The sequence below is a fragment of the Lissotriton helveticus genome, chromosome 7, assembly GCF_964261635.1.
Source record: "Lissotriton helveticus chromosome 7, aLisHel1.1, whole genome shotgun sequence".
Classification (NCBI taxonomy): domain Eukaryota; kingdom Metazoa; phylum Chordata; class Amphibia; order Caudata; family Salamandridae; genus Lissotriton; species Lissotriton helveticus.
This window is the reverse complement of record NC_136068.1, coordinates 1,442,509,105-1,443,662,537: the sequence shown is the minus strand read 5'-3', so window position 1 is coordinate 1,443,662,537 and position 1,153,433 is coordinate 1,442,509,105. Positions and strand designations below refer to the sequence as shown.

The 1,153,433-nt window shown below is 45.7% G+C and overlaps 1 protein-coding gene across 5 annotated transcripts; it reads right to left on the bottom strand.

The window, feature by feature from the left end:
- Positions 1-185,477: 185,477 nt before the first annotated feature.
- On the bottom strand, positions 185,478-687,718 carry LOC144770344 (uncharacterized). Of its 5 annotated transcripts, XM_078654799.1 has the most exons (9): positions 687,099-687,345; positions 619,578-619,770; positions 610,925-611,051; positions 609,898-610,005; positions 522,943-523,056; positions 471,807-471,920; positions 398,773-398,880; positions 379,676-380,777; positions 220,244-222,091 (listed from the first exon to the last, which is right to left on the bottom strand). In XM_078654799.1, the coding sequence occupies exons 7-9, from the start codon at positions 398,833-398,835 to the stop codon at positions 221,568-221,570; spliced, it is 1,689 nt and encodes a 562-aa protein (XP_078510925.1). In that variant the 5' UTR covers positions 398,836-398,880; positions 471,807-471,920; positions 522,943-523,056; positions 609,898-610,005; positions 610,925-611,051; positions 619,578-619,770; positions 687,099-687,345; the 3' UTR covers positions 220,244-221,567. The 5 variants fall into 5 exon arrangements, with proteins under 5 accessions (XP_078510927.1, XP_078510926.1, XP_078510929.1 ...); XM_078654801.1 differs by lacking the exons at positions 220,244-222,091; positions 379,676-380,777; positions 687,099-687,345 and adding exons at positions 185,478-186,605; positions 687,604-687,718; XM_078654800.1 differs by lacking the exons at positions 220,244-222,091; positions 379,676-380,777 and adding an exon at positions 185,478-186,605 and having other exon boundaries at positions 687,099-687,338.
- Between the last annotated feature and the right edge of the window lie 465,715 nt (positions 687,719-1,153,433).

Sequence of the window (1,153,433 nt, the reverse complement as noted above, 5' to 3'; positions counted from 1 at the left end):
CCATTGCCATCTTGTGCTGAATAAAACCTGCACTTATGTATTAGAGCAGGATTCCTTAGGGTCGAGGCGACCCCCATAAAGCGTTCTCTCAGCCTTGTGGTGCGGTGCAGTGGGACAGCAGTGCTCGAGAGCCGGGTGGTGCAGTGCACGGTTTCCCCTGCTGGGAAAAGAGGGGCATAGTGCCCACACCGCCATTCACTCCCGCCCGCTTGAACATATACACAGTTCCTCCCCAATTAAACTCTGGAGACATATTTATGGGAAAGAACTGTTGCAGGTTTATTTCATACAACACACGTATGACGTTTTCAGGCAGGTCATCTTACAGGCGATCCAAAGCAGGCAGCCCCTCGCTGTCCCGCATGCCTAAGGAGCCATCTTGCACGGCGAGTCGATGCTCTGACGGTGCAGCACATTACCAACTTCGTTATACTCCCAACCCCCCCTGTCGGGGCGGAGCGGTGTGGCACACCCCCGGTCGGTTCAGGCCCCCCGACCGCCCGAAGGACTAACGGGGCGCCGTCGCGGTATCCCGGAACCTCCTTCGGCTCCTGGTCCTTGGCTCAGGCACCCTTACTGTGCCAGGCAGAGGTACCCTTACTGTAGCGATACAAAAGGGGATGATGGACGGAGCGTTTGTATAAATCAAACACTCACCCCCAGTCAACTGATCTGGGTTTAATCCATCACCATTCTTTAGTTCACTCAGCCACCCCAGTTCAGACATGGCAATATGCAAATCAGTCTGACCCTGTGCCTTATGGGAACAGTCCAGCCCGAACTGCCAAGCCATGTCTTCCCTCGACCGGAAACAAGCATCCTGGGACCGTTTTCGGATTCATAATCCTCATCAGCCAGGCTATCTTGAATCCAGTGGCCAAGTGAACAAGGGACTCACGTCTGAGCATACCCTGCCACACTTAGGGCGAACAAAGCGATACAAAAGGGGATGATGGACGGAGCGTTTGTATAAATCAAACACTCACCCCCAGTCAACTGATCTTGGTTTAATCCATCACCATTCTTTAGTTCACTCAGCCACCCCAGTTCAGACATGGCTATATGCAAATCAGTCTGACCCTGTGCCTTATGGGAACAGTCCAGCCCGAACTGCCAAGCCATGTCTTCCCTGGACCGGAAACAAGCATCCTGGGACCGGTTTCGGATTCATAATCCTCATCAGCCAGGCTATCTTGAATCCAGTGGCCAAGTGAACAAGGGACTCACGTCTGAGCATACCCTGCCACACTTAGGGCGAACAAAGCGATACAAAAGGGGATGATGGACGGAGCGTTTGTATAAATCAAACACTCACCCCCAGTCAACTGATCTGGGTTTAATCCATCACCATTCTTTAGTTCACTCAGCCACCCCAATTCAGACATGGCTATATGCAAATCAGTCTGACCCTGTGCCTTATGGGAACAGTCCAGCCCGAACTGCCAAGCCATGTCTTCCCTGGACCGGAAACAAGCATCCTGGGACCGGTTTCGGATTCATAATCCTCATCAGCCAGGCTATCTTGAATCCAGTGGCCAAGTGAACAAGGGACTCACGTCTGAGCATACCCTGCCACACTTAGGGCGAACAAAGCGATACAAAAGGGGATGATGGACGAAGCGTTTGTATAAATCAAACACTCAGCCCCAGTCAACTGATCTGGGTTTAATCCATCCCCATTCTTTAGTTCACTCAGCCACCCCAGTTCAGACATGGCTATATGCAAATCAGTCTGACCCTGTGCCTTATGGGAACAGTCCAGCCCGAACTGCCAAGCCATGTGTTCCCTGGACCGGAAACAAGCATCCTGGGACCGGTTTCGGATTCATAATCCTCATCAGCTAGGCTATCTTGAATCCAGTGGCCAAGTGAACAAGGGACTCACGTCTGAGCATACCCTGCCACACTTGGCACGAACAAAGCGATACAAAAGGGGATGATGGACGGAGCGTTTGTATAAATCAAACACTCACCCCAGTCAACTGATCTGGGTTTAATCCATCACCATTCTTTAGTTCACTCAGCCACTGGATTCAAGATAGCCTGGCTGATGAGGATTATGAATCCGAAACCGGTCCCAGGATGCTTGTTTCCGGTCCATGGAAGACATGGCTTGGCAGTTCGGGCTGTACTGTTCCCATGAGGCACAGGGTCAGACTGATTTGCATATAGCCATGTCTGAAATGGGGTGGCTGAGTGGGCTAAAGAATGGTGGTGGATTAAACCCAGATCAGTTGACTGGGGGTGAGTTTTTGATTTGCTCAAACGCTCCGTCCATCATCCCCTTTTGTTTCGCTTTGTTCGCCCTAAGTGTGGCAGGGTATGCTCAGACGTGAGTCCCTTGCTCACTTGGCCACTGGATTCAAGATAGCCTGGCTGATGAGGATTATGTATCCGAAACCGGTCCCAGGATGCTTGTTTCCGGTCCATGGAAGACATGGCTTGGCAGTTCGGGCTGTACTGTTCCCATGAGGCACAGGGTCAGACTGATTTGCATATAGCCATGCCTGAAATGGGGTGGCTGAGTGGGCTAAAGAATGGTGGTGGATTAAACCCAGATCAGTTGACTGGGGGTGAGTGTTTGATTTGCTCAAACGCTCCGTCCATCATCCCCTTTTGTTTCGCTTTGTTCGCCCTAAGTGTGGCAGGGTATGCTCAGACGTGAGTCCCTTGCTCACTTGGCCACTGGATTCAAGATAGCCTGGCTGATGAGGATTATGAATCCGAAACCGGTCCCAGGATGCTTGTTTCCGGTCCATGGAAGACATGGCTTGGCAGTTCGGGCTGTACTGTTCCCATGAGGCACAGGGTCAGACTGATTTGCATATAGCCATGTCTGAAATGGGGTGGCTGAGTGGGCTAAAGAATGGTGGTGGATTAAACCCAGATCCGTTGACTGGGGGTGAGTGTTTGATTTGCTCAAACGCTCCGTCCATCATCCCCTTTTGTTTCGCTTTGTTCGCCCTAAGTGTGGCAGGGTATGCTCAGACGTGAGTCCCTTGCTCACTTGGCCACTAGATTCAAGATAGCCTGGCTGATGAGGATTATGTATCCGAAACCGGTCCCAGGATGCTTGTTTCCGGTCCATGGAAGACATGGCTTGGCAGTTCGGGCTGTACTGTTCCCATGGGGCACAGGGTCAGACTGATTTGCATATAGCCATGTCTGAAATGGGGTGGCTGAGTGGGCTAAAGAATGGTGGTGGATTAAACCCAGATCAGTTGACTGGGGGTGAGTGTTTGATTTGCTCAAACGCTCCGTCCATCATCCCCTTTTGTTTCGCTTTGTTCGCCCTAAGTGTGGCAGGGTATGCTCAGACGTGAGTCCCTTGCTCACTTGGCCACTGGATTCAAGATAGCCTGCCTGATGAGGATTATGAATCCGAAACCGGTCCCAGGATGCTTGTTTCCGGTCCATGGAAGACATGGCTTGGCAGTTCGGGCTGTACTGTTCCCATGAGGCACAGGGTCAGACTGATTTGCATATAGCCATGTCTGAAATGGGGTGGCTGAGTGGGCTAAAGAATGGTGGTGGATTAAACCCAGATCAGTTGACTGGGGGTGAGTGTTTGATTTGCTCAAACGCTCCGTCCATCATCCCCTTTTGTTTCGCTTTGTTCGCCCTAAGTGTGGCAGGGTATGCTCAGACGTGAGTCCCTTGCTCACTTGGCCACTGGATTCAAGATAGCCTGGCTGATGAGGATTATGAATCCGAAACCGGTCCCAGGATGCTTGTTTCCGGTCCATGGAAGACATGGCTTGGCAGTTCGGGCTGTACTGTTCCCATGAGGCACAGGGTCAGACTGATTTGCATATAGCCATGTCTGAAATGGGGTGGCTGAGTGGGCTAAAGAATGGTGGTGGATTAAACCCAGATCAGTTGACTGGGGGTGAGTGTTTGATTTGCTCAAACGCTCCGTCCATCATCCCCTTTTGTTTCGCTTTGTTCGCCCTAAGTGTGGCAGGGTATGCTCAGACGTGAGTCCCTCGCTCACTTGGCCACTGGATTCAAGATAGCCTGGCTGATGAGGATTATGTATCCGAAACCGGTCCCAGGATGCTTGTTTCCGGTCCATGGAAGACATGGCTTGGCAGTTCGGGCTGTACTGTTCCCATGAGGCACAGGGTCAGACTGATTTGCATATAGCCATGTCTGAAATGGGGTGGCTGAGTGGGCTAAAGAATGGTGGTGGATTAAACCCAGATCAGTTGACTGAGGGTGAGTGTTTGATTTGCTCAAACGCTCCGTCCATCATCCCCTTTTGTTTCGCTTTGTTCGCCCTAAGTGTGGCAGGGTATGCTCAGACGTGAGTCCCTTGCTCACTTGCCCACTGGATTCAAGATAGCCTGGCTGATGAGGATTATGAATCCGAAACCGGTCCCAGGATGCTTGTTTCCGGTCCATGGAAGACATGGCTTGGCAGTTCGGGCTGTACTGTTCCCATGAGGCACAGGGTCAGACTGATTTGCATTGAGCCATGTCTGAAATGGGGTGGCTGAGTGGGCTAAAGAATGGTGGTGGATTAAACCCAGATCAGTTGACTGGGGGTGAGTGTTTTGATTTGCTCAAACGCTCCGTCCATCATCCCCTTTTGTTTCGCTTTGTTCGCCCTAAGTGTGGCAGGGTATGCTCAGACGTGAGTCCCTTGCTCACTTGGCCACTGGATTCAAGATAGCCTGGCTGATGAGGATTATGAATCCGAAACCGGTCCCAGGATGCTTGTTTCCGGTCCATGGAAGACATGGCTTGGCAGTTCGGGCTGTACTGTTCCCATGAGGCACAGGGTCAGACTGATTTGCATATAGCCATGTCTGAAATGGGGTGGCTGAGTGGGCTAAAGAATGGTGGTGGATTAAACCCAGATCAGTTGACTGGGGGTGAGTGTTTGATTTGCTCAAACGCTCCGTCCATCATCCCCTTTTGTTTCGCTTTGTTCGCCCTAAGTGTGGCAGGGTATGCTCAGACGTGAGTCCCTTGCTCACTTGGCCACTGGATTCAAGATAGCCTGGCTGATGAGGATTATGAATCCGAAACCGGTCCCAGGATGCTTGTTTCCGGTCCATGGAAGACATGGCTTGGCAGTTCGGGCTGTACTGTTCCCATGAGGCACAGGGTCAGACTGATTTGCATATAGCCATGTCTGAAATGGGGTGGCTGAGTGGGCTAAAGAATGGTGGTGGATTGAACCCAGATCAGTTGACTGGGGGTGAGTGTTTGATTTGCTCAAACGCTCCGTCCATCATCCCCTTTTGTTTCGCTTTGTTCGCCCTAAGTGTGGCAGGGTATGCTCAGACGTGAGTCCCTTGCTCACTTGGCCACTGGATTCAAGATAGCCTGGCTGATGAGGATTATGAATCCGAAACCGGTCCCAGGATGCTTGTTTCCGGTCCATGGAAGACATGGCTTGGCAGTTCGGGCTGTACTGTTCCCATGAGGCACAGGGTCAGACTGATTTGCATATAGCCATGTCTCAAATGGGGTGGCTGAGTGGGCTAAAGAATGGTGGTGGATTAAACCCAGATCAGTTGACTTGGGGTGAGTGTTTGATTTGCTCAAACGCTCCGTCCATCATCCACTTTTGTTTCGCTTTGTTCACCCTAAGTGTGGCAGGGTATGCTCAGACGTGAGTCCCTTGCTCACTTGGCCACTGGATTCAAGATAGCCTGGCTGATGAGGATTATGAATCCGAAACCGGTCCCAGGATGCTTGTTTCCGGTCCATGGAAGACATGGCTTGGCAGTTCGGGCTGTACTGTTCCCATGAGGCACAGGGTCAGACTGATTTTCATATAGCCATGTCTGAAATGGGGTGGCTGAGTGGGCTAAAGAATGGTGGTGGATTAAACCCAGATCAGTTGACTGGGGGTGAGTGTTTGATTTGCTCAAACGCTCCGTCCATCATCCCCTTTTGTTTCGCTTTGTACCCTTACTGTACCCTTCTGCCGCAGAGGTACCCTTACTGTACCCGTCTGCTTCCAGATCGCCCTGTATCTCCGCCTGCAACACAAAGAAAAATATTACAACATTCTATTACTTCGCGCCGCTGCTCAAGCTGCTTGGTCAGGGTTCAGGGTGGGAACAGCGCTTGAGCCGCGAGAAGACTGCGGATGAGAGAGGCCGAGCCTTGGACACCGCGGTAGATAAAGGGGGGGTTCGCCCCTCCCACATGTAGGCCCTCCCCTGGCGTGTGGATGGCAGACGCGGGGCGGGGCGCTCCACTAGTGCCGGCTGGAGTTATGCCGGATGGGACTAAGGCGCTGCCCCGTCCATGTTCCCCTGCGGGTCACGCGGTCAGCGGCATAGTGCACACACCGCCATTCACTCCCGCCCGCTTGAACATATACACAGTTCCTCCCCAATGAAACTCTGGAGACATATTTATGGGAAAGAACTGTTGCAGGTTTATTTCATACAACACACGTATGACGTTTTCAGGTGGGTCATCTTACAGGCGATCCAAAGCAGGCAGCCCCTCGCTGTCCCGCATGCCTAAGGAGCCATCTTGCACGGCGAGTCGATGCTCTGACGGTGCAGCACATTACCAACTTCGTTATACTCCCAACCCCCCCTGTCGGGGCGGAGCGGTGTGGCACACCCCCGGTCGGTTCAGGCCCCCCGACCGCCCGAAGGACTAACGGGGCGCCGTCGCGGTATCCCGGAACCTCCTTCGGCTCCTGGTCCTTGGCTCAGGCACCCTTACTGTGCCAGGCAGAGGTACCCTTACTGTAGCGATACAAAAGGGGATGATGGACGGAGCGTTTGTATAAATCAAACACTCACCCCCAGTCAACTGATCTGGGTTTAATCCATCACCATTCTTTAGTTCACTCAGCCACCCCAGTTCAGACATGGCTATATGCAAATCAGTCTGACCCTGTGCCTTATGGGAACAGTCCAGCCCGAACTGCCAAGCCATGTCTTCCCTCGACCGGAAACAAGCATCCTGGGACCGTTTTCGGATTCATAATCCTCATCAGCCAGGCTATCTTGAATCCAGTGGCCAAGTGAACAAGGGACTCACGTCTGAGCATACCCTGCCACACTTAGGGCGAACAAAGCGATACAAAAGGGGATGATGGACGGAGCGTTTGTATAAATCAAACACTCACCCCCAGTCAACTGATCTTGGTTTAATCCATCACCATTCTTTAGTTCACTCAGCCACCCCAGTTCAGACATGGCTATATGCAAATCAGTCTGACCCTGTGCCTTATGGGAACAGTCCAGCCCGAACTGCCAAGCCATGTCTTCCCTGGACCGGAAACAAGCATCCTGGGACCGGTTTCGGATTCATAATCCTCATCAGCCAGGCTATCTTGAATCCAGTGGCCAAGTGAACAAGGGACTCACGTCTGAGCATACCCTGCCACACTTAGGGCGAACAAAGCGATACAAAAGGGGATGATGGACGGAGCGTTTGTATAAATCAAACACTCACCCCCAGTCAACTGATCTGGGTTTAATCCATCACCATTCTTTAGTTCACTCAGCCACCCCAGTTCAGACATGGCTATATGCAAATCAGTCTGACCCTGTGCCTTATGGGAACAGTCCAGCCCGAACTGCCAAGCCATGTCTTCCCTCGACCGGAAACAAGCATCCTGGGACCGTTTCCGGATTCATAATCCTCATCAGCCAGGCTATCTTGAATCCAGTGGCCAAGTGAACAAGGGACTCACGTCTGAGCATACCCTGCCACACTTAGGGCGAACAAAGCGATACAAAAGGGGATGATGGACGGAGCGTTTGTATAAATCAAACACTCAGCCCCAGTCAACTGATCTGGGTTTAATCCATCCCCATTCTTTAGTTCACTCAGCCACCCCAGTTCAGACATGGCTATATGCAAATCAGTCTGACCCTGTGCCTTATGGGAACAGTCCAGCCCGAACTGCCAAGCCATGTGTTCCCTGGACCGGAAACAAGCATCCTGGGACCGGTTTCGGATTCATAATCCTCATCAGCTAGGCTATCTTGAATCCAGTGGCCAAGTGAACAAGGGACTCACGTCTGAGCATACCCTGCCACACTTAGGGCGAACAAAGCGATACAAAAGGGGATGATGGACGGAGCGTTTGTATAAATCAAACACTCACCCCAGTCAACTGATCTGGGTTTAATCCATCACCATTCTTTAGTTCACTCAGCCACTGGATTCAAGATAGCCTGGCTGATGAGGATTATGAATCCGAAACCGGTCCCAGGATGCTTGTTTCCGGTCCATGGAAGACATGGCTTGGCAGTTCGGGCTGTACTGTTCCCATGAGGCACAGGGTCAGACTGATTTGCATATAGCCATGTCTGAAATGGGGTGGCTGAGTGGGCTAAAGAATGGTGGTGGATTAAACCCAGATCAGTTGACTGGGGGTGAGTTTTTGATTTGCTCAAACGCTCCGTCCATCATCCCCTTTTGTTTCGCTTTGTTCGCCCTAAGTGTGGCAGGGTATGCTCAGACGTGAGTCCCTTGCTCACTTGGCCACTGGATTCAAGATAGCCTGGCTGATGAGGATTATGTATCCGAAACCGGTCCCAGGATGCTTGTTTCCGGTCCATGGAAGACATGGCTTGGCAGTTCGGGCTGTACTGTTCCCATGAGGCACAGGGTCAGACTGATTTGCATATAGCCATGCCTGAAATGGGGTGGCTGAGTGGGCTAAAGAATGGTGGTGGATTAAACCCAGATCAGTTGACTGGGGGTGAGTGTTTGATTTGCTCAAACGCTCCGTCCATCATCCCCTTTTGTTTCGCTTTGTTCGCCCTAAGTGTGGCAGGGTATGCTCAGACGTGAGTCCCTTGCTCACTTGGCCACTGGATTCAAGATAGCCTGGCTGATGAGGATTATGAATCCGAAACCGGTCCCAGGATGCTTGTTTCCGGTCCATGGAAGACATGGCTTGGCAGTTCGGGCTGTACTGTTCCCATGAGGCACAGGGTCAGACTGATTTGCATATAGCCATGTCTGAAATGGGGTGGCTGAGTGGGCTAAAGAATGGTGGTGGATTAAACCCAGATCCGTTGACTGGGGGTGAGTGTTTGATTTGCTCAAACGCTCCGTCCATCATCCCCTTTTGTTTCGCTTTGTTCGCCCTAAGTGTGGCAGGGTATGCTCAGACGTGAGTCCCTTGCTCACTTGGCCACTGGATTCAAGATAGCCTGGCTGATGAGGATTATGTATCCGAAACCGGTCCCAGGATGCTTGTTTCCGGTCCATGGAAGACATGGCTTGGCAGTTCGGGCTGTACTGTTCCCATGGGGCACAGGGTCAGACTGATTTGCATATAGCCATGTCTGAAATGGGGTGGCTGAGTGGGCTAAAGAATGGTGGTGGATTAAACCCAGATCAGTTGACTGGGGGTGAGTGTTTGATTTGCTCAAACGCTCCGTCCATCATCCCCTTTTGTTTCGCTTTGTTCGCCCTAAGTGTGGCAGGGTATGCTCAGACGTGAGTCCCTTGCTCACTTGGCCACTGGATTCAAGATAGCCTGCCTGATGAGGATTATGAATCCGAAACCGGTCCCAGGATGCTTGTTTCCGGTCCATGGAAGACATGGCTTGGCAGTTCGGGCTGTACTGTTCCCATGAGGCACAGGGTCAGACTGATTTGCATATAGCCATGTCTGAAATGGGGTGGCTGAGTGGGCTAAAGAATGGTGGTGGATTAAACCCAGATCAGTTGACTGGGGGTGAGTGTTTGATTTGCTCAAACGCTCCGTCCATCATCCCCTTTTGTTTCGCTTTGTTCGCCCTAAGTGTGGCAGGGTATGCTCAGACGTGAGTCCCTTGCTCACTTGGCCACTGGATTCAAGATAGCCTGGCTGATGAGGATTATGAATCCGAAACCGGTCCCAGGATGCTTGTTTCCGGTCCATGGAAGACATGGCTTGGCAGTTCGGGCTGTACTGTTCCCATGAGGCACAGGGTCAGACTGATTTGCATATAGCCATGTCTGAAATGGGGTGGCTGAGTGGGCTGAAGAATGGTGGTGGATTAAACCCAGATCAGTTGACTGGGGGTGAGTGTTTGATTTGCTCAAACGCTCCGTCCATCATCCCCTTTTGTTTCGCTTTGTTCGCCCTAAGTGTGGCAGGGTATGCTCAGACGTGAGTCCCTCGCTCACTTGGCCACTGGATTCAAGATAGCCTGGCTGATGAGGATTATGTATCCGAAACCGGTCCCAGGATGCTTGTTTCCGGTCCATGGAAGACATGGCTTGGCAGTTCGGGCTGTACTGTTCCCATGAGGCACAGGGTCAGACTGATTTGCATATAGCCATGTCTGAAATGGGGTGGCTGAGTGGGCTAAAGAATGGTGGTGGATTAAACCCAGATCAGTTGACTGAGGGTGAGTGTTTGATTTGCTCAAACGCTCCGTCCATCATCCCCTTTTGTTTCGCTTTGTTCGCCCTAAGTGTGGCAGGGTATGCTCAGACGTGAGTCCCTTGCTCACTTGCCCACTGGATTCAAGATAGCCTGGCTGATGAGGATTATGAATCCGAAACCGGTCCCAGGATGCTTGTTTCCGGTCCATGGAAGACATGGCTTGGCAGTTCGGGCTGTACTGTTCCCATGAGGCACAGGGTCAGACTGATTTGCATTGAGCCATGTCTGAAATGGGGTGGCTGAGTGGGCTAAAGAATGGTGGTGGATTAAACCCAGATCAGTTGACTGGGGGTGAGTGTTTTGATTTGCTCAAACGCTCCGTCCATCATCCCCTTTTGTTTCGCTTTGTTCGCCCTAAGTGTGGCAGGGTATGCTCAGACGTGAGTCCCTTGCTCACTTGGCCACTGGATTCAAGATAGCCTGGCTGATGAGGATTATGAATCCGAAACCGGTCCCAGGATGCTTGTTTCCGGTCCATGGAAGACATGGCTTGGCAGTTCGGGCTGTACTGTTCCCATGAGGCACAGGGTCAGACTGATTTGCATATAGCCATGTCTGAAATGGGGTGGCTGAGTGGGCTAAAGAATGGTGGTGGATTAAACCCAGATCAGTTGACTGGGGGTGAGTGTTTGATTTGCTCAAACGCTCCGTCCATCATCCCCTTTTGTTTCGCTTTGTTCGCCCTAAGTGTGGCAGGGTATGCTCAGACGTGAGTCCCTTGCTCACTTGGCCACTGGATTCAAGATAGCCTGGCTGATGAGGATTATGAATCCGAAACCGGTCCCAGGATGCTTGTTTCCGGTCCATGGAAGACATGGCTTGGCAGTTCGGGCTGTACTGTTCCCATGAGGCACAGGGTCAGACTGATTTGCATATAGCCATGTCTGAAATGGGGTGGCTGAGTGGGCTAAAGAATGGTGGTGGATTGAACCCAGATCAGTTGACTGGGGGTGAGTGTTTGATTTGCTCAAACGCTCCGTCCATCATCCCCTTTTGTTTCGCTTTGTTCGCCCTAAGTGTGGCAGGGTATGCTCAGACGTGAGTCCCTTGCTCACTTGGCCACTGGATTCAAGATAGCCTGGCTGATGAGGATTATGAATCCGAAACCGGTCCCAGGATGCTTGTTTCCGGTCCATGGAAGACATGGCTTGGCAGTTCGGGCTGTACTGTTCCCATGAGGCACAGGGTCAGACTGATTTGCATATAGCCATGTCTCAAATGGGGTGGCTGAGTGGGCTAAAGAATGGTGGTGGATTAAACCCAGATCAGTTGACTTGGGGTGAGTGTTTGATTTGCTCAAACGCTCCGTCCATCATCCACTTTTGTTTCGCTTTGTTCACCCTAAGTGTGGCAGGGTATGCTCAGACGTGAGTCCCTTGCTCACTTGGCCACTGGATTCAAGATAGCCTGGCTGATGAGGATTATGAATCCGAAACCGGTCCCAGGATGCTTGTTTCCGGTCCATGGAAGACATGGCTTGGCAGTTCGGGCTGTACTGTTCCCATGAGGCACAGGGTCAGACTGATTTTCATATAGCCATGTCTGAAATGGGGTGGCTGAGTGGGCTAAAGAATGGTGGTGGATTAAACCCAGATCAGTTGACTGGGGGTGAGTGTTTGATTTGCTCAAACGCTCCGTCCATCATCCCCTTTTGTTTCGCTTTGTACCCTTACTGTACCCTTCTGCCGCAGAGGTACCCTTACTGTACCCGTCTGCTTCCAGATCGCCCTGTATCTCCGCCTGCAACACAAAGAAAAATATTACAACATTCTATTACTTCGCGCCGCTGCTCAAGCTGCTTGGTCAGGGTTCAGGGTGGGAACAGCGCTTGAGCCGCGAGAAGACTGCGGATGAGAGAGGCCGAGCCTTGGACACCGCGGTAGATAAAGGGGGGGTTCGCCCCTCCCACATGTAGGCCCTCCCCTGGCGTGTGGATGGCAGACGCGGGGCGGGGCGCTCCACTAGTGCCGGCTGGAGTTATGCCGGATGGGACTAAGGCGCTGCCTCGTCCATGTTCCCCTGCGGGTCACGCGGTCAGCGGCATAGTGCACACACCGCCATTCACTCCCGCCCGCTTGAACATATACACAGTTCCTCCCCAATGAAACTCTGGAGACATATTTATGGGAAAGAACTGTTGCAGGTTTATTTCATACAACACATGTATGACGTTTTCAGGTGGGTCATCTTACAGGCGATCCAAAGCAGGCAGCCCCTCGCTGTCCCGCATGCCTAAGGAGCCATCTTGCACGGCGAGTCGATGCTCTGACGGTGCAGCACATTACCAACTTCGTTATACTCCCGCCCCACCCTGTCGGGGCGGAGCGATGTGGCACACCCCCGGTCGGTTCAGGCCCCCCGACCGCCCGAAGGACTAATGGGGCGCCGTCGCGGTTTCCCGGAACCATCTTCGGCTCCTGGTCCTTGGCTCAGGCACCCTTAATGTGCCAGGCAGAGGTACCCTTACTGTACCCTTCTGCCGCAGAGGTACCCTTACTGTACCCGTCTCCTTCCAGATCGCCCTGTAACTCCGCCACAGCTCTGGAGGAGGCTTCCGTCGATGACAGAGCCCCCCACCCACCTAGCTACTTCCCGTCGCTGTTTCGTAACTCTTGTACGTCCGGGAGGAATATGTCCACTCCCAATCTAGACCAGTGTACCCTGTCTTTGTCGTAGTACCCTTCAGTTTTCTCTTGTATTGGTACTTGCCTAGGCCTCTCTTCCCCTGAACTTCTGCATGGATCCGTTGACCATCCTGCGGGATATTCTACAGCTACTGGTGATCCAGCCCTGCGAGTGCCAACTTCAGACCGCAGGAACTCACCCGCTCCTAACCTTGCCCAGCGCTACCAAGGCCTCCTGCATGATACCCTTCAGTTCTTCTTGTAGGAGTGCATGTCTAAGGACACCAAGGCGTCTCCTTTCCATAAACTTCTTCATGGATCTGTTGATCCTCCTGCTGGACTGCTCTATCGCAACCGGCGATCACGCTCCCTCCAGACCCAGCAAGGGACAATTCTGACCAAAGCAGCTCAGTGGCTCCCACTTGTTGCTTACCGCCGTCAAATGGACTTCAGGTTACCCCCTTCTGTGCACGTGTCTTTTCTTGGGTCTCCCTTTAACTTAAAATCATAGCCTTCTCATGGTTTCTCTTCTTTCAAGATATCTTATCTAACATTATTCTGCAATAGCTTCCAAAGTTACTATGCAATGGCTCAAACCTGTACGTCCAGGAGGAATATACCGACTCCCAGTCTAGACGAGTGACCCTGTCTTTATCGTAGTACCCTTCAGTTTTCTCTTGTATTGGTACTTGCCTAATGAAACCCAGGCCTCTCCTCCCATGAACTTCTGCATGGATCTGAAGACCATCCTGCGGGAATGTTCTACTGCAACCGGTGATCTAGCCCTGCGAGGGACCCCCTCGGACCACAGGATCTCGCCCACTCCTAACCGGTTGCCAATCGCTACCAAGGCCTTCTGCATGATACCCTTCGGTTTTTCTTGTAGGAGTGCATGTCTAATGCCCCCCAGGCCTCTCTTTTCCATAAACTTCTGCATGGATCGGTCGTCCCTCCTGCGGGACTGCTCTATCGCAACCGGCGATCTCGCTCCCCTCCAGACCCAGCGGGGGACAGTTTCTGACCAAAGCAGCTCAGTAGCTCCCAACTTGTTGCTTACTGCCGTCAAATCCCTCTGTATGGCCTGAATCAGGGCCCTCCTCCCCAGTGTGACCAATTTGTTGCCACCCAGGTGGATGATGAGGATCTTGGGAGGACCATTCCTCCCCGCCAGGTATTGTTCTAGCTTGGACTTCGGGATCCCCCATTCTACGCGTGTGTCTTATCTTTTCGTGAGTCTCCCTCTAAATTAAAATCATTTCTTACTCTATGTCGCTTTCTGGCTCTTTTCCAGAAGTTATTTCTTTGCTTGCCTGAAGTCTGATTACTTAACACTATCTCACTCTGTAAACTGAAAGGAGGTTATTTCAAAATATCATATTTGTTCCCTTTCCTTGTTTTGCTTAATATGCAATAAGGTAGCTGTTTTCCCTCGGAAATGGGATACAGGGGATCGGCGAGTGACTATTTGCATGATTTATTCGATGCTAATGGACAACCAGTGATATTTGTCCCAGGAAGCAAATAGTGATGGGATTGTGAAAGTTATCCTGTAGTCAGAATCGTTTTCTTGCTGTGTGAGCACAGTAGCAGTAGTAATTATGACAATGGATGTCATGGCAATCAATGCAAGATCATTACTTGGAATAGTTAGAGCACAGTCTAGCAGAAAAATGTAACAGTCAAATTAGCGTTCCAGTTGCATGGTGTAAATATGCATAATTGCTAGAGGCCTTTCCAAGTTTGAAGCCGAATAGTTCCATCTAATCTGGATGGTGCCAGCAGAATTTTGGTAAGCACGAATATGGGAGAAAATAGACAAGTTTCTGGGGTCACTTGACAGAGATGTTAACGTGATGTGTTCACCTAGTGTGATGCCTCTGACAGCTCTAATTGGGTTCCTCGCATAGTTTTGCTGATACCGACTGGACATCTCGGGTTGTGTGTTGATCTAATCAATGTAATTACATATTGTCGTTCATTGCCATCCCCCTACACCCACACGGGATCTTTCTGCACAATTGGATGGTGTTATGTTTTCAGCCCATTGGTCCTTAAATTGGAATGCCATCAATTTGAGCTCACCCAGTAACCTCGAGCAATCACCCTGTTCATGACGTTTCGGATTTTCCAAAATAATGCAATATTGCTTTGAGAAGACAGATGGGGTAGTAGCATGCAAAGAGTAATTCCATCATAGAGCATATTCCTTCACGTTTGGATAAGGCATGACAGTTCAGTTAGAGAAGTGGCATTTTAGTCTAGTGAGGTAGCATATTAGGGTGGCAAGATTACGGGAAACAGTATTTTTTCCTTATCGATAACTTATTAAAGGCCATTCATGGAGTGAGTGTGCCAAACAACAAGATCGGTTATGGTAATCCTTAGGGTTGTGCGAACTCTACTCACATTGTGTGCATACTTTTACAGAAACAGCTGCACATCCAAGCATTATTCTTGGGAATGGAGCTACATTTTAATGTGACAAGGAGATGTTGTTAGTCAAATTAAATCAGGTGAAGAGGTTACTATAGCCTTCACCTTGCAAACTCTATCCCAACCTGAACTGAATGACTTTCCCTTGAGAGAGATGTCCTGGCCTGTGGTTTAGAGTGTTTATGTCCTGTGGAATAATCGTGAATTGCAATGTATAACATGCCTGGCTCCAACCAGTTGATACTCAAAGGTATATACACTCAGGGCAACTACACATCGGGCGGACGCGGTTCTTGCACCGTCCTGGATGAGGCTGTTTATTGGCATAATGGCCCAAGGGGTTGATTGTATACCCTTCGAGCTATGCAGTGATCCACATGTCACTAGTGACTTACACTTAGTGCCCGAGTTGAGTTTCGTGGATGGATTGCCCCTTCCCAAATATAACACACATGCATTTGCTCCTATTACCAATGTATTATATTCTAGACGACTTACAATAAGGTGTATTGGATGTTCATCACTTTTGTTACAAAGTAACCTGACTGATGATACCTCCGGCGCACACAGCCATCTGAGGTTTGTAAATTACCCACTGCTACATCAGGCCATACTTACCGCACTTAAATTCGGCAGAGGTGAAACATGGGGCACTCCCTAAAAACAAATCAAATTGTGATTATCATTGAATAGTAATATGTGTCATTATTACGTCTTGCCTGCAGCGTCCTGGTCAGGGACAATAGGCCCGCCATACTCATTTAACCGCTGCAATATTAGCTTAACTGGGTGCATTATCACAGAGTTATCTTGCTACTTTCATTGTTGCCTGAAAACCTTGGATAGAGAACGAACAATGCAGTACTTTTAAAATTAATCCACAGCCATAAACAAGCCCCCAGTGACACAAGCGGCACCCACTCTACAATGATGTCCCTAGCTCGAACATGACTCCTGTAGTATGTCGTCATGGACGCTGTTTCCAGTCCTGAGTTTTTTACCTCAAAATTATTCCTATAGGGTGTTCTAATCTAATTGATTCACAGAAACGATTCACAAATACTACAAAATACATTTGGTTCCCAGATGACCGTGCCGAGATGGAGTCACATGGCTACAGGAAAGGGCGGAGTAGCGGCATTTTAAGTGGAGTGCCCGCATCTAACTACCGATCAGTAAGCCCGACCACTACCCTACAACAATGGCAAGCTAAGGCACAGGTGTCAGGGCCAGACAAGGATGGAGCTTGGCGTTCGGTTCCCTAGCTTAAGGCTACGTGGAGCCCTACCCCTTTAATACTGTGTAAGGCATAATAAACTTTACCGAAACGTGTCTGTAGAAACACGAGAAAGCAATTTAACATACATGATCCACTGTGTAAGAGAGCTAAATGTAAATTCCCCTTTGTGGTCAGTCTCTTTGTTGGTCAGCGCTGTCCATTAAGTAATTTGGACTGCAGTTGGGCCAGGTACGCGGGGGCTAACCGACATGCTGGCAAGATTTGCAGTGTTGAGGAAAATGATATTTTGCCTGACCAAATATGTCCACTACATATACCCTATGTTACATGTCATGTGCATGTCACCCATGCATATTTCCCGTAGTGGCCTGAATCACTAGGCCTCTGCAAACATGTCCTGCAAGTCAAGTCATCAAGTCTCCCAAACGTTAAGCTAAAATGAAGGCCCATGTATTTGCATTTTGCATTGTGCTCTTTTAAATAAATATCGTACTGGTTGAGCCTGAAACCACTTTCTGAATTAATGTTTACATGACTCTTGGCATACTGAGCTGCAGTCACGTCAGCAAGAAGTCTGCCAAGACAGTATTATGAATAACAGTTATCCGTCTGCTGTACAGAGTGGCATCCCTGCCCGGTGAGGAAAAGTAAACAGACCCGTCCGATAGCCATTCTGTCTCCAATTAAGTAAATTACAGTGCTTGCACCCATAGAAAGCTCATGCAACGAATAAATATGCCCTCTCTGTCTTTTAGTGACGAACAACCTTTGCTTCTTTTGCTTGCTGACTCTAGATATCAGTTGTACTAGATGTGCTGGTCGCCTTGACATAAGAGATCTCTCTGCTAGGTTGAAAGTCAGCCTCCTCCCAGTTACACGTCAATTGCACGTCATGCTCAAATTGCACAATTAGGGCACAGTTCGAGCTGGTCATGCCAACTCCTCCTCTAAGTACCCACCCACCTATGACACACACCTATGACTCATCAAGTGTACACCCACATGTTCTTATCTCATGTTCTGTCTTGCTCTGCCTCGAGCTCCCTATGTACAAGGAGTAAAAAGTATATATATGATGTTTTGTTATTGAATGATTAGAAGACTCTTCCTGAACCTCGGAGGTGATGGGACATATTCTCCCTTTGACTCGAGTTATTGGAATAAAGCCCATTTTAACTCAGATACCACGGACTCTGCCTCTCACTTGATGCATGATACTTTGTTAATGCCTAGAAATTCTGCCAGGGTAATATTTTATTTACCACATAATTTGGCGCCCTTACAGGGACATATCCCTTTCCCCACTCGCCGGAGTTTTCGGTCTAGTCTTTGCCCCCTTCTACAGCCGTGACAGACTTCAAAGCGCACCAGCAGGACTTCCTGCCACTCCCTCAGGCCCACGGAGGAGGACGGACTGCGACCAGGCATCCATGTGAGGCGGTGAGGAACGCGGATCGTCTCAACCAGAGGCCCAGCCCGTGAGAGAGCAAGGTCCGAGGTATCCAGAGGTCCACCTGTTCCAAGGCGCAAGCGTAGTCAAGTCAAGTTTCCGAGGCCTTCAAGTTTCAAGTTCTGCTTTCCCGGTGAGTACCACTATGGGGAATGCATCAAGTTCAAGACGGGCTCATTTTAAATGAGAACGGTCAAGACGGACCCACGGTTAAACGTGGGCCCGGTAAAGACGTGTCTCATTTCTGAGACCGGTATGGTTGTTCTGTATTTTCAGTGCACAAACTGTTTTTCAAGTACATGTTTAACTCTCTGTATCAGTTTAGGTTGTATCTGTATCTGTTTCAGTGTTTAAATTGTTTAGTGTGAATGGTTGTTGATTGTTTCAGTCTATTTTTGTGTATTGTGTTTCCATTGTGTTGATTTCAAACATGCCACTGTTTTCAAAGTTACGTCAGATAGGGACCAGAAAGGGTATACTAGAATAGACAGTTAATATCCGGCCTAGAGACACACGTGGTCATTTTATGTATAATAAGCATGGGCTAGACGCCATTTGGAGAAAGAAGTCAAGACCCTCTCAGAAAGATGCCATTGAGTTATGGCGCAAAGAGTGACATAAGAGAACAGAGAAAGAATTCAATAAAGCAGAGAGAACTAAACAAGCCAAGAAATGCCGTTGTTAACTGGTATTTATCCCGTTCTGTCAGAAAAACTAGCTAAAGTGACCACCTCAGAAAGACCCAGTAGGTAGAGAACGCCACCACCTGTACCCTTTAGAGTATGTAAAATAAGTCGACAGCATCTGAAGAGTTCATTTCCTTGTATCTAGACGAGTCCCTTCTGAACTTCGAAAGTGCCTCGTGAGTAACTAGTTGGTTTATTTGTGAACAGCGCCTTGTGATTAAGACTTGTGAGTAGTATGTTGAATTTTCCTAAGTATAGCTCCTTGTAAATATGCCTTGTGAATAGCGTGTCATTTTTGTGACTTGTTGAGTTTCTTGTAAATATGGCTTGTGAATAGCGCCATGTAGTTATGGCTTGTGCAGAGCATGTTATCATCAGGTCCCTAGCCGTTACGTTAGGCAGGAGAGAGCTGGATCTCTTTCAAGTACTTGGAGAAAACGTTTTGAAGATGTGCGTATGTGTTGTGTGATAACGTGGAGAAATGAGTTCATGACTTTCCCATGTACTGCAGTCATTGGGGAATGATTGTGCTTCAGCTGCCAAAGAGTTAATATCTTGTACTGAGTAGGCAGTATTTGTTTTAACATGCTGATCAACAAGGTGTTGAGGGATTTTGGCGTTTTTTTGTGTTTGCGGGGGGGCGTGTTTTTGAGCGGAAATTCGTACCCGTTCCAGTGGAGGGATTTGGTTGCTTTTTGGTGAGGATTTAGGAAATAGCTTGGACTACTGTGATGCAAAATTTGAAAAGGATCTGAGCTGTGGAAGTGGTGGAAAAAGCATGTTTTGTGTGGAGGTGCGATTTGCCATGTTATCCAATGGGCGTATTTCTGAAATGTGAGATAAGGGTTTGCACAAAGAGTGCTTCAATGTTTTCACGGTTGGAAAGAAAATATGAAACAGACCCATTAGAGAATGTGCTTTAAATTAGTGTAATGCAACAGTGTTTTTTGTTTAAATAGGGATGTTTCTACAAAATATGAATTATTATTTTTCCCAATGCAAGCTGCCCTTTAGCGTGTGACAGTTATCCCACTCACTTAGGAAAGTGGCTATTTGTAAATTAATGAACGTGGCCCTTTTTGATAGCTACAATACACTACCATGTTAGTGCATTGCTAAGAGTCCCCTACATTAGTTTAGTTTGCATTCATTTAGTTTCAAGGCTCACCTATGTACTTTGACAGGCTGCTGATAGAATGGTGATATATTGCACGGTAAAAGCAGTGTTCATTAAACAAGACTTGGAAAATAGGTATGGCGTGATGACAGGCTGCTTCAATTGATATGTGCAGAGAACAGTCCCCACTAAAATTAGAAAAGATGGCCTTTTGAAAAAGTATGAATCTGGCCCTTTTAATAGGTAGAATAGAAAAGCTTGCACACTTACTTATGAAAATATTGGTTATGCAATGCAGAATTAAGGAGTTCGACATGTTATTTTCAAAAAAGTAAAATATGGTGTGTTTCCATGCCATGATTGTTTTGTTCTGTTTATTGTTTCCCTTGCAGCTAGTAGCAGTACAGAATTATTTAAAATGCTAGCATGTCACTCAGTTACAGAAAAATATATGTCTTTATTAATTTACTTTTTACCACGTTTTAAATTTTGCTTCAGTTAAAGTTAGAAAAGCTCTGGCCTTGGGGAACAGATATGTTTTGAAGTACAAGGAATGTGTTTTTTTGACCTTGAGACACAGTCCGTCCGAGATGGCCTGGTTCCCAGTAAATTATGTTTATGTAAAGGGAGGGCTTTTTCTCTCTTGGAGTGCCTGTCTTGTTGATATTGGCCATCCTCCAATTCCTTTCCGCGGACGATTATTGGCTGTTCTCCAGCTAAGTCAGGCTTCCTTCGCGAACAGAATAAAAATACTTGACGAGCCACGGAGACAATGTTTATGTAAAGGGGGGCCAAGTTGCTCCTCTGAAACGGTCAACATTGAGAGCTTCATTGACTTCAGATAAGTCACGCTTGCAAATGTATAAGTTTGTCCCTCAGTAGTGTAAACAGAATAATTGGCAGGAGTCTTGCTCTTGCAATGAGTTCAGCATCTGGCAGTCATTCAATTGTAGATCTCAGTGTAGCCCGGCTTGGAGTTGATTCAAAACTCCGAGCGCGAACATAATTCTAGAGGGAGGGGCTGTTTCTCACAGAGGCTCCAGCCTTCTGTCTATGACAAGAATACTTTGGTTTTATTCAAATACATTTAGAGAACATATTGTAGGTAGTATGGTCATACTGTTCCCAAGATCTAGAGTAGGATTTTTCTTTTTTTTTGTAAACTGCAGAGCTTTTGAATTGAAAATTCATTTTTCTTTATTTATTTATTTCTATGTCATTTATTTTTGCTAGATTGATGACAGTGAGCCCTAGCATTTACAGTCAGACACTAATGGAACGGCTGGACAGTGTTTACATGCCTACCAACACAGGACTGATACAGTGCATTAACGACATTCTAATTACAGCGAGATCAGTACCAGACTGTGACATTGCATCTCTGACAGTCTTACACTTTCTGTGAAAAGCAAGTGGTGTACAACACTTGCTTTCCAAGGAGGGTACACGTGGTTCCCTCTGTGAACCAGGTATACAGCTAACATAACCATTTATTGGCCTTACTTCTTACTGTAGGCAATGGATTCCCCAGTATGCATATCTAGCCACACCGCTCATACAGTTAACTACACAGAAGGCAGCCATTTTGACTGTTCTCCCTAGGACACAAGAACACTCCTTGGCATTTGAGGAATTAAAAAGACGTTTGACTGTAGCGAGACTGACAGGATATGAACTGACATTATTTCAACCACACATAGAGATCAGACGTTGTAATATTCTGAATCCTGCAACGCTTTTGCCCTCAAGTACAGTAAATGCATCACCACATGACTGTGTGGAAGTAATGAATAAACCAAGACAAGACCTGACAGATATTGCACTTCTAGACCCAGACCTGACACTCTATGTAGATGGATCATGCATGAGAACAAGTACAGGAGAATTAGTAGCAGCCTATGCTGTGACCACAGGAAATAGACACACTGTCTGCTCAAGCAGCAGAGCTCATTGCTCTGACACAAGCCTGCATAAGAGCAAAGCACTTGAAAGTAAACATTTATACAGACTCACAATATGCCTATGGCGTAGTTCATGATTTTGGAGAGAGTTTTTTTTTTTTTGACCTCCCATGGGACCATGATTCAGCACAGCCAGCTTATTCAGGCCCTGTTAGAGGCCATACATTTACCTACAGCCATTTCTATCCTGAAATGCAAAGCTCATACCAAAGTTACAGACACCAACAGACACGACAAGGACAGAGGTACCATTACTGATATAAAGTATGACAGTCAGGGATCCCACTCAAGATGTACTTGACATACAGACACATGCCACAACAGATGAGATAATGAATTGGACTGAACAAGGAGGGGTCCAGACTGACCAAGGTTGGATGACTAAGGGAAAAAGCACATGGTTTCTTTCAGATTCTATGATACAAATAATCATAAACACAACACATAGTCCCGCACACTTAGGAGAGAAGGCAATGATAGACAGCTTACAGAATATTTGGTTTAACAAGCACCTACGTGCAGCAGTGAAACAAAGTACAAACATGTATGATCTGTTGTCAGTTCAATCCAGGTAAAGGCATCCCGGTGGAACAAGGCGGATTTCATCCTCCTGACCACCCTTTGAAGTTCTCCTGACGGATTATATCCAAATGGACAGATGTAGAGGTTACAAATATGTCTTAGTAGTTATGTGTGCACTACCTAGATGGACAGAAGCATATCCAGTTCCAGGTTATACTGCTGTGACAACAGCCAGGCAATTAGTGCACAAGTTCTTCCCCAGATATTGCCCCGTGTCATCTATTCTGATAACAGTCAGCCATTTTCTTCTGAATTAATGAAACAAGTGTCACTTCTGTTAGGATAGAAGTTCCATTGTGTACGACACCCAGAAGCAGCAGGCCTTGTAGAAAGACATAATCAGACAATTAAGACAAAAGTTGCTGAGATCTGTACAGAAAAAGGCGTGGATTGGATGGTGGCCTTGCCGGTTGCCCTCTTTTACATGCGTATGGTAGCTCATTCCAGAACAGGCCTATCTCCTTATGGAGTATATATGTGGGGTACGCCTATGCCAAAGAAAATAACTGATGTTGACAGTAACATGCTGACAGATTACCTGGCTTCCTTGATTTCTGCACTACTCTCTTTTCATTCACAGGTTGCTGCCGCCTTCCCTGACAACACCCAGGTCAAGGAACATGCCATAGCACCAGGAGAATTTGGACTCCTCAGGATCTTTGATCGTTCAAGTCCCCTTGAGCCACGTTGGAAGACGCCGAAGTTGGTGGAAGGAAGTAAAAGCCGAACTCACCTTCATCACTATTTGGAACTTTGGAACTTTGGAACTTTGGAACTTTTAATAAAGAACACTGACCTTTGCTAGACAATACCCCTCAGCAAGAGTATAGGTCTAGATTAAGAACTAGCAAGTCAGACGTAGTTTAATTGTTTAAGCCCACCCGGTGGTGAATCGGTTAGACTCGATTCTGACATGTATAAGATCACATATGAGAATAGCAAGAAGAGAGATAAGAAGGAAAAGTACTGCAAGATATTACGCAGTAGATGTATAGTTACTTTGATCATCCTTTTCATTCTGTGCATTGCTATAATTGGTATCAGTTTATTGCTACATGTTTTCTTTCCCATTTCCTCACATATACAGTCTTCCAGTAACAGTACCATAGAGCATACATTTAGTGACCTGCCTCCCCATGAATTGTCATATCGACTTGCACTACGTAACAATACATTTATTCGAATGTTACACCATTCTCACCAGACCAGCAATGCGACTGATTGCTGGATATGTGGCCAACTGCCTCCTTATCAAGAAACGAAGGGAGTTTTGCCATTCTACCCTTTACCGTTCTCACACAATGGTTCATGTGGAGCATGGTTTGCTCTAATGACCTCAATAGATAGAAGGTACATAGCTTATCCAGGTGGCTGGATATATGGAAACCTGAATAAAGTAATGAATGAAGCATGCTTTCCAGACAAAGACGGATTCCCCCAAAGAAAGGGATCCGATTTAGAGAATGAAGAGTACGAACAGGGAAATGCATCTGTTAATTTTGTAATGTTAAATGTTCAGCCCAAGCAAAATACAGGTCCACCGTTTATATCAGTCCTGCCAGCAAAAGGTGATTTATGTGTTAGTAAGAAAGGCTCAGTACATATGGGACACAGCGAGTGTAACACTGTAGTAGAGTTTAATGATGAAGGACTTTCTTCTTTCAAAACATCACGCCATACCTATTTCATTTGTGATCAGACAGCCTACGTACATCTGCCCTTAGACTGGGGTGGGACTTGTTATATAGCATTCTTATTGCCACCCGTTTTTCTAGCCCCATCAAATTATCATAGAGATTCACGACTAGAACATGTTAGACAAAAGAGAGAGACAGATTCTGCAGGGATCGATCAGACTGAAACAGCTTGGGAGCAATATACAGATTTCAACAGAGGATTCTTTTTCTTCATAGGTCCCGTCCAAAACAGTAAACTGATACGCAGGTTAACAAGGACTCTTGAAACAGTTGTAAATGTAACTGCATCTGCCCTGGCGAACTTGACCCAGGAACAGTCTGCTATTAGACTTGTCGTTCTTCAAAACCGCCTCGTTCTAGACGTCATCTTGGCGGATAGAGGCGGAGCTTGTAGAGTCATCCGATCTAGTTGTTGCATTTTCATCCCAGATAATGCACCATCTGTGTACGAAGCAATAACAAGACTCCACAAAATTGCTAATGTCATACATCAAGACCCAGGCACATGGACTTGGTCCAGTTGGTTCTGGGGTGTAATATCTGCATGGGGATGGAAAGTTATGTCCTTCCTAGGAATGGCCCTACTTATGGTATTTGGTTGCTGTCTCTGTCTGCAGTGCGGCCCGGCGATTTGCGGCCTGTGTGCCACTGCCTGTGTTCCCCATCCACGTAAACAAAGAGTTAAAGATGAACAAATGATTCTGTATGATGAACTATACGGTCTCATGAATATAGATGTATCCTAAAGGGTTATGTAGGGGACAAGGAGGGAATGAGGAAAATGATATTTTGCCTGACCAAATATGTCCACTACATATACCCTATGTTACATGTCATGTGCATGTCACCCATGCATATTTCCCGTAGTGGCCTGAATCACTAGGCCTCTGCAAACATGTCCTGCAAGTCAAGTCATCAAGTCTCCCAAACGTTAAGCTAAAATGAAGGCCCATGTATTTGCATTTTGCATTGTGCTCTTTTAAATAAATATCTGTAAAGTACTGGTTGAGCCTGAAACCACTTTCTGAATTAATGTTTACATGACTCTTGGCATACTGAGCTGCAGTCACGTCAGCAAGAAGTCTGCCAAGACAGTATTATGAATAACAGTTATCCGTCTGCTGTACAGAGTGGCATCCCTGCCCGGTGAGGAAAAGTAAACAGACCCGTCCGATAGCCATTCTGTCTCCAATTAAGTAAATTACAGTGCTTGCACCCATAGAAAGCTCATGCAACGAATAAATATGCCCTCTCTGTCTTTTAGTGACGAACAACCTTTGCTTCTTTTGCTTGCTGACTCTAGATATCAGTTGTACTAGATGTGCTGGTCGCCTTGACATAAGAGATCTCTCTGCTAGGTTGAAAGTCAGCCTCCTCCCAGTTACACGTCAATTGCACGTCATGCTCAAATTGCACAATTAGGGCACAGTTCGAGCTGGTCATGCCAACTCCTCCTCTAAGTACCCACCCACCTATGACACCTACCTATCACACACCTATGACTCATCAAGTGTACACCCACATGTTCTTATCTCATTTTCTGTCTTGCTCTGCCTCGAGCTCCCTATGTACAAGGAGTAAAAAGTATATATATGATGTTTTGTTATTGAATGATTAGAAGACTCTTCCTGAACCTCAGAGGTGATGGAACATATTCTCCCTTTGACTCGAGTTATTGGAATAAAGCCCATTTTAACTCAGATACCACGGACTCTGCCTCTCACTTAATGCATGATACTTTGTTAATGCCTAGAAATTCTGCCAGGGTAATATTTTATTTACCACAGTGTGCTAAACACATTCCTGGCATCGGGACGTGGAGCCTGCCTGACCCCTGCTAATATCCCAGCTCGGGTGGGTGGGGGTGGTTGGCGAAGGGACTGCTTGAAATAATTTTGTAGAAGTTCATTCTAGTTGCTTTGAAGCTGAAGAAGCACGCAGCAGGGGCACGGCCGCCAAGGAAAGGCAGATCAAGCGTCTGACCTCATGAAAGCAGCTGAAAACAATGCTCCTCCCGTGAGGCACCGCGCCTGCGTGCGGGCCCCCCTTCAACAGAGTTGAGATGAGCAACACCCAGTGTTTATTAAGTACACATTTGATGATCGCTTAGTTTACAGGAAGCACCATATAACTTGATAAATTCAATAATGTGTACGTGGGACCATAGTGTTCTGAAAAGCTATGGTAGTGAGTGTGATGAGTGAAGGAACTAGTCTTAGCCAGGAGGGCGTCAGACCATGTTTACAGTCGGTGGAAACTGCACAAGATTCAGGGGGTACCATATACAGGAAAGCTACTCCGAGTACCTGGCTGTCATGGAAAGAGGACGCGAGGATGCAGCTCATCAGGTAGTGTACATAAAGGTCAACATGTTTCTTGCCACAGGTTATCATTATCGATCAGGGCAATTCATCAGAACCAAAAATGTAATCTACTGGTGATTGGGGAAGTCCGAGTGTGATATTTAGCCAAAGGTGCCCCATCACATGGATCAAATGCCCTCACAGTATATTGCATACCTGGAGATATCTAAGAACTGACCTGGAATGAAAAAGCAAAGCACATTTAAAAGTGAGTATTCAAATATCATACCCATTCTGGGAGCAGAAATGCATTAGGCAGGTTACAGGGAAAATTCATGCCAATAGCGGAATCACGCCTATCAGTGATTGTGTAAACTTGCATGAAAAACAAACATATAAAACACATAACTGCAGCCAGGCGGCACACAAATGAACTGATACAATTACCACAGATCCCACATAATGGCTCAAAATAAAGAGAAATACAGTTATCATTGGGCTTATCCAAATTTGACAAGCTACTGACCCCATAGGTTATGGCAGAAACCACGCTTGCTGCAGAATAAAAGTAAAACTGAGGGAGAAGAGTCATAACAGACCAACATCAGAAGTGCTGTGCAAGGAAACGAAAAGGAAAGATAATTGTGAAAATAATGCCAGAATACTCATGGTGTCTAGTGCACTCAATTAGCGGTAACCTACTCCTCTCTGCCACCCTGGTGGTACTGAGGTAGCAGGTGGGGCAATTTTTATACTGGAGGAATAAGATTTACAGGATTCTGGATTAAACGCCCAGTCATGGCTGGGAAGTTCACCCGAGGTGTGTGATCGGCGCAAACCATTGCCATCTTGTGCTGAATAAAACCTGCACTTATGTATTAGAGCAGGATTCCTTAGAGTCGAGCCGACCCCCATAAAGCGTTCTCTCAGCCTTGTGGTGCGGTGCAGTGGGACAGCAGTGCTCGAGAGCCGGGTGGTGCAGTGCACGGTTTCCCCTGCTGGGAAAAGAGGGGCATGGAGGGGGCCCTCCTACCATTCTCCGTGCCAGTCTAGAGCTCTCAGGACAGCGACCCGCCATTCTGCAGGGGATGCAGGGCTATTGTTACGCCACGGTCAACAATCCAGCCGTTATAAGTAACACTGGATGGTGGAGTTAAAGGTTGGACTTAGTCTGCCAGCAGGCTATCATAGGTGGTGGTCCATTCATTATAGGGTCCCTGCCATCAGTACCCCGGGGAAGTTTGCCCAATGTTAGGTGGGTTTCCTGATGCAGACTCCTGTCAGGATATACAACATCGGGCCCACTCATCGTTCAGTTTTGACAAAAGTGCATCCACTGCTCCTTCTCGTTTCCGTTTTAAAACATTAGACAAAGCGACAATGCAGTATTTCAGAAGCAGATGTAACTACAAAGAGCACATTTTGATAATACATTTTTATTTGTAGACAATAGCAATCTTAAGAGGCATTGCATAGCTTCATACACACTTTGACCCCAATTCCAACACAGTCTCTCTCTCTCTCTTAGTGAGTCAGTCTCTCTCTCTCCCAATCAGTCAGTCTCTCTCTCTCTGTCATTCAGTCTCTCTGTCAGTCAGTCTGTCAGTGTCAGTCAGTCAGTCAGTCAGTCTCTCTCTCTCGCGCTCTCTGTCACTCTGTCAGTCAGTCGGTCTCTCTCTCTCTGTCAGTCTCTATATCTCTCTCTTTCTGTCAGTCTGTCAGTCAATCAGTCAGTCACTCTCAGTCAGTCAGTCTCTCTCTCTGTCAGTTTCTCAGCCAGTCAGTCTCTCCGTCAGTCAGTATTCAGTCTCTGAGTCAGTCAGTCGCTACTCTCTCTCCACTCTATCTCTTTCTCTCCATTCTCTCCCTCAACTCTGTCTACTCTCTCTCCACTGTCTCTCCCTCCACTGTCTCTCTCTCCACTGTCTCTCCACTCTCTCACTCTCTCTACTCTCTCCCCACTCTCTCTCTCTCCACTCTCTCTCTCCACTCTCTCTCCACTGTCTCTCACTCTCTCTACTCTCTCTACTCTCTCTCCACTCTCTCTCCACTCTCTCTCTCTCCACTCTCTCTCCACTGTCTCTCACTCTCTCTACTCTCTCTCCACTCTGTAACCCAACTCATTAGTACTCATTTTATCTACACGAGGATATAAAGCTGAGTGAACATGAAGGGGATTCCAACCTTTGACAATGAGGTCAAACAGATCTCTGGAGTGGATGCATTCCAACTCATCGTTTTTGTGTTCACCAAGCAAACATTCCTCCCATCACTTTGTGTATGGTTTCTATAGAAAATTGCATCCAAATAAACAATCAATCAATCAATCAAGGCATTTATAGAGCGCACTACTCACCCAGAGGGAGTCTGAACCATCCAGGAGAGACTGCACATAACCCTCAAAGGTGAGTGTCAGTTTTGTGATAACCTACATAGCATACTTCATGAGTTTTAATGCAAGGGCAAATTGGGCGAATGTCCCAGACCCCCACCTTAAAAGAGGAAAGTGAACTGCTCTCTGCTTTATTTCTGTCTATCTTTGTATTTAAACATTTCTCTTCTCTGTCTCTCTAACTGTGTCTATCCTTGCCCTCGATCATCTCAAGTATTTTTGGGGGCAAGGCATCTTTCTTTTTATTTTTATAAACACTTTTTTAATTAGTTTTGGTTATTGGTAATAAGAATTGTAAACATTTTCGTCCTTAAATGGGTCAGCCATATTTGAACTTTATTTGAGTGACCCCTTTTCTGCAAGTTTGCTTGGCATCATGCAGGCTAGGCTTGAAATAGCAGAGAAAATGAGTAATACAATCCAAAGTTGTTCTTAACATGGGCGATTAAAATATGTATTTCCCAGGCCCCAAACATTTTTTAAATCACATTGAATTATGTGCCTGATAAAATCCACATATTTTAAACACAATGACCCTGTAAATGTGAACAAGGATGTCTGTCTATATAGTCACCAGCGAACAGTTCATAGATTCCAGCGGTCAAATTATACAGAAACAAAACTAAGCTAACACTGACTTTTAAGCATGTTATAATGGGGCCTATGTAAGAGTTTCTTTCCCTCTCTGCATTTAATGTTAACGGCAGAAAGATTTGTCTAGAGAGAACGCCACGACTCCCCTCACACTACTCTGTGTCTGTCACAGCATCGGCATACCATGTGCACCACTGTTCACCTCCTTTCACCCTCTCCCGCTCCTGGAATAAAAGACATCGATCAAGGGAAGGTCAGAGGTCAGGGGCCCTTCTGTACAAGAAAACACTTTTGAAGCTTAGCTTCAAGAAGAGGCGCCAATAAACAATTTACAGCCTGTCCCCCACCTGATTTGCTTCTGCATGCTTGTCATTAGTGTAAACACTCGACAACAATGGGAGAGGTAGGGAAAGTCGGAGACACTCTCTCAATCCCCAGTTAAATGCAAATAAACAAGAAAAGAGAGGTCAGATCAATCTCTGAAAACCACAAGAGATGGAGTCAAAACAAGGTTCACACACCCACTTTGGGTGGTAAAGAAAGCCCTCCCACACCGACCTAGTCAGTGTCATGCTTCATCATCGGGCCCCACCAAAGAGGCCGAGTGCCTCTTTGGTGTGCTGCGACGCCAGAAAGACTGCGGAGCTGGTTTGTGTGGGGAGGGCGTGCTATAAAATAAGGTGAAGATTTAATAGTGCCTTAGAAGGGTATCAAAAAATAATAAATTTTAATAAGTGATCCCTAAGGCACAGAACAAGGAGTATTTATGTGTCTGAATTTAGCTGCCAAGGTATAAGGGTTGGTTAAATTCAGAAAATACTAATATTAATCTCAGTCAACATGTTTCTGCCATATGGGTGGTTTTATTTACCAAGGCATTCGTCAGGACTAAACCCCGGCGGTATGGGCTCTCTAATCACCCACCCTAACCTGGGGACGTGAAAGTGAAAATTAAAAAGGTGAAAAAGTGCTTAAAAAAGGGAAGAGCGTGATGCTCATTCCAAAAATACTCCAAAATTTTTAGAGTGTTACAGCACTTTAAAATAGGGCGCTACTAGCACCATGGGTCTCGGGGTCCGGTATTGAGGCCACAGCTAGGTTGACGGCGGGTTGTGAGCGCTGAGGGCGATGTGCCAGGTTCGCTCCAACCCCCCTCCCGAGACCCATGGTGCTAGTAGCGCCCTATTTTAAGGTGCTGTAACACTCTAAAAATGTTGGAGTATTTTTGGAATGAGCATCACGCTCTTCCCTTTTTTAAGCACTTTTTCACCTTTTTAATTTTCACTTTCACGTCCCCAGGTTAGGGTGGGTGATTAGAGAGCCCATACCGCCGGGGTTTAGTCCTGACGAATGCCTTGGTAAATAAAACCACCCATATGGCAGAAACATGTTGACTGAGATTAATATTAGTATTTTCTGAATTTAACCAACCCTTATACCTTGGCAGCTAAATTCAGACACATAAATACTCCTTGTTCTGTGCCTTAGGGATCACTTATTAAAATTTATTATTTTTTGATACCCTTCTAAGGCACTATTAAATCTTCACCTTATTTTATAGCACGCCCTCCCCACACAAACCAGCTCCGCAGTCTTTCTGGCATCGCAGCACACCAAAGAGGCACTCGGCCTCTTTGGTGGGGCCCGATGATGAAGCATGACACTGACTAGGTCGGTGTGTGAGGGCTTTCTTTACCACCCAAAGTGGGTGTGTGAACCTTGTTTTGACTCCATCTCTTGTGGTTTTCAGAGATTGATCTGACCTCTCTTTTCTTGTTTATTTGCATTAGTGTAAACATCCATCTTTTAGTTTGACCCTTTCAAATGCACTATTTCATTAATGTGTCCCTCGCTCACTCAGGCTCAGCACCAGTACTACCGGTCCGGACCGGTACTCTTTCGCCCCCCCACTCACCCCCCCCCCCTCCACCCCCCTCCATCTCTCATCGACATCCAGGCTGGGGCTCTCCACTACAGCCCTTCGCCCAGCCCTGCCAGTGCCAGTGCTAAGACGAGGGATATTTCTATACCACCTGGCACCTGCCACCAATGACCAATGCTGCCTGCGCCCTGCCCTGAGGCTGAGTGCACCATTGCGGGCACTGACGGGCAGGGCAGCAGGCTTCCTTATCATTGATCCTCCGCTCCCGTCCGACAGACTCCGAGTCCTGAGCAGTGAGCAGGACACACACACAACGACATACTCGCTCACCTTAGGCCTGGCTGGCGGCCGGCGGCTGGCCTGCAGCTAAGGCGAGCGGGGCGTGCACACTGGGCAGCAGAAGACAGGGGGCGACTGACTGGGCGAGGGGCTAGCCACCAGACCAGGGGCTAGTAGTACTAGTGGTACTACTCTTTAGTACCACGGCGGCCGCACCCTTCTTCTGGTTCTTGCTTCTTTGTTCTTCTAAAGTCACGCGCTGCATGCACTACAATGTGAATGTGCATGACAAAGTTGGCACTATTAGTCACGAGGCGAGCACCGCCCCCACCCTAAAGACCGCGGCATCGCGGCGCGCAGACGCACATAGACAACTGCGCGCCGCCACGCCCACGCCCACGAGCACGGACGATTTCTTTTATTTTAAAGGATGTTGTTGTGAAGACAACGAGCCGTCCTGCCAGCGCAGTGCACGCGCGCCAACTATTTAATTAATTTAAAGGCTCGGGCAGGCCGGCAGGACGTGCGCACGCACAGCACCATATTTAAGAGTTAAAAAAAATAGAGGCATGTCATGCCATGTCACCGTCGGTGCGCGCACTGTTTGGCCTGGCTGTAGTGTAGAGTCCACACAGAAGTATATAAATTAATTAGGTTTATTAATAGTAAAAGCACAGGAGCAAGGTAGGGTACAACCTACACAGGACTTCTTCCCCAGCAACTGTCAATACAGAGACTGGAGAAGAATCTTGTGATAACAAAGAATGTTACAGGAGTACAATTCTAAGTAAAACATTAAAGGGCCAACACAACACATCTTGCTTCCTTATAAAACAAAAAAAACAATTCAATAACTAACAAAATCTTGTAGCCAAATAGGTTTAGAACAAACACGTTTTTTTCCCTAAGACAGTATTCTTAGAATAATTGGAATTTTTAACAATAGTGTTGTTAGAGTTTTGACTTGAAGAACAACCTTCATCTGCAATGTGAGTATTACAAACATTTTTGGTAGAAACTAAACTTCCTTTGTTAGCTACATCAGAAGTAGTTTTGTTGTCAATACAACCAGGAATATCAATATCATAAACAGATACATTTTCAATTTCTAAATTAGATTCATTGTTAATGTCATCAGAAATAACAACATTAGATGTACAAACAGGAGCAGAAACACTTTCAGAGAAGAGAAAACCACCATGATCCTCATTTTGAACAGTTTGAGAATCAGGAGTAACATTAGAAAATGTTTCTGAATTAAAGGAATCAGTACTGAGATATTTCTTCCCTTTGTAAATAGCGATTCTCTTTAAATTCCATACTTTTCCATCACTAAGAAGAACAGCATTTCGCAAGACTTTCTTTACCATTAAAGGTTTAGAAAACTGAGATTCACCTTTGCAAACTTTCCATGGTAATTTCACTTTAACCAACATGCCAGCTTCGACATTTATAGATCCAGAAGCATATTTATTGTCAAATTTTTTCTTATATTGGAGATGTTTTTCAATTATATTGTCTTTGATTTCACTCATGCAGATGTCTACACAATTCTTCCTATGTAACCAATCAGGAATGTATTTAGTCCTAGCGACACGACCCCTCATGATTTCAAAGGGTGATATCTTCAAAGCATCATGGATGTTGGTTCTGTAGGACCAAACAGCTTTGTGTACACAAACTTCCCAATCTTCTCTTTTTAACTTAGCAATTTGGATGGCATTTTTCAGAACTTTGTTAAACCTTTCACATAAACCATTACCACTAGGATTATACAGTGAAGTAGTCCTGTGAGTTATGCCTGTTCTATCAAAATAAGATTTAGTTAATTTAGACAAAAATTGAACACCATTATCACTAATAATTTGAGTGGGTAAACCTTCTTCCATAAAAACTTTATCAATAAATTCTAAGACAGTGGTTGAATCGACTTTGTCTACCACGGTAATGCAAGGCCATCTAGAGAAAATATCAATGATAGAAATTATAAATTTCTGACTGTCCCCAATGGGCCCCATAATATCCATTGCAACAGTATGTCAAGGACCATTGGGAACTATAGGTACACACATCTCAGGTTTTAAAGTGTTGAGAACTTTATCTGAATTTGAACAAACTATACAATCACGTACCATTCTTTCCGTCATGACATCAATACCAGGCCACCAGTACCATAGTTTAATATTTTGCTTGGTTTTAACAATTCCACAGTGATCCTTGTGGCATAATCTTAAAATGGAGTTTCTCAAAGATAAAGGAGGAATAGCTTTGTCACCACGATAAATGGTATTGTCCAAGACAGTGAGTTCATTCCTTACTTCCCAAAAAGGTTTAAGGTCGGAAGACAATTTACTTTTGTCTCGCCAACCTTCACGAATAGAAGAAACAACCAAGGTCAACAATTTGTCTTTCACATACTTTTCTATCCAAACTTTTTTATCAATACAAAAAGGATTTTCATCATGAATAAGGGTCACCTGAAAGGAATCCCATTCACTAACTGTACACTCTTGTAAGTCAGAGGGCATGCGTGAAAGGAAATCAGCAATAACATTGCTCTTTCCTGGAAAATATTCAATTTTAACTATGAAGTCTTGTAAACGCATAGTCATCCTAGCAATTCTAGCAGTGGCATTGTAAAGACCTTCAGTGGAAAGCAATTTGGTGAGAGGTTTATGATCAGTTCTAACTACACATCTTTTTCCCCATATAAAACTGCGAAAATGTTCTAATGACCAAACAACAGCGAGAGTTTCTTTTTGTATAACTGAGAATTTACTCTCAGGAACTGAAAGAGCTCTAGACGCAAAGGCTACTATGTGTTCTTTACCCATACTGTCAATCTGCGAAAGAACACCTCCCAAACCTTTATTGCTAGCATCCACTGTAATAACGGAATTAAGATCCACATCAAAAGGAGATAACACTGGAGCATTAATGATGTCGGATTTAATCATATTAAATTCATTCTCGCAAAGAGCAGACCATTCAAATTTGACTTTACTTTTCAAAAGTTGTCTGATGTTAAACACTTTACTAGAGAAACCTTTAACAAATTTAGAATAAAATTCAACCATTCCGAGGAATGATCGAACATCATCTTTACTAGTCGGGGAAGGTGCTTCTTTAATGGCATCAACTAGCTTGGGTTTAGTCGATACACCATCAGAACATAATACATGACCTAAATAAGTTACAGATTTCACCCCAAAATGACATTTGGAAAATTCAATAGTCAAACCTTTCTCTTCAAGAATAGTAAGAACTTCTTCAAGAATAGAATTGTGTTCAACCTCATCTTTTCCATAAATTAATATGTCATCTTGAAAAAATCTAATTTTGGGGTGTTTGCCAAAAAGTTGGTGCATAATACGTTGGAAAATGGCAGCAGCAGAAGCTAAGCCAAAAGGCATTCTCTTAAACTGAAAACACCCCATAGGCGTAATGAATGCTGTGAGATGTTTACTGTCATTGTCTAAAGAAATCTGATGGTAAGCAGCAGAAAGGTCTAAGGTTGAGAAAATGGTGGCATCTTTAATTCAAGACAGCATTTCAGAAATTTTGGGCAGTGGAAATTTATCGACTACAATATTCTCGTTCAAATGGCGAAGATCTACACATAGCCGAATTTTGCCATTAGAACGTCTCGCGATCACTACTGGAGAAATCCATTCAGAAGATTCTATTGCCTCAATTATGTCTTCTCCAACCAATTTCTCTAATTCTTTTTCAACATCGTTCCGAACTAAAATTGGAATATTTCTAGCTTTAAAAATTTTAGGTTTAGCATCACTCTTCAAGACAATGCGATGAGAAAATCCCTGAAAATTCCCAATTTTGCCACTAAAGACTGTGGGGAACTTTTTTAGCATGGAATCACCAATTTTCTCACCATCATTAATCACTAAAACTGGTTCAGTACTATTAGGATTGAGAATAATGTCTAAATCCCATTGATCCTTCCATCCTAGGACAGAAGGACCCCGTTTGGCCACATAGAGCTTCCCTACGGAATTTCTATCTTTAAATCTAAATTTTAAAGGTTTGAAACCAATGATTTCAATCTTTTCCCCCAAATATCCTTCAGGAGCGATGTCAGGAGGGTAGAAATCATTCCCTAAATGTTGTGCAAACTCAGAATTCCATACTTTTTCATTAACTATAGTATAGGGAGAACCAGAATCAGCATAAATATTAATTGTAATTCCACCAATTAACATGTTACAAATTGGTTTCTTGAGAACATTCCTTTTAAGGGAGTCATTAATATTGAAAATATACACTTTCTCAAGTGGTTTCTGAGTACACTCATCTTCCATAGAGCAATGTGTAACTTTTTTAATACATTCATCCTCAATAGAACAATGTAGGACTTTTCTAACAATATCCTCGTCATCACTAGAAGAAGAATTACAAATCACTTTAACTTTTTTATTCTTAGACCTATGACAGGCTCTAGAATAATGTCCAATTAGTCCACAATTGGAACATTTTTCTTTAATGGCCGGACATAATTTAAAATGAGCTAAATGTGAACTACTACCACATCTGAAGCATTTGAGCTTCTCAGAACTTTTGACCTCACTAGGTTTCGTTTTAACTTGGTATTTCTGTTTATAATTAGATTTGCTCTGAACTTTAGAAACAGTATGTTCGGAAATAATATTTGATTCATTAGAAACTTTATCATTAACTTTGATAGCTTTAGCACTACGGCCAGAAAGTTCAGCCTTTCTAACGATAGCTAAAACATCCTTAAGATCTGAATCGCCATTAATCCAAAGTCTATCTTGGATTGATGGGTCAGATGCATGCATCACTACCTGATGCCTTATAAATTGCTCTTGAAGGTGATCAAACTTACAGTCATCTGCTATCTTCTTCAGCTCAGATACATAAACATCTATAGTTTCACCAGGCTGCTGTTTCCTGCGGAAAAACTTATATCTGGTAATACCAATGCACACTTTAGGGGAGAAATGGTTATCAAAATCTTTCAAAATATCGTTAAAAACATTGGATTCTCCACCACCAGTACATTTTGACATTTCTTCATAGACTTTCAAACCACCAGCGCCAAGAGAATGTAAGAATAACTTCTTTTTCCTTTCAGGTTTCATTTTCCCTTCTTCGTCGATGGTATCAATAAAATTTAAAAAATAAGCTTTCCATTGAAGCCATTTCATGCAAGGTTCTGTGCCAGAAGGCCAAAAGGCTTGAGGTGATTGAATAGTAAAGTTTTGAGTAGCCATAGTTAAATATGAAATTACAGAAACAGTCAATGAAGATAACTGTAAAATGTCATAAATAGTCAAAGTAGGAATGAAAAAAATCTTACTGACTGTCACTGAAGAACTGGTATAGTAATAAATCCAAGGAAAATGAAGGAAAAAAAATTATGAAAGAGAATTATTGAATAAACATTAAACGCTGTTGAAATTAGCTTAAAAACAACATCGCCGATCGATATTTCTGAATGATGAGCGCCGAATCGTTAGCAGTGTTGTACTGTGTTGTCATGGAGATTCCTAAGATGGCTGCTGGCGTCTTTCGTCATTACGCGGCATGCGTGATGCGTCGTGAAGACCGTCGTGAGACCGCAGTGAAGGAGGAAGTCAGGAGTACGCGAGCGAGAAGGATTCAAGAACGCTCACTTCTAGCGAAGAATGGGGGCTCTCGAGGCATTGGAGGGTTCGAGAGTGAGGAGAAATGAAGGCGCTCGTTCCCAGCGAGGAATGAAGGCGCTCGCTCTCAACGGAGAATTAAGGTAACCGCCTCCCAAGTCACTGCAGTTTAAAAGATGCACCGATTAATCGCGGAGTTTTAAGGGACAGTTTAGACCCAGTACATTAAGGAAAATTAGAACAAATCTTCAAGTGGATGTACGGAGTAGGGGTCAATAAAAATTCTGTCTTTTACTCACACGATGTAGTGAAGAAATTCGTCCTTTATTACGACGGTGCTGTCAAAGCGGCAGGACAACAAAGCCAATTTAAAGATTAAACACGACGTTTCCTGATGAAAAGGTTGTAGAATTGGCAGTGAAGTTAGAGTAGAATTGATTTTCATAGAAAGTTTCCTTCTTTGTAAATAGGTGGATTTTCGAAAATCTTTCAAATTGTAATCATCAGGGTTCGGGGGTTTTCCTGGTGCTTCCTGGACCTCGTCGCCAAAATTGTAGTGTAGAGTCCACACAGAAGTATATAAATTAATTAGGTTTATTAATAGTAAAAGCACAGGAGCAAGGTAGGGTACAACCTGCACAGGACTTCTTCCCCAGCAACTGTCAATACAGAGACTGGAGAAGAATCCTGTGACAACAAAGAATGTTACAGGAGTACAATTCTAAGTAAAACATTAAAGGGCCAACACGACACTGGCTAACTGGCTTTCCGTGCTGCGTCTTAGTTCCTTACTGTGCTGAGAGTTAGGGGGCCCCTGCTGGAGCGTGGAGGCCCCCTGTGGGGGCCTGTGTTGTTAATACGCCCCTAATGTTTAAATACAGGCTGGCACCGTCCCTCCGTGGTGTGCTGGCTGGCTGGGGGCTGGCCTGCTTGCAGTCGTCTTCTGCCGAGACAAGAGACGTGAGGGGGCCCTTGGAGCGTGGGGGCCCTGGTTGTGGGGGGTCAGGGGGAGCGTGGGGGCCCTGGGTGTGGGGGGTGGGGGGAGGGGGAATTGGTGAGGCTGTGTTAATACGCCCCAGGCCAGTCAGAGTGTTTCATTTAACCCGCTACTGTCTGCTAGCCTAAGCCTTGCAATGCTGCCTTGCTTGCAGCCGTATTCTTCCTCTGCTAAAACTAGTGAGGCCAGGGGGGCACCCTGGCCTGCAGGCCCCCCCGCGGGGGCCTGTGTTACGCCCCTGAAACGATAGCCGGTCTTCTGGTAAGAGGTTGGAAATCCCTCAAAAGTGGGTGGCATTGACAAATAGGCTGCAAAACTGAACAAAAACTCTCATAGGAAGACGGAATGTTGACGAGCTTAAGTCATTAAGGGGCAGATGTATCAAGCCTTTTGGTAATCGCAAACGGTCTATTTGCATGTTTTGGCATGCATCAAAAATTTGCAAAATAAGAAATAGCAAAAATTTGCGATTTCTTATTTTGCCATAGCATTTAAGGAATCGCAGTTTTGCGATTCCTTAAATGCTATGTATGTAGCATTTTTGAATTGCGATTTTTGGTTAAGAAATCGCAAATTACCACCAACTTGTAGTTGATGGTAATTTGCGAAGTCTTTAAAAAATGCACAATTTGCCATTTTTGAAGGTGGCATGTGACGCACACACATGCCCATAAGGCATGTATGTGTGCCAAATGCACACACATGTACATTTCAGGGGTGCAGCAGGGTGTCTTTGAGACACCCCTGCACCCTTGAAATAATTCTCAAATTGCGATTAGCAAATTGCGAATTTGCAATTTGAGAATTACTTCACAATCATTCCTATGGGCCTCCTGGCCCATAGGAATGCATGGGAAATTATTCCTTATTTGCGAATTCGCAAAATGCGAATTCGCAAATAAGGAAGATTAAGGAATCGCTAAAAAATAGCGATTTTTTACATACATCCCATTTTGCGATTTCTAAATAGCGATTCCTTAAAAATCGCTATTTAGGAATCGCAAAATGGAATCTTGATACATCTGCCCCTCAGTCTTTAAACAGGCTAGCTGTATAACAGAAACACAGTCCATAAACTAGGTGTGGGCGACTGCAGGAAAATTAACAATCCATCTGGTGAAAAGAGAACATTAAACCAATTAACAGATGTGTTGGCCTGTTGTCTGTGGTATGAACATATTAAGGTTATATGCCAAGAAGGCGTTCCCTATGTAAGCTGGAGACAGGCCTAGTATCCATAGTGTTACTCATAGTATGTTCTGTAATCAAGGGAGCCTGAGAGGTCAGTTTTCCATCTCGCTCAAAGACATATGATCAATTAAAAACTAATTTCGTAGTTGTGTTCATGTATTTACATGGCTTTTTAGGAAAATATTGCCCATGTTTTTAGTGGAAACATGATATATTGTAAAATATGGTGATTCAACTAGAGATTTTCTCATAACAGAGGATACCTAATCCTCCTTTGTTAATACGGATGCTTAAAATGAATTATTGACATTGTTTTTATGGCATTTTATTGATGTGTAACTTTATTGTTTTTTAATTAAAGGCACAAACTTTTGCAATTAACAGGCTTCATTGAATGTTTGATAGAATGAATGAGTAGAGGTGACTAGATAGAATGTGTCGAGTTGATAATAGCCATAAGTGAGACAAAAGGGACTCTTTGTTGTGATTATATATTATCAATTAAGCCAGTTCTACGAGTGGCCAAACAAATGATCTAGTTTTGTGCCTTCTGGAACAGAGTCTGCTTGTTCATATGTGGGTGTTTTTCTAAAATGGTCCAATGCACAACATCAGGTGTATATGACTCACATAGTGAGTGCTCATCTTAGTGGTTAGGTCTTGCGCTGCAAAGGCAAAAAGAACTATAGCTACCGCTTTGGCTTTTCAGCCAAACACGTGCACGTGTTCCATTGCCTTCAATGGCAACGCGTGCACGTGAGGCGATTCACTAGTGGGAGCGAGCACCACCATATGGGACTTATTATTGCTCCCGCGAGTGAATTGCGCAGCCCCTCTCCTCCCCCTCCCACATCTCTGCTTCACGCACTGCCCTCCGTGCTGGCGGTCAGTGGAAGGCTCTCTTCTAGCATATTTATTGCTCTTCACAGCAAACCTGCCAGACCCCGCACTCATTCTCAGCGCTTCTCTGGGTCTTGGGATCACAACACACTCTCAGGAAGCAACTACTGCGCACAGCCCGAGCGCTCCTGAGAACTCTAAATGCGATCTGCCCACGGTGCTATGGCATCTGTTTGGCATCTACCATTCAGCCCTTTCCAGAGGGGGGGAGGAGAAACGCCTTGTGTGTGTTCTCTCTAACGAATCAGAGAGGTTCTACCGTGGTTTCTATTCCCCCCCTTCAGAGGGAAATAATGTACTGTATCAGACAATACCTTGTTAACGTTATTGCTGTCCGTAGCAGCAGGGCCGGTCCTAGGCCTTCTGAGGCCATGGGCGAAAGGGAAGATGCGAGACCCCCCTAATTGCATATTACCTCACAAGAAGTGACATCACAGAAAGAGACATCGCAGTACTATTGATCTTATTTGGCATCACTCAGCACCACCACAGCATCACTCAGCACCACCACATTATCACTCAGCACCACCACAGCACCACTCAGCACCACTCAGCACCACCACAGCATCACTCAGCACCACTACAGCATCCCTCAGAACCACCCCAGCACCACTCAGCACCACCACAGCACCACTCAGCACCACCACAGCATTACTCAGCACCACCACAGCATCACTCAGCACCACCACAGCACCACTCAGCACCACCACAGCATCACTCAGCACCACCACTGCACCACTCAGCACCACCACAGCACCACCACAGCATCACTCAGCGCCACCCCAGCATCACTCAGCGCCACCACAGCATCACTCAGCACCACCACAGCACCACTCAGCACCACCACAGCATCACTCAGTGCCACCCCAGCATCACTCAGCGCCACCACATTATTACTCAGCACCACCACAGCATCACTCTGGAACACTACAGAATCACTCTGGAACACCACAGCATCACTATGCGCTACCACTGCATCATTATGCGCCACACAGCATCACTCAGGGCCTCCACAGCATCACTCACGGCCTCCACAGCATCACTCACGGCCTCTACAGCATCACTCACGGCCTCCACAACATCACTCAGGGCCACCACAGCATCAATCAGGGGCACCACAACATCACTATGCTCTACCACAGCATCACTGAATGCCACAGCATCACTCGTTGCCACCACAACATCACTCCGCGCCATCACAGCATCAATCTGTGCAACCATTCAACAACAACTGGTTCAAATATGTTCTCTCAATGTTGCAAGCTTTATTACAAATGTCACAAAAAGTTGTTAATATTTCACTTCTGTTCTTGGATTTTCAAAAAATACACTGAACATAATCTTCACAAAAGTTATTTACAAAAGTTTAAGCTATTGCCATTATAAATTACAATCACTTTTATTTAAGAATTAATTAAAAAAATTAAAAGCCATTGTTATTTGTAATATCAATAAATCTAAGTCACGTAAATACAAAACATGTTGCATTACAAATGCTATAGGTGTCACATTTGCGAAAGTTATAACTATTGGCATTGTAAATGACAAAGCTATTAATTTAGCTATTTTCAAAACCAACACATAAATAAAAAAATTGTCATTTACAAGACCAATAGCTCAAACTTTCCTAATGCGAGACCTATTGCATTGCACGAATCCTCCTGAGGCGGAAGCCGGGAGTTCTTTTTTGTATTTTTAAAAATTTATGTCACATTAATTGCTGATTTTAAAAGCACTCACTTTGTTTTGGGACCTCAGGACTCTGTCCTCTAGCGCACCACACAGCCGAGTTAACGCTGGTCGCGGACCCTAGCAACCAAACATTTCCCGCCGCCATTGCCGGCGAGCCGCGAGGCCACGCCCACTCTGAGGCCACGCCCCCCGCCCTGCCCTGCTTAAAAACGCCGATCACAAGCGCCTGCAGTCAGAAGCACGAATCCTCCTGAGGCGGCAGCCGGGAGTTCTTTGTTGTATTTTTAAAAATGTATATGTCACATTAATTGCTGATTTTAAAAGCACTCACTTTGTTTTGGGTCCTCAGGACTCTGTCCGCTAGCGCACCGCACAGCCGAGTTAACGCTGGTCGCGGACCCTAGCAACCAAACATTTCCCGCCGCCATTGCCGGCGAGCCACGAGGCCACGCCCACTAAGAGGCCACGCCCCCCGCCCTGCCCTGCTTAAAAACGCCGATCACAAGCGCCTGCAGTTAGAAGCACGAATCCTCCTGAGGCGGAAGCCGGGAGTTCTTTGTTGTATTTTTAAAAATGTATATGTCACATTAAGTGCTGATTTTAAAAGCACTCACTTTGTTTTGGGACCTCAGGACTCTGTCCTCTAGCGCACCGCACAGCCGAGTTAACGCTGGTCGCGGACCCTAGCAACCAAACATTTCCCGCCGCCATTGCCGGCGAGCCGCGAGGCCACGCCCACTCTGAGGCCACGCCCCCCGTCCTGCCCTGCTTAAAAATGCCGATCACAAGCGCCTGCAGTTAGAAGCACGAATCCTCCTGAGGCGGAAGCCGGGAGTTTTTTGTTGTATTTTTAAAAATGTATATGTCACATTAATTGCTGATTTTAAAAGCACTCACTTTGTTTTGGGACCTCAGGACTCTGTCCTCTAGCGCACCGCACAGCCAAGTTAACGCTGGTCGCGAACCCTAGCAACCAAACATTTCCCGCCGCCATTGCCGGCGAGCCGCGAGGCCACGCCCACTCTGAGGCCACGCCCCCAGCCCTGCCCTGCTTAAAAACGCCGATCACAAGCGCCTGCAGTTAGAAGCACGAATCCTCCTGAGATGGCAGCCGGGAGTTCTTTGTTGTATTTTTAAAAATGTATATGTCACATTAATTGCTGATTTTAAAAGCACTCACTTTGTTTTGGGACCTCAGGACTCTGTCCTCTAGCGCACCGCACAGCCGAGTTAACGCTGGTCGCGGACCCTAGCAACCAAACATTTCCCGCCGCCATTGCCGGCGAGCCGCGAGGCCATGCCCACTCTGAGGCCACACCCCCCGCCCTGCCCTGCTTAAAAATGCCGATCACTAGCGCCTAGAAGCCTGAGACGGAAGCCGGGAGTTCTTTGTTGTATTTTTTAAAATGTATATGTCACATTAATTGCTGATTTTAAAAGCACTCACTTTGTTTTGGGACCTCAGGACTGTCCTCTAGCGCACCGCACAGCCAAGTTAACACTGGTCGCAGACCCTAGCAACCAAACATTTCCCGCCGCCATTGCCGGCGAGCCGCGAGGCCACGCCCACTCTGAGGCCACGCCCCCGCCCTGCCCTGCTTAAAAACGCCGATCACAAGCGCCTGCAGTTAGAAGCACGAATCCTCCTGAGGCGGCAGCCGGGAGTTCTTTGTTGTATTTTTAAAAATGTATATGTCACATTAATTGCTGATTTTAAATGCACTCACTTTGTTTTGGGACCTCAGGACTCTGTCCTCTAGCGCAACGCACAGCCGAGTTAACGCTGGTCGCGGACCCTAGCAACCAAACATTTCCCGCCGCCATTGCCGGCGAGCCGCGGGGCCACGCCCACTCTGAGGCCACGCCCCCCGCCCTGCCCTGCTTAAAAACGCTGATCACAAGCGCCTGCAGTTAGAAGCACGAATCCTCCTGAGGCGGAAGCCGGGAGTTCTTTGTTGTATTTTTAAAAATGTATATGTCACATTAATTGCTGATTTTAAAAGCACTCACTTTGTTTTGGGACCTCAGGACTCTGTCCTCTAGCGCACCGCACAGCCGAGTTAACGCTGGTCGCGGACCCTAGCAACCAAACATTTCCCGCCACCATTGCCGGCGAGCCGCGAGGCCACGCCCACTCTGAGGCCACGCCCCCGACCTGCCCTGCTTCAAAACGCCGATCACAAGCGCCTGCAGTTAGAAGCACGAATCCTCCTGAGGCGGCAGCCGGGAGTTCTTTGTTGTATGTTTAAAAAATGTATATGTCACATTAATTGCTGATTTTAAAAGCACTCACTTTGTTTTGGGACCTCAGGACTCTGTCCTCTAGCGCACCGCACAGCCGAGTTAACGCTGGTCGCGGACCCTAGCAACCAAACATTTCCCGCAAGCAAGCGTGGGTCTCTCCCATCATTAAAAAACCGACTCTCGATCCCTCCAAACTGGAGAACTTCAGACCCATTTCATTGCTCCCTTGGATATCCAAACTCGCAGAGGCCCACGTAAACATCACCCTGTCCAAACACATGGATCTAAACAACACCCTAGATCCATCTCAAAACGGTTTTAGGCCAGGCCACAGCACTGAGTCTGCCCTCCTAGCTACGTCAGAACATCTCCGGACGATACTTGATGCCGGCCAAAGTGCTGAGCTGATCCTATTGGATCTCAGCGCGGCCTTTGACACAGTATCCCATAACATTCTGCTGAATCGTCTGGCTACCGCAGGTATCGCGGACCGTGCTCTGGAATGGTTCCGTTCTTTTCTGGAGGACAGGTCTTTCCGGGTCTCGGCCCCTCCATTCCTCTCCCAGTCCCACTCCATCGGACAGGGAGTCCCTCAGGGCTCTGCACTCAGCCCATCCCTCTTTAACCTATATGTACAGCCGCTTGCGGCTGTAGCCAGAGAATGGGACCTCTCGCTGGTGTCATACGCTGATGACACACAGCTGGCTATCACTCTTACCGAGGGTCCCTCTATCTCTGCAGCAAGGTTCAGGGATGGGCTGGCTGCTGTAGCCCAATGGATGACAGATAATTGCCTGCAGCTTAATGCAGGCAAGACGGAGGTGCTGCTCCTCGGAAAGAACACCAGTCACTGGAACCAACACTGGTGGCCATCGTCACTGGGCACCATACCACCCCCCAAATCCTTGGTCAAGAATCTGGGCGTCTGGATGGACTCATCACTCAACTACCAGACCCACACAAAAAGAGTGGCGGCCACTTGTGTGGGCCTGATGAGGAGCCTCAATCCCATGCTCGGCTTCTTTGATCCCAAGGTCCGTCAAACGATCATTCAAGCCACAATTCTGTCCGCCTAGACTATGCTAACGTCTTACTCTTGGGTGCCAACAAAGCAGAGATAGCGCGTCTGCAATGCGTTCAGAACACCGCGGCAAGAACCTTGGTCGGACTTCCCCGCAGGTGCTCGGCCAAAGCTACAATCCGAAAACTGCATTGGCTACCTATCGAGTCCCGAATCCAGTTTAAAGCCCTCGTCATGATCTTTAAAATCCTTAAGACTGGATGCCCGGAACTTCTCCGGCCACTCCTTACACCTTATGTGCCACAGCGCAATCTGCGCTCACTAGGTCAACAACTACTGACGGTCCCTCTCACAAAATTGGCTCGCACTGGCGGACGCTCCTTTAGAGTGCTAGGAGCCAAACTTTGGAACGACTTGCCTATGAGCATTCGCTCACTGGAAAATCTGTCTGCCTTCCGGAGAGCCGTTAAAACCCACCTATTTCCTCCCATCTAGGTCCCTTGCCCTTACTTCTACCCCTCATGGAAGTTCTGTGGTTCTTTAGCGCCGGGACGCCCCTTTGCTGGGGCAGCTGTTTGCGCTCTACCAAATTTTAACATAACATAACATAACAAATGCTTGTTTAAAAGGTCCACTATACTTAAACGGCAAGGTACTGTTGCGTTCTACTAGTAACTGATTTTGCTTCAATTACTTTTTCACGTCTCTGCTTCCTGCCCAATAGCCACCGATAGCTACAATGTCCACATTACAAAGATGATAATAATTTTGTAGTCCAGTACAGGCTCATTGGAGGCATACATTGCCACCTTCACTGACTTTCCGAATGTATCACCAATATATGAATGAGTCCTGCTTAAAACTCACACTCTTTCTGCGCTTTCTGAAACAGACACCGAAGTCTACAAGGCCTAGGGAAGAGGGCCCCCACACCATGACCTTGCAGCTCGATCCAGTGCTATGAGGCCCTGGGGGAGGAGGGGAACTGGTGTGCTATTTGGGACCCCCGAAAGAGCAGGCAATGTAGAAAGAAGGTGGGAGGGGAGGAACAGGGAGGAAGGAGGGATGCAGGTTGGCAGCGCCATGCAGCCCAAGGGCAGACAAAGCAGATTATGCTCAAACATATTCTATGATGCCTCCGGAGTTGCGTATCTTCAGGCTTAACGGGCGAGGCCTAAATAGCCCTAATAAGCGGCGCTCCATTTTATCATATCTTAAAAATTCGGGGGCAGATATTTGCCTCTTACAGGAGACTCACCTTCTCCCCAAAGATTGGCACAGAATCCGGTCCAGAGTGTTCCCTCACCAATGTTTCCCTTCCACTCAGGACAAGAAAGCAGGGGTGGCTTTATTGGTGGCTAAACTCTTTACTGGGAAGGTGGGCGACAAGGTTGCAGACATCAAAGAGCGCCTGCTAGCCTACAAATTGTGGATAGGGGGATTACCGCTGGTAGTGTGGGCGATCTATGCTCCCAACACTGGCCAGGAGAAGGTTCTGAAAGCGACCCTGTCGGATGTCCTTGGGGCTCAGGAGCAACATGTACTTTTGAAGGCAATCTAAATTTAGTCATGGATACGTCAGCGGATAGTTCAAGCCACAGGTGCACACAGACCGGGGCAATCTTTTCAGACGGGCGATAGTGGTTGCAGAATCAGGGGCTCAACGATCTTGGGCGGGCGGCTCACCCCCACACTTCGCAATTCTCTTACTACTCTCACGCACACCACACCTCCTCTGCCGAGAATAAAGAGCATAGGTCTAAACGCGAGCAGCTCATAGCACAAGTTCTAGAACTAGAATGGGTGCACAGCAGAGCCGGGGCGCCATGGGTCTGGCGTCAATTGAAGGCAGTGCGCGCATAATTGGCGGGTCTCGACCTCGACAGGGCCAAGTATGCAGCACTTAGACTTAAGCACTTCTACTACATATCACTTTGGGGTACGAGGATAAAACCGACCTATATTGGGTGGCTACATAGGGTATTGTTCATCCTGGGTATGGAAAGCATACAGGCCTCACTAAGCCGCTCAATGGCAAGCTTTAATGAAATAAGCCTGCCACTGATTTCACTCTTGTCATCCGAAATAATGAAATCACATGCCCCAGGTACCTGAACCTTCTCCGCCTTACGAGCCCCGGCTCACTCACTTAGGGCTGCTGTCCTGCATTTAAGAGAGGGGCTCATATAGGGGTCCAGTTTGTAACTTTCCAGTTCGTGGTAGGGGGGTGGCCTTTTTCCTTCTTTCATTTTTTAGGGGTTGCGTTATATTTTCTCGTTCCATGGCATTATAGTTTTCAAAATGGAGCAGGGCTCTGAATTCATAGAGACATCGCAGATTTGCTAATAAACGGGTCCAACGGGGAGTGGTCAGGGGGCGCCTAATTAAGGCATGTCTAGGCTGAGCAGATGCTTAGCGCAGCCCTGACCAACGAACACATAGTGCGGACTCCTGAAACTGTATGTTATTAATTACGGAATGTCAATAAAAAAAAGTTAACCTAAAATGCATATAAAATGTCTTTTCAACGGATCCAAATTCCCTGCATACTTTTACAACGCATTTTTTTTAAATAACCCCCCCACACTACGCTAATTTCTACATCAATATACACCACCCTGCACAGCACATACTCCACAACACTACCCTAAACCCTCAAACATTACCCCGCACGACCCTCCTCCAATCCGGTCCCTACATGCAAACTCTACCCTGCACGACCCCCCAACACTACCCTAAACCCTAAAACACTACCCTACACTACATAAACAACACAACACTACCCTAAACCCTAAAACACTACCCCTGCACGACCCTCCCCATCCCCATTCCAGTCCCTACCCTCAAAACTACCTTGCATGACATCCCCAACACTAATCTAAACCCTAAAACACTACCCCCTGCACGACCTTGCCCCTACCCCCACTCCGGTCCCTTCACTGAAACACTACCCTACACGAGCCCCCGACACTACCCTTAAACCTAAAACACTACCCTACACTGCACATACACCACATACACCACAACACTACCCTAAACCCTAAAACACTACCCCCAGCATGACCCTGCCCCTACCCCCAGTCTGGTCCCTACCCTGAAACACTACCCTACACAACCCACCAACACTATCCTACACTACACAAACACCACAACACTACCCTAATTCCTAAAGCACTAACCCCTGCACAACCCTCCCCCTTTCCCCACTCCTTTCCCTGCACACAAACACTACCCTGCAAGACCCACAACACTACCCTAAACCCAAAAACACTACTCCTCAAACACAAACCCTTTAAAAATACACAGCCCCTCTTACCTCTCTCTCCTCGGTGCACGTTCCTTGTCCTCGGCTGCAAGCGTTCTCAATCAAAGGCGGTGAGGACAGCAGAAGTGCCCACAGAAACCCCAGCCAGCACACAGGAGATTCAGAGGCCGCCTCCGCCCCACTACCGTCATCGCTGCCATCTCATGTGCTCTGCCACATGGGCAGCGGTATTGGTTAATAGGCCAGAGGGGTCGCAACCCCAATTCCAGGCGCAGCCAACTGAACGCAAAGCCGGAACTGCTGTTGGGAGCACCCATGAGGTAGGGGGATGCTCGATGCTACGGCAAGGGCGAAATCGACCTGTGCCTGATCATACCGCATTGCTCTGCGCTGGCCCGCACAGAGCCCCTAACACGGCCTGCCCACAACAACTGACCCGACCCTGGCTTAGAGGCTCTTTCACTTATTGCCCGGGTGTCGCAGTACGGATCCGGTGCCGCTGTGGGGAGCCCTTTGTGCACAGGGTCGTGGATGAGTTGGCCACGCATTACAACGCTCAGGGCCGGTCCTAGGCCTTCTGAGGCCCCAGGCGAAAGGGAAGATGCGAGGCCCCCCTAATTGCATATTGCGTCACAAGAAGTGACATCAAAGAAAGCGACATCGCAGTACTATTGATCTTATTTGGCATCACTGAAGCTAACTAATGTGGATATCAGTAACATGGACAAAATGTAGAGGGGATTGAAAACAGGTGAGCTAGTATCAATTTATTATAAAAAGTAGATAAAATGAAATATTGCAATCAAACAAGGTTGAGAGAATGAACACAATGCTTGTTGCAAAATGCAGTGAGGTCACAAACTCCAAACCAGATCGCTTGTAACCACAAAAATGCTTTGAACATCTGGCCCTTGGCTCTTTTAGCTGACAAGTTAAAACTTTTTGGTTCTGCTGGTTTTAGTTTGAAAGTGAAAATTACATAGATTGGTCCAAAGATCGCCGACCTTGCACCAGGAAGCCCAGCACCTACAACAGTGGTTACTCAGGATCAGGCACGTTGCCCATTGGGCTCAAAGGGCTTCAGCATCTTTTTAATTGAGATTTTTCAAACAAAAAGTACAGGCACAGTATAGAAGAAAGAGGAGTAATCGCATAGTGGGGTATGAGGACTGTGAGACGGAACAGCATGCTTTGCTATCAAGTTGTAGAGTCAAGGTACCATCATGACGTAACATAACATAGTAACATTTAATCTTAGTATCCTAGGTCATAGGTGCTTGAGATGAGTAAAGAGCTGTAAGAGGACTGGCGAGTGTTGAAGCGCCGAGAACTCTAGAGGAGGCCACCTCACCTACCAGTAGTGAACAGCAATGTAGAGCAGACTTTTTGTGCAGTGGCGAGCGTTACTATTACGTAATCTAGAAGGGTGTGTAATATACCGACCTTGGAAAGATAAAAGTGTTAGCTTGTCTAGGCACGATTTACGTGTAGGAACCGCAGGTAAAAAACGATGTCAGGAGTGAGCATCTGATTTACTGACACATCTTGTCAGTAACGCATAAAGAGCATCTTCTGGTCTATGCCGTACTTCAGGACTAGAAGATAAAATGCGTTTTGAAGCAATATGGTTGAGATGTGATAGCATGGCCATCGAAATGATCACTGCAAGAAGTCACTCAGCACCACCATAGCACCACTCAGCACCACCACAGCATCACTCAGCACCACCACATTATCACTCAGCACAACCACATTATCACTCAGCACCACCACAGCATCACTCAGCACTACCACAGCACCACTCAGCACCACCACAGCACCACCACAGCACCACTCAGCACCACTCAGCCCCACCACAGCACCACTCAGCACCACCACATTATCACTCAGCACCACCACATTATCACTCAGCACCACCACAGCATCACTCAGCACCACCACAGCATCACTCATCACCACTCAGCACCACCTTAGCACCACCACAGCACCACCACAGCACCACTCAGCACCACCACAGCACCACCACAGCATCACTCAGCACCACCACAGCATCACTCAGCACCACCACATTATCACTCAGCGCCACCTCAGCACCACTCAGCACCACCACAGCACCACTCAGCACCACCACAGCATCACTCAGCACCACCACAGCACCACTCAGCACCACCACAGCACCACCACAGCCCCACCACAGCATCACTCAGCACCACCACAGCACCACTCAGCACCACCACAGCATTACTCAGCGCCACCCCAGCATCACTCAGCACCACCCCAGCATCACTCAGCACCACCACAGCACCACTCAGCATCACCACATCATCACTCAGCGCTACCCCAGCATCACTCAGCACCACCACATTCTCACTCACCACAACCACATTATCACTCAGGACCACCACAGCACCACTCAACACCACCACAGCATCACTCAGCACCACCACAGTATCACTCAGCACCACCACAGCACCACTCAGCACCACCACAGCACCACTCAGCACCACTCAGCACCACCACAGCACCACTCAGCACCACCACAGCACCACCACATCACTTAGCACCACCACATTATCACTCATCACCACCACAGCATCACTCAGCACCACCCCAGCATCACTCAGTGCCACCCCAGCATCACTCAGCACCACCACAGCACCACTCAGCATCACCACATCATCACTCAGTGCTACCCCAGCATCACTCAGCACCACCACATTATCACTCAGCACAACCACATTATCACTCAGCACCACCACAGCACCACTCAACACCACCACAGCATCACTCAGCACCACCACAGTATCACTCAGCACCACCACAGCACCACTCAGCATCACCACAGCACCACTCAGCACCACTCAGCACCACCACAGCACCACCACAGCACCACTCAGCACCACCACAGCACCATTCAGCGCCACCACAGCACCACTCAGCACCACCACAGCATCACTCAGCACCACCACAGCATCACTCAGCACCACCACAGCATCACTCTGGAACACTACAGCATCACTCTGGAACACCACAGCATCACTATGCGCTACCGCAGCATCATTATGAGCCACCACAGCATCACTCAGGGCCTCCACAGTATCACTCAGGGTCTCCACAGCATCACTCAGGGCCTCCACAGCATCACTCTGGAACACCACAGCATCACTATGCGGTACCACAGCATCATTATGCGCCACCACAGCATCACTCAGGGCCTCCACAGCATCACTCAGGGCCTCCACAGCATCACTCAGCGCCTCCACAGCATCACTCACCGCCTCCACAGCATCACTCACGGCCTCCACATCATCACTCACGGCCTCCACAGCATCACTCACGGCCTCCACAGCATCACTCAGGGCCACCACAGCATCACTCAGGGGCACCGCAACATCACTATGCGCTACCATAGCATCACTGAAAGCCACAGCATCACTCGTCCCCACCACAACATCACTCCACACCATCCCAGCATCCATCTGTGCAACCATTCAACAACAACTGGTTCAAATATGTTCTCTCAATGTTTCAAGCTTTATTACAAATGTCACAAAACGATGTTAATATTTCACTTCTGTTCTTGGATTTTCGGCACAATAAAATACACTGAACATAATCTTCACAAAAGTTATTTACAAAAGTTTAAGCTATTGCCATTATAAATTACAATCACTTTTATTTAAGTATTAATTCATTAAAAAAATTAAAAGCCATTGTTATTTATAATATCAATACATCTAAGTCACATAAATACAAAACATATTGCATTACAAATGCTATAGGTGTCACATTTGCGAAAGTTATAACTATTGGCATTGTAAATGACAAAGCTATTAATTTTGCTATTTTCAAAACCAACACATAAATAAAAAAATTGTAATTTACAAGACCAATAGGTCAAACTTTCCTAATGCGAGACCTATTGCATTGCAAATGCTTGTTTAAAAGGTCCACTATACTTAAACGGCAAGGTGCTGTTGCGTTCTTCTAGTAATTTATGAACGTGGTTTCCACTGCAACTGATTTTGCTTCACTTACTTTTTCACGTCTCTGCTTCCTGCCCAATAGCCACCATGGCTACAATGCCCACATTACAAAGATGATAACAATTTTGTATCACCAATATATTAATGAGTCCTGCTTAAAACTTACACTCTTTCTTCGCTTTCTGAAACAGACACTGGAGGCTACAAGGCCCAGGAAAGGGGGCCCCAACACCATGACCTTGCAACTCGATCCAATGCTATGAGGCCCTGGGAGGGGGGCCCCCCTCCCCTGGGCCTTCAAACCGTAACAAGGCACTTCCCAAGACACTGCCGAGAGCTCATCAGAGGGCAAAAAAAAAAACTCCGCTGAAGGGGTGTGCTTCAATTGTAGCTGTACCTTGCTTAGATGGCAACGAGAACATTAAATATATTTTCGTTTTGTATATAGTACTGCCCCCCTGTGTCAGATCAGTACAAGTCAAATATTGCTTCTGCATAAATGAATTGCGTTTAATTTATCGAGCTAGGAGTAATGTTATTACTAAACTTTAGCTGTTCAATTAAGATACGAGACTTCTCTACCAAGATTCGAAGTATAACAAAAGCCAGTTGATCTGGCTGCTCCCTCCTCCCCTCACCCACCTCCTCTTACCTGTGTCCGGCTGGTGCTCGAAAGAAACAAAGGGGCCTGTGTTGCCTGGATACAAGATGCACAAACAGGGCCTAGAATGGCCGGTACTTAACCTAGGCACTGCCCCGCCCCTGATATTGTGAGCCAACATAATTGCTGGCCTAGCTGTTGTGCAACCCCCTATATTCTGTTTGCACCTTCCCCCACCTGTAATGTGATCAGGTGAGGCAGGGGGCCTTGTAGTGAGCTGTGAAAGTGTAAGCTGAGCGCGAGGCCCTGGGCGGCTGCACACACTGCCCATGCCTAGCGCCGGCCCTGCGTAGCAGTATGGGAAATGCACGACGCGGTGAGACTGGTGCGGCCGCACTGGGCGCTGACCTGGGGCAGGGGCGCCAACAGCACTAAAGCCGGCCCTGGGGAAATGCTATTCTGAACCTGACCCTTCCATCTGTAGAGCCCTTTGAATGAAACTGTGTCCTGCATCCCTTTGCTACATGAGTCATATCCCGGACACTAACTGGTCCTTTGTAAGGAGTGAAGGCACTCGTGTTTTGCACGAAGGAGAGGGTCAGTGCTGGGGATTTCATTAAATATTGGTTATGGGGAATGTGGCTGCGGCGCACTCTCCCTTTACCCGCAGACATGATCAAGGGGAGGTTTTAGCATTAACGGTACATCTGCACTAACGGAACATCTGCACTGACAGTGAAGCTCCTTGTCTTGCTTAGTTTTAGCACCTCTAGGATGATGCATTTGAAACAGCACTGAATGAAGCACACATGGTGTCCACGCATGCGCAGCTTCTCCAGCATGTGCTTTTTACCGTACTAGGTGCAGGTCTTTAACTGTAAAACCTTTCATGCCAAGGTATTGGATTGTTAATGATCGCCAACACTTGCCTAAAGCTATTTTTTGAAACGCTGCTCACATGCTCCTCATTGTAGGATGTAAAACTCCCTCGTGAATGTGCTGCAGGATCTGAAAGAGGATGCAGCTAAATCTGCATAAACTGGTAATTTGTAATCCGTTTAGAACTTTTATACATTAGACTGCCTCTTAGGAACAGGATTGTGTCTTTTACAAGTCGATGGCAGAGACAAAAGCAGTCTTTAGACTAACTTCACAATCGAGGCATTCTATGCATAAATCTATATTTTTTGGTACCGGCGTCCATTTAAGATGGGTAAAATGTAAAATAAATGCATGAGTAAAACCAACATAATGTTATTCAATTCAGAACAGAAACCATTCCGTGTTCTCAGTTATTGCACTTACTTGCTGTCTGCTCTAAATTTTAAAGTCTGTAACTTTCTGACCAGTTCTGCTTGCTCTCAGCCATCGATCTGCTAATTACCCACATCCATTACTTTTTCCATACACAACCTGGCTCCTTCCCTGACACTTGCTGCATAGCCGCTCCCTTTCTGTCTCGCATTTACGCGCTGTTGAATGTGTAAAGTCATAAGAAGAATCGGGAGTTGCACTTTATGCAAAAAAAAACAACGCGTGGCCGTAGGGAAAATAAATCATTGGTAACTTGTCCTTAATCGTGACCATTTGCTTCTTTTCTCTATTTTGGCAAGTTTCGTTTTCTTAAGTTTGTGTAGCGCTTTTCACTGTCCAGTTGAGCACGATAAAAGGAATGCATTAGACACTTTGGCTTTTCAATAATTTAGCAACGTAAATGCACAATTACAGAACCACTCTTTGCAACAGAGATATTTCATACTAGGGCAGTCCGTCAGAGGGGCAAGTAAAGTTAGGCACAATCAATCACTTGTTTTGGCTATGTTTGGCATGCTTCGGACTATCTCTATCCAGCCACACACTCTTACATTTCACCTCTCAACTTTACATTTTTTAAAATTGATACACTGTATATTTCCTGAGAAGGACACCATTTTGCTACCGATTCAAGCTTGGGATTAAACAAAAACAAGAATTGGCATAGCCAATAGGTCGCGCCTTTGGTATCCTATAAGTGTTTAGTCATGCAGCCTATTATGCGTCAATTAGGACAAAAAATGTCCTTTAGGTCCATAATTCTCCACTAGAGTGGTTTAAAATATCGGGGTTGAACTACTTTTGAGATGGCTGGTTTACAAAATTGGCCAGTGCTTTAGTAGTAAGCACAGTACTTTAGAAAATTGTTCATATGAAACACAATCTGATGTACCAGTTAATAGCATTCTTCATTTCTCACATGTAAAGAACTAGACACCACTCGGACACAAAGATTTTTTGTGTAACTGGAGAAACTAGATCAATCAGAAAAAATGCCAAAACATACATTGACCATCATGGCACAGACTGATAATGAAATTCACTGTACAACTTCTATGCATATCAGAGATAATGCATGAAAAAAAAACACTTTAACAAGATAATGCAAAAACATTTGTTGGTGATGGCAATATGAAGAAACAAGCATTGGCATAGCCAATAGGTCTCGCTTATGAGACCTTATAAGGATTTAGTTATGCAGCACAATATCCTTGGTGCAATAACATCAACTGTTGCATGGCTACTAAGTTCCCAAAGGCAAGACCTATTGGCTATGCCAATGCTTGTTTTTTTGTGCACTGGATACCACTACGATGTTCCATTATACTCACTTTTACCGATCTAGCTGTCATTCCAATGTATTGATTGGTACATGGGCGTGTGATCATAAATATTAAGTTTTTGTGTTGCAGTTCACATGTGTCTTTTGTGTCCAAGTGGGGGTATGATCTAGGTATTTCTTTAGTAGTTTCAGTAAGATAACAGATGCCACATAAGCTGTCATGGGAGCAAACAATAAAGGGGGCGTTATTGTGGTCTGGTAGCCCAGCGTGGTCCGGTGTGGACAATCATGTCTTTGATGTTATTAGTGCATTTGAAAGCAAAATGCGGTATGGGAAATGTAAGTAAGCATGTCTGTAGAACAGATCAATTCAATTCAATTCAATTCATGAAGCTTTATTCGGTACATGATACATGACCATAAAAGCACACATTGAACAACAATCAAATTTACAAATTAAAGATAGAAAACATGATACTAAATAACAGTAAAACAGATATTAGTAGAGATACAGTCCATACGATTAAAAAAGCATATTCTTTCTAGCAAAAATACATTTGTTTAAAAAAGAGGCAGTATAAAAACAAATATCAGCAGAATTCATGTTACACAACAGGCTCATAGCCTGGTTAACTGTACATACACCATATTTCAAAAACATTGGTTTCAGATAGGCGATTCTAAAGTTCTTGTACAGTTTACAAAATAGTAAAAAGTGCATCGTGCTCTGTTTGGACACACCATCGCACAGGCATGGTCCTATTGGGTGTTTTTTAAGAATTGGTAGGGCCACTAAATGGTGTGCAACTCCAAACCTCAATCTTGTTCGCACAAACTTGTGGGATGGCCTAGTCACCATTGATAGGTAGGATGGTGGACCTTCCGAGACAATATATTTATTATAAAACTGTACCGTGGTCATAAAGCCTGCCGCTGACCACCGTTTCCTGGCTCTACTGGCCAAGAATTTACCTTTAAGTTACGCTTTAGGGATCAGGCATGCGGCTCTGGGATTAAGCACAACATTTAGGTTGAAAATTTCAGAGTAACAGTCAACAACATAATTTAACCAGGGAATTTTCTTGTAGTGAACCAGTGATAAACAGTCCTCAATAATTGTTCTGTTAAATGCCTTCTCCTCCTGAAGCCATATAGAGCGCCAGATCAGGAGTGGCCTTAAGGATAATAGATCACTTAGGTAATAAATATCCAATTCCCGGTGGATCAACACAGTTGAGGCAGTCTGGGGTAGACACAAAAGTTTTTTCAAGAAACAATTTTCCTCTGTTTGTAAGATTTGGGAGTATCTGTGACCCCACACACCTGCCCCATATAATGCTATTGTGGTACATCTTGCCTGGTAAATTTGAAGCATATCCTTCGTGCGCCTATCTCCAACTTTGCCCGCAAATCTGAAAACACCGTAGGCATTTTTTGCCATTTTATTTCCCACGTTGCTAAATTAATTGTCCCATTTTCTATCACTTGAGAAGGTAATGCCAAGATAACAACATTTTTCCACATGAAGCACTTTTTCATGTTCAATAAAAAAGGCATTAGGAGATTTCTTACTGGCCCCACAGGTCATGGTGTGAGTTTTCCCCTTGTTAATAGACAGTTTCCTGTCTTGGATAAACTTACAGAATCTGTCCATTAGGCGCTGTAGCCCTAGGGGAGTTCTTGAGAGCAAAACGGCGTCATCAGCATATAATAACACCGGAACGGAAACACCATTCATCTGGGGGGCATCGGCCTTTACGTTCTTTAAAATTACATCAACCTCATTAATAAATAATATAAAAAGAAGAGGGGCCAGGACGCAGCCCTGTCGAATTCCACGTTTCACACTGAATTTATGGGTACACTCTCCTTTAGTGCCATATCGCACACAGGTTTCAAGCTTTTCATACAACCTGGCTAAGAAGAAAATTATACCCTCCGGAGCTCCTAACTTTAACAAAGTTGGCCATAAAATAGCATGGTCGACCATATCAAAAGCACTGCTTAGGTCAGCAAAACAGAGGTATAACGAACCTGGTTTTGCTTCAGTGTATTTACTAATCATTAGATCTAAGTTTATACACTGGTCCATGGTACCCCTGCCCTACCTAAAGCCATACTGGCTGTCAGCCAAGATGTTCTCTTGCTCAACCCATTCTTCTAGTCTTATTAGCATTACTCTACTCATGATCTTAACAGAGGAGTCAAGAAGAGAAATAGGGCGATAGTTTTTTGCATCTGCCCTACTGCCCTTCTTGTGGATTGGGATGATTATAGATTCTCCCCAGGTTTTAGGGGGCTCATTACAGACTGCGGCATTAAATACAATAGTCAGGAGAGGGCTCCACAGCTCTGGGGCTGATTTGTAAACATCAATAGGGACCCCATCGGGTCCCTGGGCCTTCCCCCCCATACTAGCATGTATTACCTGGTCGACCTCTTGAACAGTGACGTGAAGTGGTAAAAGCGGCCAGCTAGTATGATTCAAATCATCACAGTTATCAGGGCTAAAAATTTTGGAGAAATGTATAACCCAGTCATCACTGGTTACGTTAGAGGATAACTCCGGTAAATGGTCTTCTTTAAGAAAGGGAGAGTTAACTGTAGCCCAAAAAAGAGTATTATTAGATGTTTCAGATGCTTGGTTCAAAGAATCCCAAGCCTCCTGCTGTAACTCACTCTTCCTACGCTTCAATGCTAACTTATACAAAAGTCGGGATTTGATCATTTGATCCGTGTCTCTAGGTCTTTTTGTAAGGGCACCTTTTAGTTCTGTTAGTAAGTTGGTGCATGCATGATCGAACCACCCTGGCCCATTACGATGCTGATCTCTACTAGGTCTGGTAAACCTAACATTAATTAATCTATTAATGTCATTAAAAGCAAATAAAACCTGTTCGGCGTTGGTAATATTATCAAATATAAGCGAAATGTCTGTCATGCAGTCCTTAACAATAGAGCTGGTTAAGTCTTTGGCTTTTTCTCCCTTCCATCTCATTCTTACACCGTTTGGTCTGTGAGGTTCAATATTAGTGATGATTCTGTCAGCTTCCTCAGTGCTTCCCTCCCACAATGTACATTCTAATATAATACAATTATGGTCACTTAATGAGGTGACTTCAATCCTAGGGGAGACACAGTAGGGGATAATATTGGTAGAAACTATCACATGATCAATAACTGAACTAGTAAAGCGGTTCTTGAATGTAGGGATGATTTGACCATTTTCATCTTTGGAGAAACCCAATATTTCTAGGTCGTAACAGCTCATACATTTATGCAGTGTTTCTCCATAAACATTATGTTTGAAGTGTAAGACATCTATACCAACATCATTTGTGACCCCACAGACTTTCTGGGTTGACAACTCACATAACGGGGTATTAAAATCGCCCACCCAAATGAAATCGAAGACAACGTTCATTTCTGTGCTTAGATTTTCCACCGCTCTAGCCAAGTTATTAACTACTACCGACCTGGAATTATCAAAAACATTATAGTAGTTCAACAACAAAATATTACGGCCCTGCTCATCAAGGAGCCAAAGAATTTGCGCGTGCACACCCGCAGTCATATATTTTTTTACTGTAATTTGCCGGTTGATGGAAACTAATGTTAAAAGACCACCTTTTGCTCTCCCTGACGCAGAAGCCTGCGCCTGTAAGTTATAAGACATAAACCCCGCATAGTTGATATCTTCCCTACACGAAGTTTCCTGGAAACAAAGAATATCATGGGAATTTATGAAACTTGCCCAACCCAGAGCATCACCTTCAGATTTTATGCCGGAGACATTCCAGCTGACGATGGTTATACCTTTGGAGCTTTTGGGACCCATCATGCCAATTTTCTCCATTGGTGCTGTTATAATTGGGCCATCTGCTAAACTTGTGTTTCTGTTTAAGGTCGCCCTGATTTCTTTTATATTAGAGTTGACCGGCAGGTTTGGTTCCAGGACTAACGATTTGTTGTTGGGGACTATATCCTCACAGTTAGTAGTCTCACCCATCTGGGGCCTCCCCAACCCAGGGAGTCAATCATTAGCGTCCAGGTTACTCAGAGCTTGATATCTATTTACTGTGGGGACATCAAGGACTGGATGATACATAGGTGTTAACGGCCTGGCTCTAAAATTATCTGGGGGTACCATGCTAAGATGGCTATAGAAATACCCAAGTGGGCGTGCGCATACGCTGTTCTCATCCTGTTTTAGAGAGGCAGCTCTTAGCAGAACGGTCGCGACGTGTTGAGGGTGTTTAAAATTTACAATAACACAGTCGCCTCTACACTTCTTCCAAGCATTACCTATCCAAGTTACCCTCCTCGTAGACAACATTTGGTCAAAATAAGCCGGTGGGAAACCGCACTGCTTATGCAACCAGGAGACTGTCTTGCTTTTAAGTGATACATTTGACTCGGATTGATGCCGATTCAGAGGGTTTTCTACTGGTGGTACATTGGTTAGGACCACTGTGTAAGGAACACAATCGGGGGGAGATTGATAGACCCTCTATATCTCGATTCAGACGAGCCCTTATTGTTCGCTGAAGCTAGTACTGTTACTGCCTGTTTTTCCTGGCAGACTGGTGGAACTTTAACAGGTATGGGGATTATCGGCATAGGCACAGCCAACCCTCCATGAGGTGGTTCTGCTGCTTCTTTGCTAACTTCAGGGCCCTTTTCCACTACCCTAGGCCTCTATGCCATTGCTATATGGGTATCTAGGAGACCACCTAATCTAGCCACTTCGGCAGTCATCAAGTCAAGTTTTGTGACCAGGGGTTTAATGATATTTTCGATCTTGGTATTGATGATGCTAGGTAAAAGATCGAATTGCTCAGTGTTCATTCTAACCGCTCCCTGCTTCTCCCTTGACTCTTCCCCGGCCATCGTATTTTTGGGGGGTGAATCAGCCTTTTTATTATCACGGGTACTACGAGTGCCCCCTCGTTTGGCTTGAGCTTTCCTACATGCCCTCTGTGCTCTCTCGACCGGCGAGCGCTGCACTGGCGAATCACAGGGCACATTCTCAGTATTCTCAGTAGGGTTCACTAGGTCAAGCTCTCTTATAAGTAGGGTTTCGAGGTTGTTTAATATACTACTATCATCGAGAGAGCTCGATTGGTTAATAGGCGGAATGGCCTGTGGGGGTGAAGTAACATGGGGAGTGTCACGGCCTAAGGATAAACGTCGCTCTTTATTAATCTTATGAACCACTTTCACCAGATAATTGTCAAGTGTAGCTCCCGCTAACGTGGTATTAACGGCTTTCTGTTTAGACATGATTCAACCTAACAACCGTACAGTCACAATTAAAATAACAGTAACAACAGCTACAATAAAAATGAATTAAGCTATCATGAATTGAACACACAATGGTTTTAAAATATTGGAGGCCTAATTACAGGCAGTACATACGGAATAGGTCTTATGTCCTCGCTTTGGGGGTTTAAATGACTGAGCCAAGGTCCGTGGCCCTGCCCTGCCACCTCCTGCCCCGGACGGCCACAGACGGCCCGTCCTTTGCCCGTGCTTCGCCCGGCGCGTCCCGCGATGCGGAGGAAGCCTGGTTCTATTTAGCGCCTCCGGGCGCGGAAGTGACTCAGTGAGGGGGCGGTAGGACAGGCCGGGGATTCTGGGATATGTAGTTATGTCCCCCCACTCGGCGGCCGTGCAAGGAAATTACAGCAACGGCGGCGGGGGGGAACAGAGACCCAGGCAGCAAGAGCTCACGGCGCGACCCCAGGCAGCAGCTTTCCGCCGGTATCCAGGTCCCACAAAGTCGAATTAAGGCTCCCGCTCACCAGAGGAAGCCTGGTTCTATTTAGCGCCTCCGGGCGCGGAAGTGACTCAGTGAGGGGGCGGGAGGACAAGCCGGGGATTCTGGGATATGTAGTTATGTCCCCCCACTCGGCGGCCGTGCAAGGAAATTACAGCAACGGCGGCGGGGGGGGGAACAGAGACCCAGGCAGCAAGCGCTCATGGCGCGACCCCAGGCAGCAGCTTTCCGCCGGTATCCAGGTCCCACAAAGTCGAATTAAGGCTCCCGCTCACCAGAGGAAGCCTGGTTCTATTTAGCGCCTCCGGGCGCGGAAGTGACTCAGGGAGGGGGCGGGAGGACAAGCCGGGGATTCTGGGATATGTAGTTATGTCCCCCCACTCGGCGGCCGTGCAAGGAAATTACAGCAACGGCGGCGGGGGGGGAACAGAGACCCAGGCAGCAAGCGCTCACGGCGCGACCCCAGGCAGCAGCTTTCCGCCGGTATCCAGGTCCCACAAAGTCGAATTAAGGCTCCCGCTCACCAGAGGAAGCCTGGTTCTATTTAGCGCCTCCGGGCGCGGAAGTGACTCAGTGAGGGGGCGGGAGGACAAGCCGGGGATTCTGGGATATGTAGTTATGTCCCCCCACTCGGCGGCCGTGCAAGGAAATTACAGCAACGGCGGCGGGGGGGAACAGAGACCCAGGCAGCAAGCGCTCACGGCGCGACCCCAGGCAGCAGCTTTCCGCCGGTATCCAGGTCCCACAAAGTCGAATTAAGGCTCAGAACAGATCAATTTTTCCATATGATTTTTTGTATTCTGTTTAAACGCAGTGACACAGGGAATGATGTTCTCCTGTGTACAGATATGGGGTTCCAATAAGGCTGCTTGATTTTTGTTCCTGGACCCCTTTCATGCCAAGTTGACAGAATGGAGTGGATAATGTCAGCCTTTCAAATTAGAAGTAAGTTGTTGTGCCTGCAGGTCATAATTTGTAGTAGTACTACAGTTGCAACAGAGTCGCAGGAATTTGCCGTAAGGTAAGTCGTCCCCCAGGGATTTGGGATGATGGCTATTATACTGAAGTACGCTGTACAATCGGTTATTTTCTAGGTGGTGGTGATCAGCTTACCTTTCATGATAGTAATGCATAGGCCAAGAAAGGCGAGACACCTGTGAGATCTGTTTATTGTGAATTTCAAGAAGGGGTTTAGAGTGTTGACTCAATGATAGAAGTTATTACATTCCTCAATGTCTCCATGCCCGAAGATCTATATGTTATTGATATACGACGCCGTAAGAGAATGTTGGTTGCGTAAGGGTTGTTATTACAAAAAATGTTCTGTGTTTCATGGCAAGTCATATACAGGCAAGCCAAGCTAGGTCCAAATATGCTTCCAATAGAGTGCCCTGGGTCTGATGGTATAATTGATCTCCAAATTGGAAATCATTTCTTGAGAACTAAAGTCGCACATTCAGTAATGAAGCTGATAGGTGTGGGAGATGACCAGTCTTTGGGCATTAGTGTATTCACTATCACCTCAGGGGTAACATCTTGCATCTTGCAGGATGTTTGTATAGAGAGCTCCTATGAAAGGGGTCACTAGGATGTCAATCTAACTCATGTTGTTCGAGTAGTTAATGAGATTTAAGACATCCCTCATGTCTTTTAGGAAGGAGGGTGTTATGGTGACAAGGAGTTGCAGGAAGTGGTTGCAGAGTTTTGATAATGGTTCCAGAAGGGAGCCTATGCCCGATAGAATGTTTCTGTCTGGTGGAGGGGTGATCCCCTTGTGTATTTTGGGGAGGATGTGAAATTATGGAATCCCGAGTTGGGTGTTAAGCAGGAATTCCGCCTCATTCTTACTCAGCCTGGATAGCCCCCGGGGTGATTAGTTGCACTATATAAATACTCTTTGATTGATTGTACACAATGTCCCATGCTTTGGCTGCCGTACATGAATCTAAACACAAAGGAGGGATTAGGAGCGCTTCTAGGTCCAGCATACAAGCTTCTTGAAAGGCCAGCTTTAGCATTTAGTTCATACATGTATGATGTAGCAGCTACCACTTAATCTGTCTATTTATTTTTAATGTGTTCTCTACTGAATATAAAACTACTTTTTCTAAAGAAAGTACCAAAATTTTTTATTACAGTATTACATTTCTCTACGCAAACAGTTCAACAAGAATAAAAAAGAAACTGCCACGGTAATCCCAAAGCTTGTTCCCAAAGACATCCAGCTTCCTGCTCTTAGAGTAGAGGTATGAACTTCCTTGGACCTGCTGTGGTTTGCGATTGCCGCAAGTACTTATACCAAAACACAAAAGTGTTTATATGTACGCATCAAATTTTTGATTGCAATCAATATGGTGTGTGTTGCCAGTATTCTTAGAGGTTTACTCAATTAAATCATACATTATACGATTGGGACACTTTACCATACAGCCATTTATTTTTTGTCAGTGTTTCCAATGCCTCTTCCTGAGGAATTTGGGTATAAAGGAAGACGATGTCCATTGTCACCAACAATTGCTTTGTGTCATCATATTCAACTGTAGCCAATTTATTTTAAAATGCTGTGGTGTCTTTCAAATGTGAAGGGATCTCTTGAACAAAAGGCTAATTGGTTTATTGAAGAAATAAGGTAGGCAGGCAGCACCGGTGGGTGCATTTTTTGCCTATTAAAGTGTTCTTTTGGCGGTATTCTAAAGTTGGCTATTGTTGTCTTTTTGTAGAATATTGTGGTCCTGAGGAGAACCCTGCAAAACCGCCGGGTTTGAAACGCGTCAACCGTTCTTGTCCCATGGCAAACAAATCGTGTACAGTTAATTGACTCAGTCTGTCATTGCAGACAACTGTTATTTCATTTGATCTTACCATTCTCAGAACGTATTGAAGTTCGTGCTGTTTGTTGTTGGGATTAAGAATTTTCATTACCAGTTTGCTGGTCAGGCAACAGTGAGCCTGACTTGCTCTGGTGTGCAGTATGAATTGTGTGAGAGTGTGTGATACGTAATTTCTTGGCCAAATTGTTTGGGGTATGTCTGCTGGTGTACATTGATTGGGTGTAGGTGTCCTGTAAAAAATGTTGTGTAATTAGTGTATATAGTTTGTTCATGTTGTATTATATTCAATACACATGCATAAAACATTTTGTGAGAAAGCAATTTTTAATTAATTGCGAAATAAACCAAGTAATAGTGGCTCGTAAGGTTGTTCAATAAATTGCGTTTTGAGTGTAGCTCAGTTTTAGCAATTGTTACGTTCTCTAGTTATATGGACTCAGCCTTACTGAGTCGAGTAAAGACCCTGTTTTGTTTTTTGGGGTTTCTTTAGTAAGGCATTGATCTTGGTGTGCTTACAGCTCTCCAGGAAGGTCGTGGACTCGAAGGAGATGTTGATGGCCTTACGGAGATTGGGTGCAAAGGTGGCGCTAGCTTTATTGAAGATGTGGTGTGGACATGGGTCTGAAGGAGAGCCGGAGTGAATGGTGTTCATGATGTTGATGGTGTCGTCGTCGTTTATGCCGGTCCAGGTGAGCAGGGGGTCGGTGTGGGCAGTGGCGGTGGGGTCTGAGGTGTCGGTGGTTGTCAGGGCGGTCAGGTTGTTAAAGCTGTTGTGGATGTCTGCGATCTTGCGATGGAAGAAGGTGGCGAGGAAGTCGTACAGGTCTTGCGATGGTGGGATGTTGTTGGTGTTGGAGCTGGGGTTGGAGAGTTCCTTCAGGATGTGGAAGAGCTCTTTGCTGTTGTGTGCATTGTTGTTGAGTGGTTCCTTGAAGGAGGCCCTTTTGGCGGATCTGATAAGGTGATGGTGTCTGCGGATGGCGTTCTTATGAGCTTTGTAGCTGTCAGGTGTCTGTTCGTGGTGTCATTTCTTCTCTAGTGTCCGGCAGGTTTGCTTGGAGGCCTGGAGGTCTGCGGTGAACCAGCTGGCTTTCTTGTTAGAGTGTCTGTTGGAGGGTTTCTTGATTGGGGCAAGAGTGTTGGCGCAGTTGTCGATCCAACGTCTGAGGTTGCGGGAGGCTGTGTCAGCGTCGGTGGGGTCGGCGGGTGGGCTTTGGGCGAGGGTGGTGTTTAGCTGGTCTTCGGTGATTTTGCTCCAGCAGCAGTGGGGGATCTGTTGTGCGCAGAGGTGCGTGGTGGGTTTCCGGAAGGTGAAGTGGATACAGCAGTGGTCGGTCCAGTGGAGTTCGGTGGTGTGGCTGATGGTGATGTGGGGGCTTGCGGAGAAGTTGGAATCAAGCGTGTGGCTGGCGGAGTGGGTGGGCGATGTGACGAGCTGTCTGAGTCCGAGGTTGGTGAGGTTGTCAATCAGGGTGGTGGAGTTGGTGTTGTTGTTGTTCTTGAGGTGGAAGTTCAGGTCTCCAAGGAGGATGTAGTCCTTGGAGGCAAGGGCTTGCGTGCTGACGAAGTCGGCAAAGGAGTCGCTGAACTGGGGCCAGGGTCCGGGGGTCTGTAGACGAGAGTTCCTCTGATGGTGGTGTTGGGATCGGTGTGGATCTGGAAGTGCAGGTGTTCGGCGGTGCAGAGTGTTTAGTCGGTGCTAGTCGAGACCTTGAGGGTGTTCTATTGGACGATGATGATTCCACCTCCTACTCCATTGGTGCGATCCCTGCGGATGACCTTGTAGCTGTGTGGGATGGCAATGGTGATGTCAGGTGCCGAGGAGATGTTCATCCAGGTCTCTGTCAGGAAGGCGACGTCCGGGGAGGAAGTGTCGAGCAGGTCCCAGAGTTCGACGGCGTGTTTGAGTACGGAGCAGTGTGTACAGTAGTATGCATCTGAGGTGGTTGCGTCCTGTCATGGTGGACCGTTTGGCAGCTCGCAGGCTGGTGAAGCTGCAGCTCCGGCAAGAGAAGGGTCCTTGGGTGTGCTTGGGGCAGCCAGGAAGCAGGTGTGCGGTCGTCCGGTGTTGAGAGCGTGGAGGGTGTTGGCGTTGTATCGGCGTTGGGACTCATGGTGGTCACGGGGGCCAGGGGGTCTGGCGCTGGGCGCAGTCCAGGCACAGACGAGCGCAGACGGGCTTGCCTTAGGCGCTCCTTCGGTGTGCCAGTGGCGCGCCCACTGCGCATGGCCACACAGTGGCCGCCATATAATGGGAGGGAGGAGCAGCTGGGAGGCATGGCGGCGAATGGGCGAGTAGGGGGCCGAGGCCGCAGGGGACGCAGCGGCGGGAGAAAACGGGCAAGGAGCAGGGCACAGAAGGCAAAGGCAGGGGCACAAGGCAAGTAAAAAGAAGGGACACCGAGGAAAAAAGGGCACAGGGGGCAAGAACAGGACAAAGTAAATACAACAGCGGTACAATCAGTAATTAACAGACAACACAACCGAGGCAGAGGGGCCTCAAACTTACAGCAGTGGCGATGGCAGAGAGCATGGGGGCGAGGGCACACAGGTGGTGCTGTGCGGCGTGGGGGAGCGACCTGCCTGTGAACTATCTATCTATTTATCTATCTATCTATCTATCTATCTATCTATCTATCTATCTATCTATCTATCTATCTATCTATCTATCTATCTATCTATCTATCTATCTATCTATCTATCTATCTATCCATCTATCTATCTATCTATCTATCTACTTGACTGCCTATCTAGATATATGCAACCTTCTCCATGCAAGCGATACTATCTACGCATGCAACCCTCTCTATCTAGGTACCCATCTATGCAACCATATCTATGTAGCTATCTAGCTATCTATCTATGCAACACTACCTATGCAATGCTTTCTATCCATCCATCTACTTATGCAAACTATTTATACAACCCTATATATATATATATATAAATGTTAAATGTTAAATGTTGTATACTTGTAAAGCGCACAGCTGCCCCAGCAAAGGGGCGTCCCGGCGCTGTATACCGCTGGGGAACCCGTCCTGGCTTTCCCTGTGGGATGGTCCCTACTGGGAATCCCCAAGGTGGAGCCAGGCACCCCCGGCGTTGGTGGGGCCGTTGTGGAGATTAGGCAAGCTAATGCCCAGAGTTGCCGAGTGGGACCCCAGGTTAGAGTAGGCACCGAGGCGAGAATTGTCGAGTCCGCTGACCCTGGTCCACGACCCTGCCACGTCGGGAATTGAACCCTGGTCCCGGGCCGACTTCTGCTACCGGATCTGCTGCCTCTAACCAGTGAGCCACACCACTCCCCATATATATATATATATATATATATATTACCTACTGGCGGTCGCCAGTAGGTATATATAGTTAGGATTTTTTCTCTATGGGTTTTTTGAAAATTCTATGTCTAATAACTTTGGCGTTTGTGGACGGAATTGGCTGAAATTTTCAGGAAAATGGCACATTTTGTTTCTGAGCAGCCCTTGAAAATTTGGGGGGGGTTCGTCAAGGGGGGGCCGAGAAAAAAGGGGGGTCCCAAAACGTGTTTTTAACATTGAGTTTTCCATAGGGCGGTTGGCCTCACTTTTAGCCCGAATGGCTGAATGGATTTGCACGAAACTTGGCAAAATTGTAGGGACTGGTAGCCCGATGTGCCTTTTGTAGGTCTCAATATATGTGCTCCAGTGGATTTTGAGAAATTAACGTTTAAAAAAAGATATATATCTGTAACAGCGGACCGGTTAGCGCTCTGGTTCGCGGACTTTTCGCGCAACGGAGCTTTGTGAAGCGAAGCTGATTGGTTCTCCGGCGTCTGTCAACATTCCAAACAGTCCGTAGCGGCCGCCATCTTGTCTCTCGGTAGGATCGAGAGACAAGAGGAGGTCAAAACAAAGGGGGAAATAACTATAAGGGGGCATAGTAGATCCTCGCTGACCCCCTAGGTTTGATGTGGAGGTTTTAAAAGGGCCCCGCGGGGCAAAAAAAAATAATAAAAATAATAATTGAACGGCTGAATGGATTTGCACGAAACTTGGCAAAATATTAGGGACTGGTAGCCCGATGTGCCTTTGCTAGGTCTCAATATATGTGCTCCAGTGGATTTTGAGAAATTAACGTTCAAAAAAAGATATATATCTGTAACAGCGCTCCGCTTCGCGTAACGGAGGTTTGCGAAGCTGATTGGTCATTCTGTCACTGGGCTATAGTTGGGCTACATCTGGCTGATATTTGGGCTACATTTGTTTTTTTGTGTGTCTGGCGGCCATCTTTGGGCTACATTGGGCTACATTGGGCTTCATTGGGCTACATTCGGCTAATTAGCAAATAGCTCATCGCAAACTAGGAATGGTAAAGAATCGCTATTTATTCCTTAAAGTTCGCTATTTAGGAAATGCAAATAACTTTGATGATACATATGGCGGTTCATCTCTAACAAGATAAGAAGCATAGGGATAGATTTATGATGACTGGCGCATCACCAGGGATGTGTTAGTCATTCTGTGCCGCTGTTCCGTCACCTATGGTGTGCTGCATTTACAATGCGGCGCATCACGGGGCAAAAACAGCACAGATGCGTGATGTATCTGTGCCGTAAAGGTGGCGCATTGCTGGAGTTGTATCGCAAGTGTGATGAAGCTCCAGCAAGGGTCGGGGGTGCCCCTGTCGCAGGGTTTCTGTTCTCACACAGAACTGTGGACAGAGGATTGGAACCTCGGCGAATTAGGGTGTCCCAAAACTCACGTTAGTAATCAAAAACTATTTAGCAAGCTAGGTACAGTGTCACATTGGATATAACAAACTCTCAATGTTTAGACAATCCAGAATATGAACTTATAGTACCTCAGGATACGTGGAACTCATGAACAGTCGGTCGTTATATATTTCTTAGAAACCAGAACATGGAGTTAAGAAGAACACATGTGTATTTGAAATGTTTATTTACTAATGCCGTCTTCTCAGGCGTAGTACCTTAGATAATAAAAGTACACATATTATCAGTAGCAAAATTACCAGCATAGTTACTAGTACATAAAAAGTGAATGGTGATAGTATGTTAACATGCTGTAAATGAATAAGAGTTAGCAACACTTATAAGCAGCCGCGGGCCGTGGAGGGAGTTACGGTGAGGCATGGAGGCGGGGAGGGGGAGAAGCAGGGTGGAGAATACAAGTACACATATTATCAGTAGCAAAATTACCAGCATAGTTACTAGTACATAAAAAGCGAATGGTGACAGTATGTTAACATGCTGTAAATGAATAAGAGTTAGCAACACTTATAAGCAGCCGCGGGCCGTGGAGGGAGTTACGGTGGGGCAGGGAGGCGGGGAGGGGGAGGGGCAAGGTAGAGAGGGCTCCACCCTGCTTCTCCCCCTCCCCGCCTCCCTGCCTCACCGTAACTCCCTCCACGGCCCGCGGCTGCTTATATCTCACCCTCCCTAATACACATATTATATTATTTGCTAAGAAGGTCTCTTTGTGTTGGTTTAGGGCGTGCCCATACTTTAGTGTCTTAGATTTGAAGGAATCACATCAGCATACACCAGCTCTCTCTTCATGTGAACCGCATCAACTGTTGTGTATGTGTGTTCGGCAAAGCAATATAAAACCCGCCTCATGCCCAGAATTGGCAGAAGTTGCACTTATGTTATGAGTATGAAGTCGTGGAGATCAGACCTCATAACAATTCTGTACCGTGTTGTTCTTGAAACTTTAGCACTCGCTGTACAGATATAGTTTAACAAGTAAAGCAGATAGTAGACCAATAACATATTATTCTCATGTAAACCACGATGAACTACTAGGTGGAAAGCTAAAGCAACAACTAAATGTCGTGTGCAGAAGTTGCAAAAAAGGAAAAATGGCGTTTAAACCGGTAATGAGCCCATGCTAACTTAACACGGTGTAAAGATATCCAGGACCTAGATGACACCTCCTCATGATCCGGAAACGAACTGAATAAGATAATAGAAGTGCCATCTCATGAGAGCAGATTGCAAGTTTATATGTGGACGGTCCGCAAGGTAAAGCATTAAAAACTAGGAAAATTCAATGCTAAAGAAAAATAAAACAGCCAAGTACTTTATCGAGTCTTAAGCCAATAGGCAAGGTAAATAATAAAAACTTGACAATTAAGTCAATGAATTGTCAATGAAATGCTAGTACTCAGCATATGAAACATGAAAAAGGTCTATGACATAACTGTGTATGCAAAATAAGCTGCAACAGCCTCCAACAGGAAGTCACCGTCTTCATCCGAAAACAGTTCAGCCATCCAATTTAAAAGCGGAAAAGAACATACGTGCTCTCCCAGCACCGGATCCTCTATCACCATCAGAGGACAGCTCGGTGGGTTTTCAAGAAAGCTGTGTTCCAAGAAAGACTGTGCTGCCGCCAGTAAATTCCAGGGACCAAGTAGTCCATGCATCAATGCCACAGCCATAATCCTTTCGCCAGGACAAATCAACTCGTGAGTAATGATAGGAGTCATCAGCTGATTAAAGTCGACGTCAGGAGAAACCGGTCCGCAGAGACACAAATCAATGGCCCAATCGAAATCACAGGTCAGGCAGTGAAATACAGGCTGGACACAGGTGAAGTAGGAGAACCGAAAAGATAATCCATATGCCGTGCTTAATATCGCCAACGGCATTGTGCCATAATATTCTAGCATGCGATTGCGGAACAGTGTCAGCAGCTGCAGGGTCGGAGGTTGCATAGGAGGGACATCCATATTTAAAAATGTGAAAAAGTACAAGAGCGTCCGCTGGTAATGCAAGTAAAAATGCAATCCACGAACCAGAGTGGAGAAAATGGAATGAAAGGGAGCAGGGATGACTCCAAAGATTTTCTCAAATGAAGTCACGAGACCACTGGTAACAACTTTAAAAAAGTGTGCCAGGGATTTTGTGGAGGATGCGTTAAAGATAGTCGGAAACATGTTGCTGAAATTGAAAGGCAAACCTGTGTACGGGTGTTCGCTATGTGAAGTACGAAAGTTTCACGGGCCGAACTCAAGGCCACCTCTCTCTGAGACAAAAGAGCTCTTATTCTTGTCATGCTGTTGAAACGTGTCCCAAGGTTGGTATTTGTGGCCAGATTGAAAACTCCCTATGTTCATGTGTGGGAGGAAATAGAACATTTCTGCAGCAAATAACCCGTTCACTTACTGTTACGATAAAAGGAATACTTTTAATTAACTCAGAACAATCTTCATTATTGAGCATCAAATAACTACCATTTTCCAACAACTTGAACGTGGGGATGATAGCAGGAACTGGCGTGCCTTGCATCACGCAAGCCATATTTGGTCGCTGTTTGTTGCATGAATCGTGTAACTGTATGTGCCTACACATTAGTGAATGATCTGGCGTCTCAGTGCATTCCTCTCCATTCAGATAAACTTCTTGATCATCTTTGAAACATCTGTATGTGTATGGAAGCGACCAGACCTCATGAACAAAAGCACTACCTAAAGGTTCATAAAGACCTATTGGTATATATTTCATACAATTTGAAAACTTATATAAAGCAAAAGGCAGCGTTATTAAACCGTCGATAAGGCATGTTGCCAAAAAACCCGCAATCCTCTGCTGATGATGTCACTGAGCATGTCATGAATGATGTAATATGTGACATCATCAGTAGTGGATTATGGGTAATAGTATCTCTAGTTTACTCCCCTATAGCTGTCTTTCTTTTAACATAAGTGTGTGTTTCCTTCCCTTATACTTACTGTTTTTGGTTCGCTTCCAGTTCGCGTACCAGCGAGCGAACTAGGAAGCGAACTAAGAGAAATAGAGGTTGGCACAGTTCCAAATATTGTACCAATTTTTTAATAACGGGGAGGTAGTTCTGAAAAGAACTTTTTTTTTTATTTTTCTGAACATTTTTTTACTGTAAGGTTCCCGATTCGCGAAGCGGGAACGAAGAAAAAAAAATATTTAAAAAAATAATTATTCATAAACATATAAAATATATTTTTGGATTTAAAGAAGAATAAATTTTACAGCTACAGATATTAGCTGTTAAAAAACCAATGAAATTCACTGAAAAAACCATAGGTTATAGACCATATATAGTTAGGAATTAGCATTTACAAAACCTTGAAAATTCACTGAAAAAACCATAGGTTATAGACCATATATAGTTAGGAATTAGCATTTACTAAACCTTATTTTACTCACACAAAACCATTGAAATTCCATATATAGTTAGTTGCACTAACTATATATCGCGCACCCGCAATCCACTGCTGATGATGTCACATATTACATCATTCATGACATGGTCAGTGACATCACTGATGACATCACTGATGACATCTCAAATGACATCACTGATGACATCATCTAGTGTCTGTGTGTTTTTGTAAAGTTTAAATACGTTTTACATATTGAAGAATGACTGGATGTATGGAAGACTGAGTGTGTGTGTGGCTGGCTGGGAGGTGTGTGACTCTGTGCATATCAATGTGTACTTGTATCAGTGATTGTATAAGAGAGTAAGTATGTGTTAGTATATGTGTGAAAAGTATGGTGTTCTGTGTTTAACTATAGATGAGGAAATCGAAGTGTGATTGATTCTTCACAGGACTGACTAGGTGTATGAGTGCATATGATAGTGTTCTAATAATAACTGACTGTATGTATGAGTAATTGTATGGGTGAATGAGTGAATGTGTGTGTAGACGTACGAATCAGTGAGTGCGTATGTAGTAACTGGTATTGGTGTGTCATGATGTCATCAGTGATGTCATTTGGGATGTCATCAGTGATGTCATTTCAGATGTCATTAGTGATGTCATCAGTGATGTCACTGAAGTATGGTGTTCTGTGTTTAACTGTATAGATGAAGAAATGGAAGTGTGATTGATTCTTTACAGGACTGACTTGGTGTGTGAGTAACTCCATGGATGAGTGGCAGTGTGTGACTGTCTGCATAGGTGTATGAGTGCATATGATAGTGTTGTAATAATAAGTGACTGTATGTATGAGTTATTGTATGGGTGAATGAGTGAATGTGTGTGTAGACGTAGGAATCAGTGAGTGCGTATGTAGTAACTGGTATTGGTGTGTCATGATGTCATCAGTGATGTCATTTGAGATGTCATCAGTGATGTCATCAGTGATGTCATTTGAGATGTCATCAGTGATGTCATCAGTGATGTCACTGACCATGTCATGAATGATGTAATATGTGACATCATCAGCAGTGGATTGCGGGTGCGCGATATATAGTTAGTGCAACTAACTATATATGGAATTTCAATGGTTTTGTGTGAGTAAAATAAGGTTTAGTAAATGCTAATTCCTAACTATATATGGTCTATAACCTATGGTTTTTTCAGTGAATTTTCAAGGTTTTGTAAATGCTAATTCCTAACTATATATGGTCTATAACCTATGGTTTTTTCAGTGAATATATATATATATATATGGGGAGTGGTGTGTCGCTCAAAGGTTGTCCACCTTTGAGTAGCACACGAGCAGCAGCTTGATTTATGTGTAGGTGAGGACGGGGATCTGCTTGTAGATGCCACTCCGTAATGGATCTGCCCGACGCGTTTCGAAGCTCCATATGCTTCTCTTCAGGGGCTTTAACGGAAGTGGTGTGCACAACCGCTAACCCACTTCTCCATTTTCCATATGACACACCCACCAATGGGAGGCTCAAATGAGACTGTGTATTATGGGAAGTGTGGTGCGAAAAGCACACAATCAAGTCCTGTATGGACCCCGCAAGTGGGCCCATCCTCAATCCCGTGTACGGCTGCTGTTTCACTTCCGTGACGCCCAAGGGATGACGGGGTGGTGCATACTCCGCGGCTGGACGGCCGCGTATAAATTGTCGCTCCAAGGTTGTCCACCTTTGAGTAGCACACGAGCAGCAGCTTGATTTATGTGTAGGTGAGGACGGGGATCCGCTTGTAGATGCCGCTCTGTTATGGATCTGCCCGACGCCTTTCGAAGCTTCATATGCTTCTCTTCAGGGGCTTTAACGGAAGCGCTGTGCACATATATATGTGTTTGCAAGACTTTCTCTATCTCTTTTCAATCCTTCCTATCTATTTGTTATAACGTTTTACAAAAAAGCATTTGCAAAAGCAAGAGTCTGCCAGCCAACATGAGATCAATTGGCTTTTTAGGACTGGTATTAGCCAAGCCTTTTAATTTTACTAAACTTAGCTGAATAACAAAGTACATTTTCAACCAGACTTCATCGATTACTCTGTTACTGTCAGTCACATATTTCTTCCACCAACTTCAGTATGCATTATGGGGCAATGGATCAGCCCACTTCAGCCACTGGTTGACTTCACTAATTTTCTCTCACAAGGAGCACACTCACACACAAAGTAAATTCCTTCGGTCCCTATGGTAATATGTGCTTTTTATGAGACCAAAACATTACTTTTGCTTTTAGCCAATTTTTGTGAAGAGCCTCCCCAACAATAAAGTGTTGTTAAAACGAGGACAGAAAAAAACAAGAATTGCCAAAGCCAAATGCAGCCAGCACCAGGACTATTGACTCTGCCACTGCTTTTGTCATGTTGGTTCTGAGAAGACTTGCCAATCTTCCTATTTCTTCACTGAATCCTCCCCAGTAGAAAATCAGTTCTCATCATGTTTTGGTAAATATTATTCCTCGAGAAGTGGAAAAGACCCAATGGATGCGAAGTCCTGAAGGCCACTCCAGGAGACAATCTCCTAGGGTGTGGTTGAGGTTAATAGGGAATGTCATGAGTGATTGTCTTTTTTTAGACACTGAAGAAGGAACATGTTAAAAGAAGCCTGTCACTGAAGGCACTGAAGGAACAGGTAACTAAGGCATTACAGTGTCCAGTAGCTCATTTGTTAATTTGACAGGTAAGAGTAGAAATAACTGAAGAGTTTTAAGTGGCGGTCATGCCACAACTTCCGACAGTTGGAGTAGTCTGAGGGATTCCAAAAGTAAGCATTTGTCATGTTTCACAATAACATTCATAAAGTTGTGAAAATAGTTCATATATGAAATCTGTTCAATAGTTGCTCCTGCCCTACAGATATGTTGAATTAAATCGACTCGTTAGGCAATATGAGATCAACATATACCTGAATACATTGTGTCTCCTTTTCTACTCCTGGAAAAGTGTCTGTAAGTTTTATCAAGGACAGCTATTACATGATCCTGGCATTTGGATAAATTACAGGCCCCAATGTTGAATCGATGATATTTCCCAAGGTTGAGTACAACTAACACAATTTTTAAATCAAATCAGAAGTGCTCCTAATACTGAGAACAACTCAATTCTAGATGTTAAGTAGTAGTCGAGGACCTTAAACTTCAAATCGGTCAACATCAGTGCTGTAATCATCACAGTCCCGATGGAGCAATGGGCTGTGAAACATGAGGATGGGAGCTTCAACTCAGTGACAAAAGACCCTTGAGTGTAAGTGTGTTATATAAATCTTCAATACCATAACAATGTAAAACACACAGTGAGAAAAAAAAGAATTAGGACCAAGAACAGTACGTCTCTGGTACTGTATTGTGTACATTTTCTTTAAAGAGAAGTGAGAACAGATGACACAATCCTCAGTTAAAACCTATAATCTGTAGAATCAGTCCCAGTACCAAAGTCTGCTGGTTCTCCTAGAGGATGAGAGTTGACCTACAAAGGACTTTATGAGAATCGATTATTTTTCTGTCTTTTTTCCATCTCCCTTTTTAGGTCTGGGCCTAGCGTCACACTGCGCAGCCGAGATTTTTATGTCAATAGTATTGGGGGCTTAAACCCGCCCCTCTTCTCCATTGGCTGGCCTCGTAAATGCTGGCCAGCCATTGGAGAAGAGGGGCGTCACTCCGTTTAAGCCCCATCTTTTTGGGACTCGGGGTGTGTTTTTTATGTTCTTTCTCTCTGTGACGTCTTCAGTCACTCAAACCTAAAAACACGCCCCCGAATCCCAAAATGACCGCGTGTTTCTCCGAGGCATTTCTGCCTCGCCTCAGAGAAACGTGGTCGTGATTCTCCCAATATGGTCGTCCTTCTTGCCCTTCCGTTGCAGCCAAGCTTTCTCATGTGTGTCGTGGGGGCCGTTTTCGGCACCAAAAATGGCTTCTCTCGAACTCGCCGTTTCTTGTTTACTCGTGATTGTTGTGCCATTTTCTATATATTTTTTTCTATTGTAGACCTTGAGTTTTCCATGCCTCTAAATACCGTGGAACATGCCCTTGGAGTCCTTGGAGCTTATTTTAGCCTTTCGGAATTTTGTCCACCATCGCGTGGTTCCGGCATCTCCTGTCTCGGTCACGTCTGCGGCAGGCACTCTCACCTCCGCACCCTCGCCCCTGCAGGCCGGGCCTCGCTGGAAGTGCCTCTACCATATTGCGACGCACACCCACTCGATCCTCACCGGTATGGCTTTCAGTGCGTGCGCTTCCATAGTTACGGGGATCGGATAGGGTCCCAGGCCTGGCTTTACGCCGAGGTAGGGCGGCTCGGTCGAGTGGGCCCCTGCTCACGGCTGGTCCAACAGGCGGGGGGCTCAAGGGCACAGCATGAGAGGTTTGCAGCTGGAGAATTAGTGTTGGGCTGAGGTTAAATGCTGTCTTTGGGCACCAGTTGTGTCCTTGGTCTGCGTTGGTGCCCCCGAGGACAGAAAGAAAGAGAAGGGGAGGCAAAGAGAGAAGGGAGAGGGCAGAGATAGGGCAATAGGAAGAGGAGGGAGAGGGCAGAGATGGGGCGAGAGAGCAGATATGGGGTGAGAGAGAAGGGAGAGAGCAGAGATGGGGTGAGAGAGAAGGGAGAGGGCAGAGATGGGGCGAGAGAGAAGGGAGAGAGCAGAGATGGGGCGAGAGAGAAGGCACCTTTCCCTTTGCGGCCGGAAGTGGTCTGCTTTTCTCTCGGGCTCAGGAAGGCTGCTGCTGACAGAGACGACTTGCTTTACCCCATTGCCGTGCTGATCAACGAGCTGCGGAATGAGGATGTGCAGGTAAATCTTCGGGGGGAAAAGAGAATGGTGGTCTGCCGAGGTTTAGGGGCATGGTAGAGGGCAGTGGCGTAACAAAAGCTTATGGGGCCCCCCTGCAAGGTGTGATGACAGGGCCCTGCTCAACTACATGCAATCTATGTCCCTCATCTATCACATTTGCAAGGACTTTCAGAACCGTTCAACATATAAACACTTTCAGCAGAACTATTCCCAGATTACACTCTCAATCTGCAGGCTGTGGATTGAGACTGTGATGTACCTCAAGTGAAAAAGGCCTATAGGCTGCACACATTAAATGGCATCGACCAGATGGGTAGGTATGTTACTGATACAAGAAAGAGAGGCATCTTCAATAAATTACTATTGTTCTTAGTGTATGCAATGCTTGTACTGGTAGAGAGGAAATTAGAATATCTAAAAATGATCTTTTATTTAAGTGAGAAAATGGCAGAGCCAGAAAACAAACAACTTTATACAAGAATGAAAATCATTCAATCAGGAAGCTTATGTAGTGCACACACAAAAAGCACCAAGCACTGAGTAATGACAAGCTCAATACTTTGTTTCAGGATTTGGGTACATGGTAACCAGAAACCGTAAGGCTTTTTATTAAATCATAATCACGTGTTTGAAGATGATGGTGCCTCTGTCTGAGGCAGCCAGTCTATCTAATACGCAAAAGTCTAAACCCTGGTTTAGTTTGTCCATTTATTACCAAAGACAGATGTGTAGAACAACAGAGAGAAGATGGAGGGAGAGAGAATTTGAGGAAAACAAGCTTGCTGTAGGAAGCATCTGCAGCTCCATTCGCAACAGGAAAAAGCTGTATTACACTACTACTATAATGGAAGCCATAACATTGAGCTGCTAGGGGGTTCAGTTACCTTACTCATCCATTAGGCCTCTTCCTGATGGCGTTGCCTTCACAGATTTTGGTACCCAACAGGGACTCTTGCATTTCAACACAAGATCATTATAATCCAGCACAAAATATGAATAATCTCTAGTCAGGAACTCAAAAGTTTTCTCCTTATTTCACTGGCTGAGGCACTGTTGAGTCCTTGCCCAGCAGCATGTTGTGTTATCTGTTCCTTATATGGCAAGGTGTGGTCTCAAAATAGATTAAAACAGCTATTGTGACTGTCCACATTAATAAAAGAAGGTCTTCCCATGGATTTTTGACCTTGTTCCTATTTGCCGGTCTCAGCCAAGTGTCTGTGGGAGTGGTACATGAAATGATACAGAAGCATGTTTGTACGTTTTACCTATTCAATGAATGTTAATTAGGATTTCAACTGGGGCATGGTACAGAGACAGTCATTTCTTTTGTGCTTGAACCTGTCCATGTGTCATATGATACAATAGATCACTGTGTTCTTCTGGAAAGGGAGAACTTTTCCCAATGGATTTGAGGTACAAAACTTGGCTGTATTCAGCTTTAGACTGGGTTTAGTGATTAAGATAAGTATCCCATGGTGAGGGAGCTTTGTTTTTGCGCTGCCACAAGATTCTGCAGTTTATCAATTGCTTTTTAATGGGTATAAACTTTCAACTGGACTAGACTAGACTTTCAGCACTAAATAGATGACAGACAAATAAGAGTTCATCTGGAGGAAGGTAGCTGCCAGGCTTTGTTCCCACATTCTGACTGGCTCACAGAGATTGTGGCCTCTTGGTGGCAACATTTAATCCTGGAATCATTACCTTCATCCAAGAGCCTTCATCAGCAACCACACAGAGCACAGAATTAGCTGTTGTTTTGCACATGCCTTCTTGTCAGTCAACGGAAGACAGCAAATGCCTTTAAGAAAACCCTGATCACTTGAGTATGCTTGAGTATCAGTACACTTAAAAAGGAGTTTAGCTCCAACTGTCAGTGTTCCACAGTGTTTAGTTGCAGTACAGAACCTCTCCAGCTCTTCTAAGCATCCCCAATTGTTCTTCTGCTCACCACTGCTCCACATTTTCTCCTTGCCTTCCCTTTAGTGTGTACTCTTCCACTCTTCTAGATTTCCTAGTATTTCAGTTCCAAATGGTCCTCTTTGCCTTTTAAGTGCCATTATGCTATTTTTCTACTTGCCTACTATATTCAGCCCGAGTCAGACAGATACCTTTATTACCAGGCATTTTCAGATCAGAATTTCAACAAACAGTGCATCAAAACAGGCTTCTGGTTTCTTTGCTATCACTGCCTAGTCTGCAGCTGGTCAACTCTACTGCTGATTAGCATTTCACTCCAGAACCATTAGTATTGGCAATTTCGAAGACCAATCTTGAAAGGCAGAAATTAGACTGCCATCATCCTGAGGCTTGGTGCTCCCTCTTGTAAGCTAGGCGGCATGCACCATTTTAGAGTGAGGGTGGTTGTATTCCATCCCCTCATGTCTGACAATAGAGAGAGAGAGTAAATAACAGCTTCTTGTGGGGATGAGAGTAAGTAAACCAGCTTTCAGTGGCAGAAAAATGGAAATTCCACAAAATGGAGGCGCTATTTCATCTTAATCTCTGTTTTCTTGGCGGGAGTTCCTTATGGCAGCATCATGAACCATCTCTACCGTTAAGATCCTAAATGTATATACTAACCATCAACTCTCTTTAGGTCCCAAAATTAGAACAGAAGTGAAAAGTTTAGTCCAGACTGGCCTGAAATTGTGTTCCGTTCTTGGGCTCAACGAATAGGGCTGCATTTATGAGGGTTAACATTTATTTTGTATGGTCTATGATAATGTCCTTCAAGACAAAATAATTGCTGGACAGACCAAGCTATGTGATTGATTTACAGAGTAAAGAAAGCAGATTATGCTGTGCTTTATGGAATTAAAGGTACTATATCCGGCCCATACAGCTACTTATTACAAAGGTGATTTGTGCTTTAAAAAGTCATTAGAAGATGCTGCCCCAGAAGACATTTGCGATATTCAGCTCCAATGAGACCTATCTCGCTGAGATACTGTAAAAGTCTTTCCAGTGGAGCCTTCTTTGCCATCTTTGTGGTTTCCCTATGTTACATATTGCCTTCGGAAAACTGGGCAACTGAGAAACTATTTAAAACCAGCCATTTCTAGAAAATGTATAGCTAAGGATGAGTTACTGCTCTACCGGGTAATGCTGTTCTTTGTACAGTGGCCACCACTCTACATACATGCACATTCTGCATAATAGAAAACCAGAATGTTAATCTATATTTGTAATAGGACATGCTCAGTTTTCGCCTTTGTATTGGACTCCTCTGCACGTTTCCCCTTCCTGTTGCTACTCTACCGATTTGTATCTTCTCCTACTAACATTCTCCCTCAAGTGGCCTTCTCTTTTTACTCTCTCCTTCGAATCTTCCCTGTCCTATGGTTTTCCACTCCCTATCTCTGTCTTTTGTCTCACCCTCTCTTCTATGCTTTTTTTGTCATCGCTCCTCCACTTGGTTGTTTGTCTTTTCTCCCTTCCATATTACTCGTCTCTGTGTCACCTGTTTTCTTCTCTCACCTCTCCCTCTCTTTCTCATGTCCCTTTATCATCACTGCTACCTTTTCCTATCAGTTAATTATTGATTATATATACATATGTCTCTTTATTAGCTCTTTCACTCTTGCTCAGCTATCTCTCACTCACATAACTATCATTTAATTACTTCTTTTCTACCTCTTCTCTATACCTGTCTCTTTATATTATGCCTGTCCCTTTATCAACTTGCTATCTCTTTCCCCCTCTGCTCTCTTTCTAACCTGTCTCTGTATCACCATGCTCTCTCCTATCTCCCCACCCTCTCTGTTCTTTCTCATCTGTACCTGTCTCCTAATGTACCCTAATCTCTCTCCCCACTGTCTTTTTGTCACCTGTCTCTTGATCATGTCCACCATCACTTCGCCCCTCCCTATCGCTCTCTGCTGCTGCCCCATTCCCACCTGCTGTTGCTTAATTTCCTCTTTTAGCTTGTCCCTTTCTCACCTCTCTTTCTCATACCTGTACGTCTCTTTCTCATCCCTCTCTTTTGTGACTACTAATGCTCTCTCAAGGCTATTGCTTTCTTGGCTGTCTCTTTATAGCCTCTCTCATCTGCCACCCTTTTTACTTCTCTCAGTTGACTTTCACCGGTCTTCATCTTGATCGAATAGCTGTCTCTCCCTATCTCTGTCTCTTCTACTCTTCAGTCCTATGTCACTCTCTTGAACACTCTCTCCAACAGCATCTCTGTCTCTTCTACTCTTCAGTCCTATGTCACTCTCTTGAACACTCTCTCCAACAGCGCTTGAATTAGGAGCTGTTGGAATCTGTGACGGAAGACGTACCGACCTTTGCACATCACGTTATTCGAATTCTTCTAAACCAGAATCGGAAGAAATCTTCTTCTTGCCCAGGTGGTTCTTAGCGCACTGATCCTCGTATAGCTGCCGCTCCTTAGGCCCGCCCTTAAGGTCCAACGTTGTTGTTCCTTGAAACGACCTGTGAATATCGTTTTAAAGATTCAAGAGACTTTGGAAGGTTTACCTTCATCTGATTAACCTGCAGAATTTGTGAGCTACGCCTCAGAAATCTTGAAAATCTGAACCGGCCTGGCCCCTCAGTGAAAACCACTATGGGGGTCAGTTTTTAGCCTTTCCCACCCCCCTTTGAACGGTGGTGACTACTACTTCTGTTGTGTATCTTCCCACCCCGTGGTACCTCTTCGCCCTGACGAAGGTGCGGCCTAATCCGGGCCTTACACCGAAACGCACGTTGGCGTATTTCCTGCTGATGGCAGATCTTCATCTGATCTAGATGACCTTATCCATTCTGTGTCTGCCTCACCTTGTGCTTTTGTCAGTGCAACATTGTCCATCTTGATTGCATCCTTAGGCATTGTTGTACCGTTTGTATGTGATGTATGAAAGGAATTTTGAATGAAAGATAGTGGAAAGGATATGAATGTGGACTGAGCTTTGAATTGAGATGTGTGTGTGGGACCCCTGTTTTCCTTGAAATTATTTGTTATATATGTAATGTCTTTTTTATCTAAACCAAAAAAAATTCTGAAATCTTTAGAAAACATTTCACTGACCAAATGGCTGACAAATAAGTCTTTATGTGTATTTGGCTCTAATACTCTTTGCTGACACCCAATTGTGAATTCTAGGATCCTCGTGTAGGACCTTTTATAGACTATAAGGGCAGGGTACTGTGTTTGATTCTTTTTTGCTGGTTTACCCCTCTGGCCTGCCCTTAATCAAAAAATCCCCGATTGGGAACCCCCTTCTATTTTGTTGCTATGTCATTCTCCATCCCACTCACCTGTCTTCCCCTCCCAGCCCTTCTCCCTCTCCCATGCCCCCGTCTGTGTGTCCTTTAAGCTGCCTCTTTCCCATATGCCTCTATATCTTTATCACTTCTCACACAAATCTCTCCTTCCATACCTCTTATCTGTGTTCAACTTATCTCCCTCCCAACAACTGGCTGTCTCTTTCTCAGCTGTCTTTCTTTCTTACTGTTCTGGATCTATCATTTCTCTCCCCTTCTCTCAATAACTGTCTCTCGCTTGTCTTCTATCTCTCTCACATCTGTCTCCTCCACACATTTATCCTCACTTGTCATTTATAACATGGCTGTCTTTTTACCAACTCCCATCGCACTCACCCTGTCTCTCTTTCTCTCTCTCAGCTATTACTTTCCTTCCCGCAGTCTCTTTTGTACCTTTTTAACTGGAGTCTCCTCTATCTCTCCCCATGGTGTTTCACCTGTCTATTACTCACACACCTGTCTTTTCTCTGTCTCTCTAACCTGTTCCTTTCTCACATGCTTGCTTCTTTATCACCCCTCCACTCTAATTCTCTGGCTGCTGTCTCGAGTCTATTTCTGCCTCACACCTGTCTCTTCTCTCATCTGCCTTTTTCTCACCTCTCCCACCGTTCCACCTCTCTCTGTAACCTGTTCTTTATTATCTCTCATTAATTTTTGCACTTCTCTCTCCCTCTTTCTCCCTCTTACCTGTGCCTTTTAAGTGCTTGCTTTTACTCTTTTGCCATTCTCCTTCCCTGAGTTGTCTTTCCCCTCTCTCCTCTCACCCTAGGCTCTCCTTCCTCACTTGCAGGATGGAGGCCTGTTTACCCCGGGGGCCCCCTCTGCCAACATCGTTTCGTTTTGCTAGTTGTTTACGTGTTTCACAGTGCTGGGATATTCCCCGTACAACAGGCTTCAGCGAGGCAGCAGCTGCTGTGTTTTTTCCTGAAGCCCTTGCAAGAAGGCTTCGGAAGAAGAGACAAGTGGATGGGGGCCCCCTCCAGAGCAAAGGTTCCCGAGGGCCCCCCGCACTGCGTGGCCTGCGGGGGCCTGTGTTACGCCCCTGGTAGAGGGTATGTCTATCTTGGTGGGGGAGAGGTGGTACCGGGAGCATAGACTGGACTCACCTAGGATACCTCAGTGGTTGGCCTTGGTGTGAGGGAATGAATGGGGTCCGGTGTCGGTGTCCATTAGCTCTGTGAAACCATAAAAAAGAAAATTGGGGTCCGTTTTTTTCTGTGCCTCTGTTCCCTGCTTGTAATCCGGTTTTTGTGCCCCTGTTCTCTGCTTGTGCCTCTGTTCCGTGCTTGTGCCTCTGTTCCAGGCTCGTGCCTCTGTTCCCTGCTTGTGATCCGGTTTTCATGCCTATGTTCCCTGCTTGTGATCCGGTTTTTGTGCCTCTGTTCCCTGCTTGTGCCTCTGTTCCCTGCTTGTGCCTCTGTTCCCTGCTTGTGATCCGGTTTTTGTGCCACTGTTCCCTGTTTGTGCCTCTGTTTCCTGCTTGTGCCTCTGTTCCATGCTTGTGCCTCTGTTCCCTGATTGTGCCTCTTTTTCATGCCTCTGTTCCCTGCTTGTGATCCAGTTTTTCGTTCCTCTGTTCCCTAGGGCGTTACTGGACAGAGAGCTGTGTGCGTGTGTGTGGCTCTGTGTGTGTGTGGCTCTGTGTGTGTGGGGATCTGTGAGTGGGGGGCTCTGTGTGTGTGTGGGGCTCTGTGTGTGTGTGTGTGTGGGGGGGCTCTGTGTGTGTGTGGGGGGGCTTTCTGTGTGTGTGTGTGTGGGGCTCTTTGTGGGTGGGTGCAAATGCAATAGGTCTCGCGTTTGCGAGAGATTAAACTATTGACATTGTAAATGACAATGCCATTTATTTATCTGTTTTCAAAACCAACACATAAATAAAAAGTTTGTCATTTACAATGCCAATCGCTCTAACTTTGGCAAAGGCAAGACCGTTGCATTGTAAATGCTTGTTCCTATAAAGTAATTATCATGCTGGGAGTGGCCAGAGATCCGCAGCACATGAGGATCTTACAAAAACAAATCTTAATATATATTTTGGATTGTTTGAGGAGGCCACTCTTGGCTCCGCTCCCAACCTGTCTAGAGGAAGATTCCTGAAAGCAGAAGAAAATAATCCTACGGGAAGACTTATACGTCGGAAAAGCAACCAGTGACTTGTCAGATAATAAAGTAGCAAAACACATAAGTTAATGATTGACAAAGATGCTCTGATAAAAAGGAAGCAGTAAACTCTGTAGTCAGCTTAAAGACATATGTAAAAATAGATCAAGGAATCCCTCACTTGTTGGAGGAGAAATAATTAAATATAGCCTCTGAGTGCAGAGTTTTGAATCCATCAATTGGCAGACTGAGAAATAAAAAGAAGCTTTAAAACATTGGTGGATGGCTGTAGTTTTGGATATTGTTTTACAGTTGTTCCTAATAACTCTATAGATGTATGTAACATGGGTTCCTAGCTTGACTGAGAATGCATGTCAATCTGTGAAATATGCACTTCAGGAGAAGTGGTTGGAGGTGTTGTAGTTGTGAGACAAGTGAGGTGTGTATGTGTGGGTGTACGCCTGTGCGTGTGTGTGTGCGTAACATGTTGCCGTGGATTTTGTGCACAGTGGCAATGGTTCTGTTTTTTTTTTTTATTAAAGGTTCATTGCAATAAACATCAGTAATACTTTGAAAGGTACAACATAGAGCATTAGAATCAAATCTGTACAAAAGACTACAAAAATACATGAGATATTCCAAAAAAATATACATTCTATTCATAATAATAATTTAGTAAACGTGGCTAGAATATTAAAAACTGTTATGAGAATTACATATAGATATAGTGATAAAAGGAGAGACTTTGATCAAGTACTATTTACATAGCATTTCTATCTTCCCTCCATTTCAGTATGGGCGCCCATATTCGTCTTCCCATCTCTCGTTTTTTAACTCCTTTAAACTCATACAGACAGGACTCAGATGCAGAGAAGTCTTGATAACCACATCTGAAAGGAGGGGGCGTTTTCATCTTTCCAATTTGCCGTGATCAAAATTCGCATAACTGCCACTGACAGGAAGACAAGGGCTTCCTCATCTTTTCCAAGACCCAGTTTTGAGTCATTACCAATCAGAACCAATGTCGGGGATAGGTCGATCTTATGACCTAGCAGCCCCTCCCAGAATTTGGAAATCTCCACTTTAAGAGGATCTAACCTCACACAAGAAACGAACATGTGATTTATATCGGCTTGGTGTGAGCCACATCTGGGGCAGCAGTCGTCCTGTCTAACACCCCACTCAAATAGTTTTGACGGGGTATAATACAGCTTAAATAATGTCTTAAAATGCTGAGCCCTTAGATTTGAAGATCGAAAGAGCTTTTTATTCAATTCTATGGATAGATCAATATCTACATCAGGGTTATTCAGCTTCACGGCCCAGCCACTCTCTGTTTTCTCCATGTCATCCTGAATCTCATTTATTAATAGATTATACAGTGTTTTAATCTTTCTACATCCTCTATCCAATACCTCCAGTACCGTAATATCACTTTTAGGCTTTAATTTAGGTCTAAGGCCACGCAGCTTTCGGGCTATTTGTTCATATAGGAGCCACTGAGTACTTGGGATGTTAAACAGCTTTTGCATGTCCTCAAACCCTCTGATCTTATCACCCTCCATTAAGTCTTCAACCCTTTTAATCCCCATTCTCTTTCATTCCTGGAGACTTCTATCTGACCTTAAATGTGGAAAGAGGCAAGAGTTGGCCAGGAGATGGTATGAGTTAAATTTAGGGACTTTGAAATGTTTCAAAATGGATTTCCACAAAGACCATGCCCCTAATAAAGTCTTAAGACGCACCTTTTTATAGAACCTACGCTCTACTTCGCGGAGTAAAAGTCCTGTAGCATTTTTCCCTAACAATAATTCATACAGTGGGGGAGGGCTTTGAGTCCCAAGATCGGAGTTCCCCTCAACAGAAATGGCATTAGTCTGGAGTAATGTATGCATTTGTATTAAGAAACACGACCAGTGGTACAGCCTAAGATTAGGAAGTGTCATTCCGCCTCTTTCCCTTGGTAATGACATCAGGTTGGTAGAGCGTCTGATCTTACCGTACTGCCATATGAATCTTATAAAGGCTGATTCCAATTTATTCATTATTTTATCTTCTACAAAAAGTGGTATCGCCCTAAATAAGTATAGGACTTTTGGAAACATTACCATCTTTAGAGCGTTTACTCTACCAACCAGAGAAAGAGGTAAAACGTCAAATCTTCTTAATTCTGCCTCTATGGTTTTAATTAAAGGGAGATAATTTTCTTCTACTATTTTTCCCACCGTTGCATTGATTTTTACCCCTAGATATACCGCGGAATCTACAAATCGGGTGTCTGACTTTACAATATTATTTGAGCATATTATTTGAGTCTTAGATTCATTTAAAAGGTATCCAGAACTTAGCCCAAACGTCTTTGCCATTTCAACCAAAATAGGTAAAGTCTGTTGGGGGTCCGTTGTAATTACGGCTAAATCATCAGCATAAGCTAACAGTTTGTTTGTAAAGCCATTACAGATCACCGGGGGAATATTTGGATTTTCTAGTATTTTCTGTATAAAGGGATCGATATATAGAGAGAACAGAATGGGGGAACAGGGACAGCCCTGTCGTGTCCCTCTCTTTATAGAGAATGTATCTGATTTTTCCCCCATAGCAATTACTCTCGCAGTCGGATTCATATACATTGCTCTAAGAGCCCTGATGACTTTTTCCCCAAATCCTCTCCCAGCCAATATCCCCCAAAGAAAGCCCCAATCCACACAATCAAACGCCTTCTCGGCATCCAGCAGGATCATGGCCAACTCCCCCCCCCCCGTGGCATTCTGAGCATCAAACAGACCTATAGCTCTACAGGTATGGTCGGTTGTCCCCCTACCCGGGACAAACCCATGCTGCCACGGGGAGACGAGGTCGCCAATAATCCTGCCTATTCGCCTAGCCCAGATCTTTGAATAGAGCTTAGTGTCGGCATTGATCAGGGATATCGGCCGATAAGAGCCTGGCTTCTCAGCTGGCTTACCTTTTTTGTGGAAGATTACAATATTCGTTTCCCTCCATGAATCGGGCACAACACCAGTATACAAAATACCATTAAATAGATCCACTAACATTGGGACAATCACATGCTCTAAGGTTTTATACATTTCCAGCGGTATCCCATCGGGGCCGGCGGCTTTACCAGAAGCTAGTTCTCTCAGGGCGGACAGCACTTCAATATAAGATATATCTTTGTCCAGGTCTGTTCTAGTTTCCTCCTTCAGACACGGACCGTTATCTGGGTAACTTTGGACTAACCTGTTCCCACCATTTCCCGCATCGTACAGTGCTTTATAGAAATTATTAAATACTTTTACAACATCCTTAGTTTCTGTGAATGTATTACCATTTTCAACAACACGTGCAATATGATTCTTTGATTTTTCCTGTCTTAGCCGAAGTGCGAGGACTCTACCCGCTTGCTCTTCCGTTTCATACCTCTTTACTCTAGACGATTGAAAATCCCTTACTGCCCTTTGTGTTACTTCCCTCTGTATATTAGCTTTAATAGTCAATAGAATATTATGGCTTTCCTTACCATCTCCTCCAGTGGAGATATCTGTGATATGTTGTAGTTCAGCGGTGGAGAGTTTACCCATGAGTTTCTCTACCCCCAACCTATCCTCCTTCCTGAGTCTTGAGGAACAGCTAATCGTCTCGCCTCTCAGAGCAGCTTTGAAAGCCTCCCAGACCCCATTTCGTGATGCACTATACCTATTAGCTGCAAAGTATTCTTCCGCCCACTTATTCATATGTTCAACAAACCTATTATCTGCTAACAATCGCCTTTCAAAAGACCATGAGGTTTTAGTTCTCTCGCCTCTTCCCACGTTGTATGTAAGTAATAGTGAATTGTGGTCAGAGATCACTCTTGGCAGTATGCTGATCTCAACCTTCTCTATTTCTGTATTGGATATCAGGATATAATCTAATTTTGAATATTTCTGCGCTGGGTATGAGAAATATGTATAACCAGGATTCTGGGGTTCTTTTGTTTGCCAAACATCTAACAGCCCGTGTGATCTAGTGAGAGCTTTGAGTGACCTAAAAACTCGAGGTTTTCGACCATTGTATGATGTATGATTACCCCAGTCTATGGAGATATTAAGATCACCTGTGACTACCAAGGGAGTGGACCAGCCGGCCAACTCTGTTTCTAAATAGTCAAAGATTTCAGGGTCATCATCATTTGACCCATATATTGTACAAATTGAGAAGCCTAGCTCCATTTCGACAATTGCCCATCTCCCATTACTATCCGTTCTAACTTTTTTGGTCTTGCCCAAGGTGGATTTTGCTAATATGGCGACTCCTCTGACCATTGACGATTGGCTTGAACAAGCGACTAACTCAAAGCCCCTTAAAAATAATAAGCTCCTCTTAGCCCACGGAATGTGGGTTTCCTGAAGGCATAAGATATCTATTCTATGGTATTTAACCAAGTATTGTAGTCGCTGTCTTTTTTTCCAATCATTTAGACCGGCCACATTCAGTGTACAAATTCTAATGTTCAACATCTATTTGGACACAGTTACCAACATTGAGGACCAAACCGAAAATTTCTCTTGACCTTGTTTGCTCATTTAGATTCATTTCCATATAGCAATGTTTCCTTTTTTCCCCCGTGGTTTTCACCCCCCCACACGCCCTCTCCTCTGCCCTCCTCCCTCCCAACAACCTCCCACCCATCTCCCGCCCCCCTCCTCCGTCCCTGACCCCCCCCGACACCCTCCACCCCCCAACTTCCCTGGTCTGTGAGGCGCTCAGAGCTAGCTGAGCGTGTGATGGAGTGCAGTGCTTAGATGAAAGTCTGCTATGATTTACCGACAATCGTGACAAAAAACAACAGCGCTCAAAATGCGTACTTATTAACATAACATAACACCAAAGCGTCTATCTGTGACAACCAAAACCTCCCAGCAAACAGCATACAGCACAGATACCCAACGGGACAACCAAATGTCTTGCAGATATAGAATCTGGAGTGGAGTATATTGTATCGTATTTCCTATTTCAGTCATAGTCACATTCTGCTATTAGTTTCTGACGGAGTCTAAGTACTCCTTAGCCTTAACTCAGAGGAAAAAAACACTGTTTTCCCCTCATTAATAACTTTAAGTTGCGCCGGGTTTATCAAAAATGCTTGCATCTTTTTGTCCTGGAAAGGTTTGATCATGTTCCTTAAGCGCCAGCGCCTTTCTACCGTCGTGTGGCAGAAGTCAGGTCTTACAAAGAATGAGAACCCCTCGCCATCGCGTTTGGTATTTGGTTTTGCCAACTCAGAGATCGCTTGTCGTAGATTAAAGTTTCCCAGGAATATCAAGATTGCCCTGGGTTTATCCTCTGTTTTCATTCCCCTTTTTACTCTGAAGGGGGTACGATGTGCTCTCTGTAGTTCTCTTGACCAGTCCCACTCCTTTAGCTCGGGGAAGGCCTGCTCGAGGAGTTTTAACATGAATAGCCTTATATCCGACCCCTCTGATCCCTCCGGAATCCCCAGGACCCTAAGGTTGTTTCTACGTAGCCTGTTTTCCATCGCCTCAAGCTTCCACTGTATATCGACAACCTGGGAACTCTGAGCGTTAACTTTCGCCACAGCAACCTCGACTTCTGCTTCTGTAGAGACAATCCTGTCCTCCAAATTTGAAACTCTATCTCCAGTATTAGAGCAGGCCTTGGACAATTTCCTGACGACTCCCCGCATTTTCCTCATAGCTGCCTGCGATTTGCGGCTTTCTTGTCGTGTTTCCTCTCTATGAGCTAGTATCTCTTGATGGATTGTCTCTAATAGAGATATCTGTGTTCTTTCACTGCTCGGACTGTACTGTGCAGTGCCCGATGCCGAGTTATCCCAGCTAAGTTCGCACCTTGGATCTTTCTGGCCCTTATTTAAATCTACTACAGTCTTCCTTGCTGTTGCGGGGTGCTCTAGTTCATGATCACTGTCTGAATCCCCCAGGGAGCTGCAGTCACCCTCCTCGTCCTCCTCCTCCTCCGACCACTCCAGACCATCAGAAGCGGAGAAAAAAGCCTCATTTTGTGCCATATCCGTACCATTTGCCCCTATCTCCCTGTCTGATGGCCCCTCCTCCTTATCATTAGCTGTCAGGTTTATGATCTGCGACTGTTCCTGTAGTGTAGTCAGTAAGGCTTCATTAGGCATTACTTGGTCCTTGCTGGTATTACAGTGGGCCCCCCCTTCCTTGATACTCTCGGGGGCCACAGCTTCGTTCACAACTCTTTCATCTCTCACTGATGTAGTGCTCTCACAGCTTATTGTTACAGTTACTTGCGATGCTTCCGGCATTTCTAGTGTAGCGTCAGTTTTTACCCCCGGTGAATCAAGGCCCCCACTTGCTGCTTCCTTACCAGTTTTTCTCAACATCTCCGCTATAGAAACAGCTGCTTGACGGGTCCGTGTACCTGGGTGCTTTTCCTTTGAGCATTCTCCCTCCGGCGTGTGATCTCCAGTCACCTTGCTTGCGCCGCCTTCACGAGGAAGATTCTTCTTTTTTGTTTTTGGGCCCGCATTGATTTTTGGAGCCATGCCTGTTAAGCCTGCTGCGTAAACTGTCCCGAGCCTTCGGCGTGAAAGCAGCCCTTCAGCCACGGGCTGCTTCAAACACTCCAGGCGTCTCAAGCCTCGCTTGGAACACGACTGGACTCTCCGAGTCGAGCTCCTCCCTCCCGGGAAGCCGCGGCGTCTCGCACCGACTGAGCTGTGAGAGCCGAGAGACAGAGCCAGCAGGGCGCTCGTCAGCTCGCGCAACACCTGGAAAGCCAAGCCGCGGCACGACAGTGCGGCTAGCATCCCCTCCAACACAAAACAGCAGCTCAACAAGTCCGCGATAGTCTTATCGGTAAGAGGCCGCTCGGAAATCCTGTTGCCTTGTTGCCATCTGGGGTCCGTTAGCGCTATTCAGTCAGCAGCTCCATCCCAGCACTGCTTCAGCTGCAGCTAGGCAGCCACCATCTTGCCTCCTCAGGAAATTGTCCTTCCGGGAGGAGTAACGTGGCAATGGTTCTGTCCGTGGCGCTTCTAGACATTCTTGTAACAGTGACAATACCCTAGCTGTGCCGCCAAAGAGTGCAGGTGGTGGGAAAGGTTGATTTAATAAAATTATTCAAGGGAAAGATGCCCCTCCCTCTTGGAATATTACCAACATTATAGTATTTGCCAAGAAGGGGAAATCGGTAGAGGACATAAGCTTGCATTGTCCTATATCACTGATTAATTCTGATGCTAACATCTTTTCTAAAATCCTTGCATCTCGGCTGGCTGCTATTATCCATCATTTAGTCTCGGAACAACAGCATGGTTTTGTTCCAGGTAGAGACACGGCATCCCATATTAATATAGCTATTGCTGCATTTGATGTCTCTGGTCAATTAAATCAGCATATTGGGATGCAGTTAAGCTTAACTGCCTTGCTTCCGCCCATTTCGCTGTTCGAAGGGATACACAGCAGAGTTGTCCGCTATCCCCATTATTGTTTGCTCTTTATATTGATCCTTTTATAAAGCACCTGCTGCAAAATGTTAGGCCAGTGTCTCTAAGTGATCTGGAATTAAAATTAACTGCGTATGCAGATGACATAGCTATTTTTTCAACTAGACAGGTAGATGCCATAGTCGAAATCACACAAGAGGCACAGCGTTTTGGCTCTTTTTCCAGCTGCAAATTAAATCTGAATAAAACCCAAATAATTTTTAACTTTCAACCTGAAACGCCTCCCCCAATATTAGGGATTACAACAACTGCAACATATTTGGGAGTCTGTCTCAGTAGCCGAGTCTATGACTGGTCTCTCTGAACTATGAGCCACTGCTTACTGTTATGGCAAAACTACGCAGTTGGCACCAACTTCCTCTTAGTATATAGGGAGGTGCAACATAGTGGAAATTAATATTCTCCCAAAATTCTTGTATTTATATCGCACAATCCCGCTAAGGGTTCCTTGGACGTTTTTTAAGCATCTAGATAGTGCCGTAGGTAGCTTTATATGGGGCTATAAACTTGATCTATCATTTACTGCGTTGATCAAGAAAGTAACTCAAGAATAAAGAATTATTGAAAGGAATCAAGCTTCATTGTCTATTGGACAGGATTCACAGTGTGTTTAACATTGGATTTCAATTTGAAAAAAGCAACTTGTTGTTGCAAATGTTGTGCTCCAGCTAGTTAGAAGGGGCTCTTCTCACAACCTTTTATATAGCATGTTAATTGGTGTTGAGGGACCAGACACCTTGTGTGGACGCACACAAGAGAACTAGAATAAGGATTCAGCCTGTTGATCTTTTAGCTTCGAGTGCGCGCAGGCAACCTTGCCGCATATATCTCAGCTTGGCCAGTTTTATGATAGACAAGGGTTTCGATCTTTTTCAGCCTTGAAAGACGTGTTTGGGCTGCTACAGAGTTCATTTTTTTTTATATTTGCAAGTAAGGGACTACCTTATATGGGGTCAGAGGATATTAGAGATGTTGAGTCCTTCTGAAGTACTATCTGTACTCTTTCAGACTTCAGGTCGAGGAACTATTGGTATAGTCTATCAGAAACTACTAGCAGCCACTAGCGATGATGGAATACATGTAGCAGCGAAATTAAGTTGAATTTTTGAAACCTATATAATACATGAGGAAATACAGGATTCACTGGAAACAATAGACGCAGCTGTAATATCTGTTCATTTGAAACTTCAACAACACAGGATTGTATTCATGCTGTATTATACTCATACGTTTATTTCCAAATAGGCTATGACTCAACCATCGGCTAAATCACTCTGTCCAAAATGCCAGAGGTATGCTGCAGACTTTCGTCATATGTTCGTCACTTGTCCAAGACTGAATATATTCTGGACGGTTGTAACTTATGTGCTTACAATACTGGTCGGCCATGATGTCCAGATCGCAGAGAGGGAAGTAGTACTAGGGGTAAACGAGACATGGGCAGTTATATGAGATTATTAGTTTCAATTAATATAGCTTGTGCTTGTTTATGTATAGCTCAAGTATGGATTCAAAATACGAGTCCAAGCATCAATGAATTTTGGGTTTTATTTAGACAAATATATGAAATGGAATTAGCACTAGCTAAACGCTAGAGGTCCGGGATCCTGGTTAAAATTTAAAAGGGTGTGGTCTAGACTCCTATGGGACTAATAATTTATTGTTCTTTTGGATTTTTGGATTAGTCTTTTTCTGACTTTCTTTCAAAAAATGTGTTATTAGTCCTGTTGATATTGTCTCTTCCCGGTAGGTTTGTGGTAATTGTATAAAGTCCCGATTTATGCTATTTCTTTATCTTTTGTGCTATGTATGCTCTACTTTTTGTTATCGTTTTTTTTTTCTTGTATCTTTTTTGTGTAATGTATTATGGCTCAGAAAAAAATAAAAAAAATAAAATAAAAAAAAGGTTTTTCTGATTGGCTGAATGGGTTTTCCACGGGCAATTACCGGGTCACCTGACCATCTCTGCTTCTTGTGTGTTGTTGATGCTATAGTGTAAGAGAAGATTGTCCACTGAGGTGTTACTCATGGCTGGGAAGGGGTTGGTTCCTGATTGACTGACACGATAATTTAAGTATTTTGTCAATTGGTTGGAATGGGATATCAAAGTGTTTTTGACTGAGTCTTATGAAATTTGTGCGGTTAGTGCACAGGTCTCATATCCCTCCTCCATTTCTTGGAGAAAGGTTCTGATAAGAGTAATTTATTTAACTGCTACATCTAAATTAAGTGAAAATTCAAAGAATCATAATAATTTACAACACATAAATGTTTGTAAAGGTATAAAAATATGGATCCCGAAAGCGAACCCTGCTGAGGGAACACAGTTGTAATATTAAAGAGGAAAAAAGAGGTTAAGAGATGGGTTAGAAACATGGGCAAGAGAACGTTTTTCTGTATGAAAGAGGGGGAACACAAATAGAAAGTGGAAAAAGGAGGACAATGGAAGAGTGTGAAAAAAACTAATTCTAAAATTAGGTGATTGTGAGAGTCTGACTGGGGGGGGGGGGGCTAAGAAGCAGTCTTCAGACTTAGTAGTGGTCTCTTTGCTGTTTTATTTCAAGAAGCTACAGCAGGGGTGTCATCTCAAAACAGTTTAAAGAAAAGAACGAGCTCCGCAATAGTTCCCAATCTTGCTTCTGGCTGAAGCTCCTGGTGAGGCTCCTGACGATACACAGCGGTCTCTGGGGTTCCGGATACTTCTCCGAGGGGACGGCTCAAAAAGGAAAGGAAAAACACCCTGCGTTACTGAGTGGTCTTGGGACTCTCTTTAGAAGGAGGAGGGATGGGGGCGTGAGGGGATCACCGGGGTTCCAACACCCATCGTCAACCACAACCATGAAACAGACGTGAAGTGCTAGGAAGGGAAGACCGACAGTAAACAGCCCCGTGACCCCCCTCACCCACCCCTAACCCGTACCACCCCGTGAAGAAAACAGACCCCTTAAACGGCCCCGTACCTTGTCCAGCCACACTTCTCCGGAAGCGTGGCAGGGCGGCTCGTGGTATCGGTGGCCTCCTGGCTTGTCGGAAGGTAGGGCCAGGTCTTCGTCCACAGCGGGGTCAGGCAATCCTTCGGCTAAAGCAACTCTCTCGTCTTCTGGTTCACCTCCGTCTCCGGCATTTGCGCATTCTTGTGAGCAGTGAGCTTCCTTATCCGCTCTCGGCACTTCTGATTGGTCCGATGGCTGATGTCGCTGCCGAGGACAAATCCTTTGATGACATCCAGGAAACGTTAAAGGGGCCGATAGGGTCCTGTGGACGGGGCGGAAACGAACAGGGATTAAGGTCCGCACCCCGTCCGTCCGTGTCAGCGACCCCCTGACAGTGATTTAGCGGGTTTATGGTTGCCCTCCCACCACAAAAAAAAACAACCGGGGAGAGATAGCATTAGACAGGGAATGTATAGGGGGAAAGCAGTAGAAAGAGAAAATGGAGATTCTGGGGATAACCTCACAAAACAAGCACTGGCAAAGCCAACAGGCAGGATGGAGGTTTAAAGAACATATGCGTATACCCCTGAAAAGCGGCAATTGCAGTTTTCCAAAGCACATTCAGTACGTTACCAGAGATCACTCTAGTCAGACACAAGTGTTTGCAGTACTTTAAGCCATTATTTGAGCCCCATATAGTTCTACCACCTTACCGTTAAACTTGTGATACCAGAGAACACAAGGGAGTGGAAGAGAGGGTGAAAATAAGGGCAAGGGGTGACCGTGTATGTATATATTTTTTCTGTGTGTACATCTGTTTCTGTATGTATCTGTGATTTTGTTTGCATATCAATGTAAGGGTGTCCATATGTATGTGTATGTGCATGTCTGTTGCCCTGCTTGTCAGTGTGCAGGTATGTATGTATGTGCGTTATCTTCAGCATGCAATAGATGTCAATACTACACCAATTATGGTGGGCGTTATATGGGCCACAGAAAAACGAAGACTTAAAGGGCATATTAGCAAGAACCTAGTTAAATTATCGCCATTTTAGCCGCAGGAAACTGCAGCTAAAATGGCGATAATGGGCTTGCTAATATGCGTTACAGAATTCCAATAGAAGTCCAGGTCAGATGTGCAGGACATCTAACCTGGGCTTCTATTGGAATTCTATAACGCATATCAGCAAGCCCATTATCGCCGTTTTGGCGGCAGGAAACTGCCGCTAAAACAGCGATAATTATAACGAGGTTCTTGCTAATATGCCCCTCAGTCTGCCCACGAATATATGATTTTTCAACTAATACAAGTTCCACGCATGGCATTACCACGCGAATTTTACATCGCAAGTGGCTTTACCACGCTGGAATTGACAACGAAGGATTGTACCACGGTAGGAACGTCTTACCTGCACGTCTTTCTCCTGCAGCCCCTTACTTCCATCTACCATGGAAACAAGCGTCAAAACACGTCTTCTAAAATAAATAAAGGACTGTTTTTTTTTACGTACACTGCACGTCTTTGAGGGAGGGTCATTCCTTTTTCTTCATCAATACCACAGAGCGTTTTTTTTTTTATCTAACTCGCTCGCTCGCTTGTTATTTTTTGGGGGGGAGACCCCCCCAGCCCCCCCAGCCCACGTCTTCTAAAATAAATAAAGGACTGTTTTTTTTTACGTACACTGCACGTCTTTGAGGGAGGGTCATTCCTTTTTCTTCATCAATACCACAGAGCGTTTTTTTTTTTATCTAACTCGCTCGCTCGCTTGTTATTTTTTGGGGGGGAGACCCCCCCAGCCCCCCCAGCCCCCTCCCAACCCTCCCCCAGCCCCCCCATCACGACTGGACGGAATACCACGTCTCCCCCCAAGCCACGCTGAACGTTTTTTCGTGGTCAAGACGGTCGTTGAAGGCTCCCTCGTTGAAGAGACGTTTGCGGGGTAAGTGGATCGTTTAAAACGTCAATCGTGGAAAAGACATCGTTGTAAATGATGTTTCCCGTTTTGGCGGCAGGAAACTGCCGCTAAAACAGCGATAATTATAACGAGGTTCTTGCTAATATGCCCCTCAGTCTGCCCACTAGGACCCATAATATTAACCATGCAGTAGGGGCCTTAATCTATTACATTGTGACCTCAACACACTACCCTATGACCAACATCTGGCTTATTTTCGGGTTTGAGTAACTCGAATACAAGTTCTGTTTTACTTCTACCAATATTTTGAAGAATGATAAGTCTCAGAACCCTTGAGTTCGGTTTTATTCTATTACTCCCGAATTAGCAACCAAGTCGTTTTCTAACAGAAATTTGGAAGAATCCGAAAGACATAAACTTGGTTAAAATAAGTATGCGAGTCTGGCCTACCGCCCCTTCAGACATGATGCTGGCCTGGAAGTGTTCAATTCCGACCTGTGAGCACAGCAGCCAGGCCTCGCAGACAAAATAATCATATTGAATGATCCATATAACTTTAAAGTGATGTGCCAGCCTTCAGAGAGAGAGAGAGTTATGTGAGAGATACCTGCCATGCTGCCTCTCATACTCTGCACGTGAGGCATGCTTCCTAATCAATATCCAAGGGAAACTTACATGCCTCTTATCATTCCCCTGCCTTGCTATGAATTCCAATCTTAGCAAGAAAAATGGTAACCTTGTACTTTTGTGGATAACAAAACATCTATTATTGAGGCGTATAAGCCATTTCCCCGCCCCAGCCCGCTGTGCCTCCGCACCTGATGCACCAGTAGTGCAAGAAGGCCCTAACTGCTGCTGCCTGTGCCAAAATCCGTTCTAATTGTGAGGGAAGCTATACCTGTTCATGCTCTGTACCCCTGGTCTGTATGAGAGAAGCTTTCACTGCTGCGAGAGTACAAACATGAAAAAAGTCTGACGTTCTCTTGGTTGGTGGCAGCGCTGCCTCTTGTTAATGTAATATTCAGTGTGCCTCAGCCACACCATGGAAAGGCTGATATTTCAGGATTTACCTACCTTGTTGCTTTGAAAGGTAAATGTTTTTGAAATGACAGATTAATGGTGGAGATTTGATGAATCAGGTGCGGGCAGACCTAAACACTGCTTCTCCGTTTCATGCACTGTGTGATCCTAGACAAGTTCCTGTTTCGCATAGTGCTCAGTTCCCTTATCTGTAACAATTTTTAGCATTTGGACACAGTGGGCACAGAGATATCTGACAGTTTATGAAAGATGGACAGTAGTACAGTCACAGGGTGTGAACCAGGTAAGTGGTGAGACTGGACTAATGAAAGGTTCTACACTGGTTTCTGCAGGCTCCCTGCTCTATAGCGCTGGTGGATCTGCTCTGCACCACTGCCTCTGCATGCCTGGTCATTCTTTTCTGTCTCAGTTGTCCACCCTCACTTTACCTCAGCTCTTCTATCTCAATATCCGACTCATATGCAACTCCTCCAGCGCCTCGGTTCTCCGTCTTATGATGAAGTGGGTCTTTGCCAAAAAGGAGGTGGCACCCATACTGCACCCTTTCTTCAGAAAACTGAACAGCTGCAGTGTGCAATGCAGTCCTGTACATTCTATCTTCATTCTGTGTCCCTTGGAATACCTTGATGTAAGGTAAAATGAAAAGGGGTCAGCCCTGAGGAGTGAGGACCTGATTGCAGTTCATATGAGAAGTATTGATGGGTGCCCTGAGGAAGTTTGAAATACATTTATCTGAAGGTGTTATTTAATCTGCCATTGCTCTGGAGCTGAGGCTGAAGACCAGTGTGGAAAGTAGGGTGAACCCACTGAAACTCGGTTTCAGCAGCTATCTCAGGACCGAATCTGGGAACGGGCTGACTTAGGAAAAAGTATCCCATCCTGCATATAAACAATCACCCCTGCAGCACTGGCACCCTTGCAAAATGGCAGCAGGGTGCCTGCACTGGTTCTAGGTAGCTTTTCTTGCGCCAGCGTTAGTGCAAACATAGGGGTGCGCTGTATTCTTGTGAATACGGCGGATCCTTGGTTTAAAAAATGTTGGAGCACGGCATTGCCAAATTTGGTGTAGCCCAGCGTTCCAACATTTCTTTGTAAATATGCCCCTTAGGGTTTGTGGATTGAGAGCTTTAGAAGTTGAAATCCTCCACAAGAGGCCAAATGTCTGTGTGCAGACTGACACCCAGCTGATCCGCCCAGGCTAGCAGAAGGCGATCTCAGGGTCTGCATTTCCTTGGTCTCCTCTTAAACTACTAGTCTACGGCGAGCCATTCTGTGCCAGTGGTACTTTTTTCAAAAGTCTGGCTTGACTGCTCAGCAGTCTGCACATCATATTCTTAGCAGTTCTTTAAAATATTCATAGAATGGGTTTTTACTCCACCCACTGGAGTAAGGAGTAGCATTCCCTCACCTTAAACTATAGGATTACTTGTGTATCTTTCCACCTTCCAGGAAGTACTTCCATTGGACTGGATTGTATGAGGAGCTATTTAATACACCGAGTCATCACACCCCATGAGTCAGTTACCCCCTGTATGCATGCCATCTAGAATGCCATCTTTGTTTGCTACTTTTTTCCTCTGCATTGGCAAGACCGATAGCGCACGTTTATTGCATGAACAGTATTGGTGCAACACATGTAAACAGCACTTGTGAATGACTCAAATTACAAGCATTGACATATTAAAAGCGCCCTATTAGCTTTGCCAATGCTTGCTCCGTGAAGTAGTTACCTGGCCTCTTAGGACCACATTGCGACTAATAACTCCAGTTTAATGCCGCCAGACCAACTAGTTCAAAAGGGGGTGGTGATGGACAGAGTATCTGAGTTAATCAGAACACTCCTACCCAGTCAACAGATCAGGGCTTGATCCATCACCGTTTTTTAGAACACTGCACCATCCCAGTTCAGAACCTGGCTATATGCAAATTAGTCTGTCCCTGGCCCAGTGCAACATGGGAACAGGGCAGACCAAACTACCAAGCCAATTCTTCACTGGAAAGGAAACAAGCTTCCGGGTCATGTTAAGTCGTGTCTGTTAGTGGGGAACAACTTCTGAAATGTTGTGTGAAAGTACCTAGTCATTAAGTCCTGGAGAAGCCGGGGCTGGTAGACCATCCTCTGCAGTACCATCTAACTGCAGGTAGAGGTCTGCTTTTGTGTGACATGTAGTTTTTTTTTTCAAGTTGGTCACCTTTGTTGCTTAACAAATAGTGACATATTGGACTTTTTATTTAGATTGCATCTCTGTTTAATGGTCTACATGTAATTCCGTCAGTGTTGAGAACATGCCTGTGTGATAATATGGATCTGGAAAGGCCATGTTCTTAAATGTTCGAGGACGTCTTTAATTCAGAACCCCTGATACATCTTCCCCTAACCCTCCCTCCTCATGCTCATTTTGATAATCAGGGTCTATGCAAGGCCTTGTGGGAGGGGCCCCCCCTCCCTAGTTTTAAAAGCAGCTTCTACGACTTCTTGCACCATGGTCTGGCAGTAAGCCATGGACCAGACTGATGCAGCAGGCTCTTCGAGGGGTGCAGGCTCCTCTACCACTAACAGAACAGAGGAGACCTTTCCTCTAGGAAGGAAGGGAAGAATGTGGTGCACATGTACACCACATTCCCACGCATGTATTCACAAACAACCATCTCATCTCGAGCACTTAACGTGAGATGCCTTTGTTCACAGGACAGTCACTGCCTGTGAAGGTTCATACACGATTGCCAAGCTGGCCTCTCCCAGGTGTGGAATGTTCTGGACCGCTGCCACAGGCGAACAACTCCTTCATAGGACCTTCTCTACACGGCATTTCTACAGAAAAAATTTGTATTTAATCTTTTCCAAGACATGTGATGCAAACTCACATGTTCCCAGTGTAGCGGTCTAGTGGTTAATTAGACCTGTGACCACAGCCCGGAAGGACCCCTGCACTATGTATCACTCTCTGGCCAGGCTTGGCCAGAGAGCTTAAGTAAATGAACGGGTGGCATACAGGACTTCCGGCTCACACGAGTGACGTAGTGTGTGGTCTTCAATTATTTGTCCTGCCAGCACAGCGAGTTGAGCCTGCCCCGGCCCAACTCTACACTGGCAACGAGGGTGGGGGGTCCAGAAACGTGGCCCGACCTCACCGATATCTTGGCAATAAGCTCCCAGCCCATCAGCCTGATGGAGCTCGGCAACCGCATCACACGTAACCCATCGCTGTTTGTGACCCACTGCGTGTGGTACCGCAGCGCTGTGAAGGTGAGGAGCCCTTCCACCAGTGTATGCCAGCCCATCCGTGTGTCTGACGCGGCCCGCAGCGCTGGTGCTCTGAGTTTTACTGGTAGAGCTCGCGCGTCTCAAGCACAGCACGGGTGTGTGGCCACGCCCCCTCTACAGCTTTGGCGCGCAAGGCACACTGCAGGTCCGTGTTCCCACCCCAGCAGGAGGCCACTGTCTCCCCTCCTCCTATATTGTCCCTGCAAACCTTAATGCCGTCCGTCTCAACACCAGTACCAGGGTGCTCCAGACTGGCCCTCCAGCTTTCACCCCATACTCCCGGAGTACTGCACGGAGGACCTGGAGAACTCCCCATAGGGTCACAAGCAGAGGGTAGGAGCGGTGCCACAGATGGCCATGCAGTGAGGAGGAGCAGTGCCTCAGACGGCCCACATCCTATCAGGGGCCATGTCCAACCCTGCAGCACCCGCATGTCAGCAGGCAGCTCCACAAGCAGTGGCCCCGGCGGCGCTACAGGTGGCTCCGCATTCTCAGATCAGCGTGCTACTCCCATTCAGTGAGCTGATCGACCTGCATCCCTCAGATGGACCGTCTGGATTGGCAGGTTGGACAACTATTTCATCACCACTAGGGAAACTGACGGGACGGTGAAGCGGTCTCTACTAATACACTTCGCAGGGGATGAGATATACAAACTGTTTGTGCATCTCCCTAACACAGGACCACCAACAGATTATGACATGGCAGTGAGGGCCCTGAATGGCCATTTTGACCCTCAGCTAAATCCTGTTTACGAATTTTTTAAGCTCAGACAAGCACGCCAAAGAGTGGGGGAATCGATGGATGCCTTCCACGCGAGACTGCGAGAATTGGCAAGTACGTGCATCGAAGATGACCAGGTCAAAGAGGTATGAGGGCATGTAATCCAAGGTTGCCGCAACTAAACCCTGCGGACCCTTAATTCTCAGGCAGCCACGCATATCACCGAAGGACATTCTGGTTCTGGCACGGTCACACAAACTATCGGAAGTTAGGGCGACAGCCATGGACGCCGCGGTGACCCAACAAGGGGAACAGCCAGCAACGGTGAAAACCAAGAAAGTAGAAACAATACGCATGCAGCAGAAAGGAGCCCGGGGCCGATGACCTCCCAGAAGCGCACGGAAGTCACAGTGCGAGTACTTAGGAAAAGAGGAGCACCCACCGGAGGAATGCCTGGCACGAGGCAAGGTATGCTCGAAATGTAACATCCCCAATCATTTCGCGAGTGTGTGTCGTGGAGGTATGAGGAACAGAGGAGCCCCTGGCCGAAGACCACCGTCGAAGGCAGTTAGACACTTGACACTAGAGGAACCGGAAACCCCGAAGGGAAACAGGCCGCCAACACAGCGCAGACAGTATCTCGAGGATTTGTCAACCGAAGAAGATGGAGAATGTTGCCTGATCTCAGTTGTCAATGACCTCAAGAGAAGACGACGACCCCAGCCAACATGCGCCATTGAGATCACCCGGTCCCCTGTAACAGCTCCCATTGACACAGGGGCATCTGTGAATGTCATGGGGTGCCAGCAATGCAAGCAGCTGAACCCGAGACCAGTGTTGTCGCTGTCCCAGGTGAAGATCTTCACGTAAGGGAGCCGAATACCACTACCTTTCAAAGGCAAGATGACAGTCCAGGTGAAGCCAGAAGACCACAAGGTCACCACGACGTTCCACGTGGTTGACCGGGAGGCAGATATTCTAGTAGGGAGCCACACTGCCAATGCCATGAGGACACTGCAGACTGAAGACATCCTTGAGCTCCTTGCCCAACTATTCAAAGGCCTAGGAAGTATAATGAGGCCACCCGTAAAGCTCCACATCGGCAAGGCAGAAGCACCCGTGGCACTACGGCATCGGCGAATACCTTTTCACCTACGACTGCTCGTAGAACAGGAATTGGACAAACTAGAGCAACAAGGTGTCATAGAGAAAGTAACCGGACCAACCCCATGGGTGTCACCAATGGTGATAGCGGAGAAACCAAAACAGCCAGGTACAATCCGGCTCTGCATTGATATGCGCATTCCCAACCAGGCGGGAGAGGCATCTCACACCCACTGTAGACATCCTGGCAGGAATGTCTGACAAAATATCGATAACACAAATATCGATATACAAAAATATCGGAACAAAAATATCGAAGTAAAAAATATAGGAATCCTATCCCTAACAAGGTAAGTACAAATATATCGAAAAAAATATATAGAATGACAAAAATATTGTTTTTTGTAAAATATTGTTTTTTTTTTATTAAATAAAAATCTAATATTAACAAAATAATACTTATAAATGTAATAAACATATTCATATTTAAAAATGTACTATAATATTTAAAATTAATACATAATGTAATACAAATTAATATTAATAAATATATAATACATAATATATTTTTCATTAATATTAACTCTAAATTAATTATTTACATAACTTATAAAAAAATAAAAATATAATAAATTACTAATACATTTATATACATAAAATAATCACATAAATAACAATTAATAACAACATAATACTAATAAAAAAGCTAAATACATTTTAGATAGTGTATGAGTAAAAATTACTATTCCCACTCCAGAGAGTGCAACAGTAGGGAAAGTGTTGGATAGCGTAGGGGTAACAATTACTATTCCAACTCCAGAGAGTGCAACAGTAGGGAAAGTGTTGGATAGCGTAGGGGTAACAATTACTATTCCCACTCCAGAGAGTGCAACAGTAGGGAAAGTGTTGGATAGCGTAGGGGTAACAATTACTATTCCCACTCCAGAGAGTGCAACAGTAGGAAAAGTGTTGGATAGCATAGGGGTAACAATTACTATTCCAACTCCAGAGAGTGCAACAGTAGGGAAAGTGTTGGATAGCGTAGGGGTAACAATTACTATTCCAACTCCAGAGAGGTCAACAGTAGGGAAAGTGTTGGATAGCGTAGGATTAAAAATTACTATTCCAACTCCAGAGAGTGTAACAGTAGGGAAAGTGTTGGATAGCGTAGGGGTAACAATTACTATTCCAACTCCAGAGAGTGCAACAGTAGGGAAAGTGTTGGATAGCGTAGGGGTAACAAATACTATTCCAACTCCAGAGAGTGCAACAGTAGGGAAAGTGTTGGATCGCGTAGGGGTAACAATTACTATTCCAACTCCAGAGAGTGCAACAGTAGGGAAAGTGTTGGATAGCGTTGGGGTAACAATTACTATTCCAACTCCAGAGAGTGCAACAGTAGGGAAAGTGTTGGATAGCGTAGGGGTAACAATTACTATTCCAACTCCAGAGAGTGCAACAGTAGGGAAAGTGTTGGATAGCGTAGGATTAAAAATTACAATCCCAACTCCAGAGAGTGCTACAGTAGGGAAAGTGTTGGATAGCGTAGGGGTAACAATTACTATTCCAACTCCAGAGAGTGCAACAGTAGGGAAAGTGTTGGATAGCGTAGGGGTAAAAATTACTATTCCAACTCCAGAGAGTGCAACAGTAGGGAAAGTGTTGGATAGCGTAGGGGTTGAAATAACATACTTATAAAAAATAATTCATTATTACTTAATTACATTAAAATTAGTTCCCACCATATTCCCCTATAAACACACAACCCACAACAGAACATATTTATCAATTAATGAATTATTTAAAACTAATTACCAATTAATTTTAATTATTTACCAATTAATAACAATTAATGTATGCTTCCTACTAATTAATAATGAATTCTACATATTTAAATTACTTCCCACCCTATTCCCCTATAAACCCATAACCCGCTACAGAACATATTTATCAATTAATCAATTAATTAAAATTAATTAAAAAGCATTCTCAATTAATTAATTAATAATTCCTACTAATTAATAATTAATTTAACATAATTAAAATACTTCCCACCCTATTCCCCTATAAACCCATAACCCGCTACAGAACATATTTATCAATTATGCAATTAATTATAATTATTTAAAAATTATTCTCAATTAATTAATTTATAATTCCTACTAATTAATAATTAATTTAACATAATTAAATTACTTCCCACCCTATTCCCCTATAAACCCACAACCCGCTACAGTACTAAAAGACAACATTTAATTAAATTACATTAAAAATAAATTATTAAACATAATAAATACAATATAATATACACAAAATGTATTTAAAAATCGATATTAGTAACATCGAAATTATTTACTTCGATATTACTGACATCGATATTTAAAACTTCGATATTACTAATATCGATATTAAGGGGTCGATTCCGATCCGGTAAAATCCCCGTCCGTACGAATCGTATCCGGAGCCGTTTCCGTACGACTCGTACGGACGCCGTACGACCGGACGATTCCGATCCCGATCGGCCGACCCGGACGCGATTCGTACGGTACACGTCGATTCGTACGGAAAAGCGCACGATCACCTACACACCGTACGGCGCGTACCCCCCATGATCGCAGGGGTACGCGCCGTACCCCTGTGATCATGCGGGGTACGTGCCGTACACCCAGCGTACATGGGGTACGTGCCGTACACCCACCGTACATGGGGTACGGTGCGTACCCCATGTACGCTGGGTGTACAGCACGTACCCCGCATGATCACAGGGGTACGGCGCGTAACCCTGCGATCATGGTGGGTACGTGCCGTACCCGGGGGGGGCGTTCCGTACCTGTTTCGGCGCGAACTCTGCGTTTACGACTGTTTTCGGCTCCCGTAGGAAAAGGGTCGTACGGCGCGTACCCGACACGAATCGTACTTGCTGGGTCGTAAAAACCAGCCGCGAACCGTAGTGATGTCGCGTACAGCCGGTTCCGAGTGAAATTCGTACGGAGATTGAGTCGTACGGAGTCCTGTATGACTCGTACGGAGTTTGGCACCTGGTACGGATCGTACTTCGTCATACGTACGGGACGTCTACGGGTACGATTCGTATGGGGAAAAAACTCTCCGTACGACGATTCGGAGCGCATTTTACCGGATCGGAATCGACCCCCAAGAGTGTCGATATTACTTACCTTCTATATTATGTCCCTTCGATATTTAAACTTCGATATAATTGTATATCGAAATTTAAAACTCGATATTTTGTCTGTGTACCTCCTGGCAGACCTAAACGGTTCCTGGTGGTTTTCCAAATTGGATCTTAATGTCGGCTACCACCAACTAAAGCTAGCCAAAGACAGTTGTTACATCACGACATTTTCTACTCATCTGAGACTCAGGCGTTATAAAAGGCTGAACTTTGGCATCTCCTCGGCGGTGGAGATCATTCGAAATGCAGTGAAGGAAGTGCTGCCAGGCCTCCAAGGAGTATTAAACGTCAGTGGCGACATCTTGATCCACTCCGCAACAATTGAGGAACATCATTGTCACCTGCGAGCCACTCTCCAGCGCCTTGCTTAGTATGGAGTAATCCTCCATAAGGACAAGTGCCAGTTCTTCAAGAGAACCATTGGCTTCTTTGCCTACGTCTTCAGCCAGGAAGGCATGAAGGTAGATCCCCAGAAATCTCAGTCGATCCAACATTCCCCAGCTGCTATGACCACATCCGAGGGACGAAGCTTCCTAGGTATGGCAACATGCTGCGGGCGGTTCATACCCGACCTTGCCACCCTCTCCGAACCCCTGCGGGCACTGGTAAAAGGATACCGTGCGGGCATGGAGCTAAAAGGAGGAAGATGCGTTTCGAAAAGTAAAGGCAGTGTTGCAAGAGAAGACGACCATGGCCTATTTCGATAACACCAAGCCAACTGAACTGATAGTTTACGCCAGCCCCGTCGGCCTGGGGGCACTGTTAACACAAGAAACAGAGCCAGGAAAGTGGGTCCCACTAGCCTCTGCGAGCAAGGCGCTCACACCCACCGAAACCAGGTATTCGCAGATTGAACGAGAAGCACTTGCCATCAAGTGGGCTTGCAACCATTTTTATCTCTACCTCAGTGGGCATCCCTTCCGAGTCGTGACGGACCACCAACCACTACTGTCACTATTCAAAGGTACCTCGTTACATCCACCACCCTGGATTGAACGCTGGGCCATACAGTTACAGCACTACCAACTTGATCTGGTGTACAGACCTGAACCAAGAACCCGGCAGACTTCCTCTCACAACACCCTTCAGGTCCAGGCGACAGCAACTTCGAACAGGTGCGACACACTGAAGACTACGTAAACATGATCACCCAGTGGGCCTGTCCAAAGGACCTCACCATCGAAGAGATCAAGAGACACACGAAGGTTGCCATTGATAATATACCTAGCCCTTTTTTCTGCTTGACTTTACATTGGCGTATAGCTGGATCACTGGCGGCCCTTTAGTACAATTTAGATATTGAGTATTGTTAGTCATGTAGAAAGAAGTGCATAGCAGACCCTTTTCTTTTTTCCTGAGGTTTTTGTTCTCCCACATAGATTGTTTTATAATGTACTTGTGGATATTAATTGTTTTTTTATGCAGTTGCCAGTTTTGGATGTACTTTTACGGGCAATTTAAGATCAAATACAGTTATTTCTGATTATGAATCAAAGGTGAAGTTGCTGGTTTCCATGTTGTCTCAAGAAGTCTCAGATGTTTTCTTTCTGCATATAATTTGTTGAGAACTGCATTTTAGTGGAACACATTCATTGATTAGGTTGCCCTTCCATGTGTTGTATTTATCTGCTGTGGAATTAAGGTCCCACATGATCAAAAGTGGAAAGAACACCCTGACACTTGTTAGCAAAGTTACCAATGTTTTTTTTATGTCCTAGAACAATGATTTTTAGGTCGAGCCAGGGCAGCGCATGAGCTGCTCTGTGAAGCACGCTGTATTCAGGTAGGGACTTGATGCTCCGTCCGTATCCTGCCCATCTTTTCAATTGGCTCCTGCTGCTGTCCTTTCTAAATCATTGCTTTTCACTCATGAATAGGCTTAGTAGTCCTTCCTTGGTACCGCCTTGTCTGCTTTTGTGACCTCCCATGGGGACTGGACTTTTTACTTGTGTTGTTACACAGTCTGCCGTATCTTGGCTGTGCAAAAAGAAGAACAATTGATGGACAGAATGCAGAACAATGTCATACATTCACCCCAGTAAAGAGATCTGGGCAAAAATCCATTGTTTTTTTGCTCCCCATGTCATTCCAGTATGAACCCATCCATATGCAAATCAGTCTTGACCCTGTGCCCAATGGAAACAGTCCAGCCCGAACTGCCAGGCCAGGTCCTCCCTGGACTGGAAACAAGCATCCTAGGACCGGTTTCGGGTTTTCAACCCTCATCAGCCAGGATAGCTTGACTTCCAGAGGCATGGAGAGCACAGGACCCATGTCTGGGCATACCCGTCCCACTCGGGGTGACAAGTGCAAAAAGAACAATTTGATGGACAGAATGCAGGACAATGTCATACAATCACCCCAGTACAGAGATCTAGGCCTAAATCCATCATTTTGTTGCTCCCCATGCCATTCCAGTTTGAACTCAGCCATATGCAAATCAATCTTGACCCTGTGCCCAATGGGAACAGTCCACCCCGAACTGCCAGGCCAGGGCCTCCCTGGACTGGAAACAAGCCTCCTAGGACCGGTTTCGGGTCCAGGAACAACCTGGCTTGGCTGTTTGTTCTGAACTGTTCCCATGAGGCACAGGGTCAAGACTGATTTTCATATGGCTGGGTCTAAACTGGGGTGGCATAGTGAGCAAAAGAACAATGGATTTTACCCAGATCTCTTGAGTGGGGGTGAATGTATGATTTATTCAGCATTCCGTCTATCATTTGTTTGCGTAGCACTTATCTTGGCTGTGAGCATTATTTTCTTGAATGATTTGCCGCTATTCCACCCACTACATGCTTTCCTACAAGCAGCACACCACCCGCTTTTATTTTCATTACTAATGGCGGCCGTGTTTCGTTATTTAGTTACTTTAGCAGCGCGGTCCACTTCAAGTATGGCGGCCGTGCTATGGAAGAAAACATTTTTTTTTCTTTTAGTGAAAGCCCCCATACCATGCTTTTACTTACATAGTGGCCGCGTCTCTTTCTTTAGACGCTGCTGCTGTATTCAGGTTACAGCGAGCCGCGTCTGAAGAAAGGGGTGTGCACGCCATTAAAGTGAAAGCACGTCATAAGGTGCTTTGCCAACAAACAAAAATTCTTTGTGAACAAATGTGTTTTCGGGGGGTAAAAGCGCCCCATGACGTGCTTTCACTTTAATGGTGGCCACCCCCCTTTCTTTAGATGCGGCTCTCTGTAACCTGCATACGGCAGCAGCGTCTAAAGAAAGGGGTGCAGCCACTATGAAAGTGGTCTTGCATTTGCGAGAGTTTGCGCTATTGGCATTTGAAATAACTGTGCCTTTTATATATGTGTGTTGATTTTAAAAACACATAAATAAAAGGCATTCAGCCAGATTCATCATTGTCCCGTTTTGCGAGTCCTTAATAGCGATTATTAAGGAATCGCTATTAAGGACTTGCAAAACGGGATTCATGTAGAAATCGCAAAATAAATTGCGATTCCTACAGCTTCCTTATTTGCGATTAGCAAATTGGTAATCGCAAATAAGGAATAATTCCCCATTCATTCCTATGGGCCCATAGGAATGAATGGGGAGTTATTCCTTATTTGCGATATGTTTAGTTCTGATATTGGATTTGTGCTCATTTGAGTAAATGGAACGATGAATGGTACCAACAAAAAACCGGAACATCCATGGAAAACTGCGCAGCTCCAGCTTATGCGAACATTTTTATGAGTAGATTTGAAGAGGATCATGTACTGACAGTACAACCATGGACTAATCATCTCAAAATGTTTGTGAGATTTATTGATGATATCTTTTTATTATGGCAAGGACCAAAGCAGATACTCGATCAGGAACTAAGCAAATTGAACAACATAGATTCACGTATTCAATTCACCTATGAAATTCAAACTGAATCAATAACTTTTTTGGACGTAAAAATCATCAAGACTCCCACAGGATTCCAAACTGATCTACATAGGAAAGCAACCGACAGAAACAACACGTTACATTACTCCAGTTTCCATCCACAACCACTCAAACAACATTTGCCATACAGTCAATTGATAAGGTCAAAACATATAGTTTCAGCTCCTAAAACATCGGATTCACAACAAAGTGATATGATAACAAGATTTCAGAAACGTGGTTACCCTAATCATGTTCTCGAGCAAGCACAGCAACGTTGTGCAAACAAGACACAAATCGAACTATTATCTACCTGTCAGAAAACAACCAAGGATGCCACAACCATTGTATCTAAGTTTTCCACTATGAGTAAAGCTTTCAAGAGTATTATCAAAAAACATTGGCAAATCCTTAGAGCAGAACAGGATTTTAACCATATCTTTGATACAGAACCTATCTTCGCATACACAAGAGCAAAAAATATTGGAGAACTAATAAAACATTCCGAACATAATCAAGCCACCATACAATTCAAAGGAACCTTACCTTGCTGGAATTGCAACCATTGCAACAGCGTGATAAAAGGAACGACCATCGACCACCCCACAAAATTAAAATCAGAGCAACAGCAACCTGTGATTCATCCAATTTGGTGTACATGTTGAAATGCCCTTGTGGAAAAATATACGTAGGACAGACTGAAAGAAAAATTAAAACTAGACTCAATGAGCACAAATCCAATATCAGAACTAAACATATCAAATCAACAGTGGCTCAACATTTCATTGAAGCCGGCCATAACGTTAGTCAAATAAGATTTTGTGTTCTTGAAAATGTCGCTAAAATGGAAGGAAAGGACAATCACAATTCTCTATTACAAAGAGAGAACTATTGGATTTCATTATTGTCAAGCATGAAACCACATGGCCTTAATGACCGTATGGAATACAACTGTTACCTATAAGAATTCCTGTCCTTTGCTCGTACTGTGGCGCTGTTTTAATGTTATTTTATGTCATTTAACATCAGGTCATCCCACATGTCTTAATTTCTTCTCCCTCTTTTTTCTAATTTACGATGTTTGAAATCGCAATTGTACACTTTGTAAGCTACACGCATTATGTTTGTTCGTATAACTTCATTGATTTAATTTGACATTTGATTTGAAGGTTGTTATCTTAGATATTTTCTCACACTATTATCTTAAGAACACTGCATGTACCCATTTATTACACACCATCGTTTATTTTCATGCCCCATGCTTAGTTACGCGTCTTAGCGACCGCATATATGGCCGCCTAATACACCTGGGTTAAATCAGCTTAACTTCCGATTCATTTATGGTCAGGCGACACGCCGAGAATTGCGGTAAGCCCCGCTTGTTAAATGCAAATCTTTTCTTGTACGTTTATGCATTTTAGTACTTTCTTCAAATATCTTTTAACAGCACGAGATTCAACCGCACGCTGTCATTTATTCAGTATTCACCCTTACTCACGGACCAGTTATGCAGATAATACCCGACATCTCACATGTTTACTAATGCACCGTTTGATTTTCGTTTTTGACCTTTATAATATCCGTTCAGTTTTCGGTTCAAACACAGGTATTACTCACTAAACCCACATTGTTTGGGACCATGGTTCACAGCCGGTGTTTTTAACTACACACACTTTTACATTTTTATCACTGTTTCCTCAACCTTGAGCGCTAATATAGACACTTCGTTTTTCTTTAGAAATATCCCCGGATGAAGGCATACTTTATGCCGAAATGCATTGGGAATTGCAAATTGGATATTGAAACATGAATGAACTATCATGTGTACTTTAAAAAAATCTTGTGAAAAAATAACGAGATTCTGAATAAAAACTAAAGACTATCAACTCAAACAAATGTTTTCATCTTTCATTTTAAACTGATAAACCTTCCATTCGAAGGCAGTCAACGGAGCCTGGGGGACATATCCCACGTTCATGGGAATGCAACCTATGTTGATTGACACCTCTCTGAGGCATCGTTATTTATGTGGGAGGGGCCTCGCAGGCCCTCCAAGCCCCGGGGACCACCACCTCCACAAAGCAATCTTTAATTACAGGCGGGGGTCAGTTGTGGACCCCTGGGCCCTTGGGACCGCCAACCCCTAGGGCGGGCTCCTGCAATGTCCCGGGGTGCCCACCCACAGGACATTGTGGTTTGCTATAGCACCCTGTCATAGCAAACACTGCTTTGCTTCTTGGAAACCTGCTCTCGCTTCCAAGAAGCAAAGCAGAATCCACGTGGCCGCTCTTCCCCATTAATATTTAAAAAAATTTAAATAAATGAGGCCATGCATCGGGAGATGGAGTCCCGGCCATAATCGCCCTCGGTAGGGGGGCCGCACAGGCCCCTTACCATTTTTCTTTTTTAAATGGGTCAGGCCCTGGGGGATGGGGTCCACAGGGCCCTCAAAATGTTAATAGAAGAGGGGCCACACAGCCCCCCTTCTAACAAAAAAAAGAAAAGCCAGCATCTCCCCGGAGGTCATGGCCCCTCTCTGTGCCACTGTGCAAACGCCTCCTGGCACGATCTAAGTTGGGAGATTAAGTCCCCTTGTATCCTGAGGGTCCTTGGGGGCCAACTAGCCCACCTAGCACCTCCAGTAAGCTCCACACAGTGGGATTGCGATATGTGGTCCGAGGCCATGCCCCTATTTACACCACTCTGCAAATGTGCCTCTTGGCACATTGCTGGTGGGGCGAAGAGGTCCTCTTCTGTCCTGAGGACTTCAGGAGTTAAGTAGACTTCATCCCGCAACCAGCAGTGCCCCAAGAGGCGTGTTTGCAGAGTTGTGTATAAAGGGAGTGTGTCCTCGGACCACTCTCAGTGATTCAGCTGTGTGGGGCTTACTGGAGGTACCTGGTGGGCTAGTGGGCCCCCAGGGACCCTCAGGAGGCAAGGGGACTTAATCTCCTAACCCAGAACGTTCCAGAAGGCATGTTTGCAGAGTGGTGGAGAAAGGCCTGTGTCCACCTGTCAGCTATCCCAATATCTGGGGCATACTGGAGGTATCAGGTAGGCTAGTTGGCCCCTAAAGACCCCCAGCAGTGAAGTGTATTTTAATCCCCATCCAAGAGCGCGCTGGGAAGCACGTTTGCAGAGTGGTGGAGAACAGGGGTATGGCCTGCAATGAGAACTTAGCAATGCTGTTGGGTGGGACTTACTGGAGGTAATAGGAGGGGTAGTCGGCCCCCAAGGTTGTTACCTCCAGTAAGTCGCAACAGTACTATTGGTAAGAAGTTTTCACGCCCCCTTTCTCCACTGCTCCGCAAACACGCCTCCTGGCACATTACGGGTTAGGGGATGAAGTCCACTTTGCTCCTGAGGGACTTTAGGGGCCAACAAGCCCTCCTGGTACCTCCTGTTAGTCCTACGCAGCGGAATTTCTGAGCACTGGTGAGAGACCCAGGCCACTTTCTCCACCTCTCTGCAAACGCGACTACTAGTTAAAGAAGCATTTGCAATGTAATAGGTTTCGCATTAGTGGGAGTTAGAGATATAGGCGTTGTAAATGTAAAAGTGGTTTACTAATGTTTCGTGGAGTGGATGTACGTTGTGTGTAGTGGAATTATGTGGTATGTTGTGCAGTGAAATTATGTGGATAGACTTTGATGTGGATATAAAGTATGTGGTATTTAGTGTATAAGAATTATGTGGAGTAAGATTATGTGCTACGCCGAGTAATTACGTGGTATGGTAGTCTGTGTCATGGAGTAGCAACCTCAGCTTCAGTCTTCCTCATTTCCTTAGAAGCTAAACTATAAACTCAATGAGACAAAAAAAAAAGAAGGAACCACTGAGGAGCACTTCTGGACCCAGTCAGAGGTATGAGCAGGGCCACTGGACCTATGCTACTGGCTGCACCGACTTTTGCACAATTATACATTTTCCGCATTTGCCACAGAAGCCATCATCTGCTGCATAATCTGTAGATTTAAACAAAAAAAAACTTGTTTCTAGCTCAAGCGGCTCACACTTTACAAAAAAATGCAGCAACAAGTGTTACAGCGTGGTGGAAGGCTGTTTGTAAACCTAGAATGGTCACCTGTTACTGATTGCTAAATTTGGGTATTACATTGGTACTAATAGTGTGCAAACCACATCTTTCTGCGCCTCTTTTGCCTCTTTCTGCATTTCTGTTGCTTCTGCACCTTTTTTTCTTTTTTTGATCTTCTTTTGCCTTGTTTTGCTCATCTCTTCTACTTTCTGTACTCCTCTTGCCTCTTTCTGCACCTCTCTTTCTTCTTTCTTCACCTCTCTTGCTTCTTTCTGCACCCCTGTCCCCTCTTTCTGCACCTTTCCTGTCTGTTTCTGCACCTCTTGTGCCTCTTTTTGCACTTCTCTTCCTTCTTCCTGCACCCCTCCTGCATCTTTATGTATCCTTCTTGCCTTTTTATGCACCTCTCCTACCTCTGTCTATATCCCTCTTGCCTTTTTTTGCACCTCTGTTGGTTCTTTCTGCACTGCTCTTGCTTCTTTCTGTATCTCTTTTGCAAATGTCTGCATCCCTCGTGCCTCTTTCCTCACCCTTCCTCCCTATTTCTCCACCTCTCTTGCTTCTTTCTGCAGTTCATATGCTTCTTTATGCACTGCTCTTGCTTCTTTCTGCACCTTTCTTGCAAATTTCTGTATCCCTCTTACCTATTTCTGCACCCCAATTTCCTCTTTCTGCACCTCTCTTGCCTGTTTATGCACCTCTCTTGCCTCTTTCAGTACCTCTGTTGTTTCTTTCTGCACTTCTCTTGCTTCTTTCTGCACCTCGCTTGCCTCTTTGTGTACCTCTCCTGCCTCTTTCTGCCTCTCTCTTGCCTCTGTCTGCAGTTCTAATCCCCCTTTTTGCACCTCATATGCTTCTTTCTGCAGTTTTCTTGCCTCTTTCTGTACCCCTCTTGCCTCTTTCTGCACCTCTGTTGGTTCTTTATGCACTGCTCTTGCTTCTTTTTGTACCCCTCTTGCTTCTTTCTGCACTTCTCGTGCTTCTTTCTACACCTCTCTTTCTTCTTTCTGCACCACTCTTGCCTCTTTCTGCACACACAGGGATTCTTTTAAACTAAACTGACCTCAGGCCCAGCTGTGCACTCTCTAAACTGCCATGCCCTATTATATGCTAGGGACTTAGAGGTAGTTTTAATTCCCCTGCCCTATTATGTACTAGGGCCTTACAGTGGAGCTCATGCCAATCATAGGTGTACCCCAACTCATAGTGTACCCTAGTGGTTGTAGATGTTTTCACTGAATTCTAAGTGTCTTTTAGCATAGCACTGGCTCCGGGCCTGGTTAGGCAGAGCCCAGGGTCAGTTACCACCAATAGCAGTCAGCAAAAAGTTGGGGGGTGCCCAGGGCACAAGATGATTTTGCAACAAGGCCTCTTTCTGCACCTCTGTTGGTTCTTTCTGCTTATTTCTTGCTTCTTTCTGCACCTTTCTTCCTCTTTCTGGATTCTGTTGCCTCTTTCTGCATTTCTCTTGCTTTGTTCTGTGCCTTTCTTCCTCTTCCTGCACATTTCCTACCTCTGTAGGCATAGTTAGAAATTAACATTTAAAAAACCTTAGAAATTCACTGAAAAAAAACATAGGTTTCAGGGACTTTATAGTTAGAAATTAGCATTCAAAAAACCTTTGAAATTCACTGAAAAAACCATAGGCTCCGGGTACATTATAGTTAGAAATTAGCATTTAAAAACCTTTGGAATTCACTGAAAAAAAACACAGGTTAGTTGAGCTAACTAAAACTCACGCCCCCGCAATGCACTGCTAATGACGTCACATATTACATCACTTATGACATGGTCAGTGACCTCACTGGGTTTTGGAGCAGTGATTCGATAAGTACACGGTGCTGACAAGGTGATTGGAAGAGTGCTCAGTGAGTGACAGGGGGAAAGCTGGTGTGCATAGGTACTGCTCTGGCGATTGTAGAAGTGAATGTATTAGTGCCTGGGACATTGCATGAGTACATGTGTACTTACAAATTTACCATAAACTCTCCTTGCAGCACTCTAATCATCCAGTTACTACCCATGCACTCATGCAATGGCCCAGGCACTAACTCATGCAGTGCTACAATCCCAAGAACACTATCTAAGCAGTTCAGCAATCCCCCTGTCCCTCCGTGTGCACTCTTCATGAAATGGCCTAGGCACTAATACATTCACTGCTACAATCCTCAGAGCAGAACCTATGCACTTCAGCATTCCCCTTGTCACTCCGTGAGCACTGTTTTAATCACCCTGTGAGCACCGTATACTTATCCAATCACTGTGCCAATACCCAAGCACTTATAAATTCACCATGTAGTAGCTTTGCAGCACTCTAATCATCCAGTCACTAACCATGTATTTATGCAATGACCCAGGCACTAACAGATGTAGTGCTACAATCCCCTAAGGACTACCTATGCAGGCAAGTAATCTGCCTGTCACTACCTATGCACTCCTCCAATTACCCAGCCAGCACAATGTACTTATCCAATCTGTCTGCCAAAACACAAGCACTTATAAATTCACCATGTACTCTCCTTCCAGTACTGTAATCATCCAGTCACTACCAATTTACTGATGCAATGGCCCAGGCACTAACACATACACTGCTGCAATCCCCTGAGCACTTCCCATGCAGACCTCTAACCACCTACACACTACTGATTCACTCCTCAAATTACCCAGGTAGTACCCATGCACTCCAGAAATCCCTGTCACTACCCATGCACTCCTCCAATCACCCAGCAAGCACTATGTACTTATCCAATCCCTCCACCAAAACCCAAGCAGTTATAAAATCACCATGCACTGTCCTTTCCTTGCAGGACTCTAATCATCCAGTCACTACCCATGCACTCATGCAATGACCCAGTCACTAATAGATGCACTGCTGCAATCACTTGAGGACTACCTATGTAGTCCAGTAATCTCCCTGGTACTACCTATGCAGACTTCCAATCACCCAGCCAGTCCTATGTCCTTATTGAATCACTGCGCCAAAACCCAAGCCCTTATACATTCACCATGCACTCTCCTCACATTACTCTAATCATCCAGTCACTACCCATGTAATCATGCAATGATCTAGGCACTAACTCATGCACTGCTACAATCCCTGTGTACTTCTCATACAGTCCTATAATCACCTACACACTTCTCATTCGTTCCTTCAATTCCCCGAGTAGTACCCATGCAGTCCAGCAATCACCCTGTCACTCCCCGTGCACTCCTCCAGTCACTCAGCCACTACTATGTAATAATCCAAACACTCTGCCAATAAGAAAGGACTTATAAATTCACTCAGGCACTCTCCTTGCAGTATTCTAATGTTTCAGTCAGTAGCTATGTAGTCATGGAATGATCCAGGCACTAATTGATCACTGCTACAATCCCCTATGCACTACTCATACAGTCCTCTAACCACATACACACTTCTTATTTGCACCTTCAATTCCACAGGTAGTACCCATGCAGTCCCGCAATCACAGTGTCACTCCCTGTGCTGTAGAAAATTGACAGCGATCATTGTTAGCATTTAGCTGAAGCCATCTTTTTTTGGCAGCCATTTTCTCTGCCATGTGCTCACCATGTGCTTTTTCCTTCTTCTCTGTCGTTTGCTCTGCTTAGAGGACTAGCTATACTTAGACTCTGCCACTCTGCACATGCACAGAGGAATCTGTAACTGTTCATACACATGCTTTAGTCTGTAACTGTCAGGTTGAGTTCACCGGAGTCAGCAGCTGCTAGCTCCTCCCTTACTTTTGACTATGCATTTCTGTATGACCATTTATGTATGTAACTCTTCTATCTGTGCTTGTACCGCCTTCTTTTGAGCCCCTGTGTGGGTATAAAAGACCCATGGTTCTTCTACTCCTTGTGCTACTTCATACACTGCCGAAGAGTGTTGTGTGAATGTAGTTCCACCTCGTGAGGTTTAATAAAACTCTTGATTTACATTTCAGTTTCCATGCCAACCTCTGTTTACTTGTCTGTGGACTTGCGTTCAGAGAAGGGTGAACCCCTAGCACTGGTAGGCCTGGCTGAGGCCCACCTCTACAGATTAGCGCCCAACCAAAGTGGGGCTCATCGGCGACTCGGATGCCCGAAGGAGTGGTCGAAACAAAGAATTGGAATCTCGCTGCGGACGATCAATGCCCGAGGAGATCCGTGTCTTGGCACCCACTGCATTTTTCCTCTCTTTCTGATCGGACCCTCCAATCGGTGCCGGTCCTCGACTGACATCTCTTCTGGTGTTCTCCTTGCAGAGACCATTTGGTCGATTCAGAACTTGGCAGTTGGAATCTGGAGACCTATGTATGGTAAGGTCGTTTGGTGCGACAATATAAATATGAAAAATGTAGTTGGCCAACATCTTAAATGTATGTAGATATATAAATTGCAATTTATATAGGCAGGTAATGAGGAGATATTTCTCTAATCTATTAAGTATATGTAACAGCACACTTTGCGTTAAGTGCCACTGCTGTATAATATTGTATATTTTACAATATTCTTGGGCATGCCTGTTTTAAGCACACTTCGTAGAATGTGTTGCTTCTGTAGCGGTACTGATGTAAGTATTGAGAGGACACAGTTATATATATATATATTTATATAGGACATGAGGGGACGCCTAATAGGGATATGTATTTTAAACTTGGTATTTCTTCTATAATGTACAGCATGTTATGGAATAAATATATTAGCAAGGATCCTGAGTTGTGCTGGCCTATGCATGGGTCATTTTGATCTTAAGAAGATTGTGTATATGGAGCAATGTATGTTTAACCGTAAGCGTCGACAAGACATGTTTGACTGTGTACGAATGTGGGAGAAAGAAGTACGTGAACAAATAAGAAGAGAGCAAGCTGTACTAGATAAGAAACAATGCCAAAGTATCCATGCAAAAGCACAGGAATTGAAAGAGAAAGAAATTAAGGAGATAACAGAAAGAAAGGATAGTGAGCGTTGTTTACAGGTAAATGGCCAATACCCTATCCAGCGCACCCTCTATGCTCTCCTTAATAAACCACAGGATGATTCCATTTTGCTAGACCATTCCCCGCCTCCATATACCTTTCCCTCTGCTCCTACTCGTGACTCTGATAATGATGATTCCCCTTCAGCTCAGGATAAGTTGCGAGAGACTCGATCTATGCTGACCGCTGAATGTGCGGCTGACCTTAGATCAGGTGCCCGTAGAGCTGTTCATAATGATATTTCTGCTTCTGATCTTATGGCTGACGTACAACAATGGCAGGACATGGAGCAGTTGTATTTTGCATAAATGTTTGCCACAGAAGTAATTGAACGGTTTAGGAAACATTCCACGGAGTTAGAGCCTTATGATATAGCAAGGAATTATAAGCAATTGTGTGACTGTCTTTTTCTCTTCCCTCAGGTGGCTGACCTAATTAGACGTGTGGTTAGACTGCGAGCTGATGTATTCCGTTTGCGAGAGGAGAAAAAAGCGGCTGCAGCAGCTGCACAAACATCTCAGACCACCGTGACGCAGGCTAGTGCTTCAGAGACAGATAAGAATGTTGTAGTTCATGGGAAACCTATGCGGAAAGCCGCACCTTTGTATGTTCCTTCTAAGGGTACGGGCACAGATGATGATACAAGTTCTGTGGATGCGAAGGGTTATTTCATTTATAATTGGGTTTATACTCCATGGAGTCGAGCAGATGTCATGGCTCTTAAAACTGCTTTGGCTAACCCGCACAAAAATCCGGCTGCTTTTTTATGAGGAAGTTGAAGGAGCTATTAGTTCTTGTACCATGACCGTATCTGATACCAACATGTTTTTAGGGCTTATTTTACCCCCTGATATGTGTAGAACTTTCCGTAGAGTCGATGACCATACAACTTTTGGGGCTGTTTGGAAGGAGCTGGAAAGGATTGATGCAGAAAGGGCACCAGTACAGAAGCCGCAACAGGAAATTGTAGACCTTCCCAAAGCTATACTAGTTAAATTGAAAACTATTATTCCCCCTAAAAAGATACATTGGACAGTGTTAGCATCCTGTAAGCAAAAGGTAGATGAATCAGTTTCAGATTTCTTTACACGTTTTGAGGACGCATTCCATGACTTTAGTGGCCAGTCATTGACAGATGACACAGGCAGGCATCTGTTTGTCGATAAATTTGTCACAAACATGTTGCCAGGAATAGCTAGTCGCCTAAAGGGCAGCAAGAGTTCATGGACTACATCTTCCCCAGTCTGTCTTTTGACTATGGCTCAGTATAATGAACAACAGGAATTAGAAGCTAAGGGAAATGAGGATGAGATGAATAAAGAGTTGAAAACAAAGGTTATGATTGCTCAGGTTTACGGTCCCTCTTATGGAAATAATAGTCGAGGCAGACGTGCAATGTATCATTCTGGTGCGCCCTCTTTTTCCCAAGCTACTCTGTCTATTCATCAGTGCACTTACTGCAGGGAGATCGGACATTGGGCTTATGAATGTCCTCGTTCGCGCCCTCCGCAGTACCAGCATGGCCGGGGACAAATGAGAGGTCGCCCAGGGACCTCAGGGCATAGGGGAGGTATGGATGATCGTTCTAGATTTGAGACTGTGGGGAATCCTTCAAATTCTTCGAGAACGTTTGATAGGCGTAATCAATATCAAATATCTGACTATTTGACTTCAGATTTGATGGACTCTGCTTATGCATAGGATTGCCTAGGATGGGGTAAGGAATCCGTTGACGTTCCAGTCGATCAGAAGGGTCCCTATGTCCAAGCACATGTTTTGGGTTCTACTGATCAGTTTCTGGTTGATACAGGAGCTACTCGTAGCGCCTTGTCTAAACAATTGGTTCCAAGGGCTCCCCTGTCTGGCTTAACCATTACATCGATAAGTTTCGATGGGACACCTTCCCTTAGCCCATTGTCAGAACCACTTGCATTCAATATTGATAAATTTATTGCTCCATGTTCATTTCTGCTTTCCCCTAACACAGCAGACAATATTGTGGGTCTTGATATGCTCAAGTATTTCAGGGTTACAATACGTTGTTCCCCAGAAGGTGTACGTGTTATTTTAATGATAACTATCCAGTTGTTGAGAAGTCCTGTCTTCTTAGAGAAGATATTGCATTGGCTTCTCTCCCTTATACTTTGTGGGCCACTTTGAACACTGATGTCGGGCAAATGGTTATTCCACCAGTGCATATTAGTGTCAAGGAGAGAGCTTCATTGCCACAATTGCCTCAATACAAAATTTCTTGAGAAGGTGAGGCACTCGTACGTATTGTTCATGACCTGATTGAAGTGGGGGTTGTGGAAGAAGTCCCTTATAATGTTTGCAATAGCCCTATTCTGCCTATTTTGAAGAAATACACTGATACTAAAATTTACAGGTTTATCATTGATTTACGTGAGGTTAACAAGATTGTAATACCATAATACCCGGTGGTTTCTGATATCACCACACTTCTTACTTTGGTTCCTCCAATGGCTACTACCTTCACCGTAATTGATTTGAAGAATGCCTTCTTTTCAATTCCTATTCATCTTGACAGCCGGTATTTGTTCGGCTTCCCTTTGAATAATTGATCCTATAGATTCTGTAGAGTTCCTCAGGGGTATACAGAGAGTCCTAATATGTATAGCCAAGCATTGAAAAAACAGCTTTATTCTTTCACTTTACCCACTGGGGTGGCTCTCATATAGTATGTGGATGACATTTTGTTGGCAGCTGATACGCCTGAACAGTGTGAAGAATGAAGACTGTCTTTTCTTTCATTCCTTGCATCTCACCATCACTAAGTTTCAAGGAAGAAATTGCAGTATTGTAGACCGAAGGTGATTTATTTGGGTCACCTTCTGTATAAGGAGGGACGTGCACTTACACCAGATGGCATTCAAGCTATTTTAGACACACCAGTGCCCCGTACTCAGAAAGATGTCCGTGCATTCATTGGTCTTACCTCTTTTTGTAGGCAATGGATTTTAGGCTTTTCACACATTGTTAAACCCTTGTTGCCTCTTCTGACTAAAGACACTCCAATGCCCCTTCCATGGACGACGGAATGCCAGAATGCTTTCCATCAATTGCGTCAAGCTCTTTGTTCTACACCACTATTAGGCACTCCAGATTACACTAAGATTTTTACACTCTATGTACACGAGAGAGATGGGTGTGCATTGTCAGTTTTAGTACAGACACACGGTGACAAGCAACGTCCTTGTGCATATTTCTCTGCTGTTCTTGTTCCTGTTGCCTGTGCCTTGTCTGGGTGCTTCCGTTCTGTTGCAGCGGCAGCTGTGTCTATACTTCAGAGTGAAGGGATAGTTTTGTCACATAGATTATTGGTGTTTTTACCCCATGCAGTTGATGCCCTTCTGAACCGAACCAAAACGCAGCACTTAACTAGTGCTTGTTTGACAGGATATGAATTGAAACTTTTGGCTCTCCATATCACCTTGAAAAGATATTCAACCCTGAAGCGAGCTACTTTGTTCCCATATCCAGCGACTCAGTCTCAGTCACAGGAGTCTCATGATTGTGTATTCCTTACTGAGGAACAGACAAAGGGTTGTGTCGATTTCTAAGACACGCCCCTCTCAAATGTTGATGGGGAATTGTAGGTTGATGGGTCTTGTTTGAAGTTACCAGATGGCATGACATCAGCTACATATGCGATTACAACACTTCAGACAGTAGTTTAGACAGCTCGAATCCCACAGAAGTCAGCTCAGGCAACTGAGTTAATAGCTTTGACACAAGCGTGTGAATTCAGTACTGACTTGTCTTTGAACATTTATACAGATAGCTGCTATGCTTTTGGAGTGGCTCATGATTTTGGGTTACTCTGGAAGGAAAGAGGCTTTCTTACATCCCATGGGATGCAAATAATGCATGGAGAATTGGTGCATAATCTTTTGACTGTCTTGATATAGTCAAAGAGGATAGCAATTGTTAAATGTAGTGCACAGAAGAAAGTGACTGATAAAATAGGACAAGGCAATGCCTTTGCAGATCACACAGCTCGTGAGACTGCAATGCAGCGAAGTACTACATCTATGTATGTAGTGAAGTCACAGGTCGATCAAGGGCATGATGTTAGGCAGGAAGTGCTAGACATGCAGAGATCTGCTTCCGCTGAAGAACTAGAGCAATGGTCTAAGGAAGGAACATTGGATGATGAGGGCTGCTGGAGGAATAAAGAGAGGACCAAGTGGAAACTGCTCACAGCCTATTTACAACCTCAGTTTCACATGGCACATGGGTCGGCACATGTTGGAGCTTCCTCAATAACAAAATTGCTTACGCAAGTTTGGGAGCATCCAGAGATTGCCGGTACAGCTAAAAAGACAGTACAGTCCTGCTTGACTTGTCTCCAGGATAATCCTGGTAAAGGGACACAAACTCCTACAGGAGGGTTTGCTATACCAACTACACCTTTTGAAGTCTTGCAAATAGATTATATTCAGCTTGAACGCTGCAATAATCTAAAACATGTCTTAGTAGTGGTTTGTGCCTTCAGTAAGGGGATAGAGGCATACCCTACAAAAGATAATACAGCTCTGACCACAGCAAAGGTGCTTCTGTAATAATTCTTCCCCAGATTCGGTGTTTGCAAACTTTTATGGAGTGATAAAGGACCCCATTTTGCTTGGCAAGTTGTTGAATATGTCCTGAAAGGATTAGGGATCAAGCAGAAGTTTCATGCAATCTTTCATCCAAAATCAGCAGGGTTAGTGTAGAGATATAATGCTACTTTAAAATTGAAGCTAGCAAAAATACAGGCTTCTACATCCTTGAAATGGCCTGATGCACTACCTTTGGCTTTGTTGTCCATCAGATCAGTGCCACACTCACGATCTGGTCTTACACCATATGAGGTGGTATTTGGAACACCTATGAATATTTTGGGGATTCCTAAGCCACGGCCCATACATGATGTACCATGTGTATTGATGAGTGACACAGTTGACTGACAGTTTGATTTCTATCCATCAACAGGTTCAAGAAGCTCTTCCTGACAGGTCCACAAGTGAGGCCCATGGACTCCGGGCCAGTGATTATGTGATGGTCAGAGTATTTCAGAGGTCGGGCAGCTTGGAGCCCAGGTGGCTAGGACCGGAGCAGGTGCTCCTAGCCACGAGAACTGCGGTTCAAGTGATGAACAGAAGGAACTGGGTGCACTCCACCCATTGCAGAAGAGTGCCATCTACCCTGGTGGAACCTGCTGCCCTGATCGACCATCGAGAGATTTTGGATACGGAGAAAGGCCAATTTGTTTCACCTGAAGAACCTGCGGAAGTCTTGCCGGATCACATGATCTCTGGTGTATCCCGATACCAACTGAGACCCCGGAAAGAACCTGCATTGTTGAAAAAGACTGGTTGAGCTACCGTCCTAGGTTTGTGAAAGGGAGCTGATGTGGCAAGGGGTGGGGGTCAGTCCTACATAGTAACACTCGTCTTGACCCTCAGTGAAGAAACCAATGGCTGCCCAGGACATTAGAGCTCCAACGATTATTTCAGCGATGAAGCGATCATGTCTGTGGGGAAATCAACTGCTGCAAAGATTTGCAACAAAAAGACTATATGCATTGCAGGATTTGTTGTCACTGTGGTTGCTATGGCAGTGATAATCTGGGTTATAGAGGAAGTGGCTCCTGCTCGGCGACTGCTGATTGCCACTACCCCAGTACCAGCGGAACACCATTACTTTACTCTTCCATACCATGAGCAAAAGCATAGACAATCTTATTTAAACAAAATGTTTATTCAGATGCTACACCATACCCACAATGCTACACTACTGACTGTTGGGTGTGTGGGATGATACCTGCTCACCAGAAGAAGGGAGGAACACCTTTCATTCCCCTTCCCTTCTGCCATAATGGTTCTTGTCAAGCCTCGTTTGCACTTCTAATCGCTTCTGAAAGAGCTAATATTACTAGTATGGCTGTAGGGGGAATAAACTATCATCTCAATAAAGTGTGTTATCCAGATGAAGATGGCAATCCACAGGCTGAAGGAACTAAATGGGAGTGGGAGGAGTACCGACCCGGAAATATTTCTACACCTTATGTTTTTCCAAATATGCGAACTACCAAGGGTAATGGAATGGACCATTTGTAATATCTGTTACTAGAGCCCGTGCAGACTTGTGTATAAGCAGTGTGGGGAGAATCCCAGTAGGAAGAAGCAAATGTACTCTAGTTTTGACCATTGAAGGAGTCAATAATAGTATTTTTATGTCTTCGCATAACACCTACTTTGTCTAGGGTAACAAGGGAAACTACCATTTACCTGTTGGATGGTCTGGAATCTGCTACGTCTCCTTTTTGTTACCACCTCTGCTTCTGGCACCTGCATTATATCATAAGGACTATCCATTGTTTAATGATATCACTAAGGGGGCCCTTCAAACATTGTTTTCTGCCCAATCTGCTGGTAAACTGCCTCACCTGTCCTCGTGGGACGCCACAAACGTGCTCCAATACCCTGGTGGGACTTCTTATCCCAGGGTGCACCGTTCCAATGCCCCAGCCAGAATGGAGACAGCTGCTGCAGGGGGAGGGGCTGACATCACGCTATAAAGCGCCGCCTTCCCCCACACAACGCGGGACGCACGCGGGAGGTGCCCGGGACAAGGGCGGTCTTAGGCCATCAGAGGCCAGAGGAGGCTGGGCTGCCTCACTTATGCATAATCCTTATCTTCGCTGGTGTGTGGTCTGTGTCGACAGGACTAGTTGTTCTTAACCGATATTATTTTGTGTAGTGGAGCTGACAATGGCCAAAAGAAAGTCACTTACGAGGAAAGGGGTGGCGGGCACGCTAGATGCTTTCTTGAATAGGGCAGAGTCAGTCCTAATGCATGAGATTGCCATAACAGAGCGTAGGCTTTCTTTAGAGATCCTGGTTACAGGGACATCAACTGCCTTGCATGTGCAGGAAGTAGACTCACCTACCCCCCCTGTTGTTATATCTCCCGCTCCTGACTGTCCAATATTGGTAGCCTCCCCTCAAGAATCTGCGTTTTTCAATAAAAAGGGTGCTAGACCTAAGGTCATCACCAGGGCCCAAAAAGCTAAAAGTTCACGCTCAGCCCAAATGAAACCTCTGGGCAAGAAAAGAAAATCAGTGAACAGTCTTGACCTCCCCGATAAAAGGCAGACCATGGGTACGGGTTATCCTTATCTCCCCGAGCCGCCCTCACCTCTACCGCCCCCGGAGCAAGCTTTTGCCCCAGAGACGGCGGGAGATGCCCGGGCCGCAGAGGGAAGCAAGGATTTCTGGCAAAAAATGGAAGACATAGTTAGGGTGGTTACGTCCCCCCTGATGGTGTCACTTGCTAATATGGAAAAAAGACTGCCCACATTGGAAAAACTGTGTACGCCCAACACCTCAGTAAATTCCCATCTGGGCTCATGCTCTCCCTCAGCATTAGCATTTGCTCCGATAGTCCCCTTAAGTACTACTGACCAGCATAGAGTCCCTGGGTTCCCACTATGTCCAGGTAATTCCTCTAATGCTATTGCTTCTTCGGCTACTAGTGGAAACCCTGTTGAGAATACTTCTCCGGGTGGGCTGGTGCCTTCAATTGGGAACTGCTATAATGGCCAGCAACAGGTGCCTTTGATCCCTGAACATGTTACATCTAATTTTAATCGCACCGCATTAAGTAAAGAACTAGACACTCAATCAAGGATGGCTCAAGTGCAACCGAGGGCAGATAGAGAGGGTCTTAATGCTCCAGACACATTCCATTTGCCATTATATATGTTGGACACGAGATTGAGTGTGGTATGATCGGTCTCTCAACTGTGGTTTTTACTGATGAATGAGAATCAGGCAATTGTGTGAATTTAGCACTACCCGAGATATTTCGGCTACCCCATGTAATATAGAAGAAGGGGAGTAATGTTTGCTAATGAAAGAGCAACAAACGAAATATTCTGAATAAGGGTAAATCGCTACATGTGCTTCTATAGTCTAGGTCTTGTTGCATTTGCTGTATACTGAGTGGAGGGCGACCTATTGACTAGCTTTTCCCTCTAAAGCTCCTTTTTTTCTGAACATTCCATTTGCCACCAGAAGCTAATCCATTATCTTTAGTCCTAGTAAATGTTCCCACATTACGTCAAGGGGAATTTGAGCACTGGTCAACCTTGCGTAATAGATCTCTTCATTTTCTATCTGGGAGGACGGGCCTGTCAAACGAGCTTTTTTCTAACTGTAAGATGGCCCGTAGGATAGACTGGGTGTGTGGTTCTGTAAAATCTTTTGAGGGGGACTGTGTTGTCCTCTCTTTTGCTTCACCTCTGCTGGCTCGTACAATCCTCAGTAGGGTGGCTTTTCTTCCAATAAAGTCGCAGGGGGTCAATATAGTATCTTTGGGTTTTTTCTACAGGCCAGACAGACCTCAACAACCATCTGTGAGGTTGCCTTATGGCCCTTTGCCACATTTTGGATATTCTATACCAGTTAGAAACTTTTACGAGCCACTTTGTAATCTAGATGCGGTTGACTGACTGTCTATCACCACCCCTATACAGTGAGATATTACGGTGGTCACTAGAAATAACCCATGCGTGGGACCCCCTGAGGGGCAAATTGACAGTTTGGAGCCACAACCTGAAGCATCCAATATAGCTTCTAATTGTCCACCAAGTCCAACTCATGGTAGATTAGTTACCATTTTGCCCAGGATAGAAGAGATACCTGTCAATGTTACAAATAATCCAGCTACCACAGGAGTGTTGCTTAGCTGTAGAAAAGAATTATCTGTACAAAAACCAATCGAGGAAGTACAGAGGCAGTGGTGATAGAATCACCCTCCTAGACGCTATACATAACCAATGAGATTCTATCAATGTGAGGAAAGTGGATATTTTATTTGTTTTTGTTAGCTATAAGGTGAAGACTTGGTGTCTAGAAACAGTGAGGAAAGCTCTCTTTGCGGATGGCAAAAGGAGAGCACTATGTGCTTTTAAAATACCCCTCACACACTATGAATCCCATAGTGTCATGCTTCATCATAGGGGTCTTCCCGTCCCTCTACGGGGCGGGGCGTGCTGCGACCTACGAACTACGCGGGAGCACTTGGTATTATGACGATAGGCTATGTGTGATGTGAGGACAGTGGTAAGTGATAGGGGAGTAGGGACCTATTTAAGTGTAATGGTAATAAAAAAAGAAACATTTTAAAATTAAAAATTCCCTGGCTAGTAGAAAAAAATGATTTATTGACTTCTCTGGCTGGGAACAGTAAAAAGGGGGTAGTAAAGTAGAACGAAATGCGTTATCTACTTGGTCGACATGGCATGTTTCGTAAGCAGACCCCTCCTGCTTACTCCTCAGGACCTCTAATGGTCCCTACTAATAATACCCAATTATAGATAAATGTAGTATGCCTAAAGTCCTAAACCTGGTAGCAAAAATAGGCTACTAAGTTATGCTTCTGGGCTTGAGTCGGCCCCCAGTGAAGCGCAAAAAAAGGTTGACCTGTTATGGTCCCTGTAAAGACAAAAGGGAGAAAAAATACAATTTGTAAAAAACACATAGAGGCTTTTCACATAGTGTTCATGACCTGCTTGTTTGCGTAGGTCACATTGTGGCATAGTATCCAAGCGGATGTGAAGTTTATATCTCTCATAGTCATACTGGACAGAGAAAGACCCTTGATGTATAATTCATCATACTCTTTGTACATGGGGTATGTTGGCCCTCTAAAATCTCACACAAAACAGTACACACACTTCAATACATTACACACACACATTCTACAGCGATCCCATGTTGTATGGGTCTGATCACAACAAAGGTTCTAAGTAGCGAATGGAAATACAATTATAGGAGACATAATGTTTGTTGGAAAATAGACAAAACACTGGTTCGTGTTCTGAAAAAACGAGCGAAAATCAATGCGTAAATGCATATGGCCTATACATACAGTTGTTTCACATGTTGCGTGCCCCATGAGCCTGCATCTTAGGGTTTTATGAGCCTGTTGGGACACAGGCCTGCCTGTTGCGAAGCATCTCTGTTCCCAGAGACATGCAACAGCAACAACGTTGTATATCTGATTACATGTCCCTGCGGTCTTGAGTATGTTGGCATGACCAGCAGGGCCATAAAAACGAGAATAGGAGAACACAAAAGTACTATTAAATGCCGCAGAGCAAGTACAAAACTAACGACACACTTTTTGGAAAATAACCACAAACCTGAAGATATCTCTTGTATGATAATTGAACAAGTGGCAAGAGAAGAACACCTCCTTGAGAAGGAATAAAGGTGGGTGTTCTGTCTGGACACCAATAATACTGGCCTTAATGACGAGATACCGTGGGGACAGCTGTGATAAACTAACTAGGCCTGCACCAGAGTGAGCTAACATCAATGAACCTACAATGAAGTGCAGTGGTGAAAACTCTGGTATTATTGATTCACTAACTTTGTTGATAGAACACCATTTGAAAAAAAAGCGGGCTTCAGAGGCAAGATGGCGTCCATGTGGGCGTGCGAGGGAGGAGCTCCTCTGACCCATGGCTTGGCTCACGGTTTTACCGACTCACCTGATGCAGCTGCGGCTGTACTCTGCTCGGTGTCTTCAGGAAAGCGTGGTGCTGGTGCTCGGAGAACGAAAAGATTGGCTGTCTGTTTCTTTTCCCCGCCGTGGAAAATGGTGAAGGCGTCTGTGATATCCGGATCGTTTGGGGGAACCCACGCTGCAGTTGGTGGCGTGGGCTCCAGGGAAACCAGCTTACTACAGAGCAAACCGGAGGTACTGGGACTGGCAGCTAAGAGGATTTTGGGATCATTAGCAGAGGATTTTGCTGGCTGCTGTGTGTGCCTCGGTTTGAGCTGGGAGTTGCACTGCAGAGGAGGCGTTAGCTGACCGCGAGGGGAAACTGGAACTTGAACTTGGAAAATCTGCTTAGTCTTGAATTATGGAGTAAGTGCGAGTCACAGCGCTATTACGGCCGGGGGCCTGGGGGCACTTAAAGGTTATTTGTACTGGGAGAGGCTAATTAATTACCAGCTGCATCCTTTCGTGATAAATGCTTGACAGACTACTTTCAAAAAAGGAAAAATAAACGGGTAAAGTACTGAGCAGCATGCTATTTTTTCATGATGACTTTAAGTATATACGAAGCCTCGAGCATAATACTATGAAGATAATTATCCAGGATGATACAGTGTAACTTTGAATACTGAGCTGTGGAATTGTTGCTAGTGACTGTTGGTGGCTACTGTTACAACTGTTGGTTAAAGGATGAAGGAAAAAGAAAAAGGATTCCACAGCAATGTAATTTCAGAAATTGGTGCTCTATTTAGCTTCTGGCACGATCGGCGCACTCTACTATGCCACCTAAATCTGCAAGGGGTGGTAAAACCAGACCTGTTGGGGAAGCAACAATTGGTACACGGGCTGCGCTTGCCGCTGCAAAATCTAAGGAAATGCAGGGAGCTCAGGGTGTACAGGATTCAGGACATGCTGCACGGTGCAAAGAGACTAATCCTAGGATACCTCAAATGTTTCAGTCTGTCATTGGGGGGAGGAAAGCGGTTGTGTCTGTCCATACATCTAATCTTGGCTCTAACCCTAATTCTACTACTAACCAAGAGGAAGCTTGTACCGGTAATGACCAGCATAATGAGCAGGATCTTACACTACAGGCAATGTCTTCTCCTGGGATACCTGTGACCGCTTTAATCTCCGATGAGATTGATGAAGGCGCTGATAAATTGAGTGCTAAGGAGGACGGCGAAAGTGCTGCAAGTGAGGGAGACGCATCGGAGCTACTAAGCAGTAAGGATGGGGAATTGTACTCACTGTCAGAGCAGTCGGAAGGGTCTGATATGGAAGATGAACTCTCATTGCCGTAGAACGATGATATTTTTAATTCTCCTAGCATAGATGGGCAACAGCATCAGAATATCTCTTCTGTGTCCATTTCTGTTCAAGTTTCTACGGTACGAAAGAAACAGGATAGAGGTGGCAGTGTAGGATCTGGCACTACTACTGAAGTCACTGAATCGGATTTATCCGTAGGAACATAGCTACTGGAGCGGCTAGATCTTTCCGATCATGCTGCGAGCGCGGCAGAAGCTGTGGGATCCAGCCAAACAACTGGTCCTGTATCATTGGAGGAGATATATAGGTCCATCGACCATCGGCTGGAGGCTTGTGCTGAACATCTTAAGACCCATACAGCTTGCAAGAAGTTGCAAAATACTGTTCGGCGCCTCGCTAAGACATGTAATGATTTCACTGACAGCATGGTAGAGGCGGAGGCCAGGATATCATCTCTGGAAGATCAGATGGTATCTCAAAAGACGGATGTAGCAGGTATCATGGCATATAGATCTGACGTCCAGGATAAGATCGACGAGGTGGAAAATCGACTTCGTCGGAATAACTTACGAATACTAGGGGTCCCTGAAGGACTTGAGGGGCAGGATACCCGGAAATTTGTAACTGAACTTTTTGAGGAAGCTTTTCCCGAGGTGATGGAATGGAGTTGGGCCCGAGAAATCCAACGGGCCCATAGATTTCCTTTCCGGGTGTGACCAGTAAGAAGTACACAAACAGGACCCCACCAACCAAGGGCAATTATGATATCGTTGAATAGTTTCTTGGCAAGACAGGTGCTCTATGATAAGGCCAGACCAGACTGGAAGAGAACTGGCAAGGGGGTACAGTTTTTTGTGAGGCCAGACTTTTGTCATTCCACCGTCGAGAAACGCTGGAAGCTTCGACAATTAATTAATCCATTTCAAGCAAAGGGGGCACAAGTATTTCTGTTACAGCCAGCAACTCTAAAAATTGTTTATAAGGGCCAGACTCGCTTTTTTTCATCAGAGGCTGAAGCAAAAGACTATCTACTTATACTGGCTTGATTGTTTTGCTTAATTCTTATTAATTTCTGTCTGGTCCCCCCCTTTTCTTCTTTTTTGTTTTCTTTTTCTCTACTATGTTTTATGGTTACGGACTTGAGCCGAGTCCCAAGGGGAGCCACTCACCGAACTTCACAAGGGTGCTATACCCTATTGCCTTAGTTATGGGGGGGTCTCTCAGGGGGGTTTGGTTTGTCGGGGTGAAGGGTGGGTAGGGGACACTAGTGGGCTGTGAGGAGCGGTGGGGGAACGGGGTTGGGGGATAAATGTAAAATGTCAGTTTTTAACAATTTTTTTCAGAATCGTAGACTTAATGTAGTTTCTTGGTTAATAGTAATTTACGATATGCAATTCTTAAGTTTTGATGGTGACTAGGTATTTACGAGTCTGCTCCTTTAATGTGTGAGGTCTTAATAATATTATGAAAAGAAAACGAGTGATTAATGAGTTGCGCCTTATCAATCCTGATGTTTTTTGTTTGCAGGAAACACATATTCCATGGTCTAATCACAAAATCCTAGCTTCAATGGGGTTTACGCTGCTAGCTGCTTCAAAACAAGCTACTATGAATAGAGGGGTTGCGATTTTGGGGGGTCGGGGGTTGTAGGAACCGGCAGGACGCGGGTGGATAACTTTGGGCAGTGAGCAATTACTGAGTGTATAATTGGAATGAACAAGTGTCGTGTATTTCTATAGGTTCTGAATCGATCCCCCTATTCCTGACCCTATTCTGGTTAAACTACCTAGCTAGTTAACTAACAGTCAGCCCATGAGGCAAGAAATCCCCCATGATGCAGATACCGTTATCTGACGCAGTCACACTACGGCACAGGAACGTGTTATCTGATTAGGTCATAACGCTTGAGATCTAATTAGACAAGCGACATTCCTCCAGCCCCTGATAAGGCATACGACGTTCTCATAACAAATCAAACCTATGACAACCTGGAAAATCCGTGCGGCCATTGTTTTGATTTCACAGAGAACTTTTGCAAAAGAATGTGCTAACATGCAAGTCGTATGACATCTTTATTGACGTACCTATGTCCATCCCTACGTCAATCTCGGCACCTTTAAGGTATAAATATTGCCGACCTTGCCCTATGCAAACACACGCGTGGTGACAAGACGGAGCAGCCATACTTGCCGAAGCCGAGAGCAGAAGCAGACCCCGCAGGCAGCAGCCCCGCCTTCCTGACGCGCTGAGAGACGCGCTGCTATCTCAAGCCGAGAGACCCAGCACCGGCGCTTCTGGGCAGCCCTCGCAGGCAGCCTGGAATATCGAGAGCAGAGAAAGAGATACCATTCCTCATTCATCCTAAATTCCAGGTACAGAACTGAATAACCCCTCCTAGAGAATTCTTTAGTTATTCACTTGGCAAAAACAAACTTAACTTAAACTGTAACTTTCTATTCCCGCCCACGCATTAGACTTAGGTCAGGTACACGGGGTAGGCGTATTTAGAAACACCAGTTGAGTACGTTTAGTCAAATGTATATGTGTATGTAAATATATTTTAATCATTTTAAACATCATATGGCTCAGAAACCATATCAATGTTTTTACAGTATTATTTTATACTATTGCTTCTAATGTATGCACTTTACTTAACTATAAGTATTGCAATAATAGCGATCCATTTCTCTTGTACGAGAAAAGAGACTGATCAATAAATAATATCTTTTATTGAACACGCCCGTCTCTTCCTTTTCTCTACATTCTGATGAGACTAAGAATGCACGTACTGACTGAGTAAAATAATTGCCTTGTGCTCACACGACTCTTGAGATTGACTCTTGATTAGGGGAGAGCAAAGTCGTCATGTTCTATGGTTGTCAGAAACTAAATCCCTTCTTGTCTAATCAGGGAAGTTAATCCTTCCTTGAACATTCGAGAAAGTTTCTAGCGAACTCTGAGCTTAGCTGGCAAACCCAAAAATTAAGTCTAGTTTCGACAGTAGTAGACCTAGTTAACGTCTGGCCTAGGCCTTTACTGCTGTAGGTACTATTCCAATGCGCAGAGCCTATTGGGAAAATAGGAGCTACACTACATGGCGCCCAACGTGTTTGGAAAGGGCGATAAAACTAACGTAAGACATTTAGAGTAACTCAGTCGTGCTTTCTCACTCAGACCCCTTTTCCCAAATACTCCAAAGACGTCTGGAGTGGGTGAAAGGTTATTATATCCTCCAAAACCTCGCAGGAGGGAACTCCTATGTATGGTTCTTGGTCTAGTCAACGTTGAAGGATAAAACAGTTCCAGAATATTGTGCATCTAATCTCTGTTTCCATAAGAAACCTGATCTGCAAACAAACATAATACCATCCTGTCTGTAAAATGGCAGAGAGTGATGATGAAAGAGAGGCAATTAGATTAGCTACTGAAATAGCAGATGCTGATGCTACCATGCAAACAGCAGACCCGGATATAATACTCATCCAGGTCGCCAAAAGGAGATCTATAACCTTAAAACTTATAGAAAATGGACTGACACCTAGAGGTGGCACAGTCATATTCGTAATTGAGGCACACGAATATCGGCAGACAGAGGTATACTATACATGGATACATTTTCCAGCAGCAAATGCTGTAACAAAGTACTTCCACTATTACAAAGTAGAGGAACCTCCTGAAACGTACACTCCTTTCGAGGAGGTGGAAGTACCACTCAAATTCCAAGAGCATTTGCTCTTATTTGATGGCGCCCTAAAACATAACAATCACATTACAAGGCTCGGTCCTTTAGGAAGACCAGGAGCAACGTGGCCGGTCCTAGCCGGATACACACCACATCCAGACATCGAAAGAATGCCTGCAGCAGAGCTGTTAATACAGCTAAAACAACTACTAAAAATTCACAGACAATTAGTTCAGTATGTAATGCGGACTTCAACAATTCAGCCAGCGATTAAACTACCACAGCTGACCCCTCACCAGGGGAACACAAATAAAATTACACCACAGAACATCCAATCCTGCCTAGGTAAAGTTCCAGCTAAACGGGAACAAATACCATTCTGGTTGGCACAGAAAATTACCCAAATAGAGGCGGTGTTTCCTGACACCACCCCATTAGAAAAACACAGGATTCTGACTATATGTCTCCCAATGGGAATCGCACCACACATTGAGGACTGTGACACTTGGGGTACAGTCTTTGCTTCCATCTATACAAAAACGCACGGTGTTCCATCCATTTCGGTGATACCAGATGTGCTAAAACAAATTCAAGATGAATACGGTCCAGAACCTGCTTTAACTCTTGGTATGAAATTACTGAAAGACTTCAAGCAGGTCTCGGCTATATTATTAGCCAACATAAAAGGTGAAGCAGCAAACGTGGCGATTCGCCAGAGGTTAAAAGAGACAGATATAGCAGACCAACCAGCTGAAATTGCCAGAATCATAGAAAAATCCTATGAAGAACTAGGCAGAGATAGTCTAGGTGGAATACCAGTAAAACCGCAACTGACTACAAGTCCAGAAAAAATGTTTTTTAATAATAATAATAATTCACCAAAAAAGAACTGGGATGGAAACAAACAATCCAATCCCAAAGAAAAGAAATTCCAGTCCAGAGGAAGGTCTCCGAGGCGAAGAGAGAAATCTCCAAACCTAAGACAGAGGTCACCGCAGAGTGACCCCTCTGGGAATAGATATAACCTTAGAAATAGGGATAATATTAAAAAACCTGATAGATATCAAGACATTGATACACGTCCCTCTCAATCTTTTCAGAATTCCTCGCAGAAATCGGAAAGAAGAGGACGATCAGAAGAGCACGCCAAGTCCAAAGACAAGGAACCTGCTCAACTGAAAAAGAAATTACAATTTCCAAAAAAGAAGGTAGCCAGTATCAAGGTAGTTAACAATGCCGAGAATACTGAGGACACAACTGAAAAACGGAGAGTGGGCTCAGACAATGCTAGACAGCGCAGCAGAGGTGAGCATAGCTCGCAAAGTCCTTATGAATCATCTGGAGACAGTGGACACGAATGAATACCTTCAAGTGGAAACTGCAGATACCAGAGTTAGCAAGCCCCACAAAATATACGAGATAACATTACGTATAGAGGGAGATAAGACTAGGAAAATAAGGGGACTATTTTGGGATAACCTCTCCAAGGGTTATGACATCCTTCTAGCTGAAAAAGACTGGCCACCAGAGTTTGTCAGGGAGTGCCCTCATGGCGAAGAAGTAATTATGCCTGCCTTCTCGAATCAAATCCCGATTCATAAAAAATATACACTTGCTAGAAAGTGGGCAGTGGCCTTAGCACCTGCTTTATATAAAAATCATGTAGGATGGGATGAGGATTCTCCTCCTCACAAAATCCAGTTAAAATCACAACCAACTGCACAAAGGCAGTACCCAATTAAGCAAGAAGCTAAAAAACAAGTAAATGAAATACTAGATCAGCTAGAATACCAGGGGGTGATTGAAACTTGCACCTCACAAATGAACAATCCTTTGTTTCCGGTCTCCAAACCAGACAATTCATATCGCCTAGTTTTGGATTACCGACACCTTAACACATGTTGCAAAACTTTTGCAGTGCAAAACTCACACAGTGCTGCACTAATGAATAACATAGTGCGCAAAAAATACAAAACAACCTTGGACATCTCCAACGGATTCTTTTGTCAAAACATAGCACCAGAGAGCAGATATTTAACAGCTTTCTCAGTTAAATGGCACTCAAAAACAATTCTGTCGGTTAGCCCAGGGGTACAAGAACAGCCCGGGGGTATTCTCAGCGAGAGTAACAGAATTACTACAACTATATGATGATGAAGCATTATCTTATGTCGATGACATTTACTTAACAGATGATGACTTGGAGACTCACTTGAAAAGAGTGAACACCATAATACTTGGTTTCGCTGCAGAGGGTTACAAATTCAACTTCAAAAAGTCCAGAATTGCCCATCTGACGGTCCTATTCTTAGGATATGAGCTATCAAGTGAAGGTAAAAGCCTGGCAGACAATTTCCTAGAGAAATGTGCCGTTATCCAAGCTCCTAAAACACTAAAAAACCTACAGTCAATTTTAGGCTTCCTAAATTTCGGAAGAACATACATTGCAAATTACGCAGAAAGGGTGAAACCCCTTTACGATCTAATTAAACCAGACTTTAAAAAATCCAGTTGGACTCAAACACACACAGAAATTTTGAGATCCTTACAAACAGACATGCTAATTAAGACAAAATTAGAAACCCGTGATAATACACGCAACCTTGTGATCCGAGTCATCCCAGGGAGATGCGGATTCACATACCTGACCTCTAATGAGGGAGAAAAGGTACCAATTGCATTCAAATCACACTTGTACACAAAAGCTGAACAGAGATTCAGCAACAAAGGAAAAATTGTTCAAGCAGTTCAAACCGCAATAGCTAGAGAAAAAGACATAGCTGACGGTAGACATATCACAGTCAGAACAGCTGAATCAGCCTTTGAGGCATTAACAACACCGTGTAATTTACCATCAACAACATTGGATCCAGAATGGATACAATGGGTGAATTCAATCACAACGGACAAAGTATACTACTACTTTGATCCAGAACTAGAAGAATTAAAAAATCTAAAATATGAAAAGACGTATCCTCTGCCAATCGACATTCTGCCTCTACGACATTACGCCTGTGTAATCTATACAGACGGACATGCTCAACCCTCCGTTTGGGGAGAACATGCATACAATCCCACATGTGAGATTACAAAAGAAGTGTGGCGCGGAGGTAAACTAAGACCTCTATTAACAAAATCACACTCAGTAGAAACTAATTCAGAACTACAAACTGAAATAATAGCTTTGAAAATGGCGCTAGATAATGCGGATCGCGAATTCCCGACACTTATAGTGTCAGATTCATATTTCTGCGTCAAAGCATATAACAAGGATTTGCAGACATGGATTCAGAACGGTTACAAAGATGACACAGATGCACCAATAAAGCAGAGACTGCTCTGGGAACAAGTAGCTCTTTTGAAAAAAGAACTACCAAAGACTCACGTGACACACTCACTGAGTCATCAGCGTGATGGCGTTCACGTTGTGGGGAATTCATTGGCTGAAGCAGCCGCAGCGGCAGCCACTAAACCGGCTCCCGTAGATCGAAAAAAGCGTACATTAAAATACATTGACGGTGAAACAATGCTGGCAGTGAAAACGTCATCAAAAGGCGACTGCTCAGCGTTACCGATCAATTATCCACTCAATTATACATACATAATCGATGCAAACTCCGTCCCTTTTGCTCGAATCCCTGGAGTGGGGGATAGAGTGATTCCAAACATGGACAGGAGAAACTTGTTAATCGCAGACGCACACATGGGCGAGGGTCTCAGACACCTTAAATTAAAAGATTCTCTGGAAGAATTAAAATCACGGTACTGGTGGCCAGGCATGAGCCTGCACTACACCATGTTTGTAAAAAACTGCCCAAACTGCAACAGAGATCCCAGTGGGGAGAGAAGCAGTTTAATACCTCGTCGTATCAAGGCAGATAATATTACCAACAAAAAGAATGGCTTGCGATTAACATACACAGGCTAGTTCCACTTATAATGTAGATCCACAGCACTCGGCTGACGTCCGGACTGTTATACAAGACTTGCGAGTCTAAATGGCATATACGCTAAGAGCATGCTACGTTCGACCATTTTTTTTCACTCAGGCAATCCAGCCTGGGGGGGGGAAAGAATGGCCAAATGAGCACAGCCCAGCGGGAATCTTCTCACTTCCTTCCTGAGGGTATGGGATGGTGTAAAGAAAAAACCAAGGCAGAAAGCAATCTATAATGGAAAGGACATTAGGTTCGGGAGCTGGGTGGGTCAAACATCTAATAAGTGTCCAACGTAGTCTAAATAACTTGCCAAGAAATTCTCTGAAGGGATTCAGTCCGTACGAATTATTATTCGGAACTAGGATGTTGATCTCTGACCTTGATAGTCAGACTTCAGTGGTAATAGAAAAAACCTTTGATGTCAAAGACCGTTTGGCTATTTTGCAGGACTTAAACAAAACAAGAAAAGACCTGAGCAACATACAGTTGAAACAACAGCCAACAACCACTGAAGAATCACCACCTGTCCCAGCAAGACCTGTCTGGATTCCAAAAGTCGGGGATCTAGTCAGGGAGAAGATCGCGGTAAAGAAGGAATTTGGGCCTTCTTACAGAAAAGCAGTTCCTGTCTTGTCTGTCAACGGGACAAGATCAGTTGTATTACCGCCACTTGCTGGAAAAAAGGAGAACCGAGTTGTATCCATCGACCTGGTAAAACCACAACATGTGGCCGATAACAAACGGTAGGCCAAGTGGACTCCCAATAAGTAGCAGAACACCAAGGTTTGCTACCAGTACAGAGGTCCTAACAAAGAGGCTCATCACATTCGAAACGCCTAAAGAAGAACAACAAGGACTATGCAACAATGCAATAGAACTCAGACCTCTGAAAACCCAAATAAAGACATTTAGCAGAGACACACCAATCTACAATGAAGTTCCAAGTGAAAATGCAAGAAACAAAAATCCTGAACCAATTGGAACAATTGACAGAACTGCATCTGGTTACTTCATCAACTTCGATGATTCCTCTGAAGGTTTCAGCGAACAAAAGACACAGCCATCATCAAAATCCTTTAAAGACAAAGCTAAGGAACTTTTGAAACAACTGAAAGAAACATATCTGGTTACTCCATGGATTGAATTTTGGGTGGGTTTTGGTGCATTTATCCTCATACTTTGGCTCATCATGGTATTTACCTTGGGACGCTTCATTGAGGGAAAATATGCTAAAATGGACACAGCAAGTCAGAACATCAACTTGGTCCTCAAACCACACACATCTTCACACGTCGAGAAACGAGAACTTTCTTCAGAACTTTCTTCAGCCAACTTCACAGCAATTCCAATACCTGGTGGGGTAGCCTGGGACAACACTGACTATGAAATTTATGGGCCGGTCGAGATCCTGAAATATCCACACCAAATCAAGATCTCCTTGAGTGACTTTGCAAAACCAAACTCATTTGCTGATGATTGGGACTTTGAAAGTATAAACAATATGATGTCTGACTTAGTAATGTCTGCTAAATTTACAAAACATGATTATTTGCAAGGTTCTACAAATTATGATAGTATGTATTGCTATAACCATTATGGTAACCATTTCTTGCATAAATCTGCACAACCTAGAAATGTTTTAAATTATAATCAATGGGAACATTGTGCTACACCTCCAAAAGGGAGCTCTAGAACCGTTTATGACAAATATTCATATTTTTCAGGTTTTAACATAACTAATGCTGAAACATTTTATTACAAATTGTCAAACAAGACAGGGATGAAAACCATGATAACCAACACGAAATTGATATATTCAGATTCATTCTTTGAAAAAATGAATACTTTTGGATTTGATTATTGGGACAAAAATGTTGATTTGAAAAGTGTTTGGGGTACAAAAGAATGGCAAGTACAGGGTATAGAAGCTTTGTTTAGAGCCTGCATGATCCCAGAACAAATGATATTTTTAAATGACACTGTTCAACAAACCACCTGTCTTGGCTTAGCCAAAATCAAAGATTTAAATAACCTGTCTATTCCAAAGCCAACAATGTTTAGCAATAACTCTGATACAGATGAAGAAATAGACATAAGCCATATACTTAACCAAAACAGAACACATCCTGATTGGAAACAATGGTTGATCTGGCCCACAGATACAAATAACTGTCAAGATAGATTCCTGAATAAAACACAGGGTTTCAAAATGACCAGGCCAGACCCTAGATATCCTCAAAGACATCACCCAGGGATAATAACAACCTACAGTGTGGGCAAATTATGCCTTCAATGGCTACAAACTTCCACACTGCCTGAAATTAAGCAACACCTAACTTTACTTACTGATGGTGCTGACTTGCGTGATTTCATACTGGGACCACGCAAACAGCGTCAAAAGCGTTTCATAGCAGCCTCTGTATATGCAGCATACAATGAGGCCTGGAAGGTTACTCAAATTGAAACAGCAGAGAGAATACGTGAAATTGATCGTATTAATTTGGAAAAATCACTTTCTGTAGTGGACAATGGGTTAATGACTCTGTCCTCCAGAATATTTTCATTGGACAGCATTGTGTCTTCAGCAATCGACATATTATCGCAAGACTTACTGTTATTACAACATGGTCAGTCGCAATTGCGCTCTATTGTACAGCTTGGCTGGACGTTACAAAATCTGCGTTCAGGCTATGTGCCTTGGCGTTTAATCAACACAACGTCACTATTCCAAATCTTTAACCTTACTGATAGACAAATCGGTATGGCGCAGAAGGGTGCTGATTATACAATCTTGAGCATTGAAAAACTAGAAAGATTACCAATGACAATGTCAGAACGACCTGTCAGTGAATGGATAATCCACGGAATCATAAATATTCCAATCTCAACCTTCAGGTTTCAATACTGCCAAAAATATATACAGGCTGGCATGTACGAGAAATTGGGAAAGGGGTACCTTAAAACAACTTGGAACCTGCCCTATTCACATGCATGTGTCAGTAACAAAGGACAGAAAGTGTTTCTTAGTGGCAACAATTGTGCTATGTCACTAAGCGGCACGCTTCTGTGTAACGGTATTAGTTTGCACGGAGCCTGTGAAGGGAATTCATACAACCTTTCATGTCACCAGCAAGGCGCACCTGCAACTGAAATAGAACCATTCTTTCAAAGACTCTATAATGGGAGTTACATTCTTATTGTAGACCGCAGATGTTGTAGTCTTATGCCCGGGACTCCTTATCTCGTCACCACGACGGCGAAGGTCAAGTGCTGTGGACGTTCTTTGTTCCCCAGCTCCTTACCAGACAGGGAGGCAAGGGCATGGCCCGGTTTGAAAATTACTTCTATTCGAATAGACACTTTAAGCAGAATGAAAACAGTGCTTCTTCAGACGCCTACAAGGCTCACGTCATCTAAAGAAACGTATGATCTACAAGTCGCAAGGACGACTGCAGAGATACATACATTATTATCAACTAATTCCCCCGTACATTTCGCGGAAATCCTGAGCGAAATCTTAAATATTTCTGATACCACTGGGGTCTCAAAGGTATTTAAGACAGTATTTTCGATGGCATTAACACCATTCAAAGCCATACTGGGTATTTTTCCAGATTTCGTCCATTCGATTTTTGGCGGACTTCCCCTGATCCTGGGACTAATTGCAGGAATCCTATTCCTAGTCCTTATTTTTCGTTATGGCAACCCATGTCACAGATCAAACTCTCGCGACAATGGAAGATACGATCCTAGCCATTGGATACCGGGACCGGATATCAAAAATCCTGGGACTCTCCCGGCTTAGAGACCTAAACATGACTTGGTTTCTATCATTTCGACCAATGTGGCAAAGGTGTGTTTTACCTGTACTAAGGTGTCTGCTATGCGGAGAAGAATGCGTGTTAGACACCTGTCTGATGCTACAATCGGATGCGCCGGTGGATGCAGATACACTGTTGGTTCCTACCAAGGTTCACGCACTGTGCTGCCCTCAAAGGCTGCCAATTCTGATGACGGCATTCCTGGAATCTTCACCACTACGATTGAAGAGTAGTGAAGTTCAAGATGAAAGCAGCATCGAACAGGTACGACCTTCTGTCAGCAATGCAAATCAGAATGTCAATGGAGACAATCATGCGCACGAATGCATGGTTACCCCTATTTCCAACTTAGTGGAACTTTCCCATGAAGCTGTTGACAGTTTTTTCGAAAGCCTGAATGATATGATGTTCTCTCCGGAACAGAAATAGAGACTTTTGAGTAAACTCGCACACGGCGTTCCCTGAATTCGGCCTTCAACCTTTAAAAATAAAGTCACATGAACAATTACAATCCAGTTCACGGACAGCAACTTTTTTCAGCAAGCCCTTAAAATATTTTTCTATATATTTTTTCCCCGGGACACTGATCTTCTGCTTAAAGTAAGAAACTATTCCTAGAGAACTAAGATTTCTATTTTTAGATACTTTATATAGACTTTAGCTGCCCGCTGGTAGGTTCACAAATATTTTATTATGTGATGAAATGGTCTCGACCTTCCTTTCTGTATAGCTATATTAAGAGCCATTTCATGTGTATTTCTCATATACCAAAAAGCAATAATGCATTACAATGCGTGTTTACTTTTGCATTTAATTCATAGCTTAAGTGCATACAATATATATGACTGCAATTTTTCAGTATATTTGAAAATTTCGAAATGCATTTATGTATTTTGGGGTGGTAAGGTATACACTATACTCTATAGTATGTTGTACTATGTTATACTATGCATAGATTAGTAGATATGACCATAGTTAGCGTGGAGTGGGTGTCGTGTATTTCTATAGGTTCTGAATCGATCCCCCTATTCCTGACCCTATTCTGGTTAAACTACCTAGCTAGTTAACTAACAGTCAGCCCATGAGGCAAGAAATCCCCCATGATGCAGATACCGTTATCTGACGCAGTCACACTACGGCACAGGAACGTGTTATCTGATTAGGTCATAACGCTTGAGATCTAATTAGACAAGCGACATTCCTCCAGCCCCTGATAAGGCATACGACGTTCTCATAACAAATCAAACCTATGACAACCTGGAAAATCCGTGCGGCCATTGTTTTGATTTCACAGAGAACTTTTGCAAAAGAATGTGCTAACGAGCAAGTCGTATGACATCTTTATTGACGTACCTATGTCCATCCTTACGTCAATCTCGGCACCTTTAAGGTATAAATATTGCCGACCTTGCCCTATGCAAACACACGCGTGGTGACAAGACGGAGCAGCCATACTTGCCGAAGCCGAGAGCAGAAGCAGACCCCGCAGGCAGCAGCCCCGCCTTCCTGACGCGCTGAGAGACGCGCTGCTATCTCAAGCCGAGAGACCCAGCACTGGCGCTTCTGGGCAGCCCTCGCAGGCAGCCTGGAATATCGAGAGCAGAGAAAGAGATACCATTCCTCATTCATCCTAAATTCCAGGTACAGAACTGAATAACCCCTCCTAGAGAATTCTTTAGTTATTCACTTGGCAAAAACAAACTTAACTTAAACTGTAACTTTCTATTCCCGCCCACGCATTAGACTTAGGTCAGGTACACGGGGTAGGCGTATTTAGAAACACCAGTTGAGTACGTTTATTCAAATGTATATGTGTATGTAAATATATTTTAATCATTTTAAACATCATATGGCTCAGAAACCATATCAATGTTTTTACAGTATTATTTTATACTATTGCTTCTAATGTATGCACTTTACTTAACTATAAGTATTGCAATAATATCGATCCATTTCTCTTGTACGAGAAAAGAGACTGATCAATAAATAACATCTTTTATTGAACACGCCCGTCTCTTCCTTTTCTCTACATTCTGATGAGACTAAGAATGCACGTACTGACTGAGTAAAATAATTGCCTTGTGCTCACACGACTCTTGAGATTGACTCTTGATTAGGGGAGAGCAAAGTTGTCATGTTCTATGGTTGTCAGAAACTAAATCCCTTCTTGTCTAATCAGGGAAGTTAATCCTTCCTTGAACATTCGAGAAAGTTTCTAGCGAACTCTGAGCTTAGCTGGCAAACCCAAAAATTAAGTCTAGTTTCGACAGTAGTAGACCTAGTTAACGTCTGGCCTAGGCCTTTACTGCTGTAGGTACTATTCCAATGCGCAGAGCCTATTGGGAAAATAGGAGCTACACTACACAAGATTACAATATGCACAGTGTATGGTTCTAATCTTGATGAGGCTGAAATGTTTGAATTTTTAAATGTAGAATTGGCACAGTGGGCGACCCCTTTGATAATACTTGGGGATTTCAATATACATGGTGATAATAAAACTTGGAATCTTGATTCTCAGAACTATAAAGGTCGCAAACCAAAGGTATACAGGGCTCTACGGCAGCTACTACTGCAACATGGGTTGGTTGACGGGTGGGCTATTTTACAACCGGGCAATCCGGGATATACTTTTTTTTCTTCTCCCCATGCTAAACTAGTAAGATTAGATTACATGTTTCTTCCCCGACTTCTCACCGTAGGTGCTAACATGCAAGTAATGCCGCGAATAACTTCTGATCACAGCCCAGTGGTATTAGACTTGACATGCTGTAATATGGTGCGGGAAGCCCGCGCATTTACTTTCAATAAAAAATTAATTTATGATCAACAGTTTATAGATCATATTAAGGCATGGGCTAAGCAGTATTTAGAATTGAATCGCGGCTCCGCTTCTCAAATTATGGTTTGGGACTCGTTTAAGGCGGGACTTCGAGGGGAAATATGTAGTTATGGTTGGGCCAAACAAAGAAAACAAAAAGCCTTGATAAAAGGCCTTATTGAGGAACTTAGAAAGGCAGAATGTGAGCTTACTGCTAGAATACGCTCTAACTCTGATTCCCGTGTAGTACAAACTAAGGTTGCTAGTTGTAAGGCTAGGATAAATGGGATATGGAGTCAGGATATTGCTGCTCAACATCAGGCGTATAAAAATGAAAGATATGAATATGGGGAGGCTACGGGCAGATGCTTAGCACAAAGGATGCGGGGTAGACAAGCGGCGCAGCGTATTGAGGCATTAGAAAATGCAAGCGGGGATATGGTGGAAACTATGGAGGAAATTTTTGAGGTTTTCCTTAGTTATTATCAAGAACTTTATACTCAAGATGTGGTCTCTGAGGAATCAATTGTGGCTTACCTTCAGGGTTTCGATTTTCGTAAACTAGGGTCTCTTGAGAGGGGGAAATTGGAAGCTCCAATCTCTATGTTGGAATTACAGTTATGTTATGTTATGTTACTATTTGTTTTGTAGAGCGCTCAGCTGCTCCAAAGAGCGTCCCGGCACTAAAGATCATCACACCAAAATACCAGCAACTAACATAACGGCATAACGGCACCAAGATTAACCATAACAGCAATTACAGGGCAAAAAGATGAGTTTTAAGTCCCTTCCTAAAAACAGAGAGATCGGTACACGTCCTCAACCTCAGAGGCAGTGTGTTCCAGAGACGGGGTGCAAGGTAACTAAAGGAACGGCCTCCACAGCGAGCACGCTTCACTGTTGGGACGATAGCCTTGGCCTGGGCCGCAGATCTCAGAGGTCTAGATGGAAGATAGAAATGGACCCTTCTCTGCAGATATTCCGCGCCGAAATTGTGAAGCGCCCTAAAAGCTGTGATTAAGGTCTTGAAAAAGATGCGCTTACGAATCGGCAGCCAATGCAGAGAGACAAGGAGATTGCTGGCCCTGGCTCTTCTAGTTAGACCAAAGATTGCCCTGGCTGCAGAATTTTAGCAGTCAGCAATGGATGAGTTGGCACTTGGGAAAGCAGCCGGTCCGGATAAACTCCCTCTGGAGGTATATCGGGTACTATTTGAAATTATTAAAGAGGATATGCTTAGTATTTTTATAACCGCTCAAGGTGGAAACCCCCCGGTTTCATGGGATGATGCTAACATAGTAATTTTTAAAAGAAGGATAAGCCCCCTAGTTCTCCCGGGTCATATAGGCCTATATCTTTAATTAATGCTGATGCGAAAATCTATTCTAAAATATTGGCAACCCGACTTTTACTAGTTGTCCCTTTACTTGTATCTCGGCAGCAACATGGGTTTCTCCCAGGCAGAAGCACGATCAATCATCTTCACAGGGTTATATCTGCTATAGATTTTGCAACTACGTTACAAAAGGATATTGGAATTATTTTGCTTGATGCTGAAAAAGCATTTGACCGTGTTACATGGGCTTTTTTATGGGGTATAATGCACAGGATGGGGTTTGGACCTGACTTTATGCAGGCAATACGCACTATGTATAAGAGCCCTTGAGCTAAAATATGTACTATGGGACTTGAATCTTTGTCTGTACATATAACTAGGGGAACACGACAGGGATGTCCGTGCTCCCCTTTGCTCTTTGCTATTTATATAGAACCATTATTGCAGGTATTGGAGTCTACCATTTGTATTCAATCATTGTTAGTTGGCGAGCACAATATACGCGTTTTAGCCTATGCTGACGACATCGCAGTTGTGACATCTGATCCCGCGTCTGCGTTAAGAGAGGTAGGAAGTTTAACGCAAAGATTTGGACAGTTTGCCGGATACAAGTTAAATACTTCTAAAACGCAAGTCGTGTGTACGACTGGATTGTGTCCTGGCGAACCCCCTATACACCGGAGGCTAAGTATCTGGGGATTAAAATAAGAATGTCAGTTCAGGAAATAATAGAAGTGAACTGGTCGGATATTGTAGGATCGGTTAAAATACAATTAGAAAAAGTAGAATGTCTTCATTTGTCAATGGTAGGGCGTCGGAATGTGTTGAAAATGTGCATTCTTCCTAAGGTACTTCACTATTACCGGACAGTCCCTTTAGAGCTTACACGGCCTCAAATATCGCAACTTCAGTCTGTTACTGATAGGTTTATCTAGGGCTGGAAAAAAGCACGCTGGGCATCAAAATATGTGGTGCTTCCATTATCCTGGGGAGGGGGGGCATTCCTAATTTTCTGTTATATTATTTAGCTTGTCTTATTCAAAATTCAAAGTATATGCTAATAGGGGGGGGGGCGTTCTATCGTTTGAAGTTCCTGATATTTACCAGATGCTTGTAGGAGATTCGGCCCGCTTAGCTTTACTGAAATTTTTTGAGCCAAGTTATTACAAACGTACTAGATTTAAAATTATGATTGCAGCATATAAGGGGTGGAAAATGCTATGTAAAATCCTGGCCATAAAACGGAGAAATGTTCATACACCACTGGATTCTACGGAATTATTCCCGGGGATTTTTTCGGATTCAAAGATGAAAGACTGGCGAAATACTGGGATTTGCTGCTTGGGAGATAAATATAAGGATGGTGTATTGATGGCTTTTTCACATCTAATGGCAACATATACAATAATCAAGAACGATTTTTTCAAATATTTACAGCTATGTGATTTTCTACATAAACATGCTAGGTTACAGGTTATCTCGTGTAATGAGTTTACTGTAGCTATATACAAAAACGCAAAGATAGGGACGTTATATGAAATATTACTCTCTAAGCAACGAGACGATCTAGATATCCAAGATTCCAAATGGCAGGGGTGGTTAGATAACTCTGGTTTTACAGTACAAACTTCGATTGATTTAGCAAATGAAGTAATTTTGTCTGCAAACCTGCGTACACAACACTACAAAACGCTTTTTAATCTATATCATGCACCAGTTAAAATGATGAAGTGGGGCAATAAATATGACAGCAAATGTTTTAGATGTCAAATGGAAGAAGTGGATATTGTTCATATCTTTTTTGATTGTAATGTATTAAATCCGCTTTTTCTAAGTATTGAACGATTTTTGCTAGAAACAACTAAGGTGCCCTGTGTAATAGGTCGGCAAATGTTGCTCTTTGGGGTTTGCGGTGAGTTAGAATCTACGCAGAACAATCACGCTAATCGTTATTTTATTTTTATGGCTATGGCGGTGGCTAGACTGTGTATAGCCACAATGTGGTTGAAGCTAGAGGCACCAGCATATGAAATGTGGAGAGCTAAATTCTATAATCTATTTTATTTTGAATATAATTTGTATCATTTAAAGTCAGTGAAAAAGAAAAAATTAGGACTGAAAATTTGGCATCCTATGCTTCAACATCTAGACGTCTCGTTGCAATGATATTATTATCATGCCGTAATGACCTATCTGGTAGTTATAATCTCAAGTGTATGTTATGAATCAATCCCTATGTCTGTCTATTTTGTTGTTTTGCCTATTTTTCATGTTATTAACTGATCAATTAAAAAAAAAAAAAAGAAAGAAAAAAAGCGGAGTCTTTAATCTGCCGCGAGTCATTTAGCAACCTGGAAGCGCTCCGACCACAGCGTCTCTATGGCAGCAGGACAATCCTATACCAACAGAGAACACACCCCTTTTCTCTCCGAGTGACCTGCCATGTCCCGTGGTTCCAGTGCCCTATGGTAGATAACCTCTGGGGACGTCCGGCAAAGATCGACATCGCTGCCATAGTAAAATACCCACAGAGACTAGTATAACAATTTAATTTAATTTAATTTATTGCTGGTATTTAGCTGCTAACCTCGCAGCGACAACAACGATAGAGGAAAGACTCTATGACCGGGTCTCTCTTTTTCCACCACCGAGTGTGCCGCAGTGAGCGGCCATCTTTTGTTAGCGTTCTAGTTTTTCATCAACAGTACGAGCGGGGGAGGATGACACAGCGCTTGTCCCGCATTTACATTTCCGGCATAAATAGATGGTGCCTGACATCGCTCCCAGATCCCACGGAGCTGCTGAAGGGTAGGATTAATGCTGATTATCAGAAGCGGTCACGTAAGTTAGACCTAGATCATGGGTCGTTAAAAATATCTGGTCAAACGCCATGAATGGGTCACACTCGAGCACAAGCATCTCGAGTGACTCTGTCGTGTTTTGTTTGTTTTTCCACAGTATACCGCCGATTAAAACCCTAAGATGCAGGCTCATGGGGCACGCAACATGTGAAACAACTGTATGTTTGGCCATATGCATTTACGCATTGTTTTTCGCTCGTTTTTTCAGAAAACAAACCAGTGTTTTGTCTATTTTCCAACAAACCTTATGTCTCCTATAATTGTATTTCCATTCGCTACTTGGAACCTTTGTTGTGATCAGACCCATACAACATGGGATCACTGTAGAATGTGTGTGTGTAATGTATTGAGGTGTGTGTACTGTTTTGTGTGAGATTTTGGAGGGCCAACATACCCCATGTACAAAGAGTATGATGAATTATACATCAAGGGTCTTTCTCTGTCCAGTATGACTATGAGAGATATAAACTTCACATCCGCATGGATACTATGCCACAATGTGACCTACGCAAACAAGCAGGTCATGAACACTATGTGAAAAGCCTCTCTTTATGTGTTTTTTACAAATTTTATTTTTTCTCCCTTTTGTCTTTACAGGGACCATAACAGGTCAACCTTTTTTTGCGCTTCACAGGGGGCCGACTCAAGCCCAGAAGCATAATTTAGTAGCCTATTTTTGCTACCAGGTTTAGGACTTTAGGCATACTACATTTATCTATAATTGAGTATTATTAGTAGGGACCATTAGAGGTCCTGAGGAGTAAGCAGGAGGGGTCTGCTTACGAAACATGCCATGTCGACCAAGTAGATAACGCATTTCGTTCTACTTTACTACCCCCTTTTTACTGTTCCCAGCCAGAGAAGTCAATAAATCATTTTTTTCTACTAGCCAGGGAATTTTTAATTTTTAATTTTTTCTTTTTTTATCACCATTACACTTAAATAGGTCCCTACCCCCCTATCACTTACCACTGTCCTCACATCACACATAGCCTATCGTCATAATATCAAGTGCTCCCGCGTAGTTCGTAAGTCGCACCACGCCCCGCCCCGTAGAGGGACGGCAAGACCCCTATGATGAAGCAAGACACTATGGGATTCATAGTGTGTGAGGGGTATTTTAAAGCACATATTGCTCTCCTTTTGCCATCCGCAAAGAGAGCTTTCCTCACTGTTTCTAGACACCAAGTCTTCATCTTATAGCTAACAAAAACAAATAAAATATCCACTTTCCTCACATTGATAGAATCTCATTGGTTATGAAAAGAATTATCTGACATTAACATCATTTCTTGGAATATTGCTGGGCTTCGTGAAAAGGCTACAAACCCAGTATGGTTCGATCTCAAGTCGGCTCGATGGTTTCATCCTGCTCCTTCCAACTTCGTAAGATCCGCAAAATTAGTCACCTACTCCCCCCTGCTGCTCTAATCCAAGTGATTGTTTCCCTAGTGCTCTCCCGTTTGGACTTCTCCAATTCCCTCTACCACGGCCTTCCCAAAACACTTCTCCACCGCCTACAGGCAGTCCAAAATCAAGCAGCTCGCCTCATTCACAAATCTCCTAAATGGCAATCAGCCAAACTACTGCTGAACAAATTACACTGGCTGCCTATAGAGCAGAGAGTGGCCTTCAAGGTGGGTTGCCTCACGTTCAGAGCACTTCATGGCACCAGCCCCGCCTTCATAACCTCACTCATCCACCCTTATCGCCCCACTCGCGATTTACGCTTGTCCCATCTTCAAAAGCTTGTCGTGCCCAAAATAAGAACCAATAAATTCGGTGGACGAAGGTTCGCTTTCTTGGCCCCAAAATTCTGGAACCCCCTCCCTATGGCCATTAAATCCAGTAGCTCCCTCCTTCTTTTTAGGAAACAGCTCAAAACTCTCCTCTTCCCCCCACCCTGCTAATCCTTGTAAACCTCCTCAGTCTGCTCCCCCTCTGTCCTACAGCGCCAGGAAACTCATGGTGTCAGTGCGCTCTATAAATGTCACTTAATAATAATAATAATAATATATAGAAAAAATAGACATCATCTGCCTTCAGGAAACATGGGCGTTGGAACCTGTTCATATCCAGGGTTACTCGACTTTTAATACTCCAGCCGTAAGAGGTCTAGGAGGTCGGCCCAAGGGAGGATTGTGTACGTATGTATCTAACTCATTACGTCTGGACAAGATTACAATTAAAGGGGGGATTGTTACCATCAAATTGTTCAATTCTCAGTAAAAAGCACAAAAAGAATTCTTGTGGTAAACTTTTATAATAACGTTCCTGCAGAGAATCTGGGGGCTGAGTTATCTTGTATTCCAGAGACACTGGATGCTATTTGTACCCTGACTACTTTAGACTCTACTATCTTATGGCTGGAGGATTTTAACCATGCATTATGTAGACCATTGAGTTCAAAAATCTGTGGGTACCCGATGGATCAGGGAGTCTCTAATGTCATTTTACACATTCTAAGCTGGGCGACCACCTTAATGACTTGATGTCTCATTATGATTTGGGTTTCGCCAATGATTTAGTTCCTTCTCCTGTTCCATGTCCGCTACCTTTAATGGAAGAGGCTTATCCTCCATTATAGATTTCATTTTGGTTTCACTTACATTTGCCGCTAGTCTGCTATCTTTTGATATAGGGACTGTGGTCTTGAGCGATCATTACCCGCTTCGCCTTAAATTTCACCTGCAAGCTTTTGGTCCCGTGAGGAATAAAACTGTCAAGAGTATGGCGGTCCCAATGGAATTAAATAGAACCAATGGATATGCTATTCGTTGGTCGAATGTTGAACCCGAGGTATTGACCAAGCGACTAATTACTACCCACAAAACTGCTTTTGACACTTGCCTCAGTGAGTTCTCCTTTCTGGAAGAAATCGGCTCCTCCTTTAATGAGATAACTAATGAGGTTAAAAATCTATTGTCCGTCCAACGTGGTTCTCCCCCTAAAACATCTGGTTGGTTTGATAGCGCTTGTACTAAAGCATATTCCAGTCTTAAACTGGAACTTCATAAACAACCTAGAGTACAACGGGAGGTAAAGAGGGCAAGAGCCACTTACAGAAAAGCAATAGCAGATAGAAATAGATCACTGAGGGAAGAAGCGCTTCTGAAACATCCTAAGAACTCCACCCATGATAGGGGAAGGGATACCTACTATTGAATTGGCCATACCAGAAAAGGACTGGATAACCCATTACTCTGAGTATCCACTTCCGCAACCCCCGTCCACATACAAGGGCAACCTTCATGTTACTCTGGATGAAACTATGTTAGCCCTTGAGCGTAGTAAGGGGGGCAAGGCCCCTGGTCCCGATGGTGTTCCAGTTGATCTGTTTAAGTCAAATGTAATGTTATGGGCCCCTCTTTTAACACAGCTGATTAATGCCAGTGATGGCTCCACCTTCCCTAAGACTTGGTCTGAATCAACCATCGTGCCAATCTTCAAGAAGGGAGATCGTCAAGATCCTGTTTGCTACAGACCAATCTCCCTTCTTGACTCTATGGTAAAGGTGGTTGGCCGAGTCATTCTCCAACGGTTAAAGGACTGGGCAACTGAATCTAATGTTTTATCTGACCTGCAGTATGGGTTCTGGGAGGGCCTGGGTACCCTCGAACAAAGCCTTAACCTGGCCATGTTTGTCGGGAAGTACACGCAAGCCAAAAATTGGGAACTATATTTAGTTTTTGTTGACTTGACTGCAGCTTTTGATTCTGTTGTCCACGTGAGGCTATGGGAGACCCTCGTCGACCTGGGGGTGGTTCATGGCCTTATCGCTTTCCTGCAAGGTTTTTATGAGAGAGCTTCAGCTAGTGTCAGATTTGGGACAAAGGGGCAATGCACGTTGGGATTTCCTGTTAGAAGAAGGGTGCGCCATGGTTGTGTGCTGGCCCCCTTTCTTTTTAACTTACATATAAATGGTATGGCGATGCACTTCTTAAGGGGGGATCAGACTTTACGCAAGTCGGTGGGAGAGGAATTTCTGCACTCCTCTACGCCGATGACGCGGTCATCATAGCGCACACAGGTAATGGCCTACAAAAAGCCTTGACAAGTTTTAGTGCTTTTATGGGTGACCTGGGTTTAAAAATAAACCTCTCCAAGACCTTCACAATGAACTGTGTATCTGGGTCCCGGGGCACTACTGGCCGAGACATTTTTCTGAAGGAAAGTAAGATAGCTAATACAAGGACCTTCTCATATCTTGGTGTCCTTTTTAGCTACAACGATACTTGGAACCAAGCAATCGCCCTGAAAAAATTGTCCTTTAAAAAGATCCATTAGTGCCTTGACTACCTTTACCAAAAGAATAGGGAGGAAACCACCCATGGAGCTTATACATATAACAAGGCTCAGTGTGTATCGGATGGGGTATATGGGGCTGGGGTTTGGGGCATCTCTAATCTCGCTTCCCTGCAAACAGTTGAAAATTCTCTTTCTTCGTTTTATCCTCGGTGTTCCACCTGGTACGTCTTCTTTTGTTTGCCATGAGCAGTTGGGTCTCTTATTAATCATGGATCTTATTAAACTCGAGCCCATACTCTTTTGGCACAGGATTTGGTCTAGTGAACAGACCCAATTAAATCGCGATATCCTGTATGATTGTATGAACCTAGATGGAGCATTGAAAATTCCTTGGCTCAGGTATATTGTCCAGTTTGCCAAAGATCTTGGTCATCCTGAGTATTATTTAAAACCGAACTCAATGACCCAAATGTCAAGAAAATCCCTGAAGAAAGATTGTTTCGATTTACTGGGATCTGCGAGATTAGCGGTTGAAGCTCCAAAGCCCACAGTGATCTACCATCAGCTATGGCTTACATCCTTTGATATGGAACCTTACTTAAATTTTGTCTCTAAAGACCATGACAGAATGTCATTAATGAGATTCCGGTTAGGAATAGTCCACAGAATTTTGACTATCCCGCTAATGAATGGCTGGTCAAGAGAACACCCTCGGTGTATGTGTGACTCTACATCAGATCAGTCTACCATTCATTTATTTTTCTTTTGTAAATTTTTTTATGAAATATGGAAATTCTGGATAATTCCTATTCTAAGCTCCTTTGGCCTAAGACTATGCCATCCAGCTCTCGTGCGATTGCAATTTTTAGAGAATGAATTTGTGGCTTGGAGGGTTTCTAGCTTTTTGAAGAAAGCTGTGTGGCTGAGGAAAAGTATGTCCTTTGATCCCTGATGGGCTTTTCTCCTTTTAAACTTTTTTTTATATAAATATTTTAAAATGTACAGTTTTAATATTTTCATGAGATCTACATTTTTATACTGTGATTTATCTTTTTTATAGATTTTGAAGTTTGCTTTTATGATTATATGTATATGATCGAATAAAGCTCGATTTGATTGATTGATAACACTAAGAACAGATACAAGAGGACAATAAGTAATGATGAGGTGGACCAGACTGACACTGCACTACAGCAATGTGTTGACTATGGACTATTCTTCTTTGCTGGTGCTGCCTTAAACAGTAGACAGATCAGACGTTTGACTCATGTAGTGGAAGCTGTGACCAAACAGACAGCTATGGCACTTGGGAACATTACAGAGGAACTGCAAATTGCAAGGGATGTGGCACTCCAAAACTATATGGTCCTAGATGTAGTCTTACCTGACCGAGGTGTTGCATGCCATATCATTGGAGCTAGCTGCTGCATCTATATACCTGACAATGCCCCCTCAGTTTTTGATGCAATCTCTAAATTACATAAGATTGCTGCTGAAATCCACCCGGTACTGGCACATGGACTTTTGTCCGCTGGTTTTGGGGGTAAATTGTAACTTGGGGTTAGAAAGTAGTTACTAACTTATGTATATTATTCTCTGTTCTACTGACATGTTGCCTATGTATACAATGTGGGTCAATGCTTTGCTCTGCTTGTATTACTGCCTGTACTCCTGCAAAACAAAATGTTGCACAAATGAATGCCCTGAAAATATTAGAAAAATGAATTAATAATTTAATGCAAATTGATATACAAGATGTATACAAGGACCATCCTAGATCATAAATGTCTTCAGCTAATGCTTAAAGGGTCGGCTGTAGAAAATTGACAGCGATCAGTGTTAGCATTTAGCTGAAGCCATCTTGTTTTCGACAGGCTTTTTGTCTGCCATGTGCTCACCATGTGCGTTCTCCTTCTTCTCTGTCGTTTACCCTTGTGCTCTGCTTAGAGGACTAGCTATACTTGCACATGCGCAGAGTAATCTGTAACTGTTCATACACATGCTTTAGTTTGTACCTGTCAGGTTGATTTCACCGGAGTCAGCAGCTGCTAGCTCCTCCCTTACTGTTGACTGTGCATTTCTGTATGACCATTTATGCATGTAACTCTCCTATGTGTGCTTGTACCGCCTTCTTTTGAGCCCCTGTGTGGGTATAAAAGACCTATGTTTCTTCTACCCCTTTTGCTGCTTAATTCATACACTGCCAAAGGGTGTTGTGTGAATGTAGTTCGACCTCATCAGGTTTAATTAAAATTTTGATTTACATTTCAGTTTCAGTGCCAACTTCTATTTACTTGTCTGAGGACTTGCGTGCAGAGAAGGGCAAACCACTAGCACTGGTAGGCCTGGCTGAGGCCCACATCTACAGTGTACTCCTCCAGTTACCCAGCGACTACCATGTACTAATCCAAACAACTATAACACCTATAGTGGTCAAAGACCGACAGGGGGATTGCTGGAGTGCATAGGTAGACCTCCGGGTATTGTAGCACTACATCTATTAGTGCCTGGGTCCTTCCATAAGTACATGGTTAGTGACTGGAGTGGGGCCGAGACAGAAATGTTGCTGTGCAGCGCGGTGCAGACTCAAAGACAGAGAGCTGAGTGGAGCAGGGCGAGGCGGGGGTAGTGTGAGCTACAAGCTCCGAGCCCCGAGCCCAGAGCCCCTCTGCCCTGAGCGCTGAACCCCAGGCATTGATTGTACAAAGCATTGATTGATTGTACAAAGTCCTGAGGTCTTGAGCCCTCGGAGCCACAGGAGCCCCGAGCCAGAGAGCAGTTAGAGGGTGAAAAGTCAAAGGGCTGAATGGCTGAAGGGGTGCCGATGAGGAGCTGAAGTGTGTCTTGTCAGCGCTTTAGAACTCACATGTCCGACCTTTTACACACCAGTACACACCGGGGAGGACGCCTTACTGGCCTGTGCAGAGGTGTGCAGAGGTGAGCAATGGGAGTAACCTGGTGAGTGCCACAAGAGCTATAAGGGCACCTATGATCTGAAGCAAGGTAGTGTGGAATTGGCGGCCAGCTTGCGTGTACAAGCTGGTACAAGCGTGTGCAAGAGGTTTGTGGAGCAGCTGGTGTTCTCTGTGGACGGTAGGTACTCGTCCTGTGGCTGCTTCTTGTTGGGAGTGCAATAGCACACCCAGAGTATCTAGGGGAGCCTCAGAGCTGCATAAACACCTTTATTGGAATTTACCTTGTGAATCTTTATATAATGTATATACTTGCCCTTGGACTGCTTCCTCTATATCAACGCACATATTGTGGCTCATAAGAAAATTTGCATTTACTAGCAGATAAAGTAAGGCATGCACTAGAAATGCGCTCAGGTAAAGATAAAACTCTGGGTAATCCAAAAAAACATATTCGAAAAAATCAAGCACCTAAAGTGCTAAAAAAGGCTAAAGCTAAAGCTCAAATTAAGGGGGTGAATCAGATGCTAATCTCACCAATAGCTAGGATGTTTGAAAGATCCACAAAAATCCCACAGAAATCTGACTTTATGAGAGATCCAACAACCGCACTCATGTCAATGCAATCAGAACCAGGATCAAAAAGTTTACAGACCCCAATCAAGCCAACAAACGAGTCGAAAGAGAACGTAGCTTTACTTGATGAAGTTGATGTAGATTGGGTTTCGGATAAGGTTAAAGATCAGCAAGCAAAAGATCATGAGGACAAAGAAAAGGGCGCACAGAGGATATGGACTTATTACAGCTAGTACATCCCTTGTATCGAATATTCTCATAAGAAATGGAATGTAGAGTGTCGGATAACAATAGGATGGAAGTAACGACAAAGGAATGTAATCAAATTGAAACCATCAAGAATGTATACAATGGAGGAGTTCCGTTATCCACTAGAAGTTAAAATTGACATTAGGAAAAAAAATGAGGATGTAGTTAACGAACAGGCACTGACTACTAAAGCACTATACCGAAAGGACAATGAGAAGGAAAAAATTGACCATATATCAGGAAACCAACAATAAGGCTCTACTGGAATAACTAACTCTGTATATGGGCCAACTGTGCAAATAAATCCTGGCGGAGAAAATATCACAGTATAAAGCTATGAAAACCGAGAACAATTAGAACAGGCCACTTCAAATAAATTAAAGATATCAGTTATTACAAATAAAACTCTAGGAAGCAATGACCAACCTGTACTTGCAAATGAATGTACCATTAATAATACCAGTGTGCCAATGCCAAAATATGTATCAGCATTTGCAGATAAAGAAAGCTGACATTATGATATCAATATCTCATCATGTTCTAAGGAAACAAACATGGACAAAAAAAACTAAAAACAAGACAATCAAGATGTAGGCTCCATATGGGATATATTCTATCAAACATCAGTATTAACCCTTGAAGCTTTATCAGTACAATCTAACAAAATGGACACTCAAATTGACGTACTAGGAGTTATGGCAAACGCAGTTGCCGGAATTGAGAATAAACTGGCCGAATTGAATAATCTCATAATTAAAGCCCAAATGGAAGCAGCGTCAAGTTATATCGAGTGTACATGTGCTCCCATAATTAACAAATTGGTAACTATTCCAGAGGTTGTGACTACAATCTTAGAGAACGTCAAAGATATTGTCTGCATAAGAAAAAAGGATTATTGAAAGGAGGACGGACAACATCCTAATAAAAGGGTATCTGTTCTAGCAGAAAAACAGGAGCAACTGGTAAAAATTGAAACCGAGGACCTTATTATACCAAGCACGGCAATAATACAGAATTCAAATCAAGACATAAACAAGACAAAAGGTAACAAAATACTGTTGGACTCACCACAAGATTTGAATAAAGAAGGAGCAAATGATGAGGACTCAGTAGCCTTCGAAATAACAAAAAGGCAGAGAAAAAAATTACGTAAAGCAAGAAAAAAGGCAAAAAAGGAAAGTACGCTACAAATAGATATCAAATTGGATACATCCAAAAAAGAAAGAGCAGGAATAACAGATACCAAATTGAATTAATTGCCTAACACAATTAAAGTAGGAGGAAAACTAAGGAAAAAATCATTAGAAAACCAAGACGGTAATGTCAGTGGGATGAAATCTACAAAAGCTACAAAAATTAGTTATGGAAAAGAAAGATATTATGATATTTTTGCTAAACCTGTGAATTCTTGTGGCGAACAAAACCTGGTCAGGTTAAATATAAGTACACCAGCTGAAAGTTCCAACCAAATGCCTTGTGCCCCTGAATCCGAATTAAATAGGGCCCATGAAGAAGACGTAAAACACAAAATCAATGGAAACGGTTGTGTAATAAAAGAGTTCACTTCTTGCGATATCCGAAGTGAACAAACAAAAATTATGACCCAAGAAATGAGGCCCCGGAATATACCGGAAACTAGAACTACAGTGCATATTCAGAATGATGCACAACATTATATAGGTCCATTGGTCCAGAAGTTAATAGATCAAGACCAAAATACCTCACCAAGGCTAGTTAGGAATACAAACCAAAAATATGATAATCCGGCTAGGAACGAATTGGGGGCTGACAGAACAAAGATTCATTCTTGGAAAGTAAAAGAAATGATAGAGGAAACGACGTACATAAAAACCCGAGATAATCTAGGAAACGACGTACATAAAAACCCGAGATAATCTAGTGATTGAAAAAGTGGCCAGAACAGGCACATTACCTATGAAGAATATGGAAGAACTCAGGACAAAAAAAGTGAAACAAGGCTCCCAAAAAATAAGTTCGCTCAAATTATCTTTAAACCACTCTACAAATCAAGAGGAACACATGATATCTTAAACTGAGGAAATATCCTTTGGCTAATGGAACCAATAACAACACTAGAAAAGGTAACATCTGAAGATATTGAATGTGTAGGTTTTTTGCCTAATCCTGAAGGAAGACATCCACTAACGTTGGTAACAGTGGCCACTGTGTCTATAGCGGACGTACACCCAGATTCATGAAGGTGCCATTCTGCGATTAGCAATTTGCGAGAAATAGCGATTCGCATTTTGAAATGCGCAGAATGGCATTCATGTAGAAATGCGATGGAAAAAAGCGAATTACAATCGGTCGCAATTGCCGATTGCGATTTTGCCACAATCGCTTAAATTTCGCATAATCGGCATTTTTCCATGTAGAAATTGCGATCTCGAAATTAGCGAAATCGCATTTTGCGATCTCGCTAACTGCGAGATCGCAAAAATGGGAAGTCGCATTTCAAGCTCACTGATGACATCACAACCAGGAAGTAGGCTTTCCCCACCCACAAACAGAACACAGAGCCAGAGAGTGGAAGCAGGATTCTGAAGAGCTCCAAACCTTTGACTGTGCAGCACCCCAGCAGGACACAAATCCTCAACATGTCCCAGGATGCAGCAGGGAGCAGTGGGCAGGAGAGGAAGAGAAAACTCAAGTTCTCAGAACTTGAACTCGAGTATTTGATTGAGGGGGTCACCAAGGACCATGCACGCCTCTTCGGCAAAGACTCCCGGAGGGTGCCAGAGGCAGACAAGTGCAGGATCTGGCAGCGCATCCGCGCTAAAGTAAATTTGGTCGGGGTGACCCAGTGGTCAATTGATGACCTCAAAAAGCGCTGGTACGACCTGAGAGGTCGTTCAAAGGAGCGTATTGCCGAGAGGCTTGGGGAGCGACTGGCCACCGGTGGAGGGGAACCTGTAGCCACACCAAACACTCCATTGGAGGACCTCATAGAGGACACCATCGCACCAGAAGCCTGCGTGGGGGTAATCCAGCTGGACTCGTCCCGACCTAGCCAACAATCAGAAGGTAAGTGCCATGCGACTGCGACCATGTCCCCCAACAATGCCCATGACTCCTGAGCTAGCAATATGACATCCCCAACAATGCAGGCCAAACACACCTGAAATGCCCCATTGCATTGTGGTAGTTGTAGTGAAATCATATATCCCCAGTTAGCTGAACACAGCCAGACCTGTCAAATCAAAGTAAATCCAAAAGCCAGTCAGGGTAAGCAAGCCTGCATGCATGTATCAACATCACTTGTGCAAGATACATAACATTATTCATGCACCCTTTTACATTACAGATGCTATAGCAAGGCCCTGCACATCGCCGAGACCCAGGAGGACACTGAGGGTGAGGGCCAGTCCAACCAACGATCCGGTCCATCACAGCCACCTGCAGTGCTTCCACCACCACCACCACCCCGGAGCCACAGGTGTCCAGCCAACACCCCAACAGACACCCACAGCAGTGGTACAGGCCCCACCACCAGCGCCTAGGAGGCAGACGAGGCGCACAGCTGGAGCAAGAACACACACCAGAGCACTGAGGCGCCAGCAGCGTCAGGCCTCAGCAGGCACGGGCAGGGCACTCCTACTCCCTGATCCTGGCCTGGCCATTGAACGCCGCATGCTGGCGGTGCACCGTACCCAGATATCGCCCAGATGACCGCTGCTGTCAGAGAGAACAGCCAGCTGCTGGTAGCCCAGCAGGACATGACCCGCCGCTGCCACCGCCAACTACTGGCCCGCCTGTCGGCCTACACCAGGTCGAACCAAATTGTTGGTAATGCAACGTCACAGCTGGCACGCAGGTCACTTGCCATGCAGGGCCAGATGGTACAGTGTTGCCAGGATGTGGCCAGGTCACTAGATCTGCTAACAGCAGCAGTGCTCGGCAGCCAGCCCACTGCCCATGGAGAACCAGGGGGGCCTGACAATGTGAGCGAGGTAGCGTCAACAAACAGCAGTGCATCCTTGCCGCCTGTGCCTGTACGTCGCCGCAGCAGCAGGCCGACAGCATCAACTCGGGCCAACACCATCCCTCAGGACCCAGATAGTTGACTTGGTGCGTCTCGTCGCAACCGACAGTGAGAACTTAGACACCCTCGGGGTGGCCATGCAGGACACCCCTGCAAGCCCTCTACCCCAGCATGGGGAGGTATGAAGAAATACTCTCTTCATGTGACACCAAAATAACAAAAGGCCAATTTATTGTGCATTAACAATAAAGATTTATGGTCTGACTTTAATCAAACTCATGTCATTATTACATTTGTCATGCATGAGTGCAGTGTTTTGTGAGGGAATGGGTGCACTAGAACCAGTTAATAGTGATGTGGTTGCGGCGCCTGTGTCCTTCAGCAGGATTTTCTCCGCATGCATGACACACATGTGGAGGTGGGCGGGTGTCCCCTTCCAACTCACTGCCAGATATCTCCACTGGTATCCTGCGCTTGGTAGCAATGTTGTGGAGTATTGCACACACTGCCACGATGCGGCAGCAGACCTCAGGTGTGTATTTGATGGCCCCACCAGTCTTGTGCAGTATGCAGAAACGGCTCTTCAATAGGCCAAATGTCCTCTCAATGCAATTTCTTGTGCGTATGTGTGCAGCATTGTAACGCCGTTGCTGTGGTGTGGCAGGGTTGAGGTATGGGGTGAGGAGGTACTCACGTAGACCGTAGGTGCTGTCACCTGAAGGTAAGAAGCACAGGGTGAGTGCCTGTTCTGCGCAGATACATGATCACAGTGTACTATTTGGGTGCATGTGTACTTACCTAGTAGGTGTCCTTCGCCAAAGTCTCCCCTGGCCAGTCGTGTGTGCATGCCGCTGTGCCGGAAGATGAAGGAGTCATGTGTGCTCCACGGATATTGTGCCACTATGTCCGTGATGATAGTCTTGGCGTTGCACACCATCTGGATATTGAGGGAGTGGTAGGACTTGCGGTTGCGGTACATGTATTCCGTTTGTGCTGGTGGGCAGATGTGGATGTGGGTACAGTCAATGCATCCAATTACATGTGGGAATTGTGCAATGTTGTAGAATTTCAGCTTGGTGTCATGCAGGTCCTGTTGGGTGGTGGGGAAGGAGATGTAGTGGTGTAGCCGGGTCAGCATTGCATCCAGGAAACTCCTTAGGCAGCGGGACATGGTGGGCTGGGATATCTCCCCTGCAACAGCGACTATCCCCTGGAAGCTTCCGGAGGCCAGTGGGTGCAGGCTGCACAATACCTGCACATAAGTGGGCACGGCATTGGTCCTCCTTGTTGGGTGCTGCATCAGGGGGTCTAGATCCCGGATCAGCTTAATGATCATTGCCCCATTCAGGCGGTACTTAGAGTAAATTTGCTCATCAGTTTGGCCCAGAAGGGTGACCCGCTGGCGGAATATTCGCTCCTGGATCCTGCGTCTGTTCTGTGCTGCTCGCTGTAGCCTTCGCCGCCTGACCACCATGTAGAGTCCTGGCATTGTGAGAGTCGTCATGCTCCAGCTGCGTCCCCTTATGTGTGTTTGGTGAGAGCTGCACCTGTTGGTAGTTTGGTAAAGTTTTTTTTTTTTGTTTTTCCTTAATGGTTACCACCTGGTTTGGGTTCTCCTTAAATAGCTCCTCGCAAATTGCGATTTTTTGGGATTTTCGCTATTTGCGATTTTTCTTGAATAGCGATAGCGATTAATTTGCGATTTCGCAAATTGTTTCGCAGAATCCATGGTATCTCGCATATTCCGATTCGCTAATGGGCTTCTTCCAGGATTCTGCAAATTTATTTGCGAACTCGTAATTTTTCTTTAGCGAATTCGCAATTATAGAATTTTCACTATCAAGAATTCCTTTTCTTCAAATTGCGCTCGCATTTGCGAATTCGCAGCCATTGCGAGCGTAATTTGGCTTCATGAATCTATCTGTTAATCTTGAAAGAGCATTACATCTTTCAAAATTGGGGGCTACTAATCAGCCAACTGATTCCAAAGGTCTATCCAACACCTTTCTTAAACAAAGGAAGCCAGACAAAAAAACTCACAGCCTGAAAAAATCAACTGTCTTTAACCCCCCTTGGCAAAACAAATCTTGAAGATAAAAAATGGTCTAATATATTAAAGGGAGAAAACAGAAATGGAGTAAATAAAAAATGGATCATGACAGCATTACATCGTAATAAAGAACATTGACACATTTCATCACAGGCAGTATTACAAGAACAGAATATGGTCACTTCTATAATAAGGATTTGCTCATGGAACATAAATGGGATTTGTAAAAAATGTATTGATGCCCAAATACAAGCATTATCAAATCACAGTCAAGTAGTACTATTGCAGGAAACATGGGCAATGGATCAATTTATGTTAAAACAGTATAAGGGATATTTTGAACCTGCAATCAAATACCAAAAATGTGGTCGTCTTTGTGGTGGCCTAGCAATATTCGTACTGATTGATCTAAAAGCAAAACATGAGCGAATACGGACGAATAATTCTAATCTTCTTGCGGTAAAGCTACGATATAAATCTTGCAAAAGTAGGAAATACAAAACCCTAATTCTAATCAACATATATATATATCCTAAACAGACCTCCAGGAAAGAGATGTGTGCCACTCTTAATAATTTACCTTTGGAGCAAATCTTGGAAGAGCCCATGGCTGATTATATTGTAACAGGTGATTAAAATATAAACTTGTTAATATCCTTTGTGCGGGATGACTTTGTTCAGTCCCCTTTGTGCGGGATGACTTTGTTCAGTCCCAAAATCAATGAGAAATCCCGGAACCAACAATGGAACCTAGAACAACTAAAAAACAAAATAGAATGGGGGGAAATGTTGTAATGGATATGGAAGCGCTGCGACTCCGAATATTAAACAGTAGATTCCCAACGGACAGTCCACCTGCTTGCTCATTTCATTCACAAAATGGTAATTCACGCATTGAATATACAATGACATCATTGTGTACCTTCAACAAAGTGATTTCCTACCGCTTGAATAAAGTCCTGGATAGCGACCATAGCCAACAAATTACTGAGATAAAGCTATCCTGTCCAAAAACTCAAAAGTATTTGACAATGCAAGGCTAGACCTGCACCATTAATTATAGGAAACTTATATGGAAACCAAATATTGCGGATGTTATTATGGAAAAAGCGAAAAGTCTAGTTAAAGATTGTTTTAAAGAAACAATGATCAGAACAGTAATGGAGCAATGGAAATAATTCACACAGAAAATAGTGAGTTATAATGAAAACACCTCATGTGTACAAAGAAAAAAAGCGGCCCAGACTGAAACAAGAGAATCTAACATCTATCTCCTGTATACTGTAAGAAAAATTAGACGTACGCGCAATAGACTTAGGAAACAGTTAATCAAGTTTCCGTTCAAAGAGGAAATACGGGTATTATTAAAAAATGCTAATTACAATCTGAGGAAACTAATTTGGAATGAAAAAAATAAAGCCAGACAAGAACTGTGGACAAAAATCTTTCACGCAAGTACTTTAACAAATTCAAGGGAGTGCTGGAGATTAACGGTCTAGCTAGACCAACTACATCTGCTGTTGGATCTGTCTTATCTGAAGAAGAATGGGTTACGTTTCTCATAAAACATCTAAATTCAGAAACTTCAGCATATATTCAATGTAAACATCAGAAAAAGAAGATAAAAGTTGACCTGGAATGCGATTGTGAAATTTATATAACCAAATCTCAAGTCGCCAAGCTGATAAAGAAACAGAAGGATGGGGCCCCTGGTCCCAATGGTATTCCGTTTGCGCTATACAAGGAAGCACCAGATTTTTGGTCTACCTGCCTAACTGATGTCTTTAATGAAGTGGTTCGGAGTGGATTAATCCTGAAATCATGGAGAGGCTCGCTAATAACACCTATCTTTAAGAAAGGAAATTGGCAAACGTCAGAAAACTATCGGCTAATTACCCTTCAAGATACAGATGCAAAATTGTTTGCTGGGATTCTACTAGTGATTTTAACTGATAGGGCAAAGGAGAACCAGGTATTGCCCCCAAACCAAAAAAGGCTTTATTAAAGAACTTGGAACATCTACAAATATACTAATATTATCTGTATTAATTGACAAGGCAGCTTTAGCAAAACAACCCTTATACCTTTGTTTCGTGGATTTTAAATCTGCTTTTGATTGTGTTGACAGGCAACTTTTGTGGGCTAAACTTAAAAAACAAGGAATTCCGGATACTTTGTTAAAAATGATTAAGCTTCTGCACTCCGAAACCTGGGTCAGGGTGAGGATTGGTGATGGACCCACATTAACCAATGAAATTCCCACATCGAGCGGTCTTAAACAAGGGTACGTTTTAGCCCCCTTACTTTTTAATTTATTCTTTGCTGATCTCTCTACTACTCTAAATGAAATTAATGCACATCCTCCAAGGTTAGCATATAAACAGATATCCAACTTGTTGTATGCAGATGATGTTATACTCTTAAGTCATACCAAAATTGGAATGTAACGATTAATTGACGGCATTTTTAATTATTCAAAGGCAAATGGTATGGTAAGAAATGAAGTTAAGACCAAAGTAATGGATATTACAAAAAATGTGCGACTTAAATAGAAACATAAATGGTTTTTGGATGACAAAGAATTGGAACAAGTTTTTTTCTATAAATAACTTGGTGTTATTTTTAATGATAATGGAAACTTCCTACCACAAAAACTGGATATCACAAGGAAAGCAAATACCCTTGTTGTGGCATTTTGGACTATTAAGAAAGCCAAAGGTGATCTTTCTTATCACCCTTTTTTAAAAATAATCGCTGCAAAACTACTCCGTACTTTAACATATGGTAGCGAGGCAATTCATGGGAAAGATGGCGAGATCATTAATAGTGCGGTCGCTAATACTTACAGACTCTTATTCTCCCTCCCAAAGAATGCCTCATAAGCTCAGGTGAGGTTGGAATTTGGGCTAAATAATCAACTATATGCAAAGAAAGGGCAAATACTTAAAGTATGGAATAGAATAAAAAATGATCAAGATAACCAAATGTCTCGTTTATTGTGGCAGGTACCTAAAAATAACAGAAATGTACATGTCTGGTCCTATCTAAATACAGCGATAAAAGAAATTGGTATAACATCGATTTCGAACACCGCAATCGCACAGGATAGCTTAAAAAAAACAATAAATGAACTTACCAACCACCTTTCCTTGATAAAGGATAAAGATATGTTTGTAAAAAGAAATCATGCATGGCCAATCGTAAATGGATTTAAGGGAAAAAAGGTGCAAAAATATATGGAAACATCATGGTCCAAGAAAAATAAACACATCTTTATCAACGCTCGATTTGGTTGTTTGCCAGGATTATGTCACTTACTACCAAGGAAGAGAACAGAAGAAGATAAACTATGCAAGCTTTGTTAATCAGGACAAGAAAACATTATACATTTACTATGTCTTTGCCCGGGCTTGGAAAGTGAAAGAAAATGTACCCTTAAGAGACTGCTTAATAAACGTGGTGTAAGGACATGTAGGCAAGCCCTGATAGCATGCTTAAACTCTGAAGCCTTAATAATGTGCTGTAGAAAAAAAGTTGGAGGTTTTTACTTGATTTTTTACTAATGGATTGAGCTACCATGTATGATATATAATCACGTTTTTGGATATAATCCTGAATGATTGATTGTTTTTAATAACTTAACGTATGATATATAATCACGTTTTTGGATATAATTCTGAATGATTCATTGTTTTATAATTTTTAACCTTGTTGACATTTTAGCAGTTTTTTTTAAAGATTTTAATTAATCAAACAAAAATAAATAAACTTGAAACTTGCTGACCTGATTGGACCCAACAAGCCTTGGCAACAGCAACCCACGCAGGAAGAGAAAAGATGCTTCAGTGCGGACCAGCAAGGTCTGAGGGACTCACCAAGTGGTAGAGTGTGAGGGCACTTCTGGAGCAATCAAGGAAACCCAATGAAAGTCAAAGTTGCCTTCTCAGGGACATACCAGGGATCGCAAAGGTACCTCGAGCGAAAACACAAAGGGCCGGCTCACTGAACACTCGTGGAGTGTAGGCCAGCATTCTTCGGTGGAAAAGGTGCTCGGGGTGTGGGCTACAAGTAACCCAATTCATAGCCTCAAGGAACATCAAGAAGCTAATGCGCTTGCAAATGTGCACGGTGTCCAGGGTTTCCAGTTCCACGGTACCCATAAAGGCTACGGGTCTCAGCTTTGCTGGGGACTCAGGTCGGCATCGGGGAAGTCTGGAAATCCACCTCCTGTGTTGCAAATACGTCGGAGTCCGGTGGGAGCTTCTGAGATGCAAACCGGTAAGATGCATCTTTGGTGCTTGTCAAGCAGGGGAGTAACTTATTTACTCCAAGGGAGATTCTTCAGTCATCTAGTTGTGTAGATCATCGAAGGTCCTGGATTTCTTTAGCAGAGTTTCGTCCAGGTGTAATCTAAAGTCCTGTAGTCAGGAGTTCCTTTCTTATATCCAAGGAAGGGGTTGGACATACTCTGGGGACCCACCTATGTGGCTACACCCATTTCCTTTGTCCAGTTTCACGCCAGATTAGGGGCTGGCAGCCCCTGCAACTGGTTTGAACTGGGCTATGCACAGGGACACCAAATGTGCCCCAAGTGCAGACTTCAAAGCACTCTTGGAGTGCACCCACCCCGCCCCAATACACTAAAGCTTGTCTGGGAGGTGATGACAATTCCCTGTGACAGGAAACATATTGTCCAGGCCTCTCGTTCCAGAGTTTCATCCAGCAGCAGGAGGCCAGACTCGTGTCTGTGGCATCCATTTTGTGATGCCAGGGTTCTTTTAAACTGGTACCACGTGTACCGGTGTGGACATATCTCTCCCTCTAGAAGGGTGGAATTATACCCCTGCCGTTTGACACCACTTTGGAATCATACCCCCCACCAGTCCTGGCGGAAGGGGTATAATTTCACCATGTTTCTGTGCAGCCATTCCAAAGTTAGTATTCACCGCAAGGTTATAATGCACTTAAGAGTATATGGTCTGGCTGCATCACTGAACAGCCCCAGAGAATAGGTTCCAAAGGCTGCAGAGGGGCCCTGCTCATGCATGGGCACCCTCTCACACAAAATCGAGCATCATGCCTTCAGGATTGATAAGGCCTGCCATAGGGGTGACTGATAGGTTTATATGTGTAGTGATTTATGGTAGATATAGGTAAGCTATATCTACATATGGGGTGCATGCACCACCTTACCCAGAATGCAGTAGCAGCCGAAGGTGTCATTTTGGAAGGCTTCCAAGGGGTGGCATAATACATGCTGCAGCCCCTGGTAGGCCTCTGGGGTACCTATTCCCTTGGTACCTAGGGTACCACATACTAGGGACTTATAAGAATACCCTAGTAACCAAACTGGAGTGCACCTAAATTACTTGGAATCATTTTAGAGAGGAAGCAGCTAGGCTAGGGTCCTGGATAGCAGGGCCCAGCCAGATTCAAGTAAAAAAACAGTGAAACATCAGCAAAAAGAGGGGATAACCATACAAAGCAGACCCTATCCTCCTACACAACCACCCCAAAGGTAGGGACATTAAACTAACCTTGACCAATTGAGTCTTCATGTTCTAAGTGGAAATACCTGGAAAGTCCATCTGCATTGGCATGGTTACTCCCAGGTCTATGTTCCACTGTATAGTCCATCCCCTGTAAGGAAATAGTCCACCTCAAATGTTTGGGTTTTCCACTCTTCATCTGTTTTAGCCACAAGAGGGGCTTATGGTCTGTCTGAACAGTGAAGTGAGTGCCAAACAAGTATGGCCTCAACTTCTTCAGAGCCCAAACCACAGCAAAAGCCTCCCTCTCAATAGCTGACCCATGTTTCTCTCTGGGAGTCAGCCTTCTGCTAATAAAAGCTACTGGCTGGTCCGGACCTTCATCATTCAATTGTGATAACACAACCCCTACCCCCCACTCAGATGCATCTGTTTGGACAATTAATTCTTTGGAGTAGTTAGGACTTTGCAGAATGGGAGCAGTGCACATGGCCTGCTTCAGGTCATCAAATGACCTTTGACAGCTGCCTTCCACTGAACTTTCTTAGGCATTCTATTGGAAGGTAAGTCATTCAGGGGTGTCACATTTGCAAATGCATTAGCTTCTCGACGTTCCTCGAGGCTGTGCATTGGGTCACTTGTAGCCCAGACGCCGAGCACCTTTTTCCACCGAAGATTGCTGGCCTAGACTCCACGAGTGTTCCGTGAGACGGCCTTTAGTGTTTTCGCTCAAGGTACCTTCGCGATCCCTGGTCCGTTGACTGGTGGGTTCCTTAGAAGGGGGTTTTCCTGGTTGCTCCAGACGTGCCCTGACTCTCCACCACTTGGTGAGTCTCTCAGACCATGCTGTTCCACACCAAAGCATTTCTTAACTTTCTGCATGGGTTGCTGTTGCTAAGGCTTTTTGGGTCCAATCCGGTCACGGTCGTGAGCAGCACTCAACATCCTTCGTGGCACAGCTGGAATCCAGCTCCTGGTCGACAATGAAGCCTCCTGGTCCTCGGGCTGCAGAGTCAAGCTTCACCTCTTCAACCTGAAATTACCCGACATCTGGGGGCATTCGTCTATCGTGCCCCGGCTCAATGTCAAGTGACCCAGACTCTGTCCCCTCTGCTTTCAGGTTCTACTCATCTTCGATCCAGGCTTGGATCACACCGGACACTTTCCATTTAGACTGCAGTAGCACTTTGCAGCAGATCACCATTGAAATCATTGACGATTCCCGACACCAAAAGACACCTATGCACCTGGCTTCCCTAGGTGAAGTAACTTGAGTACTCCAGTGCTCCCGTGGGTGTTGGCCCTAGAATCCCTTAAGTCTAAAGGGGCTTGACCAAAGTCCTCTCCTAAGTGTCCTTAATCTTTAAATTTCCAACAGCGACTTTCCCCCATGGAAGCTAATTGTGATTCGCGGCTGTGTTCTCAAACTGCACACCTCCCCAGTGGGTCCCCTGTGTCACTACCTTGGGTGGTTCCTTGTGGTCCCAGCGATTCTACAGGCTCTAGGCCTTGTGTCTAGTCAAGTTTTGGTTGTTATACCACTTTCTTAATATATGGTTTGGTACGCCCCTAGGGCTCAACGTATATTGTGCTAATTTACTGTGTGAAATTAAGTGTAATGTATGTGATTTTACCTCTAGCCTCATAAAGAGAACAGTAGGGTGTGTTTAGTATAAATACATATATTTTATATATATACCTGGTGTGGTTGTCCTTCCATTTAGCCATTCAAGAGATTATAGACTGGTAAAACAAGCTGCTTTGCATTCCTTCAAGACCTAGCCTGAAGGCTGCTCTCCATTGCTACAACTTGGATAGCTTTCAAATAAAGCTGTCTTTAACCTATCACCTATAAGTGGTTGTTTGGACTGGTACAGGATGCCCACTGTAACTAGTGGACAGCATATACCAGGCCAACTTCTCACACATGGGTACCCACTCACATAAAACCCAGCACCCTGCCTTCAGGATTGATAAGGCCTGCCAGAGGGGTGACTGATAGGTGTATATGTGTAGTGATTTAAGGTAGATATAGGTAATCTAGATCTGAGTAAGGGGTGCATGCACCACCTTACCCAGGCTGCAGTAGCAGTTCTGTGGTGTCATTTTGGAAGGTTTACCAGGGGTCGCATAATACCTGCAGCAGCCCCTGGTAGGCCTCTGGGGTACCTATGCCCTTGGTACCTAAAGTACCATATACTAGGGACTCATAAGTGTACCCCTGTAACCAAACTTTATTGTACCTAAAGTACTTGGAATCATTTTAGAGAGGAAGCAGCTAGGCTGGGGTCCTGTATAGCAGGGCCCCAGCCAGACTAAAGAAAAAACAGTGAAACCTCAGCAAAAAGTGGGCGGAACCATAAGACGCAGATCCTACTCTCCTACATTCACCATGTACTGTGATTGGATAAGTACACGGTGCTGACAAGGTGATTGGAAGAGTGCTCACGGAGTGACAGGGGGAATGCTGGAGTGCATAGGTACTGCTCTGGCAATTGCAGCAGTGAAAGTATTAGTGCCTGGGACATTGCCTGAGTACATGTGTACTTACAAATTCACCATGCACTCTCCTTGCAGCACTCTAATCATCCAGTTACTACCCATGTACTCATGCAATGGCCCAGGCACTAACTCTTGCAGTGCTACAATCCCAAGATCACTACCCATGCAGCCCAGCAATCCCCGTCACTCCCTGTGCACTCTTAATGAAATTGCCTAGGCACTAATACATTCACTGCTCCAGACCCCAGAGCAGTACCTATGCACTAGAGCATTCCCCTTGTCACTCCATGAACACTCTTCTAATCACCCTGTTAGCATAGGATACATTTCCAATCACTGTGCCAAAAAATAAGCACTTATACATTCACCATTTAGTATATTTGTATCACTCCAATCATCCAGTCACTAACCATGTGTTTATGCAATGACCCAGGCACTACCAGATGTAGTGCTACAATCCCCTGGGGACTACCTATGCAGTCCAGTAATCTGCCTGTCACTACCTATGCACTCCTCTAATCACCCAGTCAGCACAATGTACTTATCCAATCACTCCGCCAAAACCCAAAAACTTATAAATTCACCATGTACTCTACTTACAGTACTGTAATAATCCAGTCACTACGCATGTGCTGATGCAATGTCCCAGGCACTAACACATGCACTGCTACAATCCCCTGAGCACTTCACATGCAGACCTCTAAGCACCTACACAATAGTGATTTACTCCTCCAATTGCCCAGGTAGTACCCATCCACTCCAGAAATCCTTCTGTCACTAACCATACACTCCTCCAATCACCCATCCAGCACTATGTACTTATCCAATCACTCTGCCAAAACCCAAGCAGTTATAAAATCACCATGCACTGTCCTCTCAGCACTCCAATCATCAAGTCACTACCTATGTACTCATGCAATGACCCAGTCACTAACACGTGCACTGCTGCAATCTGTTGAGGACTAACTATGCAGTCATTTAATCTCCCTGGTGTGCAGTCTTCCAATCAACCAGCAAGTCCTATGTCCGTATGCAATCACTGCGCTAGAACCCTAGCACTTATAAATTCATCATGCACTCTCCTCGCAGTACTCTAATCATCCAGTCACTACCCATGTAGTCATGCGATGATCCAGGCACTAACACATGCACTGCTAGAATCCCTGTGTACTACCCATGCAGTCCTCTAAACAACTACACACTTCTGATTTGCTCCTTCAATTACTCTGGTAGTACCCATGCAGTCCAGTTGATCACCCTGTCACTCCTCCAGTCACTCAACTACTACTATGTACTAATCCAAACACTCTGCCAATACCCAAGCACTTATAAATTCACTCAGGCACTCTCCTTGCAGTATTCTAATGTTTCAGTCAGTAGCTATGTACTCATGCATGCAATGATCCAGGCACTAACTGATCACTGCTACAATCCCCTTTGCACTACCCATACAGTCCTCCAACCACTTACACACTTCGTATTTGCTCCGTCAATTTCCCAGGTAGTACCCATGCAGTCCTGCAATCACCCAGCCACTACCATGTCCAAATCCAAACAACTATAACGGACATAGTGCTCAAAGACTGACAGGGAGATTGCTGGAGTGCATAGGTAGTCCTCAGTAGCACTACATATGTTAGTGCCTGGGTCATTCCATAAGTACATGGTTAGTGACTGGATGGTTAGAGTACTGCAAAGAGAGTACATTGTGAATTTATAAGTGCTAATCGCTCTGCCAAAACCCCAGCACTTATAACTTCACCATACAGTCTCCTTGCAGCACTCTAATCATCCAGTCACTATGCATGTACTCATTCAATGGCCCAGGCATGGCAAATACAGAGGAGGTCATGCTGATCACAGCATAGTGTTCACATAGTGTTCCCTAGTGTATGTAGGTGTTTTCACTGTATTTTAAGTGTCTTTTAGCATAGCACTGGCTAGAGGCCTAGTCAGTTACCACCAGTCTCCGTCAGCAAAAAGTTGGGGGCACAGGAGGACTTTCTGCTCCTTTGTTGGTTCTTACTGCACATCTCTTGCTTCTTTCTGCACTTTTCTTTGTATTTCTGGACCTCTGGAGCCTCTTTCTGCATTTTTCGTGCTTCTTTACCGCTTTTCTTCCTCTTTCTTCACATGTCCTATCGTAGGCATAGTTAGAAATTAGCATTTCAAAAACCTTTGAAATTCACAAAAAAACATAGGTTTGAGGGCCGATACAGTTAGAAATTAGCATTTATAAAACCTTAGAAATTCACTGGAAAAAACACAGGTTTCAGGGACGTTATAGTTGGACATTTCACTCATACAAAACCAGAGAAATTCAGCCGTTATAGTTAGTTCCGCTAACTATAACTCACGCCCCCGTAATGCACTGCTGATGACGTCACATATTACATCATTCAAGACATGGTCAGTGACATCACTGATGACGTCATCCATGTGATAATTTGATGCACCTCCTCATATCCTAATATAACCTTTGATACACCCACTCTAAAATACAGACTACCATGTTTGAAACTATAGACACACCAATACCAGTTAGTACATACCCACTCACTAATTCCTAGGTCTAAACACACATCCACACATTCACCCATACAGTAGCTCATACATGCAGTCAACCATCAGTTGTGCATTATCATATGCACTAGTATATTTATACAGATACTCACAAACGGCCCCTCATCCATAGAGTTACTCACACACCTAGTCACTCATGGAAACAATCAATCACACTGCCATTTACTCACCTATACAGTTATACACAAACCACCTCACTTAATCAAACATATACTAACACATACTTACACTCTTATACAATAACCCCATCCTGGGTTCCCTTGGGTGTCTATTTTTAAAAAATGTATAAGTTTGCTAGGTTTCCCTATGTGCCGGCAGAGCTAAGGTTCAAATTCTACAGCTAAGTACTTTGCAAAAAAAGGGACAGTTTTCACTGTGAAAATGTGGTATGTCCATGTTGGGTTTTGGGCCGTTTCCTGTCGCGGGCACTAGTCCAACCCACACAAGTGAGGTACCATTTTTCTCTGAAGACTTTGGGGAATGCGGGGTGCATGGAATTGTGTGGATCCACGCGAATTCCACAACTTTCTACCACAGAAATGAGGTACTATTTTTCTCTGAAGACTTTGGGGAATGCGGGGTGCATGGAATTTTGTGGATCCGCGCAAACTCCAGAACTTTCCACCCCAGAATTGTGAGGAAAGTGTGATTTTCTTGACAAATGTTGAGGTTTGCAAGGGATTCTGGCTAACAGAACCTGGTGAGAGCCAAACAAGTCAACCAATCCTGTATTACCCTGGGTGTCTAGTTTTAACATTTTTATAGGTTTGCTAGGTTTTCCTAGGTGCCGGCAGAGCTAGGGTTCAAAATCTAAAGCTAGGCACTTTGCAAAAAAATTATCGGTTTTCACTGTAAAAATAAAGTGTGTCCACGTTGCGTTCTGAGGCGTTTCCTTTCACGGGCACTAGGGCTACCCACACATGTGAGGAATCATTTTTTTATCAGGATACTTAGGGTGACACAGAATTGTAGAGGAACTGTTATTACCTATCTGACTTTCAAAGGATTTCTGCCTTCCAAATGAAAGACAATGTGTAAAAAAGAAGTCACTTTGAAAAATATCCTATAAATCTCATGCTAGTATGGGTATTAAGAATTTTGGAAATGTGCAAATATCTATTGTTTCTAAATTCTATATTTTGCTCCAATTTCAGAAATACATAGGTGTCTTTCATACCGATTTTTCCATGTATATATTTTCTCAAATGAATTGCTATATACCTGGTACATAATAATAAAAAAAAAACATTGCAAGACGCTGCTCAGTTATTGGCTCTGGGTTCGTCGGGTTCTAGGTGAACCTACAAGTCCTATATATCCCCACAACCAGAAATGTCCAGCGGATGTAACTGTAGATTGCTTTCTAACAGCTGTCATAATTAGAAGAAGTTACAGGTGAAATAATTGGCACAAATGGCTGTTTTTTTCAATTAATTTTCAATTTTTCTATATTCAACTCTTGGTTTCTATAAATAAACCTTGAAGGATCTAAACAAATGACCCTTTACTGAATTCAGAATTGTATCTACTTTACTAAAATGTGTAGCTTTCCAGGATCCATTAACAGTGGCGGCTGGTCCATAGGGGCGCCGGGGCAGCTCCCCACAAAAGATTCGGGCAACAGGTGAACAGGAATGTAAGCAGACGAATTGACAGCTTATAATTCGTCTGTTTACATTTCCAGGCCAGCCTGTGCTTCACGGGTGAAACTGATATTGCGCATGTCAACACACAGTGCACGCAGGGGAGAGGCGAGCAGGAGTCCAGAAGATGGTCGGCATTGCTCCTCACTCACATTCACAAACCATTACGTATGTGGCGCATGCCCAGTGTAGTGCAGGCGTCTTAAGATAGGCTCCTGCTCGGGCGATGATGTGTTTTGCGCAAAGTCGCTCCATGCCCTATCAAATGCCAGGAAAGAGTTAACAAAGGGTCAGCCGCCCGCCCCCCCCGTCGCAGCCAGTCTCCTAATTGGCAGTTCGCATTTCCTGTTGCGGCAAAAGAAGAGCGGGGAGAAGTTACTTCCACCACCACCTTGCAGAGGAGATGTAATGCGATGCGGGACCAGAGGAGATGCCTGGTAAGTTTTATTAATTAAATGAACCCCCACCCCCCTCCCCGTGTGTACCAGCCCTCCCCCCGTCATGCCGGCCGTGCCTGGTCCTGGAAGGGCGGAGATACTAACGGTGAGTGTGTATATAAAATCTGCTTCCAGGGATTTCTCCTTCACTTGTAAAATGCCAGATTTTTCAGCAACACTACCTAACGTATGCCCACACTCGTACAGGGGAGTAGAAGTTCAGCTTTATGTATTGCTGCTGGTGCAAACTCGTCTCAAGTGGCCTTGCTCCTGGTAATTGATGTATTCCTTTAAAATTGTCTCCAGCAATAATTTCTATAATTATGTAACATCCCTCATTGTGCGGTGTGAATTTGCTCATTGTACATTTTCTTCCCTGATAAGGTTTCCGTGGAAGTCTCAAACTAATTTCGGAGTCTCTTGCGGCAGCTGTGCTGATCTGTGAAGGTCTCTGGTGATGGGAAAAGTGCTTGCGAAACAGCCATTTTTAAAGGGACCTCAGTGTGCAGAGAGATAATCCTGCTCCTTTAACAATCACCAACAATAGGCGTTCTAGGAAGTTCCTTGGCTTGATCATTTCGGCGTGGGCTTCCATTCACAGAGTATTCTGCGACTGTGTGTGAACATACCCAGCGGCGGCGCACACACTAGGGTGACCAACCGTCCGTAAATTTCACGGACAGTCCGTAATTTCGGCCGTCTGTCCGTTGTCCGTGAAGGATTCTTTAACGGACGCCATTTGTCCGTAATTTTAACCCCGGGCACCGGTCACACTATCCTAAAGCCGGCACAGCTTCCACCCACCTCCCTTCTTGACTATGATGCAAAGCTCAGATACCCCGCAGCATTGGAGAGGCACAGCAGGATGGCAACCCTCAAACCTTCAGCCCTTGATGAGCTGTTAAGAGGTGCTTGAAGGTGACCGAGAGGGAGGGGCTGCAGCTTCAGGAGCAGGGGCATCTATTCAGATGCAAACAGCCCTGAATGCGCCATGTCTCTGCGATTTAGGAGTGCTTCACACATTCCATTTCTGCCCAGGGCCCCAAACATTCTAGAACCGGGCCTGATTACACTGCGCAGCACTGGTTCTCTTCACAGAGCTTAAATGCTGTCACTAAAATGTTAATTAACCTTCTTCTAACATGCAATCTTAATGTAATAAAATTAAGAAATGGCACTATCGCGCCCACACTGATTAACATAGTATGGAGGAAAATCAGTTAAATCAGTTCTCTTGGAGTGTCTCCTTTAAGTACTGTACAGGGGGGGGGGGCAAAACTAACATTTTGGAAAGAGCCTGTCTTCTCGTTGTCTTGTCCAGGAGGGGGTGAGGAGCCCTACCCCACCCTGGAAGAGACCAAGATAATACTAGAATACTGCATGCCCACCCCTGTGCCCACCTTGGTGGATCCTGTTCCCCCTCCTGTGATGGCTCCTGTTCCCCCTTCTGTGATGGCTCCTGCCCCCCCCCCCCCCCCCCCCCAGGATGGCTCCTGTCCCCCATGTGGTGGCTCCTGTCCCCCCCTCTCCCCGCCTGTGATGGCTCCTGCCCCCCCTAGTGATGGCTCCTGTCACCCCCCCCTCCTGTGATGGCTCCTGTCCCCCTCCCGCCTGAGATGGCTCCCCCCCCCCCCACCCTGTGGTGGATCCTGTCTCTGCCCTGGGTGGCTTCTGTCCCAGTCCTGGAATGGCTCCTGCAGCGAGGGTGAAGTTCTTGATGGGCCTCTTCTCAAAAAGGCTCAGCTCAAAATTAATATGAAAAGGTGGACGAGTGAGTAAGTGAAGGGATGGCAGGAGGGCTGGATGAATTAGTGAAAGGGTGAATGGATGAATGAAAGATTGAATAGATGGATAATGAGAGAGGATGGATGGATTGATGAGTGAGTGGAAGGATAGAAGAGAGAAAAGGTAAAGAGCTGGCTGTATGGGTGGAAGGGTAGTTGGATGGGTAAAAGGGTGGATGGATGAGTGAAAAGGTGGATGATGAGTGAGTGGGTGTATGGATGAGTGAAATGATGGATGGATTGATGAATTGATAAGTGCAAGGGTGAATGGATGGACGTGGATGGATGAGTGAGCGAAAGGGAGGGTAGATGGACAAAAGAATGAATAGATGAGTGAAGGAGTGAAAGGATAAATGGATGAGAGAAAGGATGGATGAGTGATAGGGTGAATGGATGGATAATGAGAGAGGATGGATGGATTGATGAGTGAGTGGAAGGATGGAAGAGAGAAAAGGTAAAGAGCTGGCTGTATGGGTGGAAGGGTAGTTGGATGGGTAAAAGGGTGGATGGATGAGTGAAAAGGTGGATGATGAGTGAGTGGGTGGATAGATGAGTGAAATGATGGATGGATTGATGAATTGATAAGTGCAAGGGTGAATGGATGGACGGATGAGTGAAAGGGTGGAGGTAAGGATGGATGAATGAGTGAAAGAGAGGGTAGATGGACAAAAGGATGAGTAGATGAGTGAATGAGTGAAAGGATAAATGGATGAGAGAAAGGATGGATGAGTGATAGGGTGAATGGATGGATAATGAGAGAAGATGGATGGATTGATGAGTGAGTGGAAGGATGGAAGAGAGAAAAGGTAAATGGCTGGATGTATGGGTGGAAGGGTAGCTGGATGGGTAAATTAGTGGATGGATGAGTGAAAGGATAGATGAGTGAAAAGGTGGATTATGAGTGAGTGAGTGGGTGGATGAGTGAAATGATGGCATGTGGATTGATGAATTGATAAATGCAAGGGTGAATGGATGGACGAATGAGTGAAAGGGAGGGTAGATGGACAAAAGTATGAATAGATGAGTGAAGGAGTGAAAGGATAAATGGATGAGAGAAAGGATGGATGAGTGATAGGGTCAATGGATGGATTCAGGAGCGGATGAGTAGATGGATGGGTAGGTGGATGGATGGAAGGAAGGATGGCTAAGTGAAAGGGTCGATGGAGAGAGAAAGGGAGGATGGATGGATGACTGATAGAGTGGAAGGGTGGAAGGATGAGTGACTGGATGCATGAATGAGTAAGGGTAAGGATGGCCGGATGGGTAAAAGGGTAAATGGCTGGATGGATGAGTGAATGGATGGATGGGTGGAAGAGTAGTTGGATGAGTGTAAAGATGGATAGGGTGAAAGGGTGGATGGATGGATGAGTGAAAGGATGGATGGAAGGATACATGATGGATAGGTATGCAAATTGTTGAATATGTTTGGATATGGCTGGGCTTACTTCTATACTATTGCGCGACCTCTGATGTGTCTGTAAAACGTATCCAATTGTCCTGAAGTTTTGTCCTGAATTTTGACCTCCTGTCCTGAATTTGTGTCCTGAATTTCGACCCTTTGTCCTGAATTTTTACACTCACCGTCCTGAATTTGCACCAATGCCAGTTGGTCACCCTAGCACACACACTTTTACGAAGTTATTTGTAGTCAGAACCCATGGACATTGATCATTACTCCTGGACCCTGAATTACGGGGAGAAACACCACAAAATGTATCAGAGCCGATGAAAGGACAAAGATGCCGCAGATCTGCTTTCAGTGCCCTGACACTGACAGGAAACTGGCCTGTGATGCCAAGGGGTATACTGAAAGTGGCATGTGAGATTGCCGCCTGCACCATCGGGCATCAGAGAGGTGGACATCACCCAGGCGGATGTGTGTTGGCTGGTCGCCTATGGGTCTTTTTAGGAATAGTCTGTAGTTTAAATTACGAACCCGGGACGTATGTTGCAGAAATAAGACTTCTGTTGTGCAGGATTTATTGCTAGAGGAGCCACGCTGTGAACAGCAATTGGTCTGTCAGGGATGCATAGCTCTTGAAGAAATAATTACTTTGATTACGTAGTGCATGTAGACGGATGGTAATGTGTATGCCTGCTAGTGTTTCCCTACCGGTTTCCTTTTTCTGCAATTATTCCTAGTTTTATTGTATCTGTCCAGAACAGTGTGGTTAAAACAAACAGTGGAATGTGCCATGATGGCACAGGTAGCAGGTTTGAACTGGAAATCTCTGGAATCGGACCGGCATGTGCGTACTGAAAGGGCCCGGATAAAATATATTTGAAAGGACATGACACTTAATGATGTGAAAGTGTCTTTCCTTTCCTCGGAAGATTCGGCTGATTTCACAGCTGTCAGGAAGCTCCTGTCATAGAGATGATCCTCCCTCAGTCCCATGTGTGTAAAACTCACTGACGTAACACAAACACAATAGCCCACTGGAATTGTTCTTTTTCACAATTAAGAAGTCATTTGTTTTGTGTTTTGCCCCAAAATTCCTGTTAACTGTACATAAGACGTATCTGTGATTGCTGGTCGGTTGATAGTTATTTTTATAAATGTTCTATTCTCATATCTATATAGCGCACCAATGCCAGTAGGGGCTGGTTTCCTAACCCTACCGGAGTTATGGCGCACAGGGACATGCATCTATGGGCTTGAAGGATGTGGATTGGTCAGTCTGTTTAAAGCGGACCCCTGGTACATGATGTCACAGTATGTCTGGAATCCCAAGTTGACGTTAAACAGATCAACATCTAGAACACCTATTGTTTTTGAGCGTTCAAGATACTCGACGGTTGCAGGGAGCTGTTTTTTATCTTCGTTTGACGGTGCTTTTAAGGTAATGGTAGTGAGGTGGACTGGGTAGAATGTTGGTTGGTGCGAATGCTGCAGTCAGTCCCACGGTCACACAGTGTCAGTTTAAACTAAACTGTTTCACTAGTTCCCTTTGCCTCATGTCTTTCCTTTTGGGTACTTTTGCAATTGCTGCTTTGGTTTTCTCTCTATACACTACCATAACCATTATACTATTTAAATGGGAAACATCCTAAACAACAAAGTTTGAATAACGAATGGCCTGAACCACGAATCCCGAACGACGACCAATCATTTAACCACAACTTCCTTTACAACGACTTACATAAACCACGAAACCACGTCTGCAGCCCCTCTGACATGAGCCATTCGGCAATAGGCATGCGTCTTCATCCAGAGTCTACCTCTGTTATTCTACAGATGCTTTATTTAGCAACTACGCCATCTACTGGCCTATCACCGTGCTCACGTCTCCTCTCAGTCCTTCGTACTCAGTGGGTATCACAGATTCCACAATATATATATATGTTCTGATTACATCCTGCCAGTTACCAATTCCAGTAATTTATGTAAATGGAGCATGCAGTGCTAGGGTAATATTAATGCAACAACACTCTCCCTCCCCCCCGGGGTATAAACATTGCCCTTGGCTCCTTCCCTCCTAAGCATGCTCTGTTTGGACCAAGGCTCCTCCACCCCAGCTCCGGTCTCGCTGCCCCTCCCCACACACGCAGAGACACCCTAAGACCCTCAGACTCACACTTTTTTCCGTTCTCCACCATTGCCCCACATTTCACCACTGCCATCCCTCGTCTGCAAGGGTTTGCCCCCTCGCCAGCTCACTGCTTAGGAACTGAGGAAGGTGAGAAACAAAGTAGTGGGGCAGTGAGAGGTTACTGGCAGTGAAGTATAGGGCTGCGGAATAAGGGACAGTGAATACAGTTAGAAGGGGGAAGAAAATTTGAAGTCTCTGAATGGGAGTGAGAGGGGACCTGGGGTAGGGAGGGAGTGACTTGCCCTGAATGATGCCGTTTGTGGCCAAACATTGAAGGATGTATCAGGTAGGTCATGTATGGCTCACAAATTCAATAAGGAGGGGTCAGATATCGGGGCACCGGATATCGGCTGTCAATAGTTGGTATTGGGTTATTGAAGTGACTGGGTATCCTAAAGTGAACAATTATGTGTTTCGAACAGGACACGTGGGCTTTCTGGACGGTTACAGGCCGGTTTCTTGACAGGGTTTTTGGGGCAGTGAATAAGCGGGCTCTAAGACAGTATATGGAGCGTATGGAAATTAAGGCGTTATCTAGGACAGTGAATGAGGTTGTATCCTTAAAATATTAAAAACATGCAGATTAAAAAGAACATAGTGGTGAAAATAGGTAATGAGCAATTTAAATATATTTTGTGGTTTAGGAACTCATAAACAATGTAGTTGTTTGGCATTCCTTGTTGTTTAGCCTTCGTGGTTAAGGAATTCATGGTTTAGGCAGTAGTTCTTCAATCAAACATCCTATTTAAATTCAGTGAGATATGGAGCATTTTTATGTGTTTAAATATTTCAGGTCTATACTTTCACAATTGCTTTATAAACCTTCTTACTTTCTCAACTTTGCTTGAAAATGCTCGCTTGCCATAGGACACTCATACAGAAATTTTGCGCCGCACCACTTTCAAAAGTTACCAGCCGCCACTGTCCATTATTGCTTTCATACCCATTTCTACCATTAACTGGAAGAAGGTTGAAAAGCACAAAAAATAGCAAAAATAGGGTATGTCCAAGTAAAATTCCAAAACTGTGTAAAAATGTTGGTTTTCTGAGAAAAATCTGTCAGTCCCTAAAAGCTGGGAAAATAGTGATTGCAGCCCCACAAACCCTTTGTTGATACCATTTACAGGGAAAACCAGACACTTTCATTTTTAGCATTTTTTCCCCCCCCTCCCCCCCCCCCAAAAAAAAAACCCTGGTCACCTTTAGAATCCCTGTGATGTTGGAAGAAAAGGACGCAAATTTGGTGTGGATATCTTATATGGTCAAAGAGTTACAGGGGCCTAAGCGCAAACTAATCCAAATAGCCAAAAAAAGGCTTAGCACAGGGGATGAAAGGCCTAGCAGTGTAGGGGTTAATGAGTTCTCCAACTGTAGGCACGACGTGCTTTCTTCACCATGCACGCTCTTACTTTGAAACAGCCCCAGACAATGGCGGTCACTTATTTGAAGGTCTCGCATTTACAAGAATTTGAGCTATTGACATTGTAAATGACAATGGCTTAGACTTTCGTAAATGCGAGACCTATTGCATTGCAAGTGCTTATTTAATCAGGGTTGTGTCTATCAATAGTGCAGCAAGTGAGTGGCACCATGGCAAGGTGTGAGGAGCCCATTGCACCGCGATTATAGCTCTTTTTTAGTCCTGAAACAGAGGGAAGGGGCCATTCTCCCTTGCCTGCACTAGGGCCCATGAACCCCAAAGATACACACTGTCTCCTACATGCCACTTAGCCTCTTCATACTTGAACAGTTCCAGTGAAACAGACAGTTATAGAAGGATCTGCTTATTACCCCTCCTCATACCAGTCTTTACTTTGTGAGAAGTTCCGCATCCATGGGATAAATGTAATAGACAAGGGCGGGAAATAACACCGTCACCTTGTTTTTGTCTACCTTCGAGAAGACGGTTACCATTTCAGATAAAGTAATCTTATTTTTTGCATCATTAGAGAAATCTGTTTCATGTTTATACTTTGCTAGCGAAAGCCTTGCTTTTGCATTTCACGAGAACGCTTAAAACTCGCTGTCATGTTTTCATATTTAATCTCAAATTCTTTGGCCTTAGCAGAGGGGCAGGGAGTAATCATAGGCACAATTTATAGCCCCTCTTGTAGCAGGGCTTTAATTGATTAATGTTTGTCTTTTATTTACTCTTTTGTGAACGTCAAGTAAATTGTGTTTTAATCCTTGAGTTGCTGAGGCATTTCTAACCCAATACTGATTCTTTTTTTAAATGTTTGTGGCAGTTCACGCTTAGTCCTTCATAACTATTTGCCACAAATGGTATCATAGCCAAATTTGTATCCCTTCTTCCCACCATATACTGGGGCTTAAAAAGGTGCCCAGAGTTTAATACGCTTCCATTGCGGAGAACTGATAAAGCTTCCCAAATAAGGCCTTTTAGGGGAAAGTGGGGGGGGGTAATAAGGTGGAGGGGAGTTGGCTGTGCTAAGGTCACCACCTTCCGACTTTAAGGAGCAAGCGGGCTGTAAAGAAAATGTATATAATAGTTTTTGCATTTTCTAACTGGTAGTCCATTTCTCCTATGATTGTAGTTTCAACCATGTACTTGAAGTTTTGAGTCATTCCAGAAAGCTATACATTTATGAAAAGTAGATACAATTTAGAATTTTACAGGAGGCCATATGCGAAGACCGCTGATGGTTTTCCCAAATAAATTAATTGTTGACATGAAAAATAATAGGAATTAAAAAAATATAAATTTGTAACAATTTCATCTGTAATTTTTTGCCCCGATTGCCAAATTACCAATGTCATACACTGAACGTCTTTGAAGCCCTTCTCATTGCACGGATATCTAGTGTTTGTTAGCTGTTCAAAAACGATGCCAACAACTGAACGGCAACTTATAACAAATTTTCATTGTGTATTGACTATCCAGCATTTGATAAAATGTAATGACTGAAAAGTGGGAACGAATGAAACCTATGAATTCTTTAACCGTGCAAAAGATTTTAGTTTAGAAATCATGGTTATTTGTACAACTCTGAATTTTACCCATACTATCATGTGATTCAGATGGCATTTTGCAAAATGCCTTTACTTTCTTGTACGTTGACTTATGTTTGGAAGCCAAAAATGGAGGGAAATTCAACTGATAATAAACAATGGTTTACTATTCTGTTCCCACACTTCTCCTGCTAAAATTGGTACTTCGCTTGAGGAGCTGGGCCTAATACCTGCAAGAGGAAAGGCCCCACAACTTGACCTGGAGGGCCAGAATTATCATTATTTGACACAGCGAAATGTAGCAAGACAACTTGCGGCGCTGTGTGAAATAAAGAGAGCAGGAATGCACCATATTTACTAACATATGGCACATTCTTGCCCTTTCTCAGTGCTGGCGCAATCAGTGCAGCTTAGCGCCAAAGCTGCCCCCCCTGCTTCACGGAGCAAGGGGGCCTGCATGGCTGAAATACCTTCCTGCACAAAGACAATCCCTAAAGGCGTTTTCCTCTTTCTTAGTGTGCCACTATCCCTCTAAAATATGTGTGTGAAACCATTGTTTTTGTTCAGTAAAAGCAGCTAAACATTTTAAGCATATGAATCTTAATATTTAACTTGCTTGTGAAAATGAAAATACATTAAACTGTTGATACTCTTCTACTACAGAAATGGATTCAAACTGTCAGTTTTTACTCATAACGCATAACACAGTGTAAACTGTATGAGCAATGCCACAATCCAAGTCTACAGGGAGCCATCTTCAACATTGCCATATTATTAGTAAATGAAAGCAGGGTGAAATTAAAATATCCATAATGAAAAAAAGAACTCAAGCTGATCTATGCACTTCAAATAGTTTGGAAAGTTGTCACCTTTTGTAATCTTCATGGCTGATTTCACAATGAGAAGAAGTAAACAGAAATGACTTACAAATTTATTCCAGAGAAGCACTAGCCAAATTGCCCAATGTGACAAATAACTGATCAAGTGCCGTGGAATAATTAAAAATCATACCATAACTGAGCTGTTTAACAGGACCACAATTTAACAGATCTGTTACATTTTGAAAATATTTCTACTAATTCATATATTTTGCATGTATATTAATATAGTTCTTTTTTTGTATAGGCCATTAAAAGAAAGTCTATTTTTTTGTTATCCAACATTTTGTAGGAATCCAGACATACAACCCATATGAAAGCATACCCAGGATTACTTCTCTATGGAGTTTCTCTTCCATGGCCAGAACAAAATGTGTTTAGTAAAACTGAATATGTTCCCATGATCAACACACCTTTTGAGTTACCCACAACTAAGCTAAATAAAAAAATTATCCATCATTTAAAAAAAAAATATATGTGTGCCATTTTTGGGCCAGTCTCTTCCAGTTAGGTTCAGTTTTCACATACAGAAAGAATGAACCTCATTCTTGAGTTATGGCATAAGGGGATAATGATCTACATTGCATGAAGTCTACTCGTATATGAGTGTTTTGATGTTTAGCTAGAGATGAGCTCTGACTAAAGCTTTTACCACATTCTGTACATCTGTATGGTTTATCTCCAGAGTGGATTTTCTGGTGTCTTATGAGATTTGATGATTGACTGAAGCTTTTTTCACATTCATTACATGTATATGGCTTCTCTCCGGTATGTGTCCTCTGGTGAACTTTAAAACAATATAATTTCCAGAAGCCTCTTCCACAGTCATTACAATAGTATATTCTTCTTTCTTTATGAGTCCACCTCTCATCTATAAATTCAAAGCAAGTGTATGGCATTTCACCTGCATGAATAATCTGTTGTACCATTGGATTTGTGAGATGATGGAAACTCCTTTCATATTCCAAATTTCTTCCAGGTGTGTATGTAGGCTGGGTTCTGTGAGAGCCTCTTGGCTTTTGCTTGATTTCACAATGCATTCGCTTAGTAGAATATTGAGCAGTCTTCTCTCTTGGTATCACTGAAACTGGTACACTTCGCTTCCTTTCATTACAGAATTCTTCGGAAGACTTCCTCATGCTTTCTATAGATTCATCTTCTGTTAAAATACAATTAAATTCCAAAAGTTAGAATTAATGAGACAATATTTGTACACATTGTAGATTAAAACCAAATTTAGAAGCCCTGTTCAATTAGTACTACATTATGCTAAAATTACTATTAATGTGTCACACTACTATCAAAAAAGTGCCTTCTGTTCATTGTCAAAATCATGCACACTAGATATCACAGAATGAACTCGATTTTTAAAATGACTATAATGCTATAACGGTACTAGTCCATGATAATTTAGTGACAGAATCACAAACAAATTAACAATATCTTAACAGTTACCTCATAACAAAACTTTAGTTTGATTTAAGAGAAAAGTATAAACGTGCAGAATTCACTACTGTTTGGGGAATCTCTTTTATGTTGCATTACATGCAATGTTCAACCTACTTACAATTACTTGACAGAAGCTATAAAGAATGAGGCTTTCAGGAGAAAAAAATCAAATTTTAAAGATTGAAAGTCTGTCTATATTGTAGATCTATTCTTTACTCAAAAGCCAATAATGTCTTCTCAAAGGGTTCCAGCATGAGAGTTGTATGGTTAAACCTCAAATAAAGAAAGTCCTCAACTGTGTGTGTTGGCATTTTAAAACAAAAGAGCTGAACATTGTATAATAATGTAACATTACATGTTGTTCTTTTATAGAAACACCAGTTACATAAATATGTATGTAACAACAAGAGGGAACCAAGAAGGACAATATTTTAAGGGGTCCAGTGTACGTGTCCGATAGATTAGCCACAAAGAAATGTACAAAGTTCCCCAGATCGGGTAGAGAGAGGGTAGAGTATGTCGATATGAGGTGTGTACAGAGAAAGAAAAAGGAAAGTCAAAGAGGGGAATCCCCTAGTTGGGACTAAAACCCTCACACACCTAGCAAGCTAGGTGTCATGCTTCATCATATGGGTTTGCTCCTCGCTGAACTGGCGCTGCAATGTTCAGCGGGCACCCACAAGGGGGCTCTTTAACGGAGATCTTTAATCCCTGCCATATGGTGCATGCGGGTGTGCGGGGAAGAAGGGGTGTAGTCGTGAGAGATGTGGTGAAACTAAAAAAGGTGGGTCAGTCCACAATGAAATTTATTGGAGTGGCTGGCGCCCTTGGTTAAAATAGTGGGAGGGGAGATAGTTGCTACTGGTAATGTTGGGCAAGATATCTACAACCCCCTGGTGTGGTCTTCCCCGCACACCCGCATGCACCATATGGCAGGGATTAAAGATCTCCGTTAAAGAGCCCCCTTGTGGGTGCCCGCTGAACATTGCAGCGCCAGTTCAGCGAGGAGCAAACCCATATGATGAAGCATGACACCTAGCTTGCTAGGTGTGTGAGGGTTTTAGTCCCAACTAGGGGATTCCCCTCTTTGACTTTCCTTTTTCTTTCTCTGTACACACCTCATATCGACATACTCTACCCACATAAATATGTATAACTTATATTGAATAGTGTACTTTTGCATGAATAACATTTAAACATAACTTTAATTATCCTTCAATTGCAGCCAGTGTAAACTATTTAAGAAGAATGCCTTTTCTTGGACAACCCGGCAATAAATACTGTAGAACTGATAGTTTACAAATCCTACATAAAATAAGTTACATTAATTCAACAAAGTTATATTGTGTTTTATGGTTATGTATGGTTCTATTTTTCTGTTATTGTTTAGATTGTGAGTACCCAATTTTATCTAATTGTTGGTTTATGTAATCCAGCAGCAGACAGGGTCATTTTCAGCTTGCAAAAACATGTATTTACTATTATGTGGTTAAGGAAAACAAGTGAACTTGCAAGGTGATCACTAGATTGTAATGTCCACTTTCGACTTGAAAAACAAAGTGTGCTTAGTTGTCGGAGCAATGCAGTATGATATTTTTATTGAGATTCATTTACTCAAAAAGTGCCAGTTTATACATTTCAGTTTTCCATGTTTTTGATTAAAATCTTAGTTTGATTTTTAGGCTGCCAGTCTGTTTCTGCAAATATACATCTTAGTGCAGGGCTATCTTTTATTAATTCTAAAAAATAAGGATTTTAATATTTTTGGAATGTTAGTAGAGCGTCAAATGTACTGGTTGACTTTATCTGTAATTTTGTGCAAGGGTTAAGTAACAATGAAGAATGCTGACCTATAATGATGGTGGGTGATTTTAGCGCCAAATTATTCAATAGTGCAGTTTTGTCTTTTTCTAACCCGAAACTGGAGAAGGTATGGGCTATCCAGATTCAGTACTGCAGGTCCATCTAAGGTCAGATAAACGAGACTTGTTACTTTTGCAAAACTTTAGAAGCTTAGACCTTGTAACATTAAACGGTAGATTCCCGGAGGACTCCCTTGCAGCTTATACCTTCTGGGGGGCACATGGTCACTCTTCAATTGATTATATGGCAGTTTCTCTTCAATTATTTAATGTATGTACACCATTTAAGGTATCTGCCACAAATATGAGTGACCATAATATTTTAGTTCTAAAAATGGACATAGAAATTGAGAAGCCTGAACTTTGGAATCAGAGGGATGAAAAGGTCTCTTATAATCATTATAATGGGTGTACTTGCTGGTAAAATAATTTGCTTCCAAATTTTAAGAGGGTTTTTGAAAATACCGCCTCTATTCCCAGTCAAGAAACACCGGTTCAGAGGTCTGAGATAGTCTTGGCTGCATTTAGAAGTTTCGGAAGAAAGAAGCAAGTTTTTAGTTCTACTCCATTAGTAATAATACCATTTGAAATAAAAAAACTGAATCGGGAAATTAATGGTTTAATTAGAGACCAATTTAGGGTGCACACGACACCAAGGCAGAGAGAAATAAGTAAGCTGAAACAGGTACGGAAAAAGAAAATAACATTGGGCTGAAGACAAAAAATGGGTTAGACTCCGAAGAAGTGGCTAATTCCGGGGATACTGGGAAGTATTGGGCACTGATAGCTAAATTCTGTAATGGGAGTGAGAAGCCAAAACCTATTTTAATCCCAGAAACAGAATGGTCCATGTACATTTCCAAGCTCTAAGCTTTAAATCTCATAGTTGGACAGTACCAAGAGGTTAGTACCACTCCAACTAAGGGGGGCGATTATGGTGCACCATCATGCATGGAGATTGAAGGTTACTTTAAAGGGGCAACATATTCCAGCGCAATGGGCCCAGATGATGTACCAGTAGCCATAATAAAACAGGATTATGAAGAATGGGCAAAATGTTTGCATCCATTGTTTGTCCATTGTTATACCTATGGCGATATTCCACAATCCTGGAAGGAAAGTATACTAGTTGCGCTATATCAAAAGGGTCAAAACAAATTCCCCGGCCAGTTTAAGGCAAATTTCGCTCCTGGATGCAACCGGGAAATCATTTGCAAAGAGTATTTTCACTCATCTTCAAGAGTGGGCATTTGGAAAAAATGATATCCCTTTGGAACAAACAGGATTTCGTAAGAATAGTGGCACACTGGATAATATCTCCATTCTGCTAACTTTAACTGAGAAATATCCAGTAAGTTGGGGTGTGCCGTTATACTCAGCTTTTATAGATTTCTAAACAGCATTCGACAGGGTAGATCAGGGGAAGTTGTGGAGTTAATTAGTCACTATGGGGATACCAGGGAATCTTTTAAGATTAATAATTGCTCTTAACTCTTCTACCTGGACTAAGGTATTATTGTGCGGAACACAAGGTCTTTCAAAGAAAATAGTAACCAACAATGGGTTGAAGCAGGAGTGCCTTCTGGCCCCTTTACTTTTTTCTATCTACATTAACGATTTGCCAAGAAGAGTGGGGCTTAGTAAAGGGGATCCCCCTAAATTAGGAAACTTAGTGTTGAGCTGTCTTCTATATGCAGATGATGCAATAATAATGGATTTAACTCCAATTGGACTGCAAAGTCGACTTGCTGAGCTAATTAAGTACACAGAAGAGTATTATCTAAAAATAAATATTTAAAAAAGTAAAGTTATGATTTTTAGTTACCAAGGATCTACGGTCAGAAAAAATGTGAACTGGTTCCTGGGAGAAGAAAAATTGAAAGTAGTAAAATTGTATTCATACTTCAGAAAAATATTTACAAATAGGTGCTGAGCTAATAGACATATGGACCATTGAAAAGGCAAAGCGATTTCACAAGCCTTTGCAATTAATCGTCTGTACACACACTGTGGGAAAAGACTTTTCTCACACATTGTTTCGGTCTATAAAATAAAGATCCCACCAACCCTGAGCTACGCCAGTGAAACAATAGACGTACAAGAGTGGGCCAAATTCAAGAAAGTGGAAGGACAAATCTGGCGCCAAATATGTATTTAAATCGTGCGACACCGATTGCAGAGCTTAGGCTCGAATTTGGTCTTTTTTTCCACATATGTGCTATCAATGGCCGCGTGCTTAAGATGGTGTAATGCACTGATAAATAGCTCCAAGAATTTTCTACGGGTAGCAGTGTACAGAGAAATATTTGTAAATATGAAGGAAAAAAGTGCTATTTTTAGGAATAATTTAAAAGCATTATCAATGTTTGGTTTAGATATGGATGGGGTGGTGGTTCTCTGCAAAAGGGCTTTGAAAATTATAATTAAAAAAACAATCTACGGGGTTTCTTGTAAACGAGATATTAAAATGTGTTCAGAGAATAGAAACATTGATTGTATTGTGGGGAGCAGTATTGTCAAAAATCCCCAACCTTATATTTTATGGAATCTTAAACATGGAGTGGGCAGGGTGATTTTGCTACTGAGATCGAATTTACTCCCCCTAAGAATTGTAACAGGAACTTGGGAGGGTATTCCTAGACATGAAAGGTATTGTCATTTATGTAATTCCTGTATACAAGATTTGAATCATGTTTTATTTGTTCGTCCCGCATTACAATCAATACGTCGTAGATATTTAAGGAATTGTTTTTTAAAGTATATCGCTACAGCAGAAGAGGCCCGAAATTGTCTGCTGTCTCCCCCCATCTGAACTGATGGGTTTTACATTTTGTAGCTTTTTTAAACAATTTTTAAACATATATTAAGGTTGTAAAGATCTTCCTAATACGTATGTACAGAGCCCTTGCACTTTTTCTTGACATTTCGGTCTTTATGACAATTTAGCATGTGCACTTTTACAAATCTTTTCAGCCGCTAGTTACTTATCTTTAGGATCCCAAGCACTTTACTAAATTTGTTCTGCTGTTAAATTATTATGTATTAGACCATTTTTGCCCAATTTACTAGGTTTGGAATTAAGCATGGGCACTATTAAAAAAAAAAATTATCTTCTAGTTACTTATCCTCTAGGATCTCAAGCACCTTACTTAATCCTTGTTTTGCTGCTGAACTATTGTGTACATCATACTAAAAAAGGCAAGTTCATGGTATTGAACTACTTTGCACTGTTATGATGCTGCCGGTTATACAGTACAGTTTAGTGAATAGATAAATTATCTCTTTAAAAGGTTATTTCGTCCATGATCCAGTACTGTATAGCGAATTTTAAATCTCTGTATTTTACAATATGTTTTAATACTGAATTAAAGACTCAAGTCTTTTGCTACCATATTAGCAAGCACATCTTTGCTCGGTGCACAAGCTATTAGTGAGCAAAGTCCCCTAAATCTAATATTTATGAGAATTAGAATACTGTCTAGCTCTAAAGGTAGAATTTAGAATGATACACTTCATCTTTTACTCAGAAGCTGAAAATGTCATGAAAATACTGTGGATAATATATGCTAGTTCTGTCAGTCGAACAATTCAAACTTGTCATATGAAAGCTTAACACACGCAACAAATTAAGAAACCCAAAATCGGCCTGGATTAAGAAAAAAATTACCAGAAGCGGTAGAGAGCAGTATAATGATGATTACATATATTAAAGTCAACTCCCTTGAGGTAGGAACCATATATTCCTATCTAGTATATGTACAATTACATTTCTGAAATTTAGTTGAAGACTTCTATTTAAAGCAATGTTCAAGCACAAGTGGAAAAAAGAGATCATATGAGCTACTGCTTTGTTCTTCTTGTATATTAGCAACTACATCATTAAGCCAATTTCTATTGTTAGGTCTGGTTTACTATACAGCAAAAAATATGCTTATTTGGAACTCTGAAAAAATGACACATGACATACTTCAGGTGCTTAGAAGAGTAAAGCAAGAATGATGATGTAAAAATATTCACTGTTCTTTGATTTATTTGTATAACGAATTGGTGGTCTGCTTAAAATGTGTTAACACGTCAAATTGCTACTTGTGGTGATGCAGTTATAGTATTATATACTTATGATGGTCTATGAATATTTTAACTATGGTTAGATTGTCACTGTGAATGTCTGTATTTTGCAATAACTGTATGCATTTTATTTGCACATTTCAAGAAAACAATAGATAGCATAAATGCTCTGTGTCTTGATGTCCTGCATATTTTTTTCTGCCTGCAGAAATTATGCAAATCCCTCTGAAGACATGAGAAGGTAAGACCCAGAAGAACAGGTGCTGTGATTTACCACTCTAATGTGGCATTAGCACCTGATAAACTATACTATTGTGGAATATGAAGTTTTTTTGTAGTGTTGTTTCAAATGAGCTCATGCCTTCAAAGAAGTGTTCTGGAATCAGGCATTTTCTTAACAGATTTGATATTATCGCTATATTGCCTGATTGAAATACCTCTTCATTAAGTCATCATTGTCACATTGACTCAGTAGGCTTGACCTCCCTCATTTTGTATCCCAGCAATTTCCAGCACCTGGTCCATCATGTGTGAAAAGATATATAAACACCGGCTAATGAAAAAGCCAATCAAAATAAAATGATGATTCGTTATTTTCAACTGTTGGTTTCAAAATGTTAGTATGAAATACACAATGCCTCTGAAAGAAGGAAAATGAAAATAAGTGAAAGTCAACATATTAACCCCTTCAGTGCTAATGACAAGGGTAACTCGTCATGGAGTTTCCATTGATTTCAATGGAAATTCAATGGTCCTTATTGCACACCCCTTAGCATCCAAGTGGTTAAAGACAAGATATATGTTCGAAACCTAGTTCAGTTAGTGGATGCAGATTGCAGAGCAATATTGGGGGCCAGACCACTACTTATATGCCAAACATCTTGTTCTTAGTTCTGTGCTTTCAGAATTAACAAATCAGTGTTTTTGAAAGCTGTAGTTTATGCTTCTTCCTGTTTAACACATACAATTGATAATAATCTGTAAATGGAAAAGCCAGGACGGAACCACAGTATTTGGGATACATGGAGTGATCTGGCAACTTCAACTATGTCTTATCACACATTATTACTAGAGAGCTGCAGTTCTGTTTATGTATTATAACACCAAAGAGGCAAAGTAAGGCCTGAAAATGTGGAGTATACTGTGGTATTACTTACATATGACCAGCCCATTCTAAAGAGGGCAACAATTGTATGGATATAAAGAATGTAGTGTTTCATCATCCTGAAGTATTGATTTCTTCAAAGAGATGTGGTGATTGAATGGCTGTTAACACTGTAGTCTTTCCCCCACCTTAAATGTGATTTGCCGGCATCACTAGCTATATATCTATTTCTCCAGTAGCCATGTGAATGTATGTGTTGTTATTCGTACAGTGCAAATCTAGATTGAAAGTCCTGAAAACTGTGAGATGCAATGACTGGAGAAAGGTGGTGCACCTTAACGAGTTATTTTTAGCTTTTTTCCTTAATTGTAGGAGAGTTGGTACTCTCTCCCTTGGTAATCTGATGTTGATACAGTTGTTGTTGCAAAAAAACGATGGATTTAGGCCCAGATCTCTGTACTGGGGTGAATGTATGACAATGTTCTGCATTCTGTCCATCACCTGTTGTTTTTGCCTTTGTCGCCCCGAGTGGGATGGGTATGCTCAGACGTGAGTCCCATGCTCTCCACACCACTGGAGTCAAGCTATCCAAGCTGATGACGGCTGATAGCCAGAAACCGGTCCTTGGATGCTTGATTCCGGTCCAGGAAAGACATGGCTTGGCAGTTCGGGCTGGACTGTTCCCATGAGGCACAGGGTCAAGGCTGATTTGCATATGGCCATGTCTGACCTGGGGTGGTGTGGAGTGCAAAAAAACGATGGATTTAGGCCCAGATCTCTGTACTGGGGTGAATGTATGACAATGTTCTGCATTCTGTCCATCACCTGTTGTTTTTGATACAGTTGTTGTTCCAGATCTTGGGGATATGAACAGAGAAGGTTTGCCTTCTAGTTTTTACCTTTTTCTAATGTGTTGCCTCCAATGTGACAATATCCAGGCTCCTGATCTGGTGTAGTGCCCCAGAGATGGCTAGTGTGGCAGGTAAACTGGGGTGTGGTTGTTGATCTGCACTGGAAGGGGGAGCCAGTATATATCGTATATTGGGGGAGGGGGTGATGTGATGACATTTATTTGAGCCCCTCATGAGCTGTGCCTCTGCATGAAGGATACATTTCAGGGGTATCAGATTGGTGCAGGGCATACCACTGAGCACAGCTTTGCATCTGCCCAGGTGGGAGAGGACTATGTCTTGTATGGCTGGTATAAAGTAATCTTCCAGGAGCAACAGCTTAACGTTCATCAAGAGGGAGAGTTAGAACCAACGATCTTGGTCTTATTTGCAATGTGTTGCTTGAATCAGAGGTCTGAGTTGAGGGTGAATCACAGAGATTGTGTGTGGTGTGTCAACTGGTTGGTGTGTGGAGTAAGGATTGAATCTATGTTTTGTTATGCTGTTGGCAAACAGTAGGAAGTCAGCATTTATTGGATTTAGCTTCAGGAAGTTAGTTGACATGCAAGATTGGATGCATTTGAGGCAGGATTTGAGCCTCTAATAGTTGTTGGGTGACGGTATTTTTATGTAGAATTGGATATTATATGTGCATTGACAGATGTTGATGTTGCTGCTTACATTAATGGATCTGAGCGGTTGCATTCAGAGGTTAAAGATAAGGAAAATAATTGAGCCTACTGGTAATCCAAAGAAAATGGGGAATGCTTTTGATCTTGAGAAAACTGTGTGCATGAGCTGTTCCAGCTGGTGTGGTAGGATGTGACCATTTCAAGGTAGTGTCAGAAAATTCCATGCAGCTTTACCGGGTGTTGATCACAGCTGGATAGTCGACTTTGTTGAAGCCTACAGAAAGGTCATGCATGACCAGAAGGCAGGGGTCATTCAGGTCAATGAGGAGGATGTAGTTGATTACTTGAAGAGTGGCCATCTCGGTGCTGTAGCATGGTCTGAAGCCTGATTGCCAGCCCAGTCGAAGAATATTACTGCAGATGTGTTCCTGAAGTTGGGTGGCAACTGCATTCTTGATGATTTTTCCTATGAAAGAAAGACAGGTAATACAGTGGAAATTAGTTAAATTGACTGGTTCAAGGGAAGGGCAGCATGTACTGGATGTGGAGATTTAGCAGTTTTTCTTTGACAGAGTTAATGGATCTCCTTTGTTTCCGAACTTCCCAGGAGTAGTCTGGAAAGACCATTATTTTGGTGTTGGCGAGCCAGACCTCCTCAATTGATCTCATCTCCCGGACTATCAAATCGCGGTCTTGGTAATTTAAAAAGCGAGCTATTAGAGGCCGTGGAGGTGTTCCCACTGGTGGTCTAGAGCTGGGCATCCTGTGGGCACGTTCAGTTACGAAGCATGATGAGAACTGTGTAGTCGGGAGGGAGTCCTTGAGCCATTTGTCCAGAAATACTCCCACGTCTGATCCTTCAATTCCTTCCAGGAAGCCTAAGAAACGTAGCCTGTTTCTACGTGCTCAGTTTTCTGTGTCATCTACCTTCCAGGTGATCTCCTACATGGAGTTTGTGAGGTTTGCGACTTCCTTAAGCAATGTATGGGATACATCCTTGACCTCTGATGTATGTTGTTCCACATGTGTAACCCTTTCAGATACATTGCGTAAATCCTGACATAGTAGGGTTACATCCGAGCGGACTTCTGCTATTCTTCCTTCCAGCGCCTCTCTGGAGGAATGTATTGCCTGCAAGAGGATCGCACTGTCTGGCATGGATAGGTTTTAGCTTGCTGCCTTGAGAGGGGGGCCATGACCTTCGCCCATCTGTCCATTTCCCCCTGTTTCAGTGGTTTCGGTTTCTTATCCCTAGCCATTGAAAGTGGCTCTGTTAGAGCATACTTCGTGTTGATTGTGTGACTGGGCTATGTCTGAGTGATAATGTTATTTCAGGATACTGCACGCTTATATGACTGTGTGTAAGTTTGGGTATATGTACAGGACCAGAGGTCTCAGCTGCTTCGGAAGTAGATCCCAGGGTCTCCTCTTAGGTTGGGTTTATTTGTGGGGCTTCTGGGGTGTGTATGATTCACTGCTCAGGCCAGTCAGAGTACGTTGCCTGGTGGTGTGTCTCTCTCCTCAGGAACTCAGCCCAGGACCCGGCTCTTCCCCCTAGATAGGGATGTCAATTAGGAACTCTTAGTATGTCGGATGCCTTGCTGTGAGTCTTTGGCATGGGTCCCCTCTATCCACACCCATCCAAGGGTGTTGGTCACCCATGCTTCAGGATCCCTCCCGCACTCTTGTTGACTTCTGTAGTTTCCCTGTAGCCCCTATGATGCCGTAATTTAGTGTGGCTGCAGGACCCGGGGTGGCTTGCTTCTATTTGGGTCTCACAACAGGGACCAGCCTCCCACTGTCCGCCCAGCTGGGTGGGACATCCCTCTGCGCTGGTCTCCTGGGCATCCGTGTGTCTCCGCTGGTGTTGCTGGGATCAGTTCTGTTCACAGAGGGTGGTCAGGGGGGAGGGCCCCCATGGTCGACCGCAGAGGCCCCCAAGTCGCACTCACTTTGAGATTCCCACTCAGTCCCTCCTCTGCTGGCTACTCCACAGGTTGCTGGAGTGCCCACTGCTTTCACTTATGGGTCAATGGATCTTCACGGACACAGCCACTCCCTGGTCCGCTTCCAATATAGGGGTCCGGGTCGTGTCCCCAGCTGAGCTGGCCAGGTGCCTCTTAGTCCATGTGTTAGGGCGCTGGCACTACTCTCCACAGGCCCCATGTTGTCCCGGCAGTGCCGCCCCTTTCTTCTGAAGAGCCCCATTGGGACCCCAAGAGGCCCCCCGCTTCCCCAGCCCCCAAGTGGCCACACAGCCCCTGTTGCCCGCATGCACCCAGGGTGGCACTTTGGGTTTCTCTGATGCGGCCAAGGAGCGACTACGGCCATCTAGGTGGGCAAGATGACGTCACTTCTCTGCCACCGGCTCTTCCTGGGACGTCACGTGAGCAATTAGTCTCCCTGCACCACTCAACCATGTAGGTATGATCGGTGGCAAGGTGTTGCCTCTTTGAAGTGAAGACACCAGTTCCACGTCCCTCTCAGTTACAAGTTGGAGCTCCTGTCTTGTAGTCTGCTGGTTCTCTCCCTTCGTTGCATCCAACTTGCTCTCCCACACAGCCGGCAGAGTGTCTCTCCGTTCGAGAACTGGGGCCTCGCCTAGCTCAGCACTGTTACGATCGTGGACCATTATCTTCCCTGCGCCTCTTGGGAGTGTAACCCTCTTCTACCTGGGGTGTATTGTGGCAATCTTCTGGAACCCCCTGCTCTTATGGCCAACATTTGACCGTGCAGTTCCTATGCTTATTTCCGTGGCTCCACCGTCACTCCTGATGGGGTTGCTTGGGTGTTGGATCCCCCGGCTTACCTCTAAAGTGCGAGTAGAATTGCTGTGGGACGGCACCATGTTGGACCGCGGCCTCTGAATCAGAAATGCTCTCTGTTAATTTTGGAGCTCCCTTAGCACGTTCCTGTATTTAACTCATCTCTCCGCCTTCAGTGTGTCCCCCAACACTTGCATTTGGGTTTCATGGGCGATGGCGCTTGGAAGGCAGGATTGTAGACAGGATTAAATTTGGGCCACCGTAGCCTCGGGAAATATGGCTACTCAGCCATGTTGTTGGCCATGCCCCCATTTGTATGTTTTCTAGCCTAGGTAGATGTTTGTAGAGTTGCTAGTCCTTTTATGTATAGAACATTCAGTCTATCAATTTTCTCTCAGTTTATCTATGTGTGCCTGTGTGTATTGCCTGTTTGGGTATGTGTGCCTCTGTAGGATGTCTGGAGACATAGGCAGCTTTATTTTTATTGATGTGTGTGTGTGGGAACTGTGCCAATTATGTGAGCTATTATGTTTTGTAAAATGACTGCACGCTTTTAGATTGTGCGCCTGTTACTAAGACTCTTCTACAGTACCCTCATCGTGTGTAGGCTCATGTCAACTGAAGGGGCATAGCCGTTAAGGAAATAATGTTGTTTAACTGCTCACTTACAAATAGAAATGCATACCTCATTAGGCCATTAGAAATATATGCAGTAGTTTTCTATATTACTTTTAGAGTAAAAACAGAATATACTGATTACAGGATTGGCACACGCATATATTTTACAAGTAAAGAGCAGACTGTGGCTCACGAGATTCATTGCTCATTCTACTGAATGGTATCAAACCGCACAAAGGCTAAACTATCAGAGGATACAGTTGTAGCTCACAAGCACCTGTATGTACGCAGCTCGTACCCCTGAGCTTCTGTGTTAGTAGAAATACTTCATTGAACTGTGTGCACACACAATATTATGCTATTGGCTTCTTAATATGTATCCACTCTAGACCTTCAAGCCTCTCAGCTGCATAGTTGGATTTCAATGATATCAGCCTACTTATATATTAGAGCTGTTTATCCCCCCAACCGTGCATTTCAGAATGTGCAAATGTTTAAACATGTTGTGTGTGTTTAAATCCAGATCTGCGGAGATTCACACTAAAGTACATTGGAGTAGGGATGCAAGTATCATGAGGTTGTCCCTACACAAAAATCTTTTCGATAATTTGTGATCCTATGTTCAATTCACACGTCCTCCTAGAAATGTAGGATTGTGCAGATTCCCATGAACAGAAATTTGAGTTTTTACCTTTAAAAAACTAATAAAATATGAGACTCTACTTGTACAAACGATGCACTATTTTTTCTGACAATCAAGCACTACCACCATGTCTTACCGACTGTACAAATGTTTTATGAAATATAAGATGACCGATATGTTAATTGCTTATTTGCGAATCCTTCTTTTATGTGCTACAAATTCAACAAACTGAAATTGCCTTGATAATACATAAAGATTCTAAAATATGTTCATAGGTATAAAGCTAAGATGAGTAGATGTCTGACTATTTTTTTTAAAACATTGATTACTTATTGATTGGCTAATGGCAGAGTAAGGCATCACTTTCTGATCACAAACCAGTAAGCCAGGAGACAAGCAATCATGATATGCCATCATGCCACATATTTACATCTTTTATAAAAACCTAGAAATGTGTTTTAGCATGATGCTATTTGGTCGCGGTTGACGTTGATGATTCCACAAACTCAGTCCATCCTAGAAGGAGTGAGGAACGGTTACGGAGTCGGACAGACCCCTGTACAGTACCTTGGTGGCGTTAAGAAAACCAAAGATGATGCAGAACACAATGGAGGTGAGGTGTTGTGGAAGCCGGTGCAGCATTAGTTCTTACAGTTGCAGAGGAGTTGATGCATGGGTTCCTTACTGCTGGGCAGAGGAGGTTATGCATCGGATCCTTACTGCTGCAGGTAAGGTGACACTGCGGTACCTCGGTTCCTTACTGTGGAGCGGTGTCAATGAGGTGTCAAAGGGCAAGCCACAAGGCTTCAGTTCCATGGCGTCGATGTCAACCAGGCCACAGGCATAGGAGTCAGAGCAGTACGTTGCAGACTTTATTAGTGCGGTGCTTGGGACTCGTGTAGTGGCGGAGCTTCAGAGGCCCTCCTGCGTCGTCGGGGGTCTGTGGTACAAGTTGCGGTTGTTGCATTGAGTGTGACCACGGCTCTGGTGCAGGGAGCAGCGCTGCATTGTAGAAGCCTGAGGTACAAAGCACAGTGGATGCATTGAGTGGGACCATGGCTTCAGAGGGGCAGACTGGCACAGGTTTCAAAGTCGATTGCCTTTGTTTCTACTTGTTGCACCAGAAATCACTTGCAAGGCCCAGGAACTGGATTTGGCACTACTTGGCAAGTCAGACTCACAGTAGAAGAGCCATGTACTGGTAGGTGAAGTCTTTGATGGCTCTGAGATTTCTTAACAGGAGGCAAGCTTAACTCAAGCCCTTGGAGAACCCTGGAAGCAGGATGCAGAAAGCAAGTCCCAGGACAGAAGCAGCAAAGCAGCAGACCAACACAGCAAAGCAAACAGAAAAGTTGGATTTCCTCCTGACAGCTGTAAGCTCTTCTTCCTGGAAGAATGTCCTCAACCGAGATGTTTTCTGAGTATATGGTGTCAGAGGTTGGTAGGGCGGACAGACAATCCCACATGCTCTGCCGCTAGCGTGACTGCTACACCCCCTTGTCTCACAACTCAGCGCCTCAGCACTTTCCATCATTGCTGCTGCAGTTAACGTCTCCCTGTGTTGCTTCCTGATCCCTGACTCCAGTGACTTTCACCCCCCCATCTGGTGCGTTGATGCGGTCTTTCCGAAGGTGAAGGGATAAGTGGCTCTCCACTGGGCTTGAATCAGCTAACAAAAATAGATGGAAGGAAAGTTTGAAGGCTGCTAGACCTGGTGCAAGTTCATCCCGTATCTTGAAGGCGGTAAGTGCAGCATTCCAGGAGGGCCTCACTAACTTGCTAACTGGTTAAAAGGAGCTCTATTCTATTGCTATCCATACTCTTCGTATACTATGAACAACTATTTGAATAATATCGTCAGTGCTATATTTTGCTTCTTGTGCAGTCAATGTTACTTGGCTGGACATTTAAATTTGTCTAAAACACACCAGCTGCACCTCAACCTATTAAGCTCAATAAGACTGGCAGGGGGGTACAATGTGAGCTAGGACCCAGATACTTAAGCCGCGGCTGCAGGGTAAGCATTCCGCTCCAACAAAGAGAAGAACTGATCCTTTTTTTAGAAAACTTCAGCTGTCAAAAAGGGAAACACCCCACAAAAAGAAGGCACAGCACGATTGCACTGGACTAATGAATTATCTGTCTTCTGTGCTCTTAACTGTCTGCTAGAGTGGGCATAAGGCTAGGGCGGCATAAGAGGGAACCTCCACATTTCATACCAGTGGTAGATACCCAAAGGAGTTTACTTCTGAGGAGGGTCCTGGCAGTGGGTCGATAGGAGGAGCCTCAAAAGGAGGGGAAAAATATATACATGTGAATTCTACAGCTGGATATAATGGGGAAGCATTTAAAAATCTCCAACATGATGGCCAATGTGGACACTGCAGTGAGCCTTAAATCCAAACCACGAATAGCTCACATGAAGTCAGTGCCAGCTGCAGCAAGAGCAGAACGCAGCTTAAAATCACAACAAGGGTCAGCAGCAATCTCATGCCCTTTGAGCTCAGATGAAGATATAATAGAGAGTAGAGGCTGGAACAGTGGTTCCAGTCATGGAGACTATCCTGCAAGGTTGGTCGGAAGAGGAAGCAGGGCTTGAGAAAGATCTTGCTGTACTGAGTGTAGCCCCAGAAATTTGTAATGGAAGCAGTCGGATATTAGAAGGGAAAGAGGAGGGGCCAAGCAAAGAGTCAACTCAAGGGGAGAAAAAAATCAGCCCCTCACAAGAGGATTCAAATGAAGGTACTATCAGTCGGAACCAAGGGAAGCCAAAGTAGTATCCTCTATTTACTAAAGCAAAAATAACATCAACTACACTACAAGGGCTCTCTGCTGATATAAAATCTGGACTCTCATTAAGTGATCAGTCTTCTGTCGTACATCTGATTTTGCTGGAAGAAAAGGGTAATCGTCAATCACTTATGAAACAGAATAATGCCTCAATAGACTTTCAGTTACAGCCGCAGCCTCCAATTGCACAAAAACAGCAGTCACAAGGCAGCAAAAACAGTCAAAGGTAGAGCCAGGTGGGCTCTCAGAGAAGCAGGTAACAGTTGCAAGGAGATGGGGCTGTCACACAATGGTACATAAAGACTATGTTAAATATTATTTTGGATGAAATAAGAGAATTAAAGGCAACACAAGCAAGCGAGATAGCATCCCTGCATCACTGTCTGTCAAAAATTGAGGACGCAGTCAGTAGCTTCCCGGCCATAATGCAAGAAGCAGAGTCCAGGATTTCTCAGCTTGAAGACCAGATGAATGTTACGTAGCAGCGATTTAACTTAGCAAGAAAGGAGAAATCCTCAATGGAAAGTAGGCTTTACGAACTGGAAAACTATTCATGATGTTCCAACCTGTGTCTGGTTGTGGTTCCAGAAGGTTGTGAAGGGACCCAAGTTCTTCAATGGGTTGAGAAATTTATCAAAAAAATGTACTACCAAAGTTCTCAGGAGACCTTACTATTACAAGAGTATACAGGGTACCGGTGAAGCAATATCCCAACTCAAAGCTGCCACGGACAATCTTAGTGAACTTTGCTGACTTTCATGTTGACAAGCAGATCCAGAAGAAACAATTTTCTACTAATGAAGTATCCATTTGCATATTTTTTCCAACATGTCAGCAGTTGTAGCACGACGTTGAAATGAATTTGTTAAGCTCTTGTATTTATTTAAGGCACAGGGTGCACAGGCAGCAATTGCACAGCAGTCTAAGTTAGAGGTCTTAGTGAAAGGGAAATTTCACGTTTGCAAATTTGGGTGAAGCTCAAGAGCTGCTGCAAAAAAAGTCTACTGAAAATAGATAAGAAATTGTAAAAACCAGTAAGCAGGCAGCAGAGTTTTAGGAATATGATTAATAATGGGGATGAGGGGCAGGGGACAGTTCATCCAGGGTGCAACACCATGGTACCCGTCTGGGACGCCAACCAGGGGACGGAGATAAGGGGATTTGTGGACAATTCCCATTCTTCCAGGGGAGGGTGTGTGAGAGAGAGGACGGGGAGGGAGCACGTTCAGCAAAAAAAGAGCAGAATCTCAGAGGGAAAGGTAATTTCTGGATTTATTCTTAATGGAATGTTTCAATTCCAAAGAAATATTTTTGGGGGGGATGTGTTTTAAAGTATTACAGTATCGGTCAATGTAAATGGAGGGTCCAAGAAGCAAAAATATGGCGGTGTTATAAGATGGTCAACTTCTCTTTCTCCTCAAGCCCTATTTCTTCAGGAAACTCATCTCAAAACAAATACACCAAAGCTTTTTATCTCTAAATATTACACTATTTTGCTTCTGCCGGGATGGCAACAAGGGGGGTAGCCATTTATTTCGGGCAAGGGATAGATTGGGAGATTGCTGAAGTCTGGAGGGACCCCATGGCAGATGGATACAGCCGGGATAAATGGGAATATTTTTAATGTTGTGAATTACAATGCAGCAATTATAGATGATCCTAGAACTATTATGAAGTTTAATGATTTAGCTAGAGGGGCGGTGGGCCCTACAATTCTAGGGGGGACTTTAATTTTGTTCAAGACTTAGCAAGAGATACCTCGGACAAAACTAAAAAATCAACTGAAGCCTAAGACTAAAAAAGCATTGAATGTATTGAAACAAGACTATCAATTAACTAATCCATGGCGAAGAGCCCAGTCGGAAATCTCACATTATACTTGCTATTCTAGTCAATTTCAGTCTGCCTCCCATATTGATCTCTTTCTTATTTCTTGCTCTCTTAATTGTCTTAATTTAGAAAAACTCATTCTTAGATCATTCTCTGGTTAAAATTGAAACTGAAATAGAGGTGAGGAAAAGGAAAAGGCCCAGGTGGCAGATTGATCATCATCTTTTTTCAAACCAACAGTGGGTGACTAGTATGAAAAAATAGATAAAATAGTTTTTTTCTGGAGAATAAGGGTACAGCAACACTCTTCTGTCTCAGGGGCTTTTAAGGCTACAAAGCGGGGGCAGATGATGGCCTTTATGGCCTCGTAATTTAAAACTCAGAAGATACTTGTAGCGGAACTCCAATTGGCAGTCAATACTGCTATAATGAAGAAGAATAGTTCCTTGCCTCATTGCCCGGTGGGAAGGCTTGCTGTAATGACTGTCTCCAATAGAGTTCTATAAAGCGTTTTCAGAAGAGCTAATACCGTTTCTGGTTGAGCTTTTCAACTCTGTGAAAACAGGAGGCGAGGTCCCATCAACTTTTAAAGAATCCATTATTGTTAGTTTTGTTAAGAAAGGTGAGAATCCCGGAGATATCAATGGTACAGGCCGATCAGTCTGTTAAACACCGATTATGTGATTTTAATGAAAATATGGGCAAATCGATTTATTCCAGCAGCACCTAAGGTGATCCATAAGGACCAGACATGGTTTGTGGCTGGAAGGTCACTGTCTTCTAATACTGGTTTCTTTATTCACTTGATTTCTTTAACACTAACTAAATGCCTGCAGTTATGATGGTCAATGCTGAGAAAGCATTCGTTCTTGTGAATTGAGGGTTTCCTTCTCAAATCACTAGCATGCTACGGAATATATATCAAGGGGCACAGGCTCAGGTCATTATAAATTATAACTTGGCGGGGACAGTCAATATGTTTATTTATTTAGAGTGTTTTATATAGTGCTGGCAGGACCCATGGGTATCTGACCACTTTACAACATTTACACAGAAAAAAAACAGATAGACAAAAAAAATGGACAGCCGTACGTAAGGTAGATACTAGAGTCGGGAGTTACTTGATTGTAGGCTGCTAAAAAGAGCTATGATATATTGTCCTGAGGGTTAAAACTGCCGAGCGAGGATGAAATCCTTTAGTTTTCTCTTAAAGGTCATGAAGGAGGAGTTGGTTCTGAGATCTGCTGGTACGGAGTTCCAGATTTCGGGGCATTGCCGGAGAAGGAGTGAGCCAGGGCTTTTTGTTTATGTTGCTTTGGGGGTATGAGAAGCAGGTTGTTGGTGATTCTCAGGTTTCTTGCCTGGCCTGCCTTGGTGAGTCTGACTGCCAGGTAGGCTGGTTTAGCAGTGTGAAGGACTTTGTGGGTGAGACAGGCAATTTTGAAGTGACAGCGAGCTTCAATCAGGAGACACTTGAGATCTCTTAGGGAGGGGAAGATGTGATCGTGCCATTTGGCTCCGGTGACCATCCTTGCTGCTGCATTTAGAGTTGTTCTCAGAGGGGCTAGGTGGGATTTTGCTGTGCCTGTGAAAAATTCTCTGGATGCTCCCACCCTCCACACAAAAAACCATAATCCAGGCTTTGATTGTGTCCAGACTGGACTACTGTAACGTGCTGTATCTGGGCGCTAGTAAGGAGGTGTTCCGGAAGCTGCAAGTGGTCCAGAATTCTGCAGCCAGACTTCTATGCCAGCTACCCAGAATGGCCTCCACTACAGTTCCACTCTGTGACCTTCACTGGTCGAGGATGGATAATCATTCTAAATTCAAAGCCCTCTGTTACATGCATAGGATCAACATGGGCTCAGCACCACACTATCTTGGTGCCTTGGTGCATCCATACCACTCCTACAATCCTCCAATCAGTTATAATTTCAAGTTCTTAGGATCAAACGAGCACGTATGGGCGGTAGGTCCTTTGCCTTTTTAGCTCCTTCCCTATAGAACTCACTCCTGTTTCAATTACGCCATGAAACGATTTACCACAAATTCCGTAAAGACTTAAAAACATGTCTTTTCAATTATTAGAGCGCTGGCCCTTTTTTCTTTGTAGTGCGAGTCCGTAGGCGCCGGGAAACCTCCCGGTAGCTGCACGCCATATACATTTAAATAATAATATGTCTTCTGGGGAGGATATTTCCGGGTAGAGCTGAATGTCGTCTGCATAGAGATGGAAGGGGATGTTCGCTTGCTTGATTATGGTAGTGAGGGGCTCCCTGTAACTATTGAAGAGGGTAGGTGAGAGGACTGAGCCCTGGGAGACACCTCTGGTTATAGTCAAGGTATTTGAAATTGTGTTGTTTATTTTTAATTGTTGAGAGCGGTTGTGAAAAACGGATTTGAACCATTTTAGCACCAGGCCATTCGCGCCAAACCGTTGTTTGAGAGTGTTTAGAAGAAGTTTATCGTCCACCGCGTCGAAAGCCGAAGATAGGTCTAGGAGGTTGAGCAGGCAGCAATGGCTGGCATCAAATACATTTGTGGATGTCATCTGCTATATTTAGTATAGTTGTTTCTGTGCTATAGCCCTTTGTGAAGCATGATTGGTGAGAGTCCAGGAGACTGTTAGTGTCGATGTGCTGGTTGAGTTAGAGTAGAACACATTTCTTGAGGGTTTTGTCCAGGAAGAGGAGATTGGGCTGAAGTTGTTTAGGTCCTCAGGGTCTGATCCCATTTTTTAGTAGTGGAGTGACTTGGCCTAGTTTTAGGCAGTCTAGCATGACCCCTGTGCTTAGGGAGTTGTTTACTATTATCGTCCAGAGGGTGTAATGACGTGATCGAGATTTTTTGCCACGGAGGCCGGGAGGGAGTCTGCAAAGTGGGAGGAGGGCTTTGAATTCGAATTAGTTTAGAGATGCCTATTTCTGTGAGTGGGTTGAATGCTTACCACCAACTGGGGGTAAAGGGGGATCCTAGGATTTGGTTGCCCTCATTTGTCTCAGGAGGGGGTATCTCTACGGAGAACCCATCAGGGTTGTCCCTTATCCCCAGTGTTATTTACTTTTTTTTATTAAACCATTGGCCATCAGGATCAGGGCAAACTCGGAGATAAAAGAACCAACAGTGGGAATGTCCACATAAAAATTGTTTGCAGAAAATATTATTTGATATCGTAGATCTGAAAAACAGAATATCGAAACGATGTTGATAGAATTTGCACAATTGAATCAATAGGTGGATACAAAATTAATCACAAGACAGAAAGTTTGCCGCTTAATAGCTGTTGTGATATTCTGCTTTATAACCTTAAATGGCAAGCTCTCCTCCCTCTTGACTCGATTCGATACTTGGGGATATATGTCACTAATCGCTATACGGAACTCTACAAATTGAATTATAAGCCAATGATGGAAAAAATAAAAAACCTATTAGACAGATGGACACTTCTTCCTCTTACATTAATTGGCCATGTTACTCTTATAAAAATGTCTATTCTACCTCTATTGATCTGTCTTTTTAGAAATAACCACATAAAAATTAATTTGACATGTTTTAAAGAATTAGAAGTAATCTTTCAACAGTTTATGTGGAATAAGAAGGTTTCAGGGGTAAAATTTCCAGTGCTTCAACTGGATATTAACTGGGGGCTGGCACTCCCCCTAGTTTGTACATATTATGTTATAATAGTTAATTCAATTAATTGTAAGGGATCTTTGGATAGTTTTTTTCTTGACAAGATGGTGCAGGAAGCCAGATCTCAGATTCCGTTTTTGATAAAAACAGCTAAACTTTCAAATAAACCCACATATAAGACATTACAGGAGGTGAACAACCTTTACAACGCAACTTTTACCAAGCAGTGCCTTTACGACGCAACTTTTACAATGCAAACCATTACAACGCATTGCGCTGGGGGGCGCTCTAGGATAGGGAATAGGTTTAATGTACTATCCAACACCTTCCCTACTATCCACGGGGACTGGAGTTGGAATAGTAAATTAAACTATTCACTATCCAGCGCCCAAAAGCATTATGCGTTGTAAAGGTTTCGTTGTAAATACCGCTTTGTAAAGGCATGCGATGTAAAAGCATGCGTTGTAATGTCATACATCAATTACAGGAGTATTACACTAGACTTCAGGCATTCTACTACATGAAGGTTCACTCTGTAGGATAGGAGTACGTACAGCTCATAGAATGTAAAAGCTTGGGCCTCCAAATTCCGAATTGCCATTTCAGATTTTGGAAAGCTATTGGCTTTAAAGAGCTGGATAATTTTTTTGTGGGAGGGAGATGTATTAATTGGCAGGAGGTCCAAGCTAGGTGTGGCGACCGGTGCAACCTTTTTTTGGGTGAGTATCTTCAGATTATACATCTATTGAGAAAATATTGCCCCCCCCCCCCATTTACCAAACATTTAACATCTGTAATGGCTGTTCTTTTTAGATCGAAGCTAAAAGGCGTGGGAAATTGGTATAGACTTTTACAAAGTAAAAAGCATTCTAGAGAAGATTATTCAGGCTACACAATATACCTTCTTTGAGCTTGAATGGCAGGCGATTTAGCAATGTGGCATTAAACATTAAGAGCGGCAAATTTGAAAAGAATGTCGTTTGTGTCACACTGGATGGCATACTATGCTCCCAAAGCGCTTCATAAAATGCATTCAGAAGTAAAAGATAGATGCTTTCATTGCCAGCAATTGGGAGAGGAAGGCTGGCTTCGTATATTCTATACCTGCCCGATGTTAGCACAGTTCTGGGAGAGAGTCTTTGCCGTTTTTAGCTGTGGCTTGCAGAGAACACTAGAACCATAGGCGGTAATTGTGCTATTTGGATTAACAAGTCAGAGACAAAACTTGCCAAGGTCCAAAGGGGGGGAAACTTTCTTAGCATACAACTCTCTAGTGGCACAATCCTTGATACTCCAGAACTGGAGGACGACTAAAGTACCAGCCTACTACAGTACAGTACAGCCTGTACAGTAAAATTATTCGAACAAAAACATTCGAAGAGGCCTACGCTAAAAGATTTATTGGTGCATGGAAAAATATGTATAACGTAGAAAGTCTGCAAAGCTGAAAACAAGGTAGAACATTACAAAATAGGTTTATTGTGTGCTCAAGATATTGGAGTATTTTCTGCTATACTGTTTAAACACAATTGCACTTTATGGCAGGAGTTGTTTGCTGCTTAGGGTTGGAATATGAGCTGGTGCACTTTATTAAGGTTTAGATTAATTCTATTGGAAGGCAGGGATAAATGCACTTCATGGGAGTTAAACACACTGCACTTTATTATTAGCGCCCTGTTTAGCTCCAATGCATCAATTATTGTATAGGAAACAAATTAACATTTGATTGATATGAATGGGCACAATACCTGATTTATCTCTGAAGATAAGAACTTACCAATGTTTAAAGGGGAGGGTATATCCACAGCAATTACCTCAGTAGTGGCACAATTCTTGAACTTAGCACAACTAGTGTACTGGCCTACTCAGATTAAAAAAGAAAAAAAACACAAGAAGGGGGTTCATTTTGGCTCAAGGAATAGGGGATTTTTTATGTTAAGTTGTTTAGGTATAATAACACTTTATATCATTAATTGTTTGGCTGCTAGGGGTGGAATGCGAGTTGATGCATTTTATTAAGGTTTGGATTAATTTTATCGAGAGGCAGGATAATGTGTACATTATCGGAGGTAAATGCACTGCACTTTATTGATAGCACCTTGTTAAGCTCAGAGGTACTAATCAATGTGATTAAAAAAATACACGCACAATTAACATGAAATGGTACAACACTTCTTTTACTATTTAATTTAAAAAGATGCATTTTGAATGACCCCGAATGCAGCACTTTTTCTTTAGGTCAAGAAACAACAGGGAATTTATTATCAAAGTAATAGACCCCAACCTTTCGAATCATTGTGTTTTTTATTGTGTTTATTGGTGAAACTGAATTTGTGTATTATATATAGTGTATTATATATATGATGTAATGGGTTAGCTAATGCTTCTGCTCAATAAAAAAAGAGTAGAGGGTGCAAGTAGAGGAAGTCAGAGAGCAGTGACCGGCGAATAAATCATATAAACACAAGGAGACATGGCGTTGTTATTCTTTTCTTGAGGATTTGTTTTTTTCTGTGGCAACAATTCTCCTTAAAGTGTTCCTGGGCCGAGTCCAATTTTACACCAAAATGGCAACGGCCATTAAATGGCATGTTCATCAAATATGCCCACATCTCCAGAGAAACCTGTTTGTTGGTCTAATTGTTTTTTTCCCTCCTCCTTGTTTTCCCTGGTTTGCCTCCTTCTGCCACCCCCGTCTCATCCCTCCCCGTCTCATCCCTCCCCGCTCCCCGCTTCCCGCCACCACCGCTAACCCTGCCCCTTTTCTTTCTGTACCCTCCCCGCTCCCGCCTCCCAGCTGCTCCGCCCACCCGCGCACTTCGCCATATATGGCGACCGTGCGAACGCGCAGCGTTGACGCGCAGCGGGCGCGCCGATTGTGCGCCGAAGGCGCGCCAAAGGTAAGCCCGTCTGCGCCTGGACCGCGCCCAGTGCCAGGACCCCTGGCCCCCAGCGACGGAATCCGACCCGACGAACCTACAGCGCCGCCGAACTCATCGCACTCAACACCGGCGGCATCCCGGGATGTCATCGCGCCACCCCGAGGCACACCCACGGACCCTTCAGCTGCCACGCCTGCAAGTTCACCTGCATCCGGACCTACCCTGCACCCGCCAAGCCGAACACCAGCAGCAACCACCTCAAGTGCATCCTGCTCAACACCCGCTCCGTCCACAGACACGCCATCGAACTCTGGAACCTCCTCGACACCACAGCCCCTGACATCGCCTTCCTCACGGAGACCTGGATGAACGCCTCCTCAGCGCCCGACATCGCCATCGCCATCCCAGAGGGCTACAAGATCACCCGGAGGGACCGCACCGCCAACCAGATGGGAGGAGGCATCGCCATCATCCACAGAGACACCATCCGCATCACGACCAACACCGACGACACCCTAACCACCGCCGAACACCTGCACTTCCAGATCCACACCGACCCGAGGACCACCCTCAGAGGCACCCTGATCTACCGACCCCCGGGACCACGCACACGATTCAGCGAGGACATCGCCGACTTCATCAGCCCGCATGCCCTCCCCTCCACCGACTACATCCTCCTCGGGGACCTCAACTTCCACCTGGAGAACAACAGCGACCGCAACACCATCACCCTGCTCGACAACCTCGCCAACCTCGGACTCAAGCAGCTGGTGTCCACCCCCACCCACCTCGCCGGACACACACTCAACGCCGTCTTCTCATCCAGCAAAGACATCGCCTTCAGCCACGCAACAGGACTCCACTGGACGGACCACAGCTGCGTCCACTTCACCTTCAAAAGAACGACGATCCACCACCACCAGCAACAGGTTGCCCGAAGAAGCTGGAACAAGATCACAGCCGACCAGCTCACCGCCTCCCTGAGCCAGCACCCTCCTGCCGCCTCAGCGAACCCCAGCCAGGCCGCCGACAACCTCACGAAGTGGATCAGCAACTGCGCGGACGAACTCGCCCCTCTGAGGACCTCGCCCAGCAGACCCGGCAGCAGAAAAACCCCATGGTTCACCGACGAACTCAAGAGCTCCAAGAAGAACTGCCGAGCCCTCGAGAAAATATGGAAAAGGGAACCAACAATGGACAACATGACCACCCTCAAGCTTGCCACCCGGAAACACCACCAACTGATCCGCGCCACCAAGAAAAATACATACAAGGACCGGCTGGACAACAACGCACACAACTGCAAGGAACTCTTCAACATCGTGAAAGAGCTCTCCAACCCCACCGCCGGAAACAACAACATCACCCCGTCGCAAGACCTCTGCAACTCCCTCGCGTCCTACTTCCACAACAAGATCGCGGACATACACAACAGCTTCAGCATCCAACCAACGCATGCCACAACCGCAGCAACGCCACCCACCACCACCCTCCGCGCCTGGACTCCGATCAGCACCGAAGACACCATCCACACAATGAACTCGGTCCACTCCGGATCTCCGACCGACCCCTGCCCTCACCACGTCTTCAACAAGGCCGACGCTGTCATCGCACCCCACCTGCGGGACATTATCAACACCTCCTTCGACACCGCCACCTTCCCAGAGAGCTGGAAGCACGCAGAACTCAGCGCTCTACTCAAGAAACCTACAGCGGACCCCACCGAACTCAAGAACTACCGTCCCATCTCGCTCCTCCCGTTCCCGGCCAAAGTCATCGAAAAGACCGTCAACAAACAGCTGGCCGCCTTCTTCGAGACGAATGGATCCCTCGACCCCTCACAGTCTGGCTTCCGAGCCAACCACAGCACCGAGACCGCCCTCATCGCTGCCACCAATGACATCCGAACCCTGATGGACAATGGAGAAACAGCGGCCCTCATCCTCCTGGACCTCTCCGCGGCATTCGACACTGTCTGCCACCGCACCCTAGTGCAGCGCCTCGGCAACATCGGAATCCAGGAGAAGGCACTGGAATGGATCACCTCCTTCCTCGACGGAAGAACACAGAGAGTCCGCCTACCACCGTACAAGTCAGAGGCCACCGAAGTCATCTGCAGCGTCCCTCAAGGATCCTCGTTGAGTCCCACCCTCTTCAACGTCTACATGAGCCCCCTCGCGGCCATCGCACGCCAACACAACCTCAACATAATCTCCTACGCCGACGACACCCAGCTGATCCTCTCCCTGACCAACGACCCCGCCGCCGCCAGAGCCAACCTGCACGAAGGGATGAGAGATGTAGCCGAGTGGATGACGACCAGCCGCCTGAAACTGAACTCAGACAAGACGGAGGTCCTCATCCTGGGCTCCTCGCCCTCCGCCTGGGACGACTCCTGGTGGCCCCCCGCCCTGGGCACCGCACCCAAACCGACGGACCACGCACGCAACCTGGGCTTCATCCTGGACTCCTCCCTCTCCATGACCAGACAAGTCAACGCCGTCTCCTCGTCATGCTTCAACATCCTACGCATGCTACGGAAGATCTTCTGGTGGATCCCCACCGAGACCAGGAAGACTGTCACCCAGGCCCTCGTCACCAGCCGACTGGACTACTGCAACGCCCTCTACGCCGGAACCACCGCCAAGCTCCAGAAGAGACTCCAGCGGATCCAGAACGCCTCAGCCAGACTCATCCTCGACATCCCACGAAACAGCCACATCTCCGGACATCTGAGAGACCTGCACTGGCTCCCCGTCAACAAAAGAATCACCTTCCGCCTCCTCACCCACGCACACAAAGCCCTTCACGACCAAGGCCCAAGCTACCTCAACAGCCGAATCAACTTCTACGCTCCCAAACGCCACCTCCGATCAGCCAGCCACGCCCTCGCCGCCGTCCCCCCCATCCGAAGAGCGACAACAGGAGGAAGGTCCTTCTCCTACCTGGCCGCCAAGACCTGGAACTCCCTCCCAACCGACCTGCGCCTGACCCAAGACCACCTCTCCTTCAGGAAGAAGCTCAAGACCTGGCTGTTCGGGCAGTAACGGCACCCCCCCCCCCCCCCCCCCCTCCTAGCGCCTTGAGACCCTACGGGTGAGTAGTGCGCTCTATAAATGTCTTGATTGATTGATTGATTGAAGACGTCATCCAGGCATGACTCGAAGCACCACACTTGTGCCATTTGCACGACCCAAGCAGTCAGTTGTGGAAAGGCCAGATATTATGACAAATGTTGCTGTATCCTGACAGCGCTGTATGGTTAGATGCAAAAATGGTTATAGGTCCTCTGGAACTACTGACAGGATTTCATCAACTGTATTCCACAAAACAGTACTGTAACGGCATAGGGGCAGCTAGCAGTGCAAAGAAAGGCTAGCCGATGAAAACATGCACATTTAAAAGTTTCCATTTCCTTGGACTCACGGTCAGTAGGAGTCGTGGGAAAGGTGTAAATATATATATATATATATATATATATATATATATATATATATATATATATATATATATTTTCCAGTTTTCAATCACAGACTGGACAGTCCAGAGAGTGGCACAAATGTGACAAGATAACAAGATTTAAAGGCCACAAAGTGAAAGATCAATAAAGATGCCTTTAAATCTTGTTGTTTTGTCACATTTGCTGGCTTTCAGAGACAGAGGTCAAAAGTCAGTTTGCCTTTCTACATTTATTTTTCATTGAGTAAAGTTAGAGGAGTTTGAAAAGTGAACTGTGTTACAATTGAACTGTGCAAAACATGTGAAATAAAAGGCTGAAAGTTGTCAGGCTTTTTCAAATACAACACACTAGCTAAGTGAACTGTTCAAACAGTTCAAATATATTTCATTAGTTATGAAGACACATTTTTGTAATTCTGCTTTGGAAAAAAATATTTGTATAGGCTCAAAACAAATTAGAACACTTTACTTGGTGAGGTGCAGATTTTAAATATTTTTGCTGAAACCCAATTTCCAAACATTGTTTATGCGCTAATATCAGTGAAACTACACGTTCGTGGGAATGTTTTGAGGCCATTTCAATAGAAAATATGCTATCTGTAAATGGCAGTGCACTACCACATCATGCTATAATAATATATTTATGAAAAGGGAGGTTTTAAACATGAAATGGGAATTATTACTGCTCCTACCCAGATGACAGTGCTAATAGTGAACTAAGGGCCAGATGTACGACCATTCCATTTTGTGAGTCGCAATTTGCGATGTTTCGCGACTTGCAAAATGGAATGTACAACAGTGTCTGAGACACTGTTTGCAATTCTCAAATGGATCACAAGGGACCTGCCTCGTAATATTCATGAGGCAGGTCACAATTTGCAACCCATTGGGAATGGCCTGCAAATACAAGGATGGTGGGCTGCAGGGTGCAGCAGAACCCCATGTCTGTGTTTGATTTTTCAAATGCCGCCCGTTTTCCTTAAAGGAAAACGGGATGAGTTTTTAAAACAAAAATGTTTTTTTTGTTTTTAAGGGCAATCACTGATCCCTGGGACCACTACCTGCTCTTAAACATATTTTTTCACCCATTCACAAAGGGGAAGGTGTCCTCTTGGGACCCCTTCCTGTTTGCCAGTGTTTTGCAACCAAAACAATGGTACATACCATTCTGACTCTCTATTAGGAAGGGACGCCCTTGACACGCTCTGTCCTAATAGTGAGTTGCAAACACTATTTTGCAAGTCACCTAGTTGCAAAATAGTGTTTGTATATGCCACCACTCTTTTTGCGGTCACAAACAGACCAATTTCCCATTTGTGACAGCAAAAAACTGTTGTGGATCTGTTTTCTATAAGGATTGTGTATTTTCAAATAAATATATAGATTACTCATTTCGACTGAAGTGAGTACTAATTGCATAAACCTGTTTGGGCTACTATTTTTTACTGTGTTAGGTAACTACCTTTAATGTTGAATTAACTTAGACATTATAAATACTACATTCTCATTGTTAAAGCTCATGGGAGGATTTGCAAAAAATCAAGATACTTGCAGCATTGTTAATCGTTTTCTTAAAATGAGTTCCTTGTGAACAACTGTTTCAGCTTAATAGCTATACCCAGTTCACAAGCTCGTGTGTTTTTGAAATATCCATTGATATGGTTGGTTGGTGAGGCAGAGAAGAAAGAAATGGGAGAATGTAGTCTCGCTTTACACGTTAGGAGATCAATGCTTCTGAAGTGATGTTTTGCCACGCTTGGAGGAAAAGCCTGATGCTGCATTCTATAAGGTGGGTGTGTGTAGAAAAGGCGACACTAAGATGTTTTTGTGGCTGTGTTTGAAGTAGGGTGGGTGGGTGAGCTGCACTTTGTCCCTGATGTCCTGAAAGTTGTCTCTGGGTGCTGCAGTGTCAGCTAAGCAATGGCTGAGAAAGTTGTTGTGCCAGTGGCAGGATCTTCCTTTGGGAGTATTGGAAACCCTTAGAGTAACAACAGAAGGGGCGTAAAATGCAGATAAAATTGTCTGGTAGGGAAATCAAGGGGAAAGGAGCTACGCTAGCAACCAAGATGGCCGCATAAGCTCCCGGCTCCGCAGACCTCCGCCAGTTGCTCATAAATCCTGACAATTATCCTGATTTCTCACCGGACTCCCGTGCAGCTGAGGTGTTCCTGACTCTAAAGGTGCAATCCCGGAATTTCTAGCTGCTTTAATGACGAAGATACGCCGTGTCCCATTCTCGGCCTAACCCAGAGTTGAAGCCGGGGCCTCGATTTCTCACCCAGCCGGGTTGGAGTTGAAAAACATCGGCCGCGGGACGTGGGTAGCGTCCGGTCTCCCGAATTGGAGTGTTTCTTGTCCGTTTTGGATGGTGGACTGGTGGCAGTTTTATCTCGCAGCTGTGGCGGCGTGACGCATCAGTTGCTGTGGTCGGGGATCCGCTGCCCGGAGGCCCCGTTGGGCTCCCGGGGTCGATGGGCTTGGTTCCTTGCTGGCGGCGACGGTGTTGAGATCGCGCTTTTGAGAGTGCCCACAGTTGTCACCGAATTTGCCTGTGCCTGGTGCCCCGGAGTAGTCGACCTCCGGGGTTCAGAGACCTGCTCGGTCGCTTCGTGAGGGGCGATGGAGCGAGTGGAATGTATACCGTCGCTGCATACGGTAATGACTGCCAATGGGGAGCTCCATTCACAGGCCACCGCCATCATCCAGAGGATGGTCGTAACGGTTGATATCATCTGCCGGAGACCGGACTCCGACCCTTTGTTGGTTCTGGAACAATCTGTTTTACCCGCGGAGCAAGAAGTGTCTGAGACAGAGGGCCCCGCCCTGAAGCCAGACTTGGTATTTTTTGTCGCCCACCGAGCGACTGCTAGCAAGCCCGGGACTATCGAATGTACATCCTGCCCTATGCCGATGCCGCCCCAGATGGACATGGATGATCTTATATGTCGGAGCGAATTCTCCAGTGACTGTAGGATTGTTCCCTCTCCCTTTTTCTCCTGGTTGGTTCAAATACGCTCTAGAAACTTATCTTTGGTGGTCAGCAAACATCGTTTGACTCTTAGACTTTGTGTACTTTTATCCTGGCTTCAATCCTTCCGTACTGACGTTGAACTTTCCCAACATTTTGATACTCTCATTGGAATGGCGGATCGAGCGGACAGGGCTTGCATGAAGAATCGCAGCGGCCAGGGTTGACTTTGACTGGATGGGTTTGAACTATGACTTCAATTGATACGGGATTTGTAACCTATAATGGCGCGGGAGTTGGGTGGTTCTTACAAGCTCCCCCCCGTCTGATTTTCATCGTTGCATTGTATTATTCTGGATATGTGTAGGGGTGGTTTGCTACTGGTGCTGGGTAAGGGAGACCGGGGGGTCTGTTTGATATTTCCTCCTCCACTTTCTCTCTTTTTCCTTCTTTTAGGTCTAGTTCCGGGGCGACAGGCACACTGCCAGTGGGGTTGGGCCGTAGCCATTGCAGGAGTGCAGGGTGGGGGGATTGGGGAGGGGTTTGTTATTTTGCCTAAGTTTAGTTCTATGGCCTTTTTTTTTTTTTTCTTCCCTTTTTTTCTTTTACGAGAGATGGGCCGTTTATCCTGTATCGATTTTCTTATGCATCGGGGTGTCTAATTTGGTCTTCATTATCCTGAAATATGGGTGGGTGAGCCCTGCTGGCTGCTACTTCGCTGGATTGTTGATCGTACTTTTCCTTTAATGTACCTAACTAGGTTGACTTGCATATTCCTGTGACTTGTATTTCCCGTACTGATTTAGTCGCTCACCTATCGCTATATTGTATTTTATGTATGACACCCGATATATGTAAACTTCTCTTGTTTTCTTCAATAAAACCCTTTAAAAAAATTGTCTGGTAGGGGCAGACAGCAGCAGGGAAAGTTCTGTGGCAACAATTCTCCTTAAAGTGTTCCTGGGCCGAGTCCAATTTTACACCAAAATGGCAACGGCCATTCAATGGCATGTTCATCAAATATGCCCACATCTCCAGAGAAACCTGCAGACCTCATACAGGCATGACTCGAAGCACCACACTTGTGCCATTTGCACGACCCAAGCAGTCAGTTGTGGAAAGGCTAGATATTATGACCCATGTTGCTGTATCCTGACAGCGCTGTATGGTTAGATGCAAAAATGGTTATAGGTCCTCTGGAACTACTGACAGGATTTCATCAACTGTATTCCACAAAACAGTACTGTAACGGCATAGGGGCAGCCAGCAGTGCAAAGAAAGGCTAGCCGATGAAAACATGCACATTTAAAAGTTTCCATGTGCTTGGACTCACGGTCAGTAGGAGTCGTGGGAAAGGTGCTGGGGGATGACCCTGCTGGTGGATGCCTGAATTACTAGGCTCTATGACGTAGGATGTTGTCATGATCGACCAGTGCCGGTCTGAGGTGATGAGTTACCTGTCAGAGCATGGCTTTGCCCAGATGCCTAAGAAGGTATCAGTTAAGGTCTCATTGAGTGTTAAAGGGTTCATTAGGTGCCTGGTCAAGCTATAGAATCTCTATCAGAACATTAGTTTTCACCTCCATCGTAGGGAGCTGTAGGTTAAGGACCTCTGCAGTCAGCCTCACAACCTTAACAAAAGAGCCACTCTCCTCATAGCAAGACCGGGGAGGGACATTACAGGATCTAGGGAAGTGCTCATACCACTGGCACCCTGTAATTCAGCTTACCGACTGTCCTCATCGTATTGTTGGGAGAATTTGCCCCTCCTCATAGTCATTCTCTGGATCTGATCGAAAGCTGATTAGTGTATGAGCTCAGCGGCACTGTAAAGGCAAAGTATTGTAGTCCTAGGTTTTGTAGTCAGAAGGACTGGCTATATGCTGCATTCAGTGGGATCGGAACAACGTTGAGTAGAAGCTGGCTCAGAGTCAGAGACCATTATAGTTAACAGGCCCTCTTCTGGTGCAGGCAGAGTCGATGATAAAATAACTGGCGCAGGAAGTGGCACTAAAACCGAAGTTGGCACCTAAGCCAGTATGGAATAGAAGTGGGTTTGAGAGGCACAGATAGCTCTGATAGTGAAACGGTCGGAAGGACCCCAACTGGAGACTTCAGCAGATCCTTGTCCTGAAGGAGTGACAGAGGAAGCTGGAAGTGTTGAAAACATGCACTGCATAGCCTCCCTAATGTCCTCTATTTGCTGCAACGTCACCAACAGACCTGGAAATTCAGGTTGCGTTAGGTCCAAACTGTTAATCAGCACTTCAGGGGTTTTATAGCAAGACTGACTGGCAGTTGATGTCCTCGCAATCTCTCTAGAGTTCGAGAGTGGCGGGAAGGGGACATTTCCTGCATTGACCACTTGTGCCTCTTTTTAGACTTACCTGAAGACTTCAGCTGTGACATAGACCTGCTGCAGGAATGACCTCAAGAGTGGAACTTTCTGCTGAACCAGCCATAGAGCTAACTCTTCCGATGCTTGGCGATAAAAAGTTCTGCCTTGTGGTACCTTATGGCATTCAGAATCATCTGTACACAGTTGCGGCAGACCCTGGAGTCATGCTCTGACCCCAGACTTACCTTTGCGGGCATCTCTCACAGATATTTGTTTGCGACAATCTCTACAAAGTTGTAACCCTGTTGTTTTGGGAGGTGATATATTTCCCTGCACACAGGTAAAAAAAGTAATTTTGGAGAAAATTACTGATCATAGATGAGAGCGCCAGATCTGCATCTGGAGGCTCAGAAGGAAATAAACTGATGTTGGCGCACCTGTGAGGCACTTTTATGTGATCCCGCTTATCACTTCTCATGCGGAACGACATTAGTACAGAGCTGCCCAGCGCCACCAACATGCATGCAGGAGAACTACATGTGAGTTTCATGATCCAGTCTGACACTTCACAAAGTGAGGAATCTATGGTTAAATGTATCCATCAGAAGATGCAATCTCTATTTAAAGGGGGCAAATGAATGATAATAATGAAGCTAAACAAACGTTATGGATTCCTTAAATTGTGCTCTTTGCTTAGGTAACTGTGGTGCAGATTAATGGCTGTTTTTTAAGATTTCTATATATTATAGTCCAACCAACAGTTATATTTCTCTAAATATTAGCTTTTTAATCTTCATTTTATGGTATCCATAACAAGATTTTAAATTATAAAATTTATTAAATTATTCAATTTAAAATAGTTTGTGAGCGGTCATATGAGTAAAGCTACATTACATGATTTCAAGCCCAAAAAGAGATATTTTCTTCTAAAACTGAATATTTTTCTGTGGAAAATATGATATTCCTGCTTTCTACTTCATATTCGTATCCACCAAGAGTTCACAGAAGCTAGATTAGTGTGCCTTACATTGTCTATTCTGTAGCAGCCAATCGCAGATTTTGAAATGGACATCATATTTAACGGCTTCATTCATGTATAATGTATTTCTTTGAATAAATTATGCGTCTCTATTTCTGAAACATTTCAGAAATAGAGCTACAATCTTAAGGATGAATGCTATTGACTTTCTCAAGACCAAAAGGGGCAGCATTCAGGCCATAATCTATGTGATTTTTACTAGTTTTCCTAAACGTGATACACAAGTGGTCCATTGAGTGTGTTGTTGACATTCCTGGGCTTTGACCACATGTTTAAATCGACATTCTTTCTTGTTTTTTACTCCTCTGCAAAAGGTTCACACTGGGGATTAGGCCATTGTTTCGCTAGAAGCACTCTTCCAATGGATGAACTATGCATTCAGCAAGTAATGGAGGAACAAATAGTCTGCAATACTCTCTAGCCTGTTAACAGCTGTTGCCATCAATGGGAAATACAATATTAAACAGAATCATTCAGCCAGCGTACATTGTTTCAGATGGTTACAACCTACTTCTCACTCAATGCTCTATAAAAACCAACTCAATGCCTTAACAGAAAGTACACCTAGGAAACACATTGTTATACTTTAGCCACACTTTTAATTGTGTGCTTTTCTTCAGCAGAAAAATGCCCTTTAGTGCAGAACCTGTGTGGAGCCAAACAATAAACATTATATAGAGCGGTTTGTTCACAATATAAAGTAGTTCTGAAAATTCATAAACCCTTCATCAAACATAAGAGACACTTAAACAGGTATTATTTCTACTCTACTGATTCTCATTCTCTTCTTCAGTTTTTTATGTATGCTAGATTCTTCCATTTTTGGTTCCCTAGACAGAGATCTCCTTACCCTGAGTGGAGAGGAGATATCTGTTGGTGTGGGTCTAACACGGGTTGATATAGTTATTCTACTATTAGCTGTGGCTGAGCTTTGCTGCTGGTAGTGGGCTTTAATGACCATCTGCAGCATGTCTTAAGCCCCTTGAAGTGTCTTGTTGAGAGCAGCATCACCCTCCACCAAGCTTGCATTGGTTTGCAGCACATTTGCAGCTAAAGTCTCAATATTTGCTGCACTAGACTGTTGAGGACATGCAAGTCGGTTGACTGCTGAGGTTTGTTTCTGAATTGATGTGCTGATTTTTACTAGTGTCTATGTTTGATGGCATAAGTGCATATTCATCTGCCTAACACTGCATTTAAGGGTTTCATATTGTTTATGTTGAAGGTCCACAAAAACCTTCAACTTCTCGACTAGTTGAAGAATGCGTTCACTCTCAGCGTATCCTTTTTGCAAAGACAAGTCTCTAGTTAGATCTTCTTGTGGTTTTAACAAAGTTGTGGATTTGTGTGGTTGTGTTTTGGACTCAATTCCTAAGTGAAAAGTTGTTCCTGTAATCGCAGTCTTGTTTCTTTTCTCGGCTTCTCTAAAATGACAAGCTTCGGCATCAGTGGACTCTTTTTCTTTATGTTCTGCTGCATGGTATTGAAATTCTTTAGCAGTAGACTTGCTGCCTATATGTTTTTGAGCATTGTCAAGGCATCCTATAATCCCAGAATCACTTTTATTTGCTTCATCTATATGATGCTGTTTGCCAGATGGGCTTTCAGGCACATCCTCTTCTTCGATTTCATCCTGGACCACCTCCTCCTCTTCTTCCATATGTAAAGAGGTCCCTGCAAAGTATTAAAACAATTTATGAGCAACAACACACAACCACACTTAAACAAGTCTTTTCACTTCTCATTAACTTCATTATCTAAAACTATTTAAATAAAGAACTACATAAGGCAGTGTGAAATAACAGTTGCCCACAAGCATTACTAAAATTATTTGGTTTACCCAGAATTTAAGGTCACAGGGTTTTTGCAAATTTTGATCACACTTTTTTGGGGGAAAAAACAACATATTTCAAATTTTGTGTAGAAAATAAAATGGCCTCTGGTAAAGGGAAGGGTGCTGCACCATGCATGAGTTCTAGGCAAATCACTAAAACTGAGGGTGTACATCATACAAAGTGCAGAACAATTTCTTTACTGGCTGCATTTGTTAAATTTGCTGGGGAGTAAACAGTCAAATGAATGGGATGCTACTTCCTACTTAGACATGGAAAGAAATACCAGAGACACTGACAAAGCTGCAGAGCCTAGATATGATTAATCAGACTGTATTCTTAGTTATTAAATACGCCTTTAAAAACAAAAGGAACCGAACATAATAAAAAAGAAAGAAAGAAAAGTTTACTTTACTGAAAAACTGGTATTTAGCAAAACCTAGTCCTTAAACAGACTGTCCAAATCCAAAGTTTCTGTAGTGGACAGTCAAAAGTAAAATGAAAAACCTAACTCAAAGGAAGTGCACATGCCAACTTTAACTCAAAATCATATAATCATGTAAATAATAGATGACGTCTAGAAAATTGTTTTGTAAAAGACCTACAAAAGCTGGCCGTATCTTAAACGAGAAAGCGCACACTTATTACACAGGTTGAAGACGATCGCAATATTTGTAAATCGAGCAGAGGTATTTGCAAGAAAGATCCATTTCCCATGTACTGCCTACGGGACTGATGACTTTTGTGTCATTTTTAGGATTCCTGATAAGCAGAAGGGGCTCAAGGATTTGCTTAACTATGGCGGAAGAGGCATATGCCACACTGGGTATACCATAAGATAAAGAGGCTAGTGCCAGACTCACAGACTGCCCTTTTTAATTTTCATTGAGGAAAAATGGCTAATCATGCCAACTGAGATAATGGCTTAAATATCTGTCTCCAGGTGTGACCATGCTTGAGCATACAAGGAAGCTGATTGAGAAGGAAATATAACTGATTCACTAGTTCTGTTAGTGTGTGCATCCTTAGCTTTCATCACAAATCATTGTAGCAGGCTAAAATCAATTACATCTCCATTCCCCTACCTCCAATCATGCTTCTTTTTTCTATTTTTGGAGGCCTTAACTATTCAGCATGTGGACTTCCCTGAAAACCCATTGTGGTCAGCCATTTTTTTGTTTAAATCAGGTGGCGTCTGTTCTACAAGCAGAGGCTGAAGAGCTAGCCATACATATGCCTAACAAAAAGATCCAGCATGCTTCTGACAACTATATCCCTGCAACAGTGTTAAGTTAGGAATTCCCTCTGTATCGCACTTCATGGCCAACAGTGAGCCGTTTACCGCAGTATAAAGCTGGGTCCGTTTTAAGGTTCCCTGCGTGATACATTTAGTGTTACATGTTCTTGACCATTTCTCTATTTATAAACAGTGTTCTTTTTACAGTATATGGCGACCGTTACACTCTCATGTTGCTTCAGATCCCAGGTATTAACTGAACTTGCCCTGGAGGTTTGTATCTCAGCTTCCTAGGTCCAAATCTTTGCAATATCTTCCATATTTAACTAAGGTGACTCCACGGTCATCTTGATTTTCATAAAAGACGCCTTTAAGGGAGAACATACCTCTTTACAAAAATAAATTAATAAAAGTGTTCTCTAGTTCTAAAATAAGGTGCCCTACTACCAGAAAATGATACCAAAGGGGATGATGGACAGAGAGTTTGAGCAAATCAAACACTCACCCCATGTCAACTAATCTGGGTTTAATCCATCATCATTCTTTAGCTCACTCCACCACCCCAGTTTAGACATGGCCATATGCAAATCAATCTGACCTTGTGCCTCATGGGAACAGTCCAGCCCGAACTGCCAAACCATGTCTTCTCTGGACCGGAAACAAGCATCCTGGGACCGGTTTCGGGTTTATAACCTTCATCAGCCAGGCTATCTTGAATCCAGTAGCAAAGTGAGCAAGGGACCCACGTCTGAGCATAACCTGCCAACTTAGGGCAAACAAAGCGATGTTCAACATTCCGTCCATCATCCCGTTTGGTTTTGCTTTATTCCCCCTAAGTTGGCAGGGTATGCCCAAACGTGGGTCCCTTGCTCACTTTGCCACTGGATTCAAGCTAACCTGGCTGATAACTGATTAGCCAGAAACTGGTCCCCTTGCTCACTTTGCCACTGGATTCAAGCTAGCCTGGCTGATGACGGCTGAGTAGCCAGAAACAGGTCCCAGGATGCTTGTTTCCGGTCCAGGGAAGACATGGCTTGGCAGTTAGGGCTGGACTGTTCCCATGAGGCACAGGGTCAGACTGATTTGCATATGGCCATGTCTGAACTGGGGTGGCGGAGTGAGCTAAGGAATGATGATGGATGAAACCCAGATCAGTTGACTGGGGGTGAGTGCTTGCAATGTTCAACACTCCGTCCATCATCCCCGTTGGTTTTGCTTCTACCAGAAAAAGCAGATTTCACAGTTTACCGAAGGTCAGAAACTGCTGGTAGCTCGAAGATTAGACGGGAGGAGTAGAAGGCTTTGTATGTGATCACTGAGAAAATACGGTTTGAAATCTGGGAATACCCAAGCGATTCATTGTGCCAGAACCAAGATGTGTGATGGAAAAATAGTGAGTGAAGTTAGAGATATGTACCTAGTGAGTTTCAGAATGCTTTGTGGCACAAGCAGAAGGCTATAAACGTATTCTGGAATGGAAGCTAGTGCCAGGATCTGCGATGCACCGAGTTTCAAAGATGTCAGTTTACTTCAAGATGAAAGGGAACTGCCAAATTATTAATATGATATCAATATGCCATTAAGTAAGCTGACAGACTAATGTACAGAGAATATAGTAGTACGCACAAGTGAGTATTAACATTTCGACTACTGTTTTGTGAAATTAGGATAGAAGAAGACGGCTGATTTGTTGATCACTGAAGAATGAAAAAGCATGACCAAAGTTTGTCAATGTGATCTTTAAGCAAGAGTAGGATATTGTAGTTGATGCCTACATTGCGTGCTGGTGACACATGTGCAGGAAATGGGCTGAGCTTTTCTAGCCACCAATAAGAGGCCTAAGCAGAAACGTTGCCAAAAATGAACAACTTGGTTTTACCAGTGTTGAGTCTTAAGTAACTGCTGTTCACCCAGAATGACACTGTGTGCATGAAGGCCTTGAAATGCTCTAACAGATCAAGCTGATCTCAGTCTATTTGTACGATTAATTGAGTGTTGTCCGCATAAGCACAAAAGTTAAGGCTAAAGGAATGGACTAACTGCACTACAAAGGAAATAGCTGCAAAGTAGAAATGTACAGAGTCAGGCTAAGAAGGAATCAAACCAAAATCAAAATCTAAACTTACAAAAAACAAAACGTGACTAATTGGTTGGTAGAAGTCTACAAGATAATAATGTTATGATGACCAAATCTGGAGGGCCTTTGAAGCAAAGGTTATGATTGGCTATTGCAATGTACTGTGTTGTATTTTCATGTATATAATGCACACTTCCCCGAAAGAGGCATTGAAGAACTTCAAAACATGCATCATGCTACTAGGAAACACAAAGTTGGAGGTTATTGCTGATTACTGGGATTAGTCTTATGCTATCAAGGAGACCATTCCATGTATAAGGTCCAGTTTTCTGAGGCAGATTACATTGATAGGGTTAGATGTTGTCAGTAGTAGGGTCTGTGTCTCCATAATTTAATTATAAAGTACATAACAATTATTTTCTAACAAACACAATGCATACATCTAATTCATTTTACACATGTTTAAATGCAGATCCTTCTCTTCGGATGAGTGAAACACTTCATTTCATTCTAGAATTAGGAGACCATAATAAAATAGGCTTCAATAAACAAATTGTCAAAGAAAAACAAGATACCATTTCAAATAAGCCTAGCAACTTCCATAACGCCTTCATTAATTAATGGGCCCATTATCAACAAATTCATCCCTTGTGCGACATCCTTCCCACCTAGGAAAGAATGAAAGCCGTTGCCGAGTGGATGACCACATGTTGGTTAAAGTGGCGTGTCCCTTAGATAATCCACAATTGAAACCTGTGGATAAACAGATCCTCAAGCGTAGCTGGCCGAAACTCAAGTTGGAGGAGTTTGTTGGGATACTGGAGGCACAGCCCTTAGGCAAACTGCAGAATGTGGAACAGGGCTATGAACAGTTCTGTAACTGGGTTCTCACGGCCCTCGACTCTCTCATACCTCTGCGCTGGTCTAAATGTCATGCTAAGACCCGCAGTCCTTGGTACAATGAGAACCTTGCCGAGCTTAAAAGAACGTGCCGGCAAGCTGAGAGGGTCTGGAGGAAGTCCTTTGACCCCATGTTAAAATCACTGTACTTTGCCCAGCTCAAAAACTATCACAGAGCCATCTGTCAAACTCGGGCAGCTTATTATGCAACTGAGTTCTCCAATAGTTCCAATCCTTCCAAGCTTATCTTCAAGGTACTTAAGGATCTGATGGGGAAACGGACCACCTCGATAGAAATTTGCACGGATTCACACTGTGAGAGCCTGGCATCCTTCTTCGTGGAGAAGGTGCAGGCAATCTACCGAGGTTTTACATCTTCCGTCCCCGCGGAAGCTCCGAGTACTGCGAAGACTTTGGTTGTGGAGACCTTGTCCTCCTTGCCGGCTATGTCTGTTGAGGTATTTGACACTCTAAGCCTCAAAATTAAATCTGGCTCTCCCTTAGACCCATTGAAGCCGGAGTTCTTTACTCTTCTTCCGCCGCTGTGTCGTGAGCCCATCCTGGATCTCATCAATCTTTCCCTTACTGAGGGCATGGTTCCTCCATCCTGGAAGCAAGCTGTGGTCAGCCCTATTTTGAAGAAACCTAATCTTGACCCCTTGCGCCCGGAAAACTACCGGCCCATCTCCCTCCTGCCTTGGACCGCAAAGGTCACTGAGGCACACGTGAACACCATTCTGTCTACCCATCTCTCTCGTAATAACATTCTTGACGAGAGTCAAAATGGGTTCCGCACTCAACACAGCACTGAAACGGCCCTGCTCTTCATGACCGAGCACTTGCGGTCAGTGCTTGATGCGGGGCAGACAGCGGCGCTCCTGCTGTTAGACCTGAGCGCCGCATTTGACACGGTGTCTCATGACATCCTATTGCGGCGCTTGGAGGAAGTGGGTATCGGCGGGAAAGCTCTTGAGTGGTTCCGCTCCTTCCTTTCGGACCGGTGTTTTAAAGTGGCCATTCCACCGGGCCAGTCCTCGTTCCATCCTCTCGGTCTGGGAGTTCCCCAGGGCTCCGCCTTAAGTCCTACACTGTTTAATCTATATGTGAAACCGCTGGCTGCTGTCGTCAGGGAATGTGGCCTTACCATGACATCGTACGCCGACGACACGCAGCTGGCGGTAACACTTAGCGGGGACCCTGAGGTGAATGCGCCCAGATTTCGAGCTGGACTTATAGCTGTGGCTGAGTGGATGCGTTGCAACTGCTTGCAGCTTAACGCTAAAAAAACCGAGGTCCTGATCTTAGGGAGGCAGACGGAACTTTGGGGAGACCAGTGGTGGCCTCCCGAACTGGGGGTTTCTCCCACTCCAGCGGTCGAAGTTAAAAATCTGGGGGTTTGGCTGGATTCCCATCTTTCTTTTGCCAGCCATACGAAGAAGGTAGCAGCTACCTGTTTTGGTATTCTGCGAGGACTGAGACCTGTCCTTAAGTTCTTCGACCCCCCCACGCGGCAACTGGTGGTTCAGGCTTCCATCTTGTCGCGATTGGACTATGGGAGCGCCTTGCTACTTGGAGTGAACCAGGCTGAGGCTTCTAGGCTTCAGATTGTGCAGAATGCTGCTGCGCGTGCCATCGTGGGCCTCCCGAGACGGTGCTCTGTTTCCACTGTTTTGACCTCCCTTCATTGGCTTCCGGTCAGACAGAGAATCAAATTTAAGGCTCTCTGTCTGACATTTAAGATTCTGAAGCTTTCCTCCCCTCCTGCCCTTGCGGGCCTCATTGCTTCGTATTTGCCCACACGGTCCCTTAGGTCTGAATCTCACCATCTGGCGATTAAGCCTAGGTTCAGACTGAGTAGGATGGGAGGGCGCTCCTTTCGTGTCCTGGCAGCTGACCTATGGAATTCTCTCCCTGTACACATCCGTGCCCTGGATAGTCTTACTCTTTTCAGGCGCGCTATTAAAACCCACCTGTTCGCTTCTGGCAATTGATCTCTTCTCTTTCCGGCTCTGATCTGTTGTGTTGTGGCATTTGGACAGGCGCCAGGACGCCCCTTCGCTGGGGCAGCTGTGCGCCGAATAAAAGTTATTAACATAACATAACATGAAGAACAGCCGTCTGAAGCTAAACTTGGACAAAACAGAAGTCCTCATCCTCGGCTCCACCCCCTCGGCCTGGGAGGACTCCTGGTGGCCTACCGCACTAGGAACAGCGCCTACACCCATCAACCACGCACGCATCCTGGGGTTCATCCTCGACTCCACCCTCTCCATGAAAAAAGCATGTCAACGCCATCTCGTCCTCCTGCTTCAACACCCTTCGCATGCTGTGCAAGTTCTACAGGTTGATCCCCTCTGAAACAAGAAGAACGGTCACCCAGGCCCTCGTCAGGAGCAGGTTGGACTAAGGAAACACCCTCTATGCAGGAACCTCGGCCAAACTCCTGAAACGACTACAACGTATTCAGAACGCCTCCGCATGCCTGATCCTGGACATCCCTCGCCGCAGCCACATCACACGCTACCTGAGAGACCTGCTCTGGCTTTCCGTCAACAAGAGGATCACCTTCAAGCTCCTCATCCACACACACAAAGCACTCCACAACACCGGACCAGCATACCTCAACACACAACTAACCTTCTACACCCACAACCGCCAGCTCTGCTCCGCCGACCCCGCCCTTGCCACCGCCCCCCACTGGGCGTAAAGATGCTATAAGTGCTATTGGGAACATCCCTAAATCATAAAAAAGAGGGTTCAGGGGGGTACTCTGGGGTAATTTTATTAAATTCCTTAAAAATGAATTTTAAGAGATTGACATCCCCCTGAGATTTTCAGTTCCCCACATTTCAACCCCGTATAGAGTGAAACTAACCACTTTACCATTGTAAACCGCCAATACCGGAGATATCGGTTTAGTAAGGGATTTAGTGTGTTCCAAGCTCAGGGCCCCCGATAACTGCCTATGTTTTAGGGTAGCCAGTTCAATTTGTTGTTTCCAGCACAAATTATGTTGAATACAAACACCCAAACATGTAAAGGCTTGGACCCTTTCCAGAGGCTGCTTGTTCATGATCACAGTACCCTTAAAAGATTTAGAAGCATTAAAAGTCATAATTTTCGATTTCTGCAAATTTACTTCTAAACCCTGTGCTGTACAGAAGTCTTCAAAGAGCCTTAGGCCCTTTTGAAGCCCACTTGGAGTTTTTGCAACTAAAAGACAATCGTCGGCGAACATTAAGATGGGAACTTTGGCTCCAGCAAAGATCGGTGCGTCAATATTGGAGTCAATTAAGATTTTAGCCGCGTCGTTAATGTATAGGGAAACTAGGGTTGGCACCAGGACACAGCCCTAGCGTACTCCAGTTTCCACTGGGAACTGTGGGGTAACATTCCCAGGACTCCCCCACCTGATCTGTGCATAGTTTTGTTCATGCAATCTTTTTACCAGAGATAAAAGAGTCCCTGGCATGCCCATGCCGTTAAGGACATTCCATAGCGTAGGGCGTGGGACCAGGTCGAATGCCGCTCTTAAATCTATAAAAGCGGCATAAAGGCTTCCATGACCAATTATCACTGTCTTCCAGTAAAGCATTGCAAAATGCAGCACCTGGTCGACCGTGCTAATTGAGTTTCTAAATCCTGCCTGCAAATGTGATAAGATCTTATTGTCACGTTCCCAGTCGAGAATTTTGTTTAAAACCAGCCTGCCAAATATTTTTTGAGATGTATCAATCAGGCTGATTGGGCGATAGTGTCCTGGCTGGGAATTGTCCCCTTTTTTATAAACGGGTATGATCTCTGCCCCGTTTCAGGAACTTGGTATAGGAGCTCCCCTGGCGATCATATTTGATAAGAGAAGTAAATAACAACCCCAGGAGTTCTTATCTTGCAAAAATAGGTCTGCGGGTATGCCATCAATGCCTGGCGTTCTACCAGGAACCACCAGATCTAGAGCACACTGAACATCTTTCAGGGTAAAGGGATCTTCCATTGGGGGTGTCACTTCTAGCAAGGAAGTATCGCTCATTCCACGGGAATGATGAGAATGTCAATATGTTGGCCCCTCTTCCTCTGCCACCCAGTTAGAACCAGATTTATTTGTTTCGGGGAAACACGTCTGTTTCGCTATGCAGCAAGTTGGGGTTAGTCTCGGCCACAGGTATGTGCAGTCTGTGTAGTTGTGATGTGCAGTTCTGCGCAGGGAGTCTGCAGCGGGGCAATTAGTTTGGGCTTGAGGCCACGGGGGCTTTCGACCGAGTAACACCGGGGATATCTACCCGAGGGCGGTGAAAGGTCGTAGGAGCCCATACGCAGCAGAGGGATGCTTTTCGAGCCTAACACCAGGCTATGTTCACTTTTTAGTGCGAAGGCCTCTAGGAGAGGGACTTGGAGCTTGCTTTGTAAGTACTTATGGCAGGCTACGGTCTGATATCCTTCACCCAATTATTTCAGCGTTTCCCCATCCTACGAATCACGGGCCCCGGAGGCCAGTAGAGTTGAGGTGTCCATTCATCTCTGTTCTGGAAAAGGGGAAAATATAATAAAATCACGCAAGCTGGGCGCTGCAGCAACTGCTCGTTCCATCGCAAATTAAGTGGCACTCGCATTGCTATAGATTTATGAGTGCACTTGTGTTAATCGTCATGCATCCATGGATGTCTCTCTCCCTTACGCACAGGACAAGCTCCCATTGGTGTTAGGGGTAACAAGTGGGGTTGCCTGGGGACTTATGTGAAGTACATAGGGATTGAGAGGTGCCCACTGTTCGGGACACCCCAGCATTGTTTAAGACTTCTCACACTAAAGGGGGAATAGGTAAGGAAGAACCTTCCTCCTTTGTACTTCCTCAGAGGGTTTATGTAATCAATGTAGGGCATTAGGTGGAAATCACAATATGTGCTGGGGCACTTGCAAGTTCACACCCCAGCTGCTGCCCAAGACATTACCTTAGCACTGTAGGGCCTGGAGCAGACTATCGCTGCCCTGCTCTAAGTCAGGGTATGGGTGGTGCTTCATGAGTTTGGCTGCACAGCGGGAGCAGTGTGCGGTGCATGCGGGTTTGACCTCCTGCCGCGAGCCATAGGGCGGTTGTTTGTCTTAAGCCACATTGCTGGGCCAGAGAGCACATGACCGAACTATTAAGTTCCTACAATACACACTGTTATTACTTGAAACAGGCATTTTAGTTACAGCTCACATGATTGCGCAATGTTGGCCTGGAGGCCCCAGGGAGCCTCACAACGCTAGCAGGAAAAGTGGTATAGTAGTTAGACATTTGTGCTAGTGGTAACTACATGTATTCAAGTGGAAACCATTATCTCAAGCATTTGACACTAGCAGGCCACGTATTTGTATATACACTGAGAGGGCTCGTTGGAGCGTATTATGCTACTAAGTGCAACTAGCAGAGTTGTTTTACGCATCTCCTGACGAATCCCTTTTGCATCTGCGCAAATTATTTCGGACACACAGGAAATTCTGAAACATAGGCAAATGCCTCAGAAGTTTCCACAGCAACAAAGTTGTGCTGCGAGGGGTTTCTTTTGATATCTTTATAAACTCTTGGGCAGCGGCATTCACCGTACTGCTCAGTACCTGTCAGTACCATGAGGCTTCACAAACACCTGGTTATCTAGTTTTCAGCGCTAACAAGTTCATGTTTTAATAGAAGGGAATCATTAGGCCACGGGGGGCCTAATGATTAATTTGTTAATTGCGGAAACCTTGTGTTGGTCCATGCAACATACATAACCAATATATTAGCTTACAAGAGAACCTCATAAGGAGCAGGGGCAGGTGTCACAGATACGAGTAACAGTAACAACAGTGAGCAGCTGCTGTTTCCAACACTTGGAAACACTGTGGAAAATGATATTTTGCCTGACCCAAAAATGTCCACTACATACACCCTATGTTACATTCATGTGCATGTCACCCATGCATATTTCTCGTAGTGGCCTGAATCACTAGGCCTCTGCAAACATGTCCTGCAAGTCAAGTCATCAAAGTCTCCCAGACGTTAAGCTAAAATAAAGGCCCATGTATTTTACATATTTTACATCCCCTATCATATCAGATTGTACAAGATGTGCTTTTCGCCCTGACACAAGAGATGTCTCTGCTAGGCCGAAAGTCAGCTCTCCTCCCAGTTACACGTCAATTGCACGCCATGCTCAAAGTTGCACAATTAGGGCAGAGTTCCAGCTGGTCATGCAAACTCCTCCCCTAAGTACCCACCCACCTATGACATCTACCTATCATCTACCTATGACTCATCAAGTCTACGCCCACATGCTCTTATCTCTTTCTTTCTTGCTCTGCCTGGAGCGCTCCTCCCTATGTACAAGGAGTAAAATGTATATATGCTGTTCATTGTTATTAAATGTTAGATTACTCTTCTTGAACCTCAGTGGTGATGGAACATGTTCTCCCTTTGACTCGAGTTATTGGAATAAAGCCCATTCTAACTCAGATACCACGGACTCTGCTTCTCACTTGATGCATGATAATTGTTAATGCCTAGAAATTAAGCCAGGGTAATATTTTATTTACCACATTAATTGGCGCCCTTGAACAGGGACATGTCCCTTTCCCCACTCGCCGGAGTTTGTAGGTCTAGTCTTTGCCCCCTTCCACAGCCGTGACGGACTTTAAAGTGTACACGCCATTGGGATTACCCGCTACTCCCTCAGGCCCAGGAGGAGGACGGACTGCGACCAGGCATCCATGTGAGGCGGTGAGGAAAGCGGATCGTCTCAACCCAGAGCCCAGCCCGTGAGAGAGCAAGGTCCGAGGTCTCCAGAGGTCCACCTGTTCCAAGGCGCATGCGTAGAAGTCCGAGGCCTTCAAGTTTCAAGATTCTGCTTCCCGGTGAGTACCACTATGGGGAATGCATCAAGATTAAAGACGTGTCCATGGTAAACGTGGGTGCGGTAAAGACGTGTCTCATTCACGTGAGACCGGTAAAGTACGGGCCCACGGTTAAACGTGGGAACGGTCAAGACGTGTCTCATTTCTGAGACCGGTATGGTTGTACTGTATTTCAGTGCATAAAGTTTTTCAAGTACATGTTTAGCTCTCTGTATCAGTTTAGGTTGTAACTGTTTTAGTGTTTAATATTTGTTTGTGTGTGAATGATTGTTGATTGTTTCAGTCTATTTTTGTGAATATTGGTTTCAAACATGCCACTGTTTTCAAAGTTACGTCAGATAGGGACCAGAAAAGGTATACTAGAAGAACCAGTTAACATCCCGCCTAGAGACACACCTGGTCATTATATGTATAATAAGCATGGGCTAGACGCCATTTTGTTTTTAGATTTATGGGTAGACTACACCAAGGACCTGGAGGAAAAGTATAGATGGCCAATCTCCGGTACATGGGATCCTGAATGTATTATGAGGGTGGAGGAAGCGCTATGGAAAAAGAAGTCAAGACCCTCTCAGAAAGATGCCATCGAATTGTGGCGCAAAGAGTCACATAGGAGAACAGAGAAAGAATTTAATAAAGCAGATAGAACTAGACAAGCTGGGGAAAAAGCCAGAGAAAAGGAACTGCGGGAGGAGGGGGAACGTGTCAAAACAGAACAGACTGATAGGGAAAGAAACGCCGTTGTTAATGGTATTTATCCCGTTCTGTCAGAAGAACTAGCTAAAGTGACCACCTCAGAAAGATCCAGTAGGTCTCGAACGCCACCACCTGTACCATATAGAGTACATAGAATAAAGCCGACAGCATCTGAAGCATTCATTTCCTCGTATCTAGACGATTCCCTCCCGGACTACGTTAATGCAGGTTTTCCTCCACCCCCAGCAGCAGATCAGCTCCAGCAACTTCAGCAGCAGCTAGCAAAAGATGACGTAGGTCCCGGGGCAGTGGGAGGGGTGCCTACTGTAGATGCAGCCATTCCATTTTGTGTATATGATACAGAACCAGGAAAGGGTTCAATGGTCGTGATTTCACGTAGACTAAGACAAGCTGTTGCATATCTAGAGACATTACCAGACATGAAAGATCACCTAGATAGCATGTATCGTTTTATTAGAACGGGGGAGGGACCAGATAGTATAGCACAAGCCATGGCACAGAGAAAAGTAGGGGTTAAGAACCATGTCTTACGTTTTATTATTAACTGCCTGATCAGGGAACAGGACGAAGGGGACGGAGATGTAAAAGCAGGATTGATAGAATGGAGTGATCACATAGATGCCGGTAGACATGAGAAACAGGGACAGATAGATGCCATGTACAAGAAAATACGAAAGGAAATAATAGAAAGGCACAGAAAAGAGTCTGAGGAGAATGGTGAGTTATCAACAGAAGAAGTAGATGAGCCAAAAGACAAAATGAATTATGTAGGAAAAGCGCGACAGTTTGACAGACCCAAGTGCCTTGATTACCGTAAACAGGGGCCAGCTATAAAAGAAAGGTATTCCCTTGAAGCTCTATTCCAAGCTACTGAGAAAGCACTGAAACAATGGATAGGGAGTGAGAGACCTCCCACACAACACGAAATAGAGTTGGCCCGGTCAGCCACCCAGTGGGTGTCCAATGCCAATATATATAGCAGTGATATAGTGGCTCAGACTTTCTTAAGCCTTCCACCGAACGAACAGCGTTTGGCTGGTATTTACATGGTTCAACACTTGATAACGTTGTATAAAAGTCAGCATTCTGATCCTGGTCACTTGCATAAAATACTTGACGACATTTTACTAGATAGATGGACAGGTTTAGGTACTGAATTAATTAATGTAATCCTGGATCAACGACATAAGTACATAGATTCTCTGACTACATACATGCCTCCAGTCTTACACCATGACAGACATAACGTACACATAGACAGACTGAACCCCCTACGAGAGGTTCATCCCGTTAAGAATGCGGCCAATGAGTTACGAGTGTATGTTTACACCCCCTTAACGAAATTAGAGATTCTTGAAATGAAAAAGATGTTGCCTTGTCATGATAAAGACCCAGGGGGATTTCACCGTGAATTAAAAGACATCCTCCGCATAGGAGATTATACATACGCTGACATTCTGAAGCTATTAAAAGTACTGTTACCTGCAGGGATTTATGAAAAGCTTAAGGAAAAAGACTGCGAAGTGGGTGAGAAAAAGTTAAGTTGGGATGCATTGGAAACAGAAGAGAAGGGCAGGCTCCCAGGAGTTGGTCTTGGAGATAGAGCTAGAGAACTACCTGAATTCCTGATACAAGTTTTGCCAAGATTATTGATTACTAAAAAGGAAGATTGGGATGCTATTTCAGCATGTAAACAAAAGCAAGACGAGGACACTAGTGATTTCTATTCTAGATTTGAGAAATGTTTTACTATTAATAGTGGCCTTAAGCCTGGTAGCGAGTCATTTCCACATCTTTTTGTGAGCAAATTAGTAGAGAATTCCTTACCCCAGATCAAGCATAGAGTACTGAAGGTTGAGAGTACTTGGCAAGCAAACAGCCCTTCACAAATGTTACAGATGCTACAGTATCATCAGAATAGGATTAGAGAAGAGCAGGATCATGAAAAGAGACGCATGAAAGAGACAAAAATGAAGGTGCTGGTTGCCCAAACGGTACCGGCGACTTCAAACAAACATAACACGACACCTGTCAAAGGGAACTGTAATTATTGCAAACAACCAGGTCACTTTGTAAAGGACTGCACTGTTCTGAAACACAATATAGCTACAGGCAAGACAAAGGAGAGACAGTACACTCCTAGACAGAATAACACGCAACAGAACACGCAACAGACAGTAGCAAATTATCCTCCACCACCACCTGTTAATGCCACACCACAAATGTATCAGTACACACAGTCTGACTATCCAGAATATCAACAGTTCTCATGAAACAGCCTCGAGAGGGAAGTAGGCTTGCCCCTTATTGAGGTTCCTGTAGATCAAGAGGGTCCATATGTACATAGTCGTGTTCTAGGTCAGGATCGAAAGTTTCTGATTGACACAGGGGCGAGCAGAACTACCATCAGTCATGACGAGGTTCCAGGGGCACCTCTCTCAGGCTCACAGAATGTTTCCCTGGGATTTTCAGGAAAGCCTATTGTTAATGAAGTATCAAAACCAGTCTCCCTAGGGGTTGGTCCACTGTCACGTACCACTGACCTGTTACTTACTAAGTCATGTCCAGAAAACTTACTTGGTATGAAGACATTAAAAGATCTAGGAGCAGTTATCTGCTGCTCTCCAGAAGGAGTACGCCTGTTCTTACGTGATTTTAAGGGACATTATGTACTGACTGATTTTGACCACAGACTCAAGAACGTGCCACAGATCCTGTGGGCACAAGGACCGACTGACGTAGGTTACATGGACATTACGCCTCACCATGTCACACTCAAAGCAGGAGTAGTACTTCCACGTATTAGACAATACAAGTTACCACCAGACGCCGAAACAGCATTACTGAAAATAGTTGACGAATTTATTGCACGGGGGGTAGTGGTAGAGACAGTCTCAAATGTATGTAACTCGCCTGTCATTCCTATCCTTAAAAGATCTGATCCTAGTGTACTGCCAGTGTACCGATTGATTATTGACCTGCGAGAATTGAACAAATGTGTAGTACCACAATATCCAGTGGTGCCAGACATTTCTTCATTGTTGACAGCTATTGATTCAGAGGCTACTTACTTTACTGTTATCGACTTGAAGAACGCTTTCTTTAGTGTTCCCATTCACCCAGACAGCCAGTACCTGTTTGGATTTTCATTAAGAGGTCGTAGCTTTGTCTTTACAAGGGCTCCTCAAGGTTTTACAGAAAGCCCTAGTATTTACAGTCAGGCATTAAAAAGACAGCTAGACAGCATTCACATGCCTTCCAACACTGCGTTACTACAGTATGTGGACGATATCCTGATTACAGCACGTTCAGAAAAAGAATGTGAAAATGCATCACTGACAGTCTTACATTTTCTGGCTGACAAGGGGCACAAGGTGTCCCCTTCGAAGTTGCAATTCTGTGAAAAGCAAGTAGTGTACCTAGGACACTTGCTTTCCAAAGAGGGGAGACAGCTAACACAAGCACGTATACAGCTCATTGCTAACCTTTCACAGCCCAAGACACAAAAGGAAGTACGTGCCTTTATTGGCCTCACTTCATACTGTAGGCAATGGATTCCCCAGTATGCCTTTCTAGCCAAACCACTCATACAGTTAACTACACAGGAGGCAGGGGGGACTGTCCTCCCTTGGACACAAGAACACACCTTGGCATTCGAGGAATTAAAAAGAGCTTTATGTCAAGCGCCAGTGTTAGCGACTCCATGTTACAGCAAACCTTTTATGCTTTTTGTAACTGAAAGAGAAGGAACAGCGTTATCTGTCCTCACACACGATCAAGCAGGAAAACACAAGCCTTGTGCTTATTTTTCTAGCACGCTAGACCCAGTGGCCCAGGCTCTGCCTGCATGCCTGAAATCAGTTGCAGCAACAGCCCTAGCCATAAGACAAAGTGATTCAATAGTATTGGGCCACACTCTGACAGTACAGGTTCCACATGCAGTGGAGGTTCTCTTAAACAGAAAACAAACACAACACTTGACTGTAGCAAGACTGACAGGATATGAACTGACATTATTTCAACCACACATAGAGATCAGACGTTGTAATATTCTGAACCCTGCAACACTTTTGCCCTCAAGTACAGTAAATGCACCATCACATGACTGTGTGGAACTAATGAATATAGTGACGAAACCAAGACAAGACCTGACAGATATTGCACTTTCAGACCCAGACTTAACGCTCTATGTAGATGGATCATGCATGAGAACGAGTGCAGGAGAGTTAGTAGCGGCCTATGCTGTGACCACTGATAAAGAAGTCATAGAGACACAGAAAATAGACACATTGTCAGCACAAGCAGCAGAGCTCATCGCTCTGACACAAGCCTGCATAAGAGCTAAGCACTTGAAAGTAAACATTTATACTGATTCGCAATATGCCTTTGGCGTTGTTCATGATTTCGGGGTCTTATGGAGGGAGAGAGGTTTCCTGACCTCCCATGGGACCAAGATTCAGCATGGCCAGCTTATTCAAGCCCTGTTAGAAGCCATACATTTACCTACAGCCATTGCTATCCTGAAGTGCAAAGCTCACACCAAAGTTACAGACACCATTTCCCAGGGTAATGACCTGGCAGATCGAACAGCTAGACTTACAGCCCAGACACCAACAGACACGACAAGGACAGAGGTACCATTACTGACAACATGTATGACAGTCAGGGATCCCACTCAAGACGTGCTCGACATACAGACACATGCCACTGCAGATGAGATAAAGAAATGGACTGAACAAGGAGGGGTCCAGACTGACCAAGGTTGGATGACTAAGGGAAAAGGCACATGGTTTCTACCAGATTCTATGGTACAAGTAATCATCAACACAGCACACAGTCCAGCACACTTGGGAGAAAAAGCAATGTTAGACAGCTTACAGAACATCTGGTTTAACAAGCACATGCGTGCCGCAGCGAAGCAGAAAGTACGAACATGTATGATCTGTTGTCAGTTCAATCCAGGTAAAGGCATCCCGGTGGAACAAGGCGGATTTCATCCTCCTGACCACCCTTTTGAGGTTCTCCAGATGGATTATATCCAAATGGACAGATGTAGAGGTTACAAGTATGTCTTGGTGGTAGTGTGTGCACTATCTAGATGGACAGAAGCTTATCCAGTTCCAGATTATACTGCTGTAACAACAGCCAGACAGTTAGTGCGCGAGTATTTCCCCAGGTATGGATTACCTCGGGTGATCTATTCAGATAACGGCCAGCCATTCTCCTCTGAATTAATGAAACAAGTGTCCCTTCTGTTAGGTTACACATGGAAGTTCCATTGTGTCAGACACCCAGAAGCAGCAGGCCTTGTAGAAAGGCATAATCAGACCCTCAAGACAAAATTAGCAAAGGTCTGTGCAGAGAAAGGCATGGATTGGATGGTAGCCTTGCCGGTTGCCCTTTTTTACATGCGTATGGTAGCACATTCCAGAACAGGCCTATCTCCGTATGAAGTGGTCTTCGGTAGACCGCCAAATATGTGGGGTACGCCTATGCCCAGAAAGATAACTGATGTTGACAGTAACATGCTGACAGATTACCTGGCTTCCTTGATGTCTGCACTACTCTCTTGTCGTTCACAGGTTGCTGCCGCCTTCCCTGACAACACACAGGTCAAGGAACACGCCATAGTCCCAGGGGACTTTGTGTGCATCCGGAATTTTGATCGTTCCAGCCCTCTCGAGCCGCGCTGGAAGACCCCGAAGTTGGTGCTTCTTACCACGAGGACCGCACTGAAAGTGGAGGGACGCAAGGGCTGGATCCATGCCCATCACGTTAAGCGCTATTTTGGACAATGTGGAACATTCGAAAAGAACATTGACTTTAATGACACAACAGACTTTGTGCCGCCTTTGCTTGAAAAGACCCCTCAGCAAGAGTATAGGTCTAAACTTAGATCTAGTAAGTCAGACGTAGTTTAATTGTTTAAGCCCACCCGGTGGTGAATCGGTTAGACCAGTTTCTGACATGTATAAGATCACATATGAGAATAGCAAGATGAGAGATAAAAAGGAATAATACTGCAAGACATTACGCAGCAGATGGATTGTTACCTTGATCATTATTTTATTCTGTGCATTGTTATAATCGGTGTTAGTTTATTGCTACATGTTTTCTTTTTCATTTCCTCACATATACATTCATCCAGTATGCATACGTGACCAGCCAGACCAGCAATGCAACTGAGTGCTTGGTATGTGGCCTACCCCCTTATCAGAAAACAAAGGGAGTTCTGCCGAAATAGATTTAGGAAAACACGCCCATTGGATAACATGGCGAATCGCGCCTCCGCACAAGACATGCTTTTTCCTCCACTTCCACAGCTCAGAATCTTTTCAAATTTGGCATCACAGTAGTCCAAGCGATGCCCTACATCCTCACCAAAAAGCAGCCCTCCACTGGAACGGGTACGAATTTCCGCTCAAAAACACGCCCCCCCCGAAAACGCCAAACAACGCCAAAATCCCTCAACACCTTGTTAAGCAGCATGTTAAAACAAAACATCTTCAAAACGTTTTCTCCAAGCACTTGAAAGAGATCCAGCTCTCTCCTGCCTAACGTAATGACAACATACTCTGCACAAACCATGACCACATGGCGCTATTCACAAGCCATATTTACAAGAAACTCAGCAAGTTATAATAATGACATGCTCTTCATAAACCATATTTACAAGGAGCTATTTACAGGGAACTTCACTCTCAGAAGGACTTTCTTCTTTCAAAACGTTACGCCATACCTATTTCATTTGCGGTCAGACAGCTTATGCCAAGCGCGGAAAATCGAGACGCGCGCACTTAGGATCCGGCCCCCCGGGCCCCGCCTCCGGCCTCTTTTGGTTGGGCGGCCGGGTAGTCCAATGGGCAGCCGGCTGCCTTTCACTTCCGGGTCACGGGGTGACGCACTTCCGGAGTGGCGGGGGGCGGAGACCTGTGGCCTATTTAGGGTCCAAGCCCCGGGGCCTTGGTCTCTGTCCCTGTTACCACTCCAGTCACCCGGACCCCACGTCGGCCCTGATGCTGGCTTCCCCCCTTCTTTGGAACCCCGACCTTCGAGAACTCCGAGGCGGGACGAGCGTGGCAGCTGCAAGAAGATGGGACCGGGTCGCCAGCAGGTGAGGTGGGGGGTGCGCTTCGGGGGGCCTGTGGGCAGCCTAGGGGTGAAAGTTGTAATGTTAAGGGTTTGCCCTGCTTTGCGGGCCTCGAGCGGCGCGTAACTGGGGTTGCGGCTGCCGGCGGGGCTCCTCGGGGCGTGCTGCTCACCTCCTCATCGAGGGGGTTCGGGTGCAACTGGGGATGGGCACAGGGGGGGAGAGCAGTAGCACAGGGCGTCCCCAATAGAGAATTGGGATCCCTGGTTCTGGATTCGCAAATGGCGGCGGTACATTAGCCGCAGGTAAAGCAGCGCGCTTTTGTCAGGGCTTATCGGCAGCGTGTTGTGGTCCCCCCTTAGTGGCGCAGCGCAGTGGGTGCGGCTCATTGTAGGGGAGCCCAATATGAGGGATCGCATTGAGTGCTTTTGTGTATAATTTCACCGACATGCTGTTTAGATTGTTATCGGGTTGTGAGATGTTCCCAGCGACCATGCGTGTGTTTCTATGCAGTCGCGCCGAAGGGCGCAGGGGTACCTTGAGTGAGCCGTCCATCATAGTGGGTAAATGGCGGGAAAACGGTGCACACCGCGATTGGGTGTGCGGGGCCAAACGGGCGTGGCTTCCATGCGAGCTCACATGCCTCTTGTGCGTATAATGGGTCAGAGAAAGATCAGAGCAGCTGATGAAGGGATGGAAGCTCCAGGTCACAGGAATAGCGCGGGGATTGCCCTCGTGAAAGTCAACGGTGCAAAAGCCTCTATACAGCATCACAGCTGATCTTCGTGCTTGGCGGAGTATCACGTTGTAATTCAACAATTGCTGTGTGTGCGTCCACCTAATGAATCGAAGACAGAAAAGTGTGGTCATTTGGTTGTGTTGAAATTATGTGTTACCCTGCGGAAAGGTGCAATGATGCTAGAGACCTTGAGCGATATATCAGGTTAGATATGAGAACGGACCAAAGCAAGGCGTCTACATCCGCAGCGCTTGGCGCTCCTCATTACATCCGCGCAATAACGTGGCAGCTATTTCAAAACAACGCTTTAACGGAATAATTTTGTTTAATGGATCGGATCAAATGATTCACTTGCGCGTGACCCCCCTTTCCATGTGAATCTTTGGACGAAGTTTGTTTGCAAGCGTCATGTGTGTGTTTGAGTGCTTGTCCCCGCATGCCATGTTCCGAACCTGTTCTGTATAGAGTTAAATCACCTGGACCTGCTGGTCCATCCAAAGTTCACGCTCCGTTCGGGGAATAGGATGTTGGGAGACAGTACTCCAGATGCCTCAGGCAGGTGGGAGTAGCGCGTCCGTTGTTCCCGGATGCTGGTAGACTGCTTCGCTGTTATACTGTCATCCGGCATAGAGAGCACCAACATATCTGCCGCTTTTACACCAGGTAGCGCCTCGAAGCTTTTATTTCCAGCAGGAGTACTGGCATTGTTTGATTAAGATGACGGCGCTCACCACACCTTGTACGCGGTGGGCAACACACCGGCACGCTTTTCACAAGTGTCTTTCTGGTCTTTTGTTTGCAAGTAGTCCAATTGGGCGGCGTGAACTGTGATACTCATGTGGGTTCAGGGGTAGAATTCTCGCGGTCCCTTGTCTAAATGCAGGTCAGTCACGCAAAGTTAGAGAGCGGGACTTTTGCGCCTAGGGGTAAGACAGGGGCCAATTTCGGCAGGTAGTATATACCGGAGGGAACATGCGTACTCGCCAAACGCCACTCCTGTTGTGGTACTCTAATCTCACCGAGCACAGATTTAATCAAACATATACCCTCTTGTGGTGCAGACAGGATGATAGAGGCTACTTAGGGTCATCCTGGTGAGTGCACACTGGTCTCACAGGAACTCATGAGGTTACATGGACTCTACACAGTTATTGCTAGAAAGCATTAAGCCGTCCTACAGTACTCTCCCATCGTTGCCTTAGAGCCTCACAGTGTGGTTTAGTGCATACATCCTCTTGGTTAACATCGGAACCTTACAGGCTAGGGCCTGGCACTCTGGTCTCATGTCGAAAGCAGGGAGGTAGAATATGCACCCCTTTATGGTACAATCAGAGGAATAGATTCCTCAAAGATCTCTTCCATCCTGGCAGACGGGCGTTCTCAGGCTCTGGGTGATACTGGACATACTACTACAAGTCTATTCGACCTATCCTCTTTGCACTTTAGCGACTGTTATGGCAATTTTACCTTTGTACGGTACACAATGTCCATCAATAATATAAACCAATATTTTCACTACAGTTGAACAAAACGCATTCATAACATAATTTTCATTCACGATCCATTTAATGTTCAGATATTCCCATATTCGAACGGAGCAAACAACATATTACCTTTGATGTATTCTACTGGTTTGAACCTTGCCCTATGCATGCCGGGGTTATCTGGGTACCGACTATATAGGCTCACGCTGTCCTGATCCACACATGGTGGTGTTTTACATGTCTCTTCTACAGATGGAATGGAAGGTTTGCACAGCTTCTAATATCACTGCAGCTATTGGACACTGGTCTCATGAGCCCAGGGGGATACGCATCCCTCAGTGATGCCAGTCAGTTTAATCAGAAGGATACAGACCATATTGAGATCACACTCTCGTCAAGCGCAAAGTCATAAGTTATTACATGGCTCTTCTAGCGAGGCAGTGCGAACTTTACAGAAACACTCACCTCACCCCAGGCATTGTACACAGGCCTCACGTGCCCATGGGGGTGTTTGTATATGTCCTCGTTACAGGTCAATCAAAAGACCTGGTCTCTCTCTCCTCTCAAGTGCTGGGTGATGTTTATTTATAAGTCCTTCTACAGACATAATAAAACGTCTACATGACTGTTGGCGAATTTTAAGTAGTCTATTATCACACTGTCCTCACAAGCACGGAGTGGTGTGTTATAACACACCTCTTCTGTAGATACAATGAAAAGGTTCGGGGCTTCTAGCACCACCCCAACCATTGTACATTGGCATCACAGAGCCGGCGGTGATGCTTTTGGTTGTCCTTTTTTAAAGCCTAATCAGAAGGTGATAGGCCATCCACAAGTGCACCATCCTCATAAGCAGTGTGAGGTATTATTACTTACCCCTTCCGCGGATACAATGTTTACAAGCAGCCGGCATCATTTCATCCTCGACTGTGATATTAAAATGAAGGCAGGGCGGGAAACTCCCAGACAGGGAGAGCGCTTGGTCTGCATGTCACGTACAATGAATACTTTGGGCACTCACTCAGCCAATACTTCATATTCAGCCTGGGTGGCTGTTTAAATGATGCGTGCAATGTGGACATGTCGACGCCTAATTTTCCATTTCTCTCCTATGCATTAGGTTGCCCTACCGAGAGGGTAGGGGTACGGGGGGCACTCGCCAGTTGGCAGGCGAGCAATAAAATGTCAGACATGATACAACGCGGGGCGAAGGGCTCCGGATCATGGCCATGAGCCTGGAATGTCTTGGGGAGACGGCTCAAGAAGGAATGGGGCCGGGTTGTGCTCAGCCAAGGGCCGCTCGCGTCACGTTCTGTACCGAAGGATTGCGGGTGAGGTGAGGTATCGCAAGGAATGGCCCGGGTTGTGCTCAGCGAAGGGCCGCTCGTGTCTCATTCTACACAAAACTTTACGGTGAGGTAATTTATTGCAGGGATGGAATCCGGTGATCAGGCACTGGTACGGATGCTTGACCTAAAGGGTTGGGTTCTTTCATCCAGATGGGGGGGAGACGGTAAGCTCTCTACTGTGAATATGGCCCCGGCTGGGGAGGCTAGGGCTACTATTTGCGAGCCTCCTGGGTCCCGGGGCAGCCTGGTGGTCTGAGGGCGGGCCCCGGGGGAAGGCGGACAAGGATCAGACGTTTGGGGCCCAATCCTCATAGGCACAGGGTTGTGGCACCTTGCGCAGATGCTCAGCAGGGAAGATGCGAGCTAGAAGGCACTTCGTGCGGGAAGAGTAGAATCTTGCTGAGGAAGATGGTGGACGTCTAGGATAAAAAGTTTATGGAGAATTGGCAAGGTTGTGCGCAGTGAAGGGCCACTTGCGTTATTGCCATGACCAGATGATCTCAGGGTATCACCACGTTGGTGTACAGCTATCTGACTTGGGCGCAGATAATTTTATCAAGGAACTTTGGTCTGTTAGTCTGAACGCAGGTGGGGAGGGTGTCAGACCTGAGGGCCTTGGCCACCCTTGTGGCGGTAAAGGGACCTGCGATCAGTAACAGTGACTAACACAATGGACGGGAGTCCGCCTTGCGTACTCCATTGGCCAGCACCGAGGGGGGATATGGTAAGCTCTCCGCTGGGAGGAAGTTACCACCGGCTGGGGAGGCTAGGGCGACAGATCTCGAGCCTCCTGGGTCCCTGGGCAGCCTGGTGGTCGAGGGGTGGGCCCTGGTAATGGCGGACAAGGATCAGAGGTTGGGGCCCACCACTCTAAGGGGCAGGTGCGCGGCACCTGGCGTAGGATACCCAGTTGCGAGATGCGAACCAGATGGGGCTCCTCCCTTGGTGCCGGAGGACATGAGAAGAACCATCATCAAGTCGATATTAAAAGTGTGATTTTGAAATATCAGTTATGCATGTAAATTGCTTGTCATGTTTATGCATTGTTTGTGAATAAACATGGCCGTTCTTTATCCCACGTAAATCTCATGGTGATTTCATTGTGGGTTTGCATGCTAATGTCAGATAAGGGGAGGTGGGGACAATACTGGGGGGTCCGGGTCCTATGCCAAGCGCGGAAAATCGAGACGCGCGCACTTAGGATCCGGCCCCCCGGGCCCCGCCTCCGGCCTCTTTTGGTTGGGCGGCCGGGTAGTCCAATGGGCAGCCGGCTGCCTTTCACTTCCGGGTCACGGGGTGACGCACTTCCGGAGTGGCGGGGGGGCGGAGACCTGTGGCCTATTTAGGGTCCAAGCCCCGGGGCCTTGGTCTCTGTCCCTGTTACCACTCCAGTCACCCGGACCCCACGTCGGCCCTGATGCTGGCTTCCCCCCTTCTTTGGAACCCCGACCTTCGAGAACTCCCACCCACCCGTCCCTTAGATTAGTGGTTATGGGAGCGTGTTGCGGTAAAGGGACCTGCGATCAGTAACAGTGACTAACACAATGGACGGGAGTCCGCCTTGCGTACTCCATTGGCCAGCACCGAGGGGGGATATGGTAAGCTCTCCGCTGGGAGGAAGTTACCACCGGCTGGGGAGGCTAGGGCGACAGATCTCGAGCCTCCTGGGTCCCTGGGCAGCCTGGTGGTCGAGGGGTGGGCCCTGGTAATGGCGGACAAGGATCAGAGGTTGGGGCCCACCACTCTAAGGGGCAGGTGCGCGGCACCTGGCGTAGGATACCCAGTTGCGAGATGCGAACCAGATGGGGCTCCTCCCTTGGTGCCGGAGGACATGAGAAGAACCATCATCAAGTCGATATTAAAAGTGTGATTTTGAAATATCAGTTATGCATGTAAATTGCTTGTCATGTTTATGCATTGTTTGTGAATAAACATGGCCGTTCTTTATCCCACGTAAATCTCATGGTGATTTCATTGTGGGTTTGCATGCTAATGTCAGATAAGGGGAGGTGGGGACAATACTGGGGGGTCCGGGTCCTATGTACATCTGCCCTTAGACTAGGGTGGAACTTGTTATATAGCAGACAGAAACAGCGTGGGAGCAATATACAGATTTCAACAAAGGTTTCTTTTTCTTTGTTGGCCCCGTCCAAAATAGTAAACTGATACGCAAATTAACAAGAACCCATGAAGCAGTAGTGAATGTGACTGCATCTGCCCTGGCGACTTGATCCAGGAGCAGTTTGCCATGATACTATCACTGTCTGCAGTGTGGCCTGGCGATTTGCAGCCTTTGTGCCACTGCTTGCGTTCCCCATCCATATGTACAAAGGATAAAGATGAAGAAATGATTCTGTATGATCAGCTATACGGTCTCATGAATATAGATGTATCCTGAAGGGTTATGTAGGTGACAAGGAGGGAATGTGGAAAATGATATTTTGCCTGACCAAAAAATTTCCACTACATACACCCTATGTTACATTCATGTGCATGTCACCCATGCATATTTCTCGTAGTGGCCTGAATCACTAGGCCTCTGCAAACATGTCCTGCAAGTCAAGTCATCAAAGTCTCCCAGACGTTAAGCTAAAATAAAGGCCCATGTATTTTACATTTTGCATTGTGCACTTTAAATAAATATCGTACTGAGCCCTTTATTTTTTTGTGGTTGAACCACTTTCTGAACTTCTGCCAAGACAGTGTTATGAATAACAGTTATCTGTTTTGCTGTACAGAGTGGCATCCCTGCCCGGTGAGGAAATGTAAACAGAACCCGTTCGCGACAGATAAGGCCTAGCTCTCTGTCTCAGCCCCCATGCAATGAACGGAGAAATATATGCTTTTCTGATTCTTAGTGGTGAACAACCTTTTGCTTCAGACAATACATCCCCTATCATATCAGATTGTACAAGATGTGCTTTTCGCCCTGACACAAGAGATGTCTCTGCTAGGCCGAAAGTCAGCTCTCCTCCCAGTTACACGTCAATTGCACGCCATGCTCAAAGTTGCACAATTAGGGCAGAGTTCCAGCTGGTCATGCAAACTCCTCCCCTAAGTACCCACCCACCTATGACATCTACCTATCATCTACCTATGACTCATCAAGTGTACGCCCACATGCTCTTATCTCTTTCTTTCTTGCTCTGCCTGGAGCGCTCCTCCCTATGTACAAGGAGTAAAATGTATATATGCTGTTCATTGTTATTAAATGTTAGATTACTCTTCCTGAACCTCAGTGGTGATGGAACATGTTCTCCCTTTGACTCGAGTTATTGGAATAAAGCCCATTCTAACTCAGATACCACGGACTCTGCTTCTCACTTGATGCATGATAATTGTTAATGCCTAGAAATTAAGCCAGGGTAATATTTTATTTACCACAACACAACTCACTATCCCTGCTTATTGATGCTTACCGGCATACAAGAAGTGTTTTGAACTGCAAGGGGAAGGACTCTTTCAACTTTCACCATCCTAATAGGGTTTCAGTGACACACTTTACAGTTGAACTACACAGGTGCTTATCTTAACCTGGACACACTAAAATATTTAATTATAATTTTCTGTCATGGAGCCCACCTGGTCGCACAAGGGGGAGGGACTCTCACTATTTTCCCGCCTAGTTAGTTGCGGGTACAGACTTGTCAAACTGGTAACTTTTAACACCACAAGGTGAGAGAGTCAGCATGGACTAAGCCAGCAGATGCGCTGTTTGTAGAAGTGGTGCTCCTTTTGTAGTAATTATAGTGAGGCATTGGTATAGTTGGGAACTAACAGGCAATCTTCAGCACATGGCCTGAGCACGCTTGGTAGCCCTGTTGATTAGTTGGGCCTGCATAAGCCACACGTATTCCCTCCTATATTCTGGCCCACGCTGTGACATTCTCTTCAGTCGGATCACTGAATCACCAGTTTCTTGTACAGTGGCCCATTGTCACTAAGTTGATGCGTGAGCAATTCGCACTGTTCTTGGGCCTGCTCTAGCCGCACATACCTCCTACAGTCTGACCCCACTGTGACCTTTCAAGTCTGGCCCCGCGCCAGGTCTGGCTGATACAACAAGCCTCTATCTGGCTCCACTTCTCTGGACACAGGTTAGTGTGTTTGTGGCCAAGTAGGTGCCTGGTTGGCTGATTTTACTTGAAGGGTCCCGAGCTGGCAGGAAAAATGTAACAGTCAAAATTCAACAACTAGGGTTGACACGCTTGGAGGGCCCTTGGCGAAGTCCACCGGTAGGCTGTTACCTGACAGTATTTCATTTGGTGTTTTTTTCAGGTACCAAAGTAGGGTTTCCTTTTGCAGTTTCACAGGCCAGGAAGTAAAAGTGAGGAAGTAATAGTTCCCCTAGCTGCACTACATGTATACACAGTTGTATAGGCTGCTTGTTATAAGCTTCATAGGGTCCATTGAAGGACAGGCAAAGGGGGACGATTTGTACAAGTGACAAACATGAGGAGATATTTTACACAGTGTTAAAGGGATGTTGCCTAAGCAAAACTCAAAATGGCCTTATACGCATGATGGAGAAGCTTGCGGCCTGGAAGTGGGCTGTCCAACTAATGAATATGTTTTGAGGGCAAGCATGCACCAAGAGATGGATGCTCGAGAGCATACTAGACAGTCAAAAGACCCAATGGCGTTCCCACCGCTTTAGAAGGGGCAAATATTCGTCTTGTAGTTCCCCTCTTACGTAGAAAGGTCACTGGGACACCCATGCATATGTCGCATATACCTGGGAAAGATAGTCACCAAAAGGTGGGAACGGCCGTTGACATGCCTTGACAGGACAGGGCTAGCCACTCACATTATCTGTTAATTCTAAAGAAGATATATGTTGCAAACACTGACTGGGTGGGCTGGGCCCCATGCCATTCACCAAAGCTGCGAGGGGCATCAGGCTCTCAGATGTCTTTGAGGGACGGGGAAGGGCATTTAAGGTCCTACTGCGTGCGCAGTATTTGCAGGGATACAGAAGGGTCCCAGCGGAGCCTCCTATGGGACTACAGCGAAGCAGGTGGCACAGAACCAGGTAGTCCGACACCATTCTGGTGGAAGATCAAGAAACACAGCAGGAACCGGGCTATTTTGTCCGGTCGAAGGCTCAGCAAGCAGGTAAGCTGCGTAAGTTGGCCTTCACGAAAGTTTCAGTGTCTAAATCAGGCGCACACACTCATTCCCTCATTCATGTGGTGACACCATGCCATGTTTGCCAGGGAGCAATAGAAAAGTACTGTGAACTTGTCTGGGCAAGGGGGCAAGTTATGCACCCTAGAAGAAGACCACAAAAGGCAATTGGCCACCCGTTGGGGACAGGTGAGCTTAATGGTCTGAGTTCACAACCTCAGCTCCCGTGGCATGGAGCGCTGTTGGGGACAAGTGAGGCAGCTTGCACGCAGGAGGTTCATCTGCGCCATGCGTAAATTTATTGAGCAGAGTTTTGGCTTTATTGGACATGTGTGCTACACGCCAATTGCACAGGGAGTTTTCAGGACGATGGGATACATCTGTCCAGTATAAGCATGGACCTGTTTCTTGCTGGATAGTGGAGAGGCCCTAGAATTAGCAAGTAGGAAATAGTAAGGAGGAATGCCAGCCTTGGTGGGGGGCCCTGGCTGCGACGGTCGCCACACCCAGGGCTGTGGCGGAGTTACAGGGCGATACAGAGGGGAAAAGGTACTCAGGGGTACCCTCTTCAGGAGCACAACGGGTGCTGAGGCCTAATATCCCCAGGAAGTCTGTGCGGTGGACCCTGGGGTGCGACGGCGCCCGTCTATCCTACGGGCGGTTGGAAACCTGAACAACCGGGGGTCGCTTGAACGCTCCGCCCCTCGTAGGGGGTGGGCGTGAGCAAGAGGGTGGACTGATGGTTCACCGGAAGTGGGAGTGGCTATCCCCTCCCACAACCGCTAAGCACCGATTGGCTAAGGCCACGATGCAAGTTGGCCCATCAGATGGTAAGCCGCGAGGGGCGGCTTGCCTTTGGATCGTCTGTAATATAACCCACCTTGTTGGCATTTGTATGCTAATAAACCTGCAGCTATTTTATCCCACCAAATAGTTGTCTTGTCTGCTTATTTATGATACATGCATGTGGCTGAGGGAGGGCTGGTTAGTGGGCCGATATTGGCACTATGCAGGCCGGCCGACACGTCCCCGCAGGAGACACTCATAAGAGGGCGGCCCCTTAGTGCCACAAGATGGCACACATCACAGCCCAGTGTTCCACGACCCTACGGGGTCCTGGACGTCACTTCCGGCCGTGGTGGGAGGCGGGGAGAGGTAAATATTCCTCCCCCGCCCACCTGGCGGCCTCTTTGTCCCCTCACCCTGACGCCGTTTCCCTCCCTACCGCTTACCCGGCGTCTTCAGGGTGGGGGGATATGTGTTCTAATCCTTTTTATTTGTGTTGCAGGCGGAGTTACAGGGCGATCCAGAGGCGGAAAGGTACTCAGGGGTACCCTCTTCAGGAGCACAAAGGGTGCTGAGGCCTAATATCCCAAGGAAGTCTGTGCGGTGGACCCTGGGGTGCGACGGCGCCCCGTCTATCCTACGGGCGGTTGGAAATCTGAACAACCGGGGGTCGCTTGAACGCTCCGCCCCTCGTAGGGGGGGGGGGCATGAGCAAGAGGGTGGACCGATGGTTCACTGGAAGTGGGAGTGGCTATCCCCTTGTTGGCATTTGTATGCTAATAAACCTGCAGTGATTTTATCCCAACAAAAAGTTGCCTTGTCTGCTTATTTATGATACATGCATGTGGCTGCGGGAGGGCTGGTTAGTGGGCCGATATTGGCACTATGATTCCTGCTCGAGTCTTCCAATGCAACAACCCTCTGTTCCACCTGTGTCATAGGGGAAGTAAGTTCCTGCAGACTGTCAGAAATTTGGCTCAATTGCTCGCTTGTTTTTCTGCTAGCATCTTCCTGTGACAGTTTAATCTCTCGTAATTTGCTTAGAATTAGATTGTGTTTTTTCCAACGAAGCAGCTTGTAATTGAGATGGTGCCTCATCTTCGGAACTTATAGAAAAATTTAGGGTTGCATCCGCCCACATCGAGCTTTCGTTTGCGGTCTTCACTCTGCATCACTCCTAGCGCTTGATTGCTTTGTTCTTTCTGGTTCACTTTATATCCGGCCAAAAGAACAGGACGTACGAAGCTTTCACAGCATTTTCTTACTTACTGTCAAGCATTATATGTGCGGGCAGATTTGGGCGTTACGAATCTCTAACCACCTGACAAGCTTCCCTGCCATGGTGGTTTAAGACTGACTCCTAAGAAGAATTCAATAACAACCATGCGGATTGGGATGGTTCTTCTGAAACCGAAAGTTGATACATGCCTGTTTGGGGGTGACCGTTTTTCCCTATATTCGGAGCAAGCAACCTCCAAATTTGCAGGGTTTTGAATTTGAACTCTTTGCAGTGCGCTTTTTCGCGTGTCCCGTGAAATGCATTTCAGTGAACTTTTTCATGGTTTTTTTGGTTGCAAATTGCAATATGGTGCTGAATGTTCACAGGAAAAGACCGCAAGCTGCATCTGTACTACACAGATCGCTTCCATAATCTTGCCGGCTACTACTCCACCTGTGAAGACACCTAGAGTACCTCCGCAGGCAGCACCTTCTTGTCTGCCGCACCCTGGTAATATCTGCTGCACAGATCTTTGAGCCAGACACCGGGATTTAAGTGCTCCTGCTCCGGACCTTCTACACAGGCCCCCTTCCCCACCAGCACCAAGCTTCCTTGCTCAGCGAAAGAAGCAGCAAGCCCAGGGCCCTGAGATTCCTCGAGCTATGAAGCCTGGCTAAGGGGAGTAGGAGGGGGACGGAATCACTGACCGCAAGTTAAATCAGCTGGCGCCCATCAAGCGGTTGCTTTCCCTTCATTGAGTATACCTCGCACGGTGTACCCCGACTGAATACTGGAGACCCCGAGAAAGCTTCCTATGTCAAGGAGCGGCTAGGAGCACTACCTGCCTGCAATGTGATCACCCGGCGGGTATCCTCACCCGGAAGCGGATTCAGCCATGGAGCATAACAGGAGCTCCCACGGAATAACAAACAGAATAGAGGAGATTAGGTATTATTAGATTGCAGGAGTATATTTTCAAAGAAGAAGAGGTTGTGATCTATGAAATGAGGTGTGTGCATTTTGAAAAGATAAAATCCTGGAGATTAAGGCAAACATGTATGCGACTTAAAGTAGGCTGGATTTTGGTAGAGGAGACATGCAGAGGATGGACAGTAAAAAGAGGGTCGAAAGAAAACAAGGAGAAGCAACATTCAGACATTTGAAGTCAGTGTCTATGTTTTATGTACTTTATTTAATTTTAGAGGAAGAGGATGCTGCAATCTTAGGTTGCAAAACTGAACAAAGAAACAACATCAATGATTGCTCTATTAGGTACTTTTGATGCAAAGTGGTCTGTCTGTTGGAAGGCTTCCTATAACTATTCACATTATATAAGAGAACTTGTCAAAAAAAGCTAGATCTACTGACCCCTTTCATGTAAAGTTCCACTGCTATGTAACCTGGAACTAACATCGTATGTGCATTTCAAGTGTGTATACGTTGAGCATTAGACATGTGCATAGTAGTAGGACTCTATGCATCTGAGTCTTGAGCACTAAAGCAAGTGGGACCCATTTTGAATGACCCTGTTTTAGCATGGCACAAGATGGAGTTTGAGGGTAGTTCGCCAGAAAGTTGAAGTGTATTGTCAGCATTCCTGTGGCTGCAGGGTGGAAATTCCGACACTGAATTGAGGAGGATGGAGACTGGGATATTGTCAGAAATACCATTCTGACTGTGTTGGCAAAAGTTTCTTATTAGTTCTTATTAGTTCTTCCTGAGCACTGGTATTTGGTAGATGGTAGGAGTGAGCGGTGGCACTGCAATTTCTGTTGTTCAAGGTCAGGAACTCTGCAGGCCAGGCCTTCCCTTTGGTCTGTCCCAACTGCTACTTCAGAAAGGTTGATAACAGCCAGATACCAAAATACCACACTTCACTGAGTTAATGTTGTGGATACTCCTGCATGAGCCCCAGTGCTACCTGTTGTGAGGAGCATCACTTTACACAAAGGCTGTGTCTAGAGAGCAGCCTGGGAAGGACACTTGAAAGACTTTAACCACATACAGTTCATCTCCAAAGAACAGCTAAACCCATTATTATACTAATAATGCAAACATGAGTTAGTAATGGAATTGACTAGAAAACATAAACAGGTACATAAACACAATCGTGAAAAAAATGAATGGCACCTCTACCAACTGAGGCACCACAGGGCTCAGGGTGAAACACAAATATGATTAATCCACCCATATCCAGAACACCGATCAGGTTTTTGTCTGATAAGTTTTTGTAATTCAAAACCAAATCTGCGCACTGGTGCCTCAAAATAACAAGAACATTACATTTCTTGCCCGAATGTGAGAGTGATTGAAGAGAGAAGAACGGGATTGAAATTAGCAACAAACAAATTGTACACAGATCTGTGCAGCTGGAGCATAAAAATAATATTTTTTGTTTTACATTATGTTAGAAATGTGGGTCTCTAATTGGCAAAGGAAGGCACCTTTGTCCAAATAGGGACCCTTGCTTCTAGTCAGGGTAAAGAGGATGCAGACTTTAGATAACCCCTGCAAACCCCCTTGGTAACTTGGCATCCCCAGACATGCTTATCCTGAAGGCAGTGTGTAAAGTATTTGTACCAGGACTCACAGTAACAGAGTGAAAACACCACAAATGGACACAACATCACACCAGTTTAGAAAAATAAAATATCTTTAGCTAACCTTAACAAGACCAAAACGATACAAATCCAACATACACAGTTAAAAATATGACTTTCAAAAGGTTTCAAGAACTTTTACACAAAGCACCTGAAGATGAGTCAGAAGTCACAAGGCCAAACAGCCGCAGAGAAAGGAAGCGTTGGAAAACTCAGCGATAGTTCTGCTGCACACAGGAGCAGGGATGCGTCGAATCTGGACTGTAGGGGGAAGTGAGGCGTCAAAATCCAAGACAATTCTGGTCTGCGGGTGATGCGTTGAAAACTTGGTGCACAGGTATAGCGTGGCACACTGCAGGGGATGCGTCGCTCTGCAAAGCTTGGCTAGGTCCAGCGTAAGTGCTAGGGTCTGTGCAGCGAGACTTTGCGTAGCGAGGCTTTGCGTTGTCCGGTGTCGCTTCAGAGAGACTTTGAAAGGCTCCGCGATGCTTTGCATCGAATCTTGCAGAGATTAGCTGCAAAACCCACCCCTGAGGTCCTGTCACGGGAAGGAGGCACCTCAGGAAAGGGTAGGACTCACGGATGGCAGAGTCCAGCAGCACCAGCAGATTTGCAGGAAGTCTTTTGTGTCCCTGAGACTTCAGAACAGGAGGCCAACACACTTCAGGCCCTTAGAGATCTCCTTCAAGCAGGGGACACAGCAAAGTCCTTCTCCTTTTCTTGGCATAAACAGCAACTGCAGGCTAACCCCAGACACAAAGCAAGGTTAGTACTTCTCCTCAGTCTCTCCTGCTCTTCTCCTTGGAAAAGGTTCCTCTTAAATTCCAGGAATGATTTAAGGTCTGATACTTATATCCCAAAATGTCTGTGTTCTCTTTGTGCAAGGGGCTCTGAGCCCAGTTCAAATCAGTTCTGGGGGGGCACTCTGCAAGTGCACAACAACATCCATTGTCGAGACAGGTTTTTTTGGCGGCCGGTCGATAAGCCCGGTCAGGAGCTCCGTGCCTGGGCTGCTGCAGAATGGCGTTGCGAGCGGAGAGGAGCTGCTATTTTTGATAGTTCTGACACTTACTGGATCGAGCGCATTGGGGCATAACATGTCCGAGGCTAGGAAGAGACTCAATATGTGAAGCACTTCTCCCGTTTGTACCTCATCACCTGCAGTGCTTGCTTTCTCTCTGCCGCTGCTCACGCGTTGCTCACAGGGGAGGGGAGCGCATTTGCCGCATTCGCACCGCATTTTTCTTCTCTCCGACTTACTCACCAACAGTCGGGGTCACGGACTCAGCGGCATGATAGTTCTCTCTGGTGTCCTGCTTGAGGCTGCTGGTGTTGCCGCGGAGGTATTACTGCTGGAGCTAGTTCCCCGATCTCCTCAGCGGGGCTCACTCATCCACGAATCGGCAATCCAGACAAGCATCGGCTGGTGGGAGGCGGCGTCACGGGCCCAGCGTAACTGCAGGAGAGCAGTGAGCCGGATCTCGGTGTTTCTCAGAGGTAAGGCGGGAGGAGCTAAGGTACGGGACAGTCTGGTTCTACATCTAGGTGAACGTAAAAGTTTAAAAGCCTGCCCAGGAGATCGGACTGGCTGCGGCTTGTTTCTGTCTCAAGACGGGGAGCAACTAGCAGACTTTTCTAATAAATCGAAATCCCTCAGCAGTTTAAGCAGACTGGGAGAGCTTAGTTTGGCCCATTCTCCGATAGAGGCACCAGAAAAGGAACTTTGCCCCCTGTTCTGTTCCTCGCCCAGCCAGCATATAAACACCGCAGGTAGGCTTCTTGTAGCAAAAGTGGAGGGGCAAAGGGAAATATAGACAGTACAAACCTTTCAACATCAAGCTTAATAGACCCGGCTTTTGATAAAGTCTATTTCACCCCGGCCATAAGGAAAGAATTACACACAGGGTCTCCACACTCTCAAGAAATGGGGAAAATTGCACTAAAGGCGGATAAGGGCGTTATAGTAGATCCTGAGGCATGGGGGAGGTCCTCTTACTGTCTAAGAAACAGACAGTTCCTTAAGTCAAGTTCACCCCCTGCAGCTAAACAGCCCGTTATCCCACGAATTACCAAAAGATTCACACGGAAAGCCCTGAAATTGCAAGTAGGCAAACCATTAAACAAAAAGGGATTGGTAGGAAATAATTTGGGGCCAGGCGAGGGGGGAAACATCTCTAAAACAAAAATCACGCCCTTGTTGAGGTCTTTCTTTAAGGTGCAAGATCGGGGGCAGAATCAAAGTCGTGAAGCATCCGGAGAATCAGAGAAAATTAGTAGCCGTAAGTCCAACATGGAAAGCTCCGTCCCCCTGGCTCTAACAGAAGCCTCGGGCGGACGTTCTAACCAATGCCCCCATAGAGATCCTCACAGGGGAGTTAGTAGAACAGTTAAAGGAAGGGGTGCAAACCCCAACTCCAAATCAGACCGTAATTCAGAGCCTGCCTCCCGGCGAGAACCTGAGTCAGGCTCAAGGCTTACCTCAGGGCCCCGACAGAATTGTGCCTAACAGCCCCTCTAAAAGTCCACCCACTAATCCTACTTACCCGCTGGGTGACGCACAAAGCAGTACGGACGTCATGTTGGAAAAGATGCTAGACGAGATAAGGTCTAGGTTTAAAATATCAGAGGACAATCAGAACAAGTTCCACAAAAGATTTGAGTCATTTTACTCCAAACTAATAGCTTTAAACGATAGAGTCTCCTCAGTGGAAGCAGACGTTGAGGGTCTAACCAGGAAAGTAGAGCTAACTCAGAAGGACATCAGAACCTTAAAGGCAAAGGACAAAACCATTGACGAAAAGTTAGAAGCTTTAGAAAATCAGTCCAGAAGGTGTAATCTCAGACTCCTTAATGTTCCAGAAGGGCGAGAAGGGTCGGACATAAAGAAATTTATAATCTCACTTATAGAGGAGCACTTTCCATGGAGTAAAACCCTTGGCCTGGAAGATGACATTCAGCGGGTGCATCGGGACCCCTTTGGGAAACCTAAGGAGAGGAAAAACCCAAGAAAGATTCTAATACATTTTAGAACCTGTACTCTCAAAGAGAAAATTCTGAGTGAGGCCCTGAAAAGTGGGGCGTATAGCAATGATGACTGGTCCTTTAAAATCCGATCCGACATCGCTAAAGTGACACAAGATAGACAATGGGAGTTGGGACAAAAAATGCCCGAACTGAAAGCGCTTGGAGCAACTGTTCAAATGAAGTTTCCGGCCTCCCTTAGGATCAAGTGGAGGAATAAGATGTATAACATCAGAGACCCTCAGGAAGTCGAAACATTCCTAGACCAGATGCGTGACCAGATCCAGATACAATCACATACTTAGATACAGGCATCAAATCTAACCACTAGTTGATGAAAACAGTAGCAATAGCATTCTCACAGAACTTATCCACTTAGGCACGGAGCTCGAAGAGGGCTAGTATTAAGGCCCAAAGAAAAGGGAGGCTTCCCCAGGGTGGGAGAGTGTCTTCCCTTGTCTTCTTTTTGCTTTTCTTTTTCTCATTTCACACAATCACACTTGGTTTAATGTATATACTAGAGGGAAGAAATAGGGGGGGGGAGGCACACGGGAGATGGGAGCAAGATAGGGAAAAATACAAAAAAATGTCCTCAGCAAAACTTTGATTCCAAAGGTAAGGGGGTAACCAGGGCCTGGCTTAATAAACTATGGAAGCTGGCTAAAGGCAGGAAGAGATGGGAAAAAATCTTAAATACATAAAAATAACTTCCTGGAATGTTAACGGGCTAAGAACTAAGAGCAGGCGATGAAAATATTGAATACTTAAAATCTATTGATAGTGAGATAATAATCCTACAGGAAACACACCTATTAAAAAAAGAGTGGGAGGAAATAATGAAAACTCTTTTCTGGGTTGACTCTTACATATGTATCAACCAAGAATGTGTCATAAAAGGAGTAGCTATCCTCTTTAAAAAATCCCTGAAAGCAAGAATATTGTCGACTGAATCAGATCCAAAGGGGAGGTGGGCGATCGCCAATGTCAGCGTACTTAATGACGCCTTTACTATGGTTGGGTATTATGGACCAAACATAGATGATCCTATCCCACTCCAGACTTTATACTCCCAATTGATCTCGGCAACATCTCCAGTGATCTTAGGCGGAGATTTTAATATCATCTTAGACCCAAAAGTGGACCGGTACCCTAGAGGCAAACAGGCAAGTTAGCCAAAAATGAGAGAATGGTTGGGAGTGTATAAAAGGGACCTAAGTTTAATTGATGTATGGAAAGAGAAAGGTGTTAAACAAGACAACTATACCTTTAAAAATAAGAAACTTGTAATACAATCTAGAATCGACTATTTCCTAATAGACCAAGTGTTACTAGAGAATACCCAAACCGTAGTCCATCTTCCCGCCCACCTCTCTGATCACTCTGCCAATACGCTAAAAATAAAAGATGATATAACGATACCAAGATGGACGCTAGATCATACAGCTCTCTTAGACCCCCAAATTATCGACCAACTCAAACAAGAGACAGAGCTATACTTTGAGGATAATAACGAAAGCGCCCCATTCCAAATTGTATGGGAGGCATATAAAGCGGTAATAAGGGGCAAGATCTGTGGTCTAACTATACATAAAGCAAGGGAGCTCAAAAGAGAGATCCAGGAATTAGAAGACAACATAAAAACACTGGATCGGCGGTTATCCTCGGATAGTTCATCCCCCAGAGGGCAAGAACTAGAAAAGGAAAGGTTAAAACTAAAAGAAAGCTTATCGGCTATATTAGAGGTTAAAATTAGAGAGAAATGGGAGTGTAGCAAACTCGCCCACTATGAATATGGAGAGGGCTGCGGGAAAATGCTCGCCTGGAAGATCAAAACAGATCAAGCTAGAAATAAAATTGGCAGCCTAGACCCAACTAACACTTCCCAAAATGGATCTGAGGAGGCGGTAATGAAACAGGAATTCGCCTTTTTTTCTCTCCTCTATATGGAGGATTGTAACCCGAAAGTCGAAGAAATAAAAAACTTTCTAGACGCACAAAACATCCCCACCCTATCCTCGGACGAGAAAGAAAATCTAAACGGCGAAATAACAACCCATGAGGTAGATAGAGTTATAAAAAACCTAAAAAGAGGTAAGGTGGCAGGTCCTGACGCCCTCCCAAATGAGTTCTATATAAAACTAAAAGACACACTGGTCCCTCATTTAACAGCCCTCTTCAATGGAATTTTCCTGGATAATGGTAAAATCCCAGAGACATGGAATGATGCAACCATCTCCATTCTCTTAAAACCGGGTAAAAATCCAAAAAAATGTGAATCTTACCGCCCAATCTCTATTCTAAACTGTGATTATAAGATTTTCACCCACATCATGGCCAAAAGACTAGGGAAAGTCGTGGGGGCATTGATAAACCCTAATCAAAAGGGCTTCGTGGCAGGAAGACACCTTCAAGAGCTCACTCATGAGCTGATTGGAGCAATAGACATTGCTATTAGTGAGAAGCTTCCTCTATCGATAATTACAATTGACGCTGCTAAAGCGTTCGATAGAGTGAACTGGAGCTACTTAAGTGAGGTTCTAAAGAAATTCGACCTAGGGGAAAACATATTAAATATGGTAGAAAATATCTATAACTCTCCCAAAGCAAAAATATTAATCAACGGCAACTAAACAGAGAACATTCAGATGGGTAGAGGAACTCGTCAGGGGTGCCCCTTTTCTCCCCTGCTCTTTAATTTCTATATCGAGCCGGTGGCAGAATGCCTTAGGAACCAACCCTCAATTTCCCCCTTCCAATACTAGGGGTGGCATAAAAAAGTAGCTCTTTATGCTCATGACCTCATGATTTTTACTTCCGATTTAAAGGAGGCCCTCAAGGCAACAGAGGAGACCTTAACCAATTTTGGGAAATTATCGGGTTATCAGATAAATCAAACTAAAACTGAAACCATGAGCTGGCATGAGGAATGTACAACCCCTTTTTGCAAGGAAAAAATAAGATACTTGGGTATTGACCTTGTAAAGGATCTCGATAAAATAACCCAAACTAACATTCATAGAATAGAGGTTGAGGTGAAAAGGCTGTTGAAAGTATGGAGTGGGTTACCATTAACATTCCTGGGCAAATCTAATATTATAAAAATGTCAATCTTGCCGAAATTCACTTTCATTTTCAGCTCTATCCCGTTGGAGTTTAAAAGAGAAACCATAAAAAAGATTCATAGAGATCTATCGAGTTTTATTTGGTCCTCAAAAAGACCAAGAATGGCCTGGCATAAAATAAGGAGAAGGAAAGAGCAGGGAGGCCTGGCTAGCCCAGACCTCCTGGAATATTGCAAAGCCTTCCAATTCAAATTTAGCAGAATGTTGTTAGGCTCTTATGAAAACTATTTCTACAGAAATTAAAAAACAATACTAGCCATTTCTTATATAAATTCGGCCACCCGAAATAAAAAAAATAAAAAATTAAATTGAAGACTTTGAAGTCAGCCGCTAGGTTGTGGTACTGTGTTAGATCCACACTGGATATTCCCCTTTATAGCGACAAGGCACCGATTTGGGACTCTCCGAGTACACCAGATTGCCTCAAAGACAGATTAGCTACACCCATAAAATCAGCAGGAATACTGGAATGGGGGCAACTCTTGCTTCAGAATGAACTTCTTGATTGGGAAATACTATCAGAATGTACGAATTCCACATAATCAAAATTTAAATATTATCAGCTTCTAAGCTGGACAAAGTCACTCAAAGAAACCAGAAAAGGAAACAGCTCCCTAGAAGTAAAGATGTTGGAAAAGAAGCCGCTCATGAAAGAAGTATCCTACTGGTACTGGGCCCTAATTTCATCAGGAGAGGAGGACTTTCGGATTCCAGAGAGTATTTGGGGGAAAGACCTGCCGACGCTGGATACAAATAATATATGGCAAGTATCTATGAGCAAATGCTGGTCGATTGTAACTTCTGCTGCTCTTAAAAGAAATCACTTACTTACCACCGATAGAGCCTATTGGACTCCGAAAAGATTATCCAAACTGAACGGGTCCACAGTGAAGAGCTGCCCAAAATGTGGATTACAGAAGGCCGACGACCTGCCCCAGCCTCGATGGTTTCTGGAAGGATGTGGGTAACACCTTAGAAGGGGTAATGGGAAGACGACTAACTGTAAGTACGGACTTAGTTATTTTTTGGGTGATGGACGTAAATGCATCAAGAACATTAACTAAAGCCCAAGAAAACCTAATGTTCTTGCTGATCCTTTTGGCAAGGAGGGAGGTCTGTGTAAAATGGATAAGTCCAATTTCACTGTCACACAATGAATGGCCCAGCTTCAGTCTTATAGGTTCATAACTTGGATGGAAGAAAGAAACCATTTTCTAAGAAATATAAATTCTGGGAAATTTGGGAAGAGTTTCACATGGTTTAATCTAATTCTATATATGGGTCCTGACAACGTCTTAGTATATATCTGTTCAGGCTTACCCAGTTAACTTAACAAGTCCAATGAGTACGTATATGCAACATTATCAGATGAAGGCTTGTAAGAGTAGCCATAATGGCTAGCTCATCCCCCACTGGAAAAAAGAAACCTTCCTCTTAAAAGTATATGGAAGTAAAGGGCTCCTCTTCTCTGAAACGCCTGAAGGATGTGGCCCTAGACCCACAACCAAGAAAGGTTGGATTAAGAGAAAGGACCCTGAGAATCTCCGTACTTTAACCTGTTGCGTAATGAGGAAAACAAACAAACAAAAAAAAAACATCCATTGTCAGTGTGAGCCTTGGCTCCAGACACACCACAGGGGTTGGAGCCAGCATTGTGGAAGGCAGGCACAGCCCTATTCAGGCACAGGTGCTACTCCTCCCACCACTCAAATTGCAGATCAGGCCTATTCAGCCTAGTGCTGACTCATCCAGACTCCTGGAGCCACTACACCTCCCCAGCCCCTGTCACTCCAAAGCCAAACAGTAAATCCACAAACAGGCAGAGGCACACAGGATGGTGGAACAAGAAAATAGCCACTTTCAAAAAGTGATATTATCAAACACAAGATCTAAAAGCTACTTTTACTAAAAGTTGTGTTATTAAATCCCGAGTTCAGGGATACCAAACTCCATTTTTCAATCTTATCCCAGTAAGAAGATATGCTTGTAAAATGATACAAAGCATTCCCAGTTCTTTCCAATGGGGCAAGATAGCCTTTCAATAGTGAAAAACGAAATTGGCAGTGCTTCACTATCAGGACATGTTACACACACCAGTACATGTTCTACCTTTCACATACACTGCACCCTGCCCAGGGAGTACCTTGGGCCTACAATAGGGGTGCCCTATATGTAAACAAAGGGAAGGTTAGGACCTGGCAAGTAGGTGCACTTGCCAAGTCGACATGGCAGTTAAACTGCCCACAGGCACTGCAGAGGCAAGCCTGAGACATCGTTTTAGGGCTACTCATGTGGGTGGCACAATCAGTGCTGCAGGCCCACTAGTAGCTTTTGATTTACTAGCCATGACACACTCAGTGCACTTTACTAGGGACCTACTGGTAAAACAAATATGCCAATAATGGATAACCAATCACAATAACAATTTACACAGAGAGCCTATGCACTTTAGCACTGATCAGCAGTGGTAAAGTGCCAAGAGTCCTATAGCCATCAAAGACGGTTCAGGAAAAATAGGAGGAAGAAGCTAAACGTTTGGGAATATTTCCAGCACATTACGTATGCCTTTAGTATTTCCTGTCTGACAGTACTGTAAATAACAGGAATTAAAGTCACTTAATTTAGTATGACTCAATTAATTAAAGATGGAAGGCTGAGTCGGTGGGTACAGGATTCAATTCTGTGTCCCACTGGTCACATATATACCTCAGAGGCACTTAACTCACTGAGCTTTCTAGCTGGGATTTGGCATGCAGTAGGGTCATTAAATTACTAAGATAAGTGTGACTGGAACTTGTGATCCTCAGCGACACACAGTTCTCCATAAGCAATAGCATTAACTCATGAAACTATGGTAGCAAGCTTAGATTTTGTGACGTATACACCACATACACAGATCTCTTCACAAGGCATTTTTACCTCCTGAGCTACCATAATGTGGCTGGAACGTGTGATATGCACTCTATGTCAGGCAATAAACACAAGTTCCAATAGCTATAACATTAATCGACTGTCTGTACAGCACACATATTCACGCAACGAGCATACACAGGTGAAGCTGATGCATGTTAGTGCAGCACACATGGTGGCAGGGCACAGTCCTGAGGTAGAGCTCTTGTCCCGAAACAGGTTAAAGGACTGTGTGATGAGTGTTCAAGGTGTTCTTGAAAAATAGAACACATTGGCAAAATATTGCCCGGGATGCAACCTGTAGATGCCCAAGGAGCTTGGCCTCTTGGAAGAGAATGATCTTCAAAGCTGTGTCTAAAGAGCAACCTGAGAAGGCAACTTGAGGCATGCCTTCCCTCCGTGCTACATTCAGATACCAGGGTCTTAGGTAACCTGAGGGGGAGAAGTTTACGCTATCAGCCTTCCCGCATACGCTACCAATTTGGAGTCAGGCTCTGCGCAACAGGTCAAACACTAGATGTCAGTATACCGTGTCAACAAGGCACGTAGCCCATTGGAATTCGCATTAAGGCCTCGCTCAGCAAGGCATCTAGAGGTCACAGCACCACAAGTGAGGTGCTGACCAAATGAGCTGCATGACAGATGTGAATTTGGATGTTATGCAGGCAAGTATACCACACTGGAAGCCCCGGATAAAAAAAAAGGGAATGCACAAGTTTTAGCCTGCTGAGCGCTATCCTATGAAGCAATCAAATCTAGAACAGCTCAGGTCTCATAGAGAAAGGGGTCCTCGATCCAATGACCGTAAGGTGGGGTTAGTTGATGAGTAAAAACCCCATTTATAATTAAAGGGCAATCAGAAGTCTTTTGGCAATGGTCAAAGGGCAGGAGACATTCAGCAAAGGTAATCAGAGGAATGTGACTCTCCCCCTTGGTTATTTGCTTCAAGCAAGTCATGGGGGCATCTGTAAAAGACACCGTGTGCTGAGTTATCTCAGTAGCTCAAGAGCCTGCCAGGGTCAACCTAGTAAATTTTTCCAAACACGTGGCACAACAGAAGTGCCTTCCTGTGAGAAGATCCAGGCAGAGCCAAAAGTAAAAAGGTTCTAATGAAAAGAGCATGCATGGTTAAAAGAGGCGCTGGTAAAAGGAGACAACAGTGGATTTTGTGTGAGAAATGGCTCCACAACCTTTAACCACTTTAGTTCACAAGGAAAAGAGAGTCAGGGGACTTCAAGCATGACCTTCTTCTGAGAAAGATCCATTTGATGAAGTGTGTGATTTGTTTCCAAGACGCAGTGCTCACCTGTGTTGTGCATTTCCCACAGGAGGTGAGAAAAGGTGGCATGAAGAGGGCAACTGAGGAGTCTCAACTTGAGCCTTCCCTGAGGCACACACAGAATCCTGAGAAGAGGCTTCACCCCAGCCAAAATGGAGAAGAACAAGCTTGACTTCAAAGGAAGTGCAAGAGGTACCCAGCTGATCCAGAGAGAAAGTCGAAGATGAGGATGGCTTCACCCCGGAACTAACTAAAAACCCTAGGTCCCTGCATTGGTTGCCTTCCGACAAAGTGTGCAGAAACTAGATGAAATGGTTCAGATCCCCCTTTGATAGGGAGATCAGCAATAAACTCAGAATGAAATGTCCCCAGCCAGATATACAGAGCAAGCCTTCGCATAGCCAATAGGTCTCGCCTTTGAGACCTTATAAGTGTTAAGCCAGAGATATTGGCTTTGCCAATGTCTTCAAGCTATGTTGTAGAGGATTGCGGTTATTATGCAGCATATTGAAAAGTTAAAATAAACAAGTGTTATAAGCAACTTTTATACTATATAATGCGCCAAGCCAGGAGCGCAGTACGGATGGCCCTGCTACACAAGTGACCCGGACAGAACTGGCACCACACTGCTTCGCAGTGTTTGAAAGGTTCGAGGGATCGGGAGATCCGGTGTCCGCCGTAACAATTAGGAGACATGTGCGGTGTAAGGTATTTCACCTCCGTCTGGGCATTGTGTGCTGCATGGCTGCCCCCGCACATTTGTTTCCTAAATTGTATGGCTGCAGCAGTCGGAGGGGACCCAATGAGGCGCTTTGGTTCCTGGGTGTGAGATAACGATTCACGCCATCCAAGCCTGTATTAGACATTGGAGTCGGTACCATCAAGGTATTGCCCCCTACACCACTGACCCAGATGCATGAACATGTTGCATGCTGGGAGTTGGAGTTCGCTTAATGTTTCACGATCTCCAACAGGTGAGCAGACTTTACTCAGTGTAATCAGCACTACATCAAGCGAAGCAGAGCTGTCAGCTTTATTGCAGGACTCTTGTTTGTGCAGGGCGCTGAGGAAGGCAACATTTACGCCGAAATGCATTCGCCGCTACTAACTTGTGCATTCTTGAAATAAAGTGCCCTCAAAGGAACCCCCTCTGGCCTCCGCTGTTTCTCTTCGGGTATGGAGTTTTGGGATATATATATATAGTAGTGGTCCGCCGATGGGGACTGCGATATGGCGCTCACCAATTACCTTCGCTGGGCTCCCGCCAATGGGAGCGAGATGGTTTACTTGAAAAGCGGCGGTGACAGTGCGCAGTTTACAGGCATTTGATAAAGACATAACGTCGAAACGCGTCATGCCGGCTGTGCAGAAATAAAGTTTCTTTGCCTGGTCCCCTGTTGTGTCCCTTCGGTTCTTTGGAGTAGCGAGGAGCCTGTTTTGGATACTTTACACGCCATCCCTGGGCGTGTTGGAGGGACCCGTCTCGTTTGTGGCAAAAAGCTTCAAGGGTACAGGCTGTGCATCTGTGCAGTCTCTAAGTGGCAACCAAGGTATTGGACAGCTTTAGCCCCCGCAGCCAGGAACCGTGGATATTTCGCTGCAAGGAGCAGTCTGTGACTTCACAGAGGGACGAGCTCACTGAAGTTAGCCCCCAATGCTACAACATCCTGGAGTCATGCGGTGAGACGTCGATGGGCGCCAGGGGGAAGAACTCTAACTGCAGAGACACTGTGAAAATTATTTGAACTGCACCATACACGCTTGTTCAGACAACGCCAGCACTCACCAAGAGTTTTAAAGAAGGCCAAAAGAGAAGCTTACCTGAGGGCCGAGATGGTGCCTTCTGGGAGTAGTGGTCCGCCGATGGGGACTGCGATATGGCGCTCACCAATTACCTTCGCTGGGCTCCTGCCAATGGGAGCGAGATGGTTTACTTGAAAAGCGGCGGTGACAGTGCGCAGTTTACAGGCACTTGATAAAGACATAATGTCGAAACGCGTCATGCCGTCTGTGCAGAAATAAAGTCCCCTGTTGTGTCCCTTCGGTTCTTTGGAGTAGCGAGGAGCCTGTTTTGGATATATATATATATATATATATATATATATATATATATATATATATATATATATATATATATATATATATATATATATATATATATATTTCCTACTGGCGGTCGCCAGTAGGTAGTTATAGTTAGGCCCTACTTTCCATAGGAAATCCACAACATTCTATTTGGAATAACTTTGGCGCTGGTGGAGGAATCTTTGCGAATTTCTCCAAGAAAATGGCCTGCTCCGTTCCGCTCCTAACCTGAAAGTTTGGGGGTGATTTGTCAAGTGAGGGCCGAGAAAATAGGGGGGTCTCAAAACGTGTTTTCCCCTTGCAATTTTCCATAGGGACCTTTAGCCAGGGCTACAGCCCGAACGGCTGAACGGAATTACACAAAATTTGGCAGAGAGGTAGAGTTCGGTTCGCAGGTTGTGCTTTTTGTTAAATGGTGTAAATCCGTTCAGTAGTTCCTGATAAAATCAAAAGTAAAATCATAGTGATATCTAGAGACGAAGTGCGGCATGCGTACGGAAATCTGTACAATTACGATCATGAGCTGCATACTGATTGGGTGTCAACTGTCTGTCAACACTCCAAACCAGGAAGTGTTGGCAGCCATCTTGTGCCTCTGTAGCACCGAGTCACAAGAAAACTGTAAAATAAAGTTGAAAAATAAGGAAAGGGGGCAGGGTAGAAACATGTTGACCCTCTAGGCCTGCTCAGGGGGTCCAACATGGATCTTTAGGCCCAATTTTTTTTTTTTAAATAAAAAAAAACGCGGGGTACGAGTATGGTACTCATACGCAGTGGAAACGGAAACAAAAACTATAAGTCCGTTTTATTCTTAATTAGCTCCCGGGGGCAATGTTTTTCTATAATGGGGGGCTTGTAAGGTGCCCCGGGGAACGCCACCCCATGGGTTTTATTTTGAAGTATGCGGGGGGCTCACGGCCCCCCCACACACCCCAGGGACCGCCACCTTCCTGGGACAGGAATATTTTAAATAGGGGGGTACGTGACGGCAGGGACCCCCCAGCCCCAGGGACCACCACCTCTCAGGGCTTTTCAATGTTTGGAGGGGGTCGCGCGGCCTCCCTTCTGGAGCTCTTGATGGCCCTGGGGTCCGACACCTCCCAGGGCCGGCTCCTGCAGTGTCCCGGTGTGCCTACCCCCGGGACACTGCTGTTTGCTATGGTAGGGCGGGAGCGTCGCGTCTCCCACTTTAGCACAGCAAACCGTTTTCCTATTCGAAAGGGAGAGCAAGTTAATAGGCTGTCTTTTTTAAGTAGGAAAGCAGATTGCTATTTGTTAGAGAGAGGAGCATATAAACTGCTCACTCTGACAAAGCAATGCAGGCTCTCGAACAACGCGGGGAGCTGGCTGAGACCGTGGGGGTATTGGGGTTCCCCACACAGTCCCAAATGTTATTTTTTGAGTCCCGGGGGATGGGGTCCCTTTGCAGCTCCTTAAACATTCGTGTGGCGACACGCCCTAGTTTTCCAGAGCGTGCGCTCAGTGCGTTCTGGGAACGTAGGCGGCCACGGGAGTTGCCGCGAGTCTAGCAATGGGCAAGTAGCGTTCCCGGCACTCAGGACATTAAATCCTCACATTCTTAACTCCGTGTCCGTGTGGTTATTAGGAGCAGATCGTTATAATTCTGTTTTTTTTTTGTGTTTTTAGTTTTCTATTTTTTTGTGTTTTGTCAATAAGTTTTTTTTAAAACCCAAAAAATTGAACTGGAACTCAAAAAGTGTCCAAAAGGAACAAAAGAATGAAAAAAAACCCTAATGTCGAGGACAGCGATGCTCCTGCTTCCTGCGTTTTATCAGGTCAATAGACTGTTCCCCATAACACAAAAGTTTATTGCAATAAATGCATGGAATTTTAACGTTAGCAAAATCAGGATCAATTTGTGGGTGTGGACTACTTGCTGAAAATGCTGGTGCAGCAGTTGATGTGCTTGGTGCAGCAGCAGGTGGGTTGTCCTCGAACCTCCGTGTTGCAGCTCGAGCAAAGTTGTTGGGGTGCAAGTTCTTCACTGTCGCTCCATATTTGCTGTGCCAAAGGAGTATTTTTTAGATGAATCACCTCTTGAAAGAGTTGTTTGGCAAATTTTACAGGTTACTTTTGGAGCATTAACCTTTTTTTGCCCTTCTGGAAAAGTAAAAAACTGCCAAATTAGAGCTTCTTTCCTCTTCTTTGGAGGTTCTTTAGGAACAAAATATTCCTCTGATAATGGCTGGAAGATGAGTCCATTGCTGTTATTATGGTAATCTTCCTTCTATTTGACAAGATTCTCAGAAGAGATGCTTCTTCTTAGAAAGTCAAAGTAGAATGATTAAAATGGGACGGAACTTTCAACAGTTGGAATAGGAAGTGTTATGAACCAATCAAATCTCTTCTTTTAAAGTCACATGGCTTTGCGTACGCTTACGCTGTGCTTATGGTGCTCTTACGATGCGAGTACGCATGACGTTCCACCGTGATTTGTGTAATTGCTTTTAAAAGTAATATACGATTGTTCCAAGTTTAAAAAAACTATTTTAATAACTACCCTATATAATGTATTCTGTTAGTATGTTCATTAAATACATAAATATATGGTTTTAAACAGTTAAAAACATTTGCGTCTTTCGCGTACGGGACGCCGTACATGACGTCACACGGAAGCTTTGATGCGACGCATAACGTGAAAGTGTTTTCTTAGCGTATGCTGAGAATGATTAGCAGTACAAACTATGGTGCGATCACTCTCTCACTGTCAAATCAGAGCACAGGGCGTGCTATGAGAATGGTTACAAGTGGTCACTCATTGGAGATCCGATTCAGCTGTGGGGCTTATCCACGGTATCATAACGTTACCTTTTAGCCTGTTTAAGTTTGAGGTTTGCATGAAATACTATGCTATAGGCAGATATGGATCTTTAGGCAGCGCTTATCTCCATGAAGCTTGTTTATTACCATTTACATATAGGTGCCTGAGGGAGGAAAAATAAATGTATCTGAATGGGGAGGATTGCACAATAGTACCAGATCACTTCTTAATTTGTAGACACATACAATTGCATGGCTCTTGTAATCAAGATGCGCCTAATTTGGCTTGAGTTTTGAAAGGCACTCCGACACCTGTTATCATAACAACTTTCAGTTTACTGGCAAACAGGAGTTATTTACTTTGAAATAATGCAGATTGTTTTGCGATGTTAGCAGGCATTGCTTACATGATTACGGTAACTGAATGTGTGGTTTGGTATGAAACAAGTTGTGTTTACTCCTCTGCATGGGAAGCTGGATGTTTCCATCTGGCCATCGATTCCGATCTTGAAAGAGCGCTATTGTCTCAAAAAGAGGTTGCTCTTACATCTGCTAGAGAAATATTTGTCCTTCATGTAGCAAACACCCGCACAGAAGTGCATGCTTTATTAAATACAGACGTGCCCCTGCATTTTGGGGAGTTAATTCAGACTATCTTTAATACGTCCTCGACTACGGGGTTACCTTACTTTTTTAAAGTTATAAGCAGTGGCCTTGTGACTTCTTTTCAAACTATTTTTGGTGTCTTCTCTGCATTTATTCATTCGATTTTTTCCAGCATCTTTGGTGGGTTTCCCTTAATACTCGCATTAGTTGCCGGTGTGCTTCTATTAATTTGTTTACTTAAATATGGATGCACATCCTGCAGCACACGACAATATTTCTCGGCTTTTGCTGGTCCGCAACCGAATGCTTAGTTATTACGGAGCGCTGCCTCTGGCTACATTGAGTGCAGCTTATGGATTATCGTTTAGATTTTTGTTTTTTACATGTGTTCAACCTGTATTCCATTGCCTGAGCTGCGGTTTCGACTGGGCCCTGGATTTGTGTCTCTGTAGTACGGTGTCTCCCAACGCGGATTAAGACCAGCTGATGAGCCCCTTAGTGGTTCATGACTTGCTCTGTTCTGGCGGCGGGATTATGGCCTTAGCAGCGATACATGGAATAATGGGACGTTGGAATGTTTTTGCAGTGGCGCATGACTTCTTGGCACACAGTTACATTGAAGATGACCAGAGTTTTCCTCCGATGGTGATAGAGGCTCCGATCGTTGAGGAACATGTATGTTCATTCCCACTATTGAATTGGATGGCTGAAATGTTTTCAGATAAGAACAATGACTTCCTCTTGGAGGCTGTTGCTACATACTGTGCTTATATGCTGTTGGAATAAGACTCTTTGATTTTTCTACCTATTCTTTATTATTTAGTTACTGCTTTCTATGAAACAGCGAATACGTTTTTTTTTGCAAATTTGAACTTGACTCTGCTTTTCAGGCTTGGACTCTGCGTTCGTAATTCGCCCACGTTTATATCACGTGCTTCGATCACGGAAGGGTGCCGTGGGGCTGAGCCTTGCACTCACACCGTGTTAAGTTAGCATGGGTTTATTAGAAGCTTAAACGCCATTTTTGCTTTCCTGCTCTGCTTTGCACACGACACACACTTGCGATATTGTTTAGAGAAGGCTGAGTATTTTGCTTCACATGAGAATAATTTGTTATGCTACATTTGTAGACTGCCTCGCTAGTTCAGTGTGTATAGTGAGAGCACGGAACATCAAGGTTATCTTGGACACTGTGTCTGTTATTCGGAATGATCCTCGCACGTTCAAGCCATAACACATATGCAGCTGTGGCCACCTCTGATACTGGCGCGTTTAATAATGCACTGTGCAGGCATGATTACACACAGTTGGAGAACATTCGTATCCTGACAGTTTGTGCAGAACTCAATGTGATCCACTACTGCTGAGTACCAGAGGTATGGGTCCGCCCACGTAATCCTATGAGACCTTCTGTAGTTATAAACTAACCTGCTAGGTAGGGAGGGTGAAATCTAGGTATATTTTAAATCTGTTACCCTTTAGCATTATAAGATGCTTTATAATGCTTTCTCCCTTTGTATTTTATGGAATAGTAACAATGCTGACAACCTTGTTTCTGATAATATGTTTGCTTGTATTATCTAAGGTACTGCGCAAGAGATTACGGCGTTAGAAATAAACATTTCAAACTTGCACGTGTTTTTATTTACTCCTTGTTTTGGACTGTGCAAGACTATAATGAAAGAGTGCTCTTGTTATCCACCTTACTTGAGGTAAGGTACTTCTGGGTTGACTAGTCATTGGTGTTTTTGCTATAGGACGAAGAACCAATGAGTCACTGATTGCTAGTCTGTTAGAGGGTTTGGGCACTAAGGTGGGTTTTGGAACACCGTAATTCACTGAGGTCCTAAGTCTTTATGCACAGTTCTGTGTAGGAATCCCTGCAACAGTAGTTACAACAAAAAGGCTCGATAAAGGGCTTTGAGTTTGAATCAGAATATCAAATTGAAGAATAATTGAAAACCCCAGCCAAGAAAGGGAGCAAGTGTGCAAATTTCACTGTGCCTTCGGCCGGGGTAGTTGTTACAATAAAAGGGCTAGATAAAGGCCTGCCCTTTGAATAGGAATATGAAATAGAAGAATAGTTGATAATCACAGCTAAGGAATGCAGCAAGTAGTTGTGTGTATGAGCGGATGATGTGTTGATTGAGTGAAAGATGAAAAAGGTGAAAAATAGGAAAGGCTGGAGACACGCAAACTACCCACTGAAGTGGATCTTTGGATTTCCAGCTCATTACACAAATAGGGTGTTGAATTCTGCAGTGGGAGCAAGAGAAACGAGTACCACATCTAAGTAACACATGTAAGGAAGCAAGCTAGTGCACAAAGTACACACAGTGTGTGGTAGAAAGGAAGCAAGAAAGGACGCAAGTGTGCAAATTACCCACTGCCATTCACGGGTAGTAGTTACCAAGAAGGCTGAATAAAGGGCGTGCACTTTGAATTTGAATTAAAGAAGAATAATTGATAACTCCAGTCAAGAAAGGCAGCAAGTAGGTGTGTGGATGATGTGTTGATTGAGCGGAAGATGAATAAGGTGAAAAATAAAAAAGGCTGCAGACATGCAAACTTCCCACTTCTTTGTAAGGGAAGTGGGTGTTTAGTTTTCCAGTGCATATATATATATATTCACAGAAAAAACCCTAGGTTTCACACACGTTATAGTTAGGAATTAGCATTTAAAAAACCTTGCAAATTTGTTGAAAAAACAATAGGTTTCACACATGTTATAGTTAGCTGGATAGTTCACTCATACAAAACCTTTGAAATTCCCCCGTTATAGTTAGTTCAGCTAACTATAACTCGCGCGCCCGCAATCCACTGCTGATGACGTCACATATTACACCACTCATGACATGGTCAGTGACATTACTGGTGACATCATCCTTATGAAAGAGTGGCAGACCTCCTCTCAGCGTAATATAACCTTTGATACACATATTCAAAAATAGAAACTAACATTTTCAAAACAATAAAGATACCAATACCAGTTACAACAACCTATTCAGTAATTCCACCATCTACATACACATACACTCATTCACCAACAGTTCTATATAGTCACTCATACATGTACTCACTCATATGTACTCATACACCTATACATCCTGTTACACACCGACACTCATCCAGAGTTACTCACACACATACTCACACATGCAAATAAACGATCAAACATCCATTTATTTGCATATACAGCTATACACACACCACTACACTTACTTTTACAGAAACGTACACATACTTACTCTCTTAAACAATCACTTATAGAAACACATACTTATTTATACAGGAACTCTTCCAATTTCTCACATATAATCACTTATATACATCAATAGTCACATATACTAGTTTAAAACAAACTTACTCATAAAGACACTATTGAGACAGTCATTCACTCACGAACACACCCATTCACACTAATCTACTCATACAGTCCTGTACACATGCTGTCTTCAAAACACATACAAACAGTGAGTCACTCATTCATGCATTTATGCGCTAAGTAATAGCCCCCACCGAAGCATACAGACACTCAGACACCTATATATAATAAATACACTTTTCTAAACATCTGGAAACTTGGCTTTTAAACTTTGAATTGCCCAGTTTATATCCTGACACTTCCTGCAAACATTCTGCTACTGCTATTTTAGTATTGTAGTGAGTCATACAGCAGTATGTGCTCATCTATACACTGTTCTAAAAGTAAAGCTGCGATACATTCAGCCAGACACTCTCCTTGCAGAATTGTAATCATTCAGTCAGTAGCCAAGTACTCATGGTGCAAAGTGGGCCTTAGGGCATAGAGTGCTTCAAACCCCTATAGACTATGCATACATTGTTCTATGCACCTGCAAATTTACCTTTTAGATGTTGAATTCCCCAGTCTCTATCCTTACACTTCCACCAAACACTCTGTCACTCTTGGTATAGTTTTGTAGTGACTCATTGATCAGTGTGTAGTAAGGCATTCACTACATTAAAACAGTAATCAGTAGATGTACAATAAGTGGTACATCCCCAGAGATATGCCAGTTATTGTGCACTGTGACATCTCCACCATGGATGTACCGTATTTACAATGTGGTGCACTATGGGGCAAAAACAGTACAGATATGTGAAGTATCTGTGCTGTGAAGATGGCGCATTGCTTGACTTGAGTTGGAAGCGCAATGCAGCTCCAGCAATGCTCTTGGGGCCCTATGCTCATAATGCTGTGTCAATCCTTACACCTGCTTCAAGCAGGTGCAGGGTTTTGACGCAGCATAAGCCTAAAAGCGACTGAATGAAATCTTATAGATTTCACTAAGTCACTTTTAGGAGGTGTTCCTGCGCCAGAACACCCCCCCGCGCAGGAAAGCCTCCTTCTGGCGCAGGGCTTTACAATGTGATGCACCTTCCAAATGCGTCACATTGTAAATACCACACACCATGGCACATTTTTTGCACCACCGCTGCGGGACAAAAGTGACGCAATGGCTGTGTAAAAGAGGCACAAAGAGGTTGTAAATCTGCCCCTAACACATACAAATTCATCCAGAAGTTTCACCAGCAGTGCAAATTGAAGCATAGACATGTAACATATTTATGTGCATATGTTACATTCAAGTGCTTCGGAGGTACTACAGTATACTATAGGTAAACACCTTATAGATTTATGCTGTAGCACTTCCTTATAGTTCTGCACTTTCACATTCACCATACACTACTAATGTATTCATTCATTCATTTATGAACTACACATTGATTTTGACAAACTTTTACACACTAACATAGAAATATAGTTCTTTCTTTGACCAGTGAAGGTAGTTTTGAAGAGAACAGTTTTTTTGTCTTTTAAGTTTTCTATTTTTTTTGTATTTTTTCAACAAGTTTTTTTTTTTTTTTAAACAAAAAAAATGGAACTGGAAACAAAAAAATCTGTGGAACCGGAACAAATAAGTAAAAAAAAAAATGAATGTCTTGGGCAACGGTGCTTTTCTTGCCTCTTCACAATGAGGTCAACAGACTGCTCACCATAACAAAGTAATTCTTTGCAATATTTACAATGAAAAGTGAGTTCCGCAAACTGTGGCACAATTATACGATGTGGACTGCTCGGAGGAGGTGGTGGTGCAGTTGAGGTGCTAGCAACTGCAGGTTGAGGATTCTCCTGCAAGCTTTGTGTTGCCACCCTTGCATAGTTGTTTGGATGCAAGATTTTTACATGGCAATCCATGCTGGCTGTACCAAAAGAGTACTTTTTAGAGGGGTCATCCCTTGAAAGAGTAACGTCACAGATCATGCACGTTACTTTTGGCACGTTCCCCTTCTTCTGTCCCTCAGGATAAGTAAAAAACTTCCAGATGAAAACTTCTTTCCTCTTTTTCTGAGGGGGCTCAGCAACAAATTCTTCCTCAGAGGAATGTTCTGATGGAGTTCGAGGAAGACCAGCCATTCTCGCCTCGGTGCCTATCCCAATCATGGAGTCCCACTCTGCAACTCTGGGCAATAGCTTGCTTAATCTCCACAACGGCCCCCACAACGCTAAGAATGCCTGGCCTCCACCTTGGGGGTGCCCAGGAGTGGACACCTCACAGGGAAAGCCAGGATGGGTTCCACAGCGGTATTCGTACAAGCGCCTTGAGACCCTTGCGGGTGAGTAGTGCGCTTTACAAGTATCAATTTAATTAATTAATTAAATTTAATGTAATTAATTGCAGAGTTTGGTTCTAAAGGACTACAGCTCACCAGAATAGATGCTGCTCCTGAGAAAGTCCAAATAGAATGATCAAAATGGGAGGGGTCTTTCAACAGTTGGAATAGGAAGTGCTATGAACCAATGAAATCTCTTCTTTTAAAGTCACATGGCTTTGCGTACGCTCACGGTGCGCTTACGGAGCTGTTACACTGCGAGTACGTACGACATACCGCCGCGATTTCCGTAATTGCTTTTCAAAGTAATATACGGTTATTAAAAGTTTTAAAAAAAACTATTTTTATGATTATCCCAGATAATGTCTTCCCTTAATATGTACATTGAATACATAAATATATGATTTTGAACAATTAGAAACTTTCGCGGCGTGCGCGTATGGGGTGCCGTATATGACGTCACACGGAAGCGTTGATGCGACGCGTAACGTCAAAGCGTATTCTTAACGTACGTGCAGTGTCAGACTTATCAATACTTAGTATTACTACACAGGAACATAGATGCTCTATCCCAAATCCACCCAGACAGAGACCCAGAGCTTAGTTTTCACAAGTCTCTAGATATGCTATCTTGGGGGGAAGGGAGAAAATGGATAAAATAACAAAAGAGAGAAGAGACTGTTCTGGTCGATTCCTCCTGAAGCCCGTCCTGCAAACCTCTATCAGTTTTGGCGAAACCTGGAGGCAATGATAATATTAGCACAACCAATTCTATTCTACCTCTGACTATTTATGTATGTCTTCTATGTGTCAGGTTTCCTTACCCTTTTACTTCCAGAACTCTGCTTCTCTTCTATTTATTCTCACTAGTTTTTTCATAGGTGTGATGCTAACTGGTTCTGATAGAATCTTTCTTCTGTAATTCAAAAAACAACCCTAAGTCACTGTTACACTTCTCCCTAGTATTATCTCTCTATGTTTTCCTACTCACTTCTCTATCTTCGCACCCCTTTTATTCTCAACTTCTGTGAATTCTGCTTCCTCGCTGTTATTCTTCTTCTGCCTGTCGTTTCCTTGTTTACCTATAACACATATAGTTTATTACCTCTCTTGTACTCTTTTCTATCTCTCTATATACTTATTGACGATTTCTTAACTTACTCTATTTTCTGGCCTTTTTTTGTTCTTGCGATGTTCCTATTCTCACTAAACTCTTCTTTTTTCTCTTCACAGGTTCACAGCTTGTAATTACATGAGAGACGCTGACTGCTTCTATGAATGCTGCCTCTCTGGTAAGTATACGTTCTTTTCTCCAAAACTATTTACAATTATCTACATTCAGTTTTTATAACTGTTTCTTGTCTATTTGCCACTTAGCTCTGTTGTCTTCTCTTTAATCAGGTGCACAGTTGCCGTCGTATCGAATTCCTTGGAACTGCGGTGAGTATTCTCCTCAGCAACGCGAACCTTCGTGTCACTCTCTCTTTTCTCTGGTAATACCTCTCCTCCGGTTTCCAAATGAAGTCGTCTACAGTCTTCCCGAAATTCTATCGCGATTCTGGGAAGATATTCTCATGCGGTAACTTTAAACTACAAAATCTCTAAGACCCTGCCACAAACGCTCCGGTCGCGGTCACAATCCTGGTGAAGTGCGCAGTTCTTCAGCAGCGCGAGCCTCACCTGGATTCCGCTTTGATTACAGCTGACAACTAGACCGCTGCCCTCCTCCCGGTATTGGCGGCCATCTTAAGGTGCCATTTCCGAATCGACCCCGACCATGTGTCTCTCTTGGCTTGAGTAGCGCTATAATCTCCTCTTTTCTGCCCTATTACCTCTATATGGAGTTTTGGAGTCCTGACAGTACCCTCCTACAAGGTAGATTCTCTCCTCCTTGGTTTGGTTGGAAAACGCTGGTGAAAAGACCTAACTAATCTGGGAGCATGGACATCTTCCTCTCGCTCCCAAGATCTCTCCTCTGGTCCATAACCTTTCCAGTCCACTAAGTAGTATAATTGCCCCTTTTGCACCTTAGAGTCTGATATCTCCTTGACTTCAAACTCTGTACCCGCCTCCAGCTGAAGGGGTCTCGGTGGCAAGTTCGTTGGCAAGTTCGTTAGCAAGTTCGCTGAAGCCTTTTTCAACAAAGATATATGAAAGACTGGGTGGATTTTCAGTTTGGGTGGCAAGTTGATTTGGTAAGTTACTGGGTCTATCTTCTTTTCTACCTGGCAAGGACCAATAAATCTCAGTTGGAACTTTTGGTTTCCCTTTAGTCTCAAGTTCTTAGTACTTAACCAAACTTTATCTCCTATTTCCAGAGGGGGACCCTTTGGTCTTCTCCTATCTGCATAGATTGTGTTCTTTCCTTTGGCTAGCTCTAGGTTTTCGATAGCACTCTTGTGTACTTGTCCTAAGTGGGATCAAATACCCTCAACTGCTGGGACTGAGATCTCAGTTTGTCTGATTGTTGAGTTTGGATGCCTGCCATAATTCATATAAAAGGGAGAAAACCCAGTGGAAACGTTCTTGGCACTATTGTGGGCGAACTCTGCTGCCCACAGATAATCTGACCAGTTTCCTTCTTGTTTCAAAAGAAACAATCTCAAGTACTGTTCTAGCTCTTGGTTCACCCTCTCGGTTTGACCGTCAGTTTCTGGGTGATAGCTCGTGGAAAAGCGAACTTCAGTACCTAACCCTTCCATAAAGGACTTCCAAAAATAGGAAATGAACTGTGGGCCTCTGTCTGAAATCACAATTTTGGGGATCCCGTGTATTTTCACTATCTGTGTACTAAAATGAGTTGCCAACTGTTTAGCCATTGGCACTGCTTTTAGAGCTGTGAAATGTGCCGTTTTCGAAAGGGAGTCTACCACTACTAGAATGGTGTTGTAACCTTGACTGAGTGGCAAGTCAGTGATAAGATCTAATGTGACAGTGTGCCATGGATAAGGTGGAGTGGGTAATGGCATTAGTAATCCTTTTGGAGCCTGCCGTTCAGATTTCCCTTGTGCGCAAATCTCACAAGTCTTGACATACTCCTCAATGTCTTTAGCCATCTCAGGCCACCAATAGTGTCATTTGATCAGTTCCTTGATCTTTGCCTCTCCTTTATGTCCAGCTAATCTCGCATCATGGCATTCTTTTATAATCTGTTGCTGTAATTCTCTGGTAGGTATGTACAAGGCTTCTTGAAAGTAGGGTAACCGATGAGGAATTCTTCTGCCTTCTTTCTCTTTCACCCATTTTTGCATGACTTCCTCATTCATTGCTTCCAAGATGCTATGTTCAAGATTGATTGAAGTAATTGCTCCGATTATCTTTTCACTTGGAATTATTGATTGATCTCCCAGGGGAGTCCTCTGATCTTTTGTGTCTATCCTAGACAAGGCGTCCGCCTTTCCATTTTGTGCTCCCGGCCGATAAGTAATGACGAAGTCATAGTCGGCAAAATACAGCGACCAACGTTACTGCCTGGGAGTTAGAGTTCGAGCCGTCTTCAGGAACTTTAAGTTTCGATGGTCCGTGTATACGGTTACTTGATGTCGTGCCCCCATCAAATGATGTCGCCACTCCTTGAAAGCGTCTTTTATGGCCAATAGCTCCTTCTCCGTGATTGTATAATTGACTTCTGCCGGAGTTAATTTCCTTGACCTATAAGCAACTGGGTGCAACTGGCCCGTCAACTTATTCCGTTGAGACAAGACTCCTCCCACAGCCTGATCTGATCCGAGGCGTCTGCTTCTACATAGAAAGGTTCGGTTGGATCTGCATGTTGTAAAATCGGCGCAGAAGTGAAGTTTTTCTTTAGGGATTGAAAAGCCTCTTCTGCATCAGCTGTCCATTCAAACTTGAGTCCTTTCTTCAGTAAGCGAGTGAGTGGTAAGATCTTGTGGGAAAATTCACTAATGAACCTCCGGTAAAAGTTTGCAAACCCAATGAAGCTTTGGACTTCTTTAACACTCTCTGGGGACTTCCAGTTAATCACTGCTTCGATCTTTTTCTTATCCATGAGAATGCTCATTGGGGAAATGACAAAACCCAAGAATTCCACTTGAAAAACGTTGAAGGAACATTTTTCTAGTTTTACAAACAGTCGGTTTTCTCTCAACTTCTGTAGAACTTCTATCACTTGATCCTGATGTTTTTCCTTATCCATGGAGTAAATAAGTATGTCGTCGATGTACACGATTGCACACTGGTCGATGAATTCCTTCAGGACGTCGTTTATGAAGTGCTGAAAGGCAGCAGGGGCATTACAAAGGCCGTAGGGCATAACCTGATATTCGAACAGGCCGAATCTTGTTCTGAAGGCTGTTTTCCATTCGTCGCCCTCCTTCATTCTCACCAGATGGTACGCTCCTCTTAAATCTAGTTTCTTGTATATTTTAGCTCCTTTCACTTGGTCTAGTAAGACGGATATTAGTGGTAGCGGATAACGGTTCTTTTTTGTGATTCTATTGATGGCCCTGTAGTCGATGCAGGTCCTCAAATCCCCTTCCTTCTTAGGCACGAAAAACAGGGGCGAAGATACTGGGGATTGTGAGGGTCGAATGAACCCATTGGCCAAGTACTTGTCTAGATATTCCCGCAAATGATGGTGCTCTTTTTCCGTTAGGGCATATACACGACTGCAAGGCAAATTCGAACCTGGTTCTATCTCGATCTTACAGTCATAGACTCGATGTGGCGGTAGTTGTTCTGCTTCCACTTCATTGAAAACATCTTCAAAATCCTGGTATTCTTCTGGTATTTCTTGAACGTGGAAAACACAAATTGATCCTTCTGTCTGACACAAGGAATGCGCCAGATTAACCTCTTGATCCGTTTCCTGACCTCCAAAACAATTTTCTAAACAATAATCAGATTCCATCTTAATGGTTCTCGCACTCCAGTTAAATGTCGGATTATGTTCGGTAAGCCAAGGGAGTCCGAGTATCAGCTGGAATTGAGGGGCATCGATCAGATTAAACTGGATCTTTTCCTCATGCCCATCATTAAAGACCAAATGTATTAACTCAGTATGACTCACTATGGGACCTGAAGATAAATTGGTTCCATCCACCGCTCTAACAGGTTCACTTTTAGATTTTTTGATAGCCTGGATTCCCACCTTACTTGCAAACTTCAAATCACAAAAATTTCCGGTGGCTCCGGAGTCTATCATCACTGAAACTTCCGCCAGCGTGACATGTCTGAATCTTACTTCCATTGACAAAATGAAATGCGGTGCTGCAGATTGTAAGGTATTGGCCACTCTATGTTCTTCTGGAGTCTTGTCTAAAATCGCATCCACCTGTGCAACTCTTCCCACAGATGGTGCTGTTAGTTTTCCTTCGGCTTGAAGCTCGTCTTGAGTTTCTTCGGACAATTTCTAACGAAATGACCTCCAGACCCACAATACATACACAGATTACTGTTTCTTCTTTTCTCCTTCTCTTCTCTTTTTTTTTTTTTTTAAAAGACCTTTATTGTACTTCAGCAGCATACACCGGGCCTGGCCTACAACCCCATGGGCCGGCCGTTACGTAGTCAAAATTACTTTGCAATATCAGTAATAACACAGCCCCTGTGCCGACATCCCTGGGGTACGGCGGCATTCCACAATCATGAGTGTACACAATTCACAGAAGGATCATAAATCACATAAGGTCCATTTTCTATTTTTAAATTAACTAAATTGACTAAACTCGGTAAGATCGCATCGCACACAGAAGACGACATAACATTTATGTGTGTAGTAGTTTGTAAACACGTAGAGCAAGTACAGGTAAGTCCCCATCAGTAAACCTTCTGCAGCCACTGACCGAATACCTGAATGAGCAAAAAGAAAAACCCACCATACAGCACTGAACCTCGGGGAGGAGACTCTCAGTCCGAAAGGGCCTCTTCCGAGTCAATCTGGGGCGGTTCACAAATATCCCCCCTGAACTTGTTCCACGCCCCCCAGATCTGCCCCCATTTCCTGGGGCATCCCCGATGGATAAAAACCGCTTTCTCGGCAACCATTGATATATCCATGTCCCTGCACCAGTCCCTAAGCGTAGGTGAAACTTCAGCGCCCCACAGTCTAGCTATGTTTCGCTTCGCTACCATCATCCCCAGCATGGCCCAGTCCTGTTGTCGAAGGGTTAAATCCGTTGCGTCCCATAGGTTTAACAGTCAACGCCGGGGTTCAGGCAGCAGGGAGACATTCATGGTCTGAGACACGGTACGCATCACAGCTGCCCAGAACCTAGCCACTCGACCACAGTCCCAAATAGTGTGGTAGAACGTTCCCCTCTCCCCGCAGCCGCGAAGACAGTACTCGTGTGAGGCCCTCCCCATCTTATGTAGGACTGTTCTGGTGTAATACGTGCGGTGCAGTATTTTCAGTTGTACCAATTTAAGTCTGGAGGGGATCGCTGTTTCCCGCGGCGAGGAGATAGCCTCCTGCCAATCTGAATCCTCAAAGTCGCCCACATCCCTCGCCCAACTCAACCGTAACCTAGTCAGCCTGTCCGGCAGATTGTTCACCAGCTTTCGATACGTGAATGACGTTGCTTTGCGGGGCATGTGTTCCGTGAGCAATCTATCCTCAAGAGGAGTGGATTCTGGTAGGGCTGTCTCTGCCGGGATGGCTGCCTGCAATGCATGGCGGATTTGCAGGTACCTATAGTGTTCAGATCGCGCCATCTCATATTTGGTTTGTAGAAACGTAAAGTCCACTACCCTGCGTTTCTTCCAAAGGTCTCCCACAACTGATATTCCTATGTTGTCCCACGCCTGGAACCCCTTACTGTTGCAAAGGAGGCCTAGTCTGTATGAGTCCCACAGAGGTGTCATTTGTGTGATTGTGTTAGCGCATCGAAGATATCTGTGCGCCTTGTACCAAATTAGAATCGTGTGACGTGTCGGTCCAACCAGGTCGGTTGGAACACTACGGCTATAAAGGTTTCGCAACAGACCTCTGGGCTCCAAGCCGTGCCTATCAGCTAAGTAAGCAGGTTCGGTCTGTGGGGAGTGCAACCAATAGTTAATTTGTTTGAGATGGGCCGCCCAGTAATATAGTTCTATGTTTGGAAGTGCTATGCCACCATCATACCAATCGTTTACCAGTTTGCACTGTGCAATCCGTGCTGGCTTACCGTCCCACAGCAGAGCCGAAACCGCAGACGAGATCGCTGCAAAGTAGGAGGGGAGGACCGGGAACGGGGTATTTTCAAGAATGTACAGAAAGCGGGGGAGCGTCATCATTTTGAACAGTGCAGCTTTGCCAAGGAGAGTAAGAGGGAGGGAACGCCATACTTTCACATCCCGTTTGAAACGGTCCAGTGGGGGTTTCAAATTCAGGGTGTGGAATTCGTCCGGATCTGACGAAGCGTAAACACCCAGGTATTTGAACGCCGCGTCAGTATAACTCAAGGGGCAGCTCGCCGGGAGAGGCGGTGGGTGACCCGCAAGGACGAATAGGACCGATTTGGACCAGTTAATCCTATATCCCGACACTCTCCCAAATTTCTCACAGACGTTGAGAAGCTCAAGAATCGATTTTTTGGGAGAGGTGAGATAGAGCAGGATATCGTCCGCATAGAGAGATATGCGATCTTCCCACGGCGACCATCGGATACCCTTAATGGATTGTTCCCACCTGATCCAAATTGCCAACGGTTCCAGGACCAAAGCAAACAGTAGGGGGGAGAGTGGGCAGCCCTGCCTTGTCCCTCGACCAAGCGGGAAGTCCCTAGAAATGTGGCCATTGGCTACCACCTGGGCCAGGGGCCCGGTATAAAGTAATCGAACCCAGGCGCAGAACTTGGGGCCAAAGCCCATATGGTGGAGCACAGCAAATAAGTAGGGCCATTCCACAGTATCAAATGCCATAGTGGCGTCGAGGGAAAGGAGAACAGCTGGCTCTTGTATGCTGTCCCGGCGGGCCAAGACGGCCTGCAACCGAAGGTTATGCGACGTATTGCGAGATGGCATAAAGCCAGACTGGTCTGGGTGCACCAAGGTGGCAAGGTGCGGGGCCAATCGCTGCGCTAATAACTTGGCCAGGATTTTTGGTTCCGCATTTATTAAAGAAATAGGGCGGTAAGAGGTGCAAGCCTCAGCCGCCTTACCGGGTTTATGGATCGGAATAATTGTGGCGAGGCGCTGATCTCTAGGGAGTTCACCCTCTTCCAGACTATCGGTAAACATATTGAGAAGATGGGGGGCCGTAATTTGAACCGAGCTCTTGTACAGCTCCACTGGGAACCCGTTGGGGCCCAGTGCTTTGCCAGAAGCCAACGCGTAGGTTGCCTCCTGTATTTCTTCCACCGTGATATCTGCGTCAAGTTGGAGCACCGCTTCTGGAGAGAGGCCAGGGATGGTTAAGTCTTTGATATAATCATATGCCTCCTCGATCGAGTATTGCGCCTGGGGGGTATATAGGGTCTCGAAGTGGTCTGCAAGCAGGTCGACTATGGTCTCGGGATCCGAGGTCGTATGACCGGAAGGCGATGTCAGCTGGGCGATGACTCTGCCCGCCCTCTCCTTTTTGTCCAGCCAAGCCAGCATCTTACCGGCCTTGTCACCTAGCTCGTAAACCCTGTGACGGGTGGCCTGGATTGTGCCCAGCACCATTTCTTTCTGGTACGTCATCCACTCATTGCGCCGTAGCCGGACAGCCTGGGCCGCCCCGAGGGACGGTCGAACCTCCTGATCCCGGATCGCAGTGTTAAGCGCCTCCTCCAAAGCGTGAAATTCCCGTCGCTGTGTTCGTTTGTGGTCAGCAACGGAGGCTATGGCCTGTCCGCGTAGGACCGTTTTGTAAGCCTCCCACAAGGTAGTGGGTGAATCCACCGATCCAGAATTTTCTTGGAAATACTGTTCAGTAGCCCTGGTGAAACCTTTCGATAGAGAGGGGACCTGCAGGTAGCTCGCGTGGATAGGAAAAAGGCGGCGTCTATGTGCACGGTGGTGCGTGTATGTGAGTTGCAGTGGAGAGTGATCAGATATTCCCCTAGGAAGGATACCTATATCCTCAATGCCCTGCAGCACCTCCCCTGACATCAGGAGGTAATCTATCCGGGAGAGGCAATTGTGGGCAGCCGAGTAGTAAGTGCATTGCCTATCATAAGGGTGTTTGTGTCTCCAGCAATCCGTAAGTCCCAGGGCGTCTAGTAGTCCGAGGAGTCGTCCAGCTCCTCGCACCGTCGCCGTATGAGGGTGTCTATCGAGGTCCTGATCAGCAACGTCATTGAAGTCTCCCCCTACCACCAATGTCGCGTCTGGCAGAGTCAAGAGAAAGGTCGTGAGGGCTGTGTGTGCTGTGGCATGTAGACCTGGTGGAATGTATACGGACACAAAGTTAAAAAGTTGGCCCTCCCACTGTACCGTTGCCGCTGCAAACCGCCCCTGAGTATCTACACGTGTCTGTTGTACCACCAACTGGGAGTTCTTTCTTATGAGTATCCCTGTCCTCCTTGAACCTGATGAGAAGTCTGCATGCGCAATGAACTTATATCCCCATCTATCCATCGCCTTGGTCGCCGAGCCTACCAGATGTGTTTCCTGCAGTAACACTATGGCCGGGCCGCAACGCTTTAGGAATTGCAGCACCAGGCCACGCTTCACCTTGTCTCCTAATCCCCGAACATTCCAAGTCAGGATTGTTAAAGCTGACTGGCGGCTTAGACGAGTTTCAGGTACATCTGCCATCTGTGCAGCCATCTATCAGAGTGCGTAATCTCGCGGGGGATAAAACCTGCCAGGCCTCTACTTTCATGAAACATGACGTCTTCAGTACAATACAAGAAAAAGGAAAACAAAACATCCCTCCTCCCACCCCACCCTCAACAAGATTAAATGTGAGTCCTGTCTCATCTCGCGATTTGCGTTTAACGTTTAAACATTCCCCCCACGCCTCCCCCCTCCCTGCCTCCCTGCTAGACGGACCCAGAACTGCCCGCCCCCCCAACTCAGCAGAGTGCTTTACCCAACCCATGAACAGTTACTTGCTTGCTGGGGTGAAGTGTCCCCCGGAGTAGGCAGCTCCCCTGCCCTCCCCGGTCTCACCCGGGTCAGTGACCATTCCGGGTCCCACCCAGGAAGTCTTTTTTGTGTTCATCTTACGTGGCGCCAGGAGTCTATTCTTTCACGTCTCCCAGTTCGTTAGAGTTGTCCAGTGCCTGCTAGTGTGGCGATCCGTCTCTGTCCGAGGCCTGTGATCTCTGTTGACTGTCTCCCCGTTGGTTCCGGTTCGTCCTGTTGGATCGGCGGGGCCGTCCCGTTTGTCGCCATCCATCCAGCCAGTCACGGGCCGACTCCGGTGTATCAAAAAAACAAACCTTACTGTCCGCTACCACCCTAAGCCGCGCCGGGAAAAGCATGGAGTATGGTAATTCCTTGGCTCTCAGTTCCTTCTTAATTGCAAGGAAAGTCTTCCTCCGGCGCGACACCTCGGCAGTATAATCTGGAAAGAAGGCCAGTGTGGAATTGTGAACCTGTATTGGTGTGGCCACCCTTGCCGCCTGGAGGATCACGTCGCGGTCTCGAAAGTTAAAGAGTCTCGCAAGTATTGGTCTAGGGGGTGCTCCAGGTTTAGGTTGTCCCCCAGGAACCCTATGCGCTTGTTCTACGGAGAAAAATTGCGATAGTCCCTTTGGCTTAAGTCGTGTCTTGATCAGGTCCTCCACATATAGGTCCATGGCTCCAGTGCCTTCCGACTCCGGAACCCCAATAATTCTCACGTTGTTACGTCTGGAGCGCCCTTCCTGGTCATCCAGCTTCTCTTTTAGTGCCTTGTTCTCCGCCGTCACACGCTCCATCGCTATTTGTAGGTCAGATACGTCCTCCACTAGAGATTTTGTGACTACCTCGACCTGTTTAACTCTTTCGCCCATCTTTTGGAAGTCCGCCCTCAGAAGCGAGACTTCAGTGGCCGTGGATCCCACTGTTGCTTGTACTTGTGCCAACGCCTTCATCACATCCTCCAGTGTTGCTTTCTTTGTTCCGTCGCCGTCCGGTGTCTTCCCTGTGGACGTGCGATGCTCCGACTGGGATTGGGCCTGTCTGTCAAAAGCAAATTTCTCCAGCCTGGACTGCGATGAGTTGCCTTTCGGGCCTTTGCCTGCCATGATTCCCTCAGGTGCGCCTGTCGGCTGCAGTGTCTATGGTATGCGGCCCCAAGGGGGATTTCTGCACTTGAGATGTGCAGGCCGTGTCGCAGTGGCGTTTCCCACCTGTTTCACCCACTCAGAGAGGGGGTTCTTTGAGCCCCGATGTCAGGAGCAGCCGCTTCTGTCCCCTCCGCTTCTCAGTGGCCTTGACTGCAACCTTATGCCTTATGTGAGTAGGCCAGAGTCACTAGTTCAGCCCGTGATGTGGACGCCTGCCTTGCCTGCGTGACGCTCAGTACAGACTCCCCCGACCCCCGGGTGCGGCCGTGGTCCTTCCCACCGCTTCAGGGCGCTCCAGGTTCTTTCCGTGGTCAGCCGTGCCTCCCCGCCCCTGGCCCCCGCTGTTTCTGCCTCCCGCCGTGCTCCCTACTTCCTCGGCGTGGGTGAGGCCAGAGTCCCCCCGTCTAGGGCTGTCGTGGTGCACTACTGAAATGGCGCAAATGGGGCCCTCGGAGCTCGATTGCAGACGCTGTCACTTGCACGGGGGCCCGCACGACGAGTCACTGCAGAGGGTCCCCTCTGGTCGGGCACTTCGCCCCCCTACCTCGTCGCTGCGGTGCACTGCCGGGGGGGGACTGATCCCACAGTGCCGATCCCGTTGCCCCCAGGCGCTCCACCCAGGCGCCGACGGTATTAAGCAGGCTTCCGATGGGGGCGGGGGGGTGGCGGGGGGGAAGCTCCGGCGTCCGTCGATGAGGTTCTCGGGGGGGTCCAGGTGGCGCACACTTCCGGTCGCCCTGCGCCGGCTTGCCCTCACTTCCGGTCGGCCACACCACAAATCGGAGCCCGGCGTCTCAGTGTCAGTTTAGGCCCACCACTGTCGGAGTGCAGAACTTCACTTCCCGGCACCCGATTTTGATCGCTGTCCCTTCCGGTGGTTCCCGCCCGGTCCCGGACCCAGGTTCCTCCGGTCCGAGGTCGCAGAGATGCGGATCAGTGTACGGATTTATGTGGGGAAGCCGCCTCACTCACGGAGCCTCACAGCTATGCCACCGCCATGCTCGGCTGCCCGAGAAAAGGTCTCCTTCTCTTCTTTTGAGAGGGGACCACGTATAGTTCCAATCTGCATGGGTTCCGTACTCTGTTGACCTTCATAACTTAGTCCTCCTTCCAATCTGACTCGATCAAATCTGGCAACCACCGATTTGAAATCCTTTCTCCTATCGCCTTTTCCTCCTCCTTGCCGGAAATCTATCTCCAAAACTAAATCCACTAACGCGGAGATATCTGTGGGTCTATTTGGTATTCCAGCCAACACATCTTTTAGTTCGTCCTTCAACCCGCGGTAAAACACCGCCGCCCTCTTACTCTCAGGCCAGTTCGTCTCCACCACAAGCTTATTAAACTGAGCCAAATAAGAGATCACATCTCGATTTCCCTATTTCAGGTCAAGCAATTCATTGTCTACAGCTTGAGATATTCGTCGTCTGTCAAATATTCGAAGAAACTCTTCCTTGAAACTTTCATAATTTCGTAATATTGGATCATCTTTTGTAATTAAAGGCAAAGACCAGGAAGCTGCATCCCCACTCAAGTGTGACAACACAAAAGCTACTCTAGATTGCGCATCTGGGAAAATTGAAGGGCGGCACATGAAATGTAGTGAACACTGCGTGATGAATATTTGCGCCTTCTGTGGATCTCCACTAAATCGCTCCGGTGCCGCTAATGGAATAACCGGTGACAGGGAATGTATCACCTGGGTTGTCATTCTATTAGTACCTTCAGATAATGGGTTTTGAGCATCTGACCCTGAACTAAAGGGTTGTCTAAATCTTTGCGCTAACTCTGCAGTCTCTTTTATGGAATTAAATACTTCTAGTCTAAGGTTTTGGTTCTCCTCTCTGACTGCACTTAATTCCTTTTGTATAGTGTCTAAAATTGTTCCTAAACCTTGTAAGTCAATTCCCTCCGCCATCTCTGTTCGGGTGTAAAATGCAACTTGGGCACTTCACTCTGTCAGACTTATCAATACTTAGTATTACTACACAGGAACAGAGATGCTCTATCCCAAATCCACCCAGACAGCAACCCAGAGCTTAGTATTCACAAGTCTCTAGATATGCTATCTTGGGGGGAAAGGGGAAAATGGATAAAATAACAAAAGAGAGAAGAGACTGCTCTGGTCGATTCCTCCTGAAGCCCGTCCTGCAGACTTCTATCAGTTTTGGCGAAACCTGGAGGCAATGATAATATAATATTAGCACAACCAATTCTATTCTACCTATGACTATTTATGTCTGTCTTCTATGTGTCAGGTTTCCTTACCCTTTTACTTCCAGAACTCTGCTTCTCTTCTATTTATTCTCACTAGTTTTTTCATAGGTGTGATGCTAACTGGTTCTGATAGAATCTTTCTTCTGTAATTCAAAAAACAACCTTAAGTCACTGTTACACTTCTCCCTAGTATTATCTCTCTATATTTTCCTAATCACTTCTTTATCTTCGCACCCCTTTTATTATCAACTTCTGTGAATTCTGCTTCCTCGCTGTTATTCTTCTTCTGCCTGTCGTTTCCTTGTTTACCTAGAATACATATAGTTTATTACCTCTCTTGTATTCTTTTCTGTCTCTCTATATACTTATTGAGGATTTCTCAACTTACTCTATTTTCTGACCTTTTTTTGTTCTTGTGATGTTCCTGTTCTCACTAAACTCTTCTTTTTTCTCTTCACAGGTTCACAGCTTGTAATTAAATGAGAGACGCTGACTGCTTCTGTGAATGCTGCCTCTCTGGTAAGTATACGTTCTATTCCCCAAAACTATTTACAATTATCTACATTCAGCTTTTATAACTGTTTCTTGTCTATTTGCCACTTAGCTCTGTTGTCTTCTCTTTAATCAGGTGCACAGATGCCGTCATCACGAATTCCTTGGAACTGCGGTGAGTATTCTCCTCAGCAACGCGAACCTTCGTGTCACTCTCTCTTTTCTCTGGTAATACCTCTCCTCAGGTTTCCAAATGAATTCGTCTACAGTCTTCCCGAAATTCTATCGTGATTCCGGGAAGATATTCTCATGCGGTAACTTTAAACTAGAAAATCTCTAAGACCCTGTCACAAACGCTCCGGTCGCGGTCACAATCCTGGTGAAGTGCGCAATTCTTCAGCAGCGCGAGCCTCACCTGGATTCCGCTTTGAATACCGCTGACAACTAGACCGCTGCCCTCCTCTCGGTATTGGCTGCCATCTTAAGGTGCCATTTCCGAATCGACCCCGACCATGTGTCTCTCTTGGCTTGAGTAGCGATATAACCTCCTCTTTTCTGCGCTATTACCCCTATATGGAGTTTTGGAGTCCTGACACGCAGACTACGATTTACCGTACAAAGTATGGTGCGATCACCGTGCGCGTACGGTAGGATTATAAAAAAACCAATGAAAAAGGAATTATAGAGAATTTAATTTTAATATTTTGGAGAAAAAAATTTAATTGATAAAAAATATTTTTGAATTTAGTTGTGTTCTTATTTTACATTAAATCATGAAATATAAATTAAAAAATAAAATACATATAAATATTTATAATAAAAATGTAGAAAATTAGTATGAAAAGAAAGAAATATAATAATTAATACATTTAACAATTATCATTTACAAAACCTTTGAAATTCACTGAAAAAACCATAGGATTCACACACGTAGTTAGGAATTAGCATTTAAACAACCTTTGAAATTCACTGAAAAAACCATAGGTTTCACACACGTTATAGTTAGGAATTAGCATTTAAAAAACCTTGCAAATTCATTAAAAAAACATAGGTTTCACACATGTTATAGTTAGCTGGACATTTCACTCATTCAAAACCTTTGAAATTCCCCTGTTATAGTTAGTTCAGCTAACTATAACTCGCGCGCCCGCAATGCACTGCTGATGACGTCACATATTACATTACTCATGACATTATCAGTGACATTACTGATGACATCTCAAATGACATCACTGATGACATCACTGATGACATCATCCTTGTGACAGTGGCAGACCTGCTCTCAGCATAATATAACCGTTGATACACACATTCAAAAATAGAAACTACAATTTTCAAAAAAATGGAGATACCAATACCACTTACAACAACCTATACAGTAATTCCACCATCTACATACACATCCACTCATTCACCAACACTTCTATATAGTCACTCATACATGTAATCACTCATCATATGTACTCATACACCTATACATGCTGTTACACACCAACACTCATCCATAGAGTTACTCACACACATACTCACACATGCAAATAAACTATCAAACATCCATTTACTTGCATATACAGCTATACACAAACCACTGCACTTATATTTACAGAAACATACACATATTTACTCTCTTAAACAATCACTTATAGAAACACATACACTTATTTATACAGGAACTCTTCAATCTCTCACTCTCACATATACTCACTTATATACATCAATACTCACATATACTAGTTTAAAGCATATGTACTTACTCATAAAGACACTACTGAGACAGTCATTCACTCACTAACACACCCATACACACTCTCATCCACCCATATAGTCCTGCACACATACTGGCTTCAAAACACATACAGTGATTCACACATTCATGCATCTATGCGCTAAGTAATATCCCCCACCGAACCATACAGACACTCAGATGCTCATACTGATACTCAAAAAACCAACTAATAACCTATATAGCCACTCATGTAGCTACTCACCAACCCATGCAGCCACTTATACACAAAGTGAGAGACTGATACAGATATCTACATATTTAAACATTACTCACTAACCCATGTATTCACTAAGATAGAATTATTCAGTCAGTTATACAATCAATTTTACACAACAAAATCATCAGTTTAGACACTTATATACCCATTTATTCTTCCATCGACCTTGAGATATACATATACAAAACATTTAATTTTCAGAAAACACACATTCACTGGATGATGTCATCAGTGATGTCATTTGAGATGTCATCAGTGATGTCATGAGTGATGTCACTGACCATGTCATGAGTGATGTAATATGTGACGCCATCAGCAGTGCATTGCGGGCTCGCGAGTTATAGTTAGCTGAACTAACTATAACAGGGGAATTTCAAAGGTTTTGTATGAGTGAAATGTCCAGCTAACTATAACATGTGTGAAACCTATGTTTTTTTTAATGAATTTGCAAGGGTTTTTAAATGCTAATTCCTAACTATAACATGTGTGAAACCTATGGTTTTTTTCAGTGAATCTCTCTCTCTCTCTCTCTCTCTACATATATATATATATATATATTCACTGAAAAAACCATAGGTTATAGACCATATATAGTTAGGAATTAGCATTTAAAAAACCTTATTTTACTCACACAAAACCATTGAAATTCCATATATAGTTAGTTGCACTAACTATATATCGCGCACCCGCAATCCACTGCTGATGATGTCACATATTACATCATTCATGACATGGTCAGTGACATCACTGATGACATCACTGATGACATCTCAAATGACATCACTGATAACAACATCCAGTGATTTTTTATTTCTGTAAAGTTTAAATATGTCTTAAATATTGAAGAATGAGTGGATGTATAAGTGTCTGGACGAAGGATTTAGTAGGTGCATGACTGACTGTATGAGTGAGTGATTAAATGTGTCTCACTGAGTGCACGGGTTAGTGACTAAACTGTCTTAATTTGTGCATCATTATGTTTGTTGTTCTGTAAACTGCTGCATGTGTTGATCAGTAGCTATATGAGTAAGTATATGGGTTATTGATTGGTTGCTCAAGTATTTGTATGGGAGACTGAGTGTGTGTGTGGGTGCCTGGGAGGTGTATGACTCTGTGCATAGATGTGTGAGCAGTTGATTCACTAGATGTATAGGTTCAAAAGTGCATGTGGAAACAGCTGTATGGGTGGTTGACTGTGTGCATGAGTGCATTGGTGAGTGAATGGATATCTCAGTGCTACATGTCAAAGTAAGTACATATGTAAAACACAGTACATGTGAGAGTTGGCATATATAAATAACTGTGCATGAGAGCCACTGAATGTGTGAGTAGCTGTATGGATCATTGTGAACTTGTATCAGGGATTGTATAAGAGAGTAAATATGTGTTAGTATATGCTTGAATAAGTAAGGTGTGTATAACTGTATAGTTGAGGAAATGGAGGTGAGATTGTTTCTTTGCATGACTGACTAGGTCTGTGAGTAACTCCATGGATGAGTGACAGTGTGTGAGTTTCTGTATACACTGAGTGTATCTAAGGTTATATTAGAGTCTGAAGAGGTTTATCGTATTAGCACAAGAATAATGTCAAATAAGATGTCATCAGTGATGTCATCAGTGATGTCATTTGAGATGTCATCAGTGATGTCATCAGTGATGTCATTTGAGATGTCATCAGTGATGTCATCAGTGATGTCACTGACCATGTCATGAATGATGTAATATGTGACATCATCAGCAGTGGATTGCGGGTGCGCGATATATAGTTAGTGCAACTAACTATATATGGAATTTCAATGGTTTTGTGTGAGTAAAATAAGGTTTTTTAAATGCTAATTCCTAACTATATATGGTCTATAACCTATGGTTTTTTCAGTGAATTTTCAAGGTTTTGTAAATGCTAATTCCTAACTATATATGGTCTATAACCTATGGTTTTTTCAGTGAATTTCATTGGTTTTTTAACAGCTAATATCTGTAGCTGTAAAATGTATTCTTCTTTAAATCCAAAAATATATTTTATATGTTTATTAATAACTTTTTTTTTTAATATTTTTTTTTCTTCGTTCCCGCTTCGCGAATCGGGAAGCTTCCCGTTAGCTGACCTTGATGCCGCGAAATAGACCGCGAGCCGGTAAACGTTTCTTTACCGCAACTGCCGCGTTAGAAAACAACATCGTGACGCCTCCCGTCCGCATGACGTTTCGCGTTGTCGCGTGATACGTCATATGACGTGCTATGTTAGCGAACTCGTACGCTTACCGAGTCGCAAAGCACAGGTTTCTGGAAGCAAACCGGGAGGCCCTGCAAAGCGCGTAACATACACACAGCAGGTCATGTGACTTGGTAATAACACTTTTCATTGGTTCATTTCACTTTCGGTTTCCTAATGATGTAAGACTAGGTCATATGATCTAAAATGAACACTTTTCATTGGTTGAGAACTATTTTTTTTCCCAAATGGTGAAAATCCCTCCTTCTTTCCTCACTCTGACTTTCATCATTGTGAGAGAAAGACCCTTTGTTACCAGTGAGCAATGGCTTCTTTACTAGCTTCAGCTGGTGCTTCCCCACCACCTCCACCACATCCAAGGAAGAGTGGACCACCTGCTAAAGTTATAATTCAGCAAGAAGACGAAGAAGAGGAACAGGACGACCTAGATAATCTCCCTATTATGGCCAGAAGATCTGTTGTACCGGAAGTAACGGGACCAGAGGGCAGGGAGATGGTGCCAAATATACAAACGAGATTTCGTGAAGTAAAACAAGTCTGCCTACATTGCAGTGGATTCATTTGCTACGCAGAAAGTAGCATCACTCTGATCAACAGAGCTATTGACAATCATGCTCATGTTTGTCCGAAACTCCCCAAACAATAAATTCTTTTTTTTTGTTTTCTTGCTCCTGTTGAGCCCTTTACAATGAATCGTTTTCGTTGCCCCCTCCGAAAAAAAAACAAAAAAATTATAAAACTGTTCAGAAAAATTCAAAAAAAGTAAAAAAATGTTCAGAAAAATAATAAAAAAAATATAAAACAACAAAAACAATTTTAAAAAAAGTTCTTTTCAGAACTACCTCTCCGTTATTAAAAAATTGGTACAATATTTGCAACTGTGCCAACCTCTATTTCTCTTAGTTCGCTTCCCAGTTCGCTCCCCGGTACGCGAACCGGAAGCGAACCCAAAAAAATTTTTTAAAAAAAAGAACAGTAAGTATAAGGGAAGGAAACAGACACTTATGTTAAAAGAAAGACAGCTATAAGGGAGTAAACTAGAGATACTATTACCCGTAATCCACTGCTGATGATGTCACATATTACATCATTCATGACATGCTCAGTGACATCATCAGCAGAGGATTGCGGGTAACAGTATCCCTAGTTTATTCCCTATAGCTGTGTTTCTTTTAACATAACTGTCTGTTTCCTTCCCTTATACTTACTGTTCTTTTTAAAAAAAAAATTTTAGATCAGTCAGAAACAGTGAAAGTAATGAAATATAAAAGACTACGTAGAATATGAGGACTGTATGCAACAACTTTGACACTTACAGAAGCCTCACCTTCTCCATGCCTCCTACACAGTTCTACATGTACATCATAAATGCAAACAGAACAGAATTAATTATACATGTTAAATGGTTTATTTTTGCTGTTCTCAGAATGTATCAAATTTCACTAAAACAGTGACTTGAAGGTATTCATCATATAACAGCGGGGAAAAAAAAACACAATCAAAATGATTGTGTTTAAAAAACCCATACAACATTAGAAATCAGAATTCAGAACTCCTTAAAGTTAACTTACTTTCCATGACGGCCAAGGATGTCCTATGAACAGCTTACACTCTGTTGTGCTGTTATTACTTTCAACCCGCCACTTTCTGAAAGAAAACCTCCATCGTTTTCAAAAACATGTTACATACAATAAATGACTTCTTGCTCTCTACCACAAGATTCCACAAGGCCAAATCTTGTCAGAGCCATGTATAACTCTTGGATTTCTTGTTAGCCAATCCTGTCTTTTCGCATTTCCACAACTTTCAGAATTAAAATGTTGAAGATCATTTACACAATCCTGGACTAGTAATATCTTCCCCTTCTTCCTCAATCATGTTCTACATTTCCTATCACACTGATACTGCTTACTATGAAGCAGACTTACACTACCTTTATGACTAGTACAATTATTTAATTCTCTACATCACTTTTAATCACAAAGCAATGTAAAACAGTAGACAGCATTGCAGACTTACATTCCCTCTACTCCATGTTTTGATTGGCTGCTTCAATTAGCTTATAAAAAGAAACAGTTTTTCTGAACTCATTCAAAGTGCACGTATTTCTCCATAAAGTCCAGTGTTATGGTAAGAAGTTATGTCTCTGTACTACACTTATCCTCAAGGCCAAATCGTGTAGGAGCCATGAGAACTTCTTGAAATTCCTCAGAGCACATCCCGAGATTCTTTCCCTAAAATTTTGGTTTTAAAAACACCAGGTAAGAGTTTTTAAGGTCAAACGGCAATTTTTTTTTGAAAATTAAAACAGAATCATTGCAGAATGACCAGCCATTTCTACACTTTAAATAAGCTGTATAATGTCCTGATGTTATTGAAGGACCATCATGATATATAATTGCTACAGTTACAAAAGTCCTTCCTGATATTGACAACTGTGAAGCCACAAAATTTTTAATTAAAGTTGTCAATTTTGTTCCATCAGGCCTACATCGTTGGAACATTAAAATGACATACTGGCCATATGTTCGTATAAATAATGTGGACATCATTTCAGATTTCCATTGGCTACACTCCATGTTGTGATCAGCTGCTTTTACTAGCTTATTAAAAGAGACTGATTTACTGTCTGGCAAAGTTAAATATATAAATCTTTCTGAGTCTACACTAGTAGTACTTGATACCCTACAGTTCTCGCAGTCATGCTGCCATTGATAAGAAAGCCCAAACAGGTGATCTACATCTACACCTTCATCATGCAATACATCAAGCATGTACATTAAAAACTCCTGACAATCTTGCTGACTATTTTGAGAGAATTGTGTTTGGCCTGAACATCTGTCTAACAGATTTCGAATTTCAGACACACTTTCTATGTTTGTTCTATCAGTGCTACATTTCTCTAACACAGAATTTAACAAACTGCAAAATCTTTGATCAGAATTGGCCACAATCTCTTCTTTTACATTTTCTAGAGAAAACAAAACATTAACTACTACATTAGCATAGCAGTTGACACCAGAACTGTTTTCAAATTGAAAACCAACAACATCTTCAACAGAATCCTTTTTGTTTCTGCTTGTAATTTCAGGTTCATTGACTTTTCGTCTTTTTGCTACAACCTCCCCAGTATTGGTCACATTTCTTCGTTTCCGGCCTACCACACGTTTCTCAAACAAAGGATACTGAGGCAAATGTGGCGCATACTCTCTTCTCAACCTATTGTATTCCTTAACACAATCTAGATCCGCACAAATGTTTGTGACATCACACTCAATCAAGTACAATCCCGATAAAGTCCTAACTCGTGACAATGCCACATATGCCATACCCTCCTTGAACACAGAACTGCCAATATTCACCAATGCACAGTCTACACTTAAACCTTGCGATTTATGAATTGTCACCGCATATGCCAAGCAAACAGGAAACTGCTTACGACGAACATATAAGTCTTTTACAAGCAAAAATCTAGCAGAACAACGAGCAATTAGCTGTACTTCCTCAATGCCATCAAATTTAATTTTTAAAAATTCAATTCCATCTCTATTTCTGTATTTCACAAAATCAACAACATTACCCATTGATCCATTTACCAGACCTCTTTCAACATGTAAATTCCTTCTTAAAATTATACGGCAGTTCAAGCACACATTCAGAGTCTTTTCAAAACCCGCAGTTTTAGATATACTCTTCTCTAATGAATCCAATTTTGTTTTCAGATTCTCAGACAAAATAATTGTTGATCCCATATGCTCTACTCTGTCAATAGCTTCCAATTTCACAATCTCTTGCTTTTCTAAATGCAACATTTTGTTGTTGAATTTGGCACATTCTGCAAGAGTTGGCATCAAACATATTCCAGATTTTTTCTCAGTAACTTTCTGAAAAATATTCTCAGGCACAACATCTTCGTCTGGATATAAATTTGTCAGTAATCGTGCATGTAAAGCTTCTTTCCCATGCTCGGTCACTTTTCCAATTCTAACATCTTGTAGAATAGTCTTGTAAACTTCATCCTTTGCCTGACGCATATTTTCATGCAGTTCAGCATAATTGAAGTTTAACCATATATTGACGTTGCCAATACTCCCTAAGCACTTCCTGGTATCTTCATGCGTGAGCATTTTGAACACAGGTTGCCCTTTCACTGGTGTCAGCTGCAGAAGATCTCCGAAAACAATGATGTGTTTGCCACCAAATAACACATCATACTCTGTTTTGAGAACTTCTTGCATTCTCAAATGCACAAAGGCAAGCATGACATTGGAAACCATGCTTACTTCGTCAATGATAAGAAGTTTCATTTTCCTCAAGACTCTTGAAACTTCAAAACAAGCATCTCCAGATAGCTTGTGATATTCTAATTTGTTGTCATGCTCCACTGGCAGCATCAGTAAACGATGTAAAGTAATCCCTTTAATGTTATGTGCTGCCAGTCCAGTTGGAGCGGTGACAACACAAGACAGCGATGACTCTGTCCTTTCCTGCAAATAACATGAAATTGCTTTAATAAGGAAACTTTTTCCAGTTCCCGCTTCTCCACTCACATACAGTCGGACAGGCTTCAACGACGTACATGAGCACTCTTTCTTGTCATGACTTAATCCATGATCAATTTGCATGGTAAGTTCGTCATATATTTTCCTCTGCTCAACGTTGAGTTGTCTTTCCAACTCTTCTAAGTTAACCGCATCCTCCTGAGCATGTGCCATGGCTCTTTCCACTTCATTCATAGCAGTGGCAGCTTCATTTTCGATAAGAGGTCCTCCTAGTGGATCCTGACTCAATGAAGCAGAACTCTGACTGTCCTGAGAACTGTCTCTGGCAATCTCGGCTGCAATCGTTGCTTCCTGCTCAATTTCCACATTCAACATTTCTACATATTTGGGAAAAGCAGGACATTCTATGGTCTCCTTGGCAGCATTGAATGAGTCTTCGTAACAAAGGAAATCTCCAAGCAGTTCCTCTTCTGCACGCCAAGGCTTAAAAAGTTGCAAAAGTGCTAAATAGAAAAACTCCTTTTTTTCCAGGAGATTCGCCACTCAATTTTCGATGGTTTATCAAGTGGCATTTTCTTTGCTTGACCAGACATCCCTCACTTCCTATTACAGCATACACTCCTTTCTCAGTATCTTCTTTGATGTTCCTCTTGAATATGTAATTTTGCAGAACCTCATACAGACAAACATTCTCGAGGTGACTGCTTCGATTTGGATAATATGTATCCAACATGTTGCTCTTCAAAATGTCGGTACTGTTTGGCTCCTTTTCCGCCAAATACTCAATTTCCCGCACAGGTTTCAGAACTCGATTACGCGTTGCAGCAAGACCAACACTCGCCCAAACGATACTCCTGGACTTGGCATAGAGACTTGCTGAAGACAACCGGTCAGAACATTCGTAAGCTCCGATTTCTCGATGCGACAACATCTTCAGACTGAAACTGTACAACTTCTTGCTGAGGCTCTTTTCATGGGAAATGTCCTCCCACATATCCTTCAATTCTGTCTTCTCTTTTATGGTGATGTAAGATGTCACATACCGAGCCACAGCCATACAGTTATCAGCCACAAACTGTATATCCATGTTAGCATTCCACATGGACAAAATCACCGGGTTGTAGTCGTTAATGTACTTAGACTCTTCGTTCCTCTTCAAATTGTATGTGTTTTTAGGTGATTTCTTCATCACATTATGTCGCAGCGAAGACATCAAACTGTTCACTCTTCCTTTAGAAATCACCGATCGTGGAAAGCCGAAACGACATTTGGTGTAGAACTTGTCTTTGTTCCGGAATTTACGACGACAGTACTTTCCACATCGATGGCTTTGGAAACGTAGAACTTTTTCTCTTAGGCTTTTTTTCTCCTTTGCGTTTGGAACAGCACACGTAGAATACTGTTCTATGAAACTCATCACTGAGTCGTCTGCATCCGTTCCAAATTTAGGTGCATCCTTGATCCACAGCAACATATGTATATGAGGAGCACCTCTTGCTTGGTACTCCTTCCTCCAGAAGAAATCCAACACCTCTCCAAGAGGTGGATTCTTCTTATTCATGATGAAAGACATCATACCTTCAAATCTATGATTGAAGTACCTACATACATTGACTGGATCCAAAGAGCACAGTTCTCCGGGTGTCTTGAATTCGATGTTTCCTACGTTAGCATTTGCCTCTCGTAGAAATTCAAGTAAGTCTTCCCAGCCATACTCAGCACAGCTCAAAGTGAGGAACCATGTGGGAGTTCCTAAGTTCCTTAGCATACATTTTAAATCACCATGACGACGGTACCAGTACTCATTAGTACCACGCTGACACGCCATGAGATTAATCAGGTGAGAATCCAAAATACTGTCTTGGACATTGACTTTATCCATAAAGTCACTTGCCGAGATGTTTTGCATGTGTATACCACTTTTCAAGATGTGGTTCACTGCATATGACAGTCCAGACAGATCGCTTTCAAACAGGAGATGAAACAAATAAGGAATGCATTGTCGAAACCTAGGATCTCCTGCATACAATCGCAAAGTCCGGTATTCAGAAGCAGGAATTTGATGAGGTCGCTCATCATATCTTCCTCCCTGACCTGTTGGAAAAAGCTGTGGGAAACACCGAGCTTCCAAACTTTCCTCCCAAACACTAATGGGACTCCCTTTCGCTTGTTTCATTTGAAACAACTCAATAGCATTCCCCATGACTTCCTTGGAATGCAAAGGATGAACACTATAATGTTCATATATTTCTTCACTAGTACAGGGTTCTACTTTCTCAATTTGACCAGCACACAAATCGTTATCCTCTTCCTCACTTACTTCCTCTTCTGCAACATATACATTTTTATAGTACTTATTATATTTTTTCAAATACAATGTTGCCCTTTTGACTTTCCTAACATCTACTAAATCTTGCCATATTTTCTTATTCTTTGTCGGAACCCCATTAACTAAGATAACAAGAGGTTCCTCTTCCACTTTTTCTACTCCAATTGTGTTAATGTTTTTCTTCAAATCTAGAGGCAAATAAACAACTCTTCCCTTTAATCCTCTCTGTAAATCTGATGGAGGCAATTTCCCTGTCTTTGGCTCCATTCTTACAATAGCCTGAAAGGGATGGATACTTTGAATCAAAATAGATTCATAAGTATTTAAATCCTTCAATTCAGAAGGAATCTCAACCAATTCCAGATTATTATGAACTGCTCTAGCAGGCATCTGGTTTTGATTTAATTTGTTACAACAATAAGTACACACACGTTGATCCAATCCCAAATCAAAACAATTTTCTACCATCAAGTATGTTGTAAAATCCTTCCATTCACTATTATTTTCCCTTTCACTTTTTCCATATAAATCCACTAACTTAGTCTGATTCTTATAATAAGTGCGTCGACAACACACACAAGTGAAATTTGGCCTCTCACTTGATTTCACCTGAAACGTCGCAATTTCCCTCTGGAAATTATCTGTACTGGAAACCTGTACACTATCTTCCACATTACTCTCTTCTTCTTGGTCAATTTCAACATTCTCCTCTTTACTTCCAAAGTAACAAAACTCAATTTCTTCACATATATTCTTCACATCTATTTCAGAACCATGCAAAAGAGCAGCGCATAATTGTTTAAGCATAATTGCTGGACTCTTAGCATAATACAACATTCTAACTAATTTCCTCACTTTATTATGATGCACTGCTAGCATCCTGAAATGATGAAAAACACTCTGGCATACTCTCCTGGAAAGACAAGCCAGTGAATGACCATGCAAACCTATCACTTCTCTCACTCTGCAAGGATCTAATTCTTGCAACAACTTCATTTTCTGCTTCAAACTGTTCTTACTAAATGACCGTATAAAATCACAAAGCAAATTGATGGAATCCTGTCGTACACTGCAAATACTACTACACTTCCAGGTGTACACAGGACCCTTAGGACGTCTCCCTAAAACCTCATTACCTAACACCTCTTCTATCTCTGTTGTCACAAGTTTTTCTTTTTCAACTGGACAACCATCTTTCACTTCATAAGCTCGACCACTGGTGTCAACTGCATGCACCAAATCATTATCCTGGAAATAACTCTCCTCATTAAAAAATGCCTCAGAGCTTGAACTATGCATCCATTCTCCAGAAAAAAATTCACAAAAATTACTACGATTAACTATTCTCTTCCATCTACTATTTCTTTTGAAATCATAAATTACCTTGTTTAGCTTCCGAATTCTATTGATTGTCAAAATAAATAACTTACGTTTAATTTCAAATGCCTGATCAATAACTTTCTCAACAATTTTTTTTCTCTTATAAAAAACCACTTTCTGCTGACCTTTCTTAATATTTTTTAACAAATTCCCAATTATCCTGTTGCGGAACATTAGTTTACGAATATCCCTAAACTCTTGTTTCCTTCTACTTTCATGCATAGAGTTATCTCTTACTCTAGCAGTAACATTTCTCATTGGCCTTTCCTTACCATTTGAATTCTGTCTCCTTTTCTGGACTGAAACATTTTCTGTAGTAATATTTTTTTTACTACACATATTTCTTATGACTGTTTTTCGACTCTTACCCGGTGCTTTCTTGGTGACTTGACAAATCTTTTTGTTAGAGGACTGCTGCATTCTTCCATGGTCCTGCTGTCTTTGACGTTTTGCAGCCTTTCTTACTCTTTCTTTGCTAGGCATCCTAAAATCTTGAAATAATCTGCAGTTGAATCTGTGGTAAAATATAATAAAAAATGTTATTAACCACTATTACCCAACAGTAAATTAATAACAGTCATCAAAAACTTAACACACTACTTAAGTATATAATATACTGAAGCCTATCTCCAATTTTTCACTGAACAGAACTCATCTCTTCTTAACCTTGGATAAACCTCACCTACTCTGTGTCCCCTGCACATAATTAAATGTAAAGGGGCAGATTTATATTAACTAGCACATCCCCAGGGATGCACCAGTTAACGTGCACCGCTGCTCTGCCACCCACGGTGTGCCGCATTTACAATCAGATAGGACAAAGCTACATCAAAACCCTGCGCCTGCTTGAAGCAGGCATAGATCTTGACGCAGGTAGGCTGAAAGCTAAAGCAACAACTAAGTATCGTGTGCAGAAGTTACAAAAAAGGAAAAATGGCGTTTAAACCAGTAATGAGCCCATGCTAACGTAACACAGTGTAAAAATATCCAGGATCTACATCAGTTTGGGGTTCACGAACCTGGCAGGTACAAGGCACTGAGGCTTTCCACTGTGCATGTCTCATCCCAAATCATATGTTGTTTGTGAATGAAACAATTTCCCAGACCAAATGCTTTGGATTGGCTACTTCTAAAAAATTAAACACCCCTACTATCCCGGAGTTAGAGGAATATGATGGTTGGAGTAATTTTACTCGTTGTCCATTAAAGATTTACAGGCCCTACTCCGTAATTCTTCCTTTAACATTTCCAGTATAAATCCAAAAGGTTCACTGCTTTGGCAACGTGCCTTATCCACGGTTTAATAACGCTGCCTTTTGCTTTATATAAGTTTTCAAATTGTATGAAATATATACCAATAGGTCGTTATTAACCTTTAGGTAGTGGTTTTCTTCATGAGGTCTGGTCGCTTCCATACACATACAGATTTTCAAAGATGATCAAGACCTTTATCTGAATGGAGAGGAATGCACTGAGACGCCAGATCATTCACTAATGTGTAGGCACATACAGTTACACGGTTCATGCAACAAACACCGACCAAATATGGCTTGCGTGTTGCAAGGCACGCCAGTTCCTGCTATCATCCCCACGTTCAAGTTCTTGGAAAATGGTAGTTATTTGATGCTCAATAATGAAGATTGTTCTGGGTTAATTAAAAGTATTCATTTTATCGTAACAGTAAATGAACGGGTTATTTGCTGCAGAAATGTTCTATTTCCTCCCACACATGAACATAGGGAGTTTTCAATCTGGCCACAAATACCAACCTTGGGAGCACATTTCAACAGCATGGCAAGAATAAGAGCTCTTTTGTCTCAGAGAGAGGTGGCCTTGAGTTCGGCCCGTGAAACTTTCGTGCTTCACATAGCGAACACCCGTACAGAGCTGCAGACCCTTTTAAATACAGATTCGACTTTGCATTTCAGCAAGATTACCCATTCATTTCCATGCAGCAGGAGGCCCATAGGAATGAAGGTGCAATTTGCGATTAGCAATTACCTCATCGCAAATTACGAATTTTTCCGACGGTGCAGGGGTGTCTCAAGAACACCCTGCTGCACCCCTGAAAAAAAAATTTGGGGTCATATGGCGCACATAAATTTTGAAAACATTCCTTTACCTCAAAAACGATTTTCAACTCATAATTTGAAAACACTGCACATCGGGAAATGACTTAAAATGTCCTTAAGACACATAAAAGCATTTTTTGATTGCCTTTGCAGCATATTTCAGTCACCTTTAACATGCCTATGTAACGGAAACATTCAAAATCTAAATTTGCCATGCACAGGTGGGAGCATATTTACAAGCAATTTGCTCCACAGACAAACTTCTTACATTGAAATGGGAAAAATAACATCAGAGACTCTCAATTACCTTATAAAGAAGCAGACACCATTATGTCCTTCTCATCAATATTAAAACCATTGCTTTTTCTCAAAAACGATTTACAAGTCATAATTTGAAAACACTCCACAGCTCCTATGCACATAAAAGCCCTGTCAGTACTAATACTTCACATTTTCTCCAATTACAATTTCTCAAAGAAACAAAATCTATTTGTGAAACACTTGAGACAAAGCAACATTTGAAAAACACAACTTTCTTCATAATTTTCTCCTTAAAGCACACTATTTTCTATCTAAATTAAAGAAATTTTTTCTCACCTTAGCAAATACTTTGAGTTTCAAAACAGTCTCAGAAACACACCAATTTGTCTTCAGCAGAGCAAAAGGTATGCACTCCAGAGTCTGCAGCTATCAAAAGCACAGAAATGCTGTAATTCCTCACACAGATCTCTCATGTCACCCAATCAAAACTCTTCCCTCACTTTTTTTCAAAGCAAAACCCTTCCCCCCTCTGCCCCCTCTCTGCTTTTTCTGCATAGCAACCACCTCTTGCAAGACCTCTCACACAACAATGTTGCAATTGAACTCTGAACTCTCAGTGCACCTGCATATCCAAAGCATTCTTTCATTTAATGATTTTTTCTTCGCCACTCAAAATACATCTTTCAACGAACTCATCCATGCACACTAACTTTCTGTTTTGAACAAACAAAATCCACCAATCACTCTTACTGCTTCATTAACACAGAAACTCCTCAGTTTTTTTCATTTTACACTCTCATTTTTTCAACTGCCATTTCATTGCCACACTTCATCTGACTGCAGGAGAACCTTCTCTCGCCATGTTTTCTGTCTGGATTGTTGGACATAGCTACATCTATTGGGCTCAAAGGTACGCTGAAAACAGGAATTTACTTAACCTCAATTTACAAGATGTGGAAATTAAGTGGTTTGGCCACAGAGGATTAAAATGTCACCAATTGATACCATTGGTGAAAACCTTTATGCATTTGCCAAAACCTGACCTGTTAATTGTGCACTGTGGAGGTAATGATTTGGGCACTTTGACTGGGGTAGGTCTGGAAATGCTTTTAAAGGACACCTTTGAGCAATTGATGGCACTTTTTCCTCAGACTGCCTTGGTATATTCAAATATATGCCAAAGACAGAAATGGAGGTGGTCGAACCAATTTTGTCCACAAATTGAGAAATCGAGGAAGCATGTAAACAAATCTGTTTCAGCTTACATGAGAGACCATGGAATGGGCTCCCTGTACAACAATAACTTGCGTTACTACATGCAAGATATCTACAGAGCAGATGGAGTTCACTTCTCAGATGAGGGCAACAGAGTTTTCACTCTGAATTTAAGACTGTGCATTGGTACCTACTTATAAGTACCTAAATGTACCATAAACCCAAAAGCTCTTCTCAGAGCTACCCTGCATCTGATCACTCACAATTATTATTTTACTCTAACTTTTTTCACTAATTTTCAAGAAAGTACGCTCCCCAGACCGCTTCCCGGTTCGCGAACCGGGCGCACTCCACGCAAAAAAACTAAAAAAACGGTATATATTTTTTTTGCCCTGCGAGACCCTTTCAAAGCCTCCACATCAAACCTAGGGGGTCAGGGAGGATCTACTATGCCCCCTTATGGTCATTTGCCCCTTCGCTTTGGCCTCCTCTTGTCTCTCGATCCTACCGAGAGACAAGATGGCGGCCGCTACGGACTGTTTGGAATGTTTACAGACGCCGAAAAACCAATCAGCTTCGCAAACCTCCGTAACGCGAAAAGTACGAGAAGCGGAGCGCTGTTACAGATATATATCTTTTTTTGAACGTTAATTTCTCAAAATCCACTAGAGCACATATATTGAGACCTAGCAAAGGCACATCGGGCTACCAGTCCCTACAATTTTGCCAAGTTTCGTGCAAATCCATTCAGCCGTTCGATTATTATTATTATTATTTTTTTTGCCCCGCGGGGCCCTTTTAAAACCTCCACATCAAACGTAGGGGGTCACCGACGATCTACTATTCCCCCTTATGGTCATTTGCCCCTTCGCTTTGGCCTCCTCTTGTCTCTTGATCCTACCGAGAGACAAGATGGCGGCCGCTACGGACTGTTTGGAATGTTTACAGACGCCGGAGAGCCAATCAGCTTCGCTTCGCAAAGCTCCGTAACGCGAAAAGTACGCGAAGCGGTGCGCTGTTACAGATATATATCTTTTTTTGAACGTTGATTTCTCAAAATCCACTGGAGCACATATATTGAGATCTAGCAAAGGCACATCGGGCTACCAGTCCCTACAATTTTGCCAACTTTCGTGCAAATCCATTCAGCTGTTCGATTATTATTATTTTAATTTTTTTTTGCCCCGCGGGGCCCTTTTAAAACCTCCACATCAAACCTAGGGGGTGAGCGACAATGTACTATGCCCCCTTATGGTCATTTGCCCCTTCGCTTCGGCCTCCTCTTGTCTCTCGATCCTACCGAGAGACAAGATGGCGGCCGCTACGGACTGTTTGGAATGTTGACAGACGCCGGAGAACCAATCAGCTTCGCTTCACAAAGCTCCGTTGCGCGACAAGTACGCGTCCTGGGCCGCTGCCCGGTCCGCTGTTACAGATATATATATTTTTTTGAACGTTAATTTCTCAAAATCCACTGGAGCACATATATTCAGACCTACAAAAGGCACATCGGGCTACCAGTCCCTACAATTTTGCCAAGTTTCGTGCAAATCCATTCAGCCGTTCGGGCTAAAAGTGAGGCCAACCGCCCTATGGAAAACTCAATGTTAAAAACACGTTTTGGGACCCCCCTTTTTTCTCGGCCCCCCCTTGACGAACCCCCCCCAAATTTTCAAGGGCTACTCAGAAACAAAATGTGCCATTTTCCTGAAAATTTCAGCCAATTCCGTCCACAAACGCCAAAGTTATTAGACATAGAATTTTCAAAAATCCCATAGAGAAAAAATCCTAACTATATATACCTACTGGCGACCGCCAGTAGGTAATATATGTATATATATATATTTATATATATATATCTCCAAGAAGACATTATGTACAACTGAACGACCCAATTAAAAAATAATTAACTTAAAACATTTATTCTAGTTAAGTAAATCTCCTCAAAACGAGCGGGTGACAGTCAGGTGCATCTTATAGGTCCATTCTTTGCTCGTACATACTGTCGTGTAGGCCTGCAATTTGGCCCCTGTAGCTCAGTAGTGAAGATCTGAGAGGAACAAGCAAAAGTGAAAGCACGGCGTGTTGTGTAGAGCTTGTGGACATCTTGAAATGCATTTTTACTGTGCCCCCAGGGGCACGCTCGGGGTTGTACCCATATTCATTGAATAGAGGTTTTCTTCCAGACTGCATTGACAGCAGGCACACTAATGCCCATATGCTCACACTGCTCCCTTATCACTTGTGGAGAAGTTACGGCATGACGTCATGCCAGGTGAGTGTTGTAGGGGAAGGGAAATCCTCTAAAGAGAGGCCTTTTCTCTCTGGATTTCCCTTCTCCTTTTTAAACTCAGGAGCAGCAACATTGTCGTGGTGTCACCAGTGCTTTAAGTGGAAGATTTTTAAATATTATATGCAAGCCATAGTAGCTTCCTATTTATCTTATGCAACTGACAACCATTGGCAAAGCCAATAGTCCTGACTTGCTGTAGGTATGACGTTACTTGCTGTATCGCATATCTGGATGAAATGACAGAAACAGCAAAATACAAGTTGGGCGACACACTATTCTAAGCACAGCTTTTTAGCTGACATGTTTTTAAGTCACACCCTTAATTACATTGGCCACGCCTCTTTGAGAGACCCCCCAGTTTTGTCATCCCACTTAAAGCCTTGGCCCTACCTTTGTGTACTGTAAAGCATTACCATTTTCAAAACACTACACTTGCTGCACTGAAAGTAATACGAACAATATTACCTCAACTATCAGAAAATAAGAACAGCTAGATTCAGAACTACTGGGTAGAGATATATCACTGTGCACCATCTCAAGCTTAATTATTATATTTTGTTTATATAGTGCTAACTCTATCCGAAGCACCAGTTGCATTACACACGGACACATTCATTTTTGGTAGGCAGGAGGAGATTAAATGATTTGCCTATGATCACAGGATATTGATCCGACACCGAGACTGAAACCTGGCTCCCAACTCCAAAGTCGGCAGCCATGGCCGAAACACCATATCACACGTCTTTAGCGTTGACTCATGAAATGGAAGCCTGGTTTCATTTAATTGAGATGTACCAGCCACCTATCGATTTCAGACCATGGCAGTTGTAGTTCTACTGCATGGTAATGCTTTCTCTCCAGGGACGCGGTGGGGGCAAGGGCAGGGTGTAGGCACATGTCACCATAACAGGCCCCGCTGGTACGTCTGGCACCAGACAATCACAGGAAGTGACCCCTTCAAGATAGGCAGCGCGGAATTCCAACCATCGCTGGAATGTACATCTCATACTGTTTAGGAAGAAGATCAAGAACTCCTCGCGTATCCTCTGGGGAACGGAGTTGAACAGGAAACAAGTCCCAGAGGGTCAGAGGCCGGTCACCAAACTCATGTCTCAGCCAGCTGCTCCAGCGACCTCAGCACTGACGTGTTTTCAGAAACCCGACCCTCTGTCTTGTTATTACAGCCCAGTCTCTCCTTGGAGAGGTCTTTTCTGGAACCTAAGTCCAGAAGAAGGACACGGAGTGCATAGCCATCCTTTTCACTCACCCTCTACGCTGCTGACACGTTATGACCGAAGAAAGCGGCTTTGCCAGGAATGCAGAGTTTTAATCGCCGGCCACAGGGTCCAGCTCTGAAATGCAAGGGGGGGCGCGCTCTTTGTTACATTGTAACTACAGAAAATGTTGATTATACCATAAGGAATTTACAGTGAAGTCGATGAACTCAATGGGAAAGGTCACAATTTGGATTGTGCTTCAAAGTGTAAACCTCACACCAAATAAGTCAGACTTGTGTCCCAAAAAGTCTTCTAAGATCACAAAGCCCTCTCATGCTAACACTCTCTGTTATGACCGGCCATAAACTTAGTTAACCTATCACCTTCCATAGCTCAAAATTGTTCCTAAAGATCTTTCCAGATCATCACTGTGTCTTTAAACTAGGCTCCTCCCTTAATCTGAGTAGACCGGAACCAATAAGCTTTGTGGCCTTAAGGAATTCCTCCCACTCTCAGTGATGCACAGGCATGATAGTCAATGACAACATTCAGCCCCCATCTGGGTGACAGATGTCCAACAAAGCCTATTGCAGCCAGGAAGAAGGTTATCTCCGCCGCTTTAAAGTCCACCACTCACCATTCAGACACAGGTAGAAAGGGAGGGGCTATTTATTTCAGAAAAGAAACCAAGATGTCGACAGATTTGAAACCTGATAATAAATACCTGTGCTTTGGGTACGCGTTGTCTGACACTCACCTGGGGCTTGCAACCGGGGGTCACGCTTTCTCCTCCCGGTCCCAGTGGGGCATCAGATTCCGCTCCACCCGCCACAACCCCTAGGTCCCGGCGCCCCACCAGCGTTAGTCTGGCTTCTTCTGTTGGTCACACTGGCATTTCCTACACGGGGGAGGGGCAAGCAGTGGGGGGTGCTCCAGGGCAGACGATACGTGGTGACTGGAAAAGGTGTGAACTGGTTTGGTGAGGGGGCAGGCGCCGCCATTGCGCAGCCTCACGGGGGCGATACGGGCACCATGAGAGTCAAGGCCGCGCAAGAGAAGCAATAATGGAGGGGAAGGCACGCGCGAGACGCACTGAAGAGCGCGCCAGGTGGGGGAGTATGTCTCTTGCAGCTGGATTCAGTGTACTGCCCAGAGGCAGGACCGGCACGCTTGTACAGCGGTCAGAGCCTGCAGGTTTCCCTTCCAAGCCAGAGAAAAACGGGAAGGAGGGGCATACCGATACCGGCAAAGGAATATTCAGATGGCTGTAGTTTCCTTCCTTGAAAAGATAGTGAACGATCGCACTCCTTCTGTTAATGCTGTAGTAAGTCCAATTGGTTGTGTGGGTAGGTGCGACCAGGTGACCCCTCCTGAGTTTGAGGGTATGAATTCACTCTGTGGAAGCGTTATCCCAACTGTGGGAAACGTAACCTGGCTGCACTCAGATAATGATTTTCAATAAAGTTATTCCAATTAAAAAAAAAATCTTGTTTTATTATGATGTTTGGTTCTTCACCATAACAATTATTTATATCATAATCATTTCCTTATATGCCCAATGCATTTCGGGACTTGCCCTTCGTCTGGGGACTTTATATATGATTAGGTTAATATCCGGTCAACCGGTCCCGGTGGATACGAGATGATAAAGATCCAGGCGTATATTAATATACGTTAAGCAATACGCCAAAACAAGCGTTTCATGTATAATGACGTTTCTTTATACATTGAAAACGATGGAAGAGTGTTCCTCCTCGCGATCCGCCATAGCTGTGTGCTATGGCGGATCGCGAGGAGGAACACTCTTCCATCATCGTTTTCAATGTATAAAGAAACTTCCCCACCACATACAGCAGCTTTGACCCTAAGCCGGACTTGTCACTGGCATAACTCGACCGACGAACAAACCTAGACCACATGCCTGCAGTCACCACTGTTGAAATCACTGTTACCATGAAGATCATCCATTCGGGGTGCTCCATCTGACTCTTGTCCCCTCCACGCCTTCACCAAAGGACTCCTTTAGATTGGTGAAGCACGAACAGCCATCCTCAACGCCTCGAACGACACAGCCACATTACTGGACAACTGGAAACACACCACCATCATGCCCGTGCTCAAGAAACCATCTGCTGAGCCAGCCATACTCTCCAACTACAGACCCATCTCCCGCCGATCCACACCCAGTAAAGGTCTTAGAGAAACTAATCAACCAACGCCTCACTCACCATCTCAAAAACCACCAGCTCCTCGACACCATGGAGTCTGGATTCAGGCCCAACCACAGTACTCTTTGAACCCAGAGCCGGATGATTTGCTCCTGATCTCCATCCCGTATTCCGCTCAAGATGTTGTTGTACTGACTTTATGTCCGCCTGTGCTACTTGTACTTTTATTGCATATGTGTTTTTGATGTGAAACGCTCTGATACCCTCGGGTCCAGCCAGCGCTAAACAAAACTTCAATTAATAAATAAATACATTCCCATGATCCTTGGCAGAGGAGACACAGGAGCCCTCATTCTCATTGACCTCTGCAGCATTAAACACAGTCTCACACCCCATTCTCATCAGGCAAATGCACAAGATTAACATCCAAGGGCCTGCTCTCCGCTGGATCTGCTCCTTCCTAACGGAAAACAACAGAAGCAGCCAGCCAGGCACCTTATTAATCGGAAGCCCCCAAATTTATTTGTGGAGGGCCTAAAGGCTCGTTGCTGAGCACCCTATTCAATTTATACACAATACCTCTGACCAACGTCATCAACATTATCTCGAACTGATATTCTCCCACCATGACAATACCACAAACACAAGAAACAAGTTCACTACCTGCATCACCGAAGTCGCTAACTGAATGAAAGCAACTATCTCAAGCTCAACACTGACAAGACAGAAGTACTGATCTTCAGAAACAACACCTCACCATGGGACTTCAACCGGTCGCTGTCTGAACTCAGACCCACACTCACAGCCATAACCCACGCCTGAACCTCGGTATAATCATTGACAGCAAACTGGACATGACTGCACAAGTCAACGCCATAACAGCATCCTGTATATTACACCCTGAAGAAGCTGAGGAAGATCTTCAAATGGTTTACAAGCAACACCAGAAAAACTGTCACTCACGCACTAAATACCAGCAAGATGGACAATAGGAACACCCTCGAACAGCAGGATCACCAAGCAATCACTAGAAGTTGACAAGCCATTCAGCACTTGACAGCCAGACTCATCCTCAACCTCATATACAAAACTCACATGACGCCACACCACAGGGAACTTTACTGCCTCCTGATACACAAACGCACTCAATTCAAGATCATCACACACACATTGAAGGCACTACCCAACTTCGGCCCAACCAACTTGAACAGTCACGCCTCCTTCTACCAACCACCCAGACAACTCCACTTCGCAGGACTCCTTCCCGCACACATCCCATGCATGTACAGAACCAGATCAGGAGGACAGGTGTTTTCTTACATTGTATACAATCAACAAGAGAGAAAGGGCTCGTAAGGCCACTCTTATACCCCTTATGAATACTGAATATAAATCAACAAAAGAGTGACTAGAAAAGCAAGAAGGATAGTCAGTTACTATCACCACAGGGAGAGAACCTACAGACTATAACCATTCATACAGTTTAGTGTTGCATGCAAAAGGTAAAGAAAAAGAGCCCTCAGGCACCAACAAGACAGTTGGTTGCCATTTGTCTTCATTGGGTGTTTTTTTGGGAAATGGTGATTAAGTGAGTTAAAAGAAGTGTGGACTACTCCCCAGAAAAAATTATTTTATTAAGGGGGTAGCTCTAACTTCATTAAAATCTAGGTGAAAAGTCGGACAGATTGGTGATTATGTTAGTTTGAACCACCCAGTCCTAAACATAAAACAATATAGGTCGACATGTTTCTGCTGTTAAGAGCCAAGATCAGCTCAGCGTTCATCAGGACCATACACAACTACGTCACATGGGTGAAGCACACTAAGGCATCACTGCCATCTGAGGTAGAACAAATTAAAAAGAATACGACCTTGTGTGTATCCACAGCACTGGAACTTCCTAGTGCTTCTCCTCCTATATGTGAGGGATTTTCGTCTGTAATAAATCAATATTACAACAAGACAAAAAACAGAAATTGTAAAAGCACTCTATTGCCGAGTTTGACACAGTTCTCCTTCTTGTTTTCTTACATTGCTCATAAAGCGTGGAACAATCTGCAACTCCACAACAGAGCTCCTCTTCTCTTTTGAGCAGAAGACCTGGCTGTTCAATTAACCAGGGCTAGGCACACACACTTGCTCAGCGTCATGATACCCTGGCGGGTGGAAGTGCACTTTACAAATATACATAACTTGAAATCAGGGTGTTGCTTCCTCCTTCACATTGCACGCCCCTTTGCTCTCCGTGATTCTTCTCCTAACAGTTCCCCCAGCTCGCGTGTTGCTACCTTCACCCATCACTTTCCTGCTTGTTTTTCTTTATATTTTCCCACCCCACCACTGCCTGATCACATCTTCCCGCTGTTAACCCCTTCCCAGTCCCACTCTAACATTATTTTTTACATTTTTTAGCTTTGAAGTTTTTGAAAGTTTTTTGCATCTATTGGGGAGTTATTTTCTCTATCTTTGTTGATTATCTCTTCCAGTTGCTCACCTCTCTCTGAGTGTCACAGTGCTTGGCCGTCTTCCTTTCATGACTGCACCAAAGACCAGTGGTTCCTGCATTCTCAAGGAGATTGTGCTGATGGGTATGTGCCAGCACTAGATTCAGAAAGGTTGTCTACCTAGACTGGTATGATAAACAAGACCACTTTCTGCTGGTGATGGAGTAGCATGGGCCTTTGCAGGACCTGTTTTAATTCATCACTGTTAGCCTGGAGAAAGGGCGTCTTAATGGTTTTGGAGAAAGTGGCACCTTGCCCAGAGTTCACCATAGCAAGATGTGGTCATTTGACCCCCATCCTCTGTACATTTAATGAGCATGTGTGTGTGCTGAAGTCTGTTTTGAGAAGGAATGGGACCTAGAGCAGGGCTCTAAGATTGGATGACCACACCATGTTTAGCCGCCTTGCACTACTGTCACATTGTGAGACTGCGGAGGACAGCAGTGGAGGCAACAATAATTATTTTCGTAAGCAGGTCAGGCCTTCCTGGGTAGAGGGCCTACCAGAATTCCCAACCTTTTTCAATTGTACGCAGCGTCTACAATCAGGCCCTTTACCCCTCCATGTGCGAGATGAGCAGAACATATATGCATATATGTGACTCACTTGTGTGTGAATGAGGTATGTTTGGTACACATAGCCATGACCACACCAGCTTCTATTGTGAATGTGATCAAATCCAGTGATATTGAAGATGGAGTAAAAGAGAGAGAACCAAGATAGCTGTTTGGAGGATCCTTTCAGACATTCCAGGGAACTTTGTAGTAGGTCCGCTTGGAGAGTGCTTAAAAGAGGAGATGGTGGGTAGTTTTGAAGTCAGGGAGTTTCTTCTGCCTTTCCTCACCCATTGTTCTGTGTGAGTACCCCTAACTGGTTGAAAGTAGCTGAGTGCCCCAACTCACATAACGTTAGTGTCCTCGTTTTGAGTTTCTCATCTGAGTAGACTGCTGAAGTTATTTAGTCTTTAAAGTAAAAAAGATGAACTCATCATAAAAATGAACAGCAGGTTAAGGCCCTACTGAGGCACAACAATGGGAGAAAGGGAAAGTAAATGGGTTTACCCCTTCAGAAAAGGAAAAGCTACAGGAGACTGGCTAGTCTGGGAAATAAAGAATTGAGACACTCTGCGCTGCATCACCCTACCTACCTGCTGTTGCTGTTGGGGGCACAGGACCGCCACCGGACCGCTGGAAAGGCTGCACTCTCACCGGCCCACTGCTGTGTTGGGGACTTCATCCCCCAGCATTCCTCGTGGTGCGCACGCCACGCACCGCTTCTGAGGCGCCAGGGGGCGCTTCAAAAAGGGGCCCCATAATCAGCGCTGCATTGAGCTACCAACATGCTGTTGCTGTTGGGGGCACAGGACCGCCACATCCGCTGGAAAGGCTGCACTCTCACCGGCCCACCTCTGTGTTGGGGACTTCATCCACCAGCATTCCGCGCGGCGCGCACCGTGTCTGAGGCGCCAGGGCTCCCGCAGCGCAGGACACGCGCTGGTGTGCCCGGGCCACGCCCGTCCGCAGCAGGAAGAGGCAGGGCTGGGCCACCCCCTGACATCCAGGAGAACCGCGAATTCTAAAGTGGACTTCAGGGTGGCCAATTAAGGACACAAAAGTTACTGTTTTTGCATCCCGTATTAAGGTGTATCTAGCCCGCAGAATGGACAAGTGCAAGGCAACGGAATCCTTGGTGGGTGGTGGGGTCACGGGGACTCTTGAGGCCTTCTTAACAGAGCAGAATCATTATTGGTCCATCAAATCCAGCTCACGGAGAAGGGACTTTCCCTGGACTCCATAGTAGCCCAAAAACGATCATCTATGGGCAGCATAGCCATGACTAAATCCCCCAACGATGGGGTTTTTCCGTGCCTAGCAAAGACTGGAGGTGGTAATAATTTTAAAAGCCCAATTTACGTTGTTTTGCCCCCACAGGTAACTCCCCTGCTACCCCCACCTATTGAGTTGCAATCTGCTGAGAGTGGCTCCTTAAAGAATGATGCAAGAGATATTAGGGGGAGTAGGGACACTGATTCAGACTTACTGTCAAGGCAGGGAGCTGGGGCGATCACATTGGCGAGGTAATTACTCGCTCAAAAAGGGCCTCCAAACTAAATAGCTCTACAAAGTCACTAGACAGTGACACAGCTCCAGTAAAGCGAACCATGGGTGGGGTGTTCTCTAATTCTAAACAAAAACCGAAACAAAAGCCCAGATCTGTGTCTAAAGCTATTAGGCCCCCAGACATAGCATGCACAGTAGCTAACCACCTGTGTCATAATTGTGGAGAGCATAATGCGGGGTAGGGAGCGGACACTGAACTATTGACAAGGATGGAAATGATGTTACCTGCTCTTATGGGGCCCGTATTAGAGAAAATTAGGTCAGTAGAAGAAAAATTGTCGCTGCTCTTGACACAGAATAGTACCCCAACCATTGAGGCCAACAGGCGTGCAACTAACAGCCCTGAGGTACAGGAGAGTCCCAACCTACCTGATGTACTAACTATAACAGAGGAGAAGGAGGGGGGGAACAACGTCAATGAAAAGCCTTGGGGAACAAAGGATGGGACGAGCAGAGTGTCACCCCCAGGGCCCCCGGAAGGAAAGGCACTTAGTACACATATCAACCCTAGAGGGGAAGAACAGTCATTTTCAGGGCTGCCAATCTCCCGAACCAGGACAGCTTGAGGCAGGACCAGTCGGCAAGAGCCTTACCGACCTGCTCAACCAAGATCTTGTAGTTTAGGGAAACAGTTTTAGGAATTGACGGCGCTAATCGGATTTCCAGATACTGGATGTCGGTGTGCACCCAGTGGAATTCAAAGTCCTGTTTCAAATCCAGGACCTCCTCCTCCGGAACAGACAGGTTGTGGATATGCGACTTAGTGTAGTTGACCTTGAAGCCCGCCACAGCCTGGAACTCCGTTAGTTCTCGGGTGAGGCCTCTCAGGGAAGAGTGTGAGTGAGTGAGTGAGAGGATGACATCGTCCGCATACAGACTGATCTTATGCGTGTCCGCCCCAAACTTGATTGCCTAGATATTGACACTGGACCGGACCCGCTGAGCAAAAGGCTCCATATAGAGCGCAAAGAGTAACGGGGACAGGGGGCAGCCCTGCCGCGTGCCTCTTGCGATTGGAAAGAGAGCTGATTTGCATCCATTGACACGCACCGCCGCCTTGGGGGCCATATATAGGCTCCGAATCCACTGGATGTAATTATTGCCCAGGCCGAACTTCCGCAACACAGCAAACATATAGTCCCAATCTACGCGGTCAAAGGCCTTCTCCGTGTCAATAGAGAGTAGGAAGGCCTGTGACCGCGAGCGATGGACCAAGTCCATGAGGTGGAGCAATCGTTTGGTATTATCTCCTCCCTGCCGCGTAGGGATGAATCCCGCTTGGTCGGGCTCAATGAGTCCGTCCATCGAGGGGCTGAGTCGAGCCGCCAGTACCCCCGCAAACAACTTGGCATCGATGTTGAGGAGCGAAATCGGTCTATATGATCCGCACTCCTTAGGCTCCTTCCCGGGCTTAAGAATAACCGTGATGGCCGCCTCCGACATAGCCGGTGCTACGACCCCTGTATCCAAAAAATTATTAAAAAGGCGAGTCAGGAGTGGGGCCAGCTCCCTGCAGAAAGTTTTATAAAAAATTGCCGAGAAGCCATCTGGACCCAGCGATTTGGCCACTTTCAATCGTGAAATGGCCGAGATGACTTCTTCGATGCGATTAGGCATGTCGAGAGTCTCCGAGGAGCTTTGTACGAGGGGTGTAACACCACAGGACTCCAGATACTTTGCTATCCCATCGGAAGGCGCGCCCTCTTTGCTATATAGGTCCTGATAGAACCGCCGGAAGGTGTCAACGATGGCGGCATCTGTAGTGTGATCTACCACGTCCCGATCTCGAACTGACTGTACGGTGTGTATATGAGAGCGTGCCGCAGCCTGTGGGCCAGCATCCATCCCCCCTTTTCCCCGCAGAGGTAGAACTTGTGTCGCAGACGCAGGAGAGCATGCATAGCCCTGTCCGTGTCTAGGTGTTTCAACATGCGCCTCTTCGTCTCTAGTTCCCACCAAATCCTCGGCGCCCCAGTCCGCTTGTGGATCGCCTCGAGGCCACTAATGTCACCCTTTAACTCCGTTCGTTTTCCCCTGCGCAGGCGACAGTACGTCGCTGCCAGAGCAATAAATAAGCCTTGCACCACTAATTTAAGGGCCTCCCATACCGCCACTAGGGGAGTGCCCTCCACCTCATTCTCGGCCAGGTAGTGGACTATCGTCTCTCTGACCTTCGCGATCACTGACTCGGAGTGCAGAAGGGAGTCTCTAAGGCGCCATCCCGGCGACGGCGGTCGAGCTCCGCTAAAAGTGAGGGTCACCGAGATCGCTGCGTGGTCCGACAAGGAACGGGGGAAAATGTCCGACCCTGCCAAATGAGGCAAGATGGAGGTTGAGGCCAAAAAGTGGTCCAAGCGCGCATATGTCTTGTGGGCTGCCGAGTAGTAGGTGTAATCGCGCACACATCACAATGTTTAAGTCACCTCCCACCAGGATCTGGGCGTCCGGTGTGGCTAAAACCTGCACAAGCGCTGACTGCAGAAAGGGCTCCTGGCTAGTGTTCGGCGCACAAATGGTTCCTACTGTGAATTGCGTGACTCCCCATTGTATTCGCACAGCCAAGAGTCTTCCTTTAATATCTACCACCTGGGCTGTAATTTTGCACTGTGCCCGAGCGCTAAAGATGATAGCCACCCCATTCTTCTTGGTAGGCCCTGAAGACCAAAGCTGCAGCGGGAAGCGCTTATCTGACATGCGCAGCGTATCTTTGGAAAGGAGATGAGTCTCCTGTAACAGACAAATAGCACCTTCCGAGCTCTCTAGGAGGGACAGAATGGCGGCACGCTTTATCGGGCTGTTGAGGCCACGGACATTCAGGCTCACTATTTTCAGTTCCCTACGCTGCATGGGGGTAGACAGGGAAAACTCGCTGAGCACCTTCCCTCGCTGTGAGTCCTAAAGGGCCTCCCCGCCCTGCCACCCCTCCGGACCCCTTCCTCACCCTCCCCCCAGCTGACGCGGAGACCCCCCAAACCACCCTCTCCCCAAGCCCCATCCCTCCGCCCCCCCATCACTCACACATCTCTCACCCAGACCAACTTCAACAAAAGGGAAAACAGAGGGAAAGAAACGACAGTTCGTCAAACAGGCCACAAGAGCTGGGGAACATGGCACCGACCGCTCAAGCAACCAGTTCCTGATACAGGACTCAACTCTCGTCGAGGACATAAGAAGAGCCACAGCAAACTCTCATGGACAGTTCCCTCCGGCGCCCTCAGCTAGCCCTAGAAGTGCCAGCTATAGATTACGCCGCTCAGGAGCCCCCAGACACCTCCGTCACCAGTGCCACTGACGCGACCGCTGCTCCCCTCTCGAGGTGGCTCGTGGACAAGTCGGGCTTCGCATTGGGTGCTGGCTTGCTGACCCTTTGCCTTTCTGATGATCGCCTGTGCCGTCTGATGGGAGACCCCGCATCGTCTGACGGGGTAGTGGATTTCTCCAGCCCCAAGAGGTCGAGGGCCGACGTGAGGGAACGAGTCTGAATCAGCTTTCCGTTGAGCTTGAAGATTAGCCTGAATGGATGCCCCCAGGAGTAGGGGATACCCTGCTCTTTCAGGTAAGTAGTGACTGGTTTGAACTCTCTTCGATTGGCCAACGTGGATGCCGCCAGGTCCTGGAAAAGCAGTGGATGGTGCTCCCAAAATTGGAGGGGATTAAGATCACAAGCCTTCCGCAGAATCCGCTCCTTCAGCTGAAAATCGTGGACGCACACTAAGATATCCGGAAGGGGGGCTTTAGGCCCCCTCAGTAGGCCCATCCGGTGCACTCTGTCCATTTGGATGTCCGGCAGGTCTTCTTCATCCAGCACTTGCTTGAAGAGGGCTCCCACGTACTCCCACAGGTCGGACCCCTCACCTTTCCAAGGCACCGCCCGAATCCGAATGTTATTCCTGCGTGACCTGTTCTCTAGGTCCTCAGCATGTGCCTGGAGGTCTAGATTCTGTTCAGTCAGTCTAAGCACATCCTGTTGAAGGCGATGTATGTCGCCCACCGTCTCCAGGTCGTGCTCCTCGAGCGTAGCCACCCTCTCTCCTATCGCATCCACATCGCGCCGTACTTCCCGCAAGTCAGAGGCCAACTGGGAGCGCAACTCTGAAATGTCCTCCTTAATGGCCGTAAATAACTCCACCATGAAGGCCTTGGTAGCTGGCGCGTCGTTGTCCTCAGGCCGCAGCGACTTCTCTGCAGTTATCGGGGTGGCGTGCCCCACCAGCGACGCAGGTGTGTCCTTTGGGGGCTTATCCTTTCTGTTCCTGCCCATCGCCATCTTGCTCCAGCCGTAGACAACGGCACCACCGTCGGGCCTATGCGGGCACCAAGCCTGATCTAAGTATGCTATTCTGCGAAGATGCCAACAGCTACCTCCTGATGTTTAACCCCTGCAGGTGAAGTCAAATGGGGCGGAGAGGTTTAAGGGTCGTGGTACTCCACGCGCGTAGGGCCGAGGACAGACGCTCAGAAGGGGGGGGGGCAGACCACTTCCACTAGCACCCCCCGACAGCCGCCCCTGGCTCCTGTCTCAGACTCAATCGCAAGGCACAGATCGGTAAGCCCAGAGGGAGGGCCGGGTATCACCACCCTATCTCTTGCGGAGGGTCCGAGCTTCAACGCCGCCGGTCTAACCTCAGGCCCCGAAGGCTGCCGCTCCCGCCACTAAGCAGCTCCTGCGCCGTCCGCCGGAACGCGGACCGAGCCACCAAGCTCCTCCTGAGGCCGTCCCCGCTCTCCTCACCTCAGTGCTGTGCCGGACTGCTGCCCGCCGAGGTGCGGGACGAAAACCCTCTCGGCCGCCGCAGTATCAGAGGGGCTGGCCTCCCGGAGCACCTCTGTGCCCTTGCACTCCTCTTGCCCTCGACTCTCGGGCCGAAAACAGGTGCCACGGGGTCCGGGTTCGAAGAGCCTCACACTGCAGTCAAGGCCTGAGGGGGGATCGCTCTCCACGTCACCACCGGGGCCTGCCTTCATTAGCAACCGCAAGGGCCCCCACACCACAGCCCACTCATTGGCCCTGACTAGGCCGCGGCTGCACCGTTGGAGGAAGGGCAGAGCCTCCCGTACGGCCCACAGCGACTCCCGCAGGGCCGTGGGCCGATTCTGCTCTCCGCAGGTTATCTCCACAAAGAGGGGGGGTCCCACATTCACTGGTCTCCGTTACAAGGGCAGGTTGAGGCCTTGTTACGTCCGTCGAACCACGGACCGAAGCGTATGCTGGGAGGCCGCTTCCACGTCTCCGCCTCCCGCGGCCTCCGGCTAATGGCGCCTGGGCCGCCCAACCGCTACTGCCACCGCGGTAGTGTCCCAACAGCGTCAAGCTCTCCGTCGGCAGCGCTCAGCCCGACTTACGTTCCGGTGTACCTCCAGCCTCGCCGCCACGGCACTGTAACCCTAACACCAGGCACTCGGAGCTCGGGATGCGCCACTCTCCTCAACGAGGCCTCCGCTCCGCTCCACACATGGCCGGCCAGCTCCGGAGACTCTGAGGCCGCGTCTCTGCAGGACGGCGGGTCGCTGTCAGCCCGCACCAAGAGAGTGGCACCTTCGGAGTCAGGACACACAGGGGACTCAAGGGCGCCCCGTTGTCAGCGTGGATGGGCACCAGATAGGGCGAAAAACAAAGCTGTAAAGCAGGCAGCGCGGACTGTGATTCACGTCCTACTCTGCCGCCATCTTGGCCACACCCCCCCCCACAGGCATATTTTAATGGTTGGAAGGGTGTCCTGGATCGAACTCCAGGAAATGCTTTCCAGGGGACTGCGTCATTGTGAACTTAAGGTACCCTAAGCTTGTCCACAACTTACTTATGCAGAGTAAGGGGTTTACGATGATGAGGGTGGCTCCAGCATCAACATGCTCCCCTTGAGCTTCTTTTACAGGCATATGATGAACCCGAACAACCGTGATGAATATAGGGGTCATATGGTGGGAACATATGGGGGTGGCCTAACAGTCCCAGTATACAATCGGTATGCCCCCCTTAACAATGTAAGGGATCTAAATGATATTGACTGACTGGACCTGTCGGGGGCAACTAGGGGTGTGCTTGGTCTGGAGAGTTATCTTTCTAACACAGACTTGGGTGAGACAGTCAGGGCAAATCTAAATGAGGACACCATACATCTATCACATTCAAAGCTCTTGGGACCCAGCACGCAAGAGCATAGTTACTTACTCACAGAATCCCACAGTCCTCAATCCTGCCCTACACCAGACAAGCTAGACGGAGACAGCTAGAGAGACTTGACAATGACAATACTTTATTTGAGTGATTAATAAAAATCAATACAAAAAGAGAGCAATCCATATAAAAACATATCTAAAATTGAATAAAATAATGTATGTGTAGGAAGCATGTACAACATGGGATCTTCCACCTGTTTAAAAGTCAAGTTATAAAGCGATCAGAGTGTTCATTAGGGCTTGTCGCGCATGGTAGATGAATTTGGCGAAGTTGGCCATGTGTTTCACCGTGTCCAGCAAGTATAGTTGATGAACTGCCTCTTTTACAGTACGCGTTCCCAGTTGGAGAAGGATGGGCCTTAGATTGATTCTACAGACTGACAACAGGGCAGGGCAGCATAATAGGATGTGAGGCAATGTTTCACGCTTATAGTGGCAGAGACGACACTCAGTGATTGCTGGGCTTAATTTGATAGAAGGATGCAAGTATTTTAAGGGGAGCGCATGCAATCTTGCAGCCAGAATCCTTTGTAGGGCTTGCCTGCCCAACGGCTGTATAAGGTGTGGTTTATGGCCGTTTAAAGTGTGAGGGATACTTTGGGTCTCATGGAAGCCTCTGACTGTCAAAGCTTCAATATCCAGTTTTCGTGAGCACAATCTTACTTGTTTTTTTATGACTGTTTTGATAGTTGTGTATTTGATTGTATAGGGGTCCCAATTCTCAGTCGCTAAATTCAAGAGCTCTTTGGCTGAGGCTAGGCCGGCTGACCACGGGTTACCTGGCTTTTTAAATATTTTGTTTATAATGAACTTCATCGAGTTCTCTGGTGCCGTGGTGGTTAGGTAGTAGTATTTTGCTAAGCTGTCTAGTTCTTCCAAAGATTGCCGATTAAGATTGAATTCCAAGCGTATTAGAGTGTTCCTTGTGCAAGACGGAAGGCAAAATACCTTTTTGTAGGCTGCACAGTTCATTTTTTCGAGGTCTTGCCCCAATTTACCTGGGAACGCCTGTATGGCGTAATTGAGGGAGGGTAGTCATTTTGCACAGAGAACTTGTCGGATTGCCGTAGTGGTTGGACTTTCCAAAGTGGCTTTGAGCTTGCAAATGGCGTAAGGGACCATTTTGGCTTTCTGCTGGAGCTTGTTTCGATGAACCTAAGGCCGACCAGTTTCGCTGAACCAAGGTAATTATATGATTGTGTGCTTGATAGTACTAATGATCCTAGTCTCCATTTTATTAGCTTCTTTTTTGGATAGCGGCCAAAGATAAGTTTGATTTTGTTGGATTTGCAACCAGTTTGTTTTTGGCATTATACACTGCTAATGCTGTTAAGACTTTTTGAAGGCCAACTTTGGTATGGTCCAGGAGGACCAGGTCGTCCGCATACTGAATCAATTGGATTCTAACTCCCCCGATCCTAGGATTCGCCAGGTTTGCCCCCTGCAATGCGTTGCCCAGATCTGCTGTATATAAGTTAAAAAGAAGCGGGGCAAGGACACAGACCTGCTTTAGCCCGTGGTCGGTGCTGATCTTTTTCATGGCTGATTCACAGGAAAGTTTGACTCTTACCTGTGCTTGGGTGTACAGTGATCTGATTGCTTGAAGAAGTTTCGGACAGATGTTCCAGGCAGCTAGTTTCTTCCATATAATATTTCGGTCTACACTGTCAAAGGCTGCTGTGTAGTCAATGAAGCAAGCAAAAAGAGGCTGGTCGCCCCGAGCCATTGATTGTTGTATTAAGTATGATAGGGCTATAATGTTATCTATCTGTGGTGGAGCCTCCCGGGTGGAATCCTGTTTGATAGAAGGGAAGCAAGTTCTCCTTGAAGACCCAGTCTGCTAATTCCATAAGGAGAGAACGTGCATATGCCTTGCCCTCCACGTCCAATAAGGCAATCATTCGGTAGTTCTTAGGGTCTATGCTTGGCCCTTTTTTATAGATTGGATGTATTAGAGATCCCCTCCACGAGTCTGGGACATCCATCAGGAGCCTGCACTCTGCATACAGCTGGCCCAGGTTCTCTGCCCAAAAGTTGATGTCCTCCCTGAAGAGAGAGCCCGGCAGACCATTTGTTCCGGGGGCCCCATTGTGGCGTATTTTTTTCAAAATTGCTCTCAAAGCCTTTCTTTCAGCAGGTGTAGCGTTAGCTGGAGGGGACGTGGGTTCAGTCATTTCTTCGTTTGGATGATCTTCCATGGGTGTTCTCTTACTTGAGTTTTTCTCTGGGACGTTGGTGTAGAGAGTTTTTACGTGGGCTATCCAAGTACTAGCATCGATTGGGTTCTTCCTGTTGCAAGTTCCATGGGTAAGCTTATTTATGTATTGCCAAAATTCTTGGATCTTACTAGGGGCAAGCAGCTCGAAGATCTTCAACCATTTTCGCTCTGTTACTTCACGTTTCACTTACCAAACAACTTTTGCATGAGTTTTGTCCGCCTCTTGTAAATCTTTTTTTGCAGTGATCGATCTGGTTTCTCGATAAGCTCTGCGTTTAGAGTTAAGGGCTTTTGAGGATTTCTTAATTGCCGGCTGGAAACCCAGTTTATAGTTGGGATTGTCGTGGGCTCTTTGATTGTTGCTCCCTCGAAGTTGGTTCGCTAAGACATATGCGAGAGCGCCCCACTCTCCAATTCTGCCCTGGTCATTATGGGCAGTCTGCCAACCTTTCCAAGTTAATTTCCATGCAACAAACTTATGGGACGGAAGCTGTCCCCATTTGATTCTTCGAAGGAGTGTGTGTTGCTCATCCCCATTTGTGGCTCCTATGCATGGAAGAGTGTGCCCAATTTTCGCACTCATGGACAATTCTATTATTAGGGCTGCATGGTCACTTTTAGTCCGAGGTTGTACGTTATAGTTTGACATATGATTTTGTAGGCGATCACTTAAAAAAATGTAGTCAATTGTTGTCTGATTATTAAAAGTAGGAGGTATCAGCACAGCAGGGTTGTTTTTTGTAGTTATGCTGTGTGATGTTGCCAGCTTATAGACTCGCATTAACGCATTAAATCTTCTGGTGTTACTGTTATGATGATTTTCATCAATGATTTGCCCTAAGTCGTGGATGTTGAAATCACCCAAGATGACTAAGTCCATGCCTGCGTACCGTACTAATAGGGTTTCGATCTCGTTTAATAGGCGGGTCAGATTGTTGTTAGAGTACGGTCCATGTCGATTATAGTAAACATTGATGAGAAGAATTGGAATCGGGCCATCAATCTTTGTGAGTCCTTTTAAGATTCCAGCCAGGAACATGTCTGAAGTATTCTGTATTGTTGAGAAATTTACTTTCACAGCATGCTTTATATACGAGGGTATTCTTTATTGTTGTCAGATGGATGTTCGGTGAACCGTCAATGTTGCTATTAGGAAGTAGTATTTAAGGCATGGGCAAGCCAAGACCAGTCTTTACTACTCTGCCCTGTGATTGAGCATGACCGGTTACCTCCTTCTGTATGTTTGAAGATTTGAATTGAATTACTGCTCCGCTGTACTGTTTGTGTACCGCCTATTGAGCCATGTAAGATCGATCCGGTGGCAGGTGGAGTTGGATGATTGATGTTCCTGTTTTTCCGTCCCTTCAAGTCCTCATGTCCCTGTTGATTGTTATTATCTTTCAAAATCTCAGGGTATTTTGTCGGTGGATGAGCCTTAATTTTTATTCCCCAATTTTCCAGTTGTGTTTTGTATCCCTTCAGTGCATTCGCCATATTAAAATTGGAAAAGGTTATCTCTGTCGTTTCGTTTTGTTCACTAGGCCCTGGACCAAAGAAGGCCACCCTCACAATGTCTGTTGTTTTTATGTTCTCCAGTCCTGGGATGCTTTCGCAGAGTTTCAAGAGGTTCCCTCTGTTGAGGATGTCCCAACTCCCTTGTGAGATGTATTCGGGATATAGCAATACTTTTAGGTTTTCGCGGTCTGAGTCTGACAACTGAACAGGATTCCGTGAATTGAAAGGAACCGCCGGAGCTTCAAGAGGAGCTATTACGTTCCATGTGGGGTTGTCACCTTGGACTAGTCCCTCCTCAATCCTTTTTATTTTTACAGTGTGGATTTGTGAATCAATCCCAGCGATGATGGTTTGGTCCAAGCAAGGTTGGTCGTCTTTGTGGCTTGCCCGAATGATGATTTTCTGCAGTTGAACGTTGGATGTAGATTCCGTTTGGCGGTCCTTATGGGCATTTGGGTCAGCAGGGTCAGATTTGTAAATGTTATAGTGACCGGGCTCGTAGACCTCTAAGCCCTGTGCATAATTCAAGATGCTAATTGGCGCTGGAGATTTTGCAGTCGAAACTTTAATAAAGTTTTTGCTCAAGCCGCGTGGTAGGCTCTTGGGAGGTGTTATCATGGTGGATGTTACACTTGTTTGTATGTCTCTGTTTTGGTCTGCCAATATTAGACTCCGGCTCTTCTGGTCCTCACTGCCAGTAGTTTTATTATCCTTGTTTGCTGGCGCAAATCAATGCTCGATTTTTCCTTTTGCGTAGATTTTGTCTTTTTTTATTTTATTTAACTTTTTCAGTTTTTTCTTATTTTTTCTGTCGCTCTGAGGGCGATGGGTTCGAATCGTCCGGTTTTCCAGGGTTATTGTTGGTTGTTTGATGGAGTTGTGATATTGAATGTGAGTTTAGATTTGATAACTGAAAGTTGGGGCTCAATGGGCTTTTTGGTTCATTGATGTTGTTACCGGGAATTTCCTGGGTTCTCACTGGGCTGTCCTGGCTGGCCTTTGAACAGAGGTTTGGGTCCAAAGTGGGCTGTGTATCCCTTAGAGTAGTTTTGTTTGTTGGATCTCCACTTGGCCTTGAGGGCCCTGAAGGTGAATGTGTGGCTTTTGTCCTGTTATTTATGTTCTTTGCATTTGTTCTCGTTATTGAATTTTGAGGGGAGAAGCGTGTTGTATTGTTCTTGTTTCTGTTTGCCTCATGTTTAAGATCCATGACTAATGTGCTCATTATTTCCGGGAGTTTTTCCAAAGACTGCAGTAACGGGGAGCACCCACAGTCGTTGGGTTTCATCATTACCTCTGTGTCTGCCTGCGCTCTGCGTATTAAGGAGTTTAAATGCTCCAGTTTTGTATCCACTCCGGTGATCAGGCTTGCTACGGACTGCAGAATGTTTATTTGAATGTCAAGTTTGTCCGCGTGCATTAATGCGGCGTTTCCCATTGATATAATGACCTCGTTAATTAGTGCTAGGTGGTTTTCTATTCTTTGTGAGGCCAAGCTGGTTTCCCGGAGCGGCAACTGTTTGTTTGAGTCTGTTAAACTTGACTCCAAATCTAAGACAAGATTTTCATTTCGTGTGGGGACTACGTCATCGTCATTGTCCCCCAGTTTGATGGGTACATACAGAGCCTTCAGGAAGCCCGGCTTAGATTTCAGAGGTGTGCAAATAACCTTGAGGTTCACAGTGTTTTCTGTGTTGTGTAAGATTCCCTATTTATTTCACTTCCCTCTGGAGCCATATTAGATTGTGGTTCCGGGGGGTCGTAAGACAAATTTATCAGACCAGTTTGTTGGTTCCTAGGTCATTGGCTCTGATTGATTTTAAATTGTCTTCAGCTTGTGTTTTATTACCCTTCAGGATCAAGACTTTTGGAAACAGAGGAACAGTCTATGAGGGCTTTTGACTCAAGGTTTCATTTTTAAATGTACCTGATTGTTTGTTAGCATTAAAGCAGTGAGTGTCAAGCCTGGAGGCATCAGGAAACGTATCAATTGGTTTTCCGTGGGCAGTGGAATTACCTTGTTTTGTGTGGTGTGGAAAGTATTTCCTGATGTTGTTGTTGCCTTTGGGGCTGCTACTACTGCAAGTACTGATGCTATTATTTGTGTTTTTGATACAGTCTGTGTTGTCCGTGTCATCGTGATTGCACAGGCTTCCTGTTATGCCTATAATGCCTGAGGCCCCCTTTATGGTTGCATTTGTGTTTTTGGCCTCTGTCCTAGAAGCTGATCCAGAAGCTGGGGAGGAGTTCGTACTTTCTTCTCCCGATTGTTTCCCATCGTGTTGGGTCCTATCCTGTGGGGACGTGTCATGTCTTGTATTGTCTTTGCCTATGGGGTATAGCATCCTGGCTTTTTGACGTCGTGCGGACTTATGAGGACGATAGTTGGACTGGGGTTGTATAAGGTCTACGTTCCTTGTTCGCATAATTACTCTGCACGATAGTTGTCAAGCCTTTAATGCGGCGTCTATGTAAGTTACAATATTTGTCCAGTCTTATCTAGTATATTATCCAGTATAGGAAGGTGTAAAAAGGCAAGCAAAGAGGCAAGCGTAGGGAAGCTAGCGATTTCCTTCCATTTGAGATGGTTGAGATAGTTGTGCGGTGATAGCAGGTGGGGGAGTTTTTTTTAAAAGATGTCGCCTTAATTGCCAACTATCTCTATCTGAGAGGGGGTCCGTCCTGGCAGTAGCGGTATGATAAAGGCTGAAAAAGTGATTTGTTGAGGTGGTGATTAATTAAAGCGGGGGCAAAGCTAATATTGGGGTTCCTAGATACGGCCGCCTCGCTGCTCGTTTTGATCACCCACTCCCCTCCACCATTGTTTGCGTGTCTGCTGTCAAGGGGGGGGGGGCAGCGTTAGCAGCAGAGACTGCTGCTTGTATGGCGAGGCGAGACAGTGCGAGGCAGTGGCTCACCTTACTTCCCTTGCCGCTCTCAGCTGAAGCTAGAGTCTCCACGGCGTGGCGGTGCAGCGGTTCGCCAAATCGGGAGAGAAAAAGGTCCCGAATCAGCATAGGAATCGGAGTCAGGGTGAGCTGTTCCGCTGTTCCTCTATGCCGCGCTGCCTGCTGCTCTCGACAGCTCACAGATGCCGCTCGGACGCTGCGCTCCCCTCCTCCGTGCTCCTCCGCACTCCGAGTTCCAAACACCAAGCACCACACGCTGAGCTCACACTCCACCCTCTGCTCTCTGCTCTCCATAGCTCCGTAGCTCACAGGAAACGCTGTTTCCACTGTTTCTCTGGCCGTCGTGGGGCTCTTGTTGCAGCTTCTCCCCTAGACTCCCTGCAGAATACCAATGGTAGCTGAGCAGGAGCTTGGCAGCTACATGCTATACTGTGGTTCACAAGCACGCAGCTTCCCCTCAGGCTCAAGAATGCCTCAGACTGCTCCCTGGGATCACAAGGTCCCCCACTGCCTCAGCCTCATCTCAGCCTCATCCGCCGAGTGAAGCCTTACCTTCCTTGCCTTGTTTCACCAGCCCCGCCACCCCGGGCTCACCGCGGCCGCTCATGGAAAAGGCAAGGCAAAGACAGGCAGACACTGGTGGGGCGGCCGGCGGCCAAGCAGCTTCACAATGCGGCTGCAGGCTGGTGGGCTCGGGCGGCTTCACGGCGGCTCAACGGCTTCGGCGAAGAGAAGCGGAATGCAGTGAACTCCTGGTGTGCCTCAGGAGAGCAGCAGTGCCGGAGCTGGCTGTGGCTGCAACGGAGAGACAAGCGGAGCCGAAGGCAGCAGCAAATACGTGGTGACTGATTCCTGTCAGATCGGAGCAAAAACGTGGTGACTGATTCCTGTCAGATCGGACTTCAAGATAATCTCCTGGAACATGGCAGGCTTATCTGCCAAATTCAAAAATGAAGATTGGCTAGTTTATATTAAGAATTTTCAAGTCATCTGTCAACAAGAAACGTGGGAGGTAGAAAGTAGCACCTTCCACCTTGAGGGTAACAAAACTTACATTGTACCAGCATGTAAGGCAGCATCGGGGAGAGCAAGGGGAGGACTGAATAGACATGTCAACCTCAAATTACAGGGCAGATGGACTGATCTGGGTTGGAATTCTGATTTCATGCAGGGGATTAGGTTTCATAATAAGGGCCACAAGTTAAATTTTATTAATTTTTATAATGCGATTTTACCAGGACAGAGTACTGTAAGAGTAGATAAATTGAAGAGTAGGCTTGCGCGTATACAGGAGCAATGGGCGCTGATACCTCAGTTGATTTTATCGGCGATTTCAATTGCCACCTGAAAATAAATGGGGGGGCGGGGGGGGACTGGTCATAGTGCACTTTGGAAGAGGGCCCGCACATGGAACACACAAAGGACGGAAGGGTGTTAGGCCAGTTACTAAACACACATGCCCTCACACACACAATGGATTTGGCTGAAGTTGGGAAGGATAAAATGGTGCACCCCACATTTAAAGGCAGAGGAAGTGTTTCTTTCAATGATTTTATCTTTGTTTCCAATACACTCAAAAAATGGGTCACAGGCTTTAAAATATGTCTAAGCATTTTCAGTGACCATAACCCTCTAGTTATGTCCCTCGTGGAGGTAAATCTCTGCAAGAACCCACCTAGGGTGTGCGGCGGGGGGGCGGTATGTGCCACAGACCCAGGGAGGAGGCTCAGATGGTCACAGATTAACGGCAAAGCTCTTTACAGAGCACTAGTGAAAGATGGCAAACAGCTCATTGCGGACTGCCTAAACCCAAATGTAGAGGGGGCTGAATTGGTCATGGAATGGCATTTCAGGGTGTTGCCCATTTAATTGATGGTCTGCTCAGGACCAAAACACACAAAGTGAGAACGAATGACCCAAGGTGGTTTGACCAACATTGCCCCCGCGCCATGAGGGAGCTGAAATTAGCATCATAATCCTCCCCATGAGATAGGAGCAGAGTGACCCTATGTAGAGCAAATTATAAATCAGCAGTAAAACGCCATAAAATCAGTTTGCAACAGCAGGCCTGGGAGGACCTTAGGGAAGCAATAGAGATAAAGAACACAACTGCCTTCTGGAAAGTTATAAATTACCCTTGCTTTCAAGAGGCAAATAAACCTAGGGTAGTCAATCACATCTTGCCGGAGTCATGGCACAAGCATTTCCATGGGCTTTATAATGATTGCCTGACTGAGGCCCAGCCGGAAGCTGAAGGGGGGAGCAGTTCATCAACCAGAAAATTTTCACCCTGGGCGAGATCAAGGCAGGAATTGAAGGCCTGACAAGAAATAAGGCCCTGGGTCCTGACGGGATCCCACCCGATCTTTTCTTGAGCCAGGTAGATCTTTGGGCACCAATCCTGACCAGAGTCATTAATGCAGTAGTAAACATAGGCATGCAACCATCCTGGTCGACAGCCATAATCGTTCCTATTTTTAAAAAGGGCAACAAAGACAGCCACTTTGTTACCGGCCTATTTCCCTAATCGATGTGTTAGCGAAAGTTTTAGGGAGGGCTATCATCAGCCGGTTAATGGACTGGGCTGAGGATCAACACATTATCACCAACCCCCAAAATGGCTTTAGACCGGGAAAGTCAACCACCGATCAATGTCTGAATCTATATTTATTGGTAGCCAAGTACACCATTGCCAGCCACGAAACAGTGTACTTGGCTTTCATGGACTTGACGGCGGCTTTTGACCGAGTTAATCGTAGGAAATTATGTGCAATTATGGGTGGCCTTGGCGTGGACCCTGGACTCATTAACATTCAAAATGTACTGCACCAGAATACCACTGCCACAGTTAGATACAACCAGGAGGGAAGTACCACCGACCCTTTCCCATGTTCAAGTGGGGTGAGACAGGGTTGTATCCTGGCCCCATTTTTGTTCACTCTGTATATAAATAGCTTGGATCAGGGACTTAGCACTTTATAAGTTGACTCAAGAGGGATCCCTGTCCTGCTTTACACGGATGACGCAGTTCTCCTCGGGCGTACACCCAAAGGGCTTCAGGGTTTGGTAGACAGCTTTGTCTCCTTTATGGAGAACCTAGACCTGTCCTCCAACCTATCAAAGTCGTGCATCATGGAAATGAGGAAAAAACTGAGCAAAAAATATGATTATTCGATTGGTTCTCATCACCTGGGAAAGGTGCACAATTTCTCATACCTGGGGGTTTTATTTGATAGTCGTCTTAATTTTAAGGGAAACATCCTTTACAACGCAACTTTTACCACGCAGTGCCTTTACGACGCAACTTTTACAACGCAAACCATTACAACGCATTGCGCTGGAGGGCGCTCTAGGATAGGGAATAGATTTAATTTACTATCCAACACCTTCCCTAATATCCACGGGGACTGGAGTTGGAATAGTAAATTAAACTATTCACTATCCAGCACCCCAAAGCGATATGCGTTGTAAAGGCATGCGTTGTAAAAACCGCGTTGTAAAGGCATGCGTGGTAAAAGCATGCATTGTAATGTCATACATCCTAATTTTAAAGCTCTCCTAGAAGAGAAATGCCGCACATTAATGAGTTGCTCTGGGTCGATCATGAATTTTGCACAAAGGCTGGACCGTTGGTCTTCGGAGCAAATCTTGAGACTATACGGCTCTATGTGTTGTGCCAAAATTCTCTACGGAAGCGAGGTATGGGGTTTCATTGACACGCAGCATTTATAAACTGAGGAAAACAAGTACCTCCGGCGCCTACTCAAAGTGCCTCAGAGTACACCGTCCCACATCATTCATGAATAACTGGGCGTCAGTTATGTCAGAGATAGGCTGGAAGTCAAACCCCTAACCCGCTGGGCCAAAATTTGGGCAAACACAGAGGCCTCATTTAGCAAGCAGATTATAATAGACTGCATTGCCCATGACCGGGGACTGAACATCCCATGGCTCAAGTATGTGAAGGAGACTCTAGAGGGCATAGGATGCGCAGATCTTTTTAATAACCCCACAAAAATGTCAGTGCAGGATAAGGCCCTGGTTAAGGCCCGGTTCCAGAATCATGTTATATCTTTCAGGGAAGAAAGGGAGCTGGTCAAGCCGTCAGTTAGAGAACATCTCCTGACTAAATCATGACTGGGTATTGAGCCTTACCTATCTCACTTCCATAACGCCCACGACAGATTTATAATGACACGTTTTAGGTTTAATCTTTTGCACCACGTACTAGCTGACCCAGTAGGATATACTTCGTCTATAGAGCTGAAGGGTCCGTGTGGCTGCGACCATCGGTCTCCATAGGATACCCTTCACTTTGTTGTATTATGTCCCTTTTACTCACAACCAGGAGTTTGTTCTTAAAAAGTACTTTAAAAAATGCTAGATTCAAACATGCAAAGGTGGCCCTGTTATTTTTAAAATTGTCCACAGACCTCTTAACCCTGTTCTGCACTGTAAACTTTTTAAGGGCAGCTGTGAGACTCAGAAACACAAGAGGTATTAGGTGAACAAATGTGGTTCGTATGCCTGCATGTAAAAGGCCCTAAAAAGAAATTTGGTGACGGGAGGGTTCTCTTAATTGTGGAGGGATTGAATATGTATTTATTTTAAGCTGTCGAATCGTTATGTTTTTGTTTTTTAAATATCATGATGTATTCTACTTGTACTTCCGTGGTTTGTGATGTTAGTCTCTTACTGGCCCTTAATATGAATTTTATGTGAGAAGGGGTTCCCAATTATGGAGGGATCGAATAGGTATCATTTTAAGCCATTGATTGTTCTGTTTTTATATCACGATGTATTTTATCTGTACTTTTATGGTATCTTTTTATACCGAATAAAGTATTATGAAGGAATGAAATGCTGAATGGCTGACAAATAGCCCTTACGGCTGCCCACAGAAACGCCTTAATGGGACAAATAAAGCACACAGCACAACACATCAGATAAATGTGAATTACTCCACAGTGCACCAAACAAACAAACGAGGACCAGCACCCAAAGTAAGCAAATTTGGTAATGGGAACGTGAGCTGATAAGATGACACCTATTAAAGGCAGGTCAAAAAAGCTCAAACTAACCTGAACAGTCTTCATGCACGAAGAAAGAGGTTTTGGAGGTTGACTTTGATAGCTTGCCCCTCCCATTGCAAGGGCAGATGCACCCGGACAGAAGTGAAAGAGGAGCAATAACAAGTACAGCAGAACTGAGAACCACAACTTCTGAGGCTAGTCTGGAGCTATTATGATTACCTGTACACAATCTTAATGCACATTCTTTAAAACTCAAGTGCCAGAGGAAACGAGCAGTAGGTTGGGACGTCCTACCACAGCTGGATAACATTACTGTAGGGCACCGAACCACATGCAGTGCTTGTAATTATGAGTGGCAAAAACTGCACTGAAGGAGTAGAAGGCAAATATGGACTGGGAAATCCCCAGATGAACAAGCCAATTTGTGATCAGCAAAATGGTGAGAATGAAATAGTTGTCCCTTACGTTGAAGGTGCCCTGCAGATGGTTCACAATCAACATATCATTGTGAGTCTGAGCCCAAGATCAAAGCCTCATGGCCTCTACACTGAAGAACATGAACCTATGCCATCATCTTTGTGGGTGTACTAGAGCACAGTTGTATTGTCCATCAGGACCAGAAGCGACCGACTGCGGATGGAGGGTAGAAACGCCTTCAGGGCAAGGTGGATCACACTTAGCTCAAGCAGGTTGTGATGATACTTCGGCTCACAGGGAGCCCAAAGGCCTCTAACCTCTAAAGGACTGAGATGACTGTCCCAACCAAGAGACAAGGTCACAGTCACCACTGTGACCACAGGTCGAAAAGGACAAAACCGCTTCCCACATGTGATGTGATCCATAAAAATCCACCACTGCACATCCATGTTAGGAAATCCAGAAGTTGTCTGTGAGGACTCTCCGATGCCAGACCCACTGGAAGAGCCGAAACACCACTGCAGTACATACAGATGCTACTAGACGAGCCACCAGCAAGCGTCAAGAAGGGCCAACAGGTACAGGACTGTCAGGACAGCTCTCTCATTAAACATTGTGAATGCCCTGAACCCATCGGTCAGGGAAATCATGGCTTGCAGTTGATCCAAAATAAGATGTTGTAATGGCGCGCTTTCAGGAACCAGTTGAGTTAAGAACACACCAAGACACGAAGATGTTCACAACCACCACAAAGTGCGAATATCTCCTGTGAGAATCGGTAAGTGAAAATATGCTTTCTCCAAGTAGGACACCATCCGCCTTCTAGCTCTGGAGCGAGAACCTGTACCAGAGGCAGCAATTAAACAAAATTCTTGTGAAGCAATGCGTTCTGTAAGCAAAGTTCCAGAATAGGACAGTAGCCTCTGCATTTTTGGTATTCTAGTCCTCTGTCATTCTCTAGGGCCACAGCCATAGCCCCTTAGCTCAGGACAGTCAAAACCTCCTGCTATAAAATGCGAGACTGACGTGACAGGGAGACAAGAGAAAACAATCACTGACAATCTGCAAGACCCAGTGGACTGAAGTGATGGACTGCCAGAGTTGCTGGGAGTGATAAGGAGGGGGAGAGTGGGTAGTCTGCGTGGAGAGCTCCATTGCCACTGACCACAGTGCCTCTTGGCCCCGCTGCACCACTGTAACTCTGAAAAAGCTGGTTGGACTGCTGCAGAGGCTGCACATTTGACATCGGCAAAAAGGGAAAACTACAGAATTAACCTCGGAATGTGCAGTACTGCTGGTTGATCTAGTGTACAGTGGAAGCCAGCCCTAACGAATGGGCCGTGGCCTGCCCCTGCTTGATTCGATTCAGGGCGTACTCTACCATGTAGCTAAAAAGATGAGCACCACTTAAGGGCATGATCATATCTAATTGGACTTCACTTGAAAACCTGGGGTTGGGTCTCACCAAATCAGAAGCAATGCATCAGTCACCACTGTGAGCTATCGGCGAGGGGTCTGCTGCTGACCCATCTCGATCCCACAGTCACCACTGCGGATATTATGCAGTCTCTACCAAAATCTGGACCAGATCAGAAAGATCCCCTGGTACTGAGCCCACTGGGACTTTAGATCCTACTGCAGACCCGCATATGCCCTCTGGCATGTCTGACCAGAGGATGCAGGTCGCCCTCAGTTTCGGCATCCTCAGAGTCATCCTCGCTGACATTCAGGACATAGACTGAAACAACAGGATAATACCCAGCATATCCCAGAGTCTCTTCTCCTGGGGATCAGATGAAGGGGTGCGCCTGTGAAGCGGTCAGGTGTGAATTTAGCATGTTGACAGTTAGCCTCACCGACGTTAGGAGGTTTGCCGTACTCTAGAGGCAGGAGTAGCCTACCCGGAGCACTCTCCAACGGCCGCTCATCAAGGTATGGGGAGGCAGGGACCCCAGACTTCCGAAGATGTGCTGCAAACACTGTCATCACATTACAACTATATAACATGGGCACTAGAAAACGAAACTTGCTTGTCACACTTTTACTGAGAATATGGAATCTCTTGACATTATCAGGTGGCTCTGTGGTACAGGACTCAACTCATCAGGAAAGACAAACATTGCATCCTAGATCGCTGGCACATTCTGGACAATCATTATCTTTATTCTATTGGGAGTATTGACTGTCAGTGTCTACATTCACGTCATCACCACTTGACATTACAACTGAGCTGTTGTCATCATTATCATGGCCAACTTCATCATCAGTCTCGTGAAATTGTCCTAAATCCTTTGGTACCCGAGAAGTAGGAGAAGCTGGTGTAAGCATTGTTGGCCAAGGCAGGGGTGGAGGCATGGGGTAGTGTAGTGGGCACCATAGAAGGCACAGGAAGTACAGTGCTAGCATGCAGCATCTTCAAAGGACTGTTGAAAACAACCGAAGAGACAGTGACATGGAACGAGGACACTAGGGAGCTCGGTAATGACTGCAACAGAACCATAGATGAAATTTGAGATGTGGCGAGGGTTGATGAGATGGTCACAACCAACTTAAAAATCGCTGATCACACTGCAATAATTGAGGTTGTTGGCGAAGCACAGAAGACAGAGTTATTGTAAACTAGATTGGATAAGTCATCAATGACAGAGTAGCAGAAATCGGTGACGGCACGGCTGGGGTTTAAAAATTCATCTCTGTAAACTTCCTCATTAATTTGGTCCTAGTCGATGGCAAATCAACTGACAGATGGACCACGCCCTTCTGTAGCAGATGTGAAAGCTTTATGCACACTTGGCTTTGTCAACAGAGGCAGTTGTTTCTATACAGAGACGGCACTTGTTCATTTCAACGTGCTCATCGTAGTCAAAAGAAACAACGTCACTGCTGATACCATAGTCAGTTGTGATTTCTTTGTCAATGTAGTTGTCATTACCGGTATCACTGTCTCTTCTGGAGACAGAAGGATTATGGCTTACTTGACTGAGATTTAGTCTTCAAAGGAATGGGCAGTCTTTTGAGCATGTGTCCAAGAACTGGTAGGTCTTTGATGAATTTTATAAAAGGAATGAGGCTCCTCTTTTTCTTGTCCTTTTTTCATTTGCCTTTTAGCCTATTTTTACAGGTGTGAACCTTCAGGGTCTAAGCTCCACATACACAGCCTGCTCAGAAGACATTTAAAACAAATATTAGAATTCCAATGGCTTCTTTTTGTTTGAATGTGCAGGAGATGCTGGTAAAGATCTACACTATTCTTCAAGCTAGGCCAAACGTTTGTCTTTGCCTCTGAGTCTTTTTTAAAGTAAACGCACATCCTGCAATACCTCGAGTCAAAGTCAAGTATATATTTCTCTCTTGACATTTGCACACATTTTTAAGAGAGAATCCATCAATAATTTGTCAGCCATTGCTGGTAGACAGCTGTCCTAAATAGCACAATGACGATAAAAAAAATCAGTATGTCAACATTTTCTCAAAGTTATCTTGAAATAACTGGAGCAGAACTCCTGAGAGTTCCTTTCACATTGGGGTGTGGTGAAAAATCTGATAGTTGAAGCTTCTGAGGAAAGTAGAGATAAATGTACAGAACATCTGCCACAGCAGCAATGGATGTCCTCCATTGGCTACCTATACATAAGAGGGTGCTTTTTAAAGTTCTTTTAATTACGTTCAGGGCCTACCACTCAAGAGGGCCCAGCTACATCTAGTCGATGTTTGGACGTTATAAACCCTCACGGAATTTGAGATCCTCAAACGCCAATCTCCTTACCATCCCCACTTTTAGGCTAAAAACTAGGGGAGGAAAGGCACTGGCGGTCTTGGGCTCTAAGGTTTGGAATAAATTACCCCTGCCTCTTCGCCAAACAACCTCAGAAGTAGTCTTCAGAAAATCGTTAAAAACCTGGATACATAGCCTACCTGACACGCTATGCAAGAGTTTAATATGAAGCGACAAGATCCACCTGAGATATAGCTGACCTAGTGCCATTTTACCCCTGCCGGGTTTCTCGAAGCGCCAAGATGCTCCTTGGAGTGATAGTCGCGCTATATAAAAACCCCCTTACATTTACATTTACATATTACCTACTAGCGGTTGCCAGTAGGTAGTTATAATTAGGACCATGCTTCCGTAGGAAAAGCATTTTTTGACCTGCCTATATCTTTGGTGCCGTTTGACGAATCTTCACGAAATGTTTTTTTTTAAAGTGTCAAGTTGGGTCTTGGTGCGCATGGAAAGTTTTGGGGGTGATCCGTCATGCCGAGGCCGAAAAAAAGAGGGGCCAATGTTAATTCCCTTAGGACCGTTAGTCGAAGCTGCAACCCGAAGCACTCAACGTAATTACACCAAATGTGACAGAAAGGAAGATTTGGTTACTCAGATCCCACTTTCAGCTATTTGGTGGGAATCCGTTCGGTAGGTGTTAAGAAATGTAAGAAAATACAGTTAGAGATAACTGTGATGAGCTTGTGCAGGGAAATGCAAAGTTTTGATTGACTGCCAGCACTTAAACCAGGAAGTGTTGGCAGCTATCCTGGAACACGCTTCCACAAAGTACCCCCCAAAAATTACTAGAAGAAAATGGGGCAGGGTCGGAATACCCTGGCCCAATAAAGTTGGTCCTGGGGTCAACAGGCCAAAAAAAGCACAAAACAAACAAAATAAAAATCAAATGCTAAATCCCAATATTTACATTAAGAATAAAAAACAAACAAGCGCGGGCTCCTGTGATTGTTTTAAACCCCCCCCCCCCCGGTGGGCCAGGTCCCGGAGGCATGCAAGTGAAATAGTAGTGGGGCGCCATAGGGATTATGAAAGACCCAGGGACTGCCACCTTGCTATGGCAAATGTTTATAAATGAACAGCCACCTCCCCAGGGCACTTAACAATATGTATGCGGGTGGTCGCGCTGGGACCACCCACGCCCCGGGGACAGCCACCTCCCTGGGGCAAATCATACTAAAATTATTTTAGTATGATTTGCCCCGGGGAGGTGGCTGTACCCGCAGCCCCAGGGACGGTCCTGCCCGCACCATCGCCCAGGGGCAAACTATGTTGGGGATCGGCACCTCCCTGGGGCTAAAATAAATTAATGTAGAGGATATGTCACAGAACTCCGGCCCCAGCGACCACCAACTCCCCGGGCTGAGTAGTACAAGTGAGGGGTGCTGTGTGGCTCCCCCCCATGGAGCCGTGGATGGCCCTCGGGACCCACCTCCCAGGGCCAGTTCCTGTTACCTCCCAAGGTGTCCACCCTTCGGAGGTAGCTGTTTGTTTTTGCTTGGTGAGAGCTGACAGCTTCCACCAATCAAAAGCAAACATACTTCAACAGCTCCGGCTTACAGAAAGCAGAGTTCTTATCTTTTTCCCTACACGCAAATATCCATGCAAAAACCTTAGATATTCACTGAAAAAACAAAGGTTACAGGGATGTTATAGTTAGGCTCACATTCCATTTGTACAAAACAGGAGAAATTTAGCAGTTATAGTTAGATGAGATAACTATAATGTACGCCCCTGCAATACACTGCTTATGACCTCACATATCACATCACTGATGACATCTCAAATTACATCACTGATGACATGATGACAACTCAAATTACATCACTGATTACATCATCCACAGAACCACTGACATACCCACTTCTACCCCATACAACATCTCATACACCCACTCCCACACAACCACTGACATACCCATGCACAGCCCCATACAAACATACAAACACTCACACACCTACTCATTGATCCATTGAGCCACTCACACATCAGCTCACCCATACAGCCACTAACACAACCACTAACTCACATATAAAGCCACTCCTGCATCTATTCACGGAGCAATACAGCCACTCATCCATCCATACAGACATGTACACACCCACTCATACACCTATCAAGCCACTCACCCACTGAATCAGTCACCAATACAGCTATTCACTTACTCAAATGTTATACTAACATGTACTCACTCACTTATACAGTCAGTGAGACAAGTACAACCTCTCCCACAAAGATACGGCCCTCAAACACCCATTCACTCATCCATACAGCCACTTACACATCTATTCATGCATCTGTACAGCCACTCGTGTACCCTGTCACTCACCCACACAGATATATATGTACCTACTCAGTCACCCATTCAGTCACTCAGGCCCCCTAGCCACTCATGCACCCTCTCATTCCCCATTACAGTAACTGGATCACAGCTCAGGAACCTCTCTAGATCCCGCACCCTCCAATATTCTTCCCAAAGGCACAGATGTCATTCTTCCTTCGCTAGTTGTGTTTTTCAACCGCTCACTGTTTTCACCTCTAAATATTGGAAACATGCAGTTATCAGGCCACTAGTTAAAAAAAAACATTTGGACTCGACTTGCATGGCAACTATCGCCCCATATCGCTGCTACCTTTTGTAGGAAAACTATTAGAGAAACATGCCAACCAGACGTTATCCAGTTTTTTGGAGGGTAACAACCACTGTCATCCCACAAAGATGGGCTTCTGTGCTCAGCACAGTACTGAAGCTGCACTACTGAAAGTTCCGGAGAAGCTTAAAGGCATACTGTACAACAGTTGATCTGCCGTAATTCTACTCCTTAATCTATGTGCGGAGTTCAGCACTGTAGATCATGCCATCTTGATAGGCTCAGGGATGTGGGAATCCATGACAAAGCCCTGGACAGGCTCACATCCTTTCTAAAAGACAGATCCTACCAGGTCATGGAAAACACATGTTTTTCTGATAGTATGCCATCATTTTGCGGAGTGCTGCAGGGATCGTCACTCAGCCCCACCCTGTTTAATGTCTACATTCGACAATTGACAACAATTTTTCAGGAGTTTGGTATATCGGTCGTCTTGTATGCAGATGATACACAGTTGGCGGTTTCCTTTGCAAACGGCCCGATCCTTGAACAGCAGCAATTGGTGCCGTGCCTGGAAAGAGTAGCCAATTGGATGACTAATTGCTACTTGAAACTGAATGGTGAAAAAACAGAACTGACGATTCTAGGGAATAATGCCATACCCAGACCTTTGACCAGCTGGCCCGCCCCCACATCCACCATTAAGAATCTGGGAATGTGCTTGGACAGAGCCTTGAAAATGGACCACCAAGTGAAAAAACTGACTGATACTTGCTTTGGTCTACTTAGAATGATTAGGAAAATTCTAGAACTGATCCCGGAGCTTTTAAGAAAAACAGTGATTCAAGCCCTGATAGTTTCCTGGCTGGATTATGGTAACTCTTTCTATGTGGGTTCACCAAAATATGTTATAAAAAGACTCCAGGCCATACAAAATGTGGCAGCTAGGCTTCTTCTCAAAATCCCAAATCATGACCCAGTAAAGTAATCTTTGAAACAACTCCACTGGCAACCTGTTGATGCAAGGATTACATTTAAATCATTTTGCTTTGCACACAAGGCAATAAAGAACCAAGGCCCACCTAAACTTAGAGGTCTGGTCCTCCCTTATGTCAGACACCTAAGATCATCCCAAGAATATCTCCTTAGAACCACCAGAACTAAGAGAGCGAGGTGGGGTGGAAGATCAAGTTATGGAATGGTTTGGCTCTCGGAATGAGACTACTGGAAGAGGAACTCACATTCAGGAAAAAACTCAAGACTTGGTTACTTCCCCAGTAACCTCTCACCAGCATGGGGAAGCCCTAGGGTAGCCATGTGCTTTACACATCCTAAGCATAATCACAAACATAAACACACATTCGCACACTGAACCATACAGCCACTTTTTCACCCTCACATTCACCATTGCAGCCTCTTACACACCCACTCACTCACCCATACAAATGCGCACACACTCTCACTCACCTACACGGTCGCTCACATACCCACTCACTCTTTTATACCCCACTGACCCACCCACTCACTCAACCCTACAGGCACTCCCACACCACTTACCGTAGTATATATGTTTAAGACTTGATAACTCTTAGAAAACACTCACAATCACTAGATTATGCCATCAGTGATGTCATTTGAGATGCAAAGAGTGATGTCACTGACCATGTCATGAGTGATGTAATATGTGAGCTCATAAGCAGGGCCCTGTGGGGACATAAGTTATAGTTAGCTCAGCTAGTAAAATGTGAGCATAACTATAACATCCCTGAATCCTGTTTTTTCCCCATGCGGTTTTTATTGCATAGTTCTTAGCGTTCTCGTTAAACGGCAAGTGCCCAGCATGACGCGTTTCAACAGTCAAATATATATATATGCAGTATTTCTTCCTGGCAAGTGCTATGGTCCTCGAACTTAGACGAACACCATAAGCAAAATCTCTTGAGGATCCCCATGCAGTGTTGCAGCAGATTCAAATGACCGCACAGCACTAGCTCGCTCAGGAGCCAAGCCACCCGATTCAAAGAGGAGAGACTGGGGTGTACCATCTGGCCTCAAAATTTCATCAGTAGGTCTGGTCTGCAAGGCAGATTTAGATGTGCATGGATGGACCGGTGAAGGAGATTCGTGAACCACCATTGATGTGGCCACTCCGTAGCTATGAGGATCATCTTGTTTTTAGAATGGGGCAACTTGATAAGGAAGTGTTCTCCTCAGTGGTATGGGAGCACTAGGGGCCCGATGTAGGAGCCCTAATACCGGTCGGAAACGGCCGAATTCGGCCGTTTCCGACCGGTATTAGGGTTTTCTAATGTAGGAGCATGCTTTACAGAATCGGGATTTTACCGAATCTGTATTTACAGATTCGGTAAAATTACCGAATCGGTAAATACAGACTCTGTAAAAATACCGATTCTGTAAAAGCACATGTAGGTAGCACATCTTTGAGTGCCGCAGGCCTTTCAGATTCGGTATTTTACCACCCAATCCAATTGGGTGTTAAAATACCGAATTCAGGTGTGCATGCACATGTGTGCATGCACATCTAGCCATGTGACAGACAGACATGCCATTCGGGCATGTCTGTGTGTCACATGGCGCACATGCCTATTTTTGGGGTGCCAGAGGGTGTCAAAGTGACAACCCCTGCACCCTTGCAAAATTCGGTATTTACAGATTCTGTAATTACAGAATCGGTATTGCCCATTGATTCCTATGGGCTTCAAGGCCCATAGGAATCAATGGGCAATACCGATTCGGTATTTACAGATTCGGTAAATACCGAATCTTAACGATTCGGTATTTACAGAATCTGTAATACCTACAACTCCCCCCTTCATATTTACCGACTCTTAAATACCGAATCAGTAAAATTCGGTATTTAAGAGTCGGTAAGTATGAATTACCTACATCTGGCCCTTAGTGTTTTGCAAAATACCCCTCACACACCAAAAGGCCCCTTGGTGTCATGCTTCATCATAGGGGTCTTCGCAACCCTCTAGCAGGTTGCGGCGTGCTGCGACCTACGACTACGCAGGAGCACTTTTAAGTTATGGCTATATGTGGTGTGTGTGAGTGGGTAAGTGTTTATGTAAGTGGTGGGATTCAGTGAGAAAATTAAAAAGCACCTGGCTCGTGGGTGTAGCAGAAAAAAATGTATTCATGACCCCGGGCTGGTACTAGTAAAAGAAGTGAAGTGCGAGGCGTGTTTTGTCGTAATTATGGACAAAACCTCATGTGTGCGTCGACATGTTTCGGAGGCAGGGCTCCTTCTTCAGGACGGGGGCACAACTTCCCCACCTTACTCACGTTTCACCAACAATCAACTCATGACACACCTGAAGCAGAACCAGCTACTCGACGCTTCCAAATCTGACTTGCGCAGCAATCACAGCACTGAAACTGTCCTGATTTCATCCGCCGCCGACATCTGAACCCTCGTCGACCAAAGAGAAACAGCTGCATTGATCCTCCTCAAACTCTCGGCAGCCTTTGTTATGTTATGTTAATGCGACTTGTATAGTGCACAGCTGCCCCAGCGAAGGGGCGACCCGACGCTTCCAGCTACAGAGTGAAAAACGCACAGTAATCAGAAACCATAGTAACAACCATAAGTACCATAAGTAAGGCTAACGGAAAGAGGAAAGTCTTGACAGCTTTCCAAAAGGCGAGTAAACAGTCCATACCACGGAACTGTTCCGGCAGAGAGTTCCACAGCCTAGCTGCCAGGTAGGGGAAGGAACGACTTCTCGCCTGGCTGCGCTTAACCCGAGGGACAGCGACCAGCTGCCGCCCTGTCGACCGCAGCCTGCGTGTGGGGACATACAGAGTGAGCAGATTGCTCAACAGGCAGGGGTTAGCAGATTTCACAATTTTGAAAGATAGGCACAGTGCCTTAAATTGAATCCCAATGCAGCCAAGCCAATGCAGCCTCCGGATGGTATCAGCAGCAGAACAGAATCGTGGAAGGCCTACTAAAGCTCTGGCAGCGGCATTTTGGACGCATTGCATCCAACATATTTCGGCCTCATTTGCCCCAAGTAAAAGAGAGCTGGCATAGTCAAGGCGTGAAAGGATAGTAGCCTGTATAACCAGCTGACGTTTAGTGGGGTCGAAAAATTTCAGAAGGGGCTTAAGACCCCGCAACAGACCGAAGCAGGTGCCGGCGACTTTCCTAGTGTAGTCCCGAAAGCTAAGGGATGCCTCCATCCAAAACCCAAGATTTTCTACCAAAGTCTTTGGCGTAGGGACTGCACTTTAACACAATATCGCACCACATACTGATCGCAAGACTCCACCACATCGGAATCCAAGTGGACAAGCTCAGATGGAACACCTTTTTCCTCAATGGAGGAAAACAGAAGCTCCACCTCGCACCTTTCACCTTTGAATCCGAGGAGATCACCTGTGGTGTCCACCAGGGCTCATCGCTCAGCCCCACGCTCGTCAATGCATATATGACCCTGCTGGCCAGCATCATATGACCCACGGTCTCAACATAATTTCCTACGCAGACGACATCCAACAACCCCACCACCATCAGAACCTCCTTGCACAGATGCATGGAAAACGTCACCGAGTGGAAGAAGAACAACTGCCTGCAGCTGAACACAGACAAGACAGAAGTACTCATCTCTGGCAAGAGCACCAACACATGGAACGTCTCCTAGTGACCATCAGACCCCGGATCCACTCCCTCCAAGCATGCCAGAACCCTCAGAATCACCACTGACAACAAGCTCACCATGAAATCACAGATCAACGCCGCCTCCTCTGCCTGCCTGTAAGATCATCAAGTGGCTGCCCCTACACACAAAAAGCACCATGACACAGGCCCTCATCACCAGCCAACAAACCTATGGCAATGCACTCTATGTAGGAATCGCCGCACTCCTTCTGCAGAGACTTCAGACCATACAGAACGCCTCAACCTACCCCGACAAATCCACATCACACCCCACCTCAGGAAACTCCACTGGCTCCCCGTACAGAAGAGATGCCAATTCAAGCTGCAGACCCACACATACAAGGATCTACACAACCAAGGAACCGCCTACATTAATATTAGACATGGCACCATTGGCGTAGGTCTCCCTTCCATTTTCTGCTGTTGCCTCATATGTTTTTGATTGTTATAGATGCTTTGGGCACTGTACCACTGCTATTCAGTGCCACAATGCAAGTTCTCCCTATGGTAAACGGATGTATGGATTAGTGACCCCATGATTGGCTGGTTTGGTTTACTTGTCAGACCCTAGTACAGTGCACTGAGTGTGCCCAGGGCTTGTAAATCAAATGCTGCTGGTGGGCTTGCAGCAGCGGCTGTGCCACCAACTAAAGCAGCCTGTAAAGTATGTCTCAGGTCTGCCATTGCAGAACCTGTATGCAGTCTGGTACTGCCATGTTGACTGGCAAGTGCACCCACTTGCCAGCCCCTAAACCTTCCCCTTTCTGCATATTAGTCACTCCCATGGTAGGCCCAAGGGCAGGGTGCATTGTAGGTAAAAGGGAGGACATACCCTGGTGTATGTGGTATGTCCTAATGGTGAATTACAGCCATTTTCGTTTTTCACTATTGCAAGGCTAACTGTTCCCCGTAGCCCAGAATGGGCAGTTTGATTATGACCTCTTATAATCCTAACTGACTCAGGGAACTAGGGGCCAGATGTAGATGGCTAAATACCGGTCAGTAATGTCGAAATTCTGTAAATTTCAGCGTTACCGACCGGTATTTAGCCATTCCTAATGAAGGTTAAGGAATCGGCAAATAAGGAATCAGTAAATAAGGAATCGGTAAATACCGATTCCTTATTGCTCTTGCATTTAAGGAATCAGTAATACCGATTCCTTAAATGCAATGTAGGATGCACATTAAAGCGTGCTTTTGAGCCTTAAGAAATTGGTAATTACCACCACCTACTAGTTGGCGGTAATTACCGGTTTCCTTTAAAAAAATCACTTTTTTGTTTTTTGTTAAGTGCCTTGTGGCACACATTCATGCCCTTAGGGCATGTATGTGAGCCACATGTACACACATGCACATTTCAGGGGTGCAACAGGGTGTCCTTTTGACACTCTGGCACCCTTGAAAGTGCTCCCGCTATTAGAGATTCGGTAATACCGAATCGCTAATAGTGAATGTCTTCACATTCATTCCTATCGGCCTCCAAGCCCATAGAAATGAATGGGTAGGTATCTCTTATTACCGAATCTCAATTACCGATTCGGTAATAAGGAATATTAAGGATTCAGTATTTTTTACTGAATCTTTACGTACATAGGAAATACCGATTTCTTAAAAGCGAATCGGTAACATTTGCTATAAAGAAATCGGTATTTCAGATTTACCTACATCTGGCCCTAGGTAGAAATTCGAGTTTAGTATGCCTGAACTCAGAATGATAAAATACATATTTTAGTGAAGTTGGTTTTAACATTCTGTGTTTAAAAATACCACTTTTAGAAAGTAGGTATGTTCTTGCCTAACTATCCAAGCCTGCCTCTGCTAGGTTGTGTATTCCTTGTCTGGAGTTTGAGTAACAGGGGCTGGGAGATTCCAGGACACAAGGCGAGTCAGAACAGGGCTGAATATGCTTGTTTGCATGTAGAGTGGTGGGAGGGGAGCACCTGGGACCTGAATAGGGCTGTGCGTGCTTTCCACAATGCTGGCTCCACCTCGTGTGGTGTGTCCGATGTTCCTGGCCTACAATGTCAAAGAAAGAGAAGGAGTCCGGTAAACAAAGTGCTCCAGGACTGCACAGAATTGGCATGGACTAGGCACAGACACTCTCTGCCTTCAGAAACAAAGGATTTTGGTGTATAAAAGAGGGGACCCAGACCCCAGAACTTTAGATAATTTCTGGGAAACAAGAAGTACCTGTGCTGAGGAGAGAAACCAGAGAGAAACTGAAGGAGGAGACTATCCCTAAGCGGAGTGCTGTTTGGGGGATTGTCCTGCAGTGGTTGCCCAACTGCCAAAGAAAGGAGAAAGGAACTTTGTGCTACTTTCATCATCTTGTAGAAGATCTCCAAGAGCTTGGAAATTGAGCTTGCCTCCTGCTGAAGTCTCAGGGATCACAGACTTCACCAACCAGCTCCCCTGAATTCCCTTGCTAGGAATCTGAAGTGCCTGCTGTTGTGCTGGGCCTTCTGAGAGACTGTGTGTCGCTGGGAGCTGGAAGAGCGACTCAGGGAGAAGAAGCGTGTCGCTGCTGCGGCCACTGTCATCGCATCACTGAGTAAGAGTGCCGCCGCTGCCGTTGTTGCATCGCCCGAAGCAGCACGCATCACCGGAGAAGAGTGTCGCCGTTGCAGCAGATGCCGTCGCATCACCGGAGACGCGTGTCACAGGGCATGTCGCGGCTCAGAAGATTCACAGAGTCGCAGCACGGCCGTTGGACGGGCACGCATCACCCCTTCGTTGTCGAAATCAAGTAGCAGACGCCAAGTTTTGTTGCATTGCACCGGATCGTCGTCGAATCGCCACAGAAACACAGTAAGAAACCGACGCATCACCGCCCCACGTGGAGAAGAACCGATGCATCACCTCCCCTCCGGTAAGGAACCGATGCATCACCGTCCCCTATGCAGCGGGCGGCTTTGTCAACAATCATGGATTTTTGTTTTGCTGTAATGTTGGCTATTTTTTTGAAGGCCATAAAGGGGTTGTATTCCATGCCTCTCGCATATTAAGTTGTGTCAGTGCGTCTTCCAAAGATGTTTTCCATACGTTTTTTGCATTTGTTCGGTTGTTAATTTCGCACCAACAATGGCCCATCAGCGTGTCCTCACTTGCTGCCCTTAATTTCCAGCACATTTTAGTATCCCGGCTTGCCTGACTTGATGCTGATTTGAAAGCCCGAATTCCAGGCGCACTTGCGCTTGTGATACAGACCTTGGTATGTGAAAGATGTATTTGAATAGATTTGACTGTTGTAAGTTCAAGAAGTTTGCGTCTTTGCCTCTGAATAGCTCCGAACCGTACGTGAGGGAGCGTAAAAACTTTGCCTCAATCACTTTCAAGAGGTAAAGGTTGGAGGGGCATTTCAATTTTGTTTTCAGTAACATTAGAGCAAACCGTAGTTTATTGGACTGCGCTTTTCTATGCAGTTGGTGAGTTTTTAATGACCAGCTTGAGTCGACCACTATCCCCAGGTACTTGTAAGAGTTACTTGACTCTGTAGTGTTACCCGCGATGTGCCATTTGAAGGGTTGTCGCCCTTGCCGGGATGAGAAGCAGACGATCTTTGTTTTATTATAGTTAATTTGCAAGCCATTCGCAGAGATGTATTTATGCAATTTTGTGATGGAGCGTTGTAGACCCAAAGGGGTCTGGCTGCAGAGAACTATGTCGTCGACATACTGTAAGCTACTTATTTTGTATTGAGCTAGCTTTGGCGGGTCAGTTTGTGTCTCCGCAATGCGCTTGTCAAGGTCGGCGGTGAAGATTTTGAAAAGGGTTGGGGCTAATACGCATCCCTGCTTCAGGCCGATTAGGGTGGGGATTTTTTTTGTTGTTCTACCTCCAGTGCCTAATTTGATCTTGACCCAGGTGGATGAGTATAATTCTATTATTGCTCGTAACAAGTTCGGAGGAGTGCCCCAATTGGCCATCTTTTGCCATAGGATCTCCCTTGGGACAGTGTCGAACGCCACCTTTAGGTCTACGAAACAGGTGTACAATTTTATTGACCTTTCCTTTGCTCTTTCGACGAGGAGATTTAATGCTAGAAGATTACATGTGGTGTTGGTTCCGGGCCTAAACCCCGTCTGGGTGATTGGAAGGATATGTTTAGAACTTACCCAGTCTTCCAGATCTCTCAGGAGATTAGATGCGTACATTTTTGCCTCCACGTCGATTAGAGCGATCAGCCTATAATTGTCTGGGTCTGTTCTTGCACCTGCTTTAAATATTGGGTGTAAAATGCTCTCTCTCCATGATGTAGGAATGTTTCCTGTTTGAAAGGCATTGTTGAACAAGGGAGTAAGGTATTCCGCCCAAAAGGATTGGTCAAATTTGAAGAGGCCATTTGGCAAACCGTTTGGGCCTGGTACACCTTTTGACCTCAGTTTTTTGATGACCATATGAACTTGGGATGGCGTGAACCGATGTTCTTCGCAGTTTTGGGCCGCTTCTTGATTTTCGTATTGTTGGTGCGGGGAATGATTTGAGTCCCATGATTGAAGTTTGGTCTGTTGTGTTTGCTCCAAATGCTGGATCCAGTCTTCCTGTAGAATGTTTGAATTAATGGTCTGTGCGGCTCCGTTTGCTACTTTGTTGATGTCTGCCCAAAATTTCCTGTTGTTGTTTGATTTGCTTGATTCTAATAGTTGTTGGCAAGTTTCTGTTTGTTGTTTTAATTTTTCTAGCCAAACGTCTTTTTTATATTTTTGCCGTAGGTTGTAGATTTGACGCTTGGTGTCGTCAGCCTTTATCGTGCCTTTTCTTGATAACTTTCTTATTTCTTGGTTTAGAATCCTTTTTTTACTCAGTATTGAGCTCAAGGGCGCCTGGAATGCCTTGCATGGTTTCCTTTTATTTGTGTGTGTTTGGTGGCCGAATCTTTCTGTTAGGGTGATGATGATCCCACTTGTCCTAAAGAGACGTTTGACTGTTCCCGGTAGCCTCCGCATGCGCTCTTTTCGCATGTGCCGTTATTTCTTCGGCGTTCTTTCCGTTCCATACTAATCGCTTGAGATTGTATAGACACGAAGGTTCGGTCAGATCATTGCATGCTGATGCCCTAATGTGTAGATGGCTCAGTACAATTGATTGTGGGCTGTGGTCGCTCTCCAACCGGTGAGTTATGCTGAAGGAAACTATTGTTTGTAAGACGTCTGAGTCCACTATGGTGTAGTCTAGAACAGCTTGAGCCTGTTTAGTTGTTCTGGTTAGGGACGCAGGTTGATCTTGGGGAAAGCGGCCATTCAGGACGATAAGTCCGACTTCGGTGAGCATTTGTGCGCACTGCTGGCCGTGCTTATCCTTTTTTTGATGGTATGATACCATTGGAGGGATGGATTTGTCATCCCGTTTATTTTGGTTGCTGTTAAGGGCATTGTCTTTAAGTAGAAGGAACATGTTCAGATCTCCTGACACCACCAGCCCCGCCTGTGGGTAAGTGGATTGCATTGATTTTATTAGCGCTTTTAGGGTCAGGATTTTCTCTGGTTTCTTCTTTACATCCGAGTGTATGTAGGTGTTACAAATTATCAATTGCCGAGACTCTTGAGGGCCAAAAGGACTTGTAGACGGATCGGGAGGTAGCTTGATTTTGATGCACTGGATCCATGTTTGTCCTGTATCAATGGTAACATAAGACCAAGGAATGCTGGTGTTCAGGTAGATCGATAGGCCTCCTGCGGCCCTGCCTGTGTTACCTCTTCTGATGGGCTGTAGTTGAATTTCTTTAAAGCCGTCAATTTGTTCCGCGGTGGTTGACCAAGTCTCCTGGAGTAAGATGATGTCAAATTTATTTAGAAAAGCTAGTAAGTCAGCGTCTTTTGTTTTGCCTCCCAACCCGTTTATGTTCCATGAACATATTTTCAGATTTTGTGTTCACGCTTCAATATGGGCTGCTGGACTAGCTGTTGGGGGTAAGATTTTGCGTCTCTCAGTTGGTCCACCTAACCTGCATTGGCGGATGATTCGTAGGTTGGACCATCCTCCCTTGGTGCTCTCTGAACAGCCGACTGCCCCCCGAAGTACTCCACTGCCTGGACGTGAACGTTCCTCGACCAGCGAGGATAATGGGCCCGGATATCTCTCCAATGGAACCGGTCTGATTTCAATTCCCCATTTTGCGAATATGTGTCTCTTTTGCCAAAATTCCTTGGCTTCCATGTTGCCACTGTCATTTCTCTCCCGTTGGTATTTGCAATTGGGTGAAATTCGATGCTTTCAATATGGTGTGGTAGTGGGTTTCAACAGGTCTACATACTCTGCAAAAAACTCTCGACACCATAGAATGGAAGTTGGCACGGAAACTGGAAATGCAAAAGACAAGTTTATTAAGACCCCATGGGGTGGTGATACAACCCTACAGCACCCTTCGGTAATGCAAGAAGTATCACACCGAACATCGGTGCGTGGCCTCTTTTATACAGTTTGACAAAAACGGAAAGGGTAGGCGGTACACTCTTTACACATTTTAGGTACATATAAGGGCATTTTTGGAACACAGCCAACTTATGGGAGGAGTTTAGTACCACTGGTCAGTTTGGAGAACATTCCTGAAAGGTGACCGTTCACTAATCTAAAATGCTCGAGTACGCCTGCGCGAGCTTGACCATTGCTAAAAATAGCCAGTTGCTGGGCAAATTAAATGGTCATCATTTAAAATGGAAGTCAGGAATACAAAATGGCTTCCGCAAACATGGTCAAGCTAACAGTGGGAAGTTCGTGTAGCTGAAGCAAATGCTAACCTGATCACTGCCAAATTACGACAGACGGCCCTTTTAGCATTTAGCTGAAGCTACCTCATAACGGAAGTAATCAGGATACTCATCATCAGTATTAATCAACATTATATTCATTATTTCTTTGCTAATCATTTGCTCATTTTTGGCAATAGCTCGTTTGGACGGAATGCAAGCAGTAATACATACAGAGCATAATGTAGGGCCACACTGAATACATAAACAAAGGAAGAAGAGTATTCCAATGATCATACACAGAATAGTCAATAGTTTCCAACCCCAGGTACTAAGCAAAGTCCAGAACCAATTTGAGAATGTCCATGTACCATTTTCAGGATGGATTTCAGCAGCAATTTTGTGCAATTTAGAAATGGTATCATACACAGAAGGTGAATTATCTGGGACATATACACAGCAACTACTACCGATAATGCGACATGCACCCCCACGATCAGCTAATACGACGTCCAAAACCATTCGGTTCTGGAGCGTTACAATCCTAGTAATTTGGAGTTCCTCAGTCAAGTTCCCTAAAGCAGAGGCAGTTTCATTAGCAACAGCTTCCACAACACGTGTTAGCCGTCTTATTTTTCTACTATTTAGGGCAGCACCTACAAATGAAAACAGGCCTAAATTGAAATCTACATATTGCTGCAAAGAAGTGTCAGTTTGGTCAATGTCATCAATTTCTAATGCTCTCTTTACTCTATTCAATATAAAATCATGATATAACACAAAATCGTTATGATACATGGGCGGGGCAATAAATACAGATGGTAATACAAAAGATATATAACAAGTTCCTAGCCACCCAATGGGAAGACGGTGGTAGCCCTTATTTCCACAAATAAAGTATGTATTTCGTGAGGTTACAAAGGCAATACCATTTGGTGTGTCAAATGTTAGAGTAGTAGTACAATTTAGAATTGGATGGATGCACAGCTAGTTGAATGTGATAAAAGTTCCTTTTGAATTGAAGGGTTGTTAGTTGGTTTTTGTAGGTGCTCCACAAGGTGGCGCCAGGAGTCCAATGGCGTCGAGTAAATAAATGCTAGAATGTGAACCTAGAGGATCTCTAGGGTCATCCCTTGTTGGGCACACTTTGTCATTATCTTTCTAGAAAGAAAAGATTTCCATTCTTTTGGTTTGTTGTTCGTCAGCAAAAGCTTTTTTAATTGATTGTTGACATGTTTTGTTAGTTTTCCATAATCTTTTCACCTCTTAACATGTTTAAAGTACAGGCAATGTCATTCAGTTTTATCATATCCAATGCATTTCGGGCATTATGAGGTCATGCCCTTCATCAGGGAAATAGACACTGTAAAAACGAAAATAAGGTAACATTTACTGGTCTCAAAAAACATAAACAAATTCCATCTCCGTTACAATGGTGCGTCACAATTAATAGTGCATACAGGTCAAACATGCAGTGGGATCATGTGGGATTGGTGTACGGGCAAGGGGTTTGGTATACGTGCAAGGGTGAAAAAAACGCGGTTACCTACATGCCTTTCTTCATGTAAGTTTCGAATCTGCAAGGATAGGGAGGGTACTTGTTAGGTTATGTCATGGAGATTGGACAAATGCGGAGCGTATTTACGCGAGTCAGAAAGACCGCGTATGTTTTTCATCAAAACTAACCTGGTGCAAATGTAGATCCAGTTCAATGTTGGTTGTTCGTATCGCCGTAGCGGTTCAACGTAGCGACGGCTGCCAAAGGGTCAGTCCGCGCTTTCCTTATTTTTAAAAAAATAGCGGTCATGTGGGGTATGACGTGATACTAGCTAGTGAAAAAAGACTTTTTTCACTAGCTAGCTACGAACAACCAACATTGAACTGGATCTACATTTGCACCAGGTTAGTTTTGATGAAAAACATACGCGGTCTTTCTGACTCGCGTAAATACGCTCCGCATTTGTCCAATCTCCATGACATAACCTAACAAGTACCCTCCCTATCCTTGCAGATTCGAAACTTACATGAAGAAAGGCATGTAAGTAACCGCGTTTTTTTCACCCTTGCACGTATACCAAACCCCTTGCCCGTACACCAATCCCACATGATCCCACTGCATGTTTGACCTGTATGCACTATTAATTGTGACGCACCATTGTAACGGAGATGGAATTTGTTTATGTTTTTTGAGACCAGTAAATGTTACCTTATTTTCGTTTTTACAGTGTCTATTTCCCTGATGAAGGGCATGACCTCATAATGCCCGAAATGCATTGGATATGATAAAACTGAATGACATTGCCTGTACTTTAAACATGTTAAGAGGTGAAAAGATTATGGAAAACTAACAAAACATGTCAACAATCAATTAAAAAAGCTTTTGCTGACGAACAACAAACCAAAAGAATGGAAATCTTTTCTTTCTAGAAAGATAATGACAAAGTGTGCCCAACAAGGGATGACCCTAGAGTAGTAGTACATTCACTTTTCCCTACCGGAATAGTACCTTTATTTCTTACACATAGGTCAGCCTTAGTATCAATAACCGTAATCACATATAAACTAGACATATTTGCAGTTCTTTGATTAGTGAAAATACGAGGTGAAGATACATTGTCCAGTCGATATTCTTCCCACTCAAATTTAGTTCCTTCTGCTTGTGGGTAACCATCTCTGTCATTGTAACAAACTTTATTAAGCCGGAAAAGTAGTCCACCTTTTGTTGGCCATCTCGAGGTAAAAAGAAGAGTGTACCAGGCATTACAACAACCATTATGAGAGAACGGAAAAGGAATAAGTGGAGTTCCTCCTTTCTTTTGATGTCCAGGCAACATTCCACATACCCAACAGTTCGAAGTGTTCGTCATATTATGGGTATGATGTAGAATTTGAATGAAGCTGTTATTCAAATAAGTCTGTCTATGTCTCTCTTCATGATAAGGCAGAGTAAAATGAAAATGTTCAGATGGGATTGGAGTGGTAGGCAGTAAATATTCTCTCGCCGGAATCAATCGTTCTACGATCCAAGCTATTACTGCTATTACCACTATAGTCGAAACAAAAATCACAGCAGCAAGAAATTTTTTATTTCTCGTCGTAGTAGGTGCCATAGTCTCAAAAACAAAATATTCAAAATAAAGCTAAAAATAAAATGAGTGCTGAGCTCCGAGGTAGCCGCTGGTTTCTTCTCCGAGATTCAAGACGGGTGTCGCTACACTGGACAGAACTGATCCCCCTCCCTTGATATTCTCGGCTTCCGTTTTCACAAACCTCAGAACGGTAACTCAACCAGTCTCGCACAAAACAACTGCTTTTCTTGACCGCAAATTATACTTCGCTGCACCAGAAACAGTGTGGTCCGGGAAGGCTCCCTCCGATTCGCTAGGCGTAGTGGCTGGGCTCTTCTCTGCATCCAAGATGTCTCGATAATCAGACAGCACAGCGGCATTCACCAGATCCGGAGAGACACGACGACAATGAGTGGAATGCACCCACCGCTTCTTGTTCGTGACTCGCACAGCCGTCCGAGTTGCCAGCAACACTTGTTCAGGGCCACGCCACCTCGGCTCTAAGCTGCTGGATCTCTCGAACGATCGGATCATCACGTGGTCCCCAGGGCGAAGATTATGAGCCTCTCCAATAGAGTTATCTGGGAGCGCTTCTCGAACCTGCTGATGAATAGAAAGTAAATCATTTGTTAATCGTGCCAAATAATCGTTCATCATTATACAAGGCACATCATGTATTAAGCGAGGCTTAGGGACTCCCCAGATATTCATGAGCCTTCCAAACACCACTTCATAAGGTGTGAGGCCAGATCGGGAGTGTGGCACTGATCTAATAGACAGTAATGCTAAGGGCAAGGCGTCCGGCCATTTCAAAGACGTGGAGGCCACGATCTTTGCTATCTTCAGCTTCAAAGTAGCATTATATCTCTCTACCAGACCTGCTGACTGCGGGTGAAATACAGCATGGAACTTCTGCTTAATCCCCAATCCTTTCAGGACGTACTCCACTATTTTCCCAACAAAGTGGGGACCATTATCATTCCACAAAAATTTACAAACACCGAATCGCGGGAAGTACTCTTTGAGTAACACCTTAGCTGTTGTCAATGCTGTATTATCCTTCGTGGGGTAGGCCTCGATCCATTTACTGAAGGCACACACCACCACTAAGACATACTTGAGATTGTTACAGCGCTCAAGCTGTATGTAATCCATTTGCAGTACTTCGAATGGTGCAGTAGGTGGAACGAACCCTCCTTTAGGAGTATAACAGCCTGATTCATGTACGGGCCGTTTTGCGTGTCCCTAATAGCGATTAATAGCGACTCGCTATTGAGGAAACGCAAAACGGCATTCATGTACTTTTCGGGGAAAAAATAGCGACTTGCACGCGGGCGCTAAAGCCGTTAGCGACCGACAAAAAACGCAGAAAAATCGCTATTTCCGGCTACCTGCGATCGGGATAGCGACTCGCAATCCCGATCGCACGGGATAGCGACTCGCAATCCCGATCGCACGGGATAGCGACTCGCAATCCCGTGGGATCGGGAATGCGAGTCGCTATCTCGCGGGATCTGGAAAACGGGAAGACGCATTACGAGCACCGTGATGACATCACAACCAGGAAGCAGCCAAATCCCACCCCCAAACAACACAGTGACGCTATCAGTCGAGTGTTGAAGACCGAAAGCTGCCGCTAAACTGCCGTTAGCGACTCACAACCCCGCCGAAATAGTGACCGCCATGTCGGAGGAACCCCAGCCAGGCCCCAGCAACAGCGCTGCCCGCAAGCGCAAACTGAAATTCTCCGAACAGGAGCTGGAGAACCTCATCGAAGGGGTGGTGGCCAACCACGACCAGCTGTTTGGTGCCAACTCCCGGAGGGTCCCAGAGCAGGAGAAGAGGAGGATCTGGGTTGGGATTGCCTCCAGTGTGAACTCTGTGGGCGTTGCGGACAGGTCTCTGGAGGAACTCAAAAAGCGGTGGTACGACCTCCGAGGCCGTGCCAAGGAGAGGGTTGCGGAGCGCCTTGGTGAGGCATCGGGCACCGGAGGTGGTGGACCGACTGTCCCACCCAACACCCCCCTGGAGGACCAGGTAGAGGACACGTTGGAGAGGGAGGCGTGTGTTGGCGTGACCCCTCTGGACTCCTCCCGCCCCACCCAAGACACCCAAGGTAAGTGGCATGCGACTGCGACCCTGTCCCCTATGACCGCCCCTGACCAAATAGGCTCACTCATTGGCCCTTAGTCATGCCTATGTTGTGCATCAGGAAATGCCCTGAAGCATTGTGGGAGACGTAGTATGTCCACAATGTAGTAGTACCACAATGCGGCCAGAAAGGTTCCAAAGTGCGCAAATACACAGCCACCCAGGGAATGACACCCAGCATGCATGTAACATCTGCACGTCTGACAGTCACATGCACCTAATGAGTATCCACTTACCCTCACAGGTGCGGGAGACAGCAGTGACAGTGAGAGGCTGCTGATCGATGAGGAGGCCCAGGAGGAGGAATCCCTACCTGATACACAGCCACCAGCCCCTGCAGCAGCGCCAACACCAGCAGCCAGGCCCCCCGCCTCTGCTGCTACAACACCTGCAGGCCCACCGTCTGCCAAGGCCAGGCCCCCCGCCTCTGCTGCTTCAACACCTGCAGGCCCACCGTCTGCCAGAGCCAGGCCCCCCACCTCTGCTGCTTCAACACCTACAGGCCCACCGTCTGCCAAGGCCAGGCCCCCCGCCTCTGCTGCTTCAACACCTGCAGGCCCACCGTCTGCCAGAGCCAGGCCCCCCGCCTCTGCTGCTTCAACACCTGCAGGCCCACCGTCTGCCAGAGCCAGGCACCCCACCAATGTGCCTCCAGTGGCTGCGGCACCTGCAACACCAGCTGCAACAACACCTGCAGCACGGCCAATAAGATCTGGGCCAGCCACATCCGCTACACAGCGGCCCAACAGCAGGCGGGGCAATGGGCATCTCCATGCCTGCATGAGCGTGGAGCGGCGCATGCTCCGCATACACCAGCGGCAGTCCCAGCAGCAAGGAGCAATCCAGCTCCAGCTTCATAAGATAGGCCGCAATGTGGCTGGAGTCGGGGAGAGGATGGACCGCATGACGGCGGCCATGGACCGCATGACGGCGGCTATGGAAGACAACACTGCAGCGCTGGTGAAGCACCGCAGTGTTGCAAGCAGGCGCCACCACCAGTTGCTGAGCCGGCTGTCCACCTATAGCCGCTCCAATTATGTCTCGGCAAATGCCACCACCCTGCTTGCGCGGCGCTCCCTGACCCAGCAGCACCAACTGGTCCAGTGCTGCGAAGATATTACCCGGGTGCTGGAGCATTTGACCACCGCCGTCACCGCACTGCACGCACCTGTGCTACCGGCAATTGTGGGGGGTGATGATGCTAGTGAGGGTGCCTCCAGTGTCAGCAGCCACTCTGCCACGCAGGTCCCCCCACCTAGGCGCAGCACAAGGGCTACGCCTGCTCCAGCTGCCCAGGAGGAGGAAGAGCCTCCCAGGCGCCTGCAAATTGTGCGCCGGAGGCGCCAATGACTTTGTGTCAGGGACACAGGCGCAGGCTGAACTTAAGCCTGCCATGGACCGTGTCATGCAGTATGCATGAATACTGCTTTTTGTAAATAGTTGTTTCCAAGACCCATTATTTTTTGTGATTATAACAAATACATTTATTTTGGTGCACACATACGCCTTGTGTAATCATTACAGTTTGCATGCAATTGTGATATTTGGGGTGGGGGAAGGGGGTGGGCTAGAAATTGTTAGCTGTGATGTGGTTGCGACGTCTGTGGCCTTCAGCTGGGTTCTCCCCGCGTGCATGGTGCGCATGTGCTGGTGGCCGGTCGTCCCCCTCAGATTCACTGCCTGAGATGTCAACTGGTATCCGGCGCTTGGTTGCAATGTTATGAAGCATTGCACAGACAGCCACAATGCGGCAGCACGCTGCAGGACTGTAATACATGGCCCCACCTGTCTTGTGCAGTATACGGAACCTGCTCTTGAGCAGGCCAAATGTCCTTTCAATACAGTTCCTTGTCCGGATGTGCGCAACATTGTAGCGGCGTTGCTGAGGTGTGGCAGGGTTGAGGTAAGGGGTCAGGAGGTATTCCCGTAGGGCGTAGCCACTGTCACCTGTATGAGAGGAGCAGATGTTGATTGCCTGTGCAGCGCAGTTACTTCATAGCAATGTGACATTGTCGACAAAGTGTACTTACCAAGTAGGTGTCCTTCCCCAAACTCTCCCCTGATCAGTCGTGTGTGGAGTCCGCTGTGCCTGAAGATGAAGGAGTCATGGGTACTCCCTGGGTACTGGGCCACAATGTCAGTGATGATGGTCTTGGCATTGCAGACCATCTGTATGTTGAGGGAGTGGTACGACTTCCTGTTGCGGTACATATACTCCGTGCCAGCTGGTGGGCAGATGGCTACGTGGGTACAGTCTATGCAGCCAAGGACATGGGGAAAATGGGCAACATTATAAAATTGTAGTTTTGTGAGGTCCAAATCCTGTTGGCTCGTGGGAAATGTGATGTGCCGGTGGAGCTGGGTGAGCATGGCGTCAACAAAAGTGTGGAGGCAGCGTGACATGGTGGGCTGGGATATCCCCCCAGCAGCGGCTACTATGCCCTGGAAACTGCCGGATGCCAGGAGGTGCAGGCTGCACAATACCTGCACATGTGTGGGCACAGAATTGTTTCGCCTTGTTGGGTGCTGCATGATGGGGTCGAGTTCTTGTATCAGCCAGGTGATCATTTCCCCATTCAGCCTGTATTTAGCATAAATCTGTTCTCTGGTTTGCCCCAGCAAGGTGACCCGCTGCCGGTAAATCCTTGCCTGCCTCATGCGTCTCCTCCGTGCTGCTCGCTGTAGCCTTCGCCGCCTCACCACCATGTACATCCCAGGCATTGTGGAACGCCTATTGCTGCTGCTGAATGTCCTTATGTGTGATTGGTCAGGCCTGGACCTGTTGGTGATTGGCTAACAGTTTTTCAAATTTTGGTTAATCATGGCTTTTATGGTTACCACCTGCTTTGAGTTGTCCTTAAATTGCGCCGCGCAAATGTGCGATTTAGCGCTTTTTCGCTAATGTATTTCTTTCATGAATGCCGATTGAGACAATATTGCGTTTCGCTATTCAATTCGCAGATTCCGTGGTTGGTCGCTATTTCATTATCGCTAATGCTCGGCTTCCCGGAGTCTGCGACTTTTACAGCGTAATCGCTATTCCGCTCGCTATTATTTTTTAGCGATTTCGCTATTTCGTACTTGAATGCCGATTCCGTGTTTTGCACCCGCAATTGCGTTTTCGCAGCCATTGCGGGCGCTATTTCGCTTCATGAATCAGGCTGATACGTCCCTTTGGCAGGATTGTACTGTAGGCATATCAGGCAGGTCTGCACTACTCTCTTAGCCGTGCTGGCAATCTCAGGATGCTCCCAGACTCGTGTAAGCAATTTAGTAATTGCAAGAGCTCCAACATGTGCCAGCCCATGTGTCATTCGAACCATTGCTTGCAAATAAGCGGCAGGCAATTTCCATCTCTCCATATCTTGGCTATGCCAACAACCCTCATCATCCAACACTCCCTCTGTTGCCCAGGTTGCAAGTTCTGCTTCAGATGCTGATTTCTGTATACTTCTTCTCTAGCATCATGCCATCGATCAGCCTGCGATTTCACCACATACATAGGAGAGACATTCTGTAACATTGCAGTCTCTCTCGCTATGCGATCTGCAAAAGCATTTCCTTGTCCTATTTTGTCTGTCACCTTCTTATGTGCACTATATTTGACTATCGCTACTTTCTTTGGACATAATAGTGCATTCAGGAGATCACGTACCAACTCTCCATGCATGATTTGTACTCCATGCGAATTCAGGAACCCCCGTTCCTTCCAGAGTAGGCCGAAATCGTGCACTACTCCAAAAGCGGAACGACTATCAGTGTAGATATTCACACATAATCCAGCATTTAGCTCGCATGCTTTCGTTAAAGCCATCAATTCAGCTGCTTGGGCCGATTTTTGCGGTATTCGTGCTGTTTCTACCACTGTTTTAAGTGTCGTGATTGCATAGGCTGCGGAAGTCGTACCATCTGGCAACTTTAAACATGATCCATCAACCCACAGTTCCCCATCTACATCTGGAAGTGGCGTATCCTGTAAGTCGATACGACCCTTTGTTTGTTCTTCGGTCAGAAAAACACAATCATGGTGTTCTTCCTTCTGGGGCTCAGCAACAGGATATGGCAATAAAGTAGCAGGGTTCAAAGTGGCACACCTCTTCAGTGTAATATGTGGCGCCAACAGCGTTAGCTCGTATCCTGTTAAACGAGCGCTAGTTAGATGCTGTGTTTTCGTTTGGTTCAATAAGGCATCTACCGCATGGGGCACTAACACCAACAATTTGTGTGACAAAACTATTCCCTCACTCTGTCGTATAGCCACTGCTGTTGCTGCAACTGCTCGAAAACACCCAGGTAATCCTCGTGCCACAGGATCAAGTACTACTGAGAAGTACGAACAAGGTCGCTGTTTATCTCCGTGTGTCTGCACTAAGACTGACAATGCGCACCCATCTTTCTCGTGTACATATAATGTAAAGATCTTTGTATAATCCGGTGTACCTAACACTGGTGCAGAACAAAGGGCTTGTCTCAATTGTTCAAAAGCATTCTGACATTCATCTGTCCATTCAAGAGGAGTCGGTGTATTTTTGGACAACAATGCTAACAAAGGTTTTATAATGTGTGAAAATCCTAATATCCACTGTCTACAAAAGGACGTCAGACCTATGAAAGCACGAACATCTTTCTGAGTGCAAGGGACTGGCGTATATAATATCACTTAAATACGATCTGATGTCAATGCACGTCCCTCCTTAGACAAAAGATGACCGAGGTAGGTCACCTTTGGTCTACAATATTGCAACTTCTTCCTCGAAACCTTATGATTATTCTTGGCAAGGAAAGAGAGCAGGGAAAGAGTACTCTCCTCACATTGTTCCTGCGTGTCTGCTGCTAATAAAATGTCATCAACATATTGAATAAGAGCCACCCCAGACTGTAGCTCGAAAGAATCAAGCTGCCTTTTCAAAGCCTGACTATAAATGTTAGGGCTTTCTGTGTAACCTTGAGGAACCCGAAAAAATCTATATGATTTGTTATTTAATGTAAAGCCGAAAAGATATCGGCTATCGGGATGAATGGGAATCGAGAAGAAAGCATTTTTCAAATCGATAACAGAGAAGGTAGTGGCTGTAGGTGGAATCAAAGTAAGTAAGGTACTAATATCAGACACCACTGGATACTGGGGCACTACTATCTTGTTGACTTCCCTTAAATCAATAATGAAACGATAGATCTTAGTGTCTGTGTCTTTCTTGAGGATCGGAAGAATAGGGCTGTTACAAACATTATAGGGGACTTCCTCCACCACTGCAATAATCAAGTCATTTACGATATGTGTCAAGGCAACTTCACCTTCTCTAGAAATTTTGTACTGTGGTACGCGAGGCAAAGACACTCCCTCCTTTACAGTGATACGTACGGGAGGGATAACCATCTGTCCTACATCAGTATCGGAAGTAGCCCACAAGGTACTTGGAAGAGAGGCTAACGCATCGGCCTCCTGAAGGAGGCACGATCTCTCCACTTCTGGGTAATTCTCATTCAAAATAACCCGCACCCCTTCAGGGGCACACCGTATAGTTGCTCGAAAATGTTTAAGCATATCAAGTCCCACAATATTATCTGGTGTGTTTGGAGATAACAAAAACGGGCATGGGGCAGTAAACTTATCAATGTGAAATGTAAGGGGTTGAGACAATGGGCTAAGGGAAGGTGTTCCATCGAACCCTATTGATGTAATCGTTTCGCCAGACAGGGGAGCCCTTGGAACCAAGTGTTTGGACAGAGCGCTACGAGTAGCTCCCGTATCAACCAGAAACTGAGCAGTAGAACCCAAAACATGCGCTGATATATATGGACCCCTTTGATCTACTGGTACTTCAACCGATTCCACACCCCATCCTACGCAATCCTATGCATACGTATTATCCTGAGACTCAGAAGACTCACCCTCAGCTATCTGATACTGATTCCGTCGATCAAAAGTATTATGATCAGCCTGACCACGACCACTAGCTTCAAACCTACCACGATCATTCGCTCCACCCCTCGACCCTGAATAACTATTCCGAGACCTTCCATTCCCTTAACCACGCTGATTACGCTGTTCTCGAAGCACCGGACAATCTGAAGCCCAATGTCCAAACTGTTTACAGTATGCACACTGATCCTCGGAAATATCGGAACGAGCTGAAAACGTACCATACGATCCACGTCTACCCCTATCATTTCCTCTCGACTGCGTAGGGTAAACCTGAGCCAACATCACCTTCGTCTTCAAATCCTTCGCTTTATCACTACTTTCCTTAGCCTCCAATTCCTGTCGTTCATAATACTGAGCCATAGTTAATAAAGAAGCAGGAGTTGCAGTGGTCTACGAACTTTCACTAGTCTTTAAACGCTTTGCAATCTCCGGAAGGAGATTAGCCATGTACTTATCAACGAACAAATGCCTGCCCGTGTCCTCTGTTAATAATTGACCACTGTAATCATGAAACGCTTCCTCGAAACGTGAAAAAAAGTCAGAGACCGATTCATCTGGCTTCTGTTTGCAAGAAGCCAACATCGTCCAATCAATTTTCTTAGGGGGAACAAGCGTTTTTAATTTATTCAAAATAGCCACCGGGAGATCTAAAATCAGTTGACATGGCTTACATGCGGGTTCTCTATCCAAATCAGCTTGGGCTAATTCCTTCCAATCTGCACCTAAAACCGGTCGATCATCGAACTTACGAATCACCCTCCACATATCAGGAGGCAATATTAACCCAAAGAAAAGATCAATATCAACTAATGTCATAACACACGAAGAAATAGCTCCTTCCACTCCCTCATAGAAAGCTGCCGGATTTTTGCGTGGGTCAGGCAAAGCATTCTTAAGCGCCATAACATCCGTTCTATTCCAAGGAGTATAAACCCAATTATATATAAAATAATCCTTCGCAACCACAGATGACTTATTATCATCTGTACCTTGCCCTTTAGGAGGGACATACAAAGGTGCAGCTTCTCGCATAGGCATAATATGAACTGTAGCACTCTTATCTGCTCCAAAGATAGGACACTCTTTGGACTCAGCCGTCGATCCAGATGCAGTCGAACCCGATGTCTTTTTCGCCGCCCGTAGTCTTAACGTCTCCTCCCGTAGCTGAACCAAATGCTGGAAAAAACTATCCGCATCTGTAAGAACAAAAACATCTTTACGTAAATTATCACGACCAACTGATATATCCTTAGATTCCGACTCAGATGAATATTTTCTAAACCGTTCAACAACTTCGTCTCCAAAATATTCCAGAAAATACAATCGTTCTTTTTCAGACCACTTACGCATAAGTTCATTAATCTCTGAAATAGTAATAACATTAACATTAAGTTTACGAGCCAACCCGCGTAATTCCGCAGATCGTTCAACACTAATCCTAGTACGAGTATCCCTCTGATCGTCCCCGTCTGAGTCCTCATCCGGGGCCGTAGGCGGAACATACGGAGGCGGACAACGATCTAGCAATGAAAAATCATCAGACTCATTAGTAAGGACAGGATAAAGAGGGCGTCGAATAGGAAACTGACCATTAACTTGCAAATTACGTTCTCGTGTCTCCCTCTCTTTCTGTTCCTGCAATTCTTTTTTCTGCAACTGTAAAGCTTTATCACGAGCAGCCTTTCGCTGCTCCTTGTCCGCCAAGGCTTGTTCACGCTTCATTCGTTCACGCACCGCTTTCTCCCACATACGCACACAATCAAACATATCCTGTCTAGACCTGCGCTGAAACAAACACTGCTCCACATATTGAACCTTTCGTAAATCAAACGACCCATGTAGTGGCCATTGCAATTCATGATCAGTTTTCGTGTATTTGTGCCATAATGTACTTAGGGGGGAAGGCCAAATTTTATGTACATTTCACGATTAGGTGTCCCCTCTGGTGGAGCCGGCTGAGATTCCTTTAATCGATAACTGGTACCGTTTCCAAAACAGCTTATTCCTCGAAGTGTGCTGAAAACAGGCATGTCAAATATATCACGAAAACGCAATATTACATAAAATGGCACTTAATGTTTTACACATGGTGTGCCGTTCAAACAAATACAAAGTCAGAGAAATATCTCCGCATTACCTGCCTATGTGAGGTGCACTCCACATATAATCCAAATCATAGATCCAAATGTTAGCTAACTCAAACACATCCAAAAAGCCACAGTAAGTGTCAGTAGACTACCTTACCAATCAAAAGCTTACCGAATATTCTCAAATGTCCAGGTTCCAACTGCCAAGTTCCTAAATCGAATCAGCCAAACGGTCACTGCACGACAACCCAACCGATGAGGATCTCAGTCGAGGACCGGCGCCACCTGGAAGGTCAGGTCGGAAGGAAAGGAAGAAACACCGTGGATGCCAAGACTCGGGTCACTCAGTGGCAGCGTACGCGTCCATGGCGAGTTTCCAATCCTTCGTCGCGACCACTCCTTCGGGCATCCGTGTCGCCGATGAGTCCCTTCGTGGTCGCCAATTTGTGGTAGTGGGTTTCAACAGGTCTACATAGTCTGCAAAAAAATCTCGACACCATAGAATGGAAGTTGGCACGGAAACTGGAAATGCAAAAGACAAGTTTATTAAGACCCCATGGGGTGGTGGTACAATCCTACATCACCCTTCGGTAATGCAAGAAGTATCACACCGAACATCGGTGCGTGGCCTCTTTTATACAGTTTGACAAAAACGGAAAGGGTAGGCGGTACACTCTTTACACATTTTAGGTACATATAAGGGCATTTTTGGAACACAGCCAACTTGTGGGAGGAGTTTAGTACCACTGGTCAGTTTGGAGAACATTCCTGAAAGGTGACCGTTCACTAATCTAAAATGCTCGAGTACGCATGCGCGAGCTTGACCATTGCTAAAAATAGCCAGTTGCTGGGCAAATTAAATGGTCATCGGTAAAGAGAAAGGACAAAAGGGCATGCTGACCATGAGGCAGCGCGTTCATTTAAAATGGAAGTCAGGAATACAAAATGGCCTCCGCAAACATGGTCAAGCTAACAGTGGGAAGTTCGTGTAGTTGAAGCAAATGCTAACCTGATCACTGCCAAATTACGACAATGGTTGGTGTTCAAATGACTCAGAGGTTCTATCAGATTGGTTAGTTTTAGGATGGCACTCCGATTGAGAATATCGTGCTTCCCCCTTGAACTATAGTGCGGAATAATTTCGTGTATAAGTGAGCCAGCTGGGTACATTAAGTCAGGATCTTCTATATATAAAGAATACTTATTTTTGATATACAACCTGTGTGGTGTTCATCTGTAGTGCTGTCATTATATTACTGTATGTGTTCACAAATGCCTAACACACTGCCTCTGAGATCAGCCTGTCTGCTCGTGCCAAGCTACCAAGGGGGTGAGCTGGGGTTATTTTAGAAGTGTAGCCCCTTACCCTGACTAGACACAAGGGTCCCTATTTGGTCAAAAGTACCTACCTCTGCCAACTATAGACCCCCAAATCTAACAATCAACTACCACCTGAACTTACACTAACCCTCGAGAAGACTACGCTTCGCCTCCCTTTCACTTGCCCATATTTCCAGCATCTACCAAAGCACAAATAGAGAACGCTCTCCCACATTCTAGCAAAGACCTGAAACTGTTTCCCCATGCACCTCCAGACCATCCCCTCACTTCCAGACTTTCCACCCTGCTATTTGAATAAGCTACCGGAGCCTGCAAGCGCCCAGATAGCTTATTGCGTGATTAGCTACGCTTTATGAATCCTTATTAATTGTGTCTTGAAAGTCGATGGAACAAAGCAAAACCACCAGGTGTAATTGAGTATAAATTTGGTGTAATGCCAGCATCCGGAACCTTTCTTACAGAATCCAATTGTTGGCTGTTTTGAGGTTGATTATGCGTCTGAATTTGTTCTTGAGGAGAAAGTACTTGGAATAAATGCCTGTAACTTGTTGCTGGTGAGGAACAGGTTCCACCCTCAGCTTTTGTAAGAGGATGTTGAGTTCTGCTCGTAACAGTGGGAGTTTAAAACTGGATGGTTTCAGAGATATGGACGGTGGCGGACTGTTGAATCTGAAACTATGTCCATCGCAACAATATTCAGTACCCAGGCATCTCGGGTTATATTTTGTCACTCTGCAAATAATGTCAGATGCTTCCATCCAACGGAGTGGGTAATAGAAGAAGGGGAAGTAATGATTCAGGGTTTTGACTCGGATGGTAGCTTGGCCCCTTTAGCAGGCTGCTGGGTAGACCTCCCTCTAGGCAGCTTTCATTGATAGGATTGGTATGGTGGCCCTGATACAACTGAGGGATCAGAACCCGCTGGGAATAAAATCGGCGTCGGTATGGTCGCAAAGGTTTTCTCTGTTCCCTGGGTCTCTCTAAACCAACTGCCTTTAGAGTTTCCATTTCCGCCTTCATTTGTTTTGTTTTTTTAAAACGAATTTTATTGATTTCAAATAGACATTATGCACACTTATATCTAACATCCCCCATCAATGTTAAACAGTCCCCCTTCTAGCCTTCTCCGTGATATATTTCCGCCTTCATTTGTGCCATCTCATCGTTGAGTTGGCTTCCAAATAGAGTGATACCAGAGAATTGCAGATTTAATATTCTTTGCTGCGAGTCTTGCTTGAGGGATGTAAGGCGAAGCCAAGAGTGCCTTTTAAGAGTGACACTGTGGCAGTACTTTTGAGCTGCTAATAGAGAAGAGTCTTCTGCAGCACTAATAACCTGATTTGAGACCATTAATCCCTCATTCAGGAATTCCATGAAGTCTTTCCTCTTATTTCAAGAGAGATGTTCCACAAACTGGTACATTGATTCCCACAGTGCCCTGTCGTAAATGCCTAGAAGGGCAGTGGCGCTGGCTGCCTTAAAAATGGCAGCTGCCGTACCACACACTTTACGACCCACAGAGTCCAACTTTTGACGTATCAGGAGGTACTATAGAAGTGGGAGTAGTGGCATGTTTCTTGGTTGCTCCCACAATCACTGGGTCCGATCTTACTCCGGAGGGGGTATTTCTTTTGAAGCCTGGATGGTGCTGGCTTTACAGAGTGCATAGCAGGTTCAAGGAAGCCTGGTACTAGAGGCAGCAAATGTTGGGACGCTGACCTGTGTTGTAGAGTCTCAAAAATAACTGATGTCATTGGTGTTGGAGTTGGCTTAGGGATGTTGAGTTTTGTTTCCCCCCTCACGAGAACCTCTTGAAATGTGGTGACATCATCCCCCAGTGATATACATGGAGGTGGAGAGTACCAAAGTGTTGGGGAATATCACCAGGTAGAATAGGAGAATGTGTCTGTATGTCTTGACCAAGATCGTGAATAATGATGATGATGGCGGGAGCACCTAGAAGAAATAGAAGTGCGCCCTGGGCTGTGATGATGATGTCTAGAATAATGGTGCAACCTGGAATGAGATCTGGTGCCAGTGGGACGGGAGGCTGTGGTGGAGGAGGTGGAATTGGAGTCCGTGGTGGAGGAGGCAGTGGAGGATGCAGAGATGGAGGAGTCGAAGCTGGAAGTGGAGAAGATGGTTGGACCCCTAAAGAAGAGGAATGTGTTCTAGAGTACTCCGAATATGGGGAGGAGTAGAAGTGTCTTCTCTTTCTTCTTGCCTCCTGTAGCCTAGATGACGTCGAAAGAGTTCTCGACGTCCACGAACCTTGACCTGCTTGTTGATAGTAAAATCCAATGGCGTCGAGTGAGGCTTGCGGGTCGACGGAGTAGTTATCGACTTCGATATTTGATACAACTGGCCTTCACGCTAATCTGCAGCACTTGTTCGACGTCGACTCATGTATAGATGGCAAACAGGTCGATTCCGTACCTTTCCTCAACATCGATGCTTTCGATGTCGACCAGGACCAATTGCATTTTTGTGCTGTTTTCTTCCTGCATGCCCTCCAGAGACATATGCCAGAGCCCTGGTAGAGGTGTACTCTCTCCTGGCCTGGAGGTCCCACCTTCAGGCTGTGCCTGTAGTCCTCTACAATCCACGGTACCATCAATGCAAATCTTCTCTCAGGGTGCATCGTGAAAACTTCCTGCAGTGATGGCAAGACTCAGGAACATGATCTTCTGGGAGGCAGAGAACACACACCTCATGAGGATATGTCTTGGCCTTTTGTCTCCTACAGACTGGCCATTTGTTAAAAAGAGATGGCATTTTTCAGTCAAAAAGCCTCTAATTTCTGTCAGAAAAAGCCAGGAGGAGACTAAAGAAGTCAAGTGAAAAGGTTGTAACCAAAATTCAGTTGAGAATTCTGAAGAGAAAAGCTAAAATTTGGACAAACTCAATGCTCCAGGGTCCTGTAAGCAGGTCCCAGAAAAAAGAACCGAAGTAACGGCCACCTGCTGAACATGATGGGATACTGGTGGTCTCTGGTTTTTTAAAGGCAGAGTCTCTTTTTTAGCCATATAATGACAGACTATAAGGCTACTCTGTCCTCCTGCTTCGTCTCTATCATAAAAAAGGGTCTGTGAGGGAGATTTATGTTGTTTGCAAAAACATCTTGCAATTCAACACAAATACTTTGTGCTGCTCTTTTTTTCAACTTCATGAAGAATTCGGCCATTACAGCCTATGTCTTTAGGCTGCATTATCCATTTCTTTCTTAAGAGTGTTTGCAGGCCTTTCTGTAGAGTGGCAAAATTATACATTTTGGAAGATATATATTGAAGAAGTGCTCCAGGGTCCCAGCATGTGGGCGGGGCTATTCAGTGACTATGACTATATATGGAAATCGCCTACAAGAGGAAATATGTATATATATATATATATATATATATATATATATATATATATATATATATTCACTGAAAAAACAAGGGTTAAAGTTAGGCTCAGGTTTCACTTGTACAAAACCAGTGAAATTCAGCCGTTATAATTAGTGAGCTAACTATAACTTGCGCCCTCCACATTGCACTGCTTATGACCTCACATATTGCATCACTCTTGACATGGTCAGTGATATCATGGATGACATCTCAAATGATATCATCCACAGAATCTTGACACACTAACTCAAATCCCATATACCCTTTCATGCCCTCACTCCAACTTGCACCTATCATTCTCAAACCCATTCACACACCTATACCAGTACTTACACAGCCATTTACTGATTCCTAGATCAACATGCACATCCACTCACTGACCAATACAGTTCATTTTTTCAGTGAATTTTTAAGGTTTTTTAAATTCCATTTCCTAACTATAATGTCTCTGTAACCGTTGTTTTTTTTCAGTGAATTTCTATGGTTTTGTAAGTAGTAGTCACGTTTGCAGTGTGGTGGAGAAAGGGGGCAGAGCTTCCAACCAACTCTCAGTAATCCTGCAGTGTCGGACTTACAGGAAGTACTGGAAGGACATCTTGGCACCCAAGGTCCCTCAGGAGGAAAGTGGACTTCATACCCCAGCCAGTAGTGTGCCAGGAGACGCATTTGCAGAGTGGTGAAGATAGGGGCCGTAGTCTCCAAAGACCTCTTAGCAATCCCGCTGTGTGGGATTTATTTGAGATAACAGAATGGGTAGTTGGTCCCCAAGGACATCCCTGGGGGCCAACGACCCCTCCTATTTCCTCAAGTAAGTCCCACACAGCAGGATTGCCGAAACCATGTAGGAGGCCACGCCCCCTTTGCCTCCACCACTCTGCAAACGTGCCACCTGGTGCATTACTAGTAGGGGGATTAAGTCCCCTTGGCTATTGAGAGTTCTTGGGGGCCAACTGTTCCTCCTGTTGCCTCCAGCAAGTCCCACACAGTGGGTTTGCTAAGAGGTTTCCGGTGACCACGACCTATTTCTCCACCACCAATTTTGTCCCCCCGGGAACCCATCACCTGGGCCAGCCATTATATTTTTTTATAAAAAAGGGGAGGGGTGCGGTGCCCCTTCCTGGGCCAACTTTGGCCACAGGACCCCATGCCACAGGGCCTGGCCTCTCCATTGGGGGCCACATGGTGCCTGCCGTCTCCCTGCCTCTTGCGGGAGCCGGCATTGCTTTGAGACCCAGAGAGCTGCTAAAAGGCAGTACCCCGGATCTCAAAGCAATGTCTGTTTCCCTGCTCGCTTGACAGCAGGCAGGGAAACAGACATGCTCTGCTTTCAGCAAGCGAGAGCATTTTCTGCTCTTGCTAGCTGAAAGCCGAGAGTTTTCTAAAGCTTGGCGGGAGCTCCGCTATAGCAAACTCCAATGTCCCGTCACATAATGTGAATTTGCCACAGGGAGATGGCGGTTCACGTCCTCATGTAACGAAACAAAACTGGTGCTATGTAAAGCGATCTGATACCCGATATCTTCGGGTCTAGTTTGTGCCATATAAAACTCTTTTAAAAAAATGAAAATAGGTTTAACCGGATAGACTTTTCCATCTAAGTATTAGGAAGACAAATATAGATTCATGTTCAAACTTCTCACTGTGTTACTTTAATGACATGAACAATAAAAACTAAATCAGCAGCGAACAGAAGACTGCTTTCAGGAAAGTGTGCTCTGTGAATTAAACCTACAGCTTTTCAATATTTCAGATGTTTATCTTCATGCAGACTACACTAACATATGGGCAGCGAACTGAAAGAAAGACATGCAACTTTTTTTTTCCTATTCTCTATGGGAACCAGGGTATGTGGGAAAAGCCGTTCCCAGTAACTTTAGAGAAGACCTGCTCGGTGATACACTAGCATTCAAACACACCCAGACAATGTGTGTCATAGGTAGGGGTTAGGCTACGAAGAGATGCACTTAACTCTTGACTACACCAGGTGAAAACCTTACCAAAAAGGTTTCAAAAGTTCGACTGACTTGCTGGCTAGGGCAAAAGAAATATGATGGACTACACAAAATATCAATACAAAATATATGTACGAGTCCAATCCTTAATATCAAAGGGAAAGTTTAAGTAATGTTTCTCAGATACCATTCAAGAGAAAAGACATAAATAGGTAGTAAAAAAATCATATTGGTAAAGAAACATTGGTTAAATATTTACTTTTCATTTTGAAACTGGATTTGTTAAAATTATTACTTAAAAAAAAATAATTCGCATTTCCTTAGAGCATTTTGCAAGTATTAACTAGTTATTCAGAAGTTGCACATCATCTTACTGTGCACGCTGCTCTTCCCAAGAGGTACTGGAGCAGGAACAATGTGAACTTAAATCTGAAGTAATTTGCACGTCGGTGCCTAAAACCCTGGTTTGCCAAATAAAGAGCATTCCAGAAGTTTGAATACCAAGAAGGATAATTTAAAAAATACATTGGACAACAGTGTGGTGACAATGAAGGCAAAAAGCTTTCCAAGGTCTCAATTTTAAGTGTAAAAGGATTTGTGCATCGAAGACTGTTGACTTGTGGGATGAAGTTAATATGTATTCATTGAATGACATGAACAAACTCCTTTGTTGAACCGAAATCTGCGTGTTGGGTTCCAGATGTAATATGTGATCATTTGGGTTTTGTCGGAAAAGGTGTGAACATGCCCTGTGAGTTAAGTTTTGGAAAACACTGTGTAAACATTGAAGTACATCAATGAGCAATTTCACTGGTTGTTGAGACATCTTAAGAAACAAAAAAGGGGATCTATCAGTATACTCATGTACTTTCAAGAGTAAAATAGTCTGATGCAGCTTTGATTCAGCCCAGTAATCCATTGTCTGACAACATGAAAAAATTTGGTTTCACTCAATGACAGTCAGGGGCATTCATATGTGAGACTCAGTAAGCATTACAAGTTGCATTCTCTTTCTTTTTAACACAGTTGTTTTTTTATGATTGTCCTGAAAGGGATTATGCTACTTACTCAGTAAGCATCTGTTCTCGGCATGTAGAGCTGTAGATTCACATACTTTGCATACTCCTGCCATCTAGTGTTGGGTACGGATGTTTGCAAGTTGTTTTTCTTCCAAGAAGTCTTTTCTAGTCATGAGGTAAGGTGACTCCTCCTTTCGGTGATAGTGCGCATGGGCATCAACTCCATTGCATCCACACAGTAATGTTTGGTAAAAATGTGTGGTGTGGACCATGTTGCTGCTTTACAAATGTCAGCTATAGGGATGCTACCTAAAAGGCCTTAGACACTCCCATTTTAAAAGTGTAATGCGCTCTAGGAGGTATAGATTAAGTGTGTTTCGCTTTAGTGTAGTAAGTTTAAAAGCACTCTACTAACCTTCTGGCAATTCCAGATTTAAAAATGGGATTGCCGTTGTGAGGTGTAGCAAATGAAAAAAATAATTGTTTTGCGAAAATCCTTTGTTCTTTCAATATAATACAATAGTGCTCTTCTGACATCAAGCGTGTGAAGAGCTCTTCCTGCTACCGGATCAGGCACACAAGAAACCCAAATGATTTGTTGATATGGAAAGCAGAAACCACTCTGGGAAGGAACTTTGGGGTGGTGTTAAGAAGTACCCTATCTCTATGAAGTTGAAAGAAGGGTTATCTAACGTTAAAGCTTGTAGCTTACCAAGTCTCCTCAATGAAGTGATCGCAATGAGGAAGGCCCCTTTGCATGAAAGAAACTGTAGTGGACAGTTGTATAAAGGCTCAAATGGTAGACCCATGAGCCATGTAAGTACATTGTTCAGATTCCAAACTGGTGCTGGAGGTACTCTGGGTGGTATTCTTCTGGTAAGTCCCTCCATATAGGCTTTAATTACTGGAACCTTGAACAAAGATAGATGTCTATTTTGCAAATATGCAGCTACTACTGTATGATGCAAACAAATGGAAGTGTAGGCTAACTCATCATACTGTAAATGCTGAAGGTAATAAACGATATTTTAAGTAGATGCATCTAGTGGATCAATATTGTTATTAGTACCATATATAAAAAATATTTTTCAATTAGCTGCATGGCATCCTCTGGTAGTAGGCTTTCTTGCTTCCTTAAGGATGGTCATACATTCTGGTGGCAAGCTAAGATATCCAAACTCTATGACTTCAGGAGCCAAATCGCTAGATTGAACTCTTTGGGATTTGGACGTCTGACTTCTCCATGGTTCTTCATGAGAAGACTGGAATTGAGATTTAGCTTTTGATGTGGAACTACTGATAGTTCTAAAAGTGTTGTGAACCACGGCTGATGAGCCCAAGTGGGAGCTACTAGAATCAGTATGTTTGCCTGAGCTTCAGAACCAGAAATGGAAGGAGAGGGAGAGACGGACATGCGTAGGGAATTTCACTGACCAATTCATCCATAGGGCATTGCCTTTGGATAGAGAGGGTGGGAACCTGGAGGTGAGGCTTGGGCATTTTGAGTTGTCCACTGTGGCGAACATATCTATTTGTGGGAATCCCCATTCTTGAAAGTATGGAAGCAGAACCTGGGGATGAAGTTCCCACTCATGTATTTGTTGCTGCCTTTTACTTAGGAGATCGGCAATCTTATTGGGAGACAATCTCCTGGGAGGTGCTCTGCCAGAAGATTGACTCTGTGATGAATTGCCCAATGCCAAATTGTCTGAGAGAGGCTTGACAGTTGCAAAGAATGCCCCCCCCCCCCCCTGTTTTAATACATAGTACATTGTTGTCATGTTGTCGGTGTGGACTAGGACAACTTTTCCTATGAGGTGAGAATGAAAAGCTTTCATTGCTAGATATACAGCTAGAAGCACTAGATAGTTGATGCGCAGAGCTTTGTACTTGTTGTCCCATAGACCTTGAATTGTCAGGTTGTGAAGATGGGCACCCCAACATGTGAGGGATGCATCTGCGGTTAGCATGATCCATGGAACTGGGTCGATGAAGGGCCGCCCTTCTGATACGTTTTGTAAGTCCCACCACTGCAGAGAGCAAGGAGTACGGCTGCCTACCAACAGTAGATCTGTTGATTGACCCAGAGACTGATTCAACTGATGTGCTAAGCACTACTGTAGAGGACGATTGGGAAATTGTGCATGAGGCACTATCGTAATGCATGATGCCATCATCCCTAACAGTTGCATGAACATCCTGACTGCTAAATACGGATTGGCCTGAAACTGTGTTGACAGAGATTAAATAGTCTGAATTCTGTCTGCATTGGGAGAGGCTAGAGATATGCAAGTGTTTAGAGTCGCTCCCAGATAAGACTGCATTTGTGAAGGCTGAAGGTGAGACTTCTGAGCAATGACCGTGAAACCCAATTGGTAGAGTAGGTCTAATGTAGTCTAAGTGTGATGTAGACACTTTTGGTGTGTGCTGGCTTGGAAGATTCAGTCGTCCAGATATGGGAAGGCATGAATCTGTTGTCTTCTAAGATCTGTCATCACTACTGGCAGACATTTTGTGAATACTTTGGGAGCTACTTACTTAGAACAGGAGTACCTTAAATTGATAGTGTTTTCCTGCTATCACAAACCTGAGGTGTTTGTGATGAGCTGGGTGAAACAGAATATGAAAGTTTGATTTTTTTAAGTCTAGTGTGGACATAAAATCGCCTTGCTGAAGCAGTGGAAGGACCTGTTGAAGCGCGACCATGTGGAAATGTTCTGAAAGTATGTACAGATTTATTGTTCTTAGATCCAAAATTGGTCTTAAAGAGCCATCCTTCTTGGGGATTAGAAAGTGCAGAGAGTACACCCCTGAACCTTGGTACTGTATTGGAACTGGTTATATAGCTCCTTGTGTTAAAAGAGCTTGTATCTCTTGTTTGAGGAGCTGCAGGTTCTCTGACAAGAGTTTGTGAGGGCAGGGTGGAATGTTGGGACGATTGCTGGTAAACTCCAAGCAATAACCATGTTGGATAATGTCTAACACCCATTTGTCTGATGCTATGGATTGCCAAATAGGGAGAAATTGTTGAAGCCTTCCCGACAGGTGTTGGATGATTGGGGGAAGCGTAGGCAAGTTACTGCTTATTGGGGGAAGGGGAGTTACACGTTGGCATGCCCTTACCCCTACCTTTAAAAAAAATTCAGCTGTACCCTCCTCTAAAGAAGCCTCTACCAGAAGAGGGTTGCGTATTGGACTTGTACGTGGAATTGTTAGGGTCTGCGGATGTAGTTTTAGACCTTGCTCCATGGAATGAGTGACAAAAGAAGCCTCTGCTTGAAGGAGTCTGAAGTGCTCCCATGGATTTCGCCATGTCTGTGTCATTTTTCATCTTTCCTAAAGCCTCATCAACCTGAGGTCCGACGTGTTTAAAATAGACTGTTGTACTGCTGGTTTAACGCCCAAAATGCAAACGTAAAAGAATGCTGGTGTTAACTTCTCTTGCTGCAGTGCCTGAAGCATCAAGAGCACATCTGATAAAATAGTTAGAAATGAGTTTCCCTTGCAGGCCAAATTTCACTTACATAAGTCACAGTTCTACAAATATCTCCAGTTCCGCCATGTCATCACGCCCATAATTCACACCCTGGACACTCTTTCAGAACGCCACCCCTTGGAGGGCCGCCTTCTCATGGGGGATTAGACAGCCCATAAAATTAGGCAGATATACCAGACCCTGACAACGCATGCCAAAACAACCCTTCTTAGGACCAGAGGGGCATGGGAAGCAGATATCCCAGACCTGCCGGGTGATGACTGGGCCGAGGCCATAGCCAGTCCCTGGTGAGCTGCAGTATCCTCTAAGTATCGCCTCATACAATTTAAATACATACACCGGGTGTACTATACCAGATTACGCCTGTGGAAGATGGGAGTCATACAATCCCCCCAATGTCTACGCTGTGGCAGAGATGAGGGAACTTTCTTCACACGGTCTGGGACTGTACTGCATTACAGCCTTTTTGGCATAGGGTTTCAGCCTGCCTGGGTGAGGTGTTATCCTGGGACTTTCCATTCAGCCCCAAATTGTTCTTATTACACAGCACTGACAGGATAGGAGGAAATATGTACAAGCAACAACTACTATTCCTGGCCCTGACCATTGCTAAGAGGGATATTACTTCTACGTGGAAGGGTACGTCCTTCCCGTTGATCAGGAAGTGGCGGATGATAGATGGATAGGGGTGGAAATCGCGGTTTTCCAAGTGAGAGGTTGTCTGTTAAAACATAGAAAAATTTGGTCCAGATGGGCAGAAAACCGAGGCATAGAGCTTCCTCCCCTTCCTTCCCAGACCCCCTGAGGAATGTGTTTTCCTGTCTATTCCAAGCCGCAACATGTCATATCATACACCATAGCTCAAGCACCACAAACACTACAGCATTGTTAACACATTTTACGGAAAGGTTTGGGCAATGTTTTTCTTGTTACATAAGTTATTGGTGTTAATTTTACATATGAATCTGGTAGCAGCCCAGATGGTACCACTTCAACTCAATATAATATGTTTAAAAAAAAAGAAATTAGCTTTCCTTCTTGAACTAGCACTTGTGCCTTTTTTCGTGCTCTTCTAGGAGGTACTGAAGTAGACCTTCCATTTCATCCCAGTGTGCCCGGTCATATCTAGCTAAACGGCCATACGTGTTGGCAATACCCTAGTGATTAGAAGCTTGACCAGCTACCCTTTTACCAGATGCGCCAATAAGCTTAGATTCTTTATCTGGGGGAGATTCATCTCCAGATACCTGTGAAATCGCACTTTTACCACCGTTGGAAACTAACAGGGAATCTACAGGGAGCTGTCCTTTAATAAAGACCGGATCGGAGGGTGATGTTTTTTTTTTTTTTATCAACTCTAGGTATTAACATTTGTGCATGAACAGGGTCCTTAAAAATGTAATCTGCAAGTCTCATCATGCCTTTTATCATAGGGAGACTCTGACTAACTTTATGTGAAGACCCTATTGTCTCAAGTAAAAAATCGTCATCTAAGGCCTCTTTATGCAGTGTAACCCCATGATATGCTGCTGCTCTAGAAATTAGCTCCAGATAGGATATATTATAATCTGGAGGTGAAGGTTTTCCAGGGTATAGGTCCGGATCATTATCCATGGGTGGATCAATATTATAATAATTTCACGGATCTGTAGATAAAAGACATTCTCATCATCATCGTCCCCATCTCTTAAATCAGGATGTGTGTGAGGAGATCCCTGTGGTGTTATGTGTAATGGATCTTAGCCTGTAAGTATTGATAGAGGTGATGATGGCGGAGGTGGTGGAGGGGATGGCAAAGTAGGATGGATAGGACTTGTAGCAATGTCCTTCTTCTTCTTAAGGGGGGTCTTGTATCCAGTGTCCTCTGAACTGAGTTTCCTTTTGGAAGGAGGTTTGGCTAATATATGTCCAGTGTCTGGATTGAGGTAAAGCTATTTCTGCTTTGAATCCAATCTGTTGTTCATAATTTCCAAGATTGGTTCCAGGGAATCTGTAATATCTTCTTTCGATTTCAGCGCCGAAGGTCTCGGTGCTGAACGGTCTTGTCCTTCTTGTCTTTGGGAGTGGACTTTTGTTTAGAAGCGGAAGGTTTCAGCTTCGAAGCAGACTTTTGTTTCGAAACAGAGGATTTTGGCTCCGAATCAGATTTCTCATTCGGAGCGAAATGTTTCGGGTCCAAAGACGATCTGTCTCAGCCCGAGCCGGAAGGCTTAAGCACTTGTTTCGGTCCCGGGCACAAGGGCGGGGCGTTAGAAACATCGCCGTGTTGCCGACCAAGGCCCGAAGGCACAGATGGTGCCTTATGTTTGGTAAAAGATAGTTTCTGGAGTACGGGGGTTTTGGTACTCACAACACCCTGTCCCTCTGAAATATCTTCTGACTCCACCTCGATCTCAAGGTCAGAATCTGATTCGCGGACCAAGAAGGGCTCCTCTTCTTCCGCAGCTGCTGCTTCTTCTTCCTGTTCAGATTCTTCTCTGGAGATATCCGGGGTGTGTTAAGTGCCTTGGCGCTGCATTTCGCATTGTCGAGCCCGACTATCTTGAAGAGTCTTTTTCTTCCTTGTGCTCCCGGTGATGAGCACAAGTTGCTGGTTGCTGGCCTGGTGTAGATCGGTACAAGGGTACTTAGAGTGGCACCGAGGACAGATTTAAAACTGAGTTTGCTCCATTAACAGAGGGGTGGATCTGCTTGACTAGGCTCAAAGGCCGCTCACGATGATTTCGACTGAAGATGAAAGACTTTCCCAAACGAATGGATACACGGAGAGAGGAGAACACATACAATAACAATACCGTAGAGTGAATTGCGCACCAAGGGGAATCGGAAAGACTGTTTCGAACCGGAGCACAGCAGTACATGTCTGAAACCCGATGGAGGAAAGAAAACAATCTAACAATGGGGTTGATGCACATGCGCACTATCACCAGAAGGAGAAGTCACCTTACCTCGTGAGTAGGAAAGACTTCTTCAAAGAAAATCAAATTGCACACAGCTGGACCCAACACTAGATGGCAGGAGTATGTAAAGCATGTGTATCGACAGCAAACATGCCTCGCACACTTAATTTTACAGCTAGATTATTTTCCATGTATTACAAATAAAACATCAAAAACGAATTATTAATTCACAACCAAACAATATCAGCAAAATACACATTAGGCATTACAATTCAGATTTGTAAAAAGAATGGCATAATACTTTACCATCGAAAGCACTTTCTGATCCTGAAGACACAAAATCATCAGTCTGTAAGTTATCTTTTTCCATCTGCTCATGTTGCGAATCAGAACCTCCCATCTGCTCCAATTGAAGAGAAGATTTTGATTGTTTTTCAGTCTGCGAGATGTTGAGGCTTCCAACCAATCTGTCCATGTGCTCAGGACTCTGGATTGCGTCAATCTTATTTGCTATCCCAGTGATTTTTAATGCCCCTTTCAAATCCTCTGACTCATGATTCACGACATTTGTGATCTGTTTATCCATGACAGACATGTTATGTTGTGCAGTACATCCTTCAATCGGTTTGGAGGAATCTAGGTCTTTGGGCAGTCCTTCCGTCTGGTGTGGATGCAAAACTGTTTCCAGCTGGTATTTAAGGCCAGGCAACCTGTGCTGTGGTAAGAGTTCTTTTAGGTTCATTGAAGTGCCAAGCTCTTCATCTAATTCCATTACCTCTGACTGCAGAGTTACTTTCACTTGTTTTTCTTGGTCAGAAAGTCTGTGCTGTGAGGAGAATCTACTTCTGACACTAGAAGAGGTTAAAACTTCAAATAAACCTTCTTCCTGCTCCGGCTGCAGCACTGTTGTAACGTTTCCCTCAAGATTTGAAAGCATTTTTTGTTTTGAGAGTTCACTTTTAGTTCTGCTAACGGCTGCAAAACGTTCAGCAAATTCTGCCACCTGCCCTGAGTGAAGCAATGTTGGACCTGATTGTGCAGAGTACTTTTGTGATGCAGTGTCTCCGATTCTTGGCTTGAAAGTATGCATGTCCCTGGGTAGATCATCCAAGTGACTTGTTTGAAAGAAAAGCTTTTCAATTTGATCTCGTTGTTGAACTAATTCTTCCATCTGTTCCGGCTGCAAAATTCTGGCAACCTTTTTCTCTAGAGCCGACAGCTTTTGATGGGAAAAGGACATCCTTCTGGAATCTCTCTTATCAATGATTTTGTCTTTGTTTTTTCTCTTAAAGTCATTCCAGCGTTTCTTGAGCATCTCTATGTTTCTTGTGCAGCGCCCCACACCATTAATCTGCTCCAATATGTTTTCCCAAATAATACATTTCTCGGAAATTGGGGTTTTGGTTGCCTGAAACCCATAGAGTTTATCATGATGCCAGACAACCTCATCAATTAGGATTTCTAGTTCCTCCAAATTAAATTTCAGGTTTCTCAGCCTTGCCTTCTTTACGCCTGTATCAGGACATAGTACACCAAACCCAGCTCTCATGCCAACCTCTCTCTTTCACACACAGCTCAACTGTTCTAAAACCGGTAAGTAAGATCCACATTCTCAAAAAAAGCACAATGTGATGCGTTATACAAAACCTCATACATCTAACTACATGCATATTATAAACGTCTATGCAAAATACACTCTAAAAAGGTTTCAATACAACTTTACTTAAAGAAACATCTAAAAGGCAGAACGGATTTTAAGTAACACTCTTTGATGAAAGAAACATATATGAAAATAAATGACGAATGAAAACGTCTTCCTGCAAACTATATCAGCTCTACTAGGACCTATGAGCAAGTTATTAATACAAAGTTGAGGCCAAACAGGCATAAAGGCGTGAGAGGACCTAAGGATACATTGAGTAACTATGGCTTTGATTGCAGATCTCTGAAGCAGTGACAAACGGCACAGTTCTTTTTCACACAACCCTGGTAACTCGCGTATACTATATTTTGGATGATATGGATGTAATATGGTAATTCTTCATTTTCAAAACATTTCAGGAGTATTCAGCGCCAATCTCTCTTTCTGGTTCTCTATTTCCAAACTGAGGAAATTCTGCTAATCGGGGGGACGAAACAGCTTCTATGTGGCTGCTAAACGGGAGGGCCATGTGCTGCCAGTACTCGTGCGTACAAGCAGGATGGAGGGATGTACCCATCCGCTGCGCATATGCACACCCTGGTCAGTTCCCTCAACAGCAATATGCCTAAATGTGCAGTGGTTTAGAGTAATACGAGTAATGAAGATTGCATAAAGATAACCTTGCCTACAGACTGGGAATAGAAACAGGATTGAGTCAATACCAAAAGGACAAAACTGAAAGAGAAAAGAAGAGAAATGTTTAAGTCCCGATGGCCACATTGCATATAGAATAGAATAGAATGCATGTGGGCTAGTCCACATAGCCATTCTTCAAATAAATGAAGGGCACAAGTCAGGTGAAGACACTATGGCTCTTGAGGAAAGGGAACAATCATGCACAGAGTAACTGTTTGATATGAGATATGTTCCACCTGGAGATGGTGGGCACCTTTCAGCATCTACAGAAACAACAAACGTAATGAAAAGCTGATCAAAGTAACAAAGGTTGTTTCACTGTAATATGTGAGTTCCACATATTCAGATATCAATAGAGTGACAAATTGGTTTAAGTGGAAACTTTGGAACGTAGGACTGAATCTGTGGTACAAAGTAAGTGTGCTAACTAGGAACTACCTGGTCCCAATGAAAGCATAAGACCTCACAGAAGAAATCATGACTTATAACAGTGTTTCTAAAACTTTGCTTAGGACACTCATTTCAACAGTTCAAATGACATTATACATGGGACCCCAGGATTAATACCCATCTGGTCATAGGTCTGTCTATTACACAGAGAAAAAACATGCAACATGCTAATTGTTCGGCATTACAAGGACATCCCTAAAGGAGGAGAGACAGATTCAGGGCTGTATGTGTACAAACCAATAACTGCGATATATTCTACACAATTCCACTTGGAAAGGACATAGAATTGTTCAAGGAGCATGTAAGGGTTGGGGGTGTGGCTTGACACATATGGAAGAGGACAGGGACTGAAGTGCTCTCGGCTTCAGACCACCATCCGCACATATCCTGGTTTTCAATCTCCATTTTGGGCCTTTACAATAACAGATTGGGGGTCCCTACACAGTTGAGGATTTGCGGACAGATAGAAAAACCTTCCCTTATGCCCGTTTCTGAGCTAACTACGGGACTGCCTCTCAGAATGGCAGTCCGCCGAGGCCACTCGCTAGGCTGGTCAGGTGAGCGTGCCTGTTGTGCTTGAAAGACTATGAAAATACAACGGAGGAGAGGTAGTGCGGAAGCCTACACCTGGTCCTGGCAAAATAGCACTTTTGACTACTGTGCACAGTGCGTGAAATGGAAAAATTGAAAGCAGGTACTCTGGTATAGAGTGCCTGCTTGTTTCTGAGAAGTGCAGATACTCTACAATTAAAAGTATTGCATTTTCTTTTGAGAAGTACCGGTAATCTCCCTCTCGAAATAAAAAAGTGTCATTACTCGTACCGGACAGTACTGGCTCATTTAAAGCACTGATTGTGCACGCTGGTAGATTGGAGGCTTTGGTGAAGCTTTCCTATCTCAAAAACGCGGGCGGCCTTTGCCGTTTCACAGTTCAGGTCACTTGTCACCTGTGACAGGTTGTGTGGCCTAAAAACTTTGAGATTGGGATTATTTGCTATTACCTGCTTGCTGATAAGGGGAATACATCTGGGGCCAAGGTCGATTTCGCTATGAGCATGGTGCTGTGACTGACTTTCCTGCCAGGCCTGCTGGATACAACCTGCTACATGAGCTGAGCTGCCTGGATACAAATTGCCTCATGTAAGAGTTGCTTGTGCTCCCACTATGTTATTTTTGCTGATGCGGCTCTCAGGGCAAGACTAGAGGCCCGGTGAGACACTTTTGTCTATTGGGCCCGTGGGCCCTTGTTGTAACAAAATGGCGGCTGGACTTTACCACTGAGGCAGTTTGGGTCACCTGTGACTAGCCACGTGGCCAAAGTACTTTGGGATTAATTGCTGTGACCTGGTGCAACCTCCTGATAATGCAAATATACCTGAGGCCAAAATCTCTGCAGCGACCTTAACGCTGTGAGAGTGGCTGTAACCGACGCGTTCGCCAGGCCTAACGGATACAATTTGCTACATGCACTGAGCAGTTTTCTAGAAGCAAGTTGCCGTATGTGAGAGCTGCTTGCACTCCTGCTGTGTTTTTTAATTGGTAAAGCGGCACTCAGTGCAACACATCATAGCTGACTTGTGCGGCAGCTACATAATTTGGCATGTGCGCTTCTTACAGCACAACAGCTTGTAGCTGACTGCAGGGGCTCTAGCCTAAATTGTGCATGACTAGTGAAAGGTGCTCTCATGTTTGGTTGTGATTTGTAACATAATCGGCTCTCAGTGTGCGAGGTGCTTTTAAGGTCTCGCCTAGGCAGGGCTTGCGCTGTCTCTTCATTACATGCTGTATTCAGGATATGGGCATAAAGCTCTGCCCGCTTTCCGTCCTTCTTTTTAATTGCCTCCAGTCCTTGTCTTTTGTAAAAGGCGGCTTTTCATTGGTCAATAGACTTAGTAGTCTCTTCTTAGTACCACCTTGTCTCTTCTTGTAACCTTCCATGAGGACACCCACTGTTACATGTGTTGCTTTTCCCTAGATTTTAATTACAGACACAGAGTACTATTTTCTTAAAGGGCTGCAGGCAGGACACACGCTTGGTCCGAAGCAATTATAGCAGTGGTTACTTTACTCACTAGTACATCTCACATTTATATGAGACCTTCTATAAATTTCCCTTCATCAGCTCCACACAGAGTACAACCTAATGAGGAATTAACATGAATTATAATAATCAATGGGACCTCTTTTGGGCACATATGGTACTTCACCCTGCAACATGGCTAGGTAAAAAACATTGGCATATATAATGTCAATAACTTCAACGCCAACAAACGTGAGACCAATTTGTATTTCCAATGCAATATGTCTCACATTTGTTAAAGTTAGTACTGTTGGCGTTGTATATATATTTTTTACTTTTGCCTTTTTATACCATTGGCAATAGTGCTATGCAAATATAACTCCATTGCAAATAAAAAAACAAAAGTAATTTTCAACAACAACAGCTCTAACTTTAACAAATGTGAGACCTATTGCATTGCAAATGCTTGTTTAGTGAGGCAGCTCTCAGTGTGGCCCATTATTACAGTCTGCATGGCCTGGAGCAGCAACTGTAAGCAAGTGGCCATTCCTGCTGTATTTGTACACCCGAGGCTACAGTCATCTGTGGCAATTCATCAAACTGTAAAAATATCTACTACACACCAGAACTTTGGCTAGCCCGAAATGAAAAATCCTACTGCAATGACTCATAACAAGGTCAGGAGTCTGGTAACGCTTGTGCTGTGCTATGGCCCCTCATAACCGTTTGCGAGGCCTGGAGCATCTGGATCTACATTTGTAAGCTCGTGGCCTTTCCTGCTGTACTTGTACTCTAAGGTTAGGGTCATCTGTGGCAAATCAAACTGCCTTTCTGCATTATTGGATATTCCTGGTGCAGCTGCGTGGAGCAGATATTTTGAACTGTGTGGTCCTGCCCTGTAAAATAAGAGCCTGTAATTCACTGCCTGTAGTGATATGGGCCTTCTATTATGTATAAACTGTGAACCCATGTATGGTTGAGCACGGGTCCTGGTCTGAGGTAACTGGAAACCTTTAATAAGTGTGGTTTTCGTGTGCTGGGTGGCACAAAGTTTCATCCCTCATTATTGCGTTTGATTTAATGAGACCCTAGGAGTGCTTGGTTACTGTACTAAATGATTTCTACAAAGAACTGAGTGATCGTCACCATGGGTAAAGTTGGCAGGAAAAGGGAACCTCTGGAGTGTGGCTCCTCTCAGATGTTGGGCACCAAAATTGTGAACAAAACTACAATTGAGAAGGAGAGCCTGAGTGGTAAGCGCTTTGGCCCTAACCTGGAAACAGTCATGCAGGCTATCGTTGTCTCAAGGGAAGCACTTGAAACAAAATTTGACTCCCTGTGGCAGATATGAGTGAATTGCATGATGTTAACAAAAAGGAGACCGGGGAGGGCTATTTTTAACACAGGTCACAGGGTTGATGAAGTGACTAAAACGTGGAAAACTACAGAGTGATTTGTCCAAAAAGGAGATGGGGAATTCCTCCTTTCGGATAGAGTGCCCTCACACATTCAGCCCGCTGGGTGTCATGCTTCATCTTTGGGCATGCTCCTCGTCGGGTCGGCGGTGCAATACCCAACGGGCACCCTCAGGGGGGGTTCTTTGGCGGAGATCTTTTATCCTTGCCGTATGGTGAGTGCGTGTGAGGGACCCTGAAGTGTAGAAGTGTGATGTATGGTAAGAATTAGGTGAATTTAAACAGAGGACTGTGGTCAGAGCCACTACTTTAATAATCCTGCCTCCTACCCTGATTTAAAAAGGTGATGGCGACTCTCTACAATAATGTTGTAGGTAGTTGCTTTTATGTGCTCATCATGTTTCTTGCCTTTTAGTCCCAAAAAATGAAATCAAGCGGCAATTCTTCAGGACCGAAAAAACAAAGTTAAATTTAAATCTACACTGATGACTGGTCCGGAACCGGCAATACTGGTTAGGTCCTCCGCCGAGTGGGCGCTAGCTTTTGAAACCACGCATTGATTAAACGTGCTCATTCGTTGCCGCTGACCGATGAGGCCAGTCACTAATACAATTTAGATTGGTTACAGCACCAACGGACACCTTACACCAACGGTGCGCACAAACTGGTAGAAACTAGGTCATTGCACCATACCACCAGTCATCCATGTAGATTTCAATTTAACTTTATTGTTTTTCGGTACTTCCCGTATCCACAGGTGAAGCTTTGGTAATCCCATTTTTGAAGCCAGGGCGACTTCCCACAGATGTTAGGGCTTATCTTCCTTTGTCCATGCTTAATGAGGATTACAAAATACTTGGTAAAATTCGTGGCTCTCTTGCCCCACTTGCCTAATTTAATTCCAATGGATCAAACTGAATTTATTCCTAGGCGCAATACTGTGCTGAATATCCGTAGACTCCTTTCACTTATGAATGAAAATTTTGCAGAAAAGGGACAGCAGCTGCCATGGCAAGATATAAAGAGAAGGTCTTTGGTATTTTGGGACTTTCTATATCAAGTAATGGCTTATATGGGGTTGGTACCTGGGTCTTTATCTTGCTGACACAAGAAAAACCTGACCTACTCCTGTTGACTGAGTCCTGGCTCACGGAGGATTCTCTTCCCGACATTTTGTCTGCCCTTCCCCCAGATTATTTCTTCCTCCATGCTGACCGTATCGCTGACCACCCTGGTGGCGGGGTGGCGGCTATCATTTCAAAACGATTTCATCTCATTTCCTCGTCCTCACTCGTATTATCACAAGTAGAGAATCTGTTTATTAGTCTGGGAACGGAAGCTGGGGCTTTCTCTTTTGCCCTTTTATATCGCCCTCCTCGACCCATGCCGGACTTCGCTGAGAAACTATGCGAACAATTGACTGCTCTTCTGCCATCATTTTCTAGTTTCGCCCTTTTTGGGGATTTTAATTATTGGTTCAATGACGCCAATGCAGGTGCACAAGCCACCGCACTATCCGAGACCCTGACAAGCTTGAACATGAGTCAACTTGTCTCTTCACCCACTCACGTAAAAGGTCACATATTAGATCAGGTTTGGACCACCAATTTAACCCTCTCCCAACCTTTTACACTTCCATGTGTGTGGTCGGACCACTACATAATTGACACGACCATCACTCTTAGTGGGCGGACTAAGGCCCCCATGATGGCAGGCGGCTCCTCACGCAAATGGAATAAATACGACTCTAAGGGATTTTTAGCAACCCTGGCTCTACCTGCCCTATCACTTCCCCCCATGATGATGTTAATAGGATGGACATGGACATCGGTGGCTGGTTAAAAGGGGCCAGTGACCAATTTGCCCCAGTAATCAAGTTCCCCTGCACCAGACATCCTAATGCCAACCGGTGGTTCTCTGACAACCTCAAGCAATTAAAACTCGAGGTTCGCCAACTGGAACGTACATGGAGGCGGGATTACTCCCACTCATCTAGACAGAGATATGTAACAGCCCGCAGAGAATATAAACTAGCTATTCTCTCAGCTAAATCGGAGCATATCTCCGATAGAATTCTCTCAGCTACTAATAAATCTCGAGAGGTGTTTAGGATTATGAATGAGTTGACTACTGACGACAGGACTCTCCCAGCCCAAACCCCGACTAAGGAAACCTGTGAGGCCCTTAATCTTTTCTTTATCGAGAAGATTATTAAAATTAAAGACTCCATTATCCCTGCCTCACAGTCGTCATCATTTCTCGACGCTTCCCTGGATAACCCTCTATCCCTCACTTTGCTCCCTATCCTAGATTTCCCTACTTTAGCGAAATTAGCCACCCGTGTTAGATCGGGTTCACCGAATGACCACTGTCCTCCCTCGGTACTGCGGGACATCTGCCTTAAGCTGCCAGAATGCATACTACCTTTCTTGAATGTATCCCTTATTTCTGGCACAGTTCCCAGCTCCTTTAAGGAAGCAATTCTCGTGCCGCTCTTGAAAAAACCAGGGGCGGATCCTGCTGAACCCTCTAACTATCGACCAATATCCCTGTTGCCTTATCTGTCAAAACTCCTCGAAGCCCATGTCACCCGGTGTTTTTCAAACTTTATCGAGAGTTCTTGCTTCCTTGAGCTCAATCAGGCCGGCTTCAGGCCGACCCATTCAACGGAAGCTGTTATTTTGGCAGTCATGGATACTCTGAGAGGGAATGCAGATGCTAAGAGACCACAGGCCCTTGTTCTTCTGGACCTGTCTGCCGCGTTCGACACGGTGGATCATGACATCCTTCTCCACCGTGTCGGACAGGCCGGCATTCAGGGTTCTGCTCTTAGGTGGGTCGAGTCATTCCTTACAGGCAGGTCACAAGCTGTACGTCTAGGTCCCTTCACCGCGTCTAAATCTTCCATCACTTGCGGAGTCCCCCAAGGCTCTTCACTTTCCCCTTTATTATTTAATCTTTACCTCCGCCCTTTAATTTGTTCTCTCCATAATTGGGACGTCACAGTCTTCAATTATGCAGATGACTTGCAGCTCGTCTTTCCACTTGATTCTCCACAGGCGGTTAACAACTTTCACGCCGTTATGACTTACATCCAACAATGGATGAATCAAAACCAGTTAAAGCTTAACCCTGGAAAGACTGAGCTTCTACCTCCCTGGCTCAAGTGCTGCATATTGGGGCCCGAAGTTTTGGCCCCTTGACTTTGGTCCCCCTCCTACACCACTCAAGGCAGTTAGGAGCTTGGGGGTGACGATTGACGCGGAGCTGTCACTTAAAGCTCAAGTGGGTGCCACGATCTCTTCTTGCATGTTCCAACTTCGAAAGATCCGGAAGATCAGGCACCTACTCCCACATGCGGCTCTGTGTCAGGTCGTCATGTCCCTTGTCCTATCGCGCCTTGATTTTTCCAATTCCCTTTACCATGCACTCCCACGATTTCTTCTGCACCGTCTTCAGGACGTGCAGAATCAGGGAGCCCGCCTCATCTTTAAGATCCCTAGGTGGCAATCTGCGAAGCACTTGCTCCGCAAGCTCCATTGGCTGACAGTGGAGGAGAGGGCAGCCTTCAAGATGGGCTGCATGGTATTTAAATCCCTTCACTGCCCTTGTCCTGCTTTTTTGAAATCCTTGGTCACTTTGTATCGACCCGCACGCTCCCTCCGTTCAGCTCATCATCACCTGCTTGTTACTCCCAAATTTAAAATCAATAAATTTGGGGGTCGCCGTTTTGCTTCTCTCGCCCCTAAATTCTGGAATCCCCTCCCCCAGGCCATTAAATCTAGTGCCTCCCTCTTCCAGTTCAGGAAACTCCTTAAAACTTTCCTGTTTACTCTCTTTGGGTAATCCTTTCCTCGTTTTTCTTTTACACGTCCCTCCAGCAAGCGCCAGGAAACCTTCGGGTGTTAGTGCGCTCAAAAAGTGCCATTTAATATAACATAACATATATACGCTGGGCCAGACTCCTTTATACGGGTCCGACAGTGCGGGTTTGCACTGGCAGAACTATCTCTCCTTCATAAGAGGTGGGACGAGGTACTAGGCAGGGGTGTCCACACTCCCCCCTTTTGTTTGCGATTGAAATGGAGCCATTAGCCAGCAGTGCTCATGTAGGGGGATTTTACCGTGGGTTAAAGGTTCGTGGGCAATCCTATTATGCTGTATTATATGCTGATGATATGCTAATATTTCTTAGAGATGTTGATATTGACCTGCCTGGTGCAATAGGTTTGCTGGAAAGCTTTGGCACAGTCTCTAGCCTAGACATTAACTGGCAGAAATGCCTTCTGTTTCTGCTTAGTGTTGACACTGGCTCACCAACTCCGTCTTACCCTACATGTCTGAAATATTTAGGAGTTAACATATATCATAACCACCAAGATCTATAGATGGTAATGTTGGGGCAGCAACTGGAGTGCTTAGAAATAACTTTTGGGCGAAACTGCCATTATCTGTGGCCGGTAGAATAGCAGTGGCCAAGATGGAAGTGCTTCCGCAACTGCTTTATTTTTTCTCTACTGTGTCAACATTGGTGCCTTGCTGGGTATTATGAGAAGTGGAATCACTTCTTTTGGAATTGATTTGGGGGACTTGTAGTGGCCGAATCATTAGTTAAGTTGCAGCATCCAGTAGCGGAGGGTGGGCTGACTGCACCGGACTTTCGGACTTTGAAGCATTCTACTTGGTGTTGCAACTGCAGTGGTTCAACCAGTGGGTTTATTGTAGGTTGCATCCTCATGAAGGTGTTATTGGTGCACCTCATGACTTGAGAGCCATATTGTTTCCACGGAGGTGGGTGCATGCAGTCTCCCATGAGCTTAAGGTGATACAGCCGTGTCGGCAGAGTTACTTGCAGAAACTTGCGTCCCTAAACCCTACGTGCTAGATCTGCCTCCTTAGGTGGTTGAAAAAGGGGGCCCGTAATGGGGCTTTGGGAGGGACTGCAGCGTGGATTGCTTATGGGTTAAACAAAATTGGCGATTTTTATCAGGATGGAGAATTAAGCTTATTTGCTGACTTGGTAGAAGACTTCGGTATGCCTGGTGGGCAATTCTTGTTGCACCGGGGAATAGTAGTCAATAGAGTTGAAACCTGAAACTCATAACGTCTGTCATCTGCTCTGTACAATCACAGGTCGTGGGAAAGCGGTCACGTCATTGTGCCTTGCCATACGGGAGAACATTCTAACTTCCCTTACAGATCTGAAACTTGAATGGGAGAAGGATCTGAGGATGCGGATTTCTGATACTGATTGGGAAAAGATTCTAGCAAACATATCCGCTGTTTGCTGAAATGCCAGATTCAAATTAATTAATTTTTATTTTCTTCATCAAGCTTATCTTATCCTGGTTGGATCAATAAGATCTATGATGCTGCAACAGCAGCATGTCCAAGATGCTGAGAACACAGAGCAGAATTGTTCCATATGGTATGGTCCTGTACATTGATGAACTGGCTAGTGGGATGCAGTGGTGGACTGTGTCAATGATGTCACGCAATGGGATATTCCTTGTGCACCTTAGGCTTGTTTCCTTGGGGGTTACCCAGAACCTAAAAAACGAAGAACCACTAATAGATGGATTGATCTGGCATGGTTTGTTACAAAAAAGAATTGACAATGCATTGGAAATCTGCTGGGTGACATCTAATCCTTAGATGGAGGAATGAGCTAGTACGAGAGTAATGAGTTAGCTAGATGGACAGGACTCGAGTGTACTCTTTTTGTTTCGTGAATTGGAAAAAGGGCTAGGGAAATTTGATCATCCTAGAGCATGGGAATAATCAGATGATAACCTTCGAGCTCCGGACTTGGGTTCAGATGCATCTGACAGCTCTCAGAATTTGCAGGAAGATTCTGAGAGAGGAAGTATTTGACTTCAATGAAGTAGCTTTGGGTGTGAAACGAGCTAAAAATCTGACAGCTTAGGAAGGTGTAACTTTGGGCAGGGTTGGGGTATAGTTGTTTGTTAATTGTTTGCTGCTGAGAAGAAATTACATGTTTTAATTTGCATGTATTTTGGTTGGACAAGTTTACAAGATGTACACATTTTTCAGTTGACTTACAATGTATTACAATGCACAGATCACTGTTTAATTCTGATGGCCAGTATTACCATGGTACATACGCCATTCTTCATTTATGTACAACTAAGTACTGGCATTAATGTTCTGTGTTTTGTGTTATAAGAAAGTAATAACATGTAAAATAAAGGAGCATGCAAGAGGTTCTATCCTCTTAGAAAACAATATATGTTGGAACCTAGGTTTGTTTGCATCATGCCTTCAGCAGCCATATTAATACTGAGATTGGTAGATAAAAGTCAAGTAAGGCAAGGGTTAATTTTGCAAGAAGGTAGCCATTGAACTGTGCACTTATATGGATTGATAGAGGATCCTTTAATTGTCAATGGACAAGAGGTTTTGGAGGGTAGCCATCCCTTTGGTGGCAAAGGAGGTGGCTAACTAGATTTGGTGATGCAAGGTTCGAGTCACCAGTGAGCTACAACAAATAGAGCTGTGTTTGATTTTTTAAGGGCCCTTTGATTCAGAAGAGCTGGAGGGCGACACTGAATACCTTCCTCACCAAGTTAAATAACAAATGAACTGTTCTACCCTTAGTGGGGTCCTTTTCCCATGTAAGAAATAGTCTCACCTTGAGTACCAGCGATTTGTGAACATATCTCGACCTCACCAAACTTAGACCTCACTTGGTTAAAAGTGTCATTTACGAAAGGACCTTTTAAGCCGGCAAGCCAAGGGTGCAATCAATGCTGCCTACTTACTGCAATTCCTATGACCCTTCAAATGTGTTGGTATAATGAGTTTAAGGGCAAGCATCCTCTACAGCTATGTCATGATGAACAACCCTTAACTAAGCAAACAAGTGGCATTATTTTACTCAATCCTTGAATGCTAGTGAGAAAAAAAAGATCCCAGAAAAGGACACATTTTTTCATATAGGATCTGCCCATGGCACCAATGGGAGCAACCACTGAGTAGCTAATTCGCCCAGAGAGGAAGCAGTTCTCCATCTCTACAAGCAACAAGCTCTGAGGAGAGTCAAATGCTTACCTGACCCAGAAGCGCACTGACAGAATAGGGCTCTTGCATGCTGATGAGGAGTTAGACTAAATCCAATGGTACGACAGAGCCTCAAGTGTAAAGGTATGGCCAGTCCCCGAGAGACTCCAAATCCTGGGCTACAAACACCAGTTCTTTAAACTTGGACACTGGAACAGGTCTCACAAATCATTGGACATCAGGGACAAGGGATAGTTGCATTCTCTACAAGACTCTATATTTCCCTCTATGAGGTAAATAACAACTGTGGTGTTTGGCTCGAGTGCCTGATTTCTAAAGAGGAAGGGAACTAATAGCTATTATACTGAACTCATGACTTCTTCTTCACCTCTTTAGAAATTAAAATTAAATGGTTTCTTTTGGCTAGACTCACTTTGCATAGTAAGGCAACAAATGGTATTTAAAGTACCTCGTCCCAACAGTATCATATTTGGAGCACATGAATACCAGAAGCCACACCATAAAGCCAGAACACACAATATTTGAAAAGGGCGGGTGCTGAAAACAGCTTGGGGTACATGACACAATACTTACCCTCAAAATAGTGTGGAATTGACTATCAGAGTTGAAACAAGAAAGTGCAAAAAGAAAACAGCTAGGAACTGGAGAAAAGAAAAGGTAAAGTCAGTGTGATATAGAAATGCTGACCACGAGAGGAGCAGGTTTTAATCCACACCAATGGGTGACAAAAAGGGAAGATAAAAAAACTAAAACATTTCTCTTCTCATAATTGATATCCAAAAGACGTCTGCCTATTTAACCACTGGTGCCTCAAGGTTCCAAGAGGCGATTTACTTGATGGTACCTGTAGTAATCAATTAAAAAATACACCACACATATGAACTGTAAAGAAAATTAAGGATAACCGTATTTGTCTGTAACAAGCAACAAAATACTTTTTGTGCATGACTGAATTTTCTAAATGTACAAGGGTTAATTTTTTTGGCTGAATCAATAAACATGCTCATAGACCTTGCACAGCATTCAAACATCTGAATAGGCTTGGCCAGTATCTGTTCATCATGCCGATCCTCTGCTTAGTTTGCACCCCCTTTCATCCGGATTGTAGACAATTGTGGGGATCGTCTGAATTCGTACATCAATGACTCATTCCCCCCTGCCTGACTACAAGATGGTCGCCTCAGTCATTGACTCTGTGAACTCTCCATCAACAGCTGAGACCCAGCCATTTTGACTGATGCCCGGTGGAGCTACCTCGCGAGCTAACGGGGAGATGGGCTATGGATTCCCTCCTTGGTCATCACTTACCCAGCCGTTCCTTGGGCAATCTCTCCTGAGTCTCTCCTGACCTTATCCCACTCTTCCACCTTCAACCTACCCCCTACCGCTCTACTCTTCTCCTCTTTCCGACTATTGACCCCTGCCCTCACCCATCCTTGCTCATAGTTCCCACCCTGATTATCCACTGGACTTTCTTATGTGAACTTTCCCTCGTCAGTTGAGACCTAGCTATTTGACTGATGCCCAATTGAGCTACCCTGTTTAGCTAAAAACAGGCTGTGGATTCCCTCCTAGGTCATCACCTACCCAGTGGGTCTTTGGGCAGACTTCCTTTCGTCTCTCCTGCCGTCTTTTCTCTCATCCTCCCCTTCACACTTTTCCCTTCCCCCCTCCTCTCGCCTTTTTTTCCTCTTTTAATGTGTTGTTTATTTTTTATGTAATGTGTAATTGTTGTTATTATCTGTAACATTGTGTTACCAAATATAAAGCGCTCTGATACCTACAGGTCTAGCCAGCGCTATATAAAACTCATTAAATAAATAAATAAAGTATTGAACAATATGATTAAATCTATTGAAATAATAAAATATGTTTTTGTATCTGTCAGAATACCTAAAACCATGCTCTAGGATGTTTGAGAGCTTATAAACTCTGCAAATATATCTTGATATATTTGATCTAGACTTAAATGGGAAGAACTGAAAACTCGGGTTGAATTATATTCGAGATGTTATCTGTTTATGGTGATGTTGTTCAAGTACAAAAAACCATTGCTGGATACGTTTACTGATTGAGTGCGTCTATTGAGCATTATCTCTCCCCACTCCCCCAACCTGTGCTGGTTTAAGGAATGGAGTAATGAGAGAGGCATTTTCTGGTCCTATTAGGTTTGCTGCTCCGAGCAAGAAAAACAAAAATGTGTTTAAGACAATTGCCAAACTTGGGCTTGATAGTTAGAAAAATTATCATTTTACAGACACTTTTAGACAACAGCCACTCATTCAGGATATGTATTTATTTTGGACAACACACTACACACACTCAATTAAACATATTTAGCAGAATTGAGTCCACAAACAGTTCTGTAATTTATTTATTTTCAACAAATTTGGCCAGTTGTTGAAACATCCAGGTGATGATATTAGGTCCAGGGTTAATTTTTTTTAACTAAGTTCTAATATATCTTATTCTTTATTACTTAATTGTTGTCCCTGCTCTCAAAAGATCAACACGAGGCAAAGGACAAAACACACACATCAAGCTTTGAGGATGCCCCTAACTATGCCCTAAGGAGACAGAGTGTATTTCAGAAGGAGATTTAAGTTACCCATCTGTGCAAAAGTACCGGGAGTGTACAGCAACTATCTGAAGAAGGGATATTTATTTATTTATTTATTTAAAACATTTATATAGCGCAACTATCACCTTACAGGTATCCTGGCGCTGAGATAACTCCTAAGAAAGATGCACTGGGAGACAACAGTAGAATAATCAGCAGTTAACATTTTGGAAACAGCCAAGTTTTGACCCGTTTCCTAAAAGGGAGAAGTTCACTTGTTTGACGGACATCCAAAGGCAAGCTATTCCAAAGTTTAGCTGCTGCAACCTTGAAAGATCTTCCTCCTGTCCTGACCTTTTTAAACCTCGGTATTTTGACAAGACAGGCCGTTGTAGATCGGAGGGCTCTGGTTGGAATGTACCAGTCAAACATAGATTGCAGGGGGCCGGGCCTGACTCCATGCAAAGCTTTAAAAACAAGACAGAGAGATTTAAAAGCAACTCGCTGTTTCATTGGGAGCCAATGAAGCTCGGCCATTGCCACAGTGGCCGAGGATCTCCTAGGCCAGCCCAGGGCCAGTTTGGCAGCGGCTGTTTGAACTCTTTGGAGTCTGTCTAGCAGCACAGACGGGGCCTCGAGCAACAGCGCATTGCAATAGTCAAGGCGACTAAGAATGGTGCACCTGACTATTAAGGCCCTGGCCCGTGAGGGAAGGAGTGGCAAGATCTTACGAAGAGAGTGAATAAGGGCAGAGCAGGTGGACACTGTTTTCGCAACCTGGGCTTCCATGCTGAGTTTGTTGTCCATCATAACACCCAGATTGCGAACAGTGGTGACCAGCTGTGGCTTTTCCAGGGTTTCAGGGGGCCAAAACTCCGCCGGGAACGGGTGAGGAATCCGACTTCCGGCACAGAACAGAACCTCGGTTTTGGAGGCGTTGAACTGTAGGGAATTATTGTGTAGCCAGCCAGCCGTGTCTCGCAGACAGTCATGAAACGACTCCAAAGGAATCGATTCCTCACCCTCCCAAGAGAGGATGAGCTGAGTGTCGTCGGCATAGTTAATTGCTTTTAGCCTGTGGGATTTTGTTAACGTAATCAGTGGTTTTAGGTAGGCGTTAAATAAAATCGGGCTGATGGACGAGCCTTGAGGCATCCCATGGATCACCGGGGAGAAGGCCGATTGAAACGGGGGGAGGGACACAGCCTGCTTCCTATCCCGCAGGAAGGAGTGAAACCAAAGCAGGGCAGTGCCGCCCACCCCGGCCTCTCTTAGTCTCTCCAATAGAATCACGTGATTGACCGTATCGAATGCGGCAGACAGGTCCAACAGGATCAAGGCTACTGCCTGGCCCCTGTCTGCACGCATACGAAGGTCCTCCATGGCAGTAAGTAGAGCTGTTTCAGTGCCATGGGCTGGACGAAAGCCGAATTGTATTTCGTCCAGGAAATGATTCTGCTCCAGATGTTTGGAGAGACACCATCTCACCCAGCGCTCGGCAATTTTTGCCGGGAATGGTAGCAGGGAGATGGGTCGATAATTCTGTAGACACTCAGGATTCAGAGAGGGTGGCCTAATGAGAGCCTGCTTCCGGGGGGCAGGAACTAGGCCACTGCTCAGGGATTGATTGCAAATCCTGCTGAGAGTGGGAAAGAGTTCCTCTCCGGATGCCTTCCAGTTTTTAGGGGGAATGGGGTCGAGAGGAGAGCCAGAGGAAATCCATTGAGCCAGTCTGTCAAATTCCGCCTCAGTGATGGAGGGAAACTCCCACAAGCAGTTCATAGGCTGGCCCCCTGGGCTCGCCGCTCCATAATCAATGATGATGACCTCAGGGCAGGTGGGGCCGGCCAGTGTGGGGGAGATGCTCAGGTTTCGAATGATAGTCTCAATTTTTTATTTGAAAAACAGCGCAAGATTGTCGCAAAGGGGTTGTGTGGGAGGGATTGATTTTTTAGCGCAGTCAGGGTGAGTAAGGCTGTTCAAAATCTGGAAAATACTTTTGGAACTGTTGGCGGCTGTACAAATTGTGGAACAAAAGTAAGCGGATTTGGATTTCATAATCGCAGTTTTGTATTCCAAAAGTTTAGTTTTCCAGAGTTGCTTGTTAGCATCAAGGTAACCCTGTCTCCATTTTCTTTCAGCCTGCTTACAGGCCAGTTTAAGGACCTTTAAAGAATCATCAAACCAAGGAGCTGATACTCTACCCTTGTGCTTACATTTTTTTAGTGGAACTAGGGAGTCAATAGTTGTCGATATCCTAAGACAAAAGGCCTCATAGTTATCCTCAGCTGGACAGTTTGGAGAAAAACTATCCTCCACTTGGAACACGGCACCAGTAGTTCTACGCCTTTCCAGAGCTTTCCAGTCTCTGTACATGAATTCAGAGGAGGTACTGCGTGCCGGCATTTTAGCTCCCTTACAGTTGATGTAGAATTTAAGGAGAGAATGGTCAGTCCAGCCCATGGGCAGGATATCATTCAAATGTACTAGCTGAGGGGTGGAAAAAATAAGATCAAGTCGATGCCCTGCTCTATGAGTGGGTTCCCTGACTAGTTGTTGCAGCCCCACGCTCTCACAAGAGAGCAAAAGATTATGCAGTCCAGTATCTAAAGGACCATTCGGCCATAGATTAAAATCCCCTAAGATAATTAGCTTATTGTGGGAAGTCGCCATGTTGGAGAGAGAAGTAAGTAGCGATTGTTGATGCTGGGCACTGAAGGCCCCCGGTGGGCGATAACAGATAATTACCGTGAAGGTAACTCCTATGTGACTGTTAATTGAGAGGCAGAGGAGCTCAGTCCCAACAACCGGGTCCATATCTAGGATGTTAACGTGCCAGGAGGCTCTATAGATAATTCCCACCCCACCCCCCGACTTTTGGGTCTGGGTAGATGCAGGATTTTATAATCCTGCGGACAAGCCCAGTCAAGCTCGATTTCACAGTCAGAGTGGGTCCACGTCTCGGTACAAAAAAGAGCATCTAACTGATAAGTTTCTACTAATAGTTGAATTTCAGCAGCATGCTTCGGCAGTGATCTTACATTAAGAAATCCGCCCGCTAGCAGACCCCTGATCGCAAAGTCACTCAGAGGGAAAGCAGTGTCGGCAAAAGAAAAGTGTCCTTCATACGCATACTCACTCAGGTTGAGCAGAGTCTCCCGAGAGTATAATGAAGGGGAGGCCCCATGGCTTATGGTAAGTTGGGCAGAGTGGCCCGCGCTCGCCGCGGCCTGGTCGCGGACGGGCGCAGACGGGCTTGCCTTAGGCGCGCCTTCGGATATCAAACGAATTCTATGCCCTGACATTCCACAAGCTGTGTGTAAATACAGTAAACTCAAACATTTAACCATAATGATTAATTAAGTTAAGATTAAATTCTAGGCAAAGGATGTCATTTGTATACTTAAATTATTGCACTGCTATATGCATCCTTACACACCACATAACTCAAGCAGTAACTGACAACTTCCCTCCAACTTCTCAACATATTTTAGAACTGAAGCAGGGTCTGGCTCTAGAACTGCATACACTATTCCATTTCGAGCTGTTCACAAGTTGGTATGTCAAATTTGCACTCACCCGGAGACATTTCAAGAAACCCTTTTCCCAGGTCCAATCCTTGCTTTGTAGATGAGGAATCATGTGGTTTATTTTTTATTGAAAACACAGAAGTGGCAACTGGAATACCTAGTTGGAGGAAATGGAAAATATTTGCAAATTAAAAAAAATAATAATAATAATTATGGACCTGATATAGAGTTTGTCAAACAGATTACTCTATCACAAATGTCAGAGATATATCCTGTTTGCCTTATTAAAAGTGCATTATATGCTGTGGCACTAGTAAACAATAAGGCGGGTGGGTGGGATAACCGCCACGTTTGTGATGGAGTACTAGTACTCTGAATCAGGCCCTATGTTCATTCGATTCAGTTACTTGGGCCCTCATTGCGAGTGGCCTTGAAAATGGCCCTGATTACCCCTATCTTCGGAGTTACTGATACATGGGACTTTTATAACTCCAGGGGTGGAGGAAATCCATGCTGTTATAAGTGGGACCCTGAGGGTCCCGTTAGACATTATAAATAACCAGTGGACTTAGTCATTTTGTGTCCCATGGCAGTTAAGCCCTCATTTTCACAAGCAGATTTTAGCTGCTTTCAGGAGCCCAAATCTCAGGGTGAAAATAAACTGGCCTGCAGAAACAATCGTGATATCATAATTTCGATGGGGGTGGTAACTGCTAGTAATGTAATGATGACCCTAAACCACACTGCCGAGATTCACCATTTTCCTTTGTTTAACCTGCCATCTCCTGACATAAGGTAAGCAAAACTTGAACTTTTTAAGTGCAACACAGGCCCCAGGTTAGCTGAAGCCACAAACAGCGGCTAAAAACACTCACTTCCACAGCAAATCATGTATTTAATAAAACCGCACTTTCTCAAAGTATTAAATGTTTTTTTAAACTTTTTTTTGCAGCAGATGAATCAGAAGTAACGTCCAATATTTAACTGTTTTACAAAATAAATGTTCCTTTATAAAAACGGTATTTCTTCATGTAATGGGCACTGAAATAAACTTGCCCCGGAAAGAATACACAACAGTCAACATGTACATTATTGAATTCAGCCATCTTGGGGTTCTGGTGACAAACCACAAGGCCGAATGATTTGTAAACATAACCAGAATCCCTCAATGCCATTATGACGCCAAAATACGAAGCTACCATTTATGTAACCTCTACTAATAGATGCAGTAGTGGCTCGCTTATTAGGACATTGCCCTCCCCTGCTTGTCCACTATCAATCCGAATGTCTGAAGCTGTGTGGTGAATGTCAGAGTGGCAGCAGAGAAATATACACAATTTGTGCATGCCTTGGCCAGCGAGGTCAACAGGCAGTTTGTGTATTTAAATCCCTGACAGGCAGTGCTCTGTTTGGGCTTAGGTGAGCCTTCAAGCAGAACTCGTGCTCTGTTTGGGCTTAGGTGAGCCTTCAAGCAGGACTCGTGCTCTGTTTGGGCTTAGGTGAGCCTTCAAGCAGGACTCGTGCTCTGTTTGGGCTTAGGTGAGCCTTCAAGCAGGACTCGTGCTCTGTTTTGGCTTAGGTGAGCCTTCAAGCAGGACTCGTGCTCTGTTTGAGCTTAGGTGAGCCTTCAAGCAGGACTCGTGCTCTGTTTGGGCTTAGGTGAGCCTTCAAGCAGGACTCACAAATCCGCAACGGAGCCCTACACATCAGCGTTCTGATCAATGGCAAGGCCATATGCCACATTTTGTTATCAACGGCCCAATCAGGGCCAGCACAGCTGTTAATAACACTCTACCAGGGCACAAGTCCTAAAATAGGAATTGGGGGGCCTAACCAAGTTAGGCAGCATTGAAGTGCATCAAGACACATGACATCACAGTGATATCATATGAAGCGACATCACAATACATTAACTCACAGGGAGTGACGTCAGCACACACATGTTAAGCAGGTCTATCATGAGTACATTTGAGCGCATTACGAGATTTAACCAATTAGATTTTGGGTCAGGTGGCATCGAAAAAAATTCGCAACAAAGCACAAAATCTGGGCAGGAATTTAACCATTAATTGTTTTTTTACAAACTTTGCCACAAAGAAACTGACGATATGGTGAAAAAGTGGAATGTATGTCTGTTTAGTGTAATTGTTTGTAAAGTCTGCATTTTAAAATATCTTTTGGGTTTAAGGCACCTGCTGCATAGATCTTTGTGTGCCCAGTAAATATCAGGGAATAATAATAATAATGATGGTAAAATAACTCCGGAGGTTAAAGCACTTGCTAGAGAGATCTATGTTTTGTCTGGTCCCAGTTTTGAATCAAAGTAGCATAGCGTGTTAATGGGTTTCCTGAAACGCACAATATGTAACATCCAGATGAAAGATTTGCAATTTATGTAGATAGGTAAATGGGTTACTGCTTTTAACAGACATCTTTTTGTTACTTACAGTTTATAAATTGTAATCCTTCAATCGTAGCATAGTGAGCTATGAAGGAAATGTGACTCCTACACCTGGTAACCCTCACTGTCTCATGCAGGGCCACTGGAGTTATGTGATTCTGCCAATGCATTTTTCACATAATTTTGGATTTGCTTTATTTGCCACATAATCCATCATCTGCTGCATAATTTGCAGATTCTAACCCCAAAAAAGGTGTTTTTCATTCAAACGGATCAAAACTTACTGAAAATGTGGCGACGTGTGTTGCTGTGCAGCGGAAGGCACTTCACAAAAGTTGACTGTTCAGCTTTCAGTTGCATATTGCTGTATTTGGGTGTTACCCTTAATGAAAATGGGGTAACCCAATTGGTCTAGGACCTGGGTGATTAACGTTATTATAAAACAATGGTCCAAAGACTGTTATTTGTGATGTCACAATTAGTCAACAATTTGCAAATTCGTGATCTGAGTATAATAATCTACTCTAATCAAATAAATTGGATACTCTTAAAGGTGCAACAGCAAAATTAAACATTCAGTAGTGGTTTATTTATTTTTCCACTCTTAGTAATGCACTCTTAATGATGCACATAATTCTAAAAAATACATCTGGGTCATATTGGTTGCCCCAAGTGGAGCGTGCAAAAATAGAAAAGAGTGATAAAGTTCAGTGATAAGAAAAGAAAGGAAATGCAAAGATTTGTGACATAAAAATACAATAGTTATATTATACACAAGGATCCATTGATTATCCCTACACTAGAACCTGGCCTTCCAAAAGTCAAACCATCAATTGTAAGTCAATCAGAAACCTATATTGGTAAATTAAAGTGCACAAAGGAACAATATATAGGTCCAGGCAGATATAAAATGGGCGTCGACGTTTCGACTCGACTTCTGGCCTTCCGGTAATTTAAACCTTGTCTTATAGGGTCATCCACTGGTGTTTGGTTGCCCGATACAGTCCTGATGAAGACTCGCAAGGCCCAGGTTTAAATTACCGGAAGGCCAGAAGTCGAGTCGAAACGTCGACGCCCATTTTATATCTGCCTGGACCTATATATTGTTCCTTTGTGCACTTTAATTTACCAATATAGGTTTCTGATTGACTTACAATTGATGGTTTGACTTTTGGAAGGCCAGGTTCTAGTGTAGGGATAATCAATGGATCCTTGTGTATAATATAACTATTGTATTTTTATGTCACAAATCTTTGCATTTCCTTTCTTTTCTTATCACTGAACTTTATCACTCTTTTCTATTTTTGCACGCTCCACTTGGGGCAACCAATATGACACAGATGTATTTTTTAGAATTATGTGCATCATTAGGAGTGCATTACTAAGAGTGGAAAAATAAATAAACCACTACTGAATGTTTAATTTTGCTGTTGCACCTTTAAGAGTATCCAATTGATTTGATTAGAGTAGATTATTATACTCAGATCACGAATTTGCAAATTGTTGACTAATTGTGACATCACAAATAACAGTCTTTGGACCATTGTTTTATAATAACGTATTTGGGTGTTAGGCTAGTACTTATAAGCTAAAAACTTTGTCCAGACAGTGTTGATATGTGCAAGTAGTAGAAAATAATGAACTGATACCATTTCAAAACCTGCCGTATTAAGCCACATAATTTGCATTTGTAAAGTATTTGTACCAGCACCCACAATAACACTGTGAAACACCACAAATGGACACCACACAGGTAATTAAAAAAATAGATTCTTTATCTAAAAATTAGGCAAGACCAAATAACATAAATGCCAACATACACAATAAGCTATGGTTGCAAAACGGTTCTCTTGGGTTACAGTTCTGTTATTATCAAGGATCTTTGGTAAAGATATAGTCCCAACCAAGGGGACTCAATTAAGATAGTTCAGGCAATACGGGCGCCCCGGTACCGCAGCCGGTATCTGGAAATGCAGCTTGTGATATCAGAACGGGACTCAGACCTTTACTTAAGCCCCCGCTGCCCCTCGTGCTCCAAGTTATCTTAATCTGCTGCCAATATCAGCCAGGCAACCAGCGCAACACACAGCCCGTTCACCATGCTGAGTAGCTCGGGATACCAGAATCTTCGTGCCCAATCCAGAGCCACAAGAATGCACTTGGGCAGAAGTGGAATAGGTGGAAAGGCGTACAAAAGACCGCAGCTCCCCTCGTGATGAAAAGCGTCGCTGAGCGAGCGTCGCCTTGGAAATTCCAAGGCGCAGAACTGATGACATTGCGAATGCTCTTCAGTGGCGAATAGATCTAACCAAGGTCTCCCCACTGCAGAAAGAGACCTTGCGCCACGTCTGAGTTCAGATGCCATTTGTGATCCATCATGCACCGGTGGCTGAGTTTGTCCTCCCTGGCATTCAAAGAACCTGCCAGGTGTTAAACCACCAAGGAAATGCCTTGATGTTCCAGCCATGTCCAGAGGTGGAGAGCATCTTGACATAGGGTCCAGGACCCCACCCCGCCCTGTTTGTTGCAGTACCACATGGCGGTGGTGTTGTCTGTGAACACCTGCACTACACTTCCCCGGACAGAGGGAAGGAAGCTCCATAAAGTTGATGTGGAGCCGGGACTCCGCCAGAGATGAGAGGCCTCTGATCTCCGCCTCTCCCATGTGGACGCCCCATCCCAGGTGGGACGCATCAGTCACAACTGTGTGCTCAGGTTGGGGAAGGAAGAAGGATCTGCCATTGACCCAATCGCGATTCGTGAGCCACCACTGCAATTGTCGTGCAGTGCCCTCTGAGATCTGGACGTGATCGGACAGGTTGCCCTGCTGCTATGCCCACTGGAACTTCAGGTCCCACTGCGGAACCTGCATATGCCATCTGGCATGTTGCACTGGCAGCATGCAGTAGGCCATGAGGCCCAGGAGCCGGAGGGTCATCCAGACTGAAACTCGGGATAGAGGCTGAAAGATCGGAATCATAGCCTGAATATCCCGGACTCGCTGATCGGGAGGATAAACCTGAAACTGCGTAGAATCCAGGACCGCTCCGATGAAGGGGAGCTTCTGAGAGGGACTCAGGTGCGACTTCGGCACATGGATGGAGAACCCCAGCAAACACTGGAGGTCAGCCGTAGTCTGGAGGTCGGAGACGACTGCCTGGGGAGAGCATGCCTTCAACAACCAGTCGTCGAGATAGAGGAAGACTGGAACCCCTGATCTGCGCAGATGAGCTGCGACCACCGCCATTACTTTCGTGAAAACCCGAGGGGCACTGGTAAGGCCGAAGGGGAGCACGGTAAACTGAAAGTGCTCTTGGCCTACCGTGAACCGCAGGTAACGCCGGTGGGCTGGCAGGACGGGGATATGAAAATATTCGTCCTGCAAGTTCAACGCTACCATCCAGTCTCCAGGGCAGCCAAGACCTGGGCTAGAGTCAACATCTTGAACTCCTCTTTCTGGAGGAAGCGGTTGATGTTCCTGAGTTCCAAGATGGGACGCAGGCCCCTTCTTCCTTCTTGGGGACCAGAAAGTAGTGGGAAGAACAACGACGTCCTACTTCTGGCCCAGGAACACGTTTGATAGCCCCCTTGGTCAAGAGGGTCGTGACTTCCTGCTGGAGAAGCAGAAACTGGTCCCCCGACATGCGGTGGTACTGAGGTGGCATGGCTAGGGGGGGGCAGTCTTGAAGGGGAGGGAGTAGCCCCTTTGGACAATTTGCAGCACCCATCTTTCCGAGGTAACGGAGCGCCAGTGGGGAAGGTGATGGCAAATCCTGCCTTCCAATGGCGTGGGGTGCGCCCCAAAGCTCAGACTAGGAAGGCTTTGAGGCAGATGCTGCGGGAGTGGAGGTGGACTGACCCGCACGCTGGCCACCTGTCCCGCTGCAGCAGCTACCACATCCTCAGCCGCGCTGAGGTTGATTCTGCGCAGGCCTGTGGCTGAACGACCGTGTCAGGGTGCGGGTTCCATGGCCACGAAAGGAACAAAAAGCAGATGTGGCAGGCATGTGGTGGAGAGACCTAAGGACTTGGCTGTAGCCCGGGAGTCCTTAAAACGCTCCAGCGCACTATCTGCCTTCTCGCCAAACAGGCAAGTGCCATCAAAGGGCCCACGGTGACCAGTCCACACCTGAAGGCGAACTTTGCTGCATCTTTCCCCTAAGCAACAGCATGGGAAAGCACTGTTCGAGCCTCCTCCGGACACTGAGGCAGCACCTGAGCAACCGTGTCCCATACAGCGTGGGAATAGCGGCCCAAAAGGCATGCGGTGTTCACCGACCGCAGCCCTAAGCTGGCAGATGAAAACTGTTTCTTGCCAAACTGTTCCAGCCTTCTGGATACCTTATCCGACGGAGCGGTGGGGAATGTGCTCTGGGAAGTTGAGGCCTGGAGACCAGGCTGTCTGGGGTTGGGGGGTAGACATAAAAGCAGGGTCACCTGGGGCCGGGCGATGGCACCTTGCTACGTTCCTATCCACGGAAACCCCTGTGGCTGGTCTAGACGAGGTACTCATCAAGACATCAGTTAAGGCCTCATTAAATGGCAGCAGGGGCTCCAAAAAGCTTGCTGCCGGCTGAAGCACTTCAGTGAGGAGATTAGTCTTGAGGGTCACTGTAGGCAGGTCGAGGTCAAGGGCCTCAACTGCTCTACAGAGCACCACAGTGTATGTAGCTCCCTCCTCCATGGCCACAACAGGAGGAGAAAGAAAACCAGGGTCAGAGGAGAGGTCAAGGCCACCGGCATCCTCTAGCTCTTCTGTCCTTTCCTGTTAAGACCCGCACTGCCGTGCGAGAGGGTCCTCAGACCCTTCCCAGTCGTTCGCTTCCACCTCTGCCCGTGGAACAGACTGCGGAGGTGGGGGAGGGACCGGGGAATACAAATTGTCGAACGGCGCCAAACGGCATCAGTCCGGCTCCGTGTCCCAATTAGGTTCCCAACTAGGGGCAAAATTGTCTGGAAACCCTGGCAAAGGTGGTGGCGGGACGAACAGAACCCACTGCGGCCCCGGGATCGGAGCCGCGGGCGGAGTGGTGGCAAGGGAGGGCCCTCAATTGGGAACGCAGGTCCAATGACACGCCGGCGGGAGCCCGAGGCCTGAACAGGCGGTCCATGGTTGCAAGAGAATTTTGCACCTGGGCAGGAGTCGCCGACGGACCAGGATAGGGCGGGTAGGTTGCGGGACTCACAGCCACGGGTTTGGGACCCCCGGTCCCCCCCTCCGCATCCGGAGACCGGCGGGGGGACGTCGGAGAGCGGAAACACTTCTTCGACTTCTTATGACGTCTCTTACCCTATTCCCAGTGTGAAGACTTCGACCCCGAGGAGCGATGATGAGGGCTCCACGATCGGTCCCTCGATCGACCCCTGGACCGCGAATGGAGATGACTGCCGGGCCTCTAGCAGCTAATGAGACCGCTCCCATAAGGCTCCCGTAAGGCCTTCGGAGCCATGGCCAGACAGTTGGAACATGACCGGGAGTCATGGTCGCGCTCCAGACAGTAGAGACAGACTTCATTTAAATCTAGGTGTGAGGCTCCAGGTAGCCCCCAGTTCAGGTTACTTAAACAAAAGGAGAGAAGCGGATCCTGTGCACCCGCTGGAGAGATCGGTTGTCCTGTAGTCAGGACGCAATGTTACACACAAGAAGGAAAGGTATGTCAAAGTTCAAAAATCAAGCACAAATGTTTGTGTACGAGAAGAAGTCTTTTATAAATCAATTGTTGGTCAGTACAGAAGATAATAGCCAGCCGACACATGTTTCGTCACACCGTGAAGGAGATGGGTAATGGGGCTCCATTACCCGGACCACGCACCTCAGACGCACGGACCTGCTGCGCTCCCTATTTTGTTCCAAGTACCCTCGGGAAGTTTTGGACGCACCAATCCGCTACTTCCACTCCCCTATTGAGGAACGGGGTTCTCTTGTATTTAACTTCAGTTTTAATACGTGGCCATTTTCAACCTTGAGCTCGCCACGACGACCCTGATCACCACTTCAACAAAGCAGTCCTGATGAGTCACATCTCCTGCAATAGTGAAAGCCCGCTGGGAAATGACTAAACATAAGAGATGAAGATAGTAGCAACAGGGTATTCTGTTTCTCAGGCAAGTGTGAAAAGTTGAAGGGAATAATATCCCACCCAAGATCCCCGCTAAGACATTAATGCAACGCCTGACATGTCTAAGTGCCAGATAGCAGCCAACTCCACTGTTAAGACGATATTCATGCTTTCGTAACAGGTTTATTGTTATAAACAGGATCTTCTGAGGCATTCTACTCCTGAAAATATCAGGAGGGATCACATGCAACACTGGACAGGTTAATATGCCATTTATTCTCCCTGCTGCATGAGCAAGCAGAAGTTCATCAAAGGAGATGTCTCAAGAGATTCAAGAATCCAACTTTAATAGTGTTCAATAAGAGCATAATCCTATTGATAAATTGTTCAATCGTACATGCCAATGCTCCTGATTGCATGCACTAGACAGTGCATGTGCTGTCTGTTGAAAGCGATGTTGTCAGCTTATAGTGGGCTAGGAGCCCGCCCAATGCTCACCATTGGTTGGCTTTATTGTCATTCTCATTTGCTTGTTTCTTATGGGTGGGCTTTACTTCCAATTTTTTTTCTTTGTACCACCCCTTGACCATGGCGGAGGTACTTGTCTCCTTTTACTGCTCACGTATGGAGCACTACTTTTGTCTTTTTGATCAAGTTCTCCATGAAACTGTATGTACGTTTTCAGCTGTTTCCCTCGTAGACTTTTCTTCTCCCCTCTGCGCCGCTCTCTCGCACCCTTGTGCTTCGGTAACCCACCCACACTCATGCTGCTATTTCTTGCCTGTGTGCTTCTGTGCTGCTCTACTCCCCGGCATGTTGCTCTTGTACGTCCATGTGCTTCTGGGCCCCTCCTTTTCATCAATGCTACTCGTTTGTCTGTGTGCTTCTCTTCCCACCACTCAACGCTGCTATCTCATGCCCATGTGCTTCTCTGCCCCACACTCTCCAAGTAATGTTGCTGCAATCCCACCACTTCCGTGACCTCTAATATGGAGGAAAAAAAGCTACAAGGTGACAGCATCATTTTGTAGGTATGAGTTCAACACAAATGTGGGTGCCGACAAAATGATAGGGCTGTACGCCTGCCCCCTTCTTTTTTTTAAATCTTTCCTTCATGCTTTACAGCATCAGCAAGAATGATGCACAATATGAAGAAAAATCATTGGCAGAGCCAAAAGGTCTCAAAGGCGAGATCTATTAGCTTTGCCAATGCTTGTTGTTCCAGCCAAAACCTATGTTCGTTTTCTCCATCTAAAAATTGCCATCACTCCAATGCAAGTAAATGGAGGATTTGCAATGCCCCACTGTTCTTCTTACCTGTACTCATGCTGATGCATGTTCAATGCTGAAATCTCCTAAATCCAACTCATGGCTATAAAACTACCTGGCTAGGTTAACTTGCTCGCTGAACTTCATGGGTAGGTGTTATGCCCAACTACTTCTAAAGGTTATCTGCCATATGTTCCTTATTTATAGTGTCTTCTCTTAGATGTATGCTAACAATGGATATGAATGTACTTCTTGATTTTGTGGTTTGTTTTGCCTCAAGAATAACAAATATTTAGGTCTGACCAAGAGACACATTGTAATATTCTGTTGTTGATCACTTATAGTGAACAATAGCAATACTTACAGTAGTCTTTGGGGCAACCCACTGCTCACGACTGGTTGGCTTTCTTGTGTATCTCACTTACATGTTATTCAACAGTGTAGCTCCCTTATCTTGGTACTCCTCCCTGGGGCAAAGCTTCCTTACCAGAATGAACTGCATCCCTCTACTGCTTACATTCTGGGATCAAGTTTTCAAATCCTCTAGTTCTAAAGTTGTTTCCAAATCACAACATACAGTGGGCTTTGGGTCAGCATGTGTGCATGATTGGATGGGATTTGTTATATAAGTTGTCTGCTTGCGATTCAATGGCTTTCCTCCCTTTTCTTAGGTTGTCCCGCCCAAATGCATATCCATCTCACAGTGTTAAGATTGGATGACTTGTACCTTTTCACTGCTTGCATCAGAGAACTGCTTTTAGTTTTCCATGTCTGCGTGTCATTTTTGTTTTAGTACTGAATTGGAGTGCACAGCTTTTTTTTTTTTTTTACCTTGTCTGGCTTCCATTTCACACTGTATTTACCGCTCCAGGATCCTCACTTATTTGGCTTCCAGTCCTTGCTTTTTTGGTTGGTTAAGGGATCAACGCTTGATGTTTTATGGCCTGGCTTGACAGTACAGCTGTCGCCAGACAATTATGTGAACATAACTAGAGAGGGGCTTTGGCTCCACTACATATCAGGAGTACACATTTTGATTGGGCAGAGGTTGCGTGCTTTCACAAAAAAAGTGCTCGTCCTACACACAGCTGTGACCATTTTGTTTATTTTTCCAGCTGCTTGAATTTGAATTTTCAAAGGCACACACCTGACATTGTAATGGTATTAAAGTATCTTAGATAACTAGATAATTGATGGTGTTTTTCTCTGGCGGCAGCACAGATGGGAGGCGGGCAGTCATTAAACTACAGAGATATTAAGGTCTTAAATGTTGTTTTAGTGATCATCTTAATAGTTGCGATGTAATTTTATCTCTACTTTACTTGGATACACAAGGCTTTCCTTTGTTCTTACCATGTCAACAAATGTTAGTGTTAAAAAGTTAAACACTTGTTCATTTTATTAAATCTCCCCTTAGCTCATGCTTTGCTCACATTAATTAGGAGCACAAACACCTACCATTATTGATTCCTTTTGCCCAAATGTGCGTCAGTTGCGGTCTTTACAGGTCGACAGCACAACCTTTCCTCTGTCAGAACAGACATTCAGTTTGGCTAGTAGGTGTCATTAAACAAGAATGTACTTATTAGTGTGTAATAAAAGTGAGAAAAAAACAAGTTACTTACCTGTAACTTTAGTTCTCCAGTATTGGAAGCTTTCATAGATTCACATGCCTGAATCATTCCCCGTCGTCGAGACGGGAGTCTCCGGTATATAAAAAAGCAGTGTTTAGTAGTATAGCAAACTGAAAAGAGGCCTGGGCCCATTTCCCTTTTGCAACCCATAGCCTTTGTTATTTAAAAAATGCCCAAACTTTTCCCTGAACCAATCAGAGCTCCTCACCCTCTAGAACACTCTTGAGAGAACCTTCTGCCCCTCAGATTTTCGCGCACTGGTGCATAAAGAACACTTGTGGTGCTAAATCCAAGGTGAGCCTCTCAGGGGAGGAGGGTGGGTGCATGTGAATCTATGAAAGCTTCCAATACTGGAGAACTAAAGTTACAGGTAAGTAACTTATTTTCTTACTCCAGTATTGGAACTTTCATAGATTCACCTGCCTGAATCAGAATAGCGAGCAGTGAGATTACAAAGCACATTTCTCTGATACATTTCATAATCATGTAATAAAACTTGAAAATCAAGCATAATATCATATATATATATATATATATTCCAACAGCCTCCCCACACGAGAGAGGAAATGAGTCGCAACCTCTGTCCGGTTTAAAAATGTATTTATTTTTCTTTTCAAAAGCGGCATTTTCTTGTTTGGCTCTAATGCATTTCGCTCACCACTGTGAGCTTCGTCAGAGAGGAGGCGCCGCAGGTTCAGGTTGTAACAGCTCACCCACACGACCATCAGTGTACCGGTGCTTCCGTTTTTTAACCCCTTGTTGGGTACCGCATTTCAGCTGTTCTTTGCAGTGCTGCATGTTGGGTCATGTAGTTCGCTGTCGCCTTCCATGCGTGCTACATTTGAATTTGCGCCTCTTGTGCCGGCCGGAAAACCCTGAGAATGTCCTTTTAAAACATCTTCTGGGACCCTAACCATAGTCCAGTCTATGGGAGCACCTCACACCCTTCGTGTTTTGCACGTTCAACAAAAGGGTCCAGGTTCGGGTGTGAATGGCGCTCTTTAGCGGGCGGTGCGTTTCTCTTGGGCCGGACCTTGGCCACATAAATATTCCAACAGACTCCCCACACGAGAGAGGAAATGAGTCGCAACCTCTGTCCGGTTTAAAAATGTATTTATTTTTCTTTTCAAAAGCGGCATTTTCTTGTTTGGCTCTAATGCATTTCGCTCACCACTGTGAGCTTCGTCAGAGAGGAGGCGCCGCAGGTTCAGGTTGTAACAGCTCACCCACACGACCATCAGTGTACCGGTGCTTCCGTTTTTTAACCCCTTGTTGGGTACTGCATTTCAGCTGTTCTTTGCAGTGCTGCATGTTGGGTCATGTAGTTCGCTGTCGCCTTCCATGCGTGCTACATTTGAATTTGCGCCTCTTGTGCCGGCCGGAAAACCCTGAGAATGTCCTTTTAAAACATCTTCTGGGACCCTAACCATAGTCCAGTCTATGGGAGCACCTCACACCCTTCGTGTTTTGCACGTTCAACAAAAGGGTCCAGGTTCGGGTGTGAATGGCGCTCTTTAGCGGGCGGTGCGTTTCTCTTGGGCCGGACCTTGGCCACATAAATATTCCAACAGCCTCCCCACACGAGAGAGGAAATGAGTCGCAACCTCTGTCCGGTTTAAAAATGTATTTATTTTTCTTTTCAAAAGCGGCATTTTCTTGTTTGGCTCTAATGCATTTCGCTCACCACTGTGAGCTTCGTCAGAGAGGAGGCGCCGCAGGTTCAGGTTGTAACAGCTCACCCACACGACCATCAGTGTACCGGTGCTTCCGTTTTTTAACCCCTTGTTGGGTACCGCATTTCAGCTGTTCTTTGCAGTGCTGCATGTTGGGTCATGTAGTTCGCTGTCGCCTTCCATGCGTGCTACATTTGAATTTGCGCCTCTTGTGCCAGCCGGAAAACCCTGAGAATGTCCTTTTAAAACATCTTCTGGGACCCTAACCATAGTCCAGTCTATGGGAGCACCTCACACCCTTCGTGTTTTGCACGTTCAACAAAAGGGTCCAGGTTCGGGTGTGAATGGCGCTCTTTAGCGGGCGGTGCGTTTCTCTTGGGCCGGACCTTGGCCACATAAATATTCCAACAGCCTCCCCACACGAGAGAGGAAATGAGTCGCAACCCCTGTTCGGTTTAAAAATGTATTTATTTTTCTTTTCAAAAGCGGCATTTTCTTGTTTGGCTCTAATGCATTTCGCTCACCACTGTGAGCTTCGTCAGAGAGGAGGCGCCGCAGGTTCAGGTTGTAACAGCTCACCCAGACGACCATCAGTGTACCGGTGCTTCCGTTTTTTAACCCCTTGTTGGGTACCGCATTTCAGCTGCTCTTTGCAGTGCTGCATGTTGGGTCATGTAGTTCGCTGTCGCCTTCCATGCGTGCTACATTTGAATTTGCGCCTCTTGTGCCGGCCGGAAAACCCTGAGAATGTCCTTTTAAAACATCTTCTGGGACCCTAACCATAGTCCAGTCTATGGGAGCACCTCACACCCTTCGTGTTTTGCACGTTCAACAAAAGGGTCCAGGTTCGGGTGTGAATGGCGCTCTTTAGCGGGCGGTGCGTTTCTCTTGGGCCGGACCTTGGCCACATAAATATTCCAACAGCCTCCCCACACGAGAGAGGAAATGAGTCGCAACCTCTGTCCGGTTTAAAAATGTATTTATTTTTCTTTTCAAAAGCGGCATTTTCTTGTTTGGCTCTAATGCATTTCGCTCACCACTGTGAGCTTCGTCAGAGAGGAGGCGCCGCAGGTTCAGGTTGTAACAGCTCACCCACACGACCATCAGTGTACCGGTGCTTCCGTTTTTTAACCCCTTGTTGGGTACCGCATTTCAGCTGTTCTTTGCAGTGCTGCATGTTGGGTCATGTAGTTCGCTGTCGCCTTCCATGCGTGCTACATTTGAATTTGCGCCTCTTGTGCCAGCCGGAAAACCCTGAGAATGTCCTTTTAAAACATCTTCTGGGACCCTAACCATAGTCCAGTCTATGGGAGCACCTCACACCCTTCGTGTTTTGCACGTTCAACAAAAGGGTCCAGGTTCGGGTGTGAATGGCGCTCTTTAGCGGGCGGTGCGTTTCTCTTGGGCCGGACCTTGGCCACATAAATATTCCAACAGCCTCCCCACACGAGAGAGGAAATGAGTCGCAACCCCTGTTCGGTTTAAAAATGTATTTATTTTTCTTTTCAAAAGCGGCATTTTCTTGTTTGGCTCTAATGCATTTCGCTCACCACTGTGAGCTTCGTCAGAGAGGAGGCGCCGCAGGTTCAGGTTGTAACAGCTCACCCAGACGACCATCAGTGTACCGGTGCTTCCGTTTTTTAACCCCTTGTTGGGTACCGCATTTCAGCTGCTCTTTGCAGTGCTGCATGTTGGGTCATGTAGTTCGCTGTCGCCTTCCATGCGTGCTACATTTGAATTTGCGCCTCTTGTGCCGGCCGGAAAACCCTGAGAATGTCCTTTTAAAACATCTTCTGGGACCCTAACCATAGTCCAGTCTATGGGAGCACCTCACACCCTTCGTGTTTTGCACGTTCAACAAAAGGGTCCAGGTTCGGGTGTGAATGGCGCTCTTTAGCGGGCGGTGCGTTTCTCTTGGGCCGGACCTTGGCCACATAAATATTCCAACAGCCTCCCCACACGAGAGAGGAAATGAGTCGCAACCTCTGTCCGGTTTAAAAATGTATTTATTTTTCTTTTCAAAAGCGGCATTTTCTTGTTTGGCTCTAATGCATTTCGCTCACCACTGTGAGCTTCGTCAGAGAGAAGGCGCCAGTAGGTATATATAGTTAGGATTGTTTTCCATAGGGAAATCGCAACATTCTATTGGGAATAACTTTGGCGCCGGTTGAGGAATCTTCCTGAAATTTTCCTTAACTTTGCCTCGCGGCGCTCCGCTCCTTCCCTGAAAGTTTGGGGTGGATTCGTCAAGCGGGGGCCTAGATAAAAGGGGGGTCCCAAAACGTGTTTTCCCCATGTTAATTTCCATAGGGCGGTTGGACTCACTTTTAGCCCGAACGGCTGAATGGTTTTCCACCAAACTTGGCAAAATTGTAGGGACTGGTAGCCCGATGTGCCTTTGCTATGTCTCAAGATATGTGCTCCAGTGGTTTTTTACGAAAATTAACTCTGAAAAAATATATATTGGGCTACATTGGGCTATATATATGTTAGAGCCCAAATGTAGCCCAATGTAGCCCAAAGATGGCCACCAGAGACAAAAAAAAACAAATGTAGCCCAAATATCAGCCAGATGTAGCCCAACTATAGCCCAATAACCGAATGTCCCAGAGTGTTCTAAAGAACAACTAGAGCGCTAACAGTCTTACTTATGACAAAAGTATGGCACACCTGAAGTCATCTTGATTGGAGTAAAGTGTTAACACTTAAAACATTTAATTTTCAAAGGAACAAAATGAGGGGATTCATTTTGCCATAGAAATTATGATTAGTGCTGAAGAAAGAAAAATTAGGGCACATTTTGAGTGACTTCTCAAATCCTCTTATATTTCATTTAAAAAATTCTGATATGCAGTCTCCCAAGATGGCCACCAGAGACAAAAGAGCCCAAATGTAGCCCAAATATCAGCCAGATGTAGCCCAACTATAGCCCAATGACAGAATGTCCCAGAGTGTTCTAAAGAACAACTAAAACGCTAACAGTCTTACTTATGACAAAAGTATGGCACACCTGAAGTCATCTTGATTGGAATAAAGAGGTAACACTTAATACATTTAATTTGAAAAAAAACAAAATGAGGGGTTTCATTTTGCCATAGAAATTTTATATATATATATATATTCACTGAAAGGAACCATAGGTTACACACCAGTTATAGTTAGGAATTAGCCTTTAAAAAACCTTTGAAATTCACTGAAAAAAGCATAGGTTTCACACCAGTTATAGTTAGCTGGAAATTTTACTCGCATAAAACCATTGAAATTCCCACGTTATAGTTAGTTGGACTCACTATAACTTGCACGTCTGCAATGCACTGCTGATGACGTCACATATTACATCACTCATGCATATATTTAAATATTTAAACATTACTCGCTAATATATGTATTCACTAAGATACACTTAATAAGCCAGTTAACCAATCAATTTTTTTTTTTTAAAACACTGAAAAAACCATAGGTTTCAAGCCTTATATAGTTAGGAATTAGCATTTAAAAAAACCTTTGAAATTCACTGAAAAAACCATAGGTTTCAGGCAGGGCCGGACTGGGAACCAAAACCGGCCCTGGCAAAGTGCTCGGCCGCCCCCCCCCCCCCCCCCGCCCCCCGGGTGGGAGGGGGGCGAGCGCTTTGCCAGAGCCGCTTTTCAGCCGATTTTGTTACAGGGCCGATTTTGCAGCTATGCTGCAAAAACGGCTCTGCAACAAAAACGGCCCCCAGGGCCCAAAACCGGCCCCCACCCTTGCAGCCGACCGGGGGATTGCCCGGTGCCCACAACGGCCAGTCCGGGCCTGGTTTCAGGCCTTATATAGTTAGGAATTAGCATTTAAAAAACCTTTGAAATTCACTGAAAAAACCATAGGTTTTAGGCCTTATATAGTTAGGATTCAGCATTTAAAAAACCTTTGAAATTCACTGAAAAAACCGTAGGTTTCAGGCCTTATATAGTTAGGAATTAGCATTTAAAAAAACCTTTGAAATTCACAGAAAAAACCATAGGTTTCAGGCCTTATATAGTTAGGAATTAGTTTTTAAAAAACCTTTGAAATTCACTCAAAAAACTATAAGTTTTAGTGGTGTTATAGTTAGCTGGACATTTTACTCATACAAAACCAATGAAATTGCTCCTATATAGTTAGTTGTACTAACTATATTTCGCGCACCCGCAATCCACTGCTGATGATGTCACATATTAGATCATTCATGACATGGTCAGTGACATCACTGATGACATCTCAAATGACATCACTGATGACATCACTGATGACATCATCCACGTGACAATCACATACACCTTTTCATACACTATTACAATTTTTCATCACTGTTTGTAAAATACAGAGTATCATATTTAAATCCATTGTCACAGCAATACAAGTATCTAAAAATCCACTCAGTGATTCATAGATGTATACACACATCTAATCACTTACCTATGGATTCACTCATACATGCTGTCAATGAACAATAGAACACTATCAAAAATACTTATACATCTATATCGACATTAAACAACAGCACGCATCCTATTCACATATGAAGTCATCCTACTCACTTATGCAAACAATGGATCATACTTACATATTTACTTAGCAAAACACTTATACAAACACCACTTCTTCTATTCATTTAGATAGTAAGTCATACTTAGTGAATTATAAAATCATTATTACAAGTATACAGTTATCTATACAGTCACTCACACAATCATTGTGTCTTATGTATACTTATTTATATACAACAACTGACACATACACTGCCTTTTATTTTTCTACTTTGTTGGACCTGTACCTTTGAGAAATATATTTGCTCATCACCACACCCATAAAGAGATTCCCTCACCCAAACTGTTAGAACATGTAGTTTTAACTTCATATATCTACTGAATCAACTATTCACACATCTTTGGACAGTCACACACCCCCCACCGAACCACACACACTTTCACACTCCCATACAAATACTCAGTTAACTAATCAATAACTAATATAGACTTTCACATAGCTAGTAACCAACTGTAGAATCAGTTTACACAACAACTGACAAAGTGATACAGATATTCACACCGTTTAGTCACTATCCACTATATTTAGTGAGACATTATAAATTGGTCAAGTAAACAGTCAATTACACTGCTACTAAATCCTCCATCCAAATATGTATTTATATATATCCACTCATTCTTCAATGTAAATTGCTATATATATAATGCATATTTAAATAACGAAGCAAACCACATTCACTGGATGATGTCATCAGTGATGTCATTAGTGATGTCATTTGAGATGTCATCAGTGATGTCACTGACCATGTCATGAATGATCTAATATGTGACATCATCAGCAGTGGATTGCGGGTGCGCGAAATATAGTTAGTACAACTAACTATATAGGAGCAATTTCATTGGTTTTGTATGAGTAAAATGTCCAGCTAACTATAACACCACTAAAACTTATAGTTTTTTGAGTGAATTTCAAAGGTTTTTTAAAAACTAATTCCTAACTATATAACTCCTGAAACCTATGTTTTTTCAGTGAATATATATATATATATAATGTGACTTTGTAAAACAAGAGAAATTACGGATGGCGGGATGGAAAGAAGGCTCACCGGTATTGGATGATATTCCGCAGTACCGCCTCTCCCACCGCCGCATCTGACTCTGCGGCTGCCTCCAAGCAGTAGTGCCTGGTGAAGGTGTGCGTAGATGCCCATGTCGCTGCTCCGCAGATATCCTGGATTGGCACTCCTCCAAACAGTGCAGTGGATGTGGCCACTGCCCTCGTGGAATGAGCACGAACTCGTGCATTTAGAGGCTTTCCAGCAGCTTGATGACAGTAAACAATTGCACTGGAAATCCATCTGGCAATTCCCCTTTTAGATAAAGGGAAACCTTTCCTGGGTGCGCTGAAAGCGACGAAGAGCTGAGAAGATTTGCGAAAGCTCTTAGTTTTCTTTAAGTAGAACTTCATACATCTTTGAACGTCTAATTAGTGCTGTTGACGGATGAGGAAAGAAACGTTTTAACACCAACGGCTCATTCAGATAAAAATCAGTTGGCACCTTAGGAATGAATTTCGGATTAGTCCTAAGAATCATTCTATCTTCCTGAAACTGTAGGAAAGGCTCCTGAATTGTGAGCGCTTGCAGTTCACCTACTCTTCTTGCTGAAGTTAGTGCAATGAGAAGAGCCACTTTCCAGGACAAGAACTTAAGGTCCGCTCTGTGTATCGGCTCATACGGTGGTTTCATCAATTGTGACAGTACTATATTGAGATTCCATAGTGGTGGTGGAGGCTTTACCGGAGGGAAGACCCTGAATATTCCCTTCATAAACTGTTTGATGATCCTTGATGACCATAAGGACGGGCCTGATGAAGACCTCCTGTAGCGGGATAACGCAGCCAAATGCACCTTGATGGAAGCGTGTGCCAATCCTGACTTTGCTAACAGCAGAATGTAAGGTATAATTTGATGAGGTGCAGCAGTAAGAGGGTGAATGTCATGTGTCTTACACCACAGACAAAACCTCTTCCATTTCATCCTGTAGGTTTTGTTGGGACTGTCTGCTCTAGCTTTGGATAGGATTCTCCTACATTCGTGTGAGATGTTTAGATGACTAAACTCACGGTGTTCAGGAGAAAGGCTGCTAATCGCAAGGATTGTGAGTCCGGATGGAGCACCTGACCCCTGGACATTGTCAGAAGCGATGGAATTGTCGCAGCCGAACTGGACGGTCCTCTGACAGCAGCAGGAGTTCCGTGAACCAGTGTTGTCTGGGCCACCACGGGGCTATTAGGATCAGCCTGCACAGCTCTTTCTTGATCTTCACCAGTACGCGGGGGAGAAGAGGAATTGGAGGAAAACCGTAGGAAAAGACGCCGGACCATGCCATGGAAAACGCATTCCCCCAAGATCCCTTCTGGGGAAGCCAGCTTGCGAAGTACCAGCATTTCCTGTTCTCTCTTGTGGCGAAGAGGTCCACCATTGGTGTCCCCCACCTTTGAAAGATGCTGTCCGGGAGGTGTTCTGCTGACAATGATATTCCTTGTTGAAGAGCCCATTCCCATATCTCCTGGGCCTCCTGAGATAGGGAGATCTTGTTCCTCCCTGCTTGTTTAAATAGTGCATCGCCGTAGTGTTGTCTGTTCTTACCAACACCGGTGAATTTCGTATTCGTGGTAGGAAGGCTTGCAATGCTAAGCGGATCGCCCCGAGTTCCAGCAGATTTATGTGTAATCGCTGCTCGTGTACCTTCCAACGACCGCTGACTTGAAGCTCCTGAAGGAAAGCTCTCCATCCTTCTAGGGATGCATCTGTCGTCACCACTAATGGAGCCGCTCTTGAAAGAAAAGTCAGACCCTGAGATACATTTTCTTTTTGTGTCCACCATGCCTCTGACTGCACCATCACTGGTGTCACTTGTATTGTGTCGCCGAAGGATCCCTCCGCTTGACGCAATTGAAGATCGATCTGTTCCTGCCATGGGCGCATCCTTAATCTGCAGTGAGGCACGAGGGGAATGCAAGATGACATCATGCCCAGCAAGGATTTGTACCTGCGGACTGAAAGAGACTTTTTTTTTTACAAAGTCTTGGAAGAGAGACACAATCCTCAGTTGCCTTTCTTCGGAGGGAAACGCCTTGTTGCAGTCCGTGTCTAGTATTGCCCCCAGAAATGTGATCACTCTTGCTGGTTGGAGGTTTGATTTCGCTTTGTAAAGAGTCAAACCCAGTCTGAAGAACAAATCTATGCAGGCCTGTGTTGACGCCCTGGCTTGCGCTTTCGATGGTGACTTAACACAGCCGCCACTGGAGCTAGGCATTTTGTGAACACTCGAGGTGCTGACTTTAGGCCGAATGGCAGTACCTTGAATTGATAATGTCTTCCGGCTACTAAGAAACGAAGGTACTGTTTGTGTGCAGGATGGATCGGCACATGGAAATACGCGTCCAGTAGGTCTAATGTAGTCATATGATCTCCTGGGTTCAATAAAGGAAGAATGTCCTGTAGAGACAACATCCTGAAAGAATGCTTTTTGAGATAGGTGTTTAAGGATCTGAGATCCAGAATGGGACACCATTGGAGCTTGTTTTTGTTGACAAGAAAAAAATGGGAGTAAAACCCCTTGTTTTCCTGGGCATTCGGTACCGGTTCTATTGCTCCCTTTCGGAGCATTGTCCGAATCTCCTGCTGGAGTTGATGCAGATGGCTGGCTTTCTGAAGCATCGGTGGCGTTCAAGGGGGCATTTATAGAAATTCTAGGGTGTGGCCGAATTGAATAATGTTGAGGACCCATTGGTCCGTCGTTATTCTTCGCCAATTTTGAAGATGGTGAGCAATTTTTCCACCCAGGGGAGCACTTGATCTCTGGAATGTTGACGGAGCCGGAAGATGGAGGTTGTCATTGCCGTCGGGTGTGGTCCTTCCCCTGACAGCCCCCCCTTCCTCTTGGAGCTGACTTCGTATATCCTCCTGATTGACGCTGACTGTACTGTTGGCGGTAGGGCTGCGATGAGGCAGAATAAGAGGAATATCTCCCTTGTTGATATCCTCCTCTATAAGAGGACTGCCCTCTACCTCTGGAGCCACGAAAAGGGGCTTTTCTGCACTGCAGTGTTCCCAAAGCCTTCACAGTATCGGTATCCTTCTTGATACTCTGCAGAGTATCATCAATATGCTTCCCAAATAGATCTTCTCCATTGAATGGGAGGTCTAGAATCTTGTTTTGAACTTCCGGCCTAAAAGCCGTCGCTCGTAGCCATCCCTGCCTGCGCAGGACTGCTGCTCCTCCCAAAGATCTAAATTCCGTCGTCGGTTTATCCATAGCGCAGTCTATGACTTCAGCCGAAGTCCTTTCCAAGTCAAGTCAAGTCAAGTTAGAATTTGTATAGCGCACTACTCACCCAGAGGGTCTCAAGGTGCTTGAGGGAGGGGGGGGCAAGCGTTATGTATCGAATATCCAAGTTTTGAGTTGTTTTCTGAAGGAGAGGTGGTTCTGTGTAAGGCGGAGGTGGGTGGGGAGAGAGTTTCTCCTTCCAGGAGAATCTTTCTGGCTTCCTGCTTCTCCGGTTCCGGCACCTGGTTAATGTATGGAGACAGGTCACACCACATCTGCCTGTCGTACCTTCCCAAGATAGCGAGGGTATCAGCGGCTCTAACCAGCAGCGCCGACATTAAGGAAAAACGTTTTCCTGCATTATCCAGTCTTCTACCTTCTCTGTCCGGAGGTGTCGTGATTGGAGCAGATGGATTTCTGGACTTCTGCGTGCCGCCTGAGTAATCACAGAATCCGGTTTGGGGTGACCCAAAAGAAAAGCTGGAGCATCTATCGGTCCCTGATACTTTTTGTCTAGTCTGGCCAGAACCGGTGTCACCGTAGCTGGCGTCTCCATGACCTTTAATCCTTCCTCCCAAATATGACTCGCGATAGGCAAGGACCGCACAGACCTGTGATACGACTCTTTGAAGTCATATAAAAAGCATTCTGCTTTATCCTCAGTCATGGTAAGTGCAAATCTCTTAGTGGCTCTTTCCATTAAATTATGAAAACCACCAATGTCCTCCGGTGGAGAATCTACTGGCTTCGGCGTAGGAGTTGAAGGTGAGGGGATGAGATAGTCATCCCATTCTCCACTCGGTTCCGCAATCTCTCCATCCTCGTGTCATCATCCGTGGTGTCGTGTTGGGACGCTGGTGGTGGAGACCTAGTAGTAGGCTCCGGCAAAATCTCTCTCCTACGCACTGGCGTCCCCGGCACAGACCGTGGATGCGGAGTAGCCTCTGGTACGTCCTGAGTGGCTGGAGTAGTTGGATATCTTCTTCTATAATCTTCCAACATGCCCTGGAGGTCTTTCAACAAAGATGATGGTACACTCCTCATATTCTCACGCTGTTGTTGGCGATATTGGTGCTGCTGTTGGGGATGCTCTTGAAAATCCCCATATTCTTTCTCAGAATCGACCTCCTGGTACTTGACTTGCAATTACGAAGGACTACTCGCAAAACCATGAGGACCCTCGTCATCCTCGTCCTCCGAGTCTTCTTCCTACAGCAGGTGAGATGGAACCAATGGAGACACCTTGCTTGGCGATGTAACCTCTGGCGTTATAGGCTTTTTCCAGGGTACCAATCTTTTTTCTGGTGTCTTGTCTGTCGTCGATGAGACTCCCGTCGCTGTCGTCGACCATGTTATCGTCGTCGACGCCATCGTCGACGTTGAAGTTATCGTCGACGCTGTCCTCGTCGACGCTCCGGCTGTCGTCGTCGGCGCTCCCGTCGTCAACGCTCCCGTCGTCGACGTGGATACAGCTATGCTCGTCGACGCCCTCGTCGACGATGAACCCGTCGATGATACCGCCGTCGACAGAGAAAGCTTCGTAGGCGCCTTCTCACTAGCTTTTACCTCCTCCTTTCTCGTCGACGACGTCTATGGTTTTGTCGTCGACGATGACATCTTTTTCGTTGACGGTCCCTTCGACAGCGCTGAAACACTTCCCTTCTCCTCAGAAGGCGTAGAGGAAGTTCTCTTGATGGTAATCTTGACTTTATGAGGCGATTTTGGAGGTTCTGAGGCGGACTTCCCTTGTTTTACCTCAGAAGCAGAACCCTTCTTCCCCTTAGTTTTGCCTGAAGGAGATTTTGAGGGACTGCACCCTGAAGACCCTGTGGTGGTCTTTTTTGGGGCCTTCTCAGGTCTCTCCCCTGAGGTATGTGTCTGAGGAGATCTACTTCTCTTTAGACATCTCTTAGACGATCCAGACTCCTCCTCACTCTCACTTGAGAGGATTTCTTTCCTGGCTTTAACCTTTAGGAGCCAGATCAGCAGTCTTCCCTCACGATCCCTAAGGTTTTATTTGAAAAGGTTCGACATACCTTACAATCCTCTGCCTTATGGTCTGGATAGAGGCAGTATATGCAATCTTTGTGAGGGTCATCTGTATAAAGCCTCTTCTTAGAGCAGGTGGAACAAGCTCTAAATAATCCCTTTCTCCTTCCCACACATGGCAGATGAATAAGGAATTCCAATAAGAAGAAAACAGAAGATGAGAGAACTCAAATCTCAGTCAAAATACTGTTGAAGTGAAGAATTTGAGCAGAGCTCAAAGGAGACTCCCCAGCACAACGTGCGGTAGAAAATCTGAGGGGCAGAAGGTTCTCTCAGGAGTGTTCTAGAGGGTGAGGAGCTCTGATTGGTTCAGGGAGAAGTTTGGGCCTTTTTTACATAACAAAGGCTATGGGTTGCAAAAGGGAAATGGGCCTAGGCCTCTTTTCAGTTTGCTATACTACGAACCATTGCTTTTTTATATACCGGAGACTCCCGTCTCGACGACGGGGAATGATTCAGGCATGAGAATCTATGAAAGTTCCAATACTGGAGTAACGGACACTTTCTCTTTGGAATGGTTTTCAGCACGTTTGTTATTTATCCTCTAAGGCTTACAGTGCTGTATAAAGGAAAATGTATTGTGGATCAAGCCCATCTTTTTTCAGATAAAAATATACTTATGTAATGCTTGAACTGCAAAGGTTATTTGGCGTTTGAAATTGTCACAGTTTTTCAGAACGAGGGTTAACATTTCTGAGGGAAAATAAGAATCATTCATGTTTGCAAATATACCAAGTTATTGTAACGTATCCAACACGAATTCTCACATAGTGAATGACTGAATGGTCAATATTTCCTACATACTGCAAGCTTCCTATCTAATACTTTTGATTGAAAATATCCCCCGGCATATAGACACAAGACAGCAAAGTTATAAAACAAAAAACATTCTAGTTGTTTGCCGAACTGGGTACGGTCTTCAAGTGAAGGTAATACAAGGGGCAGTGATGATAACCAAGGTTGCCTCTCACCCAGCATATTCGTTGTCGCACTTGATTCATTTGTAACGTTTACATATTGCGCCCTACAATAGTATTTCTTCAAGATATCGATTCATGTTGCCTAGAACGGAGAACTGGGAGGAAGATCAAAGAATCCAGAAGCAGGGTGAGTTATCTTGGCCATCATGACTTTAAAAGGTAAACTTTTAAAAAAGACACAAAATAAGTAATGGCCCTCTAGCATGATTTCCTCCGGAAGCGCTCTAATATCTTGATTCCAAGATGGAGATTCTCCTTCCTCCTTACTCCCGTTCTTTGTACGTGGGATTTTGAAGTCATGAGGTTTCTTCCTTACAGAATTCAGGAATAGGGAGCGTGATATCAAATACAGTTCAATGGCAGTAACTGGATCCTTTGCCACTCAATGCCCTTTAAACTATGCACAGAATTGTGAAATCAATGTGATTCTCTAATTTGAGTTACTGGGGTGATCTGTGTCCTACTGTTACATGATCAAATTTTCAAAGATTTAAGACCACACTTACTCTTGCATTTTCCACCATAAGCAGTCTGCGGACCAAATAAGTTGAGATGCTAACATATAGACTGTTAGGATAGTCTAGTGTAATCTAATACGGTGCTTCCAGTGAAGTAGGAAGTAGGGGGAACAAAGTGAAGCACCTTTCTCATTAATAATAGCTGCAAAAATGCTTTCAATCATTTGGTTTTTCGTGGAGTCACTGAGAATCCTCCGTCTAACAGAACATCAATGATCCTATGGCTCGTAATCTGCAGGAGCTGGGTATCAAACCAGCATTTTCCTTTTAAGGGCCACATGCATTCCTATGTTAAAACGGGCAGTGGCCATTTTACCCAAAGCCTCACAAAGATGGCCACTGACCTTTCACAGCTACTCATTGTCTCCTGTGTGCACATGAAGAATATACTTACATTTTTGCATCAGCAACACGCACTGGCTAAGCTCAAAGGTCGGCTGAGGAGACCTATTGGCCTTTCCAATTCATATTTCTTTTACAGAATTATGGTTCTAAAACATCTCAGAAACCATGCAATGGTGCTGCTCCACCATTTCCAACTCAAGATACCAGGATCCTATCTCATAATTGGTCACAGAATATTTAAACCTTTCATACAGCACCTTTTTACCGTCAAATGCTAAGATATCAGACTTCTGCACTGCGATCAGAGGCATACACCTGATGATTTACAGATTGATCTTAGCTCTCCATTTCTCCACTGACCATAATAAAATCAAAACATTACATACTCCGTTGTTTGAGGGTGGCTGATTTATTACTCGTCTATTACATCTATGAAAACTTACAGGACAACTTATAATTCCTAGAATGTTGCCACAAATTTTCTGGCAAAGGCAGCAATGATCTTAGGAATGAGAAGTCCCAATCCTTTGCGCAGAAGGAGTGACATCACACTGGTTGTGTCCTTTGGACCTTGCACTTGACAAAAGAAGGATTTTTATATAGAAGTATGGTAGGTTACTCATTTACCATTTCACTACTTGTATGTTTATTGCACTTTAAATTCGAAAAATATGAACATAGAGACAACAATGAAACCGGTCAGTTTTTTTTAACTACTCCCTCCTTAACTGAAATATTTATACTTTATGGCTTTCCTGCTATATCATTATTTCCAACCACCATTTTTGCAGTAACTGAAACTAAATGTTCTTTTCCGATACCTGTTAATAAATATTGTGCGTATTACAGGAGGAGATTTTCAGGCAATCATGGTATGTGATACTTATCTCCACATTTGTCCAACCATCCAACGAGGTCATTCTTACCTAAAATAAATTGAGTTCTTCTTTCTTGAAAGGAGAATTCACTGCTTACATTCGCTCTTGCTTTGTGAGCCAGTAAGATACCAGCAAAAAAAACCAGGGCTCAAGAAAACTTTATGGTGAATTAACCATGGCTAAAGGTGTGCAGCCTGGCAGAAGCACATTATTTGAAAATGTATTTCCCAGGATAGAGAAACGGCTTTTCCCCATCTTACAACCAAAACTTGGTACACAAGCGAAACATAATTTGTCTCCCCATATGGTTCAAAACAGTGAATGTTTTTTGGCAGTCATTGATGGATGATTGCGCGAGAACATAATCAATGTTCAGTTATCTTAAGAATCAGTGTTGGTAGCACATGTTTTGAATTTTGAAAGAATTGCAGAGACGGCCAAAAACAAACAGGAAGATTAGTTCAAAGTTTAAGGGTCAAAAGAACGAATACATAAAAATCAGCAGAAACACTTCCGGAACGGAGCAGTGAAGCACAGCAAAATAAGAGATTGAAGGACTTTGAAAAGCACAATGAGCTAACTGCAACACCTAAGGAAAAGACCAGAAAACTAAAGGGATTATTGGCCTTTGAACCAGAGCTAACAATGAACCAATGGTACAGCCACTTAAGCTACAGAAGTTATTAACATTTAGAAGTAGTAACAGGGAGCTTAAAGATGAAAGCAGCCATAAATTATGAAAATATATACTTATTTGAAGTCGACTTCCTTCAGTGCTGGAACAGATGAAATCAGATCAGGAGTGAAAGAAGCAATCATAATGAGTGTGTTGGTAATTCTCCTTCCAATCTGGGCCCACGTTTGGAAGCGCCTGTGGCATCGCCTTGGATGTGTGACAGGAGGAGAGAAAGCAGCCCTACTTCCTATTGTGCCTGTCAGGAGGAGTGATCTGAAGGCCTGCACAGGCCCCAGCCTTGGGACTTTGAAAAACCAACTCAATAGACTGAGACTAACTAAGCCACAATGTCATCACAGACCAGCAGCCTAAGAATAAGTAAGAACATCACCTGGGTTGATGTGCTATTCTATTCTATACAACACTTGTAGATCGTATAGCTACCTGTAGGCGCTGACAGTGTGGCACGGATTCTTTAACCCCTTCTATGCTGATGACGAGCTCAGCTCGTCATCAGCGTTACCTGCCGTGTGCTGATGACGAGCTGAGCTCGTCATGTAACGCGGTAATTTTTAAAATGCCGCATACCGCGGGAAAAGCCGCCGCACGCATGCGGTTAAGGAGATTTAGAGGGACCCATCTTGGAAAAGCCAAGTCTTATGTGAGTTCCGAAAGTCACTGTGCTACACCAATCACGCCTCAAGCAGAACTTAAATATCAATCCCTAGGATAGCATTTACTCAGACTATACAGACCCAAGTTAAGCAAATGAGGTGCTCATACCAGGCCATGAAGCTGAAGCTAGAGGAAATACATCTAACCTATATGTTACTCTTACCCTACAAAATGAAGGTCATTCACGCCAGGAAATCCCACTTCTTCAACACGCCTCAGGAAATATGAGATTGGCTACAGATGTGCAGCCTGGAAGAGGCTCATTATTGGAACCCCACATGCCTGACTAAAGCGGACAGAAAGATGGCCGTTATCGACCCTCTCACAGTAGGAGGCATCACATTTTTTGCCGCCGGGGCCTTAGTTCCGAGATCTCTGGTGCCTCTGTTCAGGTATATTCTAAACAATGACTTCGTGACACGGCAGTGATAGATCTGCACCTGCAGTATTAGATCCTCATGACACAAGAAACGCATTTGACTCCACACATATCCTTTTTAGGTCTCGGCAACGAGAACTATTGTCGCCTAGTAAGCTAGCAAGGGACTACAGAGAGGTGGACGAGCCGACCAGGGTCTGTGAACGCGCACAAAGGCAGGCAGGCAGGCAGGCAGGCATGCGCCAGACACACACACAGACAGACAGACACACGCACGCACGCATGCATGCATGCATGCACACACACACACACACACACACACACACACTCTCACACTCTCTCTCTCTCTGCCGCCCCCCCCCCCACTCACCGGGCTCTTTCCCTCCGCATCGGGTCAGTCACGGCAGAAGGCAGACTTGTGTCTTCTCCGGCGATCTTCAGCTGATGTGCACGCCCACGCTGCGTCGTGCGCGCCCGTTGATCCTCAGCTTGTTTACAATAGCGATCGTTTCTTCCGCTAGCACTCCGTGGCATCTCAGACGCACAGCAGGTAGCATTAGCACCTCTTGTTTTAAAATGCGTTTGTTTATCTAGGACGGACACGTTTACTGGTTGCTTGTTATTTATTGTCTTCTTTCCTCTGCTTTCCCCTCCCACCCCCTGCATGCGTTGCTTCTTCCCTTCCCACCCAGTGTGTATTGCTTCTTCCTAACCCCCAACCCCCCACGGTCGGTGTTGCTTCTTTCCCTCCTACCCCCATTCAGGGTTGCTACTTCACCAGTCACCCCAGAAAGTGTTCCCTATTCTCCTATTGCACATACGACATGCTTTCCTAGAAGGACACCTGCTTTTCCACTCCCTGCTCCTCATCTCTGGCCCGCCCCGGGCGTCGTGCTTTAGGTTTTCGCACTGCGCCAGCTTTCATATTAACAACACTGGCGCCATGCTTAATATTTTGACAGGAGCCCGCTTTTATGTTTTTTTTTTTGGTATTCATTAGCATTTTTTTACAGTAGTACAGCACGCTACACGTAATCTTCAACAAGGGCAGCCACGCAGCCCGCCTAGCTCTATTTCAACATCTGCCGCTCCTAATCAGCAACAATGGTGGCTGCACCTTCTACATCTTTTTCGTGTTTATCCAGTTGGTTCCTTTGTGAGATCTACACAACTATGTGCCTTTCCATTCAGTGGTCTGGAGTGCAGGTTTGCACGTATGTCGCAGTTTATTCAGATTCCTAACATACCGCGGTTTTGCACCAGCACTGGTGTGTTTCGGGCGGCCTTCAAACTGATTTATGTTCTGCATCTCTTCCCCACCAAAGCAGTGTCCAGTCCGAGTGCGCTCTTCGAGGACTTGTCGTTTCACTAGTTCTAGGAGCAGCTCGTGTGAGCACCAGTGTTTACAGGCGCACAGGCTGTTCATATTACTTATCGTCCCTGAGATATTTATTACCTATCTCGACTCTAGGGCAGTCACAAATTCTGACACTGCTTCCTACCAAGGACCTTTTATGGCCACATAAGAACCATTGTTTTTCTAAAACATTAGTCAACCCCAGGTTCACTTATTAGAGTCCCCTTGTTTTCCTTACTACATTGTTCTCACACGGCACGCCGCACTCTATTTCAACATCTTACAATGCTTTTTAGGTCTCGGCAACGAGAACTATTGTCGCCATGTAAGCTCGCAAGGGAGTACAGAGCGGTGCACGAGCCGACCAGGGTCTGTGGACGCGCACACACAAAGGCAGGCAGGCACACACCAGACAGACACAGACAGACACACGCACGCACACACACACGCACACACACACACACACAGCCTCCCTCTCTGCCCACTCCCTCTCTGCCGCCCCCCCCCTTCTACCCCCACTCACCGGGCTCTTTCCCTCTGCAGGGGGTCAGTCACGGCAGCAGGCAGGCTCGGTGTCTTCTCCGGCGATCTTCAGCTGATGTGCACGCTCACGCTGCGTCTCCTGCGCGCCCACCACGCTGTTTCGCGCCCGTTGATCTGCGTCTCCTGCGCGCCCACCACGCTGTTTCGCGCCCGTTGATCCTCAGCTTGTGATTACTACTCCTTCTAACCCGGATTCTAAATTACTATTTCTTGGTTCTCTAACTCCACTCTGTTGATTCGTAACAAACTGATATTCAGCACATTTCACAGTCTCGCTTTTGCTTCTCATAAATACAATAAGATTATTTTAAGCAATGTCTACCCTTCTTTTGGTTCTGTGCCTATTATGTTTCGGACTATAGAGTTTTAGAAAGTGTGGTGGAAGATTCCGTGATATCAGCGGTGTGCACAGTGCAGAGTGAGTGTGCAGAGTGCAGAGTAGTGAGTGCAGAGTAGTGAGTGCAGAGTAGTGAGTGCAGAGTAGTGAGTGCAGAGTAGTGAGTGTGCAGAGTGAGTGTGCAGAGAGAGTGTGCAGAGAGAGTGTGCAGAGAGAGTGTGCAGAGAGAGTGTGCAGAGAGAGTGCAGAGTAGTGAGTGCAGAGTGAGTGTGCAGATGAGTGAGTGTGCAGATGAGTGAGTGTGCAGATGAGTGAGTGTGCAGATGAGTGAGTGCAGATGAGTGAGTGCAGATGAGTGAGTGCGCAGAGTAGTGAGTGCGCAGAGTAGTGAGTGCAGAGTAGTGAGTGCAGAGTAGTGAGTGCAGAGTAGTGAGTAGTGAGTGCAGAGTAGTGAGTGCAGAGTAGTGAGTGCAGAGTAGTGAGTGCAGAGTAGTGAGTGCAGAGTGAGCGTGCAGAGTAGTGAGTGCAGAGTAGTGAGTGCAGAGTAGTGAGTGCAGAGTAGTGAGTGCAGAGTAGTGAGTGCAGAGTAGTGAGTAGTGAGTGCAGAGTAGTGAGTAGTGAGTGCAGAGTAGTGAGTGCAGAGTAGTGAGTAGTGAGTGCAGAGTAGTGAGTAGTGAGTGCAGAGTAGTGAGTGCAGAGTAGTGAGTAGTGAGTGCAGAGTAGTGAGTAGTGAGTGCAGAGTAGTGAGTAGTGAGTGCAGAGTAGTGAGTGCAGAGTAGTGAGTGCAGAGTAGTGAGTACTGAGTGCAGAGTAGTGAGTAGTGAGTGCAGAGTAGTGAGTGCAGAGTAGTGAGTGCAGAGTAGTGAGTGCAGAGTAGTGAGTAGTGAGTGCAGAGTAGTGAGTAGTGAGTGCAGAGTAGTGAGTAGTGAGTGCAGAGTAGTGAGTGCAGAGTAGTGAGTAGTGAGTACAGAGTAGTGAGTGCAGAGTAGTGAGTGCAGAGTAGTGAGTGCAGAGTAGTGAGTGCAGAGTAGTGAGTGCAGAGTAGTGAGTAGTGAGTGCAGAGTAGTGAGTGCAGAGTGAGTGTGCAGAGTAGTGAGTAGTGAGTGCAGAGTAGTGAGTAGTGAGTGCAGAGTAGTGAGTAGTGAGTGCAGAGTAGTGAGTGCAGAGTAGTGAGTGCAGAGTAGTGAGTGCAGAGTAGTGAGTGCAGAGTAGTGAGTAGTGAGTGCAGAGTAGTGAGTAGTGAGTGCAGAGTAGTGAGTGCAGAGTAGTGAGTAGTGAGTGCAGAGTAGTGAGTGCAGAGTGCAGAGTGCAGAGTAGTGAGTGCAGAGTAGTGAGTGCAGAGTGCAGAGTGCAGAGTAGTGAGTGCAGAGTGCAGAGTAGTGAGTGCAGAGTGCAGAGTAGTGAGTGCAGAGTGCAGAGTAGTGAGTGCAGAGTGCAGAGTAGTGAGTGCAGAGTGCAGTGCAGGTATGTGCAGTGCAGTGCAGGTGAGTGCAGGTGAGTGCAGTGCAGTGCAGTGCAGGTGAGTGCAGTGCAGGTGAGTGCAGTACAGGTGAGTGCAGTGCAGTGCAGGTGAGTGCAGTGCAGGTGAGTGCAGTGCAGGTGAGTGCAGTGCAGTGCAGGTGAGTGCAGTGCAGGTGAGTGCAGTGCAGGTGAGTGCAGTGCAGGTGAGTGCAGTGCAGGTGAGTGCAGTGCAGTGCAGGTGAGTGCAGTGCAGTGCAGTGCAGGTGAGTGCAGTGCAGTGCAATGCAGGTGAGTGCAGTGCAGTGCAGGTGAGTGCAGTGCAGGTGAGTGCAGTGCGGTGCAGTGCAGTGCAGGTGAGTGCAGTGCAGGTGAGTGCAGGTGAGTGCAGTGCAGGTGAGTGCAGTGCAGGTGAGTGCAGTGCAGGTGAGTGCAGTGCAGGTGAGTGCAGTGCAGTGCACGTGAGTGCAGTGCAGTGCACGTGAGTGCAGTGCAGTGCAGGTGAGTGCAGTGCAGTGCACGTGAGTGCAGTGCAGTGCAGGTGAGTGCAGTGCAGTGCAGGTGAGTGCAGTGCAGTGCAGGTGAGTGCAGTGCAGGTGAGTGCAGTGCAGGTGAGTGCAGTGCAGTGCAGGTGAGTGCAGTGCAGTGCAGGTGAGTGCAGTGCAGTGCAGGTGAGTGCAGTGGAGTGCAGTGGAGTGCAGTGGAGTGCAGTGCAGTGGAGTGCAGTGGAGTGCAGTGCAGGTGAGTGCAGTGCACACTGCACTGGAGTGGAGTGCAGTGCAGTGCAGGTGAGTGCATGTGAGTGCAGTGCAGTGCAGGTGAGTGCAGTGCAGTGCAGTGCAGGTGAGTGCAGTGCAGGTGAGTGCAGTGCGTGCAGTGCAGGTGAGTGCAGTGCGTGCAGTGCAGGTGAGTGCAGTGCAGTGCAGGTGAGTGCAGTGCAGGTGAGTGCAGTGCAGGTGAGTGCAGTGCAGTGCAGGTGAGTGCAGTGGAGTGCAGTGGAGTGCAGTGCAGTGGAGTGCAGTGCAGTGGAGTGCAGTGCAGTGGAGTGCAGTGGAGTGGAGTGCAGTGCAGGTGAGTGCAGTGCAGGTGAGTGCAGTGCAGGTGAGTGCAGTGCAGGTGAGTGCAGTGCAGGTGAGTGCAGTGCAGGTGAGTGCAGTGGAGTGCAGTGCAGTGCAGGTGAGTGCAGTGCAGGTGAGTGCAGTGCAGTGTAGGTGAGTGCAGTGCAGGTGAGTGCAGTGCAGGTGAGTGCAGGTGAGTGCAGTGCAGGTGAGTGCAGTGCAGTGCAGGTGAGTGCAGTGCAGGTGAGTGCAGTGCAGTGCAGGTGAGTGCAGTGCAGGTGAGTGCAGTGCAGGTGAGTGCAGTGCAGGTGAGTGCAGTGCAGGTGAGTGCAGTGCAGGTGAGTGCAGTGTGTGCAGTGCAGATGAGTGCAGTGCAGGTGAGTGCAGTGCAGGTGAGTGCAGTGCAGGTGAGTGCAGTGCAGGTGAGTGGAGTGCAGGTGAGTGCAGTGCAGTGGAGTGCAGGTGAGTGCAGTGCAGGTGAGTGCAGTGGCATGCAGGTGAGTGCAGTGCAGTGGCGTGCAGGTGAGTGCAGTGCAGGTGAGTGCCTTGCAGGTGAGTGCAGTGCAGTGCAGGTGAGTGCAGGTGAGTGCAGTGCAGGTGAGTGCAGTGCAGGTGAGTGCAGTGCAGTGCAGGTGAGTGCAGTGCAGGTGAGTGCAGGTGAGTGTAGTGCAGTGCAGGTGAGTGCAGTGCAGGTGAGTGCAGTGCAGGTGAGTGCAGGTGAGTGCAGTGCAGTGCAGGTGAGTGCAGTGCAGTGCAGGTGAGTGCAGTGCAGTGCAGGTGAGTGCAGTGCAGTGCAGGTGAGTGCAGTGCAGGTGAGTGCAGTGCAGTGCAGTGCAGGTGAGTGCAGGTGAGTGCAGTACAGGTGAGTGCAGTGCAGGTGAGTGCAGTGCAGGTGAGTGCAGTGCAGTGCAGGTGAGTGCAGTGCAGGTGAGTGCAGTGCAGGGCAGGTGAGTGCAGTGCAGGTGAGTGCAGGTGAGTGCAGTGCAGTGCAGGTGAGTGCAGTGCAGGTGAGTGCAGTGCAGTGCAGGTGAGTGCAGTGCAGTGCAGGTGAGTGCAGTGCAGGTGAGTGCAGTGCAGGTGAGTGCAGTTGAGTGCAGTGCAGTGCAGGTGAGTGCAGTGCAGGTGAGTGCAGTGCAGTGCAGTGCAGGTGAGTGCAGTTGAGTGCAGAGTGGTGTGTATTGACAATGCCATTTATTTATGATTTAAAGAAAAAAAAAGAAATGTCATGAGCAATGCCAATAGCTCTACCTTTAATGATGCCGAGACCATTGCATTGTAAATGCTTGTTGATTTTACTACCTCACTCACTCTGGGGGCTCATCTTGGGCACTAAAATGACATAAACACAAAGGCTGTATGCAGTCCTTCAATTAAAGTCAGGTCGGCAAAGACTATCTGCATTTACTACTGCTTGCATGGTTGCCTGCGATCATGCTCCCACATCATAAAGTTTCTATACCTAGGGGTCACGACAGATGCTTTCGTTCCCGAAGAGTAGGGAAGAGGGGAGTTGGGATTTTTGTAATTGGTTTCAGCTGGTATTCATGTTTTAATATTCATTTTGCTCAGCACCACACACCCAGCCCTTGTAGATTTATAGCACCACCACAAACTCATGACATGACACCCTAACATTTTTCGTACCTTCTCCCTATCTTCAACATCCACAGCATCAACAATAAGCTCAGGGAGGTGTGGAAGCGGGTTGTGTTTCAATATATCAAAAGATACTCCCCCTCAATAGAACTCCTGCAGGAGGCACCCGTGCAAGAGCGGGGGTGCGGGGAATGTTTCAATATATGAAAAGATACCCTCAACAGTACTCCTGCAGGAGACACACCTGCTGGGCTCTGAGTCCACATTCCAGACCCGTAACGGCTACACTCAGGATGCACACACAGGGCCGGCGCTAGGCATGGGCAGAGTGGGCGGCTGCCCAGGGCCTCGCGGCTGTCTAACTGTGATGGGGCCCCCTACCGTGCCCATCAACCTTTTGAAACTGTGCCATTGTAAGAGTGACAGGGGTGGAGCCGCCTCCCTTGGCGTTTTCAGCCATGGTATAGTGTGCGAGGCCAACGGCGGGGCCCCCCTCACCTCGCCATGGAATGAAAAAGCAATATGACACCCCATCCTTTCAGATGCTGCAGAGTGGACAAGGCGGGTTTGTGTTTGTGGCCGTGATCAGCCTAATCACTGCATCTCCATAACAGCAGTTAGGCAGCTATTTGAACTGTGAGGTGTGAAGTGAGCCCTGCCCCTGCATGAAACAAACATAAAAGGAGTTAAACATAAATAATAAACCCCAGTTATAAGCGCTTGGTGTTTTTTATTTTCATGTAATTGACATGAATTGAAGGAAGAATGAGCAATTTGGTCCTTAAAAGTTTAGTGGAGATGCTAACATTCAGTTAGGGGGAGGGATTGGGGGTGATCCCACACTCATCCTTATCACCCCAAGGGGAGTGCAATGAACCCTCCAAGATACACCCAAGCAATATAACCCCTCAAGCCAGTCACCATTCATTGCTTTACGCATCTGAAAAGTAACACAAGAGCAGTTGTGTAACACAAAACTATGGGCTCCCCGTTCTGCAGAATGTGATAATGGGCCCCAGAGTCTCCCACATCTCACAGATATTCATTGGCCCTAGGCTGAATGGGAGCCCCCTGGTGAGATGGGGCCCTCAGAATTGTTGTGGGCCATCTGTGCTGCAGGGGCCTCTATTGCGTCCTGGCACAAGAGGTGAAGCAAGGTAAGAGGCCGGAGAGAAGAGTGGTGAATGGCAAGGCATGTAGGGGAGAGGTGGAAGCTTGAGAGGCAGAAACAGCGAATGGAGGGTAGAAGTGAGAGAGAGATAAAACATGAAGGGGGAGATTTTCAAACCTTTTGCGCTGGTTTTGCATCACAAGAGTGACGCTAACCAGCGCAATTTTTTTTTGCTCTTTCCAGCGAAAACTTGTTTTGCGCTGGAAAGCACCCTTCAAGTAGTGCAAAGCAACGCAAAGCACTGCTTTGCGTTACTTTGCGCCGAGGGAGTGGTACATGGGCGTTCCCATGTAACCACACATACCCTTTGACGCAAAACCATATTTACAAAGATTTTTGAAGATGGTTTTGCGACAAAAGTTAACGCCCCTTCAAAGGAGGCGCTAACAAGAGAAATGCTTATATTTCTCCATGCTTTTACGACTTTGCATGCGCGCTACACTGCGCAGCACGTGTATGCAAAGTGAGAAAAGCTTTGTATCGTACCCAGCATAGTATTTTGCACAAGAAGGGTACCCTTCTGTACAAAACCTATGCTACACTCATGCACACACCCTAGCGCTTCAGCGCTAAGGGGTGTGCATGGCGCACAGTACTAAAAGCAGTGACGGTGCAAATTAAATGCATCTGAGAGAGAGTGTAGTTATGGAGACTTGAGGGGCACTGTTAATGGGTGGTAGTGATGGAATCCGTGGCAGAGCAAGTCATTGCGGGCATCAACATTGTCGCACAGGGCTCCACCAGCGCTAAAGCTGGCCACTTCTACTTCCTACAGTTCTACCACCAAATCAAAAACGTTGATTTGACGACCCCTTGAATCTGTAGCATACCTTCAAGTCAATGTACGATTTAGCAGTGGTCTAGGTTGTTCTAAGTCTTTTTTCGTTTATGTGCAATCTTTATTTGTTTGCAATGGTGTCTTGAAATTTTGTACTATATGTGTTGTGTTTTTGCACTTAACATAATTCTGGCGAGTAAAGAGCACACACTCAAAAAAGATTGTCCTACGTTTCTTAGCATGGGAGTGTGGGATTCTGGTGAGAGGACTTACGTTAAAACAAATTACGAAGTATTAATGTCATCCTAAGGTAGCACAATAATGGCACAGAAAGATAAGGGAGCCTTTTGAAATGTGCAATTATATCCATGGTGTGAGAGGTTTTTTTCTTGTGTAATTTTATATTTTGAATAATCCCGCCCCTCATTACCTCAACAGGATCTCTCCCCTTTATGAGGCAGAACTGGAAAGTGTATCATGCACTCATCTGGAAACAATCAGTTAACGAGGAGTAAATAATATACATCTTTATGAGACCTGCACCTATCTTTTCTATCTAATGAGACAAATGTAATCCATTTAACAGTTTTAAAACATATGGACTTATTTCATTTGTATATTTAGCTTTTTGTCCATGTTACTGATATCCACGTTAGGTCTCTTCAGTGATGCCATATAAGATCAACAGTCCTGCGATGTCACTTTCTGAGATGTCACTTCTTGTGATGTTACCAAGGGCGGGACCTCCACTAGGGCGGAGGAGTGTCGCCCCACTACTTTCTCGCAAAAGCAGAAACACAAAATGCTAAAATGACCGTTTTATGTTTCTACTTCTAGCACTGCGAGAAAGCATAAGTGTTTGGTTGGGGGCGCGTGGGTCTGCGTTAGGGTAGGGGAGGAGTGCCTTTCCAACTGCTAAGGGCGCTGACTGTTCGACCTAACCAGTCATGCACACTCTGGCCTTTCTCTATGTAGGCTGCAATGCCATTGCAACATTGGGATTGGCTTAGGGGAGGGGAGGGAGGCTGCCTGCTTCCTGTTCCCCACCTCCCGAACTCCCGCGAGACCCTCCACACGCGAGTCATGCCGGCTGCGACTGGAAGTTACATGCAAATTAGAGGGGCCTCACATCTTCCCTTTCGCCCGGGGCCCCAGGAGTTCTAGGACCGGCCCTGTTCACACACACCTGTGGCACTGCAATATTTGTTCATAAATAACTTCCACTACACAACACAACCAAACATAATGCCGACTAGGGCAGGTACACTGCACGTGAAGGAACCTTAGGAAATACAAGATGGGCACTAATCTCTGTATATGTGTCACCTACCTTGACAGACAGCGCACTGCGAACACTTCCTTATTAATACCATTTATCCTCAGGATGACAATCTTTAGGCGATTTGTATTTTTAACTCTATTTATTGAAACATGCTTAACACAACACACATTTATGGAGTATTGTGGCTCGGAGATTCTGGCCTTACATTTTGTTATCACATCAACAAACAAGGTAGCTTTGCAGTATAATCAACCATTGGTCTTCCCAATTCAGACACCCGACGCCACCCCAATCCCTAAAAACGACCAGTCGCTGAGTTGTTGCAGTTTTCAGTGTGGGCTCACTGTTCTACAACTTTAAGCCTGTGATAGAAGAGTAGGCAATGGTATGTTGGGGGCTCCCTGTTCATTTATAGCCCTCTATATATTAGCCATCTACTCCAGACTTCTCCCCACTTATTTGGGCAGCCCCAGCTTGCGTATACCATTTTTTAAGCTAAGCTACACTAAATCATGTCAGACTTCCAATCTGCTATTTTTGGAGAATCCGCTGCCCCCCAGCCTCTTGCCACGTTTCGCTTTGCCACTGCCGCCGCAAGGGATAGCCAAATATTCATATATAAGGGCCATTGTAGTAGTGTTCTGGCATAATGCACCCGGTGTAATATTTTAAGTTGTATCAATCTAAACCTGCATCTCACAGCTACCTGCCTAGGACTTTGCATTGCCTCCACCCATTTCCTCCTCATCTAGGTTGCCCAGGTCACCCTCCCATGCGCTTTTCAGTGGACCCTTAGTATCAGGAGAGTTGCTTATTATTTTTTTGTATATTAGTGATATTGCTTTGGATGTTAGCAGGTCTGCGAGTAACCGATCTTTTATGGGGGAATCCTCCGCTAGCATCTTTCCTTCAAATAAGTGCGCCCTAAGCGAGTGGCCAAGCTGTACGTATTTCAGCTACTCACCCCTTCCCAGTTTGTATTCTAGCTGTAGTGTTTCATATTTAATATAGGCCTGGTCTCTCCACACGTCCCCATGTCTCTCAAGGATGAGTAGCCTCCAATTACTAAAGTTCTTCAGTTTGTTGACCTGCTGAAGTCCCACATTATCCCATAGTGGAGTCATTTGTGTCCGTCGTTTTTCCCAACCTAGGTATTTATTAACTCTGCTCCATGATTATGGGTGGGCAACTCTCTTTACCCCCTCATGCTGTAGAGTAGTGGAAATATCCAGTAGCTACTATTTAAAGTTTAATTAAGAAAAGAGCCAATGGAATAAATACATAGGCTCTTGTGATTTATTTCACAATTTTTCTAGGTTACTCCGTAAATACAACAACATTCAATTCATGTCAAACATTAAGGACAACACAAACTGATGACATTTTTCAACATAGGAAATACAAAAACAATTAACAAATGTGAAACAGTATTTGAAAATGTGTATAATACATTAATAAGTTGTGTGTAATCAAAGGACAATAACAAAAACACAAAATGGGTACATAAAGCACCAGTTTGCAAATACTGTTTCACATTGGTTAATTGTTTTTGTATTTTCTATGTTGCAAAATGTCATCAGTTTGTGTTGTCTTTCATGTTTGACATAAACTAAATGTTGTTGCATTTACGGAATAACCTAGAAAAAATTGTGAAATAAATCACAAGAGCATATGTATTTATTCCATTGGCTATTTTCTTGATTAAACTTTAAATAGTAGCTACTGGATACTTTCAAGTATACAATTGTTAGTGGTCTATTTCAGTTAGCTTAGGACCCAAGCCTTCCTTCGGTTACAAGTAGAGTAGTGAAAGGCACCCTTTTATCCCCATCGTCACCCAATCCACCCTCCATGCCGGGTCAGTTCGGTCACCAAAAATCCAGTTGTTGACAGTAATCAATTACGATACGGGAGCTCCCGAGTATTGCCCGGGTCTTACACAATGCTATTCTCTAGGTTAAGAATCTCAGCCTCCAGGGTAATGCTCTTCAACTTTGCCTCTTTCCGGGACGCACCTATATTTCCCTGTAGCTGCCCGCTCACCATAGTCTTAAATGCTTCCCACAGTGTGATCTCTGAGTCCACCGATCCGACATTGGCACTGAAGAAGCGCTCAACCCCCTCTCTCGTCTTTATTGCTAATTCCTTGTCTTTGAGATACCAGTGACCTATCCTTTGGGGTAAGATGTGGAGTTTTCTTGGGCCTCTCAGGGTTACCTCTACTGAAGCGTGGTCTGACACTCCTCATGCCAGAAGTTTGGCCATGATTTCGTCCGAGCTAACGTTATGCATAAATAAGTAGTCGAGTCTGGACAGGCTCCCATGGGCTGCCGACATGTGTGTATAGTGTTTAGTGAGGAGATGTTGGCTTCTCCTTATGTCAGTGAGGCCTAGTGCGAGCACGTAGTCTTCCAGTCGATCCACTCTTCCCGTGTTCGGACCTTCCCCATCACATCCAAGTCGGTAGAGATTATATCATTCACGTCCCCTCCCATCAACAGCTGGCCCTCATGGAGCTCCAAGAGTGTGTTCCCTAGTGTGTCTAATGTGGAAGTCTGTAGCCCTGGCGGTGAGTATGCAGAGCAAAAGTTGAGCCGTCGCACCTCCCAGTAGACGCTCGCTGCAACAATTCTGCCCAGTGGATCTGTCTACGTCCTATCACTTCGGTATGTGAGTGAGGTTTTGCACAATATGCCCACCCCCTAGAGCCTATAGTGTAGCCTGAATGTGCAAGGATGGTATTGCCGAAGTGGTTGAGTGTCATGCATCGATTACCACGGAGATGCATTTCTTGTAATAAGATAACATCTGTGGCGTGGCTCTTAATGAACTGCAGCACTAGAATTCTTTTTATTTTATTATACAACCCATTTACATTCCAGGACCACATACTCATTTTATTTGTTTGGCTTTCCTGGATTTCCATTATACTGGTGTATTTCCCTCTCCAATCGGCTCGCCCGGACCCGTCTATCTTTTAATGTAGTGAGGTGCTTGTTGCGTGGGGAACTACCTTGTTTGATTTGTTTTGTGTGAGCACACAGTTGAAATTTTGGAACACAACAAACATAAAATTCCCCTAAAACATTCCCCTAAAACACAATGATGCCCCCTCCCCCTCACTGCTAAATCGGCTACTCATATCCCAACTTCCCGACCTGCAGAGAGCCTATCGCCCTAGTAAATTCTACCCCAGCGCAGAGAACTTTAGAACTTTACCAATCTTACGATCCCATACTTTACATTGTCTCTGAGTTAGCAGAGCAGTGTCCCCTGTTTAGGTTTTTGAGTAGATAGTGAATGAGTACTTGCAATCATGTCCTTCTTGTCTCATCAAAAACCGAAAGAGCGTGCGGCACCCCAGCCCAAGTTGTCCTAATTTTGAATTTAGGAGGTCTCACCTTTCTCGGCGCCCCCCTCAACTTGTTCAGTGTGTCTCATCTCCGCTATGGCAGCTTTCAGAGGGACCACCAGCTTCGCTCTGGTCTGAATGAGTCATTGTCTTTTTCCCCTGGAGTGGTTCCTTTTTGAAAGCTTGAAGTCCTTTGTTCACGCGCCGAGTTGCCGTACGCCACCCCTCCAGCCAATCCCATGCCTCTGTTGGTGATGTGAAGTGCTAGGTCTTGCCCTCAGCCATTATCCAAAGCCTTGCTGGCTACAACATCATGTGTTTTATTTCCTTCTCCCTCAGCTCTCGTTTTACCCTCTAAAAGCTCCAATGCTGCTTTTGTACTTGTAGAGTAATGTCCGGAAAAAACGGATTTGGGAATTTTAGAATTTTATTTCTCCTTTGGATCTCGCCGTGTTAAGAATAGCGTCTCTATCTCAATAATTAAATATCCTTACAATTATCGTCCGTGGGGGCGTCCCTGGCACAGGTGTTAGCACTGGGGCCCGATGTGCCCTCTCAATCACAAAGAGTTTTGACAGCCTTTTTGATCGTTGTGTGTGCTGGTTATGAACTCTTCGAGAAATAAGTCCGCACTCTGTCCGTAAGCCCCATCCGGGACCACCACCACCCAAATGTAATTCCTTCTTGCCCATCCCTCTGATCTTCAATCCTGGCAGCCATCATTTTTTTTGATGAGTTAGTGTTTGTACTTGCGTATCTAGGCAATTCTGTAACTCCGCTCTGTCGTCACCGAGTCAATTTTTGGCTCCAACACCCCCTTAAGGTCCACAATGGCAGCCATGATCGCTCCCAGCGAGGGCTCTGCCGCTTCATATCCTTCGCGAGTCTGGGGGGGAGGGCTAGGGGTTGGAATTGCATAATTATCCATATTGTTGGTCTGGCAGCTCCCTGGCACTTTTGGCCTCACCATTGTGTCGTACTGTACTGTGCATAGGCTGTCCCCCCCTCCGGGTAACTTCAGTGAAGGACCCAGGAGAAACAACACCCTGCGTGTTGTTGCTCTTCTGTGTCCCCGGCGTTCCTCCACTACAATGCCGGCAGTGCGCAGGGCAAGGGCTCTTCCTCCACCCCCCGCCGCACCAAGTCAGTTTAACTCCCGGGGTCCTCAACGTATTTTATGTGGCTGTCAGGAACCACCAAGGTGAGCTAGGCCACATGTCTCTGTCTGGGGGGGTGGGGGGGGGGACTCCTGCCCCCACTGTACCTCGCTACATGTGCCCCCTCTCAACTCCACTCCAGCTTAGAGTCTACCTGCCAGAGGTTCCACCGCTTGCCGAGGGCCAAGCGCTGCGTTATGCTCTGCCACTGCAGCGGGCATCCTCTGGATGCACACTCGGTCGCAGGCCAGGAGCGCCCCAGCCGCCTTAGCACATTTGGCACCAGGTAGGCTTTGGTGCCTCGTTGGCACTTCTTTAAGTGCCAAAGAGGGGGGGGGCTCCCTCACACCCCTTGTCAGTCCCACCACCTTAACGGACCAAGTCTCAATCAAGACTCACGGCTCGTCAGTAAGGGCCAGTTCCAGGTTCAACGCCTCGGCCAGGGTCGCAGCAGCCAGACATCACAGCTCACTCCTGCTGTCAGGCCCGGACTGGCCGTTGTGGGCACCGGGCAATCCCCCGGTCGGCCGCAAGGGTGGGGGCCGGTTTTGGGCCCTGGGGGCCGTTTTTGTTGCAGAGCCGTTTTTGCAGCATAGCTGCAAAATCGGCCCTGTAACAAAATCGGCTGAAAAGCGGCCCTGGCAAAGCGCTCGCCCCCCTCCCGCCCGGGGGACGGGGGGGCCGGCCGAGCACTTTGCCAGGGCCGGTTTTGGTCCCTAGTCCGGCCCTGCCTGCTGTCCGCCGGGCCTCACCACTTCACTTTCTTCTCGGCCGAGGGCTGTGAGCGGGATGCGCAAGCCCCTCGGCGGCCGTGCAACTTCAGATGTTCGCTCCCCTACAGCCGAAGGAGCTGCGCTCCGATTCCGGGTCCCCTCTCTCTGGGACGATCTCCGCTGCCGCGTCAGCATGATCCCACACCAGGTAGGCCGCCTCTGCAATCTGCTTTGCTGCTCGTATCTGGTATACAGTCTCCATCCACTCCCCCAGCCTGGTCACCAATGACTACGGGCAATCTCCTACCTTAGGAGAAGTCTGCTGGTCCGGATTTTGGGGGTCAGTTCTAAGGTCATGTGGAGCTCTTTCAACATGAGGCCATTCCTGATCGCAGCTCGGCTACATGATGGGAGCTATAGCTTCCTGCAGATCTATGGTTCTACCTACATGGCCTGGATGACGAGGACCAACGGATGTTTGGCAGGTATTATACTCCGATGACAGAAATTTCACATATCACTCACATACACATAGATGGTCTTCCAGGATAGATTACATGTTTTACTCCACCACTGACATAGGACGTTTCACATCAGTAGACTTCTTACCAAGTGCCTTACCTGATTGTGCCCCATTACTAACTGCTCATGTGGGGCCTGTCAGGTGAAATGATGGGCTAAAGAAACTGAATGTCTGGTGGCTTGCTGATGGAGACTTTGGGGACTACATTAGGAAGCAGATACTAGATTTCTTCATGATTAACGCTGGCTCAGTAATCCCCACTGACTAAACTCTAGGAAGTACACAAAACTATTCTCCACAGACCGATTATCTCATAAAAGACATAAGACAAAAAAAGTCATAAAGTTGCGATCTAGAGGAAAGCACTGTGAATATGGAGGGGAAGCCGAAGAAACCGCCAGACGAGACCCAACTGCTTTGTCTCAAACAACAAATATTCCTGCTCTGACTGACACTTCTAGATACAACAACCCTGTTTTAGATGGCTTGGCATTACAAGATGTCGGAAAAATGTGACAACACTGGAAAGGATTATGTTCCTTACCCTGTAAGCATTTGTTCTTAGCAAGTAGAGCTATATATTCACATGTTTTGCATAAATCCGCCATCTAGTGTTGGGCTCGGATGATTACATGTTGTTTTTGTTCCAAGAAGTTTTCTACGATTCACATGGTTGTGTGACTCCTCCTCTTAGGAAAACTGTGCATGGTCATCGACGCCATCTTCAGATTATTTTGCCGTAGGTAGGTGAGAATGTAATAGTGATACGTATAGCAAAGTGATGGCCACGTGATTGTATGATGTTAGTTCATAAACTATGTGAACTACAACCTACAGAGGGCTGTTTTGGAGAGGATGGAGAGTGCACGTGAATTTACAGCACTGCATGGCAATAACAGATGCTAACAGGTTAAGTAACATAATCCGTTCGAGGCATGTGTGCTGTAGATACACACGCTTTGCATAGACTGTAAAGCAGTCCCTCTTCCTCTGCAGTGGTTAACCTGTGAGGGTTGCAGTTGTTTGAAAGAGAGTCTTTAAAACTGCTTGGCCAACATTGGCTTGTTGGTGTGCAAATACATCCACACAATAATGTTTCTTAAATGTGTGTGGAGTGGACCTTGTAGCTGCTTTGTAAATGCCAGCAATGGGAATAATACCTAAAAAATGTGGAATGAGCTTTAGGTGAAACATGTCAAGATCTTTTAGCCTTTGTTTACCAAGTCTGGATGCATTTAACAATCTGTCTTGAAAATCCTGATTTTTAAATGGTCTTTCCTTTAGGAGGTGGTGTAAAGGCAATAAATATTTGTTTTGTATTTCTGAATGTTTTAGTTCTTTCCATATAATACATTAGGGCTCTGTTAACATCTAATGAATGTAATGTTCTCTCAGCAACAGAATCTGGTTGCAGGAAAAACACAGGTGGTTCAATTGATTGATTAATATGAAAATTGGTCCCAACTTTTGAAAGGAGCATAAGATTAGTTCAGAGTACCACTTTGTCTCTTTGTAGATGGAAGAAAGGTTCCTCGAGTGTTAATGCATGAATTTCACTGACCCTTTTAAGAGAAGTTATAGCAATTAAAAAGGCAAGTTTCCATGATAACTATTGCAATTGACAGAAATTAAGAGGAATAAAGGGAGGACCCATGAGTTGTGTTAATACAATGTTTAAGTTCCATGCTGGTGCAGGAGAAAAACTGGGAGGAATGGTTCTGTCGAGTCCCTCCATAAAAGCTTTAATGACAGGAATCTTAAATATTAATACGTGCGGTCTATTTTGCAAATAGGCTCCAATAGCCGCGAGGTGTAAGAGTAGACATGTATATGCTAATCCTGTAGTTTGTATATGCAATAAGTAAGTAATAGGGTGTTTGCACCCTTGCATTAAGAGGTTGATGTTCTGTTGTTGACAGTTAATACATCTTTCCACTTGTCTGCATAACATTGCCTTGTGGTAGGTTTACGAGCTTCCTTAAGAATGTCTATACATTCTTGTGGCAAGTTTTGATTTCCAAACCTCATGAGCTAAATTGCAAGGTTCATTTCCTAAGGATTGGGGTGTCTTAGTGTCCCTTTGTTTTGTGTGAGAAAGTTTTGCTTGAGGTGAAGCTTATCATGTGGAACTAGGGATAGTTCCAAGAGTGTCAAGAACCATTCTGGCAAGCCTCTGTAGGGGCAATAAGCATCATTGTAAGATGTACTTGCAGGAGTTTCCTGACCACTAATGGAAGAAGTGGGAGAGGCGTAAAAGCATAGGCAAATATCCCTGACCAAATTATCCATAGTGCATTGCCCCTAGACAGTTGGTGTGGATACCTGCTTGCAAAGTTTTGGCATTTTGCATTTTCTTTGGTTGCGAACATGTCAATTTGTGGAACCCCCCACATTTCGAAGTTTGATAGAAGACTGTTTGGCGAAGTACCCATTTGTGGACTTGTAGCTGCGTCCAGCTTGGAAGGACCGCAACTTTATTGCTCATCCCTGAGACATTTTCTGCTAGGAGATGAATGCTGTGGTGTATTGCTATGCTCCATATTTTCTTTGCTAACAGAGATAATTAGAGAGAGTGTGCCCCCCCGTTTTTTTATATATAATACATAGTTGTCATATTGTTTGTTCGAATTAGGACAACTTTATGTAGTAGGTGAGGTAGGAAGGTGTCACAGCCAGGTGAACAGCTTGCAGCTTTGGGTGACTGATATGGAGACCCTTGTGTCTGGAATCCCATACTCCCTGGATTGTGAGGTTCTGGAGATGAGCTCCTCAACCTGTAAGGGAAGCATCTGCTGTGAGCATTATTTGTAGAACTGGAATTGAAACGGCTGCCCCTTGGATACATTTTGTGGATTCCCCCATTGCATAGTGTTAAGTGCGTATGTCTACGTGATCGTGAAGTTTACCCAGTGATTGTGTCCACAGATGAGAGAGACATTCCTGAAGAGGTCTCATGTCTAGTCAGGCATGTGGGACTATTGAGATACAGGATGCCACCATGCCCAAAAGCTGTAGAAATGCTTTGGCTGGGATATACGTCCCTGTTTGAAACTGTTGAATTAATGATATTATGTTGTTGATTCTTTCTAGATTGAAGTATGCCATTGCTGAATGTGTGTTGAGCATGGCTCCTAGATACAGCTGTATGGTACGTGGTTGTAGGTTTAACTTTTGTAGATTCATATTGAACCCTTATTGATGTACAAGATTTAGGGATCTGATGGTGCAGACTTATATCATTTGTCAATATGTTGTTATAACTCTCGCCTTGACAGAGTCTTTAAAAATATCCTCCGTGTGGCGTACCATGCCTTTTAGGAGTGGTAGGTAAGTCCTCCTCTTTGGTATTTTTCAGCAAGGGAACCTGATGGTAAGCTTCTGCCCCTGCAATGAGACCTTGAAACACAGAATTGTCATCAGGTGGTGATGGCAAAGTGGAATAGAGCTCAGGGTCTGTATCCCCTTGAGGATCGGCATCCTAAGCATCCCAGGCACCCCTGGGTGGATGTCTTGTGGTATGTCCTCCTCATCATATACTATGGGAGATATGTTACCTGGCTCAGATGGTGTTGGTGAGTGAGGTGGTGTAGTGGATGGTGGTGGTGTTGTTGGAGAAGGAATGTGCAAAGAACTTGTTGCAGCATCCTTTTTCTTTGGAGGTTGTAGAGGAGCATCTAAAATTTCCTGGAAACGTAAGTGTTTCTTTGAAGACTGAGTTTTTGCAGGCTGAAGCACAATTGTCTTAGTTCTGGAGCGTTTTTTGCTCTGAGGCGAGGCTTTCCTGCAGGACATCTTGGATCAGCTCATTTGGAGTCTTCTGTCGGAAAGTTAAACACTTCGGTGGAGGGAGCATCAACTTAGGTGGAGCTACTGTCAGATCCAAAATAACGTGTCGATACCAAAGATCGAGGCATTGTAGGCCCAGATGTGGAAGAGGTGGGGCCCCTTGCTGTACGCTGACTTTTCGGAGCCAAGACCGAGGACAGGGCTTCCAAATCATTCTTTATGTGCGCACCATGGCCTTCTTGCAGTGGTGGACCGAGAGCAGTTTTTTTGGTCGAGGCTGATTTGGGCTTTGGATCAGGGGTAGTAGTACTCACTGTCCGATCCTTTTGCGCTAGTTAAACGGTAGCCGAGTCCAGATCAGATTAAGAGTTGAATCCGAATTGTGAATAGAGAACGTTTCCTCGTGCGCAGCTGAAGCTTCCACATCTTCGTCCTGCTAACGACCGAAGATGTCCGGAACATCGTCCACTTGCCTGTGCTGCATTTCTTGGCATCGAGCATGTCGATCTCTGAGGGTCTTTTACAATCGAAAAGATTTGCAGGCCTATGGTGTCCTCTCCATGATCAGGTGAGAGGAATAGGTTGCAAAAAAGGTGTTGGTCAGTATGTGGTAATTAGAATGACACTCCGGAGAGATGTGGAACGGAGTTCATTCCAACAGCAGGTCATTTTCCGAAACAAATCAAGAAGGGGGGCCCGTAGACCGTAAAGTCGAGCCGAAGACCCACTACACAGAAAAGGGTGAGCTCTTGGACGCAACAAACTATGCAATCGAGACTATAACGTTGAGTTCAATCAATCAATAAATCAGGGAATTGTAAGCGCGCTACTCACTCGTGAGGGTCTCAAGGCGCTGAGAGGGGGTCCGCAGATCAGTTTAGCTGAAAAGCCAGGTCTTAAGGGTCTTCCTGAAGGTGTTCAGGGAGGGGGCACGTCTGATGTCTGCCGGTAGGTCGTTACAGGTCTTGGTGGCAATGTGAGAGAAGGATCTTTCGCCTTCTCTGGCTATGTGGATTCGCGGGGTTTCGGCCAGTGCGAGGTTGGAAGATCGGAGGTTTCTTTTGGGTACGTGGAAGTTGATTCTGTCGTTGAGGTATTTGGCTCCGTTGTTGTGTAAGCATTTGAATGCGTGAGTGAGGATTTTAAAAGTGACTCTTTTCTCCACGGGGAGCCAGTGGAGACTTTGTAGGTGTTGGCTGATGTGTTAGTGTCGGGCGTTGCCGAGGACGAGTCTGGCAGCGGTGTTCTGTATTGTCTGGGGTTAGCAGAGTAGGGGCTTGTTGATGCCAGGATAGAGTGCGTTTCCATAGTCCAGTCTGCTGGTGATGAGAGCGTGGGTGACTGTCTTCCTTGACACAGGGGGGATCCACTTGAAGGTTGTGCGGAGGATGCGGAGGGTGTCGAAGAAGCTGGAGGTGACGGCGTTGACCTGCCTGTTCATGGTGAGTGATGAGTGGAGTACGATGCCCAGGTTCTTGGCGTGATCTGATAGGGTAGGTGGGCTTCCGAGGGCAGTCGGCCACCAGGTGCTGTCCCATGCAGAAGGGGTGGTACAGAGGAAGAGGACTTCTGTTTTCTCGACGTTGAGCTTCAGGCAGCTGTTCGTCATCCAGACAGCGACGTCTTGCATTCCTTTCTGGAAGTTGAGTTTGGCAGTGGTGTGGTCTTTGGTAAGGGAGAGGATGAGCTGGGTGTCATCGGCGTAGGATACGATGTTGAGGCCGTGTTGTCAGACGATGGCTGCAAGGGGGGCCATGTAGATGTTAAAGAGGGTGGGGCTCAGTGATGAACCCTGTGTGACTCCGCAGGTGATTTTTATGGGGTCAGAGAGGAAGGGTGGGAGTATGATCCTGTGGATTCTTCCAGTGAGGAATGATCGGATCCAGTTCAAGGCTGTTCCTTGTAAACCTGCGTTGTGTATTCTGGCGACTACTGTGCAATGGAAGACGGTGCTGTGGTTGCTTCGGGATCCAGATTGGGACGGGTCGAGGATGGCGTTCTCTTCAATGAATCGTGTCAGTTTCCTGTTGACTGTTTTCTCTGCAACTTTGGCTGGGAAGGGGAGGAGCGAGCTGGGCCGTTAGTTCTTGAGCAGGGGTCAGACTTCTGCGCACTTCCAGTTATCTGGGAAGGTGCCTGTTTTGAAGGTGGTGTTGATGGTGCATTGTAGTTCAGGCGCGATGGCACTGCAGCTCTGTGGTAGATGTGAGGGGGCAGAGGTCAGTGGGGGCCCCCCAAGTGGATGCTTTTCATGGTCAAGGCGGTGTCTTCAGCCGTGATCGGTGTCCAGTTGGAGATGGTGGGCTGGCTGGTGTTTCTCGGGGGCGGGGAGCAGTCTGTGGTGCCTGGTGGATGGTCGATGAAGTTGTCATAGAGGTTTTTGATCTTGAGGTGGAAATAGGTTCAAATCTTGTCGCAGAGGTCTTGGGATGGGGTGATGTCTGTGGCTTTGCTGCGTGGGTTGAATTCTTGAATAACACTGAAAAGTTCCTTGGAGTTGGTGGAGTTGGCCAGAATTTTGTTGTGGATGAAGTTCCTCTTGGTGGCTCTGATCTGGTTGTGGTAGTATGTCATGGTGTCCTTGTAGGTGGTGTGGTGTTTGGTTGTCTTGGTGTTTCTCCAGTTCTTCTCCAGGCGTCTGCAGGAGCGTCTGGCTTCTTGGAGAGCGGTGATGAACCAGGCGGCTTTCCTGGGGCGTTGTCTGTTGGGGTTGCATAGCGGGGTGAGCACGTCTGCGCAGTTGGAGATCCAGGTGTGGAGTTCTCAGACCGCGCCGTTTGTGTAGGGTGCCCAGGTGTGGTTGTCTCAAGTGAGGGTGGAGTTAAGTTGCTCGTCGGTAACCTTGCTCCAGTTCCTTAGTGGTGGGCGTGTAGCTGGTTTGGTGCCTTCGGTTTGTTGATGGTTTGGTGCCTTGGGTTTGTTGATGACGAAGTATACGCAGTGGTGGTCGGTCTATTGTGGCTGAGTTGTGTGGCTGAATTGGACGCGGTTTCCTGCTGCAAAGATGAGGTTGAGGGTGTGTCCTGCTCTGTGGGTCAGTGTGTTGACAAATTATTTAAGTCCGATGCTTGCAAGGTTGTCACGAAAGATAGTGGAGTTGGGGTTGCTGGGGTTGTCGAGGTGGAAGTTCAGGTCTCCAATGAGAATGAGTATGTAATTTGTTGAGGCGATGGCGTGGGGTGCGATGAAGTCGGTGATGGTGGTGGAGAAGAGTGTTCGGGGGCCTGAGGGTCTGTAGATGAGGCTTCCTCGGAGTGTGGCTTTGGGGGTGGTCTGGATCTGGAAGTGCAGGTGTTCGGCAGAGGGGAAGGTTTCGCTGAAGGTGGTGAGGCGGAGGGTGCTCTTGTGGGCGATGGCAAGGCCCACTCCTGGGTCCCCTCCTGGGTGGTTGGGGAGGTCTTTTCTCTGGATCTTGTATTGGTCTGGGATGGCGGTGCTGATGTCGGGGGCGGAGGATGCGTTGGTCCAGGTCACTGTGCAGAAGGCGAGGTCGGACGAGAGAGAGTCAAGTAAGTTCCAGATGTCCCTGGCATGTTTGTATACGGAGCGTACGTTGAGGAGGATGCATTTTAGGGTGTCCCCAGGGCTGGCGTTGACGGTGTTGGAGGCCGGGGTGGCGGTGAGGGTCTGGCGGCAGTGGAGGGAGGAAAACTGCCCGTCGGTCGTGTTCGGTGAGGCCTGTTGGCATTCTTTAAGTCTTCCAAGGTTGAGGGCGAGGAGGGTGGTGGTGTCATAGCGATGGGTAGTGGGAGGTCCAGTGTTCCTGACGCTGGATGTGGTCAGGTCGCAGACGTTCCCAGACGGTCTTGCATTTGGCGCGCCAGCTGCACACCCGCTGCGCGCTTCTGTGCAGCGGCCGACATTAAGTAGGGGAGGTGAGAGTGCAGATCTACGAGAGAACCAAAGGGAGCCTTAAGGAGTCTAGAAGAGGAGCACGAGAGAATACATCCGAACACATAAGCAGAAAAAAAACTATCTGAAGATGGCGTTAATAACCATGCGCAGTATTCCTAAGAGGAGGAGTCACATGACCTTGTGACTCAAAGAAAACTTCTTGGGACAAAAACAACTTGTAATCATCCGAGCCCAACACTAGATGGCAGACTTATACAAAGTATGTGTATCTACAGCACACTTGCCTCGAACACTTGTTTACTGGCTAGTTAACAGAGACCTAGTACTCAGTTTGGTACCCAGTCTAGTCACTTAACGAATCAGACCTGTGACACTCACCAAATAGTACAAGAATTTTCACAATTTTACAGATCCCTATATGCATGAAAACACGCCCTCACAGGCTAAGCATGAAAATCCAAAAGTTGAAGATCTAGTGATCCCCAGATTATCCAAAGATGCCTGTCTCCCACATAAGCCCCCTAACTGAAGAAGAAATACTCAAGCCCTTTAACTTGATCGCTTCAGGAAAGACTCTTGGCCTAAAGGCTTCCCCCTTGAAGTCTTTACAAAATATGCCTCCCACATCATACCTACACTTCTTGCAATTACAGAAGAGGCACATGAAAGAGGGAGCCTACCTTCCGATCTTTTAGGAGCTATAATTACAGTAATTTTAAAAAGGGATAAACAACCACAGGAATGTGCTTCTACCAGCCATATCCTTAATAAACTGCAAACCCAAAGCATTGGCTAAAATCCTAGCCAACATGCAAATGACCCTATAGCATTCTGGAAATGTGTTCTCTCCCGTATGATGGTGCCTAGGCGTCGCCGATGTGAGATTGTACTACTATGTCTGTCACAGAAGGCCAATTACTGATTGGCTCCATATCGACTGGGAAGACCCCTGGGTCGTCTCTTAACGAGATAGCCTTGAAAATGATGTTGTATTCAACCTACTATACGGCTCACTTCAACATCATAAACTTCCTCCTAGGACTATAAACTCACTAAGGTGATGGGATCATGCACTTCACTGGATAAGATGGGAAGGTGCCTCGACTGCAGAGACACTAATGTGGATAAGCTTGTAGCTAAAAAACACTGCAAGGTTGAGAGGAATTCATTCATCTCTCAACTGACATATGGGCGGGTAAACACATTCAAACATTCTCATACCTGGTGTACACATTTGAAATATACAAGGGTCACAATTATTCAAATACCTTCAGGTATGACATGCTTTGGAGGCACACATGAAGAATGCAACCACTTTTCTAGACTACAATGTTCTAGAGGCAATGAAGGTTACAATGGAAGCCCTCGACTGGAAGGGCATATCTCAATTATACCGCACTCTGAACCTCTGTTAAAATGGTTGTTTTCTGCCGCTTGAGTAGATTTCTACACGAGCGCCAGCTTTCTCAACGCGGACTGGTAGATTCTCATTGCGAGCGGTCGCGAGCATACGCGACCACTCGCAATGAGAAACTTGACCTCCCCGCATTGAGAATCTCACCTGCAGGTTTGTTTTCCACGCTCGCGATCGGCAACTTGATGTTGCTGATTGCGAACGAGGAAAAAGTCTCGCCGGGATGTAATTTTGCTCGCTCGCGGTCGCCAACTTGAAGTTGAGGACCGCGAGCAAGCAAACAATGACCGCTATGCTACACGTGTTTGCACTGTGCTACATGCAATTCGCGTAGTGCGAAGTAGTTTAAACTTCGCAAACTACGCGAGCGTAGCGTAGTACTTTGCCCAGGGTTACTTAGTAACTGAACTATTTACATACCTGCTAAATAAAGTCACGCTCTTGTCTAAAGTAAAGCACTGAATGGAAATTAATTTTACTGAGTTATTTACTGTGCCGTAGCACTCTTGAAAATAAACTTGTGGATTAAGCCTTGACTGTTCATTCTGGCTACCATCCAAGTCAAGTACCTAAAAAGAATGTAAATTGGCTATTCCAAGTGGAGAGCACCAGCATTGCAGACTTTGAACAACAACTGTACACAAACTGGAAATGGCAAGTGACCACTGACTAACCCAAAACCTCTCATACATAACGCAAGACTAGAGAAGCAAGATATATTCTAAAATGACCTCAGATGTTAATATGTCATTAATGTTTGATAAAGCGCAATAATGCCACAAGAGTCTATTGGCGCTACATCGAGAGAAGAGAGCTTCCATTACACCAAATGTATCGATAAAACCACATTTTAAAGGCCAGCCTAAAGAACAAGAAATAAGATAAACATTTTAGATTAAAAGGAAATGTGGTCACCAGAGAAGAAGCGAAAAACAGATCACTCTTTACCCTCAGTTTAGCCCTGGGGAATGTTGGTACACTAGTAAGAAACAGATTGACTGATCAGAGAGAGCTTGCAGACAGTATCTAATAAGGCAATTGGCAAACATTCTAGCACCGTACCATAAAAGATCCTGTGGAAAATACAAAGAAAAACTTTTAAAGAAATGCAAGGCTGAATTAGGAGCAAGTGCAATATTTTAAAGATGGGAATAGGGGAATTAAGCCTTGGAAAGTTCACTTCCAGGTGCGCAGCTTCATTTTGGACAGTCTGCAAATCACCCGTTACTACTGAATTACAGACTGCTACAATAATACAATCATGAGCCAATAAAGGCCACCATAGTAGCCTACCTGCGTTCCATAATGAGGAGAGAAGTAACAGTAAAGTTTTCTCATGCAAAACATATATGAGGATGCAACTGGAGCCTTTTGACAGTCCGTTTGGAGCGTATTGTCAAGTATTACTCCAAACAGTATCAATAAAAGGGACCGCACGGTACCAGGGCAGTAAAACCAATAATAATACAATATTGCCTCGTGTTGCATGTTAAAGATTACAAAACAAATGGCAAAGATGATCAATGATGAGTTTCTTGCCGTGGGTGGTGGAGGTGGATGTCGATCCTAGCTCTGTTGGACACCAACCTTGACAAGGTATGCTGGTTACGTGTAGCGCTTAAGCAGAACGCGCTTTTAATCCCTGATAGTTGCGTGATAGCTTGGATAGCTTGGACTATTTTAAAATTACCCCGTTTTGGTGACTTGTTTAACTTTTAATTTGGCATTTTCCCCTGATTTTAAATACGGACACTAGCGCATACTTGCACTGTAATTGGAATACTCACCGCTGCTTTTGCGGGTCCCCAGCCCGGTCTAGACATACCTGGTGCCATTTTGGGGGTAGGTAGGGACGTCTGGCGGCGCCATCTTGGTCAGCGGTCTAGTGCTCAGGCAGGACACGCTAGACCTTTACTTAAGGCGGGCAGTTTGCTGGTTCAGCCTTGACAAGGTATGCTGGTTACGTGTAGCGCTTAAGCATAACGCGCTTTTAGTCCCTGATAGTTGCGTGATAGCTTGGATAGCTTGGACTATTTTAAAATTACCCCGTTTTGGTGACTTGTTTAACTTTTAATTTGGCATTTTCCCCTGATTTTAAATACGGACACTAGCGCATACTTGCACTGTAATTGGAATACTCACCGCTGCTTTTGCGGGTCCCCAGCCTGGTCTAGAACATACCTGGTGCCATTTTGGGTGTAGGTAGGGACGTCTGGCGGCGCCATCTTGGTCAGCGGTCTAGTGCTCAGGCAGGACACGCTAGACCTTTACTTAAGGCAGCCGTGCAAACGCGCAGCGTGTGCGCGCAGCGTGCGTGCCGTATTCGTGACGGAGTCGTGCCAGAGTCCTGCCCGTTAGCGCTAAGGAGGCGCCAGGGGTCATGGACTCTGTATCTTTCACGCCTGTCGGTGGTTTGTACACAAGGGAAGAGCTACTCAGTATTCGGCAGTTGGCTTCGCACCATGAGCATTCCCCTCTCGACCCGCTTTGCGGCCCCTTTCAGTGTCCTTGTAGTAAATTTGTGCTTACATCCTCCACCCCTATTAGTGCTCATACCGAGCCTCTGCATACAGCACCTGTGCCCCCCAAGCATTCGGTTCACCGAGACTTAAAAATCTGGCATCTTAACATTACGTCATTGGTTAAACATCATGCCGAAATCCATTACCTTATTCTGGAGGAGGCCCCTGATGTTTTCTTTATGACCGAAACTTGGCTGCACGATGAAGCCATGGTTGAGCTGAACCTAGCGCTCCCTCCAGACTATTCCATTTACACCAGAATCGCAATTCCAGGGGTGGGGGCATTGCAGTGATAGTTAAATCATGCTACCCTTGTGTCTGGAAGAAAGTAGCTATAGCTGGTTGTGAGAGCGTGCAGTTCGCCATCTCAATCAAAAATCATTTCACTTTCTCAGGTCTTCTGATCTATAGACCCCCTGGCAGTGATGTCACATTCAGGAAAGCTCTTCCAGAAACAGTGAGCTCTCTGGCTGTCGGTTCTGCCAACTTCCGTGTTTTTGGCGATCTCAATCTCCATTTCGAACTCTGCCATTCTTCTGCTATTGGTAGCACACTTGCAGACCTTGAGGCACTGCAGCTAAGACAGGTGGTTACTCACCCCACGCATGAGGGCGGACATACCCTGGACCCTATATTTACTAATCTGTCCGTGGTTACGACCTTGCCGCCAACGCCGATGGCATGGTCCGACCATCACCTAGTGGAATTTCATCTTGCTATTAGAGCCCCCCCTTTCAAAACCATAGACAGGGTCATTCTCAAACGCCCATGGAAGAAGCTAAAACTTGAGGATTTCCATCGGCTGCTCGGCGAACATCTGCCTGGCCCTTTCAATGACGTTGAATCTGGTTATGATATTTTTTGTGACTGGGTCTCTCGGGCCCTCGACCTCTTGGTCCCTGCAAAATGGAGTAAATGTCGCTTACTCGAACCAAGCCCCTGGTTTGATAGCGCCTTATCGCTCTTAAAAAAATCATGTAAAAAAAGCAAAAAGAGTTTGGCGTAAAACCTACGAGACTGAGAAAAAAAAACTATACCTAGCCAAAGTTAAAACGTACCACAGGGCCATCTGTAGGGCTCGAGCGGCCTATTACTCCCTAGAGTTTAAACGTAGCTCTAATCCCACCAAGCTGACCTTTAAAGTCCTTAAAGACTTTACTGCCAAAAGAGCCCTAGCAGCTGAGATCTGCTCAGAGTCTCACTGCGAAGCACTTGCTACCTTTTTCCTGGAAAAGGTGCAGACCATCTATCGCTCCTTCCCTAGCCCTGTCCTCCAGAGTGAGGACCAGGGGCCCAACTCGATCACTAACGTGGCTCTATCTGCACTTCCTGCCATTTCTGAGGTGGAGTTGGACAGGCTGGCGGCGAAAATTAAATCTGGGTCTCCGGCGGATCCGCTTAGACCTGTGCAGTTGAGAGAGTCGGCTGCTGTGTGCCTTCCCCCTGTCCGCGACCTTATCAATCTCTCGTTTTCTTCTGGCATAGTACCCACCAAATGGAAACAAGCCTATGTCACGCCTATCGTGAAGAAACCTGCGCTGGACCCGCTTAAACTGGAGAATTATCGCCCAATCTCTCTTCTCCCATGGGCCGCTAAGGTCGCTGAGGCTTATGTGAATGAGACCCTGTCTAAACATCTCCAAACCGCCAATATCCTGGACCCTTGTCAGAACGGGTTTTGGGCAGGTCATAGCACCGAGACGGCTCTCCTTGCTATGACGGAACATCTGCGTTACGTGTTGGATTCCGGTCAGACTGTGGCACTGGTGTTACTTGACCTCAGTGCCGCGTTTGACACGGTTTCTCACGTGATACTGCTGCGTCGTCTGGGAGAAGCAGGTGTCTCTGGGCGGGCATTGGATTGGTTACGGTCATTCCTAGCAGATCGCACATTCCGGGTCGCTATACCTCCATTTGAGTCTAAGCCCTATTTCATTGAGCAGGGAGTACCTCAGTGGTCGGCACTTAGCCCCACGCTGTTCAACCTGTATGTGCAGCCGCTGGCTGCGGTCGCCAAGCAGTGGGGCCTGAATATGGTATCCTATGCTGACGACACGCAGCTGGCGGTTGCCCTTAGTGGGGACGCCGTCTCCGGGGCCTCTAGGTTCAGGGATGGCCTGACAGGAGTGGCTGGCTGGATGACGGCGAACTGCTTGCAGCTTAATGCGAAGAAAACAGAGGTTCTAATTGTGGGCAAACAAAGCAACCTCTGGGACGATCAGTGGTGGCCCTCAGAGCTAGGTCCAACTCCCATCCCGGTGTCTGAGGTGAAAAATTTGGGTGTCTGGTTAGATCCCGCCCTTAGTTTTTGCGGACACACCAAAAAAGTAGCTGCTACCTGTTTCGGTATATTGCGTCAGCTTAGGCCAGTCCTGAAATTTTTTGATGCCCCGACCAGACAGTTGATAATCCAGGCCACTATACTCTCGCGATTAGATTATGCAAGTTCACTCCTGCTGGGGGCCAATCAGGCGGAAGTCATCCGGATGCAACGTGTTCAGAACGCTGCGGCCAGAGCCCTGGTGGGCTTACCTAGGTTCTGCTCGGCGAAAGCAACCATTCATAAGCTCCATTGGTTCCCCATGGCTCAAAGGATTGAGTTTAAGACTCTTTGTCTTTCTTTTAAAATTCTTAAGCTGTCTTCCCCCCAGATTTTGGCGCATCTTCTTACCACATATGTTCCCTCCCGCTCTTTGAGGTCATTGGGTCAAAACCTGGCCATAGTTCCACGGTTTAAACGTTCTCGGGCCGGAGGTCGGTCTTTCCGTTACCTTGCGGCCAAGCTCTGGAACTTACTACCAGCTCATATCCGTGCTCTAGAGGATTTGTCTGCTTTCAGGAGGGCCATCAAAACATTCCTTTTCCCTCCTGGCCCATAAGAGCGCCTTCGGGCTCTTCCTTTTTGCTTTCTGTTCTGTTATGTATTGGTATTTTCCTTCTGCCAGTCAAAAGCACCGGGACGCCCCTTTGCTGGGGCAGCTGTGCGCTATAAAAATTACAATAACATAACATACCATAACATAACACCAGGTGGAAGCCCACTGTGAAATGCTCTCCCCGAAGATCATGATTTCAGTGTTGTAGTGTTCACCTTTAGACAGTTGGTCTTCATCCAGTGGGCGATTTCAGTCATGCAGCCATTGATTCGAGTACTGGGCATCTTATTAGTGAGAGAGAGAATGAGTTGCCTGTCATCAACGGAGCAGAGGACATTGATGTTGTGAAACTTCTGATGCTGGCTAAAGGGATCATGTACGTGTTGAAGAGGTGTTGGGCTCAAGGAGTATTCTTGCGGAACTGCACAGATGAGGTAATGGGCCTCCGAGGTGTACAGTGCCAGACTGAGTGACGGGTTCTTCCAGTCATTAAGGGGCAGATCCATCAGAGTGCGTGTCATTGGATGTTGTGGAGGCGTTGGATGAGAATGGGGTAGGATACTGTGTCAATCGCAGCAGAGAGGTCCAAGAGGATTAGGGCCGCTCTGTCTTTTCTGTCTAGAGTTACCCTTGGTAAGGATCTTTCTGGTGGATACTTCAACTATTTGCAGCATCCTCAACTTTTGAATATATCCCAAGCGCTAGACTTGATCTAGAAACGTCTGACATAGATCTTCCGCACTGGTGGGGACGCTGGCTCATCTCGATATCGGATGGAAGGTCATGGTGGTAACACTGGAGTCAAGTAGAAGCAACCTTGATGCCCTGACATCAGTAAAGTGTCCACATTTTCCATAGACACAGAGAGAGAGAGATGAGGGATTGACATAGTGCACATATCTGCAATGTAATGGAATGTAAGAGAATTTGTAGAGCATAAACACATCACCCGTGTAGATATCCAGGCGCTGAGTAAGTGCAGGAGTTTCAGGAGCATCAGTCGAATAGCCAAGTCTTTAGTTTCTTACAGAATGTTGTGAGCGTGGTGGCTGCTCTGATGTCCTGGGGGAGGGGCGTTCCAGATCTTTGCTGCTAGATAGTAGAACAAATGGCCTCCTGATCTGCATCTGCAAATACTGGGGATGTGTGCCAGTGACAGTGATGTAGATCGTGGATCTCAGGTTGGCTGGTGGGAGTGCAGTTGATGGATGAGGTAGGCAGTCCTTTCTGATGCAGCGCTTTGTGGGTGAGGGTATCTTGAACTGGTAGCGTTTCTTGGCAGGCAGCCAGTGGATTTCATGGTGGTGCGGCATGATGTGGGTGCGGCGGGGAAGGTTTAGAACTAGTCTTGCAGCAGTATTATGGATGGTTTAGAGCTTGTGTGTGAGGTGGGCTGGAATTCCGTAGAAGAGGGCATTGCCGTAGTCTAACCTGCTCGTGATCAGAGCCTGGATAACAGTCTTCCTGGTGTCCAGGGTAAGCCATTTCAAGATCTTTCGAGCAAGTTGAGGATGTTGAAGCAGGTGGATGTGAAGGCGTTGATTTGGGGTCTCATGGAAGGTTTGGTGTCCAGGGTGATGCCCAGTTTACGTGCCCCGTCGGTGGGTGTTGACGTGGGTCCTAATCCGGTAGGCCACCAGGTGGCTACCCAGGGAGAGTTGTTGGGTATCTAATTAGCAACATTATTACTGAGGCCAATGAGCATCCTTTAGGATAGGGATGTAGGTGGGATAGATGAGGAATCTGCAGGTAAATAAGAGCCTCCACCAGAGAGACCATTATTCAAGGTAACAGGCTCTTCTGAAGTCCACTTTAACTTTTAGATTCCTTACCTTTCAAAAAGATTCCATAGAACTACACTCCTTATGCAGTCGGTGTGAAGGATGGCCAGACGAGGAAAGCCTGGAGGACCAAACAAGCAAAATGGCCATTTCTTTGCACCTTGCAGTTTAAACACTAATGCTTGATTAAAGTGTGAAGGGAAGCCCATTTCACTGCACAGCAGATCTCAGCCAGCAGAACACCCTTGGCCAAAACTGAGGTGGAAGACGGCCCTGTTGGAAAGGACCCATATTACCTCTGGTGGTTTCTTTCCTGCAAGGGCATAGCACATTTTGATGCATATAATTATCCAGCTAAACAAAGTCCTGTTATGCACTGCTTTACCCTTCTTGGTGACCGTGTATCTTATGAATAGGGGATCGTCAGGCCTCTCTGGTACGGTCTATGTAGTAGCTGACCATCCGCTTCTGGTCCAACTGATGCAACAGTTCATCATCATTGATAGGAATGGGTAGGAGCTTAAAGTTGGACATAGTTAAAGACTGTCTGAAATGGAAAATGGTCACCGCATTGGGATGAAGTCCAATTTAGTCCTGAGGACAAGGTTGTACAGGAAGAAGCATGTTAACAACAGGCAAACGCTCAATGGCTGCAACTCACTGACGCGCCTAACCAAGATGATGGTAACAAGAAAATCGTTGACATTTTTTTTTTACTAGATTCAGTCTCAAATCTTTGTTCTTTTTTTTCGTAAAAATATATTTTTATTGCAGCAAATTAGGTGGTACAAACAAAGCATTAGCATCTATCCCCTCGGTGCCCGGTAAATCCATTAGCTTTCCGTACTTGTACCACACAGCCGTTTGCTCACACCCCGGAGGTCGAGCGGCGCAACGGAAATGAGAACTCGTGCAAGGATATATAGTATGTCTCCGTAGCATCCGGGTGACCTTGATATGGCAATGCTACTTTCCAGCTCATCTTGCCTTGTCCCCACGCACAGTTCCTAGTGGGATCAGTAAATATTCTTCTGCATTGCTGTCCAACAACCTTCACCCGTTCAAACTGCTAAACCTCGCCCTACCCTCTCCTCCCCCCCTGAACCTACCCCTCCCACCCTTAACTCTGCCCCCCACCCCCCCAAACGTGCCAGCGGAACCTCAGTGTGCCTCCACACCCATCTCAATCAATCCAGACCCGAAACAGACTATCAGGAGCAATCAACTAATAACAGTCAGCCAACACCTAGGAAATAGGGGAATTAGGAATGGGGACTAGGACCCCATCTCATCGGGCGGCCGGTGCACCGGAACAGGACTATGCACTGGGGTGTCCACCTTGTCGACATCCAAAAGTGCGAACTCCAAGATCAGCCCCTCCCACGCCCTTGCCCCCTCCAGAGCCACTTCATTGTCTGTCCTAAGTGCAGCTTGCATACGCAGCTCCCCCTCGCACCGGGCCCACTTGAGAAGCTCGGCCTTCCACCTCTCCCCCGCAGGGCCCTTATTCGCCTTCCATTGGGACGTTATGGCCCGCTTCGCTAGGAGTAGCCCAAGGTCCAGGAACTTGCTAGTAATCTTGTTCCTCGATGTGTGCGGGAACCAATGTAGGATGCAGTGCGCCATGGTGTATTGCAAATCTCTCTCCGTAACCTCCCTCAGGCTGTCTACAACTTCCCGCCAAAAGGAACCCAGGGCTGGGCAGGACCAGAACATGTGTCGGAAATCGGCTAAGTCCGCCGGACAACGCGGACAGGCCGCCGGGTGGGTCGGGAAATATGTGTGTAGTCAGGGGTCATGTAGGCCCTATGTAGGACATAGAGGTGCACCAGCTGGAATCTAGCGTTACGCGTCCCGTTGCGGACCCGGGCCACTATACCGTTCCACGCCTCCTCAGGTATTTCCGCCGATAAGTCAGCTTCCCATTTCGACTTCAGGGATAGCAGTGGGGTGATCGTCTCCGAGATCATGCGCCTGTATAGGCACGTGACTGCCTTGATCGTCCCCGCCATCATCACCACATACTGGCAGCCCAGGGACAGTGGTGGTTCCGTCATGCCCGACTTCCAGTGCCTGCGGATTGCCGCCGTTAGCGCCGCATGAAGGAGAAAGTCTCCCCCCGCCAAATCAAAACGGTCTTTCAGAAGGTCAAAGGGCAGTAGGACGCCGTCCTCGTAGAGGTCTCCCATGGACGAGAGTCCGCGCAGCTCCCATCCACCGAGCCCGTGCCACGAGCTCCCATGCGGTAGTGCCCCGCACAGCCTAAGCGGGATCTCAGGGGCGTAAGGGATCGCAATATGGCCCCTTCGACGATATCTGTTCCAGCATTTCCGGGCCGTCGCAAATTCCTGCGTGAGGTGGAAATCTCCCATTGGGAGCCCCAGAACTATCCGGGAAAGCACCTGCACCGGGCCCGCCAGCTCCCCTCCTCCATCTCCTCCCTGCCTGGCTCTCGCAATCCATTGCGTCAGCCATTGTAACTGGGCTGCAAGGTAGTAGAGCTCGTAATCCGGCACCGCGAGACCTCCTTCTTCTCGAGGGCGGAGGAGCGTACTGTGAGCCATCCTACGCCTGCCCGCTCCCCACAGGAAACCAATTACTAACGACCGCAGTCGCCTGAAGTAACTTGCCGGGATCCATATTGGGAGGGTCCTGAAGAAGTAGAGCAGCCTCGGCAGGGTCACCATCTTCAGGAGTGCCACTCTTCCCATTAGCGACAGCGGGAGCGTGCTCCAAAAATCAAGGTTCTCCTTAGTATGTCTGATCGCCGACCCGATATTTCCCTCAAGAATGTCCTTCTTGTCATGGAAGATTGAGGTCCCTGGATAACGCAGGCCCCCTTCCTCCCATGCCACCCCCTCCGTGGCCTGTGGGTACATCCTTCCCGGGCGGGCCGGGAACAAGCAGGACTTCGTCCAGTTCACCCTGAGTCCCGACACCCTGCTCAGCGACTGAAGGAGGGTTTTTGCGCCCCGGAGCGAGTCCGTGGAGTCCGCTAGAAACATCAGCAGGTCATCTGCATATAATGCGATGTGGTGCACCTGCCCATAAACATCCAGCCCCGAATATGCTCGACCCAACCGGGCTCGTGCTGCGAGGGGTTCAACGGCCATGGCGAACAAGAGGGGGGAGAGAGGACACCCCTGGCGAGTGCCCCGGCCCACTGCACACAACTCAGAGATAACTCTCCCAGTTCTGACCCTCGCCGTTGCGTTCCGGTATAGCAGCTCTGTCCAATCCACAAAGCCCTCGCCCAGACCCAGTGTATGCATGACATGAAAGAGGTAAGGCCACTCCAGGCTGTCAAAGGCCTTTTCTATGTCTACAGCAAACACCACCGCCTCATCTCCGTCATAGGTGTCAGCCTCTAAAACATGCAGGAGCCGCCGCACGTTAAGCGCCGTGTTGCGGGTCGGGATGAAGCCAGACTGGTCTGCATGGATTAATCTGGACATAAAGGGGAGCAATCGTGTCGCCAATATTTTACTCAAAATGTTATAGTCCAGGTTGAGCATGGACAGGGGGCGGTACGCCGTCCGGTCCCACGGTTGCTTGCCCGGTTTCAAGAGGGGGACTATGAGCGCTTCGCTAGTAGACGCCGGTAGGCTGCCCAGTTGTTTTACTTCATTATACAGGCCCGTCAACTGGGGTGCCAGAAGGTCAATATATGTCAGGTAGAACTCCGTCGGCAGCCCATCGGAGCCCGGCGTCTTGTTTCGTGCCATACTCTTGATGGCTACTCTCACCTCCCTCTCCTCGATTTTGCTCCCGAGTCGCTTCGCATCCTCCTCCCCTAGTTCCGGCAGGTCTAGTCCTTCTGTGAAGCTCTGGAAGTCTTCCGCCGATGGTAGGACCCGGCTGCGGTACAGCTCCGTATAGTAGTCATAGAATATCTCATTTATCCCTCCCTGGTCAAACCGCGCCACACCCGAGTGGTCCCTGAGCTCTAGGATGACCGAGCTTCGTCGAGCCGGATTGGCCAGCCAGGCCAAGAGAGCTCCCGACTTATCGCGCTCCGAGTGTGCACGCGTGAGGTAGGCCTTGTAGTCAAAGCACCTGAGACGCTCCACCGTCGCCGCCACCACCTCCCGCGCCTCAAGTAGTGCCTCATGCATGTCCGGCCGCTCCGGTCTCGCCCTCTCTAGCCCCCTCAGCTTCTCTTCCCCCTTCGTAATGTCATCTAGTAAGGTCCTCCTAACTCCCGACGCCGCCGCAATACATTGCCCCCGTACCATTGTCTTGAATGCGTCCCATTTAATCGCAATTGTACTCGCGGAGCCTGCATTGAGCTGGAAGTATGCTTCGATGTTCGAGGCTATAGTGGTGCGAAAGAGCCGGTCGTCCAGTGCCTCCGGGCGCAGCTTCCAGGCTGGGATTCGCGGGCGGTACTGCGACCAGCGCAACTGAACAAGCAGCGGGTTATGGTCAGAGATCGTGCGCGTAAGATATTCACTGTGGCACACCTCTGCATGTACATCTTGAGAGCACAGGAAGGCGTCAATGCGAACGTGGAGCTCGAGGAGAGCGGAGAAAAACGAGTAGTCTCTGTCTGACGGATGGTTAGCCCTCCAAGAGTCGACCAGACCCCATTGGCGTTGCCAAGCAGAGCGCGCAAGTGCCAGTCTTCCAGCTGGTGCGTTAGGCTAGGGGGGATGCGATCTGTCTAGTGTAGTGTCAATTACGCTGTTAAAGTCTCCGCCAAGGATCAAAGGCTCCACCAAAAACGGGGCCAGCTTGTTGGATAGTAGGGAGAGGAAAGCCGGCAAGTCAGTGTTCGGGGCGTACAGGCAACCCAAGGAAAGGTCCCTCCCATCCAATTTGCCCCGCACCATGACGTATCTCCCCTCTGGGTCAATCAGTTGCAGGGTGCACTGGAAAGGAACTCCCGCCCGCACCCAAATGGCCACCCCCCTAGCATATGCGGAGTAGCCAGTGTGGTAAATCTGCCCCCTCCACCTCCGTTGTAGCGCCCTCCCTTCCTTATCTAGTAAATGTGTTTCTTGGAGGAAGGCGAAATGAACACCCCTTCTGATCAAATAGGAGTGGATTTTGTGGCGTCTGTGCATAGTATGCATTCCCCTAACATTCCATGTGATGCATTTGTAGCCTAGGTCGGGTCCCATTGTATAGTTCGTTGCACTCCTATCACACTCTCAGCGACCCCCCTGGCACGTCCGGGTCCCCTCCCCATGCCCCTCCCAAACTTATCAAGTAAACGTCCCCAACTCCCACACCCCAGGACAGACATCCAACTTGGAAACCCCATCCAAACTCTAGTAACGAAAGTGTATCTCAAGTGAATAGGGCTAGGGTGGCCAAAGCGCCTACCCAAACAGGACCGGAGTCCCCCATCCCCGCCTCCCCCGGTGTAGTCAGGAGAATTCCCCCTCGCTCAATTCCCCCCGCACAGTTCAGTGGCGAGCATCAGAAGTCCTCCGCATCCCACAGCATAGCGTCCAAAGGCAGCTCTCACCCGCAACCCAGGCCCAGTACCTTACAGATTCGTCCATCTGCTTGCCGTCGTCATCAGCCAAAGATGCCGTCCGCTGTCTGGGGAGTCACCACCGGCAGGTCTGTCTCCGAGAGATCATGTCCACTACTGGAGCCAGGACTGGGAGCGCCGACCTTTGATTGCTCCGATGTGCCGCTGGTAGGGCTGACGTCTCCCTTGCTGATGGCCGCCACCGCCAGCACCGCCTTAGCCCTCTCCTGCTGCCATCTCGACGGGGAACCAGATCCCCGCGGCGACGTCGTCTCAGCTGAGTGCCTACTAGGTGAAGCCGCCGGGGGAGGGCCCGCGACCGATCCCCCCCTGCTGTCCAACCAGCACCAAGCCTCCTGCGGCGTGTGGAAAAAGTGGGATCGTTCGTCAGCGATGACCCGCAGTCGGGCCGGGAACAACATAGCGTAGGGTAGTTGCAGCGACCTCAGTTTCCGCTTGACTTCCAAAAAGGAGGCCCGTTGTTTTTGTACGTCCCTGGTGAAGTCCGGGAAGATCATGACCTTGCTATTATCTATTCTCAAGTCCGGCAGGTCTCTGACCCTCCTTAGGATGTGATCCCTGTCGCGAAAGTGCAGGAGGCGCATCGCGATTGGTCTTGGCGGTCTCCCCGGCTTGGGAGGGCGCGCCGGTACCCTGTGCGCCCGCTCCAGGGCGAAAAACTGGGAAAGCCCCTCCGGAGCCACCTCGTTCCGCAACCATCCCTCCAGATATGCTACCGCATCTTGGCCTTCCACTTTCTCCGGAACTCCCACGAGGCGGAGGTTGTTGCGTCTGGAGCGCCCCTCACTGTCTTCGGCCCGAAGCTCCAGCACTCAAACCTTCTGCACCACCTCCGCCAGCGACGCTCTCAGGGTGGCCACATCCCCAGGCAAGTCTTTCAGGGTTGCCTCCGAGGTCGCCACTCTCTCCTTCAGTTTCCTGTGGTCATCCTTCAGTAGGGTCAGGTCGGAGCCGATGGTGTCCATGCGTTTTTCAAGAGCTTCTCGTGACGCTACTATCGCCTGCATTATGTCACTCAAGGACGGATCTCGCTGGCCAGCCGAGTTGCCCGCTCCAGATGACGGCGCTCCTCCCTCCTCTAGGTGGCCCGGGTCGTCCAGCTTCAGTGCTTCGAAGCCCTTCTTCTTGCCTCCTCTCGCCATGCTGCCGGGCGGAGAAATCCGCGTCTCGCAACCGTGGCACGCGTTGATCCGGGGGTTTCCGGGTCTCCCTCCGACTCCACCACAGTCACTCGGCGCTGTACCTCCAAGCCCCCCCCAGACAGGGCTTCGGGCCGTGCATCAGCTCCAGCCACCTCGCTATGGGTGTTGGCTGCCCCCCCCGAGTGCCCGGGGCCGAGTCCCCGTCTGTAAGCGGCAGGTCCAGGGCAGTGTGCAGCGTGCAGGCGCCCCTGGTCAGCGTTCCAACCTCCACCCCCAGCAGTCCAGGCGTCCTCGTGGCGGGCACCAGCGAGGCAGGGCACCTCCCTCTTGTACCTCCTCAGCTGTTCGGCTCCTCCGTGCTGCTCAGCCCCTGCCAGGCGGGGTCCTAGGGCATATGCTCTACTCTCCCTCTTAGGCACTGCAGCATACCCAGTTCGCCGCCCTCAGACTGCGCAGCCACAGGTCTCAGCCGCCATTTTGCCCCCACAGCACTCCGGCCATCTCTCCTCAGGGCTCTACGCCTTCGGCCTCCCAATGCTGCCTGCGTCAGTCCATCCAGGGCTTGAGGCCACAGGGGCTCCTCTGCAGTGGTAGGGCGGCGTCTCTGCACAGCCCAGCCGCGCCGCCGCTAGTGTCCGGGTCGGCTCCGGTACTCCGGGGCCGCCATTTTGAGGTCAGGCAGCTCGTCGCGCCGCCGGCCGTCGTCCTCCCCAAACGGCTCCACGTTGGGTAAAGTCTCCACTCACCCACGGCACCGGAGGGCTCCCGCTGCAGCGCGGATGGTCCGGTCTGGCCCCTGATGTTCTCCGCCGCTCCCAGGGACTCGCCGTCAGGCGCAGGCAGCAGGGACTGCAGCCGCCATTTTGGGCGCCTGACGCTCCGGGCGCTCCCTCGGGAGCAAAGTCGCTCGTCCTGGGTCGCCGCGGAGATCCCAGCGCCGCCAAAGTCTGCCCCAGCGCTCCCCAGACCCTCTCCTGTGCGTTCGAGGGTCGGGAGGTCGAGCTGGGGGCCAGGATATGGTGTGGGGTGAGGCGGGAGCGGAGGAGCTCCGCAGTCCCACTACCTTCTACATCGGCGTCTTGGCCACGCCCCCCTCAAATTTTTGTTCTTGACGAGTTACTTAACAATTTGATAAATGGAAAAAAGGACAGTGCTATATTCTCCACTCAACAACTGCTCATATATAATACTTAACCCAACACTGACAGCAATGAATTACCCCATCAGTAAATTTTCAATAATATATATTACTTATGTTCTATTTTAAACAAAAGACACCCATAATGCATATCAAAGCCCTTGCACTGTGACTACACTACATGTTTTCTTAAAAGGTTCACAGTACTGGGTATTCAACTGTGGAACCAGCTGCTGCTGACAATTAGACAGTGATGGAAATGACCATCTTATGCATTGTATTCACCCAGATTTAAGGCCTTCTTTGCTGACCCCGTTTTTACTAGCCATAGGACTCTGCACACTTTATCCCTGCTAACCAGTGCTTTTGCCACTGGAAGGGCACTTTACAACAAGTGAAGGCATTGTGAGAAAAGATTACTTCATTAATGGGGGAGAAACGTGATTTCAATGAGAAGCTGGGAAAGAAGTCAAGTGAAGTAAAAAATAATGGGCTTTGAAACAAAAACCTCAAGAAAATCTCCAAAATGGTTCTAGTCTCCTCTAAGCGTGAGCCAGAAGAAAGAACTGAGGCTTTGAGGAAAATTGTGAGTACAGTGCATGCTGGGAGACAAGCTGTCGAGTTCTTCAAGGAGTATTATCCTCCTTAACATATGCACATTAACCTTGCAGATATTCTTTCTCTTCATTTTTCTCTACTGAAATGCAGGTTTGTACATGGTTTTGACATAGGAAGTTAACTCTTATCTAGGTACTGCAATTAAACAATTAACTATTCATTAAATGGGGTGTTCCAATAAGAAATTCTCAGCAAATAACTTCTCCTGCTTAACACTATGGGGGTGACATATAAATGACTTATCTTAACATTTCTGCCTTCAATGAAGGTTTGTTTCTATTATACTATCGAAACGAAGTGTTGTGGATTCCTATGCACATTGCCAGGAATACTTTACATTTATAACTATTGTGAGGATCACATGATGCAAAACCTATGTACTAACTGGTTGGATCTCAATCAGTAGATTTGAAGGGGGTCAGAAAACACAATGCCTAAAGAATATCAATAAAACTGGGTGCATTCGAAGCAGACTCCCCAGACTATGGCTGATGGGTTGCTGAGATTAAAGATGCAATCCCGAGATTTCCATCTTCTCGTCAGACGAAGTTATGCCGTGTTTTTGTTCTTGGCCTAACCCAGTGTGGAAGCCGGGGCCTCGCTTTCTAACCCATCCGGGTTGGAGTTGAACAACATCGGCTGCGAGACCAGGACGGCGTCCGGTCGCTCGGAGTGGAAAAATATCCCGACCGGATTGGATGGTGGCGTGGTGGTCAGGTGGACTGCACGGACACGGCGGCGAGACGCACCGGTAGCTGTGGGCGGGGGTCCGTTGCCTGGTGGCCCTGTTGGGCCCACGGGGCTGGCAGGCTTGGATCCTCGCTGGCGGCGATGTTGTTGAGACCCCGACATTGACGAGTGCCCACTGTTAACGTCGGCCCTGCTTGTGCCTGTTACACCGGAGTAGTCGACCTCCGGGGTAAAAAAGATCTGCTTTGTCGCTTTGTGAGAGGAGATGGAGCGAGAGACAGATATGCCGTCACTGCAGACCGTAATGACCGCTATTGGGGCGCTTCACTCGCAAGTCACCGCCGCCATCCATAAAATGATCATAACAGCCGAAACCAAGTGTTTGAGACCGGACGCTGATCCCTCGATGGATTTGAAACATGTTGTTTTAACCACGAAGCAGTAGGTAATAGTATAGAGGTACTAGTGCTGGTTTGCGTCCCAGACGGAGTAATGACAACAGACATAAAGAAACAATAATATGTAATGAACCAGCTTTTTGTGATTTCTTCACAAGGTGACCAAGAGTTATAATAATTGTAGTAACTGTGTACGTTATGATAAAATATGAATCTAGGATAGTGTCACAGATACATGATATGTTATTTATTATTACAGATACCCATACAGAGCCTATAATTTATTGGAAAGAGCGTCTGTTGTGCTAAAGGTCCTGAGGAAGGTGGTCCCATTCAACCGAAACGCGTCGACCTTGCGTAATAGATCACACAACAACTTGTGACCCCTCAGACACAGAATAAAGAATGAATGTAGAGTGTATGAGAGAGTATGTATGAGGTATTTGGGAGAGTGTATTAGGTTTTTTTCTCTGTATGGTATTTGTATTTTTATTGCTCAATGATAAATTATATGTCCTTTTTGTAAAATGACTGTGATGAATTTAAGAAATACTGTAAAAAATATAATTTTGTTAAAAAGAATACTTAAAAAAGAAATAAAAGTCACAAATGTGAAAAAAGAAAAAATAATTGCTGTCACCTTGTGTCGCAGGCTTTTGTTGAAAATATAAAAGTTGTTATTTGTAAAATGATATAGTTCATGAGGGAATATTGTTCTGTGTTGTTAACCACGAAGCAGGACATGCCTGATACAGAGGGCCCCGTGCAGAAACCAGACCTGGTGTGTTTTGTCGGCTCCCGAATAACAGGCAGCGAGCCCGGAACCACCGAAAACTCGCCATATTCTATCCCGATGCCGCCCAAGATGGACACAGCCAACCTCATACTCCTGGACAATTTCCACAGCGATTTCCGGAGTGATTTCTTATTCTTTTCTCCCCAGTTGGTTCGAATATGTTTTTGTAATTTAATGTCGGTGGACAGACACCTCCGTCTGATTCGTGATCTTCGAACATTGTTGTTTTGGGCTCGATCCTACTACACTGACTTTGACTCTTTTGAACCCTTTGACTTTCCTCTTGAGATGGCGACCCGAGCGGTGAGAACTCACACGAAAAATCGTAGTGGCCAGGGTTGAGTGCAATCGTCTGGGTCTGAAACAAATGCTTTATTTGACACGGGACTTGTAGCCAAAATGATTCGGGAGTCGGATGGTTCTCTTGAACCCCCCCCTGTTTGGATTTTTTATTTGCGGCTTTACATTGTCTGACTATATCCAGGGGGGGTCTGCTTCTGGCGGGGAATAAAGGGGACCGGGAGCCTGTATGACTTCTCCTCCACTCTTTCCCTTCCTTTAGGTTTTAGTTGTTGGGCGACAGGCACGCTGCTAGTGGGGTTAGGCCGTAGCCATTGCAGGGGTGCAGGTTGGGGGGAATGGGGGGGGGTTATTTTGTCTTTATTTAGTTCTATGGCCTTTTTTCTTTCCTTCCCCTTTTACGAGAGGCGATATGTCTATTTTGAGTCTATTTTTCAGATGTCCGGGTGTCTACTCTGGTTCTATTTATCCTGTATACGTGGGTGGATGGGCCTTGCTAGTACAAGCTCGACGGCGTTGTTGATTATATTGATTGTCCGTTCTATGTATACCTTTTCATGTTGAAGCCCCACGCTCCTTGTATTGATTATGTCACATTGGCCTATTCACCTACGTACCGATGCAATGTATCTTATTGTGTGCCACCTGATATGTGTAATACTCCCTCTTGTTTTTTCTTCTTTAAATACAAAGATACATAAAAAAAAAACAGGGTGCAATTTGCGACTCACTGTGAATGGCTGTGACTACAGGAATGGTGTCCTGCAAGGCACAACAGACCCTCATCCTTGCACTTGTTTTCCCATTTGTGAGCATGTTTTTAAAGAGACTAGTGCTACTTTTAAAAAGCAATGTTTAGTATATGAGACAACAGTGTGGTGGTGTGTGCATTGAGCTGTTGGGCCACTGCCTGATCCCAGCGCGGCTATTCCACAAAGACTAGCTATCCCACAGGCTGTCTGAAATGATTCCTAAAGCGGAAGTTGATCCACAGGGCTGCCCAATACAATTTTCAAAGGGGAACTGGTCCCTTTGTGAAGCAGTTGTGGTTACAAAGCATTGCTCAATTCCACAACGACCTCTAACATTAGGGAGAATGTCCCTTTCTCACATTTTAATTGAGTACAAGTGTCTGTGTTACAACAGTTAAAAGCTCTTGCTAAGCCAAAACACAAATATGTTTATCCAGACATGCAACAACCTTAAGAAGATAATATTTTCTCCTAACATCTCTGCACCGATGGAGTTATACTGTTACGAACACTGTGACATGGTTTGTGTAAAACTCTTTTATTTTTAACATGTGCTTGCCTCCAGGCACTTATCTATCTCTATTAGAACGTATTAAGTTTAGATAGTTGCAGAATTACTTGCATCACGTCCGCCTCCTATCTGGGGTGATTTATTTTCTTTGTTTATGTTATGGTTGCTGCCATATTTTTTTTTTTTTTTTAAGTTTGAAAAGCTTTATTGAGTAGATAAAGACAATGTAAAACATCAGTGCAACTGCAAAAAGACAAAATACGGTATAAGAAGAAACAAAAGTAAGCCTTGTGTATAAATAAAAACCTCAAGGAGGTAATGCATATACCAAGGGAAAATGCTTTTATAACTTTTAAAGTTTTGGGGAGGGAAAAGAAAGAAGAAGAAGGAAAAGAGAGAGAGGGGAAAGAGGAAAGGGAGGGGAAAGAGACATCAATAGTAGAGCAATAATAAAGCTATTACATAATATAATTATAATAATAATAAAAAAATAAAAAAATAAAAAAATAAAATAAAATAAAAAACAACATCATATGGCAGACAAATGAATATGAAGCTAAATGGCACTTCTGGATAGGTAATCTGTTAAAGGGGACCATAATAAATCACGTTTAATCAGAAGGGAAGTGGATGAGGCATATGCACGATCTAATCTATGGTGATGACAAATTAAATTCCACCATGCAGTGTATTCGACATTCTTAGTATCTTTGCTGCCATATTAATAGGGATGCTTGCAGTGAAAGCTAGAATGTCAACATGTGACTCGAAATGACACATTGAACACCTTACTAATGTTATCTTCTTGGGATTTAAGTGTCACAAAACTTAGAAACAAGTGATAAAAATTGGTGATCAGGTATAAAAACCTTTATATTTGGACACAGTTTGGTCAGGATTCATAAGTGAACTTTCCGGTCAGACGTCACTTAGGTTTGCTGCAACCAGAGCCAGTCAGGGGTTGCTACGGGGCTCAGCACAGAGAAGTGGCCTTCAGCCCGGCACTGCTTATAATTTCAGGACAAGGGCTGTAATTAAGCATAGCAGCTACTTTTCACTGAAATAGGTATGCAGTAAGATCTATCTAATCCACTGATTTATTATTGCATTCTTTGTGGTTTTCGTTCTTATTTTATGCACTAGACTTGACTTTTAGGAATAAACATTTTAAAGTTGTATTCACTGTCTCTTAATGCAATTTTGAGTGTTTACTTTGCAATGTTGAAACCATTTTTGTGACGTGTAACAGCAGATTTGTACACAAACAACATTTTATCTGGGTGGTACATGTTTCACTCACTTGTTGTTGAGCTGTTAAAGCTTCCTGTTCTCTCAGAGTGCTGAGACTCCAAAAGACAGGGATCTTCCTCTTCTTTAATCCGAACTGAAATGATAGGGGTCTCAATGGGCTGTTCTGTTTAAAAAACAAACGAACATGCGTTATATACAAGGCATCATTTATCTCCACAGTAAGTGACACCACAAGTTTAAGGACCAAAAACATCTTTATTTATTTAAAAAAAATATATTTTTATTGTATTTTCATTACATGGTACATACAAATAAAGACATGTAATATTTGTGGCAAATAGTCTCTTATTCTTATTTAGAACATAAAATACGTAATGAGCGTTTTGTTTGTAGCTGTTGGGTGGTTGGTTACGAGTCCCCCTGGGCTATTAGTTTTCATGACAGCTTTGCGACGGACCTGCACATTTGTCCCTGTGCTCGTTTCTAAACATATAACATGAACATATAACATATAGTTGTTGGCAGCTGGTTGAAGATTGGCGTGTGGCACCGTGCCTGGTTATCGGTGCTTATGATGTCTATGGTGGCTTGAACAGATCTAGGGCGTTATCTAGTGGTGACCACATCTCTCTGTTGGGATTCCTCCACGGTGTGTATCTAAGTGCTGTGTTGTCCGCTCCTCTTAAGAACGTTACCCAGTTTAGTCACCCTTTGAAGGTGGCCTTTGAGGTATCCTTCTATTTGGCTAGTATAATCTTTGTGGCACTCGTTAGGAGGAAGTCGAGAAGGTTTCTGTCTTGTTGTGTGTTGATATCGGTATTAAGGTGTGCTGTTAGAGTGCAGAACTCTATTTTCAGCGTGTAGCCTAGTGTCTGGTTGGTGAAGTCGAACACTTTATCCCAGAATTTTTGACCTTGCTGCACTGGAAGATTAGATGCGCTAGGTCCCCTGCTGCATTATTGCAGTTCCAACATTGACTATTCTCTCTTTGGCCTAGTTTCGCAAGTCGTGCAGGGGTCCAGTGTGCTTGGTGCAGTAACCAGAATTTTGTTTGCGCGAGTACTAGTGATATTATGTTTTGCGTAGGGGAGGACCACATGGTAGCTGTTTCCTGCTCTGTGGGATTCCTGCCTGTCTGGGTTTCCCATAACTTTTGTTTTTTTCATTAAGTTTTGAGGTAGTTGGGCGGAGGAGTTTATATAGGTGTGATATATGGTGACCAGTCTTGTTTAGGTTTTCCATAAATTGGAAAATTGAGGGGGTCAGACTACTTAGGTTTGCTTTTGTGATTGCTGTTTTGATGGCCAGGAAGTTGTATAGTTCCACCTCTGGGAGGCCGAACCTACCCTTTATGGTATTGAAAGTGAGCGTTTGCCTTTCTCTTCTAGGTGTGCCGGGTGTGGGAGGCCTAGTGTCTTCCACGTTCTTATCTTTAGAGGGTTTACCTCTATATTTTATCTTCGGATTTGCCCAGTGTGCCACCCATTTCGAGTTTTTAAGGCTTACCTATAGTTTCTGATCTACCTTAAGGAGGGCCATTTTTGTTATCTTGAATATTGGGTTCCTTTTTAGTGACTGTTTATTGGCTGTGAGGAGGGTTAGGCGATCTGAGTTGTCTAGGATGGCTTTCTCTAGGGATAAATTATTTACAACAAGGGGTGGTGATGGACAGAGTCTATGAATTAAGCAGAGTACTCTCACCCAGTCAAGAGATCAGGGCTAGATCCAACACCGTTTTTTAGCTCATTGCACCATCCCACTTTCAGAACCTGGCTGTATGCAAATTAGTCTGTCCCTGGCCCAGTGCATCATGGGAACAGGGCAGACCAGACTACAAAAGCCAATTCTTACACTGGGAAGGACACAAGCTTCCGGGGACCGGTTTCTGGCATTACAGCCGTCTTCGGCCCGGCTTGCTTGAATCCTGATGGTGCAATGAGCAAGGGACTCACATCTGAGTATACCCTTCCACGCTTAGGGTGGACAAAATGATTTACAACAAGGGGTGGTGATGGACAGAGTCTCTGAATTAAGCAGAGTACTCTCACCCAGTCAAGAGATCAGGGCTAGATCCAACACCGTTTTTAAGCTCATTGCACCATCCCAGTTTCAGAACCTGGCTGTATGCAAATTAGTCTGTCCCTGGCCCAGTGCATCATGGGAACAGGGCAGACCAGACTACAAAAGCCAATTCTTACACTGGGAAGGACACAAGCTTCCGGGGACCGGTTTCTGGCATTACAGCCGTCTTCGGCCCGGCTTGCTTGAATCCTGATGGTGCAATGAGCAAGGGACTCACATCTGAGTATACCCTTCCACGCTTAGGGTGGACAAAATTATTTACAACAAGGGGTGGTGATGGACAGAGTCTCTGAATTAAGCAGAGTACTCTCACCCAGTCAAGAGATCAGGGCTAGATCCAACACCGTTTTTTAGCTCATTGCACCATCCCAGTTTCAGAACCTGGCTGTATGCAAATTAGTCTGTCCCTGGCCCAGTGCATCATGGGAACAGGGCAGACCAGACTACAAAAGCCAATTCTTACACTGGGAAGGACACAAGCTTCCGGGGACCGGTTTCTGGCATTACAGCCGTCTTTGGCCCGGCTTGCTTGAATCCTGATGGTGCAATGAGCAAGGGACTCACATCTGAGTATACCCTTCCACGCTTAGGGTGGACAAAATTATTTACAACAAGGGGTGGTGATGGACAGAGTCTCTGAATTAAGCAGAGTACTCTCACCCAGTCAAGAGATCAGGGCTAGATCCAACACCGTTTTTTAGCTCATTGCACCATCCCAGTTTCAGAACCTGGCTGTATGCAAATTAGTCTGTCCCTGGCCCAGTGCATCATGGGAACAGGGCAGACCAGACTACAAAAGCCAATTCTTACACTGGGAAGGACACAAGCTTCCGGGGACCGGTTTCTGGCATTACAGCCGTCTTCGGCCCGGCTTGCTTGAATCCTGATGGTGCAATGAGCAAGGGACTCACATCTAAAAAATGTAAATGTAAATGTAAATGTACATGTATTTATATAGCGCAAATCACCGACCCGGTATCTAAGCGCTTGCTTAGGGAACCCGTCCTGGTATTCCCCTGTGAGATATCCCGGCAGGGTATCCACAAGGTGAAAGCCAGGCATCCCGCCATGAGGGGCCGTAGTGGAGATTGAGCAAGCTATTGCCCAGAGTCGCAGAGTGTGACCCCGTGGGTTGAGTAGGCACCGGAGCGAGAATTATCGAATCCGTGGAATTTTTTAGCCCGAGTATACCCTTCCACGCTTAGGGTGGACAAAATTATTTACAACAAGGGGTGGTGATGGACAGAGTCTCTGAATTAAGCAGAGTACTCTCACCCAGTCAAGAGATCAGGGCTAGATCCAACACCGTTTTTTAGCTCATTGCACCATCCCAGTTTCAGAACCTGGCTGTATGCAAATTAGTCTGTCCCTGGCCCAGTGCATCACGGGAACAGGGCAGACCAGACTACAAAAGCCAATTCTTACACTGGGAAGGACACAAGCTTCCGGGGACCGGTTTCTGGCATTACAGCCGTCTTCGGCCCGGCTTGCTTGAATCCTGATGGTGCAATGAGCAAGGGACTCACATCTGAGTATACCCTTCCACGCGTAGGGTGGACAAAATTATTTACAACAAGGGGTGGTGATGGACAGAGTCTCTGAATTAAGCAGAGTACTCTCACCCAGTCAAGAGATCAGGGCTAGATCCAACACCGTTTTTTAGCTCATTGCACCATCCCAGTTTCAGAACCTGGCTGTATGCAAATTAGTCTGTCCCTGGCCCAGTGCATCATGGGAACAGGGCAGACCAGACTACAAAAGCCAATTCTTACACTGGGAAGGACACAAGCTTCCGGGGACCGGTTTCTGGCATTACAGCCGTCTTCGGCCCGGCTTGCTTGTATCCTGATGGTGCAATGAGCAAGGGACTCACATCTGAGTATACCCTTCCACGCTTAGGGTGGACACAATTATTTACAACAAGGGGTGGTGATGGACAGAGTCTCTGAATTAAGCAGAGTACTCTCACTCAGTCAAGAGATCAGGGCTAGATCCAACACCGTTTTTTAGCTCATTGCACCATCCCAGTTTCAGAACCTGGCTGTATGCAAATTAGTCTGTCCCTGGCCCAGTGCATCATGTGAACAGGGCAGACCAGACTACAAAAGCCAATTCTTACACTGGGAAGGACACAAGCTTCCGGGGACCGGTTTCTGGCATTACAGCCGTCTTCGGCCCGGCTTGCTTGAATCCTGATGGTGCAATGAGCAAGGGACTCACATCTGAGTATACCCTTCCACGCTTAGGGTGGACAAAATTATTTACAACAAGGGGTGGTGATGGACAGAGTCTCTGAATTAAGCAGAGTACTCTCACCCAGTCAAGAGATCAGGGCTAGATCCAACACCGTTTTTTAGCTCATTGCACCATCCCAGTTTCAGAACCTGGCTGTATGCAAATTAGTCTGTCCCTGGCCCAGTGCATCATGGGAACAGGGCAGACCAGACTACAAAAGCCAATTCTTACACTGGGAAGGACACAAGCTTCCGGGGACCGGTTTCTGGCATTACAGCCGTCTTCGGCCCGGCTTGCTTGAATCCTGATGGTGCAATGAGCAAGGGACTCACATCTGAGTATACCCTTCCACGCTTAGGTTGGACAAAATTATTTACAACAAGGGGTGGTGATGGACAGAGTCTCTGAATTAAGCAGAGTACTCTCACCCAGTCAAGAGATCAGGGCTAGATCCAACACCGTTTTTTAGCTCATTGCACCATCCCAGTTTCAGAACCTGGCTGTATGCAAATTAGTCTGTCCCTGGCCCAGTGCATCATGGGAACAGGGCAGACCAGACTACAAAAGCCAATTCTTACATTGGGAAGGACACAAGCTTCCGGGGACCGGTTTCTGGCATTACAGCCATCTTCGGCCCGGCTTGCTTGAATCCTGATGGTGCAATGAGCAAGGGACTCACATCTAAATATACCCTTCCACGCTTAGGGTGGACAAAATTATTTACAACAAGGGGTGGTGATGGACAGAGTCTCTGAATTAAGCAGAGTACTCTCACCCAGTCAAGAGATCAGGGCTAGATCCAACACCGTTTTTTAGCTCATTGCACCATCCCAGTTTCAGAACCTGGCTGTATGCAAATTAGTCTGTCCCTGGCCCAGTGCATCATGGGAACAGGGCAGACCAGACTACAAAAGCCAATTCTTACACTGGGAAGGACACAAGCTTCCGGGGACCGGTTTCTGGCATTACAGCCGTCTTCGGCCCGGCTTGCTTGAATCCTGATGGTGCAATGAGCAAGGGACTCACATCTGAGTATACCCTTCGACGCTTAGGGTGGACAAAATTATTTACAACAAGGGGTGGTGATGGACAGAGTCTCTGAATTAAGCAGAGTACTCTCACCCAATCATTTTGTCCACCATAAGCGTGGAAGGGTATACTCAGACATGAGTCCCTTGCTCACTGCTCCATCAGGATTCAAGCAAGCCGGGCCGACGACGCCTGAAATGGCAGAAACCGGTCCCCGGAAGCTTGTCTCCTTTCTGGTGAAGAATTGGCTTGGTAGTTTGGTCTGCCCTGTTCCCATGATGCACTGGGCCAGGGACAGACTAATTTGCATATAGCCAGGTTCTGAGCTGGGATGGGGCAGTGAGCTAAATAACGGTGATGGATCAAGCCCTGATCTTTGGACTGGGTAAGAGTGGTCTGCTTAATTCAGACACTCTGTTCATCACCACCCCCTTTTCTGAATCATTTTGTCCACCATAAGCGTGGAAGGGTATACTCAGACATGAGTACCTTGCTCACTGCTCCATCAGGATTCAAGCAAGCCGGGCCGACGATGCCTGAAATTGCAGAAACCGGTCCCCGGAAGCTTGTCTCCTTTCTGGTGAAGAATTGGCTTGGTAGTTTGGTCTGCCCTGTTCCCATGATGCACTGGGCCAGGGACAGACTAATTTGCATATTGCCAGGTTCTGAGCTGGGATGGGGCAGTGAGCTAAATAACGGTGATGGATCAAGCCCTGATCTTTGGACTGGGTAAGAGTGGTCTGCTTAATTCAGACACTCTGTTCATCACCACCCCCTTTTCTGAATCATTTTGTCCACCATAAGCGTGGAAGGGTATACTCAGACATGAGTCCCTTGCTCACTGCTCCATCAGGATTCAAGCAAGCCGGGCCGACGACGCCTGAAATGGCAGAAACCGGTCCCCGGAAGCTTGTCTCCTTTCTGGTGCAGAATTGGCTTGGTAGTTTGGTCTGCCCTGTTCCCATGATGCACTGGGCCAGGGACAGACTAATTTGCATATAGCCAGGTTCTGAGCTGGGATGGGGCAGTGAGCTAAATAACGGTGATGGATCAAGCCCTGATCTTTGGACTGGGTAAGAGTGGTCTGCTTAATTCAGACACTCTGTTCATCACCACCCCCTTTTCTGAATCATTTTGTCCACCATAAGCGTGGAAGGGTATACTCAGACATGGGTCCCTTGCTCACTGCTCCATCAGGATTCAAGCAAGCCGGGCCGACGACGCCTGAAATGGCAGAAACCGGTCCCCGGAAGCTTGTCTCCTTTCTGGTGAAGAATTGGCTTGGTAGTTTGGTCTGCCCTGTTCCCATGATGCACTGGGCCAGGGACAGACTAATTTGCATATAGCCAGGTTCTGAGCTGGGATGGGGCAGTGAGCTAAATAACGGTGATGGATCAAGCCCTGATCTTTGGACTGGGTAAGAGTGGTCTGCTTAATTCAGACACTCTGTTCATCACCACCCCCTTTTCTGAATTATTTTGTCCACCATAAGCGTGGAAGGGTATACTCAGACATGAGTCCCTTGCTCACTGCTCCATCAGGATTCAAGCAAGCCGGGCCGACGACGCCTGAAATGGCAGAAACCGGTCCCCGGAAGCTTGTCTCCTTTCTGGTGAAGAATTGGCTTGGTAGTTTGGTCTGCCCTGTTCCCATGATGCACTGGGCCAGGGACAGACTAATTTGCATATAGCCAGGTTCTGAGCTGGGATGGGGCAGTGAGCTAAATAACGGTGATGGATCAAGCCCTGATCTTTGGACTGGGTAAGAGTGGTCTGCTTAATTCAGACACTCTGTTCATTACCACCCCCTTTTCTGAATCATTTTGTCCACCATAAGCGTGGAAGGGTATACTCAGACATGAGTCCCTTGCTCACTGCTCCATCAGGATTCAAGCAAGCCGGGCCGACGACGCCTGAAATGGCAGAAACCGGTCCCGGGAAGCTTGTCTCCTTTCTGGTGAAGAATTGGCTTGGTAGTTTGGTCTGCCCTGTTCCCATGATGCACTGGGCCAGGGACAGACTAATTTGCATATAGCCAGGTTCTGAGCTGGGATGGGGCAGTGAGCTAAATAACGGTGATGGATCAAGCCCTGATCTTTGGACTGGGTAAGAGTGGTCTGCTTAATTCAGACACTCTGTTCATCACCACCCCCTTTTCTGAATCATTTTGTCCACCATAAGCGTGGAAGGGTATACTCAGACATGAGTCCCTTGCTCACTGCTCCATCAGGATTCAAGCAAGCCGGGCCGACGACGCCTGAAATGGCAGAAACCGGTCCCCGGAAGCTTGTCTCCTTTCTGGTGAAGAATTGGCTTGGTAGTTTGGTCTGCCCTGTTCCCATGATGCACTGGGCCAGGGACAGACTAATTTGCATATAGCCAGGTTCTGAGCTGGGATGGGGCAGTGAGCTAAATAACGGTGATGGATCAAGCCCTGATCTTTGGACTGGGTAAGAGTGGTCTGCTTAATTCAGACACTCTGTTCATCACCACCCCCTTTTCTGAATCATTTTGTCCACCATAAGCGTGGAAGGGTATACTCAGACATGAGTCCCTTGCTCACTGCTCCATCAGGATTCAAGCAAGCCGGGCCGACGACGCCTGAAATGGCAGAAACCGGTCCCCGGAAGCTTGTCTCCTTTCTGGTGAAGAATTGGCTTGGTAGTTTGGTCTGCCCTGTTCCCATGATGCACTGGGCCAGGGACAGACTAATTTGCATATAGCCAGGTTCTGAGCTGGGATGGGGCAGTGAGCTAAATAACGGTGATGGCTGATCTTTGGACTGGGTAAGAGTGGTCTGCTTAATTCAGACACTCTGTTCATCACCACCCCCTTTTCTGAATCTTTCTCTAGGGATAGCCAGGTTGGTGTGTATTTCTGGTTTTGTGTTACCCAGTGCAGCCCCTGCCTGGCTATACAGGCTGTCTGAAATGTTCTCAGATCTGCAACATTAAGGCCTCCTAGTTCTTTTCTCAATCTTAGTTTTTGGAGGGCTAATCTGGGTTTTTTGTCTCTCCAAATGAATTTGTTCAGTGCATGGTCTATTTTCTTATGGGAGTCATCTGTTAGTGCTAGGGGGAGCATACTGGCCAGGTAGTTAACTATTGGTGTGACCATCATTTTGACTGTTTCTATTCTTCCCCACCAGGTGATAAATTTGGGCGACCAGTTCTCCAACAGGCCTTTTATCTTTTTCAGTGTCCTCTCTTCGTTTTGATCAAGGGTGATTCGTAAGTTCTTCCCGAAGTTGATTCCTAGGTATTTGATCGATTGCGTTTGCCACGCCAGCCCTGAGTCCCCTAGTACTTCTCTGGTTGTGTGTACGTTCATGGGCATGCACTCTGACTTGTCTCTATTTAGTTTGTACCCGGAGTGGGAAGCATAGGTGTCAATGGTATTCATGAGCGCTGGTATGGATTCTGTTGGATCTTCGTAATGATCAACAGGTCATGTGCGTAGGCCGCCAGCTTGGCCGTGGTATTATTGATGGATATGCCTGCTATGTTCTTGTTGGTGAGGATGTCCTTGATCAGGGGTTCTAGAGCTAGTAAGAACAGCAGTGGGGATAGCGGGCAGCCTTGTGTGGTCCCTCTTTGGAGGTCGAATGGGGCTGAGTTTGTGCCATTAATGGCGATCTGCGCTTTTGGGTTTTTGTACAGGGCCATGACTTTCTTGGCGAACATCTGCCCAGGTTGTATGCCTGTAGGCACTCCCCTAGGAATTGCCAAGACACTCTGTCGAAGGCCTTTTCTGCGTCCAGCGTGATTGTGACTGCTGGATTGTGTGAGTTTGAGCAGTGTTCTATGACTTGGCAGAGGAGTCTGGTGTTGTCGCTGGACATTCGGCCTTTTATGTACCCTACCTGTGTGTTGCCTATTAGCTGTGGGAGCACTCTGCTGAGCCTTGTTGCTAATATTTTGGCATATAGTTTGCAGTCTAGGTTAATGAGTGATATTGGTCGGTAGTTTTTTGGCCATTGTGGATCTTTAAACCTCCTTTGGAATGACTATGATGTTGGCCTGTGACATTGTTGCGGTTACTTCCCCTACACCTCCGCAATGGTCGAAGGCTTTAGTTAGAGTCGGTACTAATTGTTCTTGAAAGGATTTGTAGAATGGCGCTGTGTAGCCATCCGGTCCTGAGGCCTTGTTGTCTTTTAGTGCCTTGATGGCTGTCTTAACCTCAAGGGTCTTGAAGTCTTGGCCTAGCGCTTTCGCTTCATCTGCCGTTATTTTTGGTAGTTTTAGATTCTCTAGATAGGATTTCGTTCCCTTTATGTCTAGTCCCTCATCTTTGTTGTATAGCTCCTTATAGAATTCCTTGAAGGTGTGTACGATGTCTCTGTGTCGGGTGTGTGTTTTGCTTGTGGTGTTTGTGATTGATGTGATGTTGTGCTGTCTTTGATTGCGTTTGAGGTATAATGCCAGGGATTTCCCTGCTTTATTTGCTTCACAAAGGTTGCTCTCTTTGTATTTTTTTTATCCATAGCCCTGCGCGTTCGCTAAGTATTCTGTTGAATTCGTATTTCTTTTTTGTGAGTTCCGTTAGTGTGTTTTGATTTGTGGTGTCCCCAATGTGTTGTGTTTCTAGCCTTTTGATGTCTTTTTCTAGCTGAGCTACCTGAGCTCTTGCCTCTCTGTCTCTTCTCGCTTTTATTTCTATTAGTACTCCTCTGATAGTTGTTTGGGTGCCTCCCACAGCGTGGTGGGGTCTATGTCTGGTGATGTATTCTGCGATGGCTTTCTGGATTTTGACTCTGTCTTCTTGTTTGGCTAGGGTTGTTGTATTGAGTCGCCATCTGCGTGTTAAATGTTCATTATGTCTCCCCGCCAGGTGTAGGCTAATGCAGGCGTGGTCTGATATTGTTCTGGCCGCAATGTCTCGGTGTTCAGTTAGGTGTGTGTGAGTGCCTGATATGAGGATGTAATCTATTCTGCTGTAGGAGTTGTGTGGGTGCAAGTAGAAGGTGTAATCTCTGGTATCGGGGTGTTGCAATCGCCACGGGTCAACTAGATCCAGTTTGTTGCATAGGTTCGTTAGTGTCTTGTGCGAAGTCGGCGTACGTGTCTTGTTTTTAGCTTGTCTGTCTAGTGTCTGGTCTGACGCCATGTTGAAGTCTCCCGCCACTACCATCATGTTGTGTGAGGAGCTGGATTCTAGATCTTTGGTTACCCTCTCCCAGAATGGAGTGTCATCTGTGTTGGGTGCATAGATGTTTGCCACTAGTATTGTCTCCTCTCCTCTTTTCAACTGCGTGATCAGTAGTCTACCTTCCCTGTCATGCTGCACGTTCTCGATGGTTATGTTAGATTTGCTACTGATCAGGGTGATGACTCCTCTTTTTTTTCCCACCACTGAGGGAAAAAAAGCCGGAAGGCTTGACCTGCTGTTTCAGTGCCAAGCCCGAAGGCAGGGTGTTCGAAGTAGTCTCTCAGTGCCGACCATGGCAAAAAGGACATTTAAAATAGATTGTTGAACCTCTGGCTTAAATCCAGAGATCGTAAGCCATGCATGCCTACAAAGGAGAATGCTGGTATTAATCCCTCTTGCTGCAGTGTCAGCAGCATTTAGTGCACATCGAATAGCAGAATTATATATTAATTTCCCTTCTTGCACTAGTTCCTACCACCTCTTTTTATGTTCTGCTGGGAGGTGTTGTAGAATGTCTTCAATTTCATCCCAGTGGGCTCTATCATATCTTGCTCAACGAGCTGTGTGTTAGCAATGCGCCACTGGTTGGCAGATTGCGCCAGTATCCTTCTGCCCGATGCATCATTTAATTTAGACTTCTTATCTGGAGGAGGTGCATCTGCTGCTGTTTGTGAATTAGCTCTTTTGCGGTCATCTGAAACTACAAGAGAATCTAGAGGCAGCTGCCCTTTGATAAAAATTGGGTCAGGTGTCGGAGGTTTGCATTTTTTATCGACCCTGGGTGTTAAACAAGGGCGCGTCATGGGTCATCAAACATTTTATCGACATGTCTCAACTTACCCTTTAACATAGGTAAGCTTTGGGTGGGCCTATGTGTGGAACCTAATGTCTCAAATAAGAAATCTTCCTCTAGAGATTATTTATATAGAGGAACTCCATGATAAGATGCTGCTCTTGAAATCAACTCCTGGTAAGCTATATTATCATTGGGAGGTTAAGGTCTTGTAGGGTAGAGATCAGGATCATCATCTACTGGTTGATCATAATCAATCCATGGATCTGTGGGTGGAGGACTATTACAATCTCCTTCATCTATGTCAAATTGTGTGTGTGTGTGGAGTACCCTGTGGTGTGATTTGCAGGAGATTTGAACCTGGTGATGGTACAAGTGGTAGAGGGTTACTGAGGAAGAGGATGGATAGGGCTTGAACCATGACCTTTTTCTTCCAGGAAACTGTAATGTGTATCCTCAGGAACAGTTCTATTCTTGGATGGTATATCATCCATGGCCACACTGTGTCCAGTATCTGAATTAATATAGATACGTTTTTGTTTAGGGTCCGACTTCTCTTTCATAATGTCCAGAATTGGTTCCACAGGTATTTCTTTCTCTTTTGGTGCGAAAGGTTTTGGTGCCGAAACTGGACCGATGTTTTTTGTCTTTCGGAGTCAAAGGTTTTGGCTCTGAGATGGCTTGTCTTGACTCGAGCCCGAGCCGGAAGGCATGACCTGCTGTTTCGGTGCCAAGCCCTAAGGCAGGGTGTTCGAGGCAGTCTCTCAGTGCCAACTATGGCCCGAAGGCAGTGGTGACCCAGAAGCCTTTAGTTTAATGGGAACAATTGTGGTGGGCAAAGGGGCTTTTTTAATCCCTGCTCCCTGTCCCGTTAGAAGTTCTTCGGAAGGTGTTGGAGCGCTTTGTTAGTGTTTTTAGCTCGGTTCATATGTAACTCTCACTTCACACTTTGTGTCTGTGTAATTTACAACACTTACACATCTTCTTCACTGAAATATTTATCACTACTTTAAAGATGTCGCAGGCCGGTCTCTTCCTCTGATATTTACAATCTAACAAGCGGTCGAGAAGGGCCTTTATTGCAATGCAATAGGTCTCACATTTGCAAGAGTTTAAGCTATTAGTATTGTAAATGACAATGCCTTTTATTTATGTTTTAACCCCTTCCATGCTCATGACGGAACGGTCCCGTCATGAGCGTCGGTTGAGCTGTGCTCATGACGGTACCGTTCCGTCATGAGTCCATAGGCCCAATAGAACCTTCAGCACAGCGCGAAAATTCGCGCCGCGCTGAAGGGGTTAAAAACCAAAACATAAATAAAAGGTATTGTCATTTACAATGCCAATAGCTCAAACTCGTGTGAATGCAAGACCTATTGCATTGCTAATTCTTGTTTTATATCGAGTGTCCTTTATGAGGGACTCCATATGCTGTAAGTATCAATCAATCACAAAATTTGTAAAGCGCGCTACTCACCCGCGAGGGTCTCAAGGCGCTGAGTAGGGGGGAGACGCTACTGCTCGAACAGCCAGGTCTTGAGTTGTTTCCTGAAGAAAAGATGGTCCTGTGTCAGCCGAAGGTGGGTGGGGAGGGAGTTCCATTTCTTGGCCGCCAGGTAGGAGAAGGATCATCCTCTGATGGTGGGTTTCCGAACTCGAGGGATGGATGCGAGGGCGAGGCTGGCGGATCGGAGCTGGCGGGTGGGTGTGTAGAAAGTGAGGCGGCTGTTGAGGTACTTCGGGCCTGTGTCGTGGAGAGCCTTGTGTGCATGGGTGAGGAGTCGGAACGTGATCCTCTTGTTGACTGGGAGCCAGTGCAGGTTTCTCAGGTGGGTAGAGATGTGGCTGCGGCGAGGGATGTTCAGGATGAGTCGTGCTGAGGCATTCTGGATGCGCTGCAGTCTCTTCTGGAGCTTGGCTGTGGTTCCCGTGTAGAGGGTGTTCCCATAGTCCAGATGGCTGGTGAAGAGGGCCTGGGTGACCGCGTTTCTGGTGTCAGTGGGGATCCACCGGAAGATCTTGCGAAGCATGCGCAGGGTGTTGAAGCAGGAGGACGAGACGGCGTTAACTTGCTTGGTCATAGTGAGGGAGGAGTCCAGGATGAAGCCCAGGTTGCGTGCGTGGTCCGTTGGTTTGGGTGCGGTGCCCAGGGCAGGGGGCCACCAGGAGTTGTCCCAGGCAGAGGTAGATGGTCCTAGGATGAGGACCTCTGTTTTTCCGAGTTCAGCTTCAGGCGGCTGGTCTTCATCCCTTCTGCGACGTCTTTCATTCCTTCCTGGAGGTTGGCTTTGGCGGTGGCGGGGTCGTTGGTGAGGGAGAGGGTCAGCTGGGTGTCGTCGGCGTAGGAGATGATGTTGAGGTTGTGTTGGCGGGCGATGGTTGCGAGAGGGCTCATGTAGACGTTGAAGAGGGAGGGGCTGAGCGAGGATCCTTGCGGGACACCGCAAATGACTTCTGAGGCAGCAGATCGGAACGGGGGGAGGGGGACTCTCTGGGTTCTTCCGGTGAAGAACGAGAGGATCCATTTCAGGGCTGCTCCTTGGATTCCGGTGTTGCTGAGGCGCTGTATCAGGGTGCAGTGGAAGACGGTGTTGAAGGCCGCTGAGAGGTCCAGGAGGATGAGGGCCACGGTTTCCCCGTTGTCGAGCAGGGACCTGATGTCATCGGTGGCTGCGAAGAGGGCGGTCTTGTTGCTGTGGTTTGCTCGGAAGCCGGACTGTGAGGGGTCGAGGGACCCGTTGGTTTCGAGTAAGGCGGAGAGTTGTCTGTTGACGGTCTTCTCGATGACTTTGGCTGGAAAGGGGAGGAGCGAGATGGGGCGGAAGTTCTTGAGGTCCGTGGGGTCTGCGGTGGGTTTCTTCAGGAGGGCGCTCAGTTCGGCCTGTTTCCAGCTCTCCGGGAAGGTGGCAGATTCGAAGGAGCTGTTGATGACGAGTCGGAGTTGGGGTGCGATGATGGAGGCGGCTTTGTTGTAGACGTTGTGTGGGCAGGGGTCGGTGGGTGAGCCAGAGTGGATGGGGTTCATCAGGCCGGTGGTGTCTTTGGTGTTGACAGGGGTCCAGGTGCAGAGGGTGGTGGTGGCGGGTTTCGGTTCGGTGGTGGGATGCGTGGTCGTTGTGGTCGGAGTGCCGAAGCTGTTGTGTATGTCGGTGATCTTGGGGTGGAAGAACGAGGCGAGAGATTCGCAGAGGTCTTGCGAGGGTGTGATGTCTTTATTGCTGGCGCTGGGGTTGGAGAGCTCTTTGACGATGTTGAAGAGTTCCTTGCTGTTGTGGGTGTTGTTGTCCAGTCGTTCTTTGAAAGCTGTCTTCTTGGTGGTGCGGATCAGCTGGTGGTGTTTGCGGGTGGCGTTCTTGAGGGCTTCCATGTTTTCTGTTGTCTGGTTGTGGCGCCAGGCTTTCTTGAGGGTGCGGCAGGTTGTCTTGGAGTTCTTGAGGTCGTTGGTAAACCAAGAGGCTTTCCGGCTGCCCGGTCTGCTGGGAGGCCTCTTCAGAGGTGCGAGTTCGTCGGCGCAGTCGGTGAGCCACTGTGTGAGGTTGCGGGCTGCTTCGTCGGGGTCCGGTGTGTTGGTGGGCGGGTTTTGGCTGAGGGTGGTGGTGAGCTGGTCGGCGGTGATCTTGCTCCAGTTTCTGCGGGGAGCATGCTGTAGGTGCTGGTGGGTTGTGGTTCTCCTGAAGTCGAAGTGGACGCAGATGTGGTCAGTCCAGTGTAGTCCGGTGGAGTGGCTGAAGGTGATGTGCTTGCTGGAGGAGAAGATCGGGTCAAGCGTGTGGCCGGCGTAGTGGGTTGGGGTGTTCACCAGTTGCTTGAGTCCGAGGTTGGCGAGGTTGTCCAGCAGGGCAGCGGTGTTGCAGTCCTTGTTGTTCTCCAGGGGGAAGTTGAGTTCCCCTAGGAGGATGTAGTCTGTGGAGGTGAGGGCGTGCTGACTGACCAGGTCTGCGATGGCTTCGCTGAATTGAGCGCGTGGTCCCGGGGGCCTGTAGATGAGAGTGCCCCTGAGGGTGGTCTTGGGGTCGATGTGTATCTGGAAGTGAAGTGATCGGCGGCGGTGAGGGTGTCGTCTGAGTTGGTCGTGGTGCGGATGGTGTTTCTGTGGACGATTGCGATGCCTTCTCCGGTTTGGTTGACGCGGTCCCTCCGGGAGATCTTGTAGCCATCCGGGATGGCTATGGCGATGTCAGGGGCTGAGGAGGCGTTCATCCAGGTTTCTGTGAGGAAGGCGACGTCTGGTGATGTTGTGTCGAGGAGGTTCCAGAGTTCGACGGCGTGCCTGTGGACGGAGCAGGTGTTGAGCAGGATGCACTTGAGGTGGTTGCTGCTGGTGCTCGGCTTGGTGGGTGGGGTGACGGTTCGGAGGCAGGTGAATTTGCAGGCTAGGCAGGTGAAGGGTTCATGGGTCCCCTTCGGGGTGGCGCGATGGCAGACGGGCTTTCGGTTGGCGTTGAGTCCGTGGAGGGTGGCAGCGTCGTAAGACCGTCGGATGGGCTGGCGACGTTGAGGGCCAGGGGTCCTGGCACTGGGCGCGGTCCAGGCGCGTACGGGCGCAGACGGGCTTGCCTTTGGCACGCCTTCGGCGCACAATCGGCGCACGCGCCAAATATACATTTTCAGACATTATTATAACGTTCAGGGTAGGCAGCACTCTTTCTGCTGCTGTAGCTCCTTTATCCTGAACCAGAAGGCCACGATACGAGGCTCCCGAACTTTCGAGCTCATTGAACTGACTGTGGACCTGCTCTTGTACCTTGTCTACACTGACTGCCACTAGGATTTGTAATCCTGTTTATGAACTTCCAATTAATGAGAGAAATTTCTTTGAAAACCTGACCGGTACGAATGTGAAAAGAGAAAAAAAAGGAAAAAAGGAAATAAGAAATCAGAAAGACTTTTTTAAGCCCTGAAGAAGTCCGGTAACGGACGAAACGCGTCGGCTATTGGCTATTTGCTACTATCAAAAAAAAGAAAATAAAGAACGCTATCTGAATAAAAGAAAGAAAAACAAAGTTACAAGATTGTGTGTATTCTGTGTATGCTTGGGAAAACAATACTCTGCTCATATGTATGTTCTCTTTTGACAATTGTCTTGCAACAGTGCTTAACTTTTGAAGGGTGCTGTCCTATTTCATAAATCAGCTCCTTTATGCTACCTTCCACAGCCATGTTCCAGCTGCTCGTCTTCAGAGAAGGTACTGTAAGTACAGATGAAAAGTAAAAAAAGACTTCCATGTCTACGTACGTCAAGCCTTATGCATTGATCTCTGTGGGTAACTGATCAGGACTTCCAACTAAAGAACTGGTCTTCACCATACACTACAGTGCAGCCCCCGGCACAACCTACAAACAAGGGGAAATTAGATTCCTTTTTGCTATTTCCTCAACGCTTTAGCAGCTGAAATAAAAATGAGCTTGAGCAGGTTTAATTAGCTATTGTGCTGAGCCACTGCTCAGTTTTCCTTGCCTCTTTAAATTACCTGTAAGCTCTCTGCACGGTACACCGCTGGAGTTTCCACGTTGGCGCTGCACCACTTGCAGGACAGACAGTGCAAGGGAGGCCCCAGTGCACACCCAGCACGCTTCAATAATTCCTCGCCCTGGTGTGTTTGTCGGGTGTGCACGGAGACAAGCAGTTGGCTGCTCAGGACTGAAATACTGTTTATTTGGGTGCCTGCTGCAGCGCTCCGAATACAGCTTTTGCCACTTCAGTGTATTACTGCAGCTCAACCGCGGCATGTGCAAGTAAGAGTGGTGGGGGCGGGTAGGGGGGTATTTCGAAGGACAATGACGAGGGAATATTAGAATAATAATACATTTTCCCTCGTCATCATCCGTCGAAATCCCCCCACAGGCCGCGGCTGCTTCAGCTAAAGAAATACTTTCAGAGTCAAGCTTAAGCAACTTTAAATAGCCCTTGTGCTGAGCCACTGGGGTTTCCCCCTCGCGTATGAGACACTGGTCGAAGATTACCCTGTTTTTGTGTGTCAGGTGTGCACAGGACCCTCCTACATAAAAAGCTACTTATGGCTATTTATTAGGGGTAGAAAATCACCAAGAGAGATGAATCAGGAGTCTGTGTTTGGGTCTCAGACTCAAAACACAATTTAAGTAATTGAACCTTTCATCATGTTAAGGTGCTGCAGGCGAGGTGGTCTTGGATTTCCTGGGTGATGTTCCCTTACCCAGCAGGGAGACTAGCAGGCCTTGGCCCTCAGTCCTGGTCACAGGCAGAAGTCTTGCAGGGCGTCTCCTCCCTGCACAGCCCGTCCGGCTGCTTGTCAGTTTACAATGTTTGGGATTTCAAACTCCCCTTCTTATGGTCTATAGTTTTTAAACTTTAACTTTTCGCCCCTGAAGTGCTCTGACAACACTGCCATGAGTAAACCAATTGATGTCAGCTTGTCATGAGCATGTCCTGGCTAATGTAGCTGTTGCATGTGGACCAAAATTGTCTATTACACCATACATGAGGTTTTTATATGATAATCAACCTGTACTGATTTTTTCGTAGTGGACTCAAATTGGATGCTCAGTTAGGTTGATGCGCACAGAAGTAAAGTGATTTTCACAGGATTTCTCAATTTGGTACAGCAGGAAAGTTGGGATCTGAACCCAGTTTTACTGGTGTAGGACGGGTATCTGAATCATTGTCCATTTGCCACCTAAAGACAATGCTTGTAATCAGTTAATTCTTGGAAATAAGCCACTATTCAATACTTATCGTACGTCAATTCAAGTCAGCTTGACCTAAGCATGAAAATACATTCCAAATGTGTTTGATTGAGACGAGTTTGTGGGTCAAGTGTGTTACAGGTAAGTCGAATAAATAATTCAATACACTAGACCTGCAGGCCTAGCCACATTTTTTGATTTTTCGAGACCTGACTGATAGGCTTATAATCCTGGTCAACTGGCTCCATTAAACCTAAGAGCCATTCTCACATCCAAATTTTTATGAGACTACTTTCCATCCCAAAAAAGAAAATGGAAGTAAAATAACAGCAAGATGACATTTCTCGATTAACACTAAACTCCGATAAAACTTAGGGAAAGAATGAGAAGTCGCTTGGACAAGTGGATCCTAGTAGAAATCGATGAAAGGCTCTCCAGTATATTCTTCCATCCACGCCTAGTGGGTACATGGCTGGAATAAAAATTGTTGTACGGTTTGTATCTTGCTAAGAATTGTGGAAACCGACCGCTAGTATGTAATGTAGCAGCAGTCCTGTATCCTGAACATAAATGTTTTCAGTTACGTGATATTAAATGATATTGTGTTTTGTAAAAACCAAAGGTTATACCTTGTTAATAGAACTGCTGCAGTGAGTGGCAAAAGTTCTCTTGTAATTTCTGTCATTTGTGTGCCGGGTGTGCACAGGACCCTCCTACAAAAAGGCTTGTCTCGAGCCCGAGCCGGTAGGCTAGACCTGCTGTTTCAGTGCCAAGTCCGAAGGCAGGGTGTTCGAAGTAGTCTCTCAGTGCCGACCATGGCAAAAAGGACATTTAAAATAGATTATTGAACCTGTGGCTTAAATCCAGAGATCGTAAGCCATGCATGCCTACAAAGGAGAATGCTGATATTAATTCCTCTTGCTGCAGTGTCAGCAGCATTTAGTGCACATCAAATAGAAGAATTAGATATTAATTTCCCTTCTTGCACTAGTTCCTGCCACCTCTTTTTATGTTATGCTGGGAGGTTTTGTAGAATGTCTTCAATTTCATCCCAGTGGGCTCTATCATATCTTGCTAAACGAGCTGTGTGTTAGCAATGCGCCACTGGTTGGCAGATTGCGCCAGTATCCTCTTGCCCGATGCATTATTTAATTTAGACTTCTTATCTGGAGGAGGTGCATCTGCTGCTGTTTGTGAATTAGCTCTTTTGCAAGCATCTGAATATAGAGGCAGCTGCCCTTTGATAAAAATTGGGTCAGGTGTCAGAGGTTTGCATTTTTTATCGACCCTGGGTGTTAAACAAGGGCGCGTACTGGGTCATCAAACATTTCATCGGCATGTCTCAACTTACCCTTTAACATAGGTAAGCTTTGGGTGGGACTATGTGTGGAACCTAATGTCTCAAATAAGAAATCTTCCTCTAGAGATTATTTATATAGTGGAACTCCATGATAAGATGTTGCTCTTGAAATCAACTCCTGGTAAGCTATATTATCATTGGGAGGTTAAGGTCTTGTAGGGTAGAGATCAGGATCATTATCTACAGGTTGATCATAATCAATCCATGGATCTGTGGGTGGAGGACTATTACAATCTCCTTCATCTATGTCAAATTGTGTGTGTGTGTGTGTGTGTGTGGAGTACCCTGTGGTGTGATTTGCAGGAGATTTGAACCTGGTGATGGTACAAGTGGTGGAGAGTTACCGAGGAAGAGGATGGATAGGGCTTGAACCATGACCTTTTTCTTCCAGGAAACTGTGTAATGTGTATCCTCAGGAACAGTTCTATTCTTGGATGGTATATCATCCTTGGCCACACTGTGTCCAGTATCTGAATTAATATAGATACGTTTTTGTTTAGGGTCCGACTTCTCTTTCATAATGTCCAGAATCGGTTCCACAGGTATTTCTTTCTCTTTTGGTGCGAAAGGTTTTGGTGCCAAATCTGGACCGATGTTTTTTGTCTTTCGGAGTCAAAGGTTTTGGCTCCGAGATGTCTTGTCTGGACTCGAGCCCGAGCCGGAAGGCATGACCTGCTGTTTCTGTGCCAAGCCCTAAGGCAGGGTGTTCGAGGCAGTCTCTCAGTGCCAACTATGGCCCGAAGGCAGTGGTGACCCAGAAGCCTTTAGTTTAATGGGAACAATTGTGGTGGGCAAAGGTGCTTTTTTACTCACTGCTCCCTGTCCCGTTAGACGTTCTTTGGACTGGAGGTCAAGCTCGAGCTCTGAGTCCGATTTATGAAGGGAGAAGGCCTCTTCCTGCCAATGCTTCCATCTCCTCTTGTTCAGTACCTTCTCGGAAGGTATACAGGATGTACTTGATGTTATGTCTCTTTGTCGAGCTTGACGATCCTGTAAAGTCTTTTTCGATCAAAATGTTCGGCAAGCATCACAATCTTCCTCCTTGTGCTCCAGTGATAGGCACAAGTTGCAGACTTTGTGCAGGTTGGTGCGCGGATACTTGGAGTGGCACCGGGGACAGAACTGACACTGATTCCATTCCATTAGCGGTAAACTCGATGAGTATTACGGAGTGGAAGTCGAGAGACACGGCAGGGCTGAGGGCCGCCCACAATGTCTTCTGGATCGAAGTTCGAGTTTTCTCACTTTTTTTGACATGCAGGAATAAAGGAACGCATACGAAACATACCGGCAAGGATACAGTGGGTTCGCACACCGAGGGGATCCCTTAGAACGGTTTCAAACTGAAGAGCCACAAACCACGTCCGAACCCGATGGCGGAAAGAAAACAATCTAACAATGGAGTCGATGCCCATGCGCACTACCACCAAAAAAGGGACTCACCTTACCGCGTGACTGGGAAAGACTTCTTCAAAGTAAAAAATCTTGCAAACATCTGGACCCAACATTAGATGGCACGAGTATGCAAAGCATGTGTATCTACAGTACACATGCCTCGAAAACATAATTTTCAGCACTGACGGAAACTTGTTCCCCACACTTCTTGTAAACAGTATCTTTTGAACGTATTCATGTTCTTATTTGTTGCCTTGTACCCAGGTATTTATATATAAATAAAGCAGTGCTTTCCTGAAACTGTTTACTCTGTCCACAAATCACCCCCCGTCATTTGGTTTATACCTCCACTGTAATACGTTTCGTGAGGATGCTGATGCTGCCCTGTTTCATGTGTTTTACTTCCTGATCAAACCACTCCCATCACCACCCTGACTTCGCCTCACCTTTGTTCGTTCATCCCTTCAATATGTAGGTATTGTGTGGAAAGTGCTATGGTTTCCTTATGCTTCCATGCCGGCTCCCTCTGTGGATTTGGCTCATTATGAATAGCACTTAATACTGCACTATTTGGTTCGCTAAGCACTGCGCATAAAATGTGTTGCTGATACACAAAGCTATGGCAATCAAAGCCATAGATTTTAGAATATGGAAAGTCAAAAAATCTAATTCGTTATCGGGTCACACAAGAGTTCAGAAACAAATGCTTAACTCTGATCCATCCTGCTCAATTCTGGTTGTGATAATTGCAACAGTCAGGAATCATCAGCTGCACTTCGAAGTGCCACCTTCAGGAAGAAGCTGAAGACCTGGCTGTTCGAGCAGTAGCGGCACCCCCCCACCGCCCCCCCCCCAGCGCCTTGAGACCCTACGGGTATGTAGCGCGCTTTATAAGTGTCATTGATTGATTGATTGACTATGCTCTCTCTTGTCCATATTGAGGCAGAGGAAATGCATGTCATAACTAACCACACCTAACCCTGTGCCTAATACTAAAAGACCTGCTGGTTCCGTATGTTCCCTCCATAAACCTTCGTTCCTCCAAGAAGCTCCTGTTATCAGTCCCCCGCGTTCGAAGAGCTAAGTGGGGAGGCAGGGATTTTTCTAGTCTTGCGCCTAAATGGTGGAACACTTTGCCCTGTGAAATCAAGTCCCTGCCATCAATGCAAGCTTTTAGAAGGGCTCTGAAGACATGACTCTTTGCCAAGGCCTACCCTTAGTTTTGGGATCTGCCTTTTATGATTCTTTATTGATAGGCGCCTTGATGTCTCCGGACTAAGTTGCGCTATATAAGTTTTCATTCATTTCATTTCATTCATTCATTTCATTTCATTCATTCATTTCATTTCAATACTAGCACTGTTCATTTTCCCCACAACTTACAGAGTTTGGTAACTGATTGCATGCAGCCAATACTTAACATAACTATTGTACGTGTTGTGATCTTTGTGAGTTAATTGCGCACTGGTTAGTTAACTGCATTACAGCATGCATAAGTTTATTGTCTGTGTTTTAAACCGATATGTTAGACCTTGTTATGTACTTTGCGTGCTCCAATCTGTGCCTTTCTCTTGTGCCTCAGATGTTGTGCTTCTGCGGTTATACCTGGAGGGTGGGTAGTGACTGATGTTTGTATCATGTGACAGTTCATGGCTTTCCTCTGGGAATGAGTAGTTGCCCTCGGTTGGCGATCTGTGCCCAGGTTGCATGTTGTCCCTGGCCTAATTTTTTAGGTCTCGCATAGGCAGCAATGGTGGCAGCATTAGAAAACTCAACGAAAATTTAACTAATAGTTGTCTCTTTTAGGTGCATTTCACGATCCGTCCCTTGTTTTTAAATATCACCATTTTAAAACACCTTAGGATGCAACCCTGTACTAGCTGCAAATCTGTTATTAAATGTGTGCTTAACCTTGGAACAGTACACCACGCTACTATAAACTGGATATATGTCATGCATCTGATCCTGGGCAGTTTGTTTTACTAAAGATAATCTAGATTGCTGGAGATGCTTTTCATTGTTGGGCTGGTCCAGGATGATTCCACCTAGCACATAGACTAGCAACCTGGTGAGATTTGGATTTATCCCCCAAAAATATTTCTATAGGATGCCATTGGAACATGAGCCCTGAACGATTGTTTCTTTAATTTTTTATCTCACTCAAAGAAAATATGTATTTCCTTAAATTACGATTGTCTGTAGCATCTGTATGCACAGATTTGTGGTCTTACCACAAACAGCAATTGTTGCTTATGTTTATTTTTACTTTTGAGTGCATATGTACATTAAAAAACAAAAATAGACATCCTGCTAATGACAATGGGCACGATTTTACATTGCAAAGTCATCTAAAGGTGTAGTTGGGGCAAGCATGTATTCCTGAATGAGACTACATCATCAACGGTATAGTCATTTCATAGCTATTCAATCCCTGGTGGCACAGCACCCAGGATAGTATACTGCATCGCTAAACACTTATAAGGTCCCAAGCACCACTGCACTTAAAACCAAAACACATAGATAAAAGACATTGTCATTTACAATGCCAAAAACGTTAACTCTCGCAGATGTGAGACCTATTGCACTGCAAATGCTTGATTAATCTTCGCCTTATCTATACCTGGACACACCTTACTCTCACCTCACTCTGCCTAACCCTCTCATAAACTGCTGGATCCAAGTTGTAATTTTTTTGTTTTAAAGTGCATTTTATTTGATTTTGAAAAAAACAACAAACCATTCAGTGCGTCATGACAGTATTAGACAGGATACATTGTTTGATATGCACTAAGAGCCTATATGATCGAATAAGACACAAAATACATATGTGGCTTTGTCTATTGGTCTGAGGCTTTTTCAGGGCATTGATACATGAACCAAGACATTGAGCAAGACATCATATAGGAAAACGTCAGTTCCCACTTGGAAGTCTACAAAACAGCAAACACAATTACCCAGCTCTCTGGTCAATCCTCTATCTCTGACCTATCATCATGGAATCATCATCATTATAATTAGCATTGTGAAACAACCCCAGCAATTGGGACAACTGCATTATAGCATCATTGTGCAAAAGCCACGTGTGCTGTTCCTCTGCAACCCCCATTCTAGCAGGTCCCTCAACCAGTGTGTCAGCATTAGAGCTGTTCACCCCATCCAGCCAATGGCTACTTGGCTCTTTGCCAGCAACAAGGCTAGCTGGGCTAGCCAATAGGGGACCTCGCGTTTCCTTGGTCGCTTCACTGCGTACCAGGAGGCAGGCCGGCGGCGTCAGCTGAATGGTGAGTCCTGTGGCTGCTCCTATGCATGGCACACACGTGCCCAATACTTTTGAACTTGGGCACACTCCCAAGCTAAGTATAAGAAAGCAGCCCCATCCACCCCAAAATGTGCAGACCGCACCCGTTGCAGGATCCATTTTATTAAGGTCATACAGAGTAACTTATTTATAATGCAGAATAAAGAACTGCAGAAGTTTAAAACTATTACAGGACACAGTGCGAACAAGATGTAGCGCGATTTCCAGTCCGGATCAGAGATGTTTGTGCCCAATTCACTTCCCCAGGCTCTCCGTGCAGGATACTGCTGCGGTTGCATATCACTTCTAAGGGAATTGTAGAAATGTGTAGAGATAGCACCCCTCACCTCATCCTATGAAATGATTAAGGACTCCCAAGGTGCGAGGAGCCACCGGGAAATCCGTCCTTAACTCCCTCGTAACACTTTCCAACGTGGCGTGATGGAGGAAATGTGCCTGCCCCCCTCCAAAAGTGTCCTGTGCATCTTGAAAGGATATAAAGGTGTCGCCTGGATAAAGGCCACCCACTTTTAGAGTGCCAGGTCTCACAATTTCAATTCCCTACTGAAGGGAGCTCTGCAAATTACTTTCTGAACCACTTTTTCCCATATCTATGCTGTATGTGTGACCGAATACGGAAATGGCTGCTCAGAATTCCCCCTCCCCCCAGTAACTAGGTCAAGGTGTCTCCCTCAAGATCAACGCCCAGGAATCACTTCTCCCAGGTATCCGAGTCAGCAGGCGGCATGTTGTATGTGAGCTGCATAGTAACAGAATTGTGCAACCAGCACCGCCAGCCCCACATCTTCCAAGTCCTGGTGGAAAAAATCTATCTGGCAGTGGAAACAGCAAATTCTGTACAACATACAGGCATCGGGGGAGGAAAACCATGTTTGCAGTGGTCGCCCTGCCCATGACAACTAAAGGAAGCTTATTAAAAAATGTAAAGGAGTTCTCCAGGCTGGTCAGCACCCTGGCCACATTCTGGAGCAGGTACTGGCCCCAAATAACATAATCTCTATAATTCCCATCAAAGTCCCCCATCTCAATCAACCCTCCCAAGGGGAACTCTGGTAATTTGAAGACATTCATTTTAAGACCCAAGACCTCGCCGAAGGTGTCCAAGAGCTTGAGGAACATCAGATAGACTCCCCAGGTGAGTGGACATGTACCAATGCATGGTCAACATACAACGATACTACATGGTGAATATTCCCCACCTGGCTCCCCCAGGGTGCCAACTCTGTGCACAGCAGCAGCACAAGGGGCTTGATTGCCAAGGAAAACAGTAGGGCAAAGAGGGGGCAGCACAGAAGTTAGGTCTAAAGCCCATGCACCTTGGCACTGCAATCAGAAAGGCCCACTCCAATGCATTTTCAAGGTCCAGGGAGACTAGGGCTGTCTCTTCCCCCTCATCTACGGCATCAGGCAGCACATGGCTCAGCCTTCGAAGGCTATACGACATGCTACGGGCCTCCATGAAATCACATAGGGACTCATGAACTACATCTCGAACCACCCCACACAATCGCGTTGCCAACAGTTTACATAGGACCTTAAGGTCGGTGTTAAGCATAGTCAGGCACCTGTATGTGGATGGATTCACCGGGTCCCCTTCAGATTTCAGCATCAAACACACCACTCCTTCTCAGATAGTGGGCGGTAATAAACCCCTCTCCCTTGCCTCCAAATAAACCTCCAACAATTTCTCTTTATTTCTCTTTATATGTACATCCGGTTATCTCCGTTTCCAGCCAGAGAACCCATGCTAGGAGTTGGCCTGATTTGTCGCCCTCCTTATGTAACAATTGCCAGTAGGCTTTCAGGCCAATTTCATCTAGTGTGTCCCAGAGGGAGCAGACCTCCCAATGGGTTGCCAGGGTATCTGCACATACCCCTGCTGTGTACACCTCCTGTTTCTGTAGGTCTGCCAAACAGCCCTCCCAGGTTTTCAAATCCACTGTTAGCCTTCTGCGCACTCCACAAATAGCACTAATATATTCCCTCTACTCCACCACTTTTAAGGCCTCCCATTGAACCATTCTGGTGGCCATTGTCCCCCAATTATTAGTGGTATAAACATGGCACATTGTGTCTGCAAGTAAATCAGAGGGCATACGCCATGTTCGACTTTCATTCAGCCTCCAACCCAGTCCAGCACTATTAAGGCCGGGGAGTGGTCTGACAAAAACCTGACCATATGAGGACTGTGTCTATCCAGGAGTGATCCAGCCCACATACCAAAAAACGGTCCAGCCAACTATATGTAGTGTGAGTCTGAGAGTGACATGTATACTATAAACTGTCAGGGTGCAACATGCGCCGCCCATCCAAAAGACCCAAATTTTGCCTCGCCATCTTCAGGGCACCTGTCATCAGCAATTTGGTACTATCTTGGGCAGGAAGCAATACCTCTCTCCATCTAAAATACAGTTAAAATCAATAGTAGACCCTACACTATCCGGCAACACATCCTGCAACCCCTTAAAAAAGCGCCAGCCATCTGAATTGGAAGCATATGAAGTTAACAATGTAATCTCTTTTCCAACAAGTGTACCCTGATTCAGTACATATCTCCCCTCCATATTCGCCTTACTATAAGTGAGCCTAAAAGATGCCCCAGGAGTCACCCAAATGACCATTTCCCTGGCATAGGAGGAATAAGAGGTAGAAAACACTCGACCCCTCTACTTCTCTTGTAATTTCTGTACTTCCATAATCCAAAGGTGTGTCTCCTGTAAACAGATAATTTGAATCTTATGGCATCTGAGGAAAGAATGAAGCCTATAGCGCTTAGTGTAATCCTGTAGCCCTCGGACATTCCATGTATTTATACAAACTCATTGAACCAGAATTGTGCCCTCAGCCTCCCCCTTTCACCCCTTTTCACCCAGGATACCCAACTCCAGGGCCGCCAAATTGGCAACCATTCACACCATCTACGAACACACTTCTAATAAACTGTTGAATCCCAACAGAGGGGTCTGTGAAACTCCCACCTCCCCCCCGACACCAGACATACAGCACAACATCACTTCTCAGTGCAAAAATCCAAATGTGGTATCGCTGTCAGAACCTACAGCCTAACCCCCCACCCCCTCAAACTATTGCCTACCATGAATGTGGAAAAGTCACCCAGCAAAACAATCCCGCAAACAATGAGATGAATGTAAAATGATGGCAGCCCCAACAGAATGCACAGCAAGCTACCGACTCACAGTGGCTGCAGAGATGACTCAAGAATTCTCGTCAACTCACCCTTCTTCCCACTTACTACAGCAGCAGCAAGAAGCCAACAAAATGGAGAATGCCCCGTAAAGGAACAAACAATGAATTAAGCAAGCTCAATCCTCAAGACATTGTGCCTTCGGTGTCAGAGGCCACATGTAGTGTGTCCTCCTTGCTATAAATAATTATTTTCTGTCCTAAGCTGCTGCTCCGGAAGGGCTAGATCCATGGTACCAACCTCTTGTATTTCCACCCTTGCAGGAGCAGTCTCAGGGGATTGATAAGCGTCAGTTCCTGGTCCCCTCTCTTCTCTCCGAGCTGAACTCTGCGGCAACATACCCCTCCATGTTTCGGACCTCCAGGAGCCATTGTGGTCCCTGGGCACCTTATCCCACTCCTCCAACAAGCGCCAAAAATCTTCAGATGTATCAAAAAAGTGTGATTTGACCTCTTACAACAACCTCAAGTGAGCCGGTTATTCCCTTCCCTTATTTAGGCATACCTTTTCCCTCTTGAAACCTTTGGTCCACCCTACTATTATTTCCCGTGAATTTTTCTTAGACTCCCCTTTTTGGCATAATTTGCGTATCCTCCTTAATAACTGGTCAATTTTTTGGAAAGCGTGGAGATTAAAGGGTATTATATGGGATAGACATATTTTCAAAGGAGTTCCACCTTGATCCTTTCCCCGCTTTCAATCCATATTCCATTGCCCTCGCTCCTTTCTGCAGAAGTTTACTACTCTTATGGGGATTATTCTTGACACTTATTCCCTCCCCCCTTCATCCTCCTCTGACATCCAAACCTCTCTTCTCAAAATACTCCTTAGTCTTCCCAAAGCCTCTCTTATATACAAATTCTTTTTAGTCCCCAATCCAGATCGTGTTAAATCTAAATTGGAACTTTCTTGGGAATCGGATCTGGGATGCAAATGGTCTATCATCTTTGGGGATAAACTTTAGTCCAGATCTTTAAAAATGTCTCATTCTGCAACTCTTACCCAATCTACGTTCCTCCTTTATCACAGAATGTATCTTTCCCCTGCTTCCTTAGCACATTTTCCTCACTCTGCTGACTCTAACTGTTGGACTTGTGGCTCTCCTAATGCTGACCTCCTTCATTTTCTTTCTCTGTCCTACAATGTCTGACTTTTGGGAGAAGGTTTGGTCATACATCTCTCGTCTGTTTACAATTTCCATTCCTTATTCTATACACGTCCTCTTTGCTGGAAGCCTTTCTGACTCTTTAGATCTTCCCTCACATAGCCATGGTCTTTATGATCTCATGCTTGCTCTAGCCTTTCAAAACATCTCCTTTAACTGGAAAACTCTCACAAAGCTTTCCATACAACATTGGTGGAATTCCCTCTGTCATTTTCATAGACTTGATGTTGCTTTCGTCTCCTCATGTAAACTGATAATTAATAGAGATCTCTTCTGGTTGGCCCTTACTACCTATTTAGACCGTATTGTTTTAAAAAACACTTCGCATCTAACATCTGAAAATTTCAAACCCCCTTGAATATTATCTATGTTCTTCATTTTGTACCCTGTTAATCTAATATTGGTATTTATTCACTCGACAAGTCATATTTATTTATTTACAATATGCAATCTATTATGCCTTTCTCTGTTTTATTTCTTTATATCACAGTATTGGTATTCCCTATCCTCCCCTTCTCCCCGGCTTCCTCCTCCCTCCTACCTTATATAAATCCCAAAATTGCTTTTGCTTTTACTCTTCTCTTCCTGGTATCAGCCAATTCCTTTGTTATATTTCTGCATTTGAATTTTTTTCTATATATTGCTGATATGTTTATATGTTATTAATTGCTAATAAAGCTTTTCAAACACAAAAAATGAGCCGGTTACAGGAGCATATAACAAAGGCCCAAAGAGTGTAACTCCCAGGAATGTCTTTAGGGCACCTTGGACCTTATTTGTATAGTCTGGATAAATGGAGATCTGCTGATTTTCATATTTGGCCGTGTCAGTGTTTCTGTCTCGTCTAAGAACACTGTCCCAGTCTTTACAATTCAAGATGCATGCAATAATAGCTCTCTAGGGAGCTCCAGGTCGTGGTGGAGCCAGTACAGCACGATGCGCCTGCTCGATGGTGAACATAGGGGATAATCAATTTGGCATCACAGTGCCCTTAATCCTGTTGTCCACTAATTGCTCAGGAATGGGTCCCTCTGCCTGCTGTGGGAATCTCAAAAAGTGTGCATTGTTGCTTAGGGAGAGCCCCTCTGAGTCCTTCAATCTCGCCCCCAGGGCCCCAGGGTGGAAAGTGACCACAGATACCTATTTTTACATGGCAGACACCTCCAACTGCAGCTTCTCAATGGAACGTTCGCCAGCCAGACTTTGTCAGAGAACTTGACGGATGTCAGTACGTGGGAACTTAAATTCGAGGGACAGAGATTTAATCTTGTTTTCTAGGGCGAGACGAGACCCCTGAACAGCCTCCAGCAGCTTAGCCCTCTTGGGTTCCCCCGCCATCTACCATGTGCAGTACGTGTACAACTCTGTGAGGTGGTGCAATGTTTTATGGTATTGCCTTGAGGGGCCTCCACCTGTCTGCGCAGCCCATGGTTGTCTCAGTTACTGGGTCCAAACACTAACTCTGATTCGCTGCAGCTGCAGAGTAAATCCACCCAGGGCTTTGTGTGGGCCGGGTCTCACCGGGTCTGAGCAGCAGCAGTTTTTTAAACGGGCTCGAAACGGGTCTCTATCGGGCTCGGTTATGTGCCCTGGCACAGGCGGTCCGTTTTTCCAGACTGCAGGCACATCGATGTGCACGTGCTCAGACTGCTCACTTGAAACTAGAGGAGAAGTTACGGCATGACGTCATGCCAGGTGAGCGTTGTAGGGGAAGGGAAATCCTTTAAAGAGAGTTATTTTCACTCTGGATTTCCCTTCTCTTTTTTAAACACCGGAGCAGCAACATTGTCGTGGTGTCACCAGGGCATTAAGAGGAAGCTTTCTCAATATTCTTTATAACAAGCCATAGTTGCTGCTTATTTTTCTTATGCAACTAACAATCATTGACAGCCAATAGTCGTGACTTGTTGTAGGTATGATGTTACTTGTTGTATCATATATCATGATGCAATGACAGAAACAGCAAAATACAAGTCGGGCGGCACACTATGCTAAGCACAGATTTTGTGCTTACCTGTTTGTAAACCACACCCTTAATGACATTGGCCACGACCCTTTGAAAGTCCCCCAGGTTTTTCTTCCCACTTAAAGTCCTGAATCCACCTCAACAGGGATCAGGAGCATCACCTCAGATTTAAAGGAAATTCGGGCCCCCAGCATCAGCAGGAGTAGCACCTATGCCCTAGCACAGGTACAAGCGGGGTCAGGGACAGGGTTACCCAGGCCCAAACTCTGAGTTGGAGCTTTAAGGCCTTCGAATAATTTCTTTACCACGCATGCCTCCAGAAACCTCAGCCTATTTGCATCTGATGTAGGAATCGCAAGGGCCCAGCCCAACAAAGTCACCACTCACTGCTGCCACATTGTTGAGGGGCCAACAGAGTGGTCACTCGGGCCAAGTTGCAGTCTGCCGCCGCAGCTCACAAGGGTCGCTCCTTCTTCTCTCAATTGGGCAGACCCTCCAGGATTTAACGATTTGCAAAAAAATTACAAAATCGGCTGTTTTGTAAAAATGCCGCGATTTTGACAAAACTGCCCGCGAAAATTTGAAAAATGTGATCCATGCCGCAATATCCTTGGGATTTATTTCTGCGTTCTCGATGGCACAGATATTCTAAATGAAGGAAAATATTTCGATGGCAACCCGTAGGTCTTCTTTCCATAATAGATAATGTTTCTTTAGTAGTATATCCCCCTCAAGTGGCTATTTAACGAATTATGCTGCAGATCATTCGAAGAGGAGTTTAAAAAGTGCTCAGACCTGGAAACTGGACGAAAACTGACAATAAACAGGTCTAAGTGCTGCAAACAAAACCTTCTCTTCTTGTTTCAGCTGAATCCTACTTAACTTTCTTTTTTGTGGTGTAATGAGAGCAACTCATATTCTATCTGTACTAGTCGGACAAGAAATTGTAACATCATGGCCTGGTTAAAAATAACAAAAAAGGAAGCACCCACATTGTAGGTTCTAGGGTTCCCGGCAGCTGCTCAGTATATTATAATTAAATTACAATATCACTTTAAATGAGACCATAAGACAACCATCAATCCACTATGAGCAGAATTTCAGAGATATCTGCATTCAAACAGACACATTCAAGAGCACCAATACGTTTGAATAAACCTTAGGGCCCATAGGAATACACATTTTATACAACACTACATGAAAGCGAGGAAGGCTGGTCTGTACCTTAATCTCCAAAATCCCTTTATTCCAGCATTAGTTTTATCTCTCCATTGCAGAGGTTGCAAAATATCCATGCACAAAGGGCATGCGATCATGAATTTTTTCAACGGTTATTTCCCTGAGAACCCAAGTACGCCCTTTTCTTTATAATTAGATAGTGACTTGTATTAAGTTTTTTTGTAGCAGTCGCTGAGGAGGTGCAAAATAATTATTACCCAATTGACAATTAAGCAAATATAATAAACTTGACAAGTTCAGGAATTTAGGAAATCATATCCTCTTCGCAAAATCTCTCATGATGGTGAAAAGTAGAGCAGCAAGATGCTTGTGGCTTCAACAAAAAAATACCTTTCCAGTTTTATTTCTCTCATATAAAACCTACTGAGGATTTGTTTTACATGCAATTTCAATAGTTCAAGTACATTAAGGTGGCGATGTTGACGAAGTATAAAATAAAAAAACTTTACGTGATACGTGGTTGGCAAAGCCTAATCTTTGACATGGTTAAGTTAGGCTGATTTGTAGAGCGGACAGCTGCCCCAGCAAAGGGGTGTCCCGGCGCTAAAAGCAATAAAGGCCGCTAACAGCAAAGAGCCCATCGAGGCAAGCGAAAAAGAGGCCCGAGGGCCAAAGGGCCACAAAGACAGATGGAGGGCATGAATTAGCCAAACCTAGAGAGATGGGAAAAGATGAGTTTTCAGTGCTTTCCGAAATGTCAAGTAGTTATCTAAACTCCGGATGTGAACAGGAAGGGCATTCCACAATTTAGCTGCCAGAGTGCGAAAGGAGCGCCCACCGGCGTGGGCCCTCCTGACGCAGGAGACAACTGCGAGGTGTTGACCTGCTGAGCGCAGGTGACGATTAGGAGCGTAGGCGTAGGGCAGGCTAGCCAGAATGCCAGGAGCAGGGGAGTTCAGGATCCTGGACGCAAAGCAAAGAGACTTGAACTCCCCCTGCTTTGCCACTGACAGCGAGTGGAGCTGATGAATGGCGGTGGAGGTGGCGCAGCGTCTAGACAGGCCTAGAATAGTTCTGCTGGCCACATTTTGGAATCTCTGCAGTCTCAAAACCTCTGTCTTGTTGACCCCCAAGTAGAGCGAGCTGGCGTAGTCCAATCTCGACAGCACGGCTGACTGGACAATCATCTGTCGGAAGGGTAAAAAAAACCTGCAGAGGTTTAAGCTCAAGGAAAGTGCCAAAACATGTTGCCGCCACCTTCTTCGTCTGGGTTTAGAAACTCAGGTCCAAATCCACCCAGACCCCAAGGTTCTTTACCACCTGTTTGGGGGTGGGTGCAAGGTCTAGAGTGGTGGGCCACAACTGTTCACTCCATAGCTCAGGATCTTTCCCAACCAGCAAGACCTCAAACTTGCTTGCGTTGATCTGGAGACAGTTGGCCGTCATCCACCCTGCGACATACGCAAGACCGCTCCGGAATTTTGCAGCATCATTCAGACAATCATCGGAGAGGGCGACTACTAATTGTGTGACGTCAGCATATGACACTATAGTCAGCCCTCTTCTTTTGGCTACCGCAGCTAGGGGCTGAACATTAAGGTTAAAAAGCATAGTACTCCCAGGCAAATGATATTTAAGGTTTTGCATCATCATCATCTAGTTTTGATTCGGAAAGCTGCAAGAGACATTCCCTCACTTTTTGGTAAATGGTCAAAAAAAATGTATCCATCAAGACTTTGCCAAAGAGACAGTTGCTATCCGCAAAGAATTTTCTGCATGTCGTCCGCAACTCAGGAGCCTTGGTTTCAAATATGGTCTTTTTGATTCTTCTACTATGCGCATCTGGAAGGATACCTTTTCCAAATCTTTTCAACGCCCTGAAGATCTGAGGCAATTCCTTGACCAGCAATCTCCACCTTCAATGGACACTCATGACCCTCATTTCCCTAACACTTGACTCTGGCTAGTTAGAACCTATTGCCACTTTTTTGATTTTTCTTTATATTTTTCTGGGCTCCAACGGTTTTGGCCATGCTTGTGGAACGTGTGTGCGTCTCTATGTTTCTATTTATGTTCCTTGTTTGTTCTTTTCTCCATATTTTATTTTCCTCCTCTTTTGTTCCTACTTCTGGAGTTGCTGTTTTAATCCATCTTTTCTGTCTGTCTTTGCTCAGCTCTTCTTGTTCTAATGCTTTTTTCCTTTTTCTTGTTTCTTTTACCTTCCATAATGGCTGCTGTTCATAATGTTAAAATTGTTTCTCTTAATGTAAAAGGTTTAAGACACCCAGTTAAACTTACAAAAATTTTAGATTATCTAGGTAGTTGTAAAGCTGATATTTGCTTTGTACAAGAAACTCATATTGATGATAAAATTCTTCAGTATATGAATAAAAAACGGGTTGACACTATTGTTTCTTCTCCGGCTCAAGGGAAGAAAAATGGTGTGGCGATTTTCTTTGCAAAACGGCTTCATTGTCAGGTTCTGAATACATTTTCGGATTCTGAGGGTAGATCAATAATAGCTAAAGTTAAACTTCATGACTCTACTTTCTTTTTGTTTAATATTTATGGTCCTACAGCAGATGATCCTACTTTTTGGTCTACTATTACTACAGAGGTTTTGAAGTTGGGTAATGTTCCCACTATTGTTGGGGGTGATTTTAACGTTATAGCTGACCGATTGTTGGATAGATTGTCTGCCACTAAATTTCGTCCTCCCAAAGTATTTCATGCCTTTAAATTGTTTAAGCAAACCACCAAATTAGCGGATATTTGGCGACTTCATTTCCCTACTGAAAAATGTTTTACCTTTTTTTCCAACCCTCATAATTCTCATTCAGGAATTGATTACTTTCTCATTTCCCCATCTCTTCTCCAGACACCGTCTACTCCAGCGATTGGTAATATTGAAATATCAGATCATGCTTTAATTTCTTTCGTTTTAAATATCTCCTCCAACTTTACTAAACAAACCAGATGGCGAATGAACACTAGTATTGCTCTCCATGAGCGTAATAAACCTAAATTATTGCAAGCTATCCAAGATTATTTTTTGTTTCATCCAGAAAACTCAACTTCTGTAGTCAATAGATGGGATGCATTTAAGGCTTACATTAGAGGGGCTACAATTTCCATTATGGCTCATGAGAATAAATTGTTTAACACGAATGTTAAGCATCTGGAAAAACAAATTGCAAAATTTGAAAGATTATTTATTACCTCCAATAATCCCCAATACAAATTAGAATTACAAAAACTTCGTTACGAGTTTAACTCTATTCTTAGTAAAAGAGCTGGCGTACAAATCGCCAAATCCAATGCTAGATTTCGTTTTAATTCCAATAGGTCTGGGAAACTCCTTGCTAATTACCTAGGTATTAAAAGAGATAGAACACAAATTACTTCTATTCGTAATCCCCACAGTAAAATTGCATTGTCCCATAATGATATTGTTCAAGAGTTTCTTGACTTTTATTCTAGCTTACATAGTAAACCTGACCTATGTGATAGTTCCTTAATTGATGCCTTTTTACATTATTCTGATTTGCCACAAATTTCTTCCTCAGATAGAATTGGATTGGATTTACCTATTTCTAATGAGGAAATTCTGGCAGCCATTAAATCGCTTAAGCAAAATAAATCCCCAGGCCCTGATGGTATACCCGCTGAATTTATAAGGAATTTCAACCCCACCTTTTAACTTATTTATTTCAGCTGTTTTCACATTTTAGTTCCTCTGGGACCATTTCAGGCTCTTTTACTGATGCCTTAATCATTGTTCTTCCCAAACCCGATAAAGATCCCACCCTAGTTTCCAACTATCGCCCTATATCCCTAATAAATCAGGACTGTAAGTTATATGCTAAAATTCTGGCCACTAGATTAGCTCCAATACTCCATTCTATTATTCATCCCTCTCAATCTGGATTTATGAAAAACAGATATTCAACCAACAATACCAGAACCCTACTACATGTTATTGAACAAAGTCCTAGCATTCTTGTCCCTGCTGGAGTTATGGCTTTGGATGTAGAAAAAGCCTTCGAAAAAATTCATTGGCAATTTTTATTTTCAACTTTATTGGCATTTAATTTTGGTCCCTCCTTTATTCGTATGATTTCTGCATTATATTGTGCTCCCACTGCTCGTTTATTTATTAATGGTCAAATTTCTACTCAATTTTCCCTTTTTAGAGAAACACGTCAGGGCTGCCCCCTTTCCCCTCTTTTGTTTATTCTAGGAATTGAACCTGTTCTTAATTATATACGTAAGTGTGATAATATTCAGGGTATTACAATTAAAGATGTTACCATTAAGACTTTGGCTTATGCAGATGATGTGTTATTGTTTATTAGTAATCCAATCTCATCTCTTCCCTCCTTATTTTCCATTATTGACAAATACTCTGCAATTTCAGGTTACAAACTTAACGTTAATAAAAACAGAATTTTTCCCCTTAAATATGCTGTGTACCCCTGATATGTTACCTTTATCTGATAATGTTTGGCAGAAACATAAACTGAAATATCTAGGAATTTTGTTTGCACCCTCCTTGCCATCAACGTTAAAATTAAATAGCACTTTTATTCTCGATTTTGTTACAACTAAAATGCTAGATGGTCTGCTCTTCATCTCACTTGGTGGGGAAGAATGGAATCCATAAAAATGAATATTGCTCCTAAAATATTTATTTATTTTTTGAAAATTTTTATTAAATTCAAAACATACATAAACAGATCAAGAAAACAAAACACAAGGCAGTACATTACAGATGTGTCGCTGCGGCGTCGGGGGAAGGAGTACGCTAGCAGGTCAATCGGCAGGGCCATACATTGTGGAAGGGGGGGGAGGGAGACCAGGAGCAAGCAAGAACACCTAAACAATAGTGGAGGAAACAATAGGTTGGGAGGAAGATAGGTCAGTTTCAAAGTCTGTAGGAGGGGGGGTACATATATCACCACGGTATGTGTTCCACTGATTCCAGATCGTACCCCATTTACGGGGCGTGCCAGGGCAACATAAACTGTCTTCTCTCGAAACATGCACCAATCCATGTTTTGTTGCCACAGCAGAACCGTCGGCGGCCTCTGAGCACCCCACAATTGAGCAATGTCCCTCTTAGCAATCATATTACCCAGGGTCACCCAGCGAAGCTACGCACCGCTGTAATTATTCGGCTCCCAGACATTCAACAAGCATCTCCTCGCCTCAGGCATTGACCGCACACCCGTGACCTCACTCATAACCTCATGCACCAGAGTCCAGTAGCGCATCACGGCCGGACATTCCCAAATAATATGGAGAAATGTACCCACGAGACCACAGCCACGCCTGCACAGACCATCCACAGAGAATCCCATACACACCAGACGGGGACCAGTCACATACACCCTATGAAGAATTTTGAGCTGCACAAACCGAAGGCGCGCCGGGATCGCCACTTCCTTCGAGGAAGAGATCGCCGCCTGCCAGTCCTCATCATCAAGTTCCAGACCGTCACTGGTCCAGACCTCTCGAAGATGACAGAGGAGGTCAATCCTGTTGTTGATCAACTTTTTGTATATGAGAGAAATCGTACTGTCCGGGACGTGCCCGTCCAGAATCCGATCCTCCAGCGGGGACGCCTCCGGGATATCTGTGCCCGAGGGGAAAACAGATAGTATGGCATGTCGAACTTGCGCATAACGAAAAAACTCCCTATCATTCAAGTCGTACTCAGCTTTCAGCTCCTCAAACGTCTTGACCCTACCCATGGTCCACACATCATTCACCCTGCTGATACCAATCACATCCCACTTGTCAAAGCCCTTTGAATTCTAGAGGGACCCGAGCCTATCAGACGCGTAAAGCGGAGTCGCACGAGTCAGTTTATCTGTCCAGCCCAGAGCCGCCGTCGCACGATACCACACCTGCACGGCTGTCATGGTGGGGCCCGTGAGGGTCCTGCAAACAGACCTCGCGTACAGCGCCCTGTTGTAATCTCCGCCGGGCAACAGCCACTTGTCCATTTCAAACACCGGGTTCGGCGAAGGACCATAAGTACCATGGTTAATCGCCCCCAGCTGAGAGGCCCAATAGTACCGGCGAATACCGGGAAGCGCGATGCCCCCGTCGTACCACGGCAGCGTCATCTTCGCCAGGGCAATACGGGATCAGCCCCCCCATATCAATCGCCTTTGTAGACTCTCGACCTCCCGAAAGTAGCTAGCAGGCACCGTGTCGAGCGTGTTTTGAAGCGCATAAAGGAACCGGGGCAGTGACATCATCTTGAACAGTGCAGCTCGTCCCAGGGGGGAGAGGGGGAGCTTACCCCACGCAACAACATCAGCGCGAAGGCGCAGGAGCGGTGGCAGCAAATTGCGCTCATAACGAAGTACCGGGTCCAAGGTAATAAAGATCCCCAGATACTTAAAGCCTTCCCGCACCACCGAAATAGGGCAGCCGCGGGGCAAGAGAGGAGCCTCGCCCGAGAGAACATAGACGCACGACTTAGACCAGTTGATGACGAGACCAGAGTTTTTACGGAAGGAGGTCAAGACGTCGAAAAGAACGATTAACGATTAACGATTTCCGAGGCGACGTGAGATACAGCAGGATATCGTCTGCATATAAGGACACCCGGTCCTCAAAGTACGAGTTCCATCTAATGCCCTTCAAAGATGGCTCCCATCTCAACCAGGCCGCCAGTGGTTCCAGAGCGAGGGCAAATAAAAGAGGAGACAAAGGGCAGCCCTGGCGCGTCCCTCTGCCGAGGGAAAATGGGGCGGAGACACGGCCGTTGACGACCACTTGTGCTAAGGGATCGGTATAAAGCAGTTTCACCCAATTAATAAAGTTCGGGCCGAAGCCAAATTTAGAGAGGACCGCCCAAAGATATGGCCACTCCAGCGTATCAAACGCCATAGTGGCGTCTAGAAACGCCAAAATGGCCGGTTCGCGCAACGTCCCCGCCCGCGCGAGGACACCATGCAGGCGCCGGAGGTTCAATGCCGTGTTGCGGTGCGGTATAAACCCGGATTGATCCGGGTGAACCAGATCACTTATGACAGTCACTAAGCGGTTAGCCAGCAGTTTAGCCAGGATCTTCGGTTCAGCATTGATCAGAGATATGGGCCTAAAGGAGGTGCAGCGGTCGCGTGGCTTACCGTCCTTGTGAATCACAACTATGGTGGCCAATCTTTGGTCAGGGGGAAGGGAACCCGACTCCAACGATTCCAGGAACATCGACCGTAGATACGGAGCTATCGTATCCGGACGGAGCTTGTAGAGCTCAATGGGGAGCCCATTGGGGCCCGAGTCCTTCCCCGAGCGGACCGAGCAGATAGCACTGTGGGCGGTGCCTCGAGGAGCCCCCTTTCAGGGTCCGACAAACAAGGCAGCGAGAGGTCTCGCAGAAGTAGCTGGGAGTCATGCTTGGGTCGATCGGACACAGGGGAATACACATCCCGGAAATAGTCCGCAAAACAGTCCACAATGTCGGCGGGGTGACTCACTCCTTGCACATTCACAACCACAGGGACCACCCGACTCGCACTCTCCCTCCTATCCAGCCAAGCAAGCAACTTCCCAGCCTTGTCTCCCACATCATACAGACGCCCCTGCTGTTCCCTGCCCATTTCTTTCGCAGCATCCGTAACTAGTGCTCTGTAGTCAAGTTGTTTAAGACTTAGTAGGTGCAGTCTATCCGGGGTGACCTCGGATTCCAACTCCCCCTCAAGGACAGTGATTTCATTCTCGATCCGGACAACCCCCTCCTGTTTAACCTTCCTAACATTGCTAATCAAGGAAAGGGCATGGCCCCGAATCACAGTTTTGTACGCTTCCCACAGTGTAACAGAGGAGGAGACGGTGCCCACATTATCAGCAAAGTAATGGTCAAGCGCTTTAATCAGTTCAGCTCTCACCTGTGGATCACGGAGATACCAGGGGTTAATCGGAGCCACTCGGCCCTCAGTCCCTAGCTTCGTATCTATGACTAACCATAATGGGGAGTGGTCCGATATACCCCTAGGAAGGTGTTTTATCTCCCTGATAGAGGAGGCCTGTGAGGAGGGCATCAACACATAGTCTAGTCTCGAAAGACTGCCGTGAGCCCCAGAGTGGAAAGTGTACTGCGACTGCCCTGGGTGGAGCAGGCGCCAACAATCAGTGAGCCCCAGAGTGTCCAGGAAGTCCCCGAGCCAAGATTGAGAGCGTGCATTTTCCCGGGGAGGGTAACGGTCACACATCCCCGACACTACAGAATTTAAATCCCCTCCCACTACAAGCTGACCCTCAGGGACCCCCAGGAGTACCCTACCCAGATCGGCAAAGGTAGTGGCCTGCAGACCAGGCGGGACGTAGACAGAGAGCAGGGTGATGACTTTCCCCTCCCAGCGTCCCACAATGGCGGCGTAGCGACCCCTATCATCAAGGATAATGTCGTCAATAGCGAGAGGGAGGGAGCTCCGTACCAGAATGCCCGCCCCCCTAGAGCCAGAAGTGAAACCGGAGTGGGCCAGGAGACGGTACCCACGCCTATTCATTGCGTGGCACGTATTGCCAATCAAGTGCGTCTCCTGAAGCAACACCACATCAGGGGATAAACGCCGCAACAGTTGCAATACCACTCCCCGTTTTATCCTGTCCCCCAACCCGTTGATGTTCCAACACAATAATTTAAGTCCCCTACCCCCATCCCAGAAACCAACCCCGATCCCACCCCACACCAGACGCAACACTATGTAGCAGGAGCACATCAACACTATGCCTTGAAGAAAATAAAGAAACACAAACTGCAACCCCCAACAAGACCCCGAACACCTCGCCCCCCACCCTGCACCCCTGCGTAAGACTCAAAAGCCACCCCAACTTGCAGTGTGCCTGTCGCCCCATCATACAACTAGTCTACGAAAAGAACCCCTGAGGAGGAAGACTCACCCACACCCCGCCCACACCCCGAAAAGACCAAACATTAGCAGGCAGTAGTTGCATAGCATCAAACCGCAGCTGAAAGTCAAAACGGTGGCCCGGGAGCTAGCGTAGCTCCTTATTCCTGCTCCACCGGGCCGCCCCCGCTCCTCCGGAATGTCCAAATTGTTCAGAATGTTCCTGCCCTGAGGGCAGCGTGTCAAGCCAGTCACTCGCAGCCCCAGGATGGTCGAAGAAGAATGTTCGATCTCTGTACACCACACGTAGTCGGGCCGGGAAGAGCATAGCGTACTTCATGTCTCTGTCTCTCAGCCTCCTCTTCACCCCTTGGAATCCGAGTCTTTGTTTCTGCACCTGCTGGGTGAAGTCTGGGTAGAAACTGACCGTAGAGTTTTCAAAAGCCACAGGACCAGACTGACGCGATGCTTGGAGGATCGCATCCCTGTCTCGAAAATGGAAGATCCGAGCAATGATGGGACGTGGAGTGGCTCCCTGCTTAGGCGGGCCTCCCGGTATCCTATGTGCACGTTCCACGGCAAAGAACTTACTGAGGCCTTTAAGCGCCAGGTGGTTCAGAATAAGGTCCTCCACCAGCAGGTCCACCGAGGAGGCTTCCGATTTCTCCGGGACACCGACCAGACGGATATTGTTCCGCCGTGCACGGCCTTCAAAGTCCTCCAAGCGCCGAGAGAAATAGTCATTGGAGGCTCGCAAGTTGCCGACTTCTGTCTGTAAATCGGAGACGTCAGTAACGAGGCTGGATGTCTTTAGGTCAAGAGATTTGACCTTCTCGTTGGTTTTCGCGAGATCAGCCCTGATCAGGGTAATATCGATGGCAACCGTGTCCAGCTTATGAGCCAAGGCCTCATACTGTTGACCCAATGTGGCCTTCATGCCAGCAATGGCGCCCATGACGTCTTTCAGCGACAAGTCCTCACTCATCGAGGAGTCCTCTCCGACATTAATCGGGGATTTGGTCGGTCCTCCCGGGGAGCCTTTGGCGAGGGTGTATCTGTCCATGACGTTAGACTGCACAGCACCCCCCCGGAGAGCCGGCTTGGTGTTGCGTTTTTCGCCCTCGGGTTTGGTGGCCATCTTGGATATCGTGCCCCGGAGGGTTGCCTGAGACCTGGTGAAAATGGCTACACTCGGTGCGCCCGCAACAGTCTAAAAGCAGAAAGTGGGCACTCCACACCATTTAGTGAGCCACACTAGGCAGGTCCACAAAAGTTGAGATATGGTAGGGTGGAGGGCAACCGAGGGAGGCCGATCCGGACAGAGTCAGAGAGGTCGCAGGGCGAGAAATGAAAGCGAAAGTAGACGACCGAGCCAAGGTGACTAAGGCGATCCGTTGTTGTTCGATTACTGTCCGGCTGGCAGAGAAGCAGAGCCCGGGGTGGCACCAGGGAGCAGGCCAACAAGATCCAGAAGTCCGTAACTTCGGTTCCCGGAGTCCAAATCGAAATCTGGAAACAGATAAATGATCAGCAGGGCTGTGCCACAAACGACCCGTCCTCTAAGTCAGGATAGGGTACAGGATAAACGGCGGAGGTGGCGAAGGTCCGGGAGCCCTGTGCTCACGCGACCATCTTGGTTGCGCGCGAAGCTCCTCCTCCGCTCCTAAAATATTTTATTCCCTTGCTATGATACCCACTCAATTTCCGGTAAAATTTTATAAAGATATTGATAAGCTGTTGTCTAAGTTTTTATGGTCTAACAAGCGTCCTCGAATTGCTTATAAAAAATTAAAAATACCCAAATGTAATGCTGGATTTGGCATTCCTGACTTTTTTCTTTACCATAAGGCATTCATATTGAAACAAAGTTCCTTGTGGTTTACTATTTCACCAGTGGTTAAACCTCCTATTTGGTTTGATATTGAAAAATCACTTATTGCTCCTTTTCCATTACCCTCCTTACTCACAATGTCTCATAAATCTACTGTTGTACACCATTCATCTATACTTAAGTCCTCCAGATTAATTTTCAATGATTTAGATGTTAATTTTGCTTCTCCTTTATTTCTACAATACATATATCATTATGGCATAGTGCAGACCTCCGCCCTCGATCCCTCTCGGCACAATCAGCGGCCGCCATCTTACCTGAGGACGAGGACAGCGCTCTAGTCTTCGGCCGATTTGGGGCCGATACACCATATAAGAGCGTCTGATCCCTCGTTCCTCATAAAGAATTAGGACTCCTGAGGCGGAAGCCGGGAGTTTAGGGACACGATTTTAAATATTTTAATATTGCTGATAACTAGCGATTGCATCATTTTAAAACTTCTGTATTTTGCACTTTGATTTTAATCTCCCTGTGATTTTGTACACTTTGACTTGTTATTCTGTCCCCCTTTTCGGCGCACTTCCTACCTGTGGGGCTTCATTGTAGGGACCACCGGAACCCGAGGGAGCCGATTTCGGGCCTCTGCAGACCTCCGCCCTCAATCCCTCTCGGCACAATCAGGTGCCGCCTTCTTACCTGAGGACGAGGACAGCGCTCTAGTCTTCGGCCGATTTGGGGCCCATACATCATATAAGAGCGTGTGATCCCTCGTTCCTCATAAAGAATTAGGACTCCTGAGGCGGAAGCCGGGAGTTTAGGGACACGATTTTAAATATTTTAATATTGCTGATAATTAGCGATTGCATCATTTTAAAACTTCTGTATTTTGCACTTTGATTTTAATCTCCCTGTGATTTTGTACACTTTGACTCGTTATTCTGTCCCCCTTTTCGCCGCACTTCCTACCTGTGGGGCTTCATTGTAGGGACCACCGGAACCTCAGGGAGCCGATTTCGGGACTCTGCAGACCTCCGCCCTCGATCCCCCTTGGCACAATCAGCGGCCGCCATCTTACCTGAGGACGAGGACAGCGCTCTAGTCTTCGGCCGATTTGGGCCCCTACACCATAAAATGAATCCCTCTTCCTGTCCGCGCAGCAGGCGGGCGCAGCGGGCGCGCCAGAGGCAAGCCCGTCTGGGCCCGTCCGGGCCTGTACCGGGTCCAGGGCCACCACCCCTGGCCCAGGGTTTATTAACAACCACAATACTCCCTTGTCCTATTCCTCTTTTCAGCTGCGGGAACTCAATATACCCATCATCAACTCGCGATGCCGACACCTGCTTCCCCCTAGCTGCCTTATGTCCGCCCCTCCCCCATGTCCAGGTTGTAATTTTACTCTCCCACATCCTATACCTTCTGTTCATAACATCTGCCCCACACCCAAGCGCTATTTTCGTTTGGCGCTTATTAACGCCCGCTCCCTCCCGAAACATAGCTTGGAAATTAGGGAATTTATTGTAGATCAGGAGCTTGACATTTTGTTCATAACTGAAACTTGGGGAGATGCTGCCTCCGGTCCGGATTTCTGTTCGGCCACACCGGATGGTTTTTCCGTGGTGAGACAGGACAGATCTACGGGGAGAGGAGGTGGCCTAGCCATCATTTATAAAGGGGTGTTTCAATCCAAGATCAAACCCATTTATCGACTTGACTGCGAAGCCTGTACCTTTTTTTTTACACTCAATCATAATCAAGTTTTTAGAGGAATTCTCTTATACCGCCCCCCTGGCTCGCATATCCGTTTTCTTTCAGCTCTTGATGAACTTATGGAATTCTCCCTGGCCCACTCTGACTACACCATCTTGGGGGATTTCAATTTTCATTTGGAAGCAGGAGAGGACAAAGATACCACTCAACTCACTACCGACCTACTTGCGGTAGGATTACAGCAGCTGGTGGCAGCCCCCACTCACCAAGCAGGCCATACGCTCGACGGCTTGTTTACCAACAACCCCAATATCTCACTGTCTACTGTTCTCCCCCTAGTATGGTCAGACCATTCCGCAGTTATTTTTTCCATTCAGGCTCATAATCCCAACCCTCTTCAATCGACACTTCGTACTCGCATTAGCACCAGAGCCTGGAAACACCTGGACTATCCTCTTCTGTCCAGTATTTTGGCCAGAAGATCTTCGGCTTCATCGGCAGTATTGTAGAAATTTAGAAAGGCGCAGGCGCAAGCATTACAGGCTTCTAGATAAGCAAACGTATATAGATGCGCTAGCGTTATACAAGAAATCTATCACTAAGCATAAAAGCGCTTTTTTCCTTGCCCAGATTGAGTCTTCCTAAGACTCGGCTAGAAAACTATTTCAAGTAGTTGACTCGCTCTCCAACCCTCCGACAGGGCCTACCATTGAGCCATCTCAAGACCTGTGCAATGCCGTAGCAACTTTCTTCCTCACCAAGGTTATGAATATCTATTCATCTTTTTCCTCCCTTATATGCTCGGACCGTCCTGACCCTCTTCCTTTGTCCCCCCCCCCTACACCTACCTTCTCTAACTTCCACATGGTCACGACAGACCAGATTGGCAACCTGATCCCCTCGATTAAATCTGGGTCTCCATTAGATCCCTGCCCCCCTTCGATACTGAGTGCGCTAACTGAGGTCTTCACTTCTCCGCTCACGGACTTATGTAACTCCATCTTCCAGACAGGTATTTACCCCAAAATTTGGAAAAATGCGGTTATCAAGCCACTACTAAAAAAAAACGTCTCTGGATCCCGCTGACTCAGCTAATTATAGACCCATTGCCTGCCTTCCTTTCCCGGCCAAAATATTTGAAGCAATCATGAATAAACAGCTCTCGGGGTTCATCGATTGTCACCAACTTCTAGATGATACCCAGTTCGGGTTTAGGAAGGGCCACGGTACAGAAACAGCTTTGATAAAGGCCTCGGACGAGATCAGGACTATAATGGACCAGGGGGGGGGCTGCGATCCTTATATTCCTAGATCTGTCCGCTGCCTTTCACACGGTCGATCATTCCATCCTGATCGACCGTGTCACATCCCTAGGGGTGACTCATCTTGCCAGGGACCATATTGCTTCATTTCTGGCTAACCGTACGCAGGCGGTGAAACTGGGCACTTTCTATTCGCCCACCGTCACCTTTCCATGCGGGGTGCCCCAGGGCTCCTCGCTAAGCCCTACATTATTTAATATTTACGTGGCTGATCTGGCGAGGGTCATTAAAGCTCACGGACTCCGCCTAACTACCTATGCAGATGACACCCAATTGGTGTTGGCGGTTCATAAGGATGGACCAGCCGTTGCTGCAAGATTTAAGGAGGGGATGCTGGCCATTAGCTCATGGATGTCAAGCAACTGCTTCAAATTAAATTCGGACAAGACCGAGGTGATGACCTTTGGCAACCTATCACCGCAATGGTCTTCCATCTGGTGGCCCAGTGAAATGGGTCCACCGCCCATTCCGGTTGCCAAGGTCAGAAACCTCGGTGTCGTGTTCGATGACAGGCTGTCGTTCAAGCACCATGTAAATGCAGTGGTCTCATCTTCCTTCTATACTCTGAGGAGGATTAAGAAGCTGTTGCCATACCTACCTCCAGCTGCAGGGAAAACCTTGATTACTACCCTCTTTTTCTCTAAAATGGATTATGGCAACACCCTCTTCCTCAGTACACAAGAACAGATCTTAACCAAATTACAATCGGTGCAAAATGCTGCAGCCAGAATCCTGCTCAACATCCCCAGTCGCCGCCCCACCTCTTCAGCCATACGTCATTTGCATTGGATAAGAGTTAAGAGTCGGATAAAATTTAAGGCACTGTGTATCGCCTACAAGGCAATCCATGACTTAGGACCTTAAGGATGCTTTTCAGATCTACACCCCCCAAAGATCTCTTCGCTCAGCTTGCACCCACTGCCTCTCGGTCCCACGCACCAGAACTACTAGCTGGGGAGACAGACGTTTTTTGGTAGCCACCCCCAGGCTTTGGAATTCTCTCCCTTTGTTCATCAAAACCAGTCCCACCCTTATGATCTTTCGTAAACTCCTGAAGACCTAGTTATTTAATCAATGATTTATCTGGCAGCTCCCCGTCCCAGGAAGTCCGACATGCGCCGAGACACCCTCGGGTATTTGTGCGCAATAAAAATTCCAAAAACATAAACATAAACATAAACATTATCAAACTAAATAGAAATGTGACTTTTTGGCACTCATGGATTAAGGCGGGCATATTTTATCTTAAAGATGTATTTTATGACAATGCTTTTATTCCTTTTCATGAGTTACAATCACAATTCCAATTGCCTAAGAATGATTTAGTTAAGTATCAATCTTTATGTAATTCTATTTTTGATTCTTTCCCGAATGGTGTTGCCTCTGTTGTTTCACATGATTTGTTAATTTATCTTGCAGCTGTTTCTTCATCTTCTCATGTTGTTTCTATTTTGTATAGACAATTTTCTATTTCATTAGGTGCCAATATTGATGTTATTTCTACATTTTGGAATATTGAACTCTCTATCCACTTATCTACTGACTCTTGGAAATCTATTTGGCTTAATAGTATTTCTGGGTGGTTACCAGTGTCGCTATATCAGACAAACGCATATATTTTGTTTAATTCACTCTGGTCGCCAGTTCGTCTTCATCGTGCTAAATTAATTCCTTCGGATGTTAGTTGGCATTGTAATTCACAGCCTGGGTCCTTACGTCATATGTTATTTGAATGCCCAATTATTTCTAAATTTTGGTCAGATGTTTGGGAGGTTTTGTTAAAAATGTTACCTATTTGCGATGTTTTATCATATCACTTATTAATTTGTAAATCAGTCATGCTTAGTCATTAACTTTCAGACTGTAATGCAAAATTGTTTAATTTTATAATTTCAGCTGCTTTAAAATCAATTACTTTTTGTTGGAAAGATGCTTCTTCTCTCTCTGTTCATGCTTGGTGGTCATGGATTATCTTCACAAGAAGAGGTGCTCAATTATCTTTACATGGAGTCAATCATAACCTTGACTCTATTCTATCCTTTTGGTCTCCTATTGATTCATATATGTTGTGTTACAACAATAGTGAGAATTTATGTATTTAGATTTACGGTATTAAGATGTTAGCAGCAACTCAGCATTACCTGTGTGTTGATATCTTGTACTCCCTTTTCCCTTTTCCTCCTTCCCCATATCATCATTTTCTTTTTCCTTTGATTGATTTCTTACTTAGAATAATTTCATGACCTATTCTGTTCTTTTCATTGTATGCTTTAATCACTCAATTGGGTCTTATTGATATGTATTGACTTTCCGTATTGTCTTTTATGTCTTCATTTTGAAATCTCAATAAAATTATTCTGAACACAAAAAAAAAAGCATAGGACTTAACGCAGAGCCCTACGGCCCTCCCTGTTTGATAGGATGGAATCTAGAGGTGAAACGGGGGGCCTACAACTGGAAGGACCTATCCGAAAGAAAGGAGATAAACCAGTCCAGGGCGAGGCCCATTATGCCTGCCTCCTTTAACCTACGTATCAAAATCTGGTGAGAGACCGTATCAAATGCGGCACTAAGATCCAATAGGATCAGTGCCGAAGTGCGTCTCTCATCAAGTGCTGCTCTCAGATGTTCGGTCGTAGCTAGGAGGGCAGACTTCGTGCTCAGACCTAGGCGAAACCCACACTGGGAGGAGTCCAGTATGTTATTATCCTCCAGGTGGCCTGACAAGAAGGAATTAATATAGGCTTCGGAGATCTTAGAAGCCCAGGGATGCAAAAGTTCTCCGGTTTATGGATCGAGGGTGGGCTTCTTTAATAGTGGCACTACCCTGGTCTGCTTTCATAGCCTGGGAACCTTGGCCATTGTCAGAGACATGTTGATAACCTTGCCCAGAGGTGTAAGTAGCACAGGAAGCAGTCTCATCAGATGGCCCGGCTTCATAGGGTCAGCTGGGGAGCCAGATTTAACCTTTCCGCCAAGTACACAAAGTACATCTTCGGAAATTGGCGGGAAGGTGGCCAATGTGTGGGCGGCAGGGGGAGCATCCGCAGGACTGGAGCCCATGGTAATTAAGCCATCTAAGTAAGAAGACAATTTGATTAAGTTGGGATTTTACAAAAGATGTCTTTGTTCCGAAATCTGCGACATTGTCTTAATGTGAACTGAAGTGGAGGCAGGAGAAATGTAAAATAAAGATATCTTGGCTTTAAAAATTGACATTCGTCTGTCTGAATCATAGGTGATTGATGGCAATGAATTAAGAGGTGGAGTCACCAGGGCTGTACATAAAGTACCAGAATTAATTTGCTCCCTTGTGTCCTTGTACTTCACAATTTTGGCGAAAGCTATTTGCAACCCTGCTGCAATTATACAAACTGTAGTGTTGGCCCAGTAATTTAAATACAGGCAGGATAGGATAGTGTAATACTCTTAATTGCAGGGCCCAGCCCCCTTATGCAGTTACTTTGTTATAACAAGGTGACATAATTCTAGACTGAACCATTAGTCCACAAGCGTAGGGCAAATCATCCCACCCAATACACCAAAGCACCAAATATTTGTGCAAGTGCAAATACTACATTCCTCCCCAACATGCATCAGAGTTCAAACAAAACCATGACAAACACAAGAAAAGCAACTAGTGATTTGCAACAATCATCCTCAGGTTGTCACTGTACAAAGTCACAATATCGCTCTGATGACGTGGGATCCAACCTCAAATGATATTGAGGAGGAGTCCTTGATGGGTATCAGTTTGTCGGTCCACTGGTGCTTCATATATTCTGAGGACACACAGGGAGGTATAACTGGATACCTTGTGCTTGGCAGGGACTGTGCTTGCCCCCCATTCTGGCTTTGCATCAATACTTTGGAAACCTATCGACCCTCTGTTCATGTGACTCCATCAAACATGGATTTCATAAAAGACTCTTTAATAATTTCAGGTCTTAGCACCCCTCCCTCCATGAATCGCTTGTGGGATTCACTGTAATCGTGCACTCTTTCACAAGTCCATGCTTCTCTTCTCTGAATCCTCACCCCCCTCCTCTGAGACTTGTGTAAAAAGTGATAAAATAATTATTTGTTTTGTGGCGTTATGTGCTATGGTGGCACGCACCATGATGTCACTTGCAAACTACCTAACTTTGTTATTCCCCCCCCCCTTCTTTTTTTTTTATTAAGAATCGTGCCCTGGAGGAGTGGGTGGTGGTAAGTGGGACGAGAGGGGGTCAGTCAGTATAATTACGTTTGCAAGTTGTTGTTTACTGCGCAGTTTTAACCCCTTCACCGCTGGCTGGATTCCCCCGCTGTGCTGGGGACGGGAGGCGCGCACAGCACCCCCATGCTCATGACGAGGTCAGCTCGTCATAAGCCACGGCGCTCCGGTGCTCATAACGAGCTGAGCTCGTCATGACCGCGCCAATTCCAATGGAACGTTTAGCACAGCAGGGGAATCAGCCCAGCATGCGAGCGTTCCGAGTAACGGGTGCGGTCATGACGAGCTCAGCTCGTCATAAGCACCGGAGCGCCATAGCTCATGACGAGCTGACCTCGTCATGAGCGCTGAAGAGGTTAAGTGCATGAGCAGCCTGGAGAGAATTGAATTACAGCAAACCATGGTGTAGGCTTGTAAGCAGGGTCGGTGGATGTAGAGTGGAAGGGTTGATGCCATTGGTCAGGGTAGGGGTGCCTGCACCCTGTTCTGGGGCGAGAGTAGACAGGAAGCAGGAAGCAACATTGGGCACCAACGCATCACCTCCCTTCTTATTTCAGGGACCCAGCTGGGGTGCATTTAGGCCTGCAAGAGTGTCTTAAAGTAGAGAGTTATGATTGGCCGTGGGATCTTTATTTCCCTTGGGCCATATCCCTCCTGCGGAAGTCAGAGTCCTGCAGGTTCTCTGATTGGCTGCCAGCAACATGCAAAAAATGTTGCTGCCAGCCATTACAGGACTTGTTGACTTAGCATAGCAAACAAATACTCTCAACACTTTAAAAATGCCTATTTGAAAGTGGAATACCGTGCTAAAACAGTTTCCATTGATTTAAGACTGAAAAGGAATGATTACGAGTAAACTAAAGTGCCGCAATAATGCCGCTAAATTTCAATTTATTTGCTGCAAAATTTCAATTTTTGTACCGCTAAATTTGCAAATCTATCCTGCAATATCCTGGGGGGTCTGATTGGGACTCTCCATGCCAAAGCCAGGCAGCCACAGCCAAAGCAGCCCAGGGTGGGGGCACCCCAGATGTGCTGGCAGAAGGATTACGGGGCCGAGGAGTACCAGCCAATGCCGCGCTACTCCTCTCACTCCGCCCCACACAAGTGCAACAAGACGCCGGCCTTCGAGCCGCTCTCAGCCTTGCATCAGCACAACAGGCCACTACATGCGCCGGTCGAGCACACTCACATGGGTATCTCTCAACTGCTGTGGTGCATGCCCTAGGTGCACAACAGTTCCCCCGACCTGGGGGGGGGCACTTTTGCTGGCAGAGAGTGTTCTGGCAGCTGCTTCTCAGTGGCCCACAGAGCTATCGGAGGAAGGCCCCAGGTCCACCATGAGTTGCACCCACCAGCACCAACAGTGGTTCCTCTTCAGTCTGTCGAGGCACAATTCAGGGCGCGATGGCAGGACAAAGGTAGATGCCCTAGAAAAATAGAATTATTGATGACCTTTGCTACAGGATCATGCAGAATAATGTGGGATCAGCAGGGAGCCTCCTAGGAGCGCATCCTGTCGGCCATCTTGTGTGATCACACCCCAAGTTTCATTTACTTTATTTCAGTAAAATGCCCCAAGTTATTATCTTGAAAATTTGTAAACCAATCATTATCATTCAGTTATGTTTTTTCTGCTCTGTAACTAAGGATTCGATCCCACCTGACTAAAGTGTGAATAATCAGCAGTATACTCACGCGTGGCCGGATTAAGTGCAGACTCTTTATTTTTTAAGGGAAGAGGATTGTACAGCACAGGTTCCTCCTCTTTTTTAATCCGCAGGAGGATGTCAGGACAAGGAACAGAAGAGCCTGCAGAACCAACAAACATCTTATGCTAAATAAGGGACACATATTACGGATGAAAAACAAATAATTAACCTAGCTGCAATGAGAAACAGGCGATAACTGTTAGCTAATTACAAGAAGAAAAGAAAGGTTATTTACCTGTATCCCAGGTCTTTTTTTTTCAGGGGAATCCTCATCCAAGTCATAAGCACTGAATTGCCTCACCCACTGTGGGATCCTAGAGTACTTAAAAAATATATATATATATATATATATATATAAATATATATATATATATATATATATATATATATATATATATAGTAGCTCCAAAACACCAAGTACGTGAGTCACTCTGAGGGCGGGTGCTAGATAACGCGATGGTGCTCGCGTAATACATGAAGGCTCCAGTTTTCCAAAGATACCCAGCCGGGTTTACAGGAAAAGACCAGCACTCTCAAAGGCAGCAACAGATATTTTAGCAGAACAGTTTATTCAAAAAAGCAGACGCGTTTCGGGAGTAAAATCCCTTAGTCAGTGTTAACATCAGAGCGCCATAAATGTTCATGAATCATATTGACACAAACAATGGACTAAAGCATGTAAGCATATATTACGCGCCATCTTAGAACGCATAAATTCTATACATTTTGTCAACGTGTGATACTGAAAATCTTTTCCCATATTTCAGGTCACATTTAAAACATCCGCACTTTTTTTAATAAACCGTTCTGCTAAAATATCTGTTGCTGCCTTTGAGAGTGCTGGTCTTTTCCTGTAAACCCGGCTGGGTATCTTTGGAAAACTGGTGTGTATATATATGTGTGTGTATATATATATATATATATATATATATATATATATATATATATATATATATATATTCCCCGGACGAAACGCGTCATGTTGCCGTTCCCATCGATGGAATAAAGCACCTTATTTTTGTCTACGAAAGTCCTTGTTGTGATCTGTACCTGTTGCTTGTGTTGGAGCCTTCGCTTGGTTGCTTACACTACAGGATTGTGGAATCCATATATATATTACCTACTGGCGGTCGCCAGTAGGTATATATAGTTAGGATTTTTTCTCTATGGGATTTTTGAAAATTCTAGGTCTAATAACTTTGGCGTTTGTGGACGGAATTGGCTGAAATTTTCAGGAAAATTGAACATTTTGTTTCTGAGCAGCCCCTGAAAATTGGGGGGGGGGGTTTCGTCAAGGGGGGGCCGAGAAAAAAGGGGGGTCCCAAAACGCGTTTTTCCAATGTTCATTTCCATAGGGCGGTTGGCCTCACTTTTAGCTCGAACGGCTGAATGGATTTACACGAAACTTGGCAAAATTGTAGGGACTGGTAGCCCGATGTGCCTTTGCTAGGTCTCAATATATGTGCTCCAGTGGATTTTGATAAATTAACGTTCAAAAAAAATATATATCTGTAACAGCGCTCCGGGTAGCGCTCCGGTTCGCGTACTTGACGCGTAACGGAACTTCGCGAAGGGAAGCTGATTGGCTCTCCGGTGTCTGTCAACATTCTAAACAGTCCGGAGCGGCCGCCATCTTGTCTCTCGGTAGGATCGAGAGACAAGAGGAGGCCAAAACAAAGGGGGAAATGACCATAAGGGGGCATAGTAGATCCTCCCTGACCCCCTAGGTTTGATGTGGAGGCTTTAAAATGGCCCCGCGGGGCAAAAAAAAAACAAAAACGTTTTTTTGCGTGGGGAGTGCCCGGTACGCTTTTGTGCAATGGGCGGTGGTAATCTAAATGATGAGGGGGGGGGCGGGTGGGGGGGGGGGGGCAGCCTTCAAAGCACATCAGCGTGCTTAAACACGAAAATGTTTTTATCTACCACGTACATGACTTATCTCTCTGAGATGCATTCCCTTGTGTTTCGGCAATGGTAGTCTGTTCATTACATAGATCGTCTGAGGGCGGTAGTACAGACCGCGCGTAGGAAAGGGTATAGGGTTGTCCGTATTCCTAGTCAGTACCCTTCCCCGCCCGCCATGTGCACAAAGACCGCATACATCCCCCATAACGTCAAGGCTAAGTAACTAGAACGTCATAAGGAGTTGCAAGTCGCTCCCATACTGGCGCCATTTTGGTCGAGGCCAGGCAGGTCCAGAGTATAGTTCAATGTCTCCAATAAGTAGCGGCAGGAGCAGAATCCCTTTCGGCAGTTCTGGCATCGTCATTACGAGCACTAGAAAACAAGACATTCTGGGCACTACCACCCTTGACGCAGCCCTTTATTCTACAAGATGGTGTTTTCAAAAGCCAGGGGTATAGGAGTATGTAACAAGCGAGCCATTTAATTGAAAAAATTAAACGTGACAAACGGTTGCAGAATCAGTGAAGGTTGATTTTTTAATTGAAAGTATAACAGGATCAGTTACAATAAAATCGTCCATACGTACACCATGGGCGAGTTTCATGGGTAACATTACTTCAAAGCTTTATTAATACAATAATCAATAATGAAAAATCGACATCAATAGGGTTGTCCGTATTCCCAGTCAGTACCCTTCCCCGCCTGCCATGTGCACAAAGACCGCATACATCCCCCATAACGTCAAGGCTAAGTAACTAGAACGTCATAAGGAGTTGCAATTAGCTCCCATACTGGCGCCATTTTGGTCGAGGCCAGGCAGGTCCAGAGTATAGTTCAATGTCTCCAATAAGTAGCAGCAGGACCAGAATCCCTTTCGGCAGTTCTGGCTTCGTCATTACGAGCACTAGAAAACAAGACATTCTGGACAATACCACCCTTGACGCAGCCCTTTATTCTACACGATGGTGTCTTTCAAAAGCCAGGGGTATAGGAGTATGTAACAAGCGAGCCATTTAATTGAAAAAACTAAACGTGACAAACGGTTGCAGGATCAGTGAAGGTTGATTTTATAATTGAAAGTATAACAGGATCAGTTACAATAAAATCGTCCATACGCACACCATGGGCGAGTATCATGGGTAACATTATTTCGAAGCTTTATTAATACAATAATCAATAATGAAAAATCGACATCAATAGGGTTGTCCGTATTCCTAGTCAGTACCCTTCCCCGCCCGCCATGTGCACAAAGACCGCATACATCCCCCATAACGTCAAGGCTAAGTAACTAGAACGTCATAAGGAGTTGCAAGTCGCTCCCATACTGGCGCCATTTTGGTAGAGGCCAGGCAGGTCCAGAGTATAGTTCAATATCTCCAATAAGTAGCGGCAGGAGCAGAATCCCTTTCGGCAGTTCTGGCTTCGTCATTACGAGCACTAGAAAACAAGACATTCTGGGCAATACCACCCTTGACGCAGCCCTTTATGCTACAAGATGGTGTCTTCCATTCAGAAAATATTGTTGGCAGCATTTTGAAAGGATAGATAAACGGCCGTTCTCCTAGTGAGTCTCACATTGTTACATTTATGAAGAATGTTGAAGAGTAGTATGTTGAAAATCTGAAGCCATCGTTCTACAAACTCTCAACCAGCCTTGGATGGAAAAATCCTGAAGAATGTACAAACTGAAAACCAGTTTTTGTCTGCATAGCATCAGCAGCAACACTTGAGTCAGCTTTGTGTGAAGCCGCCATCTTGATCGAATCAATACCGTCCCCCTGCACACATTCAGGGACCAGGCCGCATTGCGAGGGCACCGCAAGACGTGTCTTCAGGTCAAACGGATTGTGGGACAAGGTCCAGAATGAAGAGTCACCAAAAGGCAAAAAGTTCCGCCAGACCCCGGGAGCCGGCCGCCTATGTCGGGGGCGATCTCAGGCCACACCAGGGCAACAAGACTTGGGGAGGGGGCAGGAGCCAAGCGCTCCCTCCCAGTCCGCGCCACCACACCGCCCCTCGGGGGCCTCCGTCAAGCGGTTCAGGGAGGCACCGCAGGCAGCGGTTCTTCAGATCAGTGGCTCTCACCGGCAAGGCTCCCCTCCGTCAGCAGCGATCGTTGGCGCTGTGGTTGCGGCCGGAGGCCCCGCCTTGTCAACGCCCCGGCCTCTCCATGTCGTAGGCCACAAGAGTGGGCGCAACTCAGGTGGATGGCGGGTGAGACGCTGTAGCCGCAAGAGTAGGCGAAACTCAATCGGCCGAGTGAGGCACTGTGCCGCAAGAGCGGGCGGAACTCAGCTGGCCGAGCGAGACTTGGGGAGGGGGCAGGAGCCAAGCGCCCCCTCCCAGTCCGCGCCACCACACCGCCCCTCGGGGGCCTCCGTCAAGCGGTTCAGGGAGGCACCGCAGGCAGCGGTTCTTCAGATCAGTGGCTCTCACCGGCAAGGCTCCCCTCCGTCAGCAGCGGTCGTTGGCGCTGTGGTTGCGGCCGGAGGCCCCGCCTAGTCAACGCCCCGGCCTCTCCATGTCGTAGGCCGCAAGAGTGGGCGCAACTCAGCTGGCCGAGCCAGACTTGGGGAGGGGGCAGGAGCCAAACGCCCCCTCCCAGTCCGCGCCACCACACCGCCCCTCGGGGGCCTCCGTCAAGTGGTTCTGGGAGGCACCGCAGGCAGCGGTTCTTCAGATCACAACAGAGTCTCATGCTCGATCAATTGAGCTGGCCGAATCAGGCAACAAGAAGGTGGGGGGGCACCTCTTGCTCAACTACCACTTGAGGAGGTGGTACTCTCTTCCTAGGAGGTGGTGGTGGTGGTGGTGGGGATGCACCAGCTGAAGCTACAACGCTAGCCATTGCTAAGTGATGAAAAAAGGTCTTCCTCTCACAAAGATGAAAGTCAGAGTGAGGAAACAAGGAGGGGTTTTCATCATTTGGGACAAAAAATAGTTCTAAACCAATGAAAAGTGTTATTTTTAGGTCACATGACCTAGCCTTACATCATTAGGAACCCAAAAGTGAAATGAACCAATGAAAAGTTTTATTAACAAGTCACATGACCTGTTATGCTTACGTTACGCGCTCCGCGCCGCGCCCCGGATCGCTTCCGGGAAGCTGCGCTTCGCGCCTCGCGCATCGGAGCACTTCCGGGTGCGCTAACGCGGCTCGTCATATGACGCATTACGCGACATGTCGCGGTTACGCGACGCGTCACGATGTTGTTTTCTAACGCGGCAGTTGCGCAAACAGAACGTTTATCGGCCGGGCATATGGAATACATACACATTCATTGGGAAAGGTGCCTTCATGCGCGCTATGCTGGTGGCTACTTAAGCGTGCAGCGCTTACTACAATTTTAAAATACCGCTTTTTCTATTTTTGTTTGCATTATTTCGTTTTCCCCTGATTTTAATAATATAACTGGTGTGCCCACATACCTGCACTATAATCTGTGCCCTCACCGCGTTTAGCGCGGAGTTTGGTGTTCTTTGTGCTGCCTTCTCGTGGCGCTTGGCCGCCATCTTGGGGGTGGTCTTTGCCTGACCGCGCCATTTGCCTGAGCGCTCTAGCGCTTTCCAGGAGTCCAGGCGAGCTGGTACTTAAGGCGAGCACTTCTGTTGCTCGGCCTTGGGAAAGGTGCCTTCATGCGCGCTATGCTGGTGGCTACTTAAGCGTGCAGCGCTTACTACAATTTTAAAATACCGCTTTTTCTATTTTTGTTTGCATTATTTCGTTTTCCCCTGATTTTAATAATATAACTGGTGTGCCCACATACCTGCACTATAATCTGTGCCCTCACCGCGTTTAGCGCGGAGTTTGGTGTTCTTTGTGCTGCCTTCTCGTGGCGCTTGGCCGCCATCTTGGGGGTGGTCTTTGCCTGACCGCGCCATTTGCCTGAGCGCTCTAGCGCTTTCCAGGAGTCCAGGTGAGCTGGTACTTAAGGCGAGCACTTCTGTTGCTCGGCCTTGGGAAAGGTGCCTTCATGCGCGCTATGCTGGTGGCTACTTAAGCGTGCAGCGCTTACTACAATTTTAAAATACCTCTTTTTCTATTTTTGTTTGCATTATTTCGTTTTCCCCTGATTTTAATAATATAACTGGTGTGCCCACATACCTGCACTATAATCTGTGCCCTCACCGCGTTTAGCGCGGAGTTTGGTGTTCTTTGTGCTGCCTTCTCGTGGCGCTTGGCCGCCATCTTGGGGGTGGACTTTGCCTGACTGCGCCATTTGCCTGAGCGCTCTAGCGCTTTCCAGGAGTCCAGGTGAGCTGGTACTTAAGGCGAGCACTCCTGTTGCTCGGCCTTGGGAAAGGTGCCTTCATGCGCGCTATGCTGGTGGCTACTTAAGCGTGCAGCGCTTACTACAATTTTAAAATACCGCTTTTTCTATTTTTGTTTGCATTATTTCGTTTTCCCCTGATTTTAATAATATAACTGGTGTGCCCACATACCTGCACTATAATCTGTGCCCTCACCGCGTTTAGCGCGGAGTTTGGTGTTCTTTGTGCTGCCTTCTCGTGGCGCTTGGCCGCCATCTTGGGGGTGGTCTTTGCCTGACCGCGCCATTTGCCTGAGCGCTCTAGCGCTTTCCAGGAGTCCAGGTGAGCTGGTACTTAAGGCGAGCACTTCTGTTGCTCGGCCTTGGGAAAGGTGCCTTCATGCTCGCTATGCTGGTGGCTACTTAAGCGTGCAGCGCTTACTACAATTTTAAAATACCGCTTTTTCTATTTTTGTTTGCATTATTTCGTTTTCCCCTGATTTTAATAATATAACTGGTGTGCCCACATACCTGCACTATAATCTGTGCCCTCACCGCGTTTAGCGCGGAGTTTGGTGTTCTTTGTGCTGCCTTCTCGTGGCGCTTGGCCGCCATCTTGGGGGTGGTCTTTGCCTGACCGTGCCATTTGCCTGAGCGCTCTAGCGCTTTCCAGGAGTCCAGGTGAGCTGGTACTTAAAGCTCACACTGCTCGCGCAGCGGTAACGCCTGACTCGCGCCTGAGTCAAGCCAGAGTCTGCCCGTCTGCGCCCGTCCGAGCTAAGGACGCGCGGGGCGTCGCGGGTCTCTCCTGGCATTACCCTCTGAGTGGTAGGATGATCGTATATTCCAGTGGTTCGCTCCGGGCAATTGGGGATTCTCTCCCCCTGTGCTCTTTTGCACCGTATCACCCGTTGTGTGGCCCTTATCAGTGTGCCTGTAAGAGGTGGTCGCTGGACTTGCCAGTAGGTATTCGTGACTCTGACACCCCCTCTGCTCCTAGAGTACACTTTGGCGTGCCCCCGGTAACTAGAGGTTTGGTGCATGGTCTACGAATCCTAAATCTCAATACCAGGTCTCTGGTAAAACACCACCTGTCCATTGCAGACCTAATCACGGATGAGCGACCAGACCTGTTTGTCATTACCGAAACTTGGCTTCAGGACACTGACGATGCCATAATTAATCTAGCCTGTCCTTCCGGTTATTCTTTTTTTTACATGTAATCGCCGGTCTAGAGGTGGAGGCGTCGCCTTAGTTATCAAATCCACTTTTGCGTGCACCTGGACAGCTTTGCAGATTGCTGGATGCGAAAGCGCGCTGTTTAAGATCACCATCAATCCCCAGTTCTCGCTGTTGGGGATGGTCGTTTATCGCCCCCCAGGCAGCGATGTTGCTTTTAGGGGCGCCTTTCCGGAGGCGGTGAGCACGCTGGCTAGTGGTTGCGCTAACTTTTCTATCCTAGGTGACCTTAACCTCCACTTCGACAGGCTAGAGTCTATGGCCGTCAGTGGTTTTCTGGCCGATTTAGAGGTCCTGCAGTTGACCCAACTGGTCTCCCAACCTACTCATCTGGCTGGCCACACTTTGGATCCGTTTTTCACCAACTTAACGGATGTCCAAATCGTGGCTGTTTCTCCCGTGGCATGGACTGACCACTTTCTGGTGTCCGTCTGGCTACCCCTTCCTGTAGCCCCCAAGTGGATTCCTCGGCGCCACTGGAACAAGCTTAGGCTAGAGGACCTTCATTACATCATGGCTGATGAGCCATTAGGCCCCCTGCTTAACGCTACCTCGGGCTATGACCTGTTTTGTAACTGGATTACTAAGGCGCTTGACGCCCTGGTACCTATCATCTCCAGCAAATCCAGTCCCCGGCAGGCGAGCCCTTGGTATAACAGCGCTCTCCGCGCTTTGAAGGCCTCCTGTAGACGGGCAGAGAGGGAGTGGCGCAAGACGTATGACGCCGTTAAAAAAACTGCGGACTCGGCTTCTGTCAAGCTCTACCACCGAGCCATATGCAGAACTCGGGCGGCGTTCTATGCGGCAGAATTTCGTAGCAGCCTCAATCCATCTAAGACCATCTTTAAAACTATTAAAGATCTGATGGCTAAGAGAGCTGCCCCGCAAGTGGATAGTTCCATCTCCCACTGTGAAACCTTAGCCGCTTTTTTCTTGGACAAAGTTAAAAACATCTACCAGTCGTTTCCAAGTATGACGCTGCCCGTGATCCCCTTGAGGGGCTCCAGTAGTTGTCCGTCGCTGCACTCTCTCCCCACTCTTTCTGGTGATGAGTTTGCCAAGTGGGCACAGCAAGTCAAATCTGGCTCGCCTGCAGACCCGCTAAGATCTGCCCTTTTCAGGGATCCTGCTTTCCAGGGGCGCACGATAGTGTGCTCATTGATTAATCTCTCCCTGACCTCAGGCCTCGTTCCTGCCAAGTGGAAGCAAGCGGTGGTTTCCCCGATCCTAAAAAAACATCTTTGGATCCTTTAAAACCAGAAAACTACCGCCCTATCTCTTTGCTTCCCTGGCCGGCCAAAGTCATGGAGGCCCATGTCAATCTGGCCCTCGCGGAGCATATGACCCGGGCCAATGTCCTCGATCCCATGCAGAATGGGTTCCCTGCTGGCCACAGCACGGAGACGGCCCTTCTAGCAATGGTTGAACATCTGCGGATTGTGTTGGATGCAGGTCAAACGGCAGCTCTTATTCTATTAGACCTTAGCGCTGCCTTTGACACCGTGTCCCATCGCATCCTTCTACACCGCTTAGAGGACATTGGCATCTGTGGCTCTGCTCTGCAATGGTTCCGCTCCTTCCTCAGTGATCGCTCCTTCTGCGTTGCCACCCCTCCTTTTCAGTCCAAGTACCATCCTTTGGACCTGGGGGTTCCCCAGGGCTCCTCGCTGAGTCCCACGCTTTTCAATCTGTACGTGCAGCCGCTGGCTGAGGTAGCCAGGCGGTGGGGCCTAACCATGGTCTCTTATGCCGACGACACTCAGCTAGCGGTTACGATCAGCGGGGATGCCGAGCAGGATGCCCCCAGGTTCCGAAACGGGCTGAGAGAGGTGGCCAGCTGGATGACTAACAACTGTCTCCAGCTGAACGCGAAAAAAACGGAGGTGATGATAGTTGGAAGAGATGCGGACCGCTGGGGGGACAGCTGGTGGCCGCCTGAGCTGGGGCCCGCCCCTATACCAGTCTTGGAACTCAGGAATTTGGGAGTGTGGCTTGACCACACACTAAGCTTTACGACCCACACCAAGAGAGTGGCGGCAGGCTGCTTTGGTGTACTACGCGGGTTAAGACCGGTGCTCAAATTTTTTGATGCCCCGACAAGACAGCTGGTCATCCAAGCGATGATTATCTCCCGGTTGGACTACGCTAGTTCTCTCCTTCTTGGAGCAAACCAAGCTGAGATTCTTCGTTTACAACGGGTACAGAATGCAGCGGCGAGGGCGGTGGACGGTTTGCCTCGGACCTGTCCTACCTCTAATACTCTTCGGTCCTTGCACTGGCTACCAATCAAAAGTAGAATCCATTTTAAGGCTCTTAGCCTGGCTTTTAAAATTCTAAAAAAGTCGGCACCAGAGATACTTAACAATCTGGTATCTCCCTATGTTCCAACTCGCCCACTCAGATCTCTTGGTCAATCCTTCGTGGTTGCGGACGCTCCTTTCGAGTGAGAGCCGCGACTCTCTGGAACGCTCTTCCCTTAGAAATCCGCCTCTTAGATGATTTACTAACATTTCGTAGGGCTCTGAAAACCTTCTTGTTTTAAAAATTCCTGTTTTCTTCTTTTGCTTCTGGTTTTAGTGTTGTGTTATGTCCACCTTTCCCTGCGCCAGGACGCTCCTTCGCTGGAGCATCTGTGCGCATTAAAAATGACAATAACATAACATAACATTCATACCATACAATCAGGGCATGTACGCACAGTCACACCATACAATTTTTCATGTTCACAGTGATGGTCTGCACTCCATGCAATATCTCACAGCGCTTGTCTATGTCTTTCCCTACATGGAGCACGGTGCGGTCCATGTGCACTCCATTCTTCAGTCGGAACTCCGATGTAACCTACAGAGGAGAAAAGAAAGGGGGGTGGATACAGCATTCAGAGGATGTCAGCGCGCGCAAACACGAAAAAGCTTCTACTTACCATGTATCAGACTAGCTGCAGGAACGTGTGATACAACAGATCTTGGCTATCCCTTTCGCATTATTTTTCTGTGTAACATATCCTCCCCTTCTTATGATGCCAAAAAAGGTTTCATTTTGTTTGTCTCTAAATTCGAGTTCCCTCTTCGTGTATTTGTTTCTCAATTAGTCTTATTTTATGGGAGAAAATACCACACCTTACATTCGGCAGATACCTTAAGCTACGGTCGACCATTTTCTAACAATTCTGGAAAAAGGGCAGGTGTGATGGATACAAATTTCAATCAATCCAAAATTCAGGCAAAGGGTCTGCATTATCTGTCTTCTATTGTTTGGGAATAACAGCCATTATTCTAAAATCCTACCAACCTAGACGATTGTTATGACGCTGATTCCATACTTCCTTCGAAAACTTTTTTTTTTGCAAAAATGTCAGTATACAAATACGGGCCTACAACCACGTGAGCCGGCCACGGAGCAAACTGGAATCGTATATGATGAGGGGACCTTTACACTGTAGAAAAACGTAACGGGCGGGCCATTAGGTTGCAGGAATTAAGGTGTCTAACAGTTGCGGAATCGGTGGACGTTAATTTTATAATGAAAGTACGACAGGACCAGTTACAATGAAATTATCTAGATATACATTTGCGGGCAAGTACCATGAGTAACGTTAATTCGAACTTTCAATAGTACAGTAATGAATAATACATCAGAACTTAATATCAATAGGGATGTGCAAATGTTCAATCGGTACCCGTCCCCGCCCGCCATGTGCTCCAAAACTGCATACATATCTCGTGATATCAAGGCTGAGCAACCAGTACACATCAAGGAGTTGCGAGTCTCATTTATACCGACGCCATTTTGGGCGAGGCCGGGCAGGTCCAGAATATAGTCAAAATGTCTCCACCAACCAGCGGTCGGAACAGAACCCCTTTCAGCAGTCCAAAAAGTTCCGTTAAATGACAACAGAAGGGACAGGCAACAAGAACCATCAGTCAAAGAGGGGAGGGCAAGTTCTTCTCTACCGGGTCACGTTGGGGCTCCACCGGAACTGATCGAATTGGTAGTCTACAGTGTTTCTGGATGTTTCAGACTGAAGCTGGCGTCAGCATGAGAGCACCCCGTGGCTACGTCGTGGCCATTCCACGAGCAATCATGGCAGTCGCTCCCCACCGGAAGTCTGCGGGAGTCGGGGGCCCCGGTGACTCTTGTAGAATCTTCAAGGCTGAGGGGACGCTTTTGGGAATGGGGCCCATGCCCTTGCAGTCAAGTGTCCGAGTTCCAGGGTTGCCCAGAGCCATCCTTGCAGGCCAGGCCCAAGTCTGTGGAGCCGACCGCCATTTCGTGAGCTCCGTGGCAGCCGCCTGTCGCTGTACCACAAGAGTGGGTGCAATTCAGCCGGATGTCGGGTGAGACGCTGTAATAGCAAGAGCAGGCGAAACTCAGGTGGCCGAGCGACGCACTGTGCCGCAAGAGCGGGCGCAATTCAGGTGGCCGAGTGAAGCGCTGGGGTGCAGCTGAGAAACCTCCACCTGGGGAGGTGGGGGAGGCTCGTTCGCGCCGCCTCTCCCTTCCACTGCACCCCACACCGTCTCCTGGCGCAGGTATATGTGATGGTCGGACCAGGGCACCGCAGGACGTGTCTTCAGGTCAAACGGATTGTGGGACAAGGTCCAGAATGGAAGAGTCACCAAAAGGCAAAAAGTTCCGCCGGACCCCGGGAGCCGGCTGCCTATGTCGGGGGCGATCTCAGGCCACACCAGGGCAACAAGACTTGGGGAGGGGGCAGGAGCCAAGCGCCCCCTCCGAGTCCGCGCCACCACACCGCCCCTCGGGGGCCTCCGTCAAGCGGCTCAGGGAGGCACCGCAGGCAGCGGTTCTTCAGATCAGTGGTCTCACCGGCAAGGCTCCCCTCCGTCAGCAGCGATCGTTGGCGCTGTGGTTGCGGCCGGAGGCCCCGCCTAGTCAACGCCCCGGCCTCTCCATCTCGTAGGCCGCAGAGTAGTCGGGGAGAAATCCCGGGAACGGCGGCATGTATTTGGATCGATGTTGCAGCAGGCTGCCATGTAAATAGTTAGTTAATAAAATATTTTACCCTGTTACTTTGCTGGTGTGTTGTATATATTTATAATATTTGCATAGGGTTTGTCGTTATTTTGGGCGGGGTGGGTGGCGGAGCCGAGCTGTCTTGCAGCCATCATGGCGTCGAGCTCGGTTCCTCTCACTAGTTTCATATTTCTCATGAGGGGTTGTTCCTAATGTTTCTATTTTAGCTAGGTCAAAAAGAGATCCCATTAGTGGTCTACTGATTTTGCTTGATTCCTTTTGTTTTTTCTAACGATTTTCACTATCTGCAAAGACTAAACAGAGTATTGCGACTCTGTGCTTGTTTGTAAATAGAGAATGAACCAAAGAGAAGCAATTCCAAAACAGTAAATGCTTGGATAACAATCAATCAAATGGAGAGGGAAGCAGGCACGACGGATTACAACGGGGGCAAAGGCCTGCGTTACCTACCCTTCACTATCTGCAAAGAGAGAATACTCCTAAAAGAAAAGAGGGGGGGGGGCAGCGTTCAAAGCACATCAGCGTGCATAAACACGAAAATGTTTTTACCTACCACGTACTTGACATTTTAAAGCTTTTGATATTTCCTAATAAAAAACCATTGAAATTCATTGAAAAAACCATAGGTTATAGACCATATATAGTTAGGAATTAGCATTTACAAAACCTTGAAAATTCACTGAAAAAACCATGGGTTATAGACCATATATAGTTAGGAATTAGCATTTACAAAACCTTATTTTACTCGCACAAAACCATTGAAATTCCATATATAGTTAGTTGCACTAACTATATATCGCGCACCCGCAATCCACTGCTGATGATGTCACATATTACATCATTCATGACATGGTCAGTGACATCACTGATGGCATCACTGATGACATCTCAAATGACATCACTGATGACATCACTGATAACATCTCAAATGACATCACTGATAACATCTCAAATGACATCACTGATGACATCACTGATGACATCTCATTTGACATCAATGGTCACATCACTGATGATATCATTCATGTGACAATACAATGCATCTCCTCACACTTTAATATAACCTCTGTTACACCCAGTGTTAAATACAGAATATACTTTTTTAAATCATTGACACACCAATACTAGTTACTACATACGCACTCACTGATTCCTACGTCTACACACACATTCACTCATTCACCCATACAATCATTCATACATACAATCACTCATCTTTACAACACTATCATATGCTCTCATACACCTATACAGACACTCACACTCTGCCACTCATCCATGGAGTTACTCACACACCTAGTCAGTCCTGTAAAGAATCAATCACACTTCCATTTTCTAATCTATACAGTTAAACATAGAGTACCTTACATTTTCAAAAATATACTAACACATTCTTACTCTCTTATACAATCATTGATACAAGAATACATTGATCTGCACAGAGTCACACATCTCCCAGCCAGCCACACACACACTCAGTCTCCCATACAAATACTTGGACAATCAATCAATAACCCATATAGTTACTCATATAGCTACTGATCAACATGCAGCAGTTTACAGAACAACAGACATAATGATGCACAAATTAAGACAGTTTAGTCACTAACCCATGCACTCAGTGAGACACATTTAATCACTCACTCATACAGTCAGTCACACACCTACTAAATCCTTCATCCAGACACTTCTACATCTACTCATTCTTCAATATGTAAAACATATTTAAACTTTACAGAAACACACAGTGTCAGGACTAGGGTGGCTTGCGGTCTAGGGCCCGCCCCACTCCACGAACCGTCCACCTTGTGTGGAAAGATGCACCGTTTTCCGTTGGGAGGACGTTGGTGGTTTAAATGTGCCAAGGGATCTTGTTTGCCAACCTGATTATGTGTGCTAACTGAATGGCATTCTGTTCCCAACACTTGTACTATGTTAAAACTGTGCTCTGTGGCATTCCGCCTAATGCGTGAGGTTTGGCACCCGAAGAGCGTCCGCCAGATGCGTGAGCTTTGGGTTACTGGTCGCATGCGTGAGATTTGGCTTGGGCGTTGTCGCGTTTATATACGCGACCGCGCCCAGCCTTCCCTGCTCACTATTCTTTAGCGCGTTTGAGAGGAGGCAGGTGTTTTCTTGGTTCTCCGCCTTTTTGCAGATTCTGGGCTTGTTTCCTGCTTTGGACCAGAGGCCTTCGGTGGACCAGTTGTGTGGGCGTGGCGACTTCGTGTCTGGACCTACGCCAAGAGTTCCTGATTCACCGTTCTGGGGAGAAGGTCTTCCTGATTCCGGAGGTCTTCCTGCAAGACATCTTGTTTCTCCTAATTTGTAGAGTAGGTCGTACTCTGCAGGTAGGGGAAGAATTTTGCGCTGATATTTGAGAATACTGTTTAGTTTAATTAATAATAAAGGAAAAGTATGATTCAAAGACTCTAATGCATTTGATTATAAATGTAATTGTTAAGGCTATTCTTCAGTAATCTTTTCCTGCACCAGTCGCTATTTTTGGAGGACTAAATGAAGTAACAGCAATGTTAATTCTATTTTCATTTTGACGCAATTTAGTGCAGAGTTGATTTCGTCGCTATTCACAACAGAATTACAACAGAATTATAAGTAGGTTAATGTTTGATAAAGATGTTTCTTTACTGAGTTCTGACGCTATTTACAACTGAAGTACAAGTAGACAAATATTTGGTAAAGATGTTTATTTACTGAATTTTGACGCAATTCACAACTGAATAATAAGTAAGCAAAAATTTTGTAAAGAAGTTCATTTACTGAATCCTGGTGCTATTCATAACTGAATTATAAGTGAGCAAATATTTGGTAAAGGTGTTCATTTACTGAATCCTGACGCTATTCCCAACTGAATAAAAAAGGAAAACTAAGAACTTAGAATTTGATTCGTCTGAATGTAAATTAGAAAAAACATGTTTATGGTCAAAAGTTGATGACTTTATTTTAGAATATTGATTTGAAGAAAACTCAGATTGTATTTTATAATTTGTTAAGCAACAATTAGACGTAGGAATACTTGCTGCAATAACTTTTCCTTTTCAGGTCTCCTTCCCAGCTGTTCCCTTCCTAAACCCCTTTTCCCCCCCGCTTGATCACTTCAAAATTCTGTGTAATAATTACAATCAGAATTGGAGGTATCGAGAGGTGGGTCCTTATAACTTCACAACAGACCCTGAGGAAGACGTCGTCTGACACACAGTCACTGGATGATGTCATCAGTGATGTCATTTGAGATGTCATCAGTGATGTCATCAGTGATGTCACTGACCATGTCATGAATGATGTAATATGTGACATCATCAGCAGTGGATTGCGGGTGCGCGATATATAGTTAGTGCAACTAACTATATATGGAATTTCAATGGTTTTGTGCGAGTAAAATAAGGTTTTGTAAATGCTAATTCCTAACTATATATGGTCTATAACCCATGGTTTTTTCAGTGAATTTTCAAGGTTTTGTAAATGCTAATTACTAACTATATATGGTCTATAACCTATGGTTTTTTCATTGAATATATATATATATATATATATATATATATATATATATATATATATATATATTCTCAATACCTCGTACACCAAGGATGACGACGCCTTGTTTTGATCAAAGTTGATCTGACACGTTTCGCCTGCTGGGCTAGTCATCCTTGGTGTACCAGTTATTGAGAATTCATACCGGACTGTGCTCGGGTAGTCCGTAACCGACGACACGCCCTCTGTTCTGGAGCAGTGGCTTGGAAAACACAAGCAACAAATGTGGAATATATGATCAAGGCACGTGTTGTGCCGAAACGCGTGATGCTGCTAGTGCTGATGGAGAACTCAATTGATAAAAATCTGCACTTTACCTGAGGTCTGTGCTCCTGTGTCTTTTTTGGAAGAAGGATTGAAGGTATCTGGATATATTTATATATAAAACCACTGAAATGCACCAATTATAGTTTCCTCAAGTAACTATAAGTCGTGCCCTACAGCAACTATAACTCAGGCAGGAACCAGATCCTTTGCGCTTCAGGGGAGATCGGTCTACAATGCACACCTCCTTGTTTGTTCAGTTACTACATTGTCATGGTAGTGTCCATCTTGTCTTAAAATATGGAATGAAAGACTACAGAGCTAGTATGACTGCCCTCAGTTCCAGTAGGCTTTTTTTTAAAATTTTATTTTTTATTTTTATTGAAGTACATGACATTTCTTTAATTTCAATTATTCCAAATAAATAAAAACGGAAATATAACAAAGACAAAAATAATATACATTTCCGGGAGAACATATAAACAACAGTTCCGGCATCTGAGATCGGATTTGCTACTCATAATCAGATAACAGTCAATAAAAATAAGATTCCCAAATTTTTGTAAATTTCCTCAATCCCCCAATCCTTTGCGCAAATATAAATTCATTTTTTCTAACTCTCTTAATTTTTTGATACCACTCATCCACAGTTGGGACCGTCTCTGACCTCCAGTACTGAAGTATCAATGATCTAGCAACTGCTACTATGATAGACATAAGTTTCGCCAAAGATTCAGGTAATTTAAGCTCTGGATCAAATCCATGTAGAATTAAGTTAACGTAACAGGGAGCCGTACATTTTAAATAAGCATAAAGAAAAGTAAATATTCCGTCCCAAAATGCCTTAATTTTGGGACAGTAGACCATTATATGAGACCAGTTGGCTAAGTCCAGTTGACTACATCTAAAACAGGTGGATGAAATATTACTGTACATTTTCGCAATGGCTACTGGGGTGCGATACAAAAGCCACTTACTAAAAAAAAGCATTCTTCACCAATTGGCGCCTCTCAAAACATTAAAATTAAATGTATTTAATATTGTCCAAGAATTATCGGTTAACTTAGAAATTTTATGTTTGTGCCATTTTTTAATTGCTTTAATGCTTAAATCATCCTCCCTGCTTTGCGTTAAGCTACTTCTCCATTTTCCAGGGTTCTTAAAAAGCGGAGACCAAAAAAGATTATTGGTTAACTGTGAAAATTGATCTATCAGAATTAAATCGATTTGAACCAAAGATTTATAAAATAAATTACATGAGCTTATCAGGAGAAAATTTCCACGGATTAACATGACCATCTCATTCGGAGTTAGCCAAGATCCATTTTTCACAAAGCTAGAGAGCGTTAAGAACCCAGATCTGTTCCAATTCAATATAACTTCTGCCCCCATTTTAATCCCATAACCAGAAATAGCGTCACTCAATGGAGTCATTAAATTCATGAGGGAGAGTGAATACCTTTTCAACATACCATCACGTTTTTTTAAAAAACAGTTCAAAGTCTTATATCGGACAAATTTGGGAGATTTAAACATCGCTAATGGAGAGGGAATCTTAATCTCTTTACAGACTAGGTAAAAAAAAAATTCATAAATAATGCCTGACTAGATACAGGGTGTTTAAATCTAGATAAGTATTGTGCAAAGTATGCATAATAGTAATCTTTAAGATTCGGTAGACCAAGACCTCCTTGTTCCCTATCTGCATATAATGTGCTGATAGCGATTCGGGGCGTCTTTTGTGCCCAAACAAAGGCAGAAATTAAAGACTCGACTTTTGAAAAAAAGGAGCCCGGAAGGGAACAGGATATAGTAGAGAACAGAAAGTTAAATAAAGGGAGTACTGACATTTTGATTAATGCCACCCGACCTAAAATAGAAATAGGCAGAACATTCCAACGTGTAAACATATCACAAACTTTTTGAATTGAAGGTTCAAAATTCAATTTATATAGATCTCGTACTGAAGAGGAAAAATATACTCCCAGATATCTTTTGGGTCTATTATTAATGCAACTTTGAATATCAGGATGCAAATCGGGATTTATACCGCCACAAATCAAGATCTCAGTTTTCTTTTTATTAATTCGATACCCCCCCACTGCTTCAAATTCTGCAAAAACAGAAAAAGTCAGTGTTTGTGAATGCATCTCCGGTTTCAATAATAACATTATATCATCCGCATAAAGTTTGATCTTAGACATGGAGGCAAGAGGTGGAGAAATATCAGTGCGGTTCCTAATTGCCACTGCTAAGGGCTCAATAAAAAAGCGAAAAGGGCAGGAGACAATGGGCAACCTTGCCTCGTCCCCCTCTGTACTGAGATCGAGCCTACCATAATTGTATTAACAAGAATATGAGCTTTTGCACCCTGATATAGATTTTTAATTAAGTTAATAATTTGTAAGGGGATGCCAAAACGCAACAAAATAGAGAAGAGGGTATCCCAGACCACCAAATCAAAAGCTTTTTCTGCATCTAAGAGAAGAACTAAAGCCGGAACCTTTCGTGATTCAAAGTAATCTAATGCCTCAATCAGGTAGTGTGTATTAGTGATAAAATGACGACCTGCAATAAATCCATTTTGATCCGATTGGATCAATTGCGGGGAAACAAGGTTAAAACGAATAGAAAGTAATTTTGTAACAATTTTATAATCTGAATTAAGTAATGTGATTGGCCTATAAAAATTTGGATCTTTAGGCTTCTTTCCCTTTTTCAAAAAACTGACTACAGTTCCATCGTGAAAGGACGCTGGGATTGGGCCACCCTCCCACATGGAATTTAATAACAAAAGAAGAAGTTCAGCAAGGAAGCTAAAAAACGTAACAAAAAATTCAGCAGGAAGTCCATCTGGACCACAGGGCTTAACACGTGGGAGACCCTTAACTAGTAACTCTAATTCATGCCTAGAAAATAAGGTTGCTATTGTTTCTTGGTCCAAATGAGAAAGACTGGGGAGAGGGTATTTATCTAAAAAATCGTTAAGTCTATATTGATCCGTGATATGACTTGAAGTATAGATGTTTTCGAAGTGGGACAACATTATAGTCCCTATCTCTCCCGAATCTGTGGTGTCCAAGTCATTAATTGGAGATTTTAAGGAATGAATTATATTGGCTGCTGCTTGTGCCTTGATCTGCCATGCCAAGAATTTACCAGTAAAATTACTATGTTCCTATATTCTTTGGGACTGTCTACAAAAAATGTCTTCACTTCTTGCAAAATAATATGCGCTTAGTTCCCGCTTTGCAGCATTTAATTGATTCTGTATGCTCACGGAGGGATTATGATACTTTTGATCTATTAGAGCCTGTATTTTTTGCTGTAATAAGTTCTTCGTGTCCCTTACAGCTGCTGATTCCCTTGCGCCCCTTCCTATGACAACCACACGAATAAACGCCTTCAATGAATCCCATACAACATGGAGAGGAGCTGTCCCCATATTACGTCCAATAAATTCACTTATCTCATTTTTAATTGATGTGACCCAAACTTCATCGGACAGATAAGTTTTATTAAATACCCATCGCTTTAACGTTTTCTTACTATCCTCCAACACAAACTCAAATATTAAAATTGCATGGTCGGAAAAGCCATTGTGCAGGATCCGATGATACCGACTTTTAAGTTTTGAAGAAGCGCAGAAAAAATCAATTCGAGAAAATGACTTAAACCTTCCCGACCAGCAAGTAAATTCCCTTATAGAAGGATTCGAGAAACGCCAAGGATCGACCAGGTCAAGAGTGTTTGCATTATTGATAATTGAACGCAGCGATTTGGGTTTCAACTGTTTTTTCCCACCGGTGGTAGAGTCTAGTTTAGGATTCATGAGGATATTAAAATCTCCCCCGATGACAATATCTCCACCTACCAACAGTAATGACTGAAACAACTGCTCATATATCGTAGGGTTGTCATTCAAGGGTGCATAGAAACTCACAAACGTTATAGGCGATGGTCTATTTTTTTATATACAGGTAGCCCAACACCAGCGACCCTGGCCTCCCGCTTCAGTTTGGATGATCTCTGCTTTCATTTTCCTATTTAGAAGAAGTGCAGTTCCTCTCTGAGACTCAGTAAAAAGGGAGAAGCTACGATAGGAAGCCCGGGCTTTAAACATTGAGAAATTATCCATTTTTGAGACAGGAATATGAATTTCTTGTAAAAGTATGACTGCCGGATTCTCAGCCAGGATCCATGTTTCTATAGCCCGCATTTTCTTCCTATTATTTAGACCATTTACATTAAAAGAAATCATTTTCAATCCTGATCTAACAGACATTTAAACAATTAGCTAAATCAAATTGCATTTCTTTAAACGAAAAACATTGTAATCTGTATCATCCGGAAAACCATATATATTTTTTTTTTAACCTCCATGAATCACCAGAGGTTGCAAAAGAAAAGAAGAAAGAAAACAGCCGACAGTAGGCTGATGTAACAAAATATATTCTTCACGGACCAATTTTTCCTTAGCTTACAGATGGCCCATGTAAGCACCCTATCCCAGAAGGAAGTTGACTGTTTTGACGTCCAAGAGTGTGTCACCATTAGTTCCTTGATAATTATCCTACCTTTGATAGCACGCAGGCAGCAATCATACTCGACTTTTAGAGTGTGGAGAACATCTTTCTCTGGTAAGATGCCTTCTCTCAAAGCAGACAAAACAGAAGGCAAACTGGTCTGTTGGACTCCTTCTCCATGCTTGCCAGATCGTCCTGATGTAGATTTCAGGCTTCCATCTCACAGGTAAGTCGTGAAGTGATATCTTCTACCTGTCCTTCAGGGTGCCCTGGATCATTGTTTGACAATTCCAGCAGTCCAGGAATATTATCCTTCAGTCAACATACTATGCAGAGGTCATGGGTATTAGATTGAGAATTTCTTTCGCCTCAAGATTGGCACTTCACAAATAAGGATGGAATTTTGTGAAGAGAAAAAGAAAATTCATGTCGGTGCACCAGCGAATTTTGTTGTGCATGGAAAGTTTAAGGGTGGCCCGTCAAGCGGTGGCTGAGAAAATGGGGGGGGGGGGTGAAAAAACATTTACCATGTTAATTCGCATAGGAACTTTATCACCCCTCATCAGCCAGTCTAGCTTGATTTCAGTGGCATGTGAGCCCACGTCTGGGCATACTGTTCCCCCTTAGGGTGATAAATGCAAAAAGTTCAATTGATGGGTGGAATGCTGAAACATTGTCAAACATTCACCCCAGTACAGAGATCTGGGTCTAAATCCATCTTTATTTTGCACACCATGCCATTCCAGTTTAGACCCCGCCATATGCAAATCAGTCTTGACCCTGCTCCCTATGGGAACAGTCCATCCCGAACTGCCAGGCCAGGTCCTTCCTGGACTAGAAACAAGCATCATGGGACCGGTTTCAGGGTATCACCCCTCATCAGCCAGGCTAGCTTGACTCCAGTGGCATACTGTGGGTCCAATGCTCACTACGTCACTGAATTCAAGCTAGCCTGGCCTGATGAGGGGTGATACCCTAAAACCAGTCCTAGGATGCCTGTTTCAGGTCCAGGGAGGACCTGGCTAGGCAGTTTGGGCTGGCCTGCTCCAATGAAGAGCAGGGTCAAGACTGATTTGCTTTTGGGTGGGTCCAAACTGGGGCGGCGTAGTGGGCAAAAAAACAATGGATTTAACCCAGACCAGTTGACTGGGGTGACTGTCTGCATTGTTCAGCATTCCTTCCATCATCTGTTCTTTTTGCTTTTGTCGCCCTAAATAGGAGGTCAATGTGAAAACATTTGTCCAGTGATCACTGTGCCACTAGATTCAAGCTAGCCTGGCTGATGAGGGGTGACACCCTGAAACCAGTCCAAGGATGCTTGTTTACGGTCCAGGGAGGACCTGGCTTGGCAGTTCGGGCTGGACTGTTCCTGTGAGGAGCTGGGTCAAGACTGATTTGCATATGGCTGGGTCCAAACTGGGTTGGGGTGGGGTGTTGGGCAAAAGAATTGATCGATGAAACCCATATCTGTTGACTGGGGGTGAATGTTTGCGTTCTTCAGCATTCCGGGCACCCACAATGGAAGCCAGGCCCCGGGGGATGGGGATCCTGGGGCCAAAATCGGCCTGGGGAAGGTGGCACACATCCCTTATAAAATTGAAATAATATTAATAATTAAAGTCCGAGCCCCGGGGGATGCGTCCCTGGGACTGAAATATGCCCTGGAAGGGGGGCCACGCTGCCCTCCTACCCCGAGGGCGTTCCTTCTTGTCATCTGCTGCTGAGACCAGAGATGGTGTTCTAAAAAAATGTTTTACATTTAAGTTGCAGTGTAGGAGTTGCAATACACATTTACCCAACGAGGTAGCACTAACTATTTAACCAGTAGAAAGTACAATAGTTGGGTAGAGATTATGCACAAAAAGCTGGTCTCTTCTTGGATAAATATGCAGGGCAGGATTCATTCTGCCACAATGCTCATTTCAAAGAAATGAAACCTCAACAAATTACAGTTAGGTAATATATTTTTTTTTTAAACGTAGAAATTCACTGACAAAACCAAAGTTAGGAAATAGAATTTTTTTTTACCAAAGTTAGGAAATAGAATTTTTTTTAATCTTTGAAATTAACTGGAAAAAAAAAAGGTTACAGGGACGTTATAGTTAGGCTGACATTTCACTTGTACAAAACCACTGAAATTCAGCAGTCACAGTTACCTGATGTGAGAGGCTGGCCTGGTATATGATGTCCACTATTGTAAGTGCTAAGCAAACAAATGTATGTATTTATTTGCAAAGTTTTATATAGCGCTGACTAGACCCAGAGGTATCAGAGTGCTTTACATGAGGATCAGCAAGTTACAGGATACATAGTTATATCAGTTGAATCAGCGAGTTACAGGTTACATAATTACAACCGTTTGAATCAAAGAATCACAGAAGGAGGGGGAGTGAAGGAGACACGAACAGGGAGAAGAGGAAAACAATGTCAGATGACCGGCTGGGTAGGTGACGGCCAAGGGGCCAGACTCCTCTATAGCTGCATATGACAGCTCCACCGGGCATCGGCCAAGGTTGCTCGGGCTCCGCGGTAGATACAAACAGATTTGGTATCCGCCCAGGGGGCGTCGTCATTGCTCCATCGAAGGGGGAGAGAAGGAGACACATAACGGGGAGACGAGGAAAAACAATGTCAGATGACCGGCTGGGTAGGTGACGGCCAAGGGGCCAGACTCCTCTATAGCTGCATAGGACAGCTCCACCATTCAGCTTCTATGCTGAATAACATCATACATTCATCCCCAGTCAAGAGATCTAGGTTAAATCCATTGCTCTGTTGCTCACAATGCCATCCCAGTTGAGACCCAGTCATATGCAAATCAGTCTTGACCCTGTGCCTCATGGGAACAGTCCAGACCAAACTGCCAAGCCAGGCCCTCCCTGGACCGGAAACAAGCATCCTAGGACTGGTTTCTGGGTATTACCATTTATCAGCCGAGCTAGCTTGAATCCAGTGGCACAATGAGCAAAGGACCCACGTCTGGGCATGTTATGTTAATTTATATCGCACGCAGATACTCATGAGTGTCCGGGCGCGGAACACAGAGGACAACCATCAGGAATTTTTATGCAAAGAAATATGTTTTCTGATTCTTTTTTAAAATCAACAGATCCTGAATGGTCCAGAGGGAGAAAGGGAGAGCGTTCCAGGCAACTGCAGCTTTCCAAGCTAGAGAGCTGCCTCCAAGCCTCTGACAATTAAAGCGGGGAATCGGAGCAAGGCGCTGTGACAGGGAAAGCAAACAATGCGCTGGAGTATAAAAGGCATTGCGTTTTTGCAGGTAGATGGGACAACGCCCATGAGCAGCGCGATGGGCCATGACCAAAGATCTAAATTTGACCCCTAAGCTACAGAAAGCCAGTGCAGATAACGCAGATGAGGTCTCATGCTAGTCCTAGCTGGAATTTCAAGAATTACCCATCCCACTGAAAAGTGCTACGGAAAGAAATGATGGATGGAATGCTGAATAAATCATACATTCTTCCCCAGTCAAGAGATCTGGGTTAAAGTCATCATTCTTTTGCTCACCGTGCCACCCCAGTTTAGACACAGCCATATGCAAATCATTCTTTTATTTATTTTTTTAAACATTTTTATAGTTTTGCAGCAAGGAAAAAAACATAACAAGCATGTCACCGTCAAGCAATATCCCTGCGCCTCACACCCCACCTCCCCCTTCCTTCCACCACAGTCCAATACCCCAGTATCATAGACCAGATGCCCCTCCATTGATTGCATTTCACCAGTTTGTTTAGACACAATCTCCTCATCTCGGGCAACACTCCCCCCCCCCATATCAGACAAACATATATACATTCGGTATCCATCAAAGTCCTCCATCTAGGCCATGATAATGTCTCCATTTGCCCCATACCCTACGGAACTTCTTCGGGCACCCTCTCGCTTTATACGTGACCCTTTCGGCCGCCATATATATGTCCATTCCCCTCCTCCATTCCCTTAGCTGGGGTATATCCGGCGCCCCCACTTCCTGGCTATGTCCCTTTTGGCTACTATCAGGGCTAGAGCTAAGAATATCAGCAATGGACGAGCCAGGTCCACATCGTTGGTCATTCCTAGGAAAATGATTTTCGGGTCCAGTGGAATATCTATCTCCAACACCTCACCCAGTTCTGCGGTGACCTCGCCCCAGTAGGCCTGAATGTGTGAGCATGACCACAGTATATGCAAGAAATCTCCACTGACATGTCCGCATCGTAAACAGCTAGGGTCGGACACTCTCCCCATCTTAAAGAGCCGCACTCTATCGAAATATGCCCTGTGTAGGATCTTAAGCTGTATTTGCCGGAGACGTGACTTAATTGCTACTTCTCTAGGATGCATCAGTACTACACCCCAGTCTACCTCGTCCATCTCCCCCACTTCTCGCTCCCACGTGGCTCTAAGGCCCTCCAACCTGTTCATAATAGATTTATATGTCAGGGATACGGCTTTTTCGGGAATCCTTTCCTGTAGCAGGCGGCCTTCCAGTGGAGCGTATTCATGGAGCGCCTCTTGTATTGTCTGTTCTGCCCGCCATGCGTGCCTCAATTGTATATATTTAAAAAACTGAGAGCGGTGTAGCCCAAATTCTGCCTGCAGTGATGGAAACGACTTTAGTGTCCCGCTCTTAACTACATCTCCTAGAGTGGAGATACCTATATCGTTCCAACCCCGGAACCCTCTCAGTTTACTAAGCTCTTTCAGCCAGGAGCAGTCTCATATCGGTGTCTGTCTCGTAGGTCTGTGTAGCCATCCTGTAGCTTTCGAGGCCCTTTTCCACGCTCCCAGTGTGATTTTAGTGGCCGGCAACAGTCTGGCCTGTCCCTTCCCTTCGTATATGTAGTGGAGACAGTTTTGTGTGCCCATGGTGTGTCTTTCCAATGCATAAGTGGGGTGTGCAGCGGGAGCATGCACCCATTCATTAATGGGGGTGAGATGTTCCGCCCAATATTAGGCTTCTAGGTCCGGGGCGAGATCCCTCCATCATACTGGTGTCTCTGTAGGGTCGCCAGTGCTACTCTAGGGTGCTTTCCCAACCATAAAAAGTACCTCAACTCCGCATGGACCTCTCGGAAGGTCCCGGTTTTCATCGGGAAGTATTTGTTTTGAAATGCGTCTAGAAATCTCGGGAGGTAGATCATTTTGAACATAGCTGCCCTTCCGAGAATTGTCAAGGGGAGCGATTGCCATCGACCTACGTCGGTTTTAAAGTTACTGATTACACGGTTAATATTGCGTTCGTATGAAGCGACTCTATCTGTCGTGATAAATATTCCTAAGTACAGAAATCCCTTTCCGGTCGTCTGTAGTCTCTCTGGCAACTGGGGCCAGCCATTCCGCCCTCGGGGGTCATAAAGAGTCGACTTCTGCCAGTTAATCTGGTATCCAGATTTGGCACCGTAACGGTCCAGCTTATCGAACAGTGCCGGTATGGTGGTTTCTGGTTGTGTTACATAAAGCAGCACATCGTCTGCATATAAGGATAATTTCTCCTCCTGTATCTCTGCTTGTCCCACCTGAAATCCCATTATCTCCACATTCTGTCGAACCGCGCAGGCCATGACCTCGATGGATAGGGCAAACAGTGAAGGAGACAGCCCTGCCGGGTTCCCCTTCGTATGGGAAAGGCCTTTGACATTGTTCCGTTTACCCTGACTCGAGCGCTAGGGCCTGAATAAAGCAAGCTAATTTTACGTCTATACTTGGGTCCAAATCCCATGTGTTCCAATACTCCCTCCAGGAAGGGCCAATGGACGGCATCAAACGCTTTTTCTGCGTCTAGAGACAGGAACTAATGCGGCTCCGTTCTGCCTTCCACTTCTCAGAGCCAGTTATGCGTCCTGCGGAGATTATATCTGTCGCCCTTTCCGGGATGAACCCAGTCTGGTCCATATGTACCAGTCCCGATATGACTCGTCGCAAGCGAAGAGCCAATATAGTTGCACATAGTTTCGCTTCCACATTCAGCAGGGAGATGGGGCGGTAGGACGCGCAGTCCTCTGCTGGCTTTCCTGGCTTATAGATTGGAACAATCGTGGCCTGTCTGAGGTCCAGTGGAAACTGACCCTCCTCTTCCGCATCCCGGAAGAGACCCAAAAGGTGGCGGGTCAGAAGGTCCGCCATCCTCTTGAAGAACTCCGCGGGGAATCCATTGGGGCCCGGGGCCTTTCCCGCACGCAATTTGGTCAGCGCTATCCTAACCTCCTCCTCCGTGATGTCAGACTCCAGGTCCTCACGGTCCGTCTCCTCGAGTTTCGGGATGGTAATGGTCGCTATATACTTCAGTGCCTCCTCTTTGGACCCTAAATCACGGGCTTCGTAAAAGGTCTTATAGCACTCGGCGAATGCGTCAGCTATCTTATCGTCTGTAGAGGCCCATTCATCATGCCCAACTCTTACTCTCTCCACCCATCTCTCATCCCTTTCTTTCCTGCTGAGCCACGCCAGAAGCTTTCCGGACTTATCACCTACATCATAGATGCGGTGTAGGGTCGCCAGCGCCTGTGTCCTGGCCTCCCCTGTTACCAATTGTCTGTATTGGGCTTGCACATCAGCGAGTTGTCTTAATTTCCCTGGGTCTTTAGTTCGTTGATATTCAGTCTCCATCTGTAATACCTGTGTCTCTAAGGCCTGGATCTCCGCCTGGCCCTTCTGCCAACCTACAGTGCGCCCTGTCTCGGAGCACCACTTTAAGAGCTTAACAACCTTAGAGTCTACTGACCCCACGTTGCCCGCCAGGTACACCCTAACATCCGCTCGCAGTCCCTTCAGGATTTCCGGGTTCTGTAGGTCCCAAGCCGAGAGCCTAAGAATTCTAGGTCCTTCCCATCTCCTCCTGCCCACCTCTAATAACAACGGCGAGTGGTCGGACAGCCCTCGAGCACAGTATTCCGCCGAGTCCGACACCTGCAATGCCTGCCGCGCCATGAAAATATAGTCCAGGCGGTAATAAACTTTGTGTGCTCCGGAGAAGAAGGAGAATGCCCTAACGTCTGGATGGAGCCATCGCCACACGTCCAAAAGGCCAAGCGCAGTCATGGTTTTAGCAAGTGGAATCACGACCTGGGGTCTATCTCGTTCACCCGTCCTATCGACCGCGGGGTTCATTACATCTTTAAAATCCCCCCCCCCCCCGAGTATTTGAGTCGTGTCTGATGTGTTAAGGATGATGTCCGACACTCCCTTCAGCGTACCTGCCTGCAGTTTAGGCGGGGCGTAAGCGGAGATAAACGTGTACTCTCCCCTCCCCCACTTCCCTCGTACTCCCACATAGGTGCCCTGTGGATCGGTCCAGACCTGTGCTACTCTCATGGGTGGGTGTTTTTTTATCAGTATCGCAACCCCCCTGGAGCCGGAGATAAACCCTGCATGAGCTAGAACTTTGTACTGCCCCCGTGCTAAGAAGGCGCATTTCGTGCCCTGCAGGTGCGGTTCTTGAAGGAGTATCACGTCCGCCCTAGACCTTTTAACGTAGTTGTTGACCAGACCTCTTTTGATCTTACAGCCTAGACCGTTTACGTTCCAGGTCATCACTTTAATGCCCCTCCTGTGTGCAATTTCTTCATCAGGGTTCCCCATAGTCAAAGTGTTGGGATCCTATTAAACGACATCCCCCTCCTTTCACCGGTGTTTGTCGTGTGTCATGCGTGTGTTCCCATCCCAGTACGCCAATGAACCTCCGGTGGGATCTTACTTTCCGCGGTGGAGTGTGTTGTGGTGTACACGTACCTGTCTGACTGGTGCATGCGTCTCCCTTGCTGTCCTTCCCCGTCCCCCCTACCCCCCAACTCCCCTCTACTCCCATACCCTCCCCCCCTCTGCTACAGCTTGCCCACTGAATCCAACTCAACAAATTGCCCCAACTGGACCCCACTCCCCCCACCCCACCTTCCTCCCCCATCAGACTCATCTTCTACCTCCCTTCACGACAGGACTTAATGGCAGGAAAAGGTCTGTCGCCCTCCCTAGTGTCTCTCCTTTTGAACTACCCCAACTCGATAGTCAAACAGTAACCAAAATGCTGTATTTCACCAAGTCTATAGAGTCTTGTAGCAGTTCGTGCGAAGGAAAGAAAGAGATGAAATGAAAACCCTATTTAAAGGAAATTAAAAAGAATACAACAATACACAAAAATAGGAGGCGTGTGAGTCACTTGCGTGCATCCATGTGGGCCAGCCGATATCTTGTCCATCCACCTTTGTCATTTTTCAATCGTTGTGGGTGCCGCTCGCCCCCTGCATCGGGGCCCTATCTGTGTCGGGTCCGCCCTCTAGTTCATGTATGGCCACCTCCAGCAGGTGGAGGGACTGGTCCTCCCCTTCCTCTACCTCAGACGTTACACCACCTCCTGCTTCACTCTCCCTCTCGGTGGTTTCCTCTATCTCAAGGACGGAGAACCTAGTCTTCGTTGCATTGTCGGGTCGTGGCGAGCCGGGGTCTTATTGCCTCCCCGGGGACCTGTTCTGCGAGGGGTACGTGTCCCTTGAGTCTTCCTCAGCCTTTTTATTCTGCGTCTCCTTTGTGGCTGCACCTTCTCCCATAGATTCCCATCTGCTAGGCCTGCCACCGTCGCATCATATCCACTCCCCTCCTGTCTCCGAGGGGGCGGACGTTCCTCCAGCCACTGCCAAGCGTCATCCGGGTGCATGAAGTGCGTTTTCTCCTTGTATATGACCTTAAGTTTGGCTGGGAAGAGGAGCATGTACGGAATCTTCAGGTCCCCGAGTTTAGTTAGCTTTGACCGTATCAAAAGACCATCTTGCCTTCTGTACTTCCTGGCTATAGTCAGGGAAGATCATGATTTGCGACTTTTCAAGCTTTCTGGCTTCCCTTAGGATCAAGTCTCTATCGGCAAAGTTCAGAAACCTCGCAATGATCGGCCTCGGCCGCCCCCCCACCAGAGGTTTGGCATAAGTGCTCTGTGCGCCCGTTCAATGATGAAGCAGTTGGAGAAAGTCACTTGGGGCAATGTTTCAAGTAGCCAGGTGCGCAGTAACCCCGCCATATTAGTCCCTTCAATTCACTCTCTAAATCCCACAAATCTGAGGTTTTTCCGCCGTGCCCTATTTTCCGCGTCGTCCACCTTCCACAGCAGCTGTTCCTGGGCAGCCTGCAGGTCTTTGACGCCTTTCCGCAGGTCGTGTATGACATCCTCCGCCTCTCCCAATCTCGTCTCCGCTGTGATGACCCTCTCCGTGAGGTTTCGGAAGTCCTGATGTAGTAAATTCACCTCCACTCCCACCTCACCAATCTTCACCTCTAGGGCCGCTCTGGACGCCTGGATATCCTCCCTAGAGGCCTGTATCACACCCATCAGGAGAGCTGTGTCCGAGGACGCCCCTGACCCTTCCATGCCACTTGCTTGTGGTGCCACCGCAAATTTATCTATAGGCCCTTGTTTCTGGGTCTTCGGGCCGCATCTTTCCTCACCATGGTGGACTGGCTTCTTTGCAGTAGATGTGGGGGTCAACCTCGGCGGTCCCTGCGGCGGTCCGACGTCCACTCCGACCCTCCACTGTGTCGTCTCACTGACGGGCCGGCCGGTGGTACGGGGCCGCACGTCGTCAGGCCCAGAGAGGTGGTCCAACGGTGAAGGGCTATAGGCCGTACTGGTATTGCTCCCGGCGGTGTGACTAGTCATGATGTAGCAACAGCGGACAGCCAGAGTGCGGGCGGCAGATTCCGACACCCTAGAGGGTCACAACACCTCCACCAGCGGCCCACAGCCCCTCCCCAGGTGATCCGACGGCCTCCGGTTTCTAGCAACAGTGAGGCCCACTCCCCCGGGAGCTCCCGGCTTGGCGTATGGTGGTAGTGTCTGCGGGCACAGCAATGGCGACTAAGGGCTCTCCGGGACCGGGCCCGTTCGCAGGATGTCGCGTCAGTCCGGGTCACTGGCCAGCCCCTTTTACCCCGCGGCTGCAGCGGCAGCGGGCCCTGGAATGGTGGCAGAGGGCCCCCCGGGAACAGGCCCAATCGCCTCTTGTTTGCGGCCTCCGTTGGTTGGTGCGCCTTGCCCCTGGATATTTCCCCTTCACCTCGTCCCTCCAGCCCGTGTGTGCCGATGGCGCTATGCAGCGCCCCCCCCCCGGGGGTCCCCTCGTGGGATCGCTCACCTTCGGCGCTACCCCGGGGGTCTCGTCCCTCCACCGCTGCAGCTTCTTGGCCCAGATATGTCGTGAGGCCGGCGGAGAAGGGGGAGGGGGGAAGCCTTCGCCCGCAGCCCCTCTGGTTCCTGGCTCCACGGAGCCCGTGCAGGTCCCGGTCCCGGAAAGCCGTTCCAGAGCCGCTCTCGGCTCCCCAAAAATGTCCGGCAGCGCAGGGTCACGTCTTCACCGCTCCTCAGGCGGGTATCAAGCTCGGGCCCAGGGATGCTCAACAGTCCGTCACAGCCGCCGCCATCTTGAGGTCGGGTCCGGGCGTGAGTTCTCTCTCCAGTGAATTTCTCCCCTCCGCCAGCGTCCAGAGAACCGCCGATGCAGCCACCAGGGTCAGCAGCTATTCCGCCACAATATTTGGCGTGTTAAGGGTCCCGTGGATGGGTTTAGAAGTGTCTGATCAATACGGCTGGCCGGAGCTGGCGCAGAGTGCGTCTCACTCAGCCATGTTGCTAGCCACGCCCCTTAAAACTCACCATATGCAAATCATTCTTGACCCTGTGCCTCATGGGAACAGTCCAGACAGAACTGCCAAGCCAGGTCCTCCCTGGACCGGAAACACGCATCCTAGGCCCGGTTTCTGGGTACTACCCTTCATCAGCCAGGCTTGCATGAATCCAGTGGCACAGTGAGCAAGAGACCCACGTCTGGGCATACCCATCCCACTTAGGGTGAAGTGTGCTATGCAAACAAATGATGGGAAGAATGCTGAATAAATCATACATTCACCCCCAGTCAAGAGATCCGAGTTAATTCCATTGTTCTTTCGCTCACCATGCCACCCTAGTTTAGACCTTGCCACATGCACATAAGTCTTGACCCTGTGCCTCATGGGAACAGTCCAGACCGAATTGCCAAGCCAGGTCCTCCCTGGACCAGAAACAATCATTCTAGGACCAGTTTCTGGGTAATACCCTTCATCAGCCAGGCTAGCTTGAATCCAGCGGTATAGTGAGCAAGGGACCCACATCTGGACATACCCATCCCACTTAGTGTGAAAAGTGCTACACAAACAAATGATGGTCAAAATGCTGAATATATCCTACAGTCTCACCCAGTCAAGAGATCTAGGTTAAATCCATTGTTCTTTTGCTCACCATGCCACCCCAGTTTAGACCCAGCCATATGCAAATCAGTCTTCACAGTGTGCCTCATGGGTACAGTCCAGACCGAAGTGCCAAGCCTGGCCCTCCCTGGACTGGAAACAAGCATCCTAGGACTAGTTTCTGTGTCTTACCCATTATCAGCCAGGCTAGCTTGAATCCAGTGGCACAGTGAGCAAGGGACCCACATCCGGGCCTACCCAGTCCACTTAGGGTGAAAAGTGCTACGCAAACAAATGATGAACGGAATGCTGAATAAATCATACATTCACCCCCAGTTAAGAGATCTGGATAAAATCCATTGTTATTTTGCTCACCATGCCACCCCAGTTTAGACCCAGCCATATACAAATCAGCCTTGACCTTGTGCCTCACGGGAACAGTCCAGACCAAATTGCCAAGTCAGGTCCTCTCTGGACCGGAAACAAGCATCCTAGAACTGGTTTCTAGGTATTACCCTTCATCAGCCAGGCTAGCTTGAATCCAGTGGCACAGTGAGCAAGGGACCCACATCTGGGCATACCCATCCCACTTAGGGTGAAAAGTGCTATGCAAACAAATGATAGAAGGAATGCTGAATAAATCCTACATTCACCACCAGTCAAGAGATCTGGGTTAAATCCATTGTTCTTTTGCTCACCATGCCACCCTAGTTTAGACCCAGCCATATGCAAATCAGTCTTGACCCGGTGCCTCATGGGAACAGTCCAGACCGAGCTGTCAAGCCAGGTCCTCCCTAAACCGGAAACAAGCATCCTAGGACCGGTTTCTGGGTATTACCCTTCATCAGCCAGGCTAGCTTGCATCCAGTGGCACAGTGAGCAAGGGAACCACGTCTGGGCATAACCATCCCACTTAGGGCGAAAAGTGCTATGCTAACAATTGAAAAATAAACCGGTCTCAGGATGCTGGTTTCTGGTCCAGGGAAGACATGGCTTGGCAGTTCGGGCTGGGTTGTTCCCATGAGGCACAGGCTCAAGACAGATTTGCATATAGCTGTGTCTGAACTAGGGTAGCAAAGCGAGCTAAAGAACGATGATGGATTCCACCCAGATCTGTGACTGGGGGTGAGTGTCTGAAAAGTTTCAGCTCTCCGCCCATCATCTCCTTGTGTTTGCTTTGTTCGCCCTAAGTTGGCAGGTTATGCCCAGATGTGGAACCCTTGGTCACTTACCCACTGGATTCAAGCTAGCCTGGCTGATGAGGACTGTTAGTCCGAAACCGGTCCCAGAATGCTTGTTTCCTGTACAGGGAAGACTTGGCTTAGCAGTTCGGGCTGGACTGTTCTAATGAGGCACTGGGTCAAGCCTGATTTGCATATAGCTGTGTCTGAACTGTGGTGGCAAAGTGAGCTGAAAAACGATGATGGATTCAACCCAGATCTGTGACTGGGGTGAGTGTCTGAGAAGTTTCAGTGCTCCGTTCATCAGCTCCTTGTGTTTGCTTTGTTCACTATTGTAAATGGGCACCTTGCACCAAGTCCAGACAAACCTTATGGGGATTTAAGAGGTCTTAGACAACCATAGAAAGCTCTTTAAGTGGTAGCTGTGGAGAGCAGCCTTCAGGCTTAGTCTTGAAGGAGTGTAAAGCAGCGTGTTTCACCAGTATGTAATCTTATACGATAGATGGAATGAAAAAGAGCCACACAAAGTATTTTTTTAAATATGCATTTATTATATAACACTATCTAGTACATTACAGTATCTCCCACATAGAGATAAGCACAAAGCACACAATACTTTAGCAAAGAAATCAAAGTAAATAGCACTTTACACCAGGGGGGGGGACCAAAGCATATACTAAGAAAGTGGTGTAAGAACCACGACTTGAGTCAGGACAATGTTGAGAGGACATAGAACTGCTGGGGACCCACGGAACCACCCATGTTAAGTATATAGGGACGCCACGGAGAGCTTGTGCAGTGTGTGAACACAACCGCGTGCTCCGTACAAGTCTATGTGCAAGTCGCGGTAAGATTTTTAAAGATTAGGAACCCTTCCCAGTGGACACACAAGAAACCCTGTGGAAGACAGAAGATTGCGGAGCCACTCCACCCGTGGATACCGTAGTACCCAAGTTACCTATCCCAGGGAAGCCGGGTGCATCGGTGTGAAGTGGCGTCGGAATCCGCTGTAGAACCCAATTGAAGACTTCAGGAAAGTGCCACTGCTGGAAGAGGAGAAAGTATACGGAGGAATCCAAATATGGATTCTTGAAGAGGAGTACCTGAAAGCAGAGGGGACAGAGTCTATGTCACTCGGGAGTGAGCTGTAGCCCTCGAAGACGAATGCCCTTCGATGCTAGGTGCTTCAGGAAGAATGACATTGACCTTGACTCTGCAGGTGTGAGGACCAGGCGACGCTGAGGAAGACCAGGACCAGGATACAAGCTGTCCAACGAAGGATGTTGAGTGCTGAGGGGTCAGTGTCCAGCGGGAGCACCATCAAACCTTGGCAAAGGCAACCCATGCAAGAAGTCAAGGAGGTGCACAGTTGGGACCAGCAAGGTACAGGAGACTCACCACAAGCAGGAGAGTCAGGGCAGGCCCCGAGCAATCAGGGGAGCTGAATGAAAACAAAGGTGACCCTCAAATGGACCCACAGGCCGGAGATACAGGAGACGCGAGAGCACTTCAAGCAACTCACAAAAAGGACCAGGCCACGGTGCCCATGAGGCAGTGTGGCTGAAGATCTCAGTGGAAGAAGTTGCCGGAGGTTGGGGCTACTTGGAGCCCAATGCACTTGTCGCAGAGCTGCAAACAAGCATATGCACGTGCAAAAGTACACTGTGCACAGTGGTTCGTCAATGCAGACCTCACGAGCCATTCTGGCCTCAAACTTGGTGAGAGGACAGCTCAGGCCTCGGGAGACGTAGATAACCACCACCTGTGTCGTTGAACCCTTCAGAGTCCGCTGGAGCGTGGGATCAGCAGATCGGTCAACAATGGTTGAGGTGCCTGTAAATGCAGGGGAGTGACTCCTTCACTCCAAGGGAGATTTATTCAGTTGTCCTTGATGCTTCACTGGCCTTGGAGGCTCCTATATGATGCACAGGCACAGACGAGGCAGCAGACTGGGAGGTAGACGAAGTCAGGCCAAAATGAAGTCCAGCGAAGTCCAGAGTGCCCAGACGGTAGAAGTGCAGTGGTTTCAGTTCTGAGTACCCTAGGGAAAGGATTGGGAAGATTCAGGGGACCCTACCAGGGAAGGGTCTGGACAGGGTGGAGGTTACTCCCATGTCCTTTGTCCAGTTTCGCACCAGAGCAGGAGCCAACAGCTCCCAGAACTGGTCTGAACTGGACTATGTACAAGGACACCAAATGTGCCCCTCATGCAGACTTTCATGCACTGGCATGCGCACCCATCTGGTCCCAATACACTAAATCCTGTCTAAGAGGTGGTCACACCTCCCTGTGACACGATGCCTATTGTTACACCTTCCTCTGCTCTAGTTTGGCTCAGCAGCAGGAGGGCAGAATTGTATCTCTGGTTGGCAGCAATCAGTTTGTGCTATCTGGGACTAGAAGACTGGCACTGGGAACACGGAGAGCCTAACGGAGAGCTCTGCTAGTGCTTGGAATCATACCTCCACACCGTTTACTGTTTGGGGGTATGATTCCAACATGTTTGATACCAAACATGATATAATTTGTTACAGCTGTTTTCAAGATGGTCATCACATAATTACGCGATACCCCTCTATTGAGTATATGGCAGCTTCACTGACAACCCGGTAGAATGGACTCCGTAGGCGGCAGGGATGTCCTGCTCATGCAGGGGCACCCTCTCATTTAGAACCAAGCACCCTGCCTTCAGGTTTGCAAAAGGCCTGCTAAAGGGGTTACTTATAGGTTTTAAGTGCAGTGACCTTTAGATATAGTAAACCTATATCTTTAGTAAGTGACGCAAGCACCGACTTACACAAGCTGAAACGGCAGGCCTGTAGTTCCATTTTGAATGGTCTCTCATGGTGGCATAATACATGCAGCAGCCCATGGGAGACCGCTGGGGTACCTATGCCCTGGGTACATGGGTACCATATACTTGGGACTAACAAGGGTACTCCAGTATCCAACCTGGGATGTACCTAAGTACTGAACACAACAATTTAGGGAGAAAGCAGATAGACTGGGGTCTTAATTAGCATGATCCCAGTATGAATAGTCAGAAACAGCATCACTTCAAGCAACAAGCATTTGCAATGCAATAGGTCTCGCATTATTAAAGTTTGACCGATTGGTGTTGCATTATTTAACAATGCCAATAGCTCAAACTTTAATAATGCGAGACCCATTGCATTGCAAATGCTTATCATTCATGCAGCTAGTACGTCTTGAAATATGCAGTTCTATATTATTTTGTAAAATGTATGTAGTAAACATCACATCAGAGAGCAATTACATTTCTTTTAGATTCCTTACTGCACCACTTTTAAATATATGCAGTAATGCCTGACTCGAGGCAGTATCCTGCTCCTCTCGGGGTCTGCCTTAGAATTTACCCCATAACTTGGAGATGAGACAGAGCCCCAAGGTTTGGCGAGCCCCGAGCCTTCTTGGGGCTTCATGACTCACCGTTGATGCCCCGAGAAACGAATTATGTAGAGTCGCCTTCCTGCATGAGAATACAGAAGCACAGGATGGAGTCATGGCATTAGAGCAGTTTTGCTGGGCCGAGTGCCTTATGCTGCCCACGGGGGAAGTGCAGGACAAACATCAATCTCCTGCAGGGTTTAAAGGAGGCTGGCGGCTACAGATACAGATCTCTGCATTCGGTGGGTCACCTGCACCAGATCCAGGGGCGTGGCAGATGGCTAGAGACTCCCAGGCTTGCGCGCTCCTGACTGCATGGTAGCAGGGCAGCGCTAGGAGGCGCTGCAGCAGTGTGTGAAAGGCAGCGGGTGCCTCAACACAGCACTTATGCCTAGAAATGTAACATTGTAACATTGCATAATGCAACTGGTGCTTATGTAAAGTGCTCCAACACCATCGGGTTTACTTCGCCCTATATAAATCTTGAAGAAGAAAAAAAAATGCTGCTTCTACCGTGGATTGAGGACTCCCAGGCCGAGCTGGTTTTTTGACGACGGCAAGCACTTCACCACGCACTGTCCTGGCCAGAAAAATACACTCTGAAAACAGAGAGCTGCCACAACAACTCATCTTTGAAAGGGGGAGTGCTCACACCTGTTTTCTCGAACTCCAGTGCGTTGGTAATCCTCCAACAAAGGGGATGATGCTCCGCTACACTTGTCCGTCCCGGTAAACGGGTTCACCTGGCGTCGCGCCAGGCACAGACAACGCGAAGATGGCAACCCCAGCAAAGGGACAGGCTTCTCATACAAAGGAGGTGCCACTGCTCGACCCGGTGCCCAGCACTAGTAGTGTCAAAATCCGGGACAAGAGAACGTCAAGTCAGCGGCGTCACTAGGGTTGGTGTCACCCGTGCGTTCCGCAAACCATCGCAGCTCCCCTAGTGACACCACTGATTGCATATAGCATATTAGGCCAGCACCCGAGGGGTTAGGAGGCGGTCAGGGTTCACCCTGATATCAAACCCTGTAAGAGATGTACCAATGCTGATAAACGCGGGATAGTTTGTTAATATGCACAAAACAGTCGCTGTCCTCTGATAGGCTGTCAGTGTCACAAGACTGATGCGCTCACTGCTTTCGGAGCCCTCCTCTGGCATGTTACTTCCCGGCAGCTTTGAACACGCACGCATCGCTTTTTATGATCCTAGTAACGTGAGTAAGGTAGTCTAGTCGGTGAATGCATTTACAGCAGCAATGTGAGCAACCTAAAATCCGCCACCTCCAAATCTAGTGAAACAGACCCAGGCCGTCATCACTCGTATGGACCTACACAGAGCTCAGATCATTGCGTAACACAGCGACACTTTGACGTCCAAGGGCGTAGGTACAATTGGTGCAGCAGCAGATGCAGTGGCACCACGGCCCAGAGCACCTGGGAGTCCTATGACCCAATCATTGCTGAATATGTCAAGGGGCAGTTACTTGCATGCACCAGGGCCATCTCATTCTTACTACACTACTGCTGATGTCCATAGCGCTAAGGAGCAGCAAAGGTATCAAAAAGCAAACGCTTTATGAAACGCATAGTGTTATGGATGTTTGCATTGTACCAACCCCCAGAGGGGCCAACGAATGCGAGGTGCGTGAGCATCAGCATTCCTTGCACAGTATATATTTCTTGTACACCTCAGTAGGAAGAGAGCAGTAGGGTAAAGGGAGCAGCAGGGACATGGGAATACTTGAAAGGAACACATGTCCAAATCAAGCTGCTATCCTAAAATCATAAAAAAGCATTCACATCACAAAAGAAGGGCTGGGTATATACACTCCCGGCTCCCCCACTTGGTCACACTAAGAGACCTTGGGCAAAATACTTGGTGTCGCATAGAAGGAGAAGTGTGGCTCACTGGTTAGAGGAGGCAGACCCGGACGCTGAGATCAGACCCGGGTCAGACCAGGGTTCAATTGCCGACGCGGCAGGGTCTTGAGCCCAAAATGTCCACGGACTCGGTAATTCTCGCTTCGGTGCCTACACGAATCACAGGTTCACACTCTGCAACTCTGGGCAATAGCTTGCTTAATCTCCACTACGGCCCCCCGAGGCGGGATGCTTGGCTTTCACCTTGGGGATACCCAGTAGGGGCTATCTCACAGGGAAAAACCAGGACGGGTTCCCAATGCAAAGCGCTTTGAGACCTGGCGGTGATATTGCGCTATATAAAAACCCATCCACCACCCACTCCACCCAGAAAGTCTGCGCCAGCAGCAGAGGAGCGTGGGAGAAGGGAGGGGAGCAAAGGTGGAGCAGCTTACCCCCCCATCCGGCCTCATGCAATTTTCTACCGAAGTAGATGGCGCTCATTCCATCGATGGAGTATGCTAGGGGTGCACACAGCGACGGGTGGGGTTCCTTAAAGGGGCAGTGCAGAGTGCCGTGTCAGCAGAGCGCTGCCATGCTGTCCCTGCCTGGGCTCCGGGCACGGGGCTCCGCTGTGCAGGCTGGTCCACGGGCGGGGGTCCCATTATTTTGCATTTTGATGTCACCCCATGTGATGGTGTCACCCGGTGCGGTCCGCACCCCCTCACCCGCTAGTGACGCCACTGCGTCAAGTGGTCAAGAAACCATCGTACTTGGCAAAAACTCCGCAAGCGCCCAGAGTTTTGTGGAGGGATCTATCATGAGGATCCACATGGAGAACTTTCTGTGAGTTATTTGATGTAAGGGAAGGGTAGTGTACGTAGATTTTAACTTCTGCGCCATCATCTCTCATCCCGCTGTGTGCTGCCCCCCAACACGAATACATACCTCCAAGAGTCCCGAGAACCTATGCCTAAAGGGTTCTATGGACGCATCATAGACTCCCAAGGCCACTCCTATTGCGAGCTACGACACCATCCCACATCGCATAATGACCCCATCAAATACCTAACACACTTTTTAGCTCGACGGGTAGTCTTAATCTGTGCAGAGTTAAATAGGCAACTTGACAGTTGCTTTAAAGTTGTACACGCTCAGTATAGAAAACAAGTAAAACAAGCCGGGTGAAAGTGACGCCGTACAAAACACAGCTTCTTTTATTTACTTGCTTCCCGGTGATATGGATCCCAAAAAAATAAAGCCAGCGAGTGGTGCGCGCGCGAAACAGCAAGCCGTGGTTTCAATTACTGCGCCCGTGTCTGGGCACGATAATTGAAACCACATGGCCTATTGGTGTCTATTACACGCACCAAGCGTGTAATAGACACCAAAAGGCTGTGGTCGGAGCAACGCGCCCGCCTTTAGCCAATTGCGTGCAGTCTTTTATAAAAAGACGCACGTAAAGGCCAATGGGGTAGCACAAAAGGAATTGCACATGCACGAGCGTGTGAGATTCCTAGGTCAGTGCTAAAACCCTGTTTTTTCTTCACTAAAGGTCTCTTGCTGCGCGAGCACTGCTGCGCAGTGCAACGCAGGCACCAGACCTAAAATGTGGGGGTAACCATGAGGTAGCAGATCCTACTTTCCTACACCTGACCTAACTATAACTTACGCCCCTGCAATGCACTGTTTATGACCTCAGATATTTCATCACTCATGACATGGTCAGTGACATCACTGATGACATTTCAAATGACATCACTGATAACATCATCCACAGAACCACGGACATTCCCACTTACACACAACACAATATCTCATACACCCATTCCCATGCAACAACTGACATACCCATACAAACAATGATAAATCTACTAACTTATCCATGGAGCCACTCCCACATCAACTCACACATTAAGCCACTAACACTACCACTAACTCACATATACAGGCACTCATGCCCCTACTCACTGACCAATATGCCCATTCACACATCCAGTTATGCACTCACATATCCACACATACACCCATAGTCTCTCACACATTAGATAAGTCACCCATACAGCTACTCACACACCTACCCACTCACTTATAGGCACTCACATAGCCACTCACTCATCTATAGTTACTCAAACACTCACTTACATACTGTGAGAAAGTGGCTCTATCTGTACTGGACCAAAGTAAGGTGCAGTGTGTAGAGAGGCCACCAGCCCCAGAGGTATAACAGAGGTTAAAGTCAGGGCTGACCTTACTCTCAAAAGTGGTATCTTGGTCGAGCAGTAAGGCAGTACCAGAGGACAGTGTAAAGCACTTGTTGTACACACTCAGTCAGCAAAAGGTTTCACACACTCAAGGACTGAACTCCAGGCCAATTGTTTTTATATCAAAAGATATAGTTGCTTTATTTTTAGAACCAACAGGTATCAAAATATACTTTTCTCAGTGATGAGTAATCTCAGGGTATTGCTTTGCAGAAAGGCAACGACTTAGTAAACACAATAGGTACAGGGATTGCAATAGGCAACACAGTTCTACACACAATTTAGCGTTGAGCTCAATGGGTTTTTCTACACAATTACAGTTGATTACTTTGTAGATTACTTTTGTAAGTCCAAGACTGGATCCTAGATTTAGTCCTGAGGTCTAAGCTGTAAATAAGAGAAAATTCAGGTAGCATGTAAAGTACGTTCTCGTTACTTTTGTAATCCAGTACGGGGCTCCTAGGTCCAGCACTGGGGTCTCGACTTACCACAGGTGAGTAATTACGTTTCAGTAGTATGTGCGAATTTTAAAGAATATTTGAAGTTTGCAAAAGTAGACACTTAAAAGAAATTTCATACAAAAGCAGACAATGGACTGCAATGGGAAAAATACAGGTTAATGGAAAACCAGGTTTGGATTACTCTTGTGGTTCAATACTGGGCTACAAGGTACAGTACTGGCTTCTCTCCTGATCACAGGTGAGTACTTTGGAATTCGTTACTCGGCTGATTTTATAGGAATATTTTAAGTTTTAAAAACTTCACACTTAGAAGATTTTTTGAGTTAAACCAGACAATGTTATCAAATGGCAGGTAAGTGAGTTACCTGTTTCCAGGTGAGTACTCGGCTGGTGAAGTTAGGGTTCTGGGCATAGACTCAGGGGTCCCTCAGGATCTGGTAGGTACAGTTGGTTCACCCTCAGCGGCACAGGGGTAGCCGGATGCAGAGGCAGTTAGGCCCAATGTTAGCCTATGAGGGGCAGGGGGCCTTCGGTTGGTGGCTGCTGGCTAGCAGGCCTCGCGGCTGTGGGAGCTGGATTCCTAGTCACTTGCTCAGGGCAAATGTGGAAGTAGGATAGGGCAAAAGTTGCGCTGCCAGAGCCACTCGGGTGGCTGGGTGAAGGGTGCTTTTGAGCCGTCGGGCACTCAATGTTATTCAAAGGGAAAGGTAAAAAGGGAACAAAGGCTGCAGACTCAGTGGCGGAGATTCTTCAGGTGCGACCACCACTTCGAGAGGTAAGTTGGGATCCTGGAGAAGAGGTAGGTACCCCGAAGGGAGGCACAGGGAGCTACAGGGCACCAGGTGCAGGGCTGTCTTTGGGTGTCGGGAAATCTTACCCTCGGTTGGTCGCGGTTGGAGGGGTCCCTGGTTCTGAGGCTGCAGGCGTTGTCTGGTTCATCAAGGAGGATCTTTAAGCACTGGACTTCAGGTCCCAGTCGCCAGGGGGACGTCCTCGTGGTCTTGGATCACACGGGCACGGGCCGGGCATGGCGGGTGCAGACTGGGCAGGTCTTGAGCTTCCTGGCTGGCACCAGGGGTTGGTTGTTGAAGCAGAGCCTCTGCTTATGTGAGTCCCAGTCTTTAAGAGGGTCAAGGCAGGCAGGTCCTCCGGTGGTCCCAAGGATGCTGTCCGCAGGAGTCGCTGGGATTAACCAGGAGCAAGTTCCAGGATCGGCAGGCCGGTAGGGCTGGGGCCACGTCAGTGGGTGTCGTCCTGATGTGAGCAGCTGCACGGCGGGTCTTCTTCTTGATCATCTTTTCTTATCGGGATCTGAGGCAGGAAGGTACAGGGAGCCCCTAAATACTGAATTTAGGGGCGTTACAGGTAGGGCAAGGGCAGGGACCAATAGGTCCCTGTACTAGGGTGGGTACACCCCTAGCCTGCTCCTCTCCTGTGGGAGGGGGGCAAGAGCCTAGCTGTGATTGGGCTGGGGTCGTGCTTCACCTCGCCTCCGCCACCTGAGGGGTGGGGTTGGCACAGGCTGGCACACCCACTGACGTAGGGTTTCCCGCCAGTCTTCCCACCAGAGTGGGGGTCAGAACTGGTGGGGGCCTGTGGGGGCCTGTTGCTGGGAACAGCAAATGGTGTGGAAAAGCTCACAAAGGCGACATGCCTTTGAACCCCCCTGCCCATCCTGGTGGAGGAGACCTAGCACCTCGCCCAGGATGTGCATTGTTGCAGGCCCTGGAGAGCGGGGGGCTCTCCACCCAGGGATCCAGCAACATGTCTGCTGTGTGGCAGCCTAGGCAGCCTCTCAGTCCAGAAGTGGATCGTAGGTTAGGTTTCAGGGGGCATCTCTAAGATGCCCTCTGGTGTATTTTATATTAAACCTCACACTGGCATCAGTGCGGGTTTAATGTGCTGAGCAGTTTCATACCAAACTTCTCAGTCTTCAGTGAACCCATCATGGTGCTGTGGAGTTCATAATGACGACCTCCCAGCACCATATACTCTTAAATGGCAGTACTGCACTTACAGTGGCCAGGAATAGCCCGGTGTACTGTAGGGGCACAGGGCTCATGCACCAGTGCCCGCACCACTGGCATAGGGCACCCAGCTAGAGGGGTGACTAATGTATGCCAGGGCAGTGGGGTTTGTGGGCATGGCACACATGGATGTGTGCCATGTCGACTCTCTGTTTAGTTCTGTACTTAGACACTCAGCCTGCAAAGGCAGTGTGTTGCTGTCATGGTACAGGGCCCCTAAGGGTGGCTCAATAAGAGCTGCAGCCCTTGGGGGTCTTCTCTGGTCACTATGCCCTGAGTACCTAGGGTACCATTTACTAGGGGCTGATAGGTGGCCAGAGATGCCAATTGGGTTTTGTTTCAACACAGCTGTAGGGAAGGAACACAGGCCCTGGGTACCTTGTTGGCAGGAGCCCAGGGCACACTTAGTCAAAGCACCTCAGCAGTTCAGCAAAAAGTGGAGGCATACCAATGCAAGTAAGATGGCACTTTCTCACACAACCCCCCCCCCCCAAATGAAAGGTGATGAGACTAACCTTGCCCTAAGGAGTCTTCATCGTCTTAGTGGAAGAACCTGGAAAGTCCATCTGCGTTGGCATGGGCAGTTCCTGGTCGGTGTTCCACTTCAAAGTCCATTCCCTGTAGGGAGATGGACCATCTCAAAAATTTTGGATTTCCCCCCTTCATCTGCATTAGCCATCTGTGAGGTCTGTGGTCAGTTTGAACCAGGAAGTGAGTTCCAAACAAGTATGGCCTTAACTTTTTCAGGTACCAAACCACAGCTAAGTCCTCCCTCTCAATGACACTCCAACGCTGCTCTCTGGGGAGTAGCCTCCTGCTTATAAAAGCAACAGGTTGGTCTATGTCTTCCTCATTGATCTTGGATAGGACCGCTCCTATCCCCAGCTGAGGCATCAGTCTGCACTATGAACTGCTTGGAGTAGTCTGGGGTTTTTAGAATGGGTGCTGAGCACATTGCTTCTTTCAGGGAGTCAAAAGCCTTTTGGCAGCTAACAGTCCAGTTTACTTTCTTGGGCATTTTATTGGAGGTGAGTTCTGTGAGGGGAGTCACAATGGACCCATATCCCTTCACAAACTTCCTGTAGTACCCAGTCAAGCCAAGGAATACCCTGACTTGGGTCTGGGTGGTTGGAGCTGCCCAGTCCATGATACGCTGGACCTTGGGCTGTAAGGGTTGGACCTGGCCTCCATCAACAATGTGGCCCAAGTATACCACAGTGCCCTGCCCTATCTGGCATTTAGATGCCTTGATAGTCGGCCCTGCAGATTGCAGGGCTTGTAGAACCTTCCCAAGGTGGATCAGGTGATCCTGCCAGGTGGAGCTGAAGACAGCAATATCATCAAGATAAGCTGCACTAAAGGACTCCAACCCAGTCAGGACTTGGTTCACCAACCTCTGGAAGGTGGCTGGGGCATTCTTTAACCCGAAAGGCAACCCAGTAAACTGATAGTGCCCATCAGGGGTGGAGAATGCTGTTTTCTCTTTTGCTCCTGGGCTCATGCCAATCTGTCAGTACCCTGCAGTCAAGTCAAAGGTACTGAGGAATCTGGCTGCCCCTAACTTATCTATCAATTCATCTGCTCTTGGAATGAGGTGAGCATCTGTCTTGGTGACAGAGGTGAGCCCTCTATAGTCCACGCAGAACCTCATCTCTCTCTTTCCACCCTGATGATGAGGTTTGGGGACCAGAACCACTGGGCTAGCCCAGGGCTCTCAGAGGGTTCGATTACCCCTTACTCCAGAATCTTGCTGACTTCAGCTCTGATGCTTTCCTTGACTTGGTCTGATTGTCGATAGATTTTGTTTTTACAGGGTTACTATCACTAGTGTCCACATTATGGGTACACCAGTTGGTCAGGCCAGGGGTCAGGGAAAAGAGACTAGAATACTGTTGCAAATCTTGTTTACAGTCAGTCTGCTGTTGGGCAGAGAGGGTGTCTGAAAAGCTGAAAAGACTACTCCATCCACTGTCCCACCTTTGGGGCTGCAAGAGAGAAGGTCAGGGAGAGGTTCACTCTCTGCCTCTTGTTCCTCATCAGTCACCATCTGCATGGTGATGTCAGCCCTGTCATGGAAGAGCTTAAGGCGGTTCACATGGATAACCCTTTTGATGGTCCTGCTTGTGCCCAGGTCCACTAAGTAAGTGACCTCACTCTTTTTCTCCAGGATAGGGTAAGGGCCACTCCATTTGTCCTGGAGAGCCCTTAGTGCCACTGGCTCCAACACCCACACCTGTTGCCCAGGTTGAAATTCAACCAGTGCAGCTTTCTGGTCATACCAGTGCTTCTGAAGCTCCTGGCTGGCCTCACGATTCTTGGATGCCTTTTCCATATACTCAGCCATTCTGGACCTTAGGCCAAGCACATAGTCCACAATGTCTTGTTTGGGTTCTTGGAGAGGCCTCTCCCAACCCTCTTTCACAAGACAAAGTGTTCCCCTTACAGGATGACCAAACAGAAGTTCAAAGGGGGAAAACCCTACTCCCTTCTGTGGCACTTCCCTATAAGCGAAGAGCAGACATGGCAACAGGACATCCCATCTCCTCTTGAGTTTTTCAGGGATTCCCATGATCATACCTTTCAAGGTCTTGTTGAATCTCTCAACAAGGCCATTGGTTTGTGGATGGTATGGGGTAGTAAACCTGTACTGCACACCACACTCCTTCCACATGTGTTTCAGGTAAGCAGACATGAAGTTGGAACCTCTGTCTGAAACCACCTCCTTAGGAAACCCTACCCTGGTGAAGACACCCAGGAGGGCTACTGCAGGAGCGCGGTACTACAAGAATAAAGAATACAAGAATAAAAGCCATACATAAACAAATTAGGGGGACCTCTCTTCATTCACACCATGCCGGTCCTGTTTGTTTGCGTACCTGGAGGGATTGGAGGCTCCTTGCCCCCTTTGAAGTACTGCCATCATCTCCAACGGACCACCGTCGCCGTTTGCTTGTGGGCACCACACTCTGGTGGGACTCGGAGTCCCAGAGTGCAACACCGCACCATCATCAGCCCCAAACCAGCTACAGCTGCTGAGGGTGGAGGTGTCAACACCGCGCTATAAAGCGCCGCCACGCCCCCCGCACCGCGGGTCGCACCGGGCAAAGCCCGGGCCAAGGGCGGGCCCGTCTGAGCCCGTCCGAGACAGTCTAAGGCAGGGCTGGGCCACCCCTCTTCCATTTACATTATTGTGAGTACAACTCTAGGACTATTTGTTCCTGCTGAGATCTCTAATTCTGGCCTGAGACTTTGGGGGCGTCTCCGAACAACGACGGTAATATATATAATCTTAATTGAAAGTCACAATTTTTACTTGTTACTTGTTCGCATTGGTAGGGCAAGAAACGGAAGCATTATGGGGAAAACTTTTACCCCCTCCTCCAGTATAAAGCCCAACACTAGACAGTGACCTTCTATTCAAACCCCCACTACCCAGCCGACTGCGATTGATAGAATGCTCCAGCAGGTCACTAATGAAATAGAACGCACAGAGAGTCGCCTTTCCCTAACATCGAGTATTCTAAATATCTCACAATTTAGGGAATCTGGCACTCTAGTTATGCCCAACTCACCGGGTTTTTCTACCTCTATAGAATTACCCCCGCCCAAGCTAATACAGTTCCAACAAATATATGTAGGCCGGGCCCGGGTAGTGAGGCGAAAAGGAAAACGGTTCAGCGGAAACCAGGTACTTCTAGGGGCACAAAATATGTAGATCACCATTCAGGGCCAGCGACAAAAAATACTCCTTGGGTCACAGTTTTGGATGATAGCTCTAAGAATTCTATTGATCCTCCGGACTGGGTCCCACCTCTGATAATGGAGCTTAAATCATACTTAGAACGGTTTATTAATACAGAAATTAGTGACACAATGAAAAATATTGCCAATTTAAAGCCTTCTATAGATGTATGGGGAACAAAAATAAATTCCCCCTTGAACATTACTGATCCCACTAAGTCAAAGGTCTCTTTGCCCCCCTATCCTCAAAATACCGGGCTTTAAAGATTGGATAAAGTATACAAACTAATCAGTCTACTATGAAAGGTGGACCCCCCCTTATTTGAGCCAACCAACAACTAGCTCCCCCCATAAGGTGACACATTTACATTCCTCTACTAATACACTAAAACCTGGGGCTGTGGACTCTGCTATAGTTTTAACTGAAGATCCGCAGCCATTAGCAATAGAGGCATAATACCGATCAGAGCGGCTGTGAGTTCTGGCATTAATCCCTGCCAGCCACATTACCTTAAAAAAACGCTAGACTTGTTTTAAACGCTTACATCTCTGTGTTGTGAAATTGATTGCGAATTTTTCACACTTTTATTCTATTTTGTTGTATGATTGTGCTTTTAAATTGATTGCTAATTTGCACACCCTCATCTCACCCTACCTTAAAACTTCCTGCTGTGTCTTGCTGCCTGCACCTCGGTCCACCACGGGTTTACCCGATTGCTGTGGAGGGTGCAGGCTCACACAGGCAGCAGTAACTCTTCCATCGTAGTTGGGGGCGGAGTCCCGCGACTAGGGCGGGCTCGCTGCCTTTAACTTCAGACTCATTCTCCTTCCTCGCACTAGGACGCATAATACCGATCAGAGCGGCTGTGAGTTCTGGCATTAATCCCTGCCAGCCACATTACTTTTAAAAAAACGCTAGACTTGTTTTAAACGCTTACATCTCTGTGTTGTGAAATTGATTGCGAATTTTGCACACTTTTATTCTATTTTGTTGTATGATTGTGCTTTTAAATTGATTGCTAATTTGCACACCCTCATCTCACCCTACCTTAAAACTTCCTGCCGTGTCTTGCTGCCTGCACCTCGGTCCACCACGGGTTTACCCGATTGCTGTGGAGGGTGCAGGCTCACACAGGCAGCAGTAACTCTTCCATCGTAGTTGGGGGCGGAGTCCCGCGACTAGGGCGGGCTCGCTGCCTATAACTCACTATATGCTACCCGTCGCGCAGCGGACGTGCGCAGCGGACGCGCGCAGCGGGCGTGCCGCGGGCGCGCCGAAGCCAAGCCCGTCTGCGCCCGTCCGCGCCCGACCGGGGCCAGGGGCCATGCACTCTGCCCAGTTCCCCCTGCACTACTCCCGATGCAAAATGCTAGCCCTGCAGACATATCAGGCTATTTCTCCCCACACCAGTAATATCCTTAAGGAAAACGATCTCTTAGTTTTCAATGACGCGACTAGACCGGCCTCTACCCCCTTACTGTACCCCCCCGTCGAACTAGTCCCCGCAGGGATCCCTCGCCCATGTCTCCCCTTCTACAGTCGAGTCAGTCACACAACAACTTGGATGTCTGGTATCTTAATACCCGATCCATGGTTAAACACCAACTTGAGATCTTCCTGCTATTAGACTCCCATAGACCAGATATATTATTCCTCCCGAAACTTGGCTACACGACGAATCCTCCCCAGATTTACTGGCAGCTATCCCTAACGACTACTATGCGCTCCTTGCCAATAGAGCAGAGGCAAAAGTGGGGGGTGGAGTGGCAGCCATAATCCGGAAAACCCATAAATTCAGTTCCCTTTCTCTACCTGGTATTCCCTTGGTGGACCTCCTAGTGTTCAAACTCCATTCGTCAACCTCTCCTATCGTCTGTGCGGTAATCTATAGACCCCCTAGCTATATGCCCACCTTTCATCAAGCTTTAGTAAACATTGTTGCCGAACTTGCCATCACCCACGCTAGACTTCTTGTTATTGGCGAGTTTAATTTCTGGCCCGGTGACCCGCATGAATGCCCAACATCGACTGCTCTTACCGAACTTCTAAATGGGATGAACCTTTCACAACACATTAATCTTCCCACTCATATAAAAGGTCATATTCTTGACCAGGTCTGGTCTTCCAGTGCTGAGATCTCCGATCTACTGATCAGTCCGTGCACCTGGTCAGATCATTATCTTATTTCTTTTTCTCTCCCCGGCCCCCCTCTGGTCAAAACCCTTCCCCCAGGGCGCTGCAAAGTTAGAAATTGGAGCCGGGTCAAAATCGCTGAACTCTGCTCCTTTCTAGCCACGTCTAAACCCGTTAGTTCCCCCCTCCCCGACGTCCATTTATCTCCCCACGCCCAAGCCGAGGATCTTAATACTTGGCTGGCCTCTGGTAGAGACAAATTTGCCCCACTTAAGAATGTGAGTCAGAAAAGACCTCATGATGCCCAACGTTGGTTCACCCTCAATTTGAAACAAATGAAACTTTCCCTGCGCCAAGCAGAACGAAAGTGGAGACAGAACTACTGTCCCACATTGAAATCCTTGTTTGTAACGGCTCTTTCTCAATATAAGGCCGCCATCCTGAAAGCAAAATCTGACTATTTTTCACTAAAGGTTCTCAGCGCTGATAACAAAGCCAAAGAAATATTCTCTATCGTGGATGGGTTGGCCAAGCCTGATAGGATTACCCCTAAACTAGCCCCATCTCAACAGTTCTGTGATTCCCTGAATACTTCTTTTTTTGATAAAATTGTCTCTATTAAAGCAAGTATTCCCAAGGCCACAACCCCCCCTACCCCTGCTGAAATTTACCATAACACATCTTTATTTGACTCATTCCCCCATCTCAAAAGACACTTTCTTCTCTCTCCTTAAAAAAGTTTGTTCCGGTTCCCCCACGGATAGCTGCCCCCCTCACATCGCTCGCGACATTTTTCTTCAGTTCCCTGAAATCCCCTTGTCTCTCCTCAATAATTCACTGTCGTCAGGCATTGTTCCCGATTGCTTCAAGATGGCAGAAGTACGACCCATTCTGAAAAAACCTGGAGCAGACCCTTCCGTGCCCAGTAATTTTCGACCCATCTCACTTCTGCTATTTCTTGCTAAAATCCTGGAGGCGTATGTCACAAGTTGCCTCAGCACCTTTGTGGAAAACTCACACTACCTGGACTCTCACCAGGCAGGTTTTAGACCTGAGCATTCCACAGAATCCATCTTATTAGCCGTCCATGACGAGCTGAGACTAGGCGCGGATCACAACATCCCACAGGCCCTTGTCCTCCTGGATTTGTCGGCTGCTTTCGACACTGTCGACCACAAACTTCTGGTCGAACGTGTCGAAAGCGCCGGCATTCAGGGTATCCCCCTCAAATGGATATCCTCCTTCCTCTGTAATCGTCACCAAGCTGTACGTCTATCCAACTTTTCGTCCAAAAGGAATGAACTCACCTGTGGGGTCCCTCAGGGCTCCTCCCTTTCCCCACTTTTATTCAATCTTTACATCCGCCCACTAATATCAGACCTGCGAAAGAGAGATGTAGCCATCTTCAACTATGCTGATGACATCCAGCTTGTTTTTAACATCAACACCTCTCCCCCTGCAATTGAATCCTTTCAGTCCACTCTGACTTCCATTCAAGCTTGGATGAATACAAACCAACTCAAATTAAACCCAGACAAAACGGAGCTAGTTCTCACCAGGTCCACCTCTAATCCCTGGAACCCCAACTTTTGGCCACCCACCCTTGGCTCCCCACCTACCCCTGCTGAAACAGTCAAAAGTCTTGGTGTCTACATCAGCAGCGACCTTACCCTTAAAACTCAAATTAACTCCGTGGTATCCTCCTGCTTCTTTCACCTGCGTAGGATTAGAAAAATTTGTAAATTTCTCTCCCATGAAGCCCTGGTTCAGGTTACATTGGCCCTAATAATGTCACGTATCGACTACTCCAATTCTCTGTATGCTGGGATTCCGGCCTACCTGGTTCAGAGGCTTCAGCTGATCCAGAACCAGGCAGCAAGACTGGTCCATGGCCTGCCCAAATCACATCGAGTTAAACCTCTTCTCAAGGGCCTTCATTGGCTCCCTGTGGCGCAGCGCTGCCTTTTTAAGATCGGCTGCCTAACCCACAGAGCTCTTTCCTCTCACGGACCAATCTTCATCGCAGACAGAATTCAGCGTTACCTCCCCGGCCGGACTCTCCGCTCGGCCAACGCCAATCTGCTGACTCCCCCTGTCTTCAAGCGCAAAAAACTCGGGGGCTTGATATTTGCATCAATCTCCCCCCAGCTCTGGAATTCCCTTCCCTCAACGTTACGTCAAATTGAGCCCTACTCCATGTTCAGGAGATCTCTCAAAACGTGGCTGTTTTCACAGGCTTATGACCAATAACTCTCTATTCCCCTCTTATCTGCTATGCTCCTTACCCTAGCGCCAAGAAACCGTCCGTGTACGAGCGCTTTATAAAACCCTTCTATCATATCATATCATATCAGGCAAATAGCGATAGGAATCAAATCCCCTCGAAATTGAGATTAACAACACCATCTTATCCACGCATTGATCAACCCCCTGATTCGACACCCTATGTGGTAATCCTTACTTCAGTTCAATCATTGGAAGCAGGTCGTGAGGAAAGTTATTCTGAGCTAAAAAACAAAACTATTCACTGGCTGAGCAAAAATAGACCACTCCTGCACACAGTTTACACCGAAATTTTACACACTCGAAGGGTTAGTTGGCTTGGGCAGGGCGAAAAAGATACCCCAGGGGATTGTGTTTTGATCAACTTCAGAAATAGAAGGGTGGTGGAACACATTCTCAATTGGGGCTCACATACATCGGCCAGTGGTATTCAGACAGTTCCATTGGGTTCTTTCTACCCCCCAAGCCCTTTCCTTGAGAGAGTGGGTAATGTATATAAAAAATGGGAATTGCGTGCTAAGAGTAGGGTTCAGCCACACACGGGGCAATGCTGGGGTAATAATGAACAATTCAATGTCCCAGTGAGTAATCATTTTAGCCCCCTGGATCTGGTAGACTGACCAGCTCCCGAGAATGCAATTCTGAGTCTGGTTCCGAATCTGCCCAGAAATCCATACCCCCTGTAATCGTGAGCACTATTGCTCAGCTTTATGTGAATAGTTCCGAGATTACTCTATTTGAAGACACACCCAGACTACTTCCTATTCCTTCAAGTAACCTAGATTGCTCCATACAGGTAGAAGTGGGGCGACATGAGCAACTTCTATTCCAGGCACCTCACCAAGCCGGCCGGGTCTTTAGCACAGAATTCTAAGATCCTATTCTGGAATGTGGCAGGGCTCTATTCAAAGATGGATCTTCCAGATTGCGCACGAGATTTGCCTCTTCCAGGAAACCTGGTCCAGGGAAGATTTATACAGAGTGGGGTAAGTTGCATATTCTATACCTGCTGTACAGGGGCCCAGGGGGAGACCCTCTGGAGGCCTCTGTATTTGGGTTGGGACACATATAGGTTGTAACATTAAATCTATAGACACACCTTCCCCGAATATTCAGTGTGATCTCCTTTCTTTCAATAATAAATTTAAAATTGCTATTATTAATGTATACTCACGACCAGTGAAACAGGGGCTTACATCGCAGGTTCTAGATTGCCCCGCTGTATTCTTACCCACTCTACCCGAGTCCACTTATATACTCATTAGGGGTGACTTTAATTGTCACTTCGAACCGTTAACTGGTTTGAGTGACAACATTACTAACAAGGAGGACTCGACCTGGTCAATCCCTGAATGCAATGTCTATCAGGTTAAAGGCTGGACCCCTTTAGTCCTTCAGATGAATTCTTTTATTCTTTTATTCTTACCAACTTGTTAAGGGCATGCAATGGCCGCTTTCCTTCTGACAGTCCGGGTAGTACTACCTATAATAAGTTGGGCCACACATCTATCATGGACTATATACTATTAGATGTGGAACTATGGCATAGAACTATCGACTTTGTGGTTAATCCTCGCTGTGAAAGCGATCATAACCCCCTTGTTCTTGAAATTACTTTACCAAAAGACGGGCGAGACCAGCATTCTCTCGCCCATTTTGCCCCTGACTTGGTAGTTGTTTGAAGGAGGAAGAAGAATTCGGTGGGTATCATTTGTACAGTCAAATAAAAAAGTGGCCACTTTATATCAACAAATCATCCCCCATTTGGAACTCACCTTCCAAATGGCAACAAATGATCAAGGGCATGATTACTTGCAGAAATTAGGTGAAAACCATCAAGAAATTCTACTTAAATTGGCAAAATATTTTTATAATGGAGAAACAAAAATCTCCCTAAATTCCAAAAACAGTTGTTCGTGGTACAATAAAGCGTGTAGGGATGCCAAGTGTGCTCTGGTGTTGGCAGTGAAAGATAAGGACATCCAATATATTAAAACCATACGGGCAACATATAAAAAAACTATAGAAGAAGCTAAAGCATCATGGGAGCTTAAAAAATGGGAAGCTATAAAATTGGCTCTTGATAATAGAGACATGAGAACCTTTTGGTATCTATTGAGAACCGGCAAGACCAAAGGAAATTCGGCAATCAAACCGAACCTGGGGGAGGAAGTCTGAAGTTTACATTTCCAAACACTATACACCAGCCCTGTGGATGAAGGTGCACTACGCACAGGCATCACTCCTAACAATATCCTTTTGGACATTAGAGCCCCCCATAGCACTATAAAGGAGGTTTCCACAGCGCTCGGTAAGATGCTTCCAGCTAAAGCACCTGGGTTGGACAAAATCCCCGGTGACCTATTTAAAAATGAAGGCTCTGTGTAGGCACCCTATCTCTCGTTCTATTTAATGCCATCCTTCAAGGGATGGATTTACCTCCGATTTGGGCAGGCGCAGAGATTATCCCAATTTACAAGAAAGGCTCCCCACTAAACCCGGCTAATTATAGCCCAATAAGCTTAATCAACGTCACTCAAAAGCTATTTGCTAACGTTCTTTTGGGTCGTTTGCAATCTTGGATTGATGAAAATAATATTTTAACACCTTTACAAGCTGGTTTTAGAAGCAAGATTGCGACAATTGACCAGATATTCAGACTGAAATTGATCCACTGGAAAACAGTGACTTTGAAGGGCGGCAGCTTATATCTAACCTTTGTGGATCTAAAATCTGCATTCGATTTGGTGCAGCGAGATCAACTATGGGGTATTCTCCAGAAACTGGGTGCACCTCAGTACTTATGTCATCTGCTGAAACGCCTGCACCAGAACACATACGCGAGAATCAGATTTGGTAAGAAAGGGGAATTAACAGCCCCATTTCCAGTAGAGAAAGGGGTGAGACAGGGCTGTGTATTTGCGCCGACCCTGTTCTCCCTCTTCCTAAATGGCCTAATTGAGACTCTCCTGGCAACAAAAGATATAGACTCACCGAGGTTGGCGAAGCAAAAAATCCCTGCGTTAATGTTCGCAGATGATACGCTGCTTTTATCTAAAATTCCAATGGGCATGCAACGGGTACTTGCGGAGTTTAGAAAATTCTGTAAGATTAGGAACCTTGAGATAAATCTCCCAAAAACGAAATATATGGTTTTCAATGCAAACACCACAAACTGCCCACAGCCACAAATTGAAGGAAGGCCTTTGGAAAGGGTGTCCACCTTTGATTATTTGGGTCTTACCCTTAACGACGAGATGGATTGGAGGACCCATGTAAACAAAGCCAACTTAAAACTTACACAGTCTATTGGGGGCATCCTAAAAGTATGTAAATGTAAATGTATGTGTCTTGTAAAGGGCACTGCTGCCCTGAGGCGTCGTGGCGCTGTAGACCGCTGGGGAACCCGTCCTGGCTATCCCTGTGAGATGGTCCCTACTGGGTATCTCCAAGGTGAAACTAGGCATCCCCGGCGAATGTGGGGGGCCGTTGTAGAGATGAGGCAAGCTAATGCCCAGAGTTGCCGAGTGTGATCCCTGGTTAGAGTAGGCACCGAGGCGAGAATTATCGAGTGCGCTGACCCTGGTCCACGACCCTGGTGCGTCGGGAATTGAACCCTGGTCCCGGGCCGTTCTCTGCTTCCGGGTCTGCCGCCTCTAACCAGTGAGCCACACCAGTATATAAAAACTGCACCCAAAAAGTGGTGTCCCCACCTGTGGAAATCTACAAAATACAGGCTAGGGAAGCGTCACTTTATGGAGCAGAGCTCTGGGTATCTTCCCCTTCTAATGCGTTATCCTTAACAGAGAATACTTTTTTGAGACAACTCCTGAATCTTCCCAAAAGTATTCCACTAACACTGCTGAGGATGGATATGGGGATCGGTCCAATTACTGATATATTTGCTTCCCGTCCGTTCCTATTTTGGCGTCGCCATGGAGCACTCCTGAGCTATTGGATTATAGGGAGCAGTTGAAGGACATAATGTCTATTTTGGGAGCAGGGAATATCCGATGGCTGTCATTTATTCAGAACACATGTTACTCAATGGGGGGGGCAAATATGTAGCTTTCCCCCGAAAAGGCATGCTCCACCATTTCTAAAAAAAAAACCTTCAACGAGCCATTAAAGAACATAAATTTGCACAGCTCACGCAGAGTACTAACTCGTGCACGTTGACCTCTAGGTTTCTGGATGTCAAACTTCAATACAAGATTGAACCAGCACTTGACATGATCCAACCACTCTTAGCCAAGAAATTATTTTTTGCAATTCAGACATGGGGTGCTCCCTTCTAGAGTTTTTACAAACAAATGGAAGGGTAGCCCCAAAATGGATTGCCCTGGCTGCACGCTGACAGAAGAGTCTGAACTCCATGTTCTTCTCTTCTGTCCTGCTTACAGCAGGCCAAGGTCCAAATGGGTCATTCAGTTGTGTAGAAATATGGGAATTAGAGACTACACTGAGGCCTTTAGGTCATTTAAATATGACCTACACCCACTATCCGTTTTTGCAATTTCTAAATTCTTGCTTGCAATGTGGCATATTCGAAGATACCTTATAGAGAATCAAAGCTCAGGATCAACTTAAGTCTCCCAGTTTTTCCAACTTTCTCTTCTAAATGTTGCTGCTGTTCTTAATGTGTTTTTATTGCTATGATACTTATTTATTTTTTAACACATTTTTTAAGAAGTCAATTATGTGCCATTTTTTCCCTAAAATCCCTTATTTTTCTATATATATGCTCCTGCACCTAAATGCATATTGTACTGTGCTTTTCTGTCCTGTAGTTCTCCCAAATGTATATACATAGGCTCCAATATGTTCTTACAAATATACAATAGTAACTTTGATGTTTTATCCATGCTTTTTATCTGTTCTTTTATGGCATTCTGCCGAAATAAAGATCTTTTGAATTGAATTGAACAAATTAGAAGCTATTAGGCAAATAGTACCCTCTTGGCCATATGTATGAATATTTTCAGAGAGAAGAAAAGGTACATCAGTAGAGGTGAATGAATGTCCAGTAATAACACAAACCGTTAGAACAATCCCAAGATTCAAGAATATGAAGTGATGCATACATGCTGTGCATTTTATGTATGTGCTTCTTTTAAGCAGGAGCATCTCTGGCAGGTTACTTTCACCAAGAGAGTGACACAGCGTGTTCTTCTGTCGCTCTTGCCGCTCCCATTGTGTCAGCGGCGTTGCGTGGTGTTGAGGGAGTTTGTGTATGTTTGTAGTGGCTTGGCGGGTGAACAGTATGGCTCGGGGTGCCGGGTCATCATGCGCCTTTTAAATTATGCTTGCGACCTTATTCGGGATCTACGGTTACCGGCATTTATTGCTGGGACCCCGGACCTGCTGTATGATTCGAACTGGAAATAAGCACACCTGGCATCAAAGTACCTGCTTACCTGGATTTATTTTATGATCGTCTCGACGGTGGTACGCCGATACTTTTTCCACATGATGTACGTTTTATAATAAAAGGAACAGAATCGACGGAGCGGCAACGTCTGCCTAGAGACCAATAATAGCATTACACAATCCCAAGAAAAGAAACAATCACGTTCAAGTAACGTAACTGACCAACAATGCCTACAGGAAGGGATGGAATGGCCAATCAAGTAGCAATGTCTATAAGACAGATGTGAAGAGCAAACAGAAAGTGTTGTAAGGTGCACAAGATAATAATCCTGTGGCCAATAAAGAGCAATACCGGGACTCCCATGGTGGTGCAAATATAAAATTACCTAAAAAGGGATAGAATAATCCGACACAGAGTGTGGAACTCTACACCCCAAAACGAGGGTGCAAAAGTGCACAAGATGAGAATCCCTACCCAGCATATATATATATATATATATATATATATATATATATATATATATATATATATATATATATATATATATATATATATATATATATATATATATATATATATATATATTTACAAATGCTCACATAGCATACAAAGGATACTCCACATAGAGTAGTGAACATACCATAAAGGTATCAACTCTTGAGCTTCTACAGAGTAAAGTAAAATGAAAGAGCTGTGTATCATGTATCAATGAAAACCCAAACATAAATAAAAGCTGAAAATCTGTCATTGACAGAGCCTTAGGAGAAAGTCGCTACTTCTGCGCCAAGCAGTAAATATTAATCCAGAAAGTCACGTATCCTGAAATATACTGTAAAGAATACAACTTTACTGAAAAGAATTCTGCAGAATACATGCACTACTATAATGTTAACTGACCGAAAGTAAGGGTCAGGTAAACACGTGTAAAGAACCATAAGAACAAGGCTAGGTGTTGTTATCACAGCGTGCAGCTCTAAATCACTGTACCGCTGAATCAGCATGTACACCATCAAAAAGGCATATATTTCAGAGTATTATGTACATGCTCTGAAAATCTAGACTGATACAGCAATCCATATCTATGCAGAGCAAATGTCCAAGCCATAGCTCTGGTCACAGAATCATTGGTGTCCATGATATTTTATGGTGAATTTCGCTGCATCTGGGCCATCCTGCACCAACCATAGCAGCCCACTTTTGCATTTATTCTGGAAGAGAAGCCAGCAAACTCTCCACTGAGTCACATAAAGCATGGGAAAACCCTACGAGAACACATGTATTGTTCAAAGACGGAATTGCTGCACGGTAGAGAAAATATTCCTCCCACAATTTTCCAGCCATCTGGACTCAGTGCTTGGTGGAACCAGAGAGAGGACATTTGTGACATTTGTGTCAGCAGAGGCTGTAGCTACTTGCACAGCCAGATCTTTTGTGGAGGGATGTTTGAAGAGACAATCGGAATCCCCAGGAGTGGGCCGATGCCTATGGGATACAGCCCGGTCTACAGGCATTCCTGTTATGGGCCAAGCCCTTACCAATATGTCATATAGAGACTTATTATAAGTGATAGAGGGTTCCACCCCCGTCTTACCCTGTTGAAGTACAACCACCAAAGGGTTTGTGGATTATTGCACTGAGGGAAGCTGACACTCTAAGACAACAGCTGCCCTCCTCAATACCGCAGCATAAGAAGAACTCATCTCTGTTGCCAAACCAGGAGTATCTGAAACTGGGAAGGACTCAAATCCACTAGGCTCACCCAGTTCAGTAAGCCAATTTTCCTCCAAGGGATGCTGGACAGTATTGTCCTAAGGATTTTGACACCCTAGATTGTCTCCTTTGCCTGCCAAACTGTGCATTTCCATAGGAGGAGCAGAAACCGGCTGTATAGGGATATATGGAAAGTTGCTTAAAGCGAATGGCTCCATAGGCACCGCAACTGATGCAGTCCGGCGCCAGTGCGGCGATGGGTCACGGTCGAAAAGAGTAATTGTGCAGCATCGATTAGTGCCACCGTTGTCATTGACTTACCCGACTCCTACGCCGAAGACCCCAAAGGGCTGTGCACCAGTGCCATCTCAAATCGGATAACGGATTTAGAGGGCCCGAATGGCACGGAGGACGAACCTGCTGGCGAGAATCCAGTCAGGGCACCTCCCGCCTCCTTGGGGCAAGAAAGCGTGCCAGAGGGGAATTGAGGCCCAAAGACTTTATGCAGGGAAGTGTAACATTCCCACATTTGGGTTAGTCGCCCGGGCTCCAGGATATTTAGTAAGGCACTCAATGGACTCTTGGACTCCCTTGATCTCCGCCATGTCGCCCTCATGCTGACATTGTATAGACTTTTACTTGCTACTATGCTTTCCCATACTTTCCCTACCCTGCTCGACCTACCTGTTATGTTGATGCTTATTTGTATCCGCTGTGAAGCGCTCTGATACCTTCGGGTCTAGCTAGCGCTATACAAAACTTAAATAAATAAAAAATAAATAAAATAAAACACGCCGCAACTGAAAGTTGGGAGACGGAATCGGCAACAAACTTATGTTGCGACCGTTGGTGCTTTGGAGCCTCCCTCGAGGTCAACGAAGATGGCCCTTCCCCGAATGGCTCCTCAAACGGTCTCTGGACATTGACGAATACTTGCGATGCTGCAGTGTCTCAGATAGTCGTGACACCAGAAGTTTCATTCAACCCTCTCTTAACACCTTCGGCCGAAGACAGTGACAGGAACCACACTACTTGAGTCATGGTTGTCTCCCAGGCACCACAAACAGATGGTATGAGGATCTGTGATCGACATTTGTCTGTTACAAGAGCCACATGGTTTAAATTCTGAAGGCATTGTCAAAAAACACAAATGGCCCCTAAACAACCTGGGTCCTTGTTGCAAGCGCGGAAAAGAAGGAACTGACATCGGCGAGGTGGTTATAGGGACTCCATCGACATAACATCGCACAGCACCCTCTTCCGATGTGTGGATGTGATGTGGAAAAAAAATCCAATCCAGGTTTACACCTGAGGGGGGGGTGAAGGGTGGTTCTAATTAATACACTTGCCCCCAGATGCATCAAGCACCCATTCTGCGAATTTTAATTTGCGAAAAATACCAAATCACAAATAGGAATTCGCAGAATGGGATGCATTAAAAATTGCGATAACAAAATGCGATTCGCAATCGGCTGCAATCGCCGAATGCAAATTTCCTAAAATCACTGAAAAATCGTAGAATCTCCTTTCTTCCTACCCGAAATTGCGGTTTCGCAATTACCGAAATAGCCAGTTCCCTCACTCATTCTGAACACAGAGCTGGAGAGAGGAAGAGGCACAGCAGTGAGCTCCATCAGACACACCCTGCAGCCCCACTACAGGACATACATCAAACTCCAGAATGTCCCAGGATGCAGCAGGAGCCAGTGCAACTGGCAGGAAGCGAAAACAAAATTTTTCAGAACAGGAGCTGGAGTTCCTGATCCAGGGAGTCAGCAGGGACCATGATCGCCTCTTTGGGAAGAAATCCAGGAAGGTGCCTGAAGCAGACAAGAGGCGCATTTGACAGCGCATCAGGGCAAAGGTGAACTCTGTGGGAGTGACCCGGCGCTCAATTGACAAACTAAAGAAGAGGTGGTATGACCTCAGAGGCCGTGCAAAAGAACGCATAGCAGAGAGGCTGGGGGAGCAACTTGCCACGGGAGGAGGAGAGCCCACAGTTGTGGCCAACACTCCACTTGAGGACCTTGTGGAGGATACCATCAACAAAGCAGCCTGCGTGGGGGTCACTCGGCTGGACACCTCCCGACCCACACAACAATCCCAAGGTAAGAGCCATGCAACTGCGACCCCGTCCCCTAACAAAGCCCATGCCCCCAGAGCTAGACAGTTGATAACCCCAGTAATGCATTGTGGGACCTGTAGTGTGACAATAGTTCCCTGATAGCCACACACAGCCAGACCTGTCAAGTGAAACATATCCCTAAAGCCAGTTAGGGAATGCAAGCCTGCATGCATGTTGCAACATCCCATGTGCAAGATACAGATCATTAATCATGCACCCATTTACATCACAGGTGCTGCAGAACAACCCAGCACAGACAGCGAGGCACTCCAAATTGAGGAGAACCCTGAGGACACCGAGGGAGAGAGCCAACCTGCCCCACGACCTGGACCATCACAACCACCAGCACCAGTACCACCACCTCCCCAAGCTGACAGGGCCACCCCTGCAACCACAGGAGGACAGCAACCACACCATGTGACACCCATGGCAGTGGTACAGGCCCCACCACCACCCAGGAGGCAGACACGGCGCACAGCCACTGAGCGTCCGCAGTCCAGCGGACTGATGAGGCAGCAGCGCAACGTGGCAACACGCGCTGGCAGGTGGGAACATGTCCAAGATCCAGGGCTGGGCATAGAACGCCGGATGCTAGCTGTCCACCAAAAGCAGGCACGGCACATGGCAGCCATGCAGCTGCAGCTTTATAAGACTGCGCGCAACGTGAGCCAGCTCACGGAAAGCGTGCAAGTGCTGACGGCTGCAGTCAGGGAGAACAGCCAAATCATGGTGTCACAGCAGGACATCACCCGCCGCCGCCACCGCCAGCTGCTGACCCGGCTGTCAGCATATAACAGATCAAAACACCTGATCGGTAATGCGACCTCCCAACTTTCACGCCAGTCCCTGGCGATGCAAATTCAGATGGTGCAATGCTGCCAGAATGTTGCTAGGGCGTTGGAACAGGTCACAACCGCTGTCCAGAATCAGCAGGCGTGTGGCCATGGGCATGCAAGGGGAGGAGGGGGAGGGGGAGGATGATGCCAGTGAGGGCACATCAAGTCTCAGCAGCCTGTCCGTGCCGGTGGTAACCGAAGGCCGCCGCAGCACTAGGCCCAGTGCAGCATCACAGGCCAATACTGGCGAGGAGGAAGCGGAGAGGCGACTGGGTGCGTCCGGCCGGAGGCGCCAGTGATTGCATGTACTCTAGCAGCAGTGCCGTGCTGATATGACAAGCACGCCTGCTTCGCTATCATGGGGCTGTATGAGGAAATACAGTTTTCATGTATTGAGATAAAAAAATGTAAAGAAATATTTTTGTGCAAAAAATAAGAATTTATTTCAAACGTTAATCCGACTCATGTCATTATTTCATTTGGCATGCATGAGTGTTGTGTGAGGGGTATGGGTGCACTAGAAATAGTTCATTGTGATGTTGTTGCGGCGCCTGTGTCCTTCTGCAGGATTCTCCCCGCGTGCATGATGCACATGTGCAGGTGGGCGGTTGTCCCCCTCCGACTCACTGCCAGAGATCTCCACAGGTATCCTCCGCTTGGTAGCAATATTGTGGAGTATGGCACACACGGCCACGATGCGGCAGCAGACCTCAGGCTGGTATTTGAGGGCCCCACCAGTCTTATGTAGGATGCGGAATCGGCTCTTCAACAGCCCAAATGTCCGTTCAATGCAATTTCTGGTGCGAATGTGTGCAGCATTGTAACGCTGTTCCTGTGATGTGGCAGGGTTGAGGTATGGGGTGAGGAGGTACTCACGGAGGCCGTAGGCGCTGTCACCTAAATGAAAGGAGCAGAGGGTCAGTGCCTGTTATGCGCAACTACATGGTCTTGACGTACTGTATGTGGGCATGTGTACTTACCTAGAAGGTGTCCTTCGCCAAAGTCACTCCTGTCCAAGCGGGTGTGTATGCCACTGTGCCGGAAGATGAAGGAATCATGCATGCTCCCCGGGTATTGGGCCACTATGCCAGTGATGATTGTCTTTGCATTGCAGACCATCTGGATGTTCAGTGAGTGGTAGGACTTGTGGTTCCGGTACATGTACTCTGTCTCAGCGGGTGGGCAGATGTGGATGTGGGTACAGTCAAAGCATCCAATTACATGGGGAAATTGCGCAATGTTGTAGAAGGCAAGCTTTGTTTGATTTAAGTCCTGTTGGGTGGTTGGGAAGGTTATGTAGTGGTGTATCCGGGTCAGCATGGCGTCCAGGAAACACCGTAGGCAGCGTGACAGTGTGCTCTGGGAGATCCCCCCTCCATATGCAACTATCCCCTGGAAGCTTCCGGAGGCCAGGAGGTGCAGGCAGCACAGGACCTGGACATGGGTGGGCACGGCATTGGTCCTCCTTGTAGGGTGCTGCATCAGGGGGTCAAGGTCTCTGATGAGCTTGTGAATCATTGCCCCATTTAGCCTGTATTTGGAGTTTATCTCCTCTTCAGTCTGGCCCAGGAGTGTTATCCGCAGTTGGTTCCGGGCTGCACACTGGAGCCTCAGCCGCCTTGCCACGATGTATAGACCTGGCATTGTGAATGTACTCATGCTACTACTGTGTTTCCTTAAGTGTGTTTGTTTTGCTCCGCCCATTCTTCCTGTTTGAATTTATTATTTCCCAATTGAACTTCATGGTTACCACCTGGTTTGACTTCTCCTTAAATTGTGACTCGCATTTAGCGATTTAGTTTTTTTCCGCAATTTGCGATGTTTGATGAATTGTATTTGCGATTTATTTGCGAATTCGCAAATTAATTCGCAGAATTAGTGGAAAATCGCTATTACAGATTCGCTAAGGGGGGTCCACATTGATTCTGCAAATTTATGTTTGCGAATTTGCTAATTGGTGGGTTTTTGCTTCATGAATGGCAGAAGCGGAAATTGCAATCGCAATTGCTGTTTCACAGCTATTGCGATCGCAATTTCGGTTGATGAATCTATGCCATACTGTGTCAATCAGTGCACAACAGCAGCCCTGTGACAAGCTCCTGATGCCTGTTATTCTCTGTTCTAAACAAAAGGCATAGCATGGTACCAGTTTTCAAGCATAACCTGATGCTGATGTTAGGCATGCATTGCTAGAATGTATTACCTTAACCACTGGAATGTAAATGTGTCATATTAGTACCATGGACGGAGCGTTGGGAGTGGTTTAACGTATCAGAATGCTTCTTTTTCAGGCTGTAACTACTATTACATGCCCACAATAGGAGTATTCTGTGCTGCTAGCTCCTTTCTCTCCTGAGTGACGTGGGCTCCACCCAGTCTAAGGCAAGCGCTGGGGAAAACAGGGAGCGCAGCGGGAAACAGATGCTTCTTCTCACATGACTTGGTGTGTAACTAAACGTGCTCCATTCTCCCGTAGCAATACCTCAGACTCCTACTCTGAAGTAGCCATTTCAGTCCAGGCTGAGGGAAAAGACTCAGCTATCAAACAAAATTAGAAAAACCAACAGGCTCACTTATTTTTTCTATTTTTCTTTCTCCTCCTGGAGATATGGGAGAATGGCCATTTCACGTTACGACATGAAATTGTAAGATTAACAAGTACTGTTAATTATATTGTGTCTCATTTAGGAGATAACATTGATTTTGGAAATTCCCAGGCTGTGTGCGATGCAGCCAATTTCAAAACAAAATTGTGACTTTAAGATCCAAAATCTCAGCAATACTGAAACGGATTTTAACACCTATCAACACTTTATCAATCAAATTTACATCTCCATAGTTCATGGGGATGTAGTTTAACTGAAAGCTACAGACTGCTCCTATGACGCTGACCCAGCATTGTCGTAATTTGGCAGTACCTGAGTTAGCGTTTAGCTCAGCTACACAAGCTTTTCTGTTAACTTGACTATAACGTGCGGGGGCCATTTTGTATTTGGTGGCTTCCATTTTGTATGAACATGCGGCCTCGTGGCCAGCGTGCCCTTTCGTCCTTCCTCCATGCCAATGAACCTTTACCCTGCCCAGCAACAGGCTATTTTTAGCAATGGTCAATCTCACGCATGCGTACACCCGATCTCTGGACTAACGTGTGGTCACTCCTTAGGAATGTTCCCCGAACTGACCAGTGGTATCAAGCCCCTCCCACATGCTGGCTGTGTTCCAAAAATGCCCTTATATGTACTCAAAACTGTTCAAATGTATACCGCCTACCTTTTTATTGCTGTTAACTTGTATAAAAGAGGTCGCGCACCGATGTTCGGTGTGATACTTCTTGCATTGCCGAAGGGTGCTGTAGGAATGTACCACCACCCCATGGGGTCCTAATAAACTTGTCTTTTGCATTTTTCAGTTTCCGTGCCAATTTCCATTATATGGTGTTCGAGAGTTTTTGCAGAGTATGTAGGCCTGTCAGAACCCGATACCTCAATTGGCGACCACGAAGGGACTCATCGGCGACTCGGATGCCCGAAGGAGAGGTCGCGACAAAGGATTGGAAACTCGCTATGGAGGCGTACGCTGCCACTGAGTGACCCGAGTCTTGGCACCCACGGTGTTTTCCTTTCCTTCTGATCTGACCTTCCAGGTGGCGCCGGTCTTCGACTGAGATCCTGATTGTTTGGCTTGTTGTGTAGTACCCGTTTGGCTGATTCGATTACGGAACTTGGCAGTTGGAATCTGGACACTTTTGAAAATATTTGGTAAGCTTATGTTTGGTAAGGTAGTCTACTGACGCTTACTGTGGCTTTTTGAATTTGTATGAGTTAGCTAACGTTTGGACCTATGATTTGAATTATATGTGGAGTGCACCTCACATAGGCAGACATGTAGAGATATTTCTCTGACTTTGAATTTGTTTGAACGGCACACCGTGCGTAGAGTACATTTAAGTGCCATTTGATTGTAATATCGCGTTTTCATGATATTTTGAACATGCCTGTTCTAAGCACACTCCGAGGAATGTGATGCTTTGGAAATGGTACCAATTATCGATTAAATGAATCTCAGCCGGCTCCCCCAGAGGGAACTCCTAATCGCGAAATGTACATTAAATTTGGCCTTCCTCCCATTATGTATAGCACATTATGGCACAAATACACCAAAACTGATCGTGAATTGCAATGGCCACTACATGGGTCGTTTGACTTATGAAAAGTTCAGTGTGTGGAACAATGTTTGTTTCAGCGCAGGTCTAGACAGGATATGTTCGATTGTGTGCGTATGTGGGAGAAAGCGGTGCGTGAACGAATGAAGCGTGAAGAAGCCTTGGCGGACAAAGAGCAGCGAAAGGCTGCTCAGGATAAAGCTTTACAGCTGCAGGAAAAGGAATTGCAGGAACAGAAAGAGAAAGAGAGTTGAGAACGTAATTTACAAGTTAATGGTCAGTTTCCTATTCGACGTCCTCTTTATCCTGTCCTTACTAATGAATTAGATCATTTTTCATTGTTAGATCGTTGCCCGCCTCCGTATGTTCCGCCTACGGCTCCGGAGGAGGACTCGGACGAGGATAATCAGAATAACCAGCGTACCAGGTTACCTACCGAGCGTATGTCGGAATTGCGTTCGGTTGCTCGCAAACTTAATACAAATGCTATAACTGTTTCAGAGGTTGATGGTTTTATGAGTAAGTGGTCTGACAAGGAACGATTGTATTTTCTAGATCATTTTGCAGATGAAGTTGTTGAGCGGTTTAGGAAGCAGTCTTCTGAGTTGGAACCTAAAGATATATCAGTTGGTCGTGAGAATTTTCGTAAAGGTCTTTTTGCTCTTTCAGATGCGGATGAATTTTTTCAGCGCTTGATTCAGCTACGGGATGAGGCGACACGATTGCGAGCGGCGAAAAAGGCATCGGATCCATCAGTGTCTGGATCGACGAAAGTTTCCAGAGAGAGCCCTATCTATGGATCAGATAAGAGCGCTGCAGTTAATGTTATGCCTATGCGAGAAGCTGCGCCTTTGTATGTCCCTCCTAATGGGGCAGGCACGGACGCAGATAAGACGTCTGTAGATGCGAAGGGGTATTTCATATATAATTGGGTTTATACGCCATGGAATAGAGCAGATGTTATGGCACTTAAGAATGCTTTGCCTGACCCCCGTAAAAATCCAGCAGCTTTCTATGAAGGTGTGGAGGGCGCTATTTCTTCGTGCATTATGACATTAGTCGATATTGATCTTTTCTTTGGATTGATATTGCCTCCTGATATGTGGAGGGCGATTCGTAAGTTTGATGATCGAGCGATTTTAGGTGCAGAACGGAAGGACATAGCTAGAGCCGATTTGGCTAGGGAACCTGCATGTAAGCTGTGTCAATTGATTTTAGATTTACTGACGGCTGTTTTGAATAAATTAAAAACGCTTGTTCCCCCTAAGAAAATTGATTGGACAGTATTGGCGTCTTGTAAACAGAAGTCGGACGAATCGGTCTCTGATTTCTTTTCCCGTTTTGAGGAAGCATTCCATGATTACAGTGGTCAATTATTAACAGAGGACACGGGCAGGCATTTGTTCGTAGACAAGTATGTGGCTAATCTCCTACCGGAGATTGCAAAACGGTTAAAGGCTAGCGAAAGTTCATGGACCACTGCAACACCCGCTTCTTTATTAACTATGGCTCAGTATTATGAACGACAGGAATTGGAGGCTAAAGAAAGTAGTGATAAGAAAGCGAAGGACTTAAAGACGAAGGTGATGTTGGCTCAGGTTCATGCTACGCAATCGAGAGGGAATGATAGGGGTAGACGAGGATCGTATGTTGCGTCTCCCCCTCGTTCCGACATTTCTGAAGATCAGTGTGCATACTGTAAGCAGTTTGGACATTGGATTGCAGATTGTCCGGTACTTCGTGAACAGCGTAGTCAGAGGGGTCGAGGAAGTGGAAGGTCACGGAATAGTTATTCAGGACCGAGAGGTGGAGCGAATGATCGTGGGAGGTTTGAAGAGAGGCGTCGTGGTCAGGTTGAACATAATACTTTTGATCGGCGAAATCAATATCAGATAGCTGAAGGAGAGAATACTGAGTCTCAGGATAATCGATATGCATAGGATTGCGTAGGATGGGGTGTGGAATCGGTTGAAGTACCAGTCGATCAAAGGGGTCCATATATATCAGCACATGTTTTGGGTTCTACTGATCAGTTTCTGGTTGACACAGGAGCTACTCGTAGCGCTCTGTCCAAACACTTGGTTCCAAGGGCTCCCCTGTCTGGCGAAACAATTACTGCAATAGGGTTCGATGGAACACCTTTTCTAAGCCCATTGTCTCATCCCCTTACATTTCACGTTGATAAATTCATTGCCCCATGTCCGTTTCTATTATCTCCAAATACACCAGATAATATTATGGGACTTGATATGCTAAAACATTTTCGTGCAACAATACGCTGTGCCCCTGAAGGGGTGCGGGTTATTTTGAATGAGAATTACCCAGAAATTGAGAGATTGTGCCTCATGCAGGAGGCCGATGCGTTAGCTTCCCTTCCAAGCACGTTATGGGCTACTTCCGATACTGATGTGGGTCAAATGATTATTCCTCCTGTACGCATTACTGTAAAGGAGGGAGTGACTTTGCCTCGTGTCCCCCAGTACAAGATCTCCAGAGAAGGCGAGATAGCTTTGACACACATTGTGAATGATTTGATAATGGCAGGGGTGGTGGAGGAAGTTCCCTACAATGTTTGCAACAGTCCAATTCTCCCGATCCTAAAGAAAGATACAGATACTAGGATCTATCATTTCATTATTGATTTAAGGGAAATTAATAAGATAGTTGTACCCCAGTATCCAGTAGTGTCTGACATCACCACCTTACTCACTTTGGTTCCACCCACATCTACTACATTTACGATAATCGATTTGAAAAATGCTTTCTTGTATATTGCCTCCCCTGAGACCCGAAACCTTTTGACTAAATCTTTAGATGCCTATTTTTTGGACAACGAGGGGTCGGTTTCCTCGGCTGTGTCACTGTGGGAGGCCTTTAAAACAGTGATACGTGGGCAGGCCCTTTCCCTTATAGCTCAATCCAAGAAGGCTAGGAATCGGGAGGTGGTGGACCTTGAGACAGAGATTGCGGAGAGGGAGGCCGACTTAGAGTCTGGGGTCACCTCTGATAAACTCCACGCCCTGGGTCTGAAACAATTTGCTTATAAATCCTTGGTCACGGATGCGGCTAGACTGATGTTTCGGGAACAGCAGGGTCGTCTATATGATGTGGGGGACAAAGCGGGTAAATTGCTGGCGTGGTTGGATAAGAAAGAGAGAGCGAATCGTGTAGTGCCTGTGATTCGGTCGTCGAATGGTGTTGAAGTGACAGACCCGGTTGGAATAGTGGAATGTTTTGTAGAATATTTTCGTGGGGTTTATACCCCTGTGTCTGTACGGGATGTGGCTGACTCTCGCCTTTTGTTGCGCGATATAGCTTTGCCCAGTGTTTCCGATCTAGACCGTGTCTCGTTGGAGTCCCCTTTTACTACGGATGAAATAGCGACTGCCATTCGTTCGCTCCGTTCGGGCAAGGCCTTGGGCCCGAACGGGTTACCAATTGAGCTGTACAAGCTACGCCCTGACAAGGTGGCGCCCCATCTTCGTGCCATGTTTTTGGAGTCCCGGGAACGGGGTATTCTCCCGTATGACCAGCGTCTTGCTACGATAGTCGTAATTCCCAAGGACGGGAAACCGCGGGACCTTTGTTCATCTTATAGGCCCATTTCCCTGTTAAATGTTGAGCCTAAGGTCCTGGCTAAGCTCCTGGCGACCCGCCTACTGACGGTCATTAGCGACTTGGTTCATCCGGATCAGTCCGGATTTATCCCACATCGCAACACGGCTCTTAACCTACGTCGTCTCCACGGTGCTGTTGCGAGGGCGGAGCGTCTGACGGAGCCGGCCATTTTGGCCTCGTTGGATGCCTCGATGGCTTTTGACACGGTCGAGTGGCCCTATCTTTGGGCAGCTCTCGAAAAATTTGGTTTTGGACCTGAATTTATTGGATGGGTGAAGCTGTTGTATGTGGAACCTTTAGCGCAAGTGGTGGTGAACGGTAGAGTCTCTGTCCCCTTCAGCTATGGTAGAGGGACCCGGCAGGGTTGCCCCTTATCTCCATTGCTTTTCGCGCTGGCCCTGGAACCGTTAGCTGCGTGGCTTCGATGGGAACCATCACTCAAAGGGATCAGTTGGTCGCCGGACTTTGAAGACCGTGTCTCTCTTTACGCGGACGACATTCTTCTATATCTTACATCCCCGCGTAAATCCTTGAACGTCTTATTTGATGTTCTTACTTCGTTCGGAGCTAACTCGGGCCTTGTTATTAACTGGGCTAAGTCCTGCGTGTATGTTCTTTCGGGTGTTTTGCCCTCTTTGCCGGCCAGGTTCCCTATCCAGGTGGTCCAGTCTGGCTTCAAGTATTTGGGGATTTTTATTACCCTGGACCCTTCCCTCCGGTTTGAGCGCAATCTCCTCCCCCGGCTTCTTAGATTATGCCAGGATGTGGCCCGTTGGCGTAAGCTACCCCTGTCTCCTCTGGGTAGGGCGGCTCTATTTAAAATGATGTCATTGCCGCGGTTCCTCTACGCCCTTCAGAACTCCTTCGACGACATTTCAGCTACTTATTTCAGAGAAGTCGAGAGTCTGCAAAGACAATTGATTTGGGACGGGCGCCCACGTATAGCCCTCGCGAAACTAACTATCCCTTGGTATGACGGGGGCATGGCGCTCCCCGACATCAAGAGATACTACTGGGCTGCCCAGCTCTCGGCCATTAACCACGCGATGTATTCGCCGGGTCGCGATCCGGCTTTTGAGATGGATAGGCTCCAGTTGCCGGGAGGGGACTTTAATAGAGCGCTATATTCTAGATCGGCCGGGAGCCATCTTGTGGGCCCGTCCAGGGCTGCGGTCAAAGTGTGGCGTGCTGCGAATGTGAGTTTGGGATGGGAGAATCGACTGACGCTGGCGACTCCGCTTTATGCTTCTGAACGTTTGGGATGTCTCTGGTCTACCAAGGGTTTTGAACGCTGGGATATGATTGGGATTTGTAAGGTGGGTGACGTTTGTGTGAATGGTCGCGTGAAGTCATTCCAGGCCCTTAAGGCGGAATACGACTTGAGTGATAGAGAATTTTTCCGGTATCTGCAAGTCCGACATTCCTTGGCCTCGGTTCTGACTCCTGATGTGACCCTACCCGAGTCTTCCCCCCTTGAAGATCGTATACTAGATGGACACTTGCCCGACAGCACTATCTCGCTCATCTATAAGAAACTGATTCATAATCATGCGGATTTGTTGGTCCGACTCCGGGAGATGTGGGTCGGTGATGGGTTGGAACTGGATGACGAGGACTGGCAGTCGGCACTCTCCTCCCCAAAGGAGGTCGCTATTCCCGCCCGTCTTCGTTTGGTGCAACTTAAGATCCTCCACCGGGTGTATGTGACTGGTCCGCGTCTGGTCGTGATGGGTTTTTCCCCGGATGGCTTGTGTAGGCGTGGCTGTGGGATGAGCGCTACCTTTCTGCACATACTCTGGGAGTGTCCTGTGGTGGCGGCCTATTGGGTGGATGTGCTTGAGATAATGACTGTAGTGACGGGTGTTGGCCTGAGGCCCGACGATGCCGGCTGAATGTATGGGAACCCTCCGATTACTCTGTGGCCCAGACTAGATGGGCGACCCTGGGTTACATGGTCGCGAAGCGCGACATTGCGCAACTCTGGGGCGTATCCCGACCTCCTGACGTTTCGGTGTGGGAGGATAACATGGACTGGTCCATGTTCCGAGAGAAGACAGTCTACGTGGCTAGGGGCAGACCAGGGGCGTGGACGAAAATCTGGGGTCAATGGAATGCATACCGTGGAGATATTTGTACCCCTCCCTTGGTTGCCACCTCCGATATTATCCTGTCTCCTTAGGCCGACGTTCCCGAAATTTTTCACTCTGTTCTAGGATTTTCCTGTCCTCCCTGCACACCACCCTCACGGCCTTGCCGATTCTCATTGATTTATGTCTGTTCTCCTGTTTAGTGTCCTCCCCCTCTGCTATTTGGGCTGACTTGATTACTGTACTCGCCTTGTTTTTGTGTTTGTTATTTTCATGTTTTGTATAGAAAATTGTTGTATCCTGTCCTCTGTCTCGAGCAATTTTATTCTATGATTTGGCCTGGCCTCGAAAATGATTGTTTATTTCATGTGTCGTGCTATGTGACTTAGCGGCCAGCCCGTGTGGTTGTGGGCCCATCTTTGTATTTTTATATGATTGCTCAATAAAAAAAATGTAACCAAAAAAAAAAATATGCTTTCTTTTCGATCCCCATTCATCCTGATAGCCGATATTTGTTCGGTTTTACACTAAATAATAAATCTTATAGATTTTGTCGAGTTCCTCAAGGTTACACAGAAAGTCCTAGCATTTACAGCCAGGCTTTAAAAAGACAGCTTGATTCTTTTGATTTGCAGTCCGGGGTGGCGCTTATCCAATATGTTGATGACATTTTGCTCGCGGCAGACACACAAGAGCAATGCGAGGAGAGTACACTCTCCCTACTTTCTTTCCTTGCTAAAAACAATCACAAGGTTTCACGAAAAAAGTTACAATATTGTAGACCAAAGGTGACCTACCTCGGTCATCTTTTGTCTAAGGAGGGACGTGCATTGACATCAGATCGAATTCAAGCAATTTTAGATACACCAGTCCCTTGCACTCAGAAGGATGTTCGTGCTTTCATAGGGTAGACGTCCTTTTGTAGGCAATGGATACTAGGATTTTCGTACATCATAAAACCCTTGTTAGCATTGCTGTCCAAAACTGTACCAATTCCCCTTGAATGGACGGATGAATGTCAGAATGCTTTTGAACAATTGAGACAAGCTCTTTGTTCTGCACCAGTGTTAGGTACACCAGATTATACAAAGCTCTTTACATTGTATGTACATGAGAAGGATGGGTGTGCGTTGTCAGTCTTAGTTAGGGGTGGGCGGGCAGCTACGCTCCGTCCACGGAGCATGCGTAGTGCCGTCTGCTACGCATTTTGCGGTGCGGGCGTAGTAGCCGGCACTACGCATGCTCCGTGGACGAGCGTAGCTGGCCCGCCACCCGCCTCCCTCCTGCCCTCAGTAAATACCCCCTTCAATGTTTAAATAAGTTTAAAACCACTTACCTGGTCCGCGCGCGTCCCGGGGCTCCCTCGTCTTTTTCAGTGCGCGTCTTGAACCCTAATGCGCATGCGTGGCCGCCCGCGCATGCGCATTTCTCGCTAGAAATGCGTATGCGCGGGCGGCCACGCATGCGCATTAGGGTTCAAGACGCGGGCACTGAAAGAGACGAGGGAGCCCCGGGACGCGCGCGGACCAGGTAAGTGGTTTTAAACTTATTTAAACATTGAAGGGGGTATTTACTGAGGGCGGGAGGGAGGCGGGTGGTGCGTAGTGGGGCTACGCGAAGTGCGCAGGTGGGCGTAGTTTCTCGCCCACTTTGCGTAGCTTCGCGAAGCCCCACTACGCTCACTACGCCCAGGGTTAGTCTTAGTACAGTTACACGGAGACAAACAGAGGCCTTGCGCATACTTTTCAGCGGTACTCGATCCTGTGGCTCGAGGACTGCCTGGATGCTTTCGAGCAGTTGGAGCAACAGAAGTAGCTATACGACAGAGTGAGGGAATAGTCTTGTCGCACAAATTGTTGGTGTTAGTTCCCCATGCGGTAGATGCTCTATTGAACCAAACGAAAACGCAGCATCTAACCAGTGCCCGTTTAACAGGATACGAGTTAACACTGTTGGCGCCACACATTACACTAAAGAGGTGCGCCACTCTGAACCCTGCTACTTTATTGCCATATCCTGTTACTGAGACCCAGGAGGAAGAACAACATGACTGTGTTTTTCTGACTGACGAACAAACAAAGGGTTGTGTCGATTTACAGGACACGCCACTTCCAGATGTAGATGGGGAACTGTGGGTTGATGGATCGTGTGTGAGGTTGCCAGATGGTACGGCTTCCGCAGCCTATGCGATCACGACACTTAAAACAGTGGTAGAAACAGCACGAATACCGCAAAAATCGGCCCAAGCAGCTGAACTGATAGCCTTAACGAAAGCATGTGAGTTAAGTGCTGGATTATGTGTGAATATCTATACAGATAGCCGTTACGCTTTTGGAGTAGTGCACGATTTTGGCCTACTCTGGAAGGAACGAGGGTTTATGACCTCGCATGGAACACACATCATGTACGGAGAGTTGGTATGCGACCTCCTGAATGCACTATTATGTCCAAAGAAGGTTGCGATAATCAAATGTAGTGCACATAAGAAAGTGACAGACAAAATAGGGCAAGGAAATGCTTTTGCAGGCCGCAAAGCGAGAGAGACTTGTGTCCCTACGGGTATGTAGTGCGCTCTATAAATGTCATTGATTGATTGATGTTACAAAATGACTCCCCTATGTATGTGGTGAGATCACAAGCTGAGCGATGGCATGATGCTAGAGAAGAAATTCTAGACATACAGAAGTCAGCATCTGAATCAGAACTCGCAAACTGGGCAATAGAGGGAGTACTGGATGATGAGGGTTGTTGGAGAAGCAAAGACATGGAGAAATGGAAATTGCCTGCTGCTTATTTGCAAGCAATGGTTCAAATGACACATGGGCTGGCACATGTTGGAGCTCTTGCAATTACTAAATTGCTTACACGAGTTTGGGAGCATCCTGAGATTGCCAGCGCGGCTAGGAGAGTAGTGCAGACCTGTCTGATATGCCTACAGTACAATCCTGCTAAAGGGACCTATACTCCTAAAGGAGGGTTTGTTCCACCTACTGCACCATTCGAAGTACTGCAAATGGATTACATCCAGCTTGAGCGCTGTAATAACCTCAAATATGTCCTAGTGGTGGTGTGTGCCTTCAGTAAATGGATTGAGGCCTACCCTACGAAGGATAATACAGCATTGACAACAGCTAAGGTGTTACTCAAAGAGTACTTCCCGCGTTATGGTGTTTGTAAATTTTTGTGGAATGATAATGGTCCTCATTTCGTTGGGAAAGTAGTGGAGCATGTCCTGAAAGGATTGGGAATTAAGCAAAAGTTTCATGCTGTATTCCATCCGCAGTCAGCAGGTCTGGTAGAGCGGTGCAATGCGACTCTGAAGCTGAAGCTAGCGAAGATCGTGGCATCCACGTCTTTGAAATGGCCGGACGCTTTGCCTTTGGTATTGCTGTCTATTAGATCAGTGCCACATTCCCGATCTGGCCTCACACCCTATGAAGTGGTGTTCGGAAGGCCCATGAATATTTGGGGAGTTCCAAAGCCTCGTTTGATACATGATGTGCCTTGTATAATGATGAACGATTATTTGGCACGATTAACAAATGATTTACTTTCTATTCACCAACAGGTTCGAGAAACGCTCCCCGACAATTCCATTGGAGAGGCTCGCGATCTTCGTCCTGGCGATCATGTCATGATCCGAGTGTTTGAGAGATCCAGCAGTTTGGAGCCGAGGTGGCGTGGCCCTGAACAGGTACTGCTGGCAACGCGAACGGCTGTGCGCGTCACGAATAAGAAGCAGTGGATACATTCAACGCACTGCCGACGTGTCTCTCCGGATCTGGTGAACCCTACTGTGTTGTCTGACTACCGAGACATCTTGGACGCGGAGAGGAGCCCAGCTGTTACGCCTCACGAGTCTGAGGGAGCCTTCCCGGACCACACTGCTTCTGGTGGAGTGAAGTACAATCTACGGCCAAGGAAATAATATATTTTTTGTATTTTTCAAGACTGGTTAGTAACCGTTCCGAGGTTTGTGAAACGGAAGCCGGGAATATCAAGGGGGGTGATCAGTTCTGCCCAGTGTAGCGACACCCGTCTTGAATCTCGGAGAAGAAACCAGCGGCAGCCTCGGTTCTCAGCACTATATTTTTATTTTTTAGTTTGGTTTTGAGACTTTGTTCTTTGTACTATGGCACCTATGACACTGAGAAATAGAAGAATTTTGGGTGCAGTTCTTTTTGTTACGACTATAGTGGTAATAGCAGTAATAGCCTGGACTATAGAAAGACTGTTTCCTGCACGAGAATATTTACTGCCTACCACTCCAATTCCATCCGAACATTTCCATTTTACTTTGCCCTATCATGAAGAGAGACATAGACAGACTTACTTGAATAACAGTTTCATTCAAATTTTACACCATACCCACAATATGACAAATACCTCCAATTGTTGGGTATGGATACTGACAACAGCATTTTTTCCCCTCCTGAGGCGGAAGCCGGGAGGTCTCCTACCTTTCCTGTATTTTAGCCGTTTTTTCAACTTTAGCAAATTGTAATTTGCACAATTTATGGTACTTGTGCACACCTGATTTAAGAGGTGTGTAGAGACTCCCTTGCGCTTCGTGGCGCTCTAGGCTCATTCTCCCCCCTCTCTTCAGCTCCGGACCTGCTCTCGGCTGAGTGTTGATGCCGAGGGCAGGGCTCCGGTTTCGGCGGCCATCTTGGGTCGGGTTGGGCTGGTGACGCGCATTGGCAGCGCTACAAAAGGGGCTCGTGTCAGGTGATCGGGTGATACTGACAACAGCATTTTTTCCCCTCCTGAGGCGGAAGCCGGGAGGTCTCCCTCCTTTCCTGTATTTTAGCCGTTTTTTAAACTTTAGCAAATTGTAATTTGCACAATTTATGGTACTTGTGCACACCTGATTTAAGAGGTGTGTAGAGACTCCCTTGCGCTTCGTGGCGCTTTAGGCTCATTCTCCCCCCTCTCTTCAGCTCCGGACCTGCTCTCGGCTGAGTGTTGACGCCGAGGGCAGGGCTCCGGTTTTGGCGGCCATCTTGGGTCGGGTTGGGCTGGTGACGCGCTGTGGCAGCGCTACAAAAACAGACGGTGATGACTCCGCGCAGCGGACGCGTACAGCGGACGCGCCGGACCTGCGCCGGAGTTGTGCCAGAGTCCTGCCCGTCTGCGCTCGTCCGCGCTCGATCGGGCTCAGGGACCAGGCACTCTGGTAGGTGTACTATCTACTCTGCTAATGACCTTCTAGCATTGGATTCAGGCAGGCACATTTTAAACTCCACCACGTGCTCCATCCTCAAGGATTGTAACATCTTTCGATCCCCTAGCCATAGAGACACCTGCCTACCACTGCCATTGAAGCTAGCTACTTTAAATACTAGGTCACTACAGAAACATCACCTGGAAATTTTTACCCTCTTACAGGATGAGACCATTGATATACTGACACTTACTGAAACATGGCTGGGTGATAACTCCTCCCCCGACATCATAGCCGCCCTCCCAAGTGGATATGACATGATCTGGCATAATCGCCCGGAGGGTGTCCGGGGTGGAGGCGTAGCAGCTATCTTTAAAAAGCAACTTACAGTGGCGGAAATCTTAACTGAGACAATAAATTCTGTAGATCTACTCGGGATAAAAATCACCGTGAACAATTCCTGTCTTATCATTCTAACAGTTTACTGTCCACCACAATGTACATCAACATTTAACGACCTTTTTTTCCCTATTATATCGGATATATGCACACGATATAAAAAAATATTGGTGACAGGTGACTTCAACGTTCATTGGGATAAGACAGATAAAGATCTGCCAACACGTCAGTTACAGACCTCTATGACTGCGTTAGGCCTGGAACAATTAGTGAAAGCCCCAACTCACATAAAGGGCCACACTCTCGATCTAATCTGGACTTCTATGCCAGAGGTGGCCCTTATGAGTATTACACCTTGTATTTGGTCTGACCACCATCTACTCCTATGCAATATACCAGTAGATGGCCCTCAGATCAAACTCCCACTAAAAACTAAAAAAGTGCGCCAATGGAAAAAAGTTGATTCAGTAACTCTAACAGATGCCCTTTCCAAACATGTACATAAATTAATGAATTCATATGACAACTCAGACTTAGATCTAAACTATGACACCATAGTAGCTAGTCTCAGACAATCGATTGACCAGATAGCCCCAGAAAAGACACAGAAAATAAAGGGTGTGGAAAAAGGAGCCCCTTGGTTTACCCAGAGCTTGAGGGATCAAAAAAGAAAGCTCCGATATCTTGAGAGATGCTGGAGGAAATCTAAAAACGATACAGATCGCGAACTGTATAGAACATCTTTTCAGTCATATAAAAAACTTATCGTATCAACTAAAAAGGACTATTATGAAACCCGCATAAAAAATGCAGTAAATGTCCAGAAAGAAACCTTCCTAATTTTAAAAGAATTAAGTAAGAAGGAAGAAAAGGTAGATACAGTGATAGACTGCAACACCTTTCAATGCTACTTTCTTGGAAAAGTAGCAACTATCCTGTCAGACATCAAGAAAGATATCCCAAACATGTCTATCATTTCACTGCCCCCTCAAATTCCTCCGACCTCCATTATCTCTAGATTTCCTAGTATAGAGTCGACAACCCTCAGAAAAACTTGCTATTTCAACCAAGTCAGGCTCCCCTGCAGATCCCTGCCCCCTGAAATTTTTCGGTTGGCACTTCCTATCTTGGAGGACCAGATCCTAGACCTCCTAAATAACTCATTAGCCACAGGACTATTACCAGCTAGCTTTAAAGAGGCACGTGTTAAACCCCTGATAAAAAACCAGGGGCTGATCCAACCAGTCTGAAAAACTACAGGCTAATTTCCCAGCTGCCTTTCCTGTCTAAGATTTTGGAACAGCATGTATTAAAATCATTGTCACCTCTCCTGGAATCATATCATCTACTCCAGGAGCGGCAAGCGGGGTTTCGTGCCCACCATAGCACTGAATTAGTAATGCTGTCAGTGCTGGATGAGCTTAGATGCATGGCTGACAGTAAAAAACCAAGCGCCCTGATACTTTTAGACCTTTCAGGGGCGTTTGATACTGTCAGCCATGCACTGCTCCTGGACAGACTAGCCATGTCTGGGATAAAAGAACAAGCTCTCCAATGGCTAACGTCTTTCCTGTCAGGGAGGACGCAGAGGATCCAATTGGGGGATCGTGTATCTGATGTAGGCGTCTTGGAATGTGGAGTTCCGCAAGGGTCCGCACTCTCGCCACTCCTATTCAATTTATATCTGCAGCCACTGATAGACTCTTTGGTAAAAATGGGCTGTAAAGTCTTTAACTATGCCGATGATACTCAGCTGTTGCTGAGTATCGATAATACAACATCGGCTCAGTCCATGGCCCAAAAGATATTGCGGTTTACAGTGACCTGGATGACGTCTAACCTATTAAAAATCAATCCAGATAAAACGGAGGTCCTAGTAGTTTCAACTATTGCCTCACCCTGGAATGATCTGTTCTGGCCCCAAGAACTTGGACCTACCCCAAAGCCATGCCCCAGCGTAAAGAGCCTTGGTATTAAGATCGACCAGGAGCTCTCGATGACCAGCCAAGTATCCGCTGTGGTCGGATCATGTACCAACTTGATTAGGCAGTTGCGAAAGCTAGCCCCTTTGCTTTCTACAAATATGCTTCGAACTATTGTCTCAGCTACAATAGTCTCCAGAATCGACTATGGGAATGCACTATATCTAGGTCTTCCAAAAAATGTAATCAACCGTCTACAAGTCCCCCTGAATGACGCAGCACGGTTGATTTTTGGATTACCTAGACAGACCCATGCTTCCCCTCTGCTTTACAGGTTACACTGGCTCCCTGTAAAGCAGAGGGTTGAATTTAAAAGCCTGTGCATTGCCCATAAGGCAATTTATGCCTATATAAAAGAGAGGCTTGAAGTGTATAATCCCAAGCGAGCTCTACGATCTGCCAATTCTCAACTGCTATTATGCCCGCGTTTTAAAATGGCGACCAAAGGTGGTAGATCCTTTTCAGTCCAAGCCCCTACCATTTGGAATAAGCTACCGGAGGTCCTTCGTAAAGAATCTAATCTTCTCCGTTTTAGGAAATGTCTGAAGACATTGCTCTTCAGGGACGCTTTCGCATCCCTGTAAGATTGGTCGGTAATCTGTATTCTTCGTCACCCTACTTCTTGTTGCTGTACTTTGTCAGAAGCGCCTTGAGACCTGTCGGCGATTTGGCGCGATATAAAACTCAGATACAAATACAAATATGTGGGATGTTGCCTGGACATCAGAAGAGAGGAGGAACTCCTCTTATTCCTCTTCCTTTTTCTCACAATGGTTCATGTAATGCTTGGTACACTCTTCTCTTTACCTTAAGATGGCCAACAAAAGGTGGACTACTTTTCCGATTGAACAAGGTCTGTTACAACGATCGAGATGGCTATCCACAAGCAGAAGGAACTAAATTCGAGTGGGAAGAATATCGACCGGACAATGTATCTACACCTCGTATCTTCACTAATCAGAGACTTACAAATATGTCTAGTTTACATGTGATTACGGTTATTGAAACAAAAGCAGATCTTTGCATTAGAAATAAAGGAACAATTCCAGTAGGGAGGAGTGAATGCAATACTACTCTCACATTTGATACACCCAATGGTATTACTTTTGTGTCCTCACGAAACACTTATTTTATTTGCGGTAATAAAGGTTATCATCGTCTTCCTCTTGGATGGTTAGGCACATGTTATATATCTTTTGTATTACCCCCTGTGTTTATTGCCCCGCCTATGTACCATAATGATTTTGTATTGTATCACGATTTTATATTGAATAGAGTTAAGAGAACATTGGACCTTGATGATGTCGACCAAACTGATACCTCATTACAGCAATATGTAGATTTTAATTTAGGCCTGTTCTCTTTTGTTGGTGCTGCTTTAATCAGCAGGAAAACAAGGCGGCTAACACGTGTTGTGGAAGCAGTTGCTAATGAAACTGCCTCTGCTTTAGGGAATATAACTGAAGAACTCCAGATTACGAGAATTGTTACGCTTCAGAACCGAATGGTTCTGGACGTAGTATTAGCTGATCGTGGGGGTGCATGCCGCATCATCGGAAGTAGTTGTTGTGTTTATGTCCCTGATAATTCACCATCTGTGTATGATGCCATTTCTAAATTGCACAAAATTGCTGCTGAAATTCACCCTGACAATGGTACTTGGACTTTTCTGGCTGGTTTTGGACTCTGCTCAGTACATGGGGTTGGAAACTGTTAACGGTTCTATGTGTGATTATTGGGATATTTTTCTTCTGTTGCTTATGTATCCAATGTGGCCCTACTTTATGCTCTGTATGTATTACAGCCTGTATCCCATCCAAACGAGCTATTGCTAAAAATGTACAGATGAGTAATGTCGAAGTAATGAAAATAATGATGATTGACATTGATGATGAACATCCGGATTACTTCCATCATGAGGTAGCTTCAGCTAAACGCTAAAAGGGCCCTCTGTCGTAATTTGGCAGAACCTGAGTTAGCGTTTAGCTCAGCTACACAAGCTTTTCTGTTAACTTGACTATAACGTGCGGGGGCCATTTTGTATTTGGTGGCTTCCATTTTGTATGAACATGCGGCCTCGTGGTCAGCGTGCCCTTTCGTCCTTCCTCCATGCCAATGAACCTTTACCCTGCCCAGCAACAGGCTATTTTTAGCAATGGTCAATCTCGCGCATGCGTAGACCCGATCTCTGGACTAACGTGTGGTCACTCCTTAGGAATGTTCCCCGAACTGACCAGTGGTATCAAGCCCCTCCCACATGCTGGCTGTGTTCCAAAAATGCCCTTATATGTACTCAAAACTGTTCAAATGTATACCGCCTACCTTTTTATTGCTGTTAACTTGTATAAAAGAGGTCGCGCACCGATGTTCGGTGTGATACTTCTTGCATTGCCGAAGGGTGCTGTAGGAATGTACCACCACCCCATGGGGTCCTAATAAACTTGTCTTTTGCATTTTTCAGTTTCCGTGCCAATTTCCATTATATGGTGTTCGAGAGTTTTTGCAGAGTATGTAGGCCTGTCAGAACCCGATACCTCAGCATGGACACTAGCCTCTTTCCTAGATATATTTTGTTCCAATCGGGAACTCCTCATTTCTAGAATGGTACTTGCACTGTGACCATTCCCTTACTAAAACAGGACTCAATGCCAATCATTTGTTGTTTACTGAAAAATTGTCTGTAAACTTGGGCAAAACACTGAAGAGGTGGCACATAGCAAATGTTTATTTTCCACATACAAAGGCTATTCTGGTGATGCACGTCTAGTACTGGTTCTGTACTGCATCTGGAACCATAGTATACCTAGACGCCTACCTGAACTTGGTGGGTACTTTTGTTAGAAACTGTCTCCATTATCTGAAAAGGTAAACAGGCAGAGAGCATGCACATAATTCCACATACATCACTGCATTCCCTGCTGCTAATCTAGAGCAAGAAATCACACGTGAGGGGAGATTAAGTGATCTGACTAAAATCAAAGCATGTTGAGCCGACCCGGAAACTCAAAACTGGCTCCCCAGAGCCGAAGTCAGCAGCTCTGGCCATTACCCCACACCCTCTTCCCCATATTACACAGATTTCAAAGTCATGCGCCACTTCAATGATACGTTATGTCCTGCATAGATATAGATTTTGAGAGGGCCTTAGCAATAAATATGAGCTAAAAGAACAGACTCTTTCCAGTTAATCTGTTGTTGCAAGTCAGGGTATCACAGCCTTTATGAATCAGGCCTTCACGCACCTTGGTATAGTCAGCCTGAAACATGTAGCCGGCGTTTTTTTTTTTTTTTAACTAACCAGGCTATGAAATCAACTTCTATATCTATAAAGTGGTGTGTCGCCTAAGCAACCCACCTACACCAGCTGCAAGAGGCATATATGACCTTCCATATCTTCACTACTGCTCGACAATACAATGCATCCATATTACACATTCAGAATCCATATTCCTGCAGATTAGAGAGTTAAATCTGTACCTGCTCAGTGTACAATCTGGATAATTAACAGAACATAGGTATAACAGAATGAAATAGTTCTTGCAGTGTATCCCCTGATATTTCAGGCCAGAACGGTTCATGAGAAATCTGTAGTCACTCTAAGAAGGATCGGAGAGGTGTGGTGCTGCAGCCAGGGTGGCTGGCTCCGGAGCGCGGGGCCAAGGTTCCATCCCCAGCGTGGGAGCCAGATCAGCTCAGTAAGTAAGTAAATTCTTTATTGCTCGGTTAATTAAAACCATTACAATGTATAACATTTTGCGGCATTTAAAACAACTTTTAAGGAATGGGGAAGGAATAATAAGTAGCAGAAGGGAAGGGGAAGAAAGTTTAAAAGACGAGTATAAAAACTATGTTACAAAAAGGCTGTCACTGGTTCCAGTGAGCTTTGCTGGAGCACAAAATTGTCATTCAAGCAGTGTTCTTAGGTCTCGACGAGGATCGGTTCGATGGCTGTAGGCCAGATCAGATCAGCTCAGCATCATGTGACTCTGGGCAATAGCTCACTCAATCTCCCTGACGACCGCCAGCACCTTGAAACCCTTACGGGTGATTATCTTCGGGACAACTGAATAGATTGTTCAACCCTTGTGACATTACTGTTTTTACAATAATGATCCAGAGAACATTAACCAACTCTCAATGATTTCTTTAGACTGAACTTCATGTTCAGTCCCTGCATCCTTGGCACTGATAGGAGCCCTGTACTTTTCATCGACTGGTCATACAAGTTTACCATTCCACAGTAACTAACAGAATCACTGACAAAATATCGACCTAGAAAACATCGACCTACAGAAATATCGATGCTGAAAGGCAAAAAAAGGATATCGAAGGCAAGAATATCGACATCCTATCTACAACATGGTAAGTACAAAAATTTTAAAATGAAAATATAGATGTTAAAAATATCGATGTAAAAATATAAATGTAAAATTAAGTAAATAATAAATAAAATACACATAGTTAAAAATATCTAATAAAGTTTAAAATTAATAAATACATATATATTAATAATACATTAATTAAACATATACAGAAAATATATAATATACACGTACTTAATACGTTTTAATAATTATTTTAATAATTTATAAATTAATAAAAAATATTATAAATTACAACTACATTTACAAACATAAAACAAAAACAAATAAAGTATATAATTATGTTTAATAAATTTAAAAAATTTAATATACTTTTAATATTTTTTAAATTAAATATATACTACATTATCTAAAATTATACAAAAAATATTAAATAGCTAAATAAACAGAAATACTATTCAAAATCCATAAGTAAAAAAAAATACAGTAATACAAATTTTGGATAGCATAGAACTTAAACTTACCATTACCACTCCAGAGAGCGCGACAGTAGAGAAACCATTAGATAGCGTAGGGGTAAAAATTACTATTCCAACTCCAGGGAGTGCAACAGTAGGGAAAGCATTGGATTAAGTAGGGGTAAAAATTACTATTCCAACTCCAAAAAGTGCAACAGTAGGGAAAGCGTTGGATAGCGTAGGGGTAAAAATTACTATTCCAACTCCAGAGTGTGCAACAGTACGGGAAGCGTTGGATAGCGTAGGGGTAAAAATTACTATTCTAACTCCAAAAAGTGCAATAGTAGGGAAAGCTTTCGATAGCGTAGGGGTAAAAATTACTATTCCCTCTCCAGAGAGTGCAACAGTAGGGAAAGCGTTGGCTAGCGTAGGGGTAAAAATTGCTATTCCCACTCCAGAGAGTGCAACAGTAGGGAAAGCGTTGGATAGCGTAGGGGTAAAAATTACTATTCCAACTCCAGAGAGTGCACCAGTAGGGAAAGCGTTGGATAGCGTAGAAGTTAAATATAACAGACTTATAAATAATTGTTGTAAATAAAATAATTAATAATTGAATTTTTTAAAAACTCTACATCATTTGCAAATACCCATTAATAATTACTAAAAACATAATTACAATTGAATCATTAATACATTAACAATAGATACCAATAAATATGAATGACCAAACAATAAATATTTAACCCCAAAATATTTTTCAAAACAAAAAAATATGAATCATTAAAAATGTATTAACAATTAAAAATGGTAAACAATAAATTTATTTTTTACATCCAAAAATATGTTTTATGAAAAAATAATTACCAATTAATAAAATATAATTTCCAATTAATAAAAAGTTATTAACAATTAAAAATATGAATTACCAGTTAAAAAAAAGTAAACAAATAAAAAAAAATGCCAATTGAAAAATGTAATTACCAAATATAAACAATAATTACCAATTAAAAAAATTACTTACCAATTAAAATAAGTAATTAATTAATTAATTAAAAATAAAATAATTATCAATACCAATAAAAAGAAAATCATTACTTAATTACAATTAAAATACGTCCCACCCAATTCCCCTATAAACCCACAACCTGATACAGAACTTAAATGCAAAAATTAATTAAAATTAATTTACAATTACTAAAAATTCATAATTAATATACTATAATTAAATTACTTCCCACCCTATTCCCCTATAAACCCACAACCCACTCCAGTACTAAAACATAAAATTAAATTAAAAATTACATTATTAATATATAAAAAATAGTACACATATAATTTAAAACAAATTAAATACTTAACAAAATACATATAAGATATACATATAAAATACATAACAAAATACATAACAACAAACAAATATCGATATTAGTAACATTGAAATTAGTAACATCAATATATTTGATATAGATATTACTAACTTTGATATTACTTACATCGATATATAAAAAAATCGATATTACTTACCTTAGGGTCGATATTATGTCCAAAGATATTCTTGACCTCGATATTCTTCACCTTCGATATTTCCAACTCGATATTACTGTAGGTCGATATTTAGGAATCGACATTTAGACTGTGCACCTAACGAACAGTAGTAGTTTTTCATTGTAAAATCATCCTGGTCCCTACGTACCCATCAAACCCTCTTATCTTGTACCCTCTCCACCATGGTAGCCTGACAACTAAGCTATGTTATAACCCAGGACAGTTGGCAATGCTGTAAGGCATTACATGGTAAATACATCGCTAGATTGTGTGTGCCCCCAAAACCTGTCCTGTAACTGTTCTTTTTTAGAGAAGCCTTATTGTTGCTACCCATGTTCTACCTTTCGTGTATATTACTTAGATTTAGCAAACAGATTTCCTCTGCACAAGGCTTGAGAAAAACGTTTCACTATACAAAGGCAAGATTGATAGATGTTATGGAACGCAGAGATAGGTGCAAAGGGAGCAGTGTAAGGGGGTACTGGTGGAAAGGGGTATGAAGTATGGTTCAAGGTGAGGAGTGTAGTGCACAGGGAGCACGGAAGGAAGCTTGGGGAAACAACGCAGGGTGGACACAGTGAAGGGCCCAAATGGGAAATAACAAAGAACACAAGGGCAACAGCAACAAAGGGAGCACAGCAGAAAGCAGCAAAGGACGCAAGAGAGGAGGAGGAGCAATGGGGGAGCCACAAGGGATGGAAGGCGGGGTAAGGTGCAAAGGATGAAAGGGGGAAGCAGCGAAGGATGCTATGGGGGAAGCAACAAAAGATACGAGGAAGGAGCAAATGAGGGCACAGTAAAAGGGGAGCAAAAAAGGGCACACGCCGGGAAGCATCAGCGCACAAGTAGTTTAAATTAGGATTGGTCCCCAACCCTGCAATACAGTTCTCAGTTGTAAATTCTTAAGACTTGGGGCCCAGCGGACACCCCAAGTCATGCGAGAGCCGCACCACTGGAAAATAATGAGCTCCACAGGCCAGCTGAGAAACAAGTTTGGCGTTCCCCGAAGAATTTATACTGGGTGATGTCCCACTACAATCTTCCCCCTACTGAAGGCTGGTTGTGTCTTTAAATAGTCCCTGATCTGACCGGAGTACAGTTTGTATAATGGCTAGTAAATCCCCTGTAGCGACTGGAATTTGGCACTGAGAGTGTTGGCACCCAAAAGTTGCTTTAAGTGCTTGACGCTGAAGGATGAATTGTTTGTGTAGGGACGTAAAAGGGCGTGGGTGAACTATTTTTTACTATTTTTCTCTGGAAACACAGCACCTGGTGTTTCGTTTTGCTCATTCATCCAGTGCACCAAGAGAAAGAAGCCACTGATAGATACAAAGCAGATGAGTCATAGCAACGTTGCTACCTCCGTCACACGGAGATTACTGATGAACACAAAATAAACCTCAACAAGTCTTAAAGACCACCGGAGAGCACAACTCAGAAGATAACATTGACAATAGTGTTAATGTCATAGAAAATCTAGTAACTAGCGTATAAACGTTAATAAAAATGTCTGGAGATGTATCTCGGCCCAGTGTTTGATAACGTACCTATAAAAAACAAGTTGTAGTCTTCTGTCAAGATAGAGCACTGGCAGGACAAAGCGTCGTTTACTGTGCCATGCATTATCTGTTTCTAATCCTCTACCATTGCAGAGTAAGCCCCGTCTGGCTGATGTAGCTGTCCCCGAAGAGGAAAATGTCCAAAGTGAGTAACATAGTTACCCATTTAAAGTACAATAATACTGATGGTCTTGGGACGCTAGAAATAGGCAACAGTACCCACACATGATACTGCCCTGTACCGGCTCCAACCGGAGTGGAAGAAAAGGCTTCAAACCTATTAGCATAACTATTCCACCATAACTCACCTGAGCTAGGGCGGCTTTCTCGCTTCTTGCAGACGGGGTGATGGGAAACGTAAGGCTTCTCTTCTTTTTTTAACCGGAACAAAGTATCAGAATTGACAATTGAATAACCTGTGTAAATAAAGGGAAGCACATTTCAAAATTCTAACACACAAGTCTGATTTCAACAAAATGGCAAAAGACAGTATAGGGTTTCCTGTTAAAAGCCTGTAACCGTAGATGTTTTGATTGTACAGTTAAAAAACACAATTAGATTAAATACATATAGAAAACATGATGTTTAAGATATACTGCCATATAGTGCAAGACCTGGGCTGAGGAGGCAGTAACCACCCTTAAAACAAAAGTGACATTTAGCAATTTCAGCTGGTCCATGTACCCACTGGGGGGAAACACAGTTTATCCCAGAAAACCTTGACTGGGCAGGGTGGCACAGCTTCACAAAGTCATTCAGAAACCTTTTGCACCTACAGTTTACTTCTTTAGATGTTTCAGGAGTACCCTCAAGAGTGAGTGGTTAAGTGCTCTGAGTGAGGGACTGCGACCACGTCGGAGGCTAAAACCATGCACTGCTAGGGATCTTCCCCATGTCAGTTTAACTGAATTATATGCTGGTGAATGGTCTGTGTGATGAGACAGCAGAAGCCTCTAAGCAGACTGCTGCAGTCAATTAATCTCAACTTTGATACCAAATATATAGCGGACACTCCATCGAGTGGCAAACAAAATCCTTGCAGATTGTGTTTTGATTTGATTTTACCACTCAGCATTTTAGCACACAGCTCTGGTGTGGAAGGAAGCTAGCCTCCGGCACAGCTATATTAAGTACCTTTCAATGATTAAATGCTTCAAACCTGTTAGCAGTTTGAGCCCAAACCCTCCATGCATGCTTCACACCTGTTAGCAGTTTGAGACCAAACCCTCCATGCATGCGTCACACCTGTTAGCAGTTTGAGACCAAACCCTCCATGCATGCGTCACACCTGTTAGCAGTTTGAGACCAAACCCTCCATGCAGCAAGTGTTCTTACCCATCGAAATCAACACGCAGTGGATTTCACGCATAACATTCGTGTATAATTCCTTCCGCCATTCCTCCAGATCCTCCCACTCATCTTCAGAGAAGTACACAGCTACATCATGGAATGTTACAGGCACCTAAAACAACAAAGTACGGCATGCTCAATGTAAGCTGTATACCTGAAAGGCATTCAATTCAATGGATTTATTGTTTGGCTTTTGTTCCTTGCAACATACAGTAATGCAAATACATAAAATATCTACAAATGAACATATCACCACTGACAGGTAAAATAGAATTAATTCAATAAACGCTTGTGCAAGTTAACTATAGGTAATTTAGGTCACAACCTGTTTGCATAATCATAGATTTAGGTCAAAGAGGTGGTGATACGTTGGTGTATCAAACCATAAAAGCCTCGTAACTTTACCAAGGTAGGGAACTGGAGGTGATGGGGCTTCAGGGTGAGCCGGCCTCCAACCACATATGTCAAACACTAGAAAACCACCAGATTAACTGACAAACTATTAATCTATGAGTTAATATCCACCTCAAGCCTATCTATGGAAACACAAAAAAATGTGGCGGATGTCCTCACACACCCCCAGGTGTTTTGCTTCATCATGGGACTCCCCTTCGCTCTTTAAAAAACCCTGTTTGATGAAGAGCAGGCCTTCACTTTATAGTAAATGAGGCACATCTAACTACTGAACCTGTGATGTGAATATAAAAACCAATGTGATGTCAAAACTACTTTTAATTTTTCAAGGATGTATTACATGGTGTTAAAAAACCAGGGTGGAGACTAAGGGAATTAGTAACACGTCCCCACTTAGATCGTCAACATGTTTCTGCCCTGTTGCTCATAGGAGTCCATGGCAATCATCAGGAACACGGGGTCATACTGTGGCAAGCGACCCTATTAATGCCCCTGTCGGCTAGGGCTGACCTTCGTCGTCCAGTTCTTTCCCATGTCCCTAGAACAAGCCCAATAAAACACTCAACTATAACGATAGGCTAAAGTCAAAAGACAAATATTTAGAATGCACATTTGCATGCACAGAAATGTGCCTTTGACACTGCACTTGTGCATCACACATTACATGTTAAAATGATATGAGGCCAGCTCACATCCCCCATACCCTAACTCTGAGTCATTTGTGCCCCGTGGAGGAAGGGCTCAGGAACCCCTGTAGTCACACACTGTGAAGGGAAATAACAAACATCTACAACATAGCCCTCTTACCACATTATAGTTTAAGTCAGTTGTTTACAACTTAGCCCTATTGCCACAATACAGTTAAAGTCAAAAGTGCCAGAGAAACACTTCCCCTAACTGCCCACTCATTACTCCAAGGTGCGTGTGGTCTGAACTATTTGTGTGGCAATGGACGCCCCTCTGATTGGTGGACTGGTTGGGAGTAAATTAATCCCCGTGGTGTGTGAAATACTGCCCGCTAATTAACTCAGGTTAGCGGCAGCTGTGTGTACTCTTGTAGGTGTGGTCCAATGTGTGCAGTTCCCGTTGGGTACCCGTGAGGCCCAGGGCATGGTGACCTTGCAGTCGGACCCGATACGTTGCTGTATGGCATCAAAGTTTCTTTTTGTTATACTGGAGCTTATTGTCAGGACTTATGCTCCGCCCTCTATCTTACCTGTGACACCTCTATTCAGCTGGTACACTAGTTCCATGATATAAACTTCAACACACAAAGGGGGAAAAACAACTGCTGATTATCACATATCAAATTCATTCACACAACAGGCAGGCGGAAAGCTTGGAAATCATCATCTGAATTGTTAAACCTATTGAACTATTCACCAAAATATAAGCAGCGAAGAAATACATTGCTGCTTTTTACACACAAGTCCAGCACCAAATATTAACATAGATTGGCAAAGCAAGCCATTCATGTTGAATGAAGTAGTTTTGTTGGAATTTTGTTTAAAGAGTATTTAGGTGTTGAAGATAATTGAATTGCAGCAGAAATGTATATACTTACAACACTGGTTAGTTTGTTTGTAAGATGAATGGGGAATGTTGTGTTATTTAAATTACCAAGTTTAATCATTTCCAGAATACATACAGCAATTGCTAAAGAATATTTGAAATTAAATAGTTAAGTGTCATGCAATGATCAGGTTACAAGGGCATTAGGCTAGTGCCCTTCCATTTCTGGTGTTTTGCAGCAGAGTTTCTCGTTGCTCAAATGGGTGTAATTTCTGATATTTATATAGGTTTCCCTCATCTTCATTTGAAAGGCAAATAAGTGTCACTCACAGTCGTTGAATGTCACTCATAATTACACTGAAATTATGAAAATGTCACACATAAGTAATCTGAAATCTTGGCAGCTTTGGTTGATAGATTTTTTTTTATACCTGACAACTGAAATTATCTTATACATACATATATGCACATGGCACTTGGTAAGGTTTTATTGGCTGAAAAAACCCTCTATATAAATATCAATATGTGCATAGAAGCAGCAATATTTACTTGATCGGATGTGCACATGTATCTTGTGGTGAAGAATGCAAATTTAGCAAGCATTCTCTCTACATATTTACCTTTGTTTACATAGAAGCAGCAAATATAACATTGCCTTATATACACATGTATCTTGTAGTGCAATATACATTTTCCCCTCATATAAATGTATCTGCTGATAACAGGAAGCATAGTTCAATGTACAACGACACATGTGCAACTTCCTCTCTATGCCATAAGAAGCATAGTTTGTCACATCCAAGAATACTGAGAACACTGTTGTATTGTGAAAATAGTTGTCATGTGGGGAAGAGACACTTTTTGACCAATCTTCTGAAGTTAAGATGGTTGTTGGCGGATGTCATGTGTGTGGGTAGTGAATTCCATATTTTGACTGCTTGAACCGAGAAAGATGTTCCATCCATTTTTATTTCTTGTATGTAGGAACGTTGAGGTGGGGAGCCATTCTCAAGCGTAGGTACCTTTGTTGTATTTGTTGATTTTCTTCCTGATGAAGAGTGGTGCTGTGCCATGTATTGCTTTATGTATGATACAAATCAGCTTAATGGTGGATAGTCTGGTAACTGGTAACCAGTGTAAGGCATTTATTATTTATTTATTTATTAATGAAATTTGTTAAGCGCAAGCAATTGCCCGAAGGCGTCTCGGAGCTAGATAGTGACTGCTCAGAACGGGAAGATGATAAAGCTTTATTGGTTGAAAAGCCAGGTCTTTATTTTCCTTCTTAAGAGAGTAAGAGTAGGGCAAGATCTAATGTCCGCATCAAGTGAGTTCCATAGTTTAGATGTGGCAACAATGAAGCGGCGGTCACCCCATGAAGCTGTTTTGGTTCGGGGCACAGTCATCAACAGGGCATTCATGGAGCGTAGTGTTCTGTTAGGGGCGTAGAATGCCAAACAGTTGATGAGAAAGCGGGGCCCTAGCTTACGGGAGGCTTTATAAGCTATACAAAGTGCCTTACATTTAATTTGATTGTTCACCGCCAGCCAGTGATAATTTTTAATCACTTGGGTGATGGATTTAAATTTTGGGTTCCCAGAGAGCATCCTAGCAGCTGCATTTTACACAGACTGTAATTTGCAAATTACTTTCTGTTGAGCGTTAATGAAGAGTCCGTTACAGTAGTCCAGGGTTGACATAACAAAAGGCGTAACTAATGTTTTACCTGAGTCGGGGGGGAGAAAAGGAAGAATCGTTTTGATAGATTTAAGTTTGTAGAAGGCAGTTGAAACTATGGAGTTTGCATGAGCAGCAAATGTTAATTTGTCATCTAGTAGTACCCCCAAGTTTTTAACTTTAGTAGTTGGTATAGGCGGGGAGCCTAATTCATTGGGCCACCATGCTCCTGGCCAATCGGGGGACAGATTTCCAAAGATCATTACCTCCGTCTTATTAGAGTTTAACTTAAGACAGTTGGTCGTCATCCAGTTGCTGATAGACACCATTCCTTGTTGAAAATTAGCCGCAATTTTATCTCCGTTATTTTTTATGGCTAGTATCAATTGGGTATCATCTGCATAGGATGTTAGGCTCATCCCAAAGTCCTTAATAACCCTAGCTAGATCTGTCACGTAGACATTAAATAGCGTTGGACTTAGGGATGAGCCTTGAGGGACGCCACAGGGAAGTGTCATCCGGGCAGAGCTGAAATTTCCCAATTGCACCATTTGTGTGCGGTTGGAGAGAAAGGAGGTGAGAAGATCCTTGGCCTTGTTCCGAACACCTATGGCATTGACAGGATATTATGATCAACCGTGTCAAAGGCCGCAGACAGATCGAGCAGGATAAGTACTGCCGTCCCTCGTTGATCTAGGATTGTTCTTATCTCGTCTATGGCCTTGATAAGTGCTGTCTCGGTGCTGTGATGTTTACGAAAGCCAAACTGGGTATCGTCTAATAGGAGGTGGTCTTCAATGTACTGTGATAGTTGTATGTTCATCCGTTTTTCTACTAGTTTTGCAGCATAAGGCAGACTGGCAATAGGCCTATAGTTGTTGGGGTCTTCAGCATCGAGGTGGGGTTTTTTCAAAAGAGGTTTGAGAACGGTGTCTTTCCAGGTGACAGGATAGACCCCTGTGGAAAACATGAAATTAAAAATGTCTGTAAGTTGGGGAGCTACTGTGTTGACTATTGAAAGCAGAATTGGGGGAGGGCAAGGGTCATAGGGAGAGCCTGATTTAATGGTAGTCATAATCCTGGAGACCTCGTCTATATTAGTTGGTAAAAACTGATCAAAAATGGGCTGAACAGGTTTAGAGGAGATCATTTGGGAAGAACTTAAATGGTCTATCTTCTCGTAGGAAAAATTGGTGTAGATGTTGTTAACTTTGTCATAAAACAAACTCGCAAGGTTGTTGCAGAATGATTGCGAGGGGCTAGGCAGTGATTGAGGGGGTAACTTTGAAAGTTTGGTTACCACCTGATATAGTTATTTATTAGAATGTTTCGCTTGCTCAATTTGAGCAGAGTAGTAGGCACTCTTTTCTTGCAAGATCATTTTTTTATAGTTTGTGAGTTCTTTTTTGTAGAGAAGTTTGTCCTCAGTAGTGTATGCCTTTCTCCAGTGTCGTTCTCGATTTCGACATTTCTGTTTTTGGAGTCTAAGGGCATTAGTGAACCAGGGAGCAGAAGGAAGGGTACGATTTTTAGAAATGGATTTTATAGGGACTAGTTTATCCAGGGCTGTAGTCAGCCAGTGGGTATAGTCATTGGCAGCAATGTTGGTGTCCTTGGAGGTTACTGGTTGGGTGGATAACAGGGTTTCCGCAAGTAGTTTGTTAGCTATGTCTTTCCATGATTGAAACATTCCAGATCGAGTAGTGATATTTGTATGCATGGGCGAGTTTAGTAAGATTTCAAATGTCACAGCATGATGATCGGTCCAGACTAGTGGTATAATATCTTGTATTTTGATATTTTTGTCATTTGTGAACAGGCCATTCAGTGTGTGACCGGCATCATGTGTGCTGTGGAAAATCAATTGCTTCAGATTCAAGGATTCTAAGTCCGTTAGGAGTCGGCTGGTGTCTTTATCTTCTAGATTTTCTAACGCAAAATTAAAATCGCCTAAGATAGTAGTTGTATTATCCGTAGCACAGGATTCAAGTGTGTCCATGAAGGAGGATAGAAATTCAGTTCTATTTCCAGGAGGGCGGTAAAGCAAAATGCCTTTAAGGCGTTGGGAAGGTGTAAGTGCAATGGAGAAATAAAAAGCTTCACAAGTGGTGAGGGGGACTGGGCGTATAGTGGTTTTGAGGTGGCTGCGGTATATTACAGCAATTCCACCCCCTATTTTTCGAATCCTGTCCTGCTTGAGAATGTTGTAACCTTCCGGGACCGCAACTAAAAGGTCAGGTTCCGATGAGGGGCTGGTCCATGTTTCGGTAATAAAGAGCAGATCCAGTTTTAAAGAAGTTATCAAATCAGCAATTTCGTCTTTGTGTCTACATAGCGACCTAGCATTGATGAGGGCCGCTGAGATATGAGACATTTTTACTTTAGTGTTGAAAGATGGAGGATAAGTGGTGTTGGGATCGGGTGCAGAGAAGATTTTAAAATCACAATGTGCACAAATTTTGGGAAACTTATGATTTGTACAAAAATTAAAAACAGTACCTGAGCATTTAATGGGAGTTCGTAGGTTTAATAGGGCCTGACGAGAGTAAGCTCCTTTAATATCCAGATCAGTTGTAGCAGGGATTGGGGCCCTGGGCCCGATCCAGGCGTGGACGGGCGCAGACGGGCTTGCCTTAGCGCCCACTGCGCTCGTCCGCTGCGCGTCCGGGAAGGATACATTAATGTAGGGAGTGATGGGCGTGGCCTCTCGATGGTGGGCGTGGCCTCGGGCTTGGCGCGAGATGGCACCGATGTTGTAATCTACCCGCTGCAGCGCTCAAATCCGCAGCGCGGATTCAAGGCAAGGGAGTTGAGTGCTTGTGGCTTTAGATGTAGGAGTAGTCTAACAGCAGCATTCTACATTCTCTGTAATCTTCTTATAGTTGACAAATGTGAGCTGAGATACAGACCATTAGAATAATCCAGTTTAGATAGGACAACAAAGATAGTAGCTTGAACCTTGTAAGGGAGTACCAGGAGCGGGAAGATGCGTTGCAGTGTTCTCATTGTATAAAAGCTTGATTTGGATACCTTATCCACTTGTGCATTCATTGACGGGTTTAGCATCCATGGTAATTCTGAGGTTTTTTAGCGCGTTATATATTTTTGGGGGTGGTTCTAAATTATCAAGCCAGGCACAGAGAGGGTCATAGGCTTTCCAGTTGCCGCAGGTGAGAATTTCAGTTTTGGAAGCATTCAATTTGAGGTGGCTTCATGTCCTTCAATGGTCAACTGCCCGGAGGCAACTGAATATTTTTGGTGTTCTAATGTCCTCTGGGTTCTCCCATTTATGAAGTATCTGTGTAGTATACTGTAGCTGGTGAAGTGAAACCCATTGATGAGTTCTCGTAATGAGTTCATATAGATGTTGAAAAGCATGGGTAAGATGATTGAGTCTTGAGGGACTCCTGCTTTAATGCTGTATGGTTTGGAAGAGAAAGGAAGAATATGTATGATATTTCTTCAATTGTGTAGGCACGATGTGATCCAAGCAAGAGCTGTTCCTTCTATTCCAGCTTCCTCAAGTCTTTGGATTAGTGTGTCATGATCCACGGCGTCAAAGGCTGACGAAAGGTCCAAGAGAAGAAAGACAGTAGCCCTGTTCTGGTCTTTTGTGTTTTTAAGATCATGCAGTGCTTAATTTGCACAAAAATTAGTGCAGGCGCCCACAACTCTGATCAGAAGCCCATGTGTGGTGCAAATATATACTTCTGTGTCGAATACCAAGGCTGGTAGTCTGAAATCCACTTCATGCCTTTTTAATTCACTACCAGATACTACATGCCCCTTCATCTTAGTCTTGCAGTCTCCCGCTGTTTTCCTTTGTGGCGTTTTTTCATTTTATCTCTTCCTCTGTCTGCTGTCTCCCCATGTGACGATTTTTCTGTATTTCTCTTCCTCCATCTTTCTGATTTTTGTGTTTCCCCTCTTTTGTCTCGGTAAACATCTGATGGGAAAAATAAGTGCCGGTCCCCAAATAAAAGGTGCTGGTGGCTGCCACCGACAACCATTTGAATCCAGTTTGGTAGTCAGAAAGTATGGAATTTTCTTCAGTGAATTGTGACATCTGGGCAGAAGCTGCTCTTTCTACAAGTCTAGCCAGAAATGGAACATTTACTTTGGGTCTGTAGTTGATGGGGTCTTGATTGTCCAGGTTACGTTTTTTAATAATTGGCGTACGTATGCCTTTATAAAGTCTTCTGGGAAAACTCCTGTTGTTAATGAGGTGTTAATGAGTGTTCTTACTAGGATGAGTGCATAAGTTGATATCAATTTTTTTTTACAGAATTAAGGGTTAGAAGGGCAGCCTGCTTGCTTTGAAACTCGTGGGCACAATTCATATGATGGGTGAGCTGAAATGTATTTTTTATCTATTTCTGAGTAAGGCAAGTATAATTAGGAATTGACTAGTGTCCAAAAACATCTAAGTGTCAAGAAATTGGTTTAGTCCATACAAATGTTACAACTGCACTTTGAACTTAGCTGTTCATCCAAATAAAGAGGTCTCTCAAAGATTTTATTCACAGAGGCATACCAATCAACTTGTTTTTTCACTTTGAGGCAACCAATTTTATATTTAAAGTTACAAAATTAGGACAAATATGTAGTCAAACTTGCGAATAGAGTCATTGTTATATTTGGAGGTACCTACAAAGGATAAGCAGCTACATTATACACTTTGGCATAGTTTCACAAATTGAGTAAAGTGTTTGTGAGCTGCTAATATCAAGCCAATAGTTATGTACCTCGAGTTGTAGTGTTCAATTTACAACACTGAGGGCAGCTTTAGGCCTTAAGCAGATGTTTTCTCTTGCTCGCAATATACATCTCTACATAAAGGCGCTCTGCAGCAACATCCCAGGCTCTTTCAGGAATGAATCACTTCCTTCTGATCAAGGGCACTCCACAGAGACTAGTCTTGTTATCTTTAGATAGCCAACACATGACTATTTTGAACATGTCCACTATCTACGAATATCTAACAAATCATTTAGTGACTGCACATTACGTAAATCCATTAAATAAATAGGAATACCCGAGGTGATCCTTTCGTAGACATTCTTTTTTCCAGTGAGTGGATTACATGGAATGTACCAGTTCTAACGTGGGTAGTGGACTCTTCAATGTGTACACGCTCACACAGATGGGTCTGCAGTGACCGTTCTGTAGTTGCCCATTAAGCATTCAGGTGTTTTGTTCATATGCTCCCCATCTCTGATTTCTGAATTCTGAAAAATAAGAAATCATCAGATTATGTACTGCTAAAGGGCATTCATGATAGTTAAGAAAAAGCTGTCAATGATGAGTGAGGTGCGAGGTATGCATTCCCTAAATTAATCCATTAGATTTTTAACATTTCAGTATTAAACTGCTCCTTTGGCTGCCCAGAGACTGACTTCTAACACATCAGATCAAGGGCTAATTTTTCAAGCACATCTAACGGTATTTCGTGATACTACAGTTGGTTGCTGTTCATGACAAACTTTCAGTTGGCTCTAGGTATAGGAGTAAATTAAGCCTTTTAATCGTTGTTTATAATGGGCTTTGTGAGGAACAAGGTTGATGAATGAAATAAACACGAGCCTTAAACCAATGTTTAAAAGTTGGCATGTTAGTTATATCAATTAGGTTTTACAGCACATTTTTTTTATTTCGGAAAACGGGTCTACAACACAACCTTGTACTGCATAAACCTGATTAACTCAACAGGATAGGAAGAAATTACAAATAGTTAAATCAGCTGAAATGCCACTTTTCATGTGAGTAACAGGGATGGCGAGAACATGAGACACTGGTTTAATGGAAACACTACAATACGATCCAGACAATAAGAGAGAGGCTATGGGAGATTCATCGACATGATGGCTGGGGACACTCAGAGGAATAATTGTCCTGACTTTCACAATAAATATTGAAACATGATCGGAGAAGGAGTCGGTGTCTTACTTAGCTGCTCAACAGGAAAGAAATCGTTTTGACAAAGATCCCAGTCGCTCCAACACTTTGCTTTTTGAAAAAGGCTGACATATTTGACTTAGCCATGTCATATTTCACAACATATGTTTTGAAAATGCCCCAAGGAATGTTCCAAAATATGCAAAAATTGAGGAAGAATGCATTCCTAAACGAGCCATAATTTACGAGGACGTCAAAGGGATTTGCAATCACGAAAATATGTTAATTTAGAACAAGGGCGAAACACTGCACACATAAAATGATTGCCACGGTACTCCGTCATTAAGGTAACGTAGAACTGAATGTTCTGGAAAACAATGTAACGCAATACCTTCTGCTATTCCATGAATAAGAGCAACACAAATAATTACAGTTATCTTTTCACTGTAAATAGTTTACATTCTCCAATTCACGAACACAATTGAGTATCATTCATTGAGCCTGACAGCAAGTCTCTAAATGTGCAGAATAACAAACGAGAAAGGATGCTGACGAGTATGCTTTAAAAAATCATTACCGTCTAAGTTTATGCCAAATAGAACACGGTACCGATAGTCGCTTTCATAAAGACACTGAATTGTACTGTTACAAAACACGGAAGTGAATCGCACTTCAATATTATTCATTTTAAAATGACAGAAAAATGTCAAATCGGAAAGCAAAACTAAATACAATTAAATTATTTAAGATGTGGTTTGGGCTTTTCTAATTGTCCATCACACTATAAAGGCTCCAAAGGTTTTGTTTTTGAAAATATTAACATCGTAAATTCATTCCAAATGCTATTTCTTTTATTAAAAATATGCTTCTTTGATCCAAATAAAGTGGACACATTGACAGCCATTAAAAGAAGCACTGACAAAGCCAATGCATCTCGCCTAGCAGACTTGTTAGCTATGCCAATGCTTTTTGCCCAAGCAGTGCTGGTACATTTTTCAAATTAGGCAAACGTGGGCATAATCAGCATTACATTTTCTGATCATCATAAAAAAATTACCTTAGTGGCGTGAATAAATATAGATTGTTTGTAATATGAAGAAACGGCTTTAGTCATTCAGCAACCTCACTGACCCAAAGCAGCTTAATTGGTTATGCCTATAAGAATGTTTTTGCATTGAAAATTTGAAATAGCCAAACTCCAAATAGCTCCATATTAATTATGCGCCTGTCATCAAACGTAACTGAAGCCTCTCCACGTGTAAGGGAGGGAGGGGAGATGAGAATTTGGGGTATTCTCGCTACGATTATACATTTATTGCTAAAGTCCAAATTACACACACACGTTTTGAAATATTCTCGTGGAAGAGTGATATCAGCATGGGTTACGGTTGCTATAACTTTCAACAAATGAGCTCTGAATAGATATACTGTAGCTTTAAGCCCCCTTTTCAGAGTTATTTTCGTAGAGACGCGCATAATCAGCTAAATGAGTCCACGACCTTAACTGTCACCACGGATGAACTCTCATTTAGAAGTTGTGTGCAATACTGCTTTTAAAAGGTAATGCTTTCCGTTTCTTTATGGAGAATACTAGGGAGCTAAGTTACAAATGTATGAAAAGCAGATCTGCGGCAAGACTGAAAGAGAAATCAAGTTCCAAAAGGAAAAAATACAGCCAAGCTGTGGCAAAATCTGCATGTTTAGCGATGCCAACAAGACATTAAACTGTTGTACAGTAACAAAGAACTGGTGCCAGGCTGCAGAACTCTAACTGGTAGCAAGCCTATTGACTGTAACGCAGCAATAATTCCAGGCTGCAAACTGTCACCAAGTAAAGGAATGTGGTACTGTACCCTTGAAATTCCGTGATGTTTCCAGTCGTACTCCAGCTAGTAAGAGTCTGTGGTACTGCATCTTTATAATCCTACCATGCTGCAGTCAACAAACAAGCATCGCAAGTTGTAGAGTACCTTATTAGGTCTTGCCTAGCGTTGCAGCGCATGCGCTATTTGCTTGGCGAGACCTAATGTGAGAGAAGAGATTGCAGAAGGGGACTTGAAGCCCTGCCCATCCTTTTCATTGGGTCGCGTCAGCGTTTATGCTAAACGCTGGCTTCCCATTGAAAAGGATGCTTTTGAGCCACTGCCATTTCTCCCTTTTGTACTGGGTCGTCTGCTTCATGGCTGTGGTGAAGCACTTTTTTATCTTTAGGGGGGCCATCTGTTTCTAAGTAACTTTGTATGAAGATATGAGTTGTTTGACGTTAATAGTATGATTGAAGTTGGGTAGTAGTAAGATTGCACCATATCTAAAGGGAAACATATTCTTTTTTTAAGCACAGCCTATTATCTATTTTGTTTGATACTTTATTATTTTTAAACTGCAATAGAGTGAGGGGTGGTCTATACATAGGACAAAAGAGATATGGAACATAACATCTTAGCTTGGTTGCCCAATAAATAGGAAATGTATAATATTTGTTTAGAAATAGATATATCTTTGTTTTATAGATGCATTCTACTATGCTTCTTTGAAGAACAAATATAACATTGACCGTATCTCAACTCCGCCACCTTCCCGGAAAGCTGGAAACACGCCGAACTCAGCGCCCTTCTAAAAAAAACTACAGCTGACCCCACCGAACTCAAAAACTACCGCCCCATCTCGCTCCTTCCATTCCCGGCCAAAGTCATCGAGAAAGCAATCAACAACCAGCTCGCCGCCTTCCTCGAAACCAACAATTCCCTCGACTCCTCACAGTCCGGCTTCCGAGCCAAACACAGCACTGAGACCGCACTCATTGCAGCAACAGACGACATTCGAACTCTACTGGACAATGGAGACACAGTCGCCCTCATCCTCCTCGACCTCTCCGCAGCCTTTGACACAGTCTGTCATAGTACCCTGTTACATCACCTTAGAAACATCGGAATCCAAGGAAAAGCACTGGAATGGATCACCTCGTTCCTTGCCGGAAGAACTCAGAGAGTCCGCCTCCCACCGTTCAAGTCAGAGGCCTCTGAAGTCATCTGTGGCGTGCCACAAGGATCCTCACTCAGCCCCACCCTCTTCAACGTATACATGAGCCCCCTCGCGACCATCGCACGCCAACACAACCTCAACATCATCTCCTACGCTGACGACACTCAACTGATCCTCTCACTCACCAATGACCCTAACACCGCCAAAACCAACCTACATCAAGGAATGAAAGAAGTAGCAGAGTGGATGAAGCTCAGCCGTCTGAAACTGAATTCAGACAAAACAGAAGTCCTTATCTTAGGTACCTCCCCCTCCGCATGGGACGACTCTTGGTGGCCAGCGGCCCTTGGAAAAGCACCCATCCCGACGGACCACGCACGGAACCTGGGCGTCATCCTGGACTCCTCACTCTCGATGACCAGACAAGTCAACGCCGTTTCATCATCTTGCTTCAACATTCTTCGCATGCTCAAAAAAACATTTCGCTGGATCCCCACCGAAACTAGAAAAACGGTCACCCACGCACTGGTTACAAGCCGCCTGGACTACGGAAACACCCTATACGCCGGTACCACCGCAAAACTTCAGAAAAAACTCCAACGCATCCAGAACGCATCAGCCAGACTCATACTAGACATCCCGCGTAAAGATCACATTTCTAATCACCTGAAAGACCTCCATTGGCTCCCTGTCAATAAGAGGATAACATTCCGCCTCCTCACCCACGCACACAAAGCACTTTACGAACTTGGACCCGAATGCCTCAACACGCGAGTTTCCTTCTACACCCCCTCCCGCCAGCTACGCTCTTCCAACCAAGCCCTTGCTGCTGTTCCACGCATCAACAAAACCACCATGGGAGGAAGATCCTTCTCCTACTTGGCGGCTAAAACCTGGAATTCACTCCCCATTCACCTCCGCCTCACTCAAAACCACCTAGCATTCAGAAAGCAACTTAAAACCTGGATATTCGACAAGTAATTCCCCTCCCTCCTCAAGCGCCTTGAGACCCTCTGGGTATGTAGCGCGCTATACAAATTACTTACTTGACTTGACTTGACATTATAGGTGACTGCATGAAAACGTTCATATTAAGACAGAGTGTACATAATACAGGTCTTGATAAAGATGGACTTATAAGGCAAAATCCCATTGAAATGCGTCGACGCTACATTCTAATACACAAGTCTGTCATTGAGCACTGGTGAAGGAAGGCTAATTATATATGGCATATCTCCGTGCTTGCAATATTATGTTATGATGGAGGTGTAAAGTGTTAAGACCAATTTTTCTGTCTAGCTTTTGGTTTTCCACTCTATGTTTTCATGCTTACTGTGATTACCTTTTTTTATGCGTTGTATTTTTATGAATTTTTTGTGTTATGAACTGTATGGATTGATGTGCTTTTTTTAATTGTGATATTTTGTACACAAACAAATAATAAATATATGTGATATTTTTTTTATATATAAATTGTTTATGTTGTTTTCCCTATTATATATGGTCCAACTGCAGTATGTGTGGAATATGAGACAAAGTATATAGGTATGTGTGATGTGTGAACATAGTGTCTACTCTGTAACATTATTTACCCAAAGGGATCCTCCTCCTTTTTAGGTCTCGCGACCTATCAATGCGCGCAAGCGCATTGAGACGAGCGAGAATTCATGTCCTCAAAACGCTCGTGAAACCAAGGGCTTCTTGCGCTGCGGTTTTCATTAAGTTCACGTGAATCACGTGACCAAACAAGCACGCGCATTCACGGCCGCACAGCACATCAAAGGGCTTCGCCCAGCGTGTGCTCTGCGGCTTCTCCTCCCCTAACACGCTTCTCCTCCCCTAATTAATCATGGCTGGCCGGCCGGCCGTACTTTCAGTTTCCTATCTACTCTGTTCCTTTGTCCGCCGTTCATGTTCACTACCTAACTACGCTACGAGATTTGTTTAAATGTTGACGCCCACATCGTCATTAAACCTTTGAAGACGGAGTTCATCAACACAGGACACGGATTCACCGTTTCATTCACTGTAATGCAGGGTCATTGGTCCATCATTTAGACATTTTACAAGTGACACTCCAACCCTCTCACCACTCTCACTTAACTATCTACTCTGTTCCTTTGTCCGCCGTTCATGTTCACTACCTAATTACGCTGCGAGATTTGTTTAAATGTTGACGCCCACATCGTCATTAAACCTTTGAAGACGGAGTTCATCAACACAGGACACGGATTCACCGTTTCATTCACGGTAAATGCAGGGTCATTGGTCCATCATTTAGACATTTTACGAGTGACACTCAAACCCTCTCACCACTCTCACTTAATTATCCCAGTCTCATCCGCTGTCCTTCCCCCGCACTTCATCTTGTACTCACCTCCCGCCACCCCTCCCCCCTTTTCCGTCGCCACCATTTTTTCCACTTCATTCATTTCCAGATTTTTCACCCGTATAATTTCGGTCTGCCGCTCTGCATTAGCTACTCTACTTAATTATCCCAGTCTCATCCGCTGTCCTTCCCCCGCACTTCATCTTGTACTCACCTCCCGCCACCCCTCCCCCCTTTTCCGTCGCCACCATTACTTCCACTTCATTCATTTCCAGCTTTTTCCCCCGTATAATTTCGGTCACCTTCATCATTCATGCTGTTAAGCTGCCCCCCCCCCCGAATCCCTCTCTCGAGGCCTGGGAGGGCGAGGAGCTTCACCCTAATGCAAAGTCCCTGCCACCCCCCTCCCCAGCACCACTTTCCACCCTGTGCTGCAGTCTCCTTTATTAATATTACCGCGGCAGAGCAGTATGCGGGTTTGCTCAGGCAAGCGGGGATCAGGAGTCACCGGAGCGTCTCCATGCAATCCCCATAAGAAGGTCACTGCTACCCTGCCAAGAGCCTGCTCCAGGGCACTGCAGCGGTCTGGGCACCATCAACGCTGCCAGTGCCACCCTGAGATGTAACGGGCGGCAGGGGAGCCCCGGCAGAGGAAACCCAGCCAGCGCCGACAGCCTGAGCCGTAACTCTATGCAGTGCCGGTCGGGCGACTGTCAGCCCATGTGTGCTCATGAACCGGACTCACACATCCGCATAGCCTGGAGACTGGGAGCCGTCCTGCCGAGCAAAGCCAAGGAGTCCTCGCCATCCACACACCAGCCCAGGTCCTGGCAGTGTTTACACCCAGCAGCGCAAACCCCACCAGAGTTTAACCCCATTCCAGGAGCACTCCAAAACAGCACCGGAAACCACAGTTTACACCCAGCATGAGCCCTACCACACCAGCCCTGAGCCACCTCTCACCCTTCTCCAGACACTCACAGAATTACTACACACCCTCCTGCTCCCCCACCCTTGGCACCTTCTAGAAGAGGAGGGCGCTTTGCTGTTCATACATTCAGTAAGTTACTTACTGCTATATTTGTTAAGCAACCATGTTCATCATGTCTCATGTTTGCACATACTTGTGCTTGCTGATCACGTGATGCTTGCTTTTGTGTGCACTGAATGAAAACGCAATCACAACACGCTTATTGACGGAGTGCTGAAAACGCAAATAATGTAGTCAAATTAAACAACCAGCCACGTAAGCAAATACCAAAAAAAGCATTGGCATAGCCAATAGCTCTCGCCTCCGGGACCTTATAAGTGTTTAGTTATCCAGCACTGTTGCATGGCTAAACATTTATAAGGTCCCAAAGGCGAGACCTATTGGCTATGCCAATGCTTGTTTTATTATTCCCAGACAGTCTTAACAAGTGTAACAAACATTTGCAATGCAATAGGTCTCTACAGTGATAGTAAGCTCACACCTACCTAAACTAATAAGAATCACATACCTATATCTGCTGTAATACTGTTCTCACACCTAGATATGCAGTAATATTGACCCTCACACCTATATCTGCAATAATATTAATCTCACACCTATCCAGAAGTAATATTAACATCGCACTTATAGCTGAAGTGACAGTAATCTCACACCTATAACTGCAATAATAGCAATCTCACACCTGCAGCTGCAGTAATTGTAATCTCACACCTATCTAAACTAAGAATTATCACACACCTATATCTGCAGGAATACTAATCTCCCACCTGTATATGCAATGATAATAAATGACACCTATATCTGCAGTAATTGTAATCGCCGCTCACAGTCCTTATTAAAAAATAAGTAGGTATTAACAGTTTTAATGCATTAGATTAATGTGATGAAAAAAAAAAAAAAAAAAAACCACTACCATTTACAATACTAAACTCGCACTAGTACAAAAGCTATGCAATAGATTTCTCAATTACAACAAAGTAAGCTATTACCATTTTGCGTTACACCATTTAATGAATGCTTCACAAATAGAAAAAAATATATAACATTTACAATTCCAAAAGCTCAAAATAACGTAATTGCGAGACCTATTGCATTGTAAATTCTTGTTGTTTTAGCAATGATGATGGGCCACAAAAGAAACAACAAATAACGGTGTATGCTACTGCATCCTTGTTTTTGCAGAACTAGATTGATTATTCTTCAGTTAGGCTGAAGACATGAAGTAATAGTGTTTCTTTTCAAATACTGAATAGGGAAAGTGATCATTTGTAAGCTGATAGGTCTTTCAAATGTTGGGATTTTTTGATGTACGCCTGAGTGAGAGGACGCTGCTACATCACTCTCACGGGTCTCTGCGCTCCGCCTCAGAGATCGAGCATGTACTCTGCTTTTTGCCCCACACAATCGTTCTTCTGAATTTGAATCAAACTGAGGCTTGGCTGAGCTATGAAATTAGCGAAAAGCAGCACAAAGAGCAACTTGCTGAAAAAAACTTTCCCTGAATTAGAATCTTGGGATATGGATAAAGAAATTCAGCGGGCCCACCGTTTTCCCCTCACACAACTTAAACAAACTGAGAACTCCCCTAAATACCACAGGACAATGTTAGTGTATTTTGGTAACTTTCTCTTACGGGAAGCCGTTTACGACCTAGCGCGTCCTACCAGTAAGCGGGAATATAATGTTTTTTTCTTTTTTGTAAGACCAGACTTTGCACACCCGACAGTTGAAAGAAGATGGAGAATGCGGCAGCTCTTCACTCCGTTTGAAAAAGCTGGAGCCACTGTTTACTTACAAAATCCTTCCCGTTTGAAAGTAATTTTCAAAGGCACTACCCGCTTTTTTAATAGTGAAATTCAAGCGGAAGGTTACTTGCAAGAAATATCGGATATTGCAAGGAAAGACAATTGATAAATATAATGAACAAAAAAAGTTAACTCCATTGGGGACAAATTAATTGCCGTAGCTTCGCAATTAATTATTGCTATGACACAGGCTCAAGCGCGTATTTCTTTTGATCAACTTTCTTTCCACGTTTCCTCTTTGGTGTTGGTGCTCTCTGTTTATTCTCTAATGGCGGGGCCGGAGGCCCTGAGAGCGATCTTTGGCGTACGGATCACATAGACGCCCGCACCCGGATCCGGCCGGACCCGGGATGCCTCAATGGGTGGTTGGGGGGTGGGGGAGGGACTGGGTGGTGGAAGGAGGGGGGGAGGGAGGGTTGGGATGGTGCTGGGGGGTGCAAACCTAAAAAAGAGAATCCATGATATTATTGTAACTATAACTATGCTGAAATTTAAAGATGCAACAAGGTACGTAGCCAAACGTGTTTTCACTATACTAAACGGAAGGTTGAATAGAAGGAAAGATCTAAGACAGAAGTATGGCAAAGCTTAGGATCTGCTCTATGAACACAGGGGGCCTAAATGATTGGAAAAAAAGGGGAAGACTAGAGGAATTTGTTAAATTTACACAATTGGATATTTTGTGTTTGCAGGAGACCCATTTGCCATGGGGGAAAAGGCACTGGCTAAACCTAAAGGGATTCGAGACTCTCTCTTGTTCCTCCCAAACGTCTATTATTAAGGGGGTCGCTATCATTGGTAAGGTGGGTTTGGGGGGAGCCAAACGTTCCAAGGCAGACACTTTGGGGCGCTGGACATTATGCGAAATGAATTTGGGCATCACTATCTGTTGTATTTACGGGGCTAATAGCGATGACCCTGATACCTTCGACCGTATGGAGAAGGAGTTAGCAGGTTGGCCAACACCCATACTGGTCTGTGGGGATTTCAACATCTCGGCAGATTTCGAAGGGGGAACCAGATATACCGGACCTAAACCCCGGGTATACCGGGCAGTACGCTCAATGATGGATTCACACAGCTTGAGGTATGTCTGGGGCAGTATTGAATCAGGGAACCCAGGTTTTATATATTTTTCGCACCCATATAAGAAATATTCTAAGCTAGATTATTTTATGATCTACACCACAGAAATGAGCACAGTAGAAATCAGTAAATTACCTATGAAAATATCAGATCATAATCCATTGTTATTAACAATAGCTTTCAACAGACCAGCTAAACCAATGAGACCATGGACCTTCGATAAAAAGCTTTTAACAGATAGCATTTACATAGCGTATATGAAGAATTGGTCACAGGCCTTTTTTGATGCAAATAGATATAGCGCATCGCGAAACTCTGTTTGGGACAGTTATAAAGCGGAATTAAGGGGAGAAACGTGCAGCTACACCTCTCGAAAATGGAAACGACTTAATTTATTCATTAATTGTTCTCTTTCTAAGTTAACAGTGGCCGAGGAACAGCACAGGAAAGATATATCCCAGGGAAGACAGGATACCAAAAGCTTAGAAAGAGTGAGCACTATTAAAGCTGAGATACAAAAGCAATTAGCTAAAAAAGCAGCTGCCGAATATCAAGCTCAAAGAAGGAATATGTATGAGACGGGGGAACAAGCAGGGAAAGCATTGGCATTACGCATTAGACAAGCGACTTCGAAAAATATTATTACACATCATAGCAGAGCAGGGTAGGACCTATGAGGAGCCCAAAGACATAATCAATGTCTTCAAAAGATACTATCAAACATTGTATCAGGAAGATCCGGTCACTGAGGAACCAAGGATTGAGTGGACAGGATTGGGGACCAAAGTGGCTCAGAGGTATAGAGAAATCTTAGAACAATCCATTACTATGGACGAACTCTCGGAGGCCATAAAAGAATTAGCAGCAGGGAAGGCTGCGGGCCCCGACGATCTACCAATTGAGCTCTATAAAAACTTATTTAAAGAAACATCTATACTTCTGTTAGACCTTTTCAATGGGATTATAAATACAGGTTTAATCCCTGAGTCATGGATGAACACCAATATAGTGGTGTTTCATAAAAAGGGCAAGCCCACTGAAAATCCGGGTTCATATAGACCCATATCCCTAATAAACGCGGACAATAAACTATACGCTAAGATCCTGGCAACCCGCATGGGACGGATCATTGGGACCCTGGTCTCTCCCTGGCAGCACGGTTTCATTCCTGGTAGGGGAACCACCGATCATATTAGACGAGCTATCACGTTGTTTGATATCCATGCTGCCGGGGAGGGAGGGGTCGCAATGATCCTTCTAGACGCGGAGAAAGCTTTCGATCGCGTCAGATGGGAATTTTTGTGGAGCGTGCTCACTGAAAGGGTGTTCAGACCGAGGTTTATGAAGGCTATTCAGGCTATGTATGTTACCCCAGTAGCGAAAATTCAAATGATGGGTGAGAGTTCGGATAAGATCTTTATTACGAGGGGGACAAGGCAGGGATGCCCATGCTCACCCATTTTATTCGCACTTTATATTGACCCTCTAATACGCCAAATAATTAATAACACAGCAATTAAACCGATAGTCACGAAGGGATTTCAAACAAAAATGTTGGCATATGCCGATGATTTGGCGGTCATTACCACTGACCCCGACGCGGCTATGCGCAAAGTGGTGGGCATTACGAGCAAATTTGGCGGTCAATCGGGTTATCGCTTAAATGTAGGTAAGACACAGGTGCTCTGTTCCAAAAATATAAATAAATCCGACTCCAGATTAGTTGATTCCGTGGTTTATTTGGGGATTACGATCAACGCACAGCCGGAGCTGATAATTAGAGACAACTTCATTCCTCTTATGAAATCCATGAGGGAGAATCTAAAAAGAATGGATATATTACAACTTTCAATAATAGGTCGTGCCAATGTCATCAAAATGACTATGTTCCCCAAGGTGCTATATAAATTCCGGTCGATCCCCTTTAAAATAGAGGGGAAAATTATTAAAGAAATAGAATCTATCTTTATGAACTTCTTGTGGCAATATGGAAAGGTTAGAAGATCCATGAAATATATGTCTTTGCCTCAGGAAAGGGGGGGCCTGGGACTGCCAAACCTCAGATACTACCATTGGTCTTGTCTTCTTACACAGATGGCTATACTATTTGATCCAGGGGGAAGCGGCACAAACTCCCCCAGTAGACAAGATGCGATCCCATCTATTTTCGAATTGCTGCTCGGTAGCGAGGCTACTGGGGTATTATTAAGGAGAACAGAAAGAAGATACTACAATAAGTCGAGACTCAAGACACTCGAAGGGATATGGGGGGTCTGGGTCGCAGCTCAGATGGTAATCTCTAAATATAATCACCACACCCCACTCTGGAACTCGGGCCTCTTTCCTAACCTAAATAATGATGGGTTTTGGAGACACTGGGAGCGACAGGGTATCCGGACGCTGGGGCAAGTTATGGTCAGGGATGAGTGTAGAACTCTGGAAGAACTAAGACAAAGGTACTCCCTCCAGGGTAGCCAAGATCATAAATACACTCAGGTGGTTAGTACAATCAGATCAATAAGGCCCCGTATTATTTTAAGGGAGAGGTGTAAGATACTGGATTATCTGAAGGGGGGTGAACTCAGAATCAACGGAGTATATAGGCTGTTTTTGGAGGAATCTCAGGACGATATGGGTAAAACTGAGGCAGCCTGGGCTTTAAAACTGGAAGATCCGGATATTGACCTGGACAGAGCCCTCGTAATGGACAAATGATTCCTACGTTTCTCCAATTTGAGAGCTCAGCACTTCAAAACGTTATTTAATCTATATTATACCCCCTCCAAGCTTTATAACTGGGGTAAGAGAGAGAACAGTAACTGCCCCAGATGCTGCAAAGGTCCAGCCGATATCACCCATATGTTTTATCAGTGTGAGAAACTCGAAGCAATTAAAACAGAGATTGAATCATTCTGGGCGGGGCTGCTGGATGCTCATATAACCCTGTCTCCGACACTAATGATTATAGGATGCCAAAGCAAACTGAAATTAGATATTGAGACATAAGCTTTAATTTTTATTTCCACAGCTGTACTTAGAATTTTAATTTCAGCAGCTTGGAAAGACACTGAGGCCCCAACCTTCCAAATGTGGCTGTCTAGACTACTGGGAATACATAATGTAGAGGCGGCTCTGTATGAAATCAAGGGAAAAAAATTAAGAGAAGTGGGGATGAAGACCTGGGCACCAGTAGCCGCTTGGCGTGCTAGCAGATTGTAGTATACTCAGTGATCCTTAGGACTATGGCTACGGCAATGTACTTCTTTGTTATATTTGGTTCTAATCTTCTATTTGTTTTGCTGTAGCCGGTATAAACTGTACAATATTTATATCTAAAACACTAACTATTCCTTGATGTATAAGAATAAATTCTATCAGACACTAAGTTATGTAAGTCGACAACCGACCTCTACATTACCTTTCTTTTGTTAATTTAGGTGCTTTGTTTATGCTGTATCTTGCCTCTTTCATTCAATTATGTATATTGTTTTCTTATTATGCCTCATGGATTCTCAATAAAAAATTAAAAAATAAATAAAAAAGGGATTTTTTGATGTACAGCCTGTTCCTGTCTGTGTTTGGGCTGTCAATCCGCAGCAGCAGAAGTATTGAGAGGGAACCTGAAGGACAGAGAAGGCCTCAGTAGGTCTATAATATAAAGAGTATTGTTATTGAGCCCTACCATCCAGATTCTGGTGAAAAACAAACACACACACAGCACTGCAGTAACGTGCAGATCAGCAGACAGCAGGAAAGTGGGTTTCTGCGGAACCAGTTCAGTGGTGCAAATGTGCTCTGAGAATGCCAACTACTAGCAGTATGGGGCTGTTTGGGGCTGGGGCGCTTTCTCCAACGTCCAAATGAACGTTGTAGGAAGCGCCACAGGTCCGAGCAGTCTATAAGATGCTAGGCTAAACCATCCCCATATTAGATGTATTTAAAATCGGGGATCAGTACCCCATTGAGAGATTCTGCTATCATAGGTGGTGCGCTTATAAATCAGGACTGAGAAAAGCCTGAGGAATAGGCGAGATCTATCCCTATCCCAAGTGAGGACTTGATGTGGCATACGCCCATACAGGTCTTAGTACAGTCCATGGTACATTTTATGATATTGAAGGAATTGTACATTTTAATCTGAGTGAGGTCCATACCCAAATATTTTGTCCTGAGGAAGGAGGTTGAAACATTTCTAACTCCACCGAAACATGTTCAAGTATTCCATATCCTGAATCTGACTTCAACGAAGGACCACAGATGAAGAATATTCACTTCATCAGGACTCGTGTTTGATAAGACCTAATATTAGCATTTGTAACATATTTAGTAATGTTGTTTCTGAGGGTGCTCCTATTTGATCAGTGCTTTTTACTTCTGTCATTTTGTGACTTGTTGAGTTGATGTTGTTGGTGAGGTTCAAGAAGGGATTGTTTTTTAACTTATGTGATATGATACTGTTTTGACCGATACAGATTTTCTACATGTACTATGATGATATGACACAACTGTTGGGCACTTACATGTTATTTTTATGACATTACAGCTTTAACCCCTTCGATGCGGATGACAAAGCCAGCTCGTCATGGGCGTTACCTGCGCTACGCGCAGGACGAGCTGGCTTTGTCACAAACCGCGTTTTTTTCAAATTTCAGCGCGCAGCGGGAAAACCCGCTAGCGCGCATGTGGTTAAAGAACAGAACCTCAAGTGGATTGATTATTTTTCTGAACTTTTCCACATGAGCCTGAGAAAGTCTGTTGGGACAAAATATGTGTAGGCTGTAATGTATGATTTCGAGGTCTCGCTTACGCAGCGCGCATGCACTGCATAGGAGGGGACCTCTTGTAATTGATTCGGTTGAGGGGCCAAAAACATCTACGCATTGCATTCCTTTCAATGGCAACGCGTGCACATTTTTGCGATTCCCTTGCGGGAGCGAGCTTTGGCAACATCTGTTTGTAATAAACTTCCAAACAGATGGAGCCAAACCTCGCTCCCGCAAGGGAAACAGGCGAAGGCCCCCTCCTCTCTCCCCTCCCCCTGCTGCCTCCTCCTCTACTCGTTCTCGCCTCCTCCACACCTGCCCTTCTTCCCCTCTTAACAAGGACGAGGAAGCGGGTATGACTCCTGGGAAGCAACTTTACATTAACAAGGTTTTTCCTCCCAGAAACTTCAGAAAAACAGGTAGGAGAAGTTTGTAACCTTTCAGACTTTGATTGGAAACTTCAGAGCCAAAACTGCTCCCAGAACCCGGCCAGCACATCAGAATTATTTTTTATTCCACGGGGCGGGGGATATCTATTTTCTTTGGGGGTGCTAGGGGTTGGGATAAGCCCGTAAGAGGTCACGTTTTATCTAATTAACGAAGAAAAAAAATAGGACCCATTAATTAATCTCCCCAAAAGAGAGGTTGAGGGAGACTCCTGGGTCCAGTCGCCATTTAACATATTACACCCCTTTACGTTTGTTTCTGGGTGTTGGTTCTTGTCAAGTGTTAATTCTAGTTAGGTTCCGCAAAAACGTCTGACTCGATCCAGGTCTCTTTCGGTTCTGACATTATTTAAGAACAATTCCGGGCCAGTGTGTGTGTCTGTTGTTTCAGACCCGCAATTCAGCACGTGTGAGAACCGTTCGGGTCTGGAGTTCTGGCGGTGCTGGTCGGTTCTGTTCTTTGTCGGTTCTGTTCTTTGTCTCACTGTGGCCTATTGTTGTTCCAGCTCGGTTTAAATATTCCCCTGGCTCTGTCATGGTTTATCTGTCTCTGCTCAGGGTCTGTCATGATTCTGCAGTGGCTCGAGTCCTGTCCAGGCACTGCCTCCTTCTGGACTCTGTCTCAGATGTGCATGGGGCTAGTTTCGGTTCTGCTACTATTTCAGCAGCCTTTTTGCTGGTACGCGTCTTGGCGCTATATCACCTCTATTTGGCCATATACTGGCTCGGTTCTGGGCCTCGTTCTTCACTGGTCTGGACCTAGTACCATGCAGTGTCTATCCCAAGGCTGGCACTGCACTTCAGAACGGCGCAGGCTCGGAGCCTAGCACTTCGCTGTCTCCGATTGCGTTTTTAACCAGGTACTTTGAGGGCTGCAGACCTAGAGCTGCATTTTGTATTGCGGTATTTATGTAGCGCTTACGGCCCCTATGTGGCGCTAACACGCTTGCCTACATGAGTAGGACACTACACTGAAAGAGAACCTGCTGCGGTGTCGCTCCAGGGCCTGCCCCGTGTGGTTTTGTCCCTCGACTCTCGCTGGCTGTGTAAAATGTGGCTCATTCTCACCCTGGTTCTAGTCCTATGTGGAAGAGGTGTGGCGCAGCGGCCAGGGTGCCCGACTCCGGACCCTAGGGTTCACGGTTCGATCCCCGGCTCTGGCAGCAGATTAGATCAGCACCAAGTGACTCTGGGCAATAGCTTGCTTAATCTTCCCGACGGCCCCCAGTGCTCTGCGATTGTTGATTCTGAGCTTGGTTGTCGCTTTGGTTCTGTGTCTGTTCTGTTCCTGCCCTGTGCTCCTCTTGCTTGCTAAGCGCTGGCTCGGTTTGGGGACCTTCCATGCGCTTGTTCTGTGCCTGGGCGGTTGCAGACTTTACCTGGGACTCAATTTCTCAAGAGCCTGGCACTGCAGCTGTTCTGGGACTTTGGGGACGTTCTATGTGCTTGTTCAGTCCTGCCATGCGCCTCCCTCTCTCTGCCCTGGCACTGCGACTGTTCTGGGGCTGCCACTGCGCTGGTTTGGGTGTGAGCTTGGCACTCAAACAGTTTAATTTGGAAATTGGTTCTGTACAAATCTCGAGCTGACCTCGTTCTGCCTCAGTCCTGGCTGTAGTACATTCAGTGATAGAAGTGGGCGGGGACGGAAGGGCACGGCGTGCCCGTACTTCTAAAAAAAATTGCTCAGTCAGTTCCCCTACTTCTTGCTTTCAAAAAAGCGTCCCGGGATGGCAAGAATAGTCCAACTTTAAAATGATAACTTTTTTCTTTCCGCTTCCAGGGGCTGCTCGCATTTCTCTGTTGTACTCCAGAGGCTGCAGCAGCCCCCCCACCCCCCTGAGCTCGCACAGACAGAGGGCAGGCCATTGTCATTCCGATTGAGGCAGATTAGCCCCTTTAGAATGACAATGCGCCCGCCCTCTGCCTTTAACATATATCAAGTGCCCCTGAGATCGGAGTTGGTGATTAGAGAGGAGCTTTCCCCAAGCAGAGTACTGTGGGGAACTTGACACCTTTGTCAATGTTGTACATGGAGTGAAGTGAACTGGGCAGGAGCAGTGACCACAGTGACCAGACAGAAGAGGCGACAGGAAAGGAGAGGTACTAGGGCAGGAGAGGTGTCGGGCAGGAGAATTGACAGGGTAGGAGAGGTGACGGGGCAGGAGAGGTGACGGGGCAGGAGAGGTGACGGGGCAGGAGAGGTGACGGGGCAGGAGAGGTGACGGGGAAGGGGAGGTGACGGGGCAGGGGAGGTGACGGGGCAGGGGAGGTGACGGGGCAGGGGAGGTGACGGGGCAGGGGAGGTGACGGGGCAGGGGAGGTGACGGGGCAGGAGAGGTGACGGGGCAGGGGAGGTGACGGGGCAGGGGAGGTGACGGGGCAGGGGAGGTGACGGGGCAGGGGAGGTGACGGGGCAGGGGAGGTGACGGGGCAGGGGAGGTGACGGGGCAGGGGAGGTGACGGGGCATGAGCTAGAGCAGTAACCGGGCATGAGCGGTGAAAGGACCAGGAGCGGTGAAAGGACCAGGAGCGGTGAAAGGACCAGGAGCGGTGAAAGGACCAGGAGCGGTGAAAGGACCAGGAGCGGTGAAAGGACCAGGAGCGGTGAACGGGGCAGGAGCAGTGAACGGGGCAGGAGCAGTGAACGGGGCAGGAGCAGTGAACGGGGCAGAAGCAGTGAACGGGGCAGAAGCAGTGAACGGGGCAGAAGCGGTGAACGGGGCAGGAGCGGTGAACGGGGCAGGAGCGGTGAACGGGGCAGGAGCGGTGAACGGGGCAGGAGCGGTAAACGGGGCAGGAGCGGTGAACGGGGCAGGAGCGGTGAACGGGGCAGGAGCGGTGAACGGGGCAGGAGCGGTGAACGGGTCAGGAGCGGTGAACGGGTCAGGAGCAGTGAACGGGTCAGGAGCAGTGAACGGGTCAGGAGCGGTGAACGGGTCAGGAGCGGTGAACGGGTCAGGAGCGGTGAACGGTCAGGAGCGGTGACGGGTCAGGAGCGGCGACGGGGCAGGGGAGGCGACGGGGCAGGGGAGGCGACGGGGCAGGGGAGGCGACGGGGCAGGGGAGGTGACGGGGCAGGGGAGGTGACGGGGCAGGGGAGGTGACGGGGCAGGGGAGGTGACGGGGCAGGGGAGGTGACGGGGCAGGGGAGGTGACGGGGCAGGGGAGGTGACGGGGCATGAGCTAGAGCAGTAACCGGGCATGAGCGGTGAAAGGACCAGGAGCGGTGAAAGGACCAGGAGCGGTGAAAGGACCAGGAGCGGTGAAAGGACCAGGAGCGGTGAAAGGACCAGGAGCGGTGAAAGGACCAGGAGCGGTGAACGGGGCAGGAGCAGTGAAGGGGCAGGAGCAGTGAACGGGGGAGGAGCAGTGAACGGGGCAGGAGCAGTGAACGGGGCAGAAGCAGTGAACGGGGCAGAAGCAGTGAACGGGGCAGGAGCGGTGAACGGGGCAGGAGCGGTGAACGGGGCAGGAGCGGTGAACGGGGCAGGAGCGGTGAACGGGGCAGGAGCGGTGAACGGGGCAGGAGCGGTGAACGGGGCAGGAGCGGTGAACGGGTCAGGAGCGGTGAACGGGTCAGGAGCAGTGAACGGGTCAGGAGCAGTGAACGGGTCAGGAGCAGTGAACGGGTCAGGAGCGGTGAACGGGTCAGGAGCGGTGAACGGTCAGGAGCGGTGACGGGTCAGGGGAGGCGACGGGGCAGGGGAGGCGACGGGGCAGGGGAGGCGACGGGGCAGGGGAGGCGACGGGGCAGGGGAGGTGACGGGGCAGGGGAGGTGACGGGGCAGGGGAGGTGACGGGGCAGGGGAGGTGACGGGGCAGGAGAGGAGACGTGATAGGAGAGGCGACGGGGCAGGGGAGGTGACGGGGCAGGGGAGGTATTTAACAACAAGGGGTGGTGATGGACAGAGTTTCTGAATTAAGCAGAATACTCTCACCCAGTCAAGAGATCAGGGCTAGATCCAACACCGTTTTTTAGCTCACTGCACCATCCGGGGCAGGGGAGGTGACGGGGCAGGGGAGGTGACGGGGCAGGGGAGGTGACGGGGCAGGGGAGGTGACGGGGCAGGAGAGGTGACGGGGCATGAGCTAGAGCAGTAACGGGGCGTGAGCGGTGAAAGGGCAGGAGCGGTGAACGGGGCAGGAGCGGTGAACGGGGCAGGAGCGGTGAACGGGGCAGGAGCGGTGAACGGGGCAGGAGCGGTGAACGGGGCAGGAGCGGTGAACGGGCCAGGAGCGGTGAACAGGGCAGGGGAGGTGACGGGGCAGGGGAGGTGACGGGGCAGGGGAGGTGACGTGGCATGAGCTAGAGCAGTAACTGGGCGTGAGCGGTGAAAGAACAGGAGCGGTGAAAGGAAAGGGGCAGTGAATGGGGCAGGAGCAGTGAACGGGGCAGGAGCAGTGAACGGGGCGGGTGCAGTGAACGGGGCGGGTGCAGTGAACGGGGCGGGTGCAGTGAACGGGGTGGGTGCAGTGAACGGGGCGGGTGCAGTGAACGGGGCGGGTGCAGTGAACGAGGCAGGAGCAGTGAACGAGGCAGGAGCAGTGAACGAGGCAGGAGCAGTGAACGAGGCAGGAGCAGTGAACGAGGCAGGAGCAGTGAACGAGGCAGGAGCAGTGAACGAGGCAGGAGCAGTGACTGGGCAGGAGAGGTGACGGGGCAGGAGAGGTGACGGGGCAGGAGAGGTGACGGGGCAGGAGAGGTGACGGGGCATGAGCTAGAGCAGTAACGGGGCGTGAGCGGTGAAAGGACAGGAGCGGTAAAAGGACAGAAGCGGTGAACGGGGCAGAGGCAGTGAACGGGGCAGGAGCAGTGAACGGGGCAGGAGCAGTGAACGGGGCAGGAGCAGTGAACGGGGCAGGAGCAGTGAACGGGGCAAGAGCAGTGAAAGGACCAGGAGCGGTGAAAGGACCAGGAGCGGTGAAAGGACCAGGAGCGGTGAAAGGACCAGGAGCGGTGAAAGGACCAGGAGCGGTGAAAGGACCAGGAGCGGTGAAAGGACCAGGAGCGGTGAAAGGACCAGGAGCGGTGAACGGGGCAGGAGCAGTGAAGGGGCAGGAGCAGTGAACGGGGCAGGAGCAGTGAACGGGGCAGAAGCAGTGAACGGGGCAGGAGCAGTGAACGGGGCAGGAGCGGTGAACGGGGCAGGAGCGGTGAACGGGGCAGGAGCGGTGAACGGGGCAGGAGCGGTGAACGGGGCAGGAGCGGTGAACGGGGCAGGAGCGGTGAACGGGGCAGGAGCGGTGAACAGGGCAGGAGCGGTGAACGGGGCAAGAGCGGTGAACGGGTCAGGAGCGGTGAACGGGTCAGGAGCAGTGAACGGGTCAGGAGCAGTGAACGGGTCAGGAGCAGTGAACGGGTCAGGAGCAGTGAACGGGTCAGGAGCAGTGAACGGGTCAGGAGCGGTGAACGGTCAGGAGCGGTGACGGGTCAGGAGCGGCGACGGGGCAGGGGAGGCGACGGGGCAGGGGAGGCGACGGGGCAGGGGAGGCGACGGGGCAGGGGAGGCGACGGGGCAGGGGAGGCGACGGGGCAGGGGAGGTGACGGGGCAGGGGAGGTGACGGGGCAGGGGAGGTGACGGGGCAGGGGAGGTGACGGGGCAGGAGAGGAGACGTGATAGGAGAGGCGACGGGGCAGGGGAGGTGACGGGGCAGGGGAGGTATTTAACAACAAGGGGTGGTGATGGACAGAGTTTCTGAATTAAGCAGAATACTCTCACCCAGTCAAGAGATCAGGGCTAGATCCAACACCGTTTTTTAGCTCACTGCACCATCCGGGGCAGGGGAGGTGACGGGGCAGGGGAGGTGACGGGGCAGGGGAGGTGACGGGGCAGGGGAGGTGACGGGGCAGGAGAGGTGACGGGGCATGAGCTAGAGCAGTAACGGGGCGTGAGCGGTGAAAGGGCAGGAGCGGTGAACGGGGCAGGAGCGGTGAACGGGGCAGGAGCGGTGAACGGGGCAGGAGCGGTGAACGGGGCAGGAGCGGTGAACGGGGCAGGAGCGGTGAACAGGGCAGGGGAGGTGAACAGGGCAGGGGAGGTGACGGGGCAGGGGAGGTGACGGGGCAGGGGAGGTGACGTGGCATGAGCTGGAGCAGTAACTGGGCGTGAGCGGTGAAAGAACAGGAGCGGTGAAAGGAAAGGGGCAGTGAATGGGGCAGGAGCAGTGAACGGGGCAGGAGCAGTGAACGGGGCGGGTGCAGTGAACGGGGCGGGTGCAGTGAACGGGGCGGGTGCAGTGAACGGGGTGGGTGCAGTGAACGGGGCGGGTGCAGTGAACGGGGCGGGTGCAGTGAACGAGGCAGGAGCAGTGAACGAGGCAGGAGCAGGGAACGAGGCAGGAGCAGTGAACGAGGCAGGAGCAGTGAACGAGGCAGGAGCAGTGAACGAGGCAGGAGCAGTGAACGAGGCAGGAGCAGTGAACGAGGCAGGAGCAGTGACTGGGCAGGAGCGGTGACTGGGCAGGAGAGGTGACGGGGCAGGAGAGGTGACGGGGCAGGAGAGGTGACGGGGCAGGAGAGGGGACGGGGCATGAGCTAGAGCAGTAACGGGGCGTGAGCGGTGAAAGGACAGGAGCGGTAAAAGGACAGAAGCGGTGAACGGGGCAGAGGCAGTGAACGGGGCAGGAGCAGTGAACGGGGCAGGAGCAGTGAACGGGGCAGGAGCAGTGAACGGGGCAGGAGCAGTGAACGGGGCAGGAGCAGTGAACGGGGCAGGAGCAGTGAACGGGGCAGGAGCAGTGAACGGGGCAGGAGCAGTGAACGGGGCAGGAGCGGTGAACGGGGCAGGAGCGGTGAACGGGGCAGGAGCGGTGAACGGGGCAGGAGCGGTGAACGGGGCAGGAGCGGTGAACGGGGCAGGAGCGGTGAACGGGGCAGGAGCGGTGACGGGGCAGGGGAGGTGACGGGGCAGGGGAGGTGACGGGGCAGGGGAGGTGACGGGGCAGGAGCAGTGAACGGGGCAGGAGCAGTGAACGGGGCAGGAGCAGTGAACGGGGCAGGAGCAGTGAACGGGGCAGGAGCGGTGAACGGGGCAGGAGCGGTGAACGGGGCAGGAGCGGTGAACGGGGCAGGAGCGGTGAACGGGTCAGGAGCGGTGAACGGGTCAGGAGCAGTGAACGGGTCAGGAGCAGTGAACGGGTCAGGAGCAGTGAACGGGTCAGGAGCAGTGAACGGGTCAGGAGCGGTGAACGGTCAGGAGCGGTGACGGGTCAGGAGCGGCGACGGGGCAGGGGAGGCGACGGGGCAGGGGAGGCGACGGGGCAGGGGAGGCGACGGGGCAGGGGAGGTGACGGGGCAGGGGAGGTGACGGGGCAGGGGAGGTGACGGGGCAGGGGAGGTGACGGGGCAGGGGAGGTGACGGGGCAGGAGAGGAGACGTGATAGGAGAGGCGACGGGGCAGGGGAGGTGACGGGGCAGGGGAGGTATTTAACAACAAGGGGTGGTGATGGACAGAGTTTCTGAATTAAGCAGAATACTCTCACCCAGTCAAGAGATCAGGGCTAGATCCAACACCGTTTTTTAGCTCACTGCACCATCCGGGGCAGGGGAGGTGACGGGGCAGGGGAGGTGACGGGGCAGGGGAGGTGACGGGGCAGGGGAGGTGACGGGGCATGAGCTAGAGCAGTAACGGGGCGTGAGCGGTGAAAGGGCAGGAGCGGTGAACGGGGCAGGAGCGGTGAACGGGGCAGGAGCGGTGAACGGGGCAGGAGCGGTGAACGGGGCAGGAGCGGTGAACGGGGCAGGAGCGGTGAACGGGCCAGGAGCGGTGAACAGGGCAGGGGAGGTGACGGGGCAGGGGAGGTGACGGGGCAGGGGAGGTGACGTGGCATGAGCTAGAGCAGTAACTGGGCGTGAGCGGTGAAAGAACAGGAGCGGTGAAAGGAAAGGGGCAGTGAATGGGGCAGGAGCAGTGAACGGGGCAGGAGCAGTGAACGGGGCGGGTGCAGTGAACGGGGCGGGTGCAGTGAACGGGGCGGGTGCAGTGAACGGGGTGGGTGCAGTGAACGGGGCGGGTGCAGTGAACGGGGCGGGTGCAGTGAACGAGGCAGGAGCAGTGAACGAGGCAGGAGCAGTGAACGAGGCAGGAGCAGTGAACGAGGCAGGAGCAGTGAACGAGGCAGGAGCAGTGAACGAGGCAGGAGCAGTGAACGAGGCAGGAGCAGTGACTGGGCAGGAGAGGTGACGGGGCAGGAGAGGTGACGGGGCAGGAGAGGTGACGGGGCATGAGCTAGAGCAGTAACGGGGCGTGAGCGGTGAAAGGACAGGAGCGGTAAAAGGACAGAAGCGGTGAACGGGGCAGAGGCAGTGAACGGGGCAGGAGCAGTGAACGGGGCAGGAGCAGTGAACGGGGCAGGAGCAGTGAACGGGGCAGGAGCAGTGAACGGGGCAGGAGCAGTGAACGGGGCAGGAGCAGTGAACGGGGCAGGAGCAGTGAACGGGGCAGGAGCAGTGAACGGGGCAGGAGCGGTGAACGGGGCAGGAGCGGTGAACGGGGCAGGAGCGGTGAACGGGGCAGGAGCGGTGAACGGGGCAGGGGAGGTGACGGGGCAGGGGAGGTGACGGGGCAGGGGAGGTGACGGGGCAGGGGAGGTGACGGGGCAGGGGAGGTGACGGGGCATGAGCTAGAGCAGTAACTGGGCATGACCGGTGAAAGAACAGGAGCGGTGAAAGGAAACGGGCAGTGAATGGGACAGGAGCAGTGAACGGGACAGGAGCAGTGAACGGGGCAGGAGCAGTGAACAGGGCAGGAGCAGTGAACGGGGCAGGAGAGGTGACGGGGCAGGAGAGGTGACGGGGCAGGAGAGGTGACGGGGCAGGAGAGGTGACGGGGCAGGGGAGGTGACGGGGCAGGGGAGGTGACGGGGCAGGGGAGGTGACGGGGCAGGGGAGGTGACGTGGCATAAGCTAGAGCAGTAACCGGGCATGAGCGGTAAAAGAACAGGAGCGGTGAAAGGAAAGGGGCAGTGAACGGGGCAGGAGCAGTGAACGGGGCAGGAGCAGTGAACGGGGCAGGAGCAGTGAACGGGGCAGGAGCAGTGAACGGGGCAGGAGCAGTGAACGGGGCAGGAGCAGTGAACGAGGCAGGAGCAGTGAACGAGGCAGGAGCAGTGAACGAGGCAGGAGCGGTGACGGGGCAGGAGAGGTGACGGGGCAGGAGAGGTGACGGGGCATGAGCTAGAGCAGTAACCGGGCGTGAGCGGTGAAAGGACAGGAGCGGTGAAAGGACAGGAGCGGTGAAAGGACAGGAGCGGTGAAAGGACAGGAGCGGTGAAAGGACAGGAGCGGTGAAAGCACAGGAGCGGTGAAAGGACAGGAGCGGTGAAAGGACAGAAGCGGTGAAAGGGGCAGGAGCAGTGAACAGGGCAGGAGCGGTGAACAGGGCAGGAGCGGTGAACAGGGCAGGAGCGGTGAACAGGGCAGGAGCGGTGAACAGGGCAGGAGCGGTGAACAGGGCAGGAGCGGGGAACAGGGCAGGAGCGGGGAACAGGGCAGGAGCGGGGAACAGGGCAGGAGAAGTGATGGGCCAGGAGAAGTGACGGGCCTGGAGAAGGGAGGGGCCAGGAGAAGGGAGAAGGGAGGGGGCAGGGGAATTGACGAAGCAGGAGTGTTGCTCGAGCATGAGCAGGAGTACTGACTGGACTGGAGCAGTGAAAGGGCAGGAGCAGGCGTTTCCCAGGGCGACTAGAAGGGTAGGGGGCCAGTTTAGTTTGGGGGGACCGGTTTTGTACAAGTGCAGGAGTTTTAAAAACACTGCAAAGTTCTTTGTATATTCAGCAGGTTTCGGTCAACAATACATGTGCCAAGATAACTTTGGTGATCAATGTACCTGCTGGAGAGAGATGGGAGCATGTTTTGTCTGTTTTACTCATCTAAGGTAGTGCAGAGTGGTAATATGCCTGCTGCAAAGAACATGTACCATGCATATCAAAGAGCAATATGTTATGTGCATAGTTCAGTTGGTACTGCTTTGTGTTCACTTCCCGAATGAAAGGACACTTGAATACATATGGCCTGGCAGTTCGGGCTGGACTGTTCACATTGGGCGCAGGATCAAGACTGATTTGCATATGGCTTGGTCCAAACTGGAATGGCATGGTGAGCAAAAAACGATGGATTTAGGCCCAGATCTCTGAACTGGGGTGAATGTATGACATTGTTCTGCATTCTGTCCATCAATTGTTCTTTTTGCATTTGTCACCCGAGTGGGACAGGTATGCTCAGACAATAGTCCCGTGCTCTCCATGCCACTGGAATCAAGCTATCTTGGTTGATGAGGGCTGAAAGCCCGAAACTGGTCCTAGGATGCTTGATTCCGGTCCAGGGAGGACCTGGCCTGGCAGTTCGGGCTGGACTGTTCTCATTGGGTGCAGGATCAAGACTGATTTGCATATGGCTGGGTCCAAACTGGAATGGCATGGTGAGCAAAGAAACAATGGATTTAGGCCCAGATTTCTGTACTGGGGTGAATGTATGATATTGTTCTGGATTCTGTCCACCAGTTGTTCTTTTTGCTATATTATGATTGAGCAGCTAGCTGGCTGACATGAATATGAAGGAGCCTTTGTGGGTTTCCTTGAGTTTAGATTCTCCTGAAGAGTCCCTTTCTCTTCTGAGCCTTGCTCAACACGTGTACATAAGGAGCCCTGTATTCATGACCTCAATGTTTGAGATAAAAAATAATCCTGGATTTCTGAACAATGAGAGTAAAAGCATTAAGGTAACATGCTGTTCCTGCTTATATTTCACATGCTTTACATAAACCTGTATTCCCTATGCGTGTTTGCTTTTTCCTGAATTAAACCTCAAATAAACATATCCATTCTTTTAATTAAATAATGTTATAAGCTGCAACTGGTCAGTGAAATGCTAAACGTACTAAAAACTGGTATGTTTTGCTATTTCTAGCCACACCCCTGACTCCGCCCACTGATTCAATCTTCGGTGTTTCCCGCCCCCTGATTCTCCACCCACAGTTCCCCTACTTTTGTTTTCCCACTTCGACCACTGAGTACATTAGATGCATGGGTGTCGGCTAGTGGGCTATCTTTGCCTTTCTGGCCTGGCTCTGTGCACACTTCCTGTGCTAGCGCATGGACTGGCACGTGTGGTTCTGGTGCTTGATGCTTGTCATGGACCTGTCACTGAGCTTTCCCTTTAACATAAATTTCCTGCTGCCCAGGAGGAACAAGGATCTGCCGTCCCCGGCGACCGGCAGCGGTGCCGCTTCGCCGGTCAGGAAGGTACTTAGCACAGACCCTGCCGGGGAGAGCCCTTAGCCAAAGGAGACCCCACTGCTCTCTCCCTTTCAGTAAAGACTTAGGGAGACCCCCAGGCAGCAGCCTGCTAGACTGCAGTCTGTTAGGAAGTCATTCTGTTCGCCTTAGTACAGAAAGCGCCCTGTCAGCGGTAGCCCTGAGAGTCCTCGTGCCTGCAACGGCGTAGAAAGCCTAGTGTCAGGAGTAGCTCAAAAACCTCACTGTCTGCAACGCACCAACATCCTATATACGCACATCAGATTTTATTCATAAATAACGAAGATCATGCTAGTAGTACAGAAAGAAGTCTTCCAGAAGCAGTACAGATGACCCGCTCTGCAAAGCAGTTTTCAGATCAGCAGCAAGCAACTTGGCAGGGGCAGCACAGAGTACCCTAAGTCAACAACCCACACAACCTCCACTTTCAACAGCGCTCAAAACCCCTCATCACTCAAGAAAGGCCTGATCTCATCAGCACTTTTTTATGCCCACCATTTCAGTTGCACAATAAGTCAGCAGAATCAACAGCAGCGCATAAACTTGCAGTCGGAAGCACGCAAAACAATAGCCAATAGGTCTTGCCTTTAGGACCTTATACATGTGTAATCATGCAACAGTTAATGTTGTTGCACCAAGGCTATTGTGCTGCATAACTAAATACTTATATAGGGTCCGAAAAGTGAGACCTATTGGTTATGCCAATGATTGTTCACCTACTTATCAGAAAGCAGCATTAAATGTTCAACCAAGAAAAAAGTGTGAGCCATTTGATTCCAACACAAACTATTTAGAGTGCTCCGATATACAACTTTTCCAATTATTAATAGCCGAGGCCAAAGGGTCTAACGCTTTAAAGTTTCCCCTAGAGAGCGGGGCAATAGGGATTATAGCTGCACCAAATCTTGACTATTGTATATTGAAGTAATTATTCCACCCAATGCTGTTTTATTAGATGTGCAGCACTTTTATATCCACTGCTATCTATATTTGCAGGAGTCCTTTTTCACTAGACTCTGTCTGCAAGGATGCTCTGCCCAGCAGGACAGTCTCCATGTGGAGGGCCCACCACAGACTTACAAAGAAATGGCAGCAGGTTGCACCCAACTATTTATGACCACTGCTCGGAGAACTCAGGAATCTCTGCCCCTTTAAGGAACTCATTTGCCTAACAACCAATGCTGAAGGCCTCACCTTTTATCCCCTTCCATCTACCTAATGTCAGATGCAGTCAGAGTCATTCACAGCCCAATGTATCAGGAAGGGCCTTGACACTTCTAAGGAAAGCCTGTCTCCCTTTTCCTCGTTATAGTACCCAGTGCTCCCCCCTTCCAGATAGGAGATACCAGCAATTCATATATGCTGTCTGTAGAAAGCAACCGCTCCTTTATCTTACACTCTGGTCCAGACTGACAGCTTCCAAAATTGAACCTGCAGGCCTGAATCGTTCAAGCATGGCATACTATTAATCTAGCGATACAAAAGGGGATGATGGACGGAGCGTTTGAACAAATCAAACACTCACCCCCAGTCAGCTGATCTGGGTTTAATCCATCACCATTCTTTAGTTCACTCAGCCACCCCAGTTCAGACATGGTTATATGCAAATCAGTCTGACCCTGTGCCTTGTGGGACCAGTCCAGCCCGAACTGCCAAGCCATGTCTTCCCTGGACCGGAAACAAGAATCCTGGGACCGGTTTCGGATTCATAATCCTCATCAGCCAGGCTATCTTGAATCCAGTGGCCAAGTGAACAAGGGACTCACGTCTGAGCATACCCTGCCACACTTAGGGCGAACAAAGCGATACAAAAGGGGATGATGGACGGAGCGTTTGAACAAATCAAACACTCACCCCCAGTCAACTGATCTGGGTTTAATCCATCACCATTCTTTAGTTCACTCAGCCACCCCAGTTCAGACATGGCTATATGCAAATCAGTCTGACCCTGTGCCTTGTGGGAACAGTCCAGCCCGAACTGCCAAGCCATGTCTTCCCTGGACCGGAAACAAGAATCCTGGGACCGGTTTCGGATTCATAATCCTCATCAGCCAGGCTATCTTGAATCCAGTGGCCAAGTGAACAAGGGACTCACGTCCGAGCATACCCTGCCACACTTAGGGCGAACAAAGCGATACAAAAGGGGATGATGGACGGAGCGTTTGAACAAATCAAACACTCACCCCCAGTCAACTGATCTGGGTTTAATCCATCACCATTCTTTAGTTCACTCAGCCACCCCAGTTCAGACATGGCTATATGCAAATCAGTCTGACCCTGTGCCTTGTGGGAACAGTCCAGCCCGAACTGCCAAGCCATGTCTTCCCTGGACCGGAAACAAGAATCCTGGGACCGGTTTCGGATTCATAATCCTCATCAGCCAGGCTATCTTGAATCCAGTGGCCAAGTGAACAAGGGACTCACGTCTGAGCATACCCTGCCACACTTAGGGCGAACAAAGCGATACAAAAGGGGATGATGGACGGAGCGTTTGAACAAATCAAACACTCACCCCCAGTCAACTGATCTGGGTTTAATCCATCACCATTCTTTAGTTCACTCAGCCACCCCACTTCAGACATGGCTATATGCAAATCAGTCTGACCCTGTGCCTTGAGGGAACCGGTCCCAGGATGCTTGTTTCCGGTCCAGGGAAGACATGGCTTGGCAGTTCGGGCTGGACTGTTCCCTTGAGGCTCAGGGTCAGACTGATTTGCATATAGCCATGTCTGAACTGGGGTGGCTGAGTGAACTAAAGAATGGTGATGGATTAAACCCAGATCAGTTGACTGGGAGTGAGTGTTTGATTTGCTCAAATGCTCCGTCCATCATCCCCTTTTGTATCGCATACTATTAACCCCTTCAGCGCTAATGACAAGGGTAACTCGTCATGGACTTTCCATTGATTTCAATGGAAAGTCAATGGACCTCGCACACACCCCTTAGCAGCCAAGTGGTTAATCTAAGCACACATGCACATATACAGTGCACAGAATGTCTGCATTCAGGATCCTAGGTTCTTTGTGAACAGTGGACCTTTTTAGACCATTAGGCGTGTAGTAATGTCTCAAAGGTAAGGCATGTTTCTAAAATTCAGTAACACAGTATGCTGCTATCATCGCGCTCCACGCATTAAAACTTGTGACAGACAAGGTCGTTTTTTAACCCCTTCCATGCGTCGGACGGCCGGCGGCCGTCCAACGTCACGGTGGGCGTGTGCGGAGGACGGCCGGGGGCCGTCCGAACCACGCCCACGCCGTAAATCACCCGCACCGCGGCGGAATTTTCGCCGCGGTCAAGGGGTTAATACAATGAGGGTGCACACCTTGTGGTTCAGAGCATCGTCCTGAACCAAGTTTTATCAAAAATCAAGCCTGGGTCAACACATGCACCCAGAATTAGTGTGTGGCATGACCAACAATCAAAATACAGGATCAAAGGTGTTGGGTTGGAAAAGTCTTCTGCATAGTAAAAGACGTGTACCCCTGACCTGAGTGTCCAACTACACTGTTGTCTGGATCCCTAAGGCTGATTTTGTTGTTATAGGTAAACATCACCATGTGCGTGTGTCATGACATAGGCCTGTCTCTCGGATTGCAGTCTGGTTGGGCTGGGGGAGGGGACCAAAGCACTATCCTAATAGAGGTGAAAGGCTAACGCCTTCTCCAAGAGTTAAGTAGCATGAGCGTGGTGGTGACATGATTCCGTGTAGGAAACAAGTCCTTTTACCCAGTGTCACTGGAGTGAGGCCTACAGGCTCGCTCACCTTTTTAAAGTTCCAATGGTGTGTGCCCAACTCACCCTTGACCTACATCAAGTAGATGTAGAGTGCTGCCCAGAACAAGAGTAGTTACTGCTCTGAATGTATGTGTGCCTGGGAAGGGTTCAGTACAGGAATAGAGCAGTGCTGTGCAATGCATGATTGGTTATAGCATGAATAGAGTGCATGAATGCCTGCAAGGAAAACAGTACATGAGAGATATAGTGAAGTGCAGTGCGTGCACACAGAAAGCATGTTCTGGGTGTATGTGTGCTTGCGAGAAGTGCAATACATGAAGGATGAAGTGTCTTGTAGCACCCATATGGGGTGTTATGTTATGTTATGTTAGCTGGTGTTGTATTGAGCACTCAGCTACTCTAGCAGAGTGTCCCGGCGCTATCAGACCCATAACAACAGAGCCCCGGCGAAAAGAAGGAGACTTATTGGCCAAACAGCCACGTTTTGAGCTCCTTTCTGAACGACAGTAGGCTCTCACTCTTTCTTAAGGACAATGGGAGGGCATTCCAGGCCCAGGGTGCAAGATATTTAAAAGACCGCCCACCGATCCGAGCACGCCTAATTACCGGGACCGTGGTCAGAAACAGTGACGCCGAGCGCAAGGCTCTGGAGGGGAGATGAAAACCAATTCTCTTCCTCAGGTAGAGGGCACCAGTGCCATGGAGTGCCTTAAACGCCATGGTGAGAGCCTTAAACTCAATGCGTTTCTGAATTGGTAGCCAATGAAGAGACTCCAACAGTCCCGCAGCATGGGATCGATGGCCGAGGCCAAAGATTGCCCGTGCGGCCGAATTCTGCACTACCTGCAAGCGTGAAAGAAGAAACTTCGGGAGACCCAAGTAGAGGGCGTTGGCGTAGTCCAGCCTTGATCCTATCATACCTTGGACCGTGGTTTTCCTATGGGCGATGGATAGGAAAGGGAGGAATTTCCTTAGTATTTTCAGTATCCCGAAACACTGACCGACCAGGCTCAGAATCTGAGGTTTAAAAGTAAGACAATTGTCCATCCTAACACCAAGATTCCTAGCCACTGAGGCCACGGCAGAAGGAGGAAACATATCCGCCGGCCACCAGGACTTCCAACAGGGATTCGGAGGACAGCCAAAGAAAAGCACCTCAGATTTGTCCGAGTTGCATTTCAGCTGGTTAAGTTGAAACCAGGCAAAAACTGCACCCAGACAGCTTTTAATACGATCCCCGTTAAAGTCCATATTTTTCCCACATGTGAAAAGAAGCTGAGTGTCATCAGCGTATGAGACAATCTGGGCGCCAAATGACTCAACTAGCGCCGCCAAAGGGGACATATATATGTTGAAAAGAGTGGGGCTTAATATCGACCCTTGGGGTACTCCCACCTCCAGAGACGGCACTGCCGCCGAGTACGGAGGAGCCCAGACTATCTGTTGCTGGTTAGAGAGGAAAGACTTAAACCAGCTGAACACCATTCCACCGACGCCAATCTCCAAGAGTCTAACCAATAGGCGGTCGTGTGGAACGGTGTCAAACGCCGCCGAGAGATCGAGCAACACCAGCAGAGCCTTCCCTCCGGTGTCCTGAACCTCCTTAATATCCTCCGCCCCCTCCAGCAGTACCGTTTCCGTGCTCATATTCGCACGGAAACTGGATTGGGTATAATGCAGGACACCGTGTGACTCAACAAAGTCTGAGAGAACGGACTGAACATGCTTTTCCGCCACCTTAGCCAGGACCGGGAGTAAAGAGATAGGCCGGTAATTAGCATGGATGGCGGGGTCCAAAGAGGATTTCTTCAAAAGAGGAAGAACCAGCGCCGGTTTCCAGGCAGGCGGCACTATCCCTGTCTCCAATGAACGATTTAAAATCGGATTAACAATGGGGTTGATGACATGTGCCACTTTGGCTAGAAACTTAGCGGGGCATGGGTTCAGCCGGGAGCCAGATTTCATTTTAGAAAGAAATTCCAGTGAGACTTGAGGTTCAATGGGAGGAAAGCTCGACAAACTGGGCTGCCCAGAGTCAGATACAGAGGAATGGGGTCCTGGATTAGACACTTCCCCTATCACAGCAGATGGAAAAGTTGCCTGGATGCTTTTGATCTTGTGAGCAAAGAAGCTTGCCATTTGCGTAACCCAAGGTTCTGAGAAGGAGCACTTCGGAGTGATGGAGGCTGGCGATGTGAATTCCTTCACAATCAGGAAGATCTCTTTGCTGGAGTTGGTAGCCTCCTCAATCCTTTGAGCAAAATAGGCTTTCTTGGCAAAATAGATTTCCTTGTGATAGGCCTTAATACAGCACCTATAGGCCTCCCTCGATGGTTCCAGATATTTTGATCGCCATGCTCTTTCGGCCTTCTTGCAGAGCCGTTGACTGGTATTGAGTGCTGGCATGAACCATGGGGCAGACGCTCGAATAGAGTTCTTAGAGGTCCGTTTAGGCGGTGCCAATTCCCGCAAACACTGCGTGAGCCACGTTTGAAAGCGGACTAAGTCCTCCTCTATGTCACCTGTCGACGCACAGGGATGAGTTAACAGATATTGTTCAATCATATCCGGTGTTACTCGATGGAGGGCACGGGACATCCGGGGCTGACACCCATTCTCCCTAATAGTCAGGGTGGTTTTATACTGGATATTAACGGTCACCAGTAAATGGTCAGACCACAACACGGGAAGGGGGGAGCCGCTATAATAGGCATAGTGGAGAAAATTTGATCCAATATATGCCCCTTGTTGTGGGTAGGAGACACTACATAGGGTGACAAGCCCAGTGGAGTAGTGATGTCTAAGACTTTCATGGTATCCGCCGCATCGAAATGAATGTTAAAATCGCCCAGAAGAACAAAGTGTTTAAACTGTACACTCATTACCGAAATCACGGAATCCAGCCCCTCGTGAAACGATCCAATAGGACCTGGGGGTCTGTAGACCAACAGACCCGCGCAAGATTGGGAGGGTGAAAGTGTCAGACAGAGTCCCAATGCTTCTGCCCCAGGGATGTCTTCCGTAGCTACGATAGAACACTCATGTGTGTGTGAGTGTGTGTGTGTGTGTGTGTGTGTGTGTGAGTGAGTGCTGGCAGAGTGTGTGTGTGTGTGTGTGTGTGTGTGTGTGTGTGTGTGCAAATAGCACAGTACAATACAGAGAAACTACAGTACTGAACAGTGTGTGCAGACTAATGTGAATGCTGCCTGTATGTGTGTCTGTGGTGGCATAATAGATGGAGGCAACAGTGTTGGAAAGTATGTGTGCTGTGTATATACACTGACTGCAAGTGTGCCTGCAGTGGTACATTACATGGAGGACCTGGGATTCCATTTTGGGAAGTACAGGCCTGCCTGTTGAAGACATGTGGCTGTTAAGGGAATCCTTAAGAGTGAGGGCTGGGCGCACAGGATTAACCTTTTGATGCACATATCACTGTGGCTGATATCCAGCTGTGAATTCTAGGCACTCTGATGGTCTGTGTTGTGGAACTATCAGCCTCGGAGTCTCTCCTTCTGTGACGAACAGCCTTTCAAGAGGAAAACAGAGAAAGAAGAGTGTACAATTCACTAGAAGTAGAACCCCAACATATAACTTCAAAGACTCAGAACCTAAATCGCATATAGTGTCTGGAAATAAAACAAGAGAAGCACCTGATACAACATGTAAATAACGCTTGTACCGAGCCATAGCTGAAAGTGGCTGTACAAAAGCAATCTATATCTAAAAGGGGTACAACCAAACCCTGTACATTTGTTGATAACATGAGTGTAGGAGAGTAGGATATGCTTACTATGGTTACTCCCACTTTTTGCTGGTGTTTCACAGTTTCTCAACTTTAGTCTGGCTGGGGCCCTGCTATTCAGGACCCTAGCCTAGCTGTTTCCTCTCTAAAATGATTGCATGTACTTTAGGTGCATTCCAGATTGGTTACTGAGTTACCCTTGTGAGTCCCTAGTATATGGTACCTTAGGTACTAAGGGCATAGGTACCCCAGAGGCCTACCAGGGTCTGAAGCATGTACTATGCCACCACTGGGAAGCCTTCCAAAATGGTACCACATGTCTGCTACTGCAGCCTGGGTAAGGTGGTGCGGGCACCTCAGACTAAGATATAGATCACCTATATCTACCTTTAATCACTGACACATATAAACCTATGTCACTACTATGGCAGGCCTTATCAATCCTTAAGGCAGAGTGCTTGGTTTCGTGTGCGAGGGTGCCCATGCATGAGCAGGACCCCTCTGCAGCTTTCGGAATCTATTCTCTGAAGCTGTTCTGTGATGCAGCCAGACCATATACTCTCTGAAGCTGTTCTGTGATGCAGCCAGACCATATACTCTTCAGTGCATTATAACCTTGCGGTAAATGCTAACTTTGGAATGGCTGCATGGAAACATGTTGTGTTTGGTGTCAAACACTTTGGAAACCTACCCCCCTGCCCCGCCCGCTAGTCCTGGTGGCGGGCGTAGAATTCCATCTTTCTACAGGGAGAGACATGTACACACTGGTCTAACCGGTAATAGTTTAAAAGAGCTCTAGCATCACAAAATGGATGCTGCAGCCACAGACATGAGTCTGACCTCCTGCTGCTGGACGAAACTCCGGCAGGGGAGGCCTAGGCAATAGGTTTCCTGTCACAGGGAGGTGTAACCACCTCCCAGACAGGCTTTAGTGTATTGGGGATGGGTGGGTGCATTCAGAGAATGCTTTACAGACAGTGCTGGGGGCACACTTGGTGTTCCTGTGCATACCCCAGTTCAAACCGGTTTCAGGGGCACTCATCTCCTGCTCTGGCGCAAAACTGGACAAAGGGAAAGGGTGTAGTCACCCCTCTCCCCAGACCCTCCCGTAGGTGGGTCCCTAGAGTATGTCCAACCCCCTTTCTTAGTATAAGTATGGGACCTCAGTCCTTAGGACTTCAGATTACACCTGGACAAAACTCGGATATATATATCCTGGAACTTCAACATTCTACATGACTAGAAGACGAAAGAATCTCCCCTGGGGTCAAGGAGTGACTCACCTGTTCAAACACGCACCAAAGAAGCATCTTGCCGGTCTGCATTTCCAAGGCTCCCGCCAGACCCGGAAGTATTTGCGACTCAGGACACGGACTTCCAGACTTCTCAGAGGCTGACACGAGATCCCAGCAAAGCTGAGACCCGCAGCCCTCCGAGTGGCGTGGGACGGGAACTCCTGGACACCATGCACATTGGCTAGTGCATCCACTTCCCGAGCTTTCCCGAAGTTGTGCATTGGGCTACTTCTAGTCCAAGCATAAGCACCATCTGCACCGAAGATTGTGGGCATACACTCCACGAGTGTTCCGTGAGCCCATATCTAGCATTAAATTGCTCGAGGCCCCTCGCGATCCCTGGTCCATCGACTGGTGGATCCCTATGAAGGTATCTCTTCTTTCCTTTGGGTTTCTCTGATTGTTCCAGACGTGCCCTGACTCCCCACCATGGGGTGAGTCCATCAGACCTCGCTGGTCTGCACCGAGGCCAATCTCTGCTTACTGCGTGGGTTGCTGTTGCCAAGGCTTGTTAGTTTCAATCCGCAAACTGACACCGCAGCACTCGACATCCTTCGTGGGACAGCTCGAATCCAGCACCTGGTCGTCGTCTCCTGGTCCTCGTGGCTGAAGAGTCAAGCTTCACCTTCTTCACCTGAAATCACCCGACATCAGTGGGCATCCGCTCATCGTCTTCCTGGTCACTGGCAAGTGACCCAGACTCTGTCTCCTCTGCTTTCAGATTCTTCACATCTCCGATCCACCCGGACACTTTCCACTTGGTCGCCAGCAGCACTTTGCAGAAGCTTGACATTGAAATCAACGTCGAAACCCGAGACGAAAAGACACCTATGCACCCGGCTTCCCTCGGTGAGGTAACTCGAGTACTCCGGTGCTCCCGTGGGTGTTAATTCTAGAACCTCCTAGTTCTAAAGGGGTTTGTTCCAAGTCCTCTTCTAAGTGTCCTTAATCTTTAAATTTCAAACAGCGACTTTCCTCATAGAAGTTAATGGTGATTCGCGGCTGTGTTTAGACACTGCACGCGTCCCCCGTGGGTCCCCTGTGTCACTACCTTGGGTGGTTTCTGGTGGCCCCAGCAGTTCTAAAGGCTCTAGGCCTTGTATCTATGTCAGTCGTGATTCTTTTACCACTTTCTCAATATAGGATTTGGAACGCCCCTAGGGCTTAACGTATATTGTGCTAATTTACTGTGTGCTAATTAAGTTTACTGAATGTATTTTTGCCTCTAGCCTCATAAAGAGACTAGAGGGATGTGTTTAGTATATATATATATATATATATATATATATATATATATATATATATATATATATATATATATATATATATATACATACATATACATATATATACATATATATACATACCTGGTGTGGTTCTCCTTTCATTTGGTCATTCATGAGATTATAGACTGGTAAAACAAGCTGATTTACTTTCCTTCAAGACTTAGCCTGAAGGCTGCTCTCCACAGCTACCACTAGGATAGTTGTCTTTAAACCTACCATCAATAAGGGTCGTTTGGACTGGTGCAAGGTGCCCACTAGAATAGTGGACAGCATATGCCAGGCCAACTTCTCACAATGAGACTTCGCAAATATAAGTGCTGTGTTTAGCCAAACCTTCGTAAATAGAAGTGCTGTCTCTAGCAAGATTTAGCAAGCACTGGCAAAGCCAACCGGCTTGACTTTAATTGTGGTAATGAATGCAAAAAAGCATGTACACTATGCCAATGAGTGGTGGCAAGAATAGTGGTTGTATTTCTTGTGGTAGTAAAGGTCTTAATGATGTCAGCGACAGTAATAGTGCCCATGTTTGAAGTGTTCACTGTAATTGCAGTAGTGTTGAAGGCAACTAATGAGAGGGAGATGAGGAAAAGTAAACAAATGTGTGAAGGGCAGTAGAGGGATAGGGAGAAGATAGCTCTATTTAAGGAAGAGGGGGTGCAGACAGAGAACAAACAGAAGAGCTGCTAGCGTGAGAAGAGCCACTTGCTGCTATTATTTGTACAGAAGTAACCAGCTGGACCACAAAGTGCGAAACCGCAATGCAACAGTATCACAGCAGTCCCCAAGCGCAATCAGCAAATAAACACAGGGTCTGATGCAGTAATTTCCAAACAAGGACAGCTGGAGCTCAATGTATCAGCATCAAAGGAGCCTACTGGTGCATTGAAAGAGTGGTCAGCTGGGTGAAAGCAGCAGAAGAGCCATACCCACTATAACAAGGAGGGTGGGGTGAGGTAGAAGCTGTAATTCCACATAGTAGTGTTCATTTTGGGGTCACAAAGCCCTGATGTGTGAAAACAAAAAATAAATAGGTGATCATCTTTAAACTTGCACTTGAGTGATGTAGATTCACATACTGTGCATACTCCAGCCATCTAGTGTTGGGCTCAGACGTATGCAAATTGTTTTTCTTCAAAGTCATCCTTCCAGTCATGAGTTACAGTGCCCAACCAATTACTGATAATGCGCATGGACCTCGGCTCCCTTGTTAGATTGGTTTTTCCACCCAAAGGGAGAGGATGTAGCAGGAGAATAGAGATACAAGAAAGACGACCATGCAAAGAAACTGTAAATGTAAAAGATCGAAAGGTGTGTGCAGCATGTCAGGTTTTCTGGAAGTAGGGTTGGAGCATGTGAATCTACAGCACTAATGCCACAAATAGATGCTCACAGAAAAATTAACATTTTCTATTTGTGGCATGTGTAGCTGTAGATACACACACACCGCATAGACTGTAAAGCAGTTCTCCATTAGGCGGTGGCTAACCCTAGAATGTTGCAGAAACCAGACAAAGTGTAAGCCTGGCCCACTCTAGCTTGTTGGTGGGCTAAATCGTTTACACAGTAATGTTCAGTAAAAATGTGGGGGTAGAGCAAGTAGCTGCTTTACAGAGGTCAGCTATAGGAATGTTACCCAAGAAAGCCATATAAGCTCTTTTTTTTACGGATTGAGTGGGGTCTGGGAAATACAGGTAAAGAAAGATGTTTTGACTTTGGCATTACTGGTCTATATACATTTGACCAACTAGCATGCTATACCTGCTTTGGACAGAGTGCGGCCTTTCAGTGGTTTGGAGAAAGAAACAAAGAGCTGTTGTGTCTTTCGGAAGACCTTAATCATGTCAATGCAGGGCTCGAAAATTCCACTCGACCGCTCGCATGGTCGAGCTAAATTTAACAAGGTCGAGCTTTTTTTAGGTCCTACTCGCCCTTTCTGGCGAGTAGGAAAACAAACCAACTTTTATCCTCTGTGAAAACGGAACAAATGTGACAAGATAACAAGATTTAAAGGCATTTTTATTGCTCACAAAGTTAATGAGCAATAAAGATGCCTTTAAATCTTGTTATCTTGTCACATTTGCTCCGCTTTCAGAGACGGAGGTCAAGTAGGTTACAGTTAGGTCAAGGACATTTTTTAAGGTACTAGTCTGCAGGACTAGTACCGTTTTTTGGATTTTTTCGAGCCTTGCAATGTAATACATAAGCACTCTTTTGACATCTAATGTTTGGAGAGCGTGTTCTGCTACTGATGGGGTGTGGGAAGAACACTGACAGTTCTATAGTTTATTAAGATGGAAACTAGAGACCACTTTTGGACGGAACTAGGGGTTTGTCCTGAGAACTACTAGATTGTGGTGAACTTGGAAAATGGTTCTTCCAGGGGAACAGCTTGACACTCACTGACATGCCTGAGGGAAGTGATAGCGACTAGTAAAGCTACCTTCGTTGAAAGGGCTGTTAGGTGCATGAGTGGAGTGGCTTGAAAGAATGGCCCATAAGCTTTGTTAGAAAAATATTAAGGTTCTACGACTGGGTCGGTGGCACCCTTGGTGGGATAACCCGTTTCAGTCCACGGTTCTATAACAGGACCCCTGAAAACACTTTGTTTCGAAGGTAAGCTGTGACTGCTGCCAAATGAAGCCTAATGGAAGTGTATGCAAGGTCTGACTAGCAAAAGGAGCAGATAACAGAAAATATCCTGAACTGCTGCTTGAAAAGGGGCAATATGTCTAGGAAGACAGTAGTATACAAACCTTTTTAGGTCTCGCCTGGCATTGCAGCGCACAGAGCTGCTCGCTCGGCGAGAGATTTTGTGGATTAGGGGTTTTCAGAAAGGGACTCAAAGCCCTGCTCCTCATTTATATTGGCTTGCGTCACCATTGGCATTGGAAATTAGGGTTTTTTGTTGATGCACTTTCACCTCCGATCCAGACTGGGTCGCCTGCTTTGCTGCTGTTGCAAGCACTTTATTATCTTTATGGGGCCATGTGTTTCCAATTAGAGTGGAGGGGCGCACTGTCAAAGGAAAAAAATCTTGGTTTTGTCAAGATTTTTTTCCTTTGAGAGGTCGGGGTCAGTGTGCGCCTCCACACTAATTAAAAACACATGCCCCATAAAGACAAGAGATCGATGCTTGTTCTTTATTGACCTGGGACAACGGCGGACATTTGTTGAATTTGACAGCAAGTCACTCTCCCTGCCCCCTCTGTCTTCCTGAGGCCCAGTGTCAGCACCTCTTTCCCAGCCTACCCCTCCATTTCTTTGCTTGATATACTGTAGTGCCAGTACCATTGCCCCTCCAACTTTCTCCTTCTCCTTTATTGCAAAGCGCTATATGTAACAGCACCTCTCACCTTCCTTTCAAGGCGCTTTATGTGGCCACATTTCCATCTCTCTCCTCGTCTTTCTCTCCTCGGCCTACCACTTTACTCTCTCCACCTTTCTCCTTCTTCTTAATTTAAAAGCACTATCTGTGCCAGCACCTCTCTTACTCTCTCCTTCCTTCCACCCCTCTCCCTCTCTCCTGCTCTCACCTTCCTTCTGAGGCGCTGTATATGGCAGCAGTTCTCTTTCTTGACCCACTTCCTTTCCAGGCACTTTATGCGCAGCATGTCGCTCACTCTCTCTCCATCCGTTCGAGGCGCTGTATGTGATCGCACCTCTGTCCCCAAATGGTGCAAAAAGTGCGGCTTCAGCGTGTCATCAAGTGTGCGGCATCCACCAATATCAGCACAACACGCGTTTTGTACTTTGTATTGCTGCACATGAAACGTATTATATCTGTTGTGTTAGCGCCCACAATATTGTTGATGCACGATAGGAGTTTTTTATGCATCTCTTTGCATTGTTATTGGATACCCAGCTGGCTTTGTGGGCATAGCTCTCGTGTGCCCTCTCGACCTTCAGTGCTGCTCTTCTGTCAGCTGTTTATCGTTTACAAACTCAAGACCTGGTATAGCGCCTGGTGCGGTACATCTCTGCAACGGCACTGCCCAATTTACCACCACCCGTTCACAACCTCTAAGGCAACCTCTCTGCTGCCCATCATGTTGGAGAGGACGACTCTGTTGCTTATCCTTGCGAGGTCAATAAAACGTTTACAGTTATCTTCGGTAACAATTTCTGTGGTCAGTGATCTGAGACCGGGCATGGTTCTGCTGTACATTAAAAGATCTGCAAATAATATATGGAAGTAGGGCTGCTTATCCTACGTTGCAGGCATTTTAGAGAAATTACGAACACCGAGCACCACATCGCAGTCTGTCTGGTTTTGGCACGGGGCCTTGCGCCAGGGCCATTAATTCAATAGGAGCCCTCGACAAACAGCGTCAGAGCACAGCGCGTCGGGCAACAGAGGAATTTGTAATTGTTCACGCTGAGAGAAATGCAGGTCGCCTGTCACCCAGTAAAACCAGAGAGCCGCGGTACAGATGAGCTATTTTTCAGGAGTCCAGCCCTACATTCCTACTATATTTAAAAGAATGTTTGAAACCCCAGGAGGTTATTTCACGACAAGTTTTTTGCATTTTTCAAAAAGCTGTTTTGAATCTGTAACTCCTTTGAGGTGGTGTTCTTCGGGACTCTGCCCTATGTCGGCCACAGCAACCGTCAGAGACAAGTCACCACCAAATGACTGTCTGCTGAATAAGGGGTTGCCGACATTGCAGGATTACCAAATAGGCAAAGTAGGCACGACCTTTGGGTCCCACTCCTTTTAGAGGGGCCTGTGACAGCGGATTACAATAATATAGATTTGCTTTTGAAAGGAAATTACAATCAAGCTTTCTTAAATATTGTTTCAAAAGATAGAAAAAAATGAATCAACTCAAAAAAACAAAAACTTGACATTAAAGACTCTATAGAGAAAATATTGTATTAATGTTATGTACCCATTAACTTAAAGTACATAAAACAGAGACATCAGATTCACATAACAGTTTGTCTCTTAAAAGCTCACCTTTTGGAAGCTCTCAGCTTGTAAAAACAAGCATTGAAAATGCAATAGGTCTCGCCTTTGATTAAGTTAAAGCCATTTGCTTTGCTAATGGTATTGCATAGCAAAATAAATGGCTTTAACTTAATGAAAGGCGAGACCTATTGCATTTTTAATGCTTGTTCATTTAGCCATGTAGCAGGCTCTGGTGCTGGGCCTGCTGTATTTTAAAGTACAATCATGCATTTTGAAGGTATGTTGAGATTCCCAAACTCTAGGACTTCAGGAGCCAAATTTTAAGATTGAGCTGTTTGGGGTTGGTATGTCTGAGTGTGCCTTGATTCTGTATGAGAAGACCCAGTCGATTGGGCAGCTCCTCTTGAGGCAGTAGAGGCAGTTCTAGGGGAGTGGTGAACCAACGCTGCGTGGCCCAGGTTGGGGCTACTAAGAAGTAAGGGATGTCTGCTGAGTCTACGAACCACGAATGGAAGAAGTGGGAGAGGTGGAAAAGCATGGGCAAATATTTCTGACAGTTAATCCATAGTGCAATGGCCCTGGATTGTGGGAACGTGGAGACAAAGGGCCCGATTCACAAAGATAAACGTAAACTTTTGTGTAAGTTTACTACTTTTCGGTTTTCAAAAAAAGACAAACTTAGACCAAAAGTCTAATTTTACTGCTTTTCGGTATTAACAAAGGCAAACGTAGACCAAAAGTCTAACTTTACTACTTTTCAGTATCCACAAAGGCATATTCAGATTAAATGTCTATCTTTACTACTTTTCGGTGTTCACAAAGGCAAACTTAGACCAAAAAGACTAGCTTTACTCCTTTTCATAATTCACAAAGGTAAACTTAGACCAAACGTTTAAATGAACTACTTTTGGGTATTCACAAAGGTAAACTTATACCAAACGTCTAACTTTACTAATTTTTGGTACTCACAAAGGAAAACTTAGACCAAAAGTGTAACTTTACTAATAGTAACTAACCTTTATGAATACTGAAAAGTAAAAAGTTAGACTTTTGGTCTAAGTTTACCTTTGTGAATATGAAAAGCAGCAAGGAGGGTGGATTCAGGCTTCCTCAAAAGTCACTTTCCTCTTGGGACGAATTGGGTCCTTTGCCTGAAGAGCAGGCTTAGCTATAATTTGTCCTGTCTGCGGATGAATATCTATTCTCTGTTGAGCATCAAGCTCAACTGAAAGTGCTGAAGGATTGGCTGATTTTGATCCTTAGAAGCACAGGCCACGCAAAATCTTTAAAATATTAACAGACCTGCAGGTGTAGTGACTCGAATTATCTACTCGAGATAACATCAAAACACTCAAAGCACAACTCGTTATCACTTCCTACTCAGGAAGAGGCGTGCATCTTCTTTTCACTTGCTTCAAAAAGATTACAAAAAACACAACACAAATATCTGTCCTAGGGTAGCTTCATTTTCCATCGTAAATCAGTGTAGTGAACAAACTGAGCTTTGCCGGGGCATGGGTGTAACAGGGACTACCATAGAATGCCGTGAATCAAAGTGGTGGTATTGGTGGTGGTGGGGGTATTAGTGGTGGTGGTATTGGTATTGGTGGAGGTGGTGGTATTGGTGGTGGCATTATTTGTATTGGTGGGGGTGATATTGGCATTGGTGATGGTGGGATTGGTATTGGTGGTACTGTTATTGGTGGTGGCGGTACAGGTATTGGTGGTGGTACTGGTATTGGTGGTGGTACTGGTGGTGTTATTGGTGGCGGTGGTATTGGTGGTGGTGGTGGTACTGGTGGTGGTAATGGTAGTGGTGGTATTGGTGGTTGTGGTATTGGTTGTGGTGGTGGCATTGGTGGTGCCATTGGTGGTGGTAGTGATTGTTTTGGTGGTGGTGGTGGTATTGGTGGTAGTGGTGGTGGTGGTGGAGGTGGTGGCATTGATGGTGGTGGCATTGGTGGGGGTGGTGTTGATAAAACATGCTTTTGAAAACAATTCATCAGGTGGCTTAAGTACAGATGATATGTAACACAGATGTGCTGTTGTCAGATTCAGCCCAATAGCACAGGAATATGTGCTACCTGGAATTCACATGACTTAATTTGCTAATCATTTCTAAATCCATTTTACTTGGGGGTCGGCGGGTGTTGAAACAGACACAAGATAATACTGGGTTAAAGTGAATGAACGCAGGCACCTGTGTTAAGGAGGCGGCCGTGCTGCTTAAGAAACACAAGTGGTTTTAGATGAAGCAGCACATGTCCAGCCTGCAGTAAGAGAAACTTGATTCAGTAAATAGTGCTTAAAGACTAAACAGCAGGTCCAGTGTAACAACTGAAGTAAAAGGGCCAGTCCCCATGGAAAGGTACAAATTAACACAAGGCCGTACTAAGGAGGGACTAACAATCTTCATAACGAATCCAAAGGCAGCATTTACGAAAGACAATGAGACAAGTCAATGAAAAATATGGGAGGAGAGTGGGCGCGGCTTCTCTTCCATACTCTACTACATCAGTCTCGCAGAGCTAGCAGTGGCTGTACGCACCTAAAAATGGAACATCCAGATTACAGCAACATAGTAAGGATTGGAAAATACAGAGCAAACTATACAATCAAACTGCAGCTGCAAACGCTATTCTAAAAACAGACAGTTGTCACCCGTAGAGAACAATCAGGAATAATCCTAAAGGGGAACGCCGACGCAATTGCAGTGACGATGAGCTCTACCAATCAAACATTGCAAACTACCCACAAATGGGATTCCACAGAGCTAAAAACCTAGAACAATTACTCTGCAAATCTGAATTTGTAGACAAGAGAAAATGTTAAAACACTTTTCTGCACAGACACACTGGATTCTTACCCTGTCACAATTGTGGAGTCTGCAGACTTGGACGCAACAAAATGGACATGTTTTCACCCACACCTGAAACTACTTTACGAAATACAGAGTAGATAAACTAACAGCAGCTATATCAATGACGTAAATTGAATGTCCATGCAATAAAATGTATGTAAGCAGTACTATCAAACCTTTAAGTACCAGAATATAAGAACATTATCAGAACATAAACTTACCAGAAATAGGTCCACCATTACTAGAACACTTCCATCAGTACCATCTGAACAAACAAAATATAATTTGCTTTGGACTGGTACATATCAAACAACATTCTCGAACTGGTAACAGAGGACTCAATATGAGGAGGCTAGAAAGTGAACTAATACTAAGGTTGAAGTATTCACAAAAGTGATGGATAGAATGCTTAAATTAATCTCAGTCATGGGTAATCACTTGGGCCTCATTTCAGTCCATAGTTATTTTGCACACCATTCCACCTTCGTTTGGATACAGCCATATGCAAATCAGTCTTAACCCTGCTCCAGTAAAAACAGTCCGCCCAAACTGCCAGGCCAGATCCTCCCTGAACCGGAACTCAAGCAACCCAATTCCTGTTTCGCCCTAGTTAAACATAGGGTGGGGTCCAAATTGAAATGGCATGCAGATCTCGAAAGATCATTAAAGTGTTAGTAGACCTGCAGGTCTAGTGACTTGAATAACCCACTTGACCTAACTGTAATGAACTTGACCCATAAACTGGTCCAAACTGTGCAATCCTAGGCAAATAGGTTATTTCGACTCACCTTTTTCTTCATTAGTAATTTGAGAGCACCTTCACATATGTGATATAGGCATGTCTGCTGTACAAAAACTCTTATGTTTGATTTAACAGACTAAACGTTTGTATCATGTATAAACAATAAAGATCTAGCCCAAATAAAAGGTACTCACTTGCCTCTTGGTTCACCAATAGAATTGTCATCATTGTGGGGGCAGGAATGTTGCTAACTTTATGTTTAAAAACTCTCCCTTTTAACAGATATAGTGCTAAAGCATTCTGTAGTAGGCCACTATCATTTACAGACAGCATATTTCCATTGAAATGGCTATACACTTTACAACTGATATTCAGTTTTACTGAGAAAACTATATAACATACAAAGAATAATAGGGAAATTGGATTTCAGCAAATATTTATCATTTGCACATCAAGTAAAGTGTTCTGATTTGTTTTGATCCCATTAAAATATTTTTTTCATCACACAGAATTTTAAAAAAGTGCTTTCCCAACTACTAAAATATATTTAGAAATATTTGTTGTTCATTTCTTTTAAACTGTGTTGTGTTATTCTGTATTACTTCCCCTTACCTAAAGCGCCGGGACACTCTTTTTGAGTAACCGTTGCGCTATACAAAACAATAAATAACATAACATAACATAACATAACAAGATATTTAAATGTTTTTTTAGAAACAAAATTGACATCTTACAGCCTTTATTTGCACATCGCAAGTATGTCAGACATTTTGCTTAACTTTTCTTTCTTTGACTGCTAAATTGGACGATTTTGTAACTACGATCTCCAGGGTAAAATAAGGAACAATCTGTAAGAAGACATAAGCAGGCATCTGATCTGTCTTCGAACACACAGCAACTATAACAAGATTTAAAGGCATCTTCATTGTTGTTTTACTTTCTTAGTTATTAGAACACACATGTCTTTGTCAGCTGTAGTCTCTCGCCAGACTTCGGCCAGTAGTTCCTAGAAATAGCTTGCCCTGATAACATCTGACTCACTCGCCATTGAAAGTGGGCGAGTAGATTTCTCAAGCCTGGCATGGTGTGCAAAATAATGCATGCATGGCAACATTTTTAACCTGGTAAGAGGGAGATTTTGAAAAAGATATCGGTTAAATTGATTTTCCCCATTGACTTACATTGAGGAGGAGGAGATTTTAGGTGGGAGACACCGAAAAAAAAGCCATTTTGGGCTTAAAATTTCGGAATTCTCCTACCTGGATCGGGTCTGTTGGAATGTATGAGAATGAGGGACTGGGATGCGGCCCCAAGTTATTACTAGTAGCTGAGATCAATTCAAGCATTCCATCCATCACCTTTTCGTATACTTTAGTTTACTGCCCTAAGTGGGATGGGAATGTCCACACCTGGGTCCCATGCACACTGCATCACTGGAACCAAGTTATACCTGGCTGATGAGCCCCAACCAGGGCGAAACTAGTACTGGGACTCTTTAGAAACAAAATGTTGCCTATCATTACCCTTGGTTCTTGATACATGTTCGTTTTTTTCTATTTATATTTTGGTTAAAACATATTGGGTTCTCGAATTTTTGATTTGTATATGTTAAATATGTATCCAGCCTTGAAAAGGCTCCAGACATTCACGCCATAGGGGTCGAAACACATGCTGAGTAGTCCTGTTTCACGAACGTCTATATGGTGTCAATAATGCCTGACAAACATCAAGGATTTCAATAATAAAAAAACAATTTTCAGGAGTGTGGCTCACCTACATATTTTGGCCTATCACTTATAGCCCTGCCTAGGAGATGTAGACACCAAGGATTATTACCCCTAACCCCAATTCCAAATTACACGCAGACATGTTATTGCCCCCCCCCTCTCCATCTACAGGCTTCTTGTTTTCTATTTATTGAGGACATTTTCAAGCTTCTTAGGTTTGTTAGCGGTCTGAAAAATAAAAGGGGGCCTTAAAATTTCAGTGGGCAGGGTCCTCCTGGGTTCTAGTTCGTACTCTAACTAGTGCACATGCTCCTCCTGCTGGTGGTAGCCATAGTTGTACTGGTGAACCTCCTTCTAATCATCTTCCTTGTACTACCCCCACCCCAACACCCACCTGCTCTGGTGGTGGTTATCCTGGTCCCCTCCTTTTCCCCTGGTCCTCAGCCTCCCTTCGCCTCGTTCTTTGTTGGTCCTGATGGTAGGACTGTCCTGGTCTTCCTGGTGGTCTTGATGCTCCTGTTTTGGTGGTGTGGGTCTAGGTATTCCTTCTCCTCCTCTTTTGGACTCTCTAGTCCTCCCCCTCCTGGCTCCTCTTCTTTTTCCTCCTCTTCATCCTGGTCCTCTTCCTCCTCCACAAACTCAAATTCATCCACCCCATTATCCCCCTTCCTCCCTGGTCCTCCTAGAGGTTGACCCATCTTCTACCATAGGCCCCCCCTTCCTATGCAACTCCTAATGGTTGCCCTGGTCTATATGGCGATCCTGGTCCTACTCCTCTGCTGATCCTGTTGGTCCTCATCCAGAACCCTTACTCCTGGCCCTGGTCTTCTCCCCCTGGCTTTCCAGCCCTCCTGTACATCCTCTTGATTCTCCAACTTTTCTCCTACTCCGGGAACCTCATTAACCTTATTTTGCTATTAATCAGCCTATTCCTCCCTCTCCAGCCATTTCACTCCTCCACTACTGTAACCTGTACACCGAGACATCTTAAGCAGCCTGACAGAACGGTCCTCTTTCAGACCTACACATTGTCAACAGAGCTGTGCCGAGGAGTCTGAGTTTCCAGTGTGTATTAAAAAAGTGACAGTGTGGCAGAACTGCAATACAAAAGAAATGCTGCTAAAACCACCTTTAGAAACCACTTCAACTAAGGAGGAATGGGGACACCAGCAGTTAAGTGATAAGTGAATGTTCTTAAACAATTAGGGGAACAGCCCCAGAGCTTCATTAGCTTTATTGTGTTGATGGTCAATCTGACCTGCACGTGAGCCTTTCCAGGCCTCACATAATCCACTCGCAATTGCGAGTGAGATTTTACCAGGTCGAGCTATTTTTACCACTTACTCATCCTTGCTGGCGAGTAAACTAAAGCTGGAAGAAACAGGTGTTCTGTTCATTCAGAAAGTGAATGAGCAATTAAGACGCCTTTAAATCTTGTTTTTATCTTGACACATTTGCTGACTGCTCAAGGATAGATATCAAATGACAGTTCAACTTTTTACTAACTGTTGCCTCTCTGTTCCTGGAAAATGGCTATTAATTTTCTTTTACTTATTAAAATAAACGGTTTTTGTCAAGGGAGCTGACAAGAATTGAGAAACAAAAGGATGAAAAATGTCAGGTTTTTTCTCCAACAACATTTAAACTGCTAGTAAGTGAATAGTACAAGAATTTCAAAATATAACCGGAATTATGAAAGCACTTTTTTTTGTAATTCAGAAGTGTGATGCAAACATAGATTTAAATAGGAGCAAAGTAAATCAGAATACTTTACTTGGTGATGTGCAAATGACAAATATTTGCAGACACTTTATTTCCATACATTGTACACTATATAGTTTTAAAACCACCTGTCAGTGACAAATTCTGTGGCCATTTAAATGGAAAATCTGCTGATTGCAAATGGCAGTGTACAACTACTTTATGCTTTAGTTATGTATTCATTAAAAGTGAAAGTTTTTAAACATGATTTGAGAAACAAGTTCAAGTTCCAAACATTCCTGCCCCCGTCCTGATGACAATGCAGTTAATGAACTAAGAGGCAAGTCAGCGGTCATATGCATCCTTTATGTGGCTAGATTTGTATTCTATGTTTAGTTTATTGAATCAAGTAAAATAGTTTTCTGTACAGCAGACGCGCTAAACTTGAGTATTTAAAGGTGCTCTTGATGGAGCAAGGTTACGTATGAAAAGCGACTTGCTTGTAATCAACCCTCTCTAATAACCCGTAATGTACTAAATCAACATGCTTGTCTTAATTAATATTGCATTACACGACATCCAGATGAAGCTTGCATATGTGCTTTTACTAACGTTAACCCGCTTGCATTAAAATGGCTGCTGCTATGCGGTATTTCTTACTGCGCATGCGTCTGTCACACTCACGTGACATGACGTATTCTCTGCTTTGGAGGGAATCTTTTGCTTCTGCGCACTAGAACTAAGATGGCTGCTCTGTGTTACAGCATGCATGAAGCTTGCACTGCTGCTTTTGCTAAGCTGTTCGTTCTGCTTAACCTATAATGCAATAGTTAAAATAAAGTAATGGGAATAGAGTACAGATCAGTGGTATACAGTACATTCATTTATCCTGTGTTCTAAAACGGTTTCTTTTCTATTTTTATGAAACAACAATCTTGGGCCTGGGAGGTGCTATACTCCATCTTGAAAACCCACATTGCGCATGTCCAATTTCAGAAGGAAGAGAAGTCATTTAACCTTGAAGCAATGCCAAGCTACAGCACACAGGAAGATGCGCCTGGGAAGATGACCCGCTAACCTTAGGTGGAAGAGAACATTGTTAACAATGTATTTCTATAAGAACATCCATTGTTTGGTGGAATAAAGATGCATGGGAAAATTAAATTCGATGGGCGGGAACGTTATTAGAATATTCATAAGCAAAAGTTTAATTTTGGTATGGTGTGATGACCTTTCCCCGTCTCTTGACCAATCAAATTTGGGTATCCTTACACTTGCAACATTGGGGCTGGTACACGGACCAGAAAAATAGTATAACTAGGGTAGGTTTAGTTAGTTAATTTGTCCGACTTGTCCGAATAGCTGACCTGTCACTGACCCAACGCACTCAATAGGTGACCGAGAGCAGAGGTGCTGGCGGAGCACTCTGTCAGAAGATTCGATAACCCAATCGGGGTTTGGGAGTAAGGGTGCTGGCGGAGCACTCTGTCGGAGAATTTGATTACCCAATCGGGGTTCTGGCTGTTAGCTGCAGAGAGGGTTGTAGCGCTGGCGTACCAACTTTAACTGTGGGTGTCGGTCTTAGCCTGTGGAGGTCCTGTCCTGATCCAAATCTGGTTGCACCTTTCCTGATTTCTGGTCGGCACCTGTCATCTATGCTGACACTTGCACTTTGGGGCTCAATCCTTTGACTAATCCGTGGCCAGGGTTAGTTCTTCACACCATTCTAGGTAAATATTCTATGTGGGTATGTCATTGTATTGTTTCCTTCTCTTTTCCCACCCTAATGTCAAATGATAAAAGTTTCGCATAATTTTATCTGTTATTTCCTTCCCTTCCCCAACCTTTAATGTCAAATGCGTAAAGACTGCCTTATAAAATCTTTGCATATCTTCATTTTAATCGTCATCTTCCTGATTGAAAATTTTCTATTGCTAAATGTTTGGATTAAGACATTCAAAGAATTTTAGATAAAGAATTTAAACATTTTCCGAGTTTGTGGTTATTATATGAGTGCTAATGTTATTTTTCTACCTATTATTCTAACTCCTTTTTATCCCTTAGGACAGTGGTTCCCAAACTTTGTTGACCCCTGGCTCCCTTGACCTAAGTGGCAGTTGGCTGTGGCTCCCCCCCATTATTTTACCGGTGGACGGGTGGGTGGGGATGTAAGCCCGACCTTGGGAGTACTTCCTGTTGTCTATGTTAAATTAATTGGGATGCAATGAAGGTATTTAATCATATTTGTAACAAAATAAAAATATAAAAGTTGTAAAAGGGGAAAAACAAACTTTTGTTTTATGTGCTGATACGTTTTTTCTCATCGAGAATGTAAATGCGTCGTGAACTCGGTCGTGGGAGGGCGTATTAAAGCCAGTGACCATACTGATGTTTCAGTAATATTTGAATGCCTTCCCCTTTCAGGGACCATCCGAGAGTTCTACTGGGTTTGGTCTAGAATAGATTACACAAATGACGATGGCCCTGTCTGTAAACGCACATTTGAAGATGTTTTTTAAATAAAATACACTTTCTTTTTATTTAATTGTAAATGCATATTCCCTGTTGAATATATGGAATGTACATTTACAATGAAATTTTAAAAATGTGTATTTTGTTACAAAAATCATCTTCAAATGTGCATTTACAGACAGGGCCATCGGCATTTTTCTAATCGATTGTAGACCAAATCCAGTAGAACTCTCGGTTAATCTGGAGTTAAATTCCACCAAGTTAAGACGGAGCCACTCGCTGTTATCATTGCATACTGGAGGAAAAATGCACCCAACAGGCAAACACGCACGCCAAAATTAATTTAATACACCCCTGTCAAGCCCTGTCTGCCAGAACCCTGCCAACGCTCTCTCCCTGCCCCCGGATGTCTCCCCGTCTCTTGTTTTACGCCTTGTGGCTAGCCCTGCGCTAGGAGTGCCCGTTCTGCCCATGCTTGCTCCTTTCGTGACCTCTCCTGCCCCCTCTACCCATTTCTGTCCCCTTCGTGTCTTGAGACTGTCACTTCTTTCCATGCCTGCTTCCTTTGTGTCCTCTGACTGTGTCTTCTATCCACGCTGCTCCCTTTGTGTCCTCAGACTACCCTTCTCTCCATGCCTGCTCCCTTCGCGCACTTAGTCTACTCCTAGTGTCCATGCCTGCTTCCGTCATGCCCTCAGACTACCCTTCTGTCCGTGCCTGCCCCATACCCCTGACTACCCCTTCTGTCCATACCTGCACCCATGCACTGTGACTGCCCCTTCTGTCCATGCCTGCCCTGCACCCTCAGACTGCCCCTTCTGTGCATGCCTCTTTTCTTGGTGACCTCCGACTACCCCTTCTGTCCATGCCATCTCCATACGTGCCTTCTGACTCCCCCTTCTATCCATGCCTACTCCCTTCGTGCACTCAGTCTGCTCCTTGTGTCCATGAGTGCTCCATTTGTGCCCCCATGATTGACACATCTGGCAATGCCTGCTCCCACTTTGCTTTCAGACTTCCCCTTCTGTCCATCCCAGCCCCCTTCATGCTCTCAGACTACCTCGTCTGTCCATGCCTTTCCTCCATGCCTTCCCCCATCTTGCCCTAAGACTGCCCCTTTCCTCCATGCCTGCTCCCTTTGTGCCCTGAAACTACCCCTTTCCTCCATGCCTGCTCCCTTTGTGCCCTGAGACTGCCCAGTTTCTCCATGCCTGCCTTCTTTGTGCCCTGAGACTGCCCCTTTCCTCTATGCCTGCTCCCTTCATGCCCTGAGACTGCCCCTTTCCTCCGTGCCTTCTCCCTTCGTGCCCTGAGACTCCCCCTTTCCTCCATGCCTTCTCCCTTTGTGCCCTGACACTGCCCCTTTCCTCCATGCTTGCTCCCTTCGTGTCCTGAGACTGCCCCTTTCCTCCAAGCCTGCTACTTTCGTGCTCTGGGACTGCCCCTTTCCTCCATGCCTGCTACCTTCGTGCTCTGGGACTGCCCCTTTCCTCCATGCCTTCTCCCTTCGGGCCCTGAGACTGTCCCTTCCTCCATGCCTGCTCCCATTCGTGCTCTGAGACTGCCCCTTTCCTCATGCCTGCTCCCTTCGTGCCCTGGGACTGCCCCTTTCCTCCATGCCTTCTTCCTTCTTGCCCTGAGACCGCCCCTTTCCTCCATGGCTTCTCCCTTCGTGCCCTGAGACTGCCCCTTTCCCTCCATGTCTTCTCCCTTCATGCCCTGAGACTGCCCCTTTCCTCCATGTCTGCTCCCTTCGTGCCCTCTATCCATTATTTCCATGCATGTTCTCTTTGTGCCCTCAGACTCAAGCGACCAACACCCATTGGACTCAAAGGGCTTCAGGCCCCCCCCCACACTGTTGTGTGTGGCAGCCCGGGATGAGACGGCTTCCTGGGCACATACGCAGCCGTACCCAAGCACTTCACAGGTCTTTAAAAGACCATTTGCAGGTTAATGAGGCCTTGCTGTTGTTTCACCCCTTCAAAAAGCCCCTGCAACTTCACTCTGCATGTTGCTTAAAGATCAGACTACCCCTTCTTTCCATTCCTGTTTCCTTAAAGCGGCGGATTTTCCACGATTATGCAGGTGCATTTCTAAATTTCTAGCGCTGTGACTGCAATTTCTCACATCGTGCCGCGGCGCCCCTGTCAACTCATAACGGCACACCGGGGTGCCACGGCGCACAGTTTGGGAACCACGGCCTTAGGACTTTAGGTATCGTTGACAAGGATTGGTAAGTCAATGGTATAGATCCTAAATGAAAGTCATAAATCACTGATTAAACTCACTACAAGTTTATGTTGTTTTATTGGCCCAGGTGAGTATGGTAATCGGAGTCTAGTGACCTGTGAGCTCTATCAGTCGTTCTTTTGGTAGCAGCATGATGGTTAGGGTTTAGTTAAGATAGGTAGTTAGTTATAGGGAACTGGTAAATGAAAATAATTTAGCATTTTTGAAAGTGTATTATTGATTTGTATTGATTTTATGTATTAACCAAAATTGTTCGTACCGGTTTAATGTTTTGTCTGGAATCCCCGGGGGCAGAATAGCGGGTGGTAAATGGAAGCCACACTGCAGTGAGGTCACTTACCTGTAGGAAATAAGTGCATGGTTCGGGAAAACCGGAAGCACTATTTAGGGATTTTCTGTATGAATGTGTGAATAAATGATAGCAAAGAGTTCGCTAGTAAAACTTTTTGTGTGATATCACCTAGAAAGGGTCACATGGGAGCAGCAGGTTCTTCTGAGCTTGATTGATAGCAAAGGGGTTCGCTGGTGAAACTTTGGCCTTAGTATATCCCAGAAGGGATAAGTCTGAAGAAGTAGCAGGTTCTCTAATGCTTGCGTGAAAGGTAGACGGAAGGGTTCTACTTGTAGTATATGAAGAGTAAGCGGAAGAGATTTACTGGCAGAAAGTGAAATTTGTCTTTCCTTTGAAATTAGTCACTCAGGTACAGTGGCAAATGTTTCTACGTTGTTGAATAATACAATTTTGCATTAAAAATAAAAGAAATTAAGTTTTTATATTACCTTGCAAAGGAGGGAGTCAGTCGCGGAGCTGCGCTGACGTCACTCAGAGCCGCGCTGGTATTGGTTGAGGCAACTGGTGTGTAGCTGAGATAGTAATTGTAAAGGAGGGGTGAGAGTGGGAGCGTGAGAATCAGTCTCACAAGAAAAGCCGCACAACTATTGGTTGGATTTATTTGAATTCAAAATTTTGATTGGTCACTAGAAAATAAAAGATGCGCTAGTATTGGAAGAAATTTTGTCAACAATTTTGAGAGTTATCCTGAAGATTCGCGTTAAAAATATATGTGGCACATAGGTCCATTAGTAGGAAATAGACCCGATAGAAAATATTTGGGGTTTGCACAAGAACAGCATATAAGAGGAAGACCTTTTGTCATGTACGGAGAGAAGAGAAAAATGTCATTCATTAAAAGAATTAAGAATTATTTCAAGAAAGATAAGGCAATTAAAACAAGAGAAGGGATTATTATTCCACCTCCAAATACGCCTGCATCATACATGATGGTTGAAAGGGGCTATCACACTTGTGTGTGGTTAGAAAATTGGATGGAGTACACAAAAGACGATGGTGTTTTAGCATTTCCAGAAAATGGTACGTTTAATGGCAGAGTTTTGTACAATTTGAGAACTCGCATGAATGAACTAAATCCTAGACCTAGATTAACGCAGTATGAGGCTTTGGAGGAATGGGAAACTGAGGCTTTCGAGCGAGATAGACACAGAAGTAACAGTAATTGGAGTAAGTATTATCCACGATTTCCAAAAGAGTCAAGAGACAAACAAATGAAAAAATGGAGACAGTCTAAGTTAGTGGAAGGGTTATATCCTGTATTAACTTTAGAAGAACCCAATGGAAGCAAACAGACTGAGATAACAAAGCATTTAATGACTAGTGGTGAATCAGATGATGATTACTTAAGAGGAATTATTGACCACCTTATAATGAGGAACCAAGCACAGTTAATCCAAATGCCCCGTTCCTGAAACCTCCTTTGATCCCGCAAGTAGTACATGAGACCTCGTTAGAAAAAGTATTACAAGACAGGGAAAGAGAAGCATTAAATAAACAGAGAAGTGAGTTAATTCAGAAAATTTCCCAATTGAATATGAGTCCTGAAGCTTTAACAATACCAGTAACAATTGGTCCAGTTGTTCCTTTATATGGGGATAAGCAGATTACTCCTAAAACTCCTGTTTTGACTACTCCTGTGGTTCAGCCAAGAAAAGAAACATTATTAGTGGAATATCAAGCAAGTGAATGTGAATCAGTGATTTCCCTGATGGATTTACCAATAAGAGAACCAGTGGGTGATCAGGAAAACCACTCCTATAAATACCAAAGAAGGTCAAATGGAGACATCCTCAGGCACAAGAAGTGCCACAGTAGTAACTCCAGAAGAAATAGAGAGATGGACACGAGAAATAGAGAAACCAAAATCACAGCCAAAGGTATTGAACATATTCAAATTAAGAGTAGAATTAGAAGAAATGATGGCTCGGATTGTGGGGTTGGACAGATTAAATACATTCAGTGAAGATGAATTGTTGTTTACATGTAAAAGCATTACCAGAAATACAAGAGTGTTTCATGAAAAATAACAGACATGGCTGCTTATATGGGAATTGACATTGGAAAATCAAAAGTGTTACAGAAACAGAAACTATATCGAGCCGAGTTTTCTGACAAAGATTCGGAAAATATGAATGTGTCAGGTAGAAAGGTACAAATTAGGGAGCTTATGACATTATTGCAAAAATGGGGTGACTTAGAAAACTAGATGGGCAAAGAAAAAAGAAGAGGCGCGATCAAAGCAACCTGCATCTGAATATGTATTAAAAGAAGCAGAAGCGGTGGAAAGGTTGTGTCCCATGAGAGAGGTACTAGGAGGAGGTTATGTACATGTCCCATGGTCCCGACAGGATATATTGTCATTTACAAATGATTGTCTGTAGAATGGTACAGACAAGTCGAAAGATTTGTGAAGGTTTCAAAATGTCTTTTAAAGGATTTGGATGGGTTATTTGACATTGTTGTTCCTGTAGATTTGTGGACAGATTGTAAAACTGCTGTTGATTGGCCAAGTGAGGAATACCCTAGGGACCCAAAGACAGGAGCTCTCTCAGAGGACATTATGAAAAAATATAATCAAGTAATATTGTATGTATTTCAAAGGGAAGGTACCTGCGAAAGAAGCTGATTGGACTAGAATAGATAGAACTACCCAGAATAAAGATGAATCTGTACATGCATATTATGAACGCCTGTTACAAGTATTCAAACAGTACAGTGGTTTGGACAACATAGATATGAAAGACATGACGCATTTCATCTATTGGTTTGTGTTAGGATTAAGGCCAGAAATTTCACAATGGATTAGAGATCATAAAAATCTGTTGGCAAGCCAAGCCGATTGATGAAATTCTTAAATATGCAAAATATTGTGAAGATGAACTTGACAATAAACAAAAAGAATTAAAAGAAAAGGTAATGTGGGCAGAACAACAGGTGCTCCAGTTAAGTCAAACGAATAATAACCAGGCTCAAGGAGATGAGAATGGGGGCAAGCCAAGGGGAAAATTCAACAGAGAGGAGGAAAAGAAGTAGTTTCCCTGTCACGGCTGCGGCAAGTTGGGGCACTGGAAAAACGAGTGTAAGGCCATACAAACCAGTGATGTGCAAACTAATGATTTGAATCCACAGACGCAGAATGAAGTGCCTCGGAAACAACAGCAGCAGGTAATACAAAACCAGTTACCACTAGCGCCTATGCCAAAATATAGGAGCAAAGCACATCAGAGTGTGGATACCACAAATCTGGAGGGAAGATATAAGAGAGCTCGCAACATCACAAGGCGCATCCTTGCCGGTAGATCAGTCAGGTCCATACATTGAAGTAAATGTTGAAGGAAATAATGTCACTTTTCTATTGGACACTGGTGCTACCCGTTCTATTGTAAGAACAGCAGACGTTCCAAACCTACCCTTCTCGGAAGAAACGATCCAAGTAGTGGGCGTTTCTAATAAACAAATTAGTACCCCAGTTACAAAGCCAATGGAAGTTAAAATAGGCAACTTTAAAGAAATGCACAGATTTGTTGTATGTAATTCAAGTCCAGTGAACCTGTTAGGCATAGACTTGTTGTGCAAAATGAATTGCACTATCTTCTGCACCCCAAGTGGTGTTGAAATACAAACTCCAGACGAAGACGGAATCTATAAACTAATGTTAGCAAAGCCCAAAACAGAGAATAAAATGTTTACTGTGGAAGACTTACCAGAAGAATTACAGCATACTGTGAATTCTAATGTGTGGGATTTCACGTGAAAGGATGTAGGATTAATGGCAAATGTTGACCAGATAAAAGTGACAATAAAAGAAGGTGCAGTCTACCCAAATACACGACAATATAAAATGAGCTCAGAAATTAAAGCAGGAGTTGCGGCAGAAATAAAGCGCTTGGTTAAGACAGGTATTTTACAGGAAATAATGAGCAGTCCATGTAATTCGCCCATAATTGGCATAAAGAAACCGAGCAGAAAATATAGGGTCGTACAAGACCTTCGAAAAATGTATAAGATTGTTGTCCCATGCTGTCCAGTTGTGCCAAATCCTGCAGTGATTTTATATCAGATACCGTGAGAATCTGGATGGTTTACTGTAATAGACTTGTGTCACGCCTTTTTCTCGATTCCTTTGCATCCCGACAGTAAATGTCTTTTTTCTTTTGGATTCGACAGGCATGTGTACGTCTGGAACCGCGTTCCTCAGGGTTATGCAGAGTCCATCGATTTTTAATCAGATTTTGAAAAAGTGCTTTGAGACTTTAGTGCTGCCCGAAGGTCAGTTCGGGTCCAGTATATAGACGATCTATTGGTGGCATCTAAATCCCGAAATGACTGTGTTGCTGATACCATTGCCTTGCTAAATCCTTTGGGTGAAGGAGGGCACAAAGTGTCACCTGAGAAACTACAATTCTGTACCACATCAGTGAAATATCTGGGACACCAGATAGAAAGAGGGGTCAGAAGAGTCACCTCATAAAGGATCAGAATAATCAAAAACATGAATCTACCTCAGACTCAAAAAGAGATCAGAATGTTTCTTGGGGTTGTAGGATACTGCAGACAGCGGATTGTGGGATCTGCAGTCCTAGCAAAACCTCTAATACAAATGACAAAGAAAAGAGCAAAGTACCCAGTAGAATGGGATGATGAAAGCATGACTGCTTTCTTGAAATTACAAGAATGGCTGTCTACAGCTCCAGCATTAGGGATGCCTGACTTTTCAAAATATTTTGCACTATTTTGTGACGCACAAGATAATTGTACACTTTCAGTTCTAACTCAAACTCACGGTCTGATGCGACGTCCTGTGGCATATTTTTCTTCCACACTGGACCCAGTGGCATCTGCATTTCCAGGATGTCTAAAGGCGGTAGCTGCAACTTTCATGAGTCTTGAGCAAAGCGAGTCCATCATTATGGGACATCCTGTAACTGTCGATGTTCCACATGCAGTTGTGATATTACTGACCAGGACGAAAACCCAGTATCTGACTCCTAGTCGACTGACTAAGTATGAGCGAATTCTTGTAGGTGAAGGAAATGTAACCATTGCTAGGTGTAATATTTTAAACCCAGCAACACTGCTACCTGATTCACACTTTGCAGAAGTGAAGGGAGAAGTCGAACATGATTGTATCGACCTGACTGAATACAGTACAAAGCCACGCCCAGACATAAGAGAAGAGCCATTAACTGATTCCGAATATGAGCTATTTGTGGATGGCTCATGCATGAGACATGACGAAGGAGGTTTAAGCGCTGCTTATGCAGTATGTACTTTGTGGGGCCCAATTGAAGCATCCTATTTACCTGGAGTCAAGTCTGCACAAGTAGCTGAATTGGTTGAATTAACAAAAGCTTGCAAATTTGGGAAGAATTGGAAAGTAACCATTTACACTGATAGCCAGTATGGTTACGGGGTGGTGCACGACTTTGGCCAGCTCTGGATGCAAAGGGAGTTTCTGACTTCTTCAGGTACCCCTATCAAAAATGGTCATTATGTAAATGATTTGCTTGATGCAATAAAATTACCAAAAGAAGTGGCTGTGGTCAAGTGTGCTGCTCACCAATCTGGTAATGACTAAGTGACAGCAGGTAACCAATATGCTGACCAGTTAGCCTAACATTGTGCAAAATACAAAATGGTTGTAAACAAGAAAATTGAAACAAGTGAAAACAGCTACCAACTTATGTTGCTTGAAGGTGTGAGAACATGGGAGGAAGTGAGAGATTTGCAAAATGAAGCAGAACCAAAAGAAAGAGAAGATTGGAGAAAGATAGGTTGTCAGAGAAGGGATGAAGTTGGTGTTATTGTTTACCTTGATGGTAGGCCTGTGTTACCAGACTGTATGCTTGCTCCTATGGCTAGGATGTACCATGGAGACTCTCATCTGGGAAGAGATGCCATGATACATTTGTTCAGACAATCATGGATTATTGCAAAATTCAGGAACAAAGCAGAAGCACTTTGCCAGAGATGCTTAATTTGTCAACAAATGAATCCTGGGAAGAAAACTGTAGTGTTACCAGGAAAGATTGGGAAGGCAGAGGGTCCCTTCATACGATTACAAATTGATTTCATCCAGTTACCCCCTGGTCGAGGACTGAAATACATCCTTGTTATTGTCTGTTTGTTTTCTAAATTGGTGGAAGCTTACCCCACAGGTAGAAACGATAGCATTACTGTAGCCAAACTCCTACTCAGAGAACTCATACCACGTTTCGATTTTCCAGTAACGATTGAATCAGACCGAGGCTGCCATTTTAATAATGAAATAATTGGCCTAATCTGTGAAGCATTCAAAATTAAGCAAAGGCTGCACTGTGCATACCGCCCAGAGGCTTCAGGAGTGGTAGAACTGAATGGAACAATCAAGTCAAGATTGGGAAAGGTGTATGAAGCTACAAAATTAGAGTGGCCAGATGCTTTACCTCTTGTTCTGATGGGACTCAGAAGTATTCCAGATCAGAACACAGGCTTGAGTCCACATGAAATACTGATGGGAAGAGCAATGAGGCAGGCATGGGTGCCAGGACACAAGCTAATAAATATATCTGATGACTTAGTACTGGAGTACTGCAAAGTACTGGCTGACCAAGTGCGATCTATCTCTCACCAGGTTGGGGAAGACGCAGTCGCCAGACAAGCCACTCCAGCACATGACCTGAACCCAGGTGATTGGGTAGTGTTAAAGAAACACACTCGGAAATCTTGTCTTGCACCAAGGTGGGGAAAACCATGACAAGTAATCTTGGTTACCACTACAGCTGTAAAGTGTGAAGGAGTTCCACACTGGATTCACACCAGTCATACGAAGAGAGTGACTGAACCGGATGACATTGAAGCTGAAGGTTGTGCAGCTGAGGGGTCTCAAGATATAGATCCTGAAGTAGCTGAAGAGGAACAACCGAGCACCAGTCAGGTTGATTGGATTCCAGTAGTCGACATATCTGCAGAATACGTGAGAACCAGAAGTCAAATGTATCTAGACAGTCAGAGTGATAGTGAGGACGAGATAGGTCTAGAAGAACGTACTCAGATTACAGAAATCCAACCCAGTAGTAATTCTGAGGAGGACCAGATAAGGAAAGATCAGAATACTCAGACAAACGACACTCCACCAAGAACTCTAGAATCTGAGGAGGGACAGACAGGAATTAGGGCGAGAGCTCAGGCAGAAGAAAATCAAGAGTTCAAAGAGCTTGAGCAGGACCAGATAGTTGATGAAAGAAGTGTTCAGGAAGAAGAAGGCAAAATAAATAAAAATCAAAGTCAAATTCAGCAGACACCTGAACAAGGCCAGAGTAGTAACCAGGCAGAAGAAACAGACGTAAGACCTGGACCTAGTCAGATAGAGAGGGATACAGAAGATAGCATTGAAATAGATGTGCCACAACTAAATGAAAATAAGAGATCACTGGAAGAAGAACAGAGCACAGTGCCAGCTAAAAGACTCAGAAAGGGAGACAAGTGGCCAAGGTTTGTCAAAAGACTGAAATTTCGCCTAAAGACAATAAATGAAGAACAAGAACAAGTAAATGAAATAACAAGTCAAGATGAACAATCTACAGTACAACCAAGAAGGAGAAGTCCACGACTGAAAAGGCGGAATAATAAATTCAAAGGCCCTGAATGGACTTATGTAATCCTTGAAGACTTTGAAAACTTGGAAATAAGTGACGAAAGTGATGAAGATATAGTTGCTGATCAAACCGAAGAAGAAGAAATACCAACTCGAAAAATTTCACAGGTTAGAAGACTGTATAAAAGTTAGAAAGAGGGGTTAAGTCTCCTTAGTCAGACATGGCTGATCATACTATTAATGGAAGACCGAAAAGAAACTGTTTCAAATCATGCTGTAGAATATGCATAAGTAGTATAATAATAGTACTTATAGTATGGTTAGGTCTAACAGTAGTATTCCTTATACAATGAGTAGAGACATGAAAAATAACACTAACACACATGAGAAAGTAATTACACCAGAAAAGATAGATATACACGAAAAGACACTTAGTATCAGACAACAGAAAATAGATTTAGAAGCATCAGATGAGGAAGGGTTACATTATACTAGAATCAAAAATAGAACACACTTGAATGTATTTGCAAATCTATTAGTACACTATGTAGAAGCTATGGAAATAGAAGATTGCTATGTGTGTATGTGGTTGCCCACATCAGTTGCTGAAAGGGTCAAATATCATCATTTACCGATAACATATGGTATTTCATGTTGTATTTTGGCTAGCTTATTTTACAAGAAAGGACATTTACAATACTATTATTCTAACTTAGGTGTAATATTTTCTGAACTTCTTATACGTAGTAACCTGAATCGTGTACACACTAAAAGTGATGTAAAACGTTATATGGGTGAATATTTTCTAACAATAGGTACAATAGATATAGTTGAAGCACACAAGAATAATTTAACATGCTTATTACATAAAAAAGAGAAAACATGTTTTAATATGGTTGAAGAAAGGAGAGAGGATTTCCCAAGAAAGGCAAATGATAAAAATCATAAGATTCCTAAATGGGCTGAAAATATGGGGTTCACCACAAATGGCAAAACTCATGCTGCTATGTTGCTGGATTTTCAAAAGAAAGGGAAACTCTGTCTCCATAGAGAAAGAACAAGTTATTCTAATAATATATTCATTGGTTCCAGTGAATGTGAACACAATTATAAGGTAATTGGGGGCTGGGGTTTCAAATATGGGACTGAACCTGTGTTTCCTGGAATTTATTTTATATGTGGAAACAAGGCATACTACAAATTGACAGATCATTGGTATGGGAGCTGCTATTTTGGAATAGTGTTCCCAAAGATATATCATGTGAACCAAATCACTGGAAACTATGAAGAAACTAATGCATTAACACGTAGCAAAAGAGCTGGTTTGGGAGAAATAGTAGGTGATATATTTAGTGCATTGATACCTACAGTGGCAGTGGCTCTGACCACACAAAGAACTTGCAAATTGTCAACAGTAGTGGATCGTTTATCGACTGACACTGCCAGAGGGTTTCTAATGGTCAATACCGAAATGGTTGAGATCAGATCAATGGTTATACAAAATCGACTTGCTCTTGATACATTATTATCAAAAGAGGGCGGAGTCTGTAGAATGTTGAAAGAGCAACATTGTTGCACTTACATACCTGACAAAAGTGTCGAAATTAAAGGGTATGTGAGGAATATTACACATTTGGGAAAAGAGCTTAAACCACTGGAGGTTGATAGTGCATGGAAGAGACTGACTGATGGTCTCTCCTCTATAGGTAGTTGGATAACTAATGTAGGGAAAAGTTTTGTGGGTAGAATATCGATGCCAATGGTGGGAATAGCCCTACTAATCCTAGGGATAGTAGTATGCTGCAAATGTCGTAAACACAGAAAAATATATACAGTAAATGAAAGAGGGAAGAAAAGGAACTGCAATAAGATGGAACTTGAAGAATTAAACGGGAAAATATATAAGAAAATGAAAACTTTGCATTTAAATAATGAGAAAAATCCTAGAAGAAAGTCTGAAGAAATTGTGTTGGGTGAAATGTGAAAAGTTGGCATCTGTTTCATTAATTAGTGATGATATAAAATATCATCAAAGAGGGGATTGATAGAGCAAGGTTGCGTATGAAAAGCGACTTGCTTGTAATCAACCCTGTCTAATAACCCGTAATGTACTAAATCAACATGTTTGTCTTAATTAATATTGAATTACACAACATGCAGATGAAGCTTGCATTTGTGCTTTTACTAACGTTAACCCGCTCGCATTAAAATGGCTGCTGCTATGCGGGATTTCTTACTGCGCATGCGTCTATCACACTCACCTGACATGACGTATTCTCTGCTTTGGAGGGAATCTTTTGCTTCTGCGCACTAGAACTAAGATGGCTGCTTTGTGTTACAGCATGCATGAAGCTTGCACTGCTGCTTTTGCTAAGCTGTTCGTGCTGCTTAACCTATAATGCAATAGTTAAAATAAAGTAATGGGAATAGAGTAGAGATAAGTGGTATACAGTACATTCATTTATCCCGTGTTCTAAAACTGTTTCTTTTCTATTTTTATGTAACGACAATCTTGGGCCTGGGAGGTGCTATACGCCATCTTGAAAACCCACATCGCGCATGTCCAATTTCAGAAGGAACTGAAGTCATTTAACCTTGAAGCAATGCCAAACTACAGCACACTGGAAGATGCGCCTGGGAAGATGACCCGCTAATCTTAGGCAGAAGAGAACATTGTCAGCATTGTATTTTCATAAGAACATCCATTGTTGGGTGGAATAAAGATGCATGGGAAAATTAAATTAGATGGGCAGGAATGTTATTAGAATATTCAGAAGCAAAAGTTTAATTTTGGTATGGTGTGACGACCTCTCCCCGTCTCTTGTCCAATCAAATGTGGGTATCCTTACACTTGCAACATAGGGGGGGGGGTACACCGACCTGAAAAATAGTATAACTATGGTAGGTTTAGTTAGTTAATTTGTCCGACTTGTCCGAATGGCTGACCTGTCACGGACCCAACGCACTCAATAGGTGACTGAGAGCAGAGGTGCTGGCGGAGCACTCTGTCAGAAGATTCGATAACCCAGTCGGGGTTTGGGAGTAAGGGTGCTGGCGGAGCACTCTGTCGGAGAATTTGATGACCCAATCGGGGTTCTGGCTGTTAGCTGCAGAGAGGGTTGTAGCGCTGGCGTAGCAACTTTAACTGTAGGTGCAGGTCTTAGCCTGTGGAGGTCCTGTCCTGTCCAAATCTGGTTGAACCTGTCCTGATTTCTGGTCGGCACCTGTCGTCTATGCTGGCACTTGCACTTTGGGGCTCTATCCTTTGACTAATCCGTGACCAGGGTTAGTTCTTCACACCATTCTAGGTAAATATTCTATGTGGGTATGTCATTGTAGTTTCCTTCTCTTTTCCCACCCTAATGTCAAATGATAAAGTTTCGCATAATTTCATATGTAATTTCCTTCTCTTCCCCACCCTTTAATGTCAAATGCGGAAAGACTGCCTTATAAAATCTTTGCATATCTTCATTTTAATCGTTATCTTCCTCATTGAAAATGTTCTATTGCTAAATGTTTGGATTTAAGACATTCAAAGAATTTTAGATAAAGAATGTAAATATTTTCAGAGTTTGTGGTTATTATATGAGTGTAAATGTTATTATTCTACCTATTACTGATTAGAGTAAAAAGTACACAGGTTATTTGATTAAACTCACTACAAGTTTATGTTGTTTTATGGGCCCAGGTGAGTATGGTAATCTGAGTCTGGTGACCTGTGCGCTCTATCACTCTCATAAGTGTTTAAGAAGAAAATGGCATCTCAGTAAATTAAAATACTTGCCCAGAATCACATCATTTGAAGCCATTTTATGGGTCAAGAGCATTATAATTAGGTTGAGTAGATAATTTAAATCACTAGACCTGCAGGTCTAATAACAATCTTTTTAGGATTTTTCGAAGCCTGCTTTCACTTAACCGCGGCGCGAATTCCGCCGTGGCGCAGCGGGTTGAACGAGTGGGCGGGGCCGAGTCGGCTAACGGATGTGCGCAGCACTACTGAGGTAGTGCTTGCGACGGCCGTTGGCCGAAGCACATATCGAAGGGGTTAAGCTTATTTTCATTATTTTTTCAGCCGATTTTTATACAGATATGGAAGCCAATGAAGGATGACCAAGTATGGACCAGTTTCAACACCAAATTTTATGATTCGCTGACGTTCAGCCCATGCAGGTCCTAGCCCATTTAACTCACGGACTACTTACCTGCGCGTGTGAACTGCAATTTTGCTAGGTGCATCTGACTCAGGCAAGCCTGGGAGCTGGACACAGTTGCAGTTAAAAGAAGGTGCACACATGTACTAACAAGGCGTGTCCCTGTAGAGTTCTTACAAAATCTATAGCTCTATATTCAGAAACATTCTCCACCACCAAAGACAGGTGTATCACTACTGTGTGAGGGAGGCTTTCTCACAGGAAGTGTCTAAATGCAAAGTGGAAGCTGCGCCTACTGTAGGTTGTAAGAGGAAATGCAGCATAATAAGGACTCCCTTGCTGGAACTCAACAATGAGGTGAGTGAAGACGCACAAATGCACTGTAGCAAATTAAGTTCCAACAGCTTCCTAATTTAAAAAAAAATGGGATACAATTCCACGTGCTGGACAAGTAATTACCATCAAACTTCAAGCCTTTAAATAGACATTGTTCAAGGTATAATGTTTACCTAAATACTCTAAAAGATTTGCTAGGATCCTCTCCTGGGCCTTATGCAACAAGCTGAGCGAATAACTGGGACATCAAAGAGTACATCTCATCTCTAACAAACACTTCCAAAGCCTACAGGTGAAAGGCAAGTGAGTAACTATTAGCTTTTCCAACACTTGTTTGCATTGGTATTGGCTCTCCGTCAACATGGTCACCAGTGCGTCGCAACACGTGCCCGGGTGAATAGGAGAACAAACGTGAAGAGCACAAGGAAGCAATGCGTTTCACTCTAGGTCTGAAAGACAATTAAGGACACGATTCCCATCAGGTCAGCTATGGAAGCATAGAAATCATTCAATTAAAATGCGACAAGACCGATGCTCCTTGAGCGAGGCAAGTATAGGAATAGGGAAGAAAGCCATTACATCAAGAGCAAGGAACGGAGATAGACAAGAAAGCCACTGAATCATGATTGAGGGGCGTACACAAACCCACTCATGGTCTACAATGAATACAATACACCTGCAACGGTCCATAAGCGAGACCTAGTAAAACCAGAAAAATTTTTTTTACTCAGTTGGAATATAAAGCCCCTTTTTGAGAATGTTTGGGCTAAAACATCTCCAAAAGAACCTAATCCAGATTATTGATGGTCTCAAAATAAAATGTAGCACAAAAAATCATATTGCCAACTTGAATGACTGTTAAAAACACAGCTTTACAAACCTACACGGCAATTGGTAAGGAAAACTAAAAGTTTTATTAGACTAAATCATAATTAAATATGTGTTTGATGCATGCAACAATGGGAAGGTTCAATAACGGAGATTAAGTTAAATATATGGGCATTTTACAATAAGCATAACTGTTCTTTATTAAACGGCGTGCATGCGGTAGTAACTGTACTTATGTAAAACGCTCAGGCAGCCTTTAAAATTACAAACCAATACATAAATAAATACACGTGTAGTAAAAATATCGTGATGGGCAGCATAAACAGTGTGTAAAACAGTGGCCACACTGAGTCAGTAAAGATCGGAGCGTTGTTGCTAAAATAGGCGCGAGCGGTTTATGCACTAGTGAGCTTGTCAAAACTAAGGGGCAAGTTGTGCTTGCGTGTCACGCTTACCACTCACAAGCTGTGAATTGGTCAAAATAATGCTATCAGCACCAGAGTTAAATTTCGTACAGTTCTGAGACAATGGTGCACATCACGCTACGATTGTGATAAAATATTTGTTTCCCCAAAAGTGCATTTTTTAATTAAATATTTATGCAAAAAGGTTTAAGTTCAGAAGCCACATATCTTATCGAAAGGTAAGCATGCAGACTATTCGTTACTATTTTTATGAATGATGAGTCTTCAATAATTGCTCCTCAAACGGACAAGTACACAATAAACTCCTTCAAGGCTATGATTGTGCGAATAAGAATAATGCAAAGCTACTACTGAGCTAGTGTAGGAATAGTGAAATACAGAGTGGTGTCAAAATATGTCAATAATGCTGCCAGTGCCAGAATAAGCCCAGAGACTACTAAGGAGGCACGTTGAATGGCACTCAGGCGCTGCTTGGCTCCACGCAGTGTGTCCTGGTTTAAGTGGGGGCGGACCCCAATCAGCTGCACAACTGGGTGTCAATAAATCACTTCATACTTGGAAAGCACTGGCGCTGATGTGCGTGAGGAACAAAAGACACGCCACTGATACCTGCTCCTAGGAGGAACCAAGATATGAATCACTGGTGATTCCCGAGCTGGAGGGAGTCGGGAGGAAAGGGACAGCAATACGCAGCGGCCGAGCTGGAACGGGGGTTTAGCCACGTATCCAGAATTCCGCTGGACAATCCAGTTATGCGCGACTGAAATCTTTTTGTCCGTTATTACTCCTTTAATGGACGTCTTCTGTTCCGTAATTACAGTGTGCAGGCCAGACCTCAGGGCACCAACCCAGGAGCTGGCAGCCAATCTCTTAGGAAAAGGGATATTCGGTTAAGTCTGAGAAAGTATGAGGATCATGGATTGGCTGGGAAAATTCGCGACAAGAGATTTGCTAAGACTGTTCTCGTTGCTTATTGGCTGCCGGGCTGCACTTACCTTGGGATTGGCTGGACAGAAGCTTAGCATTTGTGCATTAGAAGGACGTAGCTTTGTGTTACAGCCCCTGATACATTTGTTTCTTTATTTATTGCCGCTTTATACAGCGCGGACTTTACCTAAAGGTGTCAGAGTCCTGCATGGACTTTGTAGGGGAGGATGTCAAGTTTCGTTACACCACTGCTGCCCAAGTGACGCTCCTCTTCTTTTGCTTCCATGTCCGCAAGAGCAGGTATCCCGGTGTGGAACACAATTTGGTGTAACATGAGTGTGTTTAGCCTGCTATCTTCGGACCTCTTTTCTATTGGACAGATGTACTGTAGCCCCGCCTACTCGGTAGAGACGCACCTTCCTCCCTTGCTAGCAGTTGCTGCCCCGAGCTTCCTACTGCTGATAACACGCCTGACGCTTTATTATTTATTTATTTAATGCGCTTTTATATAGCGCGAACTTTACCCGAAGGTGTCAGAGCGCTTTACATAAGAACCAGTTGCAAAACATAAGGACTTAGGATTACATGCCTTACATAAAAGATACTGATAGAGCGCGCAGGTCACCCGACTATAATTTTACCATATGCACATTTGGGCCCATAAATTCAATTTACCATATTTACTAATCGGGTAACCTACACTCTACTACCAGTAATTTAGTTCTACCTAATTCCTATACCTTGGATTTTCCAATCCTGGTTATTTGGTACCTATGACCACAATGGATCAGGGAGCTGGCTGAAAAGATAAGCAGTCAAATAACATCTATAACATTTGCACTCTTTATTAATAACCACAGACTCGGGAAGTTTTGAAAACCTTTATCTAGTTTTCTTCAAGGTTAGAAAGCATGAGGTTTACAGCAAGCAAACTATCAATAACCAAAATCATAAAAAGCGTATAACCTTGCAGAAAATAGATGATTCCAACCATTTAGAAATCTAAAGGGAAGGTAAGAACAGGGAACATGCTAATAAGAAACTTCAAAAATTAGACTTATTGTGGAGTTTCTAAAGGACAGGAAAAATAAGGAACATGCTAGAATCACAATTTAATCACTGTTAACTGGTGGGTAAGGTAAAAGGAACTTGAATTGGAAATGACCAAAAATATGGAGTAACCATGTAATCTATAGGGAAGGTAAGAAAATGAAACACGCTAATAATTCAGAGCAAACCACTTTAATTTAGCTAAAGGAGGGTAAAGAAAAGGAACATCTATATTTTTATGAACAGTTCTCTTATCTGAAATTCTAAAGGATAGGGAAAAATTGGGTCATGCTAAAATAGCAAGAATCACGATTTAATTATTCTATCACAAAGGAGGGGGAGAGAACTAGGAACATATGCAATTTTAACCTTTAGCGAGATTCAAGAAGGGTAAGAAAAAGATGCAACGGTACTATACGTTTCCCACCCAAATTTATATTTACCTAGAACGGTGTGAAGACCAACCCTGGCCACGGGTCAGTTAAGGACAGAAGGAACCCCAGGAATGCAGTTGCCAGTAGGCCCGCAGGTGCAGAATGGAAACCAGGACAGGAAAACCAGATTAGGATCAGGACAGGACCCCCAAAGTCGAGACCAGCACCCGCAGTTCAGTTGCAACGCCTGCGCTAGTCCCTCTCTGCAGCTATCAGTCAGAGCCCCGAATGGGTTATCGAATTCCCCAGCTAAGTGCTTCGCCAGCACTTAAAGTTCTCAAAACCCCGATTGGGTCTGTGAGTCTGTCTGACAGAGTGCTCCGCAGCACCTCTGTTTCTCGATCAGCTATTGAGTGCGTTGGGTCAGTGACAGGTCAGCTATTCGGACAAGTCGGAGAATTTCTCTAGCTAAACCTAGGCTAGTTATACTGTTTTCCAGGTTAGTGTTCCACCCCCCAAATGTTTCAAGTGTAAGGATCCCCAATTTCGATTGGACAAAAGAAAGGACAGGTCATTACACCACCTAGGATTTGAGCTTTCTCAAGCCCCTCATTAGAATTTTCATTCCCGCCCATCGAATTTCAGGTTAACATGATGTCTTCACTTCGCAAAACAATGGACAGTCTATTGATTAATACATTGTAGTCTTTTGACTTATTCTTAGTGGGGTTAGATGTGAGTTCCCAGGCACATCTTGGCTGGTGCTTCTATCTGGCTTGGGTTCAATGACACAGAGTTCATCCTCTGGCTGTGGACTGTCATGCGCAGCAGGGATTTTCAAAATGGAGTATTCCCGTCCCTCATGCCCAAAGTTCACCATACATGAAAAGTAAATAGAAACAGTTTTAGAACACAGGAAAACATGAATACACTGTATACCATGAATCTCTACTCTATACCCATTACTTTATAATAACTATAGCATTAGAATTAAATGCATAACGAACAGCATAGCAAAAGCAGCACTGCAAGCTTCTCGCATGTGAGAACACAAAACAGCCATTTTAGCTCTAATGCGCAAGTGCAATCAGTTCCCACCAGAACTGCGAGTACGTCACGTCACATGGGTATGACCGACGCATGCGCAATAGAAATTCCCGCATAGCAGCAGCCATCTTAGGTTGCAAGCGTATTAGGATTAGTAAACACATAGGCGAGCTTCACTCGGATACCCCGTGTAAAGTGTAAATATGCAAATTTAGTAAAACAAACATGTTGGTTACATTATTAACGTTATTCGAGGTTCATGAGTACAAGCAAGGCGCTTTACGTGCGAATCCTTGCTCCATCAATCCCCTCTTTGATGATATTTTATATCATCACAACTAATGGAACCAGATGCCAACTTCTCACATATCACCCAGTTCAATTTCTTCAAACTTTCTAATTTGCTTTTTCTCATTAACTTTATTAGGATGAGAATTTTTCACTCTTTTGTAAATCTGATTATTCAATTCTTCTAATTCGAGCTCATCAACATTTCGTTTCACTCCTCGCTTATTCACAGAGTATTTCTTTTAGTGTTTTCGACATTTACAGCAAATTATTATTATGAACACTGATAGACCTATTCCCGCTATTGGCATCAGTATTTTACTCACAAGACTCTTACCTAGGTTAGAAAACCAACTACCTATAGCGGAGAGACCATCAGTAAGTCTCTTCCATGCACTGTCAACCTCAATTGATTTAAGCTCTTTTTCCAAATTTGTAATGTTTCTCACATACCCTTTAATTTCCACACTTTTGTCGGGTATGTAAGTGCAACAATGTTGCGCTTTCAACATTCTGCAGACTCCGCCCTCTTTTGCCAATAACGTGTCAAGGGCAAGTCGATTTTGTAAAACCATTGATCTGATAGCAACCAATTCGGTGTTGACCATCAGGAAACCTCCAGCAGTGTCAGTTGATAACCGATCTACTACTGTTGACAATTTGTAAATTCTGTGTGTATTCAGAGCCACTACCACTGTAGGTATCAATGCACTAAAATATCACCTACTATTTCACCAACACTTTCTCTTTTACTACGTACTAATTCATTAGTTCTTTCAGTGCTTCCAGTGATTTTCCCCACATGGTATATCTTTGGGAAGACAATACCAAAGTAACAGCTCCCATACCAATGGTCGGGCAATTTGAAATAAGCCTTGTTCCCACATATATAATAAATTCCAGGAAACACCGGCTCTGACCCATCTTTGAAACCCCAACCCCCAATTACTGTCAGGGTCTAGCCCTTGCGCCTGCCTAAACTACAGTTCCCAGGGCAAACGGTCCTGAAACTACATTTCCCATGAGCCTTTGCCGCCGATCGGATTTAGCGCGGTCAGGCTGAATGGGCGGTGCTCGTGATTTGTTTTGTTTGGCGGGAGCGGCTGCTACCGTTTCTCCTGATATTCCTGGAGAATACACCTTGAGGAAGTTTACAGCGTCTGGAGTTCTGCCTGGGGTATCGTTACTGTTGACTTTGACTTGCCCTCATGTTTATTAGAGGAGCGCAGCGCGCTCGTGTGGTGGTGCCATTGTAGACTTTCCTGGCTCCCCTTTGGAACTGTGTTTGTTCTCGGGTCTTCCCTGGCTAGGGAGGAGCCGATTGTGTTGCAATTGCTCCGGGATTGAAGGGCCGTTTAAGGCAAGTGGTGGAATGCAGGGGGAGTTCCCCGCATTGCCGTCATGAAGATATGACTGTCACATAATATCTCTGTTTGGACTACAAGTGCCAAGGCAGGCGGTAGTGGCTTTTAAGCTACACCTCACCGTATTTGGTTTTGTTTGAACTGTGGAGGATTGTAAAAGGCATGAAGTAGGTGTAGATGACGTTATCTACATCGGGTGCTTTGAACTAGGATCCTGCCCCTTAAGTACTGTTTTCCCACGCTTTCCTTTCCTGCTGAATTATAGGAAGCAGAATATTGGCCAAGACTCATTTGGCATTTATCGTTTACATTACTATGAGTGATCTCACTCTGGGGGTATGTTGCTTGTATGAATAGCATATACATAGGGTTTTGTGTTGCCATAGCCTTATATGGACTTCAGAGGTGATTACAACCTCTGTGCAACGCGCTGAGCGGGAGCCTTTGCTTGCTCTGCAGAAACTCGCTACAAAGACGCAGGCAGCATTCTTCTGTGACTGTGATCACTTTTTTAAATAAATCGCCGTAGGTCTGGAAATCGCCGCTTTTTATCAGGCTCACACTCCCCACTTACTTGCACTTTAAAAAATTGATTTGGGCACCCGCCGCTTGAGCGGGAACACTCACTCCCCCCACAAAACAGCTCCATCTTGGGTGGGGAGGCAGGCCTTACACCAGTGGCCGCCATAAGCTGGGAGGCACTCTAGTCTTTGGGCTGGGTTTGCAGCAAGCGTCATAAAGGTGAGTCCTGCTCGCGCGCTGGTAAGGACTTCAGAGGTGATTACGACCTCTGTGCAACGCGCTGAGCGGGCGCCTTTGCTTGCTCTGCAGAAACTCGCTACAAAGACGCAGGCAGCATTCTTCTGTGACTGTGATCACTTTTTAAAATAAATCGCCGTAGGTCTGGAAATCGCCGCTTTTTATCAGGCTCACACTCCCCACTTACTTGCACTTTAAAAAATTGATTTGGGCACCCGCCGCTTGAGCGGGAACACTCACTCCCCCCACACAACAGCTCCATCTTAGGTGGGGAGGCAGGCCTTACACCAGTGGCCGCCATAGGCTGGGAGGCGCTCTAGTCTTTGGGCCGGGTTTGCAGCAAGCGTCATAAAGGTGAGTCCTGCTCGCGTGCTGGTAAGGACTTCAGAGGTCATTACGACCTCTGTGCAACGCGCTGAGCGGGAGCCTTTGCTTGCTCTGCAGAAACTCGCTACAAAGACGCAGGCAGCATTCTTCTGTGACTGTGATCACTTTTTAAAATAAATCGCCGTAGGTCTGGAAATCGCCGCGTTTTATCAGGCTCGCACTCCCCACTTACTTGCACTTTAAAAAATTGATTTGGGCACCCGCCGCTTGAGCGGGAACACTCACTCCCCCCACACAACAGCTCCATCTTGGGTGGGGAGGCAGGCCTTACACCAGTGGCCGCCATAGGCTGGGAGGCGCTCTAGTCTTTGGGCCGGGTTTGCAGCAAGCGTCATAAAGGTGAGTCCTGCTCGCGCGCTGGTAAGGACTTCAGAGGTGATTACGACCTCTGTGCAACGCGCTGAGCGGGAGCCTTTGCTTGCTCTGCAGAAACTCGCTACAAAGACGCAGGCAGCATTCTTCTGTGACTGTGATCACTTTTTAAAATAAATCGCCGTAGGTCTAGAAATCGCCGCTTTTTATCAGGCTCACACTCCCCACTTACTTGCACTTTAAAAAATTGATTTGGGTACCCGCCGCTTGAGCGGGAACACTCACTCCCCCCACACAACAGCTCCATCTTAGCTGGGGAGGCAGGCCTTACACCAGTGGCCGCCATAGGCTGGGAGGCGCTCTAGTCTTTGGGCCGGGTTTGCAGCAAGCGTCATAAAGGTGAGTCCTGCTCGCGTGCTGTGCAAGGACTTCAGAGGTGATTACGACCTCTGTGCAACGCGCTGAGCGGGAGCCTTTGCTTGCTCTGCAGAAACTCGCTACAAAGACGCAGGCAGCATTCTTCTGTGACTGTGATCACTTTTTAAAATAAATCGCCGTAGGTCTAGAAATCGCCGCTTTTTATCAGGCTCACACTCCCCACTTACTTGCACTTTAAAAAATTGATTTGGGCACCCGCCGCTTGAGCGGGAACACTCACTCCCCCCACACAACAGCTCCATCTTGGGTGGGGAGGCAGGCCTTACACCAGTGGCCGCCATAGGCTGGGAGGCGCTCTAGTCTTTGGGCCGGGTTTGCAGCAAGCGTCATAAAGGTGAGTCCTGCTCGCGTGCTGGTAAGGACTTCAGAGGTGATTACGACCTCTGTGCAACGCGCTGAGCGGGAGCCTTTGCTTGCTCTGCAGAAACTCGCTACAAAGACGCAGGCAGCATTCTTCTGTGACTGTGATCACTTTTTAAAATAAATCGCCGTAGGTCTAGAAATCGCCGCTTTTTATCAGGCTCACACTCCCCACTTACTTGCACTTTAAAAAATTGATTTGGGTACCCGCCGCTTGAGCGGGAACACTCACTCCCCCCACACAACAGCTCCATCTTAGCTGGGAAGGCAGGCCTTACACCAGTGGCCGCCATAGGCTGGGAGGCGCTCTAGTCTTTGGGCCGGGTTTGCAGCAAGCGTCATAAAGGTGAGTCCTGCTCGCGTGCTGTGCAAGGACTTCAGAGGTGATTACGACCTCTGTGCAACGCGCTGAGCGGGAGCCTTTGCTTGCTCTGCAGAAACTCGCTACAAAGACGCAGGCAGCATTCTTCTGTGACTGTGATCACTTTTTAAAATAAATCGCCGTAGGTCTGGAAATCGCCGCTTTTTATCAGGCTCACACTCCCCACTTACTTGCACTTTAAAAAATTGATTTGGGCACCCGCCGCTTGAGCGGGAACCCTCACTCCCCCCACACAACAGCTCCATCTTGGGTGGGGAGGCAGGCCTTACACCAGTGGCCGCCATAGGCTGGGAGGCGCTCTAGTCTTTGGGCCGGGTTTGCAGCAAGCGTCATAAAGGTGAGTCCTGCTCGCGTGCTGGTAAGGACTTCAGAGGTGATTACGACCTCTGTGCAACGCGCTGAGCGGGAGCCTTTGCTTGCTCTGCAGAAACTCGCTACAAAGACGCAGGCAGCATTCTTCTGTGACTGTGATCACTTTTTAAAATAAATCGCCGTAGGTCTGGAAATCGCTGCTTTTTATCAGGCTCACACTCCCCACTTACTTGCACTTTAAAAAATTGATTTGGGCACCCGCCGCTTGAGCGGGAACACTCACTCCCCCCACACAACAGCTCCATCTTAGGTGGGGAGGCAGGCCTTACACCAGTGGCCGCCATAGGCTGGGAGGCGCTCTAGTCTTTGGGCCGGGTTTGCAGCAAGCGTCATAAAGGTGAGTCCTGCTCGCGTGCTGGTAAGGACTTCAGAGGTGATTACGACCTCTGTGCAACGCGCTGAGCGGGAGCCTTTGCTTGCTCTGCAGAAACTCGCTACAAAGACGCAGGCAGCATTCTTCTGTGACTGTGATCACTTTTTAAAATAAATCGCCGTAGGTATGGAAATCGCCGCTTTTTATCAGGCTCACACTCCCCACTTACTTGCACTTTAAAAAATTGATTTGGGCACCCGCCACTTGAGCGGGAACACTCACTCCCCCCACACAACAGCTCCATCTTGGGTGGGGAGGCAGGCCTTACACCAGTGGCCGCCATAGGCTGGGAGGCGCTCTAGTCTTTGGGCCGGGTTTGCAGCAAGCGTCATAAAGGTGAGTCCTGCTCGCGTGCTGGTAAGGACTTCAGAGGTGATTACGACCTCTGTGCAATGCGCTGAGCGGGAGCCTTTGCTTGCTCTGCAGAAACTCGCTACAAAGACGCAGGCAGCATTCTTCTGTGACTGTGATCACTTTTTAAAATAAATCGCCATAGGTCTGGAAATCGCCGCTTTTTATCAGGCTCACACTCCCCACTTACTTGCACTTTAAAAAATTGATTTGGGCACCCGCCGCTTGAGCGGGAACACTCACTCCCCCCACACAACAGCTCCATCTTGGGTGGGGAGGCAGGCCTTACACCAGTGGCCGCCATAGGCTGGGAGGCGCTCTAGTTTTTGGGCCGGGTTTGCAGCAAGCGTCATAAAGGTGAGTCCTGCTCGCGCGCTGGTAAGGACTTCAGAGGTGATTACGACCTCTGTGCAACGCGCTGAGCGGGAGCCTTTGCTTGCTCTGCAGAAACTCGCTACAAAGACGCAGGCAGCATTCTTCTGTGACTGTGATCACTTTTTAAAATAAATCGCCGTAGGTCTGGAAATCGCTGCTTTTTATCAGGCTCACACTCCCCACTTACTTGCACTTTAAAAAATTGATTTGGGCACCCGCCGCTTGAGCGGGAACACTCACTCCCCCCACACAACAGCTCCATCTTAGGTGGGGAGGCAGGCCTTACACCAGTGGCCGCCATAGGCTGGGAGGCGCTCTAGTCTTTGGGCCGGGTTTGCAGCAAGCGTCATAAAGGTGAGTCCTGCTCGCGTGCTGGTAAGGACTTCAGAGGTGATTACGACCTCTGTGCAACGCGCTGAGCGGGAGCCTTTGCTTGCTCTGCAGAAACTCGCTACAAAGACGCAGGCAGCATTCTTCTGTGACTGTGATCACTTTTTAAAATAAATCGGCGTAGGTATGGAAATCGCCGCTTTTTATCAGGCTCACACTCCCCACTTACTTGCACTTTAAAAAATTGATTTGGGCACCCGCCGCTTGAGCGGGAACACTCACTCCCCCCACACAACAGCTCCATCTTGGGTGGGGAGGCAGGCCTTACACCAGTGGCCGCCATAGGCTGGGAGGCGCTCTAGTCTTTGGGCCGGGTTTTCACCACCTATATATTTCACCGCCCATGCTGGCGCGCAGCGACGGCGCGCAGCGGGTGCACCGATGGCGCGCCGGAGGTGCGCCAGAGGTAAGCCCGTTTGCGCCCGTTCGCGCACGGTCGGGCCCTGGGACCGGGACCTCTGCTCTACCAATTACTTCCCTACAAACATACTCTCGCTCGACACTTCTTGCCTTAAGGGGGGCACTTCCATCTTCTTGTATTCACTCTATGGACCCTGCGCTTTGTCACTTCTCCTGTCAACACTGTCCATTTAGAGCGACGGAGGTGATTAATAATACAAGGAAAACAGAGACAGCTCTGAAAATGGCACTTGTCAAATGCCGATCACTACCAAAACATGCAACTGAAATTTCCCTATTAATTCAAGACGTGGACCTTGATATCCTTTTTTTAACTGAAACATGGCTTGGATCCACTTCTGGCCCAGATATCGTTCAGGCTCTCCCTCCTGGTTACCTGATCCAACATAGGGATAGAGGACCTAAGGTTGGAGGAGGAATCGCCATTCTTTATAGGGAGCATTTAATCTGTCGTATAACTGATAGTCCCACCCCAGATTGTGAAAGTGCACTATTTTCTATTACACTATCCTCAGAACTGTCATTTTCAGGTCTTTTAATTTATCGTCCACCTGGCCCAATAGGACAATTTGTAGAAGGAATAATTGAAACTACCCTAGAGTTAGCTAGCGCGGTTTCTAATTTTATAGTATTGGGAGACTTGAATCTTCATTTTAATAATTCGTTAGACAATATTGCAACAGAATTGACTAAGGATCTAGCCACTTGTGCACTGAGTCTGATAGTTTCACATCCCACCCATTCCAAAGGGAACCTTTTAGACCCCATATTCTCAAACATTGCGGATTTAACTTCAGCTGAACCATATTCGATTCCTTGGTCAGACCATATGGTAATTCCCTTCACATGGAAGACATCTAGATCCAGCCCAACTAAACCTTTTCACAAAGTCTTAGGTAGGTGCTGGACGAAATTAGAACTGAATGATTGGCTAGAAGTACTGAAGAAGAGCGAGCCTCTGATCAATCAGGATATCGAGGGCAAATAAAGATTTCAATGAATGGATTGAACAATCGTTGGATAGCATGCTTCCAAAAAAATGTATCACAAATAAGAAAGGCCCTACTAAACAACCCTGGTTTAACTCAGACCTAAGGTCCCTCAAGCAGGAATGTAAACGGGAGGAGAGGCAGTGGCGAAAACATTTTGATGAGGAGAAAAAAAAAAAATACAGACTCACTATAAAGACATATAAATCTGCCCTTAACACGGCCAAATCCACCTTCTATGCAGAAAGAATTGAGGTCTCTGCCAATGCCCCAAGAGAGATGTTTAAGATAGTTAAATCTTTGTTAAAAGCCCCGGACCCGCCACTATCATTATTATCCGCCGAGGAATCTGGTGCTCGTTGCGATAAATTAGCAAATTTCTTTTCTGCTAAAGTCCAAAAGATCCTCCTCTCCCTTCCCCCCCTACTCATGGAAGAACTAACTCCTTCTCAGATAGGCGATACTGACTTCATTCCGCCTCATCTCTCTTTCTTCTCCCCCCTCAGTGCAGAACTCCTACCCCCGCTTATTAATTCCATAAAGAGCGGTTCTCCGCTCGATCCTGCCCCTGTAGTGTAGTTCCTATTATCCCAAAAGGCTCTGCGCATTGGAATAATATCTTCAATAGTATAGACGTAGGACTGTGGTTAACTAGGTCTTCTACTGACGATATTAGACTTAAAGTTTATGTGTGCCAGCTAGCTCAGAGTTCATTTTCTCGAATAGGCAAGGAGGGGTTTAACCTCCCTGGATAGACAAGAAGGGATTTAGTTTCTGACAACCATAGAACATGACAACTTTGCTCTCCCCTAATCAAGAGTATATCTCTAGAGTCGTGTGAAAACAAAAGACAACTTATTTTACTCAGTCAGTACGTGCATTCTTAGTTTCACCAGATTGTAGAGAAAAGGAAGAGACGGGCGTGTTCAATAAAAAGGTGTTATTTATTGATCAGTCTCTTTTCTCATACAAGAGAAATGAATCGCTATTATTGCAATACTTATAGTTAAGTACAGTGCATACAGTAAAAGCAGAATTATAAAATAATACTGTAAAAGCATTGATATGGTTTCTTAGCCATATGATACTTTAAAATGGATAAAATAGATACATACATATATACATTGACTAATCGTACTCAACTGGTGCTTCTAACTACGCCTACCCCGGTGTACCTGACCTAAGCCTAATACGTGGGCGGGAGTAGATAAGTAGCAGTTTAAGTTAAGTTTGCTTTGCCAAGGGTCTGACTCAAGAATTCTCTGTAAGGGGTTATTCAGTTCTGTACCTGGGATTTAGAAGGCTGGAGGGCTGGTATCTCTATCTCAGGACTTGATATCCCAGCTGCCTGCGAGGGCGGCTGGAAACGCCGGAGCTGGATTTCTCGGCAGGAGAAAAGGCAGCGTCTCTCTCAGCGCGTCAAAAGGGAGGGGCGGCGTCCGTGGGCTTTTTCTATCAGCTGGGCTCCTCGGCAAGTCGCGGTGCTCCAATCTCGTCACCACCACTGTGTGTTGCTTAGGGCAATGTCGGTAATATTAAGGTGCCGAGATTGACGTAAGGATGGACATAAATACGTCAATAAGGATGTCATAAGAACTGGTCGTTCTTACATTCTTTACTGGAGTTCTTGGCTAAATCAAAACAATAGCTGCGGGGGATTTCCCAGGTTGCTGGAGGTTTGATTTTGAGAACTCGGTATGCTTTCTATGGGGGCTGGGGGAATAGTGCTTGCTTAATGTGGTAGCATGCGCTATGACCTAATCAGAAAGCGGGTTTCTGTGCCGTTGTATGGCCACTATTGATTTATTAACCGGACAAGGGTCAGAAGCAGGAATATCGATACAGTTCCCATAGGAAATACATCACACCCCTATGACCATCTTAAACCTGGCTCTGCCCCATACCAGTACCCACATCATTAATCTAGTTAACATCTCCCTTGAGTCTGGTATGGTATCACAAGACTGGAAGTTGGCCATGGTCAAGGTTCTGTTAAAAAAAAAAACCTTGACCCTGAAGATTTCTCCAACTACCGCCCCATTTCCCTTCTCCCTGGCATCAGTAAGCTTATCGAAAAATGGGTGAATAAACAGCTGGCATCTTTTTTAAAGACCTATGATTTGCTTCATCCAACTCAAACAGGATTCCGGAGAGGACAGGGAACTGAGACAGCACTGTTGAGGGTGGTCGAGGATTCCAGGAGGATTCTGGACGCGGGTGGCAGCGCGGCCATTATCCTCCTGGACCTCAGTGCCGCCTTTGACACGGTGAATCACCGTGTCCTCCTATCTCGCCTTGGAAGGATTGGGGTCACGGGCAAGGCCCTTATGTGGCTCGAGTCTTTTCTTAGTGACAGAGTTTTTAAGGTCTTTTCGGAGAACAGCTGTTCCCTGCCAGTATCATTGCAGTGTGGGGTGCCACAGGGCTCCTCCCTTAGCCCCACACTGTTTAATGTGTACATGGCGCCCCTGGCAGAAGTAGTGGCTCCTTTTGGAATCCAATTAGTAAGCTACGCTGATGACACCCAGCTAGTTGTCTCCCTAAAACAGGTGGAATCCCTCCTGACCAATCTTTGCAGCTGTCTGGAGGCGGTTGCGAAATGGATGGATTCTTCTCACCTGAAATTGAACGGGGGGAAAACTGAGCTGATGTTACTAGGAAAAAAAGCCACATTCAACAACTTGACACATTGGCCTTCCTGCATGGGGCTTGGGCCCATTCCAAAGACCGAGATTAAAAGTCTCGGTTTCTGGTTGGATGCGGAGCTGTCATTTAAGACCCAGGCAAGAAAGACAGTGGCCGTCTGCTTTGGACTGTTGAAGACAATTCGTAAAATCCTTCCTCAGCTACCCGAAACAGCTAAGAAAACCATAGTCCAGTCCCTTATTCTATCTAGGCTGGACTATGGAAATGCACTCTATCTTGGAGCCCCTGTTTCGGTTACCCGGCAACTCCAGGTCGCCCAGAACTCTGCAGCGAGGCTACTCTCGGGTACTAGCTACCGTACATCAGCGGGACCCGCACTGCGCACCTTGCATTGGCTTCCCATAAGGGAGCGGGTTCACTTCAAAACCCTTTGTACGGTCCACAAAACACTCTATGGGAGGGGCCCCCCATCCTAGATGATATGATTAAGTCATATAAACCATCTAGGAATCTTCGTTCGAATCAGCAAAACCTTTTGGTAGTTCCCAGGATTAATAGGGCCCGTACAGGAGGCCGTCTTTTTTCGTATAATGCGGCTAGGTTATGGAATGCTCTTCCCCCACTCCTCCGACAAGAGCCTAACCTACTTGCATTTCGAAAGAAGCTAAAAACTGTCCTATTCCCTAAGATCTAGACAAACGTAGGCTTCCGCATCTTCTGTAATGTATCTTCCTCTGGTTAGTCCTAAGCGCTGGGATGCTTCCGAGTAGCCATGCGCTATAGAAGAGCCTTTACAATTACAATTACAATTACAATATGCTAACCGTGCTTCTTGTGTAGTGTAGGGAATAAATGGAAGGGGAAGTACCAGCGTTCGAAGAATGAGTCATGGACAGCACAGGTGATAATCTATTCTAGTGAGACTTACTGAGAGTAGACTAAGGAAGTGTACTAATCTGTTTTATTTGTTTTACAGCTTCCCTTTCCCTGCTGTCCCTTCCTTTCCCTCCCTGGGTTTTCCCCTGTTAGGGGTTTTCCCTCACCGTATCGCTCGAATACCCTGTGTTTCTACGTTCAGGGTGTTTGGGAGGTCCGGAGGTGGAGCTTATCACTGCAAGCAGATCCTGCAGAGCGCTTAACCTGACAGAATCACGAGCCCAAGAATTACGCTCTGCCCGGTTTGTTTGTAGTGATAATGGTGACCATGGAGGATGTGTTACATGCTTTGGTCTTGGTCCAGCAAGAGCTGGCCTCATCAAAGGCAGAGACAACAGCCTTAAGAGATAAAGTGGAATTATTGTCTAGAAATCCCTTCAACGCCTCTTCTCCTGCATCGTCTGTGCAGGTGACAGTGCCCCCACCCATTCCTTTAGCTACACCTGAAAGGTACTCAGGAGATCCTCGTAAAACTCAGGTTTTTTTAACCCAGATATTACTCCACTTTTCTTGTAAACCGGCTTCGTTCCCTAATAACCATTCCAGGGTGGCTTTCGCCATATCATATCTAGTGGGAGATGCAGCCAATTGGGCTGTGCCGTTAGTGAAAAACAACAATCCCATCTTATCAGATTGGACTGCCTTCAGGGCGGAATTTGAGAAGGTTTATGATCGCAGGGCCACTACATTAAGTGCAGACAAGGAACTTCTTGAGTTGAGGCAAGGGAAAAGCAAGCTAATCACTTATTTGACTACGTTCAATAGGTTGGTGGCTGAGGCCGAATGGCCTGAAGAAAAGAGAATGTCCCTTTTCTATCAGGGGTTAAAGGAGGATTTAAAGGATGTGGTAGCTCAAGTCGACCCTCAACCCAAAACATGCGTGGACATGATTAACCTGGCATTACGACTAGATAGTCGTATGACACAAAGAGGGGGTAGTAGGAGAAGATGGGATAGAGGAACGTTCCATTATGACCGTCCCTCTCAAAAGACATCTGGAGGGGCAGAAAGTAGTTTGGAACCTATGGAGATAGGAGCACTCAGAGCCCCGTTATCTAAGGCAGAGAGGGAAGCTAGAAGAACACAGGGTTTGTGCATGTACTGTGGGAAGAAGGGGCATTATGTTAGAGAATGCCCCTCCAAACCCAAGTCGTCTAGTATCAGTAGATTCAAGAGAGTAGCTGTTTCAAACACAGTGCCTGAGATGGAACAGCTGGAGACCAAGAGACCAGGGGCGGAAAGGGAACCGGAATGGAAACTGACCTCTCTCTCCACAATTGGGATAGGGGAAACCGAGTCACATCTGGTCATAGGAATGACGCTAGAATGCGAGCACAAGTTCCATCAGGTGTTGGTTATGTTGGACTCTGGAGCAACAGGCAATTTCATTGATGATGGCCTGGTGTCTCGCCTGGCCTTACCGCGTGTTCCGAGGGAGAATCCTGAGGAAGTCCTAGCGGTAGATGGACAGCCTTTGAAATCAGGCCATATAACTGAAAGGACCAGTGAGGTAGGGCTCTCTGTGGTTATGTTAGGGAACATTCACACCGAGATATTAACCTTGAACATCATCGCAGCCCCTCAGTATGAGGTAATTCTAGGCATGCCATGGTTATGTCGACATAATCCTGTTGTCAACTGGAAAAACAAGACTTTTAAGTTCTTGCCTGAGTTCTGCCAGGATCATATGGTGCTTGGTCCTTCTACTCACGTGGCTGTTCTATCCACCCCTTATTTGGCGGCTACGGCCGTGGAAACTAATGTGCAACTCCCTGATGAATACCGTATTTACAGAGAAGTGTTCAGTGAAGTTAAAGCAGAAACCCTTCCCCCGCACAGGGAGTACGATTGTCGCATAGACTTGATAGAAGGGGCTACCATTCCCACTTGCAGGGTATACGCATTGTCAGTACCGGAGACTACCCACTTGAGGGAATACATTGATCACTACCTCTGCTTGGGGTTTATCCGGCCTTCCCGATCCCCTGCAGCCTCCCCTCTGTTTTTTATAGCGAAGGCCAATGGGGACCTAAGGGCTTGTGTGGATTATCTCGTCTTGAACAAAAACACCGTACGCAACCGTTATCCAATTCAATCTTTATCATGTTTTGGAACTCCATAGAGGTCCACATAGAGGAAACACACAATACAAAATTCCATTCATTGCAGAAAGACAATTTACAACAAATACCGCGATACAAAACAATTCATAGGTACATACATCATAGGCGATCCTTCAATAAATATCTAAAAAACATTTTTAAAAATTAAAAATATTAAAACAGAATCTCTCATTTGGGGGGTTATATAAGGCAAACATAAAAGAGTTAGCATTTAAGATACCCATTTGCAAGCATATTTGCCTTAGCCATTTACGGCGAAATGGTCGTAACACTGGACATATAAAAAGTACGTGCATTCGATCATGAGTGGACAGCTGACAAAAGTCACAGGTTGCAGGGACTCCATACCATTTAAACAAAAGATTATTTAGGGGTAGCAAGTCCTGCCTCAAGAGGAACCAGAATCTTCGGACGCCATGAGGCAGATTCCAAGTGACATAAGGTTGCACAAATTTTCTTGCAAATGAGTCAGTAAGAGGATTAATACCTTTCTTAACAAGAATTGAGGCGCTGTCCAATTTATAGCTAAGGTCCCAGGAGGCCTCTTTCAAGACGGATTTTAACTGGGTTGCGGATAAGGAAAAGAGACTACTCTCTTCCAGCTGCAGAAGCGATACAGCCTTCCTAAAGTTTTTAACAATTAGGAAATGTTCTCTTAAGCTTCCTAATAATTCTGCCTTTAAGAGGAATCTCATAGTCCCCTCTACTCCTCTGGCTATGCTTGCGACCCAACGTACTACAGCTGCCAGACCCTGCACCCAACTGCTGCGCAGGGCAAACTCGAGTCTGCAAGCAGCCACTGAACAGGCGGAATTAATGGAAGTTATGCTTCTTAACAATTTTCCTTCAACCACATTTAAAAAGTCCCAATGCTTTAGGTTGACCAATTCTAAACCATACAGGAGGGTAGAAGGAATTTTTGCCCTGAAGACCTCCAATAAATAAGAAAAATGCCTTCTTCCCATTGCCGAGTACAATGCATTTAAGCTTCTCCCTTGGGATAAGGCTTTCCGGGCATTGTTATCGATATGGGGTTTATCGCTTAATGTGTCTGAAATTAATTTTCCTAAGAAAGCATAACTCTTTACCACCTCAAGTTTATCACCTCCCACAGACCAGACAAAGCTTTTAAACTTATGTTTTTTCCGGCCTGAAATACACATAATTTTACTCTTTGATGCATTAATTTTTAAATAATGAGTTTCTGCATATAAATGTAGAGCATGGAGGCGTTTGGCGAGGCCTTTAGGCATAGGATCCATTATTAAAATATCATCCGCATATAACAGGCATGAAAAGTGCTTTCCACCCAGAACTGGGGCTATACCATCACAAGAGGAAAGTGAGACGGGTAGATCTGCAATATATAATGAGAAAAGCAGTGGGGCAAGAAGGCAACCTTGTTTAAGGCCATTAATTGAAGGAATAATCTTAGATAATCCCCTATCTCCTCCTTGTATAACCTGACACCATGTGTCTGTATGTAGCACCTGGATCATATCTAACAATTGAAGGGGCATACCCAAAGAAAATAGCTTTCTCCACAGCAGAGGGCGGTCAACCTTATCGAATGCTGTGGAGAAGTCTATAAAGGCCACATACACTATTCCGCCACGTACCCTTATGTATTTATCAGTAATAATCTGAAGGGCGGAAAGATTATCCAGGGTTCCATGCCCCTTGCGAAAGCCTGCTTGTTCTAGTGGCAAAATGTGATTTAGAACCACTCAGTCATTAATTAAGGACAATAAACATTTAGAGAAAACCTTCCCAATAGCGTCTAAGAGGGCTATTTGACGGTAGTTAATAGGAAGGTTTCTATCACCTTTTTAAACATGGGCACCAAAATGCTCCCCTTCCAAGAAGATGGGATGGTTTTTTTGATATAACAGATCCTGAATAAAGGGAATAGAATTTTGCTCCAGGATACTGGATCTTGTTTCAGGACTGATATCGGGAGTTCATCCGGTCCCATAGCTCCTGATGGACGCATATCCCTAATAGCCAGTTCTATGGATAATTCAGAAGGGGACTCAACTGTGGAATTAATATCTTGACCAATTCCCCTAAATTCCACTCTCAAGTCATTCTTGGCATATAAATTAGAAATATAGTCTACCCAAGTTTGTTCCGAAATAGGAATTGGAAGGGGATGCACTCTTGTACCACAACCCTCCCCAATGAGAGTCCAGAACTGTCTAGAGTTCCCTTGGGCAGCAGCCTCCCGCAGACCAATCTATAGGGAGTCCTCTTTTTCTTTTTTCATTTTTTTCTTTACCCTACTTCTCCTTCTTTTGAGGAGAGATATTTTCTGAGATCTCTCTGCAGATCCACTTATATATTGCTCCCTCACCAACTTATTTATCTCCTTATTGAGGGTAGTAACTGCTTTAGGGAAGGAGATTTTTCTTCTGATTAAGTTAGATTTTTTTACTGCAGAGATAATCTCCTTCATAAAAGCCTCAAATGAGGACAGTTCTAACCCCTGCCAATTATCTAGGATAGTTAAGGTTTTTTCAAGGAAAGGCTCCATAACCTTCATGGCTTTAAAATCCCAGAAACATCTTTCTGTTTTTTGAAATGTGACCACGTCACCGTTAAGCGACTAAGGGTCGGACTTAGGAGGATCCACTGAAAGAGTTAACATAATAACATTATGATCACTGTAGATAGATTCTACAATAACCAAATCCCTTAAAAAAGAAAAAATACAGTGATCGACAATTACGTAGTCCAGAATTGATTTTCTGCGGGAGGAATTATGTGTGTAATTTGCGGGGACATCAGACGGAAGCCTACCGTTAACTATAAGCCCCTCCGTAATGTACAATTCTTCTAACAGTAATTTGCCCCGTTTATTTGTTTTGATATTTCCTGGGAAAAGGGCCTGAGGAATCAACAGAGCCTCCTCTTTTGCTTTATTTCTAAAAAGCTCTAGACTAAAGTTAGAGACTTACAATTGAAGTCACCTACTAACAGACGCAACCGTTATCCTCTCCCCCTCATCTCTGTTGTGCTTGACCAGGTGAGGGAAGCAAAGATCTATACCCGTTTGGACTTACGGGGGGCTTATCATTTGGTCAGGGTACGTGAGGGGGTTGAATGGAAGACGGCGTTCAAGACGCGATATGGCCTCTACGAATACCTGGTGATGCCCTTTGGGCTTTGTAATGCCCCAGCGGCTTTCCAATTTTTCATTAACGATGTTTTAAAGGATTACCTGGACCACTTTGTAGTGGTGTATATCGACGATATACTGATTTACTCCCAAGATGAATCCTGTCATACTGATCAAGTGAAAAGAGTTCTGGAGAAACTGAGAGAACATAGCTTGTATGTGAAGTTGAGCAAATGTGAGTTCGGGGTACACGAGGTGGAGTTATTGGGGGTGAACCTCAGCCCTAAAGGACTGCAGATGTCAGATCGGAAGGTACAGGCAGTCCAGGAATGGCCGGTTCCAAAGAACGTGCGGGAAGTGCAGAGTTTTTTGGAATTTGCCAATTATTATCGCCGTTTTATAGTACAATTCTCACAGACGGCTGTCCCAATTACCAGGTTGTTGAGAAAAGGGGTACAATTCGCATGGACTAAAGAGGCTGATGAGGCGTTCAAGACCCTAAAGAATGCGTTCATTACGGCTCCTGTGTTGTCACATCCTGTGTTGGAACAACCCTTTGTAGTGGAAGCCGACGCTTCGGAGGAAGCGATAGGGGCTGTTTTGTCCCAGAGAGATCCTCTTACGGGTAAACTCCATCCTGTCGCATACTTGTCTAAAAAACTAAGCCCTGCTGAGTACAATTACACCATTGCAGAAAAAGAGCTGTTGGCCATAAAGCGTGCTTTTCAGGAGTGGAGGCAATACCGGTGGGGGGCTTGTCATGCTGTGACTGTATACACCGACCACAGAAACCTTCAGTACATGGCTTCGGCTAGGCATTTGACACAAAGACAAATGCGTTGGATGCTTTTCTTTGCTGAGTACATTTCGTAGTGACCTTTAGACCTGGCATTGATAATAAAAAAGCAGACGCTTTGTCCAGACAAGCAATGCCAGATGAGCAGCAGGAAGAGGTCCCTCGTGCCATAATCCCAGCAGCCAAGGTGTTGTGTGTGGTTCATGCCGAGAGTTTTTTGAATGAGATGAAGAACTCCAGGACTTTGCTGGCATGGGAAAGATGGGCTAATACCAAAACTGGAAGGTCTGTGAGACAAGGGCTGCCTTTCCAAGGTGACTGTTTGTACCTGCCCACAGTTGAGATACAGAAGAAGGATTTTGTATGGTGTCATGTAGCGCCTATGGCTGGTCACCCAGGAGTTACTAAAACTGTGAGCCTGCTTCGAAGATATTTCTTGTGGGACTCATTGGTTAAAGATGCTACTCTTTGGGTGAGGTGTTGTGAAGAGTGTGCTAGAGCAAAGGGGGAGAATACAAGAAAGAAAGGTCAATTGATGCCCATGCCCACACCTGCTCGCTCGTGGCAGAATATAAGCCTGGATTTTATAACGGGTTTCCCTTGTGATCAGGGGTATTCAGCCATTCTGGTAGTGGTGGATAATTTAACTAAGATGGGCCATTTTATTCCTTGTAGGAATCTCCCCGCGGCAGGCCAAACCGCCCAGTTACTGGCTTCTCAGGTCATACGGTTGCATGGTATTCCTCAGGTGATTGTGTCTGATAGAGGGCCTCAATTCATTGCTCGTTTCTGGAGAATGTGGTGTAAGGCTTTAGGTGTTGATTCAGCTCTTTCAACGAGCTTTCACCCACAGACCGATGGGCAGACGGAAAGGCTGAATCAAACCTTGAAAAAATACTTGCGATGTTATTCTAAGGAAGCACATGAATCATGGGTGGACTTGTTATGGATGGCTGAATTGGCATATAATAACGCGTGGCATAGCTCTACTGGCATGTCTCCTTTTAAGGCCAATTACGGTTATGATGCCAGCACATTGCCCATCACCTTCCCACCAGAAGAAGGTAACCAGCCCACTGTGATGGAACATATGCACACGTTGAGGAGAGTACACAGGGAGGTGCAGAAACATTTGTTGAAAGCCAAAGAGGTGTATAAACGTTGGGAGGATAAGCACAGGATTCCCGGCCCTCAGTTTAAGGTAGGGGACAAGGTGTGGCTGTCCACCAGGTACATCCGTTTTAAGCTAAGAAGCGTATTCCACCCACGCTTTATTGGCCCCTATCCAATAGTGAGACAAATCAACCCTTTCGCCTACAAACTTTGGTTGCCTGGCACTTTGAGGATCCATCCCGTGTTTCACGTACAGTTGTTGAAGAGGGCTCTCACGTCCCAGAGGAGGGCGCCCCGCCCGTGGAATGCGAGGGTGGACCTGAGTATGAAGTGAGGTCCATTCGTGAATCCAAAATGCGCAGGGGTGTGCTATGGTATTTAGTCTCCTGGAAGGGCTATTCCGTAGAGGATGACTCGTGGGAGCCTTGGAGCAATGTACATGCGTCAAGAGCCATAGCTTCTTTCCATCGGAGGTTTCCGGCCAAACCTGGCCCTAGGAGACGCTTGGGAGGAGGGCGTACTGTCAGGGTCTAGCCCTTGAGCCTGCCTAAACTACAGTTCCCAGGGCAAACGGTCCTGAAACTACATTTCCTATGAGCCTTTGCCGCCGATCGGATTTAGCGCGCTCAGGCTGAATGGGCGGTGCTCGTGATTTGTTTTGTTTGGCGGGAGTGGCTGCTCCCGTTTCTCCTGATGTTCCTGGAGAATACACCTTGAGGAAGTTTACAGCGTCTGGAGTTCTGCTTGGGGTATCGTTACTGTAGACTTTGACTTGCCCTCATGTTTATTAGAGGAGCGCCGCGCGCTCGTGAGGTGGTGCCATTGTAGACTTTCCTGGCTCCCCTTTGGAACTGTGTTTGTTCTCGGGTCTTCCCTCGCTAGGGAGGAGCCGATTGTGTTGCAATTGCTCCGGGATTGAAGGGGCGTTTAAGGCAAGTGGCGGAATGCAGGGGGAGTTCCCCGCATTGCCGTCATGAAGATATGACTGTCACATAATATCTCTGTTTGGATTACAAGTGCCAAGGCAGGCGGTAGTGGCTTTTAAGCTACACCTCACCGTATTTGGTTTTGTTTGAACTGTGGAGGATTGTAAAAGGCATGAAGTAGGTGTAGATGACGTAATCTACATCGGGTGCTTTGAACTAGGATCCTGCCCCTTAAGTACTGTTTTTCCACGCTTTCCTTTCCTGCTGAATTATAGGAAGCAGAATATTGGCCAAGACTCATTTGGCATTTATCGTTTACATTACTATGAGTGATCTCACTCTGGGGGTATGTTGCTTCTATGAATAGCATATACATAGGGTTTTGTGTTGCCATAGCCATATATGCTAACCGTGCTTCTTGTGTGTTGTGTAGGGAATAAATGGAAGGGGAAGTACCAGCGTTCGAAGAATGAGTCATGGACAGCACAGATGATAATCTATTCTAGTGAGACTTACTGAGAGTAGACTAAGGAAGTGTACTAATCTGTTTTATTTGTTTTACAGTTTCCCTTTCCTTGCTGTCCCCTCCTTTCCATCCCTGGGTTTTCCCCTGTTGGGGTTTTTCCCTCACCGTATCGCTCGAATACCCTGTGTTTCTACGTTCAGGGCGTTTGGGAGGTCCGGAGGTGGAGCTTATCACTGCAAGCAGATCCTGCAGAGCGCTTAACCTGACAATTACCTTGTAATTGTGTTCGCATTCACTGGAACCAATGAATAGATTGTTATAATAACTGGTTCTTTCTCTATGGAGACAGAGTTTCCCTTTCTTTTCAAAATCCAGCAACATAGCAGCATGAGTTTTGCCATTTGTGGTGAACCCCATATTTTCTACCATGTTCAAAAACATTTTCTCTTTTTCGTGTAATGAACAGGTCAGGTTATCTTTGTGTGCGTCATCTATATTTATTTTACCCTCAGTTAGAAAATATTCACTCATGTATTTTGCTACATCTCTAGTTGTATGTACAGAGTTCAGGTTTCTTCGTACAGGAAGTTCAGAAAATATCACATCAAAGTTTGAGTAATAATACTGTAAAGGTCCTCTTCTATAGAAATAAACTAGCTAAAATACTACAGGAAATTCCATAGGTTAGTGGCAGATGGTGGTATGTCACACCTTCAGCTACTGAAGTAGGCAGCTTCACGCAGACATAACAATCGTCGAATTCCATAGCTTTCTACATAATGTACTAATAAGTTTGCAAAAACATTTAAATGAGTTCGATTCTTGATTTTGTTATAATGTAGCCCTTCCTCATCTGGTGCTTCTAACTCTAATTTCGTTTGCCTAAGGCTATGTGTTCTCTCTTGTATATCTACTCTTTGTGGTGTATTTCTAGTCTGCAATTCTACAGTGTCTTTTGGCAATTTATTAGTAGGGTACAGGTTCAGGTCTTTACTCATCATAGTAGGAATAGCTATTGTTAGTCCTATCCAAAGTATCAGTACTATTGCTACACTACATAAACATACTTTTCAGCATGTTTTTAAGCAACTTCGTCTCGGTTTCCCATTCACAGAGGAATGAGACATTTTGACTCAAAAGAAGCTTTAACCCCTCTTTGTGACTCTGCACAGCTTGCTTACTCGGAGCAATTCTCAGGCTGGTTTCGCTTCTTCTTCGGCCTGGTCAATAATCAATTCTTCATCACTTTCGTCACTTATTCCCAGGTTTTCAAACTCTTCCAATACAAAGTAAGTCCACTCAGGGCTTTGATATTTGTTATTCAGTCTTTATATTCTGGCACTTCTTCGCTTCGGTTTTATTACAGCTGGATCAGTTTGACTTGAGACTTCATTTATCTGCTCAGGTTCTTCGTTTATTGTTTTTAGTCGCAGTCGCAGTCTCTTGACAAATCTAGGTACTGCGTCTCCTTTTCTGAGTCTTTTAACTGGCACTGTGTCTTGACTTTCTTCAATACTCTTTTATTTTCGTTCAGTTGTGGCACATTTGCTTCAAGACCGTCTTCTGTATTACTCCCTAACTGACTAGGTCCAGGTCTTATATCAGCTTCTTCTGCCTGGTCCCTAAACTGGCCTCCTTCAGGTGTGAGCTGGATTTGGCTTTGTTCTATTTCGTTTTCTTCTTCCTGAACACAATTGTCTATTCCTGTCTGGTCCTGTTCAAGCTCTTCGAACTCTTGATTTTCTTCCGCTTGAACCTCCGCCCTAATTTCTATCTGTCCCTCTTCTGGCTCAGGAGTTTTCGGAGGAGTGTCAATTACCTGATCTTTCTCTATCTGGTCCTCCTCAGAATCAGATTTGATTTGGATTTCGATGATCTGAGTGTCTTCCTCTACACCTGTCTCGTCCTCACTATCCCACTGTCTATCTAAATAGGTTTGTCTTCGTATTCTCACACGATCTATAGTCAGGTTGATTATTCCATCTTGACTGGAGCTCGGTTGTTCTTCTTCAGCTACTTCAGGACCGATATCTTGTGACCCCTCAGCTGCAAAACCTTCAGCCTCAGTTTCTTCAGGTTCAGTTACTTTCTTCGTATGGCTGGCATGGATCCACCGTGGCACCCCTGCACATTTCACAGCTGTGGTGGTAACCCGTATTACTTGTCGTGGTTTTTCCCACCTTGGTGCAAGGCAACTTTTCCTAGTATGTTTCTTTATTATGACCCAATCACCTGGATTCAGGTCATGTGCTGGAGTCATTGGTCTGGCGACAGCGTCTTCCCCAACCTGGTGAGTGATAGAACGCACTTGGTCAGCCAGTTCTTTGCAGTATTCCAGTACCAAATCATCAGATATGCTTATCAGTTTGTATCCTGGCTTGCCGCATTGCTCTTCCAATCAGTATCTCATGGGGATTCAACCCGTGTTCCGGTCTGGAATACTTCTAAGTCCCATCAAAACAAGGGGCAAAGCATCTGGCCATTCCATTTGGGTGAATTCACACATTTTTCCCAATCTTGATTTGATAGTGCCATTCAGCTGTTCAACTACCCCAGAAGCCTCTGGGCGATATGCACAGTGCAGTTTTTGCGTGATTTTGAATGCTTCACAAATCTGTTTTATCACTTCACTATGGAAATGCTTTCCTCTGTCTGATTCAATTGTGACTGGAAAACCGTACCGAGGTATAAGTTCCCTAAGTAACAACTTGGCTACACTGAGGCTATCATTCCTGCGTGTGGGGTAAGCTTCTTCCCACTTTGAGAATAGGCAGACAATGACAAGTATGTATTTCATTTCTCGACAAGGGGGTAACTGAATAAAGTCGAGTTACAGTCGAATAAAAGGGCCCTCTGCCTTTCCAATTTTTCCTGGCAATACTACAGTTTTCTTTCCTGGGTTAAATTGCTGACAGATCAGACACCATTGGCAGAGTGCCTCTGCTATGTTTCTGAATTTCGAATTGAACCATATCTGCCTGAATATGCGAATCATTGCATCTCTTCCCAAATGTGTGTCTCCATGTATCAACCTAGCCATAGGAGCAAGCAGACAGTCTGGCAACACAGGCATACCATCCAGGTAAACAATGACACCATCTTCTATCCTCCTCTGACAACCAAACTTTTTCCAATTTTCTTTTTCTTGTGGCTCTGCTGTGTCCTGTAAGTCTCTCACTACTTCCCATGTATTTATTCCTTTTAGCATCAAAAGTTGGCAGCTGTTTCCGTTTCCCCCAACCTTTATATTGAATGCTATCCGGTACTTTGCACAATGTTGGGCTAACTGGTCAGCATATCGATTACCTGCTGTCACCTTGTCATTACCAGATTTGTGAGCAGCACACTTGACCACAGCCAATTCTTTTGGTAACTGGATTGCTTCCAGAAAATCCTGCACATAATTTCCATTTCTGATAGGGGTGCCTGAAGAAGTCAGGAACTCCCTTTGCATCCATAATTGGCCAAAGTCATGCACAACCCCATAACCATACTGGCTATCAGTATAAATGGTTATTTTCGAGTTCTTCCCAAATTTACAAGCTCTTGTCAATGCAACCAATTCAGCTACTTGTGCAGACTTGACTCCATATAAATAGGATGCTTCCACTGGTCCTCCCAAAGTACACACTGAGTATGCAGCGCTTAGGCCTCCTTCCTCATGTCTCATGCATGAGCCATCTACAAACAGCTCATAATCTTCATTAGTCAAAGGCTCTTCTTTTATGTCTGGGCATGGTTTTGTACTAAACTCGGTCAAATCAATGCAGTCATGTTCAATTTCTTCTCTCACTTCTGCTGAGAATGAATTAGGCAGTAAGGTAGCTGGATTCAGGATATTACATCTAGCAATTGTTATGTTTCCTGCACTTACAAGGATTCTCTCATACTTAGTCAGCCGACTAGGTGTGAGATACTGATTTTTAGTTCTTGTCAGCAAAATCACAACAGAATGTGGAACATACACAGTTACTGGATGTCCCATAACAATGGACTCACTTTGTTCAAGACTCATGCATGTTGCAGCTACAGCTTTCAGACATCCAGTTAATCCAGCTGCTACTGGGTCCAATGTGGATGAAAAATATGCCACTGGACATCTGGTCAAACCATGAATTTGGGTCAGGACTGAAAGTGCACAATTGTCTCGTGTGTCACAAAACAGTGCAAACTCCTTTGAGTAGTCAGGCATTCCCAATGCAGGAGCTGTACACAGACATTCTCGTAATTTCACAAAAGCAGTCATTCTTTCGTCATCCCATTCCACAGGATCTTTTGCTCCTTTCTTTGTCATTTTTATCAATGGTCTTGCTAGGACTGCAAATCCCACAATCCATTGCCTACAGTATCCTACAACTCCAAGAAACATTTCGAGTTCTTTCTGGGTATTGGGCAATTCCATGTTACGAATTATTTTAATTCTTTCTGTGGTAACTTTCCTGATACCTCTCTCCATCTGGTGCCCCGGATATTTTACTGATGAGGTACAAAACTGTAGTTTCTCGGGCGACACTTTATGTCCTCCCTCACCTAAATGGTTTAGTAAGGCAATGGTGTCGATAACACAGTCTTTCCTGCTTTTAGACGCCACCAAGAGGTCGTCTATGTATTGCACCAGGACTGATTTTCCCGGCAATATCAGGGTTTCAAGGCATTTTTTCAGAATTTGATTAAAAATCGAAGGCCTTTCTGTGTACCCCTGAGGAACACGATTCCAGACGTATACATGGCTGTCGAATTCAAATGAGAAAAGAAATTTGCTATCTGGATGCAATGGAATCGAAAAGAATGCATGACATAGGTCAATGACGGTAAACCATCCAGCATTCCACGGTATTTGGTATAGAATCACTGCAGGGTTTGGCACGACAGGACAGCAAGGGACAACAATTTTATTAACCTTGCGCCGGTCCTGTATGACCCTGTACTTACCACTCGGTTTCTTTATGCCAATTATCGGTAAGTTACAAGGACTGCTCAATACTTCTTGCAAAATGGCTGCTTCTAGCAACCGTTTTATTTCTATAGCATCCCCTGCTTTTACTTCTGCACCCATTTTATACTGTTGTGTATTTGGGTATACTGCATCTTCTCTTATGGCTATTTTAATTGGGTCAACATTTGCCATTAATCCTACATCTTTTCCAGTAAAATCCCATACCTCTGGTTTCACTGTCTGTTGGAGTTCTTCAGGTAAGTCTTGTATTGTCAGTCTTTTAATTTCCGAGTGTGGTCTCGCTAACATTAACTTGTAAATTCCATCTTCCTCTGGGGTCTGGATTTCAACACCATTTGGATTGCAAAAGATGGTACAGTTCATTTTGCACAACAAATGTCATCCTAACAAGTTCACAGGACTTGAATCACAGACCACAAATCTGTGCATTTCTTTAAAATTCCCTATTTTAATTTCCATTGGTTCTGTAACTGGGGTACTAATTAGTTTATTAGAAACGCCTACTACTTGGATCGCTTCTCCCGAGAGGGGTAGGTTTGGAACGTCTGCTGTTCTCACAGTAGAATGGGTAGCACCAGTGTCCAACAGAAAGGTGACGTCATTTCCTTCAACCTTTCCTTCAATGTACGGCCATGACTGGTCCACCGGCAAGCAGGCGCCAAGCACGCACTCCTCGTCCTCCCCCCTCAGGCACCGTCAGTAGGTATCGTCACAGAGGAATGTGTCATTTAACAGAAATTGTGAAGTTGCTGAATTTCTATCCTCCCTTCCTTCCCAAACTTCAGTGTCTTCACCCTGTTGTGCTTTGCTCCTATAATTTGGCCTAGGTGCACGAGGCAACTGATTCTGTTTTACCTGCTGCTGGGTTTTCCGTGGTGTCTCATTCTGCGTCTGTGGATTTAATTCATTAATTTGCACATTACCATTCTGCACAGCCTTACATTCGTCTCTCCAGTGTCCCACCTTTCCGCACCCGTGGCAGGGAAATTTCTTCCTTGCCTCTTCTCTGCTCATTTTTACTCTCGGCTTTCCCCCACTCCCAGTTCCCTGACTCTGATTACTAGTCATTTTACTGCTGTTCCTGGTGCTCTGCTAATTTTACCTGTGTCCACGTGACCTTTTCTTTCAATTCTTTTTGTTTATTTTCCAGCTCATCCTCACAGTATTTAGCATATTTAAGGACTTTGTCAAATGGTTTTGCTTGCCAGCAGATTTTATTGTCTTTGATCCACTGCGAGATCTCAGGCCTTAACCCTAGCACAAATCGATATATGAAGTGGGTCATGTCCTTCATTTCTATGTTATCCAGGCCGCTGTACGTTTTAAACACCTGTAACAATCGTACATAATAAGAATGTACAGTTTCATCTTGATTCTGGGTAGTTCTATCTATTCGGGTCCAATCAGTTTCTTTTGCAGCCACCTTTCCTTTCAGATACAACATTACCTGATTGTACTTCCTCATAACATCCCCTGAAGGAGCCCCTGTCTTTGGGTCTGTGGCGTATTCTTCACTAGGCCAATCAACAGCAATTTTACATTCTGTCCATAAATCTACGGGAACTACAATGTCAAAGAACCCATCTAGATCTTTCAGGTGGCATTTTTGAACTTTCACAAATCTCTCGACCTGTCTGTACCATTCTACAGGTTTTTCTCGCAATTTTGGGAAGTCATTTGTAAAGGACACAATATCCTGTCGGGACCATGGAACATGTACATATCCTCCTCCTGGCACTTCTCGCATAGGATATAATTTTTCCACCTTTTCTGTTTCCTTTAAAACATATTCAGTTGTCATTTGTTTTGATCTACTCTCTTCCTTTTTCTTTGCTCACCTGGCTTTCCATTTTTCTAAATCTCCCCATTTTTGTAACACATTTAGTAATTCTCTTATCTGTACCTTTTTCCCTGACACATTCATGTTTTCTAAATCCTTGTCTGAGAATTCTGCTCTGTAGGGTTTTTGCAACACTTTATGTCCAATGTCAATTCCCATACTAGCTGCGGTGTCCATTAGTTTTTCATGGTACACTCTAGTATTACGGGTGATACTTTTGCAAATGAATAATAATTCCTCTTCACTAAGGGTGTTCAATCTGTTCACACCCACATTTCCAGCCATCAGTTCCTCCAATTCTATTCTCAATTTGTATATATCTAATGGTTTTGGCTGAGGATTTGGTTTCTCTAATTCTCGGGTCCATCTGTCGATTTCTTCAGGCGTCACCACCGTGGCACTTCTCGTACCAGAAGATGACTCAATTTGAACTTCTCTTGAACTAAAAGGAGTATTCTTTCTCTGTGAACTCCCTTCTGGTTCCCTTATCGGTAAATCCATCAAGGAAATCACAGATTCACATTCACTTGCCTGATCATCTATTATCAAGGGCTCTTTTCTCGGCGGTACGACAGATGGGGTTACAATTGCAGTTTTCGGACTAGCTTGCTTATCCCCATACAAAGGAACAACTGGGACAATAGTTACTGGAATTGTCAGAGCTTCAGGACTGGTATTTAATTGGGAGATCTTCTGAATTAGTTCTGTTCTTTGCTTAACTAAAGCTTCTCGTTCTCTATCCTGCAGTACCTTATCCATGGAGGTCCCATGTAATATTTGCGGAATCAAAGGAGGGCCATAACTCGGGGCACTTGGGTTTGTCATACTTGGCCCTTCACCATAATTAGGTTTCAGGAATGGGTTTCTCGTACTTAGGGATCTGGGTTCCTCATTATAAGGTGGTGGATTCTTCATTAACAAATCCTCCAGATAATCATCGTCTGAATCACCCGTGGTCATTAAATGTTTTGTTTTCTCTGTCCTTTTCCCTCCCATGGGCTCTTCTACTGTTAATACAGGGTAAGTCCTTCTACCATCATGTTCTGTCTCCACTCTTTCATTCTTTTTTCTCGGGTCTCTTTCTTTACCTTCGGATAAAATGTAGCTAACCCTTTGTCAATTCTGGGTCTGTCTTGCTCAAAAGCCTCTATTTCCCACTCTTCTAAGGCCTCATATTGCGTTAGTCTGGGTCTGGGATGTAAATCATTCATTCGGGTTCTCAAATTAAACAAAATTCTTCCATTAAAAGTACCTTCTAAGGGAAATGCTAAAATTCCGTCATCTTTAGTATATTCCACCCAATTCTCTAACCATACACAAGCATGGTAGCCTCTGTCAAATAATATAAATGATGTGGGGGTGTTAGGTGGTGGAATAATAACTCCTTCTCTAGTTTTGATAGGCTTATCTTTCTTGAAGTAATTCTTTACTTTATCTACAAATGTCATTTTTCTCTTGCCTCCGTACATAATGTGATTCCTAGCTGTTCTCCACTGATCCCTCACAAAACCTTGATATCTTGGATCAGGTCGAATCTCTGGATGACTTGGATACCACATATATTTTTTCGCAAATTACTTTGTTTACAAAATCACTTCCAATACTAGAGCGTCTTTTATTTTTCTGCAACCAACCAAATATGCGCTTTCAAACAATCTCAACCAATGAGTGCTCTGCTTTTCTCGTGAGACGAGTTACCACGCTCCTGCACTCACCCCTCCTTTACAATGCTATCTCAGCTACACACCCGCTGTCTCCACCAATACCAGTGCGGCACTGAGTGACATCAGCGCAGCTCCGCAACTGACTCCCTCCTTCACAAGGTAATTAAAAAAAATCGACATTTCTACCTTTTAAAGTGCAAGTGCTTTGTTTAATTTACAACGCAAAAACATTCGCCACTGTACTCAAGTGTCTAGAAAGAAAAGATTTGTTTCACTGCAAGTAAATCCCTTCCGTTTACTTTTCATATACTGCGAGTAGATCTCTTCTGCCTACCCTTCACGCAAGCATTAGGGAACCTGCTACTCCTTTGGACTCATCCACTCAGGGATATATACTAAAGCCAAAAATTCACCAGCGAACCCCTTTGCTATCAATCAAGCTTAGACGAACATGCTACTCCGTCCTTGTGACCCTTACTAGGTTATATCACAATAGAAGTTTTGCCAGCGAACTCTTTGCTATCATTTATTCATTCATTCATTCAGAAAACCCTAATTAGTGCTTCCACTTCTGCCCAACAATGCACTAACTTTCCTGCGAGCAAATGACCTCTATGCGACGTGGCTTCTATTCTACCACTCGTTATTCTGCCCCCGGGGATTCCATACAAACATATAACAATCACTAACGAGTTTTGTTAATACATAAATCAATATAGCAGCATATCAGAGAAAATTTAAAAAAATTTCATAACATTTCAAACAATTTAAACACAAATTTTCATTTGATCGATCAATTCTTATTTAGCAGCAATTTTACTTTTCACGGTTAGCAGCAGTTTACCTACCTACATATCTTAGCTAGCCCCTAACCATTCCTCTGCTACCAGAAAAATACTGATAGAGCGCGCAGGTCACCCGACTATAATTTTACCATATGCACATTTGGGCCCATAAATTCAATTTACCATATTTACTAATCGGGTAACCTACACTCTACTACCAGTAATTTGGTTCTACCTAATTCCTATACCTTGGACTTACCAATCCTTGTTATTTGGTACTTATGACCACAATGGATCAGGGAGCTAGCTGAAAAGATAAGCAGTCAAAATAATAACATCTATAACATTTGCACTCTTTATTAATAACCACAGACTCGGGAAGTTTTTAAAACATTTATCTAGTTTTCTTCAATGTTAGAAAGCATGAGGTTTACAGCAAGCAAACTATCAATAACCAAAATCATAAAAAGCATATAACCATGCAGAAAATAGATGATTCCAACCATTTAGAAATCTAAAGGGAAGGTAAGAACAGGGAACATGCTAATAAGAAACTTCAAAAATTAGACTTAATATGGAGTTTCTAAAGGACGGGAAAAATAAGGAACATGCTAGAATCACAATTTAATCACTGTTAACTGGTGGGTAAAGTAAAAGGAACTGGAATTGGAAATGACGAAAAATATGGAGTAACCATGTAATCTATAGGGAAGGTAAGAAAATGGAACACGCTAATAATTCAGAGCAAACCACTTTAATTTAGCTAAAGGAGGGTAAAGAAAAGAAACATCTATATTTTTATGAACAGTTCTCTTATCTGAAATTCTAAGTGATAGGGAAAAATTGGGTCATGCTAAAATAGCAAGAATCAGGATTTAATTATTCTATTACAAAGGAGGGGGCGAGAACTAGGAAAAAATGCAATTTTAACCTTTAGCGAGATTCAAGAAGGGTAAGAAAAAGATGCAAAGGTACTATACGTTTCCCACCCAAATTTATATTTACCTAGAACGGTGTGAAGACCAACCTTGGCCACGGGTCAGTTAAGGACAGGAGGAACCCCAAGGAATGCAGTTGCCAGTAGGCCCGCAGGTGCAGAATGGAAACCAGGACAGGAAAACGAGATTAGGATCTGGACAGGACCCCCAAAGTCGAGACCAGCACCGCCAGTTCAGTTGCAACGCCTGCACTACTCCCTCTCTGCAGCTATCAGTCAGAACCCCGAATGGGTTATCGAATTCCCCAGCTAAGTGGTTCGCCAGCACTTAAGGTTCCCAAAACCCCGATTGGGTCTGTGAGTCTGTCTGACAGAGTACTCCGCAGCACCTCTGTTTCTCGATCAGCTATTGAGTGCGTTGGGTCAGTGACAGGTCAGCTATTCGGACAAGTCGGACAATTTCTCTAGCTAAACCTAGGCTAGTTATACTGTTTTCCAGGTCAGTGTTCCACCCCCCAAATGTTGCAAGTGTAAGGATCACCAATTTCGATTGGACAAAAGAAAGGACAGGTCATTAGACCACTTAGGATTTGAGCTTTCTCAAGCCCCTCATTAGAATTTTTATTCCCGCCCATCGAATTTCAGGTTCACATGATGTCTACAATTCGCAAAACAATGGACAGTTTATTGATTAATACATTGTAGTCTTTTGACTTCTTCTTAGTGGGGTTAGATGTGAGTTCCCAGGCACATCTTGGCTGGTGCTTCTATCTGGCTTGGGTTCAATTACACAAAGTTCATCCACTGGCTGTGGACTGTCATGCGCAGCAGGGATTTTCAAAATGGAGTATTCCCGTCCCTCATGCCCAAAGATCACGATACATGAAAAGTAAATAGAAACAGTTTTAGAACACAGGAAAAAATGAATACACTGTATACCATGAATCTCTACTCTATACCCATTACTTTATAACAACTATAGCATTAGAATTAAATGCAGAACGAACAGCATAGCAAAAGCAACACAAAATAGCCATTTTAGCTCTAATGCGCAAGTGCAAACAGTTCCCACCAGAACTGCGAGTACGTCACGTCACATGGGTATGACCGACGCATGCGCAGTAGAAATTCCCGCGTAGCAGCAGCCATCTTAGGTTGCAAGCTTATTAGGATTAGTAAACACATAGGCGAGCTTCACTCGGATACCCCGTGTAAAGTGTAAATATGCAAATTTAGTCAAACAAACATGTTGGTTACATTATTAACGTCATTCGAGATTCATGAGTACAAGCAAGGCGCTTTACGTGCGAATCCTTGCTCCATCAATACAAACAAAAAAAATTGCAAATGTACCCGATGTAAAGTCACACAAGGAAGATATACAAACAGAAGGAAAAATTGCAGATGCACAAATAGTAGAGTCACTCAAGGAAGAGATACAAATGGATATACTCTAAGAGTCACATAGGAATGGTAGAGAGTACAAAGGTCTACTGCATATACTAGTGATTAGAGTTATCTCTATATACATAAGGAAGGGATACGAATGGATATGCTCTAAGAGTCACATAGGAATGGTAGAGTGTACAAAGGTCTACTGCATATACTAGTGATTAGAGTTATCTCTATATATATAGGGAAGGAATACGAATGGATATACTCTAAGAGTCACATAGGAAAGGTAGAGAGTACAAAGGTCTACTGCATATACTAGTGATTAGGGTTATCTCTATATACATATATACACATAGTAGATTTTCTCAGGTCAAGACCCAAAAAAAACCCCAAAAAACAGAATAACAGAAAAGCAGAGTTCCATTAAGTGGGGTCGGAGGGGGGATGCAGTCACAGCACCAAGGGAGGGTGGGAGGGATACAAGGGTATAGAGAAAAGGCAAATCAGAAAAGGGAAGAAACATTTGAGGATCGTCCAGGGGGAAACGAGGAAAAAGGGTTAAAGGACGAGGGAATGGACAAGATGGCGGGTCAGAGTCCAGAGAAAAGCGGCCGAGAGCAGCAGCAAAATGATGGCCAGGGCAAAAGAAAAAGTAAAGAAGTCCAGGAGGACCGGAGTGATAAATCTTGCTCACCCTTCCTTCTGTTTTGACTGCACACACTGGGAGCTTCATGGCAGAGGCTGCAAAATACAGTTAATAGGACGTCTAACCTAGAGTCTAGAGAGTGGGGAAAGGAAATGAAAGAGGGGGGGAAGCAAAAGGAAGGAAAAGAGTGCAACCAAGAGAGGGTAAGAAGGAGGTGTGGGAATGAAAAAGTGAGATCGCAGGAGAAGTAAGCCGACAAAAAAGGGCTGACTTTTCAATAACACAATGTTCTCACAGCTTCATTAAGACGGGAAACATACTTAACCACAATGGCTTTACTACGGGAAACATCCTTAACCACGAAGGCTTTACTATTCGTAACGTTTACTACGGTACACTTACCAGGTAAATGTCTTTTCCACAAATGATACATCCCATTAAGACTGCACAGGTACAATATGGACAGTAGCCACACAATCTTTTCTTATTTGCATATGGCAAATAAACTTGTGCCATTGGGCTCTATGTTGAGAGATCATGTACATTTCTTGCCTCAAAAAGGTAGGTGAAGTCAGGCTTTTAAGTGGGTACGTCCAATAAGGTAAATGGAGGATGAATATTTTGTAGAGGGTGATAAAGATTTGAAAAGGGGCTGAGGCATTTTGTTTGCCAGACAGGTGAATGAAAGGAAAATGAGGATAACTGACACCTGCCAATGCTGGGTAGTTGACAAGAAGGCAACAGCTAGTCCTTGAACATGCAATTTCATTTTTTGTATGTTGACTGTATGTATGTCATATAGTCTCAACATCCCTGCAATCCAGTGCTGGTGGTTAAAAATACTCTAATGGTTGAAGGTGTAACAATTGAAATGGGAAAAACAAAAAGGGATGGGTAGAATGCTTGAATTGACCACATTTCAGCCCACCAGATTTTTTTTACCAACTATATATACTACTTCGGACAGAGCCCAGTACTTTTTTGGCTCTTCTAAGAGGAGCCACTTAACAACTTTGCATATTGAATGCTCCCCAGCAGTGCAAGTTGCGATCACTTAATTTCAATATTATTGCATTCAAATCATCAGGGCTTTTGAGAGAAAAATGTCCAAGAATGACAAAAGTGGCGATAGAGTATGACTGCAAAAGAAATATAAAACAATGTGTAACACAACTGTGGAAAAAGATGTGCTTCAGGATACAGTATAAACGCTGTATGATGGTTGTATGTCTGAGTATTATTTGGGGAAGGTCATAAGTGGGGAGACAGGAAAGGAACTGGGGGACCGTCCGACATAAAATGAGCTGGTAAATTGGTTTAATTCCGACTTGTTAAGTGAGCTAGCTGAACTAAAAAAAGATTGTATCGATTTGTAATTGCGTGTATATAGTGCTTACTATCCCTGACGAGGCGTCAAATAGCTTCTTCGCCAAGTAGCACCCTACTCCGCAGCCCATAAAGGATTAGTGGAGAATTAGTATAGTGAAATATATCTCTTTTTTGTTTGTTTTGGAGCTCATATCAGTAGGAGGAGGCTTGGCATGAGTAAATGGGAGGTGGTAGGGGAAGAGTCAGAGGGAAGGGTTTAGAAAGGCTTGTTTTGGGGATCAGAATAGTTAAAGAGGTATGAGATGATGCAAGGTGGGGTAGAGTAGGGAAGAGTCTAGAAAGGGTTATTTTGGAGATTATAGTAGTGGTATGGGTTTGGGATGAATGAGAGGGTAGAGGAGCTCTGATTTATCGTCCGCCTGGGCCAAGTAATGGATTTACCCTATCTCTAACAGAACTACTAACACAACATCTTAAAGCTAAAGAAAACTTTCTCCTGTTAGGTGATTTTAATTTTCATGTTGACATCCCCGACCACCCTGAAACTCTGTCCCTGCTCTCTGACCTCTCCCTGCTAGGATTTCAGTTACAAAATAATGGATCTACTGATATAAGAGGCCACACCTTAGATCTAATTTTTTCTAATGGTCCCACGATATGTAGCCGCCCTCCGACTCGAGTTAACTAGTCAGACCACTGCTGGTTGAATTTACCCTTCCTGGCTTAGCAAAACCTGTTAAATATTTATCTGCCCCTCCCATATGGGGCAGACAATGGCACAGGGTCACTCTAGAAGAGATCCAGAAAGTATGGAAAGAACCGCTTATTACAGCAACAGACAATGCGGAATCAGCTCTTTCCAAATATAATACAGCCCTTAAAGAAGCTGTTGATTTCCTAGCTCCGCTGAAACGTATGAAACAATACCCCACATCAAAGCAGGAGGTATGGTACACACATCAGGGTTGCAGGAAATTGGAAAAAGTATGGAGAAAGACCCACACTGAAGAAAGTCGGAAAAACCACTCAGAAGCTTTAACTTCCTATTATAAAAACATCAGGCTAGCTAAAAAGAACTGTTTAACATCACAGCTAGTAGAAGCAGGGAACTCCTCTAGAGAGCTGTTCAGGATCTTACAGACCTTTGTGAAGCCCTTGGCCTGTGAGAGTCCTAATGAGTTCTCCCAATCCCTATGCAATGAAATCTCCCTCTTTTTCGAAAATAAAATAGACGCCATCTACCAAAAGATTACAAAGGCCCAGAGCTCTGGGGTTAGCACTAAATGCACTCTGACACCTTCCGATAACAATCAAACTAGATTGACTGTTTTTCCTGAAACCAGTCAAACAGAAATTCTGTCCCTGATAAGTAACATCAAAACTGGTTCCCCTCTAGACCTCATTCCAGCTAAAACAACGGACTTAATAGGCAATCTACTGTGCCCTATGATACAAACGATCATCAATCTCTCTCTTAAAGAGGGACAAATTCCTCAAGACTGGAAAAATGAGGTAGTAAACCCCATCCGCAAAAACACGGCCCTGCCATGGAGAGAATTGTCCAACCTACGACCCATTTCCCTATTACCATTCCTAAGCAAACTGACGGAGAAGCATGTGAACACTCATGTGTCAAAATTCATCGAGGCTACAGGGGGTCTGGACCATTCTTAATCTGGGTTCAGACCCAAATACAGCATCAAATCCGCGCTCCTCTCCGTGGCAGACAACATCAAGATGACACAGGATAGAGGAGGCTCCATGATTCTGGTGCTGTTAGACCTGTCTGCAGCCTTCGACACTGTGTCACATGAAATTCTTCTCGGCCGTTTGCAGAGAGTGGGGATTGGAGGTGTAGCTCTGTCCTGGCTGGAGAGTTTCCTCACCGGCCGCTCACAAAGCGTCAGCTTGGGCTCCTTTCGTTCCATCTCTAGGGAGCTCACCAAAGGGGTTCCACAGGGCTCATGCCTAAGCCCCACATTATTCAATGTGTAAGTGGCCCCCCTTGCTGACATTGTGAGAGCATATGGGTTTACCCAAGTGTTGTATGCCAACGACACCCAGCTCTTGTTTCCTTTCCAGATTCTTACCCCAGAAATTAAGAACTCTTTTGCTGAGGTCATGAGAGCGATATCCAACTGGATGGCTTCCAACTGCCTCCAGTGCAATGTGGGCAAGACAGAAGTTATGCTCTTTGGGAAAGCTAATCTCCTATGGTCCCCAGACTGGTGGCCTTTGGAGTTAGGACCCATTCCTTGCCCAAAGCAATTAGTCAAGAATTTGGGAGTGCGACTGGATCAGAACCTGGTTCTAAAAGAACACGTGAACCTGGTGACGGGATCCTGCTTCCGGACAATTGGTCTCCTAAGAAGGGTTTTTCCCTTCCTATCAGACGTCTATAGAAAAACCCTAGTCCAGGCACTTGTAATAAGTCGGTTGGACTACTGCAATGGCCTCCTCATCTCTGCGTCTGAACATGTATTCAACCGACTTCAAGTGGCCCAAAACACCGCGGCCAGATTAGTTCTTAATGTCCCCTCGAGAACACCATCTAGGCCCCTCTTAGAAGAGCTTCACTGGCTGCCTGTACGCCAGCGAATCAAGTTCAAGATTTGCTGTATTATACATAAGAGCCTTTTTGGATCAGGCCCTCATTACTTGACTCAGAAATTTCAAATTCACACACAGGAACGCCTTTAGCGCTCCAGTAGTGAATTTCTACTAAAAATTCCCCTCATTAAGAAGGCCAGGCAGGGTGGCCGAGCACTCTCTTACGTAGGGCCTTCCCTCTGGAACAAACTCCCTATTGACATGCGACAAAACACCAATCTTCTCTCCTTCAGGAAAGCACTTAAGACACATTTTTTTTGGGAGATTTAGCCTCCCGTCTGCATATCCCAAAGGCATTGTTTTTTGGCACCTACAGCGAGCCAAGCGCGGAGATACCCCTTCGGGGGTCGAGTCCAGCGCTATAAAAGCAAATAAATAAATAAATATATTGAGAGCAGTATAGGGTGAAATATATGGTAGTGTATTGGATACGCTGAATTAGAAGAAAAGTAATAAATATATAAATCCATAAGTACATGGAAGTGTATAAATGCATAAAGGAAGGTAGTATATGTAGATTAAAGATGCATTAAATAAACTCTGACTTTCAAGTGTTATTGTACTTTAAAGTAATTATATTTATTTATATACATATATTATTTGTAAATCAATAGTGACGATAGGGGACATACAAGTGATAGAGCACATAGAGACCAACTAGCTCAGTTTTACCATACTCACATGGGCCCATATAACATTCACACTTTGAACTAGTAGTCATGCCTAATTGATTACTAATTTTAATCACCCTATCAGTACTTTGAGTCCTTGTAGGACTTATACCTGGAAAACCATGACTTACCAATCCTTGTCACCTTTGCTATAAGTCCTATGGATCGAAAGGGAATTGAGTTTAAATAGGCTGTATTTAAAACCAGTGGCGGCTGGTGACATTTGAAAGTAGTGAGGCGTAAAAGTTCAGGATGAGTGTCACCAATTTTGTATTGTGTCCACGGTTTGAACTGACCACTCTATTGTCCTCTGTACTGGTTGGTAATGCCTAGTCAATAGCAGCCACCCATAATCCTGCATACTAGCCATGGGAGGCCAAGCACCCACTTAAATCGTTTTCACTAGATACTAGTGTCAGGCAAAGCAACTCCTGAATGCAACTCACATGAGTCCTCATATGTACCCACTTCCTAATACATGTCCGATATCACGAATAACGATGTACAAGGCAATGTGGAACAAATCCAAGAACGGCTGGTTAAACAGAAGCAAGAAACTATTTGGAGCACCAAACAAGCCCTTGCAGTCAACACCTAGCCCTACCTCAGTCCGGTGGCGTGCAGAGACAGTCTCATGTGGATGCCGGGCTCAGTAAATTCCACCGGAGCACAGAATGCACAGCAGCCAATACATAAGCAGTGGCACCAAATGTTGAACTTGCAATGTAAAATAAACAAATAGAAGGCGCACACTTATATCACAGAAACCCTTCTCTATCAATAAGCTGGTGTCTGATGCACACTGGAGCAGCTTTACGCTTGCCCGACATCCATGGGCACTTAGACACCCACCTGACTCGCACACACAAAACTCATTATGTTGTTACAAGAATGACTCTTGCCCAAATCCCTTAATTATCACTCATGCGGACCCCAGAAACAGACTGGAGTGGCAGGAATGCGGGTTTACGCAGGGAAGCACACACAGTGTGATGCCATGCTGCAAAGTCTTAGGCTAGCTAAAGCGCTTGCTTTAATCCCAAACTTCATAGCACTCAGCCACTCTGCCCAATCAGTAACAAAGTCATGTATAAAAGTGCGTTCTCTACTTTACAGTAACAACAAAGATGCCTCCTACCTTTCTGCTCGTCTGAAAGCTTCATTGTCAGGCATATCTGCCTTTTGTGCGAGTGTTGCACGCCGGTGCCGCATTAACCCTTTGAACGAGGCACTAGGATGTGGATAATCAGTGCTGGCTTTTTCATACAGAAAGGCTTTTTTTTCAGACGTCTGCATACAGATCAGGCACGTCTGTACAAACGGTATCAAACTTTATTCTCGCAGGTTGTGTGAGCAGGAGCACACCATGCGTCATGTAGGGAGAGGAAGGTGCCGATGTGGCAGCTGAAGGCAGGGCCCCAGTAAAAGGATACATTAAGAAATACAAACTGAAGTACAACTCGAGCCTTTGCAGTGCCAAGAAGGACAACCAAAGTACCCTGCAATGTAATTTAACTTAATGTGCTGAAACACCACAAATTATATTTCAGTGATTCATGTTATTAAAATGCGACGATCTAAGATGGCTATGGCTATGCTGTTGTGTTTGATTACGCACTCACAATTCAGTACAGATAGAACAACCAACTAGCATGTGTGCATTCTGAATGCGTGCACGCCGGTGGAACGTGCAAAAGCACTGCTGCAACAGCTGCTGCTTGTCGTGTGCTGCTCCCATGTTGGCCCAAACTCACCAATTTGACAAACTCCACTAAATAGGCACTCCAAACAGCAATTTAAGACAGGCAGGAAATACGCAACCCCAATCCATGTCAATATGATGATGAAGCAAAGCAAGCAAGATATACAAGGGGGGGCCAATAGGCCCCCACGCAAGCATGGCGGGGCCCGGCCCCTCCCACACCCCGTCCCTTTCGGGGCCGCTTGCCCCGTGCCCTCGCCCCGGAAGTAGTTGTGCGCTTCCGGGGCGAGGGGGCGGGGCCGCGGCGGCGAAAGGGTTAAAAGCCTGGGGAGCGCGGGAAGCGGCCTCTTTGTGCCCGCGCTCCCAGGCTGGCTCCTCGCCCCACCGTGGGGCCGTGTAATTTTCTGTTTTGTCTTCCAGGTCCAAGGATTGTCGGCGTTTCGTGGGAGCACACCCTGTGAAGCGGGCAGCGAGGAGCGTTTTCTTCGTGGCGGAGCGGGAGAGTCTGTTGTGACCGGAGATCGAGCGAGCTATTAGGCCCCCAGCGGCCCGTAATGTTTTTTCTTCTTTGTTCCCTCTGCAGGTCTGCGGTTCCGTACTTGGGGAGCAAGCGGAGTCGACGAGGATCTGGAAGGAGCGGACAAGGGCGAAAGGGAGGAGCCATCCGGAGGTCCGAAGGATGGTGGACAGACTTTCAGCAACGCTGGAGCAGCGTTCGTCGCGGCCACCCATCGTTTTGCCCGACGGAAGGCTGGAGTGCACAGGGGCAATGGAGATAGGTAAATTTGCCTAGGTAGTGCGTTGCCCGTTGGGAACGATGTGCCGCTGGATTGGAGTGTGGTGCTCATGTGCTCGTGGTGGTGTGTTGGGGTACTCATATTCCCATGATTGTGTGTTGGTGATACCGATGTGGAGCACAGTTTTGATTTGCGCTATGACTGAGGATTTTGTGCGCTATGTTAGTGGGCGCTCGTTGAGCAAAGGGTGCGCACTTTTGTGTGCTCAGTTTGGACAATGAGGTTGGCGTCTGTCGCCATGCTAGTCTGGGAGAATAGATGAAGGAGTTTGGAGTGAAGGTGACTGAGGATCTTTCCCGGACTAGGACAGTGCTGTTTGGTTGCATTCTCCCGGAAAACGTTGTTGCCGAAGTGCGCTGATTCTAGAGGGGCTGCGTGTTCTTTCTACACCGAGAAAGGCTCAATTTGGGGAACATTTAAATGGATATTCCTAGTTGTTGCTCTGAAGTGCAACATTGAAGGTGTGATCAAGAGTGATGGCTTTGGAGTGGTTTGAAACGCGAGCGATTGTCGGGCTGCCGCATGCGATGTTGTCCAGGCTAATGGTTGTTGCACCGGGTTACACGCGAAGCTAAGCAGGGACAGCTAGGGCACAAAGTGGATGGGAGACTAAAGAAGGTTTCTTTGTAGGGCAACGTTTTTTAATTTTGTTTTTCGTCGAAACAAAGGGTTAGATGATGATGTACATAGTGAATGCACCCCAATTTTACAACAGGCGGTGATTGAAAGTGCTTTTATACTAGTTAACTGTGTGGCTGTATTTTATGCTTTGCAATTTAAAGAGGTATATACCCTGTTGTGTGTGTGTCACGTTTCAGGTAAGGTAAGGTTGTATTTTATGCTTTGCAATTTAAAGAGGTATATACCCAGTTGTGTGTGTGTCACGTTTCAGGGAAAGTCCGCGCTATATATGTAAGGGCACGAATAAATACATTGCGATTCCACGTGCAATGGGGCCCGGGTGGGACCGCAGTAGGGTAGACAGCTGGGTGGGAAGCAGGTAATCTGTTCTCAGGTACTGGTCGCATTCATGTATAGATGTGGTTCCTATCGTGAAGCGCTATGAAGCTTTCGGGTAAAGTCCGTGCTATATATGTAAAGGCATAAATAAATACATTCCACGTGCAATGTGGCCTGGGTGGGATCGCAGTAGGGTAGTCAGCTGGATGAGAAGCAGATACTTTAGATAGGGGGTATTACCACGTCGATAGGTTTCCCGTTCCATTGCTCATAGGCCAATAACGTCACCATTCGCACAATACAGCGAGAACATCTAGTTAGTCTAAAGCGCATCTTTTCAGACGCGTGATGTCAGTCCCTGGCAGGAGTATGAGATATGAACTCCTAATTTGTCTATAGTATTACTCACTCTGGAAACTGTCCCTGGCGTTAATGATGCCAGTCTGGATTTGTGGCGTTTATGATGGTTTAAACCGAATTGTCTCTGCAAGGGCCGGGTGCGCCGCAAACATCATTTCCATGCGCAGGCAGAACTGTGGGGCAGAGGGGAACGGAAATACAGTTTCTTTACAGTACTGAGCTTCATGATTTCAATGGTGCAACAGGCGCAGTGACACAGGGGCCCAAAAAGGTCTAAAACACTCTGTTTAAACACCGAATAGTACTATGTTTGGTACTGAACAGGCATTTACGAGTACTGGGACTAGGGACAGGGTGTGTCTTTATGTCTGGATGCATATGTGTAGTATATATGTGTGTGCACACGTGCATGTAGGGGAGAGGAATGTAGATTGCATGGACGAAAGTCTGGAATGGGGTTTTCTGGTAGGCATACATGAAGCTATACCTAGCTGCCTGCGCTACCATCTAGTGGTCAAGTTTAAAAGTGCGGAATCATTGGCTTTCTACACATGGGGATGCACGAATGTGCGCTAATGATGGTGTTTACAGTATTTACACGGTTGGTTTGATAAATACCATCTAAATTTTTAGGCTATTGGTAAAAATGGAAATATAGCAATGAGTTTTCATTGAGTGAGGTGAGCGCAAGACACACCGAGAATAACTGTCGCAGGCGCCGGACTGGGTCTCAGCACAGGCAGTTTAAACTGGTCGTTAACGGGCTCTGTTTTGAGCCCTAGCACAGGTGCCCTGTTTTCCCAGACTCTAGGGACAGCAATGGACTTCTATGTTACGTTTTTAAAAATACGTAAGCCAAACATCCGGGCTTAGCATGGTGTGCTGCCTTAAATGGTGTTTGAGCTGTTTCTACTATTGCATCCAGATATATGATACAACAACAAGTAACATCATACCTACAAGGTTTTCAAAGGTTGTTAGCTGGTGAAGGCTCATAGGCAAGGACGTCATGCCATAACTTCTCCACTATCGAGAAGTGAGCACCCATACGGGCAACGAGTCCCCGGGTTTGTTTTCTTTCTTCATCTACTAGCTGGGACGGGCCCGGAGCGCAGGATGGCTCTTGTATTCATAGTCGAATGTGGCTCAGTCCTAGGGTGGGTGCGTTATATGGGTATCTCATGAACATCCAACTCTTCTCTTCTGAACCTTATGCATGACTGAATGCAACGAATCTCAGGTGATTATGACTTCCAGGGCTTGGCCACTGGGAAAAGGGAGTTCTCAAGTGGATTCTTTGGTGAATCTGGAGGGGAATCTGGGGTGTTGCCACTCTGGTTGTCCGCATTGCTTACATTTTGTTTGTAGTCTTCCTCCTTTTCCTTGAGAGGATTTGTAGATGGTTCTGAAGGCCTTAAACACTGATATAGCCAGATCAGGGAGCCAGACTATGTGAGCATAGTGCGAGAGAGTTGACTGACAGCATAGGGGGCGCACTGCACCAGTCTAGGCGACCCTTTGACGGTAGGTTAAAGACAACATTAGTAGTAAGCTATCCTAGTGGTAGCTGTGGAGAGCAGCCGTTAGGCTCAGGCGGCTAGGGAGGTAAAGCAGCTGGTTTACCAGTCTAAAAATTCTCACGAGTGAGGAAATTAAAGGAGTACCACACAAGGTGAATATGGATATAGGTATTTATTCTGAACACTTTCCTCGGGGCCCTTTAGGTGGCTATGAGGCAAAGAACCCTGTTTTGTCTGAATTACTTACAGTTGGTTTATAGTGGTGCTCCTTTTCATTGAGATGCTCGGTAGATGGTGCTAAATGCTCTAAACATTGACCGAGCCGTATCTAGGAAATGTGTAGCACAAGTTACCGGGCACGGTGCGATTTACGCCTGGTTGCAGTGGTAGAAAACCTTTGACGCCCCCGGACCAAGGTAATACTAATTACCAACTGTAACATGGTAAAGTGGCCATGTAAGGGACATATCGATCGGGAATATTGACAATGCTAGTTCTGGGTCTCCTGGGTGCACTTCTGGGTCTCCTGTGTGCACTGGCGGGTTGACTTACCGGCATGTGGCACTTAATTCTTCCCCCCCTGTTTTTATTGCCAAGTAAGGCAGCCGTACGATTGCCTAAGTAAGACAGCCGTACCAAATGTGATTGCCTAAGTGAGGCAGCCGTACGAAATGTCAGCCAGGGAATTGCCATGCCATAGTAGGCCTGTTAGTTTCAGGCAATTTTCTCAGGGGACATATAGCACGCAAAGGACTCACCATAGTGGAGTGGATATAAAGAGGAAGGTCGTGACCATGCCTAAATCCCATCTTTGATACTGCTGGTACTCTTATATGGGCAGGAGGGTCGGACAGATTAGCATATGACCAGGGCTGAACTGGGGCAAGGCAGAATGGGTTAATGAACGGTAACACATTAAACCCGGATCTGTTGAAACTAATGTTGCATCATGATTTTCAATAGGTGGCGGTATACTATGAATTGATTGGAAAATCATGTGGGACAGCTGGAGGGCCACCTGTTACTTGCAACTTGTTAAGGGGATGATGCTCAGTCTGGTATCATAAGAACAATACATATAGGTTATGGTTGCCCCTTACTTATATTACGCGTTACCACTGTCAGCCACGGTCGTAGCCAACAGTCAGGCGCGAGGGGTTCGATACTTAGAATACGTATATCTCAGCAAGTTGCGATTGGGTGGGGGGGTGCCAATACAAACTGACTGTTCCTTTTAAACTGATATCCTAATCATCCTTAAGGAGTCATGGGGGCGTTATGGTATGCACTGGGGACTCCATGCTTTGTGTCACTGCACTACACACTGGGTAGTATTCGTTAATGAAGGCCATTTTACAGGGCACTCTTCGTAACACTAATACAGTCACGCTACAGGGGACACAAACTGAGGTTATGCTCAACGCTTAGTGTGTTTAGGAGTATGCATTTGACGCTAATTTTATCTCAAACGTAGCAAGTGATGGCAATGTAAGACTAGCACGTGTACAGCAGTTATCGCCAGAAACACTAATGGTTTGTGTTTATCTTTTTCATTTATGTATGGCCGGGTCCATGGTGGATATCTGGAGTGCTCCACATCACAACAGCTGCTACAGGTGGACAGCCCAAGGGACGCTTACGTCAGATAGAGGATGGCAAACAACAACGCAAGTGTGATGGGCGAGCGATCAAAAGACGCAGGAGGTGCCAACACAGAGTTGATTGTTTCGGTGTGTAAGCCCGTAATTGGGTTGGCGGCAGTAATGTAGCAGGATGTGGTTTCACAAAAAATGCCAGTATTTGCCCTAACAGGAAATTGTATACCTCCAGTAACGGCGCCTGCGCACACATCGTCAATATGATGATGAAGCAAAGCAAGCAAGATATCCGCTTCCACCACAAAGTACATTGAGTCCAGCGAAGTACGAGTAGTGGAAGGAGTGAGGGGTTCTTATATCTTGTGAAGACAGCTCACAGACAACTTGTAGTACAAATGCTCCGTAAAATGAAGCCAAGTTGAAATCCCTTTTATTTAGTTCAATAGTGGAAATAGGCTTAAACACACATTCCCAGACATGCCGAGAGGTTGTCATAATTTAGTGGTCCAGAGACGACTATATTTTACTATTCAGAGCAAAATCGAACGGAACAAACCCAGACAGATTTTTGTTTCTAGGCTGAAACTTCCAAACCTAACAAGCGCATTATAAAACGAATACTAAACACCCCCTTACATTTGGGCGCTTTATCATGAGGAACATATTTTTTTACATGTAGCTTCCGAATGAACGACTAAACAACGCCCATAAATGAGTCCGAAACATCTAGTAGACGGGTGGGTAACATTTTGAACGTCAATGACATGCAAGGCAAACTTATTTTTGCAACAGATTTAGAAAGAGGGGTGATACTATCTGCATCACTAGATCAGATGTGAACCTAGTCGCGGCCAGGCCGGCATTAAGGGCGGGTGGAGGGGGGTGGAAATGGGGCTATCGCGGTGGAGGGGATGGGGGGGAGGTGCGATAAATAATAAAATAATAAAACTTACCTTGGCTTCCCGCTTTTCTAAAGACTCCCACCGTCCTGGATTTTGAATTTGTCTGGGCTCGTCGACAACAGGAAGGCTGCAGGCAGCCTCCTTCCCCTCCACCACAGCGCAGCGCTGTGATTGGTGCGGCCGGCTGCCCCACCAGCGTAATTTTTCTCTGTATGCTGCAGCATACAGAGAGAGTTCCCCAGGGAGAGTGGGCAGTGTTACTCGAGGGCAGGGGGAGTGGCTTGCCCACTGTTGTTAATACTGTCTGTTTGGGCGGCCTCGGGCTGCCCAAACAGACAGTATTAACAGCAGTGGGGAAGCCACTCCCCCCTGCCTTCGAGTAACACCGCCCACTCTCAACGAGGAACTACTGCTTTCTTGCCGTGCGAGAAGGCAGAAACAAATGGTAGTTATTATAGAAATAACTACCATTTGTTTCTGCCTTCTCGCATGGTGAGAAAGCAGGGGGGCGGCGCCCACACACCCCCATAGAGGAGCCTCCACTGTTTAAAAAACATTTACTTTCCTGTAATAAACCACAGACTCGGGGAAAAGTTTTAAAACCTTTATCTATGAGAGATGTTCTGAGTCAAATTGATAGAGCCTCAATCTCGTGACTATGAATTTTACAAGCAGGAATATATCCAGTAGGACATAAAGTTTGTAAGAAATCACACTAACACCTTTAGACATTTGTACCTGGGAAGGGTGAGAAAAGGAAATAGCACAAGGACATGTCACATAGATTATATTTACATAGAACGGTGCAATGATCAATCCTGGTCACGGGCTGGGGCAAAAAGACCAGGGCCAGTCTCCAGACTACTTAGGTGCTGAGGTTCCGTGACAATTGTAAGTGATGTTTTCGACTCGCACGAATATGGTCGAGTCTGGTATCTAAGAACCGCAAATGACGAGTTTAGTAAGTATACGCAGTTTCGCTGTGCTAACTTAAACCGTTCGTTTGATATGTGAGTTTTTCATCTGTACCCACGGGTTCCATCTTAGATACGGCATCCATTTTGTCTCTTGCCCTCAAGTAGCCAGCGAACGGACACTGTCCGCTTCGTTACCTTGGGACTCTCAAGATATTTGTGGAAGACACATGTTCTTTGTAAATATCTTTTACGATGAGGGGGATGATACTGTAAGGCAGATGGCCCCGCTTTTGCCGTGCCGGTTTATTGTCTCAGCCGTGCATCTCATTAGGCACGTCCCTTTGATGCCTGTATCTCGTGTTTCCCGATACCTCCCCTTTTACACCCTTTTTCAATCTCCCCACTGTCTCCATCTTCCTCTGCACCTGTCTTTGTCCCTATTTCGATCTGTTTTACTGCAGATCGGAATTCACTAATGTTGGGAAGATGGGTTTTTACAGTTGGGAACCGCCAAATGTTTCCGCACTTATGTTCCGGACCTTATGTGTACCAAAGTGACCAAAGCGACCCCTCTGGGGGATAATTATGGGAACCAGGTTGTAAACTTTTGTGTACCATGTTGTCCTATGAGTAAATTCTGTATAAAAGGAGCGCTCCACAGAACCAATTTGAAGCAGTCTCCCCAAGTTGCACGTGTTGTACTTGTTGTGACTTCTGTGTTCCCTGCAGTAAATAAACCTTGAATCTTTGACGCCGAAGGAAGTGTCCCGTGTCTCTGTAGTTTGTGCGCCGAAACAGGTATCCCATGAAGGTTATAGGTGTTGTTCCCTGGCACCGCTGGTACTGTTAAAAAGTCCAGTCCTTCAGTTGGCGCCCAACGTGGGGCGACTTCAGCGGTACCGGTCCAAAGCCTGATGATCGTGAGGAACTTCGTGTGAAATCTCCGAGGGAAGGTGCACCCCGCTTCATCGATCCTGTTGTCGAAATAAGTGGCCCGAAGTTTTTCCCTGCGAAGATTCCCGCCTCCTGACGGCTGCGACGGACCGATGCCCTGACTGTCGACCTGTCTTCGACGCCCGGCGTAGACCTTATGTACAAGCGAGACGACAGACGGGCCTTCCTGGTGACGCCATTGAAGTTCTGAGTTAAGTATTTGTGGGTCGCTCCCAGTCCTTAGTGGTTGTTCTAGCTTTTGAAAGCTTTGTGGTTAGCCTTTAAGGCTTTGTGGTAATAGCTCACTGAGCTTTGTAATAGCCTCCTCAGGCTTTGTGGTTAGCTCTCCGAGCTTTGTAATAGCCTTAAGGCTTTGTTGTATTGCATGGTTCCATTGCATTTGTGGTTCTTAGTATTGGTTTTTAGTATTATTTGACAGTTGCAATTGCCAAAAACCGAGGGTTTTGACTTACACGAGGTTTTATTGCTTCGGTAATCCTTGAAGTTTGATACTAGGTTAGTGTGCACGATGCCTAGCCATAGTGATTTGTTTCGTATCTTCAAATGTTGCGCAATGGATTCCCGGTTGGAGGACTCATGTCCGATACCTCCAGTTGGAACTCCGATACATGATCTTTATAGTCGACATGGTGTGGGTCCTATAATCTATAATGATTACTGGGTCCGTTATACAAAGAAAGACGGTGACCTTAGATGGCCACCACATGGAACTTTTGAACTTTCGATTTTAGATAATCTTGAGGCTAAATTATTTTCAAAGAAAGCTAGGCCAGCTATGTTTGATTCTTTTCGGATATGGCATAAAGAGGCCAAACAGAAAGAAATCAAACAACTTAAAAAGCATCAAAAGCAAGAGTTCGTTCCTGTAATGCAAGCTATAAAAGAATGTAGACAAGACAAAGAAGAAAAAGACATGGAAATCGCTACTAGATTGCATCACATGAAAATAGATAAATGTTACCCAGTTTTACCGAATAAATCAGAAAAGAAAGAAGAAGATTTGAAGGAGGATTCCTTGCTGTCATACTTGATGAAATCACCACCTCCTTATGTACAGGGTGCTACTGCTCCTGTAGTTGCTCCTGTAGTACCTCCTGTTGTACCTCTTGTTGCTCCAGCGGCTGCGGGTCAGCCCGCTGTTAACCCTACGTTTGTTTCACCACCTGTCCTCGTTCCTACTGCTCCTGTACCTGTACCTTCGCAGACTGTTGTTTCTGCCACTCCAACTATCTTGTCCGTTCCTACTATGCCTTCCTTCACCTCCAGTGTTGTTGCCCCTGTTTTTCTTTCTCCTTCTGTTCGTCAGCGTGTTCCTAACTCTGTTGCTACCCTTTATTCACCTCTTTCTGGTCCGTTATTTTCGTCTAATTTATCTGAAACTCCTCAGAGATGGAGTCAGATCCCTAGTGGTAGGGAGAAAGAGACGTTAGTAACAATGGCACATAGGTGGATAAGACATCCTGCTAATTACACTCCACGTGTAGTCTTTGATACGTTTTCTCAGTTTAATGAGCCTACGCAGAGATTCGTATTTGAGGAGATGTGTAACTTTTTGAGAGAAGAATGGTATAATGATGATGTAGATAATGTACCGTCTGACATAATTGAACTTCAGAGTCACTTTTCAAACGGTATGATTATAGGAGACGATGTACGACGTGCCGTGGAACGCTTATTAGCATTCAGACCCACAGCACATTCTCGGGTATCATTAGATGATACCACTGAAAACTGGAAAGCGGTTCCTGGTCAGTATCCTATGAGAGAAGTCCCGCCACTGTGGGTGCCTGGAGATCCGCAGGGTAACCCTGTGGTGCTACCGCATTTTCGAAGAGTGTGGATACATCTTCCATGGAAACGATCGGAAGTTTTGCAAGTGAAGCAATCCTTACCCGATCCGCGTAAAAATCCGGCTGGTTATTATAAGGAGTTATCACAATTGATAGAAGCTTCTATTATGAACCTTGCCGACATCGACATGTTGTTTGGCAACGTTGTACCACAACCAGTTTGGGCTAAAATTCGTCAAGCCAATCACGCAGCTGAATTAGGGGGTGATTGGGCTGCACTGCAAGCAGCTGATGCATTACAAGTCGGTGGGGCCAAGCCTGAACAGTTGATCTTGGATTTGCCTCAGAAAATCATTACGCTCATGAAAACTCTCATGCCAGCGATGAAGGTGAACTGGGATAAGTTATCAGCTTGTAAGCAAAAGAAAGACGAGAGTGTCTCGGATTTCTTTACAAGGTTTGAGGAAGCGTTTGTCGACCACAGCGGCCAGGACATGGGCGCTGAGGGAGGCCAGCGGTTATTCGTTGACAAATTCGTGTCGAATTTGTTGCCTGAACTAAGCAACAAACTAAAGAATTCAGAAAGTGCATGGGCAGTTTCAACCCCTGCGCAAATACTAGCAACGGCTCAGTATTATGAGAATAGGGAAAAGGAAGAAAGTGATCGTGTAGAAAAGAAAACGAAGGAGCTCAAAACGAAGGTTTTGTTGCAGCAAGCATACCCTCCACGATCAAACCAAAATGATGCACAACAGCAGTATCGACCACGAGCACAGCTCGATAGAACACAGCCGCGCTCTGACAACTTTGATTCCAGATCTTCACTTGGGTACAATCAGTGCGCATATTGCAGGAAAGAGGGACACCTAAAATATGATTGTCTTGCCTTACGGGACCGTCTGAATGGTGTGTCGACACGTGGAAACCGTGGTGGTGGTCCTCAACAGGCACTTCGTGGTAGAGGTCGTGGTTCATCCCACAATCAGAGTGATCGTTATCAAAATCAATCGGATGTAAATAATTACTTTGATCAGCGAAATGCGGGGTCAGTTCGATCTGCACAGTATAATGTTGATGATTATTATGTAGAGTATGAAACTGTTGTAAATGACCATTACTAGGACAGCCAACGACAAAGAGAGGGAGTAGTGTCAGTTCCGGTCGATCAGAGTGGGCCTTACGTTGCAGTGGCTACATCGGGTGTAGTTGAGCCTTTTCTGTTAGACACTGGTGCGACAAAAAGTTCCATCATGCATTCAAAACTCCCTGGCGCACCTTTGTCTGGCTTAACGAACGTTTCCGTTGGATTCTCTGGCGCCCCTGTTAGTAACCCAGTCTCTAATCCTTTGCCTCTTATGATTGGACCCCGTGAGCTAACCGCTCCACTGATTCTATCTACAGGTTGTGGTGAAAATCTTTTGGGTCTGGATTTGTTGAAACGATTATATGCAACATTGTATTGTTCCCCCGAAGGAGTGAAGCTTACATTGGGACGGAGAGTGATCTCTCCCATGTATTTGTCAGTCGATAAATTCCCACCGGAATTGAGTTCCCTCCCTGCGTCCTTATGGGCCACAGGTCCCAATGACGTGGGCCTGTTAGACATTCCACCCTATGTGATTCAATTGAAACCAAATGCGCGATTACCGCGTTTACCTCAATATCGTATTTCTCTCGAGGGCGAACGAGCGCTGTTAGCAATTGTTTATGATCTCATTGGAAAGGGTGTTGTTGAAGAAACTCGTGGAAATATATGTAATAGCCCTGTATTGCCAATTCTGAAACGAACTGACCCAACTAAACCTCCAGTGTACCGTTTCGTTATAGATTTGAGAGAGGTAAACAAAATAGTGGTTCCACAATTCCCCGTGGTCCCTGACATTACGGCTTTATTAACAATGATCCCGGCATCTGCCTCCTGGTTCACAGTGATTGATTTAAAGAATGCTTTCTTTAGCATCCCAATTGCAGAGGAAAGCAGAGACCTATTCGGATTTTCATTAGGTGGTCGCAGTTTTAGGCTAAAACGCGCTCCACAGGGCTACTGTGAGAGTCCGTCAATCTACAGCCAAGCACTTAAAAGTCAACTTGATGACTTTGTATTACCAACGGGTGCAGCTTTGATTCAATACGTTGACGATCTTTTAGTGGCAGCTGATACAGAAACTATTTGCAAAACGGCTACAGTATCATTGTTACACTATCTACATGACTTGCACCACAAGGTATCGCCTTCAAAGCTACAGTATTGTTGTCAAGAAGTTACCTATCTAGGTCACTTATTGTCAAAAGAAGGGAGAAGGTTGACCCCAGAGAGAATTGCAGCGATTTCCCGAATGACTGTACCAAAAACCCAGAGAGATGTTCGCGCCTTTTTAGGTATTACGTCCTACTGCAGACAATGGATTCCACATTTTTCATTGTTGGCGAAACCATTGATAGCCCTTACGTGCAAAGATGTTTCATCCCCAGTACCTTGGTCTGAAGAATGTCAGAAAAGTTTTTCTGAATTGCGTGATGCGTTGTGTTCGGCTCCTGTGTTGAGCACTCCTGACTACAGTAAGCCGTTTACACTATACGTTCACGAGAGGGATGGTTGCGCGTTGAGTGTTTTGACACAACCTTTTGGTGGTAAGCAACGCCCATGTGCCTACTTTTCTTCGACTTTAGACCCAGTAGCAAGAGCTTTGCCAAGTTGCTTAAGGGCAACAGCGGCAGCTGCGGCGTCCATTCGACAGTCCGCAGGTCTAGTCATGGATAATATGCTCACGGTAATGGTTCCGCATGCAGTCGACACTCTATTGAACCGAACGAAAACTCAACATCTGACAAGTGCAAGATTGTCTGGATATGAGTTGACGTTGCTGGCCAGTCACATACGGATAAAACGATGTAATGTGTTGAATCCAGCAACATTGCTGCCGATCGACACAGAATCAAGTGGTGAAGCAGTACATGACTGCTATCTCAGAACTGAAGAGGAAACCAAGGGTCGCATTGACCTAAAAGATACTCCATTGACAGATCCCGATGGTACTTTGTATGTGGATGGTTCTTGTTTCAAGTTGCCGAATGGTGATGTGACAACTGCGTATGCTGTAGTTACATTGAGAACGATTGTGGAAAACGCAAGGTTAAGTCAGAATTCGGCTCAGGCTGCTGAGTTAATTGCTTTGACGAGAGCGTGTGTGTTGTCTAAAGATAAACGGGTGAATGTGTTTACAGATAGCCAATATGCGTTTGGTGTGGCACATAGTTTTGGACGACTGTGGAGAGAGAGAGGATTCCTTACGTCACATGGTACGAAGATTCAGCATAGCCAGCTTGTAAATGATCTTTTGGATGCACTTACGTTGCCTAAGCAAGTGGCGATTGTTAAATGTAGTGCGCATCGTAAGGTGACGGATGATGTTGGTCGTGGTAATGCGTTTGCGGATGAGACTGCTAAGGAGACTGCCCGAAACCTTAGCACTCGAATGTATGTGACGAGTTCGGTTAGGTGGCCTGCAGAATCAAGTATGTGTGAAAACACTATCGAGAGTGTGAAAGCAATTCAGAATGAGGCCACCGAGACTGAAAAGACGAAGTGGAAAGAAAGTAAGGGAAAGTTGGATGCAAATGGTTGTTGGATTGACTTATCGGAACAGAAAAGATGGATGTTGCCTGATGCATATGTGCTGGCTGTTGTGACTATGGCACATGGGTTAGCACATATTAGCGCGAAAGGTATCTGTAAATTGCTGTTTCCTGTGTGGAAGAATGATGGTATTACGAAATGTGCTGAACGCTTGGTTAAGAATTGTATGGTATGTATGTTGTACAATCCTGGTAAGGGAACCCCAACTCCTCCTGGTAGTTTTGCTCCCCCTTCATGTCCCTTTGAGGTGATCCAATTGGACTTCATCCATATGGAGCGGTGCAATAACTTGAAATACGTTTTAGTTGTTGTTTGCGCATTCTCCCGATGGATTGAGGCCTATCCTCTCAAAGACAATACTGCTTTGAGCACTGCGAAAATCCTACTGAAGGAATACTTTCCTCGGTATGGAATGCCTAGAATTGTGTGGTCAGACAACGGAAGTGAGTTTGTGGGGAGTGTGATGAAGAGTGTGTGCAAGGGCCTTGGAATTAATCAGAAATTCCATAGTGCCAATCATCCTCAGTCAGCTGGTTTGGTTGAAGGGTACAATGGCACCCTTAAACTAAAACTAGCAAAGATTCAGGCTACGACAGGTCTTTCATGGCCTGACGCTTTACCCTTAGCATTACTGTCAACAAGGGCAACTGTACACTCCCGAGTAGGGCTCAGTCCCTATGAAATAGTGTTCGGTCGCCCTGCCAATGTTTGGGGGGTCCCTAGACCGGGTGCCTTTTGTGATCTTGAGTATCCAATGTTGATCGATTATCTTCATGACTTGACTGCTAAACTGAGGTTAATTCACCAACAGGTTCACGAAGCATTGCCGACGCAGACGGAGGGTCCAGGCCACCAGCTCCAGCCCGGAGATTGGGTGGTAACGCGAAATTTTTCGCGCAAGAACAATTTGGATCCCAGGTTCACTGGACCCTATCAGGTCCTCCTTGCCACGAGAACTGCAGTTCGTCTTGAGGGGCGAAAGAATTGGGTGCATGCCACCCATACCAAGAAAGTCCCCATCCCGTTGCCAGCAGACTCGTGGGTGAGGAAAGGCATTGCATCAACTGAAACCGAAGGATTGTCAGCGTTTGTACCTTTCAGCGACGCACAACCTGTCGGAGAATCCTCAGTGCAGCAAAAAGGCATTGTTGAACACTTGTCATCAGAAGACTCAAGACCAGAACATTCAGCTGATCAACAGGGCGTTGTCCCTTCGACGGATCTTTTATTTAACGAACAGACACGTTCTGGGAAAACCCGATATTTTTTGCGATCCAGCACTAAAGACTAATAAAAAAAAACGTTCTGTCCCTTGACAAGTGCATTATCCCGTTTTCCATGATCAGTTTGAACACTCATACTATTGTAATTATTTTATACATATTCATTGAGCTTCGTTCCTTACACTTTTTGTTTCCACAGCTGAGAGACATTGTTTTCGCATATATATATATTTGTGAAATGAAGGCCGTAGGGCCGCGCGCGTACTTCCTTCTGGTTAGTAGGTCTTGACGCTAGGTTAAAGACCGTCGGTTCCTGGGAACTCCTAGGAATTGACTATTGCTACACAGAACGAAGTGCGTCAAGAAACGTTGCGGACGGTCATAGGGAATGGCATTTTCAAAGCTGATGGACTTGGAAAGAGCTCAAGCACAAAGATTCAAGCTGCAGCAACTCAGTCGTACCAAATGTTTTGTGTTCCAAATATTCGTACTGTTTGTGACTGTTTCTGCGTTATTGGCGGGTGGAGTATATTACACGATGTCTTACTTCTTGCCTTCTATCATACCTACTCCTACCCCTGACCTTAAACTCATCTCCACTGATTCTCCTCATTCTTTTCACATCTTACCTGAACACGAGCAGGCTAGACGTGCAGAATTCCGCAACAATTCCTTTGTTCAGCTCCTTCATCAGCATCAGTTAGTGGTTAACACTACTAATTGTTGGGTGTGTGGGTTGATGCCGCATACTACGGATAAGGGAATTCCATATTTGGTGTTACCGTATAGCTCCCAAGGGTCTGCTCGAGCATTTCAAACAATGTTTCAAAGCGCACTGGGTTTCCACCCCATTCGAGAACCACGTTCCCCCTACTCTGGTCCTACCTCGTACCAAAAACCTTTGTCTATAGCAATAGAGGATTTAGATAGCGATATCTATGATCCCTCGCTTATCCCTGAAGAAGAGGTACAAGCCTATAGGGTCCTAAGTAGAGGCGAATATAGTGTGTTTACTGGTGAAAAACAGCTTAAAAGCTCGCCTCCGATATGGGTCGTACCCCACATTGGTAATTTTTGTTTAATAGGTCGCGGCCGTAGATCGAAAGCCCGACTTGGAGAGAGTGCTTGCACTGAAAATTATATTTTGCCAATGGTCTCGTCCCCTGTGTTTTTGGCTGCCAAGGGTACATACTTTATTTGTCATGATCGTGCGTATGCATGGTTGCCCTCTGACTTCATGGGCTCATGTTTTATCGCAAACTTGTTGCCTCCGACATTTACTGTAGATGCAGATTATCACAAAACTAGAGTTGTGAGAGGCGTAATTAGCGAAGAGGATACTGCCGGTCAAGAGGCAGGAGACTTTTTCAAGGGTTTCCTCCCATTTTGGGGACCTATGGTTAATAGTAGGAACCTGAGACAGTTGACTCGAGTGGTAGAATCGACAGCTAATATTACTGCCAGTGCCCTTGGTAATATCACCACAGAACTTCAGGCGGATAGACTTATGACGTTACAAAACCGTATGGTTTTAGACGTGATCTTAGCAGATCGAGGTGGGGTATGTAAGGTGATCCATTCGAGCTGCTGTATTTTCATTCCTGATAACGCTCCGACTGTCTATCAAGCCATCTCGAAGTTGCATAAGATCTCCGAATCCATACACGTGGATGTAGGGGATTGGACGCTACTTGGATGGTTTTGGGGCCTGATGTCGACTTGGAGTTGGAAGATTCTGATGATCATTGGAGTCGTTGTAGCGTTCCTGTTCACGTGTTGCCTTTGCGTGCAGTGCGGTCCTGCCTTATGTGGCCTCTGTGCTACAACGTGTATGAGACAGCCACCTGTTACCAAAGGGTCTCGGTTGGACAGAGCTATGCTACAGCAACATCTCGAGGGTCTGATGAATATCGAATATGATTCCGACTAGTGCTTGCCTACCTGAGGGCAAAAGGAGCGTCTGAGGTTCCGTGACAATTGTAAGTGATGTTTTCGACTCGCACGAATATGGTCGAGTCTGGTATCTAAGAACCGCAAATGACGAGTTTAGTAAGTATACGCAGTTTCGCTGTGCTAACTTAAACCGTTCGTTTGATATGTGAGTTTTTCATCTGTACCCACGGGTTCCATCTTAGATACGGCATCCATTTTGTCTCTTGCCCTCAAGTAGCCAGCGAACGGACACTGTCCGCTTCGTTACCTTGGGACTCTCAAGATATTTGTGGAAGACACATGTTCTTTGTAAATATCTTTTACGATGAGGGGGATGATACTGTAAGGCAGATGGCCCCGCTTTTGCCGTGCCGGTTTATTGTCTCAGCCGTGCATCTCATTAGGCACGTCCCTTTGATGCCTGTATCTCGTGTTTCCCGATACCTCCCCTTTTACACCCTTTTTCAATCTCCCCACTGTCTCCATCTTCCTCTGCACCTGTCTTTGTCCCTATTTCGATCTGTTTTACTGCCGATCGGAATTCACTAATGTTGGGAAGATGGGTTTTTACAGTTGGGAACCGCCAAATGTTTCCGCACTTATGTTCCGGACCTTATGTGTACCAAAGTGACCAAAGCGACCCCTCTGGGGGATAATTATGGGAACCAGGTTGTAAACTTTTGTGTACCATGTTGTCCTATGAGTAAATTCTGTATAAAAGGAGCGCTCCACAGAACCAATTTGAAGCAGTCTCCCCAAGTTGCACGTGTTGTACTTGTTGTGACTTCTGTGTTCCCTGCAGTAAATAAACCTTGAATCTTTGACGCCGAAGGAAGTGTCCCGTGTCTCTGTAGTTTGTGCGCCGAAACAGGTATCCCATGAAGGTTATAGGTGTTGTTCCCTGGCACCGCTGGTACTGTTAAAAAGTCCAGTCCTTCAGTGCCCACGGGACAAGAGAGGTGCAGATCAGGACAGGGGACCTCCTCTAAGTGCAACACCAGCGTCACACCCCTCTCTCTAGGAAAAGCCAATTAGTACCCCGATTGGGTAATCGATTCTTCTGACAGAGTGTTCCGCCAGCACCTCTGCCCTCGATCGCCTATTGAGTGTGTTGGGTCAGTGACAGGTCAGCTATTCGGACAAGTTGGACAATTTCTCTATCTTAACCTACCTTAGTTATACTATTTTGAGGGCAATGTACCACCCGTAAATGTTGCAAATCTATGTGTTCCCCTTCAGTGATTGGTTGGAAAGACGAGGAGAGGTCATCACATCATACTAAGATGAGATCATTTCAATATTGGTGTCAATTGATTCCAGTTACCACCCGTAATTTATTTTACCATGTACTTTTATTCCACCCAGCAATATTGGTACATGTTTTGAATACATTGTATTTGGTAGCTTCCTCTCTAGAGGTCAGATGAGCCGGTTCCCAGGAACATCGTGGGTAAGAAGAGTGCTGGCTAAGTTTCAATGCCAATGCTTCAGCAAATTCGGAGTTTGAGTGCGCTTGCGCAGCATCACCTAAGATTGAAGACGTGACAGTATTCAGGCCCAAAGTACGAGCTATCAGCAAAGTCAAAGAGAAACATATTAGAATACAAAAATAAATGAATGCGCTGTATACCACTCTACTCTAACCCCATTACTTTATTTTAACTTTTGCACTTAATGGTTAAGCAAGACGAACAAGCTTAGTACAAGCTGCAGCATAAGCGTGAGCATGTCAGATGTGAAGCGGCCATTTCTGGCACTAGTGCGCAGAAGCAAAGATTTCCCACCAAAGCAGAAAAGACGACACACCACGTGAGTGTGGCAGACGCATGCGCAATGACTTATCCACGTTGCAGCGGCCATTTTAATGCATTTGAGTTACTGTTAGTAAAAAGCACATAGGCAAGCTTTCCCTATATACTGAAAATGTTCTGAAATGCAAATATTAGTTAACTAAACATATTGGTTAATATATTACAGGTTCTTTCGAGAGGGTTGAGTACAAGCAAGTTTCTGTACATATGAAACCTTGCTCCATCAATCCCCCCTTTGATGATATTTTATATCATCACACATTAAGGAACCAGATGCCAACTTCAACATTCTCCCAGTTCAATGTCTTCAATTACTTTGGGGGTTCTTTTTCCATTCTCATTCTGGAACACTTTCCTTCTCTTATATATGTCCCCTTTTAGTTCTTCCATTTGAATTTCATCAATTTTTCTTTTCTTATTTTTCTCATTTAGTGTATATCTTTTTCTACTTCTGCAGCATTTGCACAAATCATTATCACTAAAATTATTAGTAATATTCCCATTATTGGCATCAGTACTTTACCTATAATACTTTTACCTACATTAGAAATCCAATTGCCAACAGAGGAGAAACCATCAGTTAGTCTCTTCCATGCACTATCAACTTCCAGTGGATTCAGTTCTTCTTCCAAATGAGTAGTGTTCCTTACATACCTTCCAATTTCAACACTTTTATCTGGTATGTAAGTGCAACAATGTTGCGCTTTCAATATTCTATAGACTCTGCCCTCTTTTGCCAATAATATGTCAAGAGCAAGTAGATTTTGTAAAACCATCGATCTGATCACAACCAATTCGGTATTAATCAATAAGAATCTTCCAGCAGTGTCAGTCGATAAGCAATCCACCACTGTCGACAATTTACAGATTCTCTGAGTAGTCAGAATTACTCCCACTGAAGGTATGAATGCACTAAATATATCACCTACAATTTCTGCAAAACTAGCTCTTTTATATCGGGTTAGTTCATTATCGTGTTCATTGCTTCTAGTGATTCTTTTACATGGTTTACCTTTGGGAATACTATTTCAAATAGCAACTCCCATACCAATGATCAGGTAGCTTAAAATAAGCTTTGTTCCCACAAATGTAATAGACTTCAGGAAATACTGGATCAGTTCCCCCATTTAGTCCCCAACCCCCAATTATGAGGAAATTGTTTTCACATTCACTGGAACCGATGAATACATTGTTATACTCAGTTTTCTTTCTATGGAGAAAGATTTCCCCTTCTTTTCAAAGTCCAAAGACATAGCAGCATGAGGTTTGCCAGTTGCCATAAATTCCTCCCTTTCAGCCCATTTGGGTATCTGGGGTTTCGGTTCAGTGGCTTTCTTTTGGAAGTCCTGTCTCCTTTTCTCTACTAAATGTAAAAGTATTTTTTCTTCTTTGTGTAGTTTACAAGTTAAATTGTCTTTGTGTGCATCAGTTATATCTATTGTTTGCATTGTTAGAAAATATTCACCCATAAGCTGTGAATCTTTGCAACTAAGGACAGGATTCATTCTTCTACGGATAGGAATCTCAGAGAAAATGACTTCTACGTTACAATAATAATGCTGTAGTCTTCCAGTTTTATAAAACAGGCTAGTTAATATGCTACAGGAAATACCATAGGTTAGGGGTAAATGGTGGTAAGTAACATCTTCAGCTACTGAAGTGGGTAGTTTCATACAGACATAACAGTCACTAATCTGCATAGTCTCTACATAATGTACTAATAGACTAGCAAATACATTCATATCAGTTTCGTTTCTGTTTCTAAAGTGATGTAATTCTACCCATCTGGTGCTTCTAAGTCTACTCTATCTTGTTTGTGGTGCTCTATCTTTCGGTGTATACTAGTGTCATTTTGCTTAGCAGCCATCAAGTACGGTATTGCTATTGTCAGTCCTAACCATACTACTAGTACTATCAATACACTACAGATACATATCCTACAGCATGTCTTTTACAACTTATTTTCGAGTTTACAGTAACTCTTTTATCAGCCATTTTTTGACTAAGGAGGCTTAACCCCTCTTTGAGAATTTTACACGAAGTACACCTGTGTTTTATCTCAAGTTGGCCTCACTTCTTCAATATCTTGATCAGCAATCAATTCTTCATCACTGTCATCACTGATTTCCTGATTTTCGAAATCTTCAAGGATGACGTATGTCCATTCAGTGCCTTTGGATTTATTGTTTAGCTTTTTCAGGCGTGGACTTCTCCTTCTTTGATTACTTGTAGACAGTTCAGTTTGACTTTTCACTTCATCTATTTGTTCAGGCTCTTCATCTATTATAACTAGGTGATATTTCAGTCTTGTAACAAAACTAGGCCATTTTTACCTTTTCTGAGTCTTTTAGCTGGCACTGTGCTTTCTGATTCTTCAAATGTTCTTTTGTTTTCTTTAAGTTGTGGCACAACTTGATTTTCGTCAACTTCAGGTTTCCTCTCCAACTCACCTTGTCCAGGGCTTATTTCTGTTGACTGTTCTGCCTGGATGGATTCTTCTAGACTAATCTGACCTGATTCAGGATATGACTTTGTTGGGCCTGGAGATTTTTGTTCGTCCTGAACCTGTTTTACTAATCCTGTCTGGTCCTGCACAGGTCTTGCAGATTCTTGATTGTCTTCCGCCTGTGCGTTTTGACTAGTACCTATCTGCCCCACCTCAGACAATCGAGTTCTGGTAAGGGTTTTGTTGGTCTGAGTATTTTGCTCTATCCTTAACTGGTCCTCCTCATGATTACCATTAGCTTGCATTTCTGTAATCTGAGTACGTTGTTCTATACCTATCTCGTCCTCACTATCAGTCTGACTTTCTAAATGTGTCTGGCTTCTTGTTCTCACTCTTATTTCAGGTATGTCAACCACTGGGAACCATTCATCCTGACTGGTGCTCGGTTGCTCTTCGTCAACTACTTCAGGATAAACTTTTTGAGACCCTTCAGCTGCCCAACCTTCAGCCTCAACTTCGTCAGGTTCTGGTATCCATTTAGTGTGGCTGGTGTGGATCCAGTTGGGGATTCCCTTGCACTTTACAGCTGTGGTGGTGACCAATATTACTTGCTCTGGTTTTCCCCACTTTGGTGCTAGGCAAGAATCCCGGGTGTGATTCTTTATCACTACCCAATCTCCTGGGTTCAAGTTGTGTGCTGAAGTTGAATGTCTGGCTTCAGCGTCTTCCCCACTTGGTCAACCAACTCTTTGCAGTACTCCAAAACTAAATCATCAGATATAGTTAACAGCTGATGTCCTGGCACACATGCTTGCATCATTGCTCTTCCCATGAGTATCTCATGGGGACTCAAGCCTGTTTTCTTGTCTGGAATGCTCCTGAGTCCCATCAGAACCAGAGGTAAAGCATCAGGCCATTCTAATTGTATAGATTTGCACATCTTTAACAATCTTGCTTTAATCGTGCCATTCAATTGTTCTACCACTCCAGAAGCCTCTTGGCGGTATGCACAGGGCAGTGCTTGCTCAATTTTGAATGCTTCACAGATCAGACAAATTATTTCATTATTAAAATGTCTTCCTCTCTCCGACTCAATCGTTACTGGAAAACTGAACCTAGGTATTAGTACTCTTAAAAAGAGTTTGGCTAGAGTTAAGCTATCATTTCTGTGGGTAGGGTATGCTTCCACCCATTTTGAGAATAGACAGACAATGACCAAAATATACTTCAATCCTCGACAAGCAGGTAACTGAATGAAGTCAATTTGTAATCTAATAAAAGGGCCTTCTGCTTTTCCAATTTTCCTAGGGCACACTACAGTTTTCTTACCAGGGTGTAATCGCTGACATGTTAGGCATCTCTGGCGAAGACTCTCTGCTACGTTCCTGAACTTCGCATTGAACAAGTCCCTTCTAAACAACCTCACCATTGCATCTCTCCCTATGTGTGTGTCCCCATGGTACATTCTGGCCATTGGTGGAAGCATACAGTTAGGTAACACTGGTATCCCATCTAGGTAGACTATCATGCCATCTTCAGGTCTCATCTGACACCCTATTTACTGCCAGTCTTCCTTTTCTTTAGGTTCTGCCTCACCTTGTAAATCTCTCACTTCCTCTCATGTATTCACACCACTCAATAGCATAAGTTGGCAGCTGTTTCCAAATGCTTCAATTTTCTTGTTTATTGCCATTTTATACTTGGCACAATGTTGTGCCACTTGGTCAGCATATCGGTTACCGGCTGTCACTCTGTCAGTTCCAGATTGGTGAGCAGCGCATTTGACCACGGCCAATTCTTTAGGTAATTTAATTGCTTCAAGTAATTTTTTTACATATTGTCCATTTTTGATGGGAGTTTCTAAGGAAGTCATGAACTCCCTTTGCATCCATAGCTGGCCGAAGGCATGCACAACCCCGTAACCATACCGGCTATCAGTGTAAATAGTTACTCTCCAATTTTTCCCTATTTTGCACGCTTTTATTAAAGCAATCTATTCGGCTACTTGTGCAGACTTGACTCCTGGTAAATAGGATTCTTCGACTATATTCGATAGTGTACATACAGCAAAAGCAGCGCTTAGTCCTCCTTCCTCATCGCGCATACATGAGCCATCTACAAATAACTCATGTTCTGGGTCTCTTATAGGTTCTTCCTAAATGTGTGCGCAAAGTTTAGTACTGAATTCAGTTAAGTCGATACAATTATGTTCAACTTCCTCTTTCACTTCTTTAAAGTGAGAATTTGGCAATAACTTCGATGGATTTAGAATAGTGCATCTCACTATTGTCACATTTTCTGAACCAAGAATAATTCTTTCATATCTTGTCATCTAACTGGGTGTTAGGTGCTGAGTTCGTGTTCTGGTTAACATAATCACGACTGAATGTGGAACATACACGGTTATAGGATGTCCCATGACAATGGATTCACTTTGCTCAAGACTCATGCACATTGCAGCTACCGCTTTCAGACAAGCTAGCAGTGTTGATGCCACTGGGTCCAATGTAGCAGAAAAATATGCTACAGGTCTTTGCATCAATCCATGTGTCTGGGTTAGAACTGAAAGAGCACAACTGTTTCTTGTTTCACAAAATAGTGCAAACTCTTTTGAATAATCTGGCATCCCTAGTGCTGGAGCTTCACACAGACTGTTACGCAGTTTCAAGAAAGCAGTCATGCTTTCATCATCCCACTCGACTGGGTCTTTTGCTCGTTTCTTTGACATTTGAATTAATGGCTTGGCAAGTACTGCAAATCCCACAATCCACTGCCTGCAGTAACCTACAACTCCAAGAAATATTCTGATTTCTTTCTGAGTTTGGGGTAATTTCATGTTTTGAATTATACTGATTCTTTCAGATGTCACTCTCCTGACCCCTCTTTCTATCTGGTGTCCCAGATACTTTACTGAGGTAGTACAGTAATGCAATTTCTCTGTATATACTTTATGTCCATCTTTTGGTAAATGGTTCAGTAATGCAATGGATTCAATCACACAGTCGTTCCGTGTTTTCGATTCCAACAGTAGGTCATCGATATACTGCACCAGAACAGATTTTCTGGGCAGCACCAATGATTCTAGACACTTTTTCAAAATCTGGGTAAAGATGGATGGACTTTCCATGTACTCCTGAGGAACACAATTCCAAACATAAACATGGTCATCAAACTTGAATGAAAATACAAACTTGCTATCTAGATGCAGCAGGATGGAAAAGAAAGCATGGCATAAATTAATTACAGTGAACCATTCGGCTCCCCATGGTATTTCAATTTCAATTTCAAAAAGCTTTATTCGAATTGTTTAGACAAATTCATAAAAGCGTACAAATTCAATCACATTTAAGAAACAACAGTTAAAATCAGTATGAATTCAGATCATTTTACATAAACAGTTAAAAGAAGGTAAATAAAACTGTTAAAAAAATTTAAAAAGAAAATTGGTGCTATTAAAAATCGTTATGTGTTTGCATACATTTCGGCAAATTTCAATTTAAATTGTATTTCTGTACCTCACAATTGCTCTCAGGAAAGAGGATACAGTACTAATGGTGCACTCATCGTCTAAGGTTCTTAATTTGTCGTATGCCCCTCTACATGACCTTAGACCCCAGGAGACAAGGAGAGGTTTCAGCAATTTCCTCCTTGGATGGGTATAAAAAGAGCAAAAGAGGATACAATGTATAGTTGATTGTGTAGACACATCGTCGCAGGGACAAGTTCTTTTTTCTCTTGACCAGTCATTGCACTGTGGAAAAGTTACAAGTCTAAAAAAAATTTCCAGGCGGAAATAGGTCAAAAGCGTACAATGGTATAAAGGTTGCTCAATCACAAGATAGAACTGGATACCCTGGTGAATTGTTATCACATCATGATCAATAACAGTTTTCTTAAGCCTTTCTTCCCGCCACCTTTGTTTTCAAAGTGTTCTCGGAGGGACTTTTTTAGGGCAGTTCTTGAGATGGTTTCCATGCTATATGGCTTGGAGAAAAATTCTGGGTGTCCAATTTCATACAACAGATTTTTGACATAGGAAAACCATTTAATATTAGGGGCTCCATCACATGCAAGACAATCTTCTATTATCTCTCTGTTGAGAGTCGTACATGTGTTAGTCCAAACGTTATGCCATAGTAATACCGGGGCAGATTTAATAATGTCCGACACATACTGGAGGGCCACTTCCGAGTGCATCACATATGTTGAAGTGGTCTTTGGGACGGCCAGTAGATACTGTAAAAACCGGTTCTCAATTCGTTGTATTGGTTCCACTGACTCAATCCCCCAGATACCCGCACCATAGGTTCCAGTCGAGACACATTTAGCCTTAAAGATCTGCGTCAGCTCCCTCGCTGGTCTACCTAACAGTTTTTTGGCAAAGTTTGCCAGGGCGCCAGTGGCTCTGGTAAATGCCAGAGCCCTGGCGTTTACCGCTGGTTTCCATGAGCCCTGTCTCTCAAAATGGACCCCCAGATAACAAAAGATGTCTGCAAGCTCCACCGGCCTGTCATCCAGCGTAATCAAACAGGGTGTTCTGCGTTTCTTTGTCTTTGAAACGTTTACGCGGAGGCCCCTTGATTGCATAAATTCCGAAAATTGTTGAACCGCTTTTTGTAGGCCCACTTTTGTCTGTGAGAGAATTGCCGCATCATCGGCATAAAGGAGTATGGGTATAGGCTTCCCTTTTATTGTGGGGTAATCATGATAATGTTCAGTAAGGGTGAGTCCAACAGTGTTTATATATAGAGTAAAGAGCAGGGGTGCACGTATGCACCCCAGCCTTACTCCTCTGTGGATACGGAACACGTCTGAGCACTCCCCCATCCTGCCGTATCTCACACGTGCACCCGCTCCGTTATACAATTCTTTGATAAAAGAAAGGATCTGATTATCAAGGCCTATGTCCCTTAGAGTTTGCCAATGTACATTGTGGTCAACACAGTCAAAAGCCGAACTGAGGACTACGAATGTTATGTAAAGATTTCTTTTTTTGGCTTGTATGTATTTCGATGTTATTAGGGCTAGATTAAGGCCATGCTCGACTGTCCCTCTTCCCGTCATGAACCCGTATTGGAGGTTGGAAAGTATCTCCTGTTCGTCCAACCAGTCCTGCATTCGGGCAAGAATGATCCTGCCTGCGATCTTCATGAGGCCGTCAAGCAAAGAGATTGGCCGATAGCAGACAGGATCATTCCTGTCCCCCTTTTTATAAATCGGGACAACCACTGCTTCTGACCAGGTGGCAATAAAGCCGATTTTATTTGAAGAATTCAATACTTCAGTAAGTAGGGGTGCCCAGAGGTAAGGTGAACTTTTAAAGATGTCAATTGGGACACAGTCCGGCCCTGGGGCCTTACCCGCAGGGCTTTCTGCAAGAGCCTTAAAAACTTCTTCCAGTTGAAACTGGATGCCCAATGGGAAAGAAGTACGTGGTTCCTCCATGGTATTTGATAGAGAATCACAGCTGGATTTGAAACTACTGGGCAACATGGGACGACAATCTTATTAATTTTACGAAGGTCTTGGACCACCCTGTACTTTCCGTTTGGTTTCTTTATGCCAATTATAGGTGAATTACAAGGACTGCTCATTATTTCTTCTAGAATGCCTTGTTCAACCAAACGCCCTATTTGGTGTGCAACTCCTGCTTTTATTTCGGAACTCATTTTGTACTTCGAATGTTTGGGTAAACTGCACCTTCTTTCACCGTTAATTTTATGGGATCGGCATCTGCCATTAGGCCTTCTTCTTTACATGTAAAATCCCATACATCAGGATTCACAAAAGTTTTTAGTTCTCCTGGTAAGTCTTCAAGGCACATCTTTTTAACTTCTGTTTTTTGTCTGGCCAGCATCATTTTATACACTCCGTCTTCTTCTGGAGTCTGAATTTCAACACCATTTGGTGTACAAAAGATTGTGCAGTTCATTTTACACAACAGATCCCTCCCTATCAAGTTTACAGGGCTACAATCGCACACTACGAATTTGTGCATTTCTTGGAAGTTGCCAATTCAGACTTCCATAGGTTCTGTGACAGGGGTCCTAATTTGTCTATTAGAAACGCCCACTACTTGGATAACTTCCCCCGAGAAGGGTAGGTTTGGGATGTCTGCTGTTCTTACAGTAGAATGGGTAGCACCAGTGTCCAACAAAAAGGTAATATCATTTCCCTCCACTTTCACTTCAATGTAAGGACCTGACTGATCTACCGGTAAGGATGCCCCAAAGGTCGCAATCCTCTACCCCCACCCAGGCACCGTCAGTAGTCTTCTGTCTCAAAAAATGTGTCCTGCAAAAGAAACTGTAGTGTTACCTTATTTTTCTTACCACTTCCCTCCCAAAATCCGGTGTCCACTGTATTTGGGTTGACTTACACAATCTGGCATAGGGGCTTGAGGAAACTGATTCTGTATTACCTGTTGTGGCTGTCTCATTGACACCTCATTCTGCGTCTGTGGATTCAAATTTTGATTTTGGACATTATTATTCTGTATTAATTTACACTCGTTTCTCCAATGCCCCAATTTTCTGCACCCATGACAAGGAAACTTTTTCTTCGCCTCTTCTTTACACATTTTCCCTCTGGGTTCGCCCCCACTTCCTTCACCTTGGCCTTCCCCTCTTTCTTGGCTATTTGCTTGCTGACTTAACTGAAGTTCCTGTTGTTCTGCCATTTTTACTTGAGCCCACATTACCTTTTCTCCTAATTTCTTTCGTTTATTATCAATTTCATCCTCACAGTATTTTGCATACTTGAGAATTTCGTCGACAGGCTTCGCTTGCCAACACAATTTATGCTCTTTAATTGTTGGGAGATTTCAGATTTTAGTCCAGACACAAAACGATAAATAAAATGTGTCATGTCCTTATTATCAATATTTTCTAAACCACTGTAGTGTATAAATACCTGCAAAAGGCGTTCATAATATGCATGTACAGATTCATCTTTATTTTTGGTGGTTCGGTCTATTTTAGTCCAATTAGTTTCTTTCGGAGGAATCTTTCTCTTTAAGTAAGTTATCATCTGATTATATTTCTTCATCACTTCCCCTGAAGGGGCTCCTGTCTTTGGGTCTCTAGGGTATTCATCATTAGGCCAATCTACTGTGATTTTACACTCGGACTTCAAATCAGCTGGAACAACAATATCAAATAAACCATCTGAATCTTTTAACAGCACTTTCAAACTATTCTACAGGTTTTTCTCTGAGTTTTGGAAAATCATTAGTAAATGATCAAATCTCCTGTTGAGACCATGGGACATGTACATAACCTCCTCCTGGCACCTCTCTCATTGGACACAACCTTTTGACTTTTTCTGCTTCTTTTATTAAATACCCAGAAGACATTTTATTTGCATGTGCCTCTTCCTTTTCTTTGTCCATCTTACTTTCCATTTGCCCAAATCTCCCCATTTTTACAACAATGACAACAATTCTTTTATCTGCAATTTACATCCTGACACATTCATGTTTTCTACATTTCTATCAGAAAATTCAACTCTCTATGGTTTCTGCAATACCTTTGATTTGCCAATATCAATTCCCATTTCCAAAGGCTAATTAATTAATTGTTCATGGTATATTTTTGTATTTCGAGTAATACTCTTGCATATAAATAATAATTCATCTTCATCAAATGAGTTCAGTCCGTCCAGTCCCACGGTGTGTAGTCATAATATCAAGTTTTTTATTTCGACTGGACAGAATATCGAGTAAAAAATATAGAATGGACATAATATCGACTAGACATAATATAGACAACAAAAATATAGACTAGAAAAAATTAATATCGAAAAGAATGGACATAATATCGAATCAAAAATATAGAATGGACATAATATCGACTAGACATAATATAGACAACAAAATATTGAATTTAAGGTAAGTTAATATTATTTTTTATTTTTTGTGTAATATAAATCTGTAGCGGGTTGTGGGTTTATAGGGGAATAGGGTGGGAAGTAATTTAATTATAATTAGGGCTCCCGGTTTTCCGTATTTACGGATTTTTACATATAAATACAGACGGGAAAGTTTTTTTCCTTCGTCTGTATTTATATGTAGAAGCGGAAAAATACGAGGAAATGAGTTCGCCTGCACCAGCCCGCAGGCATTTTCACTGTGAAGGTATGTGCCCGATGTCTGTGGGCAGATCGATTGCTCCCGCCTCTCTCTGTCCCTCTGCAGCCTCGGGCTCCTGCCCTCCCGCCCCCACCTGCGCAGCACCAGCTGTTTGCATCCCTGGTGTTGCCTGGGTGGGGGAGGGAGGGCAGGAGCCCGAGGCTGCAGAGGGACAGAGAGAGGCAACTTACAGTAGCCAGTCCCCCGCCAGAGTTCGCCTGCACCAACCCGCCGGCATTTTCACTTTAAAAGTAGGTGTATGTGCCCGATGTCTGTGGGCAGATCTATACACCATAAAAGCAGCTCCTGCCTCTCTCTGTCCCTCTGCAGCCTCGGGCTCCTGCCCACCCGCCCCCACCTGCGCATCACCAGCTGTTTGCATCCCTGGTGTTGCGTGGGTGGGGGAGGGAGGGCAGGAGCCCGAGGCTGCAGAGGGACAGAGAGAGGCAGCTTACAGAGGCCAGCCCCCCGCCAGAGTTCACCTGCACCAGCCCGCCGGCATTTTCACTAACTTAACAGCATTTGTCAAACCTTATTACCATGCTCTGATTAACTAACTTCACTTTCTAACACACACATACTTCAAGCATGGTCTTAATAATGTAACAGGCACATTAAGCAAGATCCGGTCTTCCTGGCAAATGTAATAGCGCACAATTCGATATAGGACTTTGTCAATAATGCTTGTTTTCATGGCATTGTTGATTGTATCTGTGCCCAGGGCTGTACCAGACCACGCAGAGCCAAACATACCCCCTCTTGCGCTCAGTAGTCGACCGATACCTCGAGGAACTAAATAACCACAAACAGCGAACCGGTACCTATGCCGGCCTTTCGGAACAGCAGGAAACGAGGAGAAATGTTAGCAGGGCTTGGAGGAACAAAATGTATTATCCTCAGCTTGGTACAGAGCTCAGCCCGTGCACGAGGTTCCAGCTTCCACTTCTCATCGACTGGGGCAGTGCGTATGGCTCCATTTGCTGCCTAGCGCAGCTCCTGCACTCAGTTTTGTCTATCTGCCTTCTCATGTGCCCAGCAGATCCTGGTCTACTCCCTGCACTTTGCCTCCTCTCTCTTGAGATGGGAATTGCAGCCTGCAGTTCTGTCCCATGGGAACGCTATGCACATGCCAGGTGCCTGGCTGTCATCAGGGCCAGACTGTTGCGTTTAGGCCCCCTGTCAAGGCATTGATTTATTTATGCGTTTTTATATAGCGCAGACTTTACCCGAAGGTATCAGAGCGCTTCACAATAGGAACAGTAACATTACAAGAGCAAACGCTACGTGACATGAGGGAAAAGTGACAATTGTGCAAGTAACAACAGTAACCAAGGTACAAGATGAGGTAGCAACCGGTACGTTACAAGAGGGAACAGTGACAAGTGTGCATGTTACATAAGCATACTGGATACAAATAGAAGTATAATACTACAATGAGTGCTGTCACTCCAAACACAAGAACACACTGGGAAGGCACTTCTATAGGCATGGAGTACAGAATTTCCTATAGTGAGAGAACTTCCTTGAGGGGTCTGTGTTCACTTTGTGTTTCTTGCTTTCAGTGTGTTGCACTCTCCTGACTCACCGGCTGCTGCAAGGCCCTTGCACTTCCATGTAATTATTTATTATTACTATTAGCACACTGTTTGAAAGAGAGGTTGTTAATTTTGAATCGGTGGGCCCACTCGGCCTTTCATCCTTATCAGGTTGATAGTCAGTATGGTGTTTGCCTACGGTGAGGGTAACTGTTCAGAGAAAAAGCACATCAAACAACAAATCAGCAAATATTGAACGGGTTTTCAGTGGTCTTCATTTCATTAACAAACCAGAAAGAGCCGCAATGTCTGCAAAGTCTCCTGAAATGCACATGTGCTTGTACTACAATGGCAAAGTTTTTAGATGAATGTATTGTGTTGACCAATAACAACCCGACGCTAGTGTGCATTGTCAATTTAAATAAATGCAGAAAAATACTACCTGTAGTGGCGTCTTTTGCGTGTGGCAAAAATAAATGTGGATAAATACAGAAAAAATGCCCAAAAAATAAATATGGATAAATACAGACGGAAATGGTCAAAAGATAAATACCATAAAACCGGGAGCCCTAATTATAATTGATTAAATGTGTTAATTTATTTATTGATATTTATTTAGAATTAATTGTTAATTAATTATTAATTGGTAATGAATTAAAATATTATTGGTAATTAATTATAATTGATTAATTGATCAATATGTTAATTTTATTAAATTATTTTCTGTAGCGGGTTGTGGGTTTATAGGGGAATAGGGTGGGAAGTAATTTAATTCTAATTAATTAAATATGTTAATTTATTTTTTGTTAATTATTTTGAATTAATTGTTAATTAAATAATAATTGGTAATTAATTAAAATATAATTGGTAAATAATTTTAATTGATTAATTGATAATTATGTTAATTTCATTAAATTATTTTCTGTAGCGGGTTGTGGGTTTATAGGGGAATAGGGTGGGAAGTAAAATAATTATAATTAATTAAATATGTCATTTAGTTTATTGGTATTAATTTAGAAATAATTATTAATCCATTTTTAATAGGTAATTAATAAAAATATAATTGGTAATTAAAATTAATTGATTCATTTTTAAATTGTAAATTAATTTATTGTTAATAGGTAATTAATTAGTATTAGTAGGTAATTTTTATAATTAAATAATTTTAATTTGTATTTATAATTAATTATTTAATATATTTTATACAATTGTAAAATATTTTAATTATTTTGTAATTGGTATTACTATTTATGTTATTTATATTTATATATGAAGTATTTACTTTCCCTATTATTGCACTCACTGGAGTTGGAATAGTAATTTTTACCCCTACGCTATCCAACACTTTCCCTACTGTTGCACTCTCTGGAGTTGGAATAGTAATTTTAACCCCTACGCTATCCAACTCTTTCCCTACTGTTGCACTCTCTGGAGTTGGAATAGTAATTTTAACCCCTACGCTATCCAACGCTTTCCCTACTGTTGCACTCTCTGGAGTGGGAGTAGTAATTTTTACACCTACGCTATCCAACTCTTTGCCTACTGTTGCACTCTCGGGAGTGGGAATAGTAACTTTAACCTCTAAGCTATCCAACGCTTTCCCTACTGTTGCACTCTTTGGAGTGGGAATAGTAATTTCTACCCCTACGCTATCCAACTCTTTCCCTACTGTTGCACTCTCTGGAGTTGGAATAGTAATTTTTACTCCTACGCTATCCTACGGTTTCCCTACTGTTGCACTCTCTCGAGTGGGAATAGTAATTTTTACCCCTATGCTATCCAACGTTTTCTCTACTGTTGCGCTCTCTGGAGTGGGAATAGTAATTTTTACCCCATTGGTTTCCAACGCTTTCCCTACTGCTGCACTCTCTGGAGTGGCAATAGTTATTTGTACCCCTACGCTATCCAACGCTTTCCCTACTGTTGCACTCGCTGGAGTGGGAATAGTAATTTTTACCCCTACGCTATCCAACGCTTTCCCTACTGTTGCACTCTCTGGAGTAGGAATAGTAATTTTTACCCCTACGCTATCCAATGCTTTCCCTACTGTTGCACTCTCTGGAGTGGGAATAGTAATTTTTACCCCTACGCTATCCAACGCTTTCTCTTCTGTTGCACTCACTGGAGTCGTTACAGTAAATTTAAACCTCTTGCTATCCTACGGTAAAAGTATTGTATATGTTTTGTTAATAATATGTATATATATATATATGTATTAAAAAGAAATTATTTTTTTTAAAGTTATATTAATTATTTTTTAATGTTATGTTTATTTAAGTATTTTAAATAAGTTAAAAATAATTTTATCTATGATTATATTACTTTTAAGACATTTAAAAAATTCGATATTTTGACAGTCTATATTTTTTACACTCGATATTTTGGGGAGTCGATATTTTTGTACTTACCTGTTTGAAGATAGGAAGTCGATATTTTGTAGTCGATATTTTGACCTCGATATTTTGTCATCTGGATATTGTGACTGTCGATATTCTGTCAGTGATCCAGTCCCACATTTCCCGCTGCCATTTCTTCCAATTCCATCCTCAATTTGAATATGTCCAATACTTTCGACTGTGATTTAGGCTTTTCTATGTTTCGAGTCCATCTGTCTAATTCTTCTGGATTTACTACAGTTGCATGCCTTGTCCCTGAGGATGTTACAATCTGTACCTCTTTTGTTTTTGGGGGTGTAATTTTCCTGATCGAGTCAGTTACTGGTTCTCGTATAGGTAAATCCATTAAGGAAATTACCGACTCACACTCACTTGCTTGATCATCAACTATTAGGGTTTCTTTTCTCGCCTAACTATGGGTGTAGTCAGAACGGGAGCTATAGGATTAACTTGCTTATCTCCATATAAGGGAACTACAGGCCCTATTGTTACAGGTATTGTCACAGCTTCAGGACTTTTTATTTAATTGGGAAATTTTCTGAATTAATTCACTACGCTGTTTATTTTAAGCTTCCTTTTCTCTTTCTTGAAGTACCTTTTCTAATGAGGTTTCATGTATAACCTGCGGAACTAAAGGTGGTTGTAAGAATGAGCACTAAGGGGTCGATTCCGATTCGGGGAAAAAAACGTCTGTACGATTTGTATCCGGAGCCCTCTCCGTACGAATCGTACCCGTCCGTCCTAGTTGCGAAGTATGATCCGTATTCCGTGAATCCGTCCGAATCGTCGCGATCCGTACGTATTGTAAGGCTGAAACCGTGAACCGTACGACTCGTACACATACCGTACGACTCGTACACATTCCGTACGACCCGATGAGTACGATCCGGACCGGGGTATGAGGGCTCGATTCGTACGGTCCACGTCAGGTAAGGGCGAGTCGTACGGAAAAGCACACAAACACATACACACCGTACGGTCCGTACCCCCATAATCGCAGGGGTACGCACTGTACCCCTGCGATCATGGGGTGTACGAGCCGTACCCCCATTGTACGATCGGTGTACGAGCCGTACCCCCATTGTATGATCGGTGTACGAGCCGTACCCCATTGCACGATCATTGAACGAGCCGTACCCCATGTACGATCGGTGTACGAGTCGTACACCGATAGTACAATGGGGGTACGGCTCCTACACCGATCGTACAATGAGGTTTTGGCTCGTACACCGATCCTACAATGGGGGTACGGCTCCTACACCGATCGTACAATGAGGGTTTGGCTCGTACACCGATCGTACAATGGGGGTACGGCTTGTACACCGATCGTACATGGGGTACGGCTCGTACACCGATCATACAATGGGGGTACGGCTCGTACACCGATCGTACAATGGGGGTACGGCTCATACACCGATCGTACATAGGGGAACGGCTCGAACACCGATCGTACAATGGGGGTACGGCTCGTACACCGATCGTACAATGGGGGTATGGCTCAGACACCGATCGTACAATGGGGGTACGGCTCGTACACCCCATGATCGCAGGGGTACGATGCGTACCCCTGCGATCATGGGGAGTATGCACTGTACCCAGGGGGGCCGTTCCGTACCTGTTTCGGTGCGAACTCTGCTTTTACGGCTGTTTTCAGCTCCCGTAGAAAAAGGGTCGTACGGTGCGTACCGGACACGTATCGTACTTGCTGGGTCATAAAAACCAGCCGCGAACCGTACAGATGTCGGGTACAGCGGGTTCCGAGGGAGAATCGTACGGAGATTAGAGTCGTACGGTGTCTTGTACGACTCGTATGGAGTGCGGCTCCTGGTACGAATCGTACTTCATCGTACGTACGGGACGTTTACAGGTACGATTCGTACGGAGAAAAAACGCTCCGTACGATGATTCTGAGCGCTTTTTACCGGATCGGAATCGACCCCTAGGAGTAACTCTCTGAGTTTCTTCTTGGTAAGGTGGCAAATTTTTCATTAACAAGTAATCTAAATACCCATCATCCGAATCACCAATAGTCATTACATTTTTCGTTTTCCCTGTACTTTTACTTCCTGACGGTTCTTCTGTGGCAAAAACAGAATATAATCCTTCTACTAACATAGATTGTCTCCACCTTTTCATTTGCTTATCTCTTGTCTCTTTTGGAAATGTTGGGTAACCCGTACTCCAATTTCTGTCACTTCTGGACCGCTCGCTCAAATGCCTCTGTCTCCTACTCCTCTAGAGCTTCATATTGAGTTAATCTTGGTCTGGGATCTAGCTTATTCATACAATTTCTTAAATTATATAAAACTCTACCATTGAAGGTTCCATGTTCTGGAAATGCCAAAATACCATCTTCTTTAGTGTGCTCTATCCAGTTCTCTAACCACACACATGAATGCTAGCCCCTTTCTACCATCATGTATGGTGTAGGCGTTTTAGGTGGTGGAATAATAATCTCTTGTCTGGTTTTAATAACGTTGTCTTTTTAAAATAATTCTTTATTCTGCTGAAAAGCGACATCTTTCTTTTTTCTCCGTACATGATATAAGGTTTTCCTCTAATTTGTTGTTCTCTCGCAAATCCTAAATATTTTCTATCAGTACGATTTCCTATAAATGCCGGATCTAAATGCCACATATACCGCTATTTATTATTTTTTTTTTTATAAATTCATTTTATTCAGTTTGTTTACTTTGCAGAAATATTCCTGCAATACCAGTGCATCTCTCAATTTTAATGACCAATGAGGTTTAGATTTACAAGCAGCAATAACCAATGATTGTGCAGCTTTTCTGTGACGTGCATGCACCCCTCCTTTACAATTTTCTCACGGTTACACACCCGCTGTTTCTACCAATCCCAGTGCTGCTCTCCGTGACGTCAGTGCAGCACCCGCGACTGACTCCCTTATTTACAAGGTAATACGATAATTCAATTTCTTTCAAATCCTAATTACACATTTCATTAATTGACAACATGAAAACATTCGCTACTGTGCCTGATTGACTACATTTCAAAAGAAAAGACAATTTCTTTCACAACGAGTAAACTTAATTCCGTCTACTCTTTAAACACTGCGAGTAAAACAAACTTCCATTTACTCTTCACTTAAGCAAAAAAGAACCTGCTAATCCTTCAGAATTACCCTTTCTAGATGATATAAGACCAACGTTTCACCACTAACTCCTTTGCTACCAATCACTCTTACTTTTATACTAGCAAAATAAACTCTAACTAGTGCTTCAAGCTTTAACTAACTTTACGCACCTATTCCTCAAGGCAAGTAACCTCTCAGCAGCGTGGCTTCTATTTACCACCCACTTTTTTTATCCCGGGATATTCCAGACAACAGTTAACACAACACAAGCAGGTTTTGGTTAGTACATAAAATCAATAAACAATCAATAATCAATAGTCGATACACAACTACCTAATTTTAACTAATCCCTAACCATAGCTCTGCTACCAGTAAAGTATACAGATAGAGCGCGCAGAGACCAACTAGCTCAGTTTTACCATACTCACCGGAGCCCATATAACATTCACACTTTGAACTAGTAGTGCTGCTTAATTGATTACTAATTTCAATCACCCTATCAGTACTTTGAGTCCATTTAGGACTTAGACCTGTAAACCATGACTTACCAATACTTGTCACCATTGCTATAAGTTCTAGGGATCGAAAGGGAGTTGAGTTTAAATAGGCAGTATTTAAAACACATTTACTTTCCTGTAATAAACCACACACTTGGGGAAAAGTTTTAAAACCTTTATCTATGAAAGATATTCTGAGTCAAATTGATAGAGCCACAATCTCGTGATTATGAATTTTACAAGCAAGAATATAACCAGTAGGACATAAAGTTTGTAAGAATTCACAGTAACACCTTTAGACATTGGAACCTGGGAAGGGTGAGAAAAGGAAATAGCACAAGGACATACCACATAGATTATATTTACCTAGTACGGTGCAATCACCAAGCCTGGTCCCGGGCTGGGGCAAAAAGACCAGAGCCAGGCTCCCGACTAATCAGGTGCCCACAGGACAATACAGGTGCAGATCAGGACAGGTGACCTCCTCTAAGTGCAATGCCAGCGTCACACCCCTCACTCTCAGAAAAGCCAATTAGTACCTGTTAGATCTGGGGGTCTCTAATTGGCAATGGTATTCACCTTTGTCCAAATGAATCTATGACAGAATATCGAGGGTCAGAATATCGACGGACAAAATATCGACGCTGGAATATCGAAGGCAAGTATATCGACACCCTATCTAACACATGGTAAGTACAAAAATATCGAAACTAAAATATCGATGTTAAAAATATCGTCATTAAAAATATAGTTTTTTTTTGTAAAATAAAAAAAGTTAAATTAAGTTAATAATACATATATATAATTTAAACTTATTTAAAAATATGTTATAATGTTTAAAATGAATAAATAATACATATTAAATATTAATCATTTAATTAAAGTTAAACATACAACATTTAATATATACTTAATTAATAATAATATATATATTTTTTCAATTAATTAAAAAATATTAACAAATACTATAAATTACAAATACATCAACACTCATAAAATAATAACATAAATAATAATAAATAATTATATTTAATAAATAAAAACAATTAAATATACTTTCAATATTTTAATAATTAATTAAATACAACATTATGTAACATATTAAATACATAAATAAATATAAATAATATTGGATAGCGTAAAGGTAAAAATTACTATTTAAACTCCAGAGGGTGCAACATTAGGGAAAGCGTTGGATAGCGTAAGAGTAAAAATTACTATTCCAACTCCAAAGGATTCATCAGTAGGGAAAGCGTTGGATAGTGTAGGGGGAAAAATTACTAGTCCCTCTCCAGAGAGTGCAACAGTAGGGAAAGCGTTGGATAGTGGGTGGGTAAAAATTACTATTCCCACTCCAGTGAGTGCAACAGTAGGGAAAGCGTTAGATAGCGTATAGGTAAAAATTACTATTCCAACTCCAGAGGGTGCAACAGTAAAAAAAGCGTTGGATAGCGTAAAAAGAAAAATTACTATTCCAACTCCAAAAGGTGCAACAGTAGGGAAAGTGTTGGATAGCGTAGGTGGAAAAATTACTATTCCAACTCCAGAGGGTGCAACAGTAGGGAAAACGTTGGATAGCGTAGGGGGAAAAATTACTATTCCCACTCCAGAGAGTGCAACAGTAGGGAAAGCGTTGGATAGCGTAGGGAGAAAAATTACTATTCCAACTCCAGAGGGTGCAACAGTAAAAAAAGCGTTGGATAGCGTAAAAAGAAAAATTACTATTCCAACTCCAAAAGGTGCAACAGTAGGGAAAGCGTTGGATAGCGTAGGTGGAAAAATTACTATTCCAACTCCAGAGGGTGCAACAGTAGGGAAAACGTTGGATAGCGTAGGGGGAAAAATTACTATTCCCACTCCAGAGAGTGCAACAGTAGGGAAAGCATTGGATAGCGTAGGGAGAAAAATTACTATTCCCAATCCAATGAGTGCAACATCAGGGAAAAGGTTGGATAGCGTAAGGGTAAAAATTACTATTCCAACTCCAAAGGGTGCAACAGTATGGAAAGCGTTGGATAGCGGGTGTAATGCACGCACCTTGTTTGTCTCAGAAGTGTCCTGGAGCCACGATGCTTAACACCCTGTCTCCCCCTCGTCACCCCTCGGGCCCCAGGAATAAGCACTAACACCCGCCAAGTAACCAAGGGGAACACAGGGGAACAAAACAAGGGTAAGAAAGGGAAAGAAAATGGCGCTCCACACTCCTCTTCACTCAGATGATGTACTCTCCTCTCCCAAGATATGGAGTGTGATGAATTGTGTCTTTACCTTATGAAATGTGGAGAAAACTGATAAGGAAAAGAAGGAAGTATTTCTGGGACATTGGATATCTGACTTGTTATGGTCTATCCACTGTAGCCGTGACCTAAATATGGAGTAACACGATAAATATTGTGTAAACAATACGAATAAGCTATTCTCCTCTTACTGTGCAACTCACCAGTTCTATAACTTGAGAACGTCTAAAAAGACTATCCAACCTAATGAGTATCTTAGGTTATTGCCAAATCACAAACACCACTAATATCACGTGGCAAAAAGGCTCCTGAACCGACTATTCAAGAGTAAATCCAATAGGTGCCAAACACTGTTAAATGAGCACAACGGTAATATTTGACACACACAGAAAACTAGAACAATACAGACTAGTAGAAGCAAGACGCTCCTAAAGACTCACGAACTCTCAAAACGGGCTCACAAACACCGGACGCCATGAAGCCGCCAACACGAACCACTAGCTCCTCGAACGCCAACACCGACCCGGAACGACAAGGGTCAAACTCTGGCTAAACGCAAAGCGTTTCCTGAAGGTTAGGGGCGGGCTTAAAGCTGGGAACACTACACTTTCGCGCATGCGCTGCTAGTACGCATGCGTCAATGCCCGTGTAATCTTTTCTGCCAACCATTGCCAACCACGCCTGTTCGTCACTAAGATAAACGGAACAGAACATTGAAAACAAAATTGAATGATGCATTAATTCTTCATGAGTGTAATGCTACCCTGAATCCGACAGGCATGACAGCGGGTGGGTAAAAATTACTATTCCCACTCCAGTGAGTGCAACTGTAGGGAAATCATTGGATAGCATACGGGTAAAAATTACTATTCCAACTCCAGAGGGTGCAACAGTAGGGAAATCTTTGGATAGCGTAGGGGTAAAATTACTATTCCAACTCCAAAGAGTGCAACAGTAGGAAAAGAGTTGGATAGCGTAGGGGGAAAGATTACTATTCCCACTCCAGAGAGTGTAATAGTAGGGAAAGCGTTGGATAGCGGGTGGGTAAAAATTACTATTCCCACTCCAGTAAGTGCAACGGTAGAGAAAGCGTTGGATAGCGTACGGGTAAAAATTACTATTCCAACTCCAGAGGGTGCAACAGTAAGGAAAGCGTTGGATAGCGTAGGGGGAACATTTACTATTCAAACTCCAAAGGGTGCAACAGTAGGGAAAGCGTTGGATAGCGTAGGTGTAAAAATTACTATTCCAACTCCAGAGGGTGCAGCAGTAGGGAAAACGTTGGATAGCGTAGGGGGAAAAATTACTATTCCCACTCAAGTGAGGGCAACAGTAGGTAAAGCGTTGGATAGCGTACGGGTAAAAATTAATATTCCAACTCCAGAGGGTACAACAGTAGGGAAAACGTTGGGTAGCGTACGGGTAAAAATTACTATTCCAACTCCAGAGGGTGAAACAGTAGGGAAATCGTTGGATAGCGTAGGGGTAAAATTACTATTCCAACTCCAAAGAGTGCAACAGTAGGGAAAGTGTTGGATAGCGTAGGGGGAATAATAACTATTCCAATTCCAAAGGGTGTAACAGTAGGGAAAGCTTTGGATAACGTAGGGGGAAAAATTACTATTCCAACTCCAAAGGGTGCAACAGTAGGGAAAGCGTTTAATAGCATAGAATTTTATTTTAACATACTTATAATTAATGTTTATATTTGAAATAATGTATAATTAATTTTTTTAATACATCAACATCAATAAAAAACTATTAATAATTAATAAAACCAATAACATTTGAATATTTAATTGACAATAAATTAACAACAAACACCAATAAATAATAATTATAAAATATTACTCACCAAATAATAAAAATAAAAAATAAACTATTTATCATAAAAATAATATATATTTTTTTAATTTAAATCACAATTAAAAAACAATAAAGAAATAATATATAAAATTTTAAAAAAAATAAAAAAATGTTTAACAATTAATTGATGAATTTTTCTACTGAATAAATAATATTTACAAATTACAAATATTAATTGCCAATTAAATAAATTAATTATGTATTCAAATAATTAATTGCCAATTAATAATTAATTAATACATTAATTATCCATAACAAAAATAAATAATTAAATATTTACAATTAAATTACTTCCCCACTACCCCTATAAACCCACAACACGCTCCGGTACTAAAACATAACATTTAATTTAAATGAACATTAATTACCAATTAAATAATTAATTTATCAATTAAAATAATTAATTGCCAATTAATAAGTAATTACAAAATAAATTATACATAATTTTTTTTATTAATTACAATTAAATTACTTCCCACCCTATTCCCCTATAAACCCACAACCCGCTCCGGTACTAAAACATAACATTTAATAAAAATTAACATTAATTACCAATTAAATAATTAATTTATCAATTAAAATAATGAATTGCCAATTAATAATTAAATAATAAATTATTAATCCCCACCTGGTGCGAGATTTGCGTCGTCCGAGGTTGCTTCCCGACCTGCCTGACACAGCGCCGCCGTTACGAGGCGCTGGTAACTCAGTCCACCCACCTCAGCCGCCATCTTGGTCAGGGGAAGGCTGGCGGTCTAGCTGATTGTTCCTCCCGCCCTCCCAGGATACGTAAGGGTGTTCCTACCTATCCCCGTGGTATTTACTTATTTTCACCCCTGAGGCGGAAGCCGGGGGACCTCTGCGCTCTCTTGTGCTTCTATTCTGATAGCGCGTTTGTTATTGACTTAATAATAACGTTTTTTAATAACTGTATATATTTTAGCTTGCAGTTTTTAATACATTAGTCCCCACCTGGTGCGAGATTTGTGTCGCCCGAGGTTGCTTCCCGACCTGCCTGACACAGCGCCGCCGTTACGAGGCGCTGGTAACTCAGTCCACCCACCTCTGCCGCCATCTTGGTCAGGGGAAGGCTGGCGGTCTAGCTGATCGTTCCTCCCGCCCTGCCAGGATACTTAAGGGTGTTCCTACCTATCCCTGTGGTATTTGCTTATTTTCACCCCTGAGGTGGAAGCCGGGGGACCTCTGCGCTCTCTTGTGCTTCTATTCTGATAGCGGGTTTTGTTATTGACTTAATAATAACGTTTTTTAATAACTGTATATATTTTAGCTTGCAGTTTTTAATACATTAGTCCCCACCTGGTGCGAGATTTGCGTCGCCCGAGGTTGCTTCCCGACCTGCCTGACACAGCGCCGCCGTTACGAGGCGCTGGTAACTCAGTCCACCCACCTCAGCCGCCATCTTGGTCAGGGGAAGGCTGGCGGTCTAGCTGATCGTTCCTCCCACCCTCCTCCCACCCACCCCAACTACGGATAAAAACAATAGACCCACCCGTCCGCGCAGTCCAGATCCCCCGGCCCCACGAGGAACATACACATCGAACATGCTCCTGCAGTTGCGTCCCCCTTATCATCAGTCATGTCTCATACTTGACCAACTGCTCCTTGTTGGAAACTCTGCCCAATTCTGTCCCCACTGTAATTCTTCGATACCCCTTTATCTGAATCCTCCTCTCATTACCAAGGTTAAATCACTTAAGTCCTACTCAATGGCCCTACTCAATGTCCGCTCGCTCGGCAAACACCGACAGGACATAGCTGATTTGATAGAGGACAAAAAACTAGATATGTTATTTATGACTGAAACCTGGATGGACAATTCGTCCGACCCAGATTTAGTGATTGCAGTTCCCAGAGGCTTTACTATCCATAGATTGGATAGACAGCGTAAGAAAGGCGGTGGAATTGCAGTCATTTTACGTGACGCATTCACTGTCAGAACTAACATGATCTCGCTACCTTCCTGTGAAGCCTTACAATTCTCCATCAAGTTGACTCCCTCTTATAATTTCAAAGGGATCCTTTGTATCGACCACCGGGGTCAAGGACTGGATTCATCTCTGATCTTAGGTCCATCCTGGAATCGTCAGCCCTTGATAGCTCCCTTACTGTCCTCGGTGATTTCAATTTTCATTTTGACCAAACCGAGGATAAAGATACCGCTGCTTTTTTAGCGGATATGACAACCTTTGGTCTCCCACTGTTGGTCAAATCACCCACACATGACGGGGGCCACACACTGGATGGCATTTTCACTAATTTAATGGATTTACATGTTTCACAAATCCTTCCCCTTACTTGGTCAGACCACCATGTTATCCTGGCTTCACTGACCATTCATGACTCTGTGGCCTCTACACTATCCTTTACTCCCCGTCAGTCTTTCCTGGCGTGGAACGACATTGATTGTTCCAGCCTGGAAACACTCTTGACTAAATCTAATCCCTCGCTATCAGCCGACCCCAACATTGCCACCACGCAATTTTACGAGTGGGTGGGTCCTGCGGCCACCTCTCTGGCCCCGGTTAAACAACAGTCTCGTAACAGATCTGCTCCGTCGGCTCCCTGGTATTCGGAGGTCTTAAGAACACAGAAACAACAGTGCAGAAACAAAGAGAGGCACTGGCGAAAAGACTACTATGTAGAGGCCAAAACTAAATATAAAGAAACAGTGGCTAAATACAAAACCATGATTGGTGAGGCCAAGAAAAACTTCTTTAGCGATGGAATTGAACGAGCCGTAAACTCCAACAAGGCACTATATGAAACGACTAAACAGTTAGCTGGTCACTCCCCCAATTTGACCCCACCTCCCTCCCAAATCTCTCTGCGACGCCCTGGCCAACTTTTTTTTTAGTAAGGTCAATGACATTTACTCTGCCTTTGCCAATAACACCAATACCCCCTTTAATTCGTCGACCGCCTCCCGTAGCGGTCCCATTCTCTCTCAGTTTGCAGACATTTCCAGTTCCCAGATCGCGGACATTATACCCACTATTAGATTGGGCTCTGCACTGGATCCATGTCCACTTAAAGTATTACTACCTGTTATTGAAGTGGTTCTTCCTGCCATTACTTCAATTTGCAATTCCATGTTCAGAACAGGCATTTATCCAGTTACCTTAAAAAAGACTCTCATTAAACCACTGTTAAAGAAGCCACATCTTGACATGGAAGACCTAAAGAGCTACCGTCCAATCGCTAGCCTTCCAGTTCTGGCAAAAATAGCCGAAAAAGCACTGAATTTACAACTCTCGGCCTTCATAGAGGAACATCATCTACTGGACGAATCCCAGTTTGGCTTCCGCCAATTCCATGGGACGGAGACGGCTTTGATTAAAGCCGCGGATGATGTTAGATCCATCCGTTACGCCGGGGGGACAGCAGTCTTAATACTGCTTGATTTATCGGCGGCTTTCGACACGGTCGATCATGCCATTTTGATCGATCGTGTCGAAAGCATGGGTGTCCAACATAATGCCAAGAAACTTTTGGCCTCCTTTCTGGCTGATAGGACTCAGGTGGTCACAATGGGATCTTTCCACTCTTCCACCCTGTCTCTGCCATGCGGAGTACCTCAAGGCTCATCCCTAAGTCCGACACTTTTTAACATCTATGTGTTGGACCTGACCAACATCATTCGTGCACATGGGATGAGCCTTACCTCCTATGCAGATGACACTCAGTTGGTCCTTGCCATTAAGAATGATGGCTATAAAAGAGCTGATGATCTCAATCTGGGCATGCTGGCAATTGGGAACTGGATGGCTTCCAATTACCTAAAATTAAATTCCGATAAGACGGAAGTAGTTATCTTCGGACATCTGACCCCGGAATGGTCCTCCCGCTGGTGGCCCTCGTCATTAGGCCCTCCCCCTGAGCCTATTAGCAAGGTGAGGAATCTGGGAGTCATTTTCGATGACCGCCTTACTTTTCTCCCACATGCCAACCAGATTACCTCCTCCGCCTTTCACAAATTGAGACTCATCAAGAAAATCCTTCCCTTTCTTCCCGATACAGCTGGCAAAACCTTGGTTACCTCCCTGGTATTGTCCACTCTGGATTATTGTAACGCATTGTTCCTAAATGCACAAGAAAGAGTCTTGAACAAAATGCAAATTATTCAAAACTCAGCCGCCAGGCTACTGGGAAGAATTCCCAAATATCAATCTGCTTCGAATACCATCAGAGACTTACACTGGTTACCTATCAGAAATAGGATAAAGTTTAAAACTCTCTGCATAGTGTACAAGGCCTTGCATAATCTGGGACCAGCTTTTCTCACCCAAAATCTGACCCCTTACTGTCCCTCCAGAACACTACGTTCCTCCAGTCTAAATGACCTTGTGATTCCTCGCACCAAATCTGTTTCATGGGGAGACAGAAGATTCCTGGTGTCAGCCCCCAAGCTATGGAATACTCTGCCTCATTCGATTAAAACAAGCCCTTCACTATGGTCCTTTCGCAAACAACTCAAGACCTGGCTTTTTAATCAGTAAACTCAGATTCCCCCTCTCGGGTTAAATATTGCAGATATCTTAGCGCCGAGACGCCCATGGGCCATTGTTCGCGCTTTAGAAATATTATTAATAAAGAAATAAATAAATAAATACATTTATACATAAAAAATCATTAATTATTTACAATTTAATTACTTCCCACCCTATTCCCCTATAAACCTACAACCCGCTCCGGTACTAAAACATATAATTTACTTAAAAATAAATGTATTAATATATAAAAATAAAACACATATATTATAAATTAATTTAAATATTTAACAGAAACATATAACACATACATATTAAAAAACATAAAAATAATACAAATATCGATATTAGTGACATCGAAATTAGTTACATCGATATATATGCTGTCGATATTACTAACTTCGATATTACTTACATCGATATAAATACATTCGATATTACTTACCTTAGGGTCGATATTCTGTCCTACGATATTCTTGACATCGATATTCTGTACCTTCAAAATTTCAAACACGATATTTTGGTAGGTCGAAATGTAGAACTCGATATTTTGACTGTGTACCGTCCAAATAGGGACCCTTACTTCTAAGTCAGGATAAGGGGATTAAACTCCTTAATAACCCCTGTTCACCCCCTTGGTAGCTTGGCACGAGCAGACAAGCTTATCTCAGAGGCAGTGTGTTAAGCATTGGTGAAAATACACAGTAATATAGTGGTTACACTACAGATGGACACAACACAGGTTTTATAAAAAATAAGTATTCTTTATATATACTTAACACAAGACCACAAACAACAAAATTCCACAATACCATACTTAAGATTGCTTTAAAGATGATCAAAGTTACTTAGTTCAAGTTGATGATAAATGCAGCAAAGTTCTCAACAAAATACCAGGATGCGTAACGCAAAGTAAAGAAAACGCTCGCAAAAGGGGAGATGCTTCGGGTTCCGTGATCCAGGGGAGATGATGCGTCATTCCTCGATGCTTGCGCAGAGTAGGGGATGCATCGTAATCCTTACCGGTGCAGAGGTGATGCGTACATTCTCGGCCTGCGGGCCCTGCGCAAGATGGGGCCTTGATGCGATTATCCGGTTGCGATGCGAGAAGATGGCGCCCTTGATGTGGCGATGCGATGATGATGGGTAGATGCCCTGGCAGCCTTGCGACGACTCCGGTGATGCAATGGTGACTCTCTCGATGGCGTCACGCATCTCCGGTGATGCAACAGCAGGCAGCTTCGATGAACACACACACTTGCAGGGAGATGCAGCAAAGGCTTGCTTCTCCGGCGATGCGATGATTTCAGCTGCGGCGGCAAAACGCTTCCTCTCGATGCGTTGCGCTTCCAGCTCCCAGCGACGCGCAAATGTCTGTAGATAGAATTCCCAGCAAGGAAATTCAGAGAGGAGTTGGAGGTGAAGTCGTTTGTCCCTGAGACTTCAGCAGGAGGCAGGCACAGTTCAAGCCCTTGGAGAATATTCTGTAGATGATGAAAGTCCTTAAAAAGTTCCTTCTCCTTTCCTTGGCAATGAAGCAACCACTGCAGGCCAACCCAGCAAACAGCACACTGGCAGAGGGGCAGTCAAACTCCTGCAGCTTCCTTGGTAATTCTCCTTGGCAAAAGGTTTCTTGTTCCAGAAGTGATCTAATTTCTTGGGATCAGGGTCCCAATCTTTACACCCCAAAATCCTTTGTTCTATGAAAGCAGAGAGGCCTCTGCCTAGTCCAAACCAGTTCCTGAGCACTTTGTTTACATGACACTCTCCTTCCCTTCACTGTGCAGGGCATAGACATCAGCTGCCCCACAGGAGGTAGAGCCAGCACAGGGGAGGGAAGGCACAGCTCTGGAGCACTTTGTTGACAAGATTCCTTCTCTCCTTTCACAGTGCAGGGCAGAGACATCAGACAAGCCACAGAAGGTGGAGCCAGCATTGTAGAAGGATGGCCCAGCCCTATTCAGGTCCCAGGTGCAACTCTTCCCTCCCATCTAGACGCAGATCTCTCTATTCACCACTGGGCTGCCCTAGCCTGTCTCCTGGAATACCCCAACCCTGTCACTCACAAACCCAGACAAGGAATACACAACCTAGCAGAGGCAGGCCTGGACAGTTTGGTTAGTTTCTAAAAGTGGTATTTTCAAACACAGAATATTAAAACCAACTTTACTAAAAGCTGTATTTTATTATTCTGAGTTCAGGCATACTAAATTCGAATTTCTACCATGTTCCCTGAGCCAGTTAGGATTATAAGAATGTAATAATCTAACTGCCCATTCTAGCCTATGGAGAACAGGTAGCCTTGCAATAGTGAAAAATGAAAATGGCTGTAGTTCACTATTTAGGACATGCTACACACATCAGTGCATGTCCTACCTTATACTTACAATGCACCCTGCGCTTGGGCCTACCATAGGGGTGTCTAATATGAAGCAAAGGTAAGGTTTAGGGACGGGCAAGTGGGTGCACTTGCCAAGTCGACATGGCAGTACTAGCCTGCACACAGGCCTTGCAATGGCAGGTCTGAGACACACTTAACACGCTGCTTCTGTGGATGGCACAACCAGTGCTGCAAGCCCACCAGCAGCATTTGATTTACAAGCCCTGGGCTCACATGGTGCACTGTACTAGGGACTGACAGGTAAATCAAATAACCCAATCATGAAATCACCAATTAGTACATCAATTTAACACAGGGAGCACTTTCACTGTGGCAATGAATAGCAGTAGCACAGTGCACAAAGCATATAACCAGCAAAAACATATCAAAAACAAACAGAGGAGGCAATCCATCAAAATGGAAGGGAGAGTCACGCCAATGATGTCAGGTCTAACAGTACCCCGATTGGGTAATCGGTTCTTCTGACAGACTGCTCCACCAGCACCTCTGCTCTCGATCGCCTATTGAGTGCGTTGGGTCAGTGTCTGGTCAGCTATTCGGACAAGTTGGACAATTTCTCTATGTAAACCTACGTTATTTATGCTATTTCAAGGGCAAAGTACCACCCCTAAATATTGCAAATCTATGTGTTCCCCTTCAGTGATTGGTTGGAAAGACGAGGAGAGGTTATCACACCATACTAAGATGAGATCATTTCAATATTGGTTTCAATTGATTCCGTTTACCGCCCATAACTTATTTTCCCATGTACTTTTATTCCACCCAGCAATATTGGTACCCATTTTGAATACATTGTATTTGGTAGATTCCTCTCTAGAGGTCAGATGAGCAGGTTCCCAAGAACATCATGGGTAAGAAGAGTGCTGGCTGAGGTTCAATGCCAATGCTTCAGCAAATTCGGAGTTTGAGTGCGCTTGCACAACATCGCGCAAGATGGAGGATGTGACAGTATTCAGGTCCAAAGTACGAGCTATCAGCAAAGTCAAAGAGAAACATATTAGAATACAAAAATAAATGAATGCACTGAATACCACTTATCTCTACTCTAACCCCATTACTTTATTTTAACTTTTGCATTTAATGGTTAAGCAAGACAAACAAGCTTAGTACAAGCTGCAGCATAAGCGTGAGAATGTGAGGTTTGAAGCGGCCATTTCTGGCACTAATGCGCAGAAGCAAATATTAGTTAACAAAACATATTGGTTAATATATTACAGGTTATTACGAGAGGTTTGAGTACAAGCAAGTTTCTGCACATATGAAAGCTTGCTCCATCACAAGGACAAAGAGGGAGGGGTTAGAAGGGAGTAGGCATGCAAGGACAAGGTGAGAGGGAGGGGGCTAGCAAGGATGGAGCCAAAGGGAGGGGGCAGGCAAGGACAAAGAGAGATAGGGCAAGAAACAAGATCAGGTGGCAAATGGAAGGGATGAGAAGGGACAGAGAGGGTCTTAAAGCCCATACACTCTGATGGAGTGCTAGTTTATTTGTTTTTAAATGTTCCTCTGCAAGTGGGTGGCCAGTGGAAGGACACTGACCGCAGGCAGGAAAAATGTACTTCATCCAAACTCCAAAAAAGACCGCAAGAACTGCTGGCTGATGGTAGATTTATCACTTCATTTTCTGTCTGCACTTTTTTTCCAGGTGAAGACGAACATCCAGTATCTGCGCAGGGTGTGGGGTTAATTGGGCAATAATCCATTGGGAACAAGTTGGTTGTACACAAGTGTCGCATTTTGCGATTTAGACTAACATTTTCTTTCTTTACCTAGCATCACCACACTGAAACATAAGGGCGCACAGTTTAGAGCAGCTCTCTGATTTCTCGTAGTATTAACACCTCAGCTTCTGAACTTGGAATTCCATTCAGCTCCTGCGGGGTGCAGCAGAGTCCAGTGTCAAAGAAAGGTGCTGCGGTTCAAGTCCATGCTGTAGCCAGGTGCTGGGCAGTCCTCATCATCTTCTCTGCTGTTGTGATTGAGCTGCACACCTGCACAACACCATGACACAACTGAGACATGGATATATCAACCAAATCTGTAGCGAGCACATGCGGCATGCTGGGCACAGTGCACGTCATCCACAGGACCCCGCATCAACACTGCGAGGCTGGTAAGCTTAATAGCTTAGCAGAGAAGCAGCTCACTGGCGGACCTGCAGAGATGTTGGGGCGAGCTTCCTGCTCACTAGAGTGCATGGGGAATTCTGGTTACACTGTGGGTTCCCAGCAGCTGTGCCTCACAATGCCATTACTCCGGCCAGTGCTTCATGTCCCACCACCCCCACTGGGACTTCTGTGGGCTTCAGTTTTTTTTATTAGCACCTTTCAATAACTCACGCCCTGTGCCCCCCCCCCCCACCCACCCCCCTCCACTTTGGCTGCAGAGTTGGGTATAGCAAACAGCGGTGATAGCAGCTTTAGTTGTGGTCTTGTCGGTTTAGTTGGAGACAAGACCATACTAGGATCATTCTGAATATGCCAACATTTGTGCAGTATCCTGAATCAAATTCTTAATGAATTCCATCTTCAGAGAGGATGTTATGTACATCTCTAGAGCAGTGTGTAACACGTTATAAGTTCAGCACTCAGTCCCAGCCATATACTAAGTGCATGCTTTGCAACATACAGAAATTTGAGTGCTGTACAATGTCTCCACGAGGGGCAGGAAGAAAATATACCACGTGACGTAGTAGAAAGGAAGAGGCTGGCAAAGGTCTGCTTGAAATAATAGCAGGAATTTCTGGCAATATGAAGGTACAGCAGGCAATCTCAGGGCTAGAAATACATTTGCTCTTGGTGGCCAGTGTAAAACTACTGCATTTCAATTCCCTCCTCCATTTCCTCTAGATGGATGGTTCTGCATAAGCAAGTAAGCTATTATAACTAACCATTCTTTCATAAGTTCAGTGTTCTCTTTTCTTTATGGTCATTAAAAAAAAAGCTGTACAGGCATTGTGTGAGACCTACCAAAACACAACCAATTAGATTTCATCTCGCTCATTGAGTGTGCTGGAACATTGTTTTAAGCATCAGTGACAACATTCTTCACTGAAAAAAAAGAAGTTAAAGTAACATTACAGTAACATGAATATCTCAGTGAGAACATTAACGTTTTGAACTAGAAAAAACTGAAATTTGCCAGTTATAGTTAGCACAGCTAACTAGAACTTACACCCCTGCCATGCACTGCTTATGACCTCACATATTACAGCACTCATGACATGTTCTATAACATCATTTATGACATCACTGATGACATCTCAAATGACATATTTGACATCACTGATGATATCATCCAAGGAATCTGATACACCCAATCACGCACCATATAACCATTCTCACACCCATTCACACACTCATACCAGTACTTACACAGCCACTCACTTATTCATAGATCAACACATACATCTCCTCATTCACCCATACAGCCACTCACTAATACAGCCACTACAGCTACTCACACCCCTATACAGTCAATCACACAGACACTTACTCCCCCATACAGTTCCAAAAACACTCACTCATTTACAAATACAGATACTAACATATACGCACTCACCTATACAGTCACTGACACAAGCACACTCACTAACACAGCCACTCTCCCATTCACTCACTCACCCACACAGTCGCTCACATTCATAATTGAGGACATCACTGATGACATCATCCAATGAGTGTGTTAATTTGTTTTACATAGCAGAGGGTAATTACCATATTACTTCTCTACCTAATTTTGTGCAGCTTGTGTCCAGCTAAGGGTGTAGTGTTAACAAAACAGATGTGCTTCTAATGCATGATAGGTATGTAGAGGTATTGAACACGTTATAAATATGTGTGCAGGTGACAGTTGACAACTTGTCTAGAGTATGTTCCAAACAAATTCTATGTTTCTGGAGAAAAAGTTTCCAACCGGGCCAAACTTCTAAGTCGCATAGACCCCTTAAAAATAAAAAAACACATGGTTCCGGGGATTGCTGTCCCTGGGGCCTAATAAGGCTTTGGGAGAGGGGCCATGGGTCCCCCTCCCCTTTTTAATTTTAAATGATTTGGCCTTAAGGGATGGGATCCCCGGGGCCTAATAAGGCTAAGTCTGGGTGACCCCCTCCCCTTTTTAATTGTATTTAAACTCGGAGAGGGAGACTGAATGCTCCCTTCCCTTAGATTTTGACCCCAGAGAATGGAGTCCCTAGGGTCCAAGAAGCCTCGTGTTTGGTCTCCCCTCCCTTTTTAGTTAGTTACGCAGGAGTCCCTCAGACCGAACCATCCAAATATGCAAATATTATTGAACCTTAATTATTCAAAAACTATTGAACGGGAATTACACCAAATCACAGAAAGCACAATCTGCAAAGATTTAGCTTCCTGCCAAATTTAATGTAAGTCGATTTAGCTATTTTGGGGCAGAGTTTTTTAAAGAAGTCAATGGGAAATTAATGGTGGTTTTGGGAGCCCCTTTTCTCTCTGCCCACAATTGATGGATCACCCAAAACTGTCCTTGCACACACTAGACAAAAAAGAGAAACTTTTCGTAAAGTTTCATGAAGATTCGTTAAACGGCACCAAAGTTATTAGTAAAATAAAAAAGGCATATACCACAAATGCTGCAACTGGATTCAGGAACTATGAGTCCCATGCTGCACTGAGGGCAAGGAGGAGTCCCTTTGCTCCTCCAACACCTGTCCTGCATTAACAGCAATATATAGCGCAAAGACACCGACCACCATGCGGGAGACGCCTGGGCCAAGAGCAGGCCCATCCTGCTCTACAGTGACAGGGCAGTGTAATAGTGTGGGGCCCTAGGCCCCCATGCATTAGGAGTGACCACACAGGCACAGGTAGTCGGTGAGCAGAACTGGCCAAGGGCAGTGCACCTGCCTCCTTTTGTTATCAGGGTCACATGTCCTGTAACGCCTTTGGTGGATGTGTGTGGGGTAGGGTATAAGCCGGCCCTTGGGGAGTGACTGGTAACAGAATAACCAGAATGGTGACCAGCAGGTCCCAACATCCCTCCCAAACTTTATTCAAACTGGAACAACAAAGTCCAACCTGTTGGAGAGAATAAAACAATAATAGAAACTTCACTGAGTCAGTTCAGCTGCTTGCAGAAACAAGACGATGTTACAACTGCAGCTGTGATCACCAGTTCTGCTTGGCACAGTTCAGTTCTATCCGGCGGGTCCGGTCCTCCTTGGACTTAAAGTGTGGAATTTGGCACCAATGTCTCTCCATGTACAGTTCTCTGTGACGGTGCAGATGGAGTGATAGTGAATCTGGTAGATGCCACACTTTCACCATTTAGTCCTGGTTGTTGTTGCATCTTCACCAAGGCAGCAGTCCTTCTAGCCACAGAATGGCAGAGTAGTTACAAACATCCCTCTCTCACCAGTATGCCCCTCTCGTGGATGTTACCCTCTTACGGGATGTCCTAGAAGCCCTATTCACCAGGCTTGCACTGGACTGAGTGTACTTAGCCGTGTCACTCCAACGCCACCCTCTAGGTACATGGAGGAAGCTCTATGAGTCCCACCTTCAAGTCCCTTGCTCCACCTGGAGGGTAGTTGTTTCTTGATAGGATTACTCCTGCCACCTAGCACAAGATCTTCGTCTTCCTGGGACCTGCGTAGGATTGTTGTAGACTCAACTCTCGTGGCGGGACTCACTCTCACCAACGTCCTGGAGGCCTCTGCCCCTGGGTCACCGCGGTCTGGTGTGGAGTGGTCAGATTCTCTTCTTCAGGACGTTCAAGCAGTCTCACTGTCGAGTCAACCTTGCGACCCCAAAGGTGGATGTCACAAATGGTCCAGCTTGCTCACCTCTGCCATCACCAGGTTTGCTTGGCATTCCAAAGACTCCTGGACAGCTCGCTTCTCAAAGTGCCACCAATGTTGTCATGGTACTGTGCTCCATACCAGATGTTCTTGCACTCGGTCATCTTTACCTTCTGGTGTGCGAGTTGTCTGATCACACACTACTCTGTTAGTTTCTCTTCATCTTGAAATCTTTTCTGCGGTGGTGTCATGCCACTCAATTTCTTCTTTTGGTTCTATCACTTCACAATGCTGTCTAGTCCCATCAGGTCTTGCACTTCTTCTCTGACCAGGCCTCTCCATGTGATGTGCACTTCAAACGGGACTCCCAAGTCCTGTTCTACCCGTTTGACAATGCATACTCTTCTTCGATGACCGGACCTGTTGTTGTGACCTTTTTCCTTTCACTACTTCTTGTAGGGTTTCCTAGCTTGATTTCTGGTCTATCTTGTCAGACCTCTGCTCGGTCATCTTCTTCGTGACCTTCTGGCAGGTCATCTTCTCAGTGACCTTCTGGCAGGTCATCTTCTCCGTGACCTTCTGCCAGGTCATCTTCTCCGTGACCTTCTGCCAGGTCATCTTCTTGCCGTCCTCTGCCAGGTCATCTTCTTGCCGACCTCTGGCAGGTCATCCTCTCGGACCTCTTGCAAGTCATCCTCACTGACCATCTTCACTGACTTCTCGCTCTCGGGCTCCAGCCCGTACCGTCACTGTCTAGGGTACGATCTTCGGTGCACCTCTGTGCTTGTGCTCTCCGTCCTTCATCTGATGGTACTCGTGTGTCAGGCGGCTTGCATCCTTTCGCCACAGGGCACACATGCTGCGCCCTTTCTTCAGTCTTGTATGTACTTGCTGCCTGGGTCAATTGCTCTGTACCACCACATGCCATCCAACGGGTACAGTAACTACCTGTGGCCACTAGGTGTTACTGTCCCCTTCTTTCTGGTTACTCCACCACTTCCCTCACAGTGTTCCAGGACTGTTCACTAAACCCCTCCCCCCCAGGGAAAACGTATCTCTGTCCATTTCCCAGCCGGTGTCATGCATCTCGTTGCCAACACCACTATTCAACTTCTCCCCAATGCAACTCTGCTTATTCTGCAAGCACCAACGTTGCTCCCGCCAGTGTGCACTTCTTCCCTTAATTGTTCATCATAGCATCTCCTCTGCTGCTGTCTGCTCGATGCTCCCTAGTCCTTCAGTTTTAATTAATATTTTGTTTTGCTTCATGGGAGCAATTCATGCCTTAAATAGTGCAGCAGTTGTTCTGTCCAGGTATGTCCCTGCACTTAGCCAACAGTCTCCTGCACTTCAGGTAAGTCGAGTTTCTGCATGTACACTCCAGCAGAGCATGCTCCACTTCTCACCTTGCGGCGTCTCTTCGTCCCAACCCTGGGACAGTTTTTGGGCAGGTAGGGCCGGCTTCCCTACTCCGTTGGTGGCTGTGACAGCAGGGACACTTCTTCTTTGGTGCTTGTGTGGAGGTTGATCCTTTCTAAAGAACAGGCTTAGGCATACAACGTTAGTTAATGGAGGTTTATTGAAGATCGCATTTACATTGAGACCCCATCCAGCAGAGAGCTGAGAACAACTGAACAGAAACTTTGAACAGCGCTAGGCAACAAGTACCACACTCTAAATTCTAGAAGCTGTAGCTGTCAGAGAGAAATGCTAAGAACACCTCACCTCCCCCATCACAAATAAAACAACCAACCTGTAAGAAACCAAAACATGTTAAAAACAAAGCAATTTCCATGAAATAGATCAAGAAACACAATCTTGTAAGCGGGGAACACGCTTTAAGAGAAACGGTATGGACACCCTTTCAGAAGTGTCAGGATACCGGAATCACCAAGCGTGTGGGAGGCACACCGGTGGCACCCATAGGAGACAAAGGGCGAAATGTTGCCACCTTGCTAAGATTCCAAATCTTGTGATCACTTGTCTTTATGGCATTTCTAAACACTTTAATAACCTGAAAACGCTTGCTAAGCTTGGATATACCACCAGTTCTCCTTGGTGACTTAATCTTGACCCAGTCTCCAATATTTACTACTGTACTCTTGACAGCCTTTCTTCATCATACTGAACCTTCCGTTCAACCATAATACCTTTCTCCCTTTCTCTCCAACCATCTGTGCTGCCCACATTGTCACTCACTAAGGACCTCTTGTCACACACCCAAGAGGGAACAATTGCAACATTTGCCATCCTACCTTTGAACAAGCGAAAAGGCGCCACACCAGTAGATGAATGAGGAGTGAACCGATAATCAATGACTTTCTTTTTTAATGCTACCTCCCAATTATCACCACAGGATCTTGCCTGTTGCATAGATTCCTTTAAAACCTTAATAAACCTTTCCACAGCACCGTTGCTTTGGGAATGATACAAAGAAGCTTTCTTGTGCTTAATCCCCCCTCAAGGACAGAAAATCTTGCATTGCTCTCGAGGTAAATTGAACGCCATTATCTGACAAGTGAGTTTGTGAGAAACCTTCACGCTCAAAAAGCACATCTAAAAACTCAATCACCACAAAAGACTCAACAGATTCTACCACCTTTATCACAGGCCACCGTGAAAACAAATCCATGCACACAATGGCATAACGATCTTGAGATTTGAGCCTAACATTTCCCAAAATGTCTATTGAAATATCAGACTATGGACCAGCTGTTTGTTCCCTGACGATCATAGAGTGAGCCCTACATTTAAGCAATTTGTCACAATTTGCGCAGTCAGCACAATCACGAACAGGCCTCTCTACAGAAACATCCATGGCAGGCCACCAGTATGCCTCTCTGATTCTCTCCTTGGTTTTGGCAATGCCCTTGTGTGAAGCATGAGCTTTTCTGACCAACCTTCAAAGTAAATGGTGGAACAAGCTTACTACCATGCAAGAGAAGTTCTTCCAGTACAGGCAAGTCTTCTTAGACATGCCAAAAACCTCTGATAATCTCATCACAATCCTTCTTCTCACACCAACCATCTTTCAACATGGTAATGATTTTTTGTAAAACATCATCGCCCACAAGATGTTCCCTCCAGTCACTTTCTGTTCTTATACCCTTAATGATTAAACAAACATTCACTTCTTCTAAGTACTCTCCTCCAAACCATTTAACATCTTCAACAGTGTCATCATCTCAAGTCTCAAGTCTGGAAAGACAATCAGCAAGCACATTATTGGCACCAGGTAAGTATGACAGCTCAAAATCAAACTCTTGCAGAGCTACCACCCATTTGCGAATGCGATGGGAAACAAACTCAATACCCTTCTTTGTGAAAACCTCTTTAAGAGCCTTGTGATCAGAGAAAACTTTAAACTCTTTTCCCCACAGGAATTTCCTCAACTTACGTATAGCCTAAAACACACCCAGAGCCTTCTCTTCCACAACTGAATAATCACATTCAGCACCTCTCAAAGGTCTGGAGATAAACAAGATAAGTAAGGGTGAAATTTGCAAATTTGCGGTACGCGAATTCGTGCGAATACGTACTCGGGGTCCGCAAAATTCGCGAATGTATGCAAATTTGCTGATTTTTTATTTTTGCGTGTTTGCGGGTTTTTTTTTCAGCGCAGCTACCGCGAAGTTACCCATGTGGTCGTACATGGGCGTGGCCATCTTGTTTTCAGTGTTCGCGTAGCGTATTTCCGTTTCCGGGCGCTAGTTGTATACTTGCGTTGGGCACTTCCTACGTGCGGGGCGCCATTACGTGATCGTGTCCGTTTTTGCGTGCTCGCGGGGAAAATATCGCGCAAACTTACCCACGTGGTCGCAATGGGCGCGGCCATCTTGTTTTTCATTCATTGCTATGGTTCTGGGCATGCTTTTTCTATCCTGCTTTAATCTTTGCTATCCTTTGTTTGCTTGAACTTTTTTAAAATCCTTTTTACTCATTATCTATCCCTCTATTTTTTTACATCTATATTTTGTTTTGTTTTTTCAACTTTTTGTTCCTTTAATAACTACTTTTTTTGTTTAGCTCTCTCTTTTCTTTTCTTTACTTTTTTTCCCTATTCTTTTCTTCTTTCACCCAGGACCATGGCAAAGGGAGCCGGCAAGTCTAAGGGGAAGGGTCCTGCACCTCGTAGCCGGCTCCCTTGCGGGCGCTTAAGAGGGGAGGAAGTAACTGCCCGGGAGATTTTTAGCGCGGAGAAGGTGGCCGCACTGGTTTTCTTTGTCCTGCCCCACCTCTCCAAGACCGTCGCGGCAGACCGGGTACGGGCTCCGGGAGCGTCGCCAGCTATGGGGGAAGGTATGCCGGGCCATGTATCGGGAGTCTGGGGTCCGGCATACCTACAACCAGGCAACGCACCGGTGGTCCGACATCCTGGACCGGCAACACGACCTGCTCGACCTGCTTGGCGTGGAGATCCCTGGGCTTGGTGAGTAGTAGTAGCTATTTGATCACTACTTTGTTTTCTCCTGCTCTGTGTTATTATGATATTGCAAATATTTGATTTTTCAGAAGAGCAAGAATGCTGCCGATTATGTTGCAGGTAAATTATGTTTCAAAAGCTTATGTGATTGCAGGTGCTCGCCTGCTTACTGGCGGTGCTACTATGCTTACTTGTTTTCAATTTTGTCGCTCATTTGGCCTGGGTGATTATGTATGAGTGTACTTTACAGAAGTGCGTAATGCTAGACACTAGAGATTACATTGCAGGCAAATTATGTTTCAAAAGCTTCTGTGATTGCAGGTGCTCGCTTGCTCACTGGCGGTGCTACTATGCTTACTTGTTTTCAATTTTGTGCTCATTTGGCCTGGGTGATTATGCATGAGTGTACTCTACAGAAGTGTGTAATGCTAGACACTAGAGATTACATTGCAGGTAAATTATGTTTCAAAAGCTTCTGTGATTGCAGGTGCTTGCCTGCTCACTGGCGGTGCTACTACGCTTACTTGTTTTCAATTTTATGCTCATTTGGCCTGAGTGACTATGTAAGAGTGTACTTTACAGAACTACGTAATGCTAGACACTAGAGATTCAAGTCCAGTCCTTCCTTGGTACTCCTGCCACTAAGAAGAGATAGTGGTGCTTGATTGATAGGTTGAGTATATTATGACTGGCTATTTATTATTTAGTAGGAAACTTTTTAGTGGTCCGCAATCATGACGGACTGTGTCTGTCACTTCGCGTACTGCGGAGTGCTGCCTGCCAGTCCTAGTAGAACCTTTTTGTAGTTGGTTTAGTGAGTTATATAACTTTCCACCTAGACGGTCCGTGAATCCAGCAATACTACTATCCTAGTAGACCACATCAGATAGGCCAATAAATTTAGTGCAATTGTTGTCTATTTCCCCAAAATAATTTGTTATTGTTTTTTTGAAATGTTTGATTTGGTTGACACAAATCATCCATGTTTGTGTCTTTCTTTCATGTTGTACATCAGCTCCCCACAGGAGCAAGAGGACAGAGAAGGAGGTAGCAGCGCCGGTGGAGCAGGAACAACAGGAAGGCCAGGATAGGTCTGCCGAGGGCTCCTCTGCTGGCCCCAGTAAGTTTTCGTGTTAATATTATTAATTATACCTCCCTATCTTTTACAGCACCTATTTATTCCAAACGTTCCTCATAATTCTATTTTTTCCTAAATCGTCTTTGATCTTCTTGTAGACTGTTTCTAAATTCTTATCCTACCTCTACTATGGCTGTCTGTGCTACTACTACATTATTATTAGTCTGTCTGTGTAGCTAGCTAAGCTTGCACTGTTGGCAAAAGGTGTTAAACAAAACTCCTATTCAGCAATAGCTCTAGGCACTGAGTGCAGTCCTCTGGGTTGTCCATAATGTCTATTGAAGTCTTCTAAATGTTTATGCTTTGACAATTCCCAACAATAAAATGTCAATGGCCACCAAGAATAAGATACTAGTTTACTTTTTGATTAGATAGGAGGACATACTACTACTGTTGCAGGGACTACTCTGCACATACAGAACTATGGACAAGAAATAGGGCATTGGTGATAATAGGCACAATTAGACTTTCCACATACCTCAGTCATAACAGAAGTTGAACCCCCAATCTCCTTACTAACTAGCTAGTTTGTCAGAATCCTTATTTAGCTCCCGAAAGCAGCGATGACCCCCAATGATTATACAACCCAGAACATAAGTCTAAGGAGTCAGAGTCCCAACCTCTCAGAGTCACGGACTCATGCTTGCAAATTGCAAACCCTTTCGCTCACTCACTCATGACCAAAAACCACAGAGTCTATGTAAGTTTTAAAGCTTTATTAAAAGTAAAACAACTAGCTCTGTGTGTACTCTGTAAAAATTTAAATTGTGCATTATATAAAATTATTTATTAAAATCAACGTATATAAGATAAACGGTGAACGACTGAAAAGTGGCTGATTTCACACATTAATTGTGGGAGAGCCCTCACCTGGTTGGAACTTAAAGTCTTGGTGGGGATGAATCGTTGACGACTCCGACTAACATTCATGATCTTGCTCTTGTTCGTAGAAGGGAAGCTTCTGTCTGTTAGGTGAAAAATGGTGTGTGTTAAAAATGCAAGCATTCATCAGTTGTGCCAAAAAGTGTAGCATCACATGTTATGGCTAAGCATAAATAAAAAACACCCTTCCCTGAAGAAAGGGACATTTTTAGTTTAGACTAGAGAGTCACAAGTTATTAAATTTGTTTATGTAGTACTAGTAATTTTTTTTTATTCCTAGACAAAATAGGGAGTGGTGTATATGGCATCTAAAAATATTAAATGTATTTTCTAGGCATAACACCATCGAGACAGCCATCCACCAGTGCCGGGGCCAGCGCGGAAGTGGGCACTCCAGGGACGGATGCCAGCTGGAACTGCTGTGGGGGATGCCACGGTAGTGGTGGGCAGTGGTAAGCTATTATATTCCTTACTTATTGAGATTGCAGAGTGGGCTCTCTCCAGGGGTATATATGTTGTACAGTACAAGTACACTTTACTGTTAAGAAGACTTACAAATTTAGAACTAAGTTTTTGTCAACCAGGTAGAAGAAAGTCACCCTTGACTTCTCATTAGCAATACCATTAGCGGCGGGAGTTGACCAGTAACCAATGGCTTCCTCTAAATTTGACTTCAACTCAGCTGTGAAAGTTTTATAGTTTCAAGTTTTATTTTATTATGATAAAGGAACTCATTATGAGGTCCACATAAAAACCAAAATATACATACCAAGCAAGAGGCACATAAAATATCATATCAACACTGCAAACAAAAACAAAAAAAAACCAATATAAACATCTTAATACAGGTCCAAAAAACATTTTAAAAAACCGTACAGTTTAAAACAAAACATTTCGTTAGGTGGGTTAATCAAGGCCGCCTGAAATGATGAAGCTGAAAGAATGTTAAGTTGATGGCAAATTGGTCATAACCATCTACGCCTGAAAGGCATCAGGGCAGGACAAACAAAAATAACATGATTTAAGTCCTGGTCATACATCTGACAAAGATCACAAAGTGCTGAATGTCCATACCATCTGGCACTAAGATCTTTCAACGGAAGCAGATTTTGTCTTATTAAGTACACTAAGCGACGAACGCCATGAGAGATGTTCCAGTGCATATAAGGTTGTGCTTTCCGCAAAATACAGGACTCAATAACAGGAGTACCACCTTTTTTTAGCAGCCAGGAATCTCTGTCCTGACAAAACCCCAGTTCCCATGTGGTAGATTTCAGGATGGTTTTTAATTGATAAGAGGATAAAGAAAATAAAGTCTCTTCATCCAATTTCAATTGTACCACGGCGAATCTGAAGTTTTTTACAAGTAAGGAATAGTCATTAAAGGTTCCCAGCAATTCATTTTTTATAAGATCTCTTAAGGTGTTAGACTCACTTTTTGCTATACCTACTACCCATCGTATAACACTGGCCAAACCTTGGACCCAGCTACTGCGTAAACCCAATTCCTGTCTCAGGGAAACAGTAGAATTTGCTGTGCTAACAGATAATAAACTACGCAGAATTTTCCCTTCTGCGGCGTTTAAAAAACTCCATTTTCTTAGATCTATTAACTCCATACCGTATAACAGGGAGGCAGGAACTTTTGCTCTAAAAACATCTAGAAGAATTGAGAAATGCCTTCTACCTGTGGCTTTATATAGGGATACTAAACTCTTTCCCTGTGAAATAGCCTTCCGGGAGTTATTATCCATATGTGCTTTGTCACTTAGAGTATTTGTGACAATTTTACCCAGAAAGGTATAGGATTTCACAATTTCCAATTTTTGATCCCCCACAACCCAAGGAAAGTTAAGAAATTTGGGTTTCTTCTTACCGGAGAAACACATCACTTTGCTTTTTGCCGTATTTATCAATAGGTAATGGTTTTCGGCGTATTCAGACAGCGCTTTCAAACGATTATTCAAGCCCTTCGGGGTAAGATCCAAAATCAAGATATCATCTGCATACATAAGGCATGCAATCGGAACTCCACCCAAAGACGGGGCAATACCAGCGCATGCTGAGAGGGCCACAGGTAAATCAACTGTATAAAGGGAAAACAGCATAGGAGCCAGAAGGCAACCTTGCTTTAACCCATTAGAGGTAAAAATTATTTTGGATAAACCACGTTCACCTCCCAGTAGAACTCTGCACCAGGTATCTGAGTAAAGTGCGCGAATTAATTTAATAAGAAAAGGGGGCATACCTAAATCAACTAACTTTCTCCAAAGCAATATTCTATCCACTTTATCGAAAGCGGTGGAGAAGTCAATAAAGGCGCCGTATACCTGCCCACCACGGACTTTCACATATTTTTCCATGATAACTTGGAGTGCAGTCAAGTTATCTAGAGTTCCGTGATTTTGTCTAAAACCTGTTTGTTCAATAGGCAGGATTTTAAACTCAGTTACCCATTGATTCATTAAAATAAGAATACATTTTGCGAAAACCTTACCAATGGCGTCAAGCAAAGCGATTTGACGATAATTTTGAGGAAGATCTCTTGCCCCTTTTTTTATATAAAGGAACAATGATACTTCCTTTCCAGGAAGGGGGGACTGTTCCACTCGAAAAGCAAAATTTAAATACAGGAAAGAGAATTTTGCTCCAAAGTTCACTCTGGTGTTTTAATACAGAGATGGGGACTTTATCTGGACCCATCGCACCAGAGGAACGCATATTCATAATAGCGAATTCAATATCCTTTACCGATGGACAATCGAATCTACGGGAAACATGGTTAGATTCCACCATGGGTAATTGTGGATTATTATTACTATACAAATTCTCAATATATTGGACCCAAATCTGTTCCTCAATGGCAATAGGGGTAGCACTGGCTCTAGTCCCACAGCCCTTGCCAATTAAAGACCAGAACGTCTTGGCTTGGCCGTTATAGGAAGCTTCCCTCAGTTGTATCCAAAGAGAATCTTCCTTGTTGCGCTTTAAACGGGCCTTAAGCCTAACTCTTCTTCTTTTTAAAATTGATAACCTATGCTTGGCTTCTTGGGAAAATGATAAATATTGCCCCCTTATTACTTTATTTATTTCTATGTTTATAGCCCGTAAAGGATGAGGGACTGCAAAAGATTTTTTCACATAGGGATTCTTTTCCGCTATGGAAATTACCGATTCTAAAAAATTAGCAAATCCCACCAGCTCTCTCCCTTCCCAAAGAGATAAACTCTTGACCGTTTGATTCAAAAGAGACACCAAACTTTCAAAGGTGCGAAAATTCCAGAAACATTTCCCTGAATTGGAGTCAAAATTCACCAGATCCGTATCCATACTCCACGAATCTACTTTCGGAAGACTGATAGAGACTAAAAGCATCAACGCATTATGGTCACTAAGATTAGACTCTATGACTTTCATATTTTTCAACTGGGAAAATAAGGCATAATCTGCCATAACATAATCAATAATAGATTTTCCCTTATTTGATTTATGCGTGAAGGCAGCCGGGGTGTCAGAAGAAAGCCTCCCATTTACTATTAAACAGTCAACTTTATGTAGACCTTCTAGGACAAGTTTACCTCTTTTGTTAGTTTTAACTTTAACAGGAAACTGGGCCGGTGGTATCTTCAAAGACTCCTCCCTGAGATTGTTTCTGAATAAATCCAGCCCACAATTGGATATATTACAATTCAAATCCCCAAACATTAAAACATGAGGAGGCGGAGAAGCATCCATAATTTTAGTTAAAAAGGAGAACAGTGTTTTTAGACCATCATTATAGCAACAATTTGGGGGAATATAGATGTTTATCACTACCAACGATGTATTAGGGGAGTCCTTAAATACATCTTTTAGGGTTATTGCCTGGAACAATTTCCCTGGATCGAGATAATGTGAATAATTCCATTTTATTCTATTTGTTAACAAACATGCTATTCCTCCCTTTGCATGGCCTCTTCTAGAAGGGATTGCACCATTTTCCAACACAAAATAATCTTTTTCTAGAGCTAATCTACCTTCCACCCATGTTTCTTGTAAGCAGATTATATCTGCCTTATGGGAATACAAAAAGCCTAATTTCTCCTTATGATCTTTAAAGCCTGCTGTATTCCACGATATAAGCTTCAACTCTTCGTTAAAAATTTGAATGCGGTTTGGGGCAGGAAGCAGATGTACTTGCTAAAACTCCAGGTAACCAACTCCACTTAGACTGATCATCTTTCACAGTTTGTTTAAGAGGAGGATTTTTATATGACACTCGCCTTTCATTCCTAGACACACATATTTTTAAATCCTCCGATCTAGAACTAGACCAATCCGCTGACAACAAACCCATATTGGAGGGAGATAACAGATTGGGAACAGTACATTGATTTCGTTTTTCCCCAAAAAATGGCACAACATCTATTCCTCTGATTTGTAATTCCTCTGCCCACTGTAGAATCAGATTTGATACTATTTTAGATTGAAATTTCACCCTTGTAGATCTCCCTATCAAAGAGTTAAGAAGAAATACTACATCCAAATCAGATGTTTGAACTAATTTTAAACTATCAATCTCTTTGAAACAAATAAGTAAGGCAGATCTATTTAGGATCAAATCAGTTTCAAATAGGGGAAAAAAATCAAGAAACAGAGTATCTACGTTTATTTTTTCTTTAGGAGGAATGGTTCCAGTTGAGGGTGCCTCTTGGAAAGGCCTCGCTAAAGGATTAAGAGGGCAAAGGGAAGGATTAACAGAAGGAGAGGAGACCTTAGGTACATCTTGGAGAGACCTTGCTAAAGGATTGAGATGGGAAAAAAGAGGATTAATGGACGGGGAAGTAACCTTGAAGAGAAAGGGATTAGTGGAAATTGTGGGACCTGGTCCTGTACACATAAGTTCCACTTTAGGGGAAGCAATCATATCTTCCTGAGAGGCAGAAGACTGCTCACCCTGAGGGGGATCTTCCAGAATTGGTTCCAAACTTTTATCAAATAGAAGTTTTCTCTGTCTTTTTTTAGAGAATCTTCGAATAGGTTTTCTCTTCTTTATTCTGTTCTTTTTTTGTTTTGGAGGAATCAAATTGTCAGCTATTCCAGTATTTACTATACAGATCTCCTCATTTTTTTACTGTAAGGAAAATATAGGGAAAAGAGAGGGTGTTTCAATCTTATGGATGACTGGGGACATAGAAACTTCCTCTATCTTATCACTAATGGAAGCTACACAATTCGCACCAGAAGAAACCGCTTTGGACATTTTAAGCTCAACTGGAAGTGTGGCTGGATTCATTGTTTTTAGACTATCCATGGGATGAGGAGTTTGAGCTGAATCCCGTGCTATTAGAGCACTTGGAGAACTTTTTTTGGGGATCTCCAACAAGGTAGCAGACGTTGGCGGGCAATCAGACACTGCTCCATTCTTATTTTGCAAAAGAACTTGTAAAATTTGAGTTACCGTGTCAAAAATGCACTCAGAACCTCCCACAAATTTTTCAAGTAGGCTCAGAATCGAAGATAAAATTGTTTCCAAAGAAAATAATGAATTAGAAATTAACTTCCCATCAATACTTGGAGACCCCTCAGCTAAGTTGTTCAAAATAGGGCCAGAGCAAGAGGTAAAGTTTAATTGAGCAAGGGAAAAATCTAATTTATTAGAGGGGGTACTACTTAATGGACCCGCACTTGAAATGGATATAACTTCATTAGAATTTGGGATACCCCTAGCTTTCCCCAGTAAAGCTGTCATCCGATCCTTATGAGCTGTTAAATCGATGTCAGGTAATGTAAAATCCCTTTGTAGGATGGGCGGATTAACTGGCAAAACTAACAAAGGACTAGTGTTAACTGTAACTTTGGGAATTTCCATAGGGGACGCTTGAGGAAGAACAGTACTATCGGGTATCAAAGCCTTATTACCCGAAGACTCTGAAGTAGCATTCGGACTCAGTTGCAAGTCGTTTGAAGTCAAGGGCAAACCCCTTGTTCTTACGGGGCTAGGGGGTATTAATAGGGATTAACTAGGAACCAAACTCAGGGTAGAGGAAACGTTAATAACCATATTAACAGACTCCGGAGCATTATAATCTGGTACCTCGCTTGGGGGCTGTGACTCAAACGACTTGTCTTTCCCTTTATCCCATAAATTGAAAAGTTGACACTGGCCTTTAAGTTGCATAGAGGACGTAATTTTGTTGCGTAAAGGGTTAGATTTCGTTTTGGACCCGGATTTCCCTACTAGAACGCGACCAGAACGGAGTTTTTTTGCCGTCATGAGAAAAGATTTTATAAAATAAAATTGATTTAACTCTCTAAAGTATACAACAAGCCTGTAAATGAATGTCAAACAAAATGATACCAAGGATCAAAGGGAGAGGGCCCAGCCCAGCCTACTTCAGCCTCTGACGGCCTCAGACGGTCCCGCCCTTGTCCCGGGCTTCTCCCGGCGCGCTCCCGCGCGCTCCCGCGATGCGGTACCAAATAGGAGATTTATAACTGCGCTGAGGCGGGGGAGGAGCCGGCAGGGAGAGCGGGTCAGCTGATGGAAATGCCGAGGGTCAGGCGCTCCTGGGACTAGTAGTCCTGCTCCTGCCCTCGCTCGCAGCCCTGCACTCACCACCGCCCCAGGAGTTCAATTGGTAAAGTTCAAAAGACGCTTTAGCTTCGTAGCACAGCGCACTTCTGACAGCGCAGTCCAAGGTGACAACAGACGATGCGGGACCCGCGGAGCGGGTTCCGCGAGAAGTAAAGTATTAAAACAGCAGGAAGAGCAGTTCCAACGTGCTCGCAGTCCAGTACTCCTTCTCTATTCCACAATAGCAACAGGTGAGCAATCCAATCAGGGAAACTGACACGCTGGAATATAACTGCGCTGAGGCGGGGGAGGAGCCGGCAGGGAGAGCGGGTCAGCTGATGGAAATGCCGAGGGTCAGGCGCTCCTGGGACTAGTAGTCCTGCCCCTGCCCTCGCTCGCAGCCCTGCACTCACCACCGCCCCAGGAGTTCAATTGGTAAAGTTCAAAAGACGCTTTAGCTTCGTAGCACAGCGCACTTCTGACAGCGCAGTCCAAGGTGACAACAGACGATGCGGGACCCGCGGAGCGGGTTCCGCGAGAAGTAAAGTATTAAAACAGCAGGAAGAGCAGTTCCAACGTGCTCGCAGTCCAGTACTCCTTCTCTATTCCACAATAGCAACAGGTGAGCAATCCAATCAGGGAAACTGACACGCTGGAATATAACTGCGCTGAGGTGGGGGAGGAGCCGGCAGGGAGAGCGGGTCAGCTGATGGAAATGCCGAGGGTCAGGCGCTCCTGGGACTAGTAGTCCTGCCCCTGCCCTCGCTCGCAGCCCTGCACTCACCACCGCCCCAGGAGTTCAATTGGTAAAGTTCAAAAGACGCTTTAGCTTCGTAGCACAGCGCACTTCTGACAGCGCAGTCCAAGGTGACAACAGACGATGCGGGACCCGCGGAGCGGGTTCCGCGAGAAGTAAAGTATTAAAACAGCAGGAAGAGCAGTTCCAACGTGCTCGCAGTCCAGTACTCCTTCTCTATTCCACAATAGCAACAGGTGAGCAATCCAATCAGGGAAACTGACACGCTGGAATATAACTGCGCTGAGGCGGGGGAGGAGCCGGCAGGGAGAGCGGGTCAGCTGATGGAAATGCCGAGGGTCAGGCGCTCCTGGGACTAGTAGTCCTGCCCCTGCCCTCGCTCGCACCCCTGCACTCACCACCGCCCCAGGAGTTCAATTGGTAAAGTTCAGAAGACGCTTTAGCTTCGTAGCACAGCGCACTTCTGACAGCGCAGTCCAAGGTGACAACAGACGATGCGGGACCCGCGGAGCGGGTTCCGCGAGAAGTAAAGTATTAAAACAGCAGGAAGAGCAGTTCCAACGTGCTCGCAGTCCAGTACTCCTTCTCTATTCCACAATAGCAACAGGTGAGCAATCCAATGAAAGTTTTATAGAGAAGCCAAGTCAGATCAGAGATGAACTTGATGGATGGGATGAACGAAAAGGGAAAGAAGGGTCCCCGCACACAATTCTGCGAAGATATCACTGACTTCATCAGCCCACACGCCCTCCCCTCCGAGAACTACATTCTACTAGGAGACCTTAACTTCCACTTGGAAAAGACCAACGACAGCATCACCACCACCCTTTTGGACAACCTCGCCAATCTCGGACTTAAACAACTTGTTGACACCCCAACGCACTGTGCCGGACACTCACTCGACCCAATCTTCACCTCCAGGAAACACATCTCCTTCTCTCACACCTCAGCACTACACTGGACAGACCACAGCTGCGTCCACTTCAACTACAAGAAAACCACAACCCACAACAACCTAAAGCCAATTCCCCGCAGAAAATGGAACAAAATTACCACGGACCAGCTCTTCACATCGCTTCTCCATAACACCCCCTCAAAATCATCGGACCCAAACATCTCAGCCACCTACCTCACACAATGGATCACTCACAGCGCTGACGAACTAGCACCCTTGAAAAAACACCAAATCAAACAAGGAAGCAAGAAAGCCCCTTGGTTCAACGATGAACTCAAGCAATCCAAGAAGTCCTGCCGCACACTCGAGAAATTCTGGAGAAACACCCCAACCACTGAAAACCTAACCACTTTCAAGAACGCCATCCGCAAACACCACCAACTGATCCGCTCCACCAAAAAAGCAGCTTTCAAGGTCCGACTTGACAACAACTCCCACAACAGCAAAGAATTATTCAACATCGTCAAAGAATTCACCAACCCCACCGCCGGCACCAACGACATCACTCCCTCCCAAGACCTCTGCGACTCCCTAGCCTCTTTCTTTCACAACAAAATTGCAGACATACACAACAGCTTCGAAAACAAGCCCGGAGATCAGCCCACCCCACTCACACCCGAAGATAAACTCCCCCCAACATCCTTTGCGCCTGGACCCCAGTCACCACTGAAGACACCATCCGCTTGATGAACTCCATCCATTCTGGATCACCTACCGACCCACGTCCCCACCACATCTTCAACAAAGCCGACTCCATTATCGCACCCCATCTCCGAGATGTCATCAACTGCTCCCTCAACTCCGCTACCTTCCCGGAAAGCTGGAAACATGCCGAACTCAGCGCCCTCCTGAAATAACCCACAGCAGACCCCACTGACCTTAAGAACTACCGCCCCGTCTCACTCCTTCCTTTCCCTGCCAAAGTCATGGAGAAAGCCGTCAACAATCAACTTGCCGCCTTCCTCGAATCCAACAAATCCCTCGACCCATCACAATCCGGGTTCCGAGCCAAACACAGCACCGAAACCGCACTCATCGCAGCAACCGATGACATTCGAACACTACTGGACAACGGAGAAACAGCTGCCCTCATCCTACCTGACCTCTCCGCAGCCTTCGACACAGTCTGTCACAGCACCCTTATACAACGCCTCAGCAATGTTGGAATTCAAGGAAAAGCACTGGACTGGATCACCTCGTTCCTCGCCGGAAGAACTCAAAGAGTCCGCCTACCCCCCTTCAGATCAGAAGCCACTGAAGTCATCTGCGGCGTACCTCAAGGTTCCTCACTCAGCCCCACCCTCTACAACGTTTACATGAGCCCCCTCGCTTCCATCGCATGACAACACAACCTTAACATCATCTCCTACGCAGACGATACCCAACTGTTCCTCTCCCTCACCAAAGATCCAAACACCGCCAAAACCAACCTACACGAAGGAATGAAGGAAGTAGCCGAATGGATGAAGAACAGCCGCCTTAAACTGAACTCGGACAAAACTGAAGTCCTCATCCTAGGATCTTCACCCTCCGCTTGGGATAACTCATGGTGGCCACCGGCCCTGGGAAACGCACCCACCCCCACAGACCACGCACGTAACCTGGGCTTCATCCTGGACTCCTCCCTCTCGATGACCAGACAAGTCAACGCCGTCTCTTCATCGTGTTTCAACATGCTACGTATGCTTAAAAAAATCTTCAGTTGGATCCCCACCGAAACGAGAAAGACGGTCACTCACGCTCTGGTCACAAGCCGTCTGGACTATGGTAACACCCTGTACGCCGGAACAACAGCAAAGCTACAGAAAAAACTCCAACGCATCCAAAACGCATCAGCTAGACTCATTCTAGACGTCCCCCGCCAAGCTCACATTTCCGGTCACCTGAAAGAACTCCACTGGCTCCCCATCAACAAGAGAATAACGTTCCGTCTCCTCACCCACGCACACAAGGCACTCTACGACCTTGGACCCGAATGCCTCAACACGCACCTGTCCTTTTACACCCCCACCCGCCAACTTCGATCGACCAATCAAGCCCTCGCCGGTATCCCACGTATCCATAGATCCACCATGGGTGGAAGATCCTTTTCCTACTTAGCGGCCAAAACCTGGAACTCTCTCCCTGCCTACCTCCGCCTTACCCAGAACCATCTCTCATTCAGAAACCAATTAAAAACCTGGATATTCGATGAGTGAGCACCCTCCTTCCCCCAAGCGCCTTGAGACCCTCTGGGTGAGTAGTGCGCTATATAAATGCAGAACTTGAACTTGAACTTAAGGAAGGACGAGCGAGTTAAAATTAATGACTGGCAACGAATGATACGTGTTTTTGAATGCTGCCCGAGGTGGCTGGGAATCTGATGCATGGCCTGTTGAAGGCTGAAGCAAGGATGGGTGAAAGGAGAAAGAAAAGAGGACTGCTAGGGTGGGTGAAACAGAAACTGTATGTGTGCGCAATATATCCTTTGGTTTAAATTCAAATGCAAGTCAAGCACGGATGCATGGCTGGCGGTTTACAAAATAAAATAAAAGGGTTGTTTTTCGGTGAGAAAAAAGTAAGGTTTGTCCAGTTGAGACATTATGAAGAGTGATTGACATTTACTTTGAATGGATGGATGCCGGGATGGTATCTTCCTCATAGAGAGCATAGGTCTATGTAAACAGAGTAGACAGTCACTGGATGAAGTTGTAATTTTTCAGAATACTACCATGACTAGTAACAGTAGTTTGCAAGCACAGCATATATCCGGCGATTACGGGGACCACTCACTACCTCTGTCAATAATTTTTTTACAACTCTGTCATTGACATTGATGTCGGTGATCAGTCAATCAAAAACCAAGCACCTAAAGTCATCCCATATGTAAGCAAATATCCTGTGAAGGGATAGATGATCATATTATCTTCTTCATTTTCCTTTTGTAGTAGTCAGGGGCATGCCAGGGTGAAAGTTAAATTAATTGAGCAGTAGCCCTTGTAACAGAGTATGGCCAGTGCCACCCGTAATAGAAAAGTAAGAGCTTCACCACCTGCATGTACTGGACTGGTAACAGTAACGCAAGTCTGTGTCATCATGGCTTGTGTTTTTCTCGGGTGCAAGTTGACTGCGCTGGCATTATGCCGGCTTCCACAAGTTTACGTACCAATTTCGCTAAACAAGAGAGAAGAAGAAGAAGACTGGTGTACTGTCTGAGTCTAATGTAGTGAGTCCATATAGTGCTAGTAGAATTCCTGAAACTCCCACTAATGTTAGAGCAGAGGCCGACGAAGTGGAAGGTTAGATAGATACATGCCACAAATGCTATGTACTGTGCTTGCAAGTTGCTAGTGCTACTGTGACACAACTTTCTGCTGAATTATTTTGTGTTAATCTTAAAGAGCATTGGTTACAGTATGTTTTTCTTTCTTCATATTGATACTCCTTCTAAACTAACTAGGAAGGAGTTGGCTAGACGGGCTTGGCAACGGTAGCTGGAGGTAATTTTCGCCGAATATCGGCGGCTGGTGGCCCAGGAGGAGGAGGACATGCAGTCGCTGTCAACAACATCCACAACAGCTGCATCCTCCTCCACTGCCCCTGGGTCATACGGTCAGCGCAAACCTCCAGCGATATGGAGCCGCGGTCCGGGAGCCACCCGCCCCCTCGAGCAGCAAAAACAACAGCTGCCCCCCACAGTACCTGCAAGTGCAAGGGTCGTGTGCACCGCTTTACCCTGAGAGTGTCCCACCTTGAGCAGGAGGTGGTGAGGCAGAAAGCCCTGCTCAAGGACCTCCGGAGAGAGCTGCGTGACCACCTGGCCAAAGGACACCGCCGGCGGAAGTAGAGAGACTGTCCCTTGCCCCTTTTTTAAAGACTTTTGGGGGGGTGGGAATTGGGCATTGGGGTTTTTGGACTTTTGGGGACTGATTTGATTCATCGACATTGGTTGGGGTTAGGGAGGGGGGTGGTTTGGGTCTTCTGGTGGGATATGGTATACTCCCCCCTGAGTATACCATAGCTACTCTCAATCGCGGAGCGCGTGGGGGTGGAATTGCTATGGCTTTGAAACGCCGCTTTTCTTTTGAATGGAAAGAATTAAAAATTCCAGGATGTGAATGTGCCCGGTTTAGAATCTCCATTTCCCATTGTTTTAGCCTCACAGGACTCTTAATATATCGGCCTCCGGGCTGCGATGCCGCCTTTAGGGCCGCTCTCCCGGATGTCATCAGTTCCGAGGCTCTTGGCTGTGCTAATTTCAATGTGCTAGCGATCTCAACCTGCACTTTGATTGCACACTTCTACCCTCTATCCGAAGCTGCTTAGCTGACATGGAAGCCTTACAGCTTTCGCAGAGGGTACCGTCCTCTACGCATCAGGGTGGGCATTTATTAGACCCACTGTTCTCTACTTTAGAGGACATAATCATAGGCCCACCTACCCAGTTAATTTGGACGGACCACATGTTGGTGAAGGCTGTAATTCCTATGTCAGACCCTCTCTTTGTATCGCAGAATAAATCTACCCCTATACGCCAGTGGTACAAGTTAAAGTTAGAAGATTTTTATCTTCTACTGGAAAAGTCACCTCTGCCCTCTTTTTCTGAGGTTAACTCTGGCTATGATTTATTCTGCAATTGGATTTCCTCGGCCTTGGACTTGCTAATTCCCCTGGTTCGATCGAACTGTCGGACTAAAAATCATAGTCCTTGGTATGATGAGACTTTAGCGTCTCTCAAGAGAGATTGTAGGAAAGCAGAAAGGCGATGGAGGAAAACCTATGACTCCGCGCTTAAGACCTGTTACCTTACTCTAACCAAGGCATACCATAGAGCGATTTGTCGAGCCCGGGCCACATTTTATGCAGAGGAGTTTCGGAATAGCTCTAATCCCTCTGAATTGATTTTCAAGGTCCTTAAGGACCTTATGACGAAGAGGGCCTCCGCAGCTGAAATCTGCACTAACTCCCACTGCGAAAGTTTGGCTGCCTTTTTTATTCAAAAGGTTCAGGCAATCTACCGCTCTTTTTCTATGGGGATGCAACAGTCGGCCTTAGATGGCTGCCCAAGGGTTGATGATGTGACTCTGGACCTGCTGGCCCCCCTCTCTGAGGAGGGGTTTGATTTACTGAGCCAAAAAATTAAATCTGGCTCCCCAATGGACCCGCTCAAGCCGGTCCAGTTTAAGAGCATGCAGGCCTTATGTCGCACACCTATGCTAGCCCTTATCAACTTATCACTGTCATCAGGAACTGTGCCCACTAGTTGGAAGCATGCGGTAGTAACACCCATTCTAAAAAAGCCTTCTTTAGACCCGGTCAAACCAGAGAACTACCGCCCCATCTCACTGCTGCCGTGGGCCGCCAAAGTCACCGAGGCCCACGTGAATGGGATCCTGGCTGACCATCTTGCCAAAGCTAATATATTGGATCCCACCCAAAACGGATTTCGCGCAGGTCACAGCACGGAGACTGCCTTGTTGTTTATGACCGAACATCTGCGTTCCGTGTTGGATAGTGGACAAACAGCGGCACTCCTGTTGTTAGACTTGAGTGCCGCGTTCGATACTGTATCCCACGAGATCCTGTTACGGCGGTTAGAGGAAGTGGGCGTTAGGGGATCCGCTCTTCGCTGGTTCCATTCATTCCTCTCAGATAGATCTTTCCAGGTTGCTATCCCCCCCGGGAAATCCACCTCCTACCCGCTCACACTGGGGGTCCCACAGGGATCATCGTTGAGCCCCACCTTATTTAATATCTACGTTAGACCGCTGGCTGATGTAGTCAAACGCTGGGGCCTGACAATGGTTTCCTATGCGGATGACACACAGCTGGCGGTCACGTTAAGTGCGGACTCAGCCGGGGAGGCCCTCAAGTTCTGTGAGGGGCTTCGTGCGGTAGCCAATTGGATGAATCAGAACTGTCTCCAATTGAACACTATGAAAACAGAGGTCATGGTGTTTGGTAAGCAACCTGGATGGTGGAATGAACTCTGGTGGCCTCCTGAGCTTGGAATGATCCCAACTCCTGTTACAGAGATAAAAAACCTTGGAGTCTGGCTGGATCCCTCCTTGAGCTTTATTTGTCATACTGAGAGGGTAGCCGCTACCTGTTTTGGTGTCATTAGAGGCATCAGGCCGGTATTGAAATTTTTTGATGCCCCCACCAGACAGCTCGTGGTTCAGGCCTCAGTGCTATCCAGGATAGACTACGCCAGTGCTCTGCTAGCAGGGACCAACCAGGCGGAACTAAAAAGGCTGCAGCGAGTACAAAACGCCGCGGCAAGAGCGGTGGTCGGCCTGCCTAGGAGATGTTCGGTCTCAAGAACATTGCAGGCGCTCCACTGGCTTCCTGTAGCCAGGAGGATCGAGTTCAAGGTGCTTTGCCTGGCTTTTAAAATTTTAAAAGGTATAGCCCCACCCATACTGGTGAATCTTCTGACCCCATATGTTCCCTCCCGACCCTTGAGATCGATGGGTCAGAATCTGTCTGTGGTCCCACGTTTTTTGCTGAGTAGGACTGGCGGCCGCTCCTTCCGAGTGGTAGCCGCAAAACTCTGGAATTCCCTCCCTGCGGAAATTTGAGCACTGGAAGATCTTCTCCAGTTCAGACGTGCGATTAAAACAGTACTTTTTAATAAAAACATCTGATTTGGCAGCTATATGCAATGTTGTGTTTACCTTTCTGGGAGCCAGGACACCCCTTTGCTGGGGCAGCTGTGCGCGGTATAAAAGTAATTAACATAACATAACATAACATAACATAACATAGTTTATTTTTATGAGGGCTCCAATAATTATTTATTTCTACTTAAACATAGCATACGCGTTTTTTTTTACTGTTTTGTGGGGAGGCGGGGGGGTTAACTGTACGTTTGTTTTCCTGAAACTTAACTGGCTGGTTGACTCAAATTGTCCAATCGCCCACATTTGTACAAAAGTGCCACAGATAGAGTTGGTGAATTCAATTGGCCTACTACTTTACTAGTACTACCGTCAGTCTCTCCTCTCCTCCTACTCCATTATTCTTCCTCCCCCACAATACTTATCTTACCTGTGATTCGTGTTTGAGAATAGGGCAAGGCATAGGGCTGGCTGCATGGCAAATGGCGATTAACGTTGGCTATGGAATCCTGGACGGATGAAATGTCATTGTTGTGGTGGTAGTAGTAGTGGTACACACTGGCAGTAGCAGCATATGAAAAAATAGGAAATGAAACATTGAGTGGCCTGAGCGGAGCATTAGAACAGTACGATAGATAGTACAGTACACAAGAACAGTGCCATAAATTGTGGCCTAAGCAATGCTAAAGTATTCAAAATATAACTACTAGTTGCGTGGAGTATGGCTACTACAAGAGATAGTACTGAAGGTGAAGGACACAGCAGCGTAAGCATTCATGACGTGTAGGAGGAGGATGTTGTTGATGATCAATCCACTTGATGGCGCACATGAAATTCTGATTTGATTTGCAAATACTCATGGGTGTGTGTCAAGCAGAATAAGAATAAGAATATATCCTCGGATTCCTTCACCAGCCTTGAAATTGATTTTCTGTTGCTTTGACCTTATCCTCCCCAGCAAGTGTGTGGAATTATTGTTGTCATTTAGTCACACGTGAATGAAAACCACACAGCCCGGGGGAAGAGGGTTAGGGTTTGAAAATGTAATGGGGATGGGGGTTTTTGGGAAAGTTTTGTGGAAAGAGGAAAAAAAAACACAGCATGGTCAAACAACAAATGAAGAAAAACAAATGTTTGGATACGAAGATATCCATAAATCTTTTAAGGGAGATAAAGGAAGTGCACTGCATGCATGAAGTTGTTTGCTAAATGGATGGTTAGGTTACTGAAAAGTAGTACTTACTACAACTTACTAACTATGAATAAACAATTTGACAGTACAGGGCTGCAGTAATTAAGCAATTTCACTTGCCTATCTGCCCTCAGAGAGAATAAACACTTATTAGTACATTAAATTAGTTTTAAAAATAGCAAAGAAACTTATCAAATAGCTGTAGGGATGAATTTGAAGCAGAGAGCAAACGCACAGAGTGTCATGCCTGCTTGTTTCAAACCTCCGCGCACTCCACGTTCGGATGCGGGGTTGGCAAAACTGATGACGCCGTGGTTGGCAGAGGAACAGTCCCAGAAGATGCGCACGCACACGCGCATGCGCAAAGGAGACGGTAAACATACTTAGGCCCGCCTAGCACTCCAGGAAGTGCTTCGCGATTAGCCAGAGTCAGTGTTCCGTTCCGGGTCACTGGGTTCCGTCCGAGGAGTTAGTGGTGGCGTCTGGGTTTCGGCGTTTCCGCAAGTGCCGTGAGTACAGGCTGTTGTCGGTATCTCAGTATCCTTTTCTTTTTCCTTTTTGGCATTCTGATGTGTTTACTTTGAACAGGCTTGTTCCTTCGTTACTTGGTTTCTGTGTTTAAATTGAATGTAGGATTGTCTTTGTATCCTATATCAGAGCGCTTTCCGGCGAGCAGAGTTCAGGAAGCTCTGCGCTCGTGATACCTCGTTCTGGCTTCTAGGAAGCGATTCCGTTTTGTACTTTAACAAGTACAGGATTATTTCCTATTGAGCGTTCCTTGTGAATGTAACCAGGTGCTCGTGATACTTGAAGAGAAATTACTTTGGCATTGGTTACTGGTCCTGAGGTGTGTTTCATGGTAGCAAGATTAATAGTTACCAGGTTGTCCAGATATCAAATATTGATCACCTCTACTTATTTTCAGAGTATTTAAAGGCCACGTGTCCAGTGCATCATTTATATCAACAAAAGGGGGAACAGCTAGACACCTGACAATTTCTAGGTACACATATTACTTATGTTCATTTCCTTTATATAATCCCTTTAGTCTAGTCATAGGGAGGGAATTTAATTAACGTTGTTATTTTGTATTCTAGTCACAGTTCTGATGTTCAAGAACCTGACCAACGTGAAGATTACTGGGAGCTGTGTTTACCCTACCTTTCCTTGTTGTGTTTCCCCCTTGTCCCCCTGATTATCACTTGTATGCCAGTGTTATACCTGACATCGAGGGGTGATAGGGGTGAATTGGGGTACTATACTACAAGCTCCACGGCACTTCTGAGACAACAAGGCATCGGCACGACACAGAGTCACACTCATTGTAGTTCACAACAATAACATTATTTAAAAGATAAGGAGAGCTGAAGAGGATACTGTAACTGTATGTTGTAGTTGTCCTGCTCAATTTGGGAAGTTGCATGCAACCAGCCATTCCTCTTATTCGCGGTACTCCTCCATTCCATCTGACACTCCGTTGATCAATCTTGGTGACCAGACACACTGTCCACTGCCTGTCTGGTGGATGCGGAATTGCGGATTGCTAATGGTAAGCCTGAGTTAATGTTTTTCCTATCGCAACAGGGTAAAAGCCGGCCTGTAATTGTTGAGGGAAAAACAGGAAGTGATATTAAAACACCACGGAGAAAAAATATAAGGTACGGTGTGTAGTGCAAAAATAACACTTTCAGTTTCAGAGGCAACATTATTACATACAACAAGCATAATTTCTAAAGTGTGTACTGTGAGTCTCCTTTTCAAGGATAGTAATTAGCACACAGCAGGCCAGGGCCATGCTGATGGTCAAGGCAGGCACCACTTAGGGAACCAACCTGATGTAGCACACCTCTTTGAAACTGACAGACAAAGCATATCTAATTGTATACAGCAACCCACATAGCCGCAATTTTACATGAATTGCTGTCTGGACTCTGGCATAACAACACTACACTGGCTCGACCCCTCCATACCACGACTAGACAGACATGTAGATCTGCTGTGGTTGTTGTTGACTTGTTTACCTGTTTGCCACTCACGAAATGGCCATAGATCTTCTGTAAACCGACGATGATGATCCAGCATCCATCCCAATGAGTGACTGTAAAGAATAAAGATATTATGTAACTTTGATCATCAAGACTCATCATCATCATGGTATATTGGCAAATTCAATGTTGTTCAGGCAGTCTCAGTCTACACACTGTGAGTCCAAGGACATTTTCCATATTAAAGAATGCAACGTAGTGGCCCCTGCAGTAGAAGTACAATTTGAATTAAACAAGGTAAAAACAGAGTAGACTTGAGTTAGATTTAGTGTGTAAAAGATTAAATAATAACAGAACACATATGATTAATTTCATGCACAACAAACAAACAGCAATTGCTTTCAACAGAGCCAGACAGCCAGTGTTGTCCACTGCATGCCATCTCATTATTCATGACCTGTTCTACTTTTTGTCCGCATCTTGTTCTTAAAGTTAAGGCCCACAGGGCAGCCTCTCTTGTCAATTTCCGAAGTAACAGTCAACATCAGCAATCAGCATATAGTCAGTAATTCCAGTCCCACTTCTTTTGAGGGGACTCGTCTACGAAGCGACAGTTTCTTGATTCTGCGTAATCCAGCCATCTGCCTTGAGGGAAATGGATAGTGGGAGTCTGGAGGAGGAGGATAGAGGAGCATGACTTAGTTGTGAAATTGTGAACTTCAGGAATGCAGACAGCGGCACCTTCAATAAGCAAATAAGACGAAGACAGTGCTGGTGATGGATTTGTTGTGATTAGAGTTTTTTTGTGATAAAAGTTACAAAACAAAGAAAGACACCCGGGAATAAAAGTGAATAAGGACGAAAAAAAAGAAGTCAGTATTTCAGACCTAGGTGTCAGGGAAATAGAGCTCGTCCTCAAACTCTGTGACTTGCAACGGCAGTAGGTCAGCTAACAGAGAAGAACTTCCGTCACCTAAGTTGGTGTCCTCCTCTTCTTCCTGCGTGGATTCACGTATTTTGTAATCTGGTGGAATGAAGTGCTGATTCACCTTGATCATTGTTAACCTCTCCATATTTTTGGGTGAGAGGCGGGTCCTTTTTGAAGTTACAATGGCACCAGCAGCACTGAAAACACATTCAGAAGACACGCTTGCGAATGAGCAAGACAAATAATTTAGAGCCAGCTTGGTGATCAGTGGCCATTGACCCCTTTTCCCATACCAATACATCAATGCGGTGTGATCAATGTAGACCTCTGTTGGGTCATCCAGATAGGCCTGCACCATCCACTCAAGGTCATCCAGGGGTGCTCCACTTTGCGTACCATCTGTGGCCTTTGCATCAGCACTGGTACGAGCAAACCCTTAATGAGTTATCCAATCCGCTTCCGACAATATTATGGCTCTGCCTGGTGCAGGTGAGGATGATGATGATACGGTTGCTGCTGTCGGTAATGGCTCTGAGGGAAAGTGACTGCCTTCGGCCACAGAAGTGGACCTTGACGCCGAATAGCCTGCTGATTCAGTAGTACTTCTGCTGGTTCCTTCAATTTACTGCCGCTCTTTTTACAGAGTTAGCCAATGTTTGTACTTTGAAACATCTGCTTCTTTAAAAGGAATGAATGTATTGCTGGCCAGTGCCTTTTTGTACCGTGGATCCAGAATAGTGGCACAAATGTAATGTTGATCACAATGTATTCCATTAAGCCTTGCATTGTCAAGTAGGCGGGTTAATAAGCTCTCTACCAACTGATATGCGTATTGCTTGTCAGTATCATCTTTGAACGTTGAAGACACCGCCTTCAGTTGGTGCTCTAGCATGCGCAACAATGGGATAGCTTTGCCCAAAGTACAGTCCTCCCTGCTGACTTCACGCGTGAAGACCTCAAAAGGACAAAGCATGTCTGTCAGGTTTTTAACTAGGTCCCATTCCTCTACCCCTAGCCTCATCTCTTTCATAGAAGAACCCAGTGCAAAGACATACTCATTGATTACCAAGCAGTGCTCAAACAGACGCTCAAGCATGTAGAATGTTAAGTTCCAACGTGTTGCCACCTCCTGGATGAATCCTCTGACTGGCACTCTACGGACACATTGAATGATCCTCCGCTACTTCCGGGCCTTAAAAGAATGGTTGAAATGTGTGCAGATTCTTCAGCAGGTGGTCAGTAACTTGCTGACTTTGTTTTCTTTTTTCAAGAAATCTTGAACAACAATGTTAATACTGTGCACCAAACACGGCACTCTGAAATAGCTACCATCATTCATGGCCCTAACTATATTACTGCCATTATCCTTGGAAACATAACCAATCATGCGCTTTCTTGGATGCAGCCATTTAAAGACTTACTGTTAAACTCCTCCAAAATGTTTACTGCAGTATGAGATTTCTCCATGGCAAACATGGCTACTGTTGCATTTTTCCGACTATCTTGAAAAATTGTGGCAGTGTCAAAACCTGCAGATATCTTGTCTCTAACCCCTGCAAAAGAGACCCAGTGTGCAGTGATGCACATATAAGCAAGGGCTTGGCAACTGGTCCACATGTCTGTTGTCAGGTGGATAGTGTGAACAGCACTCTTCTGCAAAGCAGCCCCAATCACCTCCAGCACATCTTGATGTAGTGCTGGAACCGCAACTCTGGCAAAATAGGATCGGCTAGGAACCTTCCATTTAGGGCAGACTGTTGCCACAAGTTCTCGAAAACCCACCCCTTCCACGAAAGAAAAAGGGAGAAGGTCCAGCGCTAACATTTTAGCCAGCATTACATTATAAAGACGTGCCATTGGGTGGTTGCGTTCAAATGGCGCCTCCGACCAAAAACATGCTTTTAATGGTGACCTGGACCGTTTTCATATGTGATGAGGAGGATCCATACCTCTTCAACCCAGTTAGGCTCATTGATGTACTTTTTCGCATCGGTGTCTCTACCAGACTAATGTGTCTCCTTGATGTTGTTGGGGTAGAGGAGGGTGTGGGCGCTACCACTGCAGTGCTGCTGCCAGGGGTACTGTGTGTACCAGAACAAATGTCTCTCGGTTGTTCACCTCCCCCCTGCACAATCAGCTCCTCTTCGTCATCAGATGCAATATCAATGTCTACATTTGGATTTGTACTTTTGGCTTTCCGGATGTTACTTAGGTGCGCCTCCCACTGGATAATGTGGTGTTTTTTGAGATGACCTCTCTGGCCTCCGGTACCATAGTTGGTACCAAACTTACCCCGACTAACTACTTGTTTACAAATCGAACAAATGACTAGGTTTTCCGCCTTTTTTGCTAATACTAAAGAAGTCCCAAACTGGGGACTGGAGATTTCTGGTGGTGGTGGAGGTGCTACTTTCAATGCCAGATAAAGTGGAGGGTGGGCGTGGCTGAATTTGACTCTGTCATGCACTTACAGCACCACTACTTGAGGTAATGGAGGTTGAGCTGGATGGAGGTCCCGGCCGGCCCTTCTGACGAGAAAATATGGAAGCTGTAGGTCATGTTGGTGTAGTAGTTACCTGTGTTGGTGGTGGTACCACCAGTGGTGCCACGCCACACACATCCTGCAAAGCAGCATTTTTGGATAGGGTAAAAATGTCTGACTGCTGCATGCCCGCAGGGGCTGGAGTGATGACTGTGATGACTGGGTCCTCATCGTCAGATTGTTCATCAGCAGCAGAATACACCAGTTCTACTTCTTGTTCGTCATCATCACCCATAAGTGAAAGCCTTGCGGGAACCTTCCTTTTACCTACCTTTGTTGGCTCATGGTGTGCCTCCCTCTCAGACTGCATTGGTGGGTTCCAATCAAGATCTAGATCATCAGAAGGAAGGGGGCTTGAAGAAGAACTTGTACTAGCCCTCCTTGACCTTTTTTTTGCTGGGGATCTAAAAGACAATGGATCATCAGGAGGAGTGGCTTGCTCGGATGATGCCTCCGCTTGAATCTCGATTTCCTGATGTGCCCCTACTTTTGGAAGAACAAGCATTGTGGGAAGTTGTGCCTCTCCATGCGCCTCAACTTGCGCCTCTCCATGCGCCTCTACTTGCGCCTCTACTTGCGCCACTCCTTGCGCCTCTACTTGCGCCACTCCTTGCGCCACTCCTCGCGCCACTCCTTGCACCACTCCTTGCGCCACTCCTTGTGCCTCTCCTTGCGCCTCTCCTTGCGCCTCTCCTTGTTGTACCTGTGGTTGTCGTTGCGGCTGTGGTTGAACACTCGTCAGATGAGTTACACCCTGCGTTGATTGGATGCTACTTTGCGATGAGTCAACGCCAACATCACTGGTCAATGGTGAAAGAGCAATTAAAGAGGCTGCGTCTGCGGCACTCATGGACTTGGTCCTAACTTGGCGTGGTGGCACTGAGACCAATGAAGCGGAGGTGCTGCTCCCCACTTGGTCCCCGGTGGACACCCCTGCTGCAGGCGTAGTTTTCTTTTTCCCAAAAAAAAGTGTCTGTCGGCACACCAGTCTCCTTGGTAAGTGGCGCCACTTGCTTCTTCTGCTCCTTTTTACTGACAGTGGCACTGGCAACTTTCTTGGTAGAGGAGCTACGGCCACCTTTCTTTGGGCCCATCTTCTTCAGATGTCAGAACAGCAGGGCGCTGTTGCACGAGTTGCAGAGTTGTCTGTGGCCACCACACGTGACGTCACGTGACGTTGTGCACACACCGCATCAAGACTTCTTCCTGGCACTACAGCAAGTGATGATGATGAGGATGATGTTGTCAGTCTTTGTGCACCTAAAGCAATGGAAGCCAGAGGAACATCAGTTAAATAAATGTTGCATATGTCGTGCTGAAATTAATATTTGCAACTAGCCATTTCTTATTATTAACACAACACACCCAAAAACAGAAAGACCCAAACTAAAAATTGCAATTCTAATCCAAAATGGATGTTTATGTTTAAATTAATAGAAGAGAGAGAGACCACACAGAGAGAATTGTTTGATGCACCACTGAGTACCCCTGGGCATAATGGATGAAAGCAAGGCAGACTGGTTGCAGGCCTATGGCACAAAGCACACTGCCTGGTTTCAAAATGGCCCCTAGACCACCACCCACATGGCCAGGCCCTGGACCAGGCCTCAAAATGGCCCCCACCCACATGGCCAGGCCCTGGACCAGGCCCCAACAACACCCAAAAAATCGAAATACACACAAAAAAACACCCCAATCCAATGACATCCATGCCCTAAATGATGTTTAAAATCAAGAGAACACACAGAAAGACTTGGCCCATTCACCACTGACTACCCCTGGGCATAATGGATGAAAGCAAGGCAGAGTGGGTGCAGGCCTATGGCACAAAGCACACAGCCTGGCTTCAAAATGGCCCCTTGACCCCCAGCCACATGGCCAGGCCCTGCCTGGACCAGGCCTCAATATGGACCCCACCCACATGGCCAAGCCCCAACAACACCCCAAAAAAATAAAAAAACACACAAAAAATCACCACAATCCAATACCATCCATGCCCTCAATGATGTTTAAATTCAAGACACCCCACAGAAAGACTTGGTCCCTGCACCACTGAGTACCCCTGGGCATAATGGATGAAAGCAAGGCAGACTGGGTGCAGGCCTATGGCACAAAGCACACTGCCTGACTTCGAAATGGCATCTTGACCCCCAGCCTGGACCAGGCCTCGAAATGGCCCCCACCCACATAGCCAGGCCCCAACAACACCCCAAAAAAATTGAAAAACACACACAAAATCACCACAATCCAATGCCATCCATGCCCTAAATGATGTTTAAATTCAAGAGACCCCACAGAAAGCCTTGGTCCATGCACCACTGAGTACCCCATGGCATAATGGATGAAAGCAAGGCAGACTGGGTGCAGGCCCATTGCACAAAGCACATTGCCTGGCTTCAAAATGCCCCCTTGACCCCCACCCACATGGCCAGGCCCTGCCTGGGCCAGGCCTCAAAATGGCACCCACCCACATGGCCAGGCCCCAACAACACCCGAAAAAATCGAAAAACACACAAAAATCCCCCTAATCCAATGCCATCCATGCCCCCAATGATGTTTAAATTTAAGACACCCCACAGAAAGACTTGGTACATGCACCACTCACTACCCCTGGGCCTACTGGCTAGTGTGGCTTTACACGCACCCCAAAATAAATACAAAATCCACATATAAGAGTGAGCTATTCAATTCCATGACATAAATGAGATTTAAGTTCAACAAAACTCACAGAAACAGTTGTATCATGAACCCATGACTAACGCTGGGCCTACTGGATACTGTGCCTACCCACAATATATATTTTTTAAGTTGTTAAAAAGTTTAAAAATTGTAGTTGCAGCAACTGCAATGCCATAAACAACAACACCAACTTACTTTTAAAATCTCAGATCCAAACAAAAAGTCCTCAAATACAAATATCCAGCAGCAGCCACAAAAAGTAATCCTTCCAGCTCCAGATCCTAATGAAAAGGGACCAGGACATGGACAAAGCACTGGGAGGAGCCACCTGGACAGGAACAGGAAGTTGGAAACTCTGGGGCACTTCCTTCCTCCCACCCCCCAAAAATGGACTCCTTGCACAAAACAGTGCAGCCAAATGTCAATATGAGGAGTTACTCTGATCCAAATCACCATTTTCAGAAGGTTTATGCTGCCTGCGGTGGATTTCTTGTGCAGAATTGCAATTTTTGCAAGTTTGGGAAAGTGAGCTGTTCAAATCTCCCACCGGAAGTCACCTGCGCGTCTCATCTACGCGTTCGCAATTGTTTACTCTCGCGATGCGTGATCGCGGGCCCTTATGACGTGGTCGCGTTTTCAAACTCTCGCAGTGCAAGATGGCGGGCCGCTATGACGTACTGGCGGTCGAAATGTCTTGCGCGATCACGCAGCCAGATCCAAAATGGCGCAGCGCACGCAAACCGGGAGGAAAACAACTTGCCAAACTCAGAATCACAGTAAGTCAACGACGCGCGCGAGATTGTATTTTTGAAGCGCGACCAAGCAAAAAAATCTGCCAGCTTGCGAATTGCGAATTCTTTGACAATTTTGCGCGATTCACGGACCCCGAAATTGCCAAAAATTCGCAAATTCCGCGAGCGGAACGGATTTTCAGCCCATACTTAAAACAAGACTGTAATCTCCTCACTATCAACCTTTTACAACAAGACAGCTCCTAGTCCAGTCGAGCTTGCGTCCGTCATAGGATATGACATGTTGGCAGGGTCAAAGCAACTAAGACACAGGGCAGTATTAAAGTCTTTTTTAATGTAAACAAATTCCTCCTCACAATTCTTAGACCACACAATTTCACACCCTTTCTTTAAAAGAGACCTTGGAGATTAAGTCTTCCCTGCAAACTTGGGTGCAAATTTGGGATAAAACTCAGCCATTCCTAAAAATGTGTCTAACTCATCCTTACTCGAGGGTGAGCGTAGATTAGGAATGGAATTAACTAGAGCAACTTTTGGTTTAATATCTGACACTTAAACAAAGTGTCCAAGGTATTCTATCTCTTCAACGTTAAACTTGCATTTATCAGCACGAAGAGTGAGACCCACATCTTGCAATTTCTTTTAGACCTCAGCCTCACAGCATGTTGTTCAAGATCAACCCCAAAAATGAGCACATCATCTTGATACACTTTGACACCCCGAAGACATCCAAGAATGCCTTCCATTACTCTTTGAAAGAAGGAGGCAGCTGAAATGCGGCCAAAAGGCATCCTTAAAAACGTAAAAGTTCAAAAATGTGTCACGAAGGCTGTGAGATCTTGAGAAGAAGAGTGAAGTTTAACCTGGTGGTAAGCAGAGGTTAAACCCAATGAAGAAAAATGCTTTGCCCCTTCAAGAGAGCACAACATCTCAGTGATGTTGGGTAAAGGGTAGTGATCAACGATCACTGCCCTGTTGAGCTCTCTCGGGTCCACACAAAGCCGGACCTCCCCATTAGCCTTCCGAGTCATCACAACCGGGAAGACCCATTCAGTTGCCTCAACTTCTTGAATGATGCCCTTCTTCAGAAGTTTGTCCAACTCACATTTCATACTTTCCCCTAACAAGAGAGGCACATTCCTAACCTTTGCAACTTTTGGAACAACATTTTTCTTCAAAACAATGCGATGGACATAGTTCTTAATACAGCTTAGATCACGTCCAAAAACAGCAGGAAAAATCTTGATCTAATCTTGAGTGGAATTATCAACCACACTCACAGGTGGCAACTCTTTTAACCCCTTCCACGCTCATGACGAGCTCAGCTCGTCATGAGTTACGCCTGTCGTACGCTCATGACGAGCTCAGCTCGTCATGTAACGCGGCTTTTCGCAAATGTTAGCGCACAGCGGGAAAACCCGCAGCGCGCAAGGGGTTAAGAAGACTGGAGACCTTTCGTTAGGATCAAGGAACACATGAAGGTCCTTGATGGTGAAACCAACTAATAAGTGAATCACCTTTCATGGAAACATATATCTTACCAGGAATGATCCTCCCTTTGAAATCAATAGTTCCCCAAAAGTATCCTAACAAATCTATCGTCACACCACCAATACCCTTTGGGTCTGATGTCAGGTTTTGAAAGAGACACCTTGCCTAGTAAATTGCTCTCATATAAGGTTTTTGGCACCAACGTAATCTTGGCTCCAGAGTCAAACAGCATTTTAACAGGTGTTTCATTGACTAGTACAAATTCATAAGGATTATCAGATGTATCCCTAGAAACTTGGAAAATAACAAATTCTTCTACATCTTCTTCAAAAAGGTCCACCTCACTGACTTTCTTTTGTGCCTTTACCTGATCAATGAAAAACGAAATTCTCTTGGAGAGGGAATAAAGAAATATTTACATCAATATTTGATACACTGTTTGTCTCACCCACAGATGGTCAACTGCAGTCATACACAATCACTCAAGCCGGCCCCAGACCCTACTAGTCAATTATAATATATACAGAGTTACAAAGGTAATACATGAAAAAAGTTTAATATTATTTGATCAAAAAATGTCACAGAGATTCGATATAAATAAAAACACAGTGCATCGAGGTTCAAATCATTAAAAACACACTATTACAAAAAGAATAAATAAAATGAGAGACAAAAAAGCTACGTGCAAGTGAATAATTGCATCTATTTTCGGTTGTTCCCTATGGAATCCTAATTTTTATACGTTTAAATGTCCACAGCCCTTCATATTCTATTGGACATTAACATGTTTCTGGGATGCAACCAATTAAAAACACAAGCGTCGACACGTTTCAGTGGTGTTGTTCAGTTTCGAACCACCTTTCTCAAGACTTAGATTCTATAGCAGTCTCTCTTGTCAAATTGATACAATAATATCCTAGGTAATGTCAAAGATGGTATGAATATTCATACTATTCATACTATTCGGCTTAGTAATGGGCAGGGCTCCACACTGTTCCAAACGCCAGTCCCAGGCAAATCTTGATAAGTTCACAAGTGAAACCAGAGTTAGTCTCTTCCTATAGGGATGGATAGGACTCCCTTGTACTTCAACGTCACTTCTGTGTTATTGCGTCTGGATCCTATTATAAGATCCACGATCTTGAGTATAGACATGCACTATGTCATAATATAATATAGTGTGAATGGTTATTCGTGGTCTTGTCCTCTTCGTGTAAGTAGGAACTCCACTCTGCTGCCATCAATTGTGGAACCTCGGTCGGCAGCTCGGTGGCAACTCCGGTCTTCACTTCTTGCGTAGTAATGGCATTACTACGTACCTGTGGTACCCCCTCTCTTGGACAGTGGGGTCGCTCCCTTCTTTTCTAAATCCTTTACCTGATCTACAACACTTGGAAACATGACCTCTCTTGCCACACATTTTGCATATTGCTTTCCAACCTGGACAGTCTTTGAAATGAGCCATGTGGCCAGGATCACCACACCTAAAGCACTTTCCAAGAAAACCTTTTTGAAAAGTTGGTTTTTGAGGCAAAGGATTTTTGGGTCTAACAGTTTTATCTGCAGTTTTATCCACCACCACCTTCACTTTGGAACTCTCTTTCTTTTCACTAGAAGAGTCCTTCTTTTTATAACACCACCACAAGCTTTTGAATGCTCATGACTCTTAGCTATTGTTATGACTTTTTGAAGGATGGGATTGTTTTTCTGTCATAAAGCATCCATAGTCTTGTACACAACCCAACATAAACTGATCCCTCAAGCGTTCTTCCAAGGTGGCACCAAAATTACAAGTTGAGGCTAATTTGCGTAAAATTGTTATATATTGCTGAACCGACTCTTATTGTCTCTGCATTCTCAGCATTCTTCTTCCAAAATGATAACGTTCAAGGACACTGCTTATTTTTGGAAGATAGTGCAAGTCCAGTTTTTTTACGCAGATCTTATACTCATTGAGTGAAGCAGAGTCACTATCTGAGAGTTCAGGGAGGTGTTCAAATACTTCTTGGCCTTCAGAGCCTAAACAATGCATGAGAAGTGAAGATTTCCTCTCTGCACTCAAAGAAGTCCCACAGACACTAGCATAATGAACAAGTAAATATTTCCACTTTTGCCATGAAAGAGGGGGATCACCTGGTGAAGTTAGAAAAAAACGGGGGTGCTGCGACATTTTGCATTTTTGAATTAAAAGAAACTTACAGTGATAAAAAAGTACAGTGTGGCTTGTGGAAAAATAAGTGGAGTATTTGTATCTACTGTATGAGTATACTAAGTGAACAACAAGCTACACATTTCAGAACGTACAAATTATTATTACTTTATGCTAAAATACATAATAAGCGAACATTACTTATGGAAGAAATTAAGCTGTGTGCATCAGCATGTAAGTAATTGATGAGCTGCAGGATAAAGTGAATTTGATTTATACTCAGCCATGCGCGTTGGCCCGTACTGTGGAAGAAAACGAGCTGTGCACATCAGCGTGTAAGCTGGTGCAAACCACTAACACAAAGAGCTGTGGGCATCAGCGTGCAACCTTGTGAAATCCATTTGAGAATGACAGCAGTTTTGGCAGCGTCTTGCAGCAGTGGACAACATCCGTGTTTAAAAAAGAAGATTTTACCCAAAATGGCGTCTGCGTCGTAGCAGGATGACGTAATTGTGACCGGCACCACTAAAAGGAAATGTCCGTAAACAAAGTTTTTGTGAAAATGGCGGTTCCATTCCAGCACAATGATCTACTTGGTGAAGTTGCCAAGGAGCATGCGCAGGGAGTCAGGCAGGGTCAGGCAGCAAAGAGTTTGAAGCATCGATGGTTAAATGATGGGAACACCCCTGACGCACCTTCCCCGGGAGTAGAGGATGATACTGAACACGTGTCAAGCTATCGGTGGACTCGGAAAAGAACATGACATGGTCCTACCATGCTCAAGGGGTGCCTCTCACACCTCTCACCAGCAAGAACCACGATGAGAACCGGAACACCACAGACAGAGAAGAAGCAGCAGAGGATCACCAGTGGCAGTAAACAGAATGTTGAAGTCTTTCTTCTTTGCTGAAAATTCGCTTTTGGGGTCTCTTATGACTTGAAGCTGTGTGTGCCTCACCCGTAGGGAAATCGTCTCCAAAATGTGGAGGTTGATCTTTTCCAAAGAACAGGCTTAGGCATACACCATTAGTTAATGGAGGTTTATTGAATATTGCAGTTACATAGAGACCCCATCCAGCAGAAAGCTTAGAAGATCTGAACAGAAACTTTGAACAACGCTAGGCAACAAGTACCACACTCCAAATTCTAGAAGCTGTGGCTGTTAGAAAGAAATACTAAGAACACCATAGCTTGACTCCACTGTCACGCTGATGCTGCGGAGGTCCCTTTAAAATATCTCCTTCTCTGCAGTGCATGGTACCTACTGCGTCCTGTAGGTGGCACTTTCCCCATTCATCGTTTGCGGCCTGTAGGCGGTTCACATTGCGGTTCCTTCTGGTACTAGCAGCATTCCTGCTCACCACGCTCTCCTTCGCACTAGGTTCTGGTATTTTTTTTCATATGGAGCAGGGAGGGGTGACACACACAACATTCTTCAGCAGTGGCTCACGGAATTATACCGGCTCCATGTCCTGGCTTCTATGTTTATTTTGATGTGGCACTGGCCACACACACACAACTGCTGTAACTGCTCCGCTCCACGCCAGCAGCCTTCTCTCACCTCACAGGCCGCGCAGGGCTGGAGGTGCCTGCTTAGTGTCTCCAGTGCGTGAACTCTGCTCGGACAGCGCCGACAGCACCCCCACGGGCGCTAGCTCCTCACCTCTGATGCTTGTGTCTTAGCCCCTCAGATGTGGGGTGGGCTCACGTCCTACTCTTGCACTCTGGGCCATCGCACTAGACCTGGCACTCCTCCTTTCTTTCCTTACTACGATGGCTGGTGAGGTAGTTTGTGACCACCTCGTCAAATGGGAATCGGAACATGCATCCGCCTCTCTACACCTAGAGGGGCCCGGGATGTATTTGTTTGCACCCGCTCAGGCTCATCTCATGCCCCGCTGTCAGTCACTTCGATGCCGGGTGGGCTCCCGCTCAGCTCTCTCTTCAATTGAGGCATCATCAGCCAGTGGCAGGGGTCATGCCACTGGCTCCCTCACGGCCAAACATCAGGGCTCTTCTGATGCGGGGTGGGCTCCCTCTCCACTTCTCATATCCTAGTGCTAATCATTTCCCTTTTCATGCACCTCTTGCCGGCTTCCGCCACAGGATGGGCCCCCAGCAATCTCTTCCACCAGAGCAGCGTGCGGTCAGGGGTGCCTTATGGTCAGGCCACACTCTTCCTCTGGTGCAGCATGTAGGCAGGGGAGCCGTCTATACCATCTACACATCAACCCCTCTCCAATCCACTGGCCGTCTGCATACATGGGCCGACCTCCTCATCACCAATGTAATGTTGTGGGGCCCTCGGTCCCCATGCATTAGGAGTGGCCAAACAGACGCAGGTAGTTGGTGAGTAGAACTGGCGCAGGGCACGTTCGCCCGGCCCCTTTTATTGTCAGGGTCACATGTTCTGTGTCGCCTGTGGTGGATGGGTGTGGGGTGGGGTGTAAGCCAGCCCTCGGGGAGTGGCTGGTAACAAAACAACTAGAACAGTGACCAGCAGGTCACTACAGGCAGGGCCACCACCCTTGGCCCCATGGTAGGTGCCTCTCGTCGGTAGCGGTAAGAGCTCCTATTCATCCTCTGTGTTCCTGCTTCAGCTGTTTATGTTTTTGAAATTATTTTGGCCACCATAAGTGTGGAAGGGTATGCTCAGACATGAGTCCCTTGCTCACTGTACCATCAGAATTCAAGCAAGCCGGGCCGAAGACGGCTGTAATGCCAGAAACCGGTCCCCGGAAGCTTGTTTCCTTTCCAGTGAAGAATTGGCTTGGTAGTTTGGTCTGCCCTGTTCCCATGATGCACTGGGCCAGGGACAGACTAATTTGCATATAGCCAGGTTCTGAACTGGGATGACCATGGTGTCATACGCAGATGATACCCAGCTAGCGGTCACGATCAGCGGGGACTCTGGGGTGGATGCTCCAAGATTCAGAGAAGGACTTAGGGCGGTGGCTGGTTGGATGACGTCCAACTGTCTCCAACTTAACGCCAAAAAAACGGAGGTGATGGTCTTTGGGAAGCGGACGGACCTATGGGGAGATACCTGGTGGCCTCCTGAGCTGGGTCCCACCCCCACTCCGGTTGCGGAGATCAAAAATCTTGGTGTCTGGCTGGACCCTTCCCTCAACTTTGTTGGTCACACCAAAAGGACGGCGGCGTGCTGCTTTGGCATCTTGCGCAATCTGCGACCTGCCCTTAAATATTTTGATGCCGCAACCCGTCAACTTGTGGTACAAGCAACGGTTTTGGCTCGGCTGGACTATGCCAGCTCCCTTTTCATAGGGTTAAACCAGGCCGAGCTAACCCGACTTCAAGGAGTGCAGAACGCAGCGGCCAGAGCAATCGTAGGTCTTCCTAGGTTTTGCTCGGCCGGTCCAACTTTGCGAGCCTTGCATTGGTTACCCGTTAGGCAGCGGATCCACTTTAAAGTACTGTGCATATCTTTCAAGATTCTGAAGGGCCTACCGCCTCCCTTACTGTGCCAACTTTTGTGTCCTTACATCCCGGGCCGCACTCTGCGTTCGTTGGACCAAGAACTAGCGGCAGCCCCTCGGTTTAAACTCAGTCGGGCGGGGGGTCGCTCTTTTAGGGTGCGGGCAGCCGCGCTCTGGAACGCTCTCCCCTTGAAACTCCGGACCCTTGGCGACTTGCTTTCCTTCCGCAAGGCCGCTAAAACCCTTCTGTTCTCTGAGTTATGTTAAAATCCATACCCCCATTTTTAAATAATATTTTCTGTTTTCTGTTGTGTTGTGTTCGCCACCTTGTCGGTGCGCCGGGACGCTCCTTCGCTGGAGCAGCCGTGCGCAATACAAATAGCACTAACATAACATAACATAACATAACATGGTGCAGTGAGCTAAAAAACGGTGATGGATCAAGCCCTGATCTGTTGACTGGGTTGGAGTGTTCTGATTAACTCAGATACTCTGTCCATCACCACCCCCTTTTTGAAATTATTGCAGCTGTTTATGTGTCTGCATCATTTATGAGTGTTTGATTGGTTCAGATGCTCCGTCCATCACCACCCCCTTTTGTACTGCATCATTTATGCGGCACATATTTTAGAAGGCCTCTTTGCGTTGGAGCCTTGGAGGAACTGTGCGCTAGGGCTAATAGTTAGCTTAACCTCGTTAGCTTCTCAAGACTTTGGTTTCAGTATGTTGGTGCCATGGCCAGATAAAGACTAAACCTGGCAGCGCTTGAGGCAGCCAACACTGTATGGAGACTCTGGTTCGAAGTGTCTTTGGAACTTTGCCATTCAGGCTCCCCTAAAATTCCACCATGCCCCTCTTAGCCTGACGGAAGGGGTGTTTCCTTTTAACCGTCTCTTTGATCCATTGACTGCCCTGTGCTTCTGTGGAAGCTCTGAGACAGTGGTATATCCCTGAATAGCTACGGACACTGATGATTGGGGCCCGCTTGTGTTGAGGAATTGTTTGTCCTTTAATTATAGCTGGAGGCAGTGCTTAGCGTGTTCTTGTCTGGCAACGTTACCACTAATCTGGTTTTCCTGTTTTTGAATTCATTTACGTTTGTTTTGCTGCTCTGATTTTCTGCTGTTTCATATCTGAAGGCTGTGTCTAAAGCTTCTCTGTTTGCCCACTTTCCAGCTTTGGCCTATATGGGAGGCGTGGGTATGGGTAAGCGTAAAGCAATAGATACATTATCAGGGAAGAAGAACAAAAGCTCCATGCTTCCTCTAACTGTTACATCTGACCGGTACCAAACCACAACAACACTTGAGGATATAGATACCTTAATTGAGGAGGTCACAACACTATAGGGTGAAGATAATGCAAATGGAGCCAGGGCAAAGCCCCTAACAAGAATGTATGACGTTACAACGCCTACATTTACAGCAGATGGCTTTACAAAGCAGTTTTTACACCGCAACACCCTTTACAATGCTTACAATTACATTGCATGCCATTATAACAAATTATTTTAACTACATTTACAACACATTTCATGACAACGCATGATACCTTTACAACGCATACCATTTAAGGTAAGTGTTGGATAGTGTAAGGGTAAAAATTACTATTCTAACTCCAGAGGTTGCAACAGTAGGGTAAGTGTTGGATAGTGTAGGGGTATTATGCTTTGTAATGGTAAGCATTGTAATGACATGCGAAGTAATGCCTGCGTTGTAGTGACGTGTTGTAGTGTCATGCGATGTAGTGACATGCAATGTAATGGCTGCATTGTAGTGACATGCATTGTAAAGGTTGTTGCGATGTAATGACTGCGTTGAAAATTTAGTGCGATGTAATGACTGCGTTGTAAAGGTTTTTCCCCTTAACAAAGTTGCTCCTATATTCTCCAGGAGAAAGAAGTCTAAATCCCTGGGTTCAGGTGCTAAGCATAATGCTGATGCTGGCCAGAAGAATGCCATTAATTTACCCATCACTGCCACATCTAGACACAACATAGAGCCACTGGCCAACCCGCCTCTACGCACAAATAGATTTTCAAACCTTGCAGGATCACCTTTAACCATTGGCCTGGAAGAGGGCCACAAGAGTGTGGAAGGAGGGCTAACCTGAGCATCAAGCCTATTTGGAACAAAGAAGCAGCGCAGAGTGACACTAACATGAACATTGCTTGTACTGTCACATTGGTCAGCAGGCTTCAGACCGAAGTAATAGACCTAAGAACACAACTGGCAGCACTATCAGTTGAGTTCTAGGATCTGAAAACTTCCGCACTTCCTTCTAGAAATAAATTCCCTCCTCATGGTCTAACCTCCACATATTCGGCTTTAATTGACAAGAGAAACAAGCAGAAGAATAACAGCTAAAGCACCATCACAAGAGACAGTCTTCCGATCTTCCTACCCATGACTCTCGCACTGGTAGGCCACTGCTTAAGACCTCTTCTTAGGTCCTGACCTTAGGGCTTCAGCTACGATCACATGCGAATTGAGCAAAAATGTCTTCCTTCATCAGGGTCCAATTAGGGATGATATTTCAGGGACCGAAGGTGTGAGACAGGTCAGAAGCCCAGGCAATGCCTTCAATGATTGAGGTCCCGAAGTTGACCATGGGGGTGCGTGAGGATGAGGATTCTCTAATAAATAAGTGTCTATATCTAATCAGGTCAGTTCACAGTTGTTATTTCATTATTCAATCAGACATTACACCTGCTAGATGGTTTCATCATCCACCAACCCATCAGAGTCTTTTGGTTACACCAAGTTAAACCTGAAGTCGAACTCCCTGATAGATGGGCTAGTGGGCTTTGAACTGCGCAAGGAGCCTTCCCCTGGCACTACCATTCGGTTTAAATTGAATTCACCCTCCATTTGCACCTCACAATTTCCCCCACCCATTCTGCACCCTCTTCTCGATGGAAGGACTTGGGTACCTCTATGGTGGACACATTGGGAAGAGCCGGCTATGTCGGATCTACCGGGATAGAGGAGCACCTACTTTTCAATGAAGTTTGCCATCCAGTTAGTGACCCAGTGCAGCCAGCCCTAACTGGTGCGCACATGACCCCTGTACCTTACATCTTTCAGTTGGAAAACATACTAAGAACCCTAAGATATTTAATTTGTTGACCTGGAATGTGCCAGGCATTAGATCAGGTCTCTATGAGTCCGCTTTAGTCAATTTGCCGAATGCTTTTTCCAAGAAACTTGGAGCATTGATCCTGTTTTCAGGTCAGGGAATGTTAATTTCTTTATCCCTGCATGGCATGTTGCGAAGGGACGCCCCTCTGGTGGCCTTTAAGCTTGGGTCTGAGCCTCCCCAAATGCCAAATTGCGCTCACTTGTTATTGCCAAGGCATCACTGTAACGTGGGAGGATTCCCGTACGTTCTAGATATACATCTACAACCACTGGACAAGAGGGGGCGGTGAAACATTGACTACATAGCAACTTGTTGCACTTACAGTGCTCTTTAATACACACAGCTCCTTAATTATTGCAGGCAATTCTAATACTACATATTAGCCTCTTGATAGCAATAGTTGTTTTCTCTTTGATCCTGCAGATGAGGTGTGGGGCATCCCCTCTTTAAACGCCGCTCCTGTGAAATGGTGGTTGCAAATTATCAGCTTCTGTCCCTTACGTTATCTTTTGGGTTGAGGGCATGCAATGGCCGCACTCCATCTGATCAGCATGCATCTCACACTTTCAACCAGCCTGGTCGCTCCTGTAGGATAGATTACATCTTGATGACCCTCCTGCTCTGGTGTATGATGCTGATATGGAGGTGCTAACTAGGGCTGATATTGACCACAATGCCTTAAACTGTGCATTGAATGACATATCTAAACATTCAGTGAGCACCCCTTTTGTCTCTTACCATAGACCTAATGCCAACTAATAACAGGAGCCGGGTAAAATGGGCTAGAGTAGTGGTCCAACCTGACCTCAGGTCTATAATTAAAAGGGTCCTGCTCAGTGCCATCTTTGAATTAGGTAGTCCTCATTCCTCGCAAGATAGACCTTATGTAACTTCTTTGACTCATACAAATGTGTTCAAAATCCTAGGTGAAGGTTTACACGACACCCTGTATATAGCCATAAGGTCTCCAGCACCTGATACAACAAAGATTGCAGCAGAGCAAACTTTGAGCAACGACAGGCCATGGAAATGGACTCTTATAATTAGAGTCATATGGAAGCAATATAAATTGGCACAAACACTCCTCAGATCTTTTTGCCCACCCCATGATGAAGAGTGTGGACTCTAAGGATCCGTAAAATCCATGTTTTACAATCCTCTAGCCCCCACACTAACCATTGAATTAAATGAGACTGTGCAGGGATTCAAGGCCATTGTGGCTGGTAAAGCTGCCAGGCCATATGGGATACCTGGGATCTCTTTATCAGACTAACTGGCACATGCATCAACGTAGGCTTTTGCGATTAAGGAATGCTGTCCCATTCATTCCTAGGGGCCTACAGGCCCATAGGAATGAAGTGGAGACTGCATGAGCGATTTGCGAGTTCCAGTAGGTACTCGCAAATTGCTCATGCAATTTCAAGGGTGCAAGGGTGTCAACATGACACCCTGTTGCACCCCTGAAATTGATCTCTGCACATATGGGGCATGTGTATGCGCAACATGAAACTGTGAAAAATGCACAAAAGTGCATTTTTCAAAGTTTTAGCAAATTACCATGAAGTTCAACTTCATGGTAATTTGCTACTCCTATTAGCGAAATCGCTAAATTTTTAACTTTCATGCATTGCATTTAAGGAATCTCAATTTGGGATTCCTTAAATGCAATCGCAATTCAAGGAATCGCAATTTAGAGATTCCTTAAATTGCGATTTTTGCATTTGGGATGATGCATCCCAAATGCAAAAATACCGGTTGCAAAGGGGCGGATTCTGAGAATCTGCCCGTTTGCGACCAGTATTTGGTTTGATGCATGGGGCCCTTAGAGAATTGGGCACTATAAATAAACAAACAAACAAATACCATATGGGGGGGTGAGGGGGTGGACATCCTGTTCTCCTGGAAAGCAGCCGAGATTGTCCCGGTTTACAAGAAAGGCTCGAGGGACTCTCCCCTTAATTACAAACAAGTTAGACTCATCGAAGTAATTCAGAAGGTCTTTTGCAAGCAGATCTTGTACAAGCTTGACCTCTGGATAAAGGAGCACAAAGTCCTGTCATGCTTGCATGTGGGGTCCAGGAGTCAGACCAGCACCATCAACCAGGTCTTTAGGTTCCTGATCATCTACTGGAAGAAATCTCCCTTATACCTAGTATTTGTGGACCTTAAATCCACTTTCAACCTGGTTTCCTGTTGCAAATTATGGAAGGCCCTGGAGGACAGCAATGTCCCTTCTGACCTTTTTTGACATCTTCATGTGTCTATACCAAGACCCCTATGCCCAAGTCCAATTGGACATTAGAAGTGAACTAACAGAATAGATTGAAGTTCATAAAGGCTTTATCAGGGACGGGCTCTCGCCCCAACTTTGTTCTCCTTACATCTTAATGATGTGGTTGCCTACTTGTAGGACGGCAAGAACAATGCCCCTGGGGTGGCGGGCCGCAAGATCCCTTTACTCGTCTTTGCAGATGATCCCTTGTTGGTGTCTAAAACCCTGGTTGGTCACAAACCCTTGTTGATAGATTTGCGGCATTTTGTGCTGACCGAGGGTTGGTGATTAACCACTCGAAAACAAAATTCATGACCATCAACCATCAAAGGACCTTCAGAGCCTCTACCACACTCGAAGGAATACCTCTAGACAATGCCTTCAAATTTAACAAGCTGGGAATCACACTAACCAAGAATATGGTCTAGTCCCCTTAGGTAAAAAAAAAAGAGTTCCCTGAAATTAACTCACCAAGCCTCTGCAATTTTAACACTCTACAAGTCTTCTACCCACAGTGGCAGTAATGATACTCGTCACTCCTTGGCAAGCAGTAGGGGACTGAATCCCAAACAGAGGAACTAACCCATTATTGGCCTGACTGACAACCACAGAGTGTCTATGGGAAGCCTGGATCTGACTACGTTCCCCACACAAAGTACAGTATGTAGCTTTTGGACTGCACCGTAGTTTGTCCCACAACGTGCAAGTGTATTCACTGGTGGATACTCAACATTTTTTGAAATGTTAAAAATTGCTATACTACTAGGTGCAAACCTGTAACGAAGGCTTGATTTGATTTTTGATCTTGGTTTTACTATTCATTATACTTAATTAAAACCTTAAAATGATAAAAAAGTTCAAAGCATAACAGGTATAACAAATAAAAAAGATGTGTCTAGACAAAGGACTCTTTTAAAAACATAATAAAAGGGTATTATACAATTAGTGCCATGAAAATGCCCGGCGTCCTTCAGGTAAACCCTTTTCAAGTTGCGCAGAAAGGTTGAAAGACGGGTTATAAAGAGTAAAAGGGAGTTGATAGTAACTGCTATGCAAGCTGATTGTTCATACAGACAGAATACACACGTTTTCAGCATTGTCCTTAATGGTGCAATAACACATGTGCTTAAAGTGGCAGTGCTTGGAAAGTGCAACAAAACATGCAAAATGGCCACTGTTGTGTAATGCCAGCTGATTGTCATACCCTTATGGTTGAAGTGGCAGGACTTGGAAATTGCAACATAACTTGCATATTGGCCACTGTTATATCTCTTTGTATAATGGTATAGTGTACTCAGGTTACCTTCGTTTACGCACGTATACAGGTTTAAATCTGCCTCCCGCTTTACCCGTTACGTTTACTCTCTGCATATCCTGTGGTTTGTTGATTATATTAATTCCAGATGCTTGTTCTGTGGTTTCTAGCCGGGAGGTTATATTGCTGGAGCGCTAAGGTTCAAAAATGGGGAAACGCACCTGCTGTGTTTTTTTTTTTTTTGTAAACCTTTATTGGTATAGACAGGATATACAAATCTGGGCCTACAACCAAACTGGCCGGCCATAATATGTGAAAGCAGTCAAGAAGTCCACAATGAAGTTACAGAATCAATCATAGAGGAACGTAAGCAATACAATCTTAAAAAGGGGGGGAGGAAAGAGGATCCAAACGGCCAGCAAACAGGAGCAAAGAAGGTTATTTTTTATAATAGGGCGATAAGGAGCATGACAGGCTCGGCGACAATATAGAAGAATCCAGATTCCCAAATCAAACCATTGGTAACAGAAAGGCTAAAGGGCAGCCGTGTAGGAATGTCAGCACTGTATATATCGGTATAAAAACAGGGCCGTGAACACAAGTCAGCATATAATTAAGAACAACTTTGCATCCCCACCACCCAGTAGCACATCGGAAACAGAACAAAGGGGCCGGAATAGCGACAACACCAAGACTAACCCGTCATACTGACCTCGGGAGAGAAGGAAAAAGGGAAGGAGGGGGGGGGGGAAAGAGGAAAGAAGAGAGGGAAAGGAAAACACAGACTGAAAGAGAAGAATGCCACGCCTAAACAAGCGCCCCGTAGCAAGGAACACATAAAAGAGCGGTAATATCAACAACGAGGAGGGCATGGGAGTCGCAATGGAAAGCAGCAGAATTACAAAAAGAAGAACAGCGACATCACAGACCCCACCCCAATCATACCACGGAAGGCAAGGACAGACGCGGCACTCCAGTAAAGAGATACAAAAGGGCCATAGAACTGAGGAAAATAAAACATCAAATAAGACCCAACCCACCCATCCCACCCAGCACCCCTGCAGAAGGCTACGGCCTACCCTCCAAACAGCGCGCCTGTCGCCCTAAACCAGAACCCGAAATGTAGTAGAGACAAGAGAAAAGAAAAATATAGAGACAAAAAAAGGGGACATAAAAACAAAAGAAATAAATGGGAGGGAGGAGCAAAAGGGCAGAAACAAATACGGTCGGCCACAGCCCTCCACCCAACCATACGATCATATTACATGTGAACCAGAACGACACAATCTCGAGCACCAAAAAGCGTACAGGGGGGTCTCCCACAGCACTAGAAATATGAGCAACTTCGTCACAGATCTGTACATCAATAAACCACCGGGAGCCGTGCATCTCACCCCAGTCCCTTCCTAACCACAATTACCACCCACCACAGGACAGTGTGAAGTAAGCAACACGATGCTAGGCAAGCACACAATTGAAAGAGAGTACGAGCAAAACGTAGGCCAGGGAGGGCAATCAATAAGCAAGTGGGCAAAAGTTCAACTAGGCAGTTCAAATGTCTCAGCAATAGCAACAAGGGCAATAATAGACAGGAGTTCAGTCTCGCCGTTAGGAAAAGCGGGGGTTTCCCTGCAAAATAGAAACACGACCTCATCAAGGCAAAAACAGGCAGCCGTCCACCATTGTTCTCAGGCACCCGGGGAGGATCGGATCCCCGCACGACATCCAAGTCCCCAAACTCCAAACATCGAAGAGCAGGAGGTTCCAAATCCACTGGCCAGCAAACTCGTCGATGGATAGCGACAGTAGCCCTCGTAGTGACCGAGGGAGGCAAGGCAGTGGCATCACTGAGACAAGAGGAGACCATGAAGGAGCGTTCATCCAAGATGGCGGTGGAACGAATCGAGTCTCCCGGAGCACCGGGGGCCAGGGCCGCGCGTAAGGATCGTAAGGCATCAAGAACGTCTCCAATCGTAGGCTCACGCACACACGTCCAGGCCCCCGTGCAGTCCAGCAACCCAAGTCCGTCATCACGAGGAGACCCACAGCACAGGTCGTCGGCAGCCATCTTGTGAATTCAGCCTCCTCACCACCCTCCGCGATTCTCGGAACAGTTCACAAATGCGGGCCTTTACAGATTTCCGGGGGGTCCCAGCAATGGCAGCCTCGGTGAAAAAAGGAGATTCGCCAAAGGCGGGGGGCCGTCTGCAGTATCGCTGGCGCTCCTCTCAAACAGAGTCCGAGGACGAGGGTCCAGGGTCGATGGACGGAGCAGCGGCGGGGGGACCCCTTCACACGATCAGTCCACGGAGCACCGCGCCCCGCACCAGCCTCACGGCCGTCAAGGCGGGACCGGATCAGGGTCACCGGGATGTTCTCACAACGGCTCTCACCAGTGGCGCAGTCTCTCGGCCGGGGCCGACGGTCACCACAACGCCAGGCCGGATCCGATAGGCGAGGCCCCGGTCTCAACACCACGAAGGCCCAGGTCCCTTCGGGGGGCACAACTTCGGAACCGCAGCACGCCGGAGTCTCCAGGCCAAACGGTGAGTAAGAGCGAAACGTTGCGTTGCTATTTCTTCGGAATTGTGTCGTCTCTGGGCAGGATATGCAACAGGATATGCGAGTCAGGCCAGAGGGCTGACGGAGCCGAGCTACAAGGCGACCATTACGCTTGCGAGCTTGGCTCCTCCCCGCACCTGCTGTGTTAAACAGCTTCAATCCCAAGCAACTCCTTCATCCTCACTGCCCCAACCTCAATTGATAGAATGTTACAGAGGGTTATAGGTGTGGTAACGTCAGAAATAGAATTCACCGAAAGGCAACTGTCATTAACCCCAGATCTTTGTCTCCCGCTGTTAGATCTACCCACCTCTAAAGTTGCTACTCCAGCTTCTACACCTAGGGTAACCATGCCTCCGCCATCCCCAAGACAAGAGGCTGCACCAAAAATGGTAACCCGAAAGGGGTGTGCTGCTTCTAGTCTACCCAAGAATGGGAAGCGTAAGCAAGTAAGTGGGTGGGCAGCCACAAGTACGAAAGTTAAAGTGGAGCCTTTGGACAACCTTGATGCAACTGTAGATTGCACCGTTAACACTCAAGCAGATATGGTTTATCCATTTTGGAAGCAGAACCTGTTAGCAGGCCTATTGCCCCAACTTAGAGCTATTGTGAAGGAAGAAGTTGCTCCCCTAGATGATCATATACAGAATTTGGTAACACTGGGGGATACTAGGCAAGCACACATATGCACTAACACCACACAAACCTCATTGAGGGGGTATTGATTTTAGCTGCTCAAGCTTGACATCTTCAGACAGGTCTGGTATGCCAAGAAATCAAGATTCCACCAGTCTCGGGGGCCCTAGTCGGGCCAATGATCACACTCAATTGAGAGGCAAAACCACACTGATGCCTGTGCTAAGTATAGGTGTACAGCAGGCACAAGATATCACTACCCACGCAGCATCTAGTAATGTTAATTGTCAGCAGTGCTTAATTTGTGCCGGTGCTTTGCGATGTTCAGCACTAACACTTATTTCAGGGGGCCGGGACTATATATCTCTTCTCCCACGGTCAGAATTGTCAATAACTTTTCAAAATAAATATGTCTGCCTGGGTGGCTACCTGATATGTTTTCACAGCCTGCCCATCTCTGATTCTGGCATGATGCATGTGTATTGTGCCTCAGTGTTACATTTTGGGACTGTGTGCCTTTCATGACTCAGACAGAGACCCTTCAAGTATTGCCTGTACTGATCACAGGCATCCCCGCGAGTTTTGCATTGTGCAGTCTCAAAGAGCACAAAAGGGGATTGATCTGTGGGACGCTGTGGTCGAACTGCGGAAAATGTTGAGTTCGACAATATTTCCACTTTACCGATCCGGATGAACTCCAGGCATCCCAGGCCACTAAATCAAGGGAAAGTCTGCTAATGGTCCACAGCCTACCTCCTTGTCAAAGATGGGGTTTTGCGCTGCCTCAGACAGAGTTCTGTTTTTGTTTGTCTTTTGCCCTCATCTCGTAAAGGAGTTCAGAGCTACGGTTTGGAAATCGTCAGGGGGCATATTAACAAGGTGACACTATAAAATTATCGCCGCTTTTGCATCCGTTTTCAGCCGCAAACCCTCGATAATTTTATTGCCTTATCAGCAAAGACACACTATCGCATGTTTTGCTGACTTAGGGCCCATTTCCAGCACACCTAACTTTGCATCGCTAATGAGATGCAAAGTAGGCGTGGCTGTGAAACCAACCAGGGAAAATATTAACAAGGAAGGGTAGCGATTAATTCAATCGCGTTAAGTATGCCTTAATATAGGAATTTAACGACTGTTAAATTCCTGACTAAGGCATACTCAACCTCATGCCCGCGGCGGGTTTTTCTAAAACCCGCGGTTCATGACGAGCTGAGCTCGTCATGAGCGTACGAGAGGCGTAACTCATGACGAGCTCAGCTCGTCATGAGCGTTGAAGGGGTTAACATGGGGGGTGGATTCTGTGGCTAAGACCACAGGCCCAATCATCTAGGATATCTCCGTTTTCCACCATGGAAAACGGCGATATCCACACTATCTCTGGAATTTTTATCGCCTCGGCGATGCGTGTTGTTGATAACGCGCTGACCGGGCGATAAATTCCAGAGATAACTGGCGATTAATATGCAAGCGGGCTTTGCAATATTTATCGCCGGCCCTTGTTAATATGCCCCTAGGTTTTTTGTTTACACAATGCTTCGTTTAGGTCATTAACGGGTTTCTAGGAACTCCTTTAGCACTTGAGAGGCAAACTGATGCAGAGAGATGAAGGAAAATGGTTATGACCAGATGATAAAGGCAAGTTAGGAAGGTGGGATTAGAAATCAGTTGAAAACTTCACACGCTTCGCTTCTTCTCCCGGCCTCTGCCCAGTGGCATTAAAGTCTGTGGTGGGTGCTGGGCGTACTCACTTGCCTGACACACTGCGCTCGTGGTGACCTTACACTGCAGACTGCATCCCTGCACCACTGTGCTAAGAATGCCTATTGCTGCTTGTGACTGTAACATGTGCCATGGTACTTCAGTGCAGTGACTATAACTTGTGCCAGGGCACTTGAGTGTTCAGAAGCAGCCCCGCTGGCAAGTGGGGCTTTACCAAACACACACGCTTAAGGAAATTACCTAAATTATTCAACAACACTGCAATGTGTGTAGATGTATTCTTCTATTGAGCACACAACTATAGCAGACAAAACGTACACCTTGGGAGCAAAATAATAGTTCCCATGCGCTACACAAACCCTCATAATTCACTCCATAAACGGCAAACGCTCATAAATTCACTTCGAAATAAACAAAAAGGTCTGTAGCGTGGACTGTTTAATCACCGATGGATAGCATAGAGCCTGGATACCTTGGATGTTTGAATGACCAGACTTGCATACATAACCAGAAAGTAAACTGCTTTTATGCGCTGAACTGAATGGTCTGGTTTTGTTACATATAGTGCTAACGGTCTACCTAGCTTTTGTTTCTATACACTCCACATAGCAGCAGATTATGAAGCTCGGCACATGAAAGCACTTTGCCCTGGAACACACATTTTTGTAAACACAGAAAGCGGGATTGGAAGTCGGGTTTGCTTAATTCCCTATTAATAACATTCTCTCATGTTTTACTGCTTTATAATTATTATCAGCAGAACAGAGCATTATTCTAACGATAGAAAGAGGTGGTACATATATTTTTAGAGTACACTTCTACCTCACTTTTAGTGAAGTGTGGGTGTTCTTTGCCCTCCCCATCCTGCTAGCACCTCCTTAAACTTTGACACTTTCACATTCAGTCGATTCTATCCAGAAAAAGTTAGTTGCACTCAGAGGTGTTGTTTCATCTTCGTCCTCTTACCACTACCAAACGCAATGTTTATACATAAATGGATGCCCTCTCCATAGCACTTACTGCAGAACTTCAGAGCATGTAGACGCTTCATAGAGATTACCATATGGAAACGATACATAGTGAAGTCGATAGAACACAGGACTTCAATTTATAGTACAGGTACTGGGTTTCTGCTCAGGCATTATAATCTTTGGTAGATATGATCATTTCCCTCATTCAAATACATTTTGTTTGAATGAATGAAGTTGTTGTGAAACAAGTGGACTGTTAATTTATTTTTGATTTTTGTGGCTTTCGTGTTGTCCACATAGGTGGTGGGAATGACAATTGTACAACTGGGTAGTGCCAGGAATGTAGCTGGGTAAATTAATTGGACGAATTTGCAGCTGCCATCTAAGAAAAAGTTTGAGCACCGGTTTATTTTTTTACAAATTAAGCACTGATTGTGAGGTTGGGTACGACAACATAACGCACAACATGTGGGGCACAAACAAAATCAATATTATTTCAACAGGGCCAAGAGAGAGTAGAGAAGGGCTGGGGGGGAGGGGGGTGGGAGAGCTCAGTGGGTAGGACAGAAGTAATGTTACAGCCTACTATAAATTTACCCATAGCCTCCTCTCCTTACGTGATCATATTGGCAGGAGTAACAGAACTCAAAAACGTCCAGAGGGAGAAACATCTGGACCTCAGGAATAAAAGCTTGTTTTGGTTGGCAAGATATAGACTGCTCCCCTATGACAGGGCAGGGGAAATTTTTATGGTCCGCAGAGCTGGTTAGGTGGGAAATACTCAAAAAACAATACAAGGGGACTGGGTGGTCATCAATTTTAAGAATCCTCAGACCGTATGTAGGCTAATAAGTCTGAGACGCAGTCCCCAAGAGCCCCATACTGGGGTTAGGGCCCTTTCACAGGACTACTTTTATTCTGAATGCTATAGACCAGATAGGGTCAATACCACCCTAGATCCCAGTAGGTGGCCACTGGAACATCAAAATGTTGGCCACAGGTATTCATCTCCCAGACCCTTGTTCTATAACATCCCTGTAACAAACAGATGTGGGGTTCTGGAAGAACTGGATTGACAAGCCCTGATAAGGAGAACAGGCCAGGAAACCAGAGCCTTGTGGTCTCCTGGAGAACTAGAGGAGCACAGTAGTTGTCAGTCTGCCACCCCCGGGGTAGGGACCAATTCAAAGGACTTGGATATACTAACACAACAGGTGACCGGTGGTGTAGTAGGGTTACGGGAAGAGTTGCCTGGACCACTAGCTGCCACAACCCCTGTCCCGCCAAACATCAGCGGCACAAGGGCAGAAGAACCTATTAGAATACTTGGTTCCCGCCCTACGGCCCAACTAGCGGATATTCAAACCACTGATACCTATGTCTTTGATGTTACAACTGACAAGCAAAATCCAGGTAGTAAGCTGAGGGTCCTTTTGTGGAATGGTGCTGGTCTAAAAAGCAAACTTTCTTGCCCTGAATGGGGGCCTTTTTGTGGACCAATATGATATCTGCATGTTCCAGGAAACATTGGCACAGGAAGACTCTGCAAGGGTGGGGTTTGTGCCATTTAACGTCCCTGCCACTTTGGGGGTTAGGGGTAGACCGTCTAGGGGCCTATGTATTTGGGTTGGCTCACACCTGAGCTGTAGAGTAAACCAGCTGAACCCCTCGTCTAATGACATTCAACGTGTAGCACTCAGTTTTTCCACCAAGCTGAAATTGGCTTTCAATAACATACATTTCAGGCCTATAAGTCTGAGTGAGGAATACCCGACTCTTGACCAGAAGAAATCCTTTATTCCCACTGTCCCCCCAAATATTTGGTTGATTGTGGGGGGAGACTTCAATTGTCAATTTTAGCCTCTTGCTGAGATCACTAACACAATATCTAGTGAGGAGGATTTGTGATGGTTAAACCCTGATCCACCAATTCCACCAATTAATGCTTGGTCCCCGCTGGCACTTCAGATCAATGCGATCACATTTGCCCACTCCCTGAGATCATGCAATGGGCGTACAGTATCGGACACACTGGGAACTTAACATTCCACAGAATAGGCCAAGCCTCTCTCCTGGATTATGTTTGAGTGGAGACCAGGTTATGGCAAAAAGTTCTTGACTTCGCTGTCCTTCCACGGCTCGACAGCGATCACAACGCTTTGTCCATGGAACTGGAGATGCCGGACTTTGGAATTTCTATGGTCAGCAGTACCCTCGCAAATAATATTCTAATACTCTGTAACAATAGGGCAAGAATAAAGTGGGGGGCAATCCAGCAGTCACCTGAAAAGCTGACTGCATAATTCACAGCAATTGATCCAGTCCTACTAGAATTTGGAGAAGCTGCCACAGTGGCTGATAATTCATTATCCATTAACAGAGTTGCAGATTTGCATGCAGATCTGGCATCTAAATTGGCTGATATATTCTACCAAACAGATACTCCAAGGTGAAAAAATGGGTTACTCGATCCTGGTTTAATGATAATTGCCAACAGATGAAACTGGCTTTGTTAGAGGCCATAAAGCTAAGGATAAGTCTCTAACAAAACACATGTGGATGCTGTATAAAGAGAGCACCCAACAAGCAAAACAGATCTGGGAACTGAATAGATGGGAAGCTCTAAAAACTGCCCTATCCAACAAAGATATGAAGGAATTCTGTTCTATAGTCAGCACAGGCAGAAGGGAAGGAAAGCCAGCAATAGAACTAAACATAGCAGCACAATTATGGAAAGTACACTTTCAGGCTTTATATACCACGAAGGAAGCATTCGGCCGCAATGACAATATACCCACAATTTCAATTACGAAGAGGCCTCGAGATTACCTTTCTTGAAGTTTCAAATGCAATAAGCAAGCTTCCCTCTGGCAAAGCACCGGGATTGGACAAGCTACCGGGGGACCTCTTCCAGGAAGAACCAAAAATATGGGGACCCTACCTACGGGTTTTATTTAATGCTATCATGAAAGGTATGCCAATCCCTGAAACTTGTGCAGGGGCAGAAATCGTCTCAGTTTTTAAAAAGGGCGCACCACTTCTGCCTGCAAGCTATAGACCGATCAGTCTGATTGATGTCACGCAAAAACTGTTTGCACAAGTACTTCTTGATCAGCTCCAGGGGTAGATGGAAGAACATGAAATATTGAGCCCATATCAAGGCGGATTCAGAAAGAACACTTCCACCGTCGACCAAAAATATAGACTCCAACTTTTACTTTGGAAAACAGTGAGAATAGAGGTGGCGGACTATCTAATCTTTGTGGACCTGAAGACGGCCTTTAATTTGGTGCCCAGAGATAAATTATGGGGGGTACTTAGAGACCTAGGCATCCCCCCTTACCTTTTGAGTATGCTCATGAGATTGCACCAAGGCACCTTCGCTCAAGTAAGGGTTGGGAAAGGCGGTGAATTAACTTCCCGATTCCCAGTTGACAGAGGAGTAAGGCAGGGGTGTGTGCTTACACCTACCATGTTTTGCTTCTTTGTCAATGCATTGGTTGCCCAACTTAGTGAGGTAAAGGACAATGAGTCCCCGAAGTTAGCAAGCAGAAAGGCCCCAGCAATGATGTTTGCAGACAACACCCTCTTAATGTCAAAGTCACCCATGGGCATCCAGAGCGTTCTTGATAGCTTTGACATCTTTTGTAACAGCAGGGGGCTGGAGATCAGCACAAGAAGACCAAGTTCATGGTCTTCAATCCAGCCAATTCCTCCTGCTCCAACCCTTGTCTAAATGGCACTATGCTGGAGAGGATGTCGGTATTTGAATATTTAAGGTGTCACTCTGACAGAAAACATGGACTGGGGGCCACAAATAGGTAAAGCTAGCCTCAAGTTAGCCCAGTCCACCAGGAGAATTATAAAATTATATAAAAAGTCCTCCCACAAACCTGCTGGGCATATAGCAGAGATTTATAAGGTGCAAGCCAAGAGTGCGACTACGCATGGGGCTGAATTATGGGGTCACTGTTGTTCTAGTAAGGTGAGCAAAGAAGAGAATAGTTTTGTGAGGCAGATTTTGGGCCTCCCCTCCAGTACCCCCCTTATCCCTCTACGACTGGATTTAGAAATTAGATCGATTCGGGATGAGATCGGTCTCAGCCCCCCAACTTTTTGGTGCAGACTGTGGGTGACCCTGGAAATGGCAGTTTATCGGTCAGAATTAAATTAGCCATTGAGGTTCCCGGGTATAGAAAAAATCCCTTGGTTTCCATACGTAAAGGATAAATGAGGTAGACTGGGAAAACCAAGTCTCTGGAGCAATCCAGAGGAAGTGGGTTTGCAACCTCATTCTCAGAATTGGTAAAAACCTATAGAATGAACAAACTTGCAGCCATCCAAGAGAGTTCGGCTGTAGGACACTTGACAGCCGAATTCCTGTCAATTAAAGACGAGTATGAAAAAGAGCCCTTCCTGGACGATATCCAACAAATGCTGGCAAGGAAACTATACCCCCAGTTTAGATTTGGTACCCTGCCACTCAGAGCTTTTTCCTGCAAATGGTCAAAAACTGCCTTGCGAGGGTGCCCTGCCTACAATTGTGAGGAACAGTCAGAGCTCCATGTTTTCTTTTTTTGCCCTGGCTACCAGCCAGGCAGCGCTGGCTTATGCAGCTGTGCATGAATTTAGGGTTCGTGCAATGTGAGGAGGCATTTAGAGGCTTGACGTTTGACACTCGCAAGCCCTTTGTCTTTGCTGGATCCAGATTTCTAACTTCAATGTGGCGCATGCGTTGGACCTTTTTAACCCCTTCGGTGCTGATGACGGAGCGGTTCCGTCATCAGCATCGGTTGGGCTGTGCTGATGACGGAACCGCTCCGTCATCAGCACAGCCCCCGGGGGGAGCGCTGGCGCTCCCCCACTGGGGCATCGATCAATGTGCCTTAAGCAGGGGTGGCAGCGGAAGAGTTTCCACTGCCACCCCCGGGCCCCCCCCCACGCTTCCTGATGATGTCAGTGCGCACAGCGCGCGCCAACGTCATCAGGAAGTGCTGGACGCGCTGGAAGCCATTTCTTTCCAGCGCGTCCAGCGAGAGGAGGTAGGTTTTGGCCTCCGGAGGGGCGGGGGGGCCGTTGTGCAGTGCCTTGAGGCATCGGGGGGGGGAGGAAACAGTGTTTCCTCTCCCCTGATGTCCCAATGCAGGACATTCCTGGTGCACGATCACGCACAGCGTCGCGATCGTTCACCAGGAATGCCCCACTAGACTCCAGGGATTGTTTGATTTAGTGTATATTGTGTGCAGGAAGCGACCCCTTGGGCAAGGGTCGCTTCCTTTTGGGGTCAAATTAATTTTCAGACTTCGGCCATTTTTTTGGCCGATCTGCACCCAGGGGGGGGGGGCAGAAAAGCCCCCTAGAGCCAAGAATTTTAAAATATTTCAAAATCGGAAGCGACCCCTTGGGCAAGGGTCGCTTCCTTCTTTGGGCAAATACATTTTCAGACTTTTCTGCCCCCCCTGGGGCAGATCGGCCATTTTTTGTGGCCGATCTGCACCCAGGAGGAGCAGAAAAGCCCACTAGAGCCAGGGATTTTCGATTATTTCAAAATCGGAAGCGACCCCTTGGGCAAGGGTCGCTTCCTTCTTTGGGCAAATACATTTTCAGACTTTTCTGCCCCCCCTGGGGCAGATCGGCCTTTTTTTGGCCGATCTGCAACCAGGGGGCGGGGGGGCAGAAAAGCCCACTGGAGCCAGGGAGTTTCAGTTTATTCAAAATCGGAAGCGACCCCTTGGGCAAGGGTCACTTCCTAAGGGGCAAAAAATGTTTCAGACTCTTCTGCCCTCCCTGGGGACAGATCGCCCGTTTTTTGGGCTGATCTGAACCCGGGGGGTGGAGGGGGTGGTGGGGGGGGGGTTGAAAAGCCCACTAGACCCAGGGAATTTGTTTTTATTAAAATTGGAAGGGACCCCTTGGGCAAGGGTCCCTTCCTTAGGGGGCAATTTTTTTTCCAGACTTTTCTGCCCTCCCTAGGGAGAGATCGTTTTTGTTGGCCAATTCTGAACCCAGGGGGCGTAGAAAAGCCCACTAGAGCCAGGGAATTTCTTTTTAGTAAAATTGGAAGCGACCCCTTGGGCAAGGGTCGCTTCCTTGGGCCCACATTTTTTTTTAAAGTATATTCTGCCCCCTCAGGGGCAGATTGGTTTTTTAATTTGGCCTTTCTGCCCCAGAAAACCCCACTAGACATCAGGGAATTCTTTTATTTTTAAATGGAAACGACTCCTTGGGCAAGGGTCGCTTCCTGGGAGCCCAATTTGAAAATAAATATTGTGCTTGCTTCCAGGGGACATATATTTGTTTATGTGTAATCAGCCTTTGTGCCCCCATTTGCGTAGTGACATAGCCTGTGACATAGCTTGTTATAATGTGTATTGTTTTTCTTGTAAAGTGAAATGTTTTAATTTCCCCTTTTTTGTTCTTGTTCTAGGCTTTTGCTCTTTAGACTGTTGGAGTGTGCGGTTTTGTTACTGGTGGTTCTGCTGTTTGTGTAGTTGCATGTGTTTGGTAAGAGACCTTTTTTGTACTATTTCAATATAAATGTGTTTTTTGCAAAGTGTGTAATAATACCAGTATGTTCTGTTTCTGTTTTTTGTGATTGTAAAACATGTTTTGCATTAGTGCTTGTTGTGTATTTTTTTTCTGTACATTTGTTTTTTTCTTCTTTCTAGTGGGATATCGCTGACTATTTGCTGTGTCTTTGCAGAGTAGGTGACAAAGGCTTACATTTTTTTACCTACTTTGCACAGTGTTGGTTGTTGAGTTGTTTGTGCAGTTTCCTTTCTTAGTGAGGATAATGGCTAGCTGCCGGATTACCGCTCAGCAAGTTGTTGGAATGCTTTTTGATTCTTCCTCTGACCATGGTGCTGAGACTGACTCTGATTCTGAGGCAGAGGTGGGAGGTGAAGATTCTTGGTAGTGAGTTTTCTCTCCACATGACATCGTCTGATGATGAAGATACTCTGAGTGCTGATGAAGCTACTTTTGGTGTGGATGAAGTGTCTGTGTTAGAGGAGGACATTGCTGTGCCGGTAGTGCGGCAAGAGGCATCTGGGCTGCAGCCTGGGGCTGCTAGACTTCCAGTTGGTGTAATGAGACAAGAGGCAGCTGGGCAGCAGCCTGAGGCTGCAAGACTTGTATTGAAAGTTCTGACCTCTGGGTTGCCCCAGGCATGGTGCAGCCGGCATTGCCTGAATTTACTGGTGTTCCAGGGTGTAGGGTGAAGGCTGAAAACTTTTTGCCAATTGATTTTTTCAAGTTGTTTATGGATGATGTCTTTTTGGCAGAGATTGTAGAGCAGACTAATTTGTATGCAAAACAGTTTTTGAGGGAGAACAGTGCCAGCCTTAAGCCCCACGCTAGAGCTACCCGGTGGACTCCCACAAATTTGGAAGAGATGAAAAAGTTGTTGGGTTTAACTTTTTTGATGGGCTTGCTTAGGAAACCATCAATGGCTTCATATTGGTCTACTAGTCCCTTGATGGCAACAGCTATATTTCCGGCAGTCATGAGTCGTGATAGGTATTTGCTTCTGCTTCGGATGATGCATTTTGTTGACAATAGTTTAGCTTTGCCACGAGATCCCCCTGATTGTGACCGTCTTTTCAAGATTCCGCCTGTCATTAATCATTTTGTTGATCGATTTCCTGAGATCTTTGCTTCTGGGAAAGAAATTGCAGTGGATGAGTCTTTGGTGTTGTACAAGGGCCGCTTGGTATTTAGGCAATACATTCCTAGTAAGAGGGCACGCTATGGAATTAAGCTTTATATGCTGTGTGACAGTCGGACTGGTTATGTCTCTAATTTCAGGGTGTACACCGGTAAGGAATCCAGGATTAACCCCCCTGGTTGTCCGTTGACTTTTGGAGTGACTGAGAAAATTGTGTGGGAACTTGGGCGAGGATTTTTTAACAAAGGCCATCATTTATATGTAGATAACTTCTAGACTGGTGTGCGGTTGTTCAGGGAATTGGCCAAAGTGGACACTGTTGCTTGTGGCACAATCCGCTCTAACCGTAAAGGTTTCCCAAAAGAACTTGCTTGTCAAAAGCTTGCTCGGGGACAGTGCAGTGCATTGCGTTGTGAGGAGCTTTTAGTTGTGAAGTTTTCAGACAGGAGCGATGTCTACATGTTGACTTCCATACATGATGAAAGCACTGAACCGGTGACTGTTTGGGGTCAGGTTGCAGAAGCGAACAAACCTGTGTGCATTTTAGACTATAATAGGCACATGGGTGGTGTTGAGAGAGTAGATCAGAGGTTGGAACCGTATGCTGCTCTTCATAAGGCTTACATTTGGTACAAGAAGTTGGCTATCCATCTTTTCCACTTGGCAACCTTTAATGCTTTTGTTATGTTCCAGCAATCGTGTCCTAAGTCAAAGATGACGTTTCAGGAGTCTGTAATAGGCAGCCTTGTTTTAGTGGAACAGGCAAGTGTTCCTAGAGTTGGAGTGGTGGAGGATGTTGCCAGATTGAAAGATCGCCACTTTCCTGATCAAATTCCTCTTACAACCTCAAAAGACTTTCCCAGTCGGAGATGTAGAGTCTGTTGGCGAAGAGGTTTGCGGAAGGAGGGTCGTATGTACTGCCCCGACTGTCCTTCTAACCCTGGGCTGTATGTACCTGCTTGTTTTAGAATGTACCACACGCAAAAGAATTTTTGGGAGCATCCATGAGTGGTAAAGTGAACTGGCGTGTCTCTATTCTTTAAAACTTATTGTTCAGTTTCAAAGTTGGCATTTGTGTAGTGTATTTAGATTTAGTTGTTGTGTTAGTAGATTTGTATAAATTTGCAATTTGTTTTTGTTTTTTATTTGTATTGAAAAAAAACTAAAGTATGATGTTGGTTTGCGTGTAGTGTCCATTGTCTGACGGTGTGCATGGTTTGGTGCTTGGCTGGCGGTGTGTGTGGAGTTGCGCTTGCCTGGTGGTGTGTGTGGACTGGTGTTCGCCTGGTGGTGTGTGTGGTCTGGTGTTTGGTTGGTGGTGTGCGTGGTCTTGCGCTTGCCTGATGGTGTGTTTGGGTTGGTGCTTGGCTGGTGGTGTGCCTGGACTGGTGCTTGGCTGGCGGTGTGTGTGGAGTGGTGCTGCCCTGGCAGTGTGTGTGGACTGCTGCTTGGCTAGCGGAGTGCGTGGTCTGCTGTTTGGTTGGCGGTGTGCGTGGTCTTGCACTTGCCTGGTGTTGTGTTTGGATTGGTGCTTGGCTGGTGGTGTGCCTGGACTGATGCTTGGCTGGCGGTGTCTGTGGACTGGTGCTTTCCTGGCAGTGTGTGTGTGGACTGGTGCTTGGCTGGCGATGTGCGTGGTCTGGTGCTTGACTGGCGGTGTGTGTGGTCTGGTGCTTGGCTGGTGGTGTGCGTGGACTGGTGCTCGGCTGGCGGTGTGTGGGAAGTGACTTAATGCTGGTTACTACACACAGTGCTAGCTGAGCGCCACTCCATGTAATCCATGAGTTTGTGTAGTTGCTGTGTCAGGAATGTGGATGTGTGAAAGTGATGGGCCCTTGATTGGCGTTGTCTGCTGGTGGAAGTGTAGAAATGTGATGGGTCCGCGGCTGGCGGTGTGAATGTTTTGTATGTGTCACATGTATGAAAGACGTATGAATGGCCTCTAAAGAGGATGGTGCCTTGTCGTGGCTTTACAGCTCACGAGCTGTGAGTCAATGGTTCAGTTTCTCGTCCTTTCCATTATTAACAGTGTATTTCATTTTTTGTGAAATCACTCGCTAATACAATGGTATATACTGAACTATCACTCACCCTCGTGCCAAATCCAACCAGTATGTGTGTGTGTTTGAGAATTTGACGTCTGTGTAGTTTATTCATTTTATTTTATTTTTTTTGAAGCAGGGCGCACCTTGTCACTTTTTTTGTAAATGTTGTGATTTGTTGCTTTTGTGCCTGATGGTGTGAATGATCTTCTGTGTGTCAGGTATGAAAGGTGTGTGAATGGCCTGTAAAGCGGTTGGTGCCTTGAAGTGGCTTTTCAGCTCACGAGCTGCGAGTCATTAATCAGTTTTTTTGTCCATGTAATTGACAGTGCATTTCATTTTTGTGAAATCTCTTGTTAGAGTGTGTGTTTGAGGAATAGATGGCTGTGCAGGGATCTTGTTTTTTTTAGTCTCTCTGCCAAGGTGTACATTTCGCCTACAAATAACGTGCCAATTGTAGATCTTGTTGAAAACTAATGGGACTACATGGTGATGTCTCTCTGGTGAAATCTAACAATTAATTTTATCAACAGTATAGTGCAAAACTCACAATGTATGTCATATTTTCCTTGCAATATTGTGCCCAAATTGTCACGCTGCACAAGTAAACAACAAATTTTGTCAAAACTAATTGGTTTAGCTAGGGGGGTCACATGGGTTTTTCATTCCTTCCTCGGTTGCCATCTAGGGAAACCTAGCAAACCCACACATTTTTGGAAAGTAGACACCCGGGGGCTTTCAAGGGGGTATGGATTGCGTGGATCCTCCAACGTTCCTTTTCTCAGAATCCCTAGCAAACTTTAAATGTAGCTGAAAAAATTTGTTGTTTCAAACATTTTTGTGTGTAAAAGTGTTGCATTACTGGGCTCACACAAATTTCCACCCACCCAGCGTTCCCCCAGGTCGCCCGATAAAAATAGTACCTCACTTGCGTGGGTGATTCAAGGACCCGCAACAGGCAAGGGCCCAAAACCTAATGAGGCAACATCAAAATTACCTATTGCAAAGCAATCTGGTTTTGCAAGGTGGTTCCCATGAGTTTTTGGCCCGGGGCTCGGCGGCCATGTAGGGAAACCTACCAAAAGCATACAATTATGGAAACTAGACACCCGGGGGACCCCTGCGAGGTATGGCTTGCGTGGGTCCCTCATCATTCTCCTACCCAGAATCCACTGCAAAGCTCAAATTTTGCAAAAAAAAGCTTTTTTCTCACATTTTTGTGTGGTAAAGTTGTGCAATCTGTGTGGATCCTCATATTTCCTGCCAACCAGCGTTCCCCCTGGTCTCCCGATAAAAATGGTACCTCACTTGTGTGGGTAGGCATAGTGGCTGCAACAGGAAAAGGCCCAAATCGTACGGTGGAGACTTAAAAATTACCTTTAGCAAAACTACCTTGTTGGGGGGGGGACACCTGAGTTTTTTAACCGGGGCTCGGGGGCCATCTTTGGAAACTACCAAACCCAAACAGTTCTGAAAACTAGACACCCGGAGAAGTCCAGGGAGGTATGGCATGCGTGGGTCCCCCAAAGTTTTCCTACCCAGAATTCCCTGCAAACCCTAAAATTAGGTAAAAAGAACACTTTTCCAAACATTTTGGCGTGGGATCTCCATGCCGGCACAAATGTCCTACCACCCTGCGTTCCCCTTGTTCTCCCGAGTAAAATGATACCTCACTTGTGTGGGTGGGCCAAAGGCCTGTGACTAGGATGACCCCAAAACAGTAGAATTCTCTGTGCTTTATTTGTCAATCCCGAATGCTACAATTTCTTAAAAATAAATTTTGGCCTGTTCTGCGTTTTGGGAATGGAAGGGAATGGCAACAAAACATGCGAAATGGCCACTGTTGTGTAAGCTATGCCAGCTGATTGTCATACCCTTGTGGTTGAAGTGGCAGGGCTTGGAAAGTGCAACAAAACCTGCATATTGGCCACTGTTATAGCTCTTAGTATAATCGTATAGTGTACTCAGGTTACATTTGTTTACCCACATCGAGACATTGAAATGAGACACCAAGTTAATGTGGCAGTTCTTGGAGTGTGCAACAAAACACACATAATTGCCACTGATATAGCTCTTGGAACAAAAGAGTGCGCTCAAGTGACATCACAGGAATAGTTTGTTTGCCCGCAGTGAGTCATTGCTTTGTGAGGGGGCTTGGCTTGCGCCCGGTGGGAATGGCGGTGTCTCCGTGACTCTCCCGAGCCGACAAAGGGAGAACGACTCGCCGCGGCTTTTCCTGACATCGCACGATCCTCAAATTTAAGAATGAGGCGTGCGAACATCGGAGGATTGTAACTGTGGACGTTTGCAGCTTGCCTCATCTGTATTTTGGCATTTGCGCATCGTGTGAGTAGCAGCGCAGCTGAGGAGGCGCCTCGCCCGCCATTTTGTATCGCTGCCGACGGAGCTTGCTCCCATGCGGTTTCCTGCTTCACATGCATGCCACCTCTTCAAAGAATATGTCTTAGCTGCATTTGAAGCATTTATTCTCTCCTCTTCAGCATTTTTATAAATAATGCTTGCCTCATCTTCCCATGAGCTGCATCTCGTTCCCATTTAAACATATGCTTCAGTATTATTTTAGGCACGTTATACCGCCGATGGCCATAATTTCCTATGCGGTATTTTTTAATTTTTTTTCTTTTTAAACAATTCCTCTGTGCTTCTCAATTGAATTCATGCCTATTTATACTTGCATTTGCTGTGGAAGTTCTTCCTTATTCACCGAAGTGACTGTTGTAACATCATTCCCTGTGGCGCGGATATTCCTTATGTGGTGCGGATAGTTTTACTGACATTGTTTACCTTCTGGTTTGTTTGGGCACCTTCTGAGGCTATTAGAGCTGTTATTTCTTGCAACATTTTTCAAAACTTATACTACCAACATTTTCAACCTTTCCAACAACGGCTTTATTCATCTGAGAGGAGACTCTCTCAGCCATCTTCCCTGTTTGCTCTCATGCAATTTTGACTGAGTTTTCTCCTCCTATGGCATTTACATTTCTTTCATGACAAACATATGTAATATTTATCTGTTGTTGATATACCTACTGTGTTTTACGCTATAACTTTACCATCTTAATCAACATTTATAACCTTTACGATCCCCTGAATTTGCCAACATCGTAATGTCTGTAGTTTTCTGTAAATTATGCTATTTTGTCTCTATGCGGTCAGTTGGTGATATGACTTAGAGGGAGCCTACTTGTTTTGACTGTTGAAGGCTTTTTATTCAGGCAGCACATATTTTACACTTATGTACAGATACTACCTAAATTTGCTTCTGGAAGTGTTCCTATCTAGCACGCCTGATACATTGTATCACATATAATTGTGCCCTCCTAAATTCAGTTATACACAATTTAAGGGTTATGCGACACTAGACGTTTGCTACTGTTGATTCTTTTGCAGAGGCTGAAGAAGGACCCTCCTTCTCCTCCGAAACAAACCTCTTTAGTCACTATGGATTTACTGTTGGAAGAGATTCGTCCATTTATTGAAGAGACCAACTCAGCGCTTCAGGTTCTCACTGATAAATGGTCCAATATGTAAAAAAGTTGAAACACACAATAATAATTCCACTCAAATTTTAATGAACAAATTGAGACAAAAACATCAAAAATCCAATAAGGGGAAATCAAAGATATGATTTTTTTAAATGTGAATTAAGTATCTGATAGAGACATCTAGCCACAGATTCCTTATTTTAGACTGTTCCCCAAGCTCAGACTGGATCCAGAAACATTTTCCCTCACAGTAAGTCTGCACACCAGTATAGGCACCGAGTGACCCCGCATCATCGCCGTTCCCCGGATGTGAGGTCAGCTGAGTCCATATAACTCCTTCGCCAATGCGCTGACACCAGTTCCTTCTTTTCCGTGCTTGCAACCCAGATCCGGAGCGGAATTTGGGCCGTTATTGGGCCCTTCTTCTGCTTCTTCTTCCCTGGTCTTCTAGGAAACAGTGTGCTAATGATGACATATGGGTTTAAGCCCTGCTCCTCTTCTGAAAGACAGATGTCGAACACGAATCCACATACTGTCTTTTTATGGTGTCTTGGTGAAGACCGCGATTCAGTCGACTGCATCTCCTGTCAGCGTCTCTGGCTGAAGGGGTTGAAGGAATGCCATTTGAAGCTCCTCGCGGCACAGCTTTTGGATGAACCGCGACTCCATCCATCTTCCCCAAAACCAAGAGACAAGTCGAGGAGTTGCTCAGGTGAAGAGCCCATCCTTCGCAAGGAGTGCCGAAGAGACAACGCACTAAAAGTAAGTTGGACGTCATCTTGCAACCCACGCCTCCCTGCATACCCTGGAGCCGGGGCAAGCTTCAGCCAAATGAAAGAATATTTCCTACCACTTCAATGGGTCTTTGACCCTGTGACTCCCTCTGGTGTGCTTTCGAGTCCCAAGGAGGCACTTAGTCATATTGGGGCTCCCTGAATCCATTAGCGGTTTTGAGGCAGCACCGGTACACAGCCCCCCGGGGCTCACACCTTTGGCGTCGGCATCTCTCCAGCCTACATCAGCAGAATCTCTCAATGTGGATCTCATTGCCATTTCAGACATTGAGTCGACGCCACATCAGCAGCGGACAGCTTCAGGTGTGGCGTCGGCAGTGCTGATTATTGAGGACAATTCTACCTCAGACCCTATTCGGTCTCTTTCTGGTTATCCTGCTGGAAATCCTTGTTTTGCAGGCAGTGAGGAGGATGTGGGGCAAACTCTTTTTGGTGCCTTGACCCAACTTCCTTGAAAGATGCTTGGTTGGCTGATCTGGGGGGGGCGCTAGTGGCATGCAGTCCTTCACAGCTTCAGATTTGCTTTCTCCTTTGGCCATTGCAACAGAGGACAGATCCTCTTTATCATAGATTTTGAAAATAAAAGGGCGGCTAAAATGCTAAATTGCCAATTTCCTTCTGTGCAGTTTTCCACAGATCCTTTGATGCAGGTTCTCCATCAAGTTAGGATCAAACGGCTTATATATAATGACTTAGTGCAAACATTATTAGAGGACTAGTGTCCGTCAGGAAGATTCTAGTAGCAACTTTAATGTCTCACATTCAAATTTACACAAGAGTGGCATAATCCATGCCCTGCTCGTCCTTTTGATCTCCCTCTTCAACCATATTGCCGCAAAACATACAAAGAGGAGATTTGTATGAGTTAAGCTTTGAAATACTCTTAAACTTACCAAAGATCAACGTACCCAGCCTGAACTTGATAAACAATGTTCTAGTGTGGCAAGGTGTAATGGCATCCATGTACGGTTCCAGGGAGGTCACAGGTTTATGGGACAAAAAAGCATTTGTAAGTCCACCATGTTTGGTGATTCCACGGTAGGAAATAATCTTAAGATTCCAGAATGCTTCTTTTACAGTGTCCTTAGTCATTTTTTTTATTATTGTAGCATCGTCCCAGCAATTTTCCATTCCTAAATCATAGAGGTGCCATTTTTTATGTGAAAACCAAGAAATATAGCATGTCTTCCCCATATTCATGATTTCTGTTATGGCTAACCTATAGTATAGTAACTCCGGGGTTGACCACCTCCTAACTCAAAAAAGGAAAGGTTTTATGGTGGTTAATTCACCAACCCTGTTGAGTCCCATGTCAAAGAATAATGGGATCAATGGAGTGCTTTGAGGCAGACTAAATAAGGATCTTAAAAAGTTATTCTCCTAAATTGTCAACCCACAAATAGTCCCTACTCCCCAGATTTCTGCCCAGTAAAGAGCTGCATTTTGCGCCTTTCCATGATAAACCTCAATAGCTGGGGAGACAAATCTAGGAATGATAGCTTTATATCTCTTGATGACAGCAAAGGCTATGAGTAATAAAGTGATTTAACTTTTATGTATTTAGGACTTCCAAGAGTATGATTTATCTATTCCGGCCCCCACGTAATCAAAAATGTCAATGTCAATACTGCCATTTAGGTTAAAGGTTGCCAGAGGTTGTTTCCAAAGATGTTAGCACCATTATGGTGGGTATGACTGTTTATCCATACCTGGACAATTGGCTCCTTCATGCTATAACAATACATGAGGTAAAGAATAATTTGGAGATCATGAAAGTATGTTTAAGAAAACATGGGTTTCTGTTGAACGTCAAGAAATGTCAACTAACTCGGTCACTGGACTTGACATCTAGAGGACCCTGGTTCAGAACAGATCTTCTCAAAGTCTTTCTACCTCAGGAAAGAGCAGTAAATATAAGATCTCTGATTCAGGATGATTATGGGTTGAAGGTAGCTCCAGGTTAATTTTGGCGAAAGATTCACAGCTATGTGGCAGAATGTATTTTTACAGTATCCTGCATTCTCCTTCAGTTGTATCCTGTTGTAAATCAAAAGCAGAGGTACTGGAAACCAGCAATCCATGATTCCAACAAATTGATTCCAGTAAATGAGTAGATAAAGGAGAAGATGAAGTTATGATAACATCCAATTTCATTGGAGAAGAGGAAATCTCTTCAAACAATAACCCCAAAAGTCATCATAACAGATACCGGTGTGGTGGAGTTGGGTGCATGATTAAACAAGTTGTCAACTCAGACACAGTGGTCAGAGAAGAGTAGTTAACAATCATCCAATTGTAGGAAATTAAAATCAATTCTCAATGTATTGCTGCTTTTATTTCCCCAGATAAAAGATTTCCATTTGTTGGTTCTATCAAACAACAGGGTAGCAGTGGCTTATGTGAACCAACGTGGGGAGTGAGATTTGTAAACTAAGATGTTATGTTATGTTATGTTATGCGTTTTTATTAGGCGCACAGATGCTCCAGCCAAGGAGCGTCCTGGCGCCCGACAAGGCAGCTGCACAACACAACGAAACAATAATCAAGCACACTTAAACTAAGGGAATAAAAAGGTTTTCACCGCCCGGCGAAAGGAAAGAAGATCCCCAAGGGCACGAATCGCCGGGGGAAGGGAGTTCCAAAGCACCGCTGCCAGAACTCTAAAGGAGCGCCCGCCAGCTCTACTCCGCTTAAAGCGCGGGACAACAGCCAGTTCTAGATCAGCAGATCTTAAAGCTCGGGCTGGAATGTAATGGGCCAAAAGTGTCGACAGAATCACAGCTGGGGATCCCTTCAGAATCTTATATGCGACACAGAGGACCTTAAACTGGATCCGCTGGGCCACCGGGAGCCAGTGCAATGAGCGCAAAGTACTGGAAGTGGGGCAGGATCTAGGTAATCCTACCACCGATCTTGCTGCAGCGTTCTGGATCCGTTGCAGGCGTCCAATCTCAGCCTGGTTCAAACCTACCAACAGGGAGCTCGCATAATCCAGCCTAGAGATGACGGTAGCTTGGATCATGAGCTGCCTAGTGGAGGCATCAAAGAACTTGAGCACTGGACGGAGCCCGCGCAGGATACCAAAGCAGCAGGCAGCCGTACGCTTGGTATGGCAAGCAAACGTAAGGGAAGGGTCCAGCCAGACCCCGAGGTTTTTAAGCTCGGCAACCGGGATGGGAATCGGACCCAGATTCCCTGGCCACCATCTCTCTCCCCAGTGTTCCGGTTGTTTGCCAAAAATCATGACCTCAGTCTTACTAGCGTTCAACTGGAGACAGTTGGACGTCATCCAGCCGGCGACCGCCCGCAGTCCTTGCTGGAACCTGGGGGCATCAACATCGGCATCCCCGCTGATCGTAACCGCTAGCTGGGTGTCATCGGCGTATAACACCATTGTCATACCCCATTGCCTGACAACCTCAGCTAGCGGCCTTACGTAAAGATTGAACAACGTAGGACTCAGCGAGGAGCCTTGAGGAACCCCCAGGTCCAAAGGATGGTATTTGGACTGGTACGGCGGGAGGGTCACGCTAAAGGCCCGATTGGCTAAAAACGACCGGAACCACTGGAGAGCGATGCCGGTGACACCGACTTCCTCTAAGCGACGCAGAAGGATCGGGTGCGATACGGTGTCAAAGGCGGCGCTCAGATCTAATAGCACCAGCGCCGCCGTTTGACCCGCATCGAGCACGGAGCGAAGATGCTCCACCATATACAGCAGAGCCGTCTCCGTGCTGTGGCCGGCCCTGAATCCATTCTGCGTTACATCGAGGACGTCACAACGAGATGTCTGTCATTGTAGATCGGAGACCTGGCAAGGAATTGCTTGTTTTCCCTGAAAGCATCCTATTTGACAGGGAAGGACAATACTGAGGCAGACTCCCTCAGCCAAGTTTTTTTTCATCTTTCAGTCCCTATCACTATCTCAGAAGGTAATTCAGGAGATTTGTCAGCTATTTGAAGTTTCTTTCCTGGATCTGAATGCATATCGCTTCAATCCTCAGGTCCCCAGATTTTGTTTGAGGACATGGGTTTAGGGAACCTGATGAAGGAATGTAAAGTCCATAGCATTTATTTATTTATTGTATTTTTTATTTTATATAGCACCAGAATCGACCCCCGGAGGGGTATCTCTGCAATTCAGACAGGCAAAAAGAAAAGCTAAGATGCTAGAGCAAAACCAGAAACAGAAAAGAATAGTCTTAAGGTGCTTTCTGAATTGTAGGTGGTCGGCATTGTTTCAAGTGCATGGGGAGCTGATTCCAGTAAAGAGGGCCAAGGTGGGAGAGTGCTTTCCCACCCAGCGTAGCTTTCCTAACTCGGGCGACCACAAGGAGGGATTTAAATCCAGAGCGGAGGGACCTAGATGGCATATATGGCATAAATTTCTCGGAGAGATAGACGGGCGGAGACTGTATATAGCTTTGTGAATAGTGCAGCAAACTTTAAACTTGACCCGCTCATGTACAGGGAGCCAGTGAAACTAACAAAGAAGAGAATGGAAAGCAGTCCTGGAGGGGGCATTGAGGACCAGTCAAGCCGCGGTGGTCTGGACCACCTTCAATCTACTGAACGAGGACTCAGAGTCTGAGACCAGGAGGCCATTGCAGTAGTCCAGATGGCTCAATATGAGTGCCTTCGTCACGGTCTTCGGAGCCGAGTCAGGAAGCAAGGGAAAGACTCGGCGTAGTAGGCCCAGCGTGTGAAAGCAGGTGCCAGCTGTAATGTAATGTATCTAGCATTTATAAAGAGCTCTGTCACCCCACGGGTATCCTGGCGCTGAAAGGACAGAGCTTTCACTACACACACAGAGTTTACCTGCCGCAGGTGATACAGCACTACCCCCTGGGGAAAAGGTGGGTTTTAAGTTTTTTCTAAACTTTACAAACTCCTCTAATTCTCTGATGTTAAATGGGAGGTTGTTCCACAGCTGTGCCTGCGCAGCTGATTGCTCTGCCTCTGAATCTGGAAGTTTGTACTCTAGTGGTGCGAACCAGGTGAGCGGTAGAGGAGTGAAGAGTTCGTGACGGGGAGTGCCAAACAATTTTTTTCTGCAGAGGTAGAGGTCCAAGTCCATGAAGTGCCTTGAACACAATGCATGCAGCTTTTAATTGGATTCTCTGGGCCAGAGGAAGCCAGTGAAATCAATAAGAGCCGCAGATGCAGAGTCATTCCGTCTTCTCTTTAAGGCTAACTTGGCGGCTATTATTTGTATTGTTTGTAGTCTCTAAATAAGACAATTAGGTGCACCAAGAAGCAGGGCGTTACAGTAGTCCAGCCGGCTCAGGATGATGCTTCTGACTACGAAAGCCCTGGCTGACAGTAGGTCTATCCTGACTTATTGACAATCCAGTTATTATTTTAGAGATTTTCTCCTAAAAAATAATAGCTAAGCTGTCGCAGAGTTCTTGACTTGCAACAATTTGATTTTTTTTTAGGCAGTCAGGTTTGGATAATTCTTTGACTATTTTGAGGACCCTGCGGGTTTTATTAGGGGCTTCCAGAATAGAATTGGCAAAAATCTCCGCCTTAGCTTTGGGGATTTCATTTTTTATAGTTATTCAAGGTGACCTTCAATGCTTCTTTATCAGTGGTAGCATAATGCTTCCTCCATTTCCTCTCTGCCAATTTGCAGTTATTTCTGAGAACTTTTAAATTCTCGTTAAATCAAGTGGCAGATCGTTTACGCTTAGTTCTTAAGTTTTTAGAATTAAATCGTTTTTTGTTGGCAGTACACATGACAATATCATACAAAGCGTTAGCGCCTACACCCTGTGGGCCGGCGAAGTAACAAACATGCCAAAGAGGGCTTAGTACCTGGTCCATATAACAATCATACCTTCATATAACACAGCATGTCGCCTACAACCCAACTTGGGCCGGCTGCGTAAGACAACTTGGAGAAAAAAAATGACAAGCAGATCATCGTAGAGATAAAAACAATTCCCGACCCAGGGCACCACCCATGCCTACCTAAAACACTCTGTAGCACTTGTAAACTGAGTAGGACTACCTTTTAGGGTTAAATACAACCAAAGGGGAAAAGAAGAAACATCCATACCTAGGCCCACCACCCCATCCTTCCTCCCCCATGGAGAGCCACCCGCAAGCTAAAGCCTACCCACATGTGCCCATAAAGAGAAGAACAAACCCCCCAACCAAAGGACAGATACATTAGGGCCGGCCATCCCGCTCCACTACCTCATCCTCAGGAATCAATTTCAGCAAGCATAAATAGGTAGGACAAGTTAGTTCCCGAAATTCAAAAGACAAAATAGCTATGAAAGGAGACCAGATCTTAGAATATTCAGATTTGTTCCCTAAAATGGCCATGGATAAGCGCTCCATTCCTCAAAGGGACCACAACTGGAGCAGCCAATGGGAACGGTCGGGGATCCTGTCAGTCTTCCAGGCGGACAGAATAACCCGGTGAGCAGCATTTAAAGCCAAGGCAATCTGCTTGCCCTTAATTGAACGCAAGGTGAAAGACAGAGCATTGGAAAGGCCTAGTATGGTGTAAGCAGGAAACCTCCGAATAGTAGTTTCAAAGGCTCGATCAATCTCATCGAGGATGGTGTCCCAATATCGTGTTAGTTTGGGGAAGTTCCTTAACAAGCGAAGAAGGGTCCCAGGACGCCCACAGCCATGCCAGCAGAGGCCATAAGTCTGGGAGTTCCACTTAGCAAGCCGGGCCGGGGTGTGGTACCAATAGGAAACTATTTTGTATGCAGTTTCTGTGTGCCCCATTGAGTGTGCATAATGATGTGATCTATAGAAAATGTCCCGCCACTCCTTATCTGTCAAGGGGCGGCCAAGCTCTACCTCCCACCGCTTCGGTCCAGCAGAACGGAATCCCTGTGACCCAGGCATGAGAAAGGCGTAGAATTCTGAAATAAGCCTGTGGTCGTCCTTCTTAAGGAAGAGCCACTTCTCAAATGGAAACAACGGCCTGCTGACCAGAGCCTGCACTAGGGGGCCTGATGCCCTGTGGCACATTTGGGTGTGGAGGAAAGCATCCAAGACAGTTAAGTGATGTCCTCTAGGAGTTCCTGAAAAGGGATAAGGCCATCCAAATCAAACAGCTGCCCCACTCGCTTACATCCTCCATCTATCCAACGTGAGCCAACGCCCTTGTCCATGCCCGGAGGAAAATCGGGATTCGAAAATATGGGAGACATGGGGGAGGGGAAAGTGGTAAGATTTGCATGCTGAGACACCGCATCCCATGCCAACATGGTAGGGCGAGTGACAGGTGAGGAGTAAAGACCCCATGCTCGCGCTGACCTGGGTAACCAACATTCCCTTCAGATATGCCTACCCGCTACTGACTGATCCATAAATACCCAGTCTTCCTCTGTCATAGGACGGTTCCACTCGACAAGGTATCGCAAAATCGAAGCTTGGTAATAATGAATGACATTAGGTAGGGCCACCCCCCCATCCTTCTTAGGGCGTCGAAGTAAGGTTTTCTGCAGCCTGGGTGAAAGAGGACCCCAAATAAAGCGCTCAATCTCTGTCTGGATACGCGTGAGTACATGCGATGGGGCTGTAAGGTAAGAGTCTGAAAAACGTAGAGAGCTCGGGGTAACACATTCATTTTTATCGGGGCTGATATGCCGAGCCAAGACAGGAGTAGCCATTTCCAGTGAGCAAGGTCTTTCTTAATGCGAGAGAGTAGGGAGGAGTAATTTGCTTCCGCTGTCCTATCCAAGCTAGAGTGCAGAGTCAAGCCAAGATATGTAAGGCCTCCCGTCACCCAGACAAAACCAAAGTGGGCTTGCAAGTCCGCTACCACAGAGGACCCCATGGTGAGATTCAGGACCTGCGATTTCTGGTGGTTCAATTTAAACCCAAAGACCTGGCTGAAGGCCTGCAGGGCTGAGATGACTGTCGGCAAAGAAGTCTGCGGGTGTGCAAATGAAAAAATAACATCATCAGCGTAGAGGCTGATAAGATGGCGCTCGGCACAAATTGAATCCCCTGCGCCTGCGGAATGTCCCGAAGCCGCTGAGCAAAGGGCTCCATATATAAAGCAAAAAGCAAGGGGTAGAGCGGACAACCCTGACTGGTGCCCCTCTCCACCCTAAAGCTTTCGGAAAGTACGCCATTGACCCTGACTTGCGCGGAAAGGGCATTATAGATACTAGCCACCCACTTACGGAATTTGGGACCTACACCAAATCGTTCTAGTGTGGCAAATAGGTACGGCCAATGCACACGATCAAAGGCTTTCTCGACGTCTACCGCCAGCAGTAGTGCCTCTTACCTAGACCGGTGCACTTTATCAATTAAATGGCAGATCCTCTTCACGGTATCCCCACATTGCCGCCCCGGAATGAAGCCAGACTGGTCCGGATCTATCAAGCCAGGCATAGGAGGGTTAAGCCTATGAGCTAAGATGCTCGAAAATAATTTTGCTTCAATATTTAGGAAGGAAATAGGGCGGTAGGAACTGCTAAGCGCTGGATCTTCCCCGATTTGGGGATAACAGAGATCGTGGCCTGTAGCATAGAGGTCCATAGAGTGCCCGTATCCAAAAAGGAGTTGAACAAGCAAGTAAGCACTGGGGCCAATTCCTTACAAAATGTTTTATAAAAAAGGGCCCGGCGCTTTCAGAGGTATCAACTGAGCCTTTGGCTGATACCACCTCTTCAATTCGAATGGGAGCCTCCGGCCCCTCCGCATCCTGGTCCAGGAGGGGGGCGAGAGCTACACCCAGTAAGAACTCAAGAGGATCAAGAAGGCCCGGGGACTCGGCGGAGTATAGCCCTGCATAAAACGCCTGAAAGGCAGCCGCTATAGCAAGATCCATGGGCATCTCGGATAACCTTCACTGCCTGAGTCTGCTGCTCACAACGGAGACAGTGTGCCAGCATGCGGCCTCCCCTATTAGAACCAACATAGTACTTATGTTTCAGTCATAGTACCGCGTATTCGGCCCTATCCAGGTCCAAGCGCCTCAGCTGGTGTCGCTCCCTCTCTAACTGGTGCCAGATACGAGGGGCACCCGTGCGCTTGTGGATAGCTTCAAGTTCCCTAAACCGGCCCTTGCCCCCTCCCGCCAGATCCACAAGGAGCCGTTCCAGACTCACCGTGGACCGGAATCCGCCATGGGTGAAGGCCTCCTCAGTACCTGGAAGCGCCCCAACACACGGCATGCCCCAGCTAGGTCTCACTCAGGCCGCCAGAGATGGTAACAAAGAGGTGAGGCTCCACGTGGGCCGCGGGTACAGGAGTACAAAATGGGGGTCACAACGAGACACTTCCCTGACTCTCCGAGGTCCTGGAAGGCCCCAACCACTGCTGCAGGCCCAGGGAGTCACATCCAGCAGGCCCGAGGGATCGCGGAGATTCTGCCTGCCACCGTGGTCCAGGGGTGGGCGCCTCCTCACTCCCACTCCGTCCCGCGTCACCTCGTAATACCAGAGCGAGGACACAAAAGCAGCACACAAGACAAGGTGCAGTCCAAGTCTCGAGTCCGCCGACAGGAAGGGGGGGGCGCACAGCCGCATCACAGCTCCGGCGCGCCTCAGCGGCACGGGCTGACTCTCCACGCACGGCGCCGGCACCGAGGCTGCAGGCCGCCCAAAGAACCCCTGGAGAGGCCCGTCTCAGGTGAACAATGCGACCCAGGACTCGCTGCCACGTCTGCTGAGCAGTACCCGGGACCGCCATCGGTAAGTCCAAGTCCGGGTGTGCAGTAGCAAATGCTTTGGGTCCGGCAGGAGCGGAGCAGAGGATAGACACGTCCGCTCACTCCGCCATCCTGGCCACACCCCCAGTTCTTACGTTTTTTATGGGAATAAACCGGTAAAGCGTCTTATTGATCTGTTTACAAAATTCCTGGTAGTTAGTTTCCACAAGCTTGTTTGCATCATAAACATTAGTGTCTGTGAATAAGGACGTTTGGTTAGCAATATCATGCATTTTGTTCCACTCCCTGCCTTTGTGATAATTAGGTGTAGTGGCAAGACCTAGGTTTTTTGTGGAGATACCTACTGTGAAGGTAACAAGGAAATGATCCGTCCAGCACGGAGGTGAAATGGCCTCAACTTTGGGTGTATTTTATTGGCGAAAATGAGGTCTAGAGCATGACCACCTTGGTGAGTAGGGGCTAGTATCAGCTGTTGTAAGTTCAAGTTCGTACATGATTTGCACACAATCGCTAAGTGCTGACCCATTGTTTCCATTAGACCAGAGGTTAAAGTCCCCCACAGTAACTATATTGGAGTGTGTGAGTACCAGATTAAATAAATTATTAATAACATTCTGGAAATGGGAGTTGACTGCACCCGGCGGGCGATAGCAGATCATGTCAGAAAAAAAATGTCCGCTAGGGCTCGTCAGGGAGAATCCCATGATCTCCATGCCCTCAGTGTCGTCAATGGAATGTTGTGCAAAGGTCCAGATATCCTTAAATATCAATCCATCTCCCCCACCTCTTCCAGTAACCTGGAGTTTGTGGAGCACTTTATAGCCAGCTGGACACGCCATTCCCAATTCAACTTTTAAAAAACAACAAGAGAGGTAGGGATACAGGACACTTCTATTCCCCAGAATACATATCAAGAACAACAAGGGAGAGAAAGAAAGATACATAGGGATACAGAATCCCCATACCTTTAGTGTAAACGTTTTTACAAGGACTGCAACTGTAGTTTTAAATGCAGTCCAATGACACTAAACCAAGACACAGAAAAGTACAAACTAACAAATCTAGTTTGAAATAATATCTATTTATAAAACAAACCCTCACTCATCAACTTAGTTGATGACATGCTTCATCATAGGGTTGTTACTGCTACTACAGCTGTGTTACAGCGGAGCAGATTTACACTGGATATGTAGAGAGAAAGTGAGATGAAAAAATGGCAAGCTGTCCCCAGAAAATCAATTTATTGCAGAGTCAGATTACCATTATTAAAAACTAGTGATTCGGACATTAATTGCCATCTATTTGAGTCAAATATGTCCTTTAGTGGTGTTAAAAGGTCAACATGTTTCTGCTTTTAAAATGCTCTATTCCGCAAAGCTTTCATCAGGACCAGATAAAAGAAAGAAAAAGAAATTCCCAGGCGGTCTACGCACCCTAAGGCGTATCCTAACCTTGAGAATATGTACGCATGTAGGTAAACTCACGGTTTTACACGGTTGTGGGTGACAAATGGAATTTCCAGCACCTACAAATTTTAATAATGCAAAGGTTTTGCTCCCTGGGCACTGCTGTAGGGGTCTTTTTCACGACTTGGATGATTTCGTCCTAGTCGGCTCCCCGTTCTGTACCTATGTCACCCACAACCGGGCAAAACCGTGAGTTTACCTACATGCGTACATATTCTCAAGGTTAGGATACGCCTTAGGGTGCGTAGACCGCCTGGGAATTTCTTTTTCTTTCTTTTATCTGGTCCTGATGAAAGCTTTGCGGAATAGAGCATCATAAAAGCAGAAACATGTTGACCTTTTAACACCACTAAAGGACATACTTGACTCAAATAGATGGCAATTAATGTCCGAATCACTAGTTTTTAATAATGGTAATCTGACTCTGCAATAAATTGATTTTCTGAGGACAGCTTGCCATTTTTTAATCTCACTTTCTCTCTACATATCCAGTGTAAATCTGCTCCGCTGTAACACAGCTGTAGTAGCAGTAACATCCCTATGATGAAGCATGTCATCAACTATGTTGATGAGTGAGGGTTTGTTTTATAAATAGATATTATTTCAAACTAGATTTGTTAGTTTGTACTTTTCTGTGTCTTGGTTTAGTGTCATTGGACTGCATTTAAAACTACAGTTGCAGTCCTTGTAAAAACGTTTACACTAAAGATATGGGGATTCTGTATCCCTATGTATCTTTCTTGCACTCCTTTGTTGTTCTTGATATTCCCAATTTAACCTCAGAGTCAGGGCAGGTCCAGGTTTCAGTGAGAAATGGTGCATCAAATTTATGGGTATGAACCAATATATTAATCTCCTGGTGGTGCTTTACAAGGGACCTGACATTAAGCAAACCGCACTTAAGGCCATCCGGCTTGCTCTCTGCAATAGGCGCTATAACCTGTATGGAGGAGGTATCAAGGGAGGCAGCACTCCTACCTTCTCTCAGCTGTAAGTCTGCCGTTGCTCCCTCCTGGAATGGGATTCAAAACTGGCAGCATGGCTGGCACTATGTGCGGCCGGGGTGCGGACAGGCGCAGACTGGCGCAGACGGGCGCACACAGGCTTGCCTTTAGCGCGGCGGCAGCCCGCCCGATGTGCATGCCTAATGCGCGCGCCCGCTGCTTAAGAAGACCCCGTGAGTACGCATCTAGAGCGCTAACCGAAGTTTCTGTCCCCAACCCTGCTTCCAGCGCTCACCGGAAGTGAGGAAAAGCAAGCCCCAAGCATTTAGCAATAGCAGCTTCTAAACAGGTAAGGGTTTTTCTCTAAAAAGTTCAGTATTTGTATTTGTATTTTTGATTTGTAGAGCGCCTTATCACCCAGGGGTCTCTAAGCGCTTAGCGGAGAGTAGACACAAGTGGACACAGAGTTGTTTAGGGAAACAAGCTAGATGGTACCCCATGCCTCCTGGAATAGCACGGTTTTTAGCTTTTTTTCTGAAAGGCAACAGACTTGTTTCTTTGCGCAGGTTCTCAGGCAGTTTATTCCATGCACTGGGGATTGTGTGGGAGAACGTGCGTCCTCCTATAGACGACAGTTTGAACCATGGGCAGATCAATAGTGCGGCTTCTGCTGATCGTAAGTTCCTGCTAGGGGCATACGGGACAAGACGTTCCTTAATGTATTTAGGGGCTTGCCCATATAAGGCTTTATGCGTAATGCATAGGCCCTTGAACTTGGCCCGTTGATTCATTGGCAGCCAATGAAGTTTGCGAAGAAGGGGGGTGGCATGGGTCCTTCTTGGTTTGTTAAAAATGAGTCTGGCCGCGTCATTCATAACAATCTGAAGTCTGTTCATTAGTTTTTTCGGAGTACCGACATACATGACGTTGCCGTGGTCCAGCCGTGCCAGGATTAGTGCTGATACTGCTCTCCTGAGAGTGTCCGCCGTCAGGATGGGCGACAGTTTGCGCAGTTGTCTCATTAGGCCCACACAAGTGCCCACTACAGCTGAGACCTGGGCTGACATAGTGAGGTTGGCATCTACAACTATGCCATGGCTTTTAACTGTTTCTGCCGGTACTGGGGGCTTTCCTAATTCAGTGGGCCATAGGAGGTCACTCCAAGGGATAGATGATGTCGTAATTGCAAGCACCTCCGTCTTATCAGGATTGATTTTTAAAGAATTTGCCGTCATCCAATTGACGGTGAATTTTAAGATGTTTTGCAATTTTTGATCTGCTATTGGAGTGTTACCAATTTGAATGATGATCTGAATGTCATCAGCATAGTTGTATATACTGCAGTCCATCTGATTCAGTGATGAAATGAGGGGCTGCAGATATGCATTGAACATCAAGGGTGACAGGGCCGAGCCCTGTGGGACTCCACATGTGATCCTTGCTGCCTCTGATACCAGGTCATCCAGTTGTACTCTCTGAACCCGTTCACCAAGGAACGAGGTCAGCCAGGCATGGGCCGTGCCCTGGATACCGAAGTCCCACATCCGCGACAGTAGTAGGTCATGATTGACCGTATCAAATGCCGCGGAGAGGTCAAGCAGCACCAGGGCACAGGGGTCTTTTTTATCTGCTTTAAGTCGCAGGTCGTCTAGCACGGAAAGCATGACCAATTCCGTGCTATTGTGCGCCCTAAAGCCGGCCTGGTTGGGTTTCAGCAAGGGATTGATCTCAAGGTGGTGAGAGAGGCTGGGCAGCACATGCTGCTCCAGTATTTTGGCTAAAAAAGGAAGTTGTGAAATGGGCCTGTAGGTTTTTAAGATCTTGGTATCAGCCCCTGCCTTTTTTAAGCGAGGAATCAATCGGGCTTCCTTGAGGTTAGAAGGAACCTGTTCGGAAGTGAGGGAGCTGTTTAGAAGCGAAAGTATGTCATCCTCCAGTCCTGGCCATGCTTGTTTGAAGATCCTCGGAGGGCAAGGGTCAGCCGGTGAGCCTGATTTGACTTGATTCATCACTCTTTCCAGAGTTTCTTTGGTGAGTAAGGGTAGTGAAGTTAGGGGCTGGCTGACTGTGGGGGTAGGTATTAGAGTAATTCCTGGGCATTCCAGTCTAGGGGTGGACTCGATTTCTGTCAGGAGGGCAGATATCTTGGTGGTGAAAAATGACTGGAATTTATGGCAGTCTTCTTGCGTGAAGGAGGGGGGCTGTTCCTTCTTTTTTCTCAGTTCTGTAAGGACTTTGAAAATTTCTTTTTGGGGATTGGGTGCTGTCGCAATTCTGCTTTCGTAAAACGCACCTTTCCTAGTCCTAATAGCTTGTTTGTAGGTGGTGAGCTTTTTTGCATACAAAGCTTGGGAATTAGGATCATACCCCTTTCGCCAAGCTCTCTCGCTCTGGCGCAGGGAGCGTTTCAGGAGTCTCAGGTCATCATTAAACCAGGGGGCCCCTTTTCCTTTGTCCCGGAATTTTACCCTTCGTGCAGGTGCCACTGACTCAATGGCATTTTTCAGTTTTAGTGAAAGTTTGAGGTTGGCCCTCCCCACGTCATCCTCTGGTGGTCTGTTAAGGTGGGAGGATTTCTCTAATGTAGATAATAGAGTATCAATATTGATTGAATTCCACCTTCTCACCACCCGCCACTCGGCGGTGGGGATTTCTCCTTGCCCCGGGAATGCTAATTTACCCTGCAGCAGGTGATGATCCGACCATATGCAAGGCGAGATAGTGACAGGGCTCAGCACCGGGACTGAGGTCCAAATCAGATCCAATGTGTGACCTTTCTTGTGTGTAGGGCCTGTCACTATCTGGGTTAGTTCTAGCGTGGTCATAGCCTCATCTAACTGTTTGGATATTGCGTCTTTAGTGGACTCCTCCCAGTGGAGATTGAAATCTTCCATTACCACAAGCCCCTCATACCTTGTGCGAAGGTCGTGGACCAGTCCCAGAAAAGGCTCAAGAAAGGCTGGGGGAGTTCTAGGAGGGCGATAGACGATGAGTATCGCCAGGCAATTGGTGGCAGAGCAGAGCTTGACCACCAAGATGTCCGCACCCTCTATACTTTCTGCACAAATGGTTTCTGATTTAAAGGAGTTTTTATAGAAGACGGCAACCCCCCCCCCTTTCCTGCCGTCTTTCCTATTATGGGTGGTGGCACTGAAGTTGGGTGGGAGTGCAGCCACTAAGTCGGGCATGGAATAATCCTCTGGCCATGTCTCCGTGACTCCTAAAATATCTAGGTTGCCTTCATGGAGCAAGGAGAACACCTCCAAATTGTGTTTTTGGAGAGAGCGTGTATTAAGCAGGGCAACGCTCTGAGATGTTACTGTTCCTCTTTCCCTCCTAGTGACAATTTTTAACAGTGATTCGGCGAGGATTAGCTAAAAAGAACTACCGTATTTCACTATTCAGTCAGTACGAATGCAGAATATTTTAAATGCACTATACAGCACTATTCAGTCAGTAAGAAATACAGTATATTTTAAAAGCACCATACAACACAATCTAAAAACAATAGAGTTGCTAGGAGCAGGTTAACATCAGCGCGATATATTAAAACAATGCGTGCAGTATGCATGGTTCGAAGTGATCTGTCACTATGTCTGCTTTGCAGCCGTGCTTAAGAAGCACTCCGTGAGTGCGCATCTACAGCGCTAACCGAAGTTTCTGGTCCCAACCCTGCTGCCGGCGCTCACCGGAAGTAAGGAAAAGCAAGCCCCAAGCGTTTAGCAATTGCAGCTTCTAAACAGGTAAGCATTTTTCTCTCAAAAGTTCTGTGGCAATTTCTAACAGTGATTCGGCGAGGATTAGCTAAAAAAACTACCGTATTTCACTATTCAGTCAGTACAAATGCAGTATATTTTAAAAGCACTATACAGCACTATTCAGTCAGTAAGAAATACAGTATATTTTAAAAGCACCATACAACACAATCTAAAAACAATAGAGTTGCTAGGAGTAGGTTAACATCAGCGCGATATATTAAAACAATGCATGCAGTATGCATGGTTTGAAGTGATCTGTCACTATGTCTGTTTTGCGGCCGTGCTTAAGAAGCACCCCGTGAGTGCGCATGTACAGCGCTAACCGAAGTTTCTGGCCCCAACCCTGCTTCCAGCGCTCACCGGAAGTGAGGAAAAGCAAGCCCCAAGCGTTTAGCAATTGCAGCTTCTAAACAGATAAGTGTTTTTCTCTAAAAAGTTCTGTGGCAATTTCTAACAGTGATTTGCGAGGATTAACTAAAAAGAACTATTGAATTTCACTATTCAGTCAGTACAAATGCAGACTGTCTGTCTGAGCAGCGTGCTCCTTCAAAGTAAGAACCTGGTCCAGGCGAATGCCTAGGTTCTTTACAGGGGGCTTGGGGGAAGGGGGGGGCGCAAAGGTCTACCGGCCACCATTCGGAAGTCCACAACAGAGGGGCATCTCCAAAGAGCAAGATCTCTGTCTTCCCAACATTAAATTGGACGAAATTACATCTAATCCAATTTGAGATAGCCCTCATACCAGAAGAGAAGGCCGACTGTACAGATGGAGTAAATTTGTCAAAAGGAAATAGCAGCTGTGTATCCTCAGCGTAAGAAATAGGAATGAAACCACAGGTCCTAAGGAGGTTGGCCAAGGAAGCAACATAGATATAAAACAAGGTGGGGCTCAAGCAGGAGCTCTGAGGCACTCCCTTGGTCAATTCCATAGACGCCGAACGATAAGGGCCAAGAATGACGGTCGGGGAGCGAGAACATAAAAAACTCGCCATCCACTGGAATGAAGAATCTCTGAGTCCAATCTCTTCCAGTCTCCTGAGCAGCATCTGATGCAAAACCGTGTTGAACGCGGCAGAAAGGTCCAACAGCACCAGAATCTCAGATTGGCCCCTGTCTAAGGTTATCCTGATGTTATCTGTGACCACTTGCAGGGCTGATTCTGTGCTGTATTTGGGGCTATAGCCTGACTGGGAAGGATCCAAGCTGCCAGTAAGTTCAACATGGTTGGACAGATGTTTGTTAATGTGCTTCTCTAATAATTTGCTCAGGAGAGGGAGGAGCGAGATGGGACGGAGATTGGAAAGATCCATCAGAGTAGCCTTGGTGTTCTTACGGATAGGCATAACCTGTGCTCCTTTCCCTTCCAGAGGAACCTGGCCCTCTCTCAAAGAGAGATTGAGAAGAAATTCGATGGCTCGAGACTGTTGACAAGACAGAGAGGCTACGACTTTGGCCGGGATAGTATCTAGGGGAGCCCGATTTTACGGTACAAAGCAATGTTTCTACATCTACCGAGGTCACAGGGGGGAAACTCTCTAACAACTGGGGATTTGCCTGTTCAGGCTGACCGAGTGCCATGACGACCAAAGGCTGGCTCCCTGACAAGACAATTGTATCGTAGATAAGCTCTATTTTCTGCGAAAAATATTGTGAGATGTCATTGCAAAGAGATTGTAAGGGGGTCTCTAGATTATCACAAGCCTTAGGGTTGACAAAAGACTGAAGGATTCGGTAAAGGGTTTTGGGAGCGTTACCAGCCTGGGTTAACTGAGATGCGATGTGGGCTTTACACGCGGCCTTTTTATTTTTATGGTAGCCAGAGAGAGTGACCATGAATCTATATTTATCCCGCTCATCATAGGTGCTGGCCAGCATCTTTCATATTTTCTCCATAGTTGTTTTTGAGCTCAGAGCTGGGGGAAAAACCAAGCAGCCTGGGGACGCTTACAGGAGTTTGGAAGTGATTTCAGTAGTGTAGTGTAGTTCCTATTATCCCAATAGGCTCTGCGCATTGGAATAATACCTTCAATAGTATAGACCCAGGGCCGAGGTTAACTAGGTCTTCTACTGACGATATTAGACTTAAAGTTTTGGGTTTGCCAGCTAGCTCAGAGTTCACTAGAAACTTTCTCGAATAGGCAAGGAGGAGTTTAACCTCCCTGGATAGACAAGAAGGGATTTAGTTTCTGACAACCATAGAACATGACAACTTTGCTCTCCCCTAATCAAGAGTGTATCTCTAGAGTCGTGTGAAAACAAAAGACAACTTATTTTACTCAGTCAGTTCAGTGCATTCTTAGTTTCACCAGATTGTAGAGAAAAGGAAGAGACGGGCGTGTTCAATAAAAGATGTTATTTATTGATCAGTCTCTTTTCTCGTACAAGAGAAATGAATCGATATTATTGTAATACTTATGGTTAAGTAAAGTGCATACAGTAAAAGCAGAATTATAAAATAATACTGTAAAAGCATTGATATGGTTTCTAAGCCATAAGATATTTAAAATGGATAAAATAGATACATACATATATACATTTGACTAATCGTACTCAACTGGTGCTTCTAACCACGTCTACCCCGGTGTACCTGACCTAAGCCTAATACGTGGGCGGGAGTAGATAAGTAGCAGTTTAAGTTAAGTTTGTTTTGCCAAGTGACTGACTCAAGAATTCTCTGCAAGGGGTTATTCAGTTCTGTACCTGAGATCTAGAATGGTTGAGGGCTGGTATCTCTCGTCTTTTGTCTTGATATTCCAGCTGCCTGCAAGGGCTGCTTGGAAGCGCCGGAGCTGGATTTCTCGGCAGGAGAAAGGCAGCGTCTCCTTCTCAGCGCGTCAGGAAGGCGGGGCAGCGCCAGTGGGCTTCGCTCTCTGCTGGGCTCCTCGGCAAGTCTCGCTGCTCCGATCTCGTCACCACCGCGTGTGTTTGCTTAAGGCAATGTCGGTAATATTTATACCTGTAAGGTGCCGAGATTGACGCAAGGATGGACATATATACATCAATAAGGATGTCATACGAACTGGTCGTTAGCACATTCTTTACTGAAGTTCTCGGTGAAATCAAAACAATGGCTGTAGGGATTTTCCCAGGTTGTCATAGGTTTGATTTGTTTTGAGAACTCCGTATGCCTTATCAGGGGCTGGAGGAATAGTGCTTGCCTAATTAGATGGCAAGCGTTATGACCTAATCAGATAACGCGTTCCTGTGCCGTGGTGTGGCTTAATCAGATAACGGTTTTTGCACCGTGGGATGGCTGCTAGTTAATTATTAACCAGACCAGGGTCAGGAATAGGGGGATCGATACAGAACCTATAGCAATACATCACACCCACTCCACGCAGACTATGTCCATAATTACAAATCTAGGCATAGTAAATATACTAGTAGAGCACGTGTATACCGTACCACCCCAAAATACATTCATATGCATTTTGAAACCATGAAATATACGAAAAGATAATTATATGCATCATATGCACTCAAGCAGTATAATAATGCTAAATCAATGACGCACATTCATACATCATTATTAATAAAATATGAAAATAACACATGAAATGGCTCTTAATACAGAAGAAAAGGTGCGAGTCCATTTCATCACAAAATAATATATTTATGAACATGCCAGAGGGCAGCTAATGTCTCTAAAGTTCCTAAGATAGAATTTTAGTTCTCTAAGAATAGTTTCTACTTTAAGCAGAAGATAAGTGTCCCAAAAAATTGCAAATATTTTGGGGCCGCTGAAAAAATTATGTTCCGCTGTCCGTAAACTGGAGAAAAATTGTTCATGATACTTTATTATCAAAGTTGAAGGCCAAATTCAGGGTGTTGGGAACGCCGTGTGCTAGCTTGCTCAAAAGTCATTATTTCTGCTCTGGTGAAAACATCATATCATTTAGACTGTCGAAAAAGCTGTCAACAGCTTCCTGTGAAAGTTCCACTAACTCTGAAAAAGTTGTTACCATGCATTCATGAGCATGATTGCCTTCATTGATGTTTTGATCAGCAAAGCCGACAGAAGGTCGTACCTGATTGATGCTGCTTTCATCTTGAACTTCACTACCCCTCAATCGCAGTGGTGAAGTCTCCACGAATGCCGTCATCAGGATTGGTAGCCGCTGGGGACAGCACAATGCATGAGCCGTTACCGGACCCAACAAGGTTTCTGCGTCCATTGGCACATCCGATTGTAGTGTCAGACAGGTGTCCAACACGCATTCTTCTCCGCATAGCAAGCACCTTAATACAGGTAAAACACATCGTTGCCACATCGGTCTAAATGAAAGAAACCAAGTCATGTTCAGGTCTCTAAGCCGGGATAGTCCAAGGATTTTAGATATCCGGTCCCGGTATCCAATGGCTAGGATTGTTTCTTCCCTTATCGCAGGTGTTTTGTCTGTGACAAGGTTTGCCATAGCGAAATAACAGGATCAAAAATAGGATTCCTGCCACTAGTCCCAAAAAGAGAGGAAGTCCGCCAAAGATGGAGTGGACAAAGTCTGGAAAAATACCCAGAATGGCTTTGAATGGAGTTAAAGCTCCTGAAAACACTGCTTTAAATACACTGGAGACACCAGTGGTATCAGAAATATTTAGGATTTTGTTCAGTATTTCTGCGAAATGTATTGGGGAATTAGTTGATAACAATGAATGAATCTCTGCCGTTGTCCTTGCAACTTGGAGATCATACGTTTCTTTTGATGACGTTAGCCTGGTCGGCGTCTGAAGGAGCACTGTCTTCATTCTGCTTAAAGTATCAATTCGAATAGAAGTAATTTTCAATTTGGGCCATAACCTTGCCTCCCTGTCTGGTGAAGCGCTGGGGAACAATACCCGTTCACAACACATGACCTTCGCAGTCGTAGTTATGAGATAAGGTATTCCGGGCAGCAAACTACAACATCTGCGGTCTACTATTAGAATGTAACTCCCGTTCGATAGTCTCCTAAAGAATGGTTCTATTTGTGCTGCAGGTGTGCCTAGCTGGTGACATGCAAGGTTATTTGAGGACCCTTCACAGGCTCCATGTAAACTAATACCATTACACAGAAGTGTACCACTTAGTGACATCGCACAATTATTGCCACTAAGAAACACTTTCTGGCCTTTATTACTGACACATGCATGTGAATAGGGCAAGTTCCATGTTGAGTTAATGTACCCTTTTCCCAATTTTTCGTACATGCCAGCCTGTATATATTTTTGGCAGTATTGAAACCTGAAAGTAGATATTGGAATATTAATTATTCCATGTATTATCCATTCAATGACAGGTCGTTCTGACATTGTCAATGGTAATCTCTCGAGTTTCTCAATGCTCAGGATTGTATAATCAGCACCCTTCTGTGCCATACTGATTTGTATATCAGTAAGGTTAAAGATATTGAATAGTGACGTTGTGTTGATTAAACGCCAAGGCACATAGCCTGAACGCAGATTTTGTAACGTCCAGCCAAGCTGTACAATAGAACGCAATTGGGACTGACCGTGTTGTAACAACAGTAAGTCTTGCGATATTATGTCGATTGCTGAAGACACAATGCTGTCCAAAGAATATATTCTGGAGGACAGAGTCATTAACCCATTGTCCACTACAGAAAGTGATTTTTCCAAATTAATACGGTCAATTGCCCGTATTCTCTCTGCTGTCTCAATTTGAGTTATTTTCCAGGCTTCGTTATAAGCTGCATATATAGAGGCTGCTATGAAGCGTTTTTGACGCTGTTTGCGCGGTCCCATAATGAAATCACGCAAGTCAGCACCTTCAGTAAGTAAAGTTAGGTGTTGCTTAATTTCTGCCAGTGTGGATGTTTGTAGCCCTTGAAGGCAGAGCTTGCCCACACTGTACATGGTAATTATCCCTGGGTGTTGTCTTTGGGAATATCTAGGGTCTGGCCTGGTCAATGTGAACCCCTGTATTTTGTTCAGGAATCTGTCTTGACAGTTATTAGTATCTGTGGGCCAGATCAACCACTGTTTCCAATCAGGATGTGTTCTGTTTTGGCTTAATACATGGTTTACGTCTATCTCCTCATCTATAGAGCTATTACTGTTCATTGTTGGCTTTGGAATAGACGGTTTGTTTAAATCTTTGATTTTGGCTAGCCCAAGACAGGTAGTTTGTTGAATAGTGTCATTCAAAAATATAATTTGTTCTGGGATCATGCAGGCTCTAAACAATGATTCCATACCTTGTACTTGCCATTCTTTTGTACCCCAAACACTTTTTACTTCAACATTTTTGTCCCAGCAATCAAAACCAAATGTATTCATTTGCTCAAAAAAAAAGTCTGAATATATCAATTTAGTGTTTGTAAGCATGGTATTTGTACCTGTCTTGTTTGACAATTTGAAATAAAATGATTCTGCATTACTTGTGTTGAACCCTGAAAAATATGAATATTTGTCATAAAAAGTTCTTGAGCTACCTTTTGGAGGGGTTGCACAGTGTTCCCATTGATTATAATTTAAAACATTTCTAGGTTGTGCAGATTTATGCAGATAATGGTTACCAAAGTGATTATAGCAGAACATCTTATCATAATTAGATGAACCTTGCAAATAATCATGTTTTGTAAATTTAGCAGACATCACTAGGTCAGACATCATATCATTAATACTTTCAAAGTCCCAATCATCAGCAAATGAGCTTGGTTTTACAAAGTCACTCAATGAGATCTTAATTTGATGTGGATACTTCAGGATTTCAACCGGACCATAGATTTCATAATCAGTATTGTCCCATGCTACCCCACCGGGTATAGGATTGGCTGTGAAGTTGACTGAAGAAAGTTCTCTTTTCTCGACGTGTGAAGATGTGTGTGGTTTGAGGACCAAGTTGATTTTCTGGCTTGCTGTGTCCATTTTAGCATATTTTCCTTCAATGAAATGTCCCAAGCATAGTACCATGATGAGCCAAAGTATGAGGATAAATGCACCTAAGACCACCCAAAATTCAATCCATGGAGAAATTAGATAGGTTTCTTTCAGATGTTGAAAAAGTTCCTTAGCTTTATCTTTAAAAGTTTTTGTTGATGTCTGTTTCTTTGATTCACTCAGGTCTTCAGATGAATCATTGAAGTTGATGAAGTAGACGGATGCTGTTCTGTCTATTGTTCCAATTGCTTCTGGATTATTTTTTGTTCTAGAAGTTTCCTTTGTTTCATCAGCATAGTCATATGTTACTTCATTGTAGGTTGGTGTGTCTCGACTTAATGTTTTTATTTGGGTTTTTAGCGGTTTAAGTTCAATTGCTTTGTTGCATAGTCCTTGTTGAGGTTCTGTAGGCATTTCGAATGTGATTAGCCTCTTAGTTTGAACCTCTGTATTTGTAGCAAACCTTGGTGTTCTACTACTTATCGGGAGTCCACTTGGCCTACTGTTTGTTATCGGCCACATAATTGTGATTTTATCAGGTCGATCGATACAACTCTGTTCTCCTTTTTACCAGCAAGAGGCGGTAGTACTACTGATCTTGTCCCGTTGATAGACAAGACAGAAACTGCTTTTCTGTAAGAAGGCCCAAATTCCTTCTTTACCGCGATCTTTTCTCTGACTAGATCCCCGACTTTTGGAATCCAGACAGGTCTTGCTGGGACAGGTGGTTTTTCTTCAGTGGTTGGCTGCTGTTTCAACTTTATGTTGCTCAGGTCTTTCCTTGTTTCGTTTAAGTCCTGCAAAATAGCCAAACGATCTTTGATATCAAAGCTTTTTTCTTTTACCACTGAAGTCTGACTGTCAAGATCTAAGACCATCATTCTAGTCCCAAACAATAATTCGTACGGACTGAATCCCCTCAGAGAATTTCTTGGTAGGTTGTTTAGACTACGTTGGACACTTATTAGATGTTTGACCCACCCAGCTCCCGAACCTAATACCTACGCTGTTATAGATTGCTCCATGCCTTTGGTTTTTTCTTTACACCATCCCGTATCCCTCAGGTAGGAAGTGAGAAGAGTCCCGCTATGCTATGCTCATTTGGCCATGTTTTTCCACACGCTTTAGGGCAAGAGGAAAAAACATTAGCCAAACGTAGCATGCTTCTAGCGTATATGCCATTATAGACTCGCAAATCTTTTTATAACAGTCCAGACGTCAGCCGAGTGCTGGGGTCTACATTACAAGTGGAAACTAGTCTTTATATGTTAATTGGACGCATTATTTTTTATTGTTGATCCATTCTGGAGTGAAACGCCATGGTAATATACCGTTTCTCTCGCCACTGCGATCTCTATTGCAGTCTGGGCAGTTCTTTACAAAGATGTGATGATGCAGGCTCATGCCTGGCCACCAGTACACTGATTGTAATTCTTCCAGGGAATCTTTTAGTTTGAGGTGTCTGAGACCCTCACCCATATGTGCGTCTGCTATTAACAAGCCTCTCCTGTCCGTGTTTGGAATTACTCTATCCCCCACTCCAGGGATTCGAGCAAAAGGGACGGAGTTTGCATCGATTATGTATGTATAATTGAGTGGATAGTTGATCGGTCACCTTTTGATGACGTTTTCACCGCCAGCACTGTTTCACCGTCAATGTATTTTACTGCACGCTTTTTTCCAACTACGGAAGCCGATTCAGTTGCTACCGTTGTGGCTGTCTCAGCCAATGAATTCCCTTCAACGTGAACGCCATCACGCTGATGACTCAGTGAGTGTATCACGTGAGTCTTTGGTAGTTCTTTCTGCAAAAGAACTATTTGTTTCCAAAGCACTTTTTGCTTTATTGTTGCACCTGTGTCATCTTTGTAACCGTTTTGAATCCATTTCTGCAAATCGTTGTTATATGATTTGACGCAGTAATATGAATCGGACACTATAAGTGTCGGGAATTCGCGATCCGCATTATCTAGCGCCATCTTTAATGCTATTATTTCAGTCTGTTGTTCTGAATTATTCTCTACTGAGTGTGTTTTCGTTAATAGAGGTCTTAGTTTACCTCCGAGCCACACTTCTTTTGTAATCTCACATGTGGGGTTGTATGCTTGGTCCCCCAAGCTGAGGGTTGGGCATGTCCGTCTGTATAGATTACACAGGCGTACTGTCGTAAGGGCAGAATGTCGATTGATAGAGGGTATGTCATTTCATATTCTAGATATTTTAATTCCTTTAATTCTGGATCAAAGTAGTATTTTACTTTGTCCGTTGTAATAGAATTCACCCATTGTATCCATTCTGGATTCAACGCTGTTGTTGGTAAATTACATGAGGTTGTTAATGCCTCAAAGGCTGATTCTGCTGTTCTGACTGTGATACGTCTACCGTCAGCTTTGTCTTTTTCTCTTGCTATAGCCGTTTGAACTGCATGAACAATGTTTTCTTTAATACTGAACTTATTTTCAGCTTCTGTGTATAAGTGTGATTTGTATGCAATTGGTACCTTTTCTCCCTCATTAGAGGTCAGGTATGTGAATCCGCATCTTCCTGGGATGACTCGAATCACAAGGTTGCGTGTGTTATCACGTGTTTGTAATTTTGTTTTAATTAACATGTCTGTTTGTAAGGATCTCAAAATCTCTGTGTGTTTTTGAGTCTAATTGATTCTTTTAAAATCTTGTTTTATTAGATCATAAAGGGGTTTGACCCTTTCTGCGTAATTTATAATGTAAGTTCTTCCGAAATTTAGGAAGCCTAGAATTGATTGCAAGTTTTTTAGTGTTCTAGGTGCTTGGATTACAGCACATTTCTCTAGGAAATTGTCAGCCAGGCTTTTGCCTTCACTTGATAATTCATATCCTAAAAACAGGACTGTTAGATGGGCAATTCTTGACTTTTTAAAGTTGAATTTGTAACCCTCTGCTGCGAACCCAAGTATTATGGTGTTCACTCTCTTCAAGTGAGTATCCAAGTCATCATCTGTTAGGTAAATGTCGTCGACATAGGATAATGCCTCGTCATCATATGTTTGTAATAATTCTGTTACTCTCGCTGAGAATAATCCTGGGCTGTACTTGTGCCCCTGGGGTAAACGGCAGAAACTTTTTTGCGAGCCATTTACCGAGAACGCAGTCAAATATCTGCTCTCTGGTGCTATATTCTGACAAAAGAATCCATTAGAGATGTCTAATGTTGTTCTGTATTTTTTGCGCACTATGTTATTCATTAGTGCAGCACTATGCGAGTTTTGCACTGCAAAAGTTTTGCAACATGAGTTAAGGTGTCTGTAGTCCAAAACAAGACGATATGAATTGTCTGGCTTGGAGACAGGAAACAAAGGGTTGTTCATTTGTGAGGTGCAAGTTTCAATCACCCCCTGGTATTCAAGTTGATCTAGGATCTCTTTTACCTGTTTTTTAGCTTCTTGCTTAATTGGGTACTGCCTCTGTGCAGTAGGTTGTGATTTTAACTGGATTTTGTGAGGAGGAGAGTCCTCATCCCATCCTACATGATTTTTATATAAAGCAGGAGCTTGAGCTACTTCCCACTTTCTTGCAAGTGTATATTTTTTATAAATTGGAATATGATTTGAGAAGGCAGGCATAATTATTTCTTCGCCATGTGGGCACTCCCTGACAAACTCGGGTGGCCAGTCTCGTTCAGCTAGAAGGATGTCATAGCCCTCGGAGAGATTATCCCAAAATAGACCCCTTATTTTTCTAGTCTTATCCCCCTCTATACGTAATGTTATTTCATATATTTTGTGAGGTTTGCTAACTCTGGTATCGGCAGTTTCCACCTGAATGTATTCATTCGTGTCCACTGTCTCCAGATGATTCATAAGGACTTTGCGAGCTATGCTCACTTCTGCTGCGCTGTCTAGCATTGTCTGAGCCCATTCTCCGTTTTTCAGCTCTGTCCTCAGTATTCTCGGCATCTTTGATTACTTTAATACTGGCTACCTTCTTTTTTGGAAATTGTAACTTTTTATTTGGATGAGCAGGTTCCTTGTCTTTGGACTTGACGTGCTCTTCCCTGTGTTCTGATCGTCCTCTTCTTTCCGATTTCTGCGAGGAAGTCTGAAAAGATTGAGAGGGACGTGTATCATTATCTTGATATCTATCAGGTTTCTTTATATTATCCCTATTTCTAAGGTTGTATTTTTTCACAGAGGGCTCCCTTTGGGGAGACTTGTGTCCTTGGTCAGGAGATCTTTCTCTCCGCCGAGGAGACCTTCCTCTGGACTGGAATCTTTTTTCTTTAGGATTGGATTGTTTGTTTCCATCCCAGTTCTTTTTTTGAGTGAATAGAGTATTTTTTATAAATATTTTTTCTGGACTTTCAATTAGTTGGGGTTTTACCGGTATTCCACCCAAACTATCTCTACCTAGTTCTTCATAGGATTTTTCTATAATTCTGGCAATTTCAGCTGGTTGGTCTGCTATATTTGTCTCTTTTAACCTCTGGCGGATCGCCACATTCGCTGCTTCTCCCTTTATGTTGGCTAGTAATATTGCCGAGACCTGCTTGAAGTCTTTCAGTAATTTCATACCAAGAGTTAAAGCGGGTTCTGGACCGTATTCATCTTGAATTTGTTTTAGCACATCTGGTATTACTGACATGGATGGTACACCATGTGTTTTTGTGTAAATGGAAGCAAAGACTGTACCCCAAGTGTCACAGTCCTCCACGTGTGGTGCGATTCCCATTGGAAGACAGATAGTCAGAATCCTGTGTTTCTCAAGAGGAGTGGTGTCTGGAAATACCGCCTCTATTTGAGTGATTTTTTGTGCTAACCAGAATGGAATTTGTTCCCGTTTAGCTGGTACTTTACCTAGCAGGACTGTATGTTCTGTGGTGTAATTTTATTTGTGTTCCCCTGTTGAGGGGTCAGCTGTGGAATTTTGGTTACTGGTTGGACAGTAGAAGTCCGCATTACATATTGGACTAATTGTCTATGTATTTTTATTAATTGTTTTAGCTGTATTAAAAGCTCTGCTGCAGGCATTTCTTCAATGTCTGGATGTGGTGTGTATCCGGCTAGGACCGGCCACGTTGCTCCTGGTCTACCTAGTGGACCGAGCCTGGTGATGTGATTATTATGTTTTAGGGCGCCATTAAACAAGAGCAGGTGCTCTTGGAATTTGAGTGGTACTTCCACCTCCTCGAAAGGAGTGTACTCATCAGGAGGTTCCTCTATTTTGTAATAGTGGAAGTCCTTTGTTACAGCGTTTGCTGCTGGAAAGTTTATCCATGAATAGAATACCTCTGTCTGCCGATATTCGTGTGCCTCCATTACGAATATGACTGTACCATTTCTCGATATCAGTCCATTTTTTATAAGTTTTAAAGTTATAGATTTTCTTATGTTGACCGGGATGAGTATTATATCCGGGTCATTTTCCTGCATAGTAGTATCAGCTGCTAAGAGTTCAGCTGCTATTCTAGCTGTCTCTCTTTCTTCATCACTGTCTACCATTTTACCGACAGGAAGGTTATTCCGTTTGTTTGCAGATCAGGTTTCTTATGGAAACAAAGATTAGATGCACAATATTTTGGAACAGTGTATCCTTCAACGTTGAATAAACCAAGAACCATACATAGGAGTCTCCTCTCTATGAAGTTTGGCAGATATGACCTTTCACCCACTCCAGACGTCTTTGGAGTTTTATGGGAAAAAAGGGTTCTGAGTGAAAAAGCACGACTGAGTTACTCTAATGTCTTGCGTTAGTTTTATCGCCTATCCAAACGTTGGGCGCCATGTAGTGTAGTTCCTATTATCCCAATAGGCTCTGCGCATTGGAATAATACCTTCAATAGTATAGACCCAGGGCCGAGGTTAACTAGGTCTTCTACTGACGATATTAGACTTAAAGTTTTGGGTTTGCCAGCTAGCTCAGAGTTCACTAGAAACTTTCTCGAATAGGCAAGGAGGAGTTTAACCTCCCTGGATAGACAAGAAGGGATTTAGTTTCTGACAACCATAGAACATGACAACTTTGCTCTCCCCTAATCAAGAGTGTATCTCTAGAGTCGTGTGAAAACAAAAGACAACTTATTTTACTCAGTCAGTTCAGTGCATTCTTAGTTTCACCAGATTGTGGAGAAAAGGAAGAGACGGGCGTGTTCAATAAAAGATGTTATTTATTGATCAGTCTCTTTTCTCGTACAAGAGAAATGAATCGATATTATTGTAATACTTATGGTTAAGTAAAGTGCATACAGTAAAAGCAGAATTATAAAATAATACTATAAAAGCATTGATATGGTTTCTAAGCCATAGGATATTTAAAATGGATAAAATAGATACATACATATATACATTTGACTAATCGTACTCAACTGGTGCTTCTAACCACGCCTACCCCGGTGTACCTGACCTAAGCCTAATACGTGGGCGGGAGTAGATAAGTAGCAGTTTAAGTTAAGTTTGTTTTGCCAAGTGACTGACTCAAGAATTCTCTGCAAGGGGTTATTCAGTTCTGTACCTGAGATCTAGAATGGTTGAGGGCTGGTATCTCTCGTCTTTTGTCTTGATATTCCAGCTGCCTGCAAGGGCTGCTTGGAAGCGCCGGAGCTGGATTTCTCGGCAGGAGAAAGGCAGCGTCTCCTTCTCAGCGCGTCAGGAAGGCGGGGCAGCGCCAGTGGGCTTCGCTCTCTGCTGGGCTCCTCGGCAAGTCTCGCTGCTCCGATCTCGTCACCACCGCGTGTGTTTGCTTAAGGCAATGTCGGTAATATTTATACCTGTAAGGTGCCGAGATTGACGTAAGGATGGACATATATACGTCAATAAGGATGTCATACAAACTGGTCGTTAGCACATTCTTTACTGAAGTTCTCGGTGAAATCAAAACAATGGCTGTAGGGATTTTCCCAGGTTGTCATAGGTTTGATTTGTTTTGAGAACTCCGTATGCCTTATCAGGGGCTGGAGGAATAGTGCTTGCCTAATTAGATGGCAAGCGTTATGACCTAATCAGATAACGCGTTCCTGTGCCGTGGTGTGGCTTAATCAGATAACGGTTTTTGCACCGTGGGATGGCTGCTAGTTAATTATTAACCAGACCAGGGTCAGGGATAGGGGGATCGATACAGAACCTATAGGAATACATCACAGTAGTGCAGAGTTGGTCGATAGCGCAGGTGACTGCAGAGTTATATTTAGCTAGAGCATCCTCTTTATTATCCGGTACAGTGTCCCAAAGTGCCAAAAAGGAGGCTTTGAAGCGCTCTGAGGTGCATTATTTCAGGATCAAGTTTCAAGTTTATTTTTACTTTGCATAGTTATTTAAAACCATTGCAACATTTGCTTAAAAAAATATGTTAAAATTGTTATTGTAAAAACTATAAAACAAGGACCACAATTCCTATACAGAGAAATTTAGCTATACAGGCGATGACAAGGTTCATTTGTTCGCAAGATAAAGTGCAGTGCATTCGCTGTTCCTAGCTGGTACTAGGCGTGGGCTTGTTAATCGAGCCCTTTAGTCTGTATTGGTCTTGTTGTTCATTCTTGCTCAGTAATTGTTTTGTTCAAGAAAAGTGCTGATGCTCTATCCTTTGAGGGGGTCCAGTCCCGGATTATAAATTGGTTAGTTGCATCACTAGGGCTTTTTCCTTGTGTGGCTTACTTATATGGCTATTCCAATATTAAGTGTTTTTTGTTCAGCCAACTTTAAGAATTTTACTAATCTGCAGTTCAGCTGCGTATTTCCCGGATTGAATCAAGCCAACACCGCTTGTCTCCGGGTGCGGATACCTAACTGCTGAAGGGGAGCTATTAACAGCAGTATCCGTTCTTAATGTAGACCCTTAAAGGTGCAGATTAGGTGTGAGATGTCTCCTAGCTTGGAGTTGTACAGCCTACATGTGCTTTGGGTTTTGGCCCTCAGCCATAGTGGAAGATGCTGGATGCATGGGAGGATGCCCCGTCTGTGCTTTAAGAATTTCATTTTTATCTCTTTGGAGTAGCCCTGATTAAAGTACTTTTGTGGTGCAAGTAATTTATGAGATTTCAAGGTCATCCAGGCATGAGATCTGTCTGCAAAGGTTGCCTTGTCCTCTACCACTGCAATTTGTTTTACACATTTCCATGCCAATGTCTTGAAGGCTGAATAACCAAGTTGAGTACTCCAGAGATCCGTGAGCTTGGTACTTTCCAGAGATGTCTGAAGATATCTCCTTGCTTGGCAGGTGTCTCTGTGCTGGATTTCATGCCACAGCAGTTGGTTCAGCGTATTTGAAGTGGCATTTCTAATTTTATGCCAGCAGATAACATAAGACCCGTGCCAGGCCAGGGATTTATGTAGGAGACCAAACTCCAACCTTATTTGAGCCGGTGAGGTGTAAGGCGGGACTAGCGGTAACCAGCGTACTATTTAGTATCTCAGCGTCCCTCTCCCGCAATGCTTCACTGCCATAGGTGATCGTCAGGAGTAGTTTGGCCTGAACTACCTTCAGCAGCGGGCTCAGTGTCCGCCCCATCAGTTAGTTAGCAAGACTTTTTACTGAATGTGCTATTGCCAGCCCTCTCCTTCTTATTTCTTCTTTTTGGCGTTTGAAGGTTCCTTCCTTGTCAATTATGACTCCTAGATATTTATAGTCCTGCGATGATTTAACTTGATTATCATTCAGAAACCAATTCCTCTTCCGATTTCTTTTGTTGTTTATTGTCATTGACCAAGTCTTCCTGAGATTGATTTCTAAGTTTTTTTCTGTGGCATAGTTCTGCATTTCCTTTAGTAGGTGTTGGAGACCTACATAAGTGTGGCTGAGCAGAACTACGTCGTCTGCACACATAAGATTGGTCAGTGTTCTTCCACCTAGCTTCGGGGAATGTGAATTGCAGGCATTGAGTGCCTTCGAGAGGTCGGCCATGAATAAATTGAACAGGTTGGGAGCAAGCACACAACCCTGTTTCAAACCTTTGGTTGTGGGGACTTTAGAGGAGAGGTGAATTCCATCCCCTAATTTCACCTGCACCCAGGTGTCTGTGTGGAAAAGACACAGGGTGTTTAAGATGGACTGCGGAATTCCCCAGCACGCCAGCTTCCCCCACAGTCTGTCCCTCTCCATATTATCAAATGCTGCACTAATATTGATAAAACATAAGTGTAAGGGAAGGTTTGATGTTTTTGCTGCATCTATCAATAGTGAGATTGCGAGAATATTAGTTGATGTGCCTGCCATTTTACAAAAGCCAGTTTGATTTAGCGGTATTATCTCGTTTGCATCTGCCCAAGTTGTAAGTTCCTCTAAAATTGTACCTGCAAAGTATTTTGCTTTGATATCTATCAAGGCCACTAGCCAATAGCTGCTTGCCTCGGCCTTGTCTCCTTTTTTGTAGATTGGCACAATTGTAGAACCCTTGGTGATTCCGGTAATCTGTTCAGGAGCCTGACGTCTAAAAAAAAGAGGTTGCAGGATACCAGCCCAGTCCTCTGACTTGGCTTTAAACAGCGCAGTAGGGATGCCATTTGGTCCTGGTGCCCCTTCTTTCCTTCCTTTTGCAATCTGCTTTTTTATTAAAAGCAGCGATGGACTGCCTGCTGCACAGGGTGATGTGAATTCTGTCATTGACAAATTTGTCTCCCGGGTCTCTGGGTTGCTCACTCCGGAGTGCTTTTCTATTAGCCACTGATTCAGATCTTCTGTTCCAACATCTCCCCTTTGGTTATTGAAGTGAGTGGTTAGGAGTTCCACCCAGCTTTCTTCCGAGATATGTGACGATATGCCTTCATAGTGTGGGTGGATTATCTCATTCAAAACGGGCGCTGTCATTACAGTTTAGATCATGTAACAGCTTTTTTTTTTTATTGCAGTTTTATATAGCGCGAACTAGAACCGAACCGAATCAGTTATCAGAGCGCTTTAGATAGCACCAGTTACGTTACATGAGGACACACTTTCATTTTAGGCACGGGGAGATTAAGTGATTTGCCCAGAATCACAGGGGGTTTTTGGGCGTCGTTACCGAGACTCGAACCCAAATCCCCAGGTCCGAGGTCGAGCGCCTTAGCCGTTAGGCCAACCCCTCTCCCAACTCCTTTGCCCAAGTTGCATTTTATTTGTCATTGGTGATATCCCATTTCAGTTTTTTAAGTGATATCCTTTGGTCCCTCAGTTATGAGCAAATGTTACCATCTCCAGAAATCATCTACGTTTGCGCATTGTATTATTTAATGCTTTTTTGAGGGACTTAAGACGGTCTCTTTGGACTTTCGGAATTCTATATTTCTGATGAATGGCCTGAGAATAGCTTTTTTTGGTTGGCATAGCAGCAAAGCAGTCTAATAATGTAGCTGTAAATTGTCCCCATTGGGCTGTTTGATCCATTGAGCCTGTCGCGAGAGAATTAAAAAGTTTGATTGCAGCTTCTGCCCGCGGATCAATGTTACTTACAGTACATTTGATCCTTCTTAAATTGGAGGTATATGTGGACCCCAAGGTTAGGTCTTGCGTAATAGAGCTACATGCTGAGGTTATTAACTGAAGTTCTTGTGGACAGTGGTCACTCTCCCCCTTGTCCCCCATTCTAAACCCTTGATGTATGGAAACAGTGATAGACTTACAAACGTATAGTCCAGTATGGAACTTGTTTTTTGCCAAGTAGTAAGAGTCAACAGGAGGGGATTCATCGGTGAATCTGCCATTCAGCGCTCGTAGACGTGGGTGTTCTAAGTCGGCCAGGGGGCAGCTTTTCTTAGAAATCTTCTGTCTGCGAGTTTGTGCGCATTGTGTGGGAATGTTGTAGGTTTCTGTTTGTATGCGACCTCCTCTCCCTCTGAAGTGCCGAAGAGGTTTTGGTTTAAGTCTACTGAAAAGATCATCATTGCAGTTTTCATCTCTGTTGCGTACTTTGTCACTAGATCTGTACGTTTTATTAATGTCTTTTACTTTTTGTTTGGGATGAATATATGTATTAATTAGGACCACCTCTGTTTCTTCGCCCTGGAGGAGGATGGTGATTCTTACTGCTAAAGTTGTTGCTGAGGTTGAGTCCAGGATTGCCGTTGATGGTATACTTGTCATAAACAAGTAGGTGGCAAGCCCTCCATACCGATGACCAAATTTGCCTCCCTTTGTCGCCGGTGTGACAAAGCACATGAACTCCTGTAGGTGCTGTGGGTCAGTGAGCCAGGTTTCTTGCAGCATGATGATGTCAAAAGCGTTAACGTATCCCCAGAAATCCGTATCCTCTATTTTTGTTGATAATCCATTGATAGTCCATGAGCAGAATCCAAATGGCGTCCCCTTTGCTCTGCCACTGCCCTCCTCCTGTGAGAAGCGTCAGCACTCCTCTGCGCGTATAGTTAGAGTTTGAATGATTAGGTCTTTATGTGCTGATTGACTCTGGGCGGCTGATGCTATCCATGATCTTTCTTGAGAGTCTGGTGTTCCACTAGCATTTTTTTGTGGAGATTTCCCCAGAGCCCCTCTGAGCACAGAACTTGTGTGTGCTTGATGCAGTGTTGGTACCATGCTGGAGTTTCCTGGTAATAAGGGAGATGGATACCCTATTTTATTTTAAAGGCGAAATATCAATTCCCCAATCTTGGAAGGTCACCTGTTTGGATAGGATTTTCTCTGCTATTTTACCTGATTTCCACGTTGCCTTTGTGGCCTCTGACCTTTAGTGAGTTTGTTGTGTTGATAAACTCTATGGAGAGTAGGTCCATTGAGCACAGATCAGTGAGACTAGGAATTGCCTTAATTAATCTTATAATGTTACTTCTGTTTAGTGTCCTGATGACCCTTGGGGGTGTACAGGGGGCGGAAAATAATAGACTGAGGTTCTTGCTGCATGGTGCATGTTTGTTGTGGGGTTGGCCGGTAATCCCTGTCGGTTATTGTTGGCGCGAGTTGATGTATAGAACTGGTTTCTTCTTTTTGCTGGGTTTCCGCTTGTTTGCTTTGAGCTCTTGGCATGAGATTCCATGTATTTGTTTTGGCTATTGTTGGCTCAGAGAGTACCTGTTTTATGGCTTGCGCACTTTGCTGGTTCACCTTGTGTGGGTTTCTCCAGCTCGAGCAGTCGTTAGCAAATGAGGTGGCATGTTTATCCTCTGTGTAACCCTGATTCCCGTTTAGCCCCATTTTGATGCCCAGGTGGTCTCCATTTTGCCAATTACTTAATTTCTTATTACCTGCTGTGCCCGTTATTTCTGCCCAGGTCTGTGTCGCGAGTTGCTACCCAGTTGCGTTTGTCTGTTGGCTGTTGTAAAGAAGAGGGTCTGAGGGTGGACACATGGACATCTAAGGAAGAATGGTGGGTCGCTGAACATCCCTCCCCTCCTTCCCCTCAGGGCGATTGGTCGTCAGGGCCACTCCTAGACGAAACGGACGAGAACAAGGAAGGCGCCTTTAATTGGGCGTATACCCCATTCTGAACCCCTTGATGTATGGAAACAGTGATAGACTTACAAACTAGTCCAGTATGGAACTCGTTTTTTGCCAAGTAGTAAGAATCAACAGGAGGTGAGTCATCGGTGAATCTGCCATTCAGCGCTCGTAGACGTAGGTGTTCTAAGTCGGCCAGGGGGCAGCTTTTCTTAGAAATCTTCTGTCTGCGAGTTTGTGCGCATTGTGTGGGAATGTTGTAGGTTTCTGTTTGTATGCGACCTCCTCTCCCTCTGAAGTGCCGAAGAGGTTTTGGTTTAAGTCTACTGAAAAGATCATGATTGCAGTTTTCATCTCTGTTGCGTACTTTGTCACTAGATCTGTACGTTTTTTTAATGTCTTTTACTTTTCGTTTGGGATGAATATATGTATTAATTAGGACCACCTCTGTTTCTTCGCCCTGGAGGAGGATGGTGATTCTTACTGCTAAAGTTGTTGCTGAGGTTGAGTCCAGGAGTGCCGTTGATGGTATACTTGTCAAAAACAAGTAGGTGGCAAGCCCTCCATACCGATGACAAAATTTGCCTCCCTTTGTCGCCGGTGTGACAAAGCACATGAACTCCTGTAGGTGCTGTAGGTCAGTGAGCCAGGTTTCTTGCAGCATGATGATGTCAAAAGCGTTAACGTATCCCCAGAAATCTGTATCCTCTATTTTTGTTGATAACCCATTGATAGTCTATGAGCAGAATCCAAATGGCCTCCCCTTTGCTCTGCCACTGCCCTCCTCCTGTGAGAAGCGTCAGCACTCCTCTGCGCGTATAGTTAGAGTTTGAATGATTAGGTCTTTATGTGCTGATTGACTCTGGGCGGCTGATGCTATCCATGATCTTTCTTGAGAGTCTGGTGTTCCACTAGCATTTTTTTGTGGAGATTTCCCCAGAGCCCCTCTGAGCACAGAACTTGTGTGTGCTTGATGCAGTGTTGGTACCATGCTGGAGTTTCCTGGTAATAAGGGAGATGGATACCCTATTTTATTTTAAAGGCGAAATATCAATTCCCCAATCTTGGAAGGTCACCTGTTTGGCTAGGATTTTCTCTGCTATTTTACCTGATTTCCACGCTGCCTTTGTGGCCTCTGACCTTTAGTGAGTTTGTTGTGTTGATAAACTCTATGGAGAGTAGGTCCATTGAGCACAGATCAGTGAGACTAGGAATTGCCTTAATTAATCTTATAATGTTACTTCTGTTTAGTGTCCTGATGACCCTTGGGGGTGTACAGGGGGTGGAAAATAATAGACTGAGTTTCTTGCTGCATGGTGCATGTTTGTTGTGGGATTGGCCGGTAATCCCTGTCGGTTATTGTTGGCGCGAGTTGATGTATAGAACTGGTTTCTTCTTTTTGCTGGGTTTCTGCTTGTTTGCTTTGAGCTCTTGGCATGACATTCCATGTATTTGTTTTGGCTATTGTTGGCTCAGAGAGTACCTGTTTTATGGCTTGTGCACTTTGCTGGTTCACCTAGTGTAGGTTTCTCCAGCTCGAGCAGTCGTTAGCAAATGAGGTGGCATGTTTATCCTCTGTGTAACCCTGATTCCCGTTTAACCCCATTCTGATGCCCAGGTGGTCTCCATTTTGCCAATTACTTAATTTCTTATTAGCCGCTGTGCCCGTTATTTCTGCCCAGGTCTGTGTCGCGAGTTGCTACCCAGTTGCGTTTGTCTGTTGTAAAGTAGAGGGTCTGAGGGTGGACACATGGACATCTAAGGAAGAATGGTGGGTCGCTGAACATCCCTCCCCTCCTTCCCCTCAGGGCGATTGGTCGTCATGGCCACTCCTAGACGAAACGGACGAGAACAAGGAAGGCGCCTTTAATTGGGCGTATACTGAGGACGAGGACACACCCACCCGTGACGTCGGCTTCACACGACTGGAGAAAAGACCGGAAGAGAAGGAGGAGGCGTGTGACGACACCCGGGAGGTAGAAGCAGGAGCTGAGACATGCTGGGTTGGGAGGTCGGGAGTCTCTCCTCCTTAGCGCTGCAGCGGCTGACATCGCCCGCGTTGTATATATATTGTAAATACCCCTTCCCGAGTTCTACCCTTGTCCATCCCCTCCCTTCCCTGACACTCTACCCTCACTACGTACCCTTCAGCACCACTTCAGAGCGTATATACACAGAGAGCATCGGTGTCCTTCACTTCCTGGTTTCCCCGGGGGCCACCCCAGTAAAGAGTCCTAGAGTCCTGATGGCCTCCTTTCTCTGTTTTCCCTTTTACCACTTACGTGAGGGGAACCACCGGTAACCAGACACCGTGGAGACAGAGGACGAAGAACTGAAGCCAGCCAGCGTGGATCCAACGGAATTCGCTAAGAACAGGCTGACCTCACGTACAAGAAGGACTCTTTCTAAAATAAAGCCTTATCCAAAACCAAAGAGTTTCCGGTCCCTCAATCCACCCACGCTACAGTTGTGTTGAGGAGTTTTAGAAGGTATGCAGGACTCACCTTTTGGAGTTTGACTGTGCTGTGGCTTATGATCATAGCTGTTTCTTGATTTTTTTAGTCAATGGATTAATTATGAGTCCTTGTCTTTTTACTTCCCTATTTTCCACGTGGGCCCTAGCTGTATTTAGCAAAGATGGAGTGCCTCCTTGTTCCATCAGCTTAGTAGGACTGTTCTGCAGCTGCGGGCTTTGTTTTTTGTGGGCTTGGTTCCCCCGTGTTGATATCCCGTTTGTTGTAGCTTGCTGAGAAAATGGGGAAGAAGGCTGTCAGATTTACAGTGGTCTTTTGTTGGCGACCTTTCCTTTTTTGTTTTCGACGTTGTTTGGCGTTAATGTTCGGAGTTTGAACCCCTTCTGATTGGTTCGTCAACATTTCTCTGTTTACTCCTCTGTTTACTCCTCTATTGCCAGGCCCGCCTGACTTCTCAGTATTCTCTTGTAAGTTATCTTGGGGAGACTTACTATTTAGTGGATTTGCAAATTGACCCATTCCTGTGCCCCCCATGGTATTTGGGGTATTCTGGCCATTGCTTGTGGGACCAGCAGTTGCAGATTGTATCTCATTTAGGACACTGCTCAGCATTAAGGTCATGGTGGCGAGCTTGTCAACAATCTGGTTGCAGCTGCAGCTGATGCTTGCGTCAGATTGTGCTCGCTTTATCAGGCCATTCAAAGCTCCTCATTTTTCATCAATGTGTGACGTGAGAGCTTGTTCATTCGAGGGCACCCTTGCTTTTGACTCGTTTTTTAATTAGTTTTGCAGGTAATGATTCCTGTTGGGGTGCTCGGGCCGGGATTCTCTTTGTGACTGATCTGGTGAGTATGTGGCGAGCATATCTTCCCACTCTTGAGTGTTCAGGTAGGAGATAATCACCTTTCCTTTCTCTTGCTATGTTAGGTCCAAGGGCCCCACGCTTGGTCCTCCTTGCTGAGTGAATGAACTCTCTTGTGCAGGGGGTGATGAGGTAGTTGGTAAATTTGAATCCCCTTGCTGTGAAGTTGTTACAGGGTTACTGTAAGTGCTCGTCAACCTTTTCTGTATGGGACTGAGGTTTATGTTGGTATTCTTGGATTGTTCCTCTGTCGCGCTTCCTGTATCTCCAGTGGTATCACCCACACCTTTAGTATTGTTGGCTTTGTTCCCAGGCAGTATATGCTGCGTTATTTTTCTGTGGTCCAGTTCTTCCTGTGTGGGGTCCACTGTGAGCTAGTTGTTGTTGAGGGGGAGCCAAAACACACGCCCCCCCACTCAAGAGCCAGAGGAGATGTTGCTACTACTTGTTCCTGTACTGGATTTATTGAATATCGGGACTTAGTTCCGTATCAAATGTCCTAGGGGGCCGGGTGACTGCGTTAGAGCCAAATTGGTTTCCGGAATGGATGGCAAATACAGTTGTTTGAGTCCGGCCATGCACGTTAAGCTGTTGCTACTACTCTCCTCATTGAGTGTTGGTCTAAAAGTTTTGATTTGTAGATTGGGAGTCCAGTTTGCCATGGCGGAGTCGAGCTCGCAGGGGCCCCTTGGGGGTCCTGAGCCACGGTTAACCTCCTCCGCTAATGATGACGATATGCTTGATGCTGGCAGCAACTGTAGTGGTTGCAGGCCCTTCATGGTAGGTTTACTTGAGCAGAGAACCTTTCCTGCGGCCCTTAAGAAACTGAATTTAGTGTAGATTTTGGGTTGGTGTGAATCTGTTACGTATAGTGTATCTGTTTGATCCAAGATTGTCGTTGTGAGATATGATCCGCTGCTTGCATTACGTTTCTTCCCTTTTCTCCCCCCTGTCCTGGGGGGGGAGGGCGGGGGTGGACGGCCGTCCTGGTTCTTCCTGACCTCATCTGCTTAACTGCGCAGTGCTAATTGTTACTTTTCTTGAAGCAGTTGCTGCGCTTCCTGGTTGTCAGTACTTTTGAGGTTCCTGAGTCAGAACCAGAACCCAGGCCCGGGTTTGATTCCCCAGGGTATTATTGGAGCTACGTGTAGCTGGTGCTTTTTATTTGGCTTTGTTGGCAATGTTGGTAAATTGGCAGGGGTTTGTTGATAAAGCAGGGGCGCAGGGAGCGGTTGCAGAAAAGCTCCTAGGCAGCCCCCCCCTGCTTTCTCCTCAATGCCAGTGAGTGTACCGGGGGGGTGCTGTGGGCCGCTGACTCACCAAACTGTGGCTTTGGTTGGGGCAGCGGCTCCCTATGTTGATGCACCGCTGTCCTCTAATGAAATCCTGGAGCCAGTTGCAGTTCCGCTCGCTTCCACCCGCGTCTGGTCAGCGGCAGAGACAGTCAGTCAGGGGACCAAATGCAGCAGTCAAGCAAAGAGTCGGTGTTTCAACCTCCTTTAAATAATGTTCCATTAGGCCAGTTCACCATCTCCTCGGCTACCTGCTTAGCCACACTTAGTCTGCTTACAGCGCACAGTTCTCTGTGCACCATTCTCTGCTGCCCTCCGCCACCTATAATCCTCAGCTCCCCCGGTGCCAGATGGATCAGTGCAGCGGCCGCTGTTAGAATGCCACTGGTAAGGTAAGGTAAGGTAAAATATCTTTATTCGATTGTTTACATATAACAATCATAAAAGTACATTTCATAGACAAATACACACAATAAAATGCCACTGAATGGAGCACCGTGGAGCACAATAGAGGTGCACTGCAGGAGGTTGGTTGCGCTCAGACACACTTAGCACCTGGCTGTTTGCAACTCATGGGCTCTGAAGGTTTCTGTGCAGGGCTCTGTTCAGGGGCGAAATAGCAAAGTTCAGGGGGGCCGCGGAGGACATAGGGGCCGTGGGGTCCGTAGGCAGCAATTCAGAGTTTGAATGGTGTTTGATCATAAACTTTTCGCAGGAGCGGCGAGGCAGCGATACTGCGTCCTCCTTCTCCTCCTCTCACACTGCGGCTGGTGGTTGTCGTCAACGCGAAAACACGGATAAAAGGGCATTATTGCAGGAGTTAATCTATGCATTCCCTAAAATCCCATTAAGGTCAAGGATTCTAGCCCAACCTCTTACAGTGTTGTTTCCGGTAGTTCCATTCTGGCCAAAGAGACCTTGGCTCCTTCTACTCCAAAGATTATTGATAGGTCACAGCCTCTCCCATCACTCTATATCTTCTGATAGAATCTTTGAAGCCATTAGATCTTTTGGTTTGGCAATTGGAAGGTTAGAGAGGAAATTAATTCCCAGACATAGAGCAGAATGTTGTATTCTGTGCATATTTTGTGTGTATTTATTTATAGTATATATCTTTATATTTACTGTAACACGTTTACTGTAACGTGTATTCTCTTATTATGCTTTACTATCTGTTGTACTTACCTGCTAAAAGAATGTTGTTGAGTGCATCTTCCAGTCCTCCTGTGTTCTCACTCTGGAACTCCAGCTGTGGTTTTGGCAGTTGACAGTGCGCGCGGGACAGGTAGAATACTGGTTGATGGGCTCGCTTTTCTGGCTCAAGTAAAGCTCTTTATTCATGACTTCCAAGCTGTGTTGGGGCCCAATTTTGGCAATGTGTCACCGTAACACAGAAGCAATTCCGCAATTTGAAAGCCCAGCAATTTTAAAATCTTATTTGATTCACAGGGGTTCTTAAAAAAAATGGTTTACAGGGAAATCTTCCTCCCCATTACAATGTCAAATTTCTTCTATCATGGAATTTTTATGGAGTGGTTTCCATAAAGAGGTAGTCAGTATCAGCGCTGAGAGCTCAATGGTCAGCACTAAGACTATGGCCAGGGACTGCCGGAGGACCCCCACCCTTCCGTTAACCAACATTAATAACAGGACATGAGAGGGATTTCTTTGGAAGGCGGGGGATCTTTCGACCCTCCGGCAGCTTTTATTAAAAGATACAAAATAAATCAAAATTGAAATAAACAATATTTACACAATTACGCAGAAAACGTTTAAAATTGATATATACAGATATCAGATGGCTAACCTTAACATCCTTCTAGTACAAGGTATTTCCTATCCGAGACAAACATATCAATCACATACAATATTTATTTTCTGCGTACCTATTTGGGCCTACGGCAAGGTCAATAACTGGTGTCAGATCCTTACTAAATCCCGCCCCCCTGAAGGAGTGCGCTTGCGCAGGGGGCCCATTTACCGGGAGGGTACTTCTCCCCCCGGTTACCCCCATACGCCTATTAACCACGCCCTTCTGTCGAAGTGCGCATGCGCAGAGGGCCTGTTTACGGTGAGGGTACTTCTACCCCCCGGTTACACGTGTACGCCCGATTAACCACGCCCTTCTGTCGAAGTGCGCATGCGCAGAGGGCCCGCTTACCGTGAGGGTACTTCCGCCCCCGGTTACCCCCATACGCCCTATTAACTCCATTAAAAGAGGGCCCTTGCATCTCTGTGCCGTTTACTGGCGTCATTATGCACGTGCAGGGTGACCAACCAGCCTAGAGAAAGCATGACTCTCCCCTCCCCCGCACCCATGTACCTAACAGGCTGTACCTGCCCCTGGAGTTCTAGGAGAGACCACTTGTCTCTCCCTTTGGGCGACCCCATTCACGAATGGTGCCGCAACCTAAGTCCTTAAATTAACTGCTCACCATCATGACCTTACCGCCACAGGCCAGCGTAGTTGACGAACTATCTGGTCCCCCTACCCTCCTACACTGAAAATTCATGCCCTAACCGTAGATTCACAAAACTAGCCATTATATTTTTTAGTCCGACTATCGGGCCCTACCAACTCCCTGCAAGATCATACCTTGTCCCTATACTCCCTTAACTAGGCAAGAACATTTTTTCTGCAATGGTTTCATCCCCATCTGTGGACAAATGGATGCCGTCTTTTAAGAAGCACGACTCCCCCCAGATGCACTCCTGGGCTATGGTCTGTAATTAGCAAGCCTCACTATTGTTGTTACTAGGGATTTGCTTCCAGTGGCACAATGGCCTCACAGACTCGCTTCCCAATTTCGGGAGATCCGGAATGCCTGCGCTAGGGTGTACCCCGAGTACGGACATGTCGACCTCACGTCTACCCAGGCGTCCTGGTGTACCTGTTCTTTCATGCCCCCCCCCAAAATGCGTGCTAAATATGCTAAGGCGGTCTGATCCAGGGAAAAGAGACCTGCCGTGATAGGGCCCCCAGATGGGCCTAATAGATGGCATTATGCTGTGCCCGATAAGACACGCCACTCCTGACGCCGCCACCCACTGTTGGTGCCACTGAAAAGGCTACCCGGGGAACCACGGGCCCCGCAAAAATGTCCCACTGGCGTATTGTGAAGTCCGTGAAATACCCACACCTGACCACAATGCTCTTGAAATGTTCAGTGTATGCCTACCTCCTTACTATGGAATATTCCCACCGCACTGTGTCTGCTACGATGGCACTGGGATCCCGGGCACCATCAAGGCAGAGTACTGCTTCCCGACAAGGGTTGCTGAGGTGTTGCATATGCCTATTACTCCTGGGTTTGGCCAAGCTGGCAAGGCACACTCCCTGTGTACTGCCACATTACTGCGACTGGCACGACCAATTGGTAACCTACCAATATATACTACCATGACCACGGTGGCACCTGCGAGCACAGGCGCAGTAACGGTAGAAATACTATTTCCCGATAAGGGACATACGCCATATTACGTGAAGCAACATCATGCTTATATTACTGCGGCTAGCACAACCTATGGTAAACACACCAATAAACAATCAACCCAGTGTTGGCACCTCTTGAGCCCTTGATCGATCGTCCATCACACTTGATGCCGTTGCTTGCCACTCCAGTTCCTGATGTACGGGTCCCCTTGGCTATCCACCTCCTGCAGTTGTTGCGGTGTGGAGCACTTCCCAGGTATCCGCCATGGATCCAGCCATACATAAATGGAAAAAACAAACACAAGTGATTAGTGTTTCTGGCTTCCTGATGAAAGATCCAGTACACATGCCCGCATTATTGCTGTCACATGTTAAGCCTTAGCTACGATTAGCACCAGATGCAGTCCCATAAAACTTGCAACTGCGAGTCTTTAGCATAGCATCAGTTTGTGTCACATGTAGAGCATTTAAATTAGTGTTATGGTGGGGGTGCCTGGTAGTATGACCTTCATGAAAGAAAAGACCTGGAGTCTTCAGTGAATGCAATATGCCCTCCATGATTACTTAAGGACAGTACACAGTGTGAAGTGCAGTGAAGTAGTGAATCATGGTTACTAAAAGGTATGCTGCAGCCCAGCACATTTCTTGCCAGGCCAATGCTATTGGTATTCCCAAAGTCTGTCCACACATACATGTATGAGCGTATCTGTGTGACATTGCACCCCCCCAAAGCTTATGTGTACCACCCCTTGATGCCTAGGGCAACCTGGAGTCCGCCCCAGAGGTAACCTACATGCAAAGAAAAGAAGATTTGGGCCATGTTTGCAATTCACTAACTTCGTGAGCTGACCCTACAATGATAGGTCTGAACACACACTTCACAGGTACCCCTGCGGGTGGCCCTACCGGTGATGTAAGCCCACTACCAGCATTTGGCCTACAGGCCCTGGCACCCCCCCTTATAGCTCCAGAAAAAACGTAAACCTAGTTACTGTTACAATTTCCACCGAGGGCACATGCCGTATCTACAATTACTCAATAGCACCTTGATGGTTACTTAACTAAGCTCCTTCACATCCGCCACCTTCCCGGAGAGCTGGAAACATGCCGAGCTCAGCGCCCTCCTGAAGAAACCCACCACGAACCCCACGGACCTCAAGAACTTCCGCCCCATCTCGCTCCTCCCTTTTCCTGCCAAAGTCATCGAGAAGACCGTCAACAAACAACTCTCCGCCTTCCTCGAGACAAACGGATCCCTTGACCCCTCGCAGTCCGGCTTCCGAGCAAACCACAGCACAGAGACCGCCCTCTTTGCAGCTACCGATGACATCAGGTCCCTGCTCGACAACGGGGAAACAGCTGCCCTCATCCTCCTGGACCTCTCAGCAGCCTTCGACACCGTATGCCACCGCAAACTGATACAGCGCCTCAGCAACACCAGAATCCAAGGAACGGCCTTGGAGTGGATCATCTCGTTCCTCGCCGGAAGAACCCAGAGAGTCCACCTCCCCCCATTCCGATCGGCGGCCACTGAAGTCCTCTGCGGCGTCCCGCAAGGATCCTTGCTCAGCCCCACCCTCTTCAACATCTACATGAGCCCCCTCGCAGCCATCGCACTCCAACACAACCTTAACATCTCCTACGCTGACGACACCCAGCTGATCCTCTCCCTCACCGCCAGAGCCAGCCTCCAGGAAGGAGTGAAAGACGTCGCGGAATGGATGAAGCTCAGACGTCTGGAACTGAACTCAGACAAGACGGGAGTCCTCATCCTGGGACCATCCCCCTCGGCCTGGGACGAATCCTGGTGGCCCCCTGCCCTGGGCACCGCCCCCAAGCCAACGGACAATGTAAGCAACCTGGGCTTCATCCTGGACTCCTCCCTCACGATGACCAAGCAAGTCAACGCCGTCTCGTCATCCTGTTTCCACACCCTGCGCATGCTCCGAAAGATCTTCCGGGGGATCCCGACCGAAACCAGGAAGACGGTCATCCAGGCCATCGTCACCAGCCGCCTGGACTACAGGAACACCCTCTACGCTGGAACCACAGCCAAACTCCAGAAAAGACTCCAGCGCATACAGAATGCTTCGGCACGTCTCATCCTGGACATCCCCCGTCACAGCCACATCTCTGCCCATCTGAAAGACCTGCACTGGCTCCCCGTCAGCAAGAGGATCACGTTCAGGCACACAAGGCTCTCCACGACATGGGCCCCAAATACCTCAACAGCCGCCTCACATTCTACACACCCACCCGCCAGCTCCAATCCGCCAGCCTCGCCCTCACCACCGTCCCACGAATTCGCAAAGCCACCGCTGGAGGAAGATCTTTCTCCTACCTGGTGGCCAAGACATGGAACTCCCTTCCCACCCACGGCTGACCCAGGACCATTTCTCCTTCAGGAAACAACTCAAGACCTGGCTGTTCAAGTAGTAGCGACTCCCCCCCTCCCAGCGCCTTGAGACCCTAGCAGGTGAGTAGCGCGCCATACAAATTTGATTGATTGATTAACTCTGGGTAGTTCTCAAGTTTAGGTAGAAAGCAGCTCCCGTATAGAGCACTCTCAGCATCAGCAGCACACTAAATTTGCTCACCTCAGGTGCCTTGCTGAGCTTTGCGTTTTGAACTCCCCGTAATATTAAATGAGACAAGAGTCTTTTACACACTACTGGTTCCCCAAATTGAATTCATTACTAGGCCCACCACGGTGTTATTTGCCTTCAAAATGAAATATTCAAGTCCCTTGTTTGGCTTTCTGCTTTGAGTTGCAAAGGAACATGGTTAACGTCTGTGCTGAACAGTGTGCCGCGCTACCTGGGAAACTGGCTTTCATACCATCGTCAAGACCTACACTTAAATACATGTTACTCGCAAGGAGGACCCCAAGAAAAATGGCATACGCATAGAGAAGTTCCCACGATTGTTTCAACTATCAACTCAGTAGATACAAATGATAGTAATTCTAAAGTGTTATACTTAAACTTATAATTGTGAAATAAAACATTCAACCCAGCAACAACTCAATGAGAGATTCTGGTGGCCCACTTACAACCGTCACATTTCAAAGGCAATAAAAATGGGGGATGCCCCATGTTGTGAAGCAATTACTCAAGTGGTGATTTGAATCAGCAAGAACCCAAGCGACCCAGATATTGCATTGTCAATAATATTGATACATATATCAATTACGTACACATATTTTCCATGTTACAGTTTTATGTAGCATTAGCTTGGTCTGGGGGCATCAAAGCGCTTTACCACTGGAACCAGATGTTACCTAGTTTTTTAACCGCATGCGCGCTAGCAGTTTCCCTGCTGCACGCTGCGATTTCAAAAATCCCGCGTTACGTGACAAGGTCAGCTCGTCATCCGCGCAGCCCAGGTTACGCCCATGACGAGCTGACCTTGTCATGAGCGCAGAAGGGGTTAAGGAAAGTTGAGGGGAAGGACAATCATGATTCCCCTACTAAGTCGCACTGTGCTTAGCATAGTGTGTTGCACATTTTGTAGCTTTTTTCTGTCATTACACCAACACATACATTATAAGTATCATACCCATAATTCATGACTATTGGCTTTGTCAATGGCTGTTCCTTGCGTAAGATAAATAAGCAGTAACCATGGCTTGTATATAATATTGAAACGGCTACCAAACTGACGCCCAGGGTGCACCACAATATTGCTGCTCTTAAGTCTTCAAAAAGAAAGCTGTAACAATGGAACCAGTTACACAGTTTTAGTAAGATTGAGCAGAAGGATAATGATTCCCCTATTAAGTCGAAATGTGCTTAGCATAGTGTGCCACACATTTTGTAGCTTTTCTTCTATTATTACACCAAGATATATATTCCCAGTATCACACCTATGTGTCATGATTATTGGCTTTGTCAATTACTGTTCTATGCATAAGAAAAAATAAGCAGCAACCATGGTTTGTATATAATATTGAAAACGCTACCACTATTATGCCCAGGGCCCCCACATTTCCAACTATGTGATTGCGTACTGCCCCAAACACTAGAAAACGGTACAACAAAAGCACTACCTTTTGGCAACTGTAACAATTTGTCAGTGTTGGCTACTTTCAAGAAGTGTCATCAGAAAGAAGAAAATGCATATTACATCTGCAAAAAGGGTATGCAATTACAAAATTGTTTCTGGCATTGTGACATGACCACTAGATGGCAGCACAGGCAGCTAGATCCAGTCTCCTGCATTCTGAAAGGATCTAAAAAAACATGCTACACCGATGGCTACGGTACGCCTTCAGCAAATTATCTCCATCTGCGCTGGGCTTCAGATTAGATTTATGAGGCTACTGTATAAAAAGCTATTGTATAAGGAAAGCCTATCGCTGTGGTATTTTCTCCCCACTTAATTAAATGCTTTCAGCCAGCATTATGACCTAATGCCATCAGGGCAAGAGCTGCAGTAATGTCCACCGTACTTTACTTTCCAAGCCATGACAATATCTGAGCCTGAAGTGCACAGCTCGGGCATAGTAACGATGCCCGAGGTACGTGGAGCAAGTGAAGCCAGAAGGCTCACACAGAACTTCGAGTACAGACACGGGAGAATGAATAAATGCACGTTTTCATTACTGAGCGACTAGCGGCCCACGTTGTTAGCAAACAACAAAACAAAATATTTTTATAAAATTACTCTGGTGGGACCCGAACCCACAACCCTTGAATGCCTTCTCAGCCTGCCTAGAAGTACAACCCGCCATCCATTGCGCCACAGAGCCGCTTATGTAAAAGTTCACCAGTATAAATAACTGGCAGCAGTGAGCATTGAACCCATGCCGAGAGAAACGTGAATCCTAACCCTGCTGTTTGGGAGGGAGGGCGAGGGGTGGGGGGTAAAAGCAGACCAAAAGAATCTTGAATGTGGAAAAGGCCGCTTTATTAGGAACTGGTGCACATCACAAATTAATAAACCTTGGCAAAGCCTTCCAAAACGAAACCTCACTAAATAAATATATAAACCTAAACCCCGACCCCCACCCCCCTCCCCTAAAATGTTATGGCCCCTCCCCCACCCATACAATACAACATTTCAAACATTACAATCAACATTATAAAACATTACATCATCATATAAACATTACGTCATTATTATAAAACCTGACGTCATCATTATAATACATACGTCATCATTATAAAACATTACGTCATCAACAACCCCAATAACATTATGAATACCAGGCCCTCCATAACCAATCACCTGCCTGACCCTTCACCCCTGTCAAAACCCCCCCAAAACGTCTAAACGGTCAACCAATGACCAACTCATCCTTTCCCTGACGATAAAACAAACCTGACCATTAATCACCAAAATCTGACACAAACAGCCCTGAAACAACTAGACCCCGCACAGCACCTGCGGCAAGTACAAAAGAAAAATCCCCTGTACACCTGCTCCAAAGAAAAAAGGCTCAAAAGATAAAGAGAAACAGGGAGGGAAAAAGGAAAAAAGGGGGGGAATTGAACAATTATAAAGAAAAGTGGAAAAGACAATCTGCACTGAGGAATTTTTTTTTGGGGGGGGGGGGAATTTTTAAACTATCAAACATCCCAGCCACCAGGTCACCAAACCTAAAATGGTGGCTGGGAGGAGGGGTCAGGGGACTATATAGCCTGGGCTACCAAACCTACCAAAAAGAAGCCCAAAACATTCTAGAATGTTCTGCAGCTTCACCCTATTCCCCCCCCGCAGCCCTCCCAAATCGCCCGGAGGGGGGACCTCCCTACGGTCGGCTGCCCCCCCCCAAGCCCCTCTTAGACACGCATATCCTGCCCGGTGCGAGCCGGCACCTCTGAACCCACAGCCCAACACGCACAATGCAAATTATAACAGATGCGCTGCTCAAAAATGCAGAAACCTGACCCCAAGAACGAACCACACACATTTATTGGCCCCCGCTACAAGTACCCTTCAACCATGCCGCCCCACAACTCCTGCACTTGTACATGCTTGGGTTCTGTTAGACACTACATTTTGAGGCTGCCAGAACAATTAATCCTACTGTTTTCTAGGATGAAATTCCCGGCGCACAGATGGCACAAACTGGCACCCTGCCATCGTGCCGACTATTGCTGAAAGTAGCACCCCCACTGCCGACAGCTGCTCAGACGTGTTCCACGCCAGCAGGTGTCGAAACTTTCCAACCGAGTAACGCCAGCTCGCCGAACAGGGGTTCCTAGGCCCGGCAGCGATGGGAGGTGGCGCTCCGCTGTTGTGTCTGTTACCTGTTGTCACGCAGTACGCATCGCGATGTCAAGTCAAAGCAGGAGCCCTGCAACTTCCTTTTCCTGCGGGCGGTTGTCCAGAATTCTATGTCAGGACGGAGGCGAGGATTATGCAGTCCTTTCTTCTCTTTATTATAACAGCAATTCAAAGAAAAAACAATCAGCACATATTATAAGAACTACAGCTCCCATGCGCACATGGGGCACAGTGTCCATAGTAACCGCCAGCCAATGATGATGCCGTCCGTTGTATAATTAGCTGTGACGTCCCTTCCTCTCCCTCTTTCTTCTCTGCTCGTCAGATAAGTCACCCTATTTACCTTTCTGACGTACTGTGTTTTTTTGTGATTGTTGGCGAATATTATATGCCTGTGCAATAGTGCTTGCTTCTGTAGTGCGCTTTCTCTGTTTCTGACCTTCGGCAGATACGACGCGCGACAGGCGCTGCTTGCGCCATCACTGCCGATCTAACGCGGACTGTGTGGAGCGCGTCCTCACCCTTCCTTCTGTGGGGCGCCACCATTGGGGAAAAGGCTGCAATCGCGGCTTTTTGTCCTTTTGTGTGGCGCGCAGAGGCAGTGTGTTACCGGCCTCACCAACCCTCGCCTTGACACCGGCTCGGTTCATTCAAACGTGCAGTGTGCGTGACGCCATCTAGTGGCGGTTTTCAGGTACTGCACTTGGATTTTGACAGCTAGACTGTCAGAGCACCGGCGAGGGGGCTACCTTTTAGATTTTAGGTGTAAGGTTGTTTAGTGCTCACACCCTCGTAGAATGCAATCTGCTGAGCAGTCAAACCCCCCCATTAGGAGGCGGAAGAATTATGCTGCACCCAACCCTTGCCACCGGCGGTTGGTCACGTGCTTTCGCAGGCACTGGACACTGTGCTGGCGCCCCTGTGGGAGAGAGTGGATGCACTCACCCAAAGCATCCCCGGGGTGTTTGGTAACGCAGTGCCTGTTGACCACGGACCCAAAGGTGCGCAGGGGGGAGGGAAGAAGGCATCTAAGCGTCACGCGGGGCACCTGGAGGAGTTTGAGCGTTTGAGGGACTCCTTCCGTAAAAGTGTGCGGACGCTTAAACATGTACCCTGCCGCGAGGGTTTCTACCCCGGAGAGGATGGCGACGAGGTCGCCCCAGATACCGACCAAGAGGATGGTTTCCCCGTGGAGGGAGAGGGTGTTACAGAGGATGATGTCTCCTCGGAAGATGACTATGAGTACACGGGGCGGCCCTGGCGCCCGGCGTCTCATTCTTCGGGGTCCCTGGAAGGGATGACAAGACCCCCGACATGTTTGATCCGACGAGAATCTATCACCCGAGATCGTCAGAATGGATCCCTGACCCCAAAGTAGCAACGTATGTGGCGGGTAAAGTGCGTCAACCCCTAGAGAAAGAGGTTAGGACCCGCATGCGGGGGGAGTGCCCTCGCCCGAAGCTGGAGGGCAGAGTGGCGGCCTCCCCAGACATTGATGAAAAGGTCTATGCGTTCTTCGCTAAATTCATGAAGGACCCTAGGAAGGGCATAGATCATTCCTGGCGCAACTGCCAGGATAAGCTCCTGGACGCCGTGGGCCCCGTGCCCCAGATCATCCAGTTAGCCAAGAGGGCCAAGGAATCGGGGACGGCGATGTCCACGGAGGTCGTGGCAGGTTGGGCACAGCGAGCCCTATGCTTCCTGGGCAATGCGAATTGTGCGTTGGCGGCGGAGCGGAGGAGGTCACTCCTCATCAAGATAGACCCTAAGCTTGGAGATCTGGCCACTTCGGAGGCAGGGCCTATTGCACAGGGCAAGTTGTTTGGCAAACCCTTTATAAAGGAGTTAAATAAGTTCGTCACTACTTTTTCTGCTTTAGACAGAGCGCAGACGTCCATCAAAAAGATTTTTCCCGGATGGGTTTTTGCAGGGGCCGGAAGAGGACGGGGTCGCTCCTCCGGCAGCCAGTACCAGCAAGGCCCTAATAACAAGACCCAGCAGCGTCGTAATAACGGCTGGAATGACGGCCGCCAGGGAAATTTCTACCCCAGTCGAGGAGCTGGCAAAGGCTATCATGGCGGAGCCAATGCACCGGGAGGCCCATCCGGTAAATGTTACCCTTTTTTCCCCGTCCGTCCTGGGGCGGAGGTTACGGGATCACCTCCACAACTGGTGCAAAATCTCTTCAGACCCTTGGGTTCTCCAAACTGTCAGGGGTTTCCGAATAGAGTTTTACGGTACTCCCCGTCAGAGAGCTCGCCCTCGCCCTTTGATTTTTTCCACAGAGGACAGGAGTCTGATCGACAACGAGGTGTCGGAACTCCTCAGGAAGGGCGCGATTCACAAGACGCGCCTTCACCCCTCGGGGTTTTTGAGCAACCTTTTTCTAGTCCAGAAAAAGGACAAAGGGTTTCGCCCGGTCATAAACTTAAGAGACTTCAACGAATGGCTGGTCTACCGCCATTTCAAGAGGGAGGGGATCCATCTACTGCGCGACATTCTCCTCCAAGGGGATTGGATGGTTCGCCTGGACTTGAAGGACGCGTACCTCACGGTGCCCATCTTTTCGCCTCACCGGCGTTTTCTACAGTTCCTATGGAACGGGGAGGTCTTCGAGTTTCAAGCACTGCCCTTCCGCCTATCGTCGGCTCCATGGTGCTTTACGAAGCTCCTGCGGCCAGTAGTGGAAACACTACGCGAGAGGGGTGTTTGGATGATCATCTATCTCGACGACATCCTGATCATGGATCAATCGCCGGACCGGCTTCGTTCCAACTTGAGCATGACTATTGCTCTGCTCCAGGAATTAGGGGTTGTGGTGAATGCTCAGAAATCCGAGCTCCTTCCGGCGAGACAGATCACTTTTCTGGGGTTCCTTATAGATTCGGAATCTGCTTGTCTCAGCCTTCCTCAGCAGAAGGTGACCAAAATTCGCAAGGAGCTCTCCCACACCCTTCGGAAGGACAGAATTTCCCTTCGGCAACTGGCTCGAATCGTGGGTCTCCTCGCATCCCCAATTCAGGTGATGTTTCCGGGCCCTTTGCACTACAGGGCCCTTCAACGCCTGAAGGCGCAACATCTCAGGAAGGGACTCACGTACTCCGAACTAATTTCTCTCACAGAGGAGACAAGGACGGAGTTGCATTGGTAAATCGAGCGCATGAGTGCGTGGAACGGGTGAGCGATCTTCGGATCCAGCCCGGACCTGATCATCGAATCGGATGCCAGCAGAGCGGGCTGGGGAGCTCGTTGCAGCGACATCACGATGGGGGGCCGCTGGTCGGAGGAAGAGCTTCAACTTCATATCAACTGCCTGGAACTCCTAGCGGGCTCCTTCGCGGTGAAGTCTCTGACCCAGAACCAGGTGTCGTGTTGCATCCTGTTACGCATGGACAATGTGTCAGCGGTGCAGTATATCAATCGCCTGGGCAGGCCGCGGTCTCGGGCCTTGGCAGACCTGGCAAAGGACTTCTGGCACTATTGCCTAGAGAAGCGTATTTCGGTGTCGGCGGAATATCTCCCGGGCACACAGAACTCGATCGCGGACTGGCATTCCAGGAATTTCCAAGACTTCAGAGACTGGCGACTGCATCGAGCGGTCTCCCAGGCTTTGATGGGCAGGTGGGGGCCGTGCTCGGTGGACCTGTTCGCTTCCCGACTCAACCGTCAACTCCCGAGGTTCGTGAGCTGGAGGCCGGACCCGGAGGCGGCGGCGGTCGATGCATTTTTGCAGGACTGGACGCTGGAGCAAGCTTACGCGTTTCCCCCCTTTCTCATGATTCCTCGAGTAGCGGCGCAGGTTCGCCGACAGCAAGCGTCCCTGGTCCTTGTGACCCCCTTCTGGCGGGCTCAGGCCTGGTTTCCCCCACTACTGGAGTTGTCGTGGGACTGTCCGATTTGACTGCCCTTGTTCCCTTCGTTGCTTTCGGGTCCCCTGGGGGAACAACATCCGCTGGTGCTTCAGGGAACCTTGCACCTCATGGCGTGGAGGATTTCAGGGGATGTTGGCAAGACGGACGCCTTTCGGCGGACGCTGAGGAACTCATCAGTAGAGCCTGGGCGCCGGGTACTGTCAAGAGGTACTGATCGACTTGGCAACGGTGGTGTCGTTGGTGTCTGGGAAGACACGCCGATCCCATGGGGGCGGACGTTGCCCACATTTTGAATTTTCTGGCCAAATTGGCACAGTCGGGGCTGGCCTATCGGTCTATTAATTCTTTCAGATCCGCCATTTCAGCGGGACATGCCCATATCGATGGTAAACCGGCGGGTGAACATCCTTGGGTTTGCAAGCTCCTGAGAGGTGCCAGACTTTCCAAACCCCCGGAACCCAGATATAAGAATCTCTGGGATGTCAACATCATGCTGCGCTTCCTTTGCTCCTGGCGAGATAACCAGTATGTTAATAGGAAGGAGTTGTCGGCTAAGCTGGCGATCCTGCTGTGTCTGGTTTCGTGCAAATGCGTCTCGGATGTGCGGGCACTGGACATCACGGCACGTATGTTCACTCCGGAGGGAGTCACTTTCACGGTTGCTAGGAGGACCAAGACTAATATCAGGTCGGTATCATACCCTACGTTTCCGGATCAACCTAAACTATGTGTGGTGAGATGCCTCAAGGCGTATGAAGACATGACGGCGGAATACCGCCCTCCTGGAGCACGTCAGCTTCTTATTGCTCTGCAGAAGCCGTTTAGGGCGGTTTCTGCTCCATCCATCGCTAGGTGGGTCCGTTGGATCATGACCGAGGCGGGGGTGGATGTCACCAGATTTGGAGCTCATTCCACGAGAGGAGCAATGGCCTCTAAAGCCGTACAGGTGGGCGGTAGGCTAGAGGACATTATGGCAGCGGCGGATTGGTCCTCCGAGTCCACGTTCAAGAAGTTTTACTTCAAACCCATTTATGGTGCGGCAGAACTGGTGGTGGATAGGCTTTGAAACTGCATAATCCTCGCCTCCGTCCTGACATAGAATGAAAAATGTCCTAGCTAGCGTAACGGAAAGTTTCAATTCTATTAAGGACTAGGAGGCGAGGATTATCCCTCCCGAGCCTTGCTGGTCTCGACCCACCCGGAAGCCTTCGTACTTCAGTAAGTAACGATTTACGATTTGTTTCGCTGGTTTATGCTACTGCATTGGGTTAAGGTGGAATACGGTTGTAGAGTATATATGTGTACTAAGCTCTCCTAGATGTGTTACAATGCTGTGCTTTTTCTCAGGAAAGTGCTGTACACTGCCTTTATTTGCTTTCTTTCTTGCAAGAAGAGCTGGATAACGGTTATCTTGTGTTGGTTTAGGACAAGACCAGAAGGATTGATGAGAGTTCCTGGGCTTATTCCTCACAGAGAAGAAGAGGAAGAGGAAGGGACGTCACAGCTAATTATACAACGGACGGCATCATCATTGGCTGGCGGTTACTATGGACACTGTGCCCCATGTGCTCATGGGAACTGTAGTTCTTATAATATGTGCTGGTTGGTTTTTTCTTTGAATTGCTGTTATAATAAAGAGAAGAAAGGACTGCATAATCCTCGCCTCCTAGTCCTTAATAAAATTGAAACTTTCCGTTACGTTAGCTAGGAAATTTTTCATTCTCCACACTGGTACCAAACACTGCACGCTGGCCGTGGACCGGATTGGACACTGTTTTCCGATCCTGAGAGACCGTGCTCCTCTCGTCCATTGCACCGCTCTATTCTGCCACACCGATTTTTAGCCCGAAAAAACACAGATATCTATGAAAAGAGCCTCAACGCGAGGCCGCTCAACTCTGTGACCACCGTCTCCGTCGCGCTGCTCAGACCCCATGAGAAAACCTGGCAAACAGAAACAACAGTAAATTAAAATACAGCCCCTAGCAGGCTGGCAAAATTAATTACAGCCTCGTAGAGCCTGGAAGGGCAGGCCGTGCAGGAGTCAAAGAGGCCGACTCCCGCGCTGCACGGCATTTTAACCCTTTGTCGGCCAGGCCTGGCCTTCGTTCCCTTCGTGACCCGGAAGTGACTCAATCACTTCCGGGTCACCAGGGGACCCGGGACGGGTGGGGGCCGTTGCGCCCGCCATAACTGCGGCAGGGCCTTTCCTTTCTTGGCAAACATGGGAGAATCGAAAGGATGGTGAGGAAATGATGAATGGGTTGTTAACGACCTATTGCTGATAAGTTGACCCCTGCATGGGACTTACTGCAAATTCTTAAGTCCTTACAGTTACATCCTTCTGAGCCATTGGATTTGGTTGATATAACGTTTTGACAATGAATGTTACCTTTTTGATTGGAATAACTTCAGCCCGAAGGATTGGAGAATTGAGGGAATTAATGTCTAGACCACTCTTTTGCATACTTAATGATATTGTGTGCTAAGAATGGATAATTTGGTTATCCAAAAGGTGCCTATTCTGTTTGTTCTGTAAGTCAAGGGGTTTTCTTACCTCTTTTATTTCCTCAGCCATCAACAAAGGAAGAAGAAATGTGGCATTCATTGAATATCAAGAGAGGTATCTTGATCTGTTTGGGAAGAGCCAAGAATTTTCCTTTACAGATCATTTGGTGGAAACTTTTGGTTCCTCAGACAGGACATAAAGCATCACATTTTACCAGGAGCAGGTGGATACGATATTTAATTGCTTTGGCATACTCTCTGTCAGTATTGTCCCTTCTGGAAGGTATCTAGGAAAGACTTGCAAGAGTTTAGCAGCCTCTTGGGCCTGAAGTACTAAGGGGCAGATTTATGAAGGCCTTGCGCTGCCGGTGCGTCACTTTTTCCCATGTTAAAAATGACGCACCGGCAGCGCAAGGCCTTCATAAATCTACCCCTAAGAGTTTCCATCACAGAAATATGTAAAGCAGTAGCGCGGTCCACTGTGAACACTTTTGTTCGACACCACAGACTGAATAAGTGTGATTTAAAGTAAAACAAAATGTGTATCTTGTAGTCTTGAGTTCTGTCATATGATAAAAGCTTGATGCAACACACTTGTGGTTTAATCTTAAGCATACAAGTGGCTTAAAACAATTTTTTTTGTCGAAGTCCCAGGAAAAATCTTTAATATTCCTCATAATTAATGACTGGGACGAGTATAACGGAGGTAGAAGTAATGGCATTTTGAGTATTTGCAGGTTTCAGAAAGAGTTTTGTTTTGGTTGTGGTGCCTCGAAGCGATCTAAAATACAAATTAAGCAATGTGAAAAAAGAAAAAATAAGTCTCCCAAGAATGCAGCCTCGAAAAATGAATCATTTCTGACTTGCCTGAGTCTCATAAAAATGTAAAGATGCTGGAGTGGGACGCATAAAGGACTTATTTGATGATGTAGTGTGCTTAGCGAGCAAACTATTCCTTGCTCCTCTCTCACGAGCTGAGTGGTCGCTCCCAGTGTATCTGGTATCGTAGCGCTGCATTGCCTCGTGCTGTTTCAATATTGCCATTTAATTCTGCCTACTGTGTGCTGGTTTACCGCTTTGATTAAATTGCGCTCTGTGTATGCTATTGTGCTGTTTAAAGTCTGCTAGCGCGTTTACCTCTAGTTTGCTCCCCCCTCCGCCTCCGTTTTGTTTGTTGTTGTCCTCGTGTGCCCGCCCCGCCTCCCAGCTGAGACGCCCTCCCACTGAGCAGAAATAGCGCTCCTCTCCCTGTAGGCGCCGTGACTCGCTCCTCTCTCACGAGCTGAGTGGTCGCTCCCAGTGTATCTGGTATCGTAGCGCTGCATTGCCTCGTGCTGTTTCAATATTGCCATTTAATTCTGCCTACTGTGTGCTGGTTTACCGCTTTGATTAAATTGCGCTCTGTGTATGCTATTGTGCTGTTTAAAGTCTGCTAGCGCGTTTACCTCTAGTTTGCTCCCCCCTCCGCCTCCATTTTGTTTGTTGTTGTCCTCGTGTGCCCGCCCCGCCTCCCAGCTGAGACGCCCTCCCACTGAGCAGAAATAGCGCTCCTCTTCCTGTAGGCGCCGTGACTCGCTCCTCTCTCACGAGCTGAGTGGTCGCTCCCAGTGTATCTGGTATCGTAGCGCTGCATTGCCTCGTGCTGTTTCAATATTGCCATTTAATTCTGCCTACTGTGTGCTGGTTTACCGCTCTGATTAAATTGCGCTCTGTGTATGCTATTGTGCTGTTTAAAGTCTGCTAGCGCGTTTACCTCTAGTTTGCTCCCCCCTCCGCCTCCATTTTGTTTGTTGTTGTCCCCGTGTGCCCGCCCCGCCTCCCAGCTGAGACGCCCTCCCACTGAGCAGAAATAGCGCTCCTCTCCCTGTAGGCGCCGTGACTCGCTCCTCTCTCATTAGCTGAGTGGTCGCTCCCAGTGTATCTGGTATCGTAGCGCTGCATTGCCTCGTGCTGTTTCAATATTGCCATTTAATTCTGCCTACTGTGTGCTGGTTTACCGCTCGGATTAAATTGCGCTCTGTGTATGCTATTGTGCTGTTTAAAGTCTGCTAGCGCGTTTACCTCTAGTTTGCTCCCCCCTCCGCCTCCATTTTGTTTGTTGTTGTCCTCGTGTGCCCGCCCCGCCTCCCAGCTGAGACGCCCTCGCCCCTCCCCCTCCACTCTCCATATATGACAGTAGTTCCCGCGCGCAGCGTTCACGCGCAGCGACCGCGCCCCATTCGCGCCGAAGGTGCGCCGAAGGTAAGCCCGTCTACGCCCGTCCGCGCCTGGACCGCGCCCAGCGCCAGACCCCCTGCCCCTCGCAATGCCCAGCCCGCCCGCATTTCTTACGACTCCTCCACCCTCCTAGCCCTCAACCCCGGCCGCTCCCCCAACTGCGTCCAAGCCGCTCCTGGACATACCCATGGACCTTTCTCCTGCTACTCCTGCAAATTCATCGGCTCCGTCAACAACTCCGCTACGATCACACCTCAGATTCCCGACCCCAACCACCTACAATGCATCCTGCTCAACACCCGATCGGTCCACAGGCACGCCACTGACCTATGGAATCTACTAGACACCATCTCTCCAGACGTCGCCTTCCTAACAGAAACATGGATGAACGCCTCCTCCGCCCCAGACATCACCATTGCCATCCCTGAAGACTATAAGATCACACGCAAGGACCGCACCGGCCACACAGGAGGAGGAATCGCTATCGTCCATAAGAAATCCATCCACATCTCAACCAGCTCTGACGCCAATCTCGCCAACTCTGAACACCTTCACTTCCAGATCCACATCGACCCCAAGACCACACTCAGAGGCACCCTCCTTTACAGACCACCAGGACCCCGCGCAAAATTCAGTGAAGACATCACAGACTTCATCACTCCACACGCGCTCCCCTCCAAAGATTACATCCTACTGGGAGACCTCAACTTTCATCTTGAAAAGAACAACGACCGCAACACCATCACCCTCTTGGACAACCTCGCCAACCTTGGACTTAAACAACTGGTCACCTCCCCCACCCACATCGCAGGTCACACACTCGACCCTATCATCACCTCCAGCAACCATGTCTCCTTCAGCCACACTACGGATCTCCTCTGGACTGACCACAGCTGCGTTCACTTCACTTACAACAAGCCGAAACCCATCAACCACCCCCAACCAACTCTGCAAAGAAACTGGAACAAAATCACCATCGACCAGATCTCCTCATCGCTCCTTCTAAACACCCCAGCCCACTCTTCTAACCCAGACCAAGCCGCCACCAACTTCACCCTATGGTTATCCAACAGCGCCGACATCCTAGCACCACTGAAAAAACGTCAAAGCAAACCTGGCAGCAAGAAGGCCTCATGGTTCAACGATGATCTTAAGAAGTCCAAGAAATTCTGCCGCTCCCTTGAAAAAGCCTGGAAAAAAGACCCAACCACTAGCACCAAGGACGCCTTCAAAAACGCCACCCGCATACACCATCAACTAATCCGAAAGGCCAAGAAAACAGCATTCAAGGATCGACTAGATAACAACGCCCACAACAGCAAGGAACTTTTCAACATCGTCAAGGAATTCACCAATCCCTCGGCCAACTCCAACGACATCACCCCATCTCAAGCCCTCTGCGACTCCCTAGCCTCATTCTTCCACAACAAAATTGCAGACATCCACAACAGCTTCGACAACCAACCCGGCGACCAACCCACCCAACCATATGCTGACCTTTCACCCCCCTTGAACACCCTTAACGAATGGAACCCAATCTCCACTGAGGACACCATCCGCCTGATGAACTCCATCCACTCAGGATCCCCCACAGACCCATGTCCTCACCACATCTTCAACAAAGCAGACTCCGTCATAGCACCGCACCTCCGAGACGTCATCAACTGCTCCTTCAACTCCGCCACCTTCCCGGAAAGCTGGAAACACGCTGAACTCAGCGCCCTTCTGAAAAAACCCACAGCGGACCCCACCGAACTCAAAAATTACCGCCCCATCTCGCTCGTTCCTTTCCAGGCCAAAGTCATCGAAAAAGCTGTCAACAACCAGCTCGCCGCTTTCCTCGAAGCCAACAAATCCCTCGACTCCTCACAGTCTGGCTTCCGAGCAAAACACAGCACTGAGACCGCCCTCATCGCAGCAACAGACGACATTCGAACTCTACTGGACAATGGAGACACAGTCGCCCTCATCCTCCTCGACCTCTCTGCAGCCTTCGACACAGTCTGCCACAGTGTGGAAAAGTAAATTTTGTCATGTTCTGTGTCCCTACGTGTCATCCATCATATGTTATGTGTGCATGACCAATATGCATATGTTATTCCCCATGTCTGATTAATGACGCAATTACAGTTGTGTCCACCTCTAGTATGCTAGTTTCCAGTCCTCGTGAATACTACGAATATCAGGCCTATGTAAAGCTACGTTGCCACGTTTCTCAGTGTGCACGTTATTTCATTATAAGTCCCCGTTTCCAGGCCTCAAAAGGGCCCGGACATCAGATTCAGCTCCTGTCTCCTGAAGCCTCGCTGAGGAGCGATACAGCCCCCACCTGTATCCTCGACCTTTCACTTACTTCCTGCCTCGCAGTGCCCGGTGCAGCTTGGCTCTGCCTCTGAGTCTGCCAAAAGTATGTTATAGTTCCAGTTATCAGTTCAGTCCTCCTTCTCTGCATTCCTAAGCTACTGAACTGCATCAATAGTTTCCGTCATTGTCTAGCCTATGCGGCTCCATGTTAAGAGAAATACTGTATTTAATGGTCATTTAATATTCTTCATCACGCACTACATGTAGAATAATGCATGCTCCAGTCTTGGAGTCAGTTAGCTTTCCCCTCATGACTTCTAGTTTATATCAACATGTTCCCTAAACATCAGATACTAGATAGGGTTTAGGTACATGTCGCTCCGACTCTCCAGACTTCTCTGCTCCTAGCACAGAGTTCATAGCCCCAGCTTCTCTTCGTAATACGTCATTGCCAGTTTGCGCGCACCACCAGGTTAGAGGTCCCGGCTCCTTAGATAGCCCCCTCCTATGTTTCCGCCCATTCATGACATATCCTGTTACGTCTGCACCACACGTCTATGTATACGCCCAGTTACACCTACTTTTACTCTTATCTTTCGCGACTGCTACGCGTCACGCCTTCTGCTCCACCCACTGCTACGCCTACTGCAATGTAATGCTATGTGTTTGCGTTTTGTATATAAGCTCATGTATTGTTATTAAAAGTTAGCGCGCTCATCCCAGACCCAGCCCCAGCAGCTGCTGGGCCCCTGTTCCTATGCAGGTTGTCCTGTTCCTGTCCTTATGCTGTATTAAACCTGCAAAACTCCTACTACCTCGAATCTTGACTCTTATTTATTGAGCTATCTGTTATGATATATGTCTAGTCAAAAATAGGGTATTATTTATTTATTTACCACATAATGGCGCCCGAACAGGGACTTGCCCTTTCCCCACGCGTCGGTGAAGCCACGCCGACCCCCTGACCCTCTGCAGTCGTGACGGAACTCTTCTGCGCAGTGGCAGATATTTCTGCTCAAGTATCCCTCAGGCCCACGGAGGAGACGGAGGAGGCGGTCCAGCATCCAAACGAGACGGTGGAGGAACGCGGCGAGTCCCGACCAGAGCCCAAGCCAAGAGTCCAAGGTCCGAGGTATCCGGAGGCCCACCCGTAACTGAAGTCCGAAGTTCGTCGTCCGTCGTCGTAGCAGTCCAGTCCAGTCCAAGGCCTTTCCGTTCTTGCTGCCCGGTGAGTACCATTGCTGGGGTAGTATCTAGACAGGGTCAATCTAAATTGACTCTGGTCCGTGGGTTGTTGGTACCCAGGCCCACTAACGAAGTGTTCACCTAGGTGGATACGGGTCTTGATGCGTCCCTTTATGGGACCGGTATGTTCCGTACTGTTTCAGCAGTGCATCCAGTAACTCTAGTCTGTTCCGTTCTCGAGAAATTCTTGTGTTTCTGTTCTTAGTATTCCAGGTATTCCGTCTGAACTGTTATGTTATGATGTTGTTCAATGTATTTCCAATATCGTGGTATGCCTGAATTGTTTTCCCAATTGTTATTGTTCCTCGTCTATTGTATTGTGTTCCGATTCAAGTTTACAATGTCTCTCTTTTCGAGACTACGTCAGTTAAAAACTAGAAAGGGTTTGTTAGAAGAAGCAGTTCCTGTCCCGCCCAGGGACAGTCCAGGTCATTTTATGTATCAGAAACATGGCATAAGCGCCATATTGTATCTAGATTTATGGGTAGATTATACCAAACAGTTAGAAGAAAAGTATAGATGGCCCGTATCGGGTACATGGGATGCCGAATGCATCATGCGAGTAGAAGAAGCATTATGGAAAAAGAAAGCCAGACAGTCACAGAAAGATGCCATCGAGTTATGGCGCAAAGAAGCTCATAAAAGAACCGAAAAAGAAATCAGAAAGTCAGAACTAAGTAGAGAATCCCAAGAACGAGCCCAAGAAAGAGAATTAATCGAGATAGGTGAACGAGTTAGAACTGAGCAATCAGACAGACAGAGGCATGCCCTTACTAAGGGTATGTATCCTCTTCTTGCTGAGGGCTTGCCAAAAGCGACCCCAGAGGCATCCAGTAATTTCCCGCCACCATTAGTTCCGACCAAGCTACGTCACAAACCGACCGCAGCTGATATTTTTATTTCGTCCTATCTGGACGACACAGTCCCCGAATATGCAAATCCTGTTCACGCTCCGCCAGTCCCTGTAAATCAGGTAATTCCTGCTCCTCCAGACACCGGGGTGCCCTTAACAGCCCCCCCGGGTCAGCCCGCCATACAAGTCCAGCCCACGTTACAATTACCCACCCTGCCAGGACGAAAAGCATCAGTTGATGATTCCAGTTTAGGGGCCGCAGGGGGAGGTCTTCCTCAAACCCCGCCGCCATACAAGCGTTTATCAGCACTCGAATTACATGCTCAAGCATCACAGCGTACTCCTAAGAGTAATAAGTCTGTTGCAGAAATCAGGCAAACCCTTGGCGAATGTGTCTATGACCCAGTTCCAGGCGAGTTTAATATGGTTTTATATTCCGTACGCATAAGGAGGGTGACCGAGTATCTAGTCACCTTGCCGAATATGAAAGAAGATCTAGACAGAATATATCGTTTCATCCGTACAGGGGATGACCCACAAAGTATTAGTGATGCCATGTCTCAAAGGAAAGCCGAGATTCAGCGTATGATATTAAAGTTCTTAATTAACTGTCTAATAAGAGAACAAGATTACCCGTCTAAAGATCCGGAAGAAATGAAAACTCTAACAAAGTGGAGTGATAATATAGCCGAAGGAAAGCACAATACCATTAGTGCCATGGAAAGTATGTACAAGAAAATCCGTAGAGAAATAATAAAGATACACGAACAGCGTAAAGCAGCACAAGTAAGCGAGAAAGAAAGTACCTCTGATCCTGAAGAGGAAGATGACGAGAATACTGCCAGAATAGCGTATGTAGGAAAATCTAGATTTCCAGATCGCCATTTACGTCTAGAACACAAGTCAACTTTCCATCATCCAGCACCAGAACAAGGTTCCCTAGAACAAGTATTTCAAGCTACCGATCACATTCTGAAATCACGAATCGGTTATAGTGAGTTAAGTACTATGCATGAACAGGAATTAGTGCGATCAGCAGTCCGATGGATTACTGATTCTACCACTTTTCCAGACGAAATAGTGGCACAAATGTTTCTGAAAATGCCCCCAGCCGAGCAGCGACTGGTGGGTATGTATATGATTCAGCACCTCATTACTTTGTATGAGGGTCAGCACTCTGATCCAGGTCCGTTACATGATATCCTGAACGAGTTACTCCAGTATAAATGGAGAGGTCTAGGTACCGATTTAATTAGTGTCATTCTAGAACAGCGTCACAAATATAGAACATTCTTGAACCCGCATTTTGTTCATGTCTCACCCCCAGAAAGTAAATCATTCTACATAGACAGACAGAATCCGTTACGAGAAGTCCACCCAGTTAAAGGAACGGGTGGCGAAATGCAGCGAGTGTTTGTATACACTCCAATCACAAAGATGGAACTCCTTGAAATGAAGAAATTAATTCCCTGTCATGACAAAGATCCAGCAGGGTTCCATCGAGAATTAAAGGGGAGAATGGGAGAATACACTTACCCAGATATCATTAAAATGTTAAAGGTCCTGTTGCCCGCAGGGGTGTATGAAAAGCTAAAGGAAAAAGAATGGGAGGTGGGAGAGAAAAAAATCGATTGGGCAGTTCTAGAAGCTGAAGACAAGGCACGAGTACCAGGTACCGGTCTTGGAGATAAATGTAAAGAATTACCAGAATTATTGATTCAAGTTTTACCCAGATTATTGACAACTAGAAAAGAAGACTGGGATGCAATCTCAGCCTGTAAACAGAAGCAAGATGAAGATATTAGTGATTTTTATTCTAGATTTGAAAAATGTTTCAGTATCAACAGTGGTCTCAAGACAAGTAGTGAGTCATACCCTCACCTTTTTGTTACTAAATTAGTCGAGAATTCAAGTCCACCAATTAAAAACCGAGTTTTGAAAGTCGAAAGCACCTGGCAAGCTAATACTCCGTCCCAGATGCTCCAGATGCTCCAGTACCACCAGAATAGAATCAGGGAAGAGCAAGAACACGAAAGAAAACGTATGAAAGACACGAAAATGAAAGTGCTAGTTGCACAATCTGTTCCTCAAGACAGTCAGAAGAGGGGTCCGAATCAAGCCAGTCATCCTGCAGCTCCCGTTAAAGGGAACTGCAATTATTGTAAACAGCCAGGTCATTTTATAAATGAGTGTGCAGTTCTGAAACACAACATAGCTACTGGTAAGACTAAAGAAAGACCACGTCCGTCTAGACAAGAACAAGTTTCACAGACTCCTCAGTCACAGAATGCACCACAGACAGTTACAGTACCGCAGCCTATTGCTGCAACACAGCATGTTACATCGCAGATGTACCAGTATGCACAGTCTGAGTATCCAGAGTACCAGTCATATTCATGAAACAGCCTAGAGAGGGAGGTAGGCTTGCCTCTCATCGAGATACCTGTAGATCAAGAAGGTCCCTATGTTCACAGTCAAGTATTAGGGAAAGACAGAAAGTTTTTGATCGATACAGGGGCAAGTAGGACCACAATTAGTCACGCCGAAGTTCCAGGGGCTCCGCTCACAGGCTCAAGAAATGTTTCCCTTGGATTTTCAGGAAAGCCTATCGTAAATGAGATTTCAAAGCCAGTTACTCTAGAAGTAGGTCCATTGTCCCGTACTACTGATCTGTTACTTACTAAGTCATGTCCAGAAAACCTATTAGGCATTAAAACACTGAAAGAATTAGGTGCAGTTATATGTTGTTCCCCGGAGGGAATACGTCTGTTCCTACGTGACTTTAAGGGTCACTATGTATTACGAGATTTTGATTCAAGACTGTCTCAAGTTCCGCAGCATTTATGGGCGCAAGGTCCAACTGATGTAGGTTACATGCAAATCACACCCTATCGTGTGACTCTCAAACCAGGTGTAGTGTTACCACGAATCAAGCAGTATAGATTGCCACCCGAGGCTGTAGCAGCCTTATCCAAAATTATAGACGAGCTCATCGCTCAAGGAGTAGTTGTAGAAACTGACTCCAATGTATGTAACTCTCCGATCATTCCAGTCATGAAACGTACTGATCCAAATGCACCCCCAGTATATCGATTAGTGATTGATTTACGAGAACTTAACAAATGTATTATTCCTCAGTACCCAGTTGTCCCAGACATCTCTTCCCTATTGACAGCCATTGATTCCGAAGCCACGTTCTTTACAGTAATCGACCTCAAGAATGCATTTTTTAGTGTTCCTATTCATCCAGACAGCCAGTTTCTTTTCGGATTTTGTTTAAATGGAAGGAGCTATATGTTTACACGCGCTCCTCAAGGTTTCACAGAAAGCCCTAGTATTTACAGTCAAGCACTTAAGAGACAACTAGATAATATTCATATGCCAACTGACACTGCCCTGCTCCAGTATGTCGATGATCTACTGATCACAGCCCGTTCTGAACGTGATTGCGAGCGAGCGTCACTGGCGGTTTTGTATTTCCTTGCCGAGATGGGGCACAAGGTGTCCCCTTCGAAGCTTCAATTCTGTGTCCAGCAAGTGGTATACTTAGGACACTTGCTGTCCAAGAGGGGTAGGCAGTTGACACCAGACCGTATCCAGTTGATAGCGAGTCTTCCCCAGCCCAGAACCCAGAAGGAGGTACGTGCCTTTATCGGCCTTACTTCTTATTGCAGACAATGGATTCCTCAGTATGCATTTCTAGCCAAGCCACTGATACAGTTAACGACACAGGAGGCAGCCGTATCGACTGTTCTCCCTTGGACATCTGAACATACACTTAGTTTCAACGAGTTAAAGAAAGCTTTATGTCAAGCTCCAGTTCTAGCAACACCGAACTACAGTAAGCCTTTTACACTTTTCGTTACTGAACGTGAAGGTACAGCATTATCTGTTCTCACACAAGATCAAGCAGGACAATACAAGCCCTGTGCTTATTTTTCGAGCACACTAGATCCAGTCGCCCAGGCGTTGCCTGCGTGCCTCAAGTCAGTTGCAGCCATAGCACTAGCTATCAGACAAAGTGATTCCATAGTTTTAGGACACTCCTTGACAGTACAAGTCCCACATTCAGTAGAAGTTCTTTTAAACCGAACACAAACACAGCACTTGACAATTGCACGTTTAACAGGTTATGAATTGACACTGTTCCAGCCACACATAGAAATTAGACGCTGCAACATTCTGAATCCTGCTACACTGTTACCATCAGTTAGTTCAAATTCTGCCACACACGACTGTGTGGAAGTAGTCAATATTACGACAAAGCCAAGACAAGACCTGACAGACATTCCGTTACCAGATCCTGACCTGACACTTTATGTGGATGGTTCATGTATGAGAACTAGTACAGGAGAACTAGTCGCCGCGTATGCAGTGACTACTGACACCGAAGTTATTGAAACACACCGTATTGATACCCTGTCCGCTCAAGCAGCAGAGCTAGTCGCTCTGACACAAGCCTGTATACACGCCAAGAACCTGAAAGTTAATGTTTACACAGATTCACGCTACGCATTCGGAGTTGTACACGACTTTGGAGTGCTCTGGCAGGAGAGAGGTTTTATGACTTCTCATGGAACCAAGATTCAGCATGGTCTCCTTATTCAAGCTCTGTTAGATGCCATACACTTACCGACATCCATTGCTATCATGAAATGCAAAGCACATACGAAAGTCACTGACATTATTTCTCAAGGTAATGACCTAGCAGATCGCACAGCCAAGCTTACAGCACAGACTCCAGACATTCAAGTTAATCCGACACAGACACATACTCCAGATCCGACTACATGTATGACAGTTAAGGACCCTACTCAAGATGTCATAGATATCCAGTTACATGCTACTCCTGAAGAAATCAAGAAATGGTCCGAACAAGGAGGGGTCCAGACAGATCAGGGATGGTTAACAAAGGGTAGGACCGCATGGTTTCTCCCCGACTCTATGGTTCAAGTCATCATTAATACCGCACATAGTCCAGCACATTTAGGAGAAAAAGCTATGTTAGACAGTATCCAGAACCTTTGGTTCAACAAGCATTTACGAGCTGCAGCCAAGCAGAAAGTCCGTACCTGTATGATATGTTGTCAGTTTAATCCAGGTAAAAGTGTCCCGGTGGAACAAGGTGGTTTCCAGCCTCCTGACCACCCTTTTGAGGTCCTCCAGATGGATTATATTCAGATGGAGCGATGTCGAGGTTTCAAGTATGTCCTTGTAGTTGTATGCGCTTTGTCCAGATGGACAGAAGCATATCCAGTCCCAGATTACACAGCCGCGACCACTGCTAAGCAGTTGGTTCGTGAGTTTTTCCCTCGATATGGACTCCCTAGAGTCGTATATTCTGATAACGGTCAGCCATTCTCATCTGAGTTGATGAAGCACGTTTCTCTGTTGTTAGGGTACCAGTGGAAGTTCCATTGTGTACGCCATCCTGAAGCAGCCGGTCTAGTCGAGAGACATAATCAGACTCTGAAAATTCGAATTGCAAAGATATGCAAAGATAAGGGTGTGGACTGGCTAGTAGCTCTGCCAGTTGCTTTATTCTATATGCGCATGGTCGCACATTCCAGATCAGGTCTGTCCCCGTATGAGGTCGTATTCGGCCGCCCCCCTAACATGTGGGGTACTCCTAGACCCCGAAGTATTACTGATGTTTCATGTAATATGCTGACAGATTACCTAGCTTCCTTGATGTCTGCCCTCAACTCATGTCGTTCACAGGTTGCTGCCGCATTTCCAGACAATACCGAGGTGGCACCGCATGAAATCGTTCCAGGTTCCATGGTGATGGTCCGTAACTTTGACAGATCAAGTCCGCTGGAGCCTCGATGGAAAGAGCCCCGTCAGGTCCTCCTCACCACCCGTACAGCCGTGAAGTTGGAAGGCCGAAAAGGATGGATACACCTTTCTCACGTTAAACTTTTAAAAGGACTGAAACCCGTCTTTAAGAACATTTCCCAGGATTTTAAGGACTGCCAAAATATTGCTCTTAAGGACTGTCCCGCAAAAGACATTGATACAACCCCTCCCTTGGTAGAGAAAACTCCGCAGCAGGAGTATAAGCAAAAACTCCGGTCTAGTAAAATAAGTCAGTCAGTTTGATTGTATAAGTCCTCCCCTAGGTGAAACGGTTAGACTGTTTCTGACATGTATAAAATAGACCCCCATAGTGAGAGAGTTAGTAAAAACTCAATTCAATGTATCATTTTTCTAAGTTTCATATTATTCATCAGCATTATGATTTCCTGCACCAGTTATGCCTTTTTCCTATATTTCCCAGTTCTTCATGTAAATAAGCCTGCTAATGCTACAGCAGAGCACACGTTTAGTGATCTGCCCCCTCACGAATATTCCTACCGCCTCGCTATGCGTAATAACTCATTTATCCGCATGTTACATTACTCACACCAGACCAGCAATGCCACTAATTGTTGGGTGTGTGGTCGACTCCCCCCTTTCCAGACACCGAAAGGAGTTCTGCCACTGTTTCCTTATCCGTTTTCACATAATGGTTCGTGTGGAGCATGGTCCACGTTAACGTCATCCTCAACAGATATGTCTTTTCTTAACAGTACATGTTTCCCAGACAAGCAAGGTCTTCCCCACAGAACAGGTTTAGATCTAGAAAATGAAGTGTATAATTTAGGTAACTATTCTTCGAATTTCATGGTCCTGAATGTTCAGTCTGATACTACTCCAGATTCACCTGCTATTTCAGTACTACCAGTCAAAGGCGAATTATGTGTCCGAAATAAGGGTTCCGTACACGTAGGACATAGTGATTGTACTACTATTATCAAGTATAGTGACAGTGGGAAATCTATTTTTAAAGCTTCACGTCATTCTTATTTTGTTTGTGGTCAAACTGCATATATTCGTCTGCCCCTCGATTGGGAGGGAACCTGTTACATTGCTTTCCTACTGCCACCTGTTTTTCTAGCCCCACCTGACTACCATAGGAATTCCTTCCTAGTACATACTAGACACAAGAGAAATCTCCCGATTGTCGATTATACTGAGACTGCTGCAGAGCAATTCATTGATATTGATAAAGGCGTGTTCCCTTATTTAGGTACAGTTGTAAACAGTAAGCTAATCCGTAGGTTAACAAGAACCCTTGAAGCAGTAGTAGATGAGACTGCCTCCGCTCTAGGTAACTTAACCGAAGAGCAATCCTTTATGAGAATTGTTGTGCTCCAGAATCGTCTCGTCCTTGACGTCATACTGGCCGATAGGGGCGGGGCCTGTAGAGTCCTCGGATCTAGTTGCTGCATTTTCATTCCAAATAACGCGCCGTCTGTTTATTCAGCTATAACCAGACTCCATAAAATTGCCCATCTGTTACACCAAGATCCAGGCACCTGGACATGGTCAGGTTGGTTCTGGAATATAATTTCTGCCTGGGGATGGAAAATCCTGTCCTTTCTAGGTATTGCAGTAGCGATCATATTCAGCTGCTGCCTCTGTATACAATGTGGCCCTGCGATTTGCGGCATGTGTGCTACCTCTTGTATTCCTAGTCCCAAGCCCCGTTCTAAATCCCGTTCCAAGACAATTCGAGATGAACAAATGGTACTGTATGAAATGATAGATGGTATCATGAATATTGATGTTTCCTGATGGAAACGTAGTGACAAGGAGGGAATGTGGAAAAGTAAATTTTGTCATGTTCTGTGTCCCTACGTGTCATCCATCATATGTTATGTGTGCATGACCAATATGCATATGTTATTCCCCATGTCTGATTAATGACGCAATTACAGTTGTGTCCACCTCTAGTATGCTAGTTTCCAGTCCTCGTGAATACTACGAATATCAGGCCTATGTAAAGCTACGTTGCCACGTTTCTCAGTGTGCACGTTATTTCATTATAAGTCCCCGTTTCCAGGCCTCAAAAGGGCCCGGACATCAGATTCAGCTCCTGTCTCCTGAAGCCTCGCTGAGGAGCGATACAGCCCCCACCTGTATCCTCGACCTTTCACTTACTTCCTGCCTCGCAGTGCCCGGTGCAGCTTGGCTCTGCCTCTGAGTCTGCCAAAAGTATGTTATAGTTCCAGTTATCAGTTCAGTCCTCCTTCTCTGCATTCCTAAGCTACTGAACTGCATCAATAGTTTCCGTCATTGTCTAGCCTATGCGGCTCCATGTTAAGAGAAATACTGTATTTAATGGTCATTTAATATTCTTCATCACGCACTACATGTAGAATAATGCATGCTCCAGTCTTGGAGTCAGTTAGCTTTCCCCTCATGACTTCTAGTTTATATCAACATGTTCCCTAAACATCAGATACTAGATAGGGTTTAGGTACATGTCGCTCCGACTCTCCAGACTTTAGTCTCTGCTCCTAGCACAGAGTTCATAGCCCCAGCTTCTCTTCGTAATACGTCATTGCCAGTTTGCGCGCACCACCAGGTTAGAGGTCCCGGCTCCTTAGATAGCCCCCTCCTATGTTTCCGCCCATTCATGACATATCCTGTTACGTCTGCACCACATGTCTATGTATACGCCCAGTTACACCTACTTTTACTCTTATCTTTCGCGACTGCTACGCGTCACGCCTTCTGCTCCACCCACTGCTACGCCTACTGCAATGTAATGCTATGTGTTTGCGTTTTGTATATAAGCTCATGTATTGTTATTAAAAGTTAGCGCGCTCATCCCAGACCCAGCCCCAGCAGCTGCTGGGCCCCTGTTCCTATGCAGGTTGTCCTGTTCCTGTCCTTATGCTGTATTAAACCTGCAAAACTCCTACTACCTCGAATCTTGACTCTTATTTATTGAGCTATCTGTTATGATATATGTCTAGTCAAAAATAGGGTATTATTTATTTATTTACCACAACAGCACCCTTTTACAACGCCTCAGAAACATCGGAATACAAGGAAAAGCACTTGAATGGATCACCTCGTTCCTCACAGGAAGAACCCAGAGAGTCCGCCTTCCACCTTTCAAGTCCGAGGCCACTGAAGTCATCTGCGGCGTACCACAAGGATCCTCACTCAGTCCCACCCTCTTCAACGTATACATGAGCCCCCTCGCGGCCATCGCACGCCAACACAATCTCAACATCATCTCCTACGCGGATGACACTCAACTGATCCTTTCACTCACCAATGATCCCAGCACCGCCAAAACTAACCTACACGAAGGAATGAAAGAAGTTGCCGAATGGATGAAACACAGCCGTCTGAAACTGAACTCAGACAAAACAGAAGTCCTCATCTTAGGTACCTCCCCCTCTGCATGGGACGACTCCTGGTGGCCGGAAGCCCTTGGAAAAGCACCCACCCCGACAGACCACGCACGGAACCTAGGTGTTATCCTGGATTCTTCACTTTCAATGAACAGACAAGTCAACGCCGTCTCCTCATCCTTCTTCAACATTCTTCGCATGCTCAAAAAAACATTTCGCTGGATCCCCACCGAAACCAGAAAAACAGTCACCCATGCCCTGGTCACGAGCCGATTGGACTACGGAAACACCCTCTACGCAGGTACTACCGCTAAACTCCAGAAAAAACTCCAACGCATCCAGAACACTTCAGCCAGGCTCATATTAGACATCCCGCGTAACGAACACATCTCTGGTCACCTGAAAAACCTCCACTGGCTACCCGTCAATAAGAGGATCACTTTCCGGCTTCTAACCCACGCACACAAAGCACTCTACGAAATCGGACCAGAATGCCTCAACTCACGACTTTCCTTTTACACCCCCTCCCGCCAACTACGATCTTCAAAGCAAGCACTCGCCACTGTACCTCGTATCAACAAGACCACCATGGGAGGTAGATCCTTCTCTTACCTGGCAGCTAAAACATGGAACTCACTTCCCACCTACCTTCGCCTTACCCAGAACCACCTAACATTCAGAAAGCAACTTAAAACATGGATATTTGACAAGTAATCCTCCTCCCCTCCCTAAGCGCCTTGAGACCCTCTGGGTATGTAGTGCGCTATATAAATTCTTTGACTTGACTTGACTTGACTTGCATACATGCAGCTAACGTGCGTGTACTTGTCACCAGGTGGCGCTGTAGTAATGGTGAAAGATATATTTTTGAGCTTAATTTCTACCACTGAGCCAGCACAAGCTCATCTTTACACACATTCATTGATTATCACGGACTACAATTATAATGTTGTTTATTTAGCGCTTACTACCCCTGACGAGTCGTCTGTAATGTAATGGGCGCTACGCCCAGATGCTGCTGAATAAGGCACATGGACACTGTGACTGTGGTACTGGAACTGGCATAGGGCCTGAGAGTGTCTTGTCTTCGTCTGTCAGATGCCTTCTGACAGTGGTGGGTTTTTGGATACTGAGGTGGTATGCGCGGCCCCTTTTATAATCAGTGTCACCTGCCAGTGACATCTGTGCTGGGTGGGTGCACAGTGGTGCACAAAGGGGAGGAGTTATATGATTCATTTCTGGTATGACTATTTTCTCACATATGGTAATACATTGTTTCCATCCACTTATGATATGTATCCTCCAGTGCTGACATTCAGGATCTGGCTGTATGTGATGTTGCAGACCCTTCCACGTGGCTATATTGTGGACAATGGCACAAGTGGCTATGATTTTGCAACACATCTCAGGTCTGTAAAACAGTGCTCCACCAGTCTTATGGAGACATCAGAATCTAGACTTGAATATACCAAAGGTATGTTCAATTGTAGATCATGTTGACATATGTGCCCTGTTGTACTGCCTTTCACTTCTTGTTCTTGTATTCAGTTAAGGTGTCAGTATCCAAGGATGGAATGTATATGCACTGTCTCCCTAAATAGTATAAGAAGGAGAAACCATTAGGTCACTTTACATATACACTTTTGGACACTGTATGAATTGAGTTTGCAATGCTCTTACCAAGAAAAATCTATTGCCAATATCACGCTGAGACAGACAGTTATGCATTCCACTGGGGCGGAACACAAAGGAGTCCTGTGTTCTGCCTGGGAATCTGGCTACAAGGTCAGTTATAATTCATGAGGTATCACACTCTTCCTGTACATTTAGGGAATATGTGCTTTGCTTATTTCTCTAAATAAATGCACACAGTTTGCTAACTGCCTTGTTGTCCTGACAAGGCAAGTGCACCCGCTTGCCAGGCTTAACCCTTCCCTTTGTATGCACATCAGATACCCCTATAGTAGGCTGAAGGTACCCACCTGGGCAGGGTGCAGTGTATGTGAAAGGTAGGACATGTACTGAGGTGTATACCAAGTCCTGACAGTGAAGTACTGCCAAATTCGTTTTATACTGTTGCAAGGCCATCTTGCCCATAGGACAGAATGGGGAATGCTATATCACATGTTTCCAGCATATCTTCCCTTAGGCTTAAGATGGAGAGATGGAGTTTAGTGTGCCTGAACTCAGAATTTAAAAACACATCTTTTTGTGAAGATGGTTTTTCAATAGTGTGTTTAGAAACCACGCTTTTAGAAGTGGCTGGTTTCTTGTCCTAACCATCCTGCGTGCCTCTGCCTGGTTGTGTATCGACTGTCTGGGTTTGGATGTGACAGAGTCTGGGGAGTGTCCTGACCCCAGGGAGGAGTAGGTGGGACAGCAAGAGGCTGGCCTGCATTTGGTGTGGTGGGAGGAGTAGCCCCTTTGATGCGAAGAGGGCTGGGCTGCTTCCACAAAAGAATGGCTCCACCTCCTGCGGAGTGTCTGGGGACCAGACCATGACTATCAAAGAAAGAAGGTGTGCACTGGCAGGAAGACACCCAGGTCTGGTTTGGACCGGGCTCAGAGCCCCCTGAACACAAAGACGTCAAAGGCATTTAGGGGTTTAAATGTGAGCGCTGAAACCCCTGAACTCAAGACTGAAAAAGGATTGAAACTACTTTGTGATCAAGAGGAACCTCTGCCAAAGAAGAACAGCTGAAGAGACTGAAGAGAAGGACTGTCCTTGCTGTGTGTTCTGGGGCTGGCCTGCAGTTTGTTGATTTTACTAATGAGAGGACAAGGGACTTTGCTGTGTGCTGTGTCCCCCTGCTTGAAATGACTTTGCTGTGTGCTGTGTCCTGAAGTGAACTTGTCTCCAAGGGCCAGAGAGATGCTGGCTCACTGTTTTGGAAACTAAGGAACATCAAAGTTTCCAAGTGTTTCTCAGCAACGCTGTGTGCATGTGCTTTTTGCAGCCTGAGACCTTGGTAAGAATTGCCCCGTGACTGTGTGCCTCGGAGCAGTCTTGAGCTTTGCTTCAATCGACTGCGTGACCAGAAGTGCTGTGATCGTTATCGCCATTGATCCGGACCGTCGTCCAAGGGGGAGCCGTGAGAAATCACCGCCATTGGCCCGGGCCTGCCTTTGCCTTTGTCAAGGAGAGACCAGTGAACCTTCACCATCGTGGGTCCGAGGTCCTTTGCCCAAGTTCAACGGAGTTTCTCCTGGAGCTGATCAGCTGCGAGGCCGTCGCCTGGTAGCCTGACTCTCACTGCGAGGAGCTGCCGCCATCAACCCGAAGCCGCACAGCATGATGCCCAAGCCACAAGGAGAGTAGAGAGAGACTACACCCCCCAGGTAATGATCAGCGAGCGTACATGTGTTGCCGCTTGGGGCAGAATGCCTGCCACGAGAGACAGTTCTCGGCCTTTCCCATCTTTGCAGCGCGAGCCTCACTCAAGTCAGTATTGCTACATTATGAACTGCATTACGAACTGCATAGCATTGCATTAGGGCTGCATTAGATCATCGTGAACTGCTCATTAATACCGCAAGAACCTACAAGTGATTGTTGCCTAATAACCGGCCCAGTGAAATATTATGATTACACATATGCTGGATATTTTTATTGTTTGGTCTCATCGTATTTCTTCTCGATAAAGATACCACTATTTTCCTAAATCAGTGTGGTGTCCATTTGTGGTGTTATCACTGTGTTACTGGGATGTGTGGTTGCAAATACTTTACACATTGCCTTGGAGATAAGCCAGCTGCTAGTGCCAAGCTACTAGGGGGTGAGCAGGGTTTATCTAAGAGTGTGTCCCTCCTTTCCCTGACTAAGAGCAAGGGTCCCTATTTGAACTAAGATACCTACCTCAGCAAACTAGAGACCCCCAGTTCTAACACATATATATTGGTTATATTTGCTAACCATGTATCCAGAAGGCTGTAAAAAACCGAAAAATGCACTTTGTGACATTCTCCCTACCACTGCTATGACTCCCTGATAACTGCCTAAAGCCAAAAGGTACAGACAACACAATACCTGCGCATGAGGTGGGGCTGCATTCCCTCTGACAGTTGAGGTCTATAGCTGAGTTTACAACTCAGCAATTAAATGAGTGAGTCACTAACTCTCAGAATAGTTTCCTCGCCTTCTGAATCTTGCCTCGCCTTGACCCTCCAGCCACATCATTAATGTGCACCCTAAAGGCTTCTAATTATATTATAATTATTATATATATATATATAAAAATAATTATATAATTATAAATAAAAATATATATATATTATATTATAATCACCCAAACTACTTCTCAATCAGTTTCCCGTCTAACCTCTCACCTAAAGCGAAAAAAAACTTTAAGCAAAAACTGATCAGACAACATCCTGAATCACTATTCGCAGACATCTACCACTGCTCCTCCAAAGGACAGGTAAAAATGGATCTCATTTTCCACACTGAAAGACCTGAAATATGGAACTCCATCCTCAGATCTCAGCTCAATATTTCCAAAACAACTAACACTTCACATAGTTGCAAACTGACACTCTCAGCTCCAAACCACACTAGGCATACTGGAAATACCACTGTGACCATCTACTCCAACGGCACAGTCCTGATACAAGCCAACAATGACAATATAGAGTCCTTTGATACCCTCTTCCAGCCCCCCCCCTAGTCCCACCTACTGTGCCTGACCCTAAGATGGCCACCCGAGGCACATAGCTTACTTCATCTAACGCCCCACACAAGCAATTTTCTAACTTTCTGCACACAGTGGTGACCCCAGCGATCTCCACTGCCGAGCCTCAATCTGCCAGCACCCCCAAGTCTGCTCTCAATAATTAGCCCAAGAATAACAGCTCGAATATCACACAGTGGTGACCCCAGCGATCTCCACTGCCGAGCCTCAATCTGCCAGCACCCCCAAGTCTGCTCTCAATAATTAGCCCAAGAATAACAGCTCGAATATCTGTATCACTCGCATACTCCCCTCTAAGGATGGATCTGGAAACACTTTCCCACCTTCCCTTAAGGGAGCTTGCCCCCGTCCTACCTAGACACAATGCCTTCCGCCACATCAGCCCACATCATCCCTCATCCCCTCTTCTGCAAACCACTTAAAACCGCACAGCCCAAACTACTTCTCAATCAGTTTCCCGTCTAACCTCTCACCTAAAGCGAAAAAAAACTTTAAGCAAAAACTGATCAGACAACATCCTGAATCACTATTCGCAGACATCTACCACTGCTCCTCCAAAGGACAGGTAAAAATGGATCTCATTTTCCACACTGAAAGACCCGAAATATGGAACTCCATCCTCAGATCTCAGCTCAATATTTCCAAAACAACTAACACTTCACATAGTTGCAAACTGACACTCTCAGCTCCAAACCACACTAGGCATACTGGAAATACCACTGTGACCATCTACTCCAACGGCACAGTCCTGATACAAGCCAACAATGACAATATAGAGTCCTTTGATACCCTCTTCCCCTCTCTCCGGACTGCCCTCTCTCACGCACTCCTGCCCTTCCCGCCCCTACTTCTCCCCCTGAAGAACCGGACCCACCATCAGAATTCACCCACCTTTCCAGTGCTCCCTAGTAACCACACCCACCCTTTTCCACGGAACATCACCCTCACCACCCCCAGAGAGATCAAGACCCCAATACTTCCCCCCCTCCGGCCTTCACCGCCACCTGCCCTCCATCCACCTCAATCCACCGGGAACAACTTTAAAACACAATCCCTGACTCCCAACCACCTCCCCAAACCCACATGCAATAAAACACCGACACCCCAACACGACCCCCGCCTTCCTGTACTCACGGCCCGCTTAGAACCCACACAGACAACACAACCACAAAAAGGCAACCCAACAACATGAGACTCCCCTCCACACCCAGGTCTAACATACCCGCCCAGGACCTGCCCCGGTACCTCACCGACTTAGAGACTGGGCAGCGACTCACCCTGCTGGAAACCCAGATAGCAACTATAATCCAGGGTCTTAGCAAAATCCTATCCAACCTCGCCGCGCCCCATCAGCCCCCGTGTACCCCCGCCTTCCCCATCCATACACAACAAAGGCTTTCCAAGGCTACCCACCAGAGATGGATCTCTACCCCCCTCTCCAATCGGACTCAGAGACCCAAAAGAACTAAAGATGCAATGTCTGAGAGTGAAGCGGCAGACCTCGCCTCCTCGTATGACAATCCTATTACTGTCACCCTCCAATCCAAAATCCAGTTGATCACCGGACTAGGAAGAGACTAGGCCCCTCTGAAATCCCCCGGCCACCCGCACTATCATCCCCATGGCCCCCGAACAAAGAAACCCACAATAGAGACGACCCCACCAACTGCATGCTCATAAACTGCAGATCAGCCACCAAGCATGCCACAGAGCTAGCAGAATCCATTCTCACTCATGACATAGCATTCATCACCGAAACTTGGCTAAATGATTCCACCCTACCACTCCTGGACACTCGTCCCTCCAGGCTTTGCAATCACCAACAAATATAGAAAAGACCAAAGAGTAGGAGGCATAGCGATCATCCTCAGAGACAATATTTCTGTGACGGAAACAGACTCATTCAACTACAACACCTTTGAAAGCCTAACCGTCAACATCAACACTAGCAACAACAAAACACTAAACTGCCATCTATCTACCACCCCCCAGGCAACACCACCACATTCACTGAACTTCTGTCTGACCTGATTGCCTACTGCTCCCTCCGAGATGCGAATAACTTAATTCTGGGTGACCTCAACCTACACTGGAAAGAAGAAAACAACCTTCTAATCCAGAACCTGAATGAGCTGCTACACAGCAACAACCTTACCCAACACTGCAAACTCAAAACTCACAACAAAGGAGCAATACTAGATGCTATTATCGTCAAACACGACACAGTCACGATAAACCACACCCTGCCCGTGGACTGGTCAGATCATCACTTAAACCTCTTCCACCTCACTCAACTGATCACTTTCTAATCCCCCACCCACCACCAGCCCAAATGGACCAGAAACCCCACTCAGATCAACATGACTGACCTGGAGGAAAGGGTTAACTACCTCCCCACTACTTTCGCGGATGATCTATCAACTACAGAACTCACTATCCATTACAACACAGCCTTGACATCCATTCTAGACCAAGTAGCCCCACTGAAACAAAAAAAAACCAGGGGCATCTCATCTAGATCCTGGTTCAACTCACACATTAACAACAAAAGGAGACAACTTAGAGCTACAAAAAGACTATGGTGGAGCAAACCCTCCACAAACCAACTCAGACAACTCAAAGCAGCTCGAAGGAGGTACAAAACACACATCAGCAGCGAAAAATCCACCCTTTTCTGTTCTGCCCTGGACAACGCAAAAAACAGACCCAACAAACTGTTTAAAATCATCAAGCAGCAAAACTCCAAGCCGCCCGAATCCTCTATGTAGGCCTCTAAGGAATTGTGAGAAAACATCACCAACTTCTTCAAAGAAAAAATCACCAACCTTGAGCTCTCACTAGACATCAACATCAACCCCGTCTGCAAAAGCCTGCCGCCAGTGACAATAGAAAGCACATGCATGCACCATACGAATATATGGAAGCCCTTCAACCCCATCCCGGAAGCCGAGATGCTCAAGGTTATCACCTCCAACCCCACCTCTCACTTCCTTGACCCTATACCCACCCAATTGACCAAAAAGTTCAGGTGCAGGATCATTAACAGCTCCCTGAGAACTGGCTTCATACCTGAATGCCTCAAAGTTGGCCAAGTCACGCCACTACTAAAAAAAACAGGCCTTGACTGCAAGAAACTGAATAACTTCAGACCCGTCTCCAATCTCCCCCTCCTATCCAAAATCCTCGAAAAAGGCATCCTCTCACAACTGAATCAGCACATGGACAACATTAACCTTCTTAATCCATACCAATCAGGGTTCAGAAAAGGCTATAGCACCAAGACCACGATCCTCAACATCACATACGATATCCACAAATCCCTTGATACCGATCAATGCTGCCAACTCATTCTCCTGGACCTATCGGCATGCTTTGACACGGTTGATCGCAAACTACTCATCAAGGCCATACAAGAAAGGGTATGTGCTGGTGAGGTGGTCCTACGCTGGTTCTCCTCCTTCTTACACAACCATTTTCAAAGGATAAAAATCTAAATTTTACCTCCGACCTACACCCATCAGCAGGGGCGTACCCCAAGATTCACTGCTCTCACCACAACTGTTCAATATATACATGAAACCCCTCACCATCATACTTAAAAACACCAACATCCCTTTCCACCTATATGCAGATGACACCCAGATCTATCTAGAAACCGCTTCCTTACATAATATCCTCAGACTAAATTACACTCTAAAAGAAATCCAACATTGGCTGTCTCGAAATCACTTAAAACTCAATCAAGACAAAACTGAGATCCTCCTCATCTCCAACAATGAAGAGAACCCTCAAATGGCAGAATGGCTTAAAGCTATGGATGCTCTCAATGGTAATCTCACTTTGGAAAACTCCGTAAAAGCACTAGGAATCACCCTAGACCCAAAACTCAACATGGCCAATCACATTAAAAACTTCGTCAAGAGTGCCTTCCTCAATCTGAAGCTACTCAACAAAATGAAACCATTCATCCCTACCAAAGATCTCAAACAAGCCACCCAATCACTGGTGCTATCCAGACTCGACTATGGGAATGCAACCCTCACTGGTACAACAACATCCCACCTAGCTCCCGTCAAAACAACTCCCAACGCAGAAGCCAGAATGGTCACTGAAATCAGGAAATAGGATCATATTTGACCACCGCTAAGAGAACTAAAATGGCTCTCAGTGGAACAGTGTGCTAGTTTCAGAACTACCTGCCTCACACACAAAGCCCTACAAACAAGAAAACCTGACTATCTGGCCGCCAAACTCAAGAGGGCTGGTCAGACAAGAAACCTCAGGAGCTCCAACACCCTACATCTCATCCCTAATGAAACACGCAAACAAAAAAATGCTGCAAGGTCCTTCGCCGGAAACGCACCCAAAATCTGGAACTCCATCCCAACAGATATCAGAACTATCTCATCCTTCACAAAATACAAAAAACATCTAAAAGTCCTCTTCCTCAACCGCTCCCTCCCGAATGGACAGCCGCCGCCTTCACACAAACCCCTACTCCGTTGCTCTTTGACTCTGTATCACAAAGACCTACCTCAGTTCAATCCTAGACAATGTGCAATCAACAATGTTACCTCAGGACTCACGTACTACCTCAATAATGCACAGCACACTTGGACTTCCGAACCATTATGTATAACACTGCTCTATCATATAACTCTTGTGAAAAACTGTTGTAAAGCGCTCCAACACATCCGGGTCCGGCCAGCGCTATATAAAACTCCTTAAATAAATAAATTCAGAATTACCTCACTAAGGGGTATATTCACAAGAACGTGTGCTAAACATCACCAAAAAATGCTAACGCAACTTTACACATCACAGTCTAGTGCGGGTAAATAACCCAGTGTCAACGTGGAATTCACAACACAGCGGTACCATGCGATAGTCTGCCGAACCCGTGGCCAATGTCCGCGATACAACTACCTCGACGGAGATAAAAACACAAACCTCAACACGAAAAAACATGCGATGGGCCAAAGCGCAATGAGGAAATCAGTGATAAGCAGCGCCAGGCCTGCAACACACACATGGCAGGTGGGAAAAATCACTATAAAAGTAGAAAAAACACTCAAACACAAACTGACCAACTCCCAAGCACCGTGGAGGCAGCCGGAGCAGGCGCAGATGACGAGCACAACACCACAAGCACCCCGGACGACCAGCTTGGGACCTCTTGGACAGGGAAGGGCAAGGACAAGAGGAAGAGGAAGACGAAGTACAGTCCACAGGAAAACATTGTAATACACCATCTCCCCTTCACATTGCAGTGGCACAGTCAACTCCTCCTGCAGAGCAGTCCCAGCCACTCTTCACTGATGACGAGGAGGACAACCCCAGCATCGACACCCAAGCCCTCCAAGACATTATTGACATCATCTGCAACTCACCTCCAGGACAAGGGCAGGCCAGCTGCATCGAGGAGACCCCAACCACTACCCAAACCACCCAGGACCCACAGCCCCGGCAGTCTCCTGAGTCCCCCAGGAACAGCACATGGCCTTTCAACGTTGTGTGCTGGAGGGCCAGAGGCAGAAGGCTGAGCAGGTGCGGGTGGTGTTTGACCTCATGACTACCAAACTGGACGTCATCCATGGGTATCAAGGTCCCATCAGGGACCAGCTCCAGTCCCTAACGGACACCCGCGGCCAGCTCCATGGTCTCCATCGAGCCCTGACTTTCATCGCTGGAGTCATGACGCAGAGAGAAGAACACCTGCCTGCTCAGAGGGGCTCCAGCGATTTCAGCGGTGAGCTGGCACACATGCCGAGGTTCATGGAGGACATGGTGCGGATGGAGGCGGAATGGATGGCAGCCACCGCTGCACATCAGCGAAATGTAGCTGGGATCTACCATGCAGTGCAGATCCTCATCATGGCATTGGTGGCACAAGGCTTGGCGCTGATGAATGCTGTTGCCCCCACACCATCCACGTCTCTGCCCCCTAGTGTGTCAGTGCCTGACTTCTCAGAAGGCGGTCGCTCCTCACGCTGCTCCCTGCCCTGGTATCGTAGCGCTTATTGCCAGACTGTTCCTTACATTTGAGTCCAAGTGCGATCTGCTTGCTGAAATTAATTTAATTGTGCCTGATTGTAACGTAGCGCTTAACTGCTGGACTGCTGCCTGATTGTAACGTAGCGTTTAACTGCTGAACTGCTGCTCATTTATCAATCATCTGTGCGCTGCTCGATTTGCTTATTAAAATTTTGTATGCCAGATTGTGCCGGTGCGACTGCCCAGTTAATTCGCGATTTCCAGGCTGTGCCCCAATCTCGTCCAGTTTCACTTGTGGCTTGCTGCCATTTTGTTGTTTGTTTGTGGTGCCTCCCAGCCCGGCTCTTCACCCCGCTCCCGCCTCCCAGCTGCTCCTCCCTCCCACTGTATCGTAAGGCTGTACCCGATCCCTGTAGCGCTGTGACCGTCCTAACTTCTCAGAAGGCGGTCGCTCCTCACGCTGCTCCCTGCCCTGGTATCGTAGCGCTTATTGCCAGACTGTTCCTTACATTTGAGTCCAAGTGCGATCTGCTTGTTGAAATTAATTTAATTGTGCCTGATTGTAACGTAGCGCTTAACTGCTGGACTGCTGCCTGATTGTAACGTAGCGCTTACCTGCCGGACTGCTGCTCATTTATCAATCATCTGTGCGCTGCTCGATTTGCTTATTATAATTTTGTATGCCAGATTGTGCCGGTGCGACTGCCCAGTTAATTCGCGATTTCCAGGCTGTGCCCCAATCTCGTCCAGTTTCACTTGTGGCTTGCTGCCATTTTGTTGTTTGTTTGTGGTGCCTCCCAGCCCGGCTCTCCACCCCGCTCCCGCCTCCCAGCTGCTCCTCCCTCCCACTGTATCGTAAGGCTGTACCCGATCCCCGTAGCGCTGTGACCGTACTGACTCCTCAGAAGGCGGTCGCTCCTCGCGCTGCTCCCTGCCCTGGTATCGTAGCGCTTATTGCCAGACTGTTCCTTACATTTGAGTCCAAGTGCGATCTGCTTGCTGAAATTAATTTAATTGTGCCTGATTGTAACGTAGCGCTTAACTGCTGGACTGCTGCCTGACTGTAACGTAGCGCTTAACTGCCGGACTGCTGCTCATTTATCAATCATCTGTGCGCTGTTCGATTTGCTTATTATAATTTTGTATGCCAGATTGTGCCGGTGCGACTGCCCAGTTAATTTGCGATTTCCAGGCTGTGCCCCAATCTCGTCCAGTTTCACTTGTGGCTTGCTGCCATTTTGTTGTTTGTTTGTGGTGCCTCCCAGCCCGGCTCTCCACCCCGCTCCCGCTTCCCAGCTGCTCCTCCCTCCCACTGTATCGTAAGGCTGTACCCGATCCCTGTAGCGCTGTGACCGTCCTGACTTCTCAGAAGGCGGTCGCTCCTCACGCTGCTCCCTGCCCTGGTATCGTAGCGCTTATTGCCAGACTGTTCCTTACATTTGAGTCCAAGTGCGATCTGCTTGTTGAAATTAATTTAATTGTGCCTGATTGTAACGTAGCGCTTAACTGCTGGACTGCTGCCTGATTGTAACGTAGCGCTTAACTGCCGGACTGCTGCTCATTTATCAATCATCTGTGCGCTGCTCGATTTGCTTATTATAATTTTGTATGCCAGATTGTGCCGGTGCGACTGCTCAGTTAATTCGCGATTTCCAGGCTGTGCCCCAATCTCGTCCAGTTTCACTTGTGGCTTGCTGCCATTTTGTTGTTTGTTTGTGGTGCCTCCCAGCCCGGCTCTCCACCCCGCTCCCGCCTCCCAGCTGCTCCTCCCTCCCACTGTATCGTAAGGCTGTACCCGATCCCCGTAGCGCTGTGACCGTACTGACTTCTCAGAAGGCGGTCGCTCCTCGCGCTGCTCCCTGCCCTGGTATCGTAGCGCTTATTGCCAGACTGTTCCTTACATTTGAGTCCAAGTGCGATCTGCTTGCTGAAATTAATTTAATTGTGCCTGATTGTAACGTAGCGCTTAACTGCTGGACTGCTGCCTGACTGTAACGTAGCGCTTAACTGCCGGACTGCTGCTCATTTATCAATCATCTGTGCGCTGTTCGATTTGCTTATTATAATTTTGTATGCCAGATTGTGCCGGTGCGACTGCCCAGTTAATTTGCGATTTCCAGGCTGTGTCCCAATCTCGTCCAGTTTCACTTGTGGCTTGCTGCCATTTTATTGTTTGTTTGTGGTGCCTCCCAGCCCGGCTCTCCACCCCGCTCCCGCCTCCCAGCTGCTCCTCCCTCGCCCCCGCCACCTCCACTATCCACATATGACAGATGCTTTTGCGCGCAGCGTTCACGCGCAGCGGTCGCGCCCTATGCGCACCGAAGGTGCGCCAAAGGTAAGCCCGTCTACGCCCGTCCGCGCCTGGACCGCACCCAGCGCCAGACCCCCTGGCCCCCGCAAACTCCTCTCCACCCGCATTACGTACGACTCCGCTACCCTCTCAGTACTCAACTCTGGCCGTCTCCCAAACTGCTACCAAGCCGCCCCAGGACACACCCACGGACCCTTCACCTGCCACTCCTGCAAGTTCGACAGCATCAGGACCCACACCAAATCCACAAACTCCAAACAGAGCTCCGACATTAACCACCTGAAGTGCATCCTGCTTAACACCCGCTCGGTCCACAGACACGCCATTGACCTATGGAACCTACTCGACACTACATCGCCGGACATCGCCTTCCTCACAGAAACCTGGATGAACGCCTCATCAGCTCCCGACATCGCCATAGCCATCCCGGACGGCTACAAGATCATCCGTAAGGACCGCACCAACCAAATAGGAGGGGGCATCGCCATCGTCCATAAGAATTCCATCCGCATCATGACCAGCTCAGACGATAACCTCGCTACCGCCGAACACCTTTACTTCCAGATCCACACCGACCCCAAGACCACACTCAGAGGAACCCTCATCTACAGGCCACAAGGACCCCGCACACATTTCAGTGAAGATATCACTGACTTCATCAGCCCGCACGCCCTCCCCTCCGAGGACTACATCCTACTGGGAGACCTCAACTTCCACCTGGAAAAGACAAATGACAGCAACACCACCACCCTTCTGGCCAACCTGGCCAACCTCGGACTCAAACAACTCGTTGACACCCCCACCCACTATGCCGGACACACGCTCGACCCAATCTTCACCTCCAGCAAGCACATCTCCTTCAACCACACCACAGCTCTCCATGGGATGGACCACAGCTGCGTTCACTTCAACTATAAAAAGACCTCGACCCACATCCTCCCTCAACCAATTCCCCGCAGAAACTGGAACAAAATTACCACCGACCAGCTCCTCACATCGCTTCACCAAAACCCTCCTGCCAAATCATCGGACCCAAACCAAGCAGCCACCAACCTCACACAATGGATCACCCGCAGCGCCAATGAACTAGCACCCTTGAAAAACCATCTAATCAAGCAAGGTAGCAAAAAAGCCCCCTGGTTCAACGATGACCTTAAGAAATCCAAGAAGCTCTGTCACACCCTCGAGAAAGCCTGGAGAAAAAACCCAACCACTGTCAACCTGGCCACCTTCAAGAACGCCACCCGCAAACACCACCAACTGATCCGATCCACCAAGAAATCAGCATTCAAGGATCGTCTTGACAACAGCGCACACAACAGCAAGGAACTTTTCAACATCGTCAAAGAATTTACCAACCCCACCGCCTGCACCAACGACATCACTCCTTCCCAAGACCTCTGCGACTCCCTCGCCTCATTCTTCCACAACAAAATCGCCGACATACATAACAGCTTTGAAAACCATTCCGGAGACCAGTCCACTCCACCCACCTCTGAACCTAAACCCCCCTCCAACAACCTTTGCGCCTGGAACCCAATCACCACCAAAGACACCATCCGCCTAATGAACTCCATCCACTCAGGATCCCCAACCGACCCATGTCCCCATCACATCTTCAAAAATCAAACTCCATTATCGCACCCCATCTCCGAGACGTCATCAACTGCTCCCTCAACTCCGCTACCTTCCCGGAAAGCCGGAAACATGCCGAACTCAGGGCCCTTCTGAAGAAGCCCACAGCAGACCCCAATGAACTTAAGAACTACCATCCCATCTCGCTCCTCCCTTTCCCTGCCAAAGTAATTGAGAAAGCCGTCAACAGTCAGCTTCCTCGAATTCAACAAATCCCTCGACCCCTCACAGTCCTGCTTCCAAGCCAAACACAGCACTGAAACCGCCCTCATCGCAGCAACTGACGACATTCGAACACTACTGGACAACGGAGAAACAGTCGCCCTCATCCTACTTGACCTCTCCGCAGCCTTCAACACAGTCTGTCATAACACCCTCATACAACGCCTCAGCAACGTCGGAATACAAGGAAAATCATTGGATTGGATCATCTCGTTCCTCGCCGGAAGAACCCAGAGAGTCCGCCTCCCCCCCTTTTAGATCAGAGGCCACCGAAGTCATCTGCGGCGTACCAGAAGGATCATCACTCAGTCCCACCCTCTTCAACGTATACATGAGTCCCCTCGCATCCATCGCGCGCCAACACAACCTCAACATCATTTCCTACGCAGATGACACCCAGCTGATCCTCTCCCTCACCAAAGACCCAAACGCCGCCAAGACCAACTTACACGAAGGAATGAAAGAAGTAGCAGAGTGGATGAAAAACAGCCGTTTAAAACTGAACTCGGACAAAACTGAAGTCCTCATCTTAGGTTCATCCCCCTCTGCTTGGGACGATTCATGGTGGCCACCGGCACTAGGAACTGCACCCATACCTACGGACCACGCACGTAACCTGGGCTTCATCCTGGACTCCTCCCTCTCGATGGCCAGACAAGTCAACGCCGTCTCATCATCATGCTTCAACATCCTACGCATGCTCAGAAAAATCTTCTGTTGGATCCCCACCGAAACAAGAAAAACGGTCACCCACGCACTGGTCACAAGCCGACTGGATTACGGAAACACCCTTTACGCCGGAACCACTGCCAAACTACAGAAAAAACTCCAACGCATCCAAAACGCCTCGGCCAGACTCGTTCTGGACATCCCCCGCCAAGCTCACATTTCCGGTCACCTGAAGGACCTCCACTGGCTCCCCGTCAACAAGAGAATAACATTCCGTCTCCTCACCCACACACACAAAGCCCTCTACGACCTAGGACCCGAATGCCTCAACTCACGCCTGTCCTTTTACACCCCCACCCGCCAACTACGATCGTCCAATCAAGCCCTCGCCATAATTCCGCGCATCCATAGATTCACCATGGGGGGAAGATCCTTCTCCTACCTAGCGCCCAAGACCTGGAACTCTCTCCTCACCCACCTCCGCCTTACTCAGAACCACCTCTGCTTCAGAAAGCAACTAAAAACCTGGATATTCGATGAGTAGAATACCCCCCTCGCTCAAACGCCTTGAGACCCTCTGGGTGAGTAGTGCGCTATACAAATTTTGAACTTGAACTTGAACTTCAGTGCCTCGCAGTGCGACAGGAGTATCCACTCTGGCACCTGATGTGTCACTGCCACACAGTGCGGCCGACAATCCTCCTCCAGCCCCTGATGTGTCAGTGGCACACAGTGCCGCAGCCAGTACTGCAACACTCACAGGTGGGGCAGAGCACACAACCGAGGACGAGGACGTGGATGGGATTGTGGTTAGAAGGAGGCACTAGCATTCATTTCCGCCACCTGGCCTGTTTCTGCTTGGTGCAGCACATGGCCCCATGATCTTCCACTGACCCCAGATACACTCCGCTGCACTCACCTTGGCCCGCGACATGGACTGCCATATTCTGTTTGATGACCAATGAAACAGCGACCAGGATGCGGACGGTACCCTTCCTCTTCCGCAGTACTTTTCATCCCCGGATGGAACATATTGTGTAGTGTGCATGGCTTGGCCCTGTACCACTCTAGCTGCAAAACTCCACTGGATTTGCAATATACATCGAGGAACGCACTGCTGTGTCATGCCTTTCATCATTCATGTATGAATATGTGGATGAATGTAGGGACAGTGATTTCCCCTACGGCAATGATGCTCATCTAATGGGATGCCAATCACAGTGTGCTACATTGCCTATTGTGTTCTGGGTGCCGTGGACACTACAATAGGGACTCACGCATTAGTCACTTCCTTGTCCGGACATGGACTGAACCATGCCCAGAGCTCCCCGAGTCATTGTTGCAAGCCCTGCACTGTTCAGGTGTACGCCAGGCCAGACCACTCCGCTTACGCTCCGAGGGGGGCCCACATAGCTACCTGTCGCAGGCATACTCACTGGTGGTGTGCAGGTCACTGGTCTAGTTGTCAGAATGTCACAGCCACTCCCTGAGGGCAGGTTTGCACACACCCCACTCCCATCCGGCACAGGCGTCACAGGCCACGTGACCCCACAAAGATAAGGGGCCGACATGTCACATTCCCCCTCTGCTGGTGGTGACTGGATGACGGTCGCGCCACGGGTCTCAATAATAAAGGGCCCATAAGTTGTTGCGCACAGGGTTATTGGTACCCAAAGCCTTCTGGCCGTCACAGGGCTACCACCACGTGGCGCTGACTGGCATTGCACAGGGTTAGTGGCACCCAAAGCCTTGTGGCCGTCACAGGCCTACCACCAGGTGGCGCTGACTGGCATTGAACAAGGGTAGTGGCACCGACATAGCTGAGCGGGTGTGCAGCCTGCGTGGACGATGTGTGCACTGATGTGGTCTCCGCCATTGATGACTCAGTACTCAGTGTCATGTGTGGGACCTGCTGGGCCGTGGGGCGGGTCCACATGATGTGAAACGTGCCATGGTGGCGGGAGCGGGGCCTGGAGCTGGCACAGGCACGTGGTGTGCCTACTGGTGGACACATCGGTGGCAGCAGGTGAACAGTGGCACCTGTGTGCACAGGGGGGGCGATGTCTCTCTCTCTCTCCCCCTTCCTTTCCTTCTCTCTCTCACTCTCTCTCCCTTCCCTCTCGCTCTCTCTCTCCCTTCCTTTCCTTCCCTCTCTTTCTCTCTCTAGCCTACTTTCCTTCTCTGTTTCTCGTTCTTCTGGCCACACATGTGTGTATATAGCTTGGCAATGTGCGTCATCATGCACTTTTTGTGGCTCTTGTGTCATGCACTGTATGTGTATGTCAGGGAGGGAGGGCCGGGGGGGCAGGTGGTGGGGAATGTTGTGGCCCTAATTGGTATCGTAATGGGTATCGGTGTTACAGCAAACAAATGATGGACGGAATGATGACAATGCAAACATTCTCCCCCAGTTAAAAGATCTGGGTTAAATCTATCGTTCTTTTGCCCACGACGCCACCACAGTTTGGACCCAGCCATATGCAAATCAGTGTTGACCCTGTGCGCCATGGGGACAGTCCAGACCGTACTGCCAGGCCAGGTACTCCCTGGACCGGAAACAAGCATCATGGGACCGGTTTCAGGGTATATCACCCTTCTTCAGCCAGGCTAGCTTGAATCCAGTGGCACAGTGAGCAAGGGGCCCATGTCTGGGCAAACACATCCCATTTAGGGCGAAAAGTGGTACAGCAAACAAATGATGGACGTAATGCAACCCTTGACCCTGACTCCAGGTAGGTCACTCCCCACACCACACAGCACCACCTGTGTGCCGGTATCCATCTGCTCTTGTCAGCGCCGTAGGTTCGAGGCCCCTGTGCCTTGGCTGCACTCCTGCTTGCATTGTTCCCTAGTATTATGCTCTCTCCCCTTTGTTTTTTACCTGTGCCCCTGGTTGTTTCCTGTTCCCTGGTCCACATATTTTTTTTTTTATTTGATTCACTGTGTTACAGTATCTCTGTCACTGTTGTCTTTCCATTTTTTTATTTTTCTTTGTCCCCGATTTCTGCCCGTCTCTTTCCTCCCGGTGCTTCCCTGTGGCCCCGCCCCCGCTCCTGCCTCCAAGCTGCTCTTCCCTCCCACCTCCCCTTATATGACGGCTGCTGCGCGGTCACACGCAGCGGGCGCGCCTAAGGCAAGCACGTCTGCGCCCGTCCGCGCCTGGACCGCACCCAGCGCCAGAACCCCTGGCCCCCGAGAAAACGCCACAACACCCGCGCCGCTACGATGCAGGCACCCTCTATGCACTCAACAAGGGACGATCACACACCGGCTTCCTGGCCCCCCGAAACGCACGCAAGGATCCTTCACCTGCCGGAACTGCAGCTTCACCAGCATCCGTTCTGCAAATCCACCCACCGGTTAAGATCCTAACCACCTCAGATGCATTCTTCTCAACACCGCCCTGCCCGCAAACACGCCGTTAAACTCTGGGATCTACTCGACTCAACCTCCCCAGACGTCGCCTTCCTGACGGAGACCTGGCAGAAGGCCTCCTCGGCACCCGACATCACCATAGCCATCCGGGAGGGCTACAAGATCACCCGCAGCGACCGCAGCAACAGAGTAGGAGGAGGAATCACCATCGTCCACAGAAACACTCTCAGAGTCTCGACCAACACCGACGACATCCTCAGCACCACCGAACACCTACACTTCCAGATCCACACCGATCCACACAATACCCTCAGAGGAACCCTCATCTACAGACCCCCTGGACCCTGACCACAGTTCAGTGAATCCATCACTGACTTCGTCCGTACACACGCCCTCGCCTCCACAGACTACATCCTTCTCGGTGACCTGAACTTCCACCTCGAGAACAACAACGACCGTAACTCCACCACCCTGATCGCCAACCTCAGACTCAGACAACTCGGCACAGCAGCCACCCACTCCTACGGTCACACGCTTGACCCCATCTTCTCTGCAAGCTCCCATGTCTCCTTCAACCACACCACCAAACTCTACTGGACCGACCATCACTGCATTCACTTCACCTTCCAGAAATCTACCACGCACCACCGCACCCAACAGATCCCCCACCGCTGCTGGAGCAAAGTCACCGAAGACCAGCTAACCACCACCCTCGCCCGGAGCCCACCCGCCGACCCCACCTTCCCCAATACCGTGCCTGCAACCTCAGACAATAGATCGATGACTGCGCCAACACCCTCGCCCTGTTCAAGAAACCCTCCAACAGACACACCAGCAAGAAAGCCAGCTGGTTCACTGAAGACCTCCAGGCCTCCAAGCAAACCTGCCGTAATCTAGAAAAGAAATGGCACAGGCAACAGACACCAGACAGCTACGCAGCCCCTAAGAATGCCACCCGCAGGCACCACCACCTCATCAGATCCGCCAAAAGGGCATCTTTCAGAGACCGCTTAGAGAACAACACACACAACAGCAAAGACTTTAACATCATGAAGGAACTCTCCAACCCCAGCTCCAACACCAACGACATCCCACCCTCGCAAGACCTGTGCGACTCCCTTGCCACCTTCTTCCACCGCAAGATCGCTGACATCCATGACAACATCAATGTCATGACAGCCCAGAAAACCACCGAGACCTCCATCACCACGGCCACCATCCTCACCGACCCCCCGCTCGCCTGGACCAACATTAACGATGACGACCCCATCAAAATCATGAACACCATCCACTCCGGATCCCCATCTGACCCGTGCCCACACCACATCTTCAACAAAGCCAGCGCCACCATCGCACCCCATCTCTGGAAAGCCTTCAACATCTCCTTCAAGACAGCCACCTTCCCGGAGAGCTGGAAGCATGCCGAGATCAACGCCTTACTCTAGAAACCCAAGGCTGACCCCAAGGACCTCAAGATCTTCCGTCCCATCTCCCTGCTCCAGTTTCCGGCGAAGGTCATTGAGAAGACCGTCAACAGACAACTGACCCGCTACCTTGAGAAGAACAGAATCCTGGACCCATCCCAGTCCGGGTTCCGCAGCAACCACAGCACTGAAACTGCCCTCATCGCCGCCACCAATGACATCGGGGCCCTATTGGACAACGGATAAACTGCGGCCCTCATCCTCCTGAACCTGTCAGCCGCCTTCGACATCGTCTGCCACCACACCCTAAGCATACACCTTCACAACGCTGGAATCCAAGACAAGGCTCTGGACTGGACCACCTCTTCTTCTCCGACAGAACCCAGGGCATCTGCCTCCCCCTTTCCGCTCCGAAGCCACTGAGATCATCTGCGGCGTACCCCAGGGCTCATCCCTCAGCCCAACACTGTTCAACATCTTCATGGTACTGCTTGCCCACGTCGCCCGACTCCATGACCTCAACATCATCTCCTACGCCAACGACACCTAGCTGATCCTCTCCCTCACAAATGACCCCTTCACCATAAAAACCAATCTCCACAAAGGAATGAAAGCCGTCGCTGAGTGGATGAAGAACAGCGGACTGAAGCTAAACTCGGACAAGACGGAAGTCCTCATCCTCGGCTCCACCCCTTCAGCCGCGGACTACTCCTGGTGGCCGTCCGCACTGGGAACAGCTCCAACACCCACCAACCACGCTCTCCATGACAAAACAGGTCAACGCCGTCTCGTCCTCCAGCTTCAACACCCTCCGCATGCTCTGCAGGATCCCCAACGAAACAAGAAGCACGGTCACCCAGGCCCTCGGCAGCAGCAGGTTGGCCTATGGAAACGCACTCTATGCAGGAGCCTAGGCCAAAATCCTAAAACGACTTCAGCGCATTCAAAACGCCTCCGCTCTCCTGACCCTCGACATCCCTCGCCACAGCCACATCACACCCCACCTGAGAGACCAGCACTTTGTCCCCGACAACAAGAGGATCACCTGCAAGCTCCTCACCCACGCACACAAGGCACTCCACAACACCGGACCAATATTCCTCAACAGACGACTCAGCTTCTACACCCCCAACCGCCAGCTCCACTCCGCCGACCTCTTCCTCGCCACAGTCCCTGCATCCAAAGAGCGACCTCCAGCGGCAGATGGTTCTCCCACCTCGCCGCCAAGACCTGGAACACCCTCCCAATCCTCCTACGGCAGACCCAGGACCTGCTAACCTTCAGAAGACTCCTCAATATCTGGTTATTCGAGCAGTAGCAGCATCTCCTCTCCCCCCCAGAGCCTTGAGACTCTCCCGGGTAAGTAGTGCGCTTTACAAATGTCCTGATTGATTGATTGAATGCTGACAATGCAAACATTCTCCCAAGCCAAAAGATCTGGGTTAAATCAATTGTTCTTTTGCCCACTACGCCACCCCAGTTTGGACCCAGCCATATGCAAATCAGTCTTGATCCAGTGCCCCATGGGACAGTCCAGACCTAACTGCCAGGCCAGGTCCTCCCTGAACCGGAAACACGCATCCTGGGACCGGTTTCAGGGTATGTCACCCTTCTTCAGCCAGGCTAGCTTGAATCCAGTGGCACAGTGAGCAAGGGACACACATCTGGGCATATCCATCCCACTTAGGGCGAAAAGTGTTACAGCAAACAAATGATGGATGGAATGCTGACAATGCAAACATTCTCTCCCAGTCAAAAGATCTGGGTTAAATCCATCGTTATTTTGCCCACTACGCCACCCCAGTTTGGACCCTTCTTTAGCCAGGCTAGCTTGAATCCAGTGGCACAGTGAGCAAGGGACCCACGTCTGGGTATCGGAGCTGCATGATCCTTGTATCCATGGCATCTGTGGGTTTTCAGGTGTGGCTCTTGGCTGGGCTCCCTTTCATGCTGTGGGTAGTCGTCCTGCTTAGCAAAAGTAAAAGGCAGGTGTTAGATCCCTGTTGCTATCGCAGCTTATCGCCTGTTTTTGTTGCGCTTCGCAGATCGGGCAGTTCGTTGTGAAAGTGGTGTTGTGGTTTTTTCGTGTGTTTTTGCATGGAAACGCTTACCCTGCATCTCATTAGAGTTAGTTGGTGGTGTCCACCGTGGAGATAAATATTGGGCCAGTTTTCATGGGAATACTGGCGATGTCTGCAGTTTGCACCAGCTTATGAATGGGGTGTTGAATCTATCTCCACTTTTGATGCGTTAAGGTGGGGATAAACCGGAGATGAGTCCTTGTGAATATCCCCCTAAGCCTTTAATTATCAGATATTGTCTTATCCATCTGTTGAAACAGGGTGACTATCACCTTAAATATCCTCGCCTGTCTCCTTATCCTTCTCTACCTGCCAGCCAAAATCATCAACCTCCTCGACAGGACATACAAAACTGTCATCCTGAAAGAGTCAGATGTATGGTTTTATTTTAGTTTGCACCTGATTACCATCTGTTCCACATTGATAGTAATTGCATTTCCTAAATGGCCAATTTGCAATTTTTCACAGTTAGGAAATCCTTTGTACATAGTGTAAGCAATTCGCTATTTAGTAATCCCAATTTATGATTTTCTTATTTAGGGAATCGCAAAAAATTGATTTCTAAATGATGGGAATCTCATTTTGCACCAATGCAAATGTCTTTTCTACATACGGAAATTTCATTAAGTATTTCCCAAAGGGCGGAAAAATGTGATTTGCACCGTTAGGACATGAAAAATGACTTTGTACTTATGGCCCTTAATCTCTTACCACTCCATTCAAATATACATATTCTATGGGATGCCTTTTGGGTCAGAGGATGCTATAGTCCAAAGACTGATTCAGTATGTACTAAAAGATCTACACAAGGTAATATGTGTCAAAGATGATATCCTAATTTACAGGACCTGAAAAAAAAGAACATGATGTTAAAGTAACAGAAGTAATGGCCAACTTAAAACAATAGGATTCACCATTATAAGAGAAAAAATCCAGGATGGGTGTGACATTTGTTGAGTATCTCGGACACACCATTTCAAGTCAGAGACTGAGTCCAGTTGATGCCATAAGAGGTTGTATGTCATTGCAACACATTGTTTTACCATGCATATTTTTGCATCGCAAATATTACAATGGCCACCATTAGTACGGGTTTGTATTTAGTTACTTGCAAAAGTCCTCGACCACCCAAACAACTGGCACGCACACCTTCACCACGAATACCACTTATGGCACATATGTAATTGTTAGAGCATACAGGCTTAGAACATGACTCTACCTCCCTCCCTCCCTCCATTTTGCTGTAAATGTTATTTATTTTTATACAAATATAAATTAAACTTACCTGCACGTTGCATTCTGATCTGTTCGTCCGTCCAGCTCCAATATACTTTATTTGCACTAAAACAAGATGCTCCACCTTGTACGTTTAGGCCTAGTCTTGGAAGTTGAAAAAGAACTACTGTTTTCAAGTGTCTGTATGGGTTCTTACTGCTAACAGCAAGCGTTTTTGTATTAATTAATTGTAATGCTTCTTTACATCTCTGGGATAATTTATAAAAGTGAGTGCGACTGATTAACTTCTGGTTTGTTTTGTTTTTATTTATTGCAAGACTTTTTATTTGGAAACAATTTCTTTTTCAACCCATTCTGGCAAAACATAGTTTTAACTTTGTTTATATGATTTGGTATTGAATTATTAATCATAATTTAAAAAAACGTTATTTACACATGTTTCATCCAACCATAACCTTGCCTCGAAAACCTCTTATATTATCCGATTCCTCTTGTTTATACAGTAATTTTACCTTGATAAATACTCCCACCTACTGTTCAAATGCGTGATCAAGTCTTGAGTTGTTAAGACTTGCATGCCAACAGTCTTTACGATGTAAAAGTAAAGGCTATTTCCCCCGACAAGGAACGCACCATCTCTTTCTAACAAGGATTAACTAAAATCGTTTTTGGGTTATTCAGATTATATGCACAAATATGCCAGATACTTTGCAGACTTAGTACACCCACTAAGATCCCTATTCACAAAAGGGCGCCATTTAAATGTTTTACAGAGCAACATAACAATTTCAATAAAGAATGCCATTATTAATGCCCCCAGCATAGGCAATTTCAAAATCAACCTTAAAACCGTACCAAACATCAATGCCAGTAACAAAGGCCTCTGTCTAACTTTATCTCAAAGTGTTTAAGGAACAGAATTAAACTTCCTTTTGCTGAGGGTCGGGCGCGCACCGCGACCTAAGATGGCTGCTTGACGCTGGAGCTACGCGCCTCACCGGACCTTGCACACGTATGGAGCGGCTATAGCGCATTTCCATATGAAATAATGCCGGAATCTTGAATCGGAACATCGGCACCTCTAGAGGGTGCAATTTTTACATTTAAAATCAGCGAAGAAGAAGGAGAAATATGCAGGTGAGCCTTCCTGCTTCTTAGAGACCACCATTTTGTCTCTCTCCCTGCTAGTTTTTTCCTCCGAATTTCTCATGTGTTCTCCCAAACTGCCATTTTTCTCCGCTCCTGGCATGTTTTGGACATTTACTTCACAGGACTACTATTTTTGGATTGAAGGTCCCTGCATTCCGTTGTTTTTGCCATTCAGTGTTGGTCACTCTGCCTATTCTTCAGCGTAGTACCTGCGATTCCCTCTGATCTTCATTCTTTCCTTATGGCAGGAGCGAACGCTTTCCCCTGACTTGGATTGGCATCGCTTCTGTGGGACAGTGAAATCTTCTTTGTAAATAAGTAAGTGACGTTTGTTAGTGACTCTATTTGCTGCCTGACGGCCGCCATTTTGTGTATTTTCCCGCTGACTTCTTCCTCATGATTTTTTCATGCAATAATACTGCTTTTCCATATTTCTTGCTTGCTTCCTGCATTTTCTCACAAGATCTTCTATTTTAATGCTGGTGGTCCTCATTTTTTTTCTCACTCTTGCTGTTTTTGTTGAGGATCACTCTCCCTTTTTTCTTACTGATGTCAATGCCTCCCTGTATTTGTCTCACGATATTACATGGGTAGGAGCAATTGTATACTGCGCTACACCCAGAGATCAAAGCTGACTGCTCCTACTACTTCCGGATCCAGCATCATTACCTTAAACAGCTTTTCCTGCCTAGCTGAGGCTCCATCTCACAGGGATAGTTCCGACACTGCAGAGTTTTGCACAAGGATGGCATCTAAAGCACCATTACCTTTGACTACTGGCAAAAGGCTCAAGCAAGATCCTCCATCTCCACCTAAGTCTGTTTCGCCAGTTTCCATAGACCTGGTCCGGGAAGAGATTTGCGCTCTCCGACCTTTTATTGAGGAAAGTAATGGCCGTCTACAAGCCATGGACAATAAATGGGCCTCCATGGAATCCTGCGTAACTGTGGTGGATCAACAACTCAGTGTTGTACAGGATCCTAAAATCACTCTTCTGGAGAAGGAAGTCTCGCAGCTTAGACGAGCGACTGAGGATTTGGAAAATAGGAATCGTCGTAATAACCTACGCATTTATGGTCTCGCTGAGGGCCTTGAAGGTGACAACCCTGTCACTTTTTTCACTACTTTTTTGACACAGTTTCTGGGTCTCCCTTCTACTACCAAGCTCAATCTACAACGGGCACATAGACTCGGTCCTTGTCTTTCTTCCTCATCAGCGCCAACTAATCCTCATGGAATAATTATCTTATTTTTACAATTCACTGACCTTCTCCTATTACTGTATGCCGCTAAATCCAAATGGAATCTTGGCATGGCACCAAAGTTTTTGTTTCACAGGATGTCTCTTCGACGACTGCTATACGATGTAAGCAATTTCTGGATCTTTGTCCTCCTCTTCGCTCCTTGGGTGCCAGATATTGCTTGTTTCAGCCCTGCATCTTTAAAGTCACTTTCCTCAACAAGACCTCCACCATTGAAGATCCAGCTGATCTCAGAATATTTATTCACAATCACCTCGCTGTCCATGACCCTCCAGGTCAACAGAACGGTGGCCACTTGCTGGGGGGTCATCAAGATCCTTAAAAGAATCCTTCACTATCTGTCCCCCCAGGCACGTAAGCAGATTGTGGTGGCATTGGTGGGTTCCAGGTTGGACTACTGCAATGTACTTTATGCAGATTCTAACAAGGGCCTCATCCAGCGCCTTCAGGTTGTGCAGAACGCGGCCGCGAGATTCGTTCTGGCACTACCTAATGCATCCTCTGCTACAATTGCTAGGAAGAGCCTGCATTGGCTTCCCATACAACAGAGGATCTCATTTAAGCTCCTGTGCCTGGCCTATAGAGCTCTCTTGGCTGGTCCCTTGGATCCCTTGGGTTCCCTTCTAACCCGCCATGTCCCTAGTAGGGCTCTCCGATCCTCTGAGATGAATCTGCTTGTAGTTCCCCACGCGAGGAAGGCCAGATGGGGTAGTAGAGCATTTTTCATCGTTGCCCCTCGGTTATGGAATGCCCTCCCCATGGAGATTAAGGCCCAACCGTCCCTGGCCCTTTTTAAAAAAGCGCTAAAACTTGGTGCTTTATCAAGGCCTACCAGTAAGGATTCATATCCGTTCCATCTAGCATTCTTTTTTGGTTAGGCGCCTTGACGTCCATTGGGCTTAGTAGCGCGCTATAAATCGGATTTCATTCATTCATTCATTCTGCTACTTCGATGGCGACTGCCCCTTCTCCCTCTGGATCCTGACTCTTGTGCTCCTCTCTGCCATTATTGCATTGAATTTATTGTGATAGTTTATATTTGTTGATCTACGTTGTTTCTCTTTTCTTTTTTGCTAGCCTTATTTTGCTTAACTCTTGTTTCCTTTTACAGGCTCCTTGCAGTTACATAAATTCCTCCTCTTTATGTTCACGTTCCTGCTATTGTTTATTACTTGATGTTCTGGTGTGGTACCTTGCCCCTTGTCAGGTGTGATGTTTTTGTTGTTCATTGCCACCTCATCCTTTCCTTTGTTCCCTGTAAGATACGTATTACAGTCGTCACTTGACATGTACTGTCTCTACTCTTTCTCCTTCTCTTCCCCTTTCCGTAATTTTTCCCTCTATTCTCCTAATTGACTTCCCTTTTTCCTTCCTTTGTTTTTTTTTCCGTATTCCCATTTGTTTCTTGTTTCACTCTTTCACTACTGCATACGTTGTTCTTTATGTATCGTTAATGGTTTTACATTCAGAGTTATGTCCTGGAATGTGAACGGTTTTATTAACCCAATTAAAAGACAGAGAATACTTTTCCATCTTGCCTCTTATAACCCTGATTTGATTATTTTACAAGAGACCCACCTTACAGAAATTGAGGCGTTAAAATTAAAAAGAGGCTTGATGGGTTCAGTTTTATTCTCCCCTTCTACCAATAAGAAAAATGGTGTTATAATTTTATGCCATAAGAAATTGAATTGTAAAGATATATGACACGAAATTGACACATAAGGTAGATGGTTGTTAGCTAAGTTGTTAATGAATAATATTTCTTTAACTGTCTTTAATATTTACGGACCTACACATCCAGATTGTTCCTTTTGGCCTCTGATTACACAGAAATGTATTCAATTTAAGGATGATCTGTTTATATTAGGAGGCTTTTGCAATCAAGTTGTAGACCCATTTCTCGACTGACAATCTCAAGTTCGCTTCATTCCTCACAAGACTCACAAACATTTTCTCAATACTGTCACTCAAACACACCTAGTAGACTCTTGGAGACTTTCCCACCCCAATACTTTCTTTTCTCCTCCTCACGCCTCCCTATCCCACCTAGATCATATCTTTCTCTCTCAGTCTTTATCTCAAAATCTACTATCCTCCTCTATTGAGCCTATTGTCATATCTGACCATGCCCCAATTGTTACAGATCTTGATTTGCTCCTTCCGCATCCCAGGTCCTCCCGCTGGCGTTTTATTAATTCTCTTCTTCCGGACCCTCTTCTTTTCGCACTTTTGCTAATTAATTTTTTGACATTAACAGGGACCCCAATTCCTCCCCCCATATCTTATGGGATTCCTTTAAAGCTACTGCGAGAGGCTTTATTATAGACTTTGTCTTCAAAAAAAAGGAAATGTTTCCTTCAACAAAGAAAAGCTGCCTTGGCACATATTAAGATTTCAGAACATAAATTCTATACTTCCTCGATGGAATTGGTCTCACCAGAATTGATACGTGCTAAATTAGCATTCAATAAAACTACTACTGATAATGCTTCCTCAATACTCCTCCATAGTATCACTCAATACTACGGTGGGCGTAATAAAGAAGGTAAGCTTTTAGCGAATTATCTCAAAACGTGTAAAGACCGTACCTAATTGATTCTATTTATTCTCCAAATGGCTCTCTCTTGCACAAAGATCAAGACATTCTCAATGAACTTAAACTTGTTTATAAGGATCTTTATACCCCTGAATATCCTCCATTCTCTTCTCTTATCCAAGCATTTCTTAAAAAACTTCCAGCTCCTTCTAATTCTCATCTTAATCTTTCTGATCTTGAAACAGATTTATCCCTTAATGAATTATCCACTGCCTCAAATACCTTAATGAAAGGCAAGACTCCTGGCCCAGATGGTTTTTTTGTTGAATTTTATTTGCATTTTTCTAATTTACTACTCCCTAAACTCTTAAATCATTTCCATTCATTTTTCTAGCTGGTAAGACAGAATATACATTTCAGGAAGCCATGTATTGTAAGAATTATCAATAAACAAAGAACTTTAAGAAGAGGGCCCAAGGGGATTTAAGATTACCGACCCTTAAGTGTCCTATCCCCCAAACTTCATATACTGGAAAAATACCCCAAATGGTGCCTTCGCTGGTGTGTATCTTGCCGTACCTGTTCGTCGGTATCTCGGGCTTCGTCCTAAGCCGAGGGGGAGGTACAGACTGAAACAGTGCGAGAATTATTTATAGTCCTTCCTCGTGGTTTCTAATTGGTATTTCCGCTTACAAGAGTGCGGACCAGGAAGGAGACTATACCCATGTTAGCACAGGCTAATGTGCGCTTGTGCGCATTGTTTTAACACAATTGCGGACCACAGAGGGCCGAGGTACCGACGCATTTCTTCTTTGGCAGTGGTACATCACTGGCGGATCCTTCCTTGGATGTCCTACGATAACAACTAGTGGGACTCTTGGATGAGATACCAGTTTTCTTTCTCAAAAAATCCCAGATGATGATGCTCTGCCACCGGGTGGGCAGTTGGGTTTTTTAGACACTTGGGATGACACATACTTAGGACACAGCCTACGCCAATTTTTGTTGCCTTCCAGCCACACACTGTTTGACCCGTAGTGTCCATTTTGTTTTTCCTTTTTCTTGTAAGAATTATCGCCAGATCTCCCTGGTCAATGTCGATTATAAACTATTTGCTAAAACACTTGCTTTACACCTAGACCCTCTTATGCCTCACTTGATTGGTACGGAGCAATGTGGTTTTGTCAAGGGTAGGCTTACTTCAGATAATTCTCGTCTTTTTCTTAATGTTTTAAACAAAATCCCCTCACTTTCCACATCTTTAGCAGCCATTTCTGTTGATGCTGAAAAAGCTTTTGAGATAGTTGATTGGTCCTTCTTATTTGCTTTGTTGAAATGGCACGGTTTTGGCCCCAAATTGATTACACTTATCTCTTTATTGTACTCTGCCCCCAGTGCCTCGGTATTAGTTAATGGCTGCATCTCATCTTATTTTCCTCTTCCTCATGGAGTTCGCCAAGGCTGCCCTCTTTCCCCTCTCCTCTTCATCTTAGCTCTTGAACACTTCCTATCGCTCTATTCGCAATAATGATTCAATTTCTGGGTTTTCTTATGGTGATCATCATTTAAAACTTTACGCTTATGCGGATGATATCCTACTTTGTATCTCTGTGCCCGAAACTTCTGTCCCCCTTTATTACATGAATTTGCTTCCTTTTCCCTTGTTTCTGGTTAAAAAATCAATTCAGACAAAACAGAAATTCTCCCCCTCATTAAATTTTGTTTTCCCCATTCTTTTTTTGCCACTTGCTTTGCCTGGAATAGTTCAGAAATTGAATATTTAGGTATGTGGTTTTCCAACTCCATCGCTTCTTCTATTAAATTAAATATGTCTGCAGCCTTATCTCGAATTGACAAACTATTATCCTCTTGGAACCCCCTTTTTAGGTCTCGCGCCTGCGATTGCAGGGGTGAAGCCCCTGCTGTCGCAAAGCGAGACTATTGCGATCGTTTCAGCTTTCAAGGACTAAAAAGACTTGGAGACAAGAGACTGGCACGCGCACGCAGCCTGCCGGAATCGGATCAGGTCGCGCGCGTGAACACGCGTTCCGATTCCGGCAGGCTGTTCACACACACACACAATGCATATGGACGCAAACAGACAGGTACATACACATACAGAGACCCCCCACCGCCGCATACACACACACAGAGACACACTCACACCGCAACACCTACACACACGCACGCGCACACACACATACAGAGACCCCCGCCCCCCGCCGCCGCCGCACACATACACACACACACACAAGCGCACCCCCCTCCCCCCTACAACTAAGCCCCACTTACCGCCATTCTGGACTTCTGCTGCCTCCGCGGGGCTCTCCCTCGGGCATGGGAGCCCCGCTCTCAGGCACTCCGTGGGCGCGTGCGCGGGGCTTCCGAAGACGGAAGTCCCGCCCCACGGAAGGTTTCGGGTTTCCTGACTACACTTGTTCTGTTTGTGATTGAAAAGGTATTAGAATTTATTTTTACGGGTGGATCATTTTTTGTAAAGATTCTTTTTGAGTGTTTTACATTTCAAAAGGTCACATGCATGTACTTCACCAGTTGTACAGTTCTTAGACAGTATTTGCTGTAAAGAAATTTGTGGGATTGAAAAATGAATTCTGAGGTAGTTACTCGACAATGGGTGGGAGGTTACTAATAAGGCCTAGGCTAGCATCCGAGCTGCCGCTCGTTTCCAGCGATTTATGCCTGATATAGTCAGTGCAAATAACCCTAGCATCTGTCAAAATCACGACAACCTTTTAACATTTTACACATAATAAACCATCCAGCTCATAAACTACCTTATTGTTTATATTAAAGACACGGAAAATACTCTCGCCTGTTCCAACAGTTTTGACAAAAAATAACTTAGCGAGTAGACCTTGCATAAAAATTAGACAATCCAGCAGTTATTTGGTAAGCGCGGCATAACCGTAAATTTACCATCGATGCCTTTTCCCAAAATACTGCCCTGTATTGTTCTGGCGGGCTCCGCTGAGGGGATGACGGATGCAGCTGCCGAGGCTCGCGCTCGCCCTAGCGCGCTTGAAGGGCCCGCGGCCGCCAGAGTGCAGTTGCGTGTTTATGTGCTGCGCACACCTGCAAGGAAGGGGCTGACAGGGCGTGCCAGTGTGCGGGGCTGCGAGAGAACCACGGTTCTGTTTTGAAGTCCGAGGGTACGAGGGGACGCGGATGCCAGCTGGGGTATTTATGTCCTATTGAAACAGATGTAAAGCTGCCAGCCCATTTGATATCAAATAAAGGCCAATTGTGCCATAAATACTTGGTGTCGGAATTATGAAGTGAGGCACTAGAATGTTCTCACGACTTGGGTTTGGAAATGGAGTAGACAGTGAAAATATGTGAACTGAGACCTGGATTTGAAAGTACATATGAATGCCGAAGAAGTGTTTGTACATCATTAAAAGCAAGCGCCTGAATGAGGTTTGTGCCTACCGAACACTGTATATTTTTCTCCTGCAATTTCTTTCATGCTTGTCTGGACCGTTTCACTTTTCGTTCACTCCTACTAAAGAGTTCTGAAATTAGAACCTTTTGGGATTGAATATTTAAAAGACGGAACTGCAGTATATTTAAAGTGTGGTGCATTAACTTAACATCTAGAATTTGAGGTAAATATTGGCAAAATCAAAATAGGTTTACTCGAATGCTAATATTGAATACCCTTCGGAAAGTATTATGGGAACATTAGTGGCACCAAGTACACAGACATTTTGCTAGAGCTGTTCATTTTTTTTTTACAAATGTTTGCTTCATCCAGTATGTGGCAAATGATATGATTGCTCTATTGGTTATTGTATCACAACATAACATTCTGTCATTTATTTTTTTACTTAATTTTATGAACGTAGGGAAAATTAAATAAAAACGTGTTTTAATTGATCTTACTGTCTGTGTCTGTTATGACATCCCTGATTTCATAGCTTGGAGTGTGTGCTGACATTTATTTGGACCCTGTCAACAGTTAGATGTTATCTGCTATTGGGACATGTTTGTTATACTATGTTTTTGCATCTATACCTTATCTAATGACCAGTCTCATGGTAACCTGTGATTGTTGTTCTGTTAGAACCACTGATACCTGGACTATTGTATGTCTTTGCACTAGACCAGGGGTCTCCAACCTTTTCTGTAGTGAGAGCTAATTCTGCTCAAGGAAAATCCTACTGAGCTACTAGCATATTCTATCACTGTCAAATGCTGATGATATATATTAACATTACACTATGACCACCCTAAGCACAATTATCAGTAGTAACCACCCAAAAATTCCAGTTGAAGTTATCAGCAGAATGCTAGGAAACGTTTATCAATATTAAATGCTTGTAATCAAATACAATTCAAATCATCACATGCAGTGTGCCACAAACTGTATTACCACAGCTGTAAGTTTCCCCAACTCAGATTTAAAGTGGATAAACATGTTTCATGTGGTAGACCCATAGGCCAACGCTGCAGCTTCCACATGCTTAAAGGCCCTCAACATACTCAACAAGACCTTCAAATGCACCCACCCCCCAAATCAAGTCACCCATGCACTCGTCACCAGGAGGCTGGACTACGGGAACACCCTCTATACCGGAATCAACAAATCTCTACTCCACAAAGTTCAGACTGTCTAAAACGCCGCAGCCAGACTCATCCTCAACATTCCACTACAAGACCACATTACCCAGCATAAACGAGCACTCCACTTGCTCCCTGTCGAAAAAAGAGAGACCTTCAAGCTGCTCACACACACCTATAAAGCCCTCCACAACACCGGACTCCAATACCTAAATCTCCTTCTACACCCCCAAGAGAAACCTCCACTCCGCTACCCATGCCTTGGCTTAAATCCTCTGCATCCACAGAACCAGACAGGAGGCACACCCTTCTCCTACATCATGGCCAAGACCTGGAATGAACTCCCCCTCAGCATCAGATGAAGCCCCACACTGAAAGAATTCAGGAAGAGCCATAAGACCTGTCTTTTCGAATGACCAAAGCTGCATAAATCCTCCCCACACACTCCCCCCAGCACCTGGAGACCCTCACAGGTGAGTAGTGTGCTCTATACATCCCTGATTGATTGATTGATTGATAGGCCACCACAGTGTGTGTTTGAGTGTTACCAACAGGCCCTGCCATTGGTTTGGCTGTCTGTAACTCTTAAGGGTAGTGAAATGAGTGGTGCTGCCTTCTTTGATATACACATAATCTCTGAGATTGTCTTGGTTTGGATTCACCTCTGAGAACTACTTTGAGGGTGCTAGTGAGCTACCAGTAGCTCCCGAGCTACTGGTTGGAGACCCCTGCACTAGACAGTTATACTGCTGTGGTCCTTTCGGTAACAACGTATTATCTTCAGTTTGAAAACACATTACAGAAGCACTGTTTTGCAAGTACTCAGCAGTTATTTCAGTTATTGCATGTCATTCACTACGATGCAGACGATGTGAGGGGCTTTGACTCTTGACCCATTGCTTTGGTGTAGATCACCATCAAGAGGTCTTTTCTTAATTAGTTGGTCCAAGAAATGGAGAAGCTACTGGTGTATATGTGCTACACCTGTGAGCGATGACAGCCATCAAGAAATGATGTCTGCTTGACAGTGCAGAGATTGTGGTTAGCGAGGCAAGACTGTGGTTAGCGAGGCAATCTCTGCATTATGGTATCATCCACAGCCACGGTCACAGCCTGCTGGGAACTTTGAGAGTGTGATGGTGTGGAGGCTGTAGTGTACGGCCAGCTCCTATGATTTGAGCAAAGTGGTAGCAGTGGGGAGCTGTGGATAGTATTTGTGAATCATTGCAAATTGTGCCAAATAGTTATGATTTAGTGCATGTTTGTTTACCTGTTGTGTATCATATCCTGAATGGGTATGGATGGTGTGGAGGAGTACGCCATGTAAGAGATACTGCTCTGAGCTGAGCAGTGTGAGAGTAATTGTGTCATGGAAGGATGTTGAGACCCAAGGAAGGTCTAGAAGATCCATTACAGCACTCGCAATCTTGAAAGAGTGTTTTACGTTCTTTACTAAAGTATTTGAAATCTGGGTTAGTGTTGAAATTGCCTGTGCCTGAGGTGCATCATCAGAGCTGTGTGAATAATAACTGTTTCAGCCCCGTGCGTGAAGTGCATCATCAGAGCTGTGTGAATAATAACAGCTGTGAGCCCATGCCTGAGGTGCATCATCAGAGCTGTGTGAATAATAACTGTCAGCCCCGTGCATGAGGTGCATCATCAGAGCTGTGTGAATAATAACAGCTGTGAGCAACAGCATACTCTTGCACACACTCTCACTGCTCACCAATTCAAAGTTTGCTAAACGTTTTATGCAACGCATTGTCATACACAATGCCAATAACTCAAACTTTAATGCTTCGAGACATATTGCATTGTAAATGCTTGTTCTTTCATGGTGGGGCCGTTTAGTCTCAAACAAAATGATGATTAGCCCTATTATGAGTGTTAGACCTGTCAGCCTTAGGGTGGTCTCCCCTACATTTTTTCCCTTTTTGCCTCCCATTTTTACCTTACCTTTCGTTGGACTTAGGACTCTGGGCACCTCACCACTGCTAAACAGTGCTGAGGTGCAGGTGCTCTCCCCTAAAACCTTGTGAGGCTGGCATATCTGCCACAAGCCACTGCTACTGCAGTAAGGCTAATCCTCCATAGGCTAATATTGGGAACCTCTCCTTATGGAATGACTTCTGACAGGGACCTAATAAGTCTATCATGTTTGGTCTTGTTGGACTCGGGGCGGGGAACCCTTTCCAATGATATATAGGGTTTGGGCATTCCTTCGCTAGGGATCCCACTTTTATAAAGGGGACCTTTTCCTGCCTACACTTAGATTAGGCTTCAGACTCCCCCCTCCCCTCTGCATACTGATAGCCTGTCTGGGTTGGGAGGTGGGAGTGGTGATTCACACCTTCTTCCCTGGGATGAGCTGTGATGGGCTGCCCACTGTAGCCTTAACGGCCTGTCTCTCGTCACTGTGACAGCTAGGTCAGGGAAGGCAGGGAACATACCAGAACTCCCTGGACTCTTCCAGAAGCCCCTGCCCCCAGACCCTTCCAGAGACTTCCACCACTTTCTAGCCCCTAGACTAAAAAGATATATAAGGGAGGGTCCTGGCCTCACATTCTTGTTACACTGCTGGACCTGGAAGAATCCCTGCTGGAGTGAGGACTGCTGCGCAAGAGGATTACCACTGGGAAGGAGGCTGACTGCTCCAGGGAACTGCTGCCCCACAACCTGCTGAGCTGCCCTACTGTCTGCTGATCCTGCCCTGCATGGGAGACTGCAACATCACCACCAGAGTGTCTCCACAACATCCCAAAGGAACTACTTTTCTTTGAACAACATTTTAAAGAGTTTCAACCTTTTAAAGATTGCCTTTTTGGGACTGCACACTTTTTAAGCTAAAGGAAACTACCTGTCCTTGGACCACAGCGTTTTAAAGACTGCCCTTTGGAACAGCAACAACACTCTCAAGATTTGCCCTGCAACGCTGTGCCTGCCCTCAGCACTGCTTGCCCCGTGATCCTCCCGAGGGCTCTGTGATTGCCTCTGCTTCTGACGCAAGCCGACTGAAACAGGCCCTGAGGTCACCGCCACTGGGACAGGATCGCGCTGTGTAGCGCTGAGAAGCCAAGCGCTGTGTGGCAGGAGGCTCCGTCGTTGCCCCGGACTTGGAGGCACTGTTAAGCGCTGTGCTAAAGGAGCGCTGTGTGGCAGTGACCCCCACCCGTGCAGCGCCTGCTGAGCCCGAGGCCCCAGGGGGAGAGGAGCCTCGCACCCGCGCCCGCAACCACCACCCCAGGTAACGCCTCAGTGCAACCAGGCTGCTGCGAGGGGGCGGGGTGCGGGTTGGCCGGGTACCTGGAGTGTGAGCTTTGTGCTTGGCTGGGAGCATCATTTCTATGAGAGGCACACATATTACGCTACAAGGGACCTTTGGCCTAAGAACCTTCCCACAGTGAATTTTGACCATAAGTACCTACCTCAAGTGAACTTTTGCCATTCAAGGACACTGTGAGAAAGACATTACCAGCAGGAGCCCTTGGGACACGAGCTTTTGGTGATTTGATCAGGCCTGGGAACTGGATTCATTCTTATTGATTATTGATCTTGCTTGGAAACTGGAATCCTTTTTATTATTGATCAGGCATGGGAACTGGATTCATTTTTATTGATTATTGATCTTGCTTGGAAACTGGAATCCTTTTTATTATTGATCTTGCCTGGAGCTGGATTTACCTGCTCGCATAGTTTTTTGATAAAGAAATTCTTATTCTTATACCAAACTGGTGTGGTGTTCCTCTTGTGAGTGTTTTTACTGTGTCATCGCCGTTGTGTGTTGCACAAATACTTTACACATTGCCTCTGAAGTTACGCCTTTGCTGCTCTGCGCCAAGCTACCAGGTCGGAAGCTGTGGTCCCTACTTGGACTAGGGTGCATACCCCTGCCAACTAGAGACCCCGGTTCTAACATTGGTGATCGAGCGGTGGGATAGGACTTGTGCTTGTGTAACACCACGCAGCGACGCAGTGTACACCGCAACCCTACACCTGACTCTACTGAATTTTTGTCTACCCTCTCCAATTGGCATTTTTGAATTTTTTTTGAATTCTCCCTGACTGGCTGCTCTTTTTAAAAGTCCTTTTGCCTAAGTCCCATTTGGTTTTCTCTACAAACGTCTGAGGCCCTACCTAGCAAGATGGAATTCGAGCTGGCCAATCTGGAAGTTTACACAGTGGCACAACTCAAGGAATTCTGCGAGGAGAAAGGGGTGCCCTTCAAGCAAAGCGCCAAGAAGGCAGAGCTTCAGAAAGCCTTGAGAGCATGGGAAACAGCCCACCCAGAAGAAGATGGGGACGGGCAAGGACCGGAGAATGACACCACAGGAAATCTTGACCTACTGCACTTGGCGGGAAATGGTAATGTGTTACCAGGTACAAGGGTACCTTCCAGGGCAGGCAGTAGTGTGTCAGTGAAGAGCCTGTCCTTAGAGGACCTGGAGGACAGGAGGGAGGAGAGACAGCTCAGGTTGGAGCTTGCCAAGCTGGAGAAAGAGCGGGAAAGAGAAAGGTGGGCCATGGAGCAGGATCGCGAGAACAAGCGACTGGCTATGCGAGAAAAAGAACTTGCCCATGAGCTCAGCATGAAGGAACTGGAAATCCGGGCCCTAGAAGTAGGGGCCAACAGCAACAAGAATGGTGGCAGCGTACCTTTGGAAGCTTCACGTGAGTCCAGGGTCTTTATGCCTAAAGATGTGATGGCCAGTTTTAAGGTGGGGGATAATATTGATAAGTGGTTAGCCGCCTATGAGGTGTCTTTAAGAGCCCATGGGGTCCCAGAGAGTTATTGGGAGGGTGGTTTGTATAAGTACCTACCTCCAGATGTTAGGGACACCCTCCTTTACCTAGAGAAGGAAGACCAGACTAACTATTCTGTCATGAAAGCCGCATTGCTTAAGAGGTTCGGTCTTACCCCTGAGAGGTATAGGCAGAGGTTAGGAATAGCCACAAACTTCCCACACAGAACTGGGTAGACTTCCTGGACTACGCTAGTAAAGCTTTAGATGGCTGGGTGCGGGGCAGCAATGTGCATGACTATGAAGGGTTGTATGACTTGTTTTTAAGAGAGCACCTTCTAGAGAAATGTTTTCCAGAGCTGCGCCAACACCTGGTTGACCGCAAGTTGACCAATCCTAGGAAGCTTGCGGAGGAGGCGGAAACCTGGGTCAGTACCAGGGTGTCCAACAAGGGTTCTGGGGGGGACTCCCAAAGGGGTGGTCAGGGTTCCTACCAGAAGAAAGAGGGGGGAGACAAAAAGAAAGAGTTTTCCAAAGGCCCACAAAATAATTCACAAGGGAAAGGGTCTGGGTCCCAGCCCCAGTCTGGCCACCAGAAGCCCACTTATCCTGACAAAGGTCAGCAGCCCAGAATTGTCCGGTGCTATGAGTGTGGTGAACTTGGACACTACAAGGGGGATCCCAAGTGTCGCAAGAGAGCACCACAGCCCACTGGAGGTAAAAACCCCGGGGTGGCTAGTGTAGCGCTTGGGGAGGAGCTGTCCCTAGATGATGGGAGTGAGGGGGCAGGGCTTGTCCTAGTGTCTCTCGGAGACAGTGAGATGGTTCCTAAGGTCCATGTGCCCTCACATACTACCAAGTATAGGCAGTGGGTCACCCTCAATGGTCGGGGGGTGGAGGCCCTGAGGGACACAGGTGCCAGCATGACTATGGTAAGGAGTCAGCTGGTGTCCCCAGAGCAAATAATTCCCGATGCAGTCCATCCAGTTGTGATGGCTGACAACCGGGGGGGTCACTATCCCATAGCACAGGTTCCATTTGAGTGGGGAGGGGCTTCAGGCCTTTTAAGAGTTGCTGTGAGCCCTGCCATGCCAGTGGACTGTCTGTTAGGGAAAGACCTAGAGCATACTGCCTGGAAGGAGGTAGAGCTCAAAGCGCATGTGGAGATGCTGGGGTTGCCGGAGTGGATTTGTGCTACCACGCGGTCTATGGCTGCCCGGAAAGGGAGTCAACCAGGGCTGGAGCCTGGAAAAATGGCCCAGTCAGCTGCTAAGAAGGGAGGAGCCCGAGGGTGTGGGAAGCCCGCCCCGGGGCAGTCACCCCGTGAGATGGATGGGGCACCTGAGGAGGTTACACCGGAGTCCACGGAGGGGTACGTTGCTCCCTTGGGGGAACTACCTACCCCTGCAGGGTGGCAGGTGGAAGGAGGGCCCACCAGGGAGGAGTTTTGCCGGGCACAGAAGGAGTGTCCTACCCTTGAGGGCATGAGGCGACAGGCCGAAGCCCAAGCAGCAGGCAATGCCTCCGCGAAGTATCATATTTACTGGGAGGATGGGCTCCTTTACAGTGAGCCCAAGGCTCCTGTGCATGGGTCATCAAGGGCCTTAGTGGTCCCCCAGTGCTACAGGGCCTTTCTTTTGGAACTGGCCCATGAGATCCCTTTGGCAGGACACTTGGGCCAAGACAAGACCTTTGCTAGGCTTGTCCCACATTTTTATTGGCCGCAGATGAGGGTCTCCTCAGATACATTCTGCAGGACCTGTCTGACCTGCCAAGCTAGTGGGAAAACAGGGACTAAGCTGAAGGCTCCCCTGGAACCGCTGCCTGTCGTTAGCACCCCCTTTGAGAGGGTGGGCATCGACATTGTTGGGCCTATGGATCCACCGACTTCTTCTGGTCACAGGTTTATCCTGGTTCTGGTGGACCACGCCACCCGGTACCCAGAGGCTATTCCTCTGAGAACCATCACTGCACCTGCAGTGGCCCGGGCCCTGATGGGGATTTTTACCAGAGTGGGTTTTCCCAAAGAGGTGGTGTCCGACAGGGGTACCAATTTCATGTCTGCCTACATGCAAGCCATGTGGAAGGAGTGTGGGGTTACTTATAAGTTCTCCACCCCTTACCACCCACAGACCAATGGTCTCGTGGAGAGATTTAACAAGACCCTAAAGGGCATGATCAGGAGTCTGCCTGAGGGCCTGAGGAAAAAGTGGGACATCCTCTTGCCCTGTTTGCTGTTTTCCTACAGGGAGGTACCGCAGAAGGGGGTGGGTTTCAGCCCCTTCGAGCTCTTGTACGGTCACCCTGTTAGGGGACCTCTCAGTTTAGTGAAGGATGGGTGGGAGAAGACTCCAAGGAGGCTTCCCCAGGATGTAGTGAGCTACATGCTGGCCTTCCGTAGCCAAATGGCTAAGTTGTGGAAACAAGCTTCTGACAACTTAGAGGCCAGCCAGGCGGTAATGAAGGAATGGTACGACCAGAATTCTCACCCTGTGGAGCTAAAACCTGGACAGAAGGTGTGGGTCATGGAGCCTGGAGAGCTTAGTACCCTCCAGGATCGCTGGACAGGCCCTTATGAGACATTGGAGAAGAAGGGCAAGGCCACTTACCTAGTGGACCTTAAGACCCCCAGGCAGCCCCACAGGGTGCTACACGCCAACCACCTCAAACCCCACCATGAGAGGTCTGAGCTCACCTTACTGATGGTGACTGATGGGGCCGAGGAAGAGGAAAGTGAACCTCTCCCGGACCTCTTTGCTTCCAAAGAGAAGGATGGTTCGGTGGAGGGAGTGGTCCTCTCCCCCTCCTTGACTCCTGAGCAACAGAGGGACTGCCGCCAGGTCCTGGGGCAGTTCTCCTCGGTGTTCTCCCTTATCCCTGGGATTACCCACCTGTGTACCCATGATGTGGACACAGGAGACAGCCCCCCTGTAAAGTCCAAATCTTACAGGCTGTCAGATAAGGTGAAGGCCAGCATCCAGAGTGAGGTCACTAAGATGCTGGAGTTGGGGGTGATAGAGCCCTCCAACAGCCCTTGGTCCAGTCCGGTGGTTCTGGTACCAAAAGCTGCCCCACCGGGCACCACACCAGAACTTAGGTTCTGTGTGGATTACAGGGGACTGAACTCTGTGACCAAGACTGACGCTCATCCTATCCCGAGGGCGGATGAGCTCATTGACAGGCTGGGGGCTGCCCGATACCTGAGTACCTTTGACCTCACGTCAGGGTACTGGCAGATCGCCGTAACAGATGGAGCTAAAGAGAGGTCCGCCTTTTCCACCCCAGAGGGCCACTACCAGTTTAGAGTGATGCCCTTTGGACTGAAAAATGCTCCTGCCACCTTCCAGCGGCTGGTGAACCGGGTCCTCTCCGGTTTAGAGGCCTTCTCTGCTGCCTACCTGGACGACATAGCTGTCTTCAGTAGCAGCTGGGAGGACCATCTGGGTCACCTCCAGGAAGTGCTTCAGGCTCTGCAGCAGGCAGGCCTGACTATCAAAGCTAGCAAATGCCAGATAGGGCAGGGGTCGGTAGTCTACCTAGGACACTTGGTGGGCGGGGGCATAGTGCAACCCCTACAGGCCAAGATAGAAACCATCCTGGCCTGGGAGCCTCCCAAAACACAAACTGAGGTCAGGGCATTCCTGGGCCTCACAGGTTACTACCGCAGATTTGTCAAGGGCTATGGCACCATTGTGGCCCCCTTGACTGAGCTAACCTCTAATAAATACCCTAGAAAAGTCATTTGGACAGAGGCTTGCCAAAAAGCCTTTGACTCTCTAAAGCAGGCCATGTGCACAGCTCCTGTGCTCAGGGCCCCTGACTTCTCCAAAGAATTCATTGTCCAAACGGACGCCTCAGAGCATGGCATAGGGGCGGTACTTTTGCAACTCAATGAGGAGGGAAGGGACCAACCAGTAGCGTTCATCTCCAGGAGGCTGCTCCCCCGAGAACAGCGGTGGAGTGCGATAGAGAGAGAAGCCTTCGCGGTGGTCTGGGCTGTGTAGAAGCTGAGGCCATACTTGTTTGGCTCCCACTTCCTGATTCAGACTGACCACCGGCCCCTCAGGTGGCTCATGCAAATGAGGGGCGAGAATCCCAAATTGTTGAGGTGGTCCATTTCTCTACAGGGGATGGACTTCAGGGTGGAACACAGACCCGGAGTAGACCACGCCAATGCTGACGGTCTCTCTCGGTTTTTCCGCCTTAGAGATGAGAACTCCCTGGAGGTTGGGTAGTTCTCCCCACTTTCAGCTGGGGGGGACACGTGTTAGACCTGTCAGCCTTAGGGTGGTCTCCCCTACATTTTTTACCTTTTTGCCTCCCATTTTTACCTTACCTTTCGTTGGACTTAGGACTCTGGGCGCCTCACCACTGCTAAACAGTGCTGAGGTGCAGGTGCTCTCCCCTAAAACCTTGTGAGGCTGGCATATCTGCCACAAGCCACTGCTACTGCAGTAAGGCTAATCCTCCATAGGCTAATATTGGGAACCTCTCCTTATGGAATGACTTCTGACAGGGACCTAATAAGTCTATCATGTTTGGTCTTGTTGGACTCGGGGCGGGGAACCCTTTCCAATGATATATAGGGTTTGGGCATTCCTTCGCTAGGGATCCCACTTTTATAAAGGGGACCTTTTCCTGCCTACACATAGATTAGGCTGCAGACTCCCCCCTCCCATCCATCTGCATACTGATAGCCTGTCTGGGTTGGGAGGTGGGAGTGGTGATTCACACCTTCTTCCCTGGGATGAGCTGTGATGGGCTGCTCACTGTAGCCTTAACGGCCTGTCTCTCGTCACTGTGACAGCTAGGTCAGGGAAGGCAGGGAACATACCAGAACTCCCTGGACTCTTCCAGAAGCCCCTGCCCCCAGACCCTTCCAGAGACTTCCACCACTTTCTAGCCCCTAGACTAAAAAGATATATAAGGGAGGGTCCTGGCCTCACATTCTTGTTACACTGCTGGACCTGGAAGAATCCCTGCTGGAGTGAGGACTGCTGCGCAAGAGGATTGCCACTGGGAAGGAGGCTGACTGCTCCAAGGAACTGCTGCCCCACAACCTGCTGAGCTGCCCTACTGTCTGCTGATCCTGCCCTGCATGGGAGACTGCAACATCACCACCAGAGTGTCTCCACAACATCCCAAAGGAACTACTTTTCTTTGAACAACATTTTAAAGAGTCTTCAACCTTTTAAAGATTGCCTTTTTGGGACTGCACACTTTTTAAGCTAAAGGAAACTACCTCTCCTTGGACCACAGCGTTTTAAAGACTGCCCTTTGGAACAGCAACAACACTCTCAAGATTTGCCCTGAAACGCTGTGCCTGCCCTCATGCACTGCTTGCCCCGTGATGGAGCCTGGAGAGCTTAGTACCCTCCAGGATCGCTGGACAGGCCCTTATGAGACATTGGAGAAGAAGGGCAAGGCCACTTACCTAGTGGACCTTAAGACCCCCAGGCAGCCCCACAGGGTGCTACACGCCAACCACCTCAAACCCCACCATGAGAGGTCTGAGCTCACCTTACTGATGGTGACTGATGGGGCCGAGGAAGAGGAAAGTGAACCTCTCCCGGACCTCTTTGCTTCCAAAGAGAAGGATGGTTCGGTGGAGGGAGTGGTCCTCTCCCCCTCCTTGACTCCTGAGCAACAGAGGGACTGCCGCCAGGTCCTGGGGCAGTTCTCCTCGGTGTTCTCCCTTATCCCTGGGATTACCCACCTGTGTACCCATGATGTGGACACAGGAGACAGCCCCCCTGTAAAGTCCAAATCTTACAGGCTGTCAGATAAGGTGAAGGCCAGCATCCAGAGTGAGGTCACTAAGATGCTGGAGTTGGGGGTGATAGAGCCCTCCAACAGCCCTTGGTCCAGTCCGGTGGTTCTGGTACCAAAAGCTGCCCCACCGGGCACCACACCAGAACTTAGGTTCTGTGTGGATTACAGGGGACTGAACTCTGTGACCAAGACTGACGCTCATCCTATCCCGAGGGCGGATGAGCTCATTGACAGGCTGGGGGCTGCCCGATACCTGAGTACCTTTGACCTCACGTCAGGGTACTGGCAGATCGCCCTAACAGATGGAGCTAAAGAGAGGTCCGCCTTTTCCACCCCAGAGGGCCACTACCAGTTTAGAGTGATGCCCTTTGGACTGAAAAATGCTCCTGCCACCTTCCAGCGGCTGGTGAACCGGGTCCTCTCCGGTTTAGAGGCCTTCTCTGCTGCCTACCTGGACGACATAGCTGTCTTCAGTAGCAGCTGGGAGGACCATCTGGGTCACCTCCAGGAAGTGCTTCAGGCTCTGCAGCAGGCAGGCCTGACTATCAAAGCTAGCAAATGCCAGATAGGGCAGGGGTCGGTAGTCTACCTAGGACACTTGGTGGGCGGGGGCATAGTGCAACCCCTACAGGCCAAGATAGAAACCATCCTGGCCTGGGAGCCTCCCAAAACACAAACTGAGGTCAGGGCATTCCTGGGCCTCACAGGTTACTACCGCAGATTTGTCAAGGGCTATGGCACCATTGTGGCCCCCTTGACTGAGCTAACCTCTAAGAAATACCCTAGAAAAGTCATTTGGACAGAGGCTTGCCAAAAAGCCTTTGACTCTCTAAAGCAGGCCATGTGCACAGCTCCTGTGCTCAGGGCCCCTGACTTCTCCAAAGAATTCATTGTCCAAACGGACGCCTCAGAGCATGGCATAGGGGCGGTACTTTTGCAACTCAATGAGGAGGGAAGGGACCAACCAGTAGCGTTCATCTCCAGGAGGCTGCTCCCCCGAGAACAGCGGTGGAGTGCGATAGAGAGAGAAGCCTTCGCGGTGGTCTGGGCTGTGTAGAAGCTGAGGCCATACTTGTTTGGCTCCCACTTCCTGATTCAGACTGACCACCGGCCCCTCAGGTGGCTCATGCAAATGAGGGGCGAGAATCCCAAATTGTTGAGGTGGTCCATTTCTCTACAGGGGATGGACTTCAGGGTGGAACACAGACCCGGAGTAGACCACGCCAATGCTGACGGTCTCTCTCGGTTTTTCCGCCTTAGAGATGAGAACTCCCTGGAGGTTGGGTAGTTCTCCCCACTTTCAGCTGGGGGGGACACGTGTTAGACCTGTCAGCCTTAGGGTGGTCTCCCCTACATTTTTTACCTTTTTGCCTCCCATTTTTACCTTACCTTTCGTTGGACTTAGGACTCTGGGCGCCTCACCACTGCTAAACAGTGCTGAGGTGCAGGTGCTCTCCCCTAAAACCTTGTGAGGCTGGCATATCTGCCACAAGCCACTGCTACTGCAGTAAGGCTAATCCTCCATAGGCTAATATTGGGAACCTCTCCTTATGGAATGACTTCTGACAGGGACCTAATAAGTCTATCATGTTTGGTCTTGTTGGACTCGGGGCGGGGAACCCTTTCCAATGATATATAGGGTTTGGGCATTCCTTCGCTAGGGATCCCACTTTTATAAAGGGGACCTTTTCCTGCCTACACATAGATTAGGCTGCAGACTCCCCCCTCCCATCCATCTGCATACTGATAGCCTGTCTGGGTTGGGAGGTGGGAGTGGTGATTCACACCTTCTTCCCTGGGATGAGCTGTGATGGGCTGCTCACTGTAGCCTTAACGGCCTGTCTCTCGTCACTGTGACAGCTAGGTCAGGGAAGGCAGGGAACATACCAGAACTCCCTGGACTCTTCCAGAAGCCCCTGCCACCAGACCCTTCCAGAGACTTCCACCACTTTCTAGCCCCTAGACTAAAAAGATATATAAGGGAGGGTCCTGGCCTCACATTCTTGTTACACTGCTGGACCTGGAAGAATCCCTGCTGGAGTGAGGACTGCTGCGCAAGAGGATTGCCACTGGGAAGGAGGCTGACTGCTCCAAGGAACTGCTGCCCCACAACCTGCTGAGCTGCCCTACTGTCTGCTGATCCTGCCCTGCATGGGAGACTGCAACATCACCACCAGAGTGTCTCCACAACATCCCAAAGGAACTACTTTTCTTTGAACAACATTTTAAAGAGTCTTCAACCTTTTAAAGATTGCCTTTTTGGGACTGCACACTTTTTAAGCTAAAGGAAACTACCTCTCCTTGGACCACAGCGTTTTAAAGACTGCCCTTTGGAACAGCAACAACACTCTCAAGATTTGCCCTGAAACGCTGTGCCTGCCCTCATGCACTGCTTGCCCCGTGATCCTCCCGAGGGCTCTGTGATTGCCTCTGCTTCTGGCGCAAGCCGACTGAAAGAGGCCCTGAGGTCACCGCCACTGGGACAGGATCGCGCTGTGTAGTGCTGAGAAGCCAAGCGCTGTGTGGCAGGAGGCTCCGTCGTTGCCCCGGACTTGGAGGCACTGTTAAGCGCTGTGCTAAAGGAGCGCTGTGTGGCAGTGACCTCCACCCGTGCAGCGCCTGCTGAGCCCGAGGCCCCAGGGGGAGAGGAGCCTCGCACCCGCGCCCGCAACCACCACCCCAGGTAACGCCTCAGTGCAACCAGGCTGCTGCGAGGGGGCGGGGTGCGGGTTGGCCGGGTACCTGGAGTGTGAGCTTTGTGCTTGGCTGGGAGCATCATTTCTATGAGAGGCACACTTATTACGCTACAAGGGACCTTTGGCCTAAGAACCTTCCCACAGTGAATTTTGACCATAAGTACCTACCTCAAGTGAACTTTTGCCATTCAAGGACACTGTGAGAAAGACATTACCAGCAGGAACCCTTGGGACACATGAGCTTTTGGTGATTTGATCAGGCCTGGAACTGGATTCATTCTTATTGATTATTGATCTTGCTTGGAAACTGGAATCCTTTTTATTATTGATCAGGCATGGGAACTGGATTCATTTGTATTGATTATTGATCTTGCTTGGAAACTGAAATCCTTTTTATTATTGATCTTGCCTGGAGCTGGATTTACCTGCTTTTGGTTCTCGCATAGTTTTTAGATAAAGAAATTCTTATTCTTATACCAAACTGGTGTGGTGTTCCTCTTGTGAGTTTTTTTACTGTGTCATCGCCGTTGTGTGTTGCACAAATCCTTTACACATTGCCTCTGAAGTTACGCCTTTGCTGCTCTGCGCCAAGCTACCAGGTCGGAAGCGGTGGTCCCTACTTGGACTAGGGTGCATACCCCTGCCAACTAGAGACCCCGGTTCTAACAATGAGTCATACATTTTCTATGCTCCCCATTCATATTCCTGCCTATTATTTTAGTCGTATTGACTCTTTACTTTCTACGTTTCTTTGGAAGAATAAGAAAGCCAGGATCTCCTTATCTTCTCTTCGCAAGACAAAGTCTAATGGAGGTGTGAACTTTCCTGACTTTCATCTCTATCATAAGTCATTTTCCCTTTGTCAGGCCTCGAAATGGCTCCTTTCCGAACCTTCCCCCTTCACTCCCCTTTGGCTATCCATTGAACAAAGCTTATTATTGCCCTTCTCTTTAACGGAAGTTATGGCTTTCTCTGCCAAACCCCCTTATACCTCTCTTCCCTTATTTAAGTACACTTGTTCTCTTTTGAAACCTTTGGTACAACCTAATCCCATTTCTAGAGAATCCTTTTTAGAATCTCCAATTTGGCATAACTCCCTTATACTCATTAACAACAGAACCATCTTTTGGAAAGCTTGGAGGTTAAAGGGCATAATTTGGGTCAACAATCTTTTTGATGGATTATCTCCATGTTCCTTTCCTCAATTTCAAGCCTTATTCCATTTTCCCCGGTCCTTTTTACAAAAATTCACTATTCTTATGGCGGTTATCCTCGAGATTTACTACTCTCCTCCCCCTTAGCCTCTTCTTGTTGTTCAAAATTCTCTTCTTAAAATCCTCATTTCCCTACCCAAAGCTTCTCTCATCTATAAATACTTCTCAGCTCCTAATCCAGACCATGCAAAATCCAAATTGGAACTCTCTTGGGAATCTGACCTGGGATGTGAATGGACAATCATCTTCTGGGATAAACTATGGTCCCATTCTCTAAAGATTTCAAGCTCTGCTTCTCTTACCCAATCTATGTTTTTCCTTTACCATAAACTTTATCTCACCCCTGCTTCTATAGCTCGATTTTCCCACTCCACTGACTAACTGTTAGACCTGTGGTTCTTCTAATGCTAATCTTATACATATTCTCTTCCTTTGCCCTTCGCTTTCTAGCTTTTGGGGGAAAGTCTGGTCCTATATTTCTCACCTGTTTAATATTTACATTTCTTATTCCATTCCTCTTCTTTTCTCTGGAAGTCTTTCTGATTCTTTAGATCTACCCTCCCGTAGTCTGGTCTCTTTGACCTTATGCTTGCACTAGCTTTCCAACATATCTCTCTACACTGGAAGCCTCTCACAAAACTCTCTATACAACACTGGTGGAATAGTCTCTGCCATTTCCATTGACTTGATATTGCTTTCGCCGCCTCCTTTAAGCCAATGGTTAATAGAGATCGTTTTAGGTTACCTCTTACTCCTTATTTAGATCAGCTAGTCTTAACAGACAATTCTCGTTTAAATTCTGAAAACTTTAAACTTCCTTGAATGTTTGCTTTCTCTGTTCTTCTCTTTTTTAACCCTTATTGGCTTATTGTACGTATTAGTTAATTAAGAGTTCACTCACATTCCTCTGTAATATGCATTACTCTATTATACCAATGTGTAAGACACTTTTCCTTCTCACCTCCCCTTCTCTCCTTCCCTTCCCATCCTTCTTCCCTATAAAATGTAAAATAGCTTTTATTTCTCTCAATAGTACTAGCCAATTCTTCCGTTATGCTTCTATTTTAATATAATTAATTTTGTATTGCTAGTATATCTTGTTATTTTTCAAATAAAGCTTTTTAAACCGGAAAAAACTTCCTTTTGCTTATAGGTCCCTCAGAGACACAAAATATACTTACTCTACAGTGGAAAAAGAAGTGTTATCCTCTTTCTGGACCATTCCTAATTCTCTCTTTGGGGACTGCCAGAACAGACCACCCACAAACATTTAGTCATATAGCAAAATGTATTTTAGGCATACAAGAATACAAGTTCAGGATAGAATGTGTACCTACTGCCAAGAATTCCAGTAGACAATGCCAGACATCATAGTGTTGGGTGAATTCACACTATCGGTGAATGTTCCAGCAACTGTGATGAGAAAACATGTAAGGGATTTATCCATTCATCATGTGAAGAACTTGCTTTTTGATATGTTATATGTATTTGTTTAGCACACAACTCATCCAGGAGGTTACCCTGTTCCTGAAGCAGGAGCTGTATGAGCCGGGCCAGCGTGGGGACTAAGTTAAGAGTCAGGCCTTCAGGTTATTTTACAATTCAAGAACTGAAGAGGGAGCTCTGATGTGCAAAGGCATGCCAGGCTTTAGGAGCAAGGTAGGAGAGGGCACAATCAATAGATTTATTTGTGCATATATGGAAGGTGTGTGCGAGTGGCAGTACGGCTGAGCTGAAATATCTGGTAGGTTTGTGGAAGTTCATGGGCAGGACCAATGTTTTGTAAAGCTTTGCGTGTGTATGAGAAGTCTGAAGAGTTTTTGTTTTCACCTTGTGAGCCACTGGAGCTCTTTGGGGTGTTAGGTGATGTGAGTACGGGGTGGCAGGTATAGGGGGAGCCTGGCAACTGAATTTTGTATGGTCTGGAATCTTCTGGTCAGTTAAGGATTGATTCCGACAAAGTGCATTGCTGTAGTCTAGCTTACTGGTGATGAGGGCTTAGGTGGCGGTTCTTCAAGTGCAGCTAGAGAGCCAATTGTACATCTTCTAAAACATCTTGAGTGTGAGGAAGCAGCAGAGGAAGACTGCGTTCACTTGGCCGGACATGGTGAATTAGTTGTAGATTACTTTTCCCAAGGTTTTTTGCGTGGGTTGTCAGAAGAGGTGTGGGTCCGAGTTTAGCCGGCCACCAGGTGGAGTACCAGAGCAAGATTATTTTTTCCAAAGATTACTACTTCCATCTTGCTTGTGTTGAGATTGTGGCAGTTGATTTTCATCCATCTCGCAACTTCAGCCATGTAGACGGAGAAATTGGTCCTGGTGTTTGGCGTCTTGTCACTGAGGGGAATATAAGCTGGGTGCCTTCAGCTTATGATATGATGTTGATTCTTGGACACATGTGATGCTGGCGAGTGAGGTCATGTAGGCAATAAAAAGACTGGGGTTGAGTGCAGATCAGTAGTGGCCGGTGGTGGGAGTGCTGCAGGGTGGTGAGGCGGGGGTGGAGCAGGGTGGGGGGGTATTAAACTATGGAATACGGCCCCACGGAGGTAAGTAAACAAATAAATAAATAAAACGAAGTCCGTTGCGCACGCTGCATCGCATTTGGCAATGCAGCACACACAATTACATTTGTTTTATTTATTTATTTGTTTACTTACCTCTGTGGGGCCGTATTCCATAGTTTACTACCCCCACTCCGCATCCGCCCCGCCCCATCACCCCGCAGCACTCCCACCTCCAGCCGCTACTGGTGCAGATCCTTGTGGAACTCCATAGTAGTTTTATATACACTAAGCTAGTAAAAATAACCATTACTAATCACCAAACTAGTCAATAATAACCACTGCTCTGCTACCAAGTAATCTGATGCAGCGCTTATCCAGAAATATCACCGACCCAGGGTCCAGGTCACTCCGGTGGGGCCCATAACACCGAAGTACAACACACCTAGTCACACACACTTTACCCCAGACCCTTGCAAATATATATAAAAAAAATGGGTTGAGTGAATTCTCTCCTATGACAGGACACCTTTGAGCACAGATTTTAACACCAACATTTGTTTTCATCAATAATTCTACTAAACGAATCTATGCATCAATGTACCCAGCCAATTAGTTGAGTAAGTTGATGGTGATTGTCAAGACCAGCTTAACCTCACTACAACAATACATTGATTTGCATAATTAAATAACTCTAAAATAATCACACACACCTGAAATCATTTAAAAGATTTTATATAATTAATTTGCATAAAAGAAAATTATGATGTTTCTGTCATTCTTAATTCTCACTGAGCATTGCCATTTATTCAGGAAATGAATCAAGGAACTGTTAATAAAAGTAATGAATGGAAAATTCAGGTTCACATTAATTCCATTATTCTCTAAAATAAAAAATCAATCAATCCTTGGTCATGTAACTGAAAGAGAATTCTTCATGAAAAGATCATAGAACCATAGTTAAAAACATGCATTTAATTCTAAAGAATTCTACACTAAAACCTTCCTACCCAGCACTAAAACTCCAACTTTACTTATTAATCCTGGCCTCCTCGGCACAGCTCTTACCCAGGCTAGTGTCCCGCAACGATCTCCAACCTACAGGGGTCATCAGTGAGCATTCTGGCATAGTTTCAGGCTCCCAGCATCTCTGCAAACAGCTGCAGTGCAATCAGCATCTCTGCGATCAGCTCCTCTGACCCTAAACCCCAATTTTGGTCTGATATTTATACTGTATTTGCTGGCTCTCTACCCTCAAATGTTTAGACTCTTGCCGTTTCCCTTTCTCTGATTGGTCCTGACATTGCAGTTCTTAGCTCTCAGGATGTCCGTTCATTGATAATGTAATTTTTTTTTTTTTACTTTCAGGATGTCTGTGAATAGCTTCCTGATTAAAAAGCTGACAGATACAAATTTGACTGTCCATGCATTTCTCAACTTCCAGGATGTCTGTGAATAGCTTTGTTTGGCAGACTGTTAGATACAAGTTCATTAACAGGCATTTAAATGTTCATTGGCAGGAATTCAGTTGTTTCCACGTGGTCATTTTTTGGCAGGCATTCGACTTTTCACTTTGGCAGGCATTCAGCTGTTCTCGTGTTTATCATTTTGGCTCTCAGCCAGTCACCGGCATTCATACAAAATGGCCTCGAACATAGTCAGCTGAAGTTGCAAAGTTTTCAGTGAAGCACAGAGAATGCACAAGGTTCTCTCAGCCAGATGATGTAAGCCTTTTCTACTGCACAGAACCGGGAAAAGTGAAGCCATTTTGGAACTGGCAACCAGCCAAAACTACGATAAACACAAAAAGAAAATGTAAATACACAGAATATAAGTGTTTTCTGTCCCCCATCCCGCCAGTGCTAATATTTATCCCCTAAAACTGTTACCTGGCGGAAAAGCATCACACTGCAGGCCATTAAAATGAAGCAAAAAAATCAGCATGCAATGCACAATGTACACTACATAGACATGCACTATTACATCACTTAAATGCACAAAATAGATTAAAGATGTGTTTCACATCAATAAATAATTGTTAATCAAACCTGTTAGTGCAAAGCATTTCCCACATGTAATGTGTGTGTTTTTAGTTAATTCAAAGCAATCAAAATTAATATATTTACTTTGTTATGGAGGTGATTGATCTGAATGGGGTACACACAAAATATTCTGTACCTTGCTCCAACATGTCCATTGACCATTTTATAAAATGTATGTTTTCTGCATCTGCTGTGATCGCAGCCTAAAGGAGGAATTGCCCCTGCACCCATTTGCAATTAACATTGGAAAAAAGGCCATGAAGCAAGAGTTAAGCAGGGAGAGTGACAAAAGTTATGGAGGTGTTGTGTGTGTTCTATACAATCATTGGTGAATTTCAGTGGTTTCAAATGTTTCAACCAAAACCATAGCTCAATTTTTAATTGAGTATTTTTCTGTGAATGTCTATTTTTCATTATAATACAATGATCCCAAGCAGCCTTGCTGTGCAAAGCCTTTTTCACCACGGATATCCAACCTTCTGCAACACACAACCTTCACTGCACACAGCTTTTGACTCTCCCTCTCTCTAACATTGTTTCTCTACTTCTCTTTCTATTTCCCTGCTTCACACCCCCTCTGACTTTTTTTTGTAAGCCTTTCATAAAGAAAGTTGACAAATCCGCTGGTTAAACTGGAGGGTTGCATCATGATGATGTTTTACAGTTGCTGAAAAACCACCACTGGGTTTGGGCTCTCCACAGTAAGGTCAAGCCACTGATGAATAGAAAACAACACGAAAGCCAATACTGCACTCTTGATTCTTGATATATGTTTGTCAATACTTGCGATTGAAACAACAAGTAGAACTAGACTTATTTGGATGGAATGAATCCGTTTTATATTCCTTAAACTTCAAATTTATTTTTTTGGTTAATTTTCTGTCTCGAAGTTACGAGACAGAGACGGCAAAATTGTTTCTCTGCCGTCAGCTTACTTAAAAAAGACTGCCGTACAGCGCCAGCAGTCAAATTAGCCCTTCGCGAGCCTGGAGCATTGCAAACAAGACCCAGGCATCGTAAAACAGATTGGTTGCTTGTGGTGACAGATATCATAATGTCCAGCGTTAAGTGTTTCCTCAGTTTGGGGCACATTATGATGGCGGATGGACCTGAGTCCGTCCGCCACCATGGAGTAGGAGGGAACCTCCGCATGGCCTGCGGAGGTCCCTCCTGTGCAATTAGGATGTGACCGCCACCCTGGCGGTCACATCCTCTATTTTTAACATTGCGGCGGGTGCGGCTTCAAGCTGCACCTGCAGCAATGTTAAAAATGCACGCATTGCATTTATATGTAGAAAGTGTCAGGCACCGCGCGGTGCCTGCCGCTTTCTGCATACAAATGCAGGGGGGTACCATAGGTACCCCCCATGTGCACCCCCACCCCCCCCTTCACCTAGGGGGCCCGCAACGGGCCCCCGCAGTGAAGTTACACATGCTTTTCCACGGCGGAAAAGCCGCCGCGGAAAAGCATGTTTCAGAGCCCATCCTAATCTGGCTGACGGTGTCTGAGAGACACCGTCACCATATTAGTGCTTTTCCGCCGCGGTTGTAAACCAACCGCGGCGGAAAAGCTGCGGACGGAAACCAAGACCCACCAGCCATCCTAATGTGGCGGTGGGTCTTTGGTGGGTCCGCAGAGGATTTTCCGCATCCTCCGGGCCGGCGGTGGCTTCCGCCGGCCCGGAGGATGCAGAAAATCCTCCATCCTAATGAGGCCCTAAGTTCTTTAAGTAGAGCTTGGTCATGATGAGAACTCTTAACTGATTCAGAGTTCGAAACGCGTAGACCCGATTTGTTGAGCCATAAGACTACATTATTTCTTTTTTGTAAAAAACACTGCAAGATTATAAAAAGACTGTATTTACGAAGTGTCTATGGTGCTATATGAATATTGCAAATGTAAATGTTATTGTAAATAGAGTATATGAGTTGTTTGTATGTGTGTGATCGAATGCTTGATGTGTGCAATCATTGTGAGTATGGAATGTAAATGAATATGTGGAGGGTGTTGTATGATAATATGTGAATAATTGTTGTATTAAATGTAAAGATGTTTGTATAAAATGTTTTAAATGCTAAATTGGTGAAAATTAACCAAAAAAAGAAATTTGAAGTTTAAAGAATAAAAACCGGATTCATTCCATCCAAATAAGTCTAGTTCTCCTTGTTGTTTCAATCACAAGTATTGACAAACATATATCAAGAATCAATAGTGCGGTTTTACAGTTGCGGCCCTTGCAGGTAAGAGCGGTGAGACAGGGTGGGGGGGATTCGACAGCCGACAACGAGGGACTCTAAAAAAAAAAAAAAGAAAACCATGGTTTTCTTTTTTTAAATTTAAGTTTCCCTCATTGTCGTATATCGAATCCTCCCTGCCCCACCACTCTTACCAGCATGGGCCGCGCCTGCTTTGGTTTTTCCTGATGTTATTCGAGTTTTCAGTGCCTTTGGCTCATCACCAGCACATTTGTGACAGCTTTCCTGATGCCACCCCCATTTACATGGAATATGTTTATCACTGCATGAAAGTCGCAAATTTAAATTCAACTCACGATGTTCAAGACAACAGAAATATTCTTCTGAGCCCTTTCCCAACTAATCATATTTATTTAAAAAAATTAAAGCGTTAGTGACATCATTAACCAGCAGCAGTATACAGAAGTGTTAGCCCTTTCAAATCCATGTACCACCTTTTTTAAATGTTTAAGTCTCAAAAGCTAATAAATGGATTTACAGTAAACAAACAAAAGCAGGGGCTTTCAAAGTACAGTTCTGCGTTTGTATCAAGTTTTATGTTCAGTGGTTTTTGCTGTAGGTATAAGCAAACATTTGTATGGGAGCTAAAAAGGAAAAACGCAACTTAACTCACCCCTGAAACTTTTCTCCCCCTGCACTGATTTGCACGGAATATAGCATGCCGGGCCGTAACTGACTACATTAAGCAATCGGCAAATGTTGTACAGATATGTTCATGGACTCACAAGTGACAAGCAGATCAAAAACTGCAATTTTTATGGAAAAGGTAAGTTTGCAAATGGCTCAATATTGCCATCGTAGGGTTCTAATGAAACATGAACGTGAAGATCGAAGGCCGTTTGTAAATGTCACCAGAAGCTAGACTGCAATCTAGGACCATATTGTACATGGTACCCATTTTGTATTCCTGTATTACAGGTTTTTTTTTGGATAGGCAGCTTGAAAAACCTATTTTCATCAAACTGCAGCAGACAATGGACATTCTTTTGAATTAGAAGGTTTAGCTTGTGTTTACCGTTCATAAATAAATTGTGGATTAAAGAAAATGGGCAATGATGAGGCCAGCGGATTATGAAATTTTATGGTATGAGCGTTTACCACAAAATTACGGATTGACTGCATTTGCCAAATGATTTTCCACATAAATGCAATTTTCAGATTTCACCAAAAGTATTGTTTCTAGCCATAGCATGAATTTACCACATAATTTGTAGTTTTTTCGACTTCATTTTGATAACTTTGCAACATAATGTGATCCTTTATTCCACACAATCTTAAGTAGCTCCGGGAAAGTTCATGCTCCGCTCTGCAGAGGGGATTGAAGGCTGTCCTTAAAATGATAAAATCCATATTTCACTGGCACGTGAAACATCTTATTTCCCGGTTCCATGTAAGTTAAGGAAACACCCAGCCCACTTTTCATGTGTCACACTTAACAATGTCCATAAAAATGTTACACTCTTGGGTACAAAGGGTATAGAAGAGTAAATGTCACTTGATACAAATCATTTGGCGGTGGGGGCGGAGCTTGCCTGAGCCTAAGATGGTCGTTGCCCGATACCTTGGAGCCATCTAACTATCCTTTATTGATCCGGCAGAGGTGCTGACTATTTTGCCCTTATTTGTACTGTAGCCTGTCCCGGAGTGAGCCATGAGTGTGGAGAGCCGCTTTTGTCCCTTCCCGACCGCTGCCATGTGCTACAGCTGGAGACGAGCGTAGCGCCCTCTCTCTAGGCCACAATCCTCAGACTGAAGTAGGGAGGTGACGGCAGGCCGGAGGCAAGCGACTGCGTCTCTCGGTGGCACGCCTGTCAAGGGTATCCACCCGGATCATTAGCGGTCCCGGTTTAGGCAAAGGGTCCATTCCTAGCTTCTTGAGGCGCAGCAGTGCTCTGTGGGACGTGAAGAGCTGCGGGCAATTGGAGTATGGAGTGATGGCGAACAGGGCCCCTGCCGAGCTATCTTGAACATCATTCATGTGTTACTGCAGTCCCGGTGCTAAGGGAGGAAAGCCGCCACGGTCGTTGACTGTCTGCCGGGCTTCGCAGGGTGTGAAGTGGTGCCCTGCTGGCAGCATGGCTTCACCGGGTTGCAGGCTGTGCAGGAGTACTTGGGAGGCATGAAGAGGTGCAGCACGGCCGGATGCTGCCCTTTTGGGAGCCCCAGCGACAAACGGAAAAGGGATCCTCTCACCGCTTTGCCGAGACACAACCAGCCCAGTGGAGGAGTTGTGCAGTGTTGCTCTTTACCTATCGCCAGAGCACACAGCGCACCCGCTAACGCCTGCTTGCACATGTGGATGTAGAGCGCAGGCTGGCAGCCTGGTTTACTAGATGGTCCTGAGCAGAGGACGTACCATTCCTTTGTCGCAACGTTGAGGTGAGCTGCTAGGGAATGTGACTTAACGCGCAGCCCAGGCGATGCTCTGGAGAGGAGAAATCATCTGCTTTTCGTGCTGTGGGGTCCAGGCCCTGGAACGTAGCCTAAGGAAACCCGACTGACTAGCCTTCGGCATATCCCACTGCATTAACTATTTGATGAGTGGCTTGCTTCCACTACGATTGCGGAGGGGGTATGTGCGCTCAGCTGCAGTGGTAATACACCATGTGGTCCTACCGGAACGATACCGGGTCGGCAAATTGACTGTTGGAGTTTTCAGGCACAAAGTAAGGCCCATAGCGCCGACTGCCTACGCAAAAGTGCTTTACAAACTTGATGGAGGGTGCAAAGTTGCAGTAGACATCAGCAACCCAGCCACAATGGGTAGTGTGGATAAATCGCAGCCCAAACTCACCTTTGAGCAGCGCAAATCGAGGACACCCCTGAAAAGAGAGACAACTCGAAGGAAACACCGCAAGAGATTCCTGCCAATAAACTGGATTACCTGTCCTATTGTATGGACAGAATGACTGAACGGCTGGATAAACAGGTAGAGAGACTAGATATGGCCGAACGCAGGTTCACAGTGGTGAAAGAGGCCCAGACAGAACTAGACTCGGAACATAAACAAATGCTAAAGGTGCTACAGGTTCTGCAAGACAAGGCTGAGGACCTAGAAGCAAGGTCCTGCTGAAACAACGTAAGCATTACGGGCATACCAGAAACAACTCAGGTCGGAAACATGGAGCTCTTCATTGAAAAACGTTTGGTTACACTGCTGGGGAGCGAAGCGTTATCCCCCATGTTCGTGGTGGAGAGGGAGCACTGCTCACTGGGCCCACGCCCTGCTCCTGGGGAGCCCCGAGGCTCATCATCTCAAAACTGTTGAATTACAGGGACAGAGATGCAGCGTTGAGAGTGGCACAGGAAAAACAATACAGGGCTCTACTATTTCCTTATATCTGGATTTCACACTCCTAGTGCAGGAGGTCCACCGACAGTTTGCTCCGCTGAAACGCCAGCTACGGGACCAAAATCTGGACTACCCCATGTTGTACCCAGCGAGACTCCGCGTAAATCATCAGGGCAAATCACAGATTTTCACGGACCCTAGGACGCTGCAGAAGGCCCTTATTTATTTCTGCATTTGTAGAGCGCCTGGTTACACCCACTGGTGTTTCCCTGCGCTATTAAGACATTCTGCAAACTTCAGGAATTAGTGCCTTTCAGTTCATGTACTACTTCTTATTCTTGGATGTACAGCCATGTTTTTAGTTTTTTTAGGAAAAGTTTCTCCGATGATACCCCCTAAGGGTCAAAGGAAGGGAGTTCCAGCTTTTTGCTGCTAAGTAACCGAAGGAGCGTGCTCCCTTTCGTGCCTTCCTGATCATTGGGACTTTCACCAGATGTGTCCCGGTGGATCTCAGTTGTCTTCCTGTCTCGTAAGGAATCATAAGGTCATTGAGGAACAGTGGACACCTGCCCTGCAAGATTCGATGCCCAATGCACAGTGCCTTAAATGTGATTAGTTTCTGGATAGGTAACCAATGTAATGTCTTTAGTGCATTCTTTGAGGATGCTTTCCTTGGCAGATTAAAAACCAGATGAGCTGCTGCGTTCTGGACAGATTGTAGCTTTTGGAGTCCTTTTTTGTTGGCACCCAGGGACAGCAGTTTTCCTTTATCTAATCTGGAAGTGACGAGTGCATGAGTAAGGGTTTTTCTTGCCACCAGAGGTAGGATGTCTAGGGTCTTCCTTAATATTCTGAGGATTCCGAAACATCTACCTGCAACCCTTTTGATTTGGGTCTCAAAAGATAATCTATGGTCTATCCATATCCCCAAGTTCTTCACCTCCGTCCTTGCGGTGGGGATCCGACCTAAGCTCGCTGACCACCATGCTGATGACCAGATAGATGGGGTTTTTCCGACTATCAGTATTTCCGACTTGTTGCCTTTAAGTCTGAAGCAATTATCTGTCATCCACCGGCTAAGTCTTTGAGGCATTCCACTAAGCTACTGGCTGCTAGTGCTGATTTTTGGGTTAAGGTGACCACAAGCTGTGTTTCATCTGCGTAGGACACTATTGTGACACCGTGTTTCTCCACTGTTTCGGCCAAGGGGGCGATGTATAGATTAAACAGCGTTGGGCTTAATATTGGACCTTGTGGCACTCCTTGTGCTAACATGATGTGTTTGGAGGTGTGTGTGGCTTGTGACACCTGAAAGGTGCGACCGTGCAGGTAAGAAGCCATCCAATTCAGGGCTGCCCTGTCTACACCCCCCTTCTGAGTCGGTGCACTAACAGCTCATGTGACACCATATCGAATGCTGCACTGAAGTCTAAAAGAACCAGCGCAGTTGTCAGACCTTCGTCCACTCTCTTTTGTAATGACTCTGTGGCATAAAGCAGTGCTGTCTCAGTTGAATAGGATGATCTAAAACATGATTGTGTTGGATGCAGTAGGTCATGTTTCTTAATGTGAGCCCCTAACTGTATATTGGCCACTTTTCCAGCTATTTTTGAAAAATAAGGGAGTAGTGAGACTGTTTGCAGATTCCCGTCAGCTGACAGCTTTTTTTTCAGTGGGCGGACAATAGCTTGTTTCCCTATAGCAGGCACCTTCCCTTCTCTGAAGGATGTTTCTAACAGCTGCTGGATATAGGGTAATATTGTTCCTAGTCCTGCACAAATGACCTCAAGTGTAGCTGGGTCAAGTGGTGATCCCAATTTTATGCTCAGCACTATCCTTTTCAGCTCTTCTAGGGAAGGGGGAGTGAACTGGGAGATACTGTTTCCCCTCCCACTCCTTCATTTGTTCCTTGTGGCTTAGATGTCCGTTTCATGCATTGTCTGGAAAAGTGTCATAGATCTTAGATACCTTTTCCGTGAAGAATTCTGCGATTGTTTTGCAAGATTCTCCTGAACAAAGGGCAGGTGCTACTGTTCTTTCTAATGAGGATAGTTCTTTGAAAATGCTGAACAATTCCTTTTATGAGTTCTCTGCTGTTTCAATCCTCTCCGTGTAGTATGCAGCTCATGTTTTCTTTATGAGAGCGTGGTACTGTCTCAGCTTTAGCTTCTAAACAATTTTATCAGAGTCTAAGAAGCCCTTCCTCCATTTCCGTTCTAGCTTTTAACATGCATGTCTTGCCATCCTTAAATCCTGGTTATACCAAGGTGCACTCTTCGTGCTCCTGCGCGGGGTACTGGTTGCCCATGGGGCCACCACATCCAGCGCACCTTTGATCCAGTAATTTACTTCCTGACTCTCCTGGTTAATGTCAGTGTTTAGGAAGGGGGGATTTGCTAACAGAGCCTGTGTAAAGCTGTTTCCCTCAAAATTCCTCCAATTTTTATGTCTGATGTTATATGACGGCTCATTATTTTGAAGTGATTTTGTTGTAGGCATTGTAAAGGCCACTAAATAGTGGTCTGACCATGGGACCGCTGTTGGGCAGTCAAGTGTCAGCACCTGGCAGTTTGAGAAACGGGAGCTAATAGATGCCCTAGTTGATGTGTTATCCATGTGGGTTTTAATTCTAGTTGGAAGCCTGCTAAATCCTGGCTCAAGGCATGTGCATCACCGCATGATTTGTTGTGGAAATGTAGGTTAAAGTCCCGGAGAAATAGCATGTTGCTATAGTATATCTCTGGCTGGATTAAGCAACCCATAAGGCTTTTTCTGAAACCTGATGCCGACCCTGGGGGTCTATAAATCAGAAAACCATTCATTATCTGCCTGGTGTTAGCTTTTATTGTGAAGGAGGCAGCTTCTCAGTAGTCCATCTCTGCTTCTTGCATCAAGCAGTCTATAGATAATGTATAGATCATTGCTATGCCCCCTCCCTTTTTTATCGTGCGATCCACTCTCAGGATCCCATATTGTGGTGGAAGTGCCTATAGGACGTCAGGAGCTGAGAATTCATCCAGCCAGGTTTCTGTTAAAAATAGGATGTCTAGGTTCTTTTCTATCATGCAATCATGTATCTCCGTTTTGTGCTTACTTAATGACCTACAGTTAATGAGTAGGCAATTCAGCCCCATGCCTAGTGGTTAATGTTGTAATTAGCTTGAATGGGCAATGTGCACACCTCTTTACTCCTTGGTCTACTAGTAAGTTGTGTCTGCATTGAGCTAGGCCCTTGGGCTCTAGATCTCTGACTTTATTGCTCGAGTATTTTAGACTTCGTCCAATCAAAAATTGGCCATCATTCGTGGCCCCTGGCCCCGAACGGCCGCGGACGGGCGCAGATGGGCTTGCCGTTGGCGCGCCTTCGGCACCTGAAGGAGTGGTCCAAGGAAAAGCAGTGGAGCTTTGTGCAAGACACTTCGGACAGAGCAGCTGGAGGCAGTCTGGATGACCAGGACTAATGATTGCACCGCTTGCTTCATAGATAAGATGGTTCCTGGCGAGGGTGGTCAGGAGGGCCGAACGACTGTGACTGGGGCTCCAGTAGTGGCGGTTGATCAGAGGTTACCACATGTAACTAATTACTAAGGACTGGGGTATTAGGCTCCGGAACCAAACACAGAGAGTTCAGGCTCATAATGCATGTGGTGATAGAATATAGATTAGAAATGGCGGGATAGGGGGGACATAGTTGTACTATTTCATGATGCACCGCTTTTGCAAGTGGGCAAGTTGCATGTGGGAGGTTTTTATCCTAGTTAGGTTCAGTTAACTTTCCGGGTTGGCAACATCCGCCTACATGTGTAGCACACTACTGGGGAACTGTTTCTGATTACAAATGTGTTGTGTTTTATTCTTTTGATGTTAAACGGGGTATGTTCTGAGGTATTCCGCCATGGTAATGTAATCTAGAAATGTTACCTTACTAAAGTTTTGGTGCGTTGGGGGGGAGGTGTACCGTGCGTGCACAGTTGGGGAATGCACACCGTGGGGGAAGGGGGGCATATAGACCAAAGTCATTTGTTTCAAAATATGACGATATTGTTGTCCAGACACAAAGCACCTTGGAGTTTTGACACAAAGTCTCACATGGTTACACAGAGGCAGTTCCGCGCAGCGCACCTCGATTTTTACTAACTTCCTAGATGCACTCTCAGGCTCGTAAGAGGAAAAGTTTACCTTGGAATGTCCAGGGTCTCAATGACCACAGGAAATTGCGGAAAGTTCTGGCTTCTCTCACCAGGCGTTTTGTCGACATTGCTCTCCTGCAGGAGTCACACTTGCCTTCACACAGTGCACTGTTGCAGCACAGAGGATTGTGGGGTAACATACACGCCGCAGGGTTCACATCTCATGCCCGGGGGTACTGACGTGGGTGAATCCCAGATCAGACCTCCACCTGGAAGCACTGGAGACCGTCTCCGAGGGATGCTTCGCTATATCGCGATGCAGTGGGAGAGGGTTTGAACTGATCATAGTTAATGTCTATGGCCCTAACTATGATAACCGGCCTTCTTTGTACAGTTATTAAATAGAATGAGTTGCTATGGCACACGTCCCCTACTCTGGGGGTGATTTTAACTGCGTATTAGACCCTAACTTATACAGGTCAGGAGGCCGCCTAGACGCCCAACTGCCACCGCTAGGTCCATTATGACGACTGCCACCCAGCTGGACTTATGTGATGTATGGTGTACACGCTCACAGGGGCCGGGAGGCTTCACACTCTATTCAGCATATCATAACCTCCACACTAGGATTGACTTCTTGTTTAGTTCAAGAGATCTGTTTAAACAGATCCGTGACTGTGTGATTCTGCCTTGCACGCTCTCAGATCACGCCCCCCTACAGTTTGACTTGAACACCCCGCAGACAGTCATACCTCCCTTTACTTGGAGGTTCCCCCCATATTCCTTACTTGACCCCGTTTTCAAAGCGGAACTGGCTGAGGCCATTGAGTCATTTTTTTTAGATCAATACTGGGTCGGTTGACTCCTTTGCCACAGTGCGGGCCGCCTTTAAGGAGTACATCCAAGGGATTGGCATAGCTAAGGACTCTGGAGTCCTCCACACTCTTCATAAGTGTCTCTTGGACTTAGAGGCCACTTTAGCAACCCTAGAGCAGCAACTACTGACTGGGGCGGACGATAGTACCATGCAAGACCTGCACCGTACACTGGAAGAGTATCACTACACAGCTGACGCTGAACTAAAGCACCTGGGCAAATGTGCAACAGCACACATACACGGGGAGGGACACCATCCAAGGTCTGTTCTGGCCGCACTGCTAAAAACCCTAAGAGAGAAGTATAATGTGACAGCCCTTCATGATGCGGAGGGGGAGTCCCTAACTGACCAACTCAACATTGCCAATAGATTTAAGCAATATTACGCATCACTATATAGCTCTGATTGCGGGAGTGATGACAGAGCTATTTTAGACTACCTCACCCATATTAAAGTGCCTTGGCTGTTGAATGGACACAGGAAATACCTGATGCATCCATTAGAAGTAGAAGAAATAACTTCAGCCCTAACCAGGATTAAATCCAACGGCGCCCCTGGAGTGGATGGTCTCACTGTCTCATTTTACATAGAGTTCAGGGACCTTTTGGTCCTGCACTTACAGACACTGCTCAAGAAAATCATTGAAACAGGCGAAATGCCGCCTTCAATGCAGGAAGCGCTAATTGTTACCATGCTTAAACTGGGGAAACCTCCGATCGCCTGCGCCTCTTACCGGCCGTTGTCACTTCTCAATGTGGATACCAGAATTTATGCAAAGGTCTTAGCGTCCAGATTATCTCTCTTTGTGCCGCTGCTAATATCACCAGAGCAAGCCAGCTTTTTCACTGTAAGAAACCTGGCTTATAACTTAAGAACAATATTTGGGGCTATACAACATACCCGTCGGGATACTCAAGGGGTGGCAGTCCTTCCTCGACATGGAGAAGGCGTTTGACTCCATTGAGAAGAAGCTCATGAATCATGTGCTGACAAGAATGGGGCTCTGGAGTGTCTTCCTGCAAATGGATGGAGTGCTCTACAATGCCCCTACAGCTAGAATTAAGAACAGTGACCTGGTTATGGACCCTATTCGCATCACTAGAGGTTCACGCAGGGGTGTCCACTCTCCCCATTGCTATCCGCCCTGGTTGCTGAACCCCTTGCATGTGCGATGCGTGAATATCATAGCCATAGAGGTATACGATTTCCGAATTATAACGTGATTATATCCACGTATGCAGATGACACATTACTAAAAGTCAGGAACCCTGACCAGAATCTCTCGACGGTACTGCGCAAGGTGATTCTTTTTGGGACCAGGTCCGGCCTCAAGGTGAATTGCAATAAATCACCCATTTTCCTGCTGACTGCAGAATTGGCCCAGTTCACGCCGGAATTCCCCCTATGCTGGACAACAGAGCCAGTTAGATACTTATGCAGCAGAGTGAATACTGATGCAGATGTGGTCTTCAAAGAAAATTATGGGACAGCGGTGTCCAAACTGGAAGAAGACATGGACAGATGGATACGGTTACCCCTCTCCCTAGTGGGTAGAGTATCCATTATGAAAATGGTAGTCCTTCCGCAGTTTTTATTCTTATTCACTAATATTCCCATTGTCCTCCCGAGGTCTTTTTTTGTTGGTTACTGACAACTCTGATGGTGCGGTTTGCCTGGGCTGGGAAACACGCTGGTGTTAAGTGGGAGATGCTCACGCTCCCATACAGCATGGGTGGGCTTGGTGCTCCGTTAATAGACTGTACTGTAGGGTTGCGCAGGGAGCCCATGTGCACCACTGGATGCACGGCCCAACAGATGCTCCCCACTTTCATATTGAGAATGTGGTGGCGGCCCCAACCCCATTCCCAGCGCTTCTGTTTAAACCTCCTGATCGCAGGACTGGTATCCTTGACTCCATAAATGCGACAGCGCATGCCTGGCAGTACCTTCTGAAATTACAAGCTGATGCCATACTTTACTCCCCTAAGACCCCGCTGGAGTGGTGCCACTGGTTGCCCCTGTGCAGGGCCTTAAAAGCTATAAATATCCACACGATAGGAGAGATGTTTGTCGAAGGTAAAATTATTTCATGGGACGACACAGTACGGGAGGGTCAGACGGCTTCTCCATTGACCCAATTTCACTTTCTCAGGGTGAGGCACTCACTAAGGGAGCTCCTGGGCAGCGGGTTGGATGAGCCACCAGAGGTTGCACCGCTCAAATATGTTATGAAGGCTGAATCACCAGTACAAATTGTCTCAAGGATTTATAACTTAGGACAGGGTTTCATAGCTAACCACTACACCAAGGCTAGCATGGCAGGCAGACCTGGGTCATGTGATTGACGATACAACCTGGAAGTACTGCTGTGAGAGTACGAAATGCATTTCATTAAATGAGAGTCACAGGCTGATACAATTCAAATTTTTAAACAGGGTATACTATACACCAGAGAGGCTCTACAGGTATGGTTTGCATGACTCAGCGGCATGTGAATGCTGTGGGGCGGTCCCGGCAGATTTTTATCACTTGGCCTGGTTATTTCCTGGGATGGCGACGTTTTGGGCATTGATATTCAAGACATTGGGGGACATCACAGACACCACACTTGAATCGGACCCTATGCTCGCTCTATTGGAATACTCCAAACATTTACCTAAGAAAATCAGACGACTGGTAGATATGGGGCTCCTTGTAGCTAGGCATAGGGTTGCAATCTGCCGGTCCCGGGGCCCGACCCCCACTGTAACAGGCTGGACACACGACATGACATATGGCAGTACACAAACTGTATATTATAGCGAGTTATTGCCTCCCCAAAATTGGCCTATAAACGTCTGCGGTCTATACCAGGTCTATTTGGCTGTCAAGGCTAGTGGCTTAAATTGTGCTGATTCCCCTGAAACATAGTGCTGGAGAGCTGATTGCATGATATGTTTCCTGTTGCTGGTCTGAGAGAAATGCCTTGACCAATGACCACCCTTAAGTGCCCCAGGTTTAACACTGTGTACTACATAAGGACAATATTGAATTGTACGGTAAATGATATTTTACCGTACAAAAGGAAACTTTTTAAGTATGCAAGTTGCTTGTTATATATATATAGTTGGATTACAACCGCATTTTAATTCTTCTGTGTACCTTTTCTAACTGAAAGAAGTCTGGTTATATTGTAAAGTCATCTGCATTGAAATGAAGTTGGCCATTGTAGAGTATACACTAGTGAAGAAAAAAGTGTTCTCTTTTTTAACCGTATGAGTTTTAATATAAAATTGAACTTGTAATTTTATAATGAACTTTCATATGTACAGAATGGTGTTTTAATTATGTACTTTATGTGGAATTCTTTGGAATTCTAAATCATAATAAAATAAATTGAAGAATTCCAAATCATAATAAAATAAATTGAATTGAATTGAATTGAAAGGTGGTGATATTGATATTGTATGCTATAACATTCTTACTTTTCCCCACTGTGTTAGACTTTGTGTACTGTGTATATAGCAGCAAGTATGCTATGTCTCTGTTTTTTTGTTACCAATAAAAACCTAAAGAGAAAAAAAATTGGTGGTGAAAGGGTATGGCTGGTGGAAGGAGTTTGTTTTGCTGTGTTGTATTGTTTTGTTGTTTTGCTTTAGTGCTGTGTTGTTCTAATTTGCTGTGTTCAGTCCAGATTTATTTTTGCTTTATGTTTTCCTGTTTTGTAATATGGGCTCTTTTTCAATATTTTTGTAGGATGATGTAAAAAAAATCGATATAACGACACACACCCACCTAGTGACACCCCCTGCCAACAACCAACTTAAACATTCGCTAGTAATTCCTGCCAACGGGTGCCATTATAACACTCGAAGATGTTTGCATAAAATATTGTGCTCTTTAACATCAAGGTAATGCAATAGCACCAACCAAGTGTTCTGCCATGCGATACATGGCTACCTCCTTCACCCTGAAATGGCAACAGAATAAAGTGATTCGGGACCTCATTCACAGAGGTATACTTACACTTCTGTGTAAGTTTACTATATTTTTGATATTCACAACATCCAATTTAATAGTCCTATAGTGTTATGTGCGGAGTTCTCCACCCAGACTGCAGAATCTCCGCCGTCCTAAACTTACTATTGACTAGGAGTTTGTGATAAGCAAAAAAATAGTACACTTACACAGAAGTGTAAAGTTACCTTTGGGAATCAGACCTATAGTCTGCCTTAATACGGAAGTACACAGCGCATACAGACTGTGGGTTGAAAGCTCCCGATGTAATAATATTAAGTAAGAAAGCCAACCCAATTATTGTTGCAAAATTAAATTAAGTTGAAACTGGCTCACAACAGGGAGTGCATTTATTCACTAATGGAAATTCCTGGAATGAGTTGGCATGCCCAATAAGACAAGCTTAAACAACATGCATAAACAGGTAATGTTACCTTCATAACAGGAAGTTCAGTGTATTTCATAATCAGCAATTGCAGTTATTAAAACTGAGATGCGTCTTCAGCTAGAGGGAGGCAGCTCAGAAATTATCCACATATTTTGTATTCAGTCACATGGCTCAGGCAAGCCAAATGCATCTCTTGCAGGCTAAGACAACCTTCGTTTAATGGCCATGAATCAGAGAGGATCATTCATCTTTACTTTAGGTGTCCAAAATGGCCAAAATTAGCTCTGAAGTGAAGAGGGGCTCCCTTATGTGTATGGACCATCTTACCTATGACAAACGGTACATTTACAGTACTGAGTAGGCGCTCCAAGGCGCCCGGGGAGGGGCGCCCATAGTAGCACCACGGAACCAAACTGCCTCCGGGGGCGGGTTGAGGAAGGGGACGACCACTGGTGACCTCACTAGGGATACGTAGGGAAACCGAAACCTAAGTGATATGTTATTTAAAGCGGCGTCCCAGGGGTCTTGTCCTCTTGGACCCCGGGGAAGCCGCAGGAGCGTCATCAACTAGGAATAAGGGGTAGTGTGGCACTGTGGGTTCGGGGGGGCCGTGGTGTAACTACTAGTAGCAGGTGCAGGTGGGGGGAGGGAGCAGACCACAAACCCAGTGATGTGTGAAAAAGGCCGCTTTATTGAAACAGGTGCACATCACATAATAAAATCCTGGCAAACGCCTTACAAAACTAAACCTCACTAACCAACTAAATACCTAACCCCCGGCCCGCCCCGCCCCTAAAATCTTCTTAAATCCGCCCCCATCCATACATTACAACATTACAACATTACACATCAATGCAACAAAACATATCACCCCCCAAATACCAACCTTCCTTTAAACAACTTCCCCTGCCTCTTTATCACTGTCAAACCCCCAAACCTGCGATATAACATAACTTGCCTACCCATTCCCTGATGATAATCCAACTCCAACAATAACCAAAGCTTCTTTTAACCCTGTCAAAATTCCATCATCCCCGCCACCCAGAAGGAAGGGGTGGAGACCACTACCCCCCTTTCTGCCCCCCCCCAACTAGGACTGCTGCTTCCCCTTCAACCGGAACACGCCTGCACCTCCAAACACCAAGCCAACGCTTCCCTAATCTCCAACAGATAGAGATCCATACCAAGCCTGGACAAATACACCCCGTCGCCTCTGAAAAATTTGACTGCCTCAAAACGGAGCTCCCTCTGTGACACCCTACCAAAGCCAAGGTGATGACAGAATCTAAAAATTTCTGAGTTAACCTTTCTCCGGGCCCTGTTGATGGCCCTTGGGTTCAAAGCAGCCCTCCACACCCTGCGCAGCACCAGCTATGTCCACAAAACGAGACACCCAGCCCATTGGTCCTTCAAGCGATTTAAGTCCTTCTTCATGGCCCTCATCAATACCACGCCCTTAACACCCACCAGATCGTTCTCCAGAAGGTGGATCAGCAACACATCTGGGTACTGGCCCCCAACCAACCATCTATTAAAACACGAGCTCAGCTCTTTCCACAACATCCCACCCCTGCCCTTCCAAAGCATGCGATACATATTTCAATTAAACCCCAACATTTCACCAAAATAACGACGGCATGCTTGAAACTGTGCCCACTTCACAAAAGAATGCCCCACAATCCAAATGGTCAGTTCCAGTGAGTGAGGCCCAGCCACAGAACCTGCAACGAGAAAGAGAAATTGAGATTCAAACAAAAGAGGATGACGCATGCGCCTCCTCCCCAGACTGCCGTATGTAGCGGTGATAACAATCAGACGACCAGCGCCACAACTTCATGATATCTCCCCGTGACCGGCCCCTGTTATGGGCCTTCGTGGCCGCCCCAATCCTGAATGAATGAGTCTCATACTCTGCCCCATCCAACCCCACACTGCACAGAGCCTTCCACAACACGATCTGCAGCTGCTAGGCCCTTACCCTCTTCCCGTTCGCATGCTGGAAAATTGCCTCCTGCGACATAGCAAGCCAATGCCGGACCCTTCTGAGGGGGCATGTTGCAGCTGGCAACGCTGCCACCAGCCTCACCCCTTTGCCCGACTCCCTCTGGTCCATTTTCAAATTAGCCAACCATATATGTATCCCTTCTTCCTCCATGGCCACTGCCTGCCCACCGCACCCCCGTCTTTCGCTTAGTGCCCAGGAGCTCCGACACCCTGAATGCCCCAAACAACATCCTCACCATAAGGGTGGAGAACAAACCGGCCTCAAATTCATCCCTGCAGACCGCCGGCAACTCTGCCAGAATACGTGACACTTTTTGCCAGGTGAGGGGGGTCCTCGCTGCACTCACCCCCTTTTCCTGGACCTCCCTTCTAACATCCTCCTTCCCACTTCCCCTGCCTATGGAGTGTAACCCCAGAGGAGCTTCCCATGAACGCGATACCTGCCAACTTCCCTGTGATGGTAACCTTCGTAAGGCCCCTGTCAATGAGCCCCCAAATAAACTGAATCACTTACTCCGACCGGCGCCAAACCTCTGTTCGCTGACGTGCCCCCGATGCTAAGAAGTCCCTCCAAGCCAGATTGTATGCTGCCCATCTCGAGGCCGATATGGAGCCTACCACCAGTTGTAGCACCCTACGTTGCTTACTTACCAAAGATGCTCCGGCATTGGGGTCAGTGTCCTGTCCGCCTCCTTGGCAAGCCCACAGAATCTCCCCCACTGCGAATGAGACAAAGCATCAGCTATGTCATTGTACACCCCTGGTATATGCAATGCCCTGAAAGCAATGTCATGTCGCAGGCAGCCAAGCACAAAAACCCGTAGCAATTTCAGAATTTGTTCATCTCTTGCAGACTGTCTGTTAATGACTTCCACCACCACCATGTTATCCACCCGAAACAAGACTTTCTTATGTGCCAACTCTGCGCCCCACAGTGTCAATGTCACCATTAAAGGAAAAAGCTCCAGGAAAACAATGCTCCTCCCACCATCTTTCCGCTGCTGTGGCCACTACTCGGTGCACCACCTGCCCTGCCAGTAAATGCCAAAACCTTCACCGCCTACTGCATCTGAAAAAATGTGGACGTCTCACTGGACGTCCTTCTCCCTGGCCAATGGCACACCATTGAAAGACTGCAGGAAAACTTTACACATACACAAGTCCTCCTTCACCCCTGCCGATAAACAAACATGGTGATGCGGCAAATGCTGACCTGCTAGCGCCCTTCCCAACCTCCTGCAAAACGTCCTTCCTGCTCTGACCCCATGCATGCAAAGTTAAGATGCCAGAGGAGTACCTGCACATCCTTCACTGTCGCCTTCCGTTTGGGTAGCATACTGTCCAACAATTGCAACATTTTAACTTTCTTGTCATCTGACAAGCAAGCCCGCATTGCTACAGAGTCAATCTCAAGTCCTAAAAAAGACATGGCTGTGCACGGACCCATTGTCTTCTGGGGTTCCAACGGCACCCCCATGTCACCCATGAGCTCATGGAAGGTGTCCAGGGCTGCCTGGCACTCGTGGAGCCCGGTGAACCGACAAAGAAGAAGTCGTCCAGATAATGTGTCACCAATGTGTGCCCTGTGTGACGCGTAAAGTACCACTGTAAAAAGGTGCTAATGCATTCGAATAAAGCACATGAAATATATGTAGAGCCTTGTCCACGTACCATTTCCCCTCAATTGGATCCCCAGAAGATCCTAGACATCAGGGTGGACCGGAAGCAACCGGAAAGCCAAATTTATGTCACACTTTGCCATCTCTGCAGTCGCACCCGTGGTCACCACTAGTGACTTGGCCACGTCAACTGAGGAATAAGAAACTGAGGCCGCCTCCTCATCAATGAAGTCATTAACCGATGACCCCTCAGGCCATGACGGGTGTTGAATCAGCCTGTACTGTCCCACCTCCTTTTTGGGCACAACCCTGATTGGTGATATAATCAGGTTTTCGGTCGGCCAATTCTCAAAGGGGCCTGCCATTCTCCCCTTGCGCACCTCCTTGTCCAATTTCTCACGCACCACCACCTTGTGTTCCGCCGCTGATTTCAAATTGTCCGCCCACCTCCTCAGTCATGGACCCCCATACCCCAAATGGAATCCCCACTGAAACCCTTCAATCAAAACCTTTGCTGCCCCCTGGTTCCCATACCCCCTCAACCCCTTCACCAGCTTCGCCAATCTAACCGGCGAAGGAGCTTTTGGGCCCAGTGCCTTGCTTTCCCTTGCACCCCCTATTGCTCTGGAATTGCTGAGATGGGCCGGGCATGCTGTTACCTGCCTGCTGCCACTGCTGATTTCCCTGTGGTTTGATGCCCAACACTTAACAAGGGGGTGGCGCTTCCCACACTTTGAGCACTCATGCCAAAATGTGCAATATTCCCTCGTGCAAAGGCCTTTATTAAAGTCCCAGCTCGCTCCTGTCCCTGACTGTGATATCCTTGCACCTCCCACCCCTCCCTGGGTGGGCTTCCACTGGAAGGGCCGGTACACCAATGGCAGTCCGCCCGCCGTAAACACAGTCTTACCACCTGTGCTGGACCCCATGGTATGCTGCCACAAATCCGTGTCTAGCTCCCCCCATTTTGCCTCCAGGTCCCATGCCATACGCGCTCGGAATTCCTCATCATACTGCACTCATGCATATCCGCCCCCTGTGATCTGTGCCTTCCTGATAACATCCATATATTTGAATAAAGCTACGCAGCGCTCGGGGAACTTCTCACATTACACACTGGCATAGATTAAAAATGCCGCCTTCCAGTTCTCAATCATTACCAGCACCTTAGGCCTTTTAGCCAGCTCATATTCTTCCTCTTTAGAGCCCTCTTTGGCCCTTACCTCCCTGTGCAAGAGCTTCAACAGTTCGACCTACTCCCCCTTCCACATGTGCTCTTTGGTGGCCAACATCAGGTGTGCCCTTAAATGTTTCGTCACCCCCATATAGGGCAGTTTTTTGATCTTCAACTACTTGCTATGTAGAGGATCCTTGCCCCCCCAGCCACCTCTGAGTTCGTCCCGCTCTCTACCTTAGCGCCCTCATCTGTCCCCTGTGCCTCAGGCCAGACCCCTGTATCTCTCATGTACTTACCCCTGAGTAGCCTTCCCTCCAGCACCCCCCACCCCCTTAACTTCCTGATCCCACAGACACCATCTTTGGTTTGGACCGTGTTCTATCAACCTCACCTGGTTCCAAAGAGGGTGCCCAGACAGGTGCCGACCACCTCACCGCCTCTTCTACATAGGCCGCTGGCTGAGGAGCCCTCACCACGGGCCGTGTTCTCTTGTGGACAGAGCCGCCGCTACCGTCCTGATCACCGGGGCCTGCAACACACTATGAGAGACATGAGAGGGACCCACTCCTCCCCCTCCCTCAATTCCCCTTCCTCTGGGGTATCGGCATCATAATCCAGCACAACTGCCCCTTCCTCCTGAAACACCCCAGCCGCATATTCCACTCACCAGGCCTTTCTGGGCCCCACCTGTCCTGTACCGACCCAAACGTCCCCTGCAGAACCTCCATGCGGGGGAGCCAACTGTACCTGCCAGTGCTCCCCCCTGCGTTGACCTCTGTTTCACTCCTTATCCACTGGTAAAGTTGACCATCGCGTTCCGCTGCACATTGGGGCCAGCGAAGCCGTGCCGGGCTTTTGTGTGCTGGCTGCGACAGGATGCCCCGCTGCTACGGGCAGCGCCGTGGAGGGCTTTACCCTCCCTTCTCATCGACTGACGTGGGCCGCCCCTCACCCTGCCGAGTCTGTCACGCTGCGACTCCCCCCAACTTGCTAAGAAACAGGGTGGACTGACATGCTGGGCCCCGCACACCACTCTACCGCACCCCCCTCCGAATAGCCCACCGAACCCTTGCCCCTTTGCCTGCTCCCAGCTAACTCAGAAACCACCGGGCACCCTCCCTGCAGGGGCTCCACTACCTCCTCATCATCGCTCCAATCCAACATGGCCTGCACCATCGCAGAGGCCGAGCCCCAACTCTGGCCCCTACTCCCAACGTGGCTTTGCCCCCCCCAGCCTCCTGACCCTCCAACAAGTCTGTGGAAATGCGCGCTCCCACCCCGCCAAGAGCCCGGGGCCTCCCTGCCGGCCGCCCCCCTCCCCGCGGGCCCCGACCCCTTCTGACCATAATGGGAAAATATCCAACCCTTCCCAAGCCAGGGGTCCCACAGCCGGTTCCAACGCCCCAAAAACCTCCTCCTCCCCTTCAAAAAAATACCCCCATCTGCTGCCTCCTCACCATCGGGCTCGGGCCTCTCCCTCCCACCACAACGCCAGAACATAGGGGGATCCTGTCCTGACCTTGGTACCTATCCTGGACCCAAAGCTGCCTGTCGCCCACCCTCCCACCTGTGCCCACTACCCCTCCCCCAGGGAACAAACACCCCCCACTGACACCCTCCCCCTGCCACTAGGGCCCAGCAGAGAGAAGAGAAGGGGGCTACACAAACAAACCTCCCTCACGTTCCCCGCCTCCTCAGCCGATGTGTCAGCAACCTCTGCGCGCCCGGGGGGGGGGGGGGCAAAACGGCCACATCCCTTGCGCAGTCCTGAAGCAAACCCCCTGCCAGGACTCCCCCACCTTCCCCACCGTCGCCCGGCTTAGGCCAAACTTGCATGTCTCGCCTTGGGGGCCCGCTTTCCCCGTCACTCCGCCATTCCCCGTGTTGTGGTGAGCCTCAGCTAGGACTACCAGTGCTAGGGGTTCGCCCTTCTCTGCACAAGTCATCAGACCAATAGAATAGAAGTTGGCAGGGAGACTGAAATGTAAAACAAAGTACTTTTAGTAACTTCAAGAGGTGGAACTACATTCACACAACACCCTTCGGTAGTGTATGAAGTAGCACACTGAACAGAAGGAATATGGTACTTTTATACCCACACAGGGGCCCAGAAGAAGGCGGTACAAGTACAGAAGAGAAGGTTTACATACATAAAAGGTTATACAGAAATACACAGTCAACAGTAAGGCAGAGCTTAGCAGTTTGCTAATTGCGGTAAAAATACCCTGACAGTTACAGACTAAGACATATGTGAACAGTTGCAGTGTCTGCTGCGCATGTGCAGAGTAGCAGAGTCTAAATATAGTCTGTCCATTAGCAGAGTACAAGAGTAAACAACAGCAAGGAAGGACAGAGCACATGGCAGACAAGATGGCTGCCGAAAACAAGATGGCTTCAGCTAAATGCTAACCCCGATCGCTGGCAAAGTGCAACAGACGACCCTTTTAGCATTATCTGAAGACATTCGTTCATTTGGGGTAATCTGGATTCACTTCTTGTACGTTTATTTGCATCATTTAGGTAATCTCTTTATTCAGTATGTGTTGGGCTTTTATTTCTGCAACATTTTGTTTAGCAGGTGTACAGGCAATAATGCAGATGGAGCAAAGCATTGGACCACATTGTATACATACACAGCATGTAAATAGTATCACTAGTATTACACATAGGATGGTCAATAGCTTCCAGCCCCAGGTAACAATCAATGTCCAAAACCAGCTGGCAAAAGTCCGGGTGCCAGTCTCTGGGTGAATTTCAGCAGCAATCTTATGCAGTTTAGAGATTGCAACAAACACTGAAGGAGAGTGATCCAGAATGTAGACGCAGCAACTACTACCGATGATGCGACATGCACCACCTCGATCAGCTAAAACCATATCTAAAACCATACCATTTTGGAGTGCTGCAATCCTAGCAACTTGCAGGTCTTCTGTAATGTTCCCAAGTGCCATAGTTGTCTGATTGGTAACAGCTTCCACAACACGAGTCAATCGTCTTATCTTTCTGCTATTTAATGCAGCACCCACAAAGAAAAACAAGCCCAAATTGAAATCAACATAATGTTGCAAGGTGGTGTCAGTCTGGTCCACCTCATCAGTGCTTGTTGTCCTCTTATATCTGTTCTTAGAAATATCATTGCACAGTTTGAAATCCTTGTAATACGATGCAGACGCCAGAAACACTGGGGGCAACAGAAAGGACACATAGCATACTCCAGACCATCCAACAGGTAGTTGGTAATATCCCTTGTTACCACAAACAAAGTAGGTAATATGTGAGGATATGAAAATACTGTTATTGGCACCTTCAATAGTCAGAAACACAGTACACTCACTTCTTCCTACTGGAATTCTCCCACCTCTGCCTAAACACAAGTCTGCTTTAGCTCTAGTAACAGAAATCACAAATGGTCCATTGTTCTTAACCTCTTCAGTGCGGCGCGAATTTTCGCGCTGTGCTGAAGGTTCTATTGAGCGGGCGGGGCCATGACTTAGTGGTTCCGTCATTAGCACAGCTCAACCGGCGCTCATGACGGAACCACTCCGTCATGAGCACCGAAGGGGTTAATAGGTTGCATATTTGGGAAAACGTATGGCGTGGAAATATTTTCAGGTCGATACTCCTTCCATTCCCATTTAGTCCCTTCAGCTCGAGGATAACCATCTTCATCTGGATAACACACTTTATCGAGATGATAATTATTCCGTCCTACTGTCATCCTTGAGATGTTGGACTTTTCAGAAGCAAACAAAAGCACAAACCAGGCTTGGCAAGAACCATTATGCGAGAAAGGAAGAGGAATAAAAGGTGTTCCTCCCTTCTTCTGGTGAACAGGTATCACCCAACACACCCAACAGTCAGTAGTATTTGTGGCATTGTGCGTGTGATGTAACATTTGAATAAACGTGTTATTCAGGTAGGATTGTCAATGCTTTTACTCATGGTATGGAAGCGTAAAGTAATGATGTTCAGCTGGTACTAGAGTAGTGGCGATCAGAAGCTGCCGAGCAGGAGCCACTTTCTCAACAAACCAGGTTGTCACTGCTGCAACTACCATAGCAACAACAACTCCTACCACACGTATGGCCTTTTTATTACAGATCTTAGCAACAGTTGATCTCCCTGCAGACATGATTACTTCGTTGTTGAATCAATCGTTGGAGCTCTAAAGTCCTGGGCAGCCGTCGGTTTTTTCACCGAAGGTCAAGACGGGTGTCACTATGTAGTAATGACCCCCCCCCTGCCACATCTGCTCCGTTTCACAAATCCAGGACGGTAGCTCAACCAGTCTTTTTCAACAATGCAGGCTCTTTCCGTGGTCTCAGTTGGTATCGGGATGCTCCTGGGATCGTGTGGTCCGGGAAGACTTCCTCAGATTTGTCAGGTGAGATGGCGTGGCCTTTTTTTCTGTATCCAGAATCTCTCGATGATCGGTCAGCACAGCAGGTTCCACCAAGGTAGGCGACACTCGCTTACAGCAAGTGCTGTGAACCCAGTTCTTCCTGTTCGTCACTTGAACCTCTGTCCTCGTAGCTAAGAGCACCTGTTCCGGTCCTTGTCACCTGGGCTCCAGGCTGTTAGACCTCTCGAAGACTTTTACCATCACATGATCTAAAGGCCAGAGTTCATGGGCCTCACCTGTGGACCTGTCAGGAAGAGCTTCTCGAACCTGTTGATGAAAAGAATCAAACTGTCAGTCAACTGTGCTAAATAGTCACTCATCAGAACACATGGTACATCATGTATTGGGCGTGGCTTAGGAACTCCCCAAATGTTCATCGGTCTCCCAAATACCACCTCATATGGTGTAAGCCCAGATCGTGAATGTGGCAATGATCTAATAGACAACAATGCCAAGGGCAACGCATCAGGCCATTTCAAAGACGTGGAAGCCAGTATTTTCGTTAATTTCAATTTCAAAGTAGCGTTATACCTCTCTACCAATCCTGCTGATTGTGGGTGAAAGACTGCATGGAACTTCTGTTTGATCCCTAATCCTTTCAGGACATGCTCAACAACTTACCTAATAAAATTAGGTCCGTTGTCACTCCACAAAAGTTTGCAAACACCAAATCTAGGGAAAAATTCCTTTAAAAGGAGTTTTGCTGTGGTGAGAGCCGTTTTATCCTTTGTAGGGTATGCCTCTATCCATTTACTGAAGGCACATACCACCACTAGAACATACTTCAAGTTATTGCAACATTCAAGTTGGATGTAATCTATTCACAAAACTTCAAATGGTGCAGTTGGTGTATCTAACCCTCCTGTAGGAGTCCGTGTCCCTTTACCAGGATTGTACTGCCAACAGATCAAACAGGACTGTACTATCCTTTTAGCTGTGCCAGTAATTTCTGGATGCTCCCAAACTTGCGTAAGCAATTTCATTATTGCTGAGGCTCCAACATGTGCCGGCCCATGTGCCATCTGAACCATAGGCTGTAAATAGGCTATAGGCAGTTTCCACTTATCCATTTCTTTATTGCACCAACAGCCCTCATCATCCAACATTCCCTCTGTAGACCATTGCTCAAGTTCTTCCACAGAATCATTTTTCAGTATGTCTAGCACTTCTTGTCTAGCATCATGCCACGTTCAGCTTGTGACTTCACTACGTACATTGATGTAGTGCTTCGATGCATCGCAGTCTCACGGGCTGTGCGATCTGCAAAGGCATTGCCTTATCCCGTCTTATCAATCACTTTCTTATGTGCGCTACACTTAAAAATAGCAATTTTCTTCGGATATGTCAGTGCAGTCAAAAGATTATGCACTAGTTCTCCATGCATTATCTGCATCCCGTCGGATGTGAGAAAGTCTCTTTCCTTCCAAAGAAGGCCAAATTCATGGGCCACTTCAAAAGCATAGCGGCTATCTGTATAGATGTTCACACACAAGTCAGTGCTAAGTGTACACGCTTGCGTCAAAGCTATTAACTCAGCTGCTAGAGCTGACTTCTGTGGTATACGAGCTGTCTTCACTACTGTCTGAAGTGTCGTAATTGCTTATGCGGCTGAGATCGTGCCATCTGGTAACTTCAAACAAGACCCATCAACCCATAGTTTCCCATCTACATCTGAAAAGGGCATATCTTGCAAATCGACGCAACCCTTTGTCTGTTCCTCAGTAAGGAATATACAATCACGAGACTCCTGAGAATGAGTCTGAGTCGCTGGATATGGTAACAAAGTAGTTGGTTTGAAAGTCCCACATCTCTTTAGGGTAATGTGAGGGGCCAACAATGTCAATTCGTATCCTGTCAAGCGGGCACTAGTCAAGTGTTGATCCTTAGTCTGGTTCAAAAAGGCATCGACCGCATGGGGTACTAGCACCAACCATTTATGTGACAAAACTATCCCTTTACTCTGACGTATGGACACAGCTGCTGCTGCGACTGAACGGAAGCACCCAGGCAATGCACGAGCAACAGGATCAAGAACAGCTGAAAAATATGCACAGGGACCCTGCTTGTCACCGTGTGTCTGTACTAAGACTGACAATGCACACCCATCTTTCTCGTGTACATAGAGTGTAAAAGCCTTCGTATAATCTGTAGTGCCTAACACTGGTGCAGAGCAAAGAGCTTGTCGTAACTGACGAAAAGCATTCTGGCATTCAGTCGTCCATGGAAGGGGAATTGGAGTGTCTTTGGTCAAAAGTGCCAACAAGGATTTAACAATGTGTGAAAAACCTAATATCCATTGCCTACAAAAAAAAGTAAGACCAATAAATACACGGACATCTTTCTGAGTAGAAGGCACTGGTGTGTTTAAAATTGCTTGAATGCGATATGGTGTAAGTGCACGCCCCTTTTTAGACAGAAGGTGACCTAAGTAGGTAACCTTCGGTCTACAATATTGCAATTTCTTCCGCGACACTTTGTGGTGGTGTGAAGCAGGAAAGGAAAGCAAAGACAAAGTACATTTTTCACACTGTTCATGCGTATCGGCTGCCAACAATACGTCATTGACATGTTGTATGAGAGCCACTCCTTCAGGCAAAGTGAAAGAATCAAGTTGTCTTTCCAATTCTTGACTGTAAATACTAGGGCTCTCAGTATACCCTTGAGGAATTCTACAAAATCTGCACAATCGATTGTTCAAAGTGAAGCCGAACAAATATCGGCTATCAGGATGAATAGGAATCAAAAAGAAAGCATTCTTGAGGTCAATCACAGTGACTGTAGTTGCTGTCAGAGGAACTAAGGTAAGAAGTGTTGTTATGTCAGAAACCACGGGGTATTGTGGTACTACAATCTTATTAACTTCTCGCAAATCAATAATGAATCTGTAACTCCTACTGTCAGTATCTTTTTTCAAAATGGGAAGAATAGGACTGTTGCAAATATTGTAAGGAACTACTTCCTCAACCCCCACTTCAACTAAATCATCAGCAATGCGTACAAGTGCTTCTTCGCCTTCTTGAGAAATTTTGTATTGAGGCAAGCATGGCAATGAAGCACCGTCCTTGACACTAATATGTACTGGTGGAATAACCATTTGCCCTACATCGGTGTCTGAAGTAGCCCACAAAATACTAGGGAGTGAAGCTAATGAAATGTCCTCTTTAACAAGACAAGATCTCTCAATCACGGGGTAGTTGTCATTCAAAATAACAGGTACACCTTCTGGAGACCATCGTATTGTAGCCCTAAAATACTTGAGCATATCAAGACCCACAATATTGTCTGGTGTGTTTGGAGAAAGCAAAAATGGACATGGAGCAGTAAATTTGTCAACATGAAATGCAAGTGGTTGTGCCAGTGGGCTAAGGGAAGGTGTTCCATCAAAACCTATCGATGTAATGGTTAAGCCAGACAGGGGAACCCTTGGAACCAATTGTTTAGATAAGGCGCTACGAGTAGCTCCTGTATCAACCAGAAACTGATCAGTAGAACCTAAAACATGTGCTGTAACATAGGGACCCTTCTGATCTACCGGAACTTCAACTGATTCCTTACCCCTTCCTAGGCAGGCCTATGCGTACGCAGAATCTTTAAAATCAGACGGCAAATAGTCAGACATTTGATATTGGTTCTGTCTATCGAAAGTGTTAAAACCATTCTGTCCACACGTATTAGTATCAAACCTAGCATGATCATCCGTGCTTCCTCTAGGCCCTGAATATCCTAAACTATTTCTCATTTGTCCACATCCACATGGATACTGCTGAGCACGCAGTAACGGGCAATCGGCAGCCCAATGTCCAAATTTCTTACAGTACGCACACTAGTCAAAAGACAAAGTCGGACGAACATAAGGAGGAAAAGACGGACCATAAGACACACGTCCACCCCTGACACCACCTCTAGAAGGTGGACCATAAGCCTGGGCTAACATAACCTTAGTTTTTTACTCCTTAGTCTTCTTATCCTCATTACCCTTCACTTCTAATTCCTGCCGTTCATAATACTGAGCCATAGTCAAAAGTGAAACCGAGAAGAGGTGGTCCATAAACTCTTGCTGGCCTTTAGGCGACTAGCTATTCCTGGCAACAGGTTGGCGACAAACAGATGCCTGCCCGTGTCATCTGTCAATGGCTGGCGACTAAAATCGTGGAATGCCTCCTCAAAACGTGTAAAGAAGTCAGAAACCGATTCATCTGTCCTTTGCTTACAGGATGCTAATACAGTCCAGTCTATCTTTTTAGGGGGAATAATTGTCTTTAATTTAACAAATATAGCTGCTGGAAGATCTAAAATTAGCTGACATTGTTTCTGTGCAGGTTCCTTTTCTACATCCATTTGTTCTAAATCTTTCCATCTCGCCCCAAAAGACTCACATTCATCAACTTTACAAACAGTTCTCCACACATCAGGGGGTAATATCAATCCGAAAAACATATCGATTTCAGGCAGAGTCATGGTACAAGAGCTAATGGTACCCTCAACTTCCTCATACAAAGCAGCTGGATTTTTTCGCGGATCGTGCAATGCAGTTTTCAGAGCCATCACATCCGCTCTATTCCAAGGAGTGTAAACCCAATTATAAATAAAATAACCCTTTGCATCAGTGGAATTCTTATCATCATCTGTTCCCGTACCTGTAGGAGGAACAAACAAAGGTGTGGCTTCCCGCATAGGTCTCACATGAATTACCACATTCTTATCTGTTTCGGAAGTAGAAGCCTGCGTCCCGCAGGACTGGGATGTTTGTGCAGTTGCGTCAGCTGCCTTTTACTTTTCTCGCAAACGGACTGCCTCAGCACGTAATTTAACCAAACGTCTGATTGAGTTAGCCACCTGAGAGTAGACAAAAAGACCATCACGCATCTGCTTACAATCATCTGCTATATCATCAGGTTCCAACTCTCCAGAATGTTTCCTAAACCGCTCAATGACCTCTGCGGCGAATACCTCGGTAAAATATAGTTGCTCCCTTTCCTGCCAGTTTTGCATGTTATCTATAAGTTCAGAAGAAGAAGCAATACCACAAACGGCTTTGCGAGCAGAGGGATCTAAGGTCAGCCGCACTTTCAGCGGCCAACATAGAACGAGTTTCCTGTAATTTCTCTTCCTCTGTAGCAGAGTCCTCATCTGACTCATGAGGGGCAGAAGGGAAAGTATACGGAGCGGAGAACGATCTATCAAAAGGGAATCATCTTGTGGTTTATGAAGGATAGGATAAAGGGGTCGCCGAACAGCGTATTGGCCAGTTACCTGAAAATTACGCTCCCAATCTTCTCTCTCTTTTATTTCTTTCATTTCTTTGGTTTTCATTTCTAATGCTTTCGCATGAATACTTTTTCACTGTTCTTTTTCGATCAAGGCTTGCTCTTGCTTCATTCGTTCACGCACTTCTTTCTCCCACATTCAAACACAATCAAACATATCTTGCCGAGTCTTTCGCTTAAACATACATTGTTCCACATACTGAATCTTTCGTAAATCAAATGACCCATGCATAGGCCAACACAACTCAGGATCCTTACTAGTATATTCATTTCATAACGTGCTGTAAATTATAGAAGAAATACCATATTTAATATACATATCCCTATTAGGCATCCCCTCCGGGGGGGCCAGTTGTGTCTCATCGAGTCTCATACTGGTACCACCACAAAAGCAACACATTCAATTACGTGAGCTAGAAACAGGCATGCCGAAAATAGTGCAATATATGCAGTATTATACGCAAAGTAGCACTTAAATCACGTTGTGCCGTTTAAATCTTATACAAAGTAGAGAAAATTCTCCTCATTACCTGCCTATATAAATTGCAATTTATATATACCCAAATCTCAAAATCCCAAAATTGGCCAATACAAATACAAAACTAAACAGCAAGCGTTGCATGAAACGACCTTACAAATCCCAAATGTCCAGATTCCAACTGCCAAGTTCTTGAATCAACCAAATGGTCACTGCACCGTGAATCAACAGAAGAGATCTCAGTCGAGGACCGGCACCACCTGGAGGGTCAGACCAGAAAGAGAGGAAAAACGCCATGGTTGCCAAGACGCGGGTCTTCTCGGGCAGCGATCGACTGCAGAGAGATTCCAATCCTTTGTTTCAACCACTCCTTCGGGCATCCAAGTTGCCGATGAGCCCCACTGGTTGGGCCCAATTTGTCGTGGTGAGCCTCAGCTAGGCCTACCAGTGCTAGGGGTTCGCCCTTCTCTGCACAAGTCCTTAGACCAATAGAATAGAAGTTGGCACGGAAACTAAAATATAAAACAAAATTCTTTTATTAACCTCAAGCGGTGGAACTACATTCACACAACACCCTTCGGTAGTGTATGAAGTAGCACACTGAACAGAAGGAACATGGTCCTTTTATACCTATACATGGGGACCAGAAGAAGGCGGTACAAGTACAGAAGAAAAAGTTTACATATATGAAAGGTCATACAGAAATGCACAGTCAACAGTAAGGCGGAGCATAGCAGTTTGCTAATTGCGGTAAAAATACCCTGACAGTTACAGACTAAGACATATGTGAACAGTTGCAGTGTCTTCTGCGCATGTGCAAAGTAGCAGAGTCTAAATATAGTCTGTCCATCAGTAGAGTACAAAAGTAAACAACAGCAAGGAAGGACAGAGCAAATGGTGAGCACATGGCAGACAAGATGGCTGCCGAAAACAAGATGGCTTCAGCTAAATTCCAACCCCGATCGCTGCAAATCACAACACCCGGTCCCTGCATATAAGCGGGTACACCCGCTCCGCCGCCTTGCTCTCCTTCCCCCCTGCCGCGCCCTCCCCACATATAACAAAGAGGGGAAGCACCGTTTGTTGGCTCACGCTCCCCCTGCTTCCCCCGCACCACCGGGTTGGACACAGGTCTCTCCTGCAAGACCGCAGTCGGGAGAGGTGTCACAGAAGGCACAGCAACACTGCCATTGCCCGGAGCAACCCCCTCACCCCCGTGCCAGGCCTGCCCGCTTCCCCAAACCACCCACCCATCCCCGCCTGCACCACCACAGCCGGGCAGCCTTTTTAGCCCTCTGGTGGCCCCACTCACACACCGGTGAGGTCCGGACCCTCTTAGGAGACTTGCAGGCAGCCACCGCCGCACCTGCGGAGGCCTGTTGCACCAGTCGCGATGGGCCGGCTACGTCGTCCACAACCAGGGTCCATCCGGCCTGATTCAGAGAGCAGCCGGAGGGCCTCAAGCACCCTGTAATCTTCGTGCGCCATCGCCGCAAATGGCGCAAATCACGCAATACAATTACCACCTAACTAACTCCATAAAACAAAAGACTACACCTAAGCACCCAACCACCAGGTCACAAACCCAAAATGGTGGTTGGGAGCAGGAGCCAAACCTCTTCATGACTGGGCTCGTTTGGGCTATATTTGGGCTATAATTTTATGAAGCACAAAAAACAAAATGTCGGGCTTGTGCCCAGCATCCCCCCCACCCCCGCCCCTCCCAAACTGTTGGGGGGGTGGCACCTCCCTGCGGTCATTGCAAACACAACAGTGATGGACAGAATGTGGATCAATGTCACACATTCACCCCAGTCCAAAGATCTGGGCCCAAATCCATCGTTTTTCCACTCCACACCACCCTGGGTTAGACAATGGCGATATGCAAATCAGCGCTGACCCTGTGCTCCATGGGAACAGTCCAGTCCGAACTACAAAAGCCATGTCCTTCCCAGAACGGAATCAAGCATCCGAGGACCGGCCCGGTTTCGAGGTAACACCTCTCATCAGCCCGGCTAGCTTGACTCCAGTGGTGTGGAGTGCCTGGGACTCACGTCTGAGCATACCCAGTACACTTAGAGCGGTAATTGCAAACACAACAGTGATGGACAGAATGTGGTCAGCCACTCCTCCCAAGCTCCCCATGGTTATACTTTTATGCCAATATAAAATACCTGTTTATGAGGTCAAGCGGGGAAGCAGGTAATGGTGGCTAGGGATCACAACGTCTTTATTACTGTGTTCATTGTGCCAGGAAGGTGGAAGGAAAATGAGGCGATTATGATAGTCCGGGCATGGCGGGGAACGGCATTGTCCTTTTGGTGGTCCTGTTATGTAGAGAGCATGCCTGTGTGTGGGGGGTGGCTTCATTGTCAGGGTTGCTTCAGCGTACATGCGAAAATAAAGATGTGCTTTTGGTGCAAACAATTTTAATTACTGTGTGTTGCTCGGAACTTTTGTTGTGCGGTGCGTTGGGTGGCCCAGGGCAGGGTGAACGCTTCAGTGTACGTGCGGTAAACTGTTAAAAAAAAAATGCAATTAGTTTCACTTACGATGTGTAGTGCAGCTCTTTGGGGGCGGTGCATGGGGCAAGATACCGTACTCCGTGCCTGTGTGGCCTAGGGGTGTGGCTAAGGCTGCATAGCAATCCTCATGCCTGATTATTTGCCACATGTGCTTTTGCTCGTAGTACACAATTGGGTGGGTTCTTCAAGCAATATGCAAACGGTAACCATAAAAGCACTTCAATTGCAAATAGGCAAGCTTTTCCTTCAATTTGCATTACGTATGGAATTGAAGTGTCATGACCGTCTATGGTTTGTAATGGTTATTCTTTAGTCAAAATTTAAATACTCCAGTAAGCCAGAGATTAATTAAGGTATTTTTACTTTAATTTATTTCCAGTTTGTCGGCCAATGTCTTTCCTGCGATTCAACAGCACCTCTATGCTAGCCTGTTGGAACATCTTCACCTAATTTTCTGGCAGTTGGGGAGTATCTTTACGCTGCCACTGGGGTGCCTGCACTGGAGAGACTTTAACATGTGTTACAGTTTGTCTGTAGGGCATGCCTATCAGCACAGATGCCAGGCATAGGGCACAGAAAGAGGTAGATTCTCTTATTGCAGAGGTCCATTTCAGTTTGTGAAAGGGTGGACTCCTTGGGTGGTATGCATATTGTGGGCAGGTGTATGGGTGCGTATTTTGCAGGAGTATTTATTGAGGGGGTGTTTATCATAATTTTTTTTGTTTCTGGCTAGTAGGTTCGATGAATGGCGCCTAAGCGCGCATGCCCAAATCCCAGAAAGTCTGTGTCCCAGGAGGATATCCACGCCCTGAGTGAGCTTTGGAAGGGGGCTAAGCGCCATGGCATGGAGGCAGCACTGCAGAAGTTGGCAGGCAAGCCAGAGCAACAGAAAGACAGTGGTGCGCCAAAGCAGCAGAGAATGGTCCCGGTTTGTTATAGGGAGGGGCAACAGGACAAGCTCGGTGCGTAGAATGAACCAGTTGCCACAGTGGGGGTGAGTCAATTGCTCAGGGCATGGCCACTCACAGCTTGGATCAGGTGGCGCAGGGTCCTATACTTAACATGAGTGTGGGCGCGGTGGGGCAGAGCATTATGGCAATCTCAATGACAGCGGCTTCTGTGGGTTCACAACTGGTAGGGGGAGCGCCAGTAGTGGCATAAGTGGCAGAGAGCACTGCGGTCCTCCATCCCCTGGTAAATACGGGAGATACAAAGTGATGGTGGAGTTCCCAGAGGAGTTGGGAGACTTGGTGCCCCATTGCCGCAGACCTAATTGCAGCAGTGCCGGCACCTAAGACAAAACGTATGTAAGAGAAGGCCTGGGGGTGTACAACGCAATGTTCAGATGAGGTGCCGAAGCAGAGAGGTTCACCCCGGAAGGAGTGTTGGGTTTTCTGGTGGCGCAGAGGGACGGGGGAAATCGCCGTTGCTAGTACGCCAGCAACTGTTCGCCATTACCTGCTTTGTCGGGTTAAAAGGAGTCAGGGATCCTACCAAAGACGTCAGGGTACAAAACACCATCAGGGGTTGAGAACACTTAGTTCTGGTCGTACTAGACAATAGGCGACCTATCAACATGGAGAGGCTGGGGAGAACTTTAGGGGCCTTGCTGGAGGTGTGTGCAAGAAAGTGGCTCTATATATACTGGACCAAAGTAAGGTACAGTGTGTATAGAGTCCCCAGTCTCCAGAGGTATGGCAGAGGTTAAAGTTAGATATAACTTTACTCCCTAAAGTGGTAGCTTGGTCGCGAAGTAAGGCAGTATCAGAGGACAGTGTAAAGCATTTGTTGTACACACTCAGTCAGCAAATGGTCTCACACACTCAAGAACTGAACTCTAGGCCAATTGTTTTATATCAAAAGATATAGTTGTTTTATTTTAGAACCAACAGGTATCAAAATTTACTTTTCTCAATATGAGTGACTTTAGGTAATTTCTTTGCAAGAAGGCAATAGACTTTGTAAGTACAATAGCTACAGTGATGACAATAGGCAACACAATTTCAAACACAATTTAACATTGAGCTCAATGGGTTTTGCAAGATAAATGCAATTGATTACTTTATGGATTACTTTTCTAACCCCAGAACTGGATCCAAGATTCAGTCCCGGGACATGTTCTGTAAACAGTTAAGTAAAAGCGTTTTGGTTACAGTAGTGATTTTTAAAGAATATAAATGTATTTTCAAAGTTGACACTTAAAAACCAAGCAACGTTATCCTATGGGAGGAAATTCAAGTCACAGGTAAAGTAGGTTCTCGTTACCTTTGTAATCCAGAACTGGACCCCTAGGTTCAGTACTGGGAACAATACCTAAGACAGGTAAGTAATTACGTTTTAGTACTTGGTACGATTTTTAAACAATATTTGTAGTTTCCAAAAATCGACACAGAAGAAATTTCACAGAAAAACTGTCAATGGTTTCCTACGGAAGAAAATTCGGATTACTTGTAAGTACAGGTATGATTACTTTTGCGGTTCAGTACTGGGCTAAATGGTACAGTACTGGCTTCTCTCCTGATCACAGGTGAGTAATTCGAATTCATTATTCGGCTGATTTTAGATGAATATTTTAAAGTTTCAAAACTCCACACTTAAAAGAAATTTCAGGTGAAAACCAGTCAATGTTAACCTATGGAAGGAAAGTGAGTTATCGGCTTTTGGTTGAGTACTCGACTGGTAGAGTTAAGGTTCTGGGCATAGACTCACGGGTCTCCCAGGGTCAGAAAGGTACAGTTGTTACACCCTCAGCGGCACTGGGGCAGCCGGGTGCAGAAAGAGTAGGACCAATGCAATCCAATGGAGGGTAGGGGGCCTTTGGTTGGTGGCTGCACGCAAGGAGGCCCCGGGGCTGTGGGAGCTGAGCTCCTGGTCACTTACTCAGGGCAAGTGGGGAAGTAGAGTAGAGTAGTTAGTTGCACTTCCAGTGGCACACGGGCGGCTGGGTGCAGGGTGCTTTTGAGCCTTCGGGTGCTCAATGTTATCCAATGAGAAAGTTAAAAAGTGGACAAAGACTGCAGTCTCGGGACGGAGATTCTTCAGGTGTGACCACCACTTCAAGAGGTAAGTAGGGATCTTGGAGAAGAGGTAGGTACCCCAAAGGAAGGCACCGGTGGGTGCCGGGTGCAGGGGTGTCTTTTGGTGTCGGGAAATCTTACCCCCAGCTGGTCGCGGTTGGAGGGGTCGCTGGTTCAGAGGCTGCAGGCATCGTCTGGTTCGTCGAGGAGGGTCTTTGGGCACTGGACTTCAGGTCCCAGTTGCCGGGGGGACGTCCTCGTGGTCTTGGATCACTCACGCACAGGCCAAGATTGGCGGGTGCAGAGTGGGCTGGATTTGCGGTTCCTGGCTGGCACCAGGGGTATTGCTGTTTGAGCAGAATCACTGCTCATGAGAGTACCAGTCTTTTGGAAGGTTCAAAGCAGGCAGGTCCTCTGGGGTTTTCGAGGTTGCTGTCCGCAGGAGATGCTGGAGTTTCACAGGAGCAGGTTCAAGGAAGAACAGGCCTGTAGGGTTCTGGGGCCAAGTCAGTGGGAGTCGTCCTTTTGTTAGCAGCTGCATTGCAGGTCTTCTTGTTTCTTGTTCTTCTTCTTGTTGCAATTGGGTTCTGAGGAAGGAAGGTTCAGGGTGCCCCTAAATACTAAATTTAGTGGTGTTACAGGTAGGGCAAGGGCAGGGACCAATAGGTCCCTGTCCTGGGGTGGGTACACCCCCTAGCCTGCTCCTCTCCTGTGGGAGGGAGGCAGGAGTCTAGCTGTGATTGGGCAGGGCTCCCCATCTTCAAGATGGCCGGGGCCCGGAGTCGTGCTACACCTCGCCTCTCCCACCTGAGGGGTGAGGTTGGCAGAGGCTGGCACATCCTCTTTCGTCACTTAGGGGTTCCCGCCATTCTTCCCGCCAGAGTGGGGGACAGAACCGGTGGGGGCCAGTTGCTGAGTACAGCAAGTGGCCTGGAGAAGCGCACAGAGGTGGTATGCCTTTGAAGCTTCCCCTGCCCATCCTGGGGGGGAAGCTTGGCACCTCGTCCCAGGATGTGCATTGTTCCAGGCCCCCGAGAGCGGCAGGCTCTCGACCCACGGGTCCACAAACATGTCTGGTGGTGGCAGCCTCGGTAGCCACACAGTCAGGACACTGGGAGTTGGTTAGGTTTCAGGGGGCATCTCTAAGATGCCCCCTGTCGTGCATTTTACATTAAATCCCACACTGGCATCAGTGCGGGTTTTTTGTGCTGAGAAGTTTGATATCAAACTTATCAGTCTTTAGTGAAGCCATCATGGTGCTGTGGAGTTCGTAATGACAACCTCCCAGCACCGTATACTCTTAATGGCAGCACCACTTACAGTGCCCAGGAATGGCCCGGGTACTGTAGGGGCACAGAGCTCATGCACCTGTGCCCACACCAGTGGCATAGGGTACCCAGCTAGAGGGGTGACTGATGGATGCCAGGGCAGTGAGCTTGTGGGCATGGCACACAAGGTTGTGTGCCATGTCGACTCTCTGTTTAGTTCTGTACCTAGACACTCGGCCTGCAAAGGCAGTGTGTGGGTGTCAGGGTACAGGGCCCCTAAGGGTGGCACAATAAGTGCTGCAGCTCTTAGGGGTATTCTCTGGTCATCATGCCCTGGGTACCTAGGGTACCATTTACTGGGGGCTGACAGGTGGCCAGAGATGCCAATTGGGTTTTAGTTTCAACACAGTTCTAGGGAAGGAACACAGGCACTGGGCACCTGGTTGGCAGGAACCCAGGGCACACTTAGTCAAAGCAAAAAGTGGGGGCATACCTATGCAAGAAAGATGGCACTTTCTCACAGTGTGCTGGTCCCAATATGAAATAGAGCTATTCTGCTTTGCATACGTGCCGGACTTTTTTGGGGCTTTGCGCATCTCTGAGTTGGTCGCATCGTCAAAGATCGGTGAAGGAGTGCTACGCGTGGCGGTTGTCCGCCTGGAGTTAGGTGCGATTTATCTCAGGATTCGGAGATCAAAAACAGACCCGCTAGGGAAAGGCATATGGGTAAAACTGCACGCGGCACAAGATGCTGTGTACTGTCCGGTGGCATTGGCGAAAGGTTACCTCAGGGTATGCCCCATGGTAGCCTCAACCAGGCTGCTAGTCCACGGGGTTAGGGCACCACGACACGATGCCAGTTCACTCAGGTGTGTAGGCAGGCGCTGGCCTATCTGGGCGAGGATTCAACACAGTTTAGTTCCCATTCCTTTCGCATAGGGGCGGCCACCACAGCAGCAGAGTTGGGCCTGTCAGCAGAAAATATCAAAAGGGTGGGTCGATGGTCGTCAGCATGTTTTGAACAGTACTTGCGGCCAAATCTCGTGTAGAGGCAGGAATGATGCCCGGGAGGGCCCACCTGTCATGGTTGTAACAGGAATTATTTCCCTCTTTCAGTTGATGCCTGCGACCAAGTACATGTATGTTGGTGTGGGCAGTCATTGATTCGCAGAACAACAATTCCGCGGGTCCAGTCTGGAGGTAGCACAAGAGGCCGCTGGGTTTGCACACCATTGGCTTGGGGTGGAGGGGTCTAACATTGCAGGATCTGTTTGGTCGGATTGAAGAAGCAGTAGAATCTAAAGCAGTTCCCCGGCCGGTCATTTTAGTCATTCACGTGGGCGGGCATGGTATGGTGCCACTAGGCAGGTGAGGGGTGAGAGAGGCCCTGTTTGCAGTCATGTCTAGGATTAGACAATATTTACAGACAACGTCAATATTGTGGTCGGAGGTATTACCGCGGGCGGTATGGGTTTGGGGGGCTCCAGTTAGGGCTATGAACCAATCTGTAAAGAAGCTGAACTATTTGATTAAAAGTATTTTAGCAGGTTTCACCATGGGTACGATTCGGCACACCTTGTTCCATCCAGGGAATAGGGAGTGGTTCCATCACAATGGGGTGCATCTGTCCCAACAAGGGATAGGGATTTTCATCCAGACTATTCCTGGGCTATTGTGGAGCACAGTCAGCGCCAAGGGTGGGGGAGGGCGAGTGCGCCAGGGAGCTTCGTACCCTGTGGCGGAGCGCTGACTGTTAACAATAGAGGGGCCTGCACTGCAATGGAGGTTCAGCGACTGAATGGCCCCATGGGCAGTAGGATGTAAGTGTGAGGGTAGGCGGGAAGGGGGACTGACCTGCTGGTGGTCCTGGACTCTACTGCGCTAACCCGCAACGTATGGACTGAGTAGAATCTTGGAGAGGCTGCCTGTGTTCAGGTACCCCGGTGGGCCAGTGCGCTATGCGGTGCCCTGAATTTCAAATAATGCAACTGTTTGCTGTAGCGCGTTGGGGCCTGCTGGCACAATGTGCGTAGCAGAGTAGGTCCTTGGGGGGCCAAGTCGGCCAAATGCAAGTGTACGGGCAAGTGTAATTTTGTGCCTAATTTCCTGACTGCCTTTGACATGTGGATGTCGCTAAAGTGTGATGCTGTGTATAATGATATATATCCAAGTAGAATAGTTTTACTCTCGTAGTGGTTTGTGGTGAATTATCAGGTTTGATGTGAATAAAAAGTCTACGCCTTGGACAACATAACCTGTTTCTGAGAGTTCTTTGGTCCGGCGGGGGCGGAAAGGTGAAGGAAGTAGGGGTGGAGGGAGGTTATGTGGTGCGTGTACTAAATGTATGCGGTTTGGTTCACAGACATTAGAATGTGATGTGGTAAGAGAAGGAGCTGGGGCCACGGCCGAAATTTATGAAACTTCAAATTTCTTGCAAATTAAAAAATGTGATGATTTTGGTTGTAGACATTTTCTGCTGGTACCAGTCTTTTGCCAGTGACTGTTGTCTTTTTTCACGACAAAATATGAAAAAATCATGCAAGATTCCGACTAACTACATTTTATGCAAAAGTATTATTTTGCAATTTACATGATATTTCGTGAAAGAAAGTACACAATTTCGCACATCCTTGAAGAACAAAGAATTAAAGCAGTTATCGACAGCACAACATACATTTGGTTTTCATGCATTTGCATTACCATTGGGCACTTTTCAATACGCATTGACACGTTTATTTTTCTCACATTTACAGTTTGAAGCACAGGGTGAAGTGATTTGCCATAATCAGTATTTGAATGAATAATGAAGCCAAGATTATGCACAGCTCGGAGCAACCTGCATGTGAGCTGCAGTGTGACTGGATGTGTAAACCACATCCAATCACTGCGACGGTACGATGCTGCAAAACAACCAAACTGCATCGCGGAACGCGTTAAAACTCACTGTTGAAACCAAAGGTATTAAAGAGGATGTCTCTATTGTAATGTTTTAGTCAGGTCTGATAGTAAGGCATGTTAATGAATAAATAAACCTGGTGTTCAGGAAGTAATGGGCACAAGGCTTCACAGTGCATGGTCTTACTAAACGAAATACGCACTGAACAGCAGACTTTAAAAAAAATTATAGTTACATACTGAAATGTATTAACATTATAATAAAAAAATCTTCACCCAAAAAATGTGGTTTAAGATATGTTCCGGTTATGACCATAAGCCGGATATTTTCCGAAATTCATCTGATGTGCACCTCAGCTGTAACTCCAGTACTCTGCTCATGGTGTGAAGCATATAATCACCAACATAGATAGCACTCCATCAGTAACTGATGGCATCACCTTCAATATCACAAATTCCTAAACCTTGCTGTAAAGATTGTGGTTACAGTTAGAGTATATATGGATTATATAGGCAAACCAAAGAGAATTATGCACACCAGCCTGTTGATCTAGTACAGCTCTGACAACAAAACAAACAGGACAGTTTTGAGGGATGGCTGAAGGAAGGGTGTCAATGGCTATGCCTTATGATCAATGCTGATTACATATGTTTAAATGTCATGGCAAATGTGCACTGGTTGTGGCATCCTGGGGTGATGTACTGAGGTGGGGCTGGACTAAAAACTAAAAACAGCCGTGTAAAAATTGTCAAACCAGGGTCCCCCTGCACAAGGCTGCTACTAGAATCAGGCCATGGGAGCTTTCATAGTTGTGTCATGGCAGCCTATACATGTTGGAAATCAGACCCCAAGTCTGTAGCCTACCGGCAAAAGTCAGAATGACCAAACTGGTCTTCAGTAGCGTTTGTATTTCTAGATGAGTAAATAGCAGACGGTCATGACCTGTGCCTTGCACCAAGTGGGCATGGCCGTTTCTTGACTGGGCATATCTAAAGGCAATCTCAGATGGTGTAGGAATCTGGCTCTGTATAACTATAGCAAATAAGGTATAGTCTACACAGAGTCCAGTGAATCCCCACAGGCCTACAGAGGTTAAAGTAGATAATACAAAAAGCTCTGTTGATGGTAGTGTGGTCGAGCAGTTAGGCTTATCAGAGGGCTGTGTTAAGCATTTATTGTAAACACTCAGGCAAGAAATTATTGCACACACTTAAACACTGAATCCAGACCAATTATTTTGAATAAATAGTTATTACTTTGTTATTTTTATTGTTAGAAACAAGAGGAACTCAGTTGTAGGTAAGTAACAGTTTAAAAGTAGCAATACTTTCCAATTGCAGTAGGAATTGTTTTGCAAGGCAATAAACAATTCTTTACAGTGATAGAAATACTTCAGTGATATCAGTTTAGAACAGCAGAACTTTGCAATAGAATTAGATAGACGTTGGCATGAAATAGAGAGAATGGCAATCCTTGGAAGGAAAACCGTGTTATGCATTAGCAGGTAAGTACTAGACTTACAATTCCAGTCTTCAGGGGTTTGGACGTACACTGGGCAAGGGTCAATTTAAGGTCAGTACTGCACCGTCAGCGGCACTGGAGCAGCAGGGTGCAGAGATCACTGGGTCCAATGATGGTCAATGGAAACTGGGGATAACTTGAAGAGGCAAAGCTTGCAGGTAGGTACCCGTGGTTTCAGGGCACAGGCCCCGGGGGTTAAGATCAGCAAAAGGGGGCCACAAGGTAGTACCAAAGTTGCACCACCAGCGGCTCAGGGGCATCTGCATGCAGGGTGCAAAATCAGCGTTGGGCACCCAATGCATTTCAATAGGGAATCAATAGGGAATCCCGGTTGCAATATGTCAGGGTCTAAATACTTTTTACTGTCTGAACCACACAGGAGCAGAATGGCGCTAGGTCCCAGTGCACTTCTCAAAACCAACCCTGCTAGGTCTTTTAGTATTCCATTGTAGGTAAGTTCTAAGTAGGGAAAGGGGTTGGGTACAGAGAAAAGACTGCTCCAATATTTTGCCTGTTCAGCTACCTCTTCTTCTTCTTACCAAACTGCATCATCATGTAAACCTTTAATTACTGTGCCTTTTAACTTATTGTTTTCTCTATGGTGTATAAATAACTTATCTCACCTGAGTGTTTACTGAAGCTTACTTCTCTTCTACTTCTCATGTATTGATTGCTAGGTTGCATGAGAAGTCTTCACTCAGATCTCTTTCCTTGTGTTCTCAGGTACAATCTGTACTTGATCCTGCTATTCCTTAATGCAAGAAAGATAAGGTAAGTATTTATTTCTGTAGTCCTAATTTAGGTATTATTTGGGGTTCTCTTTCTTTCTACTAACTCACTGTTAAGAGACTGGAGTGGGCCTTGAACTGGGGTTTCTGTAGGAGGATGACTGGTTTTCCGTCTTAAATTTGTATTTAAACTAAGCTTCAGAACTCAGGTCAAATGTTATGGAAGCATTCATTTTATTCTGCCCTTATTGTTTGCTGGAAGTGTACATTTATTCTGCTCTCGGTTTTAATGTTTGCTGAAGCATTAATTTATTTTGGTCATACGCGAGGAAAAAGTTACTGGAGTTCTTTAACTTGGCATTCACATTAATCATCTTTAATTTTAAATGCATGAGAAAGAAATATGCCCACGCGTTAGACTCTGGCTTCACCCTTTAATTAGTTCTTAGAAGGTGAACAAGGTTTAGTCAAAGAAGACGTGGCGTGGTGTGTTGAAAGGTCACGCCCGTGTCTGACAGATTTAGAAACAGCTGAGAAAGACAGCTGATTCAAAAGCTTTTAATTTAATCTTCTGGCTAAGGAAAGCAATTACTGAAATGTATTTCCAGGAAAATATATTCTGACTTTGTTTCCTTTTTAATTAGAAATTTACCTCTGACACAATAACCTTTTCTCACAGAATATTTTATATTTGCTACGTAGTTTAACACTAACCTGATTAGTGAGGGAATGATGTACCGACATAGCTAACCCCGAATTTATCACAACTACCCTAACTGACTTCCACGACGCTGGGGAAAACAGGTGCCCTTCCAACAATTTTTTCAGTGAAGTGCGCAGTGGAATGTTGAAGCGCACTTCACCAGATGTCATGATACCTAAAAGATTATACTGCTAACAGGGGTGTGCTGTCGCAGTATGTGCATGTTGGCAGTCATCTTGGAGTTTCATTGGTGCCAACTAGCACTCCAGCTTGGGGGATTAACTTACTTTTGGTAAGTTTGTAGGGGGAAAATGGTAACCAGCATAGAGTTAGAAGGAGGAAACCTCCTGTGAGTCCTGACACATTAAGACGCTGCAGGCTCGGGCCAGGAGACCGGATGAAGGTGACAACTGGCTGGGCAGGTAAGTTGGAGAGTTGATGGACACCTGGGCACCATCAGTTGGGCTCCCCAGAGTCGGGGGATTGAGTAGTGCCATTTGGTGTCGGGTTTATTTACCGCAACCGGTCACGATCTGAGGCTGATGGCGACTCTGTGAAATCCAGGAGAGGCCAGCCACCAACAGAGACGAGGTCAAAATTGCTGGGTAGACTTCACAGGACAGGTCAACCACTCGAACTTGGGCCATTGGCATCAGGTGCAGAGTGGGCAGGAGTCGCAGATCCGCCTTGATCCAGTATCCTTGAAGGTGGAGATTTTCTGGACAGGGCCTCTGTCCTCGGGAGATCTAGTCTGGACTAAAAAGTGGCAGTCTTCCTGGGGTTCTTGGAAGTCGCTGGCTATGGGACAGGTGTTGTCTTCTTCGCAGGGTCTTAGAGCAGGGGACAGGCCTGTAGGGAGGGGGGCCGAATCAGTAGTCATCTTTCAGGCTCGGTTGCACTCCATCTTCTTCGTCTTTTCTTCTTGGGTCACAGGAATCTGAGAATCAAGGTTCAGCTGTGCCCTTAAATATAGAATTTAGGGGTGTTACAGGTATTGACAGATGGTAACCAAGGGGCTACTTGCCTTTAGGGTAACTACACCCTTAGAATGTTCCCTCCCTTCAGGGAGAGGGCACCCCCTAACCTGATTGGGTCGAATCCATCCATTCGAGATGGAGGATTTCCTAAGGAGGGGGTCACCTGGGTCAGGGTACCTTAGGGGTGTTCCTCGCAGAGAGGGGACACACCTCTCCTGGCTACTAATTTTCCCGTCGATCTTGCCACCAAAAGGGGGGCTCGGTCAAGAGGGCGGACATCTCCACTAGCTGGAGAGGCCCTGGCTTTCATATCAAAGGCCAGGAAGCCTTTGAGGCTCATCACCCTGAATGTTGTTCCTGCTTGGGGGTAGATGTGAAGTATCTCTACTCCAAGCAGCCTTTGTCCCTGACCCATGAGAATACAAGTGCTCCCACCTTAGGGGGCAGAAAGATGTCTGTGTGTGGCAGGCTGGTGCAAACCAGTCAGCTGGACATGAGGGAGTTGGTAGTTTTTCTGGGGACATCTCTAATATGCCCTCTGAGTGCATTTTGTAATAAATCAAACACTGGCTTCCGCGTGGGTTTATAATGCTGAAGAGTTTGATACCAAATTCCTTAGCATTCTGTAAAGCCATCATGGAGCTGCGCAATTCGTAATGACAACCTCCCAGCCCATGTACTCGAAAAGGCTCCACTGCACTTGCTCATGCAGCTGTACCATCGCCTGTGGTATAGGGCACTCTGCCTTTTGGCTGGGAGGCCTGCTAGAGGGGGGTGACGTACCTGTGCCACAGTCAGTGATTGGTGGGCAAGGCACACAGGGATGTGTGCCATGTCGACTCTTAAGTTTTGTCTGCATCAAAACACAGTCTGCAATGGCTGTGTGGATGTGTTTGGTGAGGGTTCTCCTCGGGTGGAGCAATACATGCCGCAGTCCTTAGAAATCTTCTCTGGTCACAAGGCATTGGTACCACTGGTACATTTTACAAGGGACTTACATGTGAGCCAGAGGTGTTCCAGTTGTGAAAACAAAGGTACAGTTTTGGGAAAGAACACAGGCACGGGGAATCTGACTGACAGGGACCCAGTGTACATTCAGTCAAAGTGCATCAGATATCAGGCAAAAAGTTGGGGCTAACCATACAAACAGGGGCACTTTCCTACAGATGGCAAACGAGGTGTAGTGACTTGGTGCATGTCATGATAGAAGGCTGTCCTGGCAGGCAGCCCTGATGGATCAATGTAAGAATGCTTTAGGGGTTCTGTGTAGCAAGACCGCTTTTTTGTTCTCTTGGTCAATAAAATAAGTAACAGTGAGTTGAACAACAATAAACATCTGTTATAAAGTATGTAGAAATCCCCAGATGAACCTGCACTTTGCACACATGCTATGTTTGTCCTGCACACATTACCCACTTTGCATGGCTGAAGGGCATATCCAGTGAGAATGGGATAGACTAGTGGGGACAAGGCACTGTTATGTTCTGTAGCCAGAACCAACTTTTTGTGGCTGTAGATTATGTCAAGTGGGAAATTGTGGCAAGAAACTAGGTTCAGCAAATGGCCACATCCTCTTCCCTAATCACAGCAGTCCCTAGTCATGGCAAAATCTATTACCTGTGCATAGTTCGCTGTATCACTTGGAGTGGGCGTAACCAAAGTTTACGGACTTCCATATTCCATATGAGTCTTGGTTCATGGTGGCTGGGAACAGGCTATGGGAACGTTTTCACACTTCTGCCAGTGCCCTTTTGAAGGATATGCACACCTGCAGCTGGGGGCAAGATAATAGGGGTGAACAGAATGGGCACAATGTGCTCCATAGTGGGTGCTAGACTTGGCCAAAGGTAGCCCACACAGGTAATGGCAGGGGGATGCACATGGGTTGCTGCCAATGGCAGATAAGAACTGGAAATAGGTATAGTTCATGTGAAAAACTGTGGTGGATAGATGGTTGGCCCAGGACATTTCAAAAGACCTTCCTCTGTACCCTATAATTTCTGAATATAGCTAAAGACTGCCCCCAGCTGGTATTGGGGATAGATATCCAGGAGCCAGTCATGGCCAATGGACTTCCTATGTGTAAACTCGGTATGGTGAATAGAAGTCCCAGCATAATGAGTGGTCAAAGACCAAAAGCTATAATCTGCTCACAATAACAACTGCAAAAACAACAGTTGATGGACAGAATGTAGAACAATGTCATACATTCACCTAGGTGCAGAGATCTGGGCCTAAATCCATCGTTTTTTTGCTCACCATGCCATTCCAGCTTGAACCCAGCCATATGCAAATCAGTCTTGACCCTGTGCCTCATTGGAACAGTCCAGCCCGCACTGCCAAGCCAGGTTCTCCATGGACTGGAAACAAGCATCCTAGGACCGGTTTCGGGGTTTCACCCCTCTTCAGCGTGTAGTGCAGTTCCTATATTCCCAATAGGCTCTGCGCATCGGAATAATATATTCAGCAGTGTAGACGTAGGACTGAGGTTAACTAGGTCTCTACTGACTATATTAGACTTAAGGTTTGCCAGCTAGCTCAGAGGTCACTAGAAACTTTCTCGAATAAACGAGGAGGAGTTTAACCTCCCTGGATAGACAAGAAGGGATTAGCTTCTGACAACTATAAAACATGACAACTTTGCTCTCCCTGAATAAGAGTGTATCTCTAGAGTCGTGTGAAAACAATAGACAGCTATTTCTCTCAGTCAAATGTGCGTACTTAGTTTCACCAGAATGCAGAGAAAAGAGAGACGGACGTTTTCAATAAAAGGTGTAATTTATTGAGCAGTCTTCTTCCTCATACAAGAGAAATGGATTGCCACAATTGCAATACTCATAGTAAAGTAAAGTGCGTACAGTAAAAGGAGAATTATAAAATAATACTGTAAAAGCATTGATATGGTTTCTTAGCCATATGATACTTTAAAATAGATAAAATATATATATACATATATACATTGACTAACGTACTCAACTGGTGCTTCTAAATACGCCTACCCCTGTGTACCTGACCTAAGCCTAATGCATGGAAAGGAGTAAATAAGTAGCAGTTTAAGTTAAGTTTGTTTTGCCAAGAATCTGACTCAAGAATTCTCTTTAAGGGTTTAGTCAGCTCCGTACCTGGGTAAATAGAAAGCAGGAGGTCTTGTATCTCTCTCTCTCAGGACTCGATATCGCAGTAACCCGCGAAGGTATCTGGAAACATCGGAGCTGGATTTCTCGGCAGGAGAAAAGACAGCGTCTCTCTCAGTGCGTCAAAGAGGAGGGGCAGCGTCCGTGGGCTCTCGCATCAGCTGGGCTCTCGGGCAAGTAGATAGCTGCTCCAAAACCACCACCGTGTGTTTGCTTAAGGCAACGTTGGTATATTTATACCTGAAAGGTGCCTGGGTTTGACGTAAGGTTGGACATAAGACGTCAATAAAGATGTCACTAAGAACTGGCCGTTCTTACAGTGCTTTACAGGAGTTCTAGGACGAAATCAAAACAAAAGCAAGGGGGATTTCCCAGGTTGCTGGAGGCTTGGTTTTGCTTAGAGAACTCGGTGTGCTTTCTAGGGGGCCGGGAAAGTAGCCTTGCTTAATGTGACAGCATGTGCTACGACTGAATTATGGATATGATTATTATGCCGTTGTATGGATATTATTGATTATAACCGGACAAGGGCATAAAATAGGAATATCGATTCAGGTCCCTAGATAAAAACACTACACCCACTCCACGAATTAATGTCCATCATTACTAAAACTAAGCAATAGTAAACATTTAAAAGGTGCATGTGTATACCATCCCACCCCAAAATACATTTTTGCATTTGAAATGGTGTATGCGAAATACATGAAAATGATTATAGGCACTGTACGCTTTTCAAGCAGTGTAATCATTCATTAAAAAAGGATTGCATAAATTCATCAGCTGAATGATAATGCGAAAATTACACATCAAATGGCTCTTAATACAGAAAAGAAGTGCGAGACCATTCCATCACATATAAATAGAATTATTTGTAAATATGCTAGAGGCTGAGGTAATATATTGTCTCTAGAGTTCCTAAAAATAGAAGCTCTGTTCTCTAAGAATAGTTCTACTTTAAGCAGAGTACAAGTGCCAAAAAAAAGTAAATATTTTGGAAGGGGAGATGGAGAATTTTTTTTTTCGCTTTCAGGGCAAAAATAGTTCCAAATATTTTCAGTAGCTTTTGTTTAACAAAGCCGAAGGCCGAATTCAGAGTTCATGGAACGCTGTGTGCTTGTTTGCTTAAAAGTTATTCTTTCTGTTCAGGGGAGAACATCATTTCAGACAGTCTCGCAAAAAAGTTGTCTACGGCTTCAGGTGAAAGTTCAACCAAGTTTGAAAATGCCGCAACTGTGCAGTCGTGGGAAAGATTGCTATCATCGATGTCTTGATCAGCAATGCTCACAGAAGGTCGTACCTGGGTGATGTTGCTCTCATCTCGTACTTCACTACCCTCTAGTCGCAGTGGTGAAGTCTCAACGAATGCCATCATCAGGATTGGTAACCGCTGGGGACAACACGATGCATGAGCCGTTACAGGACTTAGCAAAGTATCTGTATCCAAGGGTACTGCTGATTGTAGTGTAAGACAGACGTCCAACACGCATTCTTCTCCGCATAGCATACATCGAAGCACAGGTAAGATACAATTCTGCCAGATGGGTCTGAATGAAAGAAACCAGGTCATATTCAGATCTCTTAGCCGGGCTAATCCAAGGACTTTAGTTATGCGGTCCCGATAGCATATAGCTAGGATCGTTTCTTCCATCGTTGCAGGAGTTTTGTCTGCGATTTGGCTTGCCACAACGAAGCAGAAGTATCAAAAATAAAATGCCTGCTACGAGTCCCAACAGGAGTGGTAGGCCGCCAAAGACAGAATGGACAAAATTAGGAAAAATGCCCAGAACTGTTGTGAAGGGTGTTAACAGTCCCGAAAAAATTGTCTTAAATATATGTGGGATACCGCTGGTATCAGACATATTTAGGATTTGGCTTAACATTTCTGCGAAATGCAGGGGGCAATTTGTTGATAAAAGTGTATGTATCTCTGCCGTTGTCCTTGCAACTTGCAGATCATACGTTTCTTTTGATGACGTCAAGGGCACAATTGTCTGTAGAAGGACAGACTTCATTCTTCTTAAAGTATCAATTCGAATAGAAGAGATATTCAAAAAGGGCCACATTTTTGCCTCCCTGTCTGGAGTGCTGTTTGGATACAATACTTGCATACAGCAAGCGGCCAAGTTCAAGTTCAAGTTCAAAAATTTGTATAGCGCACTACTCACCCAGAGGGTCTCAAGGCGCTTGGGGGGGGGTGGGTGCATTACTTATAGAATAGACAGGTTTTTAGCTGCTTTCTGAAGGAGAGGTGGTTCTGAGTAAGGCGGAGGTGAGTAGGGAGAGAATTCCAGGTTTTGGCCGCTAAGTAGGAGAAAGATCTTCCTCCCATGGTGGATCTATTGATGCGCAGCGAGGGCTTGGTTGGATGAATGTAGTTGGCAGGTGGGTGTGTCGAAGGACAGTCGTTTGTTGAGGCATTCGGGTCCTAGGTCGTTGAGGGCTTTGTGTGTGTGGGTGAGGAGACGGAACGTTATTCTCTTGTTGACAGGAAGCCAGTGGAGATCTTTCAGGTGACCGGAAATGTGAGCTTGACGGGGGATGTCCAGTATGAGTCTGGCTGAGGTGTTTTGGATGCGTTGGAGTTTTTTCTGTAGTTTGGCTGTGGTTCCGGCGTAAAGGGTGTTTCCATAGTCTAGTCGGCTAGTGACTAGTGCGTGGGTGACTGTCTTTCTTGTTTCGGTGGGGATCCAGCGGAAGATTTTTTTGAGCATGCGTAGGATGTTGAAGCATGATGATGAAATGGCGTTGACTTGTCTGGCCATTGAGAGGGAGGAGTCTAGGAGGAAGCCCAGGTTCCGTGCGTGATCTGTAGGTATGGGTGCTGTGCCGGTGGCCACCATGAGTCGTCCCATGCAGAGGGGGACGATCCTAAGATGAGGACTTCCATTTTGTCCGAGTTTAGTTTTAAACGGCTGTTCTTCATCCATTCGGCTACTTCTTTCATTCCTTAGTGTAGATTGGATTTCGCGGTGTTGGGGTCTTTGGTGAGGGAGAGTATTAGCTGGGTGTCGTCAGCGTAGGAGATGATGTTGAGGTTGTGTTGACGCGCGATGGTTGCGAGGGGACTCATGTACACGTTGAAGAGGGTGGGACTGAGTGATGATCCTTGTGGTACGCCGCAGATGACTTTGGTGGCCTCTGATTTGAATGGGGGGAGGCGGACTCTCTGGGTTCTTCCGGCAAGGAACGAGATGATCCAGTCCAACACTTTTCCCTGTATTCCGGCGTTGTTTGACCATGGAACTAACGCTCACGAGATAAGCTTTTCCTGGCACCATGCCACAACATCTGTGGTCCACTATTAGAATATAGCTCCCATTAGAAAGCCGTCTAAAGAATGGCTCTATTCGAGTTGCAGGTGTGCCATGCTGGTGACATGAAAGGTTATTTGAAGTCCCCTCACAAGCCCCATGCAGGTTAATACCTTGACACAGAAGTATACCACTTAGTGACCTTTTACAAATATTACCACTAAGAAATACATTCTGTTCCTTTTCACTATAACATGTGTGTGTGTAAGGTAATTTCCATGATGACTTAATGTACCCTTTACCCAACCTTTCATACTGGCCTGCTGGTATATACTCTTGACAGCATTTAAATTGGAAAGTTGTTATCGGAATAGTTATTATTCCGTGTATTATCCATTCAATGACAGGTCGTTCTGACATTGTCAATGGCAATCTCTCAAGTTTTTCAATGCTCAGAATTGTATATTCCGCTCCTTTCTGTGCCAAGCTGATTTGTGTATCAGTAAGGTTAAAGATAGAAAATAATGACGTTGTGTTGATTAAACGCCAAGGCACGTAGCCTGAACGCAGATTTTGTAACGTCCAGCCAAGCTGTACAATAGAACGTAATTGGGACTGACCGTGTTGTAACATTAGCAAGTCCTGCTCTATTATATGTATAGCAGATGATACAATACTGTCCAGTGAATATATTCTGGAAGACAGAGTCATTAACCCAAGTCAAGTCAAGAAATACTTTATTCGGTTCATTTTCAAAACCACAAAAGTACAAAAACAAACAAGAAGGTCCAAAAGACACCAGGCAGCATGATGACATAGAAATGCAATTTAAAAAGGAGGGAGTACCCAATTAAAAAAATGTTTAAAAATGCAAAAACATGGTGTCAAATTTTAAGACGGAAGATATATACAACATTCCATGGATAAAAAGAGGGATAAAAACATTTAAAACTTGATTCAAAAAGCAGAAATTAACGTTTGCAATAATTCATCTAAGTCCAATTAATCTTTTTGCTGAGTCTCACCGCTATGGTTAAAAATCTAGCAACGTTACAAATTTCCCATATATTAGACAGTAATTGAAGGTACAATATGGCTTGCTTTACTTGCCTAAACCCTTTCCCCTTTAACAAGGGTATAATAAACTTCTTCCTTATATCTATGAAGTAACCACAGAAAAACAGAAAGTGAGCAGTATCCATAATCGAACAACCATCACATTTACACAAATCCAGATCAAGGGGCTTAGTCCAGCCAGGGCGGCCAGAAATCAGAAGGTGAATTTTGTCTAACCGGAACTTAGTTAAAAGGTATCTGTGATTTGAATTGTTAACAACCTTTAGATATAGTTCCAGTTCACACCCTGAGGATACAATCAATTCGGCTTTGACAACTTCAATCCTTCTCTATCCATTCCTCTGTTCAACAAGAAGGTATTTTTGACCCACTTTAGGTCACCCTTCACTAAATTAGATGGCTTGGTAAACAATTCTGGCCGGCCTAACTTTATAGATAATTGTTGGACATATTTCAACCAGGGGATCTGGTCCCAATGATCTAGAATAAGGCAGTCCTTAAAAATTTCGTGGTTCACTTCCAATTCCGGATTAAGCCAGACTGAGATCCATTTTAGTAGGGGGGCCATGGCGATTTGATCCTCCAAATAGGCTACGCCGCATTCCTGGTGTGCTATAAAGCCAGCCGTGGATCTTGGCAGGGAGAGAATCGTTTTAAGGAAATTGTCCTCCGTTACCTGGAGCATCTTGACTGGCCTAAAACCCCACAAGTCTGCGCCGTACATGGCGATAGCAATACATTTTGCAACATAAACCTTCAATACCGCCTCCAAGGGTTTAACTCCTAGTTTGCGCGAGAAGCCTAGAACTGCCCATTGTCCACAACAGAAAGTGATTTTTCCAAATTAATACGGTCAATTTCCCGTATTTTTTCTGCTGTTTTAATTTGCGTTACTTTCCAAGCTTCGTTGTAAGCTGCGTATATACCGGCCGCTATGAAACGTTTTTGACGCTGTTTGCGTAGTCCCATTATGAAATCACGCAAGTCAGCACCGTCTCTAAGTAAAGTCAAGTGTTGCTTAATTTCTGCCAGTGTGGATTTCTGTAGCCATTCGAGGCAAAGTTTTCCTACACTGTATGTTGTAACTATCCCTTGATGTTGTCTCTTGGAGTATCTAGGGTCTGGCCTGGTCAATTTGAACCCCTGTATTTTGTTCAGGAATCTATCTTGACAGTTATTTGTGTCTGTGGGCCAGATCAACCATTTTTTCCAATCAGGATGTGTTCTGTTTTGGTTAAAAATATGTGATACGTCTATCTCAACATCTGTAGTGCTATTACTGTCAGGTGTTGGCTTTGGAATAGACGGTTTATTTAAGTCTTTAATTTTGGCTAAGTCAAGACAGGTTGTCTGTTGAATTGTGTCATTCAAGAATATAATTTGTTCTGGGATCATGCAGGCTCTAAATAATGATTCTATACCTTGGACCTGCCAATCTTTGGTACCCCAGATGGTTTTTGTTTCAATATTGTTTTTCCAAAAATCAAAACCAAATGTATTAATTTTTTCATAAAATGCATCTGAATAAATAAATGTAGTATTTGTCAGCATTATTTTCATTCCAGTCGTATTTAACAGTTTAAAATAAAATGTTTCTGCATTACTAATGTTAAACCCTGAGAAGTATGGGAATTTCTCATAAAACGTTTTTGAACTGCCTTTTGGTGGAGTTGCACAATGTTCCCATTGATTATAATTAAAAACATTTCTAGGCTGAGCAGATTTATGCAAATAGTGATGTGCAAAGTGGTTGTAGCAGTACATTTCTTCATAATTAGATGAACCCTGCAAGTAATCATGTTCTGTAAATTTTGCTGACATTACTAAATCTGACATCATATCATTAATACTTTCAAAGTCCCAATCATCAGAGAATGTGCTCGGTTTTACAAAGTCACTTAATGAAACCTTAAACTGGTGTGGATATTTCAAGAGCTCGACCGGGCCATAGATTTCGTAATCTGTTTTGTCCCAAGCTACCCCACCGGGTATTGGATTGGCTGTGACATTCACGGATGATAGTTCTCTTTTCTCGATGTGAGATGACTTGTGTGGCTTTAGGACCAAGTTGATGTTCTGACTTGCTGTGTCCATTGTACTGTATTTTCCCTCAATGAATGTTCCCAAACAAAGAACCATAATGAGCCAAAGCAGGAGGAAAAGTACACCTAACACAATCCAAAATTCAATCCATGGAGAAATCAGTTAGGTTTCTTTGAGTTGATGAAAGAGTTCTGTTACTTTGTCTTTAAAAGATTTAGTTTTTGGCTGTTCTTCAGGCTCGCTTGGATCCTCAGAAAAGTCATCGAAATTGATGAAGTAGCCAGATTCAGTTCTGTCAATTGTTAGAATCGCTTCCGGAATTTCATTTGCTTTTGGAATTTTCTTTGTTTCATTAGCATAGGCTGAGGCTACATCGTTGTAGACAGGTGTTTCTTGACGAACTGTTGCAATTTGGGTTTCAAGAGGCATAAGTTCCATGGCATTGTTGCATAGTCCTTTTTGATTCACTGTAGGTTTATCAAATGTGATTAGTCTCTCAGTTTGAACCTCTTGTATTGTAGCAAACTTTGGTGTTCTGCTATTTTTTGGGAGTCCACTGGGCCTACTACTTATTATTTGCCACATGATTGTGGTTTTACCAGGTCTATGGATACAACTCGGTTCTCCATTTTACCAGCAAGGGGAGGTAGTACAACTGATCTTGTTCCGTTGACAGCTAAGACAGGTACTGCTTTTCTGTAAGAAGGCCCAAATTCCTTCTTTACCGCGATCTTCTCTCTGACCAGATCCCCAATCTTTGGAATCCAGACAGGCCTTGCTGGGACAGGTGGTTTTTCTTCAGTGGCTGTTTGTTGCTGTTTTAACTTTATGTTGCTCAGGTCTTTTCTTGTTTCATTTAAGTCCTGTAAAATAGCCAAACGATCTTTGATATCAAAGCATTTTTCTTCTACCACTGAAGTCTGACTATCTAAGTCCTGAATATGCATTCTAGTACCGAACAATAGTTCATACGGACTAAAACCTTTTAGAGAATTTCTTGGCAGATTGTTAAGACTACGTTGGACACTTGTTAAATGTTGGACCCACCCATCACCCGTACCTAATACCCTCGCCGTTATAGATTGCTTTATGTCTCGGTTTTTTCTTTCCACAATCCAGTTTCCCTCAGGATGGAAGGCACAAGAGTACCGCAATGCAATGCCCATGCTGGTCATGGCCTCCTTATAAGCTCTAGAGCTAAAAGCAGGACCCTGGTCAGAATGTAGCATGCCAATTGCGTATGTGCCGATATAGACTCGCAAATCTTTTATAACAGTTCTGGCGTCAGCCGAGCGCTGGTGTCTACATTTTAAGTGGATCTAGTCTTAAATAATATACATTGGGACGCATTTTTCTTGTTTAATCATGCGTATAGATCGCCTTATGCTTTCTATTAGGTGTTCTGGCACTACTTCGGCCGGTTCGCCACTGCGATCTCTGTTGCAGTTTTCACAGTTTATTGCAAATTTGTGATTATGCAAGCTCATTCCCGGCCACCAGTATTCTGATTGTAATTCTGTAATTCTGTCAGAGATTCTTTAATCATCTGATGCCTTAGACCTAATCCCATATGTGCTTCTTGTATTAAGAAGATTCTCCTGTTCGTGTTTGGAATCACTCTATCCCCCACTCCAGGGATTCGAGCAAAAGGAACGGAGTTTGCATCGATTATGTATGTATAATTGAGTGGATAGTTCACGGGTAATGCTGCACAGTCGCCTTTTGAAGACCTTTTTACCGCCAGCATGGTTTCCCCGTCTATGTATTTTTCTGAACCCTTTTTTGTGGCTGCGGAAGCCGGATTAGTTGCTTCCGCTGTGGCTGTGTCAGCCAATGAATTCCCTGCAGCGTGAACGCCATCACGCTGATGACTCAGTGTATGTATCACGTGAGTCTTTTGTAGTTCTTTCTGTAAAAGAACTACCTGTTTCCAAAGCGATTTTTGCTTGATTGTGGCACCTGTGTCATCTTTGTAACCGTTTTGAACCCATTTCTGCAAGTCATTATTGTATGATTTGACGCAGGAATGTGAATCGCACACTATTAGTGTCAGTTTGTTGACCTGAATTGTCTTTTACAGATTGTGACATTGTTACCAGTGGTCTCAATTTAGCTCCGCGCCACCGGCATTTGACAACCTCGCACGTAGCGTTATAAGCTTGTTTTCCCCAGGGTTGTGCATATCCGTCTGTATATATTACACAGGCGTAAAGTTGTATGGGCAGAATTTCGATTGGCAGAGGATATTCTCTTTCATATGTTAGATATTGCAATTTTTTCATTTCCGGGTCAAAATAGTATTTCACTTTTTCTGTAGCAAGAGAATTCTCCCATTGTATCCATTTTGGATCTAATGCCACGGTAGTTAAATTGCGTGGACTTGTTAATGCCTCAAAGGCTGATTCTGTTGTTAAAACAGTTATCCTTTTGCCTTGGGCTTGGTCTCTTTCGCTGGCTACAGCTGTTTGAACCGCATTTACAACATTTTCCGCAAGACTGAATGTTTTTTCAGCTTGTGAGTACAAGTGTGATTTGTATGTTATTGGTACCGTTTCTCCCTCATTAGAGGTCAGGTACGTAAATCCGCATCTTCCTGGGATGACTCGGATTACAAGGTTGCGTGTATTATCGCGAGTTTGCAATTTTGTTTTTGCTAACATGTCTGTTTGCAATGATCTCAAAATTTCTGTGTGTTTTTGAGTCCAATTGATTGGTTTAAAACCAGGTTTTATTAATTCATAGAGAGGTTTAACCCTCTCTGCATAATTTAGAATGTAAGTTCTTCCGAAATTCAGGAAACCTAGTACTGATTGTAAGTTCTTCAGCGTTTTAGGTGCTTGGAGTACCACACACTTCTCTAAGAAATTGTCTACTAGGCTTTTGCCTTCACTTGATAATTCATATCCTAAAAATAGGACAGTTAGATGGGCAATTCGTGACTTTTTAAAGTTGAATTTGTAACCCTCTGCTGCGAACCCAAGTGTCATGGTGTTCACTCTTTTCAAGTGAGTATCCAAGTCATCATCTGTTAGATAGATGTCATCGACATAAGATAATGCCTCATCATCATATATTTGTAGTAACTCTGTTACCCTCGCTGAGAATAATCCTGGGCTATTCTTGAATCCCTGTGGGAGTCGACAGAAATTTTCCTGCGACCCCATTATTGAGAAAGCGGTCAAATACCTGCTTTCAGGTGCTATATTTTGACAAAAGAATCCATTAGAGATGTCTAATGTTGTTTTGTATTTTTTGCGCACAATATTATTCATTAGTGCTGCACTGTGTGAGTTTTGTACTGCAAATGTCTTGCAACATGAGTTAAGGTGTCTGTAGTCCAAAACTAGACGATATGAATCGTCTGGCTTGGAGACAGGAAACAAAGGATTGTTCATTTGTGAGGTGCATGTTTCAATCACCCTTTGGTATTCAAGTTGATCTAAGATCTCCCTGACCTGTTTTTTAGCTTCTTGCTTAATTGGGTACTGCCTTTGTGCAGTTGGTTGACATTTTAATTGGATTTTGTGAGGAGGAGACTCCTCATCCCATCCTACATGATTTTTATATAATGCAGGAGCTTGGGCTACTGCCCACTTCCTTGCAAGTGTATATTTTTTATGAATTGGAATGTGATTTGAGAAGGCAGGCATAATCATTTCTTCGCCATGAGGGCACTCCCTGACAAACTCTGGTGGCCAGTCTTTCTCAGCTAAAAGGATGTCATAGCCTTTGGAGAGGTTATCCCAAAATATACCCCTTACTTTCCTAGTCTTATCTCCCTCTATACGTAATGTTATTTCGTATATTTTATGAGGTTTGCTAACTCTGCTGTCTGCAGTTTCCACTTGAATGTATTCATTCGTGTCCACTGTCTCCAGATGATTCATCAGGATCTTGCGAGCTATGGTCTCTTCTGCTGCGCTGTCTAGCACTGTCTGGGCCCACTCTCCGTTTTTCAGTTGTGTCCTCAGTATCCTCGGTATGTTTAACTATTTTCATGCTGGCTACCTTCTTTCTTGGAAATTGTAATTTTTTACTTTGATGAGCAGGTTCCTTGTCTTTGGACTTGACGTGCTCTTCCCTGTATTTGAATTTGAATTTGAATTTTTGAGTTATTTGTAAAGCGCGCGTTCACTTGGCAGTTTCTTGGCGCTATAGGATTTCAAACTGTAGGGAAAGAAGGGAGTTATGGGCTAAAAGCTTGCTGAAACTCCGTGTATGAGGGCGAAAATCTAAGGAGGGGGGGAGAGAGTTCCAGAAGGTGGGAGCCAGCACCGAAAATTTCTGGCCACGGGATCGCTTCTTCTTGAACCGGGGGATGACTAGCAGGGATTTGGAGGAGGAGCGCAAGTCTCTGGCGGGATTATAGTTGATAATGGCAGAATTTATAAAAGCGGGGGCAGTGCCAGCCCGAGCTTGAAAGGTGAGGCAGCCAAGTTTAAAGAGGGCTCTTTGCTTAATAGGGAGCCAGTGAAGGGCCATAAGAAGAGGGGCGGAGTGGTGGAATTTTGGTAGGCCGTATACCAGGCGAGCAGCCTGGTTTTGCACCATCTGGAGGCGTTGAAGTGCATAGGCAGGGGCGCCGTTGTAGATGATGTTGCCGTAATCGATCTTAGATAGAATCATGGCCATGACGATCAATTTAAGCGCAGAGGGAGAAAAGAACCGAGATACTTTCCTAATGATGCGTAAAGTAAAAAAACAGGAAGAAACAACAGAACTTATATGGGTGTGAAGTGTCAGGTGGTGATTGAGCATGATCCCAAGGGTCTTGACAGAGTAGGAAGGAGAGGGGGGGGGGGACCAAAAGAGGTGGGCCAAAAGGAAGGTGACCAGGGGTTGCCGCAGCCCCCAGTCAGGATCAACTCTGTCTTATCCGGGTTGAGTTTAAGATGGTTTGCATTCATCCAATCCCGGAAAAACAGTAAGACCGACTGGAAGCTGGAGGCTTCTGGTGAGGAAGGGGAGAAATTAAAAATAAGTTGGAGGTCATCAGCATAGTTGAACTGTGACCTCCATTTGTTGGAGTGCAAAGAAAAGAGGAAAAATATAAATATTAAATAAAAGAGGGGAGAGAGAAGAGCCCTGGGGAACCCCACATTTTACCCTGCTGGGTAAGGCTGAGAATTCGGCCAAATGAACCGCCTGTGTACGCCCCTCCAGGAAGGATCCTATCCAGGCAAGAGCCTGTCCCCCTATGCCCGCCGCCTTGACACGGGACAGAAGGATGGAATGGTCTACCGTGTCAAAAGCGGCGGATAGGTCCAGAAGGACCAGGGCCTGGGGGGTGTTGGTATCAAGTCCTTCCCTAAGTTGGTCCATAACTGAAATGACCACCTTCTCTGTGGAGTGCCGGGGGCGAAAGCCCGCCTGGCAAGGTGCAAGATAGCTGCTGCTCTCAATAAAGGAGCTGAGCACCTGGGTGACATGGGACTCTGCTACTTTTCCCAAATAGGGGAGGAGGGATATAGGGCGGTAATTTGCGGGGGAAGAGGGGTCGGCTCCAGGTTTTTTTAATATAGGAAGAATTATGGCAGTCTTCAGGGAGGCCGGAACGGAGCCTGAAATGAAACAGTTGTTCAAAAGGGCAAGGGCGGGAGATGGGCATGCCAAAAAAAACTGGCTGAGGATGCGTGCCGGGGCAGTGTCGGCTGGGGAGCCCGACTTGACGCGGCTAAGTAGAGAGGGCAAAGATTCTCTGGTGAGTGGAGGAATAGTAGTGAGAGAACAATGATTTTCGGGGGGTTGAGGAGGAGTGAAAGTAAGAGGAGGGGGGGGATGTTGGCTTTGATGAGAGTTATCTTATCAATGAAAAATTCATTGAGCGAGTCACATAAGACCTGAGATGGGGGGATCTTGGGTAGGGTTCTATCCGACGATGCCAGCTCGTGGACGGTGGAAAATATCTCACGAGATTGGCATTCTGCCGCTAAAATGCGTCCGGAGAAGTACTCGGTCTTAGCTGTCAAAATGGCGATTTTGTATTCGTTAAGCACAGTAACGAAATGTTGCCGACAAATGGGGGAGTAAGCTCGTCTCCAGGCTCGTTCAGCCTGCCTTACCTCTAATTTCTTAGTTTTGAGATCAGGGCTGAACCATTTATTGGCATTATGAGAGCGGTTGATAGCCGTTCGCTTCAAAGGGGCCACCGGATCACAGGCGCTGGTGAGCCACCGATCGAGTATGGCAGTCTGGGAATTACGGGTCCAAGCCCGGAAGGTCGGGACAGGTGGCAGCTAGCGAGTTGCAGAGGGAGGGAATATCCACTTTGTTCCAGTTCCTAGTCCAGATGTTTTTGGGAACAGGAAGGGATGTTTTTTGGTTCAGATCCATAGAAAAAGCAAGCAGGGAGTGATCCAACCAGGAACAAGGCGAGATGATGGGGATGGACATTGGAATGTTGAGCGTCCAGATCTGGTCTAAAGTGTGGCCGCGCATATAGGTGGGGCCTTGAATGTGTTGGGTGAAATTAAGACTAAGGAGTGATTGAGTAAAATCTTTAGAGGTAGAGTCCTCGGCAGGGTCAGTAGGCCAGTAGTTAAAATCGCCCAGAACCAAAACAGAAGCGTTATTGATCACCAAGGTGGCCAGTAAGTTCTGAAAGGCAAGAAGGAAGTCAGGGGACGACTGGGGGGGTCGATAAGTTAGTACACAAGTGACAGGGGTCATTAGGAAAGTGGAGCGCACTACAAGGCAGTCGGCTGCTGGTAGTGCGGACGAGGCCAAGGTCTGAAAATGGAACTCCTTGCGGGCAATTAGAGCTACTCCACCCCCTGCTTTGCTTCCAGGTCGATCGGCACGGAGCATGGAGTATTCAGGTGGGAGGGAGGCAAGGACACTGGGTAAGGAGTCGGGCCTGTACCAGGTTTCTGTTAAGAACAGAAGGTCTGGGAAATTAGAATCCAGAAGGTCATAAATTTCAGTCTGGTGTTTGACGGCTGATCTCGTGTTAAGGAGGAGGGCGGTAGTGGTGGGAGGGGGAGAGGGGAGGGTTTGTGTGATGGACAAAGGTGCAGCAATGCCAAGTTTATGGGCATAGGACAAGGTGGCCTGATTCAGTTGCCATTTGGCTTTTAAAGAGCGCAGTTGGTCAGAGGTATATGTGAGGGATTGCGCAGAGTGTTGTGTCTCGTGGCCCGGTCTGGCGCGGACGGGCGCAGACGGGCTCGCCTTAGGCGCGCCTTTGGCGCGCAGTCGGCGCGCCCGCTGCCCTCGCCTGCTGCGCGTACGAAAATTACACATTTTATAGGGGGCAGGAAGTTGTGGCAGGGGGCGTGGCCTCTCGAGCGAGGGGCGTGGCCAATGTGGGCGTCGATGGTGGCGGCAATGTCCAGGTCCCACGGCAGCGATAAGCTCCGCTGCGCGGTAAAGTTGTGAGCGTGAATGCGCCCTGGTCAAGTGAGGAATGAGCAATTAAAATCAGCAAATGGTAAGTGACACTCAAACGTTAAAACAATCAGACAGGCCTACTCCCGGCTTCCGCCTCAGGAGGAAATCTCTATCGACTTGGCGCTTGTATTCAGCGTCAGATATAGTTGCGGTAGGGGGCGTGGCCTCTCGAGCGAGGGGCGTGGCCTATGTGGGCGTCGATGATGGCGGCAATGTCCAGGTCCCGCGGCAGCGATAAGCTCCGCTGCGCGGTAAAGTTGTGAGCGTGAATGCGCCCCGGTCAAGTGAGGAATGAGCAATTAAAATCAGCAAATGGTAAGTGACACTCAAACGTTAAAACAATCAGACAGGCCTTCTCCCGGCTTCCGCCTCAGGAGGAAATCTCTATCGACTTCCCTGTGTTCTGACCGTCCTCTTCTTTCCGATTTCTGCGAGGAAGTCTGAAAAGATCGAGAGGGACGTGTATCAATGTCTTGATATCTATCAGGTTTCTTCAGATTATCCCTATTTCTAAGGTTACAAATGGGGGTGGGGTCGCACACTACTCACACACCGGCGGTGTCGCCCCTAAGGACTCTGGTCAATGTAGTAAAGTGTTCGTGATGTATCATCTTTCGGTCTTCTGCTATCTTCGCTGTCTTCGCCATCCCTGGACAGGTGTTTCGGGGTATTACCCCTCATCAGCAGGGATAGGCCGTGTACTGGGGTTGCCGATGGCTGCCAGTATCTGCCAGGTATAGTACCAGTCAGGCGCGTAGGTGCGGGATCCCAGGCTCATCAGCCCGCTGCTCAAGGGAGCTTTAAAGTTACAAATGGGGGTGGGGTCGCACACTACTCACACACCGGCGGTGTCGCCCCTAAGGACTCTGGTCAATGTAGTAAAGTGTTCGCGATGCATCATCTTTCGATCTTCTGCTATCTTCGCTGTCTTCGCCATCCCTGGACACGTGTTTCGGGGTATTACCCCTCATCAGCAGGGATAGGCCGTGTACTGGGGTTGCCGATGGCTGCCAATATCTGCCAGGTATAGTACCACTCAGGCGCGTAGGTGCGGGATCCCAGGCTCGTCAGCCCGCTGCTCAAGGGAGCTTTAAAGTTACAAATGGGGGTGGGGTCGCACACTACTCACACACCGGCGGTGTCGCCCCTAAGGACTCTGGTCAAGTAGTAAAGTGTTCGCGATGCATCATCTTTCGATCTTCTGCTATCTTCGCTGTCTTCGCCATCCCTGGACACGTGTTTCGGGGTATTACCCCTCATCAGCAGGGATAGGCCGTGTACTGGGGTTGCCGATGGCTGCCAATATCTGGCAGGTATAGTACCACTCAGGCGCGTAGGTGCGGGATCCCAGGCTCGTCAGCCCGCTGCTCAAGGGAGCTTTAAAGTTACAAATGGGGGTGGGGTCGCACACTACTCACACACCGGCGGTGTCTCCCCTAAGGACTCTGGTCAATGTAGTAAAGTGTCCGCGATGCATCATCTTTCGATCTTCTGCTATCTTCGCTGTCTTCGCCATCCCTGGACACGTGTTTCGGGGTATTACCCCTCATCAGCAGGGATAGGCCGTGTACTGGGGTTGCCGATGGCTGCCAATATCTGCCAGGTATAGTACCACTCAGGCGCGTAGGTGCGGGATCCCAGGCTCGTCAGCCCGCTGCTCAAGGGAGCTTTAAAGTTACAAATGGAAGTGGGGTCGCACACTACTCACACACCGGCGGTGTCGCCCCTAAGGATTCTGGTCAATGTAGTAAAGTGTTTGCGATGCATCATCTTTCGATCTTCTGCTATCTTCGCTGTCTTCGCCATCCCTGGACACGTGTTTTGGGGTATTACCCCTCATCAGCAGGGATAGGCCGTGTACTGGGGTTGCCGATGGCTGCCAATATCTGCCAGGTATAGTACCACTCAGGCGCGTAGGTGCGGGATCCCAGGCTCGTCAGCCCGCTGCCCATAGGGAGCTTTAAAGTAACAAATGGGGGTGGGGTCGCACACTACTCACACACCGGCGGTGTCTCCCCTAAGGACTCTGGTCAATGTAGTAAAGTGTTCGCGATGCATCATCTTTCGATCTTCTGCTATCTTCGCTGTCTTCGCCATCCCTGGACACGTGTTTCGGGGTATTACCCCTCATCAGCAGGGATAGGCCGTGTACTGGGGTTGCCGATGGCTGCCAATATCTGCCAGGTATAGTACCACTCAGGCGCGTAGGTGCGGGATCCCAGGCTCGTCAGCCCGCTCCTCAAGGGAGCTTTAAAGTTACAAATGGGGGTGGGGTCGCACACTACTCACACACCGGCGGTGTCGCCCCTAAGGACTCTGGTCAAGTAGTAAAGTGTTCGCGATGCATCATCTTTCGATCTTCTGCTATCTTCGCTGTCTTCGCTATCCCTGGACACGTGTTTCGGGGTATTACCCCTCATCAGCAGGGATAGGCCGTGTACTGGGGTTGCCGATGGCTGCCAATATCTGCCAGGTATAGTACCACTCAGGCGCGTAGGTGCGGGATCCCAGGCTCGTCAGCCCGCTGCTCAGGGAGCTTTAAAGTTACAAATGGGGGTGGGGTCGCACACTACTCACACACCGGCGGTGTCTCCCCTAAGGACTCTGGTCAATGTAGTAAAGTGTTCGCGATGCATCATCTTTTGATCTTCTGCTATCTTCGCTGTCTTCGCCATCCCTGGACACGTGTTTCGGGGTATTACCCCTCATCAGAAGGGATAGGCCGTGTACTGGGGTTGCCGATGGCTGCCAATATCTGCCAGGTATAGTACCACTCAGGCGCATAGGTGCGGGATCCCAGGCTCGTCAGCCCGCTGCTCAAGGGAGCTTTAAAGTTACAAATGGAAGTGGGGTCGCACACTACTCACACACCGGCGGTGTCGCCCCTAAGGATTCTGGTCAATGTAGTAAAGTGTTTGCGATGCATCATCTTTCGATCTTCTGCTATCTTCGCTGTCTTCGCCATCCCTGGACACGTGTTTCGGGGTATTACCCCTCATCAGCAGGGATAGGCCGTGTACTGGGGTTGCCGATGGCTGCCAATATCTGCCAGGTATAGTACCACTCAGTCTCCCTGTTTCTAAGGTTGTGTCTTTTCTCAGAGGGCTCCCTCTGGGGAGACTTGTGTCCTTGGTCCGGAGATCTTTCTCTCCGCCGAGGAGACCTTCCTCTGGACTGGAATCTTTTTTCTTTGGGAGTGGATTGTTTATTTCCATCCCAGCTCTTTTTTGGAGTGTTTAGATTATTTTTAATAAATATATTTTCAGGATTTTCAGTTAGTTGGGGTTTTACTGGTTTCCCACCCAAACTATCTCTTCCTAGTTCTTCATAGCATTTTTCTATGATTCTGGCAAGTTCAATTGGTTGTTCTGCTATATCTGTTTCTTTCAATGTCTGGCGGATCGCTACAGATGCTGCTTCTCCTTTTATGTTGGCTAATAATATAGTCGAGACCTGCTTGAAGTCTTTTAGTAATTTCATACCCAGAGTTAAAGCAGGTTCTGGACCGTATTCATTTTGAATCTGTCTTAGTACATCGGGTATTACCGCCATGGACGGAACACCATGTGTTTTTGGGTAAATGGAAGCAAAGACTGTGCCCCAAGTGTCACAGTCCTCTACATGTGGTGCGATCCTCATTGGAAGACAGATAGTCAGAATTCTGTGTTTCTCAGTAGGGGTAGTATCCGGAAATACTGCCTCTATTTGAGTGATCTTTTGTGCTAACCAGAATGGAATTTGTTCCCGTTTTATGGGTACTTTACCCAGACATGATTGTATGTTCTGTGGTGTAATTTTGTTTGTGTTCCCCTGATGAGGGGTCAGCTGTGGAATGTTAATAGCTGGTTGTACTGTTGAAGTCCGCATTACATATTGGACTAATTGTCTATGTATTTTAATTATTATTTTTAGCTGGGCTAAAAGTTCTGGTGCTGACATTTTTTCAATGTCTGGATGTGGTGTGTAGCTGGCTAGAACCGGCCACGTTGCTCCTGGTCTACCTAGTGGACCGAGCCTGGTGATGTGATTATTATGTTTTAGGGCGCCTTTAAACCAGAGCAGGTGCTCTTGGTATTTTAATGGGATTTCCACCTCCTCGAAAGGGGTGTACTCTTCCGGAGGTTCCTCTATTTTGTAATAGTGGAATGCGTGTGTGACGGCGTTTGCTGCTGGAAAGTTTATCCATGAATAGAATACCTCTGTCTGCCGATATTCGTGTGCCTCAATTACGAATATGACTGTACCACCTCTCGATGTTAGTCCATTTTCTATTAGTTTAAGAGTTATAGTTTTTCTTATGTTGACCGGAATGAGTATTGCATTCGGGTCATTCTGTAGGAGACTTGTGTCATCCTCTAGGAGTCGAGCTGCTACTGTTGCTGCCTCCCTTTCGTCGTCACTTTTTGTCATTTTTCTGACAGAAAGGTTTTTTGTTGCAGATCAAGTTTCAAGGAAACAAAGATTAGGTGCACAATATTTTTGGAACACTGTATCTCTTCCTACTAAGTTCCGGCGAATTTTAACCTTTTACCCACTCCAAACGTCTTTTGGAGTATTTATGGGAAAAGGGTCTGTGTGAAAAAGCACTACTGAGTTACTCTAACGTCTTGCGTTAGATTTATCGCCTTACCAAACGTTGGGCGCCATGTAGTGTAGTTCCTATATTCCCAATAGGCTCTGCGCATTGGAATAATATATTCAGCAGTGTAGACGTAGGACTGAGGTTAACTAGGTCTCTACTGACTATATTAGACTTAAGGTTTGCCAGCTAGCTCAGAGGTCACTAGAAACTTTCTCGAATAAACGAGGAGGAGTTTAACCTCCCTGGATAGACAAGAAGGGATTAGCTTCTGACAACCATAAAACATGACAACTTTGCTCTCCCTGAATAAGAGTGTATCTCTAGAGTCGTGTGAAAACAATAGACAGCTATTTCACTCAGTCAAATGTGCGTACTTAGTTTCACCAGAATGCAGAGAAAAGAGAGACGGGCGTTTTCAATAAAAGGTGTAATTTATTGAGCTGTCTTCTTCCTCATACAAGAGAAATGAATTGCCACAATTGCAATACTCATAGTAAAGTAAAGTGCGTACAGTAAAAGGAGAATTATAAAATAATACTGTAAAAGCATTGATATGGTTTCTCAGCCATATGATACTTTAAAATAGATAAAATATATATATATATACATATATACATTGACTAACGTACTCAACTGGTGCTTCTAAATACGCCTACCCCTGTGTACCTGACCTAAGCCTAATACGTGGGAAGGAGTAAATAAGTAGCAGTTTAAGTTAAGTTTGTTTTGCCAAGAATCTGACTCACGAATTCTCTTTAAGGGTTTAGTCAGCTCCGTACCTGGGTAAATAGAAAGCAGGAGGTCTTGTATCTCTCTCTCTCAGGACTCGATATCCCAGTAACCCGCGAAGGTATCTGGAAACACCGGAGCTGGATTTCTCGGCAGGAGAAAAGACAGCGTCTCTCTCAGTGCGTCAAAGAGGAGGGGCAGCGTCCGTGGGCTCTCGCATCAGCTGGGCTCTCGGGCAAGTAGATAGCTGCTCCAAAACCACCACCGTGTGTTTGCTTAAGGCAACGTTGGTATATTTATACCTGAAAGGTGCCTGGGTTTGACGTAAGGTTGGATATAAGACGTCAATAAAGATGTCACTAAGAACTGGCCGTTCTTACAGTGCTTTACAGGAGTTCTAGGACGAAATCAAAACAAAAGCAAGGGGGATTTCCCAGGTTGCTGGAGGCTTGGTTTTGTTTAGAGAACTCGGTGTGCTTTCTAGGGGGCCGGAGAAGTAGCCTTGCTTAATGTGACAGCATGTGCTACGACTGAATTATGGATATGATTATTATGCCGTTGTATGGATATTATTGATTATAACCGGACAAGGGCATAAAATAGGAATATCGATTCAGGTCCCTAGATAAAAACACTACAAGCGAGGATAGCTTGATTCCAGCAGCATGGAGAGCACAGGACCCACATCTGGGCATATCCGCCCCACTCGGGGTGACAAATGCAAAAACAACAGTTGATGGACAAAATGAAGAACAATGTCAAACATTCACCCCAGGTCAGGGATCTGTGCCTAAATCCATCGTTTTTCTGCTCACCATGCCATTCCAGCTTGAACCCAGCCATATGCAAATCAGTCTTGACCCTGTGCCTCATGGGAATAGTCGAGCCCGAACTGCCAAGCCAGGTTCTCCCTGGACTGGAAACAAGCATCCTAGGACCGGTTTCGGGGTTTCGCCCCTCTTCAGCCAGGATAGCTTGATTCCAGTGGCATGGAGAGCACAGGACCAACGTCTGGGCATACCCACCCCACTCAGGGTGACAAATGCTAAAACATCAGTTGATGGACACAATGCAGAACAATGTCATACATACACCCCAGTGCGGAGATATGGGCCTAGATCCATCGGTTTTTGCTCACCATGCCATTCCAGCTTGTACCCAGACATATGCAAATCAGTCTTGAACCAGTGCCTCATGGGAATAGTCGAGCCCGAACTGCCAAGCCAGGTTCTCTCTGGACTGGAAACAAGCATTCTAGGACCATTTTCGGGGTTTCACCCCTCTTCAGCCAGGATAGCTTGTTCCCAGTGGCATGGAGAGCACGGGACCCACGTCTGGGCATACCCGCCCCACTCAGGCTGACAAATGCAAAAACAACAGATGATTCCAGTGGCATGGAGAGCCAGAAACCGATCCCAGGATGCTTGTTTCCGGTCCAGGGAAGACATGGTTTGGGAGTTCGGGTTGGACTATTCCCATGCGGCACAGGGTCAGACTGATTTGCATATGTCCATGTTTGAACTGGGGTCGCGGAGTGAGCTAAAGAATGCTGATGGATTAAACCCAGATCAGTTGACTGGGGGTGAGTGCTTGCAATGTTCGACACTCTGCCCATCATCCCCTTCGGTTTTGCTTTGTTCGCCCTAAGTTGGCAGGGTATGCCCAGACGTGGGTCCCTTGCTCACTTTGCCACTGGATTCAAGCTAGCCTGGCTGATGACGGCTGATTAGCCAGACACCGATCCCAGGATGCTTGTTTCCGGCCAGGGAAGAAATAGCTTGGCAGTTCAGGCTGGACTGTTCCCATGAGGCACAGGGTGAGACTGATTTTCAAATGACCATGTCTGAACTGGGGTGGCGGAGTGAGCTAAAGAATGATGATGGATTAAACCCAGATCAGTTGACTGAGGGTGAGTGATTGCAATGTTCAACACTCCGCCATCATCCCCTTTGGTTTTGCTTTGTTTGCCCTAAGTTAGCAGGGTATGCCCAGTCGTAGGTCCCTTGCTCACTTTGCCACTGGATTCAAGCTAGCCTGGCTGATGACGGCTGATTAGCCAGAAACCAGTCCCAGGATGCTTGTTTCCGGTCCAGGGAAGACATGGCTTGGCAGTTCGGGCTGAACTGTTCCCATGAGGCACAGGGTCAGACTGATTTGCATATGGCCATGCCTGAACTGGGGTGGCGGAGTGAGCTAAAGAATGATGATAGATTAAACCTAGATCAGTTGACTGGGGATGAGTGCTTGCAATGTTCAACACTCCGTCCATCATCCCCTTTGGTTTTGCTTTGTTTGCCCTAAGTTGGCAGGGTATGCCCAGACTTGGGTCCCTTGCTCACTTTGCCACTGGATTCAAGCTAGCCTGGCTGATGACGGCTGATTAGCCAGAAACCGGTCCCAGGATGCTTGTTTCCGGTCCAGGGATTACATGGCTTGGCAGTTCGGGCTGGACTGTTCCCATGAGACACAGGGTCAGATTGATTTGTATATGGCCATGTCTGAACTGGGGTGGCGGAGTGAGCTAAAGAATGATGATGGATTAAACCCAGATCAGTTGACTGGGGGTGAGTGCTTGCAATGTTCAACACTCCGTCCATCATCCCCTTTGGTTTTGCTCAATAACAACTGGACATCACACAACCAAAGGCTGGGAAAGTGGTTCAAGGGGGCAGGGAAAGCAGACATGATCAATATATCATGACAAATGAAAATGTATGTAATTTTGTTAAACATAAATGATATCCTGAGCACCGCATGAACATCTTTCTTCAGCTGAATAGTTTGCTATACAAAACCTAAAAAACAGAAGTTCCGGTGAGTCACCGAACTATAGCTTCATAATGCATTGTTCATGATCTTATACTTGATATCATCCCAAAGGCCAGACTGTATATTAGTAATTTTCATGACTCTGAGTCCTATCATTAACCAGAAATGTACACTAATAGATGGCATCATGGTTGGAAATATGGTGGAGAATGCAAGACTGTGCTGCAGAAGGTTTGAACTAAGTAACCAGGCGACTAACACTGCTTCCACCTTCTTCATTACAGTCCTTACAGATTCAAGGTGCCCACTCAAGGACGTGTTACAACACCAGTAAACATTAAATCGTAGTAGAAACTAAAAAATAGTAAATGGACCACTGGAGATGTTCCTGATTGGCACTCTCTAGGCCTTAGACTATGATGCTGCCATGGCTCTAGTCAAGCAATCCTGTACCCCACCTCAGAGAGGAACCGGGAGCACAGCATAGGCAGAATCAATGGTAGAACCTAGGGTCTGATTTAGAGTTTGGCAGACCTGGAACTACATCACAGACATGGCAGAGTACCATGTCCACCAAACTCAGGGTCCATCCGTACTTCTTAGGGTCGGGTGGGCCTTCATATTTCTTCTGGTGGTGCCCTTTCTGGCTCCTCCACTGATGGCCCTATAGACTTAGGGCTGATGGTGCAAGTAGATCAGAATGTTCGTCATATTTGGAGCAGATGGTGTGATTCACTTCTTTTTTCTTGTGGGCTGGCAGGAAAAGCCAGAAGGTGGCAAAGAGAAAACGAGCATTTGTAATGCAATAGGTCTTGCATTTGTGAGAGGTTAAGCTATTGGCATTGTAAATGACAATGCCTTTTATTCAATTGTTTTGCTAATTAACACATAAATAAGACATTGTCATTTACAATGCCAATAGCTCAAACTCTTCTAAATGCGAGATCTATTTCTGTGCAAAGAAGCGACCGCCATTGTCCCAAGCTGCTTGGAAAGTGAAAGTGTGCATGGCACGCTGAATGTTGCAGGAAAGCATGACATGTCTGCAGTACGGGAAACTCCTTAAAGAAAATAGTGGATGGAGCAGGGGTTCTGTATTTGGAGGCTATTGTGAATCCCGCCTGCACGTAGCCTCAGCTGACCATTGCCCGCACCGCGTTTGGAAGCTGCCGACTGTTGGTGCGAATCTGTGGCTGTGTAAGGCTCTCTGAGACCGAGCGAGGCGGATTGTGGCTGCCGCTGCTCTTTGGGGGAAAGCGCATCGCACCGCGGCTGCGATGGCTCTGCATGTGCTCAGTCCTGATTCAGCTTTGGGTTCTGGGCGCTTGCTACATTCCGGACATACACTGACCAGCCACTGGAGATTTAGAAGGCAGCGTCTGAGACGGAGTTTAAATCCAGGCTTCTAAATTGAAAAGGCCCCGTTCCTCTTGGTTTCATGGAGATGGTGTTTGTGAGTTGAGGTTTCCTCAGCAGTCGGAGCGGAGCAAACAGCGTCTCGAGTTGCATTCAGCTGCTGGGTGTAAAAGGTGAAAGGTGCGAGGCGCCAAAGGAGAGCGAGATCTCATCAGCTACAGCCGGTAAGCGTGTTGGGAGTGAAAGGGAGTAGAAGGCGGTAACAACAGATATTACTGCATATGAATAAAGAAAGAATTGTAAAATTAAGAGAGTTGGACTCTTTTGCCCCACCCCCTTTTATTTCTGCTTGTATTGTGACTGAATTTTGTTTTCACTGAAGAGGCAGACTTAGGAGTAAGGAGGACCAAATTTGAGGAGGCTAAAACGTTTCCCAGGAATTAGGCTGCGCCGGGCAGTGTGGGGTTTATTGGTTGAAACAAATCCCGCTTAGAATGGGGAAACATCTCCAAATTACTAATGTACTGGCTCAACCAGATTCAAATATGGTGACTAAGACTAAAATTCGCACTACACAGCTGAAGATAGCAAGAGCTGAGCGTGCGTTGAAAGCTAGCCGAGGATCAGCCCTAGTCCAGTTCTGAAGACGACGTCTTGGAGCATGGTGAGGGGGGCCGAGGGGCCATCAGTCCAGAGAGGGCTGAAAGCCCCAGACAGAGGCGAATAAACTGAATTCCAGAGGTATTAGAACGTGGCAATGCATCATCTAGTTTGGCAACGATGGGAGAAAGTCTGGATAATAACTCCCCAGTGGTGAATCAGGGTGGAACAGCGAATCAGGAGAGCATTCAGGAAAATCTTTCCCAGTGTGCCTCTGCGCAAAGTCATGGAATGTTTGTTATTTATGAAATCAAAGGCACCTCCATTTCCTCCGCAGCCTCCTCTCCCTCTATTACATCAGGCTTCGGATCAGGACATACAGAGTTCACAGGGCATACAGGCTCAACCTCAACCTTGTCCCGAGTTCGCTGCTCAGGAGCCCCCTCTACTCTTTCGACCATTGACGAACCTGTCACTTTTACCTTAACGGCTGAAACATGTTGACCTTTCATCTATTGCTGAAAGATAGTCATTATTTTTCACTATCAGGTTGTTTTTAATCTTGCCATTTGGACGATTCTGAATAAACATATTTTTCTCACGATCACACGGGCACATAGTGTTCCAGCACAGCCATTACCCAATTCAAAATTGCCTAGACCTATCTTAGTGAACTTTACGGACTATCGACTAAAGGAACAGATTTTGACCAGGGCGTTTCAGAAGAAGCAATTCCCCTCTCGAGATGTTCCTAACTATCGTATTTTCCCAGATATGAGTGTAGCAGCAGCGCGTCGTGGGAAGGAGTTTGTTGAGCTCCTCTACTTGTTTAAAGCACAGGGAGATTAAGCGGCCATTGCTCAACAATCGAAACTACAAGTTTTGGTCCAAGGCAAGTTTCATATATTCACAAGCCTTGATGAAGCTCAGGAACTATTGCAAAAAATTAATGAGGAGAAGTAAAGAGATTGGACTGTTCGACATGATGGACATTGGTTCTTATGTTCTTCTCCTTTCCTCTTGTGTTTCTCTTCTTTCTTTCTTCTTTTGGAGCAGGATGAGATGGTGGGTCACACTAGGGTGCAACAACATGGTACCTGACATAGGGGGTTTACAAAGAGGGCAGTCAGGGGGTAAGGCAGGCAATTCCCCATCTGCCAGGAGTGGGAAGGGTCACAGGTAAGTGGTGAGGGATGGCGGAGGAAGGGCATGGGAAAGGAGGGTTGGCAGGCAATTGGGGAAAAAAATGAGCAGAATTAGAGAAATAATTGTATTTATTAAGGCAGATATTAGATATAAATAGTACAATTTTAGTTCGTTCTTTGATGCAATATGGATTCAAATCTAAGGATGATATCGATAAATGTTAATGGGATATCTAATAAGAAACAATATGGTGAGCTCATTAGATGGCTTACTTCTTTTTTTCCTCAGATCTTGTATCTTCAGGAGACCCATTTGAAAACTAATACTCCTAAACTTTATATACCTACATTTTACTCTAGAGCCTTCTTTGCCTCTGCAGGGCTTGCAGTGAGGCGGGTAGCCATTTATTTTGCTCAAGGAACTAACTGTGAGATACATCAAGTAACGAGAGACCCTCAAGGGAGGTGGATCTGGGTTACTGCTAGGGTAAACGGGGTACTGTTTAATTTCGTAAACTACTATGCTCCAAATAACGATTATCTAACAGCCCTTATAATGATCAATGAGCTGGCTAGAGGCAAAGAGGGCCCGATAGGGCTAGGAGGAGATTTTAATTTCATTCAAGATCTGAAAAAGAATACCTCCAATAAAGTGAAAAAACAGCTAAAACTGAGGACTAAAGGGATTTTATGTTCTATGAAACAGGATTATCTTTTGATGGATCCATGGCAGGAGTTACATCCAGGCGATATACAGTTTACTTGTTACTCCCAGCGGTACAAGACAGCTTCTCGTATAGATTATTTTTTCATCCCTCGTTATGTTAATTGTATGAATGCTGAAATTAGAGCCAACTCCTTTTCAGATCATTCTTTGCTTATTATTGAGATTAGAATAGAGGGGGCGATGTGAGAATTTTGCCTGGCATATGCTGTCCACTATTCTAGTGGGCACCTTGCACCAGTGCAAACAAACTTTATTGATGATAGATTTAAAGACAACCTATATAGAAAGCTATCCTAGTGGTAGCTGTGGAGAGCAGCCTTCAGGCTAAGTCTTGAAGGAATGTAAAGCAGCTTGTTTTACCAGTCTATAATCTCGTGAATGAACAAATGAAAGGAGAGCCACACCAGGTCTATATAAAAATATATGTATTTATTCTAAACACACCCCTCTAGTCTCTCTATGAGGCTAGAGGCAAAAGTACAATACAGAAACTTAATTAGCACACAGTATATTAGCACAGTATATGTTTTGCCCTGGGGGCCTCACTAACCATGTACTAAGAAAGTGGTATAAGTACCACTGTGAACATAGAGACAAGGCCTAGGGCCTGTAGAACCCTTGGGGCAACCAGGAACCACCCAAAGTAGGGACGCAGAAGACCCACGGGGGACGCGTGCAGTGTCTAAACACAGCCACAAATCACCATTGACTTCTTATGGAGAAAGTTACGATTAGATTTTTAAAGGATAAGAACACTTAGGAGTGGACTACGGTAAAACCCCTTCAGTACTGGACACTTCAAGAGTCAAGACCCACGGGAGCACTGAAGTACTCCTGTTACCTCACCCAGGGAAGACGGGTGCATAGCTGTCTTTTTGTGTCGGGTTTCGTCGACGTTTCCTATGGAGAGCTGCAAAGAAGTGCTGCAGGTGACCAGATGAAAAGTGTTCGGATGGATCCAAGGGTGGATCAGAGATCTGAAGAACCTTAAAGCAGAGGGGACAGAGTCTGGGTCACTAGCCAGTGACCAGGGAGGCAACAAGAAATTGCTAGCCAATGTCGGATGATTTCAGTTGATGTAGGTGAAGCTTGACTCTTCACCCATGAGGACCAGGAGGCGTCGATGACAACCAGGAGCTGGATTCCAGCTGTCCCATTACAGATGTCGAGTGCTGCAGTGTCGGTATCAGGAGTGGACCCAACAAGCCTTGGAAACAGCAACCCACGGAGAAAGCAGAGATTGGTTTCGGTGCAGACCACCAAGGTCTGAGGGATTCACCCTTTGGAGGAGAGTCAGGGTACATCTGGAGCAACCAGGGAAGCCCAAGAAATAAGAGAAATTCCTTCGTGGGGACACACCAGTCGACGGACCAGGGATCGCGAAGGGGCCTCAAGCAGAAATGTAGGAAGCGGGCCCATGGAACACTCGTGGAGTGCAGGCCCACATGCTTCAGTGCAAAAGGTGCTCAGGGCTTTGACTACAAGTAACCCAATGCACAACTTCGGGAAAGCTCGGGAAGTTGATGAACTAGCAAATAGGCTGGTTGTCCAGGAGTTCCGGTCCCACAACTCTTGTATTGGCTACAGGTCTCAGCTTTGCTGGGATCTTGTGTCGACCTCAGAGATGTCTGGAAGTCTGTGTCGTGTGTCGCAGATTCTTCGGGATCTGGCGGGAGCTTTGAAAATGCAGACCAGCAAGATGCTTTGTTGGTGCTTGTTTGAGCAGGGGAGTCACTCCTTGACCCCAAGGGAGATTTCTTAAGTCTTCTAGTCAATAAAGAATATCGAAGGTCCAAGATATATGTTTCAGAGGTTCGTCCAGGATAATCTAAAGTCCTAGGGACTGGGTTCCTATACTTATACTAAGTTTAGGGGATGGACTAACTCTAAGGTCCCACCTATGGAGGACCTGGGGAGGGGGTGGTTACACCCCTTCCCCTTTGTCCAGTTTTGCACTAGAGCTGGGGCTGAGTGCCCCAGCAACCGGTTTAAACTTGGAAATGCATGGGGACACCTTGTGTGCTCCAGGCACTGTCTGAAAAGCATTCACTGAGTGAACCCACCCTGCCCCAATACACTAAAGCCTGTCCGGGGAGGTGGTTACACCTCCCTGTGACAGGAAACCTATTGTCCAGGCCTCCCCTGCCGGAGTTTCGTTCAGCAGCAGGAGGTCAGACTTGTGTCTGTGGCAGCAGCATCCATTTTGTGATGCTGGGGCTCTGTTTAACTTTTACCGGTTAGACCAGGGTGTACATGTCTTCTCCCTCTAGAAGGGTTGAGTTCTACCCCTGCCGCCAGGACTGGCGGGGAGGGGGGGGACGGGGGGAGGATTCCAAAGTTTTTGACACCAAACACAACATGTTTTGATGCAGCCATTCCAAAGTTAGCATTTACTGCAAGGTTATAATGCACTTAAGAGTATATGGTCTGGCTGTATCACAAAACAGCTATAAAGAAGGGATATAGGTATACTATATCTCAGTAAGGAGTGCTTACACCACCTTACCCAGGCTGCAAGAGCAGACCTGTGGTGCCATTTTGGAAGGCTTCCCACGGGCGGCATAATACATGCTTCAGCCCCTGGTAGGCCTCTAGGGTACCTATGCCCTTGGTGCCGAGGGTACCATATACTAGGGACTGACAAGGGTTACCCAGTAACCAATTTGGAGTGTACCTAATGTACATGCAATCAGTTTAGAGAGGAAGCAGCTAGGCTGGGGTTCTGGTTAGCAGAGCCCCAGCCTGACTAAAGTCGATAAATCAGTGAAACACAGCAAAAAGTAGGAGTAACCATAGTAAGCAGATCCTACTCTCCTACAGGCAAGGCAGGAGAAATCCAGGTGGCAGATGGGTAGAAGGGTACGGCAACTCTTTTCTCAATATGGGGGGCGTTCAAGGCTACAGCAAGGGGCCAGATGATAGCTGTTTCAGCATTACAATCCAAGATGTGGAGGAACCAAATAATTAAACTACAACATGCCGTGGATTTATCCTTAAAGCAGAGGGATAGTTGCAGGGGAGAGCATTTCGAATTGGAACAACAACTAACAAGAACAAAACAGGAGCTAAGGGGATTCTTTATTCTTGAGGAAATAGCCAGCTCCAGGACATATCAACAATGCGTATACGAGGAGAGTCAGTTAGTGGAAAACTCCTTGTCTGGTCAATTAAAGCCAAGCAGGAGTATATGATAATTTCAGAACTGATAGAGTCTGAAACATGTGCATTGACTATAGATAAGGGAAAAATTGCACAAATATTTCTGAGTCATTATCACAAGCTCTATGCAACTGAGTTTATGGTATCTAATGAGGCGATAACCCATTTTTTGGGAGCCATTGATCTTCCATGTATGACAACTGATCAGGGAGTTGAGGTATATACTGAAATCACCTAAAGTGAAATGAAGGGTGCCCTCGCTTCAGTGCCAGGTGGCAAGGCTTCAAGAAACGATGGCTTACCCACAGAGTTTTATAAGGTACTTTCAGAAGAATTAACAGCTCTATTATTGTAGTTATTCAATTTTATAAAAATGGGGGGAGAAGTTCTTTCTATCTTTAAGAAGTCAATGATAATAAGTTTTGTTGAAAAAGGTAATTGCCCTAAAAACGTTAATTCATACAGACCAATTAGTTTGATGAACGTCGACTATAAAACTGTAATGAAGATTTGGGCAAATCGTTGTTCTTCAATAGCTCAGAAGATTATCCAAAAAGATCAGACGGGGTTCGTCTCTGGCAGACACGTCATCCAACACTGGGCTCCTGGTCAAAGCGCTTGATTTTTTAAAATCAAATAAACTACCTGTTCTTATAATGATGGTCGATGCCGAAAAAACATTCAACCTTGTTAATTGGGAAACTCTTTTCTTAGTTCTTACAAAGGCCGAGTTCCCAATGATAATAACACAAATGTTGGAAGATCTATATCAGGTGGCTCAGGCGCAAGTTATTATAAATTCGCAGATAGCAGGAAGAGTTCTTATAAGGCGAGGAACCCGTCAGGGATGTCCATTATCACCCGCTTTATTCCAATTTTTTATAGAACCTCTTGCTGCAAAAATTAAGGCCAACATGCAGATTCAAGCACCCTTGAGAGGAATGGCAAAATTAAAATTGTTCACTGATGACATCATTCTTTACCTTAGGCCAGAGGAACGGAATATTAGGACAACCTGAACTGAATTTAAGCGGTTTGAAGCTATTGGAGAGTATAAAATTAACCATAATAAAGCGGTAATTGTATTACTTAACGCCAGTAGTCAAACCTTGCCTCAGTTTATGCAACAGCAAGCCCAATCTTCAGAGCCTATTCGTTATTTAGGGATTTACTTGACAAAAAGTTATGAGGAACTTTTTAAAGTGAACGATTTAGCAATGGCTACAAAAATTTGAAATGTATTAGATAGATGGACCCTTCTAACACTCACAATAATTGGTAGGGTAGTACTTATAAAAAGGTCCATCTTACCATTATTAATATTTCTATTCTCGAATGTTCCCATAAAAATTGACACTACATACATCAAACAGTTGGAAGTCATGATTCATCAATTTATTTGGAATAAAAAAGCATCAAGAGTAAGAATTTCAGTCCTCCAACTCGATATCAGACAAGAGGGTTTGGCACTTCCAGAGTTACGAACTTACTATGAGGCAACTCCGGTGGATATAATGGTTAGAATGTTAGATGGTAAGGAATCTCTGGATAACTTTTCGTGGATAAGATGGTGCAGGAAGCAGAATCATCTACTTCAGTTTTTATTAAAACGGCGAAACTTCCGAAAAAGACTCGCTACAAGACTGCAGGGGGTAGGAGAAAGAATACGTTCATTTTATCAAACAAAGGTGAATATATGGGGCCATGAGTTTTTGAAACTTGAGGAGTGTAAAACAATCGGCCTTTATTTTAGAAATAGTCAGATAAGATTTTGGGAAAGTAAAGGCTTTAAGGAGCTTGGTAATTTTTTGGTTGCGGGGAGATGTATAAAATGGCAAGAGATTCAGGCTAGATGTGGAACCAGATGTAATTTGTGTTTTTTTGGCTTTCTCCAGATTATTCAATTGGTGAAGAAATTTTGTTTTCCATTGAGTGCTTTGACCTCTTTATTGCCAGCTCTTTTTAGAGCTAATTTAAGGAGTGTTGGGAACTGGTATAGATTACTGCAGGACCAATGGGGAACTACTGTGGTAATAAGGTTTCTAGATAAAATCTCCCAGGAAACCCAATGTACGTTCTCAGAACTAATGTGGCAGGAGATTTCGCTGCATGGCCATAAATTATTAGGAGCTGCTAATTTTAAAAGAATGCCCGTCTTTAATCCAGTTTTGGGAAGAAGTGTTCTCGGCTGTTAACGAAAGTTTACGGAGAAAACTCGAACCATAACCAGAGATCACATTATTTGGATTTTTAAGGCAAAGATCAAATACCCCAATCCCCAGAGGAGAGAAATCATTTATAGGGATTTCTGCTTTGGTTGCTCGCTCCTTGATCCTCCAGAATTGGAAGACAGTACAAATCCCATTCCAACTTGATTGGTATAGAAAGATGAAACATACTAAAACCTTTGAGGAAATCTATGCAAAAAGGGTAGGGGCCACTAGGAAATATTTAGCAGTTTGGAATTTTTGGACTAAAAATGGGAGATAAAATGTTCAGTGTTTTAAATCAAAGTGGGATGAGTTGAGCGTGTTAGTGAAAACTTTTATGTTTTATAATCTAAATGTTATCATGCACTGCACTTTATTCTATGGATCTAGAATGGCAGGGATTAGTTTCTTTGGGGGAACAGTTGAATTTAATAACTGGATTATTGTAAAATGGCTCTGCACAGCACTTTAATACTTAGTGTTTTAGTTCAAAGTGGGATGAGTTAAGTGTGGTAGTGAAAATTGTTGTTTGTGTTTTATTTTGTAAATGTTATGATGCACTACACTTGATTCTATGCATACAGAATGCGAGGGATTAGCTCTCCCCCTTCTGGGAAAAGTTGAATTAATAACTTGATTATGGTAAAATGTTATTTTGTACTGCACTTTATTCTATGCATCTAGAATGCGAGGGATTAGCTTCCCCCCTCTCGGGGAAAAGTTGAATTTGATAACTTGATTACGATAAAATGGCTCTGCCAGCACTTCATTATTCAGTGTTTTTGATAAAAGTGGGATGAGTTAAGTGTTTTAGTAGAAAATGTTTGTGTTCTATTTTGAAAATATTATTGTGCACTGCACTTTATTCTATGCATATAGAACACTAGGGATTAGCCCCCCCCGATTATAGTAAAATGGTTCTGCACAGCACTTTATTTTTTATTACTGTACATTGTACCCTCTTTGATAGGTATTTGAGAAAAATCTATAAGTGATGAGGAATGAGGAAAAGGGATTACAGACATAAGGTAAGAGGATAGATCGAATTTTATTTGTACAAACTATTAATAACTGCTGGTATCGTTAAATGTATTCATTGTAACTTTTAATTCTGCTCAATAAAAATTATTTAAAATAAATTGTGCTTACATACTAAATAAGACAAACCGTGTAACAACAGAAGTAAAAGGGCCACTCCTCATGAGACGGTACAAATAAAAACAAGGTGGTACTAAGTTGGAACTAACAAGCCTGTTAATGAATCAGAAGCCTGCATTTACAAAGGACAATGACACAAGCCAATGAAAAATATAGGCGGAGAGTGGGCGGAGCTTCAAGTCCATACTCTAATACAGCATGCCTCACAAAGCAGTGCAAACGCTGCCCAGGCCCGCCCTAAAATATGTATATTAGAAAATGCGAAAGAGTCAAAGATAGACAAAATAAAGAGTTGGGGTTGGAGAAAGAAAGACAGCTGTGAAACACTAATAGTGGAAATGTAAGAGGGTGTCGTTTAGGGATCATATCCAATGCATCAGATCTGGAAGAAAGAAAGCCCAGCATGCAGCACCAAGTGCAGAAGGAAAAGGAGTGATTAGACTCTGCAGTAAAAGAGATTCTCCTAAGAGGTACAAAAATGGTTGCACTCTCTTGGGACCAGAGTGAAGTGTGTTAGAAGGCTTCTGCCAGGACGAGAAAGGGTACACGCCAAACACAGATGAAAATAAATTATGTGAATTCCAGGCCAATGAAATATAAGAAAAATCATGTGTTACTTAAATCAAGTAGCTGTCATGAGGAAAGAAAGAGGGCATGCATTTAGGGGATTATAAGCAAAGGAGAGAAAACTTGAAGAAAATACTTGGGGAGAAAACTAAAGTACTGGTAAAACTAGAGATAAATTCATACAGCAACTTTGCAAAGTCAAAGTTAGAAATTAACTCTATTCAGGCTGATTTTGTGGTTGAGCTAAAAAAAAAATAGCACAACACTCCCCTATACAATCACTTAAAGGAAAGTCACTAAATGATCACCCAGTGATCCACAATGAACATGGTGAAACAGGACGGTTCAGCTTCCATTAGGACCAAATTGATTTGAGGTTTGGTGTACTGTTGAAATTGACAATCTCTTGTGCGGTATTCCCCAGATGTTTGCTTTGACAGTTTATGTTGGCCATAGACCTCAACACTTACCTCTGCTAACCAGTGGTAAGGTGCTGGTTCTCCCCCTTTATACATTATGAAATTGGAATACACCTGGTTGGCACATTAAACTTACCTATAAGTTCCTAGTATATGGTGCAAAGTATACCCAGGTCCTGTTGGTTAAATGTCACCAATGGGTCCAGCACGTATTGTGCCAGAACAAACCAGACCCAAGGCCTATCACTGTGCCCTTTTGACAGGCTTAACAACTTCTTTTTAAATACTATTAAGTCACTACTTTGTATGCCCTAGTGCCCATAAAGGCAGGACACATTGGTATTTATATCTAGGACATGTAAAAGTGTATTGTTCTATTACAGCGACCGACTCCTCAAAGCTACTTTCAGTGTAGTAGGATTGACTGTTCCATAGGAAAGCCACGGGATGGAGAATTAAATACTAATACTGTAGCTTGGTAATGGGCCAGACTAGACAAATAATTAATCAACTGCCTAAAACTATATTTTAGTTTTAGATGTGAGAAGACACTAGGATTATCACTGTACACTCCACACACACGTCCCCAGCCCTCAGAACCCAAGTATAATGTAGCTGAAGACTTGGGCCAGAGGGGGAAGGGTTAGCCCCAAGAACATTTAATGCATTGGTTAGGGCATTCCCAGGGGTCATTCACACTCACTAGCTTGTGCCTGGAATAAATGTGGCATCTCAAGACAGCCACTTGAGAACACCCCTGGCCTGAGGAAGTTCAGAAGAGAATTGAACTTGCTGTCTCCAGCCAGAGAAGTTCCCTGGACCACTGGACCTTCTCTGTCACTCTAGTACCCAGGACAAAAAAGTAGACTCCAAGGTTCAAAAGGCTGCCCCCAAGTTCAAGCTACAGGGCTACAACAAGCTTTCACGAGTACTTTCCTGCAACTGCTCAGCTGATCAGTGGCAATTAGACCTGGACTGGACTCTCCCTGCCACACTGTGGGCCTCACAGGCCTCGAATGATGTCCTTGGGAGCTTTAGAAGTGCTCTCCTGTGGTGGATTGGGACTCAAAGGACTAAAGTCAGAAGCTAAAATCTTCTAACAGAATGACCTTGGTTAGTGCATCCAACCCGCGTCCCATCGCAGTTAGCATTGAATTGTACCTAGGTCTTGTTCTACCATGATCATAGAACATTATTGGCACTTTGTGCTTATTGGCACTATTTCCACTTAAAACTTTAAATACATCATACCGCCAGTTCTCCATATTGAATTTTTTTTATTAGTTTGGGGATTTTAATTGTTTTGCATTTAGACTGGATTACTGTTCTAGTACTGCATAAATACTTTACATCTTGCCTCTAAGTTAAGCCTGTGGGCTCTATGCCATAGCTACAAGGGGAAAAGTACCTGCTTATTTAATAATTTTAGAGGCTCACCTTGACAAATACTATGGTTGTCACTTGAAGTGGGTACTTACCCCCCTCAGCTAATAATTCAATGTATTACATGCTCTTGATGTCAACTGACTAGCTCCTTAGTTTTTCCACACAATCAGTAGGAAAGCATAGGTGTTCTATTTACCCACAAGCTTCTGCTGTCGCTGGTGTGGTATGGACCTTCTTTGGCTGGTTATCTGGATCACAAGAACACGGCTTCCAACGTATCCTCACTGCTGAGGTGACAAAAGTTTTACTGGCTGATGCACCAAACTGGAGATTGTGGTGTTTCTTTAACAGAAATGTCTTCTACAGATAAGATTTTGAATCGTTTTCCTAAGGAGACACAAAACTAGCACCGAAAAACTCAAAACTAAAAATAGCTGGCTGTCTTATTGTCAACACATCCCCAGTTTCAAGCATTCATCTGAAAACCAATGCAAGGACCACAAGTGTGTGCCTACGACAGCTTGTCTTAGCAAAACCACACAGAACCTGGTGTGTACATGTAAAATAATGAACAAACACCAAAGTAGACTGGAGCTTGTCCGTTTTGTGAAGCTGGTCAAGATTCACTGGAGGAATTGTTGATCTAAAGTTGGTCTCAAATTCTTTAGTCAGTTCAAGACGAGTTTATTTTGTGCAGTGCTTAATTGGAGCTGGTGGTTCCGAGTGCTGAAATCATCAACACCTGGCGCTTTTCATGAGCACCTGCTAAGGACACATTAAGTGATTTGCTCAGACTGGGGAGCTAAGCAGAGGCTTGAACCTGGTTCCCCAGCGAAGTCTGCAGCTCTGACCATTATGCCGCATCCTCTCCACACCTTCATGGTTAGCAGTTGGGTCTGTTTTAGTGAGCACTAGCAGGAGGTGCAAGCTGCTTACTAAGAAAAGACCCGACCCTTATTTATTTTATTGGAGAATATGGAGAATTGTTTTTTTTGTTTTTTTACAAATTTACCACTGACTTTGTGCCAGATCTGCCTTATTTTTAGGATTTTAGGACCATATGTCCCCGTTCTGCCATTAATAGAAGAATAGTGTAGGGTCTCAAAAGATTCCTTTATAAGGAAGGTGTCTCGACTAGTTACATTCAAGATTTGGAGATCGGAGAAATGGGCTATACTTAAGAGAAGGGAGCCATATGCACCTGACCAACAAACTTGGTGACTACAAAGTTAGCGAATGAAGGCTAACATATTATCATCTTGTTAAATTACTATTATTTTTCTTTACATATGGCTAATTTCTTTTTTTTAAACTGTAATTTTGGGTTCTTTAATTTATGTATATTTTTTTTAAATATTGAAACGTAAAACGTACTAGCTAATCCAACTATAAACGAAATGCAAAACTAATTTTTTTTTTCCTTAAAAGGGAAGAGGTTTAACATTTGAATATGAAAATAGAAATCATCTTTCCAAAGACTGGACCAGGTTTCCAAAAAAAGGGTTAGCTGGGGAGCAACAGAACAGCAGTGAAAGTGAAAAGTTCAGAAAGACTTGGGATTGGTGGGAAACAAAAAGGATGAGGAATGGAAGTCACAACGAGAGAACAGGTACTCAGCCAATAGGTTTGATACCTGCACTCAAGCACAGACCATAGTAAAAAAAAGCCTGTTTTAGGGCAAAGTAATGTAAATAAACAGTGGCAAAGTCAATAGGCGTAGCATTGGCTTTGCAAGCGCTCGTTTTGTTTCACCCTGTTTTTGAAAAACTTTACCTTCTGGTCCTCGCTAATGTTTAAAAAGGACTGAAAGTAAAAATGTTAAAAAGCGCATTGCCATAAATAGTACCCAGGCATGGAAAAATACGGGGAACACAACAGGGAATAGACGGAAGGGAGTGAAAGAGAGGGAGATTATAAAAGGAAAGCAAGCAGAGAGGAAAGCAAGCAGAGACCGAGCATGAGAAACATAGGTGGCACAAAATGTTTTAGCAGGTAGGAACAAGTTGTTGATTTGCTGTGACACATCACAGAAGGTAGGTCAGAGAGGTGTGACAAACAAACTCTTTAATAAACAGGGCGTTCACATTGCATACATGCTTCTCATGCCCAGAAACCCCTTTCAAAACACAGGCGTGGGCAGATTTACAGGCTCCATGCAACACTTTTACATCGCCGTTGCGTCACTTTTGTGATGCAGCGGCGGTGTAAACCAATGCGCCACGTTGCGACTTATTTACAACGTGACGCATCTAGGCAGGTGCGTCACGTTGTAATGCACTGCGCCACATGAAACCTGCGTCAGATTTCATGTGGGCATTCCGTTGCAGTGTGGGCGTTCCGTCGGAGGAAAGCCTCGGAAAAGTCAGTCACTTTTCCGACGCCGCTGCGTCAAAACTATGCGCCTGCTTGAAGCAGGCGTAAGGCGAGATGCAGCATGTTGGAGATAGGCCGGGTTGGAACAGTGCTGGAGTTGCGTCGCGCCCGCGACATGACTCTCGCACTGCGCAACCTTACACCGGCAGATACGCATCTTTCTTGGCGCATCCCTGCTGATTTCCAGGGATGCGCCAGAAGTTGTAAATCTGCCCCGTGTTTATTTGACAGGCAATGCTGCAGGTGCAACCCAATATAACCCGATAACTTACACATCTGTGTTACCAGGGAGGCTTTGGCGAGAGGGCGGTGTAAAGCAACTTTATTATGTGCGGTCTAGTCTCCGAAACAACGCTACCCCATGGCTATATCACATAACGAAACTACCATAGCTAGTCTGCCCAGCAAAAAAGCCAGAGTTCCTTTGTCCTTTCTAACTGGAACAAAAACGAACAACAACACATTTTCTGCAACCTCACAGGGTGATGTTCCTGGCTTGAACCACAACACCAATGAAAAACATTTCAACTCCTGTGGTCAAGTCGGGCCTTCACACAACTGCGCCACTGAATGTCCTCTTCCCCGGTAGAACAAGCAACCCAGCGGGAGTCACATGGGGAGACAGCATTAAAAAAGCCTCTGTGGCACTCAAGCTTTAGCTGTAAACATCGTAAGCTAAAGCGCGGGTGCAGCAATTGCTTAAAAAGAAATTATATATTTTTTTCTTCCTATTTCTTTACTTTTTAAGAAATCAGAGCTTCCATGCTTTGGTTTAAGATGTTTACAGCTAAAGCGCCAGTGCCACCATGGTAACAGTGAGCAAATAAAAAACAAGCATTGGAAATGCAACAGGTCTCGTATTTGTTTGAGTTAGAACTATTGGCATTGTAAATGGCAATGTCTTTTACCTATGTGTTATGGAGTGTATGTATGTATGTGGTGTGTAGTAGAATTTCGCAGTTCGAATTGAATTAGTTCTGTAATTGTGTGGTATGGAGTGGATTTGTGCTGTTGAATTTTGTAGCATGATATGGAAATGTGTGGTGTGGATTGGATGTATGTAGTGTGTTGTGTAATTTTGTTTTTGAGTTGTATTAAGTGGTTTGATGTTGAATTAAGTGGTGTGGAACAAAAATGTGTGGAGTTGAATTGTGTGGCGTGGAACTCTGCTTAGCTCAGCCTTTTTGTTGATGAAAAAGAACTAATAGGTAGGAGTTAAGTTCCAGACGTGTGTGTTTGGGTGGTAAAAAAAAAAGAGTTGGAGCTATTGCTACTTTAAATGTAATGTCTCTTACCTATGTGTTATGGAGTGGAGTGGATGTATGTGGTGTGTAGTGGAATTATGTGGGTTGGATTGGAATTGTTAGCTGTGGCATTGACCTGTTTGGTGTTTTTTGGATTTTGTATAACATGATTGAATGGAGTTTGCCACCACAGTTCTCTGGCATGGATCTTGGGAGGCAGGTGTAGTACCTACATGTTAAAACGAAGAACTACATAGTCTAGATCACAGTTCAATTAAATGCTAACTTAGGAGATACACTCACATTATTCTGTTGATGCCATAAAAAGTATTAAAGTTATACTGCAAATTTTATAAATCGCATTCCTGAACTTACTGTTCAGAGTTGAAATGTGAACAGGCTCTAACCGATCAAAGGTATATTAAAAGTTATAAAAATAGTATGGATGCAGTGACAGGATCTCTATGGTTTCAAGACAACTCTGAAAGCCGAACAGAAGGAGGAGCCGACGGGCAGTGTCACAGATGTGTAGTAAAGTACTATGGCCCACATGCATCATTGTTGCCGTTTGCGAATCCTTAATTGCGAAAATTAAGGAATCGCAATTAAGAATTCGCAAACGGCAATGCATGAAAAATTCGCATTTTTTTGCGATTTCTTATTTTTCCTTAATTGCGATTCACAATTTGCAAATCGCAATTAAGGACAACCCTTCCCATTGATTCCTATGGGCCAAGAGGCCGTTAGGAATCAATGGGAAGGCATTAACAATTTGCGATTTTCAATTTGCGAATCGCAAATCGAAAATGTAATTTCAAGGGTGCATGGGGGGTCCAAAGAACCCCTCCCTGCACCCATGAAATTAAACTTAAGTGCAATTTACTCACACACATGTCCCAAGGACATGTGTGTGTGTAAAATGCAACTTTCAAAAATGCATTTTTGTGCATGTTTGAAGGTTTTCGGTAAATTAGCATGAAGTTGAACTTCATGCTAATTTACCACTTCCAAATTGCGAATTCGCAATTTAGAAATGATCATGCATTGCATTTAAGAAATCTGAAATTGCGATTTCTTAACTGCAATCGCAATTTTAGAAATCTCAACATGATTGCGATTCCTAAAATTGCGAAGTACATGATGCATTCGCAAACGGCCGAAAATTGCGATTCGCACCGTTTGCGAATGCAATTATCATTGATGCATGTGGGCATAACAGTTTGTGCCTGTGTCACAGGGATATTTTTTTTTATTGAGAGGCACTAACAGACCTGTAAAAGCACCGGAACCAGTTACCGATTCCTTTGCTCTCCAGTCGTGCAACCATATGACATGAAATAAATGTGGATTCTCTAACCCTAGCAGACAAGATCTTAAAGCTTGGAAGCAGAATCTACATAATGAATATTATAAACAGGTAAAAAGACGTGATGCTTACTATAATATCTCCGTCATGACAGGCATGCGCTCTCTTTACCTGTTGTGGGGTAGTAACTTCTATCTACTATGCGTGTGAGTATATTTTAAGGCATACCTCTGTTGATCAGAGTCGGATTGAAAAGTAAATGTTGAAGCAACACAAACATATGTGGAGCATCTCACAAGGGCTTTTACATGTAGAGTCGAATAATCAGGGTGATAGAGTCCTGCCATCCCACACAGAGACCACTAGACTGGCGGCGTAATGAAAATGATGCAATACTACTGCAAAATGTGATGAGGTCACCATATCCTTCCATATCTCTCTAATATAAGTAGGTTTTAGAGTGAATGGGGCCGTGGAACGCTGAAGGGCGGACTGCCCTAACGCTACAGAGGGTGCAGAGTCCTGCATTATGGCCCTGCATGAGACATTAGCACTAGCCAATATTGACAACACCAGGGAATCCACTGGTGGTGTAACACAGAATGATGGGGTCCCTGCAGAATGTAATGCAGGCCCCTGCCCAGAGAGTCATGTGTCACAGGAATTTAATGCCTTCAGTTTAAATCAGGGGTTGCCCCATGCGGGGGATGCAAAGCACTATAGCTTATGTGACTTCCAGGGCTTTAAGTGGGATGAAAAAACTGGGGTCTCTCAAAGGGACATAGTCAATATCATTATGGGCATGGTTTAAAACACCTAAGGTAAAAATCTTTGCTGAGCATTGGTATTTTGCTGCTTCTGTCAGGGCATCCATACATATAATACAACATATAATACAACAAGTAACATTACAACCACAGCAATCCAGGATTATTGGCTTTGTCAATCATTGTAATTTGCCTGAGATCAATAAGCAACACCTATGGCTTAACTGTATATAATATTGAAAATGCTTCCGTTCAGACAGGATGAGACTGTGAAAGTACTATAATGCGTTTCTTTGAAGTTACCTCAAAGGCAATGAAGAGTGGTACTACTGCAGAGTTAACATGTGTTTTTAACTCTGAGGGTAATGGCAAAAACGGAGAGCCCGATAGGGACCCGTCTTCGCACCTGCTTTTTAGAATTGCAGGGCTGAGCACCGGCAGGACCCGACGCACTTAAAGGCCTGGTTACGCCTCTGTTGTGATCCAGAAGCAAAAGCTCAACTTTTGCAGTATTCAACACGCTTGCAAAGCTCCTATATGATAGGGATTTTGTTCATTAAGCTTTCAAACTCATTTGTGAGAATTTGTTAAACGTATTTTGAATTATTAAAAAGTGTGCCCTTGTAAGGAGCTGAAGTGAAATGGAACCAAGAACGAGGACTTGAACAAGGAAAGGGCGGTGTGAAAAACTCATGCTCACTGTAATGTTGTGCTAAGTGGACCAGCCTACCTTGCAATGGTTGCGAGGGGGTGGTCTCTGCAGGCCCCAATAACGTCACCCACATGGGCTGGCCCAGCGTGTGCTCGGCCAGCACGCTAGCTAATTAATAAAGGGCCCAGAGACCTGGGCGTGGGTCAGTACGGATCTGGCCACTACCTGACAAAGTGTGTGCCAGTCCTTGTGTCACGCTAGGCCCTGCACCCACGACACCACACTGACGACGAGGTGGTCTGACCACCCCTGCTGCGCCTCCCGTTTGGCCTGCCTTGCCCCGGTGTTCTTGTCCGTGCACACGATACCTCGTGGGGTGCCCGTCCTTCAACCTGCTGTCCCGGTGGAGCCTCCGTCCCTGCTCCTGGTGCCGCCCGCTGCTGCCCCGGTGTGCCGCCGGCCCCCTGGTGAAGCCTTCGGCCGTGTTCAGTCCGCGCCGGCCTACGCGCTGGAGAAGACCAGCTGCGCATGCACGACCATCACCTGCGGCCTGAGGCGGCGGCTCCGATCTCCGCCTGCTCAAAATCAGAGCCGGTGGGTGCGCCCCTGCGTGCAGGACATTATTGAAATCCTGGGCGCCCCTCCCACACAGCTTTTGCCCATTAAGACGCGTTTTGGCCCGCGGCTCGGCCACAGCATCCCCGGAGGTTCACATGACCGCCTGCTGCCAGTACCCGACAGATTGAACACACTCCTCTGCGCCCTCTGTGCCTCTGCCTAGCCATTCCACCTGGCATAAGCAAGCCGCCGCCTGCACAGCGCCCCCACGCGGCGTTTGGCCTACGCCTGCAGTTGCACTCGGTGCACACCTGGTTGCAGCAGCCCCGCCTGCCACCACAGCTCGCCCAGTGGGTGTTAGGCCTGTCCACAAGGCCTGCTACAGATCGTTTGCGCCGCACTGGTCGCCTCACCTGACCACGCCACCGCTGTCACCACCATGACTACTAGAACCCTTTGCCGTCACTGGGCCCCCGGCTTCCCAGGCGGCACGCTTGAAAGACTGGGTTGAGCGTCTCGAGAACTTCTTTGAAGCCGCCGAAATCGCTGCCCCACGGAGACATCACATGCTGCTACACCTTGGTAGTGCTGACATTCATAAAATCTCTAAACGCATCAGGGAGGCCGGTCCACCCAGAAACTACACCACGCTGCGCGACGCCATCACGGCCTACTTTGAGCCTTTCGCCAGCCCCCACTATGAGTGCTTCCTACTCCGCCAAGCCCGCCAACTCCCCGAGGAGTCTGTGGACATCTTCTATGCCACGTTGAAAGAATTAGCAAGCACCTGCACACTCCCAGACGAAGACGACGAGATCCATGCCCAGTTCATCCAAGGCTGCGCGTCAGTCAAACTGTGCGAGCGCGTTCTGCAGGAAGACAACATGCCGATGAGGGACATTCTGAGATTCGGCTGATCCAAAGAACTATCAAAAGCAGGGCTGCGCACATGGACCCCAAGCTGATGGCCACTGTCAAAGAAGAGCCAGTGTGCGCCCTTTGCACCGATGTCCTGGAGCCGCGACCCAGAGCCACGCGTCCGAAATCCGCTGTGCCCGCACAGTCCTCCCGCAGTCGCACATGTGGTTGGTGCGGAGACCCATCACCACACGAAGCAGCCTGCCCAGCGCAAGGCAAAACCTGCAGTGCTTGTGGGAAGGTGAATCATTTCTCAAAAGTGTGTTGATCCACACCGAGAAGAAGGCAGAATGGCCCATCTCGGAGAGTGCGCGCAATTGAACCATCCCCCGAGGGTCCAGCCAGCAGCTACATGGATGACGATGACGCACATGCCGCCACCGTACACGTGGCCAGGATGTTGAACGCCCTCTCAGCTGCCCAGCCGGCCACGCCAATGTGTGATGTCAAAATACAGGACCAGACAGTGGCCGCCCTCATCGACACCGGAACCACCATCAACCTCATGGCAGCCGGCGTATACAGAAGCCTACCAAATCCTCCGGTGCTTCGCCCCACCCAAGTACAAGTCCACGCCTATGGCACCAGGTCTCCACTCAGGCTGTGCGGTGTATTCTGCGTCAACTTATCCCACGATGCCGCCCACCAGCCAGCCAAAGTATATGTGTCCTAGGAAGGATCCGGATTTCTGCTTGGCTGCAGAACTGCTCAAGACCTCATTTTGATTCACTTCGCGTTCACTGTTCATGCCCACAGCCTAAACAGCCTGCTGGACGGGTTCGAGAGCCTGTTCGAAGGGATCGGATGCCTGAGAGGCCCGGCAATTCATCTGCACATCGACCAGTCGGTTGCCCCTGTTGCGCTCCGCCACCGGAGGATTGCATTTCATCTTCGCCCCAAAGTGGAAGCCAAGCTGCGCCTGCTAGAGAGAGCCGGGATCATAGAACGAGTACGCAGCCGCACCCCCTGGGTGTCACCCATCGTCGTTGCAAAAAAACCGAAGCAACCCGATGCTGTCCGCATCGGGTTGGACATGAGGGTCCCCAACCTCGCCATCAAGCGCGAGCGCCATCTAACCCCAACAATAGACGACATCATTGGAGACTTGTCAGGGTCCAAGTGGTTCTCCAAAATGGACCTCCGCTCCGGATACCACCAAGTCCCACTCCATCCGGACTCTCGCCCCATCACGACCTTCTCTACCCATGCAGGGCTATGGCGATACACCCGGTTGAACTTTGGGATCTCCAGTGCCGCAGAGGTGTTCCAAAACATAATCAAGAATGTCCTCCAGGGGCTAGACGGCATTCTAAATGTCAGCGACGACATTCTCGTGCATGCACCCACCCTGGAAGAACACATTCAACGCCTCCACGCAGTGTTCACTCGCCTCCGGGACTGTGGACACACCCTCCACCGCAAAAAATGCGAGTTCCTAAGGAAGAACATCAGTTTCTTTGGGTACCGATTTTTCGACATGGGCATTGGCCCCGATCCAGACTAACTAAAAGACATACAGAACGTCCCTGCCCCGACGTCAGTGTCCGGAGTCCGTAGCTCCCTGGGCATGGTGACGTACTGCAGACGCTTCATTAAAAATCTGTCAGACCTAACGGGCCCTCTGCGAGACCTCACCAAGACCACCAGCCACTGGGTGTGGGAAACAGAGCAAGACAAAGAGTTCCAGAGAACCAAAGCCACCCTGTTTGCCAACACCACCTTGGCGTATTTTGACCCCAGGCTTGAGTCCCAGCTAGTGGTGGATTCCAACCCCACAGGTCTCGGAGCGGTGCTGGCCCATCTGCAATCCGGTGGAGAGTGGGCCCCTGTCGCCTACGCCAGCAGAACCCTTACACCCGTAGAACAGCGCTATTCTCAAATCGAGAAGGAAGCCATTGCAATCTTGTGGGGTTGTTGCCACTTCCACATCTATCTGTATGGACACCCGTTCGTGGTAATAACTGACCACAAACCCCTCGTTCCACTGTTCCACGGATCTTCTTCACGGCCCCCTCTGAGAATAGAGAAATGGTGCTGCAACTTCAAGAATTCCAATTTAAGGTGGAGTACAGACCGGGCACCTGCAATCCCGCAGACTTTTTGTCTCGGCACGCCCGACCAGTCACAGAGCCAGAAGCAGCAGAAGCCGCAGCCACAGAAGAATATGTACAAATGATCATATCGCTAGAAGAGGTTGCGCAGGCTACAAAAGATGATGACTGCCTCCAGATAGCCATCAGTGCACTCTCCTCAGGAGATTGGAAGCCACTCCAGAGCCCGTCTTCCTTCCGCACTACCGAGGCCCAGACCACGCTGAAGACCCTATACCAAGTGAACAGCGAACTGTCAGTCTCCACCGATGGCTGCCTCCTGAGAGGTCCTCTCCTTGTCCTACCCAGGCACCTGACCCACCAGGCCGCCCTCCTTGCACATAGTGCCCACCAAGTATGGTTTCCCGGTTTGGACCAACAAGTGGAGTCCATCATCCACCGCTGCCCGGTGTGCCTAGCCACCGGCCTTCCCAGCCGACCAACACCAATAATCACTGAAGCCGGTCCCTCATCCCCATGGGAAAGCGCTAGTGCGGACTTTGGGAGCCTCCCTGGAGGGAAATACATGTTGGTTGTGGTAGAGGACTTTTCACGATACCCTGAAGTAGAAATCCTCTCCTCCACAGCAGCGGGAGACGTCAACCCAAAACTAGAAAAAATAATGTCAACCCACGGCCTGATTGGGGAACTCCGGACGGACAACGGACCACCATTCACCAGCACTGAGCTCTCATTCATCCCACCCAATCAAGCATCGCCGTATAACTCCCAGGTGGCCACAGGCAAACGGAGAAGTAGAGAGGCTGATGCGAACCCTGAACAAAACCATCCAGATAGCCATGTCTGATGGTCGCATCCTAGAACATGCCATATACCAGTTCCTTCGGGAATATTGTCTCACAATGCACTGCACCACCGTAATCTACCCGAGCCGTCTCTGTTTCGGCAAAGTAGTGACCGACACCATCCCGCACCACCCGGTCCGTACCGAGTCCCCAAACCCTCCGAATCAGTCAATAGCACGGCGTACCAAAACCAACCAAGAAGCATCCAGGAGAAGAAGAGCCGAAGACAGTCCTATCGCTGTCGGTGATCGAGTACTAGTGCGTGACCGTACCCCAGGTGGAAAGTTTAGGTTGCCATTTGAACTGGATCCATGGACTGTGATCGAGTACTATCGAGGAGCCAAGAGGAGTCAGCAACCATCCCCCGGACACACATGGAGAAGGTAACCGAACCACCATTGCTTCAGAAGAAGTCCAAGACCAGGAACCCCAAAGTAGCCAGTCGGCGTCAAGGGATGAAGATCCACTGGGTGCGCCTCTGACCCCCTCAGATCGAGGCAGTCAAGGCCAGTACACCCTGCAGCCCCATCAGAGGCCGTCCCTGACGTACCAAGACTTTGTAGGCCGCTGCCGGCCCCTGGGAGATAGAAGCTGAGAGAGACCCTGGCTGACCAAGTAAGACTGTTCCATAAGTGCTTTCATTGCCAGAGACTGATGATTACTGTTTAAAAGTTTAAGATGTTCACCCTGTGTTGCTTCATTTGCTTTTTGGGTAAAAGAGGAATGTAATGTTGTGCTAAGTGGGCCAGCCCACCTTGCAATGGTTGCGAGTGGGTGGTCTCTGCAGGCCCCGATAACGTCAACCACATGGGCTGGCCCAGCGTGTGCTCGGCCAGGACGCTAGCTAATTAATAAAGGGCCCAGAGACCTGGGCATGGGTCAGTACGGATCTGGCCACTACCTGACAACGTGTGTGCCAGTCCTTGTGTCACGCTAGGCCCTGCACCCACGACACCACTCTCACCACCGCACAGCATATTTCTCTCTCTGGCATTATGGAGTCATTGCTTTCGGCCTCAGGTAACCTAGCCTAGCTAATATTTTACGTGCCTTCAAACAGTGCAAGGTCTCAAGGATGCAGCCAGTATGGATTTATCTTTGCACACTCAACACGACAAGTACAGTGTGGTGATCGGTATCAGAGATATGCTGCAATGGGGCTGTTGAGATGAAAGTTTTCAGTCTGTTTTGAAAAGGAGAGATGGCATAACCAACCAAGTAAGTCGCGCTCCGCAGTGCAGACACAGACATCTGTATTTAAATCGAGGCTGGCTTGAAGTGAATCTCTAGCCCCCCCCCTCCCTCTGCCAGACTCGCTTGCCCTTAGTCCCTACTGCTGCTCAGTGGATTTTACTTTACCCAGCACACCTCGTGCGGTGTTGCATCTAGCGGGTCACATATTTTTGCTTCAAACAGGTCTGTTGTGGATGCTGAAACAAGCACTGCCAGAGGCAGGGCAGAGAGCAGAGGCAGGGCAGAGAGCGCACGCCGGCAGTGAGGGGTCAGAGAGACCAAAACCTCTATTTCAGTGGATGGGTTTCAAGTAAGGGAGCGCCATCCATGGAAAATTACATTTGTAGAAAGGCTGGATTGTCCAAATCGGAAGGAAGCAATCCAGTGTCTGTGGCAAATTAAACATTAAAAAAAACAAATTCTGCCCTGCAAGCGCCTTTGTTGCACAGAAGCGGGCTGAGATGTCCAGCCGTGCCGGCAGTGAAAATATGAACACATATAGTTGAATCCCGAATAAAGCTACACAAAAGCGCAGTTACCATTTGCAGGAGTGGGAGGGGAAAGTAACTAAATTAATGTAGTCCCCAAAGGAACACATAACCACCTACAGCGCAAGGAAACGGTAGTTGGACGGTGCTCCCAATGAAGAAAACCAGAAGTGATGTATGGGAATGCCAACCAACACGGAGCCAGCAAAGACAAGCGATGGACGAGTCAACCTATGGTAAGTAGCAGGCAGGATTTCACAAATCATAGTAATTACAAGAGGTCTTGCAGACAGCGAATGCCCTGAAGCGGATCCTAATAATTAATTGTTTGTATTCCAAGCCAGCCTGGGAGCTGCCTTTGGGAAGACTGGAAGAGTGATTGACGCAATAAAATGTAACACAAGGTACAAAACATAATAAAAAAAGTCCCCCCAGGAGCAGATCAACAGAACAAAGCATAATTATATTGTACTAAGTCCCTGCTCCTTGGAGGAAAAAGGAGGGACAAAGAGGCAGGACTGGCCACTAGCAAGCAAGGATTTTTAAAGGACATTGAAACAAAAAAATGGAAAGCAAGGAATGGCATTTGGCCCACAGACATATATGTATACTAAAGTATACAAGAGGTTGTACGCTTACACTCGACCTAAAAATAGATGTTATTTCTGAGCTAAATCAAAGCACTACTCAGGGAAGTCCACAGGTCACTTTTTAAAATAAATACATTTTATTGGCATTGATAGAGCGCGCAGGTCACCCGACTATAATTTTACCATATGTACACTTGGGCCCATAAATTCAATTTACCATATTTATAAGTCGGGTAACCTACACTCTACTACCAGTAATCCTATTCCTAACTATTTCCTATACCTTTGACTTACAAATCTGTAGTATTCTCTGTGTTGTGCCTCCCAGGCACCTGTAGTTGGAACCTTGCCTGTTTCATGGTTCCATGCTTTGTCTGAGAACGCTGTAGTTTGACAGTTGATCACTGTCATTGCTCCCTGTCGCTGCGGTACTTCTAAGCCAAATAAACGCTTCATTTCAAATACCTCTGGAGCATTCCTTGAGTTATTACTACAAAATTATTGGCGACGATGCTTAGAAGAAGGTAAAGAACCTGCCTTACCTCGTATCTCCTCGTGTGGCAACAAGGAAGAGTGGACTTCGGTGGAGAAAGAAGAGCAGCAGCTCTACTAAAGACGACAAACCAGCGGAATTGTCACTGGAAGCGAGATAAGTAATTTCGCTTTACTTTCAGCGCATAATCGGCGTTTTTCAAAAAAAAAAAAGGAAGGCTTAAGCGTACTTTCAAGCTAACACTCTCGGCGTGTGACGTCACCAGCCTTTCATCAACAGCGTGCCCTGGTTGGCAACGCATCCATGTAGACTCTGTCTTGCGTGTGGTTGGCAGCACTTTTTGACTCTGCACGCGTCACCTTAGCAACGTACGGCCAAGCTGCTCGCGTCAAAGAAAAGGCGCGCTCCCTTAACAACGCGACCGCGTCACCTTAGCAACGTACGGCCAAGCTGCTCGCATCTCAGAGAAGACGCGCTCCCTTAGCAAAGCGACCTTGGCAACGAACAGAGTTGTTCGTTACAGCTAAGGGCAGACGCGCTGAATGCGCTGAATGGCTAAAGACTGAATCAATCTTAATGCTCTTTGTTTTCTACACTACATTAGAGCGTCTGCGCTATGAAAAGAAAAGTCTAGTTTTTACACTGGTGCTAGTTGGAAAAAAAAGCATTGACACTGTTTCCTACCCAGTGTAGTTCAATAAAAAAAAAATGTATTCTCATCATATGTGCAATCTTTCATGGTCAGCGACAGGGCAAGTCAATGAAAATTTGGTATTGAATATTTCTGTGGAATTTTTTCACTCAAGATGCAGTCAGTTTCTCCTCCACCTCCTTTTTTGGAGACCCCAGGAAATCCACCTATAAGTTGGAAGAAATGGTTCGATGCATTCGAGACTTATTTGGGTGCAATAGGCGCGTCAAGATATCGCGCAGAGAGAAAGAAATGTCTTTTACTACATTCTTTAGGTTTTGAGGGGAGAGAAATCTACAAACATTTGCCTCCTTTGACTAGAAACAACGCAGAAGAGGATATAGATGAATATATCGAGACTAGAATGAGACTGGAGCTGAGATTTGATGTTAAACCTAGTCTTGTGGTAATTAGACACAAATTCTTCAAAAGGGAACAGCTACCTGGGGAGGATGTTGAGACATATGTCTCTAGTTTAAGACAGCTGAGCGCAAAATGCGAATTTGAAGGTTTTAGAGAACAATTAATTAGAGATCAGTATGTTTGTAAGTGTGCAGACAAGTCAATTCAACAAAAACTACTGACGTTGGGCAATCCAACTCTTGAGGAGACTATCCGTATGGCCAAGAGTATAGAGTTGTCTAAAAAAGAAGTGAAGGAACTTGAGAAGAAATGTGAAGAAACAGTTTCCATAGTTAGAACTAAGGAGAACAAAGACAACAAAGCGGCTTTTGGTCAACAACGTCTTGAAAAAAATAACTTTCCCAGTTCGCAACGTTTTGAGAGAAATGCTTTCTCTAGGAGTGACATTTGTTATAGATGCGGCAATCCTTCACATAACAAGAACAACAAATATTGCCCTGCCAGGAATTCTACCTGTCGGAATTGTGGAAAGTTTGGACATTTTGCTAAAATTTGTCAAGTTTCAAAACAAGGGAATTCGACTTCCTCTAATAAATGTCAAGGACAGGGCAATGTTAATGTGGTTGGGAATGTCACAGAATTTTATGGAGGTACTGGGAGGGACTCAGATCCTATCAACTGTATTCAAGACGACCTTAGGGACATGGTCGTGGTGGTACGAGATGATGGTGTCATCATTGGGGACCCTTCACAGTGTGTTGACCCTTATGAAGATTTTGGTGTTGGTGATAAGGTCATTTCCTTGTTGGTGGATTCAGGCGCAAAAGTAACAATGATCACCCAAGAATTGTTTAATGAAACTTGGCCTGAAAGGGAGCTCCTGCCACCAGATAGAGCCCCTGTTTCTTATGAGGGACACAGGATAGCTCTCTTTGGTTTTTTTGAGGATATTATTCAGTTCAGGGGTAGGAACATTTTTGGAAAAGTATATGTTTCGATTAAAGGTTTGAACATTTTGGGGTGGTTCCACCAAGGGTTGTTTAAGATGATTCTAAGACCTGGGACTAAAGAACAAATTAGTATCGATGAATCCTGTGACTATTTTGAAAATCTTGCAGTTGTAGATTCGAATGAATACATTGAGAAACTAATTCTCAAGTTTCCCACTGTTTTTGGAAACAGTCTTGGTATGATTAAAGATTTCAACCACGAGATAAAAGTGAAGGATGGGGCTATTCCGGTTAAGCACAAGGTCAGGAGTGTCCCTTTCAGCGTAAGAGATGCTTTGGAAAAGGAGTTGAATGGGTTGTGCAAGAAAGGGGTCATAGAACCTATAGAGTCGTCCTTGTGGTTGTCTCCTCTTGTTGTCGCCAGGAAGAGAAATGGTGATTTGCGCGTCTGTGTGGACTTGCGCAGTGTCAATAAAAACATCTGGATTGATTCACACCCTTTGCCAAAAATTACGGACTTGTTGTCTCTCACCAGAGGTGCAAGGTGGTTCACTAAGCTGGATTTGGCTTCCGCTTACCACCAGGTGGTGTTGAGTCAATCCTCTAAACATTTGACTGCTTTTGTCTCTCCTTTCGGGAGTTTTCAATACTGCAGGATACCGTTCGGCCTTGCTTCGGCCGCGGCAGTCTTCCAAAGACTAATGAGTCAAATGTTTAAAGATGTTCCTGGAGTAATTGTTTTCCAGGATGATGTTTTGATTTTTGGCGAAGACAAGGGGGGTCATGACTTTTCTTTGAATCAAGTTTAGAAATCATGCCGGACAAAGGTATTGTACTCAAATCTGAGAAGTGTGTTTTCCTAAAGGAAAAAATTGAATTTCTAGGACACGTGGTCTCACATAATGGGGTGGAACCACGTCCTGGTCTTGTTAAAGCCATTGTAGATGCTGCTCCACCTGTTGATAAGTCTGGTTTGAAGTCCTTTATAGGGCTCAGTGAATTTTACTCCAGGTTTATCAAAAATTATGCATCTAAAGTTCAACCTCTCACAAACATGCTAAAAAAAAATGTGCCTTTTATCTGGGATAAGAACTGTCAAGAAATTTTCAATTGGATTAAATCACAGCTAGTGGGTGAAAATGTGCTCAAACCCTTTGATCCCAATAAGGAGTGTGTTGTCACTGTGGATGCAAGTGGTTTTGGCCTCGGGGCTGTGCTCACTCAGAAAAATGGCCAAATTGACAATACTATCGCTTATGCCTCGAGAGTGTTGCGTGGGTCTGAGGTTAATTTCTCTGTCATCGAGAAAGAGCTTTTGGCTTGCTGGTGGGCGGTCAGGAAGTTCAACCCTTTTCTTTGGGGTAGTCACTTCATGATTCGTACGGATCATAGCCCCTTAGTCTCTATTTTGTCTGGGGAGAAAATCAAAGAACATACGCCAAGAATTGCTAGGTTGTCCACTAAACTTCTACAGTATGACTTTGACATTGTGTATCTCCCTGGTTCGAAGAATGTCAGGGCAGATTATTTTTCACGTTTTCCTATAACTGAGAATGACTCTGAACTTGAAAAGGAGGATGACCTAGAGGACTGTTTTGTTGCTGCGGCAGATCTTGAAGGAATGTGTGCCGTCAATGAGGTTGAGTGGAAAGAGGAGTTGTTAAAAGATGAGGTTCTTGTTCAGGTTGCCAATTACTTGAAATCTGGTTGGCCTAAGGAGAAGAATGTCTCTGGAGATTTCCAGACCTATGTTAAGGTTGCTGATGAGCTTACTGTTGAGGATGGCATTCTCTTGCGGTGTGGCAGACTTATTCCTCCTGAGAGTTTGAGGAAACGTCTTGTTGATGGTGCACATGAAGGTCATTTAGGGAAAACTTTCACAAAGCGTAGGTTGAGGGACGTGTTTTGGTGGCCACAAATGGATGTTTGTGTTGATACTTTGATTGATAGTTGTGTCATTTGCAAATCTTCCGACAAAAGTCACAAGGTAAGGACTCCCCCTTTGGAGCCTATTCAACTTCCTGAGAGAGCGTGGGAAAAGATTGGTGTTGATTTAGTTGGCCCTTTTTATCTCCTACCTTCTTCTTCTCGTTTTGCCATTGTAGCCATTGATTATTACTCCAAGTGGCCGGAGATTCGATTTGTCAATGAACCTTCCTCTGCTAATGTCATTCTTTTTTTGAAAGATATTTTCTTGAGAGAGGGTTTCCCTTCAGTGGTCATGACGGACAATGGTGTACAGTTTGTTAGCTCTGAATTTGAGTGTTTTCTTAAACAGGGTGGTGTTGGTCATAAGAAGAGTTCTTTGTATCATCCTCAGGCCAATGGCCTTGTGGAAAGGATGAATCGTGTGCTCAATAATTGTGTGCAGTGGGCCATCGCCAGCAAATGTGTTGTTGAGAATGCTGTACGTTCCATGCTATGGTTTTACCGCACCACTGCGCATTCCTCTACTGGAGTTTCTCCTTTCGAACTTTTAAGGGGAAGGAAGCCTTCTACGAAAATTTGTCCTGGTTGGATGTCTAAGTGGGTGAAGATGAATGTGATGGATGGCATTGATGGTTTTGTGAGGGACAATATTTCGGCAGCTCAGAGGAAACAAAACATTTATTTTGATGAGAGGAAAAGATCTGTGCCTCATAATATTTCTGTTGGTGATGTCATTCGCATCAAGAATTCTGTTCATGTCACCAAGGGAAGGAGCAAATTTTCGGAACCACTAGTGGTCGACAAGGTTTGTGGGAATGCTGTGCGTGTGAATAACAAGGATTGGTGGAACATTTGTAAAGTTGTAAAGGGTGGTAGTGATGATGTGTTACCCAGTTCTGTTAGTATTTATGGAAACGGTAATGTTGATGCTGATGTTGATGCAACTTTTGTGTCAGAGCCTCGCAGGAGTCTCAGAGTCTGTAGGATTCCTGCCACGTTCAGATAATTTTACTGTAATTTTATTGTATTCTTTTCTGCTCTCAGTTGTGTCTTTTCACTCTGCTCTTTCACCTTTTCCTTCTTTCTCATTTCCTTCTCGCTTATGTTTCCCTTTCTCCTTTTTCCTTCTACTATTTATCTATCATTGGTTTTCTTTCATTTTATGGAAAAGAGGATAATGTAGTATTCTCTGTGTTGTGCCTCCCAGGCACCTGTAGTTGGAACCTTGCCTGTTTCATGGTTCCATGCTTTGTCTGAGAACGCTGTAGTTTGACAGTTGATCACTGTCATTGCTCCCTGTCGCTGCGCTTCTTCTAAGCCAAATAAACGCTTCATTTCAAATACCTCTGGAGCATTCCTTGAGTTATTACTACAAAATTCTTGTCACCGTTACCTATGACCACAATGGATCAGGGAGCTAGCTGCAAAGATAAGCAGTCAACAGAAATACCATAACATTGATAATATTTGCACTCATGTAATAACCACAGACTCAGGAAGTTTTGAGAACCTCTATCTATTCTTCATCAAGAGTTGAAAGCATTAGGTTCACAGCAAGTAAATTATCGATAACCAGAATCATGAAAAGCGTATAACCATGTAAGAAGAATATAAAGCCAACCATTTAGAAGTCTAAAGGGAAGGTCAGAAAAAGGAGCATACTGAAAATAAACGTCTTGGAATCAGACTGGAAAAGGTGTTTACTAAAGGACGGAGAAAATAAGGGACATGCTAGAATGGCACAGTTTATTATTTCCTACAGGATGGGTAAGAAAAGGGAACATGAAACAATAATGACGAAAACCAAGTTCACCATGTAGCTATAGGGTGGGTAAGAAATTTGAACACGCTAATAGTTCAGAATGACCACTTTAGTACAATAAAGGGAGGGCAAAGAAAAGGAACATCTATTTATTCAGAGACAGTACTTTAGTATCCAACTATAAGGTAGGGGAAAAATGGAACATGCTAATAAAGACACTTTCACAACTTCAGTATTTTGTCACAAGGGAAGGGGAAAAGAAAGGAACATTTGCAATTATAACTTTAGCAAGATTTCAGGAAAGGGTAAAGAAAAAGGACGCAAAAGTGTTTCCCTCACAGATTTATATTTACCTAGAACGGTGTGGAGACCAACCCTGGCCACGGGTCAGTTAAGGACAGAAGAAACCCCAAGGAAAGCGATTGCCAGTAGGCCAGCAGGTGCAGTATGGAAACCAGGACAGGAAACCCAGATTTGGATCAGAACCGGACCACCAAAGTTGAGACCAGCACCCGCAGTTCAGTTGCAACGCCTGCGCTACACCCTCTCTGCAGCTATCAGTCAAAACCCCGATTGGGTTATCTAATTCCCCAGCAAAGTGCTTCGCCAGCACTTAAGGTTCTCAAAACCCCGATAGGGTCTGTGAGCCTGACTGACAGAGTGCTCCGCAGCACCTCTGTTCTCGATCAGCTATTGAGTGCGTTGGGTCAGTGACAGGTCAGCTATTAGGACAAGTCGGACAAATTCTCTAGCTAAACCTAGGCTAGTTACACTGTTTTCAGGTCAGTGTACCACCCCCCAAATGTTGCAAGTGTAAGGATCCCTAATTTCGATTGGACAAAAGAAAGGACAGGTCATCACACCACCTAGGATTTAACTTTCTCAAGCTCATAATTTGCATTTTTCGAGTACGCCCATCGAACTTCAGGTTCTCATGATGTCTTCCTGAATACAACAACACATGTTCTATTTACAAATACATTGTATTCTCTAGAGTTCATTAGGTGAAGTTCTCATGAGCATCTTCTCAGTCAGTCAGCTCCTTGGCAGTATTTCAAAGGTCATCTGCTTCGGGAGACTCGCAGATCTCGCGCAGACTCAGTTTCACCCAAGATGAAGAGCGGCAATAGAAAAGAAACAGTTTTAGAACACAGAAAAATGAATGCACTGTATACTATGAATCTCTAAACTACTCCCATTATTTTATAATAACTACAGCATTAGGATTAATGCAGAACGAACAGCATAGCAAAAGCAGCAATGCAAGCTTCAGGCATGTGAGAACACAAAGCAGCCATTTTAGCTCTAATGTGCAAGTGCAACAGATTCCCATCGGAACTGCGAGTACGTCACGTCACATGGGTATGACCGACGCATGCGCAGTAGAAATTCCCGCGTAGCAGCAGCCATTTTAAGTAGCAAGCGTATTAGGATTAGAGAACACATAAGCAAGCGTCTCTCGGACTCCCAAAATGTCAGAATAAGGGGTGAATTAATAAGGCAAACAAGTTGATTAGTTTAATTAAGGTTATTCGAGGTTCATGAATACAAGCAAGGCGCTTTACGTGCGAATCCTTGCTCCATCAGCATTTCAACAAGCTTGACTGCTTACACGACATTGCAGAATAATACAGCTACTGTTTCTCAGTATAAAACCATACAGTTTTCGAACATCATATTTCAGTTCCAATTGTATACACAGTAGTGTTGTTTTAGTCAGCAGGTACTCAATCAAAGTAGCAGTCGTTCACCAATAATCAGAATAAAAATTTAATTTAAACACATATTTTCAAAGTAACTCTCATCACCTGCTCCCACTCCCTATGCTTCCCTACTCAGATTGGTCAACAAACACAGAGTAAAACATACCGGTGTAGTCACAAATGTTAAAATATATGACCTGATCAATTGGGTTACTATTGCATTTGTGGCTACTGGTCTCATCTGTCATTGGGCACTGTCTCATTCAGGGTGCCAGTCTGCATAATTCTGGGTAACATGCACTCAATCAGATGTGGTATCCTCCAAGAGTGCTGCCAGCATCTGTGCCATCCCTCCCGAGGAAATCAGATCATCTGCCACCTTTTCATCCTGTCTCGTCCAACACATATGTGCCTCCTCAGCTCTGACCCACTCCAGCGAGTAAGTTCTCCAAGCCTGAATCGTGGGGGAGTCCAGCACTCAACCAACTAATCACAATATGCCTCTTAGCTACTATAAGCCCCACCACCGTGAACCTCCTGCTTCAATTCTTCGTGGCATTTTCCAGGAGTAAACCCAGCAGATATTGTTTGAGTTTACATGGGACTTCCCATCCAGTTACTGATTTGTTGTGGGCTAGTACCTCGGCCCAGTAGATTGTAATAACCGAACAATGCCACACGACATGAAAAAAGTTGGCTTCTGTACATGGTAGTTCTCTCAGGGTAAATAGAATGCTGCCTCTTTGGAGAAAGCTAGGCATTGTGGACACAGTTATTTTGTAACAGTTTGAAACATAATGTGGAAGCTAGAAGCATGGAATGCCATGAGGTCATTGGAGCTCTGTGATTCTAGCTGTCAGTTGCTTCAGTGCCCATACATGGATGGATGTACTCCTGCTGATTAAACATCTACATCTTAACCTGCCTTGTGTCCTCACTACATAACTGATGACAATTCGGGATAAGATCGGATTTCCAGATCATCATCCTTTCTTCATGCAGCAAACTACTCAGAAAAAGGGTCTAGGGAGCAATTCATCGTCTTCAAAAGCGCAAACTGACTATTTAATTCACTTGTAAGTGGATGTACAAGGTGAGAACTTTATATCTGTGTATCCTTAGTGGAAAATTTTCAGAAGAAAACAGAAAAGGCTTTCTTTGTACCTCAGTTTATCTGTATCGTCAGTCGCACTAGTTGCCTAGCAACCAATCCTATCTGGCTTCCTTTTCAAAAGACAAAACTCTACGTGCGTCTGTTTTACAAGTCGGGCCTCGGCGCGTCAAAAGAGACGTAACTATGTTATTTCAAGCGTGAATTTTTTTAAACAGAATTTAGCTCTGTATGCAGTTTATATTATTTAGGCACAGACACTGTATTTAGCACCGTACGCAATGAACATTATCTGAGTACAAACGCTCCCAGCAGTTACCTGCTTATACACTGACATTTTGCATCCACCATGAACACCATGCAGCTCTACATGCTTCTATGACATCTAAGCCACTGCTTCTCTTTGGCTCCTTTTACCCGTATTACATAATACTGTTCCGCTCTTACCAAGAATGATGATAGAGCGTTTCCTTGCAACACTGCCCCCAGTGGATCTCTAATGTACAGCAGTTCTTGTCTCTTATCCAGCTCTGAACTTTGGTTACTTAAGCTCATCAGCGATTTGCACTCTTGGTGGGAATCCACATCTCAGCGATCTGCACGGTTGGTACAAGTATGTCAGCCACTTGCACGTTTAGTGCAAATCCACTTTTCAGTGATGCACGCTTGAAACAAATTCATATTTCAGTGATTGGCATACTTATGCCTTAGAGTTATGTTATATTTATTTAAATGTCTTAATTGTTAAGAAATTATGTAAAGCATCTCATCATCCTGCACCATTCTTGCAAGAACCTGGTGAACCACCTCTAGAATGGAAATTATGAATTTGTTCTTTCAAAGCATATTTAGTAGCAATTGATGTGTCAAAATTCAAACCAGAAAGAAAAAAAGGCTCAATGTATTATCACTTTAGAGTTGAAGGTCAAAATATATTTGACCACTTACCAGAATATGAAGATCTAGATGGGACGGAACTTGATGAATTTGACACTGCCATTGCTCAGCTTGATAAATACTTCTCAAAGACTAAAAATCTAGTAGTTCATAGATTTAAGTTTTTAACTAGGGTGCACAAGCCTTCAGGAAGTATTAGCTGCAACTTGTGAATTTGAGGACTTCATATCACAATTATTCAGAGACCAATTAGTAGTAAGATGTAGCTCAAGGAAAATCCAGGAACGTCTGCTAACATGTAAAAATCCTTCTTGATACAAAAGCTATTGATATATCTAAAAGTATAGAGGTTTCCTGGGAAGACGTGACATTTTTGGAAGAATCTCTTAATAAGATGGCCATTTCAGGTGAAGTGATAAATAAGCCAGCATCTACTTTACAAAAAGAAAGCACAAGAGTACAATCAAATCTAATCTCCAAACTTTCCAACCACGGTGAGTTTGTTGTTTCAGATGTGGGTCACCCAATCATGTGTGGACATTCAAATATCGTCCTGCACATGGGCAGCAGTGCATGAAATGTGGTAAAGTAGGTCACTTCTTAAAAGTGTGTAGAGGTGGAAAAACAGAATTCCATTTGATCAGTTACTTTTGGTCAACTATCAAACTTTTATATTCCTCTATCAATGGGAAGGTGTATGTTGCAAGAAAAGGTATTAATATTTCGGTCTCATTCACCAAGCCGAATTCAATCAGACCATTAGACCTGGCTCTAGTAATCCCATCACCATTGAGAAGCATAATATTAAGTGTGTCACTAGTATTGAAAATAATTGGGAGAGCAAATTTCAAAATGTTTATCAAGTAAGGTTAGGCAAAATAACTGATTTTGTTTACTCTGGCAAAGTAAAGCAAGATGTTTCACCTGTGAAACACAAACTATGCAATATTCCTTTAAGTGTTAGAAAATAATTATCAGAAATGCTAACTACCATGTGTGAGCAAGGCATCATAGAGAAGAATGAGGGCACTTTGTGGTTATCTCCCATAGCTTTGACTAAGAAGAAGACAGGTGAACTCAGGATGTGTGTGTATTTAAGAAGTGTTAATGAAGCCATTTGCATGGACAATTTTTCTCTACCCAGAATAGAAGACCTGATCACAAAGTTTGGACATTCTTGTTGGTTTACCAAATTAGATCTTAGGTCAGCTTCTCACCAAGTTGAGTTAGACAAGGCCTCCCATCATCTCACTGCCTTTGTCACTCCAGAGGGTACTTTTCAATTTTGCAGAATGCCATTTGGCATAGCTTCGGCAGCATCAGTTTTTCAGAGACTGATGTCTGAAATGTTTCATGGTTTCACACAAGTAGCAATATTCCAAGATGATATTCTGGTGTTCACAAAAGTGATTCTGCACATGACATCATACTTACAGAGGTCCTGAACATGCTTGAGTCCAGAGGTTTAACTCTACGGAAAGATAAAAGTATTTTCAAGACCAAGGAATTTGAGTATTTACGTCATGTTTTCTCTGATCACGGAGTGAAACCTAAACCATATCTTGTTAAAAGCATATTAGATGCACCTGCTCCCAAAGATAAGGAACAACAGCTTTCCTTTTTAGGCCTGTGCGAATTTTATGCTAAGTTTTTAAAGAATTTTGCAAATTTTACAGTGTTTCAGGATACTCTTACATTGTTTTTTGAGTCTGTGTGGTCAGACATGTGTGAACACATATTTATTTATGTATTTATTTAAGCAATTTGTAGAGCACGCAAATACCCATGGTGTCTCGGCGCTAAGGACAGAGATAGTGGTAATAAGGCGGAGTGCAGATTATTGGGTGAATAGCCAGGTCTTTAGTAGCTTCCTAAAAGTGAGCAACGTTGGACATGCTTTGATTTGTGGGGGAAGAAAGTTCCATAGTCTTTCCGTGGCCACAGTGAATCTTTTGTCTTGCCAGGGGACCTTGTATGTATGAGGGACCGTGAGGAGATTGGCAGAAGAAGATCGTAGACTTCTGCGGGGAGTGTGAGTGGACAGGGCTTTCCTTAGATAGTTGGGACCTGTGTTATGAATCGCTTTATAGGCTATGTATAGGGCCTTGAATTTAATGCGATTGGTGATTGTGAGCCAGTGCAGCTTCCGCAACACTGCAGAAATGGGTTTGTGTTTGGGGGTACCTGTGATGATCCTGGCGGCGGCTTTTGTATCAGCTGTAATTTATTGATGACCTTTTTCTGTGTATTCAGGAGTAAGCCGTTAAAGTAGTCCACTTTGGACATAACAAGGGTGCTTATCAAGGTTTTTCCTGTGTTGGAAGGAAGGAATGGTAGAAGTTTTTTTATTATTCTTTGTGTGTAGAAAGCAGAGGAAGTGATGGCATTGGCGTGGGGAGACAGCCATGACAACGTGGGCTTTATCCCGTGCTGCCATTACGATGCTGCCATCACAACGCAAGTCGTTACAACGACTTGCGCTGGAGGGCGCTCATGGTAAAGGAATAGTTTTATTTTCTATTCCGTCACCTTCCCTACTGTTACGTGGACTGGAGTTGGAATAGATAATTAAACTATTCCACAATCCAGCGCCTACAGCGCAAGTCGTTGTAAACGACTTGCGTTGTAATGGATGCGTCGTAATGGCAGCGCGGGGTAAAGTCCGCGTTGTCAAGACATACATCCATTGGCGTGGGTTGCAAAGGAAAGTTTTTCATCAAAGATGATGCCAAGGTTTCTTACTTTCTGTACTGAAGGTGGGGGGCCCAGATCAGTAGGCCACCAGGAAGGGGACCATGTAGGATGTAAATTGCCGAAGATCATGACCTCCTTTTTTTTTAGTTTAGTTTTAAGCAGTTTTTGGCCATCCAGGAATTGATGGTGATCATTCCTGCTTGAAAACTGCTACTCTTTCTCCTCCATTGTTATTGATAGCTAGCACCAGTTGCGTGTCATCGGCATAGGTGGTAATCCCCTTTCCATGGGTTTTGATGGTTTTGGCCAGGTCCGACACATAGATATTAAATAGTGTCGGACTGAGGGATGATCCCTGTGGCACCCCACATGGGAGTGTGAAAGAGGGGGAGTTGAATTCATCGAGGCTCACAAGCTGGTTTGATGCCCATATTAGAAACACGGTTGATCAGGGTGGCATGATCGACTGTGTCCAAAGCAGACGACTGGTCCAGCAGTATAAGAACTGCTGTCCTGCCTTGGTCTCTTGTGGCTCTGATCTCATATGCAGCTTTGACAATGGCAGTTTCAGTGCCTTGGCCTGTTCTAAAACCAAACTCTGATTCATCAAGAAGATTATTTTCTTCAATGAAGTGGGTCAGCTGCGCATTCATTATTTTTTCAAAGATTTTTGCTGGGAAGGGGAGGCTAGTGATAGGTCTGTAATTTTTCATGTCCTGAGGGTCTAAGTTTTTTAAGGAGAGGTTTAATGATTGCCCTTTTCCAGGTTTCTGGATAGATACCTGTATTGAACATGACATTACATGTTTCTGTAAGTTAGGGTGCTAAAAGATCTGGGATGAGTTTGGATACCAAGGTGGGACATGGGTCTGTACGGGAACCTGATTTGATTGTGAGGTTAAGAGCGTGAACTTGTGAAACAGCAATTTGATTAAATTGTGATAAAGAGGGAACCATATTTTCATTGTCGACAAAAGAAGGCACGGTGTTCTTTGATTGAGATGCAGAGTTATCGTATATTGAGCTGCCCTTGTTTTGAAAAGCCCTGGCTAAGGAGTTGCACAGTTCTTGAGAGGGGCAGGTGGGGGATTGACTTTTGATCCTGAGAGTTTGGTGACTACCTGGAAGAGTAGTTTGGTGGCGTCTTGGGCCAGTTCTATTTGGTTGGTGTAGTATTTGCTTTTTTCTGATATAATGAGAAATTTGTATTGTGACAGTGCTGATTTATAGCGGGCTTTGTCGGCCGGGTGGTAGTTTCTGCACCAACGTCTCTCGATGTTTCTAACCTTAGGTTGTCTGAAAACCAGGGGGCTGAGGCGGTGGTTCTATTCTTGGAGAGATTTTTTATGGGCACCATGGAATCTAATACATTGTTTTACCAATCTAAGTAGTTGGCAAAAGCTAGAGTGGATCCGGGTTGGGCAAATAATTAGATGCCAGTAACTGAGATTTCAGGAGCTACTGATTTATTGAGCCCCACGCTCTGAATTGGGAGGCGCGTTTGCTAGGAAGTGGAAGTGGACCTGTTTTGGCTTGAAGGGTAAAGATGACTGCCCAATGGTCTGTCCAGGTGAGGGGAAGTGTTTTACTTAGTGCTAACTTAGCGTTGTTTGAAAAAAGTCCGTCAAGTGTGTGGCCTGCTTTATGTGATGGACTGACAACCATTTGGTGGAGGTTAATGGATTCTAGTTCTGATAGCAAAGTGATGGTGTCATTATCGATAAGGTTATCAAGATGGAAGTTGAAGTCACCTAAGATTGTGAAGTCTGATTCTCCTGCTGCAGGTTCGAGTAAGCTGCCTAGGGAGGAGATGAACTCCGATCGCGGGCCTGGGGGGGTGATATAGGAGGATTCCTTTAAAGGATTGCGAGTGGCTGATCCTTATTGTGAAAGTTATGGCTTCACATGTGGAAGTGGGGATGGGCTCTGTCCTTGCCAGATATTTATCATTTAAGTTCATCAAGATCAAAATTGTGAATGCTCCTGCACTACAACCATTTCTTGAAGGCAGAACTACTGTGGTAATAGTGATGCATGGGAATATGGTCTTGGCGCAGTTCTCTCTCAAGTTGATAAGGGGCATGAGTTCACAGTAGGTTTTGTTTCTAGAACCTTAAGACCAGCAGAATGTAAATACTCAGTGATTGAAAAAAACTTTTAGCATGTGTTTGGAGTGTGAAAAAATTCAAAGCTTATGTGTGGGGCAGATCTTTTGTATTAAAAACTGACCACTGTCTTACAGGCAAAAAGATTTAATGTACCACGTAAGCATGGGCGGATTTTGCGGATTGGCAATCCGCGAACTTGCGTATTTACGGATTCGCAATCCGCGAAGATCCGCGAACTCTAGCGGACTCGCGGATTTTTCCGTTTTTTGTGTTGGCGCGTGTTCGCGCCGATTTTGGGACAAGTTCGCAATTGCGAACTTACTTTTCGGCTTGCAACGGCCGCGACTATGTTGTTTCTACGTCTGGTTTATCATCACAGGTTCACAGCACCCTCTGTTTCACCACTGCCACCCTCTGGGACACCCATGCCACCCTCTAGTACATCCTCACAGGCACCTATTAGGTTTATTTATTACTGTAGATTATGGTGGTTGAAAAAAGCTAGCACACCTGCCCTTCTTCAACTGCCATCAATTAATTTGTGTTTCATTAATGTGTCAGTAATTTTGAAAGTTCCAGTCTGGCTGGCACCTGCTTCCTTCCTTATCTGTAATTTGCTTTTTGTTGCAGTGAAATTTTTTTTTTACAGGACCTTTATGGTGCTATTCTATGAGCCTGCTGTTTGGGTCATAGCAGGGTCATAGAATTGTTGCAAACTCTGGAGGGGCCCATCAGGAAGCACTACCTTGAATGTTACTAATGTTAAGTTTGAACTTTTGCACCTGCTCATTGCTTTCATTTTAGCTAAAATCGTTTTTTTTGCAATTTCGCGCGTTATTTGGGGCGCGAATCCGTGCGAGATCGATTTCGGAAGCCGCGAATACGTGCGAATACAAAATTGTTTTTGTTGCGACGTGTATATTCGCGTGATCTTGCGCGTGTTCGCGAGGCGCTTCTAGCTATTCGTTTGCCAAGTTACCCTATCGGTCGTACACGGGCGCGGCCATCTTGTTGGCGTGACGTAATTCCGTTTCCGCCCGCTATGTGTAATCTCGCAAAGTGTGCTGCTCGCGAGTACAAGTTCGCGCGTACTCGCAAGGAAAATCTCGCGCGAACTTACCCACGCGGTCGTGAACGGGCGCGGCCATCTTGTTTCTCATTCATTGCTATGGTTCTGGGCATGCTTTCTCTATCCTCTCTCAATCTCTGCCATCCTTTGCTTGTTTGAAGTTTTTTTGATCTAATTTTACTTATTATCTAACCCTCTATTTTTCTAGCTCTATATTTTTGTGTTTTCTGCAGCTTTTAGTTACTTTTAAACTACTTTTTTAAACTCTTTTATTTTCTTCTTCACTATTCTATTTCTTCTTTATCATTTAAGTTTATTTCTGCCCAGACCATGGTAAAGGGAGCCGGGAAGCACCCTGAGAAGGGGAAGGGTCCCGCACCCCGTGCCCGGCTCCCGTGCGGGCGTTTAAGGGGGGAGCAAGTGGTCCCGAGGGAGATCTTTAGCGCGGAGGAAGTGGCGGCACTGATCTTCCATGTCCAGCGCCGCCTCCCCAAGACGATCCTGGGAGGCGGCAAGATCGCGACCGGCTATGGCATCCGGGAGCGCCGCCAGCGGTGGGAGAAGGTGTGCCGGGCCATGTACAAGATCTCTGGGGTCCGGCGCACATATAACCAGGCCACCCACCGCTGGACCGATGTCATGGACCGGGAGCGGGACTTGCTGGACGCGCTCGGCGTAGAGGTCCCCGGGCTTGGTGAGTAGTAGTAGTAGTACATTTACTACTCTGTTTTATCCTGCTCTGTTATTTGCAAATCTTTGTTCTTTACCAAGAGCAATAATGCTGCCGATTACATTGAGGTAAATTATATTTCAAAATCTTCTATGCATTTCATTTTCAGGTGCACTGCTCTCCTTCTCAGTAGCCTTGCTTGCTACTATGCTTCTTTGTTTTGTATGTTGTGTTCAGAAGCATTTCATTGGCCTGAGAAATTATGTATCAGTGTACTGTAAAGAAAAGAACTGCGTAATGCTAGACAGTAAGGGTCATATTTTCAATTACCGGCGCATCCCTGCAAAGTAGCAGGGATGCGGCAGTAATTGTGTGCCATGCCACCACCACCCATTGGCCCAAAACGTCACAGAAGCCTTACGCATCTGTGCCGTAAAGGCAGCGCATTGCTGGAGTTGCGTGCCAACGATGGCGCAGCTCCAGCAATGCTCTGGGGTACCCTATCTCCCCAATGCTGCATCAAGCCGTACGTCGGCTTCAAGCGCGCAGGGTTTGAGTCATGCATCATTGTCATAAAAATGACTGATTGACATCTTGTAGATTTCCCTCAGCCACTTTTAGGATTCGTTCCTGCGCAGGTACGCCCTCCCTTGCGCCGGAACGCCCCCTGATGGCGCAGGGCTTTACAACGTGATGCATCGCCCATATGCCCATATGTGTTTTTTTTTTTAATATATACGCCGCACCAACACCATGGCGAGTCTTTTGTTCTGCCGCTGCGTCAGAAAAGGCACGCAACAATGGAGGAAAATCAGCCGCAACTTCCGCAAGGGACTTATAAATCAGCCCCAACAGACTGAAGTCCAGTGTCCTTCCTTTAGACAGTCACATGGCTATCAGAAGAAATAGTGGCGGTGGTGGCGGGTGGATTGATAGTTTGAGTATTCACTGATCTGCAAGCAGGATGGACTTTGTCTGTCACGTGTTGTGCACTACTGCCTGCAGTGCCAGGCCTAGGCAAACCTCTTTAGTAGTCTGTTTATTGAGTTACATAGGAACTTTCTAAGTCAACGTTCCGCAAATCAGGCAATACGAATAACGTAGTATACCACATGAATTAGATCCCGTGGAATAGTTGTCTATCTATTTGCTATTTTTCCAAAATATGTTGTTATTGTTCTTTTGAAATGTTTGATTTGGTTGAAAAATCTCATCCATGTTTTATGGTTTTTCTTTCTTTCATGTTGTACATCAGCTCCCCCCAAGGGCAAGAGGACACAGGAGGAGGGTGCTGAGGATGCAGGCCAGGATCGGGCAGGCGAGGGCTCCTTTGCTGGCCCCAGTAAGTTTACATTTTACTAAACAGTACCTATTTTTTCCTAGCGTTCCTCATTCGATTTTTTCTAAATCGTCTTTGATCTTCTTGTAGACTGGATATAAATTCTTATCCTGCCTCGAATATGACTCCCTGTGGTATTACTAGACTATTCTTATTAGTCTGTCTGTGTAGCTAACTAAGATTGGACATTTGGCAATTCCATTGGACTCCCATTATATTCAGCAATACCTCTATGCACTGTCTCCTTACTGACTAGATAGTGTGGCAGAGTCATTCAGCTCCCGAAGTCACCGATTATAGATCCCCAATGATCTCTAGATTATCGTACGCAGGACAAGAGAGTAGTACGGAGTCACAGCACAGTCAAGAAGTGTCAGAGGCACTCATGCTTGCAAAAATTCCAAAACCTTTAGCTCATCCACTCTAGTCTAGAGGAACAAAAACCACAGAGTCTATTTAAGTGTAAAAGCTTTATTAAAAGTAAACACATTTATTGAAATCTACTTTGTCATAAAACTATTTAACTGTAAACGGAAAAGTGGTTAGTGCTGACGATTAATTGGACACATTTCTTGTGGTCGAGCCGAACTCTCACCTACTTTGAACTTGATCCTGGTCGTGTTCTTAGGACTCAGGAGTCAAGCTTCTGTCTGTTAGGAGAAAAAGTGGTGCGTGTTAAAAATCAAAAGCAAGCATTCATCAGTTGTGCATAAAAGTGCAGCAAGACAACAGCCTTCCCTGGAAAATGGGACATTTTTACTATGGAGTAGACAGTCACAAATTATTACGTTGTATTCTGTTTTTTTAACATTTCTCCTAGACCAAATATTATATAGTAGTGAGTGGTGTATTCTAACTTTCTTAAATGTACTTTGTAGGTGTAACATCTGGTGACGGGGCCAGCGCGGAGGTGGCTGATGTGTTGGACTTGGACTCGGAGGCCTCTGGGGAGGATGCGGCGGTAGAAGAGCTGGTGGCCGTTCCTGTGGGGGATCAAACGGTGGTGGCGGAAACAGGTAAGCTATATATTCCTTACTTATTGAGATTGAAGACTGCATAGTGTGCTTTCTGCACGGGTGTATTACAATTACAAATCAACCAGGTAGTAGCCTCCTCGAAATGTACTTCGACTTAGCTGTGAAGTTTTTGGTGAGAAGAATCCCAATAAGTTCTTAGACGAACGTGATGGATGGGATGAACGAAAAGCGAAAGAAGGGTGTAAGTAAGTGGGACGCGAACTTGTATGATGGCTGGCAAAGAAGAACGATATGTGTTTGCTTGGACCCAGAGGTGGCTGGGAAGGAAAGAATATGGTATGGTGCATGGCTGGGTCAATGATGAAGCAAGGATGGGTGGAAGGACAGCAGCCTGGGTGGGTGAAACAGAAACTGTATGTGTGCGTATACTTTGAATGAATGGATGCCTGGAGCATGGTATTCTCTGACTCTTACATAGCAAATGTGTATCTAGAGAGAGTAGATGGTCGCCAGGTGAAGTAAGTGTTACCTTGAAGAGCATGTACCACCGCACCCGCACGTCCGTCCCAGTGCAGGGAAGGCAAGGAAAATAAATTGTAAATGTGTCCAATACTACCATGAATAGTAGCAGTACTTTGTATTGCGTTTGCATTCACAGCATATATCTGGTTATTACGGTGGACACTCCGTACCTCTCTTAATAACTTTAGTTTACTTGTAGTACGTCATTCATGTGTGGGTGTATCACTGTGTTCACTCAATATTAAGCAAAGCACCTAAAGTCATCTCATCTGTCATTAAATACGTCCCATGTGAAGTGATAGATAATCAAATTAGTTAGCTTCTTCAGTTTCCTTTTCTAGTACTCATTTGCACAGTAGGGTGAAAGGTAAATTAATTAAGCAGTAGCCCTTGTAACAGAGTATTCTCAGTGCCACCCGTAATAGAAAAGTAATAGCTTCACCACCTGCATGTACTGGACCGGTACAGTAACGCAAGTCTGTCTCCATCATCATGGTGTGCAACTTTTTTTCTCGGGTGCAACTTCACTGTGCTGTGTCCATGTCATTCTGCCGGCTTGCATAAGATAACGTACCCATTTCCCTAAACAAGAGAGAAGAAGAAGAATAAGACTGGTGTACTGTCATAGTCGACTGTAATGGAAGTCCATAGTGGTCGTAGAATTAGTTCATTAAACTACCACTACTGTTAGAGCAAGGATGCAGAAGTGGGAGGGTTACATAGATACTGTCCTCAATAGTTATGTACTGTGCTTTCAATTTGCTACTTGTACTCTGTGACCCAACTTTCGGCTCAATCACTTTGTGTTATTAATAAGGAGCATTGGTTACAGACTATGTCTTTCTTTCTTCATATAGTTGCTCCTTCCAAATCAACAACAAGGAGGGAGCAGGCTAGATTGGCCCGGCAACGGAGGCTGGAGGCCACAGTCGCCGAGTATCGGCGGCTGGTGGCCCTGGAGGAGGAGGAGGACACGCAGTCGCAGGGGCAACATCTTCGACTGTGACCACTGCATCCTCCTCCGTGACTAAACCAGCGGGACCGAGCCGGGCTAAGAAAGCCGACCGCCACCGCCAAGCACCCGAAACACCAGCTGCCCCCCACAGGAGCTGCAAGGAACGCCAACACCGCCTACGAGTCCGCATGTCCAACCTGGAGCAGGAGGTCCTGAGGTATAAGACCTTGGTTAAGGGCCTCCGCTCCGAGCTTGCCACCCTCCGCAAGGAGTATGATGCCCATGCCGCATCATGCACCAGCACCCTCCAGTAGTGGAGTGTCCCTTGCCCTTTTTTTATAGACTTTTGGGGGGTGGGATTTGGGAGTTGGGATAGTTTTGGGACGTTTCAGAGACAATCGTTGGGGTTAGGGTGGGTGAGGGAGATTATTTTGTTAGGGATAAATAAATATATTTTTCAACTACTTTATCTGACCATACCTGTTTTTTACTGCTTTTCAGTCTGGTGGGTGGGGGGCGGGGGTGTAACAGTAACTTTGTTTTCCTGAACAGTCGTAGGACTTTAGTAGTACAACCGTCAAACTCTTGTCTACTCCGAAATAATACTCCATTATACTACCTCCCACCAAACGCTTATCTTACCTGTAATTTGTGTTAGAAATTAGGGCTAGGCCCAGGGCTGGCTCCAGGTGAAATGGGGATTAACGTTGTCATTCCTGGGCGGGTGACATTTCCTCATTGCGGTGTTACTAGTGGTGTGACACAGTGGCAGTTGCATGCCTATGGAAAAAAAGAAAACGAAACCTTGTTTGTACTCCTTACTGTAGCATTACAACGGTTACGGTACGATCGAGAAAATAGCAGGTGACAGTACACTAGAACAGTGCCATAATGTAGCCTAACAAATGGTAAAGTATTGCAAGTATAACTAGTACTTGCGTTGAATTTATTTGACATTGGCTACTACTACTAGAAGATATAGTACTGAAGCTGAGTAAGTCTAGAAGATATCCTCGTATTCCTTCACCAGCCTGTTGCTGCTATCACCTTATCCTCCCCAGCAAGTGTGTGGAATTATTGATGTCATTTTAGTCAGACATCAAGCAAAACAACACAGCCCGGGGGAAGAGGGTTAGGGTTTGTAAAATGGATGGGAATGGGGGTTTCTTTTTGGGTAGGTTTTGTTGAGAGAAGAAAAAAAAAGCAGAGCATGGACAAACAATAATTGAAGATACAGAGTTTACAGACAATCTTTGGTTACAAAGTAAAGGTAAGCACATGCAGTCACACTCATAGAATAAAAGACAACAATGGATACTGTATCTGTATTGCGTATGTTGTTGGAGTTGTCCTGTTGAAATTGGTAAGTAAGTTGCATGCAGCAAACAATTCCTCTTATTGGCGGCACTCCTCCATTCCAGCTGACGCTTCGTCCATCAATGTGGTGGTGACCACTGACAGAAGAGACACCCTGTCCACTGCCTGCCTGGCGGATGTTGACTGAAACCCGGCCTGTAATTATTGAACGGAAAACAGGAAGTGCTATTACAATACCACTGATAAATAAATAAAAGGTATGTACGCTGTGTGGTTCAAAAAGTCACACTTTGATTTCCCTAATAGACAGTACAATATTTTTGAAATTGCGTGCTCTGTCTGAGTCACCTTTTTAAGGATCAATAAGTATGGCCAAAATATTATAGCGGATCTTTCCCCTCAAGGTGGGTGTACTACTGTGTTTTAGAACAAAATTTGACCTTCCCAGCAATGCTCCCACCAAGACCCTTACTAAAGCCAGTCGCAAAAATGTAGAAGAACCCAATCATATCTCCAAAAACGATGCCTAGCAGAAAAATGGTTACAAAACGTACTTTGAAAGTAACAGTAGACCCAAATACAGACCGTGGATTGTATTCAAACCACTTGCCTGCAAGCAAAAGTATCCATAGCCAGCATCGCTCCAACAGTGCTCTACAACAACAGAACCGCGTTGCAATAGAACCCCCCTAAACACATGCAATCCTGCTGCTAGGGCTAACCCTAACGAACCCTAACTTACAAAAAGTGCCAAAACTGGTGTTTCCTTATGGATTTTGTCCAACTAACTTCTAGCCGGTATTAGACCTTCCCAGGAATGCCCCAGGCAAGACCCGCCAACCCACCCGCAAAAAAACACCCGACACAACACCACCAAACAGCGAAAAAGCTAAATCTCATACTTACAATGTCTCTCGGCCTTCGGTCCAAACGCGGCGCTGTGCAGCTAGGTCGTCATCATCATCATCAATCATCATAACTCCTGTTTTCCACCACGGATTTCCTGAAAAGCAAATGCAATCAAGATTAGACTGTCGCAGCAGTGCTTCGACAGAGACCCCGGCCGCAACCCACCCACGAACAGCAGGAAGCCCCCCAAAACGCTACATTGAGCAAGATGTCTGAAGAAATGGCAAAAAAAAGGCTGTTCCTTATGGATTTTGTCCAAAACACTTGTATCCGGTATTAGACCTTCCCAGGAATGCCCCAGGCAAGACCCGCCGGCGCCAACCCACCCGCAAAAAAACACGCGACACAACACCACCAAACAGCGAAAAAGCTAAATCTCATACTTACAATGTCTCTCGGCCTTCGGTCCAAACGCGGCGCTGTGCAGCTAGGTCGTCATCATCATCAATCATCATAACTCCTGTTTTCCACCACGGATTTCCTGAAAAGCAAATGCAATCAAGATTAGACTGTCGCAGCAGTGCTTCGACAGAGACCCCGGCCGCAACCCACCCACGAACAGCAGGAAGCCCCCCAAAAGGCTACATTGAGCAAGATGTCTGAAGAAATGGCAAAAAAAAGGCTGTTCCTTATGGATTTTGTCCAAAACACTTGTATCCGGTATTAGACCTTCCCAGGAATGCCCCAGGCAAGACCCGCCGGCGCCAACCCACCCGCAAAAAAACACCCGACAACACCCCCAAACAGCGAAAAAGCTAAATCTCATACTTACAATATCTCTCGGCCTTCGGTCCAAAGTAACGCGCTGTGCAGCTAGGTCATCATCAATCATCATAACTCCTGTTTTCCACCACGGATTTCCTGAAAAGCAAATGCAATCAAGATTAGACTGTCGCAGCAGTGCTTCGACAGACACCAAAAATTACACACAAACCCCCGGAACCCCGCCAAAGAGCACCTCAAAGGCAAGCAAGTCAGCAAAAACGGCAAGAAATTTCCACCTCATATTTGGTCCAAAACACTTTTGTCCATTATTAGAGCTTCACAGCAATGGGCCCAAAACCGTCAACTCACCCGCAAAGAAGTACAACACCCCCACAAGTGCTGAGTCTTTCTTCATTGTGCGTAATCCAGCACTCTGCTTGGAGGGAAATCGCAGTCTGGAGGAGGAGGATAGAGGAGCATGTTCTTCAGAACTTGTGAACCTGAGGAATGTAGACTGCGGCACCTTCAAATCAATAAGCAAACAAGTGAAGACAGTTCTGATGATGGTCTTGTTTTTGGGATTAGGTGATTAAAGTTTGAATTAAATTAACTGTGCAAAACAAAGAAAGAGAGACACAAAGCACACAGGAATAAAAGTGAATAAGGACGAAAAAGAAAGTTCTTGATTGATTGTCTCATTTTCAGGGCTCGGTGTCAGGGAATAAGAACAAGATTTCGTCATCATACTCTGCGAATTCAGGCTGGATGAGGTCAGTGGCACCGAACAGAGAAAAAATCCCCTCATCTACGTTGCTGTCCTCATCGTCTTCATGTGGCGTGCTTTCTCGCACTTTGTAATCTGGTGGTATGAGGTGCTGATTCATCTTGATCATTGTCAGCCGCTCCACATTTTTGGGCGATAGGCGGCTCCGTTTGGCAGTTACAATGCCACCAGCAGCACTGAAAACACGTTCAGAAGACACACTTGCGAGTGGGCAAGACAAATAGTTTATAGCCAGGTTGTAGAGCTGTGGCCACAATTGTTTTTTGCCATGCCAATACTGCAATGGCTCCTCATTAAGAAAGACCACTGTTGAGTCATTCAGATAGTCCTGCACCATCGACTCAAGGTCATCAACTGTTCCTCCACTTTGCTTACTTTTTGCTGTGCCTGTGACATTTTTTAGAGAACCATACCCCATCAAACTTAGCCAATCCTCCTCCCCAGCCACTGTTAGTGTTGTCATTGTGTGTGGTGCAGATGATCCAGTTGCCGGTGTCTTTAACGGCTGAGAGGTCACTTGTGCCCCAGCCACAGGTGCAGAAGTGGATTCTTGTGACTGCGGATGGCCTGCTGATGCTGATGCTGATGTACTGGCTTCTCCTTCAATAACCTGCCGTTCTTTTTCAAACCTCTTGGCTGACCAGGCTAACCAATGTTTGTACTTTTGAACATCTGCATCAGCGAAAGGAAAGAATGCGTTGTCTGCCAGCGCCTTTTTGTAGCGTGGATCCAGAATAGTAGCACAAATGTAATGCTGATCTGAGTTGATGTTTTTAAGACGTTCATCACCACGTAGGCGATGTAATAATTTCTCAGACAAAATGAAATGTTTTTTTTTTTTTTCATCTTTTTCAAACTCAGAAGAAACCGCCATCAGTTGGTGCTCCAGTATGCACAACAATGGGATAGCTTTTCCCAAATTACAGTCCTCCTGGCTGACTGCACGCGTGAAGAACTCAAAAGGACGAAGCATGTCTGTCAGGCTTTTAACTATGGCCCATTGCGCCTTACTCATCCGCAGGTCCTCCTTCTGAGATGTAGCCTCTGTCAAGAAATAGTGATCGAGTACCGTATACTGCTCATGCAGACGCTCAAGCATGTAGAAGGTTGAGTTCCAACGTGTTGCCACCTCCTGGATGAGTGCTTTCACTGGCATTCCACGTTGAAGTAGCAGTCTCCGCAGATGCTTCCGGGCCTTAAAAGAATGGCTGAAATGGTTGCACATTTTGCGGCAGGTGGCCATTACCTCGAACGCTGGACTCTCTTTATCACTCAAGAATTTTTGAACTACCAGGTTGATACAGTGCGCCAAACACGGCACTCTAACATGGTGACCCTGTGACATGGCCTTAACTACATTGGCGCCATTATCCGTGGAAACATAACCAATCTTGCGTTTTAGGGGGGATAGCATTGACAACACCTTTTTGTCAAACTCTTCCAAAAGGTTTTCTGCTGTGTGACTTTTCTCCAAGGCAAACATGGCTAGTGTTGCATGTTTCCGAGCAGCTTTGAAAACTTGGTCCGGGTCAACACCTGCGTTTAGCTTTGCTATAACACCTGAAAAAGAGACCCAGTGTGCAGTGATGCACATGTAATCATCGCCTGGGCCACTGGTCCACATGTCTGTTGTCAGATGTATTGTGTGAACAGCACTCTTCTGCAAAGCTGCCCCAATCGCCTGCAGCACATCTTCATGTAGTGCTGGAACCGCAACTCTGGCAAAATAGAACCGGCTCGGAACCTTCCATTTAGGGCAGAGCGTTGCAACTAATTCAAGAAAACCTACCGCTTCTACAAAAGAAAAAGGTAGAAGGTCCACAGCTAGCATTTTAGCCAGCTTAGTGTTATACAGACGCGTCAGTGGGTGGTTGCGTTCATATGGCACGTCTGAAGTAAGCATTGTTCTAATGTTGGCCTGGACCAAGCATTTACGGGCTGATAATGACTTCGTTGACCCAATTTTGCTCGCTGGTGAACTTTTGTGCGTTGGTGTCTCACTCGCTCCAACACTCTTAGTGTGCCTCACATTGGGTGTGCTGCTGAGAGGGGTACTGGGTGTAAGGGAAGTGTTTGACACGTCTTCTTCCTGCTCGTCAACATCAGATGAAACATCAACGTTTCCTTGATTTTGGCCTTTCTTGATCGCAGCTAGGTGCGCAAACCATTGGACACCGTGCTTTCTGTCAAGATGACCACTCTGGCCGCCGGTACCATAGTTGCTACCTGGCTTACCACGACTAACTGCAAGCTTACAAAGGGTACAAATGGCAAACCTTGGATTTTTGGGACAAACAGTAAAGAAGTCCCAAACTGGGGACTTGAAGTGTCTGTGGGACCTGGAGGAGGCGGCGATACTGGTGGTGGTGGTGGTCATGAAGCTAATGCCAGATGAAGTGGAGGATCTGGATTGGCCAACTTTTGTACGTTTTCCACTTTCACCGCCACTAATTAAGGTCGAGGTTGACGCAGGTCTCTTCTTGCCAGAAAGAAATATGGAAGCGGGACGAGTTGGTGTACTACTTAACTCCAATGATTGTGGTGTTTCCACTGCCTCCTCATCGACAACATCATCATCATCATCATCACGCGCAGCAGCTCTTCGGGCTAGGGTCAAAATGTCTGTTTGCTGCATGCCCGCTGGGGCTGCAGTGACCTTTATGATGACTGGGTCGTCGTTGGCAGAGTCTTCATCAGCAGCAGTATCCGCCACTTCTTGTTGAGCCTCATCACACTCCATAAGTCTGAGACTTTGGACGAGCTTCCTTTTACGCTTAAGTACCTTTGTTGGATCATGGTGTGCCTCACTCTCAGACGGCTGTGGTGCTGGTTCCCAAGTTTGATCCGTATCATCAGAAGGAGGTGTGCTTGAAGAGGATGTAGACACCACCCTTGATCTCTTCCTTGCTAGGGTTGTGGAAGACAATGAAGGATCATCAGGAGGAGTGGCTTCCTCAAATGATACCTCGCCTTGATTGTCGATTTCCTGATGTGCCCCTACTTCGGGAGGAACAACTATTGTGGGCACTTGTTGTGACCCTCCATGCACCTCTGCATGCGCATCTCCTTGCGCTGCCTCTCCTTCCACATGTACTTGGGCTTGTACTTGCACATGTGATTGTTGTTGCCGCTGTGGTTGTTCAACACTCGTCAGATGAGCTACAACAACCTGTGTTGATTGAGGGACATTGCTGCTGCTTTCTTGCGATGAGCCAACATCACTGGTCGATGGTGATTGAAGAAGTATACTGGCTGCCTCTGCAGCACTCAAGGGCTTGGACTTAAGTTGGCGTGGTGGTGGTGGTGGCACTGAGCCCAATGGAGCGGGGGTGCTGCTGCCAGCTTGGTCCCCAGCAGATCCCGCTGCAGCTGCTGCAGGCATACTTTTTTTTTTACTCACAAAAAAAGGGGCGGGCGGCACACCAGTGTCCTTGGTAACTTGCTTCTTCTGCTCCTTACTGGCACCTTTCTTGCTAGAGGAGCTACGGGTTACTTTTTTTGGGGCCATCTTCTTCAGAGCAGGTCAGCAGGCAGCAGTTGCACGAGTTGCAGAGGGTTCTGTGTCCAGACGTGACGTCGCGTGACGTTATGCTGCACACACCGCTGCAGGACTTCTTCCTGGCACTGGTGGTTCTATTGAGTCTTCTTGTGCACCTAAAAGCAATGGAAGACAGAGGAACATCAGTTCAGTTATACACCCCAAAAAATCGACAAAACACAGAAAAATGAGCACAATCCCATGCCATCCATGATGTTTACATTGAAGACACCCCACAGAAAGACTAGGGACATGCAAGTATGCAACACTCACTACCCCTGGGCATAAGGGATGAAAAGTAGGCAAAATAAGTGCAGGCCTCAGACACTGCCTCTCCTCAAAATGGCCCCCTTACACCCCAAGCACATGTTGCCTGTACCAGCCAGCACTCAAGATGGCCACCACCACCACCCACATGGCCAGTCCACATCAACAGTACACCCCCAAAAAACAGAAAAACAGCCAGAAATCACCACAATCCAATGCCATCCATGATGTTTACATCAAAGAGAGTGAGACAACACCACAGGCACACTCAGTCCATGCACCACCACCACCCCTGGGCAAGCAAAAGGCCACACCAGCAGCCCCCCAAAAACGACAAAAAACAATAAAATAAGCACAATCCCAGCCCATCCATGGCCTCAATTATGTTTAAATTCAAGAAGACACCCCACAGAAAGACTAGGCCCATGCAACACTCACCACCCCTGGGCAAAGGGCCACACCAGCAGGCCCAAAAAAACGACAAAAAACAATAAAATCTGCACAATCCCAGCCCATCCATGGCCTCAATGGTGTTTAAATTCAAGAAGACACCCCACAGAAAGACTAGGCCCATGCAACACTCACCACCCCTGGGCAAAGGGCCACACCAGCAGGCCCAAAAAAACGACAAAAAACAATAAAATCTGCACAATCCCAGTCCATCCATGACCTCAATGGTGTTTAAATTCAAGAAGACACCCCTCAGAAACACTAGGCCCATGCAACACTCACTACCCCTGGGCATAAGGGATGAAAAGTAGGCAAAATAAGTGCAGGCCTCAGACACTGCCTCTCCTCAAAATGGCCCCCTTACACCCCAAGCACATGTTGCCTGTACCAGCCAGCACTCAAGATGGCCACCACCACCACCCACATGGCCAGTCCACATCAACAGTACACCCCCAAAAAACAGAAAAACAGCCAGAAATCACCACAATCCAATGCCATCCATGATGTTTACATCAAAGAGAGTGAGACAACACCACAGGCACACTCAGTCCATGCACCACCACCACCCCTGGGCAAGCAAAAGGCCACACCAGCAGCCCCCCAAAAACGACAAAAAACAATAAAATAAGCACAATCCCAGCCCATCCATGGCCTCAATTATGTTTAAATTCAAGAAGACACCCCACAGAAAGACTAGGCCCATGCAACACTCACTACCCCTGGGCAAAGGGCCACACCAGCAGGCCCAAAAAAACGACAAAAAACAATAAAATCTGCACAATCCCAGCCCATCCATGGCCTCAATGGTGTTTAAATTCAAGAAGACACCCCTCAGAAACACTAGGCCCATGCAACACTCACTACCCCTGGGCATAAGGGATGAAAAGTAGGCAAAATAAGTGCAGGCCTCAGACACTGCCTCTCCTCAAAATGGCCCCCTTACACCCCAAGCACATGTTGCCTGTACCAGCCAGCACTCAAGATGGCCACCACCACCACCCACATGGCCAGTCCACATCAACAGTACACCCCCAAAAAACAGAAAAACAGCCAGAAATCACCACAATCCAATGCCATCCATGATGTTTACATCAAAGAGAGTGAGACAACACCACAGGCACACTCAGTCCATGCACCACCACCACCCCTGGGCAAGCAAAAGGCCACACCAGCAGCCCCCCAAAAACGACAAAAAACAATAAAATAAGCACAATCCCAGCCCATCCATGGCCTCAATTATGTTTAAATTCAAGAAGACACCCCACAGAAAGACTAGGCCCATGCAACACTCACCACCCCTGGGCAAAGGGCCACACCAGCAGGCCCAAAAAAACGACAAAAAACAATAAAATCTGCACAATCCCAGCCCATCCATGGCCTCAATGGTGTTTAAATTCAAGAAGACACCCCTCAGAAACACTAGGCCCATGCAACACTCACTACCCCTGGGCATAAGGGATGAAAAGTAGGCAAAATAAGTGCAGGCCTCAGACACTGCCTCTCCTCAAAATGGCCCCCTTACACCCCAAGCACATGTTGCCTGTACCAGCCAGCACTCAAGATGGCCACCACCACCACCCACATGGCCAGACCACATCAACAGTACACCCCCAAAAAACAGAAAAACAGCCAGAAATCACCACAATCCAATGCCATCCATGATGTTTACATCAAAGAGAGTGAGACAACACCACAGGCACACTCAGTCCATGCACCACCACCACCCCTGGGCAAGCAAAAGGCCACACCAGCAGCCCCCCAAAAACGACAAAATACAATAAAATAAGCACAATCCCAGCCCATCCATGGCCTCAATTATGTTTAAATTCAAGAAGACACCCCACAGAAAGACTAGGCCCATGCAACACTCACCACCCCTGGGCAAAGGGCCACACCAGCAGGCCCAAAAAAACGACAAAAAACAATAAAATCTGCACAATCCCAGCCCATCCATGGCCTCAATGGTGTTTAAATTCAACAAAACAGTTGTATCATGCACCCATAACCAACCCTGGTCCTACTGGATACTGTGGCTACCCACAATATAATTTATTTAATTTTCTGAAAATGTTCCAAAATTGTACTTGCAGCAACTGTAATGCCCCAAACAAACTTACTTGTGAAAGTTGATTTCTAATCCAAAAGTGATCCAAAGACAGTCAAAAAGGCCTCAAATCCAAATATCCAGCAGCACCCACAAAAAGTAATCCTTCCAGCTCCAGATCCAAATGAAAGTGACCAGGAGATGGACAAAGCACTGGGAGGAGCCTGCTGGACAGGAACAGGAAGTTAGAGACTGTGGGGCACTTCCTTCCTCCCCCCCCCCCCCAAAATGGACTCCTTGCAAAAAAAAAGGCCATGCAAATGTCAACCTGAGGAGTGATTCTGATAAAAATCATAATTTTCTGAAGGTTTATCCTGTTTGCTGGTGATTTTCTTGTGCGAAATTGCAAAATCTCTATTTCGCAAGTGCGAGATTGTTCCTTTCCGCCGCAACTACATGTTCGCAATTGCGAACTCTCGCGAGGTGTGCTGTGCAAGGTGGCAAGCCGCGAGTACGTATTCGCGGGCGACAAACTCCCGCGGGAACACGCAGCAAGATCTAAAATGGCGCGTCACTCGCAAAGAAAAACAACTCGGCAAACGCTAAAATGACGGAAAGTGAACGCCGTGCACCACGCCGCGCGCCGCAACCAAGCAAAAAATCCGCCGCGAGCGGATTCACGGATTTTCGACAAATTCGCGAGCGTTCGCGGATTGCGGATTTGCCGAAAATCCGAAAAATCCGCGAGCGGAGCGGATTTTACGCCCATGCTTAGTACCACGGCCAGAATGTCTAGGCTATCATCATCTATTGGAATAAACCTTCTCAATTGAGTACATACCAGGTGGGAAAAATTCTCGAGCAGACTGCTTATCTAGACTTCCCATCAAAGAACCTGAGAATCTAGAATGGGAAGCAGAAATCGAAGAATGCTTCATTGCTTATGTAGGAGATGTCACCATGTGTGAGAAAAATGACGATTGGATTCTAGCTGTTGAGAATGACCGCCTCCTAAGTAAAAAGTAGTTGTCTTAGTGAAGTCTGGCTGGCCAAAAGAGACACAGTTGCAGTATGAGTTACAAATGTTTTGGAAAGTCTTAGACCAACTATCTTTAGAGAATGCTGTTTCAGTACGTGGAAACAAGCTCGTGGCACCTTCTTGTTTTGGGCAACGGATAATAGAACTAGCACATTGTGGTCATCTGGGTTCCACGTTAACTAAAACAAAAGTCAGGGAAAGGTTCTGGTTGCCACGGATGGACGCTGAAATTGAACAGTTTGTGTCCAATTGTGCCAAGTGCAGATTGAGTGACACATGTTTAATGACAGAACAACAGGTAGAATCAATATGTTTTTCTGCTCGAAGAGCTTGGCAGCGTATTAGTGTAGATTGTTTGGGACCATATTAAATTTTGCCTAACTGTATGAGATATTTCATAGTTATGGTGGACCATCTCTCAAGATGGGTTGAGGTTGAGAGAGTTTCTGAGCCTACTACCAAGAAGGTGATTGAGTGCATTCAGAACGTATTCTCAAGAGAAGTGATGTACCGAAAAACTAAATAACCTATGGAGCTATACTTACCAATAGCCCCCCAATACCAATTACCAATAATCAGTCAGTTGGCAGTGAAGAAAGTTCAATTGTTTATTATACAAGACACTTCGAAGTGGAGCCTCTCCCGACCTCACCCCTCGAGGCTCGCAGAGAAGACTACTGGCACATAATCAGGAGACAACATATATACTGTTACAGTCTCAAGCCATTACCCTAGAAAGGAAAAATACAAGTTGGTACAGTTGGTTCATAGGAAAGACTATATATGGCACACAAAGCAGATTCAGAATAGCTCTGTTCATTATAGCAAGGTCAAAGAAATTGGCTCCCTTCTGCCTAACGCTCGGGAGGACTCGCATGGCGCCTCCAGGAATGTGCTTATCAGGCTCGCACCCACTTGCAACCTTGAAGGTTCTAACGCAGAGAAGAAGCAACCCATCTTCAGCTGCCTTTCTATAACTCAAAGCTGGGGATCTTGCTTACTGGACAGAAAGTCACCTGTTCCTGGCCTGAAGTCAAGCTAAGGCCACAAAATGGAGTCGGCTCTTCCACTAACTTATTAATATGGAATACACGTGAATAAGTGTATTTTCCCATACAAAGCTAAGTAATCAATATACTCATCATACAAACAGGCTAACTATATATATATACATCATGCTAAAAAATATATATATATACGTACGGGCCTATAATAAGGGGGAAATTCGGACATTTATCCTTCAAAACCACCCTTTTAGCGTGATGTAGCTAACTAACTGAAAACGAATCTTTGAGAATCTCCTTATCAATCGCCATGAGCTCATGAATCTCCTGTTGTATCATTTGATTTTTAGTAGCTGTGGGGGAGGGGACCAGTGCGAAAGAAAGTTTAGTAGCAAAATAGGAACAACATGCTGCACCACAATGCATGCAGAAACAGCGGGTAAATATAACACCTGCTGCTCCAGCCAACATCATCAATAATTTCCATCCCCAAGTGGACACTAATCCCCAGAACCAGCTAGAAAGGGACCAGGACCCATTTTCAGCATGAATTTTAAAGGCCAATCGATGTAGCTTTTGGATTGCCAAATGAACAGTAGGGGCGGAGTCTGGAATATATACACAGCAGGAGCTGCCGATCACGCGGCATGCTCCACCTCGGTCAGCCAAGATGACATCTAAAACCATACGAATTTGAAGCAAAACAAGTCTCGTGGCCTGAATCTCCTCTGTTAAGTTTGTCAAAATATCTGTCGTGATATTAATAACCCGCTCAACTGCTCGGGACAAACGTCTTACCTCTCTACTTGTAAAAATCGGGCCCCATATTGGAAATAAACCTAAAGCAATGTCATAAAATTGTTGCAACGATGCATCGGTCTGATCAACTTCAGACATCCCAATCTGTCTCCTATTTCTGACTAGAGGCAAGCTAGGATCATATAATTGATGATTCTTATGATAATTGGAGGGAGCTAGATAAACTGGAGGATACAAGAATGACAGATAACAGGTAGAATCAATATGTTTTTCTGCTCGAAGAGCTTGGCAGCGTATTAGTGTAGATTGTTTGGGACCATATTAAATTTTGCCTAACTGTATGAGATATTTCATATTTATGGTGGACCATCTCTCAAGATGGGTTGAGGTTGAGAGAGTTTCTGAGCCTACTACCAAGAAGGTGATTGAGTGCATTCAGAAAGTATTCTCAAGAGAAGTGATGTACCGAAAAACTAAATAACCTATGGAGCTATACTTACCAATAGCCCCCCAATACCAATTACCAATAATCAGTCAGTTGGCAGTGAAGAAAGTTCAATTGTTTATTATACAAGACACTTCGAAGTGGAGCCTCTCCCAACCTCACCCCTCGAGGCTCGCAGAGAAGACTACTGGCACATAATCAGGAGACAACATATATACTGTTACAGTCTCAAGCCATTACCCTAGAAAGGAAAAATACAAGTTGGTACAGGTGGTTCATAGGAAAGACTATATATGGCACACAAAGCAGATTCAGAATAGCTCTGTTCATTATAGCAAGGTCAAAGAAATTGGCTCCCTTCTGCCTAACGCTCGGGAGGACTCGCATGGCGCCTCCAGCAATGTGCTTATCAGGCTCGCACCCACTTGCAACCTTGAAGGTTCTAACGCAGAGAAGAAGCAACCCATCTTCAGCTGCCTTTCTATAACTCAAAGCTGGGGATCTTGCTTACTGGACAGAAAGTCACCTGTTCCTGGCCTGAAGTCGAGCTAAGGCCACAAAATGGAGTCGGCTCTTCCACTAACTTATTAATATGGAATACACGCGAATAAGTGTATTTTCCCATACAAAGCTAAGTAATCAATATACTCATCATACAAACAGGCTAACTATATATATACATCATGCTAAAAAAAAATATATATACGTACGGGCCTATAATAAGGGGGAAATTCGGACATTTATCCTTCAAAACCACCCTTTTAGCGTGATGTAGCTAACTAACTGAAAACGAATCTTTGAGAATCTCCTTATCAATCGCCATGAGCTCATGAATCTCCTGTTGTATCATTTGATTTTTAGTAGCTGTGGGGGAGGGGACCAGTGCGAAAGAAAGTTTAGTAGCAAAATAGGAACAACATGCTGCACCACAATGCATGCAGAAACAGCGGGTAAATATAACACCTGCTGCTCCAGCCAACATCATCAATAATTTCCATCCCCAAGTGGACACTAATCCCCAGAACCAGCTAGAAAGGGACCAGGACCCATTTTCAGCATGAATTTTAAAGGCCAATCGATGTAGCTTTTGGATTGCCAAATGAACAGTAGGGGCGGAGTCTGGAATATATACACAGCAGGAGCTGCCGATCACGCGGCATGCTCCACCTCGGTCAGCCAAGATGACATCTAAAACCATACGAATTTGAAGCAAAACAAGTCTCGTGGCCTGAATCTCCTCTGTTAAGTTTGTCAAAATATCTGTCGTGATATTAATAACCCGCTCAACTGCTCGGGACAAACGTCTTACCTCTCTACTTGTAAAAATCGGGCCCCATATTGGAAATAAACCTAAAGCAATGTCATAAAATTGTTGCAACGATGCATCGGTCTGATCAACTTCAGACATCCCAATCTGTCTCCTATTTCTGACTAGAGGCAAGCTAGGATCATATAATTGATGATTCTTATGATAATTGGAGGGAGCTAGATAAACTGGAGGATACAAGAATGACAGATAACAGGTAGAATCAATATGTTTTTCTGCTCGAAGAGCTTGGCAGCGTATTAGTGTAGATTGTTTGGGACCATATTAAATTTTGCCTAACTGTATGAGATATTTCATATTTATGGTGGACCATCTCTCAAGATGGGTTGAGGTTGAGAGAGTTTCTGAGCCTACTACCAAGAAGGTGATTGAGTGCATTCAGAAAGTATTCTCAAGAGAAGTGATGTACCGAAAAACTAAATAACCTATGGAGCTATACTTACCAATAGCCCCCCAATACCAATTACCAATAATCAGTCAGTTGGCAGTGAAGAAAGTTCAATTGTTTATTATACAAGACACTTCGAAGTGGAGCCTCTCCCAACCTCACCCCTCGAGGCTCGCAGAGAAGACTACTGGCACATAATCAGGAGACAACATATATACTGTTACAGTCTCAAGCCATTACCCTAGAAAGGAAAAATACAAGTTGGTACAGGTGGTTCATAGGAAAGACTATATATGGCACACAAAGCAGATTCAGAATAGCTCTGTTCATTATAGCAAGGTCAAAGAAATTGGCTCCCTTCTGCCTAACGCTCGGGAGGACTCGCATGGCGCCTCCAGCAATGTGCTTATCAGGCTCGCACCCACTTGCAACCTTGAAGGTTCTAACGCAGAGAAGAAGCAACCCATCTTCAGCTGCCTTTCTATAACTCAAAGCTGGGGATCTTGCTTACTGGACAGAAAGTCACCTGTTCCTGGCCTGAAGTCGAGCTAAGGCCACAAAATGGAGTCGGCTCTTCCACTAACTTATTAATATGGAATACACGCGAATAAGTGTATTTTCCCATACAAAGCTAAGTAATCAATATACTCATCATACAAACAGGCTAACTATATATATACATCATGCTAAAAAAAAATATATATACGTACGGGCCTATAATAAGGGGGAAATTCGGACATTTATCCTTCAAAACCACCCTTTTAGCGTGATGTAGCTAACTAACTGAAAACGAATCTTTGAGAATCTCCTTATCAATCGCCATGAGCTCATGAATCTCCTGTTGTATCATTTGGTTTTTAGTAGCTGTGGGGGAGGGGACCAGTACGAAAGAAAGTTTAGTAGCAAAATAGGAACAACATGCTGCACCACAATGCATGCAGAAACAGCAGATAAATATAACACCTGCTGCTCCAGCCAACATCATCAATAATTTCCATCCCAAGTGGACACTAATCCCCAGAACCAGCTAGAAAGGGACCAGGGCCCATTTTCAGCATGAATTTTAAAGGCCAATCGATGTAGCTTCTGGATTGCCAAATGAACAGTAGGGGCAGAGTCTGGAATATATACACAGCAGGAGCTGCCGATCACGCGGCATGCTCCTCCTCGGTCAGCCAAGATGACATCTAAAACCATACGAATTTGAAGCAAAACAAGTCTCGTGGCCTGAATCTCCTCTGTTAAGTTTGTCAAAATATCTGTCGTGATAATAATAACCCGCTCAACTGCTCGGGACAAACGTCTTACCTCTCTACTTGTGAAAATCGGGCCCCATATTGGAAATAAACCTAAAGCAATGTCATAAAATTGTTGCAACGATGCATCGGTCTGATCAACTTCAGACATCCCAATCTGTCTCCTATTTCTGACTAGAGGCAAGCTAGGATCATATAATTGATGATTCTTATGATAATTGGAGGGAGCTAGATAAACTGGAGGATACAAGAATGACAGATAACATCGGCCTGCCCATCCACGTGGTAACCAAGTATAAGCATTTTCCCCACATATAAAATACACATTTGGAGGGGTCAGTAAAGGGGGACTACTAAAAATCTTCATTCTGTACGTATAATTACATGTGCTTTCCCCAACTTGCACTTTCCCCGTTCCCTGAACACAGAAGACAGATGAACTGTTCAGGATAGGGATTGGTATAATTCGGTCACTAGTCACATTCCTTGCAATAAAATGCTGAAAATAGTGTGTATGATTAAATTCTAAAAAATCTAAAAGTTCACTTTTTAACCACGTAATATTTTGATGAGTAGTATATAGATTCATACAAGCCTTCGGGTCCAATGATCCTTCACCATTGTTTCCTTCGAGGTCAAATCCCTGATGTATCTCAAAATAAGCTAAAATCATACTGTAGTTCTTCTCTGTGTACTGCTTAGGATTTTCAACATAGTGCATATACATGGACGACAGAATCTGGAACCATGCCTCACAACTACCCAAGTATGATAGGGGTAAAGAGAGGAATAAGTCATGTTTGTGCATAACTGACGGCAAAAGGCCACAAACCCAGCAATCTGTAACATTAGTGGTGCTATGTGTCTGGTGAAGCATTTCAACAAATACATTCTTAGAGTAGGTCTGGCGATGTCTTTCCTTATGGGGAGCTAACGTAAAAAACAAGTGTTCTGGGAGTGCAACAGTAGTTTTCAACATTGTATGCATCGGATGTTGATACTCCAAATATATGAATACACTCATTAATATTACGAGTATAACTGTAATCACTATTACGAAAGCTAATTTCACACGCATGGTCCAAGCTGAAAACACGGGTACATAAAAAGGTAAATATCGGGGAGCAAAAGGGCCTTCTTCTTCAGGTATGATACGACCAAAGGGATACATTCCTAACTAAAAGTCCAAAACTAAACTGGGGCAATGTAGTCTGACCTGCCAGAGGGTTCTTCTTCCCTGTGTCCGTCTAGAGCCTCACAGGCAGGCTCCTATTGTTCATCTCAAAGAAATTGATTTAACCACGTTGAAATCCTCGGAAAGCAAACATACAACCTGGGCCTTTTCGTTCACAAGTCTTTCTTTCTGAACAGAGCACCACCAAAGTTCCAGCTCTCAATGGGTTCAGTCCAGTGTCTCGCTCAGTACCCTCAGAAAAGGATTCTAGCAAACCCTAACACTCCAGTCTTTCCTTATCTCCTACCAATACTTTCTGAGGTACCGTGCTGTTTTCTCGGCCGCAGGTTGTAACGAACAAGGCCAGGTGTTTCCTGATCGGCAAACAACACAGAAGAAGGCGGCTCCACAATATTAGCACTACCACTAGCTTCGTAATTGGTAGCAACGACAGAATCAGGGGCAATCACGGATTCAGCTGGTGGTGCCCCACTTGATCCCGTCACTCCTCCTTCTAACCCTTGCTCAACTTCAAGGGCGTCGGAAAAAGGAACAAACCACCTTCCTGTGTCAAAATTCCATCCGGATGCTGCTGATCATAAGGAAGCGGGAGAGGCAGGCGCTTTATATGGGAAGCTTGTATCCAATGCCTTTTCCCATCCACTTTCAACGCCGTCCGCGTGGCCAAGAGGACTTGGTGAGGTTTAGACCACCTCGGAGCCAAGCTGGTGTCTCCCTGATATTTCCTGACCAGTATCCACTGGCCAGGTTCCAACCGATGTCCGGGACCCTCTGGCAGGGGTTGCAACACTGCTGCTACCTGCTGATGAATGGAACGAAGATCTTTAGTCAAGGCATATAGATAATCCATCAACATAGGGTATTCAACATCTCTAAATGATCTAGGCCTTGGCACTCCCCAAACATTTGCAGGTCGCCCAAACACCACTTCGTAAGGAGACAAACCTGAACGGGAATGGGGGATAACTCTCAATGACATTAGGGCTAAAGGCAGAGTATCGGGCCACTTGAGTTTAGTATTTTCCTGTATTTTTGCCATTTCTTTTTTTCAGAACAAACTTTTATTGTTTTCTTGAGAGAGATTGCATGTAAACCACAGTACTCCGAACACCGGAGGGGCTGTGAGCATATAATCAAAATGCATAGAATTGCAATCAATACATTAGTTCAAAGAAGCATAATTACCACAACTCTCCCACCCCCTGCCCCTTATTAACTACCCCCACCCGGATCCCACCCTAGCCCCTTGCACGATGTCCTCTTAGGTCCAAGAAAGAAGATAGTTATGTAACAGGTAATACAAATTCTCCTCCACCCAGGTTCTCACAGCACCAGTCCTTCATCTACATCACGCTGTGCTGGCGGCTCCAGCCACAGTTATTTTTGCCATTTTAAGCTTCAGTATTCCGTTATATTTTTCCACTAACCCTGCTGACTGAGGATGCCAGCTGCATGAAACTTTTGTTTAATCTGTAATCCATTGCATATATGTCTGACTAGATCTGCATTAGAATGTCCGCCGTTATCTGTCCAGATCAATCAAGGCAAACCAAAGCGAGGCAAAAACTCTTTAAGAAGTGCCATCGCTGTTGCTAGCGCAGTATTTTCCTTAGTCGGGTAGGCCTCAACCCATTTGCTGAAAGCGCATACCACCACCAAGACATACTTCAGATAATTGATGCGCTCCATATGGATATAATCCATTTTGATCACTTCAAAAGGCAGAGTTGGAGGTGCAAAATTTCCACTCAGAACAGTTTCCCTCCCGCCAGGATTATGTTGCAGACAAATCATGCAGTACCAAACCAAATGAACAGCTGTTTTCTGAATATTCGGATTATTCCACACAGGGTCCAAAAGTGCACAAATACCTTTCGCTCCAATATGAGCTGGACCATGGGCCATGGTTACAACGGCCTGGACTAAGGCATTCGGTAATAGCCATCTTTGTTTATCTGTCAAATCAACCCAACAATTATTCTGATCCAACCTTCCCACTTCCTGTTCCCAATGGGCCAATTCAACAGGGGAAGCTTCTTTTTGTATTTCTTGAACACTTTCCATTGTATTATTAAACACATCGGATTCTTCCACCCATCTAGCGGAGGTGGTTACAAACATAGAGGTCAATTTGAACTGAGCTGTTTCCTTACAACCTGATCAGCAAAAGCACTTCCTTCACCTACTTCATCCACTACTGCCTTGTGTGCACTACATTTCACTATTGCCACCATTTTTGGTAATGTCAGAGCAGTTAACAATCGTAAAATTAGGGGACCATGTTGTATTCTCTGTCCATGGGAGGTGAAGAAACCCCTTTCCTTCCACAGCTGCCCAAGGCTATGGGCCATGCCAAAGGCGTATTGGCTGTCTGTATAAATATTAACTTTCAGTCCTTCACTTAGTTCACAAGCTCGTAATAATGCCACTAATTCAGCTGCCTGGGCTGATTGATAGGGCACTTGGGAGGTTTCAACTACTGTTGTTAAAGTGGTGATCGCATACGCAGCTGTCGTTGTACCATTTGCTAACTTAAAACAGGAGCCATCCTCATACAATTCCCCTTGGGGGTTAGATAGAGGAATGTCTGTGAGGTCAACCCGACCCTTCATCTCTTCTTTGCTCCGAAATATACAATCATGTACATCAATTTTAGTTTTGTCCGGAGGGAGGGGTAGTAACGTGGCAGGGTTCAGAGTGGCACAACATTTAATCGTAATATGCGGAGCAAACAAAGCCAATTCATATCCAGTAATACGCGCACTCGTAAGGTGCTGAGTCTTCGTTTTATTCAATAATGCATCCACAGCGTGCGGTACCATCACTGTGAGGTCAGAATTTAGAACTAGCCCTTCCGACTGTCGGATGGCCACCGCAACGGCGGCAGTGGCCCTCAGGCAGCTAGGAAGCGTTCTGGCAACATTATCCAATACTGCCAAAAAATAAGCGCAAGGTCTCTGCTTACCACCAAATCCTTGTGTTAACACTGAAAGCAAACAACCGTCCACCTCGTGTACCCAAGACGGGTGCAGAACAAAGTGCAGATTTTAAAGAATCAAAAGATTGTTGACATTCGTCAGTCCAAGGAAGAGGTTCAAGCACATCTTTAGTGATTAAATACAACAAAGGTTTAGCAAGAAGAGAAAAATTAGGAATCCATCGGCGACAGTAGGAAGTAATGCCAAGAAAAGCACGAACATCACGCTGAGTACGAGGTACAGACATGTTAGAAATAGTAGTAACACGATCAGGAGTTAAGCGCCTCCCCTCTTTCGACAGTAGATGACCAAGATAGGTCACCTGTCGACAATATTGAAATTTCGAGAGGGACACCTTATTACCTTTGGCCGCTAACTGATGCAACAATCTAACAGTGCCGTCCCTACAACCCTCTTCAGTATCCGAGGCCACTAGCAAATCATCCACATATTGAAGAAGAACATTTCCCGACGGCAAAGTTAAGTCATCTAAGACAGCTTTAAGGGCCTGACTGTATATACTTGGACTTTCAGTATAGCCTTGAGGAGCACGACATAATCTAAAGCTTCGGCCAAATAACGAGAAGCCAAAAATCTGACGGCTATCTGGATGGATCGGAATGCTAAATAAAGCATTCTTTAAATCAATAACTGAAAAATACCTTGCCGTTGCGGGGGATCATAGTGAGAATAGTAGTACTGTCGGACACCACTGGATATTGGGGTACTACAATCTTATTAACCTCTCGCAAATCAATCACAAAATGATATTTGTCAATGTTTTCTGACTCTCCATTTATAGGCGCCTTTTTCAAATCGTAAGAATAGGACTATTACAAATATTAGCTGCAGTTTCTTCTACTATACCTTTGTCAATCAGATCCTGTATAATGGATAATAATGCACGTTCGCCAGCTGGCGAAATTTTATATTATGGTATCCGTGGTAATTTCACATCTTGTTTTAAAGTTATGTGAACGGGAGGGATGTCCAACAAACCGACATCCGCATCTCCCGTAGCCCATAACGAGGAAGGGACAGCTGCCAACTCGGGAGGAAGAGGTTAATTTTTAGCAAAATACTGCTTGTCATTTTTACTGGGAGAATGTATAGTCAAGTAGACACCTTCAGGGGAACAATGGATTTTTGTATTTAACTTTTTCGGCATATCCAATCCTAATAAATTTTCTCCACAGTGCGAAGTCAATAGAAACGGAGAGCCAATTGTGATTGGCCCTATAGTGAATGGAATCGGCTTGGAAATGGGGTTTACCACCGGAACTCCTGAAAATCCCACTGAAACGGTATTTTGCCCGGACAGAGCAGCCCCTGGGACCAATGAGCGAGCAATAGAACTATTCATTGCGCCTGTGTCAATTAGAACATTTTCAGAAGTCCCCATCAATTGCCTCTTAACATAGGGTCCTTGTTGATCGACGGGTACAGACACTTGGCCCCCTCTCTGTCCTTGGCTGTCCTATGCGTATGAATACCCGTCTGGTCCCTGAAATTCACAGTCCTCATTATAGTATTGCCTACCATGGGAATTGTCAAAAAAAATTTCTCCAAACCTCCACGCGCCACCTCTTCCCAGTGCATGTCACTCCGATCAGTACCACCACGACCACGACCCCTTCCTCTCACAGCTCCGTTTTGCGCCAACAATAATGGATACTGAGCTCGCCAATGTCCTTCTTGTTTACAATATGCACACTGGTTTATTCCTATAGCAGGGACCAGACCTCCACCTCTACCAGTCCCCACTCCCCTTGGGGCGGGCCCTCGGTCGCCTCTTCCCCCACCTCGTCCTCTGACAACTTGCTGCAATAATACTCGGGTTTTAAGGTCTTTTGCCTTCTTTTCTATTTTATCCTTACTCTCATTTTCCCTATGTTCATAATACTGAGCCATGCTCAGAATCACGCAAGGAGTAGATGTAGTCCAAGTACTTTCAGTAGCCTGTAACCAAGCAGAAACCTCAGGTAGCACATTGGTTACAAATCGATTTACAAATAATCGAGTCCCACCCTCTGTAGCAATGTCCTGTCCACTAAAATCTATAAATGTTCCTTCAAACCTGGTAAAGAAATCTGACACACTTTCATCCTTCTTTTGTTTACACGCCATTAACTTATCCCAATCCACCTTACGAGGTGGTATCAATGTGTGCATATAAGCAATGATATTAGCTGGAAGTGTTGTAATCTCATTCTTCGGATTATCTCCCGGTTTGCGATCCTTATCCCGGTCTTTGAATTGGTCCCAAGTGCCTCCTAACTCAGCAACATGATCCGTATCATGCACTTGGCGCCATAAATTCACTGGGACTAAGAGTCCGAAAAACAACTCAATATCTGCTAGAGGGATGTATGATGTTACAACGCATGCTTTTACCACGCATGCTGTTACAACGCAGTTTTTACAACGCAAACCTTTACAACGCATGGCGCTTTGGGGTGCTGGATAGTGAATAGTTTAATTTACTATTCCAACTCCAGTCCCCGTGGACACTAGGGAAGGTGTTGGATAGTAAATTAAATCTATTCCCTATCCTAGAGCGCCCCCCAGCGCAATGCGTTGTAATGGTTTTCGTTGTAAATCCTGCGTTGTAAAAGCACTGCGTTGTAAAAGTTTCGTTGTAAAGGATGTTTCCCCTGCTAGAGTCATCACCGCTGAAGCAGCCGCTTCAGTTAATTCTTTGTAGTAGGCTGTGGGATTCTTTCGGGGATCAGGAAGTTGCGATTTCATGGAGAGGACTTCACTCCTCTTCCATGGAGTGTATACCCACTGTTCCTGAAATCGAGCCTCCACTTTATCCCTGGTCACTACATTCTGGTCATTTTGTATCTCTGGTATTTCAGGATGATAAATAGGATGTACCTCTCTCATTGGATGCTGAGAATCCCAATTGGGGCATTTTAGAAATATCCTACCTCGATATTTTACTAAAACTTCTACATTCCTATATACTTCTTCGGGGCTCAGTTCAAATTTATGAACTCGATCTGCGATATCATATAATATTTGAGGAGCTAGTCCATCCTGAAAACACTGTTCCCTCACCCTAATGAGATAACGAGACATTTGGTACAATGCGTGTTGCTGCATAACCGGCTCAAAATCCCTCATGGTACTCCAAATATCAGCCACCATGTACAGATTATTTTGCATCCATTTAACTGCCTGTTCTGCTATTAATTCTTTCTCATCATGTCCTGCTGATGCCCTAGTAAGGAGTCAATTCCGCTGATACGGGTGTTGTACCAGCAGATTGAGAAGTCCATACAGGACTTGGGACCGAAAGAATTACACAAGGACCCCCTATAGTTGACTGTGTGTCAGAAATCAGTTAGCCATTTCCCATACAGAGGTAGAAGGGACGTTAGGAATCCCTAAAGGGCAGGGGAAGCGGCTATAGCAGGGGCTTGGGCCGGGGGAGCGGAAGCCAAATCTAAAGGAACAGCAGGATACACACGCTTAGGGGCATGCGGAGGAGGGGGTCGAACATCCAATAGCCCTTCTATTTTATCTTCGGCTTCGTTTCGAGTGACATAACTCTTCCGTCTGCAATCTAAATTGCCTATTCATACAATCGATAGTCTGCTCAGTCTGATTTTTACCATAGGCGAAAGCTTTCTGGGTAATAGTTTGTCCTGCTTTGATTTTGTTAAGTTTTTCTGCCCTAATACGTCTGCGCTTTGCCTCTCTCTGCCATATGTTCAGTGTGTCGAACATTGCCTGTCTACTATGTTTAGAAAACAGACGGTCTTCTAAATACTGAATCTTTTTCTCATCAAAGGACCCTGTTAGTGGCCATTATAATTCTACATTGTCCTTGGTATACATATGCCACAATGTGTTGAACAAAAGTGGAGCAATTCCATGCTTACAATACATATCATGACTGTGGCTTCCCTCATGAGGAGCCGGTTGACTTTCATCAAATCGTGTGCCCTTTCGGCAAACACATCCAAAACATAATTTACTAAAGCACTGCATCGTTCTTAATTTCTACTCACAACTTCTGGAACATTCACGACAACACTCTTTCATACATGGCCATGTTCATTTACTCACATAGAACACATTAAAACGATTCACAAACAAAACGATTCACAAACAACATAAAATTAAAACTGTTTCAAAATGACATGTCTTTCCAAACAAAGAGCAGAGCCCGTCGACACCTGCTCATGGAGAACTAAATTATTTCCAATCCTTACTGACAAAAAAACAAAGTCAAATAGTCGCATCCATCGACTACTTAGAGATAGCCGCACAGGTTTTCAACCACAGACCATCCTACGGACCATCCAACAGCCCTCCCGGTTCACCTTTCGGACTATTCTGGCTCAGCCCGCTGTCTTAGCGTTGCTCAAGATCTGCCCGAGGGCTACCCAAGCGCAACTTTCTGCATTTCCGAGAGCAGTCCGGCCGGGTGTGTACTATCACAAGTCACACCAAGGCGTCCATATCTCTATTGTTCACCAAACAAATCCAAATAGGAGCGTTCACCCGTGCAGTCTCAATACTGCCCCATCTGACCTCCAAACAACTACTCCGTGGCTTTCCAACCACCAAATCCTAAACGACCAAAATCAAAAGAAACCAAGAGCACCCCCTTTCGAGATGTATCCAACACTGGACAAAAACAGTCACTCACCTGGTGCACTCAGGTCTGATTGCAAGCTCTCCACTGCCAACTCCTGATGACCAACACGGTCAGCTCCTGGGTTACGCCCATAGGACTCCGGCGTGGGGCCACTAGCAGCTGAGGCTCTCTGATCGCGTGAGCGGAGTAACTCCAAAACTCCAGCCAGTCCACCCCCTCGACCAAAGATTTCCCTTTTATTGTCCCTTTCTTTCCTGATTACGGGGGGACAACCCCAACGCGGAGTCCCGGCGAAGTCGCCAACTGATGTACCGTAAAACTAAATAACCTATGGAGCTATACTTACCAATAGCTCCCTAATACCAATTACCAATAATCAGTCAGTTGGAAGGGAAGAAAGTTCAATCGTTTATTATAAAAGACACTTCGAAGTGGAACCTCTCCCAACCTCACCCCTCGAGGCTCGCAGAGAAGACTACTGGCACATAATCAGGAGACAACATATATACTGTTACAGTCTCAAGCCATTACCCTAGAAAGGAAAAATACAAGTTGGTACAGGTGGTTCATAGGAAAGACCATATATGGCACACAAAGCAGATTCAGAATAGCTCTGTTCATTATAGCAAAGTCAAAGAAATTGACTCCCTTCTGCCTAACGCTCGGGAGGACTCCCATGGCGCCTCCAGGAATGTGCTTATCAGGCTCGCACCCACTTGCAACCTAGAAGGTTCTAACGCAGAGAAGAAGCAACCCATCTTCAGCTGCCTTTCTATAACTCAAAGCCGGGGATCTTGCTTACTGGACAGAAAGTCACCTGTTGTAAAGCTAAGGCACACCCTGGTTAATTTAGGGTTCAAGAGGAGGGGGAAAGAGAGGAAAACTGTAACTAGAAACAACCTCTTGTCAAACCCAATAGATTTAAATCAGGCAATTGCTCTGTTATAATCCATTATGTGTACAACACAAATACAATAGCACCATTAGTTATGGTTTTCAAGTAGTTTTGATTTATTTTGTACAGCTAAGGCCACAAAATGGAGTCGGCTCTTCCACTAACTTACTAACATGGAATACACGCGAATAATGTGTATTTTTCCATACAAAGCTAACTAATCAATATACTTATCATACAAACAGGCTAACTCTATAGATACATCATGCTAACAAATATATATATATATATATATACGTAAGGGCCTATAATAAGGGGGAAATTTAGACATTTATCCTACAGAAGGGTTACCTGAAGAGATTCTCACTAACAATGGAGTTCAGTCCACCTGCACAGAAATGTCTTCATTTTCAAATAACTGTGCCATAAGTCATTTAAGAACACCTCTATATCATCCTCAAAGCAACAGGAAGGTAGAACGCTTTAATAAGTTAGGAGCAGCATGAATGTTGCTAAATCCATAAAAGATCTAGTCTGGTCTCACCGCACTACACCTCATTCTGAGAAGGGGAAATCCCAGTTTGAGTTGCTGAGGGGCAGGCAAGCTGCCATGGAACTGTGTCCCTACTGGGCCACAGAAGTAACACCAAAGCAAGGGAGTGTTGAAAGTTGGTGGAAATCTGCTAAAACCAAATCCAAGTTTGTAATTCTTAAAAGGGCTGGTAAAGTGAGTTCTGCCTTTAAAAAAGAGTGTTAAATAGAGGTGGAAGACTGGGTATGTGTAAAAAATCCAGTTCTTGTGGGAAAAGGCTTATCCAGTTCAAGCGTGTGAATTAAGAAGAAACTCTGTGAAGCTTTCTAATGGGAATTGGTGGGGCATTACTCATGTGGCTTTGATTCCTCATAATCTTGTAACACATAGAAAAAAAAGAAAAGTCCAAGGGGTGGCAAGATAGTCAATACAACGAGAAAGAGTGTTTGTACTAAAATGGTGCCAAAGAAATGGGACGATTTTGTCTCGCATTAAGTTGTTTTAAGCATTTTTTCTTTATTTATTCAAGACTTGTGGTTGCTTTTCTTCTGTTCTTTGTTTTTTATTCTTCTCTGAAAAAGGTGTGTGGGTGATAGTGTAATGTGAAAAGTAACGTGTGAAATGTAATGTGATACCTTATGTGATTAGAAGGACAATTTATTTTGTTATTTTCATTGTATAAATCTTAGTTTTATAAAAAGGGAGATGTGTGGTAATGTGTAAGCTAGAAGCATGGAATGCTCTGAGGTCAGTGGAGCTGTGTGATTCTATCTGTCAGTTGCACCAGTGCCCCTTCATGGATGGATGTACTCCTGCTGATTAAATGACTACTATCTCTATCTCACCCTGCCTTGTGTCCTTACTACACATGTGTTTGTACCCCACGTACAGCATTGTGACTTTCACTCCATTCCTTCAGCGTAATGGGCTCTTCACAAGTTTGTTGCTGAGTTTCTTTCAATTGGATCAGCACTAACCATGGATCCGCTTGCAAAGCCCAACAGATGTGTTTTAGTTTGCTTATGACACCCAGCTAGGGAAAGCATTATAGCCATGGTCTATGTGGGCACTGGAGCCTCTGGAAACAATGTCCACAACTGCCTGGCAGTGCAGCTAATTTTGCATACTGTAAAAATTGTCCTTGTCCAAGTCCAAATGACTTAAAGGCGTTCTACATAGTTATAAAGCGGACCCCTGGGTGTAAGTTGGACAGCATAATGCACCCACCCTCTTTCCATCTATCTGTCAACATCATCTGGGCTATTTGGGCATACAGACGTACTATCCACATATCTAGGTCCAGGGGCTTATGGCATCTAATGTAGCACCGGCTGCACTGTCCACTCCCAGCTGACTTGATGGTGTTGTATGCCACATATATATCAGGTCTCCAATACTAGAGTGTCCATCTTTGCTAAATTTGACCTCCTGGGTGTCACAGGTGGCCTATGCCATCAACATCTCCATGCTTTAATTTCACCAAACAAGCAGGGCAAGTAGAATTCACCCAAATCCTTGTCTTCTGGAATCAAAACAGCCTTCTGAGTCCAGAACTACTACAAGGCTAGAGCTATGAATACCTAGATCCTAAATTTTGACTTGTGTCCTATTAAAAGCTGAAATATATTCATCTTAATCCTGCCTACATAAATTACTTCCACTTTTCTAAGAAAAGCAAATAAGCAAACATTTCGGAGAGTTGTGCCACTAAAACCTATTGTTGGACTTGGCCAATTTTTGCAGGGTCATCCCTAAACTTTTTGCCTTCCTCCTAGCCTTTTTCCTAACATAGTGTTGGTGGTTTTAGGACTCTGAGCACTTTTTCACTGGTTAGCAGTGCAGAGTCCGTGTGCTCTCTGCCCTCCATAGGCTAACACTGGGAACTCCCCCTTTATGGGATAACGGCTAAATAAAACAAAATAAGTATGGCATGTTTGGTATGTGTGGAAAGGAAATGATAAATGCTCTGCAATGGTGTGCACAATTTTTTTTTTGCTTTTTTGGGAATGCCACTTTTAAAAGTTGGCATTTCTGTGTGCTGTGTGCCTGCCTGCATGTCTGTTTCTAGAAGTGACCGGGGCTGGTGAGGAGTGGGTGGCTCCAGGAAGGCAGGGTCAGGCTGAATAGGAGATCTTCAATTGGAGTAGTGGTAGGAGAAATCCCTTGTCCGTGAATAGGTCTGTGCCTGCCCTATGCAATGCTAGCTCCGCCCCCTACTAACACCCCTCCCAGTGCCAGTTGGGACTGGAACTTCCAAGACCCTTCCAGAAACCCCTACCCCCTAGACCCCTCCAGAAGCTTGTACCCCCTTCTAGACACAGGACAGGGAGGTGTATAAATACAGGGGCTGTGCCCCCATGTGGTTGGTGTGCTTGTGCTGACTTGGAGGGGACACTCTGCCAGGAAGAACCGCTGCAGGACCCTGCGTGCTGGCACCTGTGCCCAACTTTGCCTCTCTCCCTTTCTACTGGACCAGGAAGAGACTTTTGCTGGAGCAAAGATTGCTTCACCAGGAGGATTACCACCTTACTGAGTATGACTGCTCCTAGGAACTGCTACTCTGTTTTGGCTGAGCTGCCCTTCTGCCTACTGATCCTTGCCCAGCCTGAGCCCTTGGGCTGTGCTCTGGGGGAAGAGAGCTCTATTTCTTTGCAACAGTTGGGCATTTTATTTTGACTTTAGAGTCCCAGTGGGGGCTCTGGAGGCACAGTAGTTCCAGGTGGCATTAGCGGACAGAAGCGGGCAGCTGCAACACTTTGGGGCATTTTCTTTTTCTGTGCTCCAGAGTGGGGCTCCTTCGTGTGTGGTTGTGCCTGTACTTCATTTTTTACACAGCTGCACCGTAGAAGTGGGAAGCTGAACCGTGGGCATTTCTGACTTCTGAGTTCCGAAGTGGGGCTACCATTCGCTCTATAGTGCCAGCATTCCTTCTGCTAAGCACACCTGCACCGCAAGAGTGCGGGTAGCTGCAACATTTTGGGCATGTATAGTGTGTGCAGTCCATGAGGGTGTACTCTAGTGCCCATGTGGATAAGAGGTACTACCTAATGCTTCGCCCTAATGTGCTTCCTGACTACTGATGCCTTCAAGCTCATGTGGTTGTGCCCACTGCTAATGTTGTTTATGCTAATGAGATGCCCAATGTACTTTTGTTGGTGTGGTGCATAATGTGTTTCTATGCCTGACCTGATGCTTTCATTCTATGCCTACTGCCAACGTGATTTATGCTAATGAGGTATGCCTAATGTTATGCCTAAGGTGTTGCTCATGCTTTTATGCTAATGATGATGCCTCTATGTTCCCATGTTTGTGCCTACTTTGATTTATGCTATCGTGATGATGCTAGGTGCATGGTCTCTCCACTAGGTACTGGCTGTTATACCTTTACTACTGATGGTTGCATTTACTATTTGTAATTTGTGATGGTTCTTGTAGCAACCCAATTGGCGCTGCCCTGTACATAATCCCCTGTAAATTGCTGCGTGGTGCCAGTTGGGACAGTGTATATATGTATGTGATTGCATTCTAATGTGTTTTTATAATACAAAGGCTATTTTTATATAACCTTGTGTGAAGTCTCTTTTGTAGCGCGCCTAGTGTGTCGCCGCTGTGTGTGTGTGTTGCACAAACACTTTACATATTGCCTCTGGGATAAGCCTGACTGCTCGTGCCAAGCTACCAAGGGGGTGAGCAGGGGTTATCCTCAGGGTGTACCTCCCTTGCCCTGACTAGAACGGGGGTTTCTGCCTGGCTATGGCACTTGCCCTAGCCTACCGGGAAACCCGTTTCTAACATTGGTGATGAGCGGTGAGGATAGGACTTGCGTTTGTGCAGTTCCACAGTGACAACTAGTTACTACAAACTCTACACTATGAAAATCACAGATTTGGGAATTCTTTTTTCTGATTATTTCTCCTCCTAAAAGTGTCATTTTTGAATTGTGTTCCCCTGTTGCACTGTGGGTTGCGTATCCCGTGTGTATCTCGCTGAGATGGGGTTAATCTATGACGAGGATGACCTTATGGGGTACTGAGGAGGAGGTAGTGAGTTTCTGAAGAGAAAGGGGGATACCCACAGTAGGCAGCACCCGCAGGAAGCTCTTCCTCTATGAAGCCCTCAAAAGGGGAGTAGCCATAAAGGGTGGGGGGACCTCTCAGATTACCCCTCCGCATACCTAAGCCCCTCCACATACCTAAGTTCTGGGGTTGAGGGAGACCCTGAGGAGGACCCCAAGAGATTAGAGGACTCTGAGAGAGAGGGTTCCCAGTCCATACCCCTGGGGGGCGGTGACCCTGAAGAGGAGGAAGAAAATGACTGGGTGGGGACGCCAGTAGGTAGTGAGGACCTCATAGATAGGAAGTCCCTTGCTGGCTCCAGTGCAGGGGGCAGTGCCCCATCCCTTTCCCTGTCCCAAGAGGAGTGGGTAGATAGGAGGGAAGAAAGGGAGCATCAGCTGGCTTTGGAGAGGCTCAGATTAGAAGACGCCAAGAAGCTAGCGCAGCTGAGTTTGGAAGAGCAAAAGCTAGAGTACCTCACATCCTGTCTCCAAGGAGAAGGAGTGAGACGGGGAGGTGTCCCGAGGTGCCCCATCCGCAGTCTCAGGGCCTGGAGAGTTCCGTAAGGGAACCCCAGGTTGGGAGCCTAGGCTATCCTGATGGGCCGTCCATTGAGGGGGATCCCCTAGTCTCGGGAGAACCAGGGGCCTCTGTAGAGAGAGCTCCAATGGTTCTGGTGTCTGCTCAGGCACAGGATTTAGATCCTGGGCTGGGATGCCAGGTTCAGGTACTGCCTGACCTGGAGGGAGGGACATCAGTAATCAGTGTCCCCCCTGTTTGTCTTCCAGGGGTACTTCTCCAGAAGGGACTGTGCGAAACTCTGGAAGGGGTGCAGAGGGGTGGATTCCCCACCTCTGGCACTGGGTTTGTCTTCCAGGGGTATTTCTCCATGTGGGAGGGTGGGGAACTCTGGAATGGGGTGCAGAGGGAGGGAGGACTCGCCTCTTACACCGGCTCAGCCACAGGGTTTGGATCCTGGGTCGCGAGGCCAGCTTCAGGTATTGCCTGACCTGGAGGGAGGGACATCTGTAATCAGTGTCCCTCCGGTTTGTCTTCCAGGGGTACTTCTCCAGGTGGGAGTGTACGGAACTCTGGAAGGGGGTACAGAGGGAGGGAGGACTCACCTCTGGTACCGGTTCAACCGAAGGGTTTAGACCCTAGGTTGGTGGATCAGTTACAGGGTCAACGTCCTGGACTGGTGAGAAAGTTCTGTTCTGAGGGTGCCTCTTGTAGGAGGAGAGTGCGGGACTCCAGAAGGAGAGGTAGGGGGAGGAAAGCCTCACCCGTGACTTCTGGTCAGCCTTAGGGTGCGGACCCTAGGCTGAAGGATCAGTGGCTGTTTAGAACTGCCCTGATGAGAGGTAGAGTGATAAATGGGTATTATGTGCGTGGGGCTACTGCCCTCACTCTGTTAGACGGCAAGGACCAGAGACATCTGAGTGGCCTAGGACCTGTTCATGGCCGCAGACAGCTAGGGAGTACCAATGGGTTGGCTTAGTCCAGGGAGCTCTGACGGAGGGAACCGCCTGGGTTCATAGTGGCATAGATCTGGACGGTGCCCCTGCAATTGCGGCCCTGCGTCTATGTTCTATTGCCCCAAGCAGGGAATTCCATCAAGGTATTGAGTGGTCTCCTCTGGCTTTTGGCTGGAAGGTGGTTGTGTTGGACTTGGCCCTTTTTGCAGGATCATCCCTAAACTTTTTGCCTTCCTCCTAGCCTTTTTCCTAACATGGTGTTTGTGGTTTTAGGACCCCGGGTACTTTAGCACTGGTTAGCAGTGCAGAGTGCGTGTGCTCTCTGACCTCCATAGGCTAACATTGGGAACTCCCCCTTTATGGGATAACGCCTAAATAAAACAAAATAAGTATGGCATGTTTGGTATGTGTGGAATGTAAATGATAAATGCTGCCCAATGGTGTGCACAGATTTATTTTTACTATTCTGGGAATGCCACTTTTAAAAGTTGGCATTTCTGTGTGCTGTGTGCCTTCCTGCATGTCTGTTTCTAGAAGTGACCGGGGCTGGTGAGGAGTGAATGGCTCCAGGGAAGCAGGGTCAGACTGAATGGGAGATCTGCAATTGGAGTAGTGGGAGAAGAAATCCCCTGTCCCTGAATTAGGTCTGTGCCTGCCCTGTGCAACGCTAGCTCCACCCTCTACTAACACCCCTCCCAGTGCCATTTGGGACTGGAACTTCCAAGACCCTTCCAGAAACCTCTACCTCCAAAAGCTTCTACCCCCTTCTAGACGCAGGGCAGGGAGGTGTATAAATACAGGGGCTATGCCCCATGTGGTTGATGTGCTTGTGCTGACTTGGAGGGGACACTCTGCCAGGAGGAACCACCACGGGACCCTGCATTCTGGCCCCTGTGCCCAACTTTGCTCCTCTGCCTTTCTACTGGACCAGGAAGAGACTTTTTTTTTTTCAACACCTTTATTGACATTTGCATGTGACACAGCTGTATGCCTACAACCAAGTTAGTGGCCGGCAGCCTTTCAGTTTCAATAATAAACGAATCATCGAGCAACAAAGCCCTCAACTACTTTATACACAGCAAGCCGCCTACAACCATTTTGGGCCGGCCGCGTCATGGCTATCTGTACGTGAACCTCACGCAAAGCAATTAGCAGATCCTTCGTGCATAGCCCTTCCCCCAAAAGCGCAGGAATGACCCCCGTCTCCGTGGCTCCTGCACAGTGTGTGTGTTCCGTACTTAACAGTTCAGAAAGAGCAGGCACCACATTATTGGTGTAGTTTTGTGTCACATTGTCATAGTCTGAGCTGGAAACGTATAGGACTCCACCAACCCAGAGCTCACTGTTGGTATTGCAAGCTGCTAGTTAAGTAAGTAATAAAAAACAGTAAGAAACAATAACTGAAACTCAAAACATAAGAGCAAAACCAGTTCCGATTCATTCAGTGCAGCACACTAACCAATAGGTCACACACCCAACACCTCTCCGTGATTTGTACCGTTGGATTTGACACTCCAATAACCCCATGTCACAATTTACCTAGTCCTTTTCCCTCACTCCACCTGAACCTGTGAGCCGCTCTCAGAATGGCCTTCACTGCAGACTAACAGGTATTCTCGCAAGGGGGCCCAAATGTCTCTAGGTTTAGAATGGTAGGCAATTCTTCCGCGTAAGTTTCTAGTTGATCCCTGCAGTACACCATGTCCTTCACCCACGCCTCTACTCTAGGGCATCGTTTGCTGTCCCGAGTGAACAAAGTACGTCTCTTTGCCAAAAGCAGAGCCACCTGTATCAATCTGCTCACAATACCCTTTAATTGCGTAGCGTGCCCCAGCAGACGCAATTCCGGGGTGTTTGGCAGCTCCACTCCTGTCACTTTTACTATACAAGCTATTACGTCTTCCCAGTATGCATGTACATGTCCACACTCCCAAGCAAGATGTAGAAAACCCGCAGGGCCCAGTCCGCACCGTGTACATGTCCCCTCCTCACGTAGCCCTATTCTCCAAAGTCTGTGCGGTGTGTGGTATGTCTGATGTAGAAATTTTAAGTGTATTATCCTCAAATTGCTATTAGGGGTCAGGCGCCCAGTAGTCGAGCAGATTCGCTCCCAGTCCGCTACTGTCAATGGCGTGTCTAACACCGCATTCCATCTCATCAGACTAGTGTCCCCCGTATGTGGCATGTCCGATTGTGTCGCTTTGTACAGTTTACTTACCATTTTCTTTTTCGTGGGGGCCATGATAACCATGTGCAGCGGCAGCGAGGTGTCAGGTTCTGCCGGAAAAGTGGCGTAGTGGGCCTGTACCGCCCGCCTCAACCTGTAGCAGGTTAAATTGAACAGCAGCGTCGGGTTCGGTATGTACGATAATTCTTCCCCAGATAAGTACATCCCCTCCACATACAGATCTCCCATGTGCACTATTCCGACTTCGCCAAGTGCCTTAATAGACCCCTTATCTTGCGCCACAGATAATGCAGCGTGTCCCTCAATCGGCAGCATAGGGGAATGCAGAGGAAGTTTCCGAGTCTTACGCCCTATCGCCTGCCACGGCGCTGTGGTAACATCAATCGTGTTTATCTCCGTTTTCGGTGTGTGCCTAACAAAGTGTGTAATAATGCCCTTCAGAGGTACTGGGTCAGCATCCCCTTGTTCCACCGCTACATGTGGCAGGAATGCGTGGTGTTTGAACCAGTAGTAGGCGTATTGGGCCTGGCAGCATAAGTAATACAAATACATATTAGGCGCCTTAAACCCCCCTTTTTCGAATGGAAGTGTGAGCGTGTCCCAGCGAATTCTTGGTTGTTTCGCGCCCCAAACCAGCCTCAGTAATTGCGTTTGAACAGTTTTAAAAAAATGCATCGTCAGGGAGATCGGGATATTGCAGAACAAGTACAGAAATTTAGGTAGAATCACCATTTTTATAACGGCTATCCGATCCGCCAACGAGGCGTAGGCTGTCCCATAATTTTCCGCTATGACCACCGTTGGATCTCTGTGTATCCACACTCCCAAATACTTCACTGGCTCAGCAGACCACACCAGTGGGTATTCCACCGGTGGAGCCCTGGTGGACGCCGTCAGCGGAATGATCACCGATTTCTTCCAATTTATGTGGAGCCCAGAGTACAAACTAAACTTCACATATTCGCGCAGGAGAGGAGTCAGCTGTGCAGCGGGGTCTCGGACATATAGAACCATGTCATCCGCATAAAGCGAGATCACCACTGGTCTATTGTCAAAGTTTAGCGCCGCAGTTTTGTGGAGCTGTCGGTTCAAGCACAATGGCGAACAGCAACGGGGATAACGGGCACCCTTGACGTGTGCCCCGCTCAATCCGCAATGGATCCGAAGTGTCGCCCCCTATACGCACTCTCGCGGTGGGTTCAGTGTATAGTAATTTAATCCAATTAACAAATATGGGAGGGAAGCCCATCCTGTACAGTATGTGTATCATGTAACTCCACTCTATAGAATCGAATCCCTTCGCGGCGTCAAGTAGCATCGCGATGGCCTGCAGGTATGGAGGTAGGACATGTAACATAGGTACGCAGATTCATAGTCGTGGAACGATCAGGGATGTACCCGGACTGGTCAGGTAACACCAGCAGAGGCATCAACGGCTGTAGTCTGGTAGCAAGTATTTTCGCCAAAATTTTAGCATCTATATTAATAAGGGACAGGGGACGGTAGGACTCGCAGTCCTCCGGGGTCTTGTCTTTTTTCAGCAATGTAATAATCATTGCCTGCCGTTAAGATGGTGGTAATCTGCCAGTCTCGTAAGCCTCTGCATACATCCCCAGCACGTGAGGCGCAAGGACCTTCACAAATGCCTTGTAGAACTCGGCTGTGAGCCCGTCCGGTCCCGGCGCCTTCCCATTCGGAAGTGAATTGATGGCGGTCTCCACATCCTCTACATCTATTGGCAAACCAAGGTATTTCCTGTGGGCGTCTGATAGCCAGGCGCAGGCGATATCATCTAAGTATTGATTTAGCTCCCGACTATCTGTGTCTCCCCCAGAAGTGTATAATTTTCCGTAGAAGGTGCGAAATTGTTCCAAAATGTCACTGGTTGTATGATGTGTCTCTCCAGTACTGTCAACTATACAATCTATTGGAGGTTGCATAGCTCTACATGTTAGCCTAACCGCTAATGACCTGCTAGGTCGTCCGCCTTCCCCATATCGTCTAGCGAGATGTCTTTTGGAAACGTATTTAACCTCCGTGTCTGCCAGTTCGTTGTATTCATCAACTAGTTCGTGTATATGTGCCAATGTCCCCTTATCATGTGTCATGTCGTATTAGGTTTCGAGTTCCCTCAGTCTGCCCTCCACATTGCGCAGTCTATTCCGTATGTCTTTTAGGATTCCCACCGTCGTACTAATACAGGTACCCCTAATCGTGACCATGAAGGCCTCCCATAGTGTCTCCTGGCTGCCCACTGACCCCATATTTTCTTCAAAATAACGTTCTATAGCAACCCTGATTGTATCTGCGTATGTGGGGTCTAGAAGTGCCTCCGCACGGAATCTCCATGTGAATGGTGGCCTCCGATTCTGTGGAAGTGTAGCTATCAGTAACACTGGGTTGTGATCCGACAACGTTCTCGGCAATATCAACACCTCAGTCACCCAGGCATTAACTCCCTCACTTATCAACCAATAATCCAGTCTAGACCAGCCATTCGTTGCCGGTGTTACGTGTGTGCCTGTCAGTGTCTGCACATTCCTGTGTCGCCAGGCATCCACCAGACCGAATTCCACCATAGCATTGGTGATGCACGTCGCTACCTTGACCATCCTAGCCCCCTGTGGATTAGACCTCTTAGGGTCCAACTGAGTGTTTAAATCTCCTCCCCAGAGTATCGCTGTGTCAGGCCATGTTCGTGGGTTCGATACAAGTTTTCATAAGCCGCAGTGTCATCTACTACCGGCCCATAAAAGTTTACAATTGTTAACTGCACCTGACCCAGTTTTCCCAGGACCATCACCCATCTATCCTCCTCGTCCTTGGCTGAGTCTAGTACCTGAAAGTCCACCCCTTTCTTTATGAGTATCAAAACCCCCCTCGCATACGATGAATATGAAGAGGCAAATCTGTGCGTCGCCCATTTCCTAACTACATTATCTTCAGATTTCCTAGTGAGGTGGGTTTCTTGTAATAAGGCTATTACGACATTGTGCCTATCTAAGGATGCTAGCACCTGTCTTATCTTCTGTGGTGTGTTAAGGCCGCGTATATTCCAAGTCATTGCCCTAATGGGTGTACCCGTCATGACAGTATCCGTGGCCTAGCAATTCTTCCAGCGTGGGAGCCTAATTGTGTGTGCACATACTCAACAGTCTGCCAGAGCAAATCACATCGGAACACAGATGCCCCCATTCCAACAAAACAACAGAACACCCCCCCCTCGCACCACCCACTTCAGCATACCCCAATCGCCAAAGACATTTTCCCCTTGCAACCCCCCAACCAATAACATTTTAGGCATCCAATCCTCAAGTTGGGGAACACCCATTGGGGGTCATGGCAGCTACCACCACTCCCGATCACCTATTGGGAGGGGAGCCATTGAGTCTTTCTCAGTGTCCAATATCCCAACTTCGCCGCCGCCGGCGTCCACCCCAACAGCAGTATGGTCACCTTCACATGAGCCACAGGGGGGTCATAATCTCCAACTGTTCAGAGCCTCACTGCAAACACCCTGAATCTCACCCAATCAGACCTGTACCCTTACTTGTCATTAATCAATGTCCGACGTCGGGGCGGTAGCAGAGTTCTTTTGCTGGCGCAGTATCGACTTTGTATGATCCATAGCTTGCTTTGGTGTCACACATATTTTCCCTTTCTCAAATGATCTGATGCGCAGCCTAGCCGGGTAGAGCATTGCATAAGGTATGCTTTCTTTCTGTAAGATTTTTTTAACAGTTTGGAACTCCTTGCGCGCCGCCTGCACCGCAGGAATAAAATCTGGGTAAAATGACAGTGTATTACCCTGATGATTGATGGTTCCTTTCTGTCGAGAGATGCGTAGTACAGTGTCCCGATCATGAAAGTTTAGTAGTCTGGCTATTATTGGTCTAGGTGGCGCACCAGGTGGGGGCCGCGCCGACAACGATCTGTGCGCCCTTTCGACAGCAAATGAAGGGGACAGCTCATCCTTTCCGCAGACGTCTAGAAGCAGTGTCTCTATGTAATCCTCCATTTTCCCCACATTTGTTGATTCCGGCAGGCCTAGTAGGCGAATATTATTCCGTCGGGATCTCGCTTCACTGTCCTCGCTCCTTGCCTGTATTACCTCCAGCAGCTTGGTGAATTCCCCTGTTTTATCCGCAATTTCCTGTAGTCCATCCTCCGCATCAGAGATACGTTGTTCCGCCTCATTCAGCCGTGCCGTGTGTTTATCTGGTTTGGACGAGAATTGGTCCATTCTGCCCGTAAGAACTTCAATGTTACCATCTATGGTTTGTAGACTATTTTGGATGGCAGCAAGTGTCCACTCCAGGGCAGTAGGGGACGTACCGTCTGTGTCCTGCTCAGAGTCGGACGCCGCTGTCCGTCCCGGTCGTCCCCCTTTTCGCAGGTCAAATGTGAGTTTAGGCTGGGTTCTGTCAGGCTTCCCCATGCCGGTACTATGTCTATGAAGGCGTTTACCAAGAGAAAAGGGTCTATCTCCAGTACGGCGCTATAAATCCCCCGCAGTCGCAGCCCTCCTCCGGGTCAAGAGAGTTAGCAGTGGCTATCGCGTGTGCCGCACCCCGCAGGCAGCCCGACCTCCACGCGGGGCTCGCCTGCCTGTTTACAGCAGGGCGCCCCAACAGTCCACAGCTACCGCGATCGAGCGCCAGCCTCTCAACAGCCCAGGTGCTGCTCTAGCTGGGCGGTACATTATTGTGGTCAATCCGCAGGTCGTACCACCCACACCTCCCAGTTAACGACCGTCCTCACACCGGCTCGGTTCTTTTTCAGTGGCCTGTGCAGGGCAGTATAATTCGTGGCACCTCTAGGGCCTGTATGTCGCCCACTGCGCGTTGCTGGAGGTTCCGAGAGACAGGCCTCAGCAGTTGCCTCACCCCCAGTGTTGGCAGCGCCGCGCTCTTCACCTCAGTCGCGGCAGCCGTGTTCAAGTAGCTACGTTCAGCCCAGTCTGTCCCTGCTGCCATATATGCCTCACCCCATCCAACTGTGCGCTTTCCTTACCGCCCAGTGCACATTTATGCAATTAAGGTCAAAAGCAAACAACCCCTGCCGGATATATAGTGCCCCGGGGTGTGCAAATTCAGTCCTGGTGAAGCGCCGTCCTTACCCCCGTTGATCCTGCAGCAGTGAACGTATTATCCGACCGCGGCCTATTCCCGCCTTCCAAGCCGGGGTCTCACGTAGTGTGAAGCCCAGAAGCTCCGTCCGATCCAGGCAAATGTCAGTGCCGCTATCTCGGCTGCGCAGGCTCGGCACAGGTCAGCATTTGCCAGCGCCGCGTTCGATGTCGGGAGCAGGAGATGTCAGGAGCAGCCGCGGGGTATCCTCTAGGCAGCTCTACAGCACCCGGTCTCCGTTTTCTCCGGTCAGCCTCGTAGTCCACAGGTCCGCCGCCATTTTGTCCCCGGTCCGGGCTCTCCCGATTCTGGCCAGCAGCTGTGTCTCAGGGCGATCGCAGATGCCCCAAACTGCACTCCGATGGCCACAGGGTCTCGGCAATGCTCTCCGGTGGCCGCCACTCGGCTCTCGAGGGGATATATAGACAGGATATTAGCTAATTTTGTTCAATGGCTGGCGGAGCAGCACTACAGTGCGGCCATGTTCGCCGAGCTCCAAGCCACGCCCCCGACCAGGAAGAGACTTGCTGGAGCAAAGACTGCTGCGCCAGGAGGATTGCCACCTTACTGAGTTTGACTGCTCCTAGGAGCTGCTACTCTGTTTTGGCTGAGCTGCCCTACTGCCTGCTGATCCTTGCCCAGCCTGAGCCATTGGACTGTGCTCCGGGGAAAGAGAGCACTATTTATTTGTCCCTGGAGCTTTGGTGCTTTCTAGCGCCTCGTGAGCGCTACAACTTGATTCTGCATTCTTCCTTTCTGCGCTCTATTCTTATTGCCCAGAGGACAGAAAGGGCGTGGAACCGGCAGCGCTGAGGCTGTGACGTGTAGGGATTCCCCCAGTGCTGGCTGCAAACAGCGGGAGCCCACCCTGCGTTTTTGCTGCATTTTTAAACCATGAGTGGGAGCCTACCCCACAACTTATTAAAACAAGCAGGAGCCCACCCCACGGTTCTGCTGCATCATGCATCTCTTTTCAAAACCAAGCGGGTGCCCACTCCGCTTTATGCATCAAGTTAAGTGGGAGCCTACCCCGCATTGCTGCCAGGAACAGAATCACCACCGCGACTGGAGAGAGGAGCACAGAAGGACCGAAAAACGAAATTGGTGACCTCGCCTGGTTGTGGGCGGGGCCTGCCGAGACGGAACCTTGTGGGCTCCATTTCCATCTACCCTGCCTGGAGGAAGCCCTCGGGAGCCTCGTGGGCTCCCATCAAAGTCCTGGGTCCCAGGAGGGGGCCCGGGTGAAGTCAGGAGAGGCGCTGCTGTTGGCAGGGCCCTCGTGAGCTGATGAGAGCCCTGCATGTTGCCAAACCTGCAGCCGGAGAAAAGAGGAGAGGGTCCAACCGAGGCACACTATCGGTGCCTGGGACCTGAGCAGGAGGAGACCAGAGGAGGTGGAGAACACCCAAAAGAGCCCCGTTGAGTGGGGCCTGCATTTCAAGGGTTGTGGTGCCCCTGTGTGTCTATTTCCCCTCAGCGGTGCCGCACCTGTGGGCCACTGCAACGGTTGGGCATTTTCGTTTGACTTTAGAGTCCCAGTGGGGTAGTGCCAGGTGGCATTTTCTCAGCTGCGCCGCAGAAGCTAGCAGCTGCAACACTTTGGGGCATTTTATTTTTTTGAGCTCCAGAGTGGGGCTCCTACATGTGTAGGGGTGCCAGTCCTTCATTTGGTACACAGCTGCACCTCAGAAGGGGGCAGCGGCAACGTGGGCATTTCTGACTTCCGGGTTCCAAAGCGGGGCTACCATTAGCACTGTAGTGCCAGCATTCCTTCTGCTTAGCACAGCTGCACCACAAGAGCGCAGGCAGCTGCAACGTTTTAGGTATGTATAGAGTGTGCACTCCATGAGGGTGTACTCTAATGCCCATGTAGATAAGAGGTATTACCTAATTCGTCCCCCTAATGTGTTTCCTGTCTACTGATGCCTTCATGCTCATGTGGTTGTGCCCACTGCTAATGTTGTTTATTCTAATGAGATGCCCAATGTACTTTTGTTAGTGCTGTGCATGGTGTGTTTCTATGCCTGACCTGATGTTTTCTTTCTATGCCTACTGCCAACGTGATTTGTGCTAATGAGGTATGCCTAATGTTATGTCTAAGGTGTTGCTCATGCTTTTATGCTAAAGATGATACCTCTATGTTCACATGTTTATGCCTACTTTTGATTTATGCTATTGTGATGATGCTAGGTACATGGTCTCGCCACTAGGTACTGGCTGTTATACCTTTACTACTGATGGTTGCATTTACTATTTGTACTTTGTGATGGTTCTGGTAGCAACCCAATTGGCGCTGTCCTGTACATAATCCCCTGTAAATTGCTACGTGGTGCCAGTTGGCACAGTGTATATATGTATGTGATTGCATTCTAATGTGTTTTTATAATACAAAGGCTATTTTTATATAACCTTGTGTGAAGTCTCTTTTGAAGCGCCTAGTGTGTCGCCACTGTGTGTGTGTGTGTTGTGTAAATGCTTTACACATTGCCTCTGGGATAAGATTGACTGCTCGTGCCAAGCTACCAAGGGGGTGAGCAGGGGTTATCCTCAGGGTGTACCTCCCTTGCCCTGTTCACAGGTGGGGTGGAAACGTTCGTTTAAATTGAGTTGGTTGCACAATTTAGATGAAGCAGACGCGGTAGACTACATCAGGAGGTTTTGCTCGTGAAAATAACATATGAGGTACGCCTGGGGCATCAATATGGTTTCTTTTGAGAGCAAGCGAGCCTGGTGCAACTTGAGGAGAGACAGTTAAGCAATGGGGGATTGTTTTTGTACGGCACAGTCTAGATTATTGTTTTTTAATTTGAAATGCTTTGTGAAAAAGTTTCACTTAGAAAAATGTTTACTGGATTGACACCAATTAATCACGCAGTATTTCGTTCTTTACAAGATTGATGCACATGGAGGAGGGGGCACATGGGTAATGGTTCAGTTTGAGATCTGGATTATGTTTTTGATTACTATGTCTATATCCAAGGGAGGGAACGTTATTAGATAATGTTTTTACAATGTCGTATGTTAAGAGAGTGTGACTGAAATGTATTTTTGGTAAATTGCAGATACACCTGATGAAGGTCATCATTGACCGAAATGCATTGGGAGGTATGTTATTGGGATATATTCAGAGGATGCAGGGTTCGTTTATTGCCTATGAATAGGCCCGGATAGGCAATTCTGGAGTCATGAAAATGCAAAAGATGAGTTGAATCCTGCACCTTTGACGTGATGGATTAAAATTGGAAAAAACTTTTATGAATAAAATGGATTACAATGGAAATACTATGGTTGATGGTTTATTAATTGGAAGACCAGTGAGCATAAAGCTGTGCAACTCGCAGTGACTCGCAAATCGTGAGCCACCATTTACCGATGTTTTCATACATGCGCGTATGGAATGGAGCGCATTTGAGTGCTGCACACTAAATTGGATAAAAAAGCAACAGGAACTTGTACCGTTTAAAATCGGGTGTGCTTCAGGTTTTTGTCTGTCTGAGGTGTACTCTAGTACCCATGTAGATAAGAGGTACTACCTAAATCTTGCCCCCTAATGTGTTTTCTGTCTACTGATACCTTCATGCTCATGTGGCTGTGACCACTGCTAATGTTGTTTATGCTAATGAGATGCCCAATGTACTTTTGTTGGTGCGGTGCATAATGTGTTTCTATGCCTGACCTGATGTTTTCATTATATGCCTAGTGCCAACGTGATTTATGCTAATGAGGTATGCCTAATGTTATGCCTAAGGTGTTGCTCATACTTTTATGCTAATGATGATGCCTCTATGTTCACATGTTTATGCCTACTTTGATTTATGCTATCGTGATGATGCTAGGTACTATTTGTACTTTGTGATGGTTCTGGTAGCAACCCAATTGGCGCTGCCCTGTACATAATCCCCTGTAAATTGCTAGGTGGTGCCAGTTGGCACAGTGTATATATATGTGATTGCATTCTAATGTGTTTTTATAATACAAAGGCTATTTTTATATAACCGGATAACCGTGTGTGAAGTCTCTTTTGTAGCACGCCTAGTGTGTCGCCACTGGGAGTGTGTGTTGTGCAAACACTTTACACATTGCCTCCGGGATAAGCCTGACTGCTCATGCCAAGCTACCAAGGGGGGGGAGCAGGGGTTATCCTCAGGGTGTACCTCCCTTGCCCTGACTAGAACGGGGGTTTCTGCCTGGCTTTGGCACTTGCCCTAGCCTACCAGAAAACCCTGTTTCTAACACCTGTGTTCAGATTTTCAATACGAAAAGGAGTAAGAGCTTATTGGGGTCATTCTTTTAGTGTTTCCAGTGTAATAATGTAATTCTCTGAAATGACTCAGAGAAGAATAAGCCGAGCGAAAATGTGTAAACCAGCAAGGTTTGCAAACACAATCTGGCAAATGACGTGTATGGTTTGTGAGCAAACACAACGGTTTGAAGTACTTCGGGCATACTAGGCTGCTTCGTGAAAGTAGGTTGACATCATCTAGATACTACTCCAGAAGGCTCCTTTTTAAATTGAATCTGTATTTTTAAATGTTTAAGAAGCATTGAAAAGACCCTTAAAAATAAATCAAGAGAAGCGTACATTTCTAAAAATAATATCGGGGTCATGAGTTTAAAAGTAAATTACATACACTATGTCAGATTTATAAGATTTTCTACAACTGTATGGAAAATATAATTGTAGTTATATCAGTTAAAAAGTAAAAGTTACATTGAGGTGCATCTGCCTGTTTTCCCACTATGTATTTTGCTGACAATTTGCTACAGGGAGCCAGTCATATTAGGTTCTTATTCGCAAAGCATTAGGACTGATATTATGTAAGTGAAACTCTTGTTATCATAGTGCTGTGCCCATACAGTAAAGGTTCACCTTCAAACAAAAGCACTTTATGTTTGAGGCATTACTATAGAGCGCAATAAAGTTCCAGAAATATTAAAGTGTATTGATGGTGAATCAATACACTTTAACATTTTTGGAACTTTATTGCGCTCTATATAAGGCCGAAGGATTGCATTTACCCTACACACACTGCAGTGGGTCGTGGCACACACTATCAGTATCACCACTGTGCCTACAGATGCAGGAACCCTCATCCAGACTCACTGCTTCTACCATCATCGTGGCATGAAAGAGAAGGTGGTGGCATAGATGACTAGGCGAGGCTTCACCCAGTAGATGCTAAGAGACACTTGCATTCAGTGCCAGACAGGTTGTGAAACACAGATTAGCAGTTATTGCCTTTACAGAGGACCATATTCAACTTTTTTTCTAGGGCTGCTGCGCTGGATCTTCCACCCACAATATATTTGATTGATTGTCCCCCAGAAATCCTCGACCTGGTCTCCCTACATACTCTGTTTGGGCTTAGTGTAGATTTTACATGGCAAACATCATCAATGGAGCATAAGTGTTGTGAGAAAGGTTGTCAAATTACAAGGTCCCTCTCATTGGTTAGTGAATAAACATGGTTCTTGTTCTTGTTACATTCCAGCTGATGTTGTGGACCCAGTCTTGGGGTACTGTCACTCTTGCATGTCATGGTGCTTTTCCAAACACAGATGGGCACTCAGAGCACTAGGAAATGTGAGCCGGGGTCCATGAGCTGGCACAGTGGGATTATTTAGGAAGGTGAATTAAACATTTCGCTGAATAAGAAAGATGGAGGAAATCCATTAGGTGACATGCAGGTTGGCAGAGTGCAACAGTAGATGAAACAAGAGGCAGTTTAAGCTGCTCCACAGAAACTGGGAAGCTGTAAAGAAGGGTCCCTCATATGCACATGTATTGTTTAGCCACTTTTTGATTTTTATACAGTTATTAAGTTCAATTATGTGCACTGAAAAATAGATATTGGCATTTTCCTTTCCACCACCTTCCCCTTAAATATCAAAGTCTCAGCTGGGGTTTTAAAGGAGGAGTAGCATTAAGAATAGGGCAATAGGTTACGAGTTGTATTCACTTCTCATACATGTTGATGCCAATGATTTAAAAATTCAATAGTTCTTACCATCTTCTAGAGTTAAATGAGGGGCCACAAGAAGACTCATCAAGGGGACAGAGAGAGCTGAAAAGCTGAAAGCATATTTTACTGACTTGTGAGGATCCAGTGGTGGTATCCATTCTCATCGCCTGTGGTGTGGCACAATCACCCTGCCCCAGTAGCAGTAGAGATGAGATGTTATCCTCTTTTTGTATCTATAAGCAAACAAGAATGCTGAGATGAACATTTATAAAGAAACAAAGCTGGGATGTGATCTGTTAGAAATTGGTTTTCTAGTTGGTAGAGGTTTTCACCCTGTCCAAGTAGGGACCACCATCCTAGTCAGGGTAAATCAGAGTCACATATATACACAGTATCCCTAGTGTTCACTAGGGGAGGGAACAAGAGGCTACGGGATAGTCAGGGTAAGCTGGCCTCCAAGTAACATAGGTACACACAAGAAGAAGCTACCCTGAAGGAGTGTCTGATTCTTATGGAAAAAACGGATGTATGACGTTACAACGCATACTTTTACAACGCCTACATTTACATTGCATTTTTTACAACGCATACCATTACAACGCATAATGCTTTTGGGCGCTGGATAGTGAATAGTTTAATTTACTATTCCAACTCCAGTCCCCGTGGATAGTAGGGAAGGTGTTGGATAGTACATTAAACCTATTCCCTATCCTAGAGCGCCCCCAAGCGCTATGCGTTGTAATAGTTTGCGTTGTAAAAGTTGCATCGTAATGGTAGTGCGTTGTAAAAGTTTCGTTGTAAAGGCTGTTCACCGGAAAAAACAGGCGCATTACACCTTTTTCTGTGTGGTGTTGGGCATCTAAAAGAAATGCATGGACTGTCCCCACACACCACCAGGTGTCATGCTTCATCATCGGCAGTCCTTGCTCTCTAAAAAACACATTTGATAGAGAGCAGGCCTTCACCTGGAGACAGGGAGGCACTTCTAAAACTAAGTGGGGGCCTGTGAAGGAAGGTGAGTGAGTGATTTAAAAATTAATGCACAATCCACATGAAATTGTATTCACGTAGGATTTTCTTAGTATTAAAACTTAGGGTGGGGACACAGGGTTTAGTACCCCATCAGTGTTGTCAACATGTTTCTGCCGTTGTGGCCAGGAGGGTCCATGGCATTCATCAGGACGTGAAAAGGAGGGCTCCTATCTAGTCTCTAACAGACTAAGATAAATCCACCTTGGTAGGTTGAACTTTGTCTAACTCTACTACGAGACTTCGTAACATGTAAAGATAAAGTTTTGCCATAGTATCAGGAACGGTTGTTAAGAAGCACTTGAAAAAATGGAAGAATCAGACTTATAACATGCCATAAAACATTGTGAACACACGTGACACTGCAAATGTGGTGCACATGGAAACGAATACTGTGAGTCCAGCTCACAATCTTACCCCAAGTTAGGGCTTTGGATGTCCCATGGGAAGGGAGGAGGAGAGGGACCCGTGTAGTCACATTCTAAAATCAGAGTGAAAATAAAATCGTAGTAAATCAGACTTTAAAATCTATTACATCCAAACTTTCATAATGACTCCGAAAATGAGATCCAGGTGTTGGAAACCTGGTTAACTTGCCAGGTCAAAATGGCAGTTTAAACTGCACAACCAGGCTCTGCAGTGGCAGGCCTGAGACATGTTTAAAGGCTACTGAAAGGGGGGGCACAATTATTGCTGCAAACTCACTCGTAGCCTTGCAGGAATTCTGTTTGGAAACAAAAACTGTGACTTTGGATAACAAGACATCAGTGTGTAGGGACTATGTCTCTCAACCACGTCAGTATCTACGGACCCAATCCGATTAGCTCACAAGGCCGTACCTGAAACTCCTAACCTTCCAGAGTAACAGGTTATTTGGCAACCTAGAACACAACACTCTAGTCCCCAAGGGAACTGTGGAAACATCACCTTTCGTTTTCCTTCATACATGTCTATAATAAACAAAGGAAAGACAAGAGGAACATTTACAATATTTATTGAAACTAATATTGTATTTCATGAAGCATTTGTGCTGCACTAGAAAACATATACAACTAAGCAAAGTAACTAACATTACTGGGAAACTGCATACAATAAAAAGCCCTAACATGGTAAATGATATATTTGCCAAAGCCCACTCTCACTATGTGAGCACAGGAATATATCAGTGATCTCTGGGAGTAGAACAGGACTCCATACCTGGTTGTGTAGTTAGGTGGTTCGCATTGTATGTGTAAACTCAGTTCATGCAATGCTGGGGTGCCCATTCTAGGACCTGCTCCTCTTTAAGAATCCTCCTCTCTAGCATCAGTGGAGCTGGCACATTCTATATGATAAGAACTGTTGTGTTAGAAAAACAGCATCTGTGCCACCATGCTGTGTCTAAAACTGTAGGAGATATTGGTTGCCTTGGCATATCAAAACAGTACACCATGTTGTTCAACCGTGTATGAAATGTTCAGACTGAGACTTGAGAGGCAGAAATACATAAAAATAACATGAGCAGCGTCTTGCTGAATAATATTTTGGGACAAAAACAAATGTGTTATGTATGGCTGTGCGAAGCAAAGGCAGTCTAAAACGTGAAATAGGCAGAAGTAAGGGAGAAACAACATAGGTCCAGAAGGGAACTGTCTACACAACTAACTTGGTCGGGAGAGTAACACAGTGACTAACACAATAATATTAAAGCATAAGCCATGATAAGTCAATTCAAAGCAATGCAAATAAGCATGCAGTACAAACAAACTATTGTCATAAGGAAAACATACAACATGACAATTCGGAGCATGTGGCCAAATTAAGTAGATCCAGAGGCATTCAAGGTATCTTCCATTAGATCAATGTTTGTGAATCCAGAACAGGCTCTGTCTCCACAGACGATTATTCCTCAATCACCCAATTCAGAAGCTCAAAAGAACAGATATGATCCTCTTTATCAGCCGATGCTGAGGAATAAACCTGAGCTCCTGTATCTGTGTTATTAGAGCTAGAGTTAGATAATCCTGGTGCTGAAGCACCCATCTCCCCAAAGGGTAGTGGTTTGTAGCCAGCATCCTGAAGCAGTCGTAAGTTCATGGGATAACTCAGAAAATGGATCATCTTAGGACTCATCAAATGGTTCATGTCCACAGGAACCGGCACCCACAGAGCCAAGCAGACATCCAGTGTCAATTCAAAGGGACACTAAAACACTGGTTATACGCAGGCAAACCAGGTGGGTCTAAATGACTTATAGGTAATAAAAGGGAAGGTTCGTGCCAGGAAAGTAGGTTAACTTGCTAGGTCGAAATGGCTGAATCTAAACTGCATCCACAGGCTCTACAATGGCAGGCCTGAGACATGTTTAAAGGCTACGGAAGTGGGTAGCACAATCAGGGCTGCAAACCCACAAGTAGCATTTAACTTACAGGGCCTGGCAATATATAGTACACTTTAGTAGGGACTTATAAGTAAATTTAATCTGCCAACTGTGTATAACCACTGTTACCATGTTTTAAGTAGAGGGCACATGTACTTTAGCACTGGTTAGCAATGGTAAAGTGCCCTTAGTAACAAGCATTTGCAATACAATAGGTTTCGCATTAGTGAGACTTAAAGCTATTGCTTTTTTAAACATAATAGTGGGTGCTGTGGTTAAACTAAGCGCGGCACCCGCAATAAATCACAAAAGGTGGAACAAGAAAAAAAAACCTATAAGGAAATTGGATTACTTTTTTAAACATAAAAGTGGGCGCCGTGCTCAAATATAAAGCGTGTTTGTTGAGCTGTAGGGTAGTTTTGAAGGAGGGCCGATTTGTCGATCGGCTGTCTAGAAAGCGTTAGCATTTTGTCGTGCGGCTCCGTGGAGATGCCCTGGGGAGTCTTTTGGCGTGGCTGGGGGTTTTTCGCCCCGAGGAGAGTGCGGAGCTCGAACTGGCCGAGTGGAGAGGCCACGGCAGGCGTGCCATCAGGCGCGGCCCCTGGTCTGGATGGGGGTTTCCCCGAGTAGTAAGTGGTGCGCGTGTGGGGATCGGCCAGGAGTGGCGGCGGGGTTTTGGTCTGCGACGTAGCTGCTACTGTGCACGTCGGTGGTGGCTGATAGAGAGGGGTCACCCTGTTGGGGAGCGGGCGGGGGCCCTGTGCCGCGCGTGTCTGGTTTCCCTTTCCCTGAGACTTTCCCGGGGTTCATGTTGCGCTGCCTTTGTCCGCGAGGGGTGGGGGGGGCACGTGGCCGGTGCGAGGCTGATGGGGGCCCCGCAGCAGGGGTGGGAGGGGGGGCGTCCTTGCTTCGCCCGCGGTCTCGAGGGGGGGGGCTTGCTGCTGGGTGCCTGGGGGGGGAGGGTGGGCGTGAACGGCCCCAGTTTTGGCATGGGGTGGGTTTTTTGGAGGTAGCTGCTCCTTGCCTTCTGGGGGCATTCCTTCATTACTACAGGCAGGCGGGCCTTAGTTTGTAGCGGGCATTTACCAACAGGGTTGGAGCAGTGGGGCGGGGCGTCGCATGTTGACGACGTCGCCCGGAGCTGGCTGAGGTCTTGCAGGCCCCCTACCCCCCCTTTTTTGCTGCAGCGTGGTGGGGGCGTGGGCCCGTCCCTACAGGGAGCCCGCGCTATCCGGGTTGGTCACGGGGTGATGGCTGGGGGGGGGCGGGATCGGCCCCCTGCGGAGTTGTTCAGTGGCACTGCGTAGGGTATCAGGGACACGTGTAAGGGACGGCCGAGACGGCACGAGGCCCGGTGGTGTTTGGGCCCACCTGGTTCTGGCGACCCGGTGGGTGAGGCGAACTGAGGATGGCGGTCCAGCTCGGCAGCAGGTGTGACACCAGCGGGGCGCACTACGGCCTCCTAACGCTGGTCCGAAGCAGTAGGGGTGTCCGCGGCGGCCTGCCCTCCGTCGGGGGGTTCGCGCAGCGTCCAATGCAACGTTTTATCCATACAATGTTCCATATGCACGGTGTGACCTGTTCAGTTGGTGCGGTGTGAGAATCGGCATGGTTGTTGTAAGAGAAGTGCTGGGGGTCGGTGGGTGTGATGGTGAAGGGTGTTGTGGGCTGTGGGTATTGTGTGGTGGAGATGTTAGGTTGACCGAAAGTTGGTGCGAGCAGGGCTGGTTATTTCGGAGGGGTAAATGGTGGTTGGACGTTTTTTTATGGTGGCGGGGGTCAAGGGCGGCCGAGGTAGGATCTGCGGGCACAGCCGCAATGGGCATGGCGCCCAGGAACAAAGGGGCGTTGTGCTGGAGCAACTTTTAGGTACACGTTTACGGCTGGGGCCTGGGGAAGTGGTAAGTTGTGCGGGGATCATGGCGCTTCCGAGGCGATGCGCTGCAGGTGTGGGGTGTCTTGGGGGATACCGGTGCTGCTGCGGCAGGCGTAATGATGGGACCCAGTGTGGGTGGCGAGCTTCACAGTGAGGTTGACAGGGATGGCCGGTCGGCTCCCATGTGGTTATTTGGTGGCGTGGCATTGGTGTTCAGGTTGGTGGGGCTCGGGGGTTGGATGTTTATACCGGGGGGAGTGTTCCCGCGAGATGCGATGCTGCCCTCACCATGACGGGCGGGCCAGCGTGGCAGCGTCACGTGGGCGCAAGGTTGGAGTGGAGAAGCTAGAGGCGGGGGCTAGATGCTCCTGGGGTGGAGGCCAGTTTTTGGTGTACCATGTTGGTGGAGGACTGCTTCACATCTTGACTTAGTGGATGCGCGGGTTATGCCGGAGGTTCAGAGGTTTTAGTTTTCAGGATTTTGGTGGCATGGCAGTTAGGGGGTTTGGGGGGGTCTCATGAACGGAGTGCAGGACGGAATGCGCAGCCTATGTCAGCGTATACAGGTCGAAGGGCGGCTGCGCGGGGGTTCTCGGGGGGGTGAGCGTCATAGGGTGACGAGCGTCTGACGCGTCCGATAAGGCGGGGGGTGCTGTTTGGCAGGGAGGTTTTGGGAGTGGGGTGTTTTGGCGGTAGCGAGGAGTTTCCTGGAGGTGGGGGCGGGGAGCTGTAACACGGTGGAGAGGTATCGGGCTGCTGTGTGCTGAAGTCTATGTGAGTTTGTTTTTCATTTTTACCTGGGGTTTGGTACTGCCCGCCAGGGACGTGGAGTGTGTGGTTCATAGGTAGCTGCAGGTTGGAAGGTACTGTAGGGAGCTTAGGTTGGGGTTGCGACGGGGCAGTTGGTAGTGCCAAATTGGGGGCTTAGGCTTTTTGGAAACAGCGGGGGGGGCGGTGTAGTTGTGACGGCAGTGTGCCCGGACAGGAGGGCAGTGGGGGCCGGGCGTAGCGGCGTATTGGTGTCGGTCTGTTCGGGGGCAATGGCGTGTGTGGAAAGGTCGCAAGGGACTGTGAATGGAGGAGGTTGGGAGTGAAGTAGAGGTTTTTTCAGCAACGGGGGAGACATTTCTCCTGGTCTTTGGCCTGGTGCATAACCGGGCTGTTCTTTGGCGGGACTGCCTGGCGGAGGAGTGTGGTTTCTTGGATGTTCGGGGGCCGCGACGGCTGTGGTCTTTGGGTGGGTCCTGGGTGGGCGCTAACGGGGCAGCGGGTGTACAGTGAGGTGTCTGTTGCGCCGTGGGTGCTGGGGTGGGCTTTTGCTTGGCAGAGGTTTTAGGCTGGCTGCCTGTAGTGTTGCATATCTTTGGAATATAGAAGTTAGAATTTAAGATTTGTACGAATGTCTTATACATGATTTTAAGGGAGTTGGCGGACCTGATCTCTACTTCACGCTGGCGGCACCTTTCATACCTGCTTCCTTACTTTCCTTGACTAAGCCATAAGGGGGGCTGGAGGAACGCCAAGCGTTTCTGGCAGGACTAGTTCTTCTTTTCTACCATGGGGTCTGGGAGTGGAGCAGGAGCCAGGGCTGTCGCCTGGAGGGGGGTGGTTTTTCCCCCGGCAGGTGGTCAACACAGGAGGTGCACTAGCGGGGGTGTGGACAGGTCTGGGCAGGATCCCCGATGATTGAGTGGTGAACGGTAGGAGACGGGGCAAAGGACATTGTGGGAAGGGGTTGGTGCCATGACTATTACCGTAAGGCGCAGGGACGGTAGGGTTGCCCGGCTTTGAGGACACATGACGGGGAGAAGTTGCTGGGATATGTCAGGCGGCAGTATCCTGAGGTGCTTGGCAGGGGCAGTGTTTCCAAGGAACGGAACGTGGGGCGTCCTGGTCGGGCGCAGGGTTTTGTGCTTGGGGGGAGACGGTTTGGGGGGCTGAGGATTTGGAGGTCCAGGCTATGACGCTCTGGGTGATGGGGACGGCTCGGTGTGAGATTGATGGTGGGGGCCTTTGGTCAAAGGGAGCCGCATGTCGCGGTCCGAGAATGGTGGGGGACTGTTGCTCCCATACATTGGGGTAGTGGTACAAGCAGTGGATGGTCGTCCATGCGGGGATGCCTGGCATGGTCAAAAAATTTGGCCCGAGACCGTTTTGGGTACGGAATGCAGGCACGATTGGTGAATGGTCGTTCACTAAGTGTGGTGGGAGCCACAGTACATTATACAACGCATGGGGATATAGGAGATGAGGTGTGGATGACCGTGCAGGTCAGGGGCAAAGGATGGAGGTGCAAGGGGTGGATGGTCGTTCACCTCGAAAATGGTGGGGGGACACCTTGGGTGACTAATGAATGGCCCGGGCCGGTTGTTGGTTTTGTGAGCCAAGTACATGTGGTGGACGGTCGTTCGCCGCGCGGGGGCGCCTTTGGAGACTGTGTTTGGCCTGCGAATTTTTTCTCGGTTGCACTGGCGGCAAGCAGGGGATGGTTGTTTTGGCCTGTGCACTTTTTCTCTGTTGCACTGGGGGCAAGCAGGGGGTGGATGTTTGGCCTGTGAATTTTTCTCTGTTGCACTGGCGGCAAGCAGGGGGTGGATGTTTGGCCTGTGAATTTTTCTCTGTTGCACTGGCGGCGAGCAGAGGGTGGAATGGCCGTTTTCACCTGGAAGGGTACTTTCGTCGCGCTCAATGTTGGACAGAATTCCTATTGACTTACTTGAGGCGCAGGAATGGTGGTGGATGGTCAGTCACCATGGGGGGGGCACCTTTAGCATCGAATGGCCCGGAAAATGTGCTTTGTAGCTGGACGCAGTAATGATTGGTGGATGGTCGTTCACCTTAAATAAAAAGGCAGGCAGCTTCCTGACAACTGATTGGGAATGTGATTGGTGAATCTGGGGCACGGATACAGGTGGTGGATGGTCGTTCACCGGCGAAGAGGGACTCATGTCACTGACATGGTTTGGCCCGACGAAGGTCGGATTACACGGATTAGCAAACAAAAGTGGGCTTGGTCTTTTACCGCGAAAGGGGGGCATCTTTCCTGGTCGGGGATTGCCTCGCATAGGTTATTTGTGTGCCCGAGATGCGCGGTAAGGTGGTGGCTTGTCAGCCATCGGACGCCACAGGGTGGCGGATGCATTCGATGCACACGGGGGGTGGGGCAGGGAACCGCCCTCCGAGGGTTCCCTGGTTGGCGGTACTTTGGAGGGGTGGCGAGTCACATACGGGCGGATCCACCCCTCGGGTGGGGGGAAAATGGTACACAGGTGACTGATAGTGGGGCATGAGAGGCAATGAGCAATAAAGGCAAAGTCAACAGAGGATGCTTGGAGGGCAAGTGAAGGTGAGAATGGGGAAAGGAAGGAGGTTATCGAGTGAATGGGTGAAGAGTCAAACAGGTGAGATGGTTTTGGAAAGGCAGAATGGAGAAGGCGTGGGTATGTGATGGAAATGTATATTTCATGCATTGATGTACTGTTAATAAGTCTAAAATGATTATGAAAAAGTATATTTCATGCATTGATGTACTGTTAATAAGTCTAAATGATTGCAACCTTGTCCTAATAAATGGCCTTTTACGCTTCAAGTAACAGCGTGGAGTGTAGTTATTGCGCGAACGTCAAGGGCCGACGGGGGTAGCCGGAGCACAACGTTGCTCCGGAAGTCTGAAACAACATAACATTTAAAAAAAGCAGCTGGTGTGTAGGCTAAGTAAGAAGGCTTACCGGAAGAGCAAAGGGACCTGCCGGAGCAGCGGAATACTCACAGGTTCTGATCAGCAACTTGCCGGTTTCCTACCCAAGCTCCAGGGCCCGTGTCAGGTGCTTCCGGTAGCTGGTATTTATGTTGAAGGCTAGACCGGTGAATGAGGGTGGCCATATTGGTTGTAGGAATATTGAAGGAAAAAACTTTATGCAGTGCTGAACATCGCTTGTGAGGAGTAGCAGGCAGTAAGCTTATTAGTAAGTTGGGGATATGCTATAATGGAGGGGGTGGAGTGGAATTAGCAATATCTGAAGTGTTGCTAATCCGGCTAGTAGAAATATTTATGTTAAAAATTGCTGCAGTTGGCAATAGGCCCGAGAGTGCTGACCAAGTGGTCTGTAAATATACTGGTATCGGTGGTGTGAGTATCATGAAATGTGCCTAAAGGCGGTGACTATCCCAAGGGATGGGGGGCACTGATGGGAATCAAGGAGTAGGTCGGTATCGGTGTGATATCACACGGTGGGGTCAGTGGATGTACACTGGGAAGAAGAAGGGTTAGTGGTCACTGGTATATCCAGAAAGTGCGCCAGACACGGGGTAAGGGTAAATCAGGAAAAGAGGGGGACTAGAAGGGAAGAGACCGAGACCGAATGTCCCAATGGTCAGTAGAACCTTGAGTCCCCCACCGTTTCAGAGAATGGTGGGGACAGTGGTAGAGAGACCAGTAGACAGTCGCATGATAGGTACGGTTGGGTAGCTTCAATGGGTCAGTTCAGCCCATGGGATATCATCGTTGAGGCCCTTGGTGTGTGAGCCTAACTTAAAAAGCCAACATTGTTCCTTTCTGTTGTAATACTTTATTCGAAAAAAATATTTCATAAAAGTACAAAAATTCAACATATGAAATACATTACAACTTGAGAATCCACGGATGATAAAACAAAATAAACTATTCCTACTCTACAGAAGAAATATCAATCATCGGGTAAGAATTTTGACCTGATAAACCAAGCATTTGCCACATATTTGGCCACCCCACAAACAGTATACATTGAAGAGGCATTTGTTAAAATGACTCGCATAGCTATTCTGTGGTCTCTCACCCCAAGGTCCCTACAAACAGGTTTCAGCCATGTTGCTCTTGATTGTTTATAAGCAGCACATGCCAACAGGAAGTGGCCCAATGATTCTTTCGGGCAGGGACAACTAGGGCATTTTAAATCTGTTCCTCTACGTCCCTTCCACCCTTCCTTGAATGAATTAAGAGGTAATGTGCCATATCAAAGTTTCAAAAATAGCGATCTGTCGCGGGGAGCCTGGATAAAGTCCAAGAATGGCTCTAATTTCCTAAGAGGCTTGTGGTCAAGGAAAGAGTTAGTAAGGGGACCCCACATTGGATTCCTGAGTTCTTTAGCCACAATCCAATCCCAATAAAGTTTTTTAACAACTAGTTTTGGAGGTGGCGTTTGGGATATCCAGCTATCCTCCAAACCTATAGATATCACCAGTCTCTTTAGATTATTGAGCCATTTGATTTTATTAGCTACATTCAGAGTAATCAGTTCATCCAGAACCAAAGCATAGTAGAAAAGTTCAGGGGTCCTTCTAAGCCGAACCCAATATAACAAGGGGCGAATTTGGATCAGGTCAGAAATTGATCTCTTACCCAAATCTAAAAATAATGGTTTCAGGGGGGTTGAGACAGGCAGTGAAACTATATTTCCAATAAACTTGTTTTCCGCCACTACCAGTGCTTTAGTATTTTCCGCACCCCACAATTCTGAGCCATATACTGCCGCTGCCAGCGCTTTCCCCTCATAAACCGCCAAAGTAGGAGCTATGGGTCTACTAGTAGATAGCCGCTGATTCTTAAGTATTACTCCTGATACCCTTTTGAGGTTTAAAACCATTTTAGCAATATGGGAAGACCAGCTCAACTTATTACTAAGTCTTACTCCAAGGTAATCGAATTCGTCCACCACCTCAAGTGGCGTGCCATTCAACAAGAGGTTAACCTTCCTGTATTTCTTTTTGCCGGTCAACACCATCAGCTTTGTTTTAGTGGTGTTTACTGTCAATCCCCTATCTTTACAAAAGGTGCAAAAACGATCGAGCAATTTTTGCAAACCCATAGGGGATTTCGACATGAGAAGAGTATCGTCGGCAAAGAGGAGGGTAGGTGTTTTCTCTCCTGCAAGGACAGGGGCATCGGCAGGGTCCTCCCTCAAATGGTTCACCACCCCATTTATAAAGAGGGAGAATAGGGTCGGAGCCATCACACATCCCTGCCTCACTCCCCTATTAACCGGTATCTTCTCAGTCATTTGACCCTGGGTTCCCCAACGGATCCTGGCATAATTCCCCTCATGGAGTTTAATAATAAGTTGCAATAAATAGCTAGGAAATCCCATATCAGATAGGACTAACCAGAGCTTGGCCCGTGGGATGACATCGAATGCTGTCTTTAAATCTATGAAAGCCAGATATAAACTGCCCTTGGCTATTAACACTGACTTCCAACAGACCGCACAAAAACGAAAGACCTGGTCTATTGCACCCACATTACGTCTAAACCCGGCCTGAAAGTGGGACAGGATACCTTTATCCACGAGCCATGCTTCTGTACAATTTATGATGACCCTGCCAACTACCTTTTGGATGGAATCTTATTGGTCTGTAATTGGCAGGATCATCTCTAGCGCCCTTTTTATATATGGTTATAACCTCGGCACCCTTCCAGGAATCTGGAACAGGGTAACCATATTGTATCAAGTTCAACAGACATGCTATATACTCAGCCCAGGTTTTAGAGTCGTGCTTTAACAAATCCCCCGGGAGGCCATCTGGGCCGGGGGCCTTCCCCGGCAACAATTTAAGAATAGCGTCTTGGACTTCACGCTGGGAGAATAGCTCTGTCCTGGCAATTGAGTTTTCATAGGACATACTTTGAGTGGCTTTGGAGGATAATAATGACGAACATTTCAAGCTGTCCTTACAATATAATTTTAAAAAATGGGAATACCATTCCTGTTCGGTTATATGGTTTAAAATAGGACCTGCACCCCTTCTATCCAAAACATTTATTAGTTTCCAGAAAATAACAGAATTTTTCCCACGAGCGGCTGCCTTTAGCTGCTGCCAGTGTTCTTCCTCCCAGTCTCTCTTTGCTGTTTTTAAGCTATTTGAATATTCCAACCTGGCCAGCCGTACAGCCACAGGGTCCTTACTTTTTATTGCTTTGGTGATTGCTTTCCTTTTAGTTCTACAATTTGATGTATACCAAGGATTACTCTTAGTGTGGACGCTGGTCCGACAAGATTTCGCCCTAGGGTTCTTACGGAAATTAGCTCCTATTTTAATTATTAATTTATTATAGGAAACCAACAGGCTAGGTTCTGCCAAATTGACCAGTGCTGGAGCTAAAGCAGTCAAACTGCATATTTCTTCTAATACCAGCTCTTTGATACTTTGAAGCTTCTCCTCATCCCATTTGACCACATTCCATTTTAGCTTCCGATTGTCATTTGAAGGGAAAACCTCTTTAGTGATCAACTCTATTTTCCCACTAGTATCACGCCCTCTTACCCAATGGATTTCCATACACAGTGGGTTATGATCACTATCAGAAGACTGCCTGACCTCCATATCAATAACGTCAGGCCAAGATTGTATATCTAAAAGGATGTAGTCAATACGGGAGGGGCAACCCAGCCTGTTGAAAGTCATTGCTCCCTCGCTGTCTGACCTTGTCCGGCCATTGAGAGCCCATAGATTATGATCTAATACCAGGGCATTCAGCTGGATAGCTCTTGATGTCCATTTCTTGAGGGGAGTAAGCATTAAAGGGGGTATAATCTGTCTACCATCCTCAATATTAAAATCCAATGCCTCTTCATCATATAGGGGTTCGAAAGTGCAATTAAAATCCCCCCAACCAGAATTTTCGATCGGGTGGTAGGTTCGATAACCTTCTATCATCTAATAAATCTAATATCGGGGACGAAAGCCCACCCTGAAGGCCTCTAGCATAGATACAAAAGATTTCATAACTATAACCCCCTGATTGATTTTTGAGGGTAATATGCAAAATGTCCTTAGAAACATAATTGTGGGAAAAAACGTGCAATTTAATGACACTTTTACCCAAATGTGTAAACCACCTGAGGGGCGCCCTTTCCCCATCGAAACTGCTGGTACATGAAAAGTTGAATAACCATTCTTATATTGCGGGGATATGCACCAGGTTTCTTGGAACATGCATATATCAAAGGTATTAATAAAATCATTCCACTCAGGATTATCCAAATTTTTCTTTAAGCCCGCTATGTTCCAAGATAATATATTAATGGAGGTGGGGGGTACCATAGCTTCCATAATTCCAACTGATACGTCTAGCATAGAGTTTTCAACTATAACATAGGATTCAGTCACATCTCTACCTTTACTAGTAGGGCCTATAGTGACTACTCCCTCCACAGTTGAATTTACTTGATCCCCAGGTGGGGTTTTTACCTCCCAACCTTGTAATTGCTCAAGGGGCTGGATAGGGAGTCAATCGACTCCTTCCAGACCATTGAAACGATTATAACAGGGTATAGGGTAATCAAGCTGGGGTCCCTGCCAACCCTCTTTTAACCAATTGCCACCATTTAATAATCTACCAGCTCCTCTTCGTATTTCCTGCCAACCACCATTTGTGTCCTCTCCCCAGTTAAAGGAACTTTGCCCTCCATAGTTGTCAGGTCTCCTCCTACCACTGCCATGGGTGGGAGCCCTCAACCAGCTCCATCTATTATCAAATTTCCCTATGGGCGTGTAGAAATAAGACACGGGTTTAACAGTAATTGCTGTGTCGTTCCTACACCGAGACCCTGAGCAAATATACTCTACCAAGCGTGGGTCTTCAAATGTAATCACAACACAGTCTCCTTGCAGATGTTTCTTTTTATCACCTACCCAGGGCGCTCTCTCTACCATAAGCAATTTTTTGTTGAAGTTGGGAGGAGGGGGAAAATTCCTATCCAGCCAATAACAAACTTTATTTTTAAGAGCCCAAAACGGTTCAGAGATGGCTGGTGCAAGCTCGGGGACACCCGTTAATACTATCACAAATGGGCTGGCGTCCGGTGGTAAACTAATATTCCGCCGAGCCTTTAATCGCTCCGACTGGGAAGATGGTGGAACAATGGTTGGAGCAGTGATTGGAGCAATGATAGGGGCAGTTATTCCCACTGTTTCCAAAGGCTTAGTAACAACGGTAGAAGCTATCTTAGAGACTGCTTTACCAACCTTTGGTGCTGATGGTGCAATGGGGCATCTTTTGGATGATGGGTTAGGTACTGATGTATGGTTCTTGGGAGTTGGCAAGGAATTACTAATTGGACCTAAATGGTTTGGTGTCTCCTGAGTCGAATTTTCCGCCTTAGAGTCCAGACCCCTGGATATGGTCTGGAGATGCTGTTCTATACCCTGGAGCCTAATCTCCAAGGGCAAAAGCAAGGACTTAATGAGTGACGCCAGAGAATCAAAAAAGGGTACATTCTCATCCTCTACATCCTCCAGAGAATCACTAGAACTGCTATTATCAAGAATGTTAACCAAACTTGTGTCTGAGGCTGATACATCTGGTATGCCTATAGGTAGGGGATGAGAATCTCGCTGGGCCCTAACAGTCCCTTGTGGTACTCCCATACTAACCACCCCCTCCTCCACACCATTGCCCGCACAAACTCGATCCCCCGGGCTGGGCAGCATATTCTGGTTAGTTGGAATAGTTGGAATAGCACCGGGCATCCGGGGGGAGTTACATTTGGGGGAGAAGTTGTACCTTCCACAGGGCACCCTTCAGATTGTGAATTAGCTGTGTGTATAATAGCAGAGATAACAGCTGTATTATTAGGAGGGGGGGCGCAATTAGAGGTAACAACTGTGTAGCTGCAGGGAATATATCTGTACACGTGGACTCGGGCATAGTGGGTGTCAGAGACACTAAGGCCACCCTTGACTGAGATGGATCAGAGTTACTCTGGTTTCTAATCGGGGTACATGCCATAGCTATATCACCCAGAGACGATCTTTTAGCAAGTATTAAATCTTGCGAAACCCTTCGTTCCATAAGAACGATACCCTCATCAATTAAAGTATTGGTGCGTAGAATAAAATTGTCCAAGGTGCTAGTAAGTTTTTTAGATTTATTCTTCGCTCCAACCAACGCCTGACTACGGGTTTTACGAGATGACATGGTAATTGGGCCGTGAACAACTAGAAGGAGAAGCTCTGAATATGCACGTAAGTAACAACCCTGCAATACTAAATGCTAGCAGACAAAGCTAATAAGTTTTATAAAATCAATGTGTAGTTATTAACATCCCAGGAATAATTACATCACGAGAAATGCAACAACTAACATATAGGGAGTAAACCTGCAAGGGGATACGGGCCAGTCCAGTCCATACGGTCCTCGGAGGGCCTCAGAGGGCCCGCCCTTTGCCCGGGCTTAGCCCCGGGCTAGGTCCCGCGCGCGTCCCGCGTGCGCGATCACCAATGCGATCATATAGGAGAGTTGGGGGCGGGAAGAGACACCAGGTGCGCTGTGGTGTTAAAGCGCTAGGCACCCTGGGTCTCGCAGTCCCGGCCCCGGCAGCGTCCGCGTGTGTCCCAAGGTCCTCGTGGATCAGGATGCTGGAACCAACAGTCACTAAAAGTTCTTTTCTAAAGAGTGCCTCCTTAGTGATTGTGGGAAACGCCTCTATGATTGTCCAATGTAGCTCATTAGGTGAATGGTTGGATTCCACGAAATAGGTGCAAGTCTTGGTGTTGGTTTTTTTACACCGAAAATTGCTCCTGTGTTCCGTGATTCTGGTTTTGACAGCGCATGTAGTCATCCCTACGTATTGGAATTGGAATGGGCATGTTATTAAGTAGATGCAATTTCGTGTGTTGCAGTTCATGTGTTTGTTTTGGGTCCACTTCCAGCTGTTGGTCAGTGAGATACTTTTAGTAACTTGAGTGAATGGACAGACTGCACACTGACCGCAGGGGTAGTGGCCAGTGACAGGTGGTAGGTCCCAGAGCGTATTAGGGGCCTTCGGGCTTTGCTTTTTGGGTCTGGTGTTAACCAAAAGGTCTTTAATGTTGGCCGTCCTTTTGAAGGCGAAACGTGGTTTACTTATCCTTAGTTCGCCGGTCTCCAAAATTATCCAATGCTTGTTAACAATTCTTTTAGGCAAGTTGGATTCTGGTGTGAAGGTGGTGATACACGTGATCATATCAGTAACAGGTTTTGAGTGTGTTTCTAGGAGGTTTGGGAGGTTGGTGTTCCTTGCTCTCTTTTGTGCATTCTCTACGATTTGAGGGGGGTACTGTCGATTGATTAGGTTGGTGCTGAGTTCTGCAGCTTGTTTTTTGTAATCCTCAACATTGCTGAAATTCCTACGGATATGTAGGAATTGCCCATAGGGTAGATTCCCCCTCAGTGCCTTTGGGTGGAAGCTTTGGCACAAGAGGGGACTATGGCTGTCAGTTGGTTTTTGTATGTTATCATCTCCAGTTTATTGGTTGTTTTTTTTATCATAAGATCTATGAACGGGAGTTCTTGTGCTGAACAATTTGTTGTGAAATTGAGGTAGGGGTTGAGATTGTTGATCCAAAGGAGAAATTTGTGGATGGTATCCCTGTCTCCTCTACAGAAGATCAATATGTCATCGATTTAACGTCTCCAAGGGAGAACGTTATTCGAAAAGGGGTTGGACTCAGTGAGGACATATCTAGCCTCGAAGTCTGACATGTAGAGACATGCCAGACTAGGGGCAAAGGTACTGCCCATAGACATACCCTGTGTCTGATGGAACAGTTTGAATTCAAAGTGGAAGAAATGTTCAGTTAGAGCTATGTGGGCGCATTCCATCACAAAGCTGATGGGGGTAGGCGAAGTCCAAGTAGTCTCCAGTAGTATTTCTTCTACTACCTCCAGTGTGTTAATTTGGGGGAAGTTAGTGTAGAGGGCCTCCACATCCAGTGTCAAGATTAGATCTGGGAGGGGACCCCCTGTGTTGTTGCTTTCGATTAGTTTTAGAACATTCCTGGTGTCCTGGAGGAAGGTAGGTGTCCAGCGGACCAATGGTTGGAAGAAATGGTCACAGAATTTAGACAGAGGTTCCAAGACTGATCCTATGCCCGAAACTATGGGTCTTCCGGGAGGTGGATTTATCCCCTAGTGGATTTTGGGCAAGATGCAAAAATAGGGCAGTCTAGGGTTAGGGGTGCTCAGAAATTCTGCCTTATTCTTGGTGATCCACCGCTGATTAAGGGCCGCTGTGACCATGGATATTATTTGGGTCTGCAGGCGTGGGGTGGGGTCTTGGGTAAGGGGGGTGTAGTACTGGGTGTTCTCCAGTTGGCGTAGACATTCCGTCCGGTAGTCTGTTGTAGCCATGAGGATGATTGCTTCCCCTTTGTCAGCCTCCTTTATAGTTATCGATAAGTCATTGGATAGGGCTCACACCTCCAGATAGCTGTAGCCAGATTGCTGTAGCCAGAAGACATGCTGTGAATGGTGGCTAAAATAGCCTGGAAAACCAACTAAAACAAAACACGCAGCACAAACGGACAGAGTTCAGGATGGTAAGAGGGGAGTAGAAAGACAACAGATGCAGGAAGATGCACGTGTTTTTCTTAAAACTCCCCACTCCTATCCCACCCTATCACCTAAAGTCTTCAAATATACATATAGAGTTTAACAGACTTCACCAAAAAGTGCTTCTTCAAACATTGCGTATTATTTTTGCGGCTTACCTCAGTTGCTGGGTGAAGCTTCCCCTTCCTCTCCTATGGATACCAAAGTGAACCCAGTTTGCAGCTTACCTCATCTGCTTGAGATGCTTCCCCTTCCTCTACTACAGACACCAAAGTGAACGCGGTTTGCAGCTTACCTCAGCTGATGAGGGAGGCTTCCCCATCCTCTCCTACGGACATCAAAGTAAATGTGGCTGTAAAATGTGTCAGGCTGCCTCGGGTCGCACAATCATAAAGTGAAAGAAAGCATCTGCTATGCAAAGAAGATAATGAAAGCAGGCGCTGTTCTAAAATATAAATGTTATGTGCATGGCAATTGTGAAGAGGCACCATAATAATAAAAAAAATTAACTAGGCGCTGTGTGTGGCACCCATGCGTATTTAAGTTATGTGCATGGCGACCATGAAGCTGCGACAGAGAGGTAAAAAAAACAACAACAAAAACATGAAACTGGGTGCCGTGATGAGAGAATATCACTATCAAAAAGAGTAGTCCCTAAACGAAACACACAAACACAGCATAATAAAACTGTAGTTGGTCAGTGCTCCTTACAATAAAACGGAAGTGATCTTTCAGGAGTGCCAACCAATAAGGAGCCAGGAAAGAAGGACAGAGGAGTTAACCAATGGCAAGCAGCATGCATTTCTCAGTTACATGTCGTATACTACCTACAGCAGGTCTTACAGACAGAGCATGCGTGCTGCCTAGGCTCAACCTAAAAACTAGGTCATAATAAAGGGAGGAGGGAGGCAAAATGTTTGGATTGACCCTGCAGAAAGGGCCAGGTCCAACATGATCACATATAGGAGAAGAGTTATCAAGCGAGTCATAGAGGAAGAGTTATAGCAGAGATATGGTAAAGAAAATATTATTTATAAGAGTGTCCTTTTTAGGTTTCGCCTCCGCAGCGCGCATACGCTGCAGAGGAAAAAGACCTTCAGCCATCGGTAGAGCTTTCCCGGCAAAAACGTGCACGTGTTGCATTGCTTCCATTGGCAACGCACGTCTGGCTATTCACTCACGGGAGGGAGCAGCTGGTGCCAAATGTTATCAATTATCGGGGCGCCAGCCCCTCGCTCCCGCGAGGGAATCGCACCGGCCCACTCCTCTCTCCCCTACCCCCCTGCTGCCATCGAAGGCGGCGCGCGCTTGTGCTTGTTGTAATTCTTAGCGTTATTTATTGTCTTGCTGCCCTTCAGTTTTCAATGCTCTGACCATCAGCTCTCCCTTTTTAAAAATCTTTCTTCGGGTGCGGGAGCCGTGCCTCTTTCGTAAGCCCGTGTTCGCTGTGGGAAAAGCAGCGCCGTTGTGTCTCGTAGGGAAGCCTCGCGCAGCCCGTGAATTTAAGCCTTGGAAAGTCAAAATGTGCTGGTGCGTGTATTTCCGAAGGACCCGCCTGACCAGTCTAAGGAGAAGTGCTTGCTTGTTCTGGAACCCTGCAAAAGTGCAGCGCCGTGCCTTCCAGTGCCGACTTTAATTCACTGCTAGCGTCAAACCCATGTCAGTTTTATATGACAAGCCTAGGTGTGTACGTGCTGACACACTGTGACGTAAAAGATGACAAAGAAAAGGGCGCCTTTTTCCTTTCCTAAAAGAAAAAAAGCCCGAAAGGACAGAGGGAGGAGGGAAAAGTGTAGGTTTTAGGCCTACAGCTCTTTTAGGGGCGAAGGGAGAATCACTGTTAAGTTCACGCTTCTCCTTTTGCCTTTCCTCCGCCCCTTCGGATTCTTGCCCTCTTTCTAGCCCTGTGAAGCTGGCAGAGGCAAGAGGAGCCCCTACCCCCGCCATGACTGTAAGTCTGTGCCTTTCAATATACTTTGTCTTGTAAGAGCACCACTCTCCCAAAGCCAGGTAAACGAATTAAAACTCCCCGTGGCCTACCAGCCCCATCGGGGCTGCCTCCTCCTGGTACAGTACACTGCAGTCACGTGGTCTCCAGCTTTACCCTGAGCCACCCATCCCCGTGGATCCTCTCTCTGCCTTTACTTCGTAACTCCACTGCGCAGTCACTGGGGCTTGGGAACAGGAGAGGCCCCCTCTAGAGTCCCGGACTCAGGACTTCATCTTGTGGGCTAAAGATCAGGGGAAGTCTCAATCGTGGTGATGGAGGGAGAAAATTTCACTGCATAGTTATCCAAGAACACTCTTATCACTTGCTCAGCATGACCCCTGTGTAGGCCCTGCTGCCTGGAAGTTATAGGCCTCAGTTACGTTGGCCTGAGCACTGCCATTTTCTTTCAGCCTAAAGCAGAAGCAGAAAGCAGGTCTGACCCAAGCTTCTCCCAGCTCCACTTCTCTGCGAGGCCTCGCACTCCTTCTAGGCCCCCACCCTGTTGTATGCTAGGTTCACGAACATTAAAATTCAAGTTCCTCCTTAGTCTTGCAACACACCCCAAGCCCCCACCTAGAAGCTGTGAACGGGGAAAAGGGAAGTTCCCACCACAGCTACTTCAAGCCATCCGATAAATGAGGATTAATGTGGCAAATCAGTATCACAGACTGGCACATAAACACATGAATAGAATCCTTCGAAGCAATAATAACACATTTCTGTCGTCAATGATAAATTAATGACAAACTTCCAGTCAAAGTGGCAGGAACTCAGTCTAGACTGGCGTACGTGCCACAATTACGAGAAAGGGGCTACATTAACACTTATGATGGGAAGGTACCAGGCAGGGGCGTGAGAGGCGATGGAAGGGTATGTGATACGAGATGGCGGGAGATGACGTGATTATTTGTCTCACGCTATGGACACTATAAAAAGGAGGCCCGCAAGAATATCGGCGGGCAACTCCTCGTCTGTTTGTAGGTATTCAGGCAGAGAGTTGTCTCCAAGGGCCCTTGATCAAATGTTCATACTTTGTGTATATTGATATTTTATCTGTATTGTGTTTTAACTGCTTTTCTATAGGACGTTTTATATCTGCATATGTTCTTCTTAACTTGTTTCTTACATTTGTGCTTTTATATTGTGATTCTAGGACATCTCACTGGTATAGAGTTGAGAAGGTACCTAATAATAATAATATGTACTCTGCATTCTAAATGTACTTGCAGGATTCCTCACTCATAAGCACATGTGTGTTTTTTTTCTATGTAACTGGCACAACCGTTTTTATTCAGACTGCCTCAAAGCTCACAAGTGTACTTAAAGTATAATCTCTCTCTCATAGATGCTGTAAACGGTACTTTGTATATTCAAACTGCTATTATTGAATATTTCTAGAAGCTGTGTCTTCTAATAAAACTTGTACAACTCTCAGGAACAGTCTCAAAGGCTCATATATCCATTTTCTCCTATTTTTAGAGCAAGCGTTCCAGGCGCTTCGGTACAAATTAAGCCTGTCGCATTAGGTCCCTGGCTCTCTTTCTCACCAACTCCCCGGTGCAGGCTCTGAGCCCTGCCAGGCCCCCGCCTTCTTGACCCCTAATTAATCTTCCCTCCGACATTTTGGTGACCTCGACGTGATGGCACAAGTCAACTGAACAGGATGCATCTGGATTAAATAGGAGGAAGTACGAAGCTGCTAAACGATTCTGCACCGCTCTCTGTCCAGGCCATTGAGAGGAACACAGCGCATGGGTAAGCATCATATCATTTGACTGCCCGTCGCTGCTATTGGTCTCTCTCTTGGGTGCAGAGGAAAGGTGTGTATTATTGTGACGCAGCAGTACTCCTGCCTGTTTTTTCCATGCTCCCTGTCTATTGACTTCGCCATTTGATCTTGCGCAGAAGGAGGGATTGCGTGCTAAGTGGAGACTGAGACTGAGCCTGACAGTTAGGTCATTACTGTGATTTACGTGTTTCTCTTACTATAATTAGCCACATGTTATTGCTGCGCCTCGTTCGCTTACGAGAAGGAGTGCATCTGTCAACTTCTAGCGCTTATTCTATATTTAGCTGTTAAAAGGAGCCCCTGTTGCATATAAGATACAGGGAAGGAGAGAATGCATGTGGCAGTTCTTTCAACATTTATTTTTATCCCACTGCCTCTCTGAAGGGAGGACCTCTGACTAAATCTAATAGATTATCGGGGAAGGGAAGGTGCGTCTGGCGTCTTCCTAATGCATATGTCTGTTTTTTATGGGATCCTCTGTACATATAGGGATACAGAGAAGGAAAAGATTGGAGCAGTCATCTTTTCAGTATTTATCAAGTAGGAGATCCTCTGTATAGGTATGCAGGGAAGGGAAAGATTGGAGCCGTCGTCTTTCCAATATTTATCTAAGTAAGGAAGCCTCTGTCTGGTATACGGTGACGGAGAAGGTAACCCTCTGTTTCATTAGTCAATAGAGATGAGGCAAAATCTGAAAGACGAGTAGCTAACGGCATTTCGGATGGCGCCTGTGTTGTTTTAAGTTTGTGTTTTTTTAAGTTTAAGTGGAACCCCGGGAGAATTAAGTGTTTATACGTATAACAGTGAATAGTGTATTTTCGCCAGTTAAAAGTACCCTCTGCATTTTTCTCTTTTTTTACGTGTGCTGTTTATATTGCTCTCTTTTGGAAACACAGATACTAATGGTACCTACGTTCACCGTGATTGTTATTTTGATTCTGTGACTGATTATACACTGTGTACATTGTTTTCTGTATAATATTGTGGTGCATTGTGGTGCCTGGCCCCATACCAATAATACCACTTAAGGGTAAGGGCCCGCTAAGTAGATACTGCTGCTAATATTTTATGAACATCATTTGAAGGCTGGGTTGTTAGTGAGATTCAATAACTAGGGAGATTATAAATGCATTTTTATGTATCCCCATGTGTGTTGATCTGCCACTGATAACTGACGAGTTTCTGTAAGGAAACAGCATAATTGAGCACCACAATTATCACAGATACATTGTTTTATTTAATGCTGCTACTCTCCTGTGTGCACACGTGGCATTCAGGATAGCCCCCCTCCCTCCATGAGCACTGCAGGCTTCACGGGGGAGGACACAGAGAAGTACTCTGCGCTTTCTGGATGACTGGGTGTCATTTAGTATAGCATGGAATGTTTCTTTTTTTGATTACACTCCACACAAATGAACAGGATACATGATTGTAGGACATACAAAACGACACACGCCATACACGTGCAGGTTTTTATGACAACACCGGGACTAGAGATACCTGTTATTGTGACATCTTTGTGGCCTCGCAACCCTTTGCAGAGCAAGGTCCTTGAGGCTTGTTTTAGTAACCATCCTACTGCCCTGCAATTCCCTGACAATTCCCCAGAAGGTATTTACAACGGCCCAGATAAGGAAGAAATTAGAGAGGCGTTTTATTCGGTCATTATTGAAGCATTGGGTGATGAGCTTGTGGTAAACTGCCCCACCCCCGAAAACGACTGACAGGAGGTCACCCAGATTTCCAGTTCATATATGCACATATAACCAAAGAAAGTACAGATGAGCATAGTGGGCAGCATCCGGTCGAGGTGGTCCTGCATATATTGGACAATAAGATAGTGGCAATTCAGAACACTGGCGCACAAACTATAACTAAATTCGACAGACGCCAGATTCCCTTGATAGCTAAAGCGTGGACACTGTTGGGACTTCCACTCACGCTAGGCACTGAGCTAAAAATATCAACACTACATCTGACGCGACTGTGCCTCCCAGTGCAGTCCTACACACCCCTCATTGACAATAGTCAGCTCATACGGGAGGGATCACAGGGTTCCCCCTCCTTGGGAGACACGCAAGATATACCCTTGCAATAAACACAGGTGTCCCCACCAGCACTACATACTACTGGAGAATCCCCCATAGACTTAATTCAATCAGTGGAAAGTCTAGTAAGTTGAGAAACTATCGACCTCACCAACCCGCCCTCAGTGACCTCACTTCCCCCGAGTACAA

Bases quoted from the DNA above. Each gene is read 5' to 3' on its own strand.
- LOC144770344 (XM_078654799.1), bottom strand. From the start codon at position 398,835: ATGATTCCTCATCTACAAAGCAAGGATTGGACCTGGGAAAAGGGTTTC. The intron at 380,778-398,772 runs GTGAGTGCAAAT...TATGGGTTTCAG, and splicing joins GTTTCTTGAAATGTCTCCGG to GCAACCAAAACCCCAATTTC. The intron at 222,092-379,675 runs GTAAAGTATTAT...AATACTTTGCAG, and splicing joins ATCAGAAAGTGCTTTCGATG to GGACCTCTTTACATATGGAA.